At 39.7% G+C, this 1,133,915-nt stretch overlaps 28 protein-coding genes and 1 long non-coding RNA gene across 48 annotated transcripts in view; 19 read left to right on the top strand and 10 right to left on the bottom strand.

Moving 5' to 3' along the window:
• The first annotated feature begins 12,274 nt into the window (after positions 1–12,274).
• Positions 12,275–16,681, top strand: mrps16 (mitochondrial ribosomal protein S16). The gene is made up of 4 exons (XM_036560065.1): positions 12,275–12,433; positions 12,679–12,704; positions 13,048–13,308; positions 16,054–16,681. Exons 2-4 carry the CDS (start codon positions 12,692–12,694, stop codon positions 16,179–16,181), a joined length of 402 nt encoding a protein of 133 aa, XP_036415958.1. The 5' UTR covers positions 12,275–12,433; positions 12,679–12,691; the 3' UTR covers positions 16,182–16,681.
• A 13,018-nt stretch (positions 16,682–29,699) lies between these two features.
• Positions 29,700–32,069, top strand: LOC118799992 (uncharacterized protein PB18E9.04c-like). The gene is made up of 3 exons (XM_036560141.1): positions 29,700–29,727; positions 29,992–30,090; positions 30,787–32,069. The coding sequence occupies exons 1-3, from the start codon at positions 29,700–29,702 to the stop codon at positions 32,067–32,069; spliced, it is 1,410 nt and encodes a 469-aa protein (XP_036416034.1).
• Positions 32,070–38,025: 5,956 nt separating this feature from the next.
• Positions 38,026–38,787, top strand: LOC118800068. The gene is made up of 2 exons (XR_005006160.1): positions 38,026–38,071; positions 38,420–38,787. It is a non-coding gene; the product is annotated as an uncharacterized LOC118800068 (long non-coding RNA).
• A 4,986-nt stretch (positions 38,788–43,773) lies between these two features.
• On the top strand, positions 43,774–44,931 carry LOC118799991 (flocculation protein FLO11-like). Its single transcript, XM_036560140.1, has one exon. It carries the CDS (start codon positions 43,774–43,776, stop codon positions 44,929–44,931), a length of 1,158 nt encoding a protein of 385 aa, XP_036416033.1.
• A 1,409-nt stretch (positions 44,932–46,340) lies between these two features.
• On the top strand, positions 46,341–60,352 carry LOC118799990 (mucin-17). The gene is made up of 11 exons (XM_036560139.1): positions 46,341–46,414; positions 47,366–48,118; positions 53,561–54,375; positions 54,917–55,038; positions 55,130–55,194; positions 55,298–55,497; positions 56,929–57,094; positions 58,080–58,247; positions 58,359–58,432; positions 58,530–58,633; positions 59,495–60,352. Exons 1-11 carry the CDS (start codon positions 46,341–46,343, stop codon positions 59,525–59,527), a joined length of 2,574 nt encoding a protein of 857 aa, XP_036416032.1. The 3' UTR covers positions 59,528–60,352.
• A 13,328-nt stretch (positions 60,353–73,680) lies between these two features.
• errfi1a (ERBB receptor feedback inhibitor 1a) lies at positions 73,681–82,080 on the bottom strand. The gene is made up of 4 exons (XM_036559258.1): positions 81,886–82,080; positions 77,685–77,886; positions 77,394–77,473; positions 73,681–77,188 (listed from the first exon to the last, which is right to left on the bottom strand). The coding sequence occupies exons 2-4, from the start codon at positions 77,834–77,836 to the stop codon at positions 76,047–76,049; spliced, it is 1,374 nt and encodes a 457-aa protein (XP_036415151.1). The 5' UTR covers positions 77,837–77,886; positions 81,886–82,080; the 3' UTR covers positions 73,681–76,046.
• Positions 82,081–174,067: 91,987 nt separating this feature from the next.
• LOC118799710 (taste receptor type 1 member 3) lies at positions 174,068–183,575 on the top strand. The gene is made up of 9 exons (XM_036559706.1): positions 174,068–174,123; positions 174,201–174,401; positions 175,795–176,095; positions 177,587–177,943; positions 178,180–178,608; positions 180,488–180,691; positions 180,784–180,904; positions 181,782–182,152; positions 182,771–183,575. The coding sequence occupies exons 2-9, from the start codon at positions 174,202–174,204 to the stop codon at positions 183,344–183,346; spliced, it is 2,559 nt and encodes an 852-aa protein (XP_036415599.1). The 5' UTR covers positions 174,068–174,123; position 174,201; the 3' UTR covers positions 183,347–183,575.
• A 1,820-nt stretch (positions 183,576–185,395) lies between these two features.
• odad1 (outer dynein arm docking complex subunit 1) lies at positions 185,396–203,495 on the top strand. Its single transcript, XM_036559683.1, has 15 exons — positions 185,396–185,504; positions 186,832–186,913; positions 187,838–187,937; positions 188,857–189,046; positions 191,944–192,069; positions 193,969–194,082; positions 194,173–194,240; positions 195,342–195,529; positions 196,854–196,982; positions 197,101–197,183; positions 198,541–198,709; positions 199,731–199,894; positions 200,410–200,513; positions 201,881–201,971; positions 203,050–203,495. Exons 2-15 carry the CDS (start codon positions 186,847–186,849, stop codon positions 203,152–203,154), a joined length of 1,698 nt encoding a protein of 565 aa, XP_036415576.1. The 5' UTR covers positions 185,396–185,504; positions 186,832–186,846; the 3' UTR covers positions 203,155–203,495.
• A 20,758-nt stretch (positions 203,496–224,253) lies between these two features.
• si:ch211-222l21.1 (prothymosin alpha) lies at positions 224,254–227,428 on the top strand. The gene is made up of 5 exons (XM_036559630.1): positions 224,254–224,422; positions 225,647–225,742; positions 226,172–226,226; positions 226,333–226,412; positions 226,523–227,428. The coding sequence occupies exons 1-5, from the start codon at positions 224,372–224,374 to the stop codon at positions 226,592–226,594; spliced, it is 354 nt and encodes a 117-aa protein (XP_036415523.1). The 5' UTR covers positions 224,254–224,371; the 3' UTR covers positions 226,595–227,428.
• A 1,749-nt stretch (positions 227,429–229,177) lies between these two features.
• On the bottom strand, positions 229,178–253,426 carry slc45a1 (solute carrier family 45 member 1). Of its 2 annotated transcripts, none has more exons than XM_036559628.1 (9): positions 253,003–253,426; positions 251,448–251,540; positions 248,140–248,364; positions 245,939–246,840; positions 241,381–241,534; positions 240,156–240,332; positions 237,984–238,189; positions 232,875–233,115; positions 229,178–229,571 (listed from the first exon to the last, which is right to left on the bottom strand). In XM_036559628.1, the coding sequence occupies exons 1-9, from the start codon at positions 253,424–253,426 to the stop codon at positions 229,543–229,545; spliced, it is 2,451 nt and encodes an 816-aa protein (XP_036415521.1). In that variant the 3' UTR covers positions 229,178–229,542. The 2 variants fall into 2 exon arrangements, with proteins under 2 accessions (XP_036415521.1, XP_036415522.1); XM_036559629.1 differs by having other exon boundaries at positions 232,890–233,115.
• A 12,988-nt stretch (positions 253,427–266,414) lies between these two features.
• prxl2b (peroxiredoxin like 2B) lies at positions 266,415–282,525 on the top strand. 2 transcript variants are annotated; one of them, XM_036559218.1, is made up of 7 exons: positions 266,415–266,563; positions 267,876–268,080; positions 269,183–269,234; positions 269,733–269,796; positions 269,910–269,985; positions 271,803–271,921; positions 280,778–282,525. In XM_036559218.1, exons 1-7 carry the CDS (start codon positions 266,501–266,503, stop codon positions 280,802–280,804), a joined length of 606 nt encoding a protein of 201 aa, XP_036415111.1. In that variant the 5' UTR covers positions 266,415–266,500; the 3' UTR covers positions 280,805–282,525. The 2 variants fall into 2 exon arrangements, with proteins under 2 accessions (XP_036415111.1, XP_036415113.1); XM_036559220.1 differs by lacking the exon at positions 280,778–282,525 and adding an exon at positions 272,101–272,996 and having other exon boundaries at positions 271,803–271,965.
• A 2,002-nt stretch (positions 282,526–284,527) lies between these two features.
• On the bottom strand, positions 284,528–301,590 carry mmel1 (membrane metallo-endopeptidase-like 1). Its single transcript, XM_036559217.1, has 24 exons — positions 301,458–301,590; positions 297,918–298,085; positions 297,595–297,624; positions 295,995–296,057; positions 295,497–295,658; positions 295,297–295,377; positions 294,297–294,392; positions 293,005–293,123; positions 292,541–292,606; positions 292,310–292,444; positions 291,421–291,510; positions 291,200–291,336; positions 290,871–290,964; positions 290,081–290,209; positions 289,543–289,641; positions 288,870–288,953; positions 288,526–288,629; positions 288,342–288,400; positions 287,407–287,526; positions 287,027–287,160; positions 286,787–286,852; positions 286,579–286,674; positions 285,901–285,977; positions 284,528–285,359 (listed from the first exon to the last, which is right to left on the bottom strand). The coding sequence occupies exons 2-24, from the start codon at positions 298,072–298,074 to the stop codon at positions 285,260–285,262; spliced, it is 2,298 nt and encodes a 765-aa protein (XP_036415110.1). The 5' UTR covers positions 298,075–298,085; positions 301,458–301,590; the 3' UTR covers positions 284,528–285,259.
• Positions 301,591–324,825: 23,235 nt separating this feature from the next.
• Positions 324,826–338,660, top strand: LOC118799817 (migration and invasion inhibitory protein). Of its 3 annotated transcripts, XM_036559870.1 has the most exons (9): positions 324,826–325,457; positions 326,712–326,905; positions 328,251–328,353; positions 329,246–329,357; positions 329,992–330,071; positions 330,631–330,757; positions 330,851–330,947; positions 332,217–332,342; positions 336,335–338,660. In XM_036559870.1, exons 1-9 carry the CDS (start codon positions 325,124–325,126, stop codon positions 336,470–336,472), a joined length of 1,311 nt encoding a protein of 436 aa, XP_036415763.1. In that variant the 5' UTR covers positions 324,826–325,123; the 3' UTR covers positions 336,473–338,660. The 3 variants fall into 3 exon arrangements, 2 of the variants coding, with proteins under 2 accessions (XP_036415763.1, XP_036415764.1); XR_005006137.1 differs by lacking the exon at positions 336,335–338,660 and having other exon boundaries at positions 330,851–331,120; positions 332,217–332,316; XM_036559871.1 differs by lacking the exon at positions 336,335–338,660 and having other exon boundaries at positions 330,851–330,993; positions 332,217–333,077.
• A 253-nt stretch (positions 338,661–338,913) lies between these two features.
• si:dkeyp-61b2.1 (G8 domain-containing protein DDB_G0286311) lies at positions 338,914–348,002 on the top strand. 3 transcript variants are annotated; one of them, XM_036560042.1, is made up of 8 exons: positions 338,914–339,350; positions 340,952–340,997; positions 342,176–342,280; positions 343,194–343,377; positions 345,799–346,214; positions 346,400–346,529; positions 346,952–346,971; positions 347,754–348,002. In XM_036560042.1, exons 1-8 carry the CDS (start codon positions 339,297–339,299, stop codon positions 347,810–347,812), a joined length of 1,014 nt encoding a protein of 337 aa, XP_036415935.1. In that variant the 5' UTR covers positions 338,914–339,296; the 3' UTR covers positions 347,813–348,002. The 3 variants fall into 3 exon arrangements, with proteins under 3 accessions (XP_036415935.1, XP_036415934.1, XP_036415936.1); XM_036560041.1 differs by having other exon boundaries at positions 347,751–348,002; XM_036560043.1 differs by lacking the exon at positions 338,914–339,350 and adding an exon at positions 340,593–340,674 and having other exon boundaries at positions 347,751–348,002.
• Positions 348,003–358,366: 10,364 nt separating this feature from the next.
• tnfrsf1b (tumor necrosis factor receptor superfamily, member 1B) lies at positions 358,367–371,142 on the top strand. The gene is made up of 9 exons (XM_036559696.1): positions 358,367–358,997; positions 361,767–361,869; positions 363,042–363,167; positions 363,969–364,124; positions 364,212–364,302; positions 365,335–365,606; positions 367,840–367,917; positions 368,186–368,217; positions 369,294–371,142. The coding sequence occupies exons 1-9, from the start codon at positions 358,938–358,940 to the stop codon at positions 369,681–369,683; spliced, it is 1,308 nt and encodes a 435-aa protein (XP_036415589.1). The 5' UTR covers positions 358,367–358,937; the 3' UTR covers positions 369,684–371,142.
• Positions 371,143–378,028: 6,886 nt separating this feature from the next.
• trim62.1 (tripartite motif containing 62, tandem duplicate 1) lies at positions 378,029–422,548 on the top strand. 2 transcript variants are annotated; one of them, XM_036559102.1, is made up of 6 exons: positions 378,029–378,223; positions 378,942–379,532; positions 409,223–409,318; positions 416,301–416,557; positions 417,180–417,295; positions 421,683–422,548. In XM_036559102.1, exons 2-6 carry the CDS (start codon positions 379,119–379,121, stop codon positions 422,231–422,233), a joined length of 1,434 nt encoding a protein of 477 aa, XP_036414995.1. In that variant the 5' UTR covers positions 378,029–378,223; positions 378,942–379,118; the 3' UTR covers positions 422,234–422,548. The 2 variants fall into 2 exon arrangements, with proteins under 2 accessions (XP_036414995.1, XP_036414996.1); XM_036559103.1 differs by having other exon boundaries at positions 378,029–378,227.
• Positions 422,549–437,815: 15,267 nt separating this feature from the next.
• LOC118799493 lies at positions 437,816–452,057 on the bottom strand. Its single transcript, XM_036559413.1, has 3 exons — positions 451,935–452,057; positions 442,404–442,559; positions 437,816–440,412 (listed from the first exon to the last, which is right to left on the bottom strand). Exons 2-3 carry the CDS (start codon positions 442,549–442,551, stop codon positions 439,202–439,204), a joined length of 1,359 nt encoding a protein of 452 aa, XP_036415306.1. The 5' UTR covers positions 442,552–442,559; positions 451,935–452,057; the 3' UTR covers positions 437,816–439,201.
• Positions 452,058–456,373: 4,316 nt separating this feature from the next.
• Positions 456,374–479,076, top strand: znf362a (zinc finger protein 362a). 5 transcript variants are annotated; one of them, XM_036559151.1, is made up of 9 exons: positions 456,374–456,499; positions 466,126–466,189; positions 468,085–468,331; positions 471,069–471,194; positions 472,078–472,414; positions 473,686–473,910; positions 473,999–474,077; positions 475,753–475,911; positions 477,819–479,076. In XM_036559151.1, the coding sequence occupies exons 1-9, from the start codon at positions 456,468–456,470 to the stop codon at positions 477,933–477,935; spliced, it is 1,386 nt and encodes a 461-aa protein (XP_036415044.1). In that variant the 5' UTR covers positions 456,374–456,467; the 3' UTR covers positions 477,936–479,076. The 5 variants fall into 5 exon arrangements, with proteins under 5 accessions (XP_036415044.1, XP_036415046.1, XP_036415047.1 ...); XM_036559153.1 differs by lacking the exon at positions 456,374–456,499 and adding an exon at positions 456,527–456,708; XM_036559154.1 differs by lacking the exon at positions 456,374–456,499 and adding an exon at positions 456,759–457,310.
• Positions 479,077–479,476: 400 nt separating this feature from the next.
• On the bottom strand, positions 479,477–504,477 carry si:dkey-264d12.5 (trichohyalin). 2 transcript variants are annotated; one of them, XM_036559148.1, is made up of 22 exons: positions 504,259–504,477; positions 501,910–502,092; positions 500,670–500,790; positions 499,504–499,709; positions 498,958–499,041; positions 497,654–497,822; positions 497,344–497,415; positions 495,890–496,005; positions 495,638–495,712; positions 495,475–495,542; positions 491,809–492,022; positions 490,016–490,138; positions 489,727–489,897; positions 487,539–487,739; positions 487,180–487,340; positions 486,905–487,037; positions 486,287–486,399; positions 485,243–485,384; positions 485,025–485,161; positions 484,319–484,436; positions 484,146–484,210; positions 479,477–481,817 (listed from the first exon to the last, which is right to left on the bottom strand). In XM_036559148.1, the coding sequence occupies exons 1-22, from the start codon at positions 504,271–504,273 to the stop codon at positions 481,697–481,699; spliced, it is 2,808 nt and encodes a 935-aa protein (XP_036415041.1). In that variant the 5' UTR covers positions 504,274–504,477; the 3' UTR covers positions 479,477–481,696. The 2 variants fall into 2 exon arrangements, with proteins under 2 accessions (XP_036415041.1, XP_036415042.1); XM_036559149.1 differs by lacking the exons at positions 501,910–502,092; positions 504,259–504,477 and adding an exon at positions 500,902–501,151.
• Positions 504,478–508,317: 3,840 nt separating this feature from the next.
• si:dkey-264d12.4 (epithelial membrane protein 3) lies at positions 508,318–517,526 on the top strand. The gene is made up of 5 exons (XM_036559979.1): positions 508,318–508,532; positions 513,072–513,160; positions 513,489–513,591; positions 514,312–514,452; positions 516,056–517,526. The coding sequence occupies exons 2-5, from the start codon at positions 513,083–513,085 to the stop codon at positions 516,235–516,237; spliced, it is 504 nt and encodes a 167-aa protein (XP_036415872.1). The 5' UTR covers positions 508,318–508,532; positions 513,072–513,082; the 3' UTR covers positions 516,238–517,526.
• A 4,014-nt stretch (positions 517,527–521,540) lies between these two features.
• Positions 521,541–535,044, top strand: fam83e (family with sequence similarity 83 member E). The gene is made up of 8 exons (XM_036559735.1): positions 521,541–522,596; positions 525,092–525,238; positions 527,471–527,595; positions 528,217–528,678; positions 530,875–530,934; positions 532,090–532,330; positions 533,792–533,968; positions 534,676–535,044. Exons 1-8 carry the CDS (start codon positions 522,129–522,131, stop codon positions 534,868–534,870), a joined length of 1,875 nt encoding a protein of 624 aa, XP_036415628.1. The 5' UTR covers positions 521,541–522,128; the 3' UTR covers positions 534,871–535,044.
• Positions 535,045–541,626: 6,582 nt separating this feature from the next.
• On the top strand, positions 541,627–548,980 carry tnfrsf9b (tumor necrosis factor receptor superfamily, member 9b). 2 transcript variants are annotated; one of them, XM_036559615.1, is made up of 7 exons: positions 541,627–541,907; positions 543,322–543,441; positions 544,517–544,657; positions 545,346–545,415; positions 546,271–546,413; positions 546,582–546,719; positions 548,293–548,980. In XM_036559615.1, exons 1-7 carry the CDS (start codon positions 541,778–541,780, stop codon positions 548,409–548,411), a joined length of 861 nt encoding a protein of 286 aa, XP_036415508.1. In that variant the 5' UTR covers positions 541,627–541,777; the 3' UTR covers positions 548,412–548,980. The 2 variants fall into 2 exon arrangements, with proteins under 2 accessions (XP_036415508.1, XP_036415506.1); XM_036559613.1 differs by lacking the exon at positions 548,293–548,980 and having other exon boundaries at positions 546,582–546,882.
• Positions 548,981–550,854: 1,874 nt separating this feature from the next.
• On the bottom strand, positions 550,855–584,097 carry si:dkey-264d12.1 (coiled-coil domain-containing protein 50). 4 transcript variants are annotated; one of them, XM_036559398.1, is made up of 12 exons: positions 583,567–584,097; positions 582,872–582,957; positions 573,937–573,999; positions 572,183–572,306; positions 570,787–570,877; positions 555,415–555,517; positions 555,116–555,210; positions 554,680–554,730; positions 554,417–554,533; positions 553,291–553,403; positions 553,108–553,202; positions 550,855–551,556 (listed from the first exon to the last, which is right to left on the bottom strand). In XM_036559398.1, the coding sequence occupies exons 2-12, from the start codon at positions 582,930–582,932 to the stop codon at positions 551,411–551,413; spliced, it is 1,059 nt and encodes a 352-aa protein (XP_036415291.1). In that variant the 5' UTR covers positions 582,933–582,957; positions 583,567–584,097; the 3' UTR covers positions 550,855–551,410. The 4 variants fall into 4 exon arrangements, with proteins under 4 accessions (XP_036415291.1, XP_036415292.1, XP_036415294.1 ...); XM_036559399.1 differs by having other exon boundaries at positions 555,125–555,210; positions 583,567–584,088; XM_036559401.1 differs by lacking the exon at positions 573,937–573,999 and having other exon boundaries at positions 583,567–584,096.
• A 5,159-nt stretch (positions 584,098–589,256) lies between these two features.
• On the top strand, positions 589,257–592,237 carry uts2b (urotensin 2, beta). The gene is made up of 4 exons (XM_036559311.1): positions 589,257–590,072; positions 590,350–590,460; positions 591,662–591,705; positions 592,018–592,237. The coding sequence occupies exons 1-4, from the start codon at positions 589,964–589,966 to the stop codon at positions 592,126–592,128; spliced, it is 375 nt and encodes a 124-aa protein (XP_036415204.1). The 5' UTR covers positions 589,257–589,963; the 3' UTR covers positions 592,129–592,237.
• A 396-nt stretch (positions 592,238–592,633) lies between these two features.
• Positions 592,634–624,444, bottom strand: per3 (period circadian clock 3). Of its 4 annotated transcripts, XM_036559307.1 has the most exons (23): positions 624,147–624,444; positions 616,526–617,081; positions 614,929–615,006; positions 614,610–614,767; positions 611,588–611,706; positions 611,070–611,271; positions 610,439–610,490; positions 610,047–610,189; positions 609,845–609,923; positions 609,476–609,582; positions 607,740–607,896; positions 604,611–604,719; positions 604,238–604,366; positions 603,169–603,277; positions 602,185–602,311; positions 601,694–601,830; positions 601,525–601,608; positions 600,286–600,519; positions 599,161–599,831; positions 598,777–598,969; positions 597,889–598,069; positions 597,277–597,427; positions 592,634–595,190 (listed from the first exon to the last, which is right to left on the bottom strand). In XM_036559307.1, exons 2-23 carry the CDS (start codon positions 616,909–616,911, stop codon positions 595,056–595,058), a joined length of 3,741 nt encoding a protein of 1,246 aa, XP_036415200.1. In that variant the 5' UTR covers positions 616,912–617,081; positions 624,147–624,444; the 3' UTR covers positions 592,634–595,055. The 4 variants fall into 4 exon arrangements, with proteins under 4 accessions (XP_036415200.1, XP_036415201.1, XP_036415202.1 ...); XM_036559308.1 differs by lacking the exon at positions 614,929–615,006; XM_036559309.1 differs by lacking the exon at positions 624,147–624,444 and having other exon boundaries at positions 614,933–615,006; positions 616,526–616,664.
• Positions 624,445–628,814: 4,370 nt separating this feature from the next.
• On the bottom strand, positions 628,815–656,919 carry vamp3 (vesicle-associated membrane protein 3 (cellubrevin)). Its single transcript, XM_036560134.1, has 6 exons — positions 656,889–656,919; positions 653,465–653,587; positions 640,350–640,438; positions 631,959–632,117; positions 630,259–630,310; positions 628,815–629,955 (listed from the first exon to the last, which is right to left on the bottom strand). Exons 1-6 carry the CDS (start codon positions 656,917–656,919, stop codon positions 629,939–629,941), a joined length of 471 nt encoding a protein of 156 aa, XP_036416027.1. The 3' UTR covers positions 628,815–629,938.
• A 10,723-nt stretch (positions 656,920–667,642) lies between these two features.
• On the bottom strand, positions 667,643–1,101,044 carry camta1b (calmodulin binding transcription activator 1b). The gene is given in 24 exon segments (XM_036559246.1): positions 667,643–668,007; positions 669,619–669,649; positions 671,142–671,216; positions 671,382–671,590; positions 673,132–673,152; positions 673,253–673,324; positions 674,002–674,248; positions 674,587–674,741; positions 675,609–676,039; positions 676,727–676,886; positions 676,888–677,064; positions 677,152–677,230; positions 677,336–677,532; positions 678,287–678,450; positions 692,977–693,111; positions 694,987–695,113; positions 697,365–699,661; positions 700,452–700,592; positions 712,084–712,237; positions 745,891–745,962; positions 832,660–832,795; positions 904,933–905,000; positions 1,075,755–1,075,858; positions 1,100,995–1,101,044. Coding segments are annotated over 24 exon segments (5,310 nt in total). The 5' UTR covers positions 1,101,020–1,101,044; the 3' UTR covers positions 667,643–667,974.
• A 7,669-nt stretch (positions 1,101,045–1,108,713) lies between these two features.
• Positions 1,108,714–1,123,567, top strand: LOC118800008 (dnaJ homolog subfamily C member 11). Its single transcript, XM_036560158.1, has 16 exons — positions 1,108,714–1,108,894; positions 1,111,367–1,111,496; positions 1,111,619–1,111,692; positions 1,112,954–1,113,055; positions 1,115,870–1,115,998; positions 1,116,132–1,116,254; positions 1,116,358–1,116,431; positions 1,117,029–1,117,218; positions 1,117,316–1,117,401; positions 1,117,725–1,117,841; positions 1,119,921–1,120,076; positions 1,120,179–1,120,248; positions 1,120,326–1,120,383; positions 1,121,406–1,121,548; positions 1,121,659–1,121,788; positions 1,123,160–1,123,567. Exons 1-16 carry the CDS (start codon positions 1,108,820–1,108,822, stop codon positions 1,123,183–1,123,185), a joined length of 1,683 nt encoding a protein of 560 aa, XP_036416051.1. The 5' UTR covers positions 1,108,714–1,108,819; the 3' UTR covers positions 1,123,186–1,123,567.
• Positions 1,123,568–1,127,000: 3,433 nt separating this feature from the next.
• The window catches only part of phf13 (PHD finger protein 13), a 10,252-nt gene continuing 3,337 nt past the window's right edge, over positions 1,127,001–1,133,915 (bottom strand). The window contains exons 3-5 of the mRNA XM_036559442.1: positions 1,133,027–1,133,128; positions 1,130,015–1,130,711; positions 1,127,001–1,129,876 (exon numbers count right to left, since the gene is read on the bottom strand). Coding sequence (XP_036415335.1) covers positions 1,129,650–1,129,876; positions 1,130,015–1,130,711; positions 1,133,027–1,133,128 — 1,026 coding nt within the window. The 3' untranslated portion in view covers positions 1,127,001–1,129,649. The remainder of the gene's footprint in view (positions 1,129,877–1,130,014; positions 1,130,712–1,133,026; positions 1,133,129–1,133,915) is intronic.

Below are 1,133,915 nucleotides of genomic sequence, written 5' to 3'. Positions count from 1 at the left end.
AAATGGTAATTTTCACAAAAATGAGGCAATTCTTAAAAATCACCCAATCAGACGAGAACTGCTTCTCTCCGTAAATTATATCACACCATCTGAAAGCTGATACACCTCTATAACCGCTATAGGGATGTTTGTGCTCTTTCACACCCATGGCTGTCTGTCTCAGTCACAGAATCCTATGTAACATCATAAGAATAATAATATCTTTTATTTCACGAACTCAAGGTCACACTACAACAGATCGAAAACAAAGAAATAAACAACTGAGGCCCAGTAAACAGAGCAAATCCAGTGACCATCAGTGTAAAAATCTATACACTGAGTTAGACTGAAACATTCCAATAGAGACATGCACACTGAAAAAAGCACTGCTCTGAATTTACTTGATTCAAAAGTGTACAACAGTTGCACATCAGTAAAATACATCAACACAATTCTTGTCAAAAGTAATTGTCAAAGTAATTGTGTTAATGTAGTCTCTTTAATATGGAACCACCACATTTAAATCAAGTTAATTTAAAGCAACATTTTTCGCAGTGTATATTAAAGACCAAAGCAAAACAATAGATGTTGTTTGGGGGCAGATGATGAACTAATAGCTACAGCACTGGGGAATTTCACTGACCTTTCCACATTTCTGCATAATTCAGAGAGGTAAACAGCAATTTATAGTGGTTTGGTGTGAATTGTAGAGAAACTTAACAGCTCAGATGTCTTTACAGTGGTGGCGATAAGAACCAGAGGTCGCAAATAATAGCCAAATATACTATCCAAAAAGACCAGTGAACATACATGCCTCATCAGAGTTTTTATGTGTAGTGTTGATGAAAGTAAATTAAAAGCACATTTTAAAAATATATGTTTTCTTTGGGTATTATTTGTCCTTACAGCTCTCTGCATGTATCTCTCCACCAATAATGTATTTTAAACATACGCTTTAGGCCGAAACTCTTATCGCAAAACTGTCATAAAACAGTGTCTCAGGCATCGGGCAGTGTATTCATAATCATTTCATGTGAGGGAGCTTTTAGAGGCATTAAACTCTTCAGACATCTCGTTCATTTTATCATGCAAATATTTACAAAAAATCAATGGAATTCCTCCTTAAAAGAAAGAACTAAACCTGCATAATCCAACTAGACTTGATTTGAGAAGGAGGAAATTCAGATGATGACCAGACCAACCACCAGAGATTTAATCTGTTGGACTCTGTGAAAATCTGTTGGAAATGTGTGCGCTCTAATAAGGTGCCAAAAAGTTCCTTGGAGTGATGCAATAAAAAAAAAACACTAGTTTCCTTAAAGAACCTTTGAATGGAGGATTCTTTAAAGAGACATTTTTATAAATGAGTCATGTGAGTGCAAAGGCTCACTTTAAAGTGAAGAACTTCCATATGATGTACACCATTTTTCCTAGAACCACACCTCCAAGCAAACTCTTACATAGTTAAGATGTAAACATGGTTTAATGTAAAAAAAGAGGTTCTTCACGGGTTCTTTAGTAAAAGGAACAGTTCTATATAGAACCGTTTCATGCTTAAATGTGTTGATTTTGGCTCTACATAGCACCAGAAAGAGTTCTTCTATTGTTGTCAAGCTTGTAACAATAGAAGAAACCTTTTTTGGTGCTGTATAGAACTCTGTTCAAAAAGGTTCTATATAGAACCATATACAACACATTCTCCATCAATCTGCAGCACCATTTCACCATGCAAAGACCCACTTGATGCCTGAAATGATTCTATGTAGGACTCATGGTTCTAAAGAGAACTGTTCCCTTTACTAAAGAGCCCTTGAAGAACCATTTTTTAAGAGTTTAGAGAAACTTACAGAGTCAGAATTGTTCTCAGTGGTGGTGATAGGAACCAGACACCTGAAGCATTCAGTGCCTCTAAAACACGTGTCAGCCTCCAGTCCTGGCAGGCCAGAACACTGCAGACTTCAGCACACTGCCTCATTAAACACACCTGATTCAGCACATCAGCTAATTAGCAAGGCCTTCATGAACTGAATTCAGAGCGTTCGATGAGGGCAAACACTGATCTCTGCAGCACTTTGGCCTGGAAGTTTGACCTGCCTGCTCTAAAAGCTCCATCACAGGACAGTATTACATGAATTGTTTACAAATATGCTGCCTGAGACATTGTTTTACAGTAGTTTTTATAAGGTTTTGGCCCTAGAATGTCTTTTAAAAATCCATACAGGGCAGAGAGGTGAGCGCTACACATTGTAAGGCAAAACAGACCTGAAAGAAAACTTACTGTTTTAAATTCACGGTATTTCACCATTATCACCATTACACACAAAAACTCAAAGAACACAAGAAAGTTCACTGGTCATTTTGGATAGTAAATAAGATGGATATAGTTTATGTTAAGTTGGTGACATTGGCTGTGTTTACATGCAAAGATTTTTGCCAGTCCAATTGAGTACATTCCTATTACAGATTAAGACTGAGGTGTTTATATCCTCACTCTACTCAACAATCCATTTACATGCGCACTATGAGTAAGTAGATCTAAAATGAAGCGCATGCGTGGAGTACCACTAAGTGTAGATGTTACCATGACAACCAGCATCACGTGAGTCCAGTCAGAGTGAGATGAGCAGCAGTGAGCAGTGATTGTGTTTTCACTCTGAAATGATGTCAGACTCAGGAAAACGTCCTTCACATGTCCTTATTAAAGAAGGCAGAGAGGAGGACGTCGTGTTCTGAGAAACATAAGCTGGACGTCCGTCCCACCGCCGTCTTTTAAAGATCAGAGCATAAACTTCGTCTCCTCTGCAGACCAGTTTCTGCTCCGCCATGTTGAACGGTATAAACTTCACTGACGCAAACAAATATGTGCAGAACATACTTAAACTTTCAGACAGAGAATGTAATCAGATACAGGCGTTTACACGGCTATTATTCTTCTATTTAAGAGATGATTCACAGGATTACCCACCTTGTTCAAATGGATAGGAATTGTATTCTGAATGGCTTTAATCGGATTAGTCTATTCCGATTAAGGTGTATACATGGACATATTCTATTCTGATTGAGTGGATATTAGCAGATTATTAGGCTGCATGTAAATGTGGCTAGTGTATTATACAAATCCCTGTTTTTTACAACAACGAAAACCTGATGTAGCAAGTTATTAACACCCTTTATTGCTGAAATTATGTTTGGTTGTTTAAAATAACCACGTTATAGCATGTGACACTTTCTTAAAGTGATTACAGTGTTTTATTGGTAGGATTTCCAGCGCTGTGGTGATGTGTCACAGGCAGAGTTACAGGGAACCACAGGCGGTCGGTACTGCACCAGAAGGGGCACCCAAGAGCAATGACTCTTGAGGAATCCCGGGGCAAGGCTCAGTCTGACCTCACTGAAACTTATGTTGAAAAACAACAGAGGTCATATAGTTCTTATACACACCAAGAGAGCACTTGTACAGTCTGGGCCATATTACAGAAACTTCTTAAGTCTGAAATCTTATATTAATCTAATATTTAACCAATTATTTACAGGATTACCCACCTCATTCAATCAGATAGAAATTGTATTCTAACTTTAATCAGACTAGTCTTTTCCGACTAAGGTGTTTACATGGATCATTCTGATTGAGCTATTAATTGGATCATTAACAGATTATTAGGCTGCATGTAAACGTGACTATTGATGTATTTGATAATCTTAGGTCCCTTGTGTCTTAAAACAATAATAAGCAATAGCAAATAGTAATAGCAACTCATTAAACATGAATATAGAGTAAATGCAACTCATCCAACCATTCTCTCTTTGAAATGACTGATGGTCCCCTTCTTAGGTCTGCTCATGCTGGTTTTGGGCTATTTCCCATTTGTGCAGACAAACTGACCTGACCTTTGACCCTTTTCTGCACACACAGGGCCTGGACACTTGGGTCACGACCCAGTGGGCAGGTCACACTGAGTTAAGTGTCCTCCTCAAACACAGGGCCGGGAGCTCTTATCTGTAATGAAGTATGACTATCCTTGGCCGCCGCTGTCTGGCCTGAGCCGCCCCGCAGCTCAAGGCACGCGTCTTAAAAGAGAACGGCGAGAGCTCATCCAATCTACCCGTCTCAGAAAAGGCCTTTTATGTGCATAAAGCCTTTTAAAGTGAATGAGGGTGATTTGTTTCTGCACACCTCCAGGCCATGTCTATGTATATAAGCCCACCTGCAATGATCCAGTCTGGATTTCTTGGGGCGAAAACGTCTCTGCTGTATGACTGAGGCCAGGTATGTGTGGATTTGCAGTGTGCTTGGAAATTGGCTCTTAAGTGGTATTGCAGATGTCAAAGTAGGTGGTAAAGTGATAAACTGATGGACGTGTCGAACAAATTAGAACATGTGGATGGACACAGGCCTACTGGTGACCACTGAGAGCTGCATATTGAGTGGATAAGTGCTTTGTAAGACACTGTAGCAATTGATATCTGGCCTGAGCCTATGGGGTCTACTGTTATAATAGTCATTTTGCTATAGATTTTTCAGAATAATTCCATCATTATGGAATAAATTTTTTAGTGAGTTATGAAATTTTTTACATTTACATTTGGCGTTCTCTATTGTGAGGTTCAGGACTATGCCCAACGACAGACAAACCCATCCAGCCACAAAAGTATTTTAGCTTTCTATTAATATTAAAAATTATAGTCCCCAGCATGCACTGCAACGTAATGTGCTTCGACTCTCCTACCCCAAAAACGGTCTACGGCACAGCAGTTACACCTCAATTCTACACAATTCTGTGCAAATCCACACCAGTCATATCACCAAAATGCATTTCAGCTGCAGTTTAACCAATATAAACACTGAACGTCCGTTCAGCAGCTCAGAAACTAAGCCCAAGTCTTAATGACCTTGCAGCAAAGAAAGGATGTCTGGGGATGTTTAAATTTTAAAGATTTCCAGTGTCCTTGTAATATTTCAAGGTCTACTACAAGTGTCTGTATTTTACTGTTGAAGTTTCTGCGTATTTTGAATAAATAATGGCCAGTTCGGGTTACAGAACAACATTAATTAAAAATGAAATAAAACCATTTTTTTTTCTCTGGCCCACAGATTTCATGAGATTTTTCAATATGGCACTTTTACTAGTTGAGATTGACACCCCTGATCTAGAGCCTAGAAAGGATTTACAGCTGTATGCAAAAGTTTTGGTGCCTCAAATTACCTGAATTGAATTTTCTAGGTGAAAATAAGTGAACACATCCTCTATAGAGAACAGATTTCTGCACATTTTTACGGTTTATTTGCTGAATTTAACATATTGGACAAATTTAACATATGAAATATGATCTGTGCAAAAATCACAGCGCAATTAATATTTCAGGTTTTATTTTGTACGTTATGTTATGTTAGAGAGCCCATATCCTACATCTTTTTTACTGTACTTTATTTTTTTTATATCTGAGGTCCACTTGTGACATTCATGTTGTTTTATGTACCAAAAACAGTCTTAATTAATTTTTACATGAACATTTTCAACCTCTTGTTATCCCTTAGAATCAAACAGATGTTTTTGTTTTTGATACTTTACCTTCAAGACCAATATATGTAAATGAGCTTTGATTTAATTGGCTGCCTTCTGTTGTGTTTTGCATTTCAAATCGAGTATGAATAGATGGAGCTAAACTGCTGTAGGTTGAATAGGCAGATACAGAAAAAAGGTAGTAAACTGTCACTGGGGCAGTCACTGGGGTGGTTCCCTCAAGGGTACATCCCAGTACCTTTAGTCAGGGAGCATAACTGTACCATAATCCACTTAAATTATATTCTCTTGTAGTTGTTCTGACTCCACACACCCCGTCTCATCTCCAGGTTTTTTATTTTATTGTTCTGTTTTAAAACATTCAGTTATGAAAAGATACAAATACAAACTTTTCACCTAGAAAAACTTATTTAAGGATCACAATCAGACCTTAAAACCACTGTTGTACCTTTGAGGGAACATTTCCATTGTTTCTACCTTGATTGACAAAAAATGTACCTACAAAGAACCTTTATTTCTAACAGTGTATGTGTCAGTGTGTTGGTTCTTGTGACATCACAGAAGCAGTAAATTCAAAACAGGCTGCAGTTTGGTTTCCATATACGGACTGAATGGACTGGGGAAGGAATTTTTTAAACTTTTGCAGTGTCTATGTACTACGTCACACTCTTTTAATTAAAAAAAGTGAGGGAAATTCAGTTTACTATCGATATGGCCCCATCAAACACAAACACAAATTCAAATAAACAGAAATTGTGCACTAAAATGTGCAGAAAATTCTCAAATTTAAGTGTGTTCTCTGAAGAGGATGTGTTAACATATTTTCACTTATACAATCAACATATAATGTGGTCAGGCGTGTTCAAGGGGGTGTTTTACTACTGTGTATAACAGCCGAGGCCAAAACGCTCTGACTCAGATACTGAAAATGTTTGCACATGTCCGAGTGGCAGCTTTGCTTTCCAGTACAAGGGAAAAAAACGCATTTCCATTAAAAGACTCGTGTGAGACACTTTTAAGGCTCTGTAGCATGTGATGGACTCACTCGCTTTCTTGCCTTTAATCGGTTAAGACACCCTATTGCTGTGGAACAAAATGAAGAGAATAAAGTCTCTGTGCTGTCAGTGTTGAAAATGTTTGTCGAAATTAGTCTCAGCAAAAGAGCTGCGTCACCAGAGCAGATAAACAGATCATTTGATCTTGACCATGTGAGACCATGTTCAGACTGAGCTTCCTGTGCATGTATTTATATTGATTAGGTTGAGCTGAAGATGAGCTGAAACCAGTAGTTAGTAACATGGTTCAGATACTCGCATTTATATTCACTGTTTGAACTTCAGGCTTATTATTCAGGTATTAAAGGGCCTATAACATCAAAACCAAGTTTTCCCTGTTTTGTAAACATTGCTTACCTCAGTACAGCTATAGATATATATGAAAGCTAAGCTGCAAAAACAGCCTGTTCTGAATTCACTGAGTCACACATTTTAGTGAGCTTCAGTCTTTTTGATGCACCTGCCACTTCATTTGTGTTGTTATCTCTTTACCGTCATGCTGCTCACTGTGTTACTATTTTTCTGTGTTTCTACAGTTTAAACTATGCTTCTACCCTCACTGGCCAATTTAATGCCCCACCTTGTAGCACCACATTTCTGATGTCAATGGTCAGTATTTGACCACGGAACTGCTCTTGGCTGATATTTCTGGGTGGCTGTCCATTCTAAACATAGCAGAGACACCAGCAACGCCACTGTATCTGAGATACTCGTACCAGCACCACACACGTCAGAGTCACTGCTGTACTGAGAATGATCCACCACCCAAATAACATCTGGATAACAGTGTTTCTGTGGTCAGAAACTGACCAATGATGAATGCTGTAGAGAGGGACTGACAACACTGTGAAGCAACAGATGGGCTACAGTCTGTTACTGTACGTCTACACTCTTAAAAAAGATGGTTCTTCAAGGGTTCTTTAGTAAAGGCAACAGTTCTGTTTAGAACCATGAGTTCTTTATAGAACCATTTCATGGTTAAATGGTTCTTTGCATTGTAAAATATTTCTGCAGATTAATATAGAATGTGTTGTATTTAGTTCCATAGAGAACCTTGGTTTTATATAGCACCAAAAAAGGGTTCTTCTAAGCTTGACACTATAACAATAGAACAACCCTTTCTTAACTGGTTCTTTTCATGATGAAAAAGTTCTTCAGATTGACGGAGAATGTGTTCTATAGCTTGACATCATAAAAATAGAAGAATGCTTTTTGGTGCTACATTTTCAAAAGCCAAAACCCAGGAGTTCTTAATAGAACCATTTCCTGCTTAAATGGTTCTTTGCACGGTTCTTTAGACTGATGGAGAATGTGTTGTACATGGCTTTTGAAAATGGTTCTACATAGCACCAAAAAGTGTTCTTCTATTTTTATGATGTCAAGGTATAGAACTATTTTCAAAAAGTTCTACACAGAACCACTTACAACACATTCTCCATCAATCTGAAGAACCTTTTCACCCAACAAAGAACCATTTAAGCAGGAAATGGTTCTATGAAGAACTCATGGTTAAATTAAACCATTCCACTTACTAAAGAACCCTTTGAAGAACCGATTTTTTAAGAGTGATAGTGAACCTATAAGTTAGGGGTTTCTAAAAAAGTGGTTACTGTGTTCAATACTGTACAGAAGTCAAGGACAGTTAACGGAAATTTACAGAAAAGAAGCTTCAACACTAAATATAATTTGTTTGTCAGTATTTAGTAGGGGTGGGAATCTTTAGGCACCTCACGATTCGATTCAATTACGATTCAGAGGGCTGCGATGCGATTATAAAACGATTATCAATGCATCTCGATGCAACTTTTGTTCTCTATACAGGATTTCTATCTTCCTACTGTCTGAGGACTTGATAGTTTTAAAGCAAAGTATTTGTAATGATCCATAATGTAAATGCATTATGGATCATTACAAATACTTTGCTGTAAATATCTAAAATATCTTTTATTAATAAATCATAACTTCGGTTTTGGTCTCGTTGTAGAGAGAGAGTGTGTGTGTGTGTGTGTGTGTGTTTTGGGGGTTGCTCCAAAGTGTGCAGCATAGCGCAAAAGCCCTGGTTCTCAACGACTGAGAACAATTTTCCCGTTCCACCTTAAATGGTGCAGCAGTTACATTCGGCGCCTCAGGCAGAATTTAAGGTGGAACGGGGAAATTAGAACGAGAAGCTGGCGAATGAGAAGCGACTTCAGCCTCGTAAACCAGCCGGATGCTGAGACATTTTACAAGAAACTCTTCTAGTTTTGAAGAAAAGTTTTCTGGCGGAGATGGGAGGAAAGCTGGCTATAGCTAAAGCTTAAAGCAGAGTGAAGTAAATCTGCGCTCTCGTTTATATTTTTAGCCCATACTAGGACATTAACACACACTGAGACATACTGGGCATTAAATGTTGTGGCTCCCAAGGTGGTTTGACTTTGTTGAAAGGACAAAATGGCTCTTCTTATCATTTGTGTTGTGACTCCTGACCTCACCTGGCTTTAATGCAGAGGGAGCCGGTCGGATTTCTCGCTCATCCAGTTGTGTTTTTGTTATGTGCCGCCACAGACTGTCCGGGAGCTGCACTTCCGAACTTCCAGTTCCGCCTTTTGCATTCCGTCAACATTACGTTATAAATTAAATATTTAGAAAATCAATTTTTGACATTTATGAATCGATTCAGAATCGTTCACGTCCACATCGCGATGCATCTAAGAATCGAGTTTTTCCCGCACCCCTAGTATTTAGTGTGTGCACTCTTTGCCTTTTCTACAGCTTCCATTCTTTTCAGGAGACTTGCTTCACTGTTAAAAACGAGAGGCCAGCTCAACTCAGAATGATACAGTAACTGATTACATGGCTTTTCTTGAGTTGACTCAGCTTGAGGACATCAGAGTTGACACAACTCAAACTTCTTAATTGAGTCAAAAGCTGTCTTAATTTCTCAGTTCTGCATCTCAGTGAGGTCAATAAACTGAACTTGTTTTTTATACTCAACATCCCCACTAACCAGAACTCTTCCCATCACACAATCCTGCCAGACATTTTTCCTCCTAGAGACACACTTACAGATGGCTATGGCATCGCTGGGGCTCAAACTCACAACCTCCTGTTGGGGTGATGGCTTGATCCACTGCACCACATGAAGCAACTCAGATTTTGTGTCTACAAATGTTTAATACACTTGAGAAAATATTAATTGTTTTAACTTTAAAGCATGGCATCATTTCATGTGGTGCAGCTGTCTAATAATTCGTCTCAACATCAGGACGTTGTGAGTTTGAATCCCAGCAATGCTACAGAGAAACTGAGTAAAAACACAAATTAATTTTTCATTCATAGTTTTAAGTGCTGTTTATCTGATGGGGACAGTGTTTGTGCTCTACCAGTTGTTATGAGTAAATAAGTAAGTAAGAAAGAAAGAAAGAAAGAAGGACCCAAAATAAAAAGAAAGAAAAACTACATAAAAAAGAAGAAAAGAAATAAATTAAAAAAACGAAGAACGAATGAAAAAATAAATATAAAAGAAAGAAATAAAAAGGAAAAAAATCACTGAAAGAAAGAACGAAAGGGAGAAGAAAAAGAAAGAAAGAAACAAAGAAGTCTCTCTGTATCTTTTAATCATACTTTAAACTCCAGTTTTGGAAACTCCTGTTCCTTTATCTTTCCCCTTCCTTATGCAGGTAGATTATCTTAAATGTAATCTCCTCGCAAATTACATGAAAAATATAAATGAATGTTGTCCTCTGACTTCTCTGTGTACTGAAGTTTGGATGTGTTTCTAGATGTTTCCAGACAGTGTTGGTTTTAGTTATACTGTCCTTGCTTATTCTTATAGATGTTTGATTTGTTTTGGTGCTTGATGTGGTAATAAAACTTATTACTAATTAAGCAGTTAGATCATTAGATCTAGATTAGATTAGAACCATCTGCGACTGATTTGTCACTGTAAGTGTAAGTAATAAATATTACATAACTAACATTAGATACAACGTTACATAATACATTTGAGTACAGACGTCTACATAATACTGCTAATGACTTTTTAGGTAGTTGTCAATTGGAAAGATCCAAATTTTCCACATATGATGTTGCTCTGAGTCTCTCTCTCTCTCTCTCTCTCTCTCTCTCTCTCTCTTCTCTAAAGCACCAGGCTGAACAAAATGCTGAGGCTTTACTCAAACTGTCTAAAGCAAACGTGTAAATGTTGGAGAAGCTAATGAAACTGAAGATGGTTAAACGGAGGGAAGCCTTCATTATCTCGTTAGTGATGGACATCAATCTGCCTCGGCCGACACATTAAATGGACATTTGGTACAGAAATGGTGGATAAAATGCTGCACCAAACACGGCATGAAATTCAACATTGGATTTGACAAAAAGGCCAATTACACTGTGTACCAGTCCTGTATCCTGACCATGATGGAAGCATGGGTTCTCTCAGGCTCAGTGTGAAAAGATTACCTTCAAAATGTTGTGAAATGTAAGTATTTACAGTGATTCAGTTCTATGATTTGGGGAATTACCTATTAATTATCCCACACATCACGCCCTCAAGTTCTCCGTTACCTCCCCAACTCTGATGAAGTTCATTTAAACTGCTGGAGTAAATACAGTTGTTTTTCATGAACCTCAAATGTCCTCAACTGAGGAATGTTTCTGTCCTCTAGTGCATCATCTGGTCATCTGAGCATCTCTAACAGGACTGTCACAGGCGATTAGGGCCAGAACAACTTGCCTCGGCGTCGCAGAGAGCATGGGGTGTTCATCACAAGAGCGTCATCCACAAGTGCAGTCAATGGGCGTTGTTCAGCTGATCCTGCTCAGCCGCTTCACCATGTAAGATTCATTTGATCTGCCGTGTTTCTCAGTGAAGTGTCCATTCATTCCTGTGCTTTTATTTTCCCTCTAAAACTGTAAAGACTCTCATCCTGTTCTTTTTCCTCCAGATATAGTCAGTGTAATGATACTGAAGCTTGTGTGTGTGTGTGTGTGGTAATCTGTAGTTCTGCTTTGGTGAAAGATGTACTTATTGTGAGTTTGATCGTGATGATGAGGTACGATTAAAAAAATCTAAACAACTGTAATAAAACAATGCAAACATAATTATAATTATACCTCTCCTATCAGTATATGTTACAAAAAAGATGTAAAAAAAGAAAGAAAGAAAGAAAGAAAGAAAGAAAGAAAAAAGAAAGAACAAAAAATGAAAAGAAAGAAAAACTACATAAAAAAGAAGGAAAGAAATAAATAAACAAAGAATAAATGAATAAAGATATATAAAGGATAGAAATAAAAATAAAAAAATCACTGAAAGAAAGAAAGAAAGAAAGAAAGAAGAAAAAGAAAGAAAGACAGAAAGAATGGCAGAAATAAATAGAAAGAATGAAAGAAAGAAAGAAGGACCAAAAATAAAAAGAAAGAAAAACTACATAAAAAGAAGGAAAGAAATAAATAAACAAAAAACAAAGAACGAATGAAAAAATAAATATAAAAGAAAGAAATGAAAAGGAAAAAAAATCACTGAAAGAAAGAAAGAAACAAACAAACAAACAAACAAACAAATAAAGGAATGACAAAAATAAATTGAAAGAAAAAAGAAAGGAAGAAAGAAAGAAGAACTAACTCACCTCAGCCTCCGCAGCGGCCCTTCATCACTCGGTACACTGGCGCCCTCTGGTGGACGACATCCTAAACCGCATCCAGCTGAATTTCTACCCCCGTGAGTGTTGAATATCCGGTGCAAAGAAAAATGGCGGCGCCCTTGTAAATGTCATGTTGTTGAGCTCCGCGGTTTTGTCGGTGAAAGCTGGTCATCATTTCTGATAAGTCAGAGAAATTCAGACGCTTTTCTTCAAAAACAGAAGTACAGTAACTACATGCAGCGCGCGGATATCTGAGGTATGAGCTCTGAGAAAGAACTGTGAACACGGCTGGCTGGAGATGGAGCTGCTAGGTTAGCTAGCTCATAATACTGTGACAGGACTGATGGACGACAGCTGCAGTCGTTTTATGTGTTTTTACTAAAATAACGTATACCTGCTCCTTAACACTTAATGATTAAGTCATTACTTAATTTTACTTAACTGTTTAAATGTCTAGCTTGTTACTTTGGCTAAGTAGACACTTTCCTTCATATTTTACAGGGATAGAAACACCATGGTCCATTTAAGTAAGTATTCTGAGCTTTCATCACATATTGTCTCAGTTATGTCATGTAAGATTAATCGTTTTCTTAGATTTGAAGGTTTCTTACCAATATGTGCTATTTAAATTATTTTATTACTGGTCTGAGGTTATAATGTGTTCACTGGTTCAAACCCAGAACTGTCTCAAAACTAGCTGTGGCAAGATATTTAAATAATGGAAAATATAGATGTTTTATATAGATGCATACATTTTTGCATATATTTTTCCAACTATAGTTTTTTTCATATTCACACAATGACGTATATATGTTTGTTTATGTGTATGTGTATGTATTTGTTTCATGTCTGCTGTACCGATTACAACAGCATCATTATTACTCAAAAAATACCATGGAGGTCATGTGGTCATCCGACTGGCACTTGGGGGGGCCACCAACAGACCGTTCTACCGCATAGTGGCTGCCTACAACAAACGGGCACGTGATGGCAAATACATAGAGCAGCTGGGATCGTATGACCCTCTTCCAAACATCTACAACGAAAAGCTTGTCAGCTTCAACTACGACAGAATTAAGTACTGGATGGGTTGTGGAGCTCATCCAACCAAACCTGTGGCCAAACTTTTAGGTGATTATTCACTCCGGCTTCTTCATTCTTAGATGAGAGTGTCTGGTTAGTGGGGTTGAGTGATATGACAGTCATACTGAATAACACAGTGTTTAAAGTAATCACAGTGTTTCATAATAACAATGAAAAGAAATGATGCCCATTTCCACATAAAAACACCCTCAGGGCAGTCCTCCACTCACATACAACACAATCTAAAAAACAACAGTGTCTGAATGTTAATCCTGCTATCTAACACAGTAGAGTGGTGCTGGCACTAGCTTAGCTAGCAGGCTAAAAGATCTAAATGCCACACAACAGGTTGGATTTCAGCTAAATGAAAAAATAAATATAAAAGAAATAAATAAAAAGGAAAAAAATCACTGAAAGAAAGAAAGAAAGGGAGAAGAAAAAGAAAGAAACAAACAAATAAAGACAGACAGACAGGAAGAATGGCAGAAATAAATAGAAAGAAGGAAAGAAAGAAAGAAAGAAAAAGAACTAACTCTTGCCATCTAACACAGTAGAGTGGTGCTGGCACTAGCTTAGCTAGCAGACTAAAAGATCTAAACGCCACAAAACAGGTTGGATTTCAGCTAAAGCCAGGCACTAATCTTACCAGGTTTCTTAAACAAGCATCACACACTTAGTGCCAGTCTTTTACAGAATTTGGGTTTTGTCAGGAGGACACGCACACTCCCGAACGAAGCCCACATCTCACCATTATTATGTGCTGCAAACAAAGCTAGAACTGGAACAGACTTTAGCTTGTTTGTGCTTTTATGCACACATAAGAAGGCAAACAGTGGATGAATGTGTTGTAGTGAAATGTGGATATAATTTTGCAGTGAGAACTGGACAGTGAGTGTGTTTACATGCACCCAATAATCCGATCGTAAACTGATTTCTGCGGTTATTTTATTATTTAAATGGTCATGGTAACAGCACAGTCCGATTTCTTAGATTGGAATAAGGTCTAGAAATCCGATTAAGAAATCTGATAAAGTGAGCTCAGTAATTTTAGCTCAGTAATCAGATTTCTCAGTGCATGTAAACTCTTACTCTGATTTCTTTCGGATTTCTCTGTTCATGTGCGAAACAGACCGTGGCACCAGAACAAGCAGTATTGCGAGACGCAGCAAAACACTTTCGGAATGAAGCTGAAGCAAACTACATTCTCGATAAAATGAAGGATTTAAATATTGTTCATCTTCTAGATGGCGTATGTTTATGTTTTCAGATACAGTGGCGCGGCATGAGGTTTGAGTTTTATGTTATTTTTACGTCTTTATTCTGTGAGTTTATTGGCTAGTCGCAAAGCAGAAATCCAGAAATCTGACCCATGTAGACTCCCATTTTTTCCCATTAACTGATTACTCAAGTGCATGCAAACGTGTTGATCGGAATACTGAAAAAAATCGGATTTTCTGCAGTTATCGGATTATTACGTGCATGTAAACACACTCAATATGGGTGCCTTGTAGTTCCTGTTCCATACGTTATAAATTTTTTAAAGACACTTGCACATTTACCAAAGTTCAGCAAGCAGCTGGAAAGAAATCTGAGTCAGAATGTTTCTGTACAATTAACCATTTCACATCATACCATTCTGAATGACTTTGTTTACATCTCAACAATTGAATTAGCCTGCTAGTTAGGCTAGCTCTACCAATCAGCATCACTCTACTGTTCTAGTTAGCACTGTTAAGCAATTGTTACTGGATCGGTTTATTGAGTTATGAAGTGAGAATTATTTCATAGGTCAATGACAAATAAGAAATGTAATTAGTAAAACCTTAAAAATTATGTGCATTTTTTATATCTATAAAATATATATCTATTTACATTTACATCATTTACATACATTATATAATATTTCCACATTTCTGTGGTTTTCCTGAGGTCAGACCACCTGACATGGTAAACTGAACCATTTTAACCATGACCAAAATGTTTTAAAGGGCTCCTGACCTTGGCATTGCACCATGAAGACCACTTGTAATATGCTGGCCTCTCTTTCGTAAAAGTATGTCAAAATAAAAGTCCTTTGCTTTTGGTTGCGCCATCTGTAATTTTAGGAAGTAAGAACTTGCGGACAAATGTTTTCAGTGAGTTGAGTACTTTTAAAGTTGCCTTATTTTGCAACATGTTTTTTATTTTAAGTTTTCAAACAGAAAATCATGCCAAACTATTTTATTTAGAGTTTTATACTAAACTAACTAAATTACCTATTTTTCAAGTTTACGTAATCAACATATATGGTTCGACAGTTGCACCACTCAACATTTTAAAAATACAATAAACTTTATATGGATGTACTACAAGTTGTTTTACATATAATAAGTATAGTTGAATAATTAAATATGTGTCATGTATTTATTTAACTCATTTTTGGGAAAATAACGGACCCAAAAAATGCACCTCGTGTCAGTGACCGTCATATCATTTACTTGTGCATGAATTTCTCTTTGTTTATTAGATGCCGTATTTTGTATTTAAGACAAGCCCCTTTTTACTTAACGTGCTGTGGCCCTCTGAAAGCTTGAAGTCTGTGGAAATGAATGTGCCATAGTCTCAAAAAAAAGTTAGGGTTATGTTATCTTATGTTCTACAAAACAGTACCCCCTGATATCTCCAGCCCTACTAATGATTTCCTTTGTAATTTACAGTCTTAGATATATTTGAACACCACTTACATTAACTTGTTTATATATTTTCAAATGCAAGCACTGTCTGAGGTTGTGTTTCTGAATTCATGAATTGCAGGACTGGCTGGATTTTTCCCCTTGCATCCCATGACAATAACAGAGGCAGAGCGTCAGAGAAAAGCAGCTTTGAAAGACGAAGTTAAAGCGCAGAATGAAGACCAAGAAGAAAAACAGGCAGAGCAGTAGACTGTCTTTACTGTCATTGCCTAAGCAGCACCTGCTTTGGGTTATTATGTCAAATGAACTGTTCTTACACTGTCAAAATAATGTTACCCTGTCATGTCTTTGTACCATTCTGAATGGCTCTTAGTGTTCTTGTTGCCCCAGAGCTCAGGTCAGATATGCTGTGCATTTAGAGCTGTTCTCTCCAACGTGAGAAAATAAAGGTTGTTTTATGTTGCTACTAACTTTCCAATGGAAGTTTAAAATGTATCTTTTTTTTTGTTGTTTTTTTAAGTCTCGCTGTTTCACACTCTAGCACTGTCACTATACAGCGTTCAATTCCCCGGCTGGGCGACCAGGGTCCTTTCTGTGTAGAGAACAAATTTGTTACATGTAAGAAGCCTTCTAATAACTACAATGAATAACAATGTCCTAACATCAAGCGGCATGAATGAGCAATAACAACAAAACCAAAATGCTACCATTGTAATCAATAAAACTGTTTATACCACCCACACACGGTAGAGCTGTTTTTGGCAGATGCCCTGTTTCTGTTGTTGATGCTCCACCTTAACAAATACCCCAGTTAAGTGAGCAGCCTTTTGTGGTATTTGTGTATTATTTATAATAAAAATTATTATTGTAAATAATAGGCATAATTAGGCCTGCCTAATTGATTGTAGTGCAAGGCAGTGTATGAAATGTTGAATTAAAAAAAAAAAATGTGTGTGTATATATATATATATATATATATATATATATATATGTGTGTGTGTATGTGTGTGTGTGTGTATGTATATATATATATATAGTACTTCTAAATGTGGCGTTACTGGCACTCTGGTGCTTTGTGTCAGTCAAATTGTGTATAATTTGCATCTCTTCCATTTGTTTTTTAATAAGTCAGTACCTGCTATTGCATCAGTTGAAACACACTCAGATATATCTTTAACATCCACACCCCACAATTGATACCAGCTGTCATAATCCAGTCACAGCTCCAGTTCTCTTCACTGGTATTTAAGATGACACTAGCTCTCCTAATGCTGCTGGCTGTAATCTATATATCGGATATATATAGGATTATGTCATCTTTGTCATAAAAAAACTTCATATCTCAGAAATGTTCATTTTCCAGGTGGAAAATTTTGGAACATTTCTATTGGTCCGTTGGTCCAGTGTTCACAAAATGTGATTGTTGTTCTTTTCCAAATAGTACAAGAAAGAAAAATGAAAGGTTTTGAAATGACAGTCAGGACAGTGAAATGAAAGCTAAAGTAGAGCAATGGAATCAATGAGTGTTGCATCAATTCCTCTATCGTTCTATTGTTTGATTAACTTCATCCGATACTGTGTTATCAGCTCTTCAAACATGAAAACTAAACAGACTGAGTGCAGGCTAAAGGTAGATGAAATGTTGGGCTGGAGCTGGGTGTGTATGTAATCCTCGTTAGTGTCTTGTTCAGCTTCCGCTGATGTTTACATGCAAAATGTTCAGAAGCAAAATGTAGCCAATCGTCATCTTACATTTTTGTTTTCTCACATATTTCTCACAAAACTAATCATGGCAAGTTGGATAGGGATATACCCTTAGACTAAATTGTAGGATGGGTGAGGTTGACTACTGACGTCTGTCGATAAATTTATACAGCTTTGACCTTTGGACGATGGAGCTTGACATAGTTAATGATAAGGTTTTACACCATCATAACATGGGAGGCAACCAAATAAAGTCCCTTTTGTTTACAAAGAACTTTCCCTAGAGGACATGTGAGTGACTTCAAATGGGAAATCTGGTCACACTTTATTTTTATGGTCTACTTGTGCTGGAATTCAGGGTGGTTTCTGCTTTACGCTAGAACAGAGGTAGGACTAAGATGGAACCAAGGATGAAGACTTCATCACAGGAAATGGAAGGTAGAGATGGTAACTTATAGGACATCAGACTGGAAAGAGAAAGAGCTTTAGGCACAGCCCTCATCCCAGAATTTCATAACTCAGCATAACAATTTCATTACTCGTTTGAATGAAAGTGTCCTTGCATTATTTCTTGGAGTTCTTGAAAATGATCTGCCAATAAAATTACTATAATGATATTACAACAAAATGGAATTCCTTGCATTGCATTAATACTAAAGGTAGTGACTAACCTGAGAGAACAGGTTTCTTCAAAGAACTTAAATGTACTGTTAAGAATCCAAGAGAAAACAGGACTCCTCCAACAACTGCACAATATCCTGGTAGAAAACCAAACCTGTCCCCCTTTAGATAAGAAGCTTTACTATTTCAGAAAGAGAAGAAAATCAAGAAAGTCTCCTGAAAAGAGTGGAAACACTTAATACTGAAGAATCTGAAATTATATAAGTTGAAGCTTCTATTTTTTGTGAAATATATGTTTTCTGCTATATATATAATTTTTTTATAACATTAATAACATTTTTGTTTTTAATCACAGGTTTGATCCTGTAATCATTTATCCCAGATACAAAAACATTTTAGATCATTCCACTTAAAATTAATACTAATTGCTAGAAAACTTTCCTAAATCAATTTCAAACATTATGTGAATTATCCGAGTCATGATGAAATGACTAGTGCTGGTGATCATAACCAGTGGTCATGATGTCTACAATCCAAATATAGCCTTTTTATTTGCTATCCAAAACCACGAGTGTACCTACATTGCCTTACAATGCCCTGCATGTATATCTCCATCATGAATGTATTTTTTAAAAATATGTTTTTGGTCATAAGCTTATCGCAGAAGTATTGTAAAACAGTGTCTCAGGCATCAGGCAGCACATTCTTAACCATGTAATAACTTCCTTTGTTGTGGCTTTTAGAGGCACTAAACTGCTCAGACAGCTGATTCCCATCACCACCACTGTCAACAACTCTGACTAAGTTTCTCTAGAACAGCTTATTGTACATCAATCCACTCTGAATGACTTTGTTTACATCTTAATGATTAAATAATGCAGGAATTTAGAAAATTGGAATTTTCCTTTAACTGTCAGGTTTTGGACACTAGCAGAAAGTTAATATTATATTATGGGCATAATGCTCATTGTATCAAATATGTTGCTAAAATACAGCTAAACTTGAAAAGCAATATAACAGTATGTCAATATCACTGTATACAGATGTAGACAATATGTCACCCAGCTCTGGATTTATGTATATAATTTCAATTCAAACAGTGACACATCCATCAAATTTTCATCTGACATCACTCTTTTTGCTGTTTTTCTGAAGTTGATTTCAAGGCCTTATTAGCCTCAAATTGCAAAGTGCTATTGTAGACCTATGAGTTATGGAAAATGATGCCTTTGTGTTTACGTCGGCCCAACCTAGCAACCCCAAGATGAATCACAACTGTAGTAAATCTGGAAAAGGCATTTTCTTTGATAAAACATAAAAGAACAAATACCAAAGCATATTTCCTTGTTCTTAAGCAAGATTTATATTGAGATCTGTATCAAATCAGCAAACAGAGGTGTGGATGAGTACAGATCACCAGCATTCTTTCACATTCAGACTCACTGTTTCTTGGTATTTGTCTAATGTAATCATCACATTTATGAGCTCCACATGCATCTGTATAACACTGTGTAATAGACTGACCTTCCTTGAAAGGAGCTATTTATTTTTTACTTTTACAACTCCAATCAGTTCGTTGGGACTGATTCAGCACATTAACTCATGCTTCATTGCCATTGGAATGCAGTGATGCACGGCAACCTTTTTTAATATGAACGAGTTCCATAAACATATATAAACTTCTATGAAAAAGCTGCAGATCAAAACTGATCCTGCATGTCTATGGTTTGGAAACATTTGCCCTTTGCCTCGCACAGTACAAATGACCTCTGACATTTGACATTCAGTTACTGTAATTCATATTTACAGCACTCACACTGTAATGTTTGTTTACAGTAATGACATACTGTACTGTGCATATTGACAGCAGTGTGTTGCTATTACTACATATATATATATATATATATATATATATATATATATATACAATATATCGTGTGTGTGTGTGTGCATCTTAGGATTTTTACATTTGCTGTGAAATTGCATCCTAAATACAAAAAAGAATCACTTGTTTCATTTCTGTTTTTAGAAATACAAACAGCTGTTCTTTCAAAAGCTAACAGGCAAACAGCTCCTATAGAAATTTGAGGATGTTTTTTGACATAAATAAGAGCTAGCACATAAATTTGAATCGTTGTTTGAATGAGTTTTTTATCCTGATTTTACATATCACCTGATTCTACAGCAGCTAACTGATCTCACAGTAAACTCCTGACAGATACCTGTTGACTGGATATAAATCAAACTTTTGCGAAGGTTTACCCACCAGATTTTAGTGCTGAAATGAGCAACTATTAACAGTTTTGAAATGTGAAAAGAGAACATAGTCTCATGATCGGTAAAGTTAGTTTCATTTTCGCATAAACAATTACTTTGTTCAAAAGCTTTCAAGAGCCAAATGTTAATATTTGTAAATTATTTTCATTTTGAATTAAGCCAATCAGCTCCTCCTTAGTTTTCATGTGAAACTGCTGAGATTACATTGGAAATTACTTTGGAAACATGTTTAACAAAGTCCAAGCCTGATGCACTAATATGAAACCTTATGAGCCAGTAAAGGTCTTTTAGCAGACATAAATGATGTCCAGTCATCAGAGTTATTAGAGTTATTGTTAATAGCTTCTATGTATAGTTATTGTTAATGAACTTGTCACCATGATCACTGCTCATTATTATACTCAAACTCAAACAATTCATACTGTACAAATATCTTTATGTCTTTATGTTAGAAATATTTCCATATATTGCTCCACTTAGATTTGGCCATTTTGCTAAAAGTGAGATCAGACTGTTGGTTTGAGGCACAACATGTTTTGAATAGCTCATTCTCAAATGGAAGTACAAATAGGACATAAAGTGCAGACAACTGAGTGGCCTATAATCTTTGCCTTGTGCTAAAGCTGTTGTAAATTATAAGTCTTTAAAAAGACAAGTAATCCATAAGTAACAAAACATAATCAGATTACATTATTTTAAGAAAACAGACCTTTGGATTAGGTCACAATTACATTTTTAGCAGGTATTCAGTAATCTGTAACTGAATACCTTTTTAAAATAACCCTTCCAACACTGATTGTTCAAATAATACTGCAGTAACCATATTGATACCATATAAATGTGCCTGTGTTTTTCACAGAATTAAAACATGTATAAAGCTGTAAAACACTTTTAAAGTATCATACTGGCTTGAACACAGTATATTATTGTAGAAATTACAGATTTTGTTGACAGTGTATATTTGCTTTTAACGTGTAGAGAAAAGTGGAAGGTCCACAAAGGATTCTCTTATGCTTATTTTTTCCCTAGAATTGTACACACAAGCCAAGAACCAATGGGGAACCTTATTTAAGATTGCAGTTGACTGGACAGCACATTGACTAGTGACACATTTGGCAAAAAGGGTTCTATATAATACCAAAACAAGGTCTGGAACCCTTTTTGGTGCTATAAAGAACGTTTTCAAAAGATTCTAAAAAGAACCACATACGCCACTTCCTCCATCATAGAGAAGAAGCATTTAGTCAGGCAAACATGGAAACATTTAAATAGTTCTTTAAGCTGTGATGGTTCTGTGTATAACCATTGCATTTACTAAAGAACCTGAAGAACATCAAGCAGTATGGCATTATTACCACTGCCTGTTTTAACACAACACTGTTATATAACTGAATAAAATCTGCCACGACAATCTGGCAGCATATTACATCTGCTATGACATGTTTCTGGCATTGTTATGTCAATGTTACACAGCAAGGATCAAGTAAAGTGTTGCCAGAACACGGTGTACCAACTGGGATCTTGGCATTCTTTTAAAAAAAAGAGTTTTTTGTATCACAGATGATGTTCATATGTTCACTTTTGTATTGTTTGTGTTTCTACAGTTCATCAGATATTCTGTGAATTGGAGGTAAAGGTAGTTGTCAGTACACGTGTAGGTTTTTCCAGTTTACTCTATCAAGAGAAGAAGAAGTTGGACTGTGCTATAAAATGTGCTTTGGAAATTTGACTCATACAGGCAATAGGTTACAGAGTGGAAAATCACCTGGGTGTATACCTGTGGGTGTATTATGCTGAGGAGTTTGCGTGGTTGAGCATCAGTTGGACTAGGATGGAGCATTTGGGAAGTGCTGGATAAAAGGTTAATTATATGCATACATGTATGTTGTTCTGGAAATGAAAGGTCTGGATATTCTCTACACTTTTTCTGTGTCTGTCTTCAGAAGAACCAGTGTTAATATGTCACATGAATCAGTGTCATTTCCTTTAAAGAACAGTGCTGTGTTTATTCTGTAATAAAAGTAAATGCAAATGTTGTAACTTTTGGGTCATGTTTCTGGAAAGGGCAGTACACACAGCTAGGAAAGAGCCGCGTCCAGGATTTTTATGGAAATTAAGGAACGCACATTCGAAATTGACCGTGCAACAATGGAAAACCTGTTGTTATTTCTTTAATAACGGTGGTTTTCATCATAATATACTATTGAAATGTGTGAAGCCACTCCCAACAACAAAGAAAAGTATCAAAAATGGCCTATTGTATGTTTTGGAACAAATCCTTCAACAGTTACTTTTCCATTGGAATGAAATTTTTATTAAAAAGAGATCTCTTGAATGTGTCTGAAGATGCAGACAACAATGAGGTCAAATGGAAAGACAAAGGAGACTTTTGCTGAACTCGCCTGCTGCTCAGATATTTCTCTCAAGAAGAACAGCCGAGTAAACACAACGTGTCTCATCTTGTATTTCAGTAGAGATTTTAATAGTCACACATTGTGCTCAGATATGCCAAGATGCTAACACTCATCTCTGTCTGCAACTGAACACTCATCTCTCCCTTATTCCTCCTGTATCTCAAGAATTTTAAGAGAATCCCTGAGCCATCAAAGTACAACATTTCAGCAATAAAAAATTCCCCTGGGTTACAATTAAAATGTTTGTTGTGTATATCTAACAGAGACGGTCAGGTGTTGAGTCTTTGGCATTCAAGTCTGAGAATTTTAGTTTGGTCTCTTTATTATCTGTAGGCTAACTGTTTAAAATGAAACCACCACTAAAAACCTGGCAGGTTCAACACAGCTTTAAGTAACAGTACTGAAAAAGCTGTACTTCAGGATGAAGGACTGCACACAGGAAATGTGGGAAATGCAGTGTTTAAAGGAAAGAGGAAAGAGTAGGAACAACTTGAAACAGCTAGTTAGTCTGTAGTCTGCTAGCGAGCTAGTCTAATAGCAAGTCCAGCTCAAGTTTTAGCCAGAGATTGGCGTCTGTAAATTGCTAAAACGTCTGTTAGATTAGCTATTGGGCTAACTAGCATACTTGCTATCCAAATCACATGCACGCTAGCCGTTTCATGTTGTTTTGCTTCTTTCCTTTAGACAGTGCTTTTACTATGTGCACCGCTTTGTTGTGTCCAGTAGACTGAAGATTATCTATGATTAAGTATTTCAACCTGACACTGCTGAGAGCTGAGGGAGACTAGCTTTGCAGTAATGACGGCACGTGACTGTAGCAAGACCATGGGAAAGTCACACGTCATGCTGGAAACAAAAGACTTTATTCTTCATCTTGTTAAGGTTGGTAGTCCTAATTTAATCAGGTTGTGTTTTTTCTTCAGTCTCGAGTCAGAGTCAGTTATAGGTGAGGCCGAAACCAGTCTAGAGTCATTTAAGGGCAAGTCCAAGTCGAGTCGGAAGTTAGTGAATGTAAATATGTCCATCTCTGATACCAATTGCTGTCAGGTCCTATTAGGCTATACAATCTAAAGAGTTACCATGCACAGATCTCTTGCTGGATATAGCGATTCTTGTTTCTATTGTGTGATGTTTTATGAGAAAAGAACAGCGAAGTCATCAAGGATGCATGAGGTGTCTGACTACTAAATAACATTACTTTAAAAACAAGTTCCATGTAGCCTATGCAGGTCTTGTGATGGGTGTAGTGGATGCTTGTGTTGGCCGGGGGTAATGTTATGGCCGAGCTGCTGGCTGAGTTGATCTCTGTTGAAGGTTTGGTAATAGCAGCGATAAAACTGGAATAACATTTACCATGCCTCTTTATGCAAATTAACCTGATTTTCTGCTTGGGGATGAAAATGTACATGAGTACAGGTTGGTGTATTATCTCTGTGAGCTTACGTGTAACCTGTGTGTCTTCATGGAAAGAACACTGCTATTATGCAAACTGCCAAACCCATGTGTCTTGTTTCTGGTCACACCGCTCACAAACACTACGGTGCCGCTTCCAGTACACTACAGAAATCCTCAAGCTATTACATAATAGTCCTTTATGGCTTTGATTTGAGAACTTATACACGCGTACTACATTACCGAAATTTGGACAGAGAAATGGCAAGTAGAAGCAAAGATTTTCATCTTGCAAATTTACCAGATTTTAATAATATTCTGCTTGTCAAAGCTATTTCATAAAGCAGAGCATCATATAAGGTTACATTAGCTATGTTTATGAAAATATTTAATGAGTACTATAATTCTGACATGGGCAACATGGATATGATCATCTAAAATGTGTTTTCTGCTTCATATCCAAATATTTTAAGGTGTTTATCAAAACTAGATGCTTGAATTAAAAATTGTAATCAGGAATCTCATAACTGTGTTGACTGAATGGTTTATGGATGTTATTAATGTTGTATTAAAAGTCTAACTTCAAAGTGGTTACATTTAGACTTTAAGCTTTAATACTTGGCTTTTTCATGTGTTTTGTATGTTGCTGCCAGATAATAAATTCGTGGAGTAATATGACAAATCATCTTTAGAGTTTTGGGTAGTATTCAAGTGATAACCAAGTAAACTACTAGCTTTATTGCCCAGTTAAATGGGGTATTCACAAATTCATGTAGTTACTTCTACTTGAAAATAGATGACCTTCTATACTCACCTTTGGTTATATTTATATTTTTATTAGTTATTCTCTAAACTAGCAGATTAGGAAGCTCTGTTATGGTTTACTTATTAACTCCTTGATTTAGTGACATTTCAGTGGGTTGGTGTCCTTGCGTTCCTTCCAATTACAGTGGTTTACTTAAGGCGTGAACGTTACCTTCCTCAACTACGAAGTGCTCATGCTTGATGACATACAGTCTATACTCATACTCATCCTTTCATCATGAGCAGATTAGTGCCAGAGACATGAAGCTGCCTTGGAGCTCGTCCAGAGCCTGACTTTACAGACTGGAGAAAAAAACATATGCTTAAACAACAACAGGACTTCTTTTAATCAGTGTAAAAGAATATCTCCAGTTAATATGGGTACTTTCACAGGATTCATTCTCTGTAATAAACGGACACTCCATCCTGCCCTGTTGGCTCTAATAATTCTGATGCAAGCAGCAAGTAAGTAACTTTTATTTGTCAACATTAGGTCTATTTTAATAGTGGAAGTGATTCTATTATGTATATGCAGTATTTTATTTTACATAATAACTAACTGTATTTATGATATGCATATGACTGTAACCTGTAGTATGCGATTAAAGGGGAATTTCACCAATTTTTTTTAAATGTCTGCATAATTCAGTGGTTGAGATCTAAACAAAGTCATTCAGTTTTGATGTGAAGTGGTTCATTGTAGAAAAACTTAACCAAATCTTGATTTCTTTAGAGTTGTGGTGATTGGAACCTGGAGTCACTATGTTTATATAACAGAAAAATACTGTTAAATCTTACAAAATATATTTTATTTAGATACTATTTTGGTATACAACACCCTGCATGTACCTCTCATCAAAAGCTTATCTCAAAACTACCATAAAACTAGCTATATTTAGAACCATTTTATGTAATAAATTTTTGTGAGGGAGCTTTAAGAGACACTAAACACTTTAGACATGGTTCTTATCACCACTGTGAACAATTCTGGCTCTGAACGTCTCTCTAGAACAGATCATTTCACATCAAACCATGCTGAATGACTCTGTTTGCATCTGAACCATTAAGTCATACAGATTTTTTTAAATTAGTGTAATTTCTTTTTAGGTGTATGCTCTAAAACTGCTGGAATGCTGTTTCAGGATCTGTTTATATTACAAGGTGTATGCGCACAACTGTCAAAGATCATCAAATCAGAAAACAATTTACTGTTTTTAGGTTCATTATTTGAAGCTGTATCAAACCTGTCCATTTTAATGAGGGGTTAATTTTGTACAATGCAATGCCTGCAGCTAATAACATGACTGAATTAAAAGCTTATTTTATTTTACATGTTTATCAGGACATCAAGAGTGATTTGAATGTAACAAATCAGGTCGCTGAGTATTGGCCAAAAAAAAGGTTATGTGATCCTTGTGCCAAAATCAAAGGCATATCTCTGGTGTTGTACTGCTCTGCCTTATTAACAAAAACTATAAAACTGTATCACTGTTTTAAAGAGGAAAACCTTATAACAGGCAGATTTTGCAGATTAAGCTTACTTTGAACCACGGGGCACTAAACCTACAATTTATGCCAGTTCACGGGTCAGTTGTTTGGTGTGCGGACCTGAATACGGATGCAATGTTTATATGTCAAAACAGACCGAAATTAAGGAAATGGTTGGTAGGTCCATAGAGGCATTAGTCAAGAAATACTCAAACTGACATTTAATAGTAGTAACAGTGTAGTAACATAAACAGAGTTCAGGTGCACCAGCTCATGTCTTTAATGAGCTAGAGCTCCTCTCACTGAGCACAAACTCAGGAAAGCTTTGCTGTTTGAGAAATGCCTCCCAGCTGAAATGGAGATTTCATTGGTTCTACTAAAGAGTTTTATTCAATTTCTTCCCTATAGGTCAGCACTCTGTGTAGTTCAATTGAAGTCTTTTTGATATAAACTCAGTCAGAAAGTAGTGGATTGTCGCTCCAGTACTTTGAAAAATGGTAGATCAAATGTCTGCTCTCCTCTGTGGTTCTGCAGGTCCTGGCAAACATGACAATAATTATAACATTGTACAATGCTTTACAAACGTGTACTTGAAAAGGGTTTAATTAAGTGATGAGTTAATACGGGATCCCATGCCATAGTGAATCTAGTTAATTGTTTAAGCTAAAATGAGGAATGGGGGTTCTGAATGCCTTTATATACTCTATTTTCAGATACCTACATATAGATAACTCTATCTTCAGATAATTTGACGATTACATGAGATATAGTTGAAGACTGTATCTGGTAAGCCCACCATTACTTTAATTGACTTCAATAGGGGGAATTTCATTGCTGCCATTAGCACACCTGACAGCAGTAATACAAAAACCTCCCCATAATTTCCTGAGAAATACATATTAAATAGGATTTACTTTGGATGAACTGGCTTGTTGTTTCAGCTCTCTATGATTAGTCTTATCCAAAAAAGCCTGTAGCTCCATTAGTGTCACTGCTGATGTCATCAACAACTGTCTAATTAGTAGCTTGCTTACCTGCTGATCCAGAGTGACTAAAGATGGTAAGAGTAGTAGAATATCCCTTTAAATTTTACCAGCCAGGAAACCTTAGGGCCTTCTAGGACCTGATAGTATAAAAACAAAAAAACTACATGTTAAAAAATTATTTCACAGAATCATCATACTAACTGTATTTAAAGGCCATGTAAAGCAGTAATAAATATGTGTTCTGAGTTTGTCACACTACAGAAAAATGTACTGTACTGTACTGAAATGCGGGGGGCATGTCCACAGAAGGCACTGAAACCACTCCTAATTGTGGGAACGGTCCAGCCTCTCTTAAGTGTCAAATTCCATCACAGCCAGAATCCAATTTGGAGCCAGAGAACACTGACCTATGAGAGAATCAATCTCGTTCCTCTCAGTGTGCAACAGAATGGTTAATTTTTTTGTCTTCTATTTATGCAAGGCATAACTAGCGTGAGCTAACGGAGAAGTTGCAGCCTGTAACCTGTTAGCCCTGTTCCGTAAGTGGCCATTCCAGCTAACATATTGTCCAAAGAAACAATGCACTTACCTCATGTGGTTTTCTAGTTGGGCAGGCTTGGCTACTCAAAGTATCATGTAGCTGATGTGCTGCTAGCCTAGATGAAGTTAGGAGGGCTGGTGAGCTATAAGTGAGTGTGAAATGTAACCATCAGGACAAAGGCAAAGTTAACTAGCAAACTGTAGGCTGTAATAGGTGCAGTGACTTGCGATCTGAGCAGGAGAACCACTGATGATAAGTTAATGATAAGTTTTCTGGGAGAAGTCAACCTAAGTATGGCTGCAGTGAGTCACTGAGCCATGTTTTCAGGCCTGGCAAAAAATCCTGAACTCAAAAATGCTGAAAGACAGTTTAAAAGTCTACAAACTTCTGAATTTCCTTTACACAAACAGTCTAAGCAGATATACTTATGCTAACACAATGTTTTAGACATCAGGAGCTGTAAAGAAGGACATTTAATCAACCATCAACATAAGTAGGAATTGACAGTGAAATCAACCAATCAAATGTTAATATTCATTGAAACGGGTCCAAAAAAAAACACTCCAGGCCTTGTGTCACTGACCATGAACACGAGAAGTAGACATTTGTTCAGTTAGTTGTTCAAAATCAAAAATGTTGGCAGCTGTTCTGTAAGGGGTTTTAATGAAGAACTGTAAAACTGCAACAAAAAGACTATGTAATCTAAAAAGGTTTCTGCATTAATCATGTAAAAATGTGCAGCTGGCATACGCGCATAATTTTATAACTTTATCATTCTCCGTAAGTAAAAGGTTGGAAACATGGTATTTTTTTACTTCTGTTCATACAAGCAGTTTCAGTTTGTTATTAGTCTTGCATCCACAACCATGACAAGGTTTGAGTAATAGTTCCATTCTCTACCACACATATGGATGTTTATTCAGCTTTAATTGTCTCGTCTTGAAGTTTTCCTTACATATCTTTACATGAAGATCTTGTACACTCAATATTTGAAATGTAGGTGTTTGTAGAAAAAAAAAAGAAATATATATATATATATATATATATATATATATATATATATATATATATATATATATACAGTTATTTTCTTGGAAAAAGAGTTTCTACATGTATGGGCGAAAAGAAAGAATTAAGGTATAATAGTAAAGAATTGCTACTGCCTGTTAATAAGCAGCTGAAAAGGTGTTCAAAAAAAAACAAAATAAAAACTTTAAAGGGTTTTAAAAATAATTATGAAATATTGGAGAAGATATTAAACTTAAAGATTACTTTAATTTCTGAAACTACAGGGGCGACAACACTGCAGTCATCAGTCAGCACAGAAAAAACTAGTACTTTACTATCAACAACAGAAGCTGCATTCTCATCAACAGAAAAAACAAATTCGTCAGCATCCACCCTCTTAACATCTGTTACCACTTCAACTGATGAGGGCCATTCAACAGTATATAGTACTTTATTGTCATTTACATCAAAAACGACTGCAGCTGAAACATCTGTCCCTCAAACCACAACGATACTAACATCAAGTGAAACAATGGGAGAATTGTCTCTAACTTCAGAAGGTACAGGACTGACAACACAGCAGCCTTCAGTCAATCCCAGCACTGATAAATCTGTTACTTCACTGTCAACAACAGAACTAAGCTCCACAGATGGACTCACACAAGAGACAGGAAGCCCATTAGAAACAATGCTGACAATTGCTACAACAGAAAAATCCACACAGACTGTTGCATTCTCCTCAACAGAACAATCACCTTCATCAGCATCCACCCTTTCAACATCAAAAACCTCGACACCTCTTACATCCCTTAGTTCTGAATCAGTTGTATCTACCACTGCAAGCACAACAGAACACACATCAGGAGAACCTTCAGAAGCACCAATCCAGACGACTCAAGTATCACCAAGTTCCACCCACAGAGATGACACTTTTGCTTCATTTTCAACACATGGATTCAGCTCAAATTCAGTGTCCCCACAAGCAACTGGAAGTGACACAGAGTCAACTCAAGCAACAAGAAGCCCAATAGAAACAATTGTGACAATCTCTACAACAGAAGAATCCACACAGACCGTTGCATTCTCCTCAACAGAAGAATCACTTTCATCACCATCCACCCTTTCAATATCAAAGACTTCAACACCTCTTACATCACTTAGTTCTGAATCAGATGTATCTACCCCTGCAAGCACAACAGAATACACTTCAGGAGAACTGTCAGCACCAGCAGCCCAGACAACTCAGGTATCGGCAAGTTCCACTCAAACAGATGACACCTTTGCTTCATTTTCAACACCTGGATTCAGCTCAAATTCAGTGTCCCCACAAGCAACTGGAAGTGACACAGAATCAACTCAATCAAAAGGAAGCCCAATAGAAACAATTGTGACAACGTCTACAAAAGAAGAATCCACACAGACTGTTGCATTCTCCTCAACAGAACAATCACTTTCATCACCATCCACCCTTTCAACATCAAAAACATCAACACCCCTTATAACACTTAGTTCTGAATCAGATGTGTCTACCCCTGCAAGCGCAACAGAATACACATCAGGACAACCTTCAGAAGCACCAGTCCAGACAACTCAGTTATTGGCAAGTTCCACTCAAACAGATGACACCTTTGCTTCATTTTCAACAACTGGATTCAGCTCAAATTCAGTGTCCCCACAAGCAACTGGAAGTGACACAGAGTCAACTCAAGAAACAAGAAGCCCAGTAGAAACAATTGTGACAATCTCTACAACAGAAGAATCCACAAAGACCATTGCATTCTCCTCAACAGAACAATCACTTTCATCAGCATCCGCTCTGATAACATTAAAAACCTCAATACCTGTGACATCCCTTAGTTCTGAATCAGATGTATCTACCACTGCACGCACAACAGAATACACAACAGGAGAACTGTCAGCAGCACCAGTCCAGACGACTCAGGTATCACCAAGTTCCACCCATAGAGATGACACCTTTGCTTCATTTTCAACACCTGGATTCAGCTCAAATTCGGTGTCCCCACAAGCAACTGGAAAAGACACAGAGTCAACTCAAGCAACAAGAAGCCCAATAGAAACAATTGTGACAATCTCTACAACAGAAGAATCCACACACACCTTTGCATTCTCCTCAACAGAACAATCACTTTCATCACCATCCACCCTTTCAACATCAAAGACTTCAACACCGCTTACATCACTTAGTTCTGAATCAGATGTATCTACCCCTGCAAGCACAACAGAACACACATCAGGAGAACCTTCAGAAGCACCAATCCAGACAACTCAGGTATCACCAAGTTCCACCCACATAGATGACACCTTTGCTTCATTTTCAACAACTGGATTCAGCTCAAATTCAGTGTCCCCACAAGCAACTGGAAGTGACACAGAGTCAACTCAAGCAACAAGAAGCCCAATAGAAACAATTGTGACAATCTCTACAACAGAAGAATCCACACAGACCGTTGCATTCTCCTCAACAGAACAATCACTTTCATCACCATCCACCCTTTCAACATCAAAGACTTCAACACCTCTTACATCACTTAGTTCTGAATCAGATGTATCTACCCCTGCAAGCACAACAGAATACACATCAGGAGAACTGTCAGCACCAGCAGCCCAGACAACTCAGGTATCAGCAAGTTCCACTCAAACAGATGACACCTTTGCTTCATTTTCAACACCTGGATTCAGCTCAAATTCTGTGTCCCCACAAGCAACTGGAAGTGACACAGAATCAACTCAATCAAAAGGAAGCCCAATAGAAACAATGGTGACAACCTCTACAAAAGAAGAATCCACACAGACTGTTGCATTCTCCTCAACAGAACAATCACTTTCATCACCATCCACCCTTTCAACATCAAAAACATCAACACCCTCTTATAACACTTAGTTCTGAATCAGATGTGTCTACCCCTGCAAGCACAACAGAATACACAACAGGAGAACCTTCAGAAGCACCAGTCCAGACAACTCAGGTATCGGCAAGTTCCACTCATAGAGATGACACCTTTGCTTCATTTTCAACAACTGGATTCAGCTCAAATTCAGTGTCCCCACAAGCAACTGGAAGTGACACAGAGTCAACTCAAGAAACAAGAAGTCCAGTAGAAACAATTGTGACAATCTCTACAACAGAAGAATCCATACAGACCGTTGCATTCTCCTCAACAGAACAATCACTTCATCAGCATCCGCTCTGATAACATCAAAAAACCTCAATACCTGTGACATCCCTTAGTTCTGAATCAGATGTATCTACCACTGCACGCACAACAGAATACACAACAGGAGAACTGTCAGCAGCACCAGTCCAGACGACTCAGGTATCACCAAGTTCCACCCATAGAGATGACACCTTTGCTTCATTTTCAACACCTGGATTCAGCTCAAATTCAGTGTCCCCACAAGCAACTGGAAGTGACACAGAGTCAACTCAAGCAACAAGAAGCCCAATAGAAACAATTATGACAATCTCTACAACAGAAGAATCCACACAGACCGTTGCATTCTCCTCAACAGAACAATCACTTTCATCAGCATCCACTCTTATAACATTAAAAACCTCAACACCTGTGACATCCCTTAGTTCTGAATCAGATGTATCTACCCCTGCAAGCACAACAGAATACACGACAGGAGAACCTTCAGAAGCACCAGTCCAGACAACTCAGGTATCACCAAGTTCCACCCATAGAGATGACACCTTTGCTTCATTTTCAACACCTGGATTCAGCTCAAATTCTCTGTCCTCACAAGCAACTGGAAGTGACACAGAGTTAACTCAGGAAACAAGAAGCCCAATAGAAACAATTATGACAAGCTCTACAACAGAAGAATCCACACAGACCTTTGCATTCTCCTCAACAGAACAATCACTTTCATCACCATCCACCCTTTCAACATCAAAGACTTCAACACCTCTTACATCAATTAGTTCTGAATCAGATGTATCTACCCCTGCAAGCACAACAGAATACACATCAACAGCACCTTCAGAAGCCCCAGTCCAGACAACTCAGGTATCACCAAGTTCCACCCACAGAGATGACACCTTTGCTTCATTTTCAACACCTGGATTCAGCTCAAATTCAGTGTCCCCACAAGCAACTGGAAGTGACACAGAGTCAACTCAAGCAACAAGAAGCCCAATAGAAACAATTATGACAAGCTCTACAACAGAAGAATCCTCACAGACCTTTGCATTCTCCTCAACAGAACAATCACTTTCATCAGCATCCACTCTTATAACATTAAAAACCTCAACACCTGTGACATCCCTTAGTTCTCAATCAGATGTATCTACCCCTGCAAGCACAACAGAATACACAACAGGAAAACCTTCAGAAGCACTAGTCCAGACGACTCAGGTATCACCAAGTTCCACCTACAGAGATGACACCTTTGCTTCATTTTCAACAACTGGATTCAGCTCAAATTCAGTGTCCCCACAAGCAACTGGAAGTGACACAGAGTCAACTCAAGAAACAAGAAGCCCAATAGAAACAATTATGACAATCTCTACAACTGAAGAATCCACACAGACCGTTGCATTCTCCTCAACCGAGCAATCACTTTCATCAACCTCCACCCTTTCAACATCAAGGACATCAACACCCCTTACATCACTTAGTTCTGAATCAGATGTATCTACCCCTGCAAGCACAACAGAATACACTTCAGGAGAACTGTCGGCAGCACCAGTCCAGACAACTCAGGTATCACCAAGTTCCACCCACAGAGATGACACCTTTGCTTCATTTTCAACAACTGGATTCAGCTCAAATTCAGTGTCCCCACAAGCAACTGGAAGTGACACAGAGTCAACTCAAGCAACAAGAAGCCCAATAGAAACAATTATGACAATCTCTACAACAGAAGAATCCTCACAGACCGTTGCATTCTCCTCAACAGAACAATCACTTTCATCACCATCCACCCTTTCAACATCAAAAACATCAACACCCCTTATAACACTTAGTTCTGAATCAGATGTGTCTACCCCTGCAAGCACAACAGAATACACATCAGGAGAACCTTCAGAAGCACCAATCCAGACAACTCAGGTATCGGCAAGTTCCACTCATAGAGATGACACCTTTGCTTCATTTTCAACAACTGGATTCAGCTCAAATTCAGTGTCCCCACAAGCAACTGGAAGTGACACAGAGTCAACTCAAGAAACAAGAAGTCCAGTAGAAACAATTGTGACAATCTCTACAACAGAAGAATCCATACAGACCGTTGCATTCTCCTCAACAGAACAATCACTTTCATCAGCATCCGCTCTGATAACATTAAAAACCTCAATACCTGTGACATCCCTTAGTTCTGAATCAGATGTATCTACCACTGCACGCACAACAGAATACACAACAGGAGAACTGTCAGCAGCACCAGTCCAGACGACTCAGGTATCACCAAGTTCCACCCATAGAGATGACACCTTTGCTTCATTTTCAACACCTGGATTCAGCTCAAATTCGGTGTCCCCACAAGCAACTGGAAAAGACACAGAGTCAACTCAAGCAACAAGAAGCCCAATAGAAACAATTATGACAATCTCTACAACAGAAGAATCCACACACACCTTTGCATTCTCCTCAACAGAACAATCACTTTCATCAGCATCCGCTCTTATAACATTAAAAACCTCAACACCTGTGACATCCCTTAGTTCTCAATCAGATGTATCTACCCCTGCAAGCACAACAGAATACACAACAGGAGAACCTTCAGAAGCACCAGTCCAGACAACTCAGGTATCACCAAGTTCCACCCATAGAGATGACACCTTTGCTTCATTTTCAACACCTGGATTCAGCTCAAATTCTCTGTCCTCACAAGCAACTGGAAGTGACACAGAGTTAACTCAGGAAACAAGAAGCCCAATAGAAACAATTATGACAAGCTCTACAACAGAAGAATCCACACAGACCTTTGCATTCTCCTCAACAGAACAATCACTTTCATCACCATCCACCCTTTCAACATCAAAGACTTCAACACCTCTTACATCAATTAGTTCTGAATCAGATGTATCTACCCCTGCAAGCACAACAGAATACACATCAACAGCACCTTCAGAAGCCCCAGTCCAGACAACTCAGGTATCACCAAGTTCCACCCACAGAGATGACACCTTTGCTTCATTTTCAACAACTGGATTCAGCTCAAATTCAGTGTCCCCACAAGCAACTGGAAGTGACACAGAGTCAACTCAATCAACAGGAAGCCCAATAGAAACAATTGTGACAATCTCTACAACTGAAGAATTCACACAGACCATTGCATTCTCCTCAACCGAGCAATCACTTTCATCAACCTCCACCCTTTCAACATCAAGGACATCAACACCCCTTACATCACTTAGTTCTGAATCAGATGTATCTACCCCTGCAAGCACAACAGAATACACTTCAGGAGAACTGTCAGCAGCACCAGTCAAGACAACTCAGGTATCACCAAGTTCCACCCACACAGATGACACCTTTGCTTCATTTTCAACACCTGGATTCAGCTCAAATTCAGTGTCCCCACAAGCAACTGGAAGTGACACAGAGTCAACTCAAGCAACAAGAAGCCCAATAGAAACAATTATGACAAGCTCTACAACAGAAGAATCCTCACAGACCTTTGCATTCTCCTCAACAGAACAATCACTTTCATCAGCATCCACTCTTATAACATTAAAAACCTCAACACCTGTGACATCCCTTAGTTCTCAATCAGATGTATCTACCCCTGCAAGCACAACAGAATACACAACAGGAAACCTTCAGAAGCACTAGTCCAGACGACTCAGGTATCACCAAGTTCCACCCACAGAGATGACACCTTTGCTTCATTTTCAACAACTGGATTCAGCTCAAATTCAGTGTCCCCACAAGCAACTGGAAGTGACACAGAGTCAACTCAAGAAACAAGAAGCCCAATAGAAACAATTATGACAATCTCTACAACTGAAGAATCCACACAGACCATTGCATTCTCCTCAACAGAACAATCACTTTCATCACCATCCACCCTTTCAACATCAAAGACTTCAACACCCCTTACATCACTTAGTTCTGAATCAGATGTATCTACCCCTGCAAGCACAACAGAATACACTTCAGGAGAACTGTCAGCACCGGCAGCCCAGACAACTCAGGTATCGGCAAGTTCCACCCACAGAGATGACACCTTTGCTTCATTTTCAACACCTGGATTCAGCTCAAATTCAGTGTCCCCACAAGCAACTGGAAGTGACACAGAGTCAACTCAAGCAACAAGAAGCCCAATAGAAACAATTATGACAATCTCTACAACAGAAGAATCCACACAGACCGTTGCATTCTCCTCAACAGAACAATCACTTTCATCACCATCCACCCTTTCAACATCAAGGACATCAACACTGCTTACATCACTTAGTTCTGAATCAGATGTATCTACCCCTGCAAGCACAACAGAATACACATCAAAAGCACCTTCAGAAGCACCAATCCAGACAACTCAGGTATCGGCAAGTTCCACTCAAACAGATGACACCTTTGCTTCATTTTCAACACCTGGATTCAGCTCAAATTCAGTGTCCCCACAAGCAACTGGAAGTGACACAGCGTCAACTCAATCAACAGGAAGCCCAATAGAAACAATTGTGACAATCTCTTCAACTGAAGAATCCACACAGACCTTTGCATTCTCCTCAACCGAGCAATCACTTTCATCAACCTCCACCCTTTCAACATCAAGGACATCAACACCGCTTACATCACTTAGTTCTGAATCAGATGTATCTACCCCTGCAAGCACAACAGAATACACTTCAGGAGAACCTGTCAGCACCAGCAGTCCCAGACAACTCAGGTATCGGTAAGTTCCACTCAAACAGATGACACCTTTGCTTCATTTTCAACACCTGGATTCAGCTCAAATTCAGTGTCCCCACAAGCAACTGGAAGTGACACAGAGTCAACTCAAGCAACAAGAAGCCCAGTAGAAACAATTTTGACAAGCTCTACAACAGATGAATCCTCACAGACCGTTGCATTCTCCTCAACAGAACAATCACTTTCATCAACATCCGCTCTTATAACATTAAAAACCTCAACACCTGTGACATCCCTTAGTTCTCAATCAGATGTATCTACCCCTGCAAGCACAACAGAATACACAACAGGAAAACCTTCAGAAGCACCAGTCCAGACGACTCAGGTATCACCAAGTTCCACCCACAGAGATGACACCTTTGCTTCATTTTCAACAACTGGATTCAGCTCAAATTCAGTGTCCCCACAAGCAACTGGAAGTGACACAGAGTCAACTCAAGAAACAAGAAGCCCAATAGAAACAATTGTGACAATCTCTACAACTGAAGAATCCACACAGACCGTTGCATTCTCCTCAACCGAGCAATCACTTTCATCACCTCCACCCTTTCAACATCAAGGACATCAACACCCCTGTACATCACTTAGTTCTGAATCAGATGTATCTACCCCTGCAAGCACAACAGAATACACTTCAGGAGAACTGTCAGCAGCACCAGTCCAGACAACTCAGGTATCACCAAGTTCCACCCACATAGATCACACCTTTGCTTCATTTTCAACACCTGGATTCAGCTCAAATTCAGTGTCCCCACAAGCAACTGGAAGTGACACAGAGTCAACTCAAGCAACAAGAAGCCCAATAGAAACAATTATGACAATCTCTACAACAGAAGAATCCTCACAGACCGTTGCATTCTCCTCAACAGAACAATCACTTTCATCACCATCCACCCTTTCAACATCAAAGACTTCAACACCCCTTACATCACTTAGTTCTGAATCAGATGTATCTACCCCTGCAAGCACAACAGAATACACTTCAGGAGAACTGTCAGCACCAGCAGCCCAGACAACTCAGGTATCGGCAAGTTCCACCCACACAGATGACACCTTTGCTTCATTTTCAACACCTGGATTCAGCTCAAATTCAGTGTCCCCACAAGCAACTGGAAGTGACACAGAGTCAACTCAAGCAACAAGAAGCCCAATAGAAACAATTATGACAACCTCAACAACAGAAGAATCCTCACAGACCGTTGCATTCTCCTCAACAGAACAGTCACTTTCATCACCATCCACCCTTTCAACATCAAGGACATCAACACCGCTTACATCACTTAGTTCTGAATCAGATGTATCTACCCCTGCAAGCACAACAGAATACACATCAAAAGCACCTTCAGAAGCACCAGTCCAGACGACTCAGGTATCGGCAAGTTCCACTCAAACAGATGACACCTTTGCTTCATTTTCAACACCTGGATTCAGCTCAAATTCAGTGTCCCCACAAGCAACTGGAAGTGACACAGCGTCAACTCAATCAACAGGAAGCCCAATAGAAACAATTGTGACAATCTCTACAACTGAAGAATCCACACAGACCGTTGCATTCTCCTCAACCGAGCAATCACTTTCATCACCATCCACCCTTTCAACATCAAGGACATCAACACCGCTTACATCACTTAGTTCTGAATCAGATGTATCTACCCCTGCAAGCACAACAGAATACACTTCAGGAGAACTGTCAGCACCAGCAGCCCAGACAACTCAGGTATCGGCAAGTTCCACTCAAACAGATGACACCTTTGCTTCATTTTCAACAACTGAATTCAGCTCAAATTCAGTGTCCCCACAAGCAACTGGAAGTGACACAGAGTCAACTCAAGCAACAAGAAGCCCAATAGAAACAATTATGACAACCTCTACAACAGAAGAATCCACACAGACCGTTGCATTCTCCTCAACGAACAATCACTTTCATCAACCTCCACCCTTTCAACATCAAAGACTTCAACACCACTTACATCCTTAGTTCTGAATCAGATGTATCTACCCCTGCAAGCACAACAGAATACACTTCAGGAGAACTGTCAGAAGCACCAGTCCAGACAACTCAGGTATCACCAAGTTCCACCCACATAGATGACACCTTTGCTTCATTTTCAACACCTGGATTCAGCTCAAATTCAGTGTCCCCACAAGCAACTGGAAGTGACACAGCGTCAACTCAATCAACAGGAAGCCCAATAGAAACAATTGTGACAATCTCTTCAACTGAAGAATCCACACAGACTGTTGCATTCTCCTCAACCGAGCAATCACTTTCATCACCATCCACCCTTTCAACATCAAGGACATCAACACCTGCTTACATCACTTAGTTCTGAATCAGATGTATCTACCCCTGCAAGCACAACAGAATACACTTCAGGAGAACTGTCAGCACCAGCAGCCCAGACAACTCAGGTATCGGCAAGTTCCACTCAAACAGATGACACCTTTGCTTCATTTTCAACACCTGGATTCAGCTCAAATTCAGTGTCCCCACAAGCAACTGGAAGTGACACAGAGTCAACTCAAGCAACACGAAGCCCAATAAAAACAATTGTGACAATCTCTACAACTGAAGAATCCACACAGACCGTTGCATTCTCCTCAACCGAGCAATCACTTTCATCAACCTCCACCCTTTCAACATCAAGGACATCAACACCTGTTACATCCCTTAGTTCTGAATCAGATGTATCTACCCCTGCAAGCACAACAGAATACACAACAGGAGAACTGTCAGAAGCACCAGCCCAGACGACTCAGGTATCACCAAGTTCCACTCACACAGATGACACCTTTGCTTCATTTTCAACACCTGGATTCAGCTCAAATTCTGTGTCCCCACAAGCAACTGGAAGTGACACAGAGTCAACTCAAGCAACACGAAGCCCAATAGAAACAATTGTGACAATCTCTTCAACTGAAGAATCCACACAGACTGTTGCATTCTCCTCAACCGAGCAATCACTTTCATCAACCTCCACCCTTTCAACATCAAGGACATCAACACCGCTTACATCACTTAGTTCTGAATCAGATGTATCTACCCCTGCAAGCACAACAGAATACACTTCAGGAGAACTGTCAGCAGCACCAGTCCAGACAACTCAGGTATCGGCAATTTCCACTCAAACAGATGACACCTTTGCTTCATTTTCAACACCTGGATTCAGCTCAAATTCAGTGTCCCCACAAGCAACTGGAAGTGACACAGAGTCAACTCAAGAAACAAGAAGCCCAGTAGAAACAATTTTGACAAGCTCTACAACAGAAGAATCCACACAGACCGTTGCATTCTCCTCAACAGAACAATCACTTTCATCACCATCCACCCTTTCAACATCAAAGACTTCAACACCTCTTACATCACTTAGTTCTGAATCAGATGTATCTACCCCTGCAAGCACAACAGAATACACTTCAGGAGAACTGTCAGCAGCACCAGTCCAGACAACTCAGGTATCACCAAGTTCCACCCACATAGATGACACCTTTGCTTCATTTTCAACAACTGGATTCAGCTCAAATTCAGTGTCCCCACAAGCAACTGGAAGTGACACAGAGTCAACTCAAGCAACAAGAAGCCCAATAGAAACAATTATGACAAGCTCTACAACAGAAGAATCCTCACAGACCGTTGCATTCTCCTCAACAGAACAATCACTTTCATCACCATCCACCCTTTCAACATCAAAGACTTCAACACCTCTTACATCACTTAGTTCTGAATCAGATGTATCTACCCCTGCAAGCACAACAGAATACACTTCAGGAGAACTGTCAGCACCGGCAGCCCAGACAACTCAGGTATCGGCAAGTTCCACCCACAGAGATGACACCTTTGCTTCATTTTCAACACCTGGATTCAGCTCAAATTCAGTGTCCCCACAAGCAACTGGAAGTGACACAGAGTCAACTCAAGCAACAAGAAGCCCAATAGAAACAATTATGACAACCTCTACAACAGAAGAATCCACACAGACCGTTGCATTCTCCTCAACAGAACAATCACTTTCATCACCATCCACCCTTTCAACATCAAGGACATCAACACTGCTTACATCACTTAGTTCTGAATCAGATGTATCTACCCCTGCAAGCACAACAGAATACACTTCAGGAGAACTGTCAGCACCAGCAGCCCAGACAACTCAGGTATCGGCAAGTTCCACCCACACAGATGACACCTTTGCTTCATTTTCAACACCTGGATTCAGCTCAAATTCAGTGTCCCCACAAGCAACTGGAAGTGACACAGCGTCAACTCAATCAACAGGAAGCCCAATAGAAACAATTGTGACAATCTCTTCAACTGAAGAATCCACACAGACTGTTGCATTCTCCTCAACCGAGCAATCACTTTCATCAACCTCCACCCTTTCAACATCAAGGACATCAACACCGCTTACATCACTTAGTTCTGAATCAGATGTATCTACCCCTGCAAGCACAACAGAATACACTTCAGGAGAACTGTCAGCACCGGCAGCCCAGACAACTCAGGTATCGGCAAGTTCCACCCACAGAGATGACACCTTTGCTTCATTTTCAACACCTGGATTCAGCTCAAATTCAGTGTCCCCACAAGCAACTGGAAGTGACACAGAGTCAACTCAAGCAACAAGAAGCCCAATAGAAACAATTATGACAAGCTCTACAACAGAAGAATCCTCACAGACCGTTGCATTCTCCTCAACAGAACAATCACTTTCATCACCATCCACCCTTTCAACATCAAAGACTTCAACACCCCTTACATCACTTAGTTCTGAATCAGATGTATCTACCCCTGCAAGCACAACAGAATACACTTCAGGAGAACTGTCAGCAGCACCAGTCCAGACAACTCAGGTATCACCAAGTTCCACTCACATAGATGACACCTTTGCTTCATTTTCAACACCTGGATTCAGCTCAAATTCAGTGTCCCCACAAGCAACTGGAAGTGACACAGAGTCAACTCAAGCAACAAGAAGCCCAATAGAAACAATTATGACAATCTCTACAACAGAAGAATCCTCACACACCTTTGCATTCTCCTCAACAGAACAATCACTTTCATCACCATCCACCCTTTCAACATCAAAGACTTCAACACCCCTTACATCACTTAGTTCTGAATCAGATGTATCTACCCCTGCAAGCACAACAGAATACACTTCAGGAGAACTGTCAGCACCAGCAGCCCAGACAACTCAGGTATCGCAAGTTCCACCCACAGAGATGACACCTTTGCTTCATTTTCAACACCTGGATTCAGCTCAAATTCAGTGTCCCCACAAGCAACTGGAAGTGACACAGCATCAACTCAATCAACAGGAAGCCCAATAGAAACAATTGTGACAATCTCTTCAACTGAAGAATCCACACAGACCGTTGCATTCTCCTCAACCGAGCAATCACTTTCATCAACCTCCACCCTTTCAACATCAAGGACATCAACACCGCTTACATCACTTAGTTCTGAATCAGATGTATCTACCCCTGCAAGCACAACAGAATACACTTCAGGAGAACTGTCAGCACCAGCAGCCCAGACAACTCAGGTATCGGTAAGTTTCACTCAAACAGATGACACCTTTGCTTCATTTTCAACACCTGGATTCAGCTCAAATTCCGTGTCCCCACAAGCAACTGGAAGTGACACAGAGTCAACTCAAGAAACAAGAAGCCCAGTAGAAACAATTTTGACAAGCTCTACAACAGAAGAATCCACACAGACCGTTGCATTCTCCTCAACAGAACAATCACTTTCATCAGCATCCGCTCTTATAACATTAAAAACCTCAACACCTGTGACATCCCTTAGTTCTGAATCAGATGTATCTACCACTTTAAGCCAAACACAATACACACCAGGAGAACCTTCAGAAGCACCAATCCAGACGACTCAGGTATCACCAAGTTCCACTCACACAGATGAAACCTTTGCTTCATTTTCAACACCTGGATTCAGCTCAAATTCAGTGTCCCCACAAGCAACTGGAAGTGACACAGAGTCAACTCAAGCAACAAGAAGCCCAATAGAAACAATTATGACGAGCTCTACAACAGAAGAATCTTCACAGACCTTTGCATTCTCCTCAACAGAACAATCACTTTCATCAGCATCCACTCTTATAACATTAAAAACCTCAACACCTGTGACATCCCTTAGTTCTCAATCAGATGTATCTACCCCTGCAAGCACAACAGAATACACAACAGGAGAACCTTCAGAAGCACCAGTCCAGACGACTCAGGTATCACCAAGTTCCACCCACAGAGATGACACCTTTGCTTCATTTTCAACAACTGGATTCAGCTCAAATTCAGTGTCCCCACAAGCAACTGGAAGTGACACAGAGTCAACTCAACAAACAAGAAGCCCAATAGAAACAATTGTGACAATCTCTACAACAGAAGAATCCACACAGACCGTTGCATTCTCCTCAACAGAAGAATCACTTTCATCACATCCACCCTTTCAACATCAAAGACTCAACACCCTTACATCACTTAGTTCTGAATCAGATGTATCTACCCCTGCAAGCACAACAGAATACACTTCAGGAGAACTGTCAGCACCAGCAGCCAGACAACTCAGGTATCGCAAGTTCCACCCACAGAGATGACACCTTTGCTTCATTTTCAACACCTGGATTCAGCTCAAATTCAGTGTCCCCACAAGCAACTGGAAGTGACACAGCGTCAACTCAAGCAACAAGAAGCCCAATAGAAACAATTATGACAACCTCTACAACAGAAGAATCCACACAGACCGTTGCATTCTCCTCAACAGAACAATCACTTTCATCACCATCCACTCTTTCAACATCAAAGACTTCAACACCTCTTACATCACTTAGTTCTCAATCAGATGTATCTACCCCTGCAAGCACAACAGAATACACATCAAAAGCACCTTCAGAAGCACCAATCCAGACGACTCAGGTTTCAGCAAGTTCCACCCACAGAGATGACACCTTTGCTTCATTTTCAACACCTGGATTCAGCTCAAATTCAGTGTCCCCACAAGCAACTGGAAGTGACACAGTGTCAACTCAATCAACAGGAAGCCCAATAGAAACAATTGTGACAATCTCTTCAACTGAAGAATCCACACAGACTGTTGCATTCTCCTCAACCGAGCAATCACTTTCATCAGCATCCACCCTTTCAACATCAAGGACATCAACACCGCTTACATCACTTAGTTCTGAATCAGATGTATCTACCCCTGCAAGCACAACAGAATACACTTCAGGAGAACTGTCAGCACCAGCAGCCCAGACAACTCAGGTATCGGCAAGTTCCACTCAAACAGATGACACCTTTGCTTCATTTTCAACACCTGGATTCAGCTCAAATTCAGTGTCCCCACAAGCAACTGGAAGTGACACAGAGTCAACTCAAGAAACAAGAAGCCCAGTAGAAACAATTTTGACAAGCTCTACAACAGAAGAATCCACACAGACCGTTGCATTCTCCTCAACAGAACAATCACTTTCATCAGCATCCGCTCTTATAACATTAAAAACCTCAACACCTGTGACATCCCTTAGTTCTGAATCAGATGTATCTACCACTTTAAGCCAAACACAATACACACCAGGAGAAACTTCAGAAGCACCAATCCAGACGACTCAGGTATCACCAAGTTCCACTCACACAGATGAAACCTTTGCTTCATTTTCAACACCTGGATTCAGCTCAAATTCTGTGTCCCCACAAGCAACTGGAAGTGACACAGAGTCAACTCAAGCAACAAGAAGCCCAATAGAAACAATTATGACAAGCTCTACAACAGAAGAATCCACACAGACCGTTTGCATTCTCCTCAACAGAACAATCACTTTCATCAGCATCCACTCTTATAACATTAAAAAACCTCAACACCTGTGACATCCCTTAGTTCTGAATCAGATGTATCTACCCTGCAAGCACAACAGAATACACAACAGGAAAACCTTCAGAAGCACCAGTCCAGACGACTCAGGTATCACCAAGTTCCACCCACAGAGATGACACCTTTGCTTCATTTTCAACACTGGATTCAGCTCAAATTCAGTGTCCCCACAAGCAACTGGAAGTGACACAGAGTCAACTCAAGAAACAAGAAGCCCAATAGAAACAATTATGACAATCTCTACAACTGAAGAATCCACACAGACCGTTGCATTCTCCTCAACCGAGCAATCACTTTCATCAACCTCCACCCTTTCAACATCAAGGACATCAACACCCCTTACATCACTTAGTTCTGAATCAGATGTATCTACCCCTGCAAGCACAACAGAATACACTTCAGGAGAACTGTCAGCACCAGCAGCCCAGACAACTCAGGTATCGGCAAGTTCCACCCACAGAGATGACACCTTTGCTTCATTTTCAACACCTGGATTCAGCTCAAATTCAGTGTCCCCACAAGCAACTGGAAGTGACACAGAGTCAACTCAAGAAACAAGAAGCCCAGTAGAAACAATTTTGACAAGCTCTACAACAGAAGAATCCACACAGACCGTTGCATTCTCCTCAACAGAACAATCACTTTCATCAGCATCCGCTCTTATAACATTAAAAACCTCAACACCTGTGACATCCCTTAGTTCTGAATCAGATGTATCTACCACTTTAAGCCAAACACAATACACACCAGGAGAAACTTCAGAAGCACCAATCCAGACGACTCAGGTATCACCAAGTTCCACTCACACAGATGAAACCTTTGCTTCATTTTCAACACCTGGATTCAGCTCAAATTCTGTGTCCCCACAAGCAACTGGAAGTGACACAGAGTCAACTCAAGCAACAAGAAGCCCAATAGAAACAATTATGACAAGCTCTACAACAGAAGAATCCTCACAGACCTTTGCATTCTCCTCAACAGAACAATCACTTTCATCAGCATCCACTCCTATAACATTAAAAACCTCAACACCTGTGACATCCCTTAGTTCTCAATCAGATGTATCTACCCCTGCAAGCACAACAGAATACACAACAGGAAAACCTTCAGAAGCACCAGTCCAGACGACTCAGGTATCACCAGTTCCACCCACAGAGATGACACCTTTGCTTCATTTTCAACAACTGGATTCAGCTCAAATTCAGTGTCCCCACAAGCAACTGGAAGTGACACAGAGTCAACTCAAGAAACAAGAAGCCCAATAGAAACAATTGTGACAATCTCTACAACAGAAGAATCCTCACAGACCGTTGCATTCTCCTCAACAGAACAATCACTTTCATCACCATCCACCCTTTCAACATCAAAGACATCAACACCCTTACATCACTTAGTTCTGAATCAGATGTATCTACCCCTGCAAGCACAACAGAATACACTTCAGGAGAACTGTCAGCACCAGCAGCCCAGACAACTCAGGTATCGGCAAGTTCCACCCACAGAGATGACACCTTTGCTTCATTTTCAACACCTGGATTCAGCTCAAATTCAGTGTCCCCACAAGCAACTGGAAGTGACACAGCGTCAACTCAAGCAACAAGAAGCCCAATAGAAACAATTATGACAACCTCTACAACAGAAGAATCCACACAGACCGTTGCATTCTCCTCAACAGAACAATCACTTTCATCACCATCCACCCTTTCAACATCAAAGACTTCAACACCTCTTACATCACTTAGTTCTCAATCAGATGTATCTACCCCTGCAAGCACAACAGAATACACATCAAAAGCACCTTCAGAAGCACCAATCCAGACAACTCAGGTATCACCAAGTTCAACTCACACAGATGACACCTTGCTTCATTTCAACACCTGGATTCAGCTCAAATTCAGTGTCCCCACAAGCAACTGGACGTGACACAGAGTCACTCAATCAACAGGAAGCCCAATAGAACAATTGTGACAATCTCTACAACTGAAGAATCCACACAGACGTTGCATTCTCCTCAACCGAGCAATCACTTTCATCAACCTCCACCCTTTCAACATCAAGGACATCAACACCTGTGACATCCCTTAGTTCTGAATCAGATGTATCTACCACTTTAGCCAAACACAATACACACCAGGAGAACTTCAGAAGCACCATCCAGACAACTCAGGTATCACCAAGTTCCACTCACACAGATGACACCTTTGCTTCATTTTCAACACCTGGATTCAGCTCAAATTCAGTGTCCCCACAAGCAACTGGAAGTGACACAGAGTCAACTCAAGCAACAAGAAGCCCAATAGAAACAATTATGACAAGCTCTACAACAGAAGAATCCTCACAGACCTTTGCATTCTCCTCAACAGAACAATCACTTTCATCAGCATCCACTCTTATAACATTAAAAACCTCAACACCTGTGACATCCCTTAGTTCTCAATCAGATGTATCTACCCCTGCAAGCACAACAGAATACACAACAGGAAAACCTTCAGAAGCACCAGTCCAGACGACTCAGGTATCACCAAGTTCCACCCACAGAGATGACACCTTTGCTTCATTTTCAACAACTGGATTCAGCTCAAATTCAGTGTCCCCACAAGCAACTGGAAGTGACACAGAGTCAACTCAAGAAACAAGAAGCCCAATAGAAACAATTGTGACAATCTCTACAACAGAAGAATCCTCACAGACCGTTGCATTCTCCTCAACAGAACAATCACTTTCATCAGCATCTGCTCTTATAACATTAAAAACCTCAACACCTGTGACATCCCTTAGTTCTGAATCAGATGTATCTACCCCTGCAAGCACAACAGAATACACTTCAGGAGAACTGTCGGCAGCACCAGTCCAGACAACTCAGGTATCGGCAAGTTCCACCCACATAGATCACACCTTTGCTTCATTTTCAACACCTGGATTCAGCTCAAATTCAGTGTCCCCACAAGCAACTGGAAGTGACACAGAGTCAACTCAAGCAACAAGAAGCCCAATAGAAACAATTATGACAATCTCTACAACAGAAGAATCCTCACAGACCGTTGCATTCTCCTCAACAGAACAATCACTTTCATCAGCATCTCCACCTTTCAACATCAAAGACATCAACACCTGTTACATCCTTAGTTCTGAATCAGATGTATCTACCCCTGCAAGCACAACAGAATACACTTCAGGAGAACTGTCAGCACCAGCAGCCCAGACAACTCAGGTATCGCAAGTTACACCCACAGAGATGACACCTTTGCTTCATTTTCAACACCTGGATTCAGCTCAAATTCTGTGTCCCCACAAGCAACTGGAAGTGACACAGAGTCAACTCAAGCAACAAGAAGCCCAATAGAAACAATTGTGACAACTCTACAACAGAAGAATCCACACAGACCGTTGCATTCTCCTCAACCGAGCAATCACTTTCATCAACCTCCACCCTTTCAACATCAAGGACATCAACACCCCTTACATCACTTAGTTCTGAATCAGATGTATCTACCCCTGCAAGCACAACAGAATACACTTCAGGAGAACTGTCAGCACACCAGTCCCAGACAACTCAGGTATCACAAGTTCCACTCACACAGATGACACCTTTGCTTCATTTTCAACACCTGGATTCAGCTCAAATTCAGTGTCCCCACAAGCAACTGGAAGTGACACAGAGTCAACTCAAGCAACAAGAAGCCCAATAGAAACAATTATGACAAGCTCTACAACAGAAGAATCCACACAGACCGTTGCATTCTCCTCAACAGAACAATCACTTTCATCAGCATCCGCTCTTATAACATTAAAAACCTCAACACCTGTGACATCCCTTAGTTCTGAATCAGATGTATCTACCCCTGCAAGCACAACAGAATACACATCAGGAGAACTTCGAAGCACCAATCCAGACGACTCAGGTATCACCAAGTTCCACTCACACAGATGAAACCTTTGCTTCATTTTCAACACCTGGATTCAGCTCAAATTCTGTGTCCCCACAAGCAACTGGAAGTGACACAGAGTCAACTCAAGCAACAAGAAGCCCATAGAAACAATTATGACAAGCTCTACAACAGAAGAATCTCACAGACACTTGCATTCTCCTCAACAGAACAATCACTTTCATCAGCATCCACTCTTATAACATTAAAACCTCAACACCTGTGACATCCCTTAGTTCTCAATCAGATGTATCTACCCTGCAAGCACAACAGAATACACAACAGAAAACCTTCAGAAGCACCAGTCCAGACGACTCAGGTATCACCAAGTTCCACCCACAGAGATGACACCTTTGCTTCATTTTCAACACTGGATTCAGCTCAAATTCAGTGTCCCACAAGCAACTGGAAGTGACACAGAGTCAACTCAAGAAACAAGAAGCCCAATAGAAACAATTGTGACAATCTCTACAACTGAAGAATCCACACAGACCGTTGCATTCTCCTCAACCGAGCAATCACTTTCATCAACCTCCACCCTTTCAACATCAAGGACATCAACACCCCTTACATCACTTAGTTCTGAATCAGATGTATCTACCCCTGCAAGCACAACAGAATACACTTCAGGAGAACTGTCGGCAGCACCAGTCCAGACAACTCAGGTATCACCAAGTTCCACCCACATAGATCACACCTTTGCTTCATTTTCAACACCTGGATTCAGCTCAAATTCAGTGTCCCCACAAGCAACTGGAAGTGACACAGAGTCAACTCAATCAACAGGAAGCCCAATAGAAACAATTGTGACAATCTCTACAACTGAAGAATCCACACAGACCGTTGCATTCTCCTCAACCGAGCAATCACTTTCATCAACCTCCACCCTTTCAACATCAAGGACATCAACACCTCTTACATCACTTAGTTCTGAATCAGATGTATCTACCCCTGCAAGCACAACAGAATACACTTCAGGAGAACTGTCAGCACCAGCAGCCCAGACAACTCAGGTATCGGCAAGTTCCACTCAAACAGATGACACCTTTGCTTCATTTTCAACAACTGAATTCAGCTCAAATTCAGTGTCCTCACAAGCAACTGGAAGTGACACAGAGTCAACTCAACAAACAAGAAGCCCAATAGAAACAATTATGACAACCTCTACAACAGAAGAATCCACACAGACCGTTGCATTCTCCTCAACAGAACAATCACTTTCATCACCATCCACCCTTTCAACATCAAAGACTTCAACACCTCTTACATCACTTAGTTCTGTATCAGATGTATCTACCCCTGCAAGCACAACAGAATACACATCAAAAGCACCTTCAGAAGCACCAATCCAGACGACTCAGGTATCACCAAGTTCCACCCACAGAGATGACACCTTTGCTTCATTTTCAACACCTGGATTCAGCTCAAATTCAGTGTCCCCACAAGCAACTGGAAGTGACACAGAGTCAACTCAATCAACAGGAAGCCCAATAGAAACAATTGTGACAATCTCTACAACTGAAGAATCCACACAGACCGTTGCATTCTCCTCAACCGAGCAATCACTTTCATCAACCTCCACCCTTTCAACATCAAGGACATCAACACCTGTGACATCCCTTAGTTCTGAATCAGATGTATCTACCCCTGCAAGCACAACAGAATACACTTCAGGAGAACTGTCAGCACCAGCAGCCCAGACAACTCAGGTATCGGCAAGTTCCACTCAAACAGATGACACCTTTGCTTCATTTTCAACAACTGAATTCAGCTCAAATTCAGTGTCCTCACAAGCAACTGGAAGTGACACAGAGTCAACTCAACAAACAAGAAGCCCAATAGAAACAATTATGACAACCTCTACAACAGAAGAATCCACACAGACCTTTGCATTCTCCTCAACCGAGCAATCACTTTCATCAACCTCCACCCTTTAACATCAAGAACATCAACACCGCTTGACATCCCTTAGTTCTGAATCAGATGTATCTACCCCTGCAAGCACAACAGAATACACTTCAGGAGAACTGTCAGCAGCACCAGTCCAGACCACTCAGGTATCACTAAGTTCCACCCACCTAGATGACACCTTTGCTTCATTTTCAACAACTGGATTCAGCTCAAATTCAGTGTCCCCACAAGCAACTGGAAGTGACACAGAGTCAACTCAATCAACAGGAAGCCCAATAGAAACAATTGTGACAATCTCTACAACTGAAGAATCCACACAGACCGTTGCATTCTCCTCAACCGAGCAATCACTTTCATCAACCTCCACCCTTTCAACATCAAGGACATCAACACCTCTTACATCACTTAGTTCTGAATCAGATGTATCTACCCCTGCAAGCACAACAGAATACACTTCAGGAGAACTGTCAGCACCAGCAGCCCAGACAACTCAGGTATCGGCAAGTTCCACTCAAACAGATGACACCTTTGCTTCATTTTCAACAACTGAATTCAGCTCAAATTCAGTGTCCTCACAAGCAACTGGAAGTGACACAGAGTCAACTCAACAAACAAGAAGCCCAATAGAAACAATTATGACAACCTCTACAACAGAAGAATCCACACAGACCGTTGCATTCTCCTCAACAGAAGAATCACTTTCATCAGCATCCGCTCTTATAACATTAAAAACCTCAACACCTGTGACATCCCTTAGTTCTGTATCAGATGTATCTACCACTGCAAGCACAACAGAATACACATCAGAGCACCTTCAGAAGCACCAGTCCAGACGACTCAGGCATCACCAAGTTCCACCACACAGATGAAACCTTTGCTTCATCTTTCACCACCTGATCTCAGCTCAAATTCAGTGTCTACACAAGCAACTGAAAGTGTCACAGAATCAACTCAACAAACAAGAAGCCAATAGAAACAATTATGACACTCTACACGAAGCATCAACACGACCGTTGCATTCTCCTCAACAGACGAATCACTTCATCAGCATCCGCTCTATAACATTAAAAACCTCTACACCTGTGACACCCTTAGTCTGTATCAGATGTATCTACCACTTTAAGCCAAACACAATATCACACAGGAGACACCTCAGAGCACCAATCCATTCGACTCAGGTATCACCAAGTTCCACTCACACAGCAGAAACCTTGCAGTCATCCCAGCACCTGATTCAGCTCAAACTTCAGTGCCACACAAGCAAACTGAAGTGCACAGAGGACTCAACACAAGTGACTGGCAGCCCAGTAGAAACAATTATGACAAGCTCTACAACAGAAGAATCTTCACAGACCGTTGCATTCTCCTCAACAGAGCAATCACTTTCATCAGCATCCACTCTTATAACATTAAAAACCTCAACACCTGTGACATCCCTTAGTTCTCAATCAGATGTATCTACCACTGCAAGCACAACAGAATACACTTCAGGAGAACCTTCAGAAGCACCAGTCCAGACGACTCAGGTATCACCAAGTTCCACCCATAGAGATGACACCTTTGCTTCATTTTCAACACCTGGATTCAGCTCAAATTCAGTGTCCCCACAAGCAACTGGAAGTGACACAGCATCAACTCAATCAACAGGAAGCCCAATAGAAACAATTGTGACAATCTCTACAACTGAAGAATCCACACAGACTGTTTCATTCTCCTCAACCGAGCAATCACTTTCATCAACCTCCACCCTTTCAACATCAAGGACATCAACACCGCTTACATCACTTAGTTCTGAATCAGATGTATCTACCCCTGCAAGCACAACAGAATACACTTCAGGAGAACTGTCAGCAGCACCAGTCCAGACAACTCAGGTATCACCAAGTTCAACTCACACAGATGAAACCTTTGCTTCATTTTCAACAACTGGATTCAGCTCAAATTCTGTGTCCCCACAAGCAACTGGAAGTGACACAGAGTCAACTCAAGCAACAAGAAGCCCAATAGAAACAATTATGACAAGCTCAACAACAGAAGAATCCTCACAGACCGTTGCATTCTCCTCAACAGAACAATCACTTTCATCACCATCCACCCTTTCAACATCAAAGACTTCAACACCTCTTACATCACTTAGTTCTGTATCAGATGTATCTACCCCTGCAAGCATAACAGAATACACATCAAGAGCACATTCAGAAACACCAGTCCAGACAACTCAGGCATCATCAATTTCTACACACACAGATGAAACCTTTACTTCCTCTTCACCACCTGATCTCAGCTCAAATTCATTGTTTACACAGGCAACTGAAAGTGTCACCCAAACAACTCAACACAACTTTACAGCAGATAGAACAACACTGAGCCCTGTTGTCGCTTCAACTGACGAAAGGCATTCAACAGCGTCCATCTTCACAGCATATTCTACATTGTTACCTCTTACCTATGTAACTTCTGAGACACCTGCCATTCATACCACAAATGAACCAATATCAAAGGAGACAACTGACATATCCTTCGAAACTTCTGAAGGTACAGGGCTAACAACACAGCAGCCTTCAGTCAATCCCAGCACTGATAAATCTGTTACTTCACTGCCAACAACAGAATTAAGCTCCACAGAAGGACTCACACAAGTGACTGGAAGCCCAGTAGAAACAATGGCGACAATCGCTACAACAGACAAATCCACACAGACAGTTGCATTCTCCTCAACAGAACAATCACCTTTATCAGCATCAACCCTTTCAACATCAAAAACCTCAACACCTGTGACATCCCTTAGTTCTGAATCAGATGTATCTACCACTGCAAGCACAACAGAACACAGATCAGGAGAACCTTCAGAAGCACCAATCCAGACGACTCAAGTATCACCAAGTTCCACCCACAGAGATGACACCTTTGCTTCATTTTCAACAACTGGATTCAGCTCAAATTCAGTGTCCCCACAAGCAACTGGAAGTGACACAGAGTCAACTCAAGCAACAAGAAGCCCAGTAGAAACAATTGTGACAATCTCTACAACAGAAGAATCCACACAGACCGTTGCATTCTCCTCAACAGAAGAATCACTTTCATCACCATCCACCCTTTCAACATCAAAGACTTCAACACCTGTGACATCCCTTAGTTCTGAATCAGATGTATCTACCACTGCAGTAATGTCTTCCACATCTCAGGCCTCCCAGTCTTCTACCATAAAGACATCATCATCATTGCCCAGATCTACTACTGAAGCCATGATATCTCCTCAGACCAACACTACTAAACAGGTTCTTTTAACAAATCAGCCATCCACTGAATTTACAAATCAGTCTTCAAATTCCCCTAATTCTTTTACCACACGTTTCTCCACCCTCAAAGAATCTACAACATCCCTTTCTACCAGTTCACATTCTTCCATAATACCAAGTGAATCTGCTCTAACAACAAAGATCACCACTGTCACTGTACAGAGCTGTAAAGACACAGACTGCCAGTGCAACGGTGCTCCATGTTTTCTGAATGTGACCTCTGGACGTTGTGAATGTAAATGCAGTAATTTCACATATGGAGATTCCTGTGAGTTGGCAGTTAACACCACAACTGTTATATTCTGTAAGTATAACACTAACTTTTAATTCATAGACTAGTAAAAGACCAGTAGTGCTTTGCATTATTTTGTGTGTTATGTTCTCTTTAACTTGTACCTTTGAAGAGCCCATATCTTGTGAAACATTCCTTGCTTTTTTGGGGGAAAAAGGGTTTGATGTAGTATATATGCATAATTAAAGTTTCAAAACATACCACTCATTACCAGTTCATATATGTAAATTAAGCTGCAAAAACTGCCTGTTTCACTGTCGTTGTGATGTTATAAAAATTAGTACACTTACATGTTTCTGAATATTCAGACTACAGCAGTTTTGACCCACCAATTCATGTTAAAGTGATAAATGTTTCAGCTTTGCCAGCATTTTGAAAAAGATGCAATACAGGGCAACCAATCAGAACTCAGCTCATTAAATTATATCCATTTTACAGGCACAGCAAACAAATTCTAAGTGATGAAGAGAGATTGGAAATACTTGTGTAAAACTGTCTGTTATCAGTTTGTGAATCATGTGAATCACTTATAATTGTAAAAATTCCATTGCAGCTGAGAACAGACCTACCAGGAATGCAAATATCATTCTGAGAATTGTGAAAGATTATAATCCTGACTTTGAAAATTTGAACTCTCAGGCATCCAAAAACTTGATAGCAATCTTAACACATGAGGTAGGTAAAGCTGTTTGTATTCTGTCAGTACAAATTGAACCTGTCTAAGTATTCTGTGCTATAATTCTACATACTCTTTGTTGCTTTGCAGCTTTCAGTTATTTTCAAAAGAGTAGACCCACAAAACTTCAAGGATGTAGTTATTGTTAGTTTAACGTAAGTTATATGATCATTTTTAGTAATTATTTATTTATTATTTATTCGTACTGCAAGGCTATAATATGATCTATTTAAATCTGTTCATGACTATTTTTTTCAGGCAAGGCAGCATCATTGTCAACAGCACTGCACAATTCAACTATCCCAACAATCAATCACAAATCGATTCTCTCAACAACAATCTAGGACCCTCACTGAAGACAATCTTTAATAACTCTGATTTGCTTAAGAATCTAAGTGAAGCATTTGGAGGAGATGTTTTGGTTACAGAAATTACTATGCAAACAGTTGTAATAGCAAGTAAGTAGTGATTCCTGTGTTAAAATACTTTAACAAATAATAACAGAATGCAGTGATGTGCAAATCATTTAAACCCTATTGAAATTGAAAAAGGTGCAAAGACAACATATCAAATCTTGAAACTGAGAAATTTTATTGTTTTTTGAAAAATATGTGCCCATTTGGAATCTCATGCCAGCAACACAATTCAAAAGAGTTGAGACGGGGCATGTTTACTACTGTACTGCATCACCTGTTCTTTTGACATCACTCTGTAAGCGTTTGAGAAAAGAGAGGACCAATTGCTGTAGTTTTGAAAGTGAAATGTTTTCCTAATACATAGGATTTTAGCTGCTCAACAGTTCAAGGTCTCCTTTGTCGTATTTTTCATTTCACACAACAAAATGTTTTCAATGGGTAACAGGTCTGAACCTGCAACCTTTTTACTACGGAGCAATGCTGTTACGTGCTAATAGGTGCAGAATGTGGTTTTCAAAAAAAAAAATTCAAATTTTGATTTGTTTGAACACAGGATACTTTTCCACTTCCCCTCAGTCCATCTTAAATGAGCTCAGGCCCAGAGAAGGATGCAGTATTTCCAGATCCTGTTTATATATGGTTTCTTTATTGCATGGTAGAGTTTTAACTTGCATTTGTGGATACAGAGACAAACCATGTCACAAAGACAATGGTTTTCGGAAGTGTTCCTGAGCCCATGCAGTGATTTCCATAACAAAATTGTGTCTGTTTTTTAATACAGTGCTGGTTTTCAGTCTTGTCCCCTTGCTTACAGAGATTTCTCCAGATTCTCTTAATCTTTTAATGATTTTATGTGCTGTAGATGACGAATGTATTTACGTTGAGAAACGTCACTCTTGAATTGTTACACTACTTGCACTCACAGTCTTTCACAGAGTAATGAAGCCCTCCCCACCTTTACTTCTGAAAGATTTAGCGTCTCTGGGATGTTTTTTTTATACCCAATCATGTTACTGTTCTGTTGTCAATTAACCTACTTAGTTGTGAGATGTTCCACCAGATGTTTGTTTTTTTTTTTTTACACAACTACATTGCACAACTTTACCATTGTTTTGTTTTCCCAACTTTTTTGAAATGTGTTGCTGGCATTAAATTCCGAATTAACATACATTTTTCAAAAAATAATAACATTTCTTGTCTTTGTACTATGTTTAATTAAATATAAGTTTTCAATGTGTTTTGCACTTTTTTGGAAATAGGGCTGTATATATTCATATGCAAAAGTTGGCCCCCTGTCAAATTAAGTTTTGTAGATTGGTCCATTCTCTACATGTAACATATTTAAATGGGGCACTTTTCCGCAAATTTATATGCACAATATATATTTATTTGCTCATTTAAATTTTAAAAAATTAATTAAAAAAATGTAAAACAATTTTTTTTAGATGTTTTTTTTTTTCAAATGTTTTTTAGATGTTTCTCAATTAAGACCATTCTTGAACTGCAGTTTGGATTTTGGCAACTTTACAATGATGATTGAAGAAGGCTCCTGGATATGTGAGGGTCCATGCAAAAGTAACCCCAGCTACTGCAATGGTAATGGGGAATGCCTAAATGAAATAAGTGGGCCAATGTGCATGTAAGTACAGGGTTTAAACTTCTGACAACAAATGTAATATTAAGCCTGTATCTTAAAAAACTGTATAATGTTCAGTGACTAGTAAAACAAATGAGCCTTATGACAACTTATTTTGTTATGACTGTCTAACTCAACAGCCTTACCTTGAGGAATACTATAACTACATTTACATGCACACCAATGGTTTGATACTCTAAGAATCTAAGTCTAACTAAGCTATGATCATGGTTAGATTGTCATGGTCCGATTAAGGTTTTAAGCCCGGGTCACACAAAGCCAACTGTCAACTATTGGACGGTGTCAGGTCATTAGCGAGCATCAGTGTAGTTTGTGCTGTGTGATGAGCATTATGCATGTGTGTTGGTCATTAGCTGTAGTCTTTGTGGTGTGTTTGAGTGCAAAGCCATGAGGCAACAGTGTGCTAATGGGAGGCAGTCTTCAGTTGGTCACAGTTGCTGCTAATTCTTTAACGTTGGCTTGCTGTGTCCAGACTCTTAGTCAACCTAGCTTGAATAAGATGCTCCCAGGCCAATATTGGCTAGGCAACTTGAGATGAATTTAGACATGTAAATGCTTAGATCGCTCCACTGACTCACATCAGTGTGATCATAACATCATTATGTTTTTTCAGAAGAACCACAGTGTAACAAACAGATATTAGATAAATGCTACACTATGTAGGTTTTGGTGTTTTGGAGACCTCTTTGGTGGAAATATGTAATTACACGCAACATGTGGATGAACATTTAGTAGCAATGGTTGTTCTCTGGACCTCTTCCCTGAGAGGATGAATCTGATGATTATGAGCATGTTGAAAATGTATTCAAAGAGAACTGGTTTAATCCATTTACTTAGACTCAGAACTTAGTTGGACTATTGTGTGCTTGTAAACATAGATAATGAGCTTCAAATGTACCATCTTCTGTAAAAACTAAGATGAATGAACACAATTTTGACAAAACTACATTTGTTTTTTTTCATTCAGATGCAATAAGAATTATGTTGAAGAATACTATGGGCCACAGTGTGAACTTTACCGCAGAGCTGCAGGGTTTTATGCGGCACTTTTTGGGAGTTTAGCAGGTGCCATAATGCTTCTTATCATTTTGACAACAATGATTTTGGTTCTGCGTAAACGGCATACTGGAAAGTGGTAGGTTTAAATCTGAAATATATATTTAATGTGAGTGTCTAACTGCTTTAATATTTAAACATTATTGTATTCAATAGACACATATATACACAATAATCCACCTTTTTGTAGGTCAATGAACAGCAAGTCTGACTTGAAGAGGTTGTCGTTGTTTGATGATGATTTCTTTGACTTCAGAGACAGAGGTCAAGCTCCTTATTCAACATAAATTTGTTATTTAACCAAATAACAAAACTTCTAATGACCAAGCAATAAATCTCATTTTGATTGACTTATTATTAGGTCGTTCTGGAACGTACAGCCTACATGAAAATGACAATGTGGCTGAGGAGGCATTTGTTGGAATTTTCAAGCCACGTCTTGAGAATGTTGACACAACAGTAGATGTAAGTCAATTACTTTGTTCAGAGTCACTTAGACCAAATTTTTACCTTTTTTCTTCTTTTCTTTCTTTTTTGGGTCATTCCATGAAAGGTCCACAACATTCACTGCCTTATATTAGAGACAGAGTCAGAAATCTGCTAATGCGTATTTCTGATGATTGAATATATGAATTCAATATTTATTATTAACACTGTGTATGAATTTTTTTTTATTGCAAGTGGAAAATATATGTTTTTTCTGTAAATATTTTAGGAATGCCGGTATTTCTACATATCCATCTGGGGAGTCTTTAAAGTTACATCTCAAATGTTACTAAAAAAAGTTTTATTAACATCAGACCTTTGCCAACATAATAACATTAAATGTTGATTTCTGCCCTGTCACACCAACTTATTTAACTAAGAAAATAAATGACTGACTCTTTTGTCAAACAGTTTACTTTGTAAAGTTGAGAAAATATAAAGACAAGAATAATATCTGTGAAATAATGCGGCAGTTCTAAAATTTCAGCCAGTGAGTTTCCCCAGTGCTTAACCAGTGAAAGCACTGTGTGGCAGTTCAGAGGTAGGCCTTACTACCTGCATTTGAATGTGAGTGTTTGTATACCATCCAGAGATCTGAGAGATTATAATCAGCTGAACGTTCACTCGTCAAAAATATGATGCAACATAAAAATCAGGTGAACTTTGTAAGACAGCCTAAACTGAGTTGTGTACTACAGTATTTAATTAGGTTCAAGGGGATTTTTGTCACCATGCTGTCAGCAGCTGCAAAAGAATGCATAACATGGATGGCACTCTATCCTTCAAATGTCCTAATATAAATGTTTTTTTCTTTTCTCTTTTCTCTCTTCTTTCTTCTAGTTGACTACAAATCGCCCACAAGCTAAGCCATAATTTTTGGGACCGGGGGTTTTGTTGTCATAATCACATAAGTCTTTGTTGGAGTGTCATTGTTTCAAATTATTTATTTTTGTGGAAACGTGGAGTAAGACGTCTGTCAAATGAAAAGATTGGACGAATTGACATGCTGCCACATTAGACTGTTTACAGTATTATATGTTACTGTTTTTGCTCCATAACTGATAATGACTGTGATGTATGCCATTAAACAGTAACTTGGGCAGGTTTAGAAATCCAAGACTTTGTAATTTCAGCATTGTAATTAATTTATTTGCACAGTGAAAATATGCCACACTATATGTCCAGACACATCTTCAAATTAAAGAACATATTCTAATTAAAGCTATTTAATTATTTAATAATTTAATTGCTGACACAGATATTCAATTGCACACACAAAGCTTGTATAATCTCCATAGGAAAGCAATGAAATTAGATGCTCTGGAGCAGCCAAAAACGAGTCTGCAAAGCTCCCCTGCACTGGGCTGAGGAGCAGTAGAACAGTGTTCTCTGCAATGAAGGAGCACCACCACTCAACCTCTGGGACGAGCTGGATTGGCATTTGAGATCCAGAACTAATCATCCAACATCAGTACCTGATGCTCCCAAGGCTGAATGCGATCAAATGCTCACAGCAATATTCCAGTGTCTACTGTCAAGCCTTCCCAGAAGATCAGAGGCTGTTGTTGCACCAAAGATGAGAAAAACCCTTTATTAATACCCTTAATTTCTGCCAGAGGGTTGTAACATTAGCACATAAGTTGCCTATCAAATGACTGGAAGAACATGACATTGCTGACCATAAATAAAGAAATTGAGAACTAACTATTTTGTCTTTGAGTTGTAAATGCTGAAAAAACAACACTGCTGCATCCAAAAACACAACATATACTGGTTTTGCAAATAATATATATATATATATATATATATATATATATATATTTGCCTCAAAGTGCATGCGCCTTCCCTCTTGCAGCCATTCTCTTAGCTTATAATGATAAACTGCTATCATTAGTGTGGTGCATTTTGTGGACAACGTATTTAATAAATTATACATCCACATACTTTTTGATAGCCCCTCAGCGATCCTCACAATAAACAATCACTTTTTAGAAAACTCTTAATTACTATCAAATTGTTACATTAGACTAGAAATGTATTGTAGCATGTTCAAGATGTTCTGCATGTTAATTTTAGGACAAAATTGAACTTAATAAGATAGAGGACTGTGTAAAAGACATTAAAGAGTGGATGTCAAGTAACTTCCTCTTACAAAATTCGGACAAAACAGAAGTCCTTCTTCTTGGTCCAAAAGCTGCTAGGGATAATCTGCCTACGTTTACTCTTAATCTCGATAGTTTCTCAATTGCACCAGGCACATCTGTAAAAAGCCTTGGTGTCATGATTGATCCCAGTCTGGCCTTCGATGAGCATATTACCAATATTACCAGAATAGCTTTCCTCCACCTTCGTAACATCGCTAAATTAAGATATGCACTGTCTCTACAGGATGCAGAAACATTAGTTCACGCCTTTATCACGTCCAGGTTAGATTACTGTAATGCTCTGCTTTCTGGTTGCTCCAGCCAAAACCTTAACAAGCTTCGGTTAGTCCAGAACGCTGCAGCCAGAGTTCTCAGCAAAACCAGGAAATTTGATCACATTAGCCCAATTTTGTGTACCTTACATTGGTTGCCAGTTAAATTCCGCATTGAGTACAAAATTCTTCTACTGACATATAAAGCTCTGAATGGCCTTGCTCCTCAGTACCTCAGTGACCTTATTTCCTATTATCAACCGACACGCCCACTTAGATCACAATTAATGCGGGCTAATTATTAGTACCCAGAATAAATAAAGTTACGTCAGGGAGAGGAGCCTTTTCATACAAAGCCCCCCAGCTTTGGAATAGCCCACCAGTCTGTGTTCGGTACTCAGGCACAGCCTCCATCTTTAAGTCTAGGCTAAAAACGTACCTGTTTGGTTGAGCCTTTGGTTAATTTGTTTTCCTAACTATGTCCCTCTTATCCCCCCCTCCCTCCCTCCTATCCCCCCCTCTTTCCCCCTACCCCTCTCTTTCCCTGAGCTGAGCGGCTGCCTGTCCTAAGAGGGTCTGATGTGACTGATGTGGCCGGCGCACTGCACAGTGGTGTTAAACTGTATCCACTTATACTGTTTTGTGTCTGTGCTGTTATCCGGTGTCGACCAGAGGAGGATGGGTTCCCCTTTTGAGTCTGGTTCCTCTCAAGGTTTCTTCCTCCTGTTGAGGGAGTTTTTCCTTGCCACTGTCGCCAAGGCTTGCTCACTGGGGACCCGGATTCTTTGTAAAGCTGCTTTGCGACAACATCTGTTGTAAAAGGCGCTATATAAATAAATTTGACTTGACTTGACTTGAATTTTGGACTATCAGTTCTGCAGCATTTATTCGCTGAGTTATTCTATGAGGACTCTTCTTGTGAAGGCGGGGCTAGCTCACTGGCTGTGTTCCGTTCGATTAGGAAGTACTAGAGACTAACGCTGACAGCAGACAAAGCAAGACGTAGCTAGGCTTATAGAAAACTGGCTATATAAGAGCCGATTTATGAGGAGGCTGGCCTCTTTCTGTTTCCCTCAATATATCAAAAACATGACTTCAAAACACTAGAGGGCGCCCACAAGTTTAATGAATGGAGGCGAATGGAGCTAATCGGTTAAAAAAGGAAAAGTTAAAATAGTTTCCAATCACTTGCCCAGGACTTTCCTTTAATTATAGAAAGTAGGATGTATTTCACTAAAAATCAAAAAAACATACTTGCATGTTTCTTTTTTCTACAGCAAACGAGTTTTGGGCAGCAGGACCAACATTACTGCTACTGAGTTTTGATTGGTTGGCGAGCAAAGCAGCTCACTGGCTGTTCGCGCTCACTGATCTCATGAACGTACATGAGGTGCCGCTTTAAACTGCAATATCTTCTGCAACTGCAATCAAGTTCAAAACATATAAAAATGGAAATGGAGTTAAAATATTTTATGCTGGTCTGTGTTCAGGATCTGAATGTATTCTTTTACATTAAAAATGTTTCAGCATTTATAAACTATGATTTTGCTCAAATGCTCCATCTTAACCCATTCATTTTGGACTCAGTCAGGAGCGCCCTCTAGTGATTGAGGATCCCAGAAGACATTACAGAGTGATAATTCTTCTCTCTACAAGTTCTCTGGCTATATGAACGCTCTCTGCCGCATTCCAAGTCAGCCAGCTCTTTCACTTCCAGTGCTCATATACAACAGACTAGCTATGATGATTTTCACTTTGCCACTTCAAGACTTACCCAGACTTACAGTCAATGACATTAGTTGCATTATTTAAGCATTGTGCCATACATCAGCAACTAAAAAGGAGATGAGCTACAAACTATATCGCTGTTGTTGGAAGAAAACCTTGTATCTCCAAAATGGTAACTTTCCAGGAGAAGGAAAAAACCAAAAACCTACTTTACTCTTAATGTAGGTCAATGGAACCAGACTTTTTTCCAAGTGATTTTGGGCCGTTTTGTTTGGTCCATTCTTCATGAAATTTACACACCACGTAAAGGGCAAGTATTTTCAAATTACGTCAAAGTTGTCCTGCAGGTTCGGTGCAGTGTGGTTCATGAGCTAGGTTCCTGTTCGTCAAATCAAGTTTCTGTGAATCATAACAATGCTACGAATCAAATACTGCTAAAGTCTACTTTAAATATATGATTTGTATGATATCCCATAAGTAATAATAGTGTGTAAAAAGCTGTTAAAGTAATGGTATTCAGAGAAACTAGATTGAGTTCTGAGTTTCATCACTTTCTTTACACACAATCTGTGTTCCTTGTTATTTTAAATATGTAAAGTGCGATTAATAATGATTTGGCTACAATTTTAGCCTTTACACATTACAAAAGCAGCCAGTGTAACTGTGTGGCAGGTACAGCTTTGTGCAACCATGTGTCAGCACTTTTCTACCAGACTGCACATTATTCGAAAATCACCTGTTACCCAAATACACACTTGCACTGTGACTGAACAGCAGTGGTGTGTTAAACCTTGTCTGGTAACTGACATGGTTGTTCTTCCAGGCAGGCCTATGGAAAGAAGACTAGTGGTAGGTATCAAGTTATTATTACTAGTAGTAGTAGTAGTAGTGTTGTAATTCTCTGTAGTAATCATATCAGTAAGATATCAGAAAAAGTAATCATCTGCTACATTATAGGATACATTTTATTTTAGCATTTATTGTCAACATTTATACTGTCAGTCAATAAAACAAGAAGCCCAAACCTGATCTCTTCAGGCTTTTCACACAAATAAGGTCTTTCTTTACTCGTAGATGTTTCATTTGAACTTGTGTTTAACTCACTTTATGCAAACAGTAAGCTCCTTTTTTGTGTGTTGCAAACTGTATAAGGGAGTCAGTTCACCTCTGCCTGAACTTTCCACAGTCAGGTGGATGAAGTCTACCATGACCTTCTCAGTGATGTGGCTCCGTTGATAACAACTATGGCTAAAGCCAATAATATACCTCTGGCTGACTCTGTGTTTGGAAAAGTGCAACAAGGAAGTGTGATATCATATCGCACGCCAACAAAGAGAGTGCCGAAAACCTGTCTACACGCAGATGCCCCTTCTCTCCCACAGCTGCCACTTCAGTACTACAGGCTGGGACCCTCTATGTTCTTTTGTCTGCACTGAACATCAGCAGCTTCACATGATGTCCCTGTTAAACATCATTAAAGACAGCACACAAAATGAAAAACAGCACAGAAGAGCAGTGTTCCTAAAACTAAGGTGGCTCTGCATCACCTCCTCCAAATTCAGAGAGGTCTGTCACACCAGGGCACAGAACTCTGCCAAACATTTTGTGAAAAGGTATCTGAGACCCAGCCATCAGACTGAAGTCATGAAGATGGGGCTTGAATGGGACCTACAGCAGTAGCGGAGTACTGCAGAGCAAGGGAGGCGAACCACTATCCTTGTGAGGTCCTAATTCATCCCGAATGGATGGGGTCATCACCTGATAGGATTGCATACAGTCCAAAGGAGTAGCCAGTGTCTGGCCTCAGTGAAATTAGAAGCTGAATGAAACAAGCTATTCGGACTGCCCATGTATTAAGGTCAGTGAAGGTACACATACTGAGGAAATACACCCTTACTTTTGGCTGTTCCAGGGCCAGATGTTGATTTCAGGATTGGATTGGTGTGACTTTGTTGTCTATACACAGGAAGACATGTTTATTCAGAGGATCCTCCGAAACAAGGAAATCACAAAAACAATTAAAGAAGTTGACTATTTTGTTTTTTATTTTTACCCCTGTGCTTGCCTAGATACATGGGTTTAGATAGGACTGACTTGCAAATGTGTGAAAAGAAAAAAAATGACAAATTCCAAATACTGATTAAGGTAAATAGTAGGAATTAAAATATTCTGAACATATATTTCACCAAAAGAACTTACCGGTGGGTGGCCAAAAAATTAGAACACTAGTTAAACTGATCAAATTGAATTTATTTCAACAAATCAATGTTAAAAACTACCCTGAAATAGATGTCATGGACATATATACAGAAAATTGCTATTTAGATTTATATTATGTCCTCAAGAAAATGTAGATCCTTTGTTGGGCTTTTTTGGAGGTGGTGGGAGACACTTCTTCCAGTTCACTAAATGTAAATGCAATATACAAGTGCTACTCCAGCTTTTTTGCCCTTCACAAGAGGCCTGTTTTCATAGTTTGTCAGGAGACATGCAACGGTATAGAGCTGATTAATGTTGCCAAAAAGCCAGAGTGTCAAAGAACTTATGTTCCTTCACTCTGCATTAGAGGCACTCCACATTGAGGTGAGCAATAGGCCTGGTTCTCCTTTACCTCACAGGCAGACATCTGGGATCTGCCAGAGAGAAATGTCGGCCTACAGATCTTATCAACAAGAACACCTCGGTCGACCATGACGGCCATGCCAGGTCTCAAACGGGAGACAATTCCAGACTCTCACATCATCTGTTGTCAATGATACATCCGCCATACAGTGGAGCAACTCCAAGCAGCCGTTTGGGAGTTCAGTGGGACTTGTATGCTGAGAACATTTCACTTTGGAGAAGACTTAATGATGGGCACTGGCATCTCAGCTGTAGTGTCTGCATAGTCCTTGAACTCTGTTGGCAAATGTTCCCTTTCTACTCTGTTATCCAGACAGTTTACAGAGAGTTGTAATAATTGTAATAATCCTACTGCATGTGAACAGGAGGTCAGCAAGGTCACACTGTTTTGAACCCTGTGCAAGATATATCAGAAATGTGAATATCTCATCTATGTGTAAGGGCTGGCACCAGGGCTGCAGCGCTTCCGGCCACCAGAGGGAGACAACGCTCTCCTCCCAGGTCCAATCAAGCCCAACGTACTACACCTGGGCAGAGGCCTTTATAAACACAGAGACGGAGACACACATTGCTGTGTCTTTGGCTCATCTTGAGTCAGCAGAAACAGCTGGTAATTTGGGTAAGAGGGCTGAGAGTTTTGCACCCCCCCCCTCACTTTTTGAGTTTCTCCAGCCTCCCCTCGAGATTTCCTTCGCCGTCTCTTTTAAAAGAAAAGAAAAGGAAAAAAAAAACTTTCCCCCTTCTGTTCCATTATGGTTCTGTTTCTGTTTGGGGGGTCATTTGTTTTCTGGTTACTAATTTTCTTTCTCCACTTCTGAGAAAGCCAGTATTCCCTTGGCGTCCCTTGTACTTTTTTCCCCGCCTGACAGAAACGGTAGAGCGCTTGCGCAGCATCTATAGGGCCCGGGTTCAATCCCTGGACTCGGCACATGTTCAAGTGCTTTAGTTTAACTCATCCTACTGTTGTATATAAGCTTGGCACTTGTCCTGTGTCCCCAAAACCTGTGGTAGCTCACCTGGTAGGCCCTGGGACATAACTCAGACAGCCTGGGTTCACATCCTCTGTCTGGTGAGCCATCCCCCGTTACACTATGGACTGCAGGGAATGAGCCTGTTCAAAACAAATGAAGTTACATTAGATTACATACATTTCTTTCAACTTATTTTACCTCCATCAACCCTGATCTTTGTCAAGTTGTGTTGTATGGTACATGGAAATTGTTATTTATATAATTATAATTAATATTATTATAAAGAGTACTTACTGCAGTAGAACTCTGTGAAGGTGCCTCCCTGAGTTAGTGTCACACTGTCCATAGATGGCAGCAAGAGCTCTATCAAGGCCCAGAAGCTCTTGAGGAGGTTACAGAATGCAAATTTAAAAGAAATGCAATTTAGAAGTTACTATTTAAAACTTGTATCAGTTTTGTAACAGTGTTGTATGAACTTACTTGGAAGTATGGCAAATATATAATTACAGTAGCATTCATTGTGTGCTTCAATTAAATAAAAAAATATCAGAATTTAATTTATTGGCTATTAAACTTGTAATCAGGACAGGTGAACATGTCTGTACACTTTGTACATTTTAGTGCATCTTGCCTTGACCAAATGTCTCTGTTTGATCCAGCAAAACAGTAAATGCAAAACCGCTGCTTCATAGTAAGCTTCTCAATTTGTTTCCACAGCTGGAGGATCTCCTGTCTGACCGACATGTTTTCATTGGGATCTAAGTCGACAACTGCAGGATCTGGAGCCAAATTGTAGTTGTGGACCTCAGGGATTGTATCAGCCTCCGCGCCCTGTGTCATCCTCCACCACTTGCTTTTTTCTTTTCCAAACCCCCGGTCTTGAAAGCGGAACGGAGAAATTGTTCCACTCAAACACTCGGGAGTTGCTCCCTTTAACAGTCGCTGCCCTGTCTCGGACTCTTTGATTTTGAAATGCCAGCTACAAGCGTGGGTTTGGGGATTAACTGTGAGGTTCTCCCTCCAGACAGTGACAGCAATGTTCAGCTGTAGCTCTATCGGTTCATTGAAACTTAAACTTCTTTTCTTGAGACATTATCACTTCTTGATAAAAAAAAAAATCACAGCAAATTGTTAGATAAAACTCTCTGGTGTACGTCATGGCTGAGGCTACCTACTGCCTTTTAATAAAGCACAATGTCTTGTGCATCAGCTGTGCCTTCTTTAATAGCGGTAAACACTACAGTATTTATAATGAATAATCATGTCATCCAGTGTAATGGGTCTTGATTTGTCAATACAAAGCCCATTGTAAGATATTGAGAGATGTTATGTCTATGGTAGCCTTTTAACTTATGAGAATGGACAGAGGTGGAAGTTAATGCTGCTTTTGAATGGTGTCAGAACCTGAAATACCAATTTTCCCACTTGTAAACTGCATTCAAACAGCCAACAAGGTCATATTTAAAACTGTTAAACTAGGGATTATAAAATGGATAGTTTCAGTCCTAAAATCTGATTGGCTGAGCTACGTTCGAAGCTGTTGTAAAATACACATAGACATATATGCATAGATGCCGCAATGGCTGCTTTGGCCCGAGGCTGCAATACGTTAACATGTCATATTGTTCCGAGCAAGACTGGCCTGTAAACAAATACAGTTTTTCTGGATAAAAAGCACAAAGTTCACATTTCTCAACCCATTTCAATGAGTTGTTTTTATATTCAAGGGTTAATTATCAACGTGAAGTGCAAAAAACGTTTTGTCTCCAGTTGCTTTGGATCTTAATAGCTATAATTACTGCTACATGCTGAAGAGAAGTGTGTATCAGTTTTAGGCTCGCATGAACTGTTTGTGAAGCTTGGATTTGGCTTAATTTTCTTGGTAATTACTTGTGGAAATGTACCTATAAAATCTAAGGAACATAATGTGTATAGAAAGTTATTACATTGTAGAAATGGCTTTTTCTGTAACGAGGTTTAAGGTGGCTTCTTATTTAACTTTACTGTTCCATCTTAAATAATTTAGCGGTTACCTTAATGGTGGAAACCTTCAAACTTATTTTCTTAACCAGAACCAGACCTAAAAACAACTTGAACAACTGTCATTAATATCTCAGGCTTGAATCGTACTTAAAATATAATTCACTGTAAAACGGCAATATGAAAGACTAAAGAATGTCTCTTGAATGGCTAAGGCGCTCTGTTTTAGTCAGATCTACCTTAAGTAGCATAAGACCCAGTCTAAATCTCAAACGGCTCCCTAATCTCTAAATAGTGTGCTATGTAAGGTTTGGGATTCTAGCTTCTACAGCCAAATATTGCACCATTTGTTCAGTATGGATGTGGCTGAATCCCAAATGACAAATTTTAAGCTATATTATGCACTCTTGGGGTGCAGGAGCCAGTATTTAAATTCCTATGGAGTGCACTATGTAGGGAGCAGGCAGCCATTTGAGACTGAGCCCCAGCACGGGAAAGGGGTGCTGTTAGCTTCATGCTAAACATGACTGGAAATCACACTGTGGTAATTTGGTGACCAAAAAGTACTTATAAAGTGAGGGTTTTTTTGCATTAAACAGTGCTATGTTATGATAGGTTTATCAATTAACAGATTTTACTATATAACATTTTTAATTATATAAAACGTTCATAAAATGACCGCAATATACAGTAATGGGCGACTGAATGTTCTTCTCATTCAGCAGTCCATGGCAAAGACAAGCACATGGGTGGCTTGGCAACAACACCATCCACTAAGGGAAGTAAATTATTATAAGAACTTATACACATTTTCCAATAAATAATTATGTGAATATCCTTTGGTGTGATAAAACTACAATAACCCACTCTTTTTGTGGTTTATTGCTTAATTCTAGATGACACACGAGTTTAGTGGTATTTAGCCGACTATAGTTAACCATCCACATTAGGATGAGCACCATAAGATGCAGTAATACCCCTTTGCCACCAGAGCGCACTACAGACTTGAAAATGGATCCTTAAAGTCCAACCACAGACAGTCTTTTTAAATGATGCTATAAAATATTTGCCAGCACTTCATTACTTTTTTTCCCCACGTTTTTTTCTCAAAGTACCACACTGGGATTTAATAAGACACATTTCCACATGTATTGGCTGCATGGTGATAATGTTAATAGGTTTTAATGGAAGATTCCAGAAGCACTGTATGTCCAAAAGTAGACACATTAGTGAATTGTCATTGTCATTGCTGACAAATCATTGGCAATAAAGTGGGACACTTTGGATCAGCCACACATGAGCCTAAGTCACCATATCCAATGCCAAGCGTCGGCTAGAGGGGTATAAAGACTCCCAGTATTGGGCTGTGGAGCAGTTGAACTGCATTTTCTGCAGTGAAGTAGCACCATTCAGTACCTTTTGAGACGAGCTGAAGTGGTGTTTTTGATCCAGAGCTAATCATCCAACATCAGCACCTGGTGCTCCTGAGGCTGAATGCAACCAATTTCTTGCAATCTTCCAACATCTAGTGTAAAGTTTCCCACAAGAGTAGAGGCTGGTACTGCAGGAAAGAAGGATAAACCCCCTATTAATACCTGTGATTTCATAAGAAATGTTGTACATTTGGGCCCAGTGTACATAGATACATCTATCCAACACATTTTAATCTTATGATTAAAGATTTTCTTCTAATACCATAGACAGCTTTACATAATCGTACACTGCTGCACTGATAAGGCCTGCACTGTTTATGTTTCTAGGCTAGTTCATTATAACCTTATAATGTTTATTCATTATCAGTGAGCCACACCTGTTTGCATACACAATTCCCAAAAGATGTCATGGCCACATGCTTGTTGGTAGTGAGGGTTTGTCAAAACTGACCTTTCACCCATTTTAATAAAACTATGTCCCTAAGCAGTAACTACTCACATAAGGGTGGTGGTCACTGTCCTTTTGAGAGGCATCTAATCCATCACAGTAAGTTAAATCACAGTCAAGCATTGTTCCAAAAGTGTAGCTCACAGCTCAAAGGGCTGGAGATCTGCCTTTGGGTAGAAGGATCCCAGCAATGCCTACGCAGCAGAATCCATTCATCAACTGGCTAACTGTTTAAAAAAAGAACCACAAATCCATAAATTGCATTATAACTACCACATCACTCATTAATCAAAATGACCTAAAGCATGGCTCAGTATGAATTTGGGTCACTGTGCCTGTGGAGTTGACAGGGATTACTGAACTGTAGCGATAGAAAAAAAGCTATGGGTGTGACTTGTCACCTTGACAACCACACTTCAGTCCACATGACATGAGATTTCATAACCTCAAATGAAACAGAAAGACAAAGAGCCATAAGTGTCTGCAGTTGGTAAGAAAGACTAGACTGTTCTTCAGGGTATATTTTGGTTTACATTACCAAATCATAAGGCAAATTATTCAGTAACTGCGTGTAATTAATGTAAATTTTTACAAAAATAAATAAATAAAATAAAAGCTCCCTTCAAATTAACAGAGCATGTGTTTTATGATCATACACAAATTGCTATATGCTTACAGTTTACTACTGAAAGCCAAAAATCTTAGATGCTCTTTGTATTATTTTATAAAAATAATTTTTACAGAGCAGATCACTGAAGAGACGCCATCTGTTTATAGTTGATAACCCTGATTTGTGGAAAAATGGGTCGACTTTCAGTAGACAAAAAAACTGAGTTCAGGTTCTTTTATTATAAGGGTTTAAAATTACATTACTCATCTATTGGACTGGAAAGTAGACACCCACCTTTTGAATGTAGCTTATGAAATCTGAAAGTTATGAATATGTGTTTTGGAACCAACGGTTGTCTCAAGGAGTTGAAGAGGTTAAGGCTGCTGCTACCAGCATACTTCTTTTTACTGCACTCAAAGCTTTCAGAGGCCTTTCAATGTCACAAACGTTTCTAAATGTTAGCTGCTCACTCCAGGCTTGCTTTCCACCATATAACTTTGGCATGTTTCTTGGTCTTTGATGTGTTCTTTCATCTTTTAGTCTGATGGTGTGATAAATCTTCCTTTGATCACAGCGTGATTAAGCTGGGCACATATCATTTTTGAGGTATTTCATTAACAGCACATCCACAGTGTGGGTATTATGCTTAACGGCACACGCTAGCTACTACATTATCGAGGGATGTCCTTTGTTCTGCTTATGGTAATTGAGGCAAGCAGTCATAACATGTAAAGTGCTATACAGCTGAAATTATTTAAATTGATTTACATCATTTCACCTGCATTTAATGTCCACTTTTATTTAATTGGTTCTAATATCATTGGTCAATCATATCTGAACTCAAATCTTAAAAGGGTCTTCTCGGCCTAAAACTAGGGTTTAGCATGTTATTTGTCATGTTATTCAGTATTTCTGTAGCGAAGCATTGTTTTACTCAGCATTACTGAATTAGAATTCACAATTTTATATTGCATCCATATTTTCATTCATCACTCATTCATTACTCTCACCACAACTAGCAAAAACTTCATAGAACTATTGGGAATCCCTGTGGTATCAACCAATCCTGATTGCTGTCCTAGCCAATGAGGCAAGAGGATAAAACCAAGCTAGCAATAGAGCTACTTTTACATCAGTTGTGGTATAAAATCAAAAGTAAACCAGTTATTCTATCTGTATTCAGCACAAAATGTTTATTCTACCTTTTTCAAACTTTCATCCAGAGAAAAGAAAGCAAAGCCGAGGTATGCAGATAGACAACGACCTCACTAACTTTAGCTTTCACCTTGTTGTCCTCCTTATCTGATGAGTCATTTCTGTCAGATAATCCATTTTCTCCATCGTAATGATGATTTGAAGACAGTGCCTACAGTTATGCGGCTGCAATATTCGGCTCCAGTGACATTGGCATTCTGCTTTCCCATGGATTTAATTATAAATGTTATGAAACAGTATGCCCCCAAAAAATCAACCCCAAAGGCTAAAAAAGGTTCATCCCACCCTTAGGATTCATCACAAGGGGGGGGCGGGGTTCCTAGCCTTAAACCGAAAAAAAGCTTGCTCTAGAGCAGAGCTGCCCAAAGTGAGGCCTTTGGGCCAGAGTTGACCCATGAGATTTGATTTGTCCCACCAGAAAGTTACCCCGACCAATGAGAGAACAATTTTTTTGTTTTATCCTCTCTCTCTCTCTCTCTCTCTCATATATATTCATATATATATATATAATATATATATATATATATATATATAGTGTGTGTGTGTGTGTGTGTGTGTGTGTGTGTGTGTGTGTGTGTGTGTATAATCACTGATTCTTACTTTCATTTACAAAATGTCTTTTTTGAAGTATTTTGATAACTTTATATTAGTTTTGTCTGTTTAGCCCTCAGTCCACCACAAACACAGCACTTTGGCCCCCCAAGACAAAAATTCAAAGATAAAATTTGAGATTAGAAGATGAATTCATAGCCAGATATTGCGGATAAAGTTAACATGGTAATCATAAGGTTCAAACTAGCTAAAATATCCTCAACTTCCTTAATTTTTCTTCTCAGAATTGTTATTAATATTATTATCACTGATTGTACAATCACCGTGGCAACAGCCAGTGTTGTCAGTCAGTTTACATTCAAGTCGAGTTAATATTTCGGAAGGTGAACCACCTGCTTCCGTTTCCACTAATGAAAAAAACTTCAGAGTCATTATACTATAAAGCTTAATGGCCTTATCACACAGCATAAAGCAATCACAATTTAAAGTCTCACGACTACAAAAACCACGTTACTAAGCACGACTGTGAACTGAGTGGTACACAGGTCAGTCTAAGTGGTTTGCTTGCTCTATACTTGGGACATGCACTAGTATGATCACCTCAGTGGAGACCTGATCAGACCAGATTCTCCTTTTCGCTCTCCAGCTAATCAGGAGGGCAAAATGTCACAATGACGAACAGGAAGCCGAGCAGGTTGTTGAGTGTGTGTGTGTGTGTGTGTGTGTGTGTGTGTGTGTGTGTGTGTGTGTGTGTGTGTATATGAGTGATTCATGTCTTTGGCACAAGTCGTGCGGTAACACTCCGGGCCTAACGCCCCTATCAGAAATCAAAACCTTAACCATTACGCCACAAACAAAACTGATTTCAGATCAGTGGCTGAGTGACAGCGTAATTCACCTTCCTCCTGTCTGGAACGAGGCCAGCAGTAATGAGGCAGAGGCGTGGGTGGGATAAAACAGGCAAAACAGCAATATCTTTGTGTTCCGGAGAGATAGGCCATCTTTCAGAGAATGAAATACAACAGGACATCAGATTAAGAAGCAAACTCGATTCATAAATAAGTGTGTTTATTTTCTTTTTCTTTTAAAGGCTATACTACACATAGCACTACTCAGGAGGACTATGTTAAATACTTTTACACATCATAATATACTGCTCTCTCAGTGCATTTTGCTTCTGCCTTTTTTCTTCTATACCACAGTCTATTAGCTATTCTTGAACTTGCCTTCATTTCTTTCAGGTAAGACACAGGAAACAGGTCAAAAGGTTAAATAATACAAATGTACAATGTAAACATTTTTGTTGATAAATGAATTTTTGTAAAAGGAAAAAAAAAAAAGGAATACAAAAAAGTGGCATCAGTTCTGTTTGTGTCCCTTCCTGATGTGACGTGGAAATTTTTGAACTCGATGTATTGACCTGTGAGCTCAGCACGTTTGTGGGTTTGTTTTCTTTTTTTATTATTATTTTCAGGGTTACCATGATGCACTTGCTACATTTACTGAGTAATCACGGTGGTGTTGGAACAATATATAACAATAAAACATCTCATTTACGTGCTGCCAGCAGCCAAAGTCTCCAAGGTCCACACCCACAGCAATCACGTCTGACAGGTATGCATGTACAGGAACAGGAAAGACTGTTTCTGTCAGGTCAGCCAAATGTACTAGACACGGACATAGCTACATACACAGGTTTAAGTAAACGTTTGAGAGATTTTGAACCAGAGAGAAGGATTGTGTCTGGTCGAGTAGAAAGAAAAACAATGTAATCAATTTGAGATTAGACTTAATGGTTTTCCTGGCCTTAAGTACATTGGAGGGAAAAATGGCTTGAGATAGTAAAGGCTTTGTCTACTTAGTCCATGCATGATTCGTTATCGTTCTCAGATAATGAGATATTAATGAAGAGAAGTATTTTTCATTCCTGTTAAGGGAGGTAGTACTGGGGACAGTCCTTTTCGCAACTCTGACTCACAGCTTGTTTAAGCTATTCAAAGACAACAGCTAGAGAACAAGACCTACACACTTTCACAGGTTTCAAAACAGTCACCTATTTTTGCGCAATAAAGAACTATGTTGGCTACACTTTCAAAAGTAACTAAAAACAGGAAACATTCGCCCTACCCTTTTCTTGCATGAGAAATACTCCCGACCTGAAATTTTCAAGTGTGGTAAAGTTATGATTTTGTAGTATTAAGTGGAAAAAAATCCAATTATAAAGTTATCACTCACTCAGGTATAACCCTTTTTTAAATATCTGCTGTGAAAGTCTCAAATCATGCAGAAGGTAGCCAACACAACTTGAACGGGGAAAAAATGGGAGGAGTCCCTGTTTATCCAAGCCAAATTTGTTATCACTGTCACCTTGCGTTCATAAGGAATTGTCAGATCAAAATATTGTTTGGTAAATTTATGAAAAACATCAGCATCAGCAGCCAACACTCATCTGTTTAAAAGCTAACCAACTTCTGATTGGTACTACACCTATTTACAACAAAATGTATCATGGGTACATTCTGTACGTAAAGCTTTGCAGCATAACAAATATTGTCCATGCACAACAATGAACGCAAATACTATATTTAGACCATTCCTATGTAACATGCACAATGTCAGCAGAACTTCCGATTGCAGTTTTCACAATCAAAATCGGAGAAATACAACACAGATGGGGCCACACATACAAACACACATATATACACACACACAAACACAAACAGGCAAAGTCTCTGGACAACAGCTTAGAGCATTAGTGACCCAGGAGGCTAAACAGCAACTTTGTGCCTATTTATTCACAATGGAATAGACAGATTTTCATGGAATATCCTTCACTAAAAATGTGGCCACGAAACAGCTTGGCCTTTTTTGTACTTCATATTTCGTGTGCAACACAAAATGAACAGATGCTCTACTGACTCGCTGTCCCTCTATTTTCACAGAAGAAGCTCTGGAGCACAATTTCAGCCACAGAAGCAGCAATTCTTCAAAGCAATATAAAGCCTGACTACCAAAAAGAAAGAAAAAAAAAACAAAAAAACAAAACACTGAATAAAATGAGGTACCAGACCAGCTCATACCTAATAACTGCACCACAGCATCATTTAAAACACTTAAGTATCACACAACAATAAACAATGAATTAATAAAACACAATTATTTTGCAATATTGTCCACAGTGACTAGTGCCTCCAAAGCCGCACTTTCATGCCAGAGATTTGTTTCCATTGTGAGAAGGACACAGCAACAAGAATTCTCAGTAACTGCAATTGGTATGTAACTTACCCTACTTTTTCAAAAACTAGGGTAAAACTAATAACTGCTTGCAAGCTGCAGAAGAGTCCTTTAGGTGCTCAGGCAGCAGGACAATGGTTCTCTCGTAAAATGAGGCACAGTCCATGTTCTGTATGTTCCACCTTACACAAAGTCTGAGTGCGTTTTCCTTTTGCTTTGACAGACCGAGTCTAGACTGGAGCCTGAGGCTTCGGTGCTTCGACTCACCGCACTGTCCACAAAATACTTCTCGTGTTTGTCTAGGTACGCGGGTCGTTGCGGCAGCAGGAAGTAGTGCGTGGTGCTGGCCTTCCTGCCATTTTCCATGATGGGTAAAATGCACGGGGAACCTTCACTGTTCTGCCTCTGCAAGCCCCGGCTCACGTATTTAGGATCCGGGGCAAAGCTCTGGGTGGGCGGCATGATCCCGTTGAGGTAAATAGGGAGGCTCTTGGGGCTCGGCGTTCGGGATGTCCCACTGGACAAAGGTTCTCTGGGGGGAATTTTTGGAGGTCTGTCTTCGTCACTGTAAGCCCCAGAGGATACCTCCGCTGACCAGCGGCGGTAGTCAGAGGTTGCCTTAGCTGGCCTCGGGGGAATGGGTACTCGAGGAGGGACTTCGGGTTTGTCCGGGCACTGGGTGTTCCGCTGATGACAGGACAGGCGGAGGGCAGAGGGTTTGTTAAAGGAGCCGGCAGGGCCAGAATGGGAGCGCCGAAGCTTGCGCTGGGCACGGTCTTGCTGCCGAAGGCACACCGCCTTCTGCTGCTGCTGGTCGTGGAGCTCCTGCTCCCGCTGCTGCTGAAGAAGGTGCTCATGAGCCTGCTGTTCCTGTTTTTTCTTCGGATGTTGCTGTTGCTTGCTTTGGTGGGACAACACTGGCCCTTCAAAATAGGCATAATTGATCTGTCCACAGTCCCTAAAACTCCTACGACTGTGCATAGTGCATCGTAGGGGAGATTTGGGAACTTGATCAGGCACCAGACAACGACTGTCATCCCCAGTAAAGGACTCCACCTCACTGTCCATGGTCTGGTCAGCAGATGGCTCCACAGAGCCAGGGATTGGGGGAAGAGGCTTTGCTACTCGGCTTGGTGTCTGAGGTGGGGAGATGGGGTCAGATACAGACAGGCGCTGGAAGACAGGGACCACCTGGTCATCTTCAACAGGGCTCGGGGTGTAGGTGTCAACCGTGGAGGATAAGGACAGCTGCGTAGGACGGGATGTTTTAGGAGGCAGCGGCTGGGCTCCAGGACTTTGTGGGGAATGAGAATGGAATCTCTGTTCTGTACAAAAAAGAGCAAAGATGCTCAGTAAGAGGAGAACTGACCATGCATCTTTATCCGTTATGTAAGACGAGTTTAAAGCTCTTAGACTTTGGCACAGAACAGGCCCTTGACCATTTTGTTACACATGAGTGGAATTGTTTCAGATGTCTTATTTGTTGGTTATTTAAATATCTGTATTGAGCAAGAAAAGGGTGTGACTTACTGCCTCCTGTTAAGAATGACGGCACCTGTTGCTGGGGTTGGAGGTTGTAATTCATAGAAGCATCAATGCTCAAGTACAAGCTGAAAGGTGGGAAAAAAAAGCAGAAAAGCCTTTCACTTTCATATAGTCTAAAGTGTCTAGGTACAGTTTGTGAAGCATTTCAGACAAGCCATTCCCTGTTTGTCAGAGATTATCAGAGAAGGTTTAGAGTCCCACAAAACTAATCCATCTTCGAGTCTCACCTTACAATAACATGTCAACAGCCCATTGTATCAGTTCTGAGGCACTCACTTGTCAAGATCATGGTTATATTTCCAGGAGGGCTTGGCTCCGGCCATGCTATGGCAATGGCTGCCCCGCAGGAAGAGGCTTTGCGAGGGTAAACAAATCTCCTGGGCAGTCAAGCCTGCAGTGGACATGCTCCAGCTGCAATCGGGTCGCATTCAAGCCAGGAAACGCTCTTCTCACCAAGCTGTCAGCTGCTGAGCTGTACCTGAAACACAGCCCAGGGGGGAACAAGGTGATTCACTTGTAAACAAATAGCTATGGGGACACATCATTAAATTTGGACTTGGACAGAGCAGTCTGAAAGCACTAGATGATGTGTTGAATCATTTTACGTGTTTTCCTGATTCTCAGCCATTTTTTTGTCCTGTGAAAGCTTTTGTGAATTGGATTCTTTATTGCCAAATATCACAAGTATTTTTATATGCTGTTTTTTCAGTCTGAAGTGAGAAGCGCAGTGCTCTCTGTTTAAGGTTGCTAAGTCTAGGGTCATCAGTGTGGACGCCCCCAAGCCACTTTCCTGTTTCTTTCTCCTTTTGCAATACAGCCAGCCGTTTCTGACACTAAATGAAGCAGTGCTACTGCCTTGTGCAGTGGACCCCGCTCGAGGTCTTTCAAAAAAAACAGAGCATTGAGCAACATTTTCTCCACTCCACCAGCTGTGGTATGACAAACGCTTGGTTTGACAAGACTTCGAGACACTTGTGCCCCTACGAGCCCTGAGGACACAGAGCATCCGCATAAATGTTCTCATAGTTGTCACACACTAATACACAACAAAATACATAACACTCAGGAGTCTACTCTTGTTTTTCCTGGGTGTTTGCGACATTTTTTATCAATCAAAACGTAGGAAACCAGCTAGATAACTCAGGACACTAATGCTGTCTATTTAGCATGCTTTGGAAATATTTCTTAGAATGTTTATGCAAATGACTTACATGAACCTTTTCTGCCCTCTGGTCAGTGTTTTGCAGCATAGTTTGTTGTCATGTTAAAGAAAACGCATCATACATGCTTAAAGGCAGCCTGTAGGTTAGCCTTGTCCAATACACCTTTCACTCTTTGACTGACAGGCTCTTGTGTGAGCATCAACTGAAGAACTTGGAGGCAAGCTTCATCTTGTTTTTCCTCTTATGTCCTTGCATGCCAACATTCTCATTAGAAATTCTTGACATATATATATTAAACACAATAACATTTAACAAAGCACAGGGCTGTTTTTATATACTGGGACCTAAGAGGGACTCCTCAGCTGAATACTCAGCTGTAACGCCTGTTGTTTTACGACATTAACACAGCACAGTTACATAAGCTGCATACCGCCTGTTAATCATTTCATCATCTACAAAGAATGTAAAAATGAACTTTCAGAAAGGTGCTGAGGAGGACAAGAAAGAGATCAAGCAGTTTTTGAGCAACTTTAGCACTACGTTGGTATTGCACAGATCAAAATCACTGAAACGCAAGAAGGAAAGACGGGGAAAGAAGAAAGTAAGACAAAGCAAGAAAATCCCTGCTGCATCCTGCACGCTCTGGACCTTGGATACAGTCACTCCACACAGCGCAACCTGATCCATGATAATGAACCCCATGGGGCGAACGCTTCCTCTCACAACAGGTGCAAGGCGTACCATGCTGGCAGTGGTCAGGAGAGACATTTCTCTGCCGTATTTATGGGCAGCGGAAGCCAACGCTGATATGTTCTACTGTTATTATGAGACAAAGAGGCTGCGGGATGTGACAGTGACACAGGATTGGTAAACAAAAAGCTAGTCTAAAGGCTTTATATGGGACTCAAGTGTTTCAGAAGGTGATTAGATTCATCAGCGTTTAGCTACAGTCTCTCACAAATGCAGTTATGACAAAATCTACCTTAAATGTGTTGAGCTGACAATGCCTGAAGCATTTCAAGCACTTTAAACAATGTAAACAAGCTAATATAGCCCTGCGACACATTAACTGAGGTAACATGCATATCCAGAACTAAGCTAGGTTTGGTCTCCCCAGGTCATTATCATTAGGAGTCAGTTCATAATAGTTAAACCTGCACTTAAACGTGTATTTTTAAACCGTATTTCTAAAAAAACATTGATTAAGGAGAGACAAGCAGTTCACACCCCACACTCTCTCCACCTTCCCCGCGGTCTCTTAGCAACCATACCCGCTCTACTTGCGCGGCAAGCCAGAAGGATTGGCTAGTGGCTCATACGAACAGTCCGCCGTTCTAGAACGCGTCGCTTAGCGACTGGCCCCGCCTCCTGTGCTACGATTGGCTCTCAAGCAGCCCGCCTTTCCAGAACGCTTCGCCCTCGGGTCAGGCCACGCTTCTCCGGTCTGCAACATCATGCCGTCGCGTCCCGGCTCTAAACCGCTTGGTTTGTAGTTTATACTCACAAGCTGCATCTTTCTCAGCAACTTTGTCAAACACGAGCGGCGAGGACGAGCAGCCAGCCAATCGTAGCGCGCTGTTTATACCCGCAGCGCTCGTGAGTACGAGCAACTAACCAATCGTAGCCCAGGAGGACGGGGCTTGACGGAATACGGGTGTGAAAAAAAAAATCACGCCTAGCTTCCGGATGACTCAGCTGAGGAGTGCGCTATCGTAATTTGACTGTATTTACCTGATGCAATAAAACTGAAGCGTTTCTTCCTCATAGACTGACTACAGCTTTAAATAATTGTATTTTATCAGCATGTCATAATTGCCATTTGACTGCATTTTCATAAAAGCAAAATTCATTCATTTAACACTGTCGTCCAGCCTGCTCTAACAGCAGCGAAATGAAGCAAAAAGAAGGGGAAATCCACCGATTTTTCAAAATCTCCGTATAATTTAATGGTTCGGATGTAAACGAAGTCATTTAGATTAGTTTGGCGTGAAATGGTTCGTTCGTAGAGAAACGTGCATACTCAGGTTTCTTCACAGTGGTGGTGATAGGAACCAGCAGTCACAATGTCTACAATGCCAATATAGCCATTTTATTTATCACCAATGAACCTAAACATGTCTTCTGAGTTTTTATGCAATGTTGATGATGGTAAAAATAATGGTCAATCTAAAAAAATAAGTTTTCTTTGGGGACTATTTTGCCTCAGAACACCTTTCTTGTATCCCTCCACCATGAATGGATTAAAATTGATTTTAGACCAAAACTTTATCACAAAACTACTGTAAACAATGTCTCAGACATCAGGCAGTGTATTTATAAGCATTTTCATGTAATAACTTTCTGTGAGGGAGCTTTTAGAGGCGTTGAACTCCTCAGACGTCTGGTTCCTATCACCACCACTGTGAACAACTCTGACTCTGTTTGCCTAGAATGGAGCATTTCACACCAAACCACTCAGAATCACTTTATATGCTAAACATTTGATTCTGCATACATTTTGAAACATAACTTCCCCTGAAGTTAAGTTTCTTTGTAAGTTAGCATGTGGGCTCAGGCTGTTTTGCAAAGTCCACAGCTCTATGCCACAAGGAGGAATATTTTGCAGCTGATTTTCAATAGAATAATGTACAGCGTCAGGTAGTATCCAATGTTTATGTCTAAAGTGACCGTTTTAGGCTACATAACTGGTTGCTGTGTATAATATAAGGTGGGTAGAGTAGCCTAAAACCATCCCAAAGTAAAGGTCTTGTGACTTCAGTGAACAATGACCCAAAACAGTAGTAAAGGTAGCCTAGCAAAAGCAGCTTGAGTTAAAATGAGGATTAGCCCGGTAAACTCTTGAGTACTGAGCTCCCCACTGAACTAGTACTTTTTAGTACAGCCAACATCTACCTTTTTAGTATTCTTTTGGCACGAAATAAACTGCTAACGCTCAATAGTGACAGGTGTGAGAACAGCAAGGCAAAGGCAAAAAAAAAATAAAATAAAATAAAAAGAAATTAGTGGCTAAAATGGAGCTCTGTAAAAAGTTAGCTCCCTTTCTCACAAATATACTGAAGTGTGAGTCTTGAAATTATTCAGAAAAGTACACACACAAGTGTCTTACTTTAAATGCCACCTACCTCTCTCTACAGAAAAATGACCCGTAAGTCCATGAATTAAGTTCTCATGAAGGTTTAGACCAATAACAGTTCTTATCAGATGGCTCGCCAGAGAATCTGATAAGAGCTGCTGTCGTCATCAGCAAATCCGAAACACGAACGCATTGGTTGAGAAAGAAACACAACCGAGCAGAAGATGCATTTAAAACTCACCTCAACCTCCGAACGGACTGTGGCTGCTGACTTTCTATTCCACACTTATGTACACAGAAGCAAGTGCATGTTGCTGTAAAGATCCCGCTTGGCGAGTCTGGAAGCTCCAGTTAGCTCTGTTACACTGCCGCAGATAAGAGAAGGCATTCAGCACTTTGTTACGGCACTTACATGGACTCGTTAACAACGCTTCCTCTGTGTGCTCTTCTTTTAAGCCCTAGCACTGCTGGGCCGCTCTGGCTCCGCCCCCCACTGTCCCTTAAAGGCAAAGCGCACGCTTTCTAAACGTGCACTTGCAGGGCTTAGTCACTGAGCTGGATTATTGCACACACAAGCTCAGTTTTCATTCTGAAAAGGCTAAAGGCTCTTCTGAGAAACAGTACCCTGCTGAAAAACCCCATGGAAACCATTTAAGTGTTTCTGTTGGCTCTGGATAGTTTTGTAATTTTGTTTTGGCTTTTTAAAATTGGTTTATATTACAAGGTAAAGGATCCAAACGGTTTGGTTTAAGAGGTGACTGGACACAGTGAGTCTAAGTCAAGACCGAGGCCGGGACACATTGAGTCCAAGTCAAGACCGAGACTTTTAGTATTCGAGATTTTTTTTTTCCAGAATATAAGAATAAAACGATTACTACGTAATATAACATTAGTAATTATTATTATCTTATAGTCTTAGTCAAACTTGCTTTGTGAACTGGAAGCAGTGTTGAGGTTATTCTCTATTCCTCTCTTCTCTAAAACATATTTGGAATCACCGCCTGAGGTCAAATGAACATAAACTAAACTACGTCCATTTTTATTAGGCTATTAAACTCCAGCGGTGGACGAAGTACACAAACCATGTACTTGAGTTAAAGTAGAGATACCCAAGGTAAAATATTACTCCAGTAAAAGTAGAAGTTCCTCCCTTTAGACCTCCACTTGAGGAAAAGTGCAAAAGTATTTGCCTTCAAATGTACTTAAGTATTGAAAGTAAAAGTACTAAAAGATTAATCATGGCTTTAATGTCCTATTATCATTTTTGTAAGAAGACTCTATCAACTCATTAGGTGAAAATACTCCAGTGTCACTCTTGGTAATCCAGTCTTTTAATAGAATGTCATTAATTAGCGACGCTGATGTCTATTAAAATTATCATAAGCACAAAACATTGAAGGCAAACAATTTCCATTAGGTAGAACCAAGTGTTCAGTTGGCTACATGCCTGATTTCAGAAATAACTTTTTGCAAACAAGCAAAGTTTCAGTTTAAGATTTATTTGCAACTTAGTTACAAGTTTAAGTTTAATAAACTTGCTTTAAACACAGGATCACAAATGAGTTTTCCTTTACTAAACTGCATCTGTAGGTTTCTGTTCATAAACATAAACTAGCCAAAACTAATTCACTATAAAATGAAATAGTGTTTGTATAAATTCAGAAAAAGACACGTCAGTCACAACTGCATATGTGTACATATTTCTATATTGTGGTCTATTTTAATAAAGTTAGGTTAGTTCAATCATTTATGTTGAATAGTATTTTTACGCTGCTGCACTGACGTTGAACCGTATGCTTGCACTGGGTCGGTATGTCCAACATGTCAAAACAAGCTCAAAACAAAGTGCGCGCTGTGCCCTGATTGGTGTTATTCCTTCACGCTTCTTTCATTTTGACATGTTACGTTTTTCTACACACAAGCCAAAAGGAATGACAGGTTTCGCATAATGTTAGTGGAGTAAAACGTAAGATATTTGACTTTGAAATGTAGTGGAGTGAAAGTAAAAAGTCGCCCAAAATGGAAATACTTCAGTAAAGTACAGATACACGAAAAAACGACTTAAGTACAGTAATGAATTACATTTACTTAGTTACTGTCCACCCCTGCTAAATTCTGATCAAGCTATTCTGATCTGCCCTCAGGGGATGTTTGAACTTTGGAGCCGATAAACATCAGCACACAAGTAATACTCAGATAGGCCTTTTTGGAACGATCAATTAGATCCTCAGCCAACAGATTTAATTTAAGCATTTACAAAGGTGGAACCCCTGGGGGGTTAACCCCCCCTGTGGGCCATACTGGTACTGCAGGGGTTTTTAAGCGCAAAAATTTGTAACAATACAAGCACTTAACCAAACATAATTTTCAAAATGACAATTATTGTTGATTATTTGCAAAAATAAAGCATTTCTATCAAGGTTTTTGATTGTTCTGGCAAAATGCTTGCTAGTTATGTTCATACTTTCAGTGCAAGCATAACTGAAACCAAGAAAATATAGCAGTGAATACACAGATCTGGGCTTCACACAGGTGAGAACTGAAAATGCGTAACCACAGCTGTGTCCTGTTCAGTCCTTTCAAATGAGACTTTCAAACTCCACAACTTGCACCATCACTTGGAGACTAAACCGTTGCAAATAGGTATCTAAACCTGTCAAATTGAGCCAGAACTCCTCAGCTTTCCTCTCTTCAGCCTGACAAATCAGCCTTCTCATTAGGTGAGTCAAAAAAGGCGATCTGATCAGTTAAATCTGTGGAAGCTTTTGTGGTCGTTTATGTGGGTCATGAGTTGCAAAAGTTTATAAACCCCTGATACGGAAAAAAGACTGGGCCTCATTCATCAACCGCTCTTAACGAGAAATTTCTTCTTAAAACCCGCTTACGCAGTTTTCTTATTTGGGATTTGTTCTTAGGTAAGAACAGACTCTACACACACTCCAGAGCACAAAGGTGAGAACAGTTCTGCGCTTTGAGAACACATGAATCTGACAGATTTTTTCCTAGGACCTTTCTCAAGGACACATTTAAGGAAAAAGTTAGGAAGATATTGGTGAATGAAGCCCACTGTTTTATTCTTTTTGTTCTGATTTCATTAATATTCAGTAATAACTCAGCTTCTAGTTACCTCAGACAGAAGCATCGCACTCGGTCCACCTTACCCGAGAGAGAGACAAGCCCAAGTCCAAATGAAGCCAAGACCGCTAGTTCATGGTCTTGAGACTGAGACTGGACTTGAGCACTAAAACACCAGTTATAGAACTTTTAGAATGAAGTGGCCAGGTAAGAACCAGAGACTTTTTTGAAGGTGGCGCACTGCTGAGAAAAAATAGAATTACCGTATTAAAATGACATATGAACTGATGCATTGTTTTTCTTATTTTAATCAAGTATATTAAATATATAAAGTATATTAGTTTTTAATTTAGGCTGCCCTCTACAGTTTATACATGAGACTAATGATTAGAAAATGAGCCAGATGGCACTATAAGGAACCTACAACACATACATGTTTTCAACTGTATTAAGAATTTAGCAAGATGGACAATTTTAGATGACAGATTTTTGATGGTCAACTCATCTTACCACCGAACAGCCTCCTTCATAATGTAATCAGCAGAGCTGAAGGGGCCCAGTGCGCATTCACTCACCAGTTTGCAGAGCAAATTAACCTCTTACATTATTAAATGCAGCATCATCAGACTCTTATGACTGCCTGCTAACTACCCTGCTGGCACATTCTTTGCCAAAAGCATAAGTGATGCTTCCTTGATGATGGCTGACTGTCTTACCTTAGATACTTTGTCCAGTTTGTCAAAAGTTGCCTTTTCTTCAGATTTGCTTAAATCTGACTGTGCTAAGTTGAAGATAAACTCTTAAAAAGATTCTTCAAAGGAACTTTTATAAAGACAGTGGTTCTATATAGTTCTATATAGCATGAGTAAATGGTTCTTTAGTAAAGACAGTTGTTCTATGTAGAACCATATAGCATACTTTATAGCATGATTTGTCTTTACTAAAGAACAATTTGGTGGTTCTATATAGAACCATATAACATGCTATATAGCATGATCAAATTGTTCTTTAGTAAAGACAGTGGTTCTATATAGAACCAAATAGCATGCTATATAACATGATTAAATGGTTCTTTAGCAAAGACAGTGGTTCTATATAGAACCATATAGCATGCTATATAGCATGATTAAATGGTTCTTTAGCAAAGACAGTTGTTCTGTATAGAACCATATAGCATACTATATGTCATGATCAAATGGTTCTTTAGTAAAGACAGTGGTTCTGTATAGAATCATATAGCATGCTATATAGCATAATAAGCTACATAAGCTTTTTGAAATTGTTCTATACAGCATCAAAAAAATTTTTTTGTTGTTATAAGCCTGACATCATCACAATAAAAGAACCCTTTTTGGTGCTATACAGAAACCTTTTCAAATAGGTTCTATATAGAACCATCTACAGCACATTGTCCATTAATCTACAGAAACATTCACATTGCAAAGAACCCTTTCAATCACACGAAAGGTTCTTTGAGTGTTCATGGTTCTTGAAGAACCATCATTTTTAAGTAAGTTCAGCCAGGTTTGAGTCAAACAGACGTCTAATTAAAACGTTCCCTCCCTTCCATTAGCTTAGCTTTAACAGCCCTGTGTTCAGAGCAACTTGAGGCACCACAGTGGCTAACCACACCAAGCCTTTGGTTAGAACAAGCATCCTAGACACTAGTACTCATTTGAAAAGCCTCGCTAGAACTTAGGAGCCATGGTGGGAAAATGCATCACGGAGAGTAGACCTGTTTGAAGATATCGTCCAGAGTGATGTTCCAGAGCAACAGCTGGATCTACAAGGAGCTGTTCGAAGACCGCTCTGAGTCTGAGGAAAAGGGCAGGGAGAGTGGGAGTGGGAGGCAGACGTGGAGATGGCTCCAGGACTGATAAGCGAGGGTAGCCGGCAAACATTCAGAGTCACGCTATCATCTGTCTGTTTGCTAGATGGAGCCCATATCATCTGCTAGCTTCTCTTCAGATGTACGTGGGAGATTTATTCTGAACAGGGTTGTTTATTTATAAAACAGACTCGAATATTGCATATAACATCTTGCTTTCAGGCTTTTCTGAGAACAAAAAAAGGTTAGAACACAAATAACAAGACCATTCAGTTCACTCTGACTTTTAAAAGGGAAAATGTCTGCATGATTAGACTTTAGCATGTAAATGCGCCGCTCTCAAGAAACCAAGTCAGAATTTTTCACAGTGGTGGTGACGTCCGCCTCTAAAGCTCCCACACAGAAAGTTATTACAAGAAATGTTTATGTAACCCGATGCCATTGTTTTTGACCTAAAAGGTTCTTTTTAATCAAATGCAGTGGGCAGAGATACAGTCGTGTGCCAAAGTTTGGGCACCCCAGTCAAATGAATGTTTTCAACATATTGTAAAGCAAAATGAACAAATTGTGGTCTTTGCAAAAGTTCTGACACATTTTATGTTTCATTCATCCATCTTCTAAGCCACTTATCCTCCTGGGTTGCTGGGGGTGCTGGAGCCTATCCCAGCAGTCATTGGGCGGGAGGCAGGAAACACTCTAGACAGGCCGCCAGTCCATCGTAGGGCACATTAATATTTTGTGCTTTATTTTTTTCCCCAACTTGTTAAACTCAGTACACAGTAAATGCATAGAAGTGTGCAGAAAATACTAGATTTGAATGTGTTCTCTGTAGAAGATGTGTTCATTTATTTTCACTTGGAAAAGCAACAGAGCATGCAATTTGACCTGGGGTGTCCAAATTTTTGCATACAACTGCATATACTGCCCAAAGAAAATGTACTGTTTTGGATTTACTGCTATTTTACCACATCAACATCATCAACATGCAGAAATTTGGAGCGCAATTCCCCTTGAAGAAGAAGCAAATTTACCTACCATGTTATATAAGCATAGCATGCTTCCCAAAGGTGCATTAAGACACAAAGCTAAACAAATGCCCCAGTATCTGCACAGTGTTCCTCTGCTTCTGATTACAGTGTTGAGCCAAATAAGCGATTTATAATGCTCTTGTAGTTAGTGTTTATGAAATCGGCAGTTTCACACTAAAACAATTCAAACCTCTTGGCAGCAGGTTGCAAGAGGGCTGACAAGCTGCAGAGACATACAAAAACCAAACAAACCAGCTACATGAGGTGAGTGCTGAACAAGGATACAGTCACAATGCCCCACATAAAAAAGCCACTAAGTGCTAAAGCAAACAGAGGCTGAGAAAGAGAAGACAGAGAGAACAAAATGTACTTCTGTTACAGTGCTGCAAATCCCCGTGCCTGGCCTTGGCCCCCCAGACCTAACAGGCTTATCATTAGATATTTGGCCGCTGATGGGGCAGGCCTCTTGTTAATCCCCTTTTATAATTTCAAGCACATTTTTCGCATTCCTTCAGGCCAGTTGTGGCCAGCAGGGTGAATGGAGGGTCTGTCGGCCTCTGGCTGTGTGTTTGCAGAGCCGGAGTGTTGGAGGTGAACGTGTATGTATGTGTATGTGCTTGTTTGCGATGACTGTGCATATCAACGTGAGGGCATGTAAGTATGCGCCATGCTCATGCGTGAGTGCATATGTGTACCTAAGCGTGTGTGTTGCAGTGCAAATGTATGCGTCTGTGTCTGCACACATGCATGAGAGTGTTGTCATGTGTCTATGCACGTATTCGTAGGCGCACTGTACTTTGAGTGCATGGAATTTCATGGAATTAAATGAAGCTATGTTCTTTGCAAAGAACTTACATTACACAGAAGATTTCAATATGAAATCAACACAGGGGTCAACTTTTCAGGGTTGCCGCGCATACAGTAGTGTGTGAAAGAGGCCTCTCTTCTTCTTTTGAATTTCCAGTCAATGTAGGGAGTGAGGTTTTTATTTTTCAGCACCAGATAAAAAGCAGAAAATGTTTATATTTAACTTAATTAATTATTGCTTTGTAATAATTAATTTTGCTTTGACTGGAAATTAGATAAACGAAGGGTGCACAGTATTGTAAAGTCTAATTTCTTTAATATCTGTTCTCTGTGATTAATATAAACAATGCAGCCTTTATTCTGCATAACTCCTAATAAATTTCTAATCTCTCTAAGTTGGAAAAAAACAGCAGAGGGCTGATGCAAGCACAGATTGCCCCGCGTTGATAGAAAACCCGGCCGTGAACTTTCCTCTCCCGCTAAATCCCTCCTCCTTGCTCTCCAGCCGCCCGCCACACACACACACACACACACACACACACACTCCTTGGGTGATATGATGTCACTACACAAACACACACACATACAGAAAGGAAGTGCCTTATAAAGTCAGACAGGCGGGCAGCGCACATGGGGTGGGCAGGGCATCAGGCTTGAGAAGACACCTGGCACAGATAGTGAAAGCAGCACACCACAGTCAAGCCTGCATTTCATCATCTAACCATAACACTGAACTTAGAATTTCCACTCAGCAGAAAACTCTACTGTATGAAGAGCAGAAACACTGTAACTTTCTGAGGATTTGCTGAAATGTAAAGAAGAACGATCTCAGCTTTTGTTGATTTTTGTTTGGTAAGAATAACACAAAGTCCCAGACTTGTTCAATGTAACAACCCTCTCAGCCCATGATTCGGTTCATAATATTGTTTTATCTAAACAAATGTGAATGGGAGGGGGAGCTGTGTTGCATGTCATGAACATGCTGGAGTAGGTTTGCACACTTCAAACAGTGCAATAGCATTAGATGGCAGAATGAATAAAATGCACACTGCCACAGTTTTTCAGTGAAATATCATGATCTCAGAATGTATTGTTACAGACTTACTTGTTTCCATTGTACACTCTTGAAAAAGGTTCCTAAATTTTACCTGACTTGGATGAATTGTTCTAAGAAGAACCTGTATTTGGTATAGAACCTTCTATGTAGAGGTTCTTCACATTTGCACATCATTTGCAAACATGCTTCTTCAAAGAATCATCCGTTGAACAACTTTTCAGGGAACCAAAAGTGGCTCTTCTTTAGAATTGCTCTAGAGAACCTTTACTGGCACCTATATTTTTAACCCTTTAAAAATATAGGTCTATTACATAATAAGGTTATTATTCATGAACTACAGGGACTTCATTGCAAACTGGTTGAGTTATTCTTAGGTTATAGAAGTCTGTAATAAAACTTTGGGCCTGATGACCACTTAAGTGCCCAGACCCATCCAACTTCTGTCGCAGGCTGAAAATGCTCCATTCTAGAGAAACTTAGTCAGAATTGTTCACAGTGGTGGTGATAGGAACCAGACAACTGAAGGGTTTAATGCCTCTAAAAGCTCCCCCACAGAACGCCATCACATGAAATTGTTATGAATATGCTGCCTCATGCCTGAGATATTAGTTTACAATAGTTTGAGATAAGATTTTGACCTAAAACATACTTTTGTTAAACATTTGAGTCAGAGAGGTACATGCAAGGTGTTCTAAGGCCCAATAGTCTCCAAAGAACCTTTTTTAGATTTACCACTATTTTACCATCATCAACATAACATATAATAACTCAGAAGACATGTGTAGGTTCACTGGTCATTTTTTATAGCAAATAAAATGGCTATAATTGCATTGTCAACGTTGTGACACTTGGTTGCCATGCTTCTCTACAATCAAGGATCTCACAACAAACCACTCTGAACTACTTTACATCTCAACAACTGAAATATATGAATACATTTTGCATTTTCTTCCTCATTAAGAACTCAACTTTTTCATTGTAGCCCATGTAGTTACCGGATAATAAGCCTTGGGGTGGTGTAATGAGTCAAGAGTTAAAGATGTAGTCTATAATATTGATATGATAGTCTAATTGATATGGAAAGATAGCAATTATTTCGTTTAAACTAGTTAGTATCTAAAATACCTTTTGAAAACACACAATACACAAACATGACTTCAGCATCACTCTATCATTCAGGTATTTTTTATTCTTTGTTTAATTGGCTAAAACTACAAGCATTAGTTTGACCTCAATAGACAAATTGTTCCATATTCATAATCATTTTGCCTGTAGATGAGTGATTATTAATTCCTGGGGTGCATCATTGCATCCATCATTGTGCATCATTTACATTAATTTCTGTAATGCTGAGTGTGTTTACATGCACTTCATAATCTGATAGCTGCAGAAAATCAGATTTTGTCAGTTATCCGATCAACATGTTTATATTCTCTTGGGTAATCAGATAATGGGGAAACTCCAGGTCTACATGAGTCAAACAGTAATCAGATTTATGCTTTGCAAACAGCCAATAAACCCACAGAAGAAAACGAGACGTAAATGTAACGTAAAACTCAAACTTCATGCCGCTTTTTTTTCTTTACACATCACGCGATTAACCTGAAAATATGAACATACATCATCCAGAAGATAAAGAATATTTAAATCTTTTATTTTATGTTTGGTTTTAGCACTGCACAGACTGAGAAATCCAAAAGAAATCAGAGTACGAGTCTACATGCATTGAGAAATCTGATTACTGAACTAAAATCCAGCTCTCTTTATTAGATTTCTTAGTCAGATTTCTAGATCGGAGTGTGGTGTTTACATGACCATTTGAATAATCGAATAACTGCAGATATCCAATTGTGATCAGCTTATTGAGTGCATGTAAACATTCACTGATGTTTATTCATTCATTCACTCATTCATTTATTTATTTATTTCAATTTTGTTTGCTTTGAAAAAAAACATATTTGAAGTAAAATTAAAACAGAATTGTATAAAAACTGCAGCCAAACAAAGTCTGTCTGTGAAGGACCTAGTAGACCTAATGCACAACAAGCCAAGCTGTGTTTATGAACTTGTAAAGGTTCCTGCTAAATTGAGCTTGCTGCCACATCTGGTTTACATTCTGTAATAACAGGGGCAAAAAGTCTTTTCTGGCTTTGATCACATCAGTCAAAGTAAAACCTGCCAGAGAACAGCGCATACTTGAGCCACTTCCACTACCCAAGAATTCACAACCGGTGATTTCTAGGAGCCTGATGTGAACCTGAGGGAATTTCCCTGAGGCACGCTTCACAAAACGCTTATAGACGCTTGTGCGACAGCCTGACACACCGTCGCGAGATTCCAGGAGAAAGGGTGTGTCCGGCACAGTGAGGAAAGGAGTGAATCACCACCCTGCAGAGGTCACCAGGTTGCAAACCTCCACCTGTTGATGTAATCTCACTCCAGCCATTCCCAAGAGCAAGGTCAAAGTTCTAACCCTAAGATAAGGCCGGCATGCTGCAGAGGTATTTCCTCGTCCTAGCAGGACGAAAACATCAGTCAGTGTTCAAAGTGGAGGGACAGGAAGGAAATTTCTGGTCAAATTTCTTCATGGGATATCCCATAACCGCATTTTACACACTGACAACGAAGTGCAAATGTATTAGCATGCACATGGTGCATTATATGTGATTGAGCACAGACTGTGGAATAGAATGAGATCACATAGAATGACTTAATATAGTAATAAATAATAATAAATGCTGATTCTTAATGTATACACAAACCGGTTATGTGTGAATTTGCATATCATTGCTGTCTTAACCAATCCTCATATCTGTAACATTCACTGTACAGTGAAAAAGTATTTGCCCCTTCCTGATTTTCTCTATCAATGCATATTTGTCACAGCGAATGCTTTTAAATCTTTAAGCAAAATACAAAATTAGACAGAGCCTCTTATCAAATATGAATTTGAATTAAATTAAATTATTATTTCATTCATTCAAGAGCCAATCATATGAAATATGTGATTCACCCACATGAAAGTAATGTAGAATTAATTGGGTGACACTTTATGTTGAGTGGTCTTTTTTAGATGAAATAAACACTCAGCAGACTCTGTCACCTATCAAAGACATATGAGGGTTAAGATTAGGTTTTGGGTTGAGGGTAGGTTAGGATTAGGGCCAGGGTGAGGGTTAGGTTTTGGGTAAGGTTGGTAAGGTTAGGCTTTGCATAATGGAAGTAATACATTAACAATATATCTACTTAATGTAAGCGATACATGAACAGAACATCTACAGGGTATTTACTTCAGTGTATTCAGATGCTTCACTACTGCTACGTCACTGATATGTTGTTGATGTGGTACTGATAATCTGTTAAGAGTTTATTAATCATCTACAAAGGACCACTCCAAAAATGTTACCATAACTTGCTTCATAAGCTTTAGCAGCAAAAACTGCAAACCAAAATTTGCTATTGGCCTTTCACATTGTTGTAGAGGAATTTGAGGCCACTCTTCTTCTGCTTTAAGATGTACTGGTAGGTGTTCTAGCATGAACTGCTTGTTTGAGGTCCTGCCACAGCATCTCTAATGTAGATTATGGTAAAGTAGTTAAACTAAAGTTTTTTAGAGGACTATTTTGCATTAACACCCTGTATGTTACTCTCAGCCAAGAACGGACTTCAAAAGAACATGTTTTAAGGCCAAAAGCTTATCTCAAAACTATCATAAAACAGAGTGCCAGGGAGCGTATTCATAACGGTAAACAGTTCATGTATAACTTTCTATGAGGAAGTTTTTGGAGGCATTAAACTCTTTGAACATCTGGTTCCCATCACCACCACTGTGAACAATTCAGGCTTCAGAACAGATCATTTCACACCAAATCAATCTGAATGGCCTGGATATTGTTTATATCTTCACTACTTAATTATGCAGATATTTTGACAAATTGGCAGAAATCCCTTTTAATAATTCTCTGATACAGAACATTAATGGTTCCTAAAATAGCAGTCTGAAGGTCTGAAACCATTCACAATCATAAATATGCAACAATAAAGGAAATCAAGAGGGGGCAGATACTTTTTCACAGCACTGTTATGATGAACCATTCTTCAGGAAATGTTCACATAATATAAGAGGCAGGTGGTGTAAAAATATGATGGTAATTATGTTATATTTATGTTAACTTGATGTAAAGTTATGGTAAATTACATCAGTCTCCTTAAGAAATTACCTGATATACTGTCAGTAAATGCTATATGACCAGAACCAATACCTGCTGAAAGAATGATGTTCAATATGTAAATCCATCTACAAATACCTGCCATGACTAAATTTTCATATCATTGCTGCGGGAAAAAAGTGTATCTTAAAAGATGGTACATTTACAGTGAAAAAGCAAAAAACATTCTCTTCTTTAATGTACAGTACAGCTGCACTATGTAAGTTATTTGTTAAAATTAAATGAAGTAGCAATACTGAGTCAGGGGAAATGAAAGCCTGACATAGTCATTTAAAAGTCAGTAAGTTTTTCGGACCACATTATACGTCTTTACGTATTAACGTCACACACACAGACTCAAAAAGAAGGTCTGGCTCGATGTTAAGGTCTCAAATGCAAAATCAATATTATATTGATGATGATATGATGGCAATTATCGATAATTCACTCACATCCTCGAAAGACACGTCCTTCACCAAGTTTTGACTATTTTCGATTATTTCTGGTGTTTAAAAATTACAAGGCACAGCTGTCTAAGCGCTGGACCTAAAATCAGGTGATCACGAGTTTGATTACTAGTGATGTCACAGCCATCTGTATCTGGGAGTCCAAGGGAGTACAATTGGCCTCACTCTCTCTGGGTGAGTAGGATGACCCTCCCTCTCTTCTAATTGGTCAACGTGATGCTAGCCAGCGCAGACATCTGTTAGCTGATTTAACAGAATTGGCAGTTAGCATTCTCCTCTAAGCACCTTGAGTTGTCCAGTGACACTGCAGTTTTGGGCAATATCCAATAACACTGGCAGTGTGAAAAGAAGCAGTGGTGCTTTACATGAATTAGAGGAAGCATGTGCTACCATTTCATCCTCCTAGCACTGATTGTATCTTGTGATTGGAGAGACCTAGCTCATGGGTGGAGCTGGATGTGACTAAGTTGGGCTAATATTGGTGAATTAAAAAAAATAAATAAAAAAGAGGTTTTGTCCCAACAGTGATGATATTTAAATATGATTACATTCCTGTCCCCAGCAATTTATTCTGATACACTAAATCTAACAATGACGCTACATGGACAGAGCTAAGAATGATGACAAATCAAGTTAATGTAAGAAAACTTGAAAGAAAAAAGTCATTTGATCACAACCAGAATAAACACTTAGGATCTAAAAACGTCTACACAAACTTCTTATGACTGAACCTGCTTTATGAAATATGATTACATTCCTCTACTCAACAATTTAATCTAAATCCAGCCAAAATATTATATGGCCAAAGCATAGAAGGTTGACAATTCAAGTCAATGAAAGAAATCATTTCTTTCATCTTGAAAGAAAAAACACTTTTTTTTTATCAGGACAAGAAAAAACATTTTGTCTACACAAAAAAGTTTGTCTACACAAACTTATGACTAAACTTGCATATTCAAATATGATTACATTCCTCTCCCCAAACAATTTAGTCTGATAGACTAAATCCAGCCAAAATACTATATGGCCAAAGCTTAAAAGGTTGACAAATCAAATCAATGTAAGAAGTCATTTCTTTCATCTTGAAAGAGAAAAACTTTTTTGATCAGGACAAGAACAGGACAAACACTTGTGATCTAAAAACTTGCTATGTCTAAAGTTGCATATTCAAGTGTGATTACATTCCTCTCCCCAACAATTTAGTCTGATTTGCTGAATCTAGCCGCCGTGCTATATGGCCAGGACTAGCAGCTGCGGTAAGAACGATGACAAATCAGGTCACTGAGCCAGCAGCCTTCATATTCCTGTCTTTAGTCAATACTGTGTGGGACTGGAAATGTCTGAGAGTCAGCCATATGGTTTGAGGCAACACACATATACACTCACACTCAGACACACACACACATACACACTCCCTCAAACACACACACACACACAGTCTGCCTCGCTCTTTTTCAGCCACGGAGACATGACACAAATCCAAGACCCACAGGCTGTCATCTCTCATGAAAATGTAAATATTATCATATTACAACATTGGGAATGATTACACAAACCTTACTCAGCCTCCTTTTCCACCCACCTCCATTATTAATCATTTCCTCAGTTGCTATTACTGGGTCGATTTCCTGGAAATCACTGGGAATTAAACAGATAATAGATACCTGTCCACTGGCTCAGCCAGTGAAGACACAGCCTACGGGTTGAAGTCCTATTCATGAGTTTAAGAGTCGTCATTGCCAGACAGTAAAGGGGAGGAGCATGAGCTTTTGACTGACTGGGCGTGTTGCGTACCTTGACAGGACAAGAACCAAGAATTACAGGGAATTATGCAGAGGTGGGTAGAGTCCGGTGAATCTCTGCTAAAGTGTCTGTGTTGTTACTTGGTGAAATAAAGAACCAAGGAAAGGGAAAGTGCACTATGTGTCCAGAAGTTTGTGGACACCTGCTGATACATTGTTTTTTCTGAAATCAAGGGTACAGATGTGGAGATCTGGCTCCTCTTTTAGCCTTTACTCTTCTTGGAAGCCTACTTCACTCCACTACTTCACTACTTCTTCACTACTTACACTAGATGTTGGAACATTGCAGTGAGGACTTGACTGCATTCAGCCACAAGAGCATTAGTGAGGTCAGGTACTCATATTGGATGATTAGTTTTGGATCACAAACTTCAGAGAATGCAATTCTAGCTGTTGCTTAGCACTGGGCATAGTCATCTTAGGCCTGTGGTCACCATTCCTGTTTTTGGAGTCCAACCCTAATGGATGCCACCTGATCCATCCAATTATTGCCTTTTAAAGTCCTTGATTAATTGAATGAGGTCTGTTCAATTGAAGTTGGAGGTGAAACCTTCAGGAAGGTTGATCTCCATGAGGGTTGGTGACCACCACCTTAAGCTCAAGGGTGCACCTTAGGCTACGTTCACATTACAAGCCTTGTTGCTCAAATCAGATTCTTTGCTCAAATCCGATCTCTCTGACATGATGGTTCACACTCGTTTAGGTAAGTGATTCAAATCTGTCATCCGAATGAACCGGTGTCCTGAAATGACCCGCATGAGCACATCCTACTCAGTAACGTCACGTGAATGAATCACGTGCATCATCAGCAAACAAACGAGCAGAACAAGCTTTGCTGTGAGGATAATTAACTCTGATCAGCTCTCAGCTTCATTATTAGAGTGAGACGAAGGTGAAAAAGGTGAGACGTGCTGCTTTTCCATCGTTTACAGGCTTTAACTTCTGCTCGGCGCTGCTGCCATGGTAACGCTGAATGATGGCACACTTGCAGTGGAAACAAAGCACATGAATTCCGATCTGAGCGTCACATTAAGGTCACATGGCCACGAATTGTATATGTATCCGATCTAGAACCATATATGAAAGTGGCTCAGGTCGGATTTGAAAACAACATCAGATCTGAGTCACATTAGGGCAGAAAATCAGATTTGTGCTACTTTAACCTGGTAATGTGAAAGTAGCCTTGTAAGTAATTCACTGATTAAACTGATGCAAATGAGATGCACATAAATGAACGCTTTTAAAGTTTAAAGTTGACATGACTGCAATTCATGAATATTAAGCATTGTTTGTAAATCAAACACAAAAAATACAATTGACTTGGCATTCAGTTGATACAGAATGTAGATTTTTGATGTAAATCAATTTAACTAACTATGTAATTATCCATGTATAATTGTGTAACTACATTAAATAAAATAGCAAAACTCCATTAATTACTTTAATTACACATCCAACATCCAAGAACCATTAAGAAAGCTCATATTTAAGTGTGTAATTCTATAAATGTCAACATCTTTTCTTATTTCTGTCCAACCGTTTCTCCTCACTTTCCTCGTCAGCATGTGTGGATGTCTGTTGTCCAGATGTAAACACATGTGTATCTGCTGCTTCTGCTTTCCAGAGAAAGGACCGTGCAAAGGGAGGCTGTAAAACCCAACCACTGTGGCCTAATCAGGAATGTCCCTGTACAATTAAGCCTCTTACTTTCATGGCCCAGAGCCAAGAGCAGGACAAAGGAGGAAAAATGCTGAAATATGCAAAGATGGAAGGAAGTCCATATTTGGATATGTTGCTAGCTGTTAATAGCCCAAAAGAGAAAAAAAAACAACAAGACTGATGGAAAATAGGTGCTATTACTGAACTACTTATTAAAAGGTTACATAGTTAATTAAGACCTGCTTATATAGAAGCAGAAGAAATTAAAAATGAATAATGCCTTACAGTTTATCAAAAAAAAACATTATCTTTCTTTTGATTTCTGAATGAGGCTGGCACTGCCACAGTTAAACATGACATTATTAAAGCATAAATTTTTAAAAAGCAATAATGGTTGACTGTTTTTCAAAAGCACTGAAGAGGCTGCATGGTTTTGGTGATGAAACAGTTAATGTCCAGCATCCTGGCATGTCTGCGATGAGTATTCCAGGTTGTTGCCGTGTTTCCATGCAGTAGTCCTCTAAAGGCAGGGTCAAGGCTTCCTCAATGTAGCGATCAATTTGTCTAAAGTGTGAGCTGATAGCTGAGGGATTTGCTGCTCCCCTGATTTCCTGTTCCTCAGTTCCTCAGAGACGGTCTACAGACTCTCATACACTCACCTCCCCACAGCTACTGCTAATAAAGATTTCAGCTGTGCTCGCCTGAGGCAAACAATCAGCTTTAGTTATGTAGCAGTAGCCAGTACCATGTTAGGAGAAGCCACATATCAGCTGTCTACATTATTTAGTATCACTGGATCACATACTATCTCATTAAGTTACATTAAGTAGATTTGGCTGAAGTTTAAATGGAGTTTGATCGTTGAACTTTGCTGTCATCAGGTAATTAGGCTTATAACCAGTTGGCCTGTTATTCAGTTATTAATCTTAGCATGACCCATTGTCAAATTTGTTCATTCACAGCAACGTTATGCTTAATGGAATGGTTTAAAATGCTGCCTTACCAATATGGATTATGTTATTGTGACAGCTATAGATAATCAAAATTAGGCAGTTAAAAAAAACACAACTTTGCCAGGATGCTAAAATTAGCTCCCTAACACTGGGTGCCACAGCTATCTGTGACCAGGAGTCTAAGTTGTCCTTGCTCTCTCTGGGTGGGTAGGATGGTCCTCCTTGTTCCCCATCACTCGACGCCATCACCAACAATGGGGTCTGTTAGCTGACATTAACAGAATCGGCAGTTAGCATTCTCTTCCTGAAGAGGTAGAAGTTAGATGTTAGCTGCAGTTCAAAAAGATGTGGTGGATTTTCACATAGAAGATCATGCCAGCATCCCCCCTTCTGGCTTGGAGGCATCATGTGATTGGGGGGATGATAATGATAATAGTCTATATAATAATAATAATAATAATAATAATAATAATAATAATAATAATAATCTAAAGCTGGGCATTTTGATAAATATAGGGTGCCTCATTAGATTGAACTAGATTTTTCCAAAGTTCTGTAAGTCAAGTCAAAGTTTTTTTTATACAGCACTTTTTACAACAGCTGTTGTCGCAAAGCAGCTTTATATGAAAATCTGGCTCCAAGCCCCCATGAACAAGCCAATGGCGACAGTGGCAAGAAAAAACTCCCTAAGAACAAGAGGAAGAAACCTTAAGCGCAACCAAGACTCAAAAGGGGAACCCATCCTCCTCTGGTCAACACCGGATAGGAAACAATAACAGTAGAGAATAAGGTTTGACCATCAGTGTAATTATAATATACGTAAAAGGGGAAGTAAATCTTGTCCACTATAGCAACAACTGCAGTGAAAGAACACGTTTACAGGCAGAGCATGGATAGGTCAGTTGGTGAGTGGTAGTTTGGTAATTCATATGAAACTAATCTATTGCGTTGTTGTACATTGTGTAAAAATGTTATGTTCCAAATTATGGTTAGATACTACATTACTGCAATATTCTAATCAGATTGCAGTATGTATCTACTGAACATATGTATCCATTTTGAAGCTATATGTATGTTCACATCTGTGAATATCTGCTTGTAACCCTAATCACTTTGTCTAACGCTAAAGTGATACCATAAGCTCTATCATAGGGTCTTGTCATTCTTTACCTTGTCTTCAATTTGAAAGAGCCATACATTAAACCACAGAGGTTCTCTCTGCCCTCTGCTCTCAAACTGCAGCCAGACAATTTCATTAATTCTGGACAGCGCTCACCACACTGTAAGACTTAATACGGGCGCGGAAGCATGCCAAACTCACTTTTTCCATCTTTTAAAAACAGAAAGTCCATGAGGACGCATTCGTCCAGGGGTTAAACGACACGCTCCAAGGTGCTTTATAAAAGTGGGTGTGAATGCACAGTCTTGAACTGGACCTTATCATGAGGACAGGCTGAACTGAAAGCCAGGCTTGAATGCTTTTCAAATGCATTACAAGCGAAAGTTCCTAAATGGCCCTTGGCTTTAGCGATCTATTAAAAACTGGAATTAGTATAGATGTTTTTTAAAAAATTCTTAACACTTACACATCAGAGAGACCAAGGATTTCTGTGAAATAAAACAATGCTTGTTGTATTTAAACTCTTGTTAAACTGTTGTAGTATGTTTTGTTGACGTGAAGTATTGGTTGGAAAGGTTAAATTCTTGATTCACTTTTGGGAAAATTGTCTAATCTGAATTTATTTTTCTCTATGGTATCTAAGCAGAGGTACCAAGCAAGCTGTTTGTTAGGGAAAAGTAATTTTGTCCTTTCAACAAAAATCAAACCACTTTGGGAGCCACAACATTTTATGTCCATTTTACCATCTTGGCTATAAATATGAATTTAAATATCCGAAAAAAAAAGCTCTGTTTCAAGATTTAGCTCAGTTATAGCTGCTTTTCTCGCATCTCCAGCAGGAAACTTTTCCAGTTTAGTTAGCCTTTAAGGCTGTTAGGAGTTTTGTTATTTTGCTTTATGCTTGTCCCCAAAGCCATGAAGATGTGGTCATAGAGCCCAACCTCATTTTCTCTTATGGCCTAAACATAGACCGGGTCATAACACCCAGTTATGTTCATGAGACATGATTCCATCAGACGAAAAACACAGTTATACCAAAGAAAATTATAGTTTATTCTTGTTCCTGAACTATTTAAACCCTTGAAGTAGAACTAGATCATTTCATATCACTACATATGTTTCATCATAAACATCTACAGTGCCAGGACTCCTTATGACCAGCTATATGAACTAAAAAACTGAACCACTCACAAAAAACACCTAAAGCAAGATAATATTGAGTGGGTGTTCTGTTCTTTAGCTTAGAAGCAAAAACAACCTGCAGTTGCATTTCACCTCGTTCAGACGTTATGTAACACTGACCTTAATGAGTGCTGTTATAAAACCGGCCCTGCAACACAACTAGGCACATTCAGTCTGTCATGAATGAAAATGCAAGCAGACAGACACCATAAAAGCCTTGGAAAATGCCATACTGTTTAAAAGTGTTTTGACATGCACACTGAATGTATAGACAGGAGGAAGTATAAGTTGTCTTACCTATAGATGAATGTAAATGTTACAATTCAATCTAATGAATATTTCAACGTGTGACATTTAAACATTCAGTCCTGGAACTACACCTGGTTTTCTGATAATATGCTAAACAACCTCAGCAGACATTTGTTTGGGAGTAGGTGTGAACTAAAGGCATCTGGCCTACTTCAGTAAAGGTGGACGCATGTATTCTCCATAGACAATGGATGAAAAATTGGCGTGGCTCCGAGGAACCATAAATTAAGCCAAGAGTAAGTTTATTTAAGCTTGCTTTCCGGCCTCCTGCAAACCAGGGACATATTAACCATCTGAAGGCCCGGTAGTCTGCAAAAGGACGTAAAGGCAGGGGAGGGACGCACCCAGACTGGAGTCTTTACTGTAAATACAGGGCTATGGTTGTTCAAAGGTGTGGGAGGCTTTAAGCGCACATTGGATAGACCTCACTAACCTCGAACTTAAAGCCAAATAGCAAACACAGACACGGAAAGAAAGGTTGACAGACATGTCATGTTTGACTGGAATAGCCATGACCTGCCTTTGTTTTCTTCTTTATAAGTACTTAATCACTTTATACACTTTGATATCAGAGCTCTTCAAATGCTACTTTTGAGAATGCAGCTTCCTCTTACAGTACTGTGCAAAAGTCAGAGTCAACAGTCATGCTAGAAGTATCAGTAAGATATCTGGGGACAGGTAGAAGATAGATCAACTTGCATGAGGAAGGAGAAAAGTAATGGATGATAAGTGAAAAACACGAGTTTCCAAAATGTCAATGTTAAAAAATGCTTAAAAGAGACAGAGAATGTGGGACTCATAACAACCACCTGCACAACCTGGTAGACACCAAAACTGCCCCTATCAGATAAAACTAATTTAAAGAATATCAAGCTCCACTCTTGCTTTAGATCTAAAAAAAAATCCAGAGTTTCTGTCCTTCTGTCCTTCCACTGTGAGAAGACGACTCAGCGCTATGGGTCTGAAAGGATGTGTAGCTGTCAAGAATGAGGAGACATCACTGACTGTTTGGGTGATGTTACATTGCTTTAAAATGACTAAGAACATTTCTTTACTCCTCCAATGCATTTGGTTTCATTTTCTGCTTTTCAGACCATTATTTTGAGAACGCCAGCAGCTTCTTTGTTTGATCTTTTTTGTCTATTCTCTTCTTAGAAAAGGCTTCATAGATTGAACTTTAGAGGTGCGTTTATCATTTTTTAGATTTTGTTAATTAGAAAAATGTTGAATCTCTTTATTTTAACATTTTCCTTGTATATTGTAAGGATATGAACCAAAACAATGTGTGGCACAAGTGTTCTGGTAATGTGATACAATTGCAAAACTACTGACAGCAGCTTCAATCTTCAAACCTATTGTGTTGTGGTGATGAAAATTTGGACACTTAAATTAAAAAGTGTTACTAAGAATCAATGTAAAATCATTCAGGTTTATTTTTCAGTTTATTATTCAACCAAAAATTATTTTTTGTATGTCCAAAAAACTTTGTCATTTTAATTTTTCAAGTCCCAGTTGTTGAGGCTTCTGTGTAATTTTCTGTTAAATATCTCTTTTCCTATCTCTTTCCTGAGGCTGAAAAATGAGCGCCTTATTCTTAATGGCCATTTTGGCTGGAAATGAAATAAATGAAGGGAGGTCTTTGGCTTTTGCACAGTACTGTAAAAATGGATTTATTTAAAAACACCAGCACTCAATTCATGAGAAATGCTCTAAAATTACTAAGAACATGTTTTACTCCTCCAGTGCACTTCAGAGATGTACTTTCACATTGCACTCTGTACTTCTTACAACTGCAACAATGTACTAATTAGTTTATACAACCAAAACTAATTAAATATAATGTGCCATTCCACCAGATTTATTAAAAACTCTGTCAGGCAAGGCAGAGTTGAATCCTGCAAAGTCACCCTAAAGTGGTGCCACAGCCAGCAGTCCAAGGCCAAGCTCTTGGCCACAGGATGGTGGCAAAAGCTGACCTCAAACTGTCTCTTTTTTGGCACATAGACTTCTGGACCATGCACTGGTGATTTAATGAGATGATAGCATTAACGCATGACTCTGCTCCACACTCAGTGACCCTTTCAGCTTTCTCCTGAGCATCTTAAACTCACATAGGTGAAACATCCTCACTAAATCCCCAATAGAATACAGGATGCGTAATGACTTATCCACCTGAGGCACATTTTAGCTCGCTGTAACGGCTCTCTGAGTTCTACTTGTCCTGTTTTTACCTCTGCTCTTCTAGAAAGTTTGAAAACACTTGCCTCCTCTGTGATGTTGCTTTTATCTCTTTTTTTCTATTTCTTTCCTTTCAGCTACTGTTTTTTCCTCATGAGATCAAACACATCAGACTTGAAGAAAAAAAAAAAGTGCCCCAAAGCCTTTATTTGTTTCAAATGCTCTTGTCCATGGCAAACGCAGCATACTAATTACCTCCCTTTGCCTTCTAATTAAGAGCTAAGGTCTATTTCCACTATACTTAAATACACAAGCCAGCAGAGATCTGGTATACATTGCTGTAGGTAAGTTTCTCATCTGAGGGGTCTTATCTCACTGGTCTGGTCATGGGAATGTATCTGCCGGACCACATGCGAGAGGGAATGTGGGAGTATCTAAATACATTAATGTCTCAGACACACTGAATGAGTGGATAGCCGAGAGGGAGGAGAACCCACAGGAAGCTCCGTGACCCTGAGGGCAGGACTTAAGCGAACCTCATACGTATCTGTTCCTCTGAAGTTCAAACACAGGCCCTCACAAAACTGACACCTCATCAATTCAAATAACAGGGAGAGGAGAGGAGGAGGAGCAGACCATACGAGCGAGTGGTCACCTCTGTGTTAGCCATTCCCAGTTAGCATTCCTCCAAGTACCATGGACTTCATCCAAACAAACACAAATTTCAAACTTCTATTTAACACAAGAACCAAAGGGTGCTTAGAACTCAGTGGTGGTCTCTTTTATACAGGGTTGCTGGTCACACACAACACACAACAACTTACCCAACTCAAATACAGCATGTAGTAAAACAGACTGGCTGACAGTCAAACCTGGATAAGCTCATTGGGATACAGTCATGTGCAAAAGTTTGAACACCCCAAGTCAAATTATGTATTTTGTCGGTTTTCTAAGTGAAAATAAATCGATATCCTCTACACTTAAGTATGTATATGTATATGATAGAATGGTATGGTACACACTTAAATATGATGGTTCTTCAAGGGTTCTTTAATAAAGAAAATAGCTCTATAGTGAACCATGAACACCCAAAGAACCCTTTGCATGATTAAAAGGTTCTTTGCATTGTGAAAGTGCTCTTCAGATTGATGGAGAATGAAAAGGCTTTTTGAAAAGGCTTCTATATAGCACCAATTTTCTTTATTTCCAACCATATAGAACCATTTTCTTTACTAAGGAACGCTTGAAGAACTATCATTTTAAGAGTATATGGTATTCTACAAATTTTAGTGTTTCATTTTATTGGAAAAACACAAACACCACATTTACCATAACATTTGTACTGGTCAGATGTTTGTTTTTCCCCAGTATGTTCAAATCTGCAAAAAAATCCTGTAAAAACAGTGATTGTGCATTAAAATGTGCACCGTTCTCTGAAGAGGATGTGTTCAGTTATTCTCACTTAGAGAAAATTAAATTAATAAAACATAATAATATTAATTTGTCCAGGAGTGGTCAAACTTTTGCAAATGACTGTAAAGGGTTGCTGTTCAACAACAAACAAAAAAACAAGTATCTCAACTTTTCTACATCATTTGAGCACACGATGAACAGACCAACAGAAATGCTCCACAATTGCTTGGAATAAAATATCGTTTGGAGAATCATCTTTTTCTTTGGACAGTGATGATATTGTGTAGTTCTTCACAAAGTGCAGTTGTCCAACATTTCTGGCTGAAACTGATTATTTATTATTTAATGATTGAATATTATTAAATATTTGTTTGTAGATTTCTAAATTAATATTAATTAAATAAATGAAGGCATGTTTTGCATGGTATTATATATTGTCAAACAGTGGAATAAAATGTGTGTTGTTTTTATTTTAACTCCCAGCTGCTCTTTACATTATGTAAACAAATTTTAATTAATAGGCCAATAGAAATGCTCCAAAATTACTTAATATTTTGAATTAAGAACTTTTTTCTTCTTCTGTACAATTTGCTTCTTGCTTATGACATCAACTACTGATTTTTTTCACAACTCAAACTAAGCAAATATAATGTTCCATTCCAACAGATTAATCAAAAACACCCCCAGACAAGTGTCCAAATACTTTTGGGGGCCACTGTATATATAATAATTGCCATAAGCAATTTCTACCCAGCAGTACCTTCATATTTGTTCAGTGTTATGCTGTGAAAAAACGTTCAATTTTCCATAATTTTTGTTGAAACTCCAAAAACTAATGAAAGTTTAATCAGAGTTATTTTTTCAGAAACAAATATCATTTTGTTAAACATTTTAGAAAGTAACCTCAAAAAAATTCACAAACCCTCTGTATTTATACATAAGAAGAGTCTTGGACGAGTACCTTTCACTAGAGTGAGTTAGTGAAATTATACTTTTTAATCAATTGTAAACATCCCTATTCCTTTATATGTATTCCAGATATTAATCCTTAGTTTATATAATCTCAAACTGTTCCCCAAAATCCCCAAAAGTAGCCAACACATTTTTATGACTAGTTTCAAAATGAATTGAACTAGTGTGAGAAAAAACAATGCATATGCAGCATTTGAACCTCATTATACTGAATGACTAATGACAAAATGACTAATTTTTGTTCCGACAACTCCTTTAATTAATCAGTTGTGGTCTGAGGAGTGAATATGACTCAAAGAATTCAGGCTGAAGTTTTCTTCCTTAGCTCTATGCTGGACTTTTCTTGCTTAAGATGCAAGACCTGAGTGTCGGAGTCATGGAGAACAGGGAGGAGAAAGGAAGGCGCAGGTATAAAACTCATAATAGAGAACTGTAGGTGTGAGTGGAATTCATTAGATATTAAAAGTAACCAATTGTAGTTTGAAGAATGAGCACAATGATAAAGACACAAGCAAACTTTGAGCAGCTCCCTGACCACTCCAGATGTTAACAGTAGCTGCTAAGTAGGCTTTCCGATGTCTTGTGGTACAGAAAAGTTCTCCTCATGACTTGCGTGGTGTGATCAGGGTTTTCCGACAGGATGCAGCGGTATTTGCACCAATCGTAACATTCTGGAGTGGATGAATTCATCCCTGACTACTTGTGCCCGCATTGAATACTGGCACTGATATGGTAAAACTTCAACAGGGCGGAAGAGTCAACCAGCCAGACTGGAAAAACCTGGGGAGATAGCAAGTCACCGATAGAATGCACCAGAGGATGGTGTTGGCAACTAGGCATCAAGAAGAAGATGCAATTTGCGGAGCAAGAAGACCAGGAATAAGAGAGGAGGATGAGGGAAAAAGATAGGAGGAAGGGTTTGAGATGAATAGTGAAGAGAACTGCAGAGAGGAGGGTTGGAATGAAGAAGGAAGGGGCTGGGACAAAAGATAGAAGAGTTAGGGATCAGGATGAAAGGGAAAGTGGTTGGAATGGAGGATGAAAAGGAGAAGGAACATGGCAGAGAAGGAGAGGGACTGATTGTGACCAAATAAGGTGTTTGCTGACCAAGCTGAAAGCTTGAGTCGGCTTTAAGCAGAGCAAAAAGAGAAGAACAAGCTTGTCTGAGGTTAATAAACAGACAAACTTAGATAAAGCTGTGGAACATGAGGAGAAGTAGAAGGTGATGCAAGCTGGAACCACGCAAGCAAGGCCAAACCAGGGCTTTCAGTGGAGAGACTGATAACATCAGGCGCTGTCACCAAGAATGGGTTGACGTCTTTGGGCTGAGCAATCACAAAGGAGTGCTGATGTTGTTTACCACACAGGGAATTGAGATAAAGTGAAAACAAAACTGCTTTAGGGCATCATGCAAGAGTACCAGAGCCATGGGAGTTTTCAACCCCCGGCTGCTGCAGCAGTCACACCACAAGGCTTGGGAAGTGCAGTGCCGAGGCTGGGATTGGGTCCAGAGGAGTCCCAACTGGCTGAGGGAGCTTATCAAATGAGGTTTTATCATGAGAATGCTGAAAGAGAGGTTCCAGGCATGGTCCTCCTCGCTGATGTATTTCAATTTCTTCTCATCTGTCAATGACATTTGTTTCTAGGCACTGATAGAACAGCATTGTACCTCTTTACCCACCATTCCTACAGTAGAAAACTTCTGGAATCTTCAGTTTTGTCGCTTACTTACTAATTCCTACCAACCTTTTGACCACTGATTCCAAGCCTTAGAATGGTAGCATAAAGGTACTGAAAGCAGTTGGTTCTCAAACTGTAATCCAACAAGCATTAGAATCACCTTTCTTGTAAATTGTTAATTTAAAGTCAACACACTTGATGACAAACATTTCGCAAAGTTTGCTGAAGAGTGACTCTTATCACTCTTGTCTTATCACAACAGGTTTGCAGACCTTATTAAAGTGTATACAGACTAACTGAGGGCCTGTATGAAGTTGTTTCCTTCTACTCTGGACATTTTTAAAGGAAGAGTTCAGGGAAAAATCGCATCAAAACAATTTTCCACCTCCATCAGATTCATTTGATCAGCCGAGAAATGTTTTGGTGTCCGAACTTTGCTTCTTTCGTTTAGCACAGGAGCTGCACAGCTAATGCTGCTAGCAAAAAATAGAAGTCAATAGTCACCCAAATCTTTTTCCATAAACACATCCCTAAAACTTCTTTCAACCTGCTCAAACCACATCTACACTCATAAGCACTTTATTAGGAACACCCCCTTGATTTGTAGTTCTACAACCACAATGTGTAGTCCATCTGTTTCTCTGCATACTTAGTTAACCCCCTTTCACCTTGTTTTTCAATGGTCAGGACTCCCAGAGGACCACCACAGAGCAGGTATTATTTGGGTGGTGGATCATTCTCAGCACTGCAGTAACACTGACGTGGTGGTGGTGTGTTAGTGTATGTTGTGCTGGTATGAGCAGATCAGACAAAGCAGTGCTGCTGGAGTTTTTAAACATTGTCCACTCACTGTCCACTCAGACACACCCTGTTGGTCGACCTTGTAGATGTAAAGTCAGAGAGAGTAGCTCATCTGTCGCTGCACAGTTTGTGTTGGTCATCCTCTAGTTGTTCATTAGTGGTCACAGGATGCTACTGGCTGGATATTTTTGGTTGGTGGACTATTCTCAGTCCAGCAGTGACGCTGAGTACTCCAGCAGCACTGCTGGGTCTGATCCACTCAGACCAGTGCAACACAAACGAACACACCACCACCACGTCAGTGTTACTGCAGTGCTGAGAATGATCCACCACCCAAATAGTACCTGCTCTGTGGTGGTCCTGTGGGGATTCTGACCATTAAAGAACAGAGTAACAAAGTATGCAGAGAAACAGATGGACTACAGTCTGTAACTGTTGAACCACAAAGTGCTCCTATATGGGAACTGGAGTGAGTAAAATGGACAATACATGTAGATACAAGGAGGTGTTCCTAATAAAGTGCTTAGTGAGTGTAGGTCTTCATTAATGTCATGCAGGCTTGTGGTTTAAAGTACAGTATGACTTACTGTAAACTATAGAACTGAACAAAACTCCACATGTAACTTAATGCTAGGGGCAACTATGTTAGTCTACAGGTGTTCAGATGAACCTGCACAATCTGACTCCCTGTCTCACGCACACACGTCATGCTGGTATATTGACTGTAGATCATTTTTGTGATTTCTGTAGTTTCTATTTCTGAGGGTTTATCTTCCGGCTGTGTTCTCAAAAGGTGCACCTGTTGTCTAAAGTGGCTACCTGCAGTGGTCAGCAACACAGTGGAGTTTTGCACATTTTAATAGTTCATGGTTAACCATACTGTGCTCTAAGCCACATTTACAAATCTGCACAAGTTTAACCCTTGTGTGGTGTTGATGTGTTCGTTACTCAGTGGTCTGCTGGACCCACCACATAATTGTTTATAAATCAATACAGCCATAACAATTTATGTAAGAATACCTGATGTTAAGAATATCACAAGTGTCCAGCGTAGGGTTCTCCTTTAGCAGCTGTAGACAGTCAGCAGCCTGTCCATGTTGTCCACCCTCACCACACACACACACACTAACAGCAGGCCATGTAGGAGGGAAGGACACAGCACCTCCACACTTTTATTCCCCGCAGGTTCACCCCAACATCACATGTGTAATATAAATGCGTAGGGGCTGTACAGTGTAAAGTCACTGAAAATGTGTTATTTTATATGTTTCACACAAAAAATGAGCAAAGGCCAAAAATCTGAGGTAGAAATAATAATAACTCGCATCATTTTTCTTTTTGGTAAACACTGAAAATGGGTCCTACAGACCCCAACACCACACAAGGGTTAATGATGACCTGAATGTGGTTTGAGTTGTTTGAGAGAAGTTTAGGGCTGTATTTAGAGAAACGATTTGGGTGACTATTGACTTCTAGTGTTTGTCAGCAACATTAGCCTCATAGCTCCTGTGCTAAACTAAAGAAGCAAATTTTAGAAACCGTAAATATATTGGCTGATCGACTAAGTGGAAAACTGTGTCTATTTGATTTTTCGCCAAACTTTTCAAGTAGAGGGTTTTACAATTCAGTAAGAAAACTGATAAGGCTTCTTTTTACTTTTACTTTTATTTTATTTGAGGGAATATTTGTCTTTTAAAGTGAATCTAATGTCCTCAGGTCTCAAATAAAGGCTTCTAGTGCTTTGCGTTAGTCACAAATTTTTTGGTGTGGTCAGAATTGTACAAGCAAAAACTTTTTTGCAGGATTTCTAACAAATGAAAAGCTTCAATATTTGCATCTAGTTACAATCATCTGTTGCTTCTTAAATATGTCAAGGCAAGAAGGTAGACATTCATGTGAATTTTCAATCATTAGATCTTTTTGATGTTACCCACTTCTGTTTGCACACACAGAACAAATAATGCATTTCCAACTAAATGTATCTTAGTTGACGCTGCAAAGCGCTATGCACACACAACATACTCTGTTGTGAACAACAAGTCAGCGAAGTCGATGATAAAGCCATCTGTGTCATACCTCACTTAGCAAGGACAATCGCACTTATCAGCCAGGCAGGAAGACTGGACAGACAGAGGAAGTGAAGGAAAATGTTTACATTTACTCCGCTAGTGATAAAGTAAAGTTTCCCACAGAGAAAAGAAACACTAGAGCCTAATGGTTCACTGCATCAGATACTGAGTCAACTGGGTGTATCAGTCAGCTTTAATTCTGACCAAACTGACAGAAAACAGGCAGTATTAAAATGAGGGGTCAACTAGGACCTTATAGTGCAAGAAAAAACAATGGTTCTCTTCTTATTCAAAAGAAAAAAACTTTCACTGAATGATAATGTCATGCTTATTTACTGGCTATTGTTATAGTGCTGGGCAAAAGTCAGACATCACCCTTCATTTATGTAATTTCCAGTAAAAACAACAGTTCAACAGTTGCAAGTTATCAGTTTTCAGCAGAAAAACAAGCAGAAAACATATACTGTGCAGAAAACAATTAGGTCAAACAAGTATAATTTCTAATTTTTCAGTATTTAGTGAGTCCACTCTACAGCTTCCATTCTATTCAGGTGACTTTCTTTCAATTTTTCTAAGAAACCTGCAAGGATATTTTTATATCAGTCATAGAAGTTGGTTGCATTTTCTGCTTCTCACAATCCAAATAAGCCAAAACACATTCAATGATGTTAAGGTCTGGACTCTGGGATGGTCAGTCCAGCAGTTTCTTTACTTGTTTTGCAAATGTTCTCCTTTTTAGTCTATTTCTGCCCTCAGTAACTGCTTCTCATAAGCTACACAACCTTTCAGACCCATACCATCAAAACCTGTGGATTATTTCAGATTTGAAGTAACAAAGCTTGACTTTCTCCTCTCTTTAAAAGATGAAAGCTTTAAAGTGGAATTCCTCTGTTTTGTTTTTAATTTCACCATAATTAGATCATTAAAAATGTAAAGAAAGTCATTTAGAGTGGTTTGGTGAGAAATATTCTGTTCTAGAAAAACTGAGTCAGAATGGTTCACAATGTTGGTGACAGGAGCCAGACGTCTAAAGAGTGTTTGTATTTAAAGCTCCCTCACAGAAAGTCATTACACTAAATGGTTGGGGTACATTGCCTGATGCAATGTTCCCTAACCATGCAATGTGTTATGAGATAAAACAGTACCCGAAGAAAACATTTTTTCAGGTTAAGTGCTATTTTACCATTATCAACAAATCTCAGAAGACACATGTTAATAAAAAATTAAAACGGCTGTAAATAGTGATGCATCAATATTTTTTCATACCAGGCACGAGTGCAATGTTTTTTAGTACTTGCTGATACTGAGTCTGATACCATACTGAGTAACCTACTTGGAACTGAGTAGATGCTAGTGTAAATGACTGCAATGTACCCTAACAACTAAGCCATTAATGTAAACGAGCACAATATACGCTAACCATTTAAGTCATTAAAATCTAGCTGATTTTAAATGATCTGCATTAGCTAGCTATACTACAAGAATTACCTCAGATCAAGTAGTGCTGCAGTGGAAAAAAGTGGGTTTTGTTCCACATCAGACAAGCACTTCTGTACTGCTGTATGTAAAGTATGTTTCATAGTTTTGATCCTCATCGGTCTCTTTCAACAACAGTTTGCGTAGCTCAGTGACAGCAAGAATCACATCCAAGGCTAAAATATCCAAGAAGTTCACTTGTGGAGTTTTGCGTCTTGTTGAAGTCTTTTGTTTGGCTAGTTGAGCTGTAGTGTCACTTAAAGCCAGACATACACTCAATGATTTTAGAAATTGTATTCTTTCGTGACTCACACTGTACATTTGAATAGACCATTGTGTACAGACAAAGCCTATGATTTATAGACTCACACTATATGAAAACACTCCGTCTGATTGACATGCTGTGTGAACTGTTGTCTATGGACAATTTCCAGTAAAGCTGTTTCATTCAAAATAATGCACAGTACACCTGAGTACTGAGCAAACATGCAGAGAACCACACTGTGCACTGAAACTATAAGGAGGTGGTGACATACATGGGCAGAACAATACAGTCTCTCTACAGCCTCTTTTTCAAAGACAATTTTAAAAAATCATATTACCATTTGTCTCACAATTCTAATCAGTCAAACAGAGTAAAGTCTTGGACTGTGGTATCAAATTTTGTTTTTTTTTTCGCCTCCATTTGGCTAGCTTGTGTGTGTCCACCCATATTGGTGAAGTGGTTGTGATTGTGATTATGTGTTTTAAAATATTTGCCAGTCTTGTTTGGCAGGACTGTGCCAAGGTGGAATGTTTAAAGTGACCGACAACTCCATGTCTGACAGGGTCAGAAACACTTCTCTGTGTGATCAGACCCTCTTTCACTGCCAGCTTGAAACGTTTGTTCATTAGCACATCAGCATAAACAGGGCTTGTGTTGCATGGTATCAGGTGGTATTGGGTGTTGGTGCATTATTATGAGTAAAGTATTGGGCCGATGCCTGATATCAGTATTGATACCAGTGCATCTCTACATATGAGCACTGCAAACATCACGACCCCTGGTTCACCTCACCACCACTGTAAAGAAGTCTGCGTCAGTAAGTTTCTTTAATGAACCATTTCACATCAAACCACTCAGAAAGACTTTGTTTCCGTCTCAATGACTGAATTATACTTAAATTCTGAGAAATTGGTGGAATCCCCATTAAGCACCGTTTATCTGATAGGGCAAGGTTTGGTGCACTGTTAGGTCTTGCACGGTTGGCTTTCCATTTTCTCTGTATCTTTTAATACATTTTTCAACTCCAGTTTTAGAAATACATTCATGTTTCTCCTCCTATCTTCTGAAAAATTAATAACTTATTTTGAGTGCTAATGAAGGGTGGTCTCTGACTTTTGCACATAAGAGTATGTTTCAAGTTAATGTTCTCAACCCTTCTAATTCTATTTCCTGCCACTCCACCCACTAATGTCTAACATTAACTTAACTGTTTGGATTAGACAACCTATTATGAGATTGTAAAATTGCAAATAATTGCATTATGAATTTTGTGCAGTATTACCAAGACTATATTTAGCTGTCTTGTGCTTATTTGGATGAGAAAGTTTAGCTTAGTAATTCCACTTTCTAACATCCTGCAGCCTGCTAAGAGCACAGCCCATCTCCAAAATAGAATTGGAAGGCAGCAGAACGACAGGGTGTTTCTCTATTTCGCTTCTATTTTATTCAGCGGTTAGCCTGCAGCAGAAAGACCTGGCCAAGGACAATATGAGTGGGAAGATATTACAGATTCATAAAAGAGGCTCATCACAGCCACCATGTCTAGACGTTTTGAGGCTCTTGAATGAAGATAATTCTAAAAGTAGGATGCGGAGGGAGTAATTAAGCTGTCTCGAGTCCCACACGATCTTTCCCCCACTTTCTGTGTCCTGCTCATTCTCAGCTCTGCAATTAAAGATGGAAGAAGAACATTTTATTTGCGTCTCTCATTGATTCAAACAGCTCTGGTATGTAATTTTCTCCAGTGGAACTTCATAAAGGACTAATTATTTCACGGTATTGAATATGAGGTATTCTAGGTGTCGCTGATTGTTTCATTCATTTTCATGTCTGTGGTCTGAAAAACCGTGATTAAATTTAGAACCAAAAAAAATCTGTTCTGGCCTTTTGTCTTGTCTACAATGATACAGATGTGTTTGAAAATGCTATTTTCACAACAAAAGGCTTCCATTCACACTACTGTTCTTATGTGATTTTTCAAAAAGTTTTCTGTTCACACTGAGATGCCAAAAAAACTAACTGAGTTTATTGTGGTGCAGGACAGAAAAATGGTAAGAATCTGAGCACAAAAACGGTAAAAAAATAAATTAACGAAATGCATGACATCCATTATTGCTACAGAAGTTCAACTAACTAACATTTTAAGGCAGCGTGGTAACTTATTTTCTTAAGATTATGACTTCAGGTGAGGTTTTGAGTCATTAAGATGATATTTTGTTCAAATATTGAGTTGTTAAATTTCAAAAAAGTATAGTTATATACAATTATTCTGTACATTTTTCTGTAAATTTTAGTACACAATTTCATATTATTTACTGAGTTTAAAATATTGTAAAAAAATAAAGCATACAATATATATGTGCCAAAACTACATTCAATTAAGTTGTCTTTCATTTTGAATGTGCTTGGATCAAGTTATAATCAGGGGTCTATCTATGATGACAGTATTATCAAAAAGATTCAATTTTGTTGGTTGAAAACACGGTTTTAATGTGAATGTAAGCCCAAAATAGTAAAAGCCAAATGGATGGTGGGCTTTAGCATGGAAAAGGCCTCACTCTTACAAGTGGTCAGAAGTGAATACAATGCCAGTAGCCAGCAGGGTACTTGTGCCTTGGCGGGAAGGGCATACAGTCCTAATCCCCTTTCACACGTTCTGCTGTTGGCCGAGCGGACGCATACCAGTCTCTGGCTAGATAAGATTGGGCCTCACTGAGAGCAGCCCAAGCACTAAGCCTCCCCCCTCATGGCAGAGTGCTCCATACAGGGCTATCTGCAGCTGGCCGTATCAGCACAGGAAGCACCCAGCCTGGCCTGAGAGAAAGCTCTGCTTCCCCTCCATCAGCTCCCTGGATCCTGGATGACTGGGACATTGGTGACAAGAACTGCGTCAGTGGACAAGAGAGGGGACACACACCTCAGCTTTAGAAAAGGTCAACGTGGGTGGGAACAGAAAGAGGAAAATAGAAAGAGGAGAGTGTTCTGTGCATGTCAGATTGAACAAGTCAAAAGCATTCAATCTAGATTAGTTTTAAAGCGATTACCAATGAGATTCATTAATTTAATCCAGTATGAATCTGCAGTGTCCTCGGTTTTTACACGTCTAACGGTGGTTGTGCAGTGAATGTCCTTCTGTAATTGGTTGAACCCAGATCTGTCTCAGAATTAGCAGCCCGGCTTGATTGACCTCATGGTCTCGTGCCGTGTTGTTATTGTTATTGAATGTGGCACCTATTATATTAAGGATATGAAGGGTTAGCCCCTCTTGTTTGTGGGAATTTGGGGAAATTACACACAAATGTCAATCAGCCAGTCAAATTCCTTAAATATTATATTTCCTCTAGTAAAACTAGTCCAGCATCATTAGTGTTTGAGAAATGACCTATCTATGTTCACCCCTCAAATTCATTGATTGGTCATTGTTGTTAGGTTGGACAAGCTTTACAGAATGTTAGCAAAAAAAAAACTTTTTCGGTCAAAATACCTAAATGTACAACTTTAATGTGAATGTCTTTATGGTATTTATTTTGCAAGCATTTGAAATGTCGGTAACACTTTATTTGAGTGGTCCTTTGAAGAACCCTGGCGCTAATCTTAACCCTCACCTTAACCTGAAACCTAATCGTAACCCTTACCCTGGCCCTAATCCTAACTCTAACCTTAACCTCAACCCAAAACCTAATCCTAAACCTCATCTGGCCCTAGTCCTAACCCTCACCTTAACCTCAATCCGAAATCTAATCATAACCCTCACCCTGGTCCTAATCCTAATTCTAACCTTAACATCAAACCAAAACCTAATCCTAACCGTCATCTGGCCTAATCCTAACCCTAACCTTAACCTCAAAACCTGATCCTAACCCTCCCCCTGGCCCTAATCTTAACCAAAACCTAATCCAGTGAAGCTCCAGGTACAGAATGGTGTCAGTCTGTCTATAACAGCTTGTTAAGGATGTTGATGGTCTGTGTTAAACCTATTCGATGTTCAGTTCCTCTCAGATTAACATCTACAGATCTGAATTTGGACTCCAAATGAAGTGAAAAACAACTGAATTCAGCAGATTATAAATTGCATTTTATTTACACAGTAAATTCAAAGTCTCTTGATAATCTACTGAATGTATTCACAGCGGTTACATCACTGATATTTTATGTTATGTTATTGAGAGTCTGCCCTTTTCATCTCAAAAGGGCCACTCAAAATAAAGTGTCACTGAAATGTCACATTTTAAGGATAGATCAAGTAGTTTTGTTCTTCATATTATTGAACCACTATAATAAAATGTGTTACCAGGTTTAATGGGACTTTTGCCAATGTTCTATAAATCTTGTCCAACTTTGCAAGAGTAGCTACAAAATAATTCATTTTTGTGCAGAGCATAGGTCAGTTCTGTTATCTAATATGATAATAGGGTCATTATTGATCAGAACACTACCTTCTGTCCGGCTACACCGTTGCTACATGCAACAAAGTAATAAAGCAATAAAAGTAATAAAAGCGGTTTTTAATTTAAGAAATAGGGCACTGGCGTGGCACCACTTGTCTCCACTTTCGGGAAACAGTGTAAATCTAATGTTATGTTTCCGTATACAGCAATGACAAACGATGTCATACCATGTGATTATTCTTTGATTCTAATATTTGCAGACAGATCAAATTAATGTTTACTCTGTATACAGAAGTGGCGCCCTCATCCAAAGTGACTCACTGGGCAGCCTTGTGTGAGCAGACCTCACGGTTTCCGAGGAGACGGTGGGTAGAGAAGTCTCCCCTGCCAACCGCACTACTGCGGATGAGTCATCGAACAAAGAGGGTAAACAGGAAGAGAACCCGCATACAGTCAAGGACTTTCGACCCTCAGGGTCAGATAGAGGAGAGCCTCCATGAGTAGAGGAGACAGACCGTTAAGGAAGCTGGCACTACATAAAGGCAGGAAAAGCTGATTCATCACAGTGGGCGAATTCGCTGTCATTTCCTCAGAGCAGGTCTCATTGGATTTGAAGTAACCTGTCACTTGAAATCATTAATGATGGGTGGTAGTTTGAGATTATATTTGATTTTTGTAGTTCAAGCAGAACATCTGCAGAGTCAAAAATCAGGAACCACTGAAAACGAGAGAAATAAAATAGATCTCATGAAATATTCATGGTCAGTGGACATTTTCTTAGGTAAACCTATCTTATAGGTGCATTATGTACGTTCACAATCAAAAGCTTGGGCACCAAATGATTCTAGGAATACAGTTACTGATTGTAGTCCGTCTGTTGTTACACAGTTTGTACCCTGCCCATCAATGGAGTGGGACCACCATAGGACCACTGCTGACCAGATATCATATAGGGGTTTTAAACACTTCCACGTTACTCTCAGGTTGAAAATAGTCTGCCAAACAGAAACACACAGGGTCTTGAGCCACTGCCCCTTTTTAATAAGTTTAAATGCAAAATTTGCCACTGTGTAAAAGCTAAACCATCCCCGGATTGCAGGCACAGTTCACACACACACACATGCACATCATTGTGGAGCCTATCCCAGCTGTAGGCACAGTTTTTTTTTATGTCTTTATGTCTAAAAATGTGTAAAAGGGCTTCAAAACACCATCCTGATTGCACAGAACTGCTGTAGCTAAAATTTCACAGCGTGTAAGTCTTTTTCATTATCTATAGCAATAAAAAGGAAACATCTAAGCATCAAAGTAAAGTTTAATACTTATATCACGACAAGACACTTTGGAAGTCTTGGTTTATCAAAAACTGATGATGCTTCATGTCATTTTAAGATGTGATGCCAAAGTTTGGCTAAAGCTTTCCCGGCTAGCTAACTGCTATCGTCACACAGTGTTTATGCACGGGTGGGCTTCATTGTCATCTGTACAAGCTTTTACACTACACCAGGAAAAGAAAGATACCTGAGCTGCTGTATGTAGCCTCTTAGCCACAGTGCTGTACTTTAGCAAATGCTAACAGGCTTTGGATGATTCACCAAATCCCACCACTGTGGTTAACATAGTATCTCTCATTCCAATGATATATCTCTATAATTGGACATTTTAAAGTTCAATTCCTGCCAGAAAATAAAAGCTTTAAAAAAAGGCTGTTGCCATGGGATTGTTTAGGTTGCCATGGTTACAATCTGAAATGCACATATAGTCCTGTTCAGGCTTTCAGCTCCATTTGAATATTCTTTCAAATTTGTACAAACTTTTATTAGTTATTTATGATTAATGAGCATCACTTCATGTATATTTGGGGTTATTGAGATAGTTTTGATATTTGCCCTCGAGTTTTCAGCACCTTTTACAAGCTGGCTGCAAAAAAAACAGATGGAAAAGACAAAGATAGAGGGCATAGTTTTATGTTTCTGGGCAATAATAATAATTATAATAATAATAATAAGAAGAAGAAGAAGAAGAAGAAGATCATATACACCTTAAAAATCATTAATAAGCAGGTACAACACATAAATAAAAGGGACACAGTGATCTGTTGTTTGCCTAATAGTAAACACACATTCACCTCTGCTGTGAAAGCTCAGATGTTGCTGTTTACTGATCTTACTTTGTTTTTTTCATCCATCAGTATTAAACCTGTCAGCTTCATCACATGTTCATGTTCATCAGATACAACAGCTCACTTTTGCCCTTTTTTGTGTTAAAACTGTTTATTAATGCTTTTAAAGGTATTTATGACCTAATGAACAACCATTCATAAACTCTTTATGAGGGTAGTCTTATTCTAAAGTGCTACCGTAGTTATTTAATAGGATTCATTAACATTAGGTCTCTCAGCTGCTGCCCTTACCAAAGTCTGTGCACACTTCTGCATAATGGTAACAGTGAGGTCAATCTAATTTTAAGCATTTGACAGATGTTTGGATGGTTCCAAACTTTTGAATCACCTGATAGATCATTTTTAGAGTAAGACCTTTTTTATGTTGCTACTAAGTAAAGTGCTCAGTCTATGAAACTCAGCTCTAAGCGAGTTGTTTAGCTAAGTCATAGGCTGATGCTCTAGAGATATTATTATAGCTATAGTAATGAATTGCTACAGTTAAAGCTAAAGCAGGAGCAGATCTGAACACCATGTGCGTTACAAATGTGCAATATGTCTGTTTACACTGCTGGCTTTATTTCCTGATTGGTGCTGTAAAAGTTCATTGTGTTCATTTGTAAAACTGCCTCACTTCTGTCTGTAGTTAAACGTTCAGGTACATAGAGCAATAAAATCACATGGAAATAACTGTGGCTTAATCTCAAGTGACTTCCTTGTTCCTGTAAAGTGCACTATGTAAGTCTTGAAACTATATACCCAAACAGTGCACTTAATGTTAAATAGGTAGCCGCATCCCCTGTGGCTGAATCTCATATGGCTTTTTTAATAGACACATACTGCACATCATTTTATGTGGAAGTTCTTAATTCACGGCCCACATAGTGAACTACGTAGGGAGCAGGGAGCCATTTGAGATTCAAGAAATGTGAAACTGCTGTACAAAACATGTTATGAAGTGCTTCATTATGCAAAAATGCAGTTTATATTTTTCCCACGCAAACATTAAATCATAACATAACAACACACCACAAAGCCCAACACAGCAACATTAAGAAATAATACAAAAACAATGAGCCAACACAAAACAATAAGCCACAACACACAAACACTGAGGCACAACGTACGAAGAAAGAAAAACAAAACTGCAAAAAATGTTAAACTTCTAACCAACAGCATTAAGACAACACAAAACAATAAACCACAACCCAAAGACGCTGAATAAAAATACAACATAACTCGGCTCACATGCAGAGTGGCTTTATAGAAATCGCAGGACATGTAAACCCCTTAAATGACCCTTTAAAAGTTTATTAGACACTTTTATCACTATTACCTAAGAATGGCTCAGGCAGTTTGCAATAAAGAAATGTAATTACTGAATAATAAGCCTTGATATGTAATAAGCCTGAGACTTTAAGGGGTTAAATAATTCAGAAAACTGATCTCCAGTAAACATTAAGAAGTTCTAATTTATCTCACCTGTTAATCATTGATTGGATTTTATAATATTTAACACCACTGTTTTCACAGTAAATACCTGTATTCATCATTTTATTGTGAAGTAAATGCATCTGTAAAAACACAGCAAATTACTGTGGGCTTGAAATGACGTCTGAACTGGACCGAACCCAACATGTTATGTCACTCCCGAAACACAAAGTTTTAGTCTGTGGGCGGAGCCTTATTTTAGCCACACCCCTGCATTTTAGAGCAGGAAGTGAGGCTGCATCCCTGTCCCTCATGGCCACATGGTGAGCAGTTAGATCCCATTGTTTTGAAGTAAATGTGTCTCAAAGTCTGAAAATCAGTGTGGGACATAAAGAACTGTCACCACTGAAACACAGATCTTCTGAAATTAAGTACTTTTTTTGGGGTTTTAATGAAAATATAATTTTGTACTTTTCAAAGCTGTGTTTGCTAGCATTTTCTGCTCAAAATTAGCTGAAATTGTCATTACCGAAACAGTCACTATTGAAACTTTACCAACTGTGTTTTCTGTTGGTAGTGACAAAAAAATTAAATAAACATAATTTAAGACAAAAGCAATATAAAGATGAGGAACCTGTAAAGATGAAGACTTTTATGATGATAAACGCAGCTGTAAGTGATTTCATGATAATTTCTAAATTTGTACAGCATTGAGAATAAACTTATGAAGAAACAGACATCCACAATGCCTCATATTTAAAAACAATAACCAAATCTTGCTAATTAAACAGATATCAATAGTATTTTTCTGTAATAATAAATTCCAATAAACAGAAAATTAGAGCTTATTATTTAATAACACTTCCATGTTTTACCATGTCTTAACTTTATGTTTTTCCCAAAATAATGGAATCTGTGAAAAAGTATTGGTTTAAGTTTTCATGTGTACTTTATAGCATTTCAATCTATGCTGTATGAGTTATTACTGAATAGTAATTATGAAGTTATTATGACAATTGTCCCCAAACGAGGTGCACAGTACGCTGTAAGAATCATCTTGAAGCCATCAGAACCATCAAAGACAGCATTCCTAACACAGATCCTTCATGATACTATGACCCCTTTCAGAGGCGACGCCTACAGCAATCAAATACTAAGTGAAATGTACTAAATCTCCCTCCTCAATCTGGCGAAGGAACAATTCTAAGGATGGCTATTATCCCTGTATTGTTTTAGAATTTGCTCAGCAGCCTCTTGAAGAGGTCTGTGCTAAACAGCAGAATACAGTATGCTCGGCTGAGGGGGACTGAGACAATGTGTGCATTATTGCCAGCGTGCTGCTCTTGATGCTGGCAGGCCTTCAGCATCTGGCACAATGTGTGCTTGTTATGGAGGTTCCCCCTCTCTGTCTGTTCTGCACCATTCATATTATATAATGCAGTCTGTTCCTCACTGAGGGAACTACTCTAACAGCAGACTTCACTCGGAGTGGCCTCTGACTCTCTTATGGAGGACTGATAGGGCTTTTCATGCACGTTTAGTGTATGTATGTGTGTCTGTCTACTTTTTTGTGGAAAGAATGTTTTACCTTTGTACAAAACCAGAAAAACAGGTATAAGTAACATGATTAAAAGATGTTTCTGAGGTTTTACTTTTTTCCTTTTTTTGACTAAAAATGCAAATCACTTCTTTGGAGGTTAAGGTTAGTGTGAGTCGAGTCGTACAAAATTATTCTTACATATCGGTACCTATATACAGTCATATACAAATGTTCAAACTTTCCCTTGCAAACTACTATTATGTACAGGTCAGAGAACACACTTTACCCCTTAAATGGCCAGAGCCTATAGAAGTTTATTACATGCTTCTATAACCTAAGAACAGCTCAACCAGTTTGCATCAAAGTCCCTGTAGTGACGTAATAATCAGCCTTAGCATGTAATAAACCTGGAATGTTAAAGCATAAATGTAGCATTTTTATGCAAATTTTAAGGCAGAATTTCTATTTATTTGCTGAGTTTAACATATTGGAAAACAAAAAAAGTATTATATGTGCCATAACCTTTGCATAGACCACATTTTATGTTTAATTTATTTTTTGAAATTTGATTTTTAGAAAATCAACAAAACTTAATAATAGACATGAAACATATTATTATATATAGGTACTTACATATTGTCTCTGTCCAGCAAAATCCATATATCTCAATTTTTGTTGATTTTCAATGTTCTACATCTTTTCAACACACCACCTGTCCTTTTCATGATTAATGGACCAATGGAAATGTTCTAAAATCACTGGGAATAAAACCTCTTTACATTAACTTAAATCAAAAGGTAAGAGTGCCTGTTCCTCTAAAAGGCAAGTTGTTATTAAATATAAGTTCTTAAATATCACTTTCTTTGAAGGCTACATATGACTGGACCTAACAAAGCCCCTCCTAAGCATTGACTAACACATTTAAAAAGTATTTCTTTACCATTTATGATCATCGTAGGTCAGTATTTGCAAGATGACACAATGTTTTATGAAGTTATGAAGTAAATGACATTATGTTGATATAAGGAGCCTTAAACTTCCATTAAAGTTCCATTATTTAGGAATAATCCATCATAACAGTGTTATAAATAGAACAAATGTCCCTCAGTTTACTTGAAGGGCCCTTATGTCCAAACAATATCATTCACTTTATAACACTTATGTATCTTAAAAATACGGCCTGCAACAAGAAGGATGGATACAATCAGAGGGATTATAAACAAGTCATTAAGATGCCTGAAAACCCAAATAGAAGACTTTCGGGAGAAAAAATTATCCATATGGTCACCAGGAGTCAGAACTGACTAGGCAGCACTTAATAATAATAATAATTTAGAAATACTGAAGCTTATGCTTGTTTTATTAAGTCCCTATGTAACCTTCAAAAAAGTTACTGATTTTTACATATGGCACTTGGTGTTATTATTACATATAGTTTCTCACATACAGTCATTTGCAAAAGTTTTAGCACACTAGTCAAATTACGTTTTGTTGATTTTCTAAGTAAATATAAGTACAGAGAACACAATTTTACACACTTTAATGCACAACTACTGTTTATTTGCTGAAACATATTCGGAAAAAAAATAAAACATAAAACAAGGCCTGTGCAAAAGTCATGGTACAAAAATAGAAACTGCACAAAAATGTATTTATGTTTGTTCTCTGTAGAGGGTGTGTTAACTTATGTTCTTTTACAGTATACAATACAGTATACAGGGACATCCTGACACTGTATAAATACTTGATTACAATGCATGTCAGGTACGCATGCAGAAGTGCTTGGACCCCTGCATTTCCACTTTTTCCCTAACAATAGGCTTTTAAATGCACTCTTACATGTCATAATTCATACATTTTTAATTTTTTAATGAATTTCAAAAGGCCAGCTGTCCTTTACAATGTACAATGTAAAATTCCAAGATGAATGGATCAATAGAAATGCTCCAAAATAACCTGGAAATTCTTCTTTATTCATTAACTTCCATTCAAAGTTAGAAGCATTTTTTCCTTCTTCTGTAAAGTTGCCATTTTGGAAACACAAAGCTTATAGTGTTTCAGTGTTTTCATTTGTTTTGTGCCTGATGTGTTTACCCTTCCCTTCACCTCAAATACACCCACGTTGGCGCTGTCTGTTTCAGCCACTAGTTCTGCATTGGGGCAGCTTGATAAAACTAATTCCTGATGAGAAAGCCTGAATATAGCAAAATATTGACCTATGCATGCTGACTATGCTTTCTGCACTAGATGATGCAAGTGTTTAAGGGTGAAAGAGTGAAAATGCTGTGGGTTTGTCACCATCTATGCACGCACACACACACACTCAGCAGCATGCAGGGACACTAGAACACACACACACACGTTTTTGCTCAGTTTGCCTGGGGGAGGGTCATCTGCTAGGCTGCCTGATCGAGCTAATGGACAAATAACAGGCCTCTGACATGAATAAGAACCAGTTGTTCTCAGTAATATAGATGGATATTTTTCCCTGCTAAATTTCTGATAATTGGTTGAGAATGGGGGATATGGTGTGTGTCACACAGGGTGGTTGGTCTAGCCTGCAGACAAATTGTGGTTGGTGGCCCTCTAAGGAAACAAAACATTTGAGTTAATTGAAAAATGGCTATGATACATTTTGATATTTGCGATTCATGATCATCTTGGATATGTAAATACTAGGCATATAAAGTAATGGAAAAACCACTAAATATTAATCAACAAAGCCTTTTGTTACTACAAAAATAATAAAATCCATGACAGGAACATTGTTCATTTTTTCTGCACTTTTAATTTAGACTTTTTTGATGTTTTTGCATAGTTTAACCCATAAAATGTAAACAAAGTCATTCTGATTGGTTTGGCATAAAATGGTGCATTGTAGAGAAATTTACATACTCAGATTTCTTTACAGTAGTAATGATAGGAAACAGGAGTCCTGATGTTTACAATGCCAATATAACCATTTTATTTACTAACCCAAAGCACCAGTGAAGCTACTTATGTCTTCTGAGTTTTTTATGCAATGCTGATGATTTTAAAATATGATCACTTTGAAAAAATAAGTTTTCTTTGGGGACTATTTTGCCTTAGAACTGTTTTAGTTACCATCCAAAATGACCACAATGATCAGTCAAGCTACAAGTATCTTCTGTGTTTTGTTGATAAAAGTAAAATAGTGGTAAATCTATGATGTTTTCTTTAGAGATTATTTTGCCTTACAACATCCTGCATATATCTCTTCACTATGAATGTATGTAAAAAATGTTTTAGGCTAAAACTTCATCTAAAAGCTATCATAAAACAATATCTCAGACATCAGGCAGTGTATTTGTAACTATTTCCTGTAAATGCTTTCTGTAATGAAGATTTCAGAGGTATAAACCCTTTAAAATCCCAGTCCTATTACATACTAAGGCGTATTATTCAATAACTACAGGGGCTTCAATTCAAACTGGTTGAGCTATTCTTAGGTTTTACAGGTGTGTAATAAAACTTAGCCCACTGATTGGCCTTTGCCATTTAATGGGTAAAACTGTTGAGATGTCGGGTTCTTATCACCACTGTGAACAATATTGATTCAGTAGGTTTTTTTAGAACTGAACATTTCACATCAAACCACTCTGCTTGACTTTGTTTACATCTTAATGATTGAGTTATGCACAAGTTAATGAAACAAAAATGATGGAAGGCATTGATTTTCTGCTTGTACACAAACCTTTCACCCATTAACTTTTTATTGCATATGGCCCCATTATGGAACCCTGTGGCACGCCATGCTGTGCTGCATAAAGATTATTTTGTATCAATTTGTGCATTCACCTTTGTGTTTGATTAATCCAAAAAAGCAAAGTTTATGACAATCAACATGGTGGAAGAAGATGATTATGAAGGCTTGTCCTCTCTGACTTGCTGAGCCATTTTATTTAGCATCCAAAATGACCAGTCAACTTACAAGTATTTTCTGTGTTTTGTTGATAATAGTACAATAGTGGTAAATCTGAAAAAGATACATGTTTTCTTTGGGGACTATTTTGCCTTACAACACCCTGCTGGTGCCTCTTTGCAATAAATGTATGAAAAAAAAATGTTTTAGGCCAAAACCTCATTAAGATCTATCATAAAACAAGATCTCAGACATCAGGCAACATATTTGCAACCATTTCATGTAATTAAAGGCATTAAACTCTCCTGACGTCTGGTTCCCATCACCACCACTGCGAACAATTCTGACTCCGTATGTTTCTCTATAACTGAGCATTTCACATCAAACTACTCTGAATGACTTTGTTTACATCTTAACGATTTAGTTATGCACAAATTTATTTAAAAAATGGTGGAAGATTAGAACAGTCCATATACACTTAATGACCAATCCCAGTACAGCACTAGATCATCTTTAAAGACACCCATAAGCCCTTTCAATGACCCAGACATAAATTACAGCCAGTCAAACACAGCTGAAAGCATGGGTTTGTATAGGCCTGTGTCTGTCTGCTAACCGTCTGATAAATGTTTAAATAATGCGGCGGCCTATGCTCTATTTACAGAATGTAGCATTTGGTAAACATTAAAAGAGCCTTTTGTTCGGAATCCAAACAGTCATTACCAGGCCATCGTAGCCACATGCTCATGAGAGATTAGTGGATTTGTTTAGGAGTGTGCTGACTATTCTTAAGAGAGCTGCTACTCCAACAACTGATCAGTGTTTTGAATGGCAATTGTGGTTCTACTGTTTCATCCACACACAAAACCACGCATTGTTTGTTTCATTCGTTGCTATGGCGACTGTGCCGTCCATCAGCAACTGAACTCAACAGCCCGCGACGTAATGATAGAAGATTGTTTAAAGAATTTTTCTGTAGAAGAGCGATATTACTCACTGTCTCATTTGGGGATGGATCAGTTGGTTTTTGTTATTTGTTTTTTTGTGATTTTTTTTTTTTTCTTCGTGGTGTGGTCACTGTAAGTCAGTATCATTGGAACGATACTAGAATAGCTATAGTGCCTTGCAGTTCATCAAGAGTGCCATCATAAAAGAGCAAAATGGATACTGAAAATAAACTCGAGTGTGGGATATTTCTATGCCACTGAATGTTATTTAGAGGGAACTTTCCATAAGCCAGCCTACCTGGTTTATAATTATATTACCTTACCTGATGCAACTACCAAGCATGGTATAAATTAACATATCATTGCTATGTAAATGCAGCTGTGGAAGTCAGCTTCCATCTTTTTAGAGGTAAACAACAATGCATGTGATTTAGATTTTAGAGAATTTGGGCCTACTGCCTTCTATCCCTCCAAGGCACTTCTCATCGGCTCAGCTCTCGTATCAATATCCTCCTGATCATTTTATGGCTCAGTGGCTCCAGGCAGTCTCAGGCAGAACCAGTATTTATGAAAGGTTACAACAGGCATTGATTTCCTTGCTGTATATGAGCCTTTCACCTATTAACTTTTTCATTGCATTTGGCCCCAGTATGGAACCCTGTGGGACGCCATGCTGTACAGCATAAAGATTAACTTGTGTTAACTTGTGCATTCTCTTTTGTGTTTGATTAATCCAGAAATGCAAAGTTTATGACAATCAACATGGTGTAAGACACAGATACAACTTGGCACACTGCAGAGGTTCACTGAGGTAGAGTGTCGGAAGCTGATCGTGAAGGTTTGTCCTCTCTGACTTGCAGAACCAGCTTTGTGGGATGTGTCAGTGTCCTTTTCTCCTGTCACTGTGGGTGAGGTTTGACTGGAGTCTTGACTGTTATTGCAAAAATGATTTACACAGTAGGTTAGTTGTTTATTTCGTGATATACATTACGATGGCGATGATTAACATTTACGAAAATGAACTTTGCTTTTGCACGTATTTTTTTCTTTAAAGTTTTTTTACAGATTTTATTACATTTGTAGAAATAGTTAACTCTAATCAGTGCTCAATTGTGCTGTAATCTAACCCACGTATTCTTTTCAGTTTACTTAATGAGATGCAAACAGTAAACTCTTAAACACAACTCTTATTCGGTTAAGACTTTTATTCAACAGTTGCATAGTACTTCAGCTGCTGACATTCATGTGTTTTCTAACACTCTCATTGTGCACCTACTCATAAGAAGTATGCAGCACCAACCAGGCCAACTCATTGTGTAACAAGTTGGCATTGCGCTCACCTCTGTTCTGTGTGTGCAGCACATGCATAATGTTCTCTATTGTCCCATAGTGTGTGTGGATGGGGGTGGCACACTCTTGTCCACACACCTTCTCCAGATAGGATTTTGTAAGTGAGGCCACTCTAAGCACCTTTAATGCGCAACATGTGTTTGTGTTACAAAAAAAGAAGAAAAAAGAGAGAAAGAAAAGGGTCAAACTGGAAAGTCAGGCTTTATGAAAGCAGAAAATGTGTGACTGCAAGGATCTGATGAGAGACGTACAAAACATACCCTTCCTGTGTTCAGAACACTAAATTCATATCACTGTTGCATCTACAAAAAAGTATTAGCGTTCTACATTTTCTTATGCTCGTCCTTTATTATTAGTTTATTGCATTTTTAATGTTTAACTCCTGCTTTGTCAAAGGAAACAAAAAAAGTCTGATTCTGAGTCAGTGATTGACCGTGAACTGTTGGACACCCTATGCTAATTGCACTCCAAAATAATCACATAGAAGTAAGTCAATTGGCGAAGTAATTCAGAATGATTTCAGAATGTAGCTGGGATCATGCAAAGTGGTGGACAGCTTTGTTAGCAGTGTTAGCTATCAAGGATCTAGTGATCGAGTGAAAACTACACACATAAAATTAGCTTAACATGCTTAGGTTGATCTACCACACATCAGTAGAAAGTTTCATAAAAGCAATTTTGTTCAAACTCTTCCTAATTAAATCAGAAAGCATTCGTTATTGTGACAGAATTGCATATTTTTTTTATATTATCAACTGTTAACTAATCATTGAGCTCTTTGAGAGGGCCTCCCTCTGTACGCTACATGGGTTTTTAGCATCTGTATATATATTTTGAGTTAAAGAGGAGTGAATAAAATTATCACAACTGCCAAATACTACTACAGTACACAGTGTAAACTGTCATAAGCCTCAGGGAGTGGTTTATAAATCTTCTTTAAAAGCTGGATTTCAGGCTAGCAGAACAAGGCTCCAGTGAATTTAAAAGGGCGACTCATATTCAAGCACATTTTTTCCTCATTTTTTTTCCCCTTGTGTTTGCAGGGCATGCCTGGGTGTTATCTGCCTGTGTGTGTGAGGGCTTTATAAACACAGCCTGTCTCCCGTTACGTTCAGCAGGTCTATTCTGGCCTCTCCCCGTTCCACTCAGTCCATGTTCTTTCTGCCTCGGTGTGGAAGTCTGTAGGCCGAGGTTAAGAGGTTACATTCCAGGAACCTTCAGTGTTACGCCTCAGGGTGTGCATGTATGTGTGTGTGTGCGCGCATGTGTGTGTGTGTGTGTGTGTGTGTTGTGAAGCAGTTTTTGCATGTGTTTGCATGTGTATTATGTGTGTACACTGTAAAAAATGGTATTTTAGCAAGAAAAAACATCTTAAATAAAGACAACATATCTAATAGTTCTCATTAAGATGATGTTTTAAGAATAATATAAGATTATTCAACCTCTTTTTTGATGTGTTTGTTAATTTTAAGTAATGTCCTCTAGAAGTTAATTTTGTCAGCATGCTGGCTAACTACTACTTCTACTATTAACTACTCTGGACGTTTACTATTTTACCAGAGCACCAAGCTATTATAAGTGCCTAGTATCTAGCTAATTTTACTAACTTAAGGTAATGTTGGAGGTAAGTTAAAGCTAGCTAGTTTTGGGTTAAAGCTTTTTTATTATTTTCAGTTTTATTTTGTCATTGTGGAATTGTAAGCACATTAACCCCCAAACAATCCAGGTTTATTTCATACAAATGTTTATTATTCAGTAACTACAGGGACTTCAATGCAAACTAATGGAGCTATTCTTAAGTTATAAATGTGTATAACACAACTTTGGGCCCACCGGCAGGCCCATGGCATGTTAAGGGGTTAAACCTAAAGCTGTTGCTTATGTATTCTCTGAGTGCCTGTAGGCCAGCTAATTTACCTAGCTTGCTTAGCTTTAGGTTCTCTTACTGCACTGGCCAATAATTTTGCACGTTTCTTCAAGACATGAGGCTTGAAGAGTCTGCCAATGCAGTTTATTTCATTTCCATTCAAACGGCTAAGTACAAGTGATTGATTTTTCAGGAGATATTTATAAGGAGACTAGATGTGACCAACCTGCATGAGAAAGCCAAATGAAAATAATAAAAAATAACATGAGTTTCCAAAGCTTGAGTTCAAAAAAATGATAAAAAAAAAGAAAATAGGACTCCTAACAACCACCTGCAAGACAAAGCAGACCATCAAAACTGTCCCCCATCAGATAAACAGCACTTAAAGCTTTCATCTTAGAGAGAGGTGAAAATCAAGCTGCTCCAGATCTGAAAAAATCCACAGATGTTTCTGTCCATCCTTCCACTGTGAGAAGACAACTCAGCGCTATGGGTCTGAAAAGGATGTGTAGTTGTACTGAATAAACCAAAAAGAGGAAATCAAACAAAGACGCTGCTGATGTTCTCAGAACAATGGACTGACCACCCCAGAGTCCAGACCTCAACATCACTGAATGTGTTTGGGATCACTTGGATTTTGAGTAGCAGAAAATGCAACCAACTTCTAGGACTGACCTTTGGACATGTGGAAAAATATCCCTGCAGATTTGTTTGGGAAACTGAAAGCAAGTCTCCTGAAAAGAATGAAAGCTGTAATAGAGACAAAGGGTGACTTTTGCACTGCACTGTATGTGTGTTTTTGCATGTGTGGTGTGTGTGTGTGTGTGTGTGCACGAGTGTGCTGGCAAGTGCATGAACAGTGAACAGCATTCCTGCAGAGCTGAAAAGCAGTAACAGAGAAAGGCAGCTGCACACACTCACACACAGAGCTGAGTGCACCGTCATAACTCACCATTAATAAGCGTGTCTCCTTTTTCTATGGCTTATACACCGAGCGCTATATGAGCACCTGCCAAAGTGTGATAGAGGTTACGAATGTGTTTCATTTATCCCTGCAGTGCAGCAATGTGTTCAACTAGACGAAGACTTTGCAGGTGAAGCATGGATTAAGATTTGTGAGTAATTTCATTCCTATAGCAAAGGTACATTACCAAGTGTTCTCTGTTTTTCCGGTTTCCCTTCAGGTTATCATGTGGATGAGCAAACTTCCATTAGCCATTAATCATATAGTTGACAGAGTACAAAGTTCCCATTCAGTGCCATCATTCTTTCCTGACATACTGATTTGTCAAATTAAAATGCCATACAGTAACACTAATATGATGTCAGCAGGGAACCAGCATATGGAATGGAAGAGTGTTGCATCTGTCAGAGACTTTGGCAGTGCAGACTGTTGTAGATGCTGCAGGGTTTCACCAGTAACTTCCAGCGGTGGACGAAGTACACAAATCATGTACTTGAGATAAAGTAGAGATACCCAAAGTAAAATATTACTCCAGCAAAAGTACAAGTCCTCCCTTTAGACCTCCACTTGAGGAAAAGTACAGAAGTATTTGCCTTCAAATGTACTTAAGTATCGAAAGTAAAAGTACTAAAAGATTAATTATGACTTTAATGTCCTATTATCATTTTTTTAAGAAGACTCTTTATCAACTCATTAGGTGAAAATACTCCAGTGTCACTCTTGGTCTGACGCTGATGTCTATTAAAATGATCATAAGCACAAAACACTGAAGGCAAACAATTTCCATTAGGTAGAACTGAGTGGCTCTGAAATAACTTTTTACAAACAAGCAAAGTTTCGGTTTAAGATTTATTTGCAACTTAGTTACAAGTTTAAGTTTAATGAAAACTTTAAACTCAGATTCACAAATGAGATTTCCTTTACTATATTGCATCTGTAGGTCTCATAAATGTAAACTAGCCAAAATGAATTCACTATAAAATGAAATAGTGTTTGTATAAATTCAGAAAAAGACACGTCAGTCACAACTGCATATGTGTACATATTTCTATATTGTGGTCTATTTTAATAAAGTTAGGTTAGTTCATCATTTATGTTGAATAGACACTCCCAAAATTTTACGCTGCTGCACTGACGTTGAACCGTATGCTTGCACTGGGTCGGTATGTCCAACAGGTCAAAACAAGCTCAAAACAAAGTGCGCGCTGTGCCCTGATTGGTGTTTTGCTTTGGTCTTCTTTCATTTTGACACGTTACATTTTTATACACATATAAGCCAAAAGGAATGACAGATTTTGCATAAAGTAGTGGAGTAAAAAGCGAGATATTTGACTCTGAAATGTAGTGGAGTGAAAGTAAAAAGTCGCCCAAAATGGAAATACTTCAGTAAAGTACAGATACACAAAAAACTACCTAAGTACAGTAATGAATTACATTTACTTAGTTACTGTTCACCACTGGTAACTTCTGAGTTCAGGCTTGGAAGGTGGAATCTTTCATGTAGGCCCAGCTGTGGAGGTGCTGCATTAAGGGGTATACACTATACCAAGAAGAGTCCTTGGGCAAGACTCCCAACACTACCTTTGTCTGCCTGTGTAAAATGATCAAGTTGTAAGTCGCTCTGGATAAGAACATCTGCCAAATTCCACAAATGTAATGGGAAAATTTCGAATTTTCAGTCAATACTACCTGATCTGATGGCTACAATATATAAAAGATGTGTCAAATAATGATCTTTGCTTTGCTAATGTTTTCTTTTCTGAAGAACATCCCTGAAAACATCTCTGCTTAGCAAGAAATATTGCAGCTCACATTAAAAAAAAAAAGTTACATAGAAACTTTACAAATTATATGACCATGTCTGATATGATCACCTTTAGCCATGTGTTAAAATTTTAAGGGTTTTTGGCAGCCCCTCCTGCCACCCAGTCAAAAAGGCATCTGTAATTATATCAATAACTACGGAAATAATTCAAGCAATGATGTCTTGTACTTATTCAAGAGCGATTCTTTTGTTTCATTTTTACATCTGTAGTGGAATGCCTTGTGGTCTGAGGCCCCCTAAGACCCCTGGCAGTTGGAGGGCCCTAGCTGCTGTCCCCACTGGCCCATAAAATCCATCCCTATGCTGACTTAGCTGTTATTGTATGTAAAAAATGATGCTATATTTGGATATCAGCATGGCTAATTAGCTAGCTAACATTATCCAGATGCCTAACATTATTGTGGTTATGTAACCCATAACTTCACCTGTGATATATGTAACCAGTAATTTTAATTATATGGAATTCATATATCATAAGTTAAATTACTGGTGTCATATATCATAAGTTAAATTACTGGTGTCATATATCATAGTTGAAATTGTTGACATAACCACATTCCTATTAGGGTTAGCTAGGGTTGAAATTTGTCAGCATCAGATGAAAAATGATGTAAAATAACTACCTGTCTAGCATAAATAGAGCAAGAGTATCACTCTTTTCTAGTGTTCTCTTACCAAATTGTTCTGAATCTTTTGATCTGATCTAAATCAGTCATTTTTTTCATTTCCATTCTTCTATTTTTCTGGGGTTTTTTTCAGTTTGTTTGTAATAGTTAACCAGTGTAGTTCATTTTGGCTAATCAGCCATCATAGTGGGTTTTACTACAGTTCAGGTTCCTAACTAGCTATAATGCTAAGACTAGGCTAGGGCTTCCCTCTTTGTGTACAAGACTGACAAGCAAGTCGACACACCTCCTTATCCTGATTGGTTGAATTGGTTGAAAGTATGTAGGCACCCCTCCTAATTGAGTTCAGGTGTTTCAGCCACACCCATTGCTAACAGGTGAATCAGATCAAGCACATAACCATGCAATCTCTACAGACAAACACGGGCAGTAGAATGAGTCAGTCTGAAGAGCTCAGGGTCTGTTGTGGGACGCCACCTTTATCACAAGTCATTTCTGCCCTACTAGATTTGCCCTGGTCAACTGTAAGTCCTATTTATGTGAAATGGCAGCAACAACAATGCAGCCATGAAGCGACAGACCATGAAAACGCACAGAGCAGGGTGTAGTCCTGAGGTGTGTAGTGTGTAAAAATTGTGTATCCTCTGTTGCTTCACTCGAGTTCCAGACTGCCTTTGGAAGCAACAGCAGCACAAGAACTGTGCGTCAGGAGCTTAATGAAATGGGTTTCCATGTCAAGCAGCTTCGTGGAAGCCTAACATCACCAAGCGCAATGCCAAGCATTGGCTGGAGTGGTACAATGCCACCACTGAACTCTGGAACTGTGGAAACTCAGGGTTGGGGGAAGGTGGGGGTGCTGAGGGTGCTGCAGCACCTCCAGATTTCAGGGCTGCAAAGGCTAAAAATACATCACGTGTGCTGCTTTAGAGTTCAGCACCCTCCTGCCTTCCCCATGAAAACGTGTTCTCTGGAGTGATGGATCATGCTTCACTATCTGGCAGTCTGATGAACAAATCTTGGTCTGGCAGAGGCCTGGAGAACGCTGCCTACCGGAATGCATAGTGCCAAAAACAGCCTGACCTCAATCCCATTGAACACCTCTAGGATGAATTGGAACGCAGGCCTTCTTATCCAATATCAGTGCCTGATCTCACAAATGCAATGGGCACAAATTCCCACAGGCACACTCCAAAATGTTTTGGAAAGCCTTCCCAGAAGAGAGGAGACTGAAAAGTGGGGAGGGGGACTCTATATTAGTGCCAATGGTTTTGGAATGGGACGTCCAGCAAGCCATCGCTGCTGTCCGAAGAAAACCTTGTATCTCTATTTTTGTAATTTTTCTGTTTTTGACATAATTCGGAGAACAACAGGCATTTTTACATTGTGTGTAAATTTCATGAAGAATGGACCAAAAGAAACAACCCAAAATGACTTCGAAAAAAGTCTGGTTCCACTGACTTACATTAAAGGTAAAGTAGGTTTTTTCCTTTTCCTATAAAGTTACCATTTTGGAGATACGAGGTTTTCTTCCGACAACAGTGTCATGTAGGTGTGATGGTCAAAAATCCCCATACTTGTGGGCATACAGTGTATATTGTACTGACCGCTGCTGGAAAGGCAGAATTTTTTTGTGATAATTTTCAAATATCACAAAAAACAGTTTTCTGATTTAAAACTGATGACCCCATTTTTATGTACTAATATTATTGCCATAGTAACATTGTTGCTACATGTTTTGCATGAAGGTAGCTGTGCCCCCTTGCCTAATTAATACTGCCGCTGGGCCTGGCAAGGCGGAGGCAGGAGGCAGGTTCTTTTGTATGTTTGTCTGTTTGTTGTGACAGGTGAAGGCCCAGGTGAGCCCAGGTAATCCGGTCTTAGAAAACACAGCTGGACACACATAAGACACAAACACACACACACACAAAGATAGGGCACAGGGGGCGGGGCATGACAAAGACAAAGAGGCTCTCTCTCTGTATGTCTCTATTTGTGTAAAAGGCCTTGGCGCGCTGATTATGTCACTGTGCCTATTCTTCACCATCTGCTAAAAAAATATACAGTGACAAGAAGTGGGATGTTTTTAAGATAAACACAGCGAGGGGGGGTGATTTGTGTGAGGCGGCGGGACCTTGACTGTCACACACGCTCTGAGTCATGTGCTGCGAGTGCTGTGGAAATCCAAGGTTTGGCGTCCCCCAAAACAAGAGGCACTTCAAAAGAATCCGGAGACTTCAGTTCCCTGAATTTCAAAAGCATTAGCGGAAATCCGCCATGAGGCAACAGGCGACCCTCCAAAAAGGGAAAAGAGCGTGTGTGTGTGAGTGTGTGTGTGTGTTGTGTGTGTGTGAGTGTGTGTGTGAGTGTGTGTGTTTGTGTGTGTTTGTGTGTGTGTGAGTGTGTGTGTTTGTGTGTGTGTGAGTGTGTGTGTTTGTGTGTGAGTGTGTGTGTGTGTGAATGTGAATGAGTGCTTGGAGTGAACGAGGCCGTCGCCACACACACTGACAGACACACTGAGTCAGCAGCCACATTCCACTGGAGTCAAGCGCTAGCTTTACACCCATCTTCTCACACACACACACACACACACACACACACACACACTTGTTTTAATACATATTCAGGACAATACATTGTATGTATGTAAGTACCATGGCCTATATGTTAGTGTCTATATGATTAGTGATTAATGATGATACATTCTATATGTATTAATTACTGCAAATATCAAATAGAAAATTACATACCTCAACGTCTAAATATAATATTTTACAGTATTTTTTTAATAATAATTAATTTTTATTACTTTTTCCAGTTTTTCAAAGAAATCTGCAGGGGCATTTTTCCACACCTACAAAGTTTAGTCTTAGGAGTTGGCTGCATTGTTTGCTTTTTATGATCAAAGTAATTCCAAACACATTCAACGATGATGAGATCTGGACTCTGAGATGGTCAGTCTATTCTTCTGAGAACACCAGCATCTTCTTTGTTTCTTCCTTTTTTCTAATTCATTTTATCAGTAATGGCTTCTTGACAGCTACACATCCTTTTCTGACCCATAGCGCTGAGTGGTCTTCTCACAGTAGAAGGATGGACAGAAACACCTGAGGACTGTTTCAGCTCTGAAGCAGCTTGATTTTCTCCTCTCTCTCAAAGATAGGAGTACTGTTTATCTGATGGGGGACAGTTTTGGTGTCTACCAGGTCTTTAGGAACCCCATTTGTTAGGAGCTGCCTTTTTCCCTGGAGCTTTTAATCATTTTTAAACTCCAGTTTTGAAAGCTCTTGTTTTTTTCACTACTTTTCCTTTGACTTTTTCTTCCTTATATACTTCTTTATATCTAATCTTCTCAGAAATCTCACCTGAAAATAAAGAATAGCTTGTACTTAATGGCCATTTTGACTGGAAATTCAGTCAAAGACAGTTGGTCTCTGACTTTTGCACAGTACTGTAAGTAAGAACCTATATGTAATAATAATGTCCCACATGTATTTTATATAAAGCACTTCCCAAAGTCATGACTATTTTGTTGGTTCTGTATGTTAGCGCTGTTCTTTTCTGGGATTGCTACAAAGTCAGGACATTTCTTGTCCTGGAAATCAGCAAAAACAGGTACGCACACATACACACACATGCACTTACAGACACACACACACACACACACACACACACACACACACTCAAACTTAGCTGCCTCTTTTGTATGAGCACACTTCATATATCAAGAATGAGCTCAATATCTGCCAGCATGGGTTGAGCAATGGATCAGGCCATTAATTCAGAATGTGGGCTTAGTTAAGCTCCTTGACTCATATTGTCATTAATCATTGGCATTCTTTATTATTTGGTAGATCACTTTACTAAAGGGCTAACACCTCAACATGAGCTACAAATCCACTCAAATCCACAGAGAAACAAATTGATAAAAGAACAGATAAAAGAGCAGATAGCGTCCCGTTTCCCTGTATATCTCAGGCAATGTTTTTCCCTCATAGCAACAGACAACTGGCAGTAAATGCATTCCCACAGCATCTCCCTCGATCCCTGTAATCTTGCTAATCCTGCTGTCAGCTGCCTAATCTATGGCATAATCTCTCCCGTGCCATCGTCTAACAGGAAGTGCCCATTACTCTCAGCATACAAAATAATGACTGCTGGGAAAGACCACCCCTGAAATCGCGACCCCGTGACACCGTCCAATCGGCTGCAATCCAGTCCTGCCGGGGCAACGGGGTGAACAAGGATTATTATGAGTCATGCCTGCGCATGCCAGCGCTGAGGCACGTGGGAAATGATGGAGGAAACCACAGTCATGCTAATGTATAAAAGAAAAGCAGATGACAGTGAACAGTGCAGTCCAGGACGAGCGGTTTCCTGCGTCTTTCACACTTACACCCAGTCAATGTCACACATACACACTCAGGAAAACATCTGGGCCAATCCCACGGCAAAGAGAGACGCTGACCCTACTCCAGATGATTCACCGTCTACAGCGTAACGTTAACTTCTTTTCTGATGTTTAACCTCTTACAGAGGAACGCAGAGGCCAAACAAAGAATTCCTCATTTCTGTTTCATTACACTTGCCACGTTGTAGTCTGGGGACGCCCACCTGAAGTTGCTTGCTGTAACTATTCAATTAAATACCATAAAGACCTGTAAACGTTTTGCTATCAGAATGCATTTGACAATTCTTGAGTTTTATGTAGTTTCAACACCAAATTTCACATTCTTCAAAGGATCTTCATTGGTATGAAAAGCAGGTGTGCACTGGACCCAAGCCCTGATGACAGCCACGAGAGCTGACGGAGCAGGAGGCGACGCCTGGGCAGCGGAGTTTGGGACTTGTGTCCCACCTTCCTGCCTCTGTTGGCCGTCATCGTTGTCCCCCCTCTCTGACTGCTGTCTTCCTTCTACCGCCATCACTCGCATCCCTCAGTGGTGTTCAGGGTTCGGGCCCCGCCTTCCCACTGGCTCTCGCGGCTGTCACTGTGGGCACAGGGCACAGCAGTTTCTGCCTAAATACTGATTTTTATTTTCCAAGTCATCATTAAATCCTACTGTTGAAACTCTTTTGGCCCAAAGGTGTGGAAGAGGACACAAAAATGATATTTTAATGTGAAGCCCACACAATAAAACATGGCCACAAGATCCTTAGCTGAGATCAATATGATCTCAAGATCATCTTGTGCTTAAACCTTCACCTGTCACAACAAACAGACAAACATACAAAAGAACCTGCCTCCTGCCTCCGCCTCGCCAGGCCCAGCGGCAGTATTAATTAGGCAAGGGGGCACAGCTACCTTCATGCAAAACATGTAGCAACAATGTTACTATGGCAATAATATTAGTACATAAAAATGGGGTCATCAGTTTTAAAGTCAATGGTCACCCAAATACTTCCTATAAATACGTCCTCAAATCTTCTCTCAACCTGCTCAAACATCCTGGCCTTCATTAAGGTAAGTCTGACTTGCAGTGAACCTCAAAAAATGAACAAAACTTCAGCCGGCCTTCAGAGCAGCCAGCTCTGAACCACACTGACAAGTCTGTGCAACCTCAGTGATGACTTGGATGCGGTTTGAGTGGATATAGAGAGGTTTTGAGAATGTATTCATGGAAAACATCTGGATAACTATTCTTCTTCTAGTGGTTGTTGGCACCATAGATATACATACCTAGATGCCGCGTTGGGTTCTGCCAGGCACGTTAACGGCGCCGCCATTTTAGGGCGGTAAACATCGCTGCTGGACTGCATTCAGTACCATTACAGAGCAGCAGTTTAAGAAAGATACTGTCCAAAATTACACTATTTCAAGAATATTTCACTCAGAAAGCGGGACAGGATTATATAATGGAGGGAACACAGCGATCCACGCTCATGTTTGTGTGATGCGTATTGTTTGTGTGATGTTTATGTGTAGATATGGTCGTGTGGTCGGTGAGGCACAGAGAAACTGTTGATGTGATTGTTTTTTCCTCTGGTTTTATATTAAGCTTAATATTCAGGGGGTCTTAACTTTATGTAGTAGTTATATATTTACAGTGATGGTTAAAGCTTTGTAGCTCGGTAAATTATAGTATTCCTTTATCTGTGTAGATATTCATAATAGATTAACGTTAGCACCTTCTTACACAAACCTGAAGTCAGCTTCTTATTCGCCAGCTTCTTTTTCGATTTTCCCGTTCCACTTTAAATGGAGCAGCTTCAGGCACCAGGAAGTGACTGCTGCACCATTTCAGGTGGATCGGGAAAACTGCGAATAGGAAGCCAACTTTAACTTCGTCCTTCTTACTGTGTTTTGGGATTTATTCCATTTTTATGTGTATTAAAATTAGAAGTAATTCACACATTGATGGATTTGCTGATGTGTGTGAGCTTATGTTTCTACCAGAGCGCTAAACTCTTTCCTGCTGGTCTGGACGGCTAATTAGCACGATCAGTTATTAAAGAAATAAAAGCTACGGAGAGCGGTCCGTGCAGCCTAGATTACTCTGTGTCTGAGGATTATAAAACAAATTTGGTGAAAATCGGTTGAGTAATAAGGAAGTTGTGGCTGATTTAATCCTGAGACTCTTCGTCTCTCAATACAAGTGAATTTGTTCACAAGCGGATCTTGACTGCTCCAACATGGCGGACGCGTAGACGTATCGCCTCACGTAGAGAACAACAGGCAACGCGGCATCAGCACTATTAGCCTTGTAGCTCCAGTGCTAAACTAAGAAGCAAAATTTGGACACCAGACATACTGGAGAAAGTGGAAAACTGGGTAAATTAGGTTTTTTGCCATATCATTCTTTAAGAGAATATGATTGTGAGTGCAAATCTGATATCTACTCATTGCCACAATATGGTATTAGGAGGGAATGTGATTATTTTTTTGCTGCCTCAAATGTAGGCACAAAGCTTATATTAAGATGCTGAACATTTATGAGATTGTTGTAAGAATATTATACTATTATTCAACTTATTTCTAGATGTTTGTTACTATGTTTAAGTCATTTTATCTGAGAAATTTTACTGGCAGATCATTTTGCCAAGCTAAATTATCGCCTCGTAGAATAAGAAAATTTCAATGGATAAAATGACTTTTGAACATGTATCAAGTAATATTTTTACAACAATCTCAAAATGAGAAATAATAGATGTAACAACTAGATTTAAGATGATTTTACTTACCAAGACATCATGACTGACTTCTATTATTCGTTTCAAGTTGACAGGTTTTCTGTTCTGGGCAATGTTTCAAAATTCTTGTTCATGGTTATTGACTGTAAGCTACAGATGCAGCAGACAGAGATTAGGCTGAAAACTGCTGGAGTTTTCCTTTAAGTGAATTAAATCTCTTTAAAGCCTTCCAAATGAGGTCAAATGAAAGTAGCTATCAGAACATCAAAGACAATGAGGAACCTTAGATAACCTTTCCTCTCTCTTTCTTTCCCTCCCCTGATCTTCCTTCCTCTCACAAACACACACTCCTAATCAGTGCATCTGTGTGTATGTATAAGTGTAGGCGGGTGTGCGTCTCTCCAACCTCCTAGCATTGCTCAGCGCAGTGGGCTTGGCGCTGGTGGAAGTGTGATTAACCCCAGCAGGCTCGTATACAGATGTTCTGAAAGTAGAGGGATGAACCTGAAGCACGTCCTCCTCCTACTTTTTACTTTACAAGTATAACCAGCCTGTTTCTTCACACGCAAGCATCTACTGAGCACCATATGGCTGTAACACACGCAGAAACTCCACAAAGGTAGAGGACGGACGAACACTACATCATCTTACTTCACTGTCAGGTATTATGATTGTTTAGGAAATGATTCATCACAAATCTGAAATCGAAATTCCATCACATTCTTTCAGAAATGGTTCAACCCCCTTGGCTGTAACTGAATTACTTAGTAATGATTCAGTTCAGGAAATAATTAAATTCATTTTTTAAGAAATGATTCCATGCAGCCGACATGGTGGCGCAGTGGGTAGCGCTGTGTATGTGTATGTCTGTCTGTCTGCCCTGCGATGGACTGACGGCCTGTCCAGGGTGTACCCTGCCTTCCACCCAATGACAGCTGGGATAGGCTCCAGCACCCCACCGTGACCCAAAGGGATAAGCGGTTTAGATGATGTGTGTGTGTGTGTGTGTGTGCGTGTGTGTGTGTGTGTGTGATTCCATGCATAACAAAATCTCCAATTCCATAATGATCCGATCCAGTCATAGGAACTGATTTATTCCATCATAAAATCTCATATTCCACCATAATTCAGTTCTTTTAAATTCTTTGCGAATTGGCCCTGAAGTTACCAGAGCATCCATTCCAGCACCTCCAGACTCCGCAACCGCTTCTTCTTCAAGGTGGTCAGGTTACTGAACACGCTGAAGCTCCATCAACATCCACCTGGACTAATCTAGGTGTTTTCCAACATAGACTAAACACACACCCCTTTAGCATCACTGCACACCTGAACTTTAATATCTTTAATTATTTATATTTCTCTAATCATCATCTACGTTACAAAATATCATTAAAAGATTCAGAGAACCAAGAGAAATGTTTGGGCCTTGAGGTGGCACAGCATGAAAAACAGACATGATTCTGTGGTGAAAATCACTTTATGGGCTCAGGATCACTTCCAAAAACCACTGTCTGTGAACACAGTGTTAATCTGAGTGCGTCACAAAAAGACAGGTCTTCATTAGGTCTTTCAGAAAGAACTGAAGGGAAGGCAGCAGTGCAGTGACATAGGACGACTGAAAACAAGCCCTGCTGCTAAATTCTGGATCAGTTGCAAGGCCCACATAGATAGACACAGGAACAAGTCACGCCACAGAATACGTTTCTACTGCTCCATTCACGCTTCTCTATCTGGCAGTCCGATGGACGAGTCTGAGTTTGGCGAATGCCAGGAGAACGTTACCTGCCTGACTGCATTGTGCCAACTGTAAAGTTTGGTAGAGGAGGGATAATGCTATGGGGTTGTTTTTTAGGGGTTGGCCTTGGTCGCTTAGTTCCAGTGAAGAGAAATCTTAATGCTTCAGCAGACCAAGACATTTTGGACGACTATATGCTTCCAACTTTGTGGGAACAGTTTGGTGAAGGCCATTTTCTGTTCCAGCATAACTGAGCCCCTGTGCACAAAGCAGGGTCTATAAAGGCCTGGCTGGGCGAGTTTGGTGTGGAAGAACTTGACTGGCCCTTAGACAGAGCCCTGACCTCAACTCCATCAAATACCTTTGGGATGAACTAGAATGGAGACTGCGAGTCAGACCCTCTCGTCCAACATCAGTGTCTGACCTCACAAATGCTCTTCTGGATATATGGGCAGAAAGTCCCACAGACACTCTCCAAAATCCTGTAAAAAGCTTCCCAGAAGAGTGGATATAGCTGCAAAGGGGGACCAACTCCATATTAATGCCTATGGATTTAGAATGGGATGACATAAAAGCTCCTGTAAGTGTAATGTGTAGGTGACCCAATACTTTTCTCCATATTCTGTATTTTGTAGAATGGCTTATAATCAATAAAAAACACTGCAAAGGTGGTGCAGCTGAATCGCCGCCTTCAGACAGATGCATCTACTAGTAGGTCATTAAGGAGTGTAAGCTGAGGTTACGGCCTACCCAGGTTTTCGCCTCAGATTGCCCTCTGTTTCAGTGTCTTGGTATTTCAGTCCCATTAGAAGAGATGAATGGCTGTAAAGCGTGACAGTGTTGCTCATTGCTATTGTCATCTTCAGCCAAGTCATGCAATGTAGAATTTCCTGTCAGATGGCCATTGTGACGTAAAGAGCTTCAAGTGTCAAAAGAAGCGGCCTGAGTCATCTTTCGCTATTAAGCAAAAGGAGATGTACTGGAGAAAGCCACATCTATTGTCACAGAAGTATGCACTGCTAGTTTGCTTTAAAAGCTTGATAACATCACATTTACAAGAAATCACATCTATAGCTCATGAATCAAAGCTATTTACAAAATGGTAACTTTATAGAAATAAAAAAAGCTCATTTTAAGGTACGTTAATGTGCTGAGATTTTTTTATCATGAAATGTTCACGCAGTGTGAAAGGCAGCTGAATGGTGTAAAAACAATTTTAAAAATGTCACACACTGATATGCAAGGGTAAAGCAAGCTGGTCTTAAATGTTGGGAGAGTTGCAGCCAGAATGAAAAAGTAAGGAGAGTAAGTCTTACTTCAAAAGCCCTAAGGCACATTCGAAATCTGTACACTGTAAATCTGCAGTGCAGCTTTGAAAGCTGATCTTCTTCCTTTTAGAAAAGCAGATACTGTGTCATCCATCGGTACTATTTCTTTGCATTTCTCTTCCTGTCATCTTTTCCTGCCTCGCTCTCGCGTTTCTTTTCATCTTCCTTTCTCTTTCTGTCTTCGCCCACGCAGCTGCCCCCTGGGCTAACAACACTAAAAATAATTGAAAAGGGGAAAAAACTCTGTAGTGTGACTACTGTTTAGTTAATTAAAGGGGTCAGAGCAGAGCTGGAGTTGGCCGAGATTCTTTCTGGCTTCATCAGAGAGACTGTGAAATGTCAGCATTCCATTTTGGTCGCAGGGGCTTCAGTGGGTCTTCGATGGTCCTACAGGACCAGGATTAGTTTTACCCGGTGGAGGTACTACAATTTAAGTGACTGTTGCAAGATCTGTGGTTTTAATCTGGATCTTGCCCTGTCTGTAGTTTTACGTAAACCTGTAATAACTGTAGAGAGAATCGCTTTCTGTAATTGGCTGAACCTGAACCTGTACCTGTTACAATCCAACTCAAACTAAGTAACAAAACCTGTTAATAGCTGTAATACGTGTTGTTATTGTCACTGAGTATGTTACATGTCACATAAGGCTGCGTTTTGGTATGTGTTGATATGCATTGATGGAAACTGCATTGATACGCGTTGCTGGTTTGTTTTACTGCAGAAAATTTTTGCCACTTCAATTCGGCAATTCGGTCTAATGTCACACTCTTGCGCCACACTCGACATTTCCCCATGCATTTCTACCAAACAACCAACCGATGAATCTGAACGCTTAAGTTTTCAACTATTGATTACTTTTCACTGATCAAAAAAACTCTGGACTGGCAACAACGGTTTACTTAAATACAAGAGAAAGAGATATCGCTAGTCAGTAGCTAGTCAGTCACTGCCATTCTGCATGTGGGTTGGGACTAGTTTCCATAGCAACAGGGAACCAGCGAGGGCGATACGATGCATGAGCTGAGCACAGTGCACTCATGTGTGAGTAAACGTCCATTTTTGTGTCCCTAGCGTTTACAGATATATTACACTTTTGAAAATAAAACAATAAATTATTTTAACAATTACACCTTCTTGAGCCATGAATTTAGAAATATTGGTTTTTAAATCATTTATGTAGAATTCCCAGCACCACAGAAGAGCTCGTCCTCACAGTCATGTGTAACGGCTGAGGCAAAAATAGTTTTTCTGCAATAATTTAACTGCATCTATACATGACTATGAAATATATGATTTAAATGACATAAAGAAAACAAATGTCAAATAAATATTATAAAATATATAATGAAAGTTGTCCCCAGGAGCCGTGTCACTGGTGTTACCGCATAACAAAAAATCTCTTATTTTGAAATAAAAATCACACTGATGACATCACTTTGCTTCCTTTTACCTGTTTTCTGAGGATCTATGAAGAAAAGCACATGGTGAGTCCACTGTGTCTTTCAGTTATCAGAGATTTTCTCATTTAGCTCATGATTTCATATGAAGCTTTTAGTTGACGTCACTGGTGTGACCGACTTTATTCTTAGGCAATTGTGAAAAAATAGAATACAAATGGATTAAATTCCATATTTTGGTGGATATTTCATGATTGACAACATGTGGTTTGATGCTCTGTAGCAGCCATTTTGTAAAATGCATTTTTCATTAAAAATGTCTCTGTTGTTACCTTTCTTATGTGTAACACCAATGACAATCGGTAACACCAGTGACTCTTATAGATATCTAAGACTCTTATAAAAAGTGGATGTTTGGGCTTCCCGAGTGGCGCAACCGTCTAAGCGTTGGCCCTGTCATCAGGAGATCGCGAGTTCGATCCCTGGTGATGCTACAGCCATCCGTAGCCGGGAGTCCGAGAGAGCACAATTGGCTGCCCTTCTCTCCCCCATCACTCAGCGCGATGCTAGTCAGCGCAGGCGTCTGTTAGCTGATCTGGCGGTTGGCGCTTTCCTCCGAGCGCGTTCGGCTGTCCAGTGACGTTGCGTGAGCGGCAGCTCGAAAAGAAGCGGCGGTTGGCTTCACAGGTCTCGGAGGAAGCCTGTGTTAGCTTTCACCCTCCTAGCGTTGATAGCATCGTGTGATTGGGGGAGTCCTAACTAGCGGGGTGGAATTGGCTACGACTAAATTGGGGAGAAAACCGGGGTAAGGGATGTTTCTGTAGAATGCCCCTGTTATAGAGCGGAGAACGCCTTCACTAAACACACGCTAAACGGATGACAACTGAAGGAAAATGAAAAGATGAATAACCAACTTAGCCAATAAACGAAACATGATTACAGGATTAACAAACAATAACGAGTTGCATTCATGACTACACCGTTTCTACAGAATGAATGCCGTTCTGTCTTACTAAAAGCTAAAACGTAAGAAGTGCTAAAGCAGGCTGTCCTTAACTATTTTCACTGTGTAGCTGTTAGATTTGGAATCCGTGCCATTCAAGTGCTGCCAGATGAAGAATTTGACAGCACTGAACCCAGTAGCGTCGCCAGAGCTGCCGTTTTGGGTGGGCATGACAAATTTGAGAGTGGGCTGAAAAGGTTTAAATGTTGCCACTCAATGTCAAGTCAGTGTGAAAAAACATTATTTTATGGGTAAGTTAAGCATATGTCAAATTGTATTTGTGTTTAATATTAAATTATATTTTACATATTAGACTATATTTAAGTTACTGGTTCTATATTAAATTAATATATGTAGTGTTGATGTGAAACAATTTACAACTTTTTTTAGTAATATTTGAGATCGAATTTCAGTGGTTATGTATACAGACATTAAAAAATAGCTATATTTCTTAAGAAAAAAAATCAAATATTGTGGACGGATGCCATCCATACCCATGACTGCCGCCCCCACAACCCCCCCAAGTCCCCAAATCTTTCAACCAACAATATCCCAAGGCCAGCTGGAATATCGCGCTAACCAAAATGTAAAACTTGGCAGCCCTGTGACTTGCAGTTACATCCATTCCTTTTCAAGACAATGAAGTACGGCATATAATTAAGGACGCAGTCATAGTCTGAGGCAATTGATATCAATTTTGCTAACCTTTGATGTCCAACAGTGCTTCATTTTCGCAAGACTATGTTTATTGTTCAACCAAAGCTAGCCATAGTTATTTTATCAAGCTAGCGATGAGTGCTCCTTATGGAGTTTTAACATAGTGATTAGGTTCTACCCATCTTCACATGATATCAGTATGACTGACTGAAGCCTCACAGCAGACTGACTTCAACTGGCTGGTGCATAGTAATTTCCATCCCATTGGAGTATTTTGCCAGTTAACTCATTGTTCCCACTGAAATCAATGGATAAAGTGTATTTTTGAGAGACACCAAAATGTCCTTGAGAGTGTGTCCTAACGCTTGTACACATGTACGTTAGGCTTTTGAAACCTTCCATGAAAACTTTTCATCCAGAAATTATACAGTTCCCATACAAATTGGCCAGGCAGATCCTTTACAAATTACGTTGAACAACACCCTCTGGTAAAACCAATCCAGCTTGAATAATGCTAATGTTGCTCCAGTGTCTCATCCAGTTTCTTGTGATATTTGCTCATTTGACATGTGTAATCGAGACAGCTGATTTATCACTTCCATTTAGGCCACACCAGGAAAAAACCTGATTCATTGAACAGCCCAATTCACGACAATTACCGGATTGTCTGATAACACAGTCAGTTCTGCAGAAGCACGCCCACAGCAGCGCTACCATTTTCGCCCGAGTCACATGAGGATGGCACTCTGCCGTTCATAATGTCCACAGAAAAAGACATGCATGTGCTTGTCACAGGGCCAGTGACTAATCTCACACCTGGAAGTGTGCGATAATTACAAACCCATTGTTCCTCCAGGGCACCGGAGGGCTGATGAGGCGCTAGCATTGGACGGCCTAGAATAAACCGCATGTGGTCGGCTAAACAGATTCAGACCTGTGCTGCAGAGCTCAGACTGCCCCAGGTGAAGAGTGTGCCAGCTTCTGTGTTTCTAAAAACAGTCCCACTCATTCTTATTACTCCTCAGCCTTCTACGTGCAATCACCAGTTTCCAGCCAAAGCAATGAAATGAGGCTGAGTTAACCCATGGTTTTACATGCATTTAAAATAGGCCTTAATTGAATACATGTCTACATGCACTTCTCTTTCAATATAAATCGGTCTGTCCTAATCATTGGTAAAGCTTGCAAAAAGCTTTTCTCCCACTAGTCTCAGCCTCATATGCTCCATCCAAAGAAGAATACAGAGCATCTAATATTTAATGTACACAAGGTCACCACACATCAAAATTTTGTCAGATACTTTCTCACTGGCTACACCACTTTGTTTCACATAGGTATTTTTTTTAGGTAGGTTTTTGTTGTAGCACAACAAAAGTTTGTTGTTGGTTGCTTTACAAATGTCCTCTTCCTGCCAGATATTGGCCATGTTGAACGAAAACCACCACTTTCACTGACAATAGGCAGAATCTGGTTCACAAGACTAGACCCCCACCAATCACAAGGCTGATGTCGTTTTTCCCTCCTACATAGCTCTCATCACTCTCACTTGAACAATGTCACTCTTTTTGACTCCAACCAAGCAAGCGAAAGTGTGAGAATGTGAATGTACATCACCGCTAGCTTGGCACGAGCATAACAATCTCTCTCCGGGTGGAAAGGATGGCTCTTCCTCTTCTCCCAATCACTCAGTGTGATGCTAGCCAGTGTGTGTGTCTGTTAGATGATGTAACAGAACTGACAGTGTTCTCCTCCAAGCGCAGTGAGCTGTTTAATGATGTTGCTTTAGTGGCAGCTTCAAAACATGTGGTGGTAGTTCATGTGTCTAAGAGGAAGCATGAGCTAGCCTTCACCGCCTAGCTTTGTAGCATTTCATAGAGGGGGAATTAACTAGGGAATTAGCCACAACTTAATTTGGGAGGGAAAATTGGGAAAAGAAGGATGTTGGGCCACTACCAGACAGCACGCAAATAAAAATCTGACATCAGCAAATTCAGATGTTTTTTGAGAGCTGTCTTATCAGGGTAAAGTATTTCCTTCTTGTTTTTTATACTTTGATGTAGTTTCAATGTGACACTCTATCATCCCAAGATTTTTGTTTTTGTTTGGATTTACATGATTTTCATGCATGCTTTACTCTTCATTTTATAGAGCTAATATAGAGCCATTAGAACAGAGAGATTAGCATGACAGGTGAAGAAAGATGGAAATGCAAAACAGCTTTAACAAAACTGTTTCCCTTATGGTTTCTCTGTGTCAGAGAAACTTATAGAGAGTAAGCAAACAACCAAGCAAAAGCTAACCTACCAAGCATAACTGAGCTGTTAAGCTAGCTCATCTGTCTGTTAATTCATCCATTCTTTTGCTTATCTCTCTGTCTGTTGATTTGTTTGCCTGTCTGTTCGTTCAATAAGTGTGTTTACATGCACTCAATAATCCGATAACTGCAGAAAATCAGATTTTGTCAATAATCCGATCAACGAGTTTACATGCACTTGAGTAACCAGATAATAAGGAAACTCCAGGTCTACACGTTTCAGGCAGTAATTGGATTCTGCTTTGCAACCAGCCAATAAACTCTCAGAAGAAGATGTGACGTAAACATAACAAAACTCAAACTTCATGCCCCAGCTTCAAAAAATTTATTGCACCACTTTACCTGAAAATATGAACATACATCATCTGGAAGATGAAGAATATTTAAATCCTTCATTTTGTCGAGAATGTAGTTAGTTTCAGCGTCGCTCCAAAAGCGGCAACTTTGTCGCGCCAACACTGCTCACTTATTCAGGTACCGCCGTCTGTTTTTGCACATGTGCAGACTGAGAAATCCGAAAGAAATCAGAATGAGAGTTTACATGCACTGAGAAATCTGATTACTGAGCTAAAATCCAGCTCTCTTTATCAGATTTCTTAATCGGATTTCTAGATCGGAGTATGGTGTTTAAATGACCATTTGAATAATCGGATAACTGCAGAAATATGATTATGATTGGATTATTGAGAGCATGTAAACGCACTCATTCATTCAACTGGCCACACCAGCATTTCCTGGGTGCACATCCAGCAGTAAAGTGAACAAGAACCTAACCAAGGTTAGGACGGCCCAGTTTACATCGAAAGAGGAGAATGTTGGCGAAATACACGTGCTTTTTATTGGGCATTGGAAAATTATTAACAGGACATACTTTGTACATGTATATTGTGTGTCCACACGAGCAAGATTAAGCTAATAGTTCCCTGAAGCTTTAACTTTTCAAGTTCAGCTCATAATAAAATCCCGTCCGCTTGCAAACTCAAACGTGGTATGAAGTGGAAGTTTAGAATCCGCAATTTCCATAGAATTCGTCCACTTGTTTCAATGAGCTACAAGTGAGGAATAAACACTATAAAATCACAGCTTCGCTATCACTGGTGACAACTATAAATTCAAGGGTTAACCCATCTGGACAGCTTTACCAGTGTGTGAAAGCCAGCATGGAGGGCACAGGCCTCTCCTGTCTGCATGCCCCATCCCGGCTTATTCATTCTCTTACATAAGTCTGACCTGGTAAAATTCCACAACACACACTCATACGCACACACACACGCACACACTCCCCGCATCCTCTGGCTTCACCCCACAGCAACAACAATTTGGTACTGTTCAAGAGCAGCCGCCCACTCTGTGGATGTTTGTCCAGCTGCTCATCTATAGGCTACACCAGTGTCCATGAGCTTTGAATGACAGGGGGTGGGTTGACCGAGTGTGTGAGTTTGTATGTGTTACAAGTTACAGATTTCCAGGAATGACCACCTGCTGAGGTTAATGACATGATCTAAACCACTGCCCCAAGCCCACGGAGGTCAGCCTCATTGTTCTTTCACCCTTTTTACGACTCTGGAGTTCCGGTCAGTCTGGGAGGACGCTCAGATTGCTCTTTTGATAAAATAAGAGATGTTAAATTGGACAAATATGCATCTGGCAGAAGTATCCACTGGGGAGTCTTGACTCTTTAATGTTTTTTGTTTTGTTTTGTTTTTTGTGATACAGAGCTTTCAAGAATTGAAACAAGTCCCTTAAAGTGAATTGTACTCTTATAGGTGCCAAACCGGGTTCTTTGGAGAGCAAAGAACCACTATTGGTTTCCTTAACAACCTTTCAATGAAATGTCGCATGTGCTAGGAGAAATCACTGTGTGCAAAAACAAAAAAAGTCCCACGCATGAGAACCAAGTTCTATCAGATCAAAATTCTTGATGTCATTTGAAAACAAGCATTCTAACTCCATGCCTGCTCCAGTAATGACTACAAGCAATCCAGCGGTCAGTCAGGCTATTGGAGACCCAGAGACCCAGACCTGTTTTATTTTGCTGGACGATTTTGATGGACTGAGGTTGTGTAATTGCGTAATTAAGTTGCAACACTGTTAACTAAACATGCAAGTCCATGTATGTGTCTGTAGAGATATCTGTAGAGCCTATTCTTGTTCCATAGTAGGGCCCCCATCCTCTTTCTCAAATGGCAATATCTATATTTGTAGGTGACAATTGAGCATTCCGTCTTGGGCTCCCCTTGAACCGAGGGTTAAAACACTGGAACTGCATCCTCAAATAATCACGCATTCACATTTCTATGCTCAGTGCACCTAAAGAAAACACTAGCAGTAGCAATACATAGTTAGCACCGCAGTTTAGCTCTAGTACTACCACCATCACAGAACATTAATATGCATTAGCGCACTCATGCTAAGGAAGCTGGGGCCACATTTAGTCATTAAATGCTGTGGAACAGTGCAGGCAGATGTAACATTGGATAAGCATACGTTAGATAGCTAGTAACTGTAGTAGCCTTTAAGCTAACATTTTTCTCTGTACCTTTGTCCATTTTTTAGATAACAGTGTCAAACAGTATTAGAAGCAACATAAGCAAGTCTATCTGAAATCTTGGCATGGTTTGAGGCTATAAACATGCAGCTAGCATGAAGCTAATTGCTGAGGTAAATTGCTAAGCTTCTGTTACTTGTTAGCTACATTAGCCTCATAGCTTTGGTGCAAAACTAAAGAAGCAAATCTCAGACACCAAACATGTCTTGGTTTATCGACTACGTTTGGCGTAGATTTGTTCACGCCAAATGAGAATTGCATGATTTTTCAATTGCTGAAGTGTAGACAAAGTCAATCTCAGTGTGATAGTGCAGTGTAGAGAAACTGACTCTTCTGATGGTGATGGTGATGGTCCCCATAGGGTTCACAATATCTCCAGCACAAATATACCAACTTTTGCTATCTAAAATGACCAGTGAACCTACATTTGTCTACTTTTTTACATGTAATGTTGAAATACTAAAATATATGTATTGTTAATAATGCTAAAATAGTGGTAAATGTTAAAAACAAGCTCTTTGGGTGCTATTTTGCCTAACAGCACCCAACATGTGCCTTTCCACTATGAATGCCTTCCAACTCTTTAAGGCTGAGATAAAAAGTGGCTGTTTCTCCCATTTTAACTTCTCTTTTCTGTTAATAACACAGTTTCGGAATGTTGTTGATGTTTTTATTTGTAGAAACCATGATCTAACAAAGCTGGAAATTCAGAATTTTATTCAGATTGTGTCACCAACTACCATTTTGGACAAGACAATGCATGAATTGGACTATAGCTTAAACATCACTTGTGCTTTATCACATGATTAAGCAGATTATAACCAATAGCTTACTGATCTACTGAAAACATGATGCATCTATCAAGAAATGAAGGTTTGTGCATATTTTATACAGTGATAGAAAACACATTAGCACAAAGAAGTGCGTGCGTGTGACAGTACTCTATTAAAAGGGCCCGTGGGTACAGTTAAAAAACGGTTAAAAAATACATTTTAGGCCAAAACCGTATCACAAATCTGCCGAAAACAGTGTTTCAGATCTCAGGAAGCATCATTTGTGATTGTGATTTCTTCTAACATATCGCTGTTGTCGGAAGAAAACCTCATATCTCCATCTTTGTTGTTTTTCAGTTTTTGACATAATTTGAAGATGCCTCTTGCTCTTTACATTGTGTGTAAATTTCATGATGATTGGACCAAAACAAGTGGCCCAAAATTACTTGGAAAAAAGTCTGGTTCCATTGACTTACATTAAAAGTAAAGTGTGTTTTTTCCTTCTCCTGTAAACTTACCATTTCTGACAACAGCGATATATGTGCTATTATAGTACGAGAAACTGAATTATTTTTACATTATCAACATCTCTTTATCCCTTAGAATTGAATAGGCTGTTTTTGTGACTGTGCAGTGTAAGGCTGATATATGTAAATGAGCTCTGTTCTGATTGGTTGACCTTTATTGTTCCCCATTCAGAGAGCTATCTGGGCTGAAACACTCCTTATAACGTCAGCATTAATGGGCTATCAGCTCAACAGACATGAATGGATGTATGTACACCGATTTTTCTTTCTGTAACATCATAAAAGCAGCAAATGCAAAACAGGATTTTTTTAAGCTTGTCAGATGGACATTTTGAAACTGGGGTGGGAAACTTTAGCAGTGTTAATATGCTACATCACACTCATTTATTAGAAAGAAAAAGGTGATGAAAATCAGATTTCCAAGATACGGGCTTAGACATCTGGTTCCTATCAATACAACTGTGAACAATTCTGACTGGGTACATTCCAAATCACTCTAAATGACTTTGCTTACATCTTTACGATATTTTTTCTCCCCCTATAATGTGGATGTGTGGTCAGGTTAGACTGAAATAGCTAGCTTAATACACTTAGCTGTATCAGCATGTTGCACAATATAATGGCCTGCTGAATGTGCAGCCATGCTGTAAGGTAAAGTGAGATACCAACGCTGAGTTTGTAAGGCTCATTAGCTGCATACAAACCAGTGTCCGTTTCCAATTCGAGCTGAAATGGAAGTGACATCCGGCCTGGTTCTGCCACGTTGGCCTGTCTTTGACCTGCGGGTTACTCACTCTGTAGTTCAAATACAATTTGTTCCAGCTCTTTGGCTTTTATTGTGCACGCACACAGGCTACAGGGTCAATGTTTCTAGGTATTTGTTAATTTTTTATTCTGGCTGTTCTTCCTCTCCTCTCTCTCTCTCTCTCTCTCTCTCTCTCTCTCTCTCCCTCTCTCTCTTTCTCTCTCTCACTCTCTCTCCGTCTCTCTCTCTCCCTCTCTCTCTGTTTCCCTTCCTATTGCTTCAGGCAGTCTTCTGTCAGTCAGTCTTGCAGCACAGGGTAAATTACAGTGAATGACAGTACAGGTTTGTCTGATGGAGAAAAAAAAAAACATCCTGAGTTAGGTACACTAAAAGTGTGTGCGTACATGTGTGCATGTGTGTGTGTAATCGTGTACACGCGAACTGCATACACCCATGGTTACACACAGTCCTCGTCAACCAGAAGAACAGGTTGGACAGCTGAAGATAAAGGGGGTGAGCAGGAAGCGCGGATGTGTCGTGTGTTTAACCTTATGAAGCAGGCTAAGCCAATACACACACACACACACACACACACACACACACGCACACACACAGCCACCTTTAACACTCCCTCTCACACTCGCACTTGCAAATCAAACAGTGAAAAAATGTTGCTTTGAATTTTCATTCAAATGCATCGCCTGGGTGCACATGAACAAAATGTTACATCAACACGACTGCTGTTTTTTGGTTCACTTCTTTTGGTGGGAATTATGTTGATGCAACATTTTATTCATACGCCACCACTTTTTTCATATGCAAACACATTTGAATCATGTAAATTCAAAGCAAAACAATGTGCCTCGAAACAATGTGCACAAGTATTAGGCGCCTAAACAAACTGGTTAAAACCATTTGTCTCAGCAGGAAGTGCAATTGTGCCTGTAAAAGTATTAAATAGCCTTCAGGTAAATACAAAAACACTGACCTGACATGATTAAATATAGAGGTATGGGAAAGGCCTCGGTGTGACACTGCAATGCATGTTAAGGCTATGGCTGTTACTTCTTTAAACTCTTTAAATACTTAATTGAAATTAAACATGAGTTAAACTGTGCTTTCCTGATGAATTGGCCATTAGTTGGCAGTTTGCATGATCTCTGATCTCACTTACAGTAGGAGAAAGCGCCTGATGGACACACCCATTTATATGCATTTTTACCACTTCATATTTTTGTATATTTTTATTGATCAAGTATTTTTAGAGGCTTTAGTCTTTTTAAGTCAAGCATTTTGGTTAACTTGTTTGTTTATAGTCAAGTATTTTAAAAATTCTATAATTGGTTTAATACTGTTCAGTTAAGTCCATTATTATTGTTTTTTTATACAGTGTTGTTTTAAATGGCCCATACACTTTATTTTTCTTTCATTTTTTCCACCTGAGGTCCATTTATGACATTTGTGTGGGTTTACATATCAAAAACAGCCAATTCATTTTTACCTGACTGTTTTCCAACCTCTCTTTATCCTTTAGAATTAAACAAGCTTTTGTACTGATATAAGATAAGTGAGCTCTTTCCTGATTGGCTGTACTGTATTGTGCCTCAATCGAAAAGCTGTCCGGGCTGAAACACTCCTTACAACATCAGTGTGATTGGGCGGAGCTAAAATGCTTTAGGCTGAACTGGTGGGTATGTGTAAATGTGTTGAATGCAAAGTGAGCTCAGTTTCCATATGTATGGACCATATGGACTTCGAAGTGGTACATTTTAAATGTTTAGTAGTGTTTTGACACTAAATCAACCTGTTATTTAAAAAAGTGAGGAAAATTTGGTTTTCCATGATATAGGCATAATAACAGTACATCACATAATAACAGGACAATAATAAAATTGTCTTACATTTTGTTAACTTATTATATGAAACAAAATCATAATGTTAAGGCAGCCAGATAACTTACTTTTATAAGTTAACCCCTTAAATGGACAGGGCCCACCAAACTTCTAGCTCAACCAGTTTGCACTGGAGTCCCTGTAGTCACTGAGTAATAAGCCTTAAGCCTGGGATTTTAAGGGGTTGAAACAACAAGGGTTTCCTAGACCCAGATTACACGTTAGCCTGGACTAAATGGAACTTTTAATTGTGAAATACCATTAATATTGCAATTTAGTCCAAGATTAGGCTTAATCCATGTCCACAAAACTGGCCCAAAACATTTTTCTTCACATTGTAGTGCTGTAATGCATACATATATGATTTATCATGTATTTATTCATCTAATGCTGATATTAGAGTAGCACAAATCTTCTTTATTAAGATCTTTATTTAAATAAACTAGGCACAAGGTTAAGGATACACAGCTCCGGGCTTTCTGGAGTTGATTCCAACTCTCAACTCTGCTTAATTTTAGGCAAGACAGCACCAGAGCCAGTGACAAAGTGATATAGCATTAATCCTGAATTCTTACCTGATTTTGCACAGATTATAGTGATATGATGAAAATTTGTGGATTATACTAGGTAACATCAGGTGTCTTGACAAATGATTACATCTGACTAATGTTTTAGCATATCTTACCATCAGCCTAGTTCACATGATGAAGGGAAACTGGGAGTGATGTACTGAGAAAATCATTACTGTAGTCATATTTCTTTGAACTTTTCAAATTCCATTTCAATTCTTTGAAAAAGGAGTCATGTTTTCATTCTGGAGTAGATGGATGTTATCTTGTTCTTGTTCTCTCAGCCTTTTCACGAGGCTGATGTTGGCTTTGTATCCGCCAGCTTCTTATACAACCTTGCCATTCCACTTTAAATGATGCATCAGTTACTTTAATGGTGCACCAGCGCCAGAATATAACTTCAGAACCATTTAAGGCGGAACAGAAAATTAAAATAAAAAACCAACTTCAGCTTCATCCTCTTTTCTACAACATTGTTACTGTTTTTAATCAATGTATATTGTGACCCTAATCATGAAGAAAATGGAGATTGGGATGTGGGGCAGTGTAGAACACATCGGACATGTTTTGTGACGTTTTTGAGAGCCTGTGTTTACAGCAGCTAGAGAGCAGCACTGGCATTGTTGAAAGCCCAGGTATCAAACAAGCTCACGGTACTTAACTCACACTGTTTCCTGCTTTACACACACTTCTGTCAAAATGTCCCTCGAGCCGATCACGATGACAAAACACAGAGCCGACAGAATCGAAGAGTCAATTCCAAGAGTCATTGGCCAAGAGTCAACCCTCCCAGATGTGTTGGAGTCACAGAATCGATTCTTTTGGAATCGACTCCCCGTCATTAGCACAAGATTACAGTTCTACTTCTCTTACATTATTACAAAAAATAGTTCTTGTAAATGTGAAGTATGAACGTAAAGGGGCTTTGTATAATGTAAAGGATGTGTTGATTAAGCTGTATACATTTGCATGTTTTCTGTGTTCAGTCCAATAAGCCCTGAATGTCCAGCTAAGGAAGGTTTTACGTTTTTACCACAGTATCGTTGGGAACACTCAAAACAATGAAATGTTGGATTTACTTAAAAAATGTTAGGTCAAGTGGTTCCACACAACTGTGTTAGGTTGCTTCTATGATACTTGATTAAAGTAGATTATGAATATAAAGTTAATAGGTTTAAGTTGAATCTACATAATTTCATTGAGTTAGCTGTGCTACTCGGCTGTTGTACTATTCTATGTAGAACCATGAACACTCATAGAATCATTTGCATGCTTAAATGGTTCTTTGCATGGTGAAATTGTTCTTCAGATTGATGGATAATGTGTTCTAGTTCGTTCTATATAGCACCAAAAAGGTTCTCCTATATAGTACCAAAAAGGTTCTCCTATTCTTACAATGTCAAGCCTGTACCAATAGAAGAAGCCGTCTGGGGCTATATAGAACCTTTTTCGAAAAATAAAATACATTCTCCATCAATCTGAAAAACACTTTAATGATGCAAAAGAACCCTTTAATCATGAAGAGGGTTCTTTGAGTGTTCATGGTTCAATATAGAGCCATTTTCTTTACTAAAGCACCCTTGAAGAACCATCTTTTTAAAGTATGTACAATCACACCCAGCAGTAGGTTACATGGTAATTTACAGCCAACAACAAATGTGGCTGGGCAGTTAACTGTGGAGTGTAAGAAAGACACACACACAATGGAAAGTAGGCCAGGAAGCACATGTTGTAAAACAAGTAAAACAATATGCAAATAGATCATGATAATCAAGATTACAGAGACCAAACAAATACTTACGAAGTAAACCTCACTGAAAGAAACAGTATGCAGGATTTGGGGATTTGGAGACCTCTCTGGTGGAAATGTGTAACTGCAAGCAAGCCTGGGCCTGAAAGCCTGGGAGAATATTTTGCAACGTCGGTTGTGCTTATTTAAAGAGAACTCAGTCAAAACCTGATAAAGGATGTGTCTTCAGAGGATGTGAAATAATTCTCTACTATTGTCATCATTTCCTTATCAGTATATCGTTGATTTTGCATTTTAATTGCCATGTAAAGATGTATATTGTGGTTCAAAAATTCCTGCAAAATCTGTCCCTCTGTAACTCTGACTTTTAAAGGATTATTTCAGGCTTTACAGGGTGACTCGCAGCAGCACACACTCCCCATATTTCAATAAGTTCTTTTTTCTGTATGCCCAGTAAAGCTACTTCTTTTAGTTTTAACAAAAAATGTTACATAGTGCTGCTTTAATTTCATGAAAACAATGCAAGTGACGCAGTTTGACTGACTTACATGCATTTCTTAAGTAATATCAATGAGAGAAAACCTGATTAATACCAAGAACAGAGTGATTTCATTTTTTTTGAGTGTATCAAGCATTCAATATCGGTATCAAATCAAAATTCTGGTATTGTGATGGCGCTAGCTGGCACTAAGCTATGTGCATGCTGTGTAGCACAGTTTGACAGACAGTGCTTAAGAAGAACACCCACTTTCCCACATTTGGCCCACATCACACAGCCGTGCAGCTGAAGACAGATGGTGATATGGGGCGAGGAAGATTTCGAGAGAGAGAGAGAGAGAGCGGGAGGGAGGGAGGAAGGGAGGGAGGGTGGCTAGTTAATAATTTGTCAGCGGCTGTGGTCAGTCCGGCCAACACGCTGACAAGGGCTCCAGTGTTCTGGGCCGTGCTGATGGAGATTAGAGCGAGGCTGATCTGTCCATTCCCAGTCCAGAGAGAACAACATCAGTGAGAGAGAAGAGAACGAGCACACAAAACACTACTGGAGCTTCACTAGGAGGCACGAATGAGCGAGAGATTCTGCTGCGGCACTAAAGCTGCATGATACAATAATAATTCCGTACTGCGATTGTATTGTATCATGTTACACAATATAATTTACAATGTTCAGAACACATTTGTGAATCCTCAATGTGGCAAAGTTTAAGATTGGCCATGTGCTATTTGATCAAAACTATCTAAATGAATTACTTGATTGATTAAACCCCACAAACACTTACATGGAACTGTGATTGGTCAGGATGCTCACAGCACATGAAAACACTGGGCCTTATTCACTGGTATCTTTTTTCCTAAATGTGTTCTTGAGAAAGATCCTAAGAAAAAGTCTACATCAGATTCATGATGTGTTCTTAAAGCACAGAACTGTTCACACCTCTGTGCTCTTGAGTGTGTGTAGATTCTGTTCTTACCTAAGAACAAATCCCACATAAGAAAACACTGGTGAATGTCAGAATGTTGGTGAAAACTGTGGGTTTTAAGAAGAAATTTCTTCGTAAGAACGGTTGGTCAGTGAGATTCACTGTGATTGGTTAGTGACTCTATTTGCATAGTGCATTTGTTGCGGGATACTGGGACTAATAACAAGCTTCATTTATATATCAGCTTCCTCAAACATGAGGATGCTTTACAAAAGTAAGAAATAAACAATTAACAATAAACAAAACAATCCACAACACACACATAAACACACACAGCTTTCCCCAGCTTGCGAGAGAGCAACTATGGTGTAGTGGCACAGAGGTGGCCAGCCTTCAAAAAAGTCCTTAGCTATAACAAGGGGGAGAGGGTACCGTTGCTACGATATAGCATTGCTCAAGCAGCCAGCCCACATAGCCACAGAGCTGCAATGTAGCATCGCTCAAGCGGCCAGTCCAGGCAGCCACGTAGCTACAGTATGGCACTGCTCAAATAGCCAGCTCAGGCAGCCGCATAGGCACAATATAGCATCGTTATATTTTTCCCTACCTGTCAGTGCACAGTGATGCGATCAAAACTTTCAGGACGTATAAGTGTCTTTACATTTTGAAGGAAGACTACAGGATAACAAGAATTAATTAAACGATATTTGTTGAATCACACTTAATATGACCAGGGACATGAACAATCAAGGTACAAAGGGTTGATTCTGATTTCAGGTTGACTTTAAACAGCCTTTAATATGTCTTTAGTGAAAAACATCTAATAATTGGCCTAAGCCAAAACACACTGGGGTGGCTTTTGTCTAAAACCGTGATGTAAAGCTAAAAAGCACTCAAGCAAATTCAAAAGTCAACATGCCCAGAACCTTTTTTGCACCGTACTACAATTATCATTGTCATTACTGGTTCTTGCTCTAGACACTCCTTCCTGCATATTATGCTTATGTTGGACTTGCACAATAACTGCACAGTCTAGTTCCCCAAGAGCTGCTATTTTTATCCCTTATCCTTACTTATGTACACATACATAACACTTAACTGTGTGCACTGTGTTCTGTTTAATACAGGCAATACAGTCGCATGCAAAAGTTTGAACGCCCCATTCCTAAGTGACATCCTCTAAAGTAAACTTGCTTATTGGTTATTTTTCTGCAAATTTTAGGGCACATTTTCTATCTATTTGCTGATATAAACATTTTGGAAAAAATGAGCATTCAAATAAAATGTGCCATAACTTTTGTACAGTTGGTTCCAGCCACGCAAGCTGATTGGTTGAGAAGCGTTCTAACTGTTATTTCGCCATAATAGCAAGTTTTTTCACATACACTGTATCACTCCGCTGAGACGTCGTTGCTAAGCACAACTTTGACAGCTGTAGGAGACGCTCGAGCCATTTGAACGGTTTTACTTCTTACTTTGCCACAAACAGAAAATGGATACTTTTAAGATGACATTTGACTGACAGCCGATTTGGCCCGACTCTGAAGTTGAGACTACGCTAAAAACCAAAACTAAATTCACCAAATTCCCATCATCACTGAGCAGCTTTTCAGTCGGCAGCTGTGACAGAAGAACAGCTAAACAACCTGGAATCAGCCAGAAATGAACCGAATACCATTCGCCAAACTAAATGGGCTGTAAGATGCTTTACAGACTGGCTGGAACAAAACAACATTTAATACTGATCTGGCAAAAATTGACAAAACTGAGCTAAACTTGATATTGTGGCAGTTTTATGGCTCAGTCTGTACTTCAAAAGGCGAGACTTACAGCAGACTGTGCAGCGAGTGAGCGGAGCTCGTTACTCTGACGCAGCAATAAGCTGCTTGTTAAGGAACTGTAATTTGGCAGAAGGAACTGCGAACATTAAAACATATTAAACGCCGCGTTCACGGCCCAGTTTATTAATTTCATACTTTATTTATTTAACTGTTGTATAAATGCAATAGAACACTCGAGGTTGTGCGTTATTGCAAATAACACACTCCCTCTCGTTTTCAATTACTTAAATATCTTTTTTCTTCTAATATTTTAAATTCAGCCAAAGAACTTTGTAATGCCTTAAAATGTGTGGAAGTGTGTTCTCTGTAGAAGATGTGTTCACTTATTTTCACTTGACCAGGAGCACCCAAACTTTTGCACCATGTATAGATGTAAATTGTGTTAAATGGAACTCATGGTGGCCAAACACCAAGATAAATTCTTAATATATGTTAAAAAACCAGGCCCTGCTTCTGTTACACACTTCTATAACATTAGAATAACTCAACTAGTTTGCAATACATTGTCCATGTAGTTACAGATTAATGAGCCTTAGAATGTAATTAGCCTGGTGTTTTCAGGCTTTAGTGTTCATGGTGAACAAATATGATTCTAATTCTAAAAGTTTTTGTAACCTTTTAAACTGTAAGGACTCGCATGTCAAATCTTCACTCTGAATTCTTAGTAATTATTGAATTATTGTGTCTTACAAGTAATAAATCAATAATAAGCTTAGAATCGGAAGTGGTCTGTACCAAAACATACCAAATGTATGTATGTTTTCAACGTCTGTCCATACAACACCTTCATTAGACCCCCGGTAGCCCCTTTGGTAGCACTCTGAACTTTTACACCTTTCATGCTGAATAAAAAATGTGACCATGCAACTCACACTTGATCTTGTAAAGTGATCCCACCACTAATAATGAAAAACATGACCCCCTGATTGAAAACATTTACATTTAAATAAATCATAAAAAGTAAGCATAAAAACCAGTCAATAGATGTGATACCATATGCTTATATATTAAAAAGAAATTACTTTTTATTTATTTATTTTATTTATTATATTCAATTAAATTTACTGTATGTCATTTCCAAATGCATAAAATACTGTATATACTGTATACCAAATTATTACATATCGTTATTGTCCAAAAAAAATGTATATACTGGTTTATTTTACAGGATCATGCTGTAAAAGACTGAGCATTTAGAGCAGTGCGTTAGTTTACAACGACAGACGATAAGTGGAGCCTGTTTACTGACAGCAGAGTTTCTAGAGTTTTGTTCACACAATATAAAGGTCAGCTGCTGCGTTCAAATGATGTAGAAAAATACAACTCAGAAAGAATACATTTTTTTTGGTGGACTGCAACAATATACTACATATTTATTACACCATTACACAAACTATTACAAAAAGTAAGCAAAATAAAAGACAAAATTGCGTTTGTGAAATTTACTGTCAACACTTTATTTGAAGGTTTCCTGTGCAGGGGCTTCACGGCACATGCATAAGCACTGAATAGCATATTCATAAAAGAATACTTGAGAATATATAAACAGTTTATGCCAATAATTGTAAGATGACATAAGATGTTTTATAAAATATATGGTATATTGTCATAAGTGGCGTTATATTGACGTGATGGTTATTTCACTCATAACACAGTTATTAAGCATCATTCAAATGTAAAGGAACTTATAAGATAGTGGCCTAGTTAAGAGCACCATATGTCAGTTCTATGGAGGATTTTGATGCTCTTGAACTTAATATTTTAATTTGAATATATATTTTCCTGATTGTTTGAATGCACATATACATATACATATACATAAAAAAAAACATTGCGGTTGTCGGAACAAAACCTTGTATATCCAACATGGTAACTTTACAGGAGAAAGAAAAAACATAGTGTACTTTTAATGTAAGTCAATGGAACCAGACTTTTTTTCAAGTAATTTTGGGCCATTTCTTTTGGTCCATTCATCATGAAATTTACACACAATGTAAAGGTCAACAGACATTTTCAAATTATGTCAAAAACTGAAAAAGACAAAAATACGAGGCTTTCTTCTGACAGCAGTGACATACAAATACACATACATATACATACACATATACATATAAATATACATATAGATGTACTTGAGTAATAGGTAAAGTAACTATAAATCATTACTTAAAATATTACTAGAGTGAAAAGTAAAAGCTCCCAGTCTGTATTTCTACTTGAGTAAAAACTGACTTTTAAATGTGACTAAGCATCAATAGTAAAAACACTGTGAGTTATTAGATTAATGCTATATTATACTGAAGATTAGTGTCTATTAAAGATCTCCTTATTAGAAACTTTTGTACTTTAATTCAAGTAGAAATATATATACAACCAATACGTGCTGTTTTTACCTCAGCCTCTGTCCCATTACACTGCAATATTGCTTCATGGCAGTGTTTTTAAATGGAACATATATCATCAGTTTAGTTTAAGGCCTTATATATCAATACAATGTCACTTATGTCATAAAACATGTCATCTTGCTTTTGTACTACTTCACAAATATGTTAATCAATCCTTATGCATATGTTATTCAGTCTTAGAGAGGTAGCCTTAACTTAAAGTGTTACCAATCTACTTTATTTGTGTTGAAATGTGAGTAAAGTCAATGTATTATTTTATATCGTATTTTCAGTGTACTGACTATAACTCTCCATCATAAACCTTCCCCCAAAAAGCAAGCCGAACGCAGCTAATGTTGACAGAGTAATTATCCTCTGCCAGAGCCAGCAGACGTAGGATGGCTGCTATCTCTCCATTCCCTGAAAGCAGGTACACTCATCTACATTATCAGCTGTCCAAACATGCCCCAGCTACACTGTGTACCCGTCTACTGACCCCGAGGCCAGCAGCGTCCACCCACGCACAAATCTGCCACTGCCAAACAACTCTGGATCATTAAAGCATGCTAGCTGCGGCCTTTTCTCTACTTGAAAGCAACATCGCAATACCAGCGAGGCCTCCGAATGCCTCTTTTGTAAATTTTTGAAGAGACTTAAATCATTAAGCTGCGGGTAAAGGCTGTACTTAAGTATTCTCTGTGTGAGGAACACAGCGCATGGGGCCTGGAAGGTGCCTTTCCAACAGCATCCTTTTCTTCAGAGCGAGGACGAGAGTTGTTCCCTAGACAAGCATCTGCCATCTAGTGGCTGCCTCGGGTGAAAATATTTAAAGCTCAAACTGAGGCAGCAGTTTCAACTGGGTCTGATGATATCAAACTAATGTGCTAGGATTTCCATCATGAAACAAAATAAGTTGTAAACCTCAGTGGGTCTGTCCTACGTAACGATTCTGTCCTACAAAACAATTCTGAAACTCTTAGTGCTGTCTAACATACAGCAAAGTGCCAGTTTTAAAGGTCAACCTATCTTGTACACTCAATGGCCACTTGTGTAGAATTACAGTTTCTGTATCTGTTGATTAACAAATTTGTGCAGCATTGTTTAAAAGTCAGAGACCACACTTCATTTCGCTGCTATCAGAAGAAAACCTCGTTTTTCTTTTTTTTGACATAATTTGAAAATATCTGTTGCCCTTTACATTGTGAATTCTGGTTCCACTGACTTACATTAAAAGTAAAGTATGTTTTTTCCTTCTCCTGTAAAGTTACCATTTTGGAGATATGAGGTTTTCTTCTGACAACAGCAATTTATTTAATCTCCAGCCAATATAATGAGATATAATTACACCTAATAAAATTACTTAAGGAAAGAACATCTAGAAACTTGATCTATGCACACATATGCACATATCATATAGGGCCAGGCTTAATTTTTAATAAATGTGTCATATATGCCAAACATATATGAATAATGAATAATATTTTCTGTCATATGCTGTTAAAATGTCTGATATATGGCTGAAATATATGTCCCATATTTGAAAATGGAAAATTTCAAATACGTTCAAGTAATTTATGTCCATATGTGAAGATAAGGTGGATATAAGGGAAATCCATATATATGCTCATATATGTTGTATACTTGAGATCCACATGTGTCAAATTTTCATATGGGAAAAAGTTAAATAATCTAATAAAGTTATCTGGGAGTTGTCATCTCCCAAAATATAAGAAAGGGCAAAAGGATGACAGCAGATCCTGTCGCTTCGTTTCATGTCTGAAAATTGCTAACAGCTAACTTTTACTAGCTAACAGAGAAAGGCTAATTAAGCACAGTGCTCAAACTAGGTTATTAGGCTATCTCTAAAATCTGGGCATTGTCGTCCTCTTCATTTCCTCTGTTCTCTCCAGCTTTTCATCGTATCATAATGGCTAATATGCTGTTAACTAATGCTAGCTTACTAAGCTCTTGTTAGCATTTCTCACTGCTCACCTGCTCAGAGGCAGAAATATCCGATATTTTGGTGCTTTTTCTTTTTGGTATTTTCCACTTTTTGACACTACTGTCCATATTCATAAGATTCACATATGGAAATTCAGTTGCTACTTTGGTAAGCAATGCAAAAAATAAAAATAATGCACTGTTTTGTCAACTGCCTGTATTGTCAACCAGCACCACACTGTAAAAAAAATACTGTAAAATTGACAGCAATTTACTGGCAGCACAGTTGCCAGTAAAGTACTATATATTCACAGTAAATTACAGTATTTCACTCTATATTAAATTAACAATTATTTACTGTAAATTTCAGTGCTTTACTGGAAAGTTACTGTAAATTTAATTATCTGGTATGTATCTGTAAACCACGGCACTGTTTTGAATGCTCAATCTTTCACAGTATGATCCTGTAAAATAAATAAACCAGTGTTTTACTGTCAAACATATACTGTAAATTTACAGCATTTTTTACAGTGCATGCCATACCAAATTTAAACAGGCTAATGTCTATAAGATTGACAAATTACAGCCAACAAACCAGGGCTGTACTACTTGAGGAGGGGGTGCTAATTTAGAATGCCGCAGTAATCCCTAGAATGAGGTTTTCCAGTTTAAAGACAAGGACCCACCTTCTGATGATGTATCCTGAAGGTGGGAGAAACTTGAAAGACTTCAGCCGCTTTGGGGTGGGTTTTGGGGGCTGTTTTATTTTGGAGTTTTTGTTTGTTTTTTTTGTTAGCTGGTGGATGCAGAAGATAGCCAGAGAGCTAAATCACTGCTAGGAAGCGGATTATCTTTTTACAGTTTAATAACTGTAGCGACTGTCTTCAAATCATCCAGTGTAGAGAGTGGATTACTCAAGTGACTTACTCGTCAGATGAGGAGGACAACAAGCTAAAAGCTAAGTTAGCAAGGTCGCTATTTAGATACTTTGCCTCAGTTTGGCTTCTTTTCTCTGACTCAAAGGCAACTGACATCCATTTTGTGCTTATTTTAGACAGAATTGCTGTTTTCTGTACAATTTTGTTCGGGACAGAAGTAAGAGTTACAATAATGCTAGCTTGGTTGTATTTATATGTATATAGATCAGTGGCGTCAGTATTGGGTGACACGACAGGGATTCCCAGTGATCGTATGATGTATTTGTGTAATGCATGCTGGGTATTGAAGTGAGAGAAAACTGAACATGATATAAAATCATGAATCCTGTTAAATCTTTGTGGCTGAGGGATGTAGTAATAAATAATACACAACATGACACATAACATATTATATTCTAGTTTTAGGCCAGAACACCCCTTTAAAAAACATATTGTTTTTGTTGGTTATATTCACTACTGTGTACGATAAACTGTACACACTAGTAAGTACAGTACTGAGCAAACATTAGAGACACTCTTTCATTTTTTCCAGTCAAAACGATCATTAGTTTTTGAGTTATTCATCAGGGAGAAATAATTTACCTAAATATAATGGTAGTCTTTCAGTAGTAGTATTCATCTATCCTTTATACATTTGTTATAGCTTCCATTCTTTTTAGTAAACTTGCTTTCAGTTTTTCAAAGAAATCTGCAGGGCTATTTTTCGACACTTAAGTTCGGTCTTCAAAGTTGGTTGCATTTTCTGCTTCTCACAATCAGATTTGTCTTCTCACAGCGAAAGGATGGACAGAAACAGAATGTTTTTCAGATCTGAAGCAAGAGTGCTGCTTTATTATCTCCCAAAAATGAAAGCTTTCAAGTACTGTTTTGCTGATGACCAGGAGTTGCAGGTAGTGGTTAGAAGTCCTATATGCTTTGTATCTTTTAATCAACTTTTGAACTTGTAATGGATACTCCTTTGTTTCACATTTGGCTTTCCCTTCTCTTATGCAAAAGGTCTCATATTTGATCTACTCAGAAATGTGTTCTGAAAATAAATCACATTTTTACAAACCCATTTTCAAAAAAGTTGTTCAAAATATAAATAAAAAACTATATGCAAATCATATAAACCCTATATTTCATTGAAAATAGTACAACATATCAGATGTTGAAACTGAGAAATTGTATTGTTTTTGAATTTGGCAAATCAAAATATGAAATTCTTTTCTGAAATCATGGACACTGTGTCCTCCGGGCTAAAGACCACTCAGCTTGTTATCAGTGCACAGTTCAAAAGCCAATATTCATGATGGTATAGGGGAGCATTAGTGCACATGTCATGGGTGATGTGCACATATATACGTGTTTTGGCAACATATGCTGCCATCCAGACAACATCTTTTTCAGTGAAGGCCTTGATTATTTCAGCAAGACAAGGACAAACCACATTCTGCATGTATTACAGCAGCATGGCTCTGTATTAAACGAGTGAGGGTGCTAAACTGGCCTGCCTGCAGTCCAGACCTGTCACCACTGATAACATTTTGCGCATTATGAAATTAAAAATATGACATAGGAAACCCTGAACTGTTGAGCAGCTGAAATCCTATATCAAACAAGAACAGGAAAACATTTCACTTTCAAAACTACAGCGATTGGTCCTCCTCAGTTCCCAAATGCTTATGGAGTGTTGTTAAAAGAAGAGGTGATAAAACACAGTAGTAAATATGCCCCCGTCCCAACTTTTTTTGGAACGTGTTGCTGGCATCAAATTCAAAATATATTTTTCAAAACACAATAAAATTTCTCAGTTTCAATATTTTATATGTTGTCTTTGTACTATTTTCATTTAAAAATATGGTTTACATGATTTGCATTTCATTGCATTCTACTTTTATTTACATTCTGCTCAGCATCCCAACTTTTTTGGAAATTGGGGTTGCAGTATTAAATGTTTGTTTTGACTGGAAATGAAATAAATGAAGGATCTGTATCTGACGGTGCGCAGTACTGTAAAAGAGTTGCTATAATTCTAAAAAATACCTAAATAGTCAGACTGAATCATGACACAATTTGAGATTTCCTGATGCAGTGAATCATTTCCTAAAGAATCGTAATCAAGTCGGTTGTTCTAGGCTCAGAGACTATCTCAGCCTGAACTTTCTAAAGAATAAAAAGAAAGATGAGATCAGAATCTGAAGAGAAAGCCAGCTGTATGTTGCAATGCCACTTTCAGAGAAAAAAGTGAACATGTGCTTGCTGAGGCCTACGCCTACGCACCCATCAGCACCAGCACACACACACAGGCAGGCGCAGGAGATTGACTCCTCCACCTACGCAGTCACACACACTGTACGCTTGGATGCACCGAAGCACACGCTGAAAAAACATGCTCGTTATTGCATACATACTGAGTGATGCAAAGGCACACACACACACACACACAGAGGCAGTGCACCCCTATGCCCTCATACACACCTGAATGGCGAGCCAAAACATTGCAGCAGCAGCGTGTTCAAAAACAGGCCCGGTGGACGTGTGGAGCAGGAAATCGTTGGGTATTAAAATAAAGCGCTTCAAAATAACAAACCCAGAAGCGACTGTTAACATTTAAAGGTACATTATAGTTTTCATTTCCTGCCTTGTACAGACCACAAGTTGGCTTTTCAGTCTGACAGCTGGGGCCAGTGGTGTAATTGTGGTTCAAAGTTTTGTTGTTTTTTGTTGTTGATGATTTTTTTTTTACACTACCTAAATAATATTTTGTCTCTGTCCACCAAAAGGGCAACTTTACAGAAGAACCCCAAAACTGTCTTCACTTTTAATATAAGTTAATGTGAAGAGACTTTATTACAAGCAATTTTTGGAGTATTTTTGTTCTGTATTGTTCCAATTACCATTCATTTTTCAGCCAATGTAAAGGGAAAACTTTGTTATTTAAATTAATTAATTGTTATTATTATTAATAATCACTCACTAAGACAAAGCTAATTTGTTAATGCAGTCACCACTACAGACCTATGTAATGTTATCGCTGTGTTAGCACTAAGTTAACCTGTTAGCCTACTCTCTAGTGAAGGCAGTCTTGCCCAGCCAGAAAATCATGAGAAATTTTGTTTTAAATGTGGTTAGGAATGCAGACTCAACAGTGTGGGAACAAACTTAGTGTGAAATTTCTAAACAAATCCAAAGCTCCAAGGGGGAGCATAAAGCAGGGGGCGCTGGTGCACTCGTCAACATGGATGTAACAAAGTTAGCATGGCTGAAATGTCCCTCCAAAAAAAAATAATAATAATCAAGCATTTAACCCCTTTATTGGCCAGGGCCTACCGACAGGCCAAAGTTTTATTACACACTTCTATAACCAAATAATAGCTCAACCAGTTTGCACTGAGGTTCTTGTAGTTACTAAATAATAATCCTTAGTATGTAATAAACCTGTGATTTAAAGGGGTTAAATTCCAAACCCCATATAAGATGAGTGCAGTGTATGTGGGAAACACATTACATATGGAAAAAAATAAACGTTACCTCCTGCGATCATTAACATTAGCATTTCGCTAGCCAGCTTGTTTTAATGGGAAATAATTGAGTAATAGAACAGCAGAAGGAATGTTCTGGTGCAAATAACAGTGAATGCTGTAGTTCAGTCCATTTGAGAGAGGGAATGTGAAATTATGAAGTAATACTGTAACGACAGCAATAAAACAATAATCTAGAGATTTTGACAGAATATGTATTATGTGCAGTGTGCAAAATACCCCCTGGTGTTCGTGGGGGTCCAATGTTGGCAGGCTTCTACAGCATTGGCGGGCTGCTGACTCACCCGCCATAGTGGCACTGATTGGTTTAACGATTCTTCTTCTAAAAATTCTCTTTTCTAGTCTGGTGAAGCGCTCTTCCACACATTAACTGGGATCTTACACATCTCCTCATTTGTCCTAGGTTTGTGAAATTACCCCAGGTATAGTAACTACTGCTCAGGACCAACTCACCTCATGGAACTCACGTTTCGCAGGCTACAGGTTCTCCACAAAGGGGCGCCATTAGCAGTCAAAAAGCTTTTGATGCTTCATAAGAGCAGTGCTTCACATCAGTGACACCGTATGTCCCTATTCAGCCTTACAGTGCGCAAAAAAACAGTTTGCTACGGTGCCACCCTGAGGCAAACCAGTCTTGCATCACTGGTTAGTTAAGAATATCAAAGACAGAAACTCGCCGATTGAGAGTGAAGCAGCTAAACAAATGAACTTTCCCTGAATTTGTATTTGGGGGTTAATTTTCCTTAATGGACGGCATTATGTCATAATAACCTTACTTTTAAGGACCCCCAATTTGATTTTGAGACATTCAGGAGGTCCAAGAGCTTAATTAGAGGGTCTCGGACCCCCAGGACTGGTATTTCGCACCTTAATTATGTGTTTGGAATCTTTTATGATCATTGACCACTCATATTTATTAGATCTTATTTTGCTTAATGTTTTTCCCTACCAGCAGGGTTCTCCCCTTATTCCTATTCTTCTTATTTCTATGTAAAACCCACTTCCCAACTGCTGGTGGTGGCACTTTTCTGATGTGTTTGGACATATATTCTATGTTGATGCGCTCGCCATGAAAGTTTCTGAAAAAACATGCAATACTTTCTTCAAGAAAGTTCAAAAACAGTCATTTTCAATTGGTATTTTGTGTCAAAATGCTATTACTAGTGAATATTACAGAATGCAAGCACCTTTTGATTGTCCTTTTTAACTTTATATATAGTGGTCCAAAATACATTTGGGCATTAACGCCATACTTAAAAATGTAGTAAGTCTGTTAGAAAACAGAGCAGTATTCAATTCTAACAGACCACTCCAAAACCTTTCAAAAGACAGCTGCTGTGTTTTAAATGTTATTGTTTATGCAGTTCTTAGCAGACCTCTGCAAGTTTGCATCCAATATGCTTTTTGTGCACTACTGACTTCATGATCCCACCAATAAACACAAGTTTGCCAACAATGTTGCAATAATAATAACTCCAGACCAGTTTTCACCTCTGTGCTGTACAGTAGCTTTAGTGGAGTCTAACTTGGAGTTTTTCTCCAGGCTTTCTCCACACAAAGATCTACTATCAGTTTGATGTTGTTAAAGAAGTGTTTTATCATTTTGTTTAACATTTTATGAAGTAATCAAAAGAACGTTGTCAAAGTTTACCAACAGTAAAATGGTTAAAGTGTCCACTGCATTAGCCAGTACTAGATACCAGAGGCAAGTAAGTTTTTCATAATTCAGAGAAATTTAGAGCTGCTACTACTATGATGGAAAGCACAGATGTCAGTGGTCACTTTCAGCCTTGCAAGAATATGGAAATGAGCCTCTAGCAAAGTGTTCGAAATCAGAATGATAGATGCTCTTGATTACATCCTATTAATGTGACAGACTATCACCAATCATAATGAATGTATGGTGGGAGAATAGAGGGTAATGACACTGGAGAAGAAAGGCCATGTGTGGTGGAATAACTACCAGCCCCTAACGTCTTGGACTCTTTATATTGCTTCTTATGCAATTTTACCCCCTGACCGATGGGTAGCTGCAGTAACTTATTAATATATGTCAGCTATTAGTCTACATAAGAGCACCAGCTTGGTAGACACAACAGCACTAGTGGTTAACAAGAAATTTGCACTGTCCTGTTTTAATTAGTTGAAGGTACTTTTCGTATCTGGCCACATTTTTTGCACGAGGACCCAAAAGTTCCTAGTTACGCCACTGTACACTGGGTGTTGTGTAAACTAAATGAAAATGTTCCTCTCCAGGTCTGAGGATGATAAGGAGCGGTGTGGGCCTTTACCTGCTTACGTCAAAGATCTCTGAGGAGATAGAAGAAAGAATGACAGCCCTTGAGGAACTGAGAAGAACACTTGGAAGAAAGCCACATGGGGACACAGGAACGCATCTAAGACTAAAGACTAAAAAGATCTGAAATGTTAATGATCAGGAAATAAGTAATACATGAGTATTTGAGCCCTTTTATTCTCTCCCTCAAAGAGTACTGGTACAAACACTAACTAAAAGTGTGGGGAAAGTGTTCCCCCTGGTGGACAGTGATGGAACAGCAGTGCAGCAATGGATAGAGACTGTAATTACTGCAACAAGACTCTATATATTCAAAGACGTCAACATACAGTTGAGAAAGTTAGGTAGACTTATAATACTTTATCATTTTCTTCACAGATTTCTGCACAGAAAGGAGCTCAAGGAAAACAGAAAAGCGTTTTCAAAGCCAGTTCAGCTCTAAAGCATGCAAAACACTTGGAAATGTGTGGTATAATCGGAACTGCAATGGAATAACAGCCAAAAGTGCATGCAAAGTTTTTTGCTTAAACTTTGGCATAATGTATCACTTGACATTAAATGCATGCAAATTCTCTACAGCCACATGATCTATGACTGTAAGTAGTTTGTGTATGTATAAAAGGCCAGTTTGCAGTTTTCACTGGAAACCAGTCCACAGAGTACTGCAATAAAAGTGCTTTAGATTACTGATAGCTCACCAAGGAGCCCACTTAAAACCAAAACATCCCAGAACTGTCCCTTCAAAACCTACTAGAAAGTTACCCTAAGTCCTTTTCCCTCAAGTGTTTTTATACAGTATTGTGTTAAAGTCAGAGACCACCCTTTATTTCTATGATGTCCAGTCCAAACAACCATTAGGTACAAGTTCATTTTCAGGAGAGATTTCTGAGGAGATTGATTTGATATAATTCACTTGCATAAGGCACAAATTCAAAAAATGATTAACAGATACAGAGAAAACACGACTTCTAACAAACACTTGCAAGACCTGGTAGACATCAAAACACCCCATCAGATAAACAGCACTTAAAGCTTTCATCTTTGAGAGAGAGGAGAAAATCAAGCTGCTTCAGATCCAAAAACATCCACAGGTGTTTTTGTCCATCCTTCCACTGTGAGAAGACCACTCAGTGCTATGGGTCTGAAAGGATGTGTAGCTGTCAAGAGGCCATCACTGAGGAAAGGAAATGGACAAACAAAGAAGAAAATGTAAAAATTTGAAGCAGCACTATGTAAGTTTATTTTAGTTTTTCAAACCACGTTATATGTCTTTACATAATTATGTCACATGTACAGACTCAAAAAGAAGGTCAGGCTCAATATTTAGGTCTCAAATGCGAAATCAACGTTATACTGATGAAGACATGATGACAATAGTTGATAATTCACTCACTCAGAAGATGAGTCCTGCATCAAGTTTTGACTGAGTTCTCTTTGAATACTCTTTCAACTCACTTGCAATCATCAGATTCATCCACTCGTGGGGGGCTGAATCACAAATGCAATGCATTGCATGCAATTACACATGTCCACCAGAGAGGTCTCCAAATCTCCATATGTTACATAGTGCTGCTTTAAAAAGTGGATACACTAAATACTGAAAAAATGCCTTTAAAGTTAATTGTTTTTTTGCCTAGACCACAACAGACATTGTACTTTGGCCCCCCAATACAAGAACATTGGGCACTCCTTTCTTTATTACTTACATGCAGACGTCTGACATCACTACACAATAGTAGGATATTACCAATAATTAGCTATTAGCGTAGCATCTACTATTGCTGACTTTTAATAGACTAATCTTATTTGAAGTATTTTTTCAACAAATATGTGTGCGTCTTTCTTTTTAACATGCCCTGAACCCAAATGTACTCTAAAGAGCCTTGAGTCAAACCCACAAGCAAATACCATGGAAATAGGCTAAGTGACTGAAACATGAGAGCCTGCAGCTGGGCTCATTTCCATTTCTCACCTATGTAATATATTCCAACATTTTCACACAAATATCTTACACAAAGTGTAAAACAACCACAGGAAAGGTTTTTCTCTACAGTAGTTCAAATGTGACCCAGAGTTAAAGTCAAGCGTTCTGCAGCTTGAGTTCAGCCCGAATGCAGACACATACATAATCCTTACAGAGTCATCTTACCTCAAGAATTTAGAAGCATTTAAAAGATTATGCTTCTAATAAGTAAATCAGCCTCTGTAGAAGAATCTCTGAACATCTGATCTGCAGTCAAAGTGCAGAACCAGCAAATGTTCAAACAAATGTGCGGGCAACATCATGTAAACCACTCATTTAAATACACATCCGCCTCTGTATGTGGATATAGCACGGTCAAGCCCCGGCAGACCAGGCAGCTATTAGGACCCACAGCATTAGCGTCTCCAGACCACCAGGAAAGACACTTCTCAGAGCACTTTTACTACTTTTACTTAGGTAAGACCACCCTTCAAAAGAGCTGAAGCATCCTTTAATTTTGCTAATCAAATACTGTCTTGTCTTGTGTTTTGCAGAATGGCCATGCAGTGGACACTGCTGGCTCTTTGTCTTATGCTCAAGGCTGGCCACGGAGAGAATCCACAATGGTTCAAAAACATCTCCACAAATCTCTTCAGGTCTCCAGGGGATATTCTACTTGGAGGGCTTTTCCCCATCAACCAGCTGACCAGCAACCTGAGCAAAAGAGTGGAACCGGATGATATTCACTGCGACAGGTAGATCACTTCAAAAGGGATCAGCCTTTACCTAACAAAGTGGAGCTGGTTTTGTTTGTTTGATAGCTGTCGTTCTTCATCACCCTTTAATAGATCTTCGTGAAGGGCTTTTCTGTGACAATGTCGGTGTCAGACATCTCGTGGAGAGTTTATATACTAATTGGACTATATGCACAGACTAGATGTCCAAAGGTCAGTAGACATCTACTGAAATTGAGTGTGTTTATAGGGAGTTCATCCTCATTTGCTGCAGTAACAGCCTGTACGCTTCTGAGAAGGCTTTTCACCAAATGTTGGAATATTGCTGTGAAGATTTGATTGTATTCAGCCACAAGTAGCTTTGTCACTCCAGAGAACGCAGTTCCACTGCTTCACAGCCCAATGCTGGGGAGCTTTATACCCCTCTAGCCAACGCTTGGCAGTGGACACGGCGATCTTATGCTCATGTTCGGCTGTTCCAGAGTGAGCATACACAAGCTGTGTGTGCGTAATAGAACTCCTGTCAAAAATGGGTGCACCTTAACGTAACTGAATTCGGTAATTAGAAGAGTGTCTGCATACTTTTGGACATATAGCATACAATACAGTACTGTGCAAAAGTCAGAGACCACCCTTGCATTAATTTCCAAGAAAAACAGCCAGTTATTCATTTTTTAAGAGATTTTTTTTGAGGAGATTAGATTAGATGAGGAGAACAAGTGGACAAAAACAGGAATCTCCAAAACTAGAGTTCAAAAAATGATTAAAAGATACAGAGAAAATGTGATTCATAGCAACCTTGCAAGACTTGTTAGACCAACAAAACTGTCAGTGTCAGATAAACAGTCCTTAAAGCTTTCATCCTGAGAAATATGAGAAAATCAAGCCCTTCCACTGTGAGAGGACAACTCACCGCTATTGACGTGAATGGACGTGTAGTTGTCAAGTACAGCAAGGAAGAAACAAAGAAGCTGGTGATTGTCTCTGAACTGAACAATGAACTGGTCATTCCAGAGTCCAGACCTCAGCATCACTGAATGTGTTTGCAGCCAACATCTAAGACTGAATTTTGGAGGTGTGGAAAAATATCTTGCAGATTTCTTTGGAAATAACTAAAAGCAAGTCTTCCAAACTGATTTTACACAGTACTGTATATGCAATAGCTTGTATTCCACTATCAGTTACCACAGCTACAACAATGCAGGCATCAAAAGCTGCATTCAACTTTATAGTGTTATAAAATATAAGGTAGCTTATTTCTAGGTATTCTGTCAAAGTTGGTGGATCAACTCAAAAGGTATTAGCCAGTAACTGCAATGGGAGTTCGCTTCGCTTCGCTTGCACATGGTGTTGCTGTTATTTTTTATACTCCTTCGTTTGTCTTAGACCTTGTGATTTGTATTTTGTGTGACAGTGTTGATGCGTACGGCCTGGCAATGGCATTAGTGATGAAGTACACTGTGGATGAGATCAATGCTACACCTGACCTCCTCCCTGATGTCACGCTGGGCTTCGAAAGCCATGACTGCTGCAGGCAGCCAGCAGTCATCATGAAGCCCACCCTGCGGTTTCTCACCACAGGTTCCTCTGACGAACTGGAGGTGATGTGTAACTACACTGAGTACATGACCCATGTGACAGCAGTCATTGGCCCATGCAACTCTGAGATAGCCGCTGTCATTGGAAAGTTGCTTGGCTTTTTCTTGATGCCGCAGGTAAGAACCATCAAGCTCTAGTAGCAACAGCATCTGGTTTCTGGTTCAAAATTAGCAGTTTGACTCACAAGACAATGTACAAAGAAAAAGAAGAGCATTATGTATAAAAAAAAAATTACAGCATTTTTCATTCACCCCAAATGGCACCCCAAAGCTTGTTTGACACCTGAAGTTTACTTCCTTAGTCTTGCTCTGGTGCTACAAGTCTAATGTAGGCTAACAAATAATGAAACCTTGTGCTGGGTTTGGCTAAAGCTTTCTGAGCTTTCCAACCTCAAACTAGGAAGAAACAAAAAAAGGCCCATCGACTTGGAAGTCGGAAAGGTGCCCTCAACTATGAGTTCAGCATATAACGTCATACCAACATGGCTGCTCACAGTGACAACAGTAATAAAGTACCACTTCATTCAATGGTTACTATATAAGATCACCTTTAAATGAAATTATGAGTAAAATCTATAATACTGACCATAAAGAATGTCATTTTAGGAAGGTAAATAATAATAAGGTAAATAATAATGTTAGCTTGCTAGCTTGTTGCCAAAAATAATCTCCCTCATGTGTTTTCCCGCTGTCGCTTAAGCGTCGTGAAGGCAAAAATGATGTAATTCTGATCAATTAAATGCAGCACTATACCTCACTGATTAGCGTCATACTTTTATCTATAAAAATGGATGAAAAGTATACTGTATGTTCTCCATTCCTTGTCCAGTTTTTAGGAAAGAGCATGTCTTTCAAAGTCAGAAGTAGAGGGTGGTTCAAAAAGATTAATCTGATTTCAAAATGATTTATTTCACTTGGAAATCATTACAGAACAGAAAACAGTGAATGGTTTAAGTGAGCATTAAGTTTATTATGTTACTGTACAAGTGCTCAGTATGAACCTCCTCCAGCTGTACAGACAACATCAACGCCATAGTCAAACTCATCCCATACTGGATTGAGCATGTCGGGTGTCGCTGCACTCACGGCTCTTTCAACGAGATTTTGGAGATCATCCAGTGCTGTGGAACCAGAGACGAACGCTCTGAGCTGTTGGAGGTTCACTGCTCATGAAAATCACGTTGCACAGTTATGACGGATTCACTCTTATTGAAGTGGAGAACTCAGAACGTTTGCTGCTTAGGGGTCTCATCTCCTCGCAGACTGAAGGGAGCCATCTTCCGGTGACAGTCAGAAACTCTATGACCCCCTCTTTCAATTGGTGAGTGATTGGTTCCTAGGCGCCTCACGGTTGTAAAAATATGGCACTTTGAAATCAGAATAATCTTTTTGAATCACCCTGTATTTTAGCGACTACTCAGAGAGCTTTGAAGCATGTATGTGATGATTCGGGTATACATTTTGCACAATGCCAACCTTGTGGCTATAAGCTTCCATTACTTATTAGCTCCATTAGCCTTGTAGCTCCAGCACAAAACTAAAGAATCAGCAATCAGCAAACACATCTTGGCTGAAGACTCTGAAGTCATTTGACTCCTCTCCTCTCAGGTCAGCTACAGGGCCACCAGTGATGAGTTCAGTGACAAATTGCAGTACCCATCCTTTGTGCGTACCGTGCCCAGTGACCGCTGGCAGGCCGCTGCTATGGTGCAGCTGCTGAAGGAGTTTGGCTGGAACTGGGTGGCGGTGATAGGCAGTGAGGACGAGTACGGCAAACAGGGAAAGCAGCAGCTGTCCAGCATGGCCTCTGATGCGAATATCTGTGTCGCATATGAAGGGCTGATACCAGTTTATGGTGACCCAGTGCCAATGATAAGGGAGATCCTGGACCGTATAAAGGAGACCAAAGTGGGAGTGGTGGTGTTGTTCTCAGTCTCTCAAGCAACTACTGCTTTTTTCAAAGAGGTAAGAGAAATTCCTGCACAAATTCTCAGGGAACTGTTTATCCCCACATGGAAAAAGGTACATATTTTGGAAATATTAACAGTATACAGCACTGTACACAGATGAGGTTTTAAATGATTTATTAAAGATTTACACCACTAAATCCCCAAAGATGATGAGGACAGTTAAAAGATAATCCAAATATCCATTAAGGCCATAAAAGAGTAATGCTGAAGAGCGATGATGTCCTTTTGCAGGTAATCAGGGTGAACATGACAGCAGTGTGGGTGGCCAGCACAGCCTGGGCTCTACACAGTGGCCTCATCACACTGCCTGGCATTGAGACTATAGGCACTGTACTGGCCTTTGCTGACATGACCCAACCTGTGAGCCTGCTCAGCCCGTATGTTCATGAGCTCTTTGCCAAGCTGGAGAAAGAGAGGCTCCAGCAGGGCACTCCACAGCCGAGCTCCAGCAGCACCTCCCCTCTGGACAACCCTTGCCCAGACTGCTGGAACCTTTCTTCTTTGAATGCGAGTATAGTGGACACGGAGCTTGTGCAGCGCACTGCTTTCAGTGTGTACGCAGCCATCTACAGTGTGGCGCATGCCCTGCATGACACGCTTGGCTGCAGTGCAAACAAATGCTCCAGACACCCCAGATACAACAGAATCTACCCGTGGCAGGTAGGAATTGATCTCAGACACCTTACTGGACTCTACTGTGTTGTTTAAATCTCAAAACATCTTAACAAAGATTGAATACTCTGTTTGACACTGAGAGACAATTATTTGTCTTTATTTTTATTTTCTTTATTGTAAGGTGACCTTGGGTTACTTGAAAGGCACTCTTAAATAAAATGTATTATTATTAGTAGTAGCAGTATTATTGTTGTTATTATTATTGTTGTTGTTGTTGTTGTAATGTTATTATTATTATTACTGAACCAATAATCCTAAAATACAGATGATAACATGCAGACAATCATTTTGCCAATATTGAGAGGAATTTCAACAATTTTGCAAAATTTTTCTATATAATCCAATGAGATGTAAACAGATTCAGAGTGATTTGATGTGAGATGGTGCACTGTAGAAAAACTGTCTAACTCTTTTTTCCTTTTTTCATCAGTGGTGGTGATATGAACCAGGGGTCACAATGTCTATAATGTAAATACTGGCTTTTTATTTACTCTTCCCAGGCTTATGACATACTAAGTCTTATTATTCAGTAACTACACAGACTACAGTACAATCTAGCTGAGTTATTCTTAGGTTATAGAAGCATGTATGAAAACATTGGGCCTGTGGGTCCTGGCCATTTAAGGGGTTAGACTCTCAGACCATTATACATTTGGTTCCTATCACCTCCACTGTGAACAATTCTGACTCTGTAAGTTTCTCTAGAATGGTGCATTTCACATGAACCCACTGCAAATGACTCTGTTTACATCTTTAACATTTAATTTTGTTAAATCAGTGGAATTCTCCTCTAAGACCAGTAACTAGAAATCAGTGAAACTGTTAAAAATGCAGGGAAGTTTCACCCCAGTGCTACCATATTCAAAGGAATGTAAAGGAATGGCCCGGCAAAACTCCAAGGAACACAATTGTCCACTTGCACCAGATGTAGTCATAAATACATCCCCAAAACTTCTCTCATCCTGCATAGATGTGTCAGTGTGATTTGGGGAGCAGTGTGACTTACTATGAACTATAAAACTCAACAAAACTGTAGTAGCTGGTAGCATTTTAGACAACAGATTCTCACATATAGACGCCAGTTTACATACTATTTCTGTTATTTCTGCTAATAAATAACCGTTATTTAGTAGGGGCAGCCATTGTATCACAAGCCACTGCATGCTGTCATTTTATTATTCAATTAGTGTGTGCTGCATGTAAATGATATGTAAATGAGGTGCAGGTAGGCTGGTGTTTGATTTCTCGCGCTGAAGCTGATTCATCATCAGACTCATCAGCGCTCAAATCTCAGCTTGTTTCTGTATCATATGAATGTTTCATGAATTAGAGCTGTTTGTACCATTAAATGCGATCAAATCTGTGCTCTTTTTTACACCACTTTGAGGTTTAAGAGCTAATGTGTTCTGAACCACAGTGGCCCTTACATAAACACTGTGCAATCTTAATGAAGACTTGGAAGTTTTGGGGATGTTTTTACAGGAAACATTTGGGTGACTATTGACTTCCACTGTTTGTTAGCAACATAAGCCTTGTAGCACCAGCACTAAATTAAAGAAATAAAATTTGGACACCAAACAAGTGGAAAAATTCTGTAAATGTACAAATGTGTAAAAGACGTTCACAAGTCTAAGAGTTCAGAATTTTGACAATTGGCAACTGACAATCATATCAGTTCGATAAAAAATCTGTTTCAATTTAAACCATATTGTATTACACCGGCCAGTATTATTGGTTATCAGATTTTTAGCTCAGTATCAGTGACAAACCATATGGGTGACAAAATTTTCATATCAGTCAGGCTACTAACAGTATGACATGGCAGTAAGTAAACAGTGACAGAACCTTTTGATCTGGTCCACAGGTGCTGCAGAAGCTACAAAAGGTTTCTCTGACCCTGAACGGAGCACACATTGAGTTTGATAATGAGGGAAACCCGTCCATCGGCTATGATTTAGTGGTCTGGATCTTTCAGAACAACACCGTGACCTTCCGAGACATCGGGACTTTCATCCGGAACATCACAATTAATAAGCAGCTCATCCCATGGCACACAGTGAATTCTGTGGTATTAAGGCTTTGTGATATACACACCTTTAAATAATCTCTATCAGAATTCTCAAAATCTTAGATGAAATGTTACTGTGATATCTGTGACAGGTTCCCACATCTACATGCTCCTCTGACTGCCAATCAGGACAAGTACGCATAGTTAAAGGCTTTCACTCCTGCTGCTTCGACTGCATTGACTGCAAAGAGGGAACCTACCAGAACAAAACGGGTGAGTTAACTTCACCTACAAGGCTTTACAGTCAGTTTGTCTGTGTACAAACCTCAATTCCAAAAATGTTGGGACAGTATGTGAAATGCAAAATAAAAGAGAAAGCATTTGTAGATCCACTTGTATTTAAATTAGAACAGAAAAAAAAAGATATTTAATGTTTAGCTTTGTTTTGGAAACATACGCCGATTCTTTATTTGATGCCTGTAACACATTCCAAGTTGGGACAGAGGCAAATTAAGACTATGAATGTTGAGAAATGTTCAAAAACTTCTTATATAGGTGATTCAGTCATGCTTGGGAAAAGGTCCTTTATGAGCAGGGATGGGTTGAGGTTTGCAACTTTTCTAAAAATATGTCAGCAAAATAATACAACAGTTTCCAGGCCAACGTTCCTCAACAAATAATTGTAAGAATTTTAGGTATTAAACACTCTACAGTGCATAATATCATCAAACAATTCAGGGAATCTGGAGAAATCTCTGTGCATAAAAGACAAGGCCGAAAGCAACAACTGAATGAGTGTGACCTTCGATCGCTCAGAGGAAGTCATGTGTCACCTATGCCCAGAAAAACTGGCAACTTCTTGCGATGACAAGTCAGCCTTTCAGATTGTTTGGAAAGTTACACATGTTATAAAAAGTTGGATGCATTTTAAAAGTTTTGTTTTATTATTATGGTATTTTAGGTTTACATTTTGCAAACATCAATAAATCTGTGGAGCTTCAACATCAGCTGATTTTATCAGCCAACCGATACTTTGTTCAGGAACTACTGTACACTAATAACTTCAACCACACACACCAAAGCACTTGACTTTAACATATAAAGACATTTTACCATCTGCTTACTTTACACATCTAACTTCCTTCAAAAGATGATGTCCAGTGCACACCATGTCCATCTGGCCAGTGGTCCACCCTGCGCAGCACCAGCTGTGCCCTGCCCACCTATACATACCTGTCCTGGAATTCTTATGAGTCAATAGGACTGGCTCTGGCAGGGGCTCTCCTGCTGGCCTGCCAGGCAGGGGTGGGATTCCTGTTCTTCAAACACAGAGGGACGGCAATGGTGAGCGCCGCTGGAGGGCCTCTGAGTGGCCTGAGCTTGATATGTCTTATGGGAGGCTGTGTCAGTCTGGTGCTGTTTGTTGGTCAGCCGGATGATACAGCGTGCCGTCTGCAGCAACCTCTAAACGCCGTATTCCCCACAGTGACTCTCTCCACCATCCTGGCAATCTCCCTACAGGTAGCTTAAAAATGTCAAATCTCCTAATAGCGTGTAGAATATTTAATTTCAGTTAAATTAAAGGTAGATTTGGCATCATGAGTACAGCTTGATCATTTAACCCTGTTGTCAACATTATTATTAGAAAAAAGAATATATATATATATATATATATATATATATACATACATACACCGATCAGGCATAACATTATGACCATGACTATGTCCTTGTTTCTACTCTTATTGTCCATTTTATCAGCTCCACTTACTATATAGGTGCACTTTGTAGTTCTACAATTACAGACTGTGGTCCATCTGTTTCTCTGCACACTTTGTTAGCCCCCTTTTACCCTGTTCTTCAGTGGAACAGAAAACTTATCATAAAAATAAAATTAATGTTCACTCCCTAGTCCATACAGCCCATATATGGAAAAATAAGCTGTGGAAACAGTCCATTTTGCCTTCATTAGGGCTGATTCTTTTTTCAGACCCTTAAGGAATTTAAAGTGTTAACAGTTTGGGCTGTATCTCAAACAATACAGGGCAGCCTGTACTGCGAGACTGTGGGCTTTTTGACTGTTTATATGTCGAATATGGGCCTTTAAGAGCATAACATATGTCTCTTTTATCTTCGCAGATCGTCTGTGTGACAGAGTTCCCTGAAAGAGCTCCAACTCACCTGGAGAACCTGCGAGGACCTGGCACCTGGATGGTGGTGCTGGCTTGCTGTGGGCTTCAGATGGGCCTCTGTGGCTGGTTTATGAGGGAAGGGCCCTCGCTGACCCATTACGTGGCCAGACTGGAAGTGAATTTTCTGACAAGGTTCCTGTCCTGCCCTGTGGAGCCTGTCCTGAACTTTGGCCTAATGCTTGGTTTCAATGGTCTTCTGTCTCTGATCTCCTTCATGTGCACCTTCATGGCCATGAAGCCAGTTAAACAGTATAACCTCGCTAGAGACATCACTATCTCCAGCCTAGCCTACTGTGTGACATGGGTCATATTTATTCCCATCTACGCAGGTCTCAGTGACAAAGACAAATCTATTGCTCAAGTAGTGGTTACTTTACTAAGTAACATGGCACTGGTGGGAACTTATTACGGCCCAAAGTGCTATCTGTTGGTTAAGCACCCAGACCTTAACACACCTGACTACTTTCGTACTTTCCTGGAGGGAGCTCCACCAATACCACCAGAGGAGACCCAGGATAAATAGGCAGATAGGCTGAGGTGGGTAGAGAAGCTTAAAGCCATCCTCAGCTAAAAGTGTTGTTACTTTAATGAAATAATGACAATACAATAAAAAACTTGAGAAAATAAATAAAAAAGTTCTCAATAGATGCCTGAGGTTGTGTAAGCAAGAATACCTGACCACAAAATGATGCACAAGATCAGAGGTCTGTTGAAATGCCGTGCAGCTTATTACTACATCCAGCATCTATAAACATTGGCAAGGCTTATTAAGCTCTATTTGTCTTTTTTTAGTACTTTCCATAAATAGAGTTCAACTTATATCCCGTTACCTTTTTAAAAGCAATAAAGTGACTGTTTTTTTATTTCTGTAAAAAATAAAGAGATCTGTACTTTAACCTAAAATAAAATGATCAAAATTAGCTTTTAAATGATCACAAAAACACATAAAATGTCCGTATCCACTTTTTAATATGGTAATTTTGGGCTGTCCAACTTCACTGACATCAAACTTCTCTATTAAATATATTCATAAAAACCATCATGAAATGTTATTTGGTTTGTTTCCAAGCAATTTCATGTTAAAAGAATTATTTTGCCTATTATATTTTTTTTATTCAACAAAAGTCATTTTAATCTGTGCTCCAGGTTTTATGCCCTGCCCAACCCAAATCTGTTTCCCCTCTTAAATAAATGAAACATTCCTTTTATTATGATATAAACAGGAATTTGTATCATCTTTTTGTTTTTTCTGCCAAATGACCATCAGACAAGTAAGTATTCTCATGTTATTTTCTTAATTTATACACAAAAAACTGATTTGGCAGCATGAGTACAGCTTGACCATTCAACCCTGTTATCACCATTATTGTTAGAAAAAAGAACGTATAGTTATATATTTTTTAATGTATGTTAACTATGTGGTTGTTGGTAGTTAGAATGCAACACATGCACCTATCAGGCTAAACACTCCTCAATGTTGCTTATTTAACCCTACTTATTTTTTTTTTATCTTCAATTATTTTAAAAATAAAAATGGCTTGAAACAAAGATTTTAATGAAAAAATTTGAATTTTCTAATATTCAACCTTCCATTCTGCTCTATGTTGTATATTTGTATGTTTTTTATTGCATTAATATCATCTTAATGGGGAATATTATCTATATGTTTAACACTGTTATTCAGGTTTCAACACTGTCATTCAGCCATTTTTGGTAAAAATAGTCTTTTTAAGCATTTAATTTAGTAGGTTATGTTATTTGGTAATAAGGGCCATTAGTTAAAATTACAAATACAAAAAAAAATTGCACATTTTTTTTCTTTTAAGAAAAAACCTCTCAAGGCTTTGAAGCAATATATAATTGAAGCATAGATAACACAAGTAGAGTTTCCATTTTTATTTTTTTTAAATGTTCTTAATGCATTTCATAAATATGTATTATTGCTAGAAAATAATGCATTTAATCGACACAGGCTTTTAAAAGCTATGAATACATCTCCCAGAAATGGTAACAGTGTTAAAAAAAAAATGCTGTATATGCTGAAAAGCGCTTACTTTGTCCAAAATCACCAAAGAAAAATGTACATTTTTAAAAAGTTTTGAGGCCTAAAATAAATCCTATTTCCAGAAAGTGCCCTTTTGGTCTAAAATGAAATGCTAAAGCTTAAAAGTGAGAGGTGTGAGTTCAGGTGTTGTCACCAACAGAACAGAAAGAAATAAAGACAACAAAAACGAAATGACAAACTAAACGAATTTAGTCTGAATGCAAGTGGATGAAAAGTAGATTTCTTTCCTCACAGAAATAGCGGAGTAAATTTACTAGTGTTACTCACCTTCACAGAGAGGCCTGGTGTTCTTCTGATAACGTGGCTAACATTTTCTTTTCAAATGTTTATCAAAACATTGAAATTAACTCAAGTTCTGTACAGCAGGCTTATCTATTATATTTTTAAAGATTTTTCCTGACTGAAATAAAGTCCAACTTGAATTTGTGTAGCAGTCTGTATTCTCTCAAATCTTGAGATTTGGCGCCCCCTGTGGCCGTAGCTGTATACTGGCACCTTAGAGACGGTTGCTAACAACTTTCTCTCCGGAGGCTGAACAGAGACCCTCCCAGAGGAAACCGAGAGAAAGTTAGTATTTTCTGTGCTGTCGGAGTTCTTTTAGCCCCCCATTTTGAAGGTAAGGTGGGATTTGCACACGTGTGCAGTTACTTTGGCCCCTGTTTTAAAATATTCAGTTATATTCTGTTAGTTAACTTACTTACGTCAAACGTAGCTAATGTAGCTCGTTATGTTGTTTGGGACGCATCGTCTCTCAGGAATATATGTTACATTACATTACTGATAAAACACATTGCGAATTTACTCGTCTGTTTCTTCTCTGTGCTTTCGGAGTCAAGTTCTTAAATGGTTGTGTCTCTGAGAACATATTTTAGTTTTACTAAAGCCTTAATGGGTTTATTAGACAACAGAGAACTAAATTTGTGTTTGTAATGTAAGCTAACCACAGTAAAACGACGCCGTCCGCTATTAAATAAAACAGGTTAGCTAACTAGGAAAGCTAACGGACGTTTCCCTGTACTTTCTGAAGACCTGAGTCTGTAAATTGAATAACTTATTCTTAAATTATACCAATTTGTGTTCACTGTAGTGTACTGTTGAGCCTGTGTCATTCCTGTTGGAGAATTATACTTAAACTGTTAGGTTACTAGTTACGGTAACCCAGGGTTTCTGTGTTTTAGTAGTCTTTAATATTAAAGTTGAGACCAAAGTAACGTTAGCTAGTAAGCAGTCTTAGCCTACACACTATTGTTGCTCCCGCATTTCTAGAGCTGGTCGATATTGATAAACTTCACTATCATGACTTAAATGTCACGGTATCAGATCATATTTAAGTTAACCTAGCGTTAATAACGTTAATGAGCCCAGGCTTACTGAATAAAAGCTTTAGCTACTCAGTGTTAAATGAATGTTCTGTTAACCTGATATAGCTTTTTGATGAAGTATTTGTTAAGTTTTCTTTTCATAAAATGTCACCAAAGGGAACTAACTTATACACAGTCAACTAGATAGAAGCCACATTTCCAGAAGGAAATCGTGCTATTCATTTACTGTTTATGTATTTTGAACTGTTCTTTCGAAACAGTCTGAAGCATCTTGTAAATGCCCCACGCTGCAGTTAAGTCAGGTCCTAAAAAACCATGAATAAAGTGCATTTCATAGAATAAAGAACAACAACAACATAAAACAAACAACTTGACAACAGGGACACCACTATTTTAGGGGCACTTTATTATGGATATAATGGTCAATATAATGTATAATGTAGTCAAATGTGTCACCAAAAAAATCGCTAAAACTGAAAAGCAATATCACGGTATGTTTATATCACAATATTACGGTACAGATGATATATCTCGCAGCACTACTGCTCCCTTTCTATGTACTGCTCACCTGTGTTGCTGTACCCTCAAAGTCTTTAAATTGTCTTGTCGGTGGTCCCGCAGTTGGATCCTGTCAACATGCCTCCTGGAAAATCAGCAATAAGTGTTCACTCTGACAGCAGTGACATGGACATTGATGGAACTGGTAAGTATGTAAAAGCATGAACGCTACAGTTCAGAAGCTCGGAATCTCCTTTAAAAGTCTGTAAAGTCAGAACCAGATCAGTATTAGTAGACAAATGTTTAAAAATATTATTGATATCAGGCAGATGTTTAGATTAGATTAGAAAATATTATATTATACAAAAACATTATATTATATTGTATTATACAAAAATATTATATCACTTAAAGACATGTAAAGACATTTTTACAACATACGTTACATATCATGATATTTTGACAGACAAAATGCATGAGTATTGCCAGATTTTTAAAACTACTATCAAAACCTCTTAGTTCAGTGATTTTAGAATATCCACAGTAACATAACAACAATGAAATATTGTCATATTGCCGAACTCTGATGCATGTACTATATTCCAGAAGAGCACTAAAATGTACCTTTTATTAATTTTACTGCATTTTTATTGTTATTATTTTATTAATATTTCTACATAATGCTGATTTTGGTGGATGTAGTGCCAATTTCTACATTTTATGAATGTTTATGTATAGACGTTGACAGATATGTACAGAAAAATACCAGATATCAGCATTAGCCAGCAATTCCTATATCTTTTTCAATAATATGAATGATTTTCTAACGTGCTAATTCTTTGCAATTCTTTGAAATTGCAATACATTATTTATCATTTAATAACGTTATTGCTCCTGGAAAAATTTATATACAGAATAAAGCATCTAAAGTGCGTCTATTGTGTAATATTTAAATCTACAATGTATAAGTTATTATTGTACATAAAATCACAAAAAATACAAATGTAAAAAGTGATTCCTAACTTTTACACACTAGTGTAACTGTGAGATGTTATGAACAGCTTATAGCAACTACATAGAGACACAGAACTGGATACAGTTGGAGTGTGTTTGTGTGTGTGTTTCACAGTGGAGGCTGAGATGAGTAAACTGCAGAGACAGTTCCGCATCATGGAAGGAGATCGGCAGGCATACAGGCTTCAGTCACAGGAGCTCATTCGCAAACAGCGGTCAGTCACTGCGCCTACACAGCGTCTCCCTCTAAATCACTGATGCTTTAGTAATTGCTATGCATTTTCATATATTTTCATTAGGGCTACAGTCGCATCTTTACCATTAACAGGAAGTGCGTTTTTCATGACAAATACATCATTATGCAATGACAGAATGCTTTTTGCAGCCAGCTGAGAGTCTTTTTATTCTTTTTTTAGGAGTTTTCACCCACACTGCCTTATAGTATGTTGTATTTCTGCAGTATTCTAGGGCTGTCTAACATAACATGTTTAAGATCTACCCATAGACTTTCTTTGATGTTCAGGTTCAGGTCAGCTAAACCTTGCTGCAGATCCTTTGCTGTCATATGAGGCTTTTGCTTTGCATATGAGGAAGTCTGTCTTTAAGTGTTCTTGCCTTGACTTCCACTGTCCTCCATTCTTGATGACATTTCAGACAGTGGATAGCTGGACGCATTTTAATCTTTTTATAGCCTTTTGCTTTATTTAAAAGTTAGATCTTCAAACAGATGCTTAGAGGAGCTCATAGCCATTTAGTGTTGAAGGAGTTTGAAGAATCAGAGAATTTATTACGCACTAGAACAGCTGACAGTTCCTCATGGCAATTCTTGACCTGCCTAACCAGTTAATTACATTCTAGTGAGTTATTTAAGCTCTTAAAATTTACAACGATACATTGCCAGAATTACTATTTTATTTATTTATTTATTTATTTTAGTTTTTTACATTTGCCAAATATAACTCTTAAAAACTGTTTGCTGCAGAGGTCACATTTACCTCTTTTAACTTCAAAAAAGCAACAAAAAATATGTTAATTTACACAGGAATTCCCAAATGTTTCACATACAGTTGTATATAATACATATGAAACATAACGATGAGATATAAAAATAAATATGTGGGTGCTGTTCCTCAGCGTGGAGATGGAGAAGCTGCAGGAGGAGCAGGAGGAGCTGCAGAGGAGTCTGCGAGTGTCCCAGAGCCAAACGCGTAAACAAAGCGACAACCGGGATGTCCAGCAGCTGCAGACTGTCCTGGCCCAGCGAGACCAGCCGGACGAGCAGCTGGAGAGACAGAGAATCAGCCAGACGGAGCTGGAGCAAGAGGTGGTTACCTGCCAACACACACACACTCACTCATGCAGTCGCTGTCATGCTCATCAGTGTGAGCTATTTACAATTCAAATATGTTCTCATAAGTCGGAGATGAAACATAAATGCAATCAAAACTTCTAGCAACGAGCCAAAACAGGCCCATGCAAAAACATTTTGGAGAGCAGTGGCTTGAGGAAAAAAGCGCAACATGAATGTATATTAAACTTAATTTAATAAGAAGTATTTTGCAACTTCTTTCATGAAGAGAGACAATGTAGTTATGTTTCAGAATTGAAGAAAAATGTGAAGTTTAAGAGTTTTTCACGACAGTGGTAGTGTTAAGTGTTGCCTGGCAACCAAACTACTATTTTAATGTGGTTTTCCAGCATAAATGGCTGTAACGTTACTATTTAATTACTGTGTCCTTGTAACAACAAAAGCATGGTTTTGTAAGTTATTAGCGACATTTTTTTTACTGTAGTTGTTATTCTTAATAACCACATTACGTAATGTGGCGCTTTCTGAAAGACATCTTCAGGGTTCTAGCTGTAGCTTTTCCTGCACTGTGGTGATGCCTGCATTCGAGACAGATTGGAGTTACTGAGGTGAAATTTCCGTGGTCGGTACTGCACCAGGGGGACGTTCAAGAGTGATGAAGCTTGTGGAAAGAAAAATCACCCGCAAGCTCTGTAGGAGCCAGTTTAGGCTTCCGTGTAATTTTGTCTTTGTAAATATTTGAGTACTGTCTTGGGAACACTAGGGGGCGAGCTGCACTAGGTGACGGGTCAGGTGATGAGTCAGGTGCTTATAGTCTCAGGACACTCACAGAATGAGGGAGCTCAGGTGGCGGGAACATATGGTTCTTACCACAATTGCTGTAACAAACAAAGCGTTGACTGGATTTATAATACTACAATTCAAGTTTGTTATCTTCATCACTGGTGACCATAATTTATCATCTCCGGTAAAAGAGTTTGTTGCTATAGAGAAATGTGTCAATAAACAGGAACACCACCCAACAGCAAGTTTTAGTTTGGACTTTTGTTTATTGGTTACGCGTAAAGGAACATTCTACCCACCCGAGCAGGTGACTAAGAAATTGGTTCTCCCATAGTCACTACAAGCTCTATTCCTGGGAGCTGATCCTCTCTGAGATCACAATTATGGTTAACTAAAACTATTACTAAAAACAAAAACTAGGAGTGAAAAAATGTGCTTTTTAACTGTAAAATAAAAACAACAGTTTTCAAAAGCATGACAGCTATGATTTGGACTGTAAAACTAACTAAAACAAAACAGACGTACTGAGAAAAAACTTCAGTTTTCATTTTTTTTAGTGTTTGAATGAGAGTATAGAAGTGGAATTCTTCTGTGGTTGGCTTATCTTTAAGGAAAGCTGGAGCCGAGCCAAGCTCAATCTACTGTTGTGTTCATTTTATTCTACCTACTATCACAGCGTTCAAAATAATACTAAAAACTGAAACTGGACCTACATAAAAACTTAAACTATGACTTTTTTTATAAACAAAACTAAATAAAAACAAAACTAAAACTATTAATGCACGCTTAAGACCAACAGGAAATAAACTGACTGACACAGACCAAATGAACCACAAGCCTATCAAGAGAGCACTTGTACAGTCTGAGGGCAAACGGGCAAGGGTTCAAGTCCCCTGTGGGTCTGTCTGTGTCCCCTAGTGCAGCATGCTTTTTTCATGCTGGTATTAACGCATTCAAAGATTTGATGTCAGACCTGGAAGATATTTAAAAGGGATGATTTGGCAAAAAAGCCAGTTTACACAGTCCCCCCACCACCCCCACCCCAAATGTAATTGATCAGCCAAGATATGTTTGATGTTTGACGTTTAAGCAATAGAACAGGAGAGGGAGTGTGTTTTTGTGAAATAACATCATGGCTGTGATTTGGTCGCAGGCACGAGCCAAATACCATTCACCAAACTTATAGTTTCATCTTCAGAGTCTGACCAAATCAGACTGAGCCATAAAACTGCTGCAACATTAAGTTTAGCTCAGTGTTGTCATTTTTTGCCAGATCAGTATTAATGTTATTTTGTTCCAGTTAGTCTGTAAAGCATCTTACAGCCCAATTTGTTTGGCGAATGGTTTTCGGTTCATTTCTGGTTTATTCCAGGTTGTTTAGCTGTTCTTCTCTCACAGCTGCCGACTGAAAAGCTGCTCAGTGGTGATGACAGTTTGGGAATTTAGTGTTGTCTCGTCTTCAGAGTCTGACCAAATCGGCTGTCGGTCAAATGTGATCTTAAAAGTATCCATTTTCTGTTTGTGGCAAAGTAAGAAGTAAAAACATTTAAATTACTTGAGTGTCTCCTACAGCTGTCAAAGTGGTTGCTTAGCAACGGTGTCTCAGTGGAGTGATACATTGTTTGTGAAAAAAACATGCCGTTATGATAATAACAGCACGGTTAGAACGCTTCTCAACCAATCAGCTTGCGTGGCCCGAATTAACTGTTGTATAATTGCACTTCAGTTTTGTTAATGTAGCTAACACATAATAGAAGCTTGTAACCCACCAAGCCTGCTGCAGCCTGCATGCCTAAATAATCTCATGCTTCCTTCAAACCATGCCGAGGCATAAGGTAATCTTAAATAGACCTACATGTATGGTTTCTGAGACTGTATGGCTTGCTATCTGTAAATGGACAAAAGTCCATTGCATAGCTAAAACATATTAGCATTCATCATGAAGACTAAATCATTTCCACACTTTTCTCCAATTCTGTAGATAACTGTATGTCATACAGTGTGTCAGAAATACAGTGTTATAGTGTGAAAGGGGGAATTTTTTAACTACTTTTTAAAACTGATATTCAGCATTCAGTGCTGTTTCATTTCTAGACTTTTGCAGGTGTGTGTTTGTGTTTTATTACTAGATCTTATGTATCGGGAAGAAACTGGCAGAGCTGAGAAAAGGAGAGGTCAGCGCATCCAACAGCCAGAAGTCTCTGGCCCGGCAAACCCAGAAGGCCAGTCGTACCCTGGAGAATAAACTAGACCGGGTGAGCAGGAAGACTCATAATTATGCACGTGAACAAGTCAGAACAGTTTCCTGTTCAGGTGCTGCTGCAGATGAAATCTTTTCTGTTCGAAAGCTAAAGAAATGGTTTAGAGGGGAAAAAATGCCCACAATTTTCCACTTCCAGATGTGGTCAATCAGCAGCCAAGTTCAGCTTCTTGCAGTTTAGCAATAGACTAACATTGCTAAGAAACACTAGAGGTCAATAGTCACCCAAATCTTTTTTATAAATACAACACCAATTTAAAAAAAAGTTGGGACGCTGTGTAAAATGTAAATAAATGTCAATTTATTTACATTTATTTGCTGGCAAAGAAGACCCAGGACTGTTGAGCAGCTAGAATCCTACATCAGACAAGAATGGGACAACATTCCTCTTCCAAAACTCCAGCTATTGGTCTCCTCACTTCCCAGACGTTTACCGACTGTTGTTTAAAGAAGAGGGGATGTTACACAATGGTAGACACGGCCCTGTCCCAACTTTTTTGAGATGTGTTGCTGCCATCAAGTTCTAAATGAGTTAATGTTTTTCATGAAATGATAAAACGTCTCACTTTCAACATCTGAAATGTGTTATAAGTTCTGTTGTGAAAAAAATATGGGTCTATGAGATTTGCAAATCATTGCATTCTGTTTTTATTTACTTTTTACACAGCTACCCAACTTCTTTGGAATTGGAGTTGTAGATCCCTGAAATTTCATTGAAACCACTCAAACCACATTCAGCCCTTCATAAAGGTTGCTCAGACTTGTTGATGTGGTTTATGTCTCAGTACAACTTACTGTGAACTATAAAAATCAACAAAACCTTGTAGCCGAACACTGAGTTCAGCCAGTTAGAAAACAGTGTTATTCTGGATTCCGACTCCCAGCAGACTCCAGCTCCTTTTTGCATGCATGCACACCATCCAGGCACATGAACACATATATCTTAGCTTAAATTCAAGATTAAAAGTTATTTATAAAAAGAAACAGCAGGAACTTAAGCTATACAATGAAGTTTTGTTCATTTTTATTACACTGTGTCCTGAACAACCACATGACCCTAAAGCAGACCTGGATGCAGTTTGAGCAGGTTCAGAGAAACTAAATAAGCAAAATATGGACTCCATACATTTTTCAGCCGATTGACTACATCTGGGGTGAACGGAAAATTGTATAAAATTGATTTTCCTGCTGAAGCATTCCTTTGACTTTTAGTAGTGTCGTAAAGAAATGCATGGCATGATTTAATATTATTTTTCTTTAATAGCTCATCGTAGAGGAGGAGATATTTCATGATTTGAAGTTGATGAGAAGTTACAAAGTTACTGTGCAGTTTGTTTTTTCAAGAGCTTGTTTTTTTTCAGATAAGAATCAAGTGGCAAAGACAATTTGTCAGCCTGAGCATGTTTGCATTTGCACCTAAAAGTGCTAACATTGTTAAAAAGAAAAGTTAATGGGAGGATATTAGGAAGACTGGAGGACTGAGGAAGACTGAGGAAAAGAAATGAGCAAAGCCTTGTCTTGGGAATATTGCCAAGCCCACAGATTGTATTCCCTTGTCGTGATGTCAGCACTTATCATGTTTCAATCACCTTTGGACCAAAAGAGTGTTAACAATAGTTTGAAAAAAAAAAACATCATTATCATTATTTTGACAAAGTCCGCTCTTCATATCGAGAAAGATGAACATGAAGCTGAGTGTGGAAGCTAAATATACCCAAAGAAATACCAAATAGCTGTTTCATCTTAACAAAACCTTTGCAGATATTTTTCTTACTTGAGAAAAGTGGAATTCAGTGATAATGAAATGTGAATGTAAAAGAAAAAAGTGTCCCCAGATCTTTGAAGGATATTGTCTGTTTATAGCTGTTTTTTCTGTCTGGTACGTCCCCTGCAGGCTCTCGTTCACTTCAATGAGCAGCTGGCCAAGAACAGCCAGCTAAGAGATGAGCTGGAGACCCTGCGCGTGGAGAGGGTCCGCTTCCAGCAGCTGCATCGTAGGCTAGACAAGGTCACTACTACTGGACTAGGGGTTTGCTGATGTACATTAGTAGAAAAGCATGAGTTTGAAGGGTTAACATGGAACTTTTTTTTTACTCAGGAGCTTCAGGAAATTCGGCAGGACATTGGTGATGTCATCCGCATGTCAACAGCAGCTTATGATGCCAGGTGAAAGAAATTTACTTTGCTTTTTTATAGTTATTTATGTGGTAAATCTTAGAATTTCAGTTGATATTATACAATTATTAGAGCTGTCAAACAATTACAGTTATTATTATTATTATTTTATGTAGTTAATTATGATTAATTGCATTGCATAATCGCTAAATAGCAGCACATGTTGTTATAGCTATATGAGTAGGCAAAATAGGTTTCATAAGAATGCATTTGTAACTCTCAGTATGTTAGTAAAACTATTGTCAACATGTGAAAACAGAATTTATGTAAACCTGAACATGAAAATAACATGGTTTCATATTACATGTTCCAACAAATGCGCTCACACTGTCAGACTGCTTGTGTATTCCTGCTACAGTGGAGGCTCTAGAGGGGAATCAAAGTGGAGCTTTCCACTTTGCTTTGGTTAGTTTGCGGCATACTAATTAATATATAGGTCTCCCACAAGTGCGGTCCAGCATATTTTGCATAATGTACTGAATGTATAGATTTAAAATCCATTTAAAATCTATCAATTTAAAATTAGTTAGTTTTGTTTGATTTACATATTTATTTATTTTAGATTCTGTATTAACAGATTGAGTTGTCACTTCTGACATTTTTCAGTTTGATTCAATGTCAAAAGATCCAAACAGATGAAATGTTCCACAAAACAAAACACACTTCAAATCATAATAAACTATTTCCACTTTTATTTACAAACAGAAATGTGGCATAGACTGAAAGTTTAGAATCCCCACTTTCAACGGAGATTATCTTCTTTCTCTGGGAACAAACTTGGTGAATACGTCATTTTCTGCAAATTTTAGTAAACAATTTCTGTTTATTTGCTAGATTTAACATTTTGGAAATATAAAATGTGCCATAATTTATGCACAAGCCAGATTTTATGCTTTTTCCCAATATGGCAAATTAAGCAAATAAACTGTAATTATGCATTAAAATGTGCAGAAGTGTGTTCTCTGTAGAGAATGTGTTAACTTATTTTCAATTAGAAAATTATCAAAATATGTCATTTGACCAGGGGTGGCAAAACTTTTGTATACGACTGTATGTGTGTGAGTAATATGTGTGTATGTGTGTGTTCTTCAGAGTGGAAGCCCAGTCAAAGATGACGATGATGAAGGAGAAGGCGGTGAAGGACCTGGCGCTGTATAACGTTGAGGTGAAGGAGCTGGAGAGGATCATTGCCCACGAGCGCCGCCTCAAAGAGTTCATGGCCACTAAATGCAATGAAAGGAGTGGCCAGGAGGACATGCAGGATCTCACCCGCAGACAAGGTGAGAGTATTTCTGCCGCGTGCATGTAGAGCTGGAGCTTTCTGTGGGCTGCAGCGTTGCCTACCGCTATATAAAAGCAGCTTCATGCTATTGTTGGATGCTCTGTGAGCATGTGTACACAGACGTAAGGAGGTTCATGGTCAAATCACCCCTCTGCTGTTTACATCCAATATGTAGGTTAACAATGAATTTGAGGCGCTGCACATTGTAGTTGTTGTTGAATAGCACCACACCATTTTGCTTTAGGTGGTGATGCAATAAAACAGCACTGTAGTTTACGTTTGGCAACCTTAAATGTTTTGTATATTTTTAAGTGAAAATACATTAACAATACATCCTCTACAGAGAACACACTACTGCACATTTTAATGCACATTTCCCTCTTGTTTGCTGAATTTAACATATTAGTAAACAATTAAACACAAAATGTGGCCTGTGTAAAAGTTATGGCATATTTTTTATTTGATGTTTTATTTTTTTCCTTTTTATTTGCTGTTTTTCCTATGTGTAAAAGGCAGCAAATAAATACAAATTGTGTAATAAATAAAATATGCAAGAAAATGCCGTATTTAAGTTCACCAACTCTGGTCCTGGAGATCTGCCTCCCTGCAAAGTCTAGTTCCAACCACAGTCTGAAAGACCTGCTCCATGTATGTTAGATGCTGGTTGGGACTAAACTCAGAAAAGTAGAACTCCAGGAGAAGGGTTGGTGAGCACTGTCATAGAGGATGCGTTAACTTATTGTCACTTAGGAAGTCAACAGTATGTGTAATATGACCAGGGGAATTCATTTTTTGCTCCAGATTTATTGCTATTATATTGTATTTGCAACTGCTGTGCTTGTGTGGTCACATACTGACCATTCCAACAAATTTCCAATTTAAAGTGTTTTTTAAACCATTATCAAAAATTTCCCTTTGGTGAAATGAATGGGGATTCAGAACATTTTGATGCATCCAGCAGATGGCGTAGGTCTGCACCTTTCCACCCCATCCAGACCACAATTCAGTGTGTATTTAAAATGCATCTGAAGTGTGAGGTTCCTGTGAATATTCTTGGTCATAACACAGTACTTTGTGACTCAAACAAAGTGAAAGTATTTGGAAATTCAGCTTTGTAAGATATTAACTTGGTAAGTTATTATTGGAGAAGAGCAGATTTAAAGGTGCAAATAGCCTTTTTGTGTTATCACCACTTTAACATGGCAAATCTGAGATATAGATTGTGTATTTAGAACACCTCTTTGTGCTAAAAGTCTAAACACTGTACACATTTGTTTTAAAATGTTATTAAATAATGGACACTATGTTGGTGATGGTGGCAGAAATGAAGGAACAGCGGAGGACAGACTCTGGGGAGGAGACATTGGAGACTCTTGAGGAAGTGTTCCAGAAGATTCAGAAGGTGACAGGCGAGGACGACTTGGAAATGCTGGTCAGCAAATTTATCCAGGGTGAGCTCTCTCAAACCTACCATGCGAAGATTTAGCCTTCCTTCAAAAACAGTGTGTGGCCAGCCTTTTATTTTTAGTTAAACGTGTTGCAATATGATATTGTTTTTCTGTGTTGCAGTTGAGGACAAAAACTTTGCTCTCTTTAACTACGTGAATGAGCAGAACACGCAGGCTGAGGCTTTGAGAGATCAAATCAATCAGGTCAGTCCTTCAGCCCTGTATATACATACTGCTTTCTAGTGCTGTTCACCATCACTTTCACATATGGACCATGAGAGGCATCAGTGCCCCACCCCCCACATCTAATAAAATCTCCTAAATGACTCAGGTTAATTGTTTAGCTGTCAGGCACAACGGGTCCGTCTGTGCCGGTTTGTCACAGTTGCCTTTTCGATTTGAAGAAATCGATTAACCTTTTCCAGCACTTCTTTCTTTTATTTCATAGCATTCACATTGCTGTTAAGATATAATGGTAGTTTGGCACTACTTGCAGGGAGTTGTCTAAATTAATTACTTTTAAGGAACACAGAATTACACCAGTCACTTACAAAGAAGCAAGTCGATGCATTGTGATACAGCTAAATACAGTAGGTCTGTAAGATATGTTAAAGGGGAATTGCACCTATTTTTCAAAATTCATGCATAATGCATTTGATCAGCTGATGCAAAAAAAAATCATTCAGAATAATTTGATGTAAAATGTGCTTTTCTATAGTAGCTTATAGTCAGAACTGTTCACAGTGGTGGTGATAGAAATCTGGAGCTTTGAATAATTATAAAAGTCACCTCATGCCCATTACATAGTATGGTTACAAATACATAGCGTGATACCCCAGACAATATTTTTTTATGTAAGATTTTGGCCTAAAACAAGGTGCGAAGTACAGGGAGTCTTTGGGGGTCCAAGATCTCCTAATTAACCTCTTAGACCTCCTGAATGTCTCAAAATAAAAATTCCCAGAAAATAAACTTATTATGACGTTATGCTGTCTTTAGGGAAAAATAGACGCTCAAATACAAATTCAGGGAAATGTCATTATTAAGTCGCTCAACCTGCCGAGATGTACATCTTGAGTGTTGAATGTAAGAATATACAATACTGTGTCTTAGGCAGCTAAACAAACTATTTAAAACAAATGATCTGGGCAATACGTTTGGTTTTTGCTTGTAAAAACACCATGTAACATTAGAATAAATGCAAATTCTCCTTGATGCTTACAGCCACCACATAGATTTATTCAAATCCACCACCAGGACACCTGATTTAATTAGCCAAACCAGATAATGGTTGATAGCTCCAGTTAATACTGAGCTGCCAAAAGGAGAGGTTTGGAAAGGGTTAATGACACTTTAATATACGTAAAATCAGTACTTCATTGTATTGATGTTTTTTGTATTTATTCTACTGTTAGTAATTTCTAAGCAAACTAATGCTTACTGCCCCATTAAACAGCCCCCAACCTCCCCTTTTCTGTACATAAAATCACTTTCACAGTTGTCATACACTGAGCCCAAAGGGGCACAGGCTCACTGACTGATAGTCCCTCTCTGTTTCCAGACAGAAGAGGAGATGGAAAGGTTTCGTGTAAAGGGCCTGCAGCAGGAGCAGGAGCACCACGCAGCCCTGAGGGAGGTGCAGGAGCAGCAGAGAGACACTGAGTCTGAGGCCCTGGAGTCCGAGGAAAAGGCCAACGCCATCAGCAAGATCCTGGACCAGATAAAGACAGGTGACATGAAATATAAAAAAAGATTTTATACACAGTATTATACACACTGTGGACACAGTATTGAACCTGAATTAAGGGTACAAATATGGAGTTTGTCACCCATTAAGTAACAGGCTCTGTTCTTCTGGGAAGGCTTTACTCCAGATGTTGGGACATTATTGTGAGGATTTGATTGTATTCAGCCATAAGCGCATTAGTGAGGTCAGGTATTGATGTTGGATGAATAGTTCTGGATCACAATGCCATTCCTACTCATCCCAGGGGTATTGGATATTGCTCCTTCCCCCCAGAGAATGCACTCATACCCCTCTATACCCCTTTATACTCTTCTAACGGATGCTTGGCATTTTGATTGATGACCTTAGGCTCATGTACAGCTGTTCACGTAACAGTGCTTTTCTATACAAGCTGTTGAACACTTACATAAGCAATAGGTAAATTAATTCACTAACAAGAGGTGGTGTCTGGATACTTTTGGACATGCAGTGTTCACGCTGTGATTTCTAGTCGGTTCACCCCAAGCACTGTCATGATCACTCTAGAAATTATCTTTTTTTTTTAAGGAATGATACGGTAGCATTTCAGAAAGAACCTTAGTGTGTTGAAACTGGATGATAATAGTGTAATACTATAATATTATACAATATCTTGCAGTATGCACTACTGTTCAAAAGCTTGCAATCACTGTTTAAAAGTTTGGAATGAATGTTTTTAGTTAAATTTGCCTAATTATGTAGCAAAAACATGTATAAAATAATTTTAATATAAGCTGAAGATGATTCTAAAATGACTCAAAAAGCTGTATAAAATCAATAATGAAGTTATGATACAGTTAATATCCAGAATGCCTGTTTTGCTTGCAGAAAACCTGACATTCTTGTTAATCCCATAATCCTCAAAACGTATTGAAATAAATATTCCAAATAAAAATCATTACTGTGTATAATTTTTTAAAATAATAACATGACAAGTGATTAAATTTTTTAACAGTGGAGTATATGGTTTATGTTCTGTTTTGCAGGAGTTAACAGTGTGTTTAATAAGATTGACTGTGACCGTGCGGTGGTGGAGGATTTGCTGGGCTCTTCCTCCGGGATCAGAGACAACAACATTATGACCTACCTCAGCCAGGTGGAGCAGAGGACCAATGAGCTGCTCACTGTACAGGCCTTTATCAACTCCAAGGTACCACAGTTATGGAAGGAGATGCACATATTCAACACAAATCTTCTTTGGAATTTACGTTTTCATAGGCTAGTTTCTTACAGCACATTTCAGTAAGCTTCTCAGATTAAGAGCACATTTCATATCCTAATGAATGTGTTTGTAAGCACCAGGATGAAATTAACTCCTACCCTAAGTACAGTGTACACTAGAGAGCAGCTAACTACACAGTGTACATCACTATGGGTGTTAATTTAACTCTGGGCGTTTTGCTTTTTAAGGCGTTTGACTTAAAAGTACCAAATGAATATAAAAAACTGTATATTCTTTGGAGCGATGCCACAGAAGGACTGCTTTGATTCCAGAAAGAACCTTACAGTGCATAGTTGTTTATATAGGCTCTTACTGGTCCAGCTTCAGTGATCCAGCTCAACAGTAGGCACAGAGAAACACATTTTAAAACCATAACTTTGTATATATTTCAGACAGATTAAACTGATCAGATTAAACCGATTCATCTAAATCTGTTTTAACAGGACCTGGATAAGGATTATGACCCAAAGTTAATGGCTCAGTTCCTGCTTGGACAGAGCCCAGCACTACAGAAACAAGCTACTGGTGTCCAGCCTCCTTTTACTGGGTAAGTAGGTCAGGGTCTGGGTGATGATATGGGCTCTGACACATCAAGCCAAATTGTAAAGTAAGGAAAATGGGTTTGTTGCCCTGAGGCAACATCATGCAATAGAGGGTTAAGTTAAAATCTTTGTTTGGGAACTCTTGGGCTCCCAAGTGGCACAACCATCTAAGCTATGGCCCTATCATCAGGCCCTGAGTCCAAGAGAGCACAACTGGCCTTGCTCGCTCTGGGTGGGTAGGATGGCCCCCCGTCCCTCCCTATCACCTAGCGTGGTGTTAGTCAGCATGTCTGTTAGCTGATGTAACACATTTAGAGGTTTGCACCTTCCTCCAATGACGCTGTGTTAGTGGTTCGAAAGATTCACTGTATTAATGAACTTTACTGTTATTCCAAAACATAAATAAAACATAAGAATATATTTCCTGTCAAAATTTTAAACTAAGGATGTGTAAAGTGGCAGCAATAAAATATAACAAAACTAAATCAGTTTTCCTTTAATCAAGTAAATAAAAAATCATTCTAAATTTTAATTTTAAATTTAAACAGTGCACTCTGTGCTCTGTGCATTCTGTAGTCTGTCTACACTCTGTTGCAACTAATTTCTACAGTCACAGTCTTTTTTCAAATGGAGGAAAGTCAGCATCTCTATGTGCTCCTGTGAGAGGCTTCGTCTCTTCTGAGAGCAGATATTCCCCGCTGTAGAGAACATCTGTTCTGATGGAGCAGATGTTGAAGGGCTGCTCAGAAAAGATCTTGCCAACTTTAATAGTATAAGAAAGTGGCGAACATTTGTGGCAAGCTTGTTCTCTATGAACAGTTAAATTTGAACCATTTTGGCTGTAACTGTAACAGTTATTTGGAAAGTGAACAGGGTCGTTGCGAATACTAGTTACTAGCTTCTCCGTTCCAACTCCATTAACGATTCAAGAGAGCATTTCCAAATAGAAAAAGTTACAGACCATAACTTGAAGTAGGATGGCTTTTAACATTAGCTAACTAGCACAACTAACCTGCTGAGATTAATCTTCTTCATCCAGTGAGCTGACGTGTTTTCTATTCAGATGCTCCAACATGGAGGATGTGCTCCCATGCCAGCTAAGGTTGGCTTTACAAATAGCACAACTGACAACCTTTTTTTAGGAGTTAAGTCTGAAATGCTCCCACACTTTTGAGGATTTTGTTCTTGAGGCTGCCATTGCGCTTCTTTTAACTCTCCACTGAGCAGTAACCCATTAATTAATTAGCACCAACTAATCAACTGTTAGTTGCCAACTAATTTAATTTATCAACTCCAAGATTTGAATTTTTTCTTTTTATTACTAATTATGAAAATGAAAGAAGCATAACTGTGTATACATGCAATGTTCCAGGGAGGACTATGACACTGAAGAGTCATTTATCACAGATGAGGATGACCACCCTTTGACCCTTGAAGAGCTTCGCCGGCGCATCACAAATGGGGTAAGAAGAAACAGACGCTGAGATTGTTCTCCAGTTTAAACCAGGGCTTGATAATATGAGCCAATATAAGTTGATAAAATCAGCCAGTACTGAGGTCCTATAGATTAATCTGAAAAAATTCAGCTCATAATGCACCAATATTCAGTGGCTTTATTTCATATTTATAACAAACAGATTGCAATGATGTGTGAAAAAAGCATTCATTTCTATAGGTGCTGACAGCTGCTCACTTAAAGCTGCACAATGTAAGATTTTATTGTAAAAATTGAAAGTAGTAGCATTACTGAGTTATGAAAAAAACTAAAATATGGTGTGCATGCGCTGTTGCGAGTCACCTTGTAAAGTCAGAGGTGTCAGGTCGGATTTTGTGGGAGTTTTTCTGACCACATCATACATCTTTACCTATTTATGTCACACACACAGGCCTGAAATGAAGGACCATCTTGACGGGCTTGATGTTTAGGCCTCAAATGTAAAATCAACATACTGATGGAGATATAACAATAGTAGATAAATTCACTTACATCCTCAGAAGACACGTCTTTCACCAAGTTTTGACTGGGTTCTCTTTGAATACTCTTGCAACTTGCTCGCAATCATGAGATTCATCCGCTCTGGGAACGGGTCCAAAGCTGTAAACTGCCATTACATGTTCTTTGCATGCAATTACACATTTCCACCAGAGGAGGTCTCCAAATCCCCAGAACATCCATAGTGCAGCTTTAACTAACAGTAATAGAGGCTGAGCTGGTCAGTTTGAATACAAAACACCATCATGGTCAAATTAGCAAAAACACTGAATGCACTAAAATAAAGACATAATATAATACCACAAAAAAACTTTCTATAAATAAAACTGATGATATTAGTCAGTCAAGCATTGTTTGGCTAAAACTACTGGGGTCTGTTTGATTGTTTACCATGTTAAACTACATTGGCTGATATTATTGCATTTCAGAATGTTTAGCTTCTTAAAATACGTATTGTATTTGTCACAAAATATTCATACCAATCGGACCTTACTTTTAACTGGTTACGCAGTGCTGCAGTTTAATTTTTCATTTGCATTTCTCTGCAGGTTCTTCGTAAAGAAGGAGGACTTCAAGCAGGCAAGGGCAGAGAGGCCAAGTTTTCTAAGCTCAGCACACTGCCCAACCCCAGACAGCGCTCTCTAGAGCTCTGAGAGTCCAGCCTGTGTGAAAGAAATGTGTCTCATTCATGAATAATGCAGAAAAATACAGCAATATGCATCTACATAAACTATATACAAATATTCTCACCATATTCAGTCATAAGCCCCTTGGCCTGTGCTTCCTTATCAGAGTGACACTGCAGTGCAGCAGCAGAACTGAAGGGGGCAGCATATACCTTAGTTGTGATTTGTAATGTTTAGGTGCAGATCTGCCACTGCAGCTTACCAGACTATGACTGTCAATCAATTTAACGTCTATACAATAAATGGCAAAGCATCTGACACGGTTGGAAAACCAGTTGACTAAATCATCTTTCTGACTTCAGTGTTTTTAAAATATATAAATAGCCGCAATTAAAATAGTCCACATCAAAATTTCCTGGTATTGTTCTCTTAAATACATTCAGGCTGCTATTTCCAAACAATGAGTTATTTCTGAAGGTGTATTTCTGTATCGCTTACAGCATAATTGCTGATTTTAAACACTTATGTACCCTTGACTATTTTAAGCTTTCTATTCAAAGAACATTGACAAGCAGGAAAACAGTGGTGAGAGTGGACTTAAAGGGGAATAACTCAGGTTTTTAAAGATGTCTGCATAATGCAATTGTTAAGATGTAAAGAAAATCATTGAGTGGTTTGGATATGAAATGGCTGGTTGTAGAGAAACTTACAGATTTAAATTTCTTAACCGTGACACACATAGGAACCATGGGTCGCAATGCCTATAACACAAATATAGTGATCCTACGTGTCTTGCAGTATAAATGAGTAGTTATGTAATATTGAGATTGGCACAACAGTGACAAATCTGAAAAAACAATAGGTTTCCTTTGTGGACTAGTTTGCCTTACAACACTCTTACCTCTCCACTGTGAAAGGGTTTAAAAAACACGTTTTAGGGCAAAAGCTTATCTCAAAACTATAATAAAACAGTGTTTCAGGCCTGTAATAGATTACTGTGAGGCATCTTTTAGAGGCATCAAATGCTTTGGACGTCTGGTTCCTGTCAAAACCGCTGTCAACAATACTTCATCTCTGCACTACTACTAAATTACTCAATGACTTTCATGACATTTTAATGATATAAATACGCAGACATTTCGAAAAATCGGTGGTGTTCCCTTTTAAATACTAAACTAGTGGTGTTTTTTTTTCAAGGTTCACTGTAGTTTTCCGATGGTTCTGTGCTTTAGCAAAGCTAACAAAATGTGCTAAAATGATCGCCTCGACTAAACCCCAAGATAAGCATCACTATAAATCTGCCACCTTATCTCACTCAGTGGGCGTGTAAGCGTGTGAGGGGGCGAGTTTAAGGAGAAGTATCTTAACTTCTGAACAGTTCCATGTATAGTAATAATCTGAGCGCAGTGAAACGAGGAAGCTTTATGAGCCCGTGTTGTATACAGTACATCCTGCGGGAAACGCTGAGTTCATTTAATATACTCCCCCCTTCCTCGCGCCGTGATTATGAAAACAGATTGGCGGAGATAATAAGACAGAATGGATGTTTGCTTGCTGTGAAATTTGACCCCTCTCTTAACCCCCACTACTACCGCAAAAAAAAACGCTGTCTGTGCACACGGCCCGCCGCGTTGCCTTGGCAACCCTCCCTTTTATCACAACACAGGCCCGTTTCCTCATCCTGACAACGGCGCCAGGTCGCCCACTCTCACTGAGCCCGCCCACACTGCCGCGGCTCAGCCAATCACAGAGCTCACGCACTGAGCCCGCCTCATACTGCCGCGGATGAGCCAATCAGAGGGCGCCCTCGCTGAGCCCGCCCCGCACTGCCGCGGTCCAGCCAATTAAAGACCTCGCACACTGAGCCCGCCTCACACTGCCGCGGCTCAGCCAATCAGAGAGCTCGCCCACAGAGACTGCTTACCAGGGTGACGGCCAGTAGACTACCAACCACCACGTTCACCACTCTCTCTCTCTCTCTCTCTCTCTCTCTCTCTCTCTCTCTGTCTCTCTCTCTCTCTCTGTTGGATTCCATCTTTCTTGAGCTTTCCATGCATTTTCAATCATGCTTTTCTCTCTTTCGATGACTCCATCTTCTCAGAGTTTTCCATGTATTCTCTCTCTCTCTCTTTCTCTCTCTCTCTCTCTCTCTCTCTTTTCATATAGGCCATTAGACATTTCTCTCTCACCGACTCTGTCTTCTCTGAAGCTTCCATTTATTTCCACTTTCTCTCTCTTATGCAGACCATGCTTCTCTCTGTTTTTCAGTGACTCCATTTTTTCTTACACACACGCTCACTTACACTTGGCCCTTACACACACACACACACACACACGCATGCTCGTTCACCCACACTGCCTTATCTCAGCTCCCCAAACAGCTGTATATCCTGCTCATTTGTTTTCTGTCTATCTCAACTGCTCCGCTGCCTTATCCTCACACACGCTCACGCAGACGGATCCTGTTCGGCTTTTATCAGTATTTTCTGTCATTTATTTCTCCCTCACTCCAATTCTTGACATGTAAACATGTTTAAGTAAAGAATTGAAGCACAATAGTTCATACAGTGGGAGAATCTTCAGGACCTTCTAGGTCTTCAGAGAAATACTGATAATGCATGATTTCACGGAAATGAAAACTCATTTTTAGGTTATTTTTCCTTAATAGACTCATTGTGCTTGTAAGTTTTGGTTGGAAACAAAGAGGAATAAGAAAAATTGTTGAAGCAAATTTCTCTCCATGCTATATTGGTAGATACAGCCAAGCAATTTCTTCTATTTGTTAGGACTTCAGGAGCTGAACAGAAGGCCTTACATGAAAGATTGACTACCAACATAATTAGGAAGTCAAGGCCTAGTAAAAACTCAAGGCCCTCTGAAAGTTCTAGTTATACATAAATACATAAAAAATAGATAAAATATATGTAAATGTCTGTTGCAAGCCTCAAAAACACATGGATGTCTTTTACCAGCTTCAAGAGTCTGTGTCTAATCTAGAATAGGGCAAAAAAGTTTAGGTGGACCAGTGTGATCTTCTTGCTAGCATACTAGCCAATATGGTATGGTGTTATTATTTTGCGCTGGCAGAAATTAACATCATTATGAGAAGCAGGAAAAAGTTTTTTGGATCAAGTTTTAAATGTATGGCCTGAACTGAAGGCCTCGCTCTAATCTAGTCACAGTTTGCCACTGAGCCCATATGACCCTGCTCGAAAGGAGCACAGCGCACCAAAGCTGCCCGCTTACCAACAAGCCTTAAATTAAACCGCACAAGTTTCTTTGTTTTGTTCTCACTGTTCAGTGTTAGAGTCATCCTGTCTTCTTGTAAGAGGTGATATTAGCATGATAGATATAAAAGATAAACACCTAAGTGCATTCCATCCCCCTGTAAGACACTTACGGTCTTTTGTACAGGCCAAGTTTCTTCTCTGTATAAGTATGGCGCGCTTTCTGGACAACTTCACGAGCTCACACTCCCCTCCCTCCTCCAGTCCTACCTCTCTAGCGCTCCTGTTTGTTTTAGTTGGCAGAGTGCCAGGCATTTCTCCAAACTCTTTCGTCAGGCTCTTGCCCTGCAACTGGCAATTTTAATGTGTTCTTTAGGAAATGTCACATGCCATATTTGCGTGGGCCAAGCACCGGCCAGACAAACAAGGGTTTTTTTGTTAATTTAGGTTCTGAACAGGTGATGGTTTTTGTATTTGGGTTGGTTTCCCAGACAGGGATTAAGCCTGGACCTGGACTACACACCATGATGAATAGAGAATCTTCTTTGAAAAAGACTAGGTTTAATCCCTGACTTAGAAACCAACCCTGCATGTCCAAAAGTTTGCAGATTGTTTTGTATTCAAGGATATTAATAGTGAGATTTAATAGAGATTAGATTGGGCATTAGTGAGGTCAGGTACTGATTTTGGATGATCAGTTCTAGACACTCCAGCTCATCTCAAAGGTACTGGATGGAGCTCCATCACTCCAGAGAACACAGTTCCACTGCTCCACAGCTCAGTGCTGGGGGGCTTTATACCCCTCTAGCGAATGCTCAGCATTGGGCATGGTGACCTTAGTGCTGCTCTGAAGTTTTCTATGGAGATACAGCAATAGATTCACCTTAAAGTAAGTGATTTCACTAATCAGAAAGCGTATCTGGATACTTTTAGTCATGCAGTGTGTCAGAGCTGAGTGTTCATTTTCATAGATTTTCTCCTGCGTGATTGATCTGCCATTCTTTGTTCTTTTCACCATCGTGGCAGCTTCTGATTTCACTTGAGCGCTTCTTCAAAGTCTGAAGTCAAAACTTTGTCAAACTTCCTCTCAAAACATCGGAATCTTTTCTGAAGGTTATGTGGTGCAGCTCCCAGTTGTCCTCACACCACTAGATGGTAGTAAGAGCAGTTCAGCTGCTTTTTTTTCACCCAGCAGAGAGAGCTGCTGTTGCTAGGCAGTCGTGCATTACACGCTCTTATTGCCGCGCTGAACCTCACAGATGTTCTCAACCCATTCACTGGTGAGGTAATAGTTTTTTCTGATTGCTTGATTTTTTTTTCTTTAGTTTTTCCAAAACCTTCAACATGAACCTCAAAACTGCTGACCTATTTGCACAAATCTCAATCAAAAGCTCATACTGTTCTCAAAGTCTCATAAGCTTGTATTGACAAAGCCAACTTTAAAAAAGTGACCAAGAAAAAATAATAGTAAAATAATTTGTATATGCTTTTAGAAGTTCCAAAGTAGTACAATTTTCAGTTTTCTACTTTAGTTTAATCTGAGATTTTTTGGGGTTTGCAGGTAAAGGTTAGGACACTGAATTGTATGTTTGTAAGATGTTAGGTTTGTGATCATAAGCTCTTAACCACACACACACACACAAATATATATAACGCAAAAAGTATCATGCTGTCGCCATAAGGCAACAAAACTTTATTTATTTATTCATTCATTCATGTGGGGATACATTGCGTTTTGTTGCCTTATGGCAACAGCATCCGACAATGGAATGGAACAATCTGCAATGCATACAATTAGAGTAAACCAATACACTGTGATTGGACGTAGCCACATTCATCATTCAGGCATGAAAAAACTATGTGTGCATAATGGATATTTATTCATAAATGTTTTTGGAATTCAGAAAAGTATGAAAATAATTATGTTGATAAATTCATCAACTTAAAAAAGGTGTTCCATAACAGTGTATTAATTAGATTGCAGTCCTATTGTTACTTGCTGTTGCCGTATGGCAACAATTTCATTTTATCATGTTTTGTAAAATATATAGCATCTAAACTATAAAAAATTAACTGTAACTGTAACAGATTGTGCTCCAAAAGTTGTTGTGTAGAACTATTCAGTGATACACACACTTAAAAAGTGCTTCAGATGGTAGATTTCACCATGTGGTGAAAAAAAGCACTGACTGTGACAGGAAGGAATACGATCAGATAAAAGTATACACACAAAGTTGTCAGTTATCCAAAAGAACTGAAAAAAATGTACTCATGTAGTTTACTTAGGCAAAGAAATAGCAGAACTTCACTGTTGCCATATGGCAACACAAGGCAAATGGGGGTAAAATTGAATTTTTGTTGGGAAATTATGTGTTTACGTCAATTTCTGAAAATGCTTTCCTATTCCTCTGAAAATCTTGACACCTTGGTAGAACTGCAGCTGTAAACATTAAACATGAGCAGCAGATGGATTTTGAACTATAAACTGGTACGACTGACAGTCCTCAGCAAACTAATACGCATGTATGCACAGCATGTAGATGTGGTCAGCACCTGGAAAGGAAACAGTTAACTGAAACCCTGCAAGCTTTTAGTTATTCTCATCAAGGCATATACAGGAAATATGCACTTGAAAGATTTTCAAGAGCTCTTCATTTTGCTAACCATGCATAGGCCTTCATTTTGTGTCCTTCATTTGGTTTGCCTTTGACCACACACAGTTACCTCATCACACACCCAGAAACCTCTTAATGGACTAAGGCTCTGAAAATGCCCCTCATTCTCTCCCTCCCCCAGCGGGTCCCCTGCGTCTCTCTCTCTCGCTCTCTCTCGCTCACTCTCTCTCGCTCGCTCTCTCTCTCGCTCTCTCTCTCTCTTGTCTTAGCTCCACTTACTAGGCAGATGGCTCTTTGTTGAAGCGTTACAATAGGCCTAGGCTGGCTGTATCTCAGCACACACACTTCATGTCAGCTATCTTTGTCCCATTTGATGCTTCAATATCCCTTCATCAAGATGTTGATCTCTCAGACTGTCTGCAGTGGCTATTACAAACAGGTCACTTTAAAGGCCTGATGCCGTATATTGTAACGTGTAGCTGTACGCTAATAGAAACGTTTGTCCTCAGATTGGCTTTTCATAAAGTACCATTTTAAAAAGTTTTAAAAGAGTTTATAAAAGTAAAGGCCCGACTGCTCTTTAGGTACTTTTTAAAAATCCATACACATCCATTGAGATAAAGAGAAACTACAGTTAAAGGGGAATTCCACTGATTTTTAAAACATCTGCCTAAGTTGAGACGTAAACAAAGCCAGTCAGAGAGGTTTGATGTGAAATGGTTCAGTATGGAGAAACTTACTCTGAATGGTGGTGACAGAAACCATAGTTTACAATGTCTACAATGTGTAGCCGTTTTATTTACAACCCAAAATGACCCGTTTTTATATATATAATGTTGTTAATGGAAAAATAATGGTACATCTGGAATTTTCTGTGGAAACTATTTTGCCTTACAACGCCCTGCGTGAATGGATTCTCTCTGCCGTGAATGGATTTTTAAAAAGACATTTCAGGCCCAAAAGCCATCATAAAACAAAGTGTCAGGCACCAGGCAGCGAAACCATAACCATTTCATGTAATAACTTTCTTTGAGGGAGCTTTTAGAAGTGGACGTCTGGTTCCTATCACCATTCTGTACAATTCTGAATCTGCAAGCTTCTCGAGCACAGAGCATTTCACACCAAACCACTCTGAATGACTTTCTTTACAACTGCTTTGTATTCTTAGAAATCAGTACAATTCATTACCATATCATAGTTTTACTGAAGTAAATGTGGCCCCAAAAAGTTGTTTGGACATTTTTGCTATAGTTAAAACTGCATCATTGTTAGAAAACAAAATGTCAAACCAAGTGTTTTATATTTTAAACAAACCTTTCCACAGCTGTAATTTTCTTTTTGGCAAATTTTGGCAAAGAAAATATTCTTGGTTTGGAAAAGAAAATACCCTACATGTAGTCAATCAGCCATGACATGTTTGGTGTCCAAATTTTGCTTCCTTTGTTTAGTGCTGGAGCTATGAAGCTAATGTTGCTAACAAACACTGTAAGTCAATAGTCACCCAAATATTTTCTGTAAATACATCTCCAAAACCATCCAGGTCTTCATTAAGGTCACGTCGACTTGTTGATCAACTGAACTTCACTGTGTAGCTGAACGCAGCAGGCAGTTATTTTAGACAACAAGTGTTGAGCTGAATTCTGATTCTTCTGAGAAACTGACTCCACATTCACGTACATCATGCAAACATAGGGACGATTTTTTGTTGTTTCCATTAATAAACATTTATCTTCAGTTTGAAAATTTAAGATTAACAGCTATTTATAAAAACGAAGCCTGTATGACATGCGTGAATATGAAGAGTGACGAACTGGACCCTATAGAGGAGTCAGAATTCAGCACAACACTCAAAATGGCTTCCTGCTATGTTCAGCTACACAGTGAAGTTTTGTTCACTTTCATAGTTCACAGTTACTCATACGGATCGACAAGTCGCCACGACCCGTAATGAAGGCCTGGACGCGGTTTAAGCAAATTAAGAGATTTACAGTATTTGCAGAAAAGATTTGGGCGACTATTGATTTCTAGTATTTGGTAGCAACGTTAGCCACATAGCTCCAGTTCAAAACTAAAGAAGTGAAATTTGGACACCAAACAAGTCTTGGCTGATTGATTAAATCTGGTGTAAGTGGAAAATGGTGTAAAATTGATTTTAACTGAACCATTACTTTACATTAACTTTAATGTTTGGCACTAGCTGATCACACACTGCCACTACATAGTCTTAACTGTTATGTTTGTGAAATTCAAATGCACTTTAATGTAAGATAAACGACATGCATACATAGTGTGATATTGTCATAATCATCACATTACACAGCTGCACTGTGCCCAGCAGAAACACACTGCACCTCAGCTCCTGTGTGCTGTTGCAACTAATAAGCAGCACTGTTTCTTGCACAAAGATGGATTAGCATAGCTGTGGGCAGATAAATTTTACATTGATATGAATCTGATTGGATGTTTTCATTAAAAAAGTGTGGGAACTTGAATGATTGGCAAGAAAACAGTATTTAAAATAAGAAATAAGTAATTTTATGGCTTTTGACATCTGTAAGTATTTTGATGGTCTAACCGAAAATGAAGGGAGTAAAAATGTAGTTGAGTAAAATCCAAGTATTCCATTTCAGTGAGACTCCAATAAAGTACAAATCTTCCAAAATAATGCCAGTGATTTTTCAAACTTTCAGGATAATTAAATTATGAAGATATGAAGTCATTCAGAGTGGGTTGGTGTGAAATGCTCCGCTCTAGAGAAACTTACAGAGTCAGAATTATTCACAGTGGTGGTGATAGGAACCAGACGTCTGAAGAGTTTAATGCCTTTTAAAGATTCATCATAGAAAGTTATTATATTACATATACGCTGTCTGATGCCAGGCATTGTTTTATGATAGTTTTTGAGAAGGTTTTGGCTTAAAACATGTATTTTTTTAAATCCACTCATGTTGTAGACCCAAATATCCTATCACCACCACTGTCACTGTATATGAGTCACTACATTTCACATCAAACCACACTGTAAGATTTGTTTACATCTCAACCTTTGAATTATCAGAAAGTTTGAAAAATTGGCAGAATTTCCAGTTTATACAGTAAAGACTGTTCTGAACCATGACTGAGGTTTAATACTATATATACCGGCCTTAAACCTGTCACAGTACAAGTTAAATTAAATTAGTGTCCATGTAACCAAATGCAGCTCTAAGGCTAAAACTGGATGCTTTGGTGGGCTGGATCAACTTCAGATGCAATCCAAAAGGGAAAATGTCAGCTGGAGCAGAGGAGAAAAAAAATGCTAATTTGCCATCTGGATTATTAGGCAATCCCCCGATCCCCTTGTGCAGTAAACCTCCCCACAGACTGCGAACAACTGACGCTGTGGCAGCCTCCTCATAGACGAGGGCTTCAACGATCAAGGGGTGCAGCTGTGTTAGAGGCAATGAATTCTGAAGATACAGCTTCACGATACTATGTTTTACACCCAGCACTGTAAATGTGACTCTACATGTTCCAACAGCACCGCTGGAATTGAAAGAACCCTAATTTAAGCCGAGTGCAGGCTAAAACCTGCAGACAGCAGAGTCGTATGTAAAAGTAGCTGTTTGGAAACTTAGATCATTAGCCAAGCTGTGACGTTGCTGAAAAAAAAGAAAGAAAGAGAAGAAAAAAAGAAAAAAACTGCAGTCAGACATGGTCTTAGCGGCGGAGAGTGCAGGTAAGGGGAGGCTTGGTGGGAGGAAACTGCTCAGAAGACCCTCCTCTCTCTGAATCAATGGAAATTTCCACCAGAAAGCCAGAGGTTGAGAATAGAGTTCTCCATGATCTTCACAAGCAAACTTTTCCTTCCACTCTTTAAACTTATGCACCTTACCGAGGTCTTTTAAGACCCATAGCTTATGACTCTGTGGCCTTTTTGGTGTTATGTCTGTTATGTCACATGTAGTCTGTTTTGCTGTTGTTGATTTCAAAAATGCTCTATAAATGGTTTTCACTTCACTTGATGTGATTTTAATTGGTAAAAAAAAATTTGTGCTGAATTTGCTTTCCTCTAGTCGTTTTTTAAAGGGCCCATCCTACAAAACTCTTTTTCCTGAGGTCCACTTGTCACATTTCTGTAGTTCTATGTACCAAAAGCCATCATTCATCTTTACGTCACCATTTTGCAACTTCTCTTTATCTCTTAGGATTAAATTGGCTGTTTTCATTACTGTACCTTTAAGACTGGTATATGTAAATGAGCTCTGTCTTCTACTGTGCATCATTCAAAAAACAGTCTGGGTTGAAACTTTTTTTTATATGTTCAGTGTGAATGGGTTGGGCTAAACTGCTGTAAGCCAAATAGGTGGATATTTGTGTGACATCACAGAAACAGTGCCTTCAAAACAGGCTATTTTTGCAGCGTAGTTACCATATATGGACTGTATGAACTGAGGTACATTTTGAACATTTAACAGTGTTTACACTCCACATCAGACTCTTTTATTTGAAAAAAAGACTTGAATACTAATCCATACCTTTAAGTATTATGTAACGTGCTTCAGTGAACTTGAATATTGGGTAAAGGGACTGAGGGGCCAAATTCCACCCACCTCACCTTCTGTTAGGATATCTGTGTTTAGACAGGAAGCACTGGAGATTGACCTGCAGGAGATTACTGTGCTGCACTCTGCACTGAACGGAAACAGGGTTTTACTATCTGGTACAACAGTAGGGATTGGCATGGTTACCCAGATATATGCCTGAACTTGCTTTAGTGTTCATTTGCCCAATCAGTTGCCCATATATGGGATGTGTAATTTGGAATAAAAAGTGAAACAGACTGGATTATCTTGTCGTTTCTGCTGAATGTACGTCCGTGAATGTACGGGGTGTCAAACTCAGCCGCCAAAAGGGCAATATTAAAAAAAATCTCAACAAATCCGTGGGCCAGAGAAAAAATGTTTTTATTTCATTTTTAATTAATATTTTGCTAGAAACCGAACCGACCATTGTTTATTCAAAACATGCAAAAAACTTCAACAGTAAAATACAGACACTTGTAGTAGACTTTGAAATATTACAAGAATACTTCAAATATTCAAAACTTAAATGTCCCCAGGAGCTCAGCCTTTAAAACTTATCTATCTGCTTGAACTAGATATCAGGCATCGTTTCTTTGCTGCAAGTTCATTAATTCTTGGGCTCTATATTTGAGCTGCTGAGCTGCCGTCAGGTGTTTATACTGGCTGAACTGCAGTTAGTGTGTTTGGTGATATAACTGGTGTGGAATCGTGTAGAATTGAGGTGTAACCGCTGTCCTGTAGATTGTTGTTGGGGTAGGAGAGTCAGAGAGCAAAATATGTTGCAGTGCATAGAAAATTAAAAATACTTCTATGGGCCGGAGAGGATTGTGTCTTTGTGGACTTCGTAGAACGTGGAAACACAAGCAGCTAATACTGCCTGTTACGTTAAGCGTATGGCGACAGCTAAGCAGATATTATACATTATATTCAAACAATATATCAAACAAAAAGATTACTAATTTGTATAGTCTAAACTGTTTAAGCATTGGCTCTATCACTGGGAGATCAATCCTTGATGATGCCACAGCCATCCATGGCCGGGAGGCCAAGAGATCAGAACTGGCCTTGCTATCCGTGGGACGGTGGGATGGTAGGATGGCTCGTGTAACAGTTAGCAGTCTCCAACAAATCTGTTGAGCTTTCCAATGACAGTATGTTAGCTAAAGTTTTAAAATATGTGATGCCGCTTCACAAGGAAGCACCTACTAGTTTTCACCGTATACATATATATGGTCGCCGCATTGGCCTGTTGCTGCGATACGTCAACACGTCTGCCATATTAGTCCAGGCAACACTGGCCTGTAAACAAATACAAGTAAATGGGGAAGCTGCGTTTTTTCTGGGTAAAAAGTACTATTATAACATTTACATTTCTCAACCCATTTTAATGAGTCATTTTTATATTAAAGGGTTTATGATCTATATGGAGTACCAAAAAGATTTTGTATGCAGTTAATTTGAATCTTAATAGTTATAATTGCTGTTAGATACTGAAGAGGAGTGTGTATCAGTGTTAGACTCACATGAACTGAATTACTAACAGGGTGAAAATAATTGTCATAAGGAATTGTAAAAACTTTGCCAAGCATGGATTTGGCTTGTTTTCCTAGGTTAATACTTGTGGAACGAGGTTGAAGTTGGCTTCTTATTCTACTTTTCCGTTCCACCTTAAACGATGCAGCAGTTACCCTAATGGTACAAACGTAACTGTAGTGCCATTTAAGATGGAACAGAAAATTAGATTTTTGCCATTCCTCCGCTTCATTTTTCTGTCTGTGTCCCTATAATTTTAGCGATTCTTGTGCTCCTGGTCAGAACACAGTTCTACGAAATACTGGAAAAAAATGAAATAGTGCATCTTTAAGTACTAATAATTGACTCAGTGAAGGTAAAAACGTCCTTTCTTAAAGCTACATCCCACCGCCTCCTCAGCTCTTTCTGTTTGGGAAACCTTTAAAGTGTAAGAAAGTTAGCTAGCCAGCTAACTACAGTCAGATCTATAGTATAATAGTCGCTCAGCCAACACGAGTAGCTTGTCATAAAAACTGGTTTGGAAAAATGCCAATATAGATGAAAATCTTGATTATGGGGAATTTAGTTTATTTGATTTCTTATAAGGTCTCAGCTTTCATAGCTAACAAGTGTTATTGCTAATGTTAGCTATTAACAGTCTGACTCTGGTGGCCAACTAATTGGCTCTGAAAATAACATTATAATGGCCAAAAACGACCAAAACCAATTGTTTCATCTCACTTGTGAAAGGGAATTTCTGGAAAACTGGTATGGACTGAGCAATGGTTTGTACAGCCCCAAGCTGCAAATGAGTCAGGCATCCTTTTCCCCGTCCAGCCCTCTGAGAGTTTTGACAAGTTGCCTGGACCAATATAGTGGCAACATTGATGTCTATGTGTATGTGTATGGCTTTCACCCTTCCAGCTTGGCAGCATCGTCTGATAGGGAGTAAGGATGGCTAAGGGCACTTGAGTCCTTGGTTAACCACTTGAGGAACCAGTTTTTACTTACTGATATCATTATTTTTTTGGTGACCACCTAACATGTTGAAACATCATCCACTGAGGAGAAAAGACCTTGTATAGATCACAGGTCCTCATCAGCATCCAACACTGTACTGGTTAGTATTAAATCATCAGCTCATCTGAAGAGGCAGCTTCTGTTACTCAACTACCATAAAAACCTATTGATTTCCTTCAGCTAGTTTTAATAAGATTTTTCAAGTCTTAGCCTCCAGTGCTGTCATATAAAGTGTAAATCTACAGACCTGTACTAATTTTGGCCGTTTTGTTGTTCCTTTTTTCTTCCTTGCAGTTAACTGGAAAACTCTTGGGATAACTGAATATCACAATTTGTTGGAATGTACATCCCCAGTAAGGGGGGCACCTAGCAAGCAGGTGGAATTAGTTATGACTAAATTTGGGAGTAAATTGGGTTTAAAGAAAAAAAAACACACCTATAACACAAAGGTAAATAACTAAATCAACCGAACAATTAATAGCGAGTTGCAAATATTAAATTATTTTTGGATATAGACTGAAAATGGTTTAGAAATGGGGTTAAAAATGCCCAGTCCCTACCCAACATGTGCAGGCGCTGGGCCGTTCTGGATTGTTCATCTGCTGCAGTTCCAACTGAACTGATTTTAGTCATTATGCAGTTCGACGATGTGGTTCGGCAAAAAGTGCCACCTTCCATCGCACCACGCTGACCTCATGCACTACAAAGGGCTTTTGAGATAAATTTGTGTGGCCTTTGACATCACGGATTCATTACAACGACACCGTCATCCACCAGGTATGTTTACACTGCATGTCAGTGGATTTCCTGATATGGACCCAAACAAAAAAAAATCGTAATGATTTCCTTTGGTGTATAATACATTGGGTTCCAGTGTAGTGTGCTTTCATGTTGTACTGGGGCCATGAGAAAACCACCCATAGGGCGTAGGACACTGCTGCGCTGAACAAAAGAACACAGTTGGCCCACAGCAGACCTCCTCTGGTTTTTCCAATTATTGTGACCCCTTTCCCTCCAAATCCTGACCCCTGAACCCCTCCCCTTTCTAGCCTGAAGCACCAGCATTCCGCGTGTCAGGTTTCAACCTTTTGTCTCCACTTCCAGGTGTAATTGTGAATTACATTCCTGACTGACCAAAGTTACAGACTTAATGTCTGATCAGACGGGTTCCATGGTTACTCTGGAAGTACGAGGCTAAACTGAGGGCTCGGTTAGTAAGGATCCAGGGGGTCATTTGGTTGCCTAGAGAAGATATAGCCTCTTTGACCCCGCCAGTCATCTGAAATCAACAAGCAGAGACATAATTAGGCCCATTTTAGCCTCAGTTTCCAGGTGACGGTCCTGATAGGTGGCGTCATAGCAGTAGAACTGGGGGAAACAGAAGAGTCATTTTAAATACAACTCAGAAATTTTCTGCAAAGCAATTTAAATAGCCAGAGGACAAAGCAAGATGCTGTGACTTGCATTACTTTCTTGTTTTTTTGTACACATCTAACGCGACCTCACACCCAGTCTACTAAATTACACAGTGAGATTCTACTTAATCCAGACATCATTATGGATTTGCTTGCAGACGTGCATTAACCACATCAAAAGAAACTGTCTAGGAGGTGGTAGTGATCCAGCATTTGATCCTCCTCAGTGAGGATCTTACCAGACATGCTACTACTACTACTACTCAGCACTGCTGCACCTGAAGTCTTTGATGTACGCATTATTTTTCTGATGCAGTGGCTTTTAATGTGTAACACTTGTAAAAGGAATCATTTAACCATATAATAATTTGCCATTGTAGTTGCCATATTTGCTACATTAGATGAAATCCATCTAAAGAAAGTAGGATTTGATATTATTTCTCCATCATGGTTCACTGAAGCGTATGTATGTTTTTGTTATTGAAATGAAACAAACGGAAATAAGTAAGAAATGCAGACTAGAACCTAATGATACAGAACGTAATGAGTGTATCTGAACATCAATGTGATTACAGTGTTACCCACTGTGTGATTAAATATGTGGTAGTACAACAGAATGAAAATAATTACTCTTAACTTCTAACTTAAAGCTAAATTCCACTAATTTGTCAACAATTCTTCCCAATTAACTCATTATGATGTAAACATCATTAGTCATTCAAAGCAGTTTAATGTAAAACGCTCCATTTTAGAGAAACGTACAGATGCAGAATTGTTTACAGCAGTTTCGGTAGGAACCAGACGTCCAAAGATGTCTAAAACCTCCCTCTCAGAATGCCTGAGACATTGATTTATGACAGTTTTGAGATATGTTTTTGGCCTAAAACTTAGATTTTGATCTATTGATGGGGAACATGTAAGTGCAGAGTGTTGTAAGGCAAAACAATTCCCAGAGAAAACATTTTTATTCAGATTTGCCACTACTTTACTATTATTAAAATTAAATATAAAAACACATTAGACGTGTAGGTTCACTAGTTGTTTTAAAAAGTAAGTAAAATGGCTTTATATGTGTCATAGACATTGTGACCCCTAGTTTGTGTTGTAAAGATGTCAGTAGTCTGTAATTTTTCTATGATGCACCATTTCACATCACAAACGCTCTCAATGACTTTGTTTACATGTTAATGACTGAACTATGTCAGTATTTTGAAATATCTACCACTGTGCCACCCTTAGTCTTAAATGGTAATTTGTGACTTGATTGCTACTCAATACTTACGTAATACCACCCTAATTAGTCGCCTAGAAAACAGGCAATAGCCAGTTATTTGGCAGATCTATCTGGGAGTGTTCTAATTGTGGAACTGCAATAACATCCAGAACAAAATCCCACAGCCAACACCTCAAAAAGGCTAAAAATACCTCTGTGTGAAACTGGCGCACAGTTCTCAGCCATGTCGCATGAATGAAAATCATTGGCTTATAGAAATAAATGGATCCATTTTCTCCTTCCCATTCCTGCCTCAGCAAACCCACTTACTCTCAAATCCAACCTCATCAAAAAAAAGAAAAGAAAGAAAGAAAAAAAAACAAACCACTAAAGACCAGCAGGCAATTTTTGGACGTGATCCAGTATCCATGGAAACTAATCGAGCTAGTAGGCAGGCTGTGGGTATACCAGAGGGAAAAGCACTACAGGAAATGACCTAACAAAGCCTCCTCTCCCATTGCTCCCATTTTCCAGTCACACAGAATGAGTAATGCTTGGACCTGGGCTTTGCTTTTTCTTCACAAGACTGACTGCTATTTGTCTGGATCCATACAGCAGACAGAGCGCGGCCCCTTCGTACTGCAGACGGCTGCCTCAGCATGCCGCGCTCTACACATGGTCTTCATTTCCGAAATCAAAGAGCCTTTCTGTATACAGCGTGTGTTCCACCAGTTTAAGACGAACGACAGGCTTTATAGCTGATTTAACGCAGCTCTTTTCTATAGTCTTAAATGCTGTCCTCTCTATGTGAAGATCCGTGTCCAGTCACAGAGTGTGGGGCTCTTCAGTTCCACCCACATTCAGAATACGTCTAACACATTAAGGCCTTTCATCTCTGTGTGTAATTACAACCAGTCTCCTACTGACCGTAATTATATTCTTTCCTTTGGAAGATTTGTGACCGCTTTGGCGTCCTCTGAAAGCTTTAGAAGGAACATGACTTTTGAACAATTTCAATCACAAGCATTGTTTTTGGTGAATGCGCAATGAAACATCTGGTCACTGGTCTCCTCATGAGCTTTATACACCAATAAGCCAAAACATTATGACCACCTGCGTAATATGTCAGGGGTCCACCGCATGCTGCCAAAACAGCTCCAGGCCATCGAGGCACAGACTCTACAAGACCTCTGCAGGTGCCCTGTGGTATCTGGCACTGAGCTGCAGATCCTTTAATTCCTAAGTAGCGAGGTGGAGCCGTCAAGTATCAGACCTGGTGTTCCAGCACATCCCACAGTGCATCCGGGTGCCACCACTTCCCCAGGTTAATGGCGCACATGCACCTGGCTGTCCACATGCTGGGCTCATCAGACTAGGTGACCTTTTCCTTCTTTTTCTTGCTCGAAGGCCGGACACTTGTGTGCCCATTGTAGGCGCTTTTGACAGTGGACAATGATTGGCACGGGCACTCTGACCAGTCCGCAGGCCTAGGCTGCCCCATACAAAGCAGAGTGTGATGCACTGTCGTGTCGTGACACACTCCTCCTGTAACCATCATTTAAAATTTCTGTGTCACAGTAGCCGTCCTGTTGATTCAGACCAGTTGCAATAGCCTTCGCTGCCCTTGCGCATTGATAAGCCTTGGGTGCCCAACACCCTGTCACCGGTTCATGGATTGTCCCCCCTCGTACTCAACACTGCTGACTGGAAGCTCCCCACAAGCCATGCCATTTTAGAGATGCTCTGACCCAGTCGCCTGGTCATAGCGATTTACCCTGGTCAAGTTTCTCAGGTCTTCAAGCCTGCCCATTTCTCCCACATCCAACATGTCAGTTATGAGAACTGACTGTTCGCTTACCGTCTAACATATCCCAGACTTTTATGAGATAATCAGTGATATTCACATCATCTATGAGTGGCATTTCACATCAAACCGTTCTGAATGACTTTGCTTACATCTTAACCCTCGAACTGCATAGGAATTTTGAAAAATTCTTCATCTCAGGCCCTGATAGATATTACACGGTAAGATGACCACAGCTTTAGTTGCATGCTTATTGGCTATCTGCTCATAAATGTGTACACATTTCTATTCTTGTCTGAATCTGTCCAACAAAAATCTAAATCTTTTATAAAGATTATTTAGACATAATCTAAAGTCATTTAATACAGTTTTCTGTTAAAAATTCACTGAGAATTAAGAAAACACTTGTTAAAATATATGAATTAATTCTGTCCAATACATTATTTAAAATATTTTTTGTTGTTTACTACAAAACTTACATATAGCAGAACCAGAAATCATAACGTTTACACTCATTGGAGTATATATTTACCTTACAACTATCTTTTAACAGATCAGAATTATTTCCGTTTGGTTGGAAAATCTGTGATCGTCTTGCCAGTTTTCGAGGCTTGAAAAGATGGCAAAAAATGTTCAAATCACAAGCATTGGTTTCAATCAGAGGTGGACAGTGTGATGATATATCGTTATCATAGCACAATTAATAACACGATATACTCAGAAAACCTTAACGTGACATAATTTCTCATGTTAACAATATGTATTTCAGCAGGGGAGAGAATGTTGGTAAACGTTTTGTGTTGCAAGTTTTGTTAAAAAGGCTTTTGATAAGGTTCCCAAGCAGTGTAGAGGTTCTGCTCTGTTTTTGGTCGGCCATTGTTTAAGTTTGTATGCCAGTGCTACAAATCCATCAGACCATAATTGACCATGCTTACCCTGATGTAGTGCTGTCATTGTACTTTTGTACATTGTCATAGTTTTTATTGGGGAAATGAGAATTGTGTCCATGTGAATTCTCACTAATTTTCATGCTTAAGTATCCATCAGAGTTAATGAACAGATATTCCTTTAATCACAGGGTAGAGAAAAAGCAACAGAAAAAAAGACTCACAGAACAGTTAAGATGGAACTACTTCTTTTAAGAGGTTTACTTTTTTAGGTGTTAGCACTAGTGTCCAGAAGCTGAAAAATACTAGCCCAAAGATTAAGCAAGCATACAGCAGAATATATTTGACAACATTTTTTTTTAATTAGCCGAGGGAAATCAGCAGGTTTTTGTATCAGATGTCTAATGTTGGCTGCCTCTTCAGATGAGCCATTGAGCTAAACTAGAGCTAACCGGTATATTGGATGCTGATGGAGACTTCTGATCTAATACAAGTTATGTTTTCTCCTCAGTGGACAATGTGCCAACATGTTAGTTTGTCAGAGAAATATATTTTCACTGTTTGTGGATCTAGCTAACACTATCTAATCTAGTTGGTGAAAAACCCATGCCAGAGCCAGTCGTGGAACTACACATTCTCGGCAACATGTTCCAATAAAACAACCGTGTTTCAAGCAGCGAACTGTTTTACATTCCCGTTTAAACACAAAATCACAGTTTCCATAAACTGTTAGCCTCCATATTTTCTCCTTCTTGTGATGGAACATAAAGAATACCTGAAAAGTGATTTAGGAATTCAAATACTGACACCTCTATTGTATAAATGAGTACTTAAGCACCCATACACCTTCCTGTATCTGCCAATGTCAGTGTACATATATAAAAATGTGAATTATAAAACTTGGATTAAACCTAGTTGGATTAGCATTATAGAAAAAAATTACATTTATTTGTTGAGGGTTACAAATGCAGCGAAATCAATCAAATGTAGATGCTTTAGTACAGTAGCCCAGCGTCGCCTACATGTTGTCTTCTGGAAAAATAGATACGTTATAAAATAATAGTCTGAAATATTGGTCAAATCTAAACATTTGTTCAACGCTGATTGTTTTTTTAGCAATTGTCCGCCTAACCAGATGATTGTAATATCACTGTGCAGCTCTCGTTTTATTACATTTCTGTAACATTGTGTCTGTTCCACCTTATCAAACCCAGAAGAAATACATACTGTGATGCAAAAATTATCTTTAAGTATCATGATATCATATTTTGTGCCATATTTCCCACCTCTAGTTTCAATTAACACTCACTGAAATCGTTTGTCATTGTCTCCGTGCAACCTTTAAAGCACATTTAAATTTGACACTTTCAAAACAATAAGTGCTAGTATGTACATCTAAGCTGTCAATGTGGGTGCATTGTGATGCTTTTCCTTTAACATTTAAATCCAGTCCAGGGTTTTGTTATTCATGTCTGATACTAGCATCACAATGATCACAATCACAGTAATATCCAGACAGATAAAACAAAGATTCCAACTTGACCCCTCACATAGCGTGCCGCACTCCCCACCATCTGTGACCACCAAATGGGCTTTGTCACCAGAGTTGATAGATCTGATGAGAGCAAGATAAGGCCAAGAGCCTATTCTTTCAATGTGTCCAGCAGAAAACCATAAAACACTCCCATCTGAATGGATGGAAAGAAAGATATGGAAATCTGAAGTCATTTCTTCTTTCTTACTTTCTTACAACAAGGACTGATAAAACAGGTGCTCTCAAATTGTTTATGCTCCAGGTTATTCAATGATGCAAGACTCATGTGCATCTAATAGGAGCAGTATGGGGAACCGAAGTCCAGAGAAAAGGATGTGTGGTAGGATGGCAGGAAGACAAGCAGAACTGTGCTCCCTGCGCAACAGGTAGGCAGCTTTGGCTCTGGCACAGAACCGGGTCCAACAATGAAGACGTTGCAAACTGTTCCAATATCAAAGAGGCGGTGATTTCTGCATGGACCTTTGGTGGAGTGGGTGAGGGGGAGTTAGCATGTCAAAGTGGGAAGACAACAGCTGCCTGCTGCGTCTCCATCTGGGCCACAATGGCCTTTTACACACAACATGCTAATGAAACAGTGGCTGTAAACAAAGACACCACAGCCGTTTGGGTCCTATGTGTGCAGACAAGGTGGCACAGGCTCCCCACGAGCCTATTAAAGGGGTTCACAACAAAGACTGAGATGGCTGCTTGGCAAAAGAAGCAGTGATTGAATCAAAAATCACATTTTCTAAAATCATTTTAATTCCATTTTTCTGAGGTCCCTTATAACGTTTATGAGGTTCAAACCCAAAAACATAATTAATTTTACGCTATGTTAGTTTTTACATGACCTGTTTTTAAATTTAAAAAGCTGTTTTTTTGTGTTTTTTGTTACTGTGCACTGTTTTAGCCACTTAGCTGATAGCAACCACACATCTACTCACTATACTACCTAAACCACAACAATATAAACATGAAACACGATAACTGTCTCCTAGAGCTGCATCATAATAATAATAATTAATCTTTCACAAATAATTTAGTTCACTTTTATCTGAAGCCTTTTAGCAGCCGTGTATTTGACTTCGGCTGATGATTTTAAAAGACCGGGTAATGCCGACATAACACAGTTCACCAATAGGACGACGATAACGGCTTTCAGGTGGGCGGGGCGTTGGAGGCGGGGCTAAGCGCGAAGCTTCTCCAATAACGGCGTTTGATATCTTGGACAGGGCCTCCGGTCCAATCCGATGCCGAAAAGAGCAGTCGCGTCACGACCTGCTGTCCAATCAAATGCCGCGGCTGGTTGCCGCGTCAGCGAGACGGTTTTCAGTTCTCAGGTTTGAGTCGGTTTTGATTCACTCTCTCTGTCCTCCTCCTGCCGAACGGGGCTCCTGTTCAGGACAACTTTGTACATTATTTCCACCTTTATCTCCCCACATTTAACCAGCCATGGCCGACACTGCTGTAGACACGACCACTGCCCCAGAGATTACCGCAAAGGTAAGCTTTTTTCGGAAGGGTCAGAAGATAGAAGTGCCGCGTACGTTAAGGTTAAGGTAGCGTTAATGTGGCTGACTGAACTTCGTTAGAGTGAAGGCTGAGGCAGGTTAACGTTACTAACGGGGATTTTTCATTCGGTTAAAACTAGACTGCGCTCGGCGAATTTGCTAGATAGTTGTAGAGTTAATGATTATAATGGCAGGAAAACATGCTGAAAGTCTGGCATGGGTGTATCCAACTAAACTAAACTGTTTTACCGTTGGAGAACGCTCGCTTAGAAAATCCTGTCAGAGATGTTGGCTTACGTTAGCCAGCTAACGTTAGCTTGCTAAACAGCGTGGTAGCGTTAACGTTAAGTGACGTTAAGCCTTTGTCGTCTGTTTGATCGCTATGCAGTTACTGGCTTTTACTGTATATAACCTTTTACAATTATTAAAGAAATTAAACTCGTTCTTTGTTCGTTTGTTACCTGAACCGTACATTTTTTTTTTTGCGGAAGAATCTTTTCGTTTTGGCTCTAAACAGCGACGGTTTGAGATGGAAGGCAAATTTCGAGTAAGAACTTCCAGAACCGACTTATTTTCTCCTCATTTTGTTAATTTTCATGTTTTTTCTAAAGCCGTGCCGTAATTACAGCTGAAAGGGCGGGAAAGCGGGTCGCGCGCTCCTCGGCTTTGTTCCCCGTCGGCCACGCGCTTTTCTTTTTGTCTCCGACTCGTGAGCGCGCCTCACGCTCTGTCGAGCTGCGGCTGAATTCGATGAGAAGTAAATACAGTCGTCACGGTTTAATGATGCATATCTAACATTTTAGACGTTTAACAGTTAATTTGCGAATTTGGGTAACCTTGGCAGGTTAATCCAGAACGGGTTCAGATATTTCAAGATTTCAGGTAGCAATTGAAAAAGACAGATAAGCAGAATTTTGGAGGAAAAGAGTAGCCAGGCGGTTTTTAAAGAGCCGCGCTGTTTGCTCACTTACACATGGCGTTTTGTTTAGTTGAGCTCAGCTCAGCCAGCGTTTGTGGGCTCTGTGGTCATGACGTTCATGCTCCTTGTGGGCGGAGAGGGGGGGCTGAAGGAAACACACTTCCACTCAGTAACTAATTCAAAGCTTAAAAAGGAAATGAAGAAGGAAAAAAAATCGTAATAAGGCAACAACCCTGCCTTATATATTTGTAAGACATTTTTTCTTTGCATCACTTGTAACCCCTCTCTTGTGTGCAGGACCTTAAGGAAAAGAAAGAGGCCGTGGAGGAGGTTGAGGAGGCCCCAAAGGAGAACGGTAGTGGGGACGCACCTGCCAATGGCAATGGAACAACGGTGAGTAAAGTGTGGGGGTATTTCCCAGCGGGCCCGCAGCGTTAGGCCCTGGCTTGCAGGTGTTAGGAGGCCCATCCCCCTTGTGCTCTTTTGTTTGGGTTTGAGAACTGCCACAGATGTAGCCAAGGCAGAGCTGGTATTTGCTTCGGCTGCTTGCCTGTTTCTCAAAGCGGTATGAAGTCCTGGGGAGTGTGGAATTTCATTCGTGCTCCTCCCACTACAAAGTGGCGATCACAGTTAGTCATGTACATTAACACAGTGACTCAGAGTGAAATACTGATTAAAAACCCCTTTCGTACTTGTTTTTCTTTTTAATCTAAACTTGAAACTGGGCATTTAGACCAAAACTTTCTCCCCTTCTTATACAAACAGGACTTCATTCTGATCTTGAAACTTGATATTTATGGTAAAACTTTCTCCCCTCTTTAGACTAATGGTGATTCTCATGAAGAAACCAGCAAAGAGGACAAGGAAGCTGAGGAGGGTAAGTAATGAACTTATTGATGTTTTGTATTAATCGCTGTGGAATATCAAGTAAAGATGGTCCTTGAATTGAAATCACAAAGTGAAACTCTGGTATTGTGGAACAGCTCCAGAGGGGGAGGGTGAAGAGAAGGCTGCTGAAGAGGAAGCAGATGGGCAGGCAGTGAAACGTCCAGCAGAGGAGGAGGTGGGTTTGTTTAAAACACTATTCTCAGTCATGATCGCTTTGAGAGAAGCCACATCACTAGTTGCTCCTGACATGTTTGTCTTACCGAATCCCTTGTCTTGTGTCCGCAGGAGTCGGTTGAAACAAAGAAACAGAAGACAGAGGAGAATGGCGAGTCCACAGAAGCTGAAGTGAAAGCCTAAAGCCTTTGCTATCCTCCTCGGTAGCTCTGTCTGTGTGGTCAAACTGACCTAGTAGAGTTTGTGCTTCTGTGTATATTCTACAGACGTTGTGTTGCACCCCCTCAAACCCACCACAAGATATTCTATTGCACTGAAGCCTATAACATCATGCCCCTTTCCCTTTTTTGTAAAATGTTATTTATTGGTGTAGGAGTAACATTTTTAGGACCCTTTTATAAAAAAAATAACCGTAAGTTTGCAAGCACATATTCTACTGTGGTTTTTGACCAGCAGATGCACACTCACAAGCCGCTGTACCCTTTCTCTTCATGTTCCGACATTTACATGGGTGATAACTCTGATTCACTTAAGACCAAAGATAAAGTTTTAAGCAGGGGCTAATGGACAGCGTTTAATCCCGACCGTTTGTGCTGCTAGTAGTTAATCCCTTGCTCTGCTGATCTGTTAACACAACAGATGGCATACATAAATGAAAGGGTCTCGTTACTGCGCCTAGTTGAAAAGAAAAAGATGGCTCGTCCTTTTTTCACTGGCTTATGTCATGTTAATTAACCCCTCTTAAACCTTAGCGTTTTTGGTCTTTCGTTCCATATGCATTCCAGAAGGATTGTACCTTTTTCATATCTTTATGTACAGTTTCGGTTTTTTGTTTGATCGGTTTGTTTTGTATGGGGGAGTGCAGAATCGAAACAGCCTATATCAGAACAACATGCTGGCACTGGTGTTCTCAGTCCTCTAAGCGATTCTTTTTTTATGATGTGTTTTGGTTGCTTTTGACCACTGCTTTGTATATTCTGGTTCAGGAGTATAAATAAAATCAATCTTGTCTTTTTAAACTAGTGTTGTCATTATTCTCCAACTAACTGGGGTGAAGTTTTGTGGTTGTGTGTTGGGTCAGTCATGGCTTTGAGTTGACTGGTAAAGAAATCAGGCAAGCTGATATACTGGACCATAAAAATGGGTCTGAATTTAATTTTCTGGTGTCTTTGCTTCTCTGTGCAAGCTCAAGTTAAAATGCACTCGTGTAGCAAATTTTATACTGTCAGCATCTCCATATTTCAAGGGCATGGACACCTTTTCTACTGCCACAGCGCCCCCTGGTGGAAACACTGCAAAATCAGTTTGCCTTGCTCAAACCATGTATCTTGGGTTTGTTAAAATTAGTTCTTTCTCCAGGTGCAACATAAAATTAACTCACTCAACAATAATATCCCTGTTATGTGAAAAATATTTCATTCTTCAATCATTTTCCTTCCTGAGGGTCCATACAGCTGCAATAATGCCTTGTTTTCCAGTGTATCATGTTTATATAGACTGGACAACCAGAATGGAGAAAATGTTACTGGATTCATAAGCTTTATTAATTTGTCTGGGTTGAATGTTTCCTAGGGACAGTCGATCAAAATGTTACTGATCAGTTTCTGTTTTACAGAATGGCTTGAAGGGAAATTCCACCACTTTTACAAAATTCCTGCCTAATTAAACCACAAGATGTAAACAATCAATCCGAGTGCTCTGTTGTTGAATCCGACGTTTTAGATGAACTGAGCCAGACTTACTGACAGCTGTGGTGACAGGAACCAGACGTTTGAAGGGTTTTATGTCTTTAGAAGCTGAAAGCATTTCATTTTCACGAAATGGTTGTTTAGACAATGCCTGATGTCACGAGACACTGTTTTACAGCTTATGTGAATATGTTTTACCTTAAAATGCTTTTGAATAGGGAGTGTATATATGACCACAGAGTTCTACCTTCCTATAACCCTGTGTTTAGCTCTTTATATGACCCGTTAAGGGAACTTATGAAAGGGTTCTCGCGGTCATGGTTGACGTCATGGGGTCATCAGAGGTCATACAGGGAGCTTAGAAGCTGAATTTTTTACAAAATAGGAATGCTCTCTGCCTCAGTGAGGTAATCAGCTAAGCAAACCATTTTTGAGAAGTCAAAGCGAAGCATAAACATTACAAATTGCTTTGTCTGGTTTAAGTGTGGTGTGCTGCCCTATTGTGTAGCCCTTAGTTTGCTAACTAGCATGTTAGAAGAATAAAGTAACAAACTTCAGATGGTATCAGGGATTCGCCAAAGGGGGAGATGATGAGGGAAAGTTGACAAGGCCATGTTAAAAACTGAAATGGAGGGTCACTGAGGATGTGCTCAAAGATTGCATTACACTGTTTCTAAAATTAGGAAGAAGAAACACAGGGCCTGGAGAACATAGGGCCATGAAATTTCAATGAGAAAATAAAGGGCCCAGGGAATGTGGAGCACTGGGATCATTGGGATGACCCCTTCTTAAAAGCCTTGCAGGGCACTGTAAGGAAAAAATAGTACAGAAAGAAAAACATATACAACATATTTACCACTGTTTTCTTATTACCAACATTACATGTAACGTCATGTGTTCACTGATTGTTTAGGGTGGTAAATAAAACACTGTAGACATTGCAACCCCTGGTTTCTATCACCACCACTGTAGAGAAATCCAAGTCACTGTGTAAATCCATTTTAAATCAAATCACTGTGAAAGACTTGCATTCCAATGACTGAATTATGCAGAAACTTTAAAAAAATCAGTGGGATTTCCTGAAACAGCCTTTGAACCGCTGGATGTCAGGGCTGAACCCAGTCCAGGAGGTAAAACCCAACCGCATAACTTCGGAAAAACTTGCCCTCTGTGATCTCGGAGCACAGAAGAGTTCGACATTTTGTGTTGTTCCAAGTGAGAAGCATGAAGGTCTGCCCCCTAGTGGCCACTGGGAAAGTATCCCCTGCACATTTTTACCAAGCTTGCAAGCACACCTCATATGAAAGAGCTCAGGACAGTCCAGCTTGGTCACTGTTCGTAATGTGTCTTCCTGATCTCCTGCACGCCGCCAAACCGATAAAGGGGTTTGGCCCGTTTCTTCCGTTTTTGGACGCCTGCTCCGTAAGGCTGAGCTGTAGTCACTCACACCCCAGTCTCAACGTCCGCTCTGCCTGATAATGACAAGAACGACTGTCATTACAACCATCATGCCAGGTCACAGGGCAGCAGGCGGAGGAGCGTGCGGCTACAATGGCTCACTATAGGAAGGTGAGGGTGCACGACAATGCTTGTGACCGTCTCACACAATCAATGAACAGATGAGTTTTTTCAACGGGCGCATGCAGTCGAATCAGCCGCGCTGCTCAGCTCTTTAGACTCCGTTGAGCACGAAGCCAAAAGCATGATGTCAGTGGAAGGGCCAACCCATCATAAATCCATAGTTTATGATTTTGATTTTTTGTTTTTCATGTGTGTCTGTCTGCATAAAGCTGTAAATTCAAAGTGGTAAACATGCATGTGGAGAGTGTGTGTTTGTATGAGTGTGTGTGTGTTTAACTAACCTAACCAACCTAGCATATCCAGCTGTATGTTAGTGTAGTGGGGCAGTGTGTGTATGTGACTGTGTGTGTGGGTGTGTTCAGTGTGTAGAGAAATTACACTTAAAGCCCCAGAGAACCTAAATCTGTTTCTTTCTAAGTAGGTTAGAGCACACAGTATACATGTACAAAGTATATCCAGAGAACTTGTAGAGAGGAGAATTACCACTCTGTAATGTCTTCCAGGTTTCTCAAACGCTAGAGGGCGCTCCCGAGTGGGTCCAAAACGAATGGGTTAAGATGGAGCATTTGAGCAAAATCATAGTTTATAAATGCTGAAACATTTTTAATGTAAAAGAATACAATAATTTCCTAAACACAGAACAGCATAAAACATTTACACACAGCTGTTATATTTTTAAGAGCTTTTAAACTCGAGTTATAGGAGTTTAAAACGGCGCGTCATGTATGTTCATGACGTCAGTGAGCACAAAGAGCCAATGAGCTGCTCCGCTCGCCAACCAACTGGCACTCAGTAGCAGTAATGTTAACCAATCAGCACACAGTAGCAGTAATGTTAACCAATCAGCACTCAGTAGCAGTAATGTTAGCTTCCTGCTGCCCAAAACCTACTTGCTGTAGTAAAAAGGAAACATACAGGTGCATTTTCTTTGCTTTTTTAGTGAAATACATCCTTCTAATTTCTAAAATTAAAGGAAAATTCTGGGCGAGTGAAAAATTCTGTTTTTTCTTCTATTTTAACTTTCCAGTTTTTGGCCATTTAACTCTATTTAACCCCATTCATTGAGGACTCGCTCGCAGGAGCCCTCTGGCGTTTTGCAGTGATGTTTTTGGTATAACAGGGGAAATAAGAAACAGCCTCTTAATATATCTTGCGCGTAACCTTCCAGTGTCCCCTAAATGGTCATTGTATTTTGCCAAACTTCTCCTCTTTCAATGTAAACTAAGCAATCCTAATCTTGGGTCATGCGTATGTAAACAGTCCCCCCACCAATCACAAGGCTGATGTGGCTCATCCCACCCACACGCGCAAACTTTGTTCCTCTACAGTCTCTCTGTGTTCGAGACAGAGAGAAAGTTTATACCCAAGTGGAACCTAACCTAGCAAGCATAACTGAGCTATCAAGCTAGCTCATCTGTCTGTCGTCCATCTGTTTGTCTTTTTAACCGGCCACGCTAGCATTCCCTGGATTTATCTTTATCTAGCAGTAAAGTGAATAAGAACCTTAACTTTCTTAATAAATTGGCATAAAAGATGGATTATATTGTTAGTGAGCGATGAATGCAGTGAGGCCTAAAACCTGTATATGTAGAGTCCATTTCACTCTTTTCTCTCCGCTCACACAGTTGTGTCACAATCATGTGTGCTCATGTGAGCATGTGTATGTGATTGTGTTTGGTTAGTCTATAGCATAACCTGCTTAATGCAATAGTACGGGGGTTGTGTGTGTGTTAGACTATAGCCTAACTATCCTAGTATAACCACTAAGCATTATCTGTCTGCAGCATAACCAGTCTGTGTTTGGGTAGTGGGGTGGTATGAGTATGACTGTGTGTGTGTGTGTGTGTGTGTGTGTGTGGGTGTGTTTTCTGCGACTTAAAGGGCCCACATACTACATTCTTGTATTTTATTTTTGAGGTCCATGATGATGTATGCACCAAAAATAGTTGTAAATCATACGAACGTGATTTTCGAACCTCTTCATCACTTAGAATCAAACAGGCTGTTTTTGTTACTTTGCCGGATCTAAAGTTGCACACAAAAGTTTGAAAACCACTGATTAAATGACATGTTTTGTTGATTTTCTAAAGGAAAATGAGTTAACATCCTCTACAGAGAACAAAATTCAATTTGGCATTTTTCTAGAAATGTTAGTGCACAATTTCTATTTACTTGGTGAGTTTAACATATTAAAATTAAATAATAAAATATAAAATGTGCCATAACTTTTGCACCGACCATATTTGATGTTTTTTTTCCCCAATATATTAAATTTAGCAAATTACCAGTAATTGTGTACTGAAATGTGTTTTCTCTGTAAAGCATGTTAACCTACTTTCACTTAGAAAATCAACAAAACATAATTTAACCAGGGGTGCCCAAACTTTTGCAGTTAACTGCAGAATTAAAGTCATACAGACTGAGGAGTGAATTATACGTTGTGATTTTTATGATATGGGCCCTTTAAGCCTGGCCTACAGCATAAATAACCAAATGCTAGTGCAGTAGTCTGGTGTTTATGTGTATCTGAATTTGTTATGTGACTTAAGGCTTATCTACAGCATAACCGGCCTAATGCCAGTGTACGCAGCTTAAGAAATCGTTAAGACACACACGCACATTCTCTGTTTTACTGTTACACAGTCAGAAACAGAGGCCTACAGTAAGGCATTAGTGCTGATTCACATGCAAATATACAACTGACATCTTCAAACAGTCCATTGGCATATTCACTGAAACAGAAGGAACCCTTGCATTCAGATATGTGAGAGTGGTTTTTCTTCTATTTGTTTTCTGAAATTTATTAATGCATCAATCAAACTCCTCAGATAAACGGGAGATATAAAATCTTTGGATTCAGAACGTTGTCTATCTCACAGTTCAGGCAAACAAATCTGATCCATACCCCACATCTCATCATCATCATCTCACACACTAGTGTTTAGAAAACTGAAAACGCTCTCACATATCTCAGACAGAACTGGGAGAGGAATCACAGGCTAATGAATTTCTAATTTGTGTGGAAAGGTTTACAAAATTTTGCAAAAGTGAATGCACACGAGGCGTGATGTCAGTGTACAAAACAAAACTGCGTTACGTGTGCATGTGTATAAGTGAGCGTGTGAGCGTGTGTGTAAGCAGTATAAGACAAGAGCGTTAAATTTAAATGTGCACCAGTAGTGGCTGGCTCTCACTCTGCGGGTGCTCACCCTCCGGAGGTGGCAGCTGGTACACCACACACAGCGAGGAGTACAGGCAGCCTACAAATGACATCAGGCTGGCAAAGTACATCACGCCCTGGGCCCCGCCCACCAGTGAGGTCAGAGGGCCCATCGCCACAGAGACCAGAATCTGGGCCAGGAAGTATTGGCAGCTGAGCAGAGAGATGTCCACCCCCATACCCCGCCTGGTCCCATCCTCTGACGAGCCACAGAACTAGAAATCACAAACACACAGAACGGAGAGGTAATGGGTCACTGATTATACTGATTGTATAACTGTAACTGTAGATACACTCTAGCAAAGGTTGTAGGTATTATATAGCTACATATGCACTCTATTTTTCAGTTTTTAACATAATTTAAAAATACCTGTTGCTCTTTACATTGTCTGTAAATTTCATGAAGAATGGACCAAAAGAAACATCCCAAAATGACTTGAAAAAAAAATCTGGTTCCACTGACTTACATTAAAAGTAAAGTATCTTTTTCCTTCTCCTGTAAAGTTATAATTTCTTCAGACAACAGCGATATGCACTCTAAGAAAGATCAGGGGTAATTAATTATGATAATCATATAATTGTGTAACTGTATATATGTTCTAGGAAAGGCCATGGGTAACTGATTATGCTACTTACATATACAGTGTATAAAAAGTATCCTAATTACAAACCACAATTCCAAAAAAGTTGGAGGAGTATATGAAATGCCAATAAAAACAGAAAGCAGTGATTATTACATTTATTTGACCTGTATTAAACTGTGTTACATCACTTTTCCTTTTAACAATATTCAACGATACAGGGTGATTCAAAAAGATTCATCCGATCTCAAAGCGCCATATTTTTACAGCCGTGAGGCACCTAGGAACCAATCACAAACCAATTGAGAGAGGAGGTTATAGAGTTTCTGATCGCCACCGGAAGATGGCCCCCTTCAGTCTGAGAGGAGATGTGACCCCTGAGCAGAAAGCGTTTAATTTAAATGTCTCATTTAAACCATTTACAGTTTACTGCATTGTTCTGTAAAGATTTACAAGTGAAATAAATCATTTTGAAATTGGATGAATCTTTTTGAATCACCCTGTAGTTTAGGGACTGAAGACACCAATTGGCTCAGTGTGGTCATTCTCCTGTTACACAGTTCTTCAGCTGTGCAACCAAATGGAGCCTTTATTGTTGTATTTTGTGCTTTTCAATAGGAGGCAAGTCTGGACTGCAGGCAGGCCAGTCTAGCACCCGCACTCTCTGAGTACACAGCCATGCTGTTGTAACACATGCAGAATGTGTCTTGCTGTTGTCAAGATAAACTAATCATGGATGTCCCTGGAAAAGACGGCAGCATAAGTTGCTTCGAAAGGTTTATCTTCGGTGTCAATGGTGCCTCACAGATGTGCAAGTTACCCACACCATGGGCACTAATACAGCCCCTTACCATGACAGACCCTGGCTTTTGTATTTTACACTGGTGACAATCTGGATGGTCCTTTTCTTATTTGGCCAGGAGACACACCATCCGTTATTTCCACAAACAAGCTAAAAGGGTGACTCGCCAGACCACAATTATATTCCTATCATGCATCAGTACATCAGTACAAAGGTCAATTGACCTCGAGAAGTCGTCAGCACTTCCAGGCATATGGCTTCCACTCTGCACAGTGCAGTCTGACCTCGACGATGGTGTTTTTTGGCCTTTCCATATATGCACAGAGTTTTTCCAGATTTACTTTTGAGTCTTATTCATTAATGTCTCTCTAAGTTTTTAACAGTTTTTGTCCTAAGACAACATCTATGTCAGATTCATCACGTGTTCTTAAACCACAGAACTGTTCGCACCTTTGTGCTCTTGAGTGTGTGTAGATTCAGTTCTTACCTAAGAACAAATCCCAAATAAGAAAACACTGGTGAACTTCAGAATCTTGGTAAAAATGCATAAGTGAGTTTTTAAGAAGAAATTTATTCGTAAGTACTGTTGGTGAATACGGCCTGTTGTTCTTAAACTGCTGGATTATTCTCTAACATATTTTTTGTCGAAGTGGCGAGGCTCGACCCATCCTTACTCATAAAAGACAAGGCTTTTCCTAGATGCTCCTTTTACACCCCAGCATGATTACATCACCTGTTTAAGATGTTTTTTCTAACATTTCACAACGTACCTAGTCTTAAAGTGCCCCTATGTCAAGTTTTTTGGAACATGTTGCAGGCATAAACCATATAATTCTGTTAATCCTTCAGAGGGTCTAATGAGCTCGTGCTGTTGACAGAGCTTACAACGGAAAGCTGAAAAGATTTTTCTGTTTAAAAGCTGAGTGTCGTCTGTTGCTCATAAGATCAGTCACATCTGCCTGATATAGCAGGGCATTACAGCTGCTGCTCATTAGACCCTCTGAAGGATTAACAGAATTATAATACAAAAAAAACACTCCAAATCATACAAGTTAAACCAAGTAAGGGAATCCAGCATTCACTTGCAAAGAGAAGCTCATTAGAGACTGCGGTATAAAGGCACGATATCCAGAGGTGCAGCCTGAGGAATGCCCGAGTCCCATGACGCACTGCTGCATTTTTAACACTGCGGAAAGCATAAGCCGAGCGAAATAAGGCTTTTTATTTTTCAAAGACAGTGTGACCCAGAACTTTTGCAAACTGATGTTTTGTTTACAGGCAAGCTGGTGACAATTCTATTTTTGGATCTTGTATTAAACCGCTCTTCACACCATCTCAGAGCTGCGCACACAGAGCTACTCACATTCCAACCGTCTTGATATTTTGTTTATTTTCCACTTACATTCTCTCTGTTGTCCATTTTTATCCATTGTTGTCCAAGTCAAGTCAAATTAAGCTCTTTAAAAAGTATTGCTCAGATATTCACTTTTCCATGTTAAACCATTTTCAAAGTGCATTCAGAGACCATTCAGACTACTTTACTCAATTTCCAGTCAAAACAAGCATTTAGTGCAGGTTATTCATTTTTCAGTGTAAGGATAAGAAGCGGGAAACATATATTTAACAGAAAATTACAATAAGCCTTCAAAAGCGAGTGGAATATCAAATCTATCATTCTTTAATTTGTCTACTCTTTACTTCTGTGCATCCATTGCCACTTTTTCTACACTTTTATCATTCAAATATTAAAACTAACCAGTTACAGCTGCGTCCTGCCAATGAAAGCTGCCCTCTTGTGAGAGTCACTGACATTATGTTCCCCTTCAAAGAGACGCTAACATTCAAGCGACTACCCAAACACATCTTAACTGCCTCACACATTTCTTTCTCATATGCATTTTGTGAGTTTCAGACCATGCCTTCAACATGGTGGTGGTAGTATGAGGGAAGACTGATTGAAAGAACTCTGAGAACTTGGACTGGAGTTCTGGGCGGCTTCTGCCTGTAGCTAGAAGGCCAGACCCCCCTCATCGCTGAGGTAAGACCACATAAGATTGAAAGGGAGGAGACGGGACGGCGGTGGAGACTGCAAACACTTTGTCATGGTAACGGAAGGTGAGGATGTGAATTTATAGGTGCTAGATTGGAAGAAGGTGGGGTTTCAGGCATGTTCCTCCCCTCAAACTTCAGTTATAGCAAAACTACATTTCAAACGCCTAAAGGAAATATTTCTGAGGAGATCAGATAGAAGATTATCCGAGTTTCCAAAACAGGAGTCAAAAAAATTTCTGAAAGATATTGAGCATATGGGACTCCTAAAAACGAAGTGCTAGACCACCAAAAGTGTCCCCATCAGACAAACAGTATTCAAAGCTTTTACGTTTGAGAAAAAAATCAAGCTTCCACTCTTGCTTCAGATCTGAAAACATCCACAAGTGTTATTCTCCATTGTTCCACAGTGAGAGGATAACGCAAAGCTATGGGTCTAAAAGAATGAGTAGCTGTCAAGAAGCTGTTACTGAGAAAAAGAAACAGACACAAAAGAAGAACGTGCACTAGAACACTCAAATTGGACATGAGACGTGGAGGTGGGGTGAGGTTTTATGGACTGGTGAGTCTAAATTTGGGAAAAGTGGGATTACTCTGATTGTGAGAAGCACAAAACCTAACCAATGTCTAAGACTGAACTTTGACGGTGTGGAAAAACATCCCTGTAGATTTCTTTAAAAAAGGAAAAAAAGTCTCCCAAAAATGGAAGCTGTAAAAAGGCAAAGGTGGACACACTAAATGCTAAAAAATGTATATTTAATTGTTGAGGCTTCTCAGTAATTTTGTTTTTTGTTTTATGCATGTTTTTTTTATTTTTTTCCTGAATATTTTGTACTTAATGGCTGTTTTGACTGGAAATTACATCAATGAAAGGTTAGTGTCTGACTTTTGCAGAGTACTGTAGCTTCTTTTTGCAAATTGATGTTTTATTAACTTAAAACATTTTGTTTTGAATCTTGCATTAAAACATATCTTCCTGTAATCTCAGAGCTACTCCTATGAAAATGAAATATACTGGAATATACTGTCATACTCCACTGATGGAAGGTATAGAGGGCAGCTGTTAAACAGATAAGGTAAACCTAAATGGTAGGTGTTTCAGATTAAATGTCCTATTAGTGTAAGTACAAAATAGCTGGCAACTCAGGCCCCCCCCACTAGAGGGCGATTCCACCCACTAGAGGGCGAAGGCTAACACAGGCTTCCTCCGAGACCTGTGAAGCCACTGCATCTTTTCGAACCACCGCCCACACAACGTCACTGGACAATTGGACGCACTCGGAGGAAAGAGCCAACCGCCAGATCTGTTACGTCAGCTAACACACACTCCACAGAACACTGTTCTATTGGTACACACACCACAGAACACTGTTCTATTGGTACACACACTCACAGAGACAGCTGTTCTATTGGTACACACACCACAGAACACTGTTCTATTGGTACACACACCACAGAACACTGTTCTATTGGTGCACACACCACAGAACACTGTTCTATGGTGCACCACTCGCAGCCCAACACTGTGCTATTGTTACATACACTACACAGTGTTCTATTGGTACACACACCACAGAACACTGTTCTATTGGTACACACACCACAGAACACTGTTCTATTGGTACACACACTCCACAGAACACCGTCCTACCTGTGGGCTCTGGTAGTATTCGCAGAGCAGTGAGTAAGGCAGCGTGCAGAGAGAGGAGAAGAGCACGCCGTAGGTCACACACAGGGACAGCACCACGTACAGGTTGGTGGAGAGTGTGGCCAGACCCGTGCCCAGACCGAACGCCAGGTAGGCGAAGAAATACAGTGAGCGCAGCGAGAAACGTTCCTCCAGCTTCTCCAGAATGGCTATAAAACACAGAGACATACACAGAGGGGCAAGAAAAAAACATTAATGAATTAATCCATGTCTTACAAATCTGACAAGTCAAAATCACGTGTACATCGGATCATATTTTTTAGAGTTGCCCAAACATTAATCATTACTGGTTCAGTTCTTTCAATTCCCCTCTATCTTGGATCCACACAGAGAGGTGTTTTCAGTCTAAGTTTTTGAGAGGCACAATCCAAATGGAGTGCTGTGAGAAAAAAAAGCAAAACTGGCGAGATGGCTGCGCAAGAGACCAAAGAAACCCTAAAAATTACAATAACCGTTGTATTATCTTAGTTTATAATGCATTATGGCTCTTTTCTTCATAACAAGCTTTAAAAAAATCACTAATAGTATGCTAATATCCTGGTGGCTAGCTAGCTAACTTTCCCTTTCCACTTTAAATAGTCCAGCAGTACCGACACCTGAAGCACCAGAGCGTAACCACTGCTCCATTTAAGGTGGAGCAAGAAAATCTGAAAAAGAAGCTGGTGAATATCTGACTTCAGCTTCGTATCACTGAAGAATTAGAGGTGGGCAATAATAAATTGTTATCACATCCCCTCTTTAGAAGCACATGATGCCCTAAATGTAACTAAAGCCCAGCAGTGAGGAGCTGAACTTTACCCTCCTCTGCTGTCACTGCAGACTGGCAGGGTCGCCTACAGAGCAGCGCTAGTAGCTGTTAATGAAGTAATGCTCTTTTTATTTGAGGGTCCCATTTCATAGGGAAGATTTTAGTGACTATCCCTTGTAACTCAGTTCCAAGGTGCAAGGTGACACTCGAAAACAAGGGGTAGGGGAAAAATAAGAAATGGGATTGGGCCGAAGTTTAATACAAACCAAACACAGAAACAAAGCTGCAAAAACATACTTTTCTAAATTCACTGTTTCTGTGATGTCACAAAAACCAATTTATTTACATCTATCCACTTATTCAGACTACAGTGGTTTAGCTCCATCCATTCATAATTAAGCTTTATGAAGTGTTTGAGCTCAGAGTTCTTTTTGAGTGAGCCACAGTACCCGGCAGCCAATCAGAACAGAGCCCATTTATCTTATATCAGTCTGATCAGTCAACAAAAACAGCCTGTTTAATTCTAAGGGATGAAGAGAGGTTCAAAAAATGTCATGTAAAAATGAATTACGACCATTCTGGTATGTAAACTCACACACAAACATTATAAGTGGACCTCAGGGAATAAAATACAAGAAAAATGTAGGACATACACCTCTTAAAGTAGTTGAAATGTGAATATTGCTACATCCATGCTACTTGCAAGCTAAAGTTCCTGCACACTGAAATGAGGCTGTATGAAAATAAGTCAACTAAATTTTAACACTATTATATATCAACACCAGCCACTTAAAACTACTCAAAAGATTAATTACAGCCAAAGCAGCTTAACAAAACTTATATAATGCGTATTATGGTAAAGTTGCCAGACCTATGATGTTGATTTAAAGCACAACCATGTTGTAATATCTATGATTTTGACTCCTCAATGACCTTGTAGCTCAGAGGATCCAGTGACATTCAGAGGAAAAATGTATACCGGACAAAACATATCGGCTTTGGAACATTTTTGTTTACTACAGGATGCAACAGAAGTGATTTTGGAGAATATAATTTATTTTTCCCAAACAAAATGACCTTTCAACCCAGTCAAACCTGAAAAAGGATGTAATGCACCTCAGTTAGAAAAAAGTTCTCAGAGAGAAAAGTTTTATAATGTATATGATCACCTTATATAAGTGATTTCAGTAACTGTGTACTGAACCGATCTTAGAACTGGCATAGATGTTTTGATTACTGATGTTTCTAGCATGTTTCTGTTCATTTTTTATGTTCCCCATCTTCAAACTTTTGGGTCTGCACGAAAAAACCTAGATTAAAAAAAAAGAAAAACTTCTGAGCACAGGTGTCAGGTGTGGCACACTAACCTGAATAGAAAGCAGCACTAAATGCATAGATGCACATGCCCCAGCAGCCCATGCTGACCCCGGCGTTGTAGCGCTGGTAAGCCTTGGAGTCGTGGTGCGCTTTGGGATCCCCCTCGAACACAACTTCCCCCATGAAATCCGTGTAGAACAGCAGCATCCCCTCGAACGACAGCCAGCCTGACAAAGCACCAGTACACACGCTCGTGATTTGTACAGATAAAAACTGTGTGCGAATGGCTACGACATCATTATGCACAGATAAATAACCAGACCAGTGGTCTCCAGCCCTCTTCCTGGAGAGTTTCATTTGAATCTGCTTCACATGATCAGTCCAGGTATGTTAGATCAGAGTTGGTGCAGAATGCGGCTGGAATCCCATATAAAAATTATGTTTTTTTAAAAAAAATGTATCACAATATATTCTATCTGTATTTTTGGAATACGTATTGACATACAGTATAACAATATATTTCATTTTTGGAGGTAGATCTGAAGCAGAAAGGGGGAAATTTCACCTCCGCATTTAACCCATCCATGCAGTGAAACACCACATACACTAGGGGGCAGTGAGCACACTAGCCCAGAGTGGTGGGCAGCCCTATCCACAGTGCCCGGGGAGCAGTTGGGGGTTGGGAGCTCAGAGGCACTTCAGTCACGTACTGTCAGCTCAGGGGATCAAACCGGCGACCTTCCGGTCACAGGGCCGGTTCCCTAAACTCCAGCCCACAACTGCCCAGCTACACTATATCGCCACAAGTTCGCTGACACCTGCTTATTCCTCTGAAATAAAGGATATTGACTGGAAGCCTCTAATCTTCTGGCAGAACATAACACTAGCTGTTGGATCATTGCTGCGAGAATTTGATTGCATTCAGAGAGCATAAGTGAGGTCGGGTACTGATGTTGGATGATTAGTTCTGGATTACACTCCACTGCAACTTATCCTAAATATGCTGTCTGGTCCTCCATCATTCCAGAAAAGCAGTTCCACTGCTCCACAGCCCAATGCTGGGGGGGCTTTATAGCCCTCTAGCTGACATTTGGTGACCTTAGGCTCATGTGTGGCTGCTCCAAACCACCCCATTTAATTTGCAGTGCTTTTCTATGGAGATTCTACAAGATTATGTCAGCAGTGGGTTCAATTTAAAGTAGCTGTATTCACTAACTACAAGGGACACTTTTGCACATACAGTGTAGCTCCTCTGATTGTGTCTGAATTTCTTACCCAGAAAGTGGTTGATGCACAGGCTGCGCAGTGATGGAGGCATCCTGTAGATGGCGATGCAGAGCAGCTTCATAGACATCTGAGTGTCTATGGTTTCCGTGCTGTCACTGAGGTTACTGTCATAACGCATGCCATTCAGGAGGATGTTCGCCACCTGGGAAAACATGACATACTTGACTAAATGGTTTAATGTATTACGCTAAATGTCGCTGTCCTCAAAACATCTTCAAATTATCTCCATTTTCTTCAATTCCTGCTTCTTCATTATTTCAACACAACATCATCTATTTATATTGTGTGAAACTGTCATGATGAATAGACCAACAGAAATGCTCCAAAATTCCTTGAAATAAAATGTCTTCACATTAACATACATTAAAAGTTATGAAAGTTTTAGCCTTCTCCTGCAAAGTTACGATTTTGGAAATACATGTTTTTGGAATACTTGTTTCACCCCCTCAAAGAGGAATTCTACCCATTTTACAAAATACCTGCATAATTAAGTCACTGAAATGTGAACAATGTGATTCAGACGGTTTGATGTGAAATGGTTCATTGTTGAGAGATTTCTTGACTCAGATTTCTTTACTGTGGTGGGTGATAGGAACCAGGGGTCAACAGCACAAATCTAGCCATTTTTTAACGAACCAAAACGACCAGTGAGCCTACATATCTCCTGAGTTTTTAAAAAGGGGTAAATCTGAAACAAGAAGTTTGGGTACTATTTTGCCTAAGAATGTCCTGCATGTATCTCTCCACTATTAATGGATTAAACACTACACTTTAGGACAAAATATTATCTTAAAACTATCATAAACAGTGTTCAGGCATCAGGAAGCGTATTCATAATCACTTAGTGTAATAACTTTCTGGGTTGTAGCTCTTAAAGGCATTAAATGCTTCGGACGTCTGGTTCCTATCACAGCCACTGTGAACAGTTCAGACTTTGGAAGTTTCTCTAAAATGCAGCGTTCCATGTCAAACTACTCTGAATTGTTTTGTTTACATCGTAACGATTTAATTATGCAGAAATGTTGAAAAATCAACATAATTCCTCTTTAAAATGCAGGTGCCTGTATTTGGGCCTACATTTCTACATTCCTCACATCTGATAACTACATAAATAACAGACTTATAGTCATTCATGAATAATTAATAGAAGTTACTTAATAGTCTTAACCCATTAATGTCCATATCAGAAATGTTATATTTAATCTCGTCCATATATACCACGTTTGCCTGAACTCCAAAGATTTTTTTCATTGATCGAAGCGCGAGTCTAAAAAGTGAGGTATTCATCACTTAATTTGTCATTTTAAATTCAGTCTTTAGGTCACAGAACTACTTATGTTTAATAAAACAAGTGAAGATCTAAACTTGATTCTGAAGAATTAAAATTACATTTAATCCAAATAATTCAAACAGGTACTTTAAGCAAATCATTTTTCTCCAATTTCGCTTTAACATGCCTTTTTTTACTGACAATAAACAGGTTAAGACATTAAATGGCATCCATAAAGTTTTCAGTCATCTGAATCGTCAAAAAGTAGTAAGTCAAGGCGACCGGACTTGTTTAATCAAGAAGCTGTTTTGATTCTAATTCCAAGGGATTTCATTGGCTCTAATGAGCCATGAGAAAATGACATTTAAACTTCTGTGGTTGATTCACACCCAAAATGTCATGAAAACAGTTACGTCATGTGGCGTTTCTAAAGTGGGAGGTGTGAAGTTGTATGAAATTGCCAATGTAATGATGTTAGACAGTAATGTATGTAGCTGACAGATCTCTATGCGAAGCTAGAACAACAATTTCTAAACCAAGGGGGTCCTGCAGCACACAGCATCTGTCAGCTATTTACAATACTACCAGACAACTCTTCAAAGGGGAAAGTTCAGAATTAGTCATAAATGGAACTGTATCACAAGTTTATTTGGCCTAAATGCCAGTTTCATCTCCCATACAGCTCAAGCAATGGTCAAGACCATCTTAAAGCAAGACCAGGGTTGTAGCTTTGGCCTGTTAAATAATAACCTGAATTTCTGATCATCTTTCAAAGGACAAAGAACAAAACAAGGAAGAAGTTACACCATGTTCTGAAAAAAAAACAGGGAAATTTTTTGACCACAGTAGGTTAAATAGATAGGTTTTCATGTGGCCTAAGGCTGAGTAACAGCAGCTGCCCCTTCAAACGTGCTAATGTGCAAACATTAACAGTACAGCTAACCTCTGTAGTAGTAGATGGTGACGATTCGAGGGTTTTCCCCTCAGTGGACGATGCGCCATTATGTCAAGGAAATATCTTTTCATTGTTTCTGGTTCTAGCTAACACCAGCTACAGTAGTCAGCCTCGTTACAGTTGCACTACCTTGGATTTCCCAGGTACGGCCTAGACCAGGGGTGTCAAACTCAACCACTGAAAGGGCAATACTAAAAAATCGTAACACATCCCTGGGCCAGCTGTGTTTTTATTTATTTTTACTTAACATCTTACCATGACCCCAACTGGCCATTGTTTATTCAAAATATGCCAAAATGACAACGTCAAAAAAACTGAATACTTGAACGATTAAAAAATAATTTTAGATAAAAACAAACTCTTTTATATAAAACAATAGACTACATTAGGGGCAGATCACTGTTAAACCTCTTTAAATGTCCCCAGTGTACAGTAGGCTTATTAAAACTGCACATTTGCTTGAACTGGACACCTGGCATCTTTTGTTTTGTTTGGTTTTTCTGGTGCAGTCCCATAGATCATTGTTGGGGAGGGGATTTACGTTGCACTGCATGCTGGGAACTGCATGGTCACACTGGTGGACGAGCATACTAGCATCAAAACACAGCATACGCTGGTTTTAGTGGTGATCGGCCATGATGGTCTGTGCTGTTTTTTCTAGCAGGGTTAGCAAATAGGGAAGGGCCAGCATTCGAGTGCCTGAACATAATCCAGATAATGTCTTCCGGGCACCCCTGAGCGAGTCCAACATGAATGGGTTAATATGGAGCATTTCAGCAAAATCATAGTTTGTAAATACTTAAACATTTTTATACAGAAGAATTCAGACATTTCCTGAACACAGAACAGCATAAAACATTTTAGCATCGCTGTTATATTTTTGAGCGCTTTTGAACTCCAGTTATAGGACTTTGTAATGGCGCCTCATGTACGTTCGTGACGTCAGCTCTGCTCGCCAACCAATCAGCACTCATTAGAAGTAATGCCAACCAATCAGGACTCAGTAGCAGTAATGCTAGCATCCTCCTGCCTAAAACCCATCTGCTGTAGAAAAAATAAATATAGTATAAAAAAACATAAGTTAACATTTTGTTTTGAGCAGTTTAGCCCCATTCATCCCCATTCATTTAGGACTCGCTCACGGGCACTCGTGTCTTGCAGTTATGTTTCTGATATAATAGGAGAAACAGGAAGCGGCCAGGCTCCCCCTAAACCGGCTCTGACGTGATCGAGCTGCCACAGATGCATTGTTAAGGACGTCTTCGCTAACTAGGCTAACGGCTCTTGTTGATGTTAGCTAAATCTAAAAACGGTGACAATATGTATCTCTGACAAAGTTACATGTTGGAACATCATCTGGAGGCAGATGTACAGAAGATGATGAGTCCCTCAGACTCCATGGATGTACCATTTAGCGGTAGCTCATTAGCTTCTCTTAAGTGTTTACTTCTGTTACTCGTCTAGTGTGAAACCTACACATTAATCTCAGCTATATTTTTAGGAATAAAACATGTTTTCAAACCTCCAGTGCTATCAGTTAAAAAGTAGGACTACATGGAGGACTTTTCTGCTTTGTTGTTTGCGGTACACATTATTAGGCAATTACTACTGTTTTTACCTAAGCAGAATGTTTTTGTCTGTTTTTCATACATAACAGTTTGTCATACAGTGTCAAAAACCATATAAGCAAGTCTGTTTGAGATTATTTCTCAACTCGATGTGGTTCGAAGCCTGAAGATTTAGGAATGCAGTTTACACAATGGTAGCTGATGGCAATAAGCTTCCATTACTAATTGGCTAGATTAGCCTGTTGGCTCCAAAGCGAAACTCAATAAGCAAATTTTAGATACCAAACATAACTTGGCTAATTAACTACAGGGAGATTCACTCGAAAGAGGCCCCGAATATTCTGTAATAACTCTCACTAAGACGAAGCAATCTGAACGAAACAATGTGCAATGAGCTCCTTAGTATATGGAGCTTCGAACAAGCCGGGATGCCCCTGTGTTGGAGTGATGAGGTAGGCACCGGACAGCCTTAACCTCTGTTTGCAACTTCCGGGTGCAAACCCCTGTACCCCTTCATGTGTCTGGCAGAAAACGGAGCTCAGTTCCAACATCGCATGTAATGCAATCGATTACACATACGTCAAGGTATGTAGTGTATTTATTTGGTTGGGATTGCTTCCTCAATTACAGCAGAATATTCGGGGTCTATTTCGAGTGAATCTCCCTGTATAATTATAGTGAACATATAATTTTGAGTTTGTTTTTTTGCCAAATAATTGCTTTAAATGTTCTTAAAGCGTTTGACAAATTTACCTGCTGGCTGAAAGTTACTGTCCGTCTGCGCCCATTTTCCAGTCCAGCGCTGGGAACGATCAGCGGGTCATCCACTAAGGCCAGGCTCTGAGGGCGTTTCAGGATCCCTGAGGTACTGCCCCTCTGTGATCCAGCCTGCAGAGCCTCACTTGGCTCTGGGCCCTCGGTGGGCTCCAAATGTTCAATGGCTTGGACTACTTCAGTCTCCTGCAACCTTTCAGTTCCATGCAAACCTCCATTCGGTTGTGACGATTCTCTTTGCTGTGAATCATCAGTTGGAGCGGGAGCTTCTACTGGCTGTGACACCTGAGCAGGGGGTGTGTCTCCTGGGGGAAGGGAAGGGGCTGCTCCCTCAGGCTCCAGCGGCTGGGGCGTTTGCTGTCCAGTGTAGCAGTCAATCAGCACGCTGTCAATATATGACGTCCCTAAGGATGAGGCAAACTCATTGATCCCGGTTAAAGTGTTGTCCCGACTAATGAAGCTGCCGTATTTGGGCGTTAGGGGGCTGAGGGGGGAGATGGGGCTATTCAGACCCGCACAGAGCCGTGCATTGGCACTGCAAGAGTGACCCAGTGAATCTGGGTACCTGCGAGCAGAAAACTGGTAACTGTACAGGGCATCCTCCTCCTCCTCCTCCCGGTGGGATGCAGCTCCAGCTGGTGGTGGAGGGGACGGGGGCAGAGGGAGGTTAGGGCTCTTCAGGTTTCTGGAGCTTCTACTCTGAGACTGGCTCGGCACAAGAGGTCGCTCGGGGATGCTAGTGAGGGTCATGGCTATAGTGGCTATGAGCGTTATGCTGGTGAAGAGATAGATGACCCGAAGCTGGCCTCCCATTGACTTCCCGAACTCGGTGTGGTCCCAGTTGACACCGCCCACAATGTAGCCAAACCCTCCGCCCAGACCTGCATGAAGAACTTTGATTAGATTACAATCACAATTGATTGTCCCAATCAATCAAATCAATTTGTCCATTCTGAGTCCAATCAAAATCTGATTTTTCTTAACTAAAACAGCTGTGCAGTGCACACTTCATTTTACATTAGCTAGTAAAACAAATCCAATAAAGGTAAGATATTCTAAGCTGCCAAATACTTTAAAATGACAAATGACTTAATTGTAGTGTGTCTACAGTGAGACAGTATTGGAACAGGTTTTAATGACCATTTATAACATCTTAAATTCGCTAGTGTAGTATTTCAAAGCAGGCCTGTGCTTGAAACCGAACCATGCGAAAAATAACTGCAGTAAATGGTTAAACTAGATGTAGGGGGTGTTTTTTTCCCTTTGCCTAAATTTATCTTCTATAAAGGTCATTTTATATGCATAGCAATAACAACAACAACAGAAAAAAATAATAATAATACATAAAGTAATAACAATAGCAACACATTTTCGTACAGTAATTTTGAGACTGCACTGAGGCAGATGTGGGAGCAAACAGTAAGCTTCTCACTGTGTGTGAGCTGGAGCTGGACCTGTAGTGAATCTGGTAAAAAAAAACAGAATTGTGAATGTTACACAGACTTTACAGCCTGAGACTGCTTAGCTTAGACCGATGACTTTTTCCCTGAAGCCATTCAGGGAAAAAGTCTGAGGCCTGTTTTACCTGATGCACAAGATCTGTGACATGATTTTACTCATGTGTTTTTTCCGAAACCTGAAGCTGTTTTGTCTGATGTCTGAAACCTGACGCTGTGGTCTAAAGATGTCCTATCGTACCTCGTCACATACCAAAATGAATACCTGTTTTGACTAGAACTTAAATAATCAAAGGGTGATTACCGACATTTTTTGCACAGTACTGTATACACACTCAACTTCTGTATGTGACTGATTTAACTTTGTTTTGCAAAAAGGTGGCTTTGCCTGAGTTGAAATGCTATCACTGCGGATATCACAAGTGGCTGCGGAGGCGCTGGGCTATGCGCCTCACTGCTCCAGGTTATGGATAATGTTTGTTCATGTCACTTCTACTACAGTAGTGTAAACAGAGCACAGTGAGATACAACAGGCTGTGATTAGGTGTAATACATTTGATACCAAGTCATTAAAGTATGCCTGGATCGGCTCCAGTACAGATTTTTCAGATGGCCTGGGACGTCCCCAAAACTTCAAGTAGTCATATGTTTGGAGAAGCCTAAATTCAGGTAATAATGCATGTGTAGTAGAATTTAATTTGCACATAAACAGTGGAATCTGACCTGCCAGTAGCGCATGGATATTAAGCCCCCTGTCTTGGTCTTCTGGGCTGCACACGTCCATCATGTAGGCATGGCTGGGGTTATCGGCCGAGTCAGCACTGAAGTCCATCAGGACCACCCCGCACACCGTCAGCACAATGCCCCACTTGTGATTGTCAGCCGTGTCTGCCAGAGCTGAGCCGATGTCCCGCCCATTTAGCACCAATGTCAGACCGAGCAGAGCGCCTGAAGACACAACAGTGAGTGTTTTACTAGTGAAACATACCAGGAAATTCTCTCTTTAAAAGTGAAAACCATACGTTTGAATGAATACAGCCAAAATTACGTCTGACTTCAAAACAGTTCCAAGATCACTAGGCTGTAAATATTCTATCAGCACTACACTTTAAGACACACATGACAAGACAGACAGAAGAGGATGGACAGAGAATCTCCACAGTATATTGATCTTTCACTTTATTGGTAAAATCCCCTAACAGGAGAAACAAAACAGAAAGGAAATGTGGAGGATGACGGAAAGTGAAAGTGAGTGTAAGTGTATGATTCGATGTTAGTCAAGCAAGATCAGAATCTCACGAAATATCCAACAACACAAGTTTTTGAGAAGCTGCTAATGTACTGATTGTAGGGGCTCAAAACCTCTACACACTTAAAGAGTAACTACACCCCACTACTCTCAGCGAACTCCACCCCTGGCTCAAATGTTCAAAAACGGGAGGGGCACGCTGGGTGGGGCACTGCAGTAATGTTTGGATTTGGAGGTGGGGCTGTGAGGGAAACTGAGTGGGCTGGGCTGCTGTGTTTTTTTGAGCTTGCGTACGTTACCTACCAGAAAATACGGAGAGTGACGGAATCAAACGGCACTTTTGCAACTGAGAGTCTTACGATGTTGACAACTTTTCCCCACTACCATCCCCATCTTCAACGAGGGAAGGTGTTTCTGATCAGTCTTGAGCCTTAGCAGTGTGAGCCACTGACTCAAGCCGCAAAAGAGTTAGTAGTAGTGTCACAAAATGATTAAAAGAGAACGAGAGAGGCGTCTGAACGGTAGAACACTCCCTAAAACCTTGACAGCGAGCTTCTAATGATCTGTTCCGCAGGTCCATATTCAATATAACCTGATTTCTTAGATGCACTGAATTCCAAATGAATAAAGTGGATTTTTTTAACAAGTTTCATTCAGACATCAAGGTCACAGACTGCATCACCGGCCAGCCAGCGTTTGCTGCAGTGGCCCAAAATCCTTACATTCTGCAAGCTGTTCATGGCACTTACCGGTGTAACATCCGATTCAGTTCCCTCTCAATTTCACGTTCCCCTGTATAAATCGAACCCTCGAGCGCTGCACTCACTGAACAGAAATCAACGGCAAGCAGCACTGGAACTATGGAAAGTGGAAAAAAAGCTCAAGAAAGGCTGTACAGACGAAAGGCTGACACAGTCTGCAACAATGGCCCTATAACGTTAACCCTTCCTGAACCGTTTCGCTTTCCGTAGATCCAGTGTTGCTTGCTGTTGATTTCTGTTCAGTGAGTCGCGCCCGAGAGTTTGAGTTGTGAAGGGAAACGTGAATCGGATGCAACACCGGCAGCTTTATGGAGACTTGCAAGAATCCTCACTTAATCAGTCCAACATCAAGGCATATCACAGCCTTGTGAGGTGGTGCTGGGGGTATTTAGCTCAGCGCGTGAGCGTGGTTATCTCCTCCTATGAGTGCGGCACGAGTAGGGCATCATCAGGAGGCGGATACATTGGTTGACTGATTTGCATACTGTGAAGTATCTGCGTCTATAGCGGAGTTGAACCAGAGGAGCACTGCAGAGGCGGAACTGACCACGATAAAAATGATATTTTTACAGTTTGGAAAGATGTGTTCACATTTCAAGCAAGGCTGGTACATTTTATTATGACAGAGCAGTATAATTCAGCTGGTTTCATTGCATTTCAGGGTGCAGTTACTCTCTAAAGACAAAGGTACCGAGATCATGAGTTCTATCCCCGGTGATGCCACAGCCATCTGTGGCCAGGAGCATAAGACAGCATAATCGGCCTCACTCTCAGTGGGTGGGGAGGATGGCCGTCTTTCGCCCCCTTCATCACCCAGTGCAGTCCTAGCCAGCACATCTGTAAGCTGAACCTGTTCTCCAGACCAACAAACTCTCTGCACTGCTAGACAAAGTCAAGCTGAGCAAGCGGATAAAATCCTACTTCATTACATTTTTCGATGCCAGTATATCTACTCATTATACACAACCTATCACAGAAACACTGTTCAAATCATCTACTATAATCTGCTAATGAGTTATCTGAATTACTCATATTTGTTAGAGAGGAGTTAAAGCATGGTATCCTATTAAAATATGATGAAAAGTGAATACTGATTGGTGGTAGCAATGCTGTGCAGCGTGAGTGCTGTGAAATCAGCAGCAAAGCAGTAATGCAAAGCTTCATAGGCAAAACACAAAACTATTTATGTAACTTTAGGTTTTTCTAATGAAGGCATTTCGCGTAATTTGTGGTCGAGTAACATAAAAACGAGTAATGCTCAGAGTAAAAATGATTATATTGACATAAAGGGAATTTTATTTACAGAAGGTCCTGTAGTAATTTCCTTTTTTTACAGGTGCTACTCACTGATTTTATTTTCATGTGGATCGTCCATGTTCCTGCCTCAGTAAAGCTCTGATCATTTTAGTCTGATCATTTTAGATACACATATCTATCCAGATGACGCCTTACGCTGGACAAAAAAGGTTTCTGACCACTGCTACTTGCTCTGTTTAGTCTCTTGTCGCACGCATCCATGTTAAACACTTCTTGATTCAGGAAACAATGGAAGAGTCTCTTAACCATTTACTTGGTCTGGAATGCAATATAGAGAGTTCTCTTTGAATACTTGCGTTCACAATCATCAGATTCATCCGCCCGGTGAAGGGGTCCAAACCAGCGTTATAAAATGTTCTTCTGCACAGTGTGTCCAACTACGCATTTACACCAGGGAGGTCTCCAAAACATATATAATGTGATTTTTGTTTTTTATGATTATGAGTGATGCAAACATCTGGGTTTGTATAAAGTACAACCCTCTAGAAACTTGCTCATCCTGCTGTGAATTAATACATACGTCCCTCTGATAAACTTTTAAATAGAGCTAATGGTCAGTATTGTGATTTTTTTCCTACTTCGTCTCATACAACTAAAAATCAATAGAAAGGATCTGAATAATGTTTCACATAACAGATACTCAATACTTGATACTCGATACATAACAGATAATCAATTATTCCTGCCCATTAATTAGTGCTTACCAATTGCCAAGGCAAAGATAAAAGGCCTCCGACGGCCAAAACGCGACGTACAGCGATCACTCCACGCTCCGAGGATTGGCTGAAGCAGAAACCCTGAACATGACAGAATAAAGAGAGGGTATAAAGTGAGATTAATGGCTGCAGCGCTGCTGAGCTGCTGCGACTAAGAGGAGCTGACATTTAAGCTGATTTTGACACATAACTGGCATAATATAAAAGGGGCCTGTTCTGGCAATGACATGAAAAAGCATGCTTAACGACTGCAATGATTCCAAATATAGACTATCATTCAAAAATTTGGAATCACTTATCAAATGAATAATTTCTGACTTTTTGTACATTAATAAATTACACACATTGTGATATACGTTTTACAAACATTATAAACCAGATACCAAATGGTGGGTATGTTTTATTCATTAATTTCCATAATAAAATGCTATTAAAGGGCCCATATAGTACTTTTTTGTATTTTTTTCAGTCCACTTATGACATTTGTGATGGTGTATGTATCAAAAACAGTCGCAATTTATTTACACCTAACCATTTTCCAATCTTTTCTTCCCAGGCCGTTTTTGTTACTGTGCCTTTAAATATGCAAATATATCAGTAAAAAATTCTGATTGGCTGCCCTGTATTGTGTCTCATTCAAAAAACAGTCCAGACTGAAACAGTCGTTCTAACTTCAGCGCAAATGGACTGAGCTAAACTGCTAAATATGTGAATGTGTTGTTTTTTTGTGACATCATGAAATAAGTTGGTTTTCCATGATATGGGCCCTTTAAAACTCCTTAAAATCTTACTCTTATTACATACCAAGGCTTATTGTTCAGTAACTACAGGGACTTTAGTGCAAACTGGCTGAGCTATTCTTAGGTTATAGAAGTGTGTAATAACACTTGGGCGGCACGGTGGCATAGTGGGTAGCGCTGTCGCCTCACAGCAAGAATGGCCTGGGTTCGGGTGACCAGGGTCATTTCTGCCTGTTCTCCCCGTGTCTGCGTGGGTTTCCTCCCACAGTCCAAAAACATGCAGTCAGGCCAAGGACATGCTGAATTGCCCCTAGGTGTGAGTGAGTGTGTGAATGTGTATGTCTGTCTGTCTGCCCTGTGATGGACTGGCGACCTGTCCAGGGTGTATCCTGCCTTCCACCCAATGACAGCTGGGATAGGCTCCAGCACCCCACCGCGACCCAGAAGGATAAGCGGTTTAGATGATGTATGTATGTATGTATGTATGTAGTAACACTTTGGGCCCACCAGTGGCTTTTGGGTGTTTAAAGGGTTAATCACCAATTTCACTTTTGAAATATGAGGCATTTTAGAGGCATTTGATTTGAACACCCTCCTCATTTTTACATCTTTCTCAGTCATTTTAGGATCACATACAGACTTAAAATGTACAGCGTCCAAGTTTCCTACTAATTATTAAAAAACATCAATTACAGCATATTAAGGTAATTTTACACATTTTCCTGCAACAAGTTTTATGTTGTTGAAAACATTTATTACTAACGTTTGAGCGGTTCTGTACATGCTAAGGGATCTGTCAGTACCTAGTATTGGACTGATGAACCACACAAGGCTGTAGAACTGATCTGGAAGGCCCATCTGCAGCAGTACGGGAGTAACGTAGGCCGTTTCCATGGCGTAGCTGAACTCGATGCCAAACAGAATGCAGCCGTTAAAGAGGAGTTCAGGGAAGGTGCGGCGGGGTGGCAGCTCGCTCAGGTCCAGCTGGTCCAGCGGGCAGGGTGTGTTGGGCGGAGGGGGCGGCGAGGGTCGGATTAGTTTCCGCCGTTTGGGGTGCCTCTGGAAGTTGTTGGCTCGGTGGCTGAGGTGGCGCGTGGTGGAAGAAGGGAAGCTAGATGTCTTGGACAGGGTCGGCCGCCAGGCTCCTTCCTGGGAAATCCCAAGCCGGTCCCCTCCCGGACTGGCCAGGAGGGGGTCACTGGGGGTGCCCATTCCAGGAGATGACATCACACTCTGGACCGTGAGTTCTGCACGCAACAACAAAACAATCAAGTCAAATTAGGCTTCGCTGTCGTTCATCCGATTATTAGTGTTCTTATTCTGTCATTATCTCACAAACAAAGTAATCATGCATACAATATTCATCTGCATTCAAGCACACATTTCTAAACTCACAGTCATTACTGTAAGTCATGAACATATTTTTGAAATTTTATAGTTTTCCTAATATATGTAAGTTTTGCAGGATCCTGTTTTGTTACTGTTGTTACCTTGCATGTTACTAATTAATGATCAAGGAATTAACTCCTTAAGGCTGAAACAAAAATGGCTTTCACCTGTTTTATCTACTGTTTTCCATTAATAATGTGATTTTGCTGTTGATGCATATATTTTCATGTGCAAAAAATGTGACCTAACAAAGCCAACGTTGTGATGATTTTTACTTTTTTGAACACACATGAATAAATATAAAAGTCACTCTGATTAAACAATTAGTAATACATGCAGATTTAAACAAGCAACTTTCTCTTTTCATGTGGTTATTAAAGTTTGCAAAGTGTTGTTAATAAAGTTGCATGAAAAAATGTAAACATCCTGGTCAAATAACATGTTTCGTTGATCTTTTTTAAGTGAAAATAAGTTCACACATCCTTTACAAGGAACAAAATGAAATATGGCTTTTTTTCTGCAAATTTTAGTGCACAATTTCTATTCATTTGCTGTGTTTAACATATTAAAAAAAACAAAGTGTGCCATATTTTTGTACAGGCCACCCTATAGGAAAGAAATATTCTAATTGAGATCTCTTCTTGATCTCAGGTACTTCTCCTAGACACGGTTCGGTTCAGTCTGAAATCAGAGCGAGACTTAAGCCTCAGATTTTCTCACTTAAGTCAAAATGTTGTCACACATGTGGTTTAACTCTTTAGTGTCTGACTCATCTCACCCCAGTCTCAGCTGAGTAATATCTCCGTAAGAAAAGTGTAAGATCTAATCGTTTTCTTATACAGCTCTGTTCTAGATCATTCTAGAACTCTCCCAGCACTCCATCAGTGTAGAAGAACTCATGCTTTTCTCCTTCATCACCAGAACTTCTCACAGTGAGATGCTGATGTTAATCTCCTCTTTTCTCCTAAAGGGGGGTTTAGGAGAAACAATTCAGAAATCAGTGATCCTTTATTAATATCATATTGAGATCTGCCTTATTGCTCTGAGACAATCTGAAGACAGAATTCCTTCTGGGACATTTTATGTCTGATTCTTGTCCAATATATTAAATTCACATTCCAATCAAGCAGCCCTACAATCTGAGTGTAGGTGTTTAGTGACGAAGCTCCTCCAGAGCCACAGTGCTACAACGCAGTACACAAAAGGATAAGGCGGCTGGAGTGCAAAGGTCAATAAACACAACAAATGCAGATGATAAATTATTCAATACGCTGTGCAGTAACTACTGAAAAGGGCAGCTGTGAGTGCTGAAATACCCAGAGACGTGTATTAATGACGCTGCATTTGCTCATCTAAACCGTTATTTCACTTTACCTGAATGAAAGCAGTTAGACCGCCTGTTAAAACATGAAGTATTTTTTTTATTTAAAATATTTTTACAGTGATTAAGTTCAGTAAGTATGTAAGTACAGTAGACAGAGCCACGTACAGTCCTTAGATTATGTCGGGCTAACACGTTTGAGTCATGTTAGAACTTGAAAGGATGTAGATTTTCTCCTGAAATCAAATTTGAATGTTTTTAATACAGCATAATTTGACTGAGAATATATTTCTTACATCATAGCATAACAATAGTTCTTTGGCTTTAATGTCTCTGTGAGGCCTGTGCCATGTTCCTTGAAATGGATGCTGTGATTTGAGATAAGGATTTGTTTATGCTCATCTCCAGTCTATCCAACCAGACATGATGACAGCCTTTGGTACAGGAGCTGGAACTGGGTATGTCCATTATTGCGTAAGTGGGTGAAAGGTGACCTTTTGGGAACCTTCAAGGATTCCTTAGATTATGTCGGGCTAACATGTTTGAGTCATTCTACCAGACTGGTGACAAATGGACATGATAATCTTCCAGTTTTCCTTGTCTAGAAATTACAGCTTTTCTGAGAAGTGCAACTGTATCTCATTTGTGATGGAGGTTAGTGTGAAAGTGGAATATTTCAGGCTAAATTGACCACTGCACTCCCCAAGGACAGTCCGTCTAATGTAACTTTTTCAACAGTAAATTGCATTATGTTTCTGTGAATACTGTCTTGTCTGTTTAATATTATGTGTAAAGGGTGGACTTTGTGCTTCACAGACCTGTCAAGGACGGAGAAAATAACAAGTTATTAAGATGGAATGAAAGCAAAACTTTAGAACTTGGCTACACTGAAAGCTTAAATGACATCACTTCCTGTTCATCTGATTACTGAGTGCGACAGTACATCATTTTGATGGTGGACAATGAAAAGTTTTAGGTTGTAATTTACATGATACAATATAACGTTCAATCGTTTATTTAGATATATGGTCATTCAGAGCCGAAGGATTTAAGTCTTAAGTAGATAAGATAAGGTAAGATAAGATAAAATAATCCTTTATTAGTCCCACTTAAGGTTTACAGTTTGTACTTGTAACTATATAGACAATATATATAACACTAAAGGTAAAAAATAAGATAAGAAAATCAAACTCTGTCCTTCACAAAAATTACCAACATAAACAATTATAATCAAAAGAGCAAAAAATATTTACACTGTAATGGATATTTTATCCGAATTGCACATGAGGTACTGATTTATGTTACACATGGGATGGTGAGGCGTTAATGATATAAACATTATAAACAGAAAAGCAAAAAATCATTACAGAGATATTTTACAAGTGTTCCACATGGAGTATTGATTATATTGCACACAGGAAATGGTGATGAATTCACAGTTTGTGTTCAGTAGGTGTGTGAGGTCTCATGGGGGGTGGAGGAGTTTCTACTGGGAGCAGAGCTGGTTGTACAGTCTAACAGCAGCAGGAAGGAAGGACCTGTGATAGCTCCTTCACACACTTGTGGTGAAGCGGCCGGTCACTGAAGGAGCTGCCCTGTGCTGCCAGCGTCTCATGCATGGGGTGGGAGCTGTCCTCCAGCATGGATGCTGGTCTGGCTAACATCCTCCTGTCTCCCACCGCCTGCACTGGTTCTAGGGGGATTCCCAGGACAGAGCTGGCCCTCTTAATGAGTCTGTCAAGCCTCTTCCTGTCTGCAGTTGAGATGCTGCTGCCCCAGCAGACCACTCCATAAAAGATGGCTGATGCCACCACAGCGTCGAAAAGTCCAAGTAACTTAAAGTTACTTAAAAGTCTGAAATGGGTTCTGAACTCCGACTTCGAATCCATTTGGTAGAATATTTAAACGTAATTTTTCGCTTGTAATAAATGCTCATGTATATTAATGATGAACTTTGAATTATTATTTTTTTACGCTTGAAAAACACCTATTAGCAGATTTTCTGCTTATACACAGCATCTAACACTGTGGACTGTTTTCATGAACTTGAAAGGATGTAGATTATCTCTTGAAATCAAATTTGAATCTTTGTAATACAGCATATTTTGGCTGAGAATATATTTCTTACATCTTAGAATAACGTTTTTTTGGCTTTAATGTCTCTGTGAGGCCTGTGCCATGTTCCTTGAGATGGATGCTGTGATGTGAGTTAAGGACTTATGCTCATCTCCAGTCTATCCTACCAGACATGCTGACGGCCTCTGGTACAGGAGCTGGAACTGGGTATGTCCATCATTGTATAACAGAACAAAAGGTGACCATTTGGGAACCTTTAAGGCCTTCAGCCTGACTGAGAGCAACTCTTGCTGACATCGTTAAGAGGGACACTACCTTTGTTGGCTGAGCCTATACAATCTGTATCACAACAGTTTTGATTTGTAACGATGAATCAGCACCTGTAAATACAGATTGTCTATTTTACATATAATTTGCATACAGCTATAACTGTTTTGACCAAGTCTATGTTAGAGGGGGAAGACACCTGCAGGTGCTCTCACCCCCGACCACCTTATGTGAGCGAGATAACATGCCAAGATTATTTTTCTCTATTTTATCCATTCTTTTCATTATGCTTCCTTTCTCATATTCATTTAATCCTGAAAAACCTCATTTTCTTATTCAATTTTATAATCTATTCTACTTTTTAAATTAAGCGTATTGTGGTTTTCTCTTCTCAGTTTTTGGAGTATATAGCATCACAGAAATTATGAATGGGTGTTTTTCATATATTTCTTGTTTAATCTTAGTTATGCTTCGGTAAATTTTTTGAGTTCTGCTCAAAATTAGCTAGAACTGTCACAACTGAAACAGTCACTACTGAAACATTTGGAGTTTTGGTAGCGTTATGACTGTTCTGATAGTGATGAAGTGGAAGTTTCCATCATTTGTTTTAATAAAATAAACACAATTAAGGTAGAGGGTCATTCTAAGTGTGGGCAATATGATAATGTGTTATTATTATTGTGATAAATTATGTCTAAAAAAACAGTTAAAAACACACTTCATTACTTTACCGTTTAACTGTTCTTCTTGACTTGTTACTGGAATATCACTTTTACTTTCTTGTTGTTTGTGTTTTTATTAGATTTTTATTTATATTTTGTATAAGTTTTTTTTTATTTTATTATAGCTTTTTTATGTGGCACTACAGGTTCTATTTTGTCTCGTCCAACTTATTAAATTTCAGAAAAAAACGAATTATCATTATGCATACCGTATCATGAAAAAGTATTGTGATATTTTTTGCCATATCGCCCAACCCTGGGCCACTTAAAGCAAAAGCATTTTATTCTAAAGTCACTTGATATAAATACAGAAGATACAAATACGGAGAGGCCATGAGCTGTTGCTATAATTTTCTGGATTGTAATCTTGAGATAACAAAATAAATAACTTGTTATCTCAAGATAACAACTTTGTTTTCTTGAGATAACAAGATAATTAACTCGTTCTCTCAAAATAACAATCCAGAAAATTATAACTGCATCATAGCATCTCTGGACTTCCGTATATAAATGCTCAAGTATGTTAATGATGAACTTTGAATAACTCATTATCTCAAGATAACAACTTTTTATCATGAGATCACAAGATAATTAACTTATCTTAAATTAACAACTTTTGTTATCTGGAGGTAACAAGAAAAGTAACTCATTATCTTAAGATAACAACTTTTGTTATCTCGAGATAACAAGGTAAGTAAGTCGTTATCTCAAAATAACAATCCAGAAAATGATAACTACCATATGGCCTCTCCGGACTACGGGGCCCTGATGATGACATCCTGTATAAATAAAAATAATGCGTGGCCACGACTTAGTAAGGCGTGGGAATGAGATGATTAAGTCGTGGCCATGACTTAGTAAGGCGTGGGAACGAGATCACAGCTTACTAAGTCGTGGCCATGCATTAGGATCTCGTTCCCATGCTTTACTAAATCGTGGCCACGACTTAATCATCTCATTCCTACGCCTAACTAAGTCGTGGCCACGCATTATTTTATTTATTTTGTTATCTCTTTTGTTATCTCTTTTGTAAGTCGTGGCCACGCATTATACCGGACTTCGATATATTAATGCTCAAGTATGTTAATGATGAACTTTGAATTAAAACATTTTCGCGTGAAAAACACTGATTGCCAGATGTCTTGCTCCTCAAACGTGGTGTGCAACACTGTGGACCGTTTTCACGGACTGAGTCCTGGACTCCCGTCCACTGTACACAGTGTCCACATCCTGCACTCGCAGCAGCAGCGGCTCGGTGACATTGAGCGAGGACAACTTACAGCAGGCAGAACTCAGAGACGGGGCTGAGAGGGACTTCAGCGAGGAAACGGAGGGGGAAAAACAGCGGCATAAGCGACAAAACCTGCCCAAACGTGAGTGTAAATGGTGACCGCGGTGGCTAACAGTGCACTGTGCTGCTTGGCCTCATATACACGAAGCACTGCAGCTAGTGGTGGCGGCGGTGGGTGAGGGGGTTGGGGGGGGCGGGGGGGGGTGATGCGCAGTGCACATGTGCTCTCAGTCTTTTAGCTAACAGCACAACACAATGCTGCTAACTCTGTTCCCCTGCTAGGCTAAGCTACTTATGGAGCCCTTATTTTTAAAGGCTTCCAACAATTTAGTGATACACGACTGACTCGTCCTGTTCCCTCCTCACATCGTCCCTCTTGTAGTTTTATATTTAGATGAAAACAGCCCTTAAAAAAGGTTGCCAAATATGTCAAATATCCTTGTTTTGTTTGTTAAAAGCAAAAAGGTTGCACCTAAAAGCTAGCAAGGTGAGGGTTATACCACCACAATGAAGTGCAGGGTCAGCGAGCCTCTCATTCCCCAGCTCCTTGTTCGAATTTTCCCGTTCCACCTTAAATGGTGCAGCAGTTACATTCTGGCGCCTGAGGCATTTAAGGTGGAACGGGAAAATTCGAACAAGGAGCTGACTCCAGCTCCATAGCAGGTCAGTCGAACGGAGAAAGCAGAGCATTATTTTTTATATATATATATCTTTTACCTTCGCGAGGTTTCTGCCCATTCAGCTCCGGCGCGCGCTCACTGCAGCTCCATTAGCCGGACACTGACTGACCATCAGCCTGAGAGCCCGCGCGGAACATCTGCTCGGTCACCTTTCGGTTCTGTCTTTGGTGCAGTCATGTCTCAGTCTCCCCTCGTCCTCCTCTGCTCTTCACCCTGCTCTCCTCCTCCTCCTCCTCCTCTTTCTCCTCCTCGGCTCTCCCCGCGTCTCCGCTCTCTGACGTCACGGCTCCGCCCCTCGCGCGCTCAAGACCTGCAGCATCAGCACCAGCTCGAGGATCGTCTCTCTTTGTCACTGTGCAAGGAAATATAAATAAACGAATATCTGAATCTGCATATATGAATATATATAATATAAAAAGTGAATACAGTGGAGGATCAAACGTGCAATATCCATGCAACAGCAGCAGTTTAGGAACCAGACGTCCTCTGTGTTCTTCTAACTGTATTTCTACACCCAAAATATTAATAACTCTCTCAAAAAGTGACTTTTTAATGCATTCGTGTTTGTATGTGTTTATTGTAAAGCTAATATAGAGTTTTTACTGGCAAAAACACACTTATTTACGGTGCCCCGCTGGCGACATCCCATATAAACACAAATAATGTGTGGCCACGACTTAGTAAGATGTGGGGTTGAGTTAATTAAGTCATGGCTATGCTTTAGTAAGGCATGGGAACGAGATAATTAATCCTTGATCACAGCATCATAAGGCATGATCTCGTTCCCATGCCTCACTAAGTCGTGGCCACAGCTTAATTACCTCGTTCCCATGCCTTACTAACTTGTGGCCACAAATTAGGATCTCGTTCCCACACCTTACTAAGTCATGGCCATCACTTAATTATCACATTCCCAAGCCTTGCTAAGTTGTGGCCACAACTTAATTATCTCGTTCCCCTGACTTACATAGTCGTGGCCAAAACTTAATTATCTTGTTCCCAAGCCTCACTAAGTTGTGGCCACGACTTAATTATCTTGTTCTCTTGAGTTACTAAGTCGTGGCTATAACTTCTCATTCCCGTGACTTACTAATTCGTGGCCACAGCTTAATTACCTAGTAACTTAGTCTTACTAAGTTATGGCCACGCATTAGGATCTAATTCTCACGTTACTAAGTCATGGCCATGAATTAATTATCTTGTTCCCAAGCCTTAGTAAGTTATGGCCACGAATTAATTATCTTGTTCCCATGATCTTACTAAGTTGTGGCCACAACTTAATTGTCATGTTCTCAAGTCTTACTAAGTCGTGGTGACGACTTAATTATCTTGTTCCCAAGGCTTACTAAGTCGTGGCCATGCATTAGAATCTTGTTCTCACACCTTATTAAGTTGTGGCCATGACGCAGTTATCTTGTTTTCCATGACTTACTAAGTCGTGGCCATGACTTATTTATCAAAAAACTCCAACAGCACTGCTGTGTCTGATCCACTCGTACCAGCACAACACACACAAACACACCACCACCACGTCAGTGTTACTGCAGTGCTGAGAATGATCCACCACCCAAATAGTACCTGCTCTGTGAGGGTCCATGGGGGTCCTGACCACTGAAGAACAGGGTAAAAGGGGGCTAACAAAGTATGCAGAGAAACAGATGGACTACAGTCTGTAACTGTAGAACTACAAAGTGCACCTTTATGGTGAAATAGACAGTGAGTGAATACGAGGATGTGGCCAGTGCGTGTATGTGTACATATAATTGATAAATGAAAATTGTGTAACGTAAAATAGTTCAGAATATTGAATACATATATAGATAACTAGAGGACAGGGTGGCTCCAGATAGACAGTTATAAACAAGCAGATATAACTGAACTGCTGCTCCGGCTATTTCTGTTACTGAACTGAAACAGAGGGTATTGTTTTGTCTTCAGCTGTTCCTGAAGGCTTTTATTTCTGTGTAATGATACAGTTTGTATTCATTTCATCACTTATATACAGAAGACACATCCTCTACTGAGAACTCACACTGTTAGAAATAAAGGTTCTGTGCAGGTCCTTTTTTCGTCCATCAAGGTACAAACAGTGTAAATGTTCTCTCAAAGGTACAACAGTGGTTTTAAGGTCCAGTTGTGAACCTTAAATATGTTTTTCCAGGTGAAAAGTTCGTATTTGTACCTTTTCATAACTGAATGTTTAAAAACAGAACAGTAAAATAAAAGCCTGGAGACGAGACGGGGGTGTGTGGAGTCAGTACAGCTTAGAAACATATCATTTCAGTGGATTATGGTACAGTTATGTTCCCTGACTAAAGATACTGAGATGGAGCCTTGAGGGTACCACCCCAGTGTCAAGAGGGGTCCTGCCCCAGTGACAGTTTAGGACCTTTATTTCTGAGAACTCACTTCTGCACGTTTTAAGGCGCAATTACTGTTTATTTGCTGAATTTAACATTTTGGGGGGAAAAAAACAGAAATGTGGGCTGTGCAAAAGTTATGGCACATTTAATATTTATTAATTAATATTTTTTTAAGTTTGTTCTGTCTATAACAGCTCAAAAATAGAACAATTTGGAGAGAATGTTAGAAATATTTTCACAATTTCACACGAAATATGACACTAACAAAGAAGAAAAATAAAGAAAATGTAAATCTACACACTAAAAAATGATGGTTCTTCAGGGCCTCTTTAGTAAAGCAAATGGTTCTATATAGAACCATGAGCACTCAAAGAGCCCTCTGTGTGATTAAAGAGTTCTTTGTATTGTGATATGGTTCTTCAGATTGATGGAGAAAGTGCTATAGATGGTTCTACATAGCACCAAGGGGGTTCTTCTATTGTAACAAACTTGACATCACAACAATAGAAGAACCCTGTTTGGTGCTATATAGAACTCTTTTCAAGAAGGTTCTCCATCAACCTAAAGAACCTTTTCATGAGGCCCAGAACCCTTTAAAGTGTTGTTTGAGTGCTCATGGTTCTATATAGAATCACTTCGCTTACTAAAGGACCCTTAACAACCATCATTGTAAGTGTGTAGAATCCACACTCTTATAGATCATCTCCATTTACAAGACCATAAAAGGAGAAAATAAAAGGAAAAAGGTAAAAAAAAATTAAAGAAAAAATGAAGAAAAGTACAAAATGATCTCAACATATCAGGATAGGAGAGAGTGAGAGAGAGAAAGAGGAAGCACCTTCAGATACACTGATAAAAATATGCTTACAGTTTCCAGTTTATTGTTACAGTAAAGCTGGAACAGATTTAAAGATTGTCATTAACCCAAAGATGTATTATTCAGTAAGTATGAATGTGTTATGTAGTTATGAGAGTGAGGACCCTTAGAGTTGAAGGGGTTAACTCTTGGTGACTGAGCACAATATCACTGTGAAATGTCAATATGAGTGCGTGAAGAGCTCTCTGCTACCGTCACGCCCTCCGAGGCGAATGATCTCAGAAAGTATCAGATGATCCTGAACAGCCATTAAGAGTGGTTTGATGTGAATTGTTTATATGAAATGTGCTGCAGAAAAGCTTACCGAGTTTGAATTGTTCTCAGTGGCAGTGATGAGAACCAGATATCTGAGGAGGTTAATGGCTCTAAAAGCCAGAAAGGTATTACATGTCGTGGTTATGAATATGTTGGCTGATGTCTGAGACGTTGTTTTAATCAGTTTTGAAATAAAGTTTTTGGGCTCAAACGCATATTTAACCCTTGTGTGGTGTTGATGTGTTTGTTACTCAGTGGTCTGCTGGACCCACATTATTGTTTTCTAATCAATACAGCCATAACAATTTATGTAAAAACACCAGATGTTTATATATATATATATATACTATATTTCCAAAAGTATTCGTTCGTCTGCCTTCACACGCAAATGAACTTGAGTGGCATCCCATTCTTAATCCATAGGGTTTAATATGATGTCGGCCCACCCTTTGCAGCTATAACAGCTTCAACTCTTCTGGGAAGGCTTTCCACAAGGGTTAGGAGTGTATTTATGGGAATTTTTGACCATTCTTCCAGAAGCGCATTTGTGAGGTCAGACACTGATGTTGGACGAGAAGGCCTGGCTCACAGTCTCTGCTCTAATTCATCCCAGAGGTGTTCTTTTGGGTTGAGGTCAGTCAAGTTCTTCCACACCAAACTCGCTCATCCATGTCTTTATGGACCTTGCTTTGTGGACTGGTGTGCAGTCATGTTGGAACAGGAAGGGGCCGTCCCCAAACTGTCCCCACAAAGTTGGGAGCATGAAATTGTCCAAAATCTCTTGGTCTGCTGAAGCATTAAGAGTTCCTTTCACTGGAACTAAGGGGCCGAGCCCAACTCCTGAAAAACAACCCCACACCATGATCCCCCCTCCACCAAACTTTACACTTGGCACAATGTAGTCAGACAAGTACCGTTCTCCTGGCAACCGCCAAACCCAGACTCGTCTATCGGATTGGCAGACGGAGAAGCGTGATTGGTCACTCCAGAGAACACGTCTCCACTGCTCTAGAGTCCAGTGGCGGCGCTTTACACCACTGCATTTGACGCTTTGCATTGCGCTTGGTAATGTAAGGCTTGGGTGCAGCTGCTCGGCCATGGATACCCATTCCATGAAGCTCTCTATGCTGTTCTTGAGCTAATCTGAAGGCCATATGACGTTTGGAGGTCTGTAGCAATTGACTCTGCAGAAAGTTGGCGACCTCTGCACACTATGCGCCTCGTCATCCGCTGACCCCGCGCTGTCATTTTACGTGGCCGACCACTTCGTGGTTGAGTTGCTGTCGTTCCCAATCGCTTCCACTCTGTTATAACACCACTGACAGTTGACTGAGGAATATTTAGTAGCGAGGAAATTTCACAACTGGACTTGTTGCACAGGTGGCATCCTATCACGGTACCACGCTGGAATTCACTGACCTCCTGAGAGTGACCCATTCTTTCACTAATGTCTGTAGAAGCAGTCTGCAGGCCTAGGTGCTTGGTTTTATACACCTGTGGCCATGGAAGTGATTGGAACACCTGAATTCAATGATTTGGATGAGTGAGTGAATACCTTTGGCAATATATATATATATATATATATATATATATATATATATTCAGATATGAATATATATATGATGGTGGTTTTGGATAGTAAATAAAATGGCTATAATAGCACTGTAGACATTGTAACTTCAGGTTCCATCTGAATGTAAATCTGAGTCAGTAAGTGTCTGTGTTAAACAGGTGGAGAGATGGTTTATCAGCAGCAGCTCAGATCATCAAATAACAGAAACAGAGAACTACAACACACATACCATAAACCTCATAAAGACAAAGAAGTGCACTCAAAAATTCACTTTTTATTCCAAAAAGACGAAAAAGATGGTTCTTCAAGGGTTCTTTAGTAAAGACAATGGTTCTATATAGAACCATGAACACTCAAAGAACCCTTTCCATGTTTCAATAGTTCTTGGCATGAAGAAAAGTTTATCAGATTGAAGGAGAATGTGTTATATATGGTTCTGTATAGCACCAAATGGGTTCTACTATTGCAGGGGTCGCAACCCAAATATTAAGAAGAGACATTTTTTCATTTTAACAAAAATTAATCCGCCTTGGGAGCCACAATATTCTATGTCCATTTTACCATCTCGGGTGTAAATATGTCTCAGTATGTGCTGATGTGTTAGTATAGATTTAAAAATGCAGTTTTAATGCAGTTTTGCACTCTGGATCATTCTCTCAAGCAGTTTTATAAGAAGCCACCCGAGATGCTTTTCCAACACACTTGAAGAAGCTGGCAAAGCAGTTTTGTTCTTATTTGTTTCAATATTGTTGTGAGGGCTTGATTGTATTCAGCCATAACAGCATTAGTGAGACCATTTACTGGTGCTGTATGATTAGTCCTGGACCAGAAATGCCACTTCAACTCATTCCAAAGGTGTGAAATGGTGCTCTGTTACTCCAGAAACTGCAGCTCCACTACTCCACAGCCTACTGCTGGGAGTTTTATACCCCTCTTGATGATGCTTGGTACTGGGCATGGTGACCTTAGGCTCATAATAGGCTGTTCCAGAGTGTTCTACTCTATTGGCTATGGAGTTTATACAAGCACCTTAAAATGATCTCATTAATTAGAAAGTGTGTCTGGTTGTTAGATCAGTTAGGTTTATTCATTTCAAAGCAAAAACATTTTACAGATATTTTCAAAATTGTGATTGAACAGAGAAAAAAAACTAAATAAGATATATATATATATATAATTTATATATATATATAATATATATATATAAATTTATATATATATATATATATATATATATATATATAAAACAAATAAAACGTTAATAAACAGCTAACTATATAACAAAGTGTAAAAACGAAGAGTCATTGTGAATTTATGTAAGAAGCCCCGCCCCCAAGCCGTGTGTTTACCATTTTCTGTGTTCTGATTGGCTGTTGTCGTTGGTTATTCAACGCGGTTCTTACACAAGTGGGCGGGGCAGGAAAGAACAGCAGAGCAGCGGTGTGTTCTGGGACACAAACACACGAAACTGTGGAAAATACAGAGAAATGTCGACCTTGAATTTAGCCAAATTAGGTTCTAACCTGCTGAAAAGCGCCACATCTGGGGAGGTAAGTAGCTCTGAAATGGATCCGGGGGGCTGAAGAGCTGTTCGAGGGGGCTGTGACCAGCTCACACGTTAACAGTTGATACTGTGTTTTTACTGTCAGCTAAACGCAAATGAATCAGTGGCGTGACTAATACAAGTAAATGATATAAACTGTACTACGTTACACTGGAAAGCAGGGATTTCACGTTGTCTTCAGCGTTAGTCTTGTGTTATGTTCCGTCGGATGTGTCTCTGTTGTGTCAGCTCACCACGTTTTACTGTCTTTATGCTTCTCTGTGCTGCTGCACAGTTTGTGTTGGTCATCCTCTAGTCCTTCATCAGTGGTCACAGGACGCTGCCCACAGGACGCTGTTGGCTGGAAATTGTTGGTTGGTGGACTATTCTCAGTCCAGCAGTGACACTGAGGTGTTCAAAAACTCCAGCAGCACTGCTGTGTCTGATCCACTCAGACCAGCACAACACACTAACACACCACCACCTCGTCAGTGTTACTGCAGTGCTGAGAGTGATCCACTACCACCTGCTCTGTGTTGGTCCTGACCATAGAAGATCAGGGTGAAAGGGGTCACTTATATAGTAAGTGGACAGTGAGCATAGAAACAAGGAGCTGGTTTGAATGAAGTGGCTGGTCGGTGTAAGTTTCCGTAGTAAGACGTCATGCTGGACTGGTACATAACTGGTTACTGTCTCTGTGGAGTTTCTATGGGTGTAACGATTCACAACGTTCATGATTCCGTTCAATTTGATGTCATGTTCTATAATATGTTAATATGTAATGTTTCCATTTTTCCAGCTCATCGGCGCGTTTAACGTTACAGAAGTCAAGCATAGCTCAGTATTTCAGACCACAGATCTGGAGATCTGCTTAATCCATTCAGATTGGTTTCTTATCCGCATTAACATTATAATGATATGCTAAGAAAAGTGGATTGTTTACCAGTAGTACCAAAATATCACACTGACAGTAAAATATTGTCATATTGTTCAACTCTAGCCTCCGATTTCAAAAGCCACAAGCTAATGTTAGCCCCAGACTACACAAACGCCACAATATAGTGATACATAATGTACATAATGTACAATACAGTACAGTGTACAGCCTAATTCTGGAACCATAGTCTTAAGGGTTTAAGGGGTTAAAACTGATTCAGGATGTAAGCAGCAAAATAAGAATAATAAGTTGTTATTATTTTTTGGTCCTGGGATGTGCCGTGTCGTATCACAGAACTATTTCCTTTTGGCTTTCATATTGTGAAGCAAAGAGAGATGTATGAATTCATCAATAGCCTCTCTGCTCATGTTTTTCCACTCAGAATGTGGAGCTTGGCTCTTTGTGGCAGGATCAGACAGCAGTGATCTTCTTCCTCCGCCGGTTTGGCTGCCAGATCTGCCGCTGGACCGCTGCTGAGGTCAGTAAGCTGGAGAAGGACCTGAACGCTAGCGGAGTAGCCCTCATAGGTGTCGGACCTGAGGAGACGGGGCTGAAAGAGTTTAAGGAAGGAGGTTTCTTCAAGGGAGGTGAGTGTAGGCCTTTTCAACACATCTGAACGGAGCTTGTTTTCCAAATCCCTGGAATTTTCTGGTTTTGTAACCTTACGTTTGGTCTTTTGTTCGTCGGTGGTGTTTTATGACCCGCTGTCATGCTTACACAACCTAGTGTCACCTTTGGAAGTAATAAAGGGGTTGTGAAATACCCACCTGATGTATGTATAGCAGTAACATGGTTGAGATAAACTGCTGGGAGACCAATTAAGCACGGCAACATTTTTCAACCTAATCTCTACCTCATCTGTAGCATCTGTAGTTATATGGTCGATTACCTTGGGCAATAACTTTGACACATTTCCTTGAATTTAGAAAACAACAGAAAACTAACTAACTAACAACACACTGAGGGTGTTTACGTGCACTTAATAATCCGATAACTGCAGAAAATCAGATTTTGGCAGTAATCTCATCATCACGTTTACATGCTCTTGAGTAATCAGATAGTGGGGAAACTCCAGGTCTACAAGAGTCAGACAGTTATCAGATTTCTGGTTTGCAACCAGCCAATAAACTCACAGAAGAAGACGAGACGGAAACGACCAGATGCTACATATACACTCTAAAAAAAGATGATTCTTCAAGGGTTCTTTAGGAAAGAAAATGGTTCTACATAGAACCCTGAACACTGAAAGAACCCTTTGCACGATTAAGGATTCTTTGCATCATAAACATGGTGAAATGGTTCTTCAGATTGATGTGGTTTAATAAAGAACCTTTTTGAAAAGAGTTCTTTATATCACCAAAAAGGGTGCTATGACATTTTAACAACAGAAGAACCTTTTTTGTGCTATAAAGAACCTTTTTTAAAAAAGGCTCTATACATAGAACCATCTGTAACACATTCTCTATCAATCTGAAGAACCGTTTCACCATGTTTATGATGCAAAGAACTCTTAATCATGTAGAGGGTTCTTTGAGTGTTCAGTGTTCTATGTAGAACCGTTTACTATAGAACCCTTGAAGAACCATATTTTAAGAGTGTGGAGACAGATAACAGACATTAGGTTGAAAAACACTGGCACATTCCTTTAAACATGATGGAGCCTGACTTGTTTTTTCCTTTCTATTTCAGACATTTACATAGATGAGAAGAAACAGTGCTACAGGGACCTGGGATTCAAAAGGTATGAAAGTGAAACACACCACAGATCTCACACAAAACAAACTTAAAAGTGACAGTTTGGCTAAACGTTGAATTTACGGTTTTTCCCTTGCCCCCAGTGTAGTCGATCAGCCACAACATGTTTGGTGTATGAAGTTTGCTGTATTAGTTTTGCACTTCAGCCAGTACTATAGACTTGCAGCTCCAGTGCAAAACTAAAGACGAAACGTCTGACACCAAATATGTCTGGCTGATATAACGAAAGATGCTTGGAAATACAGCAAACTGGTAGCGGCACTGTCCAAAGAAAATACTGCATCTTCGTTCTTAACTGTACAAAAGTAGAAAACATCTTCACTCAGTAGAGATACAGGGTTTTAAATATAAGATATAAAAGATATGTGACATTGTGGCGTGTCGTTATCTTTATGATCCTTAGTGAATGAGGAATGAGTTTATACATGACCTTTGCTTTTGCATCTTTTCTGAAATTGAAAGGTGGTTTTCCTTCTCCTCACAGATATAATGCCATCAATGTGTTCCCTGCTGCTCTGGGGAAAAAAGTACGAGAAATTGCCTCAAAGGTAATAAAAGTCATGTATGTTTTTGATTAATAACAGGTCTTAGTCCCCAAAGCCCTTGAACTACAAATATATCATGTGTTAGAAATGCATTTCACTGCCTTTTTTTCATACAGGCAAGCGCTGATGGAATTCAGGGCAACTTCAGTGGCGACCTTTTGCAAAGCGGTGGAATGCTGATTGTAGCCAAAGGTAAAAAACATCACACAGACCTAAATACTAATGGGTCATTCTACGGAAACGTCCACTTTTCTGTCTGTCCATAGGAGTCACTGGTGTGACTGATCCTCATTGGTGTTACAGATAATAAAGTAAACACCAGAGACATTTTAATGAACAATGCATTTTACAGAATGGCTGCTACAGAACATCAAACCACATGTTGTCAGTCATGGAATATCCACTAAAATATGTAATTTAATCCATTTGTATTCTATTTTTTCACAATTACCTCAGAATAAAGTCGGTCACACCAGTGACTTCGGCTAAAAGCTTCATATGAAATCATGAGCTAAATGAGAAAATCTCTGATAACTGAAAGACACAGTGGACTCACCATGTGCTTTTCTTCATAGATCCTCAGAAAACAGGTAAAAGGAAGCAAAGTGATGTCATCAGTGTGAATTTTATTTCAAAATAAGAGATTTTTTGTTATGCGGTAACACCAGTGACACGACTCCTGGGGACCACAACATTCATTATATATTTTATAATATTTATTTGGCATTTGTGTTCTTTATGTCACTTAAATCGTATATTACATAGTCATGTATAGATTATTGTAGTTAAAATAATGTTTTTTTCTTCAAAATATGGCCTCACCCTTCACACATGACTGTGGGGACGAGCTCTTCTGTGGTTCGGGGAATTCTATATAATTGATTTAAAAGCCAATATTGCTAAATTGAGGCTCAAGAAGGTGTAATTGTTAAAATAACTTATTATTTTATTTTAAAATATAAATAAATTGTAACCCTAACGTTTTTTTAAGTGTAATATATCTGTAAATGCTAGGGACAGAAAAATGGACGTTTCTGTTGAATGACCCTACTACAGAATGTGACACAGGGCAGGTCTGTTCTGTTTTATACATGATGATTTCACAAAATTTCATAAAGATGTGTTTAAAAGAAGCTTCTTTTTTAATGTGTGGTAATCTTAGCTATATTAGAAATAGCAGATTAATCCATCATTCAAATCAATCAACCTTATTTAACCTCGGAGAACATTGAGGGTGACCCTCATTTACAATGTTGCCGAGTTGATACAGGAAAAGGGACTGATATTGTATAAGAACATATCAAATAATAAAGGTAAATTTAATAAAAAAATGACTCGAATCAGGTAAGTATAAAAAAAGAAACATTAATAATAAAAATACAGTAGAAAATATAAAACAGTAATAAAAACAGTTAAAATGTAAAAGTTAGTAAAATCAAAGGAAGGTGAATAAAACAAAAGGAGGATCAGATTAAAAAGGAAACTAAAAATGAATTGTCTAATTAAAACAAGAATAATAATAATAAATAAATAAACAAATAAATAAACAAATAAATCATGAAAATAAGACAATAATAGTAAAAAATCAGGTAAAACAGAAGCAGGCGGCGTGGGGGTGGTTAGAGAGTAAGAGATTAAAGTGACTGAGTGACCCATTGAGCTGAGCTCTAGTGTTTCCAGTAGTGAGTTCCAGCTCGCTGGTGCTCTGGAACTAAAGGCAGATTTTCCCAGTTCAGTAAAAACTCTCGGTACCTGCCATGTGATCCAACCACTGGAGCGAGTTATCGAGAGCTGTTGTAGCAGGAATGCCACATTATTGAACGAAGTACACATACTTAGCTTTAACATTTTACTATGTTATGGTTTTAGGTGGTGATCACTGTAGTTACAAGTTGAGATACAACAAATAAGTAGCCTGTGTTTTTGTGAGTCATGTGTATCTGTCACTAGAGGGCAGTATGGCTTCATTAGTGTTCATTAGTGTGGCTTCACTATGACCCTCTGCTAAGGTGGTGAGAAGGTCCTTCTGCATTTCATCCAAGACTCTCCAGGAGACCATGTGCCACTTGAGGACATCACCAAAGCTCTGGGTATCACTGCCAGTGTCCAAGCTGGAGTGAGACCACAGGTGAGATCAGAAGAATAATGGCATAAAGTGGGAAGAGTGCCTTGGTGATTCATTTACCTTCTTATTTGTAAATTTAAATAACCCTTATTATTTTTCTTCCATCCATTCTGTTTCTCCCCTACTTGCTGTAAAAACTTGTTTTCTAAATTAACACAAATTTTACTTTGATTTATTTACAGAAACTTGGTTGTTTTCAGGAAAGGTGTATGGAGGCGTTTGATAGCAGTTTCATGTTTCATTTCAAAATGATCGTTTAATTCTTGAATGTGCGTCAGTCCATGCCAGCTCACCTAGGGCCTGTCTGGTCTCAAGGCATTTAAAAATAAAGCAAAACTTCAATTTAATTCATTCAGCCATGCAAAATTTAAAACCTGTGCTCCAATCAGTTTTTTAGTTATGAGTTTTTGAAGTTCACCCCATCATGTTTTAAACTGCTTTTAAATATTGTGCTTAGCTCCTAACAGAATGACTAAACTGAGCTGAAATATTAACTCTGTATAAATACCACACTGAGTGATCTCGCTGTGTTTTATGTAGTATTCCTACATTTCAGTCAAACCTATGATATATTTTCTAATCCTATTTTTCCTAAATAAGTTCAGTTATGTCTGATAAACATACATCAGATAAAACAATTGCAGATGTGCTCCTGCTCCTCCATGGTTTAATATTTTTATGAACATGGCATATCTGACTAAGAAACACAATGTAAACAAATAGTAAGACTGAAAATAGATAAAACACTGGATTTCCAAATTAACCTACATAATGCTCCAGAAAGTATGTATCCTTTCTTGACAGCTAATCTGTTTTTCTATTTCTTGTTGCTGGGAAATCTGTTATGTGCAGAATCTCTTACAGAGTCAGCCAAAGTGCATCCTGCCTTGTTGGTCATCAGGAAAAAGTTTAAAGAGGATAAGATTAGTCCCTTCTAAGGAAGCACAGTGTTAAAAGTGTGGGCGGACCTGTACGATTCCCTGGTAAAAATGGAAAAATTACATTGATTTTATAGTAGACATTCACATCAGACTGCATGGATGAGTTTAGTCTGTTTCAACTTGCAGCGAAATTCTTACATGGACCATTCGGAGACTCTTGAAATTTGTTAATCACTGTTACAACAGTCAACAGGTAATTAATAACCAACATACAACAGTGCAGGGAACATTTAAGTGGGGTTCTTATTGTAATAAACAATGCTGAAAGTTTTGGTCTTGGCCTCAATGATCCACAGAAATAGTATATTATGTCCAGCATGAGATTAAAAGCCCTGAAACATTTTCAGCCGTATGATATTGAATTCTTTCTACTTATAATATTTTTACAGAAGTACAAAGGTCAGAAAAAGGCCTTTTGTTCTCATCTATCGGGCTTATAAAACTCTAAGAACAGCTGTATGAACTGGATTTATTTCTCAGAATATGTGCACTATTTTCTGCAGCATTTGCCTTTAATGATGCAATTTAAACGCAATGAATTGGTTGTCTGTAGTTATCAACTGAGCATCTTCAATCTTTAAAAGTTTTTTTCTGTACTATCAACCAGCATAATGATAGTTGGGTGGGGAATTCCATGGCAATGGTCCCTCTGATACTGGAAGAGTGCACAACTGAATACTTAAAAAGCTCAGATTTTCCCTCAGCAACTATTTCTGTCTCCTACGTCAGCTATTAATGGGTCTTTTGTTGTGGGTGTGCAGTTTATCACCTCATACTGTTTGATGTGAGTTCTAGATGTGTGTAAACTGTATGCAGTGAAGGATATTTTTTGACCACCTCTTTGTTTCTACGCTCATTGTCCATTTTATCAGCTCCGCTTACTATATAGGTGCACTTTGTAGTTCTACAATTACAGACTGTAGTCCATCTGTTAGATACTTTGTTAGACCCCTTTTACCCTGTTCTTCAGTGCTCAGGACCCCCATGGACCCTCACAGAGCAGGTACTATTTGGGTGGTGGATCATTCTCAGCACTGCAGTAACACTGACGTGGTGGTGGTGTGTTAGTGTGTGTTGTGCTGGTACGAGCGGATCAGGAGTTTTTAAACTCCTGTGTCCACTCACTGTCCACTCTATTAGACACTCAGACCTTGTCAGTCCACCTTGTAGATGTGAAGTCAGAGACGATAGCTCATCTGCTGCTGCACAGTTTGTGTTGGTCATCCTCTAGTCCTTCATCAGTGGTCATGGGACGCTGCCCACAGGACGCTGTTGGCTGGATATTTTTGGTTGGTGGACTATTCTCAGTCCAGCAGTGACACTGAGGTGTTCAAAAACTCCAGCAGCACTGCTGTGTCTGATCCACTCAGACCAGCACAACACTCACTAACACACCACCACATCAGGCTGCTGCTACTGTTTTAGCATTGCTTATTTATAGCTATATTAGACGCATAGATCCAAACTAAAGCAGCAAACTTTAGACACCAAACACGTCTTGACTGCTCAACTATATTTGGGGTAAGGGGGAAAGAGTGTAATTAGGGCTTGGGAATGTGATGTCATGACACAGTGTCTTATGGATGAAATACTATTTGGCCAGATTTGGAGGTCATCTAGGTTGGTTCTGAGTAGTGGAATGTCCTTTCCTACCTGCTTTACTTGATTTTACCTGGTCTGTAGCCCATGGACTCACTAAATACACAGGCACAGCTGATTAGCATTTGGATTCAGATCAGGCAGAATCAGAGAGCAGACAGGACAGAAAGTTTTGTTCAGTCCTGAAGGCGCAGTCCTCGGCAAATAGCACAGAGGAAGCATTGCAGTAAGAGTGGTGATAAACATGAAGCGCAAGATAAAACTTTCAGCATAATTTTGTGAACTTTGATCAGACTTTTGTATCAGCTAACTAGCTCTAAAAGGGATGAGGTGAAGTAAGGTATGATATGGCTGGGCTAGCAACTTCAGCTGAGGTGAAAACAGACCCTTAGGCCCAGTCCCACTTCACCCCTCGCCCCTACCACTTAGCCCTCAGCCCTCTGTTTTGTGAGTTCACGTCTAGGGTGTCTCAATTTTTGTAGAGATAGACGGGTAGGGCGAAGTGTTAGGGCTACATGGCCCTCCAGAGGTTTTTCAGAGACTCCAAACAGAGAGTAATGAAAAAGAAAGAACAACCGGCAAGATGGCTGAACAAGAGACCAAAGAAACCCACAAATGTGAGAATTCTCTTCGTTAAAAAGTTACGATAATCATTGTATTATTTTAGGTAAATGTCGTTTCAATGTATTATGGTCGTTTTCTTCGTGACAAGCATAAAAAAAAAATGCTAAAGTATGCTAATGTCTCAGGAGCTAGTTAGCTAATTTTCCTGTTCCACCTTAAGTAGTCCAGCAATTCTGACGCCTGAAGCGCCAGAATGTAACTGCTGCACCATTTAAGGTGGAACAGGAAAATTCGAACAAGAGGGGTGGGCAAAAATAAATAATTGTCTTATACCCCCTCTTTGAAGGCATATGATGCCCTAAATGTATCTAAGGCCCAGCAGCGAGGAGCTGAACTTTACCCTCCTCTGCTATCACTGAAATCGGGCAGGGTCACCTACAGAGCACTGCTAGTAGCTGTTAATGAAGCAGTGTTTTTTTTCTTTTTTTTTAATTTGAGGGTCCCATTTCGTAGGGTAAGATTTCAACCACTACCTATTGTAACTCCTTTCCAAGGGGTTAGGGTGACACTCGAAAACAAGGTATAGGGGTAAAAAGAAGAAATGGGATTGGGCCTTAAAATGTGTCTGTTTGTCTTGTTCTCCAGGGTATATTTTGGTTTGTCCATCTGAATTTACATGACCATATCGTGAGGCAAATTATTCAGTAACTGCATGAAATGAATGTAAATCTTTATTTTATTTATTTATTTTTTTGTAAAAGCCCCCCTCAAATTAACAGAACATGTTTTTTATGATCATACACATATTGCTGTATGCTTACAATTTACTGCTGAAAGCCAAAAATCTTTTTATTTTTTCGATCTTTGTATTTTTTATAAAAATAATTTTTACAGAGCAGATCACTGAAGAGACACCATATGGGATTTATAGCTAAGATTTGTGGAAAATTGGGTCGACTTTCAGTAGAAAAAAAAAGTGAGTTCAGCTTCTTTTATTATAAGGGTTTAAAATTACATCACCCATCTATTTGACTGGAAAGAAGACACAGCTCTCATACGACACCCACCTTTTGAATGTCACTTATGAAATATGAAAGTTATGAAGAATATGACAAAGTGCGTTTTGGAACCACCGGCGGTCTCAAGGAGTTAAAAAGGTTAATGACTTTAGATTGGCTGACCTTTCTGTGTAAACTTTAAGCCACATGTGATCTACTATGGATTTTTGGATTTTAGTTCCCCATTTAGTCAGGCTGTCAGTGTTGGCTGAAAGGCTATTTACAATGAAATCTGCCAGTAGCTGAGCACAATATTGCCTATAACTGTGTTAAACCTGCCACAGGCAGGTGTAAGTCTGAGAATGAAAGAGGAGGTAGCATATCCAGATCATCATGTTATTCCATTCATTGTTTGGGAGTTTGTATGTAATCCTGTAATGCAGCGCAGCATAACATTGATTCCCAAGCCTTCTTTGATTTTCAAAGGTAAAGATTTTGTAATAAAAAGTAAACTGCACTAGATGGATTTGAGGTTTGCTTTTTGGGTCATTCTACAGAAACGTCCACTTTTCTATCTCTATAGGAGTCACTGGTGTTACCAATCCTCATTGGTGTTACAAATAATAAAGGAAACACCAGAGACATTTTTAATGAAAAATGCATTTTACAGAATGGCTGCTACAGAGCATCAAACCACATGTTGTCAGTCATGGAATATCCACTAAAATATGTAATTTAATCCATTTGTATTCTATTGTTTTCACAATTACCTCAGAATAAAGTCGGTCACACCAGTGACTTCGGCTAAAAGCTTCATATGAAATCATGGGCTAAATGAGAAAATCTCTGATAACTGAAAGACGCACTGGACTCACCATGTGCTTTTCTTGATAGATCCTCAGAAAATAGGGAAAAGGAAGTCAAGTGATGTCATCACTGTGACTTTTATTTCAAAATAAGAGATTTTTTTGTTATGGGGTAACACCAGTGACACGACTCCTGGGGACCACAACTTTGATTATATAATATTTATTTGGCTTTTTTTCTTTGTCATTTAATTCATATATTTCATAGTCATGTATAGATTATTGCAGTTAAATTATTGGAGAAAAACACCTCAAAATTTGGCCTCACCCTTCACACATGACTGTGGAGACAAGCACTTTTGTGGTGCTTGGAATTCTATATAACTGTTTTATTTTAAAATATAAATAAATTGTAACCCTAAAGTTTTTTTTTTAGTGTAATATATCTGTAAGCGCTAGGGACACAAAAATGGACGTTTCTGTAGAGTTCCCTCATGAACCATTAGAAATGTTGTTCTGAACTGTTTCAGTCTTAGTTTTGTGGTCAGACATTGTGAAATTTTGATTTGAAGTTGCATTTTTGTCCCTAATGAATCATTTTTCTGTATGTTTTTCAAAACGTTTTCAGTTTTAGTATCTTGTGGTACTGCAGACATTCCGAGTAAATACCACTTCAAGGCTTTCGTGTTCCCTTATGGGTTCCATGTATGGACACTGCTGAATGGGGTTTTTCGATAACAATCAGAGGAACATTCTGGTTTATTTTTCTGGTGGTTGAGGTTAACAGGTCAGTGGGCCCTTGACAGCATCTTTGATCTAAAATTGTATGACGACGATACTTTACTTATTTAAGCTCTATAGCACACATTTCTGCAGTCAGTAGAAACTCAGTTGCTGTTGTAGATGTTGGACGCTGCAAATACAAGCACTTCGGCTTGACTTTATTAGAATGAACGTCTACTGAATGATACTGAAATCTTTCCAAAATTGAAAGAAAAGCTACAGTATTGGGCAAAAATCTTTTGTTTCTTTAATTTTCAGTCAAAATGGCCATTAAGAACAAGTTATTCATTTTTCACTGTCAGAAAAAAGCAGAGTCTGCAGAGATATCACTCCACTCTTACTTCAGATTGGAAAAAATCCAATGTTCTCTTTGTCCATCCTTTCACAACTGAGATGTGGAGTTTGGGATTCCTTGTGAGAAGCAGAAAATGCAACCAACTTCTAAGACTAGGCAGAAAAAGATACATCTAGTTGTTGAGGCTTTGTCTAATTTTCTATTAAACATTTTTTTACTTTTTTGACACTGAAAATGCATAATATGTACAACTTTTCGACTGGAAATAAAATACATGAAAGGGTGAACTTATGCACAGTACTGTGCAGATGAGAATATTTGACGTCCACTGTAATGTTTTAAGTTTAAAAGAGTTTTTAAAAATTACAGCCTTGCCAAAAATGACTTTTTGGTGCACTTCAAAATTTCAGGGTAGTCGAAGACTCGTTTGAAGGCTTTTATCTGAAAGCTGCCCAGCTCAAACAGTATTACTGAGGTGGAGAAAAGGCGCCGATACAACAGTTTGATAATGTTCTCAATGTGTTTCGTACTCGTATGTTTTATGATTACATACAGCGTGGTGACCTAACATGCAGACACATGAAGCTTTTTGTGTGTGTGTGGTAACACATCCGCCTGTTGACGAACTAGACGCTTCATTCCGTGTAAACACTGTGTCACTCAGAAAGCCCTATCTTAGAGCAAATCAGCAGTAACGGATCTCCCCCTGACCCTGCTCTGACACTCGTGGCCTCCCTGGAGCCTGGAGCCCCTTGGGAACACTCAATATATTCCCACCCCGTCCTGCAGGAAGGAAAGGGCCCACACAGTCTAGACCAGGGGTACAGTCTGGTGATTTCCCTGCTGTAACACAAAATAAAATAAACTATAGTTAGCAAATGCGTTAAGTCAGGTGTGTCAACTTGTTTGATATCTAATCCCCCTAGAAATATAGGGGGGTGAGAATTACTCTCTAGTAAGAAGTAAAATGGACGAGCTTACCTAAAAGAGGGTACCAACAAGAAAGGTTGGCAATAATTTGGTTTCCAACCAAACAAAGCAGAGAACCACTGGATATTAACAGTGTTAGGTGTCATCTATGCAGAAGCAAGCCCAGTTGGCAATTATATGGTAATTATCTTACCATATATTATAAGTTATAGGGCAGGGGTTCACAACTATGGTACTGATGGGCTGATGTCCAGCACAAGTTTGTGGTCCCCTACTCAAACATCCCTGCTAAACCTGGCAATTATTAGATTAGTTGAATCAGAGGTGTTTTAGTAGGAAAATCACCAAACTGGGCTGCTGTAAATTTAAATTTACACACATTGTCCAAGCTTAGCTGTAACATTATTACTACTCCCATAAACTAAAAACAATCAACTCTATAGCCTGCTGGATGCAACCTTGGACAACATCCTCAGCTTGAGGTCTGTTGCCCGTGGCCTTCTTCATTGAGAGCCCCGAGTAATTGCTTGGTTTGTTTGCCCTCTAGTTTGCCTTTGTAGGGTACTTAGCTAACACTCATTGCACAGCCTGTTAAGATTAGCTGCTTAGCTTCAACTACAACTTTCTTTTGCTACAACTTCATGCATATAGAGATGCTGATTTAGCTTATTACGATAATGTGACATCACTGGTGCTTGTAAATCATTCTAAAATTGTGCTTCGTTCTCTGAGAACCATCCCATTGCCCCTTAACATCATGTTGAGAACAACTGCATTAGAGCAATGTGCAGGATTGTGATCCTCCAGAACTGATCTAGAGTCATGAGCATGACGATCTAGGCCAACAGAGAGCACGTTGTTCAGTGGGACTTGTGCAAAGACACAGGCCTGCATGGAGACACTCATTGGATTATCAAGTTTAGCCTAATTGCATTTTACTGTTTCGGGCTTCACCGTCAGCGCCTGCCTGTTCACACAGGCCACGCTGCCTTGGTTTCATACCAGCATTCATTAAGCCCAAATGTGCAAGTGAGCAAATTAAATGGCCTAATGTGGAATCTCACATTTAGCTTTTAATCTCAGAGTTGTTGGTTTTCCTACCCCTCGCAAATGGGTCACATTCGGTCTTATTTTGGGTTAGTTTTTGTAAAGAACCGTTGCATTAAGTCTCCACATTGGCATTCATTCATAAGAATTACGTAAGTCCAGCTAATACAGATAAAATGGTCCACTCCCACAGTAAAGCCTAAAAATTGCATTTTAAAACCAAATCCCTTCTTGTGTCTCAAATTAAGTGATGTATATTTGGACACAAGTGAATACCTTTTGAAGCTAAATTGTTATCAGCACACCATGGGCCAAGGTATGGAACGCCACAGTGGTATGTTCCTTTTTCAGGTGCTTCATACACAAAGCATTCTATACACACCACACACTCTATTATTAAGCAGACATTTTTAGTCAGCTAAGATTAAACAGCAGACGTTATTGCATAAGCAGCCTGTGAAAAACAGGACATGGCTTTGGCCTTATTTGCTTATAAAAGAACACCGCCTGCTGTTTCATTGCTTCTGACATTTCGCTACCTTGCCATTTCCTGTCTGCTGGATTTGGACACGGAAGGATGTGTGGTAGTTACCCTCACAGGGCTGACGAATGTGAGCAATAATAAATCATACACCAGTTACCCACAGCTCACATCAGCCATGTAACAACAGAGGATTTTTAGGTGGGGAATTCTCTTTTGCAGCAAATTGGTTCAAAGCTTCTGAATGAATCAGGGGAACTTTTAGATTTTATTGCAAGATTCAGCTCCTGTCTCATCAGGTGTATATGGAAATTATTCGCTGGCAAACAATGCATTACTTTGGATACTTCAAACAGCCATTTAAAAAACCCTTATCTTTCCTAATTTACATTTCATTTTTCTCTTTTTTTTCTAGTGCAACGATGATGTCTGTACGAGATAAAGACCTGCTGTTTTTAGACTTGGGAACCAGTCTCTGTACCATATCTTCATTGGACTTTACGCCAAATAAGATATTTTTCTGCCTTAATTGTGACACTGTTTGTGTTATTTGCTGATTTACATTAATCTGTGGCAATTTACAGTGTTTCCTGGCTTTTTATTTGCTTTAAATAAATGCTTTAAATTAGCATATAATTTATTATGATGCCATTGATATTTTTCCACTTTCTACTCTTCTGGACCACTTAATTACTAGATTCACTGAAACTGACAACTTTTAATTAGACAGTCACATTTGCTTTGTACACTCATCCTGCCTGCAAACATGGTTTATAGTTGCTAAACAGAGAACACTATACTGTAGCTGAACGCTATTTTTGTTTTCATTTATTTTTAAAGCTTGAATAATTTTTGTTCTAACAGGCAAAGTGACAGCCAGGTTTTCTGATTTTCATATTAACTTTATTTACTCATATTTTATACCAAAGGAACTTGATTTGCACTGAAATGTACAAGATTTAATGTGAATGTCATCTTTCAAAGAATATTGAGGTGTTCGTGGGTCAGTCTTTTCAGATCAGCCGTTCAGACTAAATGAACCATTGCTTACAAAGTTTGCACATCATGAAAATTATGTATTCCCAAAATAAACTTGGCAAAAGTATAGTATCCTTTAAATATGTATTCTAAACCATATACATATCTTAAAATAGCAATAAGGAACTAACTTTTGTCTCAGCTATATATTTTCGCTTTGAATCATCAGTGGCAAGAGCAGAATATTATAATTACACACATTCAGTTTGAAAATGAAGAATGTGTATTGTCTCCCATAGAAATCAAAGGATGACACTGTTCAGAATAGCCATTACACCAATGTGTGTAAGTTGAAAAAGCTTTTTTTACCACAGCAATCTCTGCACAGTGTTGACAAAATGAGGAGATATACAAAAATATTCACATAGCAGCATCTGTTAACTGGAACTGTTGACTACAATGAACTAAATCTTGAATCACTGTCTTGTAAATTCTTGGCATTTCAAAATGGCTTTTAATGCACTTAGTAGGTGCGCATGACAAAACATGCATGTAGTACTTTACTTGGCAAAACTGATCATTTAGCTCATTACATACAAATCTTCAATACTGAAGTAGCTCCATCGTAGAATATACAGAAGACAATGAAAATGCACAAAAATCTTACGTAACAGTACAAACACTTGGCATAAGCATCCAACAAGTAAACCTTTTACTTTTACCCATAGAAGCAGCTACTTAGATATTATATTTATATATATATGTAACAATAAATGGTGACTCAAGATTCACAAGGTACAAAATATCTGCTTTTAAACCTGCTTTCCCAAGCTTTGTCCTTTACAATTGCAGTGGTATTGTGTAATATTTTTGTAAGAATCTGAAATGTGCACTCATAGAAAGTTAGTATGCTTGTATTGTGTAATCATTTGTTAATAATTTCTTTTTACATCATGAATGTTGATGTACATGGCAATGAATACATCTGTGCTGGATAAAACTGTGATATTAAGGCTGTAATATATACACACTACAGGACACCATCTGTTTCCCTGACCAATTCAGCAAGCTTCTTTCTGAATTTCCAATAAAAGTGCAAATACATTCTTCTGTGATATCTCATCCCACATATTTTACTGTAAGCATTGTTTCCCAACCCCAACCAATAAACCACCGCCAACATAATGCAGAACCTACAAGTTCCCTCATTCAAACTAAACTTATTCCAGCCAACTCAGCTACAACTACTACTCAGCTACTTCTGTGCACATTTAAAAAAAGGCTGCGTAAAACTGTGACTTGGTTATGATATTTCAAAAGTAAATCTGTAGTGGTTGAAGCTCCGACACAACACCAAGTGTTTCTCCTGAATAAGTCAGCTCACAATCCCTGTACAAGGAATCTCCTACCAACAGTACACGCCATTATAGTCCTATGCAGATTTGCTAGCAATAAAGCTTCAAAGGCATATATGAATATTCAGTTAATCAGAGTCTCTGTGATGAGAGATAACAGTCATGATCAATATCCAAGGCAACCAGATTTTTTTTCCCTCTCTGCTTATTGACTGGAGTAAGCTTTTAGAATCCATGTCTATTCCTGCACTGCCACTCAAAAGCTTGTTTGATCTTTCCACTGTTGCATTCTGGTTGAGCTTTCTTCCCCTTCCCGTCCTGTTTAGTTCTGCTGTCATTACCTCTTAATTAAGGTGGAAAATAACAGTGGAACAGCTGCAGGCCCTGACCGCTTCCCCTAATGAGAAGCCTATCTCTCCGGAGTGTCCATCTCAGAGTTGGGAGTGGGCAGTCGCTTCGGCCGCTATGCTCTGGCTCACAGCCCCCCACCAAAACCGATCAATTTAGGAGATCAGGAGCCGCCACACTACCTGCCTCCGCTCCACTCACTCTCAAAGCCTGATAAGCCCTACAGCGCTACTTCCTTACTGTCCCCTCTGCCTAACACAGGTCATGTTGAGATGCAGTAACTCTGTGCCCTTTTTAAAGACCATTTTCCCCAGATAGCAGTCAACTCCTGCCTCAGTGATGAATTACACCTAATTAAATGTCAAGTAAACAGTTTCATGGTCAATGTAGTGAGTGGAGTATCTTACAGTGGTGCAGTCTAGTCTGAAATAGAGGCTGTACTATGATTAGATTCTAAAGGGGTACTTTCTCCAGCTCATTTTCTAAACTTTCTTCTGCATTCGTAGCAGTAATGTGTTGTGATGCCTGTATGATTCATTTGTCTTTTTTTTTTTATTTGTAGAACATCTTTTTTTTGTTTTTGCTTTGTTTTCAATTTGTCAGCCAGCTGGATGAGAAGTAAACAACAGTTTTATTTGCATGGCTGTTCAAAATGTCACATGCAACAGTATTAACAGCCTGTAAGTGGGTATATGCAAACCCTAGCGGGTTTCCTAGTGGGTATACAGTGCATATAACAAAGACTATCATCTCTGGTTTCTTTCATATTCACAGCATGTTATTAAGACCACAATGCCTTGCACCAAAATAGCAAGTATCTAAACATGTGGTATGGGTTTTAGTAGTAGTTGTGAAGTTTCAAGTAATTATTGGATAAAACGTCAAAAAACAGTCAAATTGGAAACTGTCGGAGTACTTCATTAGCAGTAGTGAGCTAAAAGCCGAGGCATGGTAAAATGCTCTTAACATGGTTTGCTAGAAGCTTTTTCCCTGAAGAGGGCACATTGTACAACAGATAGCCTCAGCTTGTGTTTAGAGTGAATGCTGTGATAAACTGCTACACAACCAAACCTTTGAATTTAGATGCTCAGCATGATAACATGATTATGTGTAGGTAAAAACTGCATTCAGTCTTATGTCTCTTCTCTTAATGTCACATTGGCTGGACTGCTAAACATTTACACTGGTTAAGTGGTATATTGGTAAGTAATCAGTGTCTCTATTGAGGGAGTATCCTGCTGTTATCCACATTACAACATGGTGACCCAACAAAACTAGCCTAATTAAGCTAATTGCTCTACTAACCAGCTGTGTGTGACAAATTATTTCCCATACATATTTAAAACGAGAAGGTTAAAGCGTCATGAATTTAACAGTCTTGAAGTCTTCAGGTAATTGTTCCAGCTAAGGGAGGTAATACAGCTTACATTTACAGATTACATTTTGCTAAGCCCTGATTTTTTAAGAGCAAATCTATATCTATATTTATTCATTTATCTTTTTATTTAAAATATTTTTTTCAGTCCTACGATAAAAGATAGCTGTGTGTCCTTTTTCTCACCACAGCATACTTTTAGGGAAAACAAAATGTCTCTTTTTTGTTCTTTCACAACAGGATTTTCTGCTCTATGCCAAATGAGACACAATACATTTGCTGGGTTTCAGTTCTAACCCAAAAATGTGTGGGCTTCAAAGCCTCCTGCTTTTGGCTGGCTGAAGGCAGTTAAAATGCGTAACAATTTTTGAAGGGCTCGCCACATTTAAAGCCAGCAGTAAGCAATTATCTATTTACATAATCTTTCAAAAAAATAAACAGATTTCTCAGAATATTATGAAATGCACCCGGTGTCATAAGTAATACTATGTACATCATATCAGCTTCAGATGTTGGAATTAATACACGGTGATAAGTCACCAGCACTCATTTTCCAACAACAAGTATCGTTCTAAGTGATAACACGCGTATCTCATTCTTTCGCCCTGTTTCACTAAGCATACTGCACTTCATGCAATAAAGGGTCTGTTAAAAGCCCTCTGCATATTCATGGTAGTGTGTGCGTATGCTCATACAGCTAGGAGCCCATGACAACAAACCTCTGGTCTCTTTCAAGTGACAAAACATTAAGGCAGCTCATCACCAGTCATATACAACACAAAGGTCAGGAATTTCCCCACTGCTGCCTTGGTGAACAAAGAATATCGTATGTAGCAAGAGACTACCACACTCTGCATTTCTCGTCTGGATTCATGGGAGCTCCTCTCTTGCATTGAAAGGCCTCAGAAAAGGCTTCGAAGTTTTGCAAGGACCCCAACACCCTGGTGAGATAAGACAGATAATTATTATTTATCATTTACCATTTAAAGGTTTTTCAGTCACCATTTGGAATCAGTGTTTTCTGTAATAAAACCAATTTCGATGCAGGTGCATGTATAAAATTATCCTATATGATTCTAGCACTCTACAACTTCATAGGCCATAGGTTCCACTAAGATGACTGAGAAAGTCATAATAAAATTAATATCCAAAAAGCCTTGAATCTGAAAAGTGGTCATTAAATCTTGAGGCAGATAACTTGACAAGAAATTAGTGTATAAATAGAATTACAATATAGATCTGAATCATTTAATAACTTATTCTTGCACCCTGGAAATACTAATAAAACATCTAAAAACACCTTATATGGTCTACTTCATATTCCAATTTAAAAAATAACAATTATCAATATTACAAGTATTTCCCAACTTTGGAACAATAGTATACACATAGAATTCCATGGGTCCCTCTCATTGTGAAATGCATACATTTTATTTATCTTATTCTATTAAGAAGCTTCATATTCTTAGCTGAGAAATTTACCTGTACTCCAGAGGACTGTGAGGATCTGTTTTAATGGACTGGATGGCATATTCAGGGCGACAGGCACCACACCATACCTGGGAAGCCAATCCGATTTATTCATTTTTACTAACAATGCGCTACCAATACATATTTTTTGCTCTAGGCTGATACAGGTGTTGCAAATCCATCTGACATCTAACGATATTTAATCAGTGTCAGTCACACTCTTTAACACTGCACTGTAAAAGAATATACAGCTATAAAGGAAACAATTTGATAGAGACCATCTGTCACCTAATCTCACAGGTAACAAAAGCCCATGTACCCAAGCTTGGTTGAGTTCTGTGGTTTTGTATATGCTGTTCTTTGTTCTGGTTTTGACCTTAGACTCATAGACATTATAAGAAAAGTCTAGTCATCTGGGCTATTTCAGAACAGAGCTCCCAAGAGCTGGACTTTATTATCAGTTTGTCATTTCAAAGCTAACGCATCACCCTGCCCATTTGGGCAGATTCTGCAATTCAATCAGCAATTTCATGTCTAAACTGCCCCTAAGATATTACAGTGCATGTAGCAATTTACTTTCAGAAGGTGGAACCTTTCCTTTCCATGCAAGTCAATTTAATTTGATATGGTCCTAACCAGATGCATGCCTGTCAAAGGGAATAAACATAGCAATTATTTCCTGTCACTCACCTGGGCAAAGTTGAGGAAGAAGAGCTGTTTATGATCCAAGTCCAAACCAGGAAGACGAGGCTCCTCGCCTTCCCTTTCCACCCACTTCATGTATGCCTAATGCCCCACACACAAATACACACAACAACAAAAAACCTCTTCAGTTGTAACCCTGTTGTTCAGGAAAGCAATTCTGCTTTATTTGTATGTAAAGCAGTTGAAAAGCCACCTTGTATGCTTGCCTAACTCCTCCATTATCAGCAATGTTCTCCCCCAAAGTGGTAATGCCACTGACCTGGGCCAGAGGGTATGAAAAAGACAAATAGAAGGCTTTTTCGGTTGATTTTGCTTCTTAGGCCTAATGTTCATGGGTCATATTTGAGCAAACCATTTTTCAATTATGTAAAGGGATTATTTAATGAATTGATCTGTGAAGTATCTTAACAATTACGTAAAATCTGATAATTACATTTTGGCCTCCTGCAAGTTTCCAGCTGAATGTGCCATACTGTTGCACCATGCACTTAGACTGGTCCTCAAAATGTTCAGTAGAATAGTTGCTCCACCAATTGTACATGTTCCCATCTTTGTCAAAGTTACGCCCTATAAAGAATAAAGGTAGAGTGCAAGGTTAGTTACTGAAAAAGAGCATGGTTTATATCAGCCCCACTCATATTTCTTGTCAGCTCTAGAGGAACGCACAGTTAATCTTTGATATTTAAAATCATGCACTTAGCATAGGCTGCAATATATCACGTGCAAATTAGACAGTCATCTAATCAGAATTGTTTATTCGGCCAAAGCATGCTGAAATTGATGTTATTAATCAGAGGAAGGTGACTGTCTCACCATGGTCATCAAAGCCATGGGTGATTTCATGTCCTATTACCATCCCAATGCCTCCAAAGTTTAGTGCTTGGAGCTGCTTCTCACTGAAGAAAGGAGGTTGTAGAATTCCAGCTGGAAACACTAAGAGCACGAGAGAGTGAAAGAGCATAAGCACAATTAAATGAATGAAAAATCTGATGAAAACTTATACCTGTAATTTAGTAACAGGGTATTAGTTGTTGTGAAATGCATATTAGGTGAATGTATGAACCGTTATCATAGTATTCAGAGAGGCTGGTAAAGATACAGTATTTTCTCCATTTCTCTCCATTGCATCAAAAACCCTGGTTACAGCTGCCTCTCTGTCTCCAGAATAGCAATTCAGCTTGAAGTGTTTCCCAGAATGTCCAGGAACATTAAAATGTGCAATCTAAGTGTAATTATGTGGAAATTACTCCAGCTGAAAATCTGCATAATCACCCGGCTTTTGCAATCTATGTATTAACCCAGCTTGAATAGCATGCTTTCTGTGCCTTCAGCGCATCTCTTTTAGACCAGCTCTTGTGTGCACTCGAGCCTGAAACTAGCTTTATATTATCTACGAGAAAAAAGCCTTACAGGCATTGCGGACATTATTTCTAATGAGCTGAAAAGGCATTTAGACCTATGCTTATGCAGCAGTGTGACCAGAAACAATTTCTTCCCCTGGTTTTGTGTTTGGACATTAGTATTCCCTCTCACACCGTGGTCCCATGGGTCCTTTACAGTAGATTAGAAAGTCATAAAAGCTGAGTTTGGCAAGTCCTCATATTAGGTCCACTTAAGTTTTTTTTTAATGATAGCTTGAGGTACAAATATAAACTGTGTCTCTAAGTACATAAGTATTTCCTCTATGTCCCCAGACAACTGTTAACTTTTATATTCTCTCTACAGCATATTAACAGTTATAAACTTACCTATCTGGTTTCTGTTGTGAGAGTAGAATGCATTGACCACAGCTGCACCAATGATCCACCTGACAAAACATTGATAGCAGGATAATGTTGAGAAACAGTGCCTGAAAAGGATAGACAGTATTTTATGTGCCTGTTTAAGTCTTGTGATTTATTTTAGTTTAGTTTTGTTTTGACTATAACGCACAAGTCAGGGTCCACAGGTTCCCTTAGCTTCTTGTGTCCTTTCCGAGCAGTAGCTTGAAGGTTCTCAAGAATATTTTCAAAGTAGTTCTCTTCACTGAAATTTAGCTGTGTATGAGAAAAAAAGATGACATTTAAAAGCTCTTTCTCACTCACAAACTAAACATACAATTTAACAAAGATTAAGGACCATAGTGACCACATTATTTATCATTTTTTTAACCAGGCTTTTGCTAGGTTAAACATGGCTTGAGGCTAAACCGCTCATGTAGAAGCTTTAGTTGTGTTTAAATGAGAGTGGCATCACAGAAATTAACAAAATAAATAAGAAACAATGTTGTAGCTCACATGGGCGTACTCATGATCCAACTTCTGATTGTTTTCTTCCAGAATATAATCTGGGTAGCCGATCTGCTCTGAAATAGCCATGGCCTGAAACATCCGAAAGCCCTGTGATCAGCTCAGCACATTCAGCAAATATTTTAAGCTCCCAAATCTCACATCTAATTAGTTTAGTGGCATCTTCTAGGCCTGATTGCAGCTGTCGTAAGTTGTACAAGGACATCTGGAAACAAAGCAATCACACTGTAATGCAACTGGTCCTATCCAAATCTGTCAGCAAGAAAATATTTCCGTGACAGAAAAATCCTTTAACGTCCATCCATTCACTTTAGGTCACTTCTGTGCATTTATGTAATTCTTAAGAATCAGTCAAAGCATCAGCTGAGTCATCTCGAAATCAAGGTTGAATCGCTTCTGAATAAGAGTTTCAGGTAGGGCAGTGATGTGCAAATCACTTTTGCATTTGACTTCAACTGACAAATCATTTGCCAAATTTCTGTGACAGAACTGGAAAAATAATGCAATTACACATACATTTACTGTGTCTCTCCAACAACAAACCAACAAAGCAAACACTGGTCGAATGGTTTATGATCTACAGTGAATTAAAAGTGCAGGTCCTTAAATCATGTGACTAACTGCTTCATTTCTGTGCCTTCCCTGAATATTGTGGCCTTACCTTCTCTCTGGCCTTCTCCTTGGACTGATCATCCATCCAGTTTAGCTCTTCTAGTGTTTCCACAAATGCCTCCTGAATCTTTCTGATCAGTTCACCAACCTGGACAAAAGGAGAAAAAGAACCATTTTTGTTCAGCAGGTAACATACATACACACATATACATGCATACAGACAGTAGTTACACAATACTGCACAATTTCCACAATATATCACTGCTGTAACCTGTTAGTACTGATGTCTGTGAGAAACACTGACAGACTCTAATAAAAGTATATTACTTTAGTCAAAATCTGTATTTTTACTTTTAATATGTAACAATCGAATAGCAATATTATAATTAATGCACATCATCTAGACTCAGTTCACATACAGACCCTTAAGTACTACACTTCCTTAGGAAATTTTTGTGAAAACACTAAGTATGACCAAAATAGACCACTGGCAAGACTAAACAGCCTCAGTGACTGTTGACAATAACAATGATGTAAAAGTCAGAAATTTCCTGTGCAGGGTCTAGACATTGTAGGCTAGGACTCACCATGCGCTTACTGTCTCCAGCAAAGGTCTCCCGAACATACAGAGCCCCCACTGCGTTCTCCATATTGCTCTGGACGTAGCGTACGCAGTCTCGCCAGCGCGCTTCCTCTACTGTGGTGCCATGTAAAGCCTAAGCAAATTGATGTGCACGTGGAGATGCATTATTATGTCAGCATGCACAAAGCAACTGGATAGGTGTTGTGTGTGACTACAGTGCTATACTGCTTCTCATTCTTTTAAATGTGTGAAATGAGCATCATATTCAGGGTGAAGTTTCATTTTCAGCGCTACTTTTTATTTAAATAATAATACCTGCAAAGATGCTACTAAAGGTGATTCAAACATCTGAAAGATTTGCGTGCTGATGAATGCTGACATTACAACAAAGTGATCAAGGTAAGTGGAATTTTTCCTATGGTAGGCCTTCCAGATAAAGTTTTTTCTGCAGGCAATATCTGAATGATTTCATATGCTGGACAAACCAAACTTTTGAGAGGCAGTGTTTTATTTATTTTAAAATGTCTGTATTTTCAGTGAAACCTTAAAATCTATTGTATTGAGCCCTATAACATTACTGAACATCCATTAATATACTCTCTGGCAATGCACATGCAAATGACCTACAAAATTACCCACAATCACAAGCTCTGCACATGGAAAACAATAACATAGTATCGCCACAATACCACTGTTTTGAGTATCGTTTCAAAAGTGAGTTTTTTTGGATGTGATTCCTTTTGTGAGTTACTTCAATGTGCAGTCGTACTGTGTTTTGCATGAGTGTGACTGACCTTTCTGTAGTGGGCTCGAACATCTTTGAAGCGGCGGCTCAGGCTGCTGACCCTCTCCATCACAAGCATCCACACCAGGTAATTCTGCACAGTCCTACAAAGACACCCATATGATATTAACTTTAACATTTGTTAACATGAGCGGCAATATTCTATTATAAATGTATTTTAGAGCACTGATTGTTGCTATGCCCATTTGCTTCATGTATATTCCTGCTTTGTCTCTCTTTGTAACTCTCTGTTACTATAAAATGACAGCATATCCTGAAGTTCATATAACATGGTTTTGTGAAAAAAACGCAATAAAAGGCCAAATTTGTCCCTCTCACCTGCGGTCATATCTAGACAGAATATGGCTGAGCTTCTCAAGGTATGGTGAGCAGTAGACCACAATGGGCTCCTCTGGCTGCACTGCAATGGAAACACTGCCCATGATTCCCTGAATGTAGTGGGTCCAATTAAATCCCTGCAATACCAGTCAAAACATACATACAGTGTTACACCCAATGGTGTTTCTCTGATAATCCTTACTCCATTACCTACAACTTACATCAAGACTGAAGGTATCCTGCACATCTCGCAAGGTCATCTTGTTGTAGAGGACAGTGATATCATTGCGTTCCTCAGCTGGGGATGTGGCCTATGGGCGCAGCAGGTCAAAAGACAGCATGCAGTCAGACAACATTCTCACTCTTTCTTAAGTCTTGCTTAAGTAAATTAACTAATGCCAGAAGGTTTTTATATGGCTAAATCTATACTGTTGTTAAGTGCTGTCAAATATTTGTGGGCATCCTTTTAGACCCGGCCTTAAATAAAACCAGCAGAATGTAGGGGTCATATACTATATTTTTTAATATTGTAAAGTTTGTGTGATTTTATGTCAAACTCTCTTTATACCTCACAACTTAACATGCCGTCTTTAGAACAACTGACATAATTTCGAAAAAAAATGATGCATTATGCAAAAAGCATTTGAAAAAAAATTTACTAGTCACTCTTGCTGAATGTCTGGATCCTTTGGAATAGGGGTATTCAGCTCTGGGTATCCAGTGTCCAGCACAGTCTGGTAACTGCACTATTCAAAAACACCTACTGAACATTGGAACACATGAATGAGTCGAATCAGGAATGTTTGAGAAAGGAAATCACCAAACTGGACATAAGCCCTCCAGGACTGGAGTTGAAAACCCCTGCTCTGGAAGGATGCAATGACACACTCGTATCCGACAACTGGGCACAGTGCTACTTTGAATCATTTTCCCCACATATTCCACTTCAGACCTGCAATAAAATTCAGTTTTCCTTTCCAATAGGCAGTCTTAATTTGGCTCTGTAGAAGTCATACACTGATTATTTTATTTTATTTTATTTATTTGGTTTTCATCTTCCTGTCTGTCCAACAGTCTGCAGGGCCCATTACCTGATACCAGGCTACTCACATTGGCGATCTCTCTCTCCAGCTCCATCACTTGCATCATTTCCTCCCACACATGCTCATCATCTTGGGTCAGATTCCTGTCCTCCCGCGCTATTTTTGCCATGGAAACCATGAACTGCAGGTAGGCCTCACGCACCTAGCCACACAGATGAACACAGGCAGATTGTTGATACCTGTAATTATATTGTGGGCAGCACCTGAGTGTGTGAATCATGACAAAAAGAGACTGCACCTTTCTGTAGTTGCCATCGTTGAGGTAATAATCTCTTGAGGGCATTCCTAGCGAAGGCTGGTCAATCTTCAAAAGACAAGGAAGACTTTATGAAATATTTAATATGTGCTTCAAACTTTGTAAACAAATTAAAACTTAGGTACTGTACGATATTGAAATAAAATGCGACGTTCGGAAAAGCTGTCAGGTATCACAATAACGATAGGAAAAGTGATAAATTATTAAAATTTGTGCGCTAATGACGTTTTTTTGAAGGCGTAAACAGAAATCTAACTAACCTCTCCTTCAAGCAAAAACCAAAATACAAAATTGCCAAAAATTTAATGAATTAAATAAATGAGCGCGTTCCCTAACTTTAGCACAGTGCTGCACTTCTTGAGCTTTAATTCAATACTAAAGGATAACAGTGGCTATAACACTTCATGGAAGTAAACCCAGTAAAGTACTGAAATCTGTTTCTCTACATGAATTATGTGGCGGCTTGAGTCTCGATCATCAGGCCACACGAACATTTCCAGCAAAATCTTCTTGTTGTAGTGAGCATTTAAGGCTGCTAGGGTATCCTCCAGCTTCCATGTCTCCTCTGTAAGGACAAATGGATGAAAATACATCAGCAACTTTGCCCCTCTGTTTTCAAACCTCTGAAGAAAGAGAACCCCTCATAAAACACAGCCTGTTGTTTATACAGTAGGATGGATGATGGAAACACTAATGAAATGAGTTTTGCTACAGCAGAAAACAGTATGGATTAGGGACAAGCAAACCCACTGATTTTCTTTTCAATCTGGTACAAAGTGATCTGATGATGTTAAATTAGTGTTAAAACATATCAAAACAAATACTATATATAACGTACACAAGGATCTAGCCCTGTGCGGGTAACAGAGTGCTCTCACTCAGGTAACTGTGTGGAAAGTAACCACAGTAAACAATTAAACTGGGTTGGTGTCTTTACTTTTTTTTACACTGATAGCATAAGTTGAAGCTTAATCACAGCACCGTTCAGTAAAAGCCATATTTCTAGAACAATCTTAACTATACTAGGTACAATAAATGTAGTATTAATGTAGAATGTTACACTCAGCACTGTGTTAAAAGTTCAGTTATGCTTACATGTGATTACTGCTGTCTTGCTTTGCTTTGCATGAACAATAATATGACAATAAATGAATGGTTTTTAAACCATAAGCAAGTTTTTATGATCAACAGAGGCTGTTACCACAGAAACTCATTCTCAAAAGAAAAAGTCAAGTTGGGAGTACTTATAGTATAGATATGGTTCTAGACTGGTATTAGCAATGCACTGATAAAATGTCCCTTTCTTAAAGAAGTTGTTACAAACCTCTCAGCAAAGGCTGTGTGTGTATGTATGTGTGTGTGTATGTATGTATGTATATGTGTGTGTGTGTGCGACTGTCTGTGTATACTGGGCAAATTATGATTTAATAATTTTGAGCTTTCTTTCCTCCATTAATTAATTACAGCATTTCTCACTCAGGAATATAAGGGTGTAATAATTTAGGCCTCAGTGCCAATCATTATGAGAAAAAGCTCTTCACTATTCAACCCATACAATCCTTCCACACTCTGTGGTGGAGCTTTAGGTGTGTGAAGCCTCAGCCGTCTCAATCAATCCACTCCTTATCAACTCTCTGAGACACCAGCTTCAGTGCCATTGTGTTTACACATTTAGATAAGGCAGAGACACTGCTGTCTTCCTTTATAGTGAATCAGGGGTGCGTGGTATCTTCAGTACCTGCTGTGCTGTTCCAGTCCTCAGAGGCTACAGGCCAGTCGCCAATACTATCAATGAGCTTGAGGAGGGGCTGCGAGTCACGCTGTTCAATCACACCTGCAGGGGACAGACAGGCTGTCAATTTATTCAGCTTGTTAGGAATAAGCTCAGAACTTGCATTAAACCCATGTAACTGGCTTTTGTTGTGTGTATTTTTTTTGAATGCTAGTGTAAAACAGCCACAGAATAATAACCCAGTGATTATTATTATCCAATACAGATGGACTGTGTTAACATATGTTTGCCGACCAGCTAGTTTTAGAACACCTGTGGTAATTACTTGCTCTCTTTGGTATGTCTGTACCACCTCGATCTATAATCTTCGATTTTCTCTAGTTCTTTCCCTCCCAGGAATTTGGCCTTCTTATAGTGTTTCTAATTGTCCTTCAATATTCTTTTTACCTGGGTGACTAGAGAATTTCCGCCAGGCCCAGGTGTCAAGATCTTTGCACCTGATTGACCAACATTTTGGAAGATATACGATACATTATATATAATGGAGTTAGCCTCAGGTTTTTTTTTGTAAATGTAAGTTTTGCTGTCTGCACTTCTTTGTACGAGGCATGCATTCCCCTTTACATTTCACAGGTACTGTGATAATGTAGATAATATATTATTACAACATTTTGCAATGCTAACAATTCAACAAAGGTAAATGTGACAGAAAACCTCCATGTTTTCAGCTAGCAAATTTAGTTTAAGTGTAATGTCTGATATTAGGGATCATTGTCACTAGGGTACCTAAATAAGAGTAGGCTTTGGGTTACTGAACAGAAATAAAATGTGCTCATAGTCTAATAAGAATTTGTAGGGAAAACGCTTCAACAATTGTGAAATTTGTCTTAAGCTGATCAGGAAAAAAATCATTGATGTGCTTTAATGTATTTCAGAATACGTCTCATCATCTGTCAGAGTTCCAACGTGTTCACATGCACACAAATGTAAATAAAGTAGCACTCACTCTCATTCATACATGATCTGTAGAGCATTTTAGCTTTCTTGAAAGCCAGTCGGTCCTGTTCTTTCTCCGTCTCAAGAATCCCTGTGAGCCATCAAAAATAAGGTGAGAACATTTATTCCAATCCATGAGGCCTCACACTCAGCCTGCAAATAAGAAACACTGCAAATAAAAGGACATTGCATAACTGTGACACAACTGACCCTTTAGCACAATCTCCAGCTCATCTCTCAGGATGTTGAAGACACTGTGCAGAGAGCTGGTCTCAGGGATGACGTGCCTCTCCAGCCATCCTCCACAGGCATACTGGTAAAAGTTCTGGCATGGGTCAACACTAGGGTCCATGTTTTGCAGTAACCTTGCCGCTGTAGGGATAGCAGTACTGTAAGAATGCATGGTGCTTACATTGGAAAGTAGCCTCATTGTCTTATTATGGGCAAAACATGTTTTACCTCAAATGTAGTAAATCAGCCAAGACATGTTTGGTGTCTGAAAACTGCTTCTTAAGTGTTGCACAGAAGCCTCATGGCTAATGTGGCTAACAAGTAATGGATACCTACGCTTCACCAAATAGCAATTAGCATAAATAAATGAAAGTCATTTAAAAAAGGATGTAAGACACCCCAATAAAAGGCAATTCTGTTTCAGACTACACAGTCAGGAGAGATCTCTACTTTTTTAAACAATGCAAATGAGTTTACCTGCTGTGACACAATCTGGGGTCGTGCAGACGTTGCTCTCAGTGCTGAAATGATACTGAAGCCCTGTAAATAAATAAATAAATTAATAAAAAAGGAACAGTGTAACTCAATATCTCAACATCTATCATCAGCATCTAGAACGCAGCACAAATAAAAAACTGTCTTACGTAATCGACTCACAACTAGCTGCCACTGTTTATGCATGTTTAGCACTGTTTGGAATGGCATTGTGCAAGGAGGATTAATTTCAAACAATCGGGCACTGCTATAACTGTGCTGCAAATGCACTGTCCTAGTTAAAAATAAGGACAGAAACAATAGATTCACAAAGATATGACACGATTGATATATGGCATTTGGGACACAATCACTTTAGACTGCTTCTGTCACAGACACCGATTCTGCATTGTTCATTTGGAACTGACTTTGTCAGCTGTGACAGTGCTGCTGTCTGGAACTGCTGATAACCCAGGAGCAGATGGGGATAGAAAGGTAGACAGATTAAAAGAGGTGAGATGCAGTTGTAATGGAAAAGTATATGATCTGATCTTCACCTAAAATATGAAATGATTTCTGTCTAAATCATGATAATAAATACAGACATTTTAATCTAAAACAACACATACAGCGTTTTTTACTGAATTGCGTTTTACTGAACAAATGCTTTAACCCATAAAACTGCAAGAGTCTGTATGTGGACCCACAATTCAAGTCTTCACCCTCTTAACCACATGACTTATGGACTAGTTTCATAGTAATTACTAAGTAATAAGTAATTCTATATTAATCCTGTGCTTAATGGTTTAATCAATCAAGGTCACTGAGGTCACTGGGAGAAAAATATGAAAATCCCTATGGTTTGTAACAAGGGGGGTTAAAACACATGCTGTATGTAGTTGCTGATCAGAAGCAGCTGCTGATGAATTTTGGGCCATTCCTCTCTACGCATCTGTTTAATTTCATGTATATTCGTAGATGTATTGCTTAAACGGCCTCCTTCAGATCATAGTGCAGAATTACAATGGGAATGAAGTCAGGTTATTGACCTGGCCATTTTAAAACACAGAATTCTTTCTGTTCAAGTCACTGTGTTGTTGATTTACTCATGTATGTTGAGTTCACTATCTGACTAACCTGACTGTGGCCCAAGAACTTCAAATTACTTTTGTAACCCTCTTCAGTCTTGGGCTTCAAATGTTTAATTCTGAGGGCCTCTGAAATCTCTATTATTTGGGCCGTGCCTGTGAACTCAGCTGAAGTGCATTTACTAAAAGTTGTCTTTTTTAAATCCAACATAGCACATTAAAACTACACCTGAATTAAATGGAACTCAAGATTTTAATTACCTTCTTTTCAAGGGATCACTATTCAAGCTATTGACATTTTTCTCAGCAATAACCTTGATTGTTGACACTGATTTGTTTAATAAAAATATGGCAATGTGTGTGTTGGTCACAATGACCAAATACCATGGCTGTCCTTTAAGAAGTGACAGAAATAGCAGATAGCAGAGCTTCAGCTGTGCATTTTTCAGCTAATTTTTTTACTACCAAAACAGATGAAACGTTTGAGAATTAGAATGAAACCACCATTACTGTACCTTTTGAAGGTCCATTTCTGTATGAGTATTCTGAAAATGAGAAAAAGCAATTCTTACAAGAGATGATCTATAAAACGTAAGAATTCAGTTAATCATTTCTTGTTACCTCCTTACTGTAGTTAAAAAGACCGCAGACATTTTGTAATGAATGGTCAACAATATTTAATTCTTACATGTGAAAGTGTTAAAAACCCTAGCTCTAATAAAGCAGTTCTACATTTCTCCTAAAACACGCTTAAATTCAAGTTATAGTCATCACTAACTGAATGATTTTCATGGGAACAATATATGGTCCCAAATTTACCAGGATGTGTTTCGCCTACCCTTTAGTGCAGAAGCGTAGAGCACTACCAGTCCTGCCAGCGCACAGCTCATGAGCAGTAATATAATGGACAAACCAATCTCCATAACAGTCCAGCGGTGCTTCCTTGGTTTAGTTGTCTTCTCCATTATGTCCATTTGGCTCTCAGATTTTCCCATTCTGTGATGCCCTGAGAAATAAAGCAATGTTGTGGCATTTAAGGTGCTTAGAGTGAAAACAACCAAGTGTGAACTAGTGGAACAGCTTATACCAAGTCAAACAAGAAAAATATGACAAGCAGCCCTTATGTGGAAGTGACACAGAAAGGGAAAATACTGACCATTATGTGAACGCAACCACAAATGTAGAGAGGTTTGGACATTTTAGAAACTATCAAGATGTCTTACAATGTTCTAATTTATTTTTTTCCTGGAGGTTCACTTATGACAGCTTTGAGTTTTTATTAACCAAAAACAATCATTATTTACTTTACATGCTCATTTTTCCAACCTCTTCTCAACCCCTTAGAATTAAACAGGCTGTGTTACTTTGCCTTTAGAACTAATATATGAAAATAACCTCTGTTCTGATTGGCTGCTCTGTATTGTGGGGCACCCAAAAAGCAGTCTGGGGTGAACCACTCCTAAGCTTAATAGGTGGATATTTGTAACTGTGTCACAAAACCAATAAGTGCGTTTATGCACTTAATATTCCGATAACTAGAGAAAATCAGATTTTGTCAGTAATCTGATCAACACATTTACATGCAATTGAGTAATCAGATAACAGGAAAACTCCAGGTCTACATGAGTCAGACAGTAATCAGATTTCTATTTCGCAACCAGCCAAAAAACTCATAGAAGAAGACGTGACACAAACGTAACGTAAAATGAAATCTTATGCTGCGGGTTCTTTTTGTTTTGTTTTTTTAAAGCATCGTGCCACTTAACCTGACAATATGAACATACGTCATTTAAAAGATGAGAATTATTTAAATCCCTCATTTTCTCGAGAATGTAGTTGGTTCCAGTGTCGCTCCAAAAGTGTTTTGCTGCGTCTTGCGGCAACACTGCTTGCTTATTTTCCCTTACAACACTCTGTTCCGCACATGTGCAGACCGAGAAATCCGAAAGAAATCAGAGTAAGAGTTTATATGCACTGAGAAATCTGATTACTGAGCATTTGAAGAATCAGGTAAGTGCAGACATCTGATTATGATCAGATTATTGAGTGCATGTAAACACACTCAATGAATTCAAAGAGTTTCCCTATATGGTCTCTATGGACTGGGGAGTCAAAGGAATGTTTTAAAACATTAACAATGTTTACATACGACATCAAACTTTTTTATTTCAAAAAAGCAAAATCCACATTTACATGATATGGGTCCTTTAACTCTGAATTGTCCCTAAATAGCCTAAAACAATCTTATAAACACAAAGAATAAGCACAGCACATTTAAGCTGCCTTATTGTGGTTACATATTATCATCCTAAATTATTTTTACTAACATTTCCCAGACTTTAAAGTTTTAAGAAATAGTTTTAAGTGACATTAATCTGTCATGTGTGTAATCTTGCTCAATATTTGTGCTAAATAAAACTCTATCATCTGTATGTGATGGAATGAACCTGGCATAACAGGGCCATTAATAGTCCTCAGGCAGTTTTTCAGTTCCTTGAAAGTATTGTTTTTTTTTTTTTGAAATGCAACAAAAGAAGGTCACAGAATGAGACAGCAAAATTGCTAATGTAGCAATGCAACACTCTCCAACTGTACAACTATTTTTATCTCTTGGTAAAGCCATCTTATAACCCTGGAACTATTGTACTGCTCAGCAAATGTTCAAATGTTGGGTAACACTGTATACCTCACTACTTTCCACTGCAGCCTCTTCAACGTGTCTTAAAAGTAAGAAAACTTTTTGGACTCGCTGGACTGTTCCTTTGAGAGCATTAAACATTAACACCATCTTTTAGTAAATCATTTAAACTTGTTTTCGTGTCCTTCTTTTCAGCGTATTACCATGAATGTTTAATTACATAATTTCAAAAGCTGAAGACATAATTGCATATCCATATTTGTAGCTTCCTTTATCTGGCAAGGGCTTTCTCATTCAGCCTCATCACCATGCCTGCAGCTTGGGTGCACACATTTGAAGCTATGATAAAAAAAATGAATAGTCTCTTTATTTTAAACTCGTTTTCCTGCCTTCACCAGAGAGCACTAGAACTGGATAAAATAAACGGAAACACTTTTGCAAAGCTCTCCACGGTATGTATGCAAATTTTCTTAAATATATATCTATCATATGTTGTTTCACCATTTCCTCTTTATATTCAAATGAGATTTATATCTTTGTGATTTCTAACCTTAATCTTAACTCTTAATCCATTTTTCCACACAAATCTCTCAAGCTATCCATCAACCTGTGGAACGGAGCTTTGATGTTTTATGTAAAGCGGGTGTAAAAGCTGCGTGCTTATTGCTCTGTGGCACTGGGTGATAAATCAGGCAGTGTGTGCCACCGGCTGCTATTAACCCATACTGATGAATACTCACGGGCACGCTTATCCCAAAAGCGTGATGGATATATGTTTGTGTGTGCGTGTGTGTGTGTGTGTGTGTGTGTGTGTGTGTGTGTGTGTGTGTGTGTGTGGATGTGCTAGAAGACAGCAAAAAACAGCCAGTGAATCTGAATAGTAGTAGGCTGGCTTGGTCATGGAACAGACTTTGGTGCCTAGTCAGATTTGTCTTTTCTATCAGCTTTCTTTGTTTAAACATTAAGATTTTGTTCATTTAAGAGATTGTGAAGACCCATCAGCAAGACACTCAAGCCTTAAACAATCAAAGAGTGCATAGCTAACTCAAAAAACATAATACTGTGACTAACGCTTAGTATGTTATTGACCCTCCCTTATATAAATCTAAAATACTAATACAATAATATTAACGCTAATATAAAAGAAATACTAACACTAATATATACTGAATTTTGTAGGAGAAGACATAGTCAAAGGTCAGCACGAGTTTGTTAATACAGAATAAATTAAGCAGCTACACATTCCTCTGAAGCTGTATCATGTCTAAAACTGGATTTATAAAATGAATTTGTGGAAATTATGTGAGTCAGCATGAACTATATCATAAGAACTATGTCCTGGTGTTGAATTACATTTAAATCGGCATGGTGACTGATACCTCTACAAAAGCAAGCCGTTCTGGCTAAAATTACTTTCTTTGAGAACATGACACTAATAGTAATAGTAACAGTAAACAAATAGTAAAATACAAATAGTAAAATACAAATAATTACATAACTATTTAAACAAGAATATGAAAATAAACAGATGAAACATATAATTATAAAACATTTCACATTCATCAAATTATTTTAAAATGTCAAACAGTGAATATTTAAATGGAATATTAAAAAGAGAAATAAAAGCAGAAGACTGTATCCAAGTGCCAAAATTTCTATCACCAAGAGTATAAATAACATCTGTTTAACTGCAGGATGTGCATCACATTGTATTAGAAAGTGTCTCTGAAGCCAACTTACCTTTTTCCCTGATGGACCCGTTCCCTGGAGGCCCTCCCTGGACGCCTTTCAATTTCTCCAACACCCCTTCTAGGCTGTCGCCCGGAGCTGGTGTGTGCAGAAATGAAGCAGCGTGCAGAAGGCTGGATGCCAGAGGGACTGTCTGTTCCGATATGCCTCTGAGGGAGGGAGTAAAGTGAGGGAAAGATGGAGTGATGGAGGGAGGGAGGGAGGCAGAGAGAGAGAGAGAGAGAGAGAGAGAGAGAGAGAGAAAGAGAGAGAAAGAGAGAGAGAGAGGCAGAAAAAAGGAGGGAGGGGCAAGGGAAAGATGTTCATTGAGCCCCAGTGAGTTGCTGTAATAGCAATAATGAAAAGTCACGAGAGAATCCACTAACCTTTTGGAGTTGACACTATTAGCTTTGTCAGACACATGTGATTTTGCTTCTATCCCCTGAATTTGTTTTGTTCTTTTAGTCGGCACCTGGTAATCAAAATACAACATTTATTATAATAACTGCGGACACTGAATGACAACTATCTTTAAAATAATTTTTGTGGATGTGGTAGGTCTAAGTTCTAGTCTGAGATTACTTACGCAGTTTGGGGGAACAACAAAATGATTTAGGCATTTAATCATGTTTGCTCTTTATTAGCCTAATTAGTGAGCACTGAATTTCCATTGCTTAGGTACCTTAGCTTTGCAGCTCCAGTGCAAAACTGAAGAGGCAAACTTCAGACACCAAACATGCCCTGGCTGATTGACTACATTCAGGGTAAGGGGAAAATTGTGTAAACTAGATTTTTCCTGCACTGTCGCTTTAAGTCTTTTGTAAGTTCAGTTCTCACATTATAGTTACCGAGGCTCATTAACTCTGAGAGTGAACGATGAATGCGTTTAGCTGATGACTTTATTCACCTCTCTGCAACTGTGAAGCAGTGGGAGTCGAAGCAGTGGGGGAAACTGGAGGTTAATCTCTGCTGCCCTCATAAACTCTGCTAAGAGCGGCCAGGTGGAGGGATGATGACACTGCTGCAGCAGGATTGGCAGGAACTTGGCCTTGGCTTGGCGAGGATGTGAACCCTACTCCCGCTGGTGTCAGATTGAAATGGCACGGTGCCCAGGCTCATTACCAGCCTGATTAACCACTGTAATTAACCGATATTAAAGAGAGAGGGAGCCGCTGGTGCTTGCCGAGCCTGCTGATCAGCACCCATGCAGAACCGTCGTTTCACAGCCCAGCTGTCCATATCACTTAGCCCATCACAATACACGCTGGTGGGGATAAATGCTACAGGCTAAAATAAGAAGGGAACAATAGGGAACATGGGTCAACGACTACTAATTGTGGTAGGCAATTAAAAGTCCATTTCAGCCAGCTAATCTCTTTAAAAGCCTAGTCACACATATTACTGGGGGTGTAAGTTGAAATATGTTTCCAAGCCCTGAAATGTAATATTTGATACAAACACTCTGTTGAAAATTCTGGCCCTAGTAAAATGCCATGGAACTGAAAAAAAAAAATCTTTCTGTGAATGAAACTTATTCAAAAACATCAGATTTGGAGCCGTACAATGACAGCAGAGTCTTTGGTGCAACTCAAAGTGGCTGTTATCTTACTCATTAGTGGCATTACAATGGCTTCACATCATGAAACTTTCAGTCAAATGTAACCCCACAGTACACCCTCATACATCTTTACTCAGCCGAATACAAGTCTGTTTGCTTAAAAAAGTTTGACAGCAATAAAAGTAAAGAATAAGTAAGACTGCAGGCACACACATAATGTCAATGTTTTGCTGTAAGATGCTGAGCCTGTTCTTCATTCCTGATGATTCATGGTAGACATGCATATAATGATGTGTTAATAAACTAAAGATAAATGCAGCTTTTGGGATGTCATCTATACTCATGTTACAAAGATTATTTAAAAGCTCAGTAGGTTATAATAGCTACGAAATTCAGAGAACTTAAGTTGGTGCTACAGTTTCACTGATATTAATGTTCCCCATCTATGACTTATAGGCCCAAAATAAAACACATGTTTGTCAGATATTTCATGTCCTATGTGGCCTCTGTCCGGTTAAGTTAGCTAGCTAGCTACTTTACTTCAAAAATCAGTTGTTCGTTATGGAACAACGCTAGGATAGCTGGCTAGCGTTAGCTATTCTGACAAGGAGTCAACTGAAGTAACGTTACCACGATATATTAACGTAATCTCATTGTCGACATTACCTAAATACATACGTTTGTCTATATTTTCTCAGTATGTTACACATAAAAAGTGCTAAAAAAGAATTAACGTCAAGCTATCTTCATTCGTGGCGGTTCGCACGACCGTTGGACCGGGCTAACTATGAGTAATTGGGAGTCGAGCCCAAAAGAATCGACTCTTCGACTCCAAGGCGGCTGGGAGTCGGGGATCGAAAATGAGTCGAAATGCTTGGAGTCGACTCCGTGTTTTGTTCGTCGTCACGAGTGTAAAGCAGGTGCAAGTCTAGAGCTGCGTCCAAAACCACATTCTGCAGTACTAAACAGTATTAAACTAGTCAAAACTGGTACACCACTATTAGAAGATAATTCATTAATTTAGTATGTATACTATTATACAACAGTTAATTCCGGCAACGCAAGCTGATTGGTTGAGAAGCGTTCTAACCGTGCTGATATTTCGCCATAACATCACGGGTTTTTCACGAACACTGTATCACTCCGCTGAGACGCCGTTGCTAAGCAACGAGTTTGACGAGTAGACGCTCAAGCCATTTGAACGTTTTCACTTCTTACTTTGCGAACAAACAGAAAATGGACACTTTTAAGATCACATTTGACCAACGGCCGATTTGGTCAGACTCTGAAGATGAGACTACACTCAATTCCCAAACTGTCATCACCACTGAGCAGCTTTTCAGTCGGCAGCTGTGACAGAAGAACAGCTAAACAACCTGGAATCAGCCAGAAATGAGCCCAGTACCATTCGCCAAACGTGTAGTCTGATCTTCAGAGTCTGACCAAATCGGACTGAATTAAAAAACAAAAAAGCTGCTCAGTGGTGATGACAGTTTGGGAATTTAGTGTAAGAAGCTGGAGAACGAACTGCTGGCTGTACAGCGAGTGAGCGGAGCTCGTTACTCTGACGTAGCAACAAGCTGCTCGTTAAGGAACTATAATTTGGCGGAAGGAACTGCGAACATTAAAACATATTAAACGCCGCGTTCACGGCCCAGTTTATTGATTTATTACTTTATTTATTTAACTATTGTGTAAAAGCAATAGCACACTCGAGGTCCTGTCTTATCGTGTGATAACACACTCCCTCTCGTGTTCTATTGCTTAATTATGCAGTTTTAGAATTGTGGAGTAATTGCTAACTTTTAACAACGCGAACGCTGCTCACGAACTGCTGTAACTTCAGCACAAAACCCTTTTCGACATGCCTGCCTCTACCCTACACCGCTCTGCACCCTGTCTACATTTTCTCGAATTGTTTCCATGGTTAGTGTTGCAATAAACAATTATTAGAAAACCAAAAACAATATTTTTCACAGAACGCTGCGGAAAGCAGAATAATGCTGAGGCTGTTTTCCTATTTGCCTGCCACTTATCAAAATTTCAGTTCCACCTTAAATGGTGCTGCCTACGCACCCCTGAGGTAAATACTGCATCATTTAAGGTTGAATGAGCTGGCATGTGGCATCGTGATAAGAGGAACAAGATAACATCCAGCTACGGTGAATTGAAAACTCTGTTCCTTTCCAAAGAATTGAAAAAGAAAAATGAAAATGTTTATGTTCAAAGAATTATGACTTAAGTAATGATTTCCTCACTGCGAGTCCCCAGTATGTGGAGCTGGCTATCTGATGGTAAGATGTTTTAAAATCTACTTGATGCCACTTGGTGTAATGTACAGATTTTTTATCATATCATTGTAATCTGTAACTACTCTAAAAACTGTGAGAACTACGTTTATGATGGTTTAGTCTGTTCTGTCTCCCTTGTTTGTTTGTTTTTTACCATATCTGGAGCTGTTTTGGTTAAAATCAAGTCGAAGTCGAAGAGTCGACGCCATTGATTCCAGCGGGAGTCGGGAGTCGGAGTCGACTCAAGAAAACCCGGAATCGTGAATCACTCCGCGCGGATCAGTTGAGTTTCCGTTAAATTTTGAATTTGAAATGAGTGTGATTGTGCGCGCGGCCTGCAGCAGCGCAGTGGGAACATGCTAAGCTAAAATACATCTGCACTACAGAATCATTTTAAGTGCAGTAAAGACCACTGTAGTTGCGAGTCTGTGGCACCCTGTGGTAAATAAAAATGTTCAGAACCTGATACGTTTTGTTTTGTGTACAGTTTTCTCCCGAATATCACTGGATCCTCCAAATTACAAGGTCTTTAAAGAGACTTAATGCTAATATTGCTACATGCGAGCTAAAGCTACTGCGCATCAGTTTGATGCCACTAAGCTACATGAGACTAAGGCTGTGGAGGTACTTTATCAAAATGTCCTACTGTACTGCATATTTACAGGTATACCCATAAATAAAACCTCTAGGTAGGATATTCTGATAGGCTACATCTCCTTATCAAAAATACTACCCGTGTTCAAACTATGAGGCTGAATTTAGCTTCTTTTTTGCAATCTTCTTGGTTAAATGTTCCTGTTTCACCTTAAATGATGTAGCAGTTGTGATCGGCTATTACACACATTAGCAAACGGGACAAAACCTGTTGGTTCTGTGAAACAACAAAAATAAGTTAATGTTACCCAGCTGTCAAGCAGAAATAGAGAAATCTCCTCATATCATGCCTTTCAACTCTACATGAAGCTTGTTTTTCAACAGCTGCCTGTTCGAATTTTCTCGTTCCACCTTAAATGGTGCTGCAGTTCAGAATGTAAGTGCTGCATCATTTAAGGTGGAACAGGAAAATTTGAACAAGAAGCTGGCGAATGTCCTGAGAAAATGTTCTCAGAAAATGTTACCAGCATTAAAATAATAATTAGGATATTTTGAGAGCCTAAATCAGCTAATCAGGGGGTCAGCGGTGATATTAAGAGTCTGTACTGGATTAGCCTGAGTGCAGGTACGTTTGTAGATCTTTATGAATCACGCTGTGTATAGATCGGAAAGATCTGTCGTGTCTCAGTGAATATCAGATGAAGAACAGAGAACTGCAGGGAAACCTATTTCTTTTGTTCTGACTTCTTTTCATCTGCCCTCAGTCTGTACGTGGAAATATGCTACCATACTGCTTAAGAAGGCTGCCAGTCTAATGACGTGAATTCAGTGTGCAGTAGCTTTAGCTTACATGTAGCAAAATTCATGTTTCAGTTCCTTAACGACCTCATAATTCGGAGGATCCAGTGATATCTGAGAGAAGAATATTCATAGGACAAAACATATCAGGTTCTTAATGATTTTTGATGATTTTTCGAAAACCCTATTCATTCTGGCCATAGAGAATTCAAGCTTATGTATATATGTATCACTGCTGTCGGAAGAAAACCTCTTATCTCTATTTCTGTCGTTTTTCAGTTTTTGACATAGTTTGAAAATGCCTGTTGTTCTTTACATTGTGTGTAAATGTCATGATGATTGGTCCAAAAGAAACGGCCCAAAATGACTTGGAAAAAGTCTGGGTCCATTGACTTACATTAAAAGTAAAGTAGGTTTTTTCCTTTCTCTATAAAGTTACCATTTCTTCTGACAACAGCTACATATATATATATATATATATATATATATATATATATATATATATATATATGTATGTATATATGTATATATATATATATATATATATATGTGTGTGTGTGTGTATAAAATACATCTTAATGTCATTGTGAATAAACAGTTTAAAATTACATTACATTATATTGCAGACAGATCTCTGCTTTTTCAGATCATTTCTAAGAAATATTCGTTTTTGAACTTCACAAATTTGACCATATCGTATTTTTAAAATGTCCCTTTTTGACCCCACTGCAGGAAGTGGATACAATATGTAGACTTTGCGGTTATTTTCCAAGCTAGCAATGTCACAAATATTTATACTTGAGATTATTTTCCTTAAAACCAACAAAGAAAAATCCTCTTTTATTGAAAATTAAAAAAAAACAGATGTTCTCAATTTTTAAATGATTTTGGGCAGTGTCGGCTTCTTAAAAATATCTGCATCTGCATGACCTGCCTCCTTCAGTAATACTCTCAACCAAGCGGTCTGTGGTTATTTTTGCTCTTTGGCTTATAATATGAATGCGTAGTGCCTTAGGAACAGATTAAGGAGAGCAGCGCTCTTCTCAGCAAGAACGTATCTGCTTTATGCACCAGCACAAGGAGAACAAATTCAATCATCAGAGGTTTATTTGCTGCGCGGTCTACGACCCAGCATATTTGCTTTGCGGTTACTCAGGCCTCCGGTATATACTTCACTATCCTAATGATTGGAGGCTTAGAAAAACAGGCTTTGAAAGCTTTTTAATTAGGCTATTAAGGTGGAATTAGTGTCATTAAAGAGCAGGTTAGTGGGTTTTGCTAAAAGCCCATATTATGATTCTTACAAGATGAAATGTTCTGAGAAGAGCCGCTTGTTTGAGGGCCTTGATTGTGTAAGAGTTATTATTCAGTAGCTTTTTTCTCATTTGCTTTATATAACCTTGATTATATATAACATTATTTATAGTATTTACACACTGCCGGTGACTTTTACTAAATTTTTGGAGACTGAAGTCAAACAATGGTCTTCAGCTTCCTCTCAACTATCTTATAAAGCTAAGAATTAGTCTATATAGAAGTATATAAGGTAGGAATCTTATATGAGTATAAAAACTTAAATTTTTTATATTAGCGCCTAAAATGCTAAAAGAAACAGAAATATTACCAATATCTTAAAAAAAAAAATAATAATGTATAAAAGCATGCATGGTTTGAAGGGTTGGCAGAGGTGGCCAGTTCCCTTCCTAAAATCTTGGTTTTGATGCCAGCCCAAAATTTCTGCCACATCATTGGCTTCTACCTCGCTGTGGGGTGGGTGTTTGTGCCATTAAGGGGGGGGTTGTTTTTCTATCTGTCTCATAAGGGTAAATCAGTATCTCTCATTATGTAATAGCTAGTGAACTGGCCTCGGACTGAAGGAAACGCACGTCGTAGCTGTCTGTCTTGTGTGAAAGTGCCAGCCGTCTCCACGGGGAAGATGTCACAGCTCTTGGCAGATTCATAGGCCGTGGTTTGCCGGCCCACCCCTTTTCAGACACTTTGCCTGACACTGATTAACTTCTGTGTGCTCCCTTGATAAGATTTACTGCTTGATTTGAACTCATCAGGCATGGAACACAGGCTGGTGATGTGGAAACTGTCCCCATTAGAAGGACCCATTAACTATAACTAACTTGGTCTGCCCACTGGTCCTTTTATCTTGATGAGTCCACCTGCGGTTCTGTTAGTACATGCTGTTTTGCCAGTAGCAGGACAAGTTGTCTCATGGTCCAGAATAAAATCATTTTGCACAGACACAAAATCCAAGGAGGTCCAGTCTTGTGGTTCTTGACTAGGGCCCGACTGGTAGGGGAGAGAGAGGTACAACCTAATGCAGGGTGAACAGCTTTTTATGCAGTTAAACGTTTTCAGGTAGAACATTGTTCTGGTCGTATAACTAACACCTGTGCTATAGCACTATGTTAAAGCATATAATATCTATTTTAAAAAGCACATTAAATAAATGCTAATGCTAAGTGTAGCCTCCACATGATGGGGTTAGTTTTAACACAGGGCTATAACTAAGGCCCTCATAAATTTGGGGAGATGGATCCTCTATATCTTTTCATATAAAATCAGAACAGTAGATTTTTTGGAGCTCCTCGCTCACAAATCACAAGGATGCTTTTATTTTTTTAAACAATATCTTAAAATAATGACTTATGTTCTTGATATATACACTACTATATATACACTACTTAATATCTCAAAATAATGACTTATTTTCTCAAAATATTGGCATAACATCTCAAATAATCTCTAATTTCCTTGAACTGTTGATCTAGTATCTCAAAATAATGACTTCTTTCCTTGATTTTTTTGATACTATTACATTTCAAGAAAGTAAATAATTATTTCAGGATAAGTAATCACTATTTAGAGATACTAAGCTATTTTTGACAGAGTACCCTCTAAAAGTGCCAGCAAGGGTTCTTTGCGCCACATAAGAACCTCTTTTAGTTTTAGTTTAGTTTCCTCTACCTGGTGGGAATGGACTTCCATAGTCATGTGTACACTGATTGTATTAAACTACAATTTTTAGCAAAAGCCAGAATGTGATAGATGGTGCCCCACTCTCTCCTCTGTGAAGATTTCATGGAGTCTGAATAGCCGAATAATTTTAAATGACTAAATAATTTAAATAACAACCGCCTGTAAAAATGTGATGCTATTTTGAATGACGAAATTCCTTCAGGAAATTCCTGTTTGAGTGTTCAGCGTTGTAAGAGTTTACGTTATTTGCTTATTTTTGGGTTAAGTCATAAGGTTATTTATAGCTGTTTTGTTTTATATTGATGTTACTTAAGCTGTTGAGAGTTTCTGCTGTTTATATGTGTTTATTCGGGAAGTTTGGCAATTGAAAAGTTACGGTCATATTTGACAATTGACAGTCCCATCAGTCACTATTTAAAGAAACTATTCTTTCTTAAATAAAAATTCTGTTTATTATTTGACCATACACCGCGACCCAGAAGGATAAGCGGTTTAGATGATGTATGATGATGTATGTATTTGACAATAAAAACCCTCATCATAATCAGTAAAATGTTTCATATAAATCGTGTCCTGTTCTTAACAGTGCTCATGGAGACAATGATGTGACTTAAGTCAGCAATGTGACTGTGAAGGGTCAACATTAAAATAAAGAGGATGTGTCTCTGTTACTGTAGCGTGTTATTGTCCTGAGAGGACACCGTACTATTAGGCATCACTTACTCCGTGCCAAATGAATTCTGTATTTTCAGCACTTGATACCCTGTTATTAGTGTCTTTGTTACCAAGGCAATATGGAGAAGTGACTGAATCCCCTTGACTTCGAGTTGACCTCTCCCTAGCAAATGCCTATTAGAGGACATTAATCCCAGCATCAGTGGACTGCATTCATTTTAATACTTGCTCTTGTGATGGTCAACGTTTCCATTAGGCTGAATGCGGGAGTTGCAATGAAGCAGCTGTTGTGTCACCTTTCACATCTATCCTCATCTTTACTAAAGTGCCTGTGAAGACCTCAACTCCCCAGAGCTTTGTCACCCTCTGAGCTCCTTTTTCCCAATCGGGCCTTCCGTCCACCAGCCTAATCCTCCTTATCTTAATAGCATCCCAGCCCTATCAGCCACATAGCAGGAGCCATCGACCCAAAGTGCCTTTTTTGTCAGCCTGAGCGCGGCCTGTTCGATAGCAGTCTGCCCGCTCCCCCCAGCAACTATCCCTAGAGCTCAGATCACTTTAAGCCATCCATACATCAATATTCAGTATGACCAATGTCCTTACTTTTGTGTATTTGTGCAGGTAGTTTCGTTTAATATCACCGTTTTCAAAGCAACATGGCAAAAATAAAACCTCAGACATTATAAAACCTTGGAGAGAATTATTCACAGATTTCAACAAGGTGCAAATCCAATAAAGAGATTTGTCCTCACTCAAAAAATTTAATGGTAGGGCTATTTTTGATGAGCCTGAGATGGTTGATCATCTGTTTTTCATGGCTGAATCCAGTCTTCGTTTGCTTAGACTTGCTTCCTCTGATCTTAGTGCACACTATAGTTTTTTTTTGTAATGGAACCTTTGAATTTTGATGAAGAATACTTTAATCTATGCAGATTTTCAGTTCTGATTTATGTCGTCTGTCTCCATTGCCTGGCTTCTTTGGACTTTCTCTATTAGATGGTCCAGAGATATAAGGCTGCTAAATATCGCCCTCTGCTGGATGAAATGTAAGCTGTTTCATCATCTCCTAAATTACTATAGAAGTAATATTTGAGTTACCATATGGTCTTACCCTCCTCAATTGTCATTTATTTTACAAATCACATTTTAGAGAGGAGAATATTCAAGTATCCAGACTTTTGATTTTGTTATTTACTAAACACTATGTGGACAAAGGTATTGGGTCACCTACACATTACACCTACAGGAGTTTTTATGACATCCAATTCTAAATCCATAGGCATTAATGTGGAGTTGGTCCACCTTTTGCAGCAGTCCAGAGCTTCCACTCTTCTGGGAAGCTTTTTACAAGATTTTGGAGAGTGTCTGTGGGAATTTTTGCCGATTCATCCAGAAGAGCACCTGTGAGGTCAGACTCTAATGTTGGATAAGAGGGCCTGGCTCACAATCTCCGTTCTAGTTCATCCCAAAGGTGTTTGATGGGGTTGAGGTCAGGGTTCTGTGAGGGCCAGTCAAGTTCTTCCACACCAAACTCACCCAGTGAGGCCTTTATGGACCTTGCTTTGTTCACTGGGGCTCAGTCATGCTGGAACAAAAAAAGGTTCTTCCCCAAACTTTTCACACAGAGTTGGAAGTGTACAATTGTCCAAAATGTCTTGGTTTGCTGAAGCATTAAGATTCCTCTTCACTGGAACTAAGCGACCAAGGTCAACCCCTAAAAAACAACCCCATATCATCATCCCTCCTCTACCAAACTTTACAGTTGGCACAATGCAGTCAGGCAGGTATTGTTCTCCTGGCATTCGCCAAACCCAGACTCGTCCATCAGACTGACAGATAGAGAAGCATGATTGGTCACACCACAGAATATGTTTCCACTGCTCCAGAGTCCAGTGGTGGCGTGTATTTTGGGCATTTTGATCTTAGGCTTGCGTGCAGCTGCTCAGCCATGGAAACCCATTTAGTGAAGCTCCTAATGTGCAGTTCTTTTGCTGATGTTGCTTCAAGAGGCAATTTGGAACTCTTTAGTGAGTGATTCAACGGAGGATAAACGCTGTGTGCTTCAGCACTCAGCACCCCCGCAATTGTGAGTTTGCACGGTCTACTACTTTGTGGCTAAGCTGTTGTTGCTCCCAGATGCTTCCATTTCACAATAACAGCACTTAGAGTTGACAGCGGTAGACCTACCAGGACAGAAAACTCTGTGTCTGATGCCTGAAACTTTCGTACAGTGTGGAAACAAGCAGAGACTGGAGCGCAAATCATGAATCAGTTTCAGTGCGTGAAGTCAAGCGCCAGCCTACCAGCACCTCATTGTCATTTACATGAACCCCGCAGATGTTTCAGTAGAGAACCAGTAAAACATTAGCACCATCAGCGCCTCGTGAGCCAATGGTTGTGCTCAAAAGCGGAGTTTGAGGTCGAGTAGTGAATGCACTGCTCCCCCTACTGGCCAAACTTTATAGAGTTTAAATTATGATGATCAGAAAAGACAGTAGAAGATGGCAGAATGATGTTATGTGATTAAGACAGTAGGATGATGTGGTTGTGCAGTGTGATTATTTTAAACAACATATTTAAACGCTGTATTATTGCAGCGTTTGAGATGCTTCTGCACTAGCTGTGTTTTGTATTGTTTATTTTGCGGCCAGTGTCAGTAGTATAAAATAAAAAACACAGTGGAATATGTCTTTAAATAGAACATGAAATAGTTGCAGAATTTTTATACCAGTGCAGAATTTTTATACCAGTCATGCCAGTACTTTGCTTTGAACAGTTGTACATACATAAAATCATAATATTTTCATCAAAACACACAAAAGCTTACTTGCTTGCAGAAAATATGTGTTTCAGCACTGACAATTCTCAATGTTGCACACTGATTTTTTAGGCTTTGAGACCCATTTACTTTAAAACAATAGGATCTAACTGCTCACCATGTGGCCATGAGGGACAGGGATGCAGTCTCACTTCCTGTCTAAAATGCAGGGGTGTGGCTAAAATAAGGCTCCACCTATGGACCAAAACTCTCTGTGTTTTGTTAGTGACATGAAAACATGGGATAGTTTTTTTTGTGGTCTTTAGCCCGGAGGACACAGTGTCCATGATTTCCAAAAAAAATTTCAAATGTTGATTTGTCAGACCACAGGAAACTTTTCCACTTCCCCTCAGTCCGTTTTAAATGAGCTCGGGCCCAGAGAAGGCAGCAGCGTTTCTGGATCCTGTTTATATATGGTTTCTTCATTGCCTTTTAGAGTTTTAACGTGCAGTGATTTCCACTACAGAATCATGTCTGTTTTTAATGCAGTGCCGCCTGAGGGCCCAAAGATCACGGCCAGCAAATACTGTTTTTTGGCCTTGTCCCTTATGTACAGAGATTTCTCCAGATTCTCTGAATCTTTTAATGATATTATGTACCATAGATGATTGAAAGCCCACTCAGTCTTTTACAGAGTGGTGAACCCCTCCTCATCTTTACTTCTGAAAGACTCTCTGGGATGCTTTTGTATACCCAATCATGTTACTGACCTGTTCCCAATTATCCAGCAGGTGTTTTTTAGCATTACACAGCTTTACCAGCTTTTTGTTGGCCCCATCCCAACGTTTTCGGGTCTCCATTGTTTTTTTTTATTGTTTTTTAATGTGGTAGCGCAGTTTTAGCTAATTCAGTGGTTCATATATGCACTGGAAGTATATTAAACAGCACAAACAGAAGTGCCTGAACACATGTTCACCCTCACTGTGTATCAGTCCAGGCAGAAGGGACACAGTAAGTTATCCATGCCTGGTCCTGCATTATCGCCTCAGTTGTGAAACTCTTCCACAGGTGTGACTTATTCATGGTGTTTGTTTTGTCTTTGTGCCTGTAATGTGATATTTCCTTTAATGACCATGAAGTATTCAGGCCGAGGGGCAATAAATTGCCGACAGCACAACATTGAGGGGAGTCATTATGCGACAGGGAGGGATTGCTAATGTTAATGGGTAAGAGCCCAATGGTGCAATGGTTAAAGCTTAATCACACATAGGACCTGCTTGGACACCTGTGGCTAGCCAAGCCGTGTGCTGAATACAGAATGAGATGGACGCCTGGCATGAGGGAGCAGTCATGTTATTACCGGCCTGACTCTCCACCTCCTGCCGAGCTGTGATTTTAACCCAATGCTGTGCATGCTGTGTTTACTGTTCTGAGCTTAAGACAGCAGAAACATAGCCTGTTGATTCAGACGCTGTTAAATAAAAAAGGGTGGAAAAACGTGTACAGATTTGTTTTACAAACATGTTTACAACACTTTAAACCTTTTTCCCTGACTGTAGGCTATACAGATCCTAACTGATAGCTAAATTAAGAAAAAAAAAAAGCGTAGGAAAACAGTAAGAACCAGCTTCCTGAATGCAAGCAGTATATTCAATTTTACTTTCTTTATATGAATCATTCTACCAGTTTGGTTCATGCCGTGCAAACACAGTACAAACAACTATTAAAAAGACATTTACTAGCTTTGTGTTATGATCTGCTTAAATGCAAAGCATTAATGATGATAATAATAAGCTAAAAAAATATATAGGAAATCATCATTTCTAAGGTGCTTTTTATTGAGAGGCGGTGGTCCCAAACCCCCCCTTATTTTTTTCAAAGATCTTTTGATTTCTTTTAAAGTGATGTTAAAAGATTTAGATCTATCATGAGTTTAATAAAAAAAATTGCTGATCCATGTTTTCATGTCACTACTGAAACACAGAGTTTTAGTCTGTAGGCGGAGCCTTATTTTAGCCACACTCTTGCATTTTAGAGCAGAAGGTGAGGCTGCATCCCTGTCCCTCATGGCCACATGGTGAGCAGTGAGATAGAAGTCTGAAAATCAGTGTGGAAGATGAAGGATTGTCACTACTGAAACACAGATTTACTGTAATTAAGTGAACAGTTTTGTGTTTCAATGAAACATATCATGATTTTTTTGTCTATACAGCTGTTCAAAGCTGTGTTTGCTAGTCAAGTACTGGCTAGTGTTTTTTTGAGTTCTGCTCAAAATTACCTAAACTTGTCACTTCCGAAACAATCACTGCCGAAACTTTACCAAATGTGATCATTTTAGCTAATTTTGAGCAGAACTCAAGGTAATGATTGTTTTGGTACTGACAGAATGGAATGTTCAATTATTTATTTTTAATAAAATAAGCACAGGTAAGGTAAAGGGTCACTCAAAACAAAAGGACTTAAGTCCAAGCCACTTAAGATGCCAAAATGTGCATGTTGAGAAATATTTGACAAACAATTAAACAATGAACACACACACACACACACAACCACACACACACACACACACACACACACACACACATTTTTTAAGCTGCTTATCCTTCTGTTTTGTTGTTCTTCAGTTTTTGACATAATTTGAAAATGACTGTTGTTCTTTACATGGTGTGTAAATGTCATGATGAATGGACCAAAAAACAGCCCAAAACTACTTGGAAAAAATTCTGGTTCCATTGACTTACATTAAAAGGAAAATAGGTTTTTTTCTTTCTCTTGTAAAGTTACCATTTTGGAGATACAAGGTTTTGTTCCAACAACAGCTATACATTCACACACATCTAGGGGCAAGTTAGCGTGTCCAGTCGTCCTGACTGAATGTCTTTAGACTTGCTCAGCTCCCGCAGACATGGGAAGAACATACAAACTCTGGTCACCCAGCTGGAAATCGAACCCAGGTCCTTCTTGCTATGAGGCGACAGCGCTACCCACTGCTCCACTGAGCCACCCAACAATAAATGTAAGCAGTTCATTTCAAAATTCTGGCTATAGTGGCTCTATAGTGGTAATCATTCTAGGTCTATGGTGGTGATAATATCACAGTTCAGTTCCTCTATAGTTGTGCAAAAGTTTGGGTGCCCCTGGTCAAATTACATGTTTTGTTGATATTCAAAGTAAGATTAAGTGAACACATCCACTACAGAGAATATACCACTGCTCATTTTATTGCACCGTTACTGTTTATTTGCTGAATTTAACATACTGAAAAAAAAAATTTTGGCCTGATTTAAAAAATTAGCAGAATGTGTCATTGGACTGGGGATGTTTAAACTTTTTACATATGACTGTACGTAATTAAAGGGGAATTCCATCAGTTATTCAACCTCTGAGGATTTGAATCATGAAGATCATTAAAAAAAGTCATTCAGAGTCATTCAGACAGTAACCAGACATCCACCTCTAAAGCTGTGTCATATAAAGTTGTTACATGAAATGATTACAAATTCAATATTTGATGTCTGAGACATTGTGACACTGCAGGACAGCTTTATGATATAATAAATATAAAATATTCAGTAACTGCAGTTCTTTCAGAAGCACTCAATGTTTTAACAATAATAGCAGAAACGTTAATTGCCCTTTTTGAGAAAAGCTGAGTCCGTTCTGCTTATAGTTTGGCCCACCTGGAATACTTAATAAGTTCTGCTTTTTAAAGAAATCTGTTGAACTCAAAATACAGTCCTGCTATCTGATTGGCTAGTTGAAGTTTCACATCTGTAATCTGGAGCCAGATTCACAAAACTGTTTTAAGAACTAAAAATATAAAGTGCATAGTGAAAGTGTCATTACAGTAGCAGATCATGATATATTGCACAGTGTGTATTAACAAGAGAGGCGATATAGTGATGTGGTTCAGCTTAGTTCAGTACCATCTCTGCAGTAAGGAGACTCGTTGTAGAGCCTAATAGCAGTGGGTAAGAAAGATCTCACGTGGCCTCTTTAACACAGCGCAGCTGTAACAGTCTGACACTGAATGTGCTTCTCTGTTTATCCAGTGTAGCATGCAGGGGGTGTGAGATGTTGTCAAAGATGGCTAACAGCTTTTTGAGTGTCCTTTGTTCTGCCACAACCTCCAAAGAGTCCAGCTTGACTCCTACAACAGAGCCAGCCTTCCTAATAAGTTTGTTCAGGGCACTTTTGTTAATGCAGCTGCCCCAGAACCCAACAGCATAGAATAAAGCACTCACTACAACAGGCTGGTAGAATGTCCGTAGGAGCTTAGTGCACACGCCAACAGACTACTACAACTCTAACTAATTGACAGGCAACATTTACATATTAATTCCAGCTATTCGACCTGTTCTGCCTACATCAGTTAAGCCCCACCCATTCACGCTGAAGTTATAAGTAGTGTTTCAGCACAGACTGCTTTTTGAATGCGGCACAAGACAAGGCCGCCAATCAGAAGAGAGGTCGTTTGCATATATCCGTGCAGTACAGTCCCCAACATGCACTGCGACATAGTGTGCGTTCTGACCCCCAAGAATCTATGGGCCAGCTGTTACACAAAAAGACAAGATGCCTGCTGTCTAGTTCAAGCAAATAGGCAGTTTTTAAACACCTCCTAAAACAATTTATTTTTATTTAGAATTATTTTTGTAATTATAAGTATTTAGTAGAATTATAAGCGTTTAATGTCTATTTTGATAATACAGTTTTGGCATATTTTGAATAATCAACGGCCCGTTCAGTCATGGCGAAATGTTAAGTAAAAATGAAATGAAAACACAGCTGGCCCACAGATTTACCATATTGGTGCAGATTTACCATATTGGTAGTTTTACATTTGCAGACTGTAGTCCATCTGTTTTTCTGTATAGTTTGTTAGCCCCCTTTACTCCATTTATCAATAGTCAGGACCCCCAAAGGACCACAACAGAGCAGGTATTCTTTGGGTGGTGGGCCAGCACTGCATTTATAATCACATGGTGGTTTAAAATCTTTCAAACAGCATTTGTTTGTCACTTAACAACAGCCATGAAAATAAATATAACAATAAAAATAGTATAAATATAAAATAGACATAAGCCAGTTAAATGTTAGTCTGCGTAGGTCTTGTGGTTTATTGCTATGACTTACAATGAGAAACAGTTTATTGTTGAGTGCTAAGATGGAGCATAACACACAGTCATGATGTGTCACAGCTGTGACTAGTGCCACTAATTACTAATAAAAGAAGATAAATGATAGCTTGGAACTAGAATTTTAAGAAGTGGGTTTCTTGGATTTAGCTTAGTCTTGGACTGAATTGTAATGTTAACGGTAATTCCCCATAGTCCTGAGCGATATATAATCTATACTGGTAAACCATGGGTAGCACGACATGTGCCACCCCGGGCTCAAGGAGGACGCTGGAGGCAGGGTTCAGGGCTGCAGCAGCCATGTTTCTTTATTCACACACCAAATAAATACAAACTCAAACAAACCAAAACCAAAGATACACTCTGCTAAGCCGGCCACTTTTCAGTGGCCTGTAGCAACAGACTTTTTAGTCTTTTTACTCAAGCTTTTCAGCCCTTCCTCAGTCTTTTGTCGTTTCTGCTGCTGCTGCTCGTCCCCCTCTCTCTGTTCCCTCTCAGCTCTTTAAAAAGGCGCTCACGCTGCCATCCAGATCAGCATCAGCTGGCACTCAGTAAGGGCACCCGAGCCGAGAGGGAACGAGAACTCGCTGCTCCGCCTCCCCGTCACCGCCCCCAGCTTGCAGCTCGGCCGCCCGGGTCGAACGTAAAGTATTGTGCAGCGGCCTCGCTGCGGCACAGAGGGCGGGGCCCGGGGGGCGGGCGCATGCTACACCATGTTATTGACCTGCCCTGGTACCTTTTTTCAATGATGTTTTAGTGATATAATTGCCAAATTATGAGTATTATATTCATAATGTTCGCTAATGCCCATAAAAAAGCTGTGTTCCTGCGGGCAAGCGCTTCTAGTTTTTTAATATGCACTTAAATGCAAAACTAAACGCCTATAAATGCCAGTCACCTACAATTGAAAGTACCCTGTCAGTGATGATTTTGTATATACTGAGCTTATTACTGTCTCAGTTAATGCATTGGGTTTAAATAGATCACAACATAATCCTTGTGCATATCTAAGGTCTAATATCTAATACTTGTTTATTTAATTTAATTTAATTAATTAATTATTTTTTTTGCAGTTTAAGCTATTCTGGTAGAATGCTCCATCTAGTAGTATATAGGCCTGAAGGAACGGGGAATTTGAATGCTGACAGTGGGATACGTGCCTTTTAGGTGGGCTGTGATGATGTGGTGGGCTTTTGTTCTGACTGTATGAGAAATTTACAGTTATTGAAGTGTACTTACAGTTGAGACAGTCTGTGCTGTCTGTGGCCGGATATTGTAATGTAGGAGTGTATTTGTGGTTGTTGAATATTTGCTAGCTCTGTAAGGCACACAGTGCAGTTTGGGCTAATAGTGTGAAAGTGTAGAGGAAGTTTGGTGGTTTTAACATTACAGCTGAAGAGTCTATGAGAACTGGCTGTTCAAATATGTTTAGATTGGAGTTTGAGTTTGAGAGTGTGACCTTATGGAGTTGGAGAGGTTGACTGTAAACAGTGACTTGTGACTGTTTAAGGGTTTTATGGTTGCTGGGTTTCAAAAGGGCTTTTTTTAGGTAGGGGTCTCTGTGGTTGTTTTGGTTAATCGCCTGAAAGTACGCAAGGAAGTTTGGTGGGTTTCACTTTGGAGTTTAAGTTTAACAGATCTATAATGAGCTCTGTGACCTTTAGATAATGATGAAACAGATGAATGAAGGAATGTACAATCATCTTTTACTTAATTAGAAACTTTGAGGCCTGCTTACAGCATACAACAGAAGTTCAGTATCTCTAAAATGTTTAGTAAATTACAAATAATTTCAGTTAAATACAACTTAATTTGTTTGCATTCAATAAATAAATTATTAAAGCAAATTAGTACACAAAACAGAACTGTTTGATTGGTTAAACTGTAATAAGGGGTTCGTACATTAAAAGGAGACTGTACAATAGTCAGTACTACAGTACTACTCTTTACTAGTGGGTTTTCGTGATACGAGTGTAGCACAAATTTGTGGAGATTCTGTCAGCTTCAAGTTCTTTTCAGCTCTGTGAGGGGCTGCCTTTCCACTTTATGACTCCTTAGAGGTGTTCTCTAGAATTCAGGTGAAATACTTGGCCAGGAAACGGTTTTCACTTTACTCTTATTTAAAGACGCCTGTGTGCTTTTCACAGTGTGTTTAGGATCATTGTTGGGTTGGAAGATTCCTTTCTTGCCAAGTGTCTTTAAAGTGGGAATCATCTTTCATTCAATATTTTGGTGTACACACTAGGATCATGATGATTTATAAAAGTCACCGCTTCCTAGAACTGCTGAACTCATACAGCCACATATGAACACACTACCTCCACCATGTTTCACAGTTGACACTATGCAGTCACTGTGATAGTCCTGACCAGCATGGCAAACAAGCTGAACCCTAAGGCAGAGTGGGTAATCAAGGGAATCAGGAGAATTACTGCAGGGCCGGTAGCATTTTGGGCCAGTTACTGTGGGCTAACACATAAACTCATGCATATAAGCACAAGAACTCTCAGACGAACTATAAATGTTACACCCAAGTAATCGGTAGTAGGAATTTAGGGGTTAAACCAGTGGTGGTCTGCTGATTGTAACTGACTCTTATACAGTAGATAGAGATTAGATGGAGCTAAAGGTAACCTCCTATTCTCATTTCCCATTCCACCTTAAATGATGTAGCAGTTATGTTCAGATGCCTATTCAGGTGCTAGCGTGTAAATGCTGGACTATTTAAGGTGGAACGGAAATTTGAATAAGAAGCTAACGTCAGTCTCAAAGGACTAGCATGTCCAATTCAGTGCGGTGGTCTGGGTAGTGCTTTACTTTCACAGAAGGTCACAGATTGAGTTTCGAACTGCGAAAAAGTGCAGTTCTGCACTGTCTGGGTACTCACTGAGAGGTCAGTCTCTGAAGATAAATCTTGTGCTAAGCTGGAAACACTAGCCTACCAGTTTTTCAGTGCAAGATTGTGTAAATAGGAGACCTTGTCATCTGTTAAGGGCGGCTGCTGCGCCTCTGGTTACTGGTAGTGTGACTCTTTCAGTACTTCCTAATAACTGCTGCAGCTTTCAGTGTTTAAGAGTTTATTAATGGTCATTGTACTCTTTTCCATCTTTGTGAAGTTTTACTATTTGGTTTCTTATTTTTCAGAACCCCATATGACCCAGCAGGATAAGCAGCTTAGAAAATGTGTGTGTGTATGTGTGTGTGTGTATGTGTGTGTGTGTGTTTGTCTGTCTAAATTGCCTCACAGGTGTACTCACTTTTGGTTCACTGACTTTCTGCAATGGAGTCTGTAATTTCAATATAGTTTGTCTAACCTGATTATTTTTAATAAAACATAACAGCGGGTATCCTGTTTTTGAAATTAAAATATATGTAGTCATACAGTTTAAATACAGTTTAAATTCATTCATTTGACCTATAAAGTTGACATTTTAGTTATCCTGAAGTGATGTGTACTCACATTTGTTCTATACTGTACCTTATAATTCCACTATATAGTATACAAGTACAGACTGTAGCCCATCTGCTGTTACACACAATAAGCATTTTTTGTTTGTTTGTTTTTTACTATGGACACAAGGTTGCTGTAGAGAAGCTGTGTACCTACATTATATGTCGAGACGTTTTTAGGCTCTTACTCATCAGCATTTCTTACGAAAGCAAAGGTTTCAAAAGTTCTAGATAAGTTAGTGGCTGAGGTGTAAACACAGTTGTTCAGAGCGTTTTGATGGGTAATTGTGCAAGAGAAACTTACACACTCAGATATCTTTACAGTGGTGATGACGGGAACCAGGGATCATTTTATTCACTGTCCAACGTAAAATAGTGAACCTACACATATCTTCTGAGTTTTATGTTTGTTGATAATGCTAAAAAAGTGGTGAATCTGAAAAAAGAAAAATTTATTTGAGGAAAATTTCTTTGAGGACCACATTAAATGGATTTAAAAATATGTTTTATATTAAAGCTTTGCCACAAAACGATCATCAAATAATGTTTTGGGCATCAGGCACTGCATTTTTACCCATTTCACGTTATATCTTTCTGTGAAGGAGCTTTTGGAGGCATGGAACACTTGTTTGGTTCCCATCACCACCACTGTGAACAATTCTGACTCAGTGCGTTTCTCTAGAAGAGTGTGTTTCACATCACATTGCGGTGAATGACTTTGTTTACATCTTAACTGGTGAAAAACTGTTGAATTCTCCTTTAATAAGGAGAAATTTTGTTCTGTTCTGGTCTGTCTGTTGCTATGTGTGGATCACAGAATTACAAATTTAATAATAAAGTAAAAAAAAACAAAAAAAAACAAGTTCTTTTAAGTAAATTCAGCTTTTTTTGTTTTCAGTTTTTACAAGAAACGTACATACATACATAAAAATCTGTTATCTGGGGTTTACGTCATCACTCGACATTTATGAATGTAATATTTCCTTAATAGTGATAATAATTTTATAGCATCATCCATGTGTTACAAAATAAAAGCAATACCATGGAGTCATTTACATCAACAAGCTTGTTAAAAGTTGAGAAAATAATAAGCATAATAATAATAATAATAATAAGCGTAATTTCTCTTCATAAACATGAAATAAAATCACACTTAAAAGGATAAATGTTCCAAAGACTCATTTTGATCTAAGCGGGAACAGCAGTTGGAACAATAAGGAACAACAATTCTTATGGGAACAATAAGAAATTTGTTCAGTAATATGTTACATGGATAAAACCTTTGTAAAAAAGTGTACTTTGTTGACCTTACTATGAACAAAAATCTATTACAAGATGTCCAAATCTTTAAGGAAGGAGGGAAGTGTTATTCATTACCGTTTTTTGTCCCGGGAACTGTCTGTGAGGCATTGCACGATAACAGACAGTTTGTGGCTATCGGTACAGCTGAGTGAAAATGAAATTACAGCAAAAACAGCTATTCAACAAGCAGAGCGTCAGCAGAAAGACTGTGAGTTCATAATGACTCAGTGAAAAAGCCCTGTCGTTAGCATTAAAATTGGTGTCCATTAAATGCAAGCAGATGATAAACTGCCAGTTAAACATCACTGTTCACTCTGAACAGACAACAGAACATGAGAGGGAGTGCGTCATCGTGACATAACATCACAATAGAAATGAAACGAATACCGTTCGCCAAACGTGTAGTCTGATCTTCAGAGTCTGACCAAATCGGACTGAGACATACAACTGCCACAATATCAAGTTTAGCTCAGTTTTGTCAATTTTTGCCAGATCAGTATTAAATGTTGTTTTGTTCCAGCCAGTCTGTAAAGCATCTTACAGCCCATTTTGTTTGGCGAATGGTATTGGGTTCATTTCTGGCTGATTCCAGGTTGTTCAAGTGTTGTTCTGTCACAGCTGCCGACTGAAAAGCTGCTCAGTGGTGATGACAGTTTGGGAATTTAGTGTCGTCTCATCTTCAGAGTCTGACCAAATCGGCTGTCGGTCAAATGTGATCTTAAAAGTGTCCATTTTCTGTTTGTTTCGCAAAGTAAGAAGTAAAAACGTTCAAATGGCTTGAGTGTCTCCTCCTGCTTAGCAACGGCGTCTCAGTGGAGTGATAAAGTGTTTGTGAAAAACCTGTGATGTTATGGCGAAATAACAGTGCAGTTAGAACGCTTCTCAACCAACCAGCTTGCGAGGCCGGAACTAAGTGTTGTATAAAACTGGATATATTCTGAGCTCACTAGTAGGCTGGACAGGTAGCAGAAGGCTAAGCAGCTAAAACGCTAATGCTACAAAAAATAAATGACACACTTCTAAGTTCAAGCCTTTAAATAAAACATTACTTAAAAATGGAGACGTACAAAGTAAAGACTGTTACTTATTTACCTGCTACAAGCTTTAGCTAAATGTATTTAAACTAGATCTGACAAAAAAATCTCAAATAGCACCGAGCTATCCCCACTAGCTTGACGCTAATATAGCGAGCTACCTCGGTGAAAGGAGCGTTCCTGAAAAGCAGCTTTAAAAAGATTTCTATATTAGACATTGCTGTGAAATGCCACTCATTTATGGTTCTCTGCTTGTAGTTAACTCTCGGTGTAAACGCAATGAAACATTCGTAATGAAATGACTTTATTAGTGTGAGTAATTCCTTTAGGCTATAAATAGGATCCTCTCACTAAAGCTTTTCTTTCACACAAGGCCAGGTTTCTGTTCACAGATCGATTGAGCTACAAACATCAGCAAACAGGCATCTGTGCATCCTAACGAGAAAGATTACTGATATGTTTATTTATTCCATATTTATGTCACTACACTTCTCAGGAAAGTCTGTCTATATGTCACTCAAAGCATTATGGGGTGCAGGTAATAGGGTGGGTTGCTTTTGTGATTCCTCCTATGACCAATGAGGGGACACTCCCCTCAGATGAGACCTTCTCAGTAAATGAAGAAGATCGTGTGGCCTTTGATAACCGTATCAGTCTTTCTTTTTTCCAGGGGGTTTTTCGTTCTGCTGTTGCTATGTCTTTAAAATTCAATGTTCTTGCACGGCTGCATTGTGGGAAAGGCCAGGAGCCAATCAGGGAGCCGCACTGCCCGTTTTTTCTGTCGAGAGAGGTAAACTCGAAAACGGACAGAAGCGGTTGTAGGCTGTGCTGGACGCAGCGAAACAAGGGCTGTCTTTTAAAATTCACATTAATTTCGAGAGGACATATTTACTGTAATGCGAGAGGTGACGTTTGTTTTCACACTTTCAACCGAAACTTTTCCAGGCTGCGCCGCTGTCGTAGTTGCTATGGTGACCATAAGCGCAGACTTTGTTTGTTAGCTATGCTAAGCTAAGCTAAGCTAAGCTAAACTAAACAAAGCGGAGTTTTTCCCAACGCAGCGCGTTTCGTCCTCGGTTAAAAACCAAAATGTTGTCTTTTGAACGCTTGGACGCTTTGCGAAAGCAGAACAAGGAGCTGCTGACAAAGCTGCAGCTGCAAACCGAGAGCCTGAAGTTAGCGTGTCCGGGCGAACGGGCAGAAACGGCGGACAGCTCAGTGTCCGCTGCTGGTAATGTCGATGGATCCTCATCAGTGAAGGGAAAGAAAAGGGACCGAGGGCCTCTAACTGGGCGAAACGGTGACTTGTTTAACATATCCGATCTTGTGGTCAACACTATGGCTATGAGTGAAAAGCGGCCACATGTTGCTCGGGAAGCGCTTTGCAAACCCATGACTGGGACGAAAAGAACCGAGGTTTCTGGTGAGGGGATTTCTGAAGCATTAATATAGGTAGCAAGCTTTATACCTGCCTGTCGGCGCACAAGCTGTGGAAATTATGACGCTAGGGGAATAAACACAGGCTTTTATTAGTAGCTTATAGATTAAAAGCCACTAAAACTGCCTTTCAAAAGTTTGGAATCGCTTGTCATATGACTCGTTGTTGTTGTTTATCCAATAATAACTTATCTTAAGGGGATTTCCGCCGATTTAAAAATATATCATGTATAGTTCAGTCAGAGAGATGTGGATGAAGTCATTCAGAGTGGTTTGATGTGAAATGGTTCCATGTATATATCAGATTTCTTTACAGATTTCTTTATTTCTTTACTGGTGATAGGAACCAGGCGTTGCAGTTGCATTTCGTCATTTACTATCCAAAACGGCCGGTGAACACGCATACACGTGTCTTCTCAGTTTTATATGTAAGTTCAGTTATTGTAAAATAATGTCAAATCAGAATAAAAAGTATCTGTGGGGACTGTTTTGCCTTAGAACGCCTTGCATGTTCCCCTCCGCTGTGAATGGATTAAATAAAATGTTTTAAACTAAAACCTCTCAAAACTGTTTTGCCAGAATGTTTCAGTCACCAAGCAGTGCATTACTAACCATTGCATGTGAGTACTTCCTGTGAAGGAGCCATTCTAGGCATTAAACTCTTTGGACATCTGGTTCTTATCACCATCGCTGTGAACAAATTTATTTGAACAAGTTTCTCTAGATTGCAGTATTTCACACCAGACCACTGAATGACTTTGTGTATGTTGCAGTGCATTTCTTTATGCAGACATTTTGAAATATTGGTGGAATTTCCCTTTAAATATCATAAACTGCTCACCAAAAGTACACATTCAAGTGTTTTGGTCTCTACAGCAAAAATCTGAAATGATAAACATGTAATTTTCTGCTATTTTATGGTTTTCCATGTTTTTTTTGTCTTTACCTCTGTTTATTGATCGCCGCTTTTGAAACATGATGCAAGGATATTCATTTTACTATAACTTTATTTTTAATGTTACACAGATTTATCATTTTTATTTTCCAAACTCTTGAACGGTGGCGTAAATCAACTGCACTGTTTTCTAAGAGCTCATCTATGTATTTGTCATATTACACCTATTACAATCTTGTCATGGAGAGTTTTATGTACATCAGACCCAAAGAACAGTTGTTAATAGTTCCAGCAGTTCAGCAGCTGTAGCTGTGGTGGTTCTTTTAAAGGTGTTTTTGCTTTCAGGAGAGAGGCCAAATTATTTTGGTGATGAAGCTTTCAGGCCAGCTGAGCACATAACCGAACAAAGCCAGTCTTCAGAAGACACTACATACACCAGGCTCCTGCAAGACCAGGGAAACAGTCGCTTACATCAACAGATTGTCACTGGAGACTGGATGCAACAAAAGCCCATTCTTCTCCCGCATGACAGGGATAGGGTGAGTAGGAGGTCATTAAAGGGAATTGCACAGGTTGTTTTTCCAGAATTTCCAGAATTGTTCAATCATTGAGAGTCATTCAGAGTGGTTTTGTGCGAAGTGGTGCGTAGTAGAGAAACGTACCCCTTAGATTTTCTTCAGAATGGTGTTTGGAACAGATGTTGTAATGTCTGCAATGCAAATACAGGCATTTTATGTACTATCGAAAACGTCTAGTGAATCTATTTGTCTTCTGACTGAGCTTTCACATGCACTGTTGATATTAGTAAAATTGTGATAAATCTGGAAATGGTTGGTTGTTACACATCATCATGTACCTCTCTGTCCTGCATGTATTTTACAAAGTATGTTTTAGGCCAAAAGCTTATGTAAACTAATCTAATCTAACTAATAATCTAACTAAAAACACATTCAAAACCATTTCTTGTAATAACTTTCCGTGAAGGGGATTTTAGAGACTGTCTGGGGCCGTATTACAGAAACTTAATATCTTTTTGTCATAATTTAAGTACTGTTTCTGTAATACTGTTTTCTTTATGGTAACTTAAGAATTGGTGTTCTGTAATAGCATTTGTTCTAAATGCAGCCCTAATTGAAGTTGTCATGGTGACTAAGCACATAAGATAAAATTTCAGACTTATGAAGTTTCTGTAATACAGCCTCTGGTTTCTGTCACCTCTGTGTACTCTGTGGACTCCATAAGTTTCTCTAGAGCAGTGCATTTCACATCTGACCACTCTACATAATTTTCTTTATAACTTTACAATTGAATTATGCAAAATGTTGAAAAATTAGTGGAATTTCTCTATTTTAAGTCTAAAGGGTTTTGTCCAAGTTCAGCGTGGGCCAAAGTGCACCAACAAAGTTGTTAATTTCTTAAAGTGTTTCTTTAAGTGATTGTTTTTTGACAGTTTAATGAGTTAGGGGTGTAGCAGTAAACATTTTCAAGTCCAACATGGTTTTTGGTTTTGAGGGAGTCGATTGAGTGTGGGTCAGTGCATAGCCCCTCCCCTGCCTGTCTACTTAACTCTGATAAGCTCAGTGAGGGATGTGCATTCCGACTAAGTTTGATATTTGAGTATCTAATGAACGGATAGTTGGTTAACTGCAGGGATGGAAAAAAGGTTGCACCATTAAAAATAGCAGCACAGAGAAATATGTTTGAAAATGGTATTGAGTTTTTAATATTATGTTATATATTTCTATATATGTATAGAAATTTTTACCCCCTCACTATCAGTTGGTAATGTAACTTATTTTATCTATGAATGAGTAAGAAGAGTAGGTTGTATTGCCTAATACTGTAAACGATTTTGACTGGGTGTTACATGTATTGATGTTGCAGAGAGGCTTGGACAAAGTTTCATTTCAGTCACCTGGCCAGGAGCTAGAGACCACAGCAGAGAGACGACATATGCAGCCCTTACTAGGCTACGACTGGATAGCTGGTAAGTCCTTCAGTTTTAACCCCTTAACATTCTTGGCCCACTGGCAGATCCAGACTTTCATTTCTCACTACTATAGCTTAACAACAATGAGCCTCATTAACCAGCCATTCCGAAGAAGAAAATACTTCTTAAAACCCACTTACGCAGTTTTCACGAAGATTCTGACATTCACTATTATTTGGGATTTGTTCTTAGGTTAGAACAGAATCTACACACACTCAAGAGCACAAAAGTTTCTCCCCAATTTAGTCGTCTCCAATTCCACCCGCTAGTTAGGACTCCACCAATGAGACGATACTGTCAACGCTAGGAGGGCGAAGGCTAACACAGGCTTCGTCCGAGACCTGTGAAGCGCCGTCACATCTTTTAGAACTGCCACGCAACGTCATTGGATAGCTGAACGCACTCAGAGGAAAGCGCCAACCGCCAGATATGTTATGTCAGTTAACGGACGCCTGCGCTGACTATGGGGGGAGAAGGGGGGCCATCCTACCCACCCACAGAGCGAGGCCAATAGTACTCCCGGCCACGGACGGCTATAGTATCACCAGGGATCGAACTCACGATCTCCTGATGATAAGGCCAACACTTAGACGGTTGCGACACTTGGGAGCCCCCACAATTCTGCAGTTTAAGAAAATGTCATGAATCTGACGTACACTTCTTCTTAAAACCTTTCTCAAGAACACGTTTTAGAAAAAAATGAGGAACACGGTGAATGAGGCTTGATGATTTTGCATTATTTTATAGCTAGTTGCTGAATAATTAGGAGTTAAGTAAATTTAGAAGGGAAATGACTGTAGATTGCAAGACTTGTCACTATAGAAACAGATAAAAGGCCTGTTTTTAAAAACAGTGCCTCAGATCAAATGCTGCTTTTATCTTCTTTCAGGCTTGCTTGATGCAGAGAGCTCCTTGGCTGAGCGCTCGGAGCAGTTCTTCAGTGAGCTCCGCAGCTTTCGCCAGGTCAACAAAGATGAATGTATCCACAGCCAGTCTTCAGGGTCAGAAATGTTGTCTTTCATCACACCAAACCACACCATGCGTAAATCCTGTATTGTGTAATCTTTACACTTGTCACGCAGAAGATTATGGCTCACTCCTTCTTGCAGAGCTGTTTCCTCTCTTTGCTGTGCACTGTTCTTTTCCTGTCCTGGTGCATCAGATCAATGGGGTGTATGTCTGCAAAATCGGATTTACATAATTTCCCCTCTTAACCTTGTAGATAACAGTATGTCACGTAGTGTCACAGATAAGTCAAGTAGATTTAAGACTGCTTAACAGCTTAATGTGGTTTGAGGCAAATCCGTGATGATTTACTTGTGTAGTTTGCATTGTGCTTACCTGATGGCTGTGATCTTCCATTACTTACATTTGTATCTCCAGTGCAAAACAAAACAAGCAAATTTCAGACACTTTTTGGCTGAACTATCATATTACATTTCCCCTTTTTTGAAGCATTGTGGTGAGGATATTGTTGTGTGTTGTGATAGTCTTGCTGCAAAACCCATTTAAGCTGATGATAAAAAGAGAAAATGGAAAAAGCTTATAGGAATTGTATGGTTGAGATTCATACACTCTCAAACTCTTGATTTTCTCTTTTATTTACCTTTGTCTGTCATTCTTTTCTTTTTACAGCCTTCCTCTTGTAACAGACCTTTGGTCATCCTCAGCAGAAGAAGATACTGACCAAGAGCATACTCCAGATACTCACCAGTGTATGACCCTCGTGTGTTTAGTAAATGGCCGCATTAGTTCTAGGATAATTTAAAGTTAACCCTTAAAAGTCAAGAGTTTTTGCTGCTGATAGCATGAGCACACAAGCCTGAGCACAATATTATTTATTTCTGACTTGTAGCTCATTAAAATACTTGCAGAAATTCTGTAGGAAGATTCTAAACTTTCACTCCATACCGCAGTTGTGTTTGTATGTAGAAAAGGGGATGTTATGATATGATTTGTATTGGATGAAAGTTCTGCTGTTCTGCATATGGTCTTGTTATGCAGAAAGAAAAAAAATGTCCTTTGTCCTCACATTTGTCAGTATTGACATCAAAAAAATCGAAATTTCTGTAGATACAGAATATAAATCAAGTGTAAATGTAATTAATTGTGTTAGTATGCTATTAAGCAAGAAACAGTGCAATTTTGAATGGTGTACCTTTGAGTACTATTGCTGAACGAAAGTAATATCTCGACTTCTGTAGTTTAAATCTGTTAATGGCACGGCGAGTGATATAGTTTAACACTTGTTTTTCATTGTTGTTTGATCCTCAGGCACATTCTGCTACCGAATAAACAGTCGTCTGTTTGCCACTCCTCTGGATACTCCGGCTGCGTGTCCCATTTGCAAGATGCCCAAAGTCATACACCCACACACTGAGAAGGAACCTGCCTTTATTAGGTTAGAATGTAAACAGAGAGATTGTGCCTATGATGAATTTTATGTTTGTCACACAAATGTAAAAGTTACATTTTAATCTTCTGTCTGGAACAGGGTCAGTATTCCCCGTTCAACGCTTCTGCCTGCATATCGATACAAAGCCCATCGTCGCTGTAGTTTTGATCCAACAGACAGTCTTGGTTTGCCCTCTGTGAGTTTGCACTGGAAATACATTTACAGGCATACTACAAAGCATAGTAGGTTGATTAAAATAAGTTTTCTTTTACCACAAAACAGCTGATTAGTGTTGAAGAGTTGAGCTGGAGGGTGTTCCACAAAGCAGGTTTTCTCAGTTAGCCAGGTCACTTAAGCCCAAAGTTTGAGGTAAGCAACATTCTTGTCAGACTATCCTTAAATTGGGCTTAAAGGTATATTATGAATGATTTATCTTTTTGTCAAAAATACAAAGTAGCATGCAAGCTGCACTGTAAATGTACTCAAAATAAAAAAATAAAGCCGCTGTTGACTTAGAGTTTTTATAACCCTGTCATACATTTTTATGGATTGACGTTGGAATATTATCCTCAGAATATGTTCTCGCTGGATAAGGTGGACACTCAAGTACCAAGTGTTGATATTACTGACAGTACCATGAAAGTGTAATTAGCATAGTGGATAACCAGTCGCCCCTCACATGGAAGAGGTGGGTTAATCCCACTGTAATGCCAATGAGTCCTTGTGATAGATGGCAAATGTTACATCCAGTTAACATTGTAAGCAGCCTATTGAACATAGAAGATACTTTGAAACAACAGCCACAGCTTCCCAAGGGTATGCAGCACATCTGACATTACAAAGTTCTTCTGTAAGGTGTTCGAAATTCCATATTTTTACCACCATGTACCCTATCATACAGAGGGGACCAAAAGCTGTTTTGCATTCCTTTGTATTTTAATGCTAAATTTAATGCTTACTTTCATTACAAATAGTATTATCAGCATAACAAGTTTAATGAAAAGTAGAATCATTAAGGGTTAACATGAATTTCGTAATTTCTTGTGTGTGTGTGTTTGGTAGGTGTAATGACAGTGTGCACTCAAGCTTGCATGGATTCCTTAAGTTTCTGCAAGAGCCTCTGATCAGTAGACCAAATCCACCTGAGAGTGTTTCAGTTTGAATAGTAACCTAGAATAGTGCAAAATTTTAAATATAAGTTAAATCTAAATTGTCATAACATTGTCACAACATAAAAACATTTCAAATTTTTCAGATTTCTAACACTTTCCCTTGTTTATTTCCAGGTTTAAATAAATAAAAAGAACAACAACAAAAAACAGATTTTCAGTGTTGTCTCAGACCTTTGGTGTTTCAGTGCCTCCATCTTTACTGAGAATTCCTGCTTTGTAAAATACTCTCCTGAATTACTGGGGAATGCTGCTTTCTCAGATGCTCATGGACATAATTATGATTCCTGTTGCAGCACTGTTTGTCTGGATGGTCGAACTCCAGCCTGAAAACAGGCTCCCAGATGAGCAGTCTAGATCTTAGAAGTTCACTGGTGAGCAGGCCGGATACAGGGCCATCTGGCCAGCCTGAGCACCAGCTGGTAAGTACAAGCCAGATTGTTATTATATATTACTTTGCATTGTCCTTTTTTGGTTTTCAAAACTAGTTTCTCCATAATCTGTTTACTTTGTATTTATGCATTGTAATAACCACCATGAACAGGTACAAGAAGGCAGATAAATTAGTGTAGGATGGATCTGTTCGTAAAATAATGACATATTGTGTCAGTCAGAGCTCTAAACGTCACAGTTAATGATGACATTACAGGGCAGCTGCTCACAGACTGCCTCCCTGCTCTATGAGTACTGCAGTATTTACTTTAGAATGATAATCAGGTCATACACAACATATGTTGACAGCATGATAGGGTGTTTTTAGGAAGGTCTTAGGGTAGATTTTGAGAAAATTTTACAAAATTCTCTCTATGTGATTTTAACAGAGTTTAATATTGTCATTCTATAACACTGTTGTGTATGTATGTTATTTATACAAATACAGTACATTTATTTAATATTTTAAACTGTACTATAGATTTGTAGCATAGCTACAAATATGAGCAACGCCTGCACAAAACCCCACCGTTTCCTGATTTCCCTGCCACAGAATAACTTTTGTTATGCAATATTCACAAAAATTGCCTAAAATCTGTATATGTATAATTGTGTATGCCAGTCAGCTTGCTGGTTACCCCATTGCAGGGAAAGCCACCCTCATTGTCGACATCTGAGCAAGCGCAGAAGCCAGAACAACCCAAAAAACCTGTTCTGCATTATTGAACCGAACAGTACAAACTATTTAGGTTTTTGTCAGATTTTTTCGATTTCAAATTTTGAAATGGAAATTTTACCTTTAGTTTTGAGTTTTTAGGTCTCTCCCTATTCAAACGAGAAAGAAGCCTGGTCTTGTACTGCTGTAAATAACTGCCAGGCGGCATTGCAAAGATGGCTACTAAGTGGCTTTTCTAATCACATTGTCAGACATAAATAGAGTGCTTTAAATAATTTTTGCAATTTTGCAATAGCAGCTGTATGAGGGTGAAATGGCTTCGGTTGTGAGGAATCAGCGGAACTTTTTTTTAGAGCTTAGTTTCAGATGATGATTAATAGATTTAAGATTAAACCGCCTGCAGTTATATTTTTAGTTTTTTGCGGGCTTAGTGTTTTCATTAGCGTTTGGTGTTTGAAAGAGCTAATTGATTGTTTGAACTTGTCTATTAAAACAAGTGTATATAGATTATTCTCTCTAGTATTCTTGAATGATGAACTTTTTGAGAACATTTTTTCCCCGAATAATTCGAGTTTCAGGGTTTTTTCCCCTTTCTTCTTAATGGAAAAACAGGTAGCACTGAGTTCTTCTAGCTCTAAACATGTTTTGACTTTGATTTTAACCTACCTGTGTGTTTGCCTCTGTGCAGACTGGTTTCTTTGTTTAGTTTATTTATTTTTTGCATGTCTGCAACTGTTCCATTGCCACGCTGTGACATTTAAATGTTGGGATTTCCTGAGGTTCATCTGGGTGTAGGAATCAGCCAGAGAAAAGGCCAGATCTGATCTTTTTTTTATGTTCAAAAACAAGGTTTACATCTGTGACCTTCTGTTTTAGGTGCTTTTATGTATTCTGATTGTCTTTCAGCCAGTGTTTGGAGCCCCTGAGGGGATGTGATGGGGGATGAGTGACTACTTTAAAAAACACAAATACATAAAATATATACCCTGCCATCATTGCGAAACATGTTGTTTAAATCTCTTCATAATAGTCTTATCTTGTGATCATGACGATTAAGACTACACCTGCCGCCAACACATCAGGGTGTGTTGCCAACTGTCTTGCTATTTTCTTTTGAATGCAATGAGATTCCATTGAATTCCTGTGGGCTCTGTAAAAATTATCACAGCTGCCTTTTTAGCAGAATGAGTTTCTGAAAAGAAGCCTCATCCTCACCATGGTTAAACATTAAAACATCTATAAAAAAGTACTTCTGTTTTTTTTTTTTTGCAGATTGTTCTGTTCATTGCCTATAAGAAGTCATGGTCATTGGTGTGACTCAGAAATCACACTGAGGCCCATGGCGCAGAAGAGCACATGCTGACCGGGCCACTCATATAGATACTGATAGAATTTTACACCCATGACACAGAATGATCCAGTTTCTAACAACAGACCTCCAGTTCTTCCTCCTTCCATCAACAATACATTGACAGAAGATCAGAAAGACTCAATTCACAGAGTACATTAAAATGTGCATTTTACTGTGGTGAACTGTGACAAAGCTGGGCGTTCGGTTTGGCCTATAAATGTCTTGGTCATCTCGTTTAAGAACAAGGAAAAAAGCAGCCCCTCTCTATAATGCTATATACTGCTAGTGGACATAAGAGATTCTAGCAATTCACATGAACATTTTGGCCCTTCTAAATTAAACACAGACAAATGTTGTAAAGCTTTAAAAAGACATTCCATTATTTGAAGCTACTAACAGACGTATTAAATGTTCGTATATTCTTATGTTAATCTGACACATCAGGCCTTCAGTTCAGCTCCTGAAGTCCTAAACAATGGCAGTTCTCTCTTAGCTCTGTTTACCTAGATATCACAGAGAGAAATAAATCCTGATTGGATCATTTTCTAATGGGTGCTTCAAAGATTTAACCCTTTTGTTTCCAGCTAAAACTTAACAATGGAATAAATAATACTACAGTACTTGTGCAGTTCAAATACAACAAGAATACTGCTAATATTAAAGTAAACTAAAAATTACATCTATTTTTGTATTTCACAGAAATCATTAAGTCTAAAAGGCTCTGAGGGTTCCCCTCTGGGATTTTATGAAAATATGTCAGCAAAGGCTCTCTGAACCTTCTTATTTGGTGTACATGCAAACAACATTTGTTCATTTTAAATGCAGAATGTACCAGTCTTGTGATTGTGTATAATGCAAATGATGTGCGGTTTTTAGAATGGTCTCAATTAATAATAGATGTGGGGTCTCAAAAGAGGATTTCGTACAAACTGACCTTTTGAACTTGGTAAGCAGCAGATTTGAACAAATAAATCAAAATAACTAAAAAACGGTCCAATATTTGGATATAACTTGTATTTGCATAGTTTTTCAAGTCATTGAACTAAATAATTCCACAGCAATTACTCTTGTTTTAGTCTCAGAGTACACCAGATATCATGTTGAAATTACTGAAAAAATCTCCTCACAATGATGGAACCAGACAGGGGATTGGTTTCTGAACTGCTCATGAGTTTTGATCCAGATAGGTAGAAAAGCATCAAATTTATGTTGCTGTCAGATGCCAGTGGGTGGAGCCTTCAGAGCATTGAGAAATGACAATTTCATTGTCTTTGTTTTCTTTTTTATTATTGTTCATTAAAGCATGGGGTGGCTGACTAGTCAAAAATAAATAAAACACAAAATTTTATACATAAAAATAAATTGGTCTGCCTGCCTGCCAGAGGACATTGTTAAACTTCTTAAGGATCTTTTGATCTGTGACATCCGCCGCCAACACAATAGGTGTGCCTGTTTTCCAGTGCACTCTATAGGAAGTGGCCGCTCTGCTGAAGATACCGTGAGCTTCGAAGTCTTCAAAGTTCAGAAAAGTGAGGCCATTTTCTTAACAGCTGAGCAATCCTGAAAGATTGCTTGGAGGCTGGACAGCTTTCCATAACAGCATCAACAGAGATGGAGAGAAATGGCTCATTCAGGGACAGTGACAGTTGAAAGATCAACCTCATCCTCACCATGGTTAAACATTAACCTAGCTAACCGGAGCGATAGGACTCATGGTGAAACTGAACGGTCCATTGTTCTGGTTTCACTGTGTGAGAAAAAAAGCTGTTTGTAGCCCTGTATTTACTCACAACTCAAAACAGACGATCATTATGAAAAAAGATCTTGAGATTAAACTTCCCACAGTGTCCTCTGGCAGTTAGGTAGTACCTAACTATTAAAACACTTCTCTGTGACTCACATTATATAATATTAGTGTGATTTCTCATTGGTGTTCTTTTTTGTACTTGTCTTAGAATTTGTCGGCGTCCAGAGTATCAGGAAACCAGCGTTCTGACCAGCTGCTGGACGCGTCTCGTCTGGCACGATACCGCTTCCAGCACCTTGGCCCTGCGAGGACTAAGCCAAATAAGAGCTCCTATCCTGTGTACTGATGCTTCCACTCTTCCAGCCATAACTGAATGGCCCTCTCTGTGTATACTGTACGCTATGACTGCTGGACTTTACAGTAATGCAAATGATGTTTCACAGCCTGTCTTTTCTTCGTATTCACATTTTCATAGCACAGTAATGATTCTGAATTCACAGTTTGATCTTATCCCATTTTGCCAGGTGGCAGATTTCAATCTCTTACTGATATCACTGTTGCTGTGAAATAGTGTTCGACTCAAAAAAAGTGATGTAGCCATGTGTCTTTTTTTTTTTTTGCCCTGTGGTTTTAGCAGTCAAGATAAAAAGTGAGGCGATAATAATTAAAGGTCAGGCCAAATGATTGGAAATGAAACCCGCAGCCCAGATGTGTCCTTACATCAAAGCTTAAACGCTGTCTAGAAAGTAGCCCTTTCTATGGGCAAACTGGCCCACTACATCTTGTTGCCATGTATGGATTTTAGCCATCACACTTTCTGTATATGTGGGCCCATTTGTCTTGTTAATACCGGGTTACTAATGTTTATGGTTTAGCTACCATAGAGAACCCTTTGATAAGAATTTATTAACTCTTGCATGGGACAATCAGTAGAACAGAAGCTTGTTACTGTGAAATAACAATGATCAGTTATTGTACTGTTACTGCTGATGTCACTTCTGCTATGCAGTCTGTAGCTTGTGAAATGAATCATTTTTAAAAAAACTGGATTATTAATGGGCTCATTTCGTGGAAAAAAAACTAATGAATTGGTTTGATGTCATCAATTTTTAAAGGTTCAGTACATACTGTTCACTCTCCATTCCACATATGGAAACTAAGCTGCAAAAATGGCCTGTTTTGAAAACATTTTTGTGATGTCATGAAAACCGATATATTTACGTATATGTGCTTCTTCAGCCTACAGCAGTGCGGCCACGCCCATTCACGCTTTAATACACCTTAAAGACTGCTTCTTAAATGAGCCACGATACAGGGTGACCAATCAGAACACAGCTCATTTCCGTATATCAGTATATTAGAGGCACAGTAACAAAGCCAGCCTGTCTAATTGTAAAGGATTAGAGAGAGGGTGAAAAATGTTAATGAATGATGTAATAAATTGAATAATTTTTTTTGGCCCATCAGTAAACACGTTTTGTTTTTTTTTAATTCATATACTTGGTTAAGACCAGAGCCATGGCCAGAGGTGGCGAGGGCCACCGTAGAATGAAGCATGGCCACCCCTATTATGGAAACTGACAGACTGTTTGATGGTAAGATGCATATCAGAGGTTAGTCAGCTATAATTGTTTACCACGCTAACTGATTTCGTTTTACAGCTGAATACATGCGTGTGTTTTAGTATTCCATTATACAGGTTTGTCTGTCCAGCTTTGTAATCATTGGACTGATGCATAAGCTGTAGCGAAAGCACCCTAAATGAAAGACTACTGTGGCCAGTCTAGATGATTTTTTTATTTAGAGTCAACGCTGCACTGAAAAAGTGATTTAATTTGCTTAATTCAAACACATCATTTCATCATGAATGACTAATAAAATAATAATAATAATAAAAATCAAAGTTTCATACGCTACATCAACACAGCTTTGTCTTTCAGTTTACTTTTGCCAATAATTGAATTGATGTAAGCTGCTTTTTTATTCATGAGGAAATTGTGGACATAAATTATGTACAGACCAAACCAGTGCATCACTTTTTATGTCATTTTAATACAGTAAGGCTCTTTTATGTGGGTTTTTTTTGTTCTAGCAGTGTGCTACCCCAATAAATCTCTGGGTTTTACCTGCCCACTGCATGGCCCTGATTAAAGGGGAACTCCACCGATTTTTCAAAATTTCTGTACGATTCAGTAGCTGAGATGTAAACTAAGTTATTGAGAGTGGTTTGATGTAAAGTGGTTAATTGTAGAGAAACTTAACAACTCAGATTTTGTTTACAGTGGTGGTGATGGGAACCAGGAGTTCTGATGTTTACAGCACAAGCCATTTTACTTGCTAACCAAAACCCCCAGTGAACCTACGTGCGTTTTCTGAGTTTTTCTACGTAATGTTGATGGTGGTAAAATAAATGTCAATCTGAAAAAGTTTTCTTTAGGGACTATGTTGTTGTAGAACACCCTTTACGTATCCTCCCACCATTAATGGATTAAAACACGTTTTATACCAAACCTTCATCACAAAACACTGCCTCAGATACCAGACAGCATATTCATAAACACTTGTAATAACTTACAAAGCATTTGTAATAATAACTTGAGCTGTGAGGGGCTTTTTAGAGGCGTTAGATTCCTCAGACGTCTGGTTCCCATCACCATCACTGTGACACTGCGTCTCAATTCAGACTGTACGTTTCTCTAGAACAGCATTTCACACCAGACCGATCTGAATGGTTCTGTTAACATAGTAAAGCACACATTGGGAAAAAAATAGGAGGGGTGTGTTCTCTTTAATTCCTCCCACAGTCTGATTGCCCATAGGTGTGTGTGTGTGTGTGTGTGTGCGTGTGGATATACATGTCTGTGTGTCTGTCCTGCGATGGACTGCCGACCTGTCCAGGATGTATCCTGCCTTCCGCCCAGTGACCACTGGGATAGGCTCCAGCTCCCACCGCGACCCAGAAGGATGAGCAGTTTAGAAAGTGTGTGTGTGTGTGTGTGTGTTTGTGTGTGTGTTCGTGTATGTGTTTTACACGTCACAGTCAGAGCCTTTATAAGGCGGCAACTTCGAAACCATGAGATTTCCCCTCAGCAGAACTGCTCTGTCGCTTCAGCTGGCCTCACTGGCAGCGGTTGGCCGAGGCAAACGGGATAAAATACTCATTGACCATCATGACAAAGTCGTCGTCTCCACCGTGGCTGGGAGCTTTTCTTCTGCTGTGTCTGGTAAGAGCGAGTTCCTCTGTGCGTTTTTGGTGGTTGGTGTTTTTCTCCCTGGGGACTCCAGTGTCTCTCACTTCGCTTTTAGCACCAGCACCGTTCTGGGTGCTACTGCTTGAGTCTTTTACAAATCTTTTGGGACGGAAAGAGACCATTTCTTCCTAACCACGGGCTTTTAAATGTCTTTTTCTTTGCGGATGTGGAGCTTCAGTTGTGGTGAATGAATTAGCCGCATGTTTAACATAGACGCTGTGCTGAATGGGGATATCACTTCTGTATCAAACTGCTGTTGGTATGTGATGCTACTGAATTCTGAGGTAATTTTTTTTAACCCTCCTATTATCTTTGTGGTCAGTCTGACTTCGTTATAATAAATGACTGACATCATTTTTTTTTGTGGCAGAGAAACAAAGTACCTGACGTTAACCTGGCTAACAGTTTTAACCCTAATCGCTCTGTGGAGGTTTAAGTCGTTTGACCCTATCAGGATGAAGATGTTGGTGAATTGGAAGATGACTGGAGGGGTTAATCGATTTCACAATCTATAAAACCGTTACGATTTCACATTGCTTTCATTTCATCTAACCTGCTCCACATCACAAGAGCTCCACTCTCGTTTGCGTTTCATCCATTTCCTCTCTAATACTGGCCTGCTTTTTTTTTCATGTGGTGTTTTAAGTCATCAGTGAATTTCCAGAAATCAGAGATTATAGGTGACAGTGCAGTGCAAACTTACTGGTAGGCTTCATACTCATTTCTAGCATCCACCAGTCAGCTTGATGCTGAACCACAAATAACGTGGCTTGCTTTTGTGATCTTACACACAGTCCTCAGAGCAGATCAATAATGGGGTCATGGTGGCCATGAGGTTTTTTTTTTGTTTTGTTTTTTTTTTTTTTTTTTTAAATAAAGTGTTTTGGTCATGAAGCCTCCAACTGAGGACCGCTGCAGTAATCATGTGGATGTGTTCTGGCCATGAACTTTAGCTTTTTGTTCTTATCTGCTCTGCTTTTGCGCACTTGGGGAGGTGATGTTGTCACCCATGGTGTCCTTTTGGAGGCCCTGTTTTCCGGTCACCCAGTCATAAACATGTGTTTTGCAATCTGTTCCTCAGAAAGGTCATCTAAACATGATATCCAGCTTGTCACCACCTGCTTACGCTCCTTGTGTAACATGCAAAAGCAGTCAAATTGTGGGGATTTTGGGGGGGCTGGAGGACTTTTTGAAGAAGATTTACGAAGACAGGAGGGAAAAGTGGATGCAGAAGTGCGTTAGTTAATAAATGGCAGCAGTTTTGCATCACCAGATGGCTGCATTACGACTCCTTCCAGTAAGGCCCCAGTAAAATGACTGGTCTGCAGAATTTATGGCACTGCCATGGTGGCATTTAGTTTTGTGTTGTTAGTTTAGAGTTTGTGTTGCTGTGGTTTATGTCATGAGCTGACCTCAGAATTATATTTAGTGTGGATTCTGAGAACTGGTCTGTACTGGTTTCCCATGCATCGGCCACCACGTTAACCATTAATGCATTTATTTGAGTGAATGATGAGTAATAATGTATAGTTGTTGAGGCCTAATTGACCTTCTACCCCTTCCTCCTCTTCTAGCTGCCTCCAGCTGCGCCTAGAGCGTGCCCAAGTCAGTGTGAAACTGGTAAGTCCAGGCCTGCCAGTTATACTGGAGAATTAAAAGTACACTTTTTTAATTCAGTGGAACTGTTTTTGTAGGTGAATCAAAGCAATCCAAACGTTAAAATCTTTGCACATATTGATCAAGCTTTACCCATTTGCTGAGAGGTGGGGGTTTTCCCATTTTGTTGAAGAACAACAGTCAACATCATATTTAAGGGATTCAAAAACAGACAGACTTCCTCAGAAGGCACAGTAGTGAGTTAATACTGTGTAGTCACGGCTAGGTTAACACACGCTTAGTTGTGTAGTAATAACTCACATCAATGTCAGGCTGTCATGAGGTTTTAAACAAGGTTTTTTCCTCACTTCCCAAAGGCAAATCCCTGGCTGTGCTATGAGATGAGAGCACAGAGCTCGTATCCTTGGGGCACGCATGCAAATTTATTATCTTTTGTGACATCACATCATGGCTCAGTGGATGGAAATTCCAGTGAGTGGAATTCCACTCACCTTTCCTAGGTATTGAGTAGATGCAGGAAATATCAGCACGTGAATACATGCTTTTTATAGACCTCTGACCTTCAATAAAGAGGAAGCGCTTTCAGACTTCTCTTTTCATTTATGCTCCATAGACAGGAAATCAAGTGCAATTTCAGACACCTGAAATACACCCCTTGGGTGTCGTCCCGGTCCGAGCTGGCGCTCTTTTTATTTCTGAGCTGATCCGTATCACCGAGCTTTAATACAATTCGAGTGTCACCTTAACAAAAAGGAGATGTTGGTGATGCACCCAGTTTTCTTCCACTGACCCATCACACAACACAAAATGGAAAAATTTGTGTTTCCTTTTGACTGACCAACAGTAAAGGGCAGAAAGTAGAATGCTGCTTTCTGAGTCAGGGGCCAATGGGTTTTCTGCCATCTGTTCACAGCCTCCTTGTTTGTGCACCAGCCTTCCATGTTGTATACAATGCTTGATTTTACTGTCAACTTTCAAACAGTCTCAAGTTATCTTGAAAACGATAGTCAGCTAGTCATTTCTGGATTGCCTCATGGGTGCACAGTCATTGTGTATAACAGATGGTAGTGTCAAGGCTAGTTGTGTTATGACTTTTGATGCTGTGAAAATACCGAAACTCTGGGAATGATTCTAATGTCAGATGTAATGCTTCTGCTGTGCTGCTTTGTCCCTACAACCAGGCTTCGTCTTAAGGGATTGTAAGTGTGTGCCATGCAACCATGGCCAGTACTGGTACATAAGAAGCGGAGAGGGCCGATGCGAGAAGTGCATCCCCAGCTGCTCTGGTAAGATGATGGATGTGCGAAATCTGTATTACTAATTCATTTCTTCTCTGGAACACATCACAAATGACTGTACATAGTGTTAAAAGTAGGGTATGCAGAAATGCATCTGAAGTTGGTGAATCAGCTGCACAAGTTTAGAATAAATTCTGTCCAAGTACAACATTAAAGGGCCTATTTCATAGAAAACTGCATTGTCCTTGCTTTTTTGAAATAATGTTGTATAGATGTGGTATTAAATGCTAGGAAAGTTCCAAAACCATTCACTAACCAGTCCAAGTGCAAAAAGAGCCTGTTTTGAATCCTCTGTTTTGTGAAGTCACGTACACCTGCTCATTTGCATATATCCACCTATTTAGCCCACAGCAGTTTAGCTCTGCCTAGTCATGTTGATATAAGGAGTGTTTTAGTCTGGGCTGCTTTTTGAATGCAGCAACAATAAAAGGAATCTGGTCATATTATTCCTTTCATTTATCAGTCTTAAAAACACAGTATTAATTTAATTCTAATAGATAAAGAGAGGTAGGGAATGTTACTATTTTCGGTATATAAAACCACACTAACATTATAAAATTGATACAAAATACAAGAATAATGTAGAATAATGGCCCTTTAATAAAAATCTCACGCTACTGTTATACATAAAAATCCACGAAAGAAAGCCTGTTGTGTTGTTTGTGTCCTCTAATGACATTTATGTACTCAGTGTGTTTAAAAAAAAAAAATCCAGAATCATATCAAAGTCATTTAAGCCAATCAAAGTGTGGTTGATTTTAACACGTCATTCAGTTGTTTCCTAATGAAAATGGATTTAAATGGATTTTTGCAAAGATTTACAGCCCTAGTTACAAATCAAGTATATGCTGAATCACTCAAGTGTCTTTATGGCTCACTGTCTGTGTCTGTATGTGTGCAGATAAGGAAAACAAAGTAGAAGTAAAAGCCTGCACTGTGACAACAAGGCGCGAGTGCCACTGCAAGCCAGGATTCTTCTGCCCAAGTCCAACAGAAATTAACTGCCGGAGGGAGTGTGAGCCCTGCGAAGCCGGCACCTTCTCCAGCACAGCATCTCTAAAGGGAAAGTGTCAGCCTTACACTGAGTAAGTATCAGTCTAATTTCACATTTGTTAGCATCAAAGACAACAGAGAATACTAGTGCACTTCAGGTCTTTAACCCTCCACATGTAATGCTTACAGGGGAGTTCCACCAATTTTTTAAAAATTCAGCATACTTAAATGTTTAAGGTGTAAATTAAGTCAGTCAGAGTGGTTTGATTTGAAATGCTTCTTTCCAGAGAAACTTTCAGTCAAATCTGTTCATATTGGTGGTGATAGGAACCAAATAACCGAAGCAGTATATCCCAGAAAGATATTCCATGAAATGGTTACGAATATGCTGCCTGATGCCTGAGACATCCTTTTACGATTTGAGGTAACGTTTGGCCTTAAACATAATTTTTAAAACATGTTCATGGCGGAGAGGTACATGCGTGGTGCTGTGAGACAAAATAGTTCCCAAAAAAACATATTTTTCTGATTTACCACTGTTTTTCCCATCATTAACACTACATATAGAAGCTCAGAAGACACATGTAGGTTTACTGGTAGTTTTGGATAGTGAATAAAATGGCTAAATGGCCTCTGGTTCCTGTCACCACCACTGTAAAGAAATCAGATTCTGTAAATTTCTCTACAGTGAGCCTTTTCACATCTAATCATTCTGAATGACAACACAGTGGATCAGGACTACTATATTGTTTGCTAGTGATCATATATTCCGAAATATTTTACAGGGATGAATCAGGATAACGTAGCACAAAGGCCTCATCAAATGGTCTTTGAGGAATGCTTATTACAGCATGGCTGACTTAACTGAGGAGCTTGCATCTCCTCAGTGAACTCAGCAAAAGCCAGAGTGTATCCTGTCATGCAATGATTTTGTCACGTGGTTGAGTAGTTGGGCTGAGTGTGTCTCTTCTGAACCTTCTGAAGTGCTCAGCATTTCTCCATATTCACTTTCAGTGACACGGGGGTGTACGCAAAGCTTTCACCTTCAAGATGGGTGCTGGATGCATGTGTACACTGTTGAATCTATGGATTGTAGAGGTCAGAGATTAAATCTAGCACTGACCTCATTCATATTACATAATACCGATTACATAGTGAACTGGTCAATTTTACCTTGAACGAATGGTTCTAGAACCATTACGTTGTGTGGAGGTTCTTTAAACCTTAAAGTTTTAAACATTCGCGCATCTCATTTACAAAAATGATTCTTTGAAGAAACATTCATTAAAAGGAGCCAAAAGTGGCATTGCTGGTAGGTGTCAGTTAGCTAAATGCTACAGAGGACAAACTTTTCTCAACTGAACTTCCCTGAGAAAACATTTAGCCGTCTGGCTAACTGATTTTAGCTGAACAGCTACTGTCCATTGTTCTTTTTGTTTTGCCGTCTTGGAATATCAAGTACAGCAGCTCTTTATTAACTAAAGCTATTCTTATGTTCTGTTGGTTCTCATAGCTAATTCTGCTAATGTAAGCTAACATTCAAGGTGAGCTAACTAGATTACTTGCTAGTTAGCATAGGTAGCCATTAAGGCTGCTGAAGCCGTGAGCAGTGGAGGTTCCTTCTCCAATGTAGTTGATTAGCTTATAGTAATTATTTGAGCAGTATTTCAAGAAGCAAATCATTTTCTTTATTAATGCTTTCATGTCAGGAGAACAATCAGCGCCGTAGCATTACTCTTACTTACGTAGGCAATTTCACTGCCCTTACAAGTAAAGATAGAGGAGACTCGGAATAAATACATCAGTCGTTATTCGGAAGATGTGCTTTTGCTTTGAACAATGCAAGTTATAATGAATATAACGAAGCTAAAATGTATAGTAGATCAGATCCACCCTGCAGGTTTATCAGTGAGGCACAGCCGCATTACTGGCTGTTGCAGATAGGCTTTGTTTTGCATGTTTCCACTCATGTAAAGACATGTGAGGTGGACTGTAAAGTGGAGCAAAAGTTTTCTGTGATAAATCTGCAGCCTCAGAAGCCTCTTTGTGATCTTTCATTGCCAGGAACAGGATTAGGACATAACACCCACATCTAGATCAGGCTTACTGGGCGTGAATGATCTTTCTTATGTCTCAAGTAGGACTGTAACTTTCAGCTATATCAAATTGTTTGCGTCCGATTTTTAGTTGTTGGGTCTTTTAAAAATGCCGAATGGACGTAGCAGAAGAAAAAACGAACTATGAATACACTTTTAAAGATTCCAAAATGCTTTATCGGAAAACAGACCAGTCTTTAAAGCTTCTAAAAAGACTTCCATCAAACAAAGATGTAAAAACACTGTAGCCAAACAGTACATATTAGCTCTGGTATGGTAGGTATGTTCTCTATTTATCGTCCATACAAATTGCCAGCAAAAATGTGGATTAATTGAGAGGGTATATTTTTTAACAATTTTAATTAATTGTTGTGGCCTAGTTTAGTGTGCACTAACGTGGTTTTATGTCCCCTTCAGTTGTGCCAGTGAAGGGATGGTGCTACTGAGAGAAGGTTCGTCCACTGAGGACCGAGTGTGTATCCCCCCCCCGACTACCCCCATCCCAACACCTACCAATGAACCCATGAACACACCTACATCCATATCCACCCCAGCACCCACCATCACCCCTACACCCACCTCTACACCCATGACCACCTCTAAATCTGTGACTGTCCCCTTTACTATGATCTTCGCACCTAAAACTGATGCACCGTCCACCGTGACCCCTGCCGTAGCTACCACTAGCCATCAGTCCACCAACGGATTGAAGCAGCAGACTTTGAAGAGCACGCATCAACTTCGAACCACGGGTTACATGAAGCATTTTCACTCTGAGATCACCATCACTTCAAGCACAAGTACAGACAATAAATCGAATGCTGATGAAAGAGGTATAGTGTCATGATGGATTCTAGAAAAGTTCTCGAATGTTTGCATGTAGTTTTTTGGTAGTTCCACATATTCGTACTGTATACAATGTACTTTCTGGATTGTTGCATGAGCAGTCTCATCCTGTCATTGACTAGAGGGCTCTCGAGTTCACAAGTTGCTTTTGTTGCATCTTTTTCTCCATTAGAGGGCCCTCTTCCGCCATCTCTGAACTGGCTGTTTTATTCTGCTGCTGATCGTCTTCCTCTTGCTGGTGCTGACTTGTCTCTCCACGAGGTGCAAAGGCAATACCTTAAAGAACAAACTGTGTTGGCCAGGTATGAACCAAAAAGGCAAAAACACAATACAAATCCACTAGTCATATGCTGAGAATTGTCCTTCTATGACCCTAACCACACCCTCCTGTCTTGAATGAACCTGAACGCAACAGCGCCTGTACTGGAATCCACCTCAGTGCACCACTTACTGTAAACCACACTGCATCTGAACTCACGTGTTTTCATTCCCATAATGTCTCACCTAAAGCAGATATTCACACAGTTTCAGAATTACAGCCCAATGTGCGCCTATGAGAGAACCTGAGAAACCACAGGAGAGCTTCAAATACTGCACTTAACACTGAGGCGCTCCTGTTTTATTGAACTATCACTTTATGACAATGCAATATTTAAATCAATCATCGTTTATGAGAATAGGATATGATGGGAAGAGTCTCATTGTTCTTCTTTTGTCTCTTTAGGTCTCACAATCGGGAAATATGTGAGTAGTTTCTACTGGTCATTACACAAAATGAAAGAGGCCCCGGTTTGTTTTAGCGACACACTTGTTTAATTCATTATTAGGGGTATAAAAATGCATTGATTATAAAAATATTTATTGATTTGAATTTTTTTGGTGAAAATATTTTCAGGCTATTTTTAAAGGTAAAGCCTTCCTCCCCAAATGTTATATTGTGTAAATAGTCCCTCCAGAAAAAAATATTATAATATTATAAAGTAAATCGTAGGCAGAATGCCATCTGCAAAAGTTTTGGTGCCCCTGCTCAAATTACACGTTTAATATGTCACTACATATTAAACGTGTCTTCAACAGAGAACTCACTTCTGCACATTTTAATGCACAGCTACTGTTTATATGCAGAATTTGATAGTGACATGAAAACATGTGTAACTGATAGATCTAAATCTTTCCTTGCAAAAAAAAAAATCTTCCTTTTTTTTCACAAGTGGAAATTTAGTGGTCAGGGCTGGGGACAGCCATCTCCCAGTAGAAAGTAACCTATATTTGATGACTTTGTGTATGTTTAGTTTATTGCTATCTCAGTTAAAGCCTTGGGTTTAAATAGATCATAACAATTTTTTAAATGTCTAGTTAAATATCTGAAATATGTGAGTGTGTGTGTGTGTGTGTGTGTGTGTGTGTGTGTGTATAAAATATATAAAAAGCATTCTAGTCAAATTTGAGTTTCATCATCACACATCATCTCGCATCTCAAAGCCCATTTCATGCTTTGCTTTGTTGTCCTTCTTTTGCCCCAGCAGCTGCAGCATTTGCAGAAGCCACAGCCAGCAGTGTCTTCCTCAGCCAGCAGCTGCCATAATGTGGAGATGCAGATACCTTTGGGCAGCGACGTCATGAACAGTGCTAGAAGTCAGGGCATGGGGCCGGGCCTCTGCCCTGGGGGCAGTCAGCAGGTCACCATGGATTACAACGGCAAAGGGGAGAGCATCAACAATACAGTGGGTGAGGAAAGCTTTTGTAACAATACAAGAACCGTTTTTGGTGCTATATAGAACCATTTTCAAAAAGTTTCTATAAAGAACCATCTACAGCACATTCTCCATCAATCTGAAGAACCATGTAGCGATGCAGAGAACCATTTAATCACACAAAGGGTTCTTTGAGCATATGTGGTTCTATATAGAACCATTTTCTTTATCTAAGGACTCTTTAAGAACCTGACTGAGGATTTTCTTAGTCTTAGCTTGTTTTAAGTACCCTTAATGTTCTCTGTTATTGTATTTTGTTTTCTTTTTTCTCTGTTGTTTTTGTTTAATATTTATTTTATTGTGAAGGACTTTGTAGCCTTGGCTTAGAAAAGTGCTGTATAAAGTTTACTTGCTAACAAAATACTTGATTACACTCTTCTGACAAACACTAGTTTGTAGTCTCGAGTGTTTTAAAATGTAATATTTTAAATCAATGTCTTAATTAAGTCTTAATTAAGTATATAACAATTAAGTAATTAAATATAAAATATGTAATAATGTAATGCAAAATAAAATGTAGGCAACTCTAGACTATTGTGATAAAATATGTCGCTGCTGTCGGAAGAAAACCTTGTATCTCCATTTTTGTCGTTTTTCAGTTTTTGTCATAATCTGAAAATCCCTGTTGGTCTTTACATGGTATGTAAATTTCATGAAGAATGGACCCAAAGAAACGGCCCAAAATGACTTCAAAAAAAGTCTGGTTCCATTGACTTACATTAAAAGTAAAGCAGGTTTTTTCTTTCTCCTGTAAAGTTACCATTTTGGAGATTTTCTTCCGATAACAGTGATATGTATTTTATTCATTTTACTGCATTTTTAATCATCTAAATGTTAAATTTCTTTGTAATGCTAATCCAAGTAGATCTAGTCTTAGTTTCTACATTTCATAAATGTTTATATTTTGGCATTTCCCTCAGCAAAAATCAACATCTTCACAAAATGCCCATATCGGTGCATCTCTAACTGTAAGTAGGGCACCATTCGCAATGTTTACTTTCCTCTTTCCTGCAAACAATTAGGCAAACGCGCCTGCACAGAGGATTATTTCAGAGTGTCTTTTTCTATGTAGCACTTCCAGACAGATTAACCTTAGCTTAACCTTAACTTTATCCTTATAATAAAGGTATGTGCTGTTATGGACAAGAAAGTGCAATTATTTCAATCTAGTCCACAATAGTACTATATTTAACAGACACATTGCGTAAAAGATCCACTCAATAGGATGGCGGAAGAAGAGTTTTGAAAAGAAGGTGTTGACCTTTATACGTGACGAAGCTTGTTTCACTGTAATCCCTTAAGAAAAAAGGCCTGGTGACACGGTAGCTCGACTGTGCGAAAGTATGGGCCGTGTATTGTGAGGGTTTTTTATCTACATCTTGCGCTTTCACCAGGAAACTAATCTACTTTATCTTGAGAGTCCATTGGTCCCCACTTCCTTTTGCACTTGTTTTCTTATCACATTTTCTTTCCCTGAAAAGCAGCGCTGCCAAGAAGCATTTCCTGGTTAAGCAGCTCAAACACAGGTTACATACAGTCTATGAAGATGAACGGTGGAGAAATTACTCAGCAAGTTGAGGAAACACTGACATAAAACTATGGTGTGTGTGTGGTTTTGTGTCAGAACTAAAAGGTTGAAATAAAAGAAGTGAAAACTTGTACCTGACAAAAAAGCATGAGGTATTTAGAAATACATCAAAGTGTGCCACACTTTCTTAACATCTCAAAATGAAAACACAATACCTTTAGCTTGCCTCGAGATACTTATATCCTGCCACTGTGGTAGATATAAACCATAAAAAAAACTCAATTGAGGCCACCACTATTATTCTGTTTAAAATGTATTTATTTAATTTATTGATTTAATATTTGAATGCATATACTGATCTCTCAGTAAAAACAGCCTAATAAATAGACCTATTTACATTATCGCTTTACAGGAGAAGGCAAAAACATTCTTCACTTTTAATGCAAATTAATGTAAAAAGAACTGATTCCATATGATTCTGGAGCTTTTCTATTAGTCTATTCTTAATGAATTTTTTACACAATGTAAAGTACAGCTGTGTGTTCAAATGGGTATCAGAAATCAATTGCCAAATGTTTTCTCTCAGCTCCTTAAAGCAACAGTATGTAACAGTTTTACCTTAAAAATATCAGCCTCAAAATCATTTTGATGGTACACCGACTTATAATAGGGAGATTGGCATCTCTGTCATTGCCATTGTGGGCCTGAAACACCTGCTATAGCACTATGTAACTTTGGAGGAGCGAGCAACAGGCCCCTCGCGAGAGCTGCGTAACACTTTACGGCTCCATGTCACACACCATGTGAGTCTTCAGCTAACTATAAGAAGTAGCTCAATATTCCCAGCATGGACATCATGGCAGGGGCTGCCAAAAGGCGAAGAAGGCGTTGTCAAAGGGGAAGCGAGGAAGGAAGGAGAGAGAGTGACCGAGCAAGAGACCGGACAAGAGTAAATCTCGGACTGGCTTTTACTTGTTGGTGAGAGCTAAAAGACATAAAAAGATGCAAGACAGTCTCATGACTAACGCCATCCCTGTCTCACAGAGTTTTGTAGTTTTTCCAGATGCTAAAAGTCATCTAACCTCAGTCCCGTTTCAGGCTAGCAGGCAAAGAAATAAATCTCATGTCAAATAACCCTTGAAAGTTTGCAGCCTCCTGTAATTAAGTCCTGTAACATTACCTGGTAAGTCAACATGGTTGTTTCTCTTCTGATGTTGTCTTTGCCGGTGTTTTGCTGAATTCTGACCCACCTGGAACAATCGACTTTTCTTTCAGGCATAAGGATGTTACAGATCACACTCGCAATTTCAGTTATTTACACATAGAAACACTTGAAATCATAAGTGTAATCTGTAGTGTCCATATGCCTGCGTGACTTACATGGAGGGGATTCTGTACATTTTAGCTCATCAACAAAGGCACGTGTACATGATGGGGGCTCAAAGCGCGATTTGTGTTTATGACAGTGGTGTCAGAGTGAAATACACTCTGCAACTGTAGGGGAAGCACAAGGGCAAAAAATACCTATTCTCACATAATGCTGCCCTAAGTATATGTGGCAGAGCGTGTTCATTTGTCTGCAAGGATGACTAATTCTCACTGAGTCATTTTTGAACAAAGGAAAACCTCAGTTTAACTGTTGGACATGCAGATTAGGAGCTGAGTCACTTTCTTCTGAAGCCTAATCTCTTGTTCTTTTCTTTTGTAGGTTCAATTTTCATTTACTCTCCAGGCATGGTGATCCTGGGCTCCAACTCCAAAGAGAAGAAGGAGGAAGTGCCGGAGAACGGCGAGGACATTCCACTCATGGGCGTCCCGCAGCAGGAGTCCAGCTTACACCCCCAAGACGACTCTGTTAGGGTGGGAATGCAAGAGGAATTTGGCAAAGGGCTGAGCTTTCCTGTCCCAGCCACTAGCAAGTGAGAACGCTCTGATACCAACGTGGGTATTAAGGAACAATACACGTCAGGACGGGCGTCGGTTGTCGTTATTATGGGCCGCTTGGCCAAAGACGATGTGGAAAGCCCATGCTGATGAAGAGAAGACTCTCAGAAGACCAGAATGAGCAACGAGAACACTCGTTCCATAAAAGTGCTGTGTCTTCTTGTACAACACTGCTTGTTGATGAGAAGATGTACTGAATTTGAGAAGGTGCATTGAATTGGCTTCATTCAAATGTGTCATTTCCACATTAATGATGATACAATATGTCCAAAAGTATCCAGACACCCCTTCTAAATAGCTTAAAGATCACCTATTGCTGACACGGGCATTGAATTGCACACGCAGTTTGTATAATCTGCATAGAAAAGCATTGCCAGTAGAATGGGATGCTCTGGGGCAGCTGCACATGAGCCTAAGGTCACCATCTCCAATTAAAAGCATTGGTGTATAAAACTTCCAGCACTGGGCTGTAGAACAGTGGAACTGTTTTTCAGAGTATGAACTCCATCCAGTACCTAGGATGAGTTGGAGTGATCCAGAACTAATCACCCAACATCAGTAACTGACCTCACTAATGCTCTTGTGACTGAATGCAATCAAATCCTCACGGCAATGTTCCAAAATTTAGAGTAAAGCCTTCCCATAAGAGCTGAGCCTGTTACTGCAGCAATAAAGGGGAACCATCCCATTGAAACCCTTGATTTTAACAACTTTTGGACATAGAGTATATAATTAATCAGCACAGTTATATTAAATTTAATTAAGTCCACCAAACTGAAAGGTGGAAACTGTGTCGATGTAATATCTATCATTCATGTGGAATTAATGCACACATTTGAATAAACTCAATTCAATGTGTCAGTTTTCTCAGTGAAGAACCTCTGATGGTGACTGTGTCTTTGTGTGTTCAGTAGATAGATACACTGAGTTTCAGTGGTTCAGTGGTATGTTTGTTTTTTTTTTTCTGTTCGTTCTGTAGGAGGGAGTGTGAAGCACAGTGAAGGTGCGAAAACTCCCTGGCTGCTGAAAATCCTACACTGAAAAAAAATGTGATGCATTGAACTTTTTGAACTGAATTTGATTCAAACTGTCATAATTTCCACATGAATAAAAGATCTTACATCAACACAGTTAATGCCAAATGAAAGTAAACAGAGAAAGACAGAGCACGTTTTCTTCATGTGGAAATAACTTACAAATGATTTGAATCAAGTTAATTCAATACATAATTTATTTTTCAGTGTACATTCAGGTTAATCCAGACACATGACTCTTACATGTTTGCGCTCTCACAACGTAGAATGATGTTTGTGATCAGTAGATCATGCTTTTATATACAAGTTGGACAGATGAAAGTAGATCAGCGCACTTGACTGAGGAGTGTGGGCGTCTAACAGTATGAAGGCGAAGCTAAAAATACCTCAACGTTGGAAAATATTTACCAATTTACATGACGGGGGGCAGTCATGTCAGTGGCCTCACTTAAGCAGGCTTACTTGACGAGTGGCCTGTAAAGTGAGCCCCGCACCCCCCCACCCCCCCATTGACACTTTCATTATCACTCCTTACCATCTGGACATATTTCTCAAAATTTTTATTGTATTTTATTTTTTGTAAAAAACACGATGTGTAATGTATTTGTAGTTGTGTATTGTCATAATTAGTAATTCATTTCTACAGGACAATTTTCCAGCATCTCTTTATCGCATAGAATTATCCCATAGAATTAATAGTTTTTTGTTACTGTTCCTTTAAGACTGATGTATGTAAATGATCTTTGTTACGACTGACTGTCATGTATTGTGCCCAAATCGACAAGAAGTCCGGGTTGAAACATTCCTTATGGCCTAAGCATAACTGCTATAACTGCTGTAAGCTAAAATGCTTTGGCTTTTGTGACATCACAAAGATGGTGAATTCAGAACAGGCTGTTTTTGCAGCTGTATATGGACTGTATGAACTAAGAAGTGAACACTTCTGTGCAGCTTTTGTTTTTTTCACAAGTGACAGTGCTACTAGTGGCACATTGCTTGCAGCAAGAAACTCTATGACCTCCTCTTTCAATTGGAATGTGATTGGTTCCTAGGCGCCTCACGGCTGTAAAAATATGGCGCTTTGAAATCGGATGAATCTTTTTGAATCACCCTTAATAACTGTGAGCTTAAAACTGCGCTTTGTTAATCCTTTCTGCATTGGCTTGAAAGGCCACACTGAGTAGAACCATGAGTACAGCATGGTTTGGCGATGTGGCGCATGGCAGCGCAGTCACCGCTTCTGCTATAAAAGATGGAAAAAAATAGGAACATGACGAAGTGATGCCACAGCCATCCATGGTTAGGAGTCCAGGAGAGCATAATTGGCCTCATTCTGTCTGGGTGGGCAGGATAGCCCTCCCTGCCTCCCCGTCACGCAGCGCAGTGCTAGCCAACACAGGCAACTGTTAGCTGATGTAACAGAATTGGCAGTTAGTGTTCTCCTCCAAGCGTGTTGAGCTGTTAAATGATGTGGCAGCTGGAAAAGTTGTGGTGGCGCTTCATGTGTTTCGGAGGAAGCACATGCAAGCCTTCACCCTCCCGGCTTTTTAGCATTGTGTGATGGGGGAGACCTAGATAGTGAGTCAAATTGGCCATGATTGAACTGGAGCGAGAAAGAAAATACGTACGGTGCTAATGTGCCCGTGATTAACGTGTTCTCATTGCAGTGGTCATTGCAGTCTAACTGAACACCATACCTCTATCATTCCACTGGCCATTGATTGCAACATGCCACTTATAGTGGAACCACTTTTTTGGCGAAAGAATCTGCCAATGTTTAAAGTTTTTCTTCTGTGTTTTACGTTTTTGTTCTACTTTTTACTTTGCAAAACTGTACCATAGAAGCGGTAGAGCACTTGAAGTTGTGTGTTAGTGTACACGCTCTGTCTTGTACTCTGTTGCTTAAAAATGCTACCTTAGTGAAGGCATTATACTTTTGGGGTTACAAAGTAACACAAATTAATTTCACGTTCTGTGATATGTTTATAGTAAACGACAAAGATGATCGAAGACGTTCTAGGCAATACTTGTAACATATGAGACGAGAGTATATCATGTGTCAGATTATTTTAAAGTATGTTTTATAACATGTCAGTCATTGTTGTCAGTGTCTAACAGTACATGCACTGGTCCATAGCATAAAACTTACAATTTTATTTTGTTTTTAGGGCACTTTGCAATGAAATTTTGTCGTTGGAGTGACTGGATCGAGCACCGCCTAGTCAGGAATACAGCAAGGAACGGATTTTTTGCAGTGCCTTAAAAGGTGACCGACAAGGCAGGTGCCCGGTTCACTCACGCCAGAGCCGTTTAAAGGGAGCCTGGCCGCTTCCTATTTCTCCCGTTATATCAGAAACATGACTGCAAATCTCTAAAGGGTGCCCATGAGCGCGTCCTACATGAATGGGGGTGAATGAAGCTAAAAAGTGAAAAAATTAAAAATGAAACTTGTTTGTAATCATTTGTGCAGGAGCTTCCTTTAATTTTGGAAAGTTGAAGGATGTATTTCATTAAAAAAGCAAAGAAAAACCTGTATTTTTCTACAGCAAACGGGTTTTGGGTGGTTAGCATTACTGCTACTGAGTGCTGATTGGTTGGCGTTACTGCTACTGAGTGCTGATTGGTTGGCATTACTGCTACTGAGTGCTGATTGGTTGACATTACTACTACTGAGTGCTGATTGGTTGGCGTTACTGCTACTGAGTGCTGATTGGTTGGCATTACTGCTACTGAGTGCTGATTGGTTAGCACTACTGCTACTGAGTGCTGATTGGTTTGCATTACTACCACTGAGTGCTGATTGGTTGGTATTACTACCACTGAGTGCTGACTGGTTGGCATTACTGCTACTGATAGCTGATTGGTTGGCATTACTGCTACTGAGTGCTGATTGGTTGGTGAGCTCCTCAGGTCATTGGCTAAATGAAGCAGTTCACACTCACTGACATCATGAACCAATATGAGAGGTTAACCTCCTATAACTGCAGTTTAAAAGCGCTCCAAAATATAACAGCAGTGTTGAAATATTTCACACTGTTCTGTGTTCTGAAGTTTTTTGGGATTTTATATCTAAAAATGATTTAAAAGCATTTACAAAATCAGATTTTGCACAAAAGCTCCATAGGAGCCCATTCATTTTGGACTGACTCAGGAGCACCCTGCTGCATCTGACAAACCTGGAATTGAGTGGCAGTTCTCCTCACAGGACATTCTCTGCTCACGTCACCTCCCGAGTGTCCCCTTTCGTCTCGGACCATGGCCGACCAGAGCTCCCTTGCTGCTGTCCTCTGCGCTAGGCAGTGGTCAGTTCGGTTGCTTCAGCATCATGTTCTTCCCCGTTCATTTTTTGCAGTAAATTTTGAAATATGATGCGCAAGTTGTCATTTTAGGGTTTCGTTCAAGCGGCCTAATAAATGTGTACGATCCGTCTGCTTGAGGGAAGTTTTGTGGATGTTTTAAGAAATCTGTATCTCACTGGTATATTAACGAGAAGAATCAGTGTGGCAAAGTCTAGGCTGACACCCCTGATCTCAGGGAGTGTAGGCTGATAGACTCACGTATGACGGGGAATAAAACCATAATCAGCACTTTCCCATTATTACTGTTATCATTGCTGATAACATGCTGTAATTTTATATTAATTTCCAGCAATGGACAAAGTACAGTCTCTCTGTACGTGAGTAAAAGTACAACTGTGCTTGTTTGTGAAGGTACTAAGCACCAAAAGTAAAAGTCTTTGGAGTTTTTGTAGATATAAACAAATAAATGTTTTTCAAGTCTGCATTCTTACAAGTCTCCTCTATACAGTGAGTTCATCACAATAATACTGTACAAGATCTATAATAACTCAGTACATCCTTAAGCGTTAGTTCTACTTTTTACTCAAGCACAAATATACAGTCATTCGTGAAAGTTTTGACGCCCTGGTCAGATTTCATGTTTTCTTAGTTTTACTGCTGATGATTTGATCACTGTTTGTTTGCTGAATTTAACATATTGGGAAAAGAAACAGAACATAAAATGTGGCCTGTGCAAAAGTTACGGCACATTTAAAATTTTAGGGTTTTTTTATAATAATATGTTAAATCTAGCTAATAAATAGAAAGATGTGCACTAAAATTTGAATGGCATATTTGAGTTTGTTCTTTATGGATCCCCTGAGGAGCTGTAGTGTATATTTTTTTGGGTGAGCGCCAGATACTATGTGGTGAACACTAGATACTATTAGATGTGCACCAGATACTATGTGGTGAACACTAGATACTATTAGGTGCGCTCCAGGTACTATGTGGTGAACACTAGATACTATTAGGTGCTCACCAGGTACTATGTGGTGAGCACTGCAGACTATTAGGTGCGCAACAGATACTATGTGGTGAGCACCTGATACTGGCAAGTGAGATACTATCTAGATAGCATCAGGTCAACATTCTATGTGTATCTAGTGTGCACCTGAAAATATCTAGTGCTCACCACATAGTATCTGGTGCACACCAGATGTTTACCTAAAAAATAAAGTACATCACGCTCCTTCAGGGGCTCCGTAGTTCTCTGCAGAGGATGTCAACTTATTTTCACTTAGAAAATCAACAAAACGTGATCTAACTGGGGATATTCAAACTTGCGTATGTGAATGTAGTTAGAATACTTGTACTTTCACTTAAGTGACGTTTTACTAAGAGCATTTCTACTTTTACTCAAGTACAGAATGGCTGTACTTGTTCACCGAAACAGAGAGGTTGTTGTGCCCAAGTGACACCACGTTTGTGTTTGTAAGTAGAAGAAGAGATATTTTACTATGATTTGAATTTAATAAAAAGTTGAAAAGGCTACAAATCTGTGATCTGTCATCATTTTCACTACCAAGTTGCTGTATCTGTGCTGAATTTGGTTACCCTTCTTGTTGGGGTACAGAGCGTGCCGAGCCAGAGCATGTGAGGGGAACAAGTAGGAGAATGGCTGGCCGTGGGTTTGTGTGACCTTGTGAGGCGATAGCGTTTCTGGCACATTCTAGCAGTCAGCCACAACCGCCCATCTGTTTCAGCGATTTTACTTCGGGTGAAGGGTGCTGGGTTTAGCCTACTACCTGTGGTGAAATCATTGTAACGCACAGCCTCATATTGCTTTTATAGGCGTTGAACAACCTAATAAACATAACAGTAATGTAGATCAGTGTAATTCCATCTTCCACAGTCAGATCTGTTACACGTTGAACTTGAGCAACATTACCCATAATTCAGTGTTGCCCTGCTGGACACTGAGTTCTAAAGAAGTTGTGGTGTGACCAATAATTAGCATGAGACGGTGATGCTCGTTATGAATCATTCAAAACATTTAAGCGAAATGAATTAGTCGCTCTTGACTTGACTCAAAACTCGAGACACGTAGGCTGACAGTATCAGGAATGGTATCATAGAATAGAGCCTTGTGTGGATTCATTAAGTGACAATGAATTATTCTACGTAGTGCAATCTGTATATTCACGTCCTTTCTCTCTCACCCATCTCTCTCTCTCTCCCTCCCTCTCTCCTCTCCCCTCTCCATCCCACTCCCTCTCTCCCCCTCCCCTCTCCATCCCACTCTCCCCCTCCCCTCTCCATCCCACTCCCTCTCTCCCCCTCCCCTCTCCATCCCACTCCCTCTCTCCCCCTCCCCGTCTCTCGCTCTCCCCCCTACCTGCCCCTTTCCTCACAGACACTCTTCCCACAGAAGCACTCCAAAATCTTGTGAAGCCCTTCCCTGAAGAGTGGAGGCCGTTACAGCTGGAATGGCCAAAAAGCTCATACAGTAGTCACAGTCAGGTGTCCACATACTTTCGGCCATGTAGTGTGTAGATGGGCTAATGTCCATGAAGTGAGCAGCAGGCGTTTGTAGCTATGGAGAGGTGGAGCCCGGGAGGAGCAAGAGCTGAAATGAGCCGCTGCAGACAGGGCCAGTCCAAAGACTCTCCCCAGGGGGCGAGACCTCGTGACAGCTAGTCGTTTTGGATTATTAAAAAAAAATAGCCAAACTTGTATTACAGACATCACGATCTCTGGTTCCCATCAGCACCACTGTAAAGAAATCTGAGCCTGTACGGCGCACCAGTTCACCTCAAACCACTCTGAGTGACTTCACGTCTCAACGACGTACAGATGCAGAAATTTGGAAAAGTGGATGGATTTAAGGTGGATTGGCCCTTTAAGGCCAATTCTGTGTTGCGCGTTTGTTGCCGCATCGTTTTTTAAAACTTTTTAAATGTTGAACGCTTTGAAATAAATTCTGCCCCTGAATCCGGGCCCTCCCTGCCTTTTCACTCGGGTCAGTTATGGAAGCGAAACTCTCGCTGGGGCTGAAAAAAACCGCTTCCTCTTGATTGAAACACACTTCCGACGGAGAGGGCTGCGCACTCTCGGCTCGGCACTGACGCTCCGCATCGGCTCTCTGAACGCGGCGCCGCGGGGTGTGAAGATGAGGCTCGCGCTGCAGTACTTCTTACTTTATGTTTTCTCATTTCTCGCGAAGGGAAAGGTAGGAACCGTTTTTCATGAGCACTCCTTTTAGCTGACTAATGTTTCGCGGTAACGGGTGATTCATTGCGATAGTTATCTCGCTTTTTGCTGGTGCTCCTCGTTTATGGAGCGGTGAGGCAGCAGCGAGATGAGATGAGATGAGGTCTGTCTGTCTGTCTCTCTGTGTGTGTGTGTGTGTGTGTGTGTGTGTGTGTGTAGGTCTGGACGGTAGGAGTATTTTGGCCTCGTTAACGTTTCCTGACGTTTGACGCCTTTTCCTATTGAGTCCAAGCCTGTTTTCGTGTTGACGCCCTGTGTTTATAATAAGGAGCACCGTTTCCCTCCTTCTCTCACCTCGGCTTTCATTTTCTTTCGAGTTTTCAGTCACCTGATAGAGATGAAAGGCTTTATGTCTGTCTTGTGTAAAACTGCCTTCGACGGTGGAGTTTCTAGAAACTGGCGGTTTAAACCGTAAGAATTAATGATTAATGAGCTGATTAATGCGGTCAGAACGGCCAGGTTTAGCACAGACATGTATGTCGCAACCGCTGAACGAGGGCCGACACGTTTCTTCGCTTTCCTGACAGACATGTAGGCTAACTTGTCGTCCAGGAACTGGTAAAACCGAGAAATGTAATGTGTGCTAACACGCATGTCCACTCATCTCTGCCAAGTTTTGTTTTCGTGCACTCCCTCCCTCGGAGCGAGACTTCAGGACGAGCGGCACGAAACTGACGCTGACTCCTTCCTTGAACTTTCCGTTCCACCTTAAAAAGCTGCCGCTGTTAATACGGGCGCCAGTACAGGCGCCCGTATTAACAGCTGCACCTGTTAAGGTGGAACGGAGAAATTGTGTTGTTCTCAAACGGAAAAGTAATATAAGGAGCCACGAAGGACTGGCAATGTCAACCATGGCTCACACGAGCATTATTATTTATTATTTTTAGTATTTATTATTTTATTATGTTATTATTTTTTTCAATTTTCTAAAACACGTTTTGGTCTGTTTTAAAAATGCTACCTCTAAGTCAGTGGTACCTCTTCCCCCCAAGTTAGCAAAGCCAATGAGTTTATACACATACTGTATATAAGAAAACCTCGTATCTTTGTTTTTGTCGTTTTTCAGTTTTTCATTCTGAAAATGCCTGTTGTCCTTTACATTGTGTGTAAATTTCATGAAGAATGAACCAAAACAAACGGCCCAAAATGACTTGGAAAACTGTCTTACATTAAAAGTAAAGTAGGTTTTTTCCTTCTCCTGTAAAGTTATATATATATATTTATATTTATATTTATATTTATATATATATATATATATATATATATATATATATATATATGTGTGTATATATATATATGTGTGTATATATGTATAGAAAGTGAGGGCTAAAAATAAGTACTGAGTGCTCAGATGTGTTGCAGTTAGTTGCATCTGCTGTCCTGGAAAAGTTCAGTGATAAGGGACCACTGCAGACTTGGTAATTCCTGTAAGGGGATTAGAAACGTCTTTCTTGATAAACTGCTGCTGCTGCTGATCTGGTATTCTTATAAGGTGGTTAGGTGAAGGGCGGAAAGTCAGAAGGTGGCTGGCCGCTTGGAGAGGGGACGATTGTGGTGACACTTCATGCAGAGCGCTGCTCTGCTACGGAAATCTTTCTCGGTCTACCATTGTAGGTCATTTCCCCTAAAGACTTGTCACGATTCTCTCGCTTTGAGGGGAGGCAAAGCGCTTAACATGCTGATGAGGTACATCTGTACATCTCACCACGTAACAGTGGTGGAATAAGTAGCTAAAAGGTATGTTGATGTTACAGAGTTTGGGCTGGGCGATGTAAGTTCAGTATCACAATATTCGTCACATATATCACAGGATCCTTGTGTTCCATGATGTTTAAGTTATCTTTAATAAAGCTGAAGATTGCGTGCCTCCTGGGTTCTGCGTTAAAACAGTCTGACATTAAGTGTTGCGCAAAAGTCAACGACCGTGTACTTGACTTATATTTCACGTATAATTACACCAGGCGTCAACAACTAATGTTAATTTGTTCGGTGTTTTAGTTTATCCAGTTTTTGCCTTTATTACGGCTTCTGTTCTTTTCAAGAGACTCACTATCAGTTTTCCAGAGATCATTTTTTCACACCTCCAGAGTTCAGTCTTTGAAGTTGGTTGCATTTTCTTTTTCTCATGATCCAAGTAATCCTTCCAGACTGGCTTGGTCAGTCCAATATTCTGACATCTCCAGCTGCTTCTTTGTTTGCCAGTTTTCCTCTTTTTTTTAATCTTTGTTTTGACTGTCTCTTTTTTTACGCAAGTACAAAACAGCTCCTGATGGACACACCCATTCATATCAGTTGTTTTGGTGTATTGTGTTTTTATAGATTTTAATTAAGTCTTTTCTTATTTTAGGCTTCCTAGTTTATCTGCTTACCGAAGTGTTTTTAAAGCCATCTTTCATGTCTGGCCTGTTTTAAAAACACTGATAACTCAATCAATGGTCAAATAAACAGTAAAGTGATATAATTGATATAATTGATATTTAGAGCTCTACTTATTCAGCATTTGTACTCAGTCACGCACAGTTCCAGGTTACTCAATAACCGCATTGCACATGATATTGCTATATATATTCCATCTAAAGGGAAGTGTGGGTGCCTTCATTTGCTGTGATGAATTGCTGTTGCTGAGGAAATGGAGTTTACTGCTCTTTTAGCAAGGCCTTCTCAGTGGTATCAGTTCCTGTCCGTTCAGGTCAGCAGCCTTATGTTCATGATCCTTTTTGCTCTGCAGGCGGATTCACTGCCATATCAGAGCGTTGGAGGGGAATGCTTGAACAGTTCCACAGAGTACGTTCCCACGGGCTTGTCCCTGTGCTGCAGCAAATGCAGGCCAGGTAAGAAGTCAACTGAGACAGTCACAGTTACTCGATTAAATTTGATTTTACAAAATCAATAATTAAAAATTACTTTCACAATGATCAGCTGACATAATAATGAATTTATTGCTGCTAATGATCACTGTAATAGAGCCTCATAGACAAATTCATATACCTTTTCCCTATATTTTTATATATAACATGAACCTTTTTAATGATTTTATTTTAATTCTGACATAAGAAATGAAGAACGTTGTAAAGTTACTGTTTTGAATATACTTGTGGTTTTTTTTTTCAGATGACAACAGTATTTGTTAAATACTAAATTATTAAATATTGTAGTTAAATCTTTTTAAATATTTTGTAATTTTTTTGCCCAATAAAATCTTTTAGAATCTTACATAGACGATGCATGGTTTGTTACTATTTAAGTTAGGCTATATGTCCAAAAGTTTGTAGACACCTGTTCTTCCAATATTTCCTCCAAAATCAGGGGTGTTAATAGGGACTTTGTCCCCCTTTGCTGCAGTAACAGCCTCTTTAGGCTCTAGGCTCTCTACACTTTCTAGGAAGGCTTCAGACTAGATGGAACATTGCTGCAAATATTTGGTTGTAATCAGCCATAAGAGCATTAGTGAGTTCAGGTACTGATATTAAATGATCAGTTCTGGGTCATAAACGCTACAACAACTTATCCAAGAGGTATTGGAGCTCCATCATTCCAGAGAAGACAGTTCCACTGCTCCACAGCTTCTGGCTGGGGTGCTGTATACCCCTCTAGCATTGAGTGTGGTGAACTTATCTCATGTGGAGCTTCTTCAGAGCGTCTCATTCTATTAGCACTGATTTTCTATAGAGATTATACAAACCACTGAACACCCGTCACAACAATTGAGCACCATAATGTAGTGGAAGCATTTCTGGATACTGTTGGATAAATAGCATACATCAGTTTTTATTAATTGACTCTAAATTACTCAAATAATCATCAAAATAAGTGATATTTAACTCAGCTTGGTATATTACTTGACTTGGGCATGAAATCAAGAGGTTGCTGTCCTTCAGGTTATGTATGTTCTGAATATTTTCTGTATGTTTGGTGCTGAATGTCTGTCAATACACATAGTTGCTTGCAAATGACCATGTGACCCAGAAAGGAAATCAGTATTTTGATGCTTTTGTTGTTACAGGAACCCGACTGGAGACAGTGTGTACCCATGGCAGGGATACGGTCTGTAAACCGTGTGCAGAGGGAACGTTTTCGGACGCTATGAATTTTTACAAGAATTGCTTCAGCTGTTTAACGTGTTCTGCACGTAGGAAACCTTATTTGTTTAGATCTGTGAATTTACAGTACTGTACAAAAGCCAGAAACCATCCGTCATTTATTTTATCTCCAGGTAAAACAGACTTTAAGTAAAAGTGATTTATTTTTTAGAGGTATTTCTAAGAGATTGGATCGGCTCCACTCATTAAGGGAGGGGAAGGGGTTCAAAATAAGGGTTCTATAGAGTACAGAGAAAATAAAACTCCTAACAGCCGTGCAAGAAATGATAGAGCCACCAGTACTGTCACCATCAGATAAACAGTTCTTAAAGCTTTCATCTTTGAGAGAGAGGAAGAAAATCTAGCTCCACTTCAGAGCTGACAAAATACATAGGTGAGAAAAGAAAATTGCAAATTTAAAGCTGGTGGTCTTCTCTGAACAGTGGATTGGTCATCCCAGAGTCCAGACCTCAACATCACTGAATGTGTTTGGGATTACTTGAATTGTAAGAAGCAGAAAAAATACAACCAACTTTTAAGACTGAACTTTGGAGGTGTGGAAAGATTTGATTAAAGAACTAAAAACAAGTTTCCTGAAAAGAATAGAAGCTGTAATAAAGCAAAGAGTGGACGCAATAAATACCGAAAAACATATTTTGTTGCTGAGACCTTTGTAACATTTTCTGTAGAATTATATTTTTTGCCTTTTCCTGATGCTGAAAAAGTATGACTTGTACTTAAGTGCTGTTTTGTATAGAAATAAAATAAGTGGGTGGTCTCTGATTTTTTGCACAGTACCCTCTTTTTAATGTGCTTCACCAGTGATTGTTTAATGCTGTTGGTTTTGACAGGTAAAGGCCTGCTGTACATCAAGACATGCACCAGCGTCAATAACGCAAAGTGTGAGTGCAAACCTGGGTATTTCTGTTCTATTTATCTTGGTCAACACTGTTCTGAGTGCACAAAGCATAGAAGATGCCCCCCTGGCCAAGGAGCCAAATCACCAGGTAACCTGATCCAATTTTTATGACTAAGTTCATCAGTTTATTGTTGAACTCCTCTTTCTGACAAGCGTTGTGTGTTTTGTGTTGCAGGGACACCTACAGAAAATGTCCAGTGTGTTGCATGTCCTGAGGGAACATTCTCTAATGAAACTAGTTCCCAGCCTTGCAAGCCACACACACAGTAAGTTACACACAAAAAATAAAGAGTACTTTAACACTGAATAATAAAATAAGTCAGTCTGAATTATCGAACTGCATATTGAGCTGCTTTCCCACTTTTATGCATAGCTTTAAGAATATTCAGATATTCCACCTGGCACAATTTGATAAAATCCTTGTGGGATCTATGATTGTGTTGGCCATTTGGTTTACCTCTATGTGCAAAGATGTTTTCTCTTCTCTCAGTGTTGAGAAATGACAGACCATCCAGATTGCCGTCTTGCTTTATGAGGCAGTTTATCGGCAGTACTTTGAAGTCCCAGGGAACAAAGTGTAAAATATTAAAAATGTTTATTTGATAATGAAATTAAGTGTTATAATAAAGTCTTGTCATGTACACACGACCCAAGGTTAGGACCACCCAGTTCATACTGAAAGAGGAGAATTTCAGCAAATCACAGTTTTTAACAGAACGTTTTTTTTGTCCATGTATATTATGAGCCCACAAGCGCAAGATTGAGCTATTTAGAAAGAAAAAACAGGTTTAAGTTCTTTGGGGCTTTAAAACACACTCATTCGCAGGCCTAGCATGAGGGGACAATACCCCCTCAGGTGGAACATAGTGTCCCCTTCTTTTTGTTTTTGCCTACAAAGCAACCCACCCTTCAAACTCTACTCATGGAAATTACATGGGTTTCCCACCTGAGCAAGCCCTTTAGACCTTTAAGTTGCTTTTACCCAATAAGAGCCTTTCAGATGCTGTTCTCACTTTCTCATTTTTTTAAAATGTCTGGCTTAGAATTTTCTGTCAAGCATATAGATATGCATCACTCCAAAAAAGTGAATTTACCACATGAAAAAAGCTAAATGCAGCTTATCTTGTATCCATCAGGTCAGTATTACCAATATCCATTGATTGGGTGAAGATAGTCGTTCCCCCTCAGGAGTTTCTTTTGCCCCCTGAGCTATGTGATCTTGCTGATACGTCTGCTCATTCACTGAACCACGATGGGCAGATAAGTCGGATGATCTGAGATGTTTGTTTGTCATTTAGGTGTGAGGGGAGGGCTGTGTCGCAACATGGAACTTCCACAACAGACAGCAAATGTGGGCCACCTCTGCCTATTGCCTCTCATGATCCTCGCACCATGACCAAGACCCCTCCACCTGTCTCTTCACCTTCAAATCCCACCACCTCACCTTCAAATCCCACCGCCTCACCTTCAACCCCTACTGTTGAGGTCTTCTGCTCTGATTCACAGGCCCCTCCATGCACACACAAGACAACAGCACCGGGTACTAAACAGAACTGGACCTATTGGAGCGGTAAATGACAACTTTCGTACACCTGTGTTGGTAGAAACCAGGAAGCTGATAGCTGTAGCTGTCAACAAAAATATATCTGTAAATCTTGGCATTGTTATTAACTAAACCGTCCAGTCTAAGGCCCAGTCCCATTTCTCATTTTTACCCCTACCCCTTGTTTTCGAGTGTCACCTTGCCCCTTGGAACTGGGTTACAAGGGTTGGTGGTTGAAATCTTCCCCTATGAAATGGGAGCCCCAAATAAAAACAACATTACTTATACAGCTTCTAGCGCTGCTGTGTAGGCGACCCTGCCAGTTTGCAGTGATAGCAGAGGAGGGTAAAGTTCAGCAACCTCACTGCTGGGCTTTAGTTACATTTAGGGCATCGTGTGCCTTCAAAGAGGGTGGATGTGAAAATGATTCATCACCCACCTCTGCTTCTTTGGTAATATTATGCTGAAGTCAGTTTTCTTCACCAGCTTCTCTTTCAGATTTTCCCGTTCCACCTTAAATAGAGCAGCAGTAACATTCTGGCTCTTCAGGCGTCAGCACTGCTGGACTATTTAAGGTGGAATGGGAAATTTGGCTAGCTAGATACCGAGACATTAGCATAGTACTAGTGTTTTTTTTTTTTTTATGCTTGTTATAAAGAAAAGGACCATAACACATTGAAACGACATTAAACTAAAGTAATACAGTGGTTATCATAATTTGTTAATGGAGAAAATACCTACATTTGTGGGTTTCTTTGGTCGCTTTGTTCAGCCGTCTTGCCAGTTTTTCTTTTTTCCTCTTAACACTCTGTTTGGAGGGCCGTGTAGCCCTAACACTTCGCCCTACCCCTCTATCTCAACACAAATCAGGACACCCTACCCTTAGACGTGAACGTGCAAAACGGAGGGCTAAGGGCTAGGTGGTAGGGGCGAGGGGTGAAATGGGATTGGGCCTAAATCTGTATGTGCCTATTCATTGTCCTATTGTTGTAAAATTGTGCTCTCCAGGAACTATGAGTTTTGAAGAAATAAGGATTGTTAAATGATTAAAATAATAAATTAGGTCTGTCGCTATGTAACTCTGGATTACCTGTAAACTGGATACCTGTATGTTCGTCCTACACATTTTTAATACAACTAATTTTACCACTATTTTCAGCATAAAATGCACATTGAAGTTAAATTAAAATATATATATATAATAATTTTGGTCTAAAGACCGTTTGTCAGTAGGAAACACCAGGTTTGAAAGTACTGATATTTCATCAGCCCATTCCTCGTAACCAGTCCTTAAGTTGGCCTAGAATTCGGGCAATTTTTTAATAGCCTTTTTTTAATCCAGAACTCAGACTCTGCAGGTAAATGAACACGTGAAACACAGTCGCACATTTCTGGTGCTTTTTTTTAGCCACACTTGCAATATAAACATTATTTGCTTTTAATGGGCATTTAAAATAGTTCAGTCTTTGTAATCAATTGTTTTGTTTAAATAACAATCAAAGTGTCCATTGAAAGTAAGAGGTAACTGGCTATTTAGCATGATGAGTCATGTATAATGATATTACAATATTTTGGTTTAGGCGTAGGTGTAGCAGCATTGATACAGCGTGAGTGCACTTTCGTTGCGCACGTTATTTCCATATTTGCTATTTATATAAATTGCAACACATCTGCCAAAACAAAAACAAAATTGTCCGATTGCCGATTTCGTCTTTTGAGCAAACATCTGTCGATCTTGGCCGATTTTGTATCCCCATAATAGTAGTAATTAGATTAGAATTAGAATTGCCTTAGATAATTGATAGAGCTTCAGCAACTTGCTATTAGGTGGATTTGCACCTTTTTATGGTATCTGGAAAAATTTTTAGCCATGTTGGCTTATAAGCGTTAGCAATAATGGCTCATAAAAATGCTGTATTCAACAGTTATGCCTGAAAATGCATAGTATTTGTTCTTGACAGACTGTTTCTGAAACTGCTTTATCAACAGCCAGTATTTGTCATAGCTTTGGTAACAGTGACTTTGTTAATGAGATAAGCAGACCAGCTCCTGTCAGCGTTACATACGAGTCTGTTAATAAGTGATTTGTGTTTTTTCCACCCTCCTTTTCCTGCCTCCTTTCCTGTTTCTCCTGGTTCTCTCTCCCTCTCTCTCTCCATCTCTCTCTCTCTCTCTCTCCATCTCTCTCTCTCTCTCTCCATCTCTCTCTCTCTCTCTCTCTCTCTCTCTCTCTCTCTCTCTTGCACTGGGTGTTTGCCAGTTCTAGGTCCTCTTGCTGCTGTCGCAGTGCTGCTGTTTTTGCTGACGATGACTACTTTCGTAATTCGTCACAGGAAAGGTAATGCGTGCAAGATTTTGTATGGCTAGCATGAAAGAATCATCACACCATCTTACCCAGATTACAGTCTGGGGTATTGCGTTATAAAAGATTGTAGATTTCATTTTCAGCTTCTTTTGAACTTTATCTGTCATCAAGCTTTGTATTTTCCCATCCTAATGTGATATTGCACTATACTTTGTTTTGGGTGGATTGATCAGGGAAATCACTTATCAGTTGTGTTTATCTTCATCTGTTCTTTTATTTCCCCACATATAACTTACTGCAGGTTTAACAAAGCAACCAGTCACAGAAGCTGAGGTGAGTTTCTAAAAAGTGCATTTCTAATATAAAAATAGAAATATGGCAGTTTGTCACAAGTACATAGTATGCATAGAATAGTATTTTGATTCTGGTGTAATATACAAATTCATGTATCACCAAGATACACTTTTAGCAAAATGGGTCCTATATAGTACCCAAAAAAGGTTCTGTGACTTGTAACAATAGCAGAACCCTTTTGGTGCTATATAAAACCATTTGTTAAAAGGTTCTTTAAAGCACCATATACTTAAACCAATAACCATTGACTTTGATGAATCCATGAAGAACCTCTTTTAAAGGACGTAAAAAACAAACTAGTATGTACGAGTGTAAATATGCTTTAAGTTCCATAATTTCAGCATTGAAAATAGCTAGCTAGCCAACTGACATGCTTGCTTGTGCTGTTGCAAGAGAATAAGTAGACTTTTCCTTCCTCTTCAAGCTAGTCAAAGGCACATTTCACCACCAAACGCACTGAAGCAGCAGTTTTTTGAAGCTCTGTCTTCCGCTGCTAGTAGCAGACTGAGGAGCAGAACAGCACAGGGCTGAATAATCATTTTTACATTGAAGTCTCAGTTTGAAAGAGTGCGGTTATCCAGTTATTATGCCCTACACTGCTCAAATTTGTTTTAAGTGGGGAAATATAACCTAACAGAGCTTGAGAACTATCAGTTTGACATACAACTTTCAGTGTTCAATCCTCAAGTCTGTAAAAATGAATGTGTTGGTCTTCTTGACAATAAACAGGAAACAAAAACAAATGGGCCTTTAGTTTCATTTGTAGAAAAGAGTCGCATTTAAATCACAATCGCAATATTTTTCAGAAAATTTGCAAATAGATGTTTTGCCCAAATGATCCAGCCCTGGAACAGCATAATCATTTTATTTAAAAATACCTCAAACATGTTTTACCGACATCAAATATTTCATTTCTCTAGTTTTTGTTTCGTTTTGTCAGCCAGGAATAACGTGTAGTCTAGTCTGGGCCACTTATTGCTTAATCTCTCTCTCTCTCTCTCTCTCTCTGTCTGTCTCTGTTTCTCTCTCTCTCTCTCTCTCTCTCTCCTTCTAAGCCTGGACTTGCATCAGACTTGGCCCTTCCCTACAGCAAGACAGAGTGCCAGCATTTGCTAGTGGACAGCAAAACAGACCCCTCCACATCGTCATCGTCATCATCAGACAGCCACAGCCAGAGCACAGGGGCCAGTCAGGACAGCATCCACACAGACCAGCCCGTGGTCTCCAGCCCGTGTGTTAACGTCAGTATCACGGCCACGTTTAACTGCCAGGTGAACCCGACCACAGGCTCCTGCTCCATCCCCATCAGCCCCGTGGTCCAGCCCCAGCCGGTCCAGACCGAACCCCCCCTTTCTCAAGAGGAAGAACTGGGTGTCTCCTGCGAAGAGGAGAACAGCAAAGATGCCTCACAGTCAGTGCAAGAGAGTGGGATGACTATGTTCTGAAGATGAGGGGGAAGTCCGCCGGCTTCTTTATTTCAGTGGCGAGCGTTTGATCCAAGCTTGCGTGTGTGGGGGTTGTTGACGCTCAACTGCTGCATGCTATCTTTATACACTGAGCTGTCTGAGCTTCGGTCTTATCCTTAGCTGGTCAGGCCAAAGACTAAACATCTTGCTGTTTTGTGGCCTCACATGTAGATTGCATATGACCAGACAGCCACATTAGCCACATTGAGTATCATTGTGTCATTGGTAAAGGTGCTGAACAGCAGCCAGCTGCATGCCGTCGTACGACAGAGATAATCTACTATAGATAATCCGAGATTAGTCAGACCGTAGTGCTAATACAGCATTTTCTATCTTGCGTCTTGTCGTTAACACATCTTTGTTATGTCTAACAAAAGGCAGAGCCTGTACTTCAGATGGACTGGCTACAACAAGCAGTTGGTTGAAAATATAACACATAGCTCCATAGTTTTGTCAGTAATGTTGCTGCTTGGGCTGCTGTTGGTGCTTGGCCATCATCAGAACAATATCATATCATTCTTGTCTCAATTAAATACCAAAGCTATGCAGTCTTACACATTATAAGCCCTTTGTTGCACATATCTGAGTATTAGTGCTTTGTTGTTAGAAGTAATTGTTGAACCTGTGGCCTACGAGAGAACAAAGAAAAAAGACTCAGACGTCCTTAAGTAGGCCCTTGTATCAGCCAGCTACGTACACAGTCACACATGCACTTTACTCACACATTAACTCCTCCAGACTTTGTTCTTTCATTGTGTGTCAAAGGGATAGACACACATAGACAACTGACGCCTCCCAGTGGTAGAGAGGTGTAATGACATGTATGTACATTATAACCTTGTCTGCCACCATTTGTAATTAGCAGTGCCCAAATTTGAAGTAACGTTTTAGAAGAAATCTTTTTTTTTTATACTCACTGCACTGTAATGTGTGACATTTTCTGATTTTAATGTTTAAAGACTGGTTTCCTTTTTTATGAAATGCCTTTTATGTGTGCAATTTACATTAGCTGATTTAGCTAATATTCGAGCACACATATATAGAAAATGTACATATATATTTTTATACAAGTGAATATAAGTAAACAGAAATCTGCACATAAATGTGTCTATTTTTTTATTTTTTCAAGATTTTTTTTTGTATAGCCCCAATCAGGATGCTGTGTATGCATTAAAACACATATATTTCAAAGAAATCTGCAGGAATATTTTTCCACACCTCCAAAGTTCAGTCTTAGAAGTTGGGTGAGTTTTCTGATTCTAGTGATCCGTGGGGTGGACTCTGGGGTGGACAGATGGGCCATTTTGTCTGTATCTTTCAAACTTTCTTCTGAACTTATTTTCCTTTGACTTTGTCCTTAGATATACAAGAGGATTGTCTTCTATCGAATCTTTTTAGAGATATCGACGGAAAAATGTACATAATGTCAGTTTTGGCTGGAAATTAAATAAATGAAGGGTGTTTTTTTTTCACCGGACTATAAATAAAATTTCATTACAGAAACATGAAAAAGTCTGCACAATTTCCTCAACAATGGTGCTAAGTTCGGTTTAGTAGTGCAGACAGATTTCGCTCCTGTCAAATTGTAAATGTAAATATCTACTGTTACACCAAAAATTTGCCGGCCTGTTGCTATGGATCCTGATCAGGGCTTTGTGGTGTGTCTCTTATGTCATTTGTTAAGGATTTATGTCAAAAGAATTCAGATGAAGAATACTCTGAATGGAAATTACCGTAGTGTATATAATTTAGACTTGATCATGAAATTAACAGGGTTCTGTTTTCAAACTGGAATGTTGTAGCTTTCAGAGGCTGCCTGATGTTTCCCATCATCCTGGAACCTGAGCAAATCCAGAAGGGGAGGAATTTCACCGCAGCCCTGCTTTTAATGGAGCCGAGTGAAGTGGTAGAGGTTTGAAGGACATCCAGCAGACATGGATCAATACAGGTGTTAACAGAGTTAAAGCATCACACAGAAGCATCTTTTTAGCAGCTGATTAAATATTGATTGCATCTTGTGAGGCGCTTTACCCTCAGAGCTCCCGAGAGCCTTTATTTTGATGATGCAGCGCTTGTATTTTAACTTGTTTCCCAGTCCATGAATTTGTAAGCAGAGGCTTCAGTTGTTTTGATTTGTAGTAGTATTCTTATTAGCGTAAGCAGTTGGTTATATAAATTATACAGAAGCTTGAACAACTGAACATAATATCAATTACTTTAGGTACTTAGCGTGTCCACCCTTTGCCTTCCATAGTATCAGGAGACTGTACCTACCGTCTCAACTTGGAATTGGGTTTGTATGTTTAACACAAAATTACACCCTAAACAACTAAATACATCATCGTTTTTTTTTTTCAGCGTTTTGTATGTCTACCCTTCGTTTTCTGTTGTTTTGGGGAGATTTGCTCTTAGTTTTTCATGGAAATGTACAGGGATATTTTTCCACGCCTTCTAAGTTCAGTCTTAGAAGTTTGTTGTGTTTTGTGCTTCTCACAATGCATTTAATCCCAAACACATTCAGTGATGTCTGAGGTTGCCAGTCCGTTGTTCTGAGAGCTGAAGTACACAGTATATAGACTTGTATGACTCAAGAACTGGTTTGAGGGCCGTGTTTGCACTGTATGTCCAAATATTTGCAGACATCTACAGCATTTCTTCTGAAGTCAAGGGTTTCTTTCCTGGGAAGGCTTAATATTAGATGTTGAAACATATGAGGATTTGATTGCATAGTCAGGTACTGATGTTGGATGATTAGTTTTGGATCACAAGCACCACTTCAGCTCATCTGAAGCGATATTGGATGGAGCTCCATCACTCCCGAGAGCTCCACTGCTCCACAGCCCAATGCTGGGGAGCTTTATATCCCTCAATCTGATGCCTGGCATTGGGCATGGTGACCTTAGGCTCATGTGCAGCTGTTCTGAGTGACCCATTCTATTTGCAATGTTTTATTATGGAGATTAACCAGGCTGTGTCTGAATGCTTGTGTCATTTATGGGTGCACCTGAAAGTAATTCACTACTAAGGAGGTGTTTGGGTACTTTTGGATATGATATAGTGTATCCTGTGGCAGTGTATATGCTTTAGTGAGAAGTAGAGTAGGTACTCTTGAATGTCACCCTACGCACTGGTTAGAATTTGCATACTTCTCTGAAGAACTGCAAACAGTGCTGTGAAATGAAAGCTTCTGAGTAATCAGAAAAGCTGAACGAGCATTCACTTTTGTAGGAAATGGTTTTTTGTGCTGGTAATCAGGTCACCAAATGACAGGAAACTGTAACCCGAGATCACTCAACGCATTGTCTCAGTAGCAGCTGAGGTGAAGACCACAACCCGTTACTTAAAATTGTCATTGAAGTGTTCAATGAGAAAGCTCTGTGCAGAGGTGCTGCACCACATTGACGTGATACGTTGGGAATAGTATGTGGTATAACAAAAACAAACTGCACAATAAAGCATAGAGTATTGTGCAAACGTCAGAAACCACCCTTCATGTATTTAATTCTGGCCTTTAAGTACGAATATTCAATTTACAGCAAAAATAATTAGAAGATACAGATAAAATGGGAGTCCTAACAACCATGCAAGACCTGATAGACCACCAAACTGTCCCCCCATCAGATAAACACCACTTTCATCTTTGACGGAAGCAGACAAAAAGGAATTCAGAAAAGAAGAAATTTACAAACCAAACAGAGATTCTGCTGATGCTCTCAGAACAATGGTTCTCCACTCCAGAGTCCACACCTCGACATCACTGAATGTGTTTGGGATTCCTTGAATCGTGAGAAGCAGAAAATACAACCACCTTCTAAGACTGAACTTTAGAGCTGCAGATTTCTCTGGAAAACTGAAAGCAAATCTCCCAAAAACAATGGAAGCTGCAGTAAAGACAAAGGGTGGAGACGTTAAATAATAATAATATACACATACACATACACACACACACACACACACACACCTTCTGTCCTCCTGGGCCGCAGGGGGAGCTGGAGCCTATCCCAGCAGTCATCAGGTGGAAGGCAGGATATACCTGTGGCAGGTCACCAGTCCATCACAGGGAAGACAGACATATACATTCACTCACACACACACATTCACACCTAGGGGCAATGTAGCATGTCCAATTAGCCTGACTGCATGTCTTTGGACTGTGGGAGGAAACCGGAGTACCCAGAGGAAACCCACACAGACACGGGGAGAACATCCAAACTCCACACAGAAAGGACCCTGGCCACACGGCCGGGGAATCAAACCCAGGGCGCACCATGCCGCCCCCTACTACTACTACTACTACTACTACTACTACAATTTTATTTGATAAGGACCTTTCAAGACACACTTTACAAGGACATTGTACAAAAAAAATCACAAAAATATATCAGCATGCAAAAACAATACACATAATTTAAAAAAAAATCACAATTCTGGTTCACCCAAAAGAGGGGAGACTGTTCCACAGCTTAGGGCCACCAACACTGAATGCCCTACCACCAACAGTACGCAGCTTAGAGGGAGGAACTTAGAGCAAATGTGAGTCAGAGGAGCAAAGAGTGCACGCTGGAGAGTATGACTGAAGCAGACTACCAAGGTAGGAGGAGGGCGGGGCCATTCACAGATTTAAAAACCAGCACAAGCAATTTGTATTGAACGGGTTACTGTACTGGGAGCCAATCAAGTCGTTTCAAAGTTGGACTGATGTGCTCCCCGGATCTAGTGTGGGTAAAAACCCTAGCAGCTGAATTTGCACATATTGCAGCCTATTCAGAACCCAAGCAGGAAGTCCATGTAGCACAGCATTGCAGAAGTCAGTCTAGATGTACTAAATACTGAAATTATACTATACTGAATACTATATTTGGTTGTTTAGTGTGTAATTTTCTGTTAAATATGAAAACCCAATTCCAAAATGTTGAGACAGTAGATAGAGTGCAAATAAAAACAGAAAGCTGTGATTTGTAAATTCAGGGCAGTATAAAGACAAGACATTGAATGTTTTACTCCTAAAACGTCTTTATTTTTATTTCACTTTTATTATTATTATTATTTATTTATTTTTGGCAAATTTGTGCTCATTCAGAATCTGGTGCTTGCAACACGTTTCAAAAAAGTTGGGAAAGGGGCAGTCTAAGACTTTGAACTTTGTGAACTGTTCCAAAAACATGTTAAATAGGTAATGCAATCATGCTTGTGCATAAAAAGAGCAACCTGGAAAGTCCTTTATGAGCCAGGGTGGGTAAAGACTCGCCACCTTGCCAAAAAATGCATCAACAGATTAAGAATAACATTCCTCAGTGCCAAAGAGGAACTGCACCATCCTGATTGTTATCAACACAAGGTTCAAATGCCAGCATCTGTCATGGTTTGGGGGAGTGTTAGTGCAGTGCTAGTGAAGACACCATTAATGCTGAGGGTGGGGTACATACACATTTTAGAGCATCACTTCTCTGTTGTCAGAAGAAAACTTCGTAACTCCAAAATGGTAACTCTGCAGGAGAAGGAAAAAACAAACTTTACTCTTAATGTAAGTCAATGGAACCAGAAGTTTTTCCAAGTAATTTTGGGCCGTTTCTTTTGGACCATTCTTCATGAAATTTACACACAATATAAAGGACAACAGGCAATTTTAAATCAGGTCAAAAACTGAAAAGCGACAAAAATGGAGATACGAGGTTTTCATCCGACAGCAGCGATATGCTGCCATCTAGACTACGTCTTTTTCAGGGACATATTTACTTGTTTCAGCAAGACAATCCACCTTATGCATGAGTTAGAACAGCATGGCTTCCTAGTAAGAGAATGCTGGTGCTAGACTGGCCTGCCTGCAGTCCAGACCTGTCTCTTATTGAAAAATGTTTACTATAAGGCGCGATATACAACAACCGAGACCCTGGACTGTTGAGCAGCTGAAGTGTTATATCAAGCAAGAATGGAAAGAAATCCACTTTCACAACTACAGCAATCAGTGTCTTCAATTCCCAGACAATTATTAACGTTGTTGAAAGGAAAGGACAAGTAACACAGTAGTAAACATGCTCCTGTCCCAACTTTTTTGGAAGAGGTTGCAGGCATCAAATTTACAATAAGTATACGTACACAAAAACATTAAAGTTAATTAATATCTTTATTCTGTTTTCAACTGAATACAAGTCTTGGTAATTAGTTTGTATGTTATCTGCTTTTTTCCTGACACTTAAATATTACTAACTTGTACTTAATGGCCATTTTGACTGGAAATGAAATAAGTGAGGTGGTCGCTGGCATTTATACAGTGCTGTACAAGGATCTATGCTCTTGCGTGAAGACACCGTTATAGCATCTGAACTCGTAGACCGTAGACTTCACTACATCTGCCTTGACCTGCAGCTTTGTTGCTAGTGTGCCAGTCAGTCTCATGACTGTTACATACCGATATGAATACCTGAACAGGTACATACAAGCACCATCAGACCATCAGTCAAACAGGATTCTCTGTGGCCTACGGTTATAACCACACATTTGTTCTAATCAGCTGAATGGGTTTCTAAAGAAGTTAAAAGTTGAGATGTATTGTTGTGAATTAATAAGTCATAAACAGATCTGCCAGATTTTATTATTAATGGCCGTCTGTGAGGAAAGTAGGCTGCATCAGCAACTTCTGTTTTTTGTTTCTCCCTTCCAACTTTGTGAACTGTTCCAAAAACATGTTAAATAGGTAATGCAATCATGCTTGTCTGTAAAAAGAGCAACCTGGAAAGTCCTTTATGAGCCAGGGTGGGTAAAGACTCGCCACCTTGCCAAAAAATGCATCAACAGCTTAAGAATAACATTCCTCAGTGCCAAAGAGGAACTGGACCGTCCTGATTGTTATCAACACAAAGTTCAAATGCCAGCATCCGTCATGGTTTGGGGGAGTGTTAGTGCCAATGATACGGGTAACGTGCACATCTGTGAAGACACCATTAATGCTGAGGGTGGGGTACATACACCTTTTAGAGCAACGTTTCTCTGTTGTCAGAAGAAAACTTTGTAACTCCAAAATGATAACTCTACAGGAGAAGGAAGTTTTTATGAGATTATGAGATTGTTATTATGAGTTTTATGAGATTATTAAATCTCATAAAAACTAAATATTGTGATGCATTACAATTACAAGTCTAAGAACAGGCCAATTAGACTTAGGCTACATAAAAATCGTCTCCTTCACTGAAAATACACTTTTACCGAAAAGTTTAATATTTTCACAAAATGTTTGTACAAAGTTCTGCAATATCTATTCAATGCCCAAGTGCATACCTTGAACACTACATGCACTGAAAGGGAATTTAAGAGATTTTTCAAACTTGCTGCAAAATTTTATCATTAAACTGTAAACAAAGTCATTCAGAGTGATTTGATATGAAACGGTTCATTGCAGAGTGAAGAAAAACTGGCCTAGGTTCCTCTACAGTGGTGGTAATGGGAACCAGAGGTCAGTGTTTACAACTGAAACATTTTATTTACTATCCAAAACCACCAGTGAACCTACAGGTGTGTTATAAGTTTTTATATGTATTGTTGATATTTTTAATCATGGTAAACTAGTGATAAATCTGGAAAATAAAAGTTTTCTATGGGACTACTTTGCCTTACAACGCCCTGTATGTACCTCTCCGCCATGGATTAATTCAAAATTGTGTTTTAGGCCAAAACTTTATCTCAAAACTACCGTAAAACAACGCATTGGCACATTAGTAACCACTCTATGTAATAACCTTCTTTGAGGGAGCTTTAAGAAGCACTAAACTCTCCAGACGTTTGGTTCCTATCAGCACCACTGTGAACAACTCTAGTAGGACGCATTTCACATCAAACCAACGTGAATTACTTATCTTAACTATTTAATTATGTGGATTTTTTTTACACATCAGTAGAATTTAAACTCGCTTTTTTATCTTTATTTTTATCTGCGTTCATGTCAATCAGCGCTGCACTGTTGTCATAGGTAGCGTATAACAAACATCACCTTCACTTAGTTCCGTTTACGAAAATACCGATAGTGACTTCTCATTTTAGGACCGTGGAAAAGGACGGTGCATATGGAATCATACCATTAGTGCGCCAGAGGTGATTCACTCCCCCCTGTTTGTTTGTTTGTGATAAACATCCTCCACAAATTGGAAAAGCAAATATGTTTTGGTCACTTGAAGGGAAATTTCTACGATACTGTTGAATAATATCAAATGACGGGAACGTCAAAGTCATTTACCGGTTGCTCTTGCTTCGTGTGACTCCCCTCTGAACTGAGTTGGTTTGCGCCGTTGCTGTGCTCTGCTCCTCCCTGGACACCGTTGCGATCAGTCGGGGATTTGAGGAGCGGCGAGAGAGGAGAGCTCTTCACTCAGCTGGCTGACAGGCTGGAGTTGTCCGAAATAATTAATTGTAAGAACAACCCTGTCGTGTGAATACGCGGACGGGAGCTTCTTCAAGATACACAAAGTACCAGGACCGTGAAGAACAAGCCAGCCGACCGTTAACGGTGTCTTTTCAGCGAGGTGGCGGTGGGTATGTCTCTCGCAGCTAGCCGTGTTTACACATTAGCTAGCTAGCGACTAAACTAGCTGGCCAGCTAATTAGTTAGCGAGCTACTCAACCGGGTTTGAAGCACAAAGAAAAAAATACCATGCCAAGAAATTAAGACACCCTTCTGCACCCACAGAGGCTTGTCTTAACTTCTCTGTAGTTAGTCGTCAATGACATACAGCGGGTATGACGATAAGGATAAAGCGCAGATGTGTCGGCGAGCTTGTGGATAGAGGAGCAGGTCTCATAGCTGACGTTGGCTGCCTAACCAACCCGTGTAACGTTAAATGATATCTATGCGGTTCAAGCACAGCCCCAGTTCTGGTTAGAAATTCTGTTCATTCTTTCCACTCGATGCTGACAGTCTTTGCCGAGTGACTTTTTCAGCACTTCGTGCGAGCTGGCCAACATAAGCGCTTCCTGGATTTTGTCATCCCATATAGTAAAAATGAAAGTGATAAGAGTCATGGATAGATTTGATCTGCTCTGTCGATACTCCTACGTCTTGGTTCCTCCTTTTTGCCTTCCTTGTCAGCAAGCCAGCTGAAGTTTTGTGGTGTATAAGTGGGAGAATCTGTCAGTTTTGGGTTTGGCTTCTTAAGAAGTCTTAAGATTCTGAATGTTTTTAGCTTTGAATGTACGTTGCAACACACCACAACTTTGTTTTTTGTGTCTCTTCTGCACCTTTTTTAACAGAACATCCCCAAGAACTGGAAGCAGAACCTCTAAAGAACCCAAAGGAGTAAGACTGGGGCTCAGACTGAAGAAGCTGTCGGAACATTTTTAGCAGAACGTTGCCTCCAACATAAATCTAGCGAAACACTGCTATTGCTTTCAGGTATCTGAATCCTGCATGTAGTGGCCCCACCATACATGCAAATGGCTTGTTGTCTGAAGGACGAGCTCCTGTGTTCCATCTGCCTGAGTATTTACCAAGACCCGGTGAGTTTCGGTTGCGAGCACTACTTCTGCCGAAAGTGCATCACAGAGCATTGGAACAGACAGGAGCACCACGGGACACGAGACTGTCCTGAGTGCAGGAGGACCTTCACAGACCCACTTCTCTCGCCAAGCCTCAAGCTCTCCAACATCGTGGAGAGGTACTCAGCTTTCCCGCTGGACGCCATCCTCAATGCCCAGAGGAGCTCCTACCCGTGCAAGGACCACGAGAAGGTCAAGCTCTTCTGCCTCAGCGACAAGAGCCTGGTTTGCTTCTTCTGCGACGAGCCTGCCTTACACGAGCAGCACCAGGTGACCACCATCGATGAAGCCTATGAGGAAATACAGGTCAGTTCTCCTCCTCCGCAAAGATAATTATCACTGAAAAAGCAGTACCAATGTGAGGGCTAGTTTTGTTATGCCATTCAGCTGGCATGTTTAGTGGATGTGGAAAGATCGTGAGTGACCAAGGTCTTCAGAGTAGGCTAGACACACTCCCAGAATCAAAATTGAGCCACGTATAACACGATTGTCAGAGATTCTGGGTTCCAGGGTTACTGGGGGAAAAAAAAGCAGCTGTTCAATTCAGCTTCTTCTCTGTCAATATACTGTTTCCATGATACAGCAGAGGTGGAGCGTTGAATTACTTTCTTGTAAGGTAAGAAAATGATGTCAGAAATTCAGTCAACTTTTATAATTTTACTCCAAGCCACCATAGAAAAGGGTGTTGTTGGGTTAAGTACGGCTCTCACTGGATTGATTAATTGATTCATTCAAGCATTCATTCATGCATTCATTTATTTAGGCCTCTATTTGATTTTAAACCCAGTGTGGAAGTAGCCAACAAAGCAAGTTCCTCCCATGTACATTCAGGCAGGCGTAGGCCTAAACCTCTATTAGTTACTGACCACACAGCATTGCTGTTTCCTTAGCATGTTCAAAGGAAATGCAGTAGTTTACACTCAAATAAAAAAGACGCTTCGGGATCTCTGTAAAGAGAGGACACATGAGTTCAGCTTGTGTACTCCAAGGTAATACTTTTACAGGGAGTGATACGTCATCTATGACGATATACCGGTATTGATGTCACACAAAAATATGACTTATAGTTTTATTGATGAGTAACTAAAATGGTTAACTGCAGTGATTTTTACTGGTTGCTTCAGGTTATTTTGAAAAAAACGAAATATATAGTAAGTTTTCACTAAATTCTGTTTGGTTAATAATTATTGTTTATAATGCTGTTCCCTTTGGTGTCATTTTAAGAGAAGCAGAACAGAAGAAAACATCACAACCAAATCAAGCTATGCAAGGTTTGTAAAACATTATTTAAGCACAGAGTTGCAGAACTCAGGATAGGCCTGTTGCAATCATAACTCTTAGCTGGTGATGAATTGCCATATAAATAATTACAATTAAAGGGGAACTCCCACTGATTTTGTAAAATTTCCAGAGTCAGAATTGTTCACCGTTATAGTACTAGGAACCAGATGTCTGACGGACTTAATGGCTCTAAAAGCTACATCCTGTTAAGTTATTACACAAAACTGTTATGAATGCACGGCTTGATACCTGAGACATTGCTTTGTGATAGTTTTGTTATAAAGTTTTGACCCAAACGTATTTTTAGTATAAGTCTTTACTCCAGGATTAGCCACGGCTGTTTAACACAGCTAATGCCAGCGATGGCTTTTGTTTGCAGTTTATTTTTACAGTTTTCTTACCTAATTTGGAAGATGGTAGATGATGCGGAGGACTTCACAGAGGTCTGTTTCCAAAATACTGTAGATTATTATTATAATTATTATTTTACCATTATCAGCGTGACATGCAAAAACTTACAAGACACACGTAAGTTCACTGGTCATTTTGGATACCAGATAAAATGGTGATATTTGTAATATACACATGGACGTCTGGTTCCTAGTGCTACAATGGCGAAACAATTTTGACTCTGTAAACTTCTGTAGAAAGGCACATTTCCCACCAAACTACTCTGAATGATTTTGTTTACATCTAAACCATTAAATGATTGATTCATTTTGGACAATCGATGGAGTTCCCTTTTATTATGAAAGTACAAGCCAAATTGGCTGATTCCTTTTAGATATTCATACTGACTAGCTCCCTGGTGATGTACACAGCTCGAGCTCAGTTAAACAACCATCACTCACCACAGCTCTCTGAAGGTGTTATAGAACCATTCAGGAGTATTGCTGTTCTTTGTAAAACCCAAGAAAACACACTTAATTCACATTTTGTTTGCTGCATCCTAAACATGTAATTACTATCAGGCCCTCATGTAATAATTATGAAAGACTTAACTCTGGAACAGGTACACCAACTTTATCAATGCTAACTTATCATTTGGTGCAGTGACACCATAATGGAAGATAATGTTGATACTAGGAACACAGTATCAGTCATGGGCTGGAGGTTAGGGAACCAGCATTGTGACCGGAAGGTCGCTGGTTTGATCCCCTGAGCTGACAGTACGTGTGAAAAAAGGCCCTTAAGCAAGGCACCTAACCCCCAACTGCTCTCCGGGTGCTGTGGATAGGGCTGCCCACCACTCTGGGCAGGTGTGCTCACTGCCCCCTAGTGTGTATGTGGTGTTTCACTGCACGGATGGGTTAAATGCGGAGGTGAAATATCCCCAGTGTGGGACTAATAAGGGTCACTTAATCTTAACTTAATCATAATCTTAATACTGATGGGGGGGCTTCTGAAATCATCTCACGGAAGAGTGTTCAAGTTACGACATTACATACATTGATTTTAAAATAAAGGCAATACATTTGCAAAATGCTAAGGCTCCTACTACTGGCTCTGGCATCTAGAGTATGACGTTATCACTTGACAGCAACATTATGTATGTTTTTTCCAAAAAAATCTCAATTTTTCCAAGGAAAAGACCACATAACTGTTAGACTTAGTTTGTTTGCTTCCAGCTTGAAGCATGATAAGAGGTATGATAAGAAATCTTGGGCTCTTATGGGCAACACTAACATTTTGTATGCTATGTCCTTATGTAAGGTTTTGTCCTTTAACTTATGTTTCTCTTGTTAGAGAATTGAGCTCCTAGTAAAAGAAATGAGGCTTCTCAGAATCGCTGTTTCCAGTGGAGGCAGCATGTGCCTCAGGCTCTTTGACTCATATAACTAATATGCATAGGCAGGGTTTGGAATTGCTTTTTAGGCTGATCATCTCTGCTGTTTTTATTACACTGCCAGCAAATGATGCAACTTCCTTTACAGTATATGAAATGCATACATCACTACAGCCGTGCGGAATATAACCTGATTCGTCTAATGCGGATTCTCGTTGCTTTGGCTGTTCCTGAGAATATTCACACTCACTTTATTGGAACTAGCTGTGATGGAAAGAATTCTGATGAGTAGGGTCAGAGGGACTGGCATAACATAAAATTAAATCATCATGACCTAATTTGGAACACGAACACGCTGTGGCAGTGGAAATGATCAGTATAGAGAGAGAGAGAGGTTGGATGAAATCTGGAAACAGGATGTTTTGAGCTGTGCAAGCAAAGTGCTTCTGAAGCTGTTGGAGGTGAACCAAGTGATATTCAAATTTTAAGGAGTTTGAAGCAGCATTTTTATTCACAGGGATTTCTGAGTGGTGTGTGTGTGTGTGTGTGTGTGTGTGTGTGTGTGTGTGTGTGTGTGTGTGTAGATGAGTTTCTGATCCCTCACATCTCCTAGCGTTCACATGACGTCGTAGAAGAAATTGTTGTGTGCGGCAGATGTGACTGCACACGACTGACGGTGGCATGCAGGGCATGTAAATGTTGCCGTGGCGTTAGCATTACTGGAATAGCAGTAGCGTTCATGCCTGTGTGCGGAACGTTGACGTTTGTCGTTATTTTGTTTTAAAATAATTGAACACGTGCTAACATTTCAGTTTGTTAAAGTTCAGGTTTCTGTTATACACGAACATGTTACGCCTTCAAGCATTGCCATCGTACGTCTACCATCATATTAATATAATCTGTGTGGTGTATCTGTGCCGTCTGGCAATTAAAGTGGTCAAAACCGTACTTTAAAAATGCATTAGAAACATTTACAGGGTCATTTTTGTTTCTACTTTCTTTTGTTAATCCTTGTGTGGTGTTGATGTGTTTGTTACTCAGTGGTCTGGTGGACACACCGCATTATTGTTTTTTAGGTCAATACAGCCATAACAATTTATGTAAAAATACCAGATGTTTAAAATATCACAAGTGTGCAGCACAGGGTTCTCCTTTAGCAGCTGTAGCCAGTCAGCAGCCTGTCCATGTTGCCCACCCTCACACACACACACACATACAAACACATACACACACAGACACACACACACACTATCAGCAGGCCATGTAGGAGGAGAACAGAGTGGAGGACACAGCACCTCCACACTTTTATTCCCCGCTGGTTCACCCAACACCACATGTGTAATATAAATGTGTGGGGGGTGAACAGAGTGAAGACACTGAAAATGGGTTATTTTATATGTTCTTCAGAAAAAATGAGCAGAAGCCAAAGAATCTGGGGTTGAAATAATAATAAATCACATCATTTTTTCTTTTGGTTAAAAGTGAAAACAGGTCCTACAGACCTGAACACCACATAAGGGTTAAGGAACATAACAGGACTGTCGTACACTGTTGCATACAACCAATCAGCATACAAATTACTAACACGTACTAGGATAGGAGTAGACTAGGGAATATATAGCTGTGAAATCAAAATCTTTAAACCGCTTTTGTCAGTTGGCTGACAAACCAATAAAATGGTCCAAAAATCTCATTATTTTCTTCTCTTTAACAGAAGTTTTGTAGGTATGAGTTTCTGTTCCAACAGCAGGGATATATTGTTCAGTAGTGTCATGTTGTTTCGTTCATGCTCTCATTTTTCTTTTAAACTGGACGTGCAGTTTTGAACTTCATGTCAGGCAAATCTCCCTACAAGCTTGTTCTTTAATCTCTCATTAGCACTTTCCAAGTGCCCAACTTTGACAGCAAACAACACCAGGCCCAAATCGCACGTCTGCCATGCAAAATGGAAGTGTGAAATATGTCCGAACGCGTGTAACCTCGATGAAGAATTAATTGGAGCAACATGCCACAGTTGTCAGATAATTTGCAGCGCTCTCTTTGGAGACCCACTCTAAAGGGAGATTTATGGAGCACTTGTTTCCTTTCCCCTGCTTTTGAGACGCTCAAGCCAGGGGACTGGGCTCTTTTACAGCACTTCAGAGGGCTCAAAGGTAGGCACTGAGGGCCTTCATCAGAAACAAACATTCCCCATGAGGAACCGGGCACACGCTAATGCCAAGTGTGTACTTTAAACCACAAAGAGCTGATTGCCAGGGAATTCCTGAACAGCTCTTGGCTGCTAATGAAACTGTTTATCTTCTGCAAAGTCCCTTCTGCATAACAGAGTGTTGAGATCTGAACGCTTAAAGTTTTAAGCGCAGTTTCATAAGATATGAAGTTATAATGGTCTGTAAGTCTGATTCAGAGCTTATCCTTTGCTGTACTGTTCTGTTCCCATCAGATGAACGGTGTCTTAACATGCATCGCATTTCCATGGAGATGTTTTGCATTTTTGAAGGTTTTTGTGCATGACGCAAACGTTGAATAATTGAAAATATGGTTCTTGCTTCTCTTTCCCAACTTTAATTTACACAACATGACACGATGTTCTCTTCATAGTGCTTTTATGAGTGCATAAGTGATGATTAGCATTGGGGCATAGATAATGTGTCTTCTTCTGAGGTAATTTAGACACTCAGGCTGTTGCTGACCTTACAGAGAAATGGTTTTGCTTTAGACTTAAACTGAATTTTGTCAGCTTTAGATTTTTGGTTGTTTACCAGTGTTATATTTTAGAAAATAGCCTAGCTCAGGCTTTTTCTTATGATGTAGCCCAATATGGAGGCTGACTCAGATAACATTTGAGTGGGTATGTGTAAAAGATATTTTATGTGACTCAGAAGTACTTTGGCCCACACAGTCAGTGGTACACTTGATGATTGTCTAAAGTGTGAGTGTTCAGTAAAATGTTAGTGTGGCATTTGTTTGGTTTGCGCACAGATTCGCAGATTTATTTACTTATTGTCCATGTTGAATGTCCTTTACAATACCATGACGCTGTAGTCTGCAACTATGGCTGGATTGCATGCCTTTTGTTCCGTGGACTGGGTCTGTGCCAGAGAACTCAAAGCAGTGTTTCTCAGTCCGTTCATTCCACTCCTGAGGCTTTTTTTGCCTGCTTTTAATGAACACTATCTGAATGGTTGCTGTAGTCATGTCATGGATTTGCCTTTGGGCAGGAAAGTTCTTTAGGCTAGCAGGCGAAATCTGTTCAAACTATTTAAATCTGAGGTGCAATTAGTGGTTTGGTGCAATTAAAAAATACTTTTCTCAATTCTTAGGTGACCCACATGCACTGCTGACTGTAGGGAAGCCCACCCGGGATCATTTTAGATTTCAGCAGGTGTCAAGGCTCATCTGAGGCCTCTTGTTAGATGTGGACTCTCAGGGGGGGTGACTGAGTAAAGCCTTGGCTGATATCAAGGGCAAGGAGAGTATCTGTATTACCCACTTGCTACCCAAGGAAAAAAATCTCACCCTCTCCCTTTTCCATTCTTAGGCCCAGTTCCATTTCACCCCTTGCCCCTACCACTTAGCCTTTAGCCCTGTGTTTTGTGCGTTCACGTCTAGGGGTAGGGGGTCCCAATTTTTGTTGAGGTAGAGGGGTAGGGCGAAGTGTTAAGGCTACATGGAGGCACACACCAAACAGAGTGTTATGAGAAAAAAAGAAAAACCGGCGAGATGGCTGAACAAGAGAACAAAGAAACCCACAAAGTGAGAATTTTCTCAGTTAAAAAATTATGATAACCATTGTATTATCTTAGTTTAATGTCATTTCAATCTATTATGGTTGTTTTCTTCATAAGAAGCATAAAAAATCGCTAATGGTATGCTAATGTCTCGGTAGCTAGCTAGCTAACTTTCCCGTTCCACCTTAAATAGTCCAGCAGTTCTGACGCCTGAAGCGCCAGAATGTAACTGCTGCACCATTTGGAACGGGAAAATTCAAACAAGAAACTGGTAAATTGCTGACTTCAGCTTTGTATCAACAAAGAATTAGGGATGGGCAATAATAAATAATTGCCCCCCCCCTTTGAAAACATATGATGTAATCGTAACTAAAACTTAAACTAACTTAAAACTAAAATGTAACTAAAGCCCAGCAGTGAGGAGCTGAACTTTACCCTCTTCTGCTATCACTGAAATCGGGCCTGGTCGCCTACAGAGCAGCGCTTAGTAGCCTGATAATAAAGTAAGTTTATTTATTTATTTATTTATTTATTTATTTTTATTTGAGGGTCCCATTTCGTACGGCAAGATTTCAACCCCTACCCCTTGTAACTCAGTTCGGGGTAAAATGAAGAAGTGGGATTGGGCCTTACTCTGTCTGAAGGATGTCTGTCTGCCTGTTTCTGTCTGTCTGTTTTACTCTCTGTACCTGTAATGATTCCTTTAGATATCAGACATCTTGGCTCTTTCAGGAGGTTGTTCAGAAACCAGAGGAAGGCTCTTGGCTGCAAAAACGGGCTGTCAGGAAGAGAAATAAAAGACAAGGAGACTGTTCCATCATGTCCACTGATCCCTGCCAGGTGGAGAGCGATGATTTAAGTGGAAAGACAGCTTAGTGTGTCTGCTTCCATTTCACAGGGCCTGAAGTTTGCTTTTTTTGTGTTTACTGCAACGCTTTCATAAACAAAGCTGCTTTTTGTTTCTACCATTGTGACTGTGACTTTCTGGTATGTTAATTGTTGGGACTGAAAATTGTTGGTGTGTTTATACCTAGATGAGTTTTTCGCAAGGCTGCTGACACAGTCCAACTCCACACCAGCCTAATTTGAGTTGTTGTCAGCCCCCCCTACACCCCCTCTTATGTGCACAGCATGCACTTGTGACTGATAAGTATGTGCTGGCACCTACTCTGCTTGGCCACACAACACCGAGATCCGGATTTTGCTTGTCACAGTACATGCTCTCAGTGGTCTGGTTGTGTAATCTCCTTAACTTTGCATGTCACTCCTTTGACCTCTCAGACTCTGGATGTTGTAACTGCTGTTGCAGGGTCTTTCTGCATCCTCGTTCTCTTTTCCCCTTCTTTCCCTCAGGTGCCTGGGCTACTTCTCTAATGCACTTAAACAGCTATCAGTCCACTGACTTTTGCTAAACCCTTTCTGCTCATGCTTTCCCCTCTCTCTTTCTCTCGCTCTCTGTTCTGATATAAGTACTAAAGAGATAGAAGAGGATAGGAGAGGATTTGTGTAGTGCTCTGCTGTTTGCTTCAGGGAAGAGAGGGATTTTAGTGCAAACTAATGCACTTTGATTCCTAAGGGAGCTCAGCTTTTCTTAATGTCCCTCATGTGGACTGCCAACAGTTGTGAGGCACTTGCAATCTTGTGCTTGTAGATGAAATTTTTTATCTTCTGGAAATTTTGTGCTTTATGTTTATTTAGCTAAAAAGGGGTGCTCAGTTGAGAGAGCACCTCAGTTCAATATCATTTCTTAGTTTCAACTTTTGATATGTTGTCTTTATACTATTTTCAATTAAATATAGAGTTGAAATGATTTGCACATCATTGCATTTTGTCTTTATTTGCATTTTGCACAGCGTCCCAACTTTTTTATGTTTCATCTTCCATACGGTTGCAGACGGCTGCAATGTACCCAGTTTCCACCTCTACGCCTTTGTTGTCGGACATGAGTGCTATAGAACTTCCTGTTAAGGTGAATTTATATTAGCCTCAGAGAATGTGCTCATATTACATTGCTGGGAAATAATTTATATTTTTGTGTCTTATTCAAGTGTTTGAATTGCCAACCAGATATTTGAAGCTTATCTAATTGAATTGTATAAGTAAAAATGGTTTTAATAATAGATTAAACTGATCATATTTAGACCCTAAGCCTGTGTTCTTATCCAGAATGCAACGTCTGCACAATGATGGATCAGTGTCATGTTTTCAAGCCACACCCAGTTGTACCCCTTCACTGACCTGCAACACAGTGTTTCTTGTACATTTTTCAAGCAGTTAGGTTTTCCTGCCCACAAGGTCGTATTACGAACCAGTCTTTAATTATAATCTCAGCTGTCATGTAGCCAACATGACATGGCAGCACTGAAGGTCAAAAAGAGCCTGCTTATGTGTGACGCCTGAGGGAGCGCTTTCTGCTCCGTTTGTTATTAGATAGTGCTTAAAAAGAAAGGAGAAGCACTAAAGAACTCACTGAGTTCTCTACCATCATTGGGTTTCATTTCATGCGAAGACTCAGTGAATTCTGGATAATCTTTTGGGGACATTTGGTGGGGTAATTGCAGGGTATCTGTTTGCACTTTGTCTCAGAGGCCCTAAGGTTAGTCTTAGTTCTGAGGACGAGGAATCATCTTGTGAGTCTGCACTGAAGTTAGATTCATCTCCCGACCTGTCGAAAACAACCAGGAATGAACTCTTAGAGCAGTGACAAAGTAAAATAATCACAGTATCATAAGATTGTCACTTGATCTTGCAGTTCAGCCTGTTATTCTTTAGTACTCCTGTATCATAGCCGTGTTTAATTTAGCCAGTGCCGTTAGGCAAGGCTGCAAATGATTTAAGTGTCTGACATTTCATTAAAATTATGGCATTGTATCATCCTTACCTTTGGGTTGCTTGGGAACATTCAGCTGTTTAGCTGCATTTAACTCTTTTTGTTGTTTAACTGTTTCTGTGTCTAAAAATAAAATTTAATTTTGTTGTTACAAACTTGACGGTCTCCAGAAGTTTGTCAGGGGAAGATGATTCAGGAGTCCTTAAGTATTCAGGAGTGAATACTTGCCATGGCTTATCTCTTACATTTTATGTACCAAGTTTGTGCAGCAAAAATTGCTTAAAATAAATAGATACAGTACATGTCCAAACGTTTGTCAGCACCTTTTCGTTTAACATTTCTTCAGAAATCAAGAGTATTAATAGGGAGTTTTTAGGGGGCCTTTTTGCTGCAGTAACAGCCTCAAATATTATGATAAAGCTTTACACTACACTGTTAGAAATAAAGGTTCTGTGCATTTTTTGTTCATCAGGTTACAAACAGTGTAAATGTTCTGTCAAAGGTGCAACAGCGATTTTAAGGTCCAGTTCTGTAGCTTAAGTAAGTTTTTCCAGGTGAAAAGTTTGTATTTGTACCTTTTCATAACTGAATGTAACAGAACAATAAAATAAAAAGCCTGGAGACGAGACGGGGTGTGTGGACGCAGTACAGCTTACAAAATATCATTTCAGTGGATTATGGTACAGATATGTTCCCTGACTAAAGGTACTGAGATGTATCCTTGAGGGAACCACCCCAGCGACAGTTTACTACCTTTATTTCTGAGAGTGTAGATGTTGGAACATTGCTGTGAAGACCTGATTTGCATTTAACTACAAGAGTGTTAGTGAGGTCAAGTACTGATGTTGGATGATTCGTTCTGGATCATAAGCATCACTCCAACTCATCTCAGAGATATTGGATGGAGCTCCATCACTCCAGAGAACGCAGTTCCCCTGCTCCACCGTCCAATACTGGGGGGCTTTATATCCCTCTAGCTGACACCTGGCATTGAGTGTGGTGAGCTTGGGCTCAGGTATGGCTCCTGTTCTGTTATCAGTGTCTTACTTTACAGATGTTACAAGTTGTGGTCAGCTATGGGTATAGAATTTAGAAGGAGTGTCTGGACACACGGTGCCTTTGAGCTGAGTGTGTCCACCTGGATTTGATAGCAGTTTGCTGTATGAGCGCCTCTTTGTCCTATCGGCATGGTGTTACTGCTGCAGTTATGAGGCAGACATTTTCAAGGGCATCTGTGCCAAACTTATCTCGTTTGGCTTGACTCATGTTTGCTTGCTCTCCCTCCCCTGGTGTTCCCTACGCCGCCTCACGTTTCTTGTTACGATTCCCTTCTGTCTCCTGCTGCATGCTATTACAGAAGGTTGATTTTTCGGGTATGCTAACCAAAAGGCCTGGTGCTGGTGGTCAGTGGGGAACTGGGCAGCAAGCTCACGCTCATACGCTCATGCTGAAGCAGCCATAAAGAAGAGCGGTCATGTTATATTAGACGCATTACAGGCTTTACATGCTTGGCTGGATGCCCAATACAGGGTGACAAAGCATACTGCGAACGTTTTCGCGTGCAGCCTGGTGTTTAATGAGGCAACGAGTGAAACTTTTTCTAACAGCAGCCTTGCAGAGAGAAGAGAGTCCTGTATTCATTTGGGCAGAAATACACACAGGGGGATGAGAAATGGTCATTCCCATTTATTACAGAGGAAAGCAGGAGTGCTGAGAGCTGTCACGATGCTGTCACAGAATGGCATTCATCTCCCGAGCATAGCTTGTGTCTTCGGGCAGATGTTTCTTCACCTGCTGTGCATGAAACACTGCGGTACCTGTGAGTTTTCTAGCACATTACTCTGCCTCTGTGTGCATGAAAGCTTGCTCTATGCCATATTATTTACTGTCAACCAGTGACAGATAATTGAACTAAAAAACATCCATTTTAATATGCAGTGAATTCATATTTTGATCGCTATTCACGTAACTTAAATATCTCCTTTTAATGTGAAGAGCTGTAACATAAAATTACTTCTATCAGAAACTGATACAGCTTGGTGACTAACATTTTCTAACGTAATATGAGCTTTAGTGATTTCTGTAAGGGTAGCATCAGCTCAGTCTGACAAATCACTTACAGTATGAACTGTGTGTCGTCAGGGAGGACCAGTATGGAGGGAAAGTCACTGATGGTTCTGCTGCTTCAGAATCAATGCTAGCATATTTTGTTGTGGTCAAAGGTGACATTGTGAGCCTTTAGAAAGCTAAAGCCGGGGTTACACTGCACAACCTTTACTCCGATTTAGCTCTGATTCTAAGTCTGGCTGAGTCTGAGCTGGTCGGCTCTACTCTGGAGATTTTTGGGTCGGTCGGAGTCGACAGTTGGAGAGAGAATTGGGTCGTGTTTGAGGGGCGCAGACTCATATTTTTGGCCTCTCGATCGGGTTTCAGAGCAGTCGGAGTTTATCAAACGTTTGATTTTTTTTCAGCCCGACTCTGAGTGTAATCTAGTGTAAACTGGTCAGCGACTCAATCTGAACCGACTCCTCCAACAGCCAATGAAAATTGAGTGTGAATGAAAAAAATACAAGTAAAAAATGGTGAAGTCACTCACATGTGGAGCGAAGCTTTTTAATGAGCTTTAGGCACAAGCACAATTGAGTTTATGTATGTTTAAAACTCTAAAAAATAGCAAACTGATCACACTTTTAAATCAGTGAGCCTCACTTAAACACGTTTACTTGCTGCATCTTTACTGTGTCGGCGCAAACGGCAGAGAAAACAGCAGCACCAGCTCTAACTTTGTTTATTTAGGTCTTCTGGTAACTGGAGAACACAAGAGATTGCGCGGGTTCAGTGAGTTCCTTTCGGTTCAGCAGCAGCTTAAAAGTTAAGTAAAATGTGATCCCTAATCGTTCGGTGTCTGATCCCTAATATTTTAGTTGTCAAAAAAAATCTGCAAAAAAAGTCGGATAGTGTGAGATGCCCGTGTCTTTTTATAATCTGTTCAGACTTTAAAGGTTGTGTAGTGAACCCAAGGTTTAAGTCAGACGTGAGTATGTTGTATGTGACTAGCTTTCATTTTAAGACAGTGCTTCCACACGTTCTTTTTTTGTTTAACTTTCAGCTCTTCTCCTTCGATAGCGACAGCACTAGAATTGAAGATGAAGTTGTCCACTCACTCTCGGTTGGACCACAAAAAAATCGGCAACGGATTTTTTTTCAACAACATTATCGATAATATCAAATAATTGTTTCAGCCCTAATAAGCGGTTTATAGAAAGTGGGTGTGATTTGTTGTCTTTGTCCTCTTTTGAAAAGTGCAGTAATTAATTTGTAGTGAATTACTACAAATAATCATACAAGTAGAACGTGATGAAATTGTTGACGTCATCACTGCCAGTGTACCATTCACTGGTGAGAAACTAGGGATGCACAATATTGTAATATTGCTGAAAAAAAAAGTTCAGCATCGGACAGATTGTTTAGATTTGACTACTATTTCAAACCATTATTTGATGATTAATTGCACTCTGGATTATGCTAAATTGTCTTGATTGTGATCGTTTTAAAGCATTTGTAACCCTGTTATATTTCTCTGTAATGCTAGTCCAGGTAGCTTTAGTCCCACTTTCTGTATGTTTTAAATGTTAACGTTGCAGATATGTACTCTATAAATATTGGATAGTAGCATCGGCCCGCAATTCTTTTTGCTTCCCCGAAAATTTTTTTGGAAAAACTGAGTTTTGGGCTGAAATCTGAGTTTATATGTTACCTCTTTGTTGTGGACACTTCCTGTACACCCATTCGCTCTATCCTCGCGCTTTGTTTGCATGGGTAGGGATGGGAGATGTGGTTAACATTCCAACATTGTACTTTATCTTTTGCAATTTTAAAGACGTCAGAAATTTTGGAGGTATTGCTTTGGATCTGAAATAGTTCAGACAGCGTCCAGCTTATTTATGCAAGACCCTGAACTTTGGGTACTTCCACAGAAATACATTGTCTTTTTTCCCCTTTAAAGTATTAGAAATCTTTGAACAGCTTGACCTACATATTAGTGGCTCTGGGCCTTTCTGCATTCCAAAATTGTAAATGGATTAAAGTGCTTTTGCTGGGGAAACTTCCGAAGATTTATTGCTAGGTTCCATATTTCCATAGAAATGAGTTCTTTCATGTTGGAGTCATGTTTGGCGAGAGTGTCAGCTGGATGTAGTTGCTGAGAGAGTGCTTTGTTTGCAGTGGAACCAGTCTGATGGGAGACTGCACAGTACTTTAGTGTTGACTGGTTTCCCCCCTGAGGGAAGAGGATTTGTCAGTCATCTCGAGGAGAGAAAGTGGAAGTCGTCGATTGATACCTAAGCCTTTAAAAATGGACTATGGGTGAACCGCTGATACCCGTTTCTGATGGGTCACTAGAGGGAGGGGCTTAAGAGGGATAAATCTTTCAGTTATTAGTTCACTTCACTGATGATGAGCTTTATTCAATGACAAGAAACTTTTGACACTGTGACAAGACACATACTCCTCCACATATGGCTAAATTAATGAAATGCCCAACTGACAAAGTGCTGCTTAAGTAAACTACTGCTTAAACTGAAACTTGCAAATTGAGTGACTGTTAACGTGCAGAGACTGCTTATTAGCATTTAGTCAGGGAATTCTCAGTGGTTCTGCCTGTCATGCTAGCAGTGGCAGTGATTATTCACCACTATCTGGAAGTTACCTGTCCCAAAGAATATAAAACAGGCCAATCATACTCGTATTCAAATGTGCCTTTAGCGTGAATTCTCCCTGTAATGCCATGAAAAAGTGACTCACTCCTTTCCTGGTTTTCTCTGTTGTTGCACATTATGTCACAGTGAATGCCTATAGATCTTTAAGCCAGTTTGTTATATTTCACAAAGAGACCCTTTTCCAACATAAAATACCTTTTTAAATGATTATTTTGTACATTTAAGGTTTTCAAACATGCAGATCGCCCGTGTGAAAAAGTAATTGCCCCCTCAAGGAGTGTCTGTTCAACAAATTAACCAAATTTGAGCTGAACAGGTTTCCAGGACGTCACCGAACCACAGTGAGAGCCATTATCTACAAACTGAGAACCCTAGGAACACTGGTAAATCTTCCCAGGAGTGGCTGGCCTGTCAAAAATTCCCCAAGGCGCAGTGGCAGATCGTCTAGGAAGTCCTCAAAGATTCCAGGAAACCTTTATCGCTACTTCCAGGAACTGCAGGTCTCTCTAACTTCAGCATTCTCTATAAAGTGAAAAGCACCTGAATCTGAAGCACCTAAGCCTTCTGGTATAATGTTCTATAGACAGACCAGTTCAAAGTATAACTTTTTGGACAACACAGATCTCTTTATATCTGAGGTAAAGCGTGTTCTGTATTTCACAATAGGAACATCGTACCAACATTCAATGTGGGGAGGTGATTATTGAAGGAGCTGCAAATTCTATTCTGTATCAGAGAATTCTAAAGAAGAGAGTCTGTTCATCTGTCTGGGAAACATAATCAGGTTATCCAGTAATCAAATAACAGACAGTATTCAACAACAATAATAGTAATGATCCAAAACAGAAAAGCAAATCCACATCTTAATAGCTGAAAAGTGGCCATGTCTGAGTCCTGACTTGAACTTGAAGACACTGAACCCTTAAATGAGCAGATCATGCTCAAAAACCTACCTGTATATCTCAGTTAAAGAGGGTGACGTAAGGCTGATATCAAATTACAGGAAATTTGGTTTGCAGTTCTTGCTGCTTAAGGTCATGAAACTTATTAAGTTATTTGAAGTAATTTTGAGGGGGCTTTTTCCATACAGGTGATTTACATGTTGGATATCTTTAACCCTTAAATAAATGAAATAATAATTAAAAATGTGCTTTGTGTTTTAAAAGATTCTTTTTTGTCTAAGTTTACATTTTGTTTAACAATATAAAAGCATTTTCAGTAGGCATTGTCTTAGTCCCACCGATATTTTGTACAAACTAAAGGAGATAAAAGGCATAATAATGTCATTTCCTCTTAAAGTTGTGACATAAGTTTTGGTTTATCTGTTAAAAAACCTTTTCCATCTCTAATTTTGTAGCAACTTATGTACCCTTGACTTCCCAGATATTTTTCCTAGCCTACTTGTTTTATAAATGTTTATTTTATATTCTACATGTTTTATTATTATTATTATTATTATTATTGTTGTTCCATATGAACTGTTGCAAACAAACACCTTGCTGTTTGTTTGTTGTAAAAGGCACATGAGGGAAATCTGTCACATGACACTAAATTTATGCAGAAATACATTATGTTTTCAGAAAATTACATTTCCAGTAGGCGTGTAGGTTTGTGCAACATTTCAGGTCTTAACAAATAATTTAAACAAACTAGATAAACAGGAAAAAGTGTATTCAACATTAATAAAACATTACCAACATGTTTCCATAGCTTACATCAAGTTTTTATGAACATTAAAACGTTTACCGCAAAAAATATTTTGGATGGAAATGTAACCTGTGACCAGTAAGCAATAATAGGAAAATGAGGAAGGGGCAAATACTTTTTCACAGCACTGCATGACCGTGAATAAAAGAATACATTTCTGTCGGAATATTGATGTATGAAGTGAACTTCTTACACTTTTCACACATGTTGGTCAAGTAGATTCGCAAATATGTATTGATCCCCTTTCAGTTCAGTTCATTTGTTTCATAATTATTATTTATTTCATGTGGCTTATTTAATAGTTTTTTTGTAGAATTTCATTAGCAAATGAGTGTGAGTGTAGGAAAACAGTAGCTGCCTGCATATTTTATTTGATTGTCATTTGAGCTGCTGTTCCACAAAGTCAGGTTAGGTATTTGCATTAAAAGAAACATCATTATTTCTCCAAGGTTCATTGATTGAATTTTATATTAAGGTAGAATCCACACAAAACACAACCACAGTACCGTGCAGTGTTTGTCTTTAGGCCGTTGATACAAGGAAATCTGCAAGAATCATTTTCATCGCATTAAGAGAATTAATGAATTGTTACCATCCCTACTAATCTCACTCTGTTGATGCTCTTTGACTAGAGGCAGTGATGACAGGCGTGGACCCCTTGTTAAACCCCAGGCCTGGGAGCTGCTCACCCCTGATTAGGTGGGAGAATTAGCACAGATTACTGACCATTGTTCTCAGGCTGGAGCTAGACTGGGATGTAATCTCCTCTAATTCCTCTGTGCAAAGGAGCAGGAAGCTGTATGTGATTTACTCCCGATGATTCAATTAGACAGGCACTCTTTGCTGGCCTCCTCTGGCGCGTCTTTGCGTGGCTGTGCAGCGTCTCTGCTTCCTTACCAGGGGCCCTGCAATTCAAAGTGTTGAAGCGACCAGATATTGCTCTGTGCCATCAGTCATGTCCGTATTACCCTTGGGATGGCTCACCACTGCAGCAGACCTTCTCTGATGCTGCTACGTCAGAGGGAAATAAAGCTTTGGCTGGCCAGGCTGCCTGCAGTGACCTAAACGGGTCTGGCCCATGCCTGCTTTTCATCTGTGACCTGCTACCCCCTCATTGCTCCCTCGTTGCTCCTCTGCATCCTCTGACCTGTCGGGAGTCCAGGCTCACATTACTTCAATTTGTCGACTATGAATTATTGAGTTGATAGCTCGCTCCTGAGTTCTCTAGAGGAATGCATTTTCACCTTTGTAAACGTGACCCTATGAAAGAGCGAGAGAGAAAGAACGCACCTCTGTATTAGACAAAAACACAGTTATACATCTCTCACAGTTATTTAGCAATGTTTCACATTAAAGATAGGTATGGATAATTAACCATGAATTGGTGTAAATTGTGGTTTTGGGCTTTGCAATTAATTGTGAAGTGGTGCAATTAACACATTTTTCAGTAAAATGCTCTTTCTCTATACTGTAATTAACATGTCTAGTTAAAGCTGCTGTAGTCCTACATTAAATGTACAGTTCATAGGGATTTTAATTTTAAGCTGTGAATATACCACTCTTATGTATTTGCGATTCTGTGTTGTGTTGCATTGCAGAGGTTTGCATGAAGTCTGCCATATTTTAGTTTCACAGACTGCAACTTCAACAGGTGCAGTTTTCTGCTGTTTATGATCAAGTTTAGTATGTACAGATCACCACCAATGCTTGGTACAAGTTGCTTTCGTAATATTGGTTAAAAAAGATAAGAATAAAGGCGACATTCACATTACCAGGCTGAAGTGGCACAAATCTGATTTTCTGCCCTAATTTGACTCAGGTCTGATGTTTTCAGGGCTGTGTGGACACAAATCTGATCTTTTCAAATCTGACCTGAGCCACTTTCATATGTGTCTTAGATTGGATACGTATAGGATTCGTGGCTATGCGACCTTAATGTGACGCTCAGATCGGAATTCATGAGCTTTTTTTCCACTGCGCGTGCGCCATCATTCAGCGTTACCATGGCAGCAGCGCCGAACAGACGTTAAAGCCTGTAAACGGTGGAAAAGCAGCTCATCTCACCTTTCTCACCTTCATCTCGCTCTAATAATGAAGCTGAGAGCTGATCAGAGTTATCTTCTCAGCGAAGCTCGTTCTGCTCGTTAGTTTGTGCTGATGATTAACGTGATTCATTCACGTGACGTTACTGAGTAGGATGTGCGCATGCGAGTCATTTCAGGACGCCGGTTTGTTCACATTATTGACAGATTTGAATCACTTAAACGAGTGTGAACCATTGTGTCCGAGAGATCGGATTTGAGCACAAAATCTGATTTAATCAGAGAGGCTTGTAATGTGAACGTAGCCAAAAACAAGAACACTTTTTTTCAGCCTTTTTTGAGAATTGCTGTTCAATGGGGAAAATATTACCAAGAGCAGAGATAACTTTAATGTTCAGGGCTGAGTGCTTCTTATTGGATAAAATTGATGACATCAAAAGTTTGCAAAACATCAAGCAGGCCACAGCACTCACATCTCAATTGCCTTAAAGTAAGTGTTTACCAATTAGATGAACACATTTTTATGAAAGGGTTTCACTTTGTAAGCTAATGGTTTGAAAATGTGGCAATAAATGTTCGAATGTTTTATAATTAATTGTAATTCTTCTCAGCAACCTATGGCGGCTATGATGGTGGGTACGTCCAGCAAATTTTAGGAAGAGTTTTTTAGGAACAAGTATTTTTGGTTTATTTGCATATGGTAGGCATCAGGAATTTGCGTGTTGGAGAAATACTGTCCTACAAGAACTTGCTGGCTATTCTCCAACCCATGCACTCCTTACTATATTTGCCATATTTTGCCAAAGCACTGTTTTGTATGGTGTCTTTCCTCTTGGTGAAGCCACTGACAAGCTAGAACATGGTTTGGGTTATTGGGTAAGTAGTGGTGTCAAGTCAGCACGCTAATAATGCGTTAACATGCTAAATGATTGGTCACAAATTTTTTAAGGCTGTTAATAAATTTCTAGCTTGTCTTTGAGCCGCTCATAACTTCACCCTAAAGCCCACCTGTTCACATACTGTATGTTGATATAACTGGCTCTGCAACTGTAGATCTCTGGTTCAAATACAGGTTTAAGTGACAACTTCCATTGTTTCCATCGGTTCTCTTGATAAAACCAAAAGTTATTGATGCCATGAATTTGTTTATTACTGAAGGATGTTGAGTTTGAGGTATCATTTACAAGCAAAAAGAAACAGCTGATGCCTGCAATATGAGTAATTCAGCAGACTGTGCTGGGCATTGTTCGCAGAAAAAACTGTTTTTACATAATTTACATCAGTGAGCTGCAAACTAACAAAAGCAGCAGCTATTTTCATTTTCACCCTGCGTTCATGTTATCTTGTTTGTTTTTGTATGATGAAACATGATGAAATAACCTTATTGAATTATTTAAAGTAAATAAATACATTCTGGTGAAGGTTGTTTTTGTCCGCTCATAGATATAACAAAATGCACTGCTTTTAAAATGGAACAAATCTCTCTTAAGGATCCAATAAGCAAATAAATTTGAGCAAATAAGACAAATGTGTGTAATCATAATTATCTGCATGAAAATTTTAATTAAAATTAGTTAAGTCTTTGACAGTTGTGGTAATTATGCTTTAGATGATACTGCAAATTGCATGAATTTTCATATTTTACACTCAATTTTTGTAATGGTGTGGGCAGATGATCAAACTTTTTTTAAACAAGACACAGGACTGCAATGGAGGAGAAAGAGTTATAAAGTGTTATAAAGCACAGAAAGTTAGTTTTATGTTTTTGAAATGGATCAATGCACTGGATTGATGAAATCACAGTATAGCCTTAAGAATTGACGTACAGACCACATTTGTTGTTTCATTCTCATGTCTAACCAAGTCTAAATCTCTGTCGCCAAAAAGGTGTGGATGACACGGAGAAGTATTAAATAATACAAGAAAATGATGCTAAATGATTCCAGTAGAGCTGTAAGCTCTATTTCAGTGCATTAGTAGGGAAGAATATGGTGTTCAGCTTGTACTTTTACACTGAGCACAGATTTTTATTGATTGTCTTATTATCACTCATTTGGATCTTATTGCTTCTAATTTGCGATAAGTTAATTATTTAGATACTTAAACCGTGTACAGATCTGCAGGTCATTATTTGTTGACGTGTTTCTGTTGGGATTAACAGCATGCAAAAATTTCCTATGAAACTTTCACCGCATGCAAATCATCATGCCCACACACAACCCACAACTACACTGGGTATGACACTTGCTAATCTATGCGCGTGTGGGATTTCCCACATGTTGATGCTCACAAATCAGCAAAGCATAGTTTAAATTCAGACCCATTTTTGACTGTTTAGAAGGCTCTGACTCCTACATGACCCTACTGTTGGATATTTAAGGTGACATTGACTTGTCTCCTTTTTGGCTTGTGGATACAAAGAAAATCTTTTAGTTAAGTTCTTTGGCAGACGTGATATGTCAGGGGGCTAGCTTGGCTGTTCATCTTAGCCCATGTTTTTTTTTTTTGAAACAGTAAGATGTTATCTGCTCTAAAACATATTTCCTCAGGCAATCTTTGGGCCCAACATGATGCGAATCTCTTATGAATTACTACTGGGAGTCTGATGGTAATGCACGCACAGAGACAGCTCTTTCCGTGCTGTCACGTTGCCATCCAGCCCCGACCAGCCTCAGGTGGAGCTGTTTCAGACTGCTGCACGGGTCACGGAACAGATCAGACTCTGTCTCTTTAGGTCAGTCAGTAAATGGAAGCTCTCTTGTCCATTTCTCTTTCACTCAGTGCTGTGCAAGGTAATGTTCAAGCCCATGGTCTTTTCCCCCCTTTGACCCAGCTTGAGTCCTTTTAACCGTGAAATGGCCGTAGAGTCCTCTGCTTTGTCTTAGATAATGCAGGACTGAGCTGAAAGGATGAATTCACAGGGGACACTTGAAAACAGAACCATATGACTGTGATAATGACCATTACTTCATGGGTTTCTGCCTGTCTGTTGTGTAAAAATTAAATAGAGACAGAGTATGCAGCGCATCGCACAGCTGCGTCCATGGCAGCCGAGCACACAAATAGCAAACAAATGTTGTTTTAACCCTGCATATGCCGAGGATAAAGCTGCGAGTGTTTGGATGTGTGCGTGAGCACGTGCAAGTGTATGTGCATGAGGGCTTAATCCCCGAACTGGTTCAGAGCTTTATTAGTGCGTCCAGCATCTTCATCTCCTCTCTTTTTGCTCTTCTGTTTACCGTTCTCCCGAGCGAGAGCACTAGATGATCTGGCGATATTACTGTAATTTGTATACAGTAACATACAGGCCAAACATGCTAAGTGATTCTCCATGCCGTTGCGTTTGACATTGCTTGGTTTTAAATGAACAACATTCTGAGCCTCGGGGGGGTTATTTAATCCTAAGGAGCTTTTTTTTAAGATGACATGGTTTTATATTGGGTTTTTCCATAATCCCCCAGTAAAGGATATTTTTAGTTTATTTTATGTCAGCTCACGTAGCTTTACACTGAATTTTCATTCGCCATAGCCTTGGGACCCCCGTCAATATTTCTCATTCGTTTTACCATCTGGCACTAGGTGTCTGATGTAGGCAGTAATGCAGTTTTTGTTGGCGCAAGCTGGAATGAGGGGTTGAGCATGTACGACCAGTCCAGCCAAATACTGTCAGCAAATCACAAAGATATTATGTTTGGTGTGCTGGTGTTTGTGAGATAACATATCAATCAGGTGCAGTGGTGCAAAGCCTTCTGGTGGACATTGTAGCTCTGTCCCCTCTCTACTGGTGTTTTCCAGCCCAGTGGAGCTTTTCTGACTCCTCTTGGAGACGAACTTGTGCTTGCTTTTCTCTCCACAATCAGAGTGCTGCAGAGGCCATATGTCTCTGCCTCTGCAAAGAGGTGGGTTGCAGTTGCCACAGAAGGGGCAGGTTCCTACCACCCACACATTGTTCTGCATTCAGGCAGATGATTAGATGCTTCTCTTTTTACTCTTGACACTTGAACCTCAAGGATGATTGATTATTCACAGCTCTTGGTTAATGGCTGTTTGCAGTCAGGGCTTCAACTTGTGACATCTCCTCCAGCCAACTGTATTCCAGTGTGGGAGTCGAGTCATCGGCCACCTGTTAAGTCGCCATCCGAAATAGGTCCAAGCTTGAAAGTCAGTTATAACTGATCATACATGCTTGATTGATATATCAATAGTATAGGTTATTCTGCAAATTGCAGCATGTGTTAGAAGAGCGAAACACTCTTTGTCTCTCTCTGTTATGGAAATGTAAAGGATGCCAACAGGTCTTCTCTGGCAGCATTGTGCAGGAGCAGCAGGCCATGTATACACTGTCTGCCAACACCCCAGAATTCCCTCTTCTCTGCCAAAGCAACAAGATTTTTCTCATAACTGTCATGTTGGAATTCCTGTGCTAATTAATGAGACCAGGGTTTGTATATATTAAACTTCACTGAGTGGGAACAGAGCTTGGTCCACTTTGTCTTTTGCATTGTAATAAATGTGATGAGCCTAAATTGGCACCCTTTAGCTTATGTTGCTTGGTCTGAAATCCTTCCCAAATATCTGAAATTCCTATTAGTTTTTAATGTGTTACTTTTGGTCCAGATGGAAGTTGAATGTTTGTTTTGGGCATGTGGAGTAGTCTTTGCACAGTGTTCAGTCTTCAGCTCCTGAAAAGCCAGGTTTGTGGAACATCTGGAGCCTTTTACTTTTCATTTACATTATACCTCCTGTTGTGTCTTACCCAGAGTGCGGAGTTGTCCACCTACAGAATGGAAAGCACCTATAGATTTTTCCTTCTACAGCTCCCTAGTCTATAAAATGAAATAATGTAATGTAAATAATAAAGTTTTTTTTTAGTCAGTTGAAGCCAGCAATGTTGTCAGCCATAAACTGCTCACAGACCCTCAAGGGAGATAAAGCAAGCAGGTAAGATCCAGAAGACAAATAATATTCCTGAGGCAATCTGTAGCAGTTTTACAGTCGCAGAATGCAGTCCTTTTTGACCATTGAGGTTTTTTTATTTTTTTACGATGACATCCTTGCAGTGTTGCATTGCAGCAAATATTTAACATTCTATTCATCGATTTAGGTGTATTAAACATTCTGTAACAGTATCATTGCAGTTTAGACTCCATTGTCTAGAACAACTCTTGCTTGGTGACTGACCAATTTGTTCTTGCTGCCTGCCTGTCCCTGTGGCTTCTCTTCTAATCTCCCCAATCTTCCAGCTGACATCCATCAATTAGGGAGCTGGTGAGCCTGTGTCTTCTTTCCTTGGTGAGTGCAGTAGAGTGGCAATTGAAGGGAGGTCAAGACAGGCAAGAGGATGTACTGGTTCTGTCATTGTGAAGCTGAAGCTTTCTTCATTATAGCCCTCTGACATGCAGTGTAGCCTGTCTGAGCCCGAATGCTATGGCGGTGATTGACACCAAAAGCACAACTTCCATCACCTCAGTTGCTGGGTGTCTGCATATGAGTGCTGCTTTTGTCAGCGCTTAAGTAGAGTAACAATGTAATTTGCTAATGTGATAACGGCTTTCACAGTTTTGCTGTCGCAGGCATCTGCAATATGCAAATGAGCCTTTAACCAATTTTTTATTGTGTGTTGTGAGCATCCTGACCAATCACAGTCATTCTTTGGGGGTTTGAATGTATCAGCGCATTCAAATGATCCACCAAACATAAACAGTGTGTCCCATTTCAGGGGCTGCGTCCTTCGGAGGCTGCATTTGAAGGCCAGTTGCGTCACAGCGGCGCGACTGGGCTGTCCCATTTCGAAGGCTCCTTCATATGCGGCCGAGAAATGTGTCCTTCTTTTCCATGGCAACGAAGGATCCAATGAGTGCATCCTTCGCCAGCCAACATATCCCGAGGTTCATTGTGTGACGGCAAGGATTCGAGAACATGGCGGCATCCACAGAGAAGCGAACGGCAGCCGAAGAGACACTCAAATATAAGCATTGGGTTTAAACTGAGGCAAATTACTAAAGATACAAATGTAAAACAAAAAAAAAATTCTCAGTAGTTGCCGGTGGTGAAGCATCTCCAGCTCTAATAAATGAAAAAATATACAACTAAAATCAAAGTTTCTGGCTTTGAAGAACTTTAAAATAAGTTGATAAGAGTGGTGTTTCGTGGCGCAACGGTAAGGGCGGGAACAGCGGTGCTGTGACCCAAACAGGAAATCCGCCACAGGGCAGACCGTCTCATTCCGGTTAAGTCTTCGCGGGTCTAAGCAGCCTTTGAAGGACACGCCTTCATAGACGGTGTCCTTCGAAGGCTTGAGCCCCTGCATTGGGACACACTGAAAGATTACCCTGCGTTCTTTTGGCCAAAGTGATCAAACACTTTTTACAACACTGGTTTATTAATGTGGTTTCAGTATTTAAGGCATATCAGAATCACAATTATGTAGCATTATAGTATATAGTAGCATATAAGTGTTCAGTTTGTTCATATCATGCAACTGGAATTATTACTGCATAGCTTGTTTCATCTGAAGGGAGAGCAGTCTAATATTATAGCTTTCCCTCCAGGCCCCCAGCCTGCTTTGGTGTATATGGTGCACTGTGCCCAGGATTGGCTGTAGATTGACTGTGTCTCAGCCACATCGTCATGCTGCTGCTGCAAGCTGTGTCAGTGAGCTGTGGCAGGGAGCAACGTGCTCTGACTGCAGGGTGCAGCCTCCCTCCCACAGGCTGTAGCCTCTGCTGAGGCTAGAGGAAAAGCAGCCGTTGATATCGGAGGCGCAACTCGAACGCGGTTTGATATTTAAATAGAGGGAGGTGCTAGCTGTAAGATTTTTCATCCTAATGCAGCAATTCTGTATGAACGTGTGCATCGTCTGGATTTTCTGCCAGCGGCAGAAAATGAATGACACATCAGAGGACACATGAGAAAAAAAGCTGGAGGATCTCTCTTCTCCCCCTTATGTAGGGTACCAAGTGGCATTTGCAAGTTCTGACACCATTAAATTAAATTACTAAAAAAAGACCCGGTATGTAGGACAGAAACTCTCACCAAATTTAGCATGTGTTGACCACACCAGCAAACACATGCATGCCTTTGCTGGCAGGAAAAAAAAATGCAGTTTTTTATTTTTTTACACCATTGAAAACACCAGTGGCATTAATATTGCGTGAATGTTTCCTGATGATTGGACCCTTTGAAAATCAAAATTATTTGGAATTAAATGTCCTTGCATTAATAGATTAATCGATTAACTTTCTTTCTTTTATGAGGCTGCAGTTTTGAAGGTGCAAGGATCAAATTTCTTAACAAATAATAACTCCCTGCCTTTCCTGCCAGCATATTCCATATGGGTTAAAGTATGATATGTCTTTGGTCACCCTGCATAACTGCCCATTGCACTGTCCTGCTTCACTGGGCCCTGCCTTATCATAGTACAATCAGCTGACTCGGGCTCCCAGCGCGCAGGAGGCTGTACCTTACCAAACTAATTAATGCACGGCCGTTCCTGAGAAAGTCTAACAGATTACACTGATTTTATGAAATCGGACCAAGGGCTGTCTGCCTTTGAGTATGTTTGGCTAGAAATTTGATAAAAGCAGCCAAATGTTACAACACACTTTGGACAAAGCAGAAACAGAGTCAGGTTTGAACCAAATTTGGTTTAGATATTCCTCAGTAGTCTGCACCAAACTGTGAGTTAGTGCCAGTAAGCACTAAAGCAGTAAACAGTAACATAATCCAAGCTTTTTCCCCGCAATCACAGTGTCACCAACTTGTTTTGAAAAACTGCTTGCATGGCCAGATCGTAAACACTGAATGTTTACAAAACAGACAGTGGTCACTGTGCCAGGAGATTTCAAACATCTTGAGCTCCAGTCTTTTTACTCTTTGGAGGCAATAACTGCCACAGCTGTTCTACAGTTTTCGTCTTGTCTGAACATTGTTTCCTGTATTCATAGAGCCAACTTTAGCTCATCTTTGACTTCCACATCTTCACTCAGGACCAGAAACAACATCTGGTGGCATCTTCTGCAAAGACTTGTTGTGTTGTGTCCTGGTGAAGAATGCGTGTTGCTGGCCAGATGACTCATGTGTTGCTGTCCCTCCCCTTAATTCAGAGCAATCCTCCCCTCTGTGTCAGTGCAAGACTTACAGGTTCTTTGATGAGGGAGGAGTGCAGATGACAGTTTTCTAGCCCCTTTAGCTGTGATTTACGCAGCAGTCAAAACGAGAGAGGACAGAGATGGCCTTAGTGCACTTGGGCTGTGGGCTGCTTGTTTAGCTCCTGGAGAATTATGACACGGACTCTGACAAGGTTATGCCAAAGTGTCCTTGCAAGACTATGCCTTCCGGGAGTGTTATTAATGAGGACCAGTGTGGTTGTGTGGTTAGCCCTGAGGAGTTTTATCCACCCCCCCAAGCAATATTATGCTGCTGTTGTCAAGGATTGCTATTTGGGAGTGAAAGCATTTCACATTATGTGGAATCATGGGTGCTGGTAAAACAGGGGGTCAAATTAGAAAAGGTGTTTTGCATTGCTGCATTATTCATCACAGCAGAATAAAAAAACAGAACCAATATAAGTTTCCTGCTGCTCATTGAACAAGCAGCAATAATGACAAAGCAAACAGCTCCTCACACAGCATACCTGAGCACTCAGGTTCTCTGTTTGTCTGTCTGTGCATTCGTGTGTGTGTGTGTGTGAGAATCCTGCATGCCTGACTCTTTTCATTATTTATGCTGTCTTGTTTATCTCGCTTGCCTTCATCAGCGCTGGCAAGTGAGAGGGCTTAGAACTCCTCTTCAGCAAGCTGTTGTCTTTAATGAGGAGTGCAGAAACTTGACGAAAGTAGTGAAATTGAAAGTCCGAAGTGCGTGCTTAACAATCGAGTGGCGCTGATCTTTATTTTTAATCTTTTATTTCCCTCGAGTCGTTCCCTGAAGCGAGCATGAGAGAAAGGAAGCCGGGGTGGAATGAGTTTTTGGATTTATAATGGCCTGCAGTGACCTTCTTTCCCTGCTGTGCGGCGTCCTGGGGAAATGTCATGTCAGACTTGGGTTGACCAGCGTGGATGGACTGGGGCGTGGGCTGCCTCTCCACTCTAGCCTCGGCCGGCTCTGCAGTCACAGCCTCTTACACAGACGCTCATGCTGCGCGAGTGTGCATAACATTGCAGGGACAACTTGTTTACAGCTTCCGTCATGCGGCATCACTGCAGATGTTTGCTTTTGGACTGCTCGGCGTCCTCCGAATATGCTTTCGTTTTGCCGCCGGGGAGGAGGGGAAGAAGCTTGTTGACAAAAACGAACTTAAAAATTCATGTTGTATAATGATCCAATAGCCATTTGCTTTAAACTCAAACAAGTGTACCGGGTATTTCCTTGGCTCACTGACTGTTCTGCAGTTCTTAGGTACACAGGCTGAAAATTGAAATCGGCGCTGGCCAGAAGGGTGTGTAGGCAGTCCTGCTCCCTGAGGATCACTGCAGAGCCAGCACCGGTGCTTTTTTTTTGACCTGTTCTCAGCCCATTCGCCCTGCCGTAGTCCTGCAAGCCTACAGAATTCACAGTGGGAGAACTGAAACTTGCTGATCCCATTGCACTCCCATCATTAAAATGTATAACCGTGTTCCCTGAGAGTAATGGAGAATTGTTTTCTCTCTGGTCCTTGTCCTTGAAAGGGTAGTGTTGAAAAGCTGTATGAATGCATACCTTGCATTAGCCTGAGTGACTACAGTTTTGAAGCTCATTGCAGTGTAACAATTTAGTTAACTCCTTATAGTCCAGAAAGGGCTGGTATTGTAGAAGATGCTGCATCACTGCAAAGCTAGATTTTCTCAGTTTTCCATAAATACCATAATACTATTGCACAGTCTATAGACATAGATGTCTGGCATAACATGTAAGATCTTATGTAAAAAAAATTAATTACAGTATAATTGGAAAATTGTGCCGTACATATCCTGATGATCCTAAAATACTTTCATATTATGCTGTCTCGTCTAGTAAACCTCTTTGGGGGTGACTGACCTGAGCAAGTCCTCGTCCGTGTGCTATTTTTCCTAACACTTCCTTATATTTTACTGTATGTGTCCACTTGCAAATTTGCTTTGCCACATCCTGTTCATTTCATTTGAGAGCTCTGCTGCATCACCAATAGCAAAGGTTTCAGCAGATTTCACCTTTATGCAGATAAATGTGGCTGCTGCATTGCATTTAGGGTGGACTGGTCTCTGCTACAAATGGCAAACATAACTTTCACTGAAAGTAGAGAGAGGGGCAGCCACAGAGTCCAAAGTAATGAAAATGCTTGATTTTGTACTCATTGTTGTTGACTATGAAGATGTGGAGAGATAATACGTTTTTAAATGTAGCTTGCATTGCTCAAGCAGGAAGGCAAAATTTAAATTATGTGAAACTTGAAGGTTACTTGCTGATGTAGCTTGCTGGCGAGAATAGCGAGCTAACTTTCCATCCTGAGTGGACGACTGATGCATTCTGAAAGTTAAAAAAGCATAAAAAGCAGAAGTCTGTGTTTTAGTCACATTGCAAGTATCTGTGCAGCAGGAAACAACATAAGATTGTTTACCTACCCAAGATATTTTTTTTTCACTATGGTTCTTTAATTTTTCATAACAGCATAGAAACTCGCACCAGTGGCATGCATGGAATGTAACAAGAAAAAGTGCAAGTGGATGCACAGCATAACTCCTCTGTTGCCAACTGAGCCACTGACAAGCACTTATGGCTTACTGGTCATGGTAAGCCGAACAGTGATGTTTAGCGGGAGGCACGCGGTGGTGTGTGTAGTGATCCTTTCTCCACTGGGCTGCTTTGACCCAGACTGGGTCTCCTCTCTCGTCCTCATTCTGCCTGCGGGCGCACAGAGGTGGACCGCTTGTCCTGAATCTGCCAAGCCCACTGCTGCTGAGGCCCACTTTCCCTGGCAAGGATATGTCTGGAGGCTCATTTTATTTCTTATTTATTCATCTGAGGTTCCCTTTTCTCCCCTCAAACCAAAGCGTCACCATGCTCTGTTTATTCGCATCACAGTCTCTATGAAAAACAAGTCCTGGTGCTCCTTATGCATGAAGAGAATGGGTTGGGCTAATGTTCGTTAATCAATAAATCATGCAAGGCTTTTAGCCATGGGTGCTTTCTGATCTCTTGGACTTGTGAGAAGTAAATGGCACTGAGATGAACTTCAGCAAATTTGTTGTTCCATGCGACGGCCTGAATTATGCTAAAAGATGGCCATTATCAAGATCTTAATGTTGCTGTTCTGGGTTTGAAGCCAGTTTTACTCATTAGTTAGGTCGTATTAGTTTGGATGATTTCCAGTTTATTCACTGCTAAATTTTTTTTATATACTCATTAAAAATCATTTGGTCACACTCACAGTAATGTATATGCAAAGAAGATCTTATGTTGATTGATTCTGTTGGTGTGGGTATTAAAATAGTGTTTTCATTGCACACCTTTTCATTGCTGTTGAGAATCTTAGGCAGGGGAGGTGATCTCTCTGAGGTTTAGAGAGATGAGTAGGACGGCAGTCAGGACCTTTGCTTTTGGTCAGTCACAGCTTTACTGGTGCGATCCTATTTGCCTGCCTGTTTGACATTTGCAGTCCATTAAAATCTAAAATGAACAAGTAGAAATTGGCATCTGGTGAAAAGTCCCCTAAGCAACCAGTCTGAAATGGTGCTTTTTATAGTGAACTGCAACTTGATGACTCAGACTACCCAAGCTAGAGAATGTGGTTAAGAAGGCAAATTATGTGGGTTAAAAGGGGAGATGAGGGGGCGTAGAAAGTGTTTTTTTTTTCTTAGAACTGTTTTCATCAAATAAGCACTACCAGAATGAGGTTGTTTTAACGGACAGTAAATGACAATTCTTGTATTGTTCTTTTTGCAGAGGGAGATGAAAGAGCAGCTGGCCGCTCTGCAGGACAGTGAGAGGGGTCATACGGAGGCTCTGCAGCTGCTGCAGAGGCAGCTCACTGAAACAAAGGTAACTTTCTCAACACAAGGTCATAGACAAGTTTGCTACATCTCAGAAATCGAAATGAGTGTGTCCAGTTTAATGTTTTTTTGTAGCGTATTCCAGTCCTTAGCAGCAGCAAACTGAAATAATGAACAGCCGAGGGCAACTGAAGGTATTGTGATGACCTAGTATTACATGTAGCAGACTGGTTGCAGAACTTGTTGTAGATAAGGGGGTGACTGACCAAGGACAGTTTTATAAATGATGCATAAACAAACAATTATTATACATGAGCAGAGAGGACCAGTTACCGATGATGGATACAGTGATGGATGGATGGATGGATAAATAGATGGATAGATAGATAACTGTAAGTTAAACAAGGGGAGTATAGTCACCTGAATAAGAGTAAACCTGGCTGCAGCAGTAAAAGAACAATTTCTAAATTCTAACCTGAGTTTAGCAACAACTTAGCGATATAGATAGATAGATAGATGGATAGAGTGATGGATGGATGGATAGATATGACGTATCTATGAAATATATAACTATATGAGCGATATATACAGAATTATAAATATATCTATGAATGATACATGCATGTGTGTATATATACACAATACTATAAATGCAATATATAAAGTATGTTACGTATTGTTAGAGTGAGCAGTTGTGTGTTGTATTCTATATACAGTGAACAGTCTGTTGTATGGAAATGCAAGGGATAATAAATAATAATCAATATTGTATGCAACATACAAGTATGAGTATTAGTGGAGTGGTGCAGAGTTCAGCAGGGTGATGGTGGAGTGAAAGAAGCTGGACCTGAGCCAGCTGGTTCTGGTCCGAATGCTTCTGTATCTCCTCTCGGATGGGAGGAGGTTAAACAGTGTGTGGCTTGGGTGGGAGGAGTCCTTGATGATGCTGCGCGCTCTGCACACACTGCGCTGGTGGTGAATGTCTCTGATGTACAGGGAGCCGTGTGCCAGTGATGCACTCAGCAGTCCTCACCACTTTCTGTTGGCCACAGTGGAGCTGCTGTACCACACTGTCACACAGTTGGTCAGTACGCTTTCGATGGGTCAGCAGTAGAAGTTTGTGAGAATCTGAGGAGAGAGAAAGAAAGATGTTCCTTTCTTTAGTCTCCTCAGGAAGTAGAGGCGCTGCTGTGCCTTCTTAACCAGGTGTGAGGTGTTGAGTGTCCATTGAAAGATCTTCGGAGTCGTGTACTCCCCGGAACTTGAAGCTGGAGACGCGCTTTACCTCAGAACCTCAGAACCATTAGCAATATGATGAGAAAAGGACTAGGTACTAGGTAACCAGATACCTCAGATACCTCAGTGTTTGTATAATCCTTTTCCAAGACAAATCCCTCACTAGTGGTGATCTCAAAGGTTGCTAATAGCCTGTTGAATTTGGAGGAGTCTATCCTGAGGTGATATTGATACCAATTCAGGAGCAGGACTGGTGGCATACAAGATTGCGTCATCAATGAATAGAGGACTTAACAGCAGCAAATGGAATGTCATTTATAAATATAGAGAACCCCTAAAGTGGGACCCCCCGGGGGACACTGTTAGGAGCAGGAAGAGTGTGAGCAAGATAATGAACTAGCTTTACATGCTGTACTCTATGAGAGAGCTGTTAAAAACAGGACAAGGAGTGACTCAAAACCCCAATACTATCTGGTCTGTTCAGTAAAATGGAAAGATCAGCAGTCAAAAGCTTTAGCGAATTCAATAAATATAGCTGCACAATGTTGTTTGGCATCTAGTGTAGATAAAATCTCATTAAAAACTTTCAAAGTAGCAGGTTCAGCCATAACTTAGACTGTTTCCCAGATCTAACTGTGCACAGCAAGAAATAGAGTTAACTACTTACTAACAAGTGTCTTTAAACTGGGGATAAACATGGTGAAGTAAATATAGGCCTAACACGTCAGCCTGGTCACCTTTAAAAAGAGGACGAACAATAGCTGCTTTCTAGTCAGCTGGCCATTCAGCAGTATGGATAGATAAATTACTTCTGTTATGGGAGCTGCAATTTAAAAAAAAAAGAATGAAAAGAGTGCTAGCTTATCTGAGTCAGCTGACTTTTTGAAGTCCAATAAAAGCAATTTCTTTTAAAACTTCACGGTCTAAAAAGGTTTGAAAGGAAAATGTAAGGTAGCATGACAGCGAGAAACAGAAACAGGTCAAGGGGCTACAGATGAACTAGAGGTTGGAGGATACTGTTCTTCACTGTGAGGAGATTTCGAAACATGCCCAGACTTTGTAAACTGTTGATGAAAGATATCAGCCTTACAGGTTCTGTCAGAAAGTAGATCATCCAGCGACAAAGGCATGCCCAAAAATTTGTTTTCGAATTGCCTCACTGTTTTCCAGTAGATGTAGATGATAATCACAATGTGGTTGACTCATTGCTTGTTACCTTGTTCCAAATCTGATGAAACACAAGCCTGGTTAAAGTGGGCAAGAGTGCCTTGCGCAAAACAGCCAAATCATGAAAGAACGAAGAACTATTACAATTCTTTAGCTGTGAATTCTTGGCCACATGCTGAGCGGTGATCTCTGTGACGATCGAGTGCCTCGGGCTATACACTGAGTGGTGATCTCTACGACAAACTGGGTGCCTATGGCCATGCTCTGAGCGGCGATCTCTGCGATGAACTGACCGCTTTAGGCCATGTTCTGAGCGGCGATCTCTGCGATGAACTGACCGCTTCAGGCCATGTTCTGAGCAGCGCTCTCTGCGATGAACTGACCGCTTCAGGCCATGTTCTGAGCAGCGCTCTCTGCGATGAACTGACCGCTTCAGGCCATGCTCTGAGCGGCGATCTCTGATGAACTGACCGCTTTAGGCCATGTTCTGAGCAGCGCTCTCTGCGATGAACTGACCGCTTTAGGCCATGTTCTGAGCGGCGATCTCTGCGATGAACTGACCGCTTCAGGCCATGCTCTGAGCGGCGATCTCTGCGATGAACTGACCGCTTTAGGCCATGTTCTGAGCGGCGATCTCTGCGATGAACTGACCGCTTCAGGCCATGTTCTGAGCAGCGCTCTCTGCGATGAACTGACCGCTTCAGGCCATGCTCTGAGCGGCGATCTCTGTGATGAACTGACCGCTTCAGGCCATGTTCTGAGCGGCGATCTCTGTGATGAACTGACCGCTTCAGGCCATGCTCTGAGCGGCGATCTCTGTGATGAACTGACCGCTTCAGGCCATGCTCTGAGCGGCGATCTCTGTGATGAACTGACCGCTTCAGGCCATGCTCTGAGCGGCGATCTCTGTGAGGAACTGACCGCTTCAGGCCATGCTCTGAGTGGCGATCTCTGTGATGAACTGACCGCTTCAGGCCATGCTCTGAGCGGCGATCTCTGTGATGAACTGAATGCTTCAGGCCATGCTCTGATCGGCGATCTCTGTGAGGAACTGACCGCTTCAGGCCATGCTCTGAGTGGCGATCTCAAGGACCAACTGAGTGCCTAGCGACTCGCGCTAAGCTGAGATCTCAGTGATGAGCTGAGCTCCTTGGGCCGTGTGCAAAACAGCGATCTCGGTGACAAAGATAAAGTTATTGTCTTGATGACAAACTAATCGCTTCAGGCCGTGTGCTAAACAGTGATCTCGGTGACGAACCGATTGCCTTGGGCCGCACGGTGAGCACTGTTCTTGATGACAGACTAAAAGCGTTGAGTCACGAGCTGAATGACGTTCTTGATGACGAACTCATCGTCTTGAGCTGTGTGGTAAATGCCAATCTCGGTGACAAACTAATCGCCTTGAGCCACGCGATAGACAGCGCTCTTGATGTCAGGCCTCATGCTTAGCCGTGCTCACAGTACAAAAATTGAGCACCAATCTCTGACAAACTCAGTGCCTCGTGATGTCACTCAGTGACCTTGCTGCCAATCTTGTGCCCGGGAAAACCAAAATATCCTTTGTGCTGTACAGTTTGATGTGAGAAGCGTTTGAGCAGATACATCACTAACATTAATATTTACTATACAAAAGCTGTCTAAACTAATCATACTGATCAATGCATTTGCCCCACATAATCCTGCAGCAAGACCATACAGTTCACTGGATATTCTACTTAGCATAAACCAACTAAGGCATTTTATTTATAGGTGTTGTCATTTATGTTGGTCCATTCGTCCTGAAAATTTCACATAATATAAAGAGCAAGTTTTCACATCAGCAATATGTAAGAAGATATACAGCAAAAAAGTAGATGACTGGGCAATAGATAGTTAACAAGAGAACCTTACCTACAATCTGCAGCCAGTTGGACATTAGAGGGTGTGTTAGAATCAAAATAGAATCCCCAAAGCGGCACCTGACCAATAGCGTTAGTCTGCTCACTGTAGCCATTACACATTCATAACCTATCTCTTGCGTTTTTACACTTGCTGTCTTTTGCTTTTTTTCACTCTAGTAGGTGTCTTGGACTTCATCTCTCTCTCTCTTTCCCCCTCACTCTAGCTCTGTCTCTCTGCAGGGAGAGATTGCAAATTGGTTTATTGAATAACTATTTAATCTTGACATCTTGTTTTAATCAGCAGAGAAACGCCACAGTCAATACAGCCGCCTTTTCTCCTCCTCCTGTGTTTTTTTTAACCTGCACCCGCAGTCTGCCTCAATTGTCATTGGGAGAGCCTTTTCCAGCCCACAGTTAAAACGCCACTGTCCTCTGCCTCACTGGTTATATTGATATCCAATCATGCTCTGCAGTATAACCCAGTACACAGTCTAGAGCTTTACCTCATTGGGCCTGTCTGCTTTTTTTTTCGCTTATCGTTCTGTCACAGCATGCATTGATTAAATGACTGGTGCCGAATCATCTCATCAGATGTGGATCTGACTGTTCTGATTGGTCTTGTCTCAAAGTGGTCAGTGGGACTTGATATAATCATGGCTTTTTCTTGGAATGGAGATTCAGTTATTTCTGTAAAGATCAATCAATCATATCAATCACCTGCGTCTTCTCCAGCTTTTTTCACAGAAATGCTATCAGACCACTCTGAAGAATCAAGCTCTTGACAGTGACTTGCAGAAATATTGACACCCTGTCTCTTTAGCACTCCTGAGTTACTAGTGCAGATAAGAAAGTAGACTCTTGAAAGGCTATCACTTGGGCATTAAACTGGTCCTAAAGAGACTTGTTAGCACTAAACTTATGAAGATCAGATTAGCTGACTGTCAGATATTTGAGCAGGATGGATATCCATACGGTTATCCCACCCTTTACAATGTCAAATTAACCTGTTTGACACTGTTAAAGTTTTACTGCTCAGATCAGACGCTCTTTGGAAGGTGTCCGACTGTCCAAATGCCTGTATATATGTATTTTTTTGGGCTTGATTAGCACATGCTGTGGGGAGTAGTCTGATGGAAAGCCTAGCTTCTATGGGCCAAGTGGACTTTAAATAGCCCGTCTCCAGCAGAGTTGCCTCTTGGGGAGCTCAAACTTGAGTGGCCGACATCACTTGAGAGTCACTTAGCCCCACTCGTCCATCAAACGTCACCAGGTGGGCCAATCCTTTCCACAGAAATAATGCAAATCCTCCCCCCTGTTGTGAAGATAAATGATCTTAATAGGATTTCAGCTTCCCAGTGACCAGGAAATAGCGTTTCCCTTTGAACGTTAGCAGCTTTGAGGAAGAAGAGGAGCAGTCATTTTTGTTTTTGGGAGGCAGATCGATTAACGGTAGATGCAACTTTGCACTCAGTTAAGTGCATGTGCTCTTCTTTTCATTTTCCCTGATGAGGGACAGCATACTCTCTCGCTTCATTCTCTGTGATGTCGATAGATGTCTCTAAGAAGCCGAATGCAGCACTTGAAATATTGCATCAGCCGCTTCTCAGAGGACTCCTCTTTTGTATGGATGGGCCTGGCTGAATGGCCCGTTTTAGCCCGTGGTACTTCAGGCCAGACGTCTCAGATCTCTTGCCTTTGTTCTGTCTTATGATGTACTTGATGCTGTAATGAACATGATTCATTTTCTCAGAAGATGTTTCAGATGTCTGCCCTTCACCTCCTCTTTCCCAAAACTCTGTCGTTCTGTCTTTGCAGCTTTGCAGCTGTTTTCCCTCACCTTCTTCACAGAGCAACAGAGGCTTTGATGTCTAACGTCTGCCTATTACGGATGAGCAGGGTTATTTAAATATACTGATGTCCAAACTCATCTTAGTTAGCATTTAATGCATTATATATTCAAACAAGGCGAAAATGAAATAATGGAATAAATTAAATAGTGTATTCTATTGTCATTTTTAAATGAATTTTTGACTGAGTGACTACGAACTGCATAGAATGCAACTCATATTGCATCTCATGTCATATGAGATGGCCAGATGTCAGTTGACCTATATATGGAAGTTAGTTATCTTCCTGTAGATCAACAAGTCGTGTACTAAAACACATATACCCATTATGTGAAGATAAGTCTGTAAATAAACTGAATTATCTGTGCTTGTTTGAAAATGCACTGTTCAATAGCAAAAATAGTTTCCCTCTGCCTGTCAGCCCATCGTGTAATCGCCTACACACCCATCCTGTCCTTGATTAACCTCAGCAGAAGAGAGATGACCAGCTTGATGGCAATCGCTCTGTGGCCATTAGATGGAATCTCTGTCAACAGTTCTGCCTTTGGGCTCTAGCTCCCCAGTTATCTGTGCTGTCCTATGGCCTGAAAGCCCAGTACCCATTAATAACGCTTCCTATCATACCCAAGAGAGTCTAGGATAATGCTTTTTTATGCAGAAGATTATGACACCAAGTTGTTTGAAGTTTTCCTACAGTTGGCTGAATCCATATTTAATGATCTTGATTATATTGCCTTTATCTCAGGCACACCTCCAATTTAAAACTAATCAAATGATAGTTCTTTACCTTGTGGCCCAGTTCAGTCACTGAGTGGCTAAATTGTCACGATGACCAGACAGATTCATCACTACTCAATTCACAGTATACTTCATTAACTTTTCTCTCTTAATCTCTTTGTAGTCTTCAGCAAAGAGCTTGCGAGCCACTATAGGCGATGCGTTTGAGCGGCTGCACCGCTTCCTGCGTGAAAGGCAGAAGAGCATGCTGGAGGAGCTGGAGGCGGACACAGCTCGCACACTGTCTGACATCGAGCACAAGATCCAGCGCTACAGCCAGCAGCTCCGCGACGTCAAAGAGGGCATCCAGATACTGCAGGATAAACTCAGCGAGACCGGCCGTCACGAGTTCCTGGAGGGAGTGGCGTTCACGTCCGAGAGGTAGGGACGAGGACAGTGGGAAAGGGGTTCCACAGGATATGAGCTCGGGGGGAGGGTTATGAAATAGTGGTCCAAGATGCAGTGGCTTTTTGGTCCATAACGCCTTGTCTCCTTCTCTTGTAAATGCTGGTCAGAGAGCAAGTGATTCGTGGAGGGTTTTGCTGGTGGAAGCTGCCAAGGCAAGTCAGGATATTTAAAATTAAAATGTATCATGTTGCAGTATGTGATGAGGATGAGGGCTTTTGGACCTGTTGGGACAAGGCCTAGCTGGGGCTAGACGGGCTATCTAAGTTTAAATCAGGGTAAATATTTGGACTTCAGCTAAAGCTGTTAAGCTTCACCCACAGAAACCCTTTTTTCATTTGAGTAAGGCGGACGAGGAGTAGCGAGACCATAAGGGCGAGTGAATAGCGTGATTAATGTGTAGGGCTTAATTAATGAGAGTCATCTGCAGCACCCGGACTGACCTAACACCCTTGTGTGAATTTGAATCTGACTTTGGAGGGGGGCCAGACTTTTTCAGCAATACGGGATTGTTTGGCGTTGAAGATTTTTGTCTGTTCTGTTGCACAAGGAGAAATAGTGGACTTGACAGAACAAATATTTTCTTTTGTTTCTGCAGAATAAAAGGCAAAATACACGAAACCAACCTTACTTATGAAGATTTCCCAACATCCAAATACATGGGACCATTACAGTACACAATATGGAAGTCTCTGTTCCAGGATATCTCACCAGGTAATGTGTCTCCTTTCCATTTAGTGATCTGAAGACATTTAGGCAGCTAGTTTCTGTAGACATAAAAGCCAGGACATACGCATTACAGGATTTGCCTCCCTGTCTTTCACAAGCTTGATTTAAATGCTAAATGTAGGTTTGGACCAAGATTAATTATATAAAATGTCATGTTTTTTCATCAGCCATCATGATATTGTGGTCCTAATTGATATGCAAATGAGAGAAGAACATTCCCATGCATGTGAATATACTGTTGTTTTGTATATGGTGATATTTCTAATAAAGAAAAACATCACCCACGTCCTTTTTTAAGATCATAACAATTGAATTGCATAACTTGTTTTTCCACATTTCTTTAAAGCCTGTATTTTTCTATTATACTTATGTAGAACTCCATTTTGGCATTACTTCTAAATAAGCAGGTCTTAAACGACAGGGCTTCATATCAGCACTTCTGACGAATTACTAAATCAATCATTCACTGCAGCTCAACAACAGTGCCTATTTAGAATTAAGATTCTGTTTGCTTCCGCTGTGCTACTGATAACTTTCTTGATCCTAGTCCAATGCAGGATTATGAGGTTAAATGCATGCAGAACCTCCATATTTGTTTATTAGATAATGAGCTAATGTGTATCGTTTGGCCCTTGGTGTGAGCAATAGGGTATTGTTAGCTAATTGTTATTATATTAGCCTACTTTGTAATTGTAGAAGTCTGCAATATGCAAAGCATTTTAATTTGTGCTGAGAAACCAAGGACATTCTTTGGGCTTTTGGATGAATTAAGGCATTTACATGATACAACAAATGTATATAATTTTGGTCAAAACTAATGTAGGCCACTCGTTAACCACATCACATCAGCAGTTCACCAATGTGTTTAATGTATTTCAAGGAATATCGTATAATATAATAGGATGGAATATAATATTGTGAAATACAAACATTGCAATATTTATGTTTTTGTATGAATATTATGATGTGTGAAAAACAAAAACGTACCCAAATAATCTATTTGCAAATGGTAAATATCCCCAAGCTAGTTGTCTTGCTGTCAATGATAAGAGTGCGATTTATAGAGAATTAAAGTAGTTGTTTAACATTTTAGTTAGAGCTTCACAGTATGGACAGAATACTGTATGGCGAAAATCTTTTATGCTCCTTCTTGTCATTTATTTATTTATTTATTTATTTATTTAAATTGATTTCTTTTACATCACTTGAAAATGCCAGTGTTCCTTTACATTACACTTTACATTACAGTGTTAACCTTGGTGACAAATGGTCCAATAGAAGTGATCCAAAATTACCTGGAACTAAATCTTATTACAGTAGTTTCCATTAAATGCTAACTATCTTAACTATTTCATCATCAGAAGATTTCTGATGAGCTCTTCTATCTGCTCTCCGCATGATAACAAAATGTTATTTAAAACTAGGGAGCTGAGAAAGTCTCACATTCAATCAGTTCTTCAATTTAACATCATCTGTGCTCACTGAAATAAGCAGGGAGAGTTGCGTAGCCTTCCTAGACTGTGTGCCAAATGGAACAATCGGCTCACATCCATCTCCCCAAACCTCTGTAATGACAGTGCAGCTCCCATCCTCCCACACCGGGATGGATTTTTGGGATTATTAGCCCTTTTCTTTCTTTCTTTCTCTCCATTTTTTTATAGCCTTCAACCTTTTTGTGATTTGTGCAGCACTCTGGCCTGCAGGCTGTCGCTGGAGCTTGGTTTCTGTATGTGTTTCAGAGAGAGAGAGAGAGAGAGAGACTAAAATATTTATGGGCTACCTGACGCACAAACCGCCAATGTCATTGAGTGGAAACGACAACATCCTATCCTCTGGACCAGCTCCAGTCTCAGCTGCTTGTGGCAGTGGTTATAAATAGGGAGGATGGAAATGTTTCGCAAATTTCCCTCTCCACCTCTGACAGGCATGCCTATCCATGAGGCCCAAGGAAAACAAGCCAGCATTGTTTTGCTCTGAATTATTCCATGATTGCCGCACATCAGCAAAATGTCGAATATTGGACTAGGAGAGCTTAGCTTTCGTTTTGTGCTCACAAAAAGGTGTTCAGAAGATATGACTCGCACACTGTAAGTGTTGCCTCATATTTCCACCTTAAAGTCAACCTCGCTGGGTCTTTCCCGAATTACCTTTCGAAGGTAATTCATAGGGGGAGTTTTTAGCATGCAAAGGGCTTCCATTAATCCATGTATTAACAAAGGTTTTCTGAAATAATCTTGGATATGGTGCACTACAATGTGGTTTTACATTCAGAGGTATTAAATTTAGCATGATCCTCTAGGGCTTAATAGTGATGGACTGAAATGAGAATTTCTGGCTGAAACTGAAAATATAGTTTACATACAATAAGCTTACCAGAATTAGTACACTATGTTGCCATCAGTGTGCACCACAGATTAAAACATCCTCGACAACAGATGATGGGTGATGTGATGTTTGGAATTAATGCCGTCATTCTTCTACCTTTTGATACTCAGAATGAACAGTGATTACAAATTGCTTGTCCTAGTCACTTGTAGAAACCCTGAAATAGTTCCACATGGCCAACATCTTCTGTGTTGATCTGCTGCTGCTCAAAGTGTTGAAACATGTCTGTGAGGACCAGCACAGGCGGCTGAAGGAAAACAGCAGCATTTTTAATAAATGTTTAATCAATATTTTGATCTGTTTAATCTTGCCATTCAAAATTTTCAGCCTTTTATCTCTTTCAGTTGAGAACTGAGAGTGTTATTTTGGCCGTTTTCAGTGATTTCGGTGGGTCTTTAGTATTGTTAAAGGTTTTGACTCAGATACCAATTGCTGAATATGTTTTTCAATACTAGGGTTCAGCTGACTGCAGTGAAATAATGTGCAGCTTTCTGCTGTAAATAGTTAATTCAGTGTACAGTGCAGTACTAATTATAAGTTTAATGCTTAAATAAATTCTTGGTGTAGCCAATCTGAAGCAATTCCCTTTGCACTTATATTACAGTGCATGTTATTGATATCAATTCTGATTAAATTAATCCAGATCCTAGACCTTTTGCCATGTTTTTGAAATTAAACACACATGAACCATGGCTCTAAATGTAAGTGTTTTCCTGTGTTTTTATGACATGTAACTTAGCCAATCACTGGCTTAGATTTTGGACCTGTCATGCTTTACGTCTTGCTGCCGCTGTTAAGATCGACTACAGATGTTCAGAAATTTGGTGTTGAATTACTCGATTAATGACTCAATTTTTCCATTACCCAATAATCTCGAGGCAGGTTGTTTGTTAACCATAAAAGTATGGAATTTCAATACCCACCACCACGATAAACCGAAGCCTGTTTTCCAAAATCTACGCCTACTTGGACTGGGCTACAGTGTAGCCCCTGTCTGTTTACTCCAGCACAGCGCAGTCATGCTCTCCAGGGCTTGCTGCAGGAGGATTCCTTCTGCCTTGCTCTGGACAATGTCTCTGTTCGGTTTTTGGTCTGGCTCTGGCTCCCTGCTTGGACAATTTCGTTCACTGGCACTTTGCAGGCTGTTTGGGCTGAACAGGCAGCACTGCATTCTCTTCTGGACATTGCCAGGCAGGTGATGCCTGAGGGATGTGGTTTTTATTTAATGTTCTTCAGCCAGCAATACTACAGCACAATTCCACAGACTTCGAGAATGTTCTACATTTAGCCCTGTTTTGGCTGTTGTACACATCAAACGTGGTTCTCTGAAAGAATCGTGTTATCAGTCTTTTTCAAGGGGCCACTGACTGCCTGATTTAACATGCAGTCAGTGGCCCTATAATGGTTATTTGCATGCATAAGCCATGCTTAAGAAAGCTCATCTCCACCTTAAGGGCAAGATTTTTAAAATTCCCTGCACACTATGTTCCCCAGCCACCACAATACCAATGGGCATTGTTATGGAGAAACTGACAAGCATACAAAGTAGCCCTCTCCCTGCTGGTGAATGCTTGGAATTTGAAAGGAAACCAAAGATGAAATGAGAGGGAGTTTGAGTTTGTCAGATGAAAGTAATTATCACTCTATGACAGTCATGAACACTGCAGTGGAGGTGTATGCAGTGAGTAATGTTGTTTCTGCTCGGAGGCGGGTTGTGGAGCTGTATCAGCACATCTGATTGACAGCAAGGAGCTCTCCTCCTGGGTGCCTGTGGCTGAAGCTGCTGTTTTGAAAGTAAGGCACGCAGCAGGATGCCAAACAAAGAGCTGTTTTCTGCTCCTCCCATTAAATGCCCTGTATTTTTCCAGGTTTAAACCATGTAGTAGATCAATGTCTGATGGCACACTGAGAATAGCAGGTGGATGAGTTGCAGGAGTTTTTGGAAACACAGATATTAATGGCGCTGTTTTCTTTGCGACTCCCACAGTGCCTGCTGCCTTGACGCTGGACCCCCTGACCGCCCACCAGAGGCTTATACTGTCCGATGACTGCACCATAGTGGCGTATGGGAACCTGCATCCACAGCCACTCCAGGACTCGCCCCGTCGATTCGACGTGGAAGTGTCTGTGTTGGGAGCCGAAGGTTTCTGCTCGGGTGTCCACTACTGGGAGGTGATGGTCTCTGAGAAGACTCAGTGGATGATCGGCGTGGCCAACGAGACAGTCAACCGCAAGGGCAGCATCCAGATCCAGCCCAGCCGCGGCTTCTACTGCATCGTCATGCACGATGGGAACCAGTACAGCGCCTGCACCGAGCCTTGGACACGCCTCAACGTCAAAAGCAAGCTGGAGAAAGTGGGCGTCTGTCTGGACTACCCCAAAGGCCTGCTGGTCTTCTACAATGCTGACGATATGTCCTGGCTCTACACCTACCGAGAGAAGTTCCCTGGCAAGCTTTTCCCTTACTTCAGCCCTGGCCAGAGCCACGCCAACGGAAAGAACGTGCAGCCCTTGCGGATCAATACCGTGCGTCTATAGGAATCCTACTGAGCCAGCCAGCTGAACCAGGCTGAGGATCTGATTCAAGCTTCTAAAGAACAATAGATTTTTTTTCCTTTCTTTTCTTTCTCTCTTTTTGAAGAAAAGGCAAAAAAGCCCAGGGTGTATAAAGTTAATTTCTTTCAGTTTGCTTTAAGGCACTTGCAGTTGTGGATGGTTGTGGTGATGGATGAAACGGTCAGCCTCCCAGACGTGCTTGTTGGCACCAAGGCCTCTTGAACCACTGTAGCGAGGACTTACGTAGGAAATATTAATGGAAATTCTTGCACACTTCTGAGGAGGGGACCTCTGTGGGCTTTTGTACATTCAGTGTTGCTGGTCATTTGTAATCCTGCCGTAGCCCTCTCGCTCTCCCAGGGTCTCCCAGCTGCTCATACACAATGCTCCAACTCATATCCTCGCAGCCTCCAGAGGCCAAGCACTCCCCCACCCCTCCTTCTGCCTGGGGAGAGAGCTCCTCTGTTCTGCAGCCAGAGATGTGAAGATGTGTCGCCTTTTACTTATTGTGCAATTGGCTTTGGCGTGTTTGTGGAATGTCCAGTACTGTACTGCTACACTACCTTTTTTCCTTAAATATTATTATTATTATTTTGCACAAGTTATATCTTGTGCTTTGCTGGTGACTGATGAGATCTGAATGTTCTCTTGGTGACTTTTACTCCCTCTTGCTTTGTTCTGTGGTAAAAACGACACGTGGATTCTTCCTTGTCCGCAACACCAGTCTGCCCATGAGACTTTGCAGTCGTCCAGCAAAAGTTGTGTGTGGGTGCGTCTGAAGAGTACATTGCGTTTAGTACAAGTCTGTCCCCGACCCCCTTTACCCTTCATCCTTGTCATCCTAACTTGAGATTCAGGCCAATATAAGATGGGGTCGTGTGCCGCACATGTATCTGCTGCTCGTGGAGAGTAATGTGGTGCAATTGTACATACTGCAGGTGATCACTACACATCGTCCTTTGTCAGTGGTTGTGACCCCACACTCTCCTCGGCCCTCAGCATGTTACATTTTTTTTTTTATTTATCCAGCCTGTTTTCGCTACCGTCCTGCTCTCCTTAGATCCCCTCTGCTTTTCCCTGGGACGTCTCATTAGGATGGTCAGTGTGTTAAAGAGAGCGCAGGATTATCACATCAGGCCATCTGTCAACTCCAACACATCTAATGAGGCAGAAACTGTGTAAGGCGGCTGCCTGATTTTGCAATTACCAAAGTCTGCAAAGTCATTCCGTTCCATTTTATTGTGTATAATAACGGTGGCAACAAAAAAATTAATGGGCCAAATACTTTTTCCTGAATTGACCCCCTATGTAAATAGTTAACTCCAAATGGTTTCTTTTGTTCTCTTGTGGTGTATTTGGTGAGAGAAAATGCCTAAAGATTAGGGATTTTGCCACTAAAGTCTTACATGATAGTACAGCACAAAATGCTCAAGAACACTATACCTGTTTCTGAATGCACTTTAATGTTCCTTAGTTGCCCATGAAGGAACGTTGCCACTACTGCAGTGTAAACATTTGGTATACTGACATTCTCTAAGGTCCAATTATAAAACACAGCCTCTCTGTTCTAATACTTCAGGGAGCTTTTGCAGTTTCTTTGTATTTGGGATCTTCCTCCCACATCAGCAATAGCCAGTTTCTGTTGTAATATCTCTCTGCCCTGTCGCATAGCAAAATGCAGGGTTGTTCAACTGACAGGAGACCATGGGACAGCATCTGTACCTTGGACAAAAGTGTTCATTATGAATTAGTGGTCATATGACTACTAATGGCTTTGGATGGTGAATGCTTAGAACATAACCTGAAAATTCATTGAACATGTGTGTGTAAAACTCAGTAAACCGGCATGAGTTATGTATTCATGAGCTGATTTTAAATGTGAATTTCCTTATTTTTCACACCTTTATTGTTCATCAGTTTTGTTCCGGTTGTTTTCTAATGTTCAGTCATAGCCAGTTCACACTCTTGCAAGGATCTCTGTTGTTTGGTAGCTCCCTGTGAGGGCGTAGCAACATCATTTCAAGCTTTTTCCTGCAGTGTAGAGCAGTTGGAAAAGAATGCTAACCTGAAGTTAAAGCTCTAGCATTTTTTTCTGTGTCATTTCAAGCCTTTCCAAGTTGGATCCCGGTAGAAACCCGGCTGTGCTCTTAAATCAGTAGTGCCTTAGATGGTTGAGCTAGCTGGGAGTCCCCCCAAACGGAAGTGTTTAATTCTGTGCTCCAAAGTCATCAACTCCTCTGACTTTTAATTCATTTACCATTAGCTGGTTTTGTCCAGCCGCAGAGGACCTGAAGCTCTTCTGTGGAACACTCCTTTAACACTGCACTGCTTCTGAGAAACTGGGCTAATACAGGACAGACTTTGTCATTCCTGTTTTTATTCAGTCCTTCATTCCATGTATTAAACCCGTACCTCTCTACGCCTCTTGGGTTATATTTTACTGTGTGTGCTGTCTGTTGTATTGATGTTTCAAGTTTAAGGCAGCATTGTGGGATGTGCGCACCTGCACATGTGTAACAGGGACCTCTGCAGAGTCTGCATCACGTAAGACTGCTCACGTTCATCTGAGGCACTCAGTCCTTTTCATCGGGTGGTGGGAAGCTTAAGATATATAGTTAAGAGTTTACTATGCGTATTATAATGATTATAACGGTGATGAATATGATGATTGTGCTTTTGGACGACGGACGCTTTGCACCCATCGTTGTGTAAATGCACTCTGGTGTGCTCTCGCTGCTAGAGGTTCATGAAAAATGTTTTAATGTACAATTAAAGAATGGTGATACCATCAACGTTTCGTCTCGTCTCTTCATTATGGTTGAGAGAATGAAAATAATATTGTAATTTGTACAGTAATATTAATTTCAGTAGAGTCAGTCATAACAATCCAATCAGTTTTGTGAATCTATATTTTGCTGTATCTTGAGTGTTGTTTTCTATCTGTCTGTTCTGAGTATTTCGACTCCAGTTCTTTGTGAGTGAAAATACAACAAAGGCCCTGTTTACACTTCGCATTAACGTCCGATCCCTGTAATCCGATCATGCTGGTTGGATCATCAGTCAGCACAAGGCACGTTCACACTCACCCTTTTCTAACGTAGCCTCTGATTCCAGATATTGGATATTGCATATTGGATGTTTTGCTTAATGGCCACGGTTGAATCAGTCGTCCTTCACGACTGGCAGATGAGTTCAAATTTCATATTTGTAAGCCTACAAAAAAAAGTTGGTTCTTTAAGGTGTCTGTAGTAAATGGAATGGTTATATGTAGAACTATGAGATCTATATAGATCCACTTCATGTTTAAAGGGTCCTTTGAAATGGTACTTCAGATTGAAGAATGTTTGTTTCTATGTAGCACAAAAAAGGTTCTGCTATTGGTTTGTGTTATAAGCTTGACATCGTAACAGTAGAAGAACCCTTGCAATGTAGAACCATGTGCAGCACATTCTCGGTCAATCTGAAGAACCACTTCACCATGCAAAGAACAATTTAATTTGAATATACATCTAAAAATATGTTTGACGAGAAAGCCTGGAACCATGTTGAAGGTTGCAGGTGAGTCATGTGACATTAGACTGTGTATTCGATTCAGTTTGATTCATTTATTTCTATAGATTTATTTATACAGTGCTAAGCAGCTTTACAGAAAACAAGAGGAAGAACCTTTGAGAGGAACCAAGACTCAGAAGGGGAGCCCATCCTCTGGTTGACACCAGGTAGCAAAACGACACATGAGCATAATGAATGAAAAAAGGTTTGACAATTAATATGCAAAAGTGAAAACAGATAAAAAAAGAAATGGTCACTGGACAGAAGTATTTCGATTAACCAGTGATAACCAATGGCTACTGTTAGAGACCTGACTAACAAATGAGAAGCAGATGTATTAGAAACACTGTCATAGTGTTACAGAAGTCTGGAGAGGCCATGAGCTGTTGCCATCATTTTCTGGATTGTTATCTTGAGATAACAAGATAAGTAACTCATTATTTCAAGATAATTTTATCTTGAAATATATAAATTATCACAAGACAGTGAATTCGTTATCTTAAGATAACTTGTTATCTTGAGATAAGTAACATTTCAAGATAACATCTTGAAATAAGTTTAATGACTGTCTCAAGATAACAACTTCGCTATTTTGAGATGACGACAATTAACTCGTTATCTCAATATAACTTTTGTTATCTCGAGATAATTTTGTTATTTTGCAATAACAAGATAACTCGTTATCTCAAAATAACAATCCAGAAAATTATAAGTACCTCATGGCCTCTCTGGACTGTAATAGTTACTGTTACAGTAGCTGTGCATTTACACACACACACAGAGGTCCAATCGCGATGGTGGTCTGTTACCCGACCCGGCTAGCAGACAAAATATTGGGTTTCAGGCCTGTTACTGTATGCGAGCAGGTTCGGGTCGAGTTCAGGTTTCAAATTAAGCAGTACCAGTCAGGTCGGGTCTCGCCTCGTCTCAAAGTCGTGGGTATGAGTCGGGTTTGGGCTTCGGTTTAGTGCTTGTGCCTCTAATCCCAATGTGTGCTCTTCTACCTTGGGATCAGAACGGCTACATCCGAACACACACAAACACCAACAGGGTCACACTTGTCTTTTAAATGCATACCCCGGATCAGGCATGACATTATGACCACCTCCTTGTTTCTACACTCATTGTCCACTTTATCAGCTCCACTTACTATATAGGTGCACTTTGTAGGTGCACAATTACAGACTGTAGTCCATCTGTTTCTCTGCATACTTTGTTAGCCCCCTTTTACCCTGTTCTTCAGTGGTCAGGACCCCCATGGACCCTCACAGAGCAGGTACGTTCTGGTGGTGTGTTAGTGTGTTGTGCTGGTCTGAGTGGATCAGACACAGCAGTGCTGCTGGAGTTTTTAAACACCTCAGTGTCACTGCTGGACTGAGAATAGTCCACCAACCAAAAATATCCAGCCAACAGCGTCCTGTGACCACTGATGAAGGTCTGGAGGATGACCAACACAAACTGTGCAGCAGCAGATGAGCTATTGTCTCTGACTTTACATCTACAAGGTGGACTGACAAGGTAGGAGTGTCTAATAGAGTGGACAGTGAGTGGACACAGTGTTTAAAAACTCCAGCAGCACTGCTGTGTCTGATCCACTCATACCAGCACAACACACACTAACACACCACCACCCATCGTCAGTGTTACTGCAGTGCTGAGAACGATCCACCACCCAAATAGTACCTGCTCTGTGAGGGTCCATGGGGGTCCTGACCACTGAAGAACAGGGTAAAAGGGGGCTAACAAAGTATGCAGAGAAACAGATGGACTACAGTCTGTAACTGTAGAACTACAAAGTGCACCTATATAGTAAGTGGAGCTGATAAAATGGACAATGAGCGTAGAAACAAGGAGGTGGTCATAATGTTATGCCTGATCGGTGTATGGACAATCCTGATATGGTACGCGGGTGTAAACAGGGCCAAAAACCAGGACAACCTATATAAATAAATACTCAAACAACTTTCTGTAACTGTCATTGTTTTCTTCATCAATCAACTGTCAAATATACATGGACAAACGTTTATTCTCCACCTCTCTGCATATTACAGCATTTCCCAGCAGGTAAAATCAGTTCATCTTTCCAAACAGCAGCTGTTTGGATAATGACTGAAAGTACTTTAAATAAGCAAGTGATGGATCACAGTCTCTTCCTGAATACAGTATGTCCTCATTCTGAGTGAGCGAGAGAGAGGACAGTAATTTGTCTTTGCAACTAAATACCTCTTGCAAGACAAAAGCGAAAGCAGAGGAATCGATCTGTCTCGCATTTTTAACAAAATCATCTCGTCATTCTCATATAGCGAGAAGTGGTTGGCTCAGTTCAGAGTGTTGCTTTTGGGAAGGTTATAATTCCACCTTGTTTTGAGTATCATGGCTTTGCTGTGGAATTAAAGCTAGTGCTCATCCAGAGATATGGGTCTCCATGGCCGTCCAGTCCTAGCCAGAAACTGAGAAACCAGTGTTCTAATATTTTTGCAGCTGGGTGGTTTGCTTCTTATATTATGGCTGCCTGTGAACCAGAACAGGTTAACCCTCCCTCGGGACAAGTGTTCAGTCAGGCACACTCCAATCCGTTTTGCACACAGATGTCTTTTGAACGAGAAGCCCTGTCACATCGCTATCGCGTCCAACACCTGGCTGTGCTGTGTGTGGGCCGGGTTTTTCGCCTGGCACGCTGGGGAAAAGGGGGGATGAGCCAGAGATGACGAAGGAAGACAATGAAGCCTCACTGCACTCCTCAATCTCAAAACCACAAGCAGGGATTTTGTGTTTAGAGCTGAGTAATATTTTATTGTAACCCTTGATTTAAGTTCTTGAACATAACAACTGGACACTTCTAATTCCAGGAATCAAATCCAAATGAAAGCTGAAAAAGGAGGACTTTTTTAAAGGCTGCAAAACACTTTCCTACATTATTATAGACAATTTGGTGTCAAGACGTCCAATTAGTTCTGATATCCTTGATTGTGAAGGACACTTGAGCTGTGCGGCACTCTGCTTTTGGAACTTGATTGTATCCGACTTTCCACTCGACGTTCTACCTTTCTTCACTAGAAATTCCTGAGAAATGTCCATTGACTTGGTGTTCTGCCAAACCTCTGTCCACACTTTGTAATTCATAGCAGGAAATTGGACGTTGACATTTATGTGAACAGGCTGAGATGTTCGTAATGGAGATGTATTTTTATCTCTAATGTGCATTTTCCCATGGACGCAACAAAGCACCAGTGCCGAGGGTATACTATTACTGGAAGTGCTTCGTCCATAGGGCGACGCGAGTGTGATAATGGTGTTGGTTTGTCCTTATTCTGGGTATTCAGGTTCTGCTTTAGGGCCCTGATCATTTGTTCATACCCAATGCAATGTAAATGTTCCAAGAAGTCATTTATCCTAACAGCCTTCAGCAATAAATGACATTCAGACAACTGAGCTTGGCTTTTCAAAGAGGAACTTTGTGTGGTGTCTCTTTCTAATCATCTCTGTCAAATGTGGAAAGTAAATGAATCTCACTTACAATACACTGAGTTGCTAGTTTCTTCAGTACACCTACCTTGTACCTACGGTCACTGGCCATTTTACCAGAAAGATATACAAGCTTTTTTTATATACAAGCTACCTACATACACCGATCAGGCATAACATTATGAGCACCTCCTTGTTTCTACGCTCATTGTCCATTTTATCAGCTCCACTTACTATATAGGTGCACTTTGTAGTTCTACAGTTACAGACTGTAGTCCATCTGTTTCTCTGCATACTTTGTTAGCCCCCTTTTACCATGTTCTTCAGTGATCAGGACCCCCATGGACCCTCACAGAGCAGGTACGTGGTGGTGGTGTGTTAGTGTGTTGTGCTGGTCTGAGTGGATCAGACACAGCAGTGCTGCTGGAGTTTTTAAACACCTCAGTGCCACTGCTGGACTGAGAATAGTCCACCAACCAAAAATATCCAGCCAACAGCGTCCTGTGGGCAGCGTCCTGTGACCACTGATGAAGGACTAGAGGATGACCAACACAAACTGTGCAGCAGCAGATGGACTACAGTCTGTAATTGTAGAACTACAAAGTGCACCTATAGAGTAAGTGGAGCTGATAAAATGGACAATGAGCATAGAAACAAGGTCATAATGTTATGCCTGATCTGTGTATCTCAGCTACAAATTAAACCAAAAAAAGTTTGTTTCTAGCACCAACCGTTTGTAAACAGGTCAGCAGAAAGTTACAGGAGTGCAAACGTTTTGACTGTACCTAAAGGACTGGGGGCTGGTAGTCACTAAAAAGTGTGGTGAAAATGATGCAAACACAATGAATTCAGTCCAATTTTATGTTCTTTGAACCGGGCAAGCTTTCCAACCAACCAGGTAGACCATCAAAAAAAGCTTTCATCTTTGAGAGAGAGGAGAAAATCAAGCTGCTTCAGATCTGAAAACATCCACAGGTGTTTCTGTCCATCCTGCCACTGTGAGAAGACAACAAATCCGTGGGCCAGCTGCGTTTTTATTTCATTTTTAATTAACATTTTGCTATGACCCAAACTGGCCACTGTTTATTCAACATATGCCAAAACTGCAACAGCAAAATAGGCACTGAATACCTGAACGATTAAAAATGATCTTAAATAAAAAACTTTTATTTAAAGCAATATATAAACTGTTAAACTTGTTTAAACGCCCCCAGGAGGTAAGTCTTTTAAACCCTGGCATCTTTTGTTTTAGTGGTGTAATCGCTGTCCCATAGATTGCTGTAGGGGAGGGTGTTGGAGTGCACATTACGTTGAAGTGCATGCTGGGGATTGTAGTACAGCTCGTGGTGAAATGGGCTAATATTAATAGAAAATTAAAATAAGTTTGCAGGCTGGATAGGATTGCGTCACAGGCCTGGTTTGGCCCACAGGCCTTGTGTTTGACCAACCACCCCAAGTCCTCAACATCACTGAATGTTTAGTTGGATCGTGAGAAGCAAAAAAAATGTAACCAACTTCTAAGACTAAACTTTGGAGGTGTGCAAAAAAAATCACTGCATATTTTGTTGAAAACTGAAAGCAACAAAAAAGGAAACTGTAATGAAAGCAAAGAGTGGACACAGTAAATAATGGAAAAAATGATATTATATTTAGTTGTTGAACCTTCTGTGAAACGATCTGTTAAATATGTTTTCTGCTTTTTTTTCTGATGCTGGAAAAACTTGTGCTCAATGACCATTTTGACTGAAAATTAAATAAATAAAGGATGGTCTTTGACAAAGGTGGTCTTCTGAAAAGTACTGTATATGGCAGATATACAAGTACAGGTACACAGCAGGTTTAATTCATAAACTGGCAACTCTGTGTGTATCTAATGCACCTGTGTTAAACTCAGTGCCCTTTTAAGTGCTTATGTAACCCAGGATTAACAGAAAACAGAATACAACCAGGTAATTTACACTGTAGTTCTTGTGAGTGGTGTGCACTGCTTTACAGTAATGCAGTGAGAATGAGGCGAGTGAGTCACTGTTGCCTGCTGTAGGTTGCATTTGTCTGTACAGGTCCAGATTCTTTGGAAGAGGAGATTCATGTCCTGTCAGCTTAGCATTTGCCCCGCAGCAGTCCGAGAAAAGCAGCTGAACCTGAGCTCCAGGAGAGGTTAGGCAGAAAAATGTGCATTGTTTAGCGAGTGCCTCTCTGGTTTCAGTGTGTGGCTGACGCCTGCCTTGGGCTCTAGTATACATTTAACACAGTGATGGGAGACCTCTGCTGTTGAAAGGTGTAACTTCAGAACTGAAAGGTATGAGTCAGACGCCAGGGGAAGAATCTGACCACATTAAAGTAATAGTTTGGCAGGAAATCAAATTTACCTCAATGTACCTCAGCACAGATGCAGTTGCCTGCCAAGAGGTTTGCGTCTTTAGTTTTGCACTGAACTGTTCATCTTTATAGAACAGTTTGTCACGCAGTGTCAGAAATCACTTAAGCAAGTCTATTTAGATTACTTAACAACTTGACATGATCTGATGCAGGTGTGAGATGATTTAGGCACACAGTTTGCAAGATGCTAACTGATGATCATAAGTGAGGCTGGGACTACATATTGATTGATTGATAATTATCATTAATAGCCATAAACTCAGTGAGTGGACTTTTTTTTTTCATTCTGTTCTGCATGTATGAGCCTTCTGTGTTCAGGGCCCAGTTTCCCAAAAGCATCTTAGTGTGAAAATGATCTTAAGTGGTAGAGAAAGGCCCAGTCCCACTTATTTTTACCACTACCCCTTGTTTTCGAGGGTCATCTTGCCCCTTGGAACTGAGTCATTAGGGGTAAAGGTTGAAATCTTCCCTATGAAACGGGACCCTCAAATAAAAAGAGCATTACTTCATTAACAGCTACTAGCGCTGCTCTGTAGGCGACCCTGCCTGTCTGCAGTGACAGCAGAGGAGGGTAAAGTTCAGCTCCTCACTGCTGGGCTTTAGTTACATTTAGGGAATCATATCATACCCCTAATTCTTCAGTGATATGAAGCTGAAGTCAGATATTCACCAGCTTCTTGTTTGAATTCTCCTGTTCCACCTTAAATGGTGCAGCAGTTACATTCTGGCGCTTCAGGCATCAGAACTGCTGGACTATTTAAGGTGGAAAAACAGGAAAATAATTTAGCTGGCTAGCTACCAAGACGTTAGCATAATATTAGCGATTTTTAGGCTTGATTTGAAGAAAAGGATCATAATACATTGAAACAACAATAAACTAAAATAATACACTGGTTATCGTATTTTTTAACAAAAGAAAATTCTCACATTTGTGGGTTTCTTTGGTTGCTTGTTCGGCCATCTTGCCGGTTTTTCTTTTTCTCTCATAACACTCTGTTTGGAGTCAAGTATTTAGGGCCGTGTAGCCCTAACACTTCGCCCTACCCCTCTATCTCGACAAGAATTGGGACACCCTACCTCTAGACGTGAACGCGCAAAACAGCGGGGTAAGAGCTGAGTGGTAGGGGTGAGGTGTGAAATGGGACTGGGCCAAAGTGTTCACTGCGATGCTCACTCTGCTATTTAATAATGATCTTTGTGCTAAGATGCTTTCGGGATCTGTGAGTGAGTGTCACGCTGGCACTCTGTGGCACATGGAAAACACCATTTTTTGAGCTTTGTTATAGGCTAATATTTGTACATCGAAAGGTCTTTTCACATTAAGTAGCTTTTGAAGTTGTCCAATTTTCTCCCCAATTTAGTCGTCTCCAATTCCACCCGCTACTTAGGACCTAATCACACAATACCACCAGCGCTAGGTGGGTGAAGCTAGCACAGGCTTCCTCTGAGACCTGTGAAGCGCCACCACATCTTTTCAAACTGCCGCTCACGCAATGTCACTGGACATTCGCCAGTTCTGTTACGTCACCTAACAGATGCCTGTGCTGACTAGCACTGTGCTGAGCGATGGGGAGACAGGGGGCCGTCCTACCCACCCAGAGAGAGCGAGGCCAGTTGTGCTCTCTTGGACTCCCGGCCACGGATGGCTGTAGTGTCAACAGGGAGTGAACTCGTGATCTCCTGATGATAGGGCCAACACTTAAGTGGTTGCACTGTTCAGGAGCCCCTTAAGTACTTTTTGAATAGTTCCCGAAACAGTCACATCAAGTTAAGTGCGCTTTTTTACTAAACACTAAACACAGGAAGAAAATGCAAAAGAAGTAGATCTGTTAGTAACAGCAATGAAGTTACTGTTAGCATTGGGAAACAAATACTTAGACACTGCATAACAGCCCATTCTGTTAAAGAAGACTTAATAAGCAGCGCGATTCACAAGAGCTGAAGCTCTACACTGTGATTGTGTGTGTGTGTGTGTGTGTGTGTGTGTGTGTGTGTGTGGTAGGGCTTTGAGCTCTGCTCAAGCAAACAATGACTCAACAAACAAGACCAACCATGAGCTCTGATAAAAGCCCTTGTGGCCTTTCTCCCCTCCTCTGGTGCAAACGGAAACTGCCTTACATATACCGAATATACAGTCGTACGCAAAAGTTTGGGCTCCCTGGTCAAATTATGTGTTTTATTGATTTACCAAATAAAAAAAAAACATTTTAATGACTCGTTCTCTACTGTTTAAAAGCTTCATTTGCTGAATTTAACAAGTTGGAGGAAAAAAGAAGACATAAAACTTGGCCTGTGCAGAAGTTATAGCACATTTCAAATTTTATACATTATTTTTTCCAACATGTTAAACTCAACATAGAAATTCTACACTAAAATTCAAAGAAAAATGCCATAATTAAATTTCTTTTCATTTAGGAAATCAACAAAACGTGATTTGACTAGGGATGTTTAAATACAGGGTGATTCAAAAAGATTCATCTGATTTCAAACTGATTTATTTCACTTGTAAATCATTACAGAACAATGCATAGTCAAATTCATCCCATACTGGATTGAGCATGTCGGGTGTCTCTACACTCACGGCTCTTTCAGTGCGATTTTGGAGATCATCCAGCGCTGTGGAACCAATGACGAACGCTCTGAGCTGTTCGAGGTTCACTGCCCACGAAAATCACTCTGCACAGTGATGACGGGTTCACTCTTATTGAAGTGCTTTCTGCTCAGGGGTCTCCATCTCCTCGCAGATTGAAGGGAGCCATCTTCTAGTGAGTCAGAAATTCTATGACCCCCTTCTTTCAGTTGGTATGTGATTGGTTCCTAGGCGCCTCACAGCTGTAAAATATGGCGCTTTGAAATCGGGTGAATCTTTTTGAATCACCCTGTATTTGCACGTGACTGAATACCCATGGTATTAAATAATGAAAAAAAATTAAATAATTTTGTCCTGATTTATCTGTTGTTTAAAAAATTGCCTATCGTCACAGCTCTAGTCATAAGCTTCCATTACTTGTGTGTTACTTTAGCTTTGTAGCCTCGGTGCAAAACCTAAAAAGCAAACTAAAGACACCAAACATGCCTTGGCTGACCAATTAAGTTAAGAGGAAACTACCACTTAAGGTTTTTATGAAGACATTCAATGTGATGTGTTTATTCATTGATTCATTGATTTAGTAATGCACTGATTGTTAAAGCCATTTTCATGATTCATGATTCATTCATGAAGTGATGTTTCAGTGCTTGGAGAATATGACTATAGTGAAAGTGTATAACATCATCAGTGTCTCCTAACAGTTATAGGGACTCACATGGGGTATTGATGCTTTTTTTTAATATATGGTAAACGCAGCTGCTCATGTCACTGTTGTTCTGCGGTTCATGTGGCCTCCAACCTGCCAGAGAGACGAGATCGTGAGTGACACTCCAGCACACGCACTGCCTACCACATAAAAATAACCACCATTCCATTGCGGAGCCGAGTGGCTACCTGGAAACAGCTGGAATGGAGGACAAAAAGCCTCTGGTAAACATATGAATTATTAATATTTTCACAGCATGGCTTGCTTCCGCTTGCACTTGTCGGAATCTTTCAGCAGCTTTTTCAGAGCTCCAGTTCTGTGCACACAAAGGAGACAGCCGGTCAAAGGATTTTTCCTTTCATTACACTGACACTGACAGACCGGCGAGCTGCTCACATACAGCTTTACGCTTGCAGCTGTGACCTCATCCACCACCAGTGTCCAACCACGCTTCCTTTCTCTTATCACCACCTTCTGAAACCTCTCTGATCTACGTTTCTCAGACTAGCTTCTTCTACGTCGCACCTTGTTGAGTCACATCACCACTGACTCAAAAACAGAAGATTTCCGCTGGGAGACAAAAGGATGTACGTTTTCGGAGAAATCTGAGATTAACCAACAGACAAAATGATTCAGCAGCGCTTTTTGGTCGTAATCAATGCCATCATTTTAAAAATGACCAATTATTCTTTAGGTTTTTCAAAGCAAATGACGCTTTATTTTCCAGGTCGGCCTTTGGTTTGTCATTGCATACTTGTGGGTGGCTGGTGGTTTTTACCTGCCCTGACTGAGTTCCAGCCTCGGACTGTAGAAAACAAGAAACAGCTTCCTGAAACTTAGGCAGGAAAAGAAATACTTCAGCTCCTTCAAGCTGTAGTAAACACTATCGCTCACATCATTCGGGGAAATCCTCAAACCAGTCGAGCAGCTTCACACGTTGGAGCTGTTGGATCAAAACCTTTGTTTTCTTACACCATTTAGTCCGAAATTACACTGTATTCTCTCTGTTTGCTAACTCCACCTGCCAGCTAGGTCACCTCTTATCACAAGATGGTACCAAGCTGGGAGAGCGAGGGCCAGCACACTCCAAGACACGTGAAACACCACCACGTCAGTATTTTTTTTAAAATCTGCAAGGCTGTTTTTTCACACCTCCAAAGTTCAGTCTGAGAAGTTGGCTGCATTTTTTGCTTCTCACAATCCCAAACACATTCGGTGATGTTGAGGTCTGGACTCTGGGGTGGACAGTCCATAGTTCTCAGAACACCAGCAGCTTCTTTGTTTGATTTGCACATTTCCGGCTTCTTGACAGCTACACATCCTTTCAGACTCTTAGCATTGAGTTGGCTTTTCACAGTTTTTTTTTCTTTTCTCAGTATCCAGTTCTCAATGGACACCATCCAATGCACAAGTTTATTGTTTTCAAATGTTGAAAATAAGTCAACACGTCTTCTACAGAGAACACACTTCTGCACAGTTTAGTGCACAATTACTGTTTATTTGCTGAATTTAACCCTTGTGTGGTGTTCAGGTCTGTGGGACCCATTTTCAATGTTTAGCAAAAGAAAAAACGATGCGATTTATTATTATTTCAACCTCAGATTCTTGTCCTTTGCTCATTTTCTGTGAAGAACATATAAAATAACCCATTTTCAGTTACTTCACTCTGTTCACCCCCCACACATTTATATTACACATGTGGTGTTGGGTGAACCTGTGGGGAATAAAAGTGTGGAGGTGCTGTGTCCTTCACTCTGTTCTCCTCCTACACGGCCTGCTGTTAGTGTGTGTGTGTGTCTGTGTGTGTGTTTGTGAGGGTGGACAACATGGACAGGCTGCTGACTGGCTACAGCTGCTAAAGGAGAACCCTACACTGGACACTTGTGATATTTTAAACATCTGGTATTTTTATGTAAATTGTTTTGGCTGTATTGATTTAAAAAATCAATAATGTGGTGGGTCCACCAGACCACTGAGTAACAGACACACCAACACCACACAAGGGTTTAATATATTGGAAGAAAAAACATAAAATGTGGCCCATGCAGGACTTACGCCACATTTTATGTTTTATGTTTCTATTTGTTCCAATATGTTAAACTTTTTAAGTGTGTCCCAATGTAGAAGATGTGTTAACTTATTTTCAGCCAGTTTTGGTGGTCTACCAGGTCTAGCGTGGCTGTTCAGAGTGTCATTTCTCTCCATCTTTTAATCATTTTTGAACTCCAGTTTTGTAAACTCCTGTGTTTCTAATATCTCATCTACCCAGAAATATCTTCTGAAATGAAGGACTTTTTAAAGTTAAGAATGCTTAAGTTAAGACGTTACCATGTTGGACATATGAGATTTTGTAATGATGCCAACAGTATACTTTAAACTGTAAACTCAAACATTCAGAACGTGTTAATTTCCTCGCTACCAGTTCGCTGATGAGGAACCCATACAAGTCAAACAGCCACTGGGTTATAGCCTTTCAGTCATAAACTCAAACCTTCAGCATGTGTTAATTTCCTCGCTACCAGTTTGCTTATCTTTAGATGAGGAACCCATACAAGTCAAATGGCCACTGGGTTATAGCCTTTCAGTCATAAACTGACAGGCGCTAAAAGCAAACACCAATTTGATGTCCTCTTTTATTTTCCGCTATCTATAAAATACCCAGAACTAATTGTGTTTGCTTTTATAAACTGCCATCTGTGATCAGCCACTACGTGGTGGTTAATTATCATTCCCTTTCTTTTTTTTTACGCTGCTAAAACCATAAACATAACAATCCTTTGTGTTGGTTCTGGCAGTTGCCGTGCTCACTTCTCACTTTCAAGCATCAAAGAAAAAACAAGTCATTTAAAGCAGACAAGGATGACCAGTCTGATTGTTACCACACACTTTGAAAAGGCTTACATTATTTATTTCACTGTACAGGTCACATGATTTAGCAGTAAGCTACTATAAACAGTCTCTGGCAAAAACTACTTGTACACAGCATAATAAATTCATCTTAGAAAAACAGTAAAGTTGTCTGCCTAAAAGGAGTTTATGGCTTGCAGTGCTTGCTCTTGTGTGTTTGACCTTTCCTTGCTCAGGATTTCACCGCCTGCTTTAGTAATAGCCGCGATTTTATGAGCACACTCTTAAGTAACACTCCAAAGCACACATTTTAACACCATTTAGGAGCTCCTTGAGTGCAGTGGTGCGAAATATCAGAAACATCAGAAATAATTGGGTAATTTCTGGGTCATTTGTACAGATGTATATTAGGAAATTTATACAGTTTATACAGTTTTTGTATGTAAACTCTGTAAATGTTGCAAAAAATACACCAATTTAATTGGTACGTTTTGGTTGGAAACAAAAGGATAACATTCTTGAAACAGCCAACAGAAAATGATCCAATCAGGATTTTTCTCTCTGTCATATCTAGGCAGATACAAGCAAGCCAGCTCCACCATTGGTTAGGACTTCAGGAGCTGAACTGAAAGCCTAATGCATCAGATTAACCACCAACATAATTAGAAACTGAGAGTGGATACAACCAACCCAACCAACCCGGTATAAATAAAAATAATGCATGGCCCTGATGCATGACCACAGCTTAATAAAGCATGATCTCGTTCCCATATCTTACTAAGTAGTGGCCACGACTTAATTATCTCATTCCCACATCTTATTAGGTTATGGCCACGCCGTATTACCGCAGTATTAATGACAAGGCCACGCATTACGATATCATTCCCACATGTTAATGTAAGGTGTGGAAACGAGATAATTAAGTCATGGCCACGAGTTAGTAAGGTGTGGGAGCAAGATCCTGCCTTGTTAAGCTGTGGTCATGCATTAGAGCCATGCATCTCATTCCCACACTTTATTAAGTTGTGGCTATGCATTAGGATCTCGTTTCCACGCCTTACTAAGTCGTGGCCACGCATTGTTTTTATTTATACTGGTTGCCACCAGCAGGGCTCTGTAGTTTGTGACTTAAAACGTTGCTCTTGGTCTCCTGGAAGTCCCAGATACATCACTGGGTGTGAGTCTGACCACAAACAGAGGTCAGAAATTAAAAAGAGCAGCAGCTTTACGCTGGCGTGTCTGTTCAACTAAAACCTGGAATGTCTTTTACAAACATCAAATGTCTCCTATTACTAGAATTCCATAAGGATGTTTCCATAAAAGATTCCTCAGTGTGGCACAGCGATCCTAATTATTCTCACACTTTTCACGCTGCTCAAAGTCCCGTGGGAACGCGGACGCTGCTAAGTTCTTATTTACTGTGGGTAGGGATTAGCAGATGTTTTACAGCGTACGCAGCTAGTGTGTCCAGGTTGCTGACAAGCAGTATGTTGGTGCTGAGAACTGTAGGAAAAACACAGACCAGCAGACCACACACCAGTCCTGTCATTAGGTCTCCTCTGAGGCAGGGACTTTCCCTCTGAGGCTCCAAAAGCCGCCTCTCGTGGGGGTGCAGGGTCTGTCCCATGCGTCTGGCTACCGTGGTGCCCTTTAGGGAAAGTTCAGTCTGTGGCAGTGAGACAAGCAGCGTGCTCTTGCTTTGTAATTTACAGCTGTCAGCCAAACCTCTTTGGCCAGACAATGGCACCGGGTTGCCGTGAGACCATTGCCGTCCATTGTATCCAAACTGTGAGCTCTGAGCGGCGCAGCTGTTGGCTTTTTTCCTCAAGTCAACACTGGCATTGTGGATTGGGGTCCTCTCTAGCGTTTTCATTTGCCAGAGGGCTGCAGTATTCCTTTTTTCTTTTCTGTTTACGCTACTTCTTTGTACTTTAACCCATTTGCAAAGAGTTCTTAAATGTAAACTAGAAGTAGCATCTCTTTCTCTGGATATGTGGAGCTGATTTGTTTGGGAAATCAGCAAAGGGAGCTGGGCTAGCTTTGCCAGGAGCAAGCCTGAGATTCCGGTCAAGCCCAGCAGGAGCAATATGGCACCGAGAAACCAGAACAGTTGACCTCTAATTGGCGAAGAGGTGGTCAACAGACAGGGCAGGCAGGCCGAGAGAGAACCGCCCCTGTCCAGGCACTCTCTGACCACTGGCTGATCCTGCCTCCAACTGGATTCTGCGTAGGTTCCACTCATGCCCCACAGTAGAAGACAGCCAAGGAAGCCCACAGCTTTCAAGAATTTCAGGAATACGCCTCTGTTCTCTCCCTCCTCTACGTTCTGCAGAGTTTCTGTCTCCCACACTTCTCCATCTCTATCCATCAGCAGCACCGTTGGACCCAACTCACTTTCTCTGGTCTCTTTTGAGCTCTCTTCACAGGTATTTGGTGTTGCTGCTACTTTTTGAGGCCACAGGAGACGGACGAGCACTTCCACGGCTACTAACAGTGGAGTCAGCATCAGGACCGCCCCGTAGGTGTTGCCGAGGAACAACATGAAGCGAAGCGCGATGGCGTCGGAAGATGGATGAAAGGATATTGGTCTGGGGGCAGCACACCAGAGGTAAGCCAGGAACACTAGAGGAAAATGAATGGAAGACGTTGAACAGATGCACTGATGTAGAGATGGATGAAGACAGAGATGAGGGGCGTGTGATTACTGCTGCCTTTATGTGCTATTGGAGTTGTAAATACAGGTTTCTGACCTACATTTTTTAAAAATAAAGGTGCCAAAAGGTTCTTTGGAGCAAAAGGAGGACCACTTTTGGTTTCCTAAAGCGTCTTTCAGTGGTTGGTGAAGTGAAGAACCTTTTTAGTTTAAACTTAGTTTATGTTTAAAGGCCCTTCACATATTGTAAAGTTTCCATACAAGTTTTTGAGTATTAAAGTTGTACATTTAAATCCCTTCAATAATAACAAGCGGAAACTTTTATACCACAGAAGAACAACGTTTGGTTCCCTAAAGAATCTTTTAGTTTTTGGTGAGTTAAAGAACCTTTTTAAAGTCTACATATTGTAAAGTTTTCATACCAGTTTTCAAGTGGTAAGTTGCACATAAACATTCCTTTCCGTCATAGGACCTCTTTTGATTCCCTAAAGAACCTTCCGGTAGACGGCTCTTTAAAAAGACCTTTTTTGTGAAATGAGTGTAAAGAACGTTTTTAAATTTCAAACATAAATTTAAACATAAAACATAATATATAAAGCTTTTATATAGGCTCCAGCTCCCACCATGACCCAGAAGGATAGGCGGCTTAGGAGATGTGTGTGTGTGTATGTGTGTGTAAAGGTTTCATACCAATCAATTTTAGTTAATGGAACTCAAAGTCTTGGTAGTGCTTCTGAACCGCTGTTTACAGCCATAGAAGTTTTCAGCTCAGCTTGCTTGGAGGAGCACACTAACTGCCAATTCTGTTATATCAGTTAATGCCTAGGCTGGTTCGCCCCGTCCCAACAATCGCAAGAAGTGTGCTGCTTTTAGGCAGGTCTTTCCATATTATTCTGTGGTGTGGGGTGTGTGTAATCCAATCACACCTGGGAACTACTCACAGTCCAGTCGTGGCTACTCCAGTTTAGAACTGTTAATATTAAACGTGTTCAATTTTAACAAATCAAAATAAAATCATGTGAGGGGAAAAGCAGTTCTGTTATGTGGAAAGCTGTGCTGTCATGCACAAAAGATCAATGAGGTTTGAGCTGAATGGAAAGCTAAATTTACATTTATGGCATTTGGCAGACGCAACTTACAATTTGATCATTTTACACAGGTAGGTGAAGGTAGTGTTAGGAGTCTTGCCCAAGGACTCTTATTGGTATAGTGGAGGGTCCTTGCTCGAGCGGTGGACTGAACCCCAGTCTACAGTGTGGAAGGCAGAGGTGTTACCCACTACACTATAACAACCACCAAAAACAAACAACCCCCAACCACCACTAAAAAGTATATATCACATGTACATTATACAGTATGTTTTCTTTTGCTTTTGCACATAACTAGCACAGTAGTTTGTGCCTTCTTGTCATCTGCAAGGTTTGTTTTGATCTAAAGTTATATTTGTTCATGAGAAATTCTGCAAAATATCAGGTTCTGAGAGACAGGACTGTTAATCGGGACTGGTAAGCATAATCTGAAAGAGTGTGATATTTTGTTCCAGGAAAAACTTGTACTACTGGGGGGGCTGTGATGACTGAAGGATGACTAAACAATATGTCGTTATGAGTCCATTACATTTCTGACATTAATATTTCAAAAATCCTGTATTGTGGCCCAGCATAACAAACCCTGGGTTGGCAGGCTGAGTGATGGGGAGATGGCCATCCCACCCACTAAAGAGAGCAAGGTCATATACTCCCAACTGGACCCCCCAGCTATGGATGGCTGTGACATCACTGGGAATCAAACTGACAGTCTCACAGTGATGAGGACAACATTTAGATGGCGGCACCTTATTTGTAACAGTGTAGTTGACTATAGCAAACAACTACAAAGCACTTCAAAGCTTCACGTGTGTAAAAGAGAACCATACGAAGAACATGTGAAGGCAGCCTTCGATCCCTAGATATCTGCTTACCAGTGATGGAGAGGTCTGTGAAGAGTAAGAGGCAACTGCAGCAGAGGCTGACGGAGGACATGGAGTCTTTGAATGCAGGAAGGTAGAGAAGACTGCACAGCAGTTTGCATCCACACAGACTGATTGTGGCCTCCAGAACACCATCCATCTCTATACCTGATCAGAGACACACAGTAGAGGCAGTTTATTTTAAAGACAGCATATATTATACATAATGACATCATAAATACTCCGGCAGTGTAAGATGTTTTACATGTAGTTGTCGAGAAGGACTAATGCTCTTAAAGAGATAATATATGCGAGGCATGACCTTCAGCAATCCAAGAACCAACCTCATTGGTACTTGATGCTGCTGACTTAATTAAGGTGGGAATTTTGCAAAAAAATTAATAATACAATTTTTTGTTTACCTTAAATGTAGACAATCAGTCAAGACATACCTTATTTGCTTCTCACAGACACCTCTTTTAATGCTCTACTTGCACTATCTGGAACATTGTTGCCAATACTGTGTTTACACTGTGTTTACACTGTTTTCACTACCTCATTAACTGTTTTCACAACCTCATTAACTGTTTTCACAACCTCATTAACTGTTTTCACTACCTCATTATCTGTTTTACTACCTCAGTAACTGCTGTGTATATGTATGTTATCTGACGTAACTTACAGATCACATCATGTTAAATATGTCTGCACCTTATTCCACTACCTCATGTCCAGAAATCTGTGCTGTGTCCGTGCTACACTGTCCGGTCTGTTTACTGTGTCTAATGTCTGTTTAATTTATCGTATTTATTGTATTGTTTCTAACTTAATTTTTGTTTGCACTCTGTCTGCACGTTCGCACTTCGTAATTTTGTAATTTTGTACTTTTGTACTTTTTGTTCCTTGTTGCACCGTGTTGTTCCTGGAGGAACGTAATTTCGCTCCACTGTGTATTTGTACATAGTCCTCAAACTAACCTCTTAAATTCCCAGACTTATTGTGTCCTAAAGCTTTCTACTGAATAACTAGCTCAGCTAAAGAATACGCAGTTATTTTTCAAGATAAACATGTATGTAATAGAGTTTTGGAAGCCTCACTTCAAAATCAACAAAACTATACATTAAAAATATGTTTACTTCATTGTTAACACAGACTGGTCACGTACTGCTGTCCCAGATTGAGGAGTAGCAGTTTGCAGAGGCAGTTGCCCTGGTGATTCTGTGTTTGTTGCCCAGTCAGTTCACAGAATTGCAGTGAATAGTGAAGTAGTTATCAAGTGAAGCACTTTAAACACAGCAGTGTTGTTTGTCTACTACGGTATTTCAGTAAGAGGTTTTGCCCTACAGTGTTTTTCCCTGTTATGAGCCACTGCCATTTAACCGAGGCTCTGCTTTCTTGCCTTGCGAGTCACCGCTGTCACAAAGTTGTGGTTATTTGGTCTGGTCTGTTGTGGTGGCACATCATGCAGAGGTTAGTCGATACACGTTTAATGATACTTTATAAGAAAAACGTTGTGCCTTGTCTATTACACAAGTATATAATAGCACCAGGCCGGTACACAAACATTTTGGGGGGCAAGGGCTCAAGGGCACATAATGTATTTACAGTATATTGCAAGCACTCTTATCGAAAGAGATACTGTAAGCAAATTTCAGATAAAAACAAATGTACTGTTGAAAGTGTTTCCAAAGGCAGCAAAGAGCACAAATGTTAGTACCTATGCAGGGGTTTGAACCCCAGTTGCCAGCATGCATAGCTGTCATGTTACTCACTGCACTATATAATGTTTTGTTGTAACTCTTTTAAGAGCTCCACAGAAGTTCGTATAAATCCCTGCTTTTATAATAAAGAAAACTTAGGCCTGATCACATTTCACCCCTCGCCCCTAGCACTTAGCTCTTAGCCCTCCGTTTTAGACGTTTACGTCTGGGGGTGGGGTGTCCCGATTCTTGTTGAGATAGAGGGGTAGGGGGAAGTGTTAGGGCTACATGGCCCTCCAAACGGAGGTTTTTCAGAGGCAACACTCCAAACTGAGTGCTATGAGAAAAAAAACTGACAAGATGGCTGTGCGAGCCACCAAAGAAACCCACAGATGTGAGTATTTTCTCCTTTAAAAATTACAATATCCACTGTGTTGTCTTAGTTTAATGTTGTTTCAGTGTATTGTGGTCCTTTTTGTTCATAACAAGCATAAAAATTGCTAATAGTGTCTCAGTAACTAGTTAGCTAATTTTCCTGTTTCACCTTAAATTGTGCAGGAGCTACATTCTGTCGCCACAGACATCAGAACTGCTGCTCCATTTAAGGTGGAACAGGAAAATTAGACCAAGAAGCTGGCGAATAGCTGACTTCAGCTTCATATCACCGAAGAATTAGGGGTGGGTGATAATAAATAATTGCCCCCCCCCCCTTTAAAGTCATATGATTCCCTAAATGTAACTAAAGCCCAGCAGTGAGGTGCTGAACTTTACCCTCCTCTGATATCACTGCAGACTGACAGGGTCGCCTACAGAGCAGCGCTAGTAGCTGTTAATGAAGTAATGCTCTTTTTATTTGAGGGTCCCATTTCATAGGGAAGATTTCAACCAACTACCCCTTATAACTCAGTTTGAAGGGCCAAGATGACACTCGAAAACAAGGGGTAGTGGTAAAAATTAGAAATGGAATTGGGCCTTGGTGTAGAAAGTTATCAGCACCCCTTATTGCTGACATTATGTTTGGTTGTTGTTCAGCATTACGGAAGGTGATGCTGTCTTAAAGGGATTATCAGTGTTTTATTGGTGGGATTTCCAGCATTGTGGTGATGTATGACATGTCAGAGTTACTGTGGAGAACCATAAGCAGGCGGTACCTCACCAGAGTAAATGAACAAAAAAAATAAAAATATATAAAAGAAAAAAGTATTTCATTTTATAATAAAACTAATTAAAATCAAAAGCAGTCCCACAGATTGCACAAATATTACATCACTTTGTCTTAATTAGGTATTACTTTTACAATTATTGCAAATGATTACATCATACTTAAGTTAATGAGCCAAACAGCTCCATTATGACAGCTTTTAACTGGTTTTATATTAGTCCCAACAAAGAGAACATTAAAGCACTTTTTCTCTCATTTTACAGATTCTTTAGTTTCTTAACTAAAGAAACTTTAGTTTCTTAAATAAGGATTGTTGCAAAATATTCTTTGTGACTGAAACCAAAAATTTGAAACAAAAATGGTTGGTAAATAAATACCACCATTAAAAGGCAACTCCACTGATTTTTTAAAGTCATTCAGGGTAGTTTGACATAAAATTCACTGTTGTATACCATGAACAATAACTTAGTCAGAACTGTTCACAGTGATGGTGATAAGAACCAGGCACACAAAATAGTTGCAAATACATCGACTTATGCCTGATGCATTGTTTTATGATTATTTTCATACAAAGTTTTGGCCTAAAATATAGTTTTTCAAGATAAATTCATGGCAGAGAGGTACATACTGGGTGTTGTAAGGAAAAATAGTCCCCAAAGAAAATGTATTTGCTTAGATGTTTCACTATTTTACCATTATCAGCATAACATACAAAAACTCTTTTAGACAGTTAATAAAATGGTTATAATTGTGTTAGACATTGTGACTCCTGGTTCCTGTCACTGCCACTGTGAAGAAACCTGAGTCAGTAAGTTTCTATACACTGAACCATTCATACCAAACCACTCTGAATGACTGTGAATGATGTTTACATCTTGATCACTGAATTATGAAAACATTTTGAATAGTCGGTGAAATCCCTTTTCATATGCCTGCCAAATAACTGTAATACATTCAGAAGTAGCATAACTAGCCAAATTGCCATGCTAAAAGGTCCAAGATACATTTTCTAAAGGCAGTAATCAGAATACAGTTACATTTTACATTTTTAGGAGAATAGAATAATAGATAATAGATGTCTATTATATAGATTCTATAATAATAGAATACTTACCCACTTAATTTAAAAAATATATACCAACTTAAAAAAACAAAATTGATTGTTTTTTAACCATTTTAAAATCAGTGCATAGTGTGTAAAGACATACATGCTATGCACTGAAAAAACAAAGACATCTAAAGTAGACTTCTTTACAAACACTGAAATTTCTGCTAAAGCCTGAGTCGACTGATAAATCAATGTGATGATCAGTTATTGATCTCAGTGTTACTGAGCTCTGCTAAAGCCTGAGTGGACTGATAAATCACTGTGATCAGTTATTAATCTCAGTGTTACTGAGCTCTGCTAAAGCCTGAGTAGACTGATAAATCAATGTGGTGATCAGTTATTAATCTCAGTGTTACTGAGCTCTGCTAAAGCCTGAGTGGACTGATAAATCAATGTGATGATCAGTTGTTAATCTCAGTGTTTCTGAGCTCTGCTAAAGCCTGAGTGGACTGATAAATCAATGTGGTGATCAGTTATTAATCTCAGTGTTACTGAGCTCTGCTAAAGCCTGAGTAGACTGATAAATCAATGTGGTGATCAGTTATTAATCTCAGTGTTACTGAGCTCTGCTAAAGCCTGAGTGGACTGATAAATCAATGTGATGATCAGTTATTAATCTCAGTGTTACTGAGCTCTGCTAAAGCCAGAGTAAATCAATGTGATCAGTAACAAAATGCGGAGTGTATTTAACAGTGTTATGTTTATTTTTACCAGTAATACCTCATAAAAAAGACCCCTTTTTTGTTACCATACCTGAACATGTCTGATAACTACGAAGGAATCAGCCACATTTCTCATATTTGTTCACATGAAGAGCAGCAGACGGAGACTGAGGGAGGATTCGGCCTCAGTTCACTCAGAAAGATTGCTCTATGTCCAAGTTAGGCCAGTAGCACAAATTCAAATGAGAAAGAAGTGCAGTGCCAGCAAAAGCAAGTCTGCAGTGCTTTATTGGCTTCAGAGTGTTCAGAGTGACAAACAGGCTGTGTGTTATGACCCTTTTGGGCTCCAAGGCCCAGAAGAGAATTAATTATTAATGGAAGGATCGATTCTGAATGTTTCGCTGCTGAGTGACTAACATAGATAAAAGTGACTATTGGGTCCGAATTACTCTGCATATTGCATATTACATATTGCTTGAACTGTGCTACTTAACACTGACACAAAGGCAGATTCTGTTCAGCGATATAACAGTGTCATATTACTGTTGCTGTTAACTATCATGACAGATATCATTCTGTCTGATGTCATGGCGGCTAACCAGAGCACACAGCAACAATTAGCATGTGACATGAGCTCCCTGTTAGAAAGAACAGCATAAAGCAGCATGGCTGGTCACCAGCAAAAACAGCATATGTTATGTTTTAGGATGCTGGTCAGCAGCAATGGAAGTTAATATGCTGGTCAGCAGGAAAAACAGCTTATCATCATTGTTCAAAGATAAAGCAGTATCTCCAAAATGGTGAGTTTACATGAGAGGGCAAAAATGTTCTATATCTTCAATGTAACTTAATGTAAAGAGATTTTTTTCCAAGCAATTTTAGAGCATTTCTCTCAGTTTATTCGTCATGGGCTTTTCACACAATGTGCTGTGCTCAAAAAAAGTAAAAAATTGAAAAAAAAAAAAAACGAGATACATTTTTCTTTGGAAAGTGATGATGTGTTTTGGATCCTTGTTTGCTGGTCAACCAGCAAAACCAGCTTCTGTGCTGTTTTTCAGCAGGGCTATCATGACATGGCAACTAAGTCTTGTCATGTTTCTGCTTGTAATTGCATAGTTTTGTGTTTCATGTCTCCATGTCTGTCTCTATTGTTTTGTGTTTTGAAAATGTGTAAGCTTCTCTGAGTCTTTGAAAAGTGCTATAAAAGTATTAATATTATTATTGTTATCATCCATCATGACAGTTTCCAGTAATGGTAACATAAGACTCATTTTACTAGGGCTGCAACAAATATTCAATACTATTTGATAAATTAGTTAAATATAAGATACAAAAGAAAGAAGCCAATAACTGATATTTATACACATTTTTATGAAAGCTTGCCTGCTGTAGTGCATCGGTTTTAATCAGTCTAATGGGAAACAAAATGTATCAAGCTAAATGGTAGCAACCAGAAATATAATCTGACTGCATGTAAGCAAACACATCAATTTGTGATTAGCCTTTTTTCATGTCAGTAAAACAGCCCTTTCCTGCATCTCAGCAGTTGTCAGAAGCAGGGTTGGGTTGTAATGGAAGTCCTGGGAATATGTACTGTATACAGAAATTAGGTATCTACTTGTAACGAGTAAAGACACTCTAAAGTAGACTACTTTACAAACACTAAAGTTTCTGCTAAAGCCTGAGTGGACTGATAAATCAATGTGATGATCAGTTATTAATCTCAGTGTTACTGAGCTCTGCTAAAGCCTGAGTAGACTGATAAATCAATGTGATCAGTTATTAATCTCAGTGTTACTGAGCTCTGCTAAAGCCTGAGTAGACTGATAAATCAATGTGATCAGTTATTAATCTCAGTGTTACTGAGCTCTGCTAAAGCCTGAGTAGATTTCTGTGGCGATTTCTCAGGTAAGGCTGCTTTTTTCCCCTGTAATCTGTTTCTTTTTTTAAAGTTGCTCTGACCATTGAAGAACAGGGTAACAAAGTATGCAGAGAAACAGACGGTCTACAGTCTGTAATTGTAGAATGAAAAAGTGTGCCTATATAGTAAGCGGAGCTGATAAAATGGACAATGAGTGTAGAAACAAGGAGCAGGTTTTAATGCTATGGCTGATTGCTGCATGACCTGTTAACGACAGGGTTATGTCAATGTTATGTAGCAGGGTTCAGGTAAAGTGTTACATAAATAATTTTCTAGCAAATTAGTGTGTCATTTTGTTTTCCCCATTTAGTGGTGATCTATAAGATTATTTGAACGCAGCCAGGTAGGATGACAAATTCACGACTGGATTTATCTGGAGAACTTGATTTAAACCCTTTGCCTTCCATGTGACTGTTTTAAGTGCACTTATGATATTGTAAAGGCAGAAAAAGCAACGCAATATGGCTGACATAATGCTGGATTGCATTCATTTAAAAGAGATGTTGAAGTGGTGAAAATAAAACAAAGAACAGTGAGTCAGTCAAAAAGTAATAAAGGCCAACTCCCTTGGCTGATTTTCCAAACAAATCAGGTTCATACACCCTGAGAAAAAAAGGTGGTGCTTCTAGTTTACATTTGAAAACACTTTGCAAATACACAGAGTACACAGAAGTAGCAAAATGAAACAGGTTAAGAGCTGAGAGGGTTAAGAGTTGTAAATGTTCTGTAGCTGTGACATTATCATCAAATATTGCCCACCCACTTCATGTGTGAAGGCTATCAAGTGGATGAGTAGCAGGAGATTAAGTGGCTGTCAGAGTATTAATACTCACAATGTTCTATTATGTACCATGTTTGCATTGCATGACTTACACAATTTGCATAGCCATAATCTTATATAGCCTGAGGTGGCAGTTTTCTAGTATTGGTATGTAGATCTGTTTGTGCTTGTAGTATTGCATAATGTACAATACTGTGATTTAGAAGAACACGATGTGCCAATCAGTTTTTCATGCAACAGCTCAGTTTATTGAATTGTTTGTTGAAATTGTTGAAAATGTTTACTTGATTTAAGTGTGCCAACCTTGTCTTTTAGTTTGCTTACTTCTGGCAATAACTATGTCAGTGTAATATATTTATGGAAATTATTCACAGTAAAAGTTTGGGCACTTGGGTCCAATTACATGTTTTATTCATTTTGAGGTGAAAAAAAAAGTTAACATATCCTCTACAGAGAACACACGTCTGCACATTTCAATGCACTTTTACTGTTTATTTGCTGAATTTAACATAAAATGTAAAATGACCCTCACAAAAGTTGTGGCACATTTTATATTTGATGTCTTATTTTGTTTCCAACATGTTCAACTTAGTAAATAATTAAATTTTGTGCACTTAAATTTGCAAAAAAAGCCATATTGAAGTTTGTTCCCTGTTGAGAATTTGTTAACTTATTTTCTATTAGAAAATCAGTTGAATGAAATTTGACTGGGGGTGTTTGAATTTTTTCACTCGACTCTACATTTTTCAATCAAGGGAATCCAGTGCATTGTGAAAAGGGTTAAAGCCTCAGTCAACATGGTTTCAAATGTTTACATTTTTGTTTTAATAGTAAAGACATGCTGCAGAAAAGGTGTTTACAGGTGTTATATTCAAGAAATTTATGTATGATAATACAACTTACTAATAGATAAATGCTCCAAAAATTCTAATCTGCTGCCTGCTTGAAACTATGTGGGCATGTCAGAACGCAAAATGACTGACAGTGGCAAATCCTAGGCAATGTGAACAACCAAGTTTCAGTTGCAGTGGTTGGCAAAACCACCAATCAGTGTGGTCCAACTCCACGTTTGAGTTGAACTGCAGGTCATTATTACGACTACAGCTACTATAAAACTAATATGTAAGGTATATAGTTGAGAGTGAGGAAGGTGAGTGTGGACCCTTTTGAAGCAGGCAGCCCACAGTGTGGCCTGCCAAAGTTGGTCCGTTTGATTTGGCCCATTAGGAAACCCTAGTTACCCCAATCCCTGACCCCATGAAAGAGAAAACAGTTTTATTGTATTCTTCTTCATTTGTAAACTGTTTTGTCTCTTTGGCCCAACACAGACATTGCACTTTGCCCTCCCTAGACAAAACGTCTGGTCACCCCTGATTACACAAATTGAAATGTTTTGGAAAATGTATCTTGAAATTTGAGAAAATGTGGCCTTCCAAACACTTTCATGGCCATTGAGTTCTAATCAATATCTTATAATCTTAACTCTTAGGAACTAGGTCAACGTAATCTATGACTTATTAACTAATCCTCATAACAGCGCAGTAAGACACTGAGTGCAAAACACCAGCATTGTTGACACAGATGGTCCTGTTTGAATCTGCAAAGAGATTCAGTGCAGTCCATGCAGTGATCTACTGACCGTTGCACCTGTCTTCCAGACGGTTAGCACTCATAGTCAAAAGTGACCACTCTGCAGAAAGACTGTTGCACACTCTGAATAGCAAAAATGCCTCATAAGTGTACATTTTCCTTGAGTCATTGGTGAGTATACTGGTACACAGTAACTTAGTAACTGACAAAATAACCCTGTTAACAGGAAGAGCAATTTGGTCATTTAAGGCACATTTGCCAGCACAAATTAGCAAATTACTCTGAGAATGAGCAAAATAAAGAGGAACTAGGGTCATAATGACCCAGCTTTGGCACCATTGGTTAAGATAGGCCTATATAATCCTCACGATAGAAGGATTTTTGAAGTCAGAGTACATTTAGATTGAATCACAATGAAAGCTGTAATTACAGGGTCCAAGCACAGGTTGAGTCACTGGCTCTAATGGAGCTCCAGCAGGCCCGCTCTACCTGCAGTTATGCATGGCTGGAGGTTTTGGATGGCATGAAGCTTCTGACCCACAGCCCACGAACGAAGTGAGAGAGCTGACTCACAACTTTAAAAAAAGAAACAGATTACAGGGGAAAAAAGCAGCCTTACCTGAGAAATCCACAGAAGTCACCTTCACAATGTGAGCAGACAACGGCTCATCCCTGTGCGTGTGTTCCCTTAGCCCTCCCCATGTGGGACGTGTCTATACAGGCCGCCCCCCCAGCGCCTTACCTGAGCTCCTGAGCTCTGAGTGAGCACGTGGCTAAGGCAAGGGTGTGTCTGTGTTTGCCTAGTTGATACACAAAAACTGGTTCAACTGCTTCTAGTGGGGGGGGCAATTTTGTCCTGCTGTCTTCAGCACTAATGCTTGTGGGCTGTTAAAGCTGCAATTTAACTGAGATTGCAGGTTGTATAATTCAGATTCGACTGCTTGTTTGACACTGAGCCATTAGCATCAGTGTACATCTTATAACTGGGTGGTTTACAATGTTTAAACTCCTCAATTTCAAGCCATTCAGTTAGTGTGGAGCAAAAGAATAGTCTGAATGTTTGGAAATACTGCCATCTTCTGTTGAGATGTGAACATTAGAGATAATAAAGGCCTGAGTTTGTCCTGTATAGAAGCTTTACATCATATGGAGATCTCTTTGGCTCTTTGCCATCTATTTTATCTCCTTAAATTACCAGGCCCAAAGTTTTATTACACACTTCTATAAACTAAAAATAGCTCAGCCAGTTTTCATTGGAGTCCTTGTAGTTACTGAATAATAAGCCTAGTATGCAATAAACCTGAGATTGTAAGGGTTTAAAGTTCTTTGAGAAACCTAAAGTGGTTATTCTAAGGTACTGCTCCAAAGAACCCTTTGGAGAGATCTGTAAGAACTTGCACTGGAGTACTGAGCTGCTTCTGCTTTGAGCTATAAGATCAGACGGGGGGTCCTTTGATAGACAGATGTATGGCTGAGCAGGGAAGAGATGGGGAGGTGGTGGGATGTGAAAACTTTGTCACGGTCAAGGTAGAAAAATTTATAGAACATTAGATGTTAGAAGGAGGAGCTTCAGGCATGGTTTACCTCCCAGACTTCAGTCCACTTTTTTTTAAAGATCCTGGTCCTGGAGTACTAATTTGGTGACTAGCTGTCTTCTACCATGAAAACACTGAATGTGAGAAACTCAGGGCCAGAATATCTCAGTAGGCCCAAGTTATAGGGTCTAAGGTCTGCATAGACATAGACCTTTTCTTTTCTTTTTTTTTATATGTGTGAAGTTTGTAATGTACTTCACCATATATTTGACAATAAGACACATATTTCATGTTTTGGTGTATTGACACTAATGTGTGTACATTGAGTATATTTAAATATGCAAAAATGGCTAAGTTAAATACATTTAGGACATATATTTGAAAATAAAAACCTCCAAAAAAATCTCAATTTTTCGATTAATATTTTTCTACATGATTTGCACATAGCAATTGTCCCTTACATTGGGTCAAAATTTCATGATTAATGGACCAATAGAAATGCTCCTAAATTTGGAAGGAAAACTCTAAATTGGAAAGACATCTGGCTACAACTTACATTAAAAGTAAAACTTTTTTTGCCTTCTCCTGTAAAGTTCCTGTTTTGGAGTTTGGAGAAAAAAAACGTGTTTTTTTGTGGACTGCGATGATATACATACATATATTTTTAACATGAGCAAATACATGTACATGCAGTTTTTTCTATATGGGAATGTCACCAAACCTCAAGATAGTGAAGATATTTAAGAGGCCAACATATTGCTGCTGTTGGCAACAAAATCTTGTATCTCCAAAATAGTAACTTTACAAGAGAAGTAAAAAACATGCTTTACTTTTAATGCAAGTCAATGGAACCAGACATTTTCATTAGGAAGTTTCTTTTTGGTTTATTCATCATTAAATTTACACACAATGTAAAGGGCAACAGGCATTTTCAAACTATGTCAAAAACTGAAAAACGCTAAAAATGGAGATACAAGGGTTTTTTCCGACAGCAGCGATATGTTCTGTAGAAAAAAGGTACTCTGAAGTGATGCTCTGATATTGTGTACATATTTTCCACTTGAATAAAATATATTACAATAACACAGTTTTGTCCTTCACTGACTTTTGGCAACAGAGATAGCACAATGCCACTTTTGTCTTGTTCTGATACTGACATTGGAACCTTGAATATTGGCCTGTATCAATACTGGTTCAACACTTTTTCTTTAAAAGCTCCTAAAAGCCATAGTGGACAATATAAAAGAACTAAATGCCCTTATAAAGAAGGTTAAAGAACAGAGTAAAAAGATGGGACTTCAGCTCAAATATAAAGAAGACTAAGATCATGATGACAGGAAACACTGCTAACTTTACCACTGATTGAGATGATATGGAAAAGGTGGAGAGCTTTTGCTACTCAGGGCAATTACTAAAAAGGATTCTGCACTCAAGAAATACGACATAGATCAGCACTTGGCAAAACAAGGATGAAAGAGCTTGAAATATCTTTAAAAGCAACAATTTGTTTCGAGGAACAAAGATCAAAACTGTCCAGGCTGTGGTCTTCTCTGTGGTTCTTTAAGGATGTGAAAGCTGAACAATAAACAAGCAAGACTGGAAAAATATTGAGGCTTTGAACTTTGGTGTTGGTGAAGACTTTTGAGGGTAACTCTGACAGCAAAGAGAAAAACAAGCCTCACCTCTGACTCGAAACCCAGATAACCAAACTGAAGCTCTTGCAAACCCATTTCCAAGGATGTTGGGATGCTGTGCAAAATGTAAATATAAACAAAATTCAATGATGTGCAAATCATTTAAACCCTATATTTCACTGAAAACAGGACAAACACAACAAATCAAATGTTGAAACTGAGCAATTTTATTGATTTTTGAAAAATATATGTCCATTTTGAATTTGATGACAACAACACGTTCCAAGTGCAAAGTTGGGATGGGGGCAACAAAAGGCTGGTAAAGTTGTGCTAATGCTTAAAAAAAACACCTTGTGGTTAATTGGCAACAGTAACATGATTGGTTATAAAATGAGCATCCCAGAGAGGCTGAGTCTTTCAGAAGTAAAGATGAGGAGGGTTCACCACTCTGTGAAAGACTGCGTGAGCAAATAGTGCAACAATTCAAGAATAACGTTTCTCAACATTAAATAGTAAAGAACTTTTGCTTTTCATAATCTATGGTACATAACATCTTCAGAGAATCTGGAGAAAACTCTGTATGCAAGGGACAAGGTCAAAAACCAGTATTTGCTGGCCGTGATCTTTGGGCCCTCAGGCGGCACTGCATTAAAAACAGACATGATTCTGTAGTGGAAATCACTGCATGGGCTCAGAGACACTAATGACAACTACTGTCTGTGAACACAGTTCATCACTGCATCCACAAATGCAAGTTAAAACTCTAAAACGCAAAGAAGAAACCGTATATAAACAGGATCCAGAAATGCTGCCACCTTCTCTGGGCCTGAGCTCATTTAAGATGGACTGAGGTGAAGTGGAAAAGTGTTGTCTGACAAATCAACATTTGAAATTCTTTTTGGAAATCATGGACACTAAGTCCTTTGGGCTAAAGACCACTCAGCTTGTTATCAGGGTACAATTCAAAAGCCAGCATCCGTGATGTTATAGGGATGCATTAGTGCACATGGCATGGGTGACCTGCACATCTGTGAAGGCACCATTAATGCTGAACGATACATACATGTTTTGGCAACATATGCTGCCATCCAGACAACGTCCTTTTCAGGGAAGGCCTTGGTTATTTAAGCAAGACAATGTCAAACCACATTCTGCATGTATTGCAGCCGCATGGCTCTGTAGTAAAAGCATCCAGGTGCCAAACTACCCTGCCTGCAGTCCAGACCTGTCAGCCACTGATAACATTTGGCACATTATAAAATGAAAAATACGACAAAGGAGAACCCGAACTGTTGAGCAGCTGAAATCCTATATCAAACAAGAATGGGAAAACGTTTCACTTTCTAAACTAGAGCAGTGTCTCCTCAGTTCCCAAATGATTACAGAAGACTTAAGAGGTGAAGAGTGGTAAACATGCCCCCGTCCCAACTTTTTTTTGGAAATGGGGTTGTATTTCGGACATATTCTGAGATCAACCGATTCATTGGAAAAGATCATTATGTTTGGAAGAGCTGAAGGTAAAAGAGAAAGAGGACGACCAGCTACAATGAACCAATACAATCAGAGGAAACATGAACCAGCCATTTAGAAGCCTGAAGGCCCAAATAGAAAATAGGATATTCTGGAGAAACGCTGTCCATTTGGTCACCAAGAGTTGGAAACGACAGTGCATAATAATAATAATAATAATAATAATAATAATAATCATGCTTTAAAACAGGGGTAGGGAGCTCCGGTCCTGGGGGCCGGATTCCAGCACAGTTTGGTGATTTTCCTGCTCAAGCCCTCCTGATTCAACCCATCATTAGTTACCAGGTTTACTTAAGTGTGTTAGAGCAGGGAGATGACCAAACTGTGCTGGACTCTGACCCTCAGCTCCCCAGCCCTGCTTCAAAATGAGCTATTTTTACTACTGAAGCGCTTCACTTAGGATGAACACTGATATCTGTGTTTGGCAGCGACTGAATATATCTCGTTTTACTCATGTGGGAAAGATCAGCGCGCAGCGGCCGCAGGTAGATCATCTTTGTCTCCTCGTTGTGCGGTTTTTCTGTGTTTTTCGTGCAGATGTGAGCTGATCCTGACCAGCCTGCAGCACCCAGAAGTGAACACTAGGCGACCCGGAAGGTCTGATCTGGCACCGAAGGCAGGCTGGAAAGAACATCTTAAGCTTTAATTTAAAAATAGGAAATAAACCCCGCGTTTTCGGGGTCGACGGGTGCGGGTATGTACACCATCTGCTCTTTTCTGCTGTCTTTGGCGTTTGTTTTCCGGCGTGCTCGGCGCTGCGTTGTGCGGAGTTCGAGCTCGGAGAGCCGAGTGAGCAAAAAGTTCAAAATAAAAAAAAAAATCTAAAGCGGTGGTTTGGAGGCGGCATGGCGGAGAAGGAGACCGCGGCGAGGCTGCTCTCCCGCCGCCGTGGAGAGGCTGCGGTGCGGAGGGCTGAAGCGCGGCGAGACGGTCTGCCGCTGCTCCCGACCCGCCGCCGCTGCTCTCTACGGCATGATTGTTGTAGGAAGTCTCGGTTTTTTTTTCTGTCTCTCTTTTTTTTCCCCTCTTCGAGCCGGGCTATTCAAACCTGCAGATCTAAGTAAACAATCATTCCTGCTCTTCATGCTAATCGTGTTTTTTCCACGATATTCCCCGAACCGCTCCGCCTCGCAGGCTTCGTGTTTTCGGCGTGCAAATTTCGGGATCTGCAGAATATGGCGCCTTGTCCTTATAAAAATAAGACAGGCTGCCATTTTTGTTTTCCTTTTGTCTGATTTTTTTAATAAAACTGTCTGAGAATGTGGGAGAGGCTGCGGGGAGAAGGAGAGAGAGAGGGTGAGCGAGGGGGTCCGTGGGGGGATTTGTTTTCTTTCTTTTTTTTTCTGATCGCTTTTTCGTGTCTCTTCGTGAAATAAATGCAGTCGATTCGCAAGTTTATTTTTTGGGGAGGGGGGTTAAAAGACACAGAAGCGCCTCGGCTCGTCGGGAATGACTTCAAAGGATGCCGTGAGATTAAAAGACAAAAGTTAAGTAGCCCAACTTTTATCTCGCTTTTCATCAGCGACATTAAAGGACGTGCAAACGGACGCTCGTGCTCTTATTTAGGCTCTAAACACACTTAAAAGAAGATGCTTCTTCAGGTTCTTTAGTGAAACCGGCGGTTCTGCTTAGAACCAGGAGTTCTCTGTAGAACCTTTTGCATGCTCAAATGATTCTTTGCGTGGTGAAATTGGTTCTTCAGATTGGTGAAGAATGTGTTTTATGTGGAGAACCTGTTTGAAAATGGTTCTACATAGCACCAAAAGTGTTCTGCTATTGTTAGGGTGTCAAGCTTGTAACAATAGAAGAACCCATTTTGGTGCCATTAAGAAGCATTTCATGCTTAATTGGTTCTTTGCGTGGTGAAATGGTTCCTCAGATTGATGGAGAATGGGTTGTATATGGTTCTATATAGAACCTTTTTGAAAATAGTTCTGCCGAGCACCGACAAGGGTTCTTCTATTATTGTGATGTCAAGCTTGTAACAACAGAAGAACATCTTTTGGTGCTATAAAGAACCATTTCATGCTAAAATGGTTCTTTGCATCCTGAAATTGTTCTATAGATTGATGGAGAATATATTTTATGGTTCTATATAGAACCTTTTTGAAAATAGTTCTACATAGCACGAGCAGTGGTTCTTCTATTATTGTGATGTCAAGCTTCTAACAACAGAAGAACTCTTTTTCGTGCTATTTAGAACTATTTCATGCTTAAATGGTTCTTTGCGTGGTGAAATGGTTCCTCAGATTGGTGGAGAATGGGCTGTATATGGTTCTATACAGAACCTTTTTGAAAATGGTTCTATCTAGCACCATAAAGCATTCTGCTATTGTTATAATGTCAAGGTTGTAACAATATAAGAACCATTTTTGATGCTATAAAGATCAGTTTGCATGCTTAAATGGTTCTTTGCATGGCGAGATGTTCCTCAGATTGGTGGAGAATGGGTTGTATATGGTTCTATACAGAACATTTTTGAAAATGGTTTTACCTAGCACCAAAAAGCATTCTGCTATTGTTAAGATGTCAAGCTTGTAACAATAGAAAACCCCTTTTTGGTGCTATGTAGAACAGTTTGCATGCTTACATGGTTCTTTGCATGGTGAGATGGTTCTTCAGATAGATGGTGAATGTGTTGTAGAGGAAGACAGAAAATGGTTCTGCATAGCACCAAAATAGGTTCTCCTATTACTACAATGTCAAGCTTGTAACAACAGAAGAATGCTTATTTGGTGCTACATAGAACCTTTTTCAAAAAGGTTCTGTATAGAACCATGCACAACACATTTTCCATCAATCTGAAGAACCATTTAAGCATGCAAAAAATGATTCATTCATTCATAAATAGAATCATTGCCTTTACTAAAGAACCCTTGAGGAACCGTCTTTTTTAAGTGTGCAGTGTTTTGAGTTTTAAGCCAGAATAGTTTGAGCTCGTCTTCGTCCACTGAGTTCACAAAGACAGATGCTGAACAGTGTCGTCATTGCTTTATATGGTTTAACAGCCTAAATAAGTCTAACTGCTAATCGAGAGGCCACTGTGCGGTCAGTGTGCTTTAAAATGTTCCACTTAGAGTTTGAAATGCATTGTATTGTAAAATAAAATGCTTACAGGCCTATAGAAGCAGAAGATGGTGATGCTGGAGCTCCATGTAGTCTTAATGCCATTTTTAATCCAGATTTTGTGTTTATAGTTTGTAATAATAGTAGGATATTTCTGTCGTAGGTAGTACTGGGCAGTATGATGATAGATGCTTTTCTGAGCGTATCATGGACATCATCAGAACTTAATCACTTTCCAGCTGCATGTTTGATGAAAAAGAGCTTATTTAGTGCAGCACAGTGTGTGAAATGTTGAATACAAGTAGTTGGATTCATAGTTTTGGTAGTATTTTTGAAACGTGGCACTACTTTATCTGTTCTAACTTATCAGATGTCAGAAGAAATAAATATTGTGACACATCGTGTCATAAAAAACTTCCTGAAGTGTTGACAATACATTTTGCCTTATTGTCCGCCTCTAGTTCTAGTTAAGTGGATCTTTCAGGTGTGATTACTAGTGTAATACTGCACTGGGTGGGTTTGTTTGCATTTCTGCTTTTTAATTTATTTGTTTTACATTATATTACACTTTTTAATGATTTATGTAATTGTTAGTATATGCATATTTTCATATTTCTTTTAATCTAGGACAAATAATAACCTTATTTAGGATGAGAGATATACTATTTGTACTTCTAAACAGTGCTATTGACATATTGTGATATTTTCAGTTTTAGTGTGATGTATAGTGATATAATTGATAGATAATGATTATATTTATGATAAAAGGTGTAACACATCTAAGGTGCTTGTGGCCTTTTTTTCAAATTTACTAAGGCTAACTTATATCTCATCTGATACTGTGATGTATTTGGGAAAAGTTTAGTAGCCTGTAGTCAAATTAAATGTTGTGTTGATTTTCTAGGAGAAAGTAAGTGAACACATCCTCTACAGAGAACACACTTCCGTATATTTTAGTGCACAATTACTGTTTAATTGCTGAATTGAACGTTTTGGTCAAAAAACGTGTGGCCTGTGCAAAAGTTTCCAATATTATGCACAACAAATTTGTCTAAAATGCCATATTTAAGTGGGTTCTCTGTAGAGGGTGCATTAACTTTTCTTCACTTAGAAAATTAACAAAACATGTTGGGTGACTGGGGGTGTTCAAACTTTTGCAGATGACTATATTGTGATATGTAAATTTGTCAGTATGGTTCAGCCCCAGATCTTACACATTTAAAGGGGAATTGCACAAATTTTCCAAATGTTCTGCATAATTTAATGGTCAAGACGTAAACAGACTCATCCAGACTGGGCTGATCGTGATGGAAACCAGAAGTCTGAAGACTTCAATGCCTTAAAAACTTCCTCATAGGACGTTATTAAGTGAAAGGGTTCTGGATGCACTGCTAATACTGAAACATTCTTTTATGATCATTTTAAGAAGGTTTTAGCTTAAAACATATGTTTTAAAATCCATTCATAACAGAGAGGTACATGCAAGGTACAGTAGTCCCCAAAGAACACTTGCCTTTTCAGACTTTTATTTCACCATCATCAACATTTCATATAAAAACTCAGACACGTGCAGGTTCGCTGGATGTTATGGTTAGGAGCCACTGGTTCCCATCACCACCACTCTAAAGAATCCAAGTCGGCAAGTTTCTCTACAGTGAACCATTTCACATCAAACCACTCTGCGACTACTTTACATCCAAAAGACTAAATTATTGTGGAAAATTCGAAAAATTGGTCGAATTCCCAGAACACAGTATCTGCAGATCTCATGTGCACTAAAATATGCATAGAAATGTCTTTAATGTATGTCGAAATATAAAACACCCTTTTATGACCACACAGAACGATAGTTTTACAACTTACATTGTGGTCTTGGAAACTGATTCATGCAGCCTGTTATGTGCCCGACGGTCACAAAGGCAGACCTCCCTGCACCGATTAACCTTTCACTGACAAACAGCCGGGCCCTGTAGAAGTCTTTCCACACAGTGTGATTATTTTAGGAATATAATTTTCTTGCATTATGTTTTTTTTTTCCTACAACACTGTGCTGTGCATGTTTTGGCAGTGCTAGCTGGGCTGAAGTCTGTTTGACTAAGGGTCTGCACAGAGCGGTTCATTCTCACCAGCCAAAAATAATAAAGTTGATATGTCCAGGCATATGAACCCCAGACTTTGTGAAATATTTCCTTAATGATGGCTATGGGTGTCTGTTTCACTTCCTGAAGAAACTGAGAGGGTAAGATGTTCCTTTGTACGTATGAGCCTGTATTATTTGTTGACTTGTTTCGTGTAAATATATTGAATGCACAGAGTAGGAAACCCTTTTGGCTCTTTTTTCTGCCGATCTCACTGCCGGCATGGCCCTTTATTGGCTCAGAAGCTTCAGTCGTGTTTGTAGGGTCATGAATTGGGCCTTGAAGACCAGGAGGGGCTCTGCTTGTCAGGCACTGCTTCATTTCGGTATATATGACATGTTTAGCTGGGAAAAGCTTTTCCCCTCTTATGAAACATGGAAGTAACTGTATCAATTACTTTGTTATCGCCAGATCGTGACTTTTTGGGTCTGAAGAGCTGGAATTAGCTTATAGTGAAGCTGCTCTGTTTTACACGTACTTGCACTATTATATCATTTCCTTTTTGCTCTGTGGTTACTATGTCAGCCATATTCTCAGTAACGCAGTTTGTGGCTCTGCTCAGCTCGTATGACTTCTTAACAGACGTCACGCCTCTTTCTGACCACATCTGAACAACTATTAAATATGTTTAGGCTGTGATGAGTACTCAAATAAAACAGTCTAAAAAAATGAATTGATTAATTAATGCACATTCCCGATTAATCAGTTATTAGCTAGCAGTTTAACTGGTAAACAGGATCATCATAAGGCCATGTTCCGCAAGTCAAGTCAAGTCAAGAGGCTTTTATTGTCATTCCATCTATATGCAAGTACACAGTGGAGTGAAATTGCGTTCCTCCGAGAAACAACAAGGTGCAACAAGGAACAGTACAAAGTGCAGCGTGCAGTCGTAAGTGTGCAAAACATTAGACTAGAAACAAAAAATACGATAAATAAAACAGACATTAGACACAGTAAACAGACAGGACAGTGCAGCGCCGACACAGCACTCATTTCTGAGCATGAGGTAGGGTTGTGAAATAAGGTGCAAAGATTATTTAACATGCTGTGATCTGTGAGTAAACAGAGTTAGATAACATACATAAACACAGCCGTTACTGAGGTAGGATATACACAGTACTTGAGTAAACAAAGTGTAAACACTGTATTAGAAGTTCCAGACAGTGCAAAAGAGCACCAAAACAGGAGAGTGTGTGAGTGTAGAATGTGAGTGTGTGTGTGTGTGTGAGTGTAGAGTATGTGTGTGAGGGGGGGCTTTCAGTTCAGTCATTGTAAGTTCAAAAACCTGATTGCTTGCGGAACAAAGCTGTTGCAGAGTCTGGCAGTGATGGAACCGATACTCCGGTACCTTCTGCCACACGGAAGCCGTGAGAAAAGTCTGTGTGAGGGATGGATGGGGTCGTCCACAATGCTGGTGGCTTTGCGGATGCAGCCTGTGGTGTAGAAGTCCATGATGGAGGGGAGAGAGATTCTCTACACTCCAGAAAATCCAAAAGATCGCACTAATGCATATAGTTTTACATTTGCTTTATATTTGGATTTGTTTAATAACGTCTAGGCTGAACTGCTCGGCAGACGGCTAACAGGCTACTCCAGTAATCAGGGAGTTAAGCTTTACCAAAAGTTGCCGATTGCACGTCTGTTAATGTGTTGAAGTATCAAATACTTCAAATGTCAGCTGGCCTTAGTACCATTAAACCAGGCGTGGGAAGTGAACACTGCCAACATGGCGCTAAGAAAACATTGAATTCTCACAGTAACTATATAATACCATACCATAAATTAGCATTAACGTAGTAGAGGTGCACAGGCTGCTTATAAAGTGAAGACTTCTGCAGTAAACACAGCTGCATAATAATATGCACAAGTTTATGAAATGACTGGTTCAAAGCAGCATTAAAGATTTCTCAAAATGTCATGAAAAATGACTTTAAATGCATTAAATTGAATAAGCTGATGCCTGCAGATACCTTTATAATGCATATATTAAATCACATGTATTCTTATTTATTTTTTTGCCACATAGTGTTTTATTTATATTAAAATATAAAAAATATTACAATATTTTCTCTTTCATGAGCATTTTTCTTCCTTCTTCACTGCTTAGTCTTTTTTTCCCCTTCGTTCCATGAAGCGACCTTGGGATTGTGAAAGGCGCTATAAAAATGTAACTTATTATTATTATTATTATTATGATTATTATTAGTTATATAAAATATTTTCAGAGGCCTCCAGTTATCCTTTTCAGTAAAGTATTCAGGAATACTTAAAAGGCTCTGCATAGTTATAGTTCAGTTAGCCTATTTTTGCTGTACTGCCTTTAAAAATAAACAAACAGACAACAAGAAAACCAGATTACTTGATTAATCATTCAAATCCTGTAATTGAGCCCTGCTGATATTCTGTAAATGTCTTAAATGTGTTTCTTATAGGCTGTAAAAATGCATATATGTAGTTGGGAATCTTAGAACAGATTATGATGATATTCACAAAAATATTTACTAAAATAAAATTCTCAGTCAGTTTTCTAGAGATTTCTTTTCCAGTACCACACTGAGACCAGTATTACCACATTGAGCCAGTATTACTTCTATAATAACCTATTTTTAATTGAAGCACTTCATTTAAGCTGAGCATCTAAAAGTAGACAGTCATGCTGAAACTTCTTAAACACTCTGTCACCCCACAGGAGGAAATACAGAGCTAACAACATCACCTCACACAGTGTGAGTGTGCGCTGTTTCCTCTGTGAGTTCAGAGTATTCTGTAAAAATAATTCTGCTGTTCAAGTCAGATTTTGTGATTAGATACATTAGATCGCTTCCCAAAGAGCTGTAGCTGAACTGGGCCACTGTGAGGTCAGAGATCTACACCTCAAATTTCCTATATTCATTAGGGCATTTCAGTCTTCTGTAACTGCTATATATGCATTCCATACAGAGCTGAAGCTCTGAAGCTCTTCAGTCCTCGTCTTCTTTTGACTGCCCATCATGCTGAGAGGAGATTTGAATGCGAGTTTCAGTTCACATAATGCTCTATACAAGCTACACACTCACACTCATAATACGCTCTCTTTGAGGACATAGAACTGCATCTAGACTGTCCAGACAATCAGCCGTTCCTCTCAGTGTGGTGAGTTGTGTGTTTTCAGTAAAAGTGCACAGAGGAAATGAGAGCTAAAGATATCAGGCAGGACTGAATGATCACAGCTGCATACTGACATGTTTCCCAATGAAGGGACTGAAGTATAGAATATTTAATACACTTGATTTTTTTTATTTATAGTACATTAAGAATATAGATTTTATAAAAATGCATTAAAATATTACATTAACATTGATTTTTAGTTTTGATATATGCACGTAATAATATATTGCAGCTGTCGGAACAAAATCTCGTATCTCCAAAATGGTAACTTTACAGGAGAAGGAAAAACATACTTTACTTTTAATGTAAGTCAATGGAACCAGACTTTTTTTCCAAGTAATTTTGGGCCGTTTCTTTTGGTCCATTCATCATGAAATGTGCAGTATATGATTTCAGTGCCTTTCCCCCTTTTAAAGAAAAGGCAAATTATTGCCTTTGATCTCTGAAATTTTAGGCTGATTATTGTTGTTGTTGTTGTTATTGTTATTATTATTATTATTATTATTATTATTATTAAAGGACTTCCATCCTACATTTGTGCATTTTTATGTAACAAAAGCAGCCATAATTCATTTTTGCATGACCATTTTCCAACATATATATATATATATATATATATGTGTGTGTGTGTGTGTGTGTGTGTGTGTAAATGTGTTGGTTTTTGTGACATCACAGAAAAAATGAATTCAAAACGAGCTGTTTTTGCAGCTTAGTTCCCATATATGGTCTGTATGGACTGGTGTGTCTTGAAACCAATACAATGAATGTTTACATATTGCATCAAACTCTTTTATTAAAAAAAATTAAAGGAAAGTAGTTTTTCTATGAAATGCTAGACACAATCCTAGTTTGTCTTGATCAAGAAATATCAAATGTCTTTTTTATGCAGCTATTAAAGTACAAATTTAAAGCAGCTAAATTAGCTTTACATCGTAGCTGGTGTGAAATGATATACTACACTGCATGCACACAGTCACACGCAGGATTATTCATACTAACTTTCTCCTAACTGTGTTAAGGATTAGCACCCAGCTAAAGATTAGAACTTGTGTTGTTTCTGTAGGACCCATAACTTGACTCAGTAAATATGTTTCCTGCTTTCTTTTGTTGTGTCTCAACCCAACTGATAAAAATGCATCTACTTCACATTGTGTATTGTAATTTAGTATGATTATGATAGTGAGACTAATGACTGGAAAATAATTGCGATCAGCTTAAATAACTGTGATAAAGTGATTCTATAGTAATTGTGACTGGCCTAATTGCAATTATATGGCTACATATTATGATTATATTACACTGGTGAATGTGAATGTAAACCACTGGTACACATGGTTTAAGATTGGCCTGCAAACGAATTTACTTTTGTAAGATTACCTGAATACTTTGATCAAAACAGCAACATTAATCTGGAACTGAGATTCGTCTGGACTCTCACAGCACACGGTAAAAAACACTGATTGGATAGAGGGCTAATTTGCATATTTCAGCCTTTCTCCATCTCCAGATTGCAAAGGCCGATCGCGCTATCAATCGCAATAAAAGTTAACAAGCAGCATATTGAGCAGCCCTACTGACGGCTTATTATTCAGTAGCTACAATGAATTAAGACACATGGTAACTAATATGAAGCTAATCTGTGAGTTATAGGAGTGAACTGAACTGTGGGCCCACAAACGCACACTTACAGAACTGTGTGACTGGATTTGGTGAACAGCCTTAACGGAGTGTGACTGTGACTTCTTCTGTGTTTTTTCCAGCATGGCCGAGCCACGGTTTAATAACCCATACTTCTGGCCTCCACCTCCCACGATGCCTGGTCAGGTACGGATCTTTATTTACTGAATATTTCACTGTCAGAGCACAAAGTAATGGCACTTGAAAAGCTGAAAAAGACAAACATCAGCAGTGGTCCGGAACAAGGCTTTGGACTTAGCATTCATCATGAATGAGGGAAAAGCAGCTCTTGGTTCAAAATCTCATTCACCTCAAATTTATTCTCAAAACAGATCTACTTTTTCCCTGAGTTTATTTTCTTCAAGGGAACAAATTGGAAAAAAATCAGTTTTGTCCGAACCCCAAAAGCTGACCAATCATGTCAGGTGTCTGTGTGAGGCTAAGGTAAGCTGTTATCCCCCCAATAAGCATTGTGCAAACTAAAACGTCACCCACGAAACAGTCATGCCTCACAACATGCCCAGAAACATTCGAGTGTCGTAAACGTCCTGCAGATAAAAACATTCATATGATCAGTGGGAGCTGTTTTGTACTGAAGTCCAAAGAAGCCATGAGGTAGTTATAATTTTCTGGATTGTTATTTTGAGATGGGTTAATTATCTTGTTATCTCAAGATAACAAAACTGTTATCTTGAAATAACAAGTGACTTGTTATCTCGAGAAAACAGAAGTTGCTATTTTAAGATAACAAGTTAGTTGTCTTGTAATCTCAAGATAACAGTTGTTATCTTCAGATGACGAGTTATTTATCTTGTTATTATTGTCTTGAAATAATAACAAGTTACGTATTTTGTTATCTTAGGATAACAAAATTGTTATCTTGAAATACCAAATTATTTATCTTGTTATCTCAAGATATCAATCCAGAAAATTATAGCAACAGCTCCTGGCCTCTCCGGACTTCCGTAGTTTTGGCATGTTTACCCTAATTCTCATTACGGCAGCGTGTCCATGTGTGTCATTGTTTTTTGCTTTTTAAGTAGAAAGAAATGAGTTTGTATTTGTGTGTATTGAATGTAGTGAATCTCGATTTTTTAACTTATTTATTTTAACATTTTCCTTGTAACCTGTAAGGATGTGAACCAGAACAACAGAATGTTTAGTAATGTCTGCACAAGTAAAAAGAAAAACCTCACTGGCTGTCTGTGTTCTGGTAATGTGACTAAATTGCGGAACACTATCGCTTTAAAACACTTAGTCTGAGGACTAGATACAAAAGGATTGTTTAAACCTTTCTGTGTTGCGGTAATGGGATATAAAATATATATAAAAAAACATTAATTTTTAGTCATTTTAATTAATTCAAGATCGGTCCCAGTATTTATCATTTTCATGAGAATAATACTGGCTTCAAACAAGATAGAGTAGTGAGGAGCTCTCGAAGAGGCTCCTGTGGTTTCTGACACTGTGTCACATGCTGTCATGTATAAAAATGGACAGAAGTATGTCTTAAAGCTAAAAACATCAGTCACAGCCATTTTGAAGCTCATCATACAGTGTCAGAAACCACACAAGCAAGTTTGTTTGAGCTTACTTTAAAAACTCAGCGCCATCCGAGGAAAGTAGGATGATGAGGCGTGCAGTCTGCACAGTGCTGACTGGTGACCATAGGCTTTCATTACTTGTTAGCTACATTAGCCTTGTAGCTCTAGTGCAGAACTGTTTGATTACATTTGGGGTAAAAGGAAAACTGCAAATGCGATTTTTCTCTGCCTGATTTCTTTAAGATGAAGTCTGTAATGAAAGACACTGTATTCAATATAATTATGCTAAATGTCCAATACTGGATACTAGACTGTTCACTCTGTATCAGGATATGCTGAGGAATTTGAATACCAACTCAAAGTAGCATCATAGCTTTTGTTCCTCGCTTGATTTTTTTTTATTAGCACCGATTGGCCAGTAGAGTCCACAGGCAGAAGTCACGGCAGGTCTTGTTATTCAGATACTGGCGTACTGAACGTTTCTCTCACTGTTCTCAGCTGGACAACCTTGTCCTAATCAACAAGATCAAAGAGCAGCTGATGGCAGAGAAGATCAGGCCTCCACATCTGCCGCCCACTTCAGTCCCATCCCAGCAGCCCCTGCTGGTGCCCCCCACGCCTACAGAAGGTGGTCAGCACAGCATGCAGGTGCCCAAAATCCAGCAGATGCCTGGGCTTCATCCCCACAGCCCCACTCAGCCTGACATCGCCCTGCACGCCCGGCCAGCCTCCAGCACTGTCGCAGGTACACGTCCACACAGTGTACACAGATCGGTCACTTCAGGCTGCACCAGAAGGGTCTGTCCTGCAGCATCACCACACATTTAACTCTTCTTTAACTCTTGTCTTGCTATTTTTGATTTACGTTATATAATTATGCTTTTGTAATTAAATTATTACATAATTTGCGTTCTCTAATAACAGCTGTGTGTCTGCACTTTGGAGTTTTTATTTCTTCAGTGTCAAAAATGATTGAAATTTTGAAAAAAATGTAAACGATGGTTTTTCTTTCTGCAAAATAAGACTAAACACAATGAGTGCGTATACATGCACTCAATAATCCGATCATGAGTTATCCGATTATTCAAATGGTCATGTAAACACCATACTACAATCTAGAAATCCGATTAAGAAATCAGATAAAGAGAGCTGGATTTTTGCTCAGTAATCAGATTTCTCAGTGCATGTAAACTCTTACTCGGATTTCTCAGTCTGCGTAATCACGAGATCAGACTGTGGATGTCGCTAGACGCAGCAGAACACTTTTGGAGCGACACTGAAACCAAACATGAAATACGAGATTTACATTTTCTTCATCTTCTGGATGATGTGTGTTCATGTTTTCAGGTAAAGTGGCGCGATGTTTAAAAAAAAGCCGCAGCATTAAGTTTGAGTGTTGAGTTACGTTTACGTCACGTCTTCTTCTGTGAGTTTTTTTGGTGGTTGCAAACAGAAATCTGATTACTGTCTGACTCAAGTAGACCTGGAGTTTCCCCATTATCTGATTACTCAAGTGCATGTAAACGTGTTGATCGGATTACTGACAAAAACTGATTTTCTGCAGTTATCAGATTATTAACTGCATGTAAACGCAACCAATGACTTTTTATCAAATTCATATCATAGAAAAATACACTACCATTCAAAAGATATAGATACATTAATAAAAAAAAAATTATTAAGATGCTTCTACTCTACAGCTTCACAGATTTCAGCTAATTTGCAGGAAAATATTAAAAATAAGATGTGGTAAATGTGTCCAGGGTGACAAACATAGCTGTAGATAATTCCTTAATGACTAAGAAAGCTACTTAATATAGAGAATAAAGTTATAATTCCTTGTCTTTTCATTTAATAAATTATCAGTGTTCCCATTAAACGTGAAATATTGAATAAAACTTATAAATAAAAAATATAAAAGAGAGCTCCTGGACTGGGTTGCACTGGTTTTGCTTAAGTTTGTACTTAATGTGCGCAAAATATTTACTTAGTTAACAGTAATATAATTTTACAAAATTTGGCTGCATCACATCCATAATGTCATGTCTTGTCTAATGTGTACGTTGCTTTAAAGTGACAATAACATGTTCAGAACTAATAACTATAAACCCGCTGCTGTGGAAACAGCAACTTGCGATGCCTTTTTCTGTGGAATAAAAATATCCGGGATAGAAGAGAGAGCACAAGTTAAACTGAATAACACTGAATACTTGAAGCCATTATTTATTTTTTAATATGCAGCTGTTTTGAATGACTGGCTAACTGACACGACAGCAGCATCAACAGACGTTTTGGCAGCTGCTGAGTCTCACTGAGGCTGAAACTTCATGTTTTGAGTTTAAATCGCAGCAGTGATTTAGTTTAGTAAGTTTTTTGGTCTTTTTTGTGTTTTCTATGTGGCTTCCATTGGTTTACAATAGGGCTGTGCAATATGTTAATATATATCTTTGTCATGGTAAATTATGTCACTGTATAATACAGTCTGCTTTTCTAAAGGGAGCAAAATTAGTCCAGTTTAACTGGATTTAGTGCAGCACAGAAAGCAAAATGCTGAATAAAAATCATTGTATTCACCGTTTTTGATATATTTTCTGGTTCTTTTTTCTCAGTTCCAACTGATCAGATGTCTGAAAAAAATAAATATTGTGACATATCTAGATAATTTCATAAAAATAAGTATCACAATATTAGATTTTTGCAATATCTTAGAGGGAGGAGTGAATATTTAGTTACTACTAAGCTCAGCGTTAAAACTAGAGCTGGGCAGTATGACAATATTTATCGTTATTGTAATGAATTATGTTACAGTATGTCACAGTGTGGTTTTCTGAGTATATTATGGATAACAGTAGTACTTAAAAACACTTCCCAACTGCACGTTTGACTCAAGGAGTACATAATTAGTCCTGTTTAATTGGATTTAGTGCAGCACAGAGTGTAAAATGTTGAATAATCAATGTTTTCATAGTTTTTGATAGTATTTTTAAATGGGGTACCACTTTGTCTTTTCCAACTTTTAAATGTCAGAAAAAGTTGTGCTATATTGTGTATCATGAAAAATGTATAAATAATAAAAAGACAACAGTAAATTAATATGATGTTACTGCAAACTTAGTAATGTTTCTCCTTTTCTGCTTACCTGACACAGATGTGGTATGGATTGAAAATTCAGATTTTTAGATCTTAAATCTCAGTTTAATTGAGCTTTGAGTGAGAAATAATTAAAGGAAATGTATGAAGACACATTTCAATAAAGCCATAGAGGAACTAGGAGGGTTAAAACATATATACGCTACATTTATGATCCATTCCAGATGTATGTTTTAAAAGATTTCACAAAAGTATACTTGCCCAGGATTTCACAGATGAATCTAGACTAGCAGGACTGTCATACAGTATGGTAGTAACTATGATTAATAATAATAATTTAAAGCGTTTAAAAAGCCTAAATCATTCTTATTTTTCCTTTGCATTCCCCCCAGGACGCATTCTTGGTGATGTAAACCTGAATCTGGATGATAAGACAGCCATAAAAGCTAGAGGACTGTGGGAGGACTGGCATTTACGACAGATTATAGACCAACCATCAAGAGCGAACCATCTGTCAGGTAACTGCGCTGTTATTAACACAGCAATGCTATCAAACTTGCCAATATAGCCAGAAGGAAGGATATGTTTAGATTTTGATGCAAGGATGCAAAAAACTTGCATTTCAGTTTTTCCTTCTTGTTCTTTGATCCCGACAGTGTTATTGTTGCTAATCATACATGTATTCGGTTTCATGTTTAAGTGAACCAACTCTTCAAAAAGCTTTTAAAGCGATAGTTCCCTTATCTCAAATGTAGTCAGTTATCTAAGACTTGTTTAGTGGTGGATCATTCTCAGCAGTGCTGCTGGAGTTTTTAAACACTGTGTCCACTCACTGTCCACTCTATTACACACTCCTACCTTGTTAGTCCACCTTGCAGATGTAAAGTCAGAGACAATAGCTCATCTGCTGCTGCACAGTTTGTGTTGGTCATCCTCTAGTCCTTCATCTGTGGTCACAGGACGCTGCCCACAGGACGCTGTTGGCTGGATATTTTTGGTTGGTGGACTATTCTCAGTCCAGCAGTGACACTGAGGTGTTTTAAAAACTCCAGCAGCACTGCTGTGTCTGATCCACTCAGACCAGCGCAACACACACTAACACGCCACCACCACGTCAGTGTTACTGCAGTGCTGAGAATGATCCACCACCCAAATAGAACCTGCTCTGTGAGGGTCCATGGGGGTCCTGACCACTGAAGAACAGGGTAAAAGGGGGCTAACAAAGTATGCAGAGAAACAGATGGACTACAGTCTGTAACTGTAGAACTACAAAGTGCACCTATATAGTAAGTGGAGCTGATAAAATGGACAATGAGCGTAGAAACAAGGAGGTGGTCATAATGTAATGCCTGATTGGTGTGTATGAGCTTTTCAGGAGTTGTCTTTGTCTCTGTTGGTCAGGTATAGCACTGTCGTCTCGTAGCGGAAACAGTAACACATCGGACACCATGACCCCTGCAACCCCTACATCCAGCAGCAGCCAGGTACGCCAGGGTGGGGCCCCTTCCACAAACCTCGTCTCAGGACTGGCCAGTGGCCCGGGCATGGAGGCGATCAAAACCAGTGGTGGACTCGCAGGACTGCTGGGACCCGCCCCCAAAACTGTGGGACGGGGCCGCAAAAAGATCAAGGCGGAAAACACCTCTGGTCCTCTGTTAGTTGTGCCCTACCCTATTCTGGCCTCAGGAGCTGACCAGTCATCTGTAACCATCACTGCCAAAGAGGGCAAAACGTACAGGTAAGAACACTGATGATTACAAATGTGTCACAGATCTGGTGTTTCATACTAAACATTATACTTACTTAAAGTGATGAACTTTCACCCTGTGGTGAACAAAAAGGTTCTAAACCCAATATTTATTGCCACTTGAACATTTTTCTTCTGAATGTTGCCTGATCCTCTGAATTACGAGGTTGTTAAGGAGCCGAAATGCAAGTGTTGCCACACATTAAACAAGTATCATAAGACTGGCAACCTCACCAAAATACCCCACACAGACAAGTAAGCTTTCTCCAGTGTAGTAGAGTTTTTTGGCAGTAGTAGCCTGCATTAGTGTATAATCGTGGTGGAGCGCACAGGATAAAGCATATCAACTTTGGAAATCATTCCTGTTCACCACAGACATTCATTTTTCTCTTAGGCTACGTTCACATTACAAGCCTCGTTGCTCAAATCTGATTGTTTGCTCAAATCCGATCTCTCTGACACGATGGTTCACACTCGTTTAGGAAAGTGACTCAAATCTGTCATTAATGTGAACGAACCAGCGTCCTGAAATGACTCGCATGAGCTCATCCTACTCAGTAACGTCACGTGAGTGAATCACGTGAATCATCAGCACAAACTAACGAGCAGAACGAGCTTCACTGAGAAGATAATTAACTCTGATCAGCTCTCAGCTTCATTATTAGAGCGAGACGAAGGAGAAAAAGGTGAGATGTGCTGCTTTTCCACCGTTTACAGGCTTTAACTTCTGTTCGGCGCTGCTGCCATGGTAACGCTGAATGATGCCGCACGTGCAGTGGAAAAAAAGCACATGAATTCCGATCTGAGCGTCACATTAAGGTCACATGGCCACGAATCGGATACGTATCTGATCTAGGACCACACATGAAAGTGGCTCAGTTTGGATTTGAAAAGGTCAGATCTGAGTCACATTAGGGCAGAAAATCAGATTTATGCCACTTCAGCCTGGTAATGTGAACGTAGCCGTAGAGAAAACCTGCCCTGGTGTTCCTATTATAGTCATAATGCCAATTTCGCAGGTCTGTTGATAACAGGGTGCCATATAGTGTCATAAACCACATCATCAAGTCTATTTGAGATTATTAACAACATTTTCATCCAGTAAAATTAGCTCCTTGTAGCTCCAGTGCAAAACTAAATAAGCAAACTTCAGAAACCAAGCTTGTCTTTCCTGCTGGGCTACATTTGGGCGAAGGAGAAAACCCTGTAAATTAGATTTCTCACTGAACCGTCCCTTTAAACTCCCATGTTCTTCTCCGCAGGTGTAAAGTGTGCCCGCTGACGTTCATCTCCAAGTCAGACATGCAGATTCACTCGAAGTCGCACACAGAGGCCAAGCCACACAAGTGTCCGCACTGCACAAAGTCCTTCGCCAACGCCTCCTACCTGGCCCAGCATTTACGCATCCACCTCGGAGTGAAGCCTTATCACTGCTCCTACTGCGAAAAATCCTTCCGCCAACTCTCACACCTACAGCAGCACACTAGGTCAGACAGACATTGTTTGCAGGTCAGTTGATTGAAAAGTGATTTAAAAGTAATTGGAGCTAATTGGCTATTTTTTCTCGTTATGCAGAATTCATACAGGTGACCGACCTTATAAATGTATTCAGCCAGGCTGTGATAAAGCCTTTACACAGCTCTCCAATCTGCAGGTAAGACCTAACAAACCAGCTTTCATTGTGTGGTGTGTGCGAAATGCTAAAGCAGTGCTGTCTTTATGCTGTTGATGCCAGTTTTTATCCTTATATTCCTAAAGTGAAAGTTATTTCAGATGATATATTATGTAGCTCATTGTAATCATGCATTAACCTCTTAAAGGGGAATTCCACCCATTTAAAAAAAAATGCATAAATAAATTGTTAAAGCGTCATTCAAAGTAATATGTGGACAGATGCTCAGTTCTAGACAAACACACAGAGTGAATTGTTCACAGTGGAGATGATAGGAACCAGACGTCTGAAGATTTTAATGACTCTAAAAACTCTCTTACAAAGTTATTACATGAATTGGTTGCAGATATTCTGCCTGGTGTCAGAGACATTGTTTTATGATAGTTTTGAGAAGGTTTTGGTGTGATTTTTTTTTTTTTTCTTTTTTTATTAAATCCATTATTGACAGAGAGGTACATGCAGAGTATATTAAGGCAAACTTATAAAAGAAAATTTACTTTTTCCAGTTTATCACTGTTTTACCATTAACAACTTCACATGTAAAAAGACGTGTTTTTCCCCTAGTGGTTTTGGATTGTAAATAAAATGGCTACATTTGCTTTAGACCCCTGGTTCCTATCATCAGCACTCTGAACAACTTTGTTTGCAATGACTGAACTACGCAGAAATTTTCAAAAATCAGTGGAGTTCCCTTTTAACCTCTAAGGACTTGCATGTGGGTCCACACTGTACTTCCTCAGTCTTATATCTACATAAAGCAGATTAGTTTCATAGTTGTTGCTGAATCATTTACTGTAGTTACCAGATAATACTGAAGGGGAATTCCACCAAAGTTTCTGCATGAGTAAATCACTCGGATGTAAACAAAGTCATTCAGAGTGTTTTGTTATGAAATTGTTCATTGTACTTACCTGCTCAGATTCTCTTTACAGTGGTGATGATTGGAACCAGGGGTCACAATGTTTACAACAAAACACAACCATTTTATTTACTACCTGAAATAAACAGTGGACCTACATGTGTGTTCTGAGTTTTATGTTTTGCTGATGATGGTAAAATCTGAAATTATGTTTTCTTTGTTGTATGTTTTCTTTGGGTACAGTTTTGCCTTCTAACGACCCCCAATAGTTTTTTATGATAGTTTTTTTTTAGACTTTAGATTTTGTCTCAAACGTCATTCGGCACATTCATAACCATTTCATGTAATAACTTGAAACTGAGCTGGTAACTGGTAACTGAGCTTTCAGTGGAATTCCCCTTCAAGTCTCACTGAATAATTGCCTGAATGAGAAGCCTACATGTTAAAAGCTCATATCGCTGCTGTCGGAACAAAACCTCGTATCTCCATTTTTGTCGTTTTTCAGTTTTTGACAAAATTTGAAAATACTTCTTGCCCTCTACATTGTTTACAAATTTTATAATGAATGGACTAAAAGAAATGACCAAAAATGACTTGTAAAAATTCTGGTTCCATTGACTTACATTAAGTAAAGTATGTTTTTTCCTTCTCCTGTAAAGTTACCATTTTGGAGATACGAGGTTTTGTTCCAGCAACAGCAATACATTTGTTTATTTATTGTGTTGAAGTAATTTTTGTAATATTTTGTAATATTTGTGTTGAAATAAACAACAAGTCTCTGTGTTTCTTGCCTTGCAGTCTCATCAGAGATCACACAACAAAGACAAGCCATACAAGTGTTCCCACTGCTACCGCGCGTACTCCGACTCCGCCTCTTTACAGATCCACTTAGCTGCTCACGCCATCAAAAACGCAAAGGCCTACTGCTGCAGCATGTGCGGCAGAGCGTACACCTCAGTAAGTCCAGCCAGGCTTTTACCTTCAAAACAACTTTTCTACTTAGAAACAAAAGTGGTATCGATTGACTGAACAGTGCTTTCAGTCAGACAGTCTAACTTACGGCAAAGTCATGTGATATCTACGTATTGTTAACCCATATTTTTGTTTTGCTATATTTGATTTTCATTACAGGCTTACTTTAATGTCATCAGGAATATATTATGTAGTTAATTACACAATAAATTACTTCTACATCTGATTTAAATTCTCTACCCACAGATTCGATTCACTACTTCCAACATTTTTTCCTGTTTCGATGCCCAAAAATTACAGAAACCTTTTAATCAAATTAAAAAAAATTCTGTTCTACTTACAAACAAATGTGGTATCTGTTGATCTTATTGAGATGTTGTTTAGAATCCGCACTTTCAATAGAATATTTCTGCTTGAGTCAGTTAGCTACGATATAAAATTACAGTTTTTATCAATGGTGATAGCTGTGACTTTAAAGTAGAGGTGGACAATACAATGAAATTTTATTGTTATCATGACAAATTATTTTATCTTGATGCACATTATGCTTTTCCGAGCACATCATGGGTATCAGTACTTAAAGAACGCTGACCAAGTGCATATTTCATATTGCATTTTTAGTGCAATCCAGTGTGTAAAATGTTGATTAAATATCAATACAGTTAGTACATGTTTGTGGTAATGCTAATGTATTGTGTCAAAATATCGTATTACATGTTGTGCATCATGAAAATGTCTAAGTATCGTGACATGATATCACCCACCACTTCTAAGGAGAAACTGCTTCTGCCTCTGTCATTCCTGCCATTTTAGAAAGTGATTTACCATTAAGTACCAAGTTTTGATTTTTTGATTGGATTGGTCAGTATAGACAGAACGTTAATCATGTGGGCTACTTGACCACTTCCAGGTGAACTTTTTGCAACTCAGAGTGCACCGAGTGCTCCACTCAAACAACAGCAGTATAGTGAGCATAAAACTTAAGATGCCCAGCACACAAAATATATCACTCCTATTGAAAACAATAGAAAAAAGGCACTGTGGGCCTCAAGACACATGTGCAGTGTGAACCCCCTGTACTAGAAGCCAATACAGCATCATACAAACTAAATATTCAGTTTTCTCCAACTGTGTCTTGAAGTCATTTCATATAGAGTTGCTTATGGGTTCTGATGCTAATTGACACTGTCATCTATAAACATGGACAACAATACATTCAGGTTGCTTCTGTTGTTTTTTAGCTAGGCAACATACTTCTGTCCATTTATAGATACAGTACAGTGTATCTATATAGAAACCATATAAACCAGTTTTCTTGAGATTACTAAACAACTGGTGGTGGGAAATTAGATCACGTTTAAATGGTATTTAGTCTTTTAGAATGAAAAATAACAGAAGAAGCCAAAAAAAAAGTCAAAATATATGAGGAGTGCTTCATAATTCTTTTTGCTTTTATACATTTTATCTACATTTTGATATGTATTTGATATTTATAGATCACAGTCATCCATATTTATTTATTTTCCGTCACTTGCAAAACTGCGTCACCTTTAAACTGATAATTATTGCAATTACAAAAATGTTAAATAAAAAGGAATGAATGAATCGTTTATATATCAGAATCGCAATTTAAAGGGTGTGATTTTTCATTCTTGCTCACCACTTTTGGCCTTCAAGCCTCACGTCTAAAAAAACGGATGTGCGCGGAGTTTACAACTGCAATGGACAGTAGCAGTGTTGAAAAATCACAATTATATATTTTCCCAAAATTGTTCAGCCGTGTGCTAAACTGGTGGCTGTAAGCTTCTCTTAATTGTTAGCAACATTAACCTGGTAGCTCCAGTGAACAGATACAGCGTTCCTAAAACTGTGTTCTGTGTTCCTCCCTGTAGGAAACCTATCTGATGAAGCACATGTCTAAACACACAGTAGTGGAGCACCTGGTGAGCCAGCATTCACCACCACGGACGGAATCCCCCAGCATCCCCATCCGCATCTCCCTCATTTAAACAGCTCCCTGGACCAGGGCGCACGGTCAGTCCCCAGCTTCGCCTGAATCAAACCAAATCACCTCTCCTCAGTGGTGTCCTCTTTCGCTTAATCATTCCTTTATTCTGGGATACATTCCAAAATGTTTTAGACTGTATTCCTAAAGCCTCTGAGAGAAAAAGGCTGAGTCGTTTTATTTTTGTGTGTTTATTTGTTCGTTCTCTCTCTTTAACTCGATGTTTGTTAGAGAGAAGAGGGACTAGTAGGGACATCCAAAGACAGTTTTGCAGCACTTTCAGGCCATGTAGGCTTAAAAATGTTCAGTCTGTAAAGGCATTGCTCTTGGCAGCTAAATTTTCAGACGTTAGGTGTTACACAGGAAAAAAAGACTGTGTTGTTTACACTCTGTTTTATCCTGGTAATATCTAATGATCTTGAACTCATGCTGAGACATATATTTAGAGCATGGACCAAGTCCAACTTTTTTTTTTTAATTTTTATTTTTTTGTATTTCCTGTGTTAGGAAAGTCGTAAAGGGGCACATACCAATTTTTCAACATTTCGAGTTGGTCAGAGTGGTTAGATGTAAAATGATGCATTGTAAAAAAAAACAGTGATACAGTGATGGTGATGGGAACCAGGGGTCACAATGTTTAAACATGCTCAGTTTGTTTACTATCCAAAACCACCAGTGAACCTGCATGTCTTAATATGTTGATAATGGTAAAATAGTGGTAAAAATAAGTTTTCTTTGGGTACTAATCTGCCTTAAACACCCAGCATGTACATCTCCACCATGAATGGTGGTTGGTATAAAGTAGTGAGTATCACTTCTGCCTTCTATGCTGTGGACCTGGGTTCAATCCCACGTCTGGGCCAGTACCCCACACTATGCTAGTAAGAGTCCTTGGGCAAGACTCCTAACATAAACATCACCTACCTGTGTAAAATGATCTAACTGCAAGTCGCTCTGGATAAGAGGGTCTGTTAAATGCCATAAATGTAAATGAATGTCTTTTAAAAATACCTTTTGTGCCAGAATCTTATCTCAAAGCTATGGTAGAAAACAGACATCAGGCAGCGCATTCATAACCATCTAATGTAATAACTTCCTTTTGGCATTAAACTCTTCAGACGTCTGGTTCTTATCACCATCACTGTGAACAAAGTCCCTGTAGAATGGAGCGTTTCGCACCAAACCACTCTGAACGCAGACAATTTGAAAAATTGGTGGATTTCTCCTTAAATCAGAAGTCTTCTGCTTGAGAAGCAAACGGTTTTCATGTTTTATACGTTTAAATGCATATTTCGTTTAGTAGGTCTTTGTGAATGTGTTTTTTTTTTCGTGTCTGTTCATCAAGCTAAACTGTTCTTAGTCCTTTAAAATGATGTGCTTTTAGTGCCAAAAACTGGGACTACAGAACAGCATAAGCTAGTATCTGCTGGTATCTCTCAACTCTGGTGTACATAAACACGCTCACACTGCCACTGATATGTACCCTATGTACCCTTCAACATTTCACAGAAAGGTCAGTTGTCATGTCACAAACCCCCATGTGTACATATGTTTATGTTTAAAATGTCTCTGGTCTTTTCATCCATGTATTATCATGACTAAGTATTAATAATTGCCATTATATTATTTTCTATACAGTCAAGCCTTAACTATTTTATCACTAATTATCATCACATTTTATATACAAGTTTACCATACTGGTGTTTTCACTGTACTCAGTACTGTATGGCTTTTTTTAATTTCCTAGCATGAATATTCTGTAAATAAACTATAAAATACTTATGTGTTAACCCATTTATATAAAATGTCTAGTTATTACAAATATGTTTTTTTTATTTGTCTTGCATTGTGGTACTCTATAAAGTTTGCCTTGGCTGCTATATGCAAAGTCAAGACTTAGAAAGGACTTTGTATAAATAAGGAAAGAAAATAAATCAGAAAAGTCTGGATATTTTTGTGGTCTTGTGTTTTATGATGTAAAGCTCAATCTGGTGTGACAACATTCTTAGAAACTGCATTCACTGCACTATAAAATGGTGTTTTAAATAAAACTAGGTCATCGATGGTACATAATTTGTGGGCTGATGCCGGTATCTGTTATTTTTGTGTACGTATGTGTTGATACTGATACATAAACATTTTAAAGTGTAGAAATTTGGGACAAGTTCTACTGCAACAGACGCAGTCAAATAAATATAATGCAGACATTTAGCACAGCAGCCCAGCGCTGCATTAGACAGAGTACAATAAATACATCATCAAGTATCAGTTTGAAATATCAGTCAAATCTAAACATCTTTTTTAAAGCAACTATGTGATCAGATATGATTCTGATATGCATCTCTAGTATAAAAGCACACATTGGCTACGTTCACATTACCAGGCTAAAATGGCAAAATCTGATATTTTGGATTAATGAGACAGACCTGATTTTTTCAGAGCACTGTGGAGACGCAAATCTGATCTTTTTAACTCAGATCTTAGCCACTTTGGCTATGTTCAGACTGCAGGCAAATCGGATCTGCATCTGAAATCAGATCATTTTAGACGACTGTCCATTTGCAAGAGATCAGATTGGATTTGTGTGCCCAGACATCACCTATCTGCATGGGTTGCTGTGGTAACAACGGGGGTGTCAGTAACTATGTAGCTACACTGGTGATGCAGGAGAGACGGAGGTGCATCATGTCACCCTCCAAACTCTTCAAGGTTCTTTGGCATAAAAATGAATCTTTTGCTGTCTTCTTGAATCCCAGCACTTCCATAGTTCTGGATTTGACTTTGTCGTTGTTTGTTGCATTGTGAGTGACGCAAAGGACACTTTGAAATCCGATTTGAGTGGCCAGAGCGTCCAAACTGAGACGCACTGGAATCGCATTTCAAACCACCTCCACATGTGGTTTGAATTCGATTTGCAAACTTTGGGTCTCGTGTGTTTTTTTTGCTGTTCAGACCATCACAAATCAATCTGAATACAATCTGGACAAGCCAAAAATCAGATTTGGCCTGGCAGTCTGAACAAGGCCTTTTATATGTGGACCTAGATCAGATGCATATCCGATTCGTGAACCTGCGACCACTTTTTCACTTATGCGTTAACGTGGGAGCAGCAGTAAACGGTGAAAAAGCATCTGACCCTTTTCACTTTTGTCTTGCTCCAATAATGAACAGCTGAGAGCTCTTCAGGGCAGATTACCCTGCGATAAAACCTTATTCTCCTGCTTAGTTTGTTGTTCATGACGCACTGGGTTCAATCACGTCATTTCAGGACACAGCTTCGTTCACACTAATGACAGATGTGAGCCACTTCCTTACACAAATGTGAACCATCAAGATTGGATCTGGAAAAAGAGTCGGAATTGAGCAGTGAGGCCTGTCATGTGAACGTAGCCACTGGTACACAATATAAAACTGCTCAGCTTCAGCCTCGTCATAAATAAACATATAAATTCCACATAGCTTGCAAAATTCAATAAATAGCATCATTATAAAGAACAAAATATAGTAAATAATCTTACAAATCCCAATATGTACTCACAAAATAGCTTACATAAGCAGATAATCAACACTGCATACATATATATCAGCCCATCAAAGAAAAAGTGCTTTGTGCTGTGTAGATCAGTCACACGTCATCCATGCTGCTCAGAGCATCCATTAAATAAACTCATTTTACTTTTCGGCGCTGTTCAGTGTTGCACGTTCTCTTCTGAAGCTGTTTTTGTGCTGCGATGGGTGCCGAGGGGTGTGTGCAGATTCCTGTGGTCAGTTCAGATAGTCCATCTCCGAGGCACGGCTTCGGGTCAGAGCTGCAGGCTCCTCTGTTGGACTGGATTTTGTTTTCTGGATGATCGCTAGAAGGTCAAACGTTTCGAATCCCCTCTCACTGTGAACAGATAAGACAGAGCGCACATTTCCTGCGTCTTTCAGCTTCACTTTTTACCGCTTTTGTCGTTTTTGTTGTCTTTTTGATGGTTTCACTGGTTGAACATGTAAACCTCTGTACTGATAAATAAGAATGCAGGGTTTCATTCATCAAAGTGTGTGTAAGACAAGTTCTAGATCTCTGTGTAAGAATCACCAGTACACACAAGAAAGCAGGTACTTATCAATGTGTGTAAACACAGCTGTGCACCAGTGATCAATCCCACACTGCACCCCTTCAAATAGCTGTATATGGTAAACAACTTCCCTTTAATGAAGGTTTAACAGTGTAAAAGGTAACTATAGTATTCAAATTATACAAAAACAAACTACAAAAATGGAGATAAAAGGTTTTTGCTTGAAAGTTCTTGTATATAAAAATACAACTTTCCATTTTAACATTTAATTTAAACATTTAATAATTAAAAATTAACTTTAGACAAATTCAATTTAGACATGCAATGATTATGTAATAATAACTAAATTAATTTAATTCAAACTTGTTACGTTTTAATTGTTTTCCTTATGAAAAATGCATCACTGCATGTACTGCATTTAAACTCCTGAACACTGTTTCTTAAAATAAAACGGAAAAAGCCACACATGCTTGTCTGAATGTGAACAGGCTAGAAAGTAATTCCTGCAAGTAAAAACAGAATTTTGACATTTATATTTTTTTTACAACATTTCTAATTTCAGCTGGTATAAATATTTTTTTACTTGTTCACATTTGATTTCTGATATCAATAAATTGTGAATTGGAAGATAAAATTCCTAACACACTCTCAGTGCAGGACAGAAGTGGATCTGATGTGATTTTGAAATTTGGATTGATGAAAAATATTGTTTTTGTACATCATTATTTATTTTGCTTTGTTTTAAAGTATTTATTTCACTGCTTGTTTCCACCAGGCTGAACTGACAAAACATTTTTACAGAATGAGCACAATACTTACCAATCATTCTGTCAGTTATGCTAAAATGGCTGAAAATGAGAGTTTGTGTGTGTCCTAATAGGTTTACCTGCAATTACATATTTCTACCACCAGGTTTCTGCTAGTGGAAATCAGCATTATCGCTTCAGTCCGAATTTGTTGAGCGAAAACTACTCAAAAGGTGAAGATATGATATCTGCATTGAACACTAGCATATTATGGCATTTTCATTATTGTATGACAGAAAAATAAAGTTCATGAAATTAACTTTACAATGACAAGTGACAAAGTCCGCACTCAGCAGTTGTGTAGTTGTTTGGCAGCAAAATCTTCTAAGTTATTCTAAATTAACTACATTTCTTGGAAAAATTGTTTATTATGATTGTTAGTAATTACAGTATTTTTTGAAAATGTGTTTACTGTATCATATTTTTGCTGTAGCTGTTTAATAAAAGCAGTAAGCTGCTTGAGGCCATATGTTACAGTGATTTTACAAGCTTACAGCTTTGCAACTGTTTTTCTTAAAAGGTGTTCAGATTGAAAACTGCCAGCCTTCATTCATCCCTTCTGGCAAGAAATACACAAAACAGCAGAGCGTGTGTTAAAGCAGCTGGTACCGTATAGTTTTAAAGTATTGTATTTGGGTCTTTTGCCTCCTCAGGTGAACAGAGCAGTAGAAAAATACCAGCTTAGAATGATATTAGCAGCAAGTGAAAAATAAATAAATAATTAGAAAACAGTTTCAATGACAACCACCAACAATACAGGATTGTCTTGAGGTGGTTAAGAGCATTTTTGGCGTAAAGAGATTCACACTTTCCCTAAATTCACTGATAGAAAAAATCAAAGTACTGGGGGAACTGAACTGAATATGCATCTTTGATTCAGGCTGACTGCTTTGTTTGATAGGTTTCATAGGCAGAGAGGAAACTGTGAAATGTACGAATCTCCTAACTAGACTTGATTTAAGATTTTCAATTGTTCTGTTTTGTTCTTATATAAAGCTTTGGTTCTATATGACTTCCTAAAAAAATGGAAGAACACAAGCTGGGAAAATACTGAAGCATATTGAAATTTCTTATGTACCATTTATTGCTATTCCAATTAAAATTAAATTCAAAAAAAGAAAACTGCCAACCATGACCATAACCATTTTCAACCATTTCAATGACCATTTCATTATTAACTATCTTTAAATATTATGTTCTTTATGTTGTACGTCTTCCACTGGCAACCAATTTGGCAATAGCATTAAATTGCTATTAATCACACAAAATTTACCAATAATTTGACAGGCCTCAAGTCAACATCATAATTTTATCTGAGCAGTACGGCTCAGAGAACAGATGCTTTACCTGCAGTTGGCCTGCTCTGAGCCCTCAATGATACGGTTCTCAAATGAAGACAACTTCTTGAGATCCTGCACACAAGAAGAACCATGATGGGTCAGATGCTGGATGGACAAACCACACAGTCTGCTACGTTATTGAACCTCCTTCGTTTCAGTGCCATTACTTCAGATATCTACCTCAGTACTGATCAGACACTGCTTGTCCTGCAGCAGCCCCTCCAGATTTGCAATCTGCTTGGACTTTATCATGTTAAGGTCGCGCTGTCGAACACTGTCTTTCTCGAGAAAATCCACCCTGAAAAACAAACCAGTGGGAAGGTTTATCAGAGTGAATGTTACTGCAAACCAGGGGTGTAAAAATCCACCTGTGCATCTTAATGCACTGATCTGAAGATGGTGATTCATCTGTATTTGCATTCAGCATATTTTTAAAAGTAATTCTGCATTTTTCCAATTGCATGTTCTCCCCATGTCTGCGTGGGTTTCCTCCGGGTGCTCCGGTTTCCTCCCACAGTCCAAAGACATGCAGTCAGGCTGATTGGACACGCTAAATTACCCCTAGGTGTGAATGTGTGTGTGATTGTGAGTGTTTATGTTTGTCTGTCTGTCCTGCGATGGACTGCCGACCTGTCCAGGGTGTATCCTGCCTTCCGTCCAGTGACTGCTGGGATAGGCTCCAGCTCCCCCCCCACGACCCAGAAGGATAAGCAGCTTAGAAGATGTGTGTGTGTGGGTGTGTGTGTGTGTGTGTGTGTGTATCTTTCCAAATTAACTTTCTCAAATTGTGGTGAAAATTGTTCATGATACTTTGAATAATTTCCTAAAGAATCATGACAAAATCAAGCTGCTGGTCAGAGACTGTAGCCCCCTCCAGACTCTGTACCTCTGCTGAAGAGCCGTGACTGTGGCTACTGCGTGTCTTCTGCGCTCTTCCTCCTCGTTTAGCTGACACAGCAGTTGTTTCTTGCTGAGAAGCAGCACTTCATTCTCAGCTGTGACCTTCTTCACCATCTCACTCTCCCTGGTGAAAATAATGATGAGTAATGATTACATCTGTACTCAGTTTTCATGTGACCAGAATCTGAGCCACCAACAAAATACCTTCTCCGTCCTCTTGGCGAGGACGCTCAGCTCTCTCTCCTGCTCCCTGATCTTTTCATCTCTCCAGGCTGTCTCTCTCAGGTAAACCTCTTTGGCTTCACAGAGCTTCTCTTTGTGGCGACCCTTCTTGTCTTGATATTTGCTGGAAAAATTGGGACACTAGGTTACAGATTCGGGATCCATAGGGCACCTGCTTTACAGCATGTGTATGACCAAAATCACAGATCAGCCACAATATGTGGGGCAATTGTGGGCTGGAGGTGAGGGAACCAGTCTTGTGACCGGAAGGTCACCGGTTTGATCCCCTGAGCCGACAGGACATGTTTGAAGTGCCCTTGAGCAAGGCACCTAACCCCCAGTTGCTTCTCGGGTGCCGTAGATAGGGCTGCCCACCGCTTTGGGCTGGGTGTGCTCACTGCCCCCTAGTGTGTGTGTGTGTGTTCACTAGTGTGTATGCATGTGGGTGTTTCACTGCACGGATGGGTTAAATGCAGAGGTCTAAGTCCTCTGTGTGCAAACACAGTTGGCCAGTGGTTCTGATTATGTCTGGTGCCTGAAGTTTGCTTCTTCAGTTGTTGTTTGTCTTAAAAGCTGAAAATATGTCGACATTAAATAAATGACAGTTCATTTCAATCAATAAAACTCCTCATTTTGATCCGAAGAGAATTCCGTTTCAATGAAATCCAAATAAATTAGACGGAAATGTTTCAATTTCGTTCCATCAACAATTGAACTTTATGTTACGGTAACAATATCTGTGTATGCTGACTGTATTTGAATGGAAATGTGTGGCAAAATTTTATTAAGTTCATACAACAATTTATTTTACTGAGTGCAGTTAACAAGTTATGGAAGCTTACTGGTCTATTTTTGGACAGCATGTCATACATTAGCCCCAGATACCAACCATGTTTTGGCTGTTTGCGCTAAGAGGGAAATTTTGAAATTGAAATTGTGTAAATTGTGTGAACTGATTGTCTAATAAAGCCTTAAAAACATTTGAAGATTAAACACAATCTGGTTAGACTTCTAAGCTGTTTGTACCTGATCTGAGAGTGCAGGTTAAAGTGAGCGTGCTGAAGTTGGATCTGGAGATTCTCAGTCTCCTGCTGACTGCACTTCAGTTTGTCCTCCAGCTTCACTATGACCTGCCTGAACTGCATGCAAAGAACACATATAATGCTTTCTTTAGAACAAATTGTGCATCTGACAGAAAAAAAAGGTCACATTTCAGGAATTTTTCCTTGCCAAGCGTAGTTTATTATTAACCTTTTTTATTTATTTATTTTTTTAATTAGCAGAGTTGTTGAAAATGTGAAATATTTTAATAAGTCTTTAGCAACTATTTTAATTAAAAGTTTTTCAAAACTGCTACTACTGGAACCAGAGACATCTGACAAACTTTACAGGAGTGCAAAAACAAATTTCAGCCATACTTTGGCCTGTCTGTGTTTATTCATTCTTAACATTAAAACTGCATTTATATTTGAATGAAACAATGTTTTTGGTATTAGACAGATCTCATCAAGAGCTTTAATTTGACAATTTTTGCTCAAAATTTCACTTATGCCCCTCTGGTTCCAAGCCCACCATACTACTTTAAATACTATTAATACTAATAAATTGGAGATGGTGTGATGATGTCTTCTGTCAGTATCTTACCTCATTTTGCTCTTTGCGCTGTTGGTCCTGGACTCGACTCATTTCTGCCTTTGCAATGGTCAGCTGAGTGTTGGTGGTCAGCAGAGACTGCACTTGCTGCTGGAGCTCCCTTTCTCTCTCGGCCAAGTGCTCCCTGTTCCGTGTTAAAGGTAAGGCATGTAGGATATTAACCTACAGGATAAATTAATCAAACATACACTTGCTGATAATGTAGAGTCTATGTACTGTATCTTTATTTGGACAATAGTACATGATCAGCTGTTCTTCAGGTGCACCTTTGCTTTTGAGCGTTCTCAGCTTGGATCTTCAGCGTATCAAACTCCTCCAGCATGTCTCTGACTTTCTGCTCCAGCGTGGAGTTCTGTGCGTTACGATCCTCCTCCACCACACGGAGCTGCTGGGTGGCACTCTTCAGCTGCTGCTGGAGACCTTCAATCTACCACACATGGAAAGCGATATAAGTGTATTCATCAAATAAAATATACTCAGTCTGGAAATATGTTTTTCTTTAATGCATTTTAGTGTTTGGAAAAAACCCAAATGTATTTCATATTTCAAAGCAGAGACCGCTTTGCTCTGTAATAGTGGTTCACATTTTATGCTGAGAAGACAGAAGGGGGCAAATGGTCTTTACCTCCTTCTCCATGGAGCCAAACTGAACCCGGGTGGAGCTGAGTTTCTCTTGTTCTTGCTGTAAGAGGGACTTGTCTTGTTCCCACTGAGCCTGCTGCATCTGGAGCTTTAGCTGCAGGGTCTTGAGCTCGGCAGCCTGCGATGCTTCTTTGTCTTGCAGTTGTGTCACTTTGGCCTGGGCCTCCTGTAGCTCAGTAACCACCTGCAAGAGTGATTTTAAGTGTCTTTTAAAGCCAATGCGAATCAGAAATCATGCATTTTCCTGCATAAACTAACAAGGCAGAACAGGTCAACTGTTCTGATTTCAGGAGGACTTTTTAACAGTATTTGAAACTCTTAAAGGGGACCAGTCACACTGTCAAATAGCCTTAATTCCTTAACAATCTAGGTTTCTTTTATACAAAGGCTTATTAGTCAGTAACTATAATGACTACAATGCAAACTAATGGAGCTTTTCTTAGGTTATAGAAGTGTGTAATAAAACTTATGGTTTGTTAAGAGGTCAATCAGCAAACATTTAGAACAAAATCATGACAATTTGTGCTATAATTTTAAATATACAGAGCATCTTTACTCACGAACCTATAAAATGTGATTCTTACATCTCCTAGAGTTTTTTTGAACAGTTACAGTGGGAGGGGATGTGGCTAAACCAGCACTGCATCGCATGACCACACCCCTCTACTGCAGGTCTTTTCTCTTTGTAAAGATGTACCATTTCTGTGAATATAAAAAGACTTAACTCTGAGCCAGTCAGAATGTCGACTTGTGCTTTTGAAGGACATGCAGAAATGAAAAACATCTTTATCACAACACTGAGGAACTGTTAAAAAGTTGCTGCTGCTGTAAATGAGCTGAACTGCATCTGTACTGAGAAACATTTGCATGTGTTCAAAATACAGAGTGATTCAAAAAGATTCATCTGATTTCAAACTGATTTACTTCACTTGTAAATCGTTACAGAACAATGCAGTAAACTGTACATGGTTTAAATGAGCATAAAGTTTATGATTTAATTTTACAAGTGCTCAATATGAACCCACTCCAGCTGTACAGACAACATCAACACCATAGTCAAACTCATCCCATACTGGATTGAGCATGTCGGGTGTCGCTGCACTCACGGCTCTTTCATTGCGATTTCGGAGATCATCCAGTGTTGTGGAACCAGCGACGAACGCTCTGAGCTGTTGTAGGTTCACTGCCCACGAAAATCACACTGCACAGTTATGATGGATTCTCTCTCATTGAAGCGCTTTCTGCTCAGGGGTCTCCATCTCCTCGCAGACTGAAGGGAGTCATCTTCCACTGACAGTCAGAAACTCTATGACCCTCTTTCAATTGGTATGTGATTGGTTCCTCGGCGCCTCACGGCTATAAAAATATGGCGCTTTGAAATCGGACTAATCTTTTTGAATCACCCTGTACTGTAAACTAAAATGTTTCAAGAAGGATTAAAAGTCTGAACCAGCAGCAAATCCAGACTGGAACTCTTTCCGGGGACATTCAGCAGGAACAGAAAACCTGAGCTAAGGTAGGGCTCGCTTCCGATATGAACTTCGATTAAAAATTATATGTTTTTTCTGGCTTTGCTAACATTCCAGGGATGAAGAACAAAAAGACTTACAGAAACTGCAAGAGACAAATAAAGCAGCCTTCTGCTATAACAAACCAAAGACTTCACACCAATCAAGCATCTAGTCTTAAAAAACAGCTTAAACATTTATTTAGCAATTAATATTTATTCATTATGTATTTATTAGCATTTGCTGTCTTTTTTATTGTCTATGTTTCTATAATGACATACTTAACTCTATATATTTTTCAGGCTTTGCTCTTGTTCTTTTTCCTATAATTTTATGATGATATTCTTTAACTGTATGTTCTTTTGTGCCACATACTGTCTTATTTGTACTGTTTTAGTGTTTTGCAAACTGCTTTATAAACTGATAAGAACTTTGAGCAGCATGTTTATGTATGAAAGCTATGCTATTATTATTATTATTACTATTATTAAGAAGGTTGTGGATACAATTAATATACTCTAAAATGCAAAACACACTGAAATATTATTCATATTTGAAATATACTAAAATATTTGCAAGATGTATTCTATTCTACAATCCTCATATGTGAAACATGCAAATTGTATCAAACACTGTTAATACAGCACACTGGATCAATGATACCCTCAGCTTCTCCTGCTCCAGGACGCCAATGTTCCTCTGAAGGTGGCCACTCGTCTCAGTCTGAGTGAGCAGCTCCTTCTTGGTGTTTTCGAGGAGTCCCTGGACCCTCTGCAGTTCCTCATCCAGCTGCCTGCACTGTGACTGAGCTTGCTGCAGCAGAGGCTCCTTTGACTGTGTTCAGAAACCACACAAATGAACTGATGCTTCATTGAAGGACATGCATTTTCATTTCACATGCACTTGTGATCTGTTGCCATGTGCCAAAATGAAATGTTAAGAGGGTGTTCACCTGTGAGAGGACCTTGGCCCGGTCAGCCTGAGCCTGCAGAGCCATGTGCTGCTGTCTGGCTTGCTCACACTGCTTATGGAGAGCAGACTTTAACTGGCCCAGTTCAGCGTTCAGAGACGCCAGCTAAGATCAACAGACGGAGCCAGTGAATTAATCTACAGACAAACTCTGCCACAGCTTATTATCAGCTTGTTACTTCAAATCCAGGTGCTTCCACACTCCCATCCTTTCGCTGAGCATTGACAACACCTACGTAAAGGGCTTAAAGGGAAATAGAAGAGTCTGATGTATGTAAACAGTTCCATGTCAGAAACTTCCTACTTTCAGTTCACTGTTTTTGTGATGTCATGAAAACCAATACACTGACATCCACTTAGTCAGCCTACAGCACTTTAGCCCTGCCCGTTCACACTGAGGTTATAAGCAGTGTTTCAGCCCAGACTGCTTTTTGAATGAGACACAATAGAGTACAACCAACCACAACAGAGATCATTTACATGTACAAGTCTTAAAGGCACAACAACAAACGGACAGAAATAGACAAATTGGAATAGAAATCTGCCAAAATTCTGCCAATTAGGCTACGTTTACACAGCAGGTCAAAGTGGCCCAAATCCAATATTTTTCTTCATATGTGACACAGATGTGTGTCTGTGTGTCAGTGTGAATGGCAAAAAACACACTGAATCTGACATTTTCAATCCCGATTTGAGACGCTTTCATGTATGGTACTCAAATCCGATCCATATCCGATCTGTGGCAACGTAACTCAGTCTAAACAGCCAGATTGGAATTCATGCCACTTTTATGTCAATCTAACTCGTCATTCGTCATCATTTCACGCTGCTGACATAAACATTAGACTGATGTTTCCGTACCAAAAAATTTAACGGGACTTATCGCAACCGCTCTGCGTTCAAAGAGGTTTCGAGAGAAATGGCCGAACGCTGCTGGAGAGCGAGGCTGCAGCATGAAAGAACAGTTAAAAGTCTGAAAGCAAAGTTTTAAGAATTCGAGGACGCGAACCAAAGAAGTGACCGTGGCTGAATAACTTTTTTTTTTTTTACAGCAAGCTTGAACACATTCTGGGTGATGAGCCCAGCTGTCAGCAAACAGAACTTCATACTGTGATGCTGGCGAAGATAAAACAAACTGTTCGTTCATAGTCATGATTGTTTACCTCTGGATGAGCTGCTTGAAGCAGCGTGACGCAATGTTCTTTTGCGCATGCGGGTCAGTTCAGGAGCTGATCTGTTCAAACTGATGTCGCATACAGATCACATTTAAAAGATATTGTGAACAGCCAAACAAAAAAAAATAAAATTTGGTGAGAAAATCAGTTTTAGGCCACTTTTACCTGCTGTGTAAACGTAGCCTTAGAGTGTAAAGAAACTGTAATCAGCCACAATATTCAAAATTCTAGGTCTGTCACAATAATTACATAATCGCAATTATTTAAGCTGACCGCAATTACTTTCCACACTTGTAAGCTTTTACAGTCTTAAGTTTACAATACAGCAAACAGAATTTAAGGCTTCTAAGAAAACAAGTTCTAACTTGTGCCTGGAGCGATCATGACAGGCCTGCTGAGCATGATTTAAGGCAAGCGTGTGATGATTTAGGTGTGCAGTTTGGACGGTGCTAATTCTGTTCCGTTACTTGTTAAGCCACTTCAGCCTCATGTCTGCAGTGAAAATTTCAGACAACAAACATCTCTTGGCTGATGGACCATTTGGTGTAAGGGACAAACTTTATACATTTAATTTTCACTAAACTATTTTTTTGATCCTCACCTTCTCCTGAAGCTGCTGGACTCTGGTCTTGTGCTCTTCCTCCTTCTGTTCACACAAAGCTCGGAGTTCCACATTCAGCTGTTCTGCCGCCACCCGCCTCTTACTGTGGTCATTACACTCCTCCACTGTCTTCTTCTGCAGCATCCTTTCCTCCTCAAGCTCAGTCTGGAGCTTCAAAACAGCCTGTTTTTGATCCTCCAGCTCTGTACAGCATCTGCAAAATCAGCCCCACACCAGCTGTTAGTATCTACCTACCACTTGATAATTAGCCAGAAGAAAGTGTCTCATAGTTACAGCTGCATGCAAAAGTTTGAGATGACTTTCTGTTGATTTTCTAGGTTAAAGTAATTTAATGCTTCCTCTACAGAGTGGCTTTTTCTGCATAGTGCATAATTTCTATTTATTGGCACCTAAAACATTTTTCAGCAATGTTTATTTATTATGTATTTATTAGCATTTACTATCTATTTCTATAATGACATACATACACACATCATCTAAACCGCTTATCCTTCTGGGTCACGGTGGGGTGCTGGAGCCTATCCCAGCTGTCATTGGGCAGAAGGCAGGATACACCCTGGACAGGTTGCCAGTCCATCTCAGGGCAGACAGACATACACATTCACACCTAGGGGCAATTTAGCATCTCCAATTAGCTTAACTTCATGTTTTGGACTGTGGGAGGAAACCGGAGTACCCAGAGGAAACCCACGCAGACACGGGGAGAACATACAAACTCCACACAGAAACGACCCTGGTCACCCGGCCGGGAATCGAACCCAGGCCATTCTCGCTGTGAGGCAACAGCGCTACCCACTGTGCCACCGTGCTGCCCTATAATGATATACTTAACTCTATATATTTTTATTTGACGAACTGTTTTGCTTTTATTCTTTTTTTCTACTGTAAGGCTTTGCTGTTGTTTTCTTTCTCCTTTAATTTTATGATGGTATTCTTTAAATGTATGTTCTTTTTCCCACACACTGTCTTATTTATACTGTTTGTGTTTTGCAACTGTTTCACAAACACTGTGAAGAACTACTGAGCTGCATAATATGTATGAAAGCTACACCATATTATTATAATTATTAAAAAGGTTGTAATTACAATTAATATATTTTAAAAATCTTAAATACACTGAAATATTATTAATATTTGGAATATACTAAAACAAATTAGTTTACTAAAACAAAAAAAAATGTGCAAGACATATTCTATTGTACATTCCTCAAATGTGAAACATGCATTTTGCATCAATAAACACTGTTAATACAGCACATTGGGTCAATGATACCCACAGCTTCTCCTGCTCCAGGACAAAAGTTTTTCTAGTTTTTCTAAGTGAAAATAAGTTAATGCTTCCTCTACAGAGTGGCATTTTTCTGCAACTGCAAATTTTAGTGCATAATTTCTATTTATTTGCTGATTTTAATATATTGGAAAACACAGAAATACAAAATTTGCCATAACTCTTGCACAGGCTAGATTTTATGTTTTCTTTTTTCCCCCTAATGTGTTAAATTCAGCAAATAAACAGTTATTGTGCATTAAATCTGCAGAGGTTGTGCAGAAGTGTGTTCTCTGTAGAGGAACTTATTTTCATACAGAAAATCAATAAAGCATGTAATCTGAATCAGGGGTGCACAAACTTACATACAACTATATTAGGACTGTCAATCTTGGACTGATTTAATGTGACTCTGATTCTTTGATTCTTTGAGGAACGATTAATGCATCATGAAATCTCAAACTGAACTATGATTCAATTGGAATATTTTGATACGATTCTCCAACTATTTTTAGAAACATACTGAACAAATTTGTGCACAAATGTGCATGGAGGCTCCACCTACACAGTAGTGGAATACGAGTAACAGACAACAATAACAACAAACCATCCTTTTTGGGGGAGTTTTGAAAATAACTCAAAATTATTTTTATTTTAGCCAAAAACTGAGCACATTCATCACTGAATGCTAAACTAAACTGGAACTAACGATTTCTTACATAATCAGTTAATCTATTATTTTCTCGACTAATCTAACAATTCTGTTCCTGTTTCAGATAGAAATAAGATTGATTTTGGAAATTCACCATCTGAATTAGTATTTGCTTTTATTTACATTAAATGTATTCATCGGTTAAAGTTGTTGCTGAATCAAAACCCTGATTGAAATGAAGAAAAAGAATCTTTCATTATTAACTAGAGTCTATATATGTTTATCATTTATCATTTACTGGCTACTTTTATTTCTCAAATTATCATCTGTCCTGTTTTTTTTTTTCTAAAACACATTTACTTATTTATCTATTTCCAATTTGGTCACTATTTATATGATTCTGAGTGGGGCATGTCTGCCTAGGCAACATCTGATATCACTACATAAAGGTCTCTGCATTAAATATTCCTGTGTTTATGACTGGCATGACCAACACTTTACGCTTTATGACTGTAGGTTTCATAGATTTTAACCGTTAATGCATGCAACTTCATCATCTCCAGAGCAACGCTAGAACAGATTTGACATCGTTCTGTCTCCCCGGAACGACTGGATGCCGTTAGAGGATGTTTAGATGATGTCTTTTTCAACTCTACTGAGAGCTTCTTTTCACTGCCATCTATGAGGGGAGCAGTGTTCTTTCTTGGAGGCTATACTGCTGGTGATAAACGGTGAGGTGCTCAATATAGTTATTAAACAAAAGATGAATGTGTTTGAAATACAATCTAGTGGAAAGTTTAACAGTTATACATCCATTGGAGAGTTAAGTCCATGGGAGAAGGCAAAACAATGGAAACTTCAGATGAAAATAGGGACTGGTTTTTCCATTACTTTGGCTACAGCTGTGGTCTTTTAACATTATTTTTAGCCTTTACAGCACTGTATTTCCTCAGAAATGCACATTTAGTTTGTTAGTGTAATATGAATATGAATGCTGATGATGAACTGTTTTGTACTGTTTATGAGATGCTATTAAAGAGATGCAAAACATTTCTGAGTTTTGCAGTATAAACCCTTATTACTTTGCTATGTCATTGTTATGACATGACCTCTTGATGTGGATTTATGTCCAGGCTGTCTACTATTTTTCAAACCAGGGTGACAAAATGCAATTCTCGCAGAGTGTCTTACGAGCTGAAGGCTGCACTGAAAAGGGTGTACATCATAGTGTACATCAACCCCTTAAATTCAGTAACTACGGGGACTTCAATGCAAACTGGTTCAGTTATTCTTCAGTTTTAGAAGTGTTTAATAAAACTTTGGGCCTGCTGGTGGGCCCTGGCCATTTAAGGGGTTGAGCTAGTTCAGAATAGTTCACCCACTAAAAATATTCATTTAACTTGGGTCCTGTGGTCAGAAACTGACTAATGATGAAGAGCTGGAGAATAAAATACAAGAATTTATAGAATTTATATCAGCATTTAGAACATGCTGAAAAGACATGTACTGCATATACATCATAGCATACTTATTCATATTTTTAGACACTAATGCATGTCATATTTGAGTCTGTGTGCAATGTTGTCCAGTAAAAATTGTATTGTTTTTATTTGTTAAGGTCTTCAAAAAAATTAAAAAGCACTGTATTTGTTTTTCAGCTCTGTTATTGCAACTGGCCAAAGTGTTAAATATGCACAGTGCAGGAAAATTCAGTTAGAGGTGGAACCTTTTATGGACGTCCTTTTCTTTCCTCTTCTTGCTTTTGGACAGAGAGCCAGTGCTGGCCACACGACTCTAACAAAATGAAACAGCATTAATAAATGTCATCAAACAGGACATTAATAGCCAAAGTTTACATGGCTATGAGGACAGTCGTAGGCATTTTTTACCTTTGTTAGTTTCTGGAAGAAAGCCTGGACATCTTCATCATCCTCACTGTCCAAGTCCTCAATTTTGAAGTCAATCTGATGATTCAAAGATAGTCAAACACTTTCTGTTGTGATGAATGTTAGAATACTGGTAGTATATTATATTTATTATATGACAATTTAGAAATCATAGGATTTGTTTTCATGTAACTTTTCCCTGTATAAACTCTATTCTATTAATCCCATACATTTTTCAGTAATATAGCTTCATACCAGCTCAAGGAGTTGGAAGCGTTCTGTTTGCATTCTGTGCACACTGTCCCTCAGCTGACGGACCTCCGCGTCCAGCGCCTCATTCATCTCTTTAGCCCTGCGAAGCTCAGCCACATCTGAAACAGGACATTTTGCACATTCTCAGAAATCAAAAACATCTGATGCTCATTATTTGCTACTTTGTGATGTTTCCTTTAAAGGAAGGTTGTACATTTCAGACCCGCTGTAATAATTTTCTAAAAATAACCTGAACAAAAATACAGTATCTGACAGTAACATGCTTATTAAAGGGGAATTCTACCATTTTTTAAATCTTCTATATAATTCAATTGTTGAGCTGTAAACAAAGTCACTCAGGTTTGATGTGAAGTGGCTCACTGTGGAGAAACATACCGTCTCAGATTTCTTTTACAGAGGTGGTGATAAGAACCAGGAGTTGAAATGTTAAAAAATAAAGAATATGTTATCTGTATGTCAGATTTGAGCTTCAAATGTCTGTTTTAATCTATGCTCTTAAAAATGATGGTTCTTCAAGGGTTATTTAGTAAAGGGTTTTATATAGAACCCTTTAATCATGCAAGGGGTTCTTTGAGAGTTCATGGTTCTATACAGAACCATTTTCTTTACTAAAGAACCCTTGAAGAACCATCATTTTAAGTGTGAGACAGCTGCTGTAAAATGTGGCTATAATCTACTGTTCACTTGATGCTAATATAACATTGAAATCCCCATTATCGGGTTAGCAGTAATTAAAAAGTTACTGAGAAAAGGAAATAAACAACAAAGCAGAAACATCCCTGAATGTGTTTTGGATTATCTGGATTGTGAGAAACAGAAAATGTAACCAGTGTCTAAGACTGAACTTTGGATGTGTGGAAAAATATCCCTGCAAATGTCTGTGAAGCTGAAAGCAAAGCTCTGAAAAGAACTAAAACTATAATAAAGGCAAAGCGTGGACACAATAAATGCTGAAAAAGATGTTTATATTTAGCGATTGAGGCTCCGGTGCAAATTTCTGTTAAATGTATGTTGTCAGCTTTTTTTTCTGTTGCTGAAAAATGAATAACTTGTACTGACCTGAAATGAAGTTAATGAAGGGTTGTTTATGACACTGCATCTTATTAAAGTCATTAACATACAACAAAAGCAACAGTGAACAACTAATTAACAGGGGTCCAAGCACTGAATTTTTTATTAAACCAAACCAAGTGTGCTGATTTAGGAGTTTGCAAAAAATGATAAACTGCTCAAAGTACTGTTTTTGAGAAAGAAAGGCTTTTCTCATTGAACAGAATAGAATATGATTGAATATCCTGTGGACTATTTTGGAAAAAAAACCCACTTTGGTTAAACTGGCTGTAAAATATTTTCTGAAACTTAATAAAACACTGCTTGCTTTCATACTTTTGGCCTGTAGCATTTATAAAGAAAAGAAACATATGGGAGTATATTACCACAGCGTTTGAGCTTCTCCACCTCCTGCCTGAGTTGCTCCACTTCTAGCTGAGCTTCCTGCAGCTCTGGCTCTGAGAGGAAAACACACTTTTAAAGAGACATTCCTGCATTAGGCACAAACAGAAGTGGGTCAGTTGGTCCTGAATAGCTGGTGTCCTGTTGGTAATTTCTTTGGTAATTTCTCTTTCCCACAAACACCTAATTCACCTCATCAGTGAGTAACTAGAAGAAAAGTCGCCTGTTATTCAGTTCAGCGCTCCAGGACCAGAACTGGACACCCCTACACTAGTCCGACTCTCAGGCTCTCACCGTAGGCCCTCTGAGTGAGGCGAGCTGACTCCAGCTCATCCGTGAGCCGGCGGATCTCCCTGTGGGCCATGTCCAGCCTGCTGGAGGCCTCGTCCAGATCCCTCTCCAACAACCAGCGCTCGCGCTCTTTTAATGCATTCTCCCCACTGCCACTGCCCTCATTAACCACCTAACACAAAGAGCATATTGAGAGTCATTTCGTTTTGGACAATGCTAAGGCTGTCCGAATACCATTAAGAAGTTTCCTTCTTCTTCATGTCTTCTCAAGCTGATATGTAAGCTATGTCTGGTGTCATATTACTCAAGCCTAAGGGCTAGAATTGAGACTCAAAGTGATGCTTCAGCCAAAAATCAAATTTATTTTAAAGAATAAATCAAATTTACCAAATTTTCCCCGCCCCCCAAGTGTAGTCAATCAGCTAACACATGTTTGGTGTCCAGAGTTTTTTTTTAGCCTTGGTACTGGAGCTACGATGCTAAGCAAGAGAAACTTACAGTATAAAGTGACATATATATATATATATATATATATATATATATATATATATATATATATATATATATATATATATGACCGTTGTCAGAATCTCCATTTTTGAAGTTTTTCAGTTTTTGACATAATTTGAAAATACCCACTGCCCTTTGCATTGTATGTAAATTTCATGATGAATGGACCAAAAGAATTCTGGTTCCCTTGATTTAGATTATATATATATATATATATATATATATATATATATATATATATATATATATATATATATATATATATATGCAAAATGACTCATTTTTGGCTAAGTAACCTCAAATAGACTTGCTTATGTGGTGTCAGACACCGGTAAATAATAAAGTACAGTACAGTATTGTGGAGGCTGACACTGCATTTGTCCATTTTACAGATAACAGTATCAAACAGTGTCAGAAACCACACAAGCAAGTCTTTTTAAAATTACATAGTGCAGTTTGTCACAAATGTGTGATGGTTCAGGCAAACTGCTAACTGTTCGGACATATACGCTTCCATTACTTATTAGCTACATTAGCCACATCTAAAAGGGATAGAAGTTCAGACACTAAACATATCTTGGATGACCAAATACATTTGGGGTAAGAGGAAAATGTCATTCATTTTGGCTGAACAATGGCTTTAATAAAGAGAGAAAATGCAGGACAGGTCGACTGAATTTAAGTGCATGCAATGCGTTTTATGGTTTGCTGTGATTTTAAATAAAGCAAGACTGGCAAATAACAGATTCCTCCTCTGTGAAATGCATCATCAAAAGCCTCATTAAAAACTGACTTACAGGAGTAAATATCTGCCTGGTTTGTGCAGCCTTCCTGATCCCTAAGAGCCTCTTCCAAGGGCTCTGTCCTCGCAGCGACTCCACCTGAGGGAACAACTTTTATGAGTTCAAGGAGCCAAACTGTGTTTTAAAGCAAAGGTTTGGCTAAAAATCTCATTTACATAATTTTCCCCCTTTACTTCAAATGTAGTCGATCAGTCAAGACGTTTGGTGCATTTTTTTTGTTTATTTTTTAGTTTTGCACTGGAGCTAAGAGGCTAATGTAGCTAATGCAGTCCGCACAAAGCATGTCTGGTGCTTCTATTACTAATTAAGCTTCTATTTCTTGTTAGCTACATTAGCCTCGTAGCTCCAGCGCAAAACTAAAGAAGCAAAATTCAGACACCAAACGTGTCTCGACTGACTGACTGACTAGAATGGGAAACTGGGTAATTGTGATTTTCTTGCAAACCATTAATTTAATGTCACCGAGTTCTAAAACGCAAAACCCATTAAATGAAGCACAGCAGGTCGATAAACAAAGCCATCCTTGCTTGATCCTCTTACTTTGTCTGGGTTCTCCTCAGAACTCTGTGGTGAGGTGTTTTGAGCACACTTTTGCAGGGCATTGGTGTCCACAGCCTCTTGACGTTTCTCCAGGAGAGAAGCTCTCTCTGCCAGTAGGTAAGCCACCTGCTCGCTGAGGCTGCTGGGAATGACCTCGGCCAGGCCCTCCTGCAGCAACATCTCCGCTATCTCGCTCTTCTGAGCTTCTGCATACACACAGAAAGAGCTAATGAGAAGATGAAGTCAGGAATTTTTACATTTTTATAACATTTCTGGTTTAGATGACTTGTCAAAAGTTTGGGGAACTGGGCAGAATGCTTTCTTTGTTGGTTTGCAATAACATATTAAACAGAAAGCTGTCTAGATCTTTACCTCCTCAATGAATCTGCAATAATTAACTGATGAAAATGCTTATTTTACATTCTCCAACTGATCTCTCTTAACGTAAGAAAGAGCCTGACGCACACATCCACTTTTACACATTTAAAACACTATGGGCTAGTTTCCTGGACAAGAGTTAAACCGGGTCATGGACTACCGTTTCTTTTCAATGGAAATTCACCATTCAAAAATTCTGCGTAGTCCAGCACTGGGTTTAATCCCTGTCTGGGAACCAGCACAGACTGTTTTATTGTTTTTAATGAAGTCTTTTTAAATGTTTAGAGTATTTCAGTGTTTTGGAATCTCTGAAAGGCTATACATGTTTATTTTTGTACAGTTAATCCACTTTTATTATTTGGTCCCATGAAAAACAAAACAATTGTTAGATTCCTTGATTATTAATACAATAACTTGATTAATAATATAATAATACAGGGAGATTCACTCAAAAGAGGTCCCTGAACGTATTGGCAAGCACTAGAGAGATTAAACGTCATGACGGCTGTCTGGTGCCTACTTCAGCGCTTCGACACAGGGGCATCACGGCTTGTTCGAAGCTCCATATACTGAGGAGCACTTTGCATATTGTTTGGTTCAGATTGCTTCATCCTAGCGAGAGTTATTACAGAATATCCGGGGCCTCTTTGGAGTGAATCACCCTGTATAACAGCCTAATATATATATTTTTTTCACAAATGAAAATGAAACATATTCAGAAAGTTTAAAAACAAGACAACGTGTGCCCACACTTTGGATAAGCAATGTAAAATATACGGGAGGTGAACCTTGCTGGAGAGTGATGTCATCAAGTTTGGTGCGGAGCATTTCATTATCCTGCTCCAGCTCTAGAGCCATTGAGTCCCGTGTTTTTGAGAGACTCCGGATGTTCTCCACGTACTGCTGAACCTGTAAGGGAACACACACACACACACATTCACTCATACACACAATCCTGGTAACCTAACCCATTTGGACAGAAATTCTAGAAATTTTAGGTAAATGGGCTGGTTGTATTACCCCACTATCGCCTAGACTGTGTTTGTTGGGGGATACGACTGAATCACCAAACGTCTCAGGTAACAAGTTCTCTCTCATCATAGTAGGCATTATCACAGCTGCTAGAATAATCCTAAGACATTGGAAGAGTATAAATGTGCTTAAGTCAAAAGACCGGATGACATTAATGACAAACAGCAGCATATGAGTGCATGTTAGCCATGTAAGTCATTCGGGTGGCGGGGAGGAAATTTCTGACACTTGAAACTATACAGCTTATCAGCTAAAGCAGGGATGGAAAAGTACAGCGGCTTTTATCTGTAACTCTCAATGATACAATCCCACATCATTCTTGTTTGTTGTGACTTCAGAAGGATGTGAACTGAGGAGCTGTACATTTTTTTCTCCCCTTCTTTTTTTGTTAGCTTGAAAAGACAGAAAAATAATAAATATTTGAATTACAAAAAAAAAAAGAATTTTGTTATTTGTTATTCATATGTCTCTAACAGAGTGATATTAATTACATTTAAAACATCAATTTCCCCTTTTTTACCACTTTTTTTTGGATTAACTACCCCAACACTGTACATTAATAGAAGTTATCAAATAATTTAGTGTGTAATAAAACTTTAGGTCTGCCAACGAGCCCTGAGCATTTAAAGGGTTAAAGAATAGGGTAAATACACTTCCAGGACAGAATGTCTTTGGTCAACTACAGAGTTCTCATAAAAACTGTCTGTGCTGAATAAAGTGAACTATTTTTCCACTTTATGGTAAATTGGAGGTTGTGGAAACTGGCCTTTGACCAGTGTTTCATCATATCATGCAACAGTCCCTAAGTTCCTAATACTGATCTTACCCCTACCCTGCATATTTCCATTTTTTTCCCTACTCGAAAGCACTCACTCCAGCACAGTAAAGGCTTAATAATTAGCTAACTAGATGGATAAAATGCATTGCTCCTGGACCAGGACTGGGGACCACTGATATAATGGGTAAAGTTAAGATTTGCTGGGGAGCATCACTCACAGTCTTGATCTCTGCAGCACGTTCGGCCCGTAGCTCCTGTATCTCCTGAGTGAGAGTCCTTACAGTGTTTTCTTTTTCCTGATAGAGTCGCCACAGCACGGCCAGGCGGTCAAAACTGGAAGCTTCCGCACCTAAACCTTCCCGCTGCAGGCACTGCTGCATCTCAGCCAACATCACCGCCACCTGGAGAAGTTCACCTGAAGATTAATTCACTATTTCTTTCCTCTAATGGCTAAAAGTGGTTTTAAATAATGGTCTTTGCTTTAAGCAGTGTTAAAGCAGGCTAACACACATAGTATTTCCAAAGCATCCAAAACCCCTTCTAATGAATGATTTGGGATATTTAGAAGCAGTGGAACTGTGTTCTCTGGAATAATGGTGCACCATCCAATACCTTCGGGAGGAGTTAGAATACCTGACCTCACTAATAATATTGTGGCTCAATGCAATCAAATCCTCGCAGCAACGTTCTAACATCTAGTGTAAAGTATTCCCAGAAGAGAGGAGGCTGTTACTGCTGCCAATGTGGATAAACTCCCTATCAACACTCTTGTTTTTAAAATAAATAAAAATTTTAAAAGTAAAAAAAAAAGATTTTGATATGAGGAAATTCTACTTAACAAAACTCTTTAATGTTCATAAGGGTGCCAAAAGGGTGCCTTCTTTACAAAAGGGTATTTCAGGCTCCTGAAAGGCCATTTAGGGGTTTGTGGAGGCCCCCTGGGGTTCTTATGTGCTCCTAAAGACCCCCTGAAGGGCTCGTCCAGAAGTGCTAAAGGCTTCTTAAGGTTTGTTTTAGAGTTTCAGTCACTCTTTCCATTAAAAACATCTTAAAAATATCTTAAAAAAGGGCCAACAACAGCTACGCTATCCAAACATCCACTGAGGTCCTTATAAAGTCTCACCTACTGGCAGCAACAGATATTGAGTGGTTCTTTATCTTTATTTGATAACGTACAGTGGAAAAAAGTACGGAAAATCCCGAATAATTTAAGGTATTTCACAGAATGTATCCAGTGAAATGTTTTGGGAATGTTTAATTTAAATATAGAAACTATAAGATGTCTGTATGTTTGTGGATTAGAGAAAGAAATGATTGTTCATTTGTTTTATCACTGCATTTACAGAAAAAAACGTTTTGGATAGATATATAAAACTTTTCTGGGAAAAAGCTGGAAGTATCATATGGATTGATGTATTTGATGTTTTATTTTGTTTCAGATGGGATGAAAACTGTATACCACACAATTGTTTCTCATATTAGGCAAGTTTCATATTCTCACACATATGGTCTCTCTCCAAACCTAATTTCATGCACTTTTTTGGAAGATTTCAAGTGTCATTTTCATATAATATTAAATAAAAGGAAACACTAAGGACAATCAATGCAATCAAAGAATTTAATGTAACGTGTTTGTTTTGTTTTTTCTTATATGTACATGTCTGTGTGGAAATGGATGTATGTATATTTTTGTTTTTTAACTTCTACCTCTTGTTACTTTCTGGTGGTATAATAATAGTGGATGAGGACCCAAGTGAGAGGGACAAGGCAGAAAAGCCTCCACACTTTCTGCCAAGTTAGCTCTCTCTTGTTTCTCCAACGCCTCCTCTAACCTCACTCTTTCCTCCAAAGTCTACTCTCACCTCACTCTTTTTCTCCAAAGTCTACTCTCACCTCACTCTTTTTCTCCAAAGTCTACTCAGAACCCACTCTTTCCTCAGAAAGTCTACTCTCACCTCACTCTTTTTCTCCAAAGTCTACTCAGAACCCACTCTTTCCTCCAAAGTCTACTCTGAACCCACTCTTTCCTCCAGAGTCTACTCACCTCACTCTTTCCTCCAAAGTCTACTCTAACCTCACTCTTTCCTCCAAAGTCTACTCACCTCACTCTTTTTCTCCAAAGTCTACTCTGAACCCACTCTTTCCTCCAGAGTCTACTCTCACCTCACTCTTTCCTCAGAAAGTCTACTCTAACCTCACTCTTTCCTCAGAAAGTCTACTCTCACCTCACTCTTTTTTCCATTGTCTGCTCAAACCGCACTCTTTCCACGAGTTTGTATTTTGCTTGTTTCGAATTTTCCGTTCCACCTTAAATGGAGCAGCAGTTAAAATCTTTACAGACGCCAGAACGTAACCGCCGCACCATTTAAGGTGGAACGGAAAATTCGAAGAAAAAGCTGACGAACAAGCAGCCAACTTAAGCTCTTTTCTCAACGCATCTCGACCAAAAACTGCAGAGCGACTGTTAAGCAAACAGGACTGGAGTTTAGCTTGACTTATTAGCATTTATCATAGCAGCCGATTTGGTCATGTTTAAGTGTCAGTGTTAAAGTAAGACGTTTAGTTACCTCTCCTTGTTCCATTTTCACTCTGCAGTCAGACCCGTTTAACCCAGCACGGTACCGTTCTTCCAAACTTGCTCCATGCTGGTAGTTTTGTACTACATTACTGCTCCGTTGCGGTTCTAGCTAACAGCACCGTCAGGCTAAACCGCGTCTGGACTCGGTGAGGAAAGTAAGGCAGTCAGGCCACTCTGTGTGTGTTTGCCATCATCTCTCCGCACTGCAGCTGTGATGGGCCGCCCTACTCTCCAAATAAGGGGCAGGGAAAAGGCCCAGCTGCTGTGGTGTGGGAGAGAGAGATGGGCTGACTGAGCGAGAAAAGAAATAGTAAATACTACAGGAATTTCCACAGAATTCCTAAAATAATCTGATACACTATCAGAAAAAAGGTAGTAAACTGTCACTGGGGTGGGCTCCCTCAAGGGTCCATCTCAGTACCTTTAGTCAGGGAACATAACTGCACCATAATCCACTGAAACTATATGTTCTAAGCTGTACTGACTCCACACCCCCCGTCTTCATTTTACTGTTCTGTTTTAAAACATTCGGTTATGAAAAGGTACAAAGATGTTTAGAGCCCTGCTGGTGAAATCCTGTATAAATATAAATAATGTGTGGCCACGACTTAGTAAGCTGTAGGGACGAGATACAAGGCATGGTCTCATTTCCACGTCTTACCGAGTCGTGCCCACGACATAATTATCTCATTCCCAAGTCTTTTTAAGTCATAGCCATGCTGTATTAATGCATAGGAACGACATCCTAACGTGTGGCCATGACCTAATTACGTATTATTATTAGGAATGAGATAATTAAGTCATGGTCACAACTTAGTAAGGCATGGGAAAGAGATCCAAATGCATGGCTACGACTTAGGGTGTAGGAATGCGATAATTAAGCCTTGACCACAGCTCGTATTAAGTCGTGGCGACACTGTATTAACACAAAGGAACGGCATCCTAATGCGTGGCCACAACTTAGTTACACATTATGTTTATTTATTTGGGACGTCACCAGCAGGGCTCCCTAAATATGTGCTTTTCAACTGGAAAAACCTATTTAAGGTTCACGGTTGGACTTTGAAACCACTGTTGTACCTTTGAGGGAACATTTACACTGTTTGTAACTTGATGAACAAAACATGTACCTCATCACCCTTATTTCTAACAGTGTACTAAATCTGGACAATTACTGCAGAATGCTACACAAAAGTTAGGAGAGAAGGGGTTGGTTGGCACAGACATGCATTCCAGGCATTCCATACAGTAGAATAAACCCAACTAATAAGAGCTGAACATCAGCTAAAACAACAGACACTTCCATTATATGAATACATTTCTTGGAATAATTGCATTCATGACTGTATTGATGTTGTGCCCTTGTGCCCACCAGTCCCATCATGGCATATCGCCACTGTCCAAAGAAAACCATGTATCTCCATTTTTTGTCGATTTTTATTTTTCTACATCATTTCAACACACCAGTTGTCCTTTACATCAGGTGAAAATTTCATGATGAATGGACCAATAGAAATGCTCCAAAATCACTTGAAATAAAATCTCTTAACATTGACTTATGTTGAAAGGTAAGGGAGTTTAAGCACTAAATAGAAAAAAATCAGCTTTTAATTTAGACCAAACCACAAATCATCAACCGAACCTTCAGAATGTTTCATTTCTTTTATCGCTGGCTTGTACTGAACTGCGGTGGATAAAGTACACCTCCCGTACTGGAGTGAGAGGTGAGACACCCTTTGTGACATATTATATGCAAAACAGGAGGTCCTCTGATAATATTTCACATAAATATTCAATGCATAAATAGTCTGGGATAAGAAGTATGTAATTTTTTTTCTATCTTGAGACGCTTATCATCAACTGGCCTAAAGCTTAGAGCACTTCTAATGGGAATTGACCACTGAATGCATCTGGAGTCCCAGAACACCTGTTAACCCATTAGGATCCTTTACATTGTGATATCAACCCATCTGAAAAAACCAAAACGCAACCACCAGGAACCAACAGCAACACTTACCAGTTTCTGTGTTTTTATAACAAAAAAAGAGCTAATTGCTATTTCAACTAACTAAAATGAATGTTTTCAATATCTTACTTTAAACTTTCTATAATGTATTTACTTTCTTTATTTTTTGACCTAACAGGGCCAAAACACTTTAATCAACGTCAGTATTTCATTATGTGTAAGTGCCAAATTTAGCCAGACGGCTAATTTTTCATCTGCTCATCTACTCAGTGAGACATTTTTTAACCCTTGTGTGGTGTTGATGTGTTTGTTACTCAGTGGTCTGGTGGACCCACTGCATTATTTTTTTTTTAGTCAATGCAGCCATAACAGTTTATGTAAAAATACCAGATGTTTAAAATATCACCAGTGTCCAGCGTAGGATTCTCCTTTAGCAGCTGTAGCCAGTCAGCAGCCTGTCCACGTTGTCCACCATTACACACTAACAGCAGGCCATGTAGGAGAACAGAGTGAAGGACACAGCACCTCCACACTTTTACTCCCCGCAGGTTCACCCAACACCACATGTGTAATATAAATGTGTGGGGGGTGAACAGAGTGAAGTCACTGAAAATGGGTTATTTTATATGTTCTTCACAGAAAATGAGCAAAGAACAAGAATCTGAGGTCGAAATAATAATAAATCACATCACTTTTTTTTTTTTGGTAAAACACTGAAAATGGGTCCTGCAGACCCCAACACCACACAAGGGTTAAACAGAGAAAAACAAAATGTTACCCCTTCATTACAGATAGTAACATTCAGAGCTCCTGAGAAAAGTGATGAATGTTGGTTAAAGAGCAATCAGTTTTATATTAATATTTTTGTGAGTTCCCCTTAGTGACCTGTCTGACCACTGACCACTGTGCCAACCAACCCCGTTCTCCCCTTACAGATTATTATACATTATATGAATAGAAACATATTGTATAATATATTATTTGAATATAAAAATATTGTTGATTATTATAGAAGCAAAACAACACTATAGAAATCCTATAGAAAATGTTGTACATTCTTAAAATAGATGGTTCTTCAAGGGGTCTTTAGTAAAGACAATGGCTCTATATAGAACCATGAACACTCAAATGATCCTTTGCATGATTAAAGGTTTCTTTGCATCATGAAAGAGTTCTTCGGATTGATGGAGAATGTACTGTAGATGGTTCTATATAGAACCTTTTTGAAAAGGTTTCCACTACTGTTAAAGGCAAAAGAGTTCCTTTTTGGCACTATACAGAACCCTTTTTAAATGTAGTTTAACAAGAGATCTATTACATTACATACACCCTTAAAAATGTGGTTCTTCAAGGGTTCTTCAGGCATTAACTGTGACAATCTATAGAACCATTTGAATATAGAAATGGTTCTTTGCAAAGTTCTTCTGTATAACAGAAAAACCTTTTTCACATCTTTGAATAACCTAAAAATATTCAATTTAGCATTAAAATAGGTTGTTAAAAGTCAAAGAACCATTTTGGTCCTATGTAGAACCTTTTTTCCTATACAGTGTACTATTACATTACATCTCATCGGCCATTTACTCTTTAAACAAGTCCAGCTTCCAAGGCTGTTATTTTACATATTTGAATGGAACAAATGAAATAAGTCTGAATGAACTGAGATGTGCGAATTTACAGTGGCTCCTTTGTTTCTTGGGTGGTCCAAGCTTCCTCTAACAGGAAGCGATAGAACAGATCCAGTACGGAACAGCCTTAATTGCTTCGATTTAGCTACGTCCACATGAATGAAATGCCCAGGGTGGCTCGCCACAGCAGAGAGGGCAGTTAGAGCTTGCTTAGCTTTCCTGTGTGTGCAGAGTTTTCAATGCTTACATATCATGCATTCAAAATGGTGCTGAAAGAAATAAAGGCCAGACTTCTCTTGTGCTTATGTGGTGAATGGGTTGGGTATTTTAGACCATATTGCAGTTCAAAGTGAAGTCATGTTGACTGTGAAATGTCTCTGGTTCCCTTTCTAGTTTTGGGCGGCCCCAAACTTCAGCTCACAAGATGCAGCTCGAGGATTTTACTGGCGGGCAGCTGGACTCTGGAGGAAATGGGCGTTGAAGAGACTCCCATACAAACCAAGCCTACATTCCTCTCCCTCTCTCACTTTTTCCCCCAAAAGTGAGTGGAGAGAGTGAGTAAGAAGGGGGAGGGGAGTGACATCTGATTGAAAACAGTGGACCAGGAGAGGACAGAGGGACACACTTTTGAGGTTTGACGTTCCCTCGAGCTTTGTAACCCACCACAAGGTAAGGTCTAACTCACTGTTTTGAGATTTTAGCAGATTTTTTAGTGCGTCAGGACTGTTTTAGGAGTGCGTACACTTGATTGCGTTATGAAGTTTAAGACGTTTGCATCTTTTTATGGACTTTAACTTGTATGCACTTCTGTCCAGACAGTTCTACAAGGTCTCAGACACAGGAAACTCCAGTTTCAGAACAGAGGTTTAGATTTACATGAATGAAAGAGACTTTGTTTATATCATGGTATCTCACCCTGGCATTCTTTCATTATCTTCTGCACCACTTCTTGAATGCTGTTGTGAAACATATGCTTTATGAGCATAGATACACTGTTTTTGCTCGTGACAATTGGGGCAGTTCTACTGTTTGCACACTATGTTCTTCAGTTCCAAACTGCATGACTAACAGAAGTGCCTTTGGACCAAATGTGTGCTAGATATAAGCCTCAGAGATGACTAATGGGGTTGGTTGTCATATTTTTCACTCTCATTCTCTGATCTCCCAAACCACATAATTGAAACCAGCCAAAACAAGGATCTAATGAAAGCTCAGACTGACTATCCTGCACAAAATGAGTGGAACATTTTGTAGCTGTTTCTCTGGCATGATGAGATATTAGCAGAGTTGTTTGTCACACTTACCCTAAACCTATAATTAATGACTATAAAATAAGCAGAATATCAGATCTACCCACGCTTCTGTCTCAATGAAGAGCAGTGAATGAAACTGACATTTAAAGAACATTTGACGTTAATAATACAGCAGAACACATCTTTAGAATCGTTAGCAGGGCAGCCAACTCCCTTCTGGCACTGGTCACTCAGTGGGTGTGGAATTTAAGGGTTAGCTGGTTACACGTGCCTTTGAGTATCCACTATAAAACTATGGTGAGTCAGATTGTCTGTTTACACTGGGAAGCAGTGTTCTGAATGGGCTCTCTGTAGTAAATAGGGAAGGGAATTATAGCTATGAACCCAAACTGAAATCTGATATACGGCAATATGTAAGTTTCATATACACTTATTAGCAAATGTGGATTTCCCTTATATTCAACTGATATTTGTCTAATATGGACATACACTCCAACTTGTTTGAAATTGGCCATTTTCAAATTTGGGACATATATTTCAGCCAAATATCAACGCATATATCGCTGCTGTCAAGACTAAACCTTGTATCTCCAAAATGAGAACTTTACAGGAGAATGAAAAAACATGCTTTACTTTTAATGTAAGTCAATAGAACCAGACTTATTTCCAAGTAATTTTTGGTCATTTCCTTTGGTCTATTCATTATGAAATTTACACACAATGCAAAGGACAAAGGATACTTTCAAATTATGTCAAAAACTGAAAAACGACAAAAACAGAGATACAAAGTTTTCTTCCGACAGTGATGTGTTACACATATATTTAGCAATATATGATAGAAAACAATAATCACATATGGATGGCATATATTACTCATATATACTAACTTCATGTTATATAAGAGTTTTGACCATCTTTGTTTCTTCCACATCCTTACTAACTGAGTGAAAATTAGCATCATAGCTACATAACTAAACTCTAAAACATGCACATTGTAAACTATGCAAGAAAAGCATTACTATATGAAATGAATATGAATATTGGGCCTCATTCACCAACCATTCTTAAGGAGAAATGTCTTCTTAAATCCCACTTTTGCAGATTTTAAGGAAGATTCTGACGTTCACCAGTGTTTTCTTATTATTCGGGATTCTTAGGTAAGAACAGAATCTACACACACTCTAGAGCACAAAGGTGAGAACAGTTTTGCGCTTTAAGAACACGAGTCTGACGTAGACTTTTTCTTTGGACCTTTCTCAAGAACAGATTTAAGAAAAAACTTGGCTTCATTTACCAAGATATTGGTAAATGAAGCCAAATGTTCCCAGACACATTAAAATAATGTAATATTTCAAAGAAAACAGATAACTTAACTCTGGTTCTGTTGACTTTCATTAAAGGTAAAGTAGGTTTTTTCCTTCTCCTGTAAAGTTACCATTTTGGAAAGATGAGGTTTTCATCTGACAACAGCGAGATGTATGATCCATATATCATACACATATGTCCAATATTTGATACACAGCAATATGTACGCAACATATATCTTAATTTAACAAGATGTTAGCTTACTAAGTCATGAATGTAACTTCCCATATATCAGATTTCCACTAAGCAAGCTAAGTCATGAATCTAGCTTCCTATGTGGAAATCTGATATATGGAAAGTTACAAGCTAATATCTTGCTAAATTAAGACAAAGTGCTAGTGTGCTAAGCAAGGGATCAGGCTTTTGTGTTCCAAAGTAAACAAACCATTTTGCTAACCAAGGAATTTAGCTTCATATTGTAGTTCCATTGACTATTCTTAAACAACTTCTAGGGAAGCACAATGATGCTGGAATTGTATCATATAAAAAAAATAGATTCACATCAGACAGATGTTTAGATTTGACAGATTTTTAAACTGATATTTAAGTAATTTTGTACTCCAGCGTACAGAGTGGAATGTTTAAGCAACACAGGGTTACTGTGCTAAAATCTCTATAGAAATCACTATAGAAACAAAATCAATAAATATTAGATTTGTCCATAATGCTGGACATATACATGAAAAGTATCAGATATCAGCAGCGGCTGTAAGAAATTGATGTTCTTTTGAGTTCTTTACAAAACCACTGAGGCAAAGTTTTGTTTTGGCAGTGTTTGGTATCTAACCAGAAGCAACAGCGTGTAGTAGGGAAGTGAGATTTTATTTTTAGATATGGGAGTAGTATGTTCAAGTGACGTTATTTTGTAGATGTTTCACACTTGCATGATAAAGTGCTGAGTTCTAAAAAGGAGGGGAAGAAGATGTGAGCTGAGGTGGAACTGAAACAGGGAAATCAATTCAACAATATTTCCATATCTGTGCAGAGTTGAGTTCAGCCGAGAGCTGAGTTCAGTTTGAGTTAGCTCATGAGAAAAGTGGATAATGCATTATAATGCATGGCCCTAGTTGAAGATCAAAAGTCGGTCAACAGCAGTGTTTACACAGGGCCAAGAAAGGCATGCTGCATCAGAGACAGCTTCAAACACACAGTCGGTTGACCGTCGGTGCTGAGATAATTGCTGTCAGATATGTGGAGGAACATGATAAGAGGCTTCATCTTTTCTCCTCTGGGAGTGAATGAGGAGAGTGTTAGATGGAGCGGGCGGAGCTAGTTAGGTTGGCTTGATGTTTTTGTTTTTTTTATTATTATAATTCTATAGTTAAACAATTGCAACACGAGCTGGAAATACAAAACCTTGCAGGCTTGTAGAACCTATAACTGAATATGTTGCTTGTGCTTTTTAAACCAATTTGATGTTCAAACATAATAATTTTTCCATAGGAATGAATGGGGAAATGCTTAACATCAAACTTCAAAGTCATTCAATTTATATAATAATGCTTATACCTCTACCTTTTATTCCGCCACAGTTAGTTTACAGTCTGTATCCAAATGTTTTTGGACACTCTTCTTATCTCAGTATCATAAAAGTATGTTTGCCATACCATAGCAATGGCCTAACAACATCTTATCAACCACCTGGAATACTACAGCATTGGCCTAACAACACATTAGCAACCACCTGGAATACCAAAGCAATGGCCTAACAACACCACAGCAACCACCTGGAATACTACAGCAATGGCCTATCAACACATTAGCAACCACCTGGAATACCACAGCATTGGCCTAACAACACCTTAGGAACCACCTGGAATACCATATCAACAGAAAATGGTTACAAAAACACTGTCTGGGGACGAAGGCATTGTTTTACAATAGGTTTATGAAAAATGTTTGGCCTAAAATGTATTTTTTTAAATCATTCATTGGAGAGAGGTACATACAGAGTGTTGTATATCGCTGCTGTCAGAAGGAAACATTGTAGGTTTTTCCTTCTCCTGTCAAGTTGCCGTTTTGGAGATTTGAGGTTTTCTTCCAACAACAGCTCTCTCTCTCTCTCTCTCTCTCTCTCTCTCTCTCTATATATATATATATATATATATACATACACACACGCAGAAGACCCATGTAAGTGCACTCATCAATTTGCATAGCAAATGATTTGCATTATAGACATCTGGTTCCTATCACCACCACTCTAAAAATGTAAAGAGTTTCTCTGCAAAGCACCATTTCACACACAACCACTCTGAATGGTTGTGTTTAACAACTGAATTCTGCAGCAATTTTTAAAAATAATTGTAATTCCTCTCTAATTTCATTCTTTTCTATTGCTGTTGCTCCACTTCTCACTTTCTAGTTTTAGCATTTTTATTAGGTCAAAAAGGGTCCAAAGCATGCTGATAGACTCTGGATGGACCAAGCAGTTCTTCTGCAAATTCCATAAAAAACTCTTGAGGAGCTTCATCCGATTTTTTTTCTACTTGATTCATTATTTCATTGAAGTAACAAACTTTTACTTGAGTATAGGGTTAAGCTACTCTACCTACCTCGGTGATTGTTCAATGACTTTCTCTGCCCACAGGACCGGCTACAATGGTGCTCTTGTTGATAATGGTGACAGTGCTTCATTTGGTCACCCTGGCCATTCTGTTCATAGCCACTATGGAGAAGGTATGACAGTTTTTAAGTTGGTACAGTGCTCATATCATCACTTCATGTATGCAATAGTATAAGAATATCAAACTCACTGTGAACTAGGACCTATTGTTCAGTGTCATTGCGATACTGGCGTTTGCATTAATAGTATAAAGAAAATGATATTATATAAATGCAGGCCAGTCTTTAACCCTGTCACACTGGGTTTTTTATTTATTTATATAAGGGTATATTGCAATACATAGCTATTTAATCACAGTATGGTATTTCATTCATATTGTGTAGTTCTACTGTGATCATGCGACTTTGTCATGTACCATTATAAGACTTTGCTATGTTTCAGTCATGGTGGACGCTGGACAATGTGGAGAATGTGGATCTCTGGCATAAGTGCATGTATGACAACAACACAGAGACATGGTTATGTGCCTCTGCAAATGAGAACGGTAAATAACCGCCACTAACCATCCTTCAGTCTCTATCACTGTAAACTCTCTATTCTGATATATACTGCTCATCGAAAGATCAAATCTCATCAAGATGTGATCTTTTCACATTAAAAGCATGTTTTTATTATTTAACTATACCTTTTTAGAGATGCCACTTTTACTTTTTTAATACTAATTAAAAATAACAGGGGCAGTCGTGGGTGGTTAGGTAACCAGACTTGTGACTGGAAGGTCGCTGGTTTGATCCCCTCAGCTGACAGTATGTGACTGAAGTGCCCTTAAGCAAGGCACCTAACCCCCAACTGCTCCCTGGGCGCTGTGGATAGGGCTGCCCACCACTCTGGGCAAGTGTGCTCACTGCCCCCTAGTGTGTATGTGGTGTTTCACTGCATAGATGGGTTAAATGCAGAGGTGAATTTCCCCGTTGTGGGATTAATAGAGGGTAACTTAAAACTGATATTTTTTCTTCTGCAACTAAGCTTAAAAATAAGCCATTTTTAATTAAAGCACTTTACTTAAAGGGGACATCCAACTATTTTTTAAAACATTCACATGATTAAATCGTTAAGGCAGCTTTTTTTTAACAGTAGTGTATAAACAAACCTAAGGTGCAGATTAACATGAACGAATGATAGTTTGTCTGATACGGAACTGTGTGATAAGCTCAAGATGATTTTCAGCTCTTGATGGAGATCTTGTGTTTCCTCTTTCTGTCAGAATGGCTGCAATCAGTGCAGGCGCTCATGATCCTCTCTGTGGTCTTCTCCTCCATGTCCTTCCTGGTGTTTCTGGGCCAGCTCTTCACCATGTCCAGAGGAGGACTCTTCTACTTCACCGGCATTTGCCAGATCTTAGCAGGTACAAAAGGAAACAAAAACAGGGAGCTGTGGGCTTCATTAGTCAGAATCTCACATTATCAGTTGGTTTTCCAGACAGATTAACTGGGCTAAAAGGGTTTTCAACAGACAATTCAAATGGAACACTTTAGCTCAGGTTTAGGCTTAATTACATTCGCTCAAGATTTGGTTTTAAGTGTGTTTCAAAGTGTGTCTTTTCCCCTTAATCCAAATGTAGTCGACCATCCAAGACATTTGGTGTCTGAAGTTTGCTTCTTTAGTTCTAAGTCTAATGTAGCTAACAAGTAATGGAAGCTTATGTCTACAGAGTAGCATCAGGCAAACTGCCAGGGTTTGGGATGTCATGGAATACAAGTATCGGAAATACATATTCAGAATACAGAAATGAAGTTACATTATGTAAAGGCAACATTCAGAGTACAGTTCTTTTTTACATTTTAGAAGAATACTTTTAGAATACTTACTCACTAAATTAAAAAAACACACATAAGGGATAATCAAACTAAGAATCTCCTCGGTAGTGGGCAAATTGCTGACACGCAACTCCACTCAGACTGGCAAATTACTGACTTGCAACTCCACTCAGACTCACCAATTATTGACTCGCAACTCCATTACGACTAGCCATTTATTGACTGGCAACTCCACTCAGACTAGCAAATTATTGCCACACAATCTTCAAAAGAAACGCCATCAACACTTGTTTATTAACTTTTTTTTAGAATCAGTGCATGTATGTAGCAAACATACTCATTGGAGTATAAAGAGGACCTCAATTAACAGCCTCTTTACACCGATGTTCCTACTGAGTAGACTGATAAATCTCCTCAGTAGTGGACATATGAGTGATAAGTTTAGCATCTGGACTCCTGCTTGGGGAATTGTGGGAGCAGCAGTGGACTGAAACAGGCAGTGAGACAACAAAAAGTAAAGAATTTTCAGAACTTCATTTAAATGATGAGCATTTTTTTCATGAATTTGTTTGTGGAATACTAATATTTATTCAGTATTCAGACACTGCTGCTTTTTTCACAGTATTTTACCAACCCCTGCAAACTGCACACCTAAATTATCATAGACATCCCTCAGACCTGCTTCTGTGCTTTCTGGCACTGAATGACATACTGCTGTCTACAAAAATGGGTGACAAATGTACAAATGAAATCGGCTTCAAGATGACTGCTACAGTTTTTAGCTTTTATCCATTTTTTAAAATAACAGTAACAAACACAGTGTCAAAAAAACACAAAGGCAAGTCTGTTGAGACGAGCGTGTGATGATTTAAGCATTTAAGCATTTTGTGCAATGCTAACTAAGCTTCGCAGCTCCAGTGCTAAAGAAGGAAACTTCAGACTTGGCTTGGCTGATTGATCACATTTAGAGTAAGAAGAAGACTTTTTTCACTGAACTGTTTCCTTATTGTGTGTTCTGTACTTCTGGTTACCCCAGAGAATTTTAATGTTTGTGTTCTTACATTAACTAAATATCAAGCTGAATCTCCCACTGTTGTTCCATTTCACTGATCAGAATCAGCATTGGTGTAACACAGTGCCCCCCTGTGGCCATGTGAGATAATTTCTCATTTTCTTCCTCCTCTCTCTCAGGTTTGGCAACGTTTGCGGCCGTCCTCATTTACACTTTCCAGAAAGAGCAGATCATACAGGAATCTAAAGAGCTGTCCAAGGGCCGCTTCGGCTACTGCTACATCCTGGCCTGGGTGTGTGTCCCCCTGCTCATCTGCAGCGGGGTGCTGTATGTGCACCTGCGCAAGACAGACAAATCTTAAGCTTGGTCAAAGACAATACATTACTTTCTGCATTCATTTAGTAAGAGTACAGTTCTGTCATGCTTTTTAATCCTAATAAGTGGAGTTTGAGTCGAACTTTACTTCGACTAAACAGTTATTGACACTGAACTCGGCTCTGACTAGCCAGTGTCTGACTCGCAACTTGACTCTGACTTTTATTTTTATATCACTCCTTGACTGACTTTTAACTCTATTTGGACTAGCCAGTTCTTAACTCGCAACTTCACTTGGAATAACCATTTACTGACTTGCAACTTAACTCAGACTAGCCCTTGACTGACTCACAACTCTACACAGACTAACCAATTATTGACTCATAACAATACTTAAACTAGCCAATTACTGACTCGCAGTTCAACCTAGACTAGCCCTTCATTGACTTACGATTCGATTTGCACTAATCTTTGACTGACTCGCAATTTGACTCGGACTGGCCCTTCACTGACTCGCAACTTGATTCGCACTAACCCTGGACTGACACGCGACTAGACCCCAACTAGCCTATGACAAACTCACAACTTGACTCGAACCAGCCATTGCCTGACTTGCAACTCGACTTTGACTAGAGAAAAGGGTTGTAAAATTTCAGCCTCAGACAAAAATGCAGATTTTTAAAATATACAAGTGAGAGTTAAAAAAACAGAGCAAGACTTTTTTGTCCACACCAAAAAAAGTGCAATTCAAGCCATAAAACAAGGCTGTACCCTGTGTGATGTGCATTCTGTATAAATATCGCTAATAACAATTTGATACCTAACTAAAGTTCATGACTAAAAACTCAAGACTTGATTCTGACTCATAGCTCAGAGACTCTGGCCTTGACTCAGACTTGCATAAAGTGACTTGTAAGCATCTCTGGTACTGACTCTCAGTCTACTGATATGAATATACAGAGACTGTTAAGATTGTATTTAACCCCTTACATGGTCAGGGTCCACCGGTGGGCCCAAAGCTTTATTACACTCTTCTATAATCTAAGCATAGCTCAGCCAGTTTGCACTGAAGTCCCTGTAGTTACTAAATAATAAGCCTTAGTAATAAGCCTCAGATAATAAGGGGTTAAAGACCAGTTATACAAATAACTACTGCCATGTTATAAAAAAGGCTAACATAAAGCAGTAGAAGCATCTCTTAATCCAACAATATAGGCAGCCATTGTTTTAGGAAAATAATCATACTATATTATATAAACCCACCTACAGTCATATGCAAAGGTTTTGGCACCCTGCTCAAATGACATGTTTTGTTGATATTTGTTGAAAATATTTAGACACATTCTCTACAGAGAATACACTAAGGCACATTTTAATACACAATTACTGTTTATTTTCTGAATTTAGCATATTGGGGAAAATATAAAAGAAAATCTGCAAAAGTTGTGACATATTTTACATTTCATTTTGTTCCATTATGTTAAATTCACCCAACTAGCCACACAGCCTCTTTGTAGAGAATGTGTGAACTTACTTTTACATAGAAAATCAACAAAATTTTCACACGTTTGCATATGACTACATCTTCAGAATAGTAGCTTTACAGGGGAAGGCAAAAACATTCTTAACTTTTAATGTGAGTTAATGTAAAGAGAATTTATTCCAAGTCATTTCGGAACATGTCCATTGGTCATTCATCATGCAAAGGACAGCTGCTGTGCTGCATTACTTTCCTTGTAATTACACTATAACAGCTACACAGACACATTTATTACTTTCAATTTGAAATCCAACTTGGCACTTTCCTGTGTATCCCTGCTCCTGCTGTACTCCACCCTGTATTCTGTGATCCATGCTAAACTCTGGACTTTCACATGGTGTGCTGCTACAGAACATACACAGATGTTACTTTAGCAGTGGGACTGAATTTTCAGCATATTATTTGTCAGTATTATGCTATGTGACCTGTTATGTCATTTTCAGCTCTGTTAAATCATTTACATCATTTTGAGATGTTTGACATATGGAGAACAAAGCGATTTCTTCTGGTCTATATAAACAATGCTAAAGAAGAGCATCACCTATGTATGTTATAAAGCTTTACTGCATATTTCTTTCATTTCACTATTTTTTGTGTCTATTAAAATGTAAATATATAGTAGCAGTATAGTATATAGTGCGTAACACCTCTGCCTTGTACGCTATACCAATAAGAGTCCTTGGGCAAGACTCCTAACACTACCTTCGCCTACCTGTGTTAAAAACAAACTGTAAGTTGCTCTGGATAAGAGTGTCTGCCAAATGCCATAAATGTAAAATGTACATGAAATAAAGATTCTGTGCAGGTGCAGTTTTCATTCATCAAGGTACAAACAATGTAAACGTTCCCTCAAAGGTACAACAGTGGCTTTAAGGTCCAATTGTGGACCTTAACTAAGTTCTTTCCAGCCGAAAGGTGCATATTTGTACTACGGCGGAGCAACATGACAATATATATTATTCTTGTGATAAATTATGTCACGATACAATGCAACATGCTTTCTGTACATATCATGCATATCATCATTACTTGCAGTACATGGACCAACTGCCTGTTTCATTATAAAGGATATCGAGTGTACTGTATATACAGATAGAGTTTTCTCCAATCTGTCAAGTGTACAGGAAACATATCCATCTTTGCATGCTGTGATTGTAACGACTGTAGAAAAATAAACTTAGTGATTAGTGCCTGCGGTAAAGGCAGGAGGCCCAGTTGGTCCACATTCATCAAATACCACAAACACGCACACACGTCATCACTGAACCACACAGGTGTGCCAGAGATTAAGATACTGTTGAATGAGATTAAGCGCACGCTAACTCAGCTACTTCTCAGATACATTTCAGACATGTTCTACACTACTGTTCAGTAGGGAATCCCCATATTAGTATAATAATATTTTAGCTTTTAAGGTAATCGTCAACGATTTGCATTGTGTTTGATCTTGACCGTCTATGCTGATTTTTTCATTGCATTTTACTATTTTATGTTAGTAAAGTGTTTTAGTTCATCTTAGAAAAGAGATTTTTCATCACAGTGTGACTAAGGAGTTATGGAGGACCAGATTTGCCAAAATGAAAAATAAATAAAATTAAAAATAAAAAGAAATATTTAGTACAATTGCAAAAAATAATGATAATAAATCTAAAAATAAATAGATATGCATAACAATTAATATATGAATAAGTAAAATCTTATATAAATTAATATGACTGCATTTATGTATGTCTATTTAGTAATTTCCCCTTCTCACTAATTTATGTATTTTTCTTTGTTATTTATGTTTCTTTATAAACGTTTTTTCTGTTTTTCTATTAATTTATTTGTATTAATTTATTTCCATAACTATTAATTTCTATATTTATTTATTTCTCTATGTATTTCTGTATTTCCTTGTCCTTATGCTAATAAAGGGGCTGTCAGTCAATGATGTCACAGTGTCTTAATATTCCTATTGGTTGATCGATGTCAGACTCTGTAGATCGATTGTACATGTCTTGCTCTCTCAGTGGTAACTAAGGACGAGACAGTACAGTAACGGCTTCTTACAGCAGCAGACAGTCAGAGATCTGAGAGTTTCGGCTGATCTGGCTGAAAATGCAGGTCCGGATTATTGACTCTTCGTTGGAGGCTGTGGGGACAGTTTGCTCCACTTTGCGGCCTCAGGCTGATACAGAGGTCGACCAGTAGTGTTCAGAACTTTGGAGGAGGTGGTTCAGCGTCTTTTTCTGCAAAAGTTGGTGAAAGAACAGTTTAATCAGCTCTTCTCCTCCTGGACTTGATTGCTAAACCTGAACGTGAAAAACACGCCCCCTCATTATCATATGAACGAAGAAATACAGAAATAAATAATTAATGAACAAGTAAATAAATAAATGAATTGATGAAAAACTAAATGGATACATGAATCAAAGAATAAAGCAAACAATTGTTAACAATAAAGATATGGAAAATATATAAAAATGGCATTAATAAAACAAAATAAATAATACAGAAATAAATAAATTGAGAAATATATAACTGCAGAAAAAAGAAATACGTGTATAATTACAATCACAATAAGCAATATATACTTTATTTAGTTTTTTTGATTAATTTACTGAGCCATTTATTTTTTAATTTTATTTTTTTTCATTTTGGCAAATCTGGCCCTCCATAAGGAGTATAAAACTGAAATAAAATATATATATATATTGGAAAATATGTATACGGAAAGTGTTCTGATGAATTGCTCTACCTTATCAGAAAATGCTACCACCACTGAAATTTATAGGTAGGATAGTTTGATAGCCTAAATGTCCTTATCAGAAAACGTTACCAGCATTACAAATAACAATTAGGATTGCATGAATCACCTTGTTAGGCAGTAAGTAATAATACTAAGGCGAATCTGTACTGAATAAACATTTGAAGCAGTTACTACACCATAGTAATGATATGCACATGCTCAGTAGGGCCACCCGACGGGTAGGACAAATTGTTAGAATACCGGTCCTGTAAAGAATAATGTTTGTTATTGAGATCTTCTAGGTTGAGGGACTTTTTTTTAATGTTTATAGAACCTCCATGTAATGCAATGGTAAAGGTTTGCTACTAGTTAAGGAGGAATTCTGCCTATTTTTCAAAGCTACATCACAGAAAGCTGTTACATGGAATGGTTATGAATGCACTGCCTGGTGCCTGAGACAGTTTTTGGCCTAAAATGCATTTTTAAAATACATTCATGGTGGAGGGGTACATGCAGGGCGTTGTAAGACAAAATAGTCCCCAAAGAAAACTTTTTTTTTTTAAAGATTTTTCACTACTTTACCATTATCAAAAAATACCATTATTAACAATGCATATAGAACTCAGTGTAGGCTACCTGGATATTTAGGATAGTAAATAAAATGGCAACATTTGCATTGTAGAATCACGACCCCTGGTTCCTATCACCACCACTGTAAAGAGATCCGGCTTCTTTACAATGCACCAAAGTGGTTTGATATGACTTTGTTTACATCTCAGTGATTGAATAATGCAGAAAGTTTGGAAAATCAGTGGAGATTATATCCGAGGGTCATTTAAGAGTCTTTGTTTGCCTGGAGAACCCTATATTAGGGCTAGTATGTAACATACGGTTAAGTAATTTGATCTACATATGGAAAAACGTGAGGTTTCCCTCTGTGTATTTAAGCACCTCTGGGCTGCAGACTGTATGAAAGCTTTAGCAAAAAGCTCTGCTAAAGTAACTCAGAGTTGCTTTTCTGGTAGAACCAGTCATGGTATAAATGGCAGTGAACTGGGGACACAGAGAGAAAGAGACACTTTGTGTCAGCAGGAGGGAGAATGGACACAATACAGACAGAAATATAATATTGGGACACGCCTGGTACACAATTATGGAAAAGGGCAAAGATTTAAGGGCAGTGATGTTCAGCTTTCCTCACTTCAGCAGTGGGCAGTTGATGGTCTAATTCCACAAAGGATGACTATAGGTCAAAACTGAAAGCGCAAGCCGTAACAGTAGGTGTTGACATTTTTTTACCGTAGCTAAACAAACATTTGAAGAAGAATGAAGTAAAAGAAACGTAGCGAAGGTCGGAGACTGTAGGATTTTGTTTCAATGGTTCTCAATGTTTTGCGACATTTTCAGCGGTATCTCTACAAAGTGCCAGTCTAGTGTCAACAAAGCCATATCTGACATGTTTGAGAAAGGCAGGGAACCTTCTTAGGACTGAGATTGCCTTTGTACCTCCAGACTGGTCAGCAGAACTGTACTGTATCTCCAACGCTTGAGGAAGAACATTTGGACCAACTCTGCAAACACCTGGCACTTACTCTTTACGCAGCGTCATGAAACACATCATACCTTCATAGAAGACAACTTAGAAGGACATAGAAGTTCCTTAACGATGAACACCTCTCAGCATCAGAGCCTGGACGAGAACGTGGTCTTTTCTCTAGTGCTTGAGTCCAACCCAGAGTTCCTTCACTCCGAAGCTGAGAGATACGCTGTGGAGCAGCTGCTGACCGCTGGTCCTGGAGCTTTCTATTCCAAACTTGGCAAAGAGAGACTAACACACTTCCTCTCACCGGAGGAGGTGAATCAGGTGTCCAGCTGGGTTGAGGATTACCACATTAGTGATGTCCCCCTGGACGATGGAAACTTTGAAGAACAAAGTGGCACTGGGACTCAGGGATACTCCGTTCTGTACTTTCCCATGCATTCGGATATCCCGGCCCCATGCCTAGAGTTAGGATGGCCGGAGAAGGCTAGGTGGGAAGGTGTGGACCAGGCTAAGGTCTACACCAATCCTCCAGTGGAGCAGATGCCCCACATTCGGGAGGTGGTCAGGAGGCTGCTGCAGGGGGCGACCATGGTAGGTAGAATTTTCGTGATGGGTTGACATGAGTAGAGTAGCCTAAAGTCATATTTGACATATGAAACGTTGACTAGAATTGCAGTGTAACTTCTTAGTCCATCTGGTATCTACACACTGAAAATAAAGGTGCCAGAAGGATTCTTTGCATGGCACGCGTGAATTTCACCATTGTGGGACTAATAAAGGATTATTTTATCTTAGAGGTTTAACTGAAAAACCCTTTAATGGATTCGTTAGAGAACGATTTTTGTGAATGGGACGTTTTACTGTGGAAACAGATCAGAATAAGCACATTCATGACTAAATTCATGTCGTGCACTTAGCCTATACCAACATATCATAATTCATTATAAACAATATTTTTTTCTATTTTATGAATTAAACATAGCTTTGTTACATAAGCTATATACCTTAACATAAAATGAATAAAAAGTTCAATAAAAGTTAAATTCTATTAAATGAAACAGAACCATATTTATTACCTGAAAAGTTTGTTATAAATATTGTCATTTCACTCAATTATCAACTGGCCTAAAGCTTAGAGGTGAGAACAGCTGGATACAAATGCAATGTCAGTTTGTTATTAACAATGACATTGCGCAGTAACTGCATTCCAGTGTTATTTAATATGCTGTTACACACCTGGGCAGGCAGACGCGTGTCAACCAACCCCACTCACATCAGGACAAAACTCTGTATTTATATTATGTAAAGCTAGCGTTACTTAATACTGGCTTTCAAATTACACAACATAAGTGTTTAAAACATTTCTGCAAGTTTTTTACACAGAAAAATCAAAAAGTTATCTGCACGTTAGCAGAGGACGTTCAGAACACGGATGAAGGCTGGTCAGGAGCTTCCTTTACTGACCCAAAAATTAACACTCTGCCAACCAACCCTGTTCTCCCCAAAGGTTCTAGGAAGAACTCTTAAATCGGCACAAAACCTTTACATCATTTAAATGTTCTTTACACTCACAAACCTTTTTAAAAAGGTTTTTTTAGGGAACCAAAAGTTGCCCTCCTACAAAGTTAGAAATAAAGGTACTGTGCAGGTACCCACAGTGTAAATGGTCCCTCAAAGGTACAACAGTGGTTTTAAAGTCCAATTGTGTTCCTTAAATAAGTTTTTCCAGGTGAAAACTTTGCATTTGTACCTTTTCATAACCAAATGTTTTAAAACAGAACAGTAAAATAAGGTCCTGGAGACGAGACGGGGTGTGTGGAGTCAGTACAACTTAGAACATATCATTTCAGTGGATTATGGTACAGTTATGTCATTCATTTAATTTAAAATGCTACAGCAAAGCAGAGTGTAAAGTAGACTACATTCCTCACCAACATACTTGAGTCGAATTAAATTTGTAGTCATGTATAAAACTCATCAGAAAAACAAGTACATGTAACTGAGTAAACATGACTAGTCACCACCCACCCCTGAGGGTATGATGCAACAATATTTGATTGTCTGATTTCTTAGTAATTCTGAATGCCCTGCTGATTAGAAACATTCCACTCACTGGTCAATTTTTAAGCTTCACTAATCTTATAGGTCATTATACGTGTACATCTACAGACCGTAGCAATACGTCACCCCCTTTCTGACAAACTGCTTTTGTCCAGACATTATTTGAGCAGCAGATCATTCCCAGCACAGCAGTGACACTGAGATGGCAGTGTTGTCCTGCTGGTGTGTGTATCTTCTACTAAGTTTATTTAGCCAAATAGTTTTCAATGTCACAGTTTCTTAGGGGTTTAAAGTGAACCTTAAAGTGATGGTTCCGTGAAAAAATCAAGCATACACAACTTTCTCCTTTCTCCTTACCTCAAATCAGCCAAGACATTTTTGGTTGATTTAGTTTTGCACCAGAGTTGTGTGGCTAATGTAGCCAACAAGTAATGGAAGCTGATAACTAAAAACAGCAGCAACAAGCCTGAATATTGTCTATGTTTATGATGATTTAAACAGTAAATAGCTGATGTAAATTTACAGAACTGTACTGCATCCCTCAAACAAAACAGATCGCTTTAGAGGTCAAGCTTCTTGTCAAAGAAGCTAAAGTAGTGGATTTTACAGTAATTGGCTGCTAAATGCAAAGCATGCTGGGAAACTGACCAGTACTTTGTGCAGTCTTGATCAGCCTGTCTCTGAATAGTGTGACTTATTTTGTTTGTTTTAACCTGTTTGTCTCCCACAAATATACATCTGCACACATTTATATGGTTTGGTTTTCTAACCACGGTGGTGTTTTGTGTTTCAGTTACTAGTTCATCCTGTAATATAACAAATAATCAGTGTTTATTGCCATCTATTTAATGCAGACGACTGATATAAGTGCAGGCAACTGTACTGTGATTGATAAACATTACTACTCTTGTGAAGAATAGCGTGATCGTTCTCGTGAAGCTAGCTAGATAGTTTTGTCCTGGTTGCATACAGAATGTTTTCTCATGCCTTCTGTTGTATCTGACTATGTGTGTTTCTGTGATCAGCTGATTGCTATAGTGACAGACAGAGTGACGGACAGCGCAGTGATCGCGGATCTTCACTGCGCTGCATCGCGAGGCGTTCCGGTGTACATCATCCTGAACCAAAGATCCGTCCAGGAGAACTTCAACCCAAACCGACTCAGACACCCGGTTAGTCCCAAACTCATCAGCCTCGGTCATGGTGTCACCTATAATAATCAATGCTTTAACGCTTAGGAGACTATTATGGTTATTTTGATGCAGCGCTGAACTGAAATTACATAATTACAGGTAATTATGTAGTAAATTACTTATTAAACTATATTTACATTCACTTAGCATTCTGTATCGACTGATTCAAGACACCTTTTTTCTAATTGGACGTCAACAGTGACAAAAACCTGGCACAATTTACACAAAACACTACACAACAATAACTTTGTCATACTAAATCATAATAAAATATCATCTCTTATATACTCAGTGTTTAGACTAGTAATTCTGTGTTTATTTCAACACATTTGGATGTATGTACAGTCGTATGCAAAAGTTTGGGCACCCCTAGTTAACACATCCTCTATAGTGAACACACTTCTGCACATTTTAATTCACAGTTACTGTTTATTTGCTGAATTTGGCATATTGGGGAAAAGTCCTGTGTAAAAGTTATGGCACATTTTATATTTTATGCTATATTTTTTCCAATATATTGAACAAATAAATAGATTTTTGCACTAAAATTTGCAGAAAAATATCACATTTATGTTTGTTCACTGCAGAGGACATTTTAGCTTATTTTCACTTAGAAAATCAACAAAACAAGTCATTCAAACTGTATATGTCCATAATCTTCTTCAATTTGAAAGTTTCTGCAGTATATGTGATGGCTACATCGTATGTAAGTCTATTTAAATGTCAATGAAATAGTAATTTATGTCATTTCCTTCTTTAAAAGTTTAGCTTGATAATCAAAGTTGATAGAAGCATTTATTGAAGCTACCAAATAAAGCTCAGACTAGAAAAAACAGCACTTCTTTACTGAGCGATTAGTAAGAAATAAATAAAACACATAGGAAGAGGCCAATATATTTCTAGCCTATTAAAGCTAAACAGTGAACTCTGACATTTCAGCTTTTTGTACTGTATTTGTATTTTTTAACACTAATTTACTGTGACCTGAAGGTTTTGCTTTGCTTTCCGACTTCAGAGTAGCACTAACATTTTAATCATGCTTGCCATGTCAGACATAACACACAGTTTTGAGACACAACAAAAGCTTCAGCACAGCTTTGCAATGCTAAGACGTGTGTACAGCATTCTTTACCCCTCTGAGTATCAAAGAAAAGAATGTCATTGTTAAATGAAGCTTCACAAAAAGCCAGGAGTAACAGGTCGCACCGCATTCATGCGGACAGGATGAGCACAGGAATGACTTACTATATGTGGCTGCAGCTCCAGAGAAATTCACAGTAAGTTCTCAACATCTAAAGGTAATGTCTTTGGAATGTCCATATACGAATTCACTGGAAAAAAATGTACTCTGAATGTAGCATACAGCATTTCAAAGAGCTCCATGTAACTCCAAGGAACCTTTGCAAAAAATGTACAGTGCTGTGGCAAAATCAGAGACCACCCTTTCATTTACACTATTTCCAGGCAATAGAACCATTAAGCACAGGTTATCCATTTCTCAGTGTCTGAAAGAAAAGCAGGAAGTTAGCAGAAAAAAAACTGGCAGAGGGGATATTTCTGAGGAGATTAGATATAAGATAACCTACTTGCATAAGGAAATGGAAACTCAAAGGAAAATAAGTTAAGTAACAGGAGTTTCCAAAACTACAAAGTATTGAAGGATATAGAGAAGATGCAACCATGGTAGACCACTAAAACTGTCCATCCTTCCATTGTGAGAAGATAACTAGACGATATGGGTCTGAAAGGATGTGTAGCTGTCAAGAAGCCTCACCGAGAAAAGAGAATAGACAAAAAAGAAGTAAAACTGCGGCAGAATACTGAAACTGGATGGAGCCTAAAACTCAAAATCAGTGTTTTTGGGATTATATGGATCGTGAGAAGCAGAAAATGCAACCAACTTCTAAGACTGAACTTTAGAGCTGTGGAAACATCCCAGCTGATTTCTTAGAAAAACTGAAAGCATGTTTACTAAAAATAAAGGAAGCTGTAAAATTGTCAGAGTGTGGACACAGTAAATACTGAAAATTTGGTATATTTAGTTGTTGAGACTTCAGTGTAATTTTCTGTTAAATATGTTTTCTGCTTGTCTCTTGACAATTAAAAGAATAACATACTTAACTGCAGTTTTGCATTGCATTGCATTAAATAAATAAAGAGTGCACTGTACATTTTTCACAGTATATACCATCCTATTCGCACTTTTGACAGAACATAAGAGTTCGGGCTGTGGGGGGAAAGACGTTCTTCTCTCGGGATGGGAAGATGGTGGTAGGAGAGCTGAAGGAGAACTTTATCCTGGTGGATCTGCAGACAGTGGTTCTAGGTAGCTACAGGTATGATAGAGATACATTATACCCCACTTCATTTCTTTCATAATAAACTGTGGAAGCGTGAGGGATTTTGCAATAAGCAGGGAGTAACAACTCCTCCTTTAGTCTACACCTGTAGACCGCACAGTTAAAGGAGAAGTATGGTCAAGAATCTAATTTACACGATTTTCTGCTTGATTGACGTCCAAAGTTTGCTTCTTTAGTTTTGCCTTAAGACTACAATTCTAATGCAACTAGCAAGTAATGGAACCTTATAGTACCAAGTAGCACTGTGCAAACTGCACAACTAAATCTCAGAGGCATGCAGTTTGTCACATTCTTGTCCAAATCACATTGAAGTGCTAAGTGATCTCAGACTTGTGAATGTGGTTCCAGGTGCTGTATGACACACTGTTATGTATTAAACTGGTCAAAAATGTGCTGCACAGCTGAAGACAGTAGTAGCAGCCGTCCTGAAGCCTGAACTCTGCTCATAATTCTGAGGCAAAGCTTGTCTTGAATGCAAAATGTGTAAAATTATGTACATTTGTGTAAAAACTGCCAAATTATCACTTTAAATGTCACAAGTTCACTAATTCCAGACACTCTCTAATTAAAGCTAACCTCAATTCTCTGATTTTTCAGTCTCACCTGGACTGATGCTCATTTGCACCGGCAGCTCATCACAGTCATGAGCGGACCGGCGGTTGAGTCTTTTGATCGGGAGTTCCGCGTCCTTTACGCAGCCTCGCTGCCCATTCCAGATCAGTGGAAGTCCTGTAGACCTGTGGAGCTCTCCAGTGCAGATGAACCTCACACTCTTTACCAACCAGAGCACCTTGAACCATACAAGCACAAATCAGCACTTACAGCGAAACCTTACAGCCCCCCTCCACCCCCAACTGACTGCCTTCTGGATTGGGAAGCTCTTGGGGTCGTCCATTGGAACCAAGGCATCCCAGAAGGTCCGGATAGATTGCTGGGGGTTCGTGAGAAGCCGCTCCAGTGCCACAGTGCAGGATTAAATGGGCAGCCTGAGGCTGCTGGAGCCAGAAGAGGAGCTGGCGTAGAAGAGCCTGGTTCCACCGAGTTCCAAGTTGAGCATAAGTGAGTTTTTTTGAAGAATCTTCATTTGACACATGTCTAATCTTTTGGTTTTAGGAGGTTAACTTTATTAGGACTTCATAGGTCCTAATGCAACAGTAGTGGAAAATAATAGACTTATTATGTAAGGCGCACTACACGGTGGGGTTTTTGTTTGTTAGGTTTGAAATGAAAAAGCATAAATTTATCACTGAAAAAGTCAGAGCTTGGCTCACAAGAGCCAAGGCAGTGCTGTACGGTTACAAATCTGTCATCACACAGTTTGTTATCATTTCCACTGCTAAGTGAGCCGTGCTGTACCTGAGAACCCGTGCTGAATTTGGTTATGCATGTTGAGCCAGAATGTATGGGTGAAGTTAGTAACGGTGCAAATCACTGATTAATGCAGTCTTCAAAGGATCGTCTCATGGTGTTCACTGGAATCAGATAACCGCCATCAACATGAACTTGCCAGAACTGCTGTGACTCACACACAAAACCAAATGCAGAGTAAAAGGTGTATCAGAACTTGAAGCTCCTTCTTTGTTGCTACTGCTGTTTGTTTTTACTGTTATAACTAGATTTGCATGAGAAATCACATGAACCCTCAAGCTAAAGAGAACATTGGCTACTTTCGCGTTTCTTTTATGTGGTGGGAAACGGACGTCGGCACTCAACCAGGGTACGGACAGTTCTGGGTTCAGATTTGTAACTGTGCTGTGCTGTACCGCACTGTACTAAACTGCACGGTGGAAAAACACCATAAGTGTTGACACTATGATCTCCATATCACTCCAGGTGATGCTACCCAACACAGGCATCTGTTACCTGACATAAGCAGTTAATATTCTCCTCCAAGCATGTTCAGAGGTCCAATGACATTTTGTTAGCAGCAGTTTGCATTGTGTGATGAGATCTAGCTAGCAGGTTGGAAGCGGCCATGACTAAATGAAGAGGATTAATTAAATTAAGGAAAATACTAAATTAAATTAAGAGGAGAAATCTCCCCCCAAAAACAGACAAAAAAAGAAAACTTGGGACTGTGGATTCAGATTTGCCAGGATATTCACCAATTCTGTTATATATCAGACTGACATCACAGTCTTTTCCACCAGAAGTGCGGCGAATAAGGGTGATCTCACATTTCGACATACACCTGTTGAATTTGGTTACCTTTCTTGTCGGAGAACCGAGAGTACCAAACAGGGACATATGAACAAACCTAAAAATGGTGAGACCACTGATTGGTTCAATGTAAATGCAGAATTTTCTGAAATCATTAAATCAAAAAAATACTTCTACTTTTAGAGGTATCCTTACGAATAGTTCTAGATTTGGAACAGCAACATTTAGGGCTGGGTATTTACATTTTTGGATATAGATACCTTGACTTCAGTACTAATACCTGGGCAATACTTTTTTCAAGACTTACTTTGAAAATTACAAACCGAAAGTGGGTGTGGTGTAAACCGGACATCAATGTGAGGTGCATGAAGTGGGTTTATATATGGACCGCAGTGGATTACAGACGCGTGAAGAAGCACTAATGTTAATAACATACATTCTTATAGAATGTAATTTGGAATTTGGATAAGTCTGATTTTTCAGGGATGCTAGTAAGGCTGACTGCTTAGGTACCTAAATTTGGTAGTGAATGACAGAATTTTTCAATACACAACAGTACTGAAATAATTCTGTCTGTACCATATAAATATAAACGTTCATTTCCCTAAACCTACTAACAGTACAGAGGTGTATCACAATGCCTGGTGGATAAGCAGCAAACAGGCTTACGTAGTGATGCTTTAAAAAGCAGGAGTGAGAAATGTCTAAACCCGCTAGCAGGTCCATGAAAGTTAACGGGTAATTCAATTACAATATCTGGCACTGTACTGTCCCACCAAGCTAACTTGAACTAGTGTCCTGGGAATTTTTGTCCTAAAAGCAGGCCTGCTCCTAGTACAGGGTTTAGCACTGTCCTTTCTGAAAAGGTTTTCTAGGGTGTGGAAGAACTTTGACCATGCACCTCTGACTAGAAATCTTTTTAAAAAGAGCACAGCTTGACCAAGGAACTGCAAACTATCCCGTGATAACTTTGGTGTTAAAGATGACCACACAAAATATCAGTGCGTCTCTTATCGCTTCCATGTTTCTGTGTACTGTTCATTGTAAAATCAAAAGTGTTCACACCTCTTCGGCTGTCATTTCTTTATGGCCCAGGTTATACCCCAGTGTTAAAGCTGAGCCGAGACATACAGCGGATCATCAGACAGTCTTCGGGTGAGTCAGAAACTTTTCTATTTGCTGAACACTGCTTGGGTTTAGTTCCAAAAAAAAGTCTTGGTCTGATTGATATGCAGATACATACAGTAGATAATTAGTATTGCAGCCTAATGGACAAAAAACAAATGATGGTAATCGAAAAAATCAAACGCACAGTTTCCCCCTGACCTCAAATATAGTCTGATTCTTTAGTTTTATACTGGAGCTATGAGGCTGATGGAAGTATATGTTACCCTCTTAGGGTTGCCAGGTGTCCAGTTTTGGACTGGACAGTCCAGTTTAGAGCTCTGTTGTCCAGGTGATTCTGTCAACTAGGTGTTAAAATGTCTGGTTGATTCTAACACTAAATGTTTAAGTAGATAAAGTGCCGCTCTGTCATTGTCCTTTTACGCCATTAGCAGTACCACTGATTACTATTCTAACTCAATTTGGTGCAGTAATATACGGACTAAGACAGCCTGTGTGTAGGCACATATGCAAAGTTAGGCTATGTTATGGGTCCCTGATAAAAAAGTAAGTGGACCTGTAATTTCTCAATTATCATTTTTATTAGCAACTTTCAAATAACACAAATGTGTTATCATCATCTGTTTTATGAGTTTATTAGCTTACAGCTTGGCTTCTCCTGGTCTTACATCAGAACAAATAGAGAATGTATTCGTACAGCATTTTTCGTGTGATCAGTTTTGGTATTATTTCTAACAGATGTTACGAGGAGCTTACATTCCTCTCCAATGCAGACAAACATTAATAAGTACAGTCAAAATTACAGTCATTACAAGCGCAGACACAGTCAGTGCCACACCACCTGAGAACGACAAGCATAGGATGAGTCTAATGGACACTCGTCTAATGGGGCAATACTAAATCCTTCAAAGCTGATGCAACTGTGTCCCACGCCAACACCGCTTTATCACTGCAGTACTCTGCTCAAAGGAAGCAATATCATAGAATTTGTACAGGATTTAAATAATATGTACTAACAATATCTGATAGAATCCACATAAGCAAGTTTATTTAAACTCATTACACAACTTAATGCAGTTTGAGGATCAAATGTATGTTGTTATTTAGACACACTGTATGTCCAGCTATTTGTGCTAAATGGTACACATAAGCTTTCACTATTAACTTCATGTACTTCTGTAAAAGGTTCACACGAAAACCAGAGAGGCTCCCATACAGGCGTCTTAGTCTAGCACTGGAAACAGAACGTGAGGACTGGGATGGGATGCTCAGGCTCCACGAGCACAGGAGGAACATGATGCCAAGGGACGAGTCTGAGACCTTTTCACATGCTCACAGACGAGACTATCCACTGCGGGTGGAACGGAGTATGGGAGAAAATATGATTCCTGAGGAGGTGCCGCCAGAGCCTGCTGCCAATCACAAGGTCCTACAGCAATAAAACACACCTGTAGATCTATTTATTTACAGTGCTTTCCTCCTGTGAAATCTAACTTCTGGCAAAAAAGGGGTCCATATAAAACAACATGGTACAATCAAGGACTGTTTTCGCACATGTGCAGACTGAGAAATCTGATTACTGAGCTAAAATCCAGCAGATTTCTAGATCGGAGTATGCTGCTTACATGACCATTTGAATAATCAGACAACTGCAGAAATCTGATTATGGTCGGATTATTAAGTGCATGTAAACAAGCTCACTGAAACGTTTACATGCACTTAATAATCCGATAACTGCAGAAAATCAGATTTTGTCAGTAACCCGCTCAATTTGTTAACATGCACTTGAGTAATCAGATAATGGGAAACTCCAAGTCTACATGAGTCAGACAGTATATGTACTTCATAATCTTATAAATGCAGAAAATCTGATTTTGTAAGTAATTTTGTAAGTACATTTACATGTACTCGAGTAATCAGATAATGCGGAAACTCCGGGGCAACATGCGTCAGGCAGTAATCAGATTTCTGCTTTGCAACCAGCCAATAAACTCACAGAAGAAGATGTGACGTAAACGTAACGTAAAACTTCATGAGTGGCTTATTTTTTTAAAACATCGCACCACTTTACCTGAAAATATGAACATACATCATCTAGAAGATGAAGAATATTTAAAGACTTTATTTTGCATTTGGTTTCAGCGCCGCTCCAAAAGTGTTTTGCTGTGTCTCGTGGCAACACTGCTTACTTGTTTCTGTTACAGAAGTCTGTTCTGCACATATACAGACTAAGAAAACCGAAAGAGATCAGAGTAAGAGTTTACATGTACTGACAAATCTGATCACTTAGCTAAAATCCAGCTCTCTTTATCGGATTTCTGGATCGGAGTATGGTGTTTACATGATTATTTGAATAATCAGATAACTGCAGGAATCCGATTATGATCGGATTATTGAGTGCATGAAAACGCACTCAAGGACCTGGAATTCATTCTATGGTCTGAACTATTTTTAAAGACAAATACAAAAACCACTGGAATACCATAAAAATTAAATAAATTATTGTGATTTTTGTAGGTTTAAAGAAATTTGGAGTACTGACGGCAGACAGAGTTTAAGGTGTTATTGGACTAATAAAGACATCTCATTGGAATCTTGTTACATTAACAAAATAAGACTTTTTTTCTTTCTCTTATAGTTCTTGTTCTGTAGTTATGAAGTTTACATATTTTATTAGTGATAATAAATGAATGAATGATGTAATCTTGCTTAAAGCATATAATTGAACAAAAAAAATGATAATGTTTTCCATAACTGATAAAAAAAAACAGTTCTTGGCGTCTTGGTTCTTTGACCCTGTAACCTACTGTATCCTCCTTCATTGAAGTCAGTTCAAGTGCAACGCTATATAAAAGCCTTTTGTCTCTCCTCCTCTCTCTGCTTTCAGAAGCCGCTTATCCTGAGGGTTCCGCAGACGGAGGGCTGCTTCAGCTCTCTGAGCGATATTCTAAAAAGAATCAACTCTCGAAAGAGCGCCAAAGAGCAGCAGAAGAGAGTGGCTAAAACTACAATCAGCAAATCCATGCTGGACCTGAGCGCAGCAGGCACAGCGCAAAACACCAGCGTACGTCTAACCCCCTCGCTTTATTTGCAGAATGGATTTGACTGTAGATCTGACATTGGTGTTACTGTGTTAATGTGTAAAGCACAATTTTTTACAGTATGAATGATTCTGAATGTAATATTTTGCAGTTTTATTGTATGAATGGTTTTGAATACAGTGTTTACAGTATGAATTCTTATGAATGCAATATTTTACAGTACACTATTCTATATGCCATATTTGCCATGTTATGCAGTATGAATTCTGCTGAATGCAGTATTTTACAGTATTAATGATTTTGACTGAGTAATTTACAATGTTAATTCTGCTAAATGCAGTATTTTACAGTATTAATGGTTCTGAATACAATATTTACAGCATGAATTTTTGTGAATGCAACTATTTCCAGTATAAATAGTCTTGAATGTAGTTTTATGGTATGAATGCTTTTAAATACAATATTTACAGTATGAATTCTTATGAACGCAGTATTTATGGTATGAATTCACTGAATGTATTGCTTTACAGTAAGAATGCTTGTGAATGCATTATTTACAAAATGAAAGTTTTATGAAAGCAGCATATTACAGTATGAATGCTTCAAGGCAGTATGTGTTCTTTTGGTTGTTAGATGTCATAAAAGGATGTTCCTACATTAATTATTGGTATGATGTCATGAAATATCCGGTTTATGACAGCCTCTCTCTTTATCTCTGTCTCTCATTCAGTTCTATGAAAGCTTCCCCCTAACTCCAGCCCTAGCGCTCATTAAAAAGCGAAATGATGAAATCAAATCTGGACTCCTGAGGCCCCCGAGGACCTTCCTGCCGTCGCCTAGGCCACGCAGTTCCAGTTTTGCCCTGCAGAGGGAGCCCTGGAGATCTCCTCTCTTCAGAGAGCAGAGGAGTGACGAGGACCAGTGACGTAATTCTCAGGGTGGAAACTCCCAACATAGGGGTTACCTTACCCACAGCGTGATGACCTGACACTGCATTGACATTTACTTCTGTGTTTACATGGCCTTTGAAGTTGCTACGTCATCAAGCCACATTTGACTGACACAGCAAGAAATATTAGTAATTAATCAACGGAGCTAAATGAGATTTTTAATGTCTCATGAATTGAAATGAAGAATTATAATAGTGAAAAAGACATGGACCATAAACATGTCAGGGAATTTGGACTAACTATAATAATAATAATGGGTGAGAAAGAAGAAACAGGTCTAATCAAACTTTAAAATGTCATTTAAAACTGTTAGGCCAATAAGCCTTTATGATGGACTCTTATATGTTAGATTGAGCATCTCATTTGGCTCCAGACTGATTGAGGTGAAAGGAAGAGTTAAACCTTATTATGGAAACTACCAAGAAACTTTTTGTTCTTTTTAAGGAACCAGTTTCACAACACTGCTCTGGAATTTCGAGGGCCCGTTTGACAAAAATGAAACAGTTTAAAAGAATAAAGAAATTTTGCCTCACATTTTATCACAAATTATTTTGATTTTGAAATGTGGGGCAGATGTGCAATGTGCTTAACTGTACTGGGCCTGCTTTCCCAGAAATGTGAGAAGTGATAAGGTCAGTGCAAGATAGCAGGGTAACATTTGGCATTTGACAGCTTACTGGCATCATCTGTAACTATGAAATGGTGCAGCAGACCGATTATCCCGTGATATGAGAAAGGGAACTGAATACCACCAGAAACAGACCACATATAAGAGCGAATGCATGCTCAAACGCATGGAGGTACAATCATATTCTAGATGCTTGGAAATTCCACATTTGGCACAGCTGACTGTTAAAAACCTCAGCAATGCTGATGTACCAGACTCACCTGAACTACCACAACATGTGCTACTATGCCACAACCATGTTATTACGTTGCTGTGCTGAGAATGATCTGCCACCCTAATCAATCAATGGTGAAGCCATGCTGCTGTGGCAAAATGGACCACCCAGTCAATAACCTGTACCTATATGGTAAGCGTTTCTGATAAATTGGCCAGTGATTGTATATACAAGCTTATAACTAATAACTCACAGGTATGTAATACGAACCTTTCACTTTTATGCCGCTTGCCTGGACCACCGATCGTACCGGTGAAGTAAGAACCCAGTTCTATTTAAACTTAGGCCCAGTCCCATTTCTTATTTTTACCCCTACCCCTTGTTTTTGAGTGTCATCTTTCCCCTTAGAACTGAGTTACAAGAGTTAGTGGTTGAAATCTTCCCTATGAAATGGGACCCTCAAATAAAGAAGAGCATTACTTCATTAACGGCTACTAGCGCTGCTCTGTAGGCGACCCTGCCAGTCTGCAGTGACAGCAGAGGAGGGTAAAGTTCGGCTCCTCACTGCTGGGCTTTAGATACATTTAGGGCATCATATGCCTTCAAAAAGGGGGGATGGACAACTATCACCCATCTCTAATTCTTTAGTGATATGAAGCTGAAGTCAGCTATTCACCAGCTTCTTGTTAGAATTTTCCCGTTCCACCGTTTGAGGTGGAACAAAAAATTTGAGCTGGCTAGCTACCATGACAACAGCATAATGGTAGTGATTTTTATGCTTGTTATGAAGAAAAGGACCATAATACACTAAAACGACATTAACATAACAGAAAGTTTATTGTAATTTTTAACAGAAAATTCCCACATTTGTGGGTTTCTTCGGTCTCTTGCGCAGCCATCTTGCCATTTCTTCTTTTTTTCTCATATCACTCAGTTTGGAGTGGGTCTCCGAAAAACCTCCATCTGTAGGCCCATGTAGCCCCAAAACTTCGCCCTAGAGCTCTATCTCAACCAAAACCAGGACACCCTAACCCCTAGGAGTGAACACGAAAAACGGAGGGGTAAGGGCTAAGTGGCGAGGGGTGAAATGGGATTGGGCCTAAGAGGCTGTTAACTTATTACGAACTAGAACTAGGCTGATCAGCTAGCTGACAGGCTGAAAGATAGCTAAAAAGGCTTCTCCATTGATTTTACAAACTTTAAATGAAAGTTCTTACTATATGGTTCATTGTAAAACTGCAATATAAATGAGTAAAGAATGTGTCACTTTAATGTCTTACACACTTCAAATGTGTGTTTTACTCAGATCTGCTTTAAATAACATTAAACCCTGGCCAGTCTCAAACAGCTGCAACCTCCTATTTTGCTAGGCAAGTTGAGAAAATCTGGTTTCTACACCTAAGATGTTCATTATGTGTCCAGTTTGGAATTGTGTTCACCTGCCTGAACACCACACTGATGTATGTTAGACACATTATACACTCTTTGAGTGCAGGAGCCAGTATTTAAACCCTACGTAGTGCATTACGCAGAGATTTGAGATTCAGCCCCTGCATGTGGAAAGGGAGGCACTACACCATTAGCTTGTCGGTAAATAAGCTCATATAAAGTACTTATAAAGCGTATGCTTTTGCATTAAACACTGTACATTATTATATGACAAAAAATTAAAATGTTCATGAAATGACTGCACTGACTGTAAGTTCTTGTCCTCATATTTTATGTTGTCTGCCATTTAGTAATAAGGGTAAGAGGGGTTTGTGCTGTAGAAACGGCATATGGCAGAGCTGTAGCACCAAATTTTGGGCCCTCCCACCTCCACGCAAGACATTAAACGTAAAGGAAAAACAATCTATTTTTTATGCTGGGTTTCTTTATGAAGTTGGTTGTACAGCTGACAATCAACAATGTAATGTGCTGTGGCTCATCAGTCTTTCTGAGAGTTAGACTTAAACTTGGTCTCTATTCAAAACAATCAATGTAATTAGATAGAAACCCAAATGAGACCCCCCCCCAAAGAAAAACATATATAAATATATTAACTGTCATTTTCAATGAATCTGCTCAACAAAGGTTTGCTTGGAAGCTACATATTGGCTACCTACTTTGGTGAGCTCACCTTGCCTCATGTCTTCAGCTGCCTCAGTTAAGGTGGAGGTGCTGCTCTCTCTCCCTCAGTGACTGCGGCTGCTTCTGGAAATAACAGTGTGTGTTTTACAGGTTAGCTGCTGCTGGGCGAAGGTAACTTCATTGGGTTGCGATTGCAGAAATTTGCTATTTGCTATTTTAAAAAGTATTTACTTGAAGCACTAAATCTAATTCTGTGCTTATTTATCAATGTGGGTTTGTTACAAAAGACTGCTAATGTAGCTAATCATTGATTTACATACCCAAATGCGAATTTGTCTGTTGTTCTCTACGTGAGGCGATACGTCTGCGCGTCCGCCATATTGGTTCGGTCAGGATCCGCTTGTGAACAAATTCACTTGTATTGAAAGACGAAGAGTCTCAGGATTAAATCAGCCACAACTTCCTTATTACTCAACCGATTTTCACCACATTTGTTTAGTTAAGATCCTCAGGCATACATTAATCTAGGCTGCACGGGCTGCTTTCAGTAGCTTTTATTACTTTAATAACTAATCGTACTAATAGCCGTCCAGACTAGCAGGAAAGTATTCAGTCTGCACCAAAATCGAGATTAGCGCGAGAAACACAAACAAACACATCAGCAAATCCATCAATGTGTGAGTCGCGTCTAATCTTAATACACATCAAAATAAAATAAACCCCACAAAACACACTAAGAAGGCCGAAGCTGAATGGCTTCCTATTCGCTTCTTCGAGTTTTCCCGTTTCACCTTAAATTTCTGGTGCCTGAAGCTGCAGCATTTAAGGTGAAACGGGAAAATTCGAACAAGAAGCTGGCTAATAAGAAGCTGACTTCAGGGTCGTGTAAGAAGGTGCTAACGTTAATCTATTAATATGTACAAGGATTAAGGAATGCTATAATTTACCTACAAAGCAATAACCATGATTGTAAATGAATAACTACTACATAAAGTTAAGATCACCTGAATAGACTATTAAATGTAATTAGCTTAATATAAAACCAGAGGGAAAACAATCACATCAACAGGTTCTCTGTGCCTCATTAACCACACGACCATATCTACACATAAACACCACACAAACAATACGCATCCCACAAACGTGAGCGTGGATCACTGCGTTCCCTCCGTTATATAATCCTATCCTTTCTGGGTGTAGTATTCTTTAAATAGTGTAATTTTGGACAGTATATTACCTAAACTGCCGCTCTGTAATGGTACTGAATGCAGCCCAGCAGCGATTTTGCCCGCCCTAAAATGGCGGCGCCGTTGACGTGCCTAACTGGACCCAATGTGGCATCTAGGTATGTATATATGTAGCTAATCTAGCTAACTTTAGCTCGAGTTACTACTACATGTTTACTGTTCAGCACTTTTGGCACACCTGTTTTCTAAAAGAAGCGGGTCAGAATTTTCCTGCCCTTTCTTGCTTCCTCTCTCTGTCTCTCTCTGCTCCTTTCGTTTACAAAATCCTGATTTCGGTTTCAATTCAATCAGGCCAAAAAACGTCAAGAGCCGCTGGCTACCATCTACTGCCCACAACGTATCTATATCACTAATAGATGTGCGGCCAGGGGACCAAACCACTTTTTTTTAAGGGGGTGGGGGGTAACAGGGGGAAGATACATGGAACTTAAAAGCTTAACATGGAAAATTATTTTTATTATTATTATTTATTAGTGTAACAACATAGATTAAAAGTAGAAACCAAAATAAATTTATTTCTGAGGCTTTTGGGAGGGCCCCCTATTCCAGGTAGGCCCTGGTTAGTCAGGTCCGACGCCCCTGCCCCTGCCCCCTTTCACCTCTACTGTAAAGAAATGAGTCGTTTCTCCACAAAGAATCATTTCACATCAAACCACACCAGTGGGAGGGCAGGGTGCTGCAGCACCCCCTGATTTGAGCATTGCAACTGCTAAAAATAATAATATTAATTGAACGTTCTGAACATTACAGTAATTTGGCTGTAGAATAGAGCCCTGCGTGCTTGTTTTAGAGTGGATTTTGTCTTTTTATATGGTAAAAATCTGCAGTAGCTGCACTGTTTAAGTGAATGCCGTATTTTCAATACAGTGAGCTGAAAACTGCTGGCAGCTTGTGGGGGCGCATCGCTCATGCCGGCTGAGCTCCAAAGGAAGAAAGTCTGTGCAGAGATCAGTTCTGAACCCCGAAGTGGCCTAATATTGTTTTTTAAGCTTTAAAAAGCCACCTAACAAAATAATAAAGCTGTTTTTGTCCAGCTCAGTGTGTGTTTGAGTGAGTTTGTTTACATGCACTTAATAAGCCGACCATAATCGGATTTCTGCAGTTATCTGATTATTCAAATGGTCATGTAAACAGCACACTCTGATTTCTTAGATCGGAGTAAGGTCTTGAAATCTGATTAAGAAATCTGATAAAGAGAGCTGGATTTCAGCCCAGTAATCAGATTTCTCAGTGCATGTCAACTCTTACTCTGATTTCTTTCAGATTTCTCAGTATGTGCGAAAACAGACCACGGTACTGGAAATAAACAAACAGCGTTTAACACAGCACACAGACGGCAACGAAACACTTTCATAGTGATGCTAAAACCAACTTGACAAAATAAAGAATTTAATTTTTTTCATCTTCTAGATGATGTATGTTCATAATTTAAGGTAAAGTGGTTCGACATTTTAAACAAAAGCCACCACACAAAGTTTGAGTTTTATGTCACGTTTACGTCATGTCTTCTTCTGTGAGTTTATTGGCTGGTTGCAAAGCAGAAATCTGATTACTGTCTGACTCATGTAGACCCGGACTTTCCCCATTATTTGATTACTCAAGTGCATGTAAACATATTGATCAGATTACTAAAATCTGATTTTCTACAGTTAGAAAATTATTAAGTGCATATAAATGCACCCAGTTGTTAAATCTCAGCATGTGTCTGTTCGTGTGACACAACAGGTTACCACGCCACTTATCAACAATCTGATTGGTCGCCACTCAGCTAATTTAAAGTTTGCCCAGAACTGTAAAGCATATAGAGTGCTGATGTGCACCAGTGGTTTGATGTGTCAGTTATCTGTATATATCATCCTCTCTCGCTGAACACAGCAGTATATGACATGCTCAGATGTATAGAAATTAGCAAAACAAAACCAAAAGAATCAAATGAAAAACGACAAGTCATGTTGAATGACATCATTGGCTACATCACACTACGTCAGCACCCCCAACTTAAAGCCCCCTCCCACGTCCACGTTTATGTTTCAGTGACTGAATTTTTCAGAAATGTTGACAAATCGGTTTTATTCTTTGAGAGGTTAAATTATACATAGTATTTATAAAAGTGGAAGAAATATAAACTCTCAGAGCTGCTACCGTCTTCACTTCTGGCACTTTAAGATGGTCCAGATTGGGTTTATACAAACTTTCACTTTCCCTTACAGGCTTTCACTTCCCCTTATTCAAGCTATTTGAGCGATACGACTTCTAACTGTAGTGTCCTTTGGCTTAATTTCTCCTCATTGTCTTCACAGCAAGAATTTATTATGTATTTAGCCTTGTTTACTCTGTGAAAATTCCCTATGAGGTAGCCTATGTGTTAAGGGATTGCCCAAAGTCCAGCCAGTGTCTTAATTTATGAGAAGAGCACACACACACACACACACACACACACAAACATGCAAAGTTTACACCACAGGACATTTTTACAGTGACTCATCACTTGTTCTCAGCACGTGTATGTTCGTATTTGCTTGTTCGACTGTGTGGGCTGTTAGACTAAGGGGTTTGAGTGGTGTGAGGGGGTGTTAACAGTGGGTGCATCACTGTGACGTTTGGGGAACTTAGTCGAGGTCAGATGTGGCGATTCTTATTCTCACTCACAGGGCACTCAGTCTACACACGGCTTGAGGAGCAGCTTCACTTTAATTGCTTCACTGAGCTTAAAGTCTTGAGACATGTGGACTCTTGTTGCTTTGCTGCTGGTGCTGCCTCTGTCACTGGGACATAAGGTGGAATCTGGATGTGAGGACTGGAGTCCTAAGGACGGGCCTGGTAACAATGTATGCTGCAACAGATGTAAACCAGGTACGTTCCAGACCAGTTAGCTGATCCTGCTTTACAGAGCTATTCAATTTATAAGGGAAAATAAAAACAAACATTTGAGTTAAACAGAGATTCACTCAGACAAACAATTTCTCAAATAGGAGTGAATGAGAAACTTGTACTGAAACCTGTACTAAAGTTAAATTCGACATTAAGAATATGAAGAGTTTTACTCCAAAATTCTGTGGATCTATTTGTAATAATTTTGGATGTAACTTGGTATAACAAGAATAACAACTGAGGTCTAAAAGAAAATTCATTTTTATTTCTCTAATAAAGGTGGTATTAACCATAATATAGCATTAATTTTTATTAGGTGTTTTGGAATGAAACCACCTTATATATCACTTATTGTTCTTGTAATCCAGTCGGTATTGTTTACCATCTCTATTGTTGCTAGTGTTTACATTTTATGCCACAGTTTGTATAGATAGACAAATAGACATACATACATACATACATATATATATAGATAGATAGATAGATAGATAGATGCTATATTATGCTCATTATTACATGACTAAAAGTTAAAACATTCAACAGTAACATACTGTAAAGAAACTACAGTTAGATTGACAGAAACAGACAGCCAGACACATAGATAGATAGATAGATAGATAGATAGATAGACAGACAGACAGACAGATAGATAGATAGATAGATAGATAGATAGATAGATAGATAGATAGATAGATAAAGAGACAGATTGACAGACAGATAGAAAGTGAGGCAGAGAGATACACAGACCAACAGTCCAAAAAACGGACAGAGATAGATAGACAGACCGACCAACAGACAGATCAGTAGATAGACAGACAGAGAAAGAGACAGATAGACAGACAGATAGAAAGCAAGAGAGATACAGACAGAAAACAAACTGCCAAACAGAAAAAAGGCAGACAGACAGACAGACAGACAGACAGATAGATAGATAGATAGATAAAAGGAGACAGACAGACAGATAGAAAGAGAGATAAGCAGACAGACACACACAGATAGAAGGACAGACAGACAGACAGACAGAGATGAAGAGCAGATGTACAGTAAGCACTGCTGTTATGGCCGTACAGCCTGAGCTGGCGTCTGAGGGGGCAGCTGTCTGATACTGATGAGCTACTCTTTCCTCTCACCACATCCTGAACGTAGACACAGTGTGACAAAGCAGAAAAGTGAGTTTCATAACAGCCACATCAGACAGCCGGACTGATCCAGCGGCTCTGTGGACCTGAGCTGCTGAGCTGGATCAGGGCTGCCGGGGCAGGAATGAACGGAGGGGGTCCGCATGAGTAGAGCTGAGAAACACTGATCTGCAGGCCTGCACACACGGCTCTGCAGCAGAGCGGTAGCTGATGATGGGGTGTGTGTATGTGTGTGTGTGTGTGTGTATCTGCTGCAGGAAACCGGTTGGTGAATAGCTGTGGTGAGAAGCCTGAGACTCTGTGTCAAGTGTGTGAAAACGGGACATACGTCACTGACGGCAAGCAAAAACTGTGCCAAAAATGTCAACAGTGCAAAGGTACCTCACATGAGAACAACTCTCTCTCTCTCTCTCTCTCGCTCTCTCGCTCTCTCTCTCTCTCACTCTCTCTCTCTTTTCAGCAGAGTTCACTTATTATTATCACTCTACTTACACCACCGTTCAAAAACAGATATGTTGAACAGAGCGGCAGACGATATTGAGGGTTGAGGACCTGACAGAAAACTGAACAGATAATTACAGTTTGTCACTCATTTCAGGATTTCGGTGACACTTTATTTTGAGTGGTACTTTTAGATGAAACAAACACTCAACAGACTCTCAGTAACAAGTCAAAAACATATGAGGATTAGGATTAGGGCGCAGGATTAGGTTTTGGGCTAAATTTAAGATTAGGGTTAGGATTAGGGCCAGGATTAGGATTATGTTTTGGGTTGAGGTTAAGGTTAGGATTAGGATTAGGGCCAGAGATAGGATTAGGTTTTGGGTTGAGGTTAAGGTTACGATTAGGATTAGGGCCAGAGATAGGATTAGGTTTTGGGTTGAGGTTAAGGTTACGATTAGGATTAGGGCCAGAGATAGGATTAGGTTTTAGGTTGAGGTTAAGGTTACGATTAGGGCCAGAGATGGATTAGGTTTTGGGTTGAGGTTAAGGTTAGGATTAGGATTAGGGCCAGAGATAGGATTAGGTTTTAGGTTGAGGTTAAGGTCACTGTTAGAGTTAGGGCCAGGATTAGGATTAGGTTTTGGTTGAGGCTAAGGTTAGGGTTAGGATTTGGGCCAGGGTTAGGATTGGGATTAAGTTTTAGGTTGAGGTTAAGGTTAGGGTTAGGATTATAAAAGTATCTTTATAAGAGAACAAAATATTCTTCACTTGTAATGGAGAATAATGCAGTATCACAAGGCAAAGGGTAACTGGAGTTTTCAAATTATGCAACCAAAAAAAGAAAAATGACAAAAAAAATTGAGTTTTACACAACAGCAACAACATAGAAAAACACAAATGATTAAAAATGGCAAACTTTTGAACAGTGGTGTAGGCGAAATTGCTGCCTTTCACCTGCTGTGTTCAATGAGCTCACGTTGGTGCTCATCTGGTGTTTGGTCTTTGTAGTGGGCCCAATGAGAGTGAAGCACCCCTGCACAGCCAGTTCAGATACGGTGTGTGAGTGTGAGGAGGGATTCCTCTGTGGAGACGATCAGTGCTCCTTCTGCATCAAAAAGTGTGGCAAAGGAGAGCAGCCTGCGAACAGAGGTGAGTGACGAGCTACGATGTAGAGCTGCGAATTTGGTTAATGATTTTCTGTCCCATGGGAGTCACTTATGTTATCAGCTCTAGATTGACTGCAAGACATCTTTCAGTCTTTCGCATCAACATCAGAGGCTGAACCCACCATCACTTTTGCAGACAGCAAAGATTATTGTAAGCAAAACCATCATATTAGCACTGATTTAGGACAGATATTCAACCAATTGGGTTGTAGGGCCTGAATTACATATTGTTTGGCCAATAAAAGGAGGCAACATGGGAAATCCTGCTGATAAAGCACCGATAATGTCTCTTTAAATGTCAGGTCAACCGATATGAACATTTTGTCACCAGTAAAATCAGAGATACCAATTTGAAGGAGCTTTTAGTTAAACGGTGCTTTAGAGACAGGCAGTTTTCATTGGTCAAATAAAACCAATAATCAAATTTAATCTGTAAAATAAGAAAACATTTATCTGAATAACTATCAGCTTCCTAAATGGTTAACTGAAAGCTCCTTCAGACTGGTATCGCTGATTTTATCAACAAAATGTTCATATTGCTCGAGCTCTAATTTCTACATGTTTTCTTTTAGGCCCTGAAGGAAAAGTGCTTCCTTCACTGTACACTGTATATGTTTGGAATGACAAAGTTGTTCTTAATCTTGACATTGATCTCTCTGTAAATGTATCAGACTGTCAGGCATGCCCCGAAGGAACATTCAACGACAAGATTCATCACTCGTGTGTGAACTGGAGCAGCAGGTAAGATACGCCGCTAGCAAAGCCTTGCTTTGCTTTTGAAATTATACACTGTATATATGCTTGAAATTCAATAGGGGTTATTGCGATATTGGCTTTTGAAATACAAATATCGCAGGTTGCAATATGCAAAGGAGCCCTATTATATCTTGAACAACATCAGAGGCCCCAGATGAGTTGTTGTCTGGATGTCTGGAAGAATCAAGGCACTCATGTCATTAAATAAGCGTAAATAATTTTGGTCAAAGTAATCTATCAAGCTCATCTATCAAGGGGAGCAGTTCTAGATTCAAGAGACAGACTAACAATTCAAAAGATCTCCTCATTCAGCATGTTTTGATGTCAAATGGTGCATTTTAGAAACGTACTGTCAGTGGTGGAGATGGGAACCAGAAGTTGTGATTTCTATAACACAGATAAAGACATTTTGTGTACTATCCAGAGAACCAGTGGACTTACATGTGTCCTCTGAGTTTTCATATGTAATAATGAAAATGGTAAAATAGTCATATATCATTTTTTTTTTTACATTTTAGGCCAAACCTTTATCTCAAAACTATTGTAAAACAGTAAAACAAGCTTCAGGCAGTGCATGCGTTACCATTCAATATTAGTTATTATGTAATAACTTCATCTGTTATAGCTTTTATTGGTGTTGAACGCTTTGGAGTCTGGTTCCTATCACCACCACTGTGAGCAGTTGCTAAGTTTCTCTATAAAAACACATTTCACATTAAACCACTCTTACTCTTACGTTTTAATGACTGCATTACGCAGATATTAGGAAAAATCACTGGAAGTCGCTTAAACCTCATAACATGAAAGTGTTTTTAATATATTGCTCTCCACTTTTATTAGATGCCCATTGCCAGACCAGAAGATCATAGCCAAAGGCACGGCTTTCAGTGACATCATCTGTGGCCCAGAGGATGACCATAAACCCACTATGCCATTTCCAGATGGTGAACCCACGAAGAGCCCACCAGAAAGCAAGGATGACTGTAAGCAAGACAGTCATACTCGGCTGACCTCTCTCTGGGAGAGTTCTACACCATAAGACGGCCTACTAGCTATTCAGTTTCAGTGTGGACGTGCAATCGTTTTGAGTTTTTGTTTGAGTGCATGTTTGAGATTACATACATTATTAATGCTGTTTTTTATGTCTGTAGCTCCGTGGACGATGCTGGCCATAGCCATCGCTTGTGCCTTTCTGATTATGGGTACAGCAGTGCCACTGTGCATAGCTGTTATCTGCAAAAGTGGAGAGATGCTGAAAACAGCTCCTGGGTCTGAGGAAGCTCCAGAGGGTAAGAGTCCATATACTGTAAATAAGACAATTTATGGAGTACACTGCTTGTTAGTTTGCAATAACAAATACAAGGGGAATTCCACCAATTTTTTTCAGAATTTCAGCATAATTCAAAATGTAAACAGATGTAAAGAGATTGAGATGTAAACAGTCAAATGTAAACAGATTAAGATGTAAACAGTCATTCAAACAACAGGTATTGGGTCCGATTGGGCGGGGGTCTTTGCTCCACTTCATTTACGTATTAATGCCACATGCACAGGCTCACAATGAAGGTCTTGCTTGATGTCTCAAATGCAAAACCAACATTATACGGATGAATATATGATGACAATAGTGATAATTCACTCACATCCTCGGAAGACACATCCTTCACCAAGTTTTGACTGAGTTCTCTTTGAACATTTTCACTGCGCTTACAATCATCAGATTCATCTGCTTGGGGAAGGGGTCTGAAGCACAACCCATGTTATAAAATGTTGCTTTGTGCAATTACACATTTTCACCAGAGAGGTCTCTAAATCCCTAAGACTTACATTGTGCAGCTTACTGTCCAGAATTACTCTCCAAATGACCAGTGATCCTACAATTGTCTCCTGAGTTTATATATGTGATGCTGATAATGGTACAATAGAGATAAATCTAAAACAAAAATGGTTACTATTTTGCCTTAGAACACCCAGCATGCACCTCTCTGACATGAATGGATTTCGGAAATTACATTTAAGGCCAAAATCTGATCTCAAAGCTACTTTACAGAAGTGTCTCATTGCCTGGTATGAGGCAGTATATTCATAACAATTTCATGTAATAACTTCTCTGTGTAACAACGTCTCTGTGAGGAGATTTTAGAGGCATTTAACTCCTCAGACGCCTGGTTCCTATCACCACAGTGTAAACAATTCTGATACAGTCATTTTCTCTAGAACAGGTCTTTCACATCAAACCACTCTGAATGATGTCTTTACGTCTTAATCATGTATGGGGCAGACTTTAAAAAAAATAAATTGGTGGAATTCCCCTTTACAGGCCAAACAGGTTTATTTTAAGGAACACAATATCAGATTTATGACATATCAAAATTCATGACATTGGGAATAATGGCAGAGTCCATGCATTTTATCTCCCTGTTGTGATGTCAGCATGCAAACCTTTCAGGTGTGTAAACCATCTTTGGACCAAAAGAGTATAAATGTATGTTTTGAAGAAAAGTAAATTGTCACTATTTAGGCAAAACTTGCTCTTCATACTAAGGAATATAATTGATGAACATAAAGCTGAGTGTTGAAAAGAAACACACCCAAATTATTATAAAATGGCTCTTACATGTTCACATGAATTAAGATTTCAAAGGAAGGCAGTGTCACCAAACTTTTGCAGTCTAAGCGATTTATTGTAAAAGTACAAAAAATAATGTAGGTGATCTGATGTGAAACTTAACCTTGTCAAGTTGTAAATGCAGGGATGGATGCAAACTGTAATACTTATCTTGAAATATCTTTAGATGATTTAATAGATCCTGTAATACAATAATTAAACATGACTCTATTGCACGTGTGTGTGTTGAGCAGGTCGGAAGCTGACCCCTGAGCTGGAGCAGTGCAGCTTCTGTTTTCCGCAGGAGGAGCACGGCAGCAGCAGTGAAGTGTCGCTGGTGTCTGATGATAAACCCTTTGAGCTGGTCGTATAGTACTGTGCGCTTTTGAGGAACAGGCTTTCTGTAACACATCTGTTTGTGTTGTGTTTGGCACATAAAGTAACATTTGAATGCTAGTTTACTCCATGATGTATTGTTCCTCTAGGATAGTGTCCCAATGCTGGTACTGAAGCCCCTCTGCACTGCACATTATAGTGTCTCCCTGCCAGAGTTGGCCTGTGGGTCCTCAAAGTAGAATCTACCAACATGATTTTAGCCCAACCCAGCAAAATCCTTCTCAACAAATTCTGTCTTATTGCTCAAACAGAGTGCATTAATGTTATAATATGCATTATATATAAGGAATACTGCAGCACAATTTAGAAAAAAGGGGCAGATAAACTTGCTAACTGAATCAACGCTGAGTTAGCAACTAGCTAGACTAGATTAGCAACCTGCTATCTACCTAGAGAAGTTAAAACAACATTGCATCTTAACCAAAAATTCCAAGCCCTGTAGCAACAATAAGGTTGCAAAAACCTATCATTGTGTTGTATATAAATAAACGATCGAGTGCGTTTACATGCACTCAATAATCCGATCATAATCGGATTTCTGCAGTTACCTGATTATTCAAATGGTCATGTAAACACCATACTCCGATCTAGAAATCCGATTCAGTAATCAGATTTCTCAGTGCATGTAAACTCTTACTCAGATTTCTTTCGGTTTTCTCAGTCTGCGCTTGTGTGAAACAGACGGTGGTACTAGACATAGGAAAGCAGTGTTGCTGCGAGAAAAATTAAAAAAAGGATTTAAATATTCTTCATCTTCTAGATGATGTATGTTCATAGTTTCTTCATAGTTTCAGGTAAAGTGGCGCAATATTTTAAAAAATACGCGGGACAAAGTTTTACATTATGTTTACGTCACGTCTTCTTCTGCGAGTTTATTGGCTGGTTGCAAAGCAGAAATCTGATTACTGTCGGACTCATGTAGACCTGGAGTTTTCTCACTATCTGATTACTCAAATGCATGCAAACATGTTGATCGGATTACTGACAAAATCTGATTTTCTGCAGTTATCAGATTAGTAAGTGCATGCAAACACACTCATTGTTGTCCACCCTCATTTTCAAATTGTCTTAAAAGTGTAGCTAAACGTAGCTAAAAGTAAGTAGCTTAAGTTCACAAGAGGTTAGCAAGCTAGCAAGCACCAAGTACCTTCCTAGCACACTGTAAGATTAAGAGCAAAGTGTACATTTTATTCTGGCTTTATTAAATTAGCTCACATTCACTAGCGTGACTAGTGGTTATTTAGTTAGCCAAGTAAAGCTAACTTAACTACCATAATAAAACTGACTGGCTACCTAGACAGCATTAACAACAAAATTCAGGTCAATCTGAATGTAGCCCGTCTGCTTTGAGCTTGTTTTCTTCTTCTCTTCATATCAGTCAATATATAAAACACATCGTCAGCGAAAAAAGTGTCAGTGAGTGGGGAAAAAAACGTCAGTGAGTGGGAACAAAAAGCGCTACACAACGGCCCCCTCAGCATGTCAGGGACCTACAGGACCACCTACATCTTCATGGACATGTAATATCATGAAAAGCTTAGTAATGAGCTGATGAGTGATGAAAAAAATGGAAAAACATAAAAATGTGCAGTGCCAGGGAATTCAACGACCAGGATTGGAAAGCGCTTCTCTAAGATAAGCTTGTCTTTGCTAAGCTATCTGTGTTTTTAAGAGATGTTTTTTTGTAATATTTATATTTCACACCTGGACCTGTTGGTTGAATTTTGTCAATCTGCTTGATACAGTAGTATTTATTTGCATCTACAGAACTTCAATGTATGTTACATTGTTTTTATGTACATTACAACTTTACCACATTAAAATCAATGTCTGATGTATTGTTCGGTGTCATGCATTATATCCTGCTATAATACGTCAATGATCTCTCAGTGATTATACCGAAAGTAGCCGGGTTAAAGCAACATTTTCACCAAAACAATATATTTACACATTTCTTTTTTTTCCTCATTATAAGAGTAATTAACCAGCCATGTTCGGTGTGCTCTGGAGCTACAAGGCTAATGTAGCTAACAATAATAATTCTATTACTTGTTAGCTACATTAACCCTGTAACCACACAAACTACAGAAACAAACATCAGACACCAAATATGTTTTGGCTGACTGACTATGTTTGGGCTAAAGGGGGAAACTGTACATATGATGTTTGATTGATGTGTCACTTTAAAGTGGGAGGAGTAATGATGTAAAGTAGAGTAAAGTACCAGTGTGTGGGGGGTGGGGTGGGGGGGTGTGGGGAGAGACTGTAGGCAGAGAGACGTAACTCTGACACAACTCTGTGAAACGCCTAAACATTACAACATCACAAGAATTTCCCTGCATACAAATTAGGAACTACTGAATTCCCAGCACACGTTAAGCTAAGCATATTCCCATCAACACACACACAGGGTCTTTCACCAGTGTCACACTTTTTATTTGAAGGCTGAAGAAAAAAAACACTATACAGAACATCTACTCATCCATCTAAAGTGGATTTTTTCAATATTTTTTTATTCAAATTTAATTTTATAACTCTTTGAAATCTGTAAGTAAGTAGTGTTTTGTGAGTGATCATTTAAAAAGATTATAGAGGTTCATTGCACGAGCGTATTCAGACTCAGGGACTAACCATATAAGCTGCCAATACGACTTACTGGACATGAGAATACAAATGCACACGCTGTATACGCTAGAAGCAATGCTGTCTTTCCCTCAGGCCAACACAGACACCAGTTTGATTTGTCGGCCAGTCTCGGTGCATGAATCTAATGAGAACGTCATTAGTTACCAGTTTAATATTGTTTCACCCTAAATTAAACTGCTTATTCGTCTAAATTGAAAAGCGAATATCACTCAGCACCCTGCTTTCATTTCTATGGCACTGTGAGCTCACACTCAGGCTTGGGAAGTGAAAAGGCAATGAGGAACTTCAGAAAACACTGATTCAGCGAAAATACTCGAGAGAATATTCAAGTTACTGTTGCTTGCAGTTCTCACGTTTCTCTTTGGCTTTGGGTCGCCCTGGTTTGTCACTGTGGCGTCTGGTGGGTGGGACGAAGTTGGGCTCTGGCAGGTAATCGTAGAAAATACTGTGAGGGGTGCGGGGAGCCAGGCATATATCTACGGAGACAGAGAAGTGTTAATCAATGATAAAAGTCCTTTTATATAGCAGATAAGATAGTGACAGTTATCAAAATCAAGTGTTTTTTTCCATATTTATACTGTATGTTTCAGATAACCTCAATAAAGTGATCATACTGCTCTGTTCTGTTCAATCTGATATTACAAAAGCTTCAACTTTGAACAATTATTACTTCAGTATAACAGGTCACCTTTTCTGTTGACCGTTAAGACAGTTTTGTATATTGAATGTTAAATGCCCAGTGAAAGTGATGTCCTCAAAATGTAGATTATTATTTATACAGTACTCTGCCAAAAAAAAATCACCCTTCATTTCTTTCATTTCTAGTCAAAGCAGCCATTAAGTACAAGATATTCATTTTTCAACATCAGGAAAAAAGACAAGAAACTCAATAATAATATCAGATTGCTTGTTTTTTAGTGTGTCCACCCTTTGACTTTGTTACAGTTTCCATTCTTTCTGGGAGACTTGCTTTCTACAGGGATATTTTTTTCAACCCTCCAAAGGTCAGTGTGCTTCTCACTCACCTAAAAAGCAGACTGATCTTTGGACGTGTCTATTTCTCAGTGAGGCTTCTTGACAGCCACACATCCTTTCAGACCCATAGTGCTGAGTTGTCTTCTTAACACGTGTGTGGTGTTGATGTGTTTGTCACTCAGTGGTCTGGTGACCCAGCACATTGTTGTTTTTTAAATTAGTACAGCCATAACAATTTATGTAAAAATACCAGATGTTTAAAATATCACAAGTGTCCAGCGTAGGGTTCTCCTTTAGCAGCTGAAGCCAGTCAGCAGCTTGTCCATGTTGTCCACACTCACACACACACACACATACAAATACATACACACAGACACACTAACAGCAGGCCATGTAGGAGGAGAACAGAGTGAAGGACACAGCACCTCCACACTTTTACTCCCCACAGGTTCATCCAACACCACGTGTGTAATATAAACGTGTGGGGGGTGAACAGAGTGAAGACACTGAAAATGGGTTATTTTATATGTTCTTCACAGAAAATGAGCAAAGAACAAGAATCTGAGGTTGAAATAATAATAAATTAAATCATTTTCTCTTTTGGTAAACACTGAAAACGGGCCCCAAAGACCCCAACACCACACAAGGGTTAAGTGCTGTTTATCTAATGGGGGCAGTTGCGGTGTCTATCAGGTCTTGCACAGTTGTGCGGAGTCCCACTTTCTCTGTATGTTTTAATAATTTCAAAATCGAAAACGGCAGTTTTGGAAATTGTTCCTTTTTTTCCTCACATCTTTTCCTTTGATTTATTTTACATCTAATATCTTCAGAAATATCCCTTGAAATGAATAAGAAGTATTTATCTGTTCTATCTTAATTATAAATAATTTAACACTTTTGCATATTAAGCCAGCCTTTTGTTTTCTTCAGGGTTCAAAACACTATTAAAACTTAACGTTGATTAATCAAATGATATGGGAAATTATGAAGATTCTGTAAGAGATTATTTCTGGCATATTGCCCTATATTTTTTTTGTATGCTGTGTAACTACCTGATGACGGACTCCTGGACATCTGGCTGTCTCTCTTTCTGGCTGTGAATGTTGGGTCCAGCTCCTCTGCAATGTTATGGACAGGCTGTGTTCGTCTGTAAAGAAAAGGGAAAGTTGAAAAATGTCTGTGCTGATGGTGTAAAAGAGCGTGTGTGTGTGTGTGTGTAAGTGTGTGTGACTAACAGAGTAGTGCAGGCTGGGCTTAGTGGATGCTGCTCGAGTGTGTGGTCCTCTTCCACAGGTGAGTGAAGACCCTCAGAGTTCAGCCTTTCTCTTGGCATCTGCAGAGGCTCCACCTGCACACAGTGCAACACTCACAAACCATTCACAGACTACTGCCTCACTGCTGGATTAGTGGAGATCTGACCAGCTGAACTGAAAGGAAGAAGGAATAAACTCAAAATGAAATAGTCAAGTTGATGTTATTAAATTAAACTGATCTATCTATCTATCTATACTATACTATACAATACATCTATCTATCCATCCATCCATCCATCCTTCGATCCATCCTTCGATCCATCCATCCATCCATGTAGACATACTGTTCAATAATCTTATGCTACTGCAGCGCACCAGTTTCCATTTGGAGACCACTAAGGAGATTGTACCTGCCACATCCTGTTTTCAATAATTATTTTATATTATTTTTAACATCTTTAGTTCCAAATTGCTACTCCTTTGTCACTGTCTGGCCTACTCACCCTTCATCTTAGTCTGTTCAACAGTTCATAGACATTAGTGAATAATAAACCACAAGATTACTGATATTTGATCAGTATATAAGCAAATTATCACAGATGAATTACAACTGAAACTGAAATTTTTACATGATAATGGAAATTTTGTACATTTCAATGAAACGGTCACCCAAACCAGGGGGATTTCAGTGCAAAGCACAAGTCAGCTACACGTCTGGGAAAAGAAGTGGGGTGATTTCCACTAAATTTGTTAGTCAAATGTCTCATATTTGATTCTATCATCAAAGCAAGAAGACAAATTTAGATTCAGAGTCAAAGTTGTTCTTGAACGCTGATTTTATGTTTTCTGTCTTTAAAATGAACTTTCTTTGTCATAACGCATAATACTACAGTCAATGCTTGTTATCAGGCACGGTGACTTTCAACTCGTGCTGCTGCTCCAGTATTTCCCATTCTACTGGTCAATGCTTTACTATGAAGATTATACAAGCTGTGTGTGTGCAATTGAACTCCTGTGCCAGCAGTGAGTGCATCTTAAATAACTATAGAAGTTACAGATCTACGCTGAAGTTACAAATATACGCTGGTGCTTGAGGACAGATTCATACTTTTCTGCTTGTAGTGTTGTCTGCACCTCTCAGATCAAAAGACCTCTCCTGGGTCTCTAAGTCATGTGACCGTCTGCTGTTCTTTCTCTCTTGTCGTTGCATGTAGCGGGCGATCTCCTGGAGAACAGAAAGCCATGATAGTTCAGTCAGATTTCATTAAAGTCACCTCTCCCAAGAAGACATTTCAGTCCCACAGTATAATCATATTTCAAACTATAATAACAGTTCTATTCAACCGTCCTTTCATCCATTCATTCTCTCACCTCATCTTGGGCCACTTGAGCAGTACGGAAATCCACATCTGATCCACGGCTCTGGAACAAAGCCAGTCGAGTATGAGCTCAATGGTAACCCATAGAAACAGAGTCATCATCATAATTTTGATATACAATTTAAACGTAATTACACAATTACATGATTAAATAAAGTTTGGAATTAACATTCAATTCAATTTTAATTCAAATCATAAAAAATATAGACTCTGCACTTTCAACATCTCTTTATTATTTCAATGAGCTTTGAGTGACAAATAATTCATATAATACAACATAATTAATATTAACAATAATAATAATTAATATAATTTACAGTTTTCCTTTGTTATCGCTGGCTTTAACTGCTCCTGCTAAGTGTTAAGGCTACACACTGTGTGTAAGTGTGAGTGTGTGTGTGTTGGTGTGTGTGGGTGAAATGACCTACAAAGCCCACCTTCTGGTGAGGCTGCCTGTCTTCCTCCTCCTGCAGAATACGGGCCAGTTCAGCATCACGCACCAACTGCTCCCACAGCTCTAACCCTGAGAGAGAGAGAGAGAGAGAGAGAGAGAGAGAGAGAGAGAGAGAGAGAGAGAGATGAGGAAGACAGAAAGAGAGACAGAAAGAGAAAGTGAGTGAGAGAAAAGAGAAAGAGTTAGAAAGAGGAAGAGAGTAAAGAATCTTTCAAATATATTCTGTATTATTAAATAATGGGGAAATGCAACACAACAACGAAAATTTGTTACCTTCACTGAGTGGAGAGGCTCTGCTGTCTCCATGGTAACCGGCCTGTGCCCTCTGCCGCCGCATCTCCAACTCTTCCTCCTCCTGCATTCGCTTGGCCATCTCCTGCCACACAAAACAAAAGTCAGCTCCATGCAGGTTACAGAAGAGCAGAATGACTCTAGAGCATTTTACATGAATGTTACAGTATGTTTTATATTAAACAATTTGTTTTTATTTAAAATTATTTTTAAATCATTCAAGTATTCAGTGCCTGGTTTTTGCCGTTGTAGTTTTGGCATATTTTAAATAAACAATGGCAAAATGTTACGTAAAAATAAGACAAAAACACAGCTGGCCCACGGATTTGTTGAGATTTTTTAATATGGCCCTTTTAGTGGTTGAGTTTGACACCCCTGCTCTAAAGCCTATTACAGTAGGTTACAGAATGACTCTAAAGCCTATTACAGCAGGTTACAGAATGAGAGAATGACTCTAGAGTGTATTACAGCAGGTTACAGAATGAGAGAATGACTCTAGAGCGTATTACAGCAGGTTACAGAATGACAGAATGACTCTAGAGCCTATTACAGCAGGTTACAGAATGACAGAACGACTCTAGAACGTATTACAGCAGGTTTCAGAATGACAGAATGACTCTAGAGCGTATTACAGCAGGTTACAGAATGACAGAATGACTCTCGAGTGTATTACAGCAGGTTACAGGATGACAAAATGACTCTAGAGCATATTACACCAGGTTACAGGATGACAGAATGACTCTAGAGCGTATTACAGCAGGTTACAGAATGACTCTAGAGCGTATTACAGCAGGTTACAGAATGACAGAATGACTCTAGAGCATATTACAGCAGGTTACAGGATGACAGAAAGGCTGTAGAGAATATAACAGCATAATAATTAAATGGTTAAGATGCAGACAAAGTCTTTCAGAGTGGCTCGATATGAAACGGTCCATTGTAGAGAAACTTTATGACCTGATTTCTTTGGAATGGTGTTGATGAGAACCAGGGTCATTTCTACAATGCATAGTAAATAAAATAGCCATTTTATTTACTATCAAAAACAATCACTCAAAGTATACATAGGGGTACTATTTTGCCTAACAATGCCCTGCAGGCTCCTCTTCACCATGAATTGTCTTAAAAATGTGTTTTAGGCCAAAACATGTAATAACACTTCAGACATCTGGTTCCTATCAGCACCACAGCAAATAATTCTGAGTAACGGTTCATTTCACATCAAAAACCTCTGAATGACTTTTATATCTGAACCATTGAATTCCCTAGAAATTTAGAAAAATCCCCCTTTAAGACTTTATTCAGCAATTATTTAGTTATTCAGTAACCACTAAAACCTCATATCTCCAAAAAGGAAACTTTACAGGAGAAGGAAAAAACATATTTTACTTTTAATGTAAGTCAACGGAACCAGATTTTTTTCCATGTAATTTTGGAAAAAAAATTTTAATTATGTAATTGTCATTTCTGTTGGTCCCTTCATCATGAAATTTACCCATAATGTACAAGACCACAGTATTTTTTAAAATTATGTCAAAAACTGAAAAACTGCAAAATGGAGATGAGGTTTTGTTCAGACAGCAACGATATATTATTCAGAAACGAATAGGTCACTAATATATGTTCTGTAGTTATGAAAGTGAGAAAGTATAGGCCAACATACGGACTGTTCGTGTTTAAGATGTGGACATGACCATAAATTTAATGCTAAGGGCTAAAACTGGTATCTTCACCTGGAAGCTCTAAATGCAGAGACATCATTACTGTACAGCAGTTACATACAGTGGTGTGAAAAAGTGTTTGCCCCCTTCCTGATTTCTTACTCTTTTGCATGTTTGTCACACTTAAATGTTTCAGATCACCAAACAAATTTAAATATTAGACAAAGATAACACAAGTAAACACAAAATGCAGTTTATAAATGAAGATCTTTTATTATTAAGGGAAAAAGAAATCCAAACCTGAAAAAGTGATTGCCCCCTAAACCTAATAACTGGTTGGGCCACCCTTAGCAGCAACAACTGCAATCAAGCGTTTGTGATAACTGGCAATGAGTCTTTTACAGCGCTGTGGAGGAATTTTGGCCACTCATCTTTGCAGAATTGTTGTAATTCAGCCACATTGGAGGGTTTCCGAACATGAACCGCCTTTCTAAGGTCATGCCACAGCATCTCAACCGGATTCAGGTCAGGACTTTGACTAGGTCATTCCAAAGTCTTAATTTTGTTTTTCTTAAGCCATTCAGAGGTGGACTTGCTGGTGTGTTTTGGATCATTGTCCTGCTGCAGAACCCAAATGCGCTTCAGCTTGAGGTCAAGAACAGATGGCCGGACATTCTCCTTCAGGATTTTTTGGTAGACAGCAGAATTCATGGTTTACCACAGCAAGTCTTGAAGCAGCAAAACATAAAACGAAAAGCCCCAGACCATCACACTACCACCACCATATTTTACTGTTGGTATGATGTTCCTTTTCTGAAATGCTGTGTTACTTCTATGCCAGGTGTAACGGGACATACACCTTCCAAAAAGTTCAACTTTTGTCTCGTCAGTCCACAGAGTATTCTCCCAAAAGTCTTGGGGATCATCAAGATGTTTTCTGCCAAAACTGACACGAGCCTTTATGTTCTTTTTGCTCAGCAGTGGTTTTCGTCTTGGAACTCTGCCATGCAGGCCATTTTTGCCCAGTCTCTTTCTTATGGTGGAGTCATGAACACTGACCTTAACCGAGGCAAGTGAGGCCTGCAGTTCTTTGGATATTGTTGTGGGGTCTTTTGTGACCTCTTGGATGAGTCGTAGCTGCGCTCTTGGGGTAATTTTGGTCGGCCAGCCACTCCTGGGAAGGTTCGCCACTGTTCCATGTTTTCGCCATTTGTGGATAATGGCTCTCACTGTGGTTCGCTGGAGTCCCAAAGCTTCAGAAATGGCTTTATAACCTTTTCCAGACTGATAGATCTCCATTACTTTGTTTCTCATTTGTTCCTGAATTTCTTTGGATCGTAGCATGATGTCTAGCTTTTGAAGATCTTTTGGTCTACTTCACTTTGTCAGACACGTCCTATTTAAGTTATCTCTTGATTGAGAACAGGTGTGGTAGTAATCAGGCCTGGGTGTGGCTAGGGAAATTGAACTCAGCTTTCCGAAGATGTGATAAACATCACACTTTTTTTGTTTTTGGGGGGGGGGATCACTTTTTCACACAGGGCCCTGTAGGTTTGGATTTCTTTTTCCCTTAATAATAAAGATCTTCATTTATAAACTGCATTTTGTGTTTACTTGCGTTATCTTTGTCTAATATTTAAATTTGTTTGGTGATCTGAAACATTTAAGTGTGACAAACTTGCAAAAGAGTAAGAAAGGAAGGGGCAAACACTTTTTCACACCACTGTATATGACGTATGGCTTTTTGAACTCAATGCACTGCAGTTTTAAGCTCGGACTGCAGATGCCTAAAAAGAGTGGGTTGAGTAAATTTCCACACACCTCGCTTAGAAGTGTAAAAGCACACATGCACATATACAACACCGCACGCAGCAAGCAGAGGAAAGTACAGCTCAGTGCGCACCCACACTCAACCGCCCACACACACACAGACACATACACTCACTCTATATATACACACGCAGGCCTACAATACCTGAACGGTCCTCTACATTCACAGCCTGAAAGCCTCATTTGTTCTGCAGTTTCTATTGCGTTTCTGCAACTATGACATCATGGGAGCTTGATATTATTGCACTGAAACTGCACTTAGGTAAAGGCCCAAATCCTACATTTCTCTTGTATTTCATTTCTTTGCCTGAGGTCTGAGTATGACATTCGAAAAACAGTCATAATTCATTTCTACATAAATGGATGAATTCATCCAATGCATTTCTACTATTAAATTCTTTACACCTCAGATAGCGATGCTTTTGTTACTGAGCCTTTAAGACTGACATTTGTAAATGACCTCTGTTCTGATTGGCTGCCTTTTATTGAGCCTCATTTAAGCAGACCAGACTAAAACATTCCCAGAACTCCAGTGTGAAAGGGTGGGCCACACTACTGTAGGCTGAACAGGGAGATACATGTTTTAAATAAATGCTTTGTTTTTTTTTTTGACATCACAAAAAAATAATTCAGGAGGAAAATGAACATTCCCAACATAATAACCCTTTTTCCATCATACATATGAACTTATGTAGGACAAAATCATACATAACGAAATTTGTCATTTATAATCTTAAAGATATCAATAATAACCTTATTTAGACTCTGAGCTCTGTTTTATCTGGCATGTAAACACAGTCACTAAAGTAGCTTTTTATCATTTGAGGAACGTCGCTAAGTTCAGCCTTTTCTCTCTCAGAGCGACGCAGAGAAACTTGTTCACGCACTTGTTGCTAGCAGAGTTGATCACTGTAATGATCTTCTTACTGAACTTCCTGAGAAAACAATGCATCCTTTACAGCTCGTACAAAATACAGCAGCATCCTGACAAAAACAACACAGAGAGATCAGATCACTCCCATTTTAAAAGAGCTGCACTGGCTGTCTGCATCGTTCAGGATAGATTTTAAAGCTCTGCTACTAGTTTTTAAGGCTCTAAATGACCTTAAAGCACCGCTTACATCACAGAGTGTCTGTCTGTTTATGTTCCAGCACTGCAGATACTGACCTTCTGCAAAAACCCTCTGTATAATACAGAAAACATGGAGAGACTCTTTCAGTTATTCTGCTTCTAAACTGTGAAGCTCAGTTCACCTTTTATTAGTCAGTCAAGCTCAGTGCTCACTTTTAAGAAACATCTAAAAACGTATTTCTTTAACTTAGCGTTTAATTAAAATGCTGCATCTTGTGGTGTTTATCTATTTTTTTGATCTGTCATTTTTTTAGATGATTCGAAATTAATACCTGTATTTCTTGTATTACTGTTTAGCTTTATCATCTGTCTGTAAAGCACTTTAAGCTGCCATCGACATGAAACATTCTGTATAAATGTGCAGCGCCATTTCTGTAAAAATATAACCTCAACACGCACTTTTTTACAGATAATTAAATATTTACTAATACTAGTATATATTTAATTATCTGTAATTAAAAGAAATACTATAAAATGCTAAATACTAAAATAAAAAAATAAAAATGAATGGAAAATCAAACTGAGTAAAAACAATGTGAAAAAAGGGGAAAACAGACTTCACTGACTACAGTAATATTCAATAGAAATGCACTGAATTCTTGTCCCCACTAGAGGGCAGAATAAGCCCTCTTGCTGAATCTTTCTCTTGATGGCAGAGTTCTCTGTAGGTCCATTATCACTGAAGCGGGTCGCCTGGCGCCAAGCAAAATTAAATATAATGGTTTGGCATAAGTAGAGACGCATCCCTGCCCTACAGAACCGCACCTCAGTGCCCATGTACTTCACTGTCAAAGATTCACCACATACACTGTTACTACCAAACGGATCCAAGCAGTTCATACAAGCTGCTACTGCAGGTAAAATGTTCCAGAAACTGTGAGAAAGATGCAGCACTGATAGATCTGAAGTTCCACCTGTTTTGTGGCAGACACGTTATGGTCTTAACAGTATACCCTTATAGCGCTGTTGTCAGAAGAAAACCTTGTATGTCCAAAACAGTAACTTTACAGGAGAAGGAAAAAACCTACTTTACTTTTAATGTAAGTCAATGGAACCAGACTTTTTTCCAAGTCATTTTGAGTCATTTCTGTTGGTCCATTCTTCATGAAATTTACAGACAATGTAAAGGACAACAGGTATTTTCAAATTATGCCAAAAACTGAAAAACGACAAAAATTGAGATACAAGGTTTTCCTCTGACAGCAGTGAAATGAAGCCCAATAAAACTCATACCCTTTCAGATTTACCACATTTTTAAAAGACACTTCATAGTGGAGGTAAATATACACTACAGTCTACCTGCAAAGCATGCAAGTAAACATTAGTAGCACATTTTCATATTTATTTCAACTGTAGCTGATGTTCTATTAATGTTTTTAATAGTGTTGTGTATATTTTAACACAACACCGATTTCAAGATTTTTTCACACTGTTCCATCTCTGTTCGTGACTAATGTAAAGTGCTCCCTCTAATAGGCTGGTGTCAAGCTATTCATTAATGTATATTAGTGATCTGCTGATTTTAGAGCCGGCTTCTTCCGAGAACATTCACACTGAATCCCAAAATTCTCTTTTCAGAAGAAGAGGAAAATGATTTCAGACAAAACCGATGTACTCATCACAAAACGTAAAAGGTTTAGAGGTTGTTTTAGCACATATAGTGTTATAACAGTAGTTTAATTAGTTTATAGAAAATGAAGAGTCAACAACAGCGAGGCCTCAAGGCACTGATACAGCAGGTACAGAGCAGAGTTAGAGTCGTTTAAGGCTCTATTCTTCATCAGCACTGCAGTGAGATATTTCACATTGTCTGAGTGTTCACTCCACTGTGGTAAGACAGCTTCCTCTCAGGAGGCTAACTGGACTACACTGAGTCCAACAACAGTCAGTAAAAGAGGGGCTTTAAACACACCCACCCTCCAACCCACTCACACACCCACACACGTACACACACAGACGGGAGGGCACTGTATCGTCCAGGGGTCGGCAACACACGGCTCTTTTACTGCTCTGTTGCAGCTCCACAGTTAAATTTGATTTGTAGGTAAAAATAAAATAATCCTCCTTTACAGTAAAATAAAGCTCTGCTGATCGTTCAACACAGTTTTAACAATAAACAGTCTTAAACACTGCAGTTAATGTAGAACTGCTAAGTCACCCTTTAACTCTGAAGGTTGGCGTGCGGACTGTTGGTCACCATAGCAACACAGACAACATTCCCGCCCAGCTAGCAGCTAACGAAACAACAAAGAGAGAGATTTAAGACGAATATCAATAATTTAGAGACGAATGGACTTATTTGCGTTTATAATCACTCCAGCTGGTTTCCTGATATGTTTAATCTGCAAGGAGAAACTGACAAACACTAAAAAGTCACGAGGTGAAGTGAGTTTCTCAGTCGCCAGCGTCTAGTTTGAACGGTCCCGTTCCACCTTAAATGGTCCAACAGTTAGCTACATAGTTAGCTACATTCTGGCGCCTCAGGCACTATTTAAAGGGGGAACGACAAAGTTCGAACAGGCAGCAGGTGAATGAGAAGCGACTTCAGCCTCGTAAAAAATCGAACGTTGAGGGACATTTTACAAGAAACTACTCTTTTGTGGGAAAGTTTCCTGCTGGAGATGTGAGAAAAGCAGCTATAGCTGAGCTAAAGCTTAAAGCAGAGCAAAGTAAGTCTGCGTTTTGTTATATGTTTAGCGTATACTAGGACATCAGCACATACTGAGACATATTTATAGCCAAGATGATGAAACGTTACTTCAACATATGTTACAATGCTGTGGCTCCCAAGGTGGTTAGATTTTTGTTGAAACTTGACAAAATGGCTCTTCTTAACATTTGGGTTGTAACTCTGGTTTAGACAAAAAGATACAGACAAATAGATAGATAGAGACACATACAGACACCATTAGGGCTGCACAAAATTGTTAATTGAGCTCCTCAATTAACACAAAACATATTAACCATTCCACCTGTTTTTTGTATTTTGAGTTATTTTGTTTTCTATTTTATTTTGTAGAACGTTTCACATTAACAAGCCTGACTATGCTTTATTTATGTTTTTGCGACTCCTCTATTTTAAATAAAGGGCACCAACAATGCCAAACAATGGTTATATGATTTTTATAAAAAAAAAGCCATATATCCTGTTGTGTGTTGCAACTATTCACTGTTATCGCAGTTCATCACAGAAGTGTGCAATATGCAAATCTACCTCAAATCAAACCTCAAATGTGTGCTATGGGAATCTGCACCAATCACAGATGTTTATTTGGGTGTTTTCAGGGTATAATTTAGGAAATTAGACATGACATAATCCACTTGTATAAGGAAGGGGAAAGTCAAAGAGAAATAAGCGAAGAAACAGGAGTTTCCAAAAGTGGCATTAAAAAATGTCTAAAAAATACAGAGAAAATGTGGCTCCTAACAACCACCTGCAAGACCTGATGGACACCAAAACTGTCCCGATCAGATAAACAGTACTTAAAGCTTTCATCTTTGAGAGAGAGGAGAAAATCAAACTGCTCCAGATCTGAAAACATCCACAGATGTTTCTGTCCATCCTTCCACTGTGGGAGGACGACTCAGCGCTGTGGGTCTGAACGGTAGCTGATCAAGAAGAACCTCACTGAGAAAAGGAGACGGACACATCAAACAAAGAAGCTGAACAATGGACTGACCACCCCAGAGTCCAGACCTCAACATCACTGAATGTGTTTGGGATTCCTCGGAGCGTCAGAGGCAGGAAATGCAACCAACTTCTAAGAGTGAACTTGGGAGGTGTGGAAAAATAACCCTGGAGATTTCATAGGCTACGTACACTTCACATGCCTCATTGTTTAAATCTGAGTTTTGGCTCAAATCCGATCTCTCTGACACGATGGTTCACACTTTAGGTAAGTGATTCAAATCTGTCATTAATGTGAACGAACCGGCGTCCTGAAATGATGCTCATGAGCTCATCCTACTCAGTAACGTCACATGAATGAATCACGTGCATCATCAGCACAAACTAACGAGCAGAACGAGCTTCTCTGAGAAGATAATTAACTCTGATCAGCTGTTCATTATTAGAGCGAGACGAAGGCAGAAAAGGTGAGATGAGCTTCCTTCTCACCGTTTACAGACTTTAACTTCTGTTCGGCGCTGCTGCCATGGTAACGCTGAATGATGGCGCAGTGCAGCGGAAAAAAAGCACACGAATTCCGATCTGAGCGTCACATTAAGGTCGCATGACCACAAATCAGATACGTATCCAATCTAGGACCACATATGAAAGTGGCTCAGGTTGGATTTGAAAAGATCAGATTTGTGTCCACACAGCTCTGAAAACATCAGATCTGAGTCACATTAGAGTGGAAAATCGGATTTGTGCCACTTTAACCTGGTAATGTGAACACAGAAAATCTAACAGCAAATCTCCAGAAAAGAGTAACACTGAAAAATTAATAACTTGTGTTTGTTCTGTCCATATTTCACAGCCCTAATAGGCGCGCACACACACACACACACACACACACACACACACACACACACACACAGTGTAATAAAGTAGGGGAGAGGAGATGCTTGTGTACTGGACCACAACAAACTGGCATGTGTTCCATGAATAAAAGCAGGGAAAGTCCTTTTTCTTTCAGATAAAAAACAGTTCCTGCTTAACACTGTCCATCTGCTCCACCTCTATACCCACACACACACACACACACACACACACACACTCAAGGCCTTTTTGCCAGCAGGCACAGAGTCTGTGTGACTTACACAGCGACATGTTGTTAAAATAGTTGACAGGTTCTGCCAAACTAGCGGCAGATAAAAGCTTCATTCTGGCAGAAAAGGCCTGACGTCCAGCTCTAAAAGGACAAGCAGTGAGAGACAGACCTGTTTACACACTGCTGAAAAGTCTGGAATCACTTAATAGTTTGTGTTAATGTACAATAACTTACACAATGTATATAAACTGGGAACCAAACAGAGCTAACATATTAGGCTCATCTTATCCACTTACCTGCAAATTGATTTTATACTATTGGAAATGTATGGATTCCTAGCTTCATGCTAATTATTTAAAAGCTGCCCCGGGTTACACATTAGCATCATTTTATATATTTATCTGCAACCAAACTGGTGTTGTATTATTGAATCAACCTCCTAGCTTCATGCTAATTATTTGAAAGTTACATAGGGCTAGGCATATTTTATTTATCTGCTACCAGATATTATCAAAAACAGTGATTTCAAAACTTTTGAATGGTGAGTGTTTATTTCTGTCTCTGCATCATTAGGGGGTTTCCAAAGCTTGGCATTTGAGGCCACTGTAGCAATTAAAGGGGGAACAATAGCTCCAACTCGCGTGGCTAATAGATTAGCGACGGGCTTGTGTATATATCTGTCCGCAGTTGAAAACACTGCAGTGTGCAGTGCACATTGATCATGAAGGTAGTGCTCATGGCCATCTGGCAGAGCTGAATAAGTCAACACCAGGTGCCTCACGCCTTGGCAACAACCACTGCTCACTGAGGACAAAAAGCACTTTGAGTTAGCAGGGGGAAAAAATGTGCTGGAGAACAGACTCTCAGCTCTTTCAGCTCTGAAGCCACAGGCCATTTTTAGAAACCAGCGAGGCGGCATTTAAGGTCTAAAACAGGCACCGCAATTCTGAAGCCGATCTGCAATTCACAAATCCACAGCCATGGCGAGATGTTTCCGCTAGAGGAGTGGCTGCTTTTCTAATTGCTTCTCCTTAAAGGACTAGTCTGGCTCGCCTCAAACTGCCTTCAGCTGTTAACTTCCTCAAACTGATGTGCTTATATGGTTTCTGACACTGTTTGACTTAATGTGGTCTATAAAAATGGACAGAAGTACACAGCTTAGCTAAAAACAGCAGTAGCAGTGGCCTTCTCAGACACACTACCCATAAATCTCTGGGGGTATGGTCTTCTAGCTTAATGCAGAAGCGGCCCAAAGACCCAGCCCAGGTTCTCAAAGCTCTTTCTCCTCCTACAATCATACAGTCTCTTCCCATACTATGACCATTTGCCAGTTCTACCTCTATCCATGAAAAGAGGGTCTAGCATTCTAGCTTAACCCTTAGAAACCTAACATTTTGGGGAATTTTTTGTTATTTTTTGGGTCGATTACAATTTCAATTGCAATTATGAAGTATTTACATGTGACAGTCACACAGGCCATATGCTGTTATTTTCAGAAGACCCTGGGCTACTCAGATATGCCATTGTTTGATGTGTAAATGCTAACAGAAATTTGATATCTTTATGAATTTGGGTCATTTCTGATCAAAAACTTATCTAGTGCCTGCTAAATTTTGTATTTTTTTAACTATAGAGATCTTGAAAACAAGTGCAGTTGTAGTTATCTTTTCAGAAACTGTTAATCTGGAGTGTCTGTGAGCTGAAAGTGCAATAATTTTGATGGTGATTCATTCTATTGGTGATTCATTCTAAGGCGGACATGTTTTTCTGTCCTCTTGGATTCATGCTGAGTGTTAAAACTCTGATACACAGCAAGACAGGCTTTATTTTTAATTACAAATTGAGTTGCATATTTAATATCAGATATTTTTAATACTCAAAGTCAATGTAAACTGAAAGCCCTTTGTTTATAAGCTGAAGGCTAACAGTAGAGATGTAATATAACAGTAGCAAGCAGGGTTTGGGTGATTTTGGAGCTGGACTGCTGGCTGATGGACGGTCACAGGTGGATGAAATCACTCTGGATGGTGAAGCAGAGTCTGATGAGTGATCTGATGTGTGAATCATGTCTCTGTTTTAACCCTTTGTTGGAATATGAAGGCCAAACAGCAGAGCAATAATATCAGGATTTTAGGTGATTTTCTGAGCCGAATTACTTACTGATGCTGACATCACAGCTTGATGACATCATGCTAGCTAGTTAGGGGAGGGTCTACTGAATGTCCTGATATGTGGAACATGTTTTTATCTTAAATCTTGAAGGCTAGACGTGACCTATCGTTATCGGTCTCCGGGTCTGGGTTAAAGCAGAAGCTTTCCGGAACTCCAGTCCAAGTTCTCAGACCTCCCTCCCCTTCTAGTCATACAGTCTTTTCTCATTCTATGTCTATTTGAGATCAGCTAACAACTCAACATGGTTTGAGGCAACTGATGGTTTATGCATGCAGTTTGCACCATGCTAATTGGTGTTCACAAGCTTCTGTACCTCTTCATTAGCTACTTGGCATCTATGCAAAACTAACATACACCAAACACTGATCGACTACATTGCAGATAAGGAGAAAACTGTGTATGTCTGCTTTTTTGGCAAACTATTCCTTTAATGTTCGCTAAGCTAAAGACAAACAACTCACCAAGCTTTACATAAACTGTCACGCCTTTCACAGTGGGTCTTCTCTGGCTCTCCAAAACCGAACAGTAGCCAGAACAACACATTACGTGGCCTCACGATTTGCATCCAACCAACCCTCCGCCTCAGTGACGACCAGCCGCTACCGTGGAAACATCTCAGTTGTTGCTGTGGCAACCGTTTCGAAGGCAACAGTGCCAATCTGAGCTGCGTTATGACAAAGCTGGCATTTTGGAGCTCATTTCTTACAAGATGGAAAAAAGGAACTGAGAAACAGGAGCGTAATAAAGAAACTCTTGAGGCTGCGTTGAAGTGGACTGCTGGCTGAGAGACACTTCACATGCAACAGGGGCCTCATTCTCTCTCTCTCCTTCTTTCTCTTTTGTCCTCTGATCTCTCCATCCGGCTGCTTTTCTGTGGGGAACAAGCACCCACTCTGTCCCGGTGCTTGGTTAGTACTCTGTAATCAGCTTAAAAGTGAGAACAGACTGTCGGGCAGCCAGGCTTCAATACAGCAGCCAACAATGTGTGCTCTCGTGCGAGACCACACACTCAAAGCCAGGACAAAACACTTACATATTCAGACTGGCAACACTTAAAGAGATAGCTTGACTGGACAAAAGTATGAAAGAAATTAATGCAGACGGCTGCTCTACTGCTTTCAGCAGTGCAGGGTACTTTTGTCTTTTTTTCAGGGTTTCAGTCACGTGATTTTTCTGTTGTGGCCGCCATATTTGGGACCGAATTTTTGGCTTCACTGCTCCACACAAACGGAACTAAAGGTGAAAGATGGCCAAAATGACTCTCCTTACTTTGGAAGAGAAAAACGTGACCTCGACAAAGTTGATAAAATAGGCTGCAATCCTTATACAGTTTCCCCTGAACTCCTGGTTCCACTTAAACTGGTGGAAAAGCTAGCAAATGTGTGTTTTTTGACATATTTATCTTATTCAGCCCCTCTCCTTATTCTGGAGAGTCTCTCAGAGCATTTAAAAGCACAGAAGCCCACCGGCTCTTCACATCAGGGTGGGAAAAGGATCCCATGGTGTTGCATAAAGAGGAGAAAAACTCTGTGATCATAGGAGGGTAACGACATCAGCTCATTAACACAGAGGTGAACAATGCTAGCCTTTAGGTAACTTTAGCTGATGTTAACAGCCGAGAGATAAACTGTCGCCCCCTAACGGAGCTGCAGACAGCCGGTATAACTTTACTCTCTGTTTCTGATTTAAATGACGTTTAAATGGAGAAACATAAACGTTAAATATCAGACTGAATGTCGTGGGTCAGAAAACGACGTCGTGTTTCGACAGACGTGATTCTGTAAGTTTGCTAGTGCAGTTAGTTCAGAGTTCAGCTCCAGTCCTGAAACCCCTGCACTGCATAACTGTGGTTTCCTGGTTAAAATACCTGATATTATCAGCTAATTAATCCCTTCTTGAGCTGAACGAGGTGAACAGCAGAGAGAAACACTGAACTATACAGTGCAGGGGCTCCAAGCCTGGAGTCAGAAACACTGAACTAAAGGTCTGTGTGTCTCTCAGCTTCTGTCACGTCTTGCAGGTGAATCATTCACAAAGCACAGCAAATGGAAGGCATCGCGCAGCGCAGTCACTCCCTGATTCAGTCCTCAAAATGGCGGCGACTACAGTGTGACATCAAGCGAAAGGCAAGAATAGGTAATAGTAATAGTCGTACAGTGTCAGAAACAACATGAGCAAGTCCATTTTAGATTAGAGGTGAGAATCTCAAGGCCACATTGCAGTTAAAAAAATATTTCTCTATGCATCTTGATCATAATGTAGGACACATATACATGTTTTTAATAATACCTGATTTAATGATAATCTTTAATGGAAATCACATGTTTACAGACTATTTACAGAACGGTTTGAGCGAGGAGTGGAGCAGCAGACGTTCCAGTCACATACTCTGATCGGGAAAACTTAAGCTGAATGGAAAACGCTAAGAATGTTCCTCAGCTGGTATGTTGCACTCTGGGAAAACCCCAGTAAAATCCTTCAGTAAAGACTCAAATTTACAGCCTAACAGCCTTTAAACACTGAACACGTTTTTCTGAGTTATTCTGATGACAGCAAATTAATTCAAAATCAGGTATAACTGACAGCATTTTGCACAGCAAACATGATTTTTTTGGACGCCGAAAATGTTATTTGTTATTTTATTTGCCCTCTGTTCAACATGAACTCGCTCACCAATCATGGTCGTCTCTGGCATGGCGGCAACCAAGATGGCAGAGCAGAAAACAGAACTTTTTCATTCAACACTAAAAGAAACAATCTCCGAGAGCAGCTCAAACGGGGTTCAAACTGGGCTACAAACATCTGAGTTAAAGAATATATTTGAGACACATCAGCATTTAGATGCAACCGTGACAATTTTTTAACGAATCTGTACATAGCAGAAAATCGAGCAGGTTCAGACTGTAAAAATTTTGCAATGTCTGTCAGTTTTGCACTCGGTGTGAAAGGCGGTATTAACACACGGGTTTGTTTTCAAAACATGAGTTTTTTCCGTCTGTAAAACTCGGTGTGAATAGGCCTTTAGCCTGTTAGTTGGTTAGCATCTTCAGAGCTGGCTGTTAAACAAAGCCACATTCTTACGCAAGTAGGTTTTCGGTCGTTTTACTTCTTAGAAACAAAATGTTGTAACCGATGTGTAACTGGGTGTATTAATGAGATGCATGAGTGCATTTTCTTTCCTCCTCAAAGCCTGGCTGCACCAAAGTATCCTAATTTATAATGTGTCTGAGTGTGTGTGAGTTTCTTTTACAGAGGAAACACAAATATCAGATTATGATGTTTCCTGAACTGATTTAAAATCTTTCAAGAGACAAACATGATGCATTTAAGAATTGATTTTTTTTCTCACCCCTAATTTGAATATCTAGCCACTTAACTTGGTTTGAGACAAGATTTGAGGCAAAAAATGGCAGTTTGCACAACTCTAATTAACATAACGCTGCTGTCGGAAGAAAACTTTGTATCTCCATTTTTGCCGTTTTTCAGTTTTTGACGTAATTTGAAAATACCTGTTGGTCTTTACATTGTGTGTAAATTTCATGACGAATGGAGCAAAAGAAACGGCCCAAAACGACTTGGAAAATCGTCTGGTTACATTGACTTACATTAGAAGTAAAGTAGGTTTCCTTCTTCTCCTGTAAAGTTACCATTTTGGAGGTACAAGGTTTTCTTCAGACAACAAATTCAGATACTCAGCGCCTTGGTGACTCATTACATTTGCTGAAATGAAACCGCGTAAATGTAATTTCTTGCCAAATCATCACTTTAACATGTACAATGTAAAAAAAGAACCAAAGATACGACACTAAACTTTTCCATATGTCACTTTAACACTTTAACATACCTCATCCTCTTCCTCCCTCCTTTGAGCTTCTTCGTCGTGCCTCTGGAGCTCCTCCTGAATCATCTTTGCGTACTCACAGTCCTGCTCCTCCCTGTAAATGAGCCACAGAGATGGAAGTTCCTGCCAGGGTCATTCACAGTTTACTGAAAAACTTTGAAACGCCTTCAGATGTTTATCAACACTCAGGAAGTTAGCTATTTTTAACAGTGCCCTGGACCAGCTGAATGTAGGTCCAGTTTTTGTGAAAAAAAGTCTAATTAATCGAAGCAAAACGTGAAGCACTCTGTACAGACAGAGGAATTTAACAGAACTTAATGCACGGTAGAGACACTAAACAATGCTCTGAATTCTTTAATGCAACTTTAAGCTGCAAGTTCATGCTTGTGGGTCCTCACTCCACCTCCTCCCTCTCATAATGATATAACTTACACATGGCTTTAGTAGCTAGTGTGAAACATCAGATTTGTCCATGGTCTAAAGAAGCACTTTGTATTGAGCACAGCTTGTAACAGGGTCTGTAGGTTTAGGGATGATATGATCAGTGTTCTCGGAATAGATGAGAATCTATGGAGGATTTTGAAAGGGAGGCAAAATGACTGCTTACGCTAAGATTAACCGACATAATCAACAAAAAGGTTTATGCGTCATAGAAAGCATCAGGAATGGAGGTGGTAAGGGTGGGAGAACTAGCAAAAATAAAACATCATGATGTTTCAAGACATTTTCTAAAACTATATTTAGTTTTTCTGAGGTTTGATAAGCTGGAATAGACATTAAATATGCTGTACTTTTGAAAAATACAAGTATCCTGCACTAAATCCAATTAAACAGGCCTAATTCTGTAATGAAACATGCAACTGATCAGTGTTCATTAAGTACTGACGATATCCACAAAATGCTCATAAAATCTAATTACGACATACCGTGATGTCATTAATCACGATAATAATAAATATCGTAATAGTGCCCAACCCCAGGGAGATGTCTTTAACCCCTGTCTGCAGGCCTCCTAGTGGCCATTCCACCACTGGAATGGAAATCAACTTGTCAGATATTTTATTAATAAAATGAAATTAGACAGTTTAGTTAAAAATAGAATTGTTTTTTATTTTTAAAAATTTCATAAAATTCTTTTTTAATTAAAAATATTGAAATTCTTAATTAAAAACGAATTTTATGAAATTTTTTGAAATTCAAAGCTGTACTGATGGATCTCTAAACAGGCTGACATTACATTTTATGGCTATTGTGATAAAGGAATTGTTTCATTACACCATAAAACAAGCTTGTTACACAGACCTGACTTTGAATGATGGAATGATGGTGGCAGCAAACAGAGAGGAAGAATAGTCAGCCTGGTTGATTAATCAAACAGTGGTCAGACACAGTGTCTTACATTTGCCGTAGCTGGTGGCCGAGACGGGCTCTCCGCTCTTCCTCGTCTTGCAGCCTCCGAGCGAGACGCACATCACTCTGCACCGCCTGGTTCTTCTGAACGTTGGAGCTGTAGAACTGCTCGACTGGGATAGGGAGAAATGAGAGCGTTCATATGGATGTTAGGATAAATTATAACTGATTATAACCTTTTTTGATAACGTACTCATATGCACTCACACTTTAGTTACATAGAATTCTATAGCTATTCTCAACCATACAAAGTCTGAATTGGACCAAAATAAAAGAGCTGAACTAAACTGAGTTGAACAGAGTGGCGGTGAAATCTGAGACTTCGTGACTCACTGAATTATTTCCTAAAGGACTGTAATTAATTAGAAGTGCTGTGAGATTTACACTGTAAACAATATGCTTTTAGCTGTAATCTTGGCTGTAGACTATTTGGGATGAAACAATGTCAGGAATGTTTTAGAAGGTGGAATGGAGGGAATTAATGGAAGGATGGAGAGAGTGTTGAAGGTATAGGTGAGTGGAAAATATAGACAGAGGAATAGAGGGATGGAGAGGGGAATTAAGAGAGGGTTGAAGGTATATTTTGATGGAGGGATGGATAGAGAGATTAGAAAAGAGGCGCTACAGGACAGAAGGAGGGTTGGAGGGAGAATGGATGGAGGAATGGAAGGATAAACCAATGGATGGAGCAGTGGATAAAGTGAAGGTAGGAAGGATACAGGGTTGGAAGTATTGTTGCATGGAGGGATGTATAGGGAGTAGAGGGATGAATAGAGGGATGCAAAGAGGGACGGGGATGGAGAGATGGAAGAAAGATGGGATGTATAGAGTGATGGAGGAAAAGAGGGATGGAGTGGGAGGGTTGGAGGTACAGTTGGATGTAGTTGGATGGAGGAATTAGGATAAATAGATGGATGGATGGGGGGATGAATGGATGGTGGGATGAAGGGATGGATAGAGGGATAAAGGAATGGATGGAGGGCTGGAATTGAATAGAAGGATAGAGGGATGGATGGAAGGAAATTGGGTTGATAGAGGGATAAAAGGACAGATATAAGGGTGGACAGACGATGGGACGGATGGAGGGATGTATTATTGAGGTACGAATGAGTACAAGGATGCATGGATTGATGAAGGGATGGATAGAGAGGGATAAGGGGATGGATGGTTGGAAAGATGAGGTATGGAGGAATGGATAAAGGGACAGATAAAAGGAGGAATGAAGGGATTGACAGCTGGATGAAGGGACGATAGAAGATGGACAGAGAGAGGGATGGATAAAGAGATGGATGGATGGATGGATGGATGGATGGAAGTACAGATGGATAGATATGGACGAAAGGATGTATAGATGGATGAAAGGATGAGGGATGGAGAAAGGGATAGATAAAGGGATAGACAGATGGAGGGATGATAGAAGACAGATAAAAGGAGGAATGGATAAAGAGATGGATGGATGGAAGTATAGATGGATAAAGATAGGAACGGAAGGAGGTACAGATGGATGGAAGGATGAGGGATGGAGAAAGTGATAGATAAAGGGATAGACAGTTGGATGGAGGGATGATAGAAGATGGATAAAGGGAGGAATGGATAAAGAGATGGATGGATAGATGGAAGTATAGAAGGATAGAGATATGAACGGAAGGAGGTATAGACGGATGGAAGGATGAGGGACGGAGGGAAGGATGAAGGGACAGATAGGGACAGACAGAGAGATGACCGTATGAGGCTGTTACTCACTCTCCTGCTCCTGAAGGCTATGAGCCAGCGCTCCGTCCTCCAGCACTGAGAAACACTGACACACTAAAACAGACAGAGAGGACGAAACACAGAACACAGTCTATAACAGATACACACACAAATACTGACATGAGATGTTTATATAGGACAGATGACACTCAAACCTGCTCATGAAGAGAGTGGACTGTGTCACAGGAAACACACACACGTTCACACACTCACATATCGCTGCTGTGAGAACGAAAAATGGTAACTTTACAGGAGAAGAAAAAACCTACTTAACTTTTAATGCAAATCAATGGAACCAGAATTTTTTCCAAGTCATTTTGGGCCTTTTTTAAATTTTGACAAAAACTGAAAAACAAACAAAAAGGAGATACGAGATTTTGTTCCGACAGCAGCAACATGCTCACATACAGTACTGCACAAAGGTCAAAGTGCAGTTAAGACGTTACTCATTTTTCAGATATATTTTTGAGGAGGTTCTACTTGCATAAGGAAGGGCAAAGTCAAAGAATAACAGGTGAAAAAAAAATCCAAAACTGAAGTCGAAAAAAATGATGAAAGAAAATGGGATTCCGAACAAACGTACAAGACCTGGTAGACACCCAAAACTGTCCTGTTCAGATTTATCAGTACTTCAAGCTTTCATATTTGACAGAGAGGAGAGAATCAATCACCACCCTGGCTTCATTTGTATATATGTGTGTGTGTGTGTGAGGGTGGACAACATGGACAGGCTGCTGACTGGCTATAGCTGCTAAAGGAGAACCCTACACTGGACACTTGTGATGTTTTAAACATCTGGTATTTTTACATAAATTGTTATGACTGTATTGATTTAAAAACAATAATGCTGTGTCCACCAGACCACTGAGTGACAAACACATCAACACCACACAAGGGTTAAAATAATATTTTCTGCTTTTTTACTGGTGCTGAAAAATGAATAAGTAGCATTTAAAGCCAGTTTGCCTTGAAATTAAATAAATGAAGGGTGGTCTCAGACTTTCAGACAGAACTGTACACAAACTGACTCACTCACTGACTCACTCACTCACTCAGAGACATGCTCACCTATGTATGTATATATCCAATAAGGATTAATCCTTAATGTACATAATTACACACACATATAGGAGCTGAGTGTCTCTCAGTGCTGCAGAACTGTACTAATGCCCTGCTTGAGACCCACAACAAGAAGTCTTGTCGTCCAGCCAACTAGGTCAGCAGGACGAGACAATGGGGCAATGGAAGGTGGCAAACTGCCCACAGAATGTGTGTGTGTGTTCCTGTGCTTTTTCTTGACCTTGGCAAGGGGCAGTAGGTAAAAACCGTGAGAAAAAGGCTGCATTTAAAACAGGTTTAGTGTGTGTTCTGCTTCATGGTGCATTTGCAGGATAAACATGATGAAGCTGAAGCCTACAGTGCAGCTCCATTTAGATAAGATACATGTCTGAAAACACATGTGCACCACATGTTCAGACTTCAACACAGGCACAAAAGCCTAAACACCGCCAGGCTCTATCTTTCAGGCTCTTTATGTGTCACATGCGTCTGTGTGTATGTGTGTGTGTGCTGACCCAGTCGAATTCCTTACCTAGCAGGGGTCCAATTAAATGAAAAAAACCAAACAATGATGAATGCTGAGGAATGCCTTAGGATGAATTAAACACTCAGCTACTACACTGAACAAAGCGGATACACTGAATAATCCTTTCTACTATCCTTTCACGTAAAGCAACAGTTTGGAAAAATCAGATATCACACAGTTTTTCCCGAGTCATGTTACGCAATAAATATGCACTCAAAGAACCCTTGGCACGATTAAAGTGTTCTTTGTATCATGAAGTGTTCTTCAGATTGATGGAGAATGCGTTATAGATGGTTCTATATAAAGCCTTTTTAAGAAGGAATCCATATAGTTCTTCTGTTGTTATGATGTCAAGCTTGTTATAATAGTACAACCTTTTGTGGCGCTACACAGAACCAGCCACAGCTCAGTCTCCATCAATCTGAAGAGCACTTTCATGATGCAAGGAACCCTTTAACTGTGCAAAGGGTTCCTTGGGGTGTTCATGGTTCCATATAAAACCACTTTCTTTTCTAAAGAACCATCATTTTATGTGTGTAGGTATCTATGCACCTTGGCATTCTATAAAGTCTATAAAATGCCTTTTGGAATATCTTTCGGAAGAAGACCATTCTCCCGAAAGATATTCCCTCAGTTGGTGGTTTGAGGATGGTGATGGACAGCGCTGCCCAACATGTCAGTCCAGATCTGGTGATCAAAGATCACCAGCAAAGGCCACAGCATATGATTTACATCATTTTCATACTCATAAAAGCATCCCCTCATGCACTTCGGATTGTGGCACTGTCATCCTGGAAGAGCCCACTCCCATCAGAATAGGAATGTGTCATCATAGATTAAAGCTGATCAATCAGAATAACTTTATATTGATTTGCAGTGACCCGTCCATCTTAGGGGACAAATGGACCCAAATCATGGCAGCAAAATGCCCCCAGCATAACAAAACTACCACACCCCCCTCACTGTAGGGGTTAAGCAATTAGGCTTATACCATTGGTGTACATGCACTCACCCACTTGCGGAGAATATGGTGAAGGATGACTCATCTGACCACATCACTTTTTTCCACATCTCTTCTCTTCCTGAGGGATTGTGAGGGGTTATGAGGGGTTTATGCACAGCAGCCCTACTATAATATCCATAATGGCTGTGGACAGACTGTTCTTGCTTGATCAGTCTGATCACGTCCTGCATTGACGTTATCAGTCACCCGAGGAATGTCTGTTCTGTTTTCACTTACCCAGCGCAGTAATGCGTGAGAATAGGGCTGGGCGATAAAACGATGACGATAATTATCACGATATAACTTTCCTTGATAGAACTCTAAGAAATATCCGATAAATTTTCAAAACAATATGCCATTCATACACTTCCACGTTCTTAGCGACAGGCCTGGTGGCGTTTTCTGCTGCAAGGGAAGCTACACTACTCTGCTGTGTAGGGGGGGGGCGTTGGAACGAGTAAAAAAGGGGGTTGGAATGAGTAAAAAAGGGTCGTCAAATATACTTTGCCAACGTCTGAAACGGGAGTTGTACATTCCCTGTTTGAGTGGAGTGACCTGCGATCTGTTCTCCTGTGACCACGAGTGAGTGATAAGTGGCGTAACTATACTGTCCTACAGTGAACTCACCTCTTTCCTAACATCCTAACAAGCTTTAGCAGTGTTAAATCACGTCTGCTCCTCACAACTACAGCATCGTTACAGCGCTCAGATGGTCATATTTTAGTATTTGTGATAAGCTCTAACATGGATGTGGTGGGAGTGATGGCAGTAAGGCGGTGTGATCCATCACTGACGTACCGAGCCAGCTAATGTTTGCTGTTCATACTAAGCTGACGTTGTTGAGAAACTAAACAGTTTAGCACTGTTGTTGGCCACTTGTTTAGCATTTGTAACGGGGTGAAATGCTCCACTGTCTGGTGAGTGTTTGTCGTGTTCTGACCAGAAAGGATGGTTTAAAACAGCTACTCAGGAGCAAAAATCAGCCTTTAAACTTGAAAGAAATAATGATTTGACATTAATCGCGATATGTATCGATATCGAACGATGTGAATTTTGTTTATCGTGATAACATTTTTGGCCATATCGCCCAGCTCTACGTGAGAATCACGCTGACATCTTTAATCGTGCTGAAGCTCCTTCCATCTGTGCACATAGATCTTCTCCTCTTCCCATGTCGATCCAAAATCGAGGGCCAACTAAGCCTGCTCAGTTATTTCAAACCTTCTTCATAGCAGGATGTTAACTGCTTAACTGTATCATACAGTACACCCGTCTGGAAGCGTCTGCACTCATCATGTTTCTCACCTCATTTATTCAACTCTACCTTTAATCTGTTACCCATCTGCAGATGTTAAATATCAGACGTGGATGAAGATGAAAACTGTATGAACAGCGTTGACTCACCCTAGTTTATCTTTCCACAGCATTGTCCTAAAACAATTCTATCTAACTACAACAGTATTTGTTCAGGTCAGAGCGTCTCTGTAGAGTCAAAACACAGATTACAAGCACTGGAGACACAACCGGATCCCAAAGCAATGGAGATGGATGAAAACAAGGCCGCTCTCCACCCTGCTCTTTCCAAGTGTGTACAGTATGAGCTCAGACGGAAAAGTTTACATGGTTGCTCTGAGCACAGTAGCTCATTTCATAGATGGCTGCCACAATCATGCCATTAAAATGGTTTTGTGCTGTAATAAGTAAGTGGGAGCATATCCTGCTCAAGAAATGTGCTTTAAAACTACAGACTGATCCATGTGTACACATGAAGGGGAATTAGTTTATCTCTTGTAATCAAATTTACTGTAAAATGTGTATCGTTTTAATGTATATACTTAGGACACATCCTATTTTAAAAGAGATGAATAATTCTACCATACTGGTTCAAAGTCAGAGCTGAACATATCTTTTGGACTTTTAACTGACTTGGACTACAGCCTAAATTCCTTGTGTGGTGTTGGTGTGTCTGTTACTCAGTGGTCTGGTGACCCACCACATTATTGTTTAAATCAATGCGGCCATAACAATTTATGTAAAAATACCAGATGTTTAAAATATCACAAGTGGTCAGTGTAGGGTTCTCCTTTAGCAGCTGTAGCCAGTCAGCAGCCTGTCCATGTTGTCCACCCTCACACACACACAGACACACACACACACACACACACACACACACTAACAGCAGGCCGTGTAGGAGGAGAACAGAGTGAAGGACACAGCACCTCCACACTTTTACTCCCCGCGGGTTCACCCAACACCACATGTGTAATATAAATGTGTGGGGGGTGAACAGAGTGAAGACACTGAAAATGGGTTATTTTATATGTTCTTCACAGAAAATGAGCAAAGACCAAGAATCTGAGGTTGAAATAATAATAAATTAAATCATTTTGTCTTTTGGTAAACACTGAAAATGGGTCCCACAGACCTCAACACCACACAAGGGTTAAAGGATCCTGTTTATTTTACTAAAATAGATGACTGAACATTCCATTTTGTCACTACCAAAACAATCATAACACTATCAAAACTTTACCAAATGTTTCAGTAGTGACTGTTTCGAAAGTCACAATTTTAGCTCATTTTGAGCAGAACCCAAAACGCCAGCCAGTGCATGACTAGCAAACACAGCTTTGAGCAGCTGTACACACTTAAAATCTTAGTTTTTATGTTTTATGTGTTTCAGTAGTGACATTTCTAAGGCCCAATCCCATTTCTTATTTTTACCCCTACCCCTTGTTTTCGAAGGTCATGTTGACCCTTGGAACTGAGTTATAAGTGGTAGTGGTTGAAATCTTCCCTATGAAATGGGACCCTCAAATAAAAAAGACGATTGTTTCATTAACAGCTACTAGCGCTGCTCTGTAGGCGACCCTGCCAGTCTGCAGTGACAGCAGAGGAGGGTAAAGTTCAGCACCTCACTGCTGGGCTTTAGTTACATTTAGGGCATCATATGCCTTCAAAGAGGGGGGCAAATATGTATTATCGCCCACCCCTAATTCTTCAGTGATATGAAGTTGAAGTCAGATATTCACCAGGTTCTTGTTTGAATTTCCCTTTTCCACCTTACATGGCGCAGCAGTTACATTCTGGAGCTTCAGGCGTCAGAACTGCTGGACTAATTAAGGTGAAATGGGAAAGTTAGCTAGCTAGCTTCTGGACATCAGCACACTATTAGCACTGTTTTATGCTTGTTATGAAGAAAAGGACCATAATAGATTGAAATTACATTAAACTAAGACAATACAGTGGTTATCGTAATTTTTAACACAGAAAATTCTCACATTTGTGGGTTTCTTTGGTCTCTTGTGCAGCCGGTTATTCTTTTTTTCTCATAACACTCTGCTTGGAGTGTTGCCTCTGAAAAACCTCCATTTGTAGGGTCATGTAGCCCTAATAGCAACAATTAACACACTGTATTAAATCATACTGCATCATAAGTAGTGTGTTAGCTTGAATTATGATTTTTGTGAATGATTACAGCCCTAATAAATTTAATTGCAGGAGGTAATCTGTCTATCAGCAACAAATTACTTTGCTATGGAATAAGCTATGAAATCCAAACAAAATAAAAGGCAACTACATTTTGAAACAGGGTGAAAACTGTGTAAATCTGATCTGCTGCTGAACTATCGCTTTAATGTGATTTATCTAGCTTTGACTTTGCTCCTCTTTTTATCAGGATGTTTTGAAATTCTTCTCTTTATCCTTCACGGCGGAGCTTTCGTCATATTTGTGAAGTGTTGTGTCTCAGGCTGGGCTGGTTGCAGAAGACAGGAAGACGCTTTGGGCTAAAAAGAAAGACAGACATGGGGCAGGGGGGCAGGGGGGCAGTCAGCGGGAATGTTTTGGGGTTTTTGGAGAAAGAGGTCGCACGACTAAGCTGTTTGACCCACTGAGCTGAGCTACAGCCTCGGGCCATGCAGATGGTGGTGTCTGGAGTCAGATGCGTGAACTCCAGTAGAGTGGGGTGAGAGTGGGAGGGATAAAACAGAGAGAGAGAGTGACTAAGGCCCATGTTTAGAACTAGAAAGTCTTCGTACATTTTCTCCCATAGTGCACTTCTTCTCCTGTCTCCTCTCTAGTGCTGTCTATATTTGGCACTGTGAGCCAGTACAGTAGGAGCTTTTATAAATATCTGGCCTGGCTCATTTGGGTTGGGGGAGAAGGGGGGAGGGGGTGCTACACATACACAGACTAAAAACAGGTCAGTGCATTCATAGTATCAAGTTTTACACACAGCCTGTCCACTGTCTGGTCACCTGCTTAGCTGTTTACTTCCTGCAATCCACTTCTTTGGTTTTTTTGATGTTTGCAAAGTGCATTAACATTTTTCTCATCACGCGTTTTGGTTCCAGAGACTATACCCTGACCTTGAAACCTTATCTGCTCTGCCCCACACATGGTCACAGCGCTGACCTCTGCTACCAAAATGGAGAAGGAATCTGGTCCTTAATCCCACGTGACAGGCAGGAACACTGGCAGTCTCTTCAGCAAGCCATTAGGAGGAAAGTGTGGAACGGCATTGACATTCTTGAAGCCTTATCAGCACCATGCAGCCTCACGGCCACCTCCACCGCCAGCAATGACCGCCATCAATGGCCTACAGCACTACTCATGCCAGACATGACTAACAATACCAATGCATTTCAGTGACTTATCACTACATCTGACATTGGCATTCAAGCATACTGGCTTCATCCTTTGTCTAATATTTCATTAGACAGCCTTCATCACCAACCCATGTCTGGAACAGGACTAACGCATCAGACATTAAACCAAAACAAATCAAATTCATACAGTTTTCTCCTTTCCCCAAATGTACTGCCTAATTATTATTACACTGATTTTTCAGCATTTGTACAATTCAAAACAATAGGGCTACATTCACATTACCAGGTTGAAGTGGCACAAATCCGATTTTCTGCCCTAATGTGGCTCAGATCTGATGTTTTCAGAGCTGTGTGCAAATCTGATCTATTCAAATCCGACCTGAGCCACTTTCATATGTGGTCCTAGATCGGATACGTATCCGATTCGTGGCCAAACAACCTTAATGTGACGCTCAGATCGGAATTCATGTGTTTTTCCACTGTGCGCGCGCCATCGTTCAGCGTTACCATGGCAGCAGCGCCGAACAGATGTTAAAGTCTGTAAACGGTGGAAAAGCAGCTCATCTCACCTTTTTCTCCTTCGTCTCGCTCTAATAATGAAGCTGAGAGCTGATCAGAGTTAATTATCTTCTCAGTGAAGCTCGTTCTGCTCGTTAGTCTGTGCTGATGATGCACGTGATTCATTCACGTGACGTTACTGAGCAGGATGTGCTCATGCGGCTCATTTCAGGGCGCCGGTTTGTTCACATTAATGACAGATTTGAACCACTTACCTAAACGAGTGTGAACCATCGTGTCAGAGAGATCAGATCTGAGCAAAAATTCGGATTTGAGCAATGAGGCCTGTAATGTGAACGTAGCCTAAGAGTGGTTTGATATGATATGGAGCATTCTAAAGAGTTTACCCAGCTTAGATTTCTTTACAATGTAGGCATTACGGTGTCTAACGCAAACATAGCCATTTGATTTGCTATCCAAAAAGAACAGTATACTTACATGTATCGTAAACAATGTCTGAAGCGGTGTATTCATAACCATTTTGCATAACAGCTACCCGTGAGGGAGCTTTTAGAGGCGTTAAACTCTTCAGACGTCTGGTTCCTATCACCACCATTCTGACTCTGTAAGTTTCTCTAGAATGGAGCATTTCACACCAAACCACTCTGAATGACTCTGCAGAAATTTTGAGAAATTGATGGAATTCCTCTTTAAACTGTACGTTTCAATTCCTCACTTTCACTTTTTTCACTGCTGTCGGAACAAAACCTCGTATCTCCAAAATGACAACTTTACAGAAGAAGGAAAAAACCTGCTTTACTGTGAATGTAAGTCAATGGAACCAAAATTTTTTCCAAGTCATTTTAGGTCATTTCATTCGGTCCATTCACCATGAAATTTACACACAATGTAAAGGACAACAGACATTTTCAAAATGTGTAAAAAAGTGAAAAAATGGAGATACAAGGTTTTGTTTCTGACAGCGGCAATAACTACATAACTTCATAGGAGTTTGGTAGTTCAGAGTCTGGAGCTTATAATGTGTAGTAGTTACTAAATAATAAGTCTTAAGATTAATAACTGGATGATTATCATCCAATTATTATGGTCGTATCAGCTCAAATGCAATGACAGAACAAGTGAACAACATTTATGCCTCAGCGTGGAGGACTGAAATGTGACATGACGGAAATGTTTGTTGTGGAAATGCAGTTAAGCCGAGATACGCACCGTCATAGACGTGGGGCAGGTGGGATTTGTCAATCTCAATCTCAGTCATGGCTGCGTTCATGCTGTGGTCACAGCTTCATGGCCCTCTGTGGAGAGTGAAATCAAACATTGGAAGGCATTTTTCACAGACACACCTCCTGTTTACTGGGCTCAGCTGACAATGTAGGCTACTGTCTTTCTTACTCCAACACTGAGACATAAAGGCTGTTCATATTTCTAATCTCCTCCAATCCCTCAACAATACATTCTCTATTGAGCATGTTTATGTCATGTTCATGAAAATAGGTCTACAGACAGTCATAGTGGGATAATTTGCCAAAAAGGTCATTTCTACTAAATCAAATGCATTTATAAAACAGGCATTTTAGCACTGATTATTACATTTGAACAGGTAACATTAACAGTTTGCCCTTAATTCAATCAATGGCAGTTTACTGTACAATAACAAGACACAACCAGCGACTGAATCAGTCTCATCCGCCAGTTTTTCATTCGAATTTCCCGTTCCACCTTAAACGGCGCAGCAGCTGCATTCTCCTCTACAGGCGTAGGAATGAACCTACTAGAATATTTAAGGTGGAACGGGAAATTCAAATAAGAAGCTGGTGAATAAGAAGCAACTTCAGCTCTGTAAGCACAACAGCCATAATTCACCACAAAAAGAAAGAAATGGTTAAAAAAATGTCTGTTTTCACCTCAGAAAACTCGTTTTACTCGTCTGCTCCTCGAGCGGAGGTTTGTTTTGTTCCTCTACTCGTCGCACATCATCAACCGGCACCGAGACCTGAGGAGCATCCACAGCTCGTCCGAACCGAGCCGAGAGTGTCAAAGCGCCCAGCTAGCGGCAAAACCCGTCAACGCTCATTCAGACAGGCTGCGCACAGATACCGAACAAACAGAGTAAGACAAATATCCAAATACGGCGGCGAGGCGCTCTAAAGTGCGCTGGAGCTGAAATAATGACACAAAGGCGAAGTAGCAGAAGTTGTTGCTGTGGTTTCTGCGGTCTCTGTGTAAACAGCGCTCTGCGCGCCCCCTGCTGGTCATTATGAGAATGACGCGTTAAACCAGCGGCTTGTCTCAGCGGGTCGAAACTCACTGAACTTCCCACAACAAATAAAAGAGCTTATCCGGGACGGATCACTACGGAAGTCCAGAGAGGCCATGAGGTAGTTACAATTTTCTGGATTGTAATTTTGAGATAACGAGTTACATATCTTGGTATCCCGAGATAACAAAAGTTGTTATCTTGAGATGACCGGTTAATTATCTTGTGATCTCAAGATACAATAATAATAATAATAATAATAATAATAATAATAATAAATTTATTTTTATAGCACCTGTCATGCTGGTGGAACCTCAAAATGCTTTACAGACAGATGATAAAACAGTCATACAAGAAATCATGAGTGTTTATTTAGTATCAGAAGAAAATTAAGCAGATCAAATTAGAAGATAAACACCATCAAATGCAGAGTTTTAATTAAATGCTGAGTTAAAGAGATACATTTTTAGATGCTTCTTAAAAGTGAGCACTGAGCTTGACTGACTAATAAAAGGTGAACTGAGCTTCACAGTTTAGAAGCAGAATAACTGAAAGAGTCTCTCCATGTTTTCTGTATTATACAGAGGGTTTTTGCAGAAGGTCAGTATCTGCAGTGTTGGAACATAAACAGACAGACACTCTGTGATGTAAGCGGTGCTTTAAGGTCACTTTGAGCTTTAAAAACTAGTAGCAGAGCTTTAAAATCTATCCTGAAAGATATAGGCAGCCAGCACAGTTCTTTTAAATCAGGAGGGATTTGATCTCTCTGTGTTGTTTTTGTTTGGATGCTGCTGCCAGATTTTGTACAAGTTGTAAGGGATGTAGTTTTTTTAGGAAGTCCAGTGAGATGAGCATTACAGTAGTCAAGTCTGCTTTGTTGCCTAAAGATAACAAAAATAAAGTTGTTGTCTTGAGATAACGAGTTATTTAACTTGTTGTTTCAAGATAACAAAACTGTTATCTTGAAATAATGAGTTACTTATCTCATTATCTCAAGACAACAATCCAGAAAATTATGCTCATGGCCTCTCCAGACTTCCGTAGATCCTGAAGGAAGGTAGAGGAGAAAAACTCGCCCATGTTTCTAGCAGCAGTTTTATTAGCAAACTTTGTCAAAATAATGACTGACAAAACTATTAATTATTTCAACACAGTCATATATATAGTCATATATAAATTTAGATAAAATAAGTTATCTTGACGTACTACACTGTTAGAAATAAAGGTTCTGTGCAGGTACATTTTTCGTTTATCAAGGTACAAACAATGTAAATGTACCTCAAAGGTACAGCAGTGGATTTAAGATCCAGTTGTGAACCTTAAATAAGATTTTCCAGGATAAAAGTACATTTTTGTATCTTTTCACAACTGAATGTTTTAAACAGTAAAATAAAAAGTCTGGAGACGAGACGGGGTGTGTGGAGTCAGTACAACTTAGAAAATATCATTTCAGTGGATTATGGTACAGTTATGTTCCCTGACTGAAGGTCCTGAGATGTATCCTTGAGGGAACCACCCCAGTGACAGATTAGTACCTTTATTTCTGAGAGTCTATGGTATTATTCAGAGATACTAAGCCTAAATATCGACAAGACAATAAATTGATATATGAATTAAATGCTACTGCTTTGTTGAAAGTGTTATTGTCATGGTCACTATAATAACAACAGTACCAAGATAAATAATAATAATACTAATACTAATACTACTACTACTAATAATAATAATAACATTATTAAATACATTTACATAACATCATGTGATTAATATAATCACAATAACTACTGACAAAATTGACATTTCAAATGTTTTTATTTTACTATCATGTGTTTATTATAGTTTATAAAAAATGAAGTAGAACCATTAAAGCCACAAATCCATTTTAAAATCTAACATTTAGTGTTTAGTATTTAGTGATCCTCTTCTGAAATATAGAGGGACGAGAATGAAATATAAATGATATTTTCTGTAAAACTCTTCATGATAAATAGAAGCAGGATCCACCAGAGTCTAGACATTTCACCACAGACAGACAGACAGACAGACAGACAGAGAGACAGCCAGACAGACAGAGAGACAGCCAGACAGACAGACAGACAGACAGACAGACAGACAGCTCACCCTGACATGTTTAATATTTCATTTTTGTGCTATGAAACAAACTTGGCTGCCTTTTGGTGACTTTGTTACTTATGCAACACACATTATACACAATTCTGTTTTCAGCACTTTTTCATTTTTATCACAAAAACAGACACAATAAAAATACAGATTTCTTTCCATACTACAGTATTGTCTGTGTATGATGTATGCATAATGTGCTAATTATGATAAAATGCATAATATATTCGCAAAACAGATTAGCTAATTAAATCCATCCATAACAGAGCTACTCAAATCACTGTTTTCACCACACAGACTTAACAACTTTCCTCAAAAACAAACTAATACAGGGAACATTTCTGTGTTTTCTACAGGAGTTTCTACCTGAGACAGTGGTTTAAACAGACACTGAGAGAAGTTCTCATTAGAGGACGAACATTTCTAACAGAGTGAACGGCTGAGCTCTATAGTGCCCCCTGTTTACAGCCCACTCTGTGTGTTAACTGCTGTCATCGTGCATAAATCTGTGTTTACTGTGTGTCAGAGCATATTAAAGTAGTTTGTAGCACTTTTCGTAAGAACCAAAGGCAGTGAATCACTAGAACATTCGGTTGAGGTCATATATTTAAAATGACACGTCCACAAGCAGCTGGACTCATTTAATCTGGTCTGTTGTTTTATTCAGGACCCCTCTATAAAAAGTAAGAGGCCCTACTACTAAATATAACCTGATATATATATGTGTGTATATATATATATATATATATATATATATATATATATATATATATATATATACATACACACACACACATACAACACGTTTCAAAAAAGTTGGGACTTTGGTAAAGTTGTGTTCTGCTAATAAACACACCTGGTGGTTAATTGGCAACAGGTCAGTAACATGACTGGGTATAAAAAGTACATATTTGTATCTTTTCATAACCGAACGTTTTAAAACATAACAGTAAAATAAAAGCCTGGAGACGAGACGGGGTGTGTGGAGTCAGTAAAACTTAGAAAATATAATTTTAGTGGATTATGGTACAGTTATGTTCCCTGACTAAAGGTACTGAGATGACCCCTTGAGGGTTCCACCCCAGTTACAAGACGTGGACTGCCCCAGTGATGGTTTAGTACCCTTTTTTCCGAGAGTGTATGCCGTAATCAACGTTATAAACAAGAGGTTCTTCAGTGTGGTTTTCTAGGGGTGGAGAGGGAAAATCACAGTCCAGCAGAGAGATGCCAAAAGAGGGATGAAAGCAGAAAGTTTTGTCACCTCACTCCTAAAGCTAACTTTGATCTTTCATTTAGAACAGAGAGCCCAGGCTCATGCTGGAGTTAATGTTAGCATAGCTTGCTCCAGTGTTGGGGTCATTACCCCCCACCCCCCACCCCCCAAGAACAAGTTACTAGTTACTTCTCAAAATGCATTGGGTTCATGCTACTTAGTATTTCCTAAAAAAGGAATCTTATTACTCATTACTTCTACATCAATCTGTACCAAATTATCTCACTGCCCTCTCAGATAATTTGCTTGCTTCAAGCATATTTATTTTTTTCAAATAAACCAAAGTATCTGCAGGTATAGTGAGTTATTTCACTTAGTAGATTTCTTAAGATATAAAAAATACATAGAAATAACAAATAATCATAAAATATTCTTACAATTGTCTCATAACGAGAAATATTAGATGATTTTACGTGTTGAGACATCATTTTTTGCAGTGTAAACGGATGTGCAACTCGGGAGCCCAGAATCTCAACTAATTTAAAGATGTGCGTCCCGGAGGCCCCATTCCTGTAATTTGCCAAGACCCACTAAATTCACATTTGTCAACATTTTTATGAATTTCTATGAATTATTTCCTTCTGCATGCAATAAAATGTACTGTACAGCCTAATGGGGCAACTTTAATGCTTTAAAGCTCCATAACAGAAAAGCTATTTATAAGATACTGTTAGTAATGGCTTCTAATATAGCTAGTTAAATATAGAGGAAGTATATCAAATTCACACTACACATGAAAAAATTCTATCTTTTTAAAACACAAATATTACAAAAATAGCTGGCATTGTGTACAAAGACACTGAGACTGCTTTGTGTGAGGCCACTGCAGCAGCAGTAAACAGGGCCACACCACACACGGCATTTAGCTCTGTTTAAAGTCAAATCAGTGCTCTGACCATTTCGAATCCACTTCTTATTCTCACTGTTTGTCATTCGGCAATGCACAGAGACTAAAATACGGCTGTTGTAGCTCAATGTTTCAGCACTACGATACACTACAATAAGTGCAGTAGACAGCTTTATACTGCTAACGCTTAACTGGAAGGAAGAGTGGCTCTATAGTTTCTTTGTACTTTTTGCACCCCTGCTGCATTATAATGCCATATAAATGAGCAATTATTAATATGACCAGTGATTCAAAACATTTGAGTCATGGTATATATGATCACTCTTACCAAACTGATTCAAAATCAGATTTCACAATGCTTTTCAGACTTTTAACCGGCTTGGACTAAAATCCTTTTGCTTTGAGTGACTCTAAACCTTAATTATGTTTCTTTTATTGAAACAAATGATTGAAACTTTCATTTTGTCACTACCAAAACAATCATAACACAACTGAAACTTTACTCAGTAACTCACTGGTGATTGTTTCAGTAGTGATAATGTTAGCTGATTTTGAGCAGAACTCAAAAACGCTAGCCAGTACGTGATAGTATAACAGTTGTACACATAGAAAATCATAATATTTTTCATTGAAACGCTAAGAACATTTACTTAATAGCAAAAAAAACGTGTTTCAGTGGTGACAATTCATAATGTTCACACTGATTTTCAGACTTTGGGACACATTTACTTCAAAACAATGGGATCTAACTCACCATGTGGTAACGAGGGACAGGGATGCAGCCCCACTTCCTGCTCTAAAATACAGGGTCGTGGCTAAAATAAGGCTCCACCTACTGACTAAAATCCCATGTGTTTCGGTCGTGACTTGAAAATGTGGGGCAGCTTTTTATGAAAAAATGTTTTATTTTTTAAAATAAACTCATGACAAATCTAAATCTTTTAACATCACTTTAAAAGAAATTAAAGGATCTTTTTTTTTTTAAAAAGTTGAAATTTATAGGGATAGGGTTTGGGACAGCCACCTTCCAATACAAAGTACCCCATAATTAATAATCTTCTATTTATTTAGCTCATGACTATCGGAATTTATATTTTGGTTTAAATAAACTGTAACATAATCCACATAAATATCTAAGATCTGAATACTTATATTCATTTTTTTAATAGTTTTTTTTTTTTACTGTTGATCTAATTCAGTAGAATTGTCCATTTAATAAATACTTTTATTGCATTACTGTGTTGGATATACTAGATACCCAAACCAGAGCTGACCCAAAGGGCAAAAGACTTCCATAGCAAACGTCATCAAAAATAATAATAATAAACATCCTCTACGTCACAAGTCCTAAAAACAGAAGCGCCAGCCTTCGAGCCATAAATCGTAGGAGCCTCTTAAGGAAATTAATGAAGTGGGCAGTTTGCCAGGCCGTCTGCCCACCAAACTCTGTGATACAAACTGCTCTCTCGCACCTGCGCTCACTGGATTGATGACGGTGGCTGAATTACACAGCAGAGTGGTAAAAATGCAGAGCGCAGCCTGACGCCTGTGTTTTATTGATCCATTTATTCAAGCGATCGGCTGGCGCAGAGTTGGATTTACAAGCAGCAGCACATGCAGATCCAGAGAAGTGGGGAGGACAGTGAATGAGTGGAGGGAGAGAGGGGGGGTGATGTTAGGGCTGGACAGGTGCTTTGACACCTCACTGAGAGAGGGGTATATAAAGGCTGGATAGAAACTGAGGGAGACATTTAGCTGAGGCCTTCTGCTTGACCGACAGACTGTCCATCTCCCGTTGAAGCGATGCTGTGTAAACTGCTGCTGTCCTGCGCTCTCCTTCTCGCAGCTCTGGAGCCTCTTTTAGGGCACCCAATCGCACACTCGGCTGACATCATGTCCTACGCGGGGCCTGGTGAGTGCTGCAGCGCACAACATGACTTGCTTTTATGGAATCATCTACCACTCTCGTCTAAAATTTCTTTCTTTATTTATTTATTTATTTATTTTACAGCTTTCTACTAATTATTTGAAACCTGTGTAGAGCATTAGGATCACGATAGAGTCAGTTTATAGTCATTCAATATTACATTCATTTTATTCATGCATATATATGCAGCTATACTGGTTTTGTACAGTTAAAAACTGATTACAAACTACTGATCGATAAAATTTTGACTTTGATATTACAGTGTCCATAGAAGAAGACCAGCTGGTCAGCCCAGAAGAACTGTCCTATTCTGACCAGTTGTATTTGTCCAATGGCTACCCTGCACTCCTTACAGGAGATATCAACAGAGAAGGTGAGCCAAAAACATTCTGACTATGACTATGTTATGACTAGGCTTATGACTAATGCTTTAGTTTTCATGTTGTTTCACTTCTTATTCTAATATGTCTGTATCCCTTCAGCTTCACAGCAGTGTTTGTTATTAAATACATTTTGCTTTATATGCTTTATATGAATGCATTCCATCAAACTAAAACAACAGTTGTGCAGCCCATTTTTCAGCATTTAGTCTTTCCACTCTTTGCCTTTATTATACCGTTCACTCATTTCAGGAGATTTGCTTTCAGTTTCTCAAAGAAATCTGCAGAGATATTTTTCACACCTCTAAAGTTCAGTCTCAGAAGTTGGTTTGCATTCTCTGCTTTTCACGATCCCAAACACATTCAGCGATGTTGAGGTCTGGCCAGTCAACCCTTCTGAGAACATCAGCAGCTTCTTTGCTTGATTTGCAGGTTTCTTTTTCTCAGCTACACATCCTTTCAGACCCATAGAACTGAGTTGTCTTCTCACAGTGGAAGGATGGACAGAAACACTGGTGGATGTTTTCAGATCTGAAGTAGCTTGACTTTCTCCTCTCTCTCAAAGATGAAAGCTTTATGTGCTGTTTATCTGATCGGGGCAGTTTTGGTGGATCTACCAGGTCTTTCATGCGAAATAATGCTTGAACAGTTTTGGAAACTTCTGCTTTTTCATTTTTGTTTTTCTTCTTTTCCTTTGACTCTCCCTTTTCTTATGCAAGTGGATAATCTTATACGTAATCTCCTCAGAAATATCTCCAGAAGGCAAAAAAAAACTTGTATTTAAAGGCCGCTTTGACTAGAAAGTAAATGAAAGGTGGTCCCTGACTTTCGTACAGCACTCTACATATTTCTTCCTGTATTTCTATATAGGCTGTTGTTCTATATAATATAATATGTACATTGTTAACAATCTAAAGGTGAATGAACACCTACAGTGTTGAATGAACACATTAGCGTTCATTAGCTGCACACAAATGAACACAGGTTTACTTATCACTGGAGATTTTACTGTGTAGTACTACATTGTCATAAAGATAACAGTGTGGTTAGCAACTAATTATATTTACTCAGTTACATCTACTTAATTTAAATGCTATTACTTTTACTTAAATGCATGTAAGCTAAGGCTCAGTGTGGACTCAGTGCAGAAGGATGGAGGGCTCTGCTCTAATGACTCTTCTTTTTTTCTGACAGGTCTCAAAACAGCCAGCTTCATCCCAAGCCAATCGGTGAAAGACGTAAGTGAAAATGTGGATCAACGCTGAATTTCTCTAGTGTAAAGCCTTTCTAGACGAATAGAGGCTGTTACTGCGGTAAACAGGGACAAACTCCTCATTAACACCCTTGATTTCAGGAGAAATGATGGTGTTCACATCTGGACATGTATGTTTACAGTGTTATTCAGAATTATGCAAGCTTTTCAATGTCTTAGTGTAAGTTTATCTTAAAAACTCAAATTCAAAATCTGTAAAGTGACGTACAAAGAAATCATGTCGGTGGCTACTGATACCAGATCTTAAGGTATTCAGTCGTCTGGTCTTGTCTTGCAGGTCATGCTGGAGAAGCCTTTGTTGAACCCCCTGAGCCATGTCCTGGGTGGCAGGAAGCAGTACCGGAAAAGAGGAAGCAACACAGAGTGCTTCTGGAAGTACTGCGTCTGAAAAAAACAAAACATCCACACACAGAGACACAGCATATTGCACATGTACAGCCACACACTCTCACATGCTTTGCCAAAATGACTGATGCAAAAACGTCTTGAAGTAGAGACGTGCATAGGTAGACTTATTGAATTATCTAGATGCTCATTTATTTTGTACACCCACTTTGGCACACGTGTAAATATGATACAATATTTGAGTGTTAAATATTAATAAAAGTTCTACGTTTCAAAATAGTCTGCAGTCGTCCTGTTTGTAACAAATAATTTTCTTTCAGATATTCTTTCTCAACACAGCAAAATTTCTAGGAAATATCTGCAGATATCCACTGGACCAGTGGGTCTTAAACTGGTCCCGCAGTGACCCCCAGACGGTCCACATTATTGCTCTGACCCAACTCACAAAACACAGGGATGTGGACCATCTGGAGGTCCCTGTAGACCAGTTTAAGACCCACTGCACTAGATAACGAACTAACTTGCAATGTAGGCATGAGGAGGGAGCGTTTCAAGTCACTGTGGTCTTTTATTTGTAATTTTTTTTCAAGGTGTCACAAAATACTTCCCTGAATTCAAGACAAAAATGGTTATTTCGTCTTTTTTCCTTTTTCTGTATGCCCGTTTTGTATTGTAAAATACATAGTACTGTTATATACATTTATTTTGGCTAAAAACTGTACAAAAAAAAAAACCCTATTTGTGTTCGGCCATAAAACTGTAGAAAACAGCATTCGGCATCGTCGGCACTGATAGTGTTGCGTTCTTCTATATGCAGGCCCGCCTCTCACGATTTCAACACCAAGGCCATACAATTAGAATGCCTCAATATGACCGACAGACAATGGAAACACTAACTAAACACCAATCTGGGACAAGGAGGGAAATCACAGAGAACAGACTCATGAGAAGACGAGAGATTCCATACAGAAACACGCCTTTTTTGGCATAACATTTCAATAAATAAAAAAAAAAAGAAGAATTGTGTGGAATCTTAATAGGGAATTTTGTTACGGCATTTCAACGACTCTCGCACTTTGCCTTTTATTGACTATAGACTGTGAAAGCAAATAAACATGGACACAGTGTCACTACCACTTCTGTGAAGCACCAAAAGCTACTAAATAGCTAATAGCTCCCCCTTGTGGAGAATCTTCAGCAAGTGAGTTGCAAGCCAGGTCCATGAGGTGCTTTGCATGTTAAAAACAGATGAAAAAGGTAGAGTTGAGCCCTAATGCTGGTTGTGCCTGTGTTTCTCAGTAGGGGTCTTGTGTGATAAAGTCTAGCGCTACATTTTCTGCTTCAGTTCGATAAGGTACTTGACAAAACTGTGCAAAAAACATGATTTGAATAGAGAATTATCTAGATGTTGTGGGATTTGTGGGACTACGAGATCTGAGTGCTTTCTACCTTACAAAACAGTGTTTGACAATGCCGTGTGGCCAAAACATGGTAGTAGGCTACACAGGTTTTGAAGGAGTGCTCTAGATTTGCGAGTCATGACATATGAGATAGGGAAGAGCAAGCTGGGAAGTGCTAAACTGAGAAATATTAAAAATGATGAGAGAAAAAAGAACCACTGAATCATTCAGTGCTGGAACACAATGTAACCAAGAGCACATCTAAAAGAAAGCATAACTTGGTGTGAATTTTTAAACCTTTCACCTTCTATTTCACTGACTCCATCTGGCATTTCCCCTGTTAATGAATGGTTTGTGTATAAGGACCTGGCATCAGTGTTAATCTGAGCTTTAGCCATTGTCAGGGTTTCTTCTTCAAGTTCTCCGCTCTGTATTTTGTTACCAACTGAACCGGCTCTGAACTTCACCAGAAAGTGCTGACTGGTCGGACAATAACACACTGCAGCTAAAATGACTCCCAATTAGGGTAATAATGACTGAATCTGTGGAGCAGAACAAAAGTGAAAGCCAAGTCGAAAAGGAGAAATGAGCTAGCATGTTGACTGCAGCAACTTAAGGCCCCGCTTACGTGATCTTCTCTGAAAACACATTCCCTCCTGAGTAAGAGGACAACACACAGTTTGAGACACCTGCAGGAAAGCGTATGTGCGGTGTGGGGCTGATGGGGAAAAACCAAAAACATACTGAGGTTTCCAGCTTTTGGGGCTGAGGCAGAACACTAGAAAAATAATCACAAGTTAAAGCAGCAATATACAGTGCACTCCTCCACTTCTTAATCAGACTCCTCGCTGAGCAAAAGCACAATCTGGCCAGTGCGAGACGAGATGCTCCTTGCTGTTGGAGCTTTATATGTCTCTTTGAATGTGCACTGTCTAAAGGGAGTATGCAATACATAGTTGGATGGAGGGGCCATGAATGGACCACAGTCTTTATACTTCCATAGATGTGTCATGTGATCAGGCAGCGAAATAATTAAAACTGTCCCAACAGCATTCATCAATGTTGTAACGCACCGCCAACACATTGCGCCAGGATGCCGAGGATTAAAACCCTGTGTTGGAGGATCAATTCTCCACATAATACAGATGGAGGAATCAAAACTAGAACCACAACAATACAAAAATAGGAATCAGAGAAAAGTATTCAAGCATACTGATATAAATACAAATTCACAGTTGTGTGGGTCCATCATTTGGAACAATCGATCACTGGGAAGAGAGTGGAAAAAAAATCCCTCTCCTCTGGTCTTCACACAGACCATACAATTGCGAACGTGGAATGGGCCTTGTTCTCTGTTTTATAAGGTCCCAGTAGTGAGGACGCCCCTCAATTCGCATCTGTGCAAAGACTGAGTGTTTCTAGTGGCACAGAAACGCAAACTCCGCCTCCTCTAGACTCCTTTCTGACTAGATAAACATGATTGTGTAAGAGGAGAGAAGGAGGTCTGGTTGAGGGAGAGAGCAGCGCTTGGCTGGTCAAGTGCTGGGGTGATATGGAATGGGGAGGGGTGTCAGGTGTCAGAGGTGGGTCTGTTGTCCTCTGTGGGGCAGTTCTGAGGGGACGAGCTGTCTGGAGTCGGCAGGTTCGGAGAGTCAGCTGCCACGTCACCTCCCTCCAATCCGGCGGTGTTACAGCTTACACAACCCTGAAAAAAACAAAGCAGACAGTTTTACTCACTCTGTGGAAATCAACAAATATATTGATATACAAACTGATCACCTGAGCTTTGCATGGTAAATCCCCACACAATGTAGCATTAAAGCCTTCGCAAAAAGTCAAATTTACACAATTTTTCACCTGAGCCCAAACATTAACATATTTAGTTTGTGTCTTTAGTTTTGCACTGGAGCTACTAGGCTAATGCAAATAATACGTAATTGAAGCTTATTACCACCAAAGTCCACACTTACCATGTTGAGTTGTTAAAACAGCTATCCAGCAGAAAACAAGAGTTTAATATATTATTTAATTATTGTGAAACACAGTGTGGTTTTCTCAGCCTTGCTTCCATCGTCCAATGTTTCCAGTATTCAAACCTGGAAATCTTACTCTAGAAACTATGTAATAATTCCTGCGTGACAGTTTTGTCCATTTTGGCTAGAGTCTCCCTTTAAGTAACCTCAAATAGATTTGCCTATGTGACAAACTGTGATCTATAAAAATATAGGCTTTATTGAATGGCAGAATTTGTAAGCGTCAGCTGTCATACCCTGTCCACCTCAGCAAGTGTAATGATAACTGACATCCAAAATAAGCCTTTATAAATCCATCTATATGGGTTTATTTCACTTGTCATGAAAAGCTTATGTAGGTGTCGTGTAGTCATAGGTACACTGCCCTTGAGTGTTACCAAAATGTTTGTCATATAGTATCACACTACATATGAGGCAAGAGGACAATCATGACAATTTGATAAACATGACTGTCCTCTTTACATGAACTGCTGTTTTTCTGAAAACTGTAACTTTTCAGATAATGAGTTAAGGTTCTTAGAGGAACGCTACTATTATGTGTAACAGATCACATAAACTACCTTTAGTTTTCATTTATTGTTAGCTAGAGCTGTAGGAACTATTTCATTAATGCACATCAGTATTATTCAGAGTAGGGATGCACCATTATTACTTTTTTCCTTTCCGATATGATACCTGATCCTTAAGTATCAGCTGATAGTTGATAGCTGTTAGATGCCTAAAAAACCTAACAGTGGCTTATTATTCAAGAACGCCTCTTCACTTTGAATAAGGACGATATTTAAGAACTGAAGCCAATTAAAACATTTTTAATTAATCAAAATACTAAATACACAATTGTGTGTGTGCACAACTTATGTCTGAATTGCCCAAGTCATTTTTTTCTGTTCGTTCCATACAGTCATGCTTTCCTCTACAAGTGTCAGACTCTGGTTAATATTACAGTCATTCACACTATAAATAGCAAAAGCTGAGCTTCAGGTTTTCAGCTTGATGCGAGGCCAGGCCACAGAGAACACTGTTGTATGAAGTAGCTGATCAGAAGAGGCAAATGGTGTTGTATTTCTGGGATGTGGGATGTTAGAGCTGGTTCCTCTCACTCTGGCTAATGATGGCAGGATGTGCTGAGTGATCTGGTGTGTGAATCATGTCGCTATTTTTAATCCTTTGTTTATAATATGAAGGCTAAAAGCAAAGATGTAATATAACAGTAGCAAGTGGGTTTTGGGTGATTTTGGAGCTGGATTACTGGCTGATGGATGGTCAAAGGTGGATGAAATCACTTTGGATTGTGAGAGCAGAGTCTGATGAGTGATCTGATATGTGCACCACGTCGCTGTTTTAAGCCTGTGTTTATAATATGAAGGCTAAAAGCAGAGATGTAATATAACAGTAGTGAATGAGTTGTGGGTGATTTTGGAGCTGGATTTCTGACTGATTGATAGTCAAAGGTGGATGAAATCACTCTGAATTGTGAGGGCAGAGTCTGATGAGTGATCTGATGTGTGAATCATGTCACTGATTTAACCCTTCGCTGGAATATTAAGGCCAAAAAGCAATAATATCAGGATTCTGGGTGATTTTCTGAGCCAAATTACTCACTGATGCTGACATCACAGCTCAATGACATCATGCAAGCTAGCTAGGGGCAGGTCTGCTGAATGTCATATGTGTATCATGTCTGCAGCTTAAACCGATGTGAAGTTATGAAGGTCACTTCTAGTCTTCTAGGGTTTTACGGGTTAAGGAGCTCCTAACCTGTGTGTTTATCTCCTCTGGGACAGTGCGTCGATGGATCCAGGAATGCACCTCAGCCAGCTCCTCCTTCTGCTCCTGACTGAACCAAGGCTGCATGGGCTGCAAAAGCAGCAGCTTCTCTCTGTCCTCCTTCAGGACTTGGGCCTGGTCCCTGTACAGCGACACACACACACAAAATAAAACCCATGGTCACATGCACAAGCACACACATTCAAGCACAATCTCTCCGCACTACAACACACAAACATGCCAACTAGTGGCGCTCAACTTTCAAATACAAGTGTCAGAACAGACATGAGCTCTGTGGGCTTCAGCCTTGGGACTACTTCTCCATCCACAAACTGTGCTCATAAAACATCAAGTCACCTCAACCAGTGGAGCAGTGGTGGTCTCATTGTAAGCCATCACCTGAAATCACCTACCTCAGGGTAACAGGGTGGACAGTGCAATGAGACAACTAGCTTGAAGAGAACTACCTCGGCGAGTGTGACTGGCAGCGCTAATTCTTTCTCCTGTGGACAGAGATGGCCCAGACAGTAATGTTCCTCTCATGTTCTTAGAGGATTGAGAGGGGAACCCGGGTGAGGTGAGAGGCTGTCTGGGACTGGGTACCTGGGATGGATCTGATAGGTCATCATGACTGGTTCTGGGGTGTGTTGGATCATGGTCCACAGGGAGTTCTCCACACACTTTTCATAGGTGGCGCGCTCCTGCGCCTCCTGGCTCTTTCTGGCCTTCCGTGATGTGTCTGATGAGTCATTACTGGCAAAGTACTTGCTGCTGTTGCTGCTGCCTACATGAGAGAAAGGTGTGACTCAATCAATTTACAGTTCCTTGAACAAGCAGAATACAAAATGCATAGCGCATAGGGATGGAGACAAGGAGCTGTTTATTGAATGAGAGCTGCTAGATGAGACTAGAGCGTGTAGCGCACTTAAATAACGCACTAAAGTTTGGAGAAAAATAATATCTACCCTTTCCATCAAATGTAGTAGATCAGTCAAGACATGTTTGGTGTCCTATAGTTTAGTTCTATACTTTTACACTAAAGTTACAAGGCAAATGTAGCTAACAAGAAAAGGTTTACACCAACCAAAGAGCATCATGCAAACTACAAACCTAAATCATCACAGACCTGCCTCAAACCGGTTGTCAAGTAACTGCATAATTGCAAATTATTTGTTCATGTGGTTCATGTTCATGTGATTTCTGACACTGTACTATTATCTATAAAAATGGAAAAAAGCACATTGCAAAAGCAATGTAACCAGCCTTAACGTCTGAATTTTATCCATACTTTTGGGCATTCTTATAGATAAGACTATGCCAATATGTCTTTGCTAATTGAGGGGAAAACTGTGTGAATCAGATTTTTTGCCAAACTATTGCTTTAAATCAATGGAAAGTATGCTTCTTGATTTATATCCTGTTCCAACAGCACTTGTACTTTGTAATTTTACTTGACACATTGCTAGATTCTGTTTGTGTCTTGATTTGTACCAGTATGGCTCGTAGAGGTGCCATTTGAACCCAGGCCCGAGCCAGAGCCCAGAGACCCTCCAGATTCTCCGGATCCGCTCCCCGAGGCATTGGATCCAGTGCCTGAGCGTGCGTCCTCATGCAGCAGCAGATCCAACATAACGCTGGAGGTAGACTGAGCATCTTGGTTACCAGACTCACTGGGAGCATCCTCCTTCAAAAACAGCGAACAGCTCTTAAAATCTAAGAAGTACAATATAATCTACAAATGTTTACTGAATTAATTTTTCCTCTGAGGTGCACATAATTTATGCATTATGTTGAATTCTATTTAAAGGAAATTTAAACTTTCCAATATATGGGTCCTTCAATGAAAGGACTATGGTGCTGAAGTGAGTGGCTTACTCCCTTGGCGAGCTGCTCGTGCAGGCTCTCAGGTCGGCCGGTGCTGCTTTGTGGCTCAGTCGTTTTGGGCAGTTCCTCCTGCAGCAGGTTAAGCTGGAGTGGACTGCTGGATCTGGAGCTGGAAAAGAGGGCTGTAGGCTGTGCAGCATCCAAGTCTTCCCCTTGCCATGGGGACAAGATTGGGGAGCCCAGCAAAGTAGTGGGGGCTGGGGGCATCCCACTGGGTCCCGCCTGAGGAGAGGTGTCAACCGTTGACATGCAAGGTGTCTGGTGGAAGGAAGAAGGAGGCCCTATGCCCTGTATGCCTGGTACGCCCTGGGGGTAAACATAGTTGGCAGGATATGGGAGGATGACTGCCATAATAGGGAAGGGGTTCATGACTTGGACGAGCGGCTGCATGGGCTGCATCTGCTCAGGCTGCAACACCATCGGCACTGTGCCTGGTGGCTGCTCTACACCTGGTGGAGCCGCCATGGGATAGTAGGGGGGCTGCACGGGCATCAGCATGGGCGAGATGAAATTGGGCTTAAAGGATTCGGATGAAGAGTTGTTGGGAGCGGGTGAGCAAAGTGGTGGGCACATGCCTGGCCGCGAGGCATCGCTGTCAGATGAGCACTGTGGCTTCGGCCGTTTGTGCTTGGGCTTGCCTGAGTGGGATGTGTTCCAGCCCCCTGCGCTCAGAGAGACAGGACAGTGTGGGGTTAGTCTACAAACTATTTCAGTCCTCTATTAAGCTTTTAAATACTCAGAAAGGCAGTGTTTAGGTGCAATGTGAACAATTTGTTTTAACAATAAATTATGCTTATTTGATCGGTCAGTATCAATTTATGAGTGTGCAAAGACAAACATGTTGAAAATTTTGAGGCAAAGCCACTTTAGCTAGGAATATATTCAAGAAAGAATAGAGAACCGTTCATTTATGTAGTCTACTGAACCTTACTGAAGTCCTATTTAAGCTGGATTAATTTCGTTTAAATTACAGTACCTAGACAAAGTACTGTAATTTACATAATCATCAACAAGATCCACTGTTATTGAAGGTGGTGCTTGAAGGGTAAAAGTAATATGAAGAATCAGGTCGTGTCCTTTCAATCAGGCTGTCAGTGAGAATTTTGGGAAACTTGCCATTGTCCTGTTGCAGGTAGGAGCTAAAGGGGCTCTCCAAGATACGATGTCTGAAGCGATCCACATACTCCTGCTCCTCTTTCTGTGTGTGTGCCGACAGCACCTCCTTGGTGAGCCCCACTATATGAAACTCTTCCTGGGCTGCAGAGGAGGAGCTAGGAGCTGGTCGAACTGGGGCTGGAGCTGGGTCAGCTGACTCACTGCCCATTGGTGCATCCTCTAGAGCAGTCACTTCTGTTAGAAACAAAAAGACAAAAATAAGGTGCAGAAAAAACTTCACAGGTTTCAAATGAGCAGTAGGACAATTAAGGTAATTTTATAAGCATCCAATGTCTTGTTACATTTTAAATCTACACTGTATAAGTTAGTATTGTTTATAACTGTACTGTGCCTACAGAACTGCTCAAAGGTTTTGAGCAACTTATCATATTAATGATTTAGTTACTGTACATAAAACAATAACGGTAACACTTTCTATGAATGTCATGTTTGTAAGCATCTATAAACACATTTATAACATGTTATAATGCCTTCATACGGCATTATAAACATGATTATAAACATTATAAAAATGAATTACACTGGATTACACTTTATAGCCATGTTTATTATACATTATGAATTGTTAATATAATGCATTATAAGTAGTGTTGATAACATGTTATACTGTCAGTGCCAAAGAAGTCAGTCCCAGCTTGGAGAGCGTAAAGTAAAGACAAATACCAAGCTAACGGTGGTGTACATTACCTTTCCCACATTGGGTAAAACACTGATGGCAACACTAGTTTAAACTCCGACATTTGAAGCCTGTAATGTGCTTTGCTGTGAATGTTTTAGTGTTTCAGTAAATCCTTCAGTAAATACTTCAACTTGAAGCCTCACTCTTAACACTGGAGGAGGCTTTAGTACAGTACGCTTCACTTTATTTAGAGCGGACAAATACGACTTATGAGCTCTTATAATTTGCTATGAACAGTACTTATAATGTATTATGTTAACAATTCATAATGCATAATAAGCATGGCTATAACGTGTAATGCATTTTTATAAATATTTATAGCCATGTTTATAATGCCTTATGAATGCATTATAACATGTTATGAATGTGTTTATAGATGCTTACAAAGGTGACATTTATAGAAAGTGTTACCACAATAACTTGTACGTATGTGTATATGTATGTATATACAATATAACATGATATGTCTGATATGTCTTAGGAAGTATGTGGTCACTGACCAGACTCAGGCTGGGGAACGTGCACGATGGTGCTACTGTAGCTGCACTGGCTGGACACAACACTCATGGCCTCCAGGGTGGGGCCTGGAGGGGGAGACATAACTGAGGATGACCCCACTTTACTGAGGATGATGACATGCCCTTACAGATATAAGCAATAGCTGTTTACCGTCACGATTGGCTACGTCCTCCAGAGGGGCTGCAGGGGGCTTGTCTTCCTCTGATGTGGAGGAAGAGGAGGAGGTAGCGATGGAGAGAGTTTCACTCTTCCGTTTCAAGGCAGGACCACTGCAGCTCTCCAAGTACCTGAAGGAAACAAAAGTTCAAACATTAGCTACAATACTCAAAACTACTGTTGCATGTTAATATATAAAAAGTTACAATAGAGTAAACAATTCAATACTCAGTAACTTTTAATACTTTCATGTCTTTATTTAAACACCTTAACACTACACTACGCTGCGTGTTCTAATCTCACTGTTAATCTTTCCTTCAGAACATGCTAGATGATGCCATTTATAAATTATTTAATTACTTATTTGATTAACTTAAAGAGTCTTTAGTGATACTGACAGCACAGTGACAGTACAGACGGTATCATTATTGAAATCAAAATTATGGCATTGCAACAACATTATTCCAAGAAGGTTCAGGATTTACCTGATAATGCTGTCTACGCAGTTGATCTGCTGGTAGGATGGAATGTGCGTCTGCTTCCTGTGCGACTCTTCTAGTGACGCCTGGAGACTCTGCACATGGCCACCACGAGGAAGAGGAGCTTGTGTTTCTGTGGAACACAGAAGGATGAACACACACACACACACACACACACACACACAACAAAGCTCAAATACACACTTACACTGGTTCACAGTGATCGTGCTTGTAAACTCCAATTTATTCATTTTTTTTTATAAACAACAATTAATACTTCTGTATGTAGAAACGTGTAGTGATGTTATGACCTGATGTTAAAACCTGCCATGTGACTGTTTTGGTCATTTTCTTTAACTGTGGTAAAGTTTGTCCATTGTGGGATTCAGCTGATACAGAAGTGCTTATTTTTATTTTAATTCTCTGTTACGTTTCTGCCTTTCTATATAGTCTTCTCCTTGTTGCCCTTATTTTGACCTGTAAATAATGTGAAAAATGAATGAAGATTTTTTTTTAAGCTGTTTGTGTGGCAAACTACTCTTTTGAGCAAGCAAACACATAGGAATATACTATCACTTCAGTTTTCCTTTATTGTTACTCTGATTAAACAAATCAATAAAAGTGCTTAGTGAGCCGAATTCTTTTTTGAATGTGTTTACAACCATAAGGCCTGCAAGGTGTTTTTTACATAGTGATATAGTGATAGAAAATAACAACCTCGTCGTATCGCCCACCTCTAGTAGCACCTGTCCCAATACATTTTATTACTACCAAAGAAGGGCAGGCGCACATCGTAACTGTTCTGGAGCAGATTTTACTGAGTTAAGAGGATAAAGTCTATGACTGTATTGCAGACAATCTGTTAATGTACAATTTACAGTAGAAAACAGGAAAGAATGAACCAAAACTATTAGACAGTAATGCTTAAGAGCTACAATGGTGTCTGGAGTGTGAATGTACAGTATGTGCCTATTTGTTGTCTTATTCTACCTGTAGTGACTTTTCCAACAGGTGTCAGCTTTCTCCGAGAGTCCAGGTAAGCCTGCTGGCCACCGCTCTTCACTTTATTAACATTAGCACATATCTGCTGAAGGGTCACCTACAAACAGCACAAACATCACAGCTATTAAAATAGGAACCGAACCTGTGTTCCTCTAAAAAGCTCACAGGATATCAATATTAAACTTTAACATGTAATGTTGATTTTATAAGCAATAACACACCTGTTGACTAGAATAATATTTTAAAACATTTTTTTATTTTTTAGTATGACTTGCACACAGGAGTGTATGGGGCTGTACAGTACATCATTTTTATTGTTATGGAGATTTGAGTTTCTGCAATAAATACATCATTAGAGCATTAATGACAGAACAGGTCAAATTACATCATACATGCAGCATCAGAGAGACGTCATTACATTACCAGCTTAAACTGATAGAAGCCTCATGAGTGTCTCACACAGAGACAAGTAACTAAACTATTTGGCTGGAGAGCCAGTTACAAAACTCACATGCACAACTTAAGACGTATCCAGAACTATAGGCCTGTAAAAATGATTAAATATTAGGATTGTTTTCACACCCAATACTGGGTTTTAAGCCAGTAATTTCTACTGTCACAACAAACTTATTTGATAACTAAGCAAAAATTAATAAACAATATATTTGTTCTTGTCTGCCTATAGAAAAACAAATATATATTTATTTGATTTTGCAGATGTTAGCATTACACTTCTTTTTATTTTGCACTACAGTGAGTGGTGTTTTTGTAATTTTGTGCTATTTGTTTAAAGGAGAGGTTAGTTAGATTTCTATGTACACATCAAAAAAAATAAATAAACCTCTGTACTTGTATCACATCCAGTCAGAGGCAGAGGCACACTATTTAAATAATAATTTATTGCTTCTCATATCATATATCATCTTCATGATATCCAACAGCTTTATCAAACAACACATTTTATGTCAATATCATACAGCCCTAGTACTGTATATTCAATAATTCACAGTTAGATGGTATGTAAAACCCTTTATTAGTGGCAAAGCCCCAGACTCACAGGTTCTCTGTGTGAGTCCTCCCACAGATTTCCGTTGCTGTCGCTGGATGAGGCCACGCTGATGTAGTGCTCGTGGGAGCCGTTACTGCCCAGGCTGCCGTAGCCACTCGAGCCGTTGTTGTGGACCGGCTAAGTGAAAAAAACAAGTAGGTGATGTTAGTATTAGGGCTTAAATTCAAAGGTTTTGCAAGATTTGAGTTGGATTAATAGAACCAGCTAAATAAGCTTGAAAACTGAAAGTTACAGCTATTTTTAAAGACTTGGCTGCATTAATAGATCAGGGGGGTATCTGAACCAGTGATACATGCTTAGGTGCATTTAATTGTTGAGAGTTGAGTGTGAGACTGTATAGTTCAGTCCTACTCTGACTTACCTGCAGGAAAAGTTTGTAGATAATGGCCTGCAGTTCCTTCACATCCTCATGCATGACTAGGGGCTCCAACTTGTTTTGTGCAGCAAACACATCCTCATTCAGAGGTCCACTGAAAATACACATGTACAAACAGAGAGACATACGCTTGCATATTATTATCTTTATGAAGGGTTTCCCAAAGTACTATGTATCACTGTCCAAAGATACAGCTATAGCTATACATTTATCTAGATTTACATGCATATTTAGAGTTGATTATACACATGAATCTAACTTTAAGGGCTTGGTCACACACACTAACACAAATAACTTTAAAAAATAATACAATAATTAAGTTTTAAATAAATAAATAAAATTTTAAATAAATAAATAAAATAATTATGTTATTTTAAATAAATAAATAAAATGATTGTGTATTCTTATTTTACAAAAACAGCAGCCCAGACCGTGATTTCACCCTCTTGGCCTCATACAAAAACCACAGTGATGCATCAAAAGAGCTAAGTTTAGGACAGCATGATTCAGAAATGTAATTGGATATTATCCTAGTTACTGTTGTCAAATGTAAGTAAAAAATTCTGCTCATTTTTATCCATATGACTTTTTATGTGTATGTTTACATCTTTGGGTCGCTTGGCAATGTCTGTGCTAACCCTAGAAGAACCAGAATAAAATGCAACAACATAAGCTTGATCTCAGTATCCAAAATGAGACTCCACAGCTCTTTCATTTATTTATATATTTTTTTTAATAAAAGCTACATAGTGCACATAATATGGGGATGCGCAATGAATGAGAATCAGCCAAGATCAGAATTGGCAAGTTATTGCTCAGAACATTAAATCATACTATTGTATTTCATTTTAATAGATCTGTGTTGCAATTTTATGACAAAAATAATGTAAGCTAAGCGTTTGAATGCTGCTGCTAGACCTGTAACGAAATGCAGCATGATTATGCTTGATCATGCTAAATAGTTTTTTTTTTGTTCCTCTAATGAAGGCATTTAATGTGGGTCAAAACATCATGTTTTTAACTAAATTAAGGCAGAGTTTTATAGTATATGGTATAGTCCAGAGTATATGGTATAGAGTGAGTGTTGCACCTTTTTTCTTGTTGGTGGGTTTAAGTTTTTTTTTCGTTTGTCAAAGTGTTAAATAGTCAGTCACCTCTTTCTTTCAATAAAGCACTTTATTTGGTTCATATTCTTTAAATAGACATTTGATACAAAATAAAAAAATGAAATGTCAGTTTGGCCCATTTAACAACAAATAATATTGTTTATATTATAATAATATTTGGCTAATAGAAAGCATGGAAAAAAAGCTGTCGGACAATTGGGCTGTAAAGAAAACAGAATCGCCCATAAAAATTGATGATCATGCTTATCTAGTAAAATAGCATTAAACCCCTATGGAGACCAGAAAAATGACCCCAACAATGTCAAATAACACTGTCACAATTCTTGCCATCCCTGTTATTACAGAGGCATTTGGTCCCTACAAAGAAAGCAAAGAGAGTGCACATACACATACGCGCACACAGTTAAGTGTAGGAGGGAGTGAGCAGCGTAATGGGTGGAAGTGCTTGTGGAAGTGTGAGACTTGATACATCTAATGTGTGCAAGCTGAGATTCGCAAACAGATAATTAATGCTGTAAGTAGCTTAGGTGAGAATGTAAGCATATGCTGACATGTGGGTGCATGTCATGCATATAAAAATCAATATTGCACTAATTTACAGTATGCCCAGCACTGGTTATAGTCGTATAAAGCCCCCCAGCATAGGGCTGTGGAGCAGTGGAACTGTGTTCTCTGTGAGAGATGTTTTTCCTGAGATGTAGGAATCTTGTCAGCTGTCTTTCTGCAGTTTCTCCTTCTCCTAATGTTCTCCAGTGTTCAATGTCTCACAAAAAAAGTGATGCTTGAGTACTCTTAAAAGTAGTTGTGAGGCTACCAGCACTGCTAGAGAACACAATGCTTGGGGCTTAATGGAGTGACAGGCTGTTTTTAGCAGCACTCAGTGTACTGTAAATAGCCTGGAGCTATCTAACATCGAAGCCACAGAAGATTTCAGTGTTCCTTAGTTGGCCACAACAACAAGCTGCTTATTAACCAATTTAGTGGCAGTGTATTTGGAGAGAATAGTGTTTCTCTGAACAAGACCATTCAGGGCTGTCACTATCCGCCAATACAGCATGTTCTTGACTGAAATTAGCAGGTGCCAATGTTCTGAAGGCCGTAGATGAGGCTGGGACCACATGTAGTATTATTGATAATATTGATAACAGCCATGAAATTGGTAGGTAGAATTTATAACATTTTGCGATCCAGTCTGTAATCTGACATATAATTCCAGTTACGTGAGATGTCACATGAGCCACAGTGTGCTGCCTCAGACCATCAGAAGCAGTATTCTGATTTATGGTAATTTAAAATTTACTCATTGTAAGTTCTTTTCATACAAAATAATTTTTTACAGATATGATTTTTGACACAATAAAACCTTTGCTCCAATTAGCTTTTTAATTAAATACCTGAATAAAGAAGATGAAGCAGAAGAAACTGATTAATCGAGTAGTAACAGCGACAAAATTATAATTTTTCTTTTAGTCAGAATAACTCAAAGATGCTGACACTTGCTAACAGCTAATTCTGCAAATGCAGACTCACAGCTAAAATGATATAAAGCAGGTGTTGTGTTTGTGATGGAGTTCAAAGCTCTGCTTAAGCTGGGAGCTCCTAGCATTATGTATGAGAAGTATTAAGAGAACTATGAGAATCAAAGATCTCTGAAGATGAAATAAATGTTGAGGTTTACATTTTGAAAACTTCCTGTATTGATGTGGGTTTTTTATGAGTAAAACTTGGGACTGAAGAGGCCTCTGGCATTGTTACCCCCCCTGTGGTGCAAATGGAAAGTGTCCTAGATATACTGTATATGTTAATGTAAAATAACCACTGGAAAAATGAAAATATCGATATTTATTGATAATTTTGTACTGATTTATCGATTTTTTTTCTTTGTACTGAGAGCCCAAAGTTATGTTCATGTCCACTACGACATGAACATGTTTGTGTGTTTTGTTGCTTCGATATGTATATTACATGTATGTGCTTCATTGCTTACGTGCGGACTTTGTGCCGGCCAATGATGAAGGCCACCTTACGGCTCCAGGGATTAACAAAGCTGGACCAGCTGCTGTCTAAGGTGACATAGTCTCCATTCTGACAGCGGAAACGGACAGGAGAGTGCTCAAACGGAGGCTGGCCAGCATACTTCAGAACTGCAGAGAAAACAAAACAGCAAGACCATCCATTATATGAATGACAACATTTAGCTGACCTTCTGTTGGATCAAAATGAAAGAGCATTACAGATTTAGGTTAAGTTCAAAGACCAAAGCCACATTAAGACAGGACTGGAGTCCATATTTTTTTTAAACCCAGGATTTGTCTGGGTTGTAGAAACTGGGACAAGAGGCTTTAGAAGAGGAAATGTAGTCTCTATTCCCCTGGAATCAGTAGAAACTAGAGTGGAACCTTCAGGGCCTTCTTGGCCTTCACAGATTGCCTAATGATTTCTGGGAACTAAAAAATGCAAATCTGTAATTAGATATAATCGATATAATCATGCTTGTATTTACACTTGTTTCAGTGTGAGGTATAGGATGGAAACAAAAGGGTTAAATTCTTGAAATGCAGAGCTGGAAACTGACCAATCAGTGTTTTTCACTGGGGTATAGAGGCTGATATAGTAGTAAGCGAGCTCTCCTATTGGTTAGGACTTCAAATGCTGATGAAAAATCCAAAGGTGTTAGATAAACTTTTAATCACTGTGAAACCGCTACACAGTAAACTATATGCTAATACGAAGTCAAAAGCTTCAAGTAAAACGTAATGTCTTTTAGTAGCTTCAAATGTCCTTGTTCAATCTAAAACTGTCTTTTTTCGCATCTTCCGTCCCACCTTAAATGGGATTAGCATTTGCATTCTGGTGCCACTGAATTGTCTGGCCCACCTTAAACGCTGCAGCGGTTACATTCTGGTGCCTAACTTGGACCTTTTCAGCATTTAAAGCGGACTCAGTCCGCTGAGTTATGGTTTTCTGTGCACACATTTGTTATGTGAACACATTAACTGAACTAAGACCCTCTAAATGGCCTCAAAAACTAATCAACAGGCCACCTCTTGATGTCACCTCAGAATGGTTTGTTTGTAGATTTTTTTGTGCATTGTTTGTTTTGCTTTACAATAAAGACCCGGTGGCTTATCACAGTAAACTCCAACAGTTCCAGCACTTCAACAGGTAAAAACAGGCTACCAATCCTCCACAGACACACAGTGTCATTTTTCCACTTCTGTGCTTTGGCCAAGTATTAGCGTGGCCAATAAGAAAGCAGTAGGCATCTCTAATAGCTCCTCTCAGCACCAAAGGTTAGTTTTATCACAGAGTGCTGCCCACATACTGCGAGTGGTCTGACAGCGATCGGAGTTCTAAAGAACTTGTGGTGTGAACAAGAACTGGTTTGAGATCTTATCAATACTGAAAAGGACTAGAAAGAAAACAGTCTTATTTAAAGCTCATTTGAAGCTGGTTCCCTCTGAGCTTCACAGAACTGAGTTCAGTTCCTTTTAAAAGAACTATATGTGAAAACACCCTAAATGCAGCAAAATGTAACTGCTGCCCCACTTAAGGTGGATTGGAACTAACTATAGTCTCGTCAGAAAAATCTATGATTTGTGTAAATTGACCTTAGCTTAGTGCTAACAAACGATCGCTGAGGTGGTTTTTTTCTTCATATTTTCACTGACTTTTAATATCTAGCTCTAATAAGTGCTGTGGTAAAGACGAAAGAGTGCATACCTTTGCGGTGCATGGTCAACATGAGCATGCGGTCCTCAGGGTGGATGCAGGTGAGCAGCGATGTGCCTATCAGGTCCTGAGGAAGGTAGCCAAGCAAAGGCACAGCACTGCAAAGACACACATATGTACATCACTAAAATCCCTTAAAATTCACAATGAGATATGCGAATGCTTTAATTCATCAAACACCCACAGAACACTCATCTGGCATTTACAGGGCTCATTTGCATATTGCTCTGTTCTTCAGTATCAGTACTGTCAAAGCCAATACTGGAATAGTGATTAACAATCAACAGTATGCTGTGCAGCAGCCCTAATGTTCAACATTTAAATATTTCTGGTGCAATAATAAATAGTAGAAGCTCTCACCGGTCATCTACTTCTAAGAAGACACAGCCTGGCGAGTGAGTCGTAGTGAAGATGCGCTTGTCCGTAGGAATACGTGGAGCTGAAGAGTAATAAAAAAACTATTTTAACAGTTAAACAACCTTACCTAAGTTAAACTTACGCTAGCAATCTCTTTTCCTTCAAAAAAGTAATGGGAGGAACTGAGAGGTCACTGGGGTCGCACCCTCGTATCCTGAGATGATACGTTCAACCAAAGCCAAGCAGCAGGGCTGTTCCTCCTCCCCACTAACACTCTGCACTTTCAGCAGGTATGGTGTGATCCGGAACGGGTTGTATCGCATCTCCCCATCACGGTCCTTCCCCCCTCTGAACACATGCACACACCAACATCACAGAATCAGCAAAAAACACAGCTGGCCAATACAGTTCATTAATAATATCATAATCAAATTATGCCCCTTCACACATTTCATTTAGGTATAAACACATCTCTGAGACATCAGACAGCGCAGTATGAGTAGCTTCAGAGCTGATACGCCTTTGATTGAGTCACATTGTTTATTAAGGGTGTAGTTTGTAAAGGTATTAGCCAAGAATTTGCATTTGGACACTGACCTGATTCTACAGAAGAAGGACTTGACTTGTGCACATTCAAACAGTATTGCAGCTACAGGGAGAGAAACAGCAACATTAATTACGGCTGTAATTTATTATTGTTATTCAGAAGAGTAAACATTTCAGTAAATCCACATTGACCCTTAGAAGTAGAGAAGTTTCTAATGCTGTACCGTTTAAATGTAATTATATAATGAACATTTAATGACAAAATAAGTCATGCAATGAATTACATTTACAATCAATTTGTTTCTGCACTTGCAATTTCGTTTTTGTTTGTTTCGATGTAATGAAATGACAATAACATGGCAAAAACATAAACGACAAGCCTGAACAAGCCTGTGTGCACAATATCTACACGTCTACTAACAAAAACAAATGAGGTATAGATTGAAGGTTAAAATCCGCAATCTGACAGACATTATAGTGAATTACAAGTGAGAAAGAATTAAAATTGAAGTACACTACACTTTTGTTTTAGCCAAAAAAAATCACTCTGACTTCTAAAGGCTAATTTAGAAACCCAACAATAAGTGGTAAAGTAATAAAATCTACATAATACAGTAAAATATTTGGAAAACAGAAATTATGTGATTAAATGTCCCCCCCGCCCCATAGCTGCTGCACTCACCACTGTCCGTGTCTACGTTCCAGGGAGGCAGATGTGGCTGGGCTGTGTGAGAGTAAAACACATTGACGTCCTGATGGAACAGCAGCTCCACAAACTTAGCTGAGTCCAGGAACTTGCGCTTGCAGTTGAGGATACTGGAGGCCTGCTCCGACGCATAGACCACCCGGCCAGTGGCCAGGGAGAACACAATGACAAATGTGTCCTGAAGAAGGGGCCGATTAAAAAAATAATAATAATATATTAGTGGTTGGGCACCAACTATACGGCACACACATGCAACTTTTCTCTATTGTGAGGCAGTTGACTTTTCAAACTTCCACTTTTAATAGCATTTTACAGTTTTTTTTTTGGTTTTACCAAATGAACAAATACAGTAACAAATAAGTAACAAATTGTTTTGAATGGTTCACTCAGTTTGGGATTCACAGAATGCTAGGAATTGTTAGTCTTAACTATATTAGCTAAAATCACATGAAACTAATGGATATAAAATTCCTAATGCTGTAAAACAATCTCACCGTATTTTTGAGGGTGTGCTCTGACGTGACGCCCTCCAACTGCTCCAGAGTGCAAACGGTAGCGTCTTTCCTCTCCTCCAATCCATTGCACATCAGTAACTTGTAGTACTCACTGTTCGCTACAGGTGGCGCCACAGACAGACAAAAAAGGTATAAACTTGCAGCAAAGTCTGAGTCAGATTACAGTGAATGACTGCTTGGCCACAATGACCGTGTACAGATGGCTTAAAATGACAAATACCAGATATTACAACACGTAACACAACACCGTTACATAACTGAAGGTTTACAACATTATTACAGCATAAGCTTGAGCTCAGAACTCTAATAGTTTAAGAATAAGCTTCATTTCACAGCCCTAAAGAAAGCTCTAAAGAACGTCATAGTGCTTTACGTTTACGTAGGTTGGAGTTCTAGGTGATCTGTCCGGCTCCAAAGACCAATCACTGTAAAAACCCTTCTTGAGGAGGAACACTGGTTCCTTTTTCTGCACAACTCTCCAGTTCTCCAGCGCATAACTAGTTGCTCAAACACAACCACAGCGTGGGCTACGACAGACAGATCACGCTTCACTTGCATGAGATTTACTGTCGTTAAGAAATGTATCTGCGTCATTGTGACTACTCAATGCAGAAAACTAAGAAAAACAAGTTCATCCTGAATGCAGCTATCAGCTAAATCAGTACCTTTATCCTCACATATACATAAGCACAACATTCCACAAATGTGTATTTTCCATGAAGCTGCACTAACACAGATGCAAAAAAACTGAATAAATGCAATATCAAGGTGTCTTAAGGGCAGCTATAGTATTAAATTGTGCTGCTGACTGCAGGCTTCTGCAAGCTGACATTTAGAGTGCAGTTTCCATTTGTGAGAGTCTACACCCTCCCTTCCTGCAGCCCCAGCGCCCAGACTGTTACATAATCAACGTCTCTGCTCCAAAGGAGAGCTACGAGCCAAATGCCGACGTCATCTTTATGTGGACAGACACGCTGGCAAGGACGCTGCTTTTTTGTTTAGCATCAGAGTGTATGTCTATTTTTGGGATGTTTGCGTAGCTTGACCTCACTGGCCTTGCTGTCCATAAGTGGAAATTCACCTCACTCCAGTTAGTTAGACAGTGCGGTATCAGCTGGAGAAACAATAAAGCAGAAACGCAATGCATGTATTTTTTGCTGTGTGGTCAAAGCTAAAGTGAAGCTGCTAACACAGACATTGAAAAAGTACTGTATCTGCTTTTTAATCCCTAACTTTAAATAAAAGATTTCATGAAAATCATATTCTAAATAATAACTCAAACTATTTTACCACTAGTTTTGAAAGTTGTTACTGCAAACTGTATCATCTCTTTAAACGACATGCAAAAGTGAAAAAAAAATGTGTGCTAACAGCGCCCCTGCTGGAGAAGCTTCAGACTTGTAGACATTCTCTGCTAGAGCAATGGGACATGAACCAAAGTCATGTCCATGTGCTTCACATTTTTAAAAATAAGTTACTTTATACTTCATTATAGTGGAGTTGCTTTTGAATTCAGCTGTGGATGCCTCTGGGAAACCATGAAAGATTATATTTTCGTAATTATACAACTCATCTGAGCTACTGGGACACTTAATCTGAACGGAAAATGCTGAGAATTTCCCCTCATTTACCTCACGCACATTATTTACAGCAGGGGAGACGCTGGGCCTATATAATAATCAGATTATTGAATTTCATAAATTGATTCCGAATCTTTCAAGAGAGAACTGCATCTAAGATCATTTTTCCCACCCCTAGTATTAAACTTTTGATACTGACTGTCTTGTTACTCTGAAGATTAAGCTGTAACAATTGTAATACTGTTCTGTGCTTACTTTAATAAAATTGTCTGTTTAGACAGTAATAAGTATTGTAGTACTACACTCAGGCCCAATCCCATTTCACCCCTCGCCCCTACCACTGAGCCCTTAGCCCTCTGTTTTGCGTGTTCACGTCTAGGGGTAGGGTGTCCCACAGACAGAAGGGTAGGGCGAAGTGTGAGGGCTGCACGGCCCTCCAAACGGTGGTTTTTCAGAGACTCCAAACAGAGTGTTATGAGAAAGAAAGAATAACCCGGCAAGATGGTTGAACAAGAGACCAAAGAGACCCACAAGTGTGAGAATTTTGTCTGTTAAAAAATTGCGATAACCACTGTATTATCTTAGTTTAATGTCATTTTAACGTATTATGGTCGTTTTCTTCATAACAAGCATAAAAAAATCGCTAATAGTATGCTAATGTCTCGGTAGCTAGCTAGCTAACTTTCCCGTTCCACCTTAAGTAGTCAAGCAGGACTGATGCCTGAAGTGCCAGGATGTAACTGCTGCAGCATTTAAGTTGGAACGGGAAAATTCGAACAAGAAGCTGGTGAATAGCTGACTTCAGCTTAATATCACTGAAGAATTAGTGGTGGGTGATAAATAATTGTCTTACACCCCCTCTTAGAAAGCATATGATGCCCTAAATGTATCTAAGGCCCAGCAGCGAGGTCACTGAACTTTTCCCTTCTCTGCTGTCACTGAAGATGGGCCAGGTCGCCTACAGAGCACTGCTAGCAGCCTGTTAATGTTAATGAAGTAATGTTTTTTTGTTTTGTTTTTTTTTACTTTGAGGGTCCCATTTCATAGGGGAAGATTTCAACCACTACCCTTTGTAACTCAGTTCCAAAGGGTGAGGGTGACACTCGAAAACAAGGGGTAGGGGTAAAAAGAAGAAATGGGACTGGGCCTTTGTGTCTGTATTGAAATAAAAATTCTGGTACTCTGACAACTCCGGTCTCACACTGAAGGCTGCTGACAGACAACATGAAAAACCAAGTGTTGCTTGCAAAACATTTTTAAAAGCAACATGCACTTAAAAAAAGCCACAGCTGGTTTTTCACAACCATGTTAAACTTCTGGTTTGCCACTTTCACCATTAAAACATGACCACAACTGAGGTCAACCACAGTTGAATTCTGAACGTCTCTTCCGTCCTACTTTAGTCAAGCATATATATGCACCTTGAACTTGTTTGACGCATTTGAGAGCGTAGTTGAGGGCCTCCACTGTGCTGGCCTTGCTGCGGCTCCTCTTCTCAGACGGCAGCCTCTTCTTCATCTCCTGCACTGTCTGCATCATCTCCCGGTGGGCGTGCTCTCTCTGTTGTTCCGTCTGCTCGCTGCAACACACATATTGCATGGATTATTAAACATGATCACTAACGACTGCTTTACTGCTGTGCTTGTAATTGAAAATCATATGCAAATAAGCATTTGAGACAAATATTAAACCTAAATATCACACTACGATTATAGAGTATATGTGTGTTGCTGAGATTACTTGCATCCTGTGTGGTGCCTCTGACCAGAGGCTGCACTGCGGATGCTGCTAGAAGATGAGCCTGTTGCAGACTTCGAGCTTCGTGGAGACATAAAAATAGTGTAAACGAAAGCCCTAAAATCTCTACCTGGACATTAATGCGCGCACATACATAATGTCAGGAGCTGAATGATGCAAGATTTGAGAGAAAACTAGGATGGCCTTTGACATTACCAATTACAGCAGGGGTGTCAAACTCAACTGGTACAAGGGCCATATTAAAAAATCTCATCAAATCTGTGGGCCAGAGAAAAAAATGTTTTTATTTCAATTAGTGTTGTGCTTTAACCCAAACTGGTCATGGTTTATTCAAAATATGCAAAAATGTCAACAGTAAATAACACGGACACTTAAAATTTTAAATGTCCCCTGGTGCTCGGTCTTTTAAACCTATCTATTTGCTTGAACCAGACACTTTCTTTGCTAGAGGTTCATTAAGACTTGGGTCCAGTTTCTGAGCTGCTAAGCGAATATTACGTGTTTATATCGGTTAAACTGCAGCTGAAATGCATTTTTCGTGATAAGACTGGTGTAGAATTGCACTGAATTGAGGTGTAACCGCTGTCCTATAGATTGTTGTTGAGGTAGAAGAGTCAGAGCACATTACGTTGCAGTGCATGTTGGGTACTGTAGTGCAGCACATTGTGAAACGGGCTAATATTAATAGAAAATGAAAATACTTTTGCAGGCCAGATAGGATTGTGTGGTGGGCCCGATCTGGCCCACAGGCCTTGTGTTTGACACATGGGGACTACAGTCACTTGATAATATGGATGGGCACTTTCATCAGTTTTTAACTATTAAGTATTTGAATTTCCCAAAGACAAAATAACTGACATTGATAAGAATAAAAACCAAAACATCAATGATCTAAATGTAGTTTATTATGTGCAGCTAGAATAAGAGCTGCAATTAATAATTCATTTGATATTAGTTAATCGGTTGTAATTGATCTTTGTGCTTTAGGAATGTGTGATTTAACTAAAAAAATACACAGGTCAAAAATTCAGTGGTTTCTAATCAGCAGTAGCGCATTAGCTCATCTGAAGCAGCCTTCTTTACTCAAACCTCGACACGAAAACCTCCTCGTTTAGCCTTAAGTGACCAGAAGATTCCCACTGTTTATTTTTGAATAATAAAACATGTTTTCCAATGTTCACCTCTGTTTGCAGCTAAATTGTCTGTGTTATGCATTTGTTTAGGCTGCCAGCATCAGTGCACTAGATTCCCTTGTCTGTGGATGAATAAAAGCTATAAAGCAGTATGTTCTACTTCTACTTCTTCCCCAGTTACTGAATATTAAACAAGTCCAAATGCACATCCCTAGATAACACACAACTTCTCAAAGATCACATGCCCAGATAATATATGACTTTCCATTTTCTTCATTCCAAACTGCACAAGCCTTATTTGAACACTCAATTATGTAAACAAGTACTAAAATGAGTTATATCTGTATAGATATAAGTGTACTGAAATAACCACACTCATTCTTACTTGGCAGGATCTGCAGATACTTGCTGTGAGTATAAAAGCATATTAACACAGTGATGTTTACCTCTTGGTGCTAACCGAGACTGTGGTGCTCCCTGGGCTTCGATTGGCTGACGGCGAATGACGGCGTGATCCGCGCATGCTGTCGTTTCCACTGCTGGAGTCATGACCGCTGTTCATCTCCACATCCTCCTGTCCCTGCTCTCCTCCGGAGGGTTCTCCACCACTCTCCTCACACGTCGCTGAGCTCTCCCCTATCCCTGGCTGTCGCGGCCGCTCCTCGGCCTCCTCGTCCTCCCCTGAGCCTGATCCCGAAGGAGGTCCTGAGCCAGATCCACTCCCGCTGGCTCCCGGCTCTTGGTCACTGCTGGTCTGGTCCACCTGAGCTCCTCTCCTTGGAGAAGGAGAGACGTTCTCTTCTCCATCCTGACAGCTGTCACCACTCGGCATTCCCCTCCCGCTCTCCCTCCCCAAACTGTTGTTCAGTCACTGCTTGGATATGCTCTTGTTGCTGCACCAGTCACCAGTTTTCCTCTATGATGAAATCCATCAGCAGCTCTTGACGCCGGGACGCTACTTACTGCCTAGGGATAATCATCGGAGACGGAGTCTTGAGCGGCCTGTAAGATGGAGAAGCAGCTTTTAAAAGTCCTGCAGTGGAACTCTTAATACTGCAATACACTCCAAAAGCTCTACAATGTCTGCAAAATCTCATCATCATTTCATCTAAAATATTTTATTTACTTCAGTGCATCTGATGATGAATAAAGAAAGAAGGCTTTGATTTTTAATTGCTAACAGACCAAATTAAACCATACTACATGTGTAGCTTAAGGACTGTTCCAGTCCAGTTACCACAAATATGAATAAAAGTGTTTTTTATCCAAACAAAGTCAAATCAATATGAAAACAAACACGCTTTTTCCACGAAGCACACTTTTTTCCATGAACACTACCGCTATTGCTTACTCAGCCTTTGCTAAAAACAAAAACAGATCAAGTTATGATTCAGAATAACAGCACAACACGCAGTGCTGAGGCTGACAGTAGCCCCAGCCGTATCATCTTCACAGCCTGGCAGGGTCATCCTTGAGCTGGGAAACAGTCCGAGTCATCACAGCCTCGTTATATAACAGGCTTTCACTATTCAGGGAGGTGAGAGAGACTCAGAGAAAGCAAGGCTCCTTCTCAGTGATCTACTATGCTGTACAACACAGACAAAATGCTAGTACATTCTAGTATATTGTTACATATTGCAGCAAAACGCAATGATTACAAATGTGCTGCTGAATCATAAATGACATGGTAAGCCTTGTTTTCATCAAAATAGCTTGATTCTTCAAAACATCTGCAGAAACACTCATCTGGAGGTGTGATTGGTCAAGACACTTCCAGCACACGGTACAAAACATTATGCTTAGTCAAAGAGTTCATTTGCAATTGTCAGTATTGTAATGGCCAAAACTGCAATACTGTTTAACTAACAATGTATTGTGTAGCCCCATTGTTTACCAGTTTGCTTTACCACCAGTACACCAGCACTGACGGAGGTCACGGTGAGCCAAAATGCCAAAACACTCCACGCCCCTCTCATAACTGTGTGTACTAACTCAAGGCTATGTTAAAAGACTGTATCACGTGGTAACTCATCCCATTGAGTCAGCAGCCTTGGACACGCCCTGAAACAAGCTGCTTCAGAATAGCAACCAGTTACTCAAATCACTCCCCACCTCCCCAGGAATATTATGATAAAAACTGCACAACTCAACCTCCCATATACAACCGTATTTGTCACAGGTCTGAAATCAAATATAGGAAAAGGGCATGTGAAACCAAAGTGGTGAATTTGGCTATTAAAAATGCACTTTTTCTCCCAGGCAGTGGACAAAAAGCTACAACAGCATCTTTGCTCTAAGCAGAGACATAATAAAAGAGAAGGAGACGGTTCACTGGTTGAAAATGAATAGGAAAGCTTGTAACGCTCAACAGGGCGTATGTTAACAGGGCAGGTTCCACCTTTCAATAAAATTGGCTTCCTGCAAAAGCTGCAAGTAGGAAAAGCCCTCCCTCGTTGTGGAGATATGTGCTATTCTGCCACACCAAAACAACAAAATCAGGCTAATGCAACTGGCTGCCAGATGCATGCTCCACACTGATATGACTATCTTCCATTTTTTACAAAAATGATAGTCTTGTACTGTATGTGCTGATAGTTCCATTGTGACTGACTCACTGTTCAGAAGCAAAAAACAGTCAACTTCATAACTCAAGTAAATATGGTGCAAAATAAACACAAGTGGAATAACAATCTACTTTGGATAGTTTGCATTTTCATATACAAACTTCCTAAACAGTACTATTCTTTGACTGATTAAAATCTGGCTTTACTAATGTAATAAACAACAAACTCTGATCAAACATATCAGTTACCATCAGTGTTTTACAATCAAGATTTCACTGATAACACTGTGTTTACTCTTTTGCTCATTTTCGCGTCGTAAAAAGACTATTGTAAATTCCAATGCATGACATGCTGTGCCATGAGCTGTGCATTGGTACTGCCTCTTACTGGGAGTGAAACACAACATAATTCTTTTCACAGTTGCTAAATGATGTACAAGCCCAACAGGTATTGAGCTTAAAGTCAACAAGAATCAAATGTATTTCCAAGTGATAGATCTGTAAGCTAGTTGAGCGTTGAGCATAGGGAGTGGATCCTCTTCCAATAGAGGCTGCGATGTTGCTCTGCCATGTTTCTACAGTGGCCCAAAACAAACAAAACAAACTCTGCCTCTAGAGGGCGCTTTTCGCATTTTCACACTGAAGTGGAGGCTTGAATTTGTTGGCGCTACAGCACCGACTGGAAGACTGCCTAACCATTTGTGTTGTGAGAAGTTTAAGAATCCAAATTTTGACAAATGGAGGATTAAACTTGACAAAACAAAATTAAATCAGGACTGACGATGGCAAAAAACAAGGATAAACACTGGCGTGGCCTTTCCCAGACGGGGGAAAAAACATTTTCAGAGTGACGCCCAAGTTTCCTGTTTTCTCCTAGACAGGTAATTTAACACTTAATGTCCACCGTAGGTTCTACTACACGCTTGGAAAGGGAGGGGTGCGGGAGGGGTATTCAGTTGGTTGGAGTCTGCAACCACCACCACTAGATGCCACTAAATGTTACAAACTGCACCTTTCAACATTCAGCTAAACGGCCAAATACAAAACACACACCTGCAGAGTTCAAACACTCCTCTATACAAGCCTGAAAAAACACATCAACTAATATATATATACATATATATATATATATATATATATATATATATATATATACATATATATATATGCTGACTATGCTCTGTCTGAGTTAAATAGGGAGGTTTAAATGCTAACACAGTGATTTTATTTGTAAAACAGGCTGCAGAGAGACAGTATTGGCCTACCGTGTACATCACTGCTTGGTTTAGGTTCACATTTGCTACCAAAGTCTGTCTATGCCGATCTTACTTTATTTATCTCAGTAAAATAGCGAGGTATTATATATCGATATATATATATCAATATATCGATATATATATATCGTTTTGTAGCCTTCATAGAAAAAGCTGTTTACGTAATGGTGACTGTTTCACAGCCTTGCATGCGCTTGCAGTTCTGATGTAAGCAGCTAGTAGCATTTCATTTCCTTTTATTTTGAAGAATAGTGAATGGTGCTTTTGTACTTTTGTACTTTGCTATCTGCTTGAAGACGAGGTTGGTTAGATTTCTTTATTGAAAAATCGAGTTTAACATTACTATTGTACACCCCTAGTGTGTATTCATATATATTTAGTATTTTTAAGTACTTTTTTAACTCTTATTATCCCTAATAATACATAATAATTTTAAAAAATCATTTGTTGGAGCAGGTGTATGCTAGTCAAAGTGGTCAGAAATATGAAATATGACATAACAATTGCTTTTATGCTATCAATGTTAAAATAATCAGTAATTAGTAATGGCAGAGCAACAGATGACCCTGCAGGTAAGATGTCAGAGGGATCACACACTCTAGCAACAGGACAATCCCTTCAGTGTGTCTTCAGTGTGTGTAAAATATAAAGAGTTGTGCAGACAATAAACAACTTATATGTGTAAATCAGAAGTAATCAAAAGACACTCAGCAGCCTTTTGATTATGTCTGATTTACACATATAAGTTGTTTATGATCTGCACAAATCTTTATATTTTAATATGTCTTATTTTCCTACTGCTGAACACGGCTGTGAGCTCTATATGGTACATGGGCAGCAGTGTCTACACAAGTATAGCTGGCATGTCAAGCTACAGCCACAGGTATTAGCAGATTTTTATGTTTAATTCAGTTTTCAAGACAATCCATTTTAAATGATAGTGCAGATCCTGCATTTGCATTGCATATGCTTGTTTACAGATCTTCATGCCTTTAACTGACTGCCCTTTCGCATAGATCCAGAAGTGCAGTCTGCAGACTCTGACTCCTGCCCTCAATGTCTCCATCAGTCTTGTGGAAGTCTGGCATAAATTATAATTAATGATCGGCTATGCTCTTAAAAACCCAGGCATTACACAGACATCGCCTTTTTTCTCATTTCCTTGTTTGCAAGAAAGACATTCATTGCTATAACATGATTCATGACTCATCAAAAACACAAGGCCTTGCTTTGTTATTAGGCATTTAGTAAAAGCCAAGGATTCCTGGTAGTGTTGATAAGTCAATCTCATATGCTTCCATACAATGAATTCCATTGTTAACACACAGTGTGGCAAATGGACAAACCTGAAACTTGCAGAGTGACATGAAAACCAAGTCAGAGCTCTTTTCTCAGTGTTTCTATCATGTCAATACTAGAGTGCAGTATTTATAGACAGAGGACAGACAGGACAGCTGGCTTCTTCTGAGAGAAAAACACTTTCATGAAATCTGTCATCCCCTTATCACTGGGATATGTGAGACGGCCTAGTGCAGCATTTCCCAACTCCAGTCTTGTCCTACATAATTTTAGGTTTTCTCTAGCCAAAGGTTTCCCAACTAATCCCATGGGGTTCTGGGAGGCAGTGCAGGAGGTTTGTGAGGCTGTGATGAAAATGTCATTGTCAATTAAATTAAAATCAAGAATGATCTACTCAATAATTACGATCATGTCACGTGATAAATGTGTAACCACATGACAAGTTCGGCTAAACTGTCTTAATCTTCTTATTTGTTTGACATTCGAACGAGCTTTTTAATCAAGTAAGTCCGATTTTTTGAAACGACATTTGAAACTAAACAAAAAAAAACTGGCCACAAAACCATTTCAATTTTAAAAATTGCTTAATTTAATGTAAGCTTACTTAAGTCTTTTTGGTTTGAACTAGGGATGCATCGATACCGATACTGGTATCAGGTATTGGTCTGATACCATGCTCATTTACCTGTGCTTGGAAAAAGTCACCGATACCAACATTCTGATACCAGCTGATATCGTGTAACGACAGTCGGACACAAAGCCGCCAGTCACTTTAAACATTTCACTTTGGTATATTCCCACCAGGAATACACTGCATGATTTCACACCATTTTAAACACAATCAATACTGCTTCCCCAAACAAGTAGGCTAGCGAAACTGAGAAGGGAAAAAAAAAGTCATTATTTGCATTATTTGCTAAGTCCGTCTATGCTGACTATGCTCTGTCTGAGTAAAATAGCGAGGTTTAAATGCAAACACAGTGATTTTATTTGTAAAACAGGCTACAGAGAGACAGTATTGTCCTACCGTGTACATCACTGCTTGGTTTAGGTTCACAGTTGCTACCAAAGTCTGTCTATGCCAACTTTACTCTATTTATCTCAGTAAAATAGTGAGGTCTAAACGCTAATACAGTGATTTTTGTGTAAAACGGGCTGCAGAGAGACAGTATTATCCTACTGTGTACATCACTGCCTGGTTTAGCTTCAGTGCTCAGTGTTAGTAACACTGCTTAGTTTCCCAGTGTGTTTGCTCAGTACTCGGAGCACAGCATGTTATTTTGAATGAAACAGCTTTATTTGAAACTGTCCATAGACAGAGCTGTCTGTACAGGCTGCGTTTCACAGAGCGTTTTCGTACACTGTGAGTATATAAATCTTCAGATGTACAAATCCTCTATTCAGACGTACAGTGTGAGTCACCAAAGAAGAAGATCTCTAAAATCGCACCATGTATATCTGGCTTTAGAGGACATTCAACTACAGCTCAATCAGCCAAATAAAGCAAAACTCCACACAAGCATCCACTACTCGGATAGTTTAGCCTCTGATGTGATTCCTGCTGTCACTGGGGTACAGAGACTGTTGTTACAGTGACAGATGAGGACGAAAACTACGCAGCTGTACAGGAGCACTTTTCTGATACAGAACAAATCTTGCTCTTTTACTCAATTCAAGGTAGTGTTAAATATATAGCTTAGCTAGCTAAGGCACTTCATTTAAAATCAGCTAGTCTTTTAATGATTTAACCGTTAAGGTACATTGCACTTACGTACTGTAACAAGCACTTAATTCTGCATAGGTTACGAAGGATGGTATCGGCAAGTACTAAAATTATGTACTTGTACTCGATCTGAAAAAAATGGTATGGACGTAATGATGAATCCAACTACCTTTTTGTGGTTCCAGTTGTTCGAACCATGGGAACCCCTGCGCTAGCGGGAGAATGGATTTCACAAAACCTTCAGTTTAGCCAAAAGTGAAAACCGTCCAGCAGACGCGTATCCCAGCTCTTCTTCTCTTACTGGATAGCCTTGACTCTTTGCTGAAGTTATCACTCAAACTGAGAAGTTCCTGCTTTGAAAAATACGCACAAGAGTGGAGCTGGAAGGCACAATCCTAGTCTACTTGACTGGCGTTCAGGTGAACATAGGCCAGTGGTCACCAACCTTGGTCCTGGAGATCTACCTTCCAGCAGAAAGTAGTCCCAAACACACCTATTAACTGTTTCAGAAGTCCTTGATTGGCTGGATGAGATATACTAGTGTTAGGTAAGGAGGAGGAAGCATTTTAGATAGAGGTTGTGCAGGAAAGTAACGTTAGATATCCAGGAGGAGGGTTGGTGAACAGTGATATGGGCCAACTGTTAGAACCAAAAGCAAAGAGTGAGCTTAGGAAGAAAAAGAGCACCCAAGCCTGACAACACTCATCCTGGATAATTTACTAGCCCACACGAGAAGCAAATGTAAACAACTTTATTTTCAGGTTCGGCAAAAAGACTTTCTGTATTTTACCTCCAACAACAGCGTAAACATTGTTAGCTGACGTCATATTTATTGTATTTCAGATGCAGCAGCAGGCTGGCTAGTCAGACACCACTGCACATGTAGGTTAACTAACTAGCTACCAACACAAGCCAGTCAACCGTAGAAAGAGAGATTCAGGCAAACTTTTATCGCAATATATCACCAGCGTACCTCGTAATAAGTCAGCGTACCACAAGACAAGATCGCCCCCCTCAAGAGGAGCCTAGTCAAAGGCGGGTTAGGGTAGCGTATCAGGTGGCTAACGTTAGCTGGCCTAGCTTATCCGTGTGAGGCCGTGCAGGCGCGCAGAAAGAGCTTTCCAGAATAGTGATAATTCGTGTAAGAAGAGGCTTCTTATTAAAGCAGCTCTCAAATATAACGTTACAACTTAAAAACGGTGCTTTACCTGAACGGCAGACTCGAGTGTGTGGACGTAGCTGAAGTCCAGCCAACTGTTCGCTCTGGACTGCCCCTCTGTGCTTTAACGCTGTCCTGTCGTGTCAGAACTCCCGTTAAGAGCCATTCAGCGGGGTAATTCAGCACAGCGGCCGCTGGTCTTCATTCTCCGTGCGAACGTTACTAGCTAAAGTTCGTTGTTTACGTTTTATTTTTCTGTTTCTCGTTTCAATTCCGTTGGAGATCCCACGCGCCGCTCTGGCGGAGGGCTCTGACGCATTCCTGCAACGTGAGTAGAGCCACGCCCCTCCAACGCCTATTCGCCGGACGTGCCCGCCCAGGTGCGCTCTGATTGGATGCGACAGGGCGGATGGGCGTGGCGAGCAGGACTGGCAGTGGGCAGCCTCACGTGTATCTCCATGTTATACAACGCAGGAAAACACAGCGCGTTGCGACGGACGCGGAAGCTCGCGCCGGATTGGGTCTACGAGCACTGATTCCCATTGGCCCCGATTCTGGCTCGCGGACCGTAAAGCCGCAGCCGGCAGGCGGTGACGTTACACAGGGAGGAGGGCAGCAAAAAAGTAGATCAAGAGGTAAAAAGGTTCACCAGGCTGGGCTCCGACCGAAATCGCCTATATAAATACTACACGATCAGCAGCGCATTGATTGGACGACAGAGAACGTGGTTTTGGGCTCAGTCCACGTGTTTGTACTGCGTTTACAGAGGAATTCCACCAAATAATCCAATTTTCTGACTAATTAAATGGTTTGGATGTCAATAAAGGCTTTCAGAGTGGTTTCGTGCGAAATGCTCCGTTCTGGAGAAACTCACCAAGTCAGGATTCTACACAGTTGTGGTGATAGGAACCAGACGTCTGCTTCTAAGAACTAACACAGAAAGTTATTACTTGAAAATGTGGTTACAAATATGTTGCCAGATGCCTGTGAGTTTGTTTTACGATAGCTTTGTGATAAGGTTTTGTCCTAAAACGTATTTTTTGGAAAATGCATTCATAGATGGGTTCATGCTGGGTGTTATGAGACCAAATAGTCCCCAAAGAAAACTTTTTTTTTAGTTTTACTACCGTTTACCACTGTCAACTTTACAAATAAAACCCAGAAGACATGTGTAGGGTCACTGACTGTTTTGGATAGTAAATAAAATAACTATATTTGTATAACACTATGTTGCACTGCGACGCCTGGTTCCCATCACCAGCACTGTAAAGAGATCTGTGTTGTTGGGTTTCGCTACTATGCACCATTTCACATCAAACCCCTCTGAATGATGTTGTTTACATCTCAGTGAATGAATTATACAGAAATCTGCATTTTTCTTTAGGTTACTACAATTGAAGTCCTCCTACACAAAACCCCCAGCTAAACAGTTCCTGACTGGCCTGCACAGAGTCCTGACTTCAACACCATCCAACACACACACACACATCTTCTAAACCGCTTATCCTTCTGGGTCACGGGGAGAGCTGGAGCCTATCCCAGCAGTCATTGGGTGAGAGGCAGGATACACCATGGACAGGTCACCAGTCCATCGCAGGGCCCCATCCAACGTCTAAAACATAATTATTGTACATTTTTTTCTTTACTTACTTGTTAAAATCACTTCTACAGACTGAAGAGTGTTTTGCTCAAAAAGCTTCCCAGCATTCTTAGCAGTTTTGCTGGTTCCTGTTAATAACTATTTTTTAATCATTAATATAACTCTGTTTTGATTCTATGTCACAGCATATTCTCATGTTAGATGTGAGGTCTGGATGCATTTTACATGTTGATATTCTCACTATGACTGTGTTTTGTTTTCAGGTTTATTGATTCAGACTGGAGCCTTGAATGCTAACAGAATGGCAAATATGCATTAAGCTATTTGAGTCCTCAGAAATGGGTGATTCTAGTCTTATCTAAGCCATGTATTCAACACTATACAGAACAGTCTGTTTAATACACTGTTGTTTTAATTGATGCCAATACATTATACAAGTAAGAGTATTTGATTGAAGTTAACCAAACTAATTCAAGATTAAGAAAGGACTTGTAAAAGTAGAGCACTGCCAGCTCACTGGACACCATTTATAATTAATAGGCTGTTAGTTAACCTTGCTTCCTGCAGAATTGTGGATCACTGAAAATTAGAAAGTAACTATAACTCATATATAAAGTTATTTAAGCTTGAACCTGTTAAGTTACTTATTTTTTTGAGGCAATGAGTTTGCATGATTTTCTTTTCATTCATTCATCTTCTAAGCCGCTTATCCTCCTGGGTTGTGGGGGGAGCTGGAGCCTGTCCCAGTGCTCGTTGGGCAGAAGGCAGGAAACACCCTGGACAGGTTGCCAGTCCATCACAGGGCAGTTACAAAGATATATACACTCACACCTAGGGACAATTTAGTATCTCCAGTTGGCCTGACTGCATGTCTTTGGACTGTGGGAGGAAATCCCACACAGAAAAGGGGAGACCATGCACACACAGAGAAAGGACACTGGTCGCCCGGCCGGGGAATCAAACCCAGGCCCTTCTTGCTGTGAGGCGACAGTGACTGACTGTGAGCCAGGCCTTATCGCCTAACCTCACTATGTGCTCCTGTGTCTGAATGAAAGTGAAACGTCGATCATGCTGTGGCAAAATGCTGAACAGCTGATCTCAATTTTGGATCACAGTGGCACGGAAGTTGCACGTACCTTTAAAAGAGTGTTTGTTGTTGAAAGTGGTTGAAAGCGTGCACTAGTGTGATACAGTAGGCTCCAAAAGTCTGAGACTTCTATTTTGCATTCTTTTTTAACTTAATACAAGTTTTGCATTACAAATATTATCAGCAGAACAATTTAAGTGAAAAGTAGGATCTTTCAATGTTTACATAAATTTCAGAATTTCTTAGTATTTGGTGGTGTGTCCCCATTTTGCTTTAAAGATAATGCACTAAAGCTGCCATGGACTCCATAGGTTTGTGCAAAAGCCTCTGATCTGTGTGTCAAATCCACTGGTCATCTGAACATATGTTTTAACAGAAGACATAAGACTAAAAAAAGAAATATGATCTTTTTGTACAAAGGCCTTAATGTGGTCAATTTCACAAATTTGCTTCAATTTAAATAGCGACCTAGACCCAGGTTTCAATGTAGTCACAGACTTTTGGACTCCACTCTGTGTGTGGAAACACAGAGGAGCACCTGCTCCTCAGTGGCTGAGTGTTGGGTGTGATCAACTGTCAGGATGAACAGTCTGTCCACAACTACATAGAGAGGAATATTATAGTAAAGCTGCAGTGCATAAACCACTTATTACACAGATAAACACACATGCAAAACTGCTCCAAGATGTGGGGGGGAAATAGTGATCAGGTTAGATGAGTCGTCCTTCACTATATTCTCCAACAAGTCGGGGAGTGCATGTGTGTCACACCAAGAGGCCTGAATGCTTGACCCCTACACTGAGGCGTCTGGTGGCTTTGCTAGGCTGTTTTGAGCATTTTGCCAGCATGGTTCGTGTCCACTTCTCTGCTTAGAAGGAAAGGTCACTGCAAATGAATGCAAAGTTATTCTGGCTGATTTATCCTTTATCCTATGATGAAACATCCTATCTTCTATCTTGATGGGAGTGGCTTCTCTATCAGGATGACAATGGCCCCATCCATGAGGGGTCACTGAATGGTTTGATGAGTATGAAGATGATGTAAAGCATATTCTGTGACCTTGAAAGCCACCAGATCTCAACCCAACTGAACACTGCAGTCCAGCATATGAACCTCATCCCTACTTTGAAACACGGTGGTGGCAGCATCATAGTTGTTCTGCTGCCATAGGTCCAGGACTGCCATCAGGTAATGGAGCTATGAATTCTGCATTGTATTAAGAAATACTACAGGAGAATGGTAAGGCATCCATCCGTGAACTGAACCTCAACAGAAAGTGGGTCCTGCAGAAAGACAATAACCCTAAAAACACTAGTCTACAAAGAATGGCTGAAGCAGAAGAAATGCTGCATTTTGCAATAGCTGAGTCAAAGTCCAGACCTTAATCCAATAGAAACGTTGAGGTGGAATCTAAGGTGTAACATTTGTGCACCAACAAAACAGAGTTAAGGCAGTTCATTAAGAAGGAACAGGCCAAGTCAATGTGCAGGGCTGAGCAACAGTTACAGGAACCATGCCATGGGCGCAGTCGTGGGCTGGAGGCCGGTTCAGTCCCCTGAGCTGACAGTACGTGACTGAGGTGCCCTTGAGCACCTAACCCCCAACTACTTCCTGGGTGCTGCAGATAGGGCTGCCCACCACTCCGGGCAAGTGTGCTCACTGCACCCTAGGGTGCGTGTGCGTTCAGTAGTGTGTATGTAGTGTTTGGGTTAAATGCAGAGATTAAATTTCCCTGTTGTGGGACTAATAAGGGTCTCTTAATTTGGTTGAAGTCACTGCTGCTCAAAAGGGTCACACCAGCTCCTGAAAACAGGTTTATATACTTTTGTCAAAGATATTTAATGTCAGATTATGTAGTTCAATAAATGAATGAATTTTTAGTGAGTTATTTGTATGGGTTAATGAAGATCTGATCATATTTTAGGTAATTTCCCTTTCAATCTAGTTTAACGTTATCCTACCTGCCTTTTTTATTTGAAAGAAAATAAATTATATTCTCTCAGAGATGAAAGAAGCATAAACAAGAGGTACACTGTTAAATCCATATTTATTAATGTACGGATGGCAAATCCAATAAGCATCAGTTTGGAAGGCCACTTTATAGAGCTGTTTACAATTTACATACATTCCAAAGAAGGCACATATATATCACACAAACAAATAAACAAATGTCATTTTGGCGCAGTGAAGAAGAGGTATGGCATCAGACGTGGAGAAAACTGCCTTGCTTTACAGCGCTATGACATGAGAAATGCTAAAGCAGTGCGAATATACTGATTATTAGACTAATAAAAAAAGCAGCAAAAGATTCTAGTCAAACCTTTCATCTGCAAAACATCTGTGTAGCAAAAAAAAAAATTATATATATCATTTGACCATGAAAGGACATGCAGCTAAGAATGTAATCTGAATGTGATTCTCTATTATGCATTAAGTTGCTGGGTAAGTTATGCTGGCAGTGTTGTTTTCAAAGGCACAGCTAGGTTCTAATGGCACTCAAGTCTGTTTTGTTCTAATAAAGGCCTTCGAGTGGATGGCTGGTTCTAAACTGTGCTGTATTGTGCAATAAAACTGTAAGGCACTATATAACTAAAGACAGCTCCGTCATTTTATAGCAAACTTGTTACCTAACTTGTTTTCAGAGCCACTGAGCTCTCTCTACTGATCAGGAAGCAGAGGTGTGTAAGGTCACATTCCCCCATTTTTTGGTCAGTATATTTCAACTGTTATGCCTGAACCAACTATTCATGAACACATGTACAGATTAATCTTGTTGCCTCATCACACAGAGTTAGGAGACCGTTTCTTGAGCGTTGAAGGTGACGTTAGGCCACCGTGGTATGCATAACTAGTGACAGTAGGGAGTGTACCAGAAAACTAATTTCAATAAAGGATTAGTCAGGAAAACGAGTGAGACGTGTAAGCGTTTGTCTTCACCTGTAAGGCAACATTTAAATCAAAGTCATTAAAACCGAAACATAAAAAAAACAGAGTTGAGATATTTTACAAAATATGCTTTTGAAAGTCAGCAGGCTAGAACATCTTTAGAGTTCTGGAAGAACATGCTCTCTGTCTTCATGGTATCAGCTGATACTTCATCATCTTATCCACTCTCTCATCAACAGTCATGCCATTCCTCCATTCCCCTGCTGTTTTATGACTTATTCCAAACTAAATGAAAAGAGAAGACAATTTTATGTGTAAGCATTTACAGTAGATGACTATTAACCGTCACAGATTCAATACAAAACCTCCGAAAACTTCACTGATTACAACTGTACGTTGCTACACATCTAGGTTACAGAACACATTTGGTATTTAGTCAACTTTAAGCAGCTAACAAACTGCTTCAATTAACCATTTGAACTGAAAACTTAATTCTACTGTCTTAAATCAATAAGCAATTTCTGACCAATTAATTTTCCTATGCTTTCTTAAACTCCAACTCAGAGAAAAGGACGCTGGGATACTCACTGATAATGATGACAATGATGATTATGATCACAGCTATCAAAATGGCCCACATCTGTTGGAAGCAAATGCAAGTGAATATTAGAAAATAGCTCAAATTTGAAGATCACATTGATTAGATATTTGTAACACATACTCATACGCTGTCTAAGATTTGAGGAAATTTTGATTAGCAGACCTTCACCAGATGTTCACGTGTTAATTCATGTAACTGACCCAATATGCATTTAATTGGGTCATTTTAAATGGATCTATCTCCAAGAAACAAGAAAATGAGGTCAATATATAAATAAATCATTGAAGAACAGGGTTAAAGGGGGGCTGACAGATGGGCTTCAGGCTGTAACTGCAGAACTATAAAGTGCACCAATATGGTAAGCAAACCTGATAAAATGGACAATAGGTGTAGATTTAATGAAGCGGCTGGTATATGTGTGTGTGTGTGTGTGTGTGTGTGTGTGCGCGTACATATATACCTGCAGCCTGTGCACAAGCAGTGGCTGACACTCCTCCTGACATAGTGATGTTTTTTATACGAGTTACCTACTGCAGCTTTAAGGTGGAACAGAAATTCGAATAAGAAGTCCACGTCAGCTGCATCAATATTCAGAACGGTCCATAGCTTGTTTCTGCGCAAGACCCGACCACAGCCTCAGAGTGTTTCTCAGGTGGTATGAAAGTACAGCGATCACTCTGGTGTTAAGCGAAGGCTCCAAAGGAACAGCTATTTTTTTGTCTGCCACCTTGAAAATAAAGCTTACTTGCTAAGACGCAATTAAACTTAGCATGGAGGTGATCGAGAGACTATTGTGTTTTTATTTTCATTTGAAACTTGTATGAAACATCCCTGAAACTTCCCTGACTCAGCCTTTTACAAAATCACGTTATCTGTGCTTATTTGTAGTATTAATGAAAACATGAATATTCCAGAAACAGAATTTAAACCCGTAAACCACCCACTACTACATCCAGTCATCTCTTAGGCTATGTTCACATTACCAGGTTGAAGTGGCACAAATCTGATTTTTTGCCCTAATGTGAATCAGATCTGATGTTTTCAGAGCTGTGTGCAAATCTGATCTTTTCCTTTCCGACCTGAGCCACTTTCATATGTGGTCCTAGATCGGATATATATCCGATTCGTGTCCATGCGACCTTAATGTGATGCTCAGATTGGAATTCATGAACTTTTTCTCTCCACTGCGCGTGCGCCATCATTCAGTGTTACCATGGCGGCAGCGCCGAACAGAAGTTAAAGCCTGTTTGCTGATGATGCACGTGACGCATGGCGTTAATGTGACGTTACTGAGTAGGATGTGCGCATGAGGGTCATTTCAGGACACCAGTTTGTTCACATTAATGACAGATTTGAATCACTTACCTAAACGATTGTGAACCATCATGTCAGAGAGATCGGATTTGAGCAAAAAATCAGATTTGAGCAATGAGGCTTGTAACGTGAACACAGTTCTAGTCACCCTCCTCCTTTTCATTTTGTAGTTGTTTACAGGTTCTCGACAACTAGACTAAATCTCTCTCTCAATGAAGCATGCAATTAATCACCAAAAAAAATACTGGTGACACCTACGATGTGTCAAAGCTAAATCACAAAGTAACAATAACACGAATTTAACAAAACCCATCCCTACTGGAGGCATTTGAAATCCACATCTCTCCATTTTCAGTTTCCCCGTATCTGTTACCTTGCAGTTCTTCCACCAGTACTTCCTCTTGAGCTTGGCGGCATTGGTCTCAAACTGGGATGCGCCGGCCTGAAGAGCATCTGCCCTGTCGTCCAGCTCTGAAAGCTTTTGGTCTCGCTCCAACACCTTGTCCACGTTCACCCGCATGATGTCCACCACCTGGAAGCAGAAGAACAATGCAGATACTACAGGAACCAGTTTGAGTGATTTAAGGGGCTCTTTAGGTCTACACTGAGGTGTGGAGACATGCTGTCCCTGCGGACAGAGCTTTCATAAGTTACTCAGATTTTATGGTACGCCAAAGGAAGTAGTCTTAAAAACCACAACATGGTTTGATTTTTCCACATTCTTGGAATATATTCATAGGATCCCCTCTGATCCGATGGTTCCTGTGCATTACAAAGCAAAGCTTTTGCCTAGAAAGACATTCCTGACGTGCTTTTTTCAATAAGACCACTGATGAGAGAATTTTAAAAACAGCTAAGTTGTATTTAATTTAAACTAATGCTTGATTAAACTCAATTACTTGGCAATGATAAGCTGGCAATCTTCTGATCTCCTACATTATGAAACAGAGCCTGACAGAGACTCCCATATAATGCATTCCTACTTTACATTCCAGCAGGGTGGCAGTTATGCTGGTACAAATGTAAATATAGATATGATGTTGGCTCATGATATAGATTTAAGCCACTGTGGATACTGTGATCCAACAAGGTGAAACAGCCCTGCCCAAGACAAAATCACTCCTACAGTAATCAGAGTAGCCTTTTAAACTGACTGAGTGCGCAGAGAGCGAGTCAATTCTTGCTGCTTGACACAAAAAGCACATAAAAAAAATTCACTCCACTCAGGTGTAAAGACTAAAGCAAGCTTTCCACTTTTATGGCTGCACCTTGTTGGCACTTATCAGGCATACTTTGCAGTGATGTCCTTTTTAGTCACAACATTATGTATTTTGAGTATGGCTGCAACAACCAATCAATACGAAAGCTCAGCATGGTGAGTAACTGCTAAGAAGTAGTAAAACTAGCAATACGTTAGTTTAGCAAACAGAATAAGTCTTAGCTGAGAGGAAGAGCTGCATTTTCATCTGAACTGTAAGACTAAATTATACTCATCAGTTACTATGGATGCCTGAGTGCTACTGCACAAAGACTTGCTCACATGTTTACAGATAAACTCGTTTTTTTCCCTCCCCGCTGTACGTTTTGGTCTCAAACCCACATGAAACCTCAATTTCCTGCGTTTTTGATGTTTTTGAAAATACTGACAACACACTGCATGGTTCTTATAGTTTTATTTGTGTCAGTAATATCAGATATGGTTTCCTAATGTTACTGACCACACTGAAACTTCTAAATTTGTCTTTGCTTTATCAGTAAAGAGTACATTTTTAGAATAACGATGTACGATTCTTGTAGAATCAGGTTCCATTTTTAACAGTCATAATGAAAGTCATAATGGGTTGATTAGTTGCAGCCCTTCTGTTGAGCAAGATCAGGATGGACGTATAGGCCTAAGCTTGTACAACCCCTCCAACAAGGCAGGGGGAATTTACAGTGGTGGAGCACCAGAAAACTGGGAAAATGACAAGCTATGACAAGCCTAACTGGAACGCATTTTATTTCTAATGTGGAGAATGTCACCACTGGTGTAGGTAAAACACTGCAGAGCTTTAATCCAGCCTGAAACTTTGTCCAAACTTGAATACAGCCTGAGAATTTTCTGTCAAAACAGCATAATGATAGGAGTCAGACCTTGACCCAAGTCTTGTAAAATTCTGTCCAAATCCAACCAGAACCATTTCTTCAAGTTTGGAGTTCGAAACTGACCCAAGTACAACAAAATTCTATCCCAAACTGAACTGAATCAACCCATCATAACCCTACGTGCTGAATAAAACCTGGATAGCACTACTTACTGTGTAGCAACAATAAGAGCAGTCATTAGATCATGGATAAATAAAATATAATAATATAAAATAAGCCATTAGAAAAATAAATCAGCTGTCCACAATGTTAGCCTTCACCTACGCTCAACTTCCTCACATGCTATATGAAACGCAGCCCCTACATACAGTTCTGTCTATGGGCAATTTCCAATAAAGCGGTTTCATTCAAAATAACATGCTGGGCACGGAGTACTGAGCAAACACGTTGAAAAACTGAGCTACAGCAGCTCTGCTGACTGCACTGTGCTGCAATATACATGTCAGGACATCTCTATACCCTATTTTTAAAAGACAGTTAGCAAGTCTATTCAGTCAAACGGAATAAAGTCGACACAGGCTGTCGACTTTTTTGCCTCCATTTTGCTAGCTTACATGTCGTCACCTGTATTGGGGAAGTGGTTGTGATTGTGAGCTAAAATCAGCGTTGCCTGTTGGGAATATGCCAAGGGGGAATGTTTAAAGTGACCAATGACTCTGCATCCGACTGCCACAGCATCAGAAAAACTTAAACAGCATTGGTATCGATGCATCCCTACTTTAAGAAGTGGCCAGTTAATGTATATTTGTAAAACGATGGCCAAACTCAACCAAACCTAATGTGAGCAGTCGGCTCACGTTGGGTTTGGAGAAATATTTCAAGCTCCAACACACTGAGTGCCAGCTTGACATGGACTCTTCATTCATGTTTGATGAATATTATTTTGAAAGTTTATGCTAAATTGGAAAGCTTTCACAAACATCTCACAATATTAGTGCCTTCAAGGTGGTATTTTAACCTCTGACAAAAAGAATCTGCTGTTTGAGCATGAGCAGACTACCAGACACTAAACACAGGGGCAGGATTTTAGGAGCACTGCTTGCTCTCTGGGTCATTGCCAGAGGGTTAGCCAGAAAGTCAGAAGGCTAAATGGCTGCATAGCTTTGGAACAACAGTGCTCATTTACACTGCTCTGTTCAAAAGGCTGGATGCTAACAAGGTTCAACTTTGTAAGGCAGCTGATCTAGAGCGTATTATTGCTGTTCATACGATCACACTCATTGGAGCATGAAAACTGATTCTAGATTCTAGTCTTAATCAACGTCTCACACATTTATGGTTCCCCATATTTCTCTTTTGAAACAAACACAACCCTTGTGTAAAAGAACTCCTGGGTGGTTTTCATGCTCATTTCTCAAGCCGTATTGCATGTGACAACCTCCCTTAACCTCCTTTTTACTGTGCACTGGAAAAGTCCCCGCTTCCTCAGCGCTACGAAAGGTTTACGAGACTGCGCAACCTCCCCCTCGACATTACATAACTAATGACCATGGTAACGAAACAAAACACCTTGGCCGACGCGCTCCTAATCCACATGCTCCAGTGATCCACAAACTGGCTGACGGAAGAGACAGCAGGACGCAGTGCCGCCCCTTTAAGGCGGGCCCAGTAGGACCGGGCAACATGCGTGGGGCCCATGCTTCACTTACATAACCATGGTGACGGCTGGTTACATAAATGGCTGGGAGCCTATGAGCAGCTGCCTCTGACTGGCTGATGGGAAGGTTCAAGGGTCTTTGAGGCAGCAGCAGACATGTCCCAAGTTGAACTGCACACAACAGCAGCAACCAGGGCATATAGTTTGCTATGTAACAGACTGTATGGATACGTGGTACTACTAGAAAACTGGGTCTAGGAAACGGCATTTGTTCCATAAACAAGAGAGCTGCACTATAAAATAAACTGTATTAAAATGTACCGTTCAGATAAATCTAATGATTATCCAGCATTTAACAAGATCATACATATTTTAAATTCTAGTCTGAATGGACATCCATCCATCCATCCATCCATCCATACATCCAACCATCCATCCAACCATCCATTCGTCCACCCACATACACTGTGTGTCTTTTTAAAGGCCTCCTTGTTTATCTTTGGCCAATTCTGAATTAAAAATAGTTTATTCCCTGATTACTCATCAACATAATCAAGAAATTACTCTCTCTCTAATAATCAACGGTGAGAAGCTTGAATTAATTTGTTTTCTAGCGAGGGAACAGATTCATGTACTTTCACTGATACATTATTTACCCTCAGATACACTGCTGAGTTAGTGGAACAAAAATAGACATCTGGAGTGAGCACAAAGCAACCTGGGATGAAATGTAACAAATATTTTATGTAGTAGAAGTTCAAACAAAACCAGCTAGTCATGTTCTTGTATTCCTATAGCAACTTCAGCATTGAATTTATACTTAATTTGTCCCCATATAAAATCAAAGCAGTCCAATTTTTGGAAGTTTTGTGCACAAATGAATCCAAAATGTACTAGAGAAGTCATGCAAATAACATACATTTAAATTTTATTGTGTTTAGATTTGCTGTTCTTTATGGTCAAAAATAAATTTGGCATGTTTGTCCTTCTCCCTTTCCTTAGTCATATTTAATGCAGCTATTTTTACATGCTTAGGTTGGAAATCTCATCTTGTTAAAACTACACAATTTTACTGAATTAATTGTGCTTTGCACTGATTTACTATGCTATCAGCAACTGTTACAACAAGCCCATGTGTGTGTCACAATTAACCCCGTCTACAAGGTTAGCTGGAGCGTCTGCACTCACTGGGCTTTTCGCTGAACTGCTCATAAACAAAAGGTGCTAGAAACAAACTTTCTTTTCATTTGTAACAGAGTGCGTTTAATCTGATCATAATCAGATTTCTGCAGTTATCTGATTCTTTAAATGGTCATGTAAACAGTTTACTCAGATTGGAGTAAGGTCTAGAAATCCAATTAAGAAATCTGATAGAGAGAGCTGGATTTTAGCTCAGTAATCAGATTTCTCAGTGCATGTAAACTCTTACTCTGATTTCTTTCGGATTTCTCAGTCTGCATATGTGCAACGGAGGTAAGCAAGCAAGCAGCGTTGCCACGAGATGGCAGCAAAACACTTTTGGAGCGACGCTGAAACCAACTACATGCTTGACGAACTGAAGGAATTAAATATTGTTCATCTTCTAGATGATGTATGTTCATATTTCCAGGTGAAGTGTCATACCTGCACGTTTATTGGACGGTTGCAAAGCAGACATCTGATTACTGTCTGACTCATATAGATCCAGAGTTTCCCCATTATCTGATTACTCAAGTGCATGTAAATACGTTGATCAGATTACTGACAAAATCTGATTTTCTGCAGTTATTGGATTATTAAGTGCATGTAAACGCGCTCAGAGATGTGCAGATTGTTTGTTCCCTGCTTGGCCCTAAATTTCTGCTCTAAATGTTCACTTCTTGTCTGACAGATTGCTCAAAGTGAGATGCTTCCCAGTTGTCAGAACACGATGACAGTACAACACAGCACTAAAGGTTTAACTGTGGCACAAGCGATATTCTTCCATAATCAACAGTACAGATCAAAGATTATTCCCAGGACTCAGCAGCTGTGAAGAGCATTTCGAGCAATCCTGTGGTCGAGTGCTTTCAACAAAAAGAATGAGTAACCAATTATTGAAAATGAGCAAACAGACATGTGTCTGAGAAATCATGGCAACTCATCTTTGAAAGTTCAGGTCGGGAAAAAGCACAGACTTACATCATCATCACTGGTTGCTTTCAAAACATTCCGAATCGCCATTCATTTTGCCATACGGAAATTTTTTATAAAAATGGATTTTTTGATAACGGATGGGTTAAATGCGGAGGTGAAATTTTCCCGTTGTGGGACTAATAAAGGTCACTGTCAGCTAAAATTTCATGATTGTGACAGGCCACACACACACACACACACACACACAAGATATACTGCACCTTCAGGACACATCAGAAAGGAGGTTTCCTAATCTTTAAACTGGAAAAGCTCACTCTAGACTCTAGAGCAGGCATGTCAAATTGGGGACTACACAGAACAAAGTGCTGTGCATATTAGCATTCACCCTAACACTGATTTCAGTTCATGAAGGCCTTGCTAATCAGATGATGAGCTGAATCAGGAGTGTTTAATGAGGCACTTCATGGCCCACGAGGACTGGAGGCTGACATGTGCCCTAGAGACTGCTGCACCACCGCTATGGGACGCAAGCAAGCATGTTTACAACAGGTGTGGTGGTGATTAAATCTTTTTATTAAATTTTGGCTGGAGTCCATTTACAGTTCCTTTTTTTTAAACACACATTCCTAAGAAATGGACAAAAAGTACATATCTGGTACAGCGGTGAGTGAGGTGATGAGGCACCTTATGATCTGAAGTAGCAGCTGTGGACAGACAAGTCCATTAGCAAAGCTTCTCTCTTGACCACAGTGAGGATATCTGGCAAAAGACGCATTAGGAAAACCTACAGCACCACTGCAGCGTATCAGAGTTTTCAGCTCCAAACACAAGACACTAAAAACAGTTTCAGTGGTTCATTTTAAATAATTATTTAATAGCAAGCTGCATTAAAATATTGATTCTATCCAATCTGGCAACCCTGATCTAGGTCTAAGAAGCAGTGAATAGTGGCAGAGAGCAGAAACAGTGACTTTTAATCTTGCTCATAAACGCAACTGAGAGCCTGCTGGATAGCATGCTATACCAACCTGGAAAAGTTGGAAACTTGCGTGAACTGCACCTGGAGTAAAACGATGCCGTCACCTGGAACCGTCAAGAGTCTCACAAACTGTACCAAATCACGAGGCATGTGTATTCAGTTGAGTATGCAGAGGCGGTAGCTGCATGCTAAAGCTGAGAAGCCATTATTTCACATTAAAAATGTTTTGCCACAGAAGTGCCTGGGTTCATAAAAGTGGTACATTTGTGTTAAAACGTTTGTTATTTTGGATTTTTCCATTTTTAAAAATGATTATTTAGCAATTTTCATCAAATATTTTTGCAGCCTTATTGCCGTACTGTTACTTTATTATTATATATACATGATACTGTTTATTGTCTCACTGTCGAGGTCTGACATAACATGCTACATTAGAGTTACTATATAATACATTTTACTATGTGCTCATTTCGACTTTGAGCAGGATTAGTCTACCTGGGGAGGTGCTGTAATCTGAGTGATTGCAGATTCAGATTCACACTGGATTAAAATCACAGGTCTCATTGGTAATGTTCATAGTTTTTACAAGACTGCTACGTAATTCCAGACTGAATTACCTTCTATAACTTCTCGAACTTATAGCTTTCTCAGTAACAGTCGAGTTCAAATCAACATCACAGTATTGTAAAAACAAAACTGGGTAATAGAAAACAGCATGTTTTTCTTTATTGCGACCTGAAGACAAAGCTGACAGCTAAAAGAAGTTTGATTTGATCCACTCCACAAGTTCATGAGAAGACTACTGAAATCCAAAACAACGCTATGATTATGCACTATCGATTCGAACTGTCACTGATAACCCACGTCACCCCAGTGTTGCGCTTTTTTTTTGGGTGCCATATTTAGCATTTAGCAGCACAACGTGTGTTCAAAAGTATGGTCCTCAACGCATAATCCTGATATGCAATTACGTTTTGATTCAGGCTATGTGGGGTATTTTGGGGAAATCAGAGATTCTTTATCCTGTACGAATCAGCCAGTCAAATCGTTCACAATTCACATTACCAGCCTTCCCCGGCTAATCCGGCTTAATATAGGGCTTATATTCTACTAACTTCACACAATTGCTAGTGATGTACCCGATGCTGTACTTGTCCATTATACGATACACTTGTATGTGTATTGTACATATGTGATGTGCTGATAATCGAACACAGATAGATTTTATGCTGTAAAACGCAGGATACAAGGAACGGTTTGTGTCGTTCTATTTACCACAATCCATGAAATGCTGCAGCTCTCCGAAGTGGTAAAAACTGATTTAGGTAGCCTATCTAGGTCAAAGCGTCAGTTAGCTTATTATTTGCCAGCTTTATTATTTAAATTTTCTGTTACATCTTAAATGAAGTAGCAGTTACACTCAGTGGTCTCAGGAAAACTCAGGAGCGTTAGAAAATCCCTACTCACGCTCATTTCAGCCAGAAGGAAAGAGTCACACAAGATCTGACTGTAAAAGAACTTGTAAAGCTCAGTTCATTTCATTTTGAGATGCAGCCCAATAGTCCATAATTTTTGTTTACTTTAATTTTTGAGCCATAATAACACGCGTGTTTGCCAAACAGTCATGTGCAACATGAAATATTTATCCTGTACTTTAGTTTCTGTATGTTTTTATTTGTCTAACATGCCAGTTACACCTTCAACAAACACTCTTTTTTTTATTCCCCAAAACAACACTTTGGGAATAACCTAAAAAATAAATAAATAAAGAAATAAAGAAATACATGTGAAATGTTTTGTAGTATGATGCCTAAATGGCAACACGTATCATGTCTTGAAATCTGTGTATCGTTACACCCTTACTGCAAATGTAGTGGTCAAGTTAAACTGAAAAGAACAAATACGGCCAGTAGTTACTGCTGTCTTACCTCATCCACCTGAGCCTGGGTCTGCTGCAGTCTGCGGTTGCCCCCCTGCCATTCCTGAGGCACCAGGACCCTCTGTAGCTGGGGCAGACCTGCAGTGTAAAGCACATAGTCCATTAGAGTACTAATCAGAGAAACAAGCACATATTAACAGATTTATTTCCACCGCTTTAGATTTTGATATCCAAGGATTAAAGTTAGCGCAGCACAATATTGTTCGTTTATCGTTATTAAGATATCAGCCTTCACAACACTGATCTCACAGAAAGCTGCAATTTAAGCAATAAAACATGAGAGGGAGTGTGTCATCGTGAAATAACATCATGGCTGTGATTTCGCGATCACACTCCTCGAGTGTTCTACTGCTTTTAGACAACAGTTAAATAAATAAAGTAATAAATTAATAAACTGGGCCGTGAACGCGGCGTTTAATATGTTTTAATGTTCGCAGTTCCTTCTGCCAAATTACAGTTCCTTAACAAGCAGCTTGTTGCTATGTCACAGTAACGAGCTCCGCCCACTTGCTGCACAGTCTGCTGTAAGCCTCGCCTTTTGAAGTACGGACTGAGCCATAAAACTGCTGCAATATCAAGTTTAGCTCAGTTTTGTCAATTTTTGCCAGATCAATATTAATGTTGTTTTGTTCCAGCCAGTCTGTAAAGCATCTTACAGCCCGTTTAGTTTGGCGAATGGTATTGGGTTCATTTCTGGCTGATTCCAGGTTGTTTAGTTGTTCTTTTGTCACAGCTGCCGACTGAAAAGCTGCTCAGTGGTGATGACAGTTTGGGAATTTAGTGTCGTCTCATCTTCAGAGTCTGACCAAATCGGCTGTCGGTCAAATGTGATCCATTTTCTGTTTGTGGCAAAGTAAGAAGTAAAAACGTTCAAATGTCTTGAGCGTCTCCTACAGCTGTCAAAGTCGTTGCGTAGCAACGGTGTCGCAGCGGAGTGATACAATGTTTGTGAAAAACCTGTGATGTTATGGCGAAATAACAGCACAGTTAGGATGCTTCTCAACCAACCAACTAACTGTTGTATAAATGCAATAAGTTTCTAACCTATTCCTGGATATGTTCTGTGAAAATCCTGACCTACCACAGATGTTTCTGCTGGAGTTTGGTTGAATCAAGGTTCACACACACACACACACACACACACATCCTTACATACATACATACATACATACACACACACACACACACACACACACACACACTCCTTCATACATACATACATACACACACATATACACCACTATATATATATATATATATATTTATTTATTTATTTATATTTCCTTATTTATTTATTCATTCATTCATTCGTTTGCTTACTTACTTACCCACCCCCAAAAGTAATGCAGGCCCATTATTTACCACATCATATCACAGGTTCACCAGTGTGTTTTTGTATATTCCAGGCAAATCACAATACAGAGAAATATAACTGCATTATGTAAACTATGAAAAGACTGCTGTACTTGTGGGCTGCACACAGTACAGGTGTCTGGGTCTTTTCGATTTAGAAGTGGCTGTACACTGTAGAGGTGGGGATTTTATTTATAAGTAAATACATACATATAGTAAGTAATCATAAGTGACTGTAATTCACAGCTATTAATTCAGATATGATTAAAATAAAAAATACCTGTGTATTTCTAAATGTTATCCTGTTTGGCCTGTTAAGGTTAGGTACTTAATCTGCTTCAGAAAGTGAAACATTGCAAATGAACACAGTAACTCTGTACAGACAACACGACTCTCTATGAAAGACTCTAAAGATTTATCAGCACTGCAACCTTCCTATGAATGCATTCTGCTATACTCTGCTCTGCTCCTGCAAGATATAAGCTGTCAGCTATGATAAGATTAAACAGGACTTTTTCATGACCTGAATGGGTCGGTCTGAGCAGAAAAAGAAGTAAATGATATCAGTGGTGCTACACTGCCACCGTGTGCTCAATGAGTGAACAGCAAGTATCCCTATGATCAATTACAAAATGATTTATAAACAAAGTTGTAGCCACACGGTGTATCAGTAATTTTAAGCATATATATGACATTATAGAAATAACAAAAACATTTAACTCAAACCAAACATTCAATAACATTCATTTAAAATTTAAGTGCTTCAATTAGTAATACAAAGTAGTAATACAATCATAAAAAAAGCAAAAAAAAAAAAATGTAACTACAACAATGAAAATGGATCAACCAATCTTATTACTTAATTTCTCATAGTCCAGAAAAAAAACCTTAATGCCAGAGTGTTTAGCAGTCACTTTTAGATAAAGCAGAATTGTTAATTTAAAGTATATTGTTTTTTTAAAGGTGATGCCAAAGCAGCATGAGGAGCCAGTAAAATAAAACATTTGCGGCAACAAGACTATTCAGTAAGACGACTCTCAGAAAGGAAATCTGCTCACCTTTGGCACGACAATTTTTTTCCAAAGGGAAGAGGTAAGAGGAAGTGCGCAGTGGATTCACTTGAATGATCTGGAACTCATCCAGGAACATAACAAGTACTTCAACAGAGCAGACCAGGAAAAAGTCCTCTGAAGACCTACTTAGCCTGCGCTGCTGAAAGCAGTGCACATCAATGGCATGAGGTGGGGCTCAAAATATATATACTTTTTGAGAACCAAACTGATCAACCAATCTAATGTTTTCAAACTGAGACACATGTTTTGCGTGTCGACCAGCAATGCTGACCGCCCCAAAATGGCGGCAACGCTGACGTGCCCGGCTGGACCAAACACGACATCTAGATATGTATATCTATGGGATTGACAGCGACAGTGCTACACTCACAAAAAAAACTGAATGCATTGGGAGCCCATGGTGTTTTTTTTCCATATCTTCACCCTAAAATCTCAGTTATAAAGGGCTAAAACTGCAACACAGCTACCTCAGTTTAGTTTATTAATGAGCGCACGGTATATGTGTGTGATTAATGCTTTCCATATTACTGCAAAGCCTTTTCCTGCAGTATTAAAAACTTCTAGACTAATTCCTGACTGGAGCTGTACGAACAATCTTAAGCAGGGATCTGTAGGCGACATTTAGCGTATAACTGTAGAGTAAACAGTAGAGGTGGGCAAAAAGACGACATCATCAGCATCATAAATTTACTCCGAACATATCATCAGTAGTTAAAGAAGACCAACTGCATGGCTCATTACAAAAAGAGCACAATTAGTCCTGTTTAATTGGATTTAGTGAAGTGCAGTATTACTGTAGTGATGCATAACGATATCAGAATCATATCGTACCAGCAGAAAAATTGCTTTAAAAAAATGTATCTGCATCAGAGCGATATTTAGATATGACGGATATTTCAAACTGATATTTGACAACAGTTACTGTACTCCAAAATGTCTGGGATGCTGGACTACTGCAGTAAAATGTCTGCATTTAATTAATGTAACTGCAACAGTAATCCTACAGAAATTCCTCTGTAATGCACATTCCACAGCAGCCAGTGAAAGTCTCCTTCAGACTGAGATATCAGATATGTGCATAAAAGATATCAGATACTGGCACTGGCCCACAATCCCCATATCTGTGCATCCCTGAATCACTGATTTATACTTCTGATGGTATTTTTATGCGGCACTGCTCGTGCTTTTACAGTTCCAACTTTTCAAAAACTTCAGGAAAAACTTATCATGATGCATTTCACGAAAATGTCTTCGTATCATGCTGTCATATTTTTGCCACATCACCCACCCTTAGTAACCAGTAGGTAACTGGACTTCAATCCATTATGCCGTTATCTTAACCAACTATTCCAACTCATTTTACACCTCTGTTCCTTCTTAAATACCTTGGTCTTGATGCCAATGCTAAAACTTTTTAAAACCACATTCTACATATTATACAGGTTATACTAGTTGTATTAGTACTAAAATAAATAAAGCAACAAAGGCAATGGTTCTCAAACTGATCCTCAGGGACCTCCAGACAGTCCACATTCATGCTCCAACATAACTTGCAACACATGAGGATAGAGTGAAGTCAGCGACACAACAAAGTTGTGTTTAACTTTATGCAAATAAGGAGTGAAGCGACGTGGCGATTACTAATAGGAAATTAACCCTGAGCAGCATAGTACACGCTTTATCTCCACCACTGTGGAGATAAAGCACGTGCCTTTTTTGGTTCCTAGATAGGTGCACACAAGAGATTTCTCACCAGGATCTTTTAATTTTAGTGGGCGCACGCATCAGATTTGTTTGGCATCAGTGAAACCATGGCTTGAGTCCAGAAACGCCCACAGCCGATGTGCTATCAGCGATTTCAAATCACATTTATTGTCACATCACATTCACACAGGTGCAAGGTGAATGATATATATATACACACACACACACACACACTATATATACACATTTTATATTATATATACACATACACACACACACACACACATATACACACACACACATACATGAAAAAGAAATATATAAACACTGACTCTAAAGATATACACAATATACACTACTACTGCACTTCCAATCTACAGCTGTACAGTAATAAGTTATGAAATAAAACCTATTGAATGAAATAAAGCTATGATATGTACTGTTGAACACATTCATGGTGTGCATCATGAAAATTTCGGATATATTATGATGTATTCCTGCCATACTGACCACCCTTAACTTGGAGAATACATTTACTTTCTATCCTACTACAATCTGAAAAACTATTCAGATGATATTACTTTAACATGAGGAGGTGGGAAAATGTAATTATTTCAGTAGTTTCTCACTGATTTCAGTTTCTGTCCAAATCCACCACGTCAGTAATTTATATGGACTGTGAGCTCCCACATCAGTACAGATATACGGCTGCCCCAACTAAAAAATGAACCCTAGAAATAAACTCAATTATATTTATCTTGTGTGAATTTCCATGTCAGCAAGTATTCCATTGTATCCTGTGGAAAAAAAAAGGGGTTTTTCCATTTTTTTTTGAGAATAAAGGCACTTTAAGAACTTATGTGAATTCTCTGTAGCCCACATCAAGCAGATATGTATTGTCCTACCTCAGATGTACAACTTCGAACATTAAAAAAAGTTACGGATTTATACATCTGTGGTGACAGCTAGCTGTAAATTCCCAGGTTAATGACAACGCTAATGATGCACTTCAAATAAAGCACTATGGGAAACGCTCGGTTAAATATGCCAAGCATGATCCTGTTTCTGTGTTGGCTTTGAACTCAACATCACAGGCCGTTTATTATGTGAGTAATGTGATGTTCTATTCTCTGACAGTTAGCCTAGCACTACCAAGAGCAGATGCATATTTTCAGAGCAAGGTTAGCAAGTTAATGACGGAGGCACGCCCTGCAGCGGCCAGGCAGAAGGCACTGTCCACAACTTTTTTCTGTACAAGTACAGATGGTCAGATTCCATCCTTTCATTTATTTTAACTTGCAGTCAAAATAGACATTAAGTACAATTATTAATTTCAGTTTTAGTGTCTGAATAATAAAAAAATGTCTGGATAAAATACACAATACAAGTAATTCCTCTTACATTGGCCATTTTCCATTCATAAAACCTTATTCCATATCTCAGATGTCCAGTTTCAGAGTTCCACTGCAGGACTATTCAACGCTGGTCCTAGAGGCTCGATGTCCAGCACTGCTTGCTAATTCCATCCTTTCAGATATCTCCTCAGAAATATATTTTCAAGTCATTTTAGATGCACATGAACAAGAAATGTGTGAGCCAAAGATGTGTTTGAGTTGTTGCTTGTGTGAATGTCTCGTTGAAGGGTAACAATGTCAGTGTCTCCTTTGGGAACATCTTTTATTGGAAGGACACAGCTTTAACTCCATTTTAAGACTGGATGTATTTGATCTTATACTTAAGTGGTGGAAGCTTCTGTGTATTTTCTTGTTAAATATATCGCTGCTGTCAGAAGAAAACCTCCTATCTTCAAAATGGTAACTTTACAGGAGAAGGAAAAAACATACTTCACTTTTAATGTAAGTCAATGGAACCAGATGTTTTTCCAAGTCATTGTGGGCCGTTTCTTTTGGTCCATTCATCATGAAATTTACACACAATGTAAAGGGCAACAGTCATTTTCAAATTATGTAAAGAACTGAAAAACGACAAAAATAAATATATGAGGTTTTCTTCTCACAGCAGCGATGTTACACACACACACACAAAAAAAACTTAATGGTCATTTCGACTGAAAATTAAACCAACAAAGGGAAATTTGCATACAGTCCTCTTGACATTTAACTTGTCTGTCTGATGAACCGTAACAAATTTTGAATACAGAGTTTTGATAAATATGGTCACTTAATATTTATAGATTTTAACTTACTGTTTTAACATTGTTACATAAACTGAGGCTAAAGTGGTTCTTATCATTCATTAGACTGAACAGCATTTTCACAGCCGTTGCAGCCACTTTACTCCCCTGTGTACCAAGGCTAGCCAGCATACATTCAACATAACTAACGTCACCAGCTCTAGAGGTTTTGAGAGTTTAAGCTCAGTTCACACTAAACAGAGTGCACATCTGCCTAAGCAGCTCAAGGCAGCCCACATGTTGATAATGTCAGGAACACAGCAATGAGTTTGTTTATGAGGTGTCAAATTGCTGGCCTTTTCAACACATCACTGGAGAGGCTCTGCTTATTGTCATCGCCACTGCCAACACAATTGGAAGTGTCATACTGGCCCATTTAGCCAGCAGAGTAGGATCTGTTCAATGGATTTGCCCTCAGGCTGCACACATAAAAGACACAAACACACACAAAAGTACTTCACTGATACAGTTTTTTCCCCGTGTGCTTTTTTATGTCAGTAGTTGATTTGATATGATGTTCGGCATGCTCCAAATTCAAAGCTGCACTATGTAAGATCTGGGGATTTGGAGACCTCTCTGGTGGAGATGTATAATTGCTCGCAATGTGCAGAAGAGCATTTTGTGATGTCAGTTGTGCTTCTGCTCCCTTTGCCGAGAGGCTAAATCTGATTATTACAGGCGCATTGAAAGAGTATTCAAAGAGAACTCAGACAAAACTTGGTGAAGGACGTTTTCTCAGGGCGTAAGGGAATCATTTACTATTATCATCATAGCACCATCAATAAAATGTTGATTATGCATTTGAGACCTAACCATTTAACCATGGGCCACATTACAGAAAATTCTTAAGTCTGAGATCTGCTTTGTTGTCATGGCAACTTCAGTTAAGACAAAAGCCTTTACAGAACAACAGTTCTCAAGTCTATAATCTTATCTTATTTCCAGATAAGAACGCAGTGTTACAGAAACATCCTAAGTTGCTAAAATATCCTAAACATTTTCTTAACTTTAAGATAAACCACAGAGCGTCTTAACTTCTGTTTTAATTGCCTGCTTCTATTGTTTTATGCAGTGACCGGCAGCACAGTTCACTATAAGTAGCATAATAACGTTACATTTTTCTACACTGAAAACGGTGGTTTAACTTGTAAGGGTTTTTTTTTTCTAACAGCGTTTAACCTCTTCAATTCCTTGAGAGCACCGGTGGTTCCAAAACGCACTTCGTCATATTCTTCATAACTTTCATATTTCATAAGCTGCATTCAAAAGGTGGGGGTCGTATGAGAGCTGTAACTGTCTTCTTTCCAGTCAAATAGATGGGTGATGTAATTTTAAACCCTTATAAAAATTATTTTTATAAAAAAAATACAACGAGCAATATTTTGGCTTTCAGCGGTAAATTGTAAGTATATAGCAATATGTTTATGATCATAAAACACATTCTGTTAATCTGAGGGGAGCTTTTACCAAATAAATAAATAAATAAATAAAATAAAAATGTACATTTATTTCATGCAGTTACTGAATAATTAGCCTTACGATTTGGTCATGTAAATTCAGATGGACAAACCAAAATATACCCTGGAGAATAACAGGTTAAAAGCCCCAGACGCTGCAGACACGATCTCCACCATCCTCGTATTACTTTCGGGTGTTGATGTTGATGAAAACTCGTCAGATAAAATGTTACAGAGATGGTGGTGAATAATGAGGAGACAGAGCTGAACATGTGTCTGTTTATTAGGAGGAATAACGTTAGCGCGCTCGGCTAAAGTGTTTGCGAAATGAAACAAACTGAGAGCGGCGGCGCTCTGAGAAACAGCACGAAGCGCTGACACAATATTATTAACTTCTAGTTTATCGTGCTTTAGTTTTATTTGACTTTTTTTTTTACACCAGTAAAGGTACCTAATGTTACCTGTCTGGCTAACTAACTTGATAATGTGGCTGTGCACATATGGTCAGTTGCTAGGTAACAGACATAACAGTTGATTGTCAACTTCAATTGAGCAAGTTACGATTTCCTAACTTGAGAAACTTAAGAAAAGATGCTAAATTAAGATCAGATTTGCTTCTGTAATACGAATTTGTGAAAAATTTTATGTAGATCTGTCAGATCTTAAGAAAAAAGATACGAATTTTCTGCAATACGCCCCCAGATCTTCTTGTGGAGGCTGTGTGTGTGACATTAATAGGTAAAGATGAATTAGGTGGTCTGAAAAACTCCTATGAAATCTGACTCAACACCTTTTAAATGAGCATTTCAGGCTTTACAGATTGACTTGCACACCAAAAGCATGTTTTATTTCTTCCTGACTCATTAAGTTTATCAAAAAAATCTTAAAGTGAAACTATGTAAATCAGCTTGGCGAGGCCAACTTACTGTCCCTTCATCTTATCGTTATGCCTATTATTATTCTATGCTCAAAACGTGTGACTGTTCTACAACCTATAGATTTTACCTTTCTTTAATATGACTCCTGGTCTGGTCTGCTGGTGCGTTTGAATTACTCCAAACTGTTCTCAGATCTCTGAAGTACTGAATATCATGCTTACATATCATGTATTGTGAAAACATAAAATCCTGTGCCGGATAAATTTTTGCCATATTGCCCATTTAGTTGAAAATCTCCAAACTGTGCTGGACTCAGGCCCTCTAGGTCAGAGAGTGACCCTCTTCTGAAGTAAATGGTGTTGTGTGAAGGAAAAGCACATTGCTTTTGGGATTAGTAAAAGAGCAGCAGTTAAACTAATCACATGCTCTTAGTTTCAGTCACAGGTCGACTCCGAAAACACCACAAAACACTGTCCAGTTCTTGATCAGGGGCTGCATTACAGAAACTAACTTTTTGTCTTAAGTTAAGATCTGACTGGTCAAGACAAGATGCATCACAAATTCATATTACAGAAGCAAATCTGATCTTAATTTAGGAATCTTATCTTACAGCATCTCATCTTATCTCAGGTTAAGAAATCTTAACTCACTCGATTGAAGTTGACGATCAACTGTCATGTCTGTTACCTAGCAACTGATATGCATACAGCTGAAATGTAAACACATAATCAAGTTAGTTAGCTAGACAGTTAGTGGTCAAATAAAACTAAAGCACAATAAACTGAAAGTTCAGAACATTGTTCCTGTTTATCAGAGCGTCGCCGCTCTCAGTTTCAGTCTCATTTCCCAAACACTTTAGCCGTCTGCGCTAACAATATTCCTCCTAATAATAGAATAGAAACAGACAGGTTAAAACAGAAGGCAAGAAGCGTTTGGGTTTTATCTTAAAGTCAGGACAGCATTTAGGAGATTTAGTCTAGTTCGGATGTTTCTGTAAAACTGTTTTCTTATCCGGAGTTAATGGATAAGATTATTAACTTAAGAACTGTTGTTCTATAATAGCTTCTGCCCTAAATTCAGTCCTAACTAAAAGTTGCCATGGTGACTAAGAAGAAAGATAAGATTTTAGACTTAAGAAGGTTCTGTAATACGGCCCCAGAAAAACTGCATGACTGAATGAATAGCGAGCCTCAAATCACTAAACGGTCTGTCATCATAAATGCCACTATCAGTGCATTCAATGCAAACCTTTTATAAAGTGCCTGAAGTGACCGCCCAACATGAAAGGTAGCTAAATGGCTATATTGTAAAATTAAACCATTAATGTCCATAAAGTCTTCATTTATTCTAATTACCCTTTGGTTCACATGTTCTTTGAGTTTACCTGAGCACAAAGATTTTCCCCCTGAAAAATCAAACCACATGGCTAAAAAGTTAATTCATTACATTAACTCTAGGCTTGGTCTCATAAGGTTACTGATTTTTAAGAAAACAATATAAAATCCAAATTTCGGATGTTTATCCATAAGATATAACTACACATAACACCAATAACAACAAATAATGGAGCCCGTTGTCTTATTATACTATATTTAGCTGTTGGTTTAAACTAGTGTTCATTTCTTCTGCTGTGAGCACAAATATCAGTCTACAAGTTCTGAACCACAGCTACTACACTACATCTGGAGGTAATAACAACTACGTAGTGAAACACATTTGCAGTGACATTAGATAACAAACAGCTAGCTAAGTTGAACAATAAGACGTTTAGCCCATTTTAGCCCACTGTGGACTTAAACATGTATTCTATACCACTTATCTCAACGACAGACTCAAGCTTCAAAAGTCTTCATAAATCTTCACTTTACAAAAATAATTTCCATTCTAGGGCTTCAAAGGTTAGTCAAAGTCTACGCTGATTATATCTTTTGCGTCACAGGAAGAATTTATTGCAGCACAGAGATACAAACTCAAAGGCAAGACCCACAAAAGTCACAGTGTGGTGCAATGCCTGGTTCTGCACAGAGGTGATGGCATTTCACAGAAGAACGACGAACAAACCCAAAACCATCCAAGTTCTAAAGCATTCATCTCCTCTCGCTGGCAGTGGGTGAGTGCTTGTAACTGACAAGCCAAAGCGCCTAACATCAGCTCAGTAAAGGTACATCCTGGCTGATTTAGGAGATGAACATTTCAGTAATATTAAGGTTAGTGTAGTAAAATTAATGCCACACTGACGGGAGCTATTCAATAATGAAATGTTCCAGGCTAATGCCATCCGGACGTGCCAGCTGAGATGATGCTGAACCTGGTTTAGGATGCTTTTGGGATGATGTAGCATGCGCTTAATATCCGTAAAATATGTTTAATGCAGAAATCTTAAGCCAATAATGTATGAGATGTTGCCTGGGCAGACAGACCCCACTCAGAATCATATAAACCATGACAAAAATAGAGATAAATGTGTGCCAAAATCAAGAGAACAGGAAAGGTGAAAAATACAAATAGGCAGTAAACAATAAATGAATAAGTTTTTCATTTATTTTATCAACCGTTTGGAGACTTTAGGAAATAACCAAATGCTTTATTTATTATAATTTTTTTTAACCACTGTAATTTCTACACTTTCAATCATGCTTTTGGTTCAGCACCAGTTTTAAATTTTATGAGAAATAAATGTATCAGTAATGCAAACAAAAGCTGTTTTATACTTAGGATGCTGAGTTTTGAATTTAGGGTTCATGTCAATTTCTTACATTTATTTATGACCAAAAAATGAACACAATCACTACAGTAATTGAATAATTGAAGATAAATGTAATTAGATTTACTGATTACACACATAACCATTAGTAGCGATCTGTACATTCCTAAAAAAGGTGGTTCTTTAAGGGTTCTTCAGTAAAGAATATGGTGACAGAATATCTAATGCTTAATTGGTTCTTCAGATTGATGGAGTTGTATACGGTTCCATATTGCACCAAAAATGGTTCTGCTATCGTTACAAGCTTTACATTGCAACAATAGTAGAACCCTTTTAGTGCTACACAGAACCGTTTTCAAAAAGGTTTGAATATACAATACCATGTACAACACATCAACTACCCAATACTGAACTCTGACATTCTCAGGGACTGTTACGCACCCATCACTGTAACTGCTCCATAAGCTCATTCTAATTGCTCTACTGTTTATAACTGGACTATTTATACCCACAGACCTTAATCTGTATGTGCCTTATGTCACGTTATTGTTAATTTCAGGGACCTTCTTATATTTATATTATTTTTTTATTGTTTTATTTTTCCACAATTAGTGTTTATTTAGTGTCTATTTAATTCACACATTTCCTGTTTACCGTCTATTTAATGCTACTGCTACACCATGGGGTCTGAGAGTAACGCAATTTCAATACTCTGTATGTCCTGTAACGTTACATATTGTAGTACTGACAATAAAGCTGACTTGACTTGACTTTACTTGACATCCTCCATCAGTCTGACGAGCCATTTCGCCATGCAAAAATCCATTTAAGCAGGAAATTGTTCTATGTAGAGCTCATGGTTCTAAACGGAACCATTCCCTTTGCTAAAGAACCCTTGAAGAACCATCTGTTTTAGGAGTGTAGTCCATAGTATAGACGCCTTGCCACCAAATCAGGGAGTGTTTCGTTTACTTTTACGGGTAAATGAAACACTCCCTGATATGGGTTATGATATTTGTTTGGTTCTTGTGTTTATTCACAGAGAGAAGCGGGTCGCTACATGTTGGTCACGATACACAGAGCGTTTCAGTCAGTACAGATACAAAACACAACAACAACAATAAAACCGTTGATCCTCCTCTGCACTTTTGGGCTTAAGACGAACCGAGCGACCATTTTTACTATAAACAGAGTGAAACGTCCACAGTTTAGTATCACTGAGGGATGAAAACACTGCCAAAGTCTCTAAACTGGTTCACTAAACCGCAGAAAAACTGAATTCATGTCTTGTAGCGACCAAATCTCTCAGAAATGTTGGGTAAACGCGCTAATCGCCAAACACCCATCCGCTCGGTAGCTAACCAAGTTAACAGTAGCCGGTTACTTTTGCTAAGCTAATTAGCGTTAGCCAACACTGCTCTCTAAATATTAACCTGAACAACCAAGTTAAACTGTCGCTATTTGATCTACAACATCAGCGATCAGCAAGAAGTCCCAAAAAAGTGCACAAGATGTCATAAACTACCCAGCTTAACGTTACTCAAACAGCAACGAACGAAAACTTTGGCATTAGCTGGCTGGCTAACATGCTAACTTGTTGCTCATGGAGGCCTCTGGAAGTTTGGGCGTTGTTTTCGGAAGCGCTTCTTCTAACTAGCGAGTAACTTCCAAAACACGGATTCACATTATGCACGAATTAACCGCTTAAAGCGGCCCACAGGTGTTCTAAAAAGACACTTACATGATTGCAGGTGTGCTGTTTTGTAGAGGACCCGCCGCTGTTTAAACTCCGTACTGATAGTAAGGCTAACTGCAGCTCTAGCAGTCTGTACGGAGTTAGCGCTACTGTCCCACAGCACGGCCGCTTAAAGGGCCAGTATCCGCCCGGCCTGTTGAATTTTCCCGTAAAGGGGAACTCCGCTGCTTTTCGAAAATTCAGCGTAAATCAATCATAGTACAATCATAGTTTAAGTCATTCAGAGTTGTTTGATGCGAAATGGTGCATTAGACTTACTGACTCAGATTTCTTACAATGGTGTCAATGGGAACCAGAGGTTGTGATATATATATATATACCGATCAGGCCATTTTATCAGCTCCACTAACTATATAGACTGTAGTCCATCTGTTTCTCTGCATACTTTGTTAGCCCCCTTTTACCCTCTTCTTCAGTGGTCAGTCACCTCACAGAGCAGGTACTTTTTGGGTGGCGGATCATTCTCAGCACTGCAGTAACACTGACGTGCTGGTGGTGTGTTAGTGTGTGTTGCGCTGATATGAGTGGATCAGACACAGCAGTGCTGCTGGAGTTTTTAAACACTGTGTCCACTCACTGTCCACTCTATTAGACTCTCCTACCTTGTCAGTCCACCTTGTAGATGTAAAGTCAGAGACGATAGCTCATCTGCTGCTGCACAGTTTTGGTTGGTCATCCTCTAGACCTTCATCAGTGGTCACAGGACGCTGGTCACAGGACGCTGGTCACAGGACGCTGCCCACAGGACGCTGTTGGCTGGTTATTTTTGGTTGGTGGACTATTCTCAGTCCAGCGGTGACACTGAGGTATTTAAAAACTCCAGCAGCACTGCTGTGTCTGATCCACTCAGACCAGCGCAACACACACTAACACACCACCACCACGTCAGTGTTACTGCAGTGCTGAGAATGATCCAGCACCCAAATAGTACTTGCTCTGTGAGGATCCATGGGGGTCCTGCCCACTGAAGAACAGGGTAAAAGGGGGCTAACAAAGTATGCAGAGAAACAGATGGACTACAGTCTGTAACTGTAGAACTACAAAGTGCACCTATATAGTAAGTGGAGCTGATAAAATGGACAATGAGCGTAGAAACAAGGAGGTGCTCATAATGTTATGCCTGATCGTTGTATATAGCCGTTTTATCTACTATCAAAAATGACCAGTGCTCCTACTCATGACTTTTGAGTATTTAGGTAATGTTAATAATGGCAAAATAGTGCTAAATCGTAATTATTGTAGCGTTCACTGCTATTAAAAGAGGCACAGCTTTCACACAAGTTATGGTGCTTTATTTTCAAGCTGCTGTTGGCCACAGCCAGACCGTACAAGCTTTTCTCTCTCTAACAGCTTGTTTACTGCGCAGCTCACATCTCTTCGTCTCTTATGCTCATTGGAAAGCTGTATATACCACATGGTTAACTAGTTAACACGACTTGGCTCCGTTCGGGTGTTTGTTCATAGACACGCCCACTACACAGAAAAAGAAAGCATGGAGGTCCGGATAATACAATCCTCTACTAGAAGCGCATCAGGGGCTGTATTACAGAAATTTACCTAGCAACCAACCAGACGCGCACAGCTGAAACGTAAACACATAATCAGAATAATCAAGTTAGCCAGACAGCTAAGGTCAAACAAAAGTGACGCGTGATAAAACTGAAGAATATTGCGACAGCGCTTCCTGCTGTTTATCAGAGCATCGCTACTCTGCAGTTTCAGTTTCCATTTCCCCAAATGCTTTCACGTTATTGCTTGTAATAAACATAAGACACGTTCATTATTACAACTCATTATTCACCATCATCACTGTAATATTTTATCTCATCAGTTTTCATCAACAATAACACACGAGGGTAATAAGAGGGGCCGGTGCAGATCGTGTCTGCAGAGTCTGGGGTTTTTAAAATGCTGTTCATTAAAAAAAACCTACAGTCGAAGCACTTTTTTCAGTGTAGATGAATGTAACGTCATTACGCCAGTTATATTAACCTGTGCTGCCTGACACTGCAGAAAACAACAGAAGCAGATGGTTAAAACAGACGTTTAGACACCTCTGAAGTTTAGACACCTCTGACGTTTAGTGAAATATCATACACCATTTTATTTCCCCTAAGAACTGAATTTGAGTGTTGCATGAAGTTTCTTAATTATCAGCCCCAATTGAAATAAAACAACTTAAACTGATTCCAGTTACATTTCTCACATGTAAGGTAATGAAATAAGTGTGCTAGACAAAACATCTTAAGTGTTAAAACATTTTAAATACAAGCGTTTTATCATAGTTTTCTCTCAACAGACCCTAGTTAGTGTAAGGTTGGGCTGTTGCTATGGAGACAGCTTGCTGATATTGTTAATATTTGCTATTAAGATATATTAACAAAATAAAACTAAATAAATATGTAATTTATTCAGAATTTCTCAACGTGGGAGGTTATCATCATCATACTATCTGTCATCCTCATGGAAAACCAAGTTCTGTTGTTAGCAGGTTTTACTAAAGCACAAGTTTAACCACTGAAGATGATGGCAAAACAGTTTTTTAGTGTATCTCACTTAAGTTGAAACTTTGAGGGTTTCTTGTTTCATGCGACCAGACGCAGCTGCTCTGATTCTGATCAGTTGTTGTAAAGGGGAATACCAGTCCAGGCCATGACACCAGCTTCATCTTTTCACATCCTGTTTTCATGTCTTCATAACACTTCAGGTAGTGGACTGTATGCTTTTATTGGACAGAGCAGTACAGACAGTGCATGTTATTATATGTAGGCATGAACGGAAATATATCGTCATTATCATTATAGCACACAATTTCCTGAGGAATAAACTATGGCCACTAAGTACTGAGATAGTAGACGGCATGTAAACAATACAAGTTTGTTCTTAATGGATTTTGAACTTCAGATGAAAAAAACTTTCTAAATTCAGATCATTCTGGCGACAAAGGAAGATGTTTTATTATTGATTTTATTTCACTATTTTACTGCACTACAATGAGTCTGAATTAACTAATGCGCATCTACATCTAGCTGAAAAATATAGTTAATAAAAAAATTGCACAGAAGCCTCAACAGTTAAATAGGATTTAAAGGTTTTCAGTATTTAGTGTGTCCATATTTTGCCTTTATTACAGCTTCCATTTTTTACTGCACCTCCAGAAGAAGCTGGTTTCACAATTCAGCTAATCCCAAACACAGTCAGTGATGTTGTGGTCTGGACTCTGGGGTGGTCAGTCCACCAGCAGCTCTTTTGTTTGGTTTGCAGATTTCCTTTTCTAAGTAAGAGCTTCTTGACAGCTACACATCCTTTCAGACCCGTAGTGCTGAATTGTCTTCTCACAGTTCTCCTCTCTCTCAAAGATGAGAGCTTTAAGTGCTGTTTATCTGATGGGGGCAGTTTTGGTGCATACCAGGTCTTGCAGGCAGACCAGGTATGGGCATGGTTGTAACACCACCAATTCCACCAGTCAGGGATTAGATAGGATTCATATGATCATTTCAGTTTTCTCCACCCTGATCTCACATGGAGGTTGTCAAGGCTGGAAACATACAGATTCTACAGAGAATAAATGGATTTTGAGGTTTGTTTTTTTTTGTCCAACACTAAATTTTGTTTAGTACTTATATCACAGATAAAACCATATGACTTATATTGGATTCAACTAGAGTTTCTCAGGCAAAATATGATGCATTTTTCCTGCTAATTTCAAACCACTATGCTAATACAGCTAGCTAAACAATGGCTGACAGGGGTGGGGTGGGTTGTAACATATCTTTGAAACTACATACAATTTGGAACATTTTATTGATTTTATTAATTTTATAGAATGCTTAGTCAGAAAGACTGACAGAGGAAAGACTGACAGAGGAAAGACTGACAGAGGTGTTCCTGCCATTGTTTTACAAATGCAAATGATGGAGTCACAAAGAAGGGCAAGTAAGTCAGACCAGAAAGGCAAGTCAGGGATCTGCCATGTGACACTGAGCAGATGCTGCAAATCACTGCAGAAGCCAAAAGACCTGGGGTCCAGTGATCTTCCCAGTGTAGGTTACCAGAGCAACAACACACTTTTCTCTGAGATGCCGAAGGAAGTGTTGACTGACTATTTGACTCAGGCAGCAGACCTGTATTATTATTAACCCTAACCCTAACCACACATGATGTAAGCATATGACAGATCAGTCACTGGAGAGTGGAGTAAAACTGAATACTAGCACAGCTGCCAGACAAACTGAAAAACTGTATGTATCTATGTACTCAGGTTTTTTGCTCCACTTACTTTTAGATCAGAAAATTTGCATATCAAGTGGCAGTAATATATAACATGAAACAACCACAGACATGGGATGAAAAGCTCTGTTCTGGGATGTTATGTTATTTCAGTAAAGCTCTTTTTGAAGTATATTGCATGGTGTGGTCTGTTTTTGCCTCTTTTGTCTAATTGTTACAACTTACCCCAGCATGTGTTACAACCATCCCCTGGTAGTGGGGTAGGTTGTAACAAAGGATCACCACGTCTTTGACATCAACTCATGATGTCTGTGATATCCTAACTGAGGTTGGAATTGCAGCCATCAGTAGTAAACAAGTATGGGTACTTTGTATAAAAGCTCAAAAATTCAGTGAGTTAAAGGAGCTGAAGCCAAAGGTGTTGCTACCATACCTGGTCTCCCCTATAGCTCCACTCAGAGGCCATTGAGCAGTTGTTGAATTCTGTCGTTAGATGTTTAGGACAAATGTCTATGATATTTGATTATTTCAAAAGGTAAATATATTGGTAAATTACACTCTAAATATGTTTCATTTGCTCTGTCAGAGGGAGGACTAGGTTTCAGAGAAATTTGTATTAGTATTGTAACATTGACCTGTCCAGGGTGTTTCCTGCCTTTCGCCCAATGACCGCTGGGATGGGCTCCAGCTCTCCCCTCAACCCAGAAGGATAAGCAGCTTAGAAAGTGCATGTGTGTGTGTATTGTAACTCTTACAGCTAGTAAAGGAGACACACAGCTTATGCACGTCCTTGTAGTGGGCCAAAGCCACACCGTACAATAAGCAAGGCTTTAGGCTAACAGCCGGCTCTGCTCTCAGCTCACATCTGCACTTTTTGCTTCCAGCTCTTGACTGACCCAGTTCTACAGGCATGACCACAGCCAGCGGCTAGTCCAGCCCTTCAGAATAAGAGTCCTCAGCAAAATAAACTCAGAGAGAACAATAGCCCAAGATAAGCATGCACAACACCTCTTGAACACGCTACACTATGTTACCAGACTCTGCCTGATCTTGAATTGAACCCTGGGACGTGAAAGTAGTCTTGCAGTCTTTAGTTGGATAAAACTTTATGAGAGAATAGCTTTAGTAAGATTTTCTCTTCTGTTAGTTTCAACCCGTATGGTTAGAGTTCAACAGTCATTTTGAATTTGCATCTTATTGTCACGTTTCATTTATGCAAATAAAATTCAGCAACTACCCAATGGCTTTTATCATTAGTGAGAGTCAAGTTAATGGGTTTGCTGTTCTTTTCTTAATGAAAGATGTTAAAGTCATGGTAACTGATGGCACGCTACTAGGGATGCATTGATACTGACACCGATAAAGGGTATCAGCCCAATACTGCACTCCTTTACTCGTACATGACCTCATAAAAATTCAGATACCAGCATTCATCATTACCTGATACTATGTGACTTAACCCTAGTGTTCACTGCTATGCTAATCAACAAGCAGCTTAAGCTGGCAGTGAACGAGGGTCTGATCAACAGAGAAGTGTTTCTACTCTGTGTCAGGTGGACACAAAGTCGTCCATCACTTTAAACATTCCTTGACGGCCTGTTTTTACACACACATGATCATAATCACAACGCCTTCCCCGATACAGGTGGAGACACACAGGCTAACAAAATGGAGACAAAAAAGGTTGACACTTGCTACCAAAGTCCGTATGTACTGACTTTACTCTGTTTGACTGAGTACAATTATGAGGTATATTTATCCAGGACATTCAACTACAGTTCAACCAGCCAAAACGTCCCAAACAAGACGTAAAACATTACAAGTGAGCTCTGCTGATGCATTAACCTCAGGTGTGATTCCTGCTGTCACTGTGCTACAGAGACTGTTTGGAAGAGGCAGCAGAGATCAAAACTATGACACATACTTACAGCTGTATAGAAGTGCTTTTCTGACATGGAACAAAGCCTGCTCTTCTCCACTGCAGCGCCACTCGATGCAAGGTAAGTAATGTAGCATAGCTAGCTAATGCACATCATTTGACTCAGCTAGATTTAAACAGTTTATCTGTTAAGGTGCATGGCACTTACTTCCACCAACTGCTATTACTATTGAATTCTAACTAGGTTACTTAGTATGGTATCAGACTTGGTATCAGCAAGTACTTAAAAACATGTATTTGTACTTCTACTGGGCCTGAAAAAGTGGTATTGGTAAAATGGTATCACTATACGATACAGATACAATGGATACAGATTAAGTTGAAAAACGATGGAATATCCTCATGATCTTGATGATGTCAGCCCTTTAGCCGAACCACGCCATCATTTATAAGACCCACAATAGTTCAGTTGGTTTCTGAGCAGTAGTTTCTGGCTAGTGACAGTGCCAGAAGTCGGAGAATAAATCGACACAGGGCCCGGGTATCAGTATTTCCTTATTTAATTATCAATATTTCTAATGTGAATTAAGCCCATTGTCAGTCTACTAGATTAACAAAGGCTTTCTTCACACAGCAGGGAAAAGTGGCCCAAATCCGATCTTTTTCCTCATATGTGACAGATGTGTTCTCCATGTGTACATGTGAACAGATAAACACACTGAATCTGACATTTTCAATTTCGATTTGAGACTCTTTCATATGTGGTAATGAAATCCGATACATATCCGATGTGCGGCAATGTGACTCAGTCTGAACAGCCAGATCGGAATTCATGCCACTTTTACATCAATCCAACTCGACATTCGTCATAATTTCGCGCTGCTGAGACCTCGTAAACATTTGGACATGAACCAAAGAAGTGACTCCCCCTTTTTTACGGTGAGCTCAAACACATTCTGGGTCATGAGCCCAGCTGTCAATCAGTAAAGCTGATGGCTCCTTTTATGCTGGCATAGATGAAACTGAAAGCTCTAGGATCGACTGGTGTTCGTTTATAGTCATGATTGTTTACCTCTGGATGAGCTGCGTGCAGCAACGTGAGGCACTGTTCTTTTGTGCATGTGGGTCAGTTTAGGAGCTGATCTGTTCAGACTGATGTCACATACAGATCACACTTAAAAGCTACTGTGAATAGCCAAACAAAAAATCGGATTTGTTGGGAAAATCTGATTTGGTCCACTTTTAAATGCTGTGTGAACGTGGCCAAAGTGCATTTCTGTTGTAATCCACAATGTTTCTTTCTGGCTTCTGTCAGTTGAGTTATTGTTAGGAACGGTCAGATGGCACTGTGGACAACACTTGACAACATTGAAACAGTGCGGTTTAATCCTCCATTCAGACAGGAACCAGAAACACCACTATAACATACCAATTACTGCTCAATCATTTGGTGGTTCAAGTATCGTGATGATATCGTGATGTAACTGTCCATAAATGAGGCTGAACAACTGGACACTGGGCAAAGTAACTTGATGTTAATTTCCAGGGATTTTTACTCCCCTTTAATCTGAACAGATCCAGTAAAAAAACAGGTATAAGACATGTCCAAGAATCGATTTGACATCCCAAATTTCCATAAGCTAAAAATTCATTTCAGTATAATTACCAGATGAACAAAACCAACCAACAGAGAAATGACATGTGAAAAAAGAGCACTTTTTCATTTTCAGATTTTATTTTACAGCAGAAATTATATAAAGCATTCAGAAAACATTTTCCATATTTTAAGGGCAATTCAAAATGTTTTGCATGGCTTCAGCAGCTGAATATTTTTTTTTAAACATATCCAACATTTCAGTGATGCTCTTACATGCACAATTACAGAAAAAAATAAATCTCACAAGGAGGACAGAGAGAAAGAGAGAGAGAGAGAGAGAGAGAAGAGAGAGAGAGAGCTCAGGAAAAACAGAATGTGAGGAAAACTCATTGGAGAAAGAAGGGAAGGATACAAAGCAGGGAATGAGAGAGAAAGAGGGGGAATAATTGAGAGAAAGAGAGAGAGAGGGGGAAAGAGAGGTCTAATACTAGATTTACATGCAGAGTGTTGATTGCCCACTGCCCTGTAAGAAAGATGGGCTTCTATTTTTAGCTATTTTTTTTTCTTAGCGTCATTTGAAAATGATGAAAACGTGCATTAGGGTGGGGGAGTATGAAATCACTGTCCATAGATCACTGAATGCCTGACTTTCTGTACCATTAATTGCATAAAAGGACGTGAACTAAGCATGTCTTTCATTCTTTTTTTTTCTTTTTTAATTAACTTTCCCGCGTTCTTTTGATCTACAGTTCTCTGCTTAAAAAGAAACGGAAACTGTTTATTGCTCTGGGTTTGTAAGTGAAGAGTGGTTATCGGCCTAAACTGCATTTCTTTACTCCAGTGGGGTTGGAAACACGATGATATCACCAGTTTAGTCTTGTTATAATACGACAACAGCGGTCGTCTTAGTCCGTGCCGTCAGTCCATGTCTGAGCCACTGGAGACGTTGGCTCAGCGCCGAAAACAAGATTACGAGTTTAGTGATCCTTTTGGTAAAACAGCCACACGTGACAAGGCTTTGGAAAATGAACTGGACGATGAGTTTAAAGCCGCATGAACTAGGCCTACATGTTACTTTTGCCTCACACAGAAATATAGAATGAATGCTCTAGTATAAAAGACTAACATCTGCTGAATTAGCCTGTGTTGGAACATGACTGGATTATTCAGATTAGCTTGATGCATTTACAGCTGAGGTATTCTTTTCAGGCATTTCCGTTCCCACAGGGATTTGGAGATGCTAAATGACTAATGCCTAAGCTTATGTTCCCTGGTCAGTTTAGTGACAACGGTCAGATTTAAGCTCCAGACATATGAGACCCGCCCTGCACCTCTTAAAAATAAAGGTTTCTAAAAAGTTCTTGGCTTCAACACAGATCTAGGAAACATCTTTAAGCGGTACCTTTATGTCACGTAGTTCATCAAGATTCTTCACATCTGCACTTTTGCATTTCCTTCAAGAACCATACATTAAGACATTCTTAATGGAACCAAAAGTAGTTCTTCGGCTGTAGCAAACCTGGTTTCCGGAGGTCGACCACCCTGCAGAGTTCAGCTACAACCCAAATCCAACACAGTTGCTCCAGGTAATGATGGCCTTCAGGTGTGTTGGATCTAAACCCTCCAGGTTGGTAGATCTCCACTTGCACTTTTCCGGTTCCTTCAAGAACATCAATTCAGAGGTTCTTCTTCAAACCAAATATGGTTCTTCTACAACACAGGTGCCATAGCAAACCTGGTTTCTGGAGATCTGCCCCCCTGCAGAGTTCAGCTACAACCCAAATACAAAACACTTGTTCCAGGTGATGAGGACCTTCAGGTGTGTTGGATCTAAACTCTCCAGGGTGGTAGGTCTCCGCTTGTACTTGCTCTTTTGCAGTTCCTTTAAGTACCATCCATTGAGACGTTCTTCATGGAACCAAAAGTGGTTCTTCGGCAGGGTTGCCGCAGCAAACCTGGTTTCTGGAGATTGACCACCCTGCAGAGTTCAGCTACAACCCAAATCTAAAACACGCGTTACTTGTTTCAGGTAATGAGGACCTTAAGGTGTGTTGGATCAGAACTCTCCAGGGTGGTAGATCTCTGCTTGTACTTGCTCTTTTGCAGTTCCTTTAAGAACCATCCACTGAGATGTTCTTCATGGAACCAAAAATGGTTCTTCTATGGCAGGGGTGGTTTCTGGAGATGTACCACCCTGCAGAGTTCAGCTAGAACCCAAATTTAACACACTTGTTCAAGGTAATGATGGCCTTCATGTGTGTTGGATCAAATCTCTCCAGGGTGGTAGGTCTCCGCTTGTACTCGCTCTTTTGCAGTTCCTTCAAGATCCATCCATTGAGAGGTTCTTCATGGAACCAAAAGTGGTAGCAAACCTGGTTTCTGGAGATCTGCCACCCTCCTACAACCTGAATTTAACACACTTGTTCCTGGTAACAAAGGCTTTCAGGTGCACTGGACTTTCCAGGGTGGTAGACCTCCAGGACCAGGACTGGGCGTTCAAATAGCACCTTTATTTGTAAGAGTGTGCTTCCTGGCTTGTGTGACTTGTGTTCCCGACTTGTGTTACCAATGCTTGCTAAGATCGTGAACTTTACAACGTATAAACGGAAGTACGTCATCACGATAAGTTTCTCCTGTTGATTCTGAGCTAGACCCGAAGCCCTGACCCGTTCTAATTAAGTCTCTCCAGAGTTTTTTTTTTTCGCTCCCTCCCCGTTTTGGCACCCTGAGTAAAATTACGAAAGGGAGGCAGAACGTTCCCTAAGCTGAAAGAACCATCCAGAAAAGTTGGTTGTTTGAGACACAGCAGACACGTTGAGGCAGATTCTGCTTCCATTACTGAGTGTACTTCATTGTTGACGTGTTAAGGATTGGTGTGATTTTATGAGATTCGGTGATGACTTCCTGAAGTTTAGCTTGCATGCTCAGTGTTGGAAGAACATAGCCTAGAAGGAGAGTCGAGAAACGGTTCTATTCACGCTAATACTGATGCAAAAATACGAAAAACAAGTAAGACAAGGTCAAGAGTCCCGTTCTAGCTCTGCTTCTGCCTGCCTCACAGCAAATAAGAACTAACTGCTCTGTGATATGAAATGAGTAATAGTCCTATTCTACTGACCTATCTGAATACCGACAGGAAAAACAGGCATGCTTAGTGTATTATTCAGTCAATCCGAAATCCGGTTCTCATGCAAATGCCCCATACATTTACAAATCTCTCTAACACTGTATTATGTGGCACCCTTTATGCATTATAAAATAAACTAATCGAACTGAAACACAGCTATATGAATCGATGTAATCAACCCAGCAATCCCAATGAAAGAAAACAAACTGGCAGAATATGTTTTAGTGGGAATTTCCACATTTTGGGAAGGGCTGGGGTTGAGGAGGAAGGATAGACCTGGGCTATGAAGGGAATAACTCTTTTTTTTTGGACAGTAAAACCAGTTTTTAGCCTTGCATATCCACACGTATTACAGAACAAAAAAATACAAGGGAGGAATCAGTTAACATTGACCTTCAATATAAGTAATACACTCCTGAAAGTGGTTTTTCTCTGAAGCTTCATGCTTTTAGGCACTTTCTACAATAATACTGATATTAAATCTCTGCGATAACAAAGACAAATGAAAGTGTAAAATCATAGGAACACCGGAAAAAAGAAGAACCGGGCTGAGATGGGAAGATAGATACAAGCCATAAGACAGAACCCCGCAAATGAGCACCATACTTTCTGCTTAAAACAGACTGAATGCAGCTGCTGGTGTGTGTGAGTGTGTAAAAATCATCCCTTCTAAGGTGAACGCTTAAGTCTTCTTGTCCAACGTGCTTCAGAAATCCAAGAACGGTAACTCAAAGCCCTTGCATGTAACTCGGTTTTGCTAACATAAACACAAATAAGTAAAGAAAGAAATCTCATCAAACTCATCATGATGAACAGGTTCGGTATTAGAAACACAGAGTTTATGTTGTAGGTCTTGAGTGAACGGATGGCAGTCTTGATCAGCTGAATCGCAATCAATTTCACATTCACACTCTAAGCACCCTGTACAGCAATGTGATTACTGATCGAGTCAAATTAATGCAATAGTATTAGCGTATTAGCGTCATGAAGGCACGCTGCCGATCCAACCTGCCATGTTGTATGAGAGTTTTGGAAGTTTCTCTCTTCGCGCATCCCAAGAGCCGCTGATGCACCTCAGCTGAGCCGGTGCAAACCGATCTGACGAGGCCTAGTCTTAGATAACACTCTAATAGTCTTAGAAAACATTACGTGATCTTACGCAAGACGTAATATGCATGGTTCTCGGTCGTTGCGTGTGATGATACGCTGCTTTTTACTACTCTCATATCTCAGTACGACGACTGCAGCCCTGGTAAAATCGATTAGAAGCAGCACAGGCTTTAGCGACCCCATAAACATCATCTGTTTCCCCAGCGTAGAGGGAGATTCCCTGTTCGAGACTGCCATTTACACATTTTTCATGCATTAATAGATCGGTCCTCATTTCAAACATGAAATCATCCTTCATTCACAGTATGACACATCATTTTAGAGCAGCTTCAGTCCACCTCTGTCCATTTCCATTTCTGGGCTCAAACGTGTGATAACTGCTGATTAATGACTGGAGAGAACTAGAACTGTGTTGATATTCCTCTGTGCATTGTGGAGACCTCTACTGTATGCCTGCGTGGGGGATGGAATGAACTGAAGTAATTTAGTACTATTTTCTTCTACACTGCGATCTTCTGTTCCTTGAACGATAACTTAGTAATCTCAATAGAATTATTCAGGTAACTTGGCACCATTGGCAACATAAAAGAAAAAAAAAGGAAATGAAATACCCTTAAGCCCCAAAAAAGGAAAATTAAATACAAAGAGGTCGTATCTGATAAGGTTATTTGGGTCTCCCCTAACTCTATATGTTTTATCATGATTCTGCAACGATGTCATGCTTTAGTAAATGCTCTTCATAAGAACATTTTAAATAAAAGACTCTTATAGTGAAATTGTTTGAATCATTTTACAGACCATAGCCACTACAATTGTTTTTTTCTTTATATTATGTTCTGTGTCATTGTCTTAAAGTTTCATGCACATGGCTCCTTCTTTGCACCAGGTATTTACATTATGTACAAACAATACAACCATACATCTTGGGCGTTCAAACAAAACTATACAATATATTTTTGTTATTTTTTTGTCTCTTATCGTGTTATTATCCCTTTTATGAATAAAATAATATATATTCTTAAATACAATCCTCTTCGGATAAAGGTTCTGGCTCTCCGTGTACCTTCTCGTGTCTTCGTTATGTACAGAGACCGCGCAATAGTCAAAAATATGGATTTCACTTGGAGTTTGTGTATAGGGCCCCTTCAAAAAGTCTCTAAGAAGTCAAGGCAATGCTATGTGAACCTCCGCTGAAGCTTCTGGCAGCTTTCTGGAGTCTCAAAATGAACAAAGAGCAACAATGAAAACCACTAAAAACCATGTCACAGCGCACACACACACACATACACACAGCAAAAAAGTTCCGTAAACCTAGCAAAAATATTGTTTCTGTGGCACAATGTTTAAGACAACTATATAAAAAAAGAAAAAAATGAATTCAATAAAAAAGATATAAATCAAAATATATGCAAAAGGAGAGGAAAATGAGGTAAGGCAAGAAAAAAGGAATAATGACCTGTACAGACAGGACAGAGGGAGGATTCTGGGGTTGTTGGAAGGATGTTGGGAATGGATGCCAACGCCACAATACACTAAATATGAAGGGAAGGAGAACCAAATGAAAAACACAAAACAGTTCCATCAGCATGCAGGAGCATTTGGCTCAAACACATGCACTGTTTCCAGATTAAATTCAGCAAAAACACGGGACTCACAAAGTCAGGCCAGCGAAAGGTGACGTTAAGAAAAAGGACTCGTTTAGAAAGTCAAAAAACAGTGCACACAAAACAGGTACCCTATAGAGATTTGGCTGTGTCCCAAATCCAAAGCGTCACTAGTTCCCTTTCTCCAAAAACACAAAAAGTAAGACACTGATATTTCATAATCTTTGCCTAGACCCCACCTACATTCATATGAAGCCCATCCCTTTTTTTTTCTCTGGATGAAAGGATGGCTTAGTCAGAAATGAAGAGTTGTGGAGATGGTACATTGAGCTGACTGAAAACTCTGCATGCATATGGTCAGTGAGATGAGGTCATTTTTTTGGTTTGCTTTTGTCATTTTTGTTCTTTTTTTTGTTCAAACTGATGTTTTTTTTTCCTTCCGAGATATAAAAACGTAATAATCATAAGTAGGTTCCGGCATGATTACGTTAATGCAAATGTCACGTGTTTCTTGATCCTCTCAACTCCTTTACAAGCGCCGTCAGGGTAAAAAGCCTTCAGCTCCATGGCAATCGCTCCTTAATATTTTTTTTTTTTGAAAAAAGAAAAAAAAAATCTATGAAGAGTGCAAAAATGGCATGAAGATAATGTCATATTTCCCCGATATAGTCTTCATTTAAGCAGAATTCTCCACTTTCCCCAATGGAGAGGAAAAATACACAATGCTGTGGCAGTACCAGAATCAATAGTATCAGTTGAACTACTGTCAGTAACGTAACCGTCATGTTCTACCGTCTTCTGGGATCCATTGTTTTTTTTTTGTTTTTTTTTCCCGTTGTATAGTTTTTGCCTTTTTGTAAATTGTTCGTCTCTTGTAAAAACAGAAAGGGGAAAGGGAAACAGTCTGGACGTGGACGTTACATTGCGACGGGGCTCTTTGGCGAGCTCTCATGTTCCTTGGCCTTTTTCAATTCTCTCGCCCTGGAAGAAACAAAAGACGAAAAACAGGGGTTGTAGGGTTAGACTGTGTTTCGAACCACCCTTCATAAGCACTCTTTTTCTTCGGAGAGTTATCACCAGGAGACACACTTGCCACACTTGAAAATATTACAATATATGTAGTATATTTTGAATATATTAACAACATAACAAATATATTCCAATATTCCATTTTCTAAAGGGCAGCTTCTATCCTGAGTGTACATGAAGTTATTTCAGCAACCGAGAAATGGCTTTAACCCCAGCACTAAAAGGAAGAGTGGAATTTGGTGGAATACTTAGGGTCCCTAGATGATCTAATAATTAATGAATACTGACAAACTAATTCATTTTTATGTTCACTTGACATATATGTTTTCAAATACTTTCAATGAAGGGGGCCCATCTGTGACCATTTGGATCACATTGGACCAATTGGACCAGAAATTTGTGAGATCTTCAGTGAAAAGCAGTGTTTCTTCAGCCCTGAAGGCCTCTTACACTGCACATGCTGCTATTCCCCTACTAATATTGTTTAGAAAGTTACATGCACTGCCAGACCTCAGAACTGATACTGGTGAAAAACACTGATATTACAAGAGTAAATGGAGGTGCAACATAGCAGTGTACACTGTTAGTCATATTCTTTTCCTCAGTCTAATTGAGGTTGACCCTACACCCCCAGTCAGGTTAGATACATTTGGAAAATCACATCAGAGTTTTATTTATGGCTGACAAAACAATACAAGCAAAATTCCTTAATATAATAAAGAAACACAAATATCTTTTTAAATGACAACTAAAATAAGAGTTTCACTTTTAGTGTTGTTAGTAACTTGTTTCAAGGAGAAAATACAACACATGCACAAAACATCACTGAGGTTGCAAACAGTGTTTTATACAGTACAGAAGAAACCAAAATGTTATTCAGCATAAATAGAGTAATGTCATTTCTACATTACTGCAAACATATTCAGTTGGAGCTGAGAGTCCTTAAAACCAGAAATATTGCTTAAATAAGCAGTCCCCCAACCCCTCAATCAAGCTGTTTAACCAAAGGCAAATAGGATATATGAAACAGGCAGCCAGGCATTCAAGAGATAAACCCTTCCTTAAAGGAAGTGATAGAATTTAGAGCATGCCCTGAAAGAAGCAAGGCCATCTGATCTTTGGCCATCATGCAATGCCATCCACACTATTCAGCAGTCCAGCAGTCCTTAGTGCTCTCAAAAGCATCCTCATAACAAGAGAGATGGAGGAAACATTGAGGAGGAGAAACGAATCAAGAGAGGGTGATTTGGTTAGTGTTGTCATAAATGAGTCGCTATAGTTAGCTAGGCCTTTTGTCCCCTCTCTCTCATTCAGAGGCTCAATCCACTGGAGGCTCCAGTTGGCCGTCATGCAAGCAGGCATAAAGCAAGAGATAGAGAGATGGAGAGAGAAGAAAGACAGCAGAAGAAAGAGAGAGGGACATGAAGAGAGTCGCTGACCGCAGAGAGAGAGAGAGAGAGAGGGTCAGGTAGAGAGAGCAGGATAGAGGGTAGAGAGGCATAAAGGGTAAGGTAAAACAGTAAGTCAGAGGGGTACAAACTGAGTTGCTGAGGCTGCACTCACCCGTTTGAACAGTCTATGGTCCATCAAGGGGCTTTGCGTAAACAGCAAAACAACACCAGATAGCTATTAGCACATACTGAGGTTCAGGCGGGTTTGGGAAAGGAGAGGGCCCAACTTAAAACGCGGTTTAATAGATTCAGAAGTGAGTGATTGGCTTTGTCTTTTGGACTACGTAGTCCTGACCATAAGAATGTTTTAAGGTATTTGTTAGGCTTTGTTCACACAGCAGGGAAAAGTGGCCCAAATTCGATCTTTTTCCTCACATGTGACACAGATGTGTGTCTGTGTGTCAGTGTGAACAGATAAACACACCGAATCTGACATTTTCAATTCCAATTTGAGACTCTTTCGTATGTGGAACTGAAATCCGATCCATATCCGATATACAGTGATGCGACTCAGTCTGAACAGCCAGATCGGAATTCATGCATCTTTTATGTCAATTCAACTCCACATCTGTCAAAATGTCGCACTGCTGAGACCTAATAAACATTTAGGCTGATGTTTCTGTACCAAAAAGGAGAAAGTTTTGAAATGAGATTCTGAAAGAAGAGGCTGAATGTGGCCGTAGGAGAACGAGGCTGCAGCGTCAATCCGAGGACACAAACCAAAAAAGTGACCGCGCCCTTTTTACGGCGAGCTTGAACACATTCTGGGTGGTGAGCCCAGCTGTCAGTCAGTGAAGCTTCATGATGGCTCCTGGGATGCTGGTGAAAATGAAGCTGAACCTCCGGGAGTGACTGGCGTTCATTGGCAGTCATGATTGTTTACCTCTGGATGAGCCGTGTGAAGCAACGTGAAGCATTGTTCTTTTGTGCATGTGGGTCAGTTTAGGAGCTGATTTGTTCAGACTGATGTCACATACAGATCACATTTAAAAGATAATGTGAACAGCCAAACAAAAAATCGGATTTGGTGAGAAAATCAGACTTGGGCCACTTTTACCTGCTGTGTGAATGTAGCCTTAGAGATGGTGCAACACTATTACATACTACATCTCTTCTAATATCAATGCCGAAACCTTAAGCATCAACTAAAACTGAATCCAATACATTATTCTTGAACAACTACTGAGCTTTAAATTAGCTCATTTTAATTGAGCACTTATATCTTTCTAAAACTGCTCTACAAAACATTTAATGTACTTTTATTATGTGACCAACTTTATTTCACTATGCTACAAGCATTTCTGTGATATTTCTAGATTTGTTACAGAATCAGACTGGATTTCTTTTTTTTCTTCAGTAATTTTCCGCTGGTATCGGCCTGATACCGATACTGGACGCTACCTTCTACCGATACCATTTTTAGAGTTTGTTAAAGGACTTCTGAAATGAATCTTCTATTTGCTCTTGATTGTCAAGGTACTATATTTTAGGGTATAATGCTGTATAATCCTGTTTCTGTGTCTTCATAATTAGTACTAAGTTGAAAAGTAGACAGTTAAGAGAGAGCGGCTGTGAGTTTATGTGGTTGGAGTTGAGAGTGACTGCGCCATGAGAGTGATTCATGCTATAACTTACCTGTGGCGACATCGGAGCAGAAACCGCATTATTTTTCTGGCAGCCTGGTCTTGCCTCTTGGTCAGTAGACCACTTCTGAAAAAGAGTGATGAGCAGGAATGGTACAGCTTTGTAAAAGTAATAAAACTCTCAAAACTCTGCAAGACTTTTTAATTAATGTGCTGTAGTGTTTTTCATTCTTTGGGCAATTTAAAATTCAGCATGTTTTGTTTGGTGTACATAGTGCTCTTGTGGTTGTACCTGAGTTTGTGCTGCACTAAGGCTGCAGCTGCAGCAGCATGAGAGTGCGAGTGTGCGTTGGGCCGGCCTAGTTCCTTGTAGCTGCGATAGTACTGCTGGATCAGCATGGCTGCCCGGCGACTCTGCTGGAACTTTTTCTGCTCGTGGTAGCTGCGGAATTTACTCTGGATAAGGATGGCGGCCAGCGTCATCTTCTTATAAAGTGCATACTGCCAAAGGAAGACGTAAACAGATGAACAGCGAAAGACTTGTGCCAGTTTGGCAACAAATCCTAATCTTTTCCTGTAGTGCTGGGCAATATGTCAGCTTTACTGGAATATCAATGTTTGTGCCACACAGCGGTACTGATTTTGTGTTTTGGCAGCACTGACTGACAGCACAATTTACAGATAGTCAACTGCAATATACGCTATGTGACCAACAGTATGGGGCCTCATCTTTTAAATAGTGGGTTTAGCTGTTTCTGCCACACCCATTGCTAACAGGTCAAGCTTACAGCCATGCAGTCTCCATAGACAATGGCACTAGAATGGGCCACACTGACTTTCAATGTGGTAAAGTCAGAGGATGCCACCTTTCCAACAAGTCAGTCCATCCTGGAAACATCCCCCATAAACAGTAAGTTCTGTTACTGTGAAGTGGAAATGTTTAGGAGCAGTGAAGTGGTAGGCCAAACGAGCTCAAAGAACAAGACCGGCAAGTGCTGAAGAATTAGCACTTAAGAGCACGTAATAAGTCACTGGTTGCAACAGTCACTACCGATTGAATGACACTTCTCCATCTGGCAGTCTAATGGACAAATCTGGTTTTGGCAGATGCCACAAAAACATTACCCGTCTTAATGCATAATGCCAACTGTAAAGTTTGGAGGAGGTGGAATAATGGTCTGTGACTGTTTTACAATTTTATTGCTACTGCCTACAATGACAGTGGGTGGAAAGTTCTTTCAAGCACTGTTCAGCATGTCAATGCCCCTGTGCACAAACTGAGGTGCATAAAGAAATAGTTGGCTGAGTCTGGTGTGTAAGAACTTCAGTGGCCTGCGTAGAGCCACGATCTCAACCCAGTTGAGAACCTTTGAGATCAACCTGAATGCTGACTGTGAGCCAGGTCTTATCGTCCTACATCAGCGCCTGACCTCAGTAATGCTGTCGAGGCTAAATGGAAACAAATCCTGACAGCTGACGTTCCAAATCTAGTGGAAAGTCTTCTCAGACGAGTGGAGGCTGGTAAATCAGCAAAGAGGGAACCAAGGCCATATTAATGACCACAGTTTTGGAATCAGATGTTCTACAAGCACATATGAAGGTGATGTTTGGATGTCCGCATTATTTTGGACATGTAATCTGAGGGGTGCTTCAGATTGTTTTCAAAGAAAAAAATCTAACAAAACATGCTTCTGGAAATTTTGTTTTTGTCTGGTTAATGTTCACATAATTTGTAAGATTACCTTTGGTATAATTTTAAAATAAGAAAAATAGAACAAAATAATAAAATCAAAAATAGCTATGCCCAGTTTTGTGGCATTGATTACCAGTAATCAGGCAGCATGGATTTATGAACTTTATTAATTTACTAAATACCATCTGATACCATGCTAGTGTAATATTTGGAAAAGGTGATACCGAATTTTGTTGATAATGCCCAGTACTACTTTCCTGTATGTATGAATGTCAAGCAACTTTACTTCAGAAGAAAAAAAACTGAGAACATAATATTATAACAGTCCTGATAAAAATGGCCATATTACCTTCAAGGCTATCCATGTCAGCTTGTGAAAGAAAGAGGAAGGACATGAAGGCATGTCAAACATCATCGTACTGCTGACAAGAGCAGAGGGGTCTGCAAAAGTTCCTGGGCTTTGAGCTTACCTGTTTGTACTTTTTATAACAGCGCTGAATAACAGCAGCTGCCAGCTCCTGCTGCTCTCTGAGTGGACGCCCCTGCAGGTGGGAGGGAAAGGGGGATGTTGAGGAAGGAGGAAGGAGAGGAGGAAAAGAGAGGACAAGAGAGGAGAGGAAAGAGACGTTAGTATTCACAGGGAAGCTGCAAATGCATGACCACGGAGATGGCATTTGATCCCTTTTTGTGGCTGGCCAAGAAGTCCTCTTACATTGGTCGAGTTCCTGAAAGTGCTTTTTTGAGGGGGGGGAGAGATCCAGACCAAAGTGACATCCTCTGGAGCAGGGAAGGGATTAATCCTTACAAACTGGCAAGCAGTGTATCATTGGAGATATTCTGTTCAAACAATCAATGTGGTATTGACTTGGGAATTGGGGCGCATCCCTTCAGACATAAATAGAGAGCGATGCAGTCATTCCCTATAGGCAGGCCATGCTTAGCTCAAGCAATCTCCCCATGCTTAACTGCAACACTGATGCTATGTCTGCCTCTTAAGCTCACACCCCAACAGCAACCATCCATTCAGTCACCTTTGAAACCCAGGATCTGAGACATCTGCTGTTTGGTTTACCTTACAACACCACACAGAACAGTACAGCACAACCTTTTGAAACCAGGCCACGATGAACACTGGCAAAACACCAAAAGGGACACCACGACAGCCTACATGAGCAGTGATATCGGGATGCCCCTGAGCCTGGACGAAGCCCTATCCTACCTTATACTTGCGGAAGGTGCTTTGGACCTGGCGCGCTGCCTCGTAAAGTTCTCTCTGCTCGTGGTCAGAAAGGGCCAGCTGGGTGAGGTCCCGCTCCTCTTTGCTGTGGGACGCGTTGAGAAATGCGCTCCAGTCTGCCGGAGAAGGAAGGCCCAGTTTCCCAAGAGGGCTCTCGGGTTCTGGCTTGGCGCCAGAATGGCCGCCACCCAAGCCAGCGGAGGAAGCCAGGGGCTTGTTGTACAGGAACCTAGACAAATCAACCATGTTAAAACATGGTGCTCAAATTAAAATGACAATCTATGCTGTGTAACAGTGTTACTGGTAGGACAGACCTTCCATAAACACTGAGTTGTCAGCTTATTAGTTACGCTTAACATATAGGAGCACTGAATGAGGCTCACTGACTGATACACTACTTTTTCCCTGTCTTTCAATGGAAAGGAAACATCACAGGGCCTCTGCTGGTCAGATATCACTGGGGTAAAACTTGACCTAATAAACTGGCAACTCAGAGTGAAAGATAATGACCACAACAGGTCATTATCAATTCATCAATGCACAAACTAAAATCAAGTCAAACAGTACCTTTCTGCATCTCCAAGGTAAGTGGCCAACCAGCTCATGGTGCTGTTGACTGCAACATTGTCCAGAGGTGTTGGCTCTGTGGCAACAAAGGTTTCGCTCTTGATGCGATCAGGTGTTGCTTCGATGATGTGCTCTGCAAGAGTCATCATGTTCATCTGCAACACGAAGAAGCACAACTCTTTATTTTGGGAAGTTGGTAACTTCTGTTTGTGCATCTTTTGTCTCACAGTCATTATAGTTTGTATAAAAGTCTTTGCAAAAACAAACTAATAAATAATTAACTTTACAATTAATGTTCCAGCATGCAGGGACCATTTCTGTTCACTCTAGTATGGTTAAAATAGTTTTGCTGACTGTGGACCAAAATGCTGTTCAGATAGTGGAGGAAAATAGAGTTGCAGTTCTCCGTTATTATAAGGTTACTTGCTAACAGTGACCTATTGAATGACCTTAATGTAATTCATTATTGTGATTAATGACATTCATACACATATTCATATACATAATTCTGACCACATTGCTAGTAGGGCTGCTCCATGTGTTAAATTACTAGTAGTGTCATTACAACATAGCATACTTTGACTGCGAGACGCTTTGCAATACATTAAAAATGCACTGACCAATCAATGTCACATTGTTAAAGAACATAACACCCGCAGAAAAATTCATCTTGAACTGTGACTGATGCTCATTGCACACAATAAAAAACATGCGATTGGTTAGAAGGTTCATTTGCATATTACATCCTTCTGCTACATCAGTATTGCAAAAGCTAAAACTGTGATAACAATTAACAAACCATATATTACACAGTGCTCGTTGCTAGGCGCTGCAGATTCTGTCCACAAATGGACGAAAGCTCAACGATTTATGCCGTCGCTGATAAGCGTTTAATTTACATTGCACTGGAGTGGCTGCAGTGGATCTGAACACGTTACATAACGAATTGAGTTTGATAAGGCTGTTTTGCCTGTGGGTCTGCAGTCAGAGATGACCTTTTGCGTCTATTCTTTCAGCCTCACCTGTAAGTCCCCTGTGTTCTCCAGATCTTCTTGGCTTGCTAGCAGCTCGGAGACTGTCCCTGTGCCAGACGCTTCTCTTAACCTCAGCCTGCTTGCCAGCCTTTCTTTAGCAAGCCCTCCAAACTGGCCTCTGCGTCCCACAGCCTGTCTGGCACTCCACCGCCCACCTCCTCCGCAGACTGAGCCTAGCTTTGTCTGAGACTGTTCGCCCTTCCCAGCCTCCTTCTCCACGGTTCCTTCCCTGAGAGCTTTGGGAGGGCATGCTTTAGTTTTGTGAGCGTGCTCTTCAAGCCGTAAAGGAGCAGAGCTCGGCTTGCCTGGCCTTGCTTGGTGGCTCTCAGGATTAGGCTTGTGTTTCTTAGTTAACGGTGCATCACCTTGGCCTTCACTGTTGTAGAAGCTGGAGGGTTCAGACCTGGGTCTCCTTAAGTCTGTAGAGATGAAAAACAACAAAGATGCCTCAGCGAAAACAGTGAAAGGCAAAACCACTAGAAATACAGCTACCAAATTTGAGATCTCACTGTGCACTGAATCGTTTCTTAAAGCTACACTATATAAGATTCGGGGATTTGGAGACCTCTCTGGTGGAAAAGTGTAATTACACACAACGTGCAGTAGAACATTTTGTAATGTTGCTAGTGCTTTGGACACCCTGAGCAGACGAATCTGATGATTATGAGTGAGTTGAAAGAGAACTCAGTCAAAATTTGGTGAACATCTTGTCTTCTGAGGATGCAAGTGAATCATCCATTGTCACCGTATCTTCATCAGTATAATTCATCAGTAAAACATTAAGCCAGACCTCCTTTCTGAGCCTGTGTACATGACGATAATACGTATCATATCATATCTAACACATATGACGTGGTCTGAAAAACTCCAGATAAATCCCACCTGACAGGTCTGACTTTTAAATTATTATTAAATTATTATTTGAAAGTCATCATATTTTAGCATGTTTTTTTCTTCCTGACTCAGTAAAGCTACTTCACTGAATTTTAACCAACAGAATTGTCTGTAGTGCAGCTTTAAAGAATCATAATCAGAGATTTCCACCCCTAATCTTGAGACCTTTAGTGCATCACTAATGTGCATGCAGGTTAAGTGTCACTGCTAACCTGTGTTTGAGGTTGTAGCAGAGCTACTGATGCTGCTTCCTCTGAGTCCAACAGAAGCGCTCTCACTGCCCCAAACGTCCATCCAGCCCTCTGTGGCTGATCCCTCAGCAGATGGGGAGAAAGGCATGCTGGGAGTTGTAGTCAGTGTACCCTGGCTGCTGCTGCTGCTGCTCCTCCCTCTGAAGATTTTCCAGACACTCTGCCAGCTTAGTGTGGCCACGAGAACGGGCTGTGGCCAGCGGTAAGCGGCCGAGAGAGTCGGGGATGGCCAGGGCACGTCTATCCCACTTATATAAAACCACTGCTGCTTCCATGTGACCCAGAGCACAAGCCCACATCTAAGAGAAGACATCAGAGACAAGTTAGAACATCAGTTGCAGTATTTAGCTTGAGTATCTATCAAAGCATCCTCTCTCAAAGCTCACCAAGGGTGTGCAAGAAAAGTGATCCACATTCAGGGGATCCACCTCCAACTCCAGGTCAATGCTGTCTGCGTGCTTAGTGCTGTGGAGGAAATGAGCGAAGAATTAGCACAGATTCAGTATCGTCACGCACTGTTTTTGCCACATCACTCACCCCTAATGTGCGTTCATTAAACTCAACACTCACCGCCACTTGATGAGAGTTTGGATGAGGGTTGCGTAGCCCTGGGCTGCAGCCAGGTGGAGCAGAGTCATCCCCCGGAAGGTCTTGGAGTGAATTAGGTGTTTAGACTTGGCCCAGCAAGCTCGGTTCATCATCTTCTCACAGACCACCACCACACGACTCTCAAAGGAGCTTCCTGCCTGGCCCTGACCAGGAGAGAACTGAGGGGACACAGGACCAGAGGTACATGTACACTATTGTTCCAAAGTTTAGAAAGACTGTTTTTCAATAATAATAATAAAAAAACACTTTTGTTGCAAATACAGTCATATGCAAAAGTTTGGGCACCCCTGGTTGAACTCCATGTTTTATTGACAGAAAGTGAAGATCAATACATCATCTGGGGAGTATTTTAATGCACACTGTTTATTTTCTGGTTTTAACATATTTTTTTTTCCCAATATTTTAAACTTAGCAAATAAATAGAAATTGTACTCTAAAATCAGCACATAAATGCCATATTTAAATTAGTAGAGGATGCACCAACTTATTTTTGCACACCTGTATGTGTATAAAATGTTTCTATAGGTAATTTGACAAACAACTTTATAATTTACCATGAATAGATAATTACAGCATATTATTTATTGTTTAATAACTTCTTATTGTTCCCAAAATACTCCAAATAGAGAATGAAACATCTAAAAATGCTGTATGGTCTTCAATTATTAATATTACAGTCTACACTCATTGTATAATTGCAATGCATTATTTTTGAGTTATATAACTACAAAAAATAACACAAAAAAATTGATTTCAAACTTTTAAACAGTAGCACAGTTACATAATTTACATACTTTCGTTCAACACAAGAACATTATTTATACTGAAAACAAGGCATTTTAGCTATAATAATAAAGACATCAAATATCATCACATATTGACAAATAAGTGATGACCCAGGTTGATAAACACCTGCGCCTGGTCAGCACTGCCTCTTCCCTCTCCTCCACTTCCTCCTCCTGCTACTCCACTTTCAGATGATCCTCCGCTGCCTTGCTGCTGCTGGCCAGCCATCTCCGCCATCCTGCGCTCCATCTGCTCCAGGCGCTCCAGGATGGACATTCTGAACTGGTTATCTGTGGCATGGACAGCAGAGGAGTCTGTTAGTGTCCGCACTCGCCTCACGGTTGCCCTCTACGACCACCTGTGTGAAGCTCAGTAAAACTGAACCATCAATAGTCCATGGCTGCATTCCAACTGGAGCCTAATCAAATGACTTACAGATAACATTAATTAACATTAATTAATTACAGATGACAAAAGATCTTCAAAACTTGAAAGGCTTGCTTTGCAAATTTTCTAAAGGTCTGTTGGTCAGGAAATGTTGACGCAATGTAAAGATCAGCAAGTGTTTTCAAACAGCGCAAAAAAGGAGGTTTTGAGGTTTTCTTGTGACACCAGCATCTCAAAACTCAATGCAGAACTCAGATGAAGAGCAAAGTGGTAGCACAAGACAACTGTTTAGACACAAAGACAAGCCCCTCTCAACCTTTAGAATATGGGTGATGCAGATATGTTTTGCATTTAAACGCCACTGACCAAGAAATCCATCAAGAAAACAGGTTTTAATGTGCATATGTTTATTTCTAACACATTTCTGTATGATACCGTCCCTACTGAAAGGCAGAGAGAGCATCTCTGTGCTTGCCAACAGTAGTGGCTTCAGCGCGTCTTTGTTCAAACAGTGCTGCAGTGTTGGTGCAGTGCGGATGATGTCATCTCCACCTGCTGTTGGCTCCCTCGCTCTCCCCCCTCCTTTCTCTCTCTCTCTCTCTCTGTCCACTTGGAGTGACTCAGAATGCGGTGCACGTACGCCAAAGCAGGGTTGGAGGATAGGGGGGAGGGACCAACTCACACTACAACGGCGCTGTGACATAATCAACGCTCGGCCCTCCCCTCCACTACACCTCCAGCAGCCTGGAGACAGCGAATCAGCGGCCAGCGCAAAGTGACAGAGCAAACAGGCTGCTAAACGCTCTGAGCTTTGTGTCAGGGCTCAAATCGGAGAAGGGCAACATTCAAATACAAACGAATTACAACTCTGAACTGTCCTGGGCTGAAACAGCGTGATGACTTCAATTATATAAAGTCTTGGAATGACTTAAAAGTTGCGTTTAAGTCCAGGTTTAGTAGTCTGTGCAAACAAAATGAACATTCTTTAACACAAGCTGTTACGAAGAATTCATGTTTACGAAGTGTGCTTGGCGAGCCAAATGTTTTCATCAAAACCTGCAACCTTTAAAAGAATAAACAGCTGTTGCTGACAATGAATGTCAGCCCATGGCCACCAACTGGCATCATTATGTCATTTTCATAATGCTAATTGTGAGCTATCCAATTTCATTCATTATTCATTATGAGCAACATTAGCATTACTGACTGAATCATTGTTTAATTGAATCTCTAAGTGTCCAAAAAATGCTCAGTTGGCTTTCAAAAGGCTAACAAGCTAAAACCCTCAAGGCAGAATACATGTAGAACAAGTGACCCCATAATAAACACCTGAAAGTATGCCAAAAACAAATATTGAATATGCATCTTCCTAATTTTATAAATAACTCAGTAATAGTCTAACGCAAAAACGCTGTTCACAAGTTACCGCATAACTCGGTCCGAAATTGACTGAAAACAACCAAAAAAAAGAAAAAAGAAGTTGACAGCTTGAGCCGATGTGCATTACCCTCTTTTGTTGGTGTGTTGCATCAGAGCAGAAAGTCCATTGGCCGCTGTAGTCCTGCTGGCCATGTGGATCTCATGTGGCTGGCATTAGTGTGCCGTGTGATGGAGGCGCTAAAGCCGCTGTTGCCAGGCTCTCTGTGTATTTCACTGAAATGTATCCTCCTGCAGAGCCTAGCCTAGTTTCTCTGTTTCATCACGGTATTGCATCAGGCAGGAAAGTGGGGGATCTTGCACCACTCTGTGGCCCCCAGCTCAACTGAGGCACTTTAACGAACACTTGTTGATGCTCGGCAGTGAGAGACTGCTTCTGCTGTATGGCTGCTGTTTTATTTAGTGGTGTAATCAATAGTTTTATCAGTACCACAACTGGTGTAAGGCTGTCACCATTAATTGATTGAACACAATTGCTCCATTGAATAAAATGTTCATCTTCTCAATGAATTTGTAATGATTAGTTGGCAATTTGCATGATGACAATCCTCATTTAAAATGTTCTCTCCTGCAATATGGAACAGAGTTTGATAGACACATGCATTTTTGTCAAATTTTATTCCAGTCAAGTACCTTGGAATCTCTAACAGTCTCTGCAAACTTTGTCACTGTTCAGTTTTTTACTGTTCGGGCTTTGTAAAAAGCTCAACTATTCAATTATTTGTACAAAAACTTAGTATATTTCTCACTCACTAATATGATCCATACTGGCATGCCTAGACTGGTCTGTAATCAGTATGAAGTGTAACCTAAAATGCTGACAGATGTTCTTTTCGCTCCCATTTATCCTTTGCGGATTAAACACGAAAAATGCTAAAAGATGATCTTTCTTGTGTTCATTTCCGCAACGATTTCCCACAAATCCCAAATCACATGTTTCATTCCGGACTATCCCTCTTAATGGCAACGACACTCCAAATAGCAACATAAAATTTATAAAAACATTTTCTAACTGGGTTGTACTCGTAAAAACGTAGGGATAGTGCGTTTCCTGGGGATTTGGGTTGGAGTTTGTAATGCGTAGTGATTGTGTCTCAAGAGGATTTAGCTCAGGATGGGCTGAAAGCTGGGATAACAGGTCCTAATGCTGTGGATGTTAGTGGATTACAGCCCCCGGACAGGTGCTTTTGGTCGGAGATACAGTGGGAGGTGAGACGGCTTAGTCGTAATGCCATTACCTCCGCCGATCCTAATCCCAGCGCTGATTATGTGCGTTAACTCTCCTCGTCCAACCCTATGAGAGTATGTGGTTAAGCTAAAAACGCTGGATGTAGGGCATGTGATTGCACACGGACGGATAAGAGCGGACATGTGTGTTTTCCGCCACGCTGCCCTGAACATTTTCCGTTGAAACGTGTCATAATTTCAAGAACATTTTCTTAAAATCGGAACACACAGAATGGCACGTATGACACAACACCTACAGCACTTCTGTGAGCTTATTTTTATTTTCGAGCTGCTGTTCCACTGCCCCAAAGCAGCAGTGCTACGCTTCCTCAGTTTTGAGCATCAGGCAATCAGAGTTGACTCAGAGAAACAAAGGCTCGCAGCCCAAAAAGACCTTGGACGCTGGAAACGAGCACTTTTGTTGTTTGTTTTCTTTTTTTTCCCCTTCTCTCTCTCACTTCATTTTCTCCAGGCACTGTGCATTTTGTAATGATGCTGTTCGTCATGGAGACCTTGTAGAGACAGTTTCATTTGAGGAACCAGGGAGCAATGTGATACATACATATACAAACCCAGACACAGAGCAGACTCAACAAAATTATTTATGATCAACAGAGTGTAGATCAGTTTTCTTGGCCGAGCTTGGTGTAGTTTCTGGAAGTACACTTTAGAAGGTTTTACTTAAAGAAAATGTTTAAATCCACATAAAAACTCACTTTTGTTACTTTTTATAGCGAAACAGTGCCTGAAACTAAGTTCCCTCTCCAAACACATTGCTTACTTTATAATGGCTACTGATATAGAAAGTAAAAGCAGGGACGCCGTATCTTTACAAGCATTTGGTCTGAATACATGACAAAGCAGAACAAATCATCTAGACTGCCTCCTGCATCTTTGGGATCAGTGTAAATGGTCTGTTAATGCAAAACACTACTAAAAACACAGTATTAAAATACTACAAGTCATTCAGTCTTGGTTAGGGATCAGATTAGAAGCTATCATGCCTGATCGTCATTCCTTCGCAGTTCTGGCATGAGTGTTTCTCTTCAATGTGGTTCAGTTCAGCAAAGAACTTTGAAACACATGACAGTCTGAGATTTCAAACACAAGAATCGAACGCGTCGCAGTGGGACAGAGAAGCTGAAGTCCAGGGCCGTTCTAATACAGCAGGCTAGACTGAAGCCTTAATAACAAATCCAAGCATTCCACAGGAAATCTCATCAATGTGGAACAGAGAACTTTGAACTTTCTCTGCGAGGCTCGATTACCGCGACCTAGTTTTCCTCTCAGGGAAGAATGGAGGGAACACAAAGGGGAGGCACTACAGTTTCCATTCAAACCAAAATATGTGGTTTGCTCAGCCTTACTCCGTAAGGGCGCTACAAAGAAAGTTGCCCACGAGTTGTCTTCCCTGAAAACAAACCAACGTCGACCATCGCAGTCGATTCACAATCACAGAACAGCCCCAAGTCACAAGCTGTCAACATGTGTCTACAGTGTCTGAGAACGTGAACGCATCTGGACCTGACAGCTTTAAGTGTGGACATCAGACACGCGCTCACTCCCTCAGTGTGAACATCTGTGTCACTTTTTAACCACCTCTGGTCCTGAAAACGGACAAAGCACGAGCCACATCCAAGAATGACTTGTTCATCTCACCACCCAACTGTGCCTTAATTTCATTCATAATACCGGCTGTGGATTAGCTAGAACTGACGTGTGCAACTGCAAACAAGCCTACTCTGCTCCTGTTATACTAGGAAAGTGATGCAAAACTTCTTTTCTACATTGCATTGTGCGAGTCTCGTGCGTTTCTCAGCACGAGCTCTCCCTTTAACCGGCATACGCACTCACGTGCTGGAGGAATCAGACACACAGCAGTCATAACACGAGTTTCGAGACACAATACAGGCACAAACACACATGCAAGCAAGACTTTGGTGCAACGGCTCACAAACATGCAATAAAGCTCGTGCCAAAAACAACAGCGCGCGACAAAGGCTCATTCAGAACTTCGCTTCATGCAGATTCACCGCAAATGCGCTAATAAACAATCACCAAACGCAACGCCGGCTATTCGCACAGCTGCACAGCATGCACGGGCACGAAAGCGAGGCGTTTGCACTGACCGAAAGCGCTCGTGTCGTCCCCTGTCACGCGCACATGCTCTCCTCTCCAGTGTTCTAGTGCAGAGTGAAGCGTAGCGCGCGCCTAACGGAGCCAACAACAATAGAACAACGTGGAGGAGAGTGAGGGGAGTGGAGAGGAGGATAAAGACTGCCCCTCTCACTCTGCCCCCGTTTACCTCCTCCTCCTCCTCCTCCTCCTCCTCCATTCCGCGCCACTGGGTTTTGTCTCGCGTCACGTAACGAAAGCGCGTGCGACGTGGACCGCTCGGGCTCGTGCACGATCGTCCCCGTTTGTGTGCCGCTCGCTTTTGTGCTCGTGAGAAAACAAGCAGACATGAACGGAAAAGCCCTCATTCTCCTTTCTGATAGACGGATATATGACAGGTTAACGCTCGATGCAGCGTCTGAGCTTCTTCAGTCCAAGTCTAGACGCTGTGATTTTGTCTTGAGGCGATTAAAAAGTCCGGTTTCTGGTCATTTTTTCCCATTAATGAAGCCCAGTTTTAGCCTGAACGTGGGCACCGCTGACTCAAACCTAACACTCACTCATACTAGCACCGAATAAGTCGTGCGTTCTGAGGCCAAGTGCTGGGAGTGGCATCTCACTGCTTAAGTCCAATACCATAACACACCAAACGATAGTGGGGGCAAACTCGCAGCCCCCCTAACTGCCGCTGTGTGGGGTTTTGTGGCGTTTTTGTGTCAGTGGGCTACAGTTTTAGCCCTGCCTGTGTTTCCTCCTGGTTCTGTACCTGCAGTGCTGCAGCCCGAGCATCCCCCTCTGCATTATGACAAATGAAGGCTACACACATACAAGCGAGGCATGGAGACTCTGACACACTGGACTTAGGGGTTCTCTCTGCTCTCTAGCCTGCTTGGTAACCACATTCATTAAAAAAGATTGTTTTGTATTCTTTATTATTCTGCCTGTTTTTTTTTTTTCGTTGCACATTGTGCAGCTGCAGGTGCCACATAGTGCAACTTAAGGCTTACAACTAAGTTAAAAAGCAGCTTTTCCTGATACATCATACAGAAGCTGTAGGTGACCCACACAGCCCAGTGATAACTGTAATTAAAGGTTCCATATCTCGTTTTGTTCCATGCATTTAAGACCCCCCCCCTCCACCTCCCCACCCCCAAAAAAGGTACCAAAAAGTTATCCAACCACTTTTTATCTCTTAAACAGGTTGTTTTTATTACTGTGCCATTAAGACTGACGTGTAGAACTGAGCTCTGTTTTGACTCCTTTTTTGTGCCTCAATAAGGGAAAGGCAGTCTGGACTGAAACACTCCTCATAACTTCAGAGCGAGAGGGCAGGGGCTGACTGCTGTAGGCTGAATAGGCAGACATTTGTAAATGTGTTCGTTTTTGTGACATCACAAAAACGGGTCTCATTCATCAATATTTTCTTAAGTTTTTTCTTAAACTTGTTCTTGACAAAGGTTGCAAGAAAAAGTCTACGTCAGATTCATGACATGTTCTTAAACCGCAGAATTGTTCGCACATTGGTGAATGTTAAAATCTACGTGAAAACTGCGTAAGTGGGTTTCAAGAAGAAAATTCTTGGTCTCACTTTATTTGGATCATCCACTATAGTTACTGCAGATTATCTACAGATGTTCAAATTGGTAACAAACTATCTGTTGAAAGTTGATTCTAAACAGTGGTGAGGGTTGGGTTTAGGTTTTGGGTTGAGGTTAAGGTTAGGGTTAGGATTAGAGCCAGGTTCAGAGTTAAAATCATGGTAAACTTAGTAGATATTTTGTTGAAAGTAACTTGAAAGTAAATTGAATATCCACAAAACATCTAAAGTGGACTATCCACATAAAGTGTTACCAATTTCTTTTTAAGAATGGTTGGTGAATGAGGCCCAATGAATTCAAAACAGGCTTTGTTTCCATACATAGACTATATGGACTGGGGGGGGGGTAAATGTATTTAACATTCACCCCCGTTAACAATGTTTACATTGTATATTAGACATTTTATTTGAAAAAAGTTAGGTTTTAGATTGATACATGATATTGGCCCTTAAAACTGTAATTAATTCCACTGACAGCTAAAAAAAATCAGTCTTCTACATTTTCATTTATAGCCATCTGATTGTAAAATTATTTTGCTGTGGTCCACCTATCAGTGTTAGTGACCTCTAAGTTAGTTTATGTTAGGAATTAACTAAATACTTTCAATCATTCTCTGAGAGAGACTGATAGTTAAAGGAAAACTCCTTTCTTTTTCAAAGCAGTCTCCATATGGATCATTGTACGGTGCCACTGATTACCACAAACAGTTATTTTGATGTGTTTCCTTGTACATAAGAAAGAACAGAAAACCTGTTCAAAACTCATTTATAAAAGAAGTTACTGGGCAGTCACTGAATACTGAGTAAGTGTAAGTAACTGTATGACTATATAACACAAATTCAAAACTACAGTAGTTACTCTTAGGTCTCACAATGCAACATTAATGCGACATTAACCCCTGTGTGGTGTTGATGTGTTTGTTACTCAGTGGTCTGGTGGACCCACTGCATTATTGTTTTTTAAATCAATACAGCCAAAACAATTTATGTAAAAATACCAGATGTTTAAAAATATCACAAGTGTTCAGTGTAGGGTTCTCCTTTAGCAGCTGTAGCCAGTCAGCAGCCTGTCCATGTTGTCCACCCTCACACACACACACACACACACACAGACACACACACACAGACACACACACACACTAACAGCAGGCCATGTAGGAGGAGAACAGAGTGAAGGACACAGCACCTCCACACTTTTACTCCCCACAGGTTCATCCAACACCACATGTGTAATATAAATGTGTGGGGGGTGAACAGAGTGAAGGCACTGAAAATGGGTTATTTTATATGTTCTTCACAGAAAATGAGCAAAAGCCAAAGAATCTGAGGTTAAAATAATAATAAATCACATATTTTTTTATTTTGGTAAACACTGAAAATGGGTCCCACAGAACCCAACACCACATAAGGGTTAAAGGATGTCTTAGCAAAGCTGTTCTTATTGTTATACCTAACTTTTTAACACTAGAACAACACAGTAAAAGAAGCAGGAAGGCTAGCAGAATATAAAAATGATTACACATTTTCTGTTCATCTTAGCGCCATTTTGCCACTGACATGTTTGCAAGCTGGTCTGTAATTGTCCAGAAAATCCTGCCCACAACACCTCGCTGGTAACATATTACCACAAATTCTTCCTTCTGGAAAAATAGCCCCATCTCTACAAGGCCTTTACAGATTTACAGCTTAATTTACATACCTCTGACTGAGGAATGTGTTTCACATAAATGTTTATTGATTGAACTCAGCAACTGCCCAATGGCTTCTATTGTAAGTGTGTCTTGGGCCAACAGGATTTCTACTCGTTTCTAAATACGGTGAAACTGTATGTCTAAATCATTGTCTGTGATAATCTACCATAAAATACAGATGTGGCAGATAGAGAATAATGGAAAACAGCTGGAGTATTTATTTAAAACCGTTCCACTTGTTGTTTTTAAAGCAGATTTTCAATAAAAAATATCCATTTGTCAAATTCATAAAAGTGCTATAACAGAATACAACATAAGACAAACTTTGACTGCAATAAAAAACATTTGCAAGCAAAGCTCTTTCCAGCCCTCTACATCTTTGAGATCTGCATGCTGCAAACACAAACGTTACAGTGCAGTTACACTGGAACGTATCCCATTCATTTGGGAAGCGTCATGCAGGGGCATAGTGTATGACGGAATCTATGCGCTGAATTTGTGGGATGAAGTGCATTGAAAAGTTTATCCAGATGAATCCAGCTGATGTGATGTGTGACAGCGATTCAAAATCTCATATGTTAACGCCTGACTGTTGTCCTACAAGTCAAAATCCACACAGGAAGACACTTAGTTTGGAAGCTTAACTGGAAGCTTGGCTGATCTTGATCTCAGCCCCTCATAACAGGATCTGTCCAACCTGATCAGCGTTTTGGAGAACACTGATTCAATGATACATACAACGCTGACTTTTTGATTGAACCCATTATAAGGGCCTGTTAGTGTGTGCAAGCTTTACTTTCTCACTCTCATCAACATAACATCTAGTGGTATCAAGTATGTTGCAGAAATTACTGAATACTTCGGTCTTCACTGTTTAATTTCACATTTAATTCATATTAAACATTTCATATATAAAGAAAAAGCTGAAGGTTCAGGGGGTAAAAAAAGCATTAATTACATCAGTTTTGACGTAGCAAGACTAAATTCCAATTTGATTTTACAAGAATCCTCTAAAACACCTATAGTACTGTGCAAAAGTCAGAGACTGCCCTTCATTTATTATAAGTCAAAAAGTTATTCATTTTTCAGCATCAGAACACAAGCAGAAAAATATAGTTAACAGACCAAATACAATGCAATTTTTTAGTATTTAGTGTTTCTACCCTTTGCCTTTTTTACACACACACACACACACACACACACACACACACACACACACACACACACACAGACACACACACACACACACACACACACACATACACACCCACATACACACACATACAAACACATACACACACACACCTCCAAAGTTCAGTCTTAGACATTGGTTGCATTTCTATTTCTCACGATCCAATTAATCTCAAACACATTCCATGATGCTGACTTCTGGGGTGGCTGAGTCGTCTTCTCACAGTGGAAGGATGGACAGGAACCCCTGTGGATGTTTTCAGATCTGACGCAGCTTGATTTTCTCCTCTCTCTCAAAGATGAAAGCTTTAAGTGCTGTTTATTGGATGGGGACTGTTTTGGTGTCTACCAGGTCTTGCACAGTTGTTAGAAGTCCAATTTTCTCTGGTATCTTTCAATATTTTTTTTAAGTCCAGTTTTTAAAAGTGCTGTTTTTTCACTTATTTTTCACTTTGACTACGTTCACATTACAAGCCTCGTTGCTCAAATCAGTTTTTTTGCTGAAATCCGATCTCTCTGACACGATGGTTCACACTCGTTTAGCTAAGTGATTCAAATCTGTCATTAATGTGAACGAACCGGCATCCTGAAATGACCCTCATGAGCACATCCTGCTCAGTAACGTCACGTGAATGAATCACGTGCATCATCAGCACAAACTAACGTGCAGAACGAGCTTCGCTGTGAAGATAATTAACTCTGATCAGCTCTCAGCTTCATTATTAGAGTGAGACGAAGGAGAAAAAGGTGAGATGAGCTGCTTTTCCACCGTTTACAGGCTTAAACTTCTGTTCGGCGCTGCTGCCATGGTAACGCTGAATGATGGTGCACACAGAGTGGAAAAAAAGCTCATGAATTCCGATCTGAGCGTCACATTAAGGTCGCATGGCCATGAATCGGATACGTATCCGATCTAGGACCACACATGAAAGTGGCTCAGTTCGGATTTGAAAAGATCAGATTTGCGTGTCCACACAGCTCTGAAAACATCAGATCTGAGCCACATTAGGGCAAAAAATCGGATTTGTGCCACTGGTAATGTGAACGTAGCCCTATTTTCTAATTTTCTTATTTTCCAATTTCTAATTCACCTGAAAAATAAATAACTTGCACTTAATGACCAGTTTGACTGTAAATAAAGTAAACTGAGGGGGGTCTCTGACTTTTGCACAGTACTAACTGCAGCCAGTTCAAGGGTCGGAAAGTGCATTCACCATCTTTGCTGTGGTGGACGAGTGTACATGGACCTCTTATCTACTCACCATTTCACAAATCCTGCTCAATCATTGCCTCAACACACACAAATTTAACATAATTGTTCAGCTGCTTGCACACAAGCACACACACACACAGGCACACACACACACACACACACACACACACACACACACACACACAGAGGGTCTTTCTGGAAATGTCACACCAGCGGAAGAATTATGGAGAGGCCGCCTGATCATCAACCAGGATTAGGATCAAACTGGACACTAACAGCACCACTGGCAAAGAGACTACTCTCCACAGTGGAGGGGAGTGAGGGAGGAAAGAGCAATGGTGTTTAAAGGGAAGGTGAATGATTAAGTGACCGCTGCCCGTCCGTGGCCCATGCTCTTGTCGACTGAGCGGGCAGAGGCACAAACTCCAGCCTGCTGGTCACTCATGAATAGGAGGCCAGCCATTCACACTCCATTTCCACCCCCTGAGGGCCCCTGCATTGTAGCATGTTCTGCCACCGTGTACTAATGCGAACCTCATTCACCCTCTTTCTCACCCACAAAGCATTCTTACTGTACCACACTGTAAGAAAGTGTACAAAGCAAAGTTTGGGGATGCCTAATTTTCCCATTTGTAGTGAATCAATAAGTGCATTTCTTTGTTGGTTTGCAATAACGTAACATATTAGGCTGGCTTTTCATGGTGAAACTAATCTACAGAAAACTAAATTGCACTTGAACTGCATAATGTAAACCATCCTGCAACTCATTTGAAACTTAGCTGCAACAGTTGCAAGCATCTCAACTTCTTGAGACAAGTTTCATGAAACAGCCAATCAAAACGGCAATAATGCATCATGTGATCACACCAAATGCTTTTTATGCAATTTCAGGGGACTTATGGACAAGACAATAAAACAGACAATGGTTTATTGTGCAGTTGAAAAGGAGACGCCCCCAACTGACTCAAGGTTGGTGACTTTTCATTTTGTCGGATTCCTGAGCCAATACAAAAAACACTTCTCCAAATTTATCGCAGTTAACCAGCCAGCTAACAGTAACAGCTATTTAAACGGCTACTTGTGCCACCATTATTCTGCTTTAGCCTGCTGTTATTCTGACCTATGTAGCTGGATTCGTTTTCTCCTCTCTTGACACCCCCTAATTTTGCACATAGCTCAGACTGCTTTGGGATCTAAACAATGAAAACTGTTAGAGGAGGGGAGACTGAGATGTGCTCCAGGATAAGGTTGTTGTGCTTTTATGATAGCTTGAGATATAAAATACTTAACATGACTACTTTATTTCCAAAGGCTTAACATACACACAGCAGACAAAAACTCAAATGTAAAGTAAAATAACCTAGATTGGTAGTTAAAAGAGAGATATGGGGAAAAGAATGGCAATGACAGCTGGAAAAAACATATAAAGATGATAAAAATGCTGAAAACAGGTAAATTACACCTTGCAGGTGACTTATAGCAAGAACGATGTGGTATATCAAGAAGTGTGAGCCGCTAATTTGCCTGTTATAGTGGAGTGACTGAATGTGTTGTGACTTTAACTGTCAAGTTGCACAGAAATGATGTTGCATGCAACTCACAACAGCTAGTTGTATGAAACTGGTTGCATGAAAGTCTCACTATGTAAAGCCAGCCTTTTTTATTTCCTTAAATTTTTTTTTGCCATTTTTCATTGCAAAAACCAGAAAAACTGAAGTAACAACTGAAAAAAGTTGCAGTGTTTTTAGGAATAATGCCAAAACCCGTGCATTTTATTAACCCCTAAAATGGTCAGGGCCCACTGGCAGGCACATAGTTTTATTACACATTTCTAAAACCTAAGAATAGCTCAACCAGTTTGCACTGAAGTCCCTGTAGTTACTGAGTAATAAGCCTTAATATGTAATAAGCCTGGGATTTTAAGGGGTTAAACAAACCTTTTAAGTTTCAACGAGCTTTGGACCTGAAAGAGTTTCAATGTGTGCTTTTAACTATAGTTTGCAAAAGAAAACTGCCAAATCGTTATTTAGGAAAAATGCCCTGCTCTTCAGGAAGACACTTCAAAGAACGTGAAGCTGTGTTGAAGCAAATTATCCACTTATTTGCAAAGCACAAGCTAAAATCAAACATTAGTCTGAGAATTTCAAAAGAAATAAGAAGTACTGCATGCCCCATTCCCTCAAGTTAAATATTCCATTCAACACTGACCTTTTTTCTTAAAGGCTTACAGAGAAGCCATTATATGGCTAATTATTAACTGCCTCTTCTTCATCCCTGATCAAGCACTGTTTTCTTCTACTTGTTAAGCAAGTACACATTGCAAAAGACCCACAGCACCAACAGTAAAACAGTTTTCTTTCTTAAAACTGAACCCTAGATCAAAACCAAAATTTGTAATGACTGGTAACCAAGACAATCTACCAAGAAAACACCCTGAACAGCTGAAATATTAAACGCTAAACGTGATACATACACTTACACGCGCATACATTCTCTTTGAGTTTGTTAGAATCTACAAAACGATCTATGACAAAGACGTAGAAGCTGCACAAAATTTAGCCCTTGTGTGGTGTTCAGGTCTGTGGGACCCATTTTCAATGTTTACCAAAATAAAAATTCATGTGATTTATTATTATTTCAACCTCAGATTCTTGGCCTTTTCTCATTCTCTGTGAAGAGCATATAAAATAACCCATTTTCAGTGTCTTCACTCTGTTCACCCCCCACGCATTTATATTACACATGTGGTGTTGGGTGAACCTGCAGGGAGTAAAAGTGTGGAGGTGCTGTGTCCTTCACTCTGTTCTCCTCCTACATGGCCTGCTGTTAGTGTGTGTGTGTATGTCTGTGTGTGTGTGTGTGTGTGTGTGTGTGTGTGTGTGTGAGGGTGGACAACATGGACAGGCTGCTGACTGGCTACAGCTGCTAAAGAAGAACCCTATGCTGGCCACTTGTGACATTTTAAACATCTGGTGTTTTACATAAATTGTTTTGGCTGTATTGATTGAAAACAATAATGTGGTGGGTCCACCAGACCACTGAGTAACAAACACATCAACACCACACAAGGGGTAAAAGTTACACTTATTGGCAGTGATAATAAAAGTGTACTGTAATCTTACAATGTTTCTTACCCATAGCTCATTGAAAGGAGTGGAGAAATTTGGCAAAGTAACCTTTCAGTTAATACAGTGATTGTTTTTCTATTTCTATATGTAATCAACTGTGTAATTACGTTATTATATTTTTGACCACAAACTGAAAACAGCACACACCAACCTAAATATGGCATGTCTCTGTTTTACCAAATATCAAACGTTGCTTTATGCTTCGAGACACTATATCGTCAATGTTGGAACAAAACTTTGCACATCCATTTTCTGTCCTTTTTTTTTAGATTTTTATATATTTTTCAAATGCCAGTTGCCTTTTTCACTGTGTCAAAATTTTATCAAGAATGGAAAAATAGAAATATGCCAATATGCCTACATTAACTTACACTGAAAGTTAAGAATGTTTCTTCTGTAAAACTACGAAGAATACAAGGTTTTCTTATGACACCGACAAAATGCATGACATATGTCATCACTCACAGCTCACCAGCTCCACTGACTACTCACTCTTTATCTTACACAGTCTTTTCAGTGTGTTTAGCCCTTCATCAGTGGTCAGTTCCTGCCTACAGGACCGCGTGAGCTGGATATTTTTGAATGGCGGCCAATTCTGAAGTAGCTTAATATACACCACGACTCTTTTAACTTAATTTTTCACCCTTCAGTTTTTAAAAACTCATTTTAAGACTTTAAGGATCAGCAGGAACTCTGTAATAACTCTAGACTTAAATAGTATGATGATGCAGACATTCAGAGACCAAATGAATCACTGAAAATTCTGAAGTGAAAACAAAAAAAAGCCACCAAAGTAACTAAAGTAAATATGAAACAGTCAGGGAGCTTACCGTCCAGGGAGAGCCAGTCATGCTGGGACGTGGGCAGGGCTGGGAGAGCACGGGCTTTATACTCAAACACCACCGAGTTTGAAATGATCTGGCTACTGGCTGCCACCTGTAGGGTCACCAGGCCTGTGTCGTGAGCTACAGGGAGAGGACAGAGTCTGCTTAGGGTTTTACTTCTTAATCAGCCGCTTCAGTCTGTGAGTAATAAGCTGGTACCGAGCCTAAGCCAGACAGCGGAAGGCCTGGCAAACATACACTTCTGTTCTTGTCTATTTCACTGCCAGGTAAGAAGGATGGATTTTTGTCTTGTCATTATAAATAAAAGTGTCGTGATCGTGATTGAATCTGACAAAAAGGACCTCCGTTAAGTTACTGAGCTGAGAGTATTTCACATGACGGACAACACTATAATATATAAAACTGAGTGCTTTGGGAGATGAAACATGACAATTCAATTTCCTGTATTTTTCTGCTCCTATGAGCTCCTATGAGACCAAGTAGTAGCAGCACAGTATTAAAGAGGTTTTGAAACTGGACATAAGCAAGGGCATTACTCATTCTACTCTTCATTTGGGAGATAAAAAATGCAGTGTTTGAGGAACTGTAACTACGTGAGAGACTAAATTAATGTGTATATTTGTAATTCATGTGGCTTTACACTACTAAATAACACGGTTAGTACATTTTAGCATATGAAACGGCAGAAAGGAAACATTTGCATATCTAGCCAGAACTGCTAGAATATAAATCATTTCCTAAAACACATATTTATTCATACATACACAAATGCAAGTAAAAACAATTCCACAAAAAAAATGCATTTTGCAATTATAAACCTCAATTCCAAAAATCAATATGGGACTCTAAGTGAAATGCTAATAAAAACAGAAAGCACGGGTTAATAAATTCTGTTTGACTTTGTATTAAATTAAAAACACAATATACATATTTAGTTTACCTTACGAACATATTTAGGTTACCTTATGAAAAATTTGGGTCAGGGGTTTGTTTATCACTGTATTACATCACCATTTCTTTTAACAGCGCTTAAAAGATTGGGCACTAAAGACACCACTTGATCCAGTTTTGAAAGTAATATTTGCCATTCTTTCATTATACAAGTCTTCAGCAGCACAACCAGGTGTGGCCTTTGCACTTCATAATGCACCACACGTTTCCAATGTGCATCAGATCTGGACTGCAGGCTGGCCAGTCTAACACCTGCACTCCCTGATTACGCAGCCATGCTGTTGTAACACAAGCATAATGATGTTTGAGGATGCTATCCTATTAAAATAAGCATGGAGGTCCCCGAAAAAGACGGCATCTAGATGGTAGCATATGTTGCTACAAAATGTGTTTATTTCAGTGTTAATGGTGCCCTCAAAGATGTGCCACGCCATGGGTACTAACACACCCCCCATACCATGGCTCTAATTTTATGCTGGTAACAGCTGGCATGGTACTTTTCTTCACTGACCTACAGAACATGATGTTCATTATTTCCATGAACAAAATAAAAGCTTGACTTGTCAGGCCACATTATTCTTTTCCACTGTGCATCATTTAATTACCCACCCTGACGTGAAGAGCCGGTGGGCTTCTGTGCTTTTAAATGCTTTGAGAGACTCTCCAGAATAGGGAGAGGGGCTGAGTATGAGACAAATATAATTGTCAGGGAAACACAAATTTGCTAGCTTTTCCGCCAGTTTAAGTGGGACCAGGAGTTCAGGGGGAAACTGTATAAGGATTTCAGCCTATTTTATCGACTTTGTGGAGGCCACGTTTTTTCTCTTCCAAAGTAAGGAGAGTAATTTTAGTCATCTGTGACTGAAACCCTAGGATATTTACAGGTGAACTATTAAATATCTTGTTTTGTATTTGTGTTTAAAGTTACACTCCACTTTCTGTTTTCATCTTCATTACACATCAACTTTTCTGAAATTGAGGTTTATACAAACAACGTAGAGTACTTATTCTGAATCTGAGGGCATGTCCTATCTGTATGTCTACCTGGGCAGTAGCATCGCAGAACTCCAGGCTGGATGAGGGAGGCAGGCACGGTGATCTGGTCAAACAGGCAGCTGTAGTCACTGCTAGCCTCCTGCCATGGGCCTGTGATCAGAACCTTAACACCACCCTGAAAAAGCAAACACTGTTACTTTCCATGCATTGTACACACCAAGGTATTTAGCAGGTATATATATATATAAAAACAAACAAAGCACACTGAGCAATCTGGAAACAACTACTAATCAGAATGTCTGGGTCATATAATGTGTATGTTTGGCTGGAAGAGTATTTATCAGCTTGTCATATGCCTCCGTTATGCTCCAGTCTCTATCTGTTCTAATGCCCTTTTGCCAACGGATATGTTAATGACATCACAACAGAGTCACAGACTTGACATGTGTCTGGCCCATAGGCTGCTCTGGTACGAAACAGGCCATGCACTATAGGAACATTGAGGTTTACCATCTAGAGAGTGAACGCTCTTTGTCTAATTCTTCTGACAAAGTGCTGCCATCTTGTGGTTGGCTTAGTGTATTACAGAGAAAGAAACATTCACAAACATATAACCACAAATCTCACAGACATAAAGAAGCTCAAATTTTCCGATTTAAAGGTCATAGTTACAAGTGGGAGCTTCAGAAAGAATTCTGATTCCCAGTTTTCTGACTTGCTACACAGACATGTAAAATAATTCATTTGAGGCAAAAAAACTGCACATTGTCTCTTATTTGAAAATGATATACAGTATTTTTAGTTTATTAAATTCAATTAGACTACATATGTTCTTGCTTTCTCTAATGCCCTTTATTAAGCAGTCAAACATACGTTTTTGGTAGGCATCAAGTGGTCAGTCTTAACAAGCAAGTGGTCAGCCTTAACATTAGCATTACGTTAGCTGCTTTGTGGTTGACTCGCTGTTAAACTCAGATATACAAACTGTGGTATATGCTGTTAAATACTTGAACACACTACATGGCCAAAAGTATGTGGACCCCTTGCTATCACATGTACATGAGTTTAAGGGCCTAAGGAATTGCCCATCTTTGTGGCTATAACAGCCTCCATGGTTCTGGGAAGGCTTTTCACAAGATTTTGTAGTGTGTCTGTGGGAATTCTCAGTCAAAAGAGCTTTTATGTGGTCAGCCACTGATGGTGGATGAGAAGGCCTGGCTCATAATCGACATTGGGTTCAGTTGGGTTGAGGTCAGCGCTCTGCACAAGCCACTAAACTCATCAAACGATGTCTTTATAGACCTTGATTGTGCACAGGGGCACAGTCATGCTGGAACAAGAAAGGACCTTCCCAAAACTGCTGCCACAAAGTTAGAAGCACATAATCATCCAAAATGTATTTGCACACTGAAGCATTAATATTACCCTTGGCTAGAAGTAAGGGGCTGAGCCCAAACCTTGAAAAACAGTCCCACACCATTATTTCTAAGCATTCTGGTAGGCAGCATTTACTGGCATCTGCCAAACGCAGATTCATCCATTAGACTGCCCCAATAACACGTTTCTACTGCTCCAGAGTCGAGTGGTCGGCGCCTTGCATTGTGCATAGGCTTGTTGACTTTTCGCAAAGGTGGCATCCTATGATAGTGCCACATTTAAAGTCACTGAACTCTTCAGTACGAGCCACACTGCTGCCAAAGTTTGTTAATGGAGACTGCACGGCTATGTACTTGATTTTGTACACCTTTAGCAATGAATGTGGCTGAAAGACCTGAATATAGCTTTGTCCATGTCTACCTACTGCCACCTCCATATTAAGAACAGTAGGCATACAGCTAGAATTCATGGAAACTGAAAGCGTTAATAGGAAAGATGATAGGGCATTGTGGGTAAGTGGTGTCCGTTCATAATGTTTGTGTTTGTGTATGGAGAACCTTATTATTTCGTACTGACTTTAATCCTGTGATTATAGTGACACCCCTGCATAATGTCAGGGGAAAGGATGGTTTCAGTGGTTAACGCTAGTAATTCTGGTAGTGTTGGTGGTCTTTTTCTAAATACAACTTACCTGTAAGAGTTTGTTGCATCATGTAGATTTTTACAATGAGGAAAAATCTTAGAAAGATACCAAAATTGATCAGGATGGCTAACTAAAGTTAGTGGTGCGTTTACCAAATAGGCTCATCCATCTTTCCGACAAAGCAATCTGTAATTACAACTTGGTGAACAGGAAATAATATCATCCAACACATTTTTTAAAATGTGGCACTACTGGAGCTTTTTTTCTGTGTTTCAACTTATCAAACCTCAATAATATTAAATATTGTAATATATATTGTGTAGAAAAAGTCTTTAAGAACTTTGATGTTTTATGTCTCTTATCTTACCTACTGCTAATGTGAAGGCAGCAATAGTTAATCACTCACCTCAGGATAAGACCACTCTGGTGAATAGTCTGTAACCACAAACAGTCTCCCAGTGGCCTGAAGCATCCCCATGGTGCCATGAGCCACAGCAGCAGAAACCACCTCTTCCACTTGCATGTAGGCTAGCTGTCCTGCCTCCCCTGCCACTGCCCCAGACTGGGCAGACTGGGGGCTGCAGCAGGGCTGGAGGCAGAGATCTGTAGAGTTGTACCCGGCTGCCCCACGGGCACTCCCTTCTTCTGCACCCTGCTGGGGTGTTGTTCCGGAGGATACCTGCCCCTCTGTGCCAGAGTGGGCCAACAGCTGATGGCTGTATAGTGCATTGCCCCCTTGCGCTCCCACTGCTGCTCCACTTCCTCCTTCCACCGAAATAAAGTCGTTAATGAGGTCTGAAAACTGATTCCCAAAGGAGACGTCAAAGTGATCTAGATTGATCTCCATGGATCCGCTTCCACTGGCCCCACTGGTGGTCAGACCCTGGTGGGCTGCCACAGTGTTGAAGAGACCCTGGACTAGGCCAGCCCCCTGTAGAAGTGGCTGGAGCTGCTGATGTGGACTTCCAGCTGCTCCATTGCCCTCAGTACCATTACAGAGGGCTCCACTGTTAGCCCTCGTACCTGTACTTCCAGTTCCTGCTCCCAGGTTGCTGCTCTCCGATTGCTGGAGGTAGTGCTCTGTGGCCCCGCTGCCATCCGCCCCATTTCCCACACAAGGCTGCAGATGATCCCCTGCCTTCAGCAAACCCTCAGTCTCCTTCTCCTGGCCTCCTGCATCCCCTGCTTCTGAAGTGGCTGGCTGCTCCAGACTTCCAACGTCTTCATGCTCTTGGCCTGCACCAGGAAAGTGGTTTTGGTACTGCAGAAGTTGGAGAGTGCCACCTTGCCCATTTCTCTCAGTTGGAGAGTTGCCATTACAGTTAGAGGCAGCATGCTGTCCTTGGTGGGCATGATGGTGGTGGAGATGCCCATTGGTACCTGATGAATCAGTTTTGACTACAGACAAACCCATGTAAGCAGTGGTGTCATGGGAGTTCTGTGCAGAGGTGCCATTGCTCTGGTGGTTCTGTGTCTGGGTGGACTGGGGTGAGCCCTGCAGGAAGAAGCTAGGAGAGTGGCTCTGGTGGGCCAAGTGAGGGCTGGGAATAGCTTGGCCATAGCCTGTGGCTGACATCACGGTAGAGGTGTAGTCCTGCTTGGCATCAATGGCACTAAAATCCATTTGCTCCAGAGTGGTGCTGGGGCTCAGACCACCCCCAGAGGGCAGAAGAGAGCCAGTCGGAGTCAGAGCAAGGGAATTTTGGCTAGATCCGCTGCCTGAGGAGCTGGAGAGGCCACCTGCACCACTCACCACATCCCCAACCTGGTAACCACTTTCCTTGGCCAGCTGCTGCTCAAATGAAGTGTCCTCTGTCTTGATGTTCTTGACCAGTGAGGCATTGAAGCCAAAACCGTTGTCACTAAGAGGAGGCGAACAGCGGACACCTCCATTACTGCAGCTGCTGCCATTGCTGACCTCTGTCTTCAGCCCATTGCCCCCATAGGTCTGGCCCTGCTTGGGGTTGTTGAGGAAGCAGTCTGGGTCAAAGTTGACAGTGGTCTCGGGCAGCTTGATGCTTCCAGAATCCAGGTTGCTGGAGAGGACAAGCTCTTCAGACACACTAGCCGCCGATAGCATGGCTAATCCCTCGGTAGACCCCGCATCTCCCAGTCCCACACCCACAGCCCCAGGGAAGGCAAACTTGTGACTGTCAGCGGCAACTGCCAGCACCAGGCTGCTTGAGGCTGTGTCGGGGCCCAGGAGATGAGCGTTGGGGTCTCCGGTAGGAGACATGCTGTAGACGGGATCTCCAGTGACCTCTGACATGAAAACTGTGGCAGACTGGGACAGGCTGCTCATGACTGAGGCCACGTGGCTCATGCCAGTCACGACCGGACTGTCAGCCATGTCCGGGTCGGAGTTCAGGCCACTGCTGATGGACACGGGAGAGCTCTGGGTGGTGTCAGGCACTTCGACCTGGTTGGTGGAGGACACCTCCATGCTGTTCTGGTGGAGGAGAGCTGGTTTGGGCACTTTTCCATTCCTCTTCTCACGTGCGGATGATCCACCCGGCCCATCAGCCCCTGCTCTGCCATTCTTGCCTCCCCCATGGGTGTGCTCGGTTTTGCCCTCAGACACATCGCTGTTCTGCACTTCAGAGTGGGTGCTGCTGTAGGCACCTCCAGAGCGTGGGTCTACTTTTGGGGAGATGATGCGGTGTTTGGCACTGTTGCACTTGTGATGCAGGCTGCTTCCAGCACCTACAGGCAGAGGGAACATGAATGGACACTGTCAAGAATGGGCAAGTATGAGTGAAGTGTTTAGGTCTTCTACAGCATGTTTAGGTCATTATGGTCCATAACTACCAACAAACTGGAAAACAGTTGGGTATACATGCAACTTTTATTTGTAATTTCAGTTAAAGGAAATTTTCATCTATATGAATGTATATTATACAATAATATTTTTGCACATTCCTGTGTGTGTTGTGATAATGCCAGAAATTATTTTGATATGTGTAAAAAGGCTGCCATCTAGTGACAAACTCTGATATTGCATGGAACAGGAAACCACATTTAAACTTCACTTTACACCATAGTGACAAAGCTTTTAGCTGCACCTTTTTATTTTACAAAGTGCAAATTTTTATCGCTGATCATTTGATATGTTCCCTGGAAATGGAATATGATATTGGTTCATCTGTATGTAACTCAGCTCATCAAATGTATACTGACTGAAGATTTAGGATGGATTTAGCACACAGAGAAAACAGCATTGCACACATTCACCCTTGATTCAAGCACTGGCAAAACATGTTATATTTAAAGAATATTTTGGACTTGCATTATATGTGCCTTAGCTTAACTGTTTGCCCTCCAATTACTTTGTCTTTTACTTTGGTTTGATAAAACTCTACAAAGGCCTTCAGTTCATCATGTGACCTACTTTTATATTAGATTAGTACTTTTATCTTTTCTCTTGATCTCACTTTAAATCTTGAATCTGCCCCCTGTCTGACTCCCTCTTAACTCTCTCCCCACAGTCCCTTACCCAGCGTCCCCGTGCAGAGGCAGTTATGAGTCCGGGGAGGTGGCTTGGTCTGGTGGCTGTCCAGGATCTGCTGCACCAGCTGCTCGGCCGAGAAGCCGGTGCTGCTGTTCCCGTTGCTGCAAGTCCACTTGATGCCATGAACTGCCGGGAGAGAGGAGGAGACAGAGACGTCAGCCAGACAGCCACACAGACCAGTGGGCAGCCAGCGCCGGCCACCACCTCGCCAGCCCCCTCTACTGGCACTGCAAGGGAGAGACATTCTCACACTACCTCGCCATGCTAAATACTGCTACACCGTAATTACGATGTGTGTTTTGTTAGAAGCAGTGTTTTCATTCTGAAAACTGCTCAGGATTTTTCAGTTAAAATGCTGTTACATTGCATGCCCCTCATAATACGAAATAATGTAGAGTGGGTGTATGGAAATAAACTATCATAATAAATAAACAATAACAAAAACACTATAAAAAGCTACGTCTAAGCTTTCAAAACCTGTAAAAATACGATTGAGTACTGATGCTCTATGTTTTAAAACCAAGACAATCACTCTATCATGTGATAACACTATAATAGCTTTGCTTAATAAACCATTAACTTACTAGTAACAATTGTGAACAAGCCATTAGTTAATCAGAAGTTGAAAATGGACAAATGTTTCTAAATGACAGTTCATGTAGTTGTTTATATTCATATTTACATATGCTGTACATGGTGTTTTCCTGTACATGTACACTACAACTATTTCACTAATAAACATTAGTGCATGTATACAAATCACTGCAGTGAAATACTGAATTATTACAACTTTTTATAGCGATAAAAACTTTACATTTTATCCGGTATGTGTATATAATGGCAAAATATCTTATGGCTAAGTAATTAGATAACTCATATGTGACGTTATAACTTGTTTACAGATGTTTGTAAAATATGTATTTTAATGAGTTACAGACATTTGCAATAGCTGATGTAAAGTAAATATGTTAATAATTAGTGCATGTGTTTGAAATAAATGTAAGACATCTCTGTCATGTCTGAGCAACATGTAGTTGTAGTTTCTGAACTCGTTTGGTGATGCCTCTCCAGCCGATCTTGGGAGTATGTCGCAGATTCAAAGACTACAGGAAGAGAAGAGGTGGAGAAACACAGGCAGAAATGAGGAAACGCCTTGTTTTTTTTCTTATTCAGATGGAGGAGGTGAGCCTCAAGTGCTAGACTGCGTAATGTGTGCACTGTTAGATCAACTGGTCATCAGATTGCCGTGATTCTGGGATTGTGAATTATAAATAACACTGCTTTGTTTGGAGCATTACAGTGCTATACAAGACAAGACACTATTATAAACAGTGTTGTAGACAGTTTCACTTTAGCTACTGCAGAAAGGTCTATAATGGAGATTCTGATTGGCTTTGCGGAGTTTGCATGTTCTCCCCATGTCTGCGTGGGTTTCCTCCGGGTTCTCCGGTTTCCTCCCACAGTCCAAAAACATGCAGTCAGGCCAATTGGGCACGCTAAATTGCCCCTGGGTGTGTGTGTGTGTGTGTGTGTGTGTGTGTGTGTGTGTGTGAATGTGTATGTCTGTCTGTCTGCCCTGCGATGGACTGGCGACCTGTCCAGGGTGTATCCTGCCTTCCGCCCAATGACAGCTGGGATAGGCTCCAGCACCCCACCGCGACCCACAAGGATAAGCGGTTTAGATGATGTGTGTGTGTGTGTGTGTGTGTGATTGGCTTTGCTGCTGAGTTTAACTCTGTCTGTTTGTGCTGGTCAGCGCTTCATATGCAGAAGTTTTTATGTGCGCCCTGAACTGAAAAAGTAGCACTTTACTTTACAGTACTTTGAAAAGTGGTGGGTTAAATACCCGCTCGCCACTATGGTTCCAGCAGCCCTAGAGTGGCTGTTCATCATAAATGCCACACTTTCAAATGCATGCACACGAAGATTGTATGGTGTACTGAGTACAGTATTCTGCATATTGCACCAGTATATACTATATACTGCATGCTACTCCTTTTAATATTTCACAGTACAGTGTTCAGTATGCAACAACCATCATGCACACGCTTATAGTATGATTCTAAATAGTACAATACTTATAATAACAACACAATAATTACAATAAATAACAATAACAGAATCTTTTGGTTCTACAGAACCATTTTTAAAAAGGTTCTTTAAAAAAAACATACAACAGATTTTTTTTTTATCATTATGAAGAACAATTTAAACACTGAGAGGCACTCTCAGAAAAAAAGTACTAAACTGTCACTGGGTGGTACCCTCGGGGGTACGTCTTCGGTATCTTTAGTCAGGGAACATAACCGTACCATGTTCCACTACAATCACAAGCTGATACCAGGTTGACATCAGGTTATACAAATATGCACCTCTGACCTGGAACAATTTTATTTAAGATAAACAAATTGGACCTCAAATCCACTGTTGTACCTTTGAAGGTACATTTACATTTACTTAATGATTTTTAAACAAAATTGTTGCTATAATGGGTTTGAAATTTTGTAGAACGTTTGTCATGACGTACTCTACTCCTTACCAACTAAACAAAAGTATTGGGACACCGCTCCTAATTATTGGGTTTGGGTGTTTCAGCCACACCCATTGCTAACAGGTGATTTGGGACGAACTAGAACGGAGATTGTGAGCCAGGCCTCTCGTCCAACATCAGGGTCTGACCTCATAAATGCACTTCTGGATGAATGGCCAAAAATTCCCACAGACTCTCTCCAACGTCTGTAGAAAGTTACAGCTGCAAAGGGGGACCAACTCCACATTAACGCCTATGGATTTAGAATGGGATGTCATAAAAGCTCCTGCGGGTGTAATGTGTAGGTGTCCCAATACTTACATATATATATATATACATACACACACACACACACACACATACATATATATATATATATATATATATATATATATATATATATATATATATATATAAGTTTAAGTATATAAGTATATTATTATATATTATATATATTTTACGCTTCTAGTAGTTTGCCTGTATTAATATCAAGCAATGTGAGGTTGTGGTGCCATCTGCTGGACTGCTCTATGTACTGCAGCTCCTTACTGGAATTAAGCATAAGAGCACACACAGCCTGTGCTGTGATGGGATAGGTACTGGAGCAGAACGAGGGGCTGACGGGGAGCAGAAGCTGCACTGCTATCTCATCTACTCCTTAGTCTGAATTCTGAATGGGCATGTACCTCATCAATAAAGAACATCCTTTTAATCTGCTGCAATAGAAATAAACATGACAAACATTTGATACAATCAAATTAGCGGGATTCAGAGAATCACTTGATAATTGAAGTGATAGCAAACTACTTCCTATCTGATGGGAAAAGGAACGAAGAGACGGCAGTTATTTCATTATTATCATAAATAGAGCTGTCACTATTGATTATATTAGTAATCACATAATCTACCAATTATTCTGCAGATTAATAGAGTTTAAAAAGGCCAAACAATTAAAAAGCACTTGATGAACAATAACAAACCATGCGTAGCCTTTCAAAGAATCCGAATACTTTAATGGAAAACGATAAACAAGGAAGCCTTTAAGAGACATTCAGCCACATGCGAAGGTTTGAAGGGCGCCCGGGATAAATTTCACGCTTTGTTGATTTTCAAAGTGAAAATAAGTGAACACATCCTCTATAGAGAACACGCTTCTGCACATTTTAAAGCACATTTACTATTTGTTAATTGAATTTAGCATATGGGAAGAAAAACATAGCACAAAATGTGGTCTGGGCAAAAAGTTATGACACATTTTATATTGTGTTTTATTTTTGTTAAACTCAGCAAATAAATAGAACTTGTGCAGAAAATTCCCAGCAGATGATGTGTTATTATCAAGTAATAGAACACGAGAGGGAGTGTTATCGTGAAAAACATCATGGCTGTGATTTGGTCGCCGTAGATTATAGAGAGTTATAGAGATATCACACGACCTCGAGTGTTCTATCGCTTTTATACAACAGGTAAATATATAAAGTACTAAATTAATAAACTGGGCCGTGAACGCAGCGTTTAATATGTTTTAATGTTTGCAGTTCCTTCAATTATAGTTCCTTAACGAGCAGCTCGTTGCTATGTCAGAGTAACGAACTCCGCCCACTCGCTGCACAGCCGGCAGTTCGTTCTCCAGCTCCACACAGACCAACTGACAGTTTGAGAATTTAGTGTAGCCTCATCTTCACAGTCTGACCAAATCGGCTGTCGGTCAAATGTGATCTTAAAAGTATCCATTTTCTGTTTGTGGCAAAGTAAGAAGTGAAAACGTTCAAATGGCTTGAGCGTCTCCTACAGCTGCCTAAATCATTGCTTAGCAACGGCGTCTCAGCGGAGTGATACAGTGTTTGTGAAAAACCTGTGACGTTTTGGCGCAGCACAGTTAGAACACTTCTCAACCAATCAGCTTGCGTGGCCGGAATTAACTGTTGTATACTAAAGCAATAAGCCATTCGAGGCCGTGGGTCACTGGAAGGGTGTCCTTTGGGTGTTCTTTGTGTCTAAAACCCACTTCCCCGTGATAAAATCGCAATGACACACAGCCTAGAATGGCTTATTGCTTTTAGAAAACGGCGGCCAACATAAAATATATTAAAATACACAATGTTTCAGATAATTATTTAAGTTATTATTAATAGTAATCAACAAACAAGTATTCCACCAAGAAATGTAGTTCCTTTAGAGTATGGTATCGTTGCTAAGTAACCATGGACGGCTGAATGAGGAGAAGAACGTTCGGTCGCCGATCACTGTAAACTGCAGACATTTCATGGTTTTTAAAAGATTTTTTCGTATAACAGTGAACATGTGATAACACAGCACTGTTTAATGCAAAAACTTTCAGTTTATAAGTACTTTTTGGTCACCAAATTACCACCGCTGCGAGTCTTCCATCAGTCTGACGACGCCACTTTTCTCACGCTGGGGCTGAATCTCAAACGGCTCCCCGCTCCGTACACAGTGCACTACGTAGGAATTTAAATACAGACTCCTGCAGCCCAACAGTGCAAAATATCGCTATAAATGTTCATTTGGGATTCATCCACATTTGTACTCGACAGGCATGCACTATTTACAGCAGAGGCTAGAATTTCTAAACTTACTGTTACACAGCTCACTATTTAGGGAGTACGGAGCCGTTTGGGATTCAGCTGGGTTTGACGTGACTTCTGACCGAAACACGGACATTTGAAGTGTGTAACCCATTCAGGTGACATTCTTTAGACTTTCATATTGCCGTTTTTCAGTAAATCATATCGTGAGTACTTTAATTCAAGCCTGAGATATGAATGTTGGCGTTGTTTAACATGTTTGCTATATTTTAGCCTGTTATCTAGCTGACCAGCCTGGTTCTAGATAAGAAAATACATTTTCAGCCCCTCAGTTTAAACAAAGATGGGTTCTTACTTCATCAGTACACTCAGTGCTCTGTGTGATCAGCATTAGAGTTAAAGATTAATCCATTAACAGCAGAAGGGTTTTCGTGCTGTGGCGCAGTGATACAGAGTTCAGCTGTTGTGAGGCGGTCATAGCCACGGTATACCCTGGATTTTATAACAGCTTTGAACGCGGCTCAGCCAATCAGATTTTAGGACCGGAGCTATCCGTTTTATAATTATTGTTATTGGACTGAAACCACATTCAAACTTTTGCATATGACTTCATTTGCATAAATACAAATGAACAAATAAACCATATGTTGTGATTTTATGACCATCCAATGATTTTATGAACATCCAATTAATCCTTCATCAAATCAAATCAGGTGTGTACTGAACAGATCCATGGCTGCAATGGCTGAAGTGCACTGATAAGTCAGGAACCAGTCAGGAACCACACATTTGTTCTTCTAACTGTTCCTTTAACTAAGATATCAATAACTAACTTAATAAGAAAACAGAAAAATCTTGTTACTCTTTACAGTATATATGTTTACTTGAATTTATTGAATAAATAGCTTTAAACAACTGTCTTGGCTGCCAAAGACGTTGCACAGTCCTGTACATAAAACAGTGTGTAGCATTGTCCATTAGGGGTTGCAGAGAATAGTCGACTTGTTGACTAATATATTCACTAGTTAGTTAGTGTTGTGGGCAATTGTCAGTAGTCGGTGACGGTCCCTAATTTCAGTAATTTAGTAATAAAAAAACAGTTTAAAGGCATTGACAATAACTGCCTATTTTGACAAGATGGGTCCATTTGACCAACCAATCACTGATTGTCAAAACAGCACTACAGCAAAAACAGACCCACAAGAAACAAAGTGCTATGCATAACTAGCAAGGCAAACACATAACAATGTCTTATTTACTTCAGGGACATCAACAATGCCCTTATATTGCCCAGTGACAAGGCCAATGCATGCCCAGTTGTCACTAAGGACAATAAAAGCAATCAACAAAACCTAGAACAAAAGACTGGAAACTTGCTACACCAGTGACACTGCCCATGCCTGTCATGAGTTTCAGCCAGGGCCTTGTGGAGTTCTTCCAGTTCTCACCTTAATTACCACCAGAAAAACACCAGTTCATTGATCTTACCTGGCTAACCTGCATAATTTGATAAGAGTTCTACTCATTACAGATAAAACAAAGTCATTGCTCTACTGAATGTCCAGTCTCAAGCCAATAAGTCTTTTGTTGTCGGCCTGTTCTTTAAAGCCCTTCACTGGTTACCTGTGTCTTCTAAGATTTATTTAACCCTTGTGTGGTGTTGGTGTGTCTGTTACTCAGTGGTCTGGTGGACCCATCACATTACTGTTTTATAAACAAATACAGCCAAAACAATTTATGTAAAAAATACCAGATGTTTAAAATATCACAAGTGTCCAGCGTAGGGCTCTCCTTTAGCAGCTGGCTTTAGTAGCCAGTCAGCAGCCTGTCCACGTTGTCCACCCTCACACACACACACACATATACAAACACACATGCACACACACACACGCACACACACACACACACACACACACACACGCACACACACACACACAGACACACACACACTAACAGCAGGCCATGTAGGAGGAGAACAGAGTGAAGGACACAGCACCTCCACACTTTTATTCCCCACAGGTTCATCCAACACCACATGTGTAATATAAATGTGTGGGGGGTGAACAGAGTGAAGACACTGAAAATGTGTTATTTTATATGTTCTTCACAGAAAATGAGCAAAGAACAAGAATCTGAGGTTGAAATAATAATAAATCACATCATTTTTTCTTTTGGTAAATTTATTTATTTTAATATGTTTAATATATTATATATGTTTAATATATTTAAATGTATTCATGGCCTTGATTCTCCCTTCTGCAGAGATATGATTATTAGATGTCCCAGTTAGATGACTAAGATCTTTAAACTCTAACCTGATTGCCATCCCTAAACTCAGCTAAAAGTGGGGAGAATAACTGACACATTTTTACAATTTTTCAAAACTGATCCTGTTTTTATTCTGTTTTTATTGCACAGTGGACTGTATTCCTATGTTGTATTCTGTCACATACTGTAAAGCACTTTGTTAAGTTGTGTTGAAAAGAGCTATATAAAGATGATGATGATGATGATGATTATTATTTTTATTTTTATTTTTTTTTTTAGGTAAGTGTGTGATATAGAAAAAGCTATATTAATATTTTGCAGTCTGCACAATAATGAATGGTGCTCTCGTAGTTTGGTTAGTTTGTAAGTTAGTTATTCTGTATATTTTTTCCACAGGTCTCATAATGTCACATATTTATATTCATATATTTATAATGTAAATTCAGTTTTATTTAACATTACATTTTATGTTCATGTCGAGCTGCACTAGTGTGCAGAGATGGATGCTGCATGCTTTTGTGATTAGCTAGAATTTTGTCAACAAATAAAAAACAATGTATGGATGCTCAGACAGCCATGAGAGGTATCAGATGGTTTAGCATCAGATGGTTTGTGTTGAAGGCAGGGTTTCACAGCCCGAGACTAACTGAAATACATCAAAAATGCTGGCAGTACATTATTTGCTATTTATTTAGTACAGTAAGTATCTAGTATTTAGTAAGTAAATATGTAGTACTAGTAATTTTCTAATCCATACTTTATATGTACATAAAAACCAGGCATGTACAGCAGTACTTCATTAGCAAGTAGTAAATATGTAGGACTTACAAGTAATGATTGGTGCATACTTTGCAAGTACAATATATAAGTAGTATAGTGAAGTAATTACTGTACCTACCTGGTATGTTTCGTATGTTACTATGTACAAAGTATTACTTTTAAAATTACTTGTAAGAACTTCATATTTACCTATTAAATCATCACTGTCAGAATAAAACCTTGCATATCCAAAATGTTCACTTTTCAGGAGAAAGATTAAAACTTTTTTACTTACAATGGAAGTTAATCTAAAAAAGATTCTTGTAAGTTATTTTGGAGATCTTCTTTTATGAGCCCATTCATCATAAAATTGTTGCACAATGCCAAGGCTTATGGCAACTGATGACTAGTTGGGCAGTAGAAATTCATAGTCCCTATTGCTGATCAGCCTCTCTTTTTGGCTGTCAGAGTTGTAGGAGAATTTAAAATATGCATTACCGTCATCCAAACTAATCACTGATCATTCATTTTAAAATTCGTTTCTTATTTGACTAATTGAGTTTAAGACCTATTAATAAATAAACCTTACAATAATAATATTACTCAAAGGTTAGAGTCAGACATTCGCCCTGAATTTGATATCCAGACTGTAATAAGAGGGTGAAATGGTAAAAAGGATTCAACCATACACAGCACTGAATGACCCAATAATGGCCCAGTGCACATGTGGGCCACTCCAGCAGGCACATTTCATCCGAGTATCTAGTGCATAACTGACTCATTCAAAATGCATGACTTGGATGTTGGTGAGCGAGGACAGAAGAGTCAGCAAATCCTCAGTTTTCCTCTGACTCTGTGAAAAATAACCCTTGCAACAGCACTTGCTCACCCCTAGATGGCAGTATAGCACCACAAAAGACTCACTATTGCAAGAAGGTCAGTGAAAGAGATTGTGATGTGAGTGGTGTTTGCTTGCCCTTTCCTTATTGCCACAGCACATCATGAAGTTAATGACGCAGTGAAGTGTGTTGAGATTTAAAAGTCACTCAAATATTACGGACACTTTTACGGACTACGGCCGAAACGGCTGCGAACGGCTGCAGCCTAGCAATCTGGCCTGTTTGGCCACTCGACGGACTTGTCTGCGCAAGACGAAACTAAAGTCAACTCTGAGTCATTGCAGAAAAGTCCTGCAGTATGACTTTTTAAAGTTTCATCTCGCTTGCAGGACGTGTTCATCATTCTCTTTGAGCCATACATCGAAAATGACAGCTACCTGTCAATGTATTGAGCGAGTCAATCTTCTGTACAGCGGGCTCAAGGAGTCTTGTCAGACTCACTCAGGAGTGATCTTCAGAAGTGTCGGCCCTACGACCGTCGTCATTTCTCCGCACTTTGGGGGCTGTGGTGGGCTGCAGTACAGGCCCACTTTTAAAGGAATAGTGTGGTGGAAAAAATCAAATTTGCACAATTTTCCCCTTACGTGAAGTTGAGTGGTAGATCAGCCAAGACATGTTTGTTGTTCTGGACACTGTATGACATACAGTTGACTAAAATTGATATAAATATGGGCAAATTCAAACTTTGAAATGGCTGCTAATACTGTTCTTAGCTATGCAACATCCACGTGTCCATTGTTGTAGGAAACAGTGTGTCACCCCGTGTCAGGAACCATATGAGCAGGTCTAGTCGAGATTACTTAACGACTTGTCAAGTTCAGTTTCAGGCAAGTGTGTGATGATTTATGCATATAATTTGCACAGTGGTAGCTGGTGCTTTGTGCCGTTGTTCTGCGGCACACCCATATTAGGAGCTCCAGGTCTAGGCAGTTCTCTATGTGTAAAATTGCAGCTATTGTGCTTTGTGGTAAACAAAAATGTTCCAAACCCAAAACATTTTGCCATATTGACATGTTTCCTCTGAATGTTGCTGGATCTTCTGTATTATGAGGTCATTAAGGAACTACATGCTAGCTCACACTGCTGCGCATGGAACTGATCATCATACACTGGCATACTTCCCAAAATACCCCACACAGACCAGCAAGCTTTGTCAAATGTGGCTGTTAGGTTCCTTTGGCAGTGGCAGCCTTCAGTTTGAGTTGCTGGTGTTAGAATAATAGCAGACTTACATGTGTGCAGAAGCGCTAGCTTGCTTATAGCATATATGTTGCATTATTTGCATTGTTTACTCCTAAACAATCTCGTGAATCCGAGGATACAGTGACATTTGGGTTAAATGTGCACAGGACAAAACATATTGTGTTTTAGGCAGTTTGTTTACCACTGGGGGTTACAGCTAAGACTCAGGCCCTGTTTATTCAAATCTGGATATTTTCGATAATGTAGTCTTTTGGCTTCAACATGAAAATGGCATTTTTGGTCACTGTAAACTGATATTTTTGAAAATGCTCTTCTGGGAGGAATTGAAAATGCTGTTAAATGTGTGGACAGGAAAATGCTGCTTTCTCAATACTGTGACACAGCGCCATTATCTTGCCTGTAGTTGTTTTAATTTATTAAGCATGAAGAACTCTGTCTGAAATATAACTGACGACTGGGTTGTTTCTGTGTGCTTGGCAATTTAGCAGCTGATAATATGTTTGCAATTTGGCTTTACTGTTTCATTAAAACATGTGGAGGCGTCAGAATGAACTGTGCTCAGTTCCCGTAAATGGGGTGTATAACTTTGACTGCAAATATTAAAAATAACTACATGATTGTAAAATTATTTGACTTGAAAAGCTAGAAAAATTCAGCGTTTCAGGACTGTGTGGATGTTTTCTTTCACTTTTTAAGTTTTTATTTTCTAGTAAAATCAGACTTATTGATGTGTGTAAGTCTGAAGGCCTGCAGGTCTTCAGTGTTTGTAACATGCCACCACTTTATCAGAAAAGCTCTGTTTTAGCTTCACAGCGTGCTCAATGATGAGGACAGTGCGCACGCTCAGTGTTTTTCTTGAGGTGAGTGACATCAAAATTTTAGGGCTATTATTGCCCCCTACTGGCCTGGAATGTTTTTCTGCTCTCGTGTGGATGTAGAGATTTTCAAAAATGTTGGTGTGGACAAAGAGTTTTTAAAAATATTTGGACACGTGGACAAGGCCTTAAAGTTCCTGGTACAGGCATGATGCTGACTACAGAATGACGCACAAGTTCAAAGTGACTGACCACATTTGGGGACACATGACCACATAAGTGGGAAAATCATCTAAACTGAATTCTGTCTACTATTTTAAAAACTATTCTGTCCCTAAAACTGTTTTTCAACATGCACCTACAGATCCACTTAGGCCTGCAGAGCTAAGGACAACTGAATACATTTACAGTCTCTAATTGCATGACGCCCTTTAAGTAAGCGATACTGCTTTTTATAGCAAGTTTATTAGATCTAGATGAAGAGCGGGGGATACTGGAGCAGTGATAACAGTGTGTAATTGACTTCAGTCTGAACATGGAGATCTGCTCATACTCTTTGTCTAAGATGCTCAGAAAGTGGATGTAAATACTCACACATGGGCTTGAGCTGGCTGATGAGCTCCTCCTTCGTCCATTTGGCCCACTCTTTCTTATCCGTGTTAATAGAGCAGAGGATAGGCCCACACGGCTTTCCGCAATCCTCTATGGCCGGCACGTTCAGGTAGTGGACCAGCACGATGTCCGGGTTCTGGAAAGAGAGACGGAGAGCATGAAGTGTAGGAAACAGAGAGAGGGAAAGACAGAGAGACAGTGAGAGAGAGAAGGAGGGAATGCTTCAGTGATGAGATGAAAGAGTGAGCGTAACAAGACGGGAAAGAGGAGGAGGCCAGTCAAAGGAGACAAAAGTGAGAGGAAATTGAAAAGGAAGGAAGACAGCGATAGGTCAAGGTTGTTACTTAATAAAGAGTGTGAAAGAAATTCCTTTTCTCATTGGTCCACAGCTAGAAGAGTCGGAGGACTCCCGATGAATAAAACATCTCCCTCTTCTTGGAAGATGCACTGAAAGGCTTTTTTTCTGAGCTTGTCTGACACCGACTGCGCAGCGGCAGAAAGTGAAATTAACCCACGCAATGACATCTCCAGAAAAAAAACTCGTAAATCTGAGGAGTCAGAAATACGCTGGCGGATGGAAAAGCTTTAAACGTTGGGCCTGCGAGTTGTTTTTGTGATTGGTGGCAAGAAGGTGGGAGTTGTTAATTGGCAACCATGCACTGCCACGCAACACACTCTCACACACACACACACACACACACCGCCTCTCCCAGGAACTGATGCCCTCAATTAACTTCAAAGTATTTACAAACTCTGAACCGCCACCATTCATACCGGGGCAGAATTACAGCAATAAATTACCTTAATTGACAGCGTATGAGTAATAGGTATTGCTTGGAGCGCATTGAGCTAGCATGGGGCTGAATCGACTGCGTGGAGGGGATGTGGGTAGCTTTGGGGACCGCAGCGATCTGGCTACAAACACTTTCAAATGAGTAATCAAACTAATTCTCTCACCCAAGGATACTCAAAGGAAACGGACCTATTGACTCTTATTTACTCTGTAGACCTAAGAGGCCCTCCCAGATCAACTCTGCAGTGACTACGCTATATAAGATCTATGAAACAACTTTAGTTTAGGGGGGAAGACCATGCCTGGAGCTCCTCCATCCCCCTGTCTAACCTTCCATATATTCCATCTCTAGCTTCTGTTTCTTGTGACAGCTTTGGCATCCCACCACCTACCCATCTCCTCCTTATTCTTCAGTCTTATCTCTTGGTTCTTTAAAAGGGGGTCATGACTTCTAGCGAAAAGCAGATCTAACCAGAGCTCCAGCTCCAGCTCTGACCCTTCCTACAATCTAGAGAGAAGTCTTCAACTCCAGCACTGGAAACCAGTCTCCAGTCCAGTTACTTGAAGTATTGATGTAACTGGCTACCTACTGTCACGCCTACCAGTGAAATTACAAAAGACTACAGCCTTACAAAAGTCTGATTGTAGCATGACAAGATTCTGTTCCAATCTCACTGTAGTCTAAACTATTTAAAATAAGGTAAAAGTAAGGAGAAAAACTAAAGCAGAAAATCTTTTAGGCCCAATCCCCATTTCTTATCTTTACCCCTACCCCTGGTTCTCGAGTGTCACTGTGCCCCTTGGAACTGAGTTACAAGGGATAAAGGTTGAAATCTTCCCCTATGAAATGGGACCCTCAAATAAAAAAGAACATTACTTCATTAACAGTTACTAGCGCTGCTCTGTAGGAGACCCTGCCAGTCTGCAGTGATAGCAGAGGAGGGTGAAGTTCAGTTCCTCACTGCTGGGCTTTAGTTACATTTAGGGCATCATGTGCTTCTAAAGAGGGGATGCAACAATTATTTATTATCACCCTCCCCTAATTTTTCTGTCATATGAAGCTGAAGTCAGATAGTCACCAGCTACTTGTTCAAATTTTCTCATTCCGTTTAAGGTGGAACATGACATTTAGCTAACTAGCCACCAAGACATCAGCAAACTACTAGCAATTTTTTATGCTTGTTATGAGGAAAAGGACCATAATACATTAAAGTGACATTAAACTAAGATAATACAATGATTATTGTAATTCTTTAACGAAGAAAATACTCACAGCCATCTTGCTGGTTTTTCTTTTTTTCTCATAACACTCTGTTTGGAGTGAGTCTCTGAAAAAGCTCAGCGTAGCCCTAACACTTCGCCCTACCCCTCTATCTCAACAAAAATCACAGCACCCTACCCTAGACGCGAACGCACAAAACTGAGGGGTAAGGGCTGAGTGGTAGGGCGAGGAGTGAAATGGGATTGAGCCTTAAAGTTGGGAGAGGGACTGTGAGAAACCTGTGAGATATTTGAAACTGACCTGAGCAAATATTTGAGAAATGACGTCTGAACCCAACCAAAACCTGAAACATACTGTCGGGTTCGGCTTGAAATGTTTTAAAATCCCTCCTCATTCTGCAGCTTCATACTGAACAGTCTGAACTCACAAAATGCACTCCAGCCTGTACTACAGAGAGGTGTCATTTCCATGTCATTTGGTGGAAATAGCTGGAGCAGAGTGCACTGCAGAATTGCTCCTAGTTTTGAGATGAGATTTTGTGAGTAGGTCTGTTGGTCTGTTCTGACACACACGCACAAACAGAAAAAGGTCGGAAACAAATGATTATTCCTATGATCGATTAACCTATCAATTATTACTTGATTAATCAACTAATCTAACCATTATGCTTCCTTCAGCTGTTCTCTTTTTACAACAGAAGACCCATCTCAGCCTACACTTCCTGTAGTTTACTGCAATCAGAATGATCACATGTATCATATGAACATTACAGAGTACAATCTTAAACATAAGGTTTCCTAAATGGTCCTTGCCTGTATGTACTATGAATAATTTTTAATAGAGGCTTTCTTACTGCACAAAACTTTAATCTTTACATTAATGCAGATTCTTTAAATAATAAAAAAAATAAAAGGTTCTTCACCCTTGCACACCTCATTTACAAAAATGGTTCTTTAAAGAACTACCCATTAAATGGTTCTGTAGCATCAATCCAAAAAACCCAACATAGTTAATGGTGTGTCGTTGACACCATTCTAATGCTGATAGTTGGCTTCAAGCTGTTCCACAATGAGAAATGACACACCAAATGAGCCAGTATGAACAGAGAACATCAAACAGTCTGAACCAGTGTGAAAGAAGAACATTCTAGAACACTATGGATGCCAGACAACATTCAAGAGCATGTATGAACAAGGGAGAACCTACTACAGTGTAAATGGACAAGAACATTTGAGAACAGTGCAAATGGGGAGAACATTTGAGAACAGTGTGGATGGGGAGGAACATGAATAGGGAGAAAACAATTCTATACCAGTTTGAATGGGCAGAACATTGTAGAACAGTGCTAACAGGGGAGAATATTCTAGAGCACTGTGAATGGAGAGAACGTTTTAGAACACTGTGAATAGAATAGAACACTCTAGAACAGTGTGAATGTGAGAGAAAATTCTAGAACAGTGTAAATGAGAACTAGAACCATGAGAATAGGGGAGAACCTTGTAGAACAGTGTAAATGGGAACATTGTAGAACAGTGCTAATGGGGATGATAATCTAGAGCACTGTAAATGGAGGGAACATTTTAGCACTTTGTGAATAGAACATTCTACAACAGTGTAAATGGGGATTTTGAGAACCAGTGTGAACAAGAGAGAACATTCTAGAACAGTGTGAACATGGGAGAACATTTTAGAACAGTGTAAATGGGGAGAATGTTCTAGAACCATGAGAACAGAGGAGAACATTCTAAAACAGTGTGAATGGAACCGGACATTATATAACAGTGTAAACTTTGGAGAACATTTTAGGACAGTGTGAATGGAGAGAATATTCTAGAACTGTGTGAACGGGGAGAATGTTCTAGGTCAGTGTGAACCTTCTGGAGGCTCTCGACAATCACACACAGGTTATGGCCCGACAGCCGTACGTCTGGCTTGGTGGTGTTTGGAAAAGCGCTGGGTCGTTCTGCTCTGGCCTTAACGCTCACAGTCCACAGTCTGTAGGTCCTGATAGAGAGATGGGCTGGAGCAGCGGTTCGAGTCATATCTGAAGCTTTGTCAATAGTAAGTGGTCGATAAATTCTCCCTGGTGCTGGTGTGTGCAGCCTCCCCGCCTACTCCATCAATCTACTCCTGCTATCTCTCTCTCTCCCTGTCTCTCTCTCTCTTTCCCTCACACACAAATGAACAAACAAAAACGTCTTTGAAGCTTGACCGCACAACAGATACAGGAAGTACAGCATTTACAATCTTAAAATGATTGTTTTTAATTGGTTGATAAAGGTGTGGTTCAGGATGCAACTACATTTACAATAAATTTAGTTTTTGCTTCAGAAAGTTTGTAGGTTGAATAACCAATGGCAGCTGTGGCATCTTTAAAATAACCCCTTAACCCTTGTGTGGTGTTGCCTGTGGGACCCATTTCCAATGTTTACCAAAAGAAAAAATGATGTGTTTTATTATTATTTCAACCTCAGATTCCTTGGCCTTTGCTCACTTTCTGTGAAGAACATTTATATTACACATGTGGTGTTGGGTTGAACCTGTGGGGAATAAAAGTGTGGAGGTGCTGTGTCCTTCACTCTGTTCTCCTCCTAAATTACCTGCTGTTAGTGTGTATGTGTGTGTGTGTGTGTGTGTGTGTGTGTGTGTGAAGGTGGACAACATGGACAGGTTGCTGACTGGCTACAGCCGCTACAGGAGAACCCTATGCTGGCCACTTGTGATATTTTAAATATCTGGTGTTTTTACAAAATTTGTTATGGCTATATTGATTTAAAAAAAACAATAATGCGGTGGGTCCACCAGACCACTGAGTAACAAACACACCAACACCACACACGGGTTAAAATGTAAAGAACTGTCAGCAGTGCCTCATACAACTATGCAAAACAAATATTAGTTTTAGAGGGGCTCTCTAGTCAAAATGAACATTTAACCATCAATACATCTGTAAACTCACCTACTTGCCTCCAAAAGTGATCACACAGTAGCCTCTAGAGTGAGATTTTCCAGTTTAAAGACTAGGAAACCCCCTTCTGATGACATATTATGAAGATATCTTGAAGTATCTTTTTCTGCTAGTTGGCCTAAGCAGACGGAAGCCAGGTGACTAATGTTTATTCTAGGAAGCCAAATATAATTTCTGTATTTATTAGCCTACTGATCAGTGGCTAGCAGTCAGAATTTCTTTATCACATGCCCAATGGCTGTATGACATATTTGTATAATGCATGCTGGGTATTGTAGTGAGAGGACATTGATGAATGAAAACACAAAAAGGAAAAATTATGAATTTTGTCAAACTGATGTGGCTGAGGGGTACAGTGCTGCGATTCAGATTAATACATAATGCAATATATTTACATATTAAATACTAGTTCTACTTTTAGTGATCACTGGAGTTTTTTTTTGCCATATCCAATTGATACATGATACTTCCAGCGTTAGTGGACGAAGGCTAGCACAGGCTTTCTCTGAGACCTGTGAAGCATCTCTTCAAACTGCTGCTAGTGCAACATCATTGGACAGCCGAACACGACTCAGAGGAAAGCGCCAACCACCAGTTCTGTTATGTCAGCTAACAGACACCTGCTCTGGCTAGCATAACGCCGAGTGATGGGGAAAGATGGGGGGCCATCCTACCCACCCAGAGAGAGCACGGCCAGCTGTGCTCTCCTGGACTCCTGGGCATGGGCGGCTGTAGCATCACTGGGGATCTAACTTGCAGTCTCTTGATGACAGGGCCAACGCTTAGACGGCTGCGCCACTCAGGGGACCTTAATGGATGTTTTAAAACAGACAGATCCAACCACATAATCTGGTCGAAAAGTGTTGTACCTGCTTTTAATCTAATTGAAGCACATTATTACTTACCGTGCCTGATTCATTCCACTGACCACTGGTTGCTGAAAAACAGCAACACTTGTATAAAGGCAAAAGAACACTAAATGTTGTGTGTTGACAGCCATGATGATAACTTGCTTTCAGCTCGTGCCATAGAACCAAATCACTGCCTTGTTTTTATTTGTGATTTCAAACAACCTTGAGTGTTCTACTATTTACATCGCATGTGTCAAACACAAGGCCCGCGGGCCACGTCAGGCCTGTGGCACAATCCTACTATTTTTTATTTTCTATTATTATTAGCCTGTTTCAACCTGAGCTGCACTACAATCCCCAGCATGCACTGCAACATAGTGTGCGTTCCGACAGCCTTCCCCCAACCACATTCAGCGCACAAAAAGAAAAGATGCCTGGTGTCTAGGTCAAGCAAATAGGCAGTAAAAAACCTACTTAAACCAGTTTAAACAATTAAAACAATAAAAATTTTTTCAGTATATTTTTGAATAAGCATTAAATGCCCATTTTGCTGTTACAGTTTTGCTGTATTTGAACAAAAATGGCCCGTTCGGGTCATGGATGTTAAGTAAAAATGAAATAAAAACACAGCTGGCCCACGCATTTGTTGAGATTTTTTAATATGGCCCATTTAGAGGTTGAGTTTGACACCCCTGGCTTAAATAAACCTCAAGATTAATAACTGCAGCCTAGAGTTTAAGGGGTTAAATGATTGTGGAGACTGTGGTGAGTCTGTGACAGTCCATAACCACAAGCTGGCAGGTTTAAGTCCTCGTGATCCCACCAAAGCGGCCTTCCACTCTGCACTCTTAAATAAGGAATGTTCCCCAGTTGTAGATGACAGATGATGTGACAAGGAGGTTCTACTTTTGGGTTAGGCTTTAGAGCCAGGTAAAAACATTCCTTACAGTTTTTCACAGGTCCTCTATGAATGTGGGTAACAGAAGGAAAAGTTCTCTTTCAGGCACATACAGAAAATCTCAAAATGGATGTGGAGCTGTTTCTTTAAAATAAATAGTTTGGGAAAAGAAGAATAAATATCAGATGTGCAGTTTTGCATTGGAGCTACGAGGCTAATGTAGCTAACAAGCCATTGTTTTCTGCAGTGGTGGTCATTCTACCAGCAGCAGACTCAAATATTTAGTGTTAATAAAATAAAATAATTTCCCTCATAACACTGTTATCAAATCAACTTGGACACTGTTGGCTCCCTGTGTGTGAAATGTTATTGCCTTATTGTTGAGCTGCTAGTGAGCAATGGGGGGTGGGGAGAGAAGCCCCTGCTATGAAAACAATTCATGCCACTCCACAGAGGGCCATGCTGAGATAAAATGTGCAGCCTAACTGCAGCTTTCTTCAAATAAATCATGCACAAACACTAAAAGTCAATAGTCACCCAAATCGTTTCTGTAAATACTATGGCAAAAAGTATGTGGACATCTGACCAGCACACCTATGTGAGCTTGCTGGACATCCCATTCTAAAACCATGGGCATTAATACAGTTTTCTCCCTCTATGTAGCTATTACAGCCGTATTGCACTGCATTGCACATGGTGATCACAGACTTCAGCTTCTCGGTTGAAAAATTTCACAAACTGACTTGTAGCAAAGGTGACATCCTATGACAGTGGCACTTTTAAAGACAGCAAGCTCTGCAGTATAACCTATCTTACTGCCAGTGTTTGTCTATGGAGATTACATCGCTGTGTATGATGTGTTGATTTCACACACCTGTTAGTAATGGTGTGGCTGAAAAACCTGAATTTCATAATTAATAGGGGTGTCCACATATTTTGGCCATATAATGCACATTCTCAAAACTTGCAGGTCTTCATTAAGGTCTTGCAGACCTGTCCATGTTGTTTAGACTTAGTGTGAAGCTATGTAAATTAGATTAAGGCATTCCTTTTATAGTGCACACTGCTGTTAGCACATATACAAAGTATTTATAATTATGCAAAAATACTTGCACACACACACACACACACACACACACAAACACACACACACACACACACACAAACACACACACACACACACACACAACTACAACTCCTACAAAGAAATAAAGCATCTCTCTGCTGCCTCCATCACTTCATTAGCAACTCCTCCAGCCTCTCTTACTGCACCGTATGACTAACCCCCGCATTCACTGAGTGGGCTAATCACGCTAATAGCTCCATTACTCCTGCAAGTTCTCCTGAGATATTACCATCAACCAGTTTACCACAACAACAGGCATAAACTGAATGCTCTCAACTATTTCAGAACCCCACTCCCCACAAGCCTTTTGTCTTTGTCTCACCTTAGCCGTACAGTTCCCCCAAACCGCCCATCTACCGGCCTGCATGAGGCAGAAAACTTCTGTGAATCTTCTCAAAACACAGAATCAACTTTTCCTCTCACCGTCTGTCTGGCGGTTATATTAGCATTTTAATTTTGCAGCGTTAGGTGCCAGATTGGAGGGGGGAGGAAAGAAATAAAGCCAGGACAGTCAGGGATGAATATTTCAAGGTGTTTGCACAATAGCTACGATGCATTTGAAAGAGGCCGACAGATTTCATCTCCATCTCAAACAAGAGCGAAATTGGATTGCGTTTTTCGCCCCCACGTAGGCTAAACACTATTATTTTTGCGTACAAAGTTCTATCTATTTACTGATTTCAGAGTTTGATGGGGAAAACAATCAGAGTGTAAAGTGTAATCTGCACATAACAATTTACATCCACTGTGCCAAATGATTTTGTGTGAATTACAACACTGCGGCCTGACTGGCAGGTCAGTGATGTGCACTGCTGGTACTGGAACGAAGCTTGCTTACAATATGTGATTATCATTGGCTCAGTTAGAGTGGACATATTGTTTTGGACTGCAGGAGTGGATAATATGATGTTATTACTGTGATAAATTATATCACAGTCACACTTACCTGAGTATATCATGGGTATGGTCAGTATTTATAGAACATGAAAGATAAAAGAGCCTGTAAACAACAACAAGAACCAGTGTGTAACTGCATAAATTTCATCTTAACTATTATAGTATTAATAGGATGCTGTTATCTTATTCTAAGAATGTATTTTTTTTACTAATTCTTTGCTCTCCTGTTCCTTTTTAAAGCACATGAGCACAAAGATGATTCTTGAATGTTAGAGCAGGCATCACAGTGAACACTCTAACTACTGGTTAAGATGTTGCACCAGCACTAAGAGACTTTTGGGAAATTGTGTCTTAATCATTGCTAAATCCATCTGCTACCTAAGTCTCTCCAAAACACACTATGCTATCAAGTTGGGAGGGTGAAGACTAATGCAAGAGAGATATAATGTAGGTTAACTGCACATGCTGAAGGAACGTATAGCTCTATAATGTGTTTAGTGCTGTATTACGTCATTATATTCAGTATTGTGTCCCTGTACTGTGATTGTATTTAGAACATTCTGTTCTGCCTATTTTTGTTTATCCCTACATCGTCACGTCTGTCACACCTGTCACTTATCATGTATTGGCTGGGCCTAATTTTGGCATCGGTCCAGCTATAAAACAGCATCAGTCCATTGTTTTACAGGCTGGCTATGTGTCTGGTACCTGCACGCAAGAAATAAACTTCAATTCTCCAGACATACAGCTAGTTCCCAGGTTTGGGACAAGGTTTGGACTCTTTGATGCCTAAAATCTAGTTTACCAGTTTGCTTGATTGCTTTCCATTGTTTGGTTAAAACAGTGTCATCACAATTTACGCTGCATCGAAAAGTACCCAACCTAATCATCTGACCGTAAATGGTGTTCTTGTGGTGCCTTCAGGTGGGAAACCTGTTTATCTGATAAAACCGGGACCACTTAAACGCAGCATTAGAGGGTTGTGCCTTTTTTTAAATGTAACACTATTGTTTTGTTGGTCAATTTTGTCCATTCCAGCTTTTTCACAAACCTCAGAGGAGCTAAATTTAGTGATACATATTGTACAGTGCCACAAAGTGCCAAAGTGTCTTCAAGCGTCGTAATGCTACATTTGTGCAACATCACTCAGGATACATACATTTGTATGCAAAGCTTGCTTGCTCCTCTGCCAAGGTGGTGATAGAAGAGTTCATGTGTAAATGAACCCAGCTGGGGTGAAGACACAGACATAAACGGTGCAGGGTGAATATTGACATTACCTTTATTAGATTCTGCATTGGATTGTTATTGAACCCTGAGACAGAGGCAGAGTTATTGACCTTGCGTTCACTCGCTTAAAGAGAGAAGGGGAACACATATATGTTAAAGGTTTAGACTTGTCTGAATGCATGTTTTAGAATCTTGAAAACAATCTGATCTTAAAATGTACACTTAAATCTTTAAAACTGCTTCCAAGACAAATGGAAACAGTGAAGCTGATGCCTAAACAAACAAAAAATAATTTAAATTCTCCGCAGCTCAGCATATCACTGTCAGAACAAAACCTTGTATCTCCAAAATGTAACTTTACAGGAGAAGGAAAAAACATACTTTAGTCTTAATGTAAGTGAATGGAACCAGAATTTCTTCCAAGTAATTTTGGGCCGTTTCTTTTGGTTCACTCATCATGAAATTTGAACACAATATAAAGGGCAACAGGTTTTTTCAAATTATGTCAAAAACTAAAAAATGACAAAAATGGAGATACAAGGTTTTGTTCCAACAGCAGCGATATGCGGAACTTCTTCAAGCCTGTTGGAAAAACATCTCAGTTGGCTCCTCATGAAGCTACCCACTGAAGAGTCTAAAACAGATCATTTATTAACATTTTCTGGCCACTGTATGTGGCGTTTATTAGTTTTGAAGGCCTCACTATTGTTCTAAAATGTGGAAAACAGTAAAACTAAGCAAAACCCTTGTTTGAGTTGGGGCTAAACTTGACTCTTGCTATTTATCAGGAAAAAAGAGAAGAAAATCCTGTTCTCCATCACATACAGAACTATGTACACGGATCCTCATGTTTGTGTGTCAGTGATGGCACACCGCCTCAGTGCGTTGGATCCTACACAACACCCAGGTGAATAAACACCCCGGCTTGATGATTTCATTTCACACTGACAAGTGTTTCTCACCGAGAAAGTGAGAGTCTAATTGCGGTCGTTCTACAGAAATAGATGTTGTTCTCACATAAAAACAGGAAACCAAGTGTCTAATGGAGTTTATCAGCACCAGAGAAGGAACATACTCATTTTGTCTTGAGCACTATAGCACTGTTGAGCTTTAAAGACTCTATTGCATACGCTCAATAAAGCGATACACTGAACTTACTTGATTCAAATGTGCACATCATCTCCACATAAACAAAATATATTACATCAACACAGGGATCGTCAGTGGAGAGCAAACCAAAAGACAAAACTGTATTGACATTAACAGATTTAACATGGAGCTCTTGTACACATTTACATCAATGAAATTCAGTGTATGATGTGCCTTTTCATGTTATTCATCATGTTGTTCAGTATCAGATGGTCAGCAGGTAGTCTGACCATTTGATACCTCTATTGCATGAATTATTACTTAAACATGATAAAAATGTTTTTATGCGTTTTTGTTATTTAAAATTGCTTATATAAATATGTGTATATATATAATATATATATATATATATATATATATATAAAGTGGGACATTTGGTAAATTGTAGCACAGCACCATAAAATTTAAAAATCCATAAACCATAAAATCTAAATTTTTATTGAAAACAAGACCAAACAAACCCAAATCATACTTAGTGAAATGTACAACCCAATATATATTTACAAATATTGAAAATTAATACAATTTCAATTGGAATCCTGATAAATGTATGGTAATAACAACATCATAATAAGAAATCCTGTTCGTGTGATGTCATAAAGTATATGTCCTTTCAAAGTAAAAGACGCTTTTTCCACAATTAAGTAGGTAAACACAGATTTTATATTTTGGAGGACTTTACTGCTTTTTAGTAAAATTAAGATAAAGTAATTGTTGCCATATGGTAACACCGTGCAATAACATCTACAAATTCAGACTAGCTGACTATATCTGACTGTAATGCTCATTGTCTTACAGCATCACCATGTTTTTTCCTCATCGTTGCCTATTTTCCTCTGTATTTTTAACATAAACTGTTATTTGGTTATAAGTAATTCCATTGTACGGGCTAAGATTTATAGTTGGCCCAACCCAGCAAAGCTGTATGTGTGCTTCCTGTAGGGGTCCTGTTCTACAGGGCCTACTAAGTGTGTTTTGTTTTAATATTCCATCTCATGCACATAGGGTCCCACTGAAAGTAAAACCTCAGTCTCAGTCCATGCCTCCATATTAATATCCATTAAATGAAATATATAAATAAAAAAATAAACAATCTCTGCTTTTTCCCATGATAGGAAGCTGCTGTTGCTCACGGCAGGCTGTTCTCACCGCTGTAGCCTGGCAACAGGTCTGTGTAATCACCCACGCATGCACATGAGTATTAACACACACACACACACACACGCGCGTATACACATTCCCATACATAGCCAGCAACAAAACAAGGTTTTAAACTGCACTCCATCTCCTCTCCTCTGGAGTGCCAAAGGTAATAAATTAACTGCAGAGGAAAAGCCTCACTTTGCCTCACCTGCTCTCTCTAGGTTTGTGTGTTTTTGGATGACTGGTTTGTTGTACATTGTGTGCAAATGCACAAAAATGTCTTGACTATTAGGGGATGCATGATGCCACTCTTTTCTTCTGATACAACTCACGTCTAAAACCAGTCTGACATTTTTGCTTCAAGGTTAACATCAACAGAGCATTTTCATTGTATACACTCTAAGACTCTAAACTGTCACTGGATTGATACCCCACAATTCACCTTTAACCCTTTAAATGGCCAGGTCCCACCAGCAGGCTCAAAGTTTTATTACACACTTCTATTACCTGAGAAAATCTCAGCCAGTTTGCATTGAGGTCCCTGTAGTTACTGAATAATAAGCCTTAGTATGTGATAAGCCTGGGATTTTAAGGGGTAAAACCACTTGGTTGAACCCCTTAAGTGACTCAGGTGGGGTTGTATCTGCAAGTTACTGGGGCTGCACTCTAAAGTCGCTGGTACCCTCAGCTGTTGTTCAAATCAATGGGGCTGTATTTCACTGTAAGTCACTGGGCTTATACCCTCAAATCAGATGGTACCCCTCAAGTCAGTCAGATTATACCCTTCAAGACACTGGGGAGGTACCCCTGAAATCACTGGAGTTACATTAATGTATGTTAAAGTTACTATTTCAGAGATGACTATACGTCCAAATTTTTGTATTTACCTGTCCATCCAACATGAAATCAAGGGTATTAATGGGGCGTTTGGAACCACCTCTACTCTTCTGTGAAGGCTTTACACCAGATGTTGGAAACATTGCTAAGAGGATTTAACTGCATTCAGCCTTGAGAATTTCTTAGGTCAGGTATGTGATGCTGGATCATAAACGCCACTTTGACTCATCCCAAAAGTATTGGATTTAGCATCATCTCTCCACTGCTCCACAGGCCATGGCTGGGGGATTTATACTGCTCTAGCATGACCTCTGTGCCTGCTTTATACCCCTCTAGCTCTACCTCAATGCCTGCTTGGCTCTTCACAGTGAGCTTAGACTCATATGGGACTGTTCCAGAGTATCCCACTGTATCGGCAATGCTTGTCTCTGGAGACTACACATGCAATTAAATGCCTTTATAAGCAGTGGGTGCACTGTAAAATAGCTGAATTCACTAATTAGAAGAGCTATCTGTAAACCTTTGGATATACAATAGCTGTGTCTCAATTCAGGGGCTGCATCCTTCAAAGGACGTGGTGTATGAAGGCGTGTCCATCGAAGGCTGCGTAGACCTGCAAAGGCTGAACTGAAATGAGACGGTCTGCTCTACGGCAGATTTTCTGTTTGCGTCACAGCAACACCGTTCCAGCCCTTACTGCTGCATCACGAAACGCCACTCTAGTCAAGTTCTTTTGAAGTTCTTTAAAGAAACTTTTACTTTTTTTCTCTTTATTTGTTAGAGCTGGAGATGTTTCACCACCGGCTACTGATTAGATTGTTTTTTTTAACATTTGTACTGTTCACCTCATTCACCTCAGTTTAAACCCAATACTTATATTTAAAAGTGTCTCCTCAGCCACCGTTCACTCCTCTGTTGATGCCGGCATGTTCTCGAATCCTCGCCGGCACGCAGTGAACCTAGGGATAGGCTAGCTGGTGAAGGATCCACCAGCTAGCCTATTTCTTCGCATATGAAGGAGCCTTCGAAATGGGACAGCCTAGTCGCGCTGCTGTGACGCAGTCTGCCTCCGAAGGACGCAGCCCCTGAATTGGGACACAGCTAATGTATGCTTGACCTCATGTCCTGACAAGATATTCAACCAAACATGTAAACAGCAATTCTCTCAAGTTATAGTCACACGTCTTCTTCACTCTGTCAGTCCTCTTCTTCTCCTACGTTAAGTCAACACTGCAGCTGACTTTAGCCCTGATACACACACAGCAGTCACACAGTCACACACACTACCTGTATTCATGTTAATATGACCTTTAGAAAGCTGCAGCAGTCTGCTGAACAATACAAATGACAGTTCTGTTGAGTTTCTGTGCTCACATCAAACCTTTAGGAAATATGGCAGAGAATAATATTGGATGCAGTATGTATTCATACAAATGTGTTGGCACTAACTTGGAAAGATAACTTCCAGCATGTTTGCTCAGTGTGTGTGTGAGGAGCTGTCAGTAAAGCAGGAGCAGTCACACACTGGCACACAGATGCAGTGTTCTGACAGCGTGCAGGAACATGCATGTTCATGCACACAATGATCGATCAAAGGGTTGCAGGTTTTTAAGATGATGACTTAATCTCTGCAGTGTACATGTTTGCTTTGCTCATTAATTTTTGCTTTCTACAGCCTGTAACAAGTTTAGGGACGCTTAACTTTTCTAGATGTTTTTATAAAATGTGCCTAGAAAGCAAGCCTGACTGACATACTGCTGATAACTAGCACGTTTTCTTGTGTATGGCATCGCCAGAACCTTAGACGCATGTGTCACTAGGCCACTCATTACATGCAGTGGTTGTTTAACTATTTAAGCATTAGAACATGAGAGGGAGTGCTTTATCGCGAAATAACATCACGGCTGTGATTTGGTCACCGTAGATCATCATATCCGAGATGTTATTACGTGATAACACACGACCTCGAGTGTTCTATTGCTTTTACACAATATTTAAATATATAAAGTAAGAAATTAATAAACTGGGCCGTGAACGTGGTGTTTAATATGTTTTAATGTTCGCAGTTCCGCCAAATTATAGTTCCTTAACGAGCAGCTTGTTGCTGCGTCAGAGTAACGAGCTCCGCCCACTCGCTGTACAGCCAGCAGTTCGTTCTCCAGCTACGTAGCTACACTTAATTCTGAAACTGTCAACATGATTGAAAAGCTGCTCAGTGGTGATGACAGTTTGGGAATTTTGTGTAGTCTTCAGAGTCTGACCAAATCGGCTGTCGGTCAAATGTGATCTTAAAAGTTTCCATTTTCTGTTTGTGCACAAAGTAAGAAGTAAAAACATTCAAATGGCTTGAGCGTCTCCTACAGCTGTCAAACTTGTTGCTTAGCAACGGCGTCTTAGCGGAGTGATACAGTGTTTGTAAAAAACTGTGATGTTATGGCGAAAACATATATCAACATGTATAAATAATAATAATACACACTGAACTGGTGAACACAAATCATGTAAGCATTACAAAAACCTACATTCAAAATAACCTTTAGCATGAGAATAGCATGTTACAACACAAAAAACGGTTTAATGAAGAGAACTAATGGAAAAATAACAAAATAAGAGGTGATAAACACAAAACAAAAGCACAACAGCATTCTGGGTAGTTTCACTTCCAGTGCTAGAACAATTATATTAAAGCTATTGAAAAATACATTAACGCTATATAAAATTAAAGCTGCACTATGTATGATTTTTTGGTTAAAACTGAAAGAAGTAGCATTACTGAGCATTTACCGAGTAAAATATGCTAAAAATGGGTGTGTGCTGCTGCGAGTCTGTAAGGTATGTTTTTTCCTTCTCCTGTAAAGTTACCATTTTGGAGATGCCAGGTTTTGCTCTGACAGCAGTGATATGCTACGAGACGACCCAGGCTGCGTTGTATTATGTGTATGTATCCCTATCTCGGTATGTAACATAATGGGACACTCCAGGCTGTTTAATGGCTGTATACAAACATATATACATGTATCTGTGTGTGTATATGTGTGTGTATATGTGTGTGTGTGTTAGTGCTGTAGGCTGTGTTTAATAGCTGGCCTGGCTGTATAGTGTGTGATGATGGATGGCACTGTGTGTCCATCATTAAGCAGCTCGCTGCCCAGGGCAGCCCACTAACACATACATACACATACACACACACACACACACACACCTACACGCACACACACACATATTTCAAGGGCGATTTCCCCACACATGCTGAGGGTTTTATGTGTGTGGACACAGAAGTGTGTGTATGAAGCTGTAGTAATACATTAGGCTTACTGCACTAAAACCTATGGAGCAGTCCAGCACCTTCACCTGCCCATATCATTACTGACCAGCAGGTCAGCTCATAGCCCACAGAATCCCCAGCTGCTCGTCCACTCTGTACATATGAAGCCTTGCAGACGAAAAGTGGTCATATAAGATCAGTTCCAGCCTTTATTAGCCTAATGAATATGATTATGGGCATTGGGGGAAGCATCCTTCCACAGAGACGCGCTGGACTTGCGATAATCACAGCGCCGGCTGTTTTCTTCCGATAAACTCAAGCACCTAGTCGATAAGATCCAGACGTTTCATCTGCAATCTTCCATCAGCTGTCTTCACACGCACATAATGGAATAAAAGAGAGGTTCTCTCAGAAACTGCTTCAGCAGGGGGCAGAGTTGCTTATAAAAGACAAAGGGAAAACAATCACATATGTATGTAATATATATGTAATTACTGCCACTTTACAGCGTTTATCACTGCCAGTTACAGGTCTTTCATTCCAACAAAAGCTGTTCCCAAAGAAGTCACTGACATTAGGTTCCTCTTCAAAGAGACACTATCATTCACACTAGCAACTACTCAAACACACCTTAGCTGCCCTGTGATTTCTATTCTATCATGAGCACTTAAATGGCTTAAGGAGACATTTCTGAGTGGATCAGTTATAACATTATCCACCTGCATAAGAAAAAAGTCAGAGGAAAATAGTGTGAAAAAACATGAGTTTCCAAAACTGGAGTTTAAAAAATGGAAAGATTAAAAGATTAAGAGAAACTGGGACCCTGATCAACTGTGCATGACCTGGCAGACTACCATCAGATAAACAGCACTTAAACCTTTCATCTTTGAGAGGAGAAAATCAAGCTGCTTCACATCTGAAAACATCCACAGGTGTTTCTGTCCATCCTTCCACTGTGAGAAGACAACTCAGCACTATGGGTCTGAAAGGAAGCTCTCAAGAAGACCTTCCTGAGAAAAGGACAGGTGCACTAGAACACTGAAACTGAGACTGTTTTATAGACTGATGAGTCTTAATTTGGAATTGGGATTACTTGGAAATTTCTTTGAAACACTTAAAGCAAGTCTCCTGAAGGGAATGGAAGTTGTAATAAAAGCAAACCAAATACTGAAATGTTTGATATTACATTTGGTTGTTGAGGATTTTGTGTAACTTCCAAATAAATTTAGGTTTTCTGCTTTTTTTCTGTGGCTAAAAAATAAGTGACTTGTGCTTAATGGGCATTTTGATTGGAAATGAAATAAATAAAAGGGTTGTTTCTGACTATATATATATCGCTGCTGTTGGAAGAAAACCTTGTATCTCCAAAATGGTGACTTTACAGTAGAAGGAAAAATCCTACTTTACTTTTAATGTAAGTCAATGGAACCAGACTTTTTTCAAAGTCATTTCGGGCCGTTTCTTTTGGTCCATTCTTCTTGAAATGTACACACAATGTAAAGGACAACAGGCATTTTCAAATGATGTCAAAAACTGAAAAACGGCAAAAATGGAGAGGTTTTCTTCCAACAGCAGCGATATGCAATGTTGTGTAAGTATGCTTCCGCAATATGGCCACCACTTCACATCAGTTTAGATAGTTTTATTTGTGTACTGTTTTGAATAGTTTGTGTGTGTTTTGACGTTTCTGTGCTGGTCTGCTTGGGTTGGCTGTTTGAGTGGTGCTGCTACAGTATCTCAGCTACGGAGACTACCAGGCTGTTGCCGGTGGGTAAAGGACTCTTTCTGGGCTATGAAGCTTCCCGGTCTGGCTGCTAAGGTACAGCACAGCTGCGAGGCTGCTTTGGCTGGTGGCTGGAGCTTCACTGCACCACAGCTACAAGGCTAGATAAAGATAAGTGACTCTGTCCCGTGGTCTGGGGAGATTTCGCCCTTGCCAGCTGAGGAACTGTGTGTGTATGTGTTAGGGGACAGTTGTTGCTTTGTTAATCATTGATTGTGAATTCTGCGATTATTGTAACACATTATTGGGTTTGACAAAGGCGCTATATAAATGAAACTTATTATATGTACGCTTTTGATGTGTATAAGCAAAGCTGCCCCCACAAAAAAGTAATTTTGTCTCTGGAACATGGTACATTGCCTGGGTCTAGAAAGAAAGAAAAGAGAGAGAGAGAAAAGGAAGGAAAAAAAGAAAATCTAACACAGTAAATGAGATTTGATGGTTTATGAAGGAGCAGAAATTTGATGGCAGGGAATATATGTGTCAGTCTAAATTTATATCAGAAAAACTGAAAAGAACGAGAGAGGGAAAGCAGACGTCTTGAGGGGATTTAGGAAAGTTTCCGACGTTTTTGACTGGTAATTCTGAAGCGAGAATTATGCAGACATGAAAAGATCTTTTCTCTTTTCTCTGTGTCTCCAAGCTCTCTCTGACACACACACACACAACACACACAGATCCCGACAGGCATCTGCCACGGGGAATAGAGATCGCTCTTAAACAAATGGGGGGGTTTGCAGGAGTGTTTGGAGCGGGTGGCTGCGGCCTTCTGTGTCGTAATAGGAAATTAATTGAGGACATCAATGTGGCATTAATCATTAAAGCACTGATGCTGAGATGGCACTTTGCTGAGCACGACTCACACACTCACAGTCACTCACATTAAAAGTTTGCCAGACGCTCCACAGAGACCAAGGCATGGGGGGGGGTGTATATGCGAGAAATTGAATGTGCATGAATAAGACAGAAAGACACTGGTGTGTCTCGTATCCACCTCTGATGTACTGATGGATGATTTTTGTTCATATAATCGGTTATAGTGCACACATTGTGCGTCTCAGTGTGTAGCCGTTTTCTCTTCTCTAGTCAGTGCAGTCACATGGATGTTGTGGCTTCAGTTACAAACTGACTTGTTTTTATCTAGAGATAAAAACGCAATTCTGGGCCAGGCTTCAAGTATGTCATCTGAACACGGGCAGTTATATTTTAGAAATCACAGTTATTGCCAGTGATGACGAAAGCATGGTGTAATTTTGAATTAAAGAGGAATGTCATCAATTTTTCAAAAATTTCTGCATACTTCAAAATATATAGGCAAAGTCATTCAGAGTGGTTTGATGTTGAATGTATCATTTTACAGAAACGTACCTCTAACACCTCTGAAAGGTCTCACACAGAAAGTTATTCTAGAATGGGTTAGAATACACTGCCTGATGACTGAGACACTGTTTTATAATAGTTTTGAGAAAAGTTTTTGGCCTAAAATGCATTTTTAAAAAAAAAGGTTTACCACTGTTTTACTATCAAAAACATTACATATAAAAACTCATAGATACGTGTAGGTTCACTGGTTGTTTTGGATAGTAAATAAAATGGCTTTATTTGTGCTGTAGACATCACAACTCCAGATTCTCATCAGTACCATGGTAAAGAAAGCCCAGTTAGGAGGCTTCACTACAATGCAACACATCACATCATAACAATGAATGAATGAATGAAGTTAATTGTGCAGAAATATAGAAAAATTGGTGGAATTTCCCTTTTAATAATTTCACAGTAGCACTTAATGGACCCTGCAGCAGTGGAAACGTGTTCTCTGGAGTAATGAATCACACTTTTTAGATAGACAAATCTGCCACCTGCCTAAATGAATAGTGCCAACTGTAAAGTTTGGTGGAGGTGGAATAATGGTCTGCAGCTGTTCTTCATGATTTGGGCTACAGCATGCAATGTTCTCAGCATTCTGGAGCATGGGTTCTTAATGTTGGGGCCATGACTACCTCAAGGGGCCTGACACCTTCCAGAACAAGAGAAAACAATTTTGAGGAGCAGCTGGCGAAACAGCCATGTCACTGGAATGAGAAAGAAGGTGAGAACACGTTCGGGATGAATCTGAACGCTGACTGCAAGCTTACTACCCAACATCAGTGTCCAGTAAGGGTGCCTAAAGACAGAGCAGCAGACACTTAGGCATGCAGGTCTTGTCCATCTAGCAAGCGTGGAGCAGGGGTGGAGATTGTACAATTCAAAATCCAGTGGGAAACGAAACATTTGGACCAGAAACATTAGAAAGAAATATGCACCGTGGTAATTCATAGCAAACAGTCAACATCAACGCTTAAATTCAATGACAATTACATTTTTCTGTAATTTTCATATGTTGTGAGTCGTACATGTGAGAGAGGACAGTAGCATTACATATCAGCTTGATTTAAGCCACAGGGAACAAAAGTAAACACTTCTTTGACAGCCTCCGTACTTAAGAAACTCCTTTTCCACAGAATATGACAGCATTTTCACTGACATGTCGATTTGCTGAGATAATATACCTGAGGTAATTTCTACAGCTGGTTTTGTGGAAGATAAAAGGCACCTGATTCTAAATGAAAGGCACCAGTCCGTAAAAATGACCGACATGGCACATTCAGACGGGACTAAAATCACAAGAGAAATGGCTGTAAAAATGACATTACCCCACCTCCCCATGTAAACGAATCCCATCCGAATAGGGCTTTAGACTAAACTTTAACCCCAGTGGTGTTCCGTCATTAAAATGCTATAGTCTGAGTCTGGCTTAATCTGGGCCTGGGCCACCAGCCCTTTGTGTGGAAAGTGTATGATGCAAATCAGGTGTCAAATGTCCACTATCTGTGCCAGTGAGCGTTAGATTTTATACACAGCGAGGAGATTAGAGTGCAAAGAGTGTTATTATGAAAGTGTGTTTATCTGATGTGGTGTGTATATGTGGGCAGTTTAGATTTCACAGTTCAGACAAATTGAACGAAAATCTGTTTAGGGGCGTCTGCATTCAGACACAATCTCTCTCTCTCTGTCTGTCTCTCTCTCTCTCTCTATTTCAGTCTCTATCTCTCTCTCTATCCCTTTCTTTTTCTCTCATGATGTATTACTGGTGTAAACAAATTAGCCTGTGGACTGCAGACAGTTACGAATGGAGACCCTCTTTCTCTCTCTCTCTCTCTCTCTCTCTCTCTCTCTCTCGCACAAACACAAACATAAAGATTTAGAGATTGATGTTTGTTTCTCTGTCTCTTCATTACTCTACCTGAAGATTAGTCCCTTATCAAGAGACAGATGTTGAAAGAATGTGTGTGTGTGTGTGTGTGTGTCTGTGTGTGTGTCTGTGTGTGTGTGTGTGTGTGTGTGTGTGTGTGTATGTGTGTGTCTGTGTGTGTATGTGTGTGTGTGCTGAATCTGAATTTGTGTCAGGTTTGAACTGCATTGGCCAGAAGTAGGACAATAAAGGTGATGATATTATCAGAAGTGGACAGCTTCAAAAGCTCTTTGATGTAGCCCCCAGAGGTTGAGGAGGGGCCGCTTGGGACCTCCAAAAAGAACACACACTCGACAAGTCACCGAGGTCAACCATCACTCACACAGCCCAACACTGTGTGGTTAGTTTTCATTGTAATCTCAGAAGTATTTATATCAATTTATATATGTTGATGTAAAGACTGCATGTGCACACACACACACACACACACACACACACACACACACACATATATCTCACTGCTGTCGGAAGAAAATCTTGTATCTCCAAAAATGGTAACTTTACAGGAGAAGGAAAAAACATACTTTACTTTTAATGTAAGAGAATGGAACCAGAATTTTCCCCTTTCACCGTGCTTATGCTTGGCTTATTTTATTTCAGAAGACGATTAAAGAGTTGGAGCTCAAGTTCACCTCCTTAAGCAGGAAACAAGCGAAGCGTCAACAGCATCAATTCATCCTCAGCGGAGAAACTCACCAGGTGAACCGCCCATTTTCCTCATGGTAGCAAAAAAAAAAAAAAACATAGCTCTCTCTGTTCAACCGATTTAACAGCTTCTGCAGGTAAAACAAGCGCAACATTCACCACGAGGCTGAAGTTGACTTGTTATTTGCCAGCTTCATATTGGAATTTGTCGTTCCACCTTAAATGGTGCAGCGGTCAGCTGTCGTAACATAACTGCTGTGCCATTTAAGGAGGACCGGAGAAGTCATATAAGAAGCTGGCGAAGAAAAGTTAACTTCAGCTTCGTACACTCACCGTCATTTTGCTGTCTTTCTGTAAGCTTTGTTCAGTCCGGTCTCTGTTTTGATTTCTGTTGTCATCTAAATTCAATCAAACTAGTGGTTGTTTTTAGTTGACTGACATAGTTTTATTTTAACCCTCTGTGCCCAACGTTCCCAAAAATCAACACATTTTTTTTTTTAGTACTTTTAAAATGTTTTCTTATGTAGCTGCACTACTCTTTGTGTGTACAGTATGCCTGTCAGGATTATCTGTGTACCATGGATTTTGTATTTTAGTTGGAAGGGTAAAAACAGCAAACATGCGGTCATTAAAAGGCTACAGTACGGTTACCATTGTTCGGTGTTTTGGCTTTAAATTAGCCAAAGAATGCAGACTGACTTGTTTAGGACTTGAAGATTAGGCAGGACTCGACTTAAGACTCGTGTTCACTGACTCGGGAATTAAGACTCGATTATCTTGACTCGGGACCTGGGTGTGAAGACTTGAGACTTACTTGTTAATTGCAACTTGTCCCCCCCCATACAAGTGTACATGAATTATGAGTGAGAAATAATTCATACAAAATTGTTATGCTTTTTGTCGCTGACTAAAACTGACATCTTAGGGTAATCCATAAACAGGAGAGCAAGTTGTGTCCATCTCACCATGAAATGTCCCCTAACTGACCTTCAGTGCAAGCTCCAGTGAATGGATGAGTAAAATTCTCCATCAGAGATCAGAGAGGACCACCACTGAGAACACGAAGGGCTAGGACTGTGTGTGTGTTTACCACTTATCCTGTCCTGCACTGTCTGACCAAATCTCTTCAGACTCTCTTACTCCAACACACACACACACACACACACACACACACACAGTGACACAAAGTGACCCATATGGGAATCTCATATCTCATCAACCTTCAGAACATACAGGAAAAAGGTAACACTATTTGAAGGTTAGCTACACAGGGACTTGATAACACATGCATAAGCACTGAATAACACATTCATAAAGCAATGTGTGAGTATTCATGAACAGCTTATGCCAGTAGTCACACAATGACTTAGGAAATAAATAACACTGTATTGACATAAGGGCCTTAAACCAAAGTGACAGACATCCGTTTCATTAATAACCCTGTTATGAAGCATCACTTCCCAGTAATGAAGTTTCTAAGGCAGAGAGTTAGTTAAGAGCACCATTTATCAGCGATATGGGAGATTCTAACATCCTTGAACTGACATTTCTGAAGCATATTTTCCCTTTTGTATGAACAAAATTCAGTAGAAATAACCTTTAAATGCTTTTAAATGTACTTCTCATCAAAAAGTAAATACCCTGAGTCAGTACAGTAACATGCAAAAGTTAACACACCCTCCATGGGGAACAAACTTCAATATGGAATTTTTCTGTAAATTTTAGTGTACAATTGAACATATTGAAAAAAAAAAGAATAAAATTATAAAATGTGCCATAACTTTTACACAGGCCACATTTTGTTTTATTCTTTCTAAATGTTCTGCAAATAAACTGTGATCAAAATAAATTGTGCAGAAGTGTGTTCTCTGTAGAGAACGTGTTTCACACGTAGAGAATTTTCACTTATTTACAAAATCAACAACACATCATTTTTGTGTTCTTTACATAAAAATTTTGATAATAATCTGAGTTAGCTAAGTGCCACACAGCTCTACTTAATAAAATCACCAATCTTCTAGTGTGAGCAGTCACACAGCTCTCCTCAACAGGAACTGTGCTTTTGTCTGGGAATTTATACAGAACTCACATGGCGTTCTCGGCCTCTGCCTTATAACGTCCATTACTCTGGAATGACGCTTCATAACAGGAGTATAGGTGGAGCAAATGTACGTCACATTACTTTAAAGGCCCTTTAAAGTCAATACAAATAATTTACTTCATAAAACACCTTGTGTTGTCTCATGATTACGGCTCATAAGCTGTTCAGGAATACTTAAAAATTGCTTTACACATGTTACTTAATGCTTATGTTATGAAGTCCCTATGAAGGTAGACTTCAAATGATGTACTACTGAAAAATGAGATGGAAGACAGAGAGTAAGAGAAAGAGCGAGAGAGACAAACAAAAAGAGGGAGACAAAGAGTATGAGAGAGAATAGAGAGAGTTACAGACAGACAAAAAGAGAAAGTGAGAAAAACAGAAAGAGAGTGAGTGAGTGAGAGCAACAAAGAAAAGAGAGCGTGAAGGAGAAAGAAATAAGGGAAGAAAGAAAGACAAAAAAGAGACAGAGAGTGAGAAAAACAGAAAGAGTGAGTGAGACAGAGCAAGAAAGAAAAGAGAGAGTGAAGGAGAAAGAAATAAGGGAAGAAAGAAAGACAGAAAAGAGACAGACAGTGAGAAAAACAAAGAGAGTGAGTGAGACAGAGCGAGACAGAAAAGAGAGGGTGAGGAAGAGACTAAGATAGAAAGAGAGAGAGAAAAAAAGTAAGATAAGCAAACAGAGACAGTGAGAAAGAGGTGAGGGAGAAAGAAAGAGAGAGAGAGAGGGATGAGGTAGAGAAGAGCAGTGTGTTGTGGTGTGTGGACACAGGGGGAAAGGCTGGAAAACAAAGCGCTTACTGGTCTAAAAGAGAAGCCGGGGTGCGTGACAGCCTTTTAATTGCTTCATTACCGTAATTAATTTGCTCTCTTTTCAATTAGCGCTGGGGCCATTGTGATGTTTTTCTGCTATTTTTCTCCTCCTCCCCTTCCCCCTTTTTCTGTTTCTCTCTCTTTCCTTTTCTCTCACTGTTCTCTCTCTCTATGTCTCTCTTTCCCTATCTTTGTCTCACTGTTTCTGTCTTTCTCTCTCTTTCTTTTACTCTATCTGCCTCTCTTCCGCTTCTTTTCTATCATTCTTGGTTGCTTTATTTCTCTTTCTTCCTCCTTGTTTATTTAGTTTTTTCTTTTTTGTTTGTTTGTGCTTTTTCCTTCCTTCTTTTTCTTTTTGCTTGTCTTTTTATTCTTTATTTTATACTCTCTGCTCTCCTTTTTCTCTCCTTCAGTCCTCTCTCTCTCCTGTCTCTCTTTCCCTTTCTTTCTCACTGTTCTCATCTCTCTCTCTTACTCCATCTCTGTCTCTCTTGTTCTTTGTTGCTTTATTTCTCTTTCTTCCTCCTTGTTTATTTTGTCTTTTTTCTTTTTTGTTTATGTGCTCTTTTTCTTTCTTTCTTTCTTTTTCTTTCTTTCTTTCTTTCTTTGTCTTTTTTATTCTTTATTTCATACTCTCTCCTTTATTCCCTTAGCCAGACACAGTTAAAGCACACATTGAAAACAGCTGCATGTCTGTTACATACTCAGAGTAAAGTTTATTATGTTTGGGGTCCCATAACTGTTTTTTATTAAAATTACAAACTGAATATTTGTCCATTTTAATAGAAAGGTAATATAATAAAAATGAATAAATTCATTTTTGACCAGGTTCCACAGGCATGACCATTACCAACGGCACAACCTAACACATCTTGTTAAATAATCTTCAAAGTATTTCAGGAAGATTAATATTTGATATACAAGCATCCTGCACATCTCTGCTAAACATATAAACTCTGTTTTCAGCTCCAACCGTTTATGAACAATTCAGCTGAGAGTGTTGTGAATCCAAATAGGTGGGGCTAATCTAACAGACTGGTGGTTGTAGTAGTCGACAAAATGTCTGGTATCAGTCAATGCAAAACCAAACAAACTCAGTACAATTCTGTACTTTGCACTGTAAACATATAAACATATATGCAGTAAAATACAGTCATATGCAAACATTTAAACACAATCATGTTTTATTGAATTTATAGATGAAAATAAGTCAACACATCCTCTACAGGGAACTTAAATATGGCACAATTTCTATTTATTTCTGTTTATAAGTTTAACATATTGGAAAAATAAGACAATATAATTTGTGCTATCATTTTGCAGAGACCATGTTTATGTTTGATTTTTTTATTTAACAATATATTAAATTCAGCTAATAAACAGTAACTGTGCATTAAAATGTGCAGAAGTTTGTTGACTTACTTTCATGTAGAAAATCAACAAAACATGTCCACCAGGGGTGCTCAAACTTTTGCGCACAAATGTAAACATGATTAGAGGAAAGAGGCTGTATCGAAAGTGGTAAATGTATTTATTTGTTTATTCACCAAGTAGAATAGCAAATATTAGCATGATAAAAATGCAGTATAGTTTATTTATGTGACATCTAGAACATATTTTTGTTGAATCTGTGCACAAAAAATGACTGCCGAATTCATGTGGGAGGAAATGGATTCTAATTGAAAAGCATAATGAAAACAGATACTTTTATGGTATAAAAACGGATGAATCTTGAGAAATATCTGTGTTTGCTGTTACCATTTGCAGACGATGTTGCTATGGGAACACGAGAAGATGACTAAAAGTGCTTGAACCTGTTTAACGGGGACGTGCACAGACATTTTGGGGGCAGGAGCTCAAGGGGGAAAAGGGAAAGATGAGCATGAACTAAACTTAATGTATTAAGTATGTTCATAATTTACAATGTAATCAAGTCTCATCAAGAGAGACAGTGTTTCAAATAAAACACAGTAATTAGTATCACTCTATTTAAGAGCTCCACAGTGTCTGTGTTTACATGCGAAGATTCTTGCCAATCTGATTAAATACGTTCTGATTACAGATGAAGACTGAAGTGTTTATATTCTCACTCTACTCAACAATCTAATGGAAATCTCAGTTTACATGCTCACTACAAGTAATCCGATCCAAAATTACATACATGCGTAGAGAACCACTTATTGTACACGTTACCATGACAGTGAGCATCACATGAGGTCCAGTCAGAGTGAGATGAGCAGCAGTGAGCAGCGCTTGTGTTTTTAATTACTTTAAAATGATGTCAGACTCAGGAAAACGTCCTTCACATGTCCTTATTAAAGAAGGCCGAGAGGAAGACGTCGTGTTCTGAGACACATAAGCTGGACGTCCGTCCCACCGCCGTCTTTTAAAGATCAGAGCATAAACTTCGTCTCCTCTGCAGACCAGTTTCTGCTCCGCCATGTTGAACGGTATAAACTTTCACTATGACGCGACGAACATGATCAGAACGGACTTAAACTTTCTGATTGGGAATGTAGTCAAGATTTCTTAACTTGCGATAAGATGCTGTAAGATACGATAAGATTCCTAAATCAAGATCAGATTTGCTTCTGTGATATTAATTTGTGATGAATCTTATTTTGACCTGTCAGATCTTAAGTTAAGATAAAAAGATAGAAAGTTTCTGTAATACAGCCCTCTGAGGGCTGTGCCCTCCTTTCTCCAACATCGTAACATCAGACTTGTGGACCTCTGCTCTAAAGTGTTAAGGGGAGGAGCAGTGAGAGAGCAGAGCGCTAATGACTGATCTGGGCAGCTCTGAATCAGAGGCCGAGGAGAAAGTCTGTGCTTATGACACAAACACACACACACACACACACACACACTGGCACCAACACTGACCACACCCGTCTGCAGGCCATTCTCAGGAGGACCTGCATGACCAACTATGTGTATGTGTGAGTGTTTCCACCTCCACAGTGGTTGAAGGCACTGTAAGACTTGTCCTTGAGAAAGAATGCTACAGAGGCTACAGAGGGCACACACACACACACACACACACACACTCAGGGCTCAGCACTGGAACGGTTCGTTCCTACACACTACTAGTCACTTTGAAAAGAAAGTTTTTGAAAATAACTCTGGCAATCCCAGGGTGTTTGGAAGGATTTGTGCAAATGCAACTTTTCCTACTCAGAAACCCACCAACCTTTCAGAAATTGCCTCTGAGTTCTGCATTTCGGAAAGTGTTTTTATTATTATTTACACAAACGCAAGTGTATTTCTGCAGTTAAGCTTCCTGGAACGCTGAGGATTTAAAACACAATCTCACAGCAGATGTTATCAAATAAACCTTTACAAAGCCAGAATCTTGGTAAAGAACTCTAAATCTAACTAAACCATCTAACACCAACTTATATATGTACAAGGTTTTGCTGTAGATGTGAAGGTAAAGGTGAGGGTTTGCTGTAGATGTAAAAATGAAAGGTTCGTTATAGATATAAAGGTCAAGGGATACTGGAGATGTGAAGGTGAAGGTTCTGCTGTAGATGTAAAGATAAATGGTTCTGCCGTAGATGTAAAGATGAAAGGCTCTGCCGTAGATGTAAAGATGAAAGGCTCTGCCGTAGATGTAAAGATGAACGGCTCTGCCGTAGATGTAAAGATAAAAGGCTCTGCCGTAGATGTAAAGATAAAAGGTTCTGCCGTAGATGTAAAGATAAAAGGTTCTGCTGTCGATGTAAAGATAAAAGGCTCTGCCGTAGATGTAAAGATAAAAGGTTCTGCCGTAGATGTAAAGATGAAAGGCTCTGCCGTAGATGTAAAGATGAAAGGCTCTGCCGTAGATGTAAAGATAAACGGCTCTGCCGTAGATGTAAAGATGAACGGCTCTGCCGTAGATGTAAAGATAAAAGGCTCTGCCGTAGATGTAAAGATAAAAGGTTCTGCCGTAGATGTAAAGATAAAGGTTCTGCTGTCGATGTAAAGATAAAAGGCTCTGCCGTAGATGTAAAGATAAAAGGTTCTGCCGTAGATGTAAAGATAAAAGGTTCTACCGTCGATGTAAAGATAAAAGGTTCTGCCGTAGATGTAAAGATAAAAGGTTCTGCCATAGATCTAAAGATAAAAGGTTCTGCTGTCGATGTAAAATAAAAGGTTCTGCCGTAGATGTAAAGATAAAAGGTTCTGCTGTCGATGTAAAATAAAAGGTTCTGCTGTAGATGTAAAGATAAAGCTTTGTTGAATGCACAGATGGACATTTACTGTAAGCATTACTAGGCAGAGCTGACCCAGGTTGTAGCAGTAAAGGTCACTTGACCTTGACACTGTCCAACTGTCCAAGGCCCATGATCCATGTGGACTGACCCCCTCAGGCACGCTGTAGTGACCAGGAAACGGGAGAGAAGGTCGGGGTCATAGTTCAGGGGCCTGCATTGTGCCCTTCAATGATTTGGAAAAGAAGAAAAAAGGGAAGACACACAGAAGAAAGACGGGAAGGACACAGAGTGGGAAATAATAGAGTGTCCTTCCTCGTCTTTCTTTATACAGTATATGATTTGCATACTTCACTGCCTCAGTGGCTTCATGCTGTTGTTGAAGGTGGTAAATAAATTGGCTCATAAAAGATGCAGTGACACACCCTGACAAAGTAAACACACGCACACACACACACACACACACACACACACACACACACACACACTGCTTCAACTGAAACATCTCAATGAATAAATAAGACTCCCCTTTAAACACATTGGCCCATTGAAGGATACAGCTCCATGTTTGGGGGTGGGGGGTGGTGGTGGGCGTGGGGAGTGGTGGTGGTGGTTGGGGGGGGTGTAAGTAAATATACATGCAGTGTAACCACTGGCTTTACCAGCTGAACTATTTCAAACTGTACACTTTCTATACGCCTCCTTCTGCCTACCTTATAATAATAAACCATTTTTCCATATGAATACATGCTGTTTTCTCCATCCCTCTCTTTTCTCTGCTCACAGCTCTACACATTCTACAGTATTCTATAACACATTCTGACCTTTTTAAAGACATTTCTATCACAAATATGCCAGGTATGAGCAGAGATTGAACTTGGTGTGGTGTGTGACTGACAAGCATGTGCTTGTTTGTGTATTTACATATAAAAGAGAAAAAGAACAAATCTGAATGTAAAATAGTTTTTTTGCATATATTTGCACTTTAAATGATAGTTCTGTTTTCAGGTTAGCAGTGGGCAATATGACAAAGATATAATATCCCAATACTTCAAGACATTTTCTTCAAGACATGCAATATGGATAACAATATTTAGTTTATCTGAGCTTTGATCATTTGGAACAGACAAAGGCAGCAGTCAGCAGTGCCACCTTTACAAATACTGTCCAAAACTACAAACACAATGAGTTTCACATACTGCACTGCACTGAATTATGTTCACGTTATGCTCAGAAAAGCATTTTGTGATGTAATATGATATAGTTGATCACAATAATGATAAATATTGCCATTTTGCCCACCTCTATTTCAGATTTTACCTTCAACCACAGCTGCAGTGATGCTTCTGACCATGTATTTCTATCTGTAGATGAGTAGAGTAGTTAAGTGAATTGCTTCATTAAAAATAGCTCATTTTAAGGATTAGATGTGTTTACAGGAAAAAAAAAGCATTGAATTGTTATCAGTTGACACTCCTACTCAGTGTTTCAGCACTGATTTCTGTATCCAAAAGAAAAATATGGTATTGTGCTCCTCTTCCACTGACAGGCCCTGAAGAGTTCAGCACCATGGATAGCGCTCTGTGAGCTTCACCAATGTATCTACTTAAAGCTTCATCGGAGCACATCAGAACAGTTAGCTCAAAAGACCCAGAGGGTGTTAAAGTAGTCTAAACCCACACTAAAGTAAAAGTAGCATTGCTTTTGTGAAATAAAGGTTTAAGTAACAGTAAAGGCACTAAGCACATCTGTAACTGGCTAAGATCATAATTAGCAGATTTAGCTCCAAACTTGAAATTGGTCAATTTATTATTTTGACTTTGACTGATTTGTGCTGCATATTTATGACACGCTGTCAGGAACGCGAGGCAGGTAAGTGTACTAGCGCTGTGTTTGAATGCCGCTGCTACACCTGCAGCAAAAAAATAGGCATGTTATATGCATATATATGACTCATCATACTCAATAACCAATCGCTTCTTACTTTCAATGTTGCCCTTCACTTGATTTGTATTATAAGCAACTGATTTTTCATTGAAGAATTTAGAATGCCAGTTTGGCCCAATGGAGAGCAAGTAATGTTAAGCATATATATATATATAATATATATATATATATAATTATACAAATATAGGAGGAAGCAAACCTTGTATCTCTAAAATGTTAACTTTACAGGAGAAGGAAAAAACATACTCTACTTTTAATGTAATCAGAATTTTTTCAAGTAATTTTGGGTCATTTATTTTGGTCCCTTCATCATGAAATTTACTCACAATGTAAAGCGAAACAGGCATTTTCAAAATATGTCAAAAACCGAAAAACGACAAAAATCGAGATACAAGGTTTTGTTCCGACAGCATTGATAAACTGGTAATGTGCTAGTGTTTCATATGCTCATTTAGCTCACACAGTGTGAGCTCGGGGTCAAAAACAAAGGCTGATACAAATCAGCCAAAAAATTGGTCATCCACCAGTTTTGGAATTAGCCATAAAAGTTAATGATTAAAAATGGCGTAAAATAAAAAAAAACTTTAAAAGTCAGAAGTGTAACCCTTTGTCAAAGCATACAGATACTATCATCTACGTAAAATAATGATATTAAAGTAGAAAAAAGAAATCAGTGTAGCACATAACTGAGTAAATGTAAACCCACATATAAAAACCACACATATGTTTGGTTCTCTGCAGTGTCTTCCAGCACAACACCAGCACAGCGTTCTCTTTCACTTCCCCATATTAAAAGTAATGCACTGTTAGTATACTTCGGTTGTTCTACACATAGTTAGAGTATTATTGACAGCTATTCATTTGTGAAATCCAAGCCCAAGTGATTGCTCTGGTAAGATGGGAACGTATTGATTGAGCGGAGCGGCTGGAGCAGCAGCAATCATGTCTAAAAGCCATGTGTCAATCAATATGCCTCTCTTAGCTTCCTTTAATTTGACTGTAGTTCCAGTAAACATACATACAGATTCTATACATACACTACACAGTCTGCGGACTTATCCTATGTCACGCAAACCTACATGAAATTGAGAACAGCTGTGGTCAAGAGGCTTCCTTTTTTTATTGCAGTGGTCTGCAGGTATGTGTACATGGGCATTTTGGTCATTCCTGTTGGTTCTGCTCAAAAAATACAGACATTGCATTTTTTGTGAAAATTAACAGATATTTACATTACTGGTCAAAAATGTTTAATCTTTTTTTCATATTAATATTTTTTGTTATTTTATATACAGTAATAACATCTACAATGCAGATCTAAATCTCTAAATCAGACAAGAAATAGTGCTTGTAGAAGTTGTTAGATTTAGTTTTTGTCATCTATTTCAGTTCAATATTTTGGTATCAACAAAACATATTTCAATGATAAATAATATACTGCAATTATCTATAAAGAGTTTTTTGTCATTTGTTATCTGGCTTAATATAATACAAAGCATTATGGATACTTATTTTATTATAATCATCTACAGTTCATTATTTTTTACATTTTCTCTGTTTTTATTTATGCATTCATTACTTTTCACAGCGTCTGACTAATTATTTGTAATTGTATGAACTACACGGTTGATTTGCATTGTTTCATTCAAAGTAATTGTTGTGAATGTGTTGAAAAAAACATACATTTTACAGTTTAAATATAAACAAGCTGCAACATGCAATTTGATTGGCTGCTGTGAGGAGGTTGTAAAGGTAGATTTTTCTTGGTATCAGGTAAAATTAATTTATGATGAAGATTTTGACAATGTAAACTTGCTATGTTCAATAATTACCTTTGAAAGTACCCAGCAAATACATATGGCATTGTAAACGCTACATATGTGATAGATGAACAAACTAACAGATTACAGACTATTAAAGACAATATCAATTTGTGATCAAAAATGTCCTTTATCCACCAGATGAGGTTAAAATTGTGCCCACTGTAAAAATATTGTACGTAGTTCAGGTATCCTGCTCTGCTGAGTGGGGTGTGTGAGGATTCTCACTGCAATCAATCACACACTCCAGACGGTGGAGTGGAGCGAGCAGAGAGAAAAACTGTAAACGTATGATCAGTCCCTCAGTAGAGCATCAGCCTCTCACAACAGCACCAAAGAAAAGAATTGCGCTCTGTTTTTTCTCCTCTGCCCACTCGCACTGTCTTCAGGAACACGTTGTCATATTGTTCATTCACGGTATACAGCACACACTCACACACACTCACACTCACACACACTCACACCACACACACACACACACACAGTAAATTCTGCCTCCGGCATTTAGAAGTAAATGGATGTTGGAATGCTGAGTTAGAGAAAGAGAGAGAGAGTAGGAGAGACAGAGCGAGATACTGGGAGAGAGAGAGAGAGAGAGAGAGAGAGAGAGAGAGAGAGAGTTCTGGAAGTAGTATATTATTGGGTCTAGGGCTGGTTTAAGTGCAGTGTTGGGTGTCGTGTAGAGTTTGGTGTAGTGTAATGCTGAGTGTAGTGTAGTTCTGAGCGTAGTGCAATGCAGAGTGTAGTGTGGTCCTGGGTGTAGTGTAGTGCTGGGTATTGTGGTGTGGTGTCCTTAAAGCACAGATGGACTCTTACCTGGAGCAGCCAGTAACACCTGCGGTGGAAGGTGGGGATGATGGAGGAGTGGACATAGCACCCGTAGAGACACTGTGGACAAAACACACACACTGTTATTACGCTGTCCCTGAGCATTAATAACCGAAGTGTAGGTATGTATAGGCCTGCTGTCCTGGAGCTGGGTCTGTTCTACTGGAGATAAAATCTAGCCCACGTTGAAGATTTATTTCTGAGATCTGGATCTGACTTTACCGACACAACAAACTTACATTTTTATTGTCAAAACACTGCAGCACATACATATTGTCACTGCCGTAACCCGGCTCAGTTTCAGTTTTTTCTAAGATCTTTAAAGTTTTTTTACACCACTCGACAATGTGAACATTTCATGATGAACGGACCAAAGGAAATGGTTTGGAATTACTACATTAAATGTAGTTACATGTTAGGTTAATTAATTGCTTGAATTTGTTGATCAAAATTTATGTAACACTGTAAAGCAGTCATTAAACATTAAAATAGGACAGAAATAAAACTCTTACAGCCCTAAATTTCCACTGTGGTCCGCGTTACATAAAACAAGAAAAATGGACATACATAAGAACAAGACAAAAAAACAGCACACAATAGGTTTTCAGATTGTAACCTGCAAACATATTGCTAAATAACCATTTTTATAAAAACATTTTTTAACCAATTCTTTCTTGATGGACTTCGCTATAGGTCTGTGTCCCACAGTACAGCAGCAGAATATAAAAATAATCTTACCCAACTTGGTTTTAACTAGACACAATAACATTTGTTATTGTTTGATCTGCCTCTTGTATAATGAGTGTGATTGTCTCTAACCCTGGGGTGCTCAAGCTTTTTGTATTGGGGGCCAGAATACTTAGCTTGTGGTGGGCTGAAGGCCAAAAAGCCAAAAAAATATACAAATAAATACAGGCAGGTTTAAAATAGTTTTAAAACATATTTTATATTTTTATGCTACATTTGATTACTAAAATATTTAAAAATAATATTTTTAAAGAAAAATAAGAATGTATTAAGTCATAAAAGGTAAACAAAGTGTCAACTGAAAAACTGTCTCTCTCACTGGCTTAAAGAGGCTCGGTTTTTAAACGTGTCCTGTAAAACCTGTCTGTAACTGTGAGAGAAGCTTTAAACATATGGCTTGGGGTTCTAGCGGCAACTCTTTATACGAGTGAATGAAGGATTTGTTACAGCAACAATGATATTCATAATTAAGAAATAACTATCAAATAACATCAGTGTGTGTGTGTGTGTGTGTGTGTGTGTGTGTGTGTGTGTGTGTGTGTGTTTGACAGGAGAAGGTAAAACGTTCTTTAGTGCAGAAAAACAAAATAATATAAAAAGAGATGAAGAAAGAAAAATGGAACTAATGAAAATAAAGAGAAAAAAACGAAAGAAGTAAAGAAAGAAAGAAAGAAAGGAAAGAAAGAAAGAAAGAAAACCTGAAGAAGTCAAAAGGAAAGCAGTTTAGAGCGAGAGAGTGAGTTGGTGCGTAGTGTCTCAGACAGACTGCTACAGAAATACGTAACGCAGTAAACACAACATTCACTCTTTCATCCCGATCACAGCTCATACAGAACCGGCACAAAGACACACAAACGCTCAACAGGTCTCTGACAGAGTAACACAAAGTGTGTCCCAAACCCTCTCTCAGCTGTGTGTGGTGTGTTTGGTAACAGTGTGATTAAGAAATGACAGCGTCTGAGGCCATTATTTGCCGTCTGCGCTCCAGACAGATGCCAGAGTCTCACACGCTGGGCAATTAAAGCCTAATTACATTCACACGATTAGATCAGCCTCAGCGTGGTGTCTGAGAGCAGCTCCTACGCTCAGTAACATGCTCACACACACACTCGCACACACACTCGCACACACACACACACACACACACACACACACACGCACACACACATATATACGCACAACAGCCAAGGTGCCTTTCAGCAGGGCATCCTTCATGTGTTCGAGCCAATGGCTAAAATCTGTGGTTTCTAATGTTGATTGGTTCTAGTTTGACTTCAGTGATGAAGAGCTTCTGGTAGGCTAACAGTGTTGCTTTCCTCACCCAAACCAGAACCTCTGGCCTCAGAAAACTGGAACTGTGCTGTTTCCTGTCCAGTACAGAAGACCTCAGTTCTATGGTTTTTGGTATGGGTTAAAATTGGTACCAGCAGGACCTCATGGTACTATGGTGCTCTGTCTTTGTTAACGTTTGTAAAGCCAATGACAATTTAGCAAATTCTTTATTCTTCCAGGTGAGGACAAATCCACCATGCACTCTAATCACCATTATGAAGGTTCCACCTCTTGAGTCGATGGAAAATGAACAAGAAATAGAAACCAATTTCCTACGGTTCCCATTTGGTTCAGTTCCTGTTTTTTAAATGTGCAGTGAAACACGGTCTTTGGGGCCAGACATAAGTATGAGATAAAAAGTGCCTTGATGTTGCCACAATATGCGCCCACAATGTGGCTGAATTTACTGGTCAATTTACTAAGACTGCAGCTTATTTCACCAACTGCACGCAGACCTGCCCACTAACTGCTCACTTGTGAGGCACAGGGTTTAAAAGGCGCAGTAAAATAGTGGAGCTAAGACAAACAAACAAAACAGAAAATGAACGATTAGTGCCAAAGAGAGAATACCAAAACATTCTGCAGGGGTGTAAACCTGCTCCAGCTGGGAAAGTATGTGAATATGCGAACATACTGAGGCCGCATCACGGCATATTCTCTTCTCATATACATCCAAATGGTCCCTGAGAGTTTAAAACAGTGTTATTCTGATGGTAAATTTTTGTTTTAGTAGATGTTGGAGGCTCTAGCCTCTGTCTAACTCAGGGGTCGGCATGTGACTCTGGAGCCGCATGCAGCTCTTTTACTGCTCTGTTGCGGCTCCAGAGCAGAATTACATTTTTAGGTAAAAATAAAATAATCATCCTTTACAGTAAAATAAAGCTCTGCTGATTGTTCAACACAGTTTAACAATAATGATCTTAAACCCTGGAGTTAATGTATATCTACTAATGCACGCTTTAACCCTGAAGGATGGCGCGCAGACTGCTGGCCATAGCAACGCAGACAACAGTCTTGCGTAGCTAGTAGCTAACGAAAAGGCAAAGACAGATTTAAGACAAACATCGATAATTTAGAGATGACTGGACTTTGCATTTATAATGACTCCTGCTGGTTTCCCGATACGTTTAATCTGCAACGAGAAACACTGAAAAGTGGCATAGCTGAAGTCAGCTTCTTGTTCGAATTTTTCCGTTCCACCTTAAATGGTGCAACAGTTAGCCATATAGATAACTACGGTCTTGCGCCTCAGGCATCATTTAAGGTGGAACAGGAAAATTCAAATGAGAAGCTGGCAAATGAGAAGCAGCTTCAGCCCCGTAAAAAGTCGAAAGTTGAGACATTTTACAAGAAACTGTTCTACTTTTGCAGAAAAGTTTCCTGCTGGAGATGCGAGAAAAGCAGCTATAGCTGAGCTAAAGCTTAAAGTAGAGCAAAGTAAATCTGCGTTTTTGTTATATGTTTAGCGTATACTAGGACATCAGCACATACTGAGACAAATTTACAGCCAAGATGGTGAAACGTCACTTCAATAAAATGTACACGAAATGTTGTGGTTCCTACCAAAATGGCTCTTTTTAACATTTAGGTTGCCGACCCCTGATCTAGCTGCTGTGCTTGCTGTCATTGTTGAAGAAAATCTCTGAACATCACGTCTCTTGAGACCATAACACAAACTACAAACACAAACCAATGCCTGGTTTTAAAAGTTGAGAAAATGAATGCAAAACTGGCCACTGCAAGTTCCTTAAACATTAGTAAATAGTACGATACTGATATGTAATCAGCAGCATGTGTAGTATCTCCACCCACTTTTAGCGTGATCCTCCCATGTGACTGAGGTCCAATATGTCTTGGAGAAACGCTGCAATCTGTTCATTCAAACCACCTTTGCAGACAAGGTCAGGAACACGTATGACCACATAACTTTTGTAGTGTTGAAAGTAAACCGGTCCATCATTGCCATCAGAGACGAAAGCAGCTGTGTAGCTTGTTTTACCTCATTTGTTTCAAAGTTGTGTTAGCAGTCTATGTGGTATAATGTTTGTAACTGCCTGTGCCTTTACATCAACAAAAAAACCGAGAGACTGACGTAGTAAACAGGGTAGTAAACCCTTAGCAAACCCTTACACAGTAAACCCTTCCTCCAGTCACGAAATGTCGTCATAACCATCTTTTGTAAACACAGTGTATTTACATGCACTCAGTAATCATAAACGGATTTCTGCAGTTACCCGATTATTCAAGTGATCACGTAAACACCACATTCCGATTTCTTTCAGATCTCTCAGTCTGCGCATGCCTGAGAACAGACGGCGGTACAAGAAATAAGCAAGCAGCGTCGCCACGAGACGCAGCAAAACACTAAATAAGGGACTTAAATATTCTTCATCTTCTAGATTATGTATGTTCATATTTTCAGTTAAAGTGGTGCAATGTTTAAAAAAAGCTGCAGCATGAAGTTTGAGTTTTACGTTACGTTTACATTACGTCTTCTTCTGTGAGTTTATTAGTATAGGCAGAAATCTAATTACTGTCTGACTCATGTAGACCTGGAGTTTCCCATTATCTGATTACTCAAGTGCATGTAAACATGTTAATCAGATTACTGACAAAATCTGATATTCTGCAGTTATCGGATTATTAAGTGCATGTAAACACACTCACTGCAACTGGTTGGTGGATGCCAGCTGAGATGCACATTATGTGCCACATGTGACTAAACATAGACACAAATGATTAAAATTTTGTCAATATTCAAATAACCAGGTGTGAATAGGGCCCTTAAGTATTCAGACGTCCCTTCTGATGAATGAAATCAGCTCCTTGAAGGTGCATACATTGCTGACACAGATGTTTAGGTTTCAGCAGATGTTCAGCAGACATGCCTCTTGTAGTACCTCCATAAAACAGCAGAATAGGATGCTCTGAAGCAGCCTCACATGAGCATAAGTTCATCATGCCCAATGCCAAGCATCAACTAGGGGGCTATAAAGCCCCCAACACTGGGCTGTAGAGCAGTAAAACTTGGTTCTCTCAGGTGATGGAGCTCCATCCAATACCTTTGGGATGAATTAGAGTGGCGTTTGTGATCTAGAACTAATCATACAACTGACCTCACTAATGCTTTTGTGGCTTACAGCAATCAAATTCTCACAGCAATGTCCCAACTTCTAGTGTAAAGCCTTTCCAGAAGAGAAGTGGGGTGGGGGGGGACAAACCCTTTAATACCCTAAATTTCAGAAGAAACAATAAATGACCAGGTGTCTTCTTCTAGACATACAGTGCATCTCTGAGGGTTAAAAGCATCCAAAATGCAAAGATGTCCTTAAACCACAGTACTTGGATGTCTGTTATCCATAACTATCACATGATCAGTGGCCCAGCAGACAGGCAGAGAACCTGTACTAGAGGAAATGATGCTGAGGTCAGCAGGGAGACGGACCACACCTGAAAGCTGGACACACGGGCCAGTGGGCAGGACGTTAGAGGGCAGCTAGCTGATGCTGATTAAAACAGACACATCTCTACATAAACTGATGGAGACAAGTCAGGCTGGAGGAAACGGTCGGTGCATGTTCATGTGTGTGTGTGTGTGTGTGTGTGTGTGTGTGTGTGTGTGTGTGTGCCGGTCACGTCTGCACCTGAGTGAAGACACGCTGTCCGTGGATGTTAATGGCAGCCCATCGGCAGAGCTGGGCAGAGGGCCAAAGACATTAAGCGCAATCGAATTCCTCCAAACCAGCTTCAATCAGCAGCTTTTATCAGCTTAGACTCTCTCTCTACCTCTCTCTCTCTATTTCTGTCTCTCTCTCTCTACCTCTCTCTTTTTCTCTCTCTCTCTATTTCTGTCTCTCTCTCTACCTCTCTCTCTCTCTTTTTCTCTGTATCTCTCCTTATCTCTAGCTCTCTCTCTTTCTCTATCTCTCCATATCTCTCTCTCTCTCTCTCTCTCTCTCTGGCTTCCTTTCCCTTTCTCATTTTCTCACCTCATATTCCATCCTCTCTTTTCCCTTTTCACTCTTTCCCTCACTTTTTTCTGTCCCTCTCTCCTCCTTTGTCTCTCTCTCTGGTCCTCTCCATATATATATATATATATATATATATATATATATATATCCCTTTCTCTCTCTTGTCCTCTCCTCTTTTTCTCCTTTTCTCTGCTCCCATTCTATGCTCTCTCTCCTTCTCATTCTCTCTCCCTTGCTCTCCCCTATCTCCATTTCTCTTTTTCTATTCCTTTCCTTTTTGTCTTTCTCCCTCTTTCTCTCACTCTCTCTTTGGTTTAGTGGTGAGGGAGGGGTGTGACATCACTCAGAATGAAGACAGTAAACTCTTCTGGCGTTTGCTGATGCTCCTGTTTTTTATAGGTTATTATATACACAATGCACTGGTATAATAACTCAAAGGAACTGAATCCTGGAGAGAGAGAGAGAGAGAGAGAGAGAGAGAGAGAGAGAGAGAGAGAGAGCAATGGCTCGGGGCCAGCTAGACACATACATTCACGTGATCATACAGAGATTCCATCTTGCCCATCTTAGCCATGTGTTTCTAAGAAAAGCTCGAGCTGAAAAACTCTTCACTCTGTCAAGAGCAGCTCGTTCTTATCTGATCATTTCCTGCACCTCCTTCATGAGTGCCAGAGGGAGCTGGGGTCTAATCTCCCTGCTGAGGGATGCTGTATATCGATGGGCAACGTTAGCGGTCAGTCTAGAGGGCTTCACAAATGGCCAAATCTTGGAAAATTTTGAATAAATAAGTCCATATATGAAAACTAAGCTCAAGATGTGACAATGAACCTACCAGGGAGTGGCTGAAATCAGGTGCAGGTTTATTGAGGCGTTCTAAACACAAATGGGCTGGGTCAAATCCTTCAACAGGTCATAACCATAAGGAAAAAAGTTTTCTTGAGTTGACTTCTTATTTGAGTCAAAAATTCTCCCAGCTACTGTTTCCAGCTCTGCATCTCAGTTAGATAAACAAAACTGAATTTGTGTTTTTTTACTCAATCTCCCCACTAGCTGGCGCTCCTTCTATCACACAGTCCCATCTAGCATATTTTCCTCTTAGGCTTCTAGATACGGACAGCTGTGGTATTGCTGGGATTGAAACTCACAACCTCCTGATGTTGGGATGAATTATTAGACAGTCGCACCACAATAGACTGTGCCATGCTTTAACGTTAAAACAAGAAATATTTTCTACAGTGAGTTAAACATTCCTGAGTGGTGCAGTGGACTAAGCCACCACTCACACAGGAGGTTGTGAGCTTCAGTCCCAGCGATGACCCAGCCATCAGTAAGTGAGTACCCAAGAGGAAAAATGTCTCGCAGGATTGTGTGATGGAAGGAGTCCTGTCTAGTGTGGAAGTTGAGTATAAAAGCAAGTTCATTTTATTTACCTCACTGAGACACAGAAGTAAAAAATTAAGAGAACTTTTGACTCAACTAAGATGTTTGAGTTGTGTGAACTCTGGTGTCCTCAGGTTGAGTCAACTCAAGAAAAGCCATGTAATCAGTTACTATATCATTTTGAGTTGAGCTGACCTCTCAGTTTTAACAGTGAAGACCTTGCACTGAACCTACATCTGGACAGATCTTAAATACTTTACTAAATGGCCACTGATGGGAACAGCTGTGTCACGAAACTCAATATTCAGAAGAGCGAGACCTCTGTTGTTGAGGAGGAGACTCAGCAGCAGATGTGACACAAGAACACTAAGCTCTATTTTAATATCATCATTGTTGTGATGTCACAACTATGAACACATTTACAACCCATGGCACTCAGTTCGGCTGACCGCAGTTTAGCTGCCCGTTTGCACTGAAGTGATGCAGAATGTTTTTAGTGCAGATAGACAGTAGCAGAGCTCTTGTGGGGAAAACGTTGTGCTGTTCATGGCTGTTGGGAAGCAATCGGATCAGCTTTCCAAAGATTCCTTACATCCGAAAGGACTGGAATTTTTTTTTACCTCTAAGGATTTCAGTCCAGTCATAACAGTTTCATACATGTCAGCCTGGACTGCTTTTTGAATGAAGCACAAAATAGAGCAGCCAATCAGAACACAGGCCATTAAAATATATCAGTCTTAAAGGCACTATAGCAAAAACAACCTGTTTAATTCTGAAGGATGAAGAGAGGTTGGAAAATGGTCATGTAAAAATGAGTTATGACTGTTCAAAAACTAAAGACTAAAATGTATGATATGGGCCGTACGAGAGGCAGGAGCCTTGCTGAGTGTGCTGCTGCTCCGCTAACACCTGAGGGAGGTGTTAGAGGAGAATGCTGATGAAGCAGGACAGATATTCTGCTCTTCCTCCCTGCCTTGACATGGGGCCTTGTGATTTTATGAGACCATTACCCATTCAACCATGCTAACTCTCCTGGGACAGTTTGGCTCGGACTGTAGGACTTTTCTCAGGGGACACAGCGGAGGGTCATCTGCAGGTTTCAGTTAATGGACTTTGCATTAGGGACTCAAGATGGTTCCTGAAGATGAAAACCTTTGGGAACTTGCATGGCACAGTCCTTCTATGTCAATGTCCTTCATTTACAATCCAAAACACTTACCCATCTCTCCTCATCCCTACACATGGCCTAACCTCATATAACCTGGCAGAGCATGAATAATACACGTGAACCTGCATGAGAAGCTGGAAGGTGAGATTACTTATGGGTGACATGAGGCCATTACCACAGGAAGTGGGACAGGAGCCAAGGAAACGGCACATCCTTTTGATGTTAGACACAAGGAAGTTCAGAGATCCTAATCATTCTGCTATATAAAATAAAAGCAATTTGTGTTTCATAGCCATTTGGCCAGCTGGTGCTTCCATTTCTCGATCTGCAATACAATCAAAAATTATATCACAGTTTATTTTTCCATATCATCTATGTATTGATAATTATTATATTATTATAGAATTATTGCTAAAGCTCAATCTAAATAGTCATTTGAACCATAAATAAAACAAAAGGCTTATTCTGAGATATACAAAAGTACTTATCATGAAGACAAAACACAAAATAAGTAAGTTTACACAAATAAATATCTTTTCTTTCCATAATTTCAACATTTTAGCTGTTGCAAGTGAACAGCTAGACTTCTTCTCCTGCCCTGTGTAGCAATAAAAAGGCAGGTCATCACCATGTGGAGTGATATTTAAGTGATACTAAAAAAAAAAAAGATTTTGAAAGTTTGTCTCACAAAACTCAGGTGGACTAACCTGCATCAAAGCAAGGTACCAGCACTAACTGCTCTGTCTTTTTTTTTTGATTCAGGAGTCCGAGAGCAGCCTGCTAGAGCTCCGATTGTCTGCATGCTGTACTTTGGGAAAGAGCAGGAGTGGTGCCAGCTCCCTCTCGCTCTGCGGAGCTTTGGATGATCAATTAGAAAAAGCTAGTCCCAAACTCGGCGGTCGCGAGCCCATAAATCACAATTAAAGCATTCACGGGCCTGACCCCTAAATGATCTGTCTGCCGGCTAATATTCCCTCAGCTCCACCTGGGAGGAGGAGGGATTGGATAGGAGCACCACAGTGAAAAAAGAACCTGGGAAAGTGGAGGAAAGTAGGCCGAGAGAAGGTGTGGAGGGAACACGGAGGTGTGGGTAGAAAGAACGAGAGTGTGTAGCTGTGTGTTTGTGTGTATGTGTGTGTGTGTGTGCATTAGGAGGACAACAACTCGAACAGGTTCCTAGCTGATTTGAGTTTCAGGGAAGAGGGTATGGGGGAGGGGGGGTCGGGGAGTCTGAAAGTGAAGCTTCATATTTCATTGGCATAAGCGAAAGGATGGCAAACACATTTTCTCCGGGCTGGGCCTCGGGGGCTGATATAAAAACTATTTGTATTCCGCAGCAATTCGGCCAGCTTTGGCCTGCTTCTCGCCTGCGTATTTGTAAACATGGGACCTTCAGAGCTACTTAATCTTCCGCTACACAAACGCAGGCCACGCTGTGAGATAGAGATGAGAGAGAGAGAGGGACAGAGAGAGAGGGAGAGAGAGAAATCATTTTCATACGTGTCATGGCTGGACACGTTCTGCTCTAGTTACAGCCTCAGTCTCAAAGTTTGCCGCCTGCTTCTCCCACCTCTAACCGATAGTAGATAAGGTTCTGAGGCGATGACAAGACCACTGCCGAAAAGACAGAGACAGACAGAGGTAGAAAAACAAAGCTAGGCAAGCCTAGTTTACCACAGGCAGCTTGTGAGGAACAACATGTTAGTATTTCCCAGGCCGCTACGTCATAGCAGGCCGATCCAAAGTGAAGGATCCTTTGTATACAGCCTAAAAATACTGCCTACACATCAGATGTTTCCTTCCAGGCCTTCGGTTACCCACAGTTCTCTGCACACAAATGACGCGAAGAGGCCATGAGCTGTTGCTATAATTTTCTGGATTGTTATTTTGAGATAACAAGATAAGTAACTCATTATTTCAAGATAACAATTCTGTTATTTTGAAATAACAATATAAATAACTCGTTATCTCAAGATAACAAAGTTGTTATCTTGAGATAACGAGTTATTTATATTGTTACTTAAGATAAGTAACTTGTTATTTCAAGATAGCAAATTCAAAAATAAATCTCCAGAAAATGTTATAAATAAAAATCCAGAAAATTATAACTACTGCAGGCCTCTCTGGACTTCCATACATAATTTCATTAGTCTTCATTAACTTATAAAGTGTAAAATGACTGATTAATTAAAGCATTGGTCCATATATCATATTTTATTTAGATGTATTTGTATATATGTAGTTTATCGTACAGATTATTTGGTGCTCTGCTGCATTATGTGTAGTGCTAGCATCTGCAAAAGCTGATCAAGCTGAGTTGTGTAAAGCATTCATGAAGGTCGAGCATCTGAATGAGGTGAAGAAAATCTCACTGGCTGTGTTTACATGCAAAGAAAATTTGCCAACATGATTCAATACATTCTTATTATAGATTAAGACTGAGGTGTTTATATGCTCACTCTACTCAACAGTCTCTGTTTACATGCTCACTACAAGTAATCTGATCCAAATTTACATGCATGCGTAGAGAACCGCTCAGTGTAGACGTTACCATGACAACCAGCAGTCCAGTCAGAGTGAGATGAGCAGCAGTGAGCAGTGCTTGTGTTTTTAATTACTTTAAAATTATGTCAGACTCAGGAAAACGTCCTTCACATGTCCTTATTAAAGAAGGCCGAGAGGAGGACGTCGTGTTCTGAGACACATAAGCTGGACGTCCGTCCCACCGCCGTCTTTTAAAGATCAGAGCATAAACTTCGTCTCATCTGCAGACCAGTTTCTGCTCCGCCATGTTGAACGTTATAAACTTTCACTATGACGCGACGAACATGATCAGAACAGACTTAAACTTTCTGATTGGGAATGTAATCAGATACAGGCGTTCACACGGATATTATTCTTCTATTTAACTGATTATTTACAGGATTACCCACCTCAATCAATCGGATAGAAATTGTATTCCGAATGGCCTCAATCAGACTAGACTATTATGACTGAGGTGTTTACATGGACATATTCTATTCTGATTGAGCTTTTAGTCAGATTATTAATGGATTATTAGGCTGCATGTAAACGTGGGCAGTGCTTATGGAAAGTAGCCTACCTAGTGTTACCTTTGGCTAACAGTATAATATATAGAGCATAGCCTCTTTTTCACTTGAAAGCATTCCAGATATTTGTTGATTTTCTTTTTTATGCACGAACAACACAGCAAAAATACAAACAAACAAAGAAAGAAACAAACAAAAAAAAAACAACACCTCCCCAAAAAAAAATCTGTCTGGTATGTAGAATTTTAATCCAACAAAAATGCTTTAAATTATTTCATATTTTTGTTTCATTTGAGAATCTAAACTGTTAATTCACACCATGTTTATGTTTGTAAGTAAAAGAGAAAATTTATTCTGATCTGAATTTGGTGAAAAGTTATTGATGTGTACAGTCCTGTGCTGTAGACAGAAAACAAACTGCCACATTTTATTGTTTCTTGAAAAGGAAATCAACTGAAAAAAGTCAGATGTGCAAAGTCAAACCTGTTGACACAGAATATAAATCAAATGTAAATGTACTTTATTAGGTAACCATGTAAATCATTGAGTTATGTTAAAAAATCAACGGAGAGCGATGGTCCCATATTAAGACAGTACATCATTTACTGCCATGTTGAAATATTTGTGCACTTTGTCCTTTGCATCTGCATCCCCAGCAAGTCCATCATGCCCCACCAACATTTTGTGTACTGAAACTCTCACACCTGGTGTGTCACTCAGCTGGTCAGTTAGGGACACTGGCCACTCATATCTGGTCTGCTGAGCGGTCCACCCAAAAGAGAAGGATGGGGGAGGGGAGGAGGGAAATCTTTATTCGAAAGCCGCCAGCAGAGCTCGTTGTGGAAAGCGTTTGGGTTTTATCTCAGTGCGCCGGGAACAGAGTTGCATGACCAATGGTGCTGATCCTTCATAAAACACTCTGTGTGATGGAAATCGGTGGGCTTGAATGCACTGGAACACCCACACACAGAGGCAGGAGGAAAGAGCAGATGAACACACACCCTCTCTTGAGCGGTCAGCATGTGTGTGTTATGGCTAGCATGAGCAGCGGAGCGTGAACGACCCACACAGAGCAGCGGCTGTCAGCATTCATCGCTCTGGCTCATAGGACACGGCCCCCTGACACCCACGCCCTCCTAACACACACACACACAGACCTGGCTGCCACACCCACATGCCCTCCTTTTACGCTTGGTCACTATCTGCTAACTTGGAGGACACACAAGGTAAAAGTGGACATAGCAACAGACATGAATTTCAGCACATGGCCAGTAAAGTCCATTAACGCAGTAAAAGTGTTCTTACAACAAAAAACCTGTATCTCAGAAACAGTTATTTCATGGAAGGAAAACATGTAACGTCTTAACTTTAATGTAATAAGATTTCATCTAAAGTAATTTTGGAACAGTTTATGTAAGTCCATTCATTACATTTCACACAACATAAAGAGTAGCTAGCTTTTTCAAACTGGGTAAAAAACAAATAAAAAACCTATAAAAAGATTAAAGAGATTATATGATAAAGATTTAAGAAAATACGCTGTCAGAAGCCACCAGTGAGAAACATCACCCTAACTTTAATAATGGTAAAAAATGCAGCTGATGCCAGCAGATACCAACACACGACAGTGCGTGAAAAAAATGCTCCATTGTCCGTTAAAAAGATTCACCAGAGTTGAACATCTGAGGGAGTGCACTCTGACATAACCTTGCGCCAGTCAGCTGAATACGATGGTGGGCGGGCCTTCAGTCAGTCAGTAGCTTCGATTTTAAACAAAATGGAGGAGAAATGAAAAGAAATCAGGCCAATATAATAACTGCTGTCTGAAAACTGATCAGTTATAGACTTGTTTGACTTCATTTGTTAATGTTTCAGTGAAAGGGCATGAATATATCACACCTGCTGTGTAAAAAAGCTTTTTTTTGCCGTTTTTTTGGTTTCAGCAGTAAATTGTAAGCATATAGCAATATGCGTATGATCATAAAACACATGTTCTGTTAATTTGAGGGGAGCTTTTACAAAAAAAAATAATAAATAAAATAATAAATTACATTTATTTCATGCAGTTACTGAATAATCTGCCTTACGATTTGGTCATGTAAATTCAGATGGAAAAACCAAAATATACCTTGGTCAATAAGAGGTAAAGCTTATTACAGTTATTACACAGACTTGGTTTGAGAAATGAGTAATAATTCACTCTTTCCACCAAACTTTTGGGAAATTGGGAAGGTTTTCAGATTTACAAATATGTGACGGTATATTGTAAAGTTTTTCAGAGGTGTCCCGGGCATAGTTACAGTTTCTAGGATAAGAAGGACCAACAGAGGACACAGTTCCACTGCTCCACAGCCCAATATCCCTCTAGCAGACACTAGGCATTGGACATGGTGACCTTAGGCTCATGGGTGAGCATCCCATTCTATTGGCAATGCCGTTTCCATGGAGATTATACAAGCTCCATGTGTCAGCAATAGGTGCACCTTAAAGTAGCCAAATTTACTAAGTAGAGGTGTCTGGATTCTTCTGGGCATATAGTGTATTTGTAACAGGACAATACATTCTTTTGAAATGCATCCATCCTTGTGATGAATGGTTTTCAAAAGAAAAACTGCGACCAGACTGTTCAAACAGCAAAATCAAACTCATTTCTGAGACGTCACCATGGAGACAGACAAAATCACATCAAAGAAAACTAGCAGACAAAACAAAAAACCAAAAAAGAAAACAAATCAAGGCGAACCACACCCTTCTTCTCCCATACAATAGGCGAGGGGAGTGTAATTAAAAACAAACACAGGAACACTAACGGGCAAGACACACACATGAATGGAGTTCATCGATCTCCGTTGACGCCAAGCTTTTGTAAGACAGCGGCGCAGAAAACTGACACCAGGAAGGGAAAGAACAGTGGTGAAAAATAAAAAAAAATAAAAACAAAATGAGAAAGCTTTCCGCTCTGTGCCACGTGGGATTACAGCCAGTCCCTTTCAGACGAGGCGCAGAGGAAACTCACTGTATTCTCCAGTTTCCCTCACTTTGCATGACAATGTGGCGGCTATCTAATCAAAGCCAAGCAGCAGTGAGGGGAGAGGAAAAAATGGAGAAAATGGAGAAGAAAATAAAAGTGCAGCTGAAATCTCTTACATGGAGAGACGCATGTACACACACACACACCCCCACACACGTGAAGAGTCTGACGTTAGCAGCCTGAAAAACAGAAGCTGTGTTTCTTCAACTGTTTCCTTTAAATCTGTCTCCTCATTTTTAGGCAATCAGAATTACACAATTTTGACCACATGTAGTCAATCAGCAAGACATGTTTGTTTTCCTCTTTAGTTTTGCATTGAAGCTATGCGGCTAATGTAGCTAACAAGTAATGGAAGCTTGCACTTCAACAATTAGACCAGATTTAGGGGTCAAGACCTACTTTTTTAACAATGCGATGTATTTTTGACCATTTTGTAGTTAACCGTATGTCATACAGTGTCATGCAGTTTGTGATTGGGAGGCTAATATCTGATGAATTAGCCATGCAGTTGGCACAGACTAATAGATGGGACATAAGCTACATCAGTCTCATAGCTCCAGCATGAAACCAACAAAGCAAACATTAGACACCAAACATGTCTTGGTGAAGGTTTGACGTTGGCCAAGTTCTGCTACAGAACTGCTACAGCCATCCGTAGCCGGGAATCCAAGAGAGCACAACTGACCTCGCTCTCTCTGGGTGGGTAGGAAGGCCTCGCCTCTCCCCCCATCACTCGGCGCAATGCTAGTCAGCGCAGGTGTCTGTTAGCTGACGTAACAGAACTGCTCCGAACGCGTTCGGCTGTCCAATGACATTGCGTGTGTGGCAGTTTGAAAAGATGTGGTGGTGCCTCACAGGACTCGGAGAAAGCCTGTGCCAGCCTTCACCCTCCTAGCGCTGGTGGTATCTTGTGACTGGGGGAGTCCTAACTAGTGGGTGGAATTGGATACAATGAAAATTAGGGGAAAAATAAATTTAAAAAAGCTACCAATAGAATAACAGCATGGAATGAGGCATAACTCAAGCCAGCTACAAGCTAATAGATGAATAAAGCAGAATCTTTATCATTTAAATAGGCAAGCAACATATATGAATATGAATGATATTACACAACCAATTTGGTCTATAGTTTATTGCCATAATCCTATACAGATATACACACATTTTAAAATGCCGTTTTTGTGTCAAATGTTTTCCTGCCCATTTTTGTGCTTTTACATTGTTTTCAAAAAGATTTCCATCTATGCTAAAATGCCAAGAAGATAGGCAAATGTCTGTACTGAATGTACTCGCTACATGAACCAGGAAGTTTCCGCCAAGGTATTTGTTGTTGTGGCTAAGCTAGGCAATAAAACCAAGTTAAACTGCTTGCTTTAGATGTACAGCAGTGCTGTGTATTGGATTGCTGTAAAAAAAAGTGTTGCTTTAATTCAAATACATACATCGTTCCACATTAATGAAATATGTTACATCAAAACAATTCTTACCAAAAGTAAGTAAAATACACAACAGTGATTGTGTTGATGTAATTGAATCAGGTAAATTTAAAGCAATATTTTTCCAGTGTATGTTCAAATCTAAAAGAGTGAATAAAATTGTTTGCCTTGAGAACAACACAACGTACTCTGCTGAGCTTCGTCCAAAAGATGATTTTTTCAGTGGGTGAAAACGGTGTTTCAGTGTGGATGCAAGGACAGAGATATGGAGACAGAAAGAAATGCATTCATTTTCAAATTTATATATATTAGTGAGGACAAGGCCTCAATTTGACGCTCTTACAGGGCAGCTGCAGTACAGCTGCTGCTGAAGGACACTATGAACATGATAAATCATGAAAATGCCAGCAGATTTGAGTATGATAGTCACAGTTTAACCAGACACATCTGTCCAGCAGGATGGTGGACATAATGCGAATGTGTCCGTGCGAGTGAATGTGCGCCTGTGTGTTAGCTTTCTGCTGAAGAACTCACGGCCACAGAGGATAGCTGATGAAGAATAATCACTTAATTACACGAGATGTGTTCATTAAGAGTGGGCTGGGAACTGACAATGCAACAAGATAGCTTTACAGTCGCCATTGACTGTGTACACATAAACACACAGACTGAGCGACTGCCCTTTTGAAGCGCACAGTATGTAGGTCAAATTTTGAAGGTTGTTTCACCTCTGCCAGAAGAAACAGATGGGAGAGAGGAAGCATCCAGAGGTGATGGGCAAAAGAGAGGAAATGAAAAAAAGAGAACAAAAATATAATGGATGAAGGTGCCTCAAACAATAGACAATAGGAGAGAGAGGTCACCTGGAGACATAGAGAGATAAAGAAGGGGTGGATGGATGGTTTGGAGAGACAATAGGAGAGTGAACAGGACATGAGGAGAAGAAAGGAGAGAGAAGAGAAAAGGAGAATAAAAAGAGTAGAAGAAAGAAAAAGGCCAGAAGAATGAAGAAGGAGGGAGAAGAGAAGGAGAAGAGAAAGGAATGAACAGGGGAAACATAGAAAGATAGGAGAGGAAAGTGGGAGAGAAAAGGAGACAAGAGTGAAGCAGTAAAGAAGAGATGAGAAGAAAAGACAGGAAAGATAAAAAAGAGAAGATAAAGGCAGCAGGATAAGAGAAAAGAAGAAAAGATGACAAGAAATGAAACAAGAAGAAAAGGAGAGAAGAGAAGACAGGAGAAAATGAAATAAGAGAATGGGGAAAAGAAGACAGGAAGAGAAGACAGGAGAAGAGAAGAGAAGAGAAGAGAAGAGAAGAGAGGCCAAAAAAGAGATTAGATAAGGGAAGAGAGGAAAGGGAAGGAGAAGAGAAAAGAAGAAAAGAGACAAGATGAGAGAAGATGAGAGAAAAGAGAAGAAGAGATTAGAAGAGAAGAGATTAAATAAGACGAGAAGAGAAGAGAGGCAAAGAGAGAAGAGAAGAGGTTAGAATAAAAGAGATTAGATAAGAAGAGAGGCCGATACAAGAGATTAGATAAGAAGGGAAGAGAAGAGAAGAGAAGAGAAGAGAAGAGAAGAGAAGAGAGGCAAAGAGAGAAGAGAAGAGATTAGATAAGAACAGAAGAGAGGTGAAGAGAAGAAACACAAAGAGAAAAGAAAAGAAGAGAGAAGAGACATGAAGAGAGAAGAAGAAACATGAAGAGAAGAGAAGAGAGGAGAAGAGGGGAGAAAAGAAGAGATTAGAAAAGAAGAGAAGAGAAGAGATTAGATAAGAAGAGAAAAGAAGAGAAGAGAAGAGAAGAGAGGAGAAGAGAAGAGGGGAGAAAAGAAGAGATAGAAAAGAAGAGATAAGAAGAGAGGAGAAGAGAAGAGAAGAGGGGAGAAAAGAAGAGATTAGAAAAGAAGAGATAAGAAGAGAGGAGAAGAAAAGAGATTAGAAGAGAAGAGAAGAGAAGAGAAGAGAAGAGAAGAGAGGAGAGAAGTGTAGAGGAGAGAAGCGGCTGCTGTCCAGCAGAGAGCAGTGGGATAATGACTCGTAATGAAGAAGGTAATGGAGTTGATCTGTTTTGTCAGCTGTGTGATGATGCCATCAGAGCGAGACACGGATCTGTTCATCTTCCACAAAACCCCTCGAGACACTCGCAAATCTGTGTGTGAGTGAGTTCTTAATGCATTCTTCCATCTCGGTGTGGTGTGTACACTCGCCTGTGTGGGTTCACGCTGTGTGTAACTGGCATCAGCATCATCAAATCTACTATGTTCAGTGACTGACCTTGAACAAAGCCTTTCTCAGCATTCACCACCTCTCCCTCTCTCTCTCTCTCTCTCTCTCTCTCTCTCTCTCTCTCTCTCTCTCCCCGTCTGCGTTCCCCAGTGGGAAACAAATGGGCTGTTCCCGAAGGAACCAGCCGTCCGGCTCGTGTCACCCAACACCCGGCTCTCCGCTGGCCCCCTGCCATCCGGCTGAACATACCGGGCTTTTATTACACCCAGAGGAGCGCAGGATGAGCAGGAACGAGTCAGTGCAGCGTCAGCCGGGGCAGATGACAGCCAGAGCGGATCATTGTGTGCCCTGTGAGCAAGCCAGGCCGGGACATGGATGAGATCCAAATCAGCATCCAGGAACGGGGCAGACACTGAGAAATGATGGGGGGGTGAGACTTATTTAGACAGGATAGGTTTCCAGACATATGTCCATGAAGTAATGCTAGCACAGGATGTCTGTAGTATTTATGACGGATAAGGATGGGAAAAGAAATCTCCGGGAACTGAAGGGCAGCATCCGTAAGGCTACATAACAATTACATAAGCCTTCCATCACAACTGACTTAAACCTGATGACATTAGAGTTATGACAACTGAAGCTCCTTGAAACAAACTGTTATAAATGTCTGTATAGGTTTATTAGCCTAATAATATAATGAAAGTCAGTTGTCATGTAGGTGTCATGCAGACTTATGAATGCTGCCCTTCAGTAAAGTACTACTAATCTACCAACCAACCAAATCACAGAGACATGAATGTCTACTTCACTGCTGTCGCAGTGAAAAAAATAGCTTTGACATTTATTATAACTTATAGTACAGCTTCTGTTTTACTGATATTCATTTTTTGAAATCAACAATAAGTTTTTTTTTTTAAATAGCCTGAGGCAGAGACTTAATTTAGCCACACCCCTGCATTTCTGAGCAGGAAGTGAGACTGCATCCCTGTCCCTCATGGCCACATGGTGAGCAGTTAAATCCCATTGTTTTGAAGTGTTTTGTGTCCTGCAATTCAGCGTGTAACTTTAAAAACAGTCACATCCGATACTTTCTGTAATTAAGTAAACTGTTTTTGTGTTTTAATTAAAAATATTATGATTTTATTTGTGTACAACTGTTCAAAAATGGTCACTACTGAAGTGTTTTAATGTTTTTTACTAAAATAAATATAATTAAGTTAGAAAATCATTGAAAGCAAAAGGATTTTAGCCTAAAGTCTAAGTCAGTCCGAAATGCGTACTGAACTCTGACTGTGAACCAATTCAGTAGAACAATCCCTATAGGTTTTATCGTTGCTACTGTGCACAGTAGCTTACCTAAAGCTGTTAGAAGCATCCTCTGACAAGCCCTTTTGAACGTTTTCCGAATTTTAATGTTCAGAATCATAAACTACTAAGTTACTGACATGACTAAGGCTACGTTTACCCAGCAGGTAAAAGTGGCCCAAATTTGATTTTCTCACCAAATCCATTTTTTTGTTTGGCTGTTCACAATATCTTTTAAATGTGATCTGTATGTGACATCAGTCTGAACAGATCAGCTCCTAAACTGACCCACATGCACAAAAGAACATTGCGTCACGTTGCTTCACGTGGCTCATCCAGAAGTGAACAAATCTCGATGATGAACGAACGGCAGTCGCTCCCAGAGCTTTCGGTTTCATCTACGCCAGTGTCACAGGAGCCATCATGAAATTCCAATGGCTGTCAGCTGGGCTCATCAACCAGAATGTATTCCCAGATTCTTTAAACTTTGTTTTCAGACTTTTAAATGTTCTTTGACGCTGCAGCCTCGCTCTCCTATGGCCATGTTCAGCAATTTCTTTCGAAATGTCTTCGAACACTGAGCGGTTGCGATAACTGCCTTCTATTTAATTTGGTACAGAAACATCACCCCAAATGTTTGTGAGGTCTCAGCAGCGCAAAATTATGACGAATGTGGAGTTGGATTGATGTAAAAGTCACATGAATTAGATCTGACTGTTTGCACTGTCGCACTGCCACATATCGGATACGTATCGGATTTCAGTATCACATATGAAAGCGTCTCAAATCGGAAATCTGTGTTTTTTGATGTTCACACTGACACACAGACACACATCTGTGTCATGTAGGAGGACAAAGATCAGATTCGGGACACTTTTACCTGCTGTGTGAACAAAGCCTAAGTGACTGACATGAGCTAAAAATCCCAGAGATAAGCGCTCTTGGAGCTGGGTTAGTTTTAGCATGGGAGGCTGTGTTTATAAGGGGTTTGACTGACTGATTGAAATGGGATAAAGTATCTGTGTAATTTCCCCAAATTACCACAGAAAGTCCAGATCAAAGCCTTCAAAACAGCATGGCTGTGCCCTGAGCACATGTTACGGAAACAAGTGCTAACTTTCACCATACCGTGCACTGAAAGTACAACAAATAAAGAAGATGAGGGACGGAGTGGGCAACTTGGCTTATCTATTTTGTGGAAAGAATTTAGAGGTAATATATTTCTTGGCATGAATTTCAGCAGCTCAGCTGACTGTATGCAAAATTCTGCCAAGCCCCACCTCCCTAAGATACTGTTGCTATGTTCATCAAAAACTTTCATCTCAGGCTACCTGGCACCTTGAACACTTAAGCTGACAGTTTTGAAAGTTCAGTAGTGAAAAAGTACATAGAAGCACACAAAGGAGTATCTCTGAAAACAATTATTAAAAAATGGCTTTGCAAGTTCAGTGCAGACATACATGTTTGAAAACTGCAAATATAATTGTAGGCAAATTAAATCTAAAAGAAAGTATATGGAAAGCATGTTTACATTAATCAGACAACGGAAATCTTGAGCAGCTAAAAGCTGCCTCTTCAAATGAGCTACTGGCAAAGCCGACACTGGAGATAGTCAGAGCAATTCTATTAATTATTACTAGAGACTCATCGTCTTGTACTGGAGATCTTTCAGCAAACTTAAATAAAACAACACAAGTGATGACGTGTTTTAATCGCAAATGTGAGTGCTGTACAGGCTTGTTTAACGAGATGTATCAAGTCAACTATCAACAGCTTGTCTGCGAGTACAGGACCCCGGGTAAAGTTTAGCTTAAAGCCAGCATTAATCTACTTGTTTACAGGTTCGAGCTATGAGTGTGGTCATATATTCCTCAGCAACACCTTTCCACCATTTCTTAGCCACCTTGGTTCTCTGCAGGTTTGTTCTGAGGAGTTGGGTTGTTTTGTTTTTTGACTGATGGAGGAAGAACTGTTTAGAGATGATTCTGATTGGCTCAGAGGTGTCAATCACTATTTTACAAACTGGAGATGGTTTAAACAGGCATTACTATCCCTCTTCACACTGGACTGAAAAATAATCTTTGATGACCATATCAGGTTTAAAAATGGGATAAAACCAAAAAGCATATGGCATAAAGGGGCACCTAGTATGAAAATGGGTGCTAATGCATATTATCTAATGCAGGGCTGCAGGGAGGAATAGGCGATGGTGATCAAGATCAGGACTTTAGGTTTAGGCTGAAGGGTATACTGGGTTTTATATGGCCTTTATAAGACAGGAGGCTGAATGGCAATGCCGTAAGTCTTCAGTTTACGAGTGGCCTTTTACTGACACTTACGACCCGCTGCAGCTCTGCTGGTAATATTCATCGCCCTCGCATGTCAATGTCAGTACCATGAGGAGGTCACACAAAGGCACAGGTGTAAATGCATATAATATATATCTATATGGACATATATATATATATATATATATATATATATATATATACATATAGCTGCTGTCAGAACAAAACCCCGTATCTCCAAAATGGTAACTTTACAAGAAAAGGAAAAAACTTATTTAAAACACATTCAGGGCAGAGGGGTACATGCAAGACTTTGTGAGTCAAAAAAGTCCCCAAAGAAATCTTCCTCATATTTACCACCATTTTACATTAACATTAAATATAGAAGAGAAGTAGGTATTTTGGATTATAAACAAAATGGCTTTACTTGTTGTGGGCCACCTCTGGCTTTTATCACCACCAATGTACAGAAATCTGATCACACACCCCTTTGCCATCACAGCAATTTAAATTCTTTAATTATTTGAATGCCTCTTTGATGTCTATTCATGTGTATATACATATGGAAATATGATGTCCATTCGTATAGATTGTTTTGTTGTCCTGTTTGGTATTCACTGTCATGGGTATAACTGTCCTGTATCTTTATTGTCTGGTGCATTTGTTGAAAATTCTGCACTTGTTTCGAGCTGCTGTACATCTACACTCTGTGTAGTCCTGTGTAATATGCTGCTGTTGTGTGTCGCATTATGAGGCCTGAAGAATGACATTTTGTTCCTTTGTATATAAATTAAGAAATGACAGTAAAGACCACTTGACAAGGTTTCTCTACAACATCAAACCACTCTTAGTGACTTTGTTTACAAAAAAAAGTAGAGCTCCTCTTTAACCAGGCCTCTGTCTTATGTGTTTCATTACTCTGGAATAATGCTTTATAACTTTATAAGTGAGTGCATTTACGTGCACTCAATAATCTGATCATAATCAGATTTCTGCAGTTATCTGATTATTCAAATTGTCATGTAAACACCATACTCTGATCTAGAAATCCGATTAAGAACTCAGATAAAGAGTGCTGGATTTTAGCTCAGTAATCAGATTTCTTCTTGCATGTAAACTCTTACTCTGATTTCTTCCAGACTTCTCAGTCTGCATAGGCGCAAGAACAGACGGCGGTACCGGAAACAAGTAAGCAGTGTTGCCACGAGATGCAGCAAAATTGGATTACTGACAAAATCTGATTTTCTGCAGTTGTCAGATTTTTAAGTACATGTAAACACACTCAGTGACAGAAATAGAACAAATGTCTGTGATTTATGTCAATACAATGCCATTTGCGTCATAAAACATCATTTTGCGAATACTAGAATAAGCAGTTAATGAATACTAAGGCACTGACTTTTAAAAATGTCATTCAGTGCTTATGCATGTGTTATGAAGCCCCTGTGAGGGTAGCCTTTTGAGAATTTGAGACTCATAAAAAGTGACAGGATAACTGTCAGCATTCTCTCATTCACACACACACGTGCGTACGGATGCACACGCCCTCCCGGTGTGTGTGAGTAGTAGGGGACGGTGAGGCGTGTGTGTTTTATTAGGCTGTAATTGGCCTGGGCCCGGTGGCTCCTCAGGCTTGTGGCCAGGGCCAAACTCCCCTCTCAGTGTCGAGCCTTAATGAGCCAATTAGCTTCCCCTGGCCCGCACGGAACCTCTTTACAAACTGTTGTTTACTCGCAATTAATTATTAACACGCCTGTCGTTCTGGTATGAATCAAATCAAAAGAGCGGCTAGGTTATGAGCTCCCCGAGGTGGGGCCCTTATTAAAACGTTGTGCGGCACTTTTCTTGTCAGGGGAATCTCATTCTTCACCAGAGATAAGAGGCTGGAGCACGGGCGGGGCTGGCCAGCTGCTATACACACATACACCATTAGCTTCACTCAATCAGCTCCGTTTACACCCTGCCATCCTCCCTTGTGACCTGACAGAGTGTATCTGAGAGCCAAGAGTGGAGAGAGAGAGAGATTGAGCATGTGAGGAGGATGGAATGGACCTCAGATCAAGTTTTCCTGTGACTGCTTACAGAGACTTCTTAACACATGCATGAGCATTGAATAATGGCTTTATAAAGCCTGACCTCTTAAAGTAAATGACCTCTTAAATTAAAGTGACAGACATTTGTTAAATTTATAACACAGTTAAGAAACATTATTCCCAAGTAATGCAACTAATAAGGTGGATGCCTAATAAACTTCTTAAAATCCAGGAATTTTTAACGTCAGGTGCAGACTGAATACTTTCCTGCTGGTCCGGACGGCTAATTAGCACCATCAGTTATTAAAGAAATAAAAGCTACAGAGAGCAGCCCATTCAGCCTAGATTAATCTGTGTCTGAGGATTATAACAAAACAAATGTGGTGAAAATGAGTTGAGTAATAAGGAAGTTGTGGCCGATTTAATCCTGAGACTCTTCGTCACCATAGGTTCTACTACATGCTTGGAAATGGAGGGGTTGCAATCTGAAGCCTGACTGCTACCTGCCACAGGTGTAAAAAAGGCAAGAAGACACTCTGTACTCTTTTGTTTGTTGTATAAAATTGGATTCATCTGGACTTCAACGACAAGACGTTTGGTGCCCACGACTCCCAAAAAAATCAACATCCAGTTTATTTCACCGCTGAGGTTGACGGCACATGTTGTAAACATTGAACTCTTGATGCAACGTTCCACTTACCGCTGTGGTCACTGCTGTCGACGGTGAAAGCAGAACTTTCCATCGTATTTTAAAACAGTGGAATACTTGGTTTGCCATTGTCTCTCTACTTCCAACATGCGAACGCAGTATTAGACTGACAGACTGTCACTACAGAAACAAAATTTTGTATCTTCAAAACAGAAACTTCACAGGAGAAAAAAAAAATTCTGAACTTGTGATGGATTTCAATGTAACAAGATTTGTTTCCAAACAAATATTGATTATTTCTTTTGCTCCATTCATCATGAAATTCTAACACAATGTGAAGAGTAACTGGTGTCTTCAAACTATGCACAAAAAATAAATAAATTAATTTAAAAAAATGGAGATGTGATGATATGTAAATGAGCTCTAATTGGCTGCCCTGTTTTGTGCCTCAGTCAAAAAGCACTCAGAGGTGAAACATTGCTTATAACTTCAGTGTGAGTGAGTGTGGCTAAAGCACTGCTGGCTGAAAGTGGATAGATGTAGATGAGTAGTTTCTCATGACATTACAGAAACGGTGAATGTCTGTCACTTTAGTTTAAGAGCCTTTATAGTCAAATACTCAATACTCAAATACTTAAAAATGCACTATGCAATGCTTATGCATGTGTAGTGTGGTCCCTATGCAGCCTTCAAATAAAGTGTTCTAGTTTTTCTTTCACTCTCTCACTCTCACTCTCCCTTTCACTCTCTCATTCTCTCTCTCTTTCTCTCTCTATCTGTTTCTCAGTTTCACCCACGCTACCTGAGGCTCTTGTTCTTTTATGGCAAATTGAGCCTCTCAGTCGGCAGGAAGTAATTACTCTCAGGAGAGAGAGAGGGAGAGAGAGAGAGAGAAAGGGAGAGAGAGAGAGAGAGAGAGAGAGAGAGAGAGAGAGAGAGGTATAGAGGGGGGGATTACTGTGGAATGCTGATATGACGCACAATGTCACCTTGCCACTTCGGAGCTCAACACCCAACCAGGAACGAACAAGAGAGAGAAAGAAAGAAGGGACAAGAAAGCAGGAGAGAATGAGAAGAGAAAGAAGAGAAAAGAAAGCAGGAGAAAATAAGAAGAGAAAGAAGGGAAACCAGGAGAGAAATATAGGAAAACAGAAAGAAAGAAAAAAAGGAATGAAGGAAGGAAGAAAGAAAGAAAGAAAAATAAAAGAAAATGAAAATACAAGGAGGAAGACAATGAGAGAGAGAGAAAGAGAGAAAATGTAGGTAAAGAAAGCAGGAAAGAACACGAGAGAGAAAAGAAAGCAGAAAGCAGGACTGAAAAAGAGAGAGCAAAAGCGAAAGAAGGGAAAAGAAAGCAGAGACGGAGAGAAAGAGCAGAAGAAAGCAGAGGTGAATGCTCTGCTATTCAGTACAATCTGCACTTTAGTCGAGTGTTATTGAAACTGAATACTTGTACTTTTACTCAATTACATTTCTAAAGAAATAACAGACTTTTCACTCTTTACGTTTTCATTTACACCTTCAAAGGTACTAAGTACAAATCTCAAAGGCCACCAGATCTTTCTGAACAAACCCTGCAGTCCACTTTCCATTTGTCTTTTTGTTCTTTTGCTGACAAATAAGAAGCTGACTTCAGGTTTGTGTAAGAAGGTGCTAACGTTAATCTATTATGAATATCAACATGGATCAAATTATGCTATAACTTACCACTACAAAGTTTTAACCATCATTGTAAATAAATAACTACTACTTAAAACTAAGATCCCTGAATAGACTATTAAATGAAATTATGCTTAATATAAAACCAAAGGAAAAACCGTCACATCAACAGGTTCTCTGTGCTTCACTGACCACACGGCCATATCTACATAAACATCACACAAACATGAGCGTGGATCGCTGCGTTCCCTCTGTTATATAATCCTATTCCGCTCTCTGAGTTCAATGTTCTTGAAATAGTGTAATTTTGGACAGCATCTTTCTTAAACTGTCGCTCTGAAATGGTACTGAATGCAGTCCAGCAGAGATGTTGACCGCCCCAAAAAGGCGGCGTTGTTGATGTTCCTGGCTGAACCCAACGCAGCATCTAGTTATGTATATCTATGGCGTGAACACACTGTGTACTCTGAGAGAGTCTGTACGCTGTGGAAGCAGTGTGTCTGAGACGCAGGCTGTGCTGAGGTGCAGCTGTAGGAAATGTAACCCTGCATTAAGTGAGAGGTCACTCTGTTGAGGTGCTGTGAACAGAGCTGATGGAGTTTAGACTGCTGGAGCAGATCCTGTCCAGGTCGCACTGTTATGACTAAATGATGAAATTTGTCACATAATGATGCTGAGCGCTGGACTGAGGAACGAACAGCGCGTGCGTGTATTTGTGTGTGTGTGTGGCCTGTGTGACCTGGGCAGGGTGTTTTATCTGTGGCCCGGGGCGAGTTGTGACACCTCAGAGATGCTTTCAATTTTCTGCTCCACGCGCCCTTGCTTTATGAGCCTCTCAGGGGCACGAGGAGGTCCTCAGAGAGGGTGACACACACACAAACACACCAAATGCACACACACACACACACACACACATATATTGACATATTGTGTTTCAGTGCTTCATACTTACAAGCAAACAAAAAACTCTGGCCATTTTATCAGAAACATGCTCAGCCCCTAAGGCACTAAGGTTAAAAAGTAATGTTACTTGCACTCATAATACACGCGCAAACATGGGAATGCAAAATTTTGCAAGTGAACGCAAAACCTTTTCTTCACAACCGCACTTTAGGGGATCAGTAGAAACACTTGCTATTAGGGATGCACTGAAAATGAGAAAGAGAATAAAGGAAAAAGAAAGCAGGAGACAATGAGAAAGAGAAAAAAGGGAAAAGTAAGCAGGAGAGAATGAGAAAGAGAAAGAAGGAAAAAGAAGAAAGCAAGAGAGAATGAGAAAGATAAAGAAGGGGAAAGAAAGCAGGAGAGAATGCGAAAGAGGGGAAAGGAAAGCACGAGAGAATGAGACAGAGAAAAGGGAAAAGAAAGCAGGAGAGAATGAAAAAGAGGGAGAAGGGGGAAAAAGGAGGAGAGAATGAGAAAGAGAAAGACGGGAAAAGAAAGCAGGAGAAGAGAGGAAAGAAAGAAAGAAAGAAAGAAAAAGATAAATATTTTAAGAAGCAAAATAGCAAAAACAGATGTGAACAATATAGAGACAAATGTAAAAACAGCTTTTAACTCTAATGGGATCAAGGTAAGTGCATGTGAGCATACAGTGGCTTCTCTGTCTCAGCAAAAACATGTGTCTCTTACACTCTTACACTCTTATACTCGGTCATCAAGTCAAGTCAAAGTGTATTTATACAGCACTTTTTACAGCAGACACTGTCACAAAGCAGCTTTACAGAAAAATCCGGTTCTGAGCTCACATGAGCATTGACAATGCTGACAGTGGCAAGAAAAAATACCTAAGAGCAAGAGGAAGAAACCTTAAGAGGAACCAAGACTCAAAAGGGGAACCCATCTTCTTCTGGTCCACACCGAATAGCAAACAAAAGCAGCAAAGAATAAGGTTTGACCATCAGTATAAGATACAGAAAAGGGGAGAACCGTCAGACACGCTGGAATTTGGTAAACACTACAAGCCATTCATGCTATCAGTTTTAGCGGAGAAGCTGCGGAGCTGTTACCTCTTTAGGAAGAACCAGGCCGAGAGACCACGGCAACGCCTGAAGCAGCTCTCTGAGTGAGCGGTGCCTTAAGCAGTGTGTGTGAAAAGCTGGCTAGCCTCTAGGCTAAAGGCTAATTGCTAACCCCAAAGAAACCAGCTTTTCCTTCCACTCTCTTTCAACCTTATTTATTAACTCATTACATTCTGATATCTGCTCCTTTTATAACAAACTGTACTGAAACTCACTACATGGGAGATGAGAGACTTAATATGTTTTGTACTGTATATACTCTCACTGGGCACTTTATTAAGAACACCTCCTTGTTTCTACACTCACTGTCCATTTTATCAGCTCCACTTACTATATAGGTGCACTTTGTAGTTCTGCAATTACAGACTATAGTCCATCTGTTTCTCTGCATACTTTGTTAGCCCCCTTTTACGCTGTTCTTCAGTGGTCAGGACCCCTACAGAGCAGGTGTTATCTGGGCGGTGAATCATTCTCAGCACTGCAGTGAAACTGATGTGGTGGTGGCGTGTTAGTAGCATGTTACTGTGTGTTGTGCTGGTACGAGTGGATCAGACACACCTCAGTGTCCCTGCTGGACTGAGAATAGTCCACCAACCAAGAATATCCAGCCAGTAGTGTCCTGTGACCACTGATGAAGGACTAGAGGGTGACCGGCACAAACTGTGCAGCAGCAGATGACCTATCGTCTGTGACTTTACATCTGCAAGGTGGACCAACAAGGTAGGAGTGTCTAACAGAGTGGACAGTAAGTGGACACAGTGTTTAAAAACTCCGGCAGCACTGCTGTGTCTGATCCACCAACACCTTTTATATCGGGCGTGTGCGGCAAGCAGCAAGTTTACTTCAATTTTTGTTTCTCGCTGCCTGCTCCTAAAAAAGCATGTACAGAAAGGTAAGAGTTTAGTTGGGCATGAAGCTTGGTTAGTGGGATATTGATGCCAGGCCTGGTCCACTCCCCAAAATAGTCTATGGTTACTGGTGGTCCTATAGAGAATAGGGGGCTGATACATTTTTGCAGCAACAGATGGGCTTTAAATAGTCACTGAAAAGCAACAGTGTGCACCTATTTGTTAGGTGTTTCTGAAATGGCCAGTCAATGTGAGTATTTCATGTGGTGTTTCAGTTATTTTGTATATCTGCATGCGTCATAGAAGCACACACACACACACACACACACACACACACACACACACACACACACTCTCTGCATACTTGATCAAAGGCAGAGTACAAACAGCTGCCTAAACCCAGCGCTATCCTCTGGATAAACACATAGATGTCTCTGCTCTGATGAGAGCTCTCTGACAGTTTCCTCCTGTGTGTGTGTGCGTGTGTGTGTGTGTGTGTGTGTGTGTGTGAGTGTGTGTGTGTGTGTGTGTGTGTGTGTGAGTGTGTGTGTGTGTGTGTGTGTGTGTGAGTGTGTGTGTGAGTGTGAGTGTGTGTGTGTGTGAGGTTGGCCCAGGCTGGAACTTGTGATCAGATCGTCATAATCCTCCTGTTTATCTCTTCACATAAACGTCAGGCACAGAGTGACAGAGCGCAGCTGTCTTTTATCTTTCCTGTCTTTCGCTACCAGATTTATCCCTCTCTCTCTCTTTTCCCTATCTCTCTCTCTCTCTCTCTCCTTCAGCAGGGGTTGCTTTGGGGTTCATGTAAATTCACCACATTATAAAAGGACAAGGGTCATTTTAATAACCTTCCATTCTAATTGCTATCAATTCTAATCGACTTCCACTGACCCCGACAGCTCGTCCTTCGAGGCCGATTGATCCGGGACCTCTTCGGAACTTCATTTAGAAGCTTCTCCCCCAAATCTGTTTCTTTTTATGGACGTTTAGAGGCCCACCTTCAGGATCATTGTGAAACCTTAAAGGGCATTTCTACTATTTTTTTTTAAGTTCTGCGTAATTCAATTTTAAGACACTACAGTGTTTCAGAGTGGTTTGATGTGAAATGGTTCATTGCAGAAAAACTTACCCACCTTTGTTTACAGAGGTAGTGACAGGAACCAGGGGTCACAATGTCTACAATGCATATATAGCTAGTTAGCATGTGAATACATTTTAGTTCAAAAAGCTTATCGCAACACACCGTAAACCACTGTACCAGGCACCAGGCAGTGTATTCATAATACCTCGTTGCTCAAATCAGATTTTTTGCTCAAATCCGATCTCTCTGACACGATGGTTCACACGGGTTTAGCTAAGTGATTCAAATCCGTCATTAATGCGAACGAACCGGCGTCCTGAAATGAGCCGCATGCGCACATCCTACTCAGTAACATCACGTGAATGAATCACGTGCATCATCAGCACAAACTAACGAGCAGAACGAGCTTCACTGAGAAGATAATTAACTCTGATCAGCTGTTCATTATTAGAGCGAGACGAAGGAGAAAAAGGTAAGATGAGATGCTTTTCCACTGTTTATAGGCTTTAACGTCCATTTGGCGCTGCTGCCATGGTAACGCTGAATGATGGAGCACGCGCAGTGGAAAAAAAGCACATGAATTCAGATCTGAGCGTCACATTAAGGTTGCATGGCCATGAATCGGATACGCATCCGATCTAGGACCACATATGAAAGTGGCTCAGGTCGGATTTGAAAAGATCAGATTTGTGTGTCCACACAGCTCTGAAAACATCAGATCACGAGTCACATTAGGAAGTGTCTTCTGTTCCGTTAAAATTAAAACACTCTGAAAGACACTGTTTATGTCTTAACATTGCTAATTATGCATAACTTTTAAAATTGAAATCTGAACGTTTGCTATAATACCCACATATTTATTAGTGCAGTATTGGAAAAAAAAACCCCAAAAAAAACCCAAAAGCACATAGAGGGTTTAACACAAATTGGGAGTTGTTATTGCCATTGTTATCCAGTTTAAATATAACTACATAATTACTTAATTAATTATATAGTGGGTTATGTAATCATTTCACGTATATTAAGGTTCCACTCTGTTTTGCCCTTTTTTTAAATATCGATGTCAAAATGACAAAAACATCAATAAAAATAAAAGATTTCAAACCATAAAATATTCTCTGTTTTCTTAAACGAGCTACAAATGCTAAAAAATTAATATAGCATTACACAGTGTGTCCAGACATATCTGCAAAGGGCTGGTTTGATCGTGGGATTTTATTCCAACAAAGGATGAGCTCACATGATCAACTGTTTGATGTCTGAGACCAACTGATTAAACCAGTGGAATCAGGTGTGCTTTTTCTAGTTTTAAATGAAAATCTGCAGACATACCAGCCCATTCTGGACACGACTGAGCAGCCCTGCATTACACCATGCTTTTTATCACAGATAATAATGATGATAATGGTTCACCTACTGAAAGACAACGCACAACTTCAGCTGCTGATGTAACGTCCTGACATTCCCTCGCTCTCTCATACTCACTTCTACACCACAGGACTGATCAAAGACTTTTCAAGATAATACCCAATTTATTTCATTACGACGCATCCTTTATTTAAATATCTGATTAAGTAAATAAACACAAAGATAAACTATGTGGATATTTGAATCACCACACCCATCCGTAGTCCTATCATATGTGTCGGGCATGTTCACTGATTTTAGCTTGTTAGATATGAAACATCTGAAAATGAAATGTTTTTCTTTTCAGAGCACTAATGGAAGTGGAAATTTTACACCAATTACCTCAAATCTGCACTTTCTGATGGACAGAAGCTCCTAATTCGAAAAGGCTTCAGACTGAATAAATAAAGCAGGTGACAGAAGGGAGGGTGAGGAAAGAAGATAAAAAGCGAGAAATAAAGAGCAAGGGCCATAAATTTGCAGATGGAATAAAAGCTTGTGTGCAAACTGTTCTCTGAGGAACAAAGAAAAGAGGCCTAATAGAAAAAAAGAGAAAAGAGAGGCCCTTCCCACGTTCATACCTTCATACGTTCAGGCCCTTCATCCATCCATCCCATTCCCTCTACCGAGCTATGAAAGATCTTTGGTATAAAAGAAAGGCCGGTCTCCTGACTTTGGGTCTTTGGGTGGTTTATTGAACCCTGAGGCTGCAGCAGGCCTGTCTTTAGAGAGATAAGCTTAGTATGCTTTTAATTGCCCATCTCTGGAGCCTATTTTACCAGCCCCCCTGCCGCAGGAACTGAGAAGAAAGGCCCGCACTTCAAACCTGAGCTCCTTTCACACAGCCTTCATTACCTAACTTAATAGCTCCCTCATCGGGGCTTGATTGATCACGCCTGGCAGTGAGCTGTAAGGGATGTGACTGCAGATCTATGGGAGGGCGATGGAGGGGGTGGAGCCTGGCGGGGCCCGTAGGCAGGCACCGCGAGCCGAGCGAAGATAAATAACGTGGAAAGGGGAAAAAGCCAAAGCGGTCAGAGGGATCTGGTTCCGGGTTTGATGGCTAGCTTGGGACAGTGTGAAAGGCTTAATGATGCTTAGAGATTTAGGCACCGCTAGTTGTGGAGCAACGCTAGCATGTTGCTCAGTAAATTTGCGGGAGCCTAAGATGAGGGTCCAGGTAACACCTGCTTGGAGGCTGCCTGGCTCATTGGCCAGCTTTACCACTGGTAAATCGAAAAAAGCAAGAGCCAAATGGTCCAATATGCAGCTCCTTTCCAACAGGAAACATCTGTGGAACGGGGTGAAGGCTGCGATTCCAAACGCTGTCCGATTCCCTCTTTTGTCCAAGCTACAACACTGAGCCTGCTACCGTGCCAGCGCTGCAACAATATCCGGCTTTATGAGGTCATTTCTAGGTTCTGGCCTGAGCTCAAGCTTCATTCTAACAGGCGTTCACTTCATTGTTGGACTCAGTCAGGGCCCAGTTCTATACATGAAGCTCACCTACGAGGTGTCCATTGTTGTCTCCCTCTCTACTGTTTCTCCAACTCTCTCTCGCTCATCTATTAGCTCTCATTCAAGAAACCTTGCCCTGTAGTAGAGCTGAGAGTCGATGCCAACACAAATTGATTGCTCGATTTCAGGCATTCCAAAGCTTTGGATGCAGTTCCACACAGTGGTGTTCAAGTTTGCCTGCACCTTCATGCTGTGCTGTCACTATAAAGAATCCATTCTTTTCCATCTCACACAAGCTGTTTTTTTAGACAAAGTGGAAAACAACACAAAATGTTATATCTGTAACTAAAACCTGGTTTACAGTCAAACATCAACACCGCCAGTGCCAAAACATCTACACACCTGAAGTAATGGACAGAGTAGAATCTGCTTAGCCTGTCCATGTTAGTCAGCAGAGTTAATATAGCTAATGTTAGCTATTCAAATTTCTTGGTCAATTATAATCAACCCTCTCAGTTTGACGATGCTGTATGCGACATCAAAGGACACTGTAGATAAAAGAAAAAATATTTAATGAACGCTGCATGCTGGAGATTTCATTTTGCCCAGAAGTGTTGCACTGTTCCGGTGACAAGTCAGGAACATGGTCTCTGATTGGACAACCTGATTTGACCCAAGGTGTCAGTGGACTAACAGCCCTGCTAACAGAAACAAATACCCTTTTTAACCCAGAGAAATGAATAAATAATCATAGAAGACATTCAGTGTTGGATTTGTCATTAAGGATGACTCCAAAAAGACAGTGCAGTTCAAGGCTGGACTAAAGAGCTTCTGAAAGGGATACAATAGCAACAGAGCCCTAGCCTTCCGGTAAACATGAAAGTATGTACGATGTCTTTTGATGTCACATATGACGTCGTTGACCTGAGAGGGTTAACGTAGCACCCTTTATTTTTACTTTACAAAAGTCCAATTCAACCAAATAAAAACTGTAGCACACTTTGCATTTCCAGTTTAAAATGCTACATCACTGAGCTCAATTATGTCAGTGTAGGTAATCCGATGCTGTGCCAAATTTAGCTTGATTTTGTGACAATAAAAACAACGGTACACCCGATCTATCCTAACACTGTGATCTTTCTCATGCATGACAAAATAAATAGCAACGAAAATTGAATAACGCACTAAATATGGGTACCTGTTTTTTGAAAGCATTCTGTGAAGACAGTAAAACTTGGCAACAGTACCAACAAAAACCATATTTTTATGATATTTCTCAAGTTAAATATAGTGTTATTTGTCTCATCCGGAACTCTACATACACTCACAGAAAAAAGGTACTAAACTGTCACAGGGTCAGTACCCCTCTTGTTGCTGGGGTGGGACCCTCAAGGATACATCTCCGTACCTTTAGTCAGGGAACATAACTGAACCATAATCCACTGAAATGATATTTTCTAAGCTGTACTGACTCCACACACCCCGTCTCGTCTCCAGGCTTTTATTTTACTGTTCTGTTTTAAAACATTCGGTTATGAAAAGGTACAAATACGTATATAAAAAGGTATAAAAACTTTTCACCTGGAAAAACTTATTTAAGGTTTGCAATCGGACCTTAAAACCACTGTTGTACCTGTGAGGGAACATTTACATTGTTTGTACCTTGATGAACGAAAAATGTACCTGCACAGAACCTTTATTTCTAACAGTGTACATTTATATAATATTGACATTATATTTGTATAAATATCATTCATTAACTTTTTTTTGACTACCTCAAGTTCAATATCACTCCCTGTATTCATTATAGGGCTGACCCAAACAGCATTTTACAGATTTTAAATACTTGAATACTCGTTCTCAAAATCATTCATAAAACCATAATATTTACATTTTATAATTAATCATAATTTTAAATATGTTCATTACTGCAGCAACATGTGATGTAAGGCACATAGCCTACCAGTCGGTACTTAGATAAGGATTGCTTACATATCATCGCTGTCCAAAAACAAATAAACAAACAAACAAAAAACAAGTATCTCCATTTTTAGTGATATTTAGTTTTCTACATATTTGGAGCTCAGCAGCTGTTCTTTACATTGTGTGAAATTTCATGATGATTGGACCAATAGAAATGCTCCAGAATTGCTTTGAATAAATCTCTTTTCACTGACTTTCATTAAAGTAAAGAACATTTTTGTCCTCTCCTGTAAAGTTACCATTTTGGATATACTTGTTTTTCTTTGGACAGCAACGATATTTAAGACGATCTATCAATCTTTCCTCCATGGTGTATCAGCTTCTTAACACGTTTTGTCCTGAGCATATTTCTTTTGCCTAATAATTCAAAGCTTTTGAGGGATCTTTTAGTTTTGGTCTCCATGTGGAAAGCAGGTGAGGAGACATGTATGTCTGGCATTCAACTAAACAGCTACAGTTTATTTATTTTTACCATTGTCTGTACAGTAACAACCACTGTTCTAGTTAAAGACCTTTGGGGATGAAGTTTACTGTCTTTTATGACATAATTTTTGGGTTTCATAACCTAACAGACGAATACTCAAGTACTCAGTTTATTCCTGCCAGCCTTAATTCACTCTCACTTAAACACACATCTGTAAGTTTATTACATTTCTTGTAATTTTCTCATATATTCTATAAATATTTGTGATTTGTACAGTCCTGTTGTTGCTGCCATAATTTCCTTTGGGATTAGCGCCATTTCTCTATGTCTATTTACATGCCTGTGATCTCTTTTTTTGTTCTATTAAAGACGTTTCAAACAAACGAAAACATGCCCTCCACTCTGACATTCCTCTACTCCAGCAAAACAAATGCAAACCGCTTCCGTTACGTCTACACATCCTTTGAAGCGGAGTTCATTTAGAGGAGAGAGTCTCATACGGCGTGCTTGTGTGTGCGTGTGAGGATTAGGAAGCAAGGTGATGTTTTTGCTTTCTGCGACCTCTCCTAATTAAAGTAATTACTCGCTTTACTGGGCCGGCACACCATGCCTCTGCTGGCAGAGGTCAGGAGGAGAGATATTTACGTTATGAAAATGGCAGCGTTAAAAATGGGCACGGGGGAACACGCGCTAACGACTCGCTCTTTAACCTCAATAAACCTCCAATCGCTCTGACAGAGGGCAACATGCTTGTTTGGGCTTAGGTGGACAGCAGCCCGGTGCTGAAACTGATAGGGGAAAAGGACAGTGCTTTAGGGTTCAGAGTGAATTCACAATGATATAATATCACTGACTTTCTGGACACAGAATTGCTTAAAAAATCTCAAAATTGGGCAAATGTTTGTATTCGACCAATATTTCAAACTGTTATTTGAGATGTATTTACTGTACTTTTTTACTGCATTTATAAACCTATTCAAATAAGTGTTATATTTCTCTCTAATGCTAATCCAGGTGGATATAGGGCCACTTTCGACATTTTCTAAATGTTTATGTATCGGCAACGACAGATATGTACATGAAAAATAATAGATATCAGCGACAGACCACAAATCCCATATCCCTAGTGCATCCCTATACATTTACATTTACATTTACAGCATTGAAAGCATGAAAGCATGCTTTCATTTTTTTGGCAAAAATATAAGTCCTATATTTTCAAACATAACAGACAAAAATTAAATGGTCTATATTCCATGGTTTGTGCATCTTTTGGTTATTCGATTTTTTTTATTCATATTGAAAAATGGGAACATGGGTCAATTCTTGTTTTTGATTGTCTTATTATCAGTGGACAAATCAAGAAATAGCTTTGTTTTACAGTTTCACAAACTAATCATCAAATCAAATAACAAACAAACAACAATGGAATAAAGGGCTGTGTTTATTTATCCAAATTAAAAATTTCTATCACTCGAACCGGAAATAAACGTGCAGAGGGTACGGTCGCAGAAGCTCAGAAATCAGGTGGTAAAAATGATAAAGACAGGAAGCCTCGGGCATTAATGTGAACAGGCCCAGTCCGGCATTTTGGGAGACTATATGACATTTTTAAAGGTGTTTGAATATTGACGTAGCTATTTTATCACCTAAAAACCTGAAGCGATATCAGGAAGAGACTCTACAGGACTCCTGCCATTTAACAGTGAAATCAAAGAGAAATGAAAGTCACGCTGCCCAATAATGATGAGAAAAATGAATACTGTATTGTCACGTTGTCAGACGTAAACAGCTGCAGACTTAAGAATTAAAGCTGTGAGCCGTTCTGTGTTCATATTGTTCTTATAATACTGTGGCAGCTGCCACTGGCTCCGGTTTTGGGAATGGAGCTTTAGAGGCAGGCAGAGCTGTGCTGTGGCTCCGCCCCTGTATAAAGGGATGTTGTTGTGGTTTGATGTTATTAATGTTGTTGTTCTATTAGTCTAAAATGTATGTGTGTGTTACTATGTTATTCTGTAGCGTTTCCTGTGTCTCCTTCTTCACCAACACACTCATCATTATGACTCAAAGCCATTCAGTCCTCCGAGTGCGGCACCAACAACCAGCGCCTTCCTTATATTAAACTGAGCTATTATTGCAAGACTCTGTGTTCGGCTTAAGGTCCTGTTGAGCTGTTTGTTGTGAATGAAAGTTCTGGATTAACTTTTATTTACACACAGAAACAACCAGAATCGCAAGTGTAGGTGTAGCGTCCAGACGTTTGTTTGGTTTATATTTAAAGAGGCTGTCAACTTATTGTGTTAATCTGTTTATGCTTTGAGCTACAGGCTCCTGTCTAGACTGACAAATAATCGGCGTTGGTTGTTTTAAATGAGATTTAAAAGTTAATGATTATTACGTTACATATCTTCAGGATCATTAAAACAGTTGAACTAGTTGCAGTGGAGTCACCAGGACCAAATTTAATTGTGGTGAAATGTCGTGCTGCACTTGACTGATTCCTAAACACTTGTAATCATACTGAACCACTGTGAGATTTAGTCTTTTCATAACTCACACATGTAGATCAGTCAGAAGAGAAATACAGTATGTGTTCAGTGTCCTGGATTTGTAAAAGAGATCTCGTGTGTGTGTGTGTGTGTATGTGTGTGTGTGTGTGTGTGTGTGTGCGCGCTGAAGGACGATTTTCTGCTCCCTGCAGCCTGTTCTGCCCAAAAGAATAGCTCCTGCTGAAGGGATCAAGTGCCTTCAATAGAGGTCTAGAGCAGCAATTAATGCCTCAGTATTCAATGATACACTGTTTGAATGGGCCATTGAAACACAGAGAGAGAGAGCGAGAGCGAGAGAGAGAGAGAGAGAGAGAGGGAGAGAAAAGGGGGAGAGTGACTGAGAGAGTGAAAGAAAGAGAGAAAGACAGGGGAGAGAGAGAGAGCGAGAGAGAGAGAGGGGGAGTGGGAGAGAGAGCAGTGAATGAAAGATCGAGAAACAGAAAGTGGGGGAAAAGGAGGAGAGATATTCAGAGAAAGAGAGAGACAGAGAGAGACAGAAGGAGAGATAGGGAGAGCAAGAAGAAACAGAGAGAGAGGCTGATGGAAAGAGAGTGAGGGGGGAGAGAGGATAGAGATAGAAAAAATATAAAAATAGAGAGAATGAAGAGAGAGTGAGTGAAAGAAAGAGAGAAAGAAGAGGAGAGACAGAGAGCGGGAAAGAGAGAGAGTGAGAAAAGCGGGAGAGATAGAGATGAAAGGAAGAGAAAGAGAGAGACAGAAGGAGAGAGAGAAAGACAGTGAGAGAGAAAGAGAGGCTGATGGAAAGAGTAAGAGAAGAGGGTAGAGAAAGAAAAAATAGAAAAATAGAAAAAGAGAATGGCGAGAGAGAGTGAGTGAAAGAGAGAAAGAAGGGGGAGAGATAGAGAAAGAGAGAGAGAAAAAAATGAGAGAGACAGAGAGATAGAGGGGCTATTGACTAATTTGATAAGGCACCAACGCATTCACTGTCACAGTCCTTGAGAACACACACACACACACACACACACACACACACACACACACACAGCTCGGCTGGTCAGCGCACACTATTCCACAGAAACACTCCCTAAAAGATGACTGTGAATCAGGCTGATAAGCCTAGAATATGTGATAATGAAAGAAGCCTCCCGACTGTAAAGCCGTGCTCGTGACGCGTTCTGCAGTAACATCTTCTTCACCTGCGCGTGTTCTCTAATCAAAGAATTTGGGTTACGATCTCTGTACGTGCCCAGCAACACTTCAAAGGGCTGTGGAAGCGTGACCTGCTGGATTTTATTTTTCATTTGAGGACGGGCTGTCTGCAGAGGAGAGGGCGGATAGGCCTGCGTTTCATCTCTCTCTTTTTGTCTCTTTTCCTTACTTGTCTTATCTGTACACTCCACCACTATAACACACCAGCCACAGCTGCAGTCCCTCTGAGAATACACTCTCATATACACATACACGCTCATGCCTAAGCACCTAAATGTGATAACAATATGTCCCATCTGTATTATAGATGCTGTTGGAACAAAACCTCGTACCTCCAAAACGGCAACTTTACAGGAGAAGGAAAAAACCTAGTTTATTTTAATGAAAGTCAATGGAACAAGTAATTTTGGGATGTTTCTTTTGATTCATTCATCATAAAATGTACACACAATGTAAAGGCCAACAGGCACTTTCAAAAACTGAAAAACAACAAAAATGGAGATATGAGGTTTTGTTCCGACAGCAGTGATACATTTCTTGTGTTATATAATTGTATATAGGTACGTATATATGTGTAACAATATCTCCCATACACATTATATATGAGTATATGTAATATGTCCTATATGCATTATATGTATGCAACATTATATGCAGTAAAATGGGTTAAATATTACTAATACTAAGTCTAATCCTAATCCTTAATCTTAACTGTGGTAAGAAATAAGAAATGGTTTTGCCTTATTTCTTAAGTAATAAAAAACAAAGCAGTTGTACAAAAACCAGAGCTTCACATATTCAAGGTCATTTTGCTGCTCCTGACGTTGTGGGTTAGCTCTGTTTTCTGTTATTTTCCTATGAAGACAGGAAGGTTTGTCCTGAAAATGTATAAAAACAAATGCAAACAGACACACACACACACACACACACACACACACACACACACACACGCTTTTGCACTATTAATCACGCTGTCCTAACTTGCACCAGAGCAACGAGTGGAGGAGGAAAAAAGGAAACTCACACACTTTTGTGGAAACTCATAAATGATGCCTGAAGGTCACGGATCTGTCTGCCTCACTTATTGTCGGCTTTTGGCTGAGCGATTCTGACACGCTCATACGCATTATTGAACTAGAGCTTCTGCCTGCCGTCTTTGGTGTGGGGTGGTGGGGGCGTGTTATGTAGCATCGCTTTTGCAGAAGAACAGCTCTTACTACATAATGTGTTTATAGGACAAACTTCTATATACATAACAACTTCTCTATATATATATATATATATATATATATATATATCGCTGCTGTCGAAACAAAACTCTCCAAAATGGTAACTTTACAGCAGAAAGAAGAAACACTTTTAATGTGAGTCAATGGACCTAGAATTTTTTCCAAGTCATTTTGGGCTGTTTCTTTCGGTCTATTCATCATGAAATTTACAAATAATGTTACAAGGTGTTGTATATAGGTGTTGTATATATACTTCTTATATATACATATACGAAGTTTTGTTCCAACACTGATATATATCAGCGAGTGCGTTTACATGCACTCAATAAACCATTCATAATCAGATTTCTGCAGTTATCTGATTATTCAAAATGATCGTGTAAACACCACACTCTGATCTAAAGATCTGATTAAGAAATCTGATAAAGAGAGCTGGATTTTAGCTCAGTAATCAGATTGTAAACTATCAGTGCATGTAAACTCTTACTCTGATTTCTTTCAGATTTCTTAGTCTGTGCATGCGTAAAAACAGACTGCGGTACCAGAAATAAGCAAGCAGCGTCGCCGCGAGACGCAGCAAAACACTTTTGGAGCAACAAACACGAAATGAAGGATTTAAATATTCTTCATCTTCGAGATGACGTATGTTCATATTTTCAGGTAAAGTGGCGCGATGTTTGTAAAAAAGCCGCGATATGAAGTTTGAGTTTTACATTATGTTTAAGCCATGTCTGCCTCTGCGAGTTTATTGGCTGGTTGTAAAGCAGAAATCTGATTACTGTCTGACTCATGTAGACATGGAGTTTCCCATTATCTGATAAACATGTTGATCAGATTACTGACAAAATTTGATTTTATGCAGTTATCGGATTATTAAGTGCATGTAAATGCACTCCCTGTTGGAACAAAACTTCATATCTTTACAGAAGGAAAAACGTTATGAGGAAAAATTTGTGTAAAAACATTTATTTATTATTTATTGTCTTTTTATCATGAAATTTATCCACAATGTAAAAGTCAGCTGGTATTTTCAAATCATGTAAAAAAGTAAAGAGATTCAAGGTCCCTGCTGTTGGTACAAAACCATGCATTTTTATTTTTTTTCACATTCATTTCATTTCACAATGAATTCATCAAGTCCAAAATTTTGTAAAATGATCTAAACAGTGTATATATAACAGTAGCTACATTAGCCTTTTCTCTCTTGCAAAGATGCAAACTTCAGACGTCTTGTCTATTCGCCATGTGGCTGAACTCTTCCTCTAAAAGCACATAGAAAAAAACACTGTTCTGCTGCAGTGCAGTGCTGGACAGTTGGCACACCATGAACAAAAGTCCATCATACTGCAGAAAATGATGTGACAGATCTATCACAAGTGCGTCATCTCTTTCATTCGCGTCATCAGATGTTCTAGGCCCATATAATAGGGCCTTTATACCAACGTTCACACAGATACAAAATCCATACCATACCAGATAAACGTGTCCCTCTTTGAGAAACCTGATCTACACGTGTACCTCATCACATTTCACCTCTACTACATTACATTACACTACTGTTCATCAGCACAGCTTCCCATATATACATTACCAGAGAAGAAACTGGACACCTCTGATTGAACGCATGTTCATAAGCTTGAATGCTTCAAATGCCTAAGACAAATATAAATAGTGCAGTAGGAATTTATTTCAAAAACAAAAATGTTCAATAAAATATAACTTCTTACTCCTTAATATAAGTATTTTACAACACCTTTAGTTTCTCAAGCCTGTTGGAAAAGCACCCCAAATTAAATAAGCCTTATAGAGAACACAAGTGGTTCCTCATGATGCTGCCTGAGAGAATGACAAGTATGTGCAAAGCTGCATCAACGAAAAAGGAAGGCTAATCTGAAGAATCTAAAATACAAGATTTGCAAGCATAAAACATTTTACATTTTGGCGACTGCATAAATGCATATGTGTAATGTCATAGTAACAATAGCCATGTTTACATGAAGCCTAATAATCTGTTAATAATCCGACTGATAGCTCAAACGGAATAGAATACGTCCATGAAAAACACTTCAATCGGAATAGACTAGTCCGATTGAGGCCATTTGGAATACAATTTCTATCCGATTGTACGAGGTGGGTAATCCTGTAAATAATCTGTTAAATAGAAGAATAATATCCGTGTAAACGCCTGTATCTGATTACATTCCCAATCGGAAAGTTTAAGTATGTTCTGCACACACTCGTTCGCGTCATATTGAAAGTTTATACCGTTCAACATGGCGGAGCAGAAACTGGTCTGCAGAGGAGACGAAGTTTATGCTCTGATCTTTAAAAGACGGTGGTGGGACGGACGTCCAGCTTATGTGTCTCAGATCATGACATCTTCCTCTTGCCGCTTCCTTAATTGATGTGAAGTACGTTTTTCTGTCATAATTTTAAAGCATTTAAAAACACAAGCGCGCTAAAAACTTGTCTCACTCTGACTGGACTCACGTGATGCTCGTTGTCATGGTAACGTTTACTCTAAGTGGTTCTCTAAGCATTCGCATCATTGTGGATCTGATTACTTGTAGTGAGCATGTAAACTATTGTTCATCAGATTGTTGAGTGGAGTGAGCAAATAAACACCTCAGTCTAAATCTGTAATCAGAATGTATTCAATCGGATTGGCAAAAATCTTTGCATGTAAACACACTGATGTGGAAAAATGTGGAAAATGGTAAAAAGTACGTCCAAACCTTTGACTGTTTCTGCACAAACATAGCAGCAGTCAGTCTGAAAACCCAGGCGTCAGGTCAGTATCTAGTTCAGTGAGCTCCAAGCAACCGCAATGACATATATAGCCCAGCATGACAGATGGGCAGACAAATAAAAAGTTGTTGGACAGCAGGCTTGCTTCATCCAGGCAAAATTTACTATCACTTCCTGCTACGGACTCCTCAGTATATGGCTAAAGCTCCTAAAGCCCAGCAGGTGTAGTGGAGCTCAGGAGCCAGGCTTCTCTCAATCCTACATAAAGCACCTCTGGACACCTCTACATCCACACCTATAAATTCCCAGAGTGCTGTGTGAGGAGAATCACCCGCACCCCCACCACCGCTCCGGCTTTTCTCTTCACTTCAGATGCTGTTTTCTTTATTCTGACAGTTCCTGCAGGAGAGAGAGACCAGAAGAAAACCAGGGACGAACATAGAACTGTGGTGGTGGAGGAGCTGCAACCATCTGAGGAAAGTTCTCCCGTGAGAAAGTCAGAAGAGGGCGGGATCATAGAAACTGAAATGGTCATTTATTTACCCTTGAGGCACTCCTTAAGTTGTGAGGACAGCTAAACAACTGATCAGTACCCTGAACAGACAGAGGATTCTTTGAGACAGAGTATTGCTCAACAGAGTTGAAATAAAAGAAACGAGAGTGTGGCTTATAGGTACGCTTTGAACTGAGCCTGAAGAACGCAATCAGCGAAGTTTATATTGTCACAATGGGCAGGGTCAGGAACACTGTGGACTCTCACGCACAGACAAATATTAAAAAAACAAGAATGAGAAACATTTCTGGCAATTTCACTGGGTTCCATGGGCTGCAAATTAACTAAAGGAATGTTGTGCAATACTTAAAGTTGGATTCCACAATTTTTTTCAAACTTTCTGCATAATTAAATGGTACAAGTGTAAAGTCATTCAGAGTGGTTTGATGTGAAATGCTCCAAAGAAGAAGCTGCCGAATCAGAATGGTTTCATAGTGGTTGTGACAGGAACTATACATCTAAAGAGTGTAATGATTCTAAAAGCTCCCTCACAGAAAGTCATTACATGAAATGCTTATGAATACGCTGCCTCACGTCTGAGACACTGTTTTATGAGATAAGGTTTCAGCCTAAAACAATTTTTTAAAAATCTATTTATGGCAGAGAAGTACCTATAGGGTGTTGTAAGACACCAGTCCCCCCCAAAAAACTTAATTTTTCAGACTTAACACTATTTTACCAGCTCTGCTGATGACATCCCATATAAATAAAAATAATGCATGGCCACGCCTTATTAACATGTGGAAACGAGATCCTAATGCATTGCAATGACTTAGTAAAGCATGGGAATGTAATAATTAAGACCTGGCCACTAGATCATGCCTTACTAAGTCGTGGCCATGCATTAAGATCTCGTTCCCATGCCTTACTAAGTTGTGGCCACTGTCGTCAACTCTTTTATTTTGATTTATTTTCTAGTTTTCTGTTCGTTTCCTTTGTTTTAGTTGTTATTCACTGTTAATCAGAATGCTGAAGGGTTGTTTTTGGGATGTCCGTTTATGCCCTGTTCTCATGGTTTGAACAATAACAGCATTTCATGTCACTTCCTGGGGACAGGAGCAGAGCACTTGGTTTACGACATCAACGCTGGTCGTTTTACGACAGTAAGGTTTTTACGACAGGATTCAAATCTCCCACTCCGCTCTGTATGATGCTTTTAGGGGTGGGGAGATTTATAGTTAAAAGCCCTGGGTCCCAAACTGGTTTTTAGACTGGGGTTGCTGGCAGGCTGGACAGAGCTCTTCAAATAAAGCCATCGTTTCTGCAAACCCAGGTCTCCTGACTCTCTGTCTGTGGCAAAATCTAAGATTTACATCACCACGCATTAGGATCTTGTTCCCATGCCTTACTAAGTCGTGGCCACAACTTAATTATCTTGTTCCCATGCATTACTAAGTTAGCCACGCATTATTTTTATTTATACAGGCGGGAGTCTGTACATCACCACTGTAAAGAAATGTGAATCGGTACATTTCTCTACATTTCACATTAAAGCACTCTGAATGACTTTGTTCACATCTAAACCACTGAAATATACACTGAAAAACAAATGAACAAAAACAACAACAACAACGAAAACAAAAAAGTGGTGAAACTGCCTGTCAGAAATTTCAGGATTGCTTTCTTTCTTTGGATTTTTTTTTTCGTAATGTTTGATTTTCACTGTTACTTGCTCATTAAATATTAATGCTTATGTTACGTTATTGAAAGTGACCAAAAAAAGATGCTCATTTATCAAAATATATCAAAAAGCTAGGTGTTCCCAAACTTTCAGTCCATCTATTTTGGAGTGCCTTCATAGAAGCCTTAATGACACAAATGTGAAGATCTCTAATGAAGATGTTTTAATTGGAGCTGGGCCTGGATGTGGGTCTTTCCCGCCGGTGGAGCGTCCTGTTAAATGTGTGTGGCGGCGGGCCAGCGGCGTGCAGCCCCCGTCTCCTCCTCGACAGGCCCCAGCCGGCACAAAGATGACAGCCGCCCAGTCAGCCTGACCGGACAACATGTGTCTTCATTAATTTAATTAGGCTGTAGTAGCAGCCAGTCTGCCACCTCTCCTGGCCATTTTCTCGCTCGTTCATTTCTTCGACTGGTTCCTCTGCTGGAGAGGAGGGTTGCGACAAGTAGTTGACAAAGTGTACAACTTTGATTTGACGTGGATCATCGTTGGGGCACTGTTTATTTAAAAAAGATACTCTGCAGTGCTCCATAACAGTCATATCTAGAATGATACATGTGATGTGTTACAGCAAATGACAGTAAACTACAGGAACAGTCGGCAACATGACTTGTTTTGTTGCTGCCTTATAAGAAGTGTTACTGACAGTGCCAAAGACACTCAGTTCCAGCCTGCATATGTACTAATAATGGTAGACATATGTTATTATAACTCATTATAACATTATAATAACCGGTTGTATGTCGTTAGCATTATCGTAGTGGCAGTAATCCACTGTAACATTGATTCGCCTGCTAAATGTGACTGAGTGAGTTAAAAGCGAGGTCCCTGAGGTACTTTGCCTATTTAAAAAAAGTGACACGTTAACAATAATAAGATGCAGCAGATTTGAATTTATATCCTGAACAGCACCTCACTGAGATGTGCTGTACTGATACACTTTCTATCTACTTTACAATCTAACTTAAGTACAACCCCAATTTCAAAAAAGTTGGGACGCAGTGTAAAATGTAAATGAATGTGAATAAAAACAGAGCACAATGATTTGCAAATCTCATAGAATCTCGCTGACCGCCGGCGGTGTCCCTTGCGTACAGGGATTTCTCCAGATTCTCTGAATCTTTTGATGATATTATGTACTGTAGATGGTGGGATGTCCAAAGTCTTTGCGATTTTATGTTGAGTTGATTTTATGTTTATGTTATGTTGATTGGTGAACCTCTGCCCATCTTTGCCTCTGAGAGGCTCTGCCTCTCTAAAATGTTCTTTTTATACCCAGTCATGTCAGTTAGTTGCAAATTGCTCCTCCAGCTGTTTTTTATTAGTACCACTTACTTTTCCAGCCTTTTGTTACCCCTGTCCCAACTTTTCTGAGATGCGTTGCTGCCATCAAGTTCTAAATGAGTTCATGTTTTTCATGAAATGGTAAAATGTCTCACTTATAACATCTGATATGTTCTGTGTTCTAATGCGAATAAAATATGGGTCTATGAGATTTGTAAATCATTGCGTTCTGTTTTTATTTACATTTATTTACATTTTACACAGCATCCCAACTTTTTTGGAATTGGGGTTGTACATTGGCTGTGTGCTGTAACAGACAACTCAGCATGAAAACATCATTACAGTGGATCAAGAGTCACTGCATGCGCAAACAAACACACAAACATACACACACACACCAAACTTGTATGCCAGTGGCTGCTGTCAGAGGGATTAGTTGTAAGTAGTTGTGCTCTTTTCATTGGCTCTGCCTATGGGCTGCAGGCTTGTTCTCTGGCCTGTTGTGGACAGCTTCTTCACTATCAGAAAATAAGATCAGCACACTCGCCTACAGCCGCCACACACGCATCCACACAGCGGTGAAGAGAAAAGTTTTTTTAAGGGCATCTCTGGGGCACACACACACACACACACACACACACACACACACACGCACACACACACACAAACCAACACAACCATATGGACACACACACACACCAAGTCCCCCGCTATCACCAGTTAATGGTTCCTCCACAGCCTCACCACACTTTTCCAGTCAATACCTCCTCTACAATCTCACTGCTAAGACTCCACAGTAAGACCTCTGGAGAGAGAGGAGACCGTTTAGGCAGGAGTGTGACTCCATAGTAAGCCATGTTTAGCACACCACAGTCCTTGCCCCTGCAGGTTGCGGTGAGAATCCCCTTGCTGGTGAGGCTTTAGCTGTGGTTCAGTTGCCCTATCCATGTTCTGCCCACAGATGCTATCTGCCCTAGCTACTGTTGCAAGGTTGGACAAACTTTACATAAACATTCATTTCAATCTAATTGAACACACTGTTGCGATAGATCGAATGTACAGTCATATGCAAAAGTTCAGGCACCCCTAATGTTTTTGAAAATATTTGAAAATATTAAAAAATGAAAATATAAACACAGAAAACAAGTATATCGTTGCTGTCGGAAGAAAACCTTATATCTCCATTTTCGTTTTTCAGTTTTTAACATAATTTGAAATGCCTGCTATCCTTTACATTGTGTGTAAATTTCATGATGAAGGAACCAAAAGAAACGACCAAAAACGACTTAGAAAAAAGTCTGGTTCCACTGACCTACATTAAAACTGAAGGTTTTTTCCTTCTTCTGTAAAGTTACCACTTTGGAGATACGAGGTTTTGTTCCGACAATAGTGATATCCACATCTGCATAGTTTAAGCATAAGTGCTGTTTATTTGCTATATATGCTATATATTTGCATATATGTCATAGAGATGTCATAGAGACTTTGTGTGGCTTATATATTTTTCATTGGGATCTAAAGGTTTCTGATTCTTTTAGGTTCTCTCCATCACGGGCTCGTCGCCTGATCACAATTATTTGAGCTATGTTTACTATGCGACAAACAGAATCTGGGTGCGTTGGACTGAGCCCAGCATGTAAGCATATATGAAATAAAAGTGAAAATAAAACTGATGCTATAGCAGCTTTAGAGGGCAATGTGTGAGTAATGTTTATTTGAGCTGTGTATCTTGTCAGTTAGGAGCTACTAAGTATCCATAGTTAGGATGCTAATCAGCTAATTAGCCAAAAAAGATTAAATTGTTAAGCACAATTATTTATATGGCAATCGTCAGCTAAATTATCATGATTGTGACAGGTGTACATCATCACTGTGTAGCTTGACTTCACTGATACAGCCTGAGGCAACATATTTCTATTTATGTTGTAATGTTGGTGTACATAACGCAAGTAAGATGAGGAAAATGTAGCTGGACATGCTATAGTGGCTAATGGTGTTAGCTAACTCTAGGTAACTCTAACTACCAACACCAAAACAGCTGAAACTGGTAAACTTTCTGGTTGCCTAATAAACAGATATTATCGCTGAAAATCTTGATTATATGACAAAATAATTATATTAGATTTATTTCCAAAGTGTGAACTTTCCCAGACCTGCATAGCAAAAAGATATAAAAAAAACACTCTAAGGAATTTTGGCCAAATTTGAGTTGTTATAAATAGGTTAAAGGGAACTTTTGCCAGAGTTCTGTTGTCCAGCCTTGCAAAAGCAGCTTCAAAAGAACACAGAGTCATATCTTTGCTGTCCAGTGAAAAACATGTATCTCCATTTGTTGTGATTTTTACTTTTCTGCATCATTTGAGTTCAGCAGCTTAGCTTACATCGTGTGAAAATTTCATGATGATTGGACCAATAGAAATGCTCCAAAATTGCATAGAATAAAGTATTTTTCCATTAACTTACATTGAAAGTAAAGAACGTTTTTGCCCTCTCCTCTAAAGTTACTATTTTGGAGATAGCTGTTTTTCTTTGGACAGCGATGATATGCAAAAGTTTGAGCACCCCTGGTCAAATGACATGTTTTGTTGATTTTCTAAGTAAAACAATATGTTCCGCATATTTTACTGCATAATTACTGTTTCTTTGCTGAATTTAATATTTTAGAAAATAAATAAAGTAACATAATATAAAACAAATAAATAAAATGCAAAATGTAACAAAATGTTTTATATGTTATGTTTTTTCCAATATGTTAAGCTGAGAAAGTCAATAAAATATGTAATCTAACTGGGGGTGTTCAAACTTTTAGACACGACTGTATTTGTGGGCAAAGCATGGACAGAGCAGTGCTGAAGTAGCCAGGGAGCACAGCAACCCCTGAGTGGAAGAACAGCCTGGACCTGTCTGTCTATCTGTCCATCTGAGTGAGAGGTCAGGTTCACCTGTCTGCCTAAAGGTCTCTCAAGTGTCTGTCCCTGTGTTCCCATCAATGTGTTTGCCTGCTTCTCAGTCCACCTGTCTGTTAGCATAGATTGAACAATTGACCATCTGATTATACCAGAGCATTCTGGAGTGGCGACTGTATTTAGAGGCTACAGGGAACTTTAATGACCTTCACCAAAGTACAGAAGTGTGTCTCCAGTTAGTGGTAGCGAGTGACCCATAGCTATTATCACAATACGTGTGTGATCAATCAATAATCAATAAATCACAATGCATCACAATGCATTACAATGCTGTAGTTGGTTAATGAGGGTTAAAGGGGCATTCCGGTCTAAAACCGGGATTTAGTATGTTGTTTGTCATGTTATGCAGTGTTTTTAGCACAGATTTGCATCCCTCAGCCTCATTGGTGTGTTTGTCCATCGCTACAACACCCATAATGCACTGCACATATACAGCCATATGCAAAAGTTTGCCTGCCGCGGTCACACTCTATGTTTTCTAAGCCAATTTAAGAACACATTTCCACTTGGTATGTGCAAAATTTATTGTTATAGTTTAAAAACGTTAAACATGTTAAACAATTTCTAAGCTAATACATAGAAATTGGGCGCTAAAATTTGCAGAAAATAATTAAGTTTGACCTCTGTAAACATGTGATATGTTCATTTAGAAACAAAATGTGATTTGACCAGGAGTACTCAAACTTTTGCATCTGACTGTACATCACACAACCACTGGGAATCTCACCTACACTGTTAGAAATAAAAGTTCTGTGCAGGTACATTTTTTGTTCATCAAGGTACAAACAATGTAAATGTTCCCTCAAAGGTACAACAGTGGTTTGAGGTCCAACTCTGAACCTTAAATAAGTTTTTTCCAGGTGAAAAGTTTGTCTTTTCATAATCTAATGTTTTAAACAGAACAATAAAATAAAAAGCCTGGAGACGAGACGGGGTGTGTGGAGTCAACACAATTTAGAGCATATAATTTCAGGGGATTATGGTACAGTTAATTTAGGCCCAATCCCATTTCTTATTTTTACCCCTACCCCTTGTTTTTGAGTGTCATCTTGCCCCTTGGAACTGATTTACAAGGGGTAAAGGTTGAAATCTTCCCTCTGAAATGGGACCCTCAAATAAAAGAGAACATTACTTCATTAACAGCTACTAGCGCTGCTCTGTAGGCGACCCTGCCAGTCTGCAGTGATAGCAGAGGAGGGTGAAGTTCAGCTCCTCACTGCTGGGCTTTAGTTACATTTAGGGAATCAAATTCAAAGTGGGGGGGCAATTATTTACTATTGCCCACCCCTAATTCTTCAGTGATGTGAAGCTGAAGCCAGATTTTCACCAGTTTCTTGTTCGAATTTTCCTGTTCCACCTTAAATGGAGCAGCAGTTACATTCTGGAGCTTCAGGCGTCAAAACTGCTGGACTATTTAAGGTGGAACGGGGAATTCAGCTAGCAAGCTACCAAGGTATTAACATACTATTAGTGATTTTTTATGCTTGCTGTGAAGAAAAGGACCATAATACATTGAAGCTACATTAAACTAAGATAATACAATGATTATCATATTTTTTAACAGAGAAAATACAGCCATCTTGGTTGGTTTTTCTTTTTTTCTCATAACACTGTTTGGAGTGTGTCTCTGAAAGCCGCTGTTTGGAGGGCCATGTAGCCCTAACACTTCTCCCTACCCCTCTATCTCAACAAAAATTGGTACACCCTACCCCTAGATGTGAACACGCAAAACGGAGGGCTAAGGGCTAAGTGGTAGGGGCGAGGGATGAAATGGGATTGGGCCATTCTGTATTAGCCAACTCGAAAAAAAATAACATTTTAAATAACACAAAATTTCAAGATACATGATCTGAAAATCTCACTCTGGAGACTACTGTTGAAGCCAAGTAGGCATGTTCACACTAGATGTAGTGAAGGATACATTTTATACTGGCCTTTCATAGCTAATGCTATCTATAGCCATTAAGAAGATACCTTATCCAAATTGGCTGATGTTTAGCAATGGCTATGAACAAACAGATAAATGAATAAATAAATATTGATGCACTAAACAAAGAAACAGATTTATCGTAGAATCGACCCAGCTCTGAAGAACAAATGAGGATGCTAAGGATTAACAGCCTGTCTGTGGACTTCATGATGAGCGACAAAGAGAGGACGACCCCCTGTTATTTTTATCAGGTTACAAAGCATTCACTCGGTGTGAGTTCAAGCCTGAGACGCTCAGCGGGACACGGGACAGCGAGCGCCAAGGACACCTCAACCTCCTCAAACCAGCAGTAAGACAAATGAAACGCTGCTGATCCACTTTTGCGCGCTCGTAAGACGCCACGCTGTTATAATCCGTTTGAGACAAGCAGGGACGGACATCCACAGGGGAGGATCTATCCCATGGGCCGCTGCTATCTGGGTCCCAACGCGCCCTGATCCACGACCATGAAACTCACTCAAGCACATCTGACTTAAATGGGACGGCAGCACGAAACTCCACTCTTCCGAACAGCTTTTCAGGGTTAGACAGCTGAGATTCAATCACAGCCACGCCATTTGGATCGGTTTCAAGAGAAAGAAAGAGGAAAGGGCCGGGTTCGGAGGGTGGAAAAAAAACCTACTTGAGGAGTTACGTGTTCCTCCATTTATGAGCTTTCTGAATGTCTTTTCGACTGCTGTTTTTCTGAAACGGCGATGGGAAGCAAAACTCATATGAGCACTAAAATAAGATCCATCGCAAAACAAATGCCAGCGACGGGGCCGAAATAGATTCTGACAAGTGCATTAGCATAAAAAGAGACGGCTCAACGTGACATGGTAAATGAATCAGAGTGGAAACACAAGCAGCCAGACGCTCGCGCTTGTTCTGGGAAGCGGAGATACATCATGTGGCGCTCTGATCCAAGCATGTTCGGAATTGGATTGAATTTTGGTAAAAAACGAAATGGGGGTGGGGGAATGTGAGAGAGAGTCAGTGAGAGACAAAAAAAAGAGAATGAGACAAAGACAGAGAAAGAGAGATAATAAGAGGGAAAGTAAGAATGTAAGAGAGACAAGAAGGGAGAGAGAGAGAGAGAGATAAAGAGAGAGAGAGTAAGAATGTGAGGTAAAAAGAACGAGAATTAGAGAAAGAGAGACAGAGAGAGAACGGGAGAGAGAAAGATGAGAGGAAGTGAGAATATAAGGGAGAGAGAATGAGAGAGAAACAGAAGTAAAAAATGAAATAGACAGAACAAAAGTTAAAAAGAGAGAAAAACCTCACTGAGCCCCAACAACCCAAAATCTCTGACCAGCACTGCTTCCCAAACACCAATCAGAGTAAACCAAATTATTAAACAAAGCAAAAATACCTACCTGGAACATTGGAAACACCAAATTCACTCTCAAAACAGACTGAACTGCTTTCTGGCCCTAAAGCAGGAATACAAATTGGCTGAATATCTTGTTACTGTCCAAGATATGAAGCGGATCTTCACCAAATACAGGCTCAGATACCACAGCCTGGCCACTGAGAGAGGAGAGAGTGTGTGGTCACCGGAAGACAGGTGAGACAGAGGTGCACTTCCTACTAAACTGCCCAAAATATGAATTTATTACAAATAAATATTCTAATCAATTTGAAAAACAGATAAATAAGTTCAGGACGATATAAATATAGATAAAGATAAATCAGCGATTATATTAGGAGAGGGTCCATCAATGTCCATGGCAGCCAGGTATATGTATATGTGCCATTCACTCCGGGACAGTGAGTGACCACCACACCACACCTTTTAAATGTGTATATATTTAATATAGATGTCCTTTTTTCTCTTCTCTTTTTTCTCTTGTTACTTACAAAAAAATATTTGATAATTAATGTTTTTTTTCCCTTCTCTTTCCTGTTATAAACTACACACACACATTAAATTGTTTTTGTTTTATTATTGCATATACTTTTATATTATTAATTGATAATTAACCCTTTCTCTTCTTAATTGTTGCACTGTCATATATTAATCTTGGTTTTGTATTTTTTGTTTTGTTTTTTTATTAACTTTTATTATATAGATCAATTTTGTAGTGCTTTCACAATACAAATGTAAATTTGTCATGTCAATAAAGCAAACTTGAACTTGAACTTGAGCTTGAAAAAAAAGGAGAGAGAGAGAGAAAGATAGAGAGAGAGGTGAGTGAGGGAGAGAGAAAGAAAGAGTGTGTGAGGGAGACAGTGAAGGAGAGACAGAGATATAGAAGGAGAGAGAGAAAGAGCAAGAGAGTGGAAGAGAGTGAAGGTGAGAATGAGAGAGAGAGAGGTAGAGAGAGAGTGGGAATATGAGGTAAAAAGAGTGAGAGAATTAGAGAAAGAGAGACACAGAGAGAGAATGGGAGAGAGAAAGATAGAGGAGGCATGAGGGGAAGTGAGAGAGAGGGTCAGAATGTGAGAGAAAGAGCGACAGAGAGAGAATATGAGGGGGAGAGAATGAGAGAGAAACAGAAGGAGTGAGTGGGAGAGAGAGTGAAGGTGAGAATAAGACAGAGAGAGAGAGAGAGAGAGAGAGAGAGAGAGGTATATAGTGAGTGGGAGTGTGTGTGTGTGTGTGTGTGAGAGAGAGAGAGTGAAGGTGAGAATGAGAGAGAGAGAGAGAGAGAGGTATATAGTGAGTGGGAGTGTGTGTGTGTGTGTGTGTGTTTGTGTGTGTGTGTGTGTGTGTGAGAGAGAGAGAAGGTGAGAATGAGAGAGAGAGGGAGGGAAAACAGAGAGAAAAGGGAAACAGGTATCGTCTTTCCAAAAGGTCAGGCACTCTCTCTTCCCTCCTCGCACAAATGTGCTGGCCTTTTCAAAATGTAGCTGGACCGAGCTGAAGTTTGCAGACAGCCAGCCAGCAGCACACAGCCAAGGCAAGAGCGTGGAGGTCAAGAGAGGAGACTCCAGCAGAGCGGCTGGGAAAATATCAACTTCCGATAAGTGGCCAGTGAGAGCGCAGAGCATAAGCTGGGCATCTGTCTCCAAACACACACACCACTGCAGCACGGTGAGACCCCAACAAGTGCTCATGAGTGAAGCCGCAACTAAAGGCTTAACACATTTCCTGAAGGACTGTTTTAAAGAGCAACACTGATTAATTTACAGAAAAACAGAACAACGAAATGATTTGGTACTTTATCATGTTTTCTTCTGATTGTTTATAAGGACAAAGAATAAAAGTTTACTGCAGTGTCAGCTTAAAGTCACAGGGCGTCAGCATAAACTACATGTACTTGAACCCGCTATTACATTTTCATGAGGTAAGGCTAGCTAACTTGCTAATGCTGCTTAGTTGCAAGCGCTGTTATTTAAGCACAGTGGCTGGCTAAATACCAGTGAAGCCTTGAAAGCTACCTAGCTTGTCAACTAATATTTTTATGATGCCCTTGGTAACATAGCTAAAGTCAGGGTTACACAACACTACTTTTACTTCTGATTCTCAGTCTGGCTGAGTCTGAGCTGGTCGGCTCTAGTCTGCAGATTTTTGGGTCAGTCAGAGTCGACAGTTGGAGAGAGAGTCGAGTCGTGTTTGAGGGGCGCAGACTCAGATTTTTGGATCTGAGTGGAGCAAAGCTTTTTAATGAGTTTAAGGCACGAACACAATCGAGTTTATGTACAATTAAAACTAAAAATACCAAACTAATCACATTTTAAATCCATGATCCTCATTTAAACATGTTTATCTGCTGCTTCTTTACTGTATCAGTGCAAACGGCAGAGAAAACAGCAGCAGGAGCTCCACGTTTGTTTATTTGCGTCTCCTAGTAATGGGAGAACATGAGAGTTCACGAGAGTTCGGCGAGTTCAGTTCAGTTCAACAGCAGCTGAAAAGTTGAGTAGCGTGTGATCCCTAATCGTTTAGTGTGTGATCCCCAATATTTCAGTCACCCAAAAAAATCTGCAAAAACCAGTCTGATAGTGTGAGACGCCCAGTCTTTTATAATCTGTTCAGACTCTAAAAGGCTTAAACCCAAGGCTTAATGCTTGTGGTAGTCTAGCTAATGTTAAATGTGTTTCGACACTGGGCCGGAAGTACATACAAGCACAGGCACAGCACAAAAGGTTCCGCAATATGAACTCACAATGCATCTGAAACTAATGTACTAACACTGCAGCTTATACAAACTGCATGTAGCCCCGTCTACTAACTGCTCACTCAGGAGGTGCAGGGTTTAAAAGAGGCCGTGAAATAATGGAGCTGTCAGAGCTGGAGACAAAAGAGAATATTAAATTTCAGTGATGAAGAGATAGTGGTGTAAAGTCATATTTCCCAGATAGCAAAAGGATAGTAGGGCACTGCTGGCATCCTGATGGCAAAGCTGGAAGCCTACTGGATTTTTTGCTCAGCATTTAATGGGTGACCCACTGGTGGTTAAGCAGAGTATTAGACAAAATTCCACTTCTGAGCACTTATTTTCCACTCACAGTCCAATTATTCCGATTATTTTTCCTTCCTTAATTTCTTTGGTTATCCTATCCTACAACTGTAACTAATCTAGCACAGTGTCAGCAACAGCATTTTCAACAAAATCATTACATATTATTCCTAGTTGTTTTTTTATTCTCTTAATTGTTTGTAACATTTGTTTTCATTTTCCAAAATAAAAGTCTCTGTGCATTTAATATCTGTTTGAGGTGATCAAGAATTAGTTGTGTGCAGGACAGTAATCTGGGTGGTCTGAGAGTGGACCAGCATACAGGCAGAAGGGTGCTGACCTTATCAAGCCAGCGGACCGATGTATGCTTGCTATCTGGGTTTCCACTAACACATTTTTATTAAACAATGTTAGCTAACTTGCTAATGCTGCTTTGTTGCTAGTTTTGTTGTAGATTACTGTAGTTTGTACCTGTAATTACCCATAGATATTCATATCTAGATGCCGCGTTGGGTCCAGCCAGGCACGTCAACAGCGCCACCATTTAGAGGCGGTCAGCAGCGCTGCTGGAATTCAGTACCATTACAGAGCGGCAGTTTAAGAAAGGTACTGTCCAAAATTACACTATTTCAAGAATATTGCTGTCAGAAAGTGGGATAGGAGGGAACACAGTGATCAACGCTCATGTTTGTGTGATGAGTATGTTTGTGATGTTTATGTAGATATGGCCGTGTGGTTGGTGAGGCACAGAGAACCTGTTGATGTGATTGTTTTTCCTCTGGTTTTATATTAAGCTTATTTCATTTAATAGTCTATTCAGGGGGTCTTAACGTTATGTAGAAGTTATTTATTTACAGTGATGGTTAAAGCTTTGTAGCGGTAAGTTATAGCATTCCTTAATCCGTGTAGATATTCATAATAGTATAGATATTATAGATATAGATATTAATAATAATAATTTCCCCGTTCCACCTTAAGTGGTGCAGCTCCAGGCACCAGAAAGTGACTGCTGCACTATTTAAGGTGGAACAGGAAAACTCGAACAAGAAGCTGTCAAATAGGAAGCCAACTTTAGCTTTGTTTTTCTTACTGTGATTTGGGGGGTTTATTTAGGTATGTATCTTGGGGGGGCATCTAGGTATGTATATCTATGGTAATAACCTGCCTGTAGCTTAGCTAGCTACCTAGCCAGTTAGCTTTTATTTTTGCAATGCTCTCGGTAACGTAGCTAACGCTAAGGCTAGTCTAGCCAATGTTATAGTTTTTCAGACAGTGGGCTCGATGTACGTACGAGTGCAGATACAGGCTTAGTGTGATGGTAAAATGCACTTTCAATACATATAAGATTATCATCCATTTTAGAAACACTGCAGCTTATCACAAACTGCACACAGCCCCACCCAACAACTGCTCACACGTGAGGCACAAAGTTTAAAAGAGGCAGTGAAATAATGGAACCGCCAACTAGCTGGAGACAAAAGAGAACATTAAGATTCAGTGGTGAAGAGAAATTGATTGTTAAATGAAGGTCTCTCTCACCAAAATACTCCACAAGGGTGTTATTTTACTCTGGCTAAGAAAGTACACCTTACACGGGCTGCGCACCCATCACGCCATATTTTGTGCCACATCTTCTCTCTAACCGCTGTGTCTGCTGCCATTATTAAAGAAAGTCTCTCTACAACACATCTTTTGAGAGCCTAATGCAAATTTATGGCCGGTTTTTAAAGGCAGGGGAAAAGGAAAAGTGATGCCGTGTGTTGCTCAAAAATTAATAAATTGAGTGGAATTTTCAGTTAGTCGCACGTGTAATGTCTCCAGCGATCCTCCCACGTTTTGCATGGCCCTACGTCAAATGCATATGCATGAAGTTGAGAAGCACATTTTGCGTTTTACTGTGCACATGGCCCCTAAACATGCATCTGAATTGCACCTGAAACTTTACAAAAGGCTTAGTACATCAGGCCTGGTGTCTTTTCATTGTCGGCTCACCCATGATTACATCACGGCTGTTAATTCAGAGTCCTGAAGGAGAGCGGAGAAGGGAGGCATGTCAAAAGGTCACTGACATTGCTCTTTTCAGAATAACTCCATACTAACTAACCTTGTGCTTATAATCATTGCAAAAACAAAAGCATAAAACATCAGCAGAACAGCCAGTGTTGATTCAATCAGCCCTAAATGGCGAGAACTGCTTGTTTGCAGTCTGTACCTTTTCACTCCTCTCCACAGCTAGCTAGCCGCCATTGCCGATCGCTAGTTGCTTTTTTTTGGTCCCCTATTCGTCTCACCTCTGAAATCAATTCAGTAGGGAGGATTTCCCCTCATTACTCCCTGGAGCAGTGGGAGCACGGCCCCCTATTCCACCGACCTGGCCACAGTGGAACCAAGGGGCTTAGCGGGGATGGAGCCAGACTGCGTGATCACTGTGTGTGTGTGCGTGGAAGGAAAGCAGACATGATAAGAAAGGAGAAAAGCAGAAATGATTGCAGGTACAGGACAGAGACGCACAGCACCGCACAGTAAAGAGCGTAAAATAAAAAGAGCAATCTTGTGAGAAGTTTGAAAAGAGAGAAAGGGCGAGAGAGCATGAATCAAAAGTGTCTTTAAGGAGGTCGTAGGCCTGATACCTCAGCAGGACGGGGAAGGACGTGCACCATCCTACCAGCAGATGCTGCTGTGCAACAGCCAGACAAACAACGCTACAATGAGTGTGTGTGTGTATGTGTGTGTGTGTGTGTGTGTGTGTGTGTGTGTGACTGGCTTTTCCACCGGTTGTTTACGTGTGCATACCTTAGGGATACAGTTATGCCAAAGTGTACAATTTCTAACAGGCTGCATGTTAGCCCCATGAGACTGCCCCTTTCAGACTATGTTTCACCCTGTAATTTTATTGGACGCGGCAACTAACAGCAGCAACGACCTTGACAGAAAGCTTTCTGGGCATATTTCACTTCCTCCTTTAATATGTGCAGCACCCCATTAACTGGCCTCTCAAACACACGCGCAGAGGAAAAAGCCAAACGCAGTCACAGCATCACATTTTCCAGTAATAAACGCCCTTAAGAGTCAGGTTACATATTTCGGCTCATATCTGTTTTGTAGGCCTATGTTTCAGTGTGAAGTCTGTTGAGGGTGCAGCTTACTGTGCCTGCAAAAAATGATTTGTAAAAATGGATGCGTTTCTTTTTTTTGGACTTCGAACTTTAGCAAATTCTGTTTTTTTTAAGTAGGCACCAAAGTTTCAGCCACCGAAAATCATCAAAGTGGCACTTTCAGTTTTTGTGCAACAGCGAAAAAAGGTCAAAAAGATTAGAAAGGCCTACAATTAAAGGACAAAATCTAACACTTTAATAATTTTAATGGTGATGAAAACTAGAAACAGTGATTAAAAATGCCATTTTTTGCCCTTCACTCTCCTGCGCTGGTGAGCGCAGATGTGTTCAAACAGCCACATTTAAACTAGGAACATGTATTCTGATTAATTTCGAGTATAAGAGGTCATGGACAAATATCCAGTGAACCACAAGCAAGAAAAAACTAGGGATGAAAGATTAATCGCTTTTATATCGAAATCACAATTTTCAAATGGCAAGAGCTGCAATTTTTTTTTTAAATTATAGCCTACGCTCTTAATCTATATATATATATCTATATATCTATATATATATATATATATATATATATATATATATATATATATATATTAGTTCTTCAATGTTCATAAAAAAGATGGTTTTTTAGTTAAGACAATGGTTCTACATAGAACCATGAACACTCAGACCCATTTTTAATGCCTAAATGGTTTTTTACTTAGTGAAATGGTTCTGCAGATTGGATAATGTGTTGTATTTGGCTCTACATGTCACCAAAAAGGGTTGTACTCTTGTTACAATGTCAAGCTTTTAACAACAGAGGAACATTTTGGTCCTATTGACAACTCTTTACAAAAAGGTGCAAACAAAACCAAATACAACACATTCTCTACAAATCTAAAGAACCATTTCACCATGCAGAGAACTTTTTTATGCATGCAAATGGGTCGCTATATAGAACCACTGTCTTAACTAAAGAACCCTTGAAAAAACGTCTTTTTTATTTGTGTATGTTAACAAAAAACATTGTTTTGAGTTTTAAGAGGGGAAATTGAACCTAATAAGAGCTTGTGAAGTCCATATGTTGTGACATTACAATAATGACTTAGTATCTCATAATAATGACTTACTATTCCAAAATAATGACTTAGTATCTCATAATAATGACTTACTATTCCAAAATAATGACTTAGTATCTCATAATAATGACTTACTATCCCAAAATAACGAATATACAATATTTCCTCAAAATACTTTGTCAAAATATCAAGCTAATATGCTAAAATAATGACCAAGTATCTCATAATACTGACTTATAATGTCAATAAAGTCAATAATTCAAGAAAGCGAGTTATCATTTCAAGATATAAGTCGTTTTTATTTTTAAATCATTATTTTGAGATAACAAGTCAATATTTTTTATATACTGCTGACAGAAACAGAGAAGTAGAATACCATACACATTTCTTTCTCCTCTACCAGGCGGGCATGGGCTTTCATAGCTCTCTATGAGGGGTTCAAAAAGGCTGCTGCTACTGTTTTAACTATGCAACACACTTTTGTGAATGTGCATGCCTGTATGTGCGCGCGTTTGTTTATTGTCTTGTGCAGAGGACGTTATGTAGGAGGTTTTTAAAATGAGAAAAACCCAAGGACATTACAGCAGAGCGCACAGAGCTGATACCACTGTGCCAGTGAAGCTCAAGGTGTCAATCCATCTGCTCTGCTTAATGTCATTAACTGGCTCTCCAAGGCCTGAAGCCTCACAAACAAAAGTTGCTTTCAGTGTCAGCTTCCAGAAAAAAAAAGAAAAAAGTCAGACTATCCCATTCTTTCCTGTGTGTTTTTCCCCTCAAAGAAAAGAAGCCCAGTATGTTGAACAGGATGAATAATACACAAAGCAAAAGCTTTAACCAAGTACATCCCTTTCCTCCTCCACAGCCAAAAAAGAAAGAAACAAAGTTGACACCACTTTTTCTCCCTCCGGCACAGACACATTATCTCTCTTTCTTCTTCTCTCACCCACTGTGTGTACGTCGTCTCTCTCAGCATGCCTCTCTCTCTCTCTCTCTCTCTCTCTCTTTAGTGAGCTTCCCTTTTTGGTCTCCCACTCTCCACTACCCTCATCATATGTCTCTCTCTCTCTCCCCCTCTCTTTCTCTCTCTCTACGTCTCTCGATTTCTTTCTTTTCTTTCTCACGCTGTAGGCAGGGAATATTTCCATATATTTCCATTCTAAACGAGGAAGGACTCTCCCTCAGGCAACCGTTTCTCTCTCCCTCTGACTCTCTCACTCACTCTCCTCATCTTTCCTCCACTCTCTCCTTTTTTTGTGATGATGCCACGCAGGTTTAACTCCAGCTGTTGATAAAACAATGCCAGTGCGTCCCGGGAGCAGGTGACGGCACCAATTACTCTGCAATTACCTGGGTAATTATGCAAACGCAGGACCCGGAAGGGGGGGGGGTGATGTACGTGTGTGTGTGTAGCAGAGAATCTGCACGGAGAGAGAGAGAAAAAAAGCAGGAGGACAAAGCTTATGGCCGCCTCCAGCGCTCTCCATGTGCCTGGGCCAGCGCTCTCCGGTGCCCAGTGCGCTAAAACGCTACTAATGAGAGCGGTGAGTTGGTAATGGGGGAGTAGAGGGAGAATTAGAGAGTCACTTCATCAGCTGCCAAACAGCTGGCGAGTGAGAGGAAAGGGAGGAGATACATCTTTATGCTACGGCTTTCGGATTTGTGCTCACGCAACTCAATGTGAGGACATTGAAATGTCTGCAACAGTGGACATGCCAGCTGTAGATGTTCGCCCAGCTTTGTGTTTCTAGGCATGCTATGATCCAGCAAGCATCAGCTCATTAGGCCGTGTTCTACACTGAAAAACTGACCTGAGATCAGCATAAAGGGTCAATCTCTGCAATTTCTGTTTTATTTGGAGGGTAAACCAGATATTACCTTCAAGTAACTTCAAGTAACTGTCAATTTACATTCTGAAAGCATGTTTTTCTTCATCAAATTACATCTCACACTCTTTTCTTGACTTACAATCTTGAAAATATGATTTTTTGTTTGGAAAAAATGATTGGTATCTCAAAATAATGATAAATATTCTTATAACATGGACTTACTGTGTTGAAAAGAATGACTTAATGTCTTATAACGAAGACTTCCTAAAGGTCCAAAGTATTTGCAAAATGCAAAATATTAGCTTAATTATAACACTAATTCATTTATCTGAAAATGATCACTTTCTTGAAATGTAATAACTTATTATTTTGACATAGCTTCTAAGCATCATGTAAAATTAAATTATTTAAATAGTTGAATAAAATATTTTTCCCTGTAACGTGTATATCAGATTAGCTAGGACGCTGTTGGGTATATGGGTATATGAAATGCTGTGACTCTGTGTTGAGCTGCTAGTGAGCAATGAGGGGTGAAAGGGGAGGGGTGAGAACCCCCTGCTGTTCAATTCACGTCTCCACCTCTCCAGGCTAAGAAAAAATGGACAGCACAACTTCAGCTTTCTTGACATGAAAAATTGTGTTGACTTAAAAGCCTTAAAAGTCCGTTTCCTGGACGTAGGCTAAGCCTAATCTTGGGCTAAATTGTAACGTCAATGGTAAAAATCACTGAAAAGTTATACTAATCTAGGTTTAGGAGTAACTCTGCTCTGGGAAACCAGCCCTAAATGTAACACTCACTCTAATGCTAACCTTAAGGCCACTGCACACCAGACACACTGCACTGTGCAGTCATGTTGAATGCAGTGAGAGTGCTGATAAACATCAAGCTCATTTTTACACTAAATTCACACACACACACAAACACACAGATCATCTAAACCACTTATCCTTCTGGGTCGCGGGGGTGCTGGAGCCTATCCCAGCTGTCATTGGGCGGAAGGCAGGATACACCCTGGACAAGTCGCCAGTCCATCACAGGTCAGACAGACAGACAGATACATCCACACACACAGTCACTCACACATTCACTCCATTCATATAAATTTAATGAAATAAAACATAATTTCTCACACTTGGTATCACTTTATCATCTCTTCACAAACTGGCTGTGCTCGAGCTAAGCGATACAAGATGAAAAAAGACTAGGATAGTAACGTTAGCTGAGGTAACTAAACTAAGCGGTAACTAAAAGACTAATTGCTTTGCGTTATATATTTCAAGCCATGTATGATCTGCTATGGCGCTCTGTGGTCTCAACGTGGCTTTAATCTAACACATTAATGTCAAAATCCTGGGTGGCTTGCTGTGATAGGTGAGAAATTGAGCAGTGCTCAGAGTCACTGAGCGCTGATGCTGAATGCAAAATGCTGGGGTGCATATCTTCGTTAAAAACAAGAGTTTTGAATCTTTTGATGAGGTGCAGCACGGTGCATTGAGTATGTGGTGGCCTTTAACCTCAACCCAAAACCTTTCCCTAACGCTAACCCTGAACATTAACCTTAACCCCAATTCCAAACCTAAATCTAACCCTCTCTTTGGGTCGAAACCTTTGGTACGTTTCATATCTTTTTCCGGACGTTTATTTTTCTGGAAACATGATGCTGAATGCTCACAGTCTAGTCATGCTTTTTAGCACCAGTTTTAACCTGACCTTGTCCACTTGGCCTCGCCAACTGAGACGTGTTCAAAACACTTTGTAAGACTACAAAGTGAGACTATGCTAGTGTCCATCACTGGGCAGAAATGACACTGCATGCCGCGATTAGCCGCCTACTATCACCGTTTACAGCGATTCTGCTAAGAAGCAAGAAACAATAGGCCTCATTCACCAACTGTTCTCAAGAAGAAATTTCTTCTTAAAGCCCACTTATGCAGTTTTGACGAAGATTCTGACATTCACCTGTGTTTTCTTATTTGGTATTTCTTCTTATAACAGGATCTATGCACCCTTGAGAGCACAAAGGTGTGAATAATTCTGCTGTTTGAGACTTTTTCTTAGGATCTTTCTCAAGAACAAATCTAAGAACAAACTGAGGAAGATATTGGTAAATGAGGCCACATGTTTGTGTCAACGCTGACACGTAAACACAATATAAACTTGACACTTAGAAGAATTAACTGAAAACCAACCAGTTTCACTATACATTTGTTCCTAAAGTGCTTGTTTTGAACCATGCTAGCCAAAAATATTCCCACCATACCCTGAGGCACAGCCGGTATGAATCTGCCCGCTGATCAACTTCAGTCAGCCACCCACTGCCCAAAGAAATGCTGGATTGTCAGTAATGTCACACAAGTACATCCCAACAATCTCTGCCTTGGCATCTCCTCTTGTCCTGAACCTGTCTGACTGTGGTTGTATCTAAAGAAACCACAGATAACAGCAGGGGGACTTGCAGTCTCATGCAATCCAATCTAAACCCTCCGTTTTGTATGAGGTGCAGGCAGTCAAAAAGGTTATGGACAACAAGATGATGTCTACATTATTATGATATATGCAGTACACACCCTCGCTTCGATAATGAGATACAATTCATCAGCAGTCACTGCTAAGAAATTTTAAGGAGCAGGTGCTCTTGAGTGATTTATTTTCGGGGCTGCAGCCTCTCTTTGGTGCATGGTGTAGATTTAACATATTTTCTGGCTGTGTGCAAATGATTGGCAAAGCACGTTCCATTTTTATTATTCAGCATTAAAAATAGGACTGCCGCCTTGTTTACACCAGACCTAGCCAAAATGTTCTTGTGAGGAACGTAGCCTGGGCCAAAGCCAGAAAAAAACAGGTCTTGCTGTTGACCTCACGCCTCAGGAACAGATGTTTGTTAATGGCTGAAATAGCGCAGTGTGATTATTATGTAAAATCCATGAAAGATCAGTGCAAACAAACCAGCCACTTTCAGGAAGATGGTAAAAGCACTTAAGGATATCACGCCTTCCTCGAGAAATTAGCACATTATAGCAGTCCACAGAATTCTGCTTAAATGACACGGACGGTTTAATTGAAAACTGTTTGATGCATTTTATGCTTGTGACACAGTAATTTATGACCAGGCCTCCTGACATTTGAAAATGTACAGACATTTTCCCCAAATCCAAAACTTCATAAAAACATTTACTGATTTATTGCTGTGCATCAAAGCGCATTCTGTCTTACTACAGGTTTTTAATTTCATACTCATCACAGTAATTAGGACAAGAGAGCTTTTGGTCATCGGTGGATATGAGAAGAATGTCAGTGTCTTTAATTTATAAAGCATTACAGCAGAAATTACTCTCAGACTTACTGACATTTAGAAACTCACATTCTCTCATAAGTCTTCAGGCCTGTATTTCCTTGGAAATGCACACTGTACCCAACTAAAATAAAAAAACATGTTTTTCCATTCTATGCATCTGACGTTATGGAATCAAATAGAGGAAATGTTAACAACTTGAATATTAATGCCTGAAATGAGTCTCTCTGCTAAAACAAAGGTAAATAACAGACTTAATAATTAGCCCAAAAGTTGATCATGAGGTTTATGTTGTCTTTCAAAAAATCCCTATGTGCGAAGCCATATGTTTAGACTTTCTTAGCCTATAATCTTTAAAGTGGCTGAACTAATAATATTGTGACAACAACCTGTCAAGTGATCTGATGCCCTTCACTTAATTAAATTTTCAACGTGTCCATTAAGTCATTCATTTTCAGGAGATATTTCTGAGATTAGATATAAAATAATCCATGCGCATAAGGAAGAAGAAAGTCAAATGCAAACAAGTGAAAAAAATCCCAAAACTATAGTTAAAAAAAAAGATACAGAGAAAATGGGACTCCTAGCAACCATGCGAGACCTGGTAGACCAACAAAACTGATAAACAGATAAACAGCACTTTAAGCTTTTCATCTTTGACAGAGAGGAGAAAATCAAACTGCTTCAGATCTGAAAACATCCACAGGTGTTTCTGTCCATCCTTCCACTGTGGGAAGACGACTCAGCGCTGTGGGTCTGAAAGGATGTGTAGCTGGTCAAGAAGAACCTCACTGAGAAAAGGAGACGGACACATCAAACAAAGAAGCTGAACAATGGACTGACCACCCCAGAGTCCAGACCTCAACACCACTGAATGTGTTTGACACGACTTCAGTTGTGAGGAGCAGAAAAAGCAACCAGGTGTGAAAAAATATTCCTGCAGATTTCTTTGAGAAACTGAGAGCGAATCTTCTGAAAAGAACGGAAGCTGTAATAAAGGCAAAGAGTGGACACAGTAAATAATGAAAATACATGTATGATGTTCAGTTGTTGAGGCTTCTGTGTAATTCCTGTTAAATACATGCTTTGTGATTTCTTCCTGACACTGAAAAATAAATAACTTGTACTTACTACCAGTTTTGACTGGAAATTCACTAAATGAAAGGTTGTCTCAGACTTTCACACAGCACTGTACCTATGGTGGAAAAGCACTGCCTCTGGCTAAGAGTCTGAGGCCAGTTTTGTGTTTCTATTACATAGTAATTACTCCAGTTTAGGTCTGGATGGAGGTGCTCTGCCTGGAACGTTCTTTGCTGTGCTTGTCTCAGACATAAATGATGACAGTACACAATGGCAACTTATTTTTGGCTCAAAAAAAAGGTCTGCTAGGGCATGAGACTGAAGCCCGAACCTGACCCATACCCACAACTTTGACACCCAACCTGGCCCAATTGGTACAGCTAAATTTGAAACTCAAACCCAACCCAAACCAATTCGCACACGCTACCAGTAAATGGATTATCGCAGCCATATAGTGCGATGCAATACCAGAGAGAGTGAGACCAATTGTACTCTTTTGGACCCCTGGCCGCGGACGGCTGTAGCATCACTAGGTATCGAACTCACGATCTCCTGATGACAGGGCCAACACTTAGACAGCTGCACCACTCAGGAGCCCAACCTGAAAAACTGGCCCGAATTTGGCCCAAAATCAAAACAGTTTTTAACATACACTTTGGCTACGTTCACAGTACAAGCCTCGATTTTTTGCTCAAACCCGATTTTTTGCTCAAATCCGATCGCTCTGACAGGGATGGTTCCCACTCACACATCATTAATGTGAACGAACCGGCGTCCTGAAATGACCCGCATGAGCTCATCCTACTCAGCAACGTCACGTGAATGAATCACGTGCATCATCAGCACAAACTAACGAGCAGAACGAGCTTCGCTGAGAAGATCATTAACTCTGATCAGCTCTCAGCTGCTCATTTTTAGATCTGAGTGTTCACATTAATTTCACATGGCCACAAATTGGATACGTATCCGATCTAGGACCACATATGAAAGTGGCTCAGGTCGGTTTTGAAAAGATCAGATTTGCATGTCCACACAACCCTGAAAACATCAGATCAGAGTCAGTAATTACACATTTCTACCAGAGAGGTCTCCAAATCCCCAAATCATACATAGTGGAGCTTATAACAACAGCAACCTTAAACAAGTCTCTAATTTATCAAACCGATCAACTGAATCTGACATACTTGACTCAAATTCATTTTTAATAGACGTCTTCGGTTTGTTGTGATTACTAAATGTTTTGCTAGCCAGCTAACACTACTTAAAACACCCACTTGTATTCATTTCCATGGTAAAAGTTTCTGTAAACCAGACACACTTGCGGAACACAAGGTGTTTGCCACTGAGACTACTCTAAACCCTGAGGTTTTCGGTCCCCTAAACCCTCAAATACTTGCGAGCTGAAGCCGAGCTCACAATCTGTGACAAACATATTTAGAGAGAAACAACAATTGCAGACAACCAAAGAGGAAAAGCGGGAGACAAGGGGAGAAAATATGCAAATGAGCATGCGCTGTCATGGGCCTTTTTACGTGTCAACTTCTGCTTCTGCGTGTCGTATTTGGATTCGAATTTATGCAAATCAACATGTTTGTGCAGACGAGAGCAGAGGGGTGAAGGTACAATAGCGACTTTGCGGACGCCATTGTGTGCAAATCCGCGCTTTAGTCGGCGAGGTATTTCACATTCGCCAAGATTCCTTAACCAAAACGGATAAAAGGAAACCAGGAGGAAATAAAGAGCATATGCAGACAAGGAGAAGAGAGAGGAGCAAGGGGAAGCAGTGAGAGTTAAACAGAGGGGGTGAGTGGGACAGAGAGAGAGAGATAACAGAGAGAGAGAGAGAGAAAGAATGATGGGCGAGTGAAAAGTAGAGGGAGAGATATAAAGCCCTCTGACACAGCGCTCCAAAGCCAATGTGTAGAAATTAATTGAGTGAAAGAAATCTGCTGTTTAAGGGTGAAGTGGGTTATGGGGAGCACTGAAACAATTGTTTTCCGTCTGCCTCGGGCTGTGTATCCTTCATTCCAGCCTTTTCTTCTGTCCGCCAGCGCTGACTCTCTCCCTCTCTCTCTCTCTCTCTCTCCCTCTCTCTCTCTCTCTCTCTTCATTCTCTCTCTCTCTCTTTCTCACCAATCTCCTTCTCTCTCTCTCTCCAGTCTCACTCTCTTCATTCTCTCTCTCTCTCATTTCATACTCTCTCTCGTTTCATACTCTCTCCATTCTCACTCTCTTCATTCTCTCTCTCTCTTGTCATACTCTTTCTCTCTTCATACTCTTTCTCTCTCTCTCTTCTCATACTCTCTCCATCCTTACTCTCTTCATTCTCTCTCTCTCTCTCATACTCTTTCTCTTTTCATACTCTTTCTCTCTCTCTCGTTCTCTCTCTTTCTCTTTTCATACTCTCTCTCTCTTCATACTCTCTTTCTCTCTTTCTCTCTCTCTTTTCATAGTCACTCTCACCAGTCTCACTCTCTTCATTCTCTCTCAAATTCAAACTCAAATTAACTTTACTGGCATGACTGTTTTGAGTACTCTCTCTCTCTCTCTCTCTCTCTCTCTCTCTCTCTCTCCACTGTCGTACTCTTTTCATTCTTTCTGTGTTTTCATGTTCTCCCTCTTTCCTTGTCGTTTTCACTCTGCATACTCTCTCTCCTCACATTCTCTCTTTCTCCCTTTGTCTTTGTGCTCTGTCTCTCTTTTTCTCTCTCCTCATATGCTCTTTCTCTCTCCTCAGGCTCTCTCTCTTTCTGTCTCTCTCTACCTTATACTCTCTTTTTCTCTCCACATGGTTTCTCTCTCTCCTCGTAGTTCATCTCTCTTTCTCTGTCTCCTCATGTTCTATTTTTCTTTCATACCTCATGCTCTCTCTCTTCTTACTCTCTCTCTCCCCTCTCTATTCGCATGCCATTCTCTCTTTCTGTGTTCTTTAATTTCTCCACTGATGCTGCTTTTCTCTTTCCTCTCCTCACGTTTTCTTTCTCCCTCTCTATTTTTCTCACTCTCTCTCCCTTTGATTTTCTTAAAACTCTCCCTTTACCTGCATTTCTTTCCTTTCGTTCTTTCTTTCTTTCTTTCTTTCTTTCTATCTCTCTCACCTATCTCTCTGATTTCTATTTCTCTTCTTTCTCTTCATTTCATTCATTCTCTCCTCATGTTCTATCTCTCTTGCTCCTTATGCTTTTCTTTCTTCTCTTTCTCTTTCTCTCTCTCTCTCTGTCTCTCTCTCTATCTCTTGCCTGTAATTTTTATTTCTCCTCTTTCTCCTTATTTCATTCATTCTCTTCACTATCAGTCATCATTCTGATGTAATTATGCTTTATGGGTCAGACGCTGCCTCAGTTGGGACAGTAGGTGGTGTGTTTATGAGCACTTAGAATAAATGTGTGCTAGGATGAGCTTTTTTCCGAGAGCTGCCTTCTCAGCGAGTAATCTGCATGCGTTCGTGAGGGTATTAGTGCACGCATGCAAGCGTGACCTGAAATGTTTGCTTGTCGTGCCACAGAAAACACAAAGTGAGAAAGCCTGGAAAGCAACTCAATTTCCCGCCTGCTGGGCAAACGCTTGTAAGATGGCCGGATCACATGACTTTGTGTATTAATCACATGTTTGTCTTGGGTGAAATTGCACCTTTGGCTAGATGTTCCGTGTGATATAAAGTAGCGCCTGACTGATGCACCGAAAAAAAGCAATGCATTGAATTTACTTGATTCAAAAGTGTTCATTTCCACATGAATGAGGTATATTACACCAACACCATCACTGCCAGAGGTCAGTAAACTGACAGCCAGCACTGTGTTGATGTAATATATTTTATTCCTGTGGAAATGGTCCAGACAGAATCAAATAAATTCAATGTATCACTTTTTACTGTATGAAGATTTCATCATATGAGCCTGTGTGACAGAAACGCCTGGGTTTGGAAGAAAATACGGCCCACTAGAAACCGCTGTCAATTTATTGCCGTGCGGATGTGAGTTTTATCGCTGAGTAAAAATGTATCACAGGCGCCCCCTCAGAAACTAATCCAACCTGAATAGTGCTAATGTAATAGAACGTGCAGTTGGCTGGTATTATTTAAATAAGGGCGATTTCCACAACATACTCAGAAGAGTAACCAGAGCCAGAGAAACAAACACCAAATCAAAGTACAAAGGAAAATCTGACAGATTTGACAATTTGGGTTAAGGTTAAGGTTAGGATTAGAGCCAGGGTTAGTATTAGTTTTTTTTTTAGTTGAGGTTAAAGTTAGGGTTAGGATTAGGGCCAGGGGTTGAGTTAAGTTTGGGTTGAGGTTAAATTTAGGGTTACAATTAGGTCCAGGGTGAGGGTTAGGTTTTGGTAAGGTTGGGAAGGTTAGGGTTTGTGTAATGGAAGTAACATATTAACAATAACATCCACTTAATATAAGTAATGTATCAACAGAACATCTACAATATATTTATTTCAATGTATTCAGATGCTTCACTACTGACACTTCACTGATATGTTGTTGATGTGTTACTGATAATCTGTTAAGAGTTTATTAATCATCTACAAAGAACCACTTTGCCCACCACTTTTCTTACCACTCCAAATAAAGACGTTACCACCAATTGATATATTGGTCTGGCTGTAAAATATATATATGGTGTAGAAACTTACCGTGAGTACTGTACAACATACAGTAGGTACCACACAAACGTACTGTAGGTTTTAATGGTCAATACCTGTTTTTGAAATAAAAAAGGCTAAATGCATGTAAACAACTGTATTTTAATGCTGCTGATGTTATGTGATTTATACAAATAGAAAGTACATTCATAAATACAAATGATCAACTTAATTTCACAGACATTTGCTTTTATTGCAATGGTTGTTACTGTTATTATTATGGTAAAATATTGTATATCAGAATAACTAGTTGTTCTAGCTCAGGGGTCGGCAAGCCAAATGTTAAGAAGAGCCATTTTGTCCTTTCAACAAAAATTAAACCACCTTGAGAGCCACAACATTTTATGTCCATTTTACCATCTTGGCTGAAAATAAGTCTCAGTATGCGCTAATAGTTTAAGCTAAAAATATAATATAAACAAAAAAGCAGACTTTAAGATTTAGCTCAGCTATAGCTACTTTTCTCACATCTCCGGCAGGAAGCTTTTTCAAATAAGTAAAATAGTTTCCTGTAAAATGTCTCTCAACGTTTGACTTTTTACAGGGCTGAAGTCGCTTGTCATTCGCCAGCTTCTTGTTTGAATGTTCACGTTCCACCTTAAATGGTGCCTGAGGCACCGGAACTCCTGCACCATTTGAGGTGGAATGTGAAAATTCGAACAAGAAGCTGGCGAATGAGAAGCGGCTTCAGCCTCACGATTTTTTAGTGTTTGACAGTTTCTCGTTACAGATTAAACGTATCAGGAAACCAGCTGGAGTGATTATAAAAGCAAATAAGTCTGTTCGTCTGTAAATTATTGATGTTCGTCTTAAATCTCTCTCTTTGTTGTTTCGTTTGCTACTTGCTAGGCGAGGTTGTTATCTGTGTTGCTAAAGTGACCAGTAGTCTGTGCAGCAACCTTCAGGGTTAAAGTGTGAATTAGTAGTTCTATATTAACTTCAGCGTTAAAGAACATTTAGTGTTTAAACTGTGCTCAAACCATCAGCAGAGCTTTATTTTACTGCCAAGGAGGATTATTTTATTTTTACCTTAAAAATGTAATTCCGCTGTGGATCCGTAACAGGGCAGTAAAAGAGTCGATCCCTGGTCCAGGGAAACTGATATGTTACAGTTAAAGACAATATTTCTAAGAAATGAAATGACTATAAATTTACAGACTTTTACCATCATTAAGAAAACCTTCTTTAACTGTTAATTAACAGGTTTCGTCTGGCACCCCAGCCTTTTCTACGGTGTATTATACAGCACTGTGTTTGACGAATAGTTCACGCATGTATTGGAGCTCAGACGTGTAGCACAGGCCCTGAAACTTCCCGTTCTTGTAGCATCAATTACACTGACGCTCTCAATAAATTCACAGCAGATAAGAAATGATTCTGTGTACACACACCTCACCCTCTTCGCTCCGACAGCACACACGTCTGTACGGATGTGCACGCACACTCGCTCCATTCTCTATCTCGCACGCCACTCAATCACGAGCGCACACACACACACCACCTCCCCACCACACAGGAGCACGCGCACTCGCTCACACACTCAATATTATACGTCAGACAAGGTACACACCACTGCGTCGATACTGGAAGGCCACACAAACACTTTGAAGGATAAAAGACGTTTTGGCCCCGGGCCAAGAGTGATCTCAATGCCTCCTTCAGCAGCCCTTGCAGGAAGAGAGTGGAGTATCGATCCGGTCTCAAGGCATCGTCTGCGTAATTGTGTGTGTGTGTGTGTGCGTGTGTGTATGTGTGTGTGTGTGTGTGTGCGAGTCACATAAACCAAAACCTCCAACTCGCAGCTTTAAAATGGATTATTCAGCAAGAATAGCATATGAGGTAAGAAAAAGCAGCCTGTGTTCACAGCTAAGGGGAAAAAAGAGCAGAAGATAAATGAAGAAGGTGCACAAAAGACTCCGAGCAATGAAAGACTGAGAGTGGGCATGCTCGTGAAGGGCCAAACTGGTTCATATAGCCTCGTGTATGTCCACTCACTTTTCCAACGATTGTCTCTTTTGTTGCTAGCGCTGTCAGCCCCTTCCTATCGACCTCAGAGTGAGATTATCAAACCAGGCAAACCTCACACTTTCTTCACGGAGTCATCATAGGACAATCGCGGCTGACGATTGATGCTGCGCTTATTGAACGTAACGCGGCAGCAAATTACCTCTCCAGCCTTTACATTGTAAATAATGCAATAACCGCTCAGGCCTCGAGCACGGATAAATAATCTATGTACACATGGAGTTGAGCAGTACTAGGGAGGAGGTGTATGTCCATCAAAAGGGCCTCCCAACACCACGCGATTGATTTTCACCCAATCAATTATTGACGCCCGACGAACGGCAAAAAAGTTTGAAATCAGACAGGCTAACGTGAAAGAGATAAGAATGATAAAGTTCGCTGATCACATATTGGCAAATATGATGACTCCAGTGGGAACAACAAATTGTTATTCTTAAAGACTTTGTTAATAGGTGGAACGTGAGATAAATGAGATAAATGAAGGATATATTTTGTGTAATCCACAGGGAAAAGCTGGGATGCATTAGCAGCTGCCTTGAACCCCTTTATGCAGGGAGGATTTATTTAAACAAAAAGAAAATCTTTTTAAAAAACATTATAGATTTTTTTCATGAACTACTATTTTGAGCGACATTAACATTACTCTAAACAACTGTTTCCCATTAAATAAGCAGTTGATAATCTGAATTTTGTTCTGAATATATGGTTGTGTGCAAAAGTTCGGGTGCTCCAGGTCAAATTTCAAGTTTTGTTGCTTTTCTAAGTAAAATCATTTAACACTTCCTCTACACTTATGCACATTTTAATGCACATTTACTGTTTACTTGCTGAATTTAACATAATGGGGGAAAAAACAACAGAAAATTTTGCCTGTGCAAGAGTTATGGTGCATATTTTTTCCCCAATATGTTAAATTCGGCTAAAAGTTGTGCATAAAATACCAAATGTTAAGAACAGCCATTTTGTCCTCTCAGTAAAAATCAAACCGTCTTTATGAGCCACAACATTTTATGTCCATTTTACCACCTTGACTGTAAATATGTCTCAGTATGTGCTAAAAAATATAATATAAACGAAAAAGCAGACTTACTTTATTTTTAGCTATAGCTTTTATTGCATCTCCGGCAGGAAACTTTTCCGCAAAAGTAAAATAGTTTCTTGCAAATTGTCTCTAAACATTTCATTTCTTACGAGGCTGAAGTTGCTTCTCATTCGCCAGCTTGTTCTTCGAATTTTTCCCGTTCCACCTTAAATGGTGCCTGAGGCACCAGAATGTAACTGCTGCACCATTTAGGATGGAATGGGACAGTTCAAACAAGAAGCTGGCAAATGAGAAGCGACTTCAGCTCCATGACTTTTTAGTGTTTGTCAGTTTTGCGCTGCAGATTAAACGTATCAGGAAACCAGCTGGAGTGATTAAAAATGAAAATAAGTCCATTCATCTCCAAATTATCAGTGTTCATCTTAAATCTTTCTCTTTGCCTTTTTGTTAGCTGCTAGCTAGGTGAGATTGTTGTCTGTGTTGCTAAGGTGACCAGCAGTCTGTGCGCCAACCTTCAGTGTCAAAAGCTGGTGAATTAGCAGTTCTACATTAACTCCAGCTTTTAAGATCATTTATTGTTAAAACTGTGTTGAACGATCAGCAGAGCTTTATTTTACTGCAAAGGAGGATTATTTTATTTTTACCTACAAATTTTACCGAATTCTGCTGTGGAGCTGCAACAGGGCAGTAAATGAGCTGCATATTGCTGACCTCTGTGCTAATAACTACTGGTCATTAAAAGACTTTTATTTTAGTTCTACTTTGTCTTTTGTGTCTGCTGCTGCTCTAACTGTTTGAACATGTCTACGCTGACTCGTTCAGTACAGTGAAGGAAACAAACATCTCATTTTTATTATTAAAATGATTTATTAAGTGTTTTGAGACTTTGTTGTTGGGCTGTTCAATCTATTAATTTTCAGCTTTTTATCTCTTTTGGTGGCTAAAATTTCAGTGCATCCCTAAATAACAAATACTGACTCTAAGGTATACTGTTAGTCTTCAAGTCAGTAAAATTTGAAGTATACTTTGGCCTTTTAGCTTTAACTTTTAGCTTTTCTGTTAGTAAGTGCTGAAGAACACTGTGGCCAAAACAATATAGGAAGAATTACCTGACATTTTCAAAAAAATCTGTGGCTAGGCATGTGCGTGTGTGTGTGTGTGTGTATGTGTGTGTGTGTGTGTGTGTGTGTGTGTGTGTGTGTGTGTGTGTGTGTGTGTGTATGTGTGCACAGAGTAGAGCAGCTCAATTTGCTCCTTTGCTGGGTTAAAGCACAGACGTGCCCATGCAATCTCTGCTTTGGGATCTGGGGTATTAGTCTGCGTGTGCATGTTTTTTAGAGTAACTCAGAGAAAATAAATAAACAAACAAGTCCATAAAAAATTAAAAATTACATCCTCGGCTGCTCTGTTCTCTTTTTTAATTTTTATATATGCCCTAAAAAACTGTGCTGCTTCACTTCTGTTGTTTCTCTCCTCTTGCCAGTATTAGATTTGACAAATGTATAATATTTCATTTCATGCCCACAAAAAGCCGGAGGTGAATATTAGCGAGAGCAGGCTTTTGGTGGGGGTGGTGAGGGGTGGTGGATAGAGAATGGAGAGAAGGCAGAGGGAGAGAAAGTGTGAGTAAACACACAGTGACAAACGCAAGCTGACAGCCTCGGGTTTTTATCGGAGGCCTTGTTTTTTTGCCTGGACCTGGGATTTCCTGGCGGCTCTGATATTAATCCGCACACTTCTCTTCTCTTCTCTCTCTTCTCTCCTCTTCTCTTCTCTTCTCTCTTTTCTCTTCTCTTCTCTTCTCTTCTCTTTTCTTCTCTTCTCTTCTCCTCTTTTTCTTCTCATCTCTTCTTTTCTCTTCTCTTCTTTTCTCTTCTCTTCTCCTCTTTTCTCTTCTCTTCTCTTTTCTTCTCTTCTCTTCTCTTTTCTTCTCTTCTCTTCTATTCTCTTCTATTCTTTGCTCTTCTCTTCTCCTTTTTTTTTCTCATCTCTTCTTTTCTATTCTCTTCTCTTCTCTTCTCTTCTCTTCCCTTCCCTTCTCTCACCTTGCCCTTCACTCTCACTTTGTCTGGCCTTGGGGGACTCCTCCACGGCCGTCTGAATCATTGACATAGCTTCTGCTGGATTTTGGCTTTATTTCTTTCTCTCTTTCTCTCTCTCTCCCACGCCAGGGACTCAGAGCTTCATCCTCCTACCTGCCGTTTGCTGCTCATTCATTTCAGCCGAGATTGAGGACAGACTTGCTGATAGAAAGAAAGAAATAGAAGAGAAAGTGCTGAGTGCTGTAAGTTTACACTGACTCATCTAGTCTGAACCATTGCATGGACAAAGACCTCTGTGGATGTGAAGGTATTTTGGTGGACTGCAGGGCGTCTTCACAACAACCATTTTGCTCATGCATTATCCACTCCTAATTGGAAAATCACAGTGACCAGATAACCCCTGTTACTGAGGGGTTTTTCTGAGGCCTATAACTGGAGTTTAATATGTTGTTTGTTGTGTTATGCAGTATTCTGTGACGCAGTACCATATATCCCAACATATCTCGACATCGACTTGATAGAATTCATAATTTTTTCATTTCCATGTTTTCATTCATCAATGTGCTCTTACTACAGTACACAAAACAATTGAGTGCATTACACACGTTTATCATACTGCCATTGGGAATCCCTGTGGAGCCTCACCTCTAATCTACAGGCAAATAAATACAACCATGCTAGCCTTAGTGTAAGTCTCACCTTGGTTGGCAAAGAAAATCATAAAGAAATTAGTGATTCTATGTTCAGCATAAAAATTTACCCCTTCAGCCAGAGAAAAGAAGCTAAACTGAAGTGAGGTATCTAGCTACCTTGCTAACTTCAGTTTTAGGCTTTCGTCTCATCTTTACTGTTTGCTTGTTTAATCCATTCTCTCCATTCTAACGGTCATTCAAAGACCATTACCACAGATATACGGCCCCAATAAGATATTCATTAGCTATCTGGCTTCTTTCTGCATCCACCAGCTAATATAGTGGACTATCCAAATAAAGTAAGACCAATTTTTACATGATCACTTACTAACCTCTCTTTTTTTATTTTATTTTTTATTTATTTATTTTTTGGGGATTTTTACCCAATTATCTCCCCAATTTAGTCATCTCCAATTCCACTAGTTAGGACTCACCCAATCACACGATACTATCAACGCTAGGAGGGCAAAGGCTAACACAGGCTTCCTCCAAGACCTGTGAAGTGCCACCGCTCCTTTTCGAACTGCCACACACGCAACGTCACTGGACAGCTGAATGCGCTCGGAGGAAAGCGCCAACCGCCAGATCTGTTACGTCAGCTAACAGACGCCTGCGCTGACTAGCATCACGTTAAGTGATGGGGGGGGGGCATCCTACCCACCCAGAGAGTGAGGACTCCTGGCTACGGATGGCTGTAGCATCACCAGGGATCGAACTCGCGATCTCCTGATGATACGGCCAACGCTTAGACGGTTGCGCCACTCGGGAGCCCCACTAACCTCTCTTTATCCCTTTTTTTTAAAAAGCTGTTTTTGTTGCCTTTGAGGCCATTATATGTACAATTATCTCTGTTCTGATTGGCCGTCTGTATTTTGCTTTATGCAAAAGCAGTCCAGGATGAAATGCTCATAATTACTTCAGCGTGAATGAGCGTAACTGAACTGCTGTGGGCTGAATAGGTGGAGATATGTATATTAATACATACATACATCATCTAAACCGCTTATCCTTCTGGGTCGCGGTGGGGTGCTGGAGCCTATCCCAGCATGTATATTAATTGTTTTTTTTTTTAAATCTAAACAGCACATGCACAAAAATCCACAACAAAGAGACTAGTCTAAATTAAGTAAATGAAGAATGGATAGTGAAAAGCCCTTCTTTCATAATCATCACCAACTTCGACTGTTTGCTGTAGCCTTAAACAGCACCTACCTCTCTTTCTGACCTGAAAACATTTCCTAGTTTCTCTTATACTAGGTAAAATAAGGCTTGTATTTAGATTGGATTCCTCTGTTTAAGCTATAAATTACACCAAACATCCTGTGAGATTACACAGACTCAAGCATCTCAGAATGATTTCCAGCCCTAATTAGGCCGACAAGGTCTCCGGTGCTGAACGCTGTTCTGTCACTGTCAAAAACACTAAAAACAAGATGATTTGGTAAAGATTTCTGTTCATTGCAGTTATTGTGGATGATGAAAAATTATGAAGCTCCATTCTCTCTCTCTCTCTCTCTCTCTCTATGAGCAATGGGTGTCCTTTATAGTTCTCCACTCTCCTCTAGCTGTTAGCGGCCATGCTAATGGCCCTGATTTATTCCTGTTGGTTTAGCCAAGGAGTCTCCAGGCGACTGAAGCAGCTCACACAGCTAAACCACATCTGTCACGAGCTCCGTCTCCCACACTCGCTGGTCGACGTGTTGCGTGTGAACGCAGGGGCTGTTTGTCAGTCTGAGTGTGGCCGCGAGTGAAGAGAAAGCGTGACAGAGGCGCAGCGCGTTAAGGACAGAGTAGTAACACTCATCTTTTATTTACATTTTGCTTCAGTTATTTAATTGAACATGGATACTGCAAGAAAGCACAACACTTACTGGGAGTGGAGACTCTAAGGCCCAATCCCATTTCTTATTTTCACCCCTACCCCTTGTTTTCGAGTGTCTCCTTGCCTCTTGGAATTGAGTTACAAGGGGTAGTGGTTGAAATCTTCCTCTACGAAATGGGCCCCTTAAATAAAGAGGAACATTAACAGGCTACTAGCAGTGCTCTGTAAGTGACCGCCCTACCCCTAGGCATGAACACACAAAACTGAGGGGTGAGACTAAGTGGGCGGGCAAGGGGTAAAATGGCACTGGGCCTTAAAGTAGGGCCTGGCTGATATACTGTTAAGCGAATAAAACTGTCTGTATGCTCCATTTTAATTGCATTTTTCACCTGAGGTCCAATTATGACACTTTTTGTGGTTTTAAGTACCAAAAACAGGCTTAATTCATTTTTGGGTAACGCTTTATTTGGATAGTCCACTTTAGATGCTTTGTAGATTCTTAATCCTAACCCTAACTTTAACCTCAACCCAAAACCTAAACCCAACCCTCACCCTGGTCCTAGCCCTGACCCTGTTCCAAATCCTAACCCCACCACTGTTTAGAATCAACTGAGTTTCAACAGATAGTTTGTTAACAATGTAAACATCTGTAGATAATCTATAGGGGACTATAGTAGACAATCCAAATAAAGTGAGACCAATTTTTACATGACCACCTACTGACCTCTCTTAAGTCCTTAGATTATTTAAACAAGCTATTTTTGTTACTTTAAGGTATATATATGTAGATGATCTCTGTTCTGATTGGCTGCCCTGTATTTTGCATTATGCAAAAAGCCGTCCAGGATGAAATTGCTCATAATTACTTCAGCGCGAATGAGAGTAACTAAACTTCTGTGGGCTGAATAGGTAGAGATATGTAAATTAATTGTTTTTTGACATTACAAAAACAATGAATTCAAAAGAGGCTGTATTTACAGCTTAGTTTCTGTATATGAGCTGTGTGGACTGAAACTTTTAAAGTCTGTAGATACTACATTAAACCATTTTATTAAAAAAAATGTGAGGAAAATGTGGTTTTCCATTATATGAGTCCTTTAAGACTCCACAAATCAGTATCCCCAAAAAGTCCAACCATGAAGTACTGATGAGTTTTTTGTTTTTTAGGTTAAAATGCATCCTACCTTTAGCACCACAGTAAACTATTACCACACGCACAAAAAAATACTTTACTGAAAAAACTAATGGAAAATTAGACAAAGTAAATGCTAAATAAATGAAACAAACAGAACTGCTAAAATTCTCCACTGCAGTTTACAATATTTAAAACTGAGAGTTTCTGCTGTTTTTTTTTTTTACTTTAAGAAATGTGACAATGAGAAGTGGCAAACGGGCCGATATTATCAATTCCATCAGTTCATATTATCAGGAATTTATAGCTCCTCAATACTAGCAATGGTGGCAATTTTTACATCGGTCAGACCCTCATTAAAAGCTGAGCAGCTCTCTCAAATGTGACCCTCATTATGGTTACATTAACACCATTTATCAATAAATGGATAAATGAAATAGTGAAAGCTCAAATGAGGAGTCTGGAGGTCGTATAGAAATTTAAAGCAATGCTGAAGCTTTCCTCATCTCTTTTGTTTCTGCCCTGTCCACTACTCCAGCAAAGAAGACCACTGTGTCCACTCCCTCTCTTCTGGAATCGAATTTCCTCTTTAGACTGGCCTTAAACAAACAAACACAGAAATCAACTGCCCGGTCAATTCACACCTCTATTGAACTGCACTTAACTCCATTACCTCCATCCTCTTCAATGGCCAAACTGTGCAAATTCCCTGATGTTGAATGGACTCTTACAGAGGTCATTTGCATCTAACTGAACTTAAAAGAACACTATTAACCCCATAGAAGACATAATTATTACCAGTGACAACAAACATGCTGTAAATAATGAGCTATTTAATAAATAATTACCTATTTGCATTCATTTTTTTGTCAAGCTACCTGTGTTAAGATTTAGGCCCCTTATCACACAGAGCCGAATTTTACCCACTGTTTGAAGTTTGAAGTACTACATAAACACTGTTTAAGGTTCACTCCTCGGTGCTCCATAAATACATTTCAAAGGTTTTAAATGAATTATTTTTGTGATGTCATGAAATCTATTTACATATATCTGCCTATTAAGCCTATAGCGGTTTAGCTCCTCCCATTCAAGCTGAACTCGTATGGAATGTTTCAGTCTGGGCATCTTTCTGAATGAGGCACGACACAGGGCAGCCAATCAGAACAGAGCTTATTTACATATACCAGTTATAATGGAACAGTAATAAAAACAACGTCTACTCACTCTACTCAACAATCTGATGGAAAATCCCCGTTTACATGCTCACAAGTTTACAAGTAATCAGATCCAAAATTACGCGCATGTGTAGAGAACCACTTAGTGTAGACGTTACCATGACAACCAGCATCACGTGAGTCCAGTCAGAATGAGACGAGCAGCAGTGAGCAGTGCTTGTGTTTTTAATGACTTTAAAATGATGTCAGACTCAGGAAAACGTCCTTCACATGTCCTTATTAAAGACGGCCGAGAGGAAGACGTCGTGTTCTGAGACACATAAGCTGGACGTCCGTCCCACCGCCGCCTTTTAAAGATCAGAGCATAAACTTCGTCTCCTCTGCAGACCAGTTTCTGCTCCGCCATGTTGGACGGTATAAACTTTCACTATGGCGCGACGACACATGATCAGAACATACTTAACCTCTCCAATTGGGAATGTAATCAGATAAAGACGTTTACACGGATATTATTCTTCTATTTAACAGATTATTTACAGGATTACCCACCTCGTTTAATCAGATAGAAATTATATTCCAAATGGCCTCAATCGGACTAGACTATTCCGATTGAGGTGTAAACATGGACGTATTCTGTTCCAGTTGAGCTGTTAGTTGGATTATTAATGGATTATTGGGCTGCATGTAAACGTAGCTAAAGAGAGGTAAGAAAATGGCCATATAAAATGTATTATGGTTGTTTTGCTTAAAAAAAGCGTGCTAAAGTGTTAAATTGAACTCTTGGGAAAGAAAATACAAAACAATGTAGAATACAGGGCTTCCTTTTACTATAACTTCGTTTTTAATGTCATACAGCTTTCTCAGTCAATGTAGAATCATGTACAGCTCCATCCAGCATTCTGGACAAATTTAACATCTCAAAAGTTGCAAAGAACTAACATATTATCATGATGTTATACACTTTAATCGATTGAAAACATCGATTCCAAACTTTTGAACAGTGTAAATTAGTATATATTCTTACATACAAATAATTATATTATGCAAAACGAATACCAACAAGGGTTAATTGACCTGTAAACCCACATAACATAATCAGGACTTTGTTGTCTTTGTTGTGTTACTTTGGCCTGCATTCAAGGCTACTGTGGCCGTCGCAGGGTTGCCAGAGGGGTCGCTAAATAGATAGTGATATGACAGAGCTCTTTATTGGATCACAAAGAGAGAAAAGAGGGATATGGACGGCGGCTAAGGGCAGGGCAGGGAGGGCTGGGGGAAATGGGAGCAGAAGGGGAGCACAAGAAGGCCTCAGTTAATCGATTTTCACCCTTCAATAAGTGCTCTGGTAAACAACAGCAGAGGTCAATAAAAAGCGACCAAGATGAGGCTTTATACTTTTTCATTTGAACTCATCCATCCGTCTCTCTCTCTCTCACTCACTCTCTCTCTAACCTCCTTCTCTGTGTCTCATTCACTGAAACAAACCCGCAGGCTTTGCTGTCAATGCTTCTTCCACAGTGAAAACACACAGAGTCTGTCTCTTCAGGCTGAATGACTCCCTCGCTAATGTGTTTCAGTTCTTTACAAAAAGAAGAAAACACCATTTAAAGCTGATTCGGATATAAAGAGTGGCCTAATGTCCACTAATGTCTCTGATCTGGTTTGATGGGATCAGAGAATGAACTGACAAATATTACATACATTTTATATATATACATATATAGAAACAATACATCATATATTCAATAGACGAGGGGAAAACGTTCAATGTAAGCTAATGTAAGAAGAGTTTATTCATTTTGGACCATTTTTACTGGCCCACTGAAATTTTGACACGGTACAGTGTAAATGGCAGCTGGCAAAAACAAAAAACAAAACGGAGACACAAGGTTTTGTTCCAACACACACACATACACACACACACACACACACACACACACATTTATGTATACACACATGTATTTATAACTGTAGTCTTATGGTAAAAAAAAAATAAAATAAAAAGAAAACATTAAAAATATACTTAAGTATTCAGACCTTTTGGACATTTACAAGATTATGTTATTGTCTATTTAAACCCAAGGTATTAATTGCAATAGTAATAAGTACACAAGCTGGCTGTCCGAAACCCTAACCCAGGGCTCGGCAGCCCAATGTTAAGAAGAGCCATTTTGTCCTTTCAACAAAAATCAAACCACCTTGGGAGCCAAAATATTTCATGTCCATTTTACCATCTTGGCTGTAAGTATGACTCAGTATGTGCTGGTGTACTATTATAGGATAAAAAATATAATATAAACGAAAATGCAGACTTTCTTTGCTCTGCTTTATGCTTCAGTTCAGCTACAGCCACTTTTCTCGCATCTCCAGCAGGAAACTTTTCCACAAAAGTAGAATAGTTTTTGTAAAATGTCTCTCAACATTCAATTTTTCAAGCAGAGTTTTATTTTACTGCAAAGGAGGATTATTTTATTTTTACCTAAAGATCAATTCCGGCTGTGGAGCCTCAACTGAGCAGTAGAGGAGCTGCATGTTGCCGACCCCTGGCCTAACCCCTATATTTCAACTTGTGAAAATAACACTTTTTTACGTTGCCATTTGTTTCAACTTTTAAAAAAATCTTTTTGTTTCCTTTATATTGAAGTTGAAAGATTTAGATTTATCATTTAAGATTAAGATCATTTAAGATTTCTGCAATTAAGAAACTTTGTTTTTTTGATAAAAATATGATTTTATGTGAGTACAGCTGTTCAAAGCTGTGTTTGCTAGTCACGTGCTGGCTAGCGTTTTTGAGTTGTGCCCAAAATTATCACTATCAAAAAATTTGGTAAAGGTTCGGTAGTGTTGTGATTGTCTCGGTAGTTACAAAATGAAAACTTAAATCATTTGTTTTGATGTATGGAGGGGTCTAATTTACCAAACTCAGATTAAGACTAAGCCTAGCCTGAAAAGTACTTTGAATAATGATTTATCATTAGCACTGAAATGTTTGGACAATGTGACACTGCAATATTTACATTCTGTTTAGAGCTTTACATATATTACCTTGCTAAAAAAAATGTAATTATATACCATATTAGCCAGCCAATGAGCAACAAGTTAACCAACTTGCTAGCCATAGTTGTTGCATTTAGTTAAGTAAAAGGAAAAGAGTGGTGGTGCTGAAGTGTGTGTGTGTGTGTGTGTGTGTGTGTGTGTGTGTGTGTGTGTGCTTGTGCGCCGTGTTGAGACAAGAGTTTTTGTGTAGCAGGTTGGATGGACTAAAGTGATGAGAATAGCCTCGGGGCAGTAACATTACACTGGGCACAGATTCTTTTTCTTTTTCCGGTCTCAGCAAATGGCAGTAGAAATTAAACTGTGTTGGGCCAGAACCAGTGGCACTGAGGGCGAGGAGCTGTAAGTGTTGGACAGTGTCAGAGCAGTATAGCAGATCTGTCGCTCAGTGTCTGCACTATCGTGGTATTAAAGCAGCAATGTCCTGGCATTTATCTCCATTAGAGCCAGTGAGCAGGAACATGGGCACTGGGGCTACGCTTTATTACCAGTCTTCATTTAAAGGGGTTCGTCTGAGCTTATATATTAGACAGGGATGAACCGATACAGAATTTCCAGGCCGATAACAATAACTGATAATAAACAACTAGAGATGGCACAGATCTAATACGAAGTATCAGGCTGATATCAGTGGAAATACTGGATCGAACATCAGACAGAAAAAGGGAACCTAATCCAGTTCTGTAACCAGTCTATCCACTAATATCAGTCTTTCTCTTTGGAGGGTGTTATGTTGTTAGACGAGTATTTCTTCCTGTGGGGCAGCACTGTTTGAGTATTTTGAGCATGACTGTCTACTTCTAGATCTTTAGTGAAGTTTAAAATAAACAAAATGAATCTGTATAAACCTAAGCTTCAATATTGGTATTAATATTGGAAAAATGGTCTTGTGCCATCTCTGTTAACAACTTATTGTGGCTGTTAGCGTTAGCATTAAGTGATCATTTTAGGCTTTTGGCATTTTGAAATGAGTTTATATTATAGTTCCTATAGGAAGGCGCAGTGAGTATAAGAAAGGCTAAACTGTGAAGATGGATATCTGAGTAACTGAACTACATCAGACGTGATAATTACTGTGGACATTTAGCTATTTAGCAAATCACTGCTGTCGGAAGAAAACTTCAAATCTCCAAAATGGTAACTTTACAGGAGAAGGAAAAAACATACTTCACTTTTAATGTAAGTCAATGGAACCAGACTTTGTTCCAAGTCATTTTTGGCCGTTTTGTTTCGTCCATTCATCATGAAATTTACACACAATGTAAAGGGCAACAGGCATTTTCAAATTATGTCAAAAACTGAAAACGACAAAAATGAAGATACAAGGTTTTCTTCCGACAGCAGCAAAATGCTTTTATAGAGACCAGGGGTTTCTAACCTGGGGGTCCGAACCCCCTCGAGCTCCAGGGAGGTTGAGAGAGTGGTGCTACAAGACATATAGCTTATTAGATAAAGAGAAAATAGTTTTGACGAGTGCATACAAGACCTGCTAAATGACTCCACCTACAGGTCATCGACAGCCTAATGTTAATTATGAATTTCTATTGGGTGAGCTCATTACTGTGGGGTCTCGACTTGCCGCTAAACTTGAAGCATTTTTTCAGCACCAGGCTAAAGATTTGTGGTGTGTGGTGAAGAGCTAGCTAAAGAATGTAGGCTCAGCAAGTGAATTGACTTACTATTTAATTATTCTTCTGTATTTTTATGCGTAAATTGTTGTGCGTGGGGAGGGGGGCGGATTTGGGAAAGAGGTGGTTGCAAAAGATTCTTAATACAAAAAGCGTCGCACTGTGAAAAAGTTAAGAACCCCTGATGTAGAGTGATTTAAAATGCTTGGTCAATGTAGTGTTAGGAGTCTAGCCGAAGGCCTCTTATTCGTATATCTCTGGTAGTTTTTTTTCGTCCTATTTTTACAATATTGGAAAATTTATCTGATGTAATTATCAGCCTTAATTCCTATTGGACCAACAATAATAATAACATTTCTAAATTTCGTTGTTGTTTTTATTAGATATGTATATATTGTGATCTAACAAAGCCAACATTTCTGTTTGTCACAAACTACAATTTCAAATAAGAAAACATAAATAGGAACACATCAGTCACGCTTTATCACTACTCTTACTAAACAAAGCAACAATTAGCTCGAGTGCAGAACTGCAACTCGAGCTAAAGGAAACATTTCCAAGGTCTGAATTACCGGTGAGATGTTCGGTTCAATAGGGTTAACAACTCAAGCATGTCAGTGCTGATTTAGGCATGCAGTTAGCATGATGCTAATTCCTGAGCTGTAATTCTATGTACCATTATTTGTTAGCTATAATAGCCTCATAGCTCCAGTACAAAACCACAACACTTTAGACCACAAACCTGTCTTTCCTCATCAACTACATTTGGGGCAATGGGAGAACCGTAAGCTTGATTTTTCACCAAACTAACGCTGTAATAAATCCATGGCTTTATGTAACTGTACAGCTGTACAGCTACAGCACCACAGGAAGTGCGTGAGTGGATGTGAGGATGTCACACATTCTATACTATTCTCCAGTCTGCAGAATGAGCTGAAGTCAGTCGTGTTTCTCAGAAAGGATGAATGCAAACTACATCTGCTCCGGTGTCTCAGTGTGTGTGTGTGTGTGAAGAGCATGTTGATGGCACCGTGCTGCAGATGGAGAGGAGTCCCTTCCTCGTTCTCTCTTACCTCAACTCCCTGCACTTTCAGCTTCATGTGATCCTCCCGCGTGGTCTTGCCGTCTTTTCTCTTCTTCCAGCAGTAGCCATCCTTCCTGTACTTCACCTTCTTCCTGTTGTACAGGATCATAGACCCATTCTGTGGCCTGGAAAGAGAGAACGATATATATTTAGCACATAGTCAAACTACTACGACACTGATTGTCGCAGATTCGACGAAAGAAAATAAAATAAAATTCATTTAGCATGACAGTGTGTCCCCTTTACTCCCTACAAACCCCTTTAAAAGGTCCACTACGATGTAAGACCTTGTAGCAGCCATCTTAGCATCATCTCAGGATCAACATATAGCATTGAATTTCCATGCATTTCAAACAGCTAACTTCATTGTCCCTAACCAGTTTATGTGCCAGCAATGACAAAAAACTTGGTATAATATATATATTATATAATTTGATATAAATAATGTCTCACTCATAATTCATTGAAACCAGAGATGTGCTTAAGTTCTTGAGCATTCGGTTAACCATTCAAGGTGCCAGTATTCGGATACTGAAACTGCTGTTCAGGGATTACATTCCAGCACAGGAAGACACAGAAAATCGCAAACTACACTCTCAGAAATAAAGGTAGTAAACTGTCACTGGGTCAGTGCCCCTCTTGTCACTGGGGTGGTACCCTCAAGGGTATGTCTTAGTCCCTTTAGTCAGGGAACATAACTGTACCATAATCCACTGAAATGATATGTTCTAAGCTGTACTGACTCCACACACCCCGTCTCGTCTCCAGGCTTTTATTTTATTGTTCTGTTTTAAAACATTCGGTTATGAAAAGGTACAAATACTTTTCACCTGGAAAAACTTATTTAAGGTTCACAATCACACCTTAAAACCACTGTTGTACCTTTGAGGGAACATTTACATTGTTTGCATCTTGATGAACGAAAAAAGTACCTGCACAGAACCTTTATTTCTAACAGTGTACCATGCTGGCATGCTGGAAAAAATACCTAGTGTAGAAGATAACAAGTTCTCATTGACATCCAACGTTAGACCAGTTAGCTCTAGTGTTAGCTCTTTAGTTCATCTGGCAGCCTCCATTATTTATCTGATACACAAACCTACTGATTTCCCTCAGCTTTTTTTTGAATAATAAAACGTTTTGAAACACATTCTTATGTATGCTATATCTTTGCATAATACCAGTGCTGTCACCTAAAAAGGAAAACTTACAGCCATATAACATTCAACAGATGTTGTTTTTGTTCTTTTGTTCTGTTTTTTCCTTCCCCACGGTTAACCGAACATTTGTTAATTTATTTTAAACTTGAATCTAGACCACATTTGTGTTTGTAAGTAAAAGGAGATTTTTTTTATTATTATTTGGATTGGAAAAGAGTTGACTTACATTATAAGTCAGAAGTCCAAACCTTAACCTGTCAATATGGATTGTAAACATAATTCATTATGTGAATTACTATGTAATTAAATATGTAATGAGGTAAGTATGTATGAATAGTACAACAAAAACGACAATAACAACTCTCGACTTCTAAAGGTTAACAAACATGCCACTTTATGTACAGAGAGAGAGTTTTGAAAACTAACTTGTCCCTGTACCACTTCAGCATATACCCGTAAACTCAGTACCAGAATCCAAAAGACCAAAAACTCCCATCAACCACGGAAAATCATCTGGTTTTAAGAGTGGAGAACCTAAAGCACAAAAGCCATTCTTTTACACACAACACTGTGCATCTCCCTCCTAGTGCCTCCTATGACATTGTGAAGTTTATAGAGATAAGCAATCATTAAAGGTTGATATCTTTCTTTACTGAAATAACCACTCAATCTGCGAAAGGCATTTTAAAACCTCATTCACAGTCCCTCTGAGCAGTTACTGCGAACCTACGGCACATCTCTCTCATAACTGTTTATCAGGGAAGGAGTGGCATAAGCAGGAATGATGGACTATTCTCCAGTCCTCCGTATTACAAGCATTAATATCTCCATTGGGCCTCTTTATCTGCTACATCAATTCCCATTTGTATTGGGAGTTTATTGCTTGCTCTCTCCTTCACCGTTTTACCGTTTTATAGCATTCTTCTCAGCTCAAGCCACTTTCTGTGTTTTGACACAGAGTGAAACGGTCAGAGAGCTGGTTTAACTGGAGTTGCTTGGTGTAACGGAGGAAACCTGAAGCAGTAGGACGTATGCGCAAGTTGGATTTATTGAAACAATTCTTCAGCTCATTGTCACAGTCCATGGCAGGTGTAAGGAAAGAGGCAGACAGCATATTACAGGCAAATCTAAAATAAGTAGTCCAAAATGAGGCAGGTAGAGGTGAGGAAACAGACACTAGGAAGATAGAGAAGTTTAGGCAAAGAACTATAACTCAAGCTCAGCTACAGAACTACAAAAGAGACAACACAGCATGGCATTGCAGCAAATATACTGCTGCTCTCAAGACAAAATCTCTCCAGTTTTACTGTTTTTAATTTTTTTTTTACATAATTGTGGAAATGCTGGCTGTTGTTTACCCTAATGATGAATGCACCATCAGAAATGGCTCCAAATTAGTTGGAATAAAATGTTTCTACATTAACTTACATAAACTTAAAAATGTTTTTTTCTTTCTCTTGTAAAATTTTGGAGATAAGAGGTTTTACATGCATGGACCTTTCTGCAAGGACAAAAGAAAACAAAAACAAGTTAGTAACTAGTTAGTTTACAAGTTAGTAACTAGTTAGTTTACACAAACTAACTAGTGATTATCAAGACACAGGTGAAAACATTAAACTGGGTTGATAGTAGGGTGAAGTATCTAGCTCTGATCCTTTTTTACTTATGCCAGTGTTGTAGAGACGATGTAAGCAGGCACTATTCACAACGTGAAAAAAGTGAGGCGTGTTTCAAAGTGTATTTACACTATAAAATGGTTTCTCTTTATCCAGACTCAAAGAAAGAATCCACAAAAAACAAAAGCAGACAAATTTTGGGGAAGGTCGATCAAATTTGACCTTAAGCCAATATTAAACTATATTTTGGTCCTTACAGATATATGCAAACAAACCCCAAAATATATATTAGTCCAGAATGTCACATTTTGCACATGCTACAAATGAAGAGATTTTACTGTAATTTACATGAACAGGGTCCAGTCTTCCAAAAGCATCTTAGCATTGACCCCTTAAATGGCAGAGCCTGTAAACTAAGAATAGCTCAGGCAGTTTGCATTGAAGTCCCTGTAGTTACTGAATAATAAGCCTTAGTATGTAACAAGCTTGGGATTTTAAGAGGTTAAGATCATCTTAACTTAACCAAGACCAGTGCACAAAGTTAGTAGTTTTTTCTTTTCAAACGCCCCAATGCGTTTACTGCTTTTTTATTTACATTTATTTGCCTCAACTCAATGGACCCAAATCATGTCTTGTTTGATGCAGCATAATATGACTGTGAAACCCAATGACTATGGAAAATGTCTGCAGGCAGCTTAAATGATTGAGAACATCTTGAATAATTGCTATTAGGCGATTATGTAATACCTGTGACAGGCCTACACAGTATAGAATAATAGGCTGACTTATATTGATAATCAGTCTTCAGGTAACCTGATGAAGGACATAGAGAAACTGAAAAGTTCCAAACCAAAAACTCCATGAAAGGGACTCTGTGACAGTTTGGCTATAGTTAGAGTTTTGTCCTGCGTTCGGGGCTGAGGACTCAGAGAAAGGTGGGCGGGAGAGGCTGAACTGGTTCCGCTCATTTTTCACCGGCGTCGACCAATTCGTCAGGACATTTTTTTGCTCAGACTGCCAAAACAAATGGAGGAAGCCTCCAAGCCCACCCCGTGTCAGTGCTGTGCTGGCAGCGGGCCACGGTTAGGCTAATGTAGCGACCTGGTTGAAAACTTAGGGGCGGCGGTTGCTTCTTCTAGCAGTACATCATGCAGGAGAAAGAAAAGCACAAAAAGCGTAAAAAAGGAAAAAAAGAAAAGTAAAACAGCAAAATGAGCGATTAAAGTTTGTGCGGAAAGGCGTGGAAATTTGAGGAAATATATTTTTCTCCCCCTATTTAAGAAGGAGGTGAGCGTTTTGTATTGAATGTTCGCAGTGGCTTTAATATTTTAACAGGGCTATTTATCGTCACAGTGTGAAAGCTATTCGCTCAGCTCCTTTTCCTCCGGACCTGTGGGGAAGCCATTTTCTTTTTTAATTGAAGGCAGTTTGTTCCCAGGAAAGAGAAAAGAAGCACTTTAGCTGGGCTTGCGAGGCGGGCCCCGAGCACATACGCAGCGGCAGCAGCAGGCCGTCTGCTCTCTGCTCTGCCTCTGTGTACTTAGGCGATCCAATTAATCTTATCGGAATTATACATATTTATACATGGAGAGCAGGACGGCGAAAGGAACGCTAAAGCGCTTCGTTATCAGACGGGGATGACAGGAGGCCCCTTCTGTTTCAGCAACTTAATGTACCGAACTAAAGTGGAAAAATATGCGCCAGCAAAACGTATGTGTTCTTAAAGGGACATGCGTCTTCAGGGAACCTACTCGGGCCTTATCTACAGAACGGTTCATATTTGATTTACAATATGATTTTCTAGCTCTTAATGGCTATGTGCAGGGTGTGATGAATTATGAATGGCTTTGGCATGTTTTCATAATGCATACAGAAGATATAAAACCCTGCAGCAGACCAATTCGAGTACTAATACACATCCAGTCGCAGTGCTGTAATTATGGCGCTAATTTATAAAGCGACTTAATTCCTAAGTGGTACATTTGATAGAATCCATGGAGTACATGTGATTCAACTAGCCATTAATTACAGTTATACCATATGAGGGTAATGCACAGGAACAGCTTCATTTATGGAGAAATGTTAAATATTTTTCTCATTAACTTGGGGAATGTATATATCCCTTCACCAATTTCATACGTTTGTGTTGATGATGTATTCGCTTGCCTTCAGGTTTCTAAATATATGCTAACTAACTCTCGGCCGGCCCCAGCGGTGTGGGAGGTTTGCAGTATGAATGAGTGAAAATGCTGTTTATGCGGTTCAGGCAGCTGAGATAGTGGAGAATGGCACACAGTAATAACATGATCAAGCCACTTCAGACAAAGAGCAAAAGATGACAGAAGATGCCCTGAATGCAAATCTGTCTGAATATCTGTGTGTGAGTCACTGTGAAACACAGTTTGCTTGTTTTCAGGACAAAAGTGTCCAGAGCAAAACAGGATTAACCTACAGGAATAGCAGAATGTTCTGGACCTCTTACAAAATCTCCATGTTTCATTTTTTAAAACAGAGAGAGCAAAACCATCTCTTATTGGTCACTTATTGGCTACTTTTAAGATAAGATTAGTGTTAGGTTTAGGGTTATTACATGGATATAATACATAGATTACGTGAATAAAATACATATAGAACATATCGCTGTTGTTGGAAGAAAACCTCTTACCTCCATTTTTGACGTTTTTCAGTTTTTGACATAATTTGAATATGCCTGTTGGCCTTTACACTGTCTATAAATATCATGATCAATGGACCAAAAGAAACGGCCCAAAATGACTTTGAAAAAAGTCAAATGAAAAGAGTCTGGTTCCATTGACCTACATTAAAAGTAAAGTAGTTTTTTTTTCCTTCTCCTGTAAAGTTACCATTTTGGAGATGTGAGGTTTTCTTCTGACAACAGCGATATTATTCTTACATATAGGTACTTATATATACTGTGCTGTGCAAAAGTCATTTTTCAAGAGAGTGCATATATAAAACTCTTGCATAAGGAAGGGGAACGTCAACGGAAAATATGGAAAAAAAGGAGTTTTCAAAACTGTACTTCATAAAATGATTTAAAGATACAGAGAAACTCCTAACAACTGAGCAAGACCAAGTAGACATCAAAACTGCCCCCATCAGATAAACAGCACATAAAGCTTTCATCTTTGAGAGAGAGGAGAAAATCAAGCTGCTTCAGATCTGAAAACAACCACAGGTGCCTCTGTCCATCCTTCCACTGTGAGAAGACGACTCAATGTTAAGGATATGAAAGGATGTGCAGCTGTCAAGGGCACTGAGAAAAGGAAACAGACAAAAAAAGAATGAAATTTGCAAATCAAACAAAGAAGCTGCTGCTGTTCTCAGAACCACCCCAGAGTCCAGACCTCAACATCAATGAATGTATTTGGGATCTCTTGGATTGTGAGAAGGAGAAAATGCAACCAACTTCTAACACTGACCTTTGGAGGAACTTCACAGGAAAAATATCTCTGCAGATTTCTTTGAAAACACTGAAAGCAAGTCTCCTAAAAAGAATGGAAGCTGTAATAAAAGCAAAGGTGGACACAATAAATAATGAAATGATATTATGATATTACATTTAGCTGTTGAAACTCCTGTGAAATTTTCAATTTAATCCCCTTAAATACCAGGTTTATTACATTCTAAGGCTTATTATTCAGTAACTACAGGGACTGGCTAAGGTATTCTTATGTTATAGAGGTGTGTATTAAAACTTTGGACCCACTGGTGGCCCCTGGCCATTTAAAGGGTTAATAAATGTTTTCTTAGACTGAATAACTGACTGTCTTGTCTGGAAATGAAATAAATGAAGTATGGTCTCTGATTTTTGCACAATACTATATATAATACCTAAGGAACATATTAAAATGACATACTACTGACACGGTATAAAAAGGTATTGTGTGTATGTGTGTGCATGCTTGTGAGATCTCCGGGGTGGAATAATGGCAAACTCAAACAAATGGACATAGTAAGCATATAGAGTAACATCCCATAATGCACTAGAACAGTGACTGGAGTCATCCCACGCAACCACTCATCTCTCCTGTCTTCACATCTACCTTTTCACCTTGCCTGGTGATCTAATAAAAGTGATAACAGCGATGGCAGCTGATAACAAATAACCCTCTGTGTATTCCCTCACTCGCCGTCACTTCAATGTCATCAATCATGCACATCAATCAATCATTCCATTACCATGGCGATGGGGCTGGGACTGCGTGTGCCATGCCTGTGCTAGGACACACACACACATACACATACACAAACACACAGAAAGGAGACTATATATGGTCTGCTGGTATGTGTAATGTAATTACAGCATAGACACAGCGTTATTTGATCTGGACTGTCAGCGTATGAGCGGTGATGGAAAACATGAGTTCATCATTGTTGGGTTCTCTTATGGAGCCACTGACGATAGAAGGCTGGACTCAGGGAAGTGTGCTTTAAGTGTAAATACACCTCCACCTTCAGGCACTGAACAACAGAGTACACGTCAAAAGTTTGTGTACCTGACTGACTCTGTTTTTTATAATCTTATAGACATTCTGATCTAAAAGCTTCAGCTTTAATGCTTGAATTTTGTTTCTTAGGCAAATATAAAGAGTAAAGTTAATGGTCAGGAGGTGTAAATGCCTCAACCGTTCTATTTGATTTCAACTGTTAAGTAAACAAGCATCAAGAAATATCAAGTGTAAGCACGACTGCATGAGCTTAGATTGTTTTTGTGCAATTCAGGATAATTTTTCATACACAGTACTGTAGAAAAGTCAGAGACCACCCTTCATTTTATTTAATTTCCAATCAAAATGGTCATTAAGTAAAACTTGTTCATTTTTCAGGAGAGTTTCTGAAGAGATCAGATATAAGACAAGATAATCCACTTGCATAAGGAAGGGAAAAGTCAAAGGAAAATAAGTGAAAAAACAGGAGTTTCCAAAGCTGAAGAATTGTATTGCTACCTTCAGTACAATAGATCACAATGTACTGATGCATTTTTAGATCCCTAGTGTTCAGCATATGTAGGGCTCATTCATGCTGGAAAAGCATCCCAGGTGGTTCCTCATAAAACTGCTTGAGAGAATGCCCAGAGCTACAGCAAGGCAATTTGGATTTGTTTACTTTTTTGGTCTGTGCAATTTTATATGTGTTACTTTACAGAGTTCACATTTTCAATATTATTGTAAAATGTGAGAAATAGTAAACTCTTCTATAAATAGGTGTGTCCAAAACTGGCACTTTTGACTGGTACTGTACATCTGGGGCTGGTGAAGGGCCCCAACCCATGCATACATACATACAAATAAAGCCATGTGTACATAAAACGAATCAGTGCTACTGGCCTTGCATATGTTGCCTTTGCTGGCCATTGTAAAAGGTCGGGGCAGCAAAAGATTTAGGGCTTGCAGCATTCTTCTGGTTGGCTCCAAACAAGCAAACTGATGTCCCTACGGAGCTTATCTGGATGAAGAACCCCAGAGAGGCTCTGAAAGGGCATAAATAAAGGGCCTGTCTCTGTCGCTACCAGCCCACAAGTGGATTAGAAATTGGGTGTTTGTGTTGGTGAGTCTGGAAGGGGGCAGCAAGAGACTTGTCCCTTATCTCCAGAAAGCAGAGAGTGCCAAGCTGCCAAGGAATCAATAAGGTGACCACAGGCAAGTTTAAACGCAGTGTGCCACGTCCGTGCACACACTCAGTCAGGGTGGGCTTCCAAAGGCCATGGAAAGGCCACAGCATTCAGAGGTGAATAATTGCATTCAGAAGCTGCTTGATATGATTGGATTCCTGATGCTCATTTTCTGGATCACTAACCGTGGGGTCAAAAGTCAGCAGTAAGCGTGGCATTTGGATCCATGGTGTAACAGAAAGCCTGATATTCACGGCCTTTGGAGAAATCGTGTCGAGTTGTCAGCGTGTGTCAGGAATATGCAGCGCTAACACAGCTCATAAAGATCCATAAGAGCGAGCTGTCATTGCCCGTGGTACCTGGGTGAGGTCTCCGCATTTTTTTTTCTTCTTTCCTTAAAGGTTTAATGTTTGTTTGCCTTCAGGTTGCAAAATGCCCTATTTATGAGATAAAAACCCGCTGACGACTTTCAAAAAGGTAATAAATAAATTGTTTACTTCTTCTTGGTATGGAAAACATTTGCACGCAAAGCTTGAAGATGCCATTGTTCTGCGGAAAACTCAGAGGAGTCCCAAAGAGAGTTCAAGCGCGAGCCTATCCTCTAGAGGCTTCAAAACACCTAGAAAATTCTGCATTGTCTTCTCACTTTCCACAGCAGAAGAGAACGAGAGAGGGAGAGAGAGAGAACACCGTGTATCCTCCTGTTTGCTAACCTCAGTGTTATCTGGTATAGAAGGGGACAATGTGTGAGGGACTGCTACACAGGTTTAATTAAGCTATTTGAAGTAGCGGTGGCTGCACATGAATACATCAGTGTGTGGCTGTGGACTATCAGTGTTTGTCAGTGGCGAGGCCTCCTGCCCGTCTGCCTGTTTTACACACATACGCGCACACACCCAATGCGCTTCATCCTCTACCCCTCCTCAATCCTTCACCGAGCACCACACCCACAGGGAGTCAAATTAATTTCTCGCAAGACTGCAGGGTATTAAAAAAGAGAGCGTCTGGAAAGGACATTGTCTTTGAAAGTGAGCCGATCCTCAGTCTATTGTTATATTGAGTGAGGATCCTCACTGAGCCTTGTTGATGGAGCTGCGTCCTTGCGTAATGCGTCACGCTACTGGAATACGCTGGGATGTCTCCTTAAATATCCATCTCCATCAGCAGATCTATCTGCGTAATCGCTTTCATGACATCTTGATCAACTACAACACTCTGCTAACTTAAGCTCGCTGCAAACTGTGCAGTAAGGCTTTTTGAGTTTATCGCATGTCACACTGTACGAGATGATGGCAATAAAATTACGGCCCACAACAAGCTAAGCGTGGGCTCTTTCGTCAGGAGATCACAAGTTCGATCCTTGGCGATGCCGTCGCTATCTGTGGCTGTGAGTCCAAGAAAGCATAATGGGTCTTCTTTCTACCTCCATCACTCAGCGAAATGCTAGCAATGCAGGCGTCTGTTAGCTGATGTGACAGAACTGGCAGAATAAGCGTTCTCCTCTAAGTGTATTCAGTTGTCCAGTGATGTTGCATAGCAGCAGTTTGAAAAGGTGACTGGCTTCACATGTCTCAGAGGAAGTGTGTGTTAGCCTTCAGTCTCTCAGCTTGGTGTGGTAGGAGAAGATATGGAATTGGATATGACTAATGACTGAATTAGATATGATTAAATTCCGAAGAACTGGGAAAAATAATCTAAATAAAAAAACAGGTTCACATGTGCGGCAAGCCAGTTTAAAAAGTAAAGACTGTCTGACTGGCCTACTATACAGCAAAATGACGGCATTCGCCTTGCGCTATCCCTTATTCTGACAAAGTAATCTAATAGTGCTATTTTTTTCATTACAAGGTAGCTAGCTCTGCCATTTCACAAGGCACCATACACAAATAGACCCCAGGGCCTGAGCCACTTGGGGGCCCCAACAGGCAATTACGACAAAATCTAAACAGCTGTCTTGACTCGCAGTGGGAAGTTTAGTGGCATGAACAGATTTCAGATTTGTCACTGTTTTTACGGCCAATCAAGGCGCTGACACTCTCCACATCTTTGAAAAACGTCAGCTATTCCACCATCCACCATTACTTTGGTCAAACTGTCAGGTTTTTAGCAGTCAGCTAGCGTTCCTTTGAATGTCCGTTAAATCTGAAGCTCCAGATATTCACAAGATGTGCCTGGGGGATCTGTAAAAGGGAGATCTGACACTTTGACAAAGTACCGGGAGCCCATTTCCAAAGCCAAATAAAGAAAAAAGTTGCAATGCTCTTGTCAGTAGTATTGTTATGTTCATTTCAGGGGTCTGATTTTAATTTTAATCCTCATTGGGGTAAATGTTTTGCCTGTGAAGAGAGGATGCATGATTTATAGGGAAATGCTGTGTTAGTTGGGTTTATGTTAACTTGTGTTTATATGTGCATAACCTGCTACTGCTTTGGCTCGACTGAAAAAACATATGCACTTACAGTGGTGACAACACTGTGATTAGTATGCTACCATAATATGTAACCTGCTGTGATACTGTATTAAATCCCCTGAGCACCCAAAATAAGTAGCCACGTAGGGGCCTTCCAAGCATTTGCGTCCAGGACCCAATAACTTGATGATCTGGGCTTGCTTGAGCCCCTGCTCTTTCACTTCCAGACTCTACAAATGCCCTCTTCATCAGAGTGTATGATACTCTGACAGCCTGTGGAAATTTCACCTCAACAACTCCCACCTGTCATGGATGCTTGCATCACCACAGTGCTGGAAGCCCTACTAATAAAACACTGATAATCTTGATGAGAAAGCATCACAATGCATAATGTGGTCATTCTGACTGACCGTAGGGAGTGCAAATAACTTGCTGAACCAAGTTTTTCATTGTAGCAAAACAATAGAGATTTTAAAGAAACCACTTAAAGAGAGTTTTAACTTTTTATAGCAGTGAAACAAAGTAGTGAATAACATTACTGCCCTGTAAATGTGAGATTTACGGCTCAGTGTCCTGCTCTGGTAAGAACACACATTTTAGCATATAACTGTGCTATTTTGGGCTGCATATATGAGCCGTGGAGTGAGACTCCTAACACAACATTTCCCTTCCTTTGAAACATGATTCTCTGGATAAAAGTGCATGGCAAATTAAATTCTGTTCACGTTCAGGTAATTTAAGCCAGTTCACTCTAGGTGCACTGAAGACTTTACTGAGGTCTTCTCAAACATACACATTGTTGTTCTCCTGTTTGTGCTTCGTTGGAAGGCCATAGAAATGGTCATACAGAGATCCAAAATTTCTGAAACTACAAAGCCAGTCATCAGCTATCCTCGATTGCAAAGGCACTAATTTGACCACCAGTAACCAACGTTACAATATGCTCACCAACTGAATTCTTTTTAGTATAATTTGTGATTTTTGTCTGGTAATCAGGGAATCCTGATTGTTATAACACTGAAGCACCTTAGGAAACTCACTCACATTTTGCAGGCTATAAGTTCTCCACAAGGGGGTGCCATTAGCAGTTTAAACAGTGCTTTACATCAGTGACACTGTGCATCCTTGTTCAGTATTTCAGTGCACAAATAAGTAGCTATTAGTATTTCGTATTAGTATCATTTTGCACAACAGTGAATGGTGTTTTTTGTAATGTTGCTTTTTCTGCAAATACTTGCAGCACCTCTGGTCAGAGGCATATTACTTTAATAATGTACAATCATTGTAATATCCAACAGCTTTATTGGACCTCACATATTCTGTCCGTATCGTGCAGCCCTAGTCCTAACCTGTGCAGCCTCTATATAGCTTATTATAGCTACACCAGTCACTAGCCCTACCTTACTCTTGCGTATACTTGCCTTTACTCTAAATGACATGGGGAAAAAACAACCTCGGCCAGGTTTAGTTCTGTTTTTAGCTTGATGTTTCTTCAGGTCTGGTTCTTCCCAACCTGGGCCACCCCTATATATTTCATAAGCTAGACCGGTCATTGGCCCCCTGGCTCTGCCCTATTTAAAACCTCTGTCTAAATACAGCACAGTACATCCTCTGCTCTCCGCCTGCCTCTCCATTGCTTCTCCGTTGCCGCGTCTCAGTGTAGACTCAGTCCATTCCCATTCTCGTCTCATCCCCTGTCTCACACCTCTGTAATTTCATATCCATCATTAAAAGGCTCGGGGAGAACGAGGCTCCGCCGGAGCGCCCGGCTATAAAAAGCATTCCACAGACGAGTGCCTCGCCTTCCATTTCCATCTCTGTTGTAAATTGGCAATTTCTGGAGGCCTGACAACATTGTTCTCTCGACAAAGAGTGAGGAGAAGACAGCAGCTTATTAACCTGGCCTCAGATGCGCCCACCGTTCAGGTTAATAACCGCAAAGCGAAGCGTCCGGGGGCCCAGGGGAGAGCGTGCCGGGAGACTGGCGTTGACGATCATGCGAGAGACAGGCGGCAAAGCCCAGGAGCTGATTGCAATGAAATTAGATTCATCTCTGAAATGATACGAGGGGCCTCGGATGTTTGTCGATTTCATCCCTCTCAGATGCTCTCTCTCTCTCTCTCTCACTCTTTCTCTCTTTCTCCTCTCCTCCCTGAGCTATGTCGTACCTTGTCTGTGTCGAGAGCAGTACCTTTCTGCTTTCCTCTTATCTTCTCTCCTCTCTCTCCTTCCGCCCGCCCCACCGACACTCTCCTGTCTCGTCCCATCTCTGCTCCTCCTCTCTCTCTTTGCCTCTGCTCTCCTCTCCTCCCTTCATAAAGTCTACTCCAAACTTCTCCTCACTTCTCCTCTCCTAAAATGACTTTTAGTCTCGTCTAATTTGCCCTCACTGGTCAATTGTTAAAAGTTTTTATAATCTTCAGTATGATTAAATATATGTGATATGCACATATTTGGGTGAAAAAAAATGGTAACACTTTATTTGAAGCAGATTATCAGTAACACTTCAACAACATCTCAGTGAAGCAGCAGTAGTGAAGCATCTGAATACACTGAAGTGAATATCTTGTAGATGTTCTGTTGATACATTACTCATATTAAGTAGATGTGTTGTTAAGATGTTACTTTCATTACACAAAACCTAACTTTAACCTTGGCCCTAATCCTAACCCTAACCTTAATCTCAAATCAAAACCTAATCCTAATCCTCACCCTGGCCCTAATCCTAACCCTAACCTTAACCTTAACCTTTACCCAAAACCTAATCCTAACCCTCGTGTTTTTGACATGTTACTGAGAGTCTATTGAGTGTTTGTTTCATCTAAAAAGGACCAAACAAAATAAAGTGTCACCAACATTACCTGTCAAAAGTTAAATAAGATTGATATGTAATGTTTGATATGTGTTTATTAATAAGAAAAACACACAGACACTGGCCCGGTCAGCATAAAGCAGCTAGTTCCTAATAATTTGGGTATAATTAGCTTCATGTTCGTTAGAATAAGGATGTTTTGCTTAATGATTGGACATTTTTCTTTTTCTAGCTACTGTTATAAGAAGCTCATACTTAATCTCTGTTGGTTCAAATGTGGCTTAAACACCAGAAAGGTGAGCTAATGAGTGCTGACATCACAAGAAGGGAATAAAATGTGAGGGCTTTGGCATTATTCCCAAGTTACTCAACATGAATAAACAACACAAAAATTCAAAATGTTCTTGTTTCTTCTGCCTCTTTTTTGGAATTCCATGTGTATGATTTGCATGTGTATGGATGCTCTCCATTTTGGAAAAGAGAACAGTTTTACCACCTCATTTAGGAGCTCAAACTTTATAAACACTTTTGCGTATAGCTCGGATGTCCATAATTCAGTTGGATCTGCTTTTGTAGATGCTAGCACCTTATGTGACCAACAAGATGACAAACTAATCTTTGTGACAACGGTGATTGGCCCAGTCCATTCTTATCACTTGTGGAAGTTCATAAAACTATAAATTAATAAAACAATAAAAGTAAATGGTGAATAAAATAATGCTGCATTTCCACCACTTCAAAAAGCACACTTGATGTGCAAGATATCATCAGTTGTAAACATGTTAAAATCAGTCTACTTACTTCTGAGCCAACTGCACAAATAAAACGAGCCCAGTGTTTAAAGGCCTAAACACTCAGCAATACTGTCGCAAATATTTACATTTCATGTCTTATATTGGTTTCCTTGAAATGAACCCAGCTTCTCTTTAAAATTCTGAGAATTTTGTGAACCTCTTAAACTCATTTACAATTATGTTATTTGGCTGACGCTCTTATCCAGAGCAACTTACAATTTGATCATTTTACACAGGTAGGCGAAGGTAGTGTTGGGAGTCTTGCCCAAGGTATAGTGTAGGTGGGAGACTGTACACAAGTCTACAGTGTAGAAGGCAGAGGTGTTACCCACTACACCATAACAACCACTAAACTTATTTTAATTTGTTACCATAAGAGCTACAGCGCACGGGTGTCTGCTTTGGTCACGGTGAAAAGGCTTATTCTTTCAAATAAGTGCTAACAACAGCACCGAAAAGGCACATGATTAACAGAGAAAAGCAGATGAAACAGCGGATACAGACAAGTTTTGCATCAGTCTTAATGGGTTAAACACCTTTTGAAACATAAGGTGTCCCTAAACTTTTGACAGCTGGTGTATAGAGATACATCACTGTGTTCTCTAAGCTGACTGACACAGCACAAAACTACAGTCTTTGGTAGAGGGCAACACTTGGTGGCTTTAAAGCTGCTGGTGTTAACTAAGCTATTTATCTAACGCTGCTGTTTGCCTCAGCAGTTTGGTGCTCGCTCCCTGAGGAAAAACACAGAGAGACAGAAGGAGAGTACGCGGCAGAGCAGTGACCAACACTGGACAGTGGGCATCGTCGGCACCGCCTGAGGAATTCGATGGATCGGCTCTCATTGGGTAGTGCCACTCCAGCCCACTGACCGATACACTCCAGCACACACACAGCAGCCACTGGGGCACTATCGACCCGCACAACATGTCCACAGCAAAAAGGGGGGGAGGGGATAAAAAAGTGAGACAGAAAGACATGGAGGAAGGAGGGAGGGTGAAAGAAAGTAAGAACAGAATGGAAAGCAAGGAAGAATCAAGGAACAAAGGGGCAAGAAAAAGGCAAGAAAGGAAAATAAGCAAGCAAGAAAAAGCAGGTAGAAAGAAAAGAAAGCAAGGAAAGAGAAAAAATGAAGTTAGAAAACAAAAAAAACAAAGAAAAGAATATGCAAAGGAAAGCAAGTAAGAAAAAGAAAACAGGAGAGCATGGGAAGTAAGCAAGCAAGAAAATAAGGTGGAAAAAAGAAAACAAGAAAGAAAGACTGAAAAAAGCTAGAAAAAATATGGAAAAGAGAAGAATGCAAGTATGCAAGTGAAAGAAGGAAGCAAAGCAAGCCAGAAAGAAAAGAAAGAAAAAATGCAAGAAAGAAAGTTAGAAAGAAAAGACGACCAGAAAGCAAAGAACAAAGAAAGCAAGTCACGAAAGGAAGAAAAGCAGGAAAGAAAGTAAGAAAAAAGCAAGCACAAAAGAAAACAAGGAAAGAAATAAAGCTAGAAAGCAAAGAAAGAAAGTGAAGGAAGCAAGACAAAAAGAGAGGAAGTCAGAAAAGAAAAAGTAAAAGGAAAGAAAGATGGCAAGCTCGAAAGAAAAGAAAGCAAGGCAAGAAAGAAAAAGAAAGAAAGAAAGATCAAGGAAAGCAAGAAAAAATCAGGAAAAAAAGAAAAACTATAAAAGGGAAGAAAGAAAGCAAGCTAGATATAAAAGGCTAGAATGCATGAGGAGTAAAGGAAGAAATGAACTTAGAAAGAAAGCAGTAAAGTATGGAAAAAATAATAAAAGAGGGAAAAGGAGGAGTGCTTGCTAGAAAGAAAAGAAAGAAAAAATGCAAGAAAGTTAGAAAGAAAAGACGACCAGAAAGCAAAGAACGAAGAAAGCAAGTCAAGAGAGGAAGAAAAGCAGGAAAGCAAGCAAGAAAAAGCAAACACACAAAAAAAAACAACGGAAAAAATAAAGCTAGAAAGCAAGGAAAGTGAAGCAAGCAAGAAACGGAATGAATAAAATGAAAAAAGAAAGACAGCTCAAAAAAAGAAAGCAAAGCAAGAAGGAAAGGGAAGAAAGCATGGCAAAAAGAAAGAAAGAAAGAAAGAAAGAAAGAAAGAAAGAAAAAAAGAAAGAAAGAAAGAAAGAAAAAGAAAGAAAGAAGCAGGAAAAAAGGCAAAACTTAATATAAGGGAAGAAAGAAAGCTAGGCAAGAAAGGAAAGGGAAGAAACCATGGCAAAAAGAAAGAAAGAAAGAAAGAAAGATAGAAAGAAAGAAAGATAGAAAGAAAGAAAGAAAGATCAAGGAAAGCCAGAAAGAAGCAGGAAAAAAGAAAAAAGGAAAACTTTATTAAAAGGGAAGTACGGAGCCCTTCCTGGTGACATCCTGTATAAATAAAAATAATGTGTGGCCACGCCTTATTAACGCGTGGGAACGAGATCTTAATGGGTGGCCACGACTTAGTAAGGCGTGGGAATGAGATGATTAAGTCGTGGCCATGACTTAGTAAGGCGTGGGAACGAGATCAAGGCTTACTAAGTCGTGGCCATGCATTAGGATCTCGTTCCCACGCCTTACTAAGTCGTGGCCACGCATTATTTTTATTTATACAGGACGTCACCAGCGGGGCTCCGTAGGGAAGAAAGTAAACAAGCTAGAAATAAAAAATGCATGCAAGAATGCATGAAGAGTAAGGGAAGAACACAAGTTAGAAAGAAAACAGTAAAGTATGGAAAGAAAGAATCAAGGAAAGGAAAAAAGAAGGAATGCTTGCTAGAAAGAAAAGAAAGCAAGCCAGCCAGCAAAGACAAAAGAAATAAAGGAGAGAAAAGAGGGAGCTAGAGAGCTAGAAAGTAAGAAAAGAGGAAGGACAGCGAGAAAAAGTAAGAAGAAACTAAAGGAACCAAGAAAAGAAAAGAAAGAATGCAAGTTAAAAAGTGAAGAAATGCATGAGTAACAGCTATAACAGCCTTATCAGGAAGCACGGCTCTGTTGTGCTGGCAGCCGTGGGTCAGACAGCCTGGAGAGGCGGCGGTGGTGGAACTGGGCCGTTTGATGAACAGCTGACAGGGATAAACAGGAGCTTTAGGATGACACATGCCACTGAGACGGAGAGCATCCTTAAACAAATCCCCGCATATCCTCTTTATCCCAGCACTAAACCGCACGGATAGAAGACAGATACATATTTTACCAAAGCGCCAGGCTTCCACCTGTGAGGAGCCACAATGAGTCCGAGTCAGTTGTTTCTGCTGCGCACTGTGGGCTCTCTGAGGCGCTCGGAGCCTTTTCTCTAAAACTAAAACTCACGACTGCTCCATTACATCGGGATACACTAATCAGGATGACCCTCATCTTCAGTTAACCTCATCCTTTATCATGTCGAATGCGTGAGAAGCCATAGAGGATGAATGGTGAAACTGAATTTTAAATTAGAATTTCTGATTTCTACTGTTAGAATCTAAACAAAGCCATTCAGAACGCTTTGCTGTGAAGTGCTTCATTCTTGAGACACTTGTCGAATCAGAATTGTTCACAACGTGGTGACAGGAACCAGACATCTGAAGCGTTTAATGTCTCTAAGGGCCCAGACACATCAACCCGACAAGGAAGAACAAGCACGAACTAAGGCCGACTGATGATCTCCTTCCGTCAGCTCACCGTCGCCTCTCGTCTCCTGTGCAAATTTGCATTTAAACACACTGCAAAGGCTACAGCTGATGGCTGGCACACACATACTAAATGCACCTGTGCGAAAGGGAACAGGTCTTTATAGCAGGAGCTGGCAGTAGTCTTTAAAACTGTACAAAAAGGAGGGGCAATATGATGAGATTATAGCATTATTGTGATAGATTTTGTCATTGTAATACACAAAATGTAGTTCTGAGCATATCATAGATATGGTCAGCACTTAAAGAACACTGAAAACTGCATGTTTTATTATATAGAGAGCATAATTAGTCCTGTTTAACTGTATTTAGTGAAGCAATGCATGTGAAATGTTAAATAATAATCACTGTATTGATTGTTGTTGATGGAAGTTTTAAATGTGTACTAGTGTATTGGGTCTGTGTGTCAAAATATCATGTTATATATGACGTATTGTGAAAATTTCTTTAAGTATGGTGATGAATGATGTTTTTTTCTATATCTCCCATCCCTTTTGTACTAAAAGGAACATACAAAGTAAAAATATATGTTTGAATGTCCATGTTTAAACTAAATCTAGAGTGAAAAAGTGAACGTAAACCACTGTTGTATAAGGCTACATTAAACTGAATGTACATTAAACAGTGAAATAAAAAAAAAAAAACAGTTGGCTCATAGTAATAATTACACAATAAAAAGTGCATGAAGATAGTATCTCATGCTTGATTTCATGTTTGTGTATCCTCTTAGCACCTTTGGAGCTTTTGTGCATCTGTGTTTATTCATAATTATTAAATATTTTTTTATTGGGAATACATTATTCAAATCTGGTACATTTAAATATTCTGCCTCAAATAGCAAAAAGTGGTTACAATGCCCATCATTACTGATAAAACTTTCACTGGCTATGTACCTCCTCATCCTGAGAGAGTGTGTGTCCTCGCTGACGAGGACTAACTACAGCCAGTGCATAAACTATGGACTATCCCAGGGGTCAGCAACCCAAATGTTAAGAAGTTTCAACAAAAATCTAACCACCTTGGGAGCCACAACATTTCATGTCCTTTTTACTGAAGTACCGTTTCACCATCTTGGCTGTAAATATGTCTCAGGATGTGCTGATATACTAGTATATGCCAAAAAATATAATATGAACGAAAACGCAGACTTACTTTACTCTGCTTTAAGCTTTAACCGCTTTTCTCGCATCTCTGGCAGGAAACTTTTCCGCATTAGTATAATAGTTTCTTGTAAAATGTCTCTCAACATTTTACTTTTTACGAGGCTGAAGTGAGCTTCTCATTCGCCAGCTTCTTGTTCAAATTTTCCCATTCCACCTTAAATGGTGCCTGAGGCCCCAGAATATAACTAACTATGTAGCTAACTGTTTAAGGTGGAACGGGAAAATTCAAACAAGAAGCTGGCGAATGAGAAGCGAATTTAGCTTCACGACTTCTTAGTGTTTGATAGTTTCTCATTGCAGATTAAACACATCAGGAAACCAGCTGGAGTGATTATAAATGCAAATAAGTCCATTTGTCTCCAAATTATCAACGTTCGCCTTAAATCTTTCTCTTTGCATTTTCATTACTAGCTAGGCGAGACTGTTGTCAGTGTTGCTATGGTGACCAGCAGTCTGTGCGCCGACCTTCAGGGCTAAAGTTTGAATTAACAGTTCGACATTAACTCCAGCATTTAGGAATATTTACTGTTAAACTGTGTTGAACAATCAGCAGAGCTTTATTTTACTGCAAAAGAAGATTATTTTATTTTTGCCTTTATTTTAAACATCTAATTTTGTTGTGGAACTGCAACAGGGCAGTAAGAGTCGCATGCGGCTTCGGAGCCGCGTGTTTCCGATCCCTGGACTAGTCACTGAGGCTCATTCATGGGCTGGCAGCATCCAACAGCTGATAGGTGACTTGGTGTGTCAGGGCCCTGAAAGTTATGATTATGCTGTCAGGCACAGTTTTATGACAGATCTGAGATAAAGTAAACATAACCTAAAATGTATTTTTTTAATCCATTCATGGTGGAGAGGCGCATACAAGGTGCTGTAAGGTGAAACAGGCCCCCAAAAAACTTATGTTTTAGGAATTTCTACTATTTCACCTTATTTATGTTACACATAAAAGCTCAGAAGACACATGTAGGTTCACTCAATAAGATGAAATTTGCTTTGTAAGCATCGTGAGCCCTGGCTATATCACCACCATCTGAGAAATCTGAGTCGGTATGCTTGTCTTTCTTCCCCCACGTCATGAATATTTGAGAAACCACATAAAGCAGATGGGGAAAATGCTGGTTGCATTTTCTTGCATTAGCACTGAGCTGAGTCAGACAAGCCAATATTGAGCAGCACTGACTTATTATCAGTTGGTCAAAACTGCAAACCATCACTGTTATGAAAAATAACTAGTAGTGTTATTTGTATCACACTGTTTAAAAATGCTAGCTGACCTTTACACTGTGTGAATTTAAATTATGAATGGGGCAACAGAGACACCTTAAAAACTGTAAAAACAAAGCCTTGTATCTCCATTATATATATATATATATATATATATAAATATATATATATATATATATATATATATATATATCATAATATGAAACTGAAACCACTTCCCTATACATTGCGTGAACAATTCATGATGAACAGACCAAAAGAAATGGCCAACAAGTGAGTCTGACATCATTTTTAAAGCAATTAAAAACACAAGCACTGCTCACTGCTGCTCGTCTCACTCTGGTGGTTGTCATGGTAACGTCTTCACTAAGTGGTTCTCTATGCATGTACGTAATTTTGGATCGGATTACTTGTAGTGAGCATGTAAACTGAGATTTTTCATCAGATTGTTGAGTAGAGTGAGCAAATAAACAACACAGTTTTAATCTATAATCAGAATGTATTTAATCGAATTGGCAAAAATCTTTGCATGTAAACACAGACACTGAAAGTTAAAATGAGGTTTTTGTTGTGACATTGGTGATACGCTAAGTTAAGACAGTTCATTTCTTCTCCTGTAAATTACCGTTTCAGATGTGCAAGGTTTTCTTCTGACATTGACGAAATACTTGACCTAGCTGACTTATTATCAGCGGGTCAAAATTCGCAAATACAGAATAAAAAAGACAGCAGACAGTTGAGAATGAGCGCGTGAGAGCGAGCGAGCGAGAGAGAGAGAGAGAGAGAGAGGGAGACCGCGAGAAACCGCTCTCTACTGTAACATATGGTCCTGACACTCGGGGTCATCAGCAGATAAATACTGCATCAGCAGTGGGCCCAATGCTCCACGCTTTCTCCCACACGCCCCCCCGCCGCTGCCACCAGCGGAAACACTGAATATCAATGACCACTCCACCTTCCCTGTGGTCGCCCCTGCTTCTGATCCTTTTGACCCCCATTTCCTGCCTCCATCTCCCCGCCCAGCGGGAGCTCTCTCTGGACTCTCTCTCTCTGTCTCTCGCTCCTCCTCTCTCGTCCTGCCTCATCTTCTCCTCCTTTCTCACATGGATGGCGCTCGGCCAGATTAGTGCTGTCTGCCACATCCCAGGACGGCGCTGTTCTGTTATTGTGCCTTATGGGAGGACTGAACAACAATGCAGCTTTCTGTGGGACTGAACAGTCTTACTCCTGCTCTAAAAGGGGCCGTATTCCACATTTTTCTTGTCCACTTATAATGTTTGTATGGTCACAGTGTTATTTATCATCTAAACAAAAATGCAAAATAAAAATAAACAATAATACATTGAAATAACCATCAACAACTACTTTTTTAGCAGCTAACAAGGTCTCAGTACATGTGGGAACCAGACCAATATTAAAGGTTCCACAGATACATCAGCATAGCGGAAATACAATAATTTTGAATGTTATAAAAGGAAGCTACACTAAGGCATGCTTTTATTTTAGAACAGCCACTGTACTGCATTTTGCTGTTGTTTGTGAGTTCAGCATTGTGAGAGGTTAGTTTATTTACCTGTTTTAAGATTAACATTAGTTTTAAGGTTACGTTTACAAGGTGTCTGATAAGTGGGTTTGTGTTATATTTTCACAGTTTATATAATTTAAGATGACTTTCTGCCATTTGAGTTTAAAATTTTGGCTACTGTGAACTGACAATCACTTCTATCATTTCACATTTCATTTTTGTATCATCTCTCCTGGGCATTTTAATCATTTTGATATTCCACTATCCTTTCATGAACCATTAACCGCAGGGAAGGAAAAACAACAGCAAAAAAGGACTTCAGCCAAAAATAATGCAAAACTGTAGATGGTGTTGCACAAAAATATAGCAGCATGCAAAAGAATGCAATATTTTTGTTGAAAACATCCTTTTTATTCAAAAACAGTCAAAGGAAATCGATAAGCTTTCATGTTGGATGAGAAAAGGAAGCTGCCTCTTCAGAGTCCAATGAGCAATCAGAGCAAACTAGTATCACGCTGGATACTGATGAGGACTCGTTGTCTCCTCCATAAGGTATTTTTACCTCAGTAGGTGATGGTCAGGGAAATACATTTTCATTGTTTTTAAACTTGTTTACATCAGCTAAAGCGGCTACTCTGGTTAATGTTTCACTGAACAGTCGGCCTGTTTATTTTTTCTGCCTTCCCATGACAAAATGTAATACCTAAATAGTGCGTTCAGTATTCAAATACTGCCAACTCGAATGATTAACTTCTTTGAATTGGTTGGGGAAAAACCCCAGGAGGCTAATTATGAAAACTGCTGGAGAGAATGCCACAAGTGTGTAAAGCTGACAAGAAGGCAAAGAGGGGCTACTTTCAAAAGGCTGTGTTTGTTATGTTTGCACCATAGTTTGGGTTTTTGTGACACTGTATTTTTTTGCTTTGGTTTCACATGGCAACATGTTAAGCACCAAGCACCAAATTATACCTGTGAGAGTTCTTTGACTCTTCTTTGGGATACAAGCACTTGGTTACTTTCACGTTTGCCTCCAGCAAATCGCTGTTGTCGGAAGAAAACCTTGTATCTCCATTTTTGTCGTTTTTCAGTTTTTGACAACATTTGAAAATACCTGTTCCCTTTTTTAGATTGTGTGCAAATTTCATGATGAATGGACCAAAAGAAATTACCCAAAATTACTTGGAACAATGTCTGGGTCCATTGACTTACATTAAAAGTAAAGCATGTTCTTTCCTTCTACTGTAAAGTTACCATTTTGGAGATACGAAGTTTTCTTCTGACAACAGCGAAATGCTTCCCTTATTTGATGAGAACCATAATAAAAATGCAACCCCACCAGCAGCACACTGAATCGGGTTTCCCCTGGACCCACATTTTTTGGAGGACTATGGTTCAGGTGTTTGAGGTGTTCACACCTGTCAGAATTAAACAAACTAAAAAAAAAGTTTGGTCTGCCACCAAACAAGGTAGGCAGGTGTGAAAACGCCCTCCATTCACCCAAAGAGTATGTGTCTTGACTGGGAACATACAGGAGAAAAGGGTTTCCTGTACAGAGAAACCAGGAAGCACAACTGTCTGGCTAAATGTAGCCTAGCAACTAGCAGTGCAAATCAGCAAAAAACAGGCCACTTTTCTTCATGCTGTTTTTCTTGACCAATACCCATTCAGGTGGCTCCACAGTGGCAGAATGGCAGAACACCCTTTGCCTGCTCTCTCCATCAAAAGGCAATGCCAAGGCTCCTAAACATCTCATTACCTCCACAACGGCCAAGGCTCCACAGCTGGGCGTTAAAAAAAGTAAAAGCCTCAACACAAGGAGCCCTTTCAGTTGATAGCAGTAGTTAAACTTTGCCTCTTTTTGTGTCTTTACTGCTCTCATTGTGTATGTGGGGGATAACTGCAGTCTCATAAAAGCAGAAGCTTTTGTCCCACAGTGTCAGATTTACACTCCTTGTTAAGCCAATGACACCCTCTATGCTTGACGGCTTGTCAGTGGTTTTTTGCTGGCTCTCCATTTTGGCCGGGCAAACATGCTATTTAAGATTACGCTTCATTAGCGAATACAGGAGGCTGTTGGCGCAAGTGACCAAACCAGTGGCAAAGAGTCTCCAGAGTGCCCCTGGGAGCCTGCAGGCTGGCCTTCGCCTGAGTAAACAGTGGATTTTGTCTGAATTCCTGCTTATTTACGAGAATAATTTGTTTGCGGCTCATGGCCACCTGTTACCCATGATTCAAAGACTTCTTGTGACTTCAGAGATAAGAAAGCGTCCCGTGGAGAGAAAGGCTGGTGTGGCCTTCTGTAACGAGTGCTAGACAGTACCTCACTCAAAGGCCTGCGTCAGCCACACTACTCACCTACTGCCCAGAGTGCTAAATGTATGTGAGTACATACAATTTTTAATAAACATTTACAATTCAAAGCAACACTTGACTGATTTAACACTGTATATATAAAAAACATATTTCTATAATTCTGCCTGTTAACAATATATTGTTATATATTATATATATATATATATAATATTGGCCACAAGATTTATCAGCTTGGTTGCCAGTGGCCAGCGCAAAAATCTGTGTATCCCTGGCTGGAAATGATACTGGTGTATAGCAGACTGCATTGTGGATACTGTGATAGCAACAAAATAGTGAAAGCAAACAAAAAACTGCCCAACCCAAAGCAAATCAGGCTTAAAGGCCCATATCTTGGGAAAAAAAAACAATTTTCCTCGCTTTGTTAAAATAAAAGAGTTTGATGTATTATGTAAACATTTTAAAGTTTCACAACATATTGTTCAATCTTCAGTCCATTTATGCAAAAACAGATTCTGCAAAAACAGTAAAGTCATGAAAAGTATCGCATTCACATATATCCACCTATTCAGCCTACAGCAGCTTAGCTCCGCCCATTCATGCTAAAGTTATAAGCAGTGTTTCAGCCTGGGCCACTACTGAGAAAGACACAATACAAGGTAGCCAGTTAGAACAGAAGTCATTTACACATACCAGTCTTAAAGGCACAGTAACACAACGCTGCTCTCGGAAGAAAACCTCGTATCTCCAAAATGGTAACTTTACAGGATAAGGAAAAAACCTACTTGACTTTTAATGAAAGTCAATGGAAACAGACTTTTTTCCAAGTCATTTTGGTCCGTTTCATTTGGTCTATTCATCATGAATTTTGCACACGATGTAAAGGACAACAGGCATTTTCAAATCATGTCAAAAACTGAAAAACAATAAAAATGGAGATGCAAGGTTTTGTTTCCGACAACAGTGAGAAACAACTGCCTCAGGGATAAAGAGAGGTTCGGAAACGGTCATATGAAAATGAATTATGACTGTTTTTGGTACATACACCTACACAAACATTTTTGAATATATGTAAGGAAATAAATAAATTAATTAATTAATCAATCAATCAATCAATCAATCCTATAAAGTACCAAAAGCTATTTAAACTATTTTTAAACTGTTTTAACATTTACAAAACAACATACTGGTGCAGATTATTACTTGTGCATTCCTTCTTCACTCTTCTCTTGTGCTCTGTTGCACAAAATGATATACCACACATTAGTGCAGAGCAGTAGGTCTTCCAAAAGTGCAATTAACATCACCCACTCCTAACACACACACACACACACACACACACACACACACACACACACACGCACACACACACACACACTGTCACGTTTAAAAAAAAACAAAAAAACGGAGGGGGCGGAGCTTGACCGAACTTCTGTACGCCCGCGTTTGCCCTTGAGAAAAAACTTGTTTGTGCTGTGGAGTCCCATGGGGCTGTGAGTGTGTGTGAGGGAGGGTGTGTGTGTGTGAGCTGGGAGGGACCGGAGGAATGAGAGTGTTTAAAATAAACTCATTAGCATGACTTGATGAGGTTCAGAGGGAGTGCAACAAGGAAGGGTGTGTGCACTGGTATGTGTGTGTGTATGTGTGTGTGTGTGTGTGTGTCAGACAAGGTGACCTAGAGGGTTAACAGTAATCTAAACAGAGAAAGTGACACTAACCCCATCCTATCAGCTCTATCGACAGTATATCCACTTCTGTACTGTCTACTTTTGATCTGTACACACTTTAACAGTCTTGCGTAGTCATGCAATGTCAGTGATCACTAATGGTGCTTAAGGACATTTTAATGATTCACTTAAAATGCATTTTTTTAATAATTTACTTTCAATCTATAATGTGGACAACAGGGTTGTACTTTTAAAGTATTTGTCAGTATCACAATATCACTGAAAACAAAGACAAAATGAAGACGCCTTATGTAGTACTCCAATGAATTCATATGTGAATGTGTTTAGGTAACAGGGTTTTTTATTAAGTACTTTAATGACTGTGCTTCAAGGTAAAGTGTAGTTTTAGTGGGCTGAGACACGCAAAAATGATGTTTTCTAAGTGCTGTAGAGCTCAGACATTGTTACAGCGTGCCTGAAACATGCCCAGAAGATGTTGTGAAGGACACTTTAAAATGTCCTTTAATTTATATACATATTTCTAAATGTAATATCAGTGGGACACAAGTGGCAATCGTGAAATCACTGAATGACAGTCGATAGGTTAATAGGCCCTTTTCACAAGAAATGGAAGTGGGTAAAACAGTTTCCGCCATTGCCTTTCGGACAGTTACTAACCTTAGAAATACAGGCGTCCGTATCACTTCAGCTCACTACAGAAATGTCATAGTTGCCAAGATTGAAATTGGACGATGTGTCCAGAACTGTTGGAGAACCAAACACACAACAATGCGGAACTCCAAACTAAATAAAGGATGTAAATGAGTCATTGAGAAAAACTCCTTTACAGCTATCAGGGTACAATAATGTCAGCTAAGTTAACGTCTGTAGAGTGATAAATTGATGGGCAGGTGAAAATACCTATAACCAAACCGCTAGATTAGCCATGTTAACCGGAGATCCTGAAACAGCTCACTAACAATAAACTAGTTAAAGTGGCAAAAAGCTAAACGCACAAATCCCTGCAGGGGGGCATGCCAGGTCATGAGGGTCCGCAACTCCACTGTAGACGTTTTCTTATTTGGATCTATAATCACTCCAGCTGGTTTCCTGATATGTTTAATCTGCAATGAGAAACTGTCAAACACTAAAAAGTCACAAGGCTAAAATCAGCTTCTTGTTCGAATTCTCCCGTTCCACCTTAAATTGTCCAGCAGTTACATTCTGGCAGCTCAGGCACCATTTAATGCGGAACCACCGCCAACAGTGAACAAATATCTCTTCGCCCAGAATTCGCTTTCTCAGTTGCTGATCATTTTGGAGGGAAAAAATGAATGGCTAATGGCTGTTGCAGCAACTTTGAAGCACAAACTGCATTCATGTTAACATTAACATTAGTTAGCAGCAGTGAAATGCAGACACAGATGCTCTTTTACTCTGTATGACAAAGTTTATTTCTTTATTATTTGCACACACCCATTTTCATGAGGCTGTTTTTGCTTCAAGCTCTAATACTTGAGTGAGCTGTACACGTTCAACTCGTCATTGTTGCGATTGTTAAGCTTTAGCGGAAGCAGTTTTACCCCGCAAAACGATATGTGATAAAAAAAAGAGGAAATGTGAGGCTACGTTCACATTACCAGGTTGGTTTTTTTGCCTTAATGTGACTCAGATCTGATGTTTTCAGGGCTGTGTGGACACACAAATGGTCCTAGATCGGATACGTATCCGATTCGTGGCCATGCGTCTTTAATGTGACGATTCAGATCGGAATTCATGATGATGCACGTGATTCATTCACGTGACGTTACTGAGTAGGATGTGAGCATGTGGGTAATTTCAGGACACTTTCGCATTAATGACGGATTTGAATCACTTACCTAAACGAGTGTGAACCATCGTGTCAGAGAGATCAGATTTGAGCAAAAAATCAGTTTTAAGAAATGAGGCTTGTAATGTGAACGTAGCCTAAAACAGTTACAGAAATACGCAGCTTTAGTTATATGCTTTTTTTTTAAAAAAGAATTTAATGTGGTTCTGTGGGCTCTTGGATTGCCAGGCCCTGTGAAGTCCACTCATAAAAGGAACTAGCCCACTCTTGAAACTTCCGTGATTCATTAGTGCACTCGTTTTGGACTATTTGTACCTCGAAATGCTTGATTGTGATGCAGGGTGGCTTGCTGTTAAATGCAATTCATCAATTGTGGCCTTTCGCGATTAACTAACTGCGGAGGCCAAGAATGTGATTAATATATAATTAATCATGCAGCTCTACCACGTACTTAACTCACTCGACGCACTGCAGCCGACTCAATCAAACCAAAGCACCTTCACATTAGTTACTGGCCGCTCTGGCTCGCTTCCTCTGTCTTTTTTAGTTCAGTTACAGCAATCATTATGTACATTATGTATTGATATAATCGCAATATGGCATTCTGTCCATATCATACAGCTCTATTTCACATTAGTCTCTTCCCTCGTCTGTATATCCAGGTTGATCGAGTATTCTAAAGCCTGCTCTCTCTCTCTCTCTCTCTGCGGGTCTGCAGGGGGAGAGAGTTTGCTCAAACCCTCCGTATCTGTACACAAGCCTGTGCTTTAAAGTTTGGCTACGGAATGTGTTTGCTCAGTGTGAGACAGCGCCCATGACTGAGTGTTGCATTACACAGCAGCAGGAGTGTCATACATAATAAGGCAGCGGAGCGCTCGGAGACAAACGCCGTGCTTCTCGCCTCTCAGCACCAGCTCAAACTTGCCTGGGGATTCCACTAATGCAGGTGTGGTTTTACCTGGGGCTACAATGAGCTGTCTTATAGAGGGGGAAGAGATCTGCTTTACAAATCAATCAATACCTCAGCCGTGAAGGTAGCACATGCTTGGTGGGAAATTCCTACAGTCCTACACCCTGTATGTCTCCTTTGATAGATACGAGATCAAGAGTGGCTGAAAACTCTTGACTTAATGGTCATTTTTAGGCACAACACTCTCAAAAAGATGACAACTTTCTTATTGTGGTGAGAATACAATTAAGGAGATGAATAACATATTAAAGGGTGGCACGGTGGCGCAGTGGGTAGCGCTGTCGCCTCACAGCAAGAAGGGCCTGCGTTCGATTCCCGGCTGGGTGACCAAGGGTCCTTTCTGTGTGGAGTTTGTCTGTTTCCTCCGGGTACTCCGGTTTCCTCCCATAGTCCAAAGACATGCAGTCAGGCCAATTGGACATGCTAAAAATGCCCCTGGGTGTGAGTGTGTGTGTGACTGCGTATGTCTGTCTGTCTGTCTGTTTGTCTGTCTGCCCTGCGATGGACTGGCGACCTGTCCAGGGTGTATCCCGCCTTCCGCCCAAAGACAGCTGGGATAGGCTCCAGCACCCCACCGTGACCCAGAAGGATAAGCGGTTTAGATGATGTATGTATGTATAACATATTAAACTAGAATGGAGGAATTCATAGAATTATTCTCTTTCTTTTTTTTTAAATAAAACTTTCTGAGGTTTATTTCCAGCTATAAGTGAAAAAATCCCAGAATTTCAATGTGGTCTCACACTTTTGGACCCCGCTGTAATGCAGTCGGCCAATAATATTGAGCAATATTGACAACCTGTAGTTTTATTGGTAAAAATACTGCAGATAATTACCAACTATTTTGGTTGCCGCTTCACATGGATTTCAAGTCATGATCTCCAATAGGGCAAAACCTCAGACAGCTGTGCCTTAGGGAACTCAATATGAATCAACCCCTGATTAAATATATCACATACAGGCCGAACCTGTGAATTTTAACATCATCATAGATAATATAGCATAAACATGTAAATCACACCAGAACTTAACCTTTAGCAAGAAAAGCATCTTATTACATGTTATAAACTACATGTTCTAAGAAGAGAAATATTAAAATAATAATAAAATAATAATAATAATAATAATAATAATAAAAGAGTATCTGCTGTTTATTTGACTGTAGGAAAGGTAAAACACTTTGACTAAAAGTATTGTAGTATAAAATTATATTCTAAAGCATGTATATATATGTATGTATAGAGCTGCTGTCAGAACAAAACCTACTTTACTTTTAATGTAAGTCAATGGAACCAGATTTTTTTCCCAAGTCATTTTGGGTCGTTTCGTTTGGTCCATTCATCATGAATTTACAGACAATGTAAAGGGCAACAGGCATTTTCAAATTATGTCAAAAATGTTCAATTACATATAGGGGTTATGATTTGCACATCGTTGCATTCTGGTTTTATTTACATTTTGCACAACGTCCCAGCTTTTTTGGAAATGGGATTGTATATTTCATTAGGGACATGTCATGATATCGGAATCATATCAGTATCAGCACATATTTTCCTAAAATAAAATGGTCAGCTTTCGGACAGCTAATATAGATTTTACCAGTATTCAAAATGCTGGAATTCTTTGCTAAAATATGTGCATTTTATTCATTTTATTGCATTTGTAACCCTCTACAAGTAAGTGTTACATTCATCTGTAATGCTCATTCAGGTTTATCTGGTCACATTTTATTTTATGACTTTTTATGTATATTTATAAATATTGGCCATCAGCACGGCCAACAGTTCTCATATCGGTGCCTCCCACTATTGTACTCAAGTGAAAATTATGTACACAGTTCTGTCGAGTAAATTCATTGGATAATTGAATGTATGGTGGGTAAACTTGAAGAAATACATGTTGCATGTTATGAATTATATAATACATTTCTGAAATCAATACGAACTTCGCTTGGAAAGCGTTATAAATTTTAAACATGATCTCTACTGTACAAATAACTAGCAAGACCTGAAATCCAAGGCGAATGAATTGAAACAAACACCAGCGAGAGATGAAAAGTTTTTCACAAACTTGCGCTCCAAAGGAGCTCGAGGCAACAGTGACTCAGTAACGCCTCCCTCCTCTCTCTCTAATCCACTCGCTGAACACATTTCTATTCCACCTGTGTGAGGTCCTCCAGATAGAGCCACAGAAGCAGAAATGATTGTAATTACTCTTTAATTTATTGACTAATGGCTGCAGCCTCCCCTGACAGCTGCAATTGTTCTAATGTCCCCGCCACCTAGACACAGCTCAAGTCCTCTTTGAGCACCATAACTAAAATAATTTATCATTACAAGCACATTAAATTGAAACATATAGACCATAACTGCTGTAATTTATATCATTTTGGGCCAGTGGGTTTTTCTTTCTCCTCCCATTCTGAAGAAAAAGCCAGGTGATGTAGTGCTGTTTGTTCAGATAGCTAAAGGCTGCCTCACTCGAGGTGAGCGCTGAACATACTTCTATGGAAATCTGAGACTTAAGAATGCAGTCTGCAACAGGAACGGATTAATTATGGAATACGCCGATCAATATCAGACTGACTGCTCTTACTTTACCTACATGCGCACAAAGCAGCGTCAGGATTGACTTCATCATACTGAACAGAGACAAGATTAACACTTGAATGCCTGGAATATTCAGCCAATCACACTGATAATCTAACTGTAAACTCTAAGCTTATTATTTAGTTTCAGTCTTAAGACTGAAGACTAATTATTCAGCCTCTGAAATGCAAGGAATTTTCCACAAATATCCAACAAACAGCTTTCTACACATTTCCTATCCATCTGCTATCCCTCTATATTTCATTTACAATGACATATATCTTGTGCTTTTTTATCCTTATGGAATATTTACATATACCAGGTGTCCACTTCATCAAAACAACATTCTTTGTTTGTACACTCGTTGTCCATTTTATCAGCTCCACTTACCATATAGGTGCACTCTGTAGTCCATCTGTTTCTCTGCATACTTTAACGCCCTTTTACCCTGTTCTGCAACGGTCAGGACCCCCAAAAAGACCACCACAGAGCAGGTATTATTTGGGTGGTGGGTCATTCTCAGCACTGCAGTGACACTGATGTGATGGTGGTGTGTTAGTGTGTGTTGTGCTGGTACGAGTGGATCAGACACAGCAGTGCTGCTGGAGTTTTTAAACACTGTGTCCACTCACTGTCCACTCTATTAGACACACCTATCTTCATACGAGCGCAACACACACTAATAGGCTACCAGCATGTCATTGTCAATGCATTGCTGAGATTGATCCACCACCCAAATAATACCTGCGCTGTGGGGGTCCTGAGCAATGAAGAACAGGGGAAAAGGAACGGACAGATGGACTACAGTCAAACTGTAGAACTACAAACAGCACCCACATGGTAGCTGAAGTTGGTAAGATGGACAATGAGTGTAGAAACAAGAAGGAGGTTTCAATGAAGTGGCTGGTCGGTGTATTTCTGACAGTAGTGTATAGAAGTGAGGACTGAGCTCACAGACAGTACTCTAAGCGCAAATCTCAGAGACAATGCTTCATTTCTTTCATTTCAAAATAGCCAATAAGAGTGAGCTATTCATTTTCAGCATTTGGAAACAAAGCAGAGACATATATTTGGCAGAAAATTAAACAAACCACAACAACTACATATAATCTAAATTTTTCAGTGCTCAGAGTGACCATGGTTTGCCTTTATTGCGGTTTTCATTTTTTGGGGGGACCTGCTTTTATTTTTTCACAGAAATCTCTAGGGATATTTTTCCACACCTCCAAAGTTCAGTCTTAGAAGTTGGCCACATTTTCTGCTTCTCACATTCCAAACACGTTCAGTGATGTGGGTCCTGGATTCTGGGGTGGCCAGTCCATTGTCCTGGTACTTAATAACTGGTACTTAATGGCCGTTTTGACTGGAAATGAAATCTGATCTCTGTCTTTTGAGCAGTACTATATGTATTCTGAGAGCTGAAGAGGTTAAATGTAACACCAAAGCCAAACAAAAATGCTAGACAAGCCTGAAGCAAACACAGGGCCAGATGTACTAAGCCTTTTGTGCCAGGTTTCAAGTGCAAACAGGATGCATTCTGCTCCAAAAAGTATGCATGTTATGTACAAAACTGGCACACAAGCCAAAACGCAGTTTATGTGGAATTTACACAGAAAAGGCAAAATGCTCTTTTCTTCTTCTCGCATTGAAAATAGGACGAGAAACTGAAAATGTGGCACATTAAATAATCAATTTAGTAAAGTTATGACTAGCCAGTTTTATGTTAAATTTCTCCAATAAAATAGCAGACTTGTGTCAAACCTGTATGCTAGTTCTTTGAAGGGGAATTCCACTTTTTTTTGCATTATTAAATGGTTAAGATATACAGAAAGTCATTCAATGTGGTTACATGTGAAGTGCACCTTTGTAGAGGAACTTACCATGTCAGAATTTTTTACAGTGGTGGTGATAGGAACCACACGTCAGAAAAGTTTAATACCTCAAAAAGCTACATTCAGAAAGTTATTAAATTACACGATTATCAATACGCTGCTCGATTTCTGTGCCATTGTTTTATGATAGTGTTGTGATAAGATTTTGGCCAGCAACATATTTGTAAAAGCCATTCATGATGGACCAATACAAGCAGGGCATTATAAAGCAAAACAGAAAAACATTTTAACATACCATAATTACCATAACCATAATTTATTTGTTAAAATGCAGTTAAAATTTGCATTCAACAAATAAATTATGGAGATATTTTGAAAAATTAGTGGAAAATAAGCAGTCATAGTAGCTAGACAATGGTATGTGCTGAAAGAATAACCACCAACAGAATAAAACTATTTCAGCTCTCAAGACCCCTTCAGAGTCCTTGTGACTCGTGGCATTGACTTTCTGTGTTATTGTTTCCTAAATTCTATCTTTTAAGCAGAATTACATACCTTTCGCTGTTGGTGGAAGAAAACCTTGTATCTCCAGTCTTTTTGACATAATTTGAAAATGCCTGTTGCCCTTTACTTTGTGTGTAAATTTCATGATGAATGGACCAAATGACTTGGAAAAAAGTTTGATTCCATTGACTTGAAGGTTTTTTCTTTCTCCTGTAAAGCTTTTGAAGATATGAGGTTTTCTTCCGACAACAGCGCTTTGTAGTTAATAACTGACATTTATTAACACTGTGATCTTCATTGCTGAATTTGCATTGCGCTTGATGATGCTCCTCACAAACAAAAGACCTCTGAAGTTGCATAGTTATTTTATTTTTAATTATAATATTTTGTCCAATGTACATTTGTCCTCCAAATGTTACTGGATCCTGGAATTACAAGGTTGTTAAGCAGCTGAAACGTAAACTGCTACATGCAAGCAAATACTGCTGCTCACTGAATTGATGCAATCTAATAAAACCGGCAGCCTCACCAAAATACCCCACGATAACCAGTCAGCTTTGTCAAATGGGGTAGGTAAGTTGTTTTGTCAGTTGTAGGCAAAATTTTGAGTAGCTGGTGTATAGAATATAAAAGTGCAGTATTAAACTTCATGCAACATCCGGAGTGTCTACTTGCTTGTACCATGAATGTAGCAATTACCGTATTTCGACTACTTAACGATCTCGTAATTCAGACGATTCAGTGAATCTCGAAGAAAAAATGAACTAACTACAAAATGTGTCAGGTTTGGAACGAAAAACTGCTTAAGCCAGACTTCGTTATAAGGGGATACCACCAATTAGGGAATGACAAACTTCAGTGGTCTACAGCAGTAGGTAGCAACAGTCTCAGTAAACTGAACATTCATTTCAGAAGCACAGTGAGAGCATTTTGTGCCCACACCATAAAACATTTCATGCAGCGCCTTCTCACATACGTACATCTGGACCTGAATCCGTTCAGCTCTAGCATTCCAGTCAAGTATACTTTCCCTTCCACCCTTCACACTCATGTTTGTTTCTGCTGGAGCTGGTTTCTCTGCCTCTGTCTTGTTCTTCTCAGCTGTCAGATTGGTGGGTCTGATCAATAGACTGATGCAGGGCTGGTGCTGGGAGGACACAAGTGGCCCATCCCCAGAGGGGGACGATAAGGACACACACTCACACATACACAGAATGGAGGCAAACTCCCCCTCCCTTCACCCACGCACTGTGGCAGGCCCTAGCAGTGAAGGCATTCGTGTGAGTATAAGAAGGACAATAGGGGGTTTGGAGACAAGTACACAGTTTCCTTAGGCTTGTGTGGTAGAATTTCAGAATGGAAATGCATAATAGTGCTAGGAAACAACGGAAAACTTTGATATGTTTTGTTTTTCTTTTTCCCTGAAAGGCAAATACACACACTCAACAGTTGTGTACGTGATAAATAATATGTCGCGTTTTAGTGCGCTTCTATTGAATGCTAAGCCATGACATAAAAGATATTACATTGGTAATAGCACCATAAAACAGCAAGAAAATCTCAGTCCTGAATGTGCTTTGAAAAGCATTTTCAAGCCACATAAAGTTTAACATGAGGCCTGCATCTGCCAAGGTTCTGCACTACAATGGAGCTTCGATTCGAGCGTCAATAGAACGAGCACAAGAAAGAAAGCATGAGCGGAGCGAGGGAGAGAGAGAAAGAGTTCTAAAGAGCAAGAAACCGACACAGGCAGCAGGTCTGTAAGACGGGGATTGCATTGCCTTTTTTCCCTCTGAGAAAATGAAGTGTATGGCACCTCAAATGAAGGCCTGAACTGGTTGAGCTTGGCGAGGCAGATGGATTGAGACCGAATACTCAGCCAATGCAAAATCTTAAGGCAAGGTAGCTGCACATATCACAGCATACTAACAATTCTGTGCGCTATAGGTGGACAGTTATTTATGCAATGCCTCTTTTCGACTGCAGGGGGCACCCTAACATTGACTCTCCATTCAAATGCCCACTTGACAAGGATTTGAACTTGCTTAATACCAGGCAAATCAAAACTATGAGGTGAATCTTAAAAAAAAAAAGATCTTTAAAGGCAGAAAAACATCAAAATAATTGTCATCAAAAACACAAAAAGCTTTATACTAAAAGAGACAAGAACTTACAGTAACTGAACTATTTGACCTGGTTTATTCATTAATTCACAGAAATTCTAACCATCCTCCACATTCAGAACAGTCCTGTGGAGAGCCCTCTGGACCAGGCCCTCCAGGCAAACCTTGACAGCGCGCTCTGCAGGGAGAGAGAGTGACCTCACCCCCTGTCCGGCGGCTGGCACAGCTGATGGATGGGAAACATATGGCAGGAGGAGCGTACCGCCTCACGTTCCGGATAAAGTGGGCAAGAGAGCAGAACATGAGGACATGAGGAAAATCAGCTGAGGAGAACTTTCTCCTTCTTAACCTCACATTCCCTCCGTTCTCTCTCTCTTTCTCTGCACACCACACTCTGCTCGTTCCTCAGTGCTCAGTAGGCTCTTCAGCTCGGTCCACGTTTTTGGCGCTTTGTCTCTTCTCACCAATCTTTTGGAGACTCTCCAAACATTACTTCTTTTCCAGTCTAACAAATTTCCCCTCTTCTACCCCTCTATCCATCTCTCTTCTCCTCCACACTGCTCTCTTCTCTTCTCTACACTTCTCTCCTGTCTTTCTCTTTTCATATGTCCTCTCTCCAATCTTTTTGTCCTCTCCTCTCCTTTCTCCCTTCTTCTTTCCTCCTGTTCTCCTTTCTTCCACACTTCTCTCCTTTCTCCTTTTTCCTCCATCTTTTGAACCGTTGCATTGGTCATCTCAAATAGACATATGTGGTTTCCGACACCGTATAACACACTGTTATCTTTAAGAATGGACAAAAGTATGTTGCATAGCTAAATCATAACACTGTAACTTGGCTGTGGTACTCACATGTGGTACTTGGTAACAAAATTCATATCATGATCATATTGGTTATTGCAATAATTCTGCAGAACATAACTGTCTAAGTTTACATGACTGGCCAAGCTTTTGCAGTTACAAGAAAATCTGATTTTTCGCCCCACCATTGCTTTAAGTGTGGACCGAGAGTCTGCTCCTCCAGCTGAAAGAAGGCTGTAGCTGCATTTGGAGCCAGCACTGCTTTACACAGGTGTGTGTGTGTGTGTGCATTAGGTGAGCAGGCGCAGCGTGGAGCTGCCTGTAGCGGAGTGTGTGCTGGAACCGCGGGCAAAGAGAGACCAGATGATCCCATCAGCCCTCCCGCTGAGAGGTCTGGAGACAACACACACTCTCTCCTCCCTTCAATCTCTCCCATTCTCTGATTCTATCAACCCCCCAAACCCTGCTGAGCTCACAACATTTACATATTTCTGTTGTCCAAGCGTGCCAAAACTGTAAGAGGCAGACGAATGGGTGGACGTGGAGCGAAATTCAATATATGAATGAATACAGAACGTGTTGTCATTTATGTAGGAACTGAAATGCTCTGCACATGAACACTTTTGCAGCAACTACAGGGCTGGCGTTACAGAATATTGGCAGAACTCCCCTTCCACACCACAGTGCACAGCTACGTTTTTGTCATAATACCTACATTTAGAGAGTGTAATTCATTTCAAATGATAATGAATGTTTACTTTGTATGTGTGTTACAAAGTAAAGATAAAGCAGGTGTACATTTATTGTTACATACATAACTTTAGCATGGTGCCAATTTCAGCGCTGTCCAACTTGCCTACTTTCAATTAGTCCAGCTCAACACACTGACATTATAACCTGAAAACTAGACTTGGCTGATTGATAATAGCAATGTGAGTCACATACATGCTGCATCTATCATGATGGAAATCATATACATATGAAATCATATTTGCCTCATAATCTGTATTTTCTAGTCCATTTTCTAGAGCAACTCTAAGGCTACGTGAACATTACAAGCCTCGTTGCTCAAATCCAATTTTTTGCTCAAATCCGATCTCTCTGACATGATGGTTCACACTCGTTTAGCTAAGTGATTCAAATCTGTCATTAATGTGAACGAACCAGCGTCCTGAAATGACTCGCATGAGCACATCCTACTCAGTAACATCACGTGAATGAATCACGTGCATCATCAGCACAAACTAACGAGCAGAACGAGCTTCGCTGAGAAGATAATTAACTCTGATCAGCTCTCAGCTTCATTATTAGAGCGAGACGAAGGAGAAAAAGGTGAGATGAGCTGCTTTTCCACTGTTTACAGGCTTTACGTCTGTTCGGTGCTGCTGCCATGGTAACGCAGAATGACGGCACAGTGGAAAAAAAGCTCATAAATTCCGATCTGAGCGTCACACTAAGGTCGCACAGCCATGGATCGGATACGTATCTGATTTAGGACCACATTTGGAAAACATCAGATCTGAGTCACATTAGGGCAAAAAATCAGACTTGTGCCACTTCAACCTGGTAATGTGAACATAGCCTTACGTGCTCTCAGGCTTCAGAACATCCTATAGCAGCACAAGGCAGCACTTTTTAGCAACAGGTAAACCTATCCTGTAACATTCCATTCATGTAATGTCTTCCGTTGGGAAACATGGATATGGATTTAAGACAATTTGACATAGTGGTTATACATCCGAGCTGTTAAAAAAAAAAAGACAACTCAACCCTTTAAGGCTGAGGGAAAAACATGCTGTTTAATCTTCCCCTCCCTAATATTCTCTAATATAAATTATTCCATTTATTGAGATCCGTAAAGAACTTGAGTTTATTTTAATGGTTGTTACTGTTATTATTATGGTAAAATACTGTATGTCAGAATTACTAGTTGAACAGTAACTACAGTAAAAGGTAGTATTTATAATACAAGAAATGACTGTAATATTACAGATTTTTACCCTCATTGAGAAAACATACTTTTACTGTTAACTAGCGTATTTTGTCTGGCAGCCTGGCTGCTGAACTTTTTTACTGTTTTTTTTTCACAGATTGTTTTTCAGTGTAGCATAACGAGCTTTGGCCATTTTATTACTTTACCAAGAAGCCATTTATAGACAGCGTTATTTATTAAAACCTACCAAATCACACCAGGAAAAAAAGTTAGCTTAAACATTTCTGACAAGAAACAAAAAGATGTTACCACATCACCTGTCCTACTGAAAAAACACGAGTACTGGAGAAAAGTGCCATAAGTATCGTCTACTACTTCCAGATTTATTCAAGCTAAGCTACTTTACAACAATCTGAGTTCACAGTGGGATCCAAGAGTTTGTTTGTCATTTTATGATTCTGGCTGTCTTTGTAGAAAAGCTGACTGACATAAAAATACACGTCTCCTTTTCCCCTGTGTCCTTCTGTCCCCAGCCACAGCAGCAAACACACTTCTTTCTTTCTGATCATCACACACACACTCTCTCCCGCTGAGGGCGATGTGCGTCAGACATGCGGTCAGCACCTTTAAAACACACGAAGCTGATGTGATTCATCTCTTTCCCGGGGCTCTCTCTCAGCCCGCTGAGCCGCGCCACACTTTCAGCTGATTACAGGGGCAGAGCCTCGGAGCTGACTAAGAACACATAATACTAACAGCTGCATTGATTATATTGCTTAATATAATTCTGTTATCAATCTTAAGGCTTATAATTCAGTAATAAGTAGTTATGATATTAATGAGAGATGGCACTGATCCAATACTAGCCATGAGTATCAAGCCTATATCAGTAGAAAGTGCCGGATCAGATATCAGAGGGAAAAAAAGAATTAATTTGATCCAAACCTGTAACAAATAGAACCTCCTCACACTGTGATGTGATGTTGTTAGCTGTGTAGTTCCTCCTTTGGGGTAGTTGACTGACTGTCTAGTTTCAGTATGAGTAAGTGAAGTTCTTCAATTAAACAACTTATTTTAAAGCATAATTTAAAGTTTTAAAGGAGCAATGTTTCGAATTCATACTCCACACTCCAAACAAACAGCAGGCAACATATCACCACAAAGTTGTGGTGTCCACTCTGATCATACGAAACAAATAAATGAGCAGTCCTTCCTCCTCCCTCTTCATTCCTCCCCCCCTTACCAGTCTAGAAGAAATGTTCGGTTCAGGATTAAACTTCATACTTTTATTCGCCAAGAGCTCCAGCAGTGGAACGCCAGTATTAACTCTTGTTTTGTTTCTATATGTCGCTGTTGTCGGAAGAAAACCTTGTATCTCCAAAACGATAACTTTACACAAGAAGGAAAAAACATGCGCTACTTTTAAAGTAAGTCAACGAAACCAGACTTTTTTCCAAGTAATTTGGGCCATTTCCTTTGGTCCATTCTTCATGAAATTTACACACAATGTAAGGACAACAGGCATTTTCAAATTATGTCAAAAACTGAAAAATCACAAAAATGAAGATACAAGGTTTTCTTCCGACAGCAGTGATATGTCACGTCTTTTCTTTGCTGCCGAGTGTGGTTTCTTGCCAGGAGTGGACAGGGCCTGTTGCATTTACTGTTCTTTTCATTGGTTACTTGTCCTTAAATGGTCTAACTGGGGGCCCGTACCTTCAATATGTCTGACAAGAGGTTAGAATACGCCCGCAGGGCAGTGCTACTTCTTCATCCTCTCATGTTGGACTGAGGGCAGACCTGATGCCACAGTGACTCACTATTGCCTCTTGAGGTATGAGTGGTGTTATGAGGCAGGACAGGCCAGGGCTAGCTGGTCAGCATGCTAATTTCAGTAGATATCTCCGCAACACGATACACAGATGTCTGTGACATGGCCTGATGACAATTCTAGTTCATTTTGGAGTGTTTTAAACTAAAAATGTTACAAATTGCACCTTTAAAGAAAATGTGTTGGAGCAATATCAGTACAAGCCAATAATTAAGGTTTCAATATCATTGTTCTGGGATGGATTAGTGACTGGGCCAGTGGGACCAGAGCCCAGGGCCGTCTGACTGCTAGGGACCTCGAGGGGCCTCGGACCACAAGGCATGAGGTATATAGATTAGTCCACTGCAGATCCAAAAATTAGATGAATGAATACCCCTTGAATATGTAACGACTAAATTAAGTAAAGGCCCCTCAATCCACAATCTGTCACTATACTTGAAATAATTAAAAGCCCCTTAATGCAAAAAAGAAGTGCAGAAATATAACTGTGCTGGAAACAGTAATCTATTGCACACTGACTAAGTATGCATCATTTTGTTTACATTATATTTTCCAAGTGCTGTTCAAAGTGCATATAAACAAACACCAGCTGTTTATTATTTATTATTCTATTATTATTTTTTTCGTTATTGGTCAGATTGTGGGGTGTCTCCAAAGTCGCTTGTGCCCAGGAGCCTCATGAGACCATGATCTGTCCCTGTCAGTATCAGAAACAAAAAAGTGGTTTTATGCCGTCTCTTATTATCATATATAAGGTACAGTTTCATGCCAAATGCTATTTTTAAGTGTAAAAATCAAACAATTAGAAGCTTGGAAAAGTGCATGAAGCTCTTTCAGTCACGAATGGTATTCAGTGTACTTTTAAAAAATAATTCTGAATCAAAGTAATCAAATCAAGGCAAATTAAGATTGCATTGAATCATTTCCCAAAGAACCATTATCAAATGGAATCATTAAGAGGTTTAGACACTTCCACCGCTGGTAAAAGGGCTCAGTTCATTTGCATATTGCAGTCGCCAGTGATATCAGTATTAGTCAGGCCAATATTGCAATAACGATTAACCATTTAATGCCTCCACCAGTATGCAGATATTTCTGCCTTTTAATCTTCTCTTCTTCTTTAATAATGTGAAGTCTCAGTGCAGTGCCACATTTATTTTGACATGTAAAGCCAAAAATGTTTTTTGTTTGTGTCACAAACTACATTTTTAAACATGAATAGATGCCTTGAATTTACAAGGTTAATATGTATTACATTAACACAATTCTAGGTAAACTGAACGATTATGTAAATAGTAAGTAAAGTAAGTAAATTTTATCTATATAGCACATTTAAAACCAAAGTGCTTCACAATAAAACAAAAAGGATTCCCACCTTCCGAACACCACCACCCTACATTAACACAACAGTGTACAGACCTCAGTCCACAGTTCAATGACTGCTGAATGCTAATCGATAAAAATGTGTTTTAAGCATTGTCACAGTCACAGATGAAGCATGCCTGATGTCACTTGGAAGACCATTTCAAAGCAAAAGCACGATCCCCTTTATGTTTAAGACGAGACCGAGGAACAGGTGATTGAGACGCAGACCTTAAAGATCTTGAGGGCGCATATATACAAAGCATGTCCTCAACATATGCAGGTGCCTGACCATTCAAAGCTTTAAAAACCATCAATGCCATTTTATAGTGAATTCTGTATTGCACTGGGAGCCAGTGAAAGGACGCTAAAACTGGACTAATGTGCTCTCTTTTCTTCATACCAGTTAACATTTTTATATATTATATTTCTATTATATATATATATATATATATATATATATATATATATATATATAATAGAAATATAATATAATATATATATATATATATATATATATATATATATACACATATGTGTGTGTGTGTGTGTGTGTGTATTATATTATATTCCTGTGCTCAGAATCTATTGCAGTGCATTCAACAACAAAGGTAGCAGGGTGGTAGAGGTCTACAACCCAAACTGAAAGCAATGGTAGTTTTGTTACATATAACTAGCACTATAGTCCACACTGTGTTCAGAACAGCTCCAGAGTTTGAGGAGAAGATGAACGTGGCTCTGAATGACACCGGGGATAAAGTTCAACAGTTCATTAGTAGCGATCACATCATGGATGATGAGAGGAATGAGTTGAGTTGGTGTAAAGGTCAAAGCAGATCCTTCCCCTTGTACTTGTTAAGCACACCCGACGTGCGTTAAAGGGGAATCCCACAGATTTTTCTACATTTCTGTATAATTAAATGGTTACAATGTGTTTTTAGTACTAAAAGAATTTTTTTTTCAGGTTTACCACTAATTTACCCTCATCAATGTGCGTACAAAAACTCAGACATCTATATGTTTACTGGTTGTTTTGATAGTAAATAAAATGGCTATATTTGTGCTGTTGATACCATGACCCCTGGTTCCTATCACCACTTCTACAAAGAAAATGTGAGCTGGAAAGCTTCTCTACATGCACCGCTTCACATCAAACCACTCTGAATGACTTTGTTTACATCTCAAAGATTTAGTTAAACAGAAAATTTTAAAAATGGATGGATGATATACTCTGTCAGGTACAATTACCCAAAAATATACTAATAATAAATAATGTTGGTGTATTATTAATGAAGAATGCCCATTTATCCCAGTATGGTGTTTTCAGTCAATCAAGAGCTTATTAACAAAGTGAAGTACTGCAAAACCATCTCTGTTAGAACGAGCGAGTAGATCTGGGTTTCAGAGTTGCAGGTAAAGGTCAGGGTCGGGCTTCAGTTTCATGTCCATGCAGATCTTTACATGGTGCTTCTTTTAAATAATGATAGAAAACATGGCAGTGCACAGAAAGCTCCAATTCCACATGCCGATCCATTTTACGATGACAAACGTGAACATGCACGCACACCAGCTACTCTGGGGGCAGATATTACCTCCTTAAATTTCCATATTTATAATTATAAAGGTTCTTATAATTAAGGAATTAGAAGCCTGGACTTGGTGGAATGTCAGTAAATGTATCAGCAGTGAGATGTTGGGTCTGACAGCATTCACAAACAATACATTGCGCAGCTACACCACCCAGCGATCCCTCCTTGGGCCAAAGGCGTTGCGGGAGTGCCCCGGATGGGTGTTATCAGGCAGCAGAGCACAGGGATCATCCTCGCAGCCTCGGTACGCAGCGTTTCTATGCGAGCCACCTCCCCTCCCCCAGAGTCTGAGTAACGCTGCAATCAAAGCCGGGGAAGGAGAGCGAGATAACTGAGAAGATGTGATCAAAGCACGGAGGGACCTCTCAGTGCCAGCCTCTGCTAAAGCCGATTTACCTGTTTGTTTACTCTGATCCCTGCCGGAGATCTAATGTGCTTTGGTGCCGAAATCTGCAGCAACAGGATAATGGGAGGAGGCAGCACTACTGACAGCCTGTATTGGCAGATATGCGCATGGCCTGCTCGAGGAAAGCGGAACTGGCTTTGGATGACATGCCGAGTTGTGATGTAGCTCAGAATAAAGGAGAAAACGTACACGCGGCACAATATGCAGTGGGGTTCCCTAAAGAAACCAAGACAATGTTTACAATTTAAAGCTCTTGCCTGGTTATGCTTAACCTAGCCTTTCGCAGAAGAAATAACACGTGCGCATCTCATTTTAAGCCTCAGAAGTCGCGGTTATTGATAGCGATACCTGTAGCATGCTGCAATGGGATTTTGAACTTGAATATATATCATATTTGTGTTTGTAAGCAGAAGAGCAGATATTTAGTTACGATTTCAGATTTTTGCGCAAAGTAAAACAAATTTTTGCCACACTTTTGTCATTTTTTGACACCAAAACAAAAAAAAAACAGACTCTAGTTTGCTGATACAACTTGTCTATTTACATTGTAAAATAATTTACTAACACATTACAGTAAATTACTGCACCACTGTTACTGAACCACAGTAACAATAAATAATGGAAAACAACTGTACATTGTGACTTTATGATCACCTGTACTTTAATATTACTGTGATGTAGCTGTATTTTGCTGTACACTTGTATTTAAAATACAGTAATCTCCCGTATTTTTAAATAACTACAACAGCAATGCAACTCCATAGTGCGTAATTTACTGTATACTTGAAAATGAAAAAAAGATTTTAAATGTTACAATATTTAAATTAAATATTTTATAATAATTTACATAATAAAATTTACAGTAATCGTATATTCTGTGAAAATATTTAGACATTAAAATTACTGCAAAATTTACTGTATTTTTATACAGTATAGATTTTCCACTATTTATTGCGTTGTCTGGTATGTTACTGCAAAGCACATGTCTAAATAAATTTACTGTATGATCCTGTAAAATAACAAACCAGCATTTTACAATAAATTTTAAAATAAATACTGTAAATTTACAGCAATTTATCTTTTTATTCACACTCTAAGTTGCTGTCATATCCTATAATGCTGTGCGGCACAGTCCAACGTCCCCCTAATGGTAATTTGCTACATTATTATTCATCTTAAGATGAGTTGATTTCACAATAAAATGATGAATACAGTAATTCACTAGGAAGGAATACCATAAAATATCATTAAATCCAGGCAATAATTAACAGTCCAACATACTACATAATTAAATATGTAAATATCTAATTACATTGGCAGAGTACAGCAAAATAAATGTAATAATATAGAACTTCTAAATGTTACACCAATGAATGCAAGCTTGTCCAAAATTCATGGATTATTAAAGCAGCACTATAGCTCAACATTTGCCTTACGGTATGGTTACAGAGGCCTTGGAAAAGTTGCTGAAAGGCTTTAGGCAGAATCTATAGAGACACTGCCCAACTTTTCACTGAGATTTGTTAATTTCTTTCATTTTTTATTTTGCCCCCTTGCAAAAAGCATGTATTTCTTTTGTTGCCTGACAAGACAAAGGATAAATTAAACAATACATGCCTTAAATATACAATGCTGTGGACATAAGCACCACTGACAGAAGGTATAACCTTCAACAGCACCCTCCTCCTCTTAACAAAGATCTCCTAAACATACCTCAAAGCTCAGCATACAGTTTTTAGCCCAGCATGCTCTATAACAGTCAGACATGCTAAAGCCCTGTTGACTGGCCCCATGCTGATCTCAATGACGGAGAGTGGATGAAATCAGAGACTGTAAATCATGCCTAATGATACCTGCAGGTGGTTCCCTGAAGGGAGGGAAGCATGCATGTGTATACACACACATGAACACACAAAAAAACACACACATACTAGACATGTTTCATTTTGTCATCATCAAACTTGATCAGAGCACATTGCTGGAGACCAAACCTCCTCTCAACCAAACCTCAAAACCTCAACCCCCTGAAACAAGCTTTATCCATGCTTATGTTCTGCTTTGATTTCTTCTTTTGCTCTCTTTTCTGCCACAAAAAAAAGAAATTCCCTGTCCGACACTTCCAAAATCAAGCCTCAGCCTCAGTTCGTTAGCAGAAGCTAGCGGATACTTTGCTTAATTAGCGGCGAGTGGAGCTTCATGAGTTCATAAATAAAGCAGTGCTATCGTCATCATGCTGCCGCCAGCCCCGCTAGCCTCAGTCAGTAAGTTATGGAAGCGGGCGAGGGCGAGGAGGAGGAAGACGGTGAGATATAGCCAAGATTTAGCCCAGAAAAGCACTGAGAGAGGCTCCATTCATATCAGCTAGAGCCTTTCCTCTGGCAGGATGGGCAATGAGTCAGGCTGAGAGATAAAAGGAGCGAGTGAGAGAAAGAGAGAGCGAGAGAGAGAGAGAGTGAGAGAGTGAGAGAGAGAGACACACACACAACCCAGCATTTCAGCACCACGGACAGCAGCTATGCAAAGGCCAAAGAAAAGTCACTGCAGAAGTAAATGAAAACTCAGTTATAGTACCGCTTCAACAATGCTTATAAATTAGGGCAGTCAATATCAATTATATTAGTTTTCAATTATTGCTTCATTAAACAAGATCATAGAATAAAAAAAAGACTTGAAGTACTGTGCAAAAGTTAGAGCCCGCCCTTCAATTATTCAACACCCAGTCAAAATGGCCATTAAGTACAAGTTATTCATTTTTCCAGTGGCAGGAAACTCACACAGAAGCCTCAACAACTAAACATATTGCAGCATGTTTAATAATGCAAGCATGTTCATTTTTGGGTAATTGTTCTGCAGCATACATTCATTGGGTTTTTCTACAAGGACTCTTGTTCTGACATCAGGGCTTGTCATGGCTCTGTTCTGTGTGGAGAGCTGAGAAAGCAGAACGTAGCATAGAATAAGAGTGAATTATTAGACAGAGCCATCTCAAAACTTTTAATAAAGCACAGCAAAGGGGGCTCTCAAGTGGCACAACCATCTGCGCGTTGGCCCTGTCATCAGGAGATTGTGAGTTCGATCCCTAGTGATGCTACAGCCATCCACGGCCGGGAGTCCAAGAGAGCACAATAGGCCTCTTTGGCCTATTAGGCTCTCTCTAGGTGGGGAGGATGGCCCCTCCTCCCCCCATCACCCAATGCGATGCTAGTCAGCGCAGGCGTCTGTTAGCTGACGTAACAGATCTGGCGGTTGGCGCTTTCCTCCGAGCGCATTTGGCTGCCCAGTGACGTTACGTGAGCGGCAGTTCAAAAAGATGAGGTGGCTGGTTTCACAGGTCTCGGAGGAAGCCTGTGCTAGCCTCACCCTCCTAGCGTTGGTAGTACCGTGTGATTGGGGGAGTCCTAACTAACGGGTGGAATTGGAGACGACTAAACTGTGGAGAAAATTGGGTAAAAATCCCCCCAAAAAATTTAATAAATAAATAAAAAAATAAAGCACAGCGACATAAGAGCATAAGCTGTGTCATCTTCTGTAGCAGTGAGTGCTACAACATCATTTTATTTCAGTGTTCTCTGCTTTGTCTTTATTACAGCTTCCATTCTTTTCAGGTGAAATATGTAATTTCAAATACTCCGGATTCCAACTGGCCAGTCGATTACTCTGAGACCACCAGCAGTTTCTTTGTTTGATTTGGAAATTTTCTTCTTTTGTGTCTTTTTCTTTTCTCAGTAACGGCTTCATAACAGCTACACTGTGATTTCTCAAAGATGAATGTTTTAAGTATGGTTCTTCTGATGGTTTATTGGCTTTATTGGCCTACCAGGTCTTTATTAGTTGTTAGGAGTCACTTTTTGTCTGTCTTTCTAATGAATTACTGAACTACACCATATTATATGTCTGTTCTCACAAATATCTCAGTAAAGTCCTTCAGCACCATGGTCAGTGGCCACACGGAGGCTGAAGGCCGTAGAGGTAAAGGAAACTTAACGGTTATAGCACTGTTTTAAAATTCAACATTCAGATAATGCAGGACATGCTTCCATTCAAGGTAGGATAGCATAAATTGACTTTTAGGCAATGTGTGAATGTGGATATGCATGACTCTATTGAAAAACGTGCTGGGAAAAGTAATCCTTGAGATATTAAACATAAATCACTTTTTCTTTTCTGAATCTGATAATGATACTGAAACCTTGACTATCAGCCGATACTCATAGCAATCAAAGGTCTTTTCTTTCAAAACTACTAAGCTTAAACATAAGCTGTGTTCAATTGAAACACGTCCCTTAAAATATACATGAAACATACATAAACATAGACATACATATACATAGACAGACGAAAAAACATACGTATAGGGAAAAAAGTGATATATAAACATATGTATCGTTTTTTCCGTCTGTCTATGCTGTCTAGTATGTCTGTGCACTTGCCTTTATGTTATATTAATGTATAGTTGCAGAAACGCAGTCTCGTTCAGGTGTGCACTCCTTGTATAGTCAGAATGACAATGAAGGTCACTTTGACTTTCATCGACTAATCATTCAGGACAATGTGTTTTCAGGTATTGTGTGGATGTATATACAGTACATGAGGCCACTGTCACCAAAGGAGCTCCAAGCTGATGGTATTCTGGTGGATAACTGCCTGTTTTCTCTTCCTTTTCATCTGCTTCAGCACTGTATAGTGAGGGTCTTATCTATTAGCTACCAAATGAGCACAATGACAATGAAAACTCAGGTGGTCAGTCAATAACACTGAGGTCGTCTGTCCATGCATTGATTTCTTGCCTTTTTCAGCTTTTTTCATCTTCATTCCGTGTCATATTTATCTAATTCATCTTCTTGTGTCTTTTTTATATATATCCTTTTCTCGTCTCTGTAGATTCATTTAAGGAGCTTCTTGAAATATCTGCAGTCAGCGTGTCCATTTAAATACCAAACAGCTTCTCAACAAAATGCCACTGGCCTTTTCACACCCATGCTGTGTAGAGCAAAACGCATCACACATATGAGAGAGAGAGAGAGAGAGAGAGAGAGAGAGAAATGAGAAAGTTTGAGAGACAGACAGAGACAGAAAAGAAGGAAAGAGAGAAAGAATGAGAGGAAGAGACAGAGAAAGGAAAGAGAGAGAGAAAGGACAGATGAAAGGAAAGAAAGAGCAAGAGACAGAGAGAATGGAAAGAGAGCAAGAGAGAAACAGAAAAAGAGAGTTAAGAGAGAGGGTGTGAGAGAGAGGAGGGAGAAACTGAGAGAAGAGAGGTAGAGAGACAAAGAGAGAAGTGAGAGAAATTGAGAGACAGAAAGAGAGAGAAGGGAGAAAACAAGAGAGAGAGAGAGAGAGAGAGACAGAGCAAGAGACAGAGAGAATGGTAATAGAGCAAGAGAGAAATGGAGAGAGAGAGAGGGATGAAAGAGAGAGGGTGAGAAAGAGAGAGAGAGAGAGAAGGGAGAAAAAGAGAGAAGAGAGGTAAAGGGAGAGAGAAAGAGAGAAATGGAGAGAAAGAGAGAGAGAGATAGAGATAGAGATGAGAGTGAGAGAGAGAGAGAGAGAGAGAGTGTGTGTGTGTGTGTGTGTGTGTGTGTGTGTGTGTGTGTGTGTGTAATGGGCCGCCCAGTCCGATCTCTCATGTGTGTGTGATTTACTCTGTCAGCAGACACTGTGGCAGTGGGTGGTTTACTGATTCACGAGACTGCTCTCTCTCTCTCTCTCTCTCTCTCTCTCTCTCTCTCACTATCTCTTCTCTCTCTCGAATGTGGAGGCGAATGTAATCACAGAAATGTGTTTGATTAAATGGAGTGGATGTCAGTGACAGCAGAGTCTGGAAAACGGTAGAGGGTAGACGGTGAGGGTGGATGGGGGGTTGATATAGCATCTGGTTAAGTGGGGGGAGACTGGGGAAATCACCGTTTCCCTGGAGATCATATCCTTGTTTTCTTCAGTCTATCATTTTAAAGAGTCCATATCAAAACCAAAAAAAGAGCCTGGACTGCTTTTTGAATGAGGCACAACACAGAGAAGCCATTAGAGATCAAGCAAAGATCACTTACATATACCAGTCTTAAGGTCCCTGTAAAGAAATAGCCTGTTTAATTCCAAAGGATAAAGCGCAGTTGGAAAATGGTCATGTAGAAATGTAAAAAAAGAGCATATGTCCTCTTAAACCTTTCATCTTCCACCACATATTTACCACCCTGACTCACTCTCACCTCCCTCTCTCTCTTCCTTTTTGCTCACATGAGATCGCCGTCTTGCCAGCGTTGTCGCTAGGAGTTCTCACTACTAGTGGAAAGCCCTGCAAATCACAGCCTGTCGCCAAAGCCTCATAAAACGATGCATCAAATCAGGTCAGCTATTAATTACCTTTAATTAAAAAGCCCCTTCAGCTTCCACATCACGGGCCTGGAAGAGAGGAGACCCCACACCCATCAACGGCTCCATTCAAAGACGCTGCGTGCTGAGCCTGGGAAAGGCCTGGCCAAAGCATGCCAAACTCAGGTGAAGGAGAGGGTGAGGAACGGGCATGATGGACCCCAAGAGACTGCTGGAGCTGATTAATGATGTGGATATCGGCTGTTCAGAGACTCAGTGAAACAGGAGGAGAAATTCTGTTTACATTTTTGTCATGTGTTTGACATGTGACACAATCTACACACTACCGCACACTGGACACATGAGCAGACAGTGACCAGAGACAGTGACACCACTCAGCATCTTACAATTACTGCACTGTATTAAAGACAGATCCAAGCCACAAATTCACAGTAGGTGACAATCAAAATTTACCCTAAGAAAAAAGTGTCTGAAGTCCTTAAGCTTCACGCCAATTCTTAGTCTTGAATACCGCAGGTTTGTGAAGGGTTAGTTGGTTGAAACCAAACATGCTGTTGAAAGTTTTACGCTATTAAATCTATGAATATCAGTGGTGCCCAATACGTCGATGGTGATCGACCAGTCGATCGCACAGTTCACGCTGGTAGGTCGCGCCTCATTCAAACAGGCTATGACACTTCAACACTTTGTTACTGCCTCTGGCAGCAGGCATGTCAACGTGATTGAGTGACGTGAAATGTAGCGACCGTCACTTTGATTCATGGCCTGTTACCATAGCGACACCACGGCTCGCCTAAAGCACTGCTGTGATTTTGCCTCTCTAGAAATCTAGAAAGTTTTATTTTATCAGTAGCCAGTTCATGTAGCGCCATTTTTACGTTTTTCCTTTTGTAACCTACACTGACTCTTTCAGAAAATGAGTGCGAGACCTGCACAAAGAAACCGAAAACCCACCCTCTTCCATGCAGAGCGGGAGGAGGACTGTTTTTTTTAACAATCTCAAACTCCAAATGCATCTGCTTCATTTGCCAAGTAGCCATTGCTCCTCCAAAGAAGGGGAACATCGGGAGGCATTTTTGAACTATGCACAGAAACTACGACAACAAAATCCCCTAAAAGTGACCTCCGGAAGAAAAAAGTGGTCCAGAATACCCAAACCATCTGAAACCGTTCAGTGCAAAACATCAAAATAAGGTTAGTGTGATTTTTCAGTCACTTGCCCTGTAATGCTGACTATCACTAAATGCCACTGAAGTGCATTAAAAGTTTCAAAGCTTTTAAAAAGGATGAGGCCATCACGATGACCTGTCCACTGGAAAAAGCAGACCTTAAGCCACAAAAGTATGGGCACCCCTGATGAATAGAGTTTAAGATGAATTTAAGCTTGATGTTTATTGAGTGAGGAATCAAATGTTACTCCAAGCAACTAAGGTCTAATTGATATACTATCGCTATGAACAGAGCAGTTGGACAAGTTTTTCTGTTTTTAATTCAAGGAAATTGTTATCCATCCACAGTTTTAACTCATATTATGTAAACTGAACATAATTCAATTAATTGAGGAATATACTATGTAATTAAAAATGTAATATAAAGTTACATAATTGAGCAATAAAGCAAAATGAAATTAATTAATGCTATCTGTCTGTTGTATATAATGCTTGCACAGTGTATTGAGTAGTTCATTGAGTGTATTAATTGCATTTATTGACTTCTGCACTGGCTTATAAAATCCAGCTCCATGGTTCCAGAGAACTATTTTTGTTTTTCCCCAATCAACACTTTGCTGTGAGAAAAAAATGACTCGATGACTTTATTATAACTGTATTGCTAGTCTTCATGCGTCTGGCCTATGGCCTCCATAGACAGTAAAGTCCTTCAGCACCATGGTCAGTGGCCACATGGAGGCTGAAGGCCGTAGAGGTAAAGGAAACTTAACGGTTATAGCACTGTTTTAAAATTCAACATTCAAATAATGCAGGACATGCTTCCATTCATTTAAGGTAGGATAGCATAAATTGACTTTTAGGCAATGTGTGAATGTGGATATGCATGACTCTATTGAAAAACGTGCTGGGAAAAGTAATCCTTGTACACTGGGGTCATTTTGAATGCACAAATGTGGCTGACAGCTACCAACGAGCCAACAGCCATTATCTGGAGGTCAAAATATCAGGAGAAAGATCACCAGAAATGCACATCTAACCAGAGAAGCATGCAGAAGAATGGTTTTGCATGTAGATTTAAAAATGATTCCACTCCATAATGATGGGATTAATTTGGCCGCTGCTCGATATCTGGCATCAATATCGCTGTTTGAGGGTTAAACTTTTATGACAGCATAGCAATTACTGAAAAGTCTATTTGAGCCATAAATTTTTCAGGGGATTTCAGGCCGACCTTGGATCAGATGCCAGAATCCTAATATATTCATTACTGCTCAGTGTAGCATGACATTGTTTTCACACATAAGTAGTTTTACTCTTAATGTTTGTCAGGATAATTTGTGAACAGCACATTATGCCTTGTCTTTGTCTTTAAGGCTCTTAACAGATGAAATTGCACAAAACATTCTGATTTGCGTGGAAAATTGGCAAATTGAAATGAGTCCATTTGTCTGCAAAGGTCTCCTGCCATGCTAATTAAATCATGGTTAAGCCGCGAATGGAGGGTCATTCTAAAAACTTCATTAAGAGTTATGAATATTAATTTTCCAATCTAAAATATCGTCAAACCACCTTTTTGCTTTTAAACAGGCGCAGAAAGGTGCATAATTCATCAGTTAACAGATTTAGACGTATTATGCGGTCGTGAAAAATTAATGTGAGATTAAGTCCAAATTCTTCATCATTACGCTTTGAGAATTTTCTCAGCAAATGTTTAAGTTGCGAATATATGAAACGTGGCAGCAAAAACTGATATTCCATTCCATTCCACTCACACACCTAAATTAATTTCTTCAGCGATTCTTGTGAAAGCAGACTCCTTTGTGACAGGCAGGGTAACCCTGGGGATGGCGGTGTCTATGGCAGCAGCATTGCTGGGACAACCACAGTGTTTCTGTGTGGGTTTTTTAATCACACCACAGTCTTGCTAACACTGCCTGAGGAACAGTGTCAACTTGTGAGCTCATTTAACATCAAACACACACAGCCTGACAACTCAGGAGATAGCTAACCCACTCCAGATGCACTGAAAAAACAGCCTTGTAAACATGGAACGTCTTACGGGTCGTACCACTCCTTGTGTTTATGCTACTTTATTACAGAGCCAAACAGAGTAGAAGACAAAGGGGTAACCTTTATCTTCACTGACTGAAACTTAGGGACACTTTATACTCAAATGAGGTCAGCATAACAGTTTAACTTAACCACATGAATCTGACGAGCCCATCCCGTTAACAACAGTAAAATCATTTCATCAATTTCGATGTGTAGAACCGGCGCTACTATGTTGTCTACCACTGTATAAATGATGTAATTTTTTTCTGAGCAAGTAGGTGACCTCAGATTAGTAAGTGCTTATTATAAATTTAATTGGAGCAACAATAAAATGTAACTGATGTGTGATTTATATATGGTATTCATGTGTTTTTGTACATTCGTGACTCTTCTTTATGTATCATATTAATGCTACAAGACCATTCATAAGCATATTTTTAATGGAAAAGTGTAAACAAACCGACAGTAATAGACACTTTTTGTGTTGGCCTTAAAACATTAATCACAACATGTTAATTGATGTTGATGCAGAAAATCTAAAAAAAATAAATAAACATCTCTAAAAAAGCTTCCAAACTTCAATGGAGATGAAAAAAGTTCTTAACTTTCAATGTAAGTTAATGTAACAAGATATAATTATAGATATAAAGAGAAAAAAGACAAAAATGCAGATACAACGTTCTGTTCTGACAGCGATGATGTGTAATATTAATGACATTTGTAGTGTTACTTTGGCCTTTGTTTGTCCCAGTACAGTGGCTCACTAGTTAGTTCTCCCGCGCTGTGATGGACTGGTGACCTGGTGTGTTTCCTGCCTTTGGCCTAATAAACACTGGAGTAGGCTCCAGCAACCCCCCACCCCCATGACCCAGAAGGATAAGCGGTTTAGCAGATGGATAGTTGGATAGTTAGGTCTCCCTCATCACATGATGCTACCGAGCCAGGAGTGTGATGTCTAGCAAGTGCTTCCTTAAAGACATATGAAGCCAGCACCTTTTCAAACTGCTGGTAATGCTACTTCATTGGACAGCTCAACACGTTTGGAGGAGAACACTATCCACCAATCTTGTGACCTAACAGATCTAACAGATGGAGCCATTCCACCCAGCCATACAAAGAGAGGTCAGGTGTGCTCTCTTGGACTCCTGGCCACGGATGTCTGTGGCATCATAACTGGCAATTTACCCAACGATGGGCCCAACACTGTGTTTAAGGGGCAAAAATTTGGAATATCTCATATTTCTGCCCAGTTGAGATATTTTGTTATTCAACCTAAGTACATGTACATACAGTAACAAGCACTTTAACCTATTTTATTGAAGTCAAATACATTCGTTGATTAAAGCAAAACACTTTTTAGGCAGTGCTTATTAATATATATTTCTCACACATGACCTTTTCCATTTTTAACAGTGTGGTTATTTCTTCCTTTCTCACGTTGGTACTCAGACCTAAGTACTTGTTCTCTCAAAAGATGTTATCAAGTGAACAAATTATATCATTGCCTCTTTCAAAATCCTTATTAGCTAAAGTGTTCCAGCATTGAGCTGAGTGTAACTGAGGTAGCGTATCGTAGTGCCCCTCTGGCATCCTCCGTCAAACTGGCAGTAAACAGTTTGTTGTGCAAGCCTTGCTATGTAATTGAATTAAGTCTTTAGCATCACAGGAGAGGCAATGCCTCGCTACAGTGGGCTGCTCTGACCTGTTAGAGTTCCACTTGTTCCCTTTCTGACGTCCGTCTGACAGACACCCACACTCAAACTCTCACTCTCTGTCTCCCTTTGCATCAATTAATCTGTTTACTCATTCAGATGACCTCACTGCCATTGTATTTCATTTCTCGTCAGTCTGGCAACCACTCAGGCTTGTGCCATAAAGCCCAAAGAATGAAAAAAATAAATTATTAGAAAAGGCAAATGTTTTGGGCAAATCTCTGACCTTCTACACTTGACATCAAATGACCCTGATGTAATGGCCATCTGTTTTCATGATCAAACTCTTGCCAGTTGCCTCACGAGGAACAGCACTGCCCACAGCACCTGGGGGCTAAGACTGGTTTGTTGATAAAGGACAAACGCAGGGGCCATATGCGGCGCATGCCAACGAATGCATTAATGAATCCATTTGTTTGTTCGTGATGTTTTTGCATTATTCATTGCGCCAAATCATGCCGGAACAGACGGAATGAGGTCACTCCAGAACGCAGGCGCTGACATCACGAGTGACAGCGCTTATCGTCTTCTGTCAAAACATGAGCTCCATGTCCTGAGGTGCTTAGGGGAACAGAGTGGCTGCAAACTGCCGTTGTACTATAGCTGACTGAACAATAAGGCCTGGCACCCTGACAGTTTTGGTGAAAATACACTCAAAAAAATTACAGTTAAAACCACACTGTCCAAGATGTATCATCGGTATGTGTCCATATCTTGCATTGTACATATGTATTGTTCATAGCTATGACATAAAGCCCCTGCTTGTGCAGGGGACCCTCTGCTTTGATTAAAGAAGCTTTTCTTGGGCAGACAAACTAAATGCTTGGGTAGATAGCTTCACTGCTTGAGTGGAAGAAGCCCATGCTTGGACAGTAGAAGGCTCTGCTTTGGTGAAAGAAGACCTGTTAGGCTGGAAGAAGACCTTACTTGGGCAAAAAAAAAACCAAACTTGGTGACTTCAGCGGAACCAGCCCTACTTGGGCATAGGAAACCCCTACTTGGGGAAAAGACGCCACTGCTTCAGTAGAAGAAGACCTTGCTTGGGTGAAGTAAACTCCTGTTTGAGTGGATAAAGTCTGCTTGGGCTACAGAAGCCTCTTATTTGGGTGAAATAAAGCCTCTACTTGGGGGAAACCCCCCACCCCCCATGTTTGGATAGATGGTAATTGCTCTTTCAAAATTAAAAGCTAGCTATTTAACTAATTAGTTTGCTAATATACTCTGAAGTGACTGATTATGTTTAAGTTACCCCATTTTATGTAATTTTGATTACAAATATGTAAACAAAGCTGGTCTGCAAACACCTTTTTTTCAAATTTTCACCACAGTTGTCTTACCAACACTTTAGCTAGCTAGCTAACTTATCTAGTTAGCAAGCTGACTAACATCCGCCTAAGCTGGGGCTTCTTCAGTGCAAGCCTGAGGCTTCCCTCAGTCTGGGGCTTGGTCTGCTGGGCTGCAACTAGATGTCACTCCACATGCTCCTGCCTTGACTTTTTCTTTTTTCTCTTACATCAGATTTTTCTCTGCTTTCGCAAACGCTCCAGTGGTCCTGACCATACTCCTCCTCATTTATCAACCCACCCCACACCTCTGTTTCACTCTGTCTCTATTTCATATTGACATGTTGCCATTTCCCAGACACCTCTCTTTTCATCATCCTCAAGCGCCTATCAGACAGGGCACTTACTCCAGCACACACACACAAATACACACAAACACACACACAGGTATACACTTATTGTATGGCTGCCCTGTTGGGATGTGCATTCTGTCTAATTTTGAGATTCGAGTATCCATTTGAGTTTATGAATGGATACCTATTTAACTGCAGAGGTGGAAAAAATGTGACTATTTATCGATTTCAAAATGAATGTATAGCTGTTACCTTTTTAGGTAAAAGCACTGATGTTGCACAAAAAAAAAAATTGCACGACACAGGAATACATTTCAAAACATGTTTTTTATTCAAAAATACCTGAGGGAAATCAGTACTATTTTGCATCTGATGAGTAACTTAACGGAGGCTGTCTCGGATGAGCTGATAAGCTAAAACTACAGCAAACCAGTACAACACTGGATACTGATAGAGACTTGTCTTCTACAGCCCTTTTCTCCTCTTCAGTGAATGATGTGCCAGCATGTTAGTTTGTCTTGGATATATATCTGAACTGTTTCTGGACCTAACATCAGTCTTGCCTATTTATTGGTAAAAGCCACACTATCTCTTCTCGCTTGCATCCTTAACAAGATGTTCTTGGCAACACGTCCACTCCCAGGCACTCACGCTTCGAAGTAGCGAAGTATAGAATAAAATACTGACTTGCAAATATAAGCAAAACATCAGTTTCACTGAACTGTAGGTCTGAACATTTGCTCCTTTTTCCTTTGACAATACCGAATACCCAAATAGTGATTTCAGTATATGAACACTGGCACGTTGAATGGTTAACTGAGTACTCGAGTGACCGTCACATCCCGAATTGTGACTAATATGTACCCTCTCACAGGCACACACACATTCCAAACACACACATGAACTCTCGTCCCTTTCTTCATTGCACTAATAACTGCCAAGTGGGCTGGCAAAAGTCACTCGCCCAGACAGCGTTTGTCCGCTCTTGTACTGCACCAACACGTACAGTATTGGCCAGATTTGCCACAAGAGCTGACGTACTGTCTAGGAGAAGGCTCACTTCTGATTCATTATGGCAGGCTGGCGATGCAAACACAGGCTACAAACACTTCTCTGTTTTTTCTATACCTCTGTTCTTGCACATTCTCGTGATCCTCCTCATCATCTTTCTAGAAACATCGTTCATGCAAGTACACAAACGCATCAGGCTACACAAACACTCTTTTGCATGTCGTTCTAAAATGTGTCACGTTTTGCAAGTTTGTGTAGTTTTATGTACCATAAACAGTCATAATTCAGTTTTACATGACAACTATCTCATTCAAAAAGTAGTCTGGGCTGAAATACTGACCTATATGACCTTTTTGCAGCTTAGTTTCCATGTATGGACTGTGTGGACTGCGGAGGGATGGTATATTTTGAATCTTTAACAATGCTGAAGTTACATACTACATCAAACTCTTTAATTTCAGAAGTGAGGGAAGTTCAGGTTTCCATGACATGGTAGGCCTGTCACAATCATTTTAACTGACAATTAATTGCCATGTAATTCATTGCAATTAACGATTTAACCCTTGTGTGGTGTTGATGTGTTTGTTACTCAGTGGTCTGGTGGACCCACCATATTATTACAGAGTGAAGACACTAAAAATGTGTTATTTTATATGTTCTTCACAGAAATAAGCAAAGGCCGGGGAATCTGAGGTTGAAATAATAATAAATCACATCATTTTTTTTTTTTTGGTAAACACTGAAAATGGGTCCCACAGACCTGAACACCACACAAGCGTTAATAGTCTTTTGTTCTATGTTATATGCAAACTATCAAAATGTAAGCCTAAAATGGACAAATTGGCTGCTTCTATTTTCTTTCATTTACACCATTTGCTCCAACACAACAGATGAAAATGCACCCTTTCATGTTCTGTTTGCTGCAGGGCAAACGCATGATTGTGAAAACTCACCACTGCAATCAGGCGATTATGAAGTAATTGTGACAGGACTATGATATGGGCCCTTTAACTATGAATATGTATTCTGACTAATTTTTTGTCACGTCGGATGCAGATGAGGCCTCGTCGTCCTTTAAATACGGCATTTTAGATAAATAGATTTTCATTGTTTCTGGATCTAGCTAACATCAGCTAGCATAGTTAGTAGTAGCAAAGTTAGCTATGCAGTCATATTATTTTCTGTCTTCTAAGACCTTTACTACTTGTGCTTGGGAACAGGCTTACATTCAGGCAATTGTGTTTCTGATTAGCAAAGTATAACATAACATACTTACAAATATGTACAAAACCATCGAGTTTCACTGAGTTATGTTTTCTTTCGGTGTAACAAACACCCAAACAGTGATTTCAGTGTTCAAATACTGGTACCTCAAATAGTTAAATGAGTACTCGACATGAACACTTCTACCTTTAACCCCCTCAGTACTGCAATAACGCATGACGAGTTTACGAAGAAGCACTGTGTGAGTGTGTTGGCTGGCCGTTGTTGCATTACTTGTGTTGAGCCTGTTTCTGGTTTAACTCACTCTCTCGTCACCCTTCATTCTCTGTCATCTCTGTCACACACATACACACATGCACACACACACAGACAATGTTTGTTCTCCGAAAATGTTTATTTCCAGGAGGAATACAGTGCTTTTGTTGATGAAACCTTGGACGTCTCCTTTGTTATTGTGGTGTGTTTTAATAAAAGCGATGTCTAAAGAACTGCTCATAAGGGACAATGGTAGTCAATCACACAAGGTATGGGCATGAAAGCAAAACTGATGTGTGTGCGCGTGCGTGTATGTGTATGTGCGCGCGTGTGTGTGTGTTAGACACACAACAGAACCCTTCTGTGTGCAGGTGTGTATGCATGTGTAGGTGCTACAGCTGTTCCTATTATGCTACTAATCAAGTAATTAGTATTTTTTCTTTGTTGAAACAATTAAAATGTGCTTAACTGAACAACAAAATGTAATACAGAGGCTTTAAAGATTCCAAAATAGAGATACATGCATAAGTTTGTGGGCCCCTCATCAAATTGCATGTCTTGTTTTTTTTTCTAAGTAAAAATATGTTAACATATTCTCTATAGAAAAACACAGCTGCACATTTTAATGCACACTTACTGTTTATTTCATTTGAATTTAATATACTGTGAAAAAAACATGGCCTGTGCAATCCTTAACCCTTGTGTGGTGTTGATGTGTTTGTTACTCAGTGGTCTGGTGGACCCACCACATTATTGTTTTTTAAATCAATACAGCCAAAACAATTTATGTAAAAATACCAGATGTTTAAAATATCACAAGTGTCCAGCGTAGGGTTCTCCTTTAGCAGCTGTAGCCAGTCAGCAACCTGTCCATGTTGTCCACCCTCACACACACACACACACACACACACACACACACACACACACACACACAGACACACACACACACACACACACATATACAAACACACACACACAGACACACACACACTAACAGCAGGCCATGTAGGAGGAGAACAGAGTGAAGGACACAGCACCTCCACACTTTTACTCCCCGCAGGTTCACCCAACACCACGTGTAATATAAATGTGTGGGGGGTGAACAGTGTGAAGTCAAATGGGTTATTTTATATGTTCTTCACAGAAAATGAGCAAAGGCCAAGAATCTGAGGTTTAAATAATAATAAATTAAATCTTTTTTTTTGGTAAACACTGAAAATGGGTCCCACCGACACCAACACCACACAAGGGTTAAAGTGAAACTGGACAACGTGCAGCAGACTAACAGCACTAACACGAAGCAAACGAATGACTGGGGAGCGTTTGGAGACAAGGACAGTCAAAATATTGACTGTTGTTAATTACTTTGTGCAATGATAGTTTAACATTGATTATCATTTTATGGTTAGAAGGAGAAAAAATACAGAGAAATGTTTTTTATTTACAGAGTAATGTTTCGCCTCACAGACGCCAAAATGGGCAAGCTATGGATAGGCTTAAAGATCATTTTATTCCTTTAATTTCAGGAGTGTTTTTTTAAAGAAAAGTTTTTATTTACCTTAATAGTTGTCTGACTTTCACTCGCTCTGTTCAAACACCTCAGACTGTCACCAAAGCTGATCGGGGGCAGGAATTATGACGCTCCTGCAACTGTGACTTGGTGTTAGCTGCAGAGGACTCCTCTGTAGACCTTTTATGGGTTTTTACTAAATATTTGAAAATGCCAGCTGCTCTTTACATTGTGTGACAATGTCTGCAGAAGTCACATGACTTCTCCTGCTCAGCTATTTATCATGTGTTTTAGAAGAGATGCACAAAAGAACCATCTAGAAGAACAGGTGTGTGGTGCCTTCAGTCTTCCATTCAAACACATCCTTCAAACACAGCTGACTACCACTTTCCTAACCCTTAGAAGCTGCCCTTAACCCCTAACAGTCCGTGTACCTTTTGGTCCTTTGATTTTCATTTCAAAACCAGCATTGAAAAACAGGAAAATGAGCCAGTTCTCGTTTTTGGTTCTGTTATTGTCAGTGGAAAATTCAACTAATAGCTTCGTTTCACAGTTTCAAAAACGAATCATAAAATCAAATAACAAACAAACAAGAACGTAATAAAGATAATAATAATAAAGAGCTCAGAAAGCTCAGAAAACAAAAAGTTCAGAAAATCACTGAAGTCAGGCCCATCGCGTGCACGTGACTCTCGCAGGCATATGGACACTACAGATACATTTGCCATTTCGGTTGTTTCTGTGTGTAAATAATGGTTAATCCAGACTTTTCTTTCACAACAAACAGCAGAACAGGACCTTAGCTGAACACAGAGTCTCGCAGTGAGAGTTTAATGTGAGGAAGGCGCTGGTTGTTGGTGCCGCACTCGGTTGGTGCCTTATAAAGCTCCATTTCCAAAACCGGAGCCAGTGGCAGCTGCCACAGTATTATAAGAACAATATGAACACAGAACGGCTCACAGCTTTAATTCTTGAGTCTGCAGCTGTTTACGTCTGACGACGTGACAATACAGTATTAATTTTTCTTATCATTACTGGGCAGCATGACTTTCATTTCTCTTTTATTTAGCTGTTAAATGCTGTAGAGTCTCTTCCCCACATCACTTCAGTGTTTTTGCTGATAGAATAGCCACATCAGATATTCAAACACCTATAAAAAGTCATATAATCTCCCAAAATGCCTGACTAGACCTGTCAACATTCATTCCCGATCTTTTGTGTCTTTATCATTTTTTTACTGCCTGATTTCTGAGCTTCTGCGACCGTACGTGCCATCTGCATGTTTATTTCCAGTTCAAGTTACAGAAATTTTTAATTTGGATAAATAATATACAGACCATTTCTTTTTCTATCCTGCCTTCTGCCCAATGACAGCTGGGATAGGCTCCAGCAGAAAATCAAATGACCAAAAGATACACGGACCCTAAACCTGCAGAACTTCTCACTGGCTGTCATTAAAACATGTAGTAATTTTACCTTAAACATGTCCCACTTTGAAACAAGCTCAATCTGTTCCACATTAGTGTTTGTAAGCAGAGCAAGAAATACTTTACCATAACTTGATTATGGTGAATTAGTCTTGCTTTACTGAAAGAAAAGCCGTCCCTTACCACACCATCCTAGCCATGCTTTTGTCATTAATGACACTGAAAAGAAGCGAAAAAGTCAGAAGTGCAGACTCGAACATGATGACACAGAACGCAAATCCGGAGAGAGAAGGCACTCTGACTCCTCCATCAGTTCGCTTTCAAAGTGCCTGCAGTGCGTTTGCACATGAACGAGCGGGAGATGCAGTTTAATTACGAGTAGAGAATCCCCGCATTCTTCTCGCAGAAGGGAGGAGAGGAAGAAAAAGACACAAAGGAGATCAGCTAAATGAAGCTTTGACAAAACAGCATCAGACATGTGTCGGTATGCCTTACCTGCCATTATTTCACTGGAAAATGGTCTTTTTTGCCTTTTCACGCGGAGATAAGAGTGAGAGGCATAAGAAGGGTTCTAGCAAGAAGGGCTGTGCAAAATGGCCAAAAATTACATATAAACATATCATTCAATATTGATAACTCTTGATAATTAAGTGCTTTTTCTAATTCTCAATTTCAAATATTTTGAACCCTGAAAAAAAATCAAGACAGAACATAAAATTATGGATGCACCAATATGGGAATTCTGGGCTGATGCCGATATCCGATAGTGTTCATGTACATGTTTGTCAATGCTGAAACACACACATTTACAACATGTACAAGTATCTACAGTATCCTACAAAATGTAGTAAATCTATCTGGGTTAGCATTACAGAGAGGTGTATACTTATGTGCATAAGTTTGAGTGCCCCTGGTCAAATTACGTCCTGTACAGAGAGCACACATCTGCACATTTTAATACACAATTACTGTTTATTTGCTGAATTTAACATGCTAGAAAAAAAAAAGTGACCTGTGAAAAAGTTTTGAAGCACTGTATATTATGATTTTTTTCTACTATGTTAAACTCAACAAATAAACAGAAACTGTGCACTGAAATTCACAGAAAATACCATATTTATGTGTGTTCCTTGTAGATGATGTGTTCACTCATTTGCACCTAGAAAATGAAGCCAAGTCACAATTTATTTATATTGCGGTTTTTACAACAAACTTCACAAAGCAACTTTACAGAAAATCCAGGCCCAAGGCCTGAATGAGCAAGTCTAGAAAAATCTCCCTAAGAGCAAGAAGAATAAAGCTTGAGAGGAAACATGACTTGTGTTTGGTCAACACCAGATAACCAAACAAGAACACAAGAGCAATATGAATAAAGAGTAATGAATATGAATGAAAAAGATTTGACAATAATAAACATTACTGAATGTAAAACAACAAAAAAGAAACCAGCCTGTTATTGAACAGAAGCAGTAAGACTAACCACAGCTTTACGAAACCACTCTCAAAAAACACTCTTTAAAAATCAGTCACTAGCCGCGTTAACGTGCAGCCTGATCAATCGGAATGGAATACTTCCGTGTACACACCTCAATCGGAATAGCCTAGTCAGATTGAGCCCATTCAGAACACAATTTCTATCCGATTGATCGAGGTGGGTAATCCTGTAAATAATCAGTTAAATAGAAGAATAATATCCGTGTAAACTCCTGTATCTGATTACATTTCCCTATCAGAAAGTTTAAGTATGTTCTGATCATGTTCGTCGCGTCATAGTGAAAGTTTACACCGTTCAACATGGCGGAGCAGAAACTGGTCTGCAGAGGAGACGAAGTTTATGCTCTGATCTTTAAAAGACGGTGGTGGGACGGACGTCCAACTTATATGTCTCGGAACGCGACGTCTTCCTCTCGGCCTTCTTTAATAAGGACATGTGAAGGACGTTTTCCTGAGTCTGACATCATTTTAAAGTCATTAAAAACACAAACACTGCTCACTGCTGCTTGTCTCACTCTGACTGGACTCACGTGGTGCTCGTTGTCATGGTAACGTCTACACTAAGTGGTTCTCTACGCATTCGCGTCATTTTGGATCGGATTACTTGTAGTGAGCATGTAAACAGAGATTTTCCATCAGGTTGTTGAGTAGAGTGAGAATATAAACACCTCAGTATAATAAATACGGAGTATAATAAATTTGTCATCCGTTATTAGTTTGGAATATTGCTCAGTTCTAATTATATATCTGATATCCGATAATTTATTTTTTTTAACAATAATCTGCTGATACCGATATGATTCTGATATCATTGTGCATCCCTACATAAAATGATGAAAAGTATAAGTAAATATTACATCAAATTAAAAAAAAATCTCTAAAATCTCTTTGCAAGAAAAAAAGAACTTTTTTAGCTTTAAATGTAGGTCAGTTAAAACATATTTTAAGTAATTTTGGACCACTTTTATTCCATTTGTCATGAAATAAAGAACACACAAAGCACAGGGCATCTATATGATTGCGACAATAAATACTTTTACTCTATAATTTTTCATACTGATAGAAATACTAACTACCCAAACTGTCATAATAGTTTGTGCTGTTGCAAGTGAATGGCTAGACTTCTTCTCCCTCTCCATCGAGCAAGTAAACGCCAAACATCCCTATCTAGTGAACTGAAGCAACAAGTTTCCAAACTTCAAGCCTACAGAACAGAACAGATAGCACCTCAAAAGCAGATTTTCAATATTGAAAAAAATGCTTAGTTTCAATAACTATCGTTATTGTTTAATCGTCCAGGCCGCCTGGCAGCAGTGTTGAGTGAGGGCTGACTGGGGGGGAAGGAGAGAGCCAGAGACGGAGAGAGCTCTAATTGGTTGTGTGGGGGGACTTTGTGCCGCATGGCGTTTTGCCTGCAGTTAGAGCGCCTTTAGTGGTACACACATGGCGGAGGTTGTGCCAAGATTCATATCAAACACACACACACACACACACACACACACACACACACACAGCAAAGTGCATGCCAACGCAGATGCAGAGATGGAGATAAACAAACACAAACGCCCACTTCATGAGAATATTAAATGCATGCATGGGTAAACTGTGTGGTCACTGCTAAGCTAAGTTTACAGCATATTCAAGAAAAACAACACTATTAATGAGTAAAATGAGCATCAATTTTAACACCATAAACTGCAAGATAATTATTCAGCCCTAATTAGGACATATAATTTAGTAACTACTACACATTACTCAGGAACTACAATTAAACTAATCTGCAAGTCATGCAGTCAGAAGAGTGATGAATTGAAGTGTGGGCCAAACACAGACCCTTGGAGTTCACAAGGTTTAAAGAATATCAGTGTTTTTCAACCCGTTATCTATCTGTGTTTCTCTATACTAAGTAAAAGAACACGAACACACTTATACTAGAAGCTAAGGTGCCAGGGCTGAACCAGCTGCCCACTGGCTTATGTAGTAAGTAAAGAATGCGCTGATAGTGATGTATTGGTATTGGGCCGATATTAGCAGAAAATGCCGGACTGGATATCAGAGGGAAAAATGTATCATACTGATATTTACTGTATCATACAGATATCTAATGTTTTTAAAAATAATTATTAAAACAAAAACAGGAACAATATGGTTATGTTACATTAATGTAATAATAAAAATAAAATATATTTATTCACTGGAGCGGACATGCACCACTGCATTGTCAACTGCATAGTATTTATGCAATTTACTTTCTAATTTTTGTACTGCACATTATTTTTATTGCTTTTAGTATATTTTATGTTATGTTATTTTATTTTATTTAAATTTATTATTTAGCTTTCCTTTCTAATTATCTGTAAATACTGTGTGACAATACTTTGCTCCTGTTCATTTTGCTCTTGTTTTGCTCTTTACTGTGCTTTGTACTGCTGCAATAGAAGAATTTCACTCTGGGATTAATAAAGTGATCTATCTATCTATGTATCTATGTGTGTATCTATTTATGTATGTATGTATGTATGTATCTATCTATCTATCTATCTATCTATCTATCTATCTATCTATCTATCTATCTATTCATCCATCCACCCATCCATCCATCCATTCATCCATCTATCTATCTAATAATAATAATAATAATAATAATAATAATAGTAATAATAATAATAATAATAATAATAATAATACTGATGTCGTAAATGACCAGCACAGACATTCAATGTCATTGTCTATTACAATGGTATTTATTTCCATTCACTGTGTCACAATTCCTAGGCTGACCTACATAAAAAATGGTATAAAATACTTCAATAATGATAAATGTGATGTCGGTGAACTGAAATAAGAAGGACTATTAAATTATTATTAATAACTGTTGTTGCATTTACATAACAAGTAATCATAGTCCAGTAAAGAAGTTTTGAAAACAGCAATTTCTTTTGTAACAAAGAGGCAAGGCTGTATGTTTTGTGCTTTTTGTCATTACTGACTGCAACTGAACAAAACAACAGTCAATTCTGGCTTTTAATGGCATTTTAAAATGTATGGGAATAACTGATATTTACATAATAACTGATATCTGACAGTTCTTTCACAAAAAGTAAGGGCGTCTCACCTGAATTTGCAACAGTGGTACTGGCACAGAGAAAGCATTATTGTGACATCTCTGAATTTCAAGTGAATAATGAAGTAACTACCCACTGGTTTCTATTACAAAAGTGTGTTTAATCAGATTTTCTGTTCTTTTTTTAACTAAGCTTAGAGAAATGCATTAGAATTATTGTCTATAGTAACTGACCATATGCCAGACATGCAGCAGGAATAGATTTTGTTAAAAAAATGCTGGTGTAATATTAACACAAACTGACTAGCTACATGCCAAAGCAATGTGCAGAAATAATAAACTCAAGCTGATATATAAAGTGTAACCAGTGTCAAGACTGAGAAAAACAGAGAAAAGGAAATGAGACACTATACAAAACAAAAAAAGAAGGAGGGCTGTGTAAAAAATAGCCCCAACTGTCCTCCCACATTACACCACACAAATGTGTGTTGACTTCACCAGGATGTGATAAAAAAAGTAGATGAAGTCCAACTTAGACACAAATGTCCAACTTGAATAAAACAGTAAGATAAGCATTAAGCTGCTAATCCAGCTCCAGCAAAGCCTAGCATAATGAGGCTCTTTCCTTTGCCACACATTGCTGTGTGTATGCATGTCAGCGGTAATATCACTGCTCCAGAGTGTGTGTGGGGGTGGTGTTTGCCGCATGTCCCCAGTCATCGCTGCGAGTCGGAGCTCACACTGGTTGTGACCCCTGAAGACAGCCCCGAGTAACAGTGGCTTCATTAAGACCAGGAAAACCACTCGCTGCATTAAACAGCCATGGCAAATCGCACATTGAAATCAGTCCCATTATGTAAAGGCAGGCCGGGGGCGGTGAAAGGCTGTGTGTGCGGTGTGTGTGTCGTGCAGCCAACCCAGCAGTCTATTCCCTGCTGCGCTGTGTCCTCATGCTGTCACTCACTGTTATCATATCATTACTATTTCATCATCAAAACTTTCTGCAAATGATCACCTCACATGACCCACAGAGCTCAACCTTTGCCCTCGGCTTCGAAATTAAACTGGTCTTCAGACATAATGAAAACTTGCTGAAATGGTCCTCAAACAATAGCGGTGGGAATCGCTGCAGGTCCCGCGATACGATATTATCGTGATACCACACAATTCTATTCTGCTATTTATAGATTGCAATATAGTGCAAGTTATTATTTCTGATTGCAGATTATTCCTCCAAAAGAAAATGTTTCAACGTTTAATGCAGTTTGTATTTATAATTTTTAGTGCAGAAAAACAGAACTGCGATGTTGACAAATCAGCATTAAAAACTGCCTTACATTCATCTACAGGGTGATTCAAAAAGTTTCATCCGATTTCAAAGTGTCATATTTTTATAACCGTGTGGCGCCTAGGAACCAATCACAATACCAATTGAAAGAGGGGATCATATAGGTTATGACTGTCAGTATGGCAGTAAACCTACAACAGCTCAGAGCGTTCTGATTGGTACTAACAGTTCCAAGAAAAAGTTCACCAGCATCACCAGATCTCACGCCGTGTGTTGTCCGTACAGCTGGAGGAGGTTCATATTGAGCACTTGTAAAATTACATAATAAACGTTATGCTCAATTAAACCATTTGCAGTTTACTGCATTGTTCTGTAACGATTTACAAGTAAAATACATCATTTTGAAATCGAATTAATCTTTTTGAATCACCCTGTATTTGGCAGATGTTTTTTTTCATATATAAAGCAGACAAACATTTGTATCCCTTCATATTAAAGAAATGCTTTTTTCTAGAGCAATTTACAATAGCAAGCAAATGTAGTGTAGAAGCCTCTTTCAGTAACTCTTATAGGTATCTAGTCGCACTATTACCTGCATCCCTTCCTAAAAGGTAGGAACCACGTTCTCCCAAGCGCTCTGTCCACTATGCTATCTAACCGTGCCTGGGAATGCTGCACTCAAAACCCTTGCACTTACACGGAAGAAATGCTGACATGTCATGGATTAAGAAAGAAATGCATTGTAGTAATCTAGAACTCTATCAATTAACCATAAAAATTATTGCTGTTGTCAGAACAAAACCTTGTATCTCCTTTTTTGTCATTGTCCGGTTTTTGACATAACTTAAAAATACCTGTTGCCCTTTACATTGTGTGGAAATGTCATGATGAATGGACCAAAAGAAATGGCCAAAAATGACTTAGAAAAAAAAAATCTGGTTCTGTTGACTTACATTTAAAGTAAAGTATGTTTTTTTCTTTGTCCTGTAAAGTTATCATTTTGGAGATACAATGTTTTGTTCTGACAAAAGCGATATTCAAAATGAAATAATAAAATATTGGTACTTGGGTCTACATGTACTAATACTCTTTTTCAAACTGAAAATATTGCAATATTGTACTATATCAAATTTCTCTCCCACCTCATTACACAGTGGCTCTAGTGCTGACGGAGGACGTAATACTATATAACAAAAAAAGAGAGCTACTGCTAAACTACACACTCAGGGCTTGATGTACTCAGCCTTTTACGCTAGTTTCAGGTGTAAATCAGACGCATTCTGCCCACGTTTTACATGAAACTGGCACACAAGCCTAAATATGTGGTTTATGGACCACATGCATGGAAAAACTCCCTCGTACATATGCATTTGAGTGAGGATCATAGGAGGATTGCACAGAAAATGGGTGGAAATATTGGAAGTGTAGTCGATTACACATTCCATCTGAACTACTAACATATGAGCAATGATGGCCTGTTTTGTGTAAAATGTTCTTAGCCTTTTAAGCCCCGGCGCTTATGAGCAGTATTGTCTGTTATTAGTAGTAGGTGTGTTTTTGGAGACTTACTTTAACTATTGTAGCAGACGGCAGCTAAACAGAGGTGTGTGCTAAGAAAAAATAACACTGTATCAACTCTCAGGACCAGACACAGCACAAAAAGTGTCTTGAAGAAGCCGCAATATGTGCTTGCAATCCATGTTATTGTTTTTAAATTAGCTGCTGTAGAACTGTAGAATGTTGTGGTGTGACAGAAATGTATTAGCACCATTAACATTTTGACCCTAAACTTTTATTTTTTACTTTTGGCCTGAGCTTTGACGGCTCTAGTATGTCACCACATTTTATACAGATTGCAAGCCCGTTAGTAAGCTGTCGTACATGCAGTTTCGTTAGCAACAGCCTTAATAAATCAGAAATGAATTTCAGGTGCATCTAGAGCTGGGCGATATGGCCAAAAACGTTATTACGATAAAAAATTCATATCAGTCGATATCGATACATATAGCTAAATGTCAATTCATTATTTCTTTCAAGTTTGAAGGCTGATTTTGGCTCCTGAGTGGTCAATTGCTGTTTCAAACTATCCTTTATGGTCAGAACACGCGACCTGTGCGAGTGATAGAGCCTAGAAACTAGCGTTCTCCCACTCTCCAATGCCACACAGAGTCCTCCGTTTACTTTTGTTTAAATCAGGACTGTAAGTTGAATGAACCCACTTCTTTCTTTCACTTTTGTTGCTTGGGAATGCACTAATACTCAAACATGACTGTCTGAGCGCTGTAACAGCGCTGTAGTTGTGAGGAACAGACATGATTTAACGCTGCTAAAACTTGTTAGGATGTTAGGATGGAGTGAGTTCGCTGTAGGACGGTACAGTTACGCCACTTACCTCATCACTCAGGAGAGCAGATCACTGATCGCTCAACTCAAACAGGGAATATATAACTCCACGTTTCAGACGTTGCTAAAGTATATTTCATTTTACTCCTTGCCTCCTCCCTCTCTAATCATGTTGAAAAACTCAGAAGTGCGCCCTCTCGTGGCGACAGCAGAGTAGTGTCGCTTTCCTTGCTGTAGAGAATGCCACCAGAGCAGTCGCTAAACGTAGAAGTGTGAGAATGGTCTACTATATAGAACATTTATAGAACATTTCTTATCTTATCTTAAATCAGATAATTATCATTATCGTTTTATCGCCCAGCCCTAGATGCATCTAAGCACATTTTACATTGCACTTGCCTTCGTACACACATTTGACCCTCAGTTGCCAGTTTATTACAAATACCTACACTTAAGCATAGGACCACAAGATATTTGAGTGGTGGACTATTCTCAGGACATGGTGGTCTCATGATAGGGTGCATTGTAACGGTATGCACACCAGCTGGTATAAGTATCAAGAACCAGATTGTTGGGGTTTCACATATTGTACTGGCCACTTTTTATACTTTGAAGAATTACAGTTTGTTTTCCTTTCCACAATTTGTGTGAGTCATGACCATCAAATGTGCTACAGATTGAAAGTGCACTTTGTTCAACACCAGCAATGCTGTTCAGATACACATATACCAGCACTACACACACTACCATGCCACCACCATGTTGGTGCCACTGCTGTGCTGAGAATGCTCCACCATACAAATAATATCTGGACTGTGTTGGTCCAATAGTGGTAGTTAAGTCCATTAATGGGCAAGGTAACAAATCTTTGCAGCAACAGATGGATTACAGTCTGTAACTGTACACCTACAAAGTGCACCTATATCGTAGGCGTTTCTTACAAAATGGCCAGGGAGTGTAGGTACAAGGTAGGCGGACCTAATAAACTGGCAACTCAGTGTATACGCTATGACTCACTTGATTACTGTTATGCCTAATACTAGTGCTGGGTTTCTAAATATTGCTGAAACATGTGCCAAAAAAAAAACTCTGGTGCTGGAACTGGTGGAGCATAATGTGAATAAGTTTGTTTCTACGTTCCATGATCTTAGTACTTGGCCTCTGTGTTCGGTTATATATACACAGTCCTGTGAATGACGGGGCCAAGCACCAGACAGGTAACCCCAGGCCACTGACTCATGTAAACACTGCTTAGACCCAAAATGTCCCCAGTGGCGGTTTGTGTACATTTGTTTCCCTCTGATTTTCTACTCAAGCTTTCTGCTGCTTATTCTGAGTACAGTTTCCACACTGCATATACTGTACATATTCACTGCTTAAATATTTGAATCTATACAGCTTCACTTTTCTGTTTTAATGGAACTGCTACATTTAAATGCACTTGTTAATTGTACGCTAATTTTGAATCACAGTATACTGTAAAACATTTAAGTATAGATCTAATTTTTTGCAGCTAAAAGACATCAAAACATTTCAGCTGGCGCTATTTCCTCTCTGAAACATGCACCAGTTATACAAAATATAGCAACTGTCTCAGCCTCTACCCAGCCTACAATTGTATCATTACTGTTAGAATATTTTATGATAGACATAGAATTAGCATTAAGAGCAAAAACCATTTTCATTATTGCCACAGATCAAGTAAAAACTTTAATTTTTGTGTTGAGGCCTCTCACTGATGGAATGATATGTTGTGCGAGCCCGACACATTAACACCCACATTAATGGCACTAGTGAGAAAAGAGAGCATTACGCTAATAGGCCTGGCCACATCTCACATCATAAGTGGCCATTAATATTCCATTATCTGTCTGGACATCCTACCAAAAAGCGCAGAAATTGTTGGCTGTAAAAAGAGGAGCTACTTCGCCCTTCAGGTGAGGTGTTAATATATTGTGTTCTTAAGAAGCGCCCATACCTGCACACTCGAGGTAGTAGAGTGAGATGCCTTACCTTGTTTTAGGGGATGTCGTTAGCCACTCTTCATGCTTTTCAAATGATATCAAGTAGGCAGCAATCTCCTGGAATAAAAGGAAAACAAGAGAACTTCAGATTTTTATCCAGCACTGGCACGCTCCTTGATCTTACTTTCAAAAACTCACGTATTCACCTGTTGATAACATCAAGGTAAACAAAGCAAAAGTCTGTCACACTCGAAAGAGCAGTGAGCGAAATGACGGCGACGTCAATGGCTTTAGCTTCGAATGTTTCATTCTCCACTTTGCGGGGAAGTTGCGTTTAGGACAAGTAATCTTTTCCCTTTATTGTGCTGGGGAGACATGGGTACTTTGATCACACTTTAGGGAGCATAACCTTCGACTGATGTTACAAAAATACGGCCTCAGCAGACCCTCAGCTAGGGGTTTTCATGAGGTCCCTCGCTGACGCCACTCTTCACATTCTCTAGTCCATCAACTGTACCGTATGCTTGAAAATGTATCCAAGCATGGTGAGTTTCTCAATTTGTTCTGCTATACTATAACAGCCTGACTTGCTAATCCTTGTAAAAATGGACTCTGTTGAAAATCCACGAAACAGCATAATTAACTGTGATTGCTGCCCAGCATTACACACCCTCACTCAGTCAAGCCCTGCCTGCAAAGGATGGGGCTGACCCAGAGGTATGCATCCCGACTGGCCTCTTGGAGCAGAGATAAAAGAGCTCTGAATGTTTTCAGATGACCTGATGATGACCATTGCTATGCCAGAGCTCAGCCGTCTCTCTGGGTCATTCGTCAGCCCCTCATGCTGCACACTGAGCAGCGGCTGGGAGCGAGATTACACAGCCTTGGGGGCTGGGGAGCGTTCCGACGGATCTATCCATGCTCCGCCCAAAAATGTTTATTCACAGGGAGTGCTGCGAGGTTTCTGTTTTACAGAACGCTGGTCAAAAAACCATTTGACCAAATGGTAAACTACAGAAATATGTAAATTATTCATTATGCATTTTTATTATTTATTTGTTATAGTTGCTTCATAATGTCGAGTTTCTGTTTAACCCTCTGGATCTAAAGGCATTTTCTTGCTTTTTGCATATCTTCTTAAAGATAAGAAAAGGCATTTGATACTCAAATGTTTCATATCAAAATGGTCTATTATCTTTGTCGCTACTTTTCAAAACTGCTGCAGCAACTTCAGCAGCTGTAAACCTTTTGCACATCATTTCACATTTGTCTCCGATGTTGACTGAATAAGGAAAAGAGTTTCAGATGAGGCAGGTAAGTGACGTGTACCTCAACCCCTCTTCATAGCCTGATTAGTCTGGATGTGTCATGTACGATCTTGTGATAAGATGGAAGGGCGACTCTACAGATACAGACATGTTTTAACCATATTTTCTAGAGAAACATATACAACACATCGAATTTCACATCCGGGCAAGTTTGTGGACCCCAGTGGGTTAAAATGCTACCCTGCCGACCTAGGCTATGTTGCAGCTAACTGAAGCTGGGTATATTAAAAACAACAACATCAGTAACGTCAGAGTCCACCCAAAAGTGAAAATTCTGTTTGAACCCGACTGTAGCCCACAAAATTCCAAAGCGAGGTAACCATTTGTTTCAGGTGGGTGATGAGCCACATAACACCAAAATGTGAAATATAGACTTCTCAGGCTCAGAATCAAATCACACAAGCACGTTTACAGACAAATGGATTTACAGACGCGAACAGACAGACTGTTGATTTATGGCCGTAACTTTGCAGATCAGAAACTTCTGAAGTCTGTGTAGATGTGTTTGGGATTAAATTAATCTGTTCTTTGCAAAATCTGCAATTGGCAGGTAGTCTGTTCTGACTTAATTGAAGCCAAGATGTCCCCAAACGTTGGTTAGTTCTCGTGACCACGATCTGACTGACTGTTCTTTCTTCTCTCCTCAGGAAATGCTTGCAGTACCAGGCCAATGATGATGAAGATATGGAGGAAACATAATATCTAACATAATATTGCTGAGATTAGATATAAGATAATCAGCTTGCATAAGGAAAGGGGAAATCATATGAAAATAAGGGGAAAAACAGGAGTTCCCAAAACTGGAGTTCAAAACTTCTTAAATTTTTAAAAAAAAATGGAACTCTTGACAACCATGCGAGACCTGGCGAACACCAAAACTGTCACCGTCAGATAAACAGCACTCAAAGCTTTCATCTTTGAGAGAGAGGAGAAAATCAAGCTCCACTTTTGGTTTGGATCTGAAAAAATCTGTAACAAAGCTACTGACAAGAACATTTGCAAGTCAAACTAAAATTTGCTGATCAAACTTAAAAAACTTGGATTACTTGGACTGTAAGAAGCAGAAAATGCAACCAACTTCTAAGACTCTACTTTGAAAATCCTTGCAGATCTCTTGGAAAACTGAAAGCAAATCTCCCAAAAACAAGCTGTAATGAAAGTGTGGACTCAATAAACACTGAAAAATGTAATATTATATGTAGTTGTTAATGCTTCAGTGTAACTGCAACTGGAACGGAAATCGCTCCATCTTTCTTTTTGAAAAGTCGTAGCCAGGCTGCTCCATCTCACCACGTAACCACTGCATGAAGGTGCAGAGGCAGCTTAAGACAGCATTCACATGCAGAGCAGTCGCTCATCCCTTGAATTCAGAGATCACTGGAGAGACTCAGGGCTCATTTTATGCGCCGATGGTCGCGGTTGAGCAAGGCATGAGTGGAATACGTGTCCAAACGTCTAGCACATAGAGTCGAGGCATGTCACGGAAAGGTTAACAACTTCATCACGGCATGTTATAGGTGCCTTATGAGGGCTTATGCAAAGGAGAGACATGTTAAAGAGAGGGAAAGGCAAGGAGCAGTAGCAGAGGGCAGAACATCAAGATGCTTCTCACAGGATAGACAGGATTCTCAGCTGAACGACTTCTCCATATCGGCGTCACAGCCACATGCTCTGTGGGCCGAGTCTAGAGAATGCCTGGTGTGGTGCATGAGCAACCCCTTTGCTCCCATCCTTGGATGGGGGGGCATGAGATGGGCATGACAGTGACAAAATACTATACTGAGGTTAGAAAAGGTGAATGTGAATGAGTATGGGAGAGAAGGGGGAGGAGAGAAAGAGAAAGATCTATGTTGGACGTTTAAGTAGGATTCCGTTTATGGAAGGTTTTAGGGGTATATCATATGATTTCATCGAACAGAAGGTCAATGAGCTTGTCAAAGATGTGGCATTGAAAGCAACATTTTACTTGCAAATTACACAAGAACAAACAAACTTGCTACTTGCACTAAAGTCTTATTATAAAGGTTGGTACAATTACCTCAAAGTCTTCTGCGGTAATTTGACGACATGAGGCAATAACCTTTAAGACAAGAGAAATTAACAGAAATTCAATGGCGGCAGTAAAATAACCGTGGCAGGCTTAATGTTTCAGCGAGTTTGATTTGCTGCCCTCAAGTTTTATCTGCTGAAAGTCGAGGGAGAACTCATGAGGCTACTAAGGCCACTGCATCAACTTCAAGTCAGCTAAGTGCCTTCTCCATTGTTTCAGCTGTTTTTGTGAAAACGTCCCAGCATCTTGGTATTGTACCGTCCTCTGTGACCATAGTGCACAGTCTTTTGTCTTCCTGTTTACCGCCGGGCCAGGTTTTCATTAGCGCGGCCTGATTGGTTGTCAAGTCAAGACCCCCAGAGTCCCCCGGCGCATCCTCAGATGGAGTGAAAGACAAACAATGACCTGCTACAATCTGGCAAGCAGGAATAAAGATGGGTGACGACTAAAGGGGAGCCGGGCTTTTGTCAAATTCTGTTTATTCAGGAATCAATTCTCGGTGGCTTGTTAGTTCTTACTGTCCTTTCTCTCTTGCTGTTCCTGCTCTTTCTTTCTCCCTGTCACTTTCTTCCCAGCCCTCCTCTCTCCCCTCTTCGTGTGCTTTACTATTCCTATTATGTTTCTACTCAGCGCTCCTCACTCAGAGCCGTAGTCACTGCAGAGATTATATGACAAAGTAGTTTTGCATTGAAATGAAGATGAAGGCCTGCAGGCTTCAGCGTTCTGCCAAAGAATCCCCCCACCTCCCCCCTCCTCCTGACTTCCCCTCCACCCTGGGGGCCAGTCATTCAGCTTCCAGTGAGCCTGCTCCAGGCAAGCGTTTCTCTCACCTACAGTTAACCTGAAGGGTGACGCCTGGGTCTCGCTCTGACTGCCAATGAGATTCCCTCAGAATCTCAGAAGCCGTCGTATGTGAAAACTCCTCAAAGTGTTCTTTAAACTACAGTGGGGATGGGGGGTGGGACCAGGAGTCGAATGCCTGGGAGAGAGAGATCCAGACAAAACCCACGCTTCTTCAGCCCTCCTTTCTAAAAGACGTCTGTCTCTTTCTCTTGCCGTCTCCTTTAGCTTGCGCCTTTAATGCTTGTTGCTCGACTTTATGAAATGTAAATTGGCCTCTTGAGGAAATCAGTCTTGAATGTGGTCTCACAATTTCACAGAAAAAAAAGGAAGACATCAGCAACCTTACTGGTGCTTTCAAAAGGCCAAACCCGCCACTGGCCTGCAATTGTTGTTTTCGATATGAAAGAGGAAGTCTTAAACAGTATGACTTCCATTATCTGAGTTTATACTTGAAAATAGATGCTGCGCAACCATGTGTTTTGATGCTTGCAGCTCAGGTTAAAATTCAAGCTGCCATCACATTCAATTGCAGTGACTATTAATTCAAAGCATTAAGTGCCCTATGAAGAAGCACTTTGCTGAAGTGATCAAGGAGATGTTCCATTGGAGTTGAGGGGAGGCCTTTGTTGTTTACGTGAATAGTCATGGGTAACACTGTGCAGAGTCAGAATTAGTTAAGACCACAATGACAACACAGAAAAAGAGGCTGAACGACAATCTTCTGGATCAGAACTAAGAGATTTTTACACCGTGGGCGCGTTAACAATGCCAAATGCTCTAAAACTGATAGCATAATCCATTTTCACATTTGGTGTATAATTAAATTCTGCATTAATCATGCTTTGCTTCAACATGGATGCTAAAAGGAAGGCCTTAGGGTACTGATCAGGAGGGACCATCCCAAAAAAAAGTAACGTGAGAAAGAACAAATGGACTTTTAAACTCAAACTACCCCAGGGTGCTGACAGGGAGAGGTATGAATATTTCAGCCCATTGAAAACTGCTTCCACATTTTGCCCAAAAGGTAAATTACACTGTATGAGGTTTTAATATGTGACCTCTTCCATTACCTAAAATCTCCATCGGATCTCTGCCTTCCGCTACAGTTCTCTCAGGTTCCCTAAAATCCAGTTTCAAAAATCACAAGCTGGCAAAGTAAGAAATCAATATTAGTCTCACTCTTTGGTCCCAACTGAACCGCACCATAACTGCTTAAATCTCGAGTAAGTGTGAAATGAATCATGCTTGGTTGTGCTCCCTTAACCCCAGCAGCATCACTTTTAATCAGACTAATCCGGGGGATCCGGCAGGCCGATCTGGCACTCAAGCCAGGGGACTGAGGTGTGAATGGACGAGAGGGAAGACAAGGCAGAAAGGGAGGCTCTGACCTGTCCAGCACACGAAATAACCTAGAAGACAATTATACGAAGGTTCCTCGCAAACCCTTAAGCTCTCATACCACGTTGTGTTCATATCAAGGATATTCCATGATGGTTTTACAACATTTCCGGTGTCCTCGAGCATTGTTGGCTCCTGATTAAAAAACTGTATCCCGCCCAGGTTTACCAGTAATGAGAAGTGATGGTAAGTCTGCCCTCCCACAGTCATCTCAATAATCATAATCAAATTCACTATCTCATTCTTTTACATTTTCTCCCCGCCCACTCAGTCAAGAAGAAATCACGGAATCACAGGAAGTAAATTGACACACCACTTTAAAAAGTGCAAGGGGAAATTGAGTCATTAATCATAACTCTCACAGCCCCCACTCCAATCCCAATCTTATCCACACACACACACACACACACACACACACACACATATTCACATACACCCACACCTCAATTCCAAAGTGATGCTGAGGAGTGGCCGAAGCTTGTTACACAGAGGAGATAAATACTTCCCTTAACTGTCATTTACCAATGTCTCCCCTGCAAGCCTCTGTGTGGAGATGCCACTCCAGTGCTCCTTTTGATTAGTTGCTTTAGCTTCTCAGCCTGGCTGGAGAGGAGCTCAAGGAGAGAGACCGTGGCTGAGGGGGAGAAGGACATCATAGTGGCCTGAGATTGATGTGCAGTCATGCTGTCATGGGACATACTATAAAGAATCATGTATGAGGAAATGCCTCAGCTGAGAAATCCAGGTCATTACGCGCTTTCAAACCTGCCAGCCATTTACAATTCATCTTTGCTGAAGAAGCTGCCACTCTGAGTTTTGACCATGTCCTCACAATAGGGGAAACCCAATAACAGCCCCATATATTACCTTTCAAATGCAGTTATTACTGTTACTTTGCTATGTCTATTAAATTACACAATATGGAGTCGTGGAATAACTGAAGTTTGGGTGCATGAAACCTCACATCCTTCTTATGTAATGTGCTATAAATTTCCCATCTCCACCTTCTGTTTCCTGTACGTCTTTGCACCCCATTTCCACCCTGTTTCTCAGTTCTATCTGTCAGTCCTACTTCTATTCATCACAGGGGGTTCCAGCCTTCTAGCTTAAAGCAGAAGCCACCTAGAGCTCCAGCCCAAGTTCTTAGAGTTTTCTCGCCTCCTTCAGTCATACATTCTCTCTTCATACCTCAGCCATATGCTGAAGGCATACTCAGAACTCGCAAATGTATAATCAAACACAATGCTGGTTACGCAAAGAATTATCTTTACATGCTGAATCAAAGGGATTTTACACTTTTTTGGTTTGTTCTGACATCAAATGGCAAAAGCAAGGCAGTTTTTTTCCACAAAACGGGCTAATAACTGGCCTGTCTTCGGCACCTGAGGTTGTAGTATTAAAGAAGCAAATGCTGCCCTGAACATATTAAACGCCTGCTCATTTCATTACTAACACACTTCAGCCAGACAGCTGGCTGTCACTTCCGCAATGGAAATGACCGGTGCTTTGCAGGTCGTGGGATGCAAAAAGTCTAAAGGTCAAAGGGGCTCGAGCTGCCGGGCAGGTGTTACTTCTCCAGCTGCACCTGTTTAAGCTCAACCTATGCTGCTCCTCCTCAGGCTCCAGCTGCTGGACCAAGTGTAAACAGTTGCGTGTAGAGGCTAGCGGTGCTGCGTGACTGCCATGTCTGTTTTGGGTTATTAATATTAACGAGAGAAACAGGTTCCAGGTTTGTAGGGATGAATTATGAACGAACAGCGAGGCCGGGAGCCTGGTCCAACTTGGGCACTGCATGTTTTTAAATGCATACGTTCACTCTTTTTTTGTCTGGCACTGCCTCGTTGCTCCACAGACATTGATGGCAGTAGTTCAGATTCTCAGGGCCAAAACTGTCGTCTGTTGGGCTGGGTGATATATCATGCAGGGATCGATCGGCAATCGAAGGAGAATCCTGAAGGAGATCGGAGCTTTTGGCTGTGCTGCTGGACTCCTGCCACTTCGACGGCCAGGCCGCCCCTAAGCAACTTGAGAGCTTGCACTGGAGAGCTCGTTCAGAATCTGACCACGGTAGTGATTTAATCGGATTGTTTTGTAAGAGTGGGCAACACGGTGAAATCATGATATTTAAATGCTTTTTCATGATAAGCTATGTGGCATGACATTTCATTTTTCTGAGGTTTTGCGAACGAGTTATTACAGGAAAAATGAACAGAATAAGAAAATAAAATGATGGTATATTGGGTTGATCTCCAATCAGATACTATTTACTATGCAGTGTATGTGCTGATTGTTGTTTTTTACAGGCTCTCTTTAATTAGTCTTTTCTAATGACATATGTAAATGCTCTTTATTCTACAATCATTAATGATCTCCACTATATAATCATAATATAATGTGTCCTGATGATCTTGAAATGATTGTTGTCGTATTGCCTACCCTTACTGTCCTCTATTCTCATTTCCTTTCTCATTCTTTTTTCCATTCCAGGCTTTTCTTTCACACCTGTTCCTTTCTTGCTTTATTTTACTCTCTATTTTCTTATACTACCATTGTTTTATTTTAACATGCTCCCTGTTACCTTTCTTTCCTTCCCCCTGTTCCATGTCCCTACACTACTTTATTTGTTTGTTTCGGTGGGCTGTAAAACTCCAAGCAATGATAAGGATAGAGTATTATAGTGTAGGAAAGGCACAGGACAGACAGGGGAGGCTGAGTGGTCGGGAGGGAGTTGGCACTTAGCAAAATTGTTTTTCTCTTGTCCAAGGGCCAAGGCTACTGCCTGCTCTGATAAAAAGGAAACTATCATTTGAAGGGATACTATCAGTTAGCACTTAGCTGAGTGGGTGGGAAGGGAGAAAAAGAGAAAGAAAGAGAGAGGGACAGAGAGAGAGAGAGAGAAAGAGAGAGAGAGACTGTGAGAAATTGAGATGTAGAAGGCCAGCCATTACCGAAAATAGTCACCACATCATTACAGGTAATGTGCTTCTCTTTGTATGTGACCGCATAGACTGCAATTTTCCACATAAGGTGAGGTTAGGTAGTGTCTGTAAGCTTTCATATACTCATCAAATGTCATTGCCCAAATATAATGAAAAGTGCACTGTGGCTGAAACACCCTAGCCAATGTTCATATTGATTGGTCATCAATTCTGTTTGATAATATCCTTTATCCTTTGTCTTCTCTCTTCGCCCCACCCCCTCTTTATGTCCCTCTTACTCTGTCTGATAAGAAATCTTTACTAAAGCTTGTGAATCATTTTCAATTTAAAAAGGTAATTTGACACATTAGGCCTAAAGTGCTTATTAAGACAGAAACCCCACAAATGGAGAAACTTGTCTTCCTCAAATTAACGTTTCATCGTCACTGCAATTTCCCTATAATCACGCAGACCCTAAAAGTTTTTAATTTGTTTTGAACTTTTCCACTTGTTAAACTCGGGCCAATTGGTTGTCTTCTCCCACGTGCACAGTCATGCAGTAAATAGCTGCTTCACTTTCCAGCAAGTGAGGGAGATTGATAGCGACTGCAATTAATAGCTGCCTCTACAGATTAATTAAAAACACCAAAGCAAAACACAAAACGTACAGCTCTGGATAAAGAAGCACGCAGACTGCGAGGGCTGAAATGGGGGGATAGGTATAGAACAGAGCAGCGCTTCCTGAGAGAGCATCCTCAGAGCTGCGTCTGCCGTCAGCAGCAGGCAGCAGTCAGGGCTGCCGGCCAAATTTAGATAAAAGGAGAACAATGGAGGAGCACGGAGTGAAAGAGTGAGGCCAGAGAGAAAGCGACACCATCCAGGAATATGCCCCACCCTTTGTCACAGGGGGCTCAGAGTGAAGGTCATATCTTAGGCAGGAGCATCCAGAAGCAGGCTAGTCACTGCCAGCTCAGCTCCGGAGGGAGATTTGATGGAACACTCCATGTTTCCTTCGCGACACATACACAACCACGTCTGGATTCAAGGTTATTAATGTGAATGAAAACTATTGCAAAAATGCAAACAGTGAAAAAAAACACACTCGTGAATTGCTTAATCTTCACAAACGTCTATAGCCTATATAAATGTCTATAGACTACAAGGAAACAATGCAAAATGATTACATTTTTATTAATGGAAACGTATGGAATGGAAGTCTAATGTGTGGGTTAGCTGTAATAAAAATAAAAAAGACAAACTGAACAAACCAAACTGAAAAAAAACAGCATAATTGGCCCTGCTGATCTCTGAATGGCTGTGTTTCCTTTGCATCCATCAATTAAATCAAGTGTAATTTACTGTACCTATTTTTACAGTATGTTTTATTGCTGTTTGTCTGTTACAATATAATCTGCCTGTATTGTAAAGGTTTTCCTAGAATTTCCAAGAATGTGATGGTGTATAAAACTGTAAAATACATTTAAAATACTACAGTGGCTTGAATATAGCATATTATTGCAGAAATAACATCTAGAATATGGGGTCCAACAGCGATGGGGAAAGGTAAACACATCTTAACTCTTCTCCAGAAACGCAGCCATGCTCTGCTAGACCAGGGATTGAGAATGCTGCTTGTGCTCTATTAAGAACACAATGGGATGCTGAATTTCCATGAGAAGCCACGGAGCCAGCCCAATTGGAGATTGGCTCTATTGGCCTCAATGGTGCCAGATCACTGGAGCTTTCTGGGCTTGTGCCGGGGCAATGCACATCAACCTTCTGACACAGGTGTGCGAGCGTGGCCGTACACACGTTCACACCCATGGATGTTTGTGAATGTACCCACTCACACGCTCTCACTCTGTCACAGTTTTCCAGTTCCCTGAGTGATAAATTGAGAGACTCCTAACAGGCACCTCTTCGACCGCCTTGCAGTTTGCTGAGTCGCAGCACGTCTGGAGCCCCTGCTGCTTTGTTTTAGGTCATAAGTTCAGCGTCCAACCATTAGAGGTGGATCAACCCCCTCCCTGTCCCCACCCGCGGCCGAAGTTTCTCGACTAAAACCTAGCTCCGGCTCTACGGGAGCTGTCCATCTGGCCAAGGTATGAGTCAGGATGGGGGGCAAGAGGGCCTCTGACTCTTCAAACAGCAAGCCATCAAAATCGATGCTTGATGGAGAAAGTTGAACATGAAGAAGAGTCCAGGATCAGCAGAGAATGAAAGAGTAAATCAGAGCCCACTGAAGGTAGTCAGGCAGACTGGCATAAGGACTGCTGTTACAGGGACCAAGACAAACCTCTGTCTGTCTGAAAAAAAAGAAAAGAAATAAGAGAGACATAGAGATGGCAGGAGATGGTACTTCAAGAGGTTGAGGTTAAGTGCATAAAACCTACAGCAAAAAGGAACACTGTGATTTTGAAAAGGAAGAATGATGGCAATGGCTTACAGTGACCAAAGGGCAGCCACTCCCAAAGACATTTAGCCCAGTCACCTGAGGAGAATACATAGCACTATTAAGTTACAATGAACCAAAGAAGTGATGCTTTCAAAAGGCGAAAGGTTTCAAAAACGACCGCAGCTTCTTCACATTCTCTGACTCATCAGACCTGATTTCTCTGCCTATTCTACTCCCAAAGGTTGTTTAACTTTGTTGCCCTGGGATGTTCTGTTTGCCAAAGTGAAATTTCTCTGCGTGCCTTTTCTCTACCGTCACTGACGTGGATTCATCTTTGCCTTGATCGGTGGTCCGTGACGGGCCTTAATGAAGGTGTGTTTGCCCTGTCGAGAACTCCAGGGGTTGGCTGCTTGTGTTTGGCGAGGCGGCCTGGCTGTCAGGCCATTTGGCACGGCTGGAGCTTGGCAATAAAGTGCTGACGTGGCAATAAAGGAAGCAGTGTGGCCGTGAAGGTCACTGCCAGACGCGGCAGCTCCAGGCCGATCCGTGCCAAGCCACTCCCTGACAGGCCTATTGCTCCTCACTCACCTGGGCCAAACTGGCTTTGGTACTCACTGCTGATGGGGAAGAGGACTTTGGCAGATGTAAGGCTGGCTCTATGGCTTCTATGCAGTGGAAATTTGCCTGAAACCTGTGGTCAAGGCAAGTATTTTCATGCAATAATGTGGGTTAATTGCAGTCAGTGCAACTTCGATGCAACTGATATTGCATCAAACAGCATTAGAAGGTAATGTGGAATGACAGTGCAGTTCATTATACAAACCTCCCTTTGACTCTATTATTTAAAAGCTGATCGGAGACTGAAGAGATCGCCTGTTGTCATTTTGCAATGCGTTTTACATTGGATAATATAATTAAATAATCAATAAGTTATGTAAAGAATTGCATTTACATTCAATTTACATTCTCTATTGACAGGTTTGAGTCTGTAGTTCTTTTTTTTTCAATTATTATATCAATAAATGACAAACACATTGCAAAACTTTTTTTTTTCTTTTCGCAAAACTGGATTGCACATAAAGTCTATCCTTTTCTACTTACAAACACAAATACGGTTTGGAATATGGTACGGTAAGATTTATGAGGGAATTTCTTTGCTTGTTCAATGAGCTACTAGAGAGAAATTGTTCCTATAAAATCAGATTCTATATTGTCAGGGGCAATAATTATAATGTCTAAGAGTTAATCATTTAGATCACATGTAGATGTTGTTTAGACCTCTGGCACATGTGGAGTCCGTCTGCTAAGTCACTGTCTTAAGCTGTACTTTATTCACAACCCTTCTGCTAATAGCACTGCTTACCTTCTAGAGAAGTGCAAAGTACAGTTGAAACGAATTTCTTTTTAAAAAGGCTTTTGGACACTGCTAGACAGAGTATTACAAATGACCAAAAGATGACCTTCCATTTCATTTGAATAAACCAAGAGTTGGGGGGAAAAACTGGCTGAAGGCTCTTTCATGTACGGATGCAAAATCACAGAAGACGCTTTGCTGTGATATTACGATTGCATCACGCTGCCTTTGTTTTCTCAAGGACAAACTACTGGCTGAATGTAGGGCTAAACTTTTTTTTTTCAATTTTTTAGGTACAAAAAAGATGCCATGGGCAATTTTTTCTTTTCTTCTCGTTTAAGAAAACCTTTTGACAAATCGTAGCAAGAAAGTTAGCAAATAAATAAATAACTTGTTGAATGAAAAGATGAATTTTGGAGTGAGCAGCAGCCAAGGAGTAACCATGCATCATGGTTAGCCAGTGCCGCTGCAGCACTCTGACAAAAACACAAGAGTGCAGGGAAGCGGCACATCAATCTAGCGCACAGCACACCATGCTAACACACACACACACTGCTCCCTATGCTTCTCATGAAATGGTCACAGATACAGGGCAGAGATGGGCTGACCATAATGGATAAAACCAGCAACTGCTACTACAACACAAAGAATTATATACATATATATCGTCTCTGTCCAAAAACAATTTGTATCCCCATATTTGTCGATTTTTATTTTTCTGCATCATTTGAAAATAGCGTTTGTCTTTTACATCGTGTAAAAATTTCATGGTGAATGGACACATTGAAATGCTCCAGAATCACTTGGAATAAAATCCCTTTACATTAACTTACATTAAAAGTTACATCAGTTTTTGCTCTACTATCTGGAGATCTTGGTCAGTATTGGCCAAATATACAACCTACTTGCCCGCAGTTTGCTGCAGTAACAGCCTCTATTCTTCTGGAAAGGCTTTACACATTGCTGTGAGGATTTGATTACATTCAATCTCAAAAACCACTTTAACTCATCCCAAAAGAATTAAAAGTATTAAATGGAGCTTCACCACTCAAAGCAGTTCCACTGCTCCACAGCCCAGAGCTCGGTATTGGGCATGGTGCCCAATAACATAACTGCTTACTCCAACAGTACGTGACATACTGTACATATATATATATATATATATATATATATATATATATATATATATATATATATATATTTATGGCAATATGTGTATAGATATACATGTATATATCATTCATAAATATATTTATTATTTTGTATATGCTGTTCATATAGTTATATATTTCATAGACACGTCATATTTATGCCTGTTATTGCACATTTGCGTTTTGCACTATTGCTACTATTCGCACTTCTGGTAGAGGCTAACTGCATTCTGTTGCCTTGTACTTGTACTGAGCAATGACAATAAAGTTGAATCTATCCATCCATCTATCTATCTATCTATCTATCTATCTATCTATCTATCTATCCATCCATCCATCCATCCATCCATCCATCCATCTGGTGACCATAGGTTAGCTTCACAGCATCACATTCTTTTGGCAATGTTTTTCTATTAAGACCTGTCCAGGGTGTATCCTGCCTTCTACCCAATGACTGCTGGGATGGGCTCCAGCTCCCCCCCGTGACCGAGAAGGATAAGTGGCTTAGAAGACGACTGTGTGTGTGTTTTTCTATGAAGATTATATAGCCATACATAGCAATGGGTGCATCTTAACGTAGGTGAATTCCTCAATTAGTAGGTGCCTACAAACTTCGGCACAAACTGTGAACTTTTAAAACAGAATCAACACTTTATGGACACGGACTCTTTTTCTTGTTCCATACACAGCACATGCTTATCTCATTTGCTGGATGGCTCAGATAAATGTGCGCAGGTTACCTGTGTGAAGTGTGTGTTACAAGGATAGTCAACTCACAGACAGTGTACAACATGTAGCACCATTAATGGTTCCCGATCATGTTGTACAAGTTATGAATAAGTAATGTACAGATATATGTAAGTTTCATGTTCACACGACCTCTGGTAATTAAGTATGCATGAAAATGCTCCATAAGGGACGATGGGTATATGACTCCAGTGGACTGAAACAACCCAAAGACAAACGGTGAAAAACAATATTTAATGGTAGCTACAGTGGAGCCTCTGTGCCTCGGAAATGGCATTATTCCCTGTTGTCAGGTTAAAGTGTTCAGAGTGCCAAGGGAGAGACAGTCATTTCACTTTTCTCTGGTGTACGCGCACTTGCATGCCTTTTCAGCATTTCCAACGCATTTCGCCGGTGGCGAAAATTCAGCGGGTGTTAGGGAATGACTTATTTAACAGATAACATTTCCCCCTCTGTCAGCAGAAAGGGGTCCCTTTTTGAAAAAAACGGGACAGAGCCAATGTGGTGTGAAATCTAGGGTCATCCGGAGACAAATAACTCTCAAGCAAAAGGGCAGCAGAGGACAAGGAAATAAAGAAACCATTCTCATTCCGATAATTAATTAAAAGTAATTTCAGAGATCTTAGCAGTAAAAAAAAAGCACTGCTGTTTGCAGTTGAACGAGCAAAAAGCCAACTTCACAAGGGCTGTCATGTCATTGCCCATGGACCTCATACATATGAGCACTTGGCTCCATCGTGCAGTCACGTTCAATTCTTTTCAAGCTTGGGCCGTATTGATTGCAAGTCTTCTGATATCCTTCTGGACTTCTTAGTAGAAAGCAATGGGAATGGTCTGCACACATCCTAGTGGATGACTGTCAAGCTGGAAACCCTCACATGAACCCATTACTCAATGCCCATTACAAATAACCGCTAGACCTTTTTTATAGACTACAAAAGGGAAGTGCAAGTGCATAATTGACAAATGTATCAAATTCATGGGGGCGAATCAAATTACAAGCTTCAATTAGGAATCATAAGCTTTGCAATATCGTTTTAGTAAATAACATGTCAGTGAGGTCAATGGTATTTGACAGCTTGATGTTAACATAGCTCATTTTCAAATGGAGACTCAAAACCTCATTTAAAACACAATCTATTAAGCCACTCTGGGTGATATTTCGGCAGTGTTACGTGTACTAGGAAACAGCAAGCAAATGTCTTTCCTTTTCATTGCCTATTCTTTTCCCTTTGCCAGTTTCACTGCCAATCAGTTTGACTTGGACTAATCGATACGGAACAAGCCAAAGCATTCGTAAGGGCATGTGCAGTACCAGGGGGAAAGTGAACTGTTGCATTAGGTGAAGGCTAAGCACTTGACTAGCTCCTCATACTCACAGGCATAGCCTGAGGCCAGTGAGGTTCCAGTCTTCTTCACTTGCAGAGTTTCAGTGCAGACAGTCAACAGCCATTCGTTGCACACTAACACTTCTTCTCCTAAGTAAGGTCTTTAACCTTATTTCTCAAGTACCAGAAAAATGTACCATTAGACGCCAACTTGACCACGGCACTCCTGCACGTACGCGCTAATTAACACTTCACAATTGCCAGCGATAATTTTATTCTTCTAATAGCACACGCTGGCGTGGTATTTTTGTTTTGGTGTGAAAGCAGCAGGAGTGACTTGAGTAGATGCAGAAACACCAGACATCTCAACCTCAGCGTGAGATGGCCCACTGAGGCTGCTCACGTCAGGATAATTTTTTGCGGGGGAGTAAAATCCGTGAATAGAAAGAAAATGCGCTTCCTGCTCGCTTTGAGAGGGCTTTTCAAACTGCAGCAGTTCGAGGAGAGTGCCGTCTGCCCCACCAGGAAGCCATCACTCAGGCACAGGCTATGATGTTGCATGGTGGTTATGGAAATAACAAATGGTCGAACAGTTCTCTCTGGCAGCGCGTCTTTTGCTTAAGGTGTGATTCCGGAGGCACGGGGACACAAGGTCTTATGGGCCCCCCACCAGCCTACACAGTGGAGTTGTGTCTAGAACACCAGACACTACAGGGAGGAGTGGTAGCAGACTTCTAAGAAGCACTTAGGAGTCTACACATTAAATAAGTTGCTGCATTTGAAGGACTTCTAAAGCTCTAAAGCTTTTGTCGTTTGTAGGTCTAGGTGGCTCGAATGCTTAATTCAATGCTTATTGTTACGTGCCTGCGATGCACGTATGTTTTGTTTTTCTTTTTTTTTTCCTTTCTCTCTCTCTCTCCTCTTTCACCCAACCAGATCGTGGTGCAGGTGTGGATAAAAGGACCAATGTGGACAACATATGCTTTCTGCAAAGGGGCGGGCCTTGGCAGATAAAAGGACTCACCTGAGACTAGTTATGGAGGGGAGTGTTTAGCGTGCATGAGACTTGTAGTGTCAAGCTGTGTTACTTTAGCCGTAAATATGTAACCAGTAGTGCTAGTCTCCTGTGCTCCCTCTCTAGTTCTCTCTCTCTCTACTGTTTTCTCTCTCTCCCAGCGCATGTGTGGACAGGCAAGTTGGGCGCGCCTATACATATGCATACACAATAGTGGTTGGATTGTTTAGACACATCAGATAAGGGGCGAGTGCCACCCGCTGTATTTTGGTGAGGATTAGACTTGGCTAGGCAGATTAGATTTTGGTTTTCTTTGTTTCATTTCTTTGGCACCGTCTTCCGTCCACCCTTGCGGTTGGTTGGGTCCCCTTAGTCAATGTTCTTGCATACTTGGTGGTTAGTTAACTCCTTTTCTTTTAATCTATATGCATTCAGCTCAGCTTATTATATTAACTCTCTTTCCTTGCAAATATATTGTTCCTGTATCAGACACTTTTGCAAGTGAGAAGCAAAACTAAAGACTTGATTGCAAACGCCACTATGGTGTACTTGTGTCCTTCCCTTCCGCCTCCATCACATGCCATGTTATTTCCCCTCCACCCCTAGCTACATCTGAGGGGAACGTAACACTTATACTGAATTACTTCAATGTTATGAAGTATCAAAAAATACAAACTACTTAAGTAGTCAGTCTTAATGGAGTCTGCAAGCTGATAAGCAAGATTATTTCAAAATTAAGGCTGGTGTCTAAATTACACTCCGTATGCATGTTATTAACATCAGTGCTACATAGGCTGCAATGAAATTAAGTTATACTTAAAGCTTTTTGTTAAAATTTAATAAAGTAGCATTACTAAGTCAGGAGAAATAAAAAACATGTCCATGCACTACTGCAGGTGACCCTGCTTATGATTTAAAAGTCAAAGGTGTCCAGTTGGATTTCGCGGGTTTTTCGCATCATGTTATACGTCTTTACATGTTAACATCACCTGCAGAAGCTTCAGCTCGATGATTAGGTCTTAAATGCAAAATCAATATTATACTGATGAAGATGTGATGACAGTAGCAGATAATTCACTTACATCTTTGGAAGACATGCCCTTCACCAAGCTCTGAATGATTTCTCTTTGAATGCTCTTTCAGTCATCAGGGAAGGGGTCCACAGGACAACTTGCACGCAATTACACATTTCTACCAGAGGGGTCTCCCAATCTTGAAATCAAGTTATAGAGGTATAAAACAGAGTTTGGACTAGCCAGTAGGTCCTGACTAGGGGTGGAAATCTTTAGGCACCTCACAATTCGATTATGATTCAGAGGGCTGCGATGCGATTATAAAACGATTATCGATGCATCTTATTTTTCTATACAGCATTTCTATTTTCTTACTGTCTGAGGACTCGGTAATGTTAAAGCAAAGTATTTGTAATGATCCATAATGAATTTACTTCCAATATCTTTTATTAATAAGTCAAATGGAAGTGATGCGGCAAGTGAACTGGAAGGCTCTCATTCACTGCTCTTGATTGGAGTACATGAGACGCTGCTGCCACTCATCTGCGATAAAATGCGCAGTTACGGTGAAATAAGATCCAGTGGTAATGGATGTCCATGCAGTGCGTTACAGCCGTCCTGCCCGTTTTCTTTAGTGATTTTATCACTTCGGGTTTGGTCTCGTTGTAGAGACGGGAGGGGGGGGGTCGCTGTGTCAGTGAAATATCTTTGAGACGGGTTGTGTGCAACATAGCGAGAAAGCCCTATTTCGCAACGACTCCACAGAGTGCAGGTCGCATAGCAACGATGCATACTGAGACATACTGGACATTAAACGCTGTGGCTCCCAAGCTGGTTTGATTTTTGTTGAAAGGACAAAATGGTTCTTCTTATCATTTGTGCTGTGACTCCTGATCTAACCTGGCTTTAATGCAGAGGGAGCTGGTCGGATTTCTCACTCATCCAGTAGTGTTTTTGTTATGTGCCGCCACAGACTGTCCGGGCGCTGCACTTCCGCACTTCCAAGTTCCGCCTTTTGCGTTCCGTCAACATTACGTTATAAATTAAATATTTAGAAAATCGATTTTTGACATTTGTGAATCGATTCAGAATCGCTCATGTCCGCATCGCGATGCATCTAAGAATCGATTTTTTCCCGCACCCCTAGTCCTGACCATTTAAGGGGTTTTAAGTCACACTCACCTATTGATTTTGAAAAATTACTGTTCAGACATCAGTATCAAAGTTGATATTGGTATTAGTAGTGAACATTTCTAAACTATACCAGTCCCTAGTCATGTATTTTTAAATAACAAGCACCTCATGAACCTGGCTTAAAAACTCATTCACTCACATATCCATGTTTACCAGGCTAAAAACTGTCCAAAAGGGGCACTCGAGTAGCTTTTGGTGTTTCATAAGAGTGGTGTTTTGCATCAGTGACGCTGTTTCCTTGTCATAATATCATTTGATAATGTATTGCCTTTTACATTGTGTGAGCATTTTGTGATGAATGGAACGACAGAAGCGACATACAATGTTCTCTTATATGGTCTGACACAAAACGTACAATAGTAGTGCTTATAACAAAAGATAAAAAAGTATTTAAACTTTCCTACTTTCAGAAGGTTACAACTTTCAAACTATGACATAATGGATGTTTTTCCTTCAGTTTTGTCTGGTTCTCTTAAAGACTCTCTCAAGACTCACAAAAGCATCAAGAATGTCTTCCTCCCTCTCTTTTGTACATGGCAAAAAGCAAGAGTTCATCTGACCTGAGAGATAAGTAAGCCTTGGATACCTCTCTGTTGACAGGCTGCGCTATGCTGTACTATTTAATTTGTTTCCAAAACTAGAGATGATACACAGATGTAGGTAAGTGATGGCCGTCCAATATGCTGTCTGAGAACAGAAATCCTTGTCTTGGTCTGACACAATAACCCACAAGCTGATTACAACCAAGGACAAAGAGCATTTCAACTTCCCTGCTTTCAAAGCCCTGTGGACTACAGAAGGGTTACAACTCCAAAACTATGACATAACAGATGTTTGTCTTTTGGTTCTGCATGGTTTAGACTTGGAAGTACATTTCAGAAAGAGGATTTCCTCTTGACACAATATGACAAAGCAGTGTTGGACAGCAGTGGTGGTGGGCAAGGCAAGTCAGGCGGAAGGCTGAAGCGAGTGAATGTGGCACAGCTCCACCCGGCATGCCACTCTCTCAGTGGAAGCGGCCAAAGCTCTCTGGCCCCTGAACGGAGCGACAAGTCGGCAGTGCGAATCATATTTCTGGGGCCTTGCACTTTCCTGAGCCATGTGCGGTGGTGCAAATGCTTTACTCATAACCCTGTTTGTCACAGTCAGCAGAAGCAGAGCTCAGGGAGCACCATATAAGCTGGAGTGGAGCTGGGGCTTGATTATATGTTGCTCTACTTGGGGCTGGACAACATTGCCAGAAATCTTATAATCATAAATTTTCCATATCCTTTGATATCTGATTTGATTAGAAATAATTATGTTCAATTTTAAGTCTGAATAGAATTTTGAACCCTGTAGAAAATGTGTTTAGTCTTCTCTGCATCCCATTTTCAGCAACAATCCCTTCTTGCTCTGAGACGTTCTCCTTAAAATCGCCAAACCTTTTTAACCTTCCATAACTCGAACACAGAAAATACCTAGCAAGCTAACTTTCCTACTGCTATACAGGTTCAGGCTGTTGTGTGTGAATGGCTAGACTTCTACCAAGTGAAAGGTGCACAACATCACCTAGTTTACTGAAGCAACTTTTCAAAGTTTGAGCCTCTGTCGCATCGAGGAGCAGCACAGCCTAATCACTGTGTATCAGAAGGATTCAATAATTCTCATTTTCAGTTTATGGCCCAGAGCAAGCTCTGCTGTACACAAATCCTCCATTTTAACATTTCTCCACAGTGCATATGAGACAAATAAGATCATTTTCCATCTTCATCTTCCATCTTCCACTCATGACCTCGCATTTCATATTCATGATTAATCATACCCCTCATTTCTGGCTGCAATTCTAGGTCAAAACATCTCTAAACTTTCTGATACAGGAAGTTCAGACAGAGCAAAAGCTGAACAGAGTGAGCGATGGCAGAATATTTATGAAACTGTCCCCCATTCCTGACAGGAAAACTTCCATTTCATCCTGCAGGAGGCAAACTACTGCGTGTCCAGTACTCTGCCTCTCTTAAAAACTCTGTGAACTGTAGTGACTAACAAACCATCGAGAATGCTTTTCTCAACTGCTATGGAAAAAGTAAAAAGGCCACAGATAGAACAATGAGTCTGTACTTAGGGGTCAACTCTCTTCAAAAGTAAGCAGCGTGTATTTAATAAGGTGTGGTGCTTTACCTGTGTCATTCCCATGTTCTCCCACTCTATGTATATGACAAAAAAGCAACAAACTCAACTGACCTAAGAGATAAATAAGCCTTGGATATCTCTGCGACAACAGGCTGAGCTATGCTACACCATTTCATCTGTGTCAGAAACTACAGATGAAATTTGTTCAGACTAAAGAAAAGATGGAGGTGACTAAAGGCCATTTAAGCTGTCTGAGAACAGCCATCTTTGTCTTGGATGAAATATAAGACATTCACTACAGCAGTAATTCTATTTCCCCTAATTCATCTAGAAAATGCTCACACTGTTTACATTAATGTAACAGATTTCAATACACTTCCATGTTCCCTCAAGACACCATAAGCACCTCGTTCTCTCATTTTTCCCCACTTCCCTGCCATCGGCCACCCATCAACAAGATCCAGTTTTAATCGCTTGACCACAGCCATCAACCACTGCTCTGTCTCAGACCTTTGTCACTGGGCCGTCTCCGGGGACTAAGACGGGATCTAGAGGGGGCCAAGGAGCTAACGGTTTCCTCTTCCTGGAAGCCTAAAGTGTGTGTGCATGAAGGCACTCATGTAGAACATGTCTCTCTCCAGAGGGATCTCCCCACAGAGCTCTGACACAAGAAGACTGCGGTACGCTTAAGGTTCATACTCTACATTACCTGCGCAAGCACTGAGAAAGCAGCGGCTAACAGCTAAATCTGTGCTTTCTTCAATTCATTAGTTCTATTTGTTTAGCGCAGAGTAGGAGGCAAATGGAAAAAGGAGATGGAAAACAGCAATGTATATACCAGCAATAACAAATACCTGGTAGTGCAAAATACACAGAAAAAAAAAACGCCCATATTAATTCCTTCTTTCAAGTTGGGGTTGTTTTTCGCGGCAGAAAACAAAGCGGCACAAAATCCCACGGGAGCGAGAGATGCATCATTTCTTTGTCGCCGCCAAAGATGCGGAGATCTATGCAACGTATGCCTGGCATCCCCAGAGCACTCGGAGAACAAATATTATCCCAAGTCCAATTGGCTTTGAAATGCAAACGCACAATTATGCCTTCCCCATGCCAACTGTTGCAAAGCCTCTTAATTGCATTCTTCCCGGGGTTTCTTGTTTACACATGAACCGCAACATCCCCTTTTTGGCATAGGCCAGCAGTGTGGCCCTCACAAGTGGAGCTTTTGTAGACCAGATAAAGAGGAGCTGCTAGATCGTAAATGAGGAAGGCATCGCAAAAGAAATCGCTGACATCAATGATATGTTTGTTTCAGGACCTTGTTTGGACATAAACGACTTCGACCAGCAACAGGCCTCAGCACCTTATTATTTCACCGCTACACCCACTCACTTGTCCAGCAAATCCTGGGCACCCCTTTGAGTGCTCTCATGACCAAGGTTTAGGTCAGCTCGGAACTGTACAACTGACCAAAAAGTCATAACATCTGAATCTTTAGTTTGGAAAAAACGTTAGTGAATGTTTTGATGTTTTTCTGTTGCCATAGGCAGAGAGGAGTTTCCATAGAAACCCAAACCTCTCACACTTTCCTTCTTGTTACTAATGCTTAATGGCTGCTACCTTGTGGTCAGATCGGAGCGTCTAGGCTGTCCTCCTCCATGATGCCATGATGTGATGTGAGTGGGTGAGGATGGAGGTAGGTAGGGGTATGGCATTACAGTACCTGGAGCAAACCCGGTGCTCATTTGTGTGCGTATATGAGTGCGGTATGGAGGAAGAAATCACCACCTCTCACAGTTCCGCCTCAACGCTGAGGAGGAAAGGGGAAGAGGGCGCAAGCGCACCAATCAATATTCTTGAGAGACCGCCCCTCCCACACACTCTCTCTCCTGCCATTCGCTTCCTGCGCTGCGATTGGATGCAGGGGCCTGCGCCACATGACCTTCAGCGTGGCCAGCAGGGACCCGCCCCCTCGCCCGCCTCGTCGAGATGAGGGCGCGTCACATCCATCTCTGTCAGCCGCTAGCAGCTCCGCCATTCATCAGCTGGAACGCCCGACAGCAATGCTAGAACACTGGGAGCACACACACATAAACTCTGGCGTACGTAGCCTACTCAAGCATATATACATGCACATGCTAACAGTTGAGCCTAAAACTACTTCCGAAACGTGCATGACAGGCCTGCACGATATTGACATAATTCCATATTCTGATTATACTGCTAGATGTTGCGATAGCAGTATACCCAGCAATATATTAAAACACATCAGTGAACCCCTGATGTAATCCAGATAACATTTAGATAACATTTTCTATGAAAAAAAAACTACTGGGTCATTCTCACAAAACAGCCTTTAACCATGACAAATATGTATCTGAGTGTCAATCTTCATTCAAATAAACAATATCTGATCATTTGTCTCTTTTAAGTTTTTTGGCATTTTTTACCCTGATTTTAATTACCATAATGTGTTCACATAACTGTTTCTCTTCACAATATTCATCTTTTTTGCTTTACTTACATAAATAAAAAGAAAAAAACAGTTGTCAATGTGTTGTTGTAAAATTGCAGAATACTATATTTTGCATAATGTATGTTTTAATTATTAGCTCTAAAATATATACTTTTGAAAGCATTTTACAGAACATAAAAAACATTTAGCATTATTTATAGAGTTATCTTCAAATCTTACTGTCTTGCAGTAATGAGAACTTATTTTAATTGGAAAATGTCAGTAAAAATCAATTTAATTACCTAGACAAGCGCCATTGTTGCTTTTATCCAAAAAAGTATTAAGTTTTAGTCACTTTAAGTTTAGGTTTAAAAAACGGTCACGTCCCTATATTTGTCATGTTAATCGCAGTAACCTTAATCTTTAACAATGAGCTATTATTAATTGAAGCACTTAAGATGAGCATCTAAAAGTAGGCTATCATGCTCAAATTACTCCCACAACATCACAGGACAAACTACACAGCTAATAACATGACATCACAGTGTAAGTGAACGCTATTTCAGAACAGATTTGTTACAGGATCATAACCGATTCATTATTTTTTACTGCCTGACATTTTTTTTGCCCAGCATTTTCTGCTGATATCAGCCTGATACTGATATCTAGCATCAGACTGGTGCTATGCCTAATTTTGACCAAAATTATTTATTTTTGCTGGATCAGGTGAATGTCTCGATTCATTAAAATTCCCACACATACATGGAACATTTGAGGTTTGGTCAGAGTACTCACAGAACAGCTAAATATTCATCAGTGTTTCTCACAAATAGGCTATACTTTTGGCGTCCCCCCCCCAAAGCATAATGACGTCCACCCAGGCAAAATTCCTATTTTAACAGTGTGCACTTTCCATTTTGTGCAATTTTAACAAATTCCAAAGAGAAAATAATTTGTTTTTTTATGAATAAACAACAGTGCACAGTATCACTGATGCAAAGCATCACTATTTTCTGAGGTCCTAAAGTTAATGAGGTGCTTCTCCCCTAAAAACAAACAAACAAAAAAAAAACATGCTTAAATTAAATCCTCACATAAGTAGACAAATGCTATGAGTTTGGATATCAATTTATTTATGAAACCTCCCCTGGTGCTCTCTTCAGGTTTGTTTCAGACCTGTGGTAGGCACAGATTTGCAGAGTTTCCTCTGCATATTGCAACCTACTGAGATATCAGTATCGTTAAGAGCAACATCAATGATTAACAGATGTTATACTGTTCAGTTCTAGCGTGCGAAATAAACTTCCCAGAGAGAAAAGCATAAACGTCTTTATTTCTGCAGAATAACAGGACAACAGATCTGTTGTGTCTGCCCAAAATACCACTGTTAGGCGAGTGTAATGAACACATTACAACTCATATTACTTTAAATTAACACAGCCGCTACCGTTACATGCATATTCATAGAACTATAAGCCCAGAGATCACTCTGATCAATAGGATTAGCCGCTATGCTAATGCAAACAAAGCGTTTTGTAATCCCGTCCAAACGGCAGCATTACACAAGCTTTTCTGTCTTCATGTGTAAACAGCAATCTATCATCAGATGACAAACAGCACTGAATGCTCACAAGCTTCTCTGTATCGCCAGTCCACTGTAAACACATCAGTGAATTTAAACAGTGAGACTTCAATAATCACTCCAAACAGGCACTTCAAACATGACTAAAGTGTTTAGATGTAGAGCAGATCCCATGACGCAGGATGAATCAGGAGACTACGCTCACAGCACAACTATATGATTCTCCAAAAACATCAAAAATCAACACATTCTGAACCATCGTCACAGTAACACCCAGTTAATATACCGTTTTGCAACTCACTCCTGTAGCGTCACAGGTAGAACGTGAATTGAGCCATGTTCGTCCTTTGTCAAGTCATTTAAAGGACGTGGTAACCCTATCAGAGATTATGAGACATAGTTGCTCTAAACAGGTCAAATATAGCAGCACAAGCAGTACGAATGATGAGGTGGTTAACAAGAGTGATTCTGGGGACATCTGAGTCGTGCAATTGGCTAAGAAGATTATGCTCCCGTCATCCATAAACCAAGACAGGCCAGCTGGCCCTAATGCTATCTGGGAGGGAAAGATGGCTCAGTTGAAGAGCTACAAATCCAGTTTTTAGGCCTAAATGTGACTTTTTTTCAAAGCTGTGTGAACACAAAAATCAAATCTTTTAAAACCAGGTTTGAGTCACTTTCATACACGTTCCTAGATGGGACACATGTCTGATACATGGCCATGCAACTGGTCAGACTGGAATTTGTGTGTTTATTTTTTTCCCCCCAGATAGCTGTAGTGATATATTCTGAAAAGGTTCGGACAGGTTTGTGGAAAGCAAGAATTTTAACAGACTACACATTCTGAAAAGTGGAGACAAAATTGGGCATTAAAGTGCACACACTGCGGTCATCATCCAGTGTGAACAGCTGGTCAACTGCTTTAATTAGCTATAACATGATGATAAAAAGCATGGGTCCGTTTAGGGAGTAATGAAAGATTAGAAAACACAAATATGGATCATCAAGGAAGCATAAAAATTTACATCGTGGTGTAATTAAAATGTCTGATGGTTCCAGTGTTTATCACAGTAAAGTGTATTTATGTATACGTTTATGTTTATGTATAAAAAATTGATGCTCATGTAAACCTATTTTGTAGAACACCATGGTGTACTATTCTGGAATGTCCACTCATGTTTGGTAAGAACCATATTTAACAAATATAATACATCTAAAACATTTTTACTGGGCAGAAGAATAAAAACAGAAATAAACAATATGGACTATTCTACTGGTCCCACAGTATATAAAAAACAATGTCACGATCTATTTAAACCCAAGGAGAAAGAAATAAGCGAAATATATAAATCATCATTTACAGGATACTTTCTATTGAGAGGTGTCTGTCCCAAACCTTGACCTCAAATTAGCGAAAATCGTACTGATATTTTTTTCAATGTGTTTTTAAAAAAGATCTTTTTTTATTTCAAAGTGAAGATTAGATTTAGACTCATCACAAGTTCATTTATTTTTTAAAAATAAAAACTTTATTCAAAAAGTACTCTTCCATATTTTCATGTCACTACCGAAACACAGAGTTTTAGTCCTTATTTTAGCCACACCCCTGCATTTTAGAGCAGGAAGTGAGACTGCGTCCCTCATTTCAAAGCTGGTTTTAACAAGCTATCATCCATATGGACTCATCATTTCCCCTCTGGGAATCCCTGGTGCCATCTTAAGGGCTGTTCTGTTACTTGTGTATTTGGGCCGATCTTAAGTGTAGTGTTAGACAAGCCCTCAGAGGGGCAAGAGATCGAGCAAACACTAGTGTTGACATCAGCAGCAAAACTTGTCCAGGAATAATTGTGACCTGACTTGTATAACGGCCACTTGTATAACGTAGGAGTGACGCACATCTGAGTGGTGAGTTGAAGTGGACGAGGGCAAGTTAGGAAAATAAATAGGCCTATGGTTAGCAGTTAGATCCCATTGTTTTAAAGGAAATGTGTCCCAAAGCCTAAAAATTTGTTTATAACTCTAAGAATCATCACTACCGAAACACACATTTTCTGCAATTAAGTAATTTTGTGTTTTTTTAATGAAAATATTACAATTTTATGTGTTTGCAACTGTTTAAAGCTGTCTTTGCTAGTCATACTGGCTAGCACTGTGGAGTTACACTCAGTATTAGCTAAAATTGTCAACAGCCACTACCGAAACAGTTGCTAAAGTTTTGGTCATTTATGGGTATGACTGTTTTGTTGGTGACGGAATGGAACATTCAGTCATTTGTTTTAATAAAATAAACATAATTAGGTGTGACTCAAAGCAAAATGATTTTAGTCAGTTAAAACTTCTGAACTCAGAGGTCAATACTGAGTTCCAACCCTAGCGAGATAAAGACGAGTGCATGTAAGCACACAGCGCTTCTCTGGCTGTGCAGAAACGGTGCTTAATATTGTTTTATGTCTGAATTTCTCAAGTCATTTGTCTCATACATGTGTCTTTTGTACTCAATGACCGTCAGAGGCTGCTGGAATTCTGTAAATATTACGAGTCATTCATGCTGTCAGTATAGATTAGAGCTGAAAGATTAATCGTTTTTATATTGAAATCGCAATTTTCAAATCACAAGAGCTGCAATTCTTTTTAAAGTATAGGCTTCACTCTTAAAAAAGCAAGTTCTTCAAGGTTCTTAAAAAGATGGTTCTTCAGTAAAGACAATCATTCTATAAGCATTTGCATGCTTGAAAAGTTCTTGCATGGTAAAATGGTTCTTCACAGCACCAAAAAGTGTTCTGCTGTTGTTGTGATGTAAAGCTTGTGTCAACAGAAGAATAATTTGGTGCTATATAGAACCCTTTTCAAAAAACGTGCTACATAGAACCATATACAACACATTCTCCATAAATCTAAAGAACCATTTCACCATGCAAAGAACTTTTCAAGCGTCAATGAGTGTTTATGGTTTTATATAGAACCATTTTCTTCACTAAAGAACCCTTAAAGTACCATCTTTTTTATGTGTACATCAACAAAAACGTTTTAAGTTTTAAGAGGTGAAACTGAACGTAATAAGAGTTTGGTAAATGCCTGTAGATGAGCTGGACCAATCAGAGGCAACCAAATCTCCATGTGTTGTGACATCGCAACCACAATTTACTGGCACACTGTGTTCATCGAGCCTCAAGCCAAAAAATGAACCATAAACAGGCCTAAATCTCAGTTTATAAAATCACAATTTAAATTGTAGTTGCAAAAAATCGCAATTAGATATTTTCCCAAAGCGTTCAGCCCTGGTATAGACTGAGATGCCTCTCTCCTTGTAGTGAGAACCAGGCCAAGAGACCATGGCATTACCTGAAGCAGTTGGCTGAGTGAGGAGCCCTGTGCACAATTAGCTGGCTTGTCTCCAAGCTAGGCTAAAAGCTAATAGCTAATCCAAAGAGACTCACCACAGGATGTGTGATACTTAGCATGTTTTGTACTGTACATTGCGTTGATATCTGTTGATACAAAGGTACAAAGGTAATTACAAAATTCATGCCTTATGATGAACTGGCATATTTCCCACTACTAACTGAGCAGTAAAACACAAAAACAATCGCAATTAAACCAACAGATCAATATATATGCAAAACCAACCTATTCTGACCACTAATCAAACACACTGCTGCCAAATGAACAATCTGAAAGGAAAGAAAGAAAAGCAGTTTTGCCTCATAGCAAAAATAAGAGCGCTTCATTTATTTTTCCAGAAGCTGATACAGTATCACCACCTCCCAAAAGAGTCTGACTCATCTGGTCTTTGAATTTGAAGGACGGGAACGATAAGTCTCTCCGAGCATTAGTCTGACAAAGTGTGCAATGAAAACAACACTGGGGAGGGGAGGGGACTGGTCTGCAAGTGGTGACCACGAGACATATTTATTTTTAATTGCTATGCGCCCTGTTTTTAATTTCTGGCCAGTGACATTAAAATGTCTTTTCTGAGAGGGAAAACAAATGGAAATGCATTAAGGTCTGGGTGGGTGGGAAAAGAAACGTGACTGAAATGTAAAAGGGGCGGCCGGGGCCGAGCGTTCCAACAAAAGAAACGCCGTAGTTGTAATCCCTACATTAGCCGCGCTGTCAAGCCACTAATAAAAATAAGGCCTAGACAGAAGTATGTTTGATTTAAAGCCATTTTAAAGGCCCTCTAAAAGGTGCAGCGGTGCGTGGCTGCTTTTTTTCTCCTTCCTTACATTCAGAACTGTGCTTCACACTGTCTGTCTAGCCTTCTCAGCGTGCTGTGCTGTTATTCTGTGAACAATACTGTTTGCTTTCCTGCCATGCTTTGGAGCTGAAAGCGAAGATTGAGGTTTATAGCAACATCAAGTGCTCAAAAATGCCCTTCAGTACATGAATAGGAACAACTGTAAAGTGACCCATATCTAATCAAGAGCAGAAATGTGGAGAGGGAAAAAGAGAAAAATACAACTCTGGAGCAGAAGCCAAGCCCGGGGACTTTAATGTTTAAGGCCGTTCCGTGCGAGCCGAATGGCTTGTAGTCTTTTTCACGGTTCAACTCAAAGCATAAAGGTAAAGCAATGGCGTCGTTTAATGCCCATTAAAAAACAAGCAACGTGCCTGGTCCCTTTTGTGAATGGATATTATTCCCCCATCAGAGCCATGAATGTGTTTACTGTCCTTGAAAGAGGAACTCGAAAGTGCTGAGCAGGCTCCCTCCCTCTAGGACATTGTTTGATCGCTCTTGGAGTGACATTTGGTTAATGAACAAAGGTGTCCCTCCATTCTCCCCGGAGAGGGGAGCTGAACCGATCCAACGCCGATGACACTCAGACAGAGGAAGACTTTTTTTTTCCCCGCAATAAGGCTTCAATCGAGCACGCAGGGTACCATGCTCCTTTGCCTGGTGTGCGCTTCAGCTCTTTAACCTCCACGCTGTTGGGCTGTTAATGGGGCCAGAACCCCTGGGCCCTGGGCCCCTGTTTCCCTGAGACGCTCCGCTGAGGCGCAGAACCTGGATTGGGCCTTTTATCAGTGGTGTGAGGCAGCAAGAATGGGGGGGGCGTACGGAAAAGGGGTTGACAAGTGCTGACCTCCATTGACAGGTGGGCAGATTGAGGGCCGAGATTAGCTCCACTCTGCTGCCGAAAGAAGGGCCTGCAAGACACATCAGCCAGGATGAACAACCACACTGTGTCACTGTGTCAAGCCTGCTAGCCTCAGACACCAGCAGGGAAATGCATCAGAACCCAGTGCCTGTGGAGAATCACCCTGAGACAAAAACTCCATGTTTTGATCCCACATTATATTAACTAACATTGTGTGTATTTCTTATTTAGACTGACTAGCAATGGTTGGTGAATGTAATATTACAGGGAAATGGTGTGATATGCTATGTAGGGGTGCAAACCTCTTGATGTATGAATTAGATGATGATTACTTTAAAGGATGACAGAAATATATAAGCTTTTGTTTAGATTTTTACGGTTGAAAATTTTATTTAACACTTTAAGGCCGACTGCTTTTTTCTATTAATAATGTCATTCTGCATGCTGTTGTTGCATCTGATATGCGAAGAACTGGATCTAACAGCCAAAAATATTGACATTTTTATTCAGTTTGTGTCACAAACTGTATTTTTGACCCAAAAAAGTCAGTCACGCTGTATCGTTTCTCTGATTAATTAAAACAATAATAAGCATTTACTGATCTGAAAAATGAACTTGTGCACTCATTGGAAAAAACAGGGTGCATCCAACAATAAAAGAAGCTTTGTGTATATTTGATATGGTGATAGGAAAAACACAGTAGCACACAGAAAGCTCTGGTGCTACATGCTGAAATTCATAAACTGATTTTACTGTTGCCAGCGGGGATGTGCAGATTTAAATGAGCGGGTTCCTCTTTTTCTGGGCCGAGTATCGAGCTCATCAGCTTCATGCTGTTAATCAACAGAACACGAGAGGTTATGTGGTATTGTGAATAACATCCCAGATGCTACATCTCATCATAACGAGATCCCACTTTATTTGGACAGCCTACAATAGATCATCCACAGTTCAAATTATCAACAAACTATCTGGTGAAACTATCTAATTCTCCCCAATAGCAATACCAACCAGTGATCAGAGAAAAAACATGGTATGATGAATGAAATACACAGATCAGGCATAACATTATGACCACCTCTTTGTTTCTACACTCACTGTCCATTTTATCAGCTCCACTTACTGTATAGGTGCACTTTGTAGTTCTACAGTTACAGACTGTAGTCCATCAGTTTCTCTGCATACTTTGTTAGCCCCCTTTTACCCTGTTCTTCAGTGGTCAGGACCCCCATGGACCCTCACAGAGCAGGTACTATTTGGGTGGTGGATCATTCTCAGCACTGCAGTAACACTGACTTGGTGGTGTTGTGTGGTGGTGGTGTGTTAGTGTGTGTTGTGCTGGTGCGAGTGGATCAGACACGGCCATGTTGCTGGAGTTTTTAAACACTGTGTCCACTCACTGTCCACTCTATTAGACACTCCTACCTTGTCAGTCCACCTTGTAGATGTAGAGTCAGAGACGATAGCTCATCTGCTGCTGCACAGTTTGTGTTGGTCATCCTCTAGTCCTTCATCAGTGGTCACAGGACGCTGCCCACAGGACGCTGCCCACAGGACGCTGTTAGCTGGATATTTTAGGTTGGTGGACTATTTGCAGTCCAGCAGTGACACGGAGGTGTTTAAAAACATCAGCAGCACTGCTGTGTCTGATCCACTCAGACCAGCGCAACACACACTAACACGCCACCACCACGTCAGTGTTACTGCAGTGCTGAGAATGATCTACCACCCAAATAGTACCTGCTCTGTGAGGGTCCATGGGGGTCCTGACCACTGAAGAACAGAGTAAAAGGGGGCTAACAAAGTATCAGAGAAACAGATGGACTACAGTCTGTAACTGTAGAACTACAAAGTGCACCTATATAGTAAGTGGAGCTGATAAAATGGACAATGAGCATAGAAACAAGGAGGTGGTCATAATGTTATGTCTGATTGGTGTATGTGCTGTTATCAGATATAACAACACAGGTAAAACATTTTTCATGAATCAGATTGCGTGGTCGGAACTAACTCTTCTATATCTCGGCCAAAACGTCAATATACTTCACTAAACATAATTATAATTCATTATAATCAATTCTAACATTCCAAAATCAATCACTTCAGATCGATGCACCATGACTGATCGACGCATTTTTGCACCCCTACCCAACCCACAGTGGCGAAAACACATGAAATGACAGTCGCAGAGGAAGCTGTAAGAGTTGATCAAATTCTCTCATTGATATTGATTCCAATCTGCCAGCATTGCAAAAACACCATCACGAGCCACTGAGGTCAAATTTAATTTACCCGTATTGCTTTCCAATGCCGTCTGATCACCGGGCCAACATGCACAAGCTTATAAGCACTCTCTAAGGTAATCTGTCTGCTTCTTACAATGAAAGGCTCACTGACCTCATTGTCATTGCTCATTGGCACCTGCTAGCATTCACATTAGCCATGGCTATGGCAAGGGACTCATTCAGATTTCAGAGTGCTGCGCTCAACTCGAGCCAAAGTCACTCGCACTCAGTCACACACTCTGACTCTCTCAGGGAGTCAGATGAATCAGGGACAACAAAGCGTGCAACAAGTGCGTCTCGTTTAGCAGTGCGCCGAGGACCCCCGTCGAGCAGGGGTGCCTTTTGAAGATGTCTATCACAAACTTCTCAAACCTGTCAGAGAAAAAGAGCTCATTTTATGCACACCCAAAAAAAAACGCATCACCTGCCTGAAAAAAGTCCCAGACACATCCAGTCCTACAGCGTTTAAATATGCTCATCACACCTCTGTGAAGTGTGACGCCCGTGCCTGTCTTTTATACGGTAAGTACCTGGGAATAAAAAAACGGAGGAGTGGGAAGGAACATCAAAGCCCCCAGACTGGTTTGTACATGCTGTTCCTTTCTTCTCATTGTTATTGCAGGTGATGCTGGGTCATAAAACACAGTTAACGTGGGAATGGAGTCATCTCATGGACTGCTAGGTCTCAGAAGAGCTACAGAGTCCCGACTTGAGACGTATGGGTCATTACCCTTTGTATAATTCGCAGTAAATTTAAGTTTTTGGTTAAAATATTAAACTTTAGAAGTCAGCCAGCAATAACAAAAGCATGGTGTAAATTGATATTAATTATTTCTCACTAGGCCTGGGCCATGGGGTGATGTAGTCAGATATCAGCGATGTGCTCTTAATCGCAGCTTTGGGAAAGAGAACTGACAAAGTCAATTTTAAACAGCTTGCTAAATAATATTTTATAACATGTACATGTAATATTTTATCCCTCTTTAGTGTTAAAGCAATGGATTATTATGGGGAAAAATCATTTAGGCTACCATAGAGTAAATTTTCTGTCTCTGCTGCAAGTTTTCCGGGGTGCTACATACCATCTAAGGAAAATTCTCTGCATTTTCTGTACAGCTTAAGTGTCCAGATGATTCAGATGAATTGTAAAATTCTGAAAAATATTTACTGGATTTCCACACTCATATATAGCTCAATTCCCAAGCACATTTTTTATAATAACAGCACCTCGTAACACATGAGGACATGGGTTTGTAACTCACTTATCACCTTGACCCTATGATCATATATACACACTATTGTCTATGTTTAAAATCATTTAAGTGCATTTATGCTTGTATAGAACATTAGAGTAAGTGATGCAAACAGATATTAATATATTAATGTATTGTTTTTAAAAAATTAGCTGACATGTTGTGAGTTAGAACAAAGTGCTTTCAGATTTCTCCTCAACGTCCCCAGTCATCACACAGATTTATTAAATTCCGTCACTAGAACACCTGATTTAACTTAAAGAATTATTGTTTAGCCAAACAGAAAATTGGCAAAAGTACTGTTTACAAATAACAATATTCTGCCAGAAGGAGAGATTTAGAAATAGCTGATATATAAGTGTTTTACTGCCTTGACAATTATCATTGTAAACATAATTTTCTCATATGCCTAAATGTTTGCACAGTACTGTTTATATAATCAGTAATCCTTTTTTTTAACAAGAAAATATTGTAAGTATTTTTACATATCTCTAAAGCTTATTTCTCACTCACAGCTCACTGAAAACACTGGAGATTTAATTAATTTTATTAAATACAAGGTAATTTTTCTCATGACATTAAAACAAACAGTACATAAACTAAGTAAAACACTATGTAATAAATATGTTATTGGATAATTACATTTGGACAGCATAGAAAACTGACAACTTCTGACTCACAACTTCTAAGAGTTTATTCAAGAAAGGGGCCCTCACGGACTGCTCGGCATGCATGGGTCATTACCTTCGGTGAAATTTGCAGGGAACCTAACTTTTTGGTCAAAATATTCAGGACTTTGCTACATGTTAAATCCGTGGCTAAAGAATAGGTTAAGATTTTTATTGTGCTACTGCTTCAAGTGCCATTTCCCTCCCGTGATTATTTGCAAGGAAATGAAGACTTGATGCTTGAACGAGAATTAAAATCTAATCTGGGAGCTACAGCCTGGCCTTCGCTGATGAGCCAGTGGCTATGCATCACTGACACTACCATACTTTCCTATTATACTAAAACACAAGCACTCTTCTACTCACTGTTTCTCCCTTCCCCCCCAGTCTCCTCTCCCACTCTACTTATCTATTTCCATTACCCCTCAGCTGTCTAACCACCCCAACCTTCTCTCAGACACTTTCTTGGACATGCAAGCGGCTGTGATTCTTTTTGTACTTATCTGTCATTCATCCCACTTGATTAATTCTGTAACATGGCTCTTTCCTGGCCTTGCCCTCAGACTTATCCCATTCCAGAAGAGTCTTTCTGAGCTGCTCAGACTCTTTTTAACCTGCTGAGTCTGACAGAAAACCTCGGGGAGTGAACATGCCTCCTGTTTTTAACATTACTCCTCGAGTTAGATACGGTACAAATCACAAATAACAGCAGTTTAAACGAGTGCCAGTTGCCAGAGATATTGCTCATTCTTGTGCACTCTGGAGTTCATTACTTGCATCCACAAGCAAAAGCACATTGCTCCAGAGTACTTAATCTGATCAGTGCCAAAGAAAGAGATGTATGAACAAGTATTGATCAGGTTAGGTTAGTAAGAGAAACAGATGAACTGTGATACCCCCTTCGCCGCCCCCGGCAAGGCAGCCAATGAGAAACCTCAGTATATTAAAACCACTCTTAAAGCCAAGTGTCTATGTTAGGGATGAATATTTTAACCATTTTTGTTGTTCAATTATCTAAAATTGTAAAAAAAAATAGTATTTGAATTTCCCAAATGAAAAAAATGAAAACAAGGTTTAACATTCTATGGTGTTGGACTGTGCAGTCAAAACTGCTGCATGAACTTCATTTACTTATGCCACATATTTCCATTTAATCAATGTTCACTTGACTTAGTCAAGTCAGCATATGCAGACTTTGTTATCTCAAAATAAATGCAATTGTTGATGGAACAGAACTGAAATACTTCAGTGCTTAATCTGACTTTCAGTGAATACATTTTACTTTGGAGAAAAATAAAAACAGTTAACCCCTTCAAATTCCAGGCTTATTAAACACTAAGGCCTGAAACATACTTCACACAAGGACGCAAACACAGACGCTTCGAGCTACACAGTTTCGCGCGTAATTGTGTTGAAAAACGTGTCACGGCACATTTCATAAAGTGACGAATGCACGCTGCAATCTAAGCTTTACAGCAAGGGGCGCTATAATGGTCAGCCAAGCCTGATCAAACGGTCTCGCACCGCCAGTGTGTTTTCTCAACTGCCATAGCAGACAAGCAGTTAAGTCTCATGCAAAGACGGCTTACATAAACATAAAAATATGATACATTATCGCATTTCCGTTTCAAGAGAAGAGGTAAAGCAGCTCACTCTTCTCTACTGTCCACGTTTAGCTGTTGAGGCTGCTGGAATAACAGTAGATCCCTCTCCGATTTGCCCTCTATCACCCCCTTTAGTACTGAGTGTTTTAACCGTCACAGCAACATAATAACGCACGGTGAGTTTGTACAGAAGGACTGAGAGTTTGCAGTGTGCTGAACGAGCGCTGTCACTTGCGTTCACATCCTTGCATTAGGTATGTTTTGGGCCTAAATGCAGTAATTACAGGGGCTTCAATGCAAACTGGCTGAGCTATTCTTAGGTTATAGAAATGTGTAATAAAACTTTGGGCCCGTTGTCAGGAAAAGGTTACAACAAAACCGGGTAACAGAAAATGGCCCCTCCACTTTTTTTCCGTTTTTCACAACCTAATGACAAGGTTCACAGCTAAACGGAGCTTGATTTGACCCAGTTCCTCAATGCTCAAGTTTTAACAAGACTGTGGAAATCCACAACATTTTTGCAGTGGCTGAATCACAATGGCTGAACTTGCAAGGCAATGCAATTTTTGTCTTGTCCCACTTTACTCGCCTAATGCTACTCTATATGGTATTTAGCCACACAATGTGTTGTTACGGTTCGGAAACATGACACCTCTCGCATAATGCTGATGTAAATATCTGCTTTTTGGTGCAATTTGGGTAAAATGCCACAGATCATTTCTCCCATAATAATCAGCCAGTCAAATCATGCACAAATTACACTACTGGACTTCCAGTTTCCAGCTCAATTAGGGCTTAAGATGAGACTGAATATACACATATTCAAATAACCACACCCATCCCTAATCTATCTGCAGATCAATACATGACAGGGAGAGTCTGCTTCATCCATGAACTGGTCCTGGTTGGCCTGAGAACACTTCTGCACGTTCTTACCAGAAGGGAGGAGTTAGTGGAGCAGCCCTCAGACAGCCGCACATCTGGGCACAGATGAAATATTCAACTCCAGGTCCTCTCCAGCGGGGGGAGGGCGTCATCTCACCTTCTGTGGCGTTAATCATTCATCAATACCCACACGGAACACCCAGCACAACAGGGGCTCCGTGAAACTGAGGAGATCATCTCTGAACAAGGAAGGGTATGTGTGCAAACAATCGCATAGGCTGCTAAATATGCAATGAGAGAGACCATGTTTCTCTCCAGCATAAAGCACTGCTCAGTTCTTCTGGGGCTTCGGTGTCTACAGGCATACAGAACCAGCCATAAATGTAAACACGTAGAACTCAAGAGGATCAGTGCTTTCTTACTGCAATGTCATCCTTCAACCCCAACATTCTCCAACAAACATCAACAAACCCAAACACTCGGTAAGTGTGCTGTACCTATTTGTGATTGTTGGGAGACTCTAGAATGTTCTCTCCTGTTCTAGAATTGTTCCCCACTATTCACACTGTTCTAGAATGCTCTCCTCCATTTACACTCTTCTATAACATTGTCTTTTATTAACATTGTTACTATAATTGTTCTCTCTCATTCATACTGTTGTAGAATATTCTCCCCATTTGCTACGATCTAGAATGTTCTCCCCCATTCTTACTGTTCTAGAATATTCTCATCCATTTTATCTGTTCTAGAATGTTCTCTTCATTTACATCCCCATGTGTCGAACACAAGACAGGCCCGTGGCACAATCCTATTTCGGCCCACAGAATCATTTTAATTTTCTCTTAATAGCAGCCATTTCACCATTAACTGCACTGCATGTTGGGAACCAACAATGGTCTATGAGACAGCACCACAAAAACAAAAGCAAAAATATGCCAGATGTCTAGTTCAAGCAAATGTGCAGTTTTTATAAACCTATTGTACATTGTACGCTTAACAGTGATCCGCAGCTAATGTGGTCTATTGTTTTATATTAAACAACTTGTTTTTGTTTAAAATTATTTTTGAATCATTCAAGTATTCAGTGCTGTTTTTTTGCAGTTGTGGTTTTGGCATATTTTGAACAAACAACGGCCAGTTAGGGTCACGGCAAAATGTTAAGTAAACCCACAGCTGGCCCACAGATGTGTTGTGATTTTTAAACATATGTCCATCCACACATGTTTAGAATATACACCTCCATTCACCCTGTTCTAGAATGTTCACTCCGAGTCACACTTTTCTAAAATGTTCTTCCCATTTATACGGGCTCACTTGGCTTATCGGTTTTCATTCCAGAATAGAAAGGTCCTTCGTAAATAAAAAGAATTATTATTATTATATTAATAGTAGTAGTAGTAGAACGATACAACATATACAACATATTACTACTCTTACGCAATTTGGTTAAGAGGTTAGAGAGGTGACCATTCTCACAAACCCAAAATGTAGCGATAACTGGGGATTAACATTACGACTACACTTCCCAGAATGCTCCGGCGTTCCCGCAGGGGAGGTTTAATGGAGGGGCTCATTAACCTTGGGGAGTTGTTTTAAATGCCAATAGTTTTAGCTGACACCACAAAAGAGCTGCAGAAAAAGGGGTCTCTCCTCTCACTGCCACATGCAAATTGCTTTCTCAAAAGGAAATTATTTCCCGGGGGCTGAAAGCTATTAATCTAAATTCTCTGGTCGTCAAATTGTTGCACATAATAACATATATAGAACAGCTCATGATGTTTATCTCAAATGACATCCCATTATGGGATAAAAACATACTTTTTTTTCTTACTTAGTTTTGTCTCACACAAAAACCGTCAGCTCTCTTGAATGTTAATGTAGCTCCACATAAGGTACTTACAACCGCAGCGTTAAGGGCTATTTTGACTGCGCACTCATGGCTTATTTGATGTGTCTGCGAATGTGCTGTAAGTTTTGTAGAATTACAGTACATGCCTTTTATAAAACCCTTCACTTTGAGGGCATAAATTATAAAGGACCATGCATCATTTTACGGATTTATCAAGTAGTCAGGGTTTTAAAAAAAGGCAAAACAATAAAAATAGACTTCCTGATCTATAATAAACTGTCATAAACTAGAACAAACTATGCTAAACTGATAAACTATAAGACTCCAGTCATGGCGATTATTTGCCTGGAATTCCACCAACAAACAGTCAGCTCCTGTTTAAGACCAACACCAACGTCAGTACTGTTTAATTAACTTGCTATGAGACATTGGTGGTTTAATTATACATCACAGGACATATGGGTGCTCTAGTGGAATAACAACTCATAGGACTGAGCGCTCTAAGGTTGGCTATAACGGATGAGACGCCATTGATATATGCTCCCTAAAATGTAGGGACTGTGTAATTAAAAGAGATTGAAGTGAGTGAATAATCGATAAAAGAGGAAGCTGTATGAAACACTGATTCAAGATTTATGCCTATAAATAAATAAGGAAGTAAATATAGTGAAGGGACAGTGGACCGTGCTAGGACTTTGAATGCTAAATTGTAATCAACAGGCAACCGCGTACCATAGCCAAGGCCAATAATGTGGCGAGACTTCATTATCTCCGTTAGAACGATAATCGTTCAGTTAGTGCTCATTTCGGCCTCCAACGGAACGCAAAGCACTTTCCCAAACAACGGGGAAGCTTCACCGCAGTAGGGAACATGGCAAACATTTAAAGAGCCTCCTCTTTTCATTACTTATCAGACTGTTATCACATTAGTCCTTCGGTCGGGGTGCTTTGGACGGCTGATCAGTATCTGGGAATCGTTTGCGGATAAACCCATGGTTTTTTCGTTTTGCAGTGTTGGCACATGGCACGAGGTGCAGCGTTGCCAGCGAGGTGCGGCACAGATGCCTTCTGTCGTAATCTCGCTGCCCCATCAGTGCCCAAATTAAAACGGCGGATGGGAAATTGGATTTCCAGCGTCCCACCTCAGCAGGAATATCTTCCCTTTGTCTTAAGGACATTAGGCAGTGAGCCCCCCTCTCTAAGCTCCTTCGTGAAAGATCCATTAATAACCCTGGGTGGACAGACTGGCAGGTGGCCAAGCCCACAGCAAAAGGGAAAGATGGAGAGCTAGCAGAGAGAGAGAGAGAGAGAGAGAGAGAGAGAGAGAGAGAGAGAGGAGAGAGAGAGAGAGAGAGAGAGAGAGAGAGAGAGAGAGAGAGAAACCTGTCTTTCCACACCTCTATACTCTCTATAATTCTATGCATGATGGCTAATGAGATCATTCCTAAGGTGAGGTGCTGAACTCTGACAGGGCAGGAAGACTTGGCCATTTTCACACATTCGAATGATATAGTGATTCGACAGAAATGCACACTATCAGGAGTCAAGGAACACTGTCATTGTTTTAATCATTCATTTAAGCCTTAAAGGCCAACCGTACATACAGTGCTGTACAAAACTCACTCACCTCACGATCTACAGAATCCAGACCTCATCATGGTTTTTGGGATTATTTGGATTGTGCGGATCAGAAAAATACAACCAACTTCTAAGACTGAACTTTGGAGGTGTGGAAAAATATCTCTGCAGATATATTAAAAACTGAAAGTAAATCTCCTAAAAAGAATGAAAGCTGAAATAAAAGCAAAAAGTGGTGAAAAAGTTTTGACTGGAAATTGAATAAGTAAATTAAATGAGTGAAGCGTGGTCTCTAACTTTTGCACAGCACTGTACCTCGAGCTGTTAGTACTTACATAATTGATCTACAAATGACTGTGATAATTATAACTGTCAAAACATTTTATTGACAATAATAAAAAATGTATTTTGCTGTTCTGTTCCTTGACCGAAAGAATTTGGATGAGTTTATTAGTTGCTAGTGTGCATTTAAGGGTTAATGTGACTTAAGCTCAGATGTTTCCAACTGAGGATGAAGCAGTGTGAGATCTAAGCGTACCAGAACTTTTTATTTGTCAGAATGAAATGCTGGTTTGGACCTTGTGTGAAACCACTATGTGAAAACTGCCTTTGTTCCAGGCTAAGACAAATGACTGAAAGCTCCACTGAAGGCCGAGCTGAAGGAAAACTTGGGGAGACAAATGCTGGTTCTAGTGTGATTATTTCTGAGTGGACATGGCCACTACTTCTCCACCGTCCTTCCTGAAGCCCCTCAGGTTCTGTCACTCTGCTCTCTCCTCTCGTCAGCGCTAATTTTGGGTGACGCCAATGTTTTTTGCTTCTGCACAATGCGGTTTGTCACTGTAATGAAGTGCTCTAGACGGAACTTGTCCTCAGAGGGCCAGATTCAGGGGTTGAACTGAGCCAGACCTATCCATTATGACATTCCAATGCCCTCACACGGAAGGGGAGAAATTCCACCACCGAACATCTCCAGAGTTTTCCCGTGAACTATCAACCATATTCACTGCTGGAGCATCATAGAAGAAATAAGAGTCAATCACAGGAAAACTTAAGGGCCAGCCATTTGGAGCTGAGTAAACCTTGACTTGCACATCCCTGGTCAAATTACATGCTTTCTTGAATTTCTGTTACAAGCATGTTATCTTGGGCTAGTGTGCTAGCCTGAGGCTAGCATATTAGCTTGTTCCTAGAACTTTATATTGGGACACTATAAAGCACAACTTTCTAACTTTTACAATGCTGAATGCCCCACTAAACCGAAAAACATTAAACAGCGATATAAGGCACATTTTCAGACACTCCTTATTTCTGCTGTATATCAAAAAAAGTGAGACACCCCTACAGATTATGTGTAAATATACCTTGCTAGATAGCTAGTTAGTTAGCAAGCTAGTTTGTGTGGCCTGTGCATGGTGTAGGCTAACTTGTGACTTGATTAGCTAATGTTTAAAGCTAAGCTGTCAATTAAATCACAAATTCAACTTCTCAAGAGTTCTATCATCTAATAAACTACAATTTATAGAGATATTTTTCCCTTTACACCAAATGTAGATAATTAACCCAGACAAGTTTGGTGCATGAAGCTAATGTAGCTAACAAGTAATGGAGGTTTATAGCCACCATTTATCATCATGTAAAAGAGACTTTAATGAGACTTTTTATGTGGTTTCTGATACGATATGGCACAATAATATACATAAAAATGGGCAAAAGTAGGAACAAACTTAAAGGCTTCAACATGATTGTTAGTACATTTGTCCATTTGCACATTACGTCCCAAAGTGTCACAAAACATATAAGCAAGTCTATTTGCGATTACAGTGAGGATCTGTGTGAGTGAGAGATGCCTGTAAAACAACCCCGAAGCAACAAAACGCTTCACCAAGGGAATGAAACCCACGCTCCGTCGCTGCTACTCCATTGTTCCGCAAACAATCCCTGCACGTCATAACAATAATCAGTAATTAATTAGCGATAAGCAGACAAGAGCGGGTCCTAGCATGGGATTTGACCCGGCAACACTGAGGCTGCTGACCGAGTCTTTCCTCCACCGGCCCCTCCCCGGCACCCTCACTTCTCTCCTCACTGGGAGGTGCGCTGCCTGGAGAACGAGGTATATGAGGGTCATAAATCTGCCGCGGGAGGTTGGGCTCCGTGCTCATTTGTTGGCCAGCCATGTGTGAAAATGTTAATGAGGGTTGTTATAATCCAGGAGATGCTCGCCATTCACATTTCACGCACGTCCACGGCTTTTCTGCTTACACACGCCTATTGTGCCGCATCAATCCTCAGCCACTGTCGCACTAATAATAGATCTAATTGCTCGAGTCGGTCTGGTACCTTCAGCGCACCACTCTATCCCTGAATCCTAAAAGAACAGGCGGGTTTCCTAAAGAATGCATTTCTACCCCTTAGAATGGAATGTGTTTGTGAGCGCATTAGCCGCCACAGCCCCTGACATGCTGCACGGATGCATGAATACGCTAACGCTTCTCTTCAACTTAAAGCCACAGCTCGCTGAAGAATCCTACCCCAATGCAATTAATCAGCCTAGACATAGCTGGTGTCTCGCTTTGGCACTGGTGCTACAAAGCTAATGTGGTTAACAAGTAATGGAAGCTTACACATCACTAATTAGCATTGAGAAAACTGCATAACTACATCATTACCACTTGCCTCAAACTGTGGTGAGCTGCTAGGTGATCTCAAACAGACATGCTTATGTGGTTTTCTTGAAACCTTATGTTCATATGTTTGTGTTAATTTGTGTAAAAATGTGTTAAAATTACATTCTTTTGTTGAACTATTGCTTCATTTAATCCTGCATTTTTCTAGTGTTTTACTTTTTTCCTGATTTCCACTTATGATGCTTGTGTGGTTTTATGTCCCAGAAACTCATATCACTACTTTGTCTTCATGGCTTAGAATTGAAAAGGCTGTTTTCATTACCATGCCTAACTATTGTATGCTGTGAGTTGCATGCAACATAATTTCCATGCAACTTTACAGTTATACAAAGCAGCTCAAAAACAATCAGTTCAAAAGCAAGCTCATATTTTTAAATACTAAGGACCTCATGGAACTGGCTTGTAAGCTACCCACTCACTCACTCACTCACTCACTCATGTTTAGTAATGTAAAAATTCTCCACAAGGGGCATCTTTTGTTGTTTGTTGTCATGGCTCAAGTAAATGACAAAATGAGAAATGACCAACCATTAAGTCGATCAGGGGAATTTTCTTTTCCACTATCCAATACTCCATCTCCTCTTTTCTTGTCCAATGATGTGGTAAAATCAGTCACTTCCAATTATGCCATTTGACTTAACCAGCGTTTTGACTGGTTGTTTTTTGAAAGTTGTTTTATAAAGTTGAGACGGTTTCATGTGTTGCAGATGTGTTGCAAGTGTGTTGTAGGCTCAAGTGAAATACAGCTTCATGCAACTAAAGTTGCAAAGTTTCACCATGTAAAGCCAGCCTACAACTGATACATGTAAATGACCTCTGCTCTGATTGGCTGCCCTGTATCATGCCTCATTCGCAAAGCAGACAAAGACAAAATGTACACAACAAAAGATGTTAGAAAAACTGAACCTTAGCCACGCCTCTTCACATGTCTGGATCCTTTTAAAGGCTATACTCCTTATCACTTCAATATAAACAGTCAAGCTAAACTGCTGTGGGCTGAAGGTCAAATCTAAATGTGTCCATGGTTGTGACATCACAACTGATGAATTTTAAAAAAGCTGATTTTGTGGATCAGTTTCAAGGTACTAACTTTATGATACCTTAACAATGTTTCTGTAGTACATCAAACATTTAGGAAGCAGTTCTCTAAGAAATGGGTTCTCTAAGCTCCCGTCAAAATGTTTACGAGGAAAAATGTGAACAGCAAACTGTTCCTTCTGCTTACATAATATATGAGCGCTCATTCTTAAAACAAAACCAGTCTGCGTCTGGTGACCGGCGCATACATCAGTGCTTCACATTTAGATGTGTGAAAACGTAACCGACTCAAATGGGACTTCTCTTTTCTCATCGCCGCTTTCATGTTCCTTCGCAGACGGAGATTTCCAGAATCTCACTTTGATCTCCACCTTGGATTAGCTCTCAACTGGATTCGGAGGCACTGGGGAATACACACACAAGCACGCAACCACATTCGCGCACACACAGTTTCTCTCCCGGTTCGACTCAGAGACTTCCTCACCGTCAGGCGCCATAACGGGAGACGCCGAGGAAAGTAACTCTCTCACTGAGAGATTGGACATATGAGCGAAGAAAGTGCATAGACAAGCAACACTTAGCTTCCAGCTCACTCTAACTACAACTAAACAGCGGAATAATTACTGTTGTTGAATAAAACATGCTGCACTGAATGGCCATCAACATGTCAGAAATGGCCTTGGTTTGCTGGAGAGGAAAAGAGCATTCTTGGGAATGTGAAGGTTCACAAGACAAACCGAGTGTTGCTTATGAAAAAAAATCCTTATTCTCTTTCTCAGTCTCTCTCTCTCTCTCTCTCTCTCTCTCTCTCTCTCTCTCTCTCTGTTTTCTCACTCAGGACCATGCATTACTATTACTAACATATCCCCTCTCTCTGCAATCCTTCTGGCATTTCTCTTCTAATTGTTGTCTCTCTCCATATACTCAATTCATTACTCTCTCTCTCACACTCTCTCGCTTCCTCTTACTTTTTCATGCATACAATATACTATTTAACATGAGACTGGCCTATGCAAAATGGATATTGCACAAGGCTCCAATTTGCAAATGAGTTTTATAAACAGTCACCCCCCGTGTCTCAAATCAGGTACTTCTGTAGTGTACAAGCCACTTTTAGTGCAAGTATTTACATTTACATTTACGCAGCTCATCCAGGTTGACTTACTGAAACTCTGTGGCCGCAGGACACTGTACGGAGTGGGAGGGGAGGAGCCGGGAGAGCCTTCTTCAGTTTGATATTTCAAGTGGAAGTTAGATGTCTTTGTATTTCAATGAATGCATGTTTGTGTCACATTATTTTCATTAACCTTTTTCGCTTTATGCAGCTGAGGATTTCAAAATGTTATGAAGGTTATTGGCCATGTTACGTTACAGCTGTCACGCTTCCCTCCGTTCCTGCTGTCTCTGCCTCCCAACCACTGGACTCCATTACCTAGAACCCCACTCTGGATCTCATGACCTCCGAATTCCCTCACATGACTATATAACGGACTGCCTCACCTGACTACTGATTACCCACACCTGTTCCTTGTTCTATGGGCTTGTTAATTTAGTATATAAGCCCGGGCTTTAGCTTAGCTTAGTTGCCAAGTATTGACTTCCATGTGTCTGTTTGCCGCATTGTGTATGACCATTGCCTTGTTTGTTTATTGACCTTGCCTTGCCCTTTCACTACTGTTGTACCTTTTGGTTTGACCTTATTCCTAGTTTTTGGACATTGCTTTTTGGATTTTTCCCACATGGTTACTGTTTTCGTGTTTTGGCTTTTGACCTTGGACTGGCTGACCTTGATTTTGGATCCTCCATTTGTTAGTAAACCCATTTCACTATGTGTGGTCAGCGAGCGTCTGAATTCTGTCCAAGCCTGACAACAGCTAATTTCAGCATGCTAGTGTAAGAGAACTGTTAAACTAGGCATGATTTAATGACGCTAGGCAGAACTGGGTGATTTGAGGATAATCTATCGTTATTGTGATCATTTTTGTAATCATTATGCTCAATAAGCATCTCTGACCATATCGCAGGTATCGTCCATACTTAAAAAGGACTGACCAACTGCATGTTGTATTATAGAGTTTAATCAGTCCCATTTAAATGGATTCAGTGCTGTATGTGAAATGCAAAATTGTTATCATTGCATTCATTGCTTTTGAAGCTTTTAAATGTGACACTACTATCACTAAAATATTTCAATATACGATACGTATCGTGTATCATGATATTGTAGTTTTTCCATATCGCCCACCCCTAATGCATCATATTAGAGTGTAATTTGTTCTTTCTATTTGTATGTAAGTATTTGAGAAGATTTTTTTAACAAAATTTGAAATTACAAAATGTATATTCACTTCCATTCAAAGTTAAGAACACTGACATTACCATTTTGGAGATATGAAGTGCGACACTGACCATACAGTAAAGAGTGTAATAATACAGAATATAGGGCCCTGAGAAACACAGACAATGTTTTTACTGTGTGCTGTAACCAACATGACCAATCACAGTTCCAAATGAGTGTTTATGTGAGTGTCTTCCTAAATCACCCCTAAAAAATGAAAAGTCTGCTCAACTCAAAAAATTTTATAGTAACTGATTACATGGCTTTTCTTGAGGTGACTCAGCTTGAGGAGACCAGAGTCCACCCAACTCAAACTTCTTAGCTGAGTCAAAAATTCTCCCACCTACTGTTTCTAGGTCTGCATCTCATTTAGATAAACAAAACTGAATTTAACATTCTGGCGCTTGAACTGGCGCTCCTTCTATCACACAGTCCCGTCTGGCATATTTTCCTCTTGGGCTTCTGGATATGGACAGCTATGGTATTGCTGGGATTCAAACTCACAACCTCCTGATGTTGGGATGAATTATTAGACAGTTGCACCACATGAGACAAAATCTGAGTTGCTTTGTGTTGCTGAGTGGTGCAGTGGGCTAAGCCATCACCCCAACAGGAGGTTGTGAGTTTGAGCCCCAGCGATGCCATAGCCATCCATAAGTGTGTACCCAAGAAGAAACATGTCTAGCAGGATTGTGTGATGGAAAGAATCCTGTCTAGTGGGGAAGTTGAGTATAAAAGCAAGTTCATTTTATTTACCTCACTGAGACACAGAACTAAAAATTTAAGAGAACTTTTGTTTGAGTTGTGCGAACTCTCGTGTCCTCAAGTTGAGGCAACTCAAGAAAAGCCACGTAATCAGTTACTATATCATTTTGAGTTGAGCTGACCTTTCATTTTTAACAGTGAACATATACAGGGGATCTACAAGGAATTGTTTTTAACGTATTGCAAAGCATACTGTATTATGAACGACTATAATCACAGCACTGGTATTTGTGTCTATATTGCACAATTCTAACAAACGATGTCTAATACGTTTATAATACATGCTGTAATTTCCCATCTCAATCTCCTTTAACTATAATTCTGTGCTCTATGAACTCTCTCTCCCTCTCTTTCTCTCCCTCTCTCTCTCTCTCATTTGTTCTCCTTTCTATGGTTTTGACAAGTAAAGCTGACCCGAGGGTGCGCAGCCTTTCTAATTAAAGCTCTGGTGCTGCTGTACAACATGCTGTTGCAATTCTACTGGCACTAACCTTCTGCCCAACTTCAAAAGAACACCACCATGCAAAGCATACACACACACACATACACACACTTCACCCCGAGCGCATCACACTCGCACTTCATCCTCGAGCGCACCCCCCTCTCCTGAAAAAATAATTGAAATCCTTTCCGTTTGACCGACGTGATCACATTACGTTATGCAAAAATACACTGCCGACGTAATCCTCATCCAAGGATTACCTCGGAAAAAATTTGTCATGATCCCGCGAACTTTCACTGATAGCTATTTACTTTTCCTCCTGCCTTAAGAAGATTGCGCTGCTGAATGCTGTGGGTAGAGCTGGGGAGGGATCAGCATATTTAAAGAGACAAGAGCTGAGCAATTAATCTCATTCTTCTCCATTTCAGCTATGGTCAACCTCAGCCTCACTCTGAGTCACTCATTTGGGAGTGCACTGTTTACAGCGGTGAGGTAACTCAAGGCTGCCCTGTGGTTTAAAGGCTGCTGGTGCATAGGCAAGCACAGGCTAGGGCCTGACCAGTATACTCAGTAGGGCTGGAATGATACACACATTTTATTATATGATATGTATTGTGGATTCAATTTCTATATGGAAAAAAAACAATTTTTGCTTCTTCCTTTTTTTATGGTCAAATTCTAACTACTAAAACAACATCACAGAATCTGGTGAAAGCATAATTAATACACACAAGAAGCTTCCTTAGAAGACAGATAAATTTAGTTTAATGTGCAGTGCTTTTGTGGTTGTCTCATTCAGGGAAACATGGACAGTGGAAACTATTCCAATTTACGCCAGCATATCTGATATGACAAATATTTTTACAGCAGCAAACCTAACAGATTTAGACTAGCTGTATGTACTGTACCAATTATAAATCAAATGAATAACAATGTGTGCATTGTAACACCTCCTTTTTTAACAGATACAACTGACCCATATTATGGGTGCACAAATGTATCAGTATAAGCAAAAATATGGTCAATAATATACTGATATTTAAAAGCAGCTTGTGATTATCATTTTATAATAAACATATTCTTCTAGTATGAGGAAAATTACTCCTAAGTTATTCTTAACACAGCAGTAATCAGCTCATTTTTATTAATAAAATATAAGCTGAAGTGGTAAACCAGAACACAATGTTTTTTTGTTAAACCTGTTCGTGAGAAAGGTCCTAAGAATAAGTCTATGTCAGATTCTTGACGTGTTCTTAAACCGCAGGATTGTTCACACCTTTGTGCTCTTGAGTGAACGTAGATTCAGTTCTTAACTCTCTTCTAAGGACAAATCCCAAATAAGGAAACATTAGTGAATGTCAGAATTATCACAAAAACTGCTAAATTGGTTTTAGGAAGAAACTGAGTCCCAATGAGGCCCAATGTGCTCACTATGATCAAAATAACAAAAGATGAAAACTGCATCCAACACAAACACAAAGATAACATTTTACAAGGCCTTTCCATAAAGAGAATTATACAGGGAGAGTCACTCGAGAGAGGCCCCGAATATTCTGTAATAACTCTCTCTAGGATGAAACAATCTGAACGAAACAACATGTAATGTGTTCCTCAGTATATGGAGCTTTGAACAAGCTGGGATGCCCCATGTCGGAGCGATGAGGTAGGCGCTGGACAGCCGCTGCGACGTTTCACCTCCGTTTGCAACTACCGGGTGCAGACCCCCATACCCCTTCATGTGTCTGGCAGAAAACAGAGATGACTTCCAGCATGTAATGCAATCGATTACACATACGTCAAGGTATGTAGCAGAATTTTTGGTTCAGATTGCTTCATCCTAACGGGAACAGCAGAATATTTGGGGAGTGAATCTCCCTGTAGTATTACTACTAGTCAAAATTAAATACACTACTATTTCTAACCATGTTAAATTAGGCCTATTTCATCTGTTACGTAACTTCTTAGCTTCTTAAAATTGTCTTACTAACAAAATTTTCATATCTGCCAGGCTATGAGATAAACACTTGCACACACACACACACACACACACACACACACACACACACACACTGTACTGTGCAAAAGTCAGAGACCACTCTTCATTTATTTATTTCCAGCCAAAATTGCCACATTGTTCAGTTTTCTGTCTCAGCAAAAAAGGCAGAAAACATATATTTAAGACAAAATTTCACAAAAGTTTCAATAATTAAATATAATATCACATTGTTAAGTATTTAGTTTGTCCATCTGTTGCCTTTATAACTACTTCCATTCTTTTTAAGCGACTTGCTTTGACTTCTTCAAAGAAATCAGCAGGGATATTTTTCCACAATTCCCAAGTTCAGTCTAAGAACTTGGCTGCATTTTATCCCAGCATCCAGGTAATCCCAAACACATTCAGTGTGCTGAGATCTGGACTCTGGGGTGGCCAGTCAGTCCATTCTTCTGAGAACTCCAGCAGCTTTTTTGTTTGAGTTGCAATTTTCTTTCTATTTGCTTTTCTCATTAAGGTCTTCTTGACAGCTACACATCCTTTCGGACACGTAATGTTGAGTTGCCTTCTCACAGCGGAAGAAAGGACTGAAACAAGAGTAAAGCTTGATTGTCTTCTATCTCATGAAGATAAAAAAGTACAGTTTTGGTGGTCTACGGTTGTTAGGAGTCACATTTTATTCATTTTTTAATGGCACTTTTGGAGTTTTGGACTTCACTTATTTTCCTCTGACGTTCCTCTACCCGATGCAAGGGGATTATCTTATATTTGATCTTCTCAGAAGTATCTCCTGAAAAACGAATAACTTTCTCTTGCTGTTTTGACTGGAAATGAAATAATGAAGGGTGGTCTCCTGCTTTTGAACAGTACTGCATTAGTATAAGAATACACACAAACATGTTTGAGTGCACTAACTCCTCTGCTCCTAGTGAGTGTTTAATAGATCACCAGAGGAACCTCTCTCTCCCCACAGTGAGCCCATTTGCTTTTCCTGTGTTTGTGATGGGGAGGGGGGCTTTGATATGCGCTAAAAAGAACGGTGCGATGAAGCGGCGTTCACACGCTAAACCCTCGACACGCTCACCCAGCCACACTCATTCAGTCTCACTCACTTTTCTTTGCTTTGCTTTTTGGCTGCCGCTTCTTCTCCTTGTTGTTGTTTGTGGCAGGCGCGGTGTTGTTTTTCCCCCTTGTGTGCTAATGAGTTTTCCCTCTCTCCAGATGCGCTGCGCGTGTGAGGATGTGTGTGAGACTGTGTGTGTGAGACTGTGTGTGTGTGTTCTTCTTCGCATGCATCAAAACGCTTGTTGTATTTGCGGTGTGAAATGATTTGGCATTCTATCAGTGGGCCGGCGTCTTCCCCACTTGCGCTCTATCAGTGTCTGCCATGCTTTTGTGACGGCTCGAAGAAGCCTAGTCAAACACAATTTTCTCATTCATCTTCCTGTCATTACCATATTTTAATTACGTTTTTTTTTAAGGGCCACAGAGTTAAATGAATCAACTGCAAGAAATGAAATAAATAAATAAATAAGTAAAATAACAGAACATTGGGGTTATCGTCAGGTTTGTTGCCTCTGAGGTAGAATCTGGGGGGAAAATAAAAATCTGTCTCGTGAGGGAGGCAGGGCTCGGTTGGAAATTGCCTCTTTCAGCAATAATTGAGCAGAATGGCAGGCGTGATTGCCAGGGCCGGATGGTACACTCTGTTCTTCCTTTAACTATGATCCCTCGGTGAGGTCAATTGGGTTTTATTATCCATAGCATTCAGTGCACCTCATTTGACAATCCTCTTGTGGGGTCAGAGTCTTTCTGCGATCCTAATGGACTTGGTCAAATATGATGAGGAAAACACAGCAATAACGAACTGCACATTAATGTTGAACACCAAAGCTGAGCAGCAAGCTGTTCTCTCAGTGAGTACTAATTGATTATTTGGGGTTATTACAGAATAAGAATCATCCATCCCTATGTTTCAATTTAGAAAAAAGGCACTCCCAAACTTCCCCTATACGCTTGCCCTTGAAGGAATCACTGATTCCATCTTGAAGGGCATTCAGATTCATAAAAGTGTCAAGGGAACTTCTATTCTACCCACTAGTTAGGACTCCCCCAATCACACGATACCACTGACAAACCTGACAGGCTTCCTCCAAGACCTGAGAAGTGCCACCTCATCTTTTTGAACTGCTGTTCATGCAACGTCACTGGACAGCCGAACGCATTTAGAGGAAAGTGCCAGCTGGCAGTTCTGTTATGTCAGCTAGCATTGCTATTTGGGTGACGGGGGGGCATCCTACCCACCCAGAGAGCAAAGGCTCTCATCACCAGGGATCAAACTCACGATCTCCTGACGATAGGGCCAACGCTTAGATGGTTGCACCACTCGGGAGCCCCAAGGGAAGCTCATAAACGCAGCCCCTCCACCCCACCAAATAACAGCAGATAGTCACTGAAGATGTACTGCAACATCCCAAGATGCATTTGTTATCATTACAACCATACACTCTCAGAAAAAACAGTACTAAACTGTGACTGGGTGGTAACTCTCACATCTCTGGGGTGGTACCTTCAGTTAAGGGAATAATTATACCACCATCACAGCTTTTCTAATTGCACTGTCTTCCAATTGTTACCTTAAGACCACTGTTGTACCTGAGTGTACATTTATATTGTTTGTACCTTGATGAACAAATAGTACCTCCACAGTAATCAGTACCTGCACAGTAAACAGCTTGAATTGAGGTGAGTTTGCGGGGGCGGTGGATAGTCCCAGAAAAAGAGACAAAACTGAACTCCGGTGTTATTTCCTTGAATTTTCTGACAAAATGAATGTACTCACACAAGGTGACTGTCTTCTACGTTTTCACTGTGTTTAACATTAGATTACACCCTCTGGATAAACTGTAACATAAAAACTGTACATCTGTAACAGCTGTACAATCTATCGCACAAAGCTGCATCACTCAGGTTTAAAACTGGAGAACTTTAAAGCTTGAGTGCATCTCAAACTGCCTAGAACTTTTACATACTTGTAAGCTGAAGTCAGCAGTAGCTATGAATGCAGAGAAGATAAATGCTGCTAGCAGTCGGCCAAACGCCAACTAATATGTTTTTGCTGGCAAAGAGTTTTCATTTTGGGCTGCTTGAGATGGGCGATGTTAACACTAGTCTGCGTGTTTTTGAGCAACAACCAATATATGACCAGAATTTTATCCATTTCACTGACAAACTCAATTGTAATTTGTTTTTACTTTTTACGGGACCCACCAAACCTACCTGTAGACAACTAAATTGCTTTTTACTGCTTAAATAATATATTTCAATTAATTCAGAAAGAAAAGGTAGTCTATTACACCTACTCACTGTGTGTTTTCATAAGCCATTAAGTGTAAAAGTCTTTTATGATGATACAGTTATGTTAAATGACTCCTGCCTGTTAATAATTGTGAAAAAAACTGCAGAGGTTAAAAGGTCACCTCACCTCAGCACAATTCAAACCAAAAGTGTATGGCAAAGATTTACCCTGATCAACCACACAAGATGTTTATTTCCTTCAACTACAGTAAATGCTAGCTAACTTTAACTAAAACTAGCTCATCTTACACTGTTAGCAGCGAGATCTGCTATTTAGTATTAAGCTTAGTTAGCTACCTAGTACGCAAACCACTTTAGCGACAGTCTGTCCTGAGTCAAGTCATTCATTTGGTCAGTCTGTTCCTTTGTCAAACTTACTGCAGCTCAAACTTCTTTTAGCTTATGAGTAGTTGTGTTACATATGAATGACTTTAATAGAAAGGTCAAGAGTTTACAGGAGAAGTCAACAGGAAAAAAGAAATGGAACTGGGGGCAAGTCTGCTGCAATTCAAGAGCTCAGTTGTGGGAAGGGTGATTTCACATCATTGTGTCCAACTTCTAGTGGCAGAAAACAGTGTACCAAAATATCTAGCAGTCATGTCCACTGAGACTCCACAAGTCCCCAAGCTGACTCCCTTCACTTTGGCATTGTTTGCTGGCCTTGACAACCCTCAGCTTGGCCTTTTCAGCAGGAGGAGACAGAAATAGTGGGCCACCGGTGAATCATAGGTGCGTATCTGTTAAGAGCTGCCAAAGACCCCTCAGCCAAGCCATCAGATTAAGTGTGGAGAGAGAGAGAAAGGTCATAAGAGAGTCATAATTGGAGGCTGATTCACAGATGATTCACCTCTGTGCTAAAATGACAGTGTCTCATAGAAACACCCATTACTGCACATGGAGGACACGGAGGCTAAGCTTTGCCAAAGAATGCACCGGAAACACCAGAGTGGGTAATTAGGTCTGGATGACAGGGTGAGAAAGGGGAAGTTACGAATACATACAGCAGGTTTAAAAAGGAAAATGCAGAGGGTTTTCCGTGCAGCTACAGTGGTACATGTAATATTTTGAGTAGGTGTGTGGTTATATGAAACGCTTATGCCTTCTGCATATGACAAGTAGGTATGGATGCTTATTCAAATGTAGGGATTGGAGCATTTGCTACTTAATAGAGAATTCAAATAAAGCACACACGCACACGCATCACACACACACACACACACACACATATATATATATATATATATATATATATATATATATATATATTGCTGCTGTCTGAAGAAAACCTCATATCTCCACACACACACACACACACCATCTTCTAAGCCGCTCATCCTTCTGGGTCGCGGGGGAGCTGGACCATATCTCCATTTTTGTAATTTTAGTTTTTGACATAATTTGAAAACGCATGTTGCCCTTGACATTCTGTGTAAATTTCATGAAGAACTGACCAAAAGAAACAGCCCTAAAATTACTTGGAAAAATGTCTAGTTCCATTGACTTACATTAAAAATATAAATAGGTTTTTTCCTTCTCCTGTGAAGTTACCATTTTGGAGATATGAGGTTTTCTTCCAACAACAGCGATATATGTGTATATGTTTGTATTTTTAACTGTTACGTAGAACTGCAAGAAATGTCGAGACTTGAGCAGGTTATATTCAGCAAATATGCTGCACAGCACAAGAAGGTGACAAATTTGTAAAGTGTTTATTTGTGCAACTACACAATATTGCTATGTAGCTCCACTTGTAGTGTGTTAAATGAACACTCTGACTAAAAGGAACAATTTAACCATGAAGTTGAGCATCTGAAAAATGTTCAAATGGTTTTGATTTGATTTTTTATTATTATTGATGAAAAATAATATTATCATTTATTTACTATTGTAATTGTGGAATGCAGATGGAAGTCAGATAGCTAACGTTACTGCTACAGAGACGAATTTCATATTGCAGCCTTATAACTGTAGTAACTGTTATCAAATCATCATCACAATAAAGATAACGAGTTACTCAAACTATAGAAATGATTCATCAGATTAAGAGAACAAAGAGCTAAAAGTTGGCATCCTAGTTGGCTATCCCTTCTGGCTTCTTCTGGCTTCTTTTCTGTGGGTAAGGGGGTAAAAACTGGTCTCTGGTGTCCATTTCATACCGAATAAAGATATAATGGCTGTTTCCTTTAAGGTTTTGTTAGATGATCAAAGATACTAATACTAGCCTAGTTGTATTTATTTGCCAGTTCATTAGATCACTGGTTAGGCTAGCAGTCAGGACTGGGTGATACCACAGGGACTCCCAATGGCCCGATGATATATTTGCGTAATGCATGCTGGGTACTGTAGTGAGAACACACTGATGAACACAAACATGAAAACGGTACAAAATAATGAATTCTGTCAAATGGCTCAGCCTGAGAATTCAACGCTGTGCTACAAAATATTGCATAACTACAAATAACACTACAGTATTAGATCAAAATGCATCTTGAAGTCACCATCATAAAGATAAATCACCAAAACAACATAACTTTTAGTGATGAACCCCTCTTTTGCTAGCTGCACACAGTGAATGCATGTAAAAGCTGTGTTTCTGCTACAAAAATATTATTCACTGTTTCAAAAGATAAAAACAGATCAATCCATCAGATTTTCATCTCACATTTTCATGTCATCTAAATATGCTTACAGCATAAATTTTTAAAACTCCTCCTGTCAAAAATCAAAGAGCAGGTATCACATGATTAATAGATATTTTATACATACTGTCTGCAAACTCTGTATAACTGTGTCTATAAACTTATAAAGTGAAGGAAATTAAGATCCAGACAAATAAAATATAGATTTTTTGTTTCCTGAATGGTTTATTAATGCCACACGCTCTGCTCTGATACCATTATTCTTCATTATTCTTGGTTTGATTGCTTGGCTATGAACAAATGCCTAATTGTGGCGAGTTATACAAATAACACCACAAACCACAGAGCCACTTTGGCCTGATGTACTATTGCGCAGTGTTTTAAGTGTCAGTCGTGTGAAAGCTTTAACAGCTTGTACGGAGCTATTAGGCTCACACTAGGAGCAAAGTGAGGAAAACGCTCTCCCACCAATGTACACATTCACGCCTCTGCCCGTGGTGCGAAATGGTTGGCGTGGCAGCGAAGCTACAGGGAATCCTTCATAAGCGTAAGAAGCTCTTTCTCTCCCCATCAATCAGACAGCATCGCTCTGCTTCTTCTCCCTTTATTGCCACCAACGCTCCACTCCAGGAGGGAGAGAGATGATAAAAAGATAACGACGGGCTGAAAAATACAGATCCGACGGAATATTTTCCTGTTTACGGCGGCCCAGGCACAATTTATTTGACCCTTGACGAGTCATGCTTGGTTAAGTTTGGCTTGCAAAGACAGGCGAGAACGAAGTGTCAGGAACAGCAAGAAACTGCTGTCATTCAGGATACAGCAAAGAGCTCAGGTGACCGTAGACACTCCAGCACCTTGAAATCCATTAATTATCATACATTGGCAGAATGAATTTTTCAGATGTACCTACACTACTGCTCAGAAGTTGGAAATCACTGTTCTGAACGATACATAATATATAATACTTGGTGGCAGATGAATAAAAAGATCTGTCTATGATTCTAGCACTTTTTGACTTCACAGGTTTTAAATCATTTGTAAGAAGCTGTAAAACAAAAAGTTGTGTCATATTTTGAATGCCTTGCATTTAAAAAAATAAAGACAAAGTCTTGAGAACATCCTTCAACAAGAAACTGATATAAAGAGCAAATAATTACAGCATATTATTCACCATTTTATGACCTGTTGTTCACAAAAATGTAAATACTGGATAATCTGGAGCATCAAGAAAGTATAATTTATACTACTGGAATAACTTCTGAAAAAGTTGTTACTGAATAAAATGACAACAGTTATTGACACAAAAAGGTATTCCAAGCATTTGAATAGTAGCATGTCATACAATCATGTTGAGCAACTGATGAGTTTCTGATGTGTTTGAAGGGATCTGTCTTCTCAGTGAATTTAAAGGAAGAATAAATCATGGCTAGCACAAACCCCAGCTTTAAATCCCACTGAGAACTTGTAGGACTTTGTTGAGAAATGTGTGGAGAAATTCAACCACTACGGACCAGAAAATAATGCATAGAAAACAGTTCATTAAACTCTAGACTTCTTATTCCGATATTAATCTTAAGACTTATTATTAAGCACATTCCTGAGTAACTGAAGTATGAGATACTGTATGTTTTAGGATTTAAAGGGTTAACTCTCGAACGCTCAGGCTGCTGTAAAACATACATACATACATTCATCATCTAAACCGCTTATCCTTCTGGGTTGCGGTGGGGTGCTGGAGCCTATCCCAGCTGTCTGCTGTAAAACATATATATTTTATTTTGTTATTGTCTATAAAACATTTCCATTGTTTTTTGGCTACCCTGGTGGTTTGCAGATTAATTTGTATTAGATATTTGTGTCAGGTTGCCAACGACCTCAGATATGTATGAATGACTGGTGAAACGTGCATTTATTAATTAACTACATTAAAATATGATAAAGTGGTATGAAGCAGGCCTCAAAGCTAGTAGGGTGAGCTATCTAACTCGTCTTCCACAAACAGTAAACCTACAAAAGTCAAGATAACAGTACAGTCTCCCGGCTGACTGTGTATCATTCAGTCTCCCTTTCATGTGTTTATTTATTGCCAGTGGGGAGGAGTTGTTTAAAGGTTTGTCCTTAAACTCAGTTAAATCAATGTTTGAAGGTTTGGTGCTGCTACACACTGTTAGAAATAAAGGTTCTGTGCAGGTAAATTTTTCGTTCCTCAAGCTACAAACAATGTAAATGTTCCCTCAAAGGTACTTTTCATAACCGAATGCTTGAAAAGAAAACAATAAAATAAAGCCTGGAGACGAGACGGGGTGTGTGGATTCAATACAACTTAGAAAATATAATTTCAGTGAATTATAGTACAGTTATGTCCCCTCACCAAGGATACTGGGATGTATCCTTGAGGGTACCACCCCAGTGACAAAAGGGGAACTGCCCCAGTGACAGTTTACTACCTTTATTTCTGAAGGCTGAAATGCTTGTGCGACTGGGTCTTAAGTCTTAGCGAAGATGTGACATACAGGGTCAGTTTCTCTGACCTTTAATTAAGTCAAACCTTGGATTAACTCGTCTCGCTGTAGATACATTACCCTTTAACCAAATTTGCCACTGATTTGTTTAGTCAGAGTAATGATAAACAATACTGATTTACATTCCTATTCATGCATTGTCTTGTTCTGCAGCGTAGCATTAAGAAAATCACTTTATTAATGGAGAAGAGTGGATTAAACATCAGAAACAGCCTTAAATTGCAATGCCACTGGTGTCACACCATTTAAAAGCTTAAGATTAATCTGGCTCTGGGAAACTGGCCCATAAAGTCTCACCCAGCAGCTCTATGAAGAAAAATTCTCTACCACAAAGATGCTGGTGTCCTCACAGATTGATGTCAAAAACACATAAAGCAGCTTCCCTATGACCAAAGGAAGCAGGGCAATACTGCATACTACTCCACTCTGTTTGATTTTGCACATGACTGTGGAAACTAAATACGCTGCTTCAGACACTGCTGCGGTGGTTACCCAATATATTTTTTTCTCAAATTAGATTTCATCGTTTTCTATTGAATCTGCCTTGTTGTGCTGCGACGATTCCACCTAGCTGTGATTTAGTTGCTTACTCAGGAATCCTCTAATCTGAGATAGCGGGCGCTCGCGCCACTCTGCCTGACTCCAGCAGTAGTTTTTCAGCATTTTTTTTTAAACATTGCTCCAGTCAACATTGATTAAGGAGAGAGAGACTTGCTCACTGTTGGAAAAAAAAGGGATGCAACATGAAAATAACAGGAAGCAAACTGCACTCGATTTAAGTAAATGCATCTGCTTTGAGATTGGTTTGATTAGTTTAATTTCCACTGTGTGCTGGCATTGCTAGTGTGACTCGATTTAGGCACATGTGCACTTTTTGATTCATGCACTTTTCCTCGCTTTATTTGCAGTGGCGCTCCTTTGTTGTGTTTGGAAGAGAAACTGAAAGAAAAAAGATGAAGAAAATGGGAAAAAGAAAAAAGCGAAAGAAGATAGAAGGGATAGGGAGATAGACAGACTGACAGAGAAAGGGGGAATAAAATAAAAAGAGAGTTACGCCACAGTAGGGGACGCAAGAGGATGCCAATCAGAAGGCATTTTAGGTCCTGTGGGGCGTTCAGTACAGTGCAGTTGAATGTGAAGGCAAGGACACTCTACTCTGCCAAGTAATGATCAAGCAACAGGGGACACACTCGACCTGACTACAGCAGAACACACACACACACACACACACACACACACACACACACACACACACACACACAGGTACCAGCAAAATCTCTGGGCTGGAAAGTAACAGTGGGGGGAAAAAATCTTTTTGCTCTGTTTACTGCCTCAAAATCAGAATGAGCACATCAGCCCTTCATGTATTGTAAATTTAAAGGAATAGTTTGGTCAAAAAGCTAAAGCTGCTAATAAATGAAAAACAGCCACCAGTAAGAATGATGCATATGATATTACACTAACTGGTGGCTAGTCTCTTCTATTTACAGTTAGCCACGTTACCATTTGGTCAACTTATTCCATTAACCCCTTAAATGGCCAGTGCCCACCGGCAGCCCCAAAGTTTTATTACACACTTCTATAACCTAAGAATAGCTCAGCCAGTTTGCATTGAAGTCCCTGTAGTTACTGAATAATAAGCCTTACTCTGTAATAAGCCTGGGATTTTAAGGGGTTCATATATTTTGTAAGCGCCTTAACAAAACTTTGTATCTCAAAAATGGTAAGTTTACAGTAGAAAGAAAGAAAAAAACTGTTCATGTTTATTTATAAAACAAATTCCTTGGGTTCAAGGTTTCATGGGATAGTCATGCAGGGTAAGATGTGATCTTGTAATGAGAACATCTCGGGACAACCATGCAACCTTTTGGGAAGACAGACTTATTAGAGAGGAAACAAACTATATGTGAAGTTTCGAGCCAAATACAATGCCCAGCTTGTGCAGGCAGAGCTCTAAGTAGGGGCACTTGTCAACATTGTCCAAAAGACCAAACACCTGCCATCAGCCATTGCTGAAAAGACCCCCAAGTAACTCATGTGTGAGGAGAACTTACTATAAGACTAACAATAGAATTTCGATAGCAAGCCATAAAATGCTCAATACAGTACAGTCAATATATCATTGCAGTGATCATTTGGTAAACAAAACTACTTATAATGTGAAGGTTTCTGCACTAAACATTGCTACATTATGATACATTCATAGATTTATGATATGACAAAATGAAAAAGTTCTTGAAATGACCGTAAATGATAGGCAATTGACAGTTCATGTCCTCCTTTAACAGGCCATAGTTGCATTGCAACAGACACATTTTTTGCCTGAAGAACAGTTTAGTATGATTATTATCAACTGACATGTGATTATTTAACTGATTAAATTATTTGCAGACACTTTATTGTATTTTATGTTGTCATTTTTATCATATTACATATGTCTGCTTTGCACTGTGCCTAAGACCACCAATAACCTATGATAAAATTATAGTAATGTACAGCTTCTTGTAGCTTAATGCTTTAGTAAGAGGATTTTACCAAATATTGTCCATTTCTATCGGTACATTTGTTGTTTATGTTGTTTATGGTGAACAAGCTTTCGGTAAGACAACGACAAAATACAAAGAAATGATGCTAAACACAAGCAAAAAAAAAAAAGGGCAAAGTTATGTTCGTGGCGTTTCAGTTTGGCAGCAGGGGCACTTGAATGGTGCTGCTTACCACACAAAAGAGTATTCAGTAAAAGGAAATAGATAGAGGTCAGTGTGTCAGCGGACAGCACAAAAAAGGCTAATCTAAAGACCCGGTTGGATGCCTGGTAAGTACCGTGGCTTAGACACAAAATTAAATCACAGAATATGCAGAATATTCAATTAGTATTGTCTCAAATTTAGACTGCCTAGCTAGGGGCCAGCTGGCATGACTGATACTGGCTGTAGTGTGTGTATGTGTGTCTGCCTGCCTGTCTAAAGCTTAGGGTACAATTTCTTGGAGTCTTATCACAAAGACACCTGATGTCAATCCATCACGGTTGAAACAGCCTCATTATCTGGTCTCCAATGCAGAACGCTGGAAGCCAAAGCTTTGTGTCTTACCTGGAGCCGTAAACGGGGCGAGCAGGAGGTTATTGTGAGCATCGGGACATCCAAGGGAATAAGCGGGGCAAAATAGGAGAGGGAAAGAACAGAGAGAAAGGCACGATTAGTTAATGACAACAAATAAGTCAAATTGCGAAAGAAGAAAAGAGAGGCTAATCATGTTAGCATTACTGGAAGTGTCTGGGCCCCTGGGCCGCCTGATTACACATGCAAATGAGGGCTGATTCGGCCAGCTGGGGAACAACCTTGGTCAGGCTCTCCAAAGGACAGAGCTGCATTCTTTCACACAGTAGTCTGGGGCTTAACCCTTAGCTCTCTGGGGTTGTTATTGTTTTGCTATGCGATTTGAATGTAATTACATAATTATTAGATAATAACTACATTAGCATTGTTTACATTCTCTATTGGCTTAGGTTCGAGTTTGCACTTGTGACTTTTTCTCTCTGTTTTGCCCAAATAAAACTGCATACTCCATTGCTTTCACTTCTTCATGACCAGACTGTGTCCAAGACACCAGTGAATGTGAATAAAAGTGAACAATTTTAATCCTAGAAATCAAGAGTTATCAGCTGTTTGTTATACATTCTATTTACATTCACTTCATATGCAAGTACCAAACAACATAATATATGAGGGTCATTCTACAGAAACGTCCATTTTTGTGTCCCTAGCATTTACAGCTGTATTACACTTAAAAACCGTTAAGCTTACATTTTTTTATATTTTAAGACAAAACTATAAGTTTTTTTTTTTTTTTTCAATTTTTACCCGATTTTCTCCCCAATTTAGTCGTCTCCAATTCCACCCACTAGTTAGGACTCCCCCAATCACACGATGCTATCAACGCTAGGAGGGTGAAGGCTAACACAGGCTTCCTTCGAGACCTATGAAACCAGCCACCGCATCTTTTCGAGCTGCCGCTCACGCAACGTCATTGGACAGCTGAACGCGCTCGGAGGAAAGCGCCAACCGCCAGATCTGTTAGGTCAGCTAACAGACGCCTGCGCTGACTAGCATCGCGCTGAGTGGGTGATGGGGGGAGAAAGGCAGCCATCCCACCCACCCAGAGAGAGCAAGGCCTGTTGTGCTCTCTTGGACTCCCGGCTATGGATGGCTGTAGCATCACCAGGATCGAACTCGCGATCTCCTGATGACAGGGCCAACGCTTGGACGGTTGCGCCACTCGGTTGAGCCCCTGACAAAACTATAAGTTATTTTAAAAATTACACCTTCTTGATCCATCAATTTAGCAATATAGGTTTTTAAATCAATTATCTAGAATTCCAAGCACCACAGAAGAGCTCGTCCTCACAGTCATGTGTAAAGGCTGAGGCCATATTTTGAAGAAAAATATGTTTTTTTGCAATTTTAACTGCAATAATCTATACATGACTATGGAATATATGAATTAAATGACATAAAGAAAACAAATGCCAAATAAATATCATAAAATATATAATGAAAGTTGTCCCCAGGAGTCGTGTCACTGGTGTTACTGCATAACAAAAAATCTCTTATTTTGAAATAAAAAACACACTGATGACATCACTTGACTTCCTTTTACCTGTTTTCTGAGGATCTATGAAGAAAAGCACATGGTGAGTCCACTGTGTCTTTCAGTTATCAGAGATTTTCTCATTTAGCTCATGATTTCATATGAAGCTTTTAGCTGAAGTCACTGGTGTGACCGACTTTATTCTGAGGTAATTGTGAAAAAATAGAATACAAATGGATTAAATTCCATATTTTAGTGGATATTCCATGATTGACAACATGTGGTTTGATGCTCTGTAGCAGTTATTTTGTAAAATGCATTTTTAATTTAAAATGTCTCTGGTGTTACCTTTTCTTATGTGTAACACCAATGAGGATCCGTAACACCAGTGACTCCTATGGAGAGATAGAAAAGTGGACGTTTCTGTAAAATGGCCCATTAAATAGTTATGTAACGTGTTATATTTATATTTGATTTCCCTTCTGTTTGAGTTTGCACTCCAGGCTTTTCTTCACTTTGTTTAATGACAAACATAAATATAAGAGATGTTGTTTCCTTTGGCAAAACAAGACTGCATGACAATGATTTTTCAAAATCATGATAATACATCTCCTATTCTATGTACAAACATAAATGTGATCTGGATTGAGAATCTAGAATCCTCACTTTCAACAGAACTGATTCAAAGAGCTACAAGTTAGTACGACATGCTCTTGTAATCACAGGCAAACTTAGACTGCTTAAAAAAGAAGAAAGGATGGTTAAAAAGGAAAAAAAGGTTCAGAAAGTAGCACTGCAAGCACAATTTTGTCGACATTGCATAAGCGGATATATGCGGCTGCAGTGTCTAAGTGTGTTGTACTACTTCAGCAGTGAGAACGCAGTATCCAGGCTGAGGGTTTTTTTTCATGAGCTATATAAAGGAGCTGTTCCCACCTCACATTCTGTGACTTTCTATGAATGTAACATGTAGGGCAGCGTTTTTTTTCCCCAGCGTTCTGCTGTGTGCTACAGCACCCACACACTGAAAATAGACCCACTCCACATCCCCAACTGCAATGGGACGATGAACACTTCCATATGAAACTGCTGGCTAGACAGAATAAAGGAACCCAAGAGTAACATGTTCTGTGTTGGTCAGCTGTGTACTGGACACTGGACACAGACAGATTTCCATACACATGTCTGTCTCAACTAAATGCACAAATGCTAAACTAAATGAAATTAAACTATTGCTGAACACAATGTTGTATGCAGTAATGCTGTGTCCTTGAAATTTGTCTCATAAAGTTGAAACAAGTTTCAAGTGAGTTGCAGGACACTTTGTATTATGTAACTCAAGTGCAACTTAGTTTCATGTAAGTTTCAAGCAACGAAAGCTGCATCAAAGTTTCACTGTGTAAAGCCAGGCTTAGCGTGGCTCGTTAGAACAAGAGAGAATCTTGTCATTCGAGCCTTGTTGCGCACTAAACAAGCAGTTCGAGCCCCCCGAGGAGGTCAGACTCAGTTTGAAGTACAAACTAAATACCGACTAAAGACGTCTAGCTCTGGATCAGTAAATGTAGAATTGATTATTTAAGTTCTGAAGCGAGGCCAAGGACCGTTTGAAGCCAGAAAATACTCTAAATACTCACATATCACTGCACAAGTCTATCATACCATGTATTAAAGCACCAATTTTCTGCTATTTTATAATAGCAGTAAGACACTCAGGGCTGTGTGTTACGGTGATTTCATCCAGCTTTGTGGAAAAACAAACAAACAAACAAAAAGGTGACACACTGCCCCTAGTGGCTGACTGCTTTAGTGCAGTGGTCTCCAACCCTGGTCCTGGAGAGCTACCTTTTTACAGAGCCTACTTCCAACCACAATTTGCCACACGTGATCCAGCTAATCAACCTCTTCCCAAGTTCCTGATCGGCTGGATCAGATGTATTAGAGGTAAGTAAGGGAGTGGGGCAGCTTATTAAGATAAGATAAGATAAGATAAGATAATCCTTTATTAATCCCACAACGGGGAAATTTGCGGTGTTACAGCAGCACAGAAGACAGAGCAGCAGGAAATATACAAACAATATATAAAATAGAATAAACAATAAAAATATAAAGATATATGTATATGTACAAAAATTACAAGAGAAATATACAAAGTATTAAATTTAAATTTAGAAACGTATGTATTGTAGTGAGTATTGCACAGTGAATAAAATAGCAAATAAATGAACAGTAATAAATGGAGAAATATTGCACTTGACATAATTGCACATAATGGTGGTAAACATATTGACAGTGATCCGCAGTGAATATACTACGCATGGTGGATTATTGGATACAAGTTGGAACTAAACTCTGTATGAAAGCATTGGAGACAACTGCTTTAGTGTAATACAAGACATAAAACAAGACCCAGTTTTATATAAAGCTCAGTTTGGTGAGAGTACAGCATACTGTGATCAAACATATGTACTATTGCTTTAATATCAGAGCCAACCAGAATTAATATGTCTCATTTTCTGCTTTGCTTTCTTCAAGGGAACCAAACTACACATGTAAACATACCATGGCACTCAGCACTGCTAGAGGGCCACTCCATGCAATGACGCAGGAAACCATGAGGCATGTAAACCCTCTACAGTCAAGAGTCTCAGAGCAATCGATGCGGTGATTAGCAGGTCTGTTTAGCAGCCACTGCACATCATACTGTATGAACTCAAACCATAAAGGAGAAAAAGATGTTGTTCTGCTTCAAAACAGCTTTTCTGTTTGAAGCATATTGCCGGCTTTAGAAGTCACAGTTCTCATTGGTGACGATAAAAGCATGTTGTAATATTTTATTAAAGTCATGGCGAATGGGAAATCATAATGCATTTTCCTTCCACACTGTGATGAATTTCCAAGCGAAACACAACAGTGTGTGTTTTCTCTTGATGATGGTGGGGATGCTGGGAAGGAGGAGGTAAAACTGATATCATGGGTTAATATTATTAATAATATTAATATAATATTATTATAATATTAATATTAGAATATTTTCCTCTCGCTACTGCAAAGTGATGCGATCAAACCTTTAGAGAAGGGCAAAAGTCTTTACTCTTCAACCAAAGATTTTGGAAAAACAAGAATGTTGTATTTTACGTTATGCTAAATTGTGTTTAATATGAACAGGGATGTATAAACTAACAAAGTAAAAACAGGTCTAATTTAATATCGAGTTTAATACAGGAAATGAAATAAATGCTGTCTTGCTAAATGTTGTGTTTTTGTAATGATCATGGACGCAGCAAAAATGAACACAAGTATAAAATATAGTGTTTACCAGCGCTTTATAGACCATCTCACACCACACTGCAAGTTATTTTTAAGGTTTAGAAGTTGCAGTAATTACCGGTGATAACAAAAATTATGTTGTAATTTTACACAAATTATGTCTCGCTCGTAGCTCGTAGAGAAATTCTGTAAAAAGTGCAGATTTTAAAATTCCAATCTGACCTACATTTGTGCGAGTAAGTAGAAGAGACGAGATGCTGTGCGTTCAGCCTTGTTTTGTGCAAAAAAATAAATAAATAAATAAATAAAAAAATTTAATTATTGTCCAAACTAAAGGGGGACGCTCAATTGATTCTCAACAGCATTTAGGGTTAAGGTTAAGATTAATGCTAGTTATAGGCCTAGGATCAAGATTGGGATTAAGATTAGGGCTAGGCTAAGGTTAGGGCTAAGGTATTAGTTTAATCCTTAGTCAATCAGAGGACTGTTTAAGGCACGAGGGAAAGTTCTAGATTCATACACATTCAGTCAGCCATTTAAACTGCATTTAAATGGAGGTAAACACAGGATTTAAACTGTGGCTTTCTGAACTGCTTTACTGACTGGATCTTAGGAACTTCAGAAAGTCACTCTGGACACACAGGGTAAGTCCTGCTGAGCTGTGATGAGTCAATTGCGTTGCTGTTTTAATGCAATTTAAATGAAAGGTAAACATGTACAATTCATCTACAAATTCGCCATTTAAAGTGTCCAAAATTCTTTATATGTCAGGCAGTTTGTCAAATTTTTGTCATTTCTTGACATCAAAACAGAGAAAAAGTCAGATGTGCAGGCTCAAATCAGCTGATACACAAGGGAAATGGCATATAATTATTAGTCTTTGCATAGCTTAGTAATTATGTAATTGCATAATTTCAGGAAAGTAGTGTTAAAGAACGGCAGTAAAAACTGTAGATTTCTAAGAGCTAAAATGCCACCAGTGCTATTGCATAATGAAGTCAGTGGGGCGAAAAACATGGAAGTACTTTTTTGGAACAGGAAACAAAGTAGATTTCAAATTTAATCTGCTCTCCCTCTGCAGGTCTGAAAGCTGCGGTTGGCATTTGCCTCTGGACAGTCTTAGCCTTTGCTCTCACCTGGCAGGGCCTGTGTTTTGGCACTGTGGCCCTCCTCACCTCTCCATTTCCATAAAACCAATCCATTACTAATGCGGCGCTGGCCATGGTGCAATCCCAATATGACCCGTCACACACTTTTGAGCAAAGCCTCGCTCTCTTTTCTCATGTTTGTGTTTCTTATTTCATCCTTTCAGACGATTTTCCTTTTTCCCTTTTTCTTCAGGGGAAATGGGGAGGGGGGCAGGTTATTGGGGCTTTTACAAATAACATGCAGGCAAAAGAAAAAAAAAGCAAAGCACTTGAGATAACACAAGTGAACGCCTTTGGTGCGCTGCCTCTTTCTTTCTCGCGTCTGCACAGTCAGGCAGCAGGCCCAATGAATAAATGAATGAATTAACATGAAGCTGGAGAAGGCCTCGGGGTCCATGTGCAACTCAAAAATCCCAGAAGAAAAAAAATTCCGAAAGCCCTGCCCTCTCTACAGCCACGACAGACACACTCACACACACTCATACATCATACACACACTGAAGTCCCTCTCTGATTCCGAGTTATTATGGCTCGCACGCTTAAAAAGATTTATGACCTACATCAGGGCATTTGCAATTCAAGAGTTCCGAATTCTGTTGGTTGGGAAAAAAAAAGATTAACACACCATGAAGAAGGGCGAGAGAGAAAGAGGGACACAGACTGACCAGAGAGAGAGAGAGAAAGAGAGAGAGAGAGAGAGAGAGAGAGAGAGAGAGAGAGAGAGAGAGAGACACAAGAACACAAGGGACTGTTTAGGAGGAAAGAGAGAGTCAGACAGAGAGACAGAAAGAGAGACTGGTGAAGAAGTGAGAGAGAGAGAAAGAGAGAGAAAAAGAGACAGAGAGAGAGAGAAAAAGAGAGATAGAGAGAGATTGACAAGAAGACAGAAAAGGGAGAATGAGATAAACTGACTGGTCAATAAGAGAGAGAGAGACAAAGACAGAGAGCGACAGAGAGAGACAGAAAGAGGGACTGGTCAAGAAGAGAGAAAGAGGATGAGACAGACAGGTAGGTAGGTAAGTAGATAGATAGATAGATAGATAGATAGATAGATAGATAGATAGATAGAGACTGGTCACAAAGAGAAAGAGAGAGCGAGAGAGACTGGTATGTGTGTATGTGTATGTGAGACTAGTGAAGGGGAGAGATAGAGAGAGAGAAAGAGATAGAGAGACTGGTCAAAGAAAAAGATACAAAAACATTATGAGTGTGCTTTTTTTAGTAAGCACTGAAATAAATGGGGAACGTGACAGAGCGCTGTTTTAAAGCTGAGGCCTACTGTTCCAAACCCCCCGCTGACTCTCAGAAAGAGGGAGAGGATTGGAGAAAGACTGATCACTTTTAACGGAGAGAGAGAGGGAGAGAGAGAGAGAGAGAGATAGAAAGCATGTATCAATCCACAAACCATAGTCCAAACATCATAGAGTAGTTCTAAAAGTTTCAGGGATGACGGTTCAACTGACAACCGGTTTATTTAGCTTTAAACTTCTTAGACATACGTGTTTAAGCCCCCCGATCTTGCTGTATTTAGCATTCTCCAACAAACATCTCCAGCCCAACCTTTGCTTAAAAGCCATCCATCAGAAACTGAAACTTCGGTGGGAAAACTGGGAATGTGGCATCTGTGTTTACATGCAAAGATTTTTGCCAGTCCGATTGAACACATTCCGCTTATAGATTAAGACTGAGGCGTTTATATGCTCACTCTACTCAATAATCTGATGGAAAATCTCATTACACTACAAGTAATCTGATCCAAAATTACGCACATGTGTAGAGAACCACTAAGTGTAGATGTTACCATGACAACGAGCATCACGTGAGTCCAGTGTTTGTTTTTTTAATTACTTTAAAATTATGACAGACTCAGGAAAACGTCCTTCACATGTCCTTATTAAAGAAGGCCGAGAGGAAGACGTCGTGTCCTGAGACACATAAGCTGGACGTCCGTCCCACCGCCGTCTTTTAAAGATCAGAGCATAAACTTCGTCTCATCTGCAGACCAGTTTCTGCTCCGCCATGTTGAACGTTATAAACTTTCACTATGACGCGACGAACATGATCAGAACGTACTTAAACTTTCCGATAGGGAATGTAATCAGATACAGGTGTTTACATTGTTATTACTCTTCTAATTAACAGATGATTTACAGGATTACTCACCCTGTTCGGGTCGGACAGAAGTTGTATTCTGAATGGCCTCAGTCGGACTAGACTATTCCAACTGAGGTGTGTACACTGAAATATTCTATTCTGACTGAGCTATCAGTCGGATTATTAACAGATGATCAGTTCTGTAGATGTGCGAGTGCTTTAGTATATAGAGCTTATAAAAGCTCTGTGTATCAAGTAGACAACACCTGTGGAATTGTTAATGAGCTGATTAGTTGGATCAGGAATGTTAAAGCAGGGAATGCAACAATCTAAGCAGGGCCACTCCAAGACGAAGGTTAGGAGCCACTGTCCTAGAGAAATATGGACTCCTCCTGACCCCCTATGTCTGAATATCTCCCAGTTTCCTCCTCTCCTGTCCTCTCTAGTCCTCTGGGGGGAAAATAAAAAGAGATTAGCACTCTTGAAAAACCGGGCCTGCTTCTCATCAGAAAAAAGGGATTTTAATTTCACACCCTTATCAGCGCAAACGCAGTGCCACGGCGGCCCTGACCGTTCAGAAAGCAGAGAGAGGCTGCTGTCCCAGTCCAGAGCCCTTCTAACAGTACAGAGCAGGCAGACTCACAGTGCAATCAGACAGATGCCCTAATGGAAATACTTGCCATATTGATTGTTATTTTATGAGATGCGTATTCTTTCAACAGACATATACAACGTAGATTTAAATATTACTATACTAGACACTAAAACGCATTTCAGGCTTTCAACAAGAATTTACTAATTATAGTAATTACTTTAATGTCTTGTCAAGATCTGGCTGGAGATTTGATCACCGCTGAAATATGATCCATTCTAGATATTCATTTCATTATAACTTCATTCCTAATACCAGACTGACTTCTCAGTCATTTCAAATCAAATACAGCTCTATTCATCATTCTGGACACATAAAAAAAAAATAATTTTTTACAGCTTCCTATAAATTACTTGAAAGCTATAATGTTGCAGAGAACTAGCATATTATAATCACTTTATACGTTTGTCTGAGACCCCCGGAGACCCTCTGAGACGGTCGGTCTCGGCCCGCTTGCAAATGAACTCTCGTGCAGTAAATTTGAATTACGAAAGCAAAGATGTCCAACAGCCCAAACAGATCTTCTTTACACACCTTCTTCGGTCCGTGCAACAGACAAATTTCTGACGCTGTTTTGATGCGTGCATACATTTGATCATCTCTTCATGAGCTCTGAATTGGTTATTAACTTTTTTTATTTTAAAACATGGCAGAGGCACGTTCGAAGCGTTATACTGATATACACACATACCACTCCACACATCAATCATATTATGTTTTAATGTGCCAAGCTTTTGATGTTTTATAAAAGCAGGCTGAGGCTATGTGTTTTCACAGTGATTTCACCTGCATTGCATCGGGGGAAAACCAAGGTAACAGGTGGCTTTGTGTGGCTTATTGCTCTAGAACTTAGTGATATATCAGATCATAAGAATAGCATAATATAAAACAAGAAATATATAAAACCCAGGAGCTCAGACAAGCCAGAGTACAGCTTGATTCAGAAGGCTGATTGTATATCATCCCAGTTTTTGATGCCAAACCTTCATCATAAAATCTGCCCAATCAGTTGTGATTTTTTTTTATATGAATTTTGCGAAACTTGTAAAGTCTGCAGCACCAGTTTTTCCACATTTTTTTATCGAAATACTACCATGTTTCATTGTGAGCATGTGGCCGTCACAAATCGTGTCTACTTTCTGCCACTTACCACATGCTGCATTCCACCAGAATCAAACAAACTACACTCCCACTGTGTTTCTCACTCACAAGTTGGTGGAAAATGAAACAATTGCGGAAATGTTCCACTGTAGCGGCCGCTCCACTTCTGGGTTTAAATGGCCATTAGCAGAAACAGCACATTGAAAAACGAAAGAAAGGAACAGAGTACTGCACGTGCATTACAGTAACATGAACTCGTGATGTGTTTACAGCACTATAAAATGGTTAAAACATTATATAAACATAATAACATTGCTGTTCTTTTAAATTTTTTGACGATTTGAAAATACCAGCTGTCCTTCAGACTGTGCCAAAATGTCATGACAAACGAGCCACTATAAATAGTCCCAAATAAAAGTCAAGAAGGTTGTTTCCTTTTCCTGTAAACTTCCTTTTTTGAGATACAAGGTTTTGCTCAGACAGAGATGGTATAAGCTCAGTGTGGGTCCCACTGTCACGCCTCCCTCCGATACGGCTGAAACTACAGACAACATAGCTGCCTCAAACTACAATTCCCAGAACCCCTCACTGCTTCACATGACTCAGGACTCCAACTGATCAACCTATCAGCACTCAGCTGAACTGGACTGATTCTGCACACCTGTTTTCCGCTGTATTTAAACGGCCTGTTTTCAGAACTCCATAGCGAAGCATCGTCTCTACTTCGAGCATACTGAGCGTTTCTTTCTTGTCTGTTTGCCCGTTACTGTGACCTGTTTTTCCAGCTCGACCTTGATTTCTGCCTTGCCCTTTCGTCTAGTTTTGGGTCTCTGGATCAATCCCTTTGTTATTAAAGATCTTAACTCAAGCCTCGCCTGAGAGCTTCTGGTTTCTTCTGCTACCATGTATCAAAAGCAAAGTGATTTCACTAAGGACATTTAATTTAACTGGTAGCCAAATCATCAGATCGGTCAATCAAATTTGATCATAAGCCAATGTTAAACTACATATAATATGATTAAAAAAGAAAAAAATGCCAAAAAAGTACAGAATGTTGTACTGAGCACATCCTAAAGACAAAGTGATATTACTATAAACTCCTTAACCTCTTCAACTCCTTGAGACCACCGGTGGTTCCAAAACGCACTTCATCATATTCTTCATAACTTTCAAATTTCATAAGCTACATTCTAAAGGTGGGAGTCGTATGAGGCTGTCACTGTCTTCTTTCCAGTCAAATAGATGGGTGATGTAATTTTAAACCCTTATAATAGAAGAAGCTGAAAGTCGACCCATTTTTCCACAAATCTGGGCTATAAACTATAAACAGATGGCGTCTCTTCAGTGATCTGCTCTGTAAAAATTATTTTTATAAAAAAATACAAAGAGCGTCTAAGATTTTTGGCTTTCATCAGTAACATTGTAAGCATATAGCAATATGTGTATAATCATAAAACACATGTTCTGTTAATTTGAGGGGAACGTTTACAAAAAATAAATAAATAAATAAAATAAAATAAAAATGTACATTTATTTGATGCAGTTACTGAATAATTTGCCTTATGATTTGGTCATGTAAATTCAGATGGACAAACCAAAATATACCCTGGAGAATAAGAAGTTAAATAGCCAGGGCCCACTGACAGGCTCTGAGTTTTATTACACACTTCTATAAGCTAAGAATACCTCAGCCAGTTTGCATTGAAGTCTCTGTAGTTACTGAATAATAAGCCTGGGATTTTAAGGGGTTAATTAGCAGACTAGCGAATCTTACCTAAATTATGTGGCTTTGTTATCTATGATAACACAAAGATGAAATTGGACACTCAACATTAAAGCACTTGGATCAGATCAGGGGGGCTGAAAACTGGATTGCCTATGTTTTATCTTATCGAAAACAGTGACTCAACTACTTTTGAATGATGATTCTGAAAGTTTGAATGGTAGCGTACATATACAAACACATGTACACAGGCATACAAACTCACATACAAAGGAACAGACGTAAGCAAGCTTTTTGGGTGCTGAAAGTGAACTAATTGATGTGAAGCAGAGGCGTACACCGAAGGATGAAAGGGAAAAAGCAACTAGCGTACACAACACTGAACTAAATCCTCTCTGGGTCAGAGAACAGAACCAATGACAGCTCAGATGTGTCATAACAGAATCCTGAAATGATTAGAGAAGATCAGAGGCCACCTTTTAAACACAGCAGCCTCAGCACATCACACACGGAGAATGAGCAAACATTTTCAAATGCTATTCATCTCTTTTCTCTGTCTGACTGACTGCCAGCCAGTCCCTTTCCTCTCTTGCTCCCTCTCTTCCTCACCACACACAGCGTTGGGCCTACATGAACAACCACCAGAGGGAGTTTGAGGTTGGACTCAGATGAAGATCAGCCAAATTTTTAGGGGCCAACAAACCATGCATTAAATCTCGCCTCATAACCTGCTGTGAGCAGAAATCCTCTATGTTTGCTCCAATTTGTTGCGAGGGACATTCGGTGCTGCCAAGTTTTTATTCAGCTGCCTCCTGCAGCTGATGGCAGGAAAAATATCCTGCATTCTACTAGAGTTATTACTGTCACTTTGCTACACATTTCATATATCTGTGCTGTCGGAACAAAACCTCGTAACTCCTCGTTTCAGTTTTTGTCATAATTTGAAAAAGCCTGTTTCCCTTTACATTGTATGTAAATTTCATGAAGAATGAGCCAAAATAAACGGATCAAAATTACTTGGAAAAAAGTCTGGTTCCATTGACTTACATTAAATGTAAAGCAGTTTTTTTCCTTCTCCTGTAAAGTTACCATTTTGGAGATACGAGGTTTTCTTCCGACAACAGCGATATATTACATACTTATTTGAATGTTCTCACATCATCACATAACTAATTAGATAGGTAGTTATGCTACATTAGCATTTGGTTTACACTTAGCAACCATACCTCTGATATTTACCATTTGTTTTAATGTTAATGATAAAACCATGGCAAAAATGTAAGGGACCGTTTTTGGGACCAAAATAAAAAAAAAGTGCCAAAACCAAAAGCCAAAAATCAAAACTGAAAACTAATAATAGCTGACAAATAACTAAAAATAGTTTACATTAAAAATAAACATACTAACATTTTTACAGTCTGCAGGCTACAGTGTGTGCATTCTACAACAGAGAACAGCTGGTCATCCAAGTAAATGATTTCCATTATTTTTTACTAACACTGCGCTTTGGCACTGTTGTTTGTGATTTTTTTCCCATCATTTCAAAAATTGTGGCTACAGATAGAGTTAGCATATTAGCAGGGACTTTCCTTTGTGCTACTGCTGTTTTCTTGTATTTTGTGCATTAAGTGGGGTGCCACGTTTTCAAGCACTCTCAAACTTATAGTGGATACGCTCTTGGCTGTTGTATCCCTTCTTGGGCATGACCAGTGATTACAAATTGCCTGTCCACGGTTTCCACACTGCTGATTTGCTGCTGCTCAAACTGTTTGAACAAGTCTGTGCCTACAGGTGCAGGAAAGCAAAGGAAAAAGCTGCATTTTAATCACTATTACCCTTTTTAAGTAACACAATTTCTATATATATTTTTTTTTATTTCACACTTCCTTTTTTGACCACACCAAAATTTTCAGCAACAAAATTTTCAAGGGCTGAAATGTTGGTGTGTCCTAAACTTTATTTCCACAAAACAAGATGTGTGCGCACTTAATAAAATATCTCTACTATATTATCTACTGACAAACACAAATGTGGTTTAGAACCACACTTTTGACAGAAACTCTCAGCTTGTTATTTTTACATTAACCCCTTAAAATCCCAGGCTTATTACATACTAATTATAAGCAAAATACTTTATATTATATATATATACATATATACACACATACATACATATATATATATATATAAAATATATAATGTAGAAGTGTGCAATAAAACATGCTTCTATTTTCATTGATGATAACTATGATTTTTAAGTGTTTAAGTGAAGGACAGAACTCAACCAATGGTAACAGTCTGATTTACTATCATTTGGCATTACTGTCATCAAGCTTGAGAAGGAAAATGGACAGCTGCAATGGATTCAGCCACTGTGAAAATACTATGAAATTTAAGGCTTGTGAAGGCTTTAACACTTCCACAACTGTGCCTGGGGTCACCAAAAGTGCACACAAGTGCCATAAAACAGCTCTAAAAAGTGGTCCAAAGCTGTTTTTTGTCACGGTTTTAGATGTTCCACCTTCGTATCCAGTCGTTCTGGATTCACTTGGAGTGGTTGGGGATCTTGATGGAGCTACTTTTAATCAGGCAGCTTGTGCGGCCGTCCCAGCTGCAGGAACTCGAGCGGTTTGACCAAAGTTATCACAGGCAGTCAGCTGATGAGCAAAGCTACCCGCTTGTTAGGTCTGATTGGCCACCACGCCCTCCTTCTGAAGGCGAGCCAAAACACAAAGCAACTTTTCCAATCCCAAACACAGGTGCACTCTGGATAGGCCATTTCTCTCCCTCTCTTTCATTTCTCTCTCTGTCTTCCTCTCTGATTGAAGAGCTTGACTCTGTATGTATTTTGATGTATGCTGTAATCTTGTCAGATTGATTGCTTGGATGTTAGGCTCCTACCTTGCTCTGAAGTGTTTCTAATAATTATATTTGCAGACATTTTTACCAAAACAGAACATCAAAGCAAGGCAGAACAGTCTGTCTGAAGCATGTGAACCTGTACTTTGCTCTCTATGTGATTCTATAACTCCTTAGGTGTGACTAAAGACACATCTGTTTTCCACAAAACATGCAAATCATCACCAAATTTAAATCACAATAAAATATCTTAAAAGCACAAATGTGGTGTGGATAGAAAGTTTAGAATCTGCAGTTTTCACAGAATGTCTCTGCTGGTCTCTCTGAGCTATGAGTGAAAAAAAAAAATATTCATTCATATTTATATTTATATTAACTCACACATATATATAGTTTTTGACCATTTCTTTTGGTCCATTTACCCTGAAATGTTCACACAATGTAAAGGACAGTTGGCATTTTCAAGTAGTGCATATGACAGCAAAGATGCATAACAAGAAAAGTTATTTAATTATTATGAAGGCATTCTAACCTAAAACTAGCATTTAATGTTATGTGTGACGTTAAGTGGTATTCTATAGCGCAGTATGGCACCCCTTAAACTCACCAGTTTGACAAAACTCACAATTTTCTCGTTCATCATTGTCCTCACTACAACACCCAGCATGCATTTGGCAAAAACATCACTCAAACATTAGAAATCCACATGATGCTCAACAAATCCTGACTGATGTAAAGGCTAATAAATAGCAGCACTGACCTCAACTGACTATTAAAGCATTTTTCAGACAGCCCCTAAGTATCCATCCCAAAACAATTGCTTCCACGTTCTAGATACATCATCAGACAGTTTACCTAGTCTATAAACCAGGAAATCACACTTTAGAGACACTGCAGCACCGGGGTAAGATATGAGAAGGCATGTTTACAACAGAGGTGTTTAAATTTTTCATTTTTGTCTTTAATACCCCCAAAAAGGACATTTCAGACGCTCACTCATGTGCATACACACATGCACCTACACCACAGCATCAGCCTATACCATTAGCTAAACTGTATCCTAAGCTCTGCTGTCCTCTTCTTTTAATTGTCTTATTAGCCTTGCCCTTGTATACTTTTAGCGTGATTGGCCCCTTTTTCTAAAAGCAGGTGAAGAGGGGGATAAACACATGCAAACAGGCCTATAGTGCACGCTGTAACTTCACTGCTATGCATATCGCAATGTTAATCAGTCCTTTGGGCTAAAATAAGGTACCAGGTGGTGGAGAACACAGTAACCTCCACAAAGTCCAGCTTCTCTAATGAGGACATTTTAATCTCTGAACTATGGCTGTGCATATTTTAACACATTCTCTCTCTCTCTCTATCTCTCTCCGGCACACAGAGCGTTGCTGGATGGAGCCAGCCTCGGCTAGCCGTGCACGTTGTGAAACCGATATGCATTTTTGATTAAGCTGCGTGTAATATTTATTGCGTTATAGTGCGCATGAATCTCTTTAACCGGGCTTGTGCTCTGCAGGGCACGTCTAAATAAGGGTTACTCTCGTCTCTCTGTCTGACGTATTCTCTCTTAACCTCCTCCTCGCTCGCTTCTCAACCCTACTCTCCTCCCCCACCCTCGAGAGAGAGGGAGAGGGAGAGGGAGAGAGAGAGAGAGAGAGAGAGAGACCCCCTACAGTATGCTTTACTAGGGTTATTAGGGAAAAGCAAACAGAAAATAAAAGCAAATCATTGTCAGTGATGTACTATAATGACTGCTCTCCGCAGGGTGAGCTATGGCTTTACCCTTGCCAGGGGCTATGCTGCTGTATACTGTATTAGCTTCTCACCTAAGCTACACTGGGTTCATTAAGAGCAGCCCGGAATGGGGAGGGATTGGGGGAAGTGAAGGAGAGTGGGTAGCAAGAGATATGGAAAAAGACAGCAAGTGCATTTTTCCATCAAAGAGATTAATATATGTGCAATTTACAATGAGGGTATACATTTTCCTTCTCAAATTACCCCTGCATATGGTGAAAAAGCAGGCAGAACTGTCCTCACCAAATCAGGAGGACCAATGCATTAATTTCTCATTCTGCCAAAAACTAGTCTTCTCACACAATAAAGAATCCCAAATAGGTCTTAGTTTAGATGTACTGTCACCTTTAATTTAATTACTGTTAAAAAAAAAATAGGCATGAAATGCAGTGTTTGATAAAGCTGTTAGATGCCATCACAACAATATGATATGCTAAATTGTTATTAAAATCTGCCTAGTTGTGTTACAAGTTTTTTTTGCTTTTAAGCAAATAGCAAAAAATCACAAAATTGCAAAAGCACTAATCACTACTGTGCGAAGCACTACTTTTATAAAGCATCAAAGGCTTTTTGACAGCTACTGGCACCCTTTGTGGAGAATTTGTAGCCTGTGAAATGTGAGTAAGTGCTTTAGTCAATCGGTCAACATCAAGCAGCCTTGTTTGACATCCAAAGTTTGCTTCTTTATTTTTGTACTGGAGCCGAAAGGCTACTTTACTGTGCCTAAAAAGTAATAAAAGACCATAGCTGTGTCCCAATTCAGGGGCTGCATTTATAGGCCGACAGCGTCACTGCGGTGCGACTGGGCTGTCCCATTTCGAAGCCTCCTTCATACGTGGCCGAGAAATGTGTCCTTCTTTTTCATGGCAATGAAGGATCCAATGGGTGGATCCTTTGCCAGCCAACGTATCTCGAGGTTCATTGCGTCCTGGCGAGGATTCGAGAACATGGCAGCATCAGCAGAGGAGCGAACGGCGGCTGAGGAGACAATTTTAAGTATAAGTATTGGGTTTAAACTGAGGTGGACGGCCAACAATACAAATGTTAAAAAATCATCAGTGGTCGGCGGTGAAGCATCTCCAGCTGTAATAAATGAAAAAAAAAATGTTTCTGGCTCTTTAAAGAACTTTAAAAGAACTTGATAGGAGTGGTGTTTTGACGGTACGGGCAGGAACAGCGGTGCTGTAACACAAAGAGGAAATCCGCTGTAGAGCAGACTGTCTCATTTCGGCTCAGCCTTCACGGGTCTATGCAGCCTTCGAAGGGTGCGCCTTCGTAGACTGCATCCTTCGAAGGATGCAGCCCCTGAATTGTGACACAATCAGTGTCACTCAAAATTGTTTTCTGTGTGATAGAGTTCTATTACTTATGTTACTAGTGCTAATTCTTTAACTGAAGAAGCAAACTAGGACACCAAACATGTCTTGGCTGATCAACTACTTTTGAAGTAATTGATAAATTGTGTAAATTAGATTTTTTGACAAACCATTTCTTTAATGGTTGATCAACTGGGAGGCCCTTTAGAGAACCAAGAGTGGTTCCTGTATAGCATTGCTCCAAAGAACCCTTTCTGGTAACTTTTGTTTTTGCAGGGCAAATTCAAGTAAAACTCATGAAGTTAATGTTCCACAGCAATTTGTGCTAGAAGCAGGACCACGTGATCCCCCTACGCTCCAGACGGCAACATATGTGCATTATTTAGCCGATTCTATACGGCACACAACCGCCTCAAATTAAGCTGCAGCTTTGCATTTAGATGTTTCATCATCCTCAGCGCTGATTGAGTGTGACAGAGTGAGGCTTTGGAGGCTTGACTTGCACTGTACATCATTAACAGTACCATTAGGAACCTCCACCAAGTTCAAATAACAGTGCACGGCTTAACGGTGTCTTAATTAACAATATTATACATATTCACAAATATGCAAATATTCCAAATTCAATGGTGGCATTATTTGTATACATAATTGCTTAGTCCAAATGACAGTAAGCTATACATGTAGCATTTTTCTGCAATGCAAATTGTTTTGATAAAGCATTATTTTGTGCTGAAATGAGGAAATAGGGGCTTATCATCGTTGTTTGTTGCATCATGAGAAACCAGAAGAAAATCATGTTTTCCATTAAGTATTGGAACGGTGTGGGTGAGTATGGGGTGAGGAATGATATGAAATGCACATGGAGGTAAGTGATGCTAATTTATAACATCACTAATTTGAAAATGTGCAGTAGGGCTAATTGAAATTCTATCTAGGGGAAAAAAACGAAAACACAACTGTCCCATTTGATCCAATTTAGGGGATACGCCACCAAGCAGCCACGGAAAAAGAAATCATGGCCCTCAAGTAGAAAATAAACTTTTTTTTACTGCCTCTGTAAAAAGTTTATTCTCACCTAAAAGCCAGACTTTATGGAAATTTAGTAGATCTTTCCGGCATACTAATGAACTGGAGCTGATGATTCAAAGGTCGTCATCAAAACTCGAGAAGATTTATTGCTAAATACTGAGGCGTAATAGAAAAAATGAATGCAAAGTGTGTCACATTCTTCTTTCTCTACAAGCAGAGTTTACAGACACATTGCTTTGAAACACTGCAGAGAAACACTTGGAGTTCCTGCAGTTTCTTAAAAACAGGGTTTAAATTCAAATTACTTGGGGGGCCAAAAGCCAGCTGGCCTCGTCCAATGGGAGCAGATTTAAAAAAAACATCAATCATAGTGTTTCATCTCACATTTTAAACTAAAATGTGCAATATGTTGTAAACTAAAATACTGGAAAAGTGCTTTTTTTCCAGGTACACATTTTAACTACATATACAGAGTCACTTCATCTTAGTCAGTAGCCACGTTTACATGCAGCCTAATAATCTGACTAATAGCTCAATTGGAATACAATACGCCCATGTAAACACCTCAATCAGAATACACTAGTCCGACTGAATCCATTCAGAATACAATTTGTCTGATTGAACGAGGTGGATAATCTTGTAAATAATCCAATAAAAGCCGTGTAAACACCTGTATCTGATTACATTCCCAATCAGAAAGTTTAAGTGTGTTCTGATCATGTTCGTCGCGTCATAGTGAAAGTTTATACTGTTCAACATGGCGGAGCAGAAACTGGTCTGCAGAGGAGACGAAGTTTATGCTCTGGTCTTTAATAGACGGCGGTGGGACGGACGTCCATCTTATGTGTCTCAGAACACGACGTCTTCCTCTCGGCCTTCTTTAATAAGGACATGTGAAGGACGTCCCTGCGATGGACTGGCGACCTGTCCAGGGTGTATCCTGCCTTCCGCCCAATGACAGCTGGGATAGGCTCCAGCACCCCACTGCGACCCAGAAGGATAAGCGGTTTAGATGATGTATGTATGTATGTATGTGAAGGACGTTTTCCTGAGTCTGAGATCATTTAAAAGTCATTAAAAACACAAGCACTGCTCACTGCTGCTCATCTCACTCTGACTGGACTCACGTGATGCTCGCTGTCATGGTAACGTCTACACTAAGTGGTACTTTAAGAAGATTTAACTATCAGTCTAAATTACAATAATAGCTATGTTAGCTAGTTATTACAGTCATGCCTGCTCATTGTGCCGCGTTCATGCTGAGTCAAGTTTTCGTTGATTGGTTCATCTTGCATGCTGCTTTTAACAGCATAAGCATCAGCCTAAACTAATTTTATGCAGCTTATGTAAGGTAAATAGTCAGTGTCTGGTGGGTAAATAGCCGTTCAGACGTAAATAAAAAAAATATGTAAGGATAAATTGTAAATATGTGACGGGTCATATGAAGCATCTCATGGTCGGTGGTTTGAGGCCCCTGGTCGGTGGTTTGAGGCCCTGCCGTTGCTAACAAAAACGTGGTGTTATTTTATATTCATGATTTCTCACTCCCAGCTCTCTGATACAAGCAGAGATATTCTGTTAAAAGTGTTGATTCTATACTTTCACACAACAGCACACTTGTGTTTGTGAGGAGAAGCAGAGATATTTTATTTTGATTTGAGTTTGATGGAAACTTGTGCACATAGTCTTATTTTATGGGAAGAATAAGCATCCTTTACATTTTTACCATCTGTTTGTCATTCGTTTGACATCAAAAGAAATGGAAAAAAGGCATGAGGACTCAAAACTGTTGATATGAAATGCAATTCGAATTCAAATGTAATTCAACTCTGTAATTAAATCTGTAATTATGTAATTACGTTGGAACAGCATAGCAAAGTGACAGTACTGACATGGATTTCAAGAACTGTGTGGCTGAGAGATGTTTTGTGCGTATTTATGTGGAGTATGAAAAAAGAGCAGGGAGGGGAGGGAGGGCGAGAAAATAGTGAGGGCAGTGAAGAGAGAGAACATTGACTAAGCCTGCACTCACTCTATTCTCTCTCTCTGAAGGAAGCGGAGGAAGCAGTCAAGGTCAGGCCAACAGACACAAGGTTAAAAGAAAATGAGTGAGGGGAAAAGAGAGAGAGAGAGAGAAAGAGCGAGAGATACAGAAAGCTAAAGTGGATAGACAGATATGAGCTGATAAGACCCATGTGGCAGAAACATAAGGGCCAGGAAGCCCAGCAAGACCTTAAAACATAAGGAAAGGAGCTATGGAGAAAAACAGAGGAGGAGGGGAAGAAGAAGGGGGAATAAAAGGAGGAGGGACAGAGGGAGAAGAGACTGGAGATGAAGTAGCGAAGCTTCTCTCCACTGGGAGCCCACAGTGGTCGTGTCCTCTTAATTAGGTATTTTTGTGCAACAAAATCCAATTTCAGCCAGTTAGTAAATAAGCCTGCTGGAAGACCACTTCATTATCAGCGGCTAATTGTGAAAAAAAAAAAAAAATCAAATGGAAAGTGTCCTTAATTTAAAGCTGCAGCCATTTGAAAAACATGGAAGACTCATTTTTATTTCATTTCATTTTTATTCTCATCATAAGATTAGACGACTCAAATCTGGCAGGTATTAACCAAAAGGAAAATAAAACCCTCAACAGGGCAGACTTGGGAATAGTGCTCTCTGGAAAACAATTTATTAGGATGAAAATGAAGATTAATGAATAGCATGGATGGTTGATCATAGCCCCCCCATGGTCCAAAGCTCTGTTACCTTGCTCGCTCAAGAGAGAAACCGAAGCCAAAGGCATATGCCACTCAGTTAAGGTCATGTCAAATAAGGAACGAAAGTGAACCAATAAAAACTCCAACTGCTTTGGGACGGCCCGAGTCCTCCACGTCTCCTACAGTACACCCGCCCGCTTCCAGAAGAGCTGAAAAACTTAATCTCTCAACTCTTCTCCTTCACTCCTTCCCTAAGAGTATATACAAACCTCTCCTCAGCATCTGCAATACATGCCGACGTTTTTTGTTCCCCAGTGCGCTCCAACCCACTGCAAACTTTGCTGGCTCAAAGTCACTTTGCATGTTGCCAGGTATAAGTGCCTGCACATATGTGGCTTGCCAGCGTCGCTGTTTTGAATGTGTCAGTTGCTGGCATGCTCTGCTCTGCTCCAAGTTTACTTGGCAAGTCTGTCTTCTCTGACAGACGAGTCTTTCCGTGTTCCAGCTGGACGGGTTTTGACCCTGTGACCCTAGCCAATTAAGAGTTCCTTTTGATTGAGCGCAAAAAACTAGGAAGAGGAATCCCCTGTGTATCTGAATGTGCTCCAGCAGGAGTGACTACAATTTGACAGCGTTCACATCCCTCGTCTCACTTCGTCTGCTGTACAAACGGAAAGAAAGACGTCCAGCATCCAGCATCTTTGCTTTATTAGTCACGTATATGGTGACTGCTTGCCACAAGGGGGGGTATATCTTTGACCTCAGTACGATGCAACTCTATTGTGATTCTTTAGGAATCTCATGCATTAAAAAACTTCTTAAATTTCACCATAAAATTGCAACTCAATCTGATTATTTTACTAAAATTCAGAAGGTTTTTTTCACAAATACACCAAATGTGACCAGAGCAACTACCTAAACAGCTAGAGCTAGACCAGGGGTGGGGAACTGAGGGCCGGAGTCTAGCACAGTTTGCCGTTTTCCCTGCTCTAATGCGCCAACTAAACCTGACAATTACCTGACGATTTGAATCAGATGTGTTTGAGCAGAAAAATCACAAACTGTGCAGGAATCTGCCCCCCAAACCAGAGTTTCCCACCCCAGAGCTAGACACAGAAGAGTTACTGCTAGCCACAATTAGCATACATTAAACTGTATATAAGCCAAAGAAGATTGAGGATCTTGAGGAGTGGCTGAAAATGTATGTTATATTAACATTATTAATGTTTCAATAGTATATGTGTTGCAATTATATGACATAAATAATGTAAGCTATGTAAGTGCACTAGTGCTGTATCTGAATTCTACTGCTACACATATATCAAAATGTCATAGCATAATTATGCATGACTTATTATGCTAAATAACCTGTTGCTTTGTACTTTCGATGCAGCACTTCATTTGATGCTAGTTTTAATTAGGCAACTGTTTTTTTCTTTAAGAATGCCAGTTTGGCGCACTAAAGAGCAAAAAATAAAAGCTATTACAAATCGACCAAAAACAGCCCTTCAGCCAATATGGCTGTAAAGAAATTGGAATCGATTATAAAAAGTTTTAAAGTTTCAAAATTGATGCGGTTTGACTCGCTTGCCGTATTCCAAGTGGTTCCTCTTCAAAAGTTCTCCTTGAGTCCGCAATGCTACCTTGGGGATGCCACATCCAGCACATGGTGATTGCGTTTCAAAAGAACACACAAACCCACAAAGTCGTTCCTAGAACATCGCGGCACAGTTACGTAAAAAGTCTCCTTCCTTTTTCCAGGACAAACACCCACCCTGAGCACCCCATCGTGTCTCCTTTTGTTCCTGTAATCACTCGGAGGCTCTTTTCTGTTTGTGCTGAGTCACACAGTCCCACACAGAGGCGCTCATCTTCTCCTTCACCCGAGAACCACTTCAACCACCATCTAGCCCACTGATACTCAGAACTGCTCTGCTCAGGTCTATATTTATGTACTTACATTTCTCAGGTGGACTACAAAGACTAGTGAGTGATGAGACAACAAAAGGGAATTGGAAGCAATAAAAAGGGAAATGTGACAAAACAAAAGATTGAAAATCAGTTGAAAATGCTGAATCAATTTATTTGATAATTATCAAGCTATAACTTGTCAAAGTGCAAAGACGAGCTGACGTTCCAAAACTGGGACTATGGTAGTTTTCATTTATTTCCTCATTGTTTCCATCGTTTATGTTGAACTGTCTATGAGCTTGTCTAATTGGCTTTCTTCTGACTATATACGTTAATCTAATCCATTATTTTTCTCAAGTTGAAAGAGAATACTCACAATTCTGAGGGTTCAGGAGAACCAGTCCTGAATATATGATGGGGGCTGCCTAGGATTTCTGATGCCTCCCTGTCTGGGCTCACTCAAACTCTTTACTTTTCCATCTCACGTTTGGCGCTCTCATTCCATTAACTCATCTCCTCACTCTCTTCACTGCCTCCTCCTTCCTTTCGCATTTCCACTCAGAGAGATTCTGGAGAGCAAAGCAACATTACTGCTTTCCCTTTTTTCTCCCCATAAGTACCCTTCAAAGGAGCCATGTAGTCTTCATTTGATGACACAGCTCACTTGTGTCACTCATGCTCCCCGTGGACCGCTCACACACACACACACACACACACTTGTGCAAACTGGATGCTGAGATTGAGCCACCATTCCATGGCACTGTTTAGATGCAAGGTTAAATAGAGAGATGGTTACACTTCCTTTCTCCATACGCTGTTACAAATAAACATGCCAAAAAAGGCGTTCCTTGGAAAGATCAATGGATAGTTCTTTATTTAACAAACCATTTTTATAAATGAGACGTGCAACTGTGAAGAACCTTTGTAAAGTTTAAAGCTCCATATAATGTAAAGATTCTATACCAATTAATTTTTTTTTCTGGAACAAATAGAGCCTATATCCTATATCCTAAATGTTTTTAGCATTTTATTTTTTTCACATACAAAGTTTGAGATTTTATGTAATAAAATAGCCATAATTCAGTTTTACAACCTCTCTTTATTCTTTAGAATTAAACAGGGTGTTTTTGTTATATTAATATAACAAATATATAATGTGCCTTATCTTATTCAAAAAGCAGTCCAGGCTGAAACGTTCCTTATAACTTCAGTGTGAATGGGCGGCTGTCGGATGGACAGACAGATATATGTAAATGCTCTGTTTTTTAATGACATTTTGAAAACAGTGAATTAAAAATGCACTGCTTTTGCAGCTTAGCTTCCATATATGGATTTGGCAATGAATATTACATTTCTAAATTTTTAGCAGTATTTACACACTACATCAAACTGTTTGATTTCAAAATGTGAGGATTTCTTTTCCATGATTTGAGCCCTTTAATAACCATTAAATTTAAGGCTGAATTCCAGTGTTTTTTTCCTATTGCTTGCACAAATAAATCGTTAAGATGCAAACAAAGCTATTCAGGGAGGTCTGATGTGAAATGCTCCATTCTAGAGAAACCTAATCAGTAGTAATTATTCACAGTGGAACGGAGGAACCAGATGTCTGAAGAGTTTACGGAACGTCTCTAAAAGCCACCTCTCAGAAAGTTTTCCTCATTCTCCTACTGACTGATGCCTGAGGCATTATCGTATGATAGTTTTGTGATAAGGTTTTTGCTTAAAACATATTTTTAAAACCCATTCATGGTGCAGGGGGAACATATAGGGCGTAGTAAAGCAAAATGGTCTCCACTTTTTTTATTTACTACTATTTTGCCATTTTCAACATTACCTACAAAAAGCTTTCCTGTTCACTGGTCATTTTGGAAGGTATACTTTTTGGAAAAAAATGGCTATATCTGTGCTGTGCACATTGCAGCACCTGGTTCCTATAACCACCAAAGAAATTGGTAAGTTTCTCTACAATGCACCAATTTACATCAAATCACTTTGAAAGACACTGTTTTTGTCTTTTATTGAATTATAAAGAAAATGTTGAAAATTCAGTAGAATTCGTATTCGAGAGTACAACCCCCACCAAATTCCCCCTTCTTTTTCCCAGTGATCAGTAATGAGAGACCACTAACCCACATAGCCACGTAGCGCTGCCGCAGTTAAAGGCTGAAGCAAGAGCAGCGAGCGCATTACTAGCAAAAACAGGCCCCTAGAGACACGGCTGCCAAGACTCTCTTCAAGTAGAAACTCAGCCGCAGTTTTCCGAAAGCTTTATCGTGTCCTTGCTTCATTTATCCGGACCTCTGGCCCTGGTGAATGCCACCTCCCACATAACTCTTAGCAAATTACAGTTGACCGCTAGGTCACAGGGGAGGGCTGTATTTTCAGCTCTACCCTTGACAGACAAATGAGGAGACATAATCAGAAAAAAAGGAGGAAGGAAAGCTATCGTGGCAGATGACCTTTAGATGAAGAGGTCATCTCTCTCAGGCTTGTCTGTACGTCTGAAAACCGGAGGGAGTGGTATGGAACACTGTATGCTAGCCATTTGTTTCAGGCGGGCTTTGTCAGTTTTCAATAATGCTCAGTGTTGTGCAAAATCCCAGTGTATATATCCGCTGTTTATGAGAACCCCACTCTCTTGAGTGATTCACCCCCCCTCACACCTCAAAAAAAAAAAAGCAATAGTCTTCAGGCTTCATATTTAATCCGCCCTCCCCCTAGCCCTCTCTAATCATAAATCTAAGTCACAGTGCACAGTGGGCCGACACTACTAATTGATATTGCTTTCACTGCAGTAAAGCTCATCTTGGCAGGGTGCTCCATAGTTAGACGTCAGAGTCGGGGTAAGCTCAGTCCTTTTTTGTGAAGAGCACTTACAAAAACAGCGATGGGGTACTGCAGGTGCGCCGTTACTGCTGTTAGAAGGCCCCTGTTAATTACACCCTCAGATCTCTAATGAACAAAGGCCCAGGGAAGGCACTGAGGCACCTGAGGAGGCTCAGTCTGGCCTCAAGTTCTCCTTGCAGTTTACTCGAAATAGGCTATCACCTCAATTCCCCCCCAATAAGTTTCTTCTTTCTTAGTCACTAAAAATAGAGGTAATTCCCAAATACAGTGGAAAAAACCTTGAAAGTGCCTGAAATTCTGCTTTGGTTAGCTAAGTTCATACTGTTTCGCTTCTAGCTATATATACACAGATCAGGCATAACATTATGACCACCTCCTTGTTTCTACGCTCATGACCCATGACTGGGTCATTCTCAGCACTGCAGTAACACTGACATGGTGGTGGTGTGTTAGTGTGTGTTGCGCTGGTCTGAGTGGATCAGACACAGCAGTGCTGCTGGAGTTTTTAAACACCTCAGTGTCACTGCTGGACTGAGAATAGTCCACCAACCAAAAATATCCAGCCAATAGCGTCCTGTGGGCAGCGTCCTGTGACCACTGATGAAGGACTAGAGGATGACCAACACAAACTGTGCAGCAGCAGATGAGCTATCATCTCTGGCTTTACATCTACAAGGTGGACTGACAAGGTAGGAGTGTCTAATAGAGTGGACAGTGAGTGGACACAGTGTTTAAAAACTCCAGCAGCACTGCTGTGTCTGATCCACTCAGACCAGCACAACACACACTAACACGCCACCACCACGTCAGTGTTACTGCAGTGCTGAGAATGATCCACCACCCAAATAGCACTTGCTCTGCGAGGGTCCATGGGGGGTCCTGACCACTTAAGAACAGGGTAAAAAGGGGCTAACAAAGTATGCAGAGAAACAGATGGACTACAGTCTGTAACTGTAGAACTACAAAGTGCACCTATATAGTAAGTGGAGCTGATAAAATGGACAATGAGCATAGAAACAAGGAGGTGGTCATAATGTTATGCCTGATCGGTACATGTGTATATATATATATATATATATATATATATATATATATATATGAATATGTCATATATATGGCAAGGAGGATAGTAATCTGGCGCAAATTTAGAAATTATGCTGCTGTAGAAGGTGGTGCTCAGGGGGCCTGTCAAGAGAACTCTATCTCCAGAAACTAGGGGGTGGAGAGGCAGATGGAGAATGGAGCTACATGTCATCTGTGTTTTTTTCCCTCAAAGAAGCCCCTTTACCCAGATCAGTCTTATCAGACTTTTGGCACTGGAGATGAAAGAGTGTGCTTTAGAGTGCAGAGTCACTCACATGGCTCTCAATTCAGTTCAATTCAACTTAACTTTAATTCCAGAAATCTGGATCACACCCTTAGCAATGTGAGAGTGACAGTGGTAAGAATAATTCACTAAGAGCACAAGGATGAAAAACGAGAGGAACCAACACCCAAAAGGGGACCCCTAGCGTCCTCTGTGCGGGACCTCATAGCGGAATTATGTTTTACAAAATTAGATTTACTAGAGGAGCTCGGATCAGACATGGGAGCGATCCGTGAGATAAACCAGCGACTACTGTTGGAAGTCTATCAAAGACTTAAAGAGAAGATCAGAAATAGCCCACCCAAGACTGTCTGAAAAAGGCATGGAAAACAGATCTGGTGGACTAGCAATTTCAACATCCAGCATTAGCCACGTTTACATGCAGCCTAATAACTAATAATCCATATAATAGCTCAATCTGAATGGAACATGTCCATGTAAACACATCAATTAGAATAGACTAGTCAGATCGAGGCCATTCAGAATACAATTTGTGTCCGATTGGTCGAGGTGGGTAATCCTGTAAATAATGAGTTAAATAGAAGAATAATATCTGTGTGAATGCCTGTATCTGATTACATTCCCTATCGGAAAGTCTAAGTACGTTCTGATCATGTTTGTCGCGTCATAGTGAAAGTTTATACCGTTCAACATGGCGGAGCAGAAACTGGTCTGCAGAGGAGACGAAGTTTACGCTCTGTCTTTAAAAGACGGCAGTGGGACGGACGTCCAGCTTATGTGTCTCAGAACATGACATCTTCCTCTCGGCCTTCTTTAATAAGGGCATGTGAAGGACGTTTTCCTGAGTCTGACATCATTTTAAAGTAATTAAAAACACAAGCACTGCTCACTGCTGCTCGTCTCACTCTGCCTGGACTCACGTGATGCTCGTTGTCATGGTAACGTCTACACTAAGTGGTTCTCTACGCATGCGCAGCACTTTGGATTTGATTACTTGTAATGTGCATGTTAATGGAGATTTTCCATCAGATTGTTGAGTAGAGTGAGCAGATAAACACCTAAATCTTAATCTATAACGACTGAATTCAATTGGATTGGCAAACATTTTTGCACTTAAACACAGACACTGCTTAGTTTCTTAAAGCACCACAACACACTACTCAGCATTTTGCCATTACTGTAATATATTACACCCAGAAGAGGACCACAGAAATAAATGCTAGATAGCATATATCTTGAAATTTACACAAAAAAGGCAGTAAATCAGTAAATCTGTTTTGGTCTGTAGTGGTCATCTAACATTACTAATCTAGTCTTTTTTCACATTGTATCTTTTTAGCTTAAAAAAGAACTTGCTATGATGCATTCTATGTGGTTAAGATGCACTTTGTCCTCTTAAAGGTTTAGGTTATAAATAGGTACAAATATGCACCTGTCCCCTGGAAAACTGAAAGTAGTGTACCTTCAAAACATATTTAAGAAACAGTAGGACCTTAAAATACTTTTTTTGACAGTACAGGCGATACCAATTATATTCTCAGAAAAGTGCATCATGATGCAACTTACTGTCACATTGCTTGACTATACACTCTTTAAATAACAGCTCCTAAATGGTCTGTGGCTTGGCTGCATGGTTTTAAAAAACATTCATCAGTATAAAACCACATTATGTGGAGTTTCTTAAATCTTAGAAAGGTTCTTCAGAGTCACGTCATTCACAAAAAAATAGTTATTTAAGGGACGATCCATTGAAAGGATCTCCAGCCCTTGGCATCACTCCAAAGAACTCTTTTTGGCAGCTTTATTTGTACCACTGTAATGGCAGGTAAGGAACTCGGTGTGGTGTTCTAGTCTTCTGTGTTTATGGACTGTCTTCTGCTAATCATGCGGAGTTGACGGCTCAGAGTGGTGGAAGACAGAGGCGAAGGTGAAAGGCAGCACAGTACTTTTTGAGTAGTTTTTTTTTGGCAGGCAGTCCGAGGATCTCCAGCTGCATTGTTAGCCTGCCACTGTCCTCGCTCAATTCCAGTCATGTGTGCCCCATTTACCTCCCACTCAACCCTCAACTCTGAGCTGCCGTTCGCACCCAGCGCTGACAGCAGTGCCCCCCTCCCCTAATATACACGCACATGGACCCCCTCTCACAGCCTTCCCCAAAGCTGGGGAGCTTGTATGTGGGCACATAAGAGTGTCCTCATATTCCCTGCGTGCATCACAATTCCTCTGGCTCTGCACTGACTCGGAGAGTTATTTAAAGAACTGAGAACAGAGAGGGATTTTCATGTGCTCTGGTTGGGACAGGGAAGGGGGGGTTGTGGAACCTGAGCCAAATGCTTCAGCGTGTCCCCTGCGTCATACTGAAACATCAGGGCTTGCAGGAACACAACGGCAAAGGCTTACAGTGGCAGATGCACCGGGTGCTGCCTGTGAATTTGCAGAGCCCATTGTCAGCACACATTTCAATGGTGTTAAAAGAATGGGACACAAAGATTAGGAGTCAGAACTAGTGAAAAGATGTCAGAATGTTTATGCATTTGCGTCACATATTTATGTAAGGTTATTAGCTAAATTAGGCAATTCATCAACTTAATATAGCAAACAGGAGGCTAAAGACAAGGCCGCGATGCAGTTTTTACAACAGCTCCCCTCATGAATGCTACACATGCTATATTACTTAGAGAGGCAGAGGCATGTTTGGAGTCGATATCTGGAAAATACAGGAAGGTTTTAGGTCTTTGTCACCGGCTGATCCGAGCGGAAGCTTTTTTTCCATGTTTTTTTTTTTTATTCATTGCCGTCTATGGAGGCTCGGAGCATAAATGCATAATAAACGAAAATCTGAACAGGCGTGGAGACCAAGCCGAGCCTTTCATTTATCATGCCCACTTCCACAGGGCTGCCAGCAATGCTTCCTCATGCTAATGCCACTGAACCCATCCTAGCTACCACTCTGGCAAGTGGTTCAGTGGATCTGTCATGCTGAACCAATGACCAAAAAAACCCATACATACACCGCACTGAGGCGATTAGGCCTACCCTAAACCCAGCACAAGCTACTGATGGGCCTGTTTTGTCTGGGTCAGGATTTTCTTTTTTGCGTATGAGCACGTAAAGGAGGTTTAGAGGATGGCGGCCTATTATGCGAGTGAGAAATGCCAGGAAGTTCGTGTCTACAGCGATGGAAATACAGTAGATAGCAGCTTAAGCTGAGAAATGTCTGCAGGCAAACCGAGGATGTTTACTTGCATTCACTAACAGTGGGATGCCATTAATCCCTCCCATCCCCCTTTCAGGTCTGACAGAAATAAACGCAGTGAGTGCACCTTTTAATAGTCCTGACACAGAAATGCTCGTACCCATAATGCCCTCTTAAATGTTTATATCCACACTGCCAATTAACCACCCCCCCCCTCCCCCACCTTCCCACATTCTTGTCTCACCATCCGGGAACTAATGAATTACTGTAATGATTTCTCCATAGTTTCCTCTCAAATTCATTGCTGGAGATTGTTATTCTATGCAGGAAATAAGCACGGCAGACAGCAACGTCTCAGATTTTGTAATTCTACACTATTCCCCAATATATTTTCTCACTAGCAAAAACATCAGAAAAATGTAAAGCACTGATGAAACAGATCTCGGCATTTGTCTGTTATTTTATGTAATAAAATCTACAGAAATTCTAATAGGCAGCTATGGATATGCAAAGAGTCTAGCCATTCCAGTTTCTTTTGTGCTGTCTTGCAATCTGTGCGATCGCTGAAGTGTGGAATAAACTAGCTGGAAGAGAATGGAGGAGAAAGTCAATGGCAGACTGAATTTCTAGAGAACTCTGTGACTTCCTCGGCATCAAAACAAAACAAAGAAGAGAAAGCTTAGGGTGAACGGAGAATTTAGCATTAAAGTGATCCAGCTGTCAGCTGTAGACTTGGGAGAGATTTTAGTGAGGATAACAAGTTGTCCAGCACTATGATGTTCTTTCAGCAATGATTCTTATAATATAATATAGTTTGATTCAAACTACAGACCACAGTATTCTCAGTAGGGCTGATTCGCTCAATAATTTTACTAATCGATTGATCAACTTTATTGAGAAAAACTCTGGGAAGGCCTTAAAATGTATAAAAAATACTATAAATGAAAAAGAACAAAAGGTATATTCTATCATGCTCGGTTTCTTACTGTAACAGAAAACAGTAGAAAAAATATACATTTGTCGTCATACAAATTGCCAAATAATTACTCTTTTTCTTTATCTAAATATCAAATTTAATCATCAGTATAAAAATTAATCGTGACTGCTCTAATTCTGCAGTGCCACATGAAAAAATGATACATTGGCAAGTGAACTAATCTTAAATGTAGTTGATATACCAAGTTTTCTTATTTTTTAGATTGTTGAAAGAATATTAAATGATTATTTAAATGATTTGATATTATCTTGTTCTACTGGCAGATAAGTTTGCCTGTTTCAATCATTATTATTATAACCAATTATCTGCATTTAAATTAACTGCCAACAGAATATGACAGTTTCTCTAAATAAAATTACATAAACCAGTAACAAACATCAAGAAATTAATAATCTTATAATATTCTTACAACAATCTCATAAAGTGAAATATTATATATAGACCAGATTTGAGATGTTTTTCCCTTTCTATGATATCATTTTTGCAGTGTACTATTGATATCACCAAAGGGATCAAAAGGAAAATAAGCACAAAACTTCAAAAGATACCATATATTAGGTGGTCCAGATGCATTTATCTCGAATGCCAGGGCTTCAGATTTTTTACTTTTGGCCAAGCAGCATTTCCTGTAAATATAGGCCTGAAGCTAAGTTTTAAAAGTTCACACCAAAGCTTCAGCAGTCAAGCTTAATCCATTCAATCTATTTAAAGAAGAAGCCATTTTAATACACTGCTGCTTTTTGGCCTGGAAATTATCATTAAAGCACACTGAAGCATGTCTATAATTGTCATTCATGTATTCTCTTCATCACTGCCTTGCCTAATGAAAACTGGGCAGAATGCCCTCGTATCAGAATCGAGCTCTCGACAACCTCAGAGAGGAGCATGCTCGCTGAATCCCTGAGCAAAGGTGGATCTTTCCAGAACTGCTGAACAGGCATTATAATGATATCTCAGATAAGTCAGTAATAACAGACCAGCGGTCTACAGACCACGAACTCTGGTCATTAAGGAATGTGTTAAGGAAAGCTCTATTCTATATGTGCACTTTCTCATAATACAGATTACCATTACAATGTCAACAATATTCAAATGTATAGTCTTACTGGATTATCCTGTGTAGCGTTGGCTGATATGACGATATATGATTATCATGATAAACTATGTCACGATATGTTTTTCTGGACATGCTGTGGGTATCATCAGTACCTACTTAAGCAATAGAACACGAGAGGGAGTGTGTTATTGTGAAATAACATCGCCGCTGTGATTTGGTCGCAGATCATCACAGCCATGAGGTTATTCGCAATAACACACAACCTCTAGTGTTCTATTGCTTTTATACAACAGTTAAATAAATAAAGTAAGAAATTAATAAACTGGGCCGTGAACGCGTGCGTTTAATATGTTTTAATGTTCGCAGTTCCTTCACCAAATTATAGTTCCTTAACAAGCAGCTTGTTGCTGCGTCAGAGTAACGAGCTCCGCTCACTCGCTGCACAGTCTGCTGTAAGCCTCGCTTTTTAAAGTACAGACTGAGCCATAAAACTGCCACAATATCAAGTTTAGCTCAGTTCTGCCAATTTTTGCCAGATCAATATTAATGTTGTTTTGTTCCAGCCAGTCTGTAAAGCATCAAACAGCCCATTTTGTTTGGCGAATGGTATTCGGTTCGGAGTGATAGTGTTTGTGAAAAAAACATGATGTTATGGCGAAATAACAGCACAGTTAGAACACTTTTCAACCAATCAGCTTGCAGGAAATTGGCCAAAAAGGTTACTTGGTCCTGCTAAATTTAAAAAATGCTGAATAAAATTTAGGATTTTCAAAGGTGGCAGCTGTTTTGCTGGTGCACTGTGTCTTTTCCAACATATCAACAAAAAATGATATGCACTGTCCATTATGTTATTATAAGTATTGTGATTTTTTTTGGCCAAATTGCCCACCCCTAATTCGTCTAGTAAATTAACTAAGATTCATATGAACGGAGAGTGCCAGGTCCACATCAAAAAGACAAGCATGGAAAATTCATTAAATTCTAATTTTGTCTACCATAAGAAGCTCATAGATTTCAGACTGTTTACAGAATCTGCTGTAGCACAAGAGATCCCAAATTACTAATAGACAGCATCAGACTCCCGATGTTTGGAGCGCTTCTACCCATGTGCACATCCTACCACCCTCTGCTGGATTGGGAACACTCCCGCTCTAGCTATTAATCAGGGAAAATGGATGACAGCTGCCTGTAATTAATCTGCATGCCAAGCAACGAGGCGCAGGTTCTGCTACGGAGAGACGATTCCTGCCGTTTATGACTTTTTCATAGGACGACTCATGTATAATGGAGGCCCAGCAAGAGGAGGGGAAGATGAGAGAGCAAATGGATGGAGAGGGAGAGCTTGTTAGTGGGGCAGCTTGACTGCTCACTCTGCCACTCTGTCCCTGGCAGACCCCTCTTAACAATTCATGGAGGGGTCTCTCTTTCTCTTTTTGATCCGTTTATTAGAGCAGCAAGGTGGACGCATGACTTTTGGACTCCGCAGACCACCATCTTTCTCTTCCTCTTGAAATCTTTTAGGCTTGAGTTCTTGGGCCTAAAAAATATGTTCGTATGACCACAAAATGCCCGCGTTCGCAACAAGCCGCTGCTGTTATTGAGTACATGCGTGAGGAAGTGCCCTCCAGCACATGGCTAGGGTCAGCTGTTCCCTGGATACTGAGAAGAATTCAGTGTTTCCATAACAACGCCATGTTTCCATGAACACCTTGCGAGCGACTAATTAGGCGCACTTGTTTAGCTCTGTAATCACTTCATTCGGGTTTATTTTCGAAACGCAGTATTTTCTTAATTACATGTCACTAATTTTAGACCATAAATTCACAAACACCGCATTCCGGAGCACCTCCTTCGTACCTGACTATTTAGGCTAATTAAACTAAACGCTATGTAAATGTGACACGGTAATTAGCGAATGCGCCCAAGCCCAACCGAGTAACACAACAATAAGACCCTAGAGGCGATCATGTCCTTTCGGTGCAGAAGAGGTGAGATAATCAGGTACTGCAGTAACACACACTGCCCAGCAGAAGCTCAGCTACACTACCACTGCCCTTTCTTAGCTGACATATGGGGAACATTACTTCATGCTACTGCAAGTGCCCTAAGCACGCTTGTCCTGGTGGAATTTACCAGGACCAATCCTTGCCGTCTGCTCCCGGCAGACTACATCGGCTGTGACACTTACAGGATAGAGGGCCAGGGGGAAAGAGAGGCTTTCCTGCACTTGCATAAATGGCGATGGGAGAAATTCACACTGTCGAAGGACAGAAGCAAGAGCTACTGGGGAGCTTGAATTAGAGCCTGACTGAAATCGGTACTTGAACAATAAGAACAAACAAGACAACATTAAGAGTCTCAGATTCATCAGTACTGGCTGAGACCCCTTTGAAAGAGCTGTAAACTAAAAGTGACACAAAGTCACTTGTTTTATTTTTTATAAAGTGAAACCTGCAAGCCAAATTGAACACCTGCAAGGATGTTCAATTTGGCCTACCAAAAAGTTGCCCCCCCCCCAGCCCCTACCTCAATGAGAAAACATTTTATAGAACTTCTTATATTTGTTTTTTTTTCCAAATCATTTTAGTCACAAAACAGTCTAATGTTAATAGATCTAGCAACGAGATCTAAGACTGCTAACACCACACAGATGTAACAGCACAATGTAGCTACCACTTATGAGCCAATGACAGAAATAGACAATAATCATAAAAAAAAGGACCAAAGATAGAGAAAACTTAAATTTGAAATGTGCCATAACCTTTGCACATGCAACATTTTTATTCCTTACATTTGGAAATAAACTGTAATTGTTAATTAAAATATGCAGAGGTGTGTTTTCTTTGTAGAGGATGTGTTAACTTTTTTTACCTACAAAACTGGGGGTGCTCAAATTTTTGCATACAATTGTCTAGTGTCAACGTGTAAAAATGTAAGGCTAACAAGCTGGCTAGCAGCCCACCACAAACATTACACTTTGATCCCCCTCGACAAAGTTTGGGCTTCCCTGATTTTAGTCTCATGGGACCAGACATGATCTCGTAATGAGTGTGAAATTTCTTGTAACGAGTGGGAAATTTGTAAACCAATCCACTGTCTGGTGAAGGTGGAGCCTAAAGCAGCTGGAGATTGGGGTGCTCGTCAAGGCCGTTGTTAGCCCATGTATGTAATGTAAGCTATCATTGCTGAAAAATTTCCCACAAAACTACAGTTGGACAAGTAGATGTGTGTCACGTCTACAGTGAACATCTGTTAGCTATCTGTTATTCTGTTAGCTAAGGATAGCGATATGCTAGCTAGCTTGTTTGGCTTTTGTTACAATTGTATTCCCGATGTTAAAAGAATATAGACTAGAGGAGTTTTGGGGTGGGTTTTAGAGGGGGGGGGCTCTTGTTAGTGGCGGATTTCGCTTCAATACAGCACCAAAAGTTTAACAGGTTGTCCCCAGATATGTATATCTCTCTGATTTAAATCCTTTAGATCCTCTGCTGTTCATTTGAGATTAAAAAACTTATAATGGAAACCTGAAAATCATATCAGTCAATAAAGCACATTTAGCCTAAAAGTGATGGAGTCTCTTTAAATGACAATATAAACATTACACTGACTGTAAATCTTGGTTATCAGAATTTTTGGCTTTGTAAAATTTCCAAATCAGTGGAGCTGTAGCTGAAACACCATCACGGAGGAAAGGGCAGTGTGATGTACTGCATGGGGTGTGTCTGTGAAAGAATAGAGGAATAAAGGGAGCCGTGAAGGTGGGAGCCACAGGAAGCTCAGCGGTGACAGACGGAGGAACGCTGCATCAGGGAGCGCAGCGGAGGAGCCTCAGGTCTGCAGTCAGGCTGGAATGGTGGGAACTTGCAATATGCAAAGCAAACACTGCAAAGCAATAGAGGATGATTGTCTAAACACACAAGCCAAAATGACCGTCGCAAATAAAAGAGCGGAGCAAAAGCAACGCAAACAACCGAGGGAGAAGAGGGGGGCAGAAGGAAGGGAGTAATGATCAAGAAACTTCTGTTGAGAGATGAAAATGAGTGTCTGCATTCTGTTGAGTCCTACATGGCTGGAGGGACAGCGACAGTTCTATGAGAAACCATCACAGTCTCTGAACTAAATGGGTTTGGGGCACACAGCTGGTGCAGTCTTTTTCTCTTTCTCTGCCTATTTCTCTCACTCAGCCAAGACCTTTCCAAGAGCGATGAAAGCTGCAAGTTAATAAGCATTCTCCATGGTCTCTGCTCCAACTTGAAAAAGGTCACACCCAGATATTCCCCTACAACGCCACTATACATGTAGGCCTAACAAAATGTTTACAATATTATGTATAGACTGATATGAGGGAGGGTATATTGTATTTTTGTGTATGTGTATATTTGCTTTCTTGTATATTTGTATGTTGCAAAGATCCAAAATTCTTGTCTGTTTTATTTCCGACCACCTATTGGTCACAAGCATTAAAATAAAGGCAGGCACAGATAGAAATAAGCCTGAATATTAGACTAACTGTTAATCTTTGAACACTGCCATCTTTCAAAGAGCTACTCTGAACCAGACGAAAGGTGTCATTTGGTTTAATGTCTAAAGATGGCAACGAACCACTGGGGAAATCATCTGGTGACAGTGTCTATTGCTCTTGAAGCGTTTCCCTGCCAAGACTCTTAAACCCATCACTTCCTATGAACACCTCTTCATCGGAGTGTGCTGAGATTTTCCTTGAGATGGATATTCAGCACCATCCAAAGCATGGCGAATACAACTGGAGTTGACCGTTCCTGGAATGTTTTGTCAATGTCGACTACTTTGCCAAGTGAAACAGCAAACCCAGGCGATTGCCTTGCGAATCATGAATAAGTTATTGAGAGGTTTCCTTGGCGATAAGGTTCACCGAAGCCTTGTGGACTGTGCGATAGCTCATGCTAAACCGCTGGCGATGACGGATGGTTCTGGCCTCAGATAGCTTTGTCAGTGTCACAACCACTCTCCCCTGCCGGGTCTCTCGCAGCCTGGCCTGGGAGTCAGCAGGCATGCAGAGAAACACGAGACTGAAGTGTCTGCCAAAGCACCAATGACAAAAAACAAGCCTACTATCTCCAAAGTACTAGCCTAAAACCCATATTTCACAGTAACCTTAAAGGAACTGACAGTTCTAGGCACTGGTGTCAGGTCAAAATACAACAGTTGTGTATTTTCCCTTCAACATCCTGTCCTGTCCTACTGTCAGACAAAATGGCACTTGTTGTCAGTATTAACAAACCATAATAAACAATGTCACCCTTTCCTTTTCATTTTGCAGCACGGGACTTCATTTCAGAGCAAAACGGGACACAGGCCATTCTTAGTCGCCAGCAACCAAGGCTGTGTTGTCAATTACCTGCAAAATAATTAAGAAACAAATTCCCCATGGGTCCTGGTACTCAGTCCTGGTGCAGTTGTGCCGATGCTAAAAGCCATTCAAGGTTACCCGGACCCGTCCTTCCCTCAAGTATGCTGGGCCGATTAGCTGAACGTGCAGAGATCACTTAGAAATTATGTACGTCCATTTGATTAAGTTTGCGCACTGTTGCACACAAAGCGGTGATGGCTGGAAACTTCTAGGAGCCATGTTTCCCCTCAGACAGCAATCCCAGAGCTCAGAGGGGAGTCCTGTTCTTTCAGGCGCACCGACTGAATGCCTCATGCCGTGACACACCGGAGGCCGCAGGGAAACGGAAAAGTCTCCAAATACATTCACGCAAGACCTATCGGGTCCAGAGCACATCTCCCACATTCACGCACCTTTCACTCAACGGACCAAGCAGAATTAGCCCCATAATCAGCGGGGTCAGCTTCCAGTGGTTTGGAGTAATGCTTAATATATCCACATAAAGACCTGCAGTAAAGAATGCAATGATGAAAAAACACAAGATACTAAGAGTTCTGTGTGTTAAGTGTTGCTGCAGAATTTAACATTTAAGTATAAATACTTAACATTTGTACTCAGTTGAAAGATTTATGGTTGTATGCAAAAGTTTGGGTCCCTCCTGCAAAACTACATATATTATTGGTTTCTGAAGTGAAAGAAAAAAAAAGGGAAATGCAAAGGTTTGACGAGTCAGAGAATTTCTTGCACTCTGGAATTGTCATCAATTACTAATGACAATTCTTGGCCTGCCTTACTAGTCCTAACAGGTCAATTAGGGCTTAATGAGTTAATTAAGTTTTGAGACCCTAAACTGGAGGGGTGTCAAATATAAAATAACTGTAGTAACAATTGATTTTTTTTTTTAATTTAAAATAGTTCTTCAGGCTTAATTTTTCCTTCAAAAATCAGCTAAATATATCTTCTGTCCTGGATCCCCAGCATTTGCAAACAACTGTAACTACAGTGAGATCATACACATCTACCAATCGGATTAACAACAAGCAAATTCACTACAGAACATCTACAAGTGTATTTTCCTCATTTGCCCTTTTCCCCTTTCAACATACTCACCACTCGAACATTTCTCAACTTACTTTCAGATTAAAGACTTGGTTTTCTTTCACACGGCTCCTACAAATCTTAGGCTGAAAGTGTCTTTATTCCCCTTCACCAATTTTCTCACTCTCAGGAGCTTGAGAACCTTGACAGACACTTGGCAGCTGGAGCAGCCCCAAGGACACCAAGGGCACCACTTTCATCTTCTCAAAGCTATAGGCTTCCTCTACCCTGGAATGTCGAGTGCCCACTGTGTGCCCACAGAGCTGGTACAGACGAGCATGAATCAGCAACTGCGATGAGTCGAGTTGATCATAAATACGGTAATTGGATTGGGCTACTAAGCAAGGCATATGTTAAGAATGGGTGACTAATTAAGGCCTCGATGAGATGCTAGTGAACCCTCAGCCTGTTTGAGGATTCCCAGCACGTCACTAATATGGGGGAAAGGTATAAACAAACAGCAATCTGGCTGTTTAGCTCTTCTAGCCTAATTACAAGGATCCAATTAGGGAACAACATCCCGGAGCCAGTAATACAATTTACAGCAGAGTAAAGGACTTTATCTGCAAAAACTAAGTACACAATTCCTAAGCTCAACAGCCAGGCCATCTTTAATTCAGGCATATTCAGTATTTGAGGGTACATATTATGAAGCAAGCAGCCTCATTTGCTTATCTGCCTCAAAGAATGTCCAAACCAAGCAAAATTTGATTATGGTGATGGGGGATTGTCAATATTCCTGCTTTGTATCTATATTCAAAAAGTTCAAGGTTTCTAAGTCTTTGTCTAGATCCTCAAAAGCCTGTATGCAAATGCAGATTCTGTGCATATTTGCACAATACACTTTAAAACTATGTTTATTATGGTTGCTTTGTTGCTGTATTATTTATAGTGTCTATATTGTGTACAGGTGTCTATTGTACTGCACTGGGATGACAATATGGCTAGAATTCTAACATAAATGTACATGTGGCAATAAATGCCTTCACTCGTGCAACTGTTCAGCAAAAAAACTGACCATGTACCTTTCTCCAGCCATAACAAAATCTCTGTCTGAGATTCAGATCAAATCAGTGTTCCTTAGAGTGCCTGGTCAAGGTGCAACGCCATCTTAAATTCGATCATTTTCAAGTGCCAGTTGCCAAACTCAGCAGGGGCCTTTTCAGGGCCTCAGGCAGGCTTGAATCTCTTATTTTATACCTCCGATCTGGGCACAGAATAGCAGCTTGGCAGCCTTTACATATCCAGACAAAGGAGAGGGTATGTCTGCAACAAAACCTAATCAAAGCACTGCACTGGTATCTATAAACACCCAGCCTGTTACTGGTGGATGGTGTTAAAATAGTGACTCAGGAGAGACTTTGTTTGTTGTCTAATTATCTTGGTGCTGGCTAGTTTTCATTTGCCTTTGTGATTATTGCTGCCAATGTTTATTCCGCTGACCCTTTTTTTTTTTCGCATTGTCTGTGTATGCAGTTTTTATCTGGTGCAAATTTTATGCAACGGCCTGTTTTTTCAAGTCTTGCTTGGTTGTGCTGTTGCCACTGTGGAGCAGAGCAGTGTTTGCTATTCAGGAATGGTCACTGCCGATTCTTGTGTATTATTTTTTCTCAGAGTCTTCCAGGACATGAAATGATAATGTCACACCCCGAGCTGTAGTGACCATTCCTCCACTTTGCCACAGAGGCACGTGGAATGCATTTATGAGCTTTGTTAGCTTTCAATAAAGTCTAACATTTTTTAAAAAGAAGGGAGAGATCAGAGCCTCCTTTTGCAGTGCGGTTTCTCTCCATGTGAAGTAAAACAATATCCAAAACTATGAAATAAGCAATCTAGGTCTTCATTAAAGGGGATATTGTGGGCTAGAGAACAAGATGAAAAAGGTAATGAGCTCAGCAGACAATTAAATAAATGTATAACTATGTAAAGGGGCTGTGTCATGAAAAACTGAATCTACCTTGTTTTTTCTTTTGGTTTTTAAATCAAATATACAATATGTACACAGTTATCATTTTCAGTTATTGCAGTCTATACATGGAAACTCAGCTGTGTTGACTATATCATGGTCGTGATGTCACAAGCAATGTTGTTACTGCAGTCTGTAGCAGATTACTAAAGAGACAGAAAAAAAGATTAAGCCTTTAATGCCCAGTTCTCTGGGTCCAGGTTTCCATTCCTCACTCCTATAACTCAGTTAAGTTTTCCATTTAATTACTAGATAACAACCCTGAGAATCTAAGGGGGTAAATGTTGTGCTGTTCCTGGCTGTTGGGAAGAAAGAGCATCATTGCAGCTTTCCAAAGCATCCAGACAACTGAAAGGAGAGGCTGATTCCTGATGCCCCTGTAGACTTCAGTCTGAATTTAACAGTTTGTTCAAAATATTTCAGTCTGGACTGCTTTTTAAATGAGGTACAGCACAGGACTGCTAATATATATATATATATATATATATATATATATATATATATATATATATATATATATATATATATAGTAACAAAAACAGTATCATGTACAGTATCATGTATCATGTAGTATCAGTGGTCATGTAAAAATGTTTTGGTATGTCAAAGCACACAAACACGTGTACTTTGAGGAAGAAATACAGAATATTTTAAAATTTTACACATATGGGTGCAACAAGCAATTGGTTCTGCTAGACAGGCCTCCTAAAATTAATGGTGTTTGGGGCCACTTTTCTGGAGCACGATATCACAACTACTGACAAACACTGAGCCAAAGCTATCCCCAGTCATAAGGTTCATGTACATTTTAACTTGAGCTGGTAAGGAGTTGTAAATATAACTTTAGAATAGAACTTTTATAGCTCATTATTATATGTTCCAGTCATTTTTAGTCTATATATTTATGAATATACTGTAGTCCTTCCATTTAAGAAGAACTGTGTTTTTATGTTGGGTTTATTTAACCCTTGTGTGGTGTTGATGTGTCTGTTACTCAGTGGTCTGGTGGACCCACCACATTATTGGTTTTTTAAATCAATGCAGCCAAAACAATTTATGTAAAAATACCAGATGTTTAAAATATCACAAGTGTCCAGTGTAGGGTTCTCATTTAGCAGCTGTAGCCAGTCAGCAGCCTGTCCATGTTGTCCACCCTCACACACCCACACACATATACAAACACATACACACACACTAACAGCAGGCCATGTAGGACGAGAACAGAGTGAAGGACACAGCACCTCCACACTTTTATTCCCCACGGGTTCACATGTGTAATATAAATGTGTGGGGGGTGAACAGTGTGAAGACACTGAAAATGGGTTTTTTTTTCTTTTCTATATATTTATTATATATTTTATATGTATGAGCAAAAGCCAAGGAATCTGAGGTTAAAATAATAATAAATCATATAATTTGTTCTTTTTAAACATTAAAAATGGGTTCCACAGACTCCAACACCACACAAGGGTTAATATGGTTCCAGGCCATCTACTTCTTATACATGCTTATTCTTCACCCCACCTATCAGTAACATGTTTCATGATCCACACAAGGAACGTTTCTCAATATCTCAGTGCATAACACAGAATTCAGCTGATGTGTGTGCTCTTAAGTGCACATCAGGTATTATACAATAGCCTTAAATGTGGCTAAGCTAATCAGATTTTAGGCTTGTTGGTTAATGATTAATCTCTGACCAATGACAGTCATGTATCAGTCAAAAAAACTTGTCAAAGAGTGCATCCCCAGGCCCTTTACCAAACAAAATAAGCAGACGTTACACCAGAAGGAACATAAGCACCACATTACGCAGACTGCTTTTTGTAAACACTAGGTGGTAATGACCGTAACTCGCAATAAGAGCAACCTCAGATGCAAGCTTGTACACTTAAAAACAATTCCAAGACTCGAGAATAAAGGTGGCGGCGGCAGGTGTCACCGATTCTAAAAGAATGTGCTCCCGTTAAGGGCCCTCCCACTAATGAAACAGGCCTTAAAAAAGTGCCAAACAAGAACAGTGCTTATCCAGCAAAACTGCTGCTAGATGGAGCGTAAAGTGCACACATTTTCCATGACACTACAGTAATGAGGTTTTATATTGGCCCAGCCCTCACTCCTTCTGTTCAGGGCCGCCCCAGCAACCCCTCTCTTATCTGTCTCCACTACTTTTTTCCATCTATTTTTTTTCCATCAGTCTGGCTTTCTCTGTATATAAAGCGCACACAGGCGAACATGCAGAACATCATACCTTAACATCCAGCTATAATTTTTTCTACAAGGACAAGGCAGAAAAAAATGTCAATCAAACTACATGATGCTGTGCTGCACTCTTCAGTGAATTTTAATTAGAACCCAGAGACATGAGGATACACACAAAGGCACTCAGTTTGTGAAGGAGGTCTCATAACTTAGAATACATGGAAAATGATTTAAGGAAACAAGAGTTTGTTATAGGGAGTAGGAAGCTTTCATGTTCTTTAATAAGCCAAATACATTAAAGGTGCAGCAAAGCGCTGCAAAAAAGATAAACAGACTTTTGATTTGGTTCTTTTTTCTCTCATTTAGGTCTGTAATTGACGGTGTGAAGTTTTAAATACTGGATTAAACCCAGAAGTTTCAAGTCTGGTATTTATTGATAAAGCTAATTTACGTATTTCTTCGAGCTGCTTCTGGTTCATGAAATGACCTTTATACTATCCTTCCACTCAGGATTCAGAACTCAAATCGATAGCGCGGGAGCAGGAAGATCAGATTAAGCGCAACACAAACTGATTACCTCATTTCAGTTCACTCAGCGTTTCGCACACCCTGGCAGCGTTCTGTAAAGGCAGTGCAGAAATGCACTCGACTCACTTCACTCACGCTATTTCTGACATGCTCTTGTGGATTTTGTGTCGAATCTTAACGTGGCTTAACAGAAGCTGGTGCCACCAATACAGGTTAATACCCGTAAAATTAACTCGAACTTCATCAGCTGATTGGCTGCATAGAGGTACTACAAAGTCAACCCAAATTCAAAGCTATTGAGCCAAATGCCTTTAAGCTTTAATCAAAACTGTAAAACTATCCTGACTGAAATGTTTTTTAAGGTACTTTTAGAGCCAGCGGTTTCAGTGCCTGGGCACCTGCACTGTATAAAAGCTTTGTTGTTTTAACCTAAAAAATTAAATCTGGATCAAAATTGTGAATTCACTGAATTTCTAAGAGAACAATAATCAGTGTGAAATGTTCTTTCAGAATTTTAAGGCAGCTTAAGGCAGTTAACCCCTTAAATACCTTGGCTTTTTACACCCTTAAACTTATTGTTCAGTAAATACATGGAAAGCAAAACAAACTGACTGACGTATTCATAAGTTATGCTGCCGGTCAAATGTTTGGAACCATCATTGAACAGTTTGAAATCACTGTTTTCAATCATTTACAACAAAAATTTTGTTGCAAATACATGTTTTAAGTTATTTTATTATGATGCTAACACTCTATAGGGTTCAAGCAGCTTGTAGGAAGTTCTAAAAATGAAAAAAATGTTCAATGATGAATGGAGCTGTAGATGATTCCATAATTATCAAGAAAGCTGTTGAACACTGAGAATGAATATGATTAATATGCAGAATATCTTATATTCTAAAAACGGTGACAAAATCTTGCTGATCAAATTGTTAGCTGTAGTAATTCTTTGTAATTTGAAATAGAAATTACTTTAAATAGATGACTAGAAGGGGCATTGTAATGTTATCCCAGGTGGTTGCAAAAGTGTTGCTAGGTCGTTGCTATGGTATCCCAGGTGGTTGCTAATATGTGTGTATATGTGTGTGGTAGTATGTATGTAAGTCTGTATGTAATATCTATATGGCGCAATGTAAGAGGTGCAACATCTATGTAGCAGCTAATTTAGTGTTTTCTCAACATTTTTCTATCCATTTCCTGTGAACAAATGCTGTACGTTCCCAAAATACTTCAAGCTGTGAATAAACCATCTGTTTGTGTTTGATGTTTAGTCTATAACGTTTCAATCTACACTGGATAAGTTGAATAACCATTATTAATATGACAAGTGACTCCAAACGTTTGAACTGTAATGTACAGGAGTGAGAAACTGAAGCCTCGTCCACTGGCAGGTCCAGTTAAAGCACTGAATCACTTTTTAACAGTGTAAGAATGTTTGCTGTGCAGCAGTTTGCCACAAAAATCTATGATACGAACAAAAACTCTCTCAAAAATGAATTGCTGGGTAGAAATGCTCTTGAGCAAGCGGTTTAAATGATTAAGGACCATTTCAAGCAAGTCATTGATTTGATGGAAACAGAGGAGAGCACATCTGACTGACAGCAGATTTAAAAACATGAAAGTTTCCTGTCCCAGAAACAGTACTTCTTAACTTATACCGTGTTCAAAAATCCACAACTATAACTGTGAAGTATTGACAAAAGGCATGCGATTATAAAACGTCATGATTATCACTTTTTAAACAGATTCAGCATGTTCAGTTCGCACAATCTGTGTGCTAGCTCTGAAAATCTAACAAAAAAGGAGATCTTAACCCCTTAATTTATAAGCTAATCAGTATATAATATTGGACATTCACGTAAATCTTCATAATTAGTCACTAAGTTGAATTTAAACAATTTTCTTCCATCCTTAAAAAGACAACAAGACTCAGACAGGCAAACCTGCAGTCAACAATATTCAGCCTTTCATATAAAAATGGCTAAATACAAGAAAAGTAATCAACAAATATACTGTTGCTGTCAGAATTAAGAACCTTGTTTCTGCATAATGGTGCATGTACAGCAAAAGGAAGAAACACTCATACCTTTGTCATGAAATTTGGACACAGTGTAAACAGAAGTTGGCTTTTTTATTTTTTGTAGAATAAATAAAAACAACAACAAAAATGGAAATACAGAAATGGAGTAAACTCAACAGTTTTCCTAATTTAGTTGTGGTTTTGCTGTGAACTTGCAAGTGTGTATGCTATTAAAATTTAGCTTACATTATGATTTTCAACATTTAAGACTTTTATTACCCTTTAAACATTTATCTGTTTATTTACTGCCTAATTTATGACCAGGATGATGCATACGGTTTACTTTAAGACTACGGTAATCTTGTCACTGTTTCGAACAGACTCTGATTTTTCCTTCATTAGTCCCTCCTAGAATAAGGTACAAGGATTTCTCAATGAGCCATACTGTAAACTCTGTAAACCAGCTATGGCACTGGACTTTTGTACCTACATCCTGTATAAATTTTCAGGGGGCTCCAAAAAGAACCTAATAGGCAACAGTTATATTTACACTCCGAATGTGATTTATTTGTGTGATTTATTAACTGCCACATAAATAACTGATTAATAATTTGATTGTCTTTTTGAGAAAAGCCTGAATTAGGTCATTATCAATCTCATTTCCAAGCTGTCAAGCTTTAGTAGCTCCCAGCCGAATGCAGACACAAATAAACAAATAAAAAAGCTCAAATAAACAAACTTTACTGACCGTTGCCCTCTAATGTTGTTCTAGTATAATTCAGAAAATAGAACTTTTGTTTGTTTAATGTTCCCCAACCAACTAAAAAATGTACCCAATTAAATTCTGTTTGTTGAAACTGTGGGAAAATAATAGTGATCAGCTAAAATAATTGATACATTATCAACAGCTATGGTAACATTTACTGTAATCTTACTGACCCTAAAACAACACAAAAATATAAATAGGGCTGTAAATCTTTGACATAACAACAATTTAATCATGAATTATTAGAAAACAATTAAAAGCGTCAAAAAAATCTCAACATTTATTTTGATTTTATTATTCTGAATTCATTCAGAATTATTTTTAAAAGTACACTGAATACAAAAATGTAACTGGAAAGAAAAAGACAGACGTAGAATATAGAAACTTTGTTCTGGGTTTTTTGTCTGAAAATGCCCTGAGTATTTTGTTTTCGCCAAAAAATTAGGGCATGTTAATATCGAAATTTATTTCAATTTAGTCTGATAAAGTCTAATGTTCCTAAATCAGTGTAGTTGTATGACCATCTCTGGATGGATTTTTATACCCCTAAACACGAATAATAATCATACAGTAATATAGATGATCTGCACTATGAGTATCTTTAACTCAACTCTGAGTTCAGGGGGTCTCCCAGTTTATGTCAGCTGTGATGAGCACACATCTTGAGGCCGGCCATCCGTAGCTTTCAGAATGCTGACCCTGGAGCCCTCTTTGAAATTTAGCTCTGAAGCAGACACATGTTCAGTGCAGCTAGGGCATCTCCTTTGTGACCCCCTGGCCTGACACATACTTCTTGACGCTGCTCTCTGAGGTGATTTGCATGCTGTGATAGGCTGCCCAGGTCAGGTGCTGAGAGGATATCCTAGGATGCACTGGGGTGGCTGCTCTCCGCTGTTGTGCACTTTTCTGCCATGAAAGTCTTCTCAGACTTGAATTAGTGGGGCAAGACCTGTACATCTCACTTAGGGATACACCGATACGGAAATTCTGGGCTGATAATGATAATCGATAATTAACATCCTGTTGTGGTCAATACAAATATCAACGATGGCAAATTATCTTTTTGGCTTTTTAAACAAGCTGATACTATAATCCATAACACCTCGCCCCAATACCAAGCGTTCAAACGCAGAATTGCATCGTTTTGCAAAGGATGTCCATACTGGAAATGTTGAATCTATGTAAACTGCAAAAATAGATGGCTATGTAACTTCTTCAAACTATATTTTTCTTTATTTTAACAAATTTGAATGCAATATCATTTGCACATAGCAGATATTACCAGCAAATGATTGTCTTTCCTGGCTAACTTTTCTGATAACTTGGCTAGATAAGGCAGCTAAAAATACTATTCAAACAAACATATCGCTGCTGTTTTTTCATAATTTGAGAGTGCCTGTTGCACTCTCAAATTATGAAACTAACCAAAATAAATGTCTCAAAATGACTTGGATAAATGTCTGGTTCCATTGAATTACATTAAAAGTAATGTAGGTTTGGGTTGGGGGGGTTAAAATCTGGTTTAAGTGCAGATGGTTATTGTGAAGAAATAAGCAGAACTGTCATGAGAAGCAAAACTTATTTTGAGAAATCATAAAATTAGTTTTTTTCTTTATAAAAAGGTTAAAGATTCTGATTAATTCTGTCACAATTGCTCAAATAAACTGTATTTTGTAAACAGAATTTTTAATAGGCTTCTCATGCTTTTTTATTGTTTAGCTAAATACATTTTTATGGTGGGATATTTAAAAAAAAAAAACTTTGATTGGTTTAATCATCAAAAATAATCAGCAGGCTACTTGATTTCTAATATAACCAGTTGCACCAGTCACAAATATTTCAAGGAGATTTCCAATGGTTTTTCAAAATTTAATAAATAAATAAGTGACCCTTATTAGTCCCACAGTGGGGAAATTTCACCTCGTGTTGTTTTTCAGTTTCAGTTTGGCAGAAAAAGACTTGGAAAAACGTCTGGTTACATTGACTTACATTAAAAGTAAGTTTTTTCCTTCTCCTGTAAAGTCACCATTTTGGAGATATAATGTTTTCTTCCAACAACAGCGACATGCCAGTATTTTTTTTATATATTAAAATTCACAAGGAACACAGGACAGGGGGTTACGCAGATTAAATCTACAAAAATGCCAGCTTCTTGTGATAGCCACTTTATAGTCTTCAGATTGCACAGATTACTGGAATCATGAGTTTTAAAATGATCGAACAGCAAAGATGGTCACAAGGTGCTTCTCGAGTCTTTGGAAGAAACTTTTATCTTAGTCTTGCTATTAGCTTCCAGCACTGCATTCCACAAAAGTAAACCATTATTAGTGTTTCATTTCACTGGAGTTTAAATAACGAGCCTTTCATTATAGAAAAACGTTCAGTAAACGTAACACCTAAAGGAAAGAGCTGAAAAGTTTGGTTGGTCTGTAGTTCGTATAGCTATGATCGTCAGCCAGCATAAAGGCTAATCCAGGTGAAGCTTTATCAAGTTTTAAAGAAATGTGGTTTGTAACTTACTAAAACTTCAGCTAACTAAATTAGCTTAGTGCTAGCTAGCACACTTGCAATCCAGACTACTGTGTCAGTCGGTTAAGGACGAGTGCGAGTCCAGTCATGTGGCAGTCGACATGCGACTCAAAGGCGTCTCAAGTCGAGTCGCTGACTCGAGTCCTCATCTCTACTTAGATTAGTTACTAGTCTTTACTGCTTTTATCACCGTACCTCATTGCTAACTGCAATTCTGTTGTCATCATTATCTGTGAAAATTATCGTTAATTTCAAAATAACATTATTTAAATACACTGCGGATATATATCTTGCATCCCTGATCTTACCCTTTTATCTCCTCCCTCTAAACACTTCTAACATTCTCTACCGCCTTCATAAACACAAGGCCATCAGGGGAAATGAAGGGCCCCCACTCTCTCCAAACCGTGAAGATAAACCTAGCAAGCACTTTTAATTATCCTGTGCTTCCCCACAATGGTTTTGTTGAAAGTGCGCATCTCGTGAGAGTACGGAGGGAATAAATAAATCTAGCCTTGGTGTCGTAGCAGAGTAACAAGTATTGATGAGCTATTCAGAGCGTGCTTCCCTGAGGACGAGTAATTGTGGCCCGTGTGTGCTCCTGTACTTGGGAGAGAAAACGGCACGGGCTAAAAATGAGCTCCTCATGTGACGTCACTCGAGGGCCCACGCTGATGAATGTACGTGTCTCCACTGATCCACAGCCTGTGTTTGTAAAAGTCACCATAATACAATCTCTGAGATTGGTCGGGAGGTAAGTGGGTGAGCGATTTGAACATGTACACCGTTCAAGTGGAGCTCGCAGGGAGGGAGGACACTTACATAAGGAGTCCATAAGCACCAGGGAGACTTTGTATCTCATTTAGAGTGTCCGGCTACTGCAGAGTAGCCATTTGTCTTCAAAGATGCTCCTAAGTTGTAATGGACTGATGCACTTCTCTTCTCTCTCACCCCACCACCTTTTGGTTTGGAGGATTATAGTCTGGTTTAAGTGCGGATGGTTATTATAAAGAAATAAACAGAACTGTCATGAGAAGCAAAACTTATTTTGAGGACTCACAAAATGATTGTCTTTTTCTTCATGACGAGGTCAAAGATTCTGAGTCTGTCATGATTACCTGATTAAACTTCAGTGTTTTGCATGCTTTTCTATTGTTCAGCTACATCCATTTTTACGGTGGGATCTTTTTAATAACTTTAATTGGTTGATTAATCATCAAAAGTAATCAGCATGCTACTTGATTTCTAATATAATCAATCGCACCAGTCTCAAATATTTTAAGAGGAATTCTAATGATTTTTTCAAAATTTCTGCACATTTCAGTCTTTGGGATGTAAACAAAGTCATTTCGAGTGGTTAGATGTGAGGTGGCTCACTGTGGAGAAGCCTACTGACTCTTCTTAACAACAGTGGTGATAGGAACCAGGGGTTGCAAAGTTTACAGGGATGTTTACAGCAATGATTACAGTGCAAATATGTGTCAATTATTTTCCAAAACAACCAGCAACCCAAGAAATGTCTTTGGATTTTTTATATGCAATGTTGATAATGGTAAAATAATGGTAAATCTGGAAAAATTTAAGTTTTCTTTAGACACTAGTTTGTCCCGGTATGTACCTCTCTGCCATAATTGGATTAAAACTATGTTTTAGGCTAAAATCGTATCTTAAATGTATCATAAAATCATGTATCAGTGATGGAGCAGTGTATAACCTTTTCATGTAATAACTTTCTGCGAGGGAGCTTTTAGAGACATAAGCTCTTCAGACGTCTGGTTCCTTTCACCACCACTGTGAACAATTCTGACTCAGTTTCTCCAGAACGGCTCTAAAATGTCACTCCAAATGACTTTGTTTACCTCTTATCTTAGCCATATAATTATGCTGATCTTTCAAAATTTCAGTGGAGTTCCCCTTTAAATAAAGCAAACATTTTGCCTAGCTCTGCTTTGGAGCTCTAAGTCTGTACTATACTTGATCAAACACTCTGTCTCTCTTTACCTCCGAATAGCTGGGTCAACTCACGGAACAATATCAACAACATCAGCGTTATTTATTTATTTTTGATTATTTACAACAGAGCGGATTATTACTGCTCAAAATATATTCACGAATAATGTGTGTTGGAAAATGAGATTCCTTTATCATTACTCCGAGGAAGGATTTCTGTTGAAGAGGCAAGAACAATAGGCTGCTTTTGTTAGCACTTCTGTCGGGGCCTATGAAGCCTTCACAATTACAGGCCGAAACAGTTGTAATTATGGCACGAACATTAATCTTTTCTATCCATTAACGCTGCTCTGTCTATTGCTGAGGAACACTTATAGTCCACTGAACGGGAGACATTACTGTAGCTGTTTCTCATTCCGTAAACCCTGTAAACACTATCTCATTTGGTTGATGGCTTTTTGTTGTTGCCATGTCTGTGACAAAACATCCTTAAAACAGCGAAAATGCTAGCTCGCAGGTTTGGAGCTGTTTTATTGTTTTTCAGCAGTTGGCTGGTGTTTCGGAGCGACGAAACTTGGGGGATGAGGAGGGGTCATGCATATTTTAGTTGCGGCAAGCGTTCATTTGCATTCAGCTCCACGCAGCCCCGGAATCAAAAGGCTGACCAGGCTTAAGAGGTGGACTAGCTGCGTCAGAGCTCGAGCTGTTGGTTTCTTTCTTCCACAGCTGGAAATGAACGGCTTGATACTAATCTTTGTAGGACGATGATTGTGCAGCTACAATTAAAAACACATTTAAGAAAAGAAAATAATCAGGAATTGAAAGCATTCAAGGCAAGGACAATAATTACATTAAGCATTGTATTCCCTGTTGCCGCAGTAATCCTTAATTAAACCTGAGCATAGTTTATGGTAAAGTTTGAAAAAAAAATGATTACACATGTATTTGATAAGCAGGGTGTTATGGGCATGTTGAGGTTATCACTACAAAAACCACAGTTCCATCTTATTTCATATCTCAGTGGCAGTTTGGAATAAATGATGTAGATGTACAACACAGAAAGGACAAATAAACAACAGCCCTAAAGTTGTCCAAAACGCCTATATTTCCAGCCAGCTCATTTTAATGTAACATTTGACTAATTAGACTCCGTTCCCTCCTGAGCACTGACTAATTCACTTCCCTTTAACTAACATTTGGATAAAATGTTTATTTGTTTATCATTTCACTGTGTAAATGGCAGAAGATCTCAATTTGGGAATTTGCATATGGCTATTCAGTGACTGTTACGGTCACAAATACTCTTGTGAATTTTAGTAGCATTATGGTTTTTTTTTCTTCTTCTTGTATTTACTCATCCTCTGCAAATACTTGTTTCCTCCAGAGCCTGAAACAGCTTTTACTGACACTGACATCTGTGGCCTCCTTTATCACCTTGGTAACCTTTTAATGTTCTCATTACTGATTTTTCATGTCTTAATGATGTGTTGTTTTTATTATGTCTATATGTAGGCTTGTGTAATATAGACAAAATGCCATACTGTGATTATATTGGTAGATAATGAGCTTGAAATACACATTATAATATATTAAAATACACTGGTATATCTTTAATGTAGCATGCTTAAAGACTAGTGATCAAAATGATTTACATTTGTTGAACCGTCTTAATGTCTTGATGCATCAAAACACCCTCAGCAACTCTGGATCATATGAGGTGATTTGTTAGAGGCTCTTTTGCATGTTACAGATTTACAATTACCAATTTTAATGGCCAATATCATGAAAAATGTTGAAAAACAATATATTGTGTACTGTGTACCATAAACAGTACACAGTACTGTGAAAAGTCTTAGGCAGCAAAGAAAAGTGTTTACACCTATTTATCTTGGCAGTGAATGTGAAAAAACACAACATTAAAAATAATACAAATAAACATAAACACAGTAAAATGTAGCAAGATTTATTTTGTTATTTAAAAAACTCTCAGAGACCTGCTGTAGCCATATTGCAGCAACTGTTTAAAGCACCCTATTCATTCCTAAGTCTGACTCAGTGTCATTAAAACTACTCCAAACTACTTACAACTTCTAGCATAATTTGTGGTAAAAAAAATATTCTGAATTTGATAACAAGCCAAAATGACACAACATGATCTACTGACATCCTCCTATTGACAGCCTCGCTCTGTGTTCTGAAGCAGACGTAGATAATTTACAAGTAAATACTGCAGCTATTTTTTTTTTTACTTCATTCATAGCATGTTTAGTGATAAAAAAATACAAAAAACAAATGTACAAATTTGGGCAATTTTTGTCAGCACTGCAAAGAGGCAACCACGGCCTTGAAGTTGAGCACTTTTTAACACTATTCACACAAAAAAAAACACTTTTTCCTCCATTATAAAACACTGGGCCCAACTCTTGCATACCACCTGCTAAACACTCAAACTAATAAGCAAACCCTAGGAGGCTATATATATATATTTGTATATAGGCTCACTAATATTAGATAAAATGGTTGTAGTTTTGCTAATTTTCTCCATAGTTTAAAAAGAAACACAAAATATTTCATCAACAAAATCATGCTTGGGTATCTGACGTTTAATATGTTGGTTAAAAAAATATAGTTTGGTTTGCTTTGCCTTCTCAGTGCATGCCAGCCATTGTATGTATTTGTATTATATTGTAAGTAATTGTTAAATTCTATCAGCAGCACACCTGATTTCATTTCTAGAAGGCATGATTAGATAAATGAGATACTGGATGGTGACTATACATACTAGACATGCTTGAGGGGAGCCCTGGAAATGGTTAAGCTAACACACTGACAGACATAATGTTAGTGTTTTTGCTCAAATAAATACTTACTGGCCAGGTAAATAGCTTTACATATCATTTTCTCAGATGGCCCAAGACTCTAGATGGCACAGCACTTTACGACACTGCATGAGTATATTTGGGTTATTTGTCTGCAATTAAAAATAAAGCAGCAGAAAGCATTCCAGGCCTAAATATGGAGAGCTTGTCACTGTAAGGGCTTAGCTGTCATTGCCTGCTCTTCCTAATAGATACAGGACAGAGAGACAACAGCTCCTGCACCATCCCTTTATCCTCAATCCTCTAAACAATGGCCCGTTATCTTTCTTGGGCTGAAGCGGATGGCCGCGCACGCACACCGGTCCATGACAGCTGCCCTCTAGGCCAAGTTAACAAGCCCCATCAGGGCTGACCCTCAGACCTGACCCCTCCTCCGCCGTCGGGCTCTTCTGAACACAATCAAAGAAGGGCCACAATCCAGACAGCCGCGGTTTATCTGCTCGGGCCACTTTACACTCCATGCCAGCACGCAAGGCCTGCATGACAAGCACACGTTTGAGAGAGCGCTCTGATAGGGAGCGCGTTTGATCCGCTGCTCATCAGTATGCCAGCTAACGTGTCCTCTCCCCACTCACGCTGATAAAGGGGGCTGGGGGGCATGAGGGGGTGAGGTTTTATTTTATTTTGACATTGTAATAACATGCATTCACTCTGCTGTTGCCATTCAGTGCATTAAAAACATGGAATACAAATAGGCTGTTTTTCTTGGGGAGTTTGACATTTCTTTCAGACCCAAGGCGGTTGTTTTTTACAAAATTAGAGTGGTTTTGGTTACTGATACTTTTTAACAATGGGACTAAATACTCTTTTATCCCACAAGTGTTTCAATGTTTCAGTAATACAACTGAAAATAACCTGTGATTTATACATTATATGCCTTTATAATGTGTTTATATATTTGTCAGATGCTCTAGTCTTATGTGGCGCAGCTTGCTTCTTATCCTGTTCACTTGTGTCTTACTTGTAACCCTGTATTTCTTCTCGAGTCTTTGTTTAGATGCCTGTTTTGTTCCAGTTTCTTAGTTTGCTTTTCTAGTTCAGCCTTTCCTTTTGATCTGTTCTGTTTAGATTCCCATGCTATCAATAAGGACTGCAATGATACAACCACCTTGCACTTGCATCCTTCAATGAATCAGTTCATTATCAAGCCCTTCCTAAGTTGAAGTGGTATATTAGGGCATGAAAAACATAAATGATGCACGGTATGAGTACTCCAGGATGAAGACTGGGAACCCCTGGCCTAGAGTATATCTAGTGGGTCAGATATAAGATAGGGCACCAGACTGCTTCTTGAGCTTACCTACAATCCAATGCATTACTGGTCAGTTCACCAGGCAGTAAAGTTGAGCTGCCCACATTTAGGGGTAGAAGTGTTGCAAACCTCCTTCAAACAAAGACAGGAAATGTCCAAACGTGCTTAAAATACTGTATAAAAAATATGCTGCATCCACTAAACAGCTGACGAATCCATATAATACCAGGACTTCATGTTGAAATGCCTCAGCAGTTTTCAATTTCCAACAACTTCTTGAACACGCAAGCCCGGAGCCGGCCATTATTTCGCACCGTATCATCATCTCTACCCAAGCACTCTCCTGTGACAATTTTTAGAGCCTCTCCAATATCGCTGTGGTATGCACCTACTTACAATTGCCATCAATTAGCCTTGTATATTAAAGTTCCGCTTTGCTGAGACGCTACAGCGCAGCATAAAGATGCTGTCACTCGTGGGCGCGTCGCTCATTTGCGAGATAAGGTAAAACAAATTGCCCCATTGTTTGATGCTACAGCACCGGTGCAGATAGGTTTCAAATGGAAGCTGTCATCAAGGGAATACCAGCCTCCTTGAACAATAGATCAGAGGGATCCATCTACCCGGTGCACTAAGGTTAGAGCGTTAGGATTCTGTTGCAACCTCTAATTCTATGCACTCAGTCACAAAGTCCTCTGTGAGAACCTTTATATAACCTATCGTTATAGCTAAGCCTTTGGGTTTATATGACCTGAGATATGACTGATGTCCTCTGTCCAAAGTCTACATCCCAATGGACCAGGCTGGCTTAGGTACACATTTGAAGATAGCAGTCAGATAGTTTTGATTACAGTGGCCCGTACAGTGTAAGCTTCTATCTGCCTCTTACCTGAAAGAAGGCACTTAGAGCATCATTAATCTTGCTTGTATGAGCAGCACTAGCAAACAGTACGCGTTTTGTTCAGGAAGATGGATTTAATAAATCTTTTTGATGCACGGCTTGTCTTATCATCAGCAAGTGCCTTGCCAGACCTCTCAGCAGGAAACGAAAAACAAATTCGTTTTTAACAGGCCATAGTCAATAAATTAGGTATTTTAATGATTTTCAACATATGTTTGTGTCCTGGACAACAGACGGTACTAGCAGACATTCTGTTTGCTGAAAGACAGCAGGAGATGTGCAAAAGTCTAGTGCTATTATTCAAGAAATCCTGTATCTTTATGCTTTTGGAAGTGCTCTGAATCACACCCAGTCTACACTGTGGGGTTGACAGGCTTAATAGCAACGTTCTCCATCTCTAAAATTTGGAGAAAGAACACGAGCCAAGGCCCTGATGTAAGCATGTGCGTACCCCTTTGTAAAGCTGCTCTGAAGCTGCACGTAATCAAATATTAGTGCGAGGCCTTTTTTCAGACCATCAGATTGCTTCTGATGAGACGCTTTTCCCCATCGTTCAGCTCCATTCGCTACCAAACAAAAGAGCATCTGAAGTCCGCTGGCCCACCACACAGATGAACAGCTCTGCCAAATGTGAAATATTTATTCTTTCCCCTCAGAAAAAAGGGTTTGTTTCATGCATGCTCGTTTTTGTTCTTGTGAAATCTCCCAGCCGTCAGAGCTACTGTAATCTATGCACATCAAAGATGCCCTTTGCTCTAAAGCTCGAGTAATCTTTACAAACGTCGGTCATGTTCAATCATGAATTCGTATGAGGAAATAATAAAGGATTCTGTCTGACAAGAGAATCCCATTCATTAAAAACAGTCTTTGAGACCCAGAAGAGAATGTCACAAGCTGGGCTTCTGTGTAATCCTAAGATTCACATATCAGTCTGAAGTAGTCGATAAACTGACCTATCCCTGGCAGCCTTGTTTTAGGATAGCCTTTGGGCTTCCTTTGGACTTTGTGGTGAGGTGTCGGACAATGATGCACATGAATTTGAGCGTCTGCATCGATACTTTTCTCTTCTCAAAGCCAGACAGATTCACGTTAATAGTTTTTTTTTAACAGTTCGTCTTTGTCAGAGCCCATTGAAATTCCAGACAAAGCGTGATGAGGAACGTTTTGGAACGAGAAAAACAAAAATCAAAATGAAAGCGGAGGTTTTTGCCTTGGGACTCTCTCATGTAGACAGTGCTCGGAGGCAGTCTAGGACTAATACACTCCCTTGACCTGTGCTGTGTACACAATAAATTAGCTTAGGCCATCGCCGTTTGCACCACTTTCTTCTCTCAGGTGCACCAATGCTCCAAAAGATGCTGACGCTATAGACGAGGCAATCCTCTGACAATGCCAGTGCCACAAAAGGCAGCTTCTGAGTCTCTGTCACTTGTCCTGCCCTTTTCAGAGCCAAAACTGTCACTTGGGGAGGATATGAAAGAGTCCTAAATCCTAAAGCAATGCGAGTGTGGATTTAAAGTGATGTGGTTTCGCACTTGTCGCTTGAGGGAGTGGAGTGGCCTGTCACTTAAGAGTGCCACTTGAGGTCATGCAACTGGGCTCTGGTGTTCTTGAGAAGACAAACGCCTTGCCTAAAAGCCATTTGATGTTTTTTTTCTTCCTCCTCCTCCTCCTCTCCCATTTTTGCACGAACATGACAGCGCTTATCATCAAAGACCAGCGCACCGATACTGTCAAAAGCACGTTTCAAATGATCCTGATTAAAGGACGGAGTTTTAGCCCTTACCCCAGCTGCTCAGCCCTGCCAATGTATAACAGACTACCTGCTTGAAATACGCTCAAGTGATTTGTTTATCTGCCACTGAAACGTTGCATAAGGATGTCTCGGCCCACATTTTACCAGATACAACAGCTTCATATTACAGCATGGATTTATACCAGGAGCGACATGACTGAACATCGTATGTACAGTGTGACTTTCGTGCCAAAACTGATTGATGTTAAGCGATGAATGAGCTTTGATTTATTCTCGCCATCCGGGAATACTTCAGAATTCATGATCATGGTGAGAACTTTCCGATGACTATACCAGACTGAGATATATAATTACTCAGAATGCAGTTTAACCGTTACCTCAGGGGCAAATTCTCCCTTGGCAGAATTGAAAGTCTATTACCATGAACCCACTGAATTCCTTTTATCTCCTAGTCTTTTTTTTTTCTCAGAGCTGCCTTACCTACATTAAAAAACATGCATCAGCAAGGCCTTTCGACCTCTCCAGAAACTTGAAAGCCTTTCCAAATGGCTGCAGATTTGGGGGAAAAGGGCTGGGTAAAGCTAAGCCTCACACCTTGCCACAGGAAAGGTGCAGGACCGCACCTGGCCTGCTGATGGAAGGAAAAGGGACAGGCTGATTATGAATTCGAGATTGAAGTGGCATGATTTGCTGCTGCTGTCATGGACCAACTCCCATCACTCTCCAGTGCATTATTAATGGACCAGCAAGGTAATGCAAGGTTGTCTTGGACATTTTTTTAATCATGCAAAAACTGTCCTGACAGAGTAGGATGTCTTTTCCAAATGAGGGCCGGATAGCCGAAACAGCAGATTTGTTTATGAATCTGGGTGGACTTCAAGAGTGGGCTTTACGATTATGGTTGGGCTTGGCTATTTGAATATATGAATATTCAAACTATTTATTTACGTAATTGAGTATTTGAATAAGGCAAGTAAAGTTTGGAATAAGCAAATTAATTACATTGGATATTATCTTGGCATTTTTTAATTGAACTTGCAGAATCACAGAGAACTGTCCACATCTAAGTCACAGTATTTACAGTGTGCAAAAGTTTGGGCACCCCTGCGCGTTTCATTGATTTTTAAAGTTAAAATAAGTACACATCCTCTGCAGACAACACACTTCTACACTGTATAATTACTCTTTATTTTCTGAATTCAACACATCAGAAAATGTGGAAAAATAAACTGTAGCATGTGCAAAAGTTATGGCAGCAACATGTTTCTATCATGTTAAACTCAGCACATAAATTATTTCACTGACAAAATCAATTACAATCAATTGCGTACAATTGAATATGGAAATACTTTGTGCAACATAAGTTTGTGCAACTCCAAGTCATCATTCTAGAGTCAAACTGGTAGTGTTAAAGCAACCAAATGGTCAGGCATGCCTCACCTTCAAATGCAAGCTTTACAATAAACCTTCTGTGTTATTTTTTTTTAAACTAAAAAATATCAACCGTTTTCTCATTGTGATATTTTAAAAATATGGCTATTCAAGTAATATATTAGCAGTGATTTCCTGTATAAGATGGCTTTCTGAAATGCCATTATATGCACACACATGTCAAAACAGGAAGAGCTGTTTTGAACATGGAATTGTAGTTTCCTGTGTTAACGTCTACGTGGCTATCACTGATAACGTTCTCCTGTTTTAGGGCATGCCTCACACTCTCTGAGACCTGCCAACATGTGTGTCTGGAGGCTGGGAGGCAGGCAATTTTAGCACCGTGCCAAGAATCAATACTCCATCTCGCTGTCAGAGCGGAGCACACCAATCCTTCAGGGCCCACGTTATTTATATTGTTTTAGCCCTGCAGTCGCAAAAAAGGCACCAATGATGAACGTCGTTCTCCCTCCCTCTCTTCCTCCCTCTTTTCCTCTATATGTGAACATAAGAAAGAGAGAAGGGCAGGAGCTGAGGCTCGGAGAGGCATTATTGTGTAATGCCCAAGGACAATGCCACTTCCCACAATGCTCAGCGCACGTGAATTTAGTCAAACGCAAAAGTCCCTACTCACAGCCGTTGACTCTCAGAAAGAAAACAGCCTGTTGTCTCAGCGTACACTCAGCTTAGCCATAGCTCTTAAAGTGTAGTTCGGCTGGGGTTGCCATCCATCTGATTTTCACATGGAAAAAACTATCAAACTATGTTGATCAGTTTGAATGTTGCTTCAAACCCCCCGCCCCCCAACAGCAATTTTACGGCCAATTGTGTCATTTAGCATAATTGATGTTTTAACGCATTGGACAATCATAAAGGGAGCTACCAGAAGTCACAGTGTCTGTCTAAAATGAAGTAAAAGCACAAAAATTTACAAATTACAGTTCATTGATTTTAAGTTCAAGTTGAAATAAGTACACATCCTGTGTATAATTACTCTTTATTTTCTGAATTTAACACATCAGTATATGTGAAAAAAAAACTGTGGCATGTGCAAAAGTTACTGCGGATAGCAAATAAACTTAAAAGCACAAAAACTGCTGACGAAGAAATCTTCAAAAGGAAGCGCTACTGCTCTTTCCAAGAAGAATGCCTTCAAAATGAACCGAAGACATGAATTACCGAAAATGCTAACGATTCAACGTCCGCAAAATGCAGATGATCAGTTCTCTATCCAAATTTTTAGAAGATCACATCCCAGCTGCTGAACTAATATTAGTGTATCATGGAACAACAAAGTACTACTGAGGTCAAACACAAAATTAGGCTGGAAATACAAGGTATGTCTTGGGGGGAGGGATGTCTGGTTTTATCCTAATGTTAAATTTACAAACATTTTCCTCTTTGGTCGATCAGACAAGACACGCTCGATGTCCAACGCTTTTTGACATGATTTGAAGGAAAAGTGTGATCACTGATGCAACTGGAGGCTTTATGGTTCCATTACTTTGAGCTACATTAGCCTCGTGGCTCCAGTGCAAAACTAGGAGCAAATTTCAGACATAAAACATGTCTTGGCTGGTTCTGTTTGGGGTAAAGGGAAACTGGGTAAAGTAGATTTTTGTCCAAGCCATCGGTTTTGCACTTATTTTGTCCTGTACCACTGACACTTGTTTCTTCCTTTTCTGTGAAGGATTCCTGCGGACAGTGTTGTGGTTCTCTCTTAGGACTTTTCTGTCCAGTCTGTTGTCACTCACAGAGACAGGGATGGGCTGACCTTTTCTGATAAAGTGTTATGTGGAACTGGCCTTTTGATCTCAGCTCTCAAAGGGCAACAAATATGTGTCTCTTAAGGCAACAGAAATAAATGGCTGTATGTGAAAGGCACAGTTTAATTTGTGCAATGACACTGATCTGGGACTGAAATGTTCCCAGGATCAAAACCAGAAATTCTCCATGCCCAGTTTTCAAAAAGGAGAGGAGAATTTTTTAAGAGTTTATGTTTTTATCACTTTTTTAAATCCTAATTTAGATTTTAGTTTTTAATTTGATTTTTTGATCTTAACACCATTTGATTTTAATGCAATGATTTTATCGTTTAGATGAATTGTTTTAATCATGTTTTAATTATGTTTTTAATGTTACTTTCAATTATTTTTTTTCTATTTGCTTTTACTGTAGGTTTTTAAACAACTCTGGCTCTGAATTTTCTCATTTATTAAGAACTCTGAATAACAGCAGTGTTTGAAAGGTGCTATATAAATAAATTTGCCTTGCCTTTCACATAACAGAAATGAAATTACCGTAAGTCGGGTAAAATAGGTATTTCAATAAGGTTTGGGCAATATGACAATATGACATTTTCACAATACACACACACACACACACACACACACACATATATATATATATATATATATATATATATACAACGTTTTACATACCGCTCCACAGTAAATCCAATTAAAAATGAGTAATTATGCTCATTTTGTAATGAAACATGCAGATGGACAGTATTCTTTAAGTAATATCCACAATATGCTCTGAAAAGCATGTTGTGATGTAATTTATGACGATACGATAATTTCCCACCACTAATTTCAACTCTTGTCCAGGCTAGTGAGTACATCTTAAATCTGGAAGCAAGGGATTCCACTGCAAAAAGGCAAAGGCCCCACCCTGTTCCTAATCAGCTCATGACATCAACTCGACTTGGCTGTCTGTGCGAGTTGAAGGGGGAACAGATGAATAATAAATAGAGAAAAGAAAGAATAAATAAATAAATACAAAGCACCTCCGCTCGCCTTTGAAGCAAGGTACAGCTCAGGGCGGTACCCAAAAATAACTGGAGAGACAGGGAGGGAGACAGAGAGAGAGAGAGATGGAAAGAGAGAGAGAGAGAGAGAAAGAGAGGTGTCACGGCTGAACGGAGAGAGCGAGATGCAGGGGCCGAGCGAGCCCAAGCCCCACATGCCTGCTCTGATAGGGACTTTTATGGCTGCTAGGCGTTGGAGCAGAAAAGAAGCAGGCACAAAAAGAGCTCTTCTTCTGCAGTCTCAATAATCAGGGATTCCACAGAAACAGGCCTAAGTGCTGACACACTGATGGCCTGCATCAATATCTGTAAACCCGCACACGGCAAGATTAGGGCCAGATTTACTAAGGCTTTAGCGGAGCGCGGGCCTTTTCCACAGCCGTGTGCACAGCGCACTGAGGCAGCACTCGTGCTCACTTCAATGCCAAATATTTTAGTGGAAAAAAGAAGAGTGAATTGAGTCGTAACTGTTGAGGACCGTCACCCATATGCAGAGGTAGGTAGAAACTAGTAACAGATATTAGTTCCTATGCTGATTAGGTATGCAAATTTTAGTAATATCTTTTGCCAAACCAACCGCTATTAGTGAATAATCTTTAAGCAACATGCATAAAATTCCAGACACAACCAATGAAAACACTAGCACTGTGTTTTATATAAACAAGGCTTTAGGCTTTATTGAATGAAAAACTGGATCCTAGCATAACAGACATGACAGTACCGTAATGTGTTCATTTGTGGACATTTGTCAAATTTTGTTTGACCAAGTTAAACCTGACTGGGGCTAGTTTCAAGTTCATATCGTCAATGTTTCAAAATGTTTTATTTTTTAATTTTTTCTCCATCATTTGAGCAAAGCACCTCTCCTTTACACTGCAAAATTTCATGATGAATAGACCAAAAATAACTTGCAGAAAAATTGCCATTTTTGCCTTCTGTAAAGTTACTATTTTGGAGATTTTTTTTTTTGGACAGTAACAATATACATAGTTAAACAACAATTAAAATAAAGTTGGTCGCTCTCAGCTTTTAAGCTTTTTTGTCATGGGACTAACTACATCGGTTAACTGTTAGCTAACAAACACACTTGTGGGCTACAGTTTAATACTGGACTCAACAAAACAACATGACGTTTAAACAAAGAGTCAGTTGTAGCCTACCTTACTTTAAATATCCTAGTTAAGATAGTACTGTAAGCTACACTTAGGATAGTTTAATCAAAGACAAAGAGTCAACTTCATTGACTCCAGCTGTAGGAGTCGAGAGTTGGAGTCAACTCCAGAAAACCTGGCACTGTGCATCCTTAAGTTGGTCTAATGCAGGGGTGTCAAACTCAACCACTAAACGGGCCATATTAAAAAATCTCAGCAAATCTGTGGGCCAGCTGTGTTTTTATTTCATTTTTACCTAACGTTTTGCCCGAACGGGTTATTGTTTATTCAAAATATGCCAAAACTGCAACAGTAAAATTGGCATTGAAAACCTTTTGTACCCATTCAAAAATAAACTGTTTTAGGAGTTTTTTTAACTGCCTATTTGCTTGATCTAGACACCGGGCATCTTTTCTTTTGTGTAACCGCTGGCCCACAGATTGTTGTTGGGGTTCAGAACGCACACTACATTGCAGTGCATGCTGGGGACTGTAGTGCATCTCAGCATGGAAAATTTAAATAAATTGGCGAGCCGAATAGGACTGTGTCACGGGCCTTGTGTTTGACACATGGGGTCTAATGGAACAAGTTCTTGCGCCCTTATGCAATTTAAAAAACGGACCTCAAGTTGAATAAAATATCTGCTTTTTTAAATATCAATTTCAACTTTTCGACCAAAAGCAAATCAAATATTTGATCAAATATTTATGCAAGTATTTTATGCAAAGTTTATGCAAGTGTCAGTTAATGGTTGATTGGTTAAGCAAGCCTAATTTCTCAAAAAGTAAAAATATTATTCTGTTTTTTAAGAGATACTAACAGAGGAATATAAGTGGTGGCACTTTTTTGGGAGAAGGTTGGGGATAATTTCTTTCTACCCACTTTATCATAATGCCATTCAGGACAAATGAACAAGAGAGTAATGACTAATATGGTAGATTAGCCCTTAAATTTACTGTTCAGACAAAGCAAAACCTGCAGCCACACAGACATCCCACATATTACCACAGATCACCCACAGACAACTGGTGCTGAGTCAAGATCCCCACAAACCCAGCCAGGCAGATTTTAATATTTCATGTTCACAATTTCTCTGGATTTAACATTGTTTTGTGTCAAATTACAAACCACAAGATAAATAGTCCGCCTCTGTTTGGAGGGCAAAAATAGAAATAATAATGCTGGAACTCCAGAATCAAGCTTGACAGCAGAGGGAAGAAAGCGAATGCTTCCACTAGACTCCACCACGCTTTCAGCACTTTAAGAAAAAAAAAAGAAACGAATTGTGTTTTTGTACAAACCCCTTGAAAGATAATTGGGCATCAGGTAGAGAAGGGAAAATGAGACTCACGAGTTCAGTTGTCCTTTGACAGTCTATCAGGTAAGCATGCCCCCCCACACTAATGATGTCTTGCCAACCTTGAAAGCCCTTGTTAAATGTGGAGAAACATCACACGGTAGACCTTTTCTGTGGTAATAGATGTTTCATCTCAAGAATAATGACTATTTCACATTCTCTCAGAGAGAAAAAAAAAAATCATCCCCGGAAACAACCTTACACACACACTCTGATGTTTCTTGATTAGATCATCATGTTTCCTTCCCAGAACAAAGGTAACATTATGATCTCAATTCTCATCAAATCAAGTAGCCGGTGTTTCCAGAATTGAAACTGCACACTCAAATTTGAGAACTACCGCTTTGTTGAAGAAGAAAAGTGTGTGCTTCATCCAATCACGTTAAAAAGATGTTGTGATACGTGTAAACATATCCTATTTCATCTCCTCGTGCCAGAAAAGTCTTGTCAAAGCCCCTTGACTACAGGCCTGTCAATCAAATAAACCGAAAGAAAGAAAAAAAAAAACTTTCATTCAACCACTACTGTCACATAGCAACAAGACAGCTGGTGTACGTTCTGAGGCCGCAACCACTGTGGCAGCAGCAGCAGCTTTGACAATTTGTTTCACGTATACAAACGCCCACCAATAATGCACGATTTTGGTGAGACAGAGAGAAGTGTGATGTCTGAGAGAGCGCAAAGCAGAATGAGATTTGTGGCTCTGCTCTCAGATGCAGAAGCGGAGCTCCAGCGGAGCCCAGGTGGTGAGGCGGAGAGGCTGCGAAGAGTGGAGGTGTGGCTGGGCTGCTGGAGCGAAATGGGCCCCCAACCCACTCTAGAGGCCAGATGGTGCAGGCTACCAGCAAAATGCTTCGAAAAACATACACAACGGCCCCATGGGCCGGGCATGCAACGGCCACAAAGCCCATCTTCTAGCTCTGGACAACATGGTTAAAAATCTTACGATGACATACTTTTACATGTCTTTTTCTAATGTCCTTTTTTAGATCTTAAAAAATCAAAATGCTTATTTTGGTTAGGCACTTGTTTTAAACCAAACCAGTTTCAAACTGCAGAGAATGTCTGGGTTTTTTGCAGTAATCTTCTCTTGTTTAGAGATGTTTTCCTCAAACTCACGACTTTTTCAACACTGGTTGTGTTTACATGCAAAGATTTTTGCCAATTTGATTGAATACATTCAGATTACAGATTAAGACTGAGGTGTTTATATTTCACTCTACTCAGTAATCTGATGGAAAATCACTACAAGTAACCAGATCCAAAATTACGCACACGTGTAGAGAACCACTTAGTGTAGACGTTACCATGACAACGAGCATCATGTGAGTCCAGTCAGAGTGAGATGAGCAGCAGTGAGCAGTGCTTGTGTTTTTAATTACTTTAAAATTATGTCAGACGCAGGAAAAAGTCCTTTACATGTCCTTATTAAAGAAGGCCGAGAGGAAGACGTCGTGTTCTGAGACACATAAGCTGGACGTCCGTCCCACCGCCGTCTTTTAAAGATCAGAGCATAAACTTCGTCTCCTCTGCAGACCAGTTTCTGCTCCGCCACGTTGAGCGGTACAAACTTTCACTATGATGCGACGAACATGATCAGAATGGACTTAAACTTTCAGATTGGTAATGTAGTCAGATACAAGCGTTTATATGGGTATTATTCTTCTATTTAACTTTATCTAGCGAGTTAAAGACGCAAACTGTTCAACACCAGACTGGGTAACAAATAAATTTTATTTATTTAGCTTAAAATGTCTCAAACACATTATTATAATCAATGCCAGAAAACAAAGTTTGATATCAATAATGATTCCACATCTACAATACAATACAGTAGTATGCACTCGCTTTGAAAGGCTTCCACACGTACAGGCACTTTCTGACCTGTTGTGTGCATGAAGGCCGATTCACACTCGAGGTTACATGCTCCGGTAAACACCTCAATTAAAGCTGATCATCTCTAGCCACCCATGTGAAGCTTTGTGAATGCACTGGCCATGAATATGTATTAGAGAAAGGTCACTTTTGATCTTCATGTTTGTGCGTGCATTCACTGTCCTATGTACATGTATCACAAAAGGTCATTTCAGATCCAACCCTTTGAAGTGAGTGCAAGTTTGTCTCTTTATTTGCGTGAAGCTTATCCTGCACTAAAAGTACATTACCATGTCCCTCTGAGGGCGAGGGGAACTTTTTCTCGCTTTTTTAAAACAGTCTAATGTGAAGTGGCTGATCCATTTACATGACAGAGGTCGTCCTCTGTGTTGAGGCGGTAATTGTGTCCTGCGGGCAGAGGGGAGGCGGGAGAGGGCTGGTCATTATGGGTACAAAATGTGCACGAAAAAAAAAAAGTCATTGCTAGTTGATTGATGGGCTCCGCAGAGATAAGCCTCCACCTACTCCGAAGTGACCGCAGTCGGCAGAGCTCGACTAGGCAGCCCTCTGTGACCACCACATGAAATTCACCATAAATTACACTCATACCTACAGAGGTATTAATGGGCAAAGTCAAGGGTGAATTGTTTGCAGTTGTTTAGAGGCAGTAATTACCTCTGACAACAACGCTAAAACATTGTTTTCAGGAACTTTTGATGAAAGCAAGTTTCCTTGAAAGAGAGGTAGGGAGACATTAAAAGAGAATACAAGGCTTTTCAAGAAGAAGGCAATGACAACGGCTGTGATAGACGCAGCATCATCTATATCACTGTTGTCAGAAGAAAACCTTGTATCTCCAAAATGGTAACTTTACAGGAGAAGGAAAAAACCTACTTTACTTTTAATGTAAGTCAATGAAACTAGACGTTCTTCCATGTCATTTTGGGTCAAATCTTTTAGTCCATTCCTCATGAAATTTACATACAATTTAAAGGGCAACAGGTAATTTCAAATTATGCCAAAAACTGAAAAACGTCAAAAACAGAGATACGAGATTCTCTTCCGGCAACAGCGATACATTAAAACACGTAAGTTGCTTTTCTCAAAACATGTAAGACTAAATGACAATGTAAGTATGTGTCAACTCCGACATATGATGATAAAGTAAGCATACTATTTATACATGTATGTTTCAAGCATAGGTTCTAAAAGGGGGACTGTAGTAGCGCTTAGTGGGTCACAAAAACACAAAGAACAAGTACTTTTCAATTGGTAAGATATCTTTATAAGACAAGATATTTTTATGGTCACTGTAGAAGTAAAAAGAGATGTTGTTTAAAGCAAGCCTAAGTACAAAAGTATGAACAGACTATAAGATGCAAAACATAATAAATAAGAATGTAACAATGAATATATTCACAGAATTAAAGAATAAAGTGTCCATAAATAAATAAAGTGACTTCAAAAGAATAAAGTGTCCATAAAAGAATAGAGTGTCCGGTACTGGGAGCAATGTCGGAGGGATATTGCAGAGAACAATTAGGCCTAGTGCACTTGAAGGCACGGTAGAATAAATAATTATTGCACTTAAAAGGGGATGGCAGTAAATAAATAAGGAAACAGTCACAGTGTTGAGATATATGATTGCACTTTAAGGGTAGTAGTATAATAATAGAAAACAGTTACAGTGGTTGGGATATAGTGCAGTCAGTGTCAGTAGAAATGAACTGCACACAGAACAGCATGTGCAGATGTGTAAATGTAGCATAGCCGAGGTGTTCCCAAGATGCTGTTACTCAGAAGTGGACAGAGGGTTCTTAAATAATTACACAATATTTTTGTAGCTTGTTTTCCAAGTAATCTTCCCAAAATCAGTTGCCATGAGTTCCCACCAGTTTTCTGAATTTCTTCCATTGGCCAGCATCTAAAAGTGTGAATGTAAATACGTGCTTTCGCCAAGTAGCCAGTGTCTTTTCAAACTACTGCTCACTATGGCTGCACAACAGATCATTTAAATAGTGTTAACTGCTATTACAATTGGCCTTAACATGCATATTGCAGAAGAATATGTCAATACAGCTCTAAAAACTTACAAATTGTTATTGTGTGCTATGAGCATTGTGACCAACCTCAGATGTTCCAGAAGAGTGCCTATGGGTGTTTTGATGAATTAAAGCTTTCATATGATGCAGCAAACCTAAATAATTCTGGTTATAATTATGCAGGCCGACTGCTAACTATGTTAAATAAAGGGTTTGCTGTCATGTTTTAATGAAATAAGGCAGTGGTCGATCATGCTGCTCATGGAGATCTACCTACAGAATTCAACTCTATCAAAAATCTAATCCAACTAATTAAGTGGACTGATGATCTGAATCAGATGAGTTCAGTCAGAGTTGGAAGTGAAATCCTCAGCAAGTTAGATCTCCAGGAACAGTTTTGGCGATTGCTGCTGCAAAGTACAGTCGTAGGCAAAAGTGTGAACAACCCCAGCTGAAAAAAGTTTTGATTATTTTTTTCTAAATGAAAGCAAGTTGACACATCCTCTACACGGTATGTCATTTTCAGCTAATTTTAGTGCCCGAGTTCAACTTATTTGCTGAGCTTGATGAAACAACATTTAAGATGTGCCATTACTTTTGCACAGCCCACTCTGCATCAAAATGTGCAGAAGTAGAGTAGATGATCTCTAAAGAGGATGTGTATTCATTTTCACTTAGAAAATCAACATAATTTTGCCAGAGGTGCCCAAACTTTTGCATACAACTACATCTACATACTATGTATATCACCGCCACAGTACCATGAAACAGAGTTTCCATATTGTGCTGAGTCTATTACTCAGGCAGCGTCATAGGGCAGTTGAATGTGCACAGAATGCTCTGCCCACAAATATGTTCTTTCTTTCATAGCAACTGTTACAGGGTTGGACAAGCTTTACAGAATGTGGCCAAAGATCCCATTCCACCTGTTCCACAAAGCTTGTCCAACCCATAGATATACATACCTAGAAGCCACGTTGAGTCCAGCCAGGTATGTCAACGGCGCCGCCATTTTGGGGCGGCTAACATCGCTGCTGATCTGTATTCAGTACCATTACAGAGCGGCAGTTTAAGAAAGATACTGTCCAAAATTATACTATTTCAAGAATATTGCTCTCAGAAAGTGGGATAGGATTATATAACGGAGGCAATGCAGTGATCCACACTCATGTTTGTGTGATGTTTATGTAGATATGGCCGTGTGGTTAATGAGGCACAGAGAACCTGTTGATGTGTTTGTTTTTCCTCTGGTTTTATATTAAGCTTATATCATTTAATAGTCTATTCAGGGGATCTTAACTTTATGTAGTAGTTATTTATTTACAATGATGCTTTGTCGCTTAGTGAGTTATAGCATTCCTAATCTGTATAGATATTCATAATAGATTAACGTTAGCACCTTCTTACACAAACCTGAAGTCAGCTTCTTATTTGCCAGCTTCTTGTTTGAATTTTCCCGTTCCACCTTAAATGGTGCATCAGCCAGCTTCTTGTTCGAATTTTCCCATTCCACCTTAAATGGTGCAGCTTCAGGCACCAGAAAGTGACTGCTGCACCATTTCAGGTGGAACGGGAAAACTCGAACAAGAAGCTGGCAAATAGGAAGCCAACTTTAGCTTCGTGCTTCTCAGTGTGTTTTGGGGGTTTATTTTATTTTGATGTGTATTAAGATTAGAAGTGGGCAGCACGGTGGCGCAGTGGGTAGCGCTGTCGCCTCACAGCAAGAAGGGCCTGGGTTCGATTCCCGGCCGGGTGACCAGGGTCCTTTCTGTGTGGAGTTTGCCTGTTCTTCCCGTGTCTGCATGGGTTTCCTCTGGGTACTCCGGTTTCCTCCCACAGTCCAAAAACATGCAGTCTGGCCAATTGGACATGCTAAATTGCCCCTAGGTGTGAGTGTGTGTGTGGATGTATATGTCTGTTTGTCTGCCCTGCGATGGACTGGCGACCTGTCCAGGGTGTATCCTGCCTTCCGCCCGATGACAGCTGGGATAGGCTCCAGCACCCCACCGTGACCGAGAAGGATAAGCGGTTTAGATGATGGATGGATTAAGATTAGAAGTGACTCACACATTGATGGATTTGCTGATGTGTTTGTTTGTGTTTCTTGCGTTAAACTCAGTTTTTAATGTCAGGTGCAGACTAAATACTTTCCTGGTGGTCCAGACAGCTAATTAGCACCATCAGTTATTAAAGAAATAAAAGCTACGGAGAGCAGATCCGTGCAGCCTAGATTAATCTGTGTCTGAGGATTATAACAAAACAAATTTGGTGAAAATCAGTTGAGTAATAAGGAAGTTGTGGCCGATTTAATCCTGAGACTCTTCGTCTCTCAGTACAAGTGAATTTGTTCACAAGCAGATCTTGGCCTCTCCAACATGGCGGACGAGCAGACAAATCGCCTCAGATAGAGAACAACAGACAATGCAGCATCTAGGTATGTAAATCTATGGTCCAAACTCTCAGAAGTGGCTAAGGAAAAACGCTTTCATGGGCAGAGCACAGACAGGTCAGTTCCATTTACATAAGCTGGTAGACTTTTACTGTCGGCCAACTCAACTGTAGATCAACAGAAGAGAGGAACTAAGCCTTCCTTTCCACCCGAAAAGCAGCAGGTCCAATTTTGCTTTTTTGGCCAGGGCAGCTGAGGCATTGTCAGGATTCGTGTTCCAACCTTCTTAGCCAGTTGCCAAACAGTAAATACAAAGCTAAGACAGAATTTCTTGTGTGAACAGCTGGGACAATAAACCCAAGCAGTGAATGATAATCTCATATTATGAAGTGACATCCTCCTGTACTAGAGAGAACATTGCTTCCCTTCTTGATGTTTGTGCTCCTCTAAGTGGACGCCTCTCTCCCTCTGCCCGCAGGCCGACATGACAAAGTGCTAAAGTTAAGTTATTAAAGTTAGCCCAGGTCAAATCCCCTCCACCACTCCATTTAAAGATACTAATCTCTACACCTTGGCACTGATTAACGGTTGTCATCTCTGTTTGAATTGCAATCAATAGAGTGTGTATGCATCAGCCTGCAAAAGGGAAAGGACAGCAATTCATTCTCTTCTCCGTAAGCTCCCCCACAGATCTCTGCCAAACTCATTATTATCACTTCAGATGAGACACTTAATTAAAATACTGCTTACCCATGTCCTGCCAGAATTGACGTATGTATTAAGAAGGTGAGGAGAATGCATATTTGTGGATTTGTATTTTATCTATATGTACTGTAAGGACTGTTGGTTTCTCGCTGTTCCCCCCACTGTTTGTCTAAATTCTTTGCCAGGACAGCAAGTCATCCACAATAAAAATGAAATGAGGTTGTGCTGATGACTATATAATAGGTTGGAGGATCAAAAGAACAGCATGGAATTGGGACTAGAAAAGGTCTGCAAAATCTTTTACATGGAAAGAGAAACCATAATAGAAAACAAAATGTGTTTTCTAAAGGGCCAAACAAATGTCTGCTCAACTGCAAATAAACAAATGTTGCTAAACACTTTAAATCTCTACCTATTAGACCAATCCAAACAAAACATATCAGCCTTCCCAAGATATCAATGGCTGTTCAACAGGATAGAAAACATTCACAACTAGCAGGACCCGGCCTCAGTGAACACACTGTTTAAATTGGCACACTTGAAACAGTGAAGGTACACAAAAAAACATGAGGTCATTGATTTTCCAATCAACAGCAAATGGTGATTGAGTCAGATAAGCACCTTATCTCTCTGTTGGAAAAAATTCTGCTCTGTGAATTCGATTTTGACTGCAGGTTGAAGGGGATGGCAAAGACAAAGAGGGAACAACAGGCTGTTCATTCAACGTGATGGCATCCTATCACTCAAAAGGATAAACAGATTGCCGTGTTAACACGTTGCACAGAATGACTCGAGAAACAAGCACTATCTCTGAGACAAAATGAGTTCTCTGCATGCCAGTGTGCCTTAATTCTCCATGACGGCTTCCGGAATTACACACTGCAATCCATAAGTATTTGGACAATAACTTTTACATTCACATTCCAGAAATGAGTTTTTTAATGAGGTTATGGCTTATAACAGAATTAGTTTGTTATTATAAACTATCAAATGTTATCATATTGCTATACTTTCCATTAAAAGTACGTAATTATTTAAGTGTAACTGCATAATTAGATGATTAATTACATAAATTACACATTTTATTATGCAATTGATTACATTTAGCTTTGATTTACATTCTGACAAGTAAAGGCGCTTCCAACAGGTTTCCATTAGTTTTGATTTCAAAAATAATAAAATGCAATAACAACCGTTCATAAAATTTTTAGAATAATAAAATATCTCTTTTTCTGTATGCAAATACAAACGTGCTATTGATTTAAAGGTGTGAATCTTTCAACAGAATTTCCCCACTTGTTTTAATAGGCTATAAGTGAAAAATAATTAACATAAAAATCAAGGCTGTCAAAAGATTAAAATAATCAAATCTTTTCTTTTAGTTAATCGCGATTAACTAAGCACTATTATTTGTGCAAATTTGACCTAAAAGAAAAATTTTTGCTTTAGCCTGAAGTAGTGGACAAAATAAGCTTTATCAGCATTTATATATTTTCAATAACTTAATAATTCAGTAACATTTTGACTTTATGTATCATATACACAATTAATCATTCCAACTCTTCTGCAATTGTAGCTCTCTTGCGCTCATTCATCCAGATCATGAATTCATGTTACAGTGAAGGTTCTTGAAGGGAACTGTTTCTTGCCACTTTACTGTTGCTTTTGTTAGTTTGTTGCTCATTGATTTATCCTTAGGTCTCACAAGCACTGTCCAGCAAAGTTTTTGAAAGCTGTATTTGAACGAGCACATTATAATCACAGCTTCCATTATGGCAATGTACAGCAGGGTTTCAGCCTGCTCTACTATATATGGTTTGAAGAGTCAAACTAGGAAAACGCATTAAAGGCTTTGAATAAAATTTGACAGGCCTAATCAAAAGATGGTGAGCTTTTGTTTTCCCTTGTGATAACTATGATTTCCAAGGTTGAAATGCAGAGCATCAGCTTTAACTAGAAGGTCCAGATCTATATTAGATGAACCATATAAGAATCAGGGGCACTTCTGTGATCTGGATCTTTTAAACAGGATTAGTGTTGCTTCTGAGATGTTCCCTTTCTGTTTCACAAATCTGGCCTTGGCACTCCTCAGTGGTCTCCCCAGTACCATCTGCCTCCCCTGTTCCCCTGCCTGCACATGTAAACTGCCTTTGAACCCAGGCTTTTCAGATCCTTTAGTCAGCATAATCCCAGACGACCTCAGAACTCCTTGTGTATGAAAGTATCCCAATTAGCAAAGATCCACACTTTACCCCTTTCCCCATCTTCTTCCTCGGGTAAGTTAATTACCCCTCCTTTCCTAAACCTTCCAAGCTCGCCCCAAGGTAGTATCTTGCTAGTACCCTCGAGTCCTCAATTTCACCATGATATCTTTAAAGAGATGTGATGAACACATATTTTTGGTCCCCTGCTTCTCAACAAAAAAGTCGTACCTGCTGAGTATTCCCTCCAGACAAAAGGAGATGGCTTCAAACTGCACCCTGGAGTAAATGGCTTTGATGAATAGGGGTCATTGTGTTACAGCTGCTTGTGCTAATTACTCTATTTTCTGAGTTATTACTTGCAGATTCTTCTCCATGAGCAATGCTAATGCAGCTTCATGCCATCCTTCAAAGCGAAACGAACCCTCGGCAGAAGCACCTTTGTTTTATGAGGCACACTCCTCTTTGGTGGATGGCAAGGCTTGCTTGTGATTTGTCATTATTGTAAATAATAGAGCTGTCCACTTGAAAGCTGTGGCAACAGTTGTTTTGTACAGTTGCCGTACCTATTCCATTCATCTAACCAGTAAAAGTGGATATGGGTGATCATGCTTTTAGCTGAGTGTTGTTTATCAGCCTTTATGCAGGATTACCATGCTTATTTAGAAAATCAGAATTACATTGAAGATAGCGCAAGAGTCACCAGATAATGTCTTGAATGCTTTTTGAGCCACTGGGACATGTCCTCTAAGAAGACGATACTAATATCACTGAATTACAGCGTACCATTTTTCTCTTCAGGACGAAGCTCTCACTAAGCCTTAGAAATTGCGGCTGTTGCCAATGATAGCAAAAGCGTGCTGCAATTTTATAGTAATTATTTCTCACTTGCAGCTCATTGAAACAAGCCGAGAAATTCTGCAGAAAGTGCTGCTTCAAAACTTCCAATTGATACCATATTTGTGTTTTTAAGTGAAAGAGGAGATTGTTTGAATGTGATGAAAACTCATTGTTGTGTCTTGTTTTAAGGAAAATAAAGGATCCAATATTTATCATTTCAAATCAGAATCAGAATCAGCAATTTAATTTGTTTAGACAGATAAAGAACTTATATGTGAGCTATACACGTCTCTAATGCAACCATGGCTGAAAAACATGTGCTGGTTCAATGTCCAACCCACAGCCTTACTGGATTGTTTGAAAAAAGCAGGACATGCCAAGTACAGCCATTTAAAACCTCAAGAAAATTAAAATAATTGTTAATGAATGATAATAATGAGAAACATTAGATAAGCTTTAATGCTTAATGTGCCAATTGCACTTCATAGCTTGAGTCAAAGCCTACCATGATCTTAAATTTGTGTGTAAATTTGCTTGTATATTAGTATCCTCTTGATTTTGGGGAGCTATTTATTTTATCCTTTTTTATTATTGTTTTACTTAGCATTTTTAAAGAGCTGTTTATAAGTGCAAATGTTAAGTCTTAGTATTTCACTAAACGTTAGGTTCATTTAATAGACATTTTGTGTTGATATTGTGTTCTTATATATTTTCACACTATGAACTTCAAATGTATGGCAAATGAACATTAGCCCCTTATATCAGGTATCTGTATCCTTGCCTACTAATAATCGGGTATTTGTATCAGCCCAGATTTCTTTTTTTTAGCCAACCCCTAAAAGAAATGAACAAGAATTTTTTCAGTGCTGAATAAGTGCCAGATTTGAGTGCCAAATCAATGCAAAAATACTTGCTTATTTACAGAATTACTACTACATACAAGACAAAATAAGTGTCAGCAGATAATGTCTCGCATGCTTTTTAAGCCACTGGGACATGTCTTCTCAGAAGAAATACAAATATCACTGAATTACTGTCACTCAGATACAACATGAATAAGCCTGATTATTCACTGCCACAAGTTTACAGGGAGCACTAATCTCACAGCTTCTTATGGACGAAATGGTACCGACACCATGGAGCATGACCATGCAGATCAATGCCTGATTAACACGATCTTAGCGCAAACACACATTTTCACATGCAGATTTGCGGATTATGTGGATTCGCTATTATTCCTGACAGACTGACTTCTCCGATCAAAAAAGAGAAAAGCCTCAGTCATCCTTATCAGTCTACTACCGTCCATGTGTCATTGCACTCTGCTATTATATGTTTTTATTACTACGCTCCTTCTCGGTTCTCCTTCCATCTTATTTCCCCAACGTGAATTCACTGATCCACAGCTGGGCTGAAGGTTATTCATGTTTGTCTGTCACCCAGGGATATTCAATATTTCCAGTTTCTGTCCCCCTGCTGCTCCTACTAGCTTTGCTCTCTCTTGCGAGGGGTGAGAATGTGATTTCTGGCTCAGGGCTCATGGTCCGGCAGCAGATTTGACTCAGAGCGGTGGAGATTGCAGCTTTGTCCGTGCATCCCCCATCACCTCTGGCCAGGGGTGAGGCAGGCTGCTATTTGTTTTCACATCAAGGCCTTTCCTGTCTGAAGGAATGTACAAGCCTTCAGGGACCAAACTTCTGAGGTTTGTGCACACAGACTGCCTACTGATAAAAATACAGCCTTTTTAAGAGGGAAATTTTGATACGGGTGTCTTTGCAGAGATGAGAAATCGCTTTGACACCGAAAGCAAAGTTTTGTTTTGGTCAGAACTCAGTAAGTGTAGAGAACTCAATAACTCAGTGGCTCAGTTATTATAGACCTAGTAAAAAATGTCAATGCCATTCATAAATGATGGAGGTTACTTTGCCAGAATATTATGTCCTGTTATGCAGTCATGACCTATTTATATACTCTCTTAGCCCTGGTATGCCATGTATTGACGGGACTTGTGTCTCCTCGAAATGAGCTACATGTTACCTTTGTCACTTTGCCAGTATAGTCTGTTTAGCTCATAAACTCAACTATCCAGGGGTCAATAAAAAGCAAAAAGGCGCAAGAGGCCACTGATGAGTGACATAGTTACTATGGCTCTGCAATCACTTGTTTTAGCACCACATCAAACAGGCCAATGACCTCTAATAGCTGACTTCTAATTTCCTCTTCGTAAACTGTTCTCAGGGGTATAAAGACTACATAGTGTTTTCCTTGTCAGGTTAGATAGTGATAATATACTGTAATTTTATATTAATTATCTCTCACATGCAGATCATTCAAATAAGCAGAGTAATTCTCTCCAAAGTGCGGATGCTTTACGCTCAGTCAATACCACATTTGTGTTCACAAAAAAAAAATATTTTATTTTTAGCTGAATTCATTAAGTCATTTACACCGATCAGGCATATCATTATGACCACCCCCTTGTTTCTACGCTCATTGTCCATTTTATCAGCTCCACTTACTATATAGGTGCACTTTGTAGTTCTACAATTACAGACTGTAGTCCATCTGTTTCTCTGCATACTTTGTTAGCCCCCTTTCACCCTGTTCTTCAGTGGTCAGGACCCCCATGGACCCTCACAGAGCAGGTACTATTTGGGTGGTGGTGTGTTAGTGTGTGTTGCGCTGGTAGGAGTGGACACGGCAGTGCTGCTGGAGTGTTTAAAATGTTATGCCTGATTGGTGTATATCCCTTACATTTTTCCTTGAAACTAGTAAAAAGGTGGAAAATGTAGACCTTTCGAGGTAGAAGGTAAATCAAATGCGATCATACTTCACTACGTTGTCAGTCATTTACTTAATTACGTAATTAGATATTTACATTTGAACTGTATCGCTAGAAGAGTACTGATTTCAAAGAATCAATGGAAACCAAAGAATCATTAACTGTCAAAAAAATAGCACAAGAAAACTGAGACAAAGCACAGCTGTTTTTCCAAAGTATTTCTTCACTCAAGTGCCTGGCAGTGTTGTTCTGAATTAAGTACGCTCGTGCCGGAGCTCAGAGACTGCAGCAGCCAGAGACTGCTCGAGTGCCGATGGTCAGTGCCAGCTCCAGCACATCAAATTAGTGTGCATAAGAAGCAGCCTCACTGCATCCCTCTCTGAGAGCTCCTCCAAGGCTCTCCGAACGTTCCATCATGTGGCCTCCCCGTGGCTAGAGCCACCGTCTGCTTTACGCTCCCTTTAATGGACTGTGGAAGTGGATCGGCTCTGAAGCGTGCCTTCGGATTGGGCTTTGGGTACAAGCGCTGCTCAGATCAGCTATTGAGCGCAAGTGGCCAGTGTGTGGACACAATCTAACAGAGGCCTGAGAAGCTGAGATTAATTTTCTGACCTGGAGCGAAGTGACAGAGGAAATTGTCTTCATTATGGGCTACTGGCACGTCCACATTTCTCTGGCACGGCCAAAAGAGCACCACAACCAGTACCAATTACAACCATTTATGCAAAATTACCTTGCTTATTTAGAGAACTCCTAATATATACAAAATAGCATAAGAGCAATCTGATGATGTCCTTCATGCTTTTTAAGCTACTGGGACATCCGACAATACCGCCATCAGTAGGGCTGCAGAACTTAACGATATGATAAGTATGATGATACAAGTGTCACGATACAATATGATACAACATGCTATGACACAATACAACAACAGAAGTTGTAAGTTTGTATTAAAATTGTTTGCCAAAAATAAATAAAGAAATAAGGTCATTTTTTTAAAATACAAGGATAATGAATATATTAACAATGCTGGGGGAGCTTCTAAGATACATATTATAGGTGTGGTTCACCCTTCGGTGCTGATCGGAGCACAGAAAGGCAGAGAAGTGAGTTTTCTACACATTTAATCACAGGCAATAAGCATATATGCTTGGGTGAGAGAGTTTGTGGCTGTAAGACTATTTGCAAAATACCAAAAATTTGCTAATATGTGCCAGAGATCACATACATCACAGTAGCATCATTTGTTTAGCTTTTATCAGAGCTACAACACAAAGAAGCTTTAAAAACACACAACCAGGGCTCCAGAGTGGCACAACCATCTAAGTGTTGGCCCTGTCATCAGGAGATCGCAGGACAGCACAATTGGCCTTACTCTGTCTGGGTGGGTAGGATGGCCCCCCCATTTCTCCCCCCATCACTCAATGCAATGCTAGTCAGCGCAGGCGTCCGTTAGCTGACATAACAGATCTGGCGGTTGGCGCTTTCCTCCAAGCGCGTTAAGCTGTCCAATGACGTTGCGTGAGCGGCAGTTCGAAAAGATGTGGCGGCACTTCACAGGTCTTGGAGGAAGCCTGTGTTAGCCTTCGCCCTCCTAGCATTGATAGTATCATGTGATTGGGGGAGTCCTAACTAGCGGGTGGAATTGGAGACGATTAAATTGGGGAGAAAAAATTGGGTAAAAATAATAAAAAAAAAAACACACAACCAAAGTGCTAATTGCTTCACCTTGGCTGCCAAACAGTGTCATCAACGTTGCTTATTAGTATAACAGATAACTCTAGGAGCGCTATTAACATATATCTATCCTAGAAGTCACATATCGACCATATAGGTTACCACAGCAGGCTACAAACTAATGAACCGTGCCTGTGAAAGTAAAACTAGATCCGTAAACAACTAGCAACGATCATACACAATGTAATGACAGTTAAGAAAGTATACTCACTTCATTTATGCACACAAAGGCATTTCATAAACTAATGAATAAACTTCACTCTGTGCTCCGTTTCTTCTGCATGCATAATGTGCAGAAGGGAGTAGAGGGCAGTCATGGGCTGGAGGTTAGGGAACCAGCCTTGTGGTTCGATCCCCAGAGCCATCAGTATGTGACTGAAGTGCCCTTGAGCAAGGCACCTAACCCCCAACTGCTCCCCAGGTGCTGTGGATAGGGCTGCCCACCGCTCTGGGCAAGTGTGCTCACTGCCCCCTAGTGTGTATGTGGTGTTTCACTGCACAGATGGGTTAAATGTGGAGGTGAAGTTTCCCCGTTGTGGGATTAATGAGGGTCACTTAATCTTAACTTACAATGAAACAGGATCGAACTGGAGCTGTTTTTCTAAAATGCAATGTTTTAACCCATGTGTGGTGTTGAGGTCTGTGGGACCCTTTTTCAATGTTTACCACAAGAAAAAATGTTGTGATTTATTATTATTTCAACCTCAGATTCTTGGCCTTTTTCTCATTTTCTGTGAAGAACATATAAAATAACACATTTTCAGTGCCTTCACTCTGTTCACCCCCCACACATTTATATTACACATGTGGTGTTGGGTGAACCTGCGGGGAATAAAAGTGTGGAGATGCTGTGTCCTTCACTCTGTTCTCCTCCTACATGGCCTGCTGTTAGTGTGTGTGTGTGTGTATGTGAGGGTGGACAACATGGACCGGCTGCTGACTGGCTACAGCTGCTAAAGGAGAACCCTACGCTGGACACTTGTGATATTTTAAACACCTGGTATTTTTATATGAATTGTTATGGCTGTATTGATTAAAAAAAATAATAATGTGGTGGGTAACACACACATCAACACCACACAAGGGTAAACGAATAATAAATAAAGACCTGTATCACTTGTGCACATGGTAGGTTACTGAAATTACTAATTTTAATAAGACAGAACTTATACTCTGTCTTCTGAGAAGAAAGTACTATCAATGAATTGCTGTCACTCAGATTCAAAATAAACAAGGCTGCTTATTCAGCGATCAGCCTCTGAGCGCAAGTGACCGGTGTGTGGACGCATTCTGACAGAAGCATGAGCAGCTAAAGGAAGATTTATTTTCTGATAGGGGGCAAGGTGACAGAGGAAATGGTCTTTATTACGGCCTTGGAAGGCTCGTGCACTTGCGAGTTTCTCCAGCATGGACAAAAGAGTGCCATCACACGCCCAGGCCTCCATTCGGCGATCCCATTTCGTGATGTGGAATGACATTAATGTCCATCCCTGCGCTAGTGCACTTAACCTATATGGTCGATATGTGACTTCTAGGATGGATGTATGTTAATAGCGCTCCTAGAGTTATCTGTTACACTAATAAGCGATGATGATGACACCGTTTGGCAGGCAAGGTTAAGCACGGATGGTCTGGTCACCGGGTGAACATCACAGGACGTCCAGCATGAACATCACACTCTCTGTACACGTGGATGAGGGAGCGGCTTTGATGGCTTTGAGGGGAGCCAGCCCCAGAGGCAGTGCTGCCATTAGAAAGTATTATGGAAGTGCATACCACAGGCTAACTTTTCTAATGCATCCTAATTAGCTCGTTTACTCCCTGTTAAAAAAAAAAAAACCTCCACAACACCAAAGGGAGGCGAGTAGCTTGTAGTGTTCTCAGATAATTGAACAACAGATAAACACCTCAGGCAAGTGTTTACATAGGTGTAACTCAAATCTCCCTTTATGAATCGTAATATCAGAATTTTCTCCATTGGAATTCCAGGTGCTGCTTTGGTGCCCTGGGCCGGACGCCTTTGATCAACATATCAGAGATGTGTTTGGCTTTCATCTGGTGGATGTGCACTCCGGCCAAGGGGGGAATTCGGATCAAGGTTCATCCGAAGCACCGCGCATCCTGCATGCCTCCCTCTGTCAGTTCCACATTAATTCCCTCTCTGTTAATCCTCTGTGTGAGACTTGGGCATGGTGCGTTCGCAAATCCAAGCCACAGGAGGTGTGTTCCGGACCGAGCACAAGCCTCAGCAAAGTACGGGGGTTGAGGGGGGAGGCAGAAAAGTCAGTGCAGACACAATACACCCAAAAGCAGCGGATAAAGCACGACAGATGTCACGTCTTCGTTTCGCCGAAAAGTGGAGATTAGCATTGCGATGCTCTCCACTTTGTTTTCCTGACACCTGCTGATGGGATGATTATGTATTTGTCTAAGTGAGAGCCCTGCTCTTTGTCTCTCGGTATGCAACACACGTCAGGAGCATTCCAATCACTGGATGAGGGATTCTCTCGTTCTGTTCAAAAGCCAGAAGGACTAATTAGCAATTATTACTTGGCGCTCTCAAAACACATGAAATATTTCTCCAACTAGAGAGAAAGAGGGATGATTAAAAAATAAAGGACGATAAATTATACATAGAGAGAACTGTGAAAAGAAGCCCTCTGGTGCTGTATTTTCGTTTGTGCCCCAAATATTAAAAAAAAGCTATAGTTTATTCTAGTAAATGCGAACAACAGTTTTTTTTTGTTGTTGTTGTTTTTTTGGACAAGACCATAAGCATTAGGCTTTTGTTGTCCGTTGGCAGGGTTATTGCCACAGGCAGCCCTCCGGCCACTGGTGACTCCAGACGGCACAGCGAGGATTAAAAATAAAACGTGCAAGTAAACACACAGACAAGGGCTCTCCCGTAGCCCATCTCTGTAATTAGGCAGGGGAGTTTGGCTTCCTCATTGGCAGCTCGTACAACTTGTATCGATCAGCTGTGGCCACAAACCAAACGCAAACGGAGAAAGGCAAAGGCTCGATGGACTGCTCTCGAAAATGATAACAATGGTAAAAAAAGAAGAAAGTGTTATTGTTGTGGGTGGGGTGAAGAAGAAAAGCTGAATTATTTAGCACTGGAGACACGCTGACGAATGGCGTGAATGAGAGGCGGTGCATTAAGAAGACCTGTGGGTCCGAGTCCTGGGATTTGGCCGAGCGCGGAAGGAAGATGCAAACCATTAATTTCCTGCGGGCCTAGATACATCCACCATCGTCAGGGTAACAGCTGTGCGAGGCTTGTGGGTAACGTTGGAGAGAGCTCGCCGTGCTGTTCAGTATGCATTCACTCAAATGGAACGCATGAAAACGCCTTTACATGTTTACCAATTTTGCTAGGGATTATGTGAAAATGGGAGCATTTAAGCTTTAGGATTCTCATGTTTTACTCCTATAACTCTACAAGTAACTGCTCCGCGTTTGCATTCCTTCCTGTCCATGAGCATGCAAATAGACGTTTTGTCTCACCTAATGTGATTACTAGGATTTGTGGGTGTACAATGATGAATGGGAGGCAAATCCACAAACAGATGGATTAATGGTTTATCACCCCACCTCTCACAGATTTGCGTGTGAGGCCGCCTTTGTTCTAAAAGAAGACTCAGCGGTGGGAGAAGGGGATCACCCTAGAGTCTTGTTGTGCAAAGATGTGGCCCAATTGAAGTTTGATGGTCTGACTTCTTTATAAATTAAGTTGTCGGAGGAGGCGCAGAGAAGGTTCTTATTAACTTTGAAGGTCTTCTTCTTCTACATTGTGTTGAATGTATTGTTTCTCACTAGTAGCTCATTGAAACAATTAGAGAAATTTTGTCGAAAGTGCAGATTTTTAACTTTCACTCCAGGCCACATTTGTAGGATAGATTATATTATGATGTTGTGTTGAGTGTTGGTTTGATAATAAAACAAAACTTCCCCTTACATTTTTGCTTAGGTGCTTCTTTACATCAAAACAAACTGAAAGAAGATGCAACTACCTGGGAAAACTATATATATATATATATATATATATATATATATATATATATATATATATATATATATATATATATATAAAACTGTTACAGCATGTCAATTCAGATCACTCATAGGCAGATTATGAACCATCAATTGCAAAAATTAAATAAATAAATAAATCAGACAGCGCATTTCCTGCATATTTTTTTAAAATCAATTATATTTTAGCCTCTGTTTTTTCCAAGGGTTGTTGTTTCATGTTTCTGTGTTGCTTGATGCCATGCCACGCTATGTGTGCATGCCAGGCGGCGGCAGCAGCAGCGTCTGGCTAGAGGGAGGGAGGCCTGTGACTAAGCTTTATGTAAACAGCCTGCCATTATCTGTCACCCGCACTGCCTTCAGCTGCGGCGCCGTGCAAGAAGTGTCACCCACTTCCACATATCTCCCTTTTTGAAATGTCACAGGCCCGGCCTTAGCCTAGGTGCCGTCTGCGCCTTCAAATACTTTTTTCTTTCCCGCTAAAAAAAATCAGAGAAGCTCTCAGTGGCGAGAGGAGTTTACAGTAATGAGTCGCACACTGCACCAACTTGATAAGTAAAAGTCAATTTGTGGTAATTAACAGCGGGTGCCGCGGTAGGCGCTCTTTCTGAAAGGAACGAATCCTTTTTTTCTTCTCCTCTCAAGCTGTGGAGAAAGAAGGCCCTCCGACCTGCCTCCACATGACAGAGGATATATTTCTCAGATGACATCAGGAGGTCTTTTGCAAATTTGTTTCACCACCACAGGTGGGTAGTAAAAAATTACACGTTCAAATGATAACACTTTCACCTAAGCCAATTTGTAAGAAAAGTAGTTCTTTAACCATACATATTTAACCATTTGCATTGAGATCCTAAGTTTTGCATTTAGTTTTTGTGCATTTAAACTGTGGTAGTTCAAGTTCTGTAGTAATTCTCATTGTAATGTTTTGGTTGAAAACGGAAGCTTTAAACGCCCATCGTAAAATTAAATTATCAGGATTTTTTTCTCTCTAGTATCTGGACAGATACAGCCAAGCGAGCTCTCCCATTGGTGAGACCTTCAGGAGATAACTGCTGTCCTTATGTGTCAGATTTACTGCTTACATATTTAGGAACTGACAGTGGAATCAATTACATTTTAAATTGACAATGGGTTGAAAAAAGGTCATTCCAGGCCTTCTAAAAGTCCCAAAAATGTGAATCGTTGTTATCTTAATGCTAACATACTATTAAAACTCCACAGAGGCACCAGCAGAAATTAGAATCATCTTAGACGTGTTTTTTCCCCAAAGCCCCAACTGTAATTATCATAGTTTGACACTAAAGTTGTCCATCCACTGCAGTTACACACACTCAATAGCAGAAGTACTCAATAAGTCTTTTGATACTTTTTTAACTTTTTTTAAGTTTTTGTTGTTAGGCTACTTTTACCTCTATTTACTTCTGAGTCGTTATTCCTTAAATAACTATAACAATACTTTTCCTTGAGTATGGGTTTAGGCCTTTCACCACCCACAGTATAACAGATTAAGAAGTATTTAATTTCCTCAGAAGTTCTACAAAGCTAATGGATTACTTTCTTATCTGATTGTCACCGACCGACAAACTTTGACGCGTGGAGTCGAGCACACCTCTCAAAGCCTTGGCCCATGCCCCATGATCCCCATGGCTCTTTTGAAATTGTATATTTAGGCGTCACGGATCAAAAGATCCAGTGCAAATAGGCAGCCCCGGGCAAGGCATTGTAGAAACAGCCCCAGTACCACAGGTGGAAAAGGAGATTTGAGTCCTACTGGACTAGACCAAGCAGCACTTCAGAGTGAACACAAAGTTTCTTTCCACAGAGGGGGGGAGCTGCATTCTGTACCTAACACCCCTCTCCCTCCCACCCAACACATACACACATATAAGCACCCCGCCACCAGCGGCGACCATCCCTAGGCCCACACCAGAGAATAATACTAACCTTTTCATTGTTTGAAATCGCTGAGGCGACCGGAACACACACTAATTATGTAAACATGACTTTGAGAAATGCCCGGTAGTGGAGGAGGCAGAGAAGCTGTGAATTTCCTCTCAAATGTATACATTACAAAGGGTGCCGCGTATGTAAGGGTGTGTGAGAGATTGTGTGCGTGCGTGCAATGGGGGGTGCTCAGCAGAATTTTAATGAAGCCTCAAGGTTCTGCTAAAGGACAGCAGAAAGGAAAGATGGAAAGAGGAATAGAGGCTCAGAGTAGCATTATGGTGCTTAAGCACAGTAGGCTAGTAATTGTAAGTCAAGGCGACGGGACTCGCAGTGTAATCATCAAGATTATACCACAAGTCCAGGTGCTTTGACTTGATATTACCAGACAATTCAATGACCTCGGTGAATGAAAACTTCTCAGACACTTACATCAATAAAGATATGAAGAGGTTCAGTCCAAAACGCATTATAGACCACTTTCAAAAATTTATTTTATGATATACATAGTGGTAGTGGGCTTCATACATACAAGAAATATGAATGATGTATTATAATATCACATCAGTGTTTTCAATTATACTTTAGCTGTTATTCTTATCAGAAATTAATTATATTCTAAATTGTTACAAATGGATATCCAGCACTTTGGAATACAACTCTTCATATACCCTCACTTAAGAATCACCTTTGATGTTGGCAAAAGTCGAAGTGAGAAGTCATAAACATGCACTATGAACTAGGGCTGTCATGATTAGTTAATTTCTCTTGTGATTTTAATAAATGTGATTACTCAACTGACAAAAATCACTGTTTGAAACTGACCTACTTGAATCACAAATGATTGCTTTGCTATCTGCATGATGATAATGCAGATTTTAAAATCCGCCTAGTTGGCTGGATATCATGACTCGCCTATAGTTTCCATCTGTCGCTACTGTCAATCAAGTTGGGTGATTTAAATGCCAGCAAATGAGGCATCTGCAGCTTTAAGTAATTACATTTGTCTTGTTTTATTTTAATTTATACAACAGTTAGTTCCAGCCACGCAAGCTGATTGGTTGAGAAGCGTTCTAACCGTGCTGTTATTTCGCCATAACATCACAGGTTTTTCAAAACTGTATCACTCCGCTGAGACGCCGTTGCTAAGCAACGACTTTGACAGCTGTAGGAGACGCTTTTACTTCTTACTTTGCCACAAACAGAAAATGGATACTTTTAAGATCACTTTTGACCGACAGCCGATTTGGTCAGACTGTGAAGATGAGGCTACACTGAATTCCCAAACTGTCTGTTGGTCTGGGTGGAGCTGGAGAACGAACTGCCGGCTGAGCAGCGAGTGGGCGGAGTTCGTTACTCTGACGTAGCAACAAGCTGCTTGTTAAGGAACTATAATTTGGCAGAAGGAACTGCGAACATTAAAACATATTAAACGCTGCGTTCACGGCCCAGTTTATTAATTTATTACTTTATTTATTTAACTGTTGTATAAAAGCAATAGAACACTCAAGGTTGTGTGTTATTGCGAATCACAGCCGTGATGTTATTTCACGATAACACACTCCCTCTCGTGTTCTATTGCTTAAAACGTAGTCCATGTTCATAATCAGGCCTAAAATATTGTTGTCTGGTTTTGGAATAGCAGTGCAACAATGGTTGTGCTTGCTAAACTGATAAAGCTGTGCTGCAGCTTCCCAAACAAGGAACATGAATAAGAGCTTAAGAGATTGTGGTAGTGTGATCATCAAAACTACTAAAAACAAGAAATCAAACCCTATTTTTATTATTAATAGCATTATAATAGGCTACAGTAACAGTAGTTTTTAGGCTACTTCACACAATAAGCTTTAGCAATTTATTATTTTAACAAGAAGTAATGTATAAGCTGCAAACACATACAGCCAGAACGACCACACCATGCTAAAAACTAGCAAACCATAGCAAATGCAAGGTTAGCCTGCCAGAAACAGGTTTATTTTCTCTGATTTAAGTGAATCCTCAGTCTGTCAGTATTAAGTTCAGCCTCTCACTCAGTATTCGGAGCCCCTTTTTTCTATGCACACTGAAAACGCACTCAGACGGTGTGCTGGTGGGGCGGGAAAGCGGCCTTTTTTCTCTTTTTGGAAAGCGTCTCTCACTTGCCTGCAACCATCTCACAAGTCTATTGCCTAGAGGTTTTTTATGTCTTTATATCTCATGTTTTTGTAGTTTTGAAAAGCTTCCTAGTTTTCCCAATTATTTTGGATCCAAGTGTTTTGAAATTTTTGAAAGTTCAGAAAAATCTTTTTTTTTTTTTTTCAAAATTTTTACTGCCAGGCCTTCTCAAAAAATCTTTAAAGTAATCAGTAGCTTGCTCAATTATAGTCAATAGTGATAAATCTATTATGTGTTACCATGAAAAACTTGAAGTTAATGTAAGGGCTTAGTTGTCTAATTTCGTCAAAGCTTTGGTACCGCATGGCCACACAGACCATATGCTTCTGAAGTGTGTGCCAAAGCCAGTGCAAGGGGCCAAAGGTTATCCTGCTCATTTAACAAGATTTGATTAGAGGTCAAAAGTGCTGGCTTAATTTCATCACATTAGATGCCAAATTAAGCTTGAGTGGCAGATGCTTTTGTCCATATAAAAGGCATGCTAAATACTTTAGTTCTAAGTCAGTTTTCCCTTCAAGAAGTAATGAATAGCTAATGTTTGGTCAGTGGCAGCAATGTAAACCAATACTAAAAGATATTGGGACAAAACAGTTGAACTATTGAACAGCTCACATTAATCATGTCTACACTCTAAATGTCTTTCGCATGGATGTCCAGTTCTAGGAAAACCCTTTGTAATATACCTTTGGTACTGAACCCTTACACGATGTGGAAGTTCCTTAAGCCTTCTTAAACCATAAAGATTCTTACCACTCACACGTCTCATTTACAAAAATGGTACTTTGAAGAATCATTCACTGAAGGGTTCTTTTAAGAACCAAAATTGGTTCTTCTACAGCATCCCAAGAGATCTTTGTGTTATTTTTAAGAGTTCACCACATGAAGTGAGTTTTGTCAAATTTGATAAACACCCTTGAATCAGTGTTGGGGAAAGATGGCCATTTTTGATATCCCCAAAAATAAGGGAGGCAGATAAGCACCCCATCATCTTTCAGACGATGTCCTATGTCATGGAAGAGTGCGTTCCCATCTCAGTGCACTCTAAACTACATGTCTTTGGATGTGTGCACAGCTTCGGGCTAACTGTTTGAAAGTGCACATACTGGAGCCCAGACACCAGCACAAGTTATTCGAATGCCAGACAAAGAGCTCCAGGCCCTCAATTTCCATATTCCTTTATGCCTGTTACACTCGTCATTCGGTGGTGTGCAACCACAACGAAAAGCTGCTGTTTATTTCTCAACTTTACTTCATTCTGCATGGACCACATGGAATTGAACCACGTCGAGTAATTCCCACGGTTGCAGGTTGCATCCTTGAAGATTTGTCTTGCCAGAACCTCCAACTAATCCATGACCATTGTTGCTCATCTTTTCCCAATTCTTTTTAGCTTTAACTTGAATGCACATTATCAATTTGACCTTTCCTCAGTGTCTTGAACTTGTGTGAGCCAGTATGAACATAGCATGCATTTGTTCACTTTTCTGGCCTTTTAGATTTGGGTCTCACTCAGGTGATAAGAAAAGGGGGAAAAAAATAGAAAACCGGAGTTTGCTCGATGTCTCGCTAAGTGCAAGAAGCAGACCTCTCCCTGACAGGCTTTTGTTGGGCCGAACCAGTGCTGAATGACAGGCCCGTTAGCCTCCAGTCTGGAGAATCTTGTCATGCTGCCAAGGCCTGGGCTGCTACATGATTTGCAGAACTCATAAATGCTAAGCAAGGATAAGGCTGCTGCTCGGGCTGCTGGACAGAGCACCTGCTATCTGCTAAGAGAGATCTCTTTATGGAGAGCAGACTCTGGCCTGTCAGCTCCACACATTCCGCAGGGCTCGGAGAAATCATGACTTTCATAAAACTCATAAAAAACAAGGAACCGGCACGGTGAATTCAATGTAGCCAGTGAACAGTCAGATTTACTTATACAGGTTTATATATAGCGTTTATACATCTTGTCGCTCTTCTACCCTCCAAAAGGGTAACTTTATCAGAAAAGCACAACTTCGAATGTACATTAATGTAAGAGATTTTGGAGCATATTTATTGGTCCATTCATTATGAAATATTCAAACAAAGTAAAAGGCAGCTGCCATTTTCAAATGCTGCAAAAATATCAATAAAATTTGATATGACAGTGACAATAAACATTATGCCCTAAAGTATCCAGACACCCCTTCTAATTCGTGAATTAGGCTACTTTCAAGTGCACCCGTTGCAGACACAGGTGTTCAATTGTGCGTGCTCAGCTAGTATAATCTCCATAGAAAAGCACTGCCAATTGAATGGGACATTCTGGACCAGACGCATATATGAGCATAAGGTCATCATGCCCAGTGCCAAGCATGGACTGGGGAGGTATAAAGTCCCCCAGAACTGGGCTGTGGAACCACATTCACTGCAGTGGTGGAGTACCATCCAGTGAGTTGGCTTGGCATTTGTGATGGAGACACCATCTAACACCAGTACCTGAACTCATTAATGCTCTTGTGGCTATCACATCAAATTCTCACCATTCTCACCATTCATAGAAGAATAGAGTCTGTTTCAGTAGCAAAGGGGGACGAACTCCTTACCCTTGATTTTGGAAGGATTTCTGGATGAGCAGGCAGACTTATCCTCGCTAAGCAAACTTTTGGACATACAGTGTCCATATAAATGCACACATTGGCTGTATAGCTTGGTATTGAAATGAATGTCAATGTTTTCTCTATGTGAGAACTCTGAGCTGAGCCAGACATGGATTTCTTAAAATTGGTCAAGGACACTCAGAGGGCCCTCTGGTTCCAGTCCCCCGGGCCAGCCTCAGAGCATGACAATTAAATCTGGAGTTATCAGATTAAAAGCCCATAGAGCTACTGCCAAGCAGCAACGTCTGACTAGCCAGTCTGCAGCTGTCTATCATAGTCTGAGCTGAAGACAGGCACGGGTCCAAGCAGACAAAGGGAAAATCCCACTGGCCTCTCCAATTCTTGCCCTCTCCCCCTGCCACATCTTCCAATCCCCCCAGCCCCTGCTCTCCTGCACCTCCCCAAGAGAAACTTAAGAGATCATGGCCATCATCTAATAAAAGTGGGCCTAAAAAGAAAAATAGAAGACGGGGAGGATTTGAGAGGAGTAGCCAATGCATCATTCAGTTGTAAGTACTCTGTCTGTTTTGCTCTCAGTTCCTTATTCCTCATAAACTCTCCACAGTGGTTTACAGCGGCCCCTATAAATGACCCCACTCTCCGTCTCATGCACTCAAAACATTAAGACTGTACTTTCTCAAAGGCTAAGCAACACAATCAATCAATACCACATGTCATGAGGCATATGGATAGTACACAGTCTTCATTGCTCGAGACATACACACTCGTGGACCTGCTCGTTGACTGGTGTGATTCAACATAATGAGATCTGACAGCTTCTTTTCCTCTAGCAGCTGTGGGAAACTGCAGCAAAAATAAGGCTTCCAGCCATGTGGATGCTAGTTAAGTCTACTGGAATAGAATAGCACCACTGTGCAAATAGGTCTTTTTGCTGTTGTGTGAAAACCCTCTACTTCCAACGTAACAAATTAGCGAGAGTGAAGAAAAAAGTTAATGTTTTTGACTGATTTTGGCCTAATTATCAAATCAAGTCAAGTCAAAATGCCTAGTGGGCAAACGTGAAAAACTGTTAATTTATGTACATTAAAAATGTTAAACTGTCAAAACATTCTCTCGACAGGAATGGTATGATCGCAACCACTCTGACCAAATTAAGTCAGATTTTAGTTTAACTAAAACCAAAAAATCTGTGTTCCTTCCACTAAATGTCCATGTGAATTGTAAGCACAGTCCGCACGTTCAGAGATGAAAAACTGAAAAGTGTGAAAAGCCATTAACTTTTCTGACTCTGAACAGCCATACGTTTCAAACGCTTGACACCATGCCAATCTAAAGCCATTTGTCAACAACTGCAAAGGGGAAAAGGTTCCTTTTCAACACTGCCAGAGTCACGGTGCTGTTGTTATTTGTGTCCAAAGGGCAGTGCCGTGTTTGTGCGCTCTCCAAGAGGCCAGCTGGAAGAATCGTGGGTGGAGGATAATAATTAATTGGATGCAACCGTTGCCAATCACAGCACCCTTTTCTCCGGAGCGTGTCTGAAAGATGTATGGATTAAAGGATATCATAAAACCAGAGGGGGTCTGCTTGATCCCGTGCTATGAAATAAGTCTGTCATGAAGGCTTTAAGGATGGCTATACTGTGTTTTGATCCACTGCTCACTTGCTTTTGCGTGCGATCATGTGACTAACTCCATATAGGAGGCAGAATATTAACCCTTAAAGGATAACAAAACCATGGTACAATTTTATGTTCATTATTTTTCACTTGAAATTCTGTCAAAAGTGCAGATTCGAACAGATATTAATATTTGAAACATATTTGTATATTTGATGACATCTTTATTGTACAATGTTTAGGTGACACTGGGTCACTGTGCTAAAATGTCTACATTTTATTCATTGTACTGCATTTGTAACTCAATAAAAATAAATCATCGCTGCCGGAACAAAACATTGAATCTTTATTTTTGATTTTTTAAATTTTTTTACATAATTTGACAATTTAAAAATTCCAGCTGCTATTCACATTCACAAATTTTCATGACAAACGGACCAATAAAAATGGTCCAAAATGACTTAAAAGAAAATCTTCACTTACACTGAAAGTTCAGAAGGGTTTTCCCTTTTCCTGTTAAGATACTTTTTTGGAGATTTTGGAGATGGAGAGGTTTTTTTTTTTTTCAGATAGCAATGAAAAATTATACTGGTCCATAATGCTAATCCAGGCATATGCAGTCCCAGTTTCTACATTTCACGTTTATATATTGGCATTGATATTAGCAGACATGTATGTAAAAATGTCGGATATCGGGATCAGCCCAATACTTCTGTATTGGTGCAGCCCTAGTAATTTACTATGTGACTATGAATTATTAAATGTCATTGCATTTAATAATTATATTATGAAAATGTAGAGCAAAAAATTCTTACTAACAACACTTGACTAGATCTACAACACTAGAATAGACTTTAAAGGGTTAAACAGTTACAGAGAAATGCACAAATTAAGCAGAAAACCCTGTGCAGTAATCTAGTTTCTTAACACCTACCCAGTTATAAGGCACAGAAACACACCGTGCACATGCAAACACCAACACACATTCACTCTCTCTCTTACACACACACACACACAAACACATTCAGTAAATAAAGCGACAGTCAATTACAGTGGGCTGGCACAAAAGTCTTACCCAGCGGTTCAATTCAACAGGGAGAAATCTATCCCTCTGTCCCTGAATAATTTTACACCTCAGTGAACACGAGGCACTGAGAAAGAGGGTGTTGGGGGGGTGGGTTGAGGGAATGAAGGAGACACAGGATGGGAAGGGGTGGGGGGGTTTGGTAGAAGGTGTGTATACACACACACACATACACACACTTGGGCTGAGGAACTCAGAAGAGGTGATAAGATACTGTGTCGCTCTGATAGTTACAGCTACGACTCTGGTCAAACAGATCAGGCCAGACATCCTCACTGTTTCAGATAATAACCGATGAGGAAACATATTAAAGTGCTACTGTATGTCACCTGCTTCATTACTTGGACCCAGTATGGCATTTAAATTTTATACATACCTGTATGAAAGTCTTAGCTGACACCAGTATAAGCTTTGTGCTCCATATATTGTTCAATATTTGGTCATTTAAATGTTTATTGTCAGCGTTTTTGGCATTGCTACTGAATTTAAGGAGCTACAATTTCAATAACTGATCCTATTGGCACATATATGTGTATAAGGTCAAAAATTAAACAGATCGCAAGTTATAAATATGTATATTAAAACATGTGTGTGTGTGTGTGTGTGTGTGTGTGTGTAAGGTGTAATGCTTTCTGTTCTGTCTTCAGCCCTACAGGCCTACTACACTTCTGAATAAACAAAATTTTATTTGCTTTTAAGACGTGCAACTGTAATTGAATAGAAATGAATCCATAATTTAATTCAGTTAATTACTATTTAAGGAATTCATGTGTGACTGATTTCTTTACAGCTCTTACTGGAAATATGATTACCCTTATAAATGGTTTATGAATTGTTTAAAATTAGTGTGTTCATGGTTATTACTTGCACCATAAACACTTTAAAAAGCATTGATAAGCAGTTATAACACATTAATAAAAAAGGCAAACGTGAACTGTTAAATCTGATGAAAATAAATGTGATTAAGCTGACAGGTTTAATCATGACTGATGAAGAAGACAAAGTAAGATCATTAAACATCAGAATCTGAGGTTTTACAGTATAAATGAGTGAGTGTTTCACAATTAACCAAACAGCAGGTCACTATGGCACTTTTTTATTTATGTGTTATAAATGCTTATTAATGACCTAATTAATAACCACTAATGAAGTCATTTTAAACTGCTCATGAACCATTTATAAAGGTAGTCTTATTTTAAAGTGGTGTTGGAAATATAAAAATATTTCACAGTGAAAGAATAATGCATTGTGCACTGTTCCTTAAACCAACACTAAATATTTTGATTATTAAGGCTTGAAAAATGCTACGGGAAATTGCTTGTGTGTGTCTGCAAGCATCCAGAAGGGTGAGGTCTCTCATTGTTTCCTTGTCAATAACATGAAAAAGAGGAAGCACCATATTTCAATAAATAAAAAAAAAACACCCAAATTAATATTTTGCAAGAATTTTTTTTTCTGCTTGGCTCCTTTTATTAGGAACCAAGAAATTCTGTAATCAAAGTCGACTGCCACACACTGCTATCAATGATCAGATCTACGCCAGACTTGGCATCTGAATTTAGTGCATTTTTACCTTTGAAAATAGATTGAGGATCTTATATTGGCCAAAAAATGAATGCATACCACATAAATAGTGAACGCTATGAAGCAAACTTCAGTTTGCCAGTTACAGCCAAATGTCTGTATTTCAGCCAAGCTTCATCCAAGTGTGTGTCCAGCCTATTTAATGGTATGGGAAATACTGCCAATCCTCAGAAAAGAGCTAGTAGAGGTGTTTTATATTACTTATATTATAAAAGAAGCAATTTCAGTTCTTTATCGACAGAATTTTCATCAATGGCAGTAAATATGTTTAATATCATATAAATTATAACATTTACTTCAGGCATTAAGTAACAATAACACCAACACCATTGACATCTTAATCTTGCAGGTGAAACACTGTTATCGATTATGGGAAATCAACAGATATGACCATTTTCAGCCAACTATACTGCATCTTTTGACAACTCCACAGTTGCACTTCCTCTCAAGAGTTTGTTACCCTGTTATGTTTGAGAGCTTCATATCTTTATTTATCTTAAAATGTGAAGCATTAAACTGAGATTTGATATGATAATAAGTCAGTAAAACCCCAAAACAGTCCACAGTTGAGCTTCTGACCTAAAGTTTTTGACCTGAGCAGTTGCAACTTCCTACTCAAAACACACTAATGTAAATGCAATACATCCAACTCGGGTACAGTAAATTGTATAGGTGTTTTTATGTGTATATACAGTATGTGGAAATAGTATTCTGGAAACACAATTCAGGTCCATCTGTTTCCACCGACCCTAAGCTACAGACTGAGTGTTTTCGTGCACAAATACATAAACGTGAATTAAGATAAGCCTGTAAGCTTCAACTTATCGTCTAACATATCGCTGTGACATCCCAGGGTGTCCGCTGATGAATCTCCAGATGCACCTGTGGGGAAGCCTGACAGCGGCATCTCTGCACATTACTATTCCAATCATGATCCAGGCACCTTCACAAATCAGCTCGTACAGCCCTGAGCCTCCCCCGTTCGGCAAAACAAAGCGGCTTGACCTTTCTCCCCCCCCCCATAGGCCCCTAAGATGCACCACACCATTTCCACAAACATTTGCCTGGGCAAAGTCGTCCTTAATTACCAAGACTTGCGTGATATATTCCCCCACATGAGACGCAAAGAGGAAATAAATGTTGTTGTTTTTCTCTTCATTTCGACTAATCAGTGAGCTTTGTTCTTCAGCTTGATCGCAGGAAAAAACAAAAAAAAAAAACCTGCCCAGGCTCCGGGACACCGATGAGAGCGCAAGGGAGAATTAGAGAAAGCGCGAGTGCAAAAAACAAGCCCTTTTCTATATTGACAGCTGAAAAGGTCTGCTTAATTTGTTTCCACAAGAGGAGGAAATGTATTAAAATAAATCTTTAAACATCAAGCAGGCTGGCTCCTTTGCAGGCTTGAAGAATGAAATCAACCTAATCAGCGTGGTTCTAATCCCTACAAGGAAGCTGTAATCCCACAGATACCAGGACGGGTTTTAGTCCTCTCCGCAGGGGATCCTCCAAACAAGCTCAATTTCTGCAATCAAGCGCAACTGCAATCAAACGCCTGACCAAAGGTTAGGTCAGGACAGGGGACAGCCAATGGAGTACAGGGCACACCGTGCAGTAAGCACTTTCAGCTTGCTTTACTGTTTGAGTGCATATGTCATAGGGTGTAAAAAAGACATCAATACATCGACGTTTAGGTGGCAATTTAACTGCATTAGCTTAGTTTTGGCATGTTTGAATCTATTAAAATCAAGTGTAACAAAATCCCATGAAGTGTCCAGTCAGTTTTTGCCCAAAATGAAATTTTAATGATATTTTTAAATGTAAAAGCAAATTAACTTGTGTACTTGTGTATTATTTTTATTCCAGAACAATATAAATAGTGTCTCCAGTAAGATTAGTGTGTTTAGTATATAGACAGTGTGTAGACAGATGTATTTCCTGTGAACAATAATGTTTGATTTGTGTTTTAATGTTGACGTATAAGGCATTAGATATAATGAGACAATAGTAACTTATCATACTTTGTTTACCTGGGTGCTAGCAACTTTTATGTAGTGCTAGTATCGTATGTAGGCTATAGCATTGCAATGTTAGCAACCGCCCCCCTGCACCCCTGGTCCCCAGTGTTAATAATACTAGATGAGATGTGATTTTATGTTCCAGCATGAAAAGCACTTCCATGTACTTTTTCCCCATTACAGTGCTATCATCCACCTGGAGTGCACAAAGACACTTGGTTTGGGGAAACTCCAGCCTCACATAATCATATGTAGATATAAAAAACACATCTGATTTACTCTTGTATTTAACGTGGCCAAGATCTGTTACTGAATTCCTCCTAATGTGGTTTGACTGATCTGATCGTAATCCAATCACAATGTGTCCTGGGTGTGTTTACACTTTTTACGCAAAGAGTAGATTCTGTTTACACCTTGCATCGACATGCGTTCTTAGCGATCAGATCATGTTCCCATTTCACCTGACTGCATGAAAAGCCAGGTGTAAACAGCCCTGGACACTTTGTGAGTGGATTATGATCGAATCACTCATACTGAATGTGGGCAGAGATGGATCTTGACCACATTTAACACAAGTGTAAATGCAATGTGTCTTTGCTTTATGTATACAACTACGTGAGCCGAGTGCAGTGAAAGAATAAACACTGAAATAAAAGATAGAGGATATTTGACGAGGGATGTACCCCAAAACCAAGAACCATCCAATCCAGGCAGATGGAAGTGTCCAAGATGAGCAGGTTAACTTGTATTGTAACTGGGAAAATGTAAACAAAAGTGAAACTGAAACAATGTAAGTGTTCACGTGCTTTTTATGCAGGGAAAGTACAATCACGTCTCATTTGTTTACACTGGGAACGCATTTTAATGAAAAGTGTAAATGGAATTCAGCCAAAGTTTATTCAGATATGATCCGGACATGAAACACATGTTAACGCAGTTTGTAAACAGGCTCATAATGTCAGTCGTGTAACAAAAAATAAAAAATTAAAACCTCAATCAGGGTTTAGGCTGCACTGCACCTGCTTATGCGGTCAGTTTAGGTTTAAATCTTAGATAGAGTTTATGCAGTTTTATTACAAAACCCTTCCACTTTCATGAATCTTTCACAAAACAGAAAGTGGCTGCATAAATCAATACTCAACAGAATTCACTCTGTTTCGCTGCTACTGGAAAATAAACTGACACCAGCGGCAGTAATCCCAGAGCACACCAGAGGTCTGCTTAGACAAACACCAGCTAAATTTCCCAGCATTCCCTGTGGGGTCAGCTGGCTCACAGCATCTGTTTCCTTTGATTATGTGAAGAGGGGCAGAAGCAGGCCAGAGAAGAAAAGGACGCAGAGGAGAGGACCAGTGCCAGGCCAGATTAAGGCCGGCCAGCCACTTTTACTAGCAACGGCCACAGGGGTAATACCAGAGCAGAAGTGCTGATGTCTAGATTATTTTTGACTTTAGAAGTGAGAAAGAGGTGAACACAGAGAGAAAGGAGAGGGAGGGAGAGAGAAAAAGAGCAAGAGAGAGAGAGAGGGGGAGAGCGAGAGTATTGGATTGAGAGATTTAAAGAAAAGCGTCTATGCCTCTGAGGGTGACCGCAGAAGCAGAGGACAAGGACTAGCAGACAACAGCACTTTTTACGACACGTAAAATTTTGAAGCTCACAGTTTGCTATGTGCAAGCAACTTATTGTGCAATAGCACAGGCACAGCAACTCTATTAAATGTGAAAAAGAGGACATTTTCAGTCATGCTGAGTTTCCTTTAGCCGCTCATTTGGCCAGATTTTAGCCCATATTGACAATTAAATGTAAAGGTAAAACAGTTATGTTTGTTTAGTCAAAGAAAAACTAGGCAACTCACTACGAGTTCACATATGAAAAGCTAATAAATCCACTGAATTAGTGACTGTGAGCATAAATATTTCTATTCAAAATAGGTTTAGGAAATGTTTTGAGGCATTTGTTTAGGTTTACTCTTTACTGCCTAGTTTTCATTCTGTTTAGATGAAATTACAGAATATAAATGTGATTTAGGGCTTATTCTCATCAGCATGCGGGGTGATCTTGCATAATGGGGTAAACAAAAATGCACCGCAAATATATGCTGATAGCTTACAAAGTTAACATAATGTACCAATAACATAAGCAGGGGTGTCAAACTCCACCACTAAAAGGGCCATATTAAAAAAATCTCACCAAATCCAAAGGCCAGCTGTGTTTTCATTTCATTTTTATTTAACGTTTTGCCATAACCTGAGTGGGCAAAACAGCAATAGGCATTTAATACTTATTCATACATAATTCTCTATAAAATGCTTCTATTTATTTATTTTTTAACTGCCTATTTGCTTGAACTAAACACCAGGCATCTTTTCTTTTTGTGTAACCACCGGCCCAGAGATTGTTGTTGGGGGAAGGAGGTAGTGCTGGGGACTGTAGAGCATGTCAGTGTGAAACGGGCTGGTAAGAATAGAAAATAAAAATAATTTCGCGGGCTGAATAGGACTGTGTTACGGGCCTGACTTGGCCCGCAGGCTTTGTGCAGGGTGATTCAAAAAGATTCATCCGATTTCAAAGTGGCATATTTTTACAACCATGAGGCTCCTAGGAACCAATCACATCCCAACTGAAAGAGGGGGTCATAGAGTTTCTGACTGTCACCGGAAGACGGCTCCCTTCAGTCTGAGAGGAGATGCGACCCGAGCAGAAAGCAATTTGCGTTCTCCACTTCAATAAGAGCGAATCCGTCATAACTGTGCAACGTGATTTTCGTTGGCAGTGAACCTACAACAGCTCAGAGCGTTCGTTGTTGGTTCCACAACACTGGATGATCTCCGACATCGCACTGAAAGAGCCGTGAGTGCAGCGACACCTGACATGCTCAATGGAGTATGGGATGAATTTGACTACGTCGTTGATGTTGTCTGTACAGCTGGAGGAGGTTCATACTGAGCACTTGTAAAATTACATCATAAACTTTATGCTCACTAAAAACATTTACAGTTTATTGCATTGTTCTGTAATGATTTACAAGTGAAATAAATCATTTTGAAATCAGCTTAATCTTTCTGAATCACCATGTATTTGACACATGGACACTAGAGACTAAAACAGAGACTATATATATTTGAAACAACTCCTGAGATAAATAAAGCCAATACACTATTTAGAGCCACAAACAATGCAATGCGTGCTTACTGTAGGGACAATGTGACAATACATTATAATAATAAATTGTCATGATTAGCTTTTCTGAGAATATTATGGGTATAATCAGTCCGTGAAGGACTGACCAAATGCGTCTTGCATTTACAAAAGATACCAGAAGTCCAAGTCCAAGACAGCATAAATGGTCCTGCTTAACTGGATGTTCTGATGTGCAGCAGGTACAACTTTTTTGTTGCTGTTGTTTTGTTTTTTCCCAATTTAGTCATATTCAATTCTCTCCTGCTAATTAGTTGGCCCCATAACAAAAAAAAAAACTAAGCTAGGGTGAAGGTTAGCCTTTAGGACCCATAAGGATAAAGCTTACAATGTCCTGTCCCAATATCTTGTCACCAACAGCTGCACCATTTCGGATTCCCAAAATACAGATTTTTCATTATATTTCATGATAAGTAAAGTGTACTGTGAAAATATGTTTTTGCCATGCTGCTCATCCTGAGCTCATCATAGGGAAGTAAGAGCCCACCACATATTTGATGCTTTCAAGTTTCTAAACTGGATGGGTTTGTCATTGAGGCAAGGTAATTCAATTCAATCTACAGCTTACAAGATCATCATGTAAGCCCTGTATGCATCCTCAATGTTTGAGAAGATGCCCCGCGTGAATCAGGGCATTCTATGTACACGGATGAGCGGATTATGATTTTCCTCGCCCGCCTGATGGCCTCCTCCATCCTGCAGAATCATCTCTCTGAAGGTGGGAAATGGATATTCGGCAACGCTCGCTAAACCAAAGCCAGCAACCAGTCAAATGACGATCTGACCTCCAGTGCGGAAAGCTGAATTTCGTGGAACAAGGGCAACTGTCTCGTAGCGAAAGTTTGTTCCCGCACCCTGATCACGTCTCTCTCTCTCTCCCAGGCTTCGGAGGCGATCGTGATAGGCAGGCGTGGCAGAAAATAGCAACTGGGCTGAAGGACGTTTTGTCAATAAGTAATAACCACGCTGTATTAGCAGCATATTTAGCCATGAGAATCCCTCTAAATTGCTTTTAGGTAAAATCATTTAGAGAGACACGCCTCGGAATGCAACAGTGCGTGCGGACGTGAGATTTGCCCCGGTTTTACCGAGTGTGAACTTTGGAGCGTCTGCTTCCGAGAGCTGGGACAGTTCTTTTTTTTATTTTTTATTTTCTCACCTCGATCACACTCTCTTGCGACCTCATTCTCAGAGCGCACCTCAGGCAATTGCTGTATTGCTATTCAGAATTCAAGGCTAGCCTTACATATCAGCCGCTTTCAGATGACCAAATCAGTGCTGGAACTCCAGCGACTTCAGAGAAACACACTGTACTGTACAGTCTTCCAGCCGTGATAATGTGTTTTCCAGCAAGACTGCGTGGCTTCCAATGGGGTGAGCGGTATCAAAAATGCACTTCTCTAGGTATTTAAAATTAACAGCAGGGGGTGTCAAGCAACCAATGGAGAAATACGTGGCGAGGGAAAAAGAGATAAAGGTGGGAATTGACTTTGCACCGCCCCCCAGTGCTCGCCCTCCTTTCATCTTTATCGCAGACGCCATTATCACCGTGATATTTTTGCCCCCTTCCCTTGCCAACATACTGCAGATTTCATTTTTAGTGTGGTCATTTCTGCATGCGTATTTTTCAACTTAATAGACATCCATGTCATTACTCTCAATAAGGGTCATTTCCCATGGCACAGTGCTGGGTATAGACTCACTATACAGAGTATACGGAGTGGGCAATATGGAGAAAATATCACAATACTTGAAGACATTTTCACGAAACACAATATGCAGCCCAAATGAGTTGGAAAAGACATAATGTGCCAGTAGTGCCACATTTAAAATACTATCAGGATAAAAAAATGAGTAAAATATAAAAATATTCTAAAATAAGTAAACTTACTTACAAATTGAAGTACTGTACACTTTCACTATTTACAGTGTGGAGGTTTTTAAACTTTTTAAAGGTTCCTCACACTTCATTTACAATAACAGCTCTTTAAGGAACCACCCACTGAATGGTTGTTTAGGGAACCCAAAGAAATTCTTCTATGGGACGCTTTTTTCTGATTTTGTGCTACAAGCTCCACAGCGAACATGGCAATAGTTGGGAAAATAAACCAAAAACAGGCAAAAGTGCTTTTGCCATGGTTTCGTCAGTCTGTTGGTCATATCACACCACATCATGGGACACAGCTTCCAGCACTTATGTTGGTGCTGCATCTTGCAGAGGCATCACATTAATGCTTTTTAAAAATAAGGTATAAGGCATAAAATAAGGCACGGCTTTTGCAATCATACAAGCAGTGTTCTTTAACTATTGAAGGTACCCACAATATGCTCAGAAAGCCTTATTGTGGTGAAATTTATCATGATAGCTGTATCATTTTGTCATCTCGCCTACCCCTAATATGTAGCCACACTTTCCAAATCCCTCAGGTGACGACAAATATCATGTTGGGCAGATATCTCTATGGATTACCATAAACCCTCCTTTTCTCCATCCTCCCTCGCTCTGTCTCCTAATCTTGTGAATTAAAGCTAGTGTGTCCTGTTGTATCAAATGCATGCAAGAAAAGAGAAACTCTGGACATGAGCTGCTCCTTGTTTGTGTGGCCCGTTGGCTAGACAGGCCCTGCGGTAGAGGCCTCATTATATCCAGCCCCTGCTTGTTGGGAGCATGGCATTTGGGGTGAGCCAGTAGCGAGGGCAGGAGGGAGTGAGCAGTGTTTAGGCACTTGTACTCATTAAGAGCTGTGTGTGACACTGGGGAAAAATTGCTCTCCATCCAGCCTCCAGGAGAGGCTTCAGTTTAGCTGGACATGGAGAAGCCCAATGAACATGTTGAAGCAGAGCTACATCTTCATTCTACACTTCTTTGCCCTTCTGTGCTTCTCTTTTTCTCTCTATCTACAAATTTTCAAGGCCGAATTATACCTCTGCGTCTGGGTATCTGCAAAGATGTATGGGAGTCGTGCACAGACGTTCGCGTAGGTGAACAACCAAAGAGGAAAGTCTTGTGTCGTTCCTCTCGCTCTCCAAAAATGCCTGTTTTTGTAATATTTTCAAGATGGGTCGCATAAATGTTTGTAACATTACATCTTATCTGCCAGCTGATCCTCGGACTGCTCCAGTTGATTTAGTTTTGGTTTGGGTCGAGCATTGTTTGGGTTGCATCTCCGGATATCAGTGTTTGCTTGATGCACATCTCTGCAGATTTGCATGACACATAGTTTTGCAGATTTTGTAAGTATGCACATCGTGGCCTTTGCAAGCCTCTGTGAGCTTAGCTACCGCTTCTCTGCATCTCAACACAGAAATGTTTATGTTCATCTTTGTACAAGTATAAAACTGCCTATATTTGGAGCTACTCAACCACTTCAACCTCTAAATAAGCCATTCTCCCTTTAAAGCTGACACAAAAACGTAGCTATTTCTGCCGTTTTATCTGCTCTTCTCCATGAATTGATTTCTCAATGACATTGTTGTGTTCATTTGATACATAAAACATGATCTAACATTGCTGATGATTTCTAGATTTTTATTTAGTTTGTTATTTTTTGAAGAAAGCACACCAATTAGAATATAAGTTACCCATTGGTTGGGTTCAATACAAATGATCAACACAGAACAAGTGCTTACTGATCCGAATTGCACTCTGAATGAGCTTGATCACAGTGCATCCAACAATAAAGGAAGCCTTGTGCATTATTTATACAGTGATAGAAAACACAGCAGCACACAGTAAGCTCAGATCACAAAGATCCGTTTCTCTCTGACCATCATGCACATGCATGTGCTGTAACTCCTCTGGTGGCCTGATTTAAACTAGTTTCAGGCGCCGTAGCCAAATTCACAGGAACGCCAGTGAGACATCTGGTTCGAAAGGGTTAATAGGCTTGTGTTTATTCTTGCAAGAAACTGCAATTATAGCTGGTCATAACAAAAAGATGTTGTAAGTTTATTTTCATTCTCATAGTAGAGAATTTCTGTTGAAAATACAGATTCAAAACTTTCAATAAATACTGGACTTGTGTTTAAAAGTTGAAGAGGATATATTTTTGCCATGTTTTTTGTTATTTTATTAACATTAAAACAAACAGAATAAGACATGAAGTAGGTGATTCAAATATAAATGTAATTGATTATGTAAGTTTTACGTAAAGCTACGATAAGCTACGACCTATAAACAATAAACTATGGAGGATTATTTAATTTTGACGGGGTGGTCCTATTTTAATCGGTGTAACTTTCCTAGCCTCTATGGTAGCTATAAAACACGAGAGGGAGTGTGTTATCGCAAAATAACATCACCGCTGTGATTTGGTTGTAGATCACCATAACCGTGATGTTATTGGCAATAACACACTCCTCGAGTGTTCTACTGCTTTTATACAACAGTTAAATAAATAAAGTAATAAATTAATAAACTGGGCCGTGAACGCTGCGTTTAATATGTTTTAATGTTCGCAGTTCCTTCTGCCAAATTACAGTTCCTTAACAAGCAGCTTGTTGCTACGTCAGAGTAATGAGCTCCGCTCACTCGCTGCACAGTCTGCTGTAAGCCTCGCCTTTTGAAGTACGGACTGAGCCATAAAACTACTGCAATATCAAGTTTAGCTCAGTTTTGTCAATTTTTGCCAGATCAGTATTAAATGTTGTTTTGTTCCAGCCAGTCTGTAAAACATCTTACAGCCCGTTTAGTTTGGCGAATGGTATTCGGTTCATTTCTGGCTGATTCCAGGTTGTTTAGGTGTTCTTCTGTCACAGCTGCCGACTGAAAAGCTTAGTATAGTCTAGTATAGTGTAGTCTTAGTGTAGTCTCATCTTCAGAGTCTGACCAAATTGGCTGTTGGTCAAATGTGATCTTAAAAGTGTCCATTTTCTGTTTGTGGCAAAGTAACAAGTAAAAATGTTCAAATGGCTTGAGCGTCTCCTACAGCCGCCAAAGCCTTTGCTTAACAACAGCGTCTCAGCAGAGTGATACAGTGTTTGTGAAAAACGCTTCTCAACCAATCAGCTTGCATGGCCGGAACCAGCTGTTGTATAATATCTAATAATTATGTAAAACAATGCTAGGCCTCTGAGGGTCAACCACTTCAGTTCTACCCATATGGTTAAATGAAAGCCTTGCAGTTTAAGTCTCTTTCTGTCTTTCTCTTTCACACATACACCTCCTTACTGCATATTCATTGAGCATTTAGCAGTTGTAGATACTGAAGTATTGGCCATAGTAACAGCTGTGCTTTTTCGCTTTCACCTCCTGCAAGGATTTTAGAGCGCAGGCTTGAGGGAATGAACTGCTGTTCACAGTTGATCTGGCTAAAGCAATGTGAATTACCGAAGCTCACTGTAAAAACCAATACGCTTCTCTACGGTCTCTCAACTACCAGCAACATCTCCTTCTGCTGCTTCTGTTTGATCTTGCGGGGGGGATGAAGGATTATTTGCCTTCCCCATGTGGTGTCCCTGGGAGAAGAAATGAGGAATAGCGAGGAGATGGTAATCACAGCAGAAGCGAAGGCTGAGAATGGAGGTCATCTCAGTGGAGCGTAGCGGACGCTGAAACCAGCTGGTTTGAGCCCAAGGAGAACGGCGAGCTTCGGTTTACGCACAGAAATTATCAAACCTTAAGCTCACCTTGAATCTCCTTTTAGCTATTGCTTGTCAGGGCAACGTATAGATCTGCTGTATATCATCAGACAGGCGACGAAGACATATGCTCAATGGGGATGCAATGGTTTCCAGTGTAAATGAGAAACATTAGAAAATGCTGCCATACCTGACTAAGCTAAACATAGTTAAAATAACAGTTTAATCATCTACTCTCACAAAAAACACCATATTTTAGCACTTCACCTCTCTTCCACTCCAGTTACACAATGGGGGGGAAGCTTCTTGAACACAAAGAAGTTTTCTATCTCTACTTTCACCTCACATCAAGCTGTTGAATTAAAACTTCAATAATAAATAAACTTCTATATAAAGAAATCCTGGCAAACTCTCACAAATGCCATCTTGTTCACATCTTCTAACATCTCACTCAATTTTACAGTGCTGCCACACTACAATGGCTAAAGAAGACTTCACAAGCATGCAAGGTCGAGAAGTGTGAAACGCAACAGCTCTTTAAAATCGGAAAAGAAACGAGGAGTCCTTGGAAGTTGAGAGCTAAGGATGGTGGAGGGTGGAGGCTTTGATAGAAAGCACACTGGGACAGCTAGGCTGTTGGCCTCCCAACACTAAGGATGCACGCTCTCGACTGAAAAGGGTTAGAGACGCATGTGCCTCTTCGCAGCATCATCCGTTCGCCTTCACAAAGCCTACCAGTACACAAAGGGAGGATTCCTGCATTCACACATCAAAATGCACTTTCAACTACAATCCGTAAATAAACTTTTGCGCACAAAACAACAAGACATCAGTGGGTTTTGTCTCTCATAAGTTCTGACACTGAAGCGCAGGCGAAATTGAGTTAAAGTGGAAGGCCAAAGCATGCACCATCTTCAGTTGCGGGTGCGTCTCACCGAGCATGTTTTATCTTCAAGAAGTTTCAGACGAAGGATTATTGAGAGGTCAAGGAGGTAGTAAGTTAGGCTTCAGCATAGACTTGGTTTTCATTAACACACCACTCTACATTCTTAAAAAATAAGATTCCTTAATGATTCTTGGCTTGAATGCACGGCTAGAGGAAAACATTTCACTCATAATGTTTTTACTTTTGAAATTTTAAAACATTTTCATATCTCGTTTACAAAAATAAGTCTATGAAGAACCATTCATGGTGAGCTAATGCGCACTGTGTATCACTGACTTTAAAATATCAGCAGCACAAATTTGGCTTACATGGAACTATTTATTGCATGCATCTAGAGGCATGGCGCTCCTGAAGAAACAGAAATGTGCACAGTTATGACGTGTCCACCAATGCAGTCAGCATGATATTATTGTGGTGTTTTGCATTTCTGTCAAATTGATATTTAAATTTGTAAGCCACTATTTACGCCTTACTTACCACTTAAGGCTACAATTCTTTCTGTGTTTTATTAATCCCAGACTCAAAACACAAACCCATAGTGCAGAGGTCACTCATAGGCGGGCCGCGGTCCAAGTCCGGACCCAGACGCTGTCCTATGCGGACCTGGACCTATAAACAATAAACTATGGAGGATTATTTAATTTTGACGGGGTGGTCCTATTTTAATCGGTGTAACTTTCCTAGCCTTTACGGTAGCTTTAGCAGCCCAGGAGACTCACAGACCAATCGCATACATTGTAAATATCCCACGTGACGCTACTCAGCCAATCAGATCTGTGCATTACGATGAGCACTGAAACTCGAGAGATTGACGCACACACAGAGAGGGACGAGGCGAGACACAGCAGTCGGATTATTTTACATGGCGGCTCTAAAAGGAGAAATCTGACAATAAATATTTTTGAAATATTACTGAATTGTACTTTATTTGATTTGATATTCAGTTGTTGACTGCATAAGATGCTGATATACCTACTAGGCTAATTCAGTAAACAATATATGGCACTGAATCGTAATGCAAGTTAGACATTATGATGTTCCAGACCTTTGCTTGAGGATATTTTCTCTAACTGGACCCCTGCCATAGTGACTTGAAATTTACCCTGGGAAAAGTGTCTAAAGTCTTTAAGATATCCAGACTAATGCTAATCGTCTGTTTTCACCTCTAACATTACTAGCATAATCATTTTGTGTTATGTCTTGCACCTTTTAGTTAAAAAAAAATTATAATGAAAGTTTTATTCCATTAAATCTATATGAGTACACTCTCAAAAATATTGATTCTTTAAGGCTTCTTTAGTAAAGACAGTTGTTCTATATAGAACTCTGAACACTTAATTATTTGCATGCTTAAAGGGTTCTTTGCATTGTGAAATGGCTCTGATGAAGAACATGTTGTATACGGTTCTATAAAGAAACGAATTGTAAAGGGTCCTATATAGCACAAAAAAAGGTTCTTCTATTGTTACATTGTCAAGCTTGTAACAATAGAAAAACCCTTGTTGGTTCTTTTAAAAAAAAATCATAAAGAACCACATACAACACTTCCTCCCTCAATCTGAAGAACCATTTCACAATGCAAAGAACATTGAAAGAACCATTTTCATGCCTAAAGGGCTCTTTGCATTGTGAAACCATTGTCTTAACTGAAGAACACTTGAAGAACCATCTATTTTAAGAGGGTAGAGAGTAAAGTGGAGTGGTATAGCTGTTATTTTACTACATGTGATAGCCTTAAAAAAAGGTAAAAGCTAAAAGCTTTGAGGATAAATTGCATATCAAAAATCGCTCAATTTGTAAGCATTATTTTTCAGACTGTAAGACTGACATTCCTAATTTATGTAGCACCTTCACATTAGCTCTTTAAAGAGTCATTCACTGAAAACTTCTTTAACGAACCCAAAGTGGTTCTACCATGGCAGCGCTTCAAAGAATCCACCTAGGCACCTTTATTTTTTAAGTGTGTAATATTGCCATTATCATTACAGAGTGTTTTCAATGCGTTTTTTAAGTCCCTTAATGTATCAATTTCTATAGCAAATTACTTTCTTTCCATAACTAATTAATAGATCAATAGAGTGAGATCAATCAAATTATTTAAAGGTTAATATCAAAGGCAAATTCTTAAGGCTTACATTTCTGAAATATCCCATTAAAAAAAAAGATACACCCACAGAAAGAAATGCAAGCATCTGAAAGTTTTGTGTGCGCTGGAATCAGGCCAAATAGGTCTCGCCTAATCTCAGCTGAGTGTATTTGTTTGTCTCTGAATGTCACAATGCCTTCAGGACCAAGAATGGGGGGAGTTCCAAACAACGTAGATACTTTCTGTACACAAGCACTAATGCTGGCTGGAAACCAGAGAGATTTACAGCTCAAATCAACATGCAGAAACAGGCAGTCAGTGAAGACAAACAGCAACAGATTAGTTGTGTAGGAAAACATAAAAAGTTCATTTTTTTCAGTAAATATTTGTAAGTTCTTCGAGAATTAATAAAATATTAAGTCATGTTTCAAATAAAATGTCAAGCTCTGTAATTATAGTGACAGAAAGAAAATTCAAAAGTGAAATAAAATTGATTTATAGGCTTCATTTCATTTCTCTCTGAACAGGCATTTGCTTTTGTTAACATTCTGAAAGCGCTTTATAAATATCTGTTTCCAGCAATTCTCTGATTACTTTTCAGTCAGTATGGATGAAAACATGTAAATGATGCTTGTTTTAATGCTTTTTTCAAGACTGCACTCAAAACATTCATCCCGCAGTGCATGAAAATTAATGTATTAGCATCAGCATTAAAGTCAACATGAATTGTAAATCATTTTCCTTCAACACTGTGACATATTTATGTGTTTCAGTGATAGATGGGGTGGATGGAGGGGGAGGTGAGACAGGATATTACGGGTTAATATTACCCCTCCACACCCGCTGGTGCACAGTGATGTAATCAAAACTCAGAAGACATTTTCAAGCTAAATCAAAGTCACTGCATGAGAATTTTGTCTTTTAAATAGTATATGATAAATCTTGGTTAATATGACAAGGGACATGGGACAGGGACTACCTAAGGTATTTAGCAAATTCTTAGGCAGTGCTTAGATAAAAAGGTCCATTTCTATTTTAGATTGCCTTTAATGACGACCGCATTTCTATTTATTTGCAATTTATTTGCGCAAATGTGAAGGTTTTATTTTATATTTCTGGCATGACAATGTTTTTCTAGCAGTTAAACTCTGTATATTATTCAAGGCTTTGACTTTCCTGAATCACATTCATCTTCAGGACTGTCAGCACCTGCAAGCAATGAATGTAAATATTTTCTTCAATTTCTTTTGTGTTTGGAGTTATAATGTTTGATTGCTTTGTCCCAAGCAGGTTAAGAAACTGAACTGAATAAATCAGTCATGTGCTGATTAATGAGCTTAGTCAGGGTTACTTATAATTGGTAAATAGGTAACATATCGCTGTTGTCAGAAGAAAACCTTGTATCTCCAAAATGGCAACAAAAAGAAAAAAACCTACTTTACTTTGAATGTAAGTCAACAGAACCAGAATTGTTTCCAAGTCATTTTGGGTCGTTTCTTTTGGTCCATTCATCATGAAATTTACACACAATGTAAAGGCCAACAGACATTTTCAAAATATGTCAAAAACTGAAAAACATCAAAAAAACAGAGATATGAGGTTTTCTTCTGACAACAGCGATATACATAAGTAGGTGCTTTCTAATGTATTTAATATTTGTTCCCTGCTCGGTTCGATTATACTGTGCCCATTCTTTGCTCTGCTCAGGTGAAATCATGCAGGGAGCACCAGGATTAGAGTTTGTGAGCTTGCGCTCAGCAGGATATAGAAAGCCAGGACTGAGCGAAGGCTGACGTACTTTGTTCTTACATGGCTAAAACTTACAAAAGTAATTTGGCGTGGTCACAGTGAAAGAAGCACATCGCCTCTCTGCATGAGCTGGAGACGGATTTCGACCCCCAAAAGTTCAATTAAAAAGTGTGAAAGTGCCGTGAAAGTTGGTCGAACTGCCGGACAATTCTCCAGTACCTGAAACGATTTGAAGAGATTCCCTACCTCATTGGTGTTCCACCGATGTCTCTCCTTGGGCAGGGAGGAGCATTTGGGCAGACATTCGAGCAGCTTCTTGGGCAGGTAGATTTTCAAATGTCCATGTTCATCTGGAGACAAAAGAAAGACAGTGCATTCAAAGTAAGCTCAGAGTTCAGAGTGATTTCCCTGGATTACATCAGGAGGAGTCCAGGAGATATAAACCTATTTGTTCTTACAAATCAAAACTCATTTGTCTACTTTTTCAACTAAATATTACTGAGTAATTACAGAGGGAAACCTCAGAGGGGAAACGCTAAGCTGAACTCTACACTGCACAAAGGCTTTTCGGAATCTCTTTTAAGAAATGTCTTAAAAATAAGTAAACATGACCTGACAAAAAGGAGCGCCAAGAGAAAGAACCGAAAGAAACCCAGAATAAAAAAGCAACAATTTTTTTCTAATGGAAATGTGTAGAACCTCTCACTCTCGACTGTACCTTTTTTTATTGCATGACTCTAATATTGTTCCCCCCTTACTCTCTTATCATGCAAGAGTGCATGCTCAAATACATAACAAGCAAATTGGGCGACAGAGCAAAAGCATTTCAAGGTTATTGATAACCGTTTGAATCAAGGGCTCAGGCTTCTTAAGGAACTCGATGTTTAGCCCTGAGGGAGAAGGTAGTTCCACATTGCGTGCTGAGCCTGCTTATGAATAAAAAAGTGCGTGAGCGAGCGAGAGAGTGAGTGAGAGAGTGAAAAAGAGAGAAGGAGAGAGTGAGAGAGAGAGAGAGACAGACAGAAAGGGACCTGGAAGTGTGTCCTCTAGTAAAAGCATGAAGACATTGGACGCAGAGAGAAAGTGGGGCTACAGATGAAGATAGTGTGTCCGTGGGGACTCTGCTTGGCAAGCACTCAAACTTTAGGTATAAGAACAAACAGATAGCCAGGGGGAGAGAGACACATGGTGAAGGTTAGATGACTTTACTGTTGAGAGTTCTACACTGGGATCTGTTTGTGCTTTACCTGTGCGTGAACTGTCGAACATGTAAATAATTCAGAACCATCAGAGTCTGCCAAAAGCAGAAGATGAGCTGGACGGAAGACCACTCTCTAACGCTTTCAACTCCTCTCCGGCCAATATAATCAGTCATACTATTCGATACAAGAGACGACGTTTTTAATCTCTAACTTTACTCTACCTAACATATCGTATGAGTCTTTAATTGCAAGTAAATGCTTCTTTGACTGCTTCCATATATAACAAAAACTACAAAAACTTCTTTTCCACAAAACATGATCCAGTACAAAACCTTATATCTCCATTTTTCAGTTTTTGAGATATTTTGAAAATGCCTGTTGCCCTTAACATTGTGTGTAAATTCCATGATGAATGGACCAAAAGAAACAGCCCAAAAAGACTTGAAAAAATGTATGGTTCCATTGACTTACATTAAAATTAAAGCAGGTTTTTTTCCTTCTCCTGTAAAGTTATCATTCTGGAGATACAAGGTTTTAGCAATTTACAGACAACTTCAATACAGATAATTCAAGTGAGATAAATTTAGTTCATCTGAAAGTAGGTACAAGCAGGCAGTAACACTGGAGTGAGCAGTCAATAAGCAGTCAATAGCAGATTTGGACAAAACTAAAATAACTGCAAAACACTGGTAATAATTACATCATTCTGCCTGCTCATGTTAAACTAATCCTGTCCATACAGTACAGTGCTAAGTAAAAGTCAGAGACCGCTCTTCATTTATTTATTTTCCACTTCATCTACAGGCATTAAGTTCATTTTTGCAGGAGATACTTCTGAGGAGATCGGATAAAATAGCATCCACTTGCACATGTCAGGGCAAAGTCAAAGGAAAATAAGTGAAAAACAGGAGTTTCCACAACTGGAGCTAAACATGCAAGACCTGGTAGGTTCACCGAAACTGCCCCCATCAGATAAACAGCACTTAAAGCTTTCATCTTTGAGAGAGAAGAGAAAATCCAGCTGCTTCAGATCTGAAAACATCCACAGGTGTTTCTGTCCATCCTTCCACTGTGAGAAGACAACTATGAGTGTGAAAGGATGTGTAGCTGTCAAGAAATAGTTACTGAGAAAAGGAAACAGACAAAATAAGAAGAAAATAAGAAGCTGCTGGTGTTCTCAGAACAATGGACTGACCAGCCCAGAGTCCAGACATCAACACCACTGAATGTGTTTGGGATTTCTTGGATTGTGAGAAGCAAAAAATCTAATCAACTTCTATGACTGAACTTTGGAGGTGCGGGAAAAAAAAAACACCAGCATTGTTCTTTTAAAAAGTGAAAGCAAGTTCAATATTATATTTGGTAGTTTTTTGTGGTGTTAAGTACATTTTTCTGATTAGTCTTCCTGACACTGAAAAATGATTCATTTGTAGTTATTGGTCACTTTGAGTGTTCTTTGACTTTTTTTGACCGTACTTTTGTCTTTTTTTCCCTTTATCTCCTTAAAGAGTAGCTGGTGTACATACATATACATGTTGGCCATAGTAAAATGGATCAACACATGAACTGGTTTTATGTGTGCTACCAAATTTTGCATCACTACATAAAAGAAGCTCCGTTCTGTGTTTATTGTTAGATGCAATTCATTTCTGAGTGAGCATTTGCACACATTCAAAATGCATTTGAAGTCGATGTGGAAACATTTATTATTGATTTGTTTGGTCTGAGATGTAAAGGAAATATGTTCCTTCTCATTCATTTGCTTGTTATATGTGACAACATAACTGACGAATCACATTATTTCAAGGAGAACAGTAGATTCTTTACATCTACTTTTCTGCCTCAGCATTAAAGCGTTAAAGTTTATTATAAAGACAGAGGCCCTGAAATAATTTACGGAAAAGTAATGTACTTCAGCCTAACATTTTGCTCTCTTTCTTCTTGTAAATGTCACATTACAATTTAGTGGAGATATAGTGCAACACACTTCACTTTTTTAAGTGAACCGTTCGATCCAGGATTGGCTCCCTCTAAACGTATACGTTGGTTCATCTGTATTTTCAGGGAGGGCTTCTTGAGAAATGTCTCTGAGCTTCATCACTGCAAAAGCTTTCAGTTGCACAAACGCTAACGCAATGAGGATGATAAAAGGACAAGACAGCAAGCAACTTATTTATAGGGTAATTAAGGCCAGTCTATATATCTGGCACCCTTCCTTCCATTTCCCCATCGTCCATGTAGCCACCCTCCCTCTCCTTCCTTTCAGCAGGTTTGGCAGTGCGATAGACCGATTCCAAGGCCTGTCATTTACTCCCATTGTTCTGCATTAAAGCGAGGGGCTTTTAAATTATGCTGGCACTCAAGACTGTGGCTTTAGGGACGAATTTTAATCACAGTGCCACTGCCGTCTGCCAAGCGCCGGCCATCGTGTGTCTTTCTCTCGCTGGCTACACCCCATGCTGTGGCCGACGAAACATGCAGAACTGGGGACAAAACAGAGCAACAGTATCCCCACTGTGCGCGCACACACACACACACACACACACACACGCAACAAAATCAAAGTGATCTGGATGAATATCTGTAGCAGAGAAGATAAGAGAAACTTTCAGAGTTAGAGATTCAGAGTTATTGTTGTTTCACTGTGCCATTTAATTTTTAATTATATAATTACACAATCAATTACATTCTCTGTGCTAGTTCTGTATTAATTGTAAACTTTTAATTTATTAATTTATTTATTTCAATGTCAAATGATGAAGACATGGCAAAATGAACGAATCTAAATGTAAACAATGTTATTTCTACTCACAAAACAAGTCTGTGTGCTATCAAGTACACTGTTAGAAATAAAGGTTCTTTGCAGGTGCATTTTTTGTTTATCAAGGTACAAACAATGTAAATGTTCCCTCAAAGGTATTAATATTCATTTTAATTTCATGTGACCTTAGTAAGAACATCTGGAGTGCTAACACACCAGATGCCACCAAAGGCAGTGACGCCAGGTAGCATCTTACCATTACTCTACTCTATTAAATCCAGACCCTGACCACACATTGATAGTCAGTGACTTGTGGCTTGAAACTGACCCCAATCTACAGTCTTTAACATAGACATACAAATACTAATCTTAGTCTGGTTTCACTTCAGCCTAGTCACATTGTATTTCACAGCAAGTTTGTGAAGAGTTAGTTAACTGATACTAAATGTCATAAATGTAGTAAATGATGTTGAAAGTTTTATTCCAGAGTGTAAAATGAACTTAAGCGTCTTGTTCATAAGCTCTTTTCTGCTTTTTGTCTGGTGTGCAGTATCTTCTGGACTAATTACATAAAAAACACTTTGACCAAAACATAACATAGACTGCCCTTCTGGTGTACAGAGTTCAGACAGCTGGAGCACAGAGTTCAGACATCTTGTGGTTGTTTAATATGGTGTACAATGTTAGAGAGAAGCTAATCTGCATATCAAAATTCCTAATTTACTATTCCTAGTTTACTATGGGGCAGTCGTGGGCAGGAGGTTAGGGAACCAGCCTCGTGACCGGAAAATCGCTGGTTCGATCTCCTTGGCTGACAGTCTGTGACTGAAGTGCCTTTGAGCAAGGTGCCTAACCCCCAACTGATCCCCGGGTGCCGTGGATAGGGCTGCCCACTGCTCTGGGCAAGTGTGCTCACTGCCCCCTAGTGTGTGTGTTCACTAGCATGCATGTATGTGGATGTTTCGGTGCATGGATGGGTTAAATACGGAGATCTAATTCCTCTATGTGCAAACACAGTTGGCCAATGGTTCTGAATTCAATAATTTTATTTTTTTGCCCTTTTAGGATTCTGTCCCATCCCTACTATCATTTATTTAAAAGCCACACTTTCAAAAGGATTTCAAAGCTACATGTGAGAACTAATATAAAACGAGAACATGCTTTCGTTATTCCTAGCTCCTGTGGATTAAAGTTAGCCCAAAAAGTGTGTGGTCAGAGGAACTGAGTGAGAGTATATATCCCTTTACCTGTCCTTGTTTGCATTTGGCCTGGCCATACTTGCATTTATTAACAAGAACACTGCAAATATAGAATTTCAAATGCTTCAAATGTTGCTGGCATAGATGAAAAGCAAATTTCTTATTTAGTGAGTGCTCTGGAAGCAGGGGCATGTGGTCTGTACATGAATACCAATCAGCATCAAGTGCTAACGCCGGTGCAGCGTCTGCATCCAGGCCGTGTCTAACCGATGTCCGACGGTTGATCAGAGGGGTTTTTCATTACTTCCTTGCCTTTGAAAAACTGAAGGAAAATTAGCATCAAACCTGCCCTTCAAAGTCCCAAAGTAGATCAGAGAGTCCTGGCTTAGTTTTGTGCTTTACGGAGATACATTAGCTCACATCAGTCTAGCTTGCGGGGCGCTTTTACAACTTATAGCTGGAAACTTTAGAGTCTAGCACTGGATGTAGTTTGCAGGACTCAAGGGTAAAGGTCAGCAAAGTGAATGAGTATGACAGTGTTATTTGGAGAGAGCAGGCTGAAGATGGTAGGTACTGATGAATGATAGCGCTGTATGATGGTAAAGATACTACGGGACATTACTCCACCAATTAAAAACAGATTTCTACAGGTCTCAGTAATGGTAATGGTTTTGATTCTGTTGTAATGAAGATTGTTGATATGTCTATCATCATATCTGTCAGCACCTGCAGGCACTGAGTCTTTTTGTAAATTAGTATTTTTCTGAAAATGTGTTTAGCAGTGCAATATTTGAATTGCGATAATTGAATCCCAAGCAGGTTAATTAACAATTCTATTTAATAAACCAGTCAATATGACATGTGCTGATTAATGAGATTAGTTTGGGTTGATTATAACTGGTAAATAAGCACATAAGTGCTTTCTAATGAATTTTATATGTGGTCCATAGAAATGAATTCACAAATGGTTCCTGGCTTTAAAATGGGGTTCTAATAAAAGTGTTCATTGGTGTAGAATATTTATGTAAACTTTAAAAAGGTTTAAACTTAAACGTATTTATGTTCTATACAGGACCATCCAATAAAAGGTTCCTTAGGGAATCAAAAGTGGTTCTTCTATTGCTCCTAAGAACCCTTTCTGGCACCTTTAATTTTAAGAGAATCAAAACCTTGAAATCAAGGGAGTTTGTCCCGTCCTTTGCTGCAGTAACAGCATCTACTCTTCTGGGAAGATTTTGGAACACTGCTGTGAGGATTTGATTGCATTCAGCCACAAGAGCATTAGTGAGGTCACTTACTGATGTTGAGGTCAGTTACTGAAGGATCATTAGTTCTTGATCACAAGCGCCACTCTAACTCATCTCAAGGGAATTTGTTTTTGTTCCATCACTCCAGAAAAAGCAGTTCCACAGCTCCACAGCCCCAATTCCTGAGGGGACTTTATGCCTCTCTAGCTGACACTTGGCATTAGGCATGGTGACCTTAGGGTTCATGTGTGGCTAATGTCTAGACTGACCAAAGGCAGATGTGATTTGTTCTTAAACAAAAACGTCTGAAAGTAATTAGGTGTCCATCAAGATAAAAAAAAACATCTACAGATTCTACCACCATCTCTGTGGAACTGTTAGCCACTCCGCTAAGACAGACACAAGCGAGTGAACAGTCGTACGGTAATGTCTTACGCAGTGAGACAACACTTCTCTCCCACACATATCATGATGAACATTCTCCTTGCACGACCGGCAACCATGGCAGCGAAGCCTGTGCCCTTTTTTCAATGACGCAAGAAGAATGAAGTGCGATCAGCACATTCAGCCCGAGCAGAATCCAAAAAGGCAAATCGATAATAATCCCCAATGAAAAAGCCTTTCCAAAGAATTATGCTCAAAAAGTGTGAGAGAATGCTCTTTTTCCCATGTTTCTCATTATTTTTACATTATTAATTCTTTCTGCGCTACACAGTCGAGATCAAAATGCCAAAACATACTACAACAAGCTGGTGAAAAAAAACCATGAGATCCTGTACATCTAATCTGCTGAGCAAAGTGTCTGTCCTGTCCAGGCAAACACAACGCAGCTCTGTCCTTACTGAGGATTAGTGCAAATCTGCTGTCCATAATGACTTTGCACGGGTGCACTGTTTGCACGCATGAGGGTGGCCTAAAACCAGCTTTCTGCCACGGGAACTGTATTAAGAATGGAAAAGAATGGACACAGAGACTTCCATAACTCATCAGCGCCATGTCACTTTGTAATGAAAGCCGCTGTTTTTCCATTAAATTGTCAGCGCTGACGGACATTTTCTGTTAGCATCTGTTTATTTGTAAATGGTGTTTTCTGTTGCACGGTGCTTCACCTGTCGCAAGCGCTTTGTTTCAACCTTTCGTCAGGGGTTTAAACTGCTATCTGCTGACTTCGGACACTCTTTTATGATTCTCCTCGAGTCTGGCACAACGCACTGACTGGGAGCGGAGTGAGAAAATGCTTCAAAAGGCAAATTTGGAGAAGCAAGACTAAAAAGAATAAGGAGATGGTGACATTTACAGATTTGATTTCTTCCCCTCCCTTTCCCTCATCATATAGCAGACTCCAGCCTAAGCAGGGGTCGGTGTAGTTGTAGGACTTTTTGATCCCATTTTGGAGAATGTGAGCTTTGGAGGAAATGCATTAAACTGTCCCGCCTTGGAAAAGGCATCAACACCTTTTTCCTCTGACCTCCTCAAATAGAGGTCGGCTAAATCTAGGGCCTTTCCGTGTGACAGATAAGAGCAATGTAGTGTTAGGATGGCATGAAGTAGACTTCGCAAAATGTCATCCCGTAGGTCGCACTTAAAGAGTAAATGTTACGGGGGGGTGGGGATTACGTCACCTTCTGATTGGCTATTTCGAAGGATCGATTTTCTCCCATCTGTCACATTATGGAGATGTTTCTCTAAGGACCGCAATCTGTCTCGTGAGAAATGTTCCAGAAAATCAAATCTTATAGTCACTCGTGCCTCAAATGAAACTTTCATTTCGAGTCAGATTTCAAAGAAAGTGCAGAATCGCACTGCAAATTCCCAACATCAGCCGATTAATTTTTCTGTACCTGTAAAACTGTCATACTCGCATTAAAGCTGAGAGGAAGTGAAATCCTCGAGTGAGATAGCTGTCAGTTAATTATAAAACTTTCCATAATAAAGACAGCAAGAAAACGCTGCGAAAAGCATCACTTAATGCTCCCAGTACAGATATTAAGGGGCGTCTGGGGAAATTTAGAATTTTTTTCCGCTGTTTTTTTTCCAAATAAAATTAATGTGACAGAAATAAAGGCTCATTGCACAGCGGTTCCAGGCGGCCAGGGGGAGGGTGGGCCTGCATGCTAATTCATCACACTGCTGATAAACTTTTTCTTCAAGTATCTTACCTCCACTACCATATTAGCCACATCAGCTCTGAGATACTCATTAAAGTGAGGCGAGTGCAGAGAGAGGTTTTTATGTTTTTTTTTTTTTTCTCAGTGGGAGCGGCTGAAGCTTTGATATGAGCGAGGCCGTGAGAGCAGAGCATCCTCTAGTTGTTGTGGGACTCTACGGGGGCCCGGGACTCGGGCCTACATTGAAACCTCCATGCTAGACATCTCCTACGCATCCTCCCCTGAGACATGCACGTTGCATAAAAATCAGTGGTGTAGTTGTCTATATGGTAATTTCCAAAGGACAAAAGGTGAATATACAGACATTGGTGAGTCACACCCACAATGTGTTATCTATGGGTGAGGCAAATGGAGACAGGCAGACAATAATGCAAGTACACACGCGCGAGCATGCACACACTACTGTAGATCCTGTAATTTTTCATTCCACTGAACACCTATCACATATATTACCATAATTCAGTGACAAGGAAACAATGCAGTGGTAGAGGTAGTGTGAATGAAGAAAAGAAGGAAGGTTTCGAGCTGAATTAAGGTTGAACATCCTGACAATTACCGCCTGCTATTGATAAGTTGTACGCAACTCAGCAATATGCCAGCAGGGAGGTTTCACTAACACAAATGACAAATGACTAGGGCAAGAAGGGTAAGGGGTGAAATCAAGCTGGGGCTTGACCCTAAAGGAGGTCTAGCACTTGGACCCTCTACCTCCCTTAATAAATAATGTTGTGAAATACCTGTAGTTTACAGATTTCATTAGTTCAGAAAAGGTTACGGATGGCCAGCTTTACAACCACAAAGAAAATCATATTGCAGCTCAAGTTTGCACCAAATATTAATCTAAAATTAAATTGCTGAATTGCTTAATTTCATAACCTAGCCTGCCTAGAGTGCAGTGCTGCAAAGATTAACAAAATCCAAACATTAAAACAGTTATTTACATCCTTAAATACATTACAATAAATAAATAAATAAATACAATAAATGTATCCAGATGCCATTTTTTGGTCTGTTTTGTTGTTTCGTGTTTTGATTTCTATCCATATCCTGTGTATTGCATATATGTACGTTACATAGTGAAAAAATAAAAATGATAATAAAAAGCTTATACTTAATGGCCATTTTTAATGTTCAAAGTTTAACCGTTATCCATGAATAGAATCATTTTACAGGCAAGTTTTATAAAGTATTTAAAAGACATCTAATGTGGTACTCCTGTATAAAGTCTTCTTAAAACCTGTTTTTAAAGGCTGATCTAGGGACAAACTTTGCAAATTACTGTGTAGCTATGAATGTTATGATATGTGGCGTCAGACTGCTCCTGTAAAATTCCCTATGCTTATGTATCTGCCCCATTAAATAAACACTAAACAATAAACACAAGCTTTAGGCTCACCTACATTGCTCATACGCTTTATAGATATACATTTAGAAACTACAGCTCATCTATTTCCATGCACAATTCGTACATCATCATCCAGCCCTTCATCAGTTACAAATTTTCTGGCCAGACCGGCCACTGTTCCTGGATATTTTTGGGTGGTGAGCCACAGTATCACGCTACTACTGTGTTAATATCCCTACTGTGCTGAGAATGACCCACCACACAAATAATAACTGGTCACCAGTGGTCCTGTGGTGGTCTCTTTCCAGATTAGAGCAGGGCTGATAAACTGTGCAGCAACAGATGGGCTACAGTCAGTAAAGTTTGTGTTTCTGTCAAAATGGCCAGTGGATACAGGTATAAAGTAGGTGGACAGAATAAAATGGCAACTCAGTGTATATTCTGAACTGTATAAAAAACACTTTCTTCAAAGCTGTGAACAATGAAATTTCTATTGAATTAGTAACGACTCAAAGACTTGGACTATGTCAGTCAAATTGATTTAGCAGTGAATTCTTTCAAGGTCATGCAGCTTGGATTGAGTCCCTGGCTAGAAATAGTCTCGGAGCTGTCTGAGGAACCAAGAAAATGGAAGGTGACGACGATTCTGTACCCACGTCTTTGGGTAAAGGGAAGAGTCAGCAGGGACAGATATGGTGCCCTTGGTCTGGTCATCCTCCAGGCCTCTAAGGGTTAGAAAAGCATCTGGATCTGGGTGCTAATCTGGGGCTTATCGGCCGGTCTTTAAAAGGTTTGGCCGCGTGCGGCTGTTTTACAGTATCTGTCATGGCGGCTTGAGCAGGCACCACTCCAGAGAGCAGAACAAAGCTTGTTTTAGAGAGGGATAAAGAGGGCTGACAAAAACACATCTCAAATCGATAGTGTCCTCCTGTCTTTGTGCCTTGGTGATGGGATACTCTTTCTCTTTTTACTTTACCATAGATTGCCTACTGCGATATGCATTTTGAGCAAGGCTGTTGAATATAGCCTGACATTGGCGGCTTTATTGGGGACTAGGCCATATGCAAAAGCCATCACGATGGGCCACGCTTGAATGAGAGCCATAGTTGTCAGATAATAATCCATGTCGTCAAAGTTACGGTGGCAGCTTGACCGTAAAGAAGCGTGGATGTAGTTAAAAGAATGAAAGGGAAAATGATAGATATCTTTCGCCCTCCCCGACGGGAATTGCAGTGACATTCATTCACATTTCGAGTTAACTGAGAATGATGTGTTATTTTAAAGTGGGTGCGCAGTTAAAGGCCTGTGTCCTCACGGGTACAACCATGACATCATTTCGAATGCTGTTTTACCCCTTTTCTGATTCAAATGTGCCTCAGGTCATGCTGGTCAGTTTCAATTTCAGTTCGCCCTCTCACTCCAAGATCAATACCAATCAAAGCGGTGATTGCTCTATTGTTCTCCGTAATAATACAGCTCCTTTATTGACTCCCTCCTCCATTACCATCAGCGACCACATCTGCGTCTTTCAATAGATCACTTGCCAGATAGCTATCTGGCATTCGGGCAATGAATATCTTGTTTACAGCCACTGAGCTTAAATGCTAAGTTTCGCTGTGCTTGTTTTTTTGCACATTAAAGCGAAATGAATGCCATTGTCATCTAAGTGAAGGAATCTGTCTGACGGTGTTAGGAAGTTTGTACTTTAAAAACGTCTTTAATATCCTATACTACAAACCTCACGTCACCGTAGGAGAAGTCTTAATTAGGAGCTTTTCCTCTGGTGCCGTCATCAAAATGCAGCGCCCAACTTGGAATAACTGGTTCAATGTTTGTTTCAAACCTCCAATCAGCCTCCAATCTGGGCGATACTGAATCGAAGGCATTAACTGTGCAAGCACTGGGGATGTAACAGGCCGAGTTTGTATTAATTGAATATCCGGTAATAACACAAAAATTAATTGCGCCAGCCTATGAAAGAAAATCTTTTATAAGGCGGCTGCAGAAGGTACACACAGGCCTACACATGGGAACACACGCAAGAACATAACTTAATTCAAAGGAAAATGAATGCATGTCTTAATAAGACTGTAGCAGTTTCTGAACTTAATTCCAGCTAGAAATGGCGCTCACTTGAGCGAACAAGGGCAAGGATGGGTCTGAGACACTTCTTACACTTGAACACATAAGACAAACAAATATATCCAAGCAGCATTCACTAACAGATGCATTCAGAGACATAAACAAAACAGGGGGTATGAGAATGTTCAAATACACATGGACTCAATCATGCAAATGAGTGTATGAATACAAATGGATAAAGAGCTAAGCTATGCATACCAAATGCACTTTAGACTCCTGGTGAACAATCTGTCCTCTCCTCTCTTGCTATCTCTACCTCAGTCTCTTTCTATCAGAGTGTTTCATGACAGGCCTTGGCTCCATACCACAGGCCTACTGACACTCTCCGATTGTTTCCTGGACAGTCACACATAATGTATTCCTGCTTTAAAACTAGAGGTTTGCTTCTTTTACAGATGTATCACACCCATGAATTAGGGGTAGGATGTACACTCGTATAAAAGTGAATAACAATGTGATGTTGTCCCAAGATATGGAGCATACTGTGGATGCTGTGAGAAGCCCCGCCCCCTAGACAAATTATTCATGAGAAACTTAAATAATTATTACTCAACAAAAAGCGAAACATAACACAAGTATTTGCAGTGTAATAATAATAAAAATCATACTAGAAACAAGACCACCTCATTTAAAAATCACTCATTAAAATGTACCTTCTCAATTAATCAGAGTGATTATTTGGCAATTTGCATGATAATGCATTTTTTAAACTCTCCTACTGATCTCTCTTACAGCAAGGCTATACCCTGATGGACACACACATTTATATACATTTAATGCCACATAATATTTTTACATATATCACTGCTGTCGGAACAAAATCTTGTATCTCCATTTTTGTCGTTTTTCTTTTTCTTAAATGCTTTGAAAATGCCTGTTGGCCTTTACATTGTGTGTAATTTTCATGATGAATGAACCAAAAGAAACGGCCCAAAATGACTTGGAAAAAAGTCTGGTTCCACTGACCTACATTAAAAGTAAAGTATCTTTTTCCTCGTAAAGTTACCATTTTGGAGATACGAGGTTTTGTTCAGACAGCAGCGATATACTTTAAATTAAAGACTTTCTAGTTCATCTTATGGAATCTTTAAAGCCATGTTCATTGGTCCATTTTCATTGTTCAGTCTTTTTTTTAAAACGTAATTATTCGATTAAGTGTCAAAAATCATCAGCCGATTCCTCAGTTACTAACACAATCAACAGTGATGACTCTAATTGCTATTATTAATATTCTAACTGTTGTTGCTGTTGTTGTTATTGTGTGTATTGTGATATAATATCATTGTTTGGATAGAGGAAAATCTGTCGGATCACATTGGCCTCCTCTACCATGAATACGCTACAGACGCCGAAGAAGTACTAGTGTTTTTGCCTTGGATTGCAACTTAATGTAGGGTGAAGTGAAAGAGAGGAGTTCACTGTGACAAAACAGAGATGAAACAGGACTGTTAGGTAGAGCACAAGCCTCAGCAATGTAGGATGTCACTACACACCTAACATTCAACTGCGTGCCGCCAACTGTTTTGATAGCGAGAGATGGGAATGGCAGTCGAAAAAGCCCAGAGCCTCGCAAGGTTCAAGTCAGCCTATTACGGAAGGTTGCAGCTGATAACCTCAACCTTGATTGGAAACATAACATAGCCTAGCTATCCGCCCATTCCTTCGCTCCAGCTTTGAGCAGAACGCTTCGGCCTATCATTTGTTTCTCTCCACTCTGAATAAATCCTTTGATTATTCTCAGCATCTCAATTAATGCTATCTTTCTCCTCAATTTTTACGATCTTTGAGGCGAAGAGTTTGCTCTTAATTGCTATTGCATTTCTGAAAATAAAGCCATGGCTGATAAAACATTGGAGAAATGGGATATTAGGTTTGATACAAGAAAGAGCAAATTAATGTGCTGTCATCCTTGCATTGAAGTAAGAAAAGCGCTGACTCTCCTCGTAGTCTCCGGGGGCCAACTTCATCTCGTCTTGTGACTCTTGTCCCAGAAAATATGGGAATAATAGAAAAAATGAACACAGAGAGGAGAAGATTGGTCTACTGTCTAATGGCATAATGCTGGTCTGAGAGAAGGTCTGGCAAAAACTAAAAGCACATATACAGACAAAAAATGTAAAGAATGTGACTGCAAAAAGATGGTGCAGCATGGCTGCTTTAAAAACTGGGTGTAGTTTGTCTGGGGATTTCCACTGGTCGAGTAAAAAGAGCAAAGAGCAGGAGAAGGAGGGGGACAGAAGACCAGGATTCTTCCCAATTAGCCCGCACTGACGCACTGGTTCTGTCCCAGTTGGCTTCCACAGCTTTTCTTGGTTCAACAAAGCAAAGAACCAGGCTGAAATGGGGTCCATGTACAGGATGGCTGGGGCTCCAGTCTCTTTCATCCACATATTCCAACAAATGTCCAGGGATTAGCAGTTCATATTCAGCTCCTATTTCAGAAAAAAATATGCAGAAGACCCATAGACCAATGCAATGGTGCTGGCAATCAACACATAATCAACGGATTATCTTCAGTAAGTACACAAAGAAATGACTCCACCATGAGAGTCTAAACACTGCAGCATCTCTATGTGGACTTTAAACCCACATCCTGCTGGTTTGGAAGCCCTGCTACTAAGCCTTAGCCTCGGCTCAGCCCCCCAACAGCCAAACATGGGCAAAAAACAGAGCAGGCATGTATCTGTCCAGCTGCTAATTACACTGTCGAGCCTGCAACAACCGGGCAGCAGAACCCCCATTACTTATCCACTGTTTCTGAGCATGTTCATTAAGCAAGTGCCTCTTGGAAACGGTCTTGATCACTCAGTTAAAACACCTGGAAAAAAAGAAGTGAGACAGAGATAGCAAGAGAAAGAAAGGGGGAGAAAAAGGAGGGAAAATAGAGGGACATACCACAGAGGTACAACAAAAAGCACCTGCAGAGTTCTTAGATGATGGCATCTTAGTAATATTCCACACAGCTTACCAAAGAAGAATTCTTGAAAATGAACAGGAGTAGACCACCTTGATGATGCACCCAAAGGAACTGAGCAGACTCTCTTCCAAAACACCAAAACATCAAGACTCCAATACGGCACTAAGCACCTGTAGAGTTCTTAAACAATGGTGAGCATTAACTAAGGCTGAAAACACGACATTAGTTCTATGCTATCTTTGTTTTTCTGGCAGAAACTGCCATTTTTTTACACCGATGTAGGACCAGCTCGTAGCCTCCTACTCAAATCTTTATATCAGCCATCAACCAAGAAACAACCGATCTCAGACTAGCTTAACTTCAGCACAGAAACAACAGAATCAACAGTGTCTGAGTGTGTTCATTAAACAAGTGCCTCTTGGAAAGGGCCTTGATCACTTGGTGAAAACAATGAGAGAAAAACAGGGGAAAAAAATAAGTGTTGAGACAGAGACAGCGAGGGAGAGAGAGAGAGAGCAAGAGAGAGGGAGAGAACACGGGGACATATGAGTTTTCATACGGAGGCCACGTAGTAATCATTTCAGAATTACTTAAGATGTGAAATCAGTTTTCTGCTCTTTGTTATTCCGTGGATGTCACAAATGCTGCTTTTTTGCACTGACGTAGGACCACATACCAAAATCCTTATATCAACTTACAAACATTTGATCTCAGGCCTGCTGAACGTCAGCACTGACACAACAGAATCAGCAGTTTCCGACAGAGAGGCCTGATTAGAACAAGCAATCGGCAATGGCAAGTTTATTAATTTGATTTTGGAATTTGATTTTCATGATGCAAATCATTTCAAATGCCGAGTTGGCCAATTAAAGAGCCAATAATGTTATTTATATTGTAACTTTGGCTAATAAAAAGTACTGGTATTACTGTGATTCATGAGTTCGCTTAACTCACACAATGTGAGCTTCGGGTATCTCAAAAAACACACATAAATAAAATAAAATAAAATAAAATAAAAAACGGCCAAACAATCGAGCATCGGCCAATTTGGCTATAAAGACATCATTAAAATTCCTGACTCAGTGCACCTCTAGTTTCTGAGTGTGTTCATTAAATAAGTGCCTCTTGGAAAGGGCCTTGATCACTTGGTGAAAACAATGAGAGAAAAACAGGGGAAAAAAGGAGTGTTGAGACAGAGACAGCGAGGGAGAGAGAGAGAGCAAGAGAGAGAGAACACAGAGACATATGAGTTTTTATAATGTGGCAACATAGAAATCATTTCAAAATTACTTGTTATTCAGAGCGTGTCACAAAAGTTGCTTATTTACGCTGATTTAGTTGCATATACCAAAATCTTTCTATTACCTTTAACACAACAGAATCAGCATTTTCTGACAGGGATGCCTGATCAGAACAAGCAGTCGGCAACAGCAAATTTATTAATTTAATTTTGTCTGATCTGTGTTGCATTTTCATGACCTAAATAATTTCAAATGCCGAGTTGGCCAATTAAAGAGCCAATAATGTTATTTATATTGTAACTTTGGTTAATAAAAAGTACTGGTGTTACTGTGATTCATGTGTTTGCTTAACTCACACAATGTGAGCTTCGGGTATTTCAAAAAACACACACATAAATGAAATACAATAAAATAAAAAACGGCCAAACAATCGAGCATCGGCCAATTTGGGTGTAAAGAAACGGAAATCGGCCACAAAGATCCCTGACTCAGTGCACCTCCTTTCTGGGTGTTCATTAAACAAGTGCCTTTTGAATTGGTCTTGATCACTCAGTAAAAACACTGAGAACAACTGGAAAAAAAAGAAGAGGTGAGAACAATGGAGAGCAAGCACCTTGGAAAGGGCCTTGATTCTTTTGGTGAAAACAATGAGAGAAAAACAGGACAAAAAGAAGTGTTGCGACAGAGACAGCGAGTGAGAGAGAGAGCAAGAGAGAGGGAGAGTTTTTATATTGTGGCAACATATAAATCATTTCAAAATTACTTGTTATTCAGAGCGTGTCACAAAAGTTGCTTTTTTACGCTGATTTAGTAGCACATACCAAAATCTTTCTATTACCTTTAACACAACAGAATCAGCATTTCCTGACAGGGATGCCTGATCAGAACAAGCAGTCGGCAACAGCAAATTTATTCATTTAATTTTGTACGATCTGTGTTGCGTTTTCATTACCTAAATAATTTCAAATGCCAATTAAAGAGCCAATAATGTTATTTTATTGTAACTTTGGTTAATAAAAAGTACTGTATTACTGTGATTCATGGGTTCGCTTAACTTACAAAGCATGAGCTTCGGGTATTTCAAAAAACACACACATAAATGAAATACAATAAAATAAAAAACGGCCAAACAATCGAGCATCAGCCAATTTGGGCTATAAAGAAACCAGAATCGGCCATAAAATTGCTAACTCAGTGCACCTCTAGTTTCTGCGTATGTTCATTAAGGGCTTCTTGGAAGGGTCTTGATCACTCAGTAAAAACACTGAGAACAACTGGAGAAAAAAAGAAGTGGTGAGAAGAACGTAGAGCGAGCACGAGAGAGAGAGAGATAGAGAACAGAGGGACATAACACAGCGGCCTCCCGGTGTCTCTGCGTTCCAGCAGAACACACTCGCTCTCACACCCACGCGGGCCGACGCCTAGGCTCAGCTCAAAGTGCGCTGTGCGTTGATTAGGCATGACAATGAGCTGCTGCTTCCAAAAATATGCCACGCGTTCCGGAGCAGCGTGGCCATGCATGAATAAACATGATCTGTAATGGAGCTGAATGAGAATGAGGCGCTTGCTTTTTTTAAAGCTGATCCACCAAGAGCAGTCTCACTACCCCCCACCCCCCCTCCAACCAACCCCCCCAAAAAGAAGTCACCCAGCCACAGAGTGCGGGGTTATTTTCAACAAGGCTCCTGCATAATGGGGGAGTTTGTTTCATTGCTTTGATGCTGTTAGCTAAACACTAGACCTCAGTGAAATGTATTAGACCTACATCTGTGCCACCCTGTTGCAGTTAAAAACACATTTTTTTCCTTTTTTTCTTTTTTTTCCCAGACAATTAGCGCGACGGTCAGTGTGGTTATACCATTATTTTGCTTTTCGCAATATTGCCTGAGAGAAACACCTGCACTTTTGCAAACTTTTACTCAGCGCCCTCCACGTGCAAGAGCAACTTCTCAATGGAAGTACATCAGAGTGTAAGAATGAGAGCATTAGCAAATGGGTGAATGGGCAAATGAATGCGGAGCAGGCTGTTATTTTAAAGCAACAGTCTGACAAGAAAAATCTAATTTACAGTTACTCCCTCACCCTAAATGTAGCCAATCAGCCATGACATGTTTTGTTTCTCAAGTTTGCTTCTTTAGTTTTGCACTGGATCTACGAGGCTAATGCAGTGAAAACGTAGCGACAGCTTATGACTAACTACCAATGAGCACCATGCAAACTACATGCCTAAATCATCAGATTTGCCTCCAACTGCATTGAGTTGTTATGTAACTCTGACACTTTATAACATGGATTATCAATATATAATTCAGGCTTCACTTCTGTATTTAGCTATGCAACATACTTTTGCTTTTATAGATGCTTTTACAGTATGTGATACAGTCTCAGACACCTCATACGGAGTCTATTAATGATTACTAGCTCAGTTTGAGGCGAGTATGTGATAATTTAGGCACTAATTGATTGTCATAAGCCCCCATTACTTCTTAGCTACATTAGCCTCATAGCTCCAGTGCAAAATTAACGAAGCAAACTTCAGACACCAAACATGTCTCGGCTGAGCGAATACATTTGGGGTAAGTGGAAAACTGCTGAAAATTGACTTTTATCTGAACTGTCGCTTTAAGGGATGCAATGTGGAAGTGAGCCAGCTCTCTTACTGTTGGTGTCTGTGTCATCGCTGACACCCTTAGGAGGAGCGTGGCCGGCGTAGCCAACGGCAGTTCTGTACATTCGATCTGGGTTACGTATTCTCTTCAGTCCTACAGGGGGCACAGCGGGGAAGGAAGAGTGAGGGGAGGTTTGCTATGTACAAACACACAGTCTCCTTTACTTTCTTAGTTTACAGTGTTGTTACCGAAAATGCCTCTTTTTCTGCTCAAAGTTTTTGATTCCAATCTTAAAGGACCACATTGAGGGATATAATATTTCACTTGTTTGACACTTGTGTCCTGAGCTTATGGCAAATATATTAGAGGAGACCACCACCATCTTTATGATGTTTGAAAGGAACTAAGTGGATTCGCTTCCAAAATACTAAAACATTAAGACTCTGGTACAGCACTAGTAGAGGTTATATATGATGGCGAATTTTATTTACTTGGGAATTATTTAACCCCTTGTGTGGTGTTGGGGTCTGTTGGACCCTTTTTCAATGTTTACCAAAAGAAAAAATGTTGTGATTTATTATTATTTCAACCTCAGATTCCTTGTTCTTTGCTCATTTTCTGTGAAGAACATATAAAATAACACATTTTCAGTGTCTTCACTCTGTTCACCCCCCACACATTTATATTACACATGTGGTGTTGGATGAACCTGTGGGGAGTAAAAGTGTGGAGGTGCTGTGTCCTTCACTCTGTTCTCCTCCTACATGGCCTGCTGTTAGTGTGTGTGTGTCTGTGTGTGTGTGTGTATGTGTTTGTACATGTGTGTGTGTGTGTGTGTGTGTGTGTGTGTGAGGGTGGACAACATGGACAGGCTGCTGACTGGCTACAGCTGCTAAAGGAGACCCCTACGCTGGACACTTGTGATATTTTAAACACCTGGTATTTTTACATAAATTGTTATGGTTATGTTAAAAGCAATAATGCGGTGGGTCACCAGACCACTGAATAACAAACACATCAACACCACACAAGGTTTAAGATAGTTTTCTGTTAGCTTTGTTATTTAGTGCGTCTAGCAGAACATGCCCTTTTTTACACTGATGTAGGACCACCTCTTACCCAAATCCTTTATTAAGCATTAACCACAAAACAACTACTGATTTCAGGCCAGCTTAACTTTAGCAAAAAAAACAGCAGAATCAGAAAGGCACCCTTGGCAGCAAATGTGCAAGATTGTGTGATAGAAAAGTTGGAATGCAACACTTTCAATCTAACAACATTCAAACGCCCTCGTCTGAATACTGATAGCTTGATATTTGCACATGAACAGATTTATGCATCGTTTTGTGCTCTGCTTTGGCTCGGACGTTTGGTTCTCTTGTTTGCTTTTAAAAATGACTAGGGACAGATTCTGCTTCACTATGTTTTTTATTGAAAGACTCCAAACATGTTTTAACATATTTACTGCATGCCAGTCAAGTGAGACATGATGTTATTTGCCAAAACAGCACAACAACACCCATAGTAGCCTTCTTTAGGTCAAGCAAAGCCTGACTACTATTTGATTCTTGCACAGACTGAAGGTCAGAGGGTCATTCACAATGCGCTGTTGTCAGAACAAAACCTTGTGTCTCCAAAATGATAACTTTACAGGAGAAGACAAAAACATGCTTTACTTTTAATGTAAGTCCATGGAACCAGAATTTTTGCCCAGTAATTTCTGGCCCAATTCTTTTGGTCCATTCATCATTAAATTTACATAAAATGTAAAGGACAATGAATACTTTCAAATTATGTCAAAAACTGAAAAACGACAAAAATGGAGATACAAGGTTTTGTTCTGACAGTAGCGAATGACTTGTGGGTTCCGTCCCTTGATGTTAGCGTTGCTGTTTGAATCGTGCCAAAGTCAAAAGGATTTCACTCCATCATCAGCCTATTACATATGCATGGAAATTAATGATCAGATGGCTAAGAGCTATACATCAGACCTCCACCTAGAAGGACTATTCCTAATGGAACAGCTTATGTAAAACTTTAAAAAAACGACTCGCAGGCAATCTAAACTTTCCAAAGAAATCACAATCACCTTTCCAAGGTGGAATACTGCAAAAAATAAAGGGTTCTTTGGAGCTACACCACAGAAGAGCCACTTATGGTTCCCAAAAGAACCATGTTTGTAAGTGAGGTGTGTGAGTGTGAACAACCTTTTTAAAGTTTTAACACAAAGTGAAAATTCTATACCAATTGAAGTTTCTTTCTTAGATCCAAGAACCTTTTTTGACAGTATACGTGCACACTTTTGAGGCACACAGAAGTCTTCAAAGATTCCTGAGCAATCTAGTTTCAAAACTAACAACCAACAAAAACTTTTATGGGCAATTTAAGACACAGACAGATTTTAGCCAGTGGCTATTGTGTTCAATTCCCTTTTCTGGCACTCCATTCTCCCTCTTTTGTTTGCCTATCTGGTCACTGCTGAACACACTATTCAATTTCTTACAAGCTGGCCCTCTAACAGCGACGTCCAGAGCGTCTGTTGGATCCGCTCTACTGCGCCCTCTCCCTCTGGTTGGCTGAATCAATCCATGAAATCAGTTCTTTAACACAAGCTCTCAGAGGCAGGTGAAAAAAAAGAGAAAGAGAGAGAGAAAGGGAAAGAGAGAGGGAGAGAGAAGCCATCTTTTAATCCATAGCAGCCTCACTAAATTCAATTAGCTGAACAAAATTGCATAGCTGATTCACCCAGCACAATCTGAGGGGCAGCTCCAGTTATATCAGAGAGATGAGAAGCTGATAAGTTTTGCTATCAACAACGGTCGCTGTTTATCAAGCCAAGCACTGATCAAATTCCCCCTGGGAGTTCATTTTTACACCACAGCGATTGCCTTAAGATTTAACCCTGCTGATATCCGGAGGAACGTGACTTTGATGTGCAGGAAATATACGGGTTAACCAGCGTCATTTCCAGCACATGGGAAGCTGGCTATGGGTGTTTATGTGTCGTAGGGTTGAACAATACTGGGAATAAAAGTCACATTGTGATATTTTAGGTTGTTGCAATAAATATTGCAATATTAGACAAACAAAAATCAGTCATAAAGCTACATACTATTCCCAAATGGAGCTAATTATCACTGTAGCAAAGGAAAGGCTGTGTTTAGAGTGGAAATGAAGGCAGTAGTTCAGTATTCTGATTAGAGCTGATGTGGACAGAATTACATAGTGTAGTTACATTGCTACATACTGCGACTGTGATATGCCTTCCAATATACTGAAAACACATTGGTTCAGGATTGGCCTGCATTATTTTTGACGACAGTTATTCATGCTTGTTGTATTATGCAAACGCCCTGAGTCATCCAGACACCCAAAGAACATCTGTGATTGGTCAGAACTCACAGCTTACACACTGATTCGAGGCAGGCCTGTCACAATTATTACATAATTGCCTGATCGCAATTATTTGAGCCGATCGCATTTATTTTCCACAATTGTTCACTTCTGCAATCTTATGTTTACATCATAACAAACAGGGTGCATTTTCATCTGCTGGTTTAAAGCAAATACATGCAAACCCATCTATTTAGTGCGCACCAGAGTTCGAATAGCGGCGTTTTCACTTGCTCTATTAAACCGCAGTAACAGAAAAGCACCAGCGTTCGTTTTAAGCCAACCAAACCTGCACAGTCCCAACACACCCTTACTGAAATACATCTGGGGTCTTATGGAAAGCTCTAACTTCTGATTGGTGCTATAGCACTTTCAGAGGGCAGCAATGAGTAGGCCTACGGTTTATTTATTTGAACTTGAGCTTTCTTCAGCTCCAGTATCAAAAGCGTTAGGCTTATACTTTGTTGTATAAAATGAAAAAGAGGATTAAAAGAAGGAACAAAAAATAAAAAAGAATTTTAATCAGTTAAAATTTCCTGATCACTGTAGGCCAAGTTAGCAGCTCATTTACATTTTGCACGCTTTGCGATATCAGTATTACAAAGGCCGATGTCACAATAATGATTAAGGAATGATGTACTGTTCAGCCCTCCTGTAGCATGTGGGAAAAGCCATGTGCTGGAGCGTGACAGTACAATACCGACGGCCTGTTTGGAGCCCAAAAGGAATGGTGAGGCAGAAAAAAAGCAGTGTAGAGTCTTTTTGTCCATGATACATCCCAGAACACAGCTCTTAAAAACATCTAAGGGATGAAGGGGGATGCTGTACAAGCACATCCTCGCATGTAACCTGCCACTGTTGGCGAGAACCACTGGAGAATACGCTTCCTGTGTGAGAAAAAGAGCCGGACTGTGAGATCCAGGAAACCAAAGAGAGCAAAGGACTGACGGATACAAATGCGTGACACAGTTTCCGGCTGCGAGGGTCAAAAGAGGTCTCTGCTGCTATATGGCAGCTTTCCGCAGTAAAAATAGCACGGCATCCTACTGTTCCTCGACTTTCTTTAGGCTACATTATCCTGACACATTTTCCCACAGGCACATTCGCAGCAAACGAAAGGCACCATTATCCAGGTTGAGCACCAGATAAATGTATACGTGTCACCGGCGTTATTGGTCATTCTTCTAAAGTTTATTTTTTCTCCCTTAACTGTTTCTGGCCGAGTCAGCCTTCAGCGCTCGGGCTGCCTTTTCACCACGCTCAAGCCCCAAGCCCTGACAATAAGCCTTGCCATGCTGTAAATAGCCTAAGGCCATAAGGACTAAACAAATATGCCTCTTTGTGTCTGTCGCTGAAGTGTGCCACTAAACCCAAACCACACATAATACGTGAAGAAGACGAACATGCAGTATGCAAAACACAACCCCGAATTGTCACTTTGACAGAATTAGAAGACAAGCTGAGTTATCCTTCTGTAGACCAGATGGGAGATGAAGTTTAGCAGCTCAATATCGCCTCCTGGTGGAGTTTGCAGGCACAAGTTGTATGAGGCACCTTTAACAATAGCTGAATGAAGCACTAAACGATGACAAAATCTAAGTTGTAGTGAGCACCGAAACCGTGCTTACTCACACCATAGTATACTTAACATTAAGTCTATCCTAATAAGTCAAAGCACACATATTTCATGCAGTCACGTTCTTACTCTAAACGAACGGGCTGTTTCTTCCCCACGTCTGTTAAACACAAGTTCACTATATTATAATAAAATGTCTCCTTTTTTTTTAGTCCATGAAGGAGCTAAATTGAACGTTTTCTCTGTCTCCATCTCGTGGTCGTTTCAATCAAACACCATTAACGTTGGTCTAATTCTCCCAAATTCTTTTTTTATTGACATAAACAAGCAAGAATAGCTAGAAGCCCCGTCCAAAAGTTATCTGTACGGACTATAAGCAGCTGTTATCATAAAGATACAGTCACAAAATAGCATGAGCTCATACAGGAGAGAAAAAAATGACTTAAATAAAAATAAATCGCTCAGTAAGGGATTTCCAGGGCTAACGTAGTTAATACCACAAGGTAGCCAACCTAACGCTGGCATGTTTGTTTACACTGCCAACATTTAGCCTTTATCCCACTTTAAACTGCCTTTAAAACCCTTCCTCAGACCTAAGTAGATTAAAACACACCGGAGTTCGTTCCCTATTCCTCATCTCTGTACCCTCAGTCGCCCCCTTTACATCAGCTGTAGGTTAATTTTGACCGTTTTTTAGGAGAAATTAGCGTAAACAGTTAACGTTACCTTTCATTTTGCTGCCTTAGTGGAATTCCAGAGGAGAGGAAAGCGCGCGCGTGCACAACGGTCTCTCGCTGTAGCCTAAGCAACGGCTCCGCGAGCCAAACTGCTGATAGTTTCACAATTTAAAACGCCGTAAAAGGCGTCAAAAAATGAAGAAAACGGAGAAAAGATCGACACGATGGAAGCTCCTCGACTGGCTGCCGTGTTTAGCCACGGCTCTGTGGGTGGAAATAAAAAAGAGTAAAAAAAAATCAATCACGTTTTAGAGCATCGCTGTCCGAAGCGTAGCTAACGCGACGTTACGTTATTCTCGCGTTTGACTTTATAAACAGCGACGCGCTGGGAAAGAAAAAAATAAAAGAGTTTCTCGCTTTTCTGACTTTTCCGATTCCTTCAGTTTGTACGTTAAAAAAGAAAAAAAGGGAGGGTTAGCGGTGTGGAGGAATCCCACTTCACATCATTAGCAAGGTTAATTTTCGCACACGGAGAGAGAGAGAGAGAGAGAGAGAGAGCGAGCGAGAGAGAGAGAGAGAGAGAGAGAGAGAGAGAGAGCCCTATTTGGGCTGCTTATGAGCTCAGCCTCAGTTAGGAAAACATTGCCGTCCCTCTAACGAAGCCAATAATGTCAGCGAGGAAAAGCTACACAGAAAAACACACACACACACACACACACAGAATCAAATCCCCTCCAGATTGGCCAACTCGGGTCGGGTTATTTTTTTTCCTAATCCAAACTGTCTTCTCAGAGACGGCTAGCTAGCTGGGCTTGTAATCTCATCAGCTATTTCGTGATAAACACGAGATGGAGAGAGGAAAAATGTCTCTGGTTCCGGTGTCACTGGCGCTCGCACTCCGTCCCCGCTTTCATCCGCATCCTTACGGCTCACAGAACCAGACGCGGTCAAAAACAACTCTCGGAAAACAGGAATAATAATAATAATAATCCTGTTATTTCTCTCTTACCTTCCGGCTTGTTTTCGGCAGCCATTTCCCCTCCGCGCGCCACATCCTCCTCCTCCTCCTCCTCGCGACCGGGGTGGGGGGGGGTGGGGGGGGCGGGAGAGGTTGGGGGGGGTGCACGCGCGTGCACGGAGAGGGCAGTTCGAGGAGGGAGGAGGGGGCAGGAGAGGTAGGTGATGGGGGGTTGAGGGGCAGAAGGCGAGGCTGCTATTGGTCAAAAAAAAAAACAAAAGTGCAATAAACTGCAGTTGTGTTTGAGCGAAGCTTTGTGAATTTGAGAAATCTGTTACCCCCCCCCCAACACACACACACACGCACACACACACACACACACACACACACACACACACACACACACACACACACACCCCATCCCTCCTTTTTTTTTTACCCCTGCACGTCATTGGACGCTTTTATTTAGGGGCAATCTCAGAGAAAAGAGCCAATAGGCGTTTTTTTTCAGAGGAAGGATGCAACTCTCAGACTGAGGGGAATGGCATGGGACTTTGATGTGTGAGATTGAAGAGGAGCAAAAAAAGATTTCCATCTTTTAAATCAGAAAAATAATCAAATGGGGAGCTTTTGAATCGGCTTTGTCAGGGATTTTGAAAGGAGGAGCCTTTATTATTATTATCATTATTACTATCATTATTATCATTATTCTTATACTTATGTCAAACAATTTATACTATTACGTGTGTTAGAGGGCTGCCCCCCCCCCCTTCATTATGTATAAAGTCTTACTGTACACAGTTAACATGATTCAGAGTCTCTATCTAGATGTAACACAAAATGTCCTTGAGAGTGGTCAGTTTAGCTTCAAAGAAACATTAAAATATGATGCAGGTTTGGAGACGTGCTGAGGTGCAGTGTAATAAGGACACATCATTTAACTGCATTCAGCTAACAGCAAATGAACCACATGCAGGCGGTTTATTTTTTAAGTCAAAACACTGAACCATTGTTTTAATATGGTGGTTGAGCTGCTGAGCGCTGTCCTTTACTCAGTGCTGAATCAGAGTGGTGCTGAATGGACAGCTCCACTTCTCCACCAAACACACTGAGCCTCTCCTGGTACTTTACTGTGTTGACTTCAGCAGATGTTTACTTGATAATTCTTCATAAATGAGCGAAGGGAAACACTGTAAAAAGGCTAATTAAATGAAAGTCACTTTTAGCTGGGATCTGAAAAAAGACAGCTTAATTATTCACAGCCTATGGCATGCTTGTCCCATATTGTCTAACATATTGTCTCACACAGTCTCTCTTCATGCCCCGAAATGCATTAATACCCGAGGAAATATTGCAAATAGATAATAAATATGCTACTTAAGTGCAAAAACAAAGCAATGCCTATGGTATGTGCATCCCATAATACCTGCCGCACTGTTCCTCTTGACCTAACTTGCCATCCTATACGATAATATGTCCTGTATTGATCCTATATGGATAGACTCGCACACTGACATTAGGTATACAGACATAGGCAAACCCTGTTCTTATTACAACAAGCATCGTTTCTATTCACTGCCTCTCTCTCTCTCTCTCTCTCTCTCTCTCTCTAATCCTGTTAAATGGTGTGAGATGCCCAGTGAGTGCTGGAAAAAGAATAAGTCTATGTCTTCCCATGTGTTAGCACAGCCTTAATCAAACAGCAGCTCATAGCCATAGCTGCTAATATGGGGTGGCATCTGAAACGTGCAATTTTGGGCCGAAAAAATACTCCTGGTATTGCAGCAAATTGAATTGGTTCGAGAAAATAACGCTGAGCTCTTCTGTGGAGTTTTCTTCAACTAAAATGATAATGTATGACAATGTGATGTATGGGAGAGGGCCTTGAAATCCCGACCCTTGTAACGTTGACTCAGCTTCTCTCTCTATGGGGAAAATGTCGAAACAAGGTGCTGTTATTACAGAGGAACCTACTTCAGCAAATCCCACTTGAAAATCTAACAGCATTTATTTTTGGGCTTTATGTTTATGTTTTATGGTAATGTGAGTAATTGGTCTGATTTAATACACATTCTATTTAGCTATCACATTAGAAAGTGCATATTGATATAGGACAACACTGAAAGATAAAAGTCTGTAATAAAGTCATGGTAGGCAATATATTTCCAGCAGATTGCACATTTGAGATTTGAGACTCATCATACTATATGTCCAAAAGTATGCAGACACCCCTTTTAAGTAGTGAGTTCAATCACTTTAAAGTGCACTTACTGCTGGCCCTGAAGTTCCCATTAAAAAGCACTGGCAATAGAATGGGTCACTCTGGAGCAGTTGCACATGTCCAATGCCAGGCGTCAGCTAGAGAGGTATAAAGCCCCCCAGCACTGGGCCGTGGAACAGTGGACCTCTGGTAGTGTTCTCTGGTTGGAGCTCCATCCAATACATTTTGGATTAGCTGTCACCCTGGACTAATCATCAGAACCAGACTCAGTAATATTACTGTGGCTAAATGCAATGAAATCCTCACAGCACTGTTAGTGTCAAGGCAATCCCAGAGGAGCCAAGGCTGTTACTGCAGTAAAGTGCAGCCTTTTAATACCCTTGATTTCAGAAGAAACATTGGATGAAGATGTTGTTGGGCATATAGTGTAGCTGAGTGCGAATGGCATTGATGGTGTTCTGTGAACAGTAATAATGTAAAAATATCTATGCTTGTGTGAACAGTAGTACCTTACGATACGTAAACACCGGCTGTTTGTCAATACCAAATCTGCAGACTCATGTTTCTGGGAAGAAATTTCTTACCAAGTTACCTCGCAAGACACAGCCTGGAAAAACACAGATAATGCGAGTCTGAGATGTTATCCCTGATCAACTGGAGACTCCCGATGTAAGTCGAAACAAATCTAATGAGCCATACCATTTCTTCAGAAGCAAATTTAGCCACACCATTTATTTGAAGTCAATCTGAAAATGAAATTCACATTACAAAGACAAAATTCTTGTTTTGCTGTAATTTTCTATCAAAGCATAGTGACTTTAACCCACTGCTAAAACATATTTTGAGTTTTGATTACATCATTGTGCACCAACAGATGAGGAAAAATAATATTAACCAATAATATCTTGCTTCACTCCCCCTTTTCCATTCCCAATCATTTTCATGATTGAGCAAAAATGCTCAGCTAGCTCAGAGACCCTCCTTGATGCTGCGTTTCACTCAGATATATGTTACAGTATGGATGTGCAATGTTTAGCAATCCATGTTAACTTTAAAATAAAATACTGTGAGGTCCTGGTAATAAGGCTTTACAACACCTACATAAGCTTGTCATAACAACTGATATAACCCTACATAACTTTTTATAAATGATTATTCCAATTCACTATAAAGGTTACATTTTCCAGTTTTGATCAATGTGACCTAGTCTTTATGACAGATGACGCCTATTGAAATGAGCATTTATAAGCATTTCTGTAGGGTTCTTTCAGTTGTCATGACAAGCTTATGTAGGTGTCATGTAGCCTTATAAACAGCACCCTACAGTAAAGTGTTACCAATGGTTCTTCTGTTGTTACAATGTCAAATGTGTAACAATAAAAGAGCCATTTTTGGAAACATATAGAACCATTTTCAGAAAGGCTGTATATAGAATCATATGCAACACATTCTCTATCAGTCTGATGAACCATTTCACCATGCAAAGAGCCATTTAAGCATGAAATGGTTCTATGTAGAATTCATGGTTCTAAATAGAACCACTGCCTTTACTAAAGAACCCCTGAAGAGCTATCCTTTTGAAGTGTACAATGTCAAATTGCTGCAAAAAACTATGGGATTTTTCTTATATAATCAAATAATGACATTCAAGTTAGCAAGAGTTGCATTGGAGTAACTGAGGTGGATCAAGGACACGTCCAGCCATTTTAACCATGCTCCTCACTTACATTCATCAGCACTGAAATTCAAGTCAAACAAAAGATAAATATTTCATGTTCGTTCTCCAGGCATACAGTCATGTGCAAAAGTTTGAACACCCCTGTCAAATGAAATGCTTTGTTGATTTTCTAAGTATAAAAATAACATAACCTCTATAACCTCTACAGGGAATAAAGTTAAATAAGAATTGCACTGCAAATTGTAGTACACAGTTTGTGTTATTTATTATTTTATTATTCAACATATATACACCCCCATTTCCAAAAAGGTTGGGATGCTGTGCAAAATGTAAATAAAAACAAAATGCAATGATGTGCAAATCATTTAAACCCTATATTTCATTGAAAATAGTACAAAGACAACAAATCAAATGTTGAAACAGAGAAATTTTATTGTTTTTTGAAAAGTATATGCCCATTTTGAATTTGACGCCAACAACACGTTCCAAAAAAGTTGGGACACACCTGGTGGTTAATTGGCAACAGGTCAATAACATGATTGGGTATAAAAAAAGCATACCAGAGAGGCTGAGTCTTTCAGAAGTAAAGATGAGGAGGGGTTCACCGCTCTGTGAAAGACTGCACGATCAAATAGTGCAACAATTCAAGAATAATGTTTCTAAATGTAAAATAGCAAAGAACTTTTGCTTTTCATCATCTACAGTACATAATATCATCAAAAGATTCAGGGAATCTGAAGAAATCTCTGTATGTAAGGGAGAAGCTTTTTTGGAACGTGTTGTCGGCATCAAATTCAAAATGGGCATATATTTTTCAAAAAACAATCAAATTTCTCAGTTTCAAAAATGTCATATCATGCATATCATTGCATCCTATATTTATTTAGATTCAGCACAGTGTCCCAACTGGGGTTGTGTATATATATAAATATATATATATATATATATATATATATATATATATATATATATATATATATAGATATATATACACACGCACCATGTAATGAATACTGCATGAGTAATACCATTCCAAAATTTGCTGGTAACATCTTACCCAGTAGTAAATAAATTATAATTATATTTATAAACTTAAATGATATAATTTTGTTCATTGCGGCTTCTGATTTTTATCACACCTATTCTGAAGAAGTTTTTACTATGCACTATTTCACATCAAACCACTCTGAATCACCTTCTTAACATCTCAATGGCAGAATTTGCAGAAAATCCATGAAATTTAACACGTTGAAACTCAAATTCACATCAATTTGTAGCCCATGAAAAATACACTGAGCAATTTTTTTAGACATTGTGATTTATAAGCATGTTGTAGGTCCTCAAGTCTAGAAGACCTCACACTGCTTGGTGAGATTTCCCTAAAGTTTTTAATTTTTTAAATAACAGTTTCCCACTGCTTTACAAAGACTATCAATAGTTTTTAGGTTTTTCCTTCTCCACATATTTCTCAACGAAGTCCCACAAGCTATCAATGTGTTTGAAATTTTGCCTGAGTTTTGTGTGCCACCTTGTATTGTCTTGTTGGAATGTCCATCATTTGTTGTGTTTTTCCTGCTTTAAAGGAGAATCCCATTGAAATTTCAGAATTTCTGTATAATTAAGTCGTTAAGGTGTAAACAAAGTGAAAGTACCATTCTAGAGAAACTTACCAAGTCCAGATTTCTAGATTAACTTTCTAGATAACTACTTTACCATCATCAACATTACATATAAAAACTCACTAGTTGTTTTGAATGGTAAATAAAATGGCTATATTTGTGCTGTGGACATGGCGACATCTGGTCCCTACTCTGAATGACTTTGTTACGTCAGCATGTTAACTAATTTATGCAGAAATTAGGAAAAATTGAGGGAATTTCCCTTTAAAGGGAAATATATTCAGTGCATAATTCAGTGATTGAGATGTAAACAAAGTCATGGACAGTGGTTTGATGTGAAATGGTTCATTTGTAGACAAACTTACAGGCTCAGATTTCTTTACAGTGGTGGTGATAGGAACCAGGGGTCACCATATCAACAAGACAAATATAACCATTTTATTTACAATTCAACATCACCAGTGAACATGGAAAACCTGTCTGTGTGTAGCTTTTAGAGGCACTGAACACTTAAGACGTCTGGTTCCTATCACCACCACTGTACACAATTCTGACTCAGTAAGTTTCTCTAGAACGAAGCATTTTACACCAAACCACTCTGAATGACTTTGTTTACATCTCAACCATTTAATTATGCAGACATTTTGAAAAGTGAACACACAGGATCAACACTAAAAGCTGCTGAACATCAGTAACTTGTATTAAATACCTGCATGAGAGCAGTTATGTTTGACTGCCAGTGTATAAAACAGTACTGAACCCAACAGTGCGTTCACGGTCAGGTATTTAATATTGAACTGAATGAAATATTTATAATCTCGCTGGTTTATTTAAACAGCTAGTTGTTTCTCTGTTTCGCGTGACAGCTTAATTTTTTTGAATTTTAAAATAACGGTTATTAGTCAACAGTCAAAACGAATCAGTCTCTAAGTCTAGGCATTATGTCTGGAGTTGTAGCTGTTAAAAGAGCTTCAGGTTATCAAAAACAGACCTGGAAATTAAACCAGAGCACACAGGTAACTTAGGCTTTACCTACGAACCTTGTTTGCCGTTTGCTTGTGCTTGTTGTTACTTAGCTACACTGGTTCTAGAGGAAAGCCATAGATGTACAGACCTAGACCGCCATTTTAGGGCGGTCAACATCACTGCTGGACTGCATTCAGTACCATTACAGAGCAGCAGTTTAGGAAAGGTACTGTCCAAATTATACAGTTTCAAGAATGTTGCTCTCAGAAAGTGGGATAGGATTATATAACGCAGTGATCCACACTCATGTTTGTGTGATGTGTATTGTTTGTGTGATGTTTATGTAGATATGGCTGTGTGGTCGGTGAAGCACAGAGAACCTGTTGATGTGATTGTTTTTCCTCTGGTTTTATATTAAGCTTATTTTATTTAATAGTTAGTTCAGGGGATCTTAACTTTATGTAGTAGTTGTTTATTTACAATGATGGTTAAAGCTTTGTAGTGGCAAATTATAGCATTCCTTAATCCGATATTCATAATAGATTAACGTTAGCACCTTCTTGCACAAACCTGAAATCAGCTTCTTATTTGCCAGCATCTTCGTCGAATTTTCCCATTCCACCTTAAATGGTGCAGCTTCAGGCACCAGAAAGTGACTGCTGCATCATTTAAGGTGGAACGGGAAAACTCAAACAATTAAGAAGCTGGCGAATAGGAAGCCAACTTTAGCTTCGTCCTTCTTAGTGTGTTTTGGGGGGTTATTTTATTTTATTTAAGATTAGAAGTGATTCACACATTGATGGATTTGCTGACATGTGTGTGAGTTTGTGTTTTAACCGTTAAACTCGGTTTTAACGTCAGGTGCAGACTAAATACTTTCCTGCTGGTCCGGACGGCGAATTAGCACGACCAGTTACTAAAAAAAATAAAAGCTACTGAGAGCGGTCCGTGCAGCCTAGATTAATCTGTGTCTGAGGATTATAACAAAACAGATTTGGTGGAAATCGGTTGAGTAATAAGGAAGTTGTGGCCGATTTAATCCTGAGACTCTTCGTCTCTCTGTACAAGTGAATTTGTTCACAAGCGGATCTTGACCTCTCCAACATGGCGGCCGCGCAGACGTATCGCCTCAGATAGAGAACAACAGACAATGCAGCATCTAGGCATGTATATCTATGGAGGAAAGCGGCTTTAGAAATACTGCCTAGTTAATAGTAACTGTGGTGAGGAGAGTTTTAAGTTAATAAATAATATGTGTAAAGCTGAACTTAGTAACTTAGCTAAACATGCAACCGGCTGACGTTACTACTCGTCCACTCCGCAACGCACGGTGGCAGCAGCCCCGCATCAGTGGGCTTCTCCAGGCGGGGCGAGTGGGCGAGCGGCGGAAACATGGCAGCTGCCTTGGAAAATGAATTAGAAATAGACAACGAAGATTATTATTCGCTCCTGAATGTGAGGAGAGAGGTGAGATGCACTCATACCCACGTCTTTTATCGCGGACAGTCCAGCGCCTGCGGCTGCAGAATTGCGTGACGGAAGCTTCATAAGCTCAGATGAATGTTGACCCTTCAGATCTCATCGGTTACTGTAACCTATAAGCTGCTGTCTGTCTGCGTCCGTTCACTGCTGTACTCCGCAGATGCTTTTGAAGTCTTTTTTAAAGTGTTCGTTTAAAGCTATTGTCGAATTTCATCTTTTTGCACATGGTAAATCAGCTGTTATGGTCGATTGGCAGGTCTGCGCTGTCCAGAATGTCCTGAATATCATCCTGAATATTTTGTAGTACCTTTTAAATGTGTTTTAATCTCTTATTCTCCAGGGTATGTTTTGGTTTGTCCATCTGAATTTACATGGCCAAACTGTAAGGCTAATTATTCAGTAACTGCATGAAATAAATGTCATTTTTTATTTTATTTATTTATTTTTTTGTAAAAGCTCCCCTCAAATTAACAGAACATGTGTTTTATGATCACACATATTGCTATATGCTTACAATTTACCGCTGAAAGCCAAAAATCTTAGACGCTCTTTGTATTATTTTATAAAAAATAATGTTTACAGAGCAGATCACTGAAGAGACGCCATCTGTTTATAGTTTATAGCCCAGATTTGTGGAAAAATGGGTCGACTTTCAGTAGAAAAAAAAATTGTGAGTTCAGCATTTTTTTATTATAAGGGTTTAAAATTATTTATTTTATCTATTTGACTGGAAAGACGAGTTACAGCTCTCATACGACCCCCACCTTTTGAATGTAGCTTATGAAATCTGTTACGAAGAATATGACGAAGTGTGTTTTGGAGCCACCGGTGGTCCCAAGGAGTTGAAAAGGTTAAATAACACAGTCACCGTGAGATACTATTACTCATTATAATACTGTAATATACATATTATATTATAATTAAATGTTTATAACCTTTATAATATTTATATTTGTTATACAGTTAATATTTATGATATTTACTAAAATTTAACCCGTGAATATCTCAGAAAGCTGAAAGATGTCAGAGGGGCTCAGTAATTTTTTCACTGTATGTCCATAGAGGTGACAGCGTGAAAAAGAGAGGTGTAACGATACACTTAGTTTCAGATTTTGTGTGATTTTTAATTCTTCTGGGGTCAGTTTTCAGTGCTATATTTGCCAGAAATGTCTTCTCTAGCTCAAATATGCTACACAGATCAGTTTAACTCAGAACACATATTTTATTTCAAAACAAGATTTAAAGCACCACATCCTGGTGCACAATAGGGATAAATGCAGTTTAGCTGCTATAAACAATACAACAATAGTAGTAGTGCAATGGTACAACATATCCTATTGTACTTCAGTACGAGTCTCACTTTTCACAGGCATCAGGGTTATTATAAGTTTTAAAAATGTAGTTAGTTTTTATTTTTAGTTTTTCATTTTGGTTTTTGTTTTCAGTTAGTTAGTTTTAAGGGTGCATTAATAGTTTATTATTCATGTATTATTTTCTGAAAAAGTAATAGTTTTAGTATAGTTTTTATCTAGTTGTAGTTTTTAATATGATGATGAACACTGTTATGGGAAGCATCTGATCAACGTAGAAGAAATATCAGTAAACAGAGAATTGTTCGGCTCCAGCCAAACACAGAAAGGATCCCCTTCTAAACTTTCTTTCACGCACTGAAAAAAACCAAGACTTTTTTTCTCATTCATTTAATTTCCTTTAATTTTTGTAGTGGACGTTATAGTTTTGAATCAGGTTTTGTCTTTTTAAAAACTTCTTTATTTTTATTACAGTTAAGGAGTGAATTTTTTCATTGCTAGTTTTTGTTTTTGTATCAGTTTTAGTTAAATCTAATATCCCTGAGAGGCGTTGCACAATACGTTTAACGAACTGGAGCAAATGAAGAACTTAATATGATTATATTGCGTGAGAAAATTAAACAAACAAGCCCACAATGAGGGCACATCATCGCTCCTGTGAAAGTAGTCCTCCTTTTTACCTCAAAATCAAGAGCAGAGAGGAAAAGCACGCTCTTCATAAGAGTGTATGAGCTCATGGCTCGCATGTCATTATCACATATAACCGTTTCACCTGTTTATTTTTTTATGTTTTGATACCGTATTGAAATCATTACATCTTTAGAAACTGAAAGTTGTACAAAAAAACCAGAGGATGTCTCTATCTTTAATATTTTTTACCTACTTATCTGTTTTGACACAATAGCATTTAGTGAAAAATATCTAGTAGACTTCAACCAGTAGACATTTTGTGAAAGAGTCTGCAAGATGAGCATTTTTAAAGCTGTTTTAAACACAGTAGAACTATAAAAACATGCTCAACTAGGACTTGTATGCTTGCTGTGGTTACATCCAAGAGCTTGAGTGTTGGTGGGTGGTCCTTAACCTCTTCTGTTTTTGTAGGCTTTGTAAGTTGTTCTTTTAAAGCTGCTGTGATGTTGATCCCCAGGCGAGCCAGGAGGAGTTGAAGTGCTCCTACCGGCGGCTCTGCATGCTGTACCACCCAGACAAGCACAGAGACCCTGAGCTCAAGAGGCAGGCCGAGCAGCTATTCAACCTCGTTCACAGAGCTTATGAAGGTCACTCACACCTGCACTTTTACTGCACTTTATACACTTAGACTGTTGATGTAAGCCCTGGTGTGCTGGAACTGAATTACATTGTCTTTCAAATCAACACTATCCATCTTCACTCTGCTTAGTCCTTAGTGACCCACAGTCTCGAGCCATATATGACATTTTTGGGAAGAAAGGACTGGAAGTGGAAGGATGGGAGGTAAGATCTGAAGGCCAAATATCACTGATGCTCAGATGAACAGGTTTGTACAGTGCAGGTTTAAATATTATAAAGTAGACAGCATATTTCTAGAAGCTTTACTCAATACAACAAGAAGTTATTCAATGATAAGTAATATACACCAATCAGGAAAAACATTACGACCACCTCCTTGTTTCTACACTCATTGTCCATTTTATCAGCTCCGCTTACTATATAGGTGCACTTTGTAGTTCTACAGTTACAGACTGTAGTCCATCTGTTTCTCTGCATACTTTGTTAGCCCCCTTTTACCCTGTTCTTCAGTGGTCAGGACCCCCATGGACCCTCACAGAGCAGGTAGTATTTGGGTGGTGGATCATTCTCAGCACTGATGTGGTGGTGGTGTGTTAGTGTGTGTTGTGCTGGTCTGAGTGAATCAGACACAGCAGTGCTGCTGGAGTTTTTAAACACTGTGTCCACTCACTGTCCACTCTATTAGACACTCCTACCTCATCAGTCCACCTTGTAGATGTAAAGTCAGAGACGATAGCTCATCTGCTGCTGCACGGTTTGTGTTGGTCATCCTTAGTCCTTCATCAGTGGTCACAGGACGCTGCCCACAGGACGCTGTTGGCTGGATATTTTTGGTTGGTGGACTATTCTCAGTCCAGCAGTGACACTGAGGTGTTTAAAAACTCCAGCAGCTCTGCTGTGTCTGATCCACTCGGACCAGCACAACACACACTAACACACCACCACCACGTCAGTGTTACTGCAGTGCTGAGAATGATCCACCACCCAAATAGTACCTGCTCTGTGAGGGTCCATGGGGGTCCTGACCACTGAGCACAGTTTGTGTTGGTCATCCTCTAGTCCTTCATCAGTGGTCACAGGACGCTGTTGGCTGGATATTTTTGGCTGGTGGACTATTCTCAGTCCAGCAGTAACACTGAGGTGGTCATAATATTAAGCCTGATCAGTGAAAAACTTAGAATCATTTACAGCTTTCTTCATCATTCTGGACACTGGACATCTCATATTTTTATTTTTATTTTATTTTATTTTATTTTATTTTATTAATTAATTAATTAATTAATTAAGTTATTTATTGCCTAGTAATCATTTGAAACTTTTGAAGTTTTTCAGGACAAACATATTAGAATAGTTTTCTACATTTATTTGCAACAATTATTTTTTGTTGAAAATATGGGATCCAAACTTCTGAACGGTGTTGTAAATAGCAGTGAATGGCAGATTAAGGAGTCTTTGTTATTTTTAGATCGTGGAGAGGAAAAGAACCCCTGCAGAGATCAGGGAGGAGTATGAGCGCCTGCAGAGGGAGAGGGACGAGAGGAGGCTACAGCAGAGAACTAATCCCAAGGTAGCTCACGCTGTTCTGCTTTGATTAAAGCACTTCACAGTCAGGCCTGTGGCATAACAGAGTTCACTTGGAAATGGCACTAGTTTGCTGGTGGTTTCGAAGAGATCAATTAATGATCAAGCTGGTGACCCGGAGGGGGTGAGCTCGTCTAAAAACAGCGTCCCTGGTTTGATGTTTCATTGTCACATGGCAATAACAGTCACCTTGGCCAGCCGATTCAAGTTTCGAGGTTCAGGTTTATAAAATGTCACTGCAAAACACAGAAGTGCATTAAATAACATTCTGTACATCCAAGTGAAAACCCAAACCAAAACATCATTTAATAAATAGTGGTTCAAATAAGTGTCAAACATCGAAAAGCTACTCTTCTAATTAGAATAACATCAGAGATCTGTGTAAGACCAGCTATGGATAAGGCTACTGTAGTGGTAACTGAGCTTATGATGGTTATGATAATTAGGAATTTCCTGATAAAGTTCTTTTGCCTTTAGTCCCATTTGAGTACTTTAAATTGACCATGTTTGCATTGATGTAGTATGTAAACATTCCTAAAGTGTCAAAACATACTATTCACTCCCCAGTACATGCAGTCCATACATGGAAACTAAGCTTTAAGAACTGACCGTTTTGAATCCATTGCTTCTGTGATATCATAAAAACCAGAGCATTTACCTGTATCCCCCAGATTATACCTATACCCCTCATCTTATACCTGTACCCCTCGGTTTATACCTATATCCCCCATCTTATACCTATATCCCCCATCTTATACCTATACCCCTCAGTTTATACCTATATCCCCCATCTTATACCTATATCCCTCAGTTTATACCTATACCCCTCAATTTATACCTATATCCCCCATCTTATACCTATATCCCCCATTTTATACCTATATCCCTCAGCTTATACCTATATCCCCCATCTTATACCTATATCCCTCAGCTTATACCGATATCCCCCATCTTATACCTATATCCCCCATCTTTTACCTATATCCCCCATCTTATACCTATATCTCCCATCTTTTACCTATATCCCCCATCTTATACCTATATCCCTCAGCTTATACCGATATCCCCCATCTTATACCTATATCCCCCATCTTTTACCTATATCCCTCAGCTTATACCTATATCCCCCAGCTTATACTTATATCCCCTCATCTTATACCTATATCCCCCATCTTTTACCTATATCCCCCATCTTATACCTATATCCCTCAGCTTATACCTATATCCCCCATCTTATACCTATATCCCCCATCTTATACCTTTATCCCTCAGCTTATACCTATATCCCCCATCTTATACCTATATCCCCCATCTTATACCTATACCCCTCAGTTTATACCTATATCCCTCAGCTTATACCTATACCCCTCAGTTTATACCTTTATCCCTCAGCTTATACCTTTATCCCTCAGCTTATACCTGTACCCCTCAGCTTATAACTATATCCCTCAGCTTATACCTATATCCCTCAGCTTATATCCCAGCAAATCAGACTGATGTTATAAAAAGTGTTTCAGCTCAAATTACTTTTTGAATGAGGTTTTTTTTACATACATCAGGTACAGTTAAACAAAAACAGTTAAAAGTACAGTAACAAAAACAGCCTGTTTACTTGTATGTAAAGATGAATTATGGCTGTTTTGGTACACAAACCATACAAACATCATAAGCAGAGCTCAGGGGGAGAAAATACAAAAATATGTAGGATATGGGCCCTTTTATATTGAATATCTGGGTATAGATTAGTAGATAATACTGACACAAACTGTGCACTTCATCTACATTAAGTTAGACAACCAATCTAGTTTAGGTAAAATATGCTAGGTTGCCAGTTACTTAAAAATGCTATCCAGTGAGATCACCTCATTTTCATCATTGCACAGTGACACATTTTGAAGTGATATAGATTTTTGTGGTGTATTGAATACAGTAATTTTATATTTCAGATTCTCTTGGCTTTGATCCTGCTGTTACCTGCTGGTCTGACTACTAAATGTTTCAGATACACTCACGTTTTCTGTCTGGCTAGTTTAACCAGGTTTTGGCCAAGGCAGCTACCTTAACTACAGTTAAATCAGAAGTGCAGAAGTTTTTATTTCCCCCATTAAAATAGTTCCACACTGCAGACATTTAAACTACTTGTAAACTTCTGAAAATGTGCCTCAGTGGATAATGTCTTTATGGAACCTCTACAACAGTGGCGTAAATGGTGCACAAGGGGGTAAAAAAGCCTTAGATCTAAATATACCTAATACTGATCCATTAAATTGATTGATCGACTTTCTTTTAGATCACATCAGGACATCTGTAGTGAGAAAATGTTCTAAAGTAATGGAACGTGGACTAGTAGTTGAGATACTGAGATATTGAGTTTGTTTGCTTTCTCTCTCATGATGACTCAAACCTCTGAGTGAAATATATATATTGCTCATTAAACTGTTAGAAATAAAGGTGCTTTGCAGGTACATTTTTCCTTCTTCAGTGTACAAACAATGTAAATGTTCCCTCAAAGGTACAACAGTGGTTTTAAGGTCTAACTGTGTACCTAAAATATGTTTTTTCCAAGTGAAAAGTTCATATTTGTACCTTTTCATAACCAAATGTTTTAAAACAGAACAGTAAAATAAGCCTGGAGACGAGACGGGGTGTGTGGAGTCACAGTACAGCTTAGAAAATATCATTTCAGTGGATTATGGTACAGATATGTTCCCTGACTAAAGGTACTGAGATGTACTGAGATGTGCCCTTAAGGGACCCTCCCCAGTGGTTGCAACTACTCTGTATGTTTTTGTTTATTTAGGGGACCATAAGTGTGGGCATAGATGCCACAGACCTGTTTGACCGCTACGAGGAGGATTTTGAGGAAATGCCGGGAGGAGGGTTCCCACACATTGAGATCAACAGGATGCACATATCACAGTCTATCGAGGTAAATGAAGCCTTATGACCACTCTGCGTACTTACGCTACGTGCTGGATGTGTGTTGGGCTACGCTCTTATTATAGAGTACAGCCTGACCTTGTTTTTATTACAGAGTACATGGCTGTGTTTATATATTCTAGGCCCCCTTAACCACCACAGACACAGCCGTCCTCTCAGGCTCTCTGACCACACACAACGGTAATGGCGGAGGTAATATCAACCTGTGTTTGCGACGGGTCACCTCTACAAGGGGTTGGGGAGAGGTAGGATTCTATCACATTCATATCTCACTTGAAGATAAGAACTGTTATCTTGTGTTGTCTGACTTATCTCTTTTTTTCCTCTCTTTCATGGCTATGTGTTCAGCTGGAGTTTGGGGCAGGAGACATTCGGGGACCTCTTTTTGGAATGAAAGTCTTCCGGAATGTGACCGCACGCTGGTTAGTGAGCATGTTTTTTGTAAGAGTGAAAGGGACATTTGGTATAAATCCTAATTGAATAATCAGGTTTTCGCTGTTTGCCTCTTACCCGACACAAAGTCGATCAGCCAAGACACATTTGTTGTCCAGAGTTTGCTTCTTTGGTGTTCCACTTGAGCTATGAGGCTAAAGTGGCTGCCAAGTAATCAAACATTATGCTCCATCAATTAGCATTCATTATAAAATTAAAAGTACAGACGTGTGATGCAAGATGGTTGCCATTTTTTTGCTGTGCAATGTACTTTTGTCCAATTTAATATATTACAGTATGTAATATAGTGTCAGAAACTTCACAAGCAATTATTTTGGGGATTGCATCTGTCTATTTTGAGGCATGCAGGTACCTATTGGCTACATTAGCTTTGCAGCTCCAGTGCAAAACCAAAAAGCAAACTTCTGAGCTCCAAACATGTCTTGGCTACATTTGGGATAATAGAGGAAAACTGTGAACTTTGTATTTTTCCCAAACTGTTTATTTAATAGTATGGTTTATTTATTGGTATTAACATGGTCATTAATATACACAATTATTCTCTCTCGTGTTCATGTGCCTGCTAGCTTTGTGACCGCTCAGTGCGGCATGCAGTTTTCCTCACGTGGCGTGCGGCCCAGTGCCAGCACCATGATGGCTCGGCACTTGGACCAGAATACTATGGGTTACCTGCAGTGGCGTTGGGGCAGTGAATCAGCCATGACCACCAGCATTGTACGAGACACCAAGACCAGCCATTTCACCCTGGCCCTACAGGTGAGGCATGCACACCATGACTTAGCTGAGGAAAGTGAAAGACTGTTTGAAAGCAAATGAGAAAATGACCCACTCCCCTATTCTTTCTGTTGCACAGCTTGGTGTGCCCCATTCGTACTTGATGATGAGCTATCAGTACAAATTCCAAGATGAAGACCAGACCAAGGTCAAGGGTTCTGTCAAGTAGGCTTCATCCTCTCTGATGGTTTCATAAAACAATGTTGTGTTCATAACCCTAGTCCTGGTGAACCTCTGTTCTGGACATTTCTCTGCTTTTTCTCTGCTGTTTTCTTTGCTTTAACACACCAATTTCAGCTGAGAAATGGCTTTTTAATCAGCTGATTTGTTAGATCAGGCATGTTAGAGCAGGGCAAACACTAAAATATGTATGTCAGTAATACTCCAGGATCAGGGCTGGGGCCACTGATATAAACTAAGCATTAAAAGCTCAAATGTAAGAACACAGTGTCTAATCCTTTTCTGATCTTGATGCTTTCCTGCTTCAGGACTGGCTTCTTTGGGACAGTGGTGGAATATGGCGCAGAGAGGAAGATCAGCAGGCATAGTGTGCTGTCAGCAACAGTCACCATTGGGGTACCCCAAGGAGTCTCCCTTAAAATCAGGTTAGGCTCTCTGTCTACTGATGCACAGTAACAATGAACGAATGTTGTGACGCCTGTCGGTACCAAGGGCTATCGCCTTCAACCCCAGGCCTCCAACATAATGTTATTAAATAAAGAAGAAATCTTTAATACCGGCTAAACACTAACACTAAGAACTGTTTTAATTCTAAGTTCTCAAAAGATGTCAAAAGGAAAAAAGTCTTCAGATGCTGAGTTCGTGGAAAAAGGGAAAAGGGCTTCTTCTTTATTCCAGCATCAGATGGCACAGGGTCTCGAGAGACCCAACTGCACAAATACAGTGTTCTGACAGTTTTCTGTGTTCCATTTGGTCCCATTGCATACAAAACCCCTACATTAGGTTTACATAATGTGTCTCATGTATACGACACTCCTTCTCAAAAGCTCTTCTCAGCCAGTTTGTATGTTCAGTTGGCCCCACTGAACCATATATCATAAGGACTCATATGAGTTCACTGAGCGTGCACCTGCAAGTAAGGTCATCTAAGTTCATCTACTTTGGAAAGCCCCCGAACAGGCAGACTATGGCCTAATGCATCCTATATTGCCTCTTAGTAAGACATTAATATATCCTTTTAGCCAATGCTTAACTATTTGATATTTAATCACATATTCTAATCTATTTACTCATTAATTAAGGGTGTATTTATTCAAATTTCCCTATCACGCCTATCATCCATAGCTTGCAAGACCAAGAAAACTCATTTGACCTCATTCCTAAAGGGCAGTGGTGGACAGTAATGAAGTAAATGTAATTCGTTTCTGTACTTAAGTCGTTTTTTCATGTATCTGTACTTTCACTGAGGTTTTTCCATTTTGGGCGACTTTTAACTTTCACTCCACCACATTTCAGAGTCAAATATCTTACTTTTTACTGCACTACATTATGAGAAATCTGTCGTTCCTTTTAGTTTATGTGTGTATAAAAACGTAACGTGAAAACAAAAGAAGCGCGAAGCAAGAACACCAATCGGCACAGCGCTCACTTTGTTTTGAGGGGAAAAGAAGTATCCATTAAAAGTGTCCATTTTCTGTTTGTGCGCAAAGTAAGAAGTAAAAACGCAGTGCAGCACACGGTTCAGCATCAGTGCAGCAGCGTAAAATTTTGGAAGTGTCTATTCAACATAAATGATGAACTAACCTAACTTTGTGTAAATAGACCACAATATAGAAATTTGTACACATATGCAGTTGTGACTGACGTGTTTCTTTTTTCTAAAATTATACACTAAACGCTATTTCATTTTATAGTAAATTTGTTTTGGATAGTTTATGTTTATGAACAGAGACCTACAGATGCAGTTTAGTAAAGGAAAACTCATTTGTGATCCTGTGTTTAAAGCAAGTTTTTATTAAACTTAAACTTTTTTATTTTTATTTAAACTAAGTTAAATAAATCTTAAACTGAAACTTTGCTTGTTTGTAAAAAGTTATTTCAGAGTCACTCAGTTCTACCTAATGGAAACTGTTTGCCTTCAGTATTTTGTGCTTACGATCATTTTAATAGACATCAGTGTCAGGCTAATTAATGACAATCTATTAAAAAAATGGTTTACCAAGAGTGACACTGGAGTATTTTCACCTAAAATGAGTCATAATTAATCTTTTAGTACTTTTACTTTCGATACTTAAGTACATTTGAAGGCAAATACTTTTGTACTTTACTCAAGTGGAGGTCTAAAGGGAGGAACTTTCTGCTTTTACTGGAGTGATATTTTACCTTGGGTATCTCTACTTTAACTCAAGTACATGATTTGTGTACTTCGTCCACCATTGCTAAAGGGTCATCTTTCCTATTACTAAGGATTATTCATGTGGTTACATAAGAAAGTGAAGAGTTTTGAGCTGAAACCTGCTTTAAAATAGCCTGGCATAAATAATAAATTCTAACCCTTTGGTTCTACTTAGAGTACCGAAGAGTCCTTTCACTTTTACCTCATTGTTAAATGTTGGGCTGTTGAAGATTTTAATTTTGTATGAGATGCAGTTAATGTTTGACAGTGTCAGTCTGGTCAGACTCTCTGACTTATTGAGTTCTTGTATGTTCTTTGCGCTCCCCAGGTTGAATCGGGCCAGTCAAACCTACCTCTTCCCCATCCACCTGACAGACCAAATTTTACCCAGCGCTGTATTTTACGCCACTGTGGGCCCTGTTGTCGTCTATTTAGCAGTTCAGAAACTTATAATCACACCTTATGTACGCGCCCAGAAGGAACAGTAAGTTTGCTTTCAGGCACTGTGCTGTAATCATATCTTTTGTAATGATAATGCCGTTAATCCCAGTTGTGAAATCATTTACGTTACTTTTACTCTGTCTAGGGAGCTGGAGAAGCAAAGAGTCGACTCTGCTTCAGATATTGCCAAGAAGAAGCACGAGGCCGAATCTGCAGTGAGTTGTTGTTAAGGTAATGGTTACGATGTTGAGCTTCTGCAGAATTAGTAAATTATGTTGTTTTTTTTTCCTAGGTGTTGCTAATGCAAGAGTCAGTGAGAAGAATCATTGAAGCAGAGGAGTCCAAAATGGGTATGATATGTGCAGAGAAACCTTTTTTGGGTCACTAAAAGCTTCTAATTTTTGGGTTAAATTCCTGTCAAATGAAATTTTGAAGTAGTGGCCCACATTTATCAGGCATCTCAGAGTTAGAACACTGATTCTACAACAGTCCCAGCCATGCAAGCTGATTGGTTCTAACTGTGCTGTTATTTCACCATAACATCACGGTTTTTTCACAATATAACTCCGCTAAGACGCTGTTGCTAAGCAACGAGTTTGACAGCTGTAGGAGACGCTCAAGCCATTTGAACGTTTTCACTTCTTACTTTGCCACAAACAGAAAATGGACACTTTTAAGATCACATTTGACCGACAGCCGATTTGGTCAGACTCTGAAGATGTGACGACACTGAATTCCCAAACTGTCATCACCACTGAGCAGCTTTTCAGTCGGCAGCTGTGACAGAAGAACAGCTAAACAACCTGGAATCAGCTGCTTGTTAAGTAGCTATAATTTGGTGAAGGAACTGTGAACATTAAAACATATTAAATGCCGCGCTCACGGCCCAGTTTATTAATTTATTACTTTATTTATTTAACTGTTGTATAAAAGCAATAGAACACTAGAGGTCATGTGTTATCGCGTATAACACACTCCCTCTCGTGTTGTATTGCTTAATTTAAGATCTGGTCTCATCACGTCATGGAATTTTATTCAGTGTTACATAAAAAAGCATAAACTGATCCTAGATCATTATTATTACTCCAAGAAGTTTCATAAATGTGTGCCATGGTTGGGTTGTTTCTGTTCATGTCTTGGTTATGATCCTCTGGAAATTCCACCATAACAACAGCACAATTATGAATTCACTACACCCTAAAATGTATAAGTATATAGCACCTTTTCAAAGCTCAAGGTCACTTAATAAAGTATCAGCTGTGGTGAGCTGATAACCATGAAGCAAACAAGGGGAAAAATAATAGAGCTCTCAGTAAAGCAGAGTAATTTAAAAACGGGTCATTCTGTATTTTACTACATGCTTTCTTCACAGGTCTTATCATCTTAAATGCCTGGTATGGCAAGTTTGTGACTGACAACAGCCAGAAACAGGAGCGGGCAAAGGTCATTGATGTGACGGTGCCTCTGCAGTGCCTGGTGAAGGATTCCAAGCTCATCCTCACTGAGGCTTCAAAGGTCAGGCATATGACAACCATCTCGTCCATCACAGTACCATTTGATCATCTAGTCACACTAATACTATCAGCCTGTTTAGCTTATAACAGGTCTTATCTCTTGCCTCACAGGCTGGTTTGCCTGGATTCTATGACCCATGTGTCGGTGAGGAAAAGAGCCTGAAGCTGCTGTACCAGTTCCGGGGTGTCATGCACCAAGTGCTGTCCGGAGACACCGAAGCCCTTAGGATACCCAAGCAATGTGAGTACAGCAAAGCTTCCAAAATTTGAGTGCACGATGTGGCAAAGATATGATATCATGAAATACTGTGATTTATAAAACGGATAGTTCCGGTCCTAAAATCTGATTGGCTGAGCCCAGTTCAAAGCCGTTGTAAAATCCACGATATACCATGGCTATGACCGCCTCACAACAGCTGAACTCTGTATCACTGCGCCACAGCACGAAAAACCCTTCTGCTATTAATGGATTAATCTTTAACTGTAATGCTGATCACACAGAGCACTGAGTGTACCGATGAAGTAAGAACCCGTTTAAACTGAGCAGCTGAAAACTTATTTTCTTATCTAGAACCAGGCTGGTCAGCTAGCCAACATTAATATCACAGGCTTGAATTAAAGTACTCACGATATGATTCACTGGAAAACGGCAAATGAAAGTGAAAGTGTAAAGAACGTCACCTGAATGGGTTACACGCTTCAAATGTCCGTGTTTCGGTCAGAAGTAGTGTCAAACCCAGCCTGAATCCCAAACGGCTCCGTACTCCCTAAATAGTTTGCTGTGTAACAGTAAGTTTAGAAATTCTAGCCTCTGCTGTAAATAGTGCATGTCTGTCGAGTATGAATCCCAAATGAACCCCAAATGAACATTTATAGCTATATTTTGCACTGTTGGGCTGCAGGAGTCTGTGTTTAAATTCCTACGTAGTGCACTATGTAGGGAGCAGGGAGCCGTTTGAGATTCAGCCCCAGCGTGAGAAAAGTGGTGTCGTCAGACTGAAGAATTTGGTGACCAAAAAGTACTTATAAACTAAAGTACTTGCATTTAACAGTGCTGAGTTATCATACGTTCACTGTTATATAAATTTTTTTTTAAAAAATAATGAAATGTCTGCAGTTCACAATGATTGACGACTGAACGTTCTTCTCCTCATTCAGCGGTCCATGGTTGCTTAGCAATGATACTGGAACTACATTTCTTGGCAGAATACTTGTTTTTGTCGATTATTATTAATAATAACTTACAGACTTATCCAAAACATTGTGTATTTTAACATATTTTATGATGGCCACCGTTTTATAAAAGCAATAAGCCAAAAGAGGCCGAGGGTTACTGCGATTTTATCACGGGGAAGGGAGTTTTAGGCACCCTTCCCCGTGATGAAATCGCAGTAACCCACGGCCTCTCGTGGCTTATTGCTTTAGTATATCATGAAAATGTTATTTTTCTAATGTTTGATCAGTGTCAGTGTTCTTGTCCTGACAGCATGCACAATACGCCCAGAAAAGCTTATCGTTACATGTCATCATGCACCCCTGTTACCAGAACATTCTCATTCCAGCATTTTTGGAGTGCTCTCATTTTCTTTTTATGTTCCTCTTCACAACACAGCACATAGAATAGATGCAGAGACGTAGAAGTCTTCGTTGCAACATGGACAGATTCAAGAAACCGTAAAGGGACAGATGAAGGGACAGAAGGACGTCAAAGTGAAGAGAAATCTGAGGGTTGTCCACTTCATTTCATCTGATGTCGTTGAGTATGTGTAACCCCGCCCCCCTTTTTTCTTTTCCCTATATCCCACAACAGATCCATGGTCAGTAGATCATAGAGTATCATTCAGTGCGCAGTTCTGGGGTAGAGTTTCAGCTGAGTAATTGTACGCTCCAGGCTGGAGTGTGGAGCAATACTTCCTCTGTTTGCTCCCTGCTCATTGTGCTGTCTGGCAAACGGACCACTTTGGTCTTTTGCGGCCTCCTAAGTGGGAGTGATGTAAAAATGAGTGTTATGTGCAAATAACTATGATCTAGTAGTGTGGCCTATAGTAGGTCATCCAAAACACGATAAGAGGCCGTATCATGCTGTACAGTAATAAAGCTATGCATAAAGGGAACCCTCAGACTCAGATATGTAACCAGCACCTAGAGAATTCTGGTAGTGGAAGATTGCATAGCTTCTAATATGATCACAGGCCATAACTGACATTTATTTATTTTGTGTGTGTGTGTGTGTGTGTGTGTGTGTGTGTGTAAACTGTGTTAAGGGAAGGACAAACTGTCGTTCACCGTGCCTCTCAGTACTGTAGCACCAATAACACTACATATTTTGGGCCATGTCAGAGACCGTGTTGGTATTAGGGATGCACAAAATTTAAACACTTGTACTGAGACTAATATTGAGGCTATTTCACTACATATTATGATACATTAAATACACGCTGCTCTACCTGTAATGTGACCTGTGGGCCGGCTCCATGGACATGGATTAAGCCTCTCTGGACTAAACTGCAGTACCAATTTGGGATGCACCAGTATTGGATGTCAGTATCTGATATTTTTCATGTACATTTGCTGATGCTGATACCAGTACCCGATGCAGATACACCGGCATAACATTAAGACCACCTCCTTGTTTCTACGCTCATTGTCCATTTTATCAGCTCCACTTACTATATAGGTGCACTTTGTAGTTCTACAGTTACAGACTGTAGTCCATCTGTTTCTCTGTGTACGTTAGCCCCCTTTTACCCTGTTCTTCAGTGGTCAGGACCCCCATGGACCCTCACAGAGCAGGTAGTATTTGGGTGGTGGATCATTCTCAGCACTGCAGTAACACTGACTGGTGGTGTGTTAGTGTGTGGTGTGCTGGTCTGAGTGGATCAGACACAGCAGTGTTGCTGGAGTTTTTAAACTCTGTGTCCACTCACTGTCCACTCTATTAGACACTCCTACCTTGTCAGTCCACCTTGTAGATGTAAAGTCAGAGATGATAGCTCATCTGCTGCTGCACAGTTTGTGTTGGTCATCCTCTAGTCCATCAGTGCTCACAGGACGCTGCCCACAGGATGCTGCTGGCTGGATATTTTTGGTTGGTGGACTATTCTCAGTCCAGCAGTGACACTGAGGTGAACTCCAGCAGCACTGCTGTGTCTGATCCACACAGACCAGCGCAACACACACTAACACACCACCACCACGTCAGTGTTACTGCAGTGCTGAGAATGATCCACCACCCAAATAGTACCTGCTCTGTGAGGGTCCATGGGGGTCCTGACCACTGAAGAACAGGGTAAAAGGGGGCTAACAAAGTATGCAGAGAAACAGATGGACTACAGTCTGTAACTGTAGAACTACAAAGTGCACCTATATAGTAAGTGGAGCTGATAAAATGGACAATGAGTGTAGAAACAAGGAGGTGGTCATAATCTTGTGCCTGATCGGTGTGGATTTTTAAAATATAGAAATTGGAACTACATCTTCCTAGTTTAGCAATATGGAGAAATGTAACATTCATTTTTATAGAATTGTAAGCGCAGTAATATTATTTAAATACAGACATTTTAGCCTAACAGCCCAGTCTTGCTTAAACACTCTGCTTTTCTAAAGTATCTAAAGTTGCTTTGAAATATCACTTGAATATGAACATCTGTCTGATGTCCATAATGTTTTTTAAAGCAAGTATTTGCCAATATTAATATGATTCAAGTATAAGGCATCCCTAGTGTCAGTGGCGAATTACCTTTTAGTCTAGGCTTAGACTTAATCTGGGTCTGGGAAACTGGTCCATGCAAGTTAGCCTGCGTCATTTTGACCAAAATAGTGTTGGTTTACATGAATACCTTAATTCATCCAAGACACTCACAGAAACACAGATCTGGAACTGTAATCGGCTCACAGCACACAGTAAAAAACACTCTGACAAAGCCCAAAACTGTCGCTGCTGTCAGGATAAAACCTCATGTCTCCAGTTTTGTCGTTTTTCAGTTTTTGCCCTTTACATTGTCTATAAATTTCATGACCAATGGACCAAAAGAAATGGCCAAAAATGACTTGGAAAAAATTCTGGTTCCATTGACTTACATTAAAAGTAAAGTAGGTTTTTTCCTTCTCCTGTAAACCTACATTTTGGAGATACAAGGTTTTGAAATGATACTGTTGCAGAATCTTGGATATTGTGCTGCTTGTCCTAAATATCCACTTGCCCTGTTGTATCGTCATTTGTCAGTTTTAACAGCAAAATGTATGAGGAGTTAAAACTAAACTACAGTTAATTCAACAGACGTACAGGAGGGCCTGTCATTTCTGTTAACTTTAGGATGTTATTGTTTTGAACCAGTACTTTTCCCTAGACTGAAACTTGATCAGAGTCGCACTATGCTTTGAAAGCGAAACTATCTCAGTGTTGCACAAATAGAGCTGGAGTGAAGGAACTGGATACCTTCGGAATAGTTTGTTGGTTCGTATAGCGTTTACAGACACAGTGAATGAGTACGAAGCTGAGAGCACCAGAAAATAAAGTGGCATTCTAACAGTTTAACTTTATTTAGCTGAAATGTTTATATTTTGGTTCCAAATGTGACTTGCATATGTATAGTGTAATGTAAATGTGCCATTCCTCAGTTCATCTGGTATATTAGCCGTTTTTTTACCTTCCGATACCATATTTATTTTTATCAAGCATGACTGGATCTGTAGTTATGTTATCTGCTTATAACCTCTTAATAACTGTGAAGCGAAGCTGGGCTCAGCGCCCACGAGGACAGAACTGTAGTTTATGCTTTGCTTTCCTTACTGACATAAATGATCATCTCTGCTTCTCTGACTGAGAATAAACAGGTCTATAATTGTTTCTTTTAATGTTATTAGCGTTACCCAGGGACAGCCAGTGCAATAAACCTTGAAAAAGTAGGCCATGGCACCCTTTTAGGTTCCAGAATTGCTCATAAACCGCTACACCCTAAAACTGGTGGGGATGGTTTTCCAGTCCTTGGTACTGGACTTTATATATAGTCTCCATTGAAAACGGTCCTAGAGTACAAATCCAAGAAGGTAAATCTATATTTGGAAACCAGCCCCTAAAGTCCAGTGGAGTGATTCTTGAAATAAAAGTGGTATTGAAGACCAAGGTAAGGTCATTCCTTTGGGAAAACTCGATTCTCCTTGCATGCATCCATCCTCCCGTCTTCCCGTGTAGGTCATGTTCATGTGAGTGAGGTTTTATTTATTCCACAGTAAACTTGTTTCTCTTCTGTGTTAACATTCCTGTATGGCAAACTTGAGAAAAAAAATCATGTATAGAGCTGTTACAGACCTAAATAGTAAGTTAAACATTAAAATATGAAAAACTACACGTTGTCTGGTCAATAATTTTACATCCTTTTCAAGCTGACATTTTAGTTTTTGCATTTCAAAAGGTCCTTTTTAAAGCAATCTACTCCATACATCAAGCTGAATTACCGTTAAATTCTCATTAGCTCTTTATTTACATCAGTTTCACAGAAACATTTTCTCTCTCTTGCTCTCTCTCTGGCCCTAGTACTCCCTTCTCCAAGCTTAACACAGTGAGTCCCATTGAAATCTACCAATTCTGACAAATCCCCCCCACAGAACCAAAGGGGTGAACAGCCTTGAACTACCCAAGACATAATACACAAACAGAACACATTATGATTGTACAAAATAAAAATGTACAGCAACCGTTACACTTAAAAACCCTTGATATCAGGAAAATCCAATATTGGACAAATGGTTAGCAAATGAAAGCTTATTAATACAAGAAATTATACTTAAACATGAGTCATCCTCGCCCCCAAAGAACCAAGCTACAGAAAGGTAGCTAGAGCATACTAAACATGTAAATAAATTAAAGACCATTTGCCAAAAGTACATGCCCTAACCACTGTGGAATGACATACTTCCACTTATAGATAGTTATAGGGACAATCATAAAAACATTGGACATTATGGTCAATGTAAGGAGCACTGGTGAGGGAAATGCACATACGTACACTAAAATCACATGTACTGCAGGAGTTGATTAAAACTTTGAAGAAATTCTCAACAAAAGAGTGGTTTCTTTACATATTGTGGTAGCCTATAGCCTTGGATAACGTCCATGTTGTGCATTTTAATGCATGGTCCAGAACCGGGGAACAACATTGCACATCTATAAATACCGAACTGTATTTCCCCAAAATAATTCAAGTTCAAAACCAAATGCAAATCCGTTAAGTTGGACTCCAGGCAGTTTGCTCATTACCTACTTTACCCATCCACAGTCAACAGGCATCAGTTAGCAATGGAAACATTACAGCTGAAAATGAGAAAATGCCTGTCCGTTACAGGCAACGCAGACGTCTTGACTGACAGTTGCCATCAAAAACTCAGTGTAAAGCTCCAGTCCTTGGAGTGCATGTCATCTAACATGACCTCACCTTGTCAACAGCTTGCCAATCTGCTAACAGGTTGAATCAGGTGCATTTAAGGTGGTAAAACCTAAGCTTTAGCCATCTAAGACTGGAGTTTGACGCCCAACATAAACCATGTTCTTCATGGAAAAAAGTACAAGTAACTTTAAAGACATGCAGGGTTATGATTTTTCTTCAAAGATTCCAAAGCAACGTTGACCATAGTGCAATTAAAAGACTACAAAATGGAACAAGTTTTCAAACAAGTCTATATATGTCTGCTTAATCAGACTGGAGAACGTGGTGTGCAAGTTTTCATGAGTGAAAAATGCAGTCCAAATACAATCAAGCTAGAAACTGTGCTCCCCTTCTGAGATTTCATATGGCCACGACCAGCAAATATCTGAGGAATGTGAGTGGAAGTGAGCATATGTCGGCAAAACGTTCTTCCCTTTACAGCGAGGACAAGCCCTAGTCCCTTCGATCCCAACCGCTGGGCTACATCCAGCAGAAAAATGTTGCAGAACAGAAATAATATTAGAAGAGCAATGTAGCTTCACATACTGCCATGTAAGATAAGCTATAAAATTTAGCTGTACTTGAACGGTGCAAAATAAGACATTTACTGAGCAAAGCCCGGATCCTGGGCATCTGCGCAAATATTTGCCAAGCACTCCAGTGACCGATTTTAACATGAGAGAGCTAGTCATCAAAATGTTGTGTTAGAAGATTAAACAAAGGCTTGTACCATTTTCAACAAGAGAAAAAAACAATTAAATGTTTTGATTATCACAGGGGAAAAAAAGGCTGTTATCTCTAGATAAAACATGCAACCAACATGGAAAAAAGACACTTTGATTAAAAACAAAAATTGTATGGCAGTCAATGGTGAAAGGCTTTGTTAATAAAGCAAAAAACAAAAAAAGTCACTCAGTGTTGAGCAAGCTATGTATCCCAGGCATCTTTGGGCGTCGAAGCTCTTAAGGGAGACACCTGAAGGTAACGATGTGTTTGTAATAAAAGGCGGTGGATTGTTCTAAAACAATTTCTACCTGAAAGGCTGGTGAAGGATAAAGAAGTAGGAGCAGCTTTTTTGAAACACTGCGTTCTTAATGAACTTGTGAAGGACAGCACTTTGGGGGGGGGAAGGGGTGTTTGATGATTCATTCCAAAGGTCCAAAAACCGCTCAAGGACAGATTCTGTACCTCAAATTAGCATATTTTCACTATTTTCTATAGTGCTCTATTCCTCAGACTTTTGGGGACTCGAAGAAGTTCCACAAGGAAATACGAGTTGAACAAGTCTAACTTAACACTTTGACAAAACAGACATACTTTTGAAAGCTATGGATATAAAAGGGTCTCTCCGACTCTCCCTTTTCTTAAAAAAAAGTGCAATCCACCAGTCTCTCCAACTCCCAATATGACACCTGTTCTGTAATGTCTTCAGGCGTGTACCGCTGAGACTCCAACGTCCACTTCAAATTATCTCAAGTCTTATCTGTACGAATCTCTTCTCTTTTAATGCATCATCCGGGCTTTGATTGCCTTACGCAAACATTTAGGAAGGTGGACTAATTATATATATATATAAACTCAAAAACAAAGTTTAATAGCACAATCAAAGAGCCCATCCTCTGCTGTACGTCTCATGTCTTTAATAGAGTCTGTACTTGGGGAGGGGCAGGGGTGGGGTCAGTCTAGAAGATGTTTTCGAGACCCCATGCGCGAGCGGTTGGAGCGTCGAATGTCAAACTTTGAGTCTTTGCACCGCTGGCAGGTGTACGTCTCAGGAACGTTGGACTTGCGTATTTTGGCACAGGACAGGTGGATCCAAGTGTTGCACTGGTTACACTCGATCATTGCCCTTCCTGCAAAGGGCTTCATACAAAAACATGTCACCAGATCCCAGGAGTCATCATCTGCAAACGAAGAACGATAACGGATTAAACACGTGTATTTACAGGGCAGTGTGACTAAAGTAGTAATAAAATGACGCTGCACATAAATATTTTCTTCACTCTCATCTCTTATTCCGACATCTCGATCTGAGAACTTGCCTGAATCAACCATGATATCCTCGTCGTCTGCAGAGCCGTCTTCGTCGCGGAACACTACCTGCTTTCCCTGGCGGATCACTGTCCTTGTGCCAGGTAGGCCCTCCAGCTTCATCACCACCGCCTCGCCCTCAGGAAGCATCGGCTTTTCCCTGCTTTCACTCCTGAACTCTGCACCCGAGCTGTCAGGCGAATGCCAGCAGGGGTGCTCCGCCTCTGGCTCCTCTTTGCAGGCTATGGTGCCCTGTGAGCTCGAACCTGGCGGACAGCTTACGGCGGAATGAGCTGAGCGCTTGATGTCCATGTACGAAGACGGTGTGGGGATGCTGAGGTAATCCTCCGGCTCCTCCTTGATGGGCCGGCCAATGCCAGACATTTCTACTCCGGTGCCAGAAGGAAATGGTGGGAAAGAGGTCTCGGACTCGTCGCCCTTGCTTTTCCCTGGCTTCTTTTTCTTCTTCTTGACCTTGTCAGCTTTCTTGCGTCCCTCGAGGAGGAGGCCTGCTGATTTGGGCCGTTTCTGGAGCTCAGCGTCCTCCACCGCCGGCCTCTTGAACCCGGCGAAGCTCTTTCGGCTTTTGGGCGGAGGCTCGTCTGGCGAGGGAAGGCCACAGCCAAGGCGCGAACTGTCCCATCCATCACTGTCTGCAGTGCTGCCTGTGCTGTTAGGTGGGCTGGAGCTACTCCTCAGGGGTGCCTCCTGCAGACAAGGATGGACCAGGGTTTAATGAACATGTTCACTTGGGCACATCCAAACTCACCTGCTCATCGGTTTTCTACCACCAAGGAATGTAAAAATGCGTTGATACACTGATCTGAAGTGGTCCACATTTAACCAGATTTTTAAATGGTATTATAATATTCAACACAGTACGCACTCATCAGGGGCTATTTTCAAACCATTTCATCCTTAATATTCTGGTATACCAATTTTTCTGTATATATTTAAACAACTACTACTATTTTTCCCCCAATCACAGTTGCATTTTTCATAGTTTGTTCTTTTTATTATTTGAAATCATCCCAAAATAACAATCATGATGAAATCTAAGATTTCTTGACGTATTGAATTGTTTCTAAAATACTTGTAATCACATCAAATTGTTGGGAAATTAGATATTTCCACCCTGACTACCAAGACATTCAGAAATGACTTCAGAATTTGTTTACGAATAGACCCGACATGGCTATTTTAAACTGCTTCATCAATAAGTTATGTGACTCACTGCATATTGTGTGCTGACTGATGATGGCGTGAATGAACAGAACAGTTTAATCCCCATAAAACCTGCTGTGTATGGCACAATATTTATCACAACAAATGCAGACCACACTGGAGCATGATGAGAATGTCTAACATCAAATGAAGGCACTTCTTTTGTAGCTTCATAAAGACAAAGACAAACCAAGTAACCTGGATGCCCAAGACAAACTAAGCAACTCTGATGTGAGGATCTGAAACAGGGTGAAGTTGTAAGAAAGCTTACAAAACTTAAAAGGACAGCAGAAATCCAAGTATCTGAGCTTAACTGGTAGAAACAAAATGAAATTGCTGGGTGTGAGGATAAACCACAGAGGGAAAGCTGCCAAAACATGATCCGCTTTAAGCACTATTTCACCCAATTCCTATTCCTCAGACGAGTTTAAACGTCTTTGGGAGCCATTTTTGTTTGCAACTAGGTGCAGGGTGCAGGAGAAATGCTGTGGTTTTAGAAAGCAAAGGTATTCACTGAACAAAGATCTGTGCAAGAACCCTTCTACCTTGCTGACATTTGCTTTTAGGCTACTTAATTTTTGTCCTAATTTATGTTTAACAGACAGATCCACAAAGAAAAGCTTCCTAATCAAAACAAACACTACAAATTAGGGCTGTGTGGTTATAATTGATTTCTTTGGCAGCTGATGTATTATTATATATATTTTATAAAAATAAATAATAAAACATATTTTAATTGTACACAGTCAGGGTGCAAACCTGCAAACCCACACAAACAGATGTGATTTGCCACAATATTCACAGAATTCTCCAAAGGACCAACAGACGTTGGTTAGTGTAGTGAAAGCTTGATTAGCCCTCTTTGAAATTAGAAATGCCTGTATATGATGCAGCGATATTATACCAACTGCTTTAACCGCAACCTTTCATGATTAGATAACTGCAGAGGTAAAAACTGTGATAGATGAATAACATTGGTTAAATCGTGCAGCCCCACTCACAATAAGCACAGACATTCATGAATGACCAGGCTTTAAAGGATGAGGCTGACCTCTAACCCCACCCAACAACAAGACCATATAAGCATAAAAAAGGTGCCCAGGCCATGGTCTAGCCTCGATGTGCTCTGAGGTTCCGCCGAATAGAGAACCTGAAACGAAAGCAGTTTGATGTGCACTGCTGCAGTGATGTATGGCATTAAAAGACAGGGTCTGAGATGAGCATGGAGGAGACTGGAGTTGCCCTCTTACCCTGGAAGGGAGGGCTGAGGTTTTTTGGGGAGGGGGTCCCTCAGTGGCAGGGCAGCATGGGGGGAAATGCAACAGAACAGCTGCCCACAGAGCCACCACCAATTCTGTGGATCAAACAGAGCATCAGCAAGCACAGTAGCTCACAGGGCGAGAAAGGAATGAGACCCAAACACAGACTCCAACACCACTCAGTGCTGGGCAAGTGCTGTGAGAGTAAACCTCAGGAGAGTGTGTGTGTGTGTAGGTGTGTGTGTGAATGTGTGTGAGAAATCCCTCAAGTTCCTGAGGACAGGCGGTGAAAACAAGTGAGTCAGACTGTGTGCAAAGGTACTCTGGAGTTACTAAATCTGGTGGCATTCCAAAAATTCCCAAACCACATAGCCCCTTGACAAAAATACAGAGCACATCATACTGAATGGGTAGTGAAGACAGGTCTGATACTACAGAGTGGGGTTGGAATTGTTTAACAGTACATCCTAAAAGACATGTGAAGGTTTTTTTCCACTCTCACACACATACATCCACTTTAAATAGAAAAACTTCACTCACCTCCTGTGGATATGGAATATAACCTGCGTATGCCAGCACAAACGTGCAAAACTTGTTGAAATCTTCTACCGTCCTTTTCCTTTTGTAGGTTGGACTATAGCCCTGCCAATCAACAAAGAGTTTGTGCTCATGAGTTTGTTGTAAAATCTTTAATTCCAAGAAAAATAGTTTTTCTAAGAAGAGTGTATTTTAAGCACTGAAACTAGCCAACATAACAAACTGAAATTAACATCAGATGTTCTGAATCCAATCCATTCAGAAGTACACTACATGTCCAAAAGTTTGTACACATCTGCGCATCAAACTAACAAGGATTGTGTATATATATATATATATATATATATATATATATATAGGGTTGTCTATATATACATATACACACATTTTATATATATATATATATATATATATATATATATATATATATATATATATATATATATATATGTGTGTGTGTGTGTGTTTACATGCACTTAATAATCCGATAACTGCAGAAAATCAGATTTTGTCAGTTATCCGATCAGCGTGTTTACATGCTCTTGTGTAATCACATAATCAGGAAACTCCGGGTCAATATCAGTCAGATTTCTGCTTTGCAACCAGCCAATAAACTCACAGAGGAAGAAGCGACGTAAACGTAATATAGCGCTTTTTTTTTTTAAACACCGAGTCACTTCACCTGAAACTTCGAACATATATCATCTAAAAGATTTTTTAAATCTGTCATTTAGTTAAGCATGTATTTGGTTTCAGCGTCGCTCCAAAAGTGTTTTGCTGCATCTCGCGACAGCGCTGCTTACTTATATCTGGTGCAGACTAGGAAATCCGATAGAAATCAGAGTACAAGCATATATGCACTGAGAAATCTGATTACTGAGCTAAAATCCAG

This window comes from Colossoma macropomum, unplaced genomic scaffold (genome assembly GCF_904425465.1).
Source record: "Colossoma macropomum unplaced genomic scaffold, Colossoma_macropomum, whole genome shotgun sequence".
Classification (NCBI taxonomy): domain Eukaryota; kingdom Metazoa; phylum Chordata; class Actinopteri; order Characiformes; family Serrasalmidae; genus Colossoma; species Colossoma macropomum.
Note: the sequence above shows the minus strand (reverse complement) of the source record. Positions and strands in the feature narration are given on the sequence as shown.

Excerpts from the sequence above, each read along its gene's own strand:
- mrps16 (XM_036560065.1), top strand. Across the intron at positions 13,309-16,053 it reads ACCTGTGGCCAAACTTTTAG|GACTGGCTGGATTTTTCCCC; the intron begins GTGATTATTCAC and ends CATGAATTGCAG.
- LOC118799992 (XM_036560141.1), top strand. The coding sequence starts at position 29,700 with ATGGGAGAATTGTCTCTAACTTCAGAAG. Across the intron at positions 29,728-29,991 it reads ATTGTCTCTAACTTCAGAAG|TTGTATCTACCACTGCAAGC; the intron begins GTACAGGACTGA and ends GTTCTGAATCAG. Across the intron at positions 30,091-30,786 it reads ACCAAGTTCCACCCACAGAG|ATGACACCTTTGCTTCATTT; the intron begins ATGACACTTTTG and ends CCACTCAAACAG.
- LOC118799991 (XM_036560140.1), top strand. The coding sequence starts at position 43,774 with ATGACAACCTCTACAACAGAAGAATCCACACAGACCGTTGCATTCTCC.
- LOC118799990 (XM_036560139.1), top strand. The coding sequence starts at position 46,341 with ATGTATCTACCCCTGCAAGCACAACAGAATACACTTCAGGAGAACTGT. Across the intron at positions 48,119-53,560 it reads GAATACACTTCAGGAGAACT|TTCTGAATCAGATGTATCTA; the intron begins GTCAGCACCAGC and ends GACATCCCTTAG. Across the intron at positions 55,039-55,129 it reads TAGCAATCTTAACACATGAG|CTTTCAGTTATTTTCAAAAG; the intron begins GTAGGTAAAGCT and ends GTTGCTTTGCAG.
- errfi1a (XM_036559258.1), bottom strand. The coding sequence starts at position 77,836 with ATGCGACCCGATTGCAGCTGGAGCATGTCCACTGCAGGCTTGACTGCC. Across the intron at positions 77,474-77,684 it reads TATAACCATGATCTTGACAA|CTTGTACTTGAGCATTGATG; the intron begins GTGAGTGCCTCA and ends CCCACCTTTCAG. Across the intron at positions 77,189-77,393 it reads GTCATTCTTAACAGGAGGCA|AACAGAGATTCCATTCTCAT; the intron begins GTAAGTCACACC and ends TTTTTTGTACAG.
- LOC118799710 (XM_036559706.1), top strand. The coding sequence starts at position 174,202 with ATGGCCATGCAGTGGACACTGCTGGCTCTTTGTCTTATGCTCAAGGCT. Across the intron at positions 176,096-177,586 it reads GCTTTTTCTTGATGCCGCAG|GTCAGCTACAGGGCCACCAG; the intron begins GTAAGAACCATC and ends CTCTCCTCTCAG. Across the intron at positions 177,944-178,179 it reads CTACTGCTTTTTTCAAAGAG|GTAATCAGGGTGAACATGAC; the intron begins GTAAGAGAAATT and ends GTCCTTTTGCAG.
- odad1 (XM_036559683.1), top strand. The coding sequence starts at position 186,847 with ATGCCTCCTGGAAAATCAGCAATAAGTGTTCACTCTGACAGCAGTGAC. Across the intron at positions 189,047-191,943 it reads AGACGGAGCTGGAGCAAGAG|ATCTTATGTATCGGGAAGAA; the intron begins GTGGTTACCTGC and ends TTTTATTACTAG. Across the intron at positions 197,184-198,540 it reads TGAGAGATCAAATCAATCAG|ACAGAAGAGGAGATGGAAAG; the intron begins GTCAGTCCTTCA and ends CTCTGTTTCCAG.
- si:ch211-222l21.1 (XM_036559630.1), top strand. The coding sequence starts at position 224,372 with ATGGCCGACACTGCTGTAGACACGACCACTGCCCCAGAGATTACCGCA. Across the intron at positions 225,743-226,171 it reads CCAATGGCAATGGAACAACG|ACTAATGGTGATTCTCATGA; the intron begins GTGAGTAAAGTG and ends TCCCCTCTTTAG. Across the intron at positions 226,227-226,332 it reads GGACAAGGAAGCTGAGGAGG|CTCCAGAGGGGGAGGGTGAA; the intron begins GTAAGTAATGAA and ends ATTGTGGAACAG.
- slc45a1 (XM_036559628.1), bottom strand. The coding sequence starts at position 253,426 with ATGTCATCTCCTGGAATGGGCACCCCCAGTGACCCCCTCCTGGCCAGT. Across the intron at positions 246,841-248,139 it reads TATCCATGCGCTACTGGCAG|GTCTGGGCGGAGGGTTTGGC; the intron begins GTCAGATTCCAC and ends TTCTTCATGCAG. Across the intron at positions 238,190-240,155 it reads TAGTGCTGCTTTCTATTCAG|CCATTCTGGAGAAGCTGGAG; the intron begins GTTAGTGTGCCA and ends TGTGTTTTATAG.
- prxl2b (XM_036559218.1), top strand. The coding sequence starts at position 266,501 with ATGTCGACCTTGAATTTAGCCAAATTAGGTTCTAACCTGCTGAAAAGC. Across the intron at positions 268,081-269,182 it reads AGGAGGTTTCTTCAAGGGAG|ACATTTACATAGATGAGAAG; the intron begins GTGAGTGTAGGC and ends TTTCTATTTCAG. Across the intron at positions 271,922-280,777 it reads AAGCTGGAGTGAGACCACAG|TGCAACGATGATGTCTGTAC; the intron begins GTGAGATCAGAA and ends TTTTTTTTCTAG.
- mmel1 (XM_036559217.1), bottom strand. The coding sequence starts at position 298,074 with ATGGGAAAATCTGAGAGCCAAATGGACATAATGGAGAAGACAACTAAA. Across the intron at positions 286,853-287,026 it reads AACTTGCAGGAGGCCAAAAT|GTCAGTGGCATTACCACTTT; the intron begins GTAATTATCAGA and ends CCTCTGGCCCAG. Across the intron at positions 285,978-286,578 it reads TCTTCCTCAACTTTGCCCAG|GTATGGTGTGGTGCCTGTCG; the intron begins GTGAGTGACAGG and ends TTGGCTTCCCAG.
- LOC118799817 (XM_036559870.1), top strand. The coding sequence starts at position 325,124 with ATGTTGTCTTTTGAACGCTTGGACGCTTTGCGAAAGCAGAACAAGGAG. Across the intron at positions 326,906-328,250 it reads TCCCGCATGACAGGGATAGG|AGAGGCTTGGACAAAGTTTC; the intron begins GTGAGTAGGAGG and ends TTGATGTTGCAG. Across the intron at positions 328,354-329,245 it reads AGGCTACGACTGGATAGCTG|GCTTGCTTGATGCAGAGAGC; the intron begins GTAAGTCCTTCA and ends ATCTTCTTTCAG.
- si:dkeyp-61b2.1 (XM_036560041.1), top strand. The coding sequence starts at position 339,297 with ATGACAAAGTCGTCGTCTCCACCGTGGCTGGGAGCTTTTCTTCTGCTG. Across the intron at positions 342,281-343,193 it reads GTGCATCCCCAGCTGCTCTG|ATAAGGAAAACAAAGTAGAA; the intron begins GTAAGATGATGG and ends GTATGTGTGCAG. Across the intron at positions 346,215-346,399 it reads ATCGAATGCTGATGAAAGAG|AGGGCCCTCTTCCGCCATCT; the intron begins GTATAGTGTCAT and ends TTTCTCCATTAG.
- tnfrsf1b (XM_036559696.1), top strand. The coding sequence starts at position 358,938 with ATGAGGCTCGCGCTGCAGTACTTCTTACTTTATGTTTTCTCATTTCTC. Across the intron at positions 358,998-361,766 it reads CATTTCTCGCGAAGGGAAAG|GCGGATTCACTGCCATATCA; the intron begins GTAGGAACCGTT and ends TTTGCTCTGCAG. Across the intron at positions 364,303-365,334 it reads CCTTGCAAGCCACACACACA|GTGTGAGGGGAGGGCTGTGT; the intron begins GTAAGTTACACA and ends TTTGTCATTTAG.
- trim62.1 (XM_036559102.1), top strand. The coding sequence starts at position 379,119 with ATGCAAATGGCTTGTTGTCTGAAGGACGAGCTCCTGTGTTCCATCTGC. Across the intron at positions 416,558-417,179 it reads GTGGCGTTCACGTCCGAGAG|AATAAAAGGCAAAATACACG; the intron begins GTAGGGACGAGG and ends TTGTTTCTGCAG. Across the intron at positions 417,296-421,682 it reads GTTCCAGGATATCTCACCAG|TGCCTGCTGCCTTGACGCTG; the intron begins GTAATGTGTCTC and ends CGACTCCCACAG.
- LOC118799493 (XM_036559413.1), bottom strand. The coding sequence starts at position 442,551 with ATGGATGGTGTTCTGGAGGCCACAATCAGTCTGTGTGGATGCAAACTG. Across the intron at positions 440,413-442,403 it reads CACAGACCTCTCCATCACTG|TGTTCCTGGCTTACCTCTGG; the intron begins GTAAGCAGATAT and ends ATTTTCCTCTAG.
- znf362a (XM_036559150.1), top strand. The coding sequence starts at position 457,464 with ATGACTTCAAAGGATGCCGTGAGATTAAAAGACAAAAG. Across the intron at positions 471,195-472,077 it reads AAGAGCGAACCATCTGTCAG|GTATAGCACTGTCGTCTCGT; the intron begins GTAACTGCGCTG and ends TCTGTTGGTCAG. Across the intron at positions 472,415-473,685 it reads AAAGAGGGCAAAACGTACAG|GTGTAAAGTGTGCCCGCTGA; the intron begins GTAAGAACACTG and ends TCTTCTCCGCAG.
- si:dkey-264d12.5 (XM_036559148.1), bottom strand. Across the intron at positions 495,543-495,637 it reads TCTTCCAGAAACTAACAAAG|AGTCGTGTGGCCAGCACTGG; the intron begins GTAAAAAATGCC and ends TCATTTTGTTAG. Across the intron at positions 490,139-491,808 it reads TCCAGCAGCTTCAGGAGAAG|CTGGCGTCTCTGAACGCTGA; the intron begins GTGAGGATCAAA and ends TGTTGATCTTAG.
- si:dkey-264d12.4 (XM_036559979.1), top strand. The coding sequence starts at position 513,083 with ATGGTGCTCTTGTTGATAATGGTGACAGTGCTTCATTTGGTCACCCTG. Across the intron at positions 513,161-513,488 it reads TCATAGCCACTATGGAGAAG|TCATGGTGGACGCTGGACAA; the intron begins GTATGACAGTTT and ends GCTATGTTTCAG. Across the intron at positions 514,453-516,055 it reads CATTTGCCAGATCTTAGCAG|GTTTGGCAACGTTTGCGGCC; the intron begins GTACAAAAGGAA and ends CCTCTCTCTCAG.
- fam83e (XM_036559735.1), top strand. The coding sequence starts at position 522,129 with ATGAACACCTCTCAGCATCAGAGCCTGGACGAGAACGTGGTCTTTTCT. Across the intron at positions 525,239-527,470 it reads CAAACCGACTCAGACACCCG|AACATAAGAGTTCGGGCTGT; the intron begins GTTAGTCCCAAA and ends CACTTTTGACAG. Across the intron at positions 528,679-530,874 it reads GAGTTCCAAGTTGAGCATAA|GTTATACCCCAGTGTTAAAG; the intron begins GTGAGTTTTTTT and ends TTTATGGCCCAG.
- tnfrsf9b (XM_036559613.1), top strand. The coding sequence starts at position 541,778 with ATGTGGACTCTTGTTGCTTTGCTGCTGGTGCTGCCTCTGTCACTGGGA. Across the intron at positions 544,658-545,345 it reads AGAGCAGCCTGCGAACAGAG|ACTGTCAGGCATGCCCCGAA; the intron begins GTGAGTGACGAG and ends TAAATGTATCAG. Across the intron at positions 545,416-546,270 it reads TGTGTGAACTGGAGCAGCAG|ATGCCCATTGCCAGACCAGA; the intron begins GTAAGATACGCC and ends CACTTTTATTAG.
- si:dkey-264d12.1 (XM_036559398.1), bottom strand. The coding sequence starts at position 582,932 with ATGAACGCAGCCATGACTGAGATTGAGATTGACAAATCCCACCTGCCC. Across the intron at positions 554,731-555,115 it reads CTCACCAGAAGGTGGGCTTT|AGCCGTGGATCAGATGTGGA; the intron begins GTAGGTCATTTC and ends GCTTTGTTCCAG. Across the intron at positions 553,404-554,416 it reads ACAACACTACAAGCAGAAAA|GTGGAGCCTCTGCAGATGCC; the intron begins GTATGAATCTGT and ends CACTGTGTGCAG.
- uts2b (XM_036559311.1), top strand. The coding sequence starts at position 589,964 with ATGCTGTGTAAACTGCTGCTGTCCTGCGCTCTCCTTCTCGCAGCTCTG. Across the intron at positions 590,073-590,349 it reads CATGTCCTACGCGGGGCCTG|TGTCCATAGAAGAAGACCAG; the intron begins GTGAGTGCTGCA and ends TTGATATTACAG. Across the intron at positions 590,461-591,661 it reads AGGAGATATCAACAGAGAAG|GTCTCAAAACAGCCAGCTTC; the intron begins GTGAGCCAAAAA and ends TTTTTCTGACAG.
- per3 (XM_036559307.1), bottom strand. The coding sequence starts at position 616,911 with ATGCCGAGTGGTGACAGCTGTCAGGATGGAGAAGAGAACGTCTCTCCT. Across the intron at positions 611,272-611,587 it reads AGCACACCCTCAAAAATACG|GACACATTTGTCATTGTGTT; the intron begins GTGAGATTGTTT and ends CCCCTTCTTCAG. Across the intron at positions 604,367-604,610 it reads TCTACAAACTTTTCCTGCAG|CCGGTCCACAACAACGGCTC; the intron begins GTAAGTCAGAGT and ends TTTTTCACTTAG.
- vamp3 (XM_036560134.1), bottom strand. The coding sequence starts at position 656,919 with ATGCCCATACCTGGTCTGCCTGCAAGACCTG. Across the intron at positions 653,588-656,888 it reads TGGTCTGCCTGCAAGACCTG|CGGCCGTGCTGTGGGACAGT; the intron begins GTATGCACCAAA and ends TGGCCCTTTAAG. Across the intron at positions 632,118-640,349 it reads CCCAGGCTCAGGTGGATGAG|GTGGTGGACATCATGCGGGT; the intron begins GTAAGACAGCAG and ends TTCTGCTTCCAG.
- LOC118800008 (XM_036560158.1), top strand. The coding sequence starts at position 1,108,820 with ATGGCAGCTGCCTTGGAAAATGAATTAGAAATAGACAACGAAGATTAT. Across the intron at positions 1,108,895-1,111,366 it reads TCCTGAATGTGAGGAGAGAG|GCGAGCCAGGAGGAGTTGAA; the intron begins GTGAGATGCACT and ends GTTGATCCCCAG. Across the intron at positions 1,111,693-1,112,953 it reads TGGAAGTGGAAGGATGGGAG|ATCGTGGAGAGGAAAAGAAC; the intron begins GTAAGATCTGAA and ends TGTTATTTTTAG.